The 1,153,433-nt window shown below is 38.7% G+C and overlaps 6 protein-coding genes, 2 long non-coding RNA genes and 1 pseudogene across 25 annotated transcripts; 5 read left to right on the forward strand and 4 right to left on the reverse strand.

The window, feature by feature from the left end:
- Positions 1-5,824: 5,824 nt before the first annotated feature.
- On the reverse strand, positions 5,825-8,946 carry LOC148759084 (uncharacterized). Its single transcript, XR_016021409.1, has 2 exons — positions 8,155-8,946; positions 5,825-8,005 (listed from the first exon to the last, which is right to left on the reverse strand). It is a non-coding gene; the product is annotated as an uncharacterized LOC148759084 (long non-coding RNA).
- A 59,647-nt stretch (positions 8,947-68,593) lies between these two features.
- On the reverse strand, positions 68,594-76,230 carry LLPH (LLP homolog, long-term synaptic facilitation factor). Its single transcript, XM_019732442.3, has 3 exons — positions 76,121-76,230; positions 73,400-73,611; positions 68,594-68,961 (listed from the first exon to the last, which is right to left on the reverse strand). Exons 2-3 carry the CDS (start codon positions 73,602-73,604, stop codon positions 68,783-68,785), a joined length of 384 nt encoding a protein of 127 aa, XP_019588001.1. The 5' UTR covers positions 73,605-73,611; positions 76,121-76,230; the 3' UTR covers positions 68,594-68,782.
- Positions 76,231-76,362: 132 nt separating this feature from the next.
- On the forward strand, positions 76,363-98,682 carry LOC141570076 (uncharacterized). Of its 3 annotated transcripts, XR_012493922.2 has the most exons (3): positions 76,364-76,501; positions 95,797-95,904; positions 98,545-98,682. It is a non-coding gene; the product is annotated as an uncharacterized LOC141570076 (long non-coding RNA). The 3 variants fall into 3 exon arrangements; XR_016022171.1 differs by lacking the exon at positions 95,797-95,904 and having other exon boundaries at positions 76,363-76,501; XR_016022170.1 differs by lacking the exon at positions 98,545-98,682 and having other exon boundaries at positions 95,797-95,935.
- TMBIM4 (transmembrane BAX inhibitor motif containing 4) lies at positions 79,493-92,387 on the reverse strand. The gene is made up of 7 exons (XM_019732441.2): positions 92,181-92,387; positions 90,079-90,187; positions 88,931-89,036; positions 85,852-85,885; positions 83,848-83,965; positions 80,386-80,431; positions 79,493-79,822 (listed from the first exon to the last, which is right to left on the reverse strand). The coding sequence occupies exons 1-7, from the start codon at positions 92,275-92,277 to the stop codon at positions 79,616-79,618; spliced, it is 717 nt and encodes a 238-aa protein (XP_019588000.1). The 5' UTR covers positions 92,278-92,387; the 3' UTR covers positions 79,493-79,615.
- A 4,352-nt stretch (positions 98,683-103,034) lies between the features above and the next one.
- Positions 103,035-159,065, forward strand: IRAK3 (interleukin 1 receptor associated kinase 3). Of its 2 annotated transcripts, none has more exons than XM_074325455.2 (12): positions 103,035-103,323; positions 116,069-116,128; positions 120,889-120,953; positions 121,589-121,643; positions 122,703-122,854; positions 127,008-127,072; positions 131,386-131,500; positions 132,422-132,540; positions 145,814-146,012; positions 146,279-146,341; positions 146,424-146,588; positions 148,539-159,065. In XM_074325455.2, exons 1-12 carry the CDS (start codon positions 103,176-103,178, stop codon positions 149,061-149,063), a joined length of 1,731 nt encoding a protein of 576 aa, XP_074181556.1. In that variant the 5' UTR covers positions 103,035-103,175; the 3' UTR covers positions 149,064-159,065. The 2 variants fall into 2 exon arrangements, with proteins under 2 accessions (XP_074181556.1, XP_019587998.2); XM_019732439.3 differs by having other exon boundaries at positions 103,067-103,323; positions 116,069-116,251.
- Positions 159,066-181,314: 22,249 nt separating this feature from the next.
- HELB (DNA helicase B) lies at positions 181,315-209,672 on the forward strand. 2 transcript variants are annotated; one of them, XM_019732448.3, is made up of 13 exons: positions 181,317-181,579; positions 183,270-183,680; positions 184,597-184,766; positions 187,104-187,982; positions 190,693-190,867; positions 192,037-192,178; positions 193,861-194,015; positions 197,365-197,446; positions 197,864-197,923; positions 198,982-199,210; positions 200,021-200,164; positions 204,050-204,544; positions 206,688-209,672. In XM_019732448.3, exons 1-13 carry the CDS (start codon positions 181,393-181,395, stop codon positions 206,790-206,792), a joined length of 3,234 nt encoding a protein of 1,077 aa, XP_019588007.3. In that variant the 5' UTR covers positions 181,317-181,392; the 3' UTR covers positions 206,793-209,672. The 2 variants fall into 2 exon arrangements, with proteins under 2 accessions (XP_088656722.1, XP_019588007.3); XM_088800596.1 differs by lacking the exons at positions 204,050-204,544; positions 206,688-209,672 and adding an exon at positions 202,074-202,193 and having other exon boundaries at positions 181,315-181,579.
- A 1,210-nt stretch (positions 209,673-210,882) lies between these two features.
- GRIP1 (glutamate receptor interacting protein 1) lies at positions 210,883-833,814 on the reverse strand. Of its 13 annotated transcripts, none has more exons than XM_074325445.2 (25): positions 833,229-833,426; positions 376,180-376,260; positions 350,293-350,428; positions 348,027-348,172; positions 341,091-341,174; positions 336,601-336,676; positions 334,035-334,180; positions 305,499-305,646; positions 303,485-303,654; positions 297,445-297,600; positions 296,574-296,729; positions 286,888-287,074; positions 286,147-286,292; positions 274,000-274,080; positions 263,041-263,110; positions 260,722-260,867; positions 250,998-251,142; positions 248,029-248,168; positions 247,680-247,874; positions 234,967-235,123; positions 234,022-234,133; positions 233,834-233,878; positions 229,112-229,345; positions 213,647-213,793; positions 210,883-211,260 (listed from the first exon to the last, which is right to left on the reverse strand). In XM_074325445.2, exons 1-25 carry the CDS (start codon positions 833,284-833,286, stop codon positions 211,036-211,038), a joined length of 3,387 nt encoding a protein of 1,128 aa, XP_074181546.2. In that variant the 5' UTR covers positions 833,287-833,426; the 3' UTR covers positions 210,883-211,035. The 13 variants fall into 13 exon arrangements, with proteins under 13 accessions (XP_074181546.2, XP_074181542.2, XP_074181543.2 ...); XM_074325441.2 differs by lacking the exon at positions 833,229-833,426 and adding an exon at positions 580,649-581,252; XM_074325442.2 differs by lacking the exon at positions 833,229-833,426 and adding an exon at positions 580,649-580,874 and having other exon boundaries at positions 296,574-296,726.
- Positions 709,416-709,767, forward strand: LOC109447765 (cytochrome c pseudogene; annotated as a pseudogene).
- Positions 833,815-998,638: 164,824 nt separating the features above from the next.
- On the forward strand, positions 998,639-1,039,659 carry CAND1 (cullin associated and neddylation dissociated 1). Of its 2 annotated transcripts, none has more exons than XM_088800603.1 (15): positions 998,639-999,049; positions 1,007,617-1,007,760; positions 1,019,024-1,019,178; positions 1,020,917-1,021,040; positions 1,022,641-1,022,897; positions 1,022,983-1,023,088; positions 1,025,640-1,025,785; positions 1,029,428-1,029,720; positions 1,031,141-1,031,282; positions 1,031,638-1,033,131; positions 1,033,915-1,034,010; positions 1,036,389-1,036,558; positions 1,036,640-1,036,804; positions 1,038,270-1,038,377; positions 1,039,091-1,039,659. In XM_088800603.1, exons 1-15 carry the CDS (start codon positions 998,982-998,984, stop codon positions 1,039,313-1,039,315), a joined length of 3,693 nt encoding a protein of 1,230 aa, XP_088656729.1. In that variant the 5' UTR covers positions 998,639-998,981; the 3' UTR covers positions 1,039,316-1,039,659. The 2 variants fall into 2 exon arrangements, with proteins under 2 accessions (XP_088656729.1, XP_088656727.1); XM_088800601.1 differs by lacking the exon at positions 998,639-999,049 and adding an exon at positions 999,135-999,512.
- Positions 1,039,660-1,153,433: the final 113,774 nt, after the last annotated feature.

Below are 1,153,433 nucleotides of genomic sequence, written 5' to 3' on the forward strand. Positions count from 1 at the left end.
AAAATTTTTGTCAAGTGCTTAACTCCTAAAACTTTCTCCAGTTCCCTGAGGTATAAATAGTATGAGCTCATTTCTGAAAAGAATATGTTAAAATGACCTCCAATTTAATAAGCATTTGTTGACTGCTTCCTATTCTAGGCTAATCTATGTACTATCACTTGGGATATAAAAATAAATAAGACATGGCTCTTTCCCATGAATAGTTTTAATCTAGTTGGGAAGATTATATATACATACACACACATATATATATATACATATATATGTTTATATATGTATATATATACATATATGTATGTATATATGTATATATATATATATATATATATCAGCAAAAATTAAAATACATTTTACTAAGTATAACAGAGATACTCTCTGAATATAATGAAAGTACAGTGAAAAATATCTAAAATAGTAGTTGTGTCTTAGTAGCCCATGAGTACAAAACATAGAGAGGTTTTTTTTGGTTTTGGTTGAGTTTAATTCGTTAACTACATTGAAAAAAGGGAAGAGTCATGCTCAATTCCCTCCTAGCAACAATCAGCTGAAGGTGAGTAATAGATGTTCCTTTTAGATGAGATACACATTCTCCAGTTTACCCGTCCCCACTATTTCCTATAATCACACATAGGCTTCATTCATTTACCTTATCAATTTGGCCTATATAAGTTATTGAGTTTGACCTAAGGAGAGATGGTAAAGAAGGATATAATTTCTTCCTCAAAGGATGAGATGAAAAATAACATGTTTTTTGATATTTATGTACATATTTATCATTTGTGTTGCACTGTATCACTTTCTGTAAATCCAAGTTCCCATCTGGTGTCATTTTCTCTCTGGTGAAAGAACTTCTTTTAATATTTCTTACAGTGAAGTTCTCTTACCTTTTATTGACCTGAAATGTTTTTATTTTGCCCTGATTTTTGAAAAATATCTTTGCTGGGTATAGAATTCTAGGTTAGCAATCTTTACTTTCAGCACTTAAAAAGGTAGCATTCTATTGTCTTTAGGCCTGCATAGTTTATGACAAGAAGTGCACTGTAATTCTTATCTTTGTTCTTTTGTACATAATGTGTCTTTTTTCCTCTGGGTGCTACTTAATTTTTCTCTTTGGCATTGGTGTCAGAAATTATGATGTGTCTTGTAGTGGTTTTCTTTATGTTGTTTCTATTTGGAGTTTGTTGAGCTTGGATCTGTGTGTTTATATTTTTCATGAAATTTGGATAATTTCAGTCATTACCTCTTCAGATGGTGTTTTCATTTCCCTGACACCACATTTCTAGGACTCCAATTGCACATACATTGCATGGCTTTATATGATTCCAGAGTTCACTGCATCTCTGTTTGTGTGTGTTTGTTTTAGCTTTGTTTTTAGTCTATTTATTTTTTCTTAACCTGTGCTTAATTTTGGTCTTGTTGCTATGTTGCTTGGTTGCTATGTCTTCAGGTATGGCGATCTTTTCTTCTGCATCGTGTAATATGCTGGTAATCCTAACTAGTCTATTTTTTCATTTCATATATTTTCATCTCTAAAGTTACATTTGAGTCTTTTTATATCTTTCATTCTCTTTTCATCATGTTTGTTTTCTTTTATATCCTTAGCATAAGAATAAGCTTTGTAATAGTATTATTAAGGTCCTTATCTACTAATTCTATTACCTCTGCCATTTCTCAATCTGGCATTTCTTTTTTTTTTTCTTTCCATCTAGTTGTGGGGGGTGCAGCTCACTGGCCCATGTGGGAATCAAACCAGCAATCTTGGTGTTATGAGCACCACGCTCCAACCACTGAGCAAACCGGTCACCCACCAGCTGCTCAGCTCCAAGCTCAAGCTGTTTTTTTCAATCTAGTTGTGGAGGGTACAGTTCACTGGCCCATGTGGGAATTGAATCAGCAACCTTGTTGTTAAGAGCTCACGCTCAACCCACTGAGCCATCCAGCCGCCCAACAATCTGTCATTTCTTAATCTTTCAAAATTGAATCATTTTTTGCTTGTTATAAATCATAGTTTCATACTTCTCGGAATGTCTAGTAATCATTTTTTGAATGTCACATACTGTGAAGTTTATTTTGTTGGATGTTAGATTTTATTGCTTTTCTTTAAAGAACCTTGAATTTTAGGGCAGATCAGTTTGATCCATGAAAGGCTTGCTTTTAAGCTTTTGATGGTGGATCCACAGCAGCTTTTATCCTAGCACTAATATAACCCTACTACTAAGGCATGACCCTTCTGAGGACTCTACTCAATGCCCTTTACTCAGGCTGGTGGAAACACAAACCCTTCCCAGTCTGGTGTGAGCTAGAGGTATTGTTCAGCTCAGTGCATTCTTGTAGTTCTTTCCCCAGGCTTATAATTTCTTCACATGCATGTGCAGATAATAATATTCAGCCAAACACATGGGGTGAACTCTACAGATTCCTGGAGTTCCCTTTCCATTTAGTACCCTCTGTTCTGGAAATATGCCTTGCAAATTCTAACCTCTTCCCAGACTTTGATCTCTGTCTCTTCAACTCAGTGAGACCACTAGGCTCTGATTTGGTTCCCACACCCTAGGAAGTAGCCTGGAAACTGCCTTTAAGCAGTAAGCTGCAGCGATCACATGGCTCACCTCATTTGCTTTCCTACTCACAGGAATAAAACCTTGTCCAAATCTGACATTTTGCCTGATTTCTCATTGTTCACAGTGGGATGGCAATTGCTTTAGTAATTAATCATTCATGGGCAGAAGCAAGAGTTAGCGTAGTTAGTAGAAAGTGAAGACACAGAGAGCATTTCAGACAAGAATGATGACATAAGTCAAGGCAAATAGGTGAGAAACAGCAATCATGAGTATCAGGAAGTAATAATTTGGTGTTGCACCATAAAGTTAAAGGCAGGAAGGGAATGGCAAAATGTGAGACTGGAGCTGGGCCTAGGGCCAGAATTTGGGGCCTCAGAGATCATGTGATTGAGCACAGTGGAACAGGAAAAAGACAATGCACAAAGAATTAGGAGACCTGGGTTCAAGTTACAGCCTATTATTAGCTGTGTAACCTAGAGCAATTTTTGGGGGGCTTTCATCTTCTCATTTGTAAAATCAATTGTAAAAGTGGCCTTCACCAGTTCTTATCCAAGATTATATTTCAAGACAATATTTCTATAATTGAGCTCAGTGGAGGTAGACGACGCTTCAGGCTGGAATCTTTAGAGAAAATAGGTTATGAATGAAAAGTGTTTATTGATCACCTATTAACTACCTGCCAAGATTTATGCTCAGAGTTTTAAATACATTGTCTATACTCCTTATAAGAACCAAACTTGCTGATTAGGAAAGAGAGAGGTGAATAGCTTGTCGAAGTTCACATAACTAAAAATGGTAGAGACAGGATCGGAACTAAGTCTGGGTAATTGCATTTGCTGCTTCTATCCTGGGCCCAGCCATCAGCATGCCTTTAAAGCTCCTCGGGGGATTATAATGTGCACCCAGGGTCAAGAACCAACCTATTAGAAAGGCTAAAACAAGTTTGAGATATCCACTCAATAAATAACAAGTAATGTCTTCAGTACTATTTCCCCTCTCTCAGGACACAAATTTGGACACACTGTGTTGACACCTGTACTACAGCCCAACCCTTTAAAGGGCTGGGAGGTAGGTGGGTGGGTAAAGCTTTAATTTTCTGGAAGAATGTGCATTCAGAAGGTGACCTCTTCACTGACCTCCTTAGTTCAACAAATGGTCAATTGTACTATCTGCTTGTGCTTTTTACAACAGTACAGATCAACTGAAAATATATTACTTATTAATGTTGGAGTAAATTCACCCCCTAATTTATGCAATTTAATTTTGGAAGCATATTGATTAGGGCAAGATTTAATGTACTCATAGCAAACAATTGAAACCTTGTAGGGTCTAGGTTCCATGCTGAACATTCTACTCGTATTATCTTGGTTCAATCTCAAAACAATCTCATGAGGTCGGTACAGGTATTATTCCTGTTTTATGGAAAACTGAAGCCCAAAGTTACACAGTGGGCTATCCAAAACTGAGGCCAAACAGTCTGGCTCCAGAGCCATAGGTCCGGCAGCTTCTCTCTTTGCAACAGTTGCTGGTAGGAGAGAAATGTTCTTTATTTCTTTTTAGTTGTAAATAGTGAAACTAAGATAATCAAAAGGGTTAAAAATATTGACCTACCATCCTTTTAAAAGGTAACAAAAAAGGAAACTCTTGGTACCCTGAGACCAAACTCTTACATTCTTCTGGTCTATTGTAGGTGAAACCTCATTTTTGGCACATGGGTCATTGCTCAAAAGCAATGTGTGCCTTTATCTTTTTGATCTGTGTGTGGTCTCAGTAATGTACGTGTGTTATGGGCCATGCCACAAATCTGGCTCTCCCTTTACCGGCAAGGATTTTACTACGCAGACCACGTTAACATGAAAAATCTGGAACAAAGAGAAACTTTGACTAGCAGCACTAGGCTCACGGCTAAAGGGGCTACATGATGAATCACCCATTGATAAGAAAAAGAATTTTAAAACATTTTCTTTCAGTATGGGAATCACCAACATCTAACTCAGGGATGAGTACTTAAAAGATCTAGGCAGGTGAGAAGCCAATGAGCACAAGTGTGTCTCACTATGTAAGTCTCTGATAGGAAGCAAAACGCTTTACAGGAAGCAATTTAACCTGAGACAAGTCTTGATTATCTCGCAGGTAACAGGCTTCTGGGAGCTTCTCCAAAGGACAAATAGGCATTTTTCAGCAGCATGTGAAGTGACTTTTTACACTTCTAGTAGAAAAAGTTGGGGAAGAAGTTGCTTTCCTAATAGCCTCTGATCACAGATTCCCACCCCCACCCCTGCACAAAACTGGCAGTAAAAACAGTACGGATGAGAAAAATGCATAGATGGCTCTATTGTTTCATTTCGGTATTAGTTTCAACTTCCCTCAAACAAACAAAACTCTTTGATCAAGCTTACTATAAAATATGAAAATTAACATATTGGTCCACACCCGCCCCCAGCTCCAAGGTGGCAGAACTAACAAAAACAGCAGAAGGGAGCCACATCCAACATAATAGGAAATTGGATATTAGCCCAGAATAATAGCTGATCGACCTTACATTTCTATCATTTTTCATGTAAGGAGCTTTTGACCCACTGTAAAGATTCTTTATTCTGTGGAACTCTGAGAGTACTGAGTGCTCTGTCCCGGAGCATATTCAGTGCCAGTATTGTAGCAGGGGCTCTCCATCGGGCAGGAGTTTGGACTAAATGATTCTGGATATTGGATAACATATGCTGAATTTGCTAATGAGCAAATCCACCGGAAGACAAAGCCAGATCCTGAACTAGAGCCCTGAGATAACTTCTGACAAGATTTCCCTTCTGAAGTGAAAACATCACGCAGCTCCTGTGTGTGTTCCAGGGAACATTCACTACAGGGGGGCAGGGGACTTGTTGGGGTCTAGACACCTCCAGAAACTGTGCTGCAGCTTCTCTTGGTGCTCTCTGTGGTCTGCTGGCGAACTCCAAATTCCTGGGCTCTGTGGAGGTATCCATCCCGCTCAATAAGTGGGAGGTCTTCGCTGGGTCTCTAACCTAGCAAAGTTGGAGGCAAAGCAATGTCTACCTACAGCAGAGCACTACAACACTGCAGCTCCAGACGTGATGTCCCAGCCACTGCTGGTCCGGCCACTGCCTGCCTGGGTCATTTTCACAGCCAGACTCCCACAGCGCTGGTTCTCAGCTCCTATTAGAGAATCAGATAGTCCTGCCAGCAGGACCTAATCAATTCAAATTTCCCAGCTTAAAACTTGAAATCCCTCTGCATAAGCTCATGTGAACACTTTCTTATGGTCCTAATGTTTGAAAAAAAAAAAAAAATGAAGTCAAAAAACCTAATAATAGCCTTATTCCACTAAAGCAGTAGTGTAAGTTTTACAACTCACTCTGTCATAACTGCAGGATCTCCAAATCCTACTTGTAATCTAAGACCTGCCAAGAGCCTTGCACTTTGCTGCCACCAGAGCACGACTGGCAGCTGCGAGCAGAAGAGGACGCAATTCATCCTCCTTTCCCTGTGCAGACAACACTGCAGGGCTGCGAGGGAAGCAGTATGTGTCCAAGCCGATGATGAGAGCTTTCATTGCGTTTCATCAAAACCAAAGCCAAGACCAAAGGGTTATGTCAAGGAAATCACATTAGACAGTACCCTTTCAACATCTAAACTCCCGTGCCTTTAAAACACTGAATAGAATTGATGATGTTTCCCCCTGAAGCTATTTGTTCTAAGTTCATATGGAACACCAGGAAAACCATCTCTCTTTTCTCTTGTTTGCAAGAAGCAGTGGATGCAAAGGACAAGCAAGAATCAGTAGGGGACAACGTTCGTAAGACAGCACAAAAGTAAATATGGGCTGTTGTGCTACTCTGATTTTTGGCTGTCAGTGGTAGCAATTGGAACTAATAAAAATAAAAGAAATACAGTTGGTGGTGGTAAGAGTGGCGGGGGGTAGAGAGTGGAAGGAGATCGCTTGCTGGTGCTACCCCATTGCTAAGCAGCTAAAACCTGCTCCAGAATATTGCTTCTACCTTTCCTGGCCACATCCTCTTTTCTGATACAGGCAGCAGAGTGAGATGGTGAAGGGAAAGGTCCCTCAGTCTTCAGAGAGACCTGCAATCTAGACTCGGCTCTGCGACCACATTGTTTATGGTTGTGCTCATAACCTTGAGCAGTAATAAATATAAGTAACATTCATAAAGTCCCTACTATGCGCCGGATATTCTTCTCAATGCTTTGTGTCTATTGCTTTAGTGAATCATCACAATGGTAGTAGGTACTATTTTCACACCACTTTGTAGGTGAGACTGCAATTATGTCAGTTGCCCAATATCATGCATCTCACAAGTAGACGACCTGGAATTCAGATCCAGTCAGGGTCCAGAACACAAGCTTTTAACGACTACACTACCTTTCACCTATCTAAGCCCCTATTTCCTCATCTTAAAAAAAAAATGTAGATCATAAACCTCATAGATTTATTACAGTAGTTAAATGAGATATTGTATATATACTGAGCACAGGACCTGGGGCATAATAAATAATCAAAAATGCCAGCTATTGGGCAGCCGGATGGCTCAGTTGGTTAAAGCGCGAGCTCTCAACAACAAGGTTGACAGTGCAAAACGGCGAATGGACTTAGAGCTGAGCTGTGCCCTCCTCAACTAATTTGAAGGACAACGATTTGGAGCTGATGGGCCCTGGAGAGGCACACTGTTCCCTAATATTCTTCAATTTTAAAAAAATGCCAGCTATTATGTATTTTTGCTTTTTTCCTTCTCCTTCTTCCAGCCCAAGCCCAAAGAAATGGGACCGGGGAAGAATTGAAGGAATTGTGCCAGCTTCCTGTCTTCCCTCCCCAGGGAGTCCTGTGTCCGTATAACATTGTGCTACATAACTAATATTCACAGGAATAATAATCAGGCCATTGGATGCCAAGAACATGTTAGGAATTATACAAAACCCATCATTTTACAAAACCTGTTTGCTTCCCAAACTTGCCCCGTCTCTGCTGAGCAAGTTTAAGATTACTAGCAATATATCCATTGCAAACCCTTTTAGTCAAGAGGGTCTGCTGTTTTATCTTGAAGGCTTTGTCTGTGCAAGAATACTGGACTCTTTTATTTCAGCTGCAAGGGCATTTGGGTAGCAGCCAGAGTCTGTAACATTTGGGGTCCTTAAGCCTTTATGCATCTGTTGTTTGGCCATCACAACTGACGGCATTGACTTGGTTGGAATTACAACTCAATTTACACCCTATATATTCCCTTTACTTATTCTTCATCATACAGGACTTGAGATTTAACAGCATTTCTTTGACTTTCTGGCCTCCTCTCAAGATTTTATTTGATTTCTACAAGCCACATAACAGTATTCTCTGCAGCCAATAATAAGTCTTCAATTGGACATTCTAACCAGGCTCCTTTCCTTGGCAACAAGTTCTAGCAGCCACCTCTTGTGTCCTGTAAAAGAGAGACAGACAACTCAGCAGAAAAACCAAAAAAAAAGAAGTGCTCCATTTTCAGAAGGAGGCAAAAGGTAGCTCAACAGGTGAAAGAAAGCTAACTATCGTCAAAGTCGGGAGGGAGCTTCCTCTGAGAGAAATCTCTACCTCTGTAGGTTCTTGATCCCTTAGGAAGCGATAAGGCCAGAATAACTGGTTGTGACTCCGTTATTAACATCGAGTGCTGTATCCTGATGTTCACTTGTCACGATTTAAGGCAAGTCTGTTTGCCTCTCTGGGACTCAGTTTTCAAATCTGTAGAATAATAGTCTCTGGCATCTTTACCACAGAGCTTAAAGCATTTCACCATATGTTGCCTCTTTACTTCTCACAGTCCTGTAAGTCAGGCACACATACTTTGCTTCAGGACCTGAAAGGAAACAGAGGAGCAAAGAAATGTTGGGGCGGCCCACAGTTGCAATACAGCTGGGATAGGAATTCATGTTATCTTAATGCTAAGTGCTATTGTTTTCTAGAAATGTCTTTGTCACAAAATGGAACTCTTAACAGGGAAATAAACCACCTTGCTTGCAAGTCATTTGAATTGCGTATTTAAATGAACTTAGGGAATTTGAATACCCAATCTAATAGAAAACATTAATGCTCGGCCAGGAAAAATAGGTCCAACAGAGTTTCACATTGTAGAAATATTTCATACTCAGGGTCTACCACCTTGAAACCCTCACTACTTAATCCTTACAGTTACCTTGTGAAACACATTATTAGTCATTATTAGTTCCATTTTACAGCTGGAGGAACTAAGGAAGAGTGTTGGAATGGCTTCTCTGGGGCCTCACAGGAAGTGCATATTGCACGAGAGAAATTCTTGTGTTTGCTCTTGCTTTTCCTCATGCAAATAGAGAAAACAGGTTGTCTGGAGAAATTCTCACAGCTGACATCATTCCTGCAACTAGAGGCACATTCACATCATGCCAGCTTTTGGGGACAACAGCAGCTATCGAATTTTTAAAATACAAAATAAAAACAAAAGTAAGCTCCGTATTGGGAAAGCACCATCGAGGTTGTGTTTCTCTAATCGTAGTCACTGGGCTGTCAAGAATTTGGGACGACCCTTAATCATTCACAGACTATGACCCTTAATGCCCTTATTCATGAGTTAACTATATATTTGATGGCATTCAGTTGAAAGCTGATATCTTCTTACATGTGTCTTAACCAAAAATAACACCAGGTTATCAGTTAGTTTGCAAGATGTGGGTGTTTGTGGGAGTTGGCGAAGTGTGTGTGTGTGTGTGTGTGTGTGTGTGTGTGTGCGTAATGTCCATTAGGCATTTCTTGAGAATTAACTACACATCAAGCATTGTGCCTACTTGTTGGAAAATAGAAATACAAATATTCTTTCTCCCTCTAAGGAATTTAAAATTTAGGTAAGGAAACAAAACAATATACTAGGCCCTGGTAAAACCTGGGATTTAAATACATGTTATTTTTAATTTTGCAAAGCCCTATATTTCTTTAATTTTATGAATCCTGAAAAACTCTTTTTTTCAAAAACACCTAATAATGCTACTATAATTAGTACTTCACATTTGAAAATTATTTTTTTAATCTCCCAATCTATATTCAGGTTTAGAATTTCCTAACAGTCTTGTACTTACGCTCCCTTATAAAACAATTACATAATTAAATGTGAACAAAAACTGTTTGCTTTACATTTACATTCTATAAGTTTAGGTTAAATTGGGGCCTCCCAACTGCCCAGTGCTCTGCTTCGTGTTGAGCATAAAGGGATCAAACATGAACCTGACTCCAGAGTACAGTGGGAGAGAGACAGGTAAGCCAGAGATTGCAGTGCAGTCTGCTGAATGCTGGCTGACATACCTACAACATACTATATACCATGAGTGCCTAGAGACCAGCCATACTACCACGTGGGTGCATGGGGTGGCGAGTGCCCAGTGAAGGAAGACTTTATAGAGGAAATCATGTTTGAGTGGTTCTCAAAGAACAGAAGGTCCCCAAGAGGAAGGTGGGGATTTTACCAGGTAAAAGGAGAAGCATGCCCGAAGGCTAAAAAACAGATTTGGGAGTCTCCTGGGGGTTTTTAAGAGAAAACCTCCTGAGAAGGTTAAGATGTGGGGCAGTGTCTATAGGGAGATTTGCCCGGTGAGCCGGGTCAGACACCAGACTGCTTCAGCTAATGAAATCTGCTGCCAGTATCTTCTCCCACCCAGCCATAGTCCCTGAGACATGCCCAATTTCTCTCCTGTCTCACCTTCTTCCTCTGTCAAACAACGGTAGTGTCTGCTCCTAACTTCTCAAGCACGTAAAGAAAGATCTTGAGCTCCACCAATGAGCAGACCAGATAAAAATAAAAGTGCTTCCTCAAACAATAATTTGTTAGTCAAAATTCCAGGACACGGTTGCCTAAGGTGTAGATTGGCCATGCCTCCGATGCCTGTCCTTCCGTTGTTTACCATTGGGCGATTTCACTGTTGGCATTTATGCACACAGTTGGTGGTGTGAGTCCACTCTTTCTGCTACTGTTACTTCTTATGGTGATCAAAGTTAACAGAGGATTGCCATAAGATTTGGAAATGATCTGTGGATTTTCTGTTTTCAGTTTGATCCATTTCACAGAAAATCAAGCTACTTGTTTTATTTTATGGAAAATTAACATTACTGTCAAAATATTCTTTTATGGTGATTTTTGATGAAAACCATTTTTAGCTAGTCTCCGAAGTTGTTGGATGGCTGTACTTCTGCTGAATGAGTCCTAAGAGAAGTGACTCTAGCAAGTAGAGAGTGGTTTTGACATTATCAGCATGGGAAGATAGTACACAAAGATAGTTATGTGTGGCTAATGATCTACCTTAGGCTAAAGGCCTTGAACAAAATACAGTTGTAAGTATCTTTGTTTGAAGTTTTGTGGTGAAATAATCGTTGGACGCTTATGTAGATAAGACTTGATTGATAACTGTCCTATGAAAATATTTTTAAAAGGCTGAGCATTTTCTAGGTAACGCAAAGCACGTTTTAAAAGATCCATATTGGGGAAGGTTATGTACATTCACTCAGCAAATCTTTACTGATTTGCTTCCTTTGTGCAAACACTGTCAGATATATATGCTTATCGTTTTAAAAAGAAGTAATGATTATAATTACCCAAGAAGAATGTACAGCGATTACCACGAGCAAAGACAAAAATATAATAATATTACATGTATGGAGCAATTACTCAGTACCAGGCACTCGCCTAAGTGCTTAATGTATGTATTAGGTTGGTGCAAAAGTCATTGAAGTTTTTGCAATTATTTTTAACCTCGTAAATCGCAATGACTTTTGCACCAACCTAATATTATCTCATTTAACCCTCTTAGTGACCGAGGTCAGTTTTTTTTAATCCCATTTTTCATAGGTGAGGAATCTGGGAGTCAGAGAAAGACATTTGTGAAAGTGTACTAGAGTTAACAACACGCAGAGCCAGGTTTTGAACTCAAGAACCTCTAATGCCAAAGACTTGTTTCTTAGCCACTATCTCCTCTGCCCCCGTTGTCTTAGGTAATATACTTATTACCAGACACTTACCACTGGTTTATAATATGGTAACAGATCATCTTACAGTGTACCACATGTTTCTACATATGTTAGAACATGTAATCTCTAACAACCCTTGAGATAGGTGTTACCAATTCCTCTTTTTTTAGAGCTGAGTCCATTGAGGCTCAAAGAAATTGAAGGACTTACCTAAAGTCATACAGCTAATATGAGGCAGAGTGAAGACAGGCAGCCAGACGTTCTGGTTTCAAATCCTTTGCTATTATTATTGTGCCATTTTTACTCCAAATAGATGAAAAGAGAGGTGATGGAAAGTTTGCTTCACACAAACGTATATGCACATACACCCAACAAATGAGGTATTACTATCTATCTTTGTGATAATAAAATGATAATTGGAATTAAAATATGTTAATTTTTTTTTTTTTCATAAACTGAGTGATTAAAACTGTTTACAAGCCTAATAGTAAAAGCCAAAAGAATCATTTATCAGTCCTCATAAAATGTTAAGGTTTTACTGAGGATAAGACACATTTTTCTTAGTTTGTCTATTTAACAACCTTTCAAAGACTGGAGATTCTTTAAAATTATAGATAATGATTTAAATTTTTTTTTCACTGTAGGCAAAAAGGGGAACAATTTATTATCTACCTGTTTTAATATGGAAAAGAGAAATTTTTCCAAAATGAATTGTTAATGAAAACTTGGAAAAGATAATGAACCAAGAGACCCTAGGATCCTGTCAGCTCTTGGAGTTGAAATTTTTACATTGAAAATGGAGAGGAAAGAGTAAAAAATTAGCCCTCCGAAAGATGTTTGGAGAATAATATCATTCAAAAAGTCGGTGCCAACAATAATTTATACACAGCACGGAGAGCAAACCACTTCTGTGGTTTGTATCTGTAGAGGAAAACAAGTCGAAAGGAAAAATTCCAAAGAAGGTTCAAACTTATTCTCCAACCTCAGAGCCTAGATCAGATTTGCCCATGTGGTTTTATGGCTTAGTTGACACACACAAATTAGCGCTGAAGATCCTAAGAGCCAGCTTAAAAAAAAAAAATCTTATGCTCCTGGTGTTGATGAAAGAAAACACTCTTTCTCAAAAATGTGATTATTTGTCTCCTCACAAGTGCAAAATGTGTGAAAAGAGAGAGGGGATTTTCTTTAAAAGAACTTCCTTCTACCACTCTTTAAAATGCGGCTCTTTCGTCAATGATGGGCAATCAGGGGCTTCTAAAAGCAACGAAATATAATGGTATCTTTCAAATTAGTCAACAGGGAACTTAGTGTCAAATTATGTACATAACCAGAATACCTTGGAGTTGCTTTCGGTAGTTACTCCTTTATAGGGAAAAAAATAATACAATAATTTACATTTTAAATCAGTGGGATTTAACAGTGACCTTTACTACAGTAAAATCTCATTGAAAAAAATAATCTTGCTACAACATTCCCTCAAGAATAATGTTTTATAGTTATAGCCAGATAAAATATGATTTGCTTGTAAGGTGAAAGCTACTACTATGCCCTACCATCTGCATTATATATTACTGTGAAATTATATTGAAATAAGTATTAGAATAACACCAATTGTCTAACCAAAGAAAACATTCACAAATCTAACAGTTTAAAAAAGGATATGAGAAATGTAAGTTATAAAATGTGTATTTTGCTAAAGTCATATAACACAACGACCGGGGAAAGAGAGTGCAAATTGCCTAAAAGTCCAGGAGTTGAGAGTCCTGCATTAAGCTCCTAGATGGGTAGTCTCCCTGTCCAGGAAAGACTGTGTGAGTCAATTGTAAACACACCATGTGCATTAGCATTTGAACTTTATCTAATACATTTCAACACTTCAAAAGCCACTGCCAATCATACTAGTTTTTAAAAATGCATTGGCTCTTGTTTCTTGGTCAACCTAGGAAAGTTTCTTTTAAATTTGCACTTGGTGACATCCACAGTGTTTGTTTAGGTTTGAGATAAGAAAGTCTCAAAACTCATTTGTTTACTCCTTAAACCAGACCCCAGCTCCTAAACCTGTGTTTTCATTCAGGTTTGCACATTTCCGGTTATTTTATCTTAGAATCTTTTTACTGTTTATAAATGAACATTTCTTCTTGCTGTAACATTGTCAAGAGCTAGAACTTCCATTAGGTGTGAGGATTTTGAAGCTGCCTCCTAAATTGGAAAGTATTATTTACATCCCAGAGAACATACATCCCCAATTTAAAAAAAAAAAAAAAAAAAAAGCACCAAAAAAGCAAGATGCACCAATATGCTTGCTAAAGATTTTGACTAAATCTAATATTTAAATGATTAAAAAACCAAACCATGTCTTTTTGGCTGAACCTCCCATGACCACCTACTCTGGGTAGATGTAATGAAGTTGAGGTACGGGGGTACAACATCTGGCAAGGACTTGTGAATTACAATTTTCTTTTACAACTGAAAACCATATCCTGGTCAGGTCTCAGTGGGGTTTAATGCTGTCAGAGCACACAAGGTTTGTTTTGATCTGTTATGGAGTAACACACATCACTTTCGGTTCCCACTAATAACATCCCCGTGTCTGGTATACACCAATCCAGAGCCTACTAATTAAAGGTTGGAATTAACCAAACACGGTTTCACTACAAAACATGTGAAACTTATTAAAACTTAAAAGTAACTGCTGATTCTCAATACAGGCAGAACTAAAGAATGTGGGAGTCTTGTGAGGTAACTTAAGCAAAAATTGTAAAGCACATTCAAGATGCTTTGTGTCTGCCAGTTCAGTACACAATGTGTTAACATAATAGAAAAATGTGTTAAACTTTTAACATTACTGAAACCAAGAGATGACAAGGAATCAACAAGGAAACAGACCATTTCCCTCATCAGGGTTAACTCCTACTCTGAGTTTTCGGTCTAACAAATAATTCTATATACAGTTGTTGGAACAATTACCTTACCACATTCTCACCAGAAAACTGTTGATTTGGAAATGAAAGGGGGAGCAGAGACCAGTGGAAGATGGCAGAGAGGAGGTGAGTTACAGCCTCTAAGTCACATAATTTGATATAAGACTACAATTTTATTTTTTAAACTATGTGTGATGTACATGCAGAAAAGTGCATATTTCATGAGTGCACAGTTTGCTGATTTTCACAAACGGGACTTACACATGTAACAAGAACCCGGATCAAGAAACAGAACACTTTTAACACTCACAGATTTTTCTTTAACCTAGTGATGTATCTTTACCCACAGTGGGCACTTAGATCTTGCCCTATATCATGATTTGAAAGAACAGTGAATCCCTGAAGCTGGAAAGCACTAGGAAATGACAACAGCCAGCACTGAGTACTCCCTGCTTGTGGTTTTGACAGAGTTACTTGGTCCCAACGTGGGATGTGTGACACCAACTGTTAAGCCAGATTCAAGGAAAGCATAGAAGAGGAGGAAAACATTTCAATTAATGCTCTTCCCCTGGGAGGTGCCCTCAAAGCTGATGTTTATAAAAGTCGTGAAAGCACTGTGGTTTGGGGACTAAGATCCCAGGATCTGGAATCAGAGATACTATATCCACAATTTTTAGAAGGAAGACCCAGTCCAAGTTATTTAATCTCTCTGAGCCTCAAGAGCCCCATCAATAGAATAAAGATGGGCCAATATCACTGACTTATTGAGAGGATCAATGAGACTTGCTATTGTTGCATGTGAAAAGCTCCGAACACAAAGAAGTAATCAAAAGATGGCATTTATCATCATCGTTATTACATTGCCCGAAAAACTGATTCATCCTCTGGACAAAAGACCTCCTGGTTTTCTCCTCTGTTGAATATCAGTTCACGCTCCTCATGTGGATTTTGTTATCTATCTCTTAGTTTGCTAGAATGGAATTCAAGACTAAAGAGTGAGTGACCTCTGTTGGTAAAAGAACCTGTGTAGTCCATCCTTCTTTTCTGGGCTTAACTAAATCTTTAAACAAATACCGCCTAACAATTACCCTACACCAGGTTTTCAAACTCTGATAGCATAAACATCACCTAGATTTCTGGGGCCCATATCTAAATGTGCTCCGTCAGTAGATCTGGGGTGGGACCCAGGAATACGCATATTAATCAATGCCCAGGTGATTCTGACATATGTGGCTTCTGGGCCACCCTTTCAGAAACACAGACCCTCTGAGTCTGAGGACCTCAGAGATTATACAAAGAACATCTATTGAAGCAGAGGAATGTTCACTGACTCAATTTTCAAGGCTGACAGTTGTTGAGAGTTGATAGCATTTACAGTTGACACTTTCCAAACATTAAAGGAATTTTTTTTTAACTTTATTGGGGAATATTGGGGGACAGTGTGCTTCTCCATGGCCCACCAACTCCAAGTAGTTGTCCTTCAGTCTAGTTGTGGAGGGCGCAACTCAGCTCCAAGTCCAGTCGCTGTTTTCAATCTTAGTTGCAGGGGGCACAGCCCACCATCCCATGAGGGAATTGAACCGGCAGCCTTGTTGTTGAGAGCTCGCGCTCTAACCAACTGAGCCATCCGGCTGCCCCTCCGGCAGTTCAGTGGCAGCTTGTTGTCTTCAATCTAGTTGTGGAGGGCGCAGCTCACTGGCCCATGTGGGAATCGAAACGGCAACCCTGTTGTTCAGAGCTTGAGCTCTAACCAACTGAGCCATCCGGCTGCCCTAAAGGAATTTTTTTTAAGGAATAAAAAAACAATTCTTCAAACATGTGGGTTACTGGCCTTCATTTCAAACATATCATTTGCATATCATTCAAAGTCATAAGCAGAAATGAGATGCTAATGAAATTGGTTTAGTCAAATCAATGCAGCTTTAAAATTCATGAAAGCAAAAATAAGATTTCTGCTAATGTATAAATGTAACATTTTTCTCATTATGGTTTTCTATTTCTTTAACATAGAATGGTATCTGACATTCTCTATCTTGGGGCATGAAAGTTCCTCTTAATTTTTTTCCTAAAAATAGGCCCATCAACACCACAGTCCAAGATATTTTTATAAAAACTTTCATTTGTACGTATGTACTTAGAGACATGTATTTTTATAAATTCTTTGACATAAGCATAATGCTTTGTTGAGAAAATAATTCTTCCTGGCCTTCACACTTTTCCCCTTTTGCCTATCATCATCACCTTCATTCGGTGCATAGTAAATTATGTCCACTTTCACGTAAAAGATATATCCCTTAGCTAAGTTCAAATTAGATCTTTCATAAAAACAATTGGATATTCTTAAGTGAGATTGCAATTCAGATGATAAGTTTAGTTTTCTTCAGTTGCATTCAATAAGCATTTATATAGGACCTACTATGTTCCCAATCCTATTAAACTGGGTTAGTTGTTTTCACAAAATGATGAGAGAATAAAAACCACATTGTGGTGGAACACAAGTTGGAATAAGGACAAGGCACCATTTCCCTCCACCAAAGAAGAGTTACTAGGAGCCAATCTGGGCAGCGGATAGACACATCATTCAGCATTTGCATTTGCTTTTATGGAACAGAACAGCCCCAATACAGTTGCATTTGCTTTCATGGAACAGATCATTTTCTTTTCCCTTCCTAGACACCCACCCACCAATTCCTGCCCAGATTGCACAGTTGTTGGAAACTCTTCCCTTACACAGTTGTAGTCTGCCCAACCCTGGCCCATGGCCTGACATTGTCAAATTTGCCTAACTTTTTAAAAAAATTATTAGTTTCAGGTGTACAAAACAATGTAATAGTTAGATGTTTACCATTTATATCCCTCACACAGTGATAACCCCCCTCCCCTATCCACTACCCCTCTGACATCGCATACAGCTGTTACATTTCCATTGTCTCTATTCCTAATGCTGTACTCCACTTCTTGTCACTATATATATATATATATATATATATATATATATATATATATATATATATATATATATATATAATTATAGTTGACGTTCATTATTTGCCTGCCTTTTTGAGAGGTCCTGAGCCAATCCATTTCTATGAAAGCACCTGCTGAAGTGAGAAACAAAACCTTTGGGACTAGACGTAAATACACCGATTATCAGTGCTTGTCTTAAGAGAAGTAGGGATAATTAAGAGTGATCTTTTGTTTTATGTTCTCCAAATTTTCCATAATTAAAGTGTTACTTTCATAATCGGAAAAAGTAACTTCAAAAAAACAATAAGGAAAAGTGCATCTTAAATTGGGGTGCCCTACCATTAGAAAATAGGCTATAGAGCCATTGTAATTGGTGTTTTTATCAGACACTCTTACTTTATTTTAAATTCAAGTGCGTACTAAGTTCAAAATGTAGTCACTTTGAAAAAAGACCCTCGATAGACTACACAATTGCCTTTCTTCTTTCAGGCATGAGTAAGATTGAAGATGGTTTAGTTTTCTTCTTTTTTCCCTTCAAGTTTTCTAAAATAAGCATGAATAACTTCTATAATTAGAAACATACCAATAAATGTTATTATTTATAAAGAAGATTTTAGACTCGCTGAAGCCCACAGATATTTAGGCTTCACCCAAATTTATTTCTATATTCTGGGAATTTACCTAGCTGTTTTCAGTGTTGTTGTCAATTTCTTAAACTAACATTCGATGAAATTTATTTGCTTTAATGATTTTAATAATTAGATGTCTTGTAAATATTCTTGATTTTTAAGTTTATCTGTTGTTAGTATGACTTGAATCCAGGAAACTGTACAATTAACAAAATTCAATCTTTTTTGGACATGGCCTTTTAAACAAGCAAGTGTCAGATTTACAATGTGGGACTTGTGAAAATGTCTCATTACCTAGGATTATCATAAGCCTGGAAATGACAAATTTTAAAATTTGTAGATTCATTTTAAGACCACAGAGAAGGCTGAAAGAAGGAACCTATATTTATTGTGACCAGGTGTTCCTGGCCCACTATCTTTAATAGCCGAGACCACATTGCTCTATCCCCAGAGCTCTGCTCAGGAAGACATAAAAGGTATGAACGTTTAAGAGGGCCTGGTAAACTCTTCACCCTAACTGCTCAAAGTTTACCTCGTTCTTGGGGTAGAAGTTAGCAGCTTCCAACTAAAGGTGAGAAGTGCTAAGATTTCTGAAAACACATGTTGAGGTCAGTAAACTCAGTCTGTGTCTAACACATCACATCATCCCACTGGACCAAATAGGTGTATAAGAAATTGAATTCCTTCAAACAAACAGGAGAAGGCAAACAAACATAAAAAGACAAATAATAGAATTGGCTGATTCTAGGCTCAGCTTGAATGGACTCATCCTAGAAATCATTTTTACTATTATGTTTTCTCTTAGAGGCAATATTTAATATTAAAAACAAGAGTTACGACACAGAATACTTTTAATTAATATCAATCAGAAAAAGGAGAAAGAAGCATGCATCTATATGGTTTAACTTACAAAGTCCATATTTGTGAGCCTAAAAAAGAGATTATATGTTTTAAACACAACTAGGCTTCATTTTCTTCGATGGAACCACTGCTGAGAAGAAAGCTTTCATATTATTTTACTGTGAACAACCTTTTTGATAAGATTGAATTAATCTTTAAGGGTTTATTACTTTAAGTAGCAAAGCAACGAACGGCCTCTAGTGAAGGGGGCACATCAGCAGATTGTTCTCCAACACTAAGACCCAGAGGCTATGTGTTGCCTTGCAAGGTCCTCCAATAACTTGTACAGTCCTTGGGTTTGAGCTAGATAGGCCTTCTCTGTGGTTCCCTTTGCAGAAACTAGGGCTTGAATGGCAATGGAACATAATAGTTATGGGCTGGAGCCAGACTGGTTGGGTTCAAATCCCAGCTCACCTACTTACTAATTTATAACCTTGGGTGACTTATTTTAGTTCTTTTTGCCTCTTTCCTTGCCTATAGGTGAGGATAATAATACTAATCTATCATATGGTTGGTGTAAGGTGCCAATAAAATAATCCACATAAAGTTCTTAGAGTAATGCCCAATACATAGTAAATTCTAAGTATTAACTGTATTCATAAATACAGTCAGTATAAAGATACAAATGAAAGAAATCTAACAGGAAGAAAGGACAATTGCCAAACAGCATTGTGAACAATGTTTTAGAAAACTTAGATATTCTATGCAAATGCATTTATGGTTCTAAGTTACAGTTTTGGAGTTTTCTTTCCTTTTTTCTCTTACATGCGGGTGAAAGTCTTCAGGAAATATGAGTGGAGACTTCCATATTGTCAAACTTTGTCATAAACAAAAATCAATCTCCAACAAGACTGAGGTGGCATTTTTAAAGAAACAGCAGTCACTTATGAGACATTTCCATCTATAAAAGTAATGGCTAAAACTTGTTCTCAATTTCACTTGGAACCCATTGTGTTAATCAGTGACTCTTGGGGACCCAAACATCAATTGCATACCTCTGTAAAAAGCATTTTTTAATCGCATGGTGCCAGTGGGAAGTGGTACAGAAGCAGGGAGAGTCTATCTAACAAATGGGAAGCACGATGATGAGTCTAATTCATCAGATTTCCTAACAGATTTCTTACAGCAGTCAAATCAAGGGAAAGATAAGAGCAGATTATTATCTTTCACTCAACACTTCTCCCTCTGCCAAGAATTTTTTATATGTCACAAGAATATAATTCACATGCTTCACAGATTGTGAACAATTTTCTCTAAACCTTCAGTCATGTATCCAGCAGCACCCAAGCTCAGTGTAATCTGAGCAGGACAGCAAATGGCCAACACACCCTCTGCCCTACCACTTGAATGCCCTAGGGTCTGGAGAAGAGGATCCCTTGTGGCACTTGTCCACAAAGGAGGAAAACCAAATGCTGCTGGCAGTGGTGCACCGTGAACCGACTGTAGCTTTGCTGAAACATTGGAAAAGCTTGGAGCCGTCCCTTAGAGTGAATGCAATGAGAAACTCCTGTTGATGGTCATCTTATCAATTTGGCTGGTTGTAGAGAGGGAAAGATACTCCTGAGCATTACAGTGCCAATCAGACACAAGCCATGATGAACTCATGAGAGCGAGGACCCCCTCTTTTCAATCTTTGGGTGGCCAGAGTTCAACACAGTCCCTGACATACAAAAATAATGATAATCACTGACATTGTTGAAAGCTTACTGTCTGTCAGGCACTGTGCTAAAAATTTGACTACAAGTACTCATACTATCTCGGTTAATCCTAAGAACCCTATTTTACATGTAAGAAACCTGAGGCACACAGAGGTGAAGTATTTTACCCAATGTCACCCATTGGCAATTGTGACTTACATAATCAATACTCAGTATGTATTTGGATGAAAAAATGAAGTGAATGTATTTCAAAGTAGGAGTCTAGTTTCCCAACACAGAGACTCACTAGGTATGCACATATTACCAGAACTGAAGGGAAAAGACACCAAAAGAGGCTGAGGAACTTTGAAAGTTACTAGGATTGCTGAACACAGTTGGGAAGAAGCATTATTGCTACTGCAGAGAGACATAACGATGATCACACACTCTCGTCCTCACCATCTTTTTTTAAATTGAATTTCCCATAAATATGCTTTAACTGGCTTTTTACTATTCTGAATAACCATTATCATTATTGCTGGGGTTTTTGTTTGGTTTGGGTTTGTTGTTTTTTTTTTGGTTTTTTTGGAGCTAACAGTTTATTAGTCTCTAATAAATGGTAGCAACCTCCTTCCTCTTCTAGTAGCAGCCATCTAGTAGCAATCCAAGCATTCATTTGTTCATTCATTCATTCTACAAATATTCCCAGAACATCTATTGTATGCTAGGCTCTGGGTACATGGTGGCAAACCAGACACAGTCTTGCTTTCATCACCTTACAGTCCATCCGGGAAGCCTAGAGGTAAACAAGTAATTGCCCAAATAGTTAACCAATTACAATCAAGATACATGCTATCAAGAAGAGATACATCATACACGACGAATGCAGCGGTAGTACTTGTAAACCTGGAGGAGTCAGGAAGTTAAACGTCACTGATAAGATGTCTAAGCTGAGACCTGAATAGAAAATACGAAAAATGAATGGAAGGATGCAGGGGAGATGGAGGGGTAACAGGTTAAAAAATGTTCCATGCAGAGGGAACAGCTTGTGACAGCATGGATAAGGACCATGCAGCAGGAAGGAGCTGGATGCAGTATGGGTGCTCATTCTAATTATTAAATAATTAATACTTTATTGGTTGGCAATAGAGCAATATCTTCTAGAAAATGCCATGTAAGCTGAGTACTAGAAAATAGGATACTGCAAGACAGACCAAAAAAAGTATTCAAACCATACACAATCACACCATCGGCCGTGGTGTAGGAAATTCTTTAGAACTATTTCCTCTGGGAGGAACCTCTGAAGAGTTCATGAGTCTACCGAGAAGATCCTATTGCCTCTCTCAGGCTCTGTCTGCCCCATCTCCCACCATACAGTATGGGGGGGGGGGGGACAGAGAAGGAGAAAGAGGCAGACAGACAGACAGAGAGAAACAGAGAGAGAGAGAGAGAGAGAACCTCTTCCAAAACATTCATCTGATGCTTATTCAGCTCTTCCAGCAAAGCAAAACAGGGTAGCAGCTGGCCCCGCTGTACTTCCATTTCTTCCCCCACACACTTCCTTCCCTGAATGCCTCCACCCACCTTTAACTTAGACTTATGCATCTGCCAAAGTAAACAGAGATGTCTTTAAAAAAATAAAAATAAGAAGAGGGAAGGGGGGGGGCGGGAGAGGGGAGCAAGGAAGAAAAGAAATCCCTTCAGGACTTCTTGCACCTTGGGATTCACACAGCAAAACTATCTGAATGCCAACCTGACTCCTGTAGCTTTTCAAAGCGCACAACACCCGGGTCACCAAGCTTAAGTGGCCTAAAAAGCAGCTACACCAACTGATTGCATTCATGGTGTGTGGTCCAGAAAATCAATCCATTTGGAGGACAAAGCCCACACCTCTTCTTTGCAAGGTCATTTGGTTTCCTCACTCATTGTTTTCTCCAGGTAATGCCTGCAACCTAAGTAGGATCAGTAAAGTAAGTAGCTCTTGATAAAGTACAGGAAACATGGGCAAGGAGAGGGCGGAGGGAGGTGCAGAGTGGAGGCAGAAGAGGCCTCCATTACCCTGGGACCCAAGGAAAAGTCCGATCAGAGCCTTCAAATGAGTGAGTGTACTCTTAAGGTATGGATGGCGTAGCATAGAGCTTAAACTTACTAAATTTTTATAAATGAACAGAAAGCTCAATCACAGATTATTCCGTGTTTTCCTAATTTTGAATCTCTAGAGACCACTCTGACTAAAACAGTCCACATTTGGCATGGAAATGGGGTAAGTGCCTCCCAGCAGACATGGGCCTTTCAACAATCAAACCTTTTTCAGGGGGCCAGGCGGGATTTGATCTTGCCACCTCTCTACACAGAATCACTCACCGTTCATGACTGGCTTTTAAAAGGGAATTCTGAACAAACTGTGGACTGTTTCAGCTTATCCGAAAGTTATGTTTTGAGTCTTAAAGCAATCTCTTTGTTTCAAACAAAGGAAAATGTTTTGAATTGAGCAAAATAAATGTTACCAAGGGGAAAAAAATAATCAATATATATGTGCATATATATATATATACATGTACACATACTATAGATCAAATTCTCTCTTCTTCAGAAGATATCCTCTCTGTCACTAGTTCTTAAAGCAAGAAAAGCCAGAGCCTCGAGGGTAACACTGCCATTTTCATTTTGTCCTCCATGTGTTTCTACAAGTTTCTCCAAGACTTAGAGCCAAACCTCCTACATTGTCCAACTGCAGGGAGGCCCCCGTTCTTGTCAACCATAGAATGAATGGCACAACATGGAAGAACCATTCCAGCTGTGGAGGTCAGGGGTTGCAGAATATTCTAGAACATTAGCCAGAACATAAGCTTCTACATTTACACAGTGCTTCTCCCAACCACTCTCTGAAATGATTCTTTTTATCACACATGTCCACGCAAGGGAAGAGGAGAGGAGAGGACAAGAGGAAGCAAGAGCAAGTGAGAAGCAGGTTTATTAGAAATACACATTCAGTCATCCTGCCAAGCCACTCTTGGCCCGCAGGAGCCTAACCGCCATTCCTTTTTTGCATCTTTTTAAAATGAAGTATGTCCACGGAGTGCCATTTCAGCCACCCTCGCTGCAAACATCACACAAAATTCACACAACTCTCAGCGCATGTAACTGCAGTTCATTTCACAGTTGAAGCCTTGAGCTTCTCACATCACTTAGTTTCCTATTTCCCCTAAGCTTTTGCTGTTCAAAGAGGAACATCTCTAGGTAGCAGCACAACTTTTACTGATAAAGTTAAATTGACCCTAGTGATACAGGGCAATTTGAACTTAACAAAGAATTCAAACGAGGCAGGATAAGGAAAGGTGCTTGGGAATGAATGGCTTGGCTTTTGAATATACAGTTCCCAGGCTGTACTCCCGGGAGTATCAAACTTCGAGGATACTTAATATGCTGGTGAAGGTGCACTGCCTCAGCAATGGGCTGCTTACTGTATAGGGAACCAGAGAAAAACAATTTGCTCCGGAAGCGTTGGGGAATGCAAAGATACATTTAATAATAATATTTGATGGGGGTGGAGAAAGAACATTTTTTCAAGGAGAACTTTCTCCGGCACCACAAAATTAAAGGATTTTTTAACCCGGTCGTCTTTTCGTCTTTCCCAGAGGAGGAAATTGTAAAGGCCGGCCCTTGAAAAATAATATAGTAAAATCTAACTTTATTCCCTTAATCTCTTAATAATGCTGCAGCTGGCCATGATCTATTTAGCATAACACAAAAAATAATGTATTTGTACCAAGCAGATTTGAAATACTTTAAAATAGTGAAAGCTATTTACTTGATTGATTAAGTTAAAGTGTTTACATAAAAGTGTCGTATTTTGACATCAGTCATACAACACCACATCTGGTACTTCTAATTAAATTGTGTGAAAAAGACTACATTTTATATTCAGTCACAACAATATGGCTAACGGGAAGTACAAACATATTCGTCATGCCCAGAGCGTGGGATCTGCAGTTATGGCGTGTGGCTGCTAAAATCCCCAGATTTGGATTTTGCAAAGCTTTCATAGCCTCCAACACATGTTTTGCCCGAACAAAGACGAAGAAACTGGGCCCCACCTCTGTGAGTCAATGGTTATTATTTTTCCTATTTTGATTTAAACCTCTCCAAGCGCCATCAGTGAACTAAAATGTAATGAGAATTAGAACAAAGTTATCTTAAGGAATTGGTGCTCAGAGCCCAGGTAAGGGTCTTTGTTTTGTTAAGCTTTATTCCTGCAGATTAGGAAATAAACTCAAGAAACTTTAATGGGGGAACAGGGGAGTGAAACCCTATTATTCATTCAGAGCAGGAGTTCATTTGTATCCTTGAAGTGTGCAGTTCATACATACCTTAAAAATGGCCTGCTCCTAACCGAAGCACTTGATTTAAACAACTGGTCTTCTTTTTCTTCTAAAATTAAGATGAAATATTTTAAATATAACAAAGGACAAAATGGCTTGGCTTGTTAAGGCATACTTACTTCACTTTTAATATAGACAAATAATACTTCAAACCCCTCTTTTTATTTTTTTAAGTTAAATTATGTCCACCCCATGTGCAAATTCAATTTACTGACTAAGTACACAACCAAATCTAGCCTCCCTGGGAACCATCCATTTGCTTAAGAAGGTAGAGGAGACACTGCTATATTTTCTTAAAGAGATTCCTGGCATTTTTTTCCTCCTTCATTTTGCCTTAAAGACTACCTTGAGAAATGTTGCCCAGCAGTAAAGGAAAATGAGTTCAAGCTTCAAAATCAGGAAATTTGGGTAGTAAAAATGTAAGTTATAAAGTCAATGTTGATCGGAAAATAAATTGAGCTCTTTTAAATGGGTTAAGTGTCAGCCCTGAGAAGTGAAGACCGTCTGACTTCCTACAGCATTCTTCATCCTTCCTCAGGCAAATGCTGCCTCCAAAAGGCTCTTAAGCTGCAAAAGGATGTATTGGCCCAAAAACGGTGAAGTATTTGAACACACTTATTTACCATGTACTATGTTCAATTTAAAGAAAATAAATGTGAAGGCAGGAACCATGAACAAATAGAGGGCACGGTTTTCCATAATTGCAAGGAGGCTTAGGTAATGCTCTATACGGTGTTTGATTTAAAATGTTAAAATATTAACAGAAGTTTTCTATAGCAGAGTGTTCCTATCACAGTGAAATGACTCATAAGAATGTTAAATTCAAACCAGATGGGCACAAACATTAACTGAAAAAAAAAAAATCAGATTTTTAGGGGTCAGCGTGGGTCTTCATAAAAATGAAGACCTTGTCTGAGTTAGTGAAAAATGAACTTTCAATGATTAAAAAAAAGAAAGAGAAAATATTAGTGACTTTATTTGAATTAGACAAGCCACCATCAATTAGAAGAACTAACATTTACAAAACTTTACATTGCCATTTTAATTTGAAAAAGATGACCATGGTAATCTCGAGACTTCAGATAAATGGGGACTTCAATGTCTCCTGTACAGCCCGAGTCAGGGACACACGAGTTCAGCTGTGTGCCACGCCACTATTCTGCAAGAATTTCTTTGCTTCCCACCAAGAAGCTCCCCTCATTGAAGATTTGTGTGGTATAGAAACCTCCAACCGTCGGCCCACGGCATGATGCCAGCCTCCAATCTTCTTTCAACAGACCACAGAGGAAAATTCTCACTGCTGGGTCAGACACCCCACCACATCTCCTCTGCTCTCTTGTTAAAAACATGTTCCCTTGCATTTCTCCCTTTTTTTGTTTTTTTTCCTCCAGAGCTTTTTACCATTTGCAGATTGTCTGCAACATGTGCTGTGTTTAAATGTGTACATACCCTACAAGAAGAAAAATATGTGGGCTCAGAATTAATATTGTTTTTGACTTATAGGGAAATTCCAGTTGTGTTTAACTTGGACTGTGGGATCCAGGAACTTTACAGAGAGGAGAAACGAATGTGTTTTGAGCAAAAATGTGTATGGGGAGTTCCCTACTGTTTTGTTGCTGGAATCTTGGACAACATGGGGAAAAATGACAAGCACATAATTTGGTCTGGCAGCCATACCACTTTGTGCTGTGAGCCTGTCAGTTCTTACTAGCTAAGTAAGGGCTGGCTTGCTTTTGTGTGAGGATGGGAGACCTCCCAGGAACAAGTAGGTACTTCAGGAAATGGTGTTTCTCATTCAGTAGGTGGCCTCTCCTCTCCGGGTCCGTGTGAATCGATGCCCTGCGTGGTGTTGGGGGCACTGTGTTGTACTGAGCTGTTTACCTTTTGGATGAAACCTAAAACCACAGACCTAACCATTTGTGGTCACCAGAGATCTTATGGCAGACTTTCTAAGAGCAGTTGTGTTAACTCAGGAATCCTGGCCCAAGTCCAACTAAAGTAATTACATTCTGCCTTCCTAAAATTCCCCCTGCAGTTTCAATTGAATACGATAGTCTCAACCCTCCATCTCACAGCGTTGCTAGGCATGGTGGTTAACATTCCATGTAGGCACAGACGGTAATTCCATGCTGGGAGAAGTGATTCCCTAGTCCTCACCAAGGTGTGGTGATGCTTAATTAATTAGTGTTCATAAAACTATGTGGAGAACCTTCCTTTAAAAGTGCTCCTAGTACGACAAGTGGAAAAATAGTCACATGCTCATTTGTCCGTAAGACACAGCAGCCAGTGGGCTATTAGGCCACTTTAATAGAAGTAAAAATTCAAGACAAGAGAGGTACAGTTAGAGTCTCACTGCCCTCCATCCTGGAAATATCATATTTGAGGCAGTGCGTTCAATTCTGGAGATGTGTTTAACAAAGGCACTTCATCTAATACAGCATGTCTTCTGAAGCCACCAGAATGATGGAGAGGCTAGGAATGATGTCATATCAGGGACATGCTTAAAGGAACTGAGGATGTCTAATCAAAAAGTAAGGAAAGGAAGGAAGGAACGAATGAAGGAAGGAATGAAGGGTGGGAGGGAGGGAGGAAACTGAAATTCGAAGACCAAATATACTTTGCAGCCCCACAGAACAGAATCAGGACCAGTGGCTGAAAGTCAGAGAGAGGCAGAGAAAACCCTTTCCTCCCAGCTTTAGCCTGAAATATCTTTTCCCACCGCTTTTGGCATCAATTCAACTCTTATCCATTCACCAAGACTAAATTCAAGTCTATCATGAGATGAAGTTCATTTCACCAAGAACTCATCTTATACCACACTCACTCAGTACTTAGCGTCTGTAGCACTAATCTGGTCCTATCACAAGCTCTCAATGGATATCTTATTAACTCTGACTCTTTCTTCTTATCAATATGTCTCTAAGATTTATTAGAGGAGGAATCATGCATTACACTTTGTATCTGCAATGGTGGTGAGCAAAGTACATTTACCTCAGTTCTTCACAATAGCTATTTATTAAGAAACTAGTACATGTTGCTGGGTACACAAAGGTGAATAAGATAAACCTACCATGAGAGTGACCTCCCACTGTACGGCATAAATCATTTTTAAAAGAAATAAATAAAATAATGGGGAAAATATCAAATTGAAAGGTTCAGGAAAAATTTTCATGGAAAAAAGGTATTTGAGGTGGCCCTTGAAGAAAGAAGTCCTTTTTAATAGGCCAAAGTGTCAGGGAGAAACATTTTACAGGAACCTTAGAAGCAAAAGCCTGGCAATAGGAAAACATGGAGTAATTTCTTGGAACTCTGTAAAGGTGTTTCTTAAAATAGAGAATATAAGTTAGGAGAGGAGAAGGAAACAAAAGGAAAGGCTAGTTGGAAATATATATTTGGAGAACCCTGAGAAATTAATACTTAACTCAGTAAATAACAGCTGACTATTGAAGATTATATTTTTGTTTTCAATGGGGAATATCAAGATGAGACATGCTTTAGGATGTTGATACGATTGGGATATGTTTGGTGGATTAGAGGGCTGAAGGCTGGAGTCTAGGTCAAGATAATTACAGGTGTAACCAAGGAGTGGGCTACCTTGCTAAAGAGGCGGGGAAGAGGGAAGAGCAAAGGAAATAGAGATTGATTTCACAAAACTTCAAGTTTGTCATGGGGATATGAAACGAGTTCTCTAAATTGAAAACTAGATTTAAACAAACAAACAAAAAGAAATAAAGAAATAAGGAAAAGGACCTGGTTTCCATGGGAAAATAATTTAGTTTGTCACATATTAAGTTTAGGAACTTGTGCTGAATCCAGGTGAAGATTCCTAGATGCAGTTGGAAATGCAATACTGGCCCCCAGGAAAAAGGACACAGTGATATACCTACTGCCTCCACCTAGATGGGGCATGTGCCATGGGACAAAGTATGTAGAAAAAGAAGAATTCTCCAAAAGGGGAGGCTGTCAGCCAAGCCATCTGCTGTACAGAGTTCAGACATGAAAATAATGTCATATGACTTGATTATTAGAAGGTCACGGGTGACCTGCAAGAGTAGATTTCAGGTGCAGCCTCTCAGAGAAGAGTAGGAATGGGATCAAACATAAATATTTAGAGTCTAGGAGATTTAGAAAAACTGCCATAAAGTGTGTGATAAAAACAGAATCAACAAGAGATAGATTTTAAAATGCTGAGCACCAGTAAGTGACCCTGGGAAATTATCCTAACGATATTGTATACATCGAAACTAAAACACAAACAATAAACCCTGGCTTATGGTTTTTCTTAGCAGTGCACTGCACCCTGAGAGTGCACTGAAGAGACAGTAAGGGTTGATCTGGGTGGGGATTTGATTATTAGGGAACCAGGGAGTACAAGTTGATACCAAGTGTGACATGAGATTGACTCTGTGGGATGAGGCTGACAGTGAACCTGGTCATATGATCAGGTTAAAGCTGCTGGAAGAAAACAGAAGTGGTAAACACAAGCACGGCTACCTGCCTAGCACCGCAGGAGGTGCAGTTCTGGAGACGTGTTTCAAAGAGGCAGATGGAGATGCATGTATCTCCAAAGGAGTGTTCGGAGTGGACAAGTGGGAAACATTTGTGTTCATGATGATGATGACGACGATGATGACATTGTAGGTACAACAGGCATGATGACCAAAGCCCCAGACGCCACCACTTCCTAGCTATGTCATCATAAGCAAGTATGTAACCTCTAAGCCTCAGTTTCCTATTTGGTAAAATTGGGGTGGCAACCTTCCTCACAGAGTTGTTATGAGAATGAAAATAATCCATGCACTTGGCTCAAAGTAAGCACCTAATGAATGAATGTCCCCAAGATACCATATGCTCATCACCTTACTCCAATCTGCAACCTTCTCATCTACCTCTTTCGCCCTGTTGTAGGTGACCAAGCTGGGTCACCATCCTGACCTTCTGTGAGTAGCTTGCCCAGACTACTGTCCTGCCATACCTCCCCCCCACCACACACACACCCACGACAGACTCACTGTGCGGTACACCCGGGGAACTAAGTTAAGGGTGGTGAGCTCAACCCTACCAAGTTTTGATGAATTTTCCAACCCTTTCTCTCTCTGTCTTTATGACATGATCCACAGCAGAAGCTCAGGTTAATAGGTGAGGGACAGTACCCAAGTAGGGGTAGGGTGTGTACTGGGGGAAGTAGACTCTCTCTTTCATTGCTGGGCTTAGCTCCAAGATTGCTCTTTCCTCAGTGGAACACCTTATCTCTGAGTCATTCCACAGGACCATTTCTTTAGGGAATTTGGTGAGGAAAGAACAAGAGTAGCAAGCCCCTTAGAGACAGCTATAGTGTCAGAAGTTAGAATAGAGAAGGAGGAAGAAAGGGCATGGTAGGGGGTGCCAGTCTCTCTACTTTGTGCTACTCTTGGGCCCAGAGACTTTTCCTTTGCAAATAGTGCCGTCTCCACATCAGGTGGGTAAGAATTTAGCTCTTTGAGGAGACCACAATGTATAACATTTTACCAGCTTTACAGTCTTTATATTTATTTCACTTCCAACACCAAGGTTTAAAAAAATGAATTGAGTGAACTCAACAAGCCTTTCTACTTTTTTGGCATAAATTGTGACTTGTGATTGCCAGTGATTTGGCAAATTACTACGTCTAAATTCCAAGAATATGATTTTGCAGCTCCCTTGTTTTCAGGATATTTTCAATAATCCAAAGATACAATCTCACTACATTTTTTTTTTTCAATAGAAGAGAAGGTGGCTGACATAGAATAAGGGTCCTTCAAAGAGGGTTCAAGATCAGGAGGAAAAACAACCCAAAGCTGTGATCGGCCTTGTACCAGAACTCACACATGACCCGCTGTGTAAGGTTCCTCTTAGAGAGGCACTGGCAGGCTGGAAGGTCCTCTTATGCCAACACCTTCACTTTACAGATGAGAAACATTGAAAATGTAAGAGAAAAAAATTTAAGCTCTATTATAAGAAATAAATTAGTTACAAGACAACTTCTATAATCTTAAGGGTTGATTCTTTCAACCTATGTTTTTTTGATCTGCTTACTACAAATTCTGATGCAAGAGGCATTGGTATATAAAAATCCATTCCTTCTGGGGGTCCTTGAACATGTAAAACTATTCAGTGATGATGAAAGGAGAAGACGTTAGGATTTATTTATTGCAAACTATCTGTCTTACCTCATTTCAGTCTCTTAGCATCCCTGTGAGGATGGTATTATCACCTTGTTGTAAAGATGAGGAAACCAATTTGCCTAAAGTCAGAAAATTTGTAAAATGCGAAAGTTGAGATAGATCTGGCTTCCAAGCCCAATTGTTGTTGTTGTTTTCAGTCACAACACATTTTTTTCTGTGTTGATTTCCCATCAATCCTGGGTTTCCATGTTAAAGTTCCATATGTAATTCCATTTTCGGAATGGCTCACACCTTAAACCATACGAGAGGCTTCACATGGCTTATCCTCAAGCAGCCATTTTAATTCTTCTCATCTCTTCCCAACTCAGTCCAGCAAACCATTCCCCAAACAAAGTGATCCACAAACCAGATCCAGGGATGAGGGAAAAGTGGACAGAGGGGAATCCATTTAATCCCACCTTCTCTACTCGATCAAGGCTCTTCCTTCACTTCTTTGGCCATGCTAAAGATACTTTGTCCTGCTTGAAAATGAAGGTGCAACAACATCTCATTAGAAAAAATAGCTAGCATATCTTCTGGTATTTCTGAAAAATTTCAACCCCAAAATGTTATGTTTTACTGCACTTGATCATGGGGGGCTCTCTTTCTTTTCAGCTGAGAATACAAAGGCAATGACAATGTTTCCTTCAAGGTGACACAAATAGTGTTTAACGAAATGATACGATGCAATGCACTATCCATTCATTCTTTTAACAAATACTTTTGAGTACTGATTATGGATTAGACACCATCAATCTTGCAATTTAGCCTCATAATTGAGATCTGAAATAAACAAAGGTATAGGAACCCTGACCTCCCTAACTAGAAATATGATCCTAGCATTAAGGTATATATTTCCTTATCCAGTAATATAATAAAATATCCAGTAATATAAATCATTAGTTAGCCGTTCCAGGAAAACGGGACACATTTTTATCATGGAAGCTATATGTGTTGATACTAGTTGCAAGAAAGAACAACACAAAACTTCTGAACTTGATAATAATGCTCCAAGCATTTCTTGCTTCCCACACAAATATATATCCGGCCACAAATGGAAACCTGATCCTTCCACGTGGTCCTGGCATTGCAGAAAGAAGGAGGCATGAAACAAGGTCTCACCTCATAGCCTTTTTGTTTCCCAGCTAACATATGGTAACAGAATCCTTCCTGATTGATTTTATTGAAAGCCCAATTAACTACCCTGAAATGATATACATTTTTAAAATATAAAATGTGGAAAATATTTCCATAATGTTTCTAAATGCATCCTCTAGAAAGAAAATGGATTTCAATATCTGTATTCTCACAATTATTATGAATGCCTTGGATATAAATAACATCTTTCTTAGAGAGTCAGAGAGTTTCTGACAGAGAAAGCGACATTCAGGTTATTTAATGAATTTATCCCATCACGCAGATGGTTTCTGAAGAACAAAACGAAAAACCATACATTGTTGTTGGAACTGCTACAACAATTTTGAGATGCAACAATCTCACTTCTAGGACTTTATCCTATAGATATGCTCACACACGTGTGCCAAGTACAGGTACGAGGATGTTCGCTGATGCTGTAACAGACAAAAACCAGAAATGGGAAACTGGCTGAGTGTCTTTCCACAGGGGAATATGATTAAATGAATTATGATACATCCACAAAATGGGAAATCAAAAGTTGCTTTAAAAAGAAAAATGTAGGTCAATATGAGCTGATATGGAATGACCATAATATATAAGGTGTTCGGATTCCAAGTTTAGTGCTCAGCATACTAGGATGCCCATTTCAGTTAGGGTTTGATCAGGAAAACGGAAGCCACTCTATGTATTCCAAGCAGGGAGAGCTTTTTTAAGAGGCTTCCCCAACTGGTGGCAGGGCTGGGGAGCCAAGGTCAGGGAGCAAAGGTCACCGCTGACAATCTCAGCCGGCAGCACTATGTTGGAGGTTCTCAAGTGCTCTTCCAGAAGGCTTCCTGATCAACTCAGCCTGCGTGCACTAAAGCAAATGACGTTCAAAGAGCCACCACCAACTCCATCAACCGCTTAGAGTGATTAACTCTTTAATTTGAATATAGGGCAAGTTCAAAGAGAACCCAAACTATTAGCAATCTGATAAACTTTGGTTCCAGGAGAGCGCTGAGGGAGTTCTGAGAGAGCGCTCTTAGGCTCACAGCTATGCCAAGAATCATCCCAGGTCACTGGCTTCCCATGGATTGCTTTACAATGGACCTGAGCGAAAGGTGAAGCCGTAGAAACATCACTTTGGCCTTTTGAAGCTAGACACCCTAGCCACAGATTGAATCTAGAATCTGGCCCCAGTATACCTTTCCAAACTTGTCTTTACATCCTAACCTCAACCCTTTACTCCACGCTTCCTTGTTTTCCTCACCCTTCTGTGCTTCCATTTTCCTAAAAGGAAATCTGATGAATGACATTGTGTAAATCTCTCAGATTCAAAAGACAGAAACTCGCTCATTAGCTTAAGAAAAAGGAAAGACGTTTCATTGGCTCATGAAAGTGAAGAATATTCTATCATCAGACATATTTGAGTCCAGGAACTTTCATAATATCATTAGGATTTGTTCTTTCTATCTTTTGACTCTATTTTCCTCAGTGTTACCTTTATTTGCATGCAAACTCTGTTCTCATGATGGCAAGACAGCTGCCAGTACTCCTGGCATACAGCCCATCTACTCTACAACCTCAGTAGAAAGGGAGAGTTTTCTCTTAAAGCTGATTTGGTGGAAGTTCTGAAGTTAAGGTTTATAAATCTGACTGCGTTCCATAGCCCCACCTACAGCATTCACTATGATCAAAGTAGGGCAATGTTCTGACTGGTTAGGCCCGGCCACTTGCCTATCCCTGAAGCTAAGAGTGGAGTTAGCTCCTCACAATCTGTACTTCCTAACTCTATTTATGAGACTGTTGTAATACATGGAGTCAGAATGGAGATTGGAAATTAGGGTACTGTTATCAGGAAAAAGGAGAATAGAGTTTGACTGAATGAAACAAAAACATATATCCACTGCAAAGATAGGCTTCTCCTTCCTCCAGAAGCCAAAAGTCTGGTGAAGGAGATATACATATGAAGAGAGAATTATCAATCTTGTGAAATCCTTCAGTTCTTAATATTTCCCAAAGCACGTCTGTGCAGTAATTATTACCAAGAGTGTATTTTACTTCACTGCTATTTTTATGAATTACTACTTGAGGCAGAAAAACTAAAACTCATCTCTTTGTGCCCAATTCAATAATGAGAAACTGTTTTAATTTTGGGGGAAAAAATACACATAACCCCATGCCTGAAAACTATTTTCTTTTTTTGTAACTTTCGGTCCTTGTTTTTATGCATTCATATATTTTCATAGTTGAAATCCCGGTGGTAAACAATGTTTTGCATTCAATCATTTAAAGGTTATATAATTATAAACATCTTTCTGTGTTTTTACAAAAACAACCTAATGATCTGGTTCAGTGATTGCATAATATTCCATTGAGCAAATCTCTTTACCGCACTCCTGTTAGGAGAAATGAAGGTAGTTTCCAAGTATTTACTATTACACAATCCACTGCAACATACATCTGTGTATGTAGCTTCTTTCTAAAGAATTGCTTCCTTAGGTTACATTTCCTAGAGTAGGATTACTGGTACAAAAATTAAAGTACACAGTGAGGGTTGAAAACATGGGCTTTGAAATCAGATATCCCTGAGTTCAAATCCCAGCTCTGTCACTTCATATGTGACCTGAGACACATCACCCAGCCTTTCTGAATTTGTTTCCTACCTACACAATGGGGATGAAGATAGCTATTGTCTTAGGGTTATGGAGAACAGCATATGGCGTAATTCATGTGAAGTATTTAGCACAGTGGTGGACACTCAGCAAAAACCTCCGAAACTATAGTTAATATTGGGATTGTCGTCCTATGAGTCGTGATGATATTGTGTCATATTGTTTCCTAAAAATTTTACTAATCTGCACAGTATTCCGGGTAGTTTTCTTACATTTGTAAAATATTTGTGAATTTAGAATGGTACTGCAAGCCTATTTTAATGGGAACTTATCTGATCACTTAAATAAATGAAACCTTACCCATGTGTTTTAAAACCAAATTGTTCTGAACTCAAAGGACAGTACCTTCTCAAATCTCAAGAAGTGAGTCAATTGCAATTAGTGGTTGTCAAGATTTTCGTAACCTGAAATACCTGAGGGATGCAGTGTATCTCATTCATAACAGCGACGTTTTATGGCCAAGTTTTTCTACCTGAGGACCATATCCCTTGGAGGTTTAAACTAGAATTGGAAAAGAGATGGTGTGATTAAGTCTCTTGGGCGATTTACCTCATTTAACTAAGCATTACCAATAACATACACACACACACACACACACACACACACAGTGCCAAAAAAAGTATACACACTTTAAGAAAGGAGATAACTGTGTTAAAATTATGCTGATGGTCACCACTTTGAGCACCTCTTGTCATTGTAGAAGTCAGACGTGACTTGCTTTCATCTTTTGTTAGTGGTATATATTATTACAATTTTAATACAGTTTTTTTTTTTTTTCTTTAAAATTTTATTTTATTAAATTTATTGGGGTGACAATTGTTAGTAAAATTACATAGATTTCAGGTGTACAATTCTGTATTACATCATCTATAAATCCCATTGTGTGTTCATCACCCAGAGTCAGTTCTCCTTCCATCACCATATATTCGATCCCCCTTACCCTCATCTCCCACCCCCCACCCCCCGCCCCCCTTACCCTCTGGCTACAGTTTTCCTTTCTTAAAATGTGTGTACATTTTTTGTATACACACACACACACACACACACACACACACACACATATATATATATTATATATATATATAGTTGTATCGAAGGTTTAAAATACCAATACTGACAATTTTCATCAGCCTTGTTTTCTACATTTGCAAAGTCTATATGATTGGAGGACTGAGAAACAGGCTAGAGGGATGGGTATATGCAGAGTAGATCCCCCTCATGTGGGACCTCAACAGTATACTCACTCTACTTGTCATCAACATAGAGGCTTAATTCTACCCCCTAACCCCACAGCTGCAGTGAAAGCCGGCAAGTGATCAGGTACCAGAGTGGTGGAGAGGACCGTGTGCAATGAAAGACAAAAGGCTCATTAACATTTGCTGACAGAATGATTGATAGTCCCATCCATCCCCTGACCCAGGGACAGAAATGGGTAACAACTGCCCAGAACCATGGATGGCCCCAACCTCAAAGAGCCTCTCTTCACATACAGTCAGTGTTTGGGACTCAGGTGAGACATAGGAGAGGATTCAGTAAATAAAAACCCTAGTGGAATGAGCAAGAAATGGGAGAAGTCAAATCCACAGGAAGAGGGAGACCAAGGGCTTCCAAGCAGAATATAATAATATGAATTAATATTAACTTAAAAATACATAGCATTAATGTCTTCTTTGCTGATCACCATCCCAGAAAGAGAAATTGATATTTTCTAAGCAAAGCAACTATACTTATATTACCGACTCTCCAACACTACTACCAGCAGTCCTCGCTCAGGATGGGGAATAAGCAGTAGTTTCTGTAGCTTATGCACACTGAAGATTAAACTTGAGGTGAAGATGATGGAGTTGAGCACTTGGGGTGGTTGAGTTTCCCTGAGATTGGGGAACGGAGGGGGGACAAAGTGGCTGATGTAGCATTCCTTTACACAGAGGGGTGGCTATGAGATGCTGAGTCTGTGGTCAGGGGTGGATTTCTGGGAGAAGCATCTCTAAGCCCGGCCAGAGCTGAAGAAACATAGGGCAGAGACTAGTAGAGGCAACTGCATTGGGCAACAATAAGGGTGAAGAGTTTCTCAGACTGCTGCCTGGGCCCACTTTCTGTCACTACTTAAAACCAGGATTCCTGTCTGATAACACAGCGTGGAAGAAGAAGCCTCCTACGGACAAATTCATGACCAGTCAAACATGTTCTAGGTTAAAGTAAAATAAACTTCATCTAGAAAAGTAAAGTAGACTTCTGGTTAAAGATGGCAATAGCCTCTGCTTTCTCCCAAAACCCAATTAAAACAACCATAAAGAAAAATATTTAAAAGCATATACCTACAAGTGTAAAGAGAAGGAGAGAAAACAACATTTTGGAAACTAGAAAGCTGATGGACAAAGGGAAATGCATTGCATAAATTTAAGACCTAAATCTTAAGCTAGCAACAAAGAATGCTGACAAACAACATGGATTACACGGGAGACCCACAAAAGTTTCAAATATTAGTGGCACAGTGCCTCTGTAGTAGCGATGAGGATGGAGCTAAAAGCAGAAGGATCTGTTGAAAGTCTGAGAACATACTTAAACAGACAGATCCCTCTGGCTCACTCCTTGCAGTTGGTCGTTTGCTCTTCCATCTCAGCAGAAGACAGCAGGCTCCATTTCTATAGAGGATGGGGAGTCTGTAGACTGGAGGCAAAGGTATCACGTTGAAAATGTAGGTATTAAGTGAAAAGTGACATTCTTTATGTTGAGACACCCAGCCTTCTTCTTCCATTTAGCTTCCAGAACACTAATATCTAGACAGGAGATTGAAAGAGTCTTCTCTGTCGTGTGATTAGCCTAATAGGAAAATCCTCAACTAGATGGCCCACCCAGCTAACAGTCCATATATGCCAAGCCCTTCCTATACATACAAAGTTCCAATCAACTTTTTAAAGTTCAAATATTAAATATGAGCAGATAAGGATCACCAGGAATTTGGAAAAATCCTCTGATTTAAAATACAGAGGTCCAATCAAATAGAAAGAAGAAAATAGAGAGAATGGCTATGAAGTAGGAAAAAAAATGTCAAAAATTGTCACTGATATCCTACGAACGATGAAGCATTTATGACCAAGAATAGGACTCTACTTGTGTGGATTCCTATTCTTTCTAACTTTCTTTCCTAACATTCATTCTAAAGAAAGAATGGCCAGAGAATAAAAAGAGAAATTTTATATATTAATATATAAAAGCAGAACTAAAAACTAAATTGAAAGAATTACATTACATTTAAATTTTTTCAACATTATTAAGATCCTATTAACTATTTATCATGTCTATTAGGATATGGAATACTTTGGAAATGTTTATTAAATAATTATCGCTTCATTTTGAGACACTTGTTAGCAAGTACGAGTGGATGTGGAAAAGCTCTAAATGTCCAACTACCCTCAGTACATAGGGCTTTCAAAGGACTTATAAAAACAAGCTCACTGAATTTCAAATTCATTGACAGCATGGTTTTATATCGCTAAATCTGTACCAAATAGTTGCTAATCTATAACCACCATAACCTCATGGCATCTGACAGTTAATTGGAACACCTACTATGGCAAATTATTTTGCAGATTTCCTCCCCACCCTACCAATGCTGGGCTTGGACATCCGATTGGCTTTTGTCAGTGGAATGTGGGCTGAAGTGACAGGGCACCAGTTCCTAGCTTAGGCCTTAGAATTCATCACTTGCGTCCACTCACCCATCTTGGAGTTTCTGACTTCTGCCATGGGAAGAATATGCCTGAAAATTTCATTGGGGAACTGGGAACTATAAAAAGTGACAGAGCAGATTTTAAACAGAGCCAAATATTAATTCTACCACTAAGAATGCCAATAGTAAACATATGCAAAATCAAGATTTTAGACAAACATAAGAAACTATCTGTATCAGATGCAGGACAGACTCTGGTATTACCCTTCTTCCAAGTTAACAGGATTCCACAATAATAATTCTTGCAGCCAAGAGAATCTGTTTAATTATTGTAATGATTATTGATAATTAGTGCGCAGCCCAACCACATGAGAGAAAAACTCCCCACATGCAAATAGGAAATGTGCTCTGTTGAATAGCAACACTGTAACTTCCCTTAGTTTGGATCTCTCTCTCTCTCTCTATCTGAATTATTTCTGTTGACTAGAGGAGAAAGCCAAGTCCAGACCCTTGATCTGACCTGTGAGTAGAACCTCCAATTACACAGTCATTTTAAGGAGCATTTCCATTACAGGATGTTGGGCAAAAGTGCCCCCTAACTACTTGTGTCCATATGACATTTTATTTCAGGATATAGCAGAAGTGGGTCCAGAAGAAAATTTAGAAAGAGTAACAATGAAAACATACAAGGGAAATCCAACAATATATCTATGCTTTTCTTTCTCTTTAAAATAATAATAATGCTTTCCATCCCCATGTTTTTGCTGAGGGAAGAAAAAGCTCTGTCTTCAGTGGAGCTTGCAAATTAGCTCTTGCACATTAGCTTTTTCAGTCTTTGGGGAAAACAGCTTCTCCCCCATGACGAAAGTCCTGAACCAATACCTAGGGCATAAATAATTATGAAAATAAATTTTAAATGGATGAGCTGTGTTTAGAATATAGTAGGCAGTCAATACATATCGATTTATATGAATGGTAGTATTTCTACATTCATTGCTAATATGCTTTCATTTAATCTTTGAAATAGATCTGATTGTCAAACACAGGCTCAGAGAAGTTAAGCAATTTGCTGAAAATCACACAGGATGTGTTGGAGCATCAACTCAAAACCAGACCCGATACCAAAGCTAGAACCACACAATACTTCTTTGTGAAATGAACTGAATAAGCTCCCAGATGTCCAAATATCCCTAGGTCCCCGGTGATATGGAAAGAATCAGAATTAGCTCATTTAGAAGTAATTAGGTGTATTTTCTCTCAGTGTTTCCTCCCCTAAAAAGTCTGAAACATTCCTGTGGACACTAAAGCAATATTGCTCTCATGATTAACTGTTTGCTGGAACAATGTCCTGGTCCTTTTTCATGTGTTTCAAGCAATTCAACAGTCTTCGTATTACTTTTTATGGTTTGCCATTTGAAATATCTATTTGGGAGACTGAAAATAAAACTGATGTTTCCACAGACTAGTTTCTGTTTCCATTTGGTAAACTCTAATGTTTCTTTCTCCTCATATTTCGAATTCACCTGAAGTCAACATGGCTTTGCTCTTGGCCTCCCTTTTATTATTTTCATCCCTGTACACCAAGATCTTGAGCTCATGAAAACATGCCTGCCTCAGGGAAGCATGATACAAAGACTCCTAAAGCCAACTGCCTTTGAGTTGGCTTCCAAATGCCACATGCACTTTCCCCCAGTAGGTCGGTGTTCCTGGTGGCATTTGAGACCTCCATCACTGCTAAGAGCAAACCACAGGCATGGGTGCCTTTGACTAGGATTGCTCTCCTCCTCCAGTTCCTGCCTGCCCTCCTCTCCCACTGACCTTGCTGAGGGATCTCCCCAAGCCAACTGGTAACCCAAATGATTGACATCCCCACAGGAACCCAACACCAACTCACCTTCTCTGGACGGCCCCAAGATGCTTCCCCCTCTTCAATACCAGGTTAACTCAAAGAATGATGGCTTTATTTTATGTAAGTTATAACTCTGTGGCAAAGCTAGAAATTAAACTCTGAATTGGTGATTTAATCAATGTTTGTGATTAAAAAAGAGATCGGTAAGTCTGACAGATACTACATACAGAGAAATTAAAAAGTGCCATTAAGGACAAAGAGGCATCCTTGAGGGCAGATCTTGCATCTTCACATGGAATGAAAGGACAAGCAAACAAAGTTCATCCCAGGAAGCTAATCTCATACACCTGTTTAAAAATTCTAGTCACCACGTGTGCACCTTTGTCTTGAGTCCTAAGTGCTCCCCTGGTTTCTCCTGTTACACGTGTCTCTGGAACTTCGGTGTCTCTCATTAATATACTTCTGACTATTGGCCCCTGACTTTGCTTCTGTTCCAAATACAGTTTGGGTATTTGACATCAGTCTCTGACCCTCCAATCTGCCCTGTGGCTTTTGTTTGTACTCTACCACGTCTTGTTTGACTGCTCACTCAGCCAGGAGTATGTCCATAAAGTGATGATGGCTTTCGTTCAGACTTCCATTGGGTGGTGGCTTGCTTATTTAAGGGATAGCATCTCTTCCAAATGCTGTATCTACAAGTGCTTTGTAAGCGTCACTTCCTACTCTACAACCTTAAGGTTTGGGGGTGGAGTGAAATCTGAGATGGAGGTGGCATTCTTATATTAAACCATATCCATAGATTTGTTAATATTGATCAAGAGTTGTATGTGCTTGTGTGAATATCTCCATATAGATGTATTCATTGGAATAAAGACATTTATTTATGCTGTTCTTTTAAAAACACACACATACAATATGTTACACTGCATTTCTGCTTCTTCCTATATGAGTGAGTTTCCTTTACAGAGATAGTTAGACCATGAAAAATATTCTCCTGAGTTTTATTGAGCAATAATATGACACATAACCACTAAACCTCATATTAAGAAAAAATTAGCTCAAATAAGAAATTGAAAATTTTGCCCGCAAATAATTCTATAAAAGTTTACAGTCCATCCTAACTATCAAGGATACTTTCCATAACTTTAGGGTTTCATAGTAAAATATATACACGCACATATGCATGTTTCTAATAACAAAGCACCAAAGTAAAATAAACCTCCTTGTCCAAATACAGTTGCGTTTCAGTCAAAGTTTTGCTTAATATTTTGAGAAGAGCTTTGAGAAGATAAATATTCTTAGTCTGGGATCTGATATCAGATGCTAATGGCGCCATCTACTGGTCATTGTTCAATGAGTCTTCAGTGAGAGACCTGGATTTGTGAAGTTGTGTTTTCAGTGCAAAGCAAACTCCATGTTGTCATACATCCACAGCTCCAATGGGGGCCCGATTTTAACAAAAATACATCTAAATTGTTGAATTTCATCCGAATTATAAGACATCTCATTTAAAAACAATTAATTTCAGGTGTACAAAACAATGTAATAGACATTCACACCCCTCACAACGTGATAACCCCCCTCCCCCAGTCTACTCCCCTCTGACATGGTGTAGAGCTGTTACAATTCCATTGTCTCTATTCCCTATGCTGTACTCCACATCCTGTAACTATAGATATATATTAAATTATAGTTGCCATTCATTATCATTCAGCTTCAGCTTCAGGTGTACACTGCAGTGATCAGGCATCTACACCATCCATAAAGTGGTCTCCCTAATAAGACAAGTGTCCATCGGATACCCCACAAAATCTTTACAACATTATTGATTACATTCCCCAAACTAAGACATCTCATTTTTGAACAGCAATGTTTGTAATAATACAAAGCCTAAACTACTCCATTCTGCACCAGGAACCACAGATTGCCCTCGAACAAGATGCCTTGCTTTGCCTCAGCATCTGAACGAGAAGGGGACGCAGATCTGGCCAACTGTGTGTGTCATCGTGGAAATGCCATCTCCGGAGCACAGAATGTTCCCACTAGAGTGAAGCTGATGAGAAAAGAGGGGAGGTGTTTGGTGTTGGTGCTAAAATGCTCATCTCTCTGTAAAGACAGCAGTTAACAGAATTTGTCTTCCCCTGCAGAAGCCATGAGGTTACTGTAGGCTGCAGGAGATGGCTCGCTTCCCCAGTGACTTTCTGAGCCAGTTCACTCTTGTCATCCCGTCCTCGAGAGCAATGTCATCTCCCTACTTGAGTGCATGCTCTTTTCATGGCACGTTGTACTTTCATTCGTCTTTCAGAAGCTAAGTTTGTTCTCCCGTTTAATGCTTTCGGTGTCTCAGGTGCAAGAGGCCTTTGTGGGTATTCCACACATGAATAACTAGCCCATTTATCATCCTCCTGGCCCCCTGTGGAGCTACTCTGAGTTTAGATCTCTCAGGCCTGGACAGTCTTGAATGTAAGCCCACATCAGCCACAGCAGGGGGCTTTCGGAGCCAGCCCGGCTGTTGCTTAAACCTGGGACTCAGCAGCCATGGTCCTTTTGAACAAGGTTTGTGCACAAATCAGAAAGTGTTCTGTAGGTCTCTGTGTGGAGACCACCTGATCAGACTTCTGAAATCTCTTTTTTTGGGGGGGGAAAAACTATGAAGAAATTATTTTCCAAGAATTAAATTAAATTCCAAAGCTGATAAGTATTTTGAGGATAGAATCCAAGATTCTGAGAGGAAGGTAGGTGCCCTCTTGAACCAAATATCAACCAAACCCCTTTAAAATGCTAAGACTATCTAAGATCTCTAAAAACGATTGTGTGAAAATTTTGGTAGAAATTAGGAATAATCAAAGACAATTCCTTGACCCCTTTGCATCAAACCCAGGTCTATCTGCATGTCCTTAAAAATATCAGTGTGCCTTATGTTACAAGATTGAATGCATATTGATGATTTTAGCATTCAACCTCTCCTCCTGAGAAACAAGGATGGAAACCTTGAAAGGATGTAAATGTTTATAAGAGCACGAAGTATAAAGTCCTAGACCATAACAGGAATTTTAAACAACAGGTTCTATAAGAATGAATGATTTTAAAAATAACGTTTGTACCCAAACATTGTTTTTATCTTAAAAGACCAATCTCACTTCAGTTAGCACAGGGGAAAAACAAGGTTGCTTCCTGAAAGAGCATGCAACCCCAGACACTCTGCTAAAATCCAACTAATGCCTGTGTAAAGGGAGGATTCAGAACCCAAAATAAAAAAGTAGTTTTTCTCCCCAGGATAGTTGAGCTATAAAAGAAGTCTTCCAGAAAAGGATAAGTCTTCAATAATTTAATTAAAAACGAAGGGATACAAAATAGATTTGTGAGGTGCAGAAAAAGAATGCAAGACAAAATATTAACATCATCAACAGTGTCCATTCAAGACCCAAATCCAGCTGATAGAATTTGAGAATTTTCAACTCGATATACTAACAGAGATATAGGGTTTTATTTTATTTCAATTTTTTTAATTAAAATGTAGCTAACATACAATATTATATTATTTTCAGGTGTACATCATAGTTATGCAACGTACTCACCTAACACTATACAGGGTTATTACCACATGATGGATTATATTCCCTATGCTAAAGATGTGATCACCATGATAAGTCCAGCAACCATCTGACACTGTGCCATGCTATCACAGTATTATTGATCTTTGCCCCCTTTTTAAATTTTTCAATTAGAGTTGACATTCAATATTATTTTATATTAGTTTCAAGTGTGTAGCATAGTGGTTAGACATTTATATAATTTAGGCAGTGATTCCCCTGACTAGTATAGGTTTTAGTGCGAGTCGTCTATCATTCTCTTGTTTCAAGTTTTCTAAATAACACTACCAATTTCTAAGTGCTATTTTTACTATAGCTAAGGAGCTCAGCTTATTCTAGAAGAGCACCCAAAAACAACATGGCACACCCAAGAAACACAGCTTCTACTGAATTGGAACCCAAATCACATTTGTGGTGATTAGATTACCTGTGCAGCACAGAGAAACTAAGATAATGTATTTTCAGTGCCCAAACTTCTAACTATCCCAAATGTTCATTTCTCTTGTTTGAAAGAAATGTGTCACCTATTCTGAGTTTCCTTTGATCAATCCTTCTGTTGCTTTCCAAGGATCTACTTGTATCTAAACAGTGCAGCAAAGGACAAATAAGGATTCAGTGAAAGAAAGAAAAAAGGAAAAGGTGAGGAAGAGGGGGAAAGAAGAGACCATTCAAAGAGAGAGGAAAAGAGGAGAAAAAGAGAGATGAGAGCGAACGAGGGTGGTGAGGGCAAGAGAGTGAAAGGGGTGAGAAAGGAAATCAAAGGAAGGGGGAAGGAAAGAGGAGAGGGAGGGAGCTCAGGAGGGCATACGACATGAGAACAGTGAGAAAGGATAGAAAAGAGAGAGAAAGGAAGCAAAACATTACAAGGTGGGGATGAGAGTAAAAGAAGGTGGGGCCGGGGGGGGGCTGACAGATTCCTGGAGAAGTGGAGGAACAGAGATAATAAAATACTTGCCAGCCACATAGAAACTCAGTCGGTGGAGCTGGAAGGAATAATTATACAACATTTCGTCCAAAACATTCAGAATACAGATTCAGAAAGAGAGGACCAGGGAGATTAAATAACTAAACGAAAGCCAGCTATCACTGTTAAAAAAAAAAAAAAAAAAAAAAAGCCCTAGAAACAAAACAAATAGGCACTTAGCAGCAGCTTCTCGATAATAAAATGCTGAGCAGCACCCCCGCCCCCCTGACTGACGTTGGGCTAGTCTGAGAAATGGGACCGCAATGGAGTAGCCGGAGTTGGCCTGTACCCAGGGCCCAGGCAGAAACGACCGTGATTCAGCATCATCTGATGTCAGTACTCCACTCAAGCGAATTCCCAGTGCGGCCCACAGCTCCATAATCAAACAGAAGTATCAGAAACAAAAGAGCAATAATAATAAAACTCTAATCCCGCTGGTATTTAAAGGGGGCTAGAGAATGAACCCTAGGGTCAGGCTGCACCACGCGAATCCACCCGCTGACCTTACTAAAGCCTGTTCTTTACCTCAGTTTCTTGTTCCGTAACCTAACAGCAGTATTTACCGTCCCATATTGTTGTGAGAATTAAATAAAATAATCCGTGTAGTGTGTTGAGCACAGTGCCAGCCATGCCAAAAGGCTTTTTGGGTTCCTTGCTGGACTGAGTTTCCGTGCCACCCAGCTGCGTTTAAAGCCTTGGACTGACGATATTTCATTCTTGTACAATGCGTGATTATGAAATGCCTTTGGCATTGATTATGAATGAATGAGACGGGATAGTACTAGGCTGGCATCCAGCCACTTACACCTCTCTTCGCTCTCTGAGGCAACCACTCTGTGAGGCTTTCCAAGCACTAGTTTACCTATGGTTTGAGACCCTAAATGTCTAATGTCACCAGTCTTTGTAATGAAAGATAAACTTAATTTGGCATTTGACTTGTTTGGCTGCAGACCTACCGAGTGCTATTTGTTTTGAAAGGAAAACGGAAAATTTAAACTGAAAGCAAGACTTACTGACTTACAAACGTTAGTGCTGATCTGTTGCTTTTCCTATTAAAATAGCTTTATATCTATTTCAGCCGAGGTGCTAATCTCTCATGACTGCCTCTGCGTCTTTCATGTCACTTCTCAGGGCTCTTTTATTACAGGAAGTGAAGTAAATCAGTGGGGAGGCTGATTAGAATCCCTGTTAAAGGCAAGTGAATAAAAATGAGATTAGGGAATGTGAGTGCATCTCTAAATCACTGCACTTGACCAAACCAATTACATATAAGTATGCCTTCCCCTTCCACCCAGAGGAGTGAGCAGTGACCCAGCAGAAAGGAGACACACATTGCAACAGTGGTAAACAGTGGTCATTGGCTCACGCGCGCTCTCTCTCTCTCTCTCTCTCTCTCTCTCTCTCTCTCTCTCTCTCTCTCACACCCCCCACACAAGCATGCATGATGTTCCGCAGGTAAGTGGTACTCTCCCTGTGTAAAACCTCTCTTGGTGCTCTTAAATCTGCTTTGCAAGAACAAAACTTCCTATTTATGGTGTACATTCCAAGTGCCGGGCACTGGGCTGGGATTATTGTCTATTTCCTTTAATTTTCACAACAAATCTGTCCGTAGATCGTGTTGCCCTTATAAAGATGAAGAAATGGAAACTCAGAGAATAATAGTTACATTTGTGAGTATATGTGCCACATGGTTTTACAGATGCTACTTCAGCTAATCTTTTTAATGATTCTGTGAGGTGGATTTTTGGTCCCATTTTAAAGGAAGAATAGTGTGGCTCACAGTTATTCATCGTAGCTACCACTTACTGCATAGTAATTGTGTACCATGCACTTGTCACCTTTCTTAAATACAGCACCTTATCTCTTGTGATCCTTTCAACCTGCAAGATAAATCTTACCTTCCACTTTACAAATAAGTAAATAAGGGCAAGGCACACAATTTGCCCAATATCATTCATGTAAGACAAGATAAAGCCAGAATGTTACCAAGATTTTGGTGATTTGAAAGCCTGAGTACAAAGCCTATGCTATGTATGCACTATCCCTACTTCATTGCTTTTCTAATTTTGCTTTTATTTCTCCTTTATCTCTATTTAATTTAATGTAAATAGAGTTATAATGAAAGAAACTCCAGATCTAGAAAACAAGGATTCAAAACCAATTTGAAGGAGCTTCCACTGTCTAAATATGAAACAATTTGAGCATCAAAATAAATAATGACAGTAACGGATTATAACCCATTTGATAAGTAGGAATTCATGAGTCCACACTATGAATGAATGAATGAAGAAAATGAATGTAAAGAAGATAAAGCTCATCCTTAAAGTAGAAAGCCAGCCAGTAAATTAAGAAACAGTGATAGAATTAGAAAAAATACTGTGGTGGCCATCACTCTAGTAATAATAAACTCTTGCTAAAATTAGTGAGTGAAAGTGGAGTGAGGAATGAGATTTTATATAGTCTCAAAGTAACTCCCCACAAAATATTTATTAATAACAAGGGGGGGAAAAACTCTACAGTAGAGAAACAAGGTAGGTATCATAATCTTAACTAAGAGATGAAAGTTAACACCACCAGTAACAAGACAAGTAGACATCACATGCCTCTCAATAAAATGAAAGAAAAGAACACAGCATCCATGATATCTTAGCCAAAAATGTACCAGGGTCTAACCATGGGAAAACATGAGAAAAACACAAATTGAAGGACATCCTACAGAATGACAGGTGGATAATCTTCAAAAATGTCAAGGTCATGAAATGACTGAGGACCTGTTCCAGAATAAAGAGACTAGAGATGAACAATGGAGGGCAACATATGTCCTTGGATTAGATTCCTTACCATAAAGAACATTACTGGGACAATTGGCAAAATTTGAATAGGGTCTCTGCGTAAAAAATATAGATTTCTTCATACCATTCTCGCAACTTTTAAGTTTGAAACTTGTCAAATAAAAAATATTTTTAAAAAAATCCAACCATTTTCCATGTGACTTTGGGCAAGTCATTGAACTTCCCTGAGTTTGAGTTTTGTTCTCTAAAAGTGGGAAAATAATTTAGTAGTTCCATTGCGACAATAAATGATTTGGTGCATACAGAAACACCTGGCATTTATTAGGTGATCAATAAATACTAGTTTCCTTTTTTCTTTTCAACCTGCTTATCTAATGCTTTGAACTTGATCTGTCGGGGAATGGGGGGAGAGGGTGAGTAGCATGACTTATGCTTTGTTTTACAAGGTGAACAAGTAACAAACTATCCCAGAAACTTCAAGCTCAGTGCTTTACTTTGGGTGGCCTTATAATCTGCTTGGGAACTATCATTCCACAGGGCAGTGTTTCCAAAATCAGCGTCCACAGATGTGTTCTGGGAGGTCCAGAGAGTTTCTGCAGCTATTTTTGTGTGTTTTCATTTAAATTAAAATAAAAATTAATATAATCTTATCAGCATGATTATGGTTAATTGAGCGACATCAGTGTCTGTGTTTGCAATTGTTTTTGTAATTTCAGAGACCACATTTATAATTGTGTTTACAAATGCTTGGAAACCAAATAATCCTCCTTTTATTTTCATGGGTAATGAGAAGTGTATCCTATAAGTAATTTATGAATTTGCACCAAGTGAAGGCTACTGCTAGCAAATATGAAACCCTTGCGTGAATACAAAAAAAAAAAAGTCCCTTCCGCAAGACATCTTACCTCCAAACTGTCCCACTATAAACAATAATCAGAATAAATTAGTAAATGACATACTGTTACAGGGTCATAAGTGTTATGGAAAAAGAAAAAGTAGAGCGGGTTAAGGGGAATCAGAAGAACTGGATCAGGATTGGGAAGAGGCATGAGGCTCAGTATTAAACATATTGGCCAGAATTGGTCCCGCTGAGAAGGTAACATTTGAGCAAAGACTAGATAGAGGCGAGGGAGATGTCTGAGACAGATGTGTGAGAGAAGCAGCTATCTTGAAGAAGAGGATTTGAGAAAGAGAAAGCCAATTCCCTAAGGCAGCAGTATGCCTGGTGTGTTCAAGGATCAACAAGGAGATCAGAATGGTTAGAGCAGAGGAAGAGAGGAAGGGAATGGTAGGAGCTGACTGCCAGGGAAGGAAGAGTGGAGAATAGATATCTATGGTGTTGTAGGGCACAGCAAGGAATTGGGCTTTTAGTTTGGGTGAAATGGGGTTTTGAGCAAAAGAGTAACTTGATGTGAATTACATTTCAAAAGAATTACTCTGAATAGACTGTAGATGGCAAAAACAGAAGCAGGGAGACCTTTTAGGAGGCTATCTTAGTGCTCCAGGGAAGAGAGGAGGATGGCGCAGACAAAGGAGGTAGTGAGGGTGGGAAGACGTGATAAGATTCTGGGTCTATTTTGAAGGTAGAGCTGATTGGATTTGCCTGGAGATCGGATAAGGCTGTGAAAGAGAGACTCATTGACGACTCCAAGGTTGTTGGCCTGAATGATTGGAAGATAGATTTTCCAATCACTGAAAGAAAGACGTACTGACTTGGAGATGCTTAGTAGGCATCCAGGAGGGGATATGTACCTGCTGCTCCGAACTGGCTGGAGAACATGTGGGTGTCTCCGTAGTTCCAGCCATGAGTCTACAATGTAATGAACAAGGGAATACAAGCAAACAGAGAAGAACGCAAAGGAATGAGCCCTGGAATCCAATGTGGAATGTTTGGGGAGAGAAGCCTCCACCAAAGAAACTTAGAAGGAACGTCCAGTAAGGCAAGCAGAAAACCATGAGCAAGATGTCTTGGAAGCCAGACAAAGATAGGGATTTGGGGTCCAATTCTTCACTCATCAATAACAGGACATCCACACCACGTGCCACATAACTTTGCAGTGCCCTCCTACTGTGTGTGGGCTTGGGCACGTGACTTCCTTTGGTGGGTGTGAATGAAACGGAGGCTTGAAATGGACTTGCATGGTTTGTTTTCTCCCTGGCATTCCTTGGCATTTTCCATAAGAACATGTTCTGGACAATTGATGGTCGAAGGAAAATAAAAGACCTGCACCGAACCTATAGCCTGAGCAGCTCTGCCCTATCTCACTTGCAGACCTGGGAGCATAAGAGACAAATGTATTGTTGTAAGTCACTGGGCTTGAGATACAACGTCACTGCAGCAATAGCTGACTATTGTAATCACACAACAGTCCCCAGGAACACTTACACAGCCCAAAGAGAAGGGGAGTCCCCCTACCTTGGCAGAAATGCCTTCATTTGATTTACATAAATGATGTGACAGTTCTTGCACCTACATGATGTGATGTAAAGTCATTCCTGCTAGTGCGTGCGTGCGTGTGTGCGTGTGTGTGATATTTCTCAGTGGATGCTCACAGCCAGGCTCAGGAACCACTACACTAGATGACCTCTAAGGTTTCTTCCAAATCTGCAATTTCATGGCTCTACCGAATCCCACTCACGCCATTTGTCCTGTGTCACATGTAGCTCCTCTATTCTGGCAGCTTCTGCTTTAAGTCAAGAGGAGGTCGCTCTCGGCCCAGGTGCTTTAGCATCATTAGTTCTGAGGCCCTTTGCAACCAGCAAATGCAAGAGGGCCCCACCTTACCAGAGGCTCATATCACAGCCTTGAGATGGGGGAGATGATACAGCTAAGGGGTGGAATGCGGTGAGGGTGTTGGGGGGTTACTGCATGGTGTTGGGGGGAGGAAGACGGTGGTGCTGCAGGATGCCAGCCGCCATAGCCCTGGACTTCCAGATCAAACAGCTGCTTGCAAGGCATTGGGAGGAGGTCTGGGAAGAGGGCAGAATTCCATTAATAGCACAGATGTGGAAATGAAAGTACCATGCTGGAAACACTGGGTCGATATTAATACTTAACAGATACTTCGTAGATTTGCCATTTGAATAGAACACCTGAGACAGAGGAATAATGAAAATACGTATAGAATCTTTGAAAGGCTCATCATCATAGATGTTCCATTGATACCCTGGAAATTCCTAGACAGGGCCTGACCTTAAATGTAGGTGAATACTGGGAAAATTACTATCTCTCTCTCTCTCTCCCCCTCTCTCTCTCTCCCCTTCTCTCTCTCTCCCCCTCTCTCTCTCTCTCTCCCCCCTCTCTCTCTCCCCCTCTCTCTCTCTCTCTCCCCCTCTCTCTCTCTCTCTCTCCCCCCCCCTCTCTCTCCCCCTCTCTCTCTCTCTCTCTCCCTCTCTCTCTCTCTGTCCAAGCTCCCTATATCTTGCGGGGAGCATTCAAAGTTAATGGGATATAAATTCCACCTTTTGAAGAACTCTGAGCACTTTTAAAATTCTAATTCACCTAATAAGGTGTCAACATAGAAAGCAGACCAGTATTCACATCAGCCCTGAAGGAATTCTGTCTATCAAAGAGATTGAAGTTTACTGGATTAGAAAAGAATTTCCCTCTTTATCTTTAGAGATGATAGAATTCCTTCTTTTGTCATTATTTCCTTCTCTTTCTTTCTTGGAAGACTGATTTATTCCTACATTTTTCTTACTGATCCATCTCATTCTATTCCAAAGAAAGACAGTTGAGATTTAGACAGACCAGACTATGCTTCATTGTCTAACTATTGTAAAAGAGGCGTAAGGATCCTGTAAATAATGGTATTTTTCTTGAACATTTTTAGATGCTGGTATCTTTCTTCAGTAACTAATTCTAGTTCAAATGGTATGTGTGCGTGTGTGTATAGGCATATGTTAGAGGTGATAATATTTTTTAAATAATTTTTATTTTTCAATTATAGTTGACATACAATATATTAGTTCCAGGTGTACAACATGGTGATTATACATTTATGTAACTTACGAAGTGATCACCCCAATCAATCTAGTACCCATCTGACACCATACATAGTTATTATCATATTATTGACTACATTCCCTATGCTGTACTTTACATCCCCGTGACTGTTTTGTAACCACCAATTTGTACTTCTTAATCCCTTCCCCTTTTTCACCCAACTCCCCAAACCCCCTCCCATCTGGCAACTATCAACACGCTCTATGAATCTATGAGTTTGCTTCTCTTTTGTTGGTTTATTTATTTTGTTCTTTAGATAATATATTCTTAAAACATAAGACAACTTTCTCCAAAAATGTACCAGCTATTCAGGCATTCTGGGAGGCTATATGCTTATTCCAATTTTGAGACATCGAGGTATTTAAGGCTGGCTATATTGACAGGAATATAGTCATCTGACAATATAATCTCTGTTAGGTTCATCGATCTCAGTGAAATAAATATACGAGCTAAATAATTCAATTCCAGCTAAATACAATTATGGTACATATGCACAATGGAAAGTATTCGAAACTCTGCAGCTGTTAAAAAGAATTACTTAGCTCACCTCCACGATACACTATCAAGTGAAAAAAGACGCAACAGCATGTGTAGTGTCCTATCGTTTGAGGGGAACAAAGAATATATATGTATACATTTATAAAAGCACAAAATATTTCTGAAAGCATACATAGGAAACTTTAACTATGGTTGCCAGTGGAAGTGTGGTGGGATGAAGAGCAGGCATGGAAAGACAGAAACCTATTTGAATTTATCATTCATATGTTTTACCTACTCAACAAAAAAAGCAAAATAATAAGAAAGAAGTCTCCCTCCATCCCATTTTTAAAAGTCACATGGCAGAACACTACTGGGCTTTGGGGTCAAGCAGGTTAAGATTTGAATCCACATGTTAACTGAGGACTTTATTTGTGTCCCTTAACTTTCCTGAATGTTCATCCTCTTCTATGTAAAGTGGGAGAAATGATAACTACCTTAAGTGCTTGCCTCAGGGATTAAGGAAAGCAATGAATGGAAAAACAGTAGGCACTCAGAAAACCGCAGTCCTGATTTCCTCCCTGCATGGAGGAAGGGGGCGACTTTGGTTATATGATGTCCTTAATCATTTTTAAAGAGTTAATTGATTACAGCCTGTTCGTTTCCATCTCTGTCACATCCAAAGGCCGTAAACAAACCTTTGATAAGAAGTACCTCGCTATGCTATGCCACAGGGAGATCTTGGTGCCTCAAAACCAAGATCCTGCTTGAGGCATTGCTTTGTGGGGGAAGGTGGGTTTGAAGAAAAAGAGGGAAAGAAAGTTTTACTACTTGTCTTGGTACATAAAATTTCACCATTAAATTTCTCTCTTTTATATTTTGGTGGCTAGTAAATCCCTAGCAGCCTTAGTATAAATGATATTTAAACCTCATCTGCTAACACTTTGCAGGGGATTAGTTTAAGCAATTAAAATCTTTCCCTTCCCTAAACACCACCACCCATAAAACAGAGGACAGTGAAAGGGGAGGCCAACCAGTCTCTAGCTCCAACTGCAACTTGATGCCGTTTTTTTTTTTCCAGAACACTCTCAAGACCCTTTACTGCCATCTGCTGGAGGATTGGAGGTATCAACTGTACAGCTTGCCCCAGGACTACAAGACAATGGCACCCCCTAGAATTGTGCAACACGAAGCTCGCACAACTGTGAGCAACACCCCAAAACAAGCTTCACAGCTTTGCCAAGAACTGGCACTACTCTTGCTGCACAGGCACCGCTGATAAATAGCTGTCACTTTCAGGTGTGTGTCCTCCATGAATTCCTTTCTGCAAGAACGTCTCTTACCCCTTCGTGGTACTGGACTGGATGCTGCGCCCTTTCCTCAGAACCTCTAGAATAGAATATCTGCAGGGCCATTTCAAAGACCCCTTCAGGGGTCCATGACCTCCCCAGGTGAAAAAGTTTTTAACGAGTGTGGATTCATCTTTCCATCATTGCTTGAGGCAGCATCATAAATTTGACAGTCAGGCGAGATTGAATGGAATGCAGCATCGCAGGCAAGCTCTGCGAATGGGAAACAGATCTGACTAGATGCCATCAAAACAAGGCAACCGGCCATTGGAAACTCTGCTGAGGTCTCGGTGCTGGGGAGCTGGGAGAGGAGACGAGAAATAAGAAGTCCTGAGGGGCTCACACCGCCGGCCAGCTCCTCATCTCAAAGACAGAAATGAGGTTTGGCTTCGTTCCTTTCAGCCCACTGATTGCTTTATTTCAAATTACCCTAACTACTTAGCATGGTAAATTAAGCTGAAACCCCCAAAAGTTTGCAGAGGATGTCATCTAATCTGATTAAAAGGAATATTCCCATCACAAGCGAGGGAGGAAATGGAAATTACTCTGAGTGCACTGCTATTAAATAATTTGCATAGACTTGCATATGCTATACATCAGAAAAGCATATGCTGTTCAGATTTAATGAAATAATTTTCCCTCTCGAAAGACTGTTACAGTCTGTCCTTCTCTCTCTCTGTTTTTCCCCCCATCTGTGTCGTTTTGAATGTTAAAATTATTTCATGGGAAGGGTACACAGCTATGCACAAGTTACGTGAAATACGCTAATCATCTTCCTGCTGGCAGGGCTGGGAGGTCCTCAAACTGCATTGCCAAACTCGCCATGTGCCCTCACCCTGGTCCCCCTCACATAATTAAAGGTTCCCTTTAAAGCCCTTAAAAGGTTCAACTTGATTCATTTGGGCCTTCCATGGATGAAGGGAGGGCGGTTATAACCTTTGGCTCTCTTTTCCAAGTGGTGTTTTTCTAACCCTAAGGAACAGCAGCATCTCAATCAAACTGAAAATGAAAGGAAAAGTCTCCATCAAGCTCCTGTCATCCATTATCTGTTGAATCTGACACTGGCATTGTGGTCGCACGTGTACTCTAATCGCCCTTGAAAGATGTTTGTGCCTGCTCTACTTTTCAAGGTTCCAAACCCTTGACAAATGTTGGCTGCGGTGAAAGTGTCACCCCCATTTTTATCAATGGAGACAAGGAAGCTCAGCTAGATGGACACGATGTGTTAGTGGCAGGGGGGTGGGATGGGGGATGAAATCTATCTATTTTTGTATTCTCTATGGACAGTCACTATTTTTCGGTAATATTTTAGCAGATCTCATGTTCAGCTGTAATGTAGCCAACAGAGGAATTCTAGTGAATTCCCCAACAAAATTACATTAGGATCAAATGTGATCGTTATAAACACTATCCAGATGTTGGGGATGGACTGGATATAACTCTTTAAGCCCCAAATTACAGTATAATAAATGCAAGCATGGGGCTCTGCCAATACATCTGAACTTCGTGTCGGAAACCAGGTCTGACCTTAATTTAACTCTATAAGGAACTAAGAGTTTCCCCACTTGTACAGTTAGGGCGCATCCACAGATCTCCAAGTGCTAGATCGTCACGAGTTTTATCACTTACTTGAAGAATGACCATATCAGATTCTGGAGTCAAGCCAATCTTAATGCAAGCATTTTATTAACACTTTTAAAAGGAAACAGAATCGCAAATATTGAGGTTATGAAGCAAACCTGTGAAATAAAATACAATATTAAGATCATATTTTTCCTTGGTAAATCTTGGAGATAAGATACTGTAATAATGACTAAAATATTTTACTATGTAAACCAGGGATGCAAACTAGCACAGGCCCACAGCAAAAGATAAAATCTAGCAAGGAAATCATTCTCTGCCCGATTTTTTTTTTTTTCCTATCTGCACGGCTGATATAAACTGATAGTTTGTATTATAGCTCAAGATCAGTATTGAATGTCTCCTAATTCAAATGTCAGTGGTTATAAGGGAAGATGACTGTATTTCAAATATTCTAGTGTCCAAAAAAGAAAAGAAAAGAAAGAAAAAGGAAAGCAGGCACTTTGGAAAGCTGGAATCAATAGACTACCCAATTTGTTAAATAGTAAACTATAGCAAGCCTACTATCTGCATGATATTGTGTTGGATGTTGCTGGAAGAAACAGAAAGTAAAAGGAACTGTTTAAAGGAGTGCCAAATATGCATCAAATCCTTTAAGAAATGTATGTTTTTTATCTGGATATACCAAAGCACAGAATGGTCTCCCTGGAGAAACTTAAAATCCAGTGCCAAAGACACGAGCTATACAACCCCCCAAATGCAGAAGTTAAATCACCAAAGAAAATAATAGAAGTCATAAGTCAGCATAAGTACATTGAGGGGCTCTGTTTATCTGCCACTACCAACTTTCCAAATGAAAAAAAAAAAGCTATTTGTGGCAGTCAAAAAGTATTGAAAAACACAAGAAATCAGCTACCAAAATCTGTGAAACCTACATGATTTTAATTGTTAACCAAGATTATTTTTAAAATCACGTATTTTTTGCAAAAATAAGTCTATCACTCTCACATTCATATAGTAGGTGAACTCTCCGTCTGCTCCTTCCCAACCCCCTTCCCTGATGTTTTTGTCACTCAGTATATGACTTTGAGGCAGGCAAGGAGTACATACAAAGGAGTTTCAAGAAGGGAAGGTTTTCTGAGAATGGAGAACTTGGATGAGCCGGCACCATAGGCCTCCAGACATTCTCAGCAGAACAACACAAAGTGTCCATCAATAGATAAATGGATAAGCAAAACGTGATATAAACTATACAGTAGAATATTATTCAGCCATGAAAATGAATGAAATTCTGACACATGTCACCACATGGATAAACCTGGAAAACATTATGCTAAGTGAAAGAAGCCAGACACAGAAGGACAAATAGTGTGTGATTCCACTATTGTGAGGTATAGTCAGAATAGGCCAATTCATAGAGACAGAAAGTAGAGTAACAATTATTAGAGGCTGGGCAGAGCGGGGAACAGGCAGTTATTATTTAATGGGTACACAGTTTCTGTCTGAGACGGTGAAAGTGTTAGAAACGGACAGTGTGATGGCTGCACAACATTACGAATGCACTTCATGACACTGAGTTGTACACTTAACAATGGTTAATACTAAATTTTGTGTTAAGCATATTTACCATAATAAAAAATACACACCAGAAAGAGAGACTCTTAATATTCTCAGGGGACACGGCAGTGGAAGGAAGCCAAGACGCCCTGGCAATGACAGACCTGGGTACGCAGGGAAGGGATTAGTGAGTGTGGGCAGAGCAGGTTTGCAGAAGGCAGATTTCCTCCCAGGGTCAGTCGGGTGACTGTGTATAAAACGGTAGAGCACGGGGATTAACACGAGGACTGAGAAGCACCTGATCCCCCTAAAGGCAATACTTCAATCAGAAAACAAACACTGTACAAAGTATCTTCACAGCTAGGGCACCAATTTTTCACTCCTGATATTCAACATCAATGTGATGTTAGACCTACCACAGAATACTTATCATGGGCCTTCTCCTTCTAAGCACCGTTTACCAGAAACCGGTAGAACGTGGCCAGTGAAGGAGGGAGATAAGAAGCTGCACGCCACAAAACCACCACCACCGTGTACAGTGAGCTCCTGTGTGTTAGGTAGGCACCGGAAGCGTGTTAAACGTCTTCTCTTATTTAATCCTCACAACCACCTACGAGGTAGGAACTACGATTATCCCCGTGGTGTAGATGCAGAAATGGGAGCACAGAGAGGTGAAGTGTCTCATAGGTGGGTAAGTAGAAGAGCTGTCTGTTTCCAGCCTCGAGTCCCTGCCCTCAAAGCATTAGAAAAAGATGTAGACACCAATGTTCCCCACCGGAAACCTTTTTCAAACACAGGGTGAAAGAAACATAATATTTAAAGCTGTGAGAGTAAACAAAGCGGGCAAAGGTAAACACACACCAAAAGGACACCACGTCCAAGGAAAAGAGGGTTTCAAGAATGTCACCGATAATGCTAAGGAGAAAGAAGGACTGAGGCTAGGCACGGGCTACTAGGGTAGAAGCCCAAACCCCGGGCTTTAGAAAAGCAAAGTGTAACTCCTGCTCCAGATACACGTCCTTCACTGGTTGGCCAGGGATTCCTCCCACACTGATGTTCTTTCCCACGACCCAGGCTCATGGAGCAACCATGTGCAGCCCTGCCCTTCACGCGGGAGAGGACGGGAGAATGGCTAAAGCCTAGCTCTTACAAGATTTTACATGGAAATACACATTCACTTCCACTCATATCGCATTGGCCAAAGTCAGTCACCTGGCCACATCCAAATGAAAGGGGTGGGGAAGTGAAATTCTACGTCGGGCTTAAAGGGAATCAGAAATATTTGGTAGACAGTGCTAATAATTCTCACACTACCTCCCATGAGTACTCTCAATAACAATGCATCCCTTAATGTTTACCGAGTGTTCTGCAGATAAAAAACATTATGTACATAAGACTACCTCACAGGAGTCCCACAAATCAAGATCTGCTTTATTATTTCCATTTTAAAGTTTTGGAAACAGACTCAGAGAAATTAAGTCACTTGCCCAAGGTCACATACGACTAAGTGGCAGGGCTGGGATTTGAACCCTAGTTTCCTGACACAGTCCAGCCAGTGCTGTTTCATTGATGCCTCCAGGCAGATGGGGGGAGATGACAGATTGCAGTGGTTGAGAAATCAGTTGGAAGTAGACAGATGGAAGAGTGTACACTTAGAAGCGTAGATCTGATCTTACAGCCATGGGAAGTTTCCTAGCTGGAGACTGACTTACTGAAAGGAGTGTTTTAAAGGGCTTATTTTACAGCCCTCCAAGTGTGCCCCAGACGGGCACTCACACACTCCTGGAAGGATTGTTTCAGTCTTTTGGGAAAGCAGTTTGGCAATATGGATCAGGAGTCTATTTAAGAAAAGTGCATACTCTTCTAGGATTCTTCTACAAGAATATAATCAGGTAAGGATTTACATGTAAGGTCATTAATATTACAGGAAAATATTTGGATAGCAAAAAAAATATTTTGGAAAAAAATTTAAATGTCTCAAAATAGGCAAATAAGAAAATTTATAATTGACCCACAAGACAGAATAAGAGGGCACATATCAAACAACACTTTAGAAGACTTTTCAGTGGCATGAGGGAAATCCTCATGATATAAACTTAAGAAAGCAGGATATAGAATCATACAGTGTTAAGACAAACACAAAAATATACATACATATACATATTATCTGGGTGATTGGATTATGAATGATTGTATTTCATTTAGACTTTATGGGTTTTCTAATTTTCTGCAAAATATGTGTTACTTTTATGAAAAAAATAAAAGTTACAATAAGAAAAATAAATTAATAACTACACAGGGTAAAATTAGGAGTTAGAGTTAGAGAGAGAGAGAGAGAGAGAGAGAGAGAGAGAGAGAGAGAGAGAGAGAGAGAGAAAATAAGACAGTAGAGACAAAAAACCAATCTGGTCTTTCATGGGGGATACAGGGGAAGTGGGTTTGTTGTTTTATTTTAACTAAAAGATGTTATACTGCCTCTGAGGAAAAGAACAGCCACCAATGGAAACATTTTGGTGATTAACCACAGCAGAAATAGACCTGCGGAAGGCCACTGGTACACACACCATAGTTTCATGTAGAAACCCCTTTTTATGGAAAGGAAAGGAATAGAATAATAATCTTCACATTTGTCAGAATGTTACCGTTTATGTGACTAGTTGTCACAGTGTTATGATTTAGAAAAACAGTGGCCTGAGAGTAGAGACCTGGGCTCCTAGACTCTGTCATGAACTCCTAATACCTTGGGAAAATTGGGACCTCCGTTTCCTCATCTGTTAAAAAACACAGGGTTAATAATATAGGTGATCTCCAAAACACTTTTCAGTCTTAAATCCTACGACTATTTTAGTCCATATTAATTTCATGTTAATGAAACCAACCTGTAAGTGTATTTGGGCAAAACAGCTAGACCACCCACCCAAATCAAACAAAATTGGAATGTTTTCATATGTGCCAGTATTCTAGGTGCCATATTAAATTAAAACAGAGTCCTTTCTTCAGCATCTAACATTTCCAAAACTGATTCATAGACTTAAAGGAAAAGTTAGCTATGAGATTTTTGAAAAGCCTTAATAATGGAATGATTTTTTTTTTTTTTTTTTGTCCAAAAACTAAAAGAAGCCCAGTCAGAGGTTGAAGGTGGGGAACACGTCAACACACGCGCACACACACCCCAAATGACAACCTTCTGATGTCACCTGCCTTGCTTTGATACTTGGGGGGGGTGAGTTTGTCTTTTTTCTTTTGGATACAATTGCCTTCAAGTAAGAAATTAGGGAGGAAACCTGCAAATATAAAATGCAACCTAATTTCATTAACTAGGGATGGGAGACATAAAACAGATCCAACTCACCTGAATTTCCAAGTAAAGAACACAGGCATTCATTTAACAAACACAGAAAATATTTAAGGCCAGAGGCAGCAAACTTTTTCTTAAAAGGCCAGATAGTAGGTATTTTCGGGTTTGCAGGCCAGAGAAGGGTCTTTGTCACAACTACTAACTCTGTCTTTGTAGCACAAACGCAGCCATATATAATACATGAACAAATGGGCGTGGCTATGTTCCAATAAACTTTATTTACAAAACCAGATGGCCAGCCCTTTTGCCAGCCCCTGTTGCAAAGCATATTTTCTATTCATGCATCCAGTTAAGGTTAGGAGACAGGGGATGAAAAGGAAAAGGAGGAAAAACAATGAGCGGAAAGCCTGAGATGAAAGGGAAAGAGCCAAGTGAGGAGGTAGAGAATTCAAGAAAGGTAGTGATTTGAGCACACGGAGGAAATTAAAGTAATACCCACACAGAAGAGGCCAGTGTTAAAGGAGGGTGGGGGGCGGGGAGGGGGAAAACAGAGGAGGAAAAAGTGATGAAGAGAAACAACCTAGAAGCAGGAAACCTATTTCTACTATTGTCACTGGGCCACAAAGATAAACATTGGGGATCATTTATAAACAAAATGCACTTAAAACTAAATGTGAGGGGTTTTCCCCATAAATTTAAAATGTTTGACACACAGCTTTAAGTTTTTATTTAAAAAAAACAAAACAATTTTTAAAAAGTAATAGGCAAGAAAAACAGACTGAAGGAAGACTAAAAGTGAAGGGATGCAAAGAAAAGGGAGACGCAAAAGAGTGTACCAAATGGGGGCCAAAGCAGGGTAGTGACAGCCAGGAGGGAAGAAAAAAGAAAGCGTCAATTTTCCCTGTCCTTTCAGTCTCTGCTCTCTGGAATTCAAAGTGCCAAGTCTGACCTGCAACCCTTTGGTCTTGCTGGAGATTTCCTGGTCAAAATATTCAGCTGGCACATGCCCAGCAGTCCCATGGCCATACCCATGTTCCAGCCCTTCAACCCAAGTCTAAGCAGCCTCAGCCTACTGCTTGACTTTCAGAAACTGCTCAATGTCAAACTCCTCCCTGGCACTGGGAGCTCAGTGGATACACAGTCTTTAATGACAAGGGTGGAAAATTAACCATGGGTCAATTTCCTCATCCATTGGTGTGGGGACAGAGGCAGGAGAGCAGTTTCCAGGCTCGCGGCCTCACGTGGAAAGGTGCTGGCTCAGTTATTAGATGGCCATCAGCTGTAATCAGATGGCCGTCCTCTGTGGCAGGGTGGCCATCAGCTGTTTCTGGTTAGCCATGAGCCTCTAATATAACTGCCGTGGCTATGCTAGGGAGGTGTGGGTTGGTTGGCAGAGAAGCGGATGGCAGATTGCACTTCATGTGGAGCCTGCTTCCTGTATTTCCAACCCAGGCACCAGTGAGAATATAGTGGTATGACTCCCCTATCTATGGCTCTGTTGTAGTTCCTTTTTGGCCTCACCATGTCCTGCGTTCTTATGCCGGGAGCGGGACCAGAGACCCTGCATGACAATTGGTCACTCCTTAGCATTTCCTTTCAATTAAGAAGTACACCAAAAAGACACCAGACCTACGGGTCCTCTGGCACTTTAGTTCTAATGACCAAAGTACTCTTCGGGTCTGACCTTTTAAACCTTGTAACCTGAGATGTAAGTGTGAGAAAAGAGAATAAAGAACTCATAACTATTGGGCAGAATTACATGTAAACCATCTAAGTGGGGGTCTCCCACGCTCCACCCACTTCTATTTCTTTCTTTTGCACTTCCTCTCTCCTCCAGAGATTATTCAACAGTCTCTTTTCAATCCATACTTGGCTTTAAATAACACTCACATTCAGGAAGTTCTTCTTTACATTTAACCCAAATCCCTTCTGCTACAGTTAAAACCCATTTCCTCAGTGGAGATTTGGAACAGCTGGTTCCCATTCTCTTTATGGCAACTCTTCTTAAAGATTCATAGGCTTATAAAGGACATCCATACCAACTTCACCGAAGGCATACAGCTTCCTTTTCTTAAGCATTTTCCAAGAATCTTTTCCTATACAGTTATCAATAACCAATTGGCTAGTCTGTGGAGAGCTGACTCATTGAGTAAATTTCTACAGCGGAAGAAAAACAATAACCTCTATGCAATTACTCGAGGGATTACCTGAATTATTAAATGCCTGTGCTTTTTTGAAGACACTGAAGTTTGGGACAGAACAAACACTAAAACGAGCAAAACGCTTATGTCTGAGTAGGGAAGCATGTGGGAATGGCCAATGTTTGGCCAACTGCCTACAGCTCTGCTCAGGAATATCACCTCTTTATGCAAGCAAGGTGAGGCATTTTAGAATTTTGACAAATAGCACCAATGTTGGTCTCGCACTGAAATTTGTAACTCTGTCTTCTCCCCATCACATATCTCAAAACTGTTTCTTCTCTAAAGCATTTAAAAAAAAAAAAAAAAAAGACCTGGAGCCATACAAAAGATCTTCAGCTGACTTTTAGGAGCAAACAACATATGTTCTCGAACATCTGTGTTTTTCCCAAGCTATTTTTTTTACATTATTGTCAAGAGAAAAGAAGTTGAATGGAATGTTTCTCCACAGAGGCACAAGTCTATAATACTCCCTGTTGATTACATATGAGACACAAAATATTAGTTTATTAAAAGCAGCTTCAAGCATTGCTGTACAAAGCAGTTCTCCGATGGAAGAGATTTATGAAGTAACAGCTGAAAGGTACGCAGATCACAAGATACATGACAAATGTACTTTATTACACGGATCAGAAATACCATATGTACTAGCAGTTACTGTATAATGACACACAACACCCAACTAAGACTATTTAAAGGTTTTGCTGATATTGAAAACTATAAAGACACAATGTGAGCGAGAAAGTGTTTCATAAGATAGCATAATGCCAAGATAAGTCATCGCTTTAGGAAATTAAATACATTCTGCATATTATAAACTTAATGTATTATAAAACTGTGCCATTTTTTAAATTAAAATGCAGAGGACTCTACCCCATTCATTGTTTAAAGCAGATGTTTATAACATTTTTCCATACTTTAAAGTGGAACTTAGTGGAATGAAATCCAGACTGAACATTAACAGATTTAAGGAGATTTCAGATTTTATTTCCACCAAAAAGATACTCAAGTTTGCAATCATGTAGTGCCAAAACACTATATAGCGCAAAACATGCACAGTGCATGTCCGACATGACAACTTCCTGCAAGTTGTTTCTTGGCTGGAAAGAACTTTAGCAACTTTCAACCCAAATTTCAATATAGGAGACCCCCTTATCCGAGGTTTCACTTTCTTCGGTTTCAGTTACCCACGGTCAACTGCAGTTCAAAAATATTAAGTGGAAAATTCTAGAAAGAAACAATTCATGCTATCCTGAGTAGTGTGATGAAATCTCAAGCTGTCTCGCTCCATCCCGCCCGGGACATGAAAGTCCCCCTGTACAGCGCGTCTCCACTGTACATATCGCACAAGATGTTTTGAGAGACCACATACATGTAGAGTATACACTAGACCCCTGAACAATGTGGAGGTTAGGGGCCCACCCCTCCCCCATGCAAAAATCCATATAACTTGACTCCCCACAAACTTAACTATGTTTGTCCCTTGGTATGTGAGGGGCTTGGTTCCAGGACACTACACGGTACCAAAAGCTGCAGATGCTCAAGTCCCTTATACAAAATAGTGTAGAACAAGAGATAGAGTTGGCCCTCTCCATCTTTGTATTCACAACTGCAAATCAAAAACTACTGTTTTTGATGGGTGGTTGGTTGAATCCACAGATGGGAAGCTCAGGGATAAGGAGGACTGACTGTATATTTATTGAAAAAAATCTGCATATAAGTAGACCCTTGGAGTTCAAATCCATGCTGTTCAAGGGTCAACCGTATTATTATAATGGTTCTATTATTATTGTTAATCTCTATTGTCCCTAATTTATAAACGAAACTTATCATAGGTATGTACCATGTTTCCCTGAAAATAAGACCTAGCTGGACCACCAGCTCTAATGAATCTCTTGGAGCAAAAATTAATATAAGACCCATTCTTATTTTAATGTAAGACCTGGTCTTATATTAACTTTTGCTCCAAAAGATGCATTAGAGCTGATGGTCCAGCTAGGTCTTATTTTCGGGAAAATCACAGTATGCATAGGAAAAAACATACCGTATTTCCCCAAAAATAAGACCTAACGGAAAATAAGCCCTAGCATGATTTTTCAGGATAACATCCCCTGAACATAAGCCCTAATGCATCTTTTGGGACAAAAATTAATATAAGACCTGGTCTTATTTTCGGGGAAACACCATAGTATATATAGGTGCTTCAGTACCATCCTGTTTCAAGCATCCACTAGGGGTGTTGGACTATACCCACTGGTATAGGGGGGATGAGGGGAGACAACTGTACAATGTTTGAATACATTCTGCTACATTCCAACCAGTGGCTGTCTAGCCTTAGCTTAACAGGGTCATACTCCCAAGTCTGCCTGTCCCACTTCCCAACATCTTGATCAGAAGGTTCTTCCTTAGATTCAATCAAAGTCTGTCTGAAGCCTCCCATCAGAGGCATTCATTCTATATTCTGAAACAGCCGTGCTCACTATTTAACAGTTGCATGAATTTGGGCAAGATGACTTACCTCTTCAAAACTGTTTCCTCATCTGGGGGTGGTCAAATGGCTCAGTTGATTAGAATGCGAGCTCTCAACTACAAGGTTGCTTGTTCGATTCCCACATGGGATGGTGGGCTGCGCCCTCTGCAACTAAGATTGAAAACGGCGACTGGACTTGGAGCTGAACTGCGCCCTCCACTACTAGATTGAAGGACGACGACTTGGAGCTGATGGGCCCTGGAGAAACACACTGTTCACCAATATTCCCCAATTAAAAAAACAAACAAACAAAAAACTGTTTCATCTGAAAACAGGAATTAACAGTATTGACCCCACAGCATTAAGGATTAAGTGAAATAATATAGGTGAAGCATTTAACACGATTTAACACGGTATGCATTCTCTAAATGTTGGTAGTTATTACTGTTACTGTACTAAATGAGTCTGATTTGACATCACTTTATATTTTTCTCCTGCTCTAAACTGGGTGAAGACCATTGGCATTCAACTATGTAAAATGGAGGTTTTGGTAAGCAGGCACAAACCTGCCCTGCCTTCTCTGCTGCCTGACACAGCCCTGGGATAGCGAGTGCCCTCTGACCTGGCATGAGTACTTAACAGCTCCCCCCACCCCCCAAACCAGTATCTCCTTGTAAAACTGGTGTATGTCTGCTGCAATGGTTATTTTTATATGCTGGGAAATACAAGGAAGAATCATTTTACTTTGTGCCTTACATGAATTTGAATCACTCTACCAGGTGGCATCAGCAGTCAGTCCCTTAGCTGGGAAGCTTAGTCAACAGCCCAGCATCTGCATCTCAATTGTAGTGTTTATAAATCTGGGAATTCCTGAAGCCTCTGATTTCTCCTATTTATCTGATTTTTGTGGCTAGCATTCCACTAGTCTACACCACACACCACTACCCCTCACCATCATTACCCAATCCATTTCAGATATTGAAATCAAGTCATTTATAACCGTTATTTTTCCTTTTCCAACTCCTAAAAATCATAGCCCAGATATATAGATTCAAATTTTGAAAATACCCCAATTTCCAAATCAGCAAATAAATTCTGCTACATATTTACGCTAGACAGTATGTGAACTAGTGAGGAGGTGGAAATGTACCTACATCAATGTGACATTAGAAAAAGATATGGTCAAAACCACTCCTTAATGCTACCTAGAGCTTCAACTGCAGTTCATTCTTCTCTGGCTAGTAGCTTCGGCACCACCGACCCTCTGGGATTGGGTCAGCCCATTCTAAGGGAGCACTGCCTAGAGAACTCCAGTCTGGTTTAGGCCCTGAGATTTGAGAAGGGCTCTATAAATCATCTCCCTACTGAAACGTACTCTTTATCTGATCCTGAACTTGCAGCTCTCAGCAAGTTTGTACATCCTTTAGAGGCAGAATGGCATTGTAAGAATATACAAGTAGGCTCTGGAGCCTGTCTGAAGTTGAATCCCAGCTCTCCTGGTTTGTTATACAGCCTGTGTGGCTCAGTTTCCCCATGTGTAATAGAGATAATATTTAGTACCAAACTCGTAGGACTACTAGGAAGATAAAGTGAATTAATACACTGATTTGAAGAGTTTAGGATTAAATAAGTTAGATCAAGGCCTGACATACTAAGCAACCTATAAATGAAAGCAATTTTGATAATCCTTAAATATTTTAATTTTAAATTTCTTAGGAAAAAATATGTTACATTCTATTCCTAATGCAATATAACCCACTCAGTCTAATTCCAAAAGTGATTTGGTGCTTAACTTGAGCTCCATCTGGTGGTTTTACAGCAATTCCCTGGAAAACATCAGAACCTAATAAAAAGATGACAAATTAAAAAATAAATAAATAAATAACTCCTTTAAAAGTTTAAAAGACTCTGCGATACTTAGTTTATAATCTTTAGGCAGAGAGCAACAAAGTGATCACACCCCTGCACTCATGTTGGAATGCCAGTCTAAAATTCCCAGGAAAATGTGGAGGTGGGCGGAATCTTGCTGGCAGTGCAGTCATGAACTCAGTGCCTTAGAGACCCCAATCACAACCTAGGACAAGATGATTTCTCTTTACAGAGGCCATAGGACACTGGAGAACATGTTTCCCAAATACGTTTTGATAGCAGTGTTTTTTGATTTTTGATTCTGTTAACTTTTAAGATAAATCCTGACTGGACAAACTTAAGTGAACATACTCATGTCACTGAGAGGCCCCAGATGAAAGCTCAAAGCTACTACCACTGGAGTCAAATGAGAGGTTATCAGTAACAGAAAACATGAAAATATCCCCGGCAATGGCCTCTGACCTCACCTTAAAGAAAATCCAGCTAAAAAATACTTTTTTTTGCTACCAAAATTTACATCATCACCAAGTGTGTAACATCACTGATGTATACAATTCCTACGGAAAAAAACAACAATTTAGGTAGCATATTTAAGCTGATATTGTCAGTGCCTTAATTGGACAATGTTAGCAACTTTTCACTTCATAAAAACATTTATGTATTTACTTTTTCCCAAAACTATTGTTCATAACGATACCAAAATACAAAAAAGGTCATGAATGACATTTACTTTCCAACTCACATCTTCTATTAGTTTCTTTGAGGAAACTTATTTTAAGTATTTAAAACTTATCCACTGACTTTTCGGTGAACTAACCAGAGCAAATTGAGAAAAGTCTATTACATAATTTTAAGATTCTACTGGCACTAAGTTTTATAGATTCAAAGCTCCTAAAAGATTTGGATCATGTCCTATTTATCTCTAGAGTGTGTTTCAGCCTAGTAAGTGGGCCTGGCACAAAATTTGTGTCCTGATGACCCAGTGACCTTATTCTAATTGATCTCACTTTTAACTTGGTTTTCCTCTGAAGTTAACAGCCTCTTCTGAGTAGAAACCCCAAAGAGCAGACACCTTGTCTTGTTCCCTGTGTCCCTAGCACCTGGCAAAGTCCCTGGCACACAGTAGGCACTCAATAAATATTTGTTGTTCCAGTGAACATATAATGATCACTAATATGATTACATTATGATTAATATGAAATTTCAGAGAGAATGCTAAGTTTAAATTGCTTAATGAAAAGTAAACTTAAATAAGAGTGAAATTAATAAATGGTAGCAAGACAGATTTAACAAAAATCATTTCATTATACCAGCATTTCCAATAGTATATTCTATTCCTCAGAACACTAGTTTCAAAGAGTCAAAGTTAAACAGGTTCCTTTATTGCTAGATCTCTGTACGATTATACTAATACTCAGCTAATATTTTTTGTGAATCTTCAAGTATGTAGCATTATCCAAATTGACATGACCACAAAATATACTTTTTCACCATGCATCTGGAAAAACTGATTCTGAGAAACATGCTCTGGGAAATGTTGCATGTTATATTAGGCTACATAATATAAAAACTGATAAACGTTTAACTAGTTCCCAGGATATCCTAATCTCAATAGATGGAGCATACTATTTTGTACATGTTAAGATTCTACCTAAAAACTTAAAAGAATATGGTCTTCTCTACTACTAGAAAACCTTATGAATATATGAAAGAAAATATGTTTCAGATCTAGACAAGATAACTTTTATTCTGAATTATACAAAATCAAAACTCCAAATACTGATTATAAAATCCACCGACATATTTTTAAATAGCATAACAGTTTTCTTTAAATCTGAGTTAGCTCAAATTTGTCAGTATAATCTCTACTAAGATCAAACAATCACAACCATATTAATACTTGACAGAATTCTGAATTCGGATGCTGCAAATTGGACAGCATCCAATAAAAATATCAACATAGCTTTCATTCAACAAATAAAATTTTATTAAAGTTCCCAAAATGAATTTGAGGAGTTATGTTGGGTTTGAACTGAAGAAAAAGGCCAAGTTCGAATATGGAAACAAAGTTTTCATTTGGTGGAAGGTGAAGTCAGTGTGTACCTTCTAATCACAGATCTGTCCCATGTGGCATTTTTCAGGTTTTTTAGAGTCTACCAGGCCAGGCCCTTCGCTGCCTTCACTGCTTTTGCTTTGCTTTTCCCCTTCCCTTTCTCTCGCTTTGCCTTCAGCCTTTTTCTCTGCCTCTGGTTCATCCATACAGGGTACTGTCCGTGTTGGTCTAGAAGAGTCTTTTTGTTTCTCTTAATATCAGTCTCCATTTTCATGTCATCTGAATAAAACATGGAAAAACTATTAATACTCACAAATAAAAAAACAACCCTGTGAAAAAGTATATTGATGTATGAGAACATCAGAACTGAAAGTGGTCTGAAACTACAAAAGAAAAACATACCTTATCTGTGGATTGCTCTTTGACTAACACTCTGAAAACCCCTTACAACACATTCAATGGAATCATGCACGTGCTGCCATGTCTTCCCACAACCATGAAAGACATTTGTGACAACGAAAGACATCATTTTTAGTCCCTGGAAACTTTCTAAATAATGTTGTCATGATTGTCCTTTGGAATAGTAAAGGTTAAATAGGAGACATTTAGGATTAGGATGTATGGCTTTGAGTTACTGAATTGGGAATAGGTGTATGGTTCTGAGCAAATAGGAGTTCTAAAATTTATCAAATTAAGTGCCTTCTTGAGCTAAATAATGTAGCTGAGCCAGTAAGAAACACATATGTCTATTGTGAAGGACATATACCCAGAATGCCCCTCCCTGGGAACTTAACCAGGGTAGCAAGGTCTTCCATGATGTCTGCTACCTATCATTGTACTAATTCATTTATCTGGTTTACTTTTTGTCTCCTCCAATACAATGTAAATCCCTTTCAGATGAAGGCCATTTCTCTGATATTTATTACTGTTTCCACAGTACACAGAAGAGTGCCTGGTATACATTAGCCATTCAGTAACTTGTTGAATGATAATTTTATGTGCTATTTTAGGTTCTGGGGATATAGTGGTCCAAATAAGCTCCTTGCTGTCATGGAGTTTACAATGTTGGGCTGAGGTATAAATAACAAAGTAAACTTGGATCTGTGGTGAGCAGCTTTTTAAAGAGAGGGGCCAGGACCAGATTAAATCAGACCTGGTGACTGTGGTAAGCTCATGGAAAGACAATGAGGTGTTTTAAGCATAAGAATTATATAATTTGATTTATATACTAAAAATATCAGGGTTGATAGGTTGGAAATGAATCAGATGGGAATAAGAGCTGAAACGAGAAGTGAAAAGGCGACTATCGAGGTTCAGACAAGAGATGATGGTTATTTAGGGGCCAGCCCGGTGGCTCAGGCGGTTAGAGCTCCGTGCTCCTAACTCCGAAGGCTGCCGGTTCAAATCCCACATGGGCCAGTGGGCTCTCAACCACAAGGTTGCCAGTTCAACTCCTCGAGTCCCGCAAGGGATGGTGGGCAGCGCCCCCTGCAACTAAGATTGAACATGGCACCTTGAGCTGAGCTGCCTCCCAGATGGCTCAGTTGGTTGGAGTGCATCCTCTCAACCACAGGGTTGCCAGTTCGATTCTTCGAGTCCCACAAGGGATGGTGGGCTGCGCCCCCTGCAACTAGAAAACGGCAACTGGACCTGGAGCTGAGCTGCGCCCTCCACAACTAAGATTGAAAGGACATCAACTTGACTTAAAAAAAAAGGCCTGGAAGTACACACTGTCCCCTTCCCCAATAAAATCTTAAAAAAAAAAAGAGAGAGAGAGAGATGATGGTTATTTAAAGTGAAAGCATAAAAGCAGGAGGAAAATGAAGAGGTTCCTGATGTATTTTGGAGATACTCAAGATGTGCTAATGATACAGATATGGGAGATAAGGGTACCCCACTAGGTTTGCGGCGTAAGAAACTGGATGGGTACCTGAAGTAGTAGAAATAAGGGGAAACATGAACTTGATGGCAGAAATGAGGAACCATACTCAGAACAGGTAGATTACTAAAGGGGGAGACTCCAGCACCCTCAATTAGCTCCTGAAATACTCCAAAAATGAGGGGAGCCAGACATTCTCAAAGGCAAGAGATGAGAGGATTCCTCTCTGAAGATGAAAGAGAACAGATCTGCAAGTTCTGCAATAAGAGATCTCCCACAACGAAATCTCCAAGCGCCAATTCAAGCATTCTGCAAGTCTAGCAGTTGGTAAGCCCTCCTCCACACCGTGTTCCCGCCCCACAGGCTTCCAACCATCATTTGCATGTCTCACTTTTAATTGTAAACAACTACTGATCACTGGACATTGGACACTGGAGAAGTCTCTAACATGAAAGAGAGACAAAAAAAAAAAAAAAAAGGAATGGAATGGAGGATAACCCAAGAGGAAAGATAATAAACAATGCACAGAGTAGATCAAACTTTCTAAAAGAAAATCGTAATGAATACCCACAACAAGATCACAGAAGGTATACACCCATTAAGAACCTCAGCCTATAAAAAAGGAACAGTAAAAGAAAAAATCTTGGAAATTAAAAACATACAGGAAAACAATAATTCAACACAAGAACTAAACGATAAGGTTGAGAAAATTAGACAGTATAACAAAAGAAAGCGAGAGAAATTAGAGGATAAATCCAAGAGACTCAAGAGTGAATCCAGAATATATAATCTTGAGATTGTACATTATTAAAAATGTTTTGATTAACTTACTGCAATAAAATTAAGGTTATGAAACTTAAAAAAAAAAAAAAAAAAAAAAAACTCTGACAAGCCAACAACAAAAAGACAAACAATCCAATTTAAAAAGGGGCAAAGGACTTGAATAGCATTCTCCAAAGATAATACACAAATGACCAATAAGCATATAAAAAGACGCTCAACAATAATGAGATACCACTTCACACCCACTAGGATGGGGCAAAAATTTAAAAAAAGAAAGGGAAATAACTACTGGCAAGAATGTGAAAGAATTGGAACCCTCATACATTGCCGGTTGGGATGTAAAATGGGACTGATACAGAAAACAGTAAACAGAATTATCATATGACCTAGCAATTCCACTCATAAGTCTATACCCAAAAGAACTGAAAACAAAACTTTGTACACAAATGTTCACAGTAACACTATTCGAAATAATCAGAAGGCGGGAAGCAACCCAAAAGTCCATCAAGCAATAAATGAATGAACAAAATATAGTACATGCATAAAATGGGCTGTTATTCAGCTTAAAAAAAGTATTCATACTAGGTAATACGTGGATGAATCTCAAAAACATTATGCTAAGTGAAAAAAACGTCAGACACAAAAGGTCACGTATGATTTAATTTATATGCAAATATCCAAAATTGGTAAATCGAGAGGCAGAAAGCACATTAGTGGTTGCCAGAGGCTATGGGGAGGGTGAAGAGGGAGAGACTGCTTGACGGGTACGAGGTTCCCTTTTAGGGTGATGAAAATGTTTTGGAAATAGAGGTGACAGTTGGACATCTTCATCAATGTACTAAATGCTACTGCATTGTACACTTTAAAATGGTAAATTTTATGTTATGTGATTTTTACCTCAACGACAAAAAGAGTGAATGGGCAGGGGTGGTGTGCGTGTGAGGAAATAGAGACCGTAGGTGTTTATTTAAAAGTTGCAAGGAGAACTGAAATAAAGCAGATTGAGAGAAATGTGAGATCAAGGGAGGGATTTTTCTTTCTTTTTGAGAAGGCACATCCCAGGACACATTTATAATGTGATCCAGCAGAGAAGAGATCGATAAGCAGGATGCATGAGCACAGCCCGAGAATGGAGAGGATTCAGAACACAAGTGGAAAAACTGGCCTTTGAGAGCGCATTAATAAAAGAGGAAAAACGGACTATACATTCAAATTCTTATAGACTTGGATAGTAGGAAGATTAGGGGTTTTCTGTTGATTGCCACTATTTTTCAAAGACGGTGAAGTAAAAAGTTTCTTGTAATTTTCATTCATAGGGGCTGGAAGAGGGGTGGAATAGGAAGGGAGAATAAGAAATGATCATTTTCAAGAATGGGAAACTTCTAGGATTGCTGCTCTCTTCCTTGACCACTGGACACCACATAAATATACTTCTATTTTAAGAGCCTGGGTGTTGTGAGTGCTTCATTTAGTTTGCTGCCCAAGTGGTGTATCAGGAACATGAAAACCAATGAGTCTTTTCCTGTGCTGAAACTAGCATTACATATAGCATGACATATAGCATTACATACAGACTTGAGACTATGACTAAGACCTAGAGGTCACTAGACTCTGTGAAATTCAAATACTGGGAAACTGTGACTTTCAGGATAATAACTTAAGGGCATAGGACTTTTAGAATGGGAGCTAGACCTTGCAAAGGGTAAAATGAAGAAAGACCTCCTTTTATCCTGCCTAGTCCCCTACTGAATTCTAACGAGGGTTGTGTCCGGGTTGGTCTACTTCTGTCATACTATTTGTGAGACGCTATTGTATAAGCATCAGAGGCCACTCTTAATGTCCAAAACATGCCTATTGACATGAACGGGCTTTACAATAGTTTACCATAGACTCTCTAGTAGCATTAAAAGCCTTCAAAGAATGTGGGTTGGCAGGACGTTTGTGGGAAACATGTGAGGGAATGAATGAAAGACAGTTGGGAAGGGAAAAAGTCATAAAAAGAAACTGACAGAATTGCTTTTTTTTTTTTTTTAAACAAAGCACATAAACTCTCACCTTTTTCATCTTTCACCACACATTGGGTTTTCTCTTCACAATGTTTGGGGACCACCACAGTTGCTATCTCTTGAACATCTTTCATTAAAACGTCACTATCTAGTTTAAGAATACTTTTAAGTCTACTAAGCTCCTTTGGGGCATTCTTTTTTCTCTTTTCAGCACGCATCTTCCTTTTCCACTTACTCCGTAAGCTTTTAGCCATTTTTTATCTGAAAAGTTAACAAAGATACATATTCAAAAGCCAATATTTACTATCAAAAAGGGGCAAATACTTGGAAAACTGGATCAAAAGGTTATCTCTACAAAACACGAACAAACGGAAAACTCTTCACTCTGTTCATGATTTATGATGGTGTAATGTGCAACTTATGATCAACATGGCATATAGAGTCATTAAATAATTAAGAACACCAAATCAAGCTCCCAGTGGTCACTGGCAAACTGTAAGTCAAGCTAATTCTAAAAGTTCCTGGAGTTTCCATACAAGATGCAGAAATTTAATCCCTCAAAATGCAAAGAGCATTTATGCGACAACTTACAAATTACAAAATGCTTTTATAAATACCTTTTATCTTGAGTTCCCTCAATCCCACCCCCGTCTTCATTACCCACCACCTCAAGTCAATCTAGCTATTTTAAACTTGTCTATTTCCACTCTTGCTTTCTCTCCACCCCTTAGTCCCAGTCCTAAACCCTCCACAAAGTGCTTAGTATGAGCTTTTAAAAACTTAAGAGCACAAGCTTGCCTTTCTTGTAATTCTTTGAGGACTTCTTACCTCCCATATTCAAGATCTACCAGGTTATTTGTGACCTGACCCCTGCCACCATCAGCTCTATCTCAGCCTCAAGTACCAACTACATTTGAAAAAAGTCTAATCAGTGACATAGGGACAGTGTGGGGATGTGATGAGGGAAGGGAAGGAGTGCTTACAGGGATTATAAAGAATTTAGAAGGAAACCTTTGGGAGTGGTTTACAACATCATCTTGATTTTGCTGATATTTATGTTTGTATACACGTCAAAGCTGACATTACACACTTTAAACACGTGGAACTTACTGTTAATTACACATCAATAAAGCAGTTATATAAATCACGAAGACATGATTTTGGGGGAATAAAAAAAGTCCGGGGGCAGCCGGATGGCTCAGTTGGTTAGAGCAGTGACCTCTTAAAAACAATGTTGCCAGTTCAAGTCCCACATGGAATGGTGGGCTGCACTAAAGATTGCAACTAAAGATTGAAAACTGGCAACTGGACTTGGAGCTGAGCTGCGCCCTCCACTAGAATGAAGGACAACTTGGAGCTGATGGGCCCTGGAGAAACACTGTTCCCCAATATAATTTTTTTTTAAAAAGTCCAAACTATGTCCACTGCAGTACCTTTACTTTGCTTTCCCACACCTCAGAACTGATGTTCTCAAGCCTTGCTCCTTCATTTCAGTACCTCAGAAAGGGCTTCTCTGACCCTGTAGCTCCCCTCTTTTTATTCCGTTATATCATCTTTTTCCTTCCTTTTTAATACATGTTACAGTCTGAAATTATTTAGTTTATTTACTGTCATCCCCAGTGGTCTGTGAGCTCCACATGTCGGGTTAAATAGGTCTCATTCACCATTAGATCCCCAACACACAGCTCTCTGCACATAGTAACGGTTAAATAAAACATCGTTGAATTAAGGACTAGTGGAGTAACATTTTTTGACGCCAGGAATCCCAAACTCACTCTGTTCCTGTGACCGTACATGAAATTCATTTCTTTAGCATGCATACTGAATTAATCCAAGCTCACTTTGTTTATCCTGACAGAACCGTAACTCACTTGCATTCTTTCCCCAGATCCTCCTCCCTGTACATATACTGTATGCCCACTCCTTTTAATCATTAAGCCCTACGAGGCTCTGGTAAACACCAAGTTCATTTAAGAATAAAGCTTCAGGTCTATCAACTATTACCAAGATACAATAACCAAACTTCAAACTAGAATAAGGTTTTAGTCCAACAAAGGTAACATCTTGGCCTCAGTTGTTTCAGCTGCAGACTCATGAAAGCAGAACGGCCCCACGGACTGCATCCCTCGGAAACCAGACCCAACGCAGAACGGCCTCACCAACGGCATCCCCTGGGAACGGGACTGAACAATGCCGTGACTGACACCAGGACCTGAAGCCATGACCGTAGCCCCGGCCCATCAATGGAGCCCAGGACCCCAACTCCCATAATAACCATGATTAACGACTTTTCCCTTATCAATCTAAACACTAGAGGCCATCCGGGAGCCAGGTTTTTAAGAGCATTAGCTCACCTGTGTCTCCGGGCTTGGCGCCAACCCCTTAAATAAACCTTTACTTTCTTCCCTGCAAAATCCTGCTCGTGTTTTCTTTTGGCTCGGACGCGCACCGCTTGCACCCTGCGGTGACACTCCCTTATGTACAATAACCCAAACGCTGCACCAGGTGGGGACAGAAGGATTGCGGTAAACAACCTTGAGGGCCGAGGTTAACCTGAGCGAGACTGAACGACCAAGGACGCAAATTCACACAGAGCACGGGGAAGCCCGACGGCCGCCACCAAGACCACGAGAGACCCAGGCCCTTGACGGAGGCTTGTGTCTCCCGGCCGGGCTCCACCGTGCCGAGGCAGACCGGGCTTTTCTCTACGAGAAGGAGAACTGAGTACTCACTCCCACACTCCACTGAACACAAGAGGCACCGAACATACCTGAAGAAGCTCACGCAGTCCGCACGCTCACGACGACCGAAGTCCTCGTACTTCCGCTTTCCCGGCAGCCCTCTCCACTATCCCCGCCCACGGGCGGGCGCATTGCACGCCGGGAACCAAAATGTCCCGGAAGACCTGAAGAGGCGGGGTCTTCTGGAGTTTGGGAGTTGGGCGCCGACGCGCTTCCTGCCTTTGCTGTGAGTGCAGGCCTTGGAGCCTAGCTCCTTCCAAATAGGGTCCGAAGTGAGGTTTGGACAAGGCTGAAGAGAATCCCGGTCGTGGTTGGGACGCCCACTAGGCCCGCTTCCCGAGCGTGGCCGGGGTAGCCCTGAGATTTTTTAACCCAAGGAGTGAAACTGGCCAGCTGACCCTGCCTGTCAGGTAGGACACTCAGAGCCGACCTTAGGCTCTCACGTTCACACACTATTAATGGATTTCCTTTGACTGAATCACCCTTCTAGAGGCCGAATTGAGATCATCTGTATTTGTAGCCCTTAAATTTTCCCATCCCAAGTGGGGGGTCTCACGGATGTATACATACATCTGTTAAAACTTACCAAATAGTACACTTTTATGTATGTGCAACTTGTTGTATATGTCAGTTATACCTCAACGTTCTTACCGAAGACAAAAAAGCCTTTCTTATCCCAAAGACAAGTTCAAAGGGTAAAAGGATCAAACTAATTCAGTTCATCCACTGTTTACCTGGCTAATTAATGTATGCCAGACACAAGGCTAAGCTTAGGACATCCGTCTTAGGAGATGGTCAGATTTTATTTTAATATGTACCTAATAGCAGAGGCTGTGGAACCAGACAGGTATGTGCTGTATTTTTGGTTCCAACACTTCCTTCTGAGAGACATTGGTGAATTAATGTCTCAAATCCTGGATTTCCTTGTCGAGAAATAAAGCTAATACAACCTAACTGACTCTAGGTAGGTAGTACAAGCTCAATAGATGGTAGCTCTTATCATTTATTTCAAACAAACCACAGTAGTATTTGTCAGCAGTACTTTTTAGGCTTAACAGCATATACTGAAAAAAACCCACGAATTGTCTAATGATGGCCTAGTAAATTCCTGTCTGGTTCCTAGTAAAGGACAGTTCTTTCCGAGACAATCTGTGGTTACCCTTTTCCTTTAATGTGTGTCCTTTAAGAAACCCAAGAAACCCTGCATCATATGGAAATTACTAAACTCAGACTGTACCAATTTTTAAACAGAACCTGAAAAAAACTGACATGTGGTATATAAAAAAGCATGCCTGCGAGACCTGCCTTCTTTAAATAGATTAAATTCTTAGAGAGCAAGTGAATTTCTATTTTATAAGTTAACCATGTATTAGAACTTTGCCCCCTCTCCCAAAAATACATATTCACACCGTATTTTAAATTAGAGAAAAGCTCACTTTCAGCTAGTCCAAATTGACTGCATCTTCCCCAACATACCAGGCCAAGGCCTTTGAATAGACACCTGGCACCAGAAAAGACAAAAAAAACTTACGAAAATGTCTTGTTATGCCATAACTTAGCATTACTAATGCTTTAGAAAGGTGAATCATAAACTGCATTGAGAAAACCTTTTTAACCTAAGTTACGAATTTGTATAAAAGCAGTTCTAACAGAATAGTTAAATGACTTTGGTATATTTAAAAATCCTTAATTCATTCTCACATTCATACATTCGAGTGTGCCCTCTATGATAGGCGCTGTGCTCAGTATACAAGCATAAATGAAACCAAACTACAGAGTTCAGGAAACTTTAACCCTTGATGGAGGGACAAGGCTTACGAGTTAAACTGGACATTGCTTCTGCGCCCTCACAGAGCTGGAAGGAGCCTGTGGAACTGGAGGCACAGTGGATACCACTGAATACCTGACAGAAAGCAGGCTGCTTCTCCATCTCACAGGCATACTACACTATGGACACCATCCAGTGGGGCCCCTGCATTCAGGCCTCTCACGGAACCCCTGATCTCCATAATCAGTAAGGACTACGAAGACTTCTGGGATTCAGATGGTTGACCCCATGTTGCCCAGCCCCTAAATAGTGGGAACTTTTAAGACAAAGATGAAAGGAACAAGCAAAAGAACGTAAGTTCCCAGCTGCTCAAAAAAAAAAAGCCCACAGCTGGCTGCTGTTATGAATAATCCCCAGAAGTGCATCAAGTGAATTGAAGCCAAGTGTGCAAAAAAGACATGAAGGTAGACAGGGCCTACTGATCCCCTTTCCCCAAATTACACTCAATAAAAACAGTTCTCAGATACTGCTCTTTCCTAGTTTTCCTCCTATCTCTCTGACTGCATTTTGTACCCTGCACATGGAATTGCCTGTCACTCTGTCCAAGTCCGGCTAATTCTACTTTTTAAGTATTACTAGACTATGCATATTTCACCTTTGCTTGATGTAAAACCTGAAGTTGCACATGCCCTTTTACCCAGAAATTCTGCTTCTAGGTATATTCCCTGCTTGGGTAAACTCTCTTATTTTTGCATGCTGGGAAACATAGAAGGACGTACATAACAGGACTAACTGGGATGGCAAAAAGGAACAACCATATAAAATTCAATGACAGAAGAATGTATGAATAACTGGTTCATTTATGAAATATAATACTGTACACCAGTGTTTTTCAAACTTCTTAGTCTTGTGATCCCCTTACACTCTTAGAAATTACAGTATTTGTCATATCAGAAATTAAAACAATTTTTTAAAAAAGTTTGTCACTATAAAAAGATTAATTACGTCTACATTATTTTTATTTTAAAAAAACTATTTCCCAAATCAAAATATAATTTACTGAAAACAATGGCATTTTTTGCATGTTTTTTAAAATGTCAAATCTGCTTTTGCTTCTTTAGTATCTGTAGTCACAATTCAGTACATTCTGTCTTTGGACTGAAAAAAATTAATGGCAGATGACATTAACTAAGCACATAGTTTATATGCTATATCCTCTCATTTAATCCTTATAACATCCCAATGAGGTAAGTATTATTATTATACGATTATAAAGATGATGTAAGAGAGTGAAGGAAGGAAGGATAAGTAACTTGCCAAAGACCACCACATAACTGGTTGATTACATAGTGATGATTCTAACCAAGATGCTCTTACTCACCACGCTGTATTAAACTTGAGTATAGCATCATACAATTCGGTATTCAACAATGAATTGATAATGATGAACTCAAATTTACATCTAAAACTCACCAGAGACTAAATCTATGCTAATAATTTATTTCAACTTAGTAGTTGGGAAAAAGTGATGCTTAATGAGTGTTATGGACTGCGTTGTGTCCCCCCAAAAATTCATATGATAAAGTGTACCTTAGTCTATTCAGGCTGCCATAACAAAATACTAGACACTGGGTAATCTATACATAACAGAAATTTATTTTTCACACTGAAGGCTGGAAAGCCCAACATGAAGATGTCAGCAGATTTGACATCTGGTAAAGGCCCTCTTCCTAGAAGGACTATATGCTCCTTTTAATCACTTTTTACTTGCTGCTTCCAAAAACCGCAACAGGTGAAGGAATAGATTGATGATATCCAGGTAGAGGTTAATGGCGGCTAATACATACTCTTCAGGTGAGAGCCTATGCATCAGTGAGTGTGTGTCATAGATAATGAATCCACAGAAAAGAAGGGCTCCTACAGCAGCCACGACCAATTCCATTGTCTCACTGTAAAAAAATAACTGTATGCAAGAGATTAAAGTAACAAGTTTATATTTAAGAACAGTATTAAGAATAATTAAGTTACTTTCTCTTAAGTTACATATGCTAAGCTACATACTTAATAATGCTGTACAACTCTGAATACAAATATTAAAAGCAGAAAAAGGCAAAGCAGGTCCACCCTCATTTCTGTTGGATGAAAGGATGAGTCAATGGCTATCTCCCTTTCTATTAAATTATCCACTTGACTTTGAACAGTAGCATTCCAAATATAAACTACTTAAAAAAATTTTTTTCAGAATTATGTGTGCCACTTTGATATTAGCAATTATAAATGAGGACCTCCTCTTTCTGTGTAATTTATCTAACTCATTTATTAATTCATCTTTCTTTGAATCAATAATATTGATTAACATAAAACCTTGCTTTTTCAAAAGATAATTTTATAATTATTCTATATACAAATGTTGTTAATTATAACTAAGTGTTCTATCAGAAGAGTACACCTCTTACAGCTTTTTGAGATTATTTATATAGACATGGCCAGAATTATATTTCAAGTTTTCATTCAAAAATAACTCACCTTCAAGATTCCTGACAAGCACAAAATCCATAAAACAGCAAATAGTCTATAAAAACAAAGTGTTAATAATTTAGAATATTGTTCCTTACAAAAACCTTTGTGAACCCATCCAACATTTTCTGAAGAAATAAAAATCCATCCTAATAGTTGTCAAAGAATAATTGAAATGTAAGAATTTATAAACATACAATGAATACCGTAAAATACCCAGAAATTGAAAGACTAGGTGTACAAAACTAGTTGAGTGTCATTTTTGAAGTTTTCAATTGGAATACATTGAAAATATTGATAAAAGTACTGTATTTTATTCTGATATGTTATAGAAATTATATACATATATTTGCCATTGCTATAATTCTATCAGTTACCATTCATTCATAACGTGAACACACACACACACGTATAATTATATGACAAAAGGCACCTAAGAAGTCAGTCCTTTGTTATCAAATATGAAACTTGGGAGCCTGAATACCTGCTGCTTTAGGACACAATTACAGGAGCCAAATTTACGCTCCCAACTTAAATAAAAACCAGACAATATATGAATGAAACAATAGTTTTCAGGTACGGAGAGCAAGCAGCACAGAACAGTGATTCCTGAGATAAGGGAAACAAAGGAGGTGAACTCAACAACTAATCCGGCTAGAGAGTGTTTCTAGGCTACAGAGTAGGGACAGGAACCCGTGTGGAGCCTTGTAGTCTCCCTGAGTCTGAGGAGATAAAAATTCAGAGTTGGGAGAGGCCGAAGTTCCTTTGCAGGGCATAGGTCCAGAGAGAAGAGAGCTATACAGAGAGCTAGTAGCTCTGATGACATGCAGAAGGTTTCCCTCAAGTCTTTAGCTGAGTATTGATCAATGCATACATGTGAGGACGTGACAAAGGCTGAGAAAGAACCACCATAGAGAAGCAGGCCATACAATCCTCAGGTCACACAGGGCCAGGAATAGTTCACATTCACACCAGCAGAGTGGAAAGACCTCCTTAGACATGAAAGCTTTTGAGTAGTCCTGAGAAGGGTACTATCATAGTAGTGGGGCCAAATTAACCTTAAACTAAAAATTATTCTGGATCCGCCTAACAGCGCTTAAAAATAAGCCTGCAAGGAACTTAGCTACTTCCTAGAAGAAAGCCAAAATATTTAAAGGAAAAGAAAAAATGCAATAGAAACTAATTCAGAAATGACACAGAAATAGAATTAGTAAACAATGACATTTAGAAATATATTCCATATGTTCAAGGAGGTAGAACAAAGCATCATCAGAGGAGAGAAATGAAAGTGATATATGTGTGTGTGTGTGTGTATATATATATATATATATACATACATACATACACGGTATTTATTTTTCAGAGTTGACATTCAATATTATTTTATATTAATATGTTTCAGGTGTACAGCATAGTGGTTACACATTTATGTAACTTTACAAAGTGATCCTTCTGATAAATCTAGTACCCACCTAGCACCATACATAGTTACTACAATTACTGACTATGCTGCACTTTATATCCCTGTGACTATTTTGTAACTACCAATTGTACTTCTTCCTCTCTTCACCTTTTCACCCAGCTCTCACTTCCTCCCAGAAATACATATATTTTTAAAAGACAGAAATTGAACTGAATTTCCATAGATAAAAAATGTTAAATAAGAAATAACAGATTAGACATTACAAAAGAAAACAATTACTGAACTTGAAAATAGCAGCAGAAACTAAACAAAATGAATCACACAGAGAAAAAGACAGAAGAAAAAAATGGACAAAGCATCAGTGAACTGGAAAAACGTCAAGAAATCTAACATATATGTAATTGGAGTCTCAACGGAGAGGAGAAAGGGGAAAACACAAAAAATTTTAAGAAATAATGGCCAAAAATGTCTCAAATTTGATGAAAACTTTAAACTGACATATCCATGAATCAGAAGAAACATAAAAAAAACAAGGAATATCATAATCAAATTACTGAAACTGATAATCAAATAATTGAGAAAATGTTACAGTTAGCTAGGGGATAAAAGACATATTATGTACAGAGGAACAATGATAAGATAGCAGACTTTTTGTCAGAAACTACACAAGCCGAATGCAGTGGAGTCACATCTTTTAAAGTACTAAAAGCAAGGGAAAAAACCCCAAACCTAGAATCCTATACCCAGCTAAAATAACTTTCAAAAACAAAGGTAAAGATTTTTTTCAAACATAGAAACCAACAGACCAGCACTTCAAGAAATTTTAAAAGAAAATCCCTCAGGCAGAAGGAAAATATTAGATGGAAATTTAGGTCAACACAAAGAAATGTAGAACAACAGAAATGGTAAATATGTGGACGAACATAAGATGATCTATTTTTTAAATCTCTTTAAAAGGTAATTTAATGTTTAACGCAAAATTAGCAACACTGTATTATGAGGTTTATAACATGTAGAACTAAAAGTTATGGTACAAAGGTAGGGGAGAGTACATACAAGTGTACTATACATGAAATTTATTATTTGAAGATAGACTATGATAATTAAAACACATATGCCATAAAACCTAGAGCAACCTCTATTTTAAAAATCGATAGCTATTATCCAATAAAAGATGAATGGGAAAGGGAGCAGTTTGAGACTGGGATGGGAAGAAGCAGCAAAGAGTAAATCTTCATATATACCACACAAATATGTATGGAACACTTCCCCCACCCCCAAATAAGGAAATGGAAAAAAAATGTTAGCTCTTCCTAAATCAAACAGCATTCTAATAAAACTATTTATGCATCTTGCACAATTATCAGTGTTGACTAACCAACTATATTTTATCCCAATAGAGATATCTGGTAATCAAGATTACCAGAAAAAAAAAAGAGGAAAAAAAATTTTGCAAGAGTAGACTTTTGTAAATTTTTAATGTTGTAACAAGAAAAACAGAAAGTGGTTGGGTGATTATGTACCAATAAGCAGCCACTGTGAGCTTAGAAAAGAGTCTATGCATTCTTATCAGGTGAGGGTAACACAGTACCATTATCCTGATATAAAAAAGGATCATTCCATGTGCTTATTAGTTTGAAGAATCCTAGATAGATCAAAAAGGCTTTAAGGTTCATGCAGACATCACCAACACCTTGCTTTCACTACCAAGATGTGGATGGTCTTGGTAACATTTATGTTACGACAAAGACCTAAGTAATTTAGGCAAATTCCATACCATTCATAAAGTGTCCAAGCCTAGCCTCGCTAAAAAAACTTATTTTTTTTATTTTTGTGGCATTCACTTCCCTTTCAATATAGAGGGGAAGCAAATGACTCAAAGGCACTTTCTATCTCCTTGTTCTAGGAGAGTAAGGCCTGGCACTAGAACTCAAAGAGATGATTTTTCATTACCCACTTTAAAAGGAAGTATCCAAAGCTAATAGTACAGCTCTTAAAACTACCTATAATATTAAGATATCGATCATAGCCAGGAATATATAACTTACCCTGCTCCAAATTTGCTGAAATCTCTCTTAGATTGTAGCGTATATACAGTCAAACCAAGGAATACTGCAGTAGTCAGTACAAAAGCTTGCAGAATAATATATACATCATAGAAAGTAACTGTAAAATTAAAAGGATTAAAAATGCATATAAATATACTCAATATAAAACAGGTTTTTTCTAGGATTTAACAGCAATGCTTTATTCTCTCCTATACTACTTGCCAATAAAAACAGTTATGAAAAGACTCCTTATTCAGCCTTGAATAGTGCCATAGTAAAACCACATCCACAATGCAATAAATAGGCTCCAAAATATTCATTCATACAAAATAAGGAGGTCACATTATTATGAAGTTAAAGAACTGACTGGAGAGATAAAACACAGCTAGCCAGTTAGGAGTTTTGGGGATATGGTGAAATGATTCTCACCTAATCCCTGTAACCAGCTGCAGTGTATCACCATTTGTGGTGACTGTCCATTATGGCTGAAATATCAATAGGGATGAATCAGTCCTGTGGCTAGCTGAGAAGTCCTGGATAGTACGCAGTGATTATAGTAATCACCTAGTTAACTGCACCCAGTTCATCAGCCCAAATCAAAGAAATTGGGCAAGAAAAATACTGGGGCTGTCTGGTGTTGTCTGCCATTCACCAACCCTTGGTGTACATTATTGGGGTTTTACCAAATATATACCAAATTCCCTTCCATTATTTTAAAATTACCTTCCAGACTGACTATGGCTATTACGTTTTAAGACAATGATGAATTATAATGTCTTTAAAAGAAGTTAAATGCTTTGAACCCAAAACCAAGTAAGTGATTTTTAAGGAATCCAAGATCTTTCTATTCCTAAATGCTACATGATTGGAATTTCTCTATTTATGCCATTACAGGATTGGGAAGGTGAATGCAGAAAAGATATGACATGAAATCACTTTTGCTTGTCAGTAATTAGGTGGAATCAATCAGATTAGGTGGAAAAGATAATTAATGAGGAAAATGATGTTCTCAGATTATCCCATCTATGTATTTTTACTTCCAATAACTCTGAAATAAATCTCTCTCCTACATCCTTACAAATGGTGGGAGCAGCGGCGGGCAGAGATGGACTTGATAATAACGTTAATAGTAAGTAATATTAATAGATAATACTAACAATAAGTAAATATCAGTGATACTTCATTCCTATGTTAAGAAATGTCAATCCTATTTATTTTAGTAGTTATTGTTTACTTATATACTGATTCTTTTATAAAAGGAAGAGGTGGATTACCAAACAATGCATAGATTCAACAAAACTGGCACAGAAAGATTTAAAAAGTACTGACAGAATAGAAAGAGATAAATATATTAACCATAAGGATTAACAATTTCCTATTAAATGTAATAGCTAATGCTGACCTTTTCGATACCCCAGATTAATCATTTTGAGAAAATCAGAATTTTGATTGTTAATAAATCATGAAATGTTTTACCTGAGGCATTACATAAGGTACATCAAGTAATTATAACAGACACTTCCTTTCAAACACATATTTAACACCAAATACAAAACAGGAATTCCTACTGTTTCTTGTGGGGCCATTTGATAAAATATGAGGATATAATAATAAAGCATAGTTCAATGCAGGTGTTCAAGAGACTGAGTTCGTCATTAAAGTACATGGCTCAAAACATATGTTATCAGCTCCTTTAAGATCCATTAAAATTAGGGAAAAAATTAGCTATGGTTGTCTTATTTTTACAAATAAACACAAATGAGTGTTGTTCTCCCTTCCTATTGTTTTTCTAATTCTTTTCCACTTCCTCTAAACTCAGTTGAACTATGTAAAGTATAAACATTTAAGTTTTGCTTATATTTTTAGAAATTCTTTATTCTATGCCATATTTTTGAAATAAGACATTCCATGATGTTAAGCTTTAGTCCCAAACACCTTTTTACCCAGAATATTTATCCACATCAAAAAGTAACTGTAACATATAGAAGCACAATTAAGGCTTACCAACAAAGGCCACACTGAGAGCTTCCGACAATGTCTAGGAAAAAGAAATTGATATTACATAGATGCACATTCAATTTATACTATGTATACATGTTCTAATTTCTACAAATTCAATGTGATTCCATATGCATGATCTCATTTTAGCTTCAGAGCAGCCTTGTGAAAAATACATGGAAAGATAAGTCCTCCTTAAACTCTAACTAGATTTTTCATATCTGTAACAGGAATATTATAGAAATGATACAGAAAATTCTATTTTTCTCACTGTATAATGTAAATAAAAATGAAATTGCAAATCATGTGCACATTTATAAAAACCTAAATATCTCACACAGGAATATTAAATATTTATTTTGAATTACTAATTATTAGTTTAATATTAAACATTTAGATAATACTTTGGTATGGCAGAGTCCTGAAACTGTCTCCCAATATTTAATCTCTCTTCCCTAGTACAGAATTTTTACCTGGACAAATAACTGCTCAGATAAACATTACATTTTTTAGTATCCCTTGCCGTTAGATCTGGCCATAGGACTATATTTTAGCCAATAGAATGTGAGCAGAGATGTGTATCACTTCTTCAAGCAAAGAGGTGTGCTCTCCCGTTTCTCTTTGCATTGTTTAAAAATAACTGGAAATAGTGGTGAGCATCTTACACCATGCAACACTTTAGGAATGTCTGAACACAGCAGGTGCCTGGGCCCTTAACAACTTCATTATATGTCATTTTTTACATGAAAGAGAAGTAAACCATCTTGTTTAAGCCATTGTTATTTTGTCATTGTTTAAACCATGTCACAAGTAGCTGAACTCATACCCTAAACAAAAGGTTTAGGGATAGTGAGCTTTATCCTTCAGCTTCTCTTTCCCCTTAATTATATATCTTTATTTTGTTTTATATGGTTACTCTAGATTTTATCAACGATCTGATGGACCATATCATAAAAGCAAAGCCAGAAGTAACAGCAGTGGCTGTATAATCATACTCCTGGTAGAAGTACTTCCTATAAACCTCCCCTACCTGAAACCAACAAATCATCAGAACCAGAGCAAAAATGGTACTAGAAATTATACATACAGAGGCACTGAAGCCACTGCCACATTTTATCATATTATTGTTGGTAGTATCAGGGAGGTGGTAGCATAAGGTGATGGAAATATTTTTTCTGAACAATAGAATTATACTACATTCCTGATATTTGTGACATGATTTTAGGTAAGAAATCCTACCCCATACTCAAATATCTGAAGGAAAAAGAACAGTATAAACAGGAGAAATGGTAAGACTAGGAAAATGTAATACCACCCCCAAATAATGCCCCCTTTAAATGTGTGTATACACACACGCATGCACATACAGGTCGCCTAGGGCAAGGTAAGATCCATCTCCTTTCTAATTTTGGTGGAGTAGGACAAAATAACCTAGTATCAGAGATCTCTGAATAATCTAAAATGCATTTTACACACTTCCTTATTTGTTAAACCATTTTTAGGTATGCGCATGATCAATCGTTGTAGTAGTAAGTGACCATCTTGCCCATAAGTATATGGCTGATGCTTTTCTTGTGCATCCTCTCCCTGCTGGTCCATACTGTCTTCCCACACAGAAATCAACTAGTCTTTCTGAAAGGAGACTTGCTATATAGAGTTGACGCTGTTTCCTTTTGTACTTCCTCCTTCTCTTCTAGGACACAGCTGACTGGGACAGAAGTTGACATCTAACTAAAGGTTGCCAACCCATATATTGGCTATCCAATCTACAATCTACAATGACCTGTGCCATTAATTAGCGGTGTCAATCAGATTCTTTCTCACTTAGAAATCTAAACTCAGAGAATGAAGCAATGGTAGCAGGAGCTAAAGCTAAGAGGTTAATGAACCATCTGAGGTCCACAATGGGCCATATAAAAACCGAAGACAGCAAAGGGGAAAACTATGTGTAAGGACAGCTGTGAGGTGGAGGAGATGTAATGAAAGGGAGAGGAGACCACAAACTCGTGCTGTTAAATTTCCTTATATAGCATCATTTCTAGAATCTTCCTCTAGTTCACTTTCTTCTTGAGGCCTGGTAGGTTTGAGTTGGTGGGTTCTAAAGCTCATATCCTTAAAATAAACTGCTACTTGAGATAACTTCGGGTAGGGTGTTAATACCTGGCAAACAGAAGAACCTAAGATTTAAATGAATAATTTTTCCTATAATTGAAACTTCCAAAGTCATGAGCTTTTCTTTCATCATATTAACATGAACTTATTTTCAGAATTCATAAACTTTAAAGCATTTTAATCTGATAAATAGCATTTTCAATCTTATTTGACTATAAATATTGTTAATATTATTTTGGAATGTTTTGAAGTAAATTTTCAGGTCAGAACCCAAATCATACTGGATATGAGAATGGGAAAAATAATTTATAAAACATATAACTTGAGCCTTACCAACTCATTCTGGTCATATTCTAAGACTGAGTTTTTATAGGTAGTAGTTTGGGTTTTAATTTTCACAAACATCTCAACAAACATGACTTAAAGTTGAGTTCTCCCAACTATGATTTTGAAACAAATTAGTAAAGCATAAAGCACATCAATTGGACAAAATGGTCCTTTAAAAGAACAGAGTCTTAAGATAAAAATAACACTCAGAAGTTAATCATAAACATTTCAATTTAAGGCCTATGAAATTAAGGCCACAATATAATTTTTTCCCAAGAAAAGCACAGAATATCAGGAGTAGAAAGTATCACAGGGATAATCTACTTTAATATTTTCATTTTACATATGAGAAAACGTAGGTACAGAAAAGCTAAATGCCCTGCCAAATGACACATTACCAGACAGTGGCAAAGCCAGGTCATGTGATTCCAATTCATTATTTTTTCCACTGTATAATATTGACAGAAAAAACTTTGAAACTGACAAAGTTTAAAAATTCTTAGAGTAGATTACAAATAATTTCCTAAAATATTCAATTTTTTTAAAAAAGCTCAATTTTTTTTTCCAGTTATATTATATACATTCAATTAAATAAATACAACTCGGGAATAAATGTTAAAGAAATAGACATTGTCAAAGTACTCACAAATCCAAAAAGCAGGTACAGGTTAAGGGGATGCTTATGTCTGTTTAAAGTCAACGCTAAAAGGAAACCCAAAGATCCCATGGCAAACACCAAAATTAAGGCAGGACTGAAAGACATAAAATTAAAAGCAGTTTCAAGTTTAAAAATAGCATAAACAGTATTATTCAGTTTAATAAAATTTGTCTATTTTATGTGTTTATGAAAGTACAGAAAAATAAAATCTAGAAGGACCCAGACCATACTGTCAAAAGAAATTATTTTTCCACCTGGGAAATTTGAGGAGGAGCAGCAGGACAAAGAAAAGAGACCACAATGAATGGGGAAGACTTTTCCTTTTTTACTTCATGAACATCTATCATATTTGAATAAGTTTTGCAATTAGCATACTGCTTTTTAACTAAAATACAATAAAGAAAAGCTATTAAATAATAAAAAGAAATTTATACCTAACTACTTTTTTAAGGTATTTACTATATAGCTGTAATTTAAATTAAAGACCCAAATAGCAAACTAATAGTTCAAGACTCCCCTTCTGCAGGGAGAGGGAAGATAGAAATTGTCTACTCCTCAGAAAATATTCATTATTTTTCCTTTTCTTAATATAAAGAATCTACATTACTTTCAGTCATGGAAATAATTATTTTGGAGGTCAGATCTTAAACAAATGTGGGATGAATTATATGGAGTTCTTCTGAAAACTTCAGTAAAATTATCCTGATCATGAGCCTATACTAAGATAAATTTAACACACATTTATTAACACGTTGCGTACGGATCACGAGAATCTTCACGAGGGATTTAAACCCCTCCGTACGCAACGTGTTAAGTACCTTTATTTTCAAGCACTCTCTTAGGCTTTGGGGACAGGGCATAAGTCTAATAAAAGCAAAAAAGTTTAAGGTTTACTAAAACTGCATACAGTAAAAATTCTTCATACTCTTGTAGGAGATAAACTGTAAGCTAAAAAGTTCAGAGATAAATAGCATGTTGTAGAACATTTTCATTATCAAAACAAAACTAATCTTATTTATGAGAGTTAATAATGAATCTTTTTACATTCTCAATCAAAAGTTAATAGAAAAAACTTTGCTTATTATATGTCCTTTTGATCATATGCAGTGACTGAAAATGATTCAGAATCATCTTACCTTCCATGTACAAATGTCCGTATAGACTCAAAGTATAAAACAAATGCAGTTGTCATTGTAGTTAAGAGAACTTGCAGAGAAAGGATGCTGTAGACTTTTCTTAGAAAGGCTAAATAAAAGAGAAAAAATTTACACATGACTATTTTCTTAAGCATTTATTATAGACCAGCAAGATCAAATTTCATCTTAGAAATACTAAATTTTATATATATTATTTCTTAAATCTTAATCCAAATTATGTAATCTGTAACTAGAATGTAAAAAAACAGAATGCTTCCAAAGAAATAAAAATTTGTAAGTGGTAACTATCTTCCAAGAAGTATGAACTTAAAAAAAAATTAAGTTAATGAGTCAAAATGTAAATGTTTTCATCAAAATAAAAATAAAGTACTAAGTGCATCTTTGAAAACAGCAGCATACAAAAAAAGATTAAAAACAGAACATTTTTAAAGAATGACTCTATCTTGAAACTGAGATGCAGGAATAGAAAGCATATAGTTACATATAAATTTAAAAAGAAATCTTAATTTCCAAGTAGTGCAAATATTTCCCTAAAATGAAACTCCCCCTTAAAAGGCAAACGATATATAAACTTACTTTCACTCACCTATTTTTATTTCTCACTTATACCGTGTTTCCCCCAAAATAAGACCTAGTCAGGCCATCAGCTCTAATGCATCTTTTGGAACAAAAATTAATATAAGACCCATTCTTATTTTAATATAAGATCGGTCTTACATTAATTTTTGCTCCAAAAGACACATTAGAGCTGATTGTCCAGCTATGTCTTATTTTGGGGGAAATAGGGTACAATGGAATATTATTCAGCCTTAAAAAGGAAGGAAATACTGACACATTCCACGACACGAATCGACCCTGGAAATACGCTAATTTAAACAGCCAGTCACACAAAGAGAAATACTGTGTGATTCCAGTTATATGAGGTATCTGGAATGGCCAAATTCATAGAAACAGAAGGTAGAAAGATAGTTGCCAGGGGTTGGAGGGAAGGGGAAATGGAAAGTGGTTTGATGGGTATAGAGTTTCAGCTGGGCAAGATGAAAAAATTCTGGAGGCTGGCTGCACAATAATGTGAAAATACTTAACACGACTGTAGTATCCTTAAATATGGTTAAGATGGTAAATTTTGTGTTAATGTGTATCTTACCACAATTTAAATTTTTTAAAATTCAAAACAAAAACAGCTCACTGGGTAAAATAATTCTAAAATTCAATTCCAGAAATATAGATGCTAGAGATCAAGATTCTTAGTGCATCAGATCTTCCTAATTACTTTTCCAGATCAAGTTCCAGCTGCCCAGCCACGGTGAAAATGTGGGGCAGCTTCTGTGATCAACTGGCTGAACTGGAGCGTTCCACTTATGTGAAACTGAGTATTTTAAATTCTGAGTAATTTCTGCCCACTGGATATTGCATAATAACTTAAAATAGGGCATTCTGATTGACTTAGCGTCCATTTCCAGCAACTGCTTCAATAATACGCAAACCTATGTTGAGTTCCAGGTCCTGCAGAGAGAGAATAGTGAGCAAGATAGAATCCTTGCCCTTACAAGTCTCACAATTCAGCAAAGGAGACAAGTAAACAGAAAATTAAAATGCGTTCACACGCCCTAAAGCAGAAACATCCAAGTATTTAACTGTACGTCACAATAGTCACACAAACTTATTTTCACCGAAAAAACAACCCTTAGTTCCTTTTTATTTAAAGATGCCAAATTAAGGCAGCTAAGGTTTTCATCGGTCCCTTCCTACACCGCAGACGACAGTTAGAGCAGTAGGGGCTCCAGTTTCGATTGCCGAGCGCAGAGCTAGGAGACCACCAGGCCTCGCGGCAGCGGCGCTCGCCCTCTGAGTCCCTGCGGAGGGGAGGGCGCGCTTTCTCCAAACTCCCGAAGGAAGGCGCTCTTCCCCGGAGCCCGGATAGTGGGGAGGAGACGGAAGGAGACGAGGTGGGTCTACCCCAGAAGACCCGCGCTATCACTCCGAGCCCCGCCCGGAAGGTGCCCTCCCTCTGAAGCCGGAAATCCGCCTCCCGGGGCCGAGCGCGGCAGGGCCCAGCCGGAGTGGCTGGGACGACATACCCATTCGGATGTGCAAGCTGGCAGAGGCCACGCAGCTGCCATAATTGAAGTCGTCCTCGATCGAAGAGCGGGGATAGCGGGGGTCAGAGTCGGCCATGTCGGCAACCGAAACCCCAGTTCCCCTGCCGAAGGAGAACGACGACACAGATCTCAACGGCGTTCAGCCCACTTCCGCATAAAGCAACGCAGCCGGAACTAGCCGAACTACTTACGCGGAGCGAAGCCAAGCTCATCGATGATCTCTGCTCAGAAATAAAGTTAGGCTGAGAAAAAAGATTACTTCCGGTTAGGGTAGGAGCGCTGGTGAATTATGTTCTCAGCATCACCTGAAGTGAAACTTTTCTCAGATTTTCTTCAACAAGCTTTTTAAAACTTACTGCTTGGAGAGTCACTAAAAGCGAAAGAAGCAAAGTCCCATCTATCCATCCGTTCTACAAAACTTCATATACTTCAATAATCACACGGGTTACATTTTTATGCAATTTTAAAAAACAATATCGATAATCCTTACATTTAGTGAGCACTTTTTATAAACTGCGCCTTCTGAATGAGAATGCTTAATCATGAAAGCTAATTAGAAGCCAACCAGAGAAGAGTGGAATGATGTGGGTAGATTCCCAAGGGACCAACATTTGCAAAGGGGGAGGGGGAAGCAAAGCTCAGTGGGAGTAAGATACAGATGGCAAAGAAGATGCTAGCCAGATAAACAAAGGCTAGATCACTTTATGCCAAATTTAGAATACATTAGAGAGTGTCCTGACCAAAGGCAGGGAAGGGGATATTGTATTAATCTAAAGGAAATGATGGCAAATCCTATGGATTAGTAAATATTCATAATATTGTTGTCGTTCTAGTTGAGTTGTAAATATAACCAGAGTAATGTCATCCCGGGGTCTGTTGTAATTTTTTGGATGAGTTTACTTTGATCAATCCATATTTGCCCAGTCCCCACTTTAATCAAAACACTTAGTAAATGGAACTCAGAGTAGCTGTGGAACTGTCTATTTTGAAACTATTTTTTTATTAGTTTCAGGTGTATAAAACAATGTACTAGTTAGACATTTATCATTTATATCCCTCAAAAAGTGATAACCCCCCTCCCAAATCTACTACCCCTCTGACATCGCACACAGCCATTACATTTCCACTGTCTGTATTCCTCAATGCTGTACTCCCCTTCTTGTAAATATACATATATATGTAAAATTATAGTTGATATTCATTATTGTTCAGCTTCAGCTTCAGGTGTACAGTGCAATGATCAGGCATCTATATCATCCCTGAGGTGGTCTCCTGAATGAGACAAGTTTCCACGGGATACCCTACAAAATCTTTACATTATTGATTACATTCCCCAAATTGACTTTCAGATCCCTGTGGCAATCTTGTAGTTACCGATTATGCTTTCTAATCCCCTCATCTTCCCCCTCATCCCCATCACCCCTCCCATCTAGCAACCCTCCGTTTTTCCTCTATGTCTTGAAACTAAACCTTTAAGCTTGATGTTATTGGAAGCTTTTGTCCAAAGAACTAACTTCACTTCCATAAATATGAGCCAAAAAATATTACTTTTATGATTTTACAGACATTTTACAAGCATATTACTTCAATATAAAGTCATAACCATAGAATTTATTATATAAGACAAACTAGAGTTGAACTGGGAACCCATCTTTTTATTGACTAAAAACAGCATTAGCAAAGTTTGCGTCTTACCAATTCCAAAACAATAAATTCCAGATGGATTGTGAAATGTGAAAGACAAAACAAAAAAACATTGAGATGATATAGTACCTTGCATCATGATTGATACAAAGATGACTATGACCCCCACCATACCCCAATCCTCAACAAGCTCCTGGGGAAATTTTTTTAAAAGGGGGGGGGGAATTATGACAGAAATAAGTATTGAGTGTTTTGGAACCAAGAAAGAAATAATTAACTTTGGGAAATTGTAAATAGTTTCACAGAGTTTTAGTTTGCTAGGGCTGCCATAACAAATTACTGCCAACTGGGTGGCTTAAAACAACAGACATTTCTCTCACAGTTCTGGAAGCCAAACGTCTGAAATCAAGGTCTCAGTAGGGCTCGTTCCTTCTGGAGGCTCTTAGGGATAATCTGTTCCATGTCTGTGTGGTAGCTCCTGGTGGTTGCCAATAATCCTTGAATTTCCTTGGCTTGTGGCTACATCACTCCAATCTCTGCCTTCATCATCACTAGGCCTTCTTCCCTCTGTGTTTCTGTGTTCAAATTTACCTTTTCCTATCAGGATACTAGTCATCAGATTAGGGTCCACCCTAATCCAGTATGACCCCATCTCAACTTGACTGCATCTGCAAAGACTTTATTTCCAATTAAGGTTACATTCAAATATACCAGGGGTTAGGACTTAAACATATATTTGCGGGGGGGGGGGGGGGTACACAAGTCAACCCAGAACACAGGTGGTGACTTTTAATTTTGTCTTAAGGAATAACTTTACTAGGCAGGAGATACTAAAACAATCCAAACATGAAATAATACAGACAAATTGGAAAAGACCCAGACACATATGCAAGATATTACAGAAGAATAAGATTTGGTGACTTATTGGATATGGGAACCTAGCACAATGTCTGCCACAGTAGGTGCTCAGTAAATTTTCCTGAATATATTAATCAAGCATTCCCAGTTACTAAGAGTTCCCTTGGCCCATGTGACCAGAAAGAAGGAAAGTTGATTTTATAGAAAATGTTCAGTTTGGGACATGCTGATTTGAGATGAAAGCAAGAAATTGAAATAAAATTGTTCAATAAATACTAGAGACAGAGACAAAGTTGAGAAAGTAATGTATAGGGCAAGTTAGGGCTGAGGACACAAATATGACAGTGGTCCATGTAGAGATAATAGATGAAGAATGACATTATATGAAATCTCCAAGATCTGGAGTAAAACAAAAATCAAAGAATTCAGCCTGTGGGTGCACAGTATAAACCAGAAAAAGAGTCAGTTAAGAAAACAGAAGAAACAATCAGCAATGTATAATGAAAATACTGAGTATCATCAGAGAGGACAAAAAAAGTGCAAAAATTCAAGAAAGATGGTGTGATGAGGGACTAACACTAAGACTTAAACTATTTGATCGGAAAAAATTATTATTATTTTTACACCCAAATATGCTGAACATTTTCATATGTAAATTTGTTGCTCTATGCCATTATCAAGGCATCAGATTAAAATCCAAGCTTTTTTTCTTTCAAGAGTTCAAAACAATGGAATAAATTCAGTACAAGAAAATCAAGAAGAACTATGACCACTATGAAAGGCCAGAAGATGTGGATAAATAATTACCAAGTGTTTTTAGGACGTGAACTATGAAACCTGATGTTATGATATCATTGCTGGAATTTATGTGCATAGGTTGTGTTATGGACTAGAGTTTGTGTCCCTCCCAAATTTCACATGTTGAATCCCTATCCTCAGTTTGGCTGTTTTTGGAGATGGGACTTCTAAGGAAATAATTAAGGTTAAATGAGGTCCTAAGGGTGGGGCCCTGATCAGATAGGATTAGTGTCCTTATAAGAAAAAACTCAATAGTACATTCTCTCCCTCTCCTCTCCACCTCTCTGTCCCTCAGTGTGTGTGCACCTACTCAGGAAAGGCCATCTACAAGCCAGGAAAAGACCTCTCACCAGAAACTGAACCCTGCTGACATCTTGATCTTGAACTTGTAGCCTCCAAAACAGTGAGAAAATACATTTCTATTATTTAAATCACACAGTCTGGGATAGTTTATGTCATCCTGAACTCACTAGTACAGGATTTATTGGGTATATTTAATTAATAGCTAGGAAAAGAGAGCCAAGTCTTTGAGAGGGAAAATACACAAGATTTGTGCTTATAATATGACATGACAATGAGTTTTTGTTTTTGTTTCTTTTGCTTTTTTGTTTTTGTTTTTGTTCACTGGGGAACAGTGTGTTTTCCAGGACCCATCAGCTCCAAGTCAAGCCGCTGCCCTTCAATCTAGTTGTGGAGGGCACAGCTCAGCTCCAACTCCAGTGATTGTTCTCAATTTTACTTGGAGGGGGCGTAGCCCACCATTCTATGTGCGAATTGAACCAGCAACCTTGTTATTAAGAGCTCATTCTCTAACCAACTAAGCCATCCGGCTGCCCCAACAATGAGTTTTTTTGTAAGCATTTTTTTGTAAATATTTTTTCAACAAATATTGCATCCAGAGTTCTTAAGGTCAGTGTATGGAAGCGCCTGGAGAGAAATAGAGCCAGGCTCTCAGCCTTGCATAGGAATGGGTTCCTGTGGGAAACTACCAGCTCACCTTGTTCCCATGCCCGCTCAGACCATCTAGATGCCTCCCTCTTATGTAAACAGCTGGCTGTAAGCCACCTTTGTTCTGCCTGCTATTTAACTGTCGGGGTTGCTCCAGTGAGCACTGATGCTGTTCCCGTATCTCGACTGTCCGCCTTGAGAATATACCTGTGGTATGAACCCCTTACCTGTGGTTCCGTTGTCTTTTTTCGGCCTCACCAAATCCAAGAACCTTCCAGGAATCGAGCTCCTGCGTTATAGTCAGTAACAGTTTTGTCATCTGTGAAAATGCAGAAATTAGACTAAGATTTCTAAGCCCCTTTTCAGTCTCAAATTGCAAACAATCTGAATAAATATTTTACTGCAAGAGAAGAAATTTTGCCACGTTCTCAGTTTTTCACATGTTTGGGTTCTTCTAGGGGTAAATAAATGTTCGTTTCAAGAAATAGAACTAATATTGAAATTAGCATGAAAGCTCTTGGCTGAAAATGATTCAATTACAAAAATCAGACTTTTAAAGTCAATGAGAGCTATGCAAAAGTTATTATAGCAACACACCTGAGGTGAAAAGGGCCATGAAAATGATTTTAAAAGGAAACAGTCAAATGGGATCAACCATGAAAGTGTTGGAACAAATTATTTTCTATAGTTGAGGCTTTTCTAATCAGAGACAATACATGTCAACTTCAGAAAGTTTGGAAAACACAAAGTAAGAAAATAAAATCACCAATAATCCTTTTCATCAACCCTAAAAGAATAATTAAAATTTTAGTATATATCATGTTGTAAAATAATAGATTTTTAGAAAAATGTGTTTATATCTTAAATGGGTAGCAGTTGAGTTACAAGACAATGGAAGCCTAATATTCTTTAAAACACATACAGAGAGAGAGAGCGAACTGGAGGAATAATTATTGTATGTTATTTTCATGAGGTCATTTTGATGAACGCCTAGGAAACCATCCAATTTTCACTTTTTTAAATTACCAAGTAATATGCACTACAAATGTTCTCACCCCATTACTGATCTTTACCTTATCCCTGAACCCCAGGGCACCTATGACCCTCTATGGTATGGCTCAGGGGTAGGATGAGGCTTAATGATAGGATAGGTTAGTGATCTTTGTTTTGAAAATTATTTTTAAAACCAAAAAATCTACATCCCACAAACCAGGGTGTCCTTTGCACATTCATCCTTATGGATGCTGGCTAAATAGCTGCCACCAAGATAGTTGTCCCATATGTATTCAGAGCTGTTATCTGCCTCACCTGTTTTCTCTCTTACTTGTTCAGATTTCCGAGATTTTGATGCCTGTGCTTAGCCTGTGCTTGGCCACTAATAATACTGTAGACCTGTGCCATTGTCACCAGATAGCCTTCAGTGTTTCCCCAGCATCTCCATTTGTTAATCTTTGCAGTTCATAATTCTCTTCCCTCCAGATGGGATGGAAACACTTTTTTCTTCTCGTATCCAAAATTTGGGTGTGTGTGGGGGGGATTGCAATTGGAGAGGATTCCATGGCAAAAGACTAGGTCACATAGTGAAACAGTTTTGAGGTTTAACCACAGCCCTCTCTTTGCCAGAAAGCATGTATGCTGGGAGTGGGTGGGTAGGGTGCAGGGTAGGTTGTGGATTCTAGTACAGGCTCAGGATCATCTGGAACTTCACACTGTTTCTGACCATGCTACTAGAATCATTCTCTACTAACACTTACTTCTCTCAGGGGCTCAGTTGCCTCTCTCTGCAATCCAGTTTCCATGCCCATCTCACAGTCCACAGATATAGTTGTATACATTTGAACTCCAGTTTTCAACAGAGTTTAGTTTCCTTCCCATAGGTTTTATAGGCCCTCGACAAATCAGGGAATATCACCAAATATATGTTCACTGTATCACTTAGGATGTGGTTGGCTGAAAATAACGAGATTTCTGGCTTAAAAACTGGCTTAATAAGGTAATTTATGTCATTTAAGTCCACAAGCAAGACATTCTCCATGCAAAGAATCAATGAGCTACTTAATGATGTTATCACGAATCTGTTTTTTTCTCTCACTAGATCATGCGTGGGGATCACTTCATTCTAATACTGATCTGCATGTGGCTGCAAAGTGGTTCCAGAGACGGCCAGAACTGCCAACTGTTCCTATTCAGAGCCAGAGAAAGAGACATCCGAATGAAACTTGGTCCCTGTCAAGCCATGTGTTATTGCCATTTTCAGTCACATGCCAGCCTGAATCTCAAAGCATAGACCACTGCAATTTTAAATTTGGAGGCAGGGTAGACCTTAGCCAAGTGGGAAGAGCATACCAAGCAAGGGAATAGCAGGGGCAAAGGCTCCAATGTGGGACTCTCCTGGTGTGTTCAAGGACCAGCAAGGAGACAGTGTGGCTAATGCAGAATGAACAAGGAAACAATACCACAGGGTAACAGAGCAGAGGGGCAGCGGGAGTGGAAGGGGAAGAGAGAATTCAGACAGTATAAAGAGTTTGACTTTTACTCTGACTTTTGAACAGAGGAGAGACAAACTCACATTTGATTTCAAAGATCAATCTGGATGCAGTTTTGAGGAAAGCCTTTAGGAAGCAATAGTGAAAGCTTTTAGTGAGGGGACAACTATAGTACTTCAGACAAGATATGATGATGACTCAAACCTAGGGTGGCAGGGGAGATTGAAAAAAGTGTGAAATTCTAGATATAGTCTGAATACAGTCAACAGGATTTGCTGGTGGATTGAACGTGGGCTGTGGACAAACGGAGTCAAAGATGACTCTATAGCTTTTGGTTCGAGTAACTGGAAGGATTGAGTAACCTAGACAAGGAAAATGTAAGAGTAGGTTTGGGAGGCATGATCAAGAGTTCAATTTTGAACATGAGTCTGGAGTTTGAGAGAGAGAGAGAGAGAGGTCTGGGTTAAACATACAAGGTTGGACAATTATGTTCATGAACTCATCCTAGAAAAAGTGCTACATACCTCACTGCTGAATATCACTATGGTCACCTTTGAAGTACTCCCCTTGGGAAGCTATGCACCGACACCAGTGCCTACTCCACCCTTCAAAGCAATTTTGGAACTCTTTTTCTGGAATGGCCATAAGGGCTGTCATCATATTACCCTTGATGCTCTGAATGTCATCAAATGTCTTCCTTTCAATATTTCCTTTATCTTCTTTCTTTTGTCTCACTGGGGGCCAGATCAGGTGAGTAGGGAGGGTATTCCAATACAATTATTTGTTTACTGGCTAAAAACTCCCTCACAAACAGTGCCGTGTGAGCTGGTGCATTGTCGTGATGCAAGAGCCATGAATTGTTATTGAAAAGTTCAAGTCGTCTAACCATTACACGCAGCCTTTTCAGCACTTCCAAATAGTAAGTTGGTTAACTGTTTGTCCAGTTGGCACAAATTCATGATGAGTAATCCCTCTGATATCAAAAAAGGTTAGCAACATCATCGCAACAAGTTTGCGAACTTAATTGTCACACCTCGTATATGGCAGTCCTAAGTAGTGGTTTTAGAGGCTCAACACTGGTCCAGATTACCAAGGGAGTGGGTGTAGACAGAGAGAAGAATCATGGACTGAGCCCTGGGGCACTCCAACCTTAAGAGTTAAGGGAGAAGAGGAGGGACACCAAAGAAAGCTGAAGAGTGCCTAGTGAAGTAAGTGAAAATGTAAGAGATTGTAGAAGACAAATGAAGAAAGTGTCCAAGAAGGAGGTAGTGATCAACTTGTCAAAAACTACTGACAGGTCAAATAAAATGAGGATATTACATTTAGCAATGATGGGAACACAGGTGACTCTGAAGACAGCAATTTCAGTGGTGTCAGGTAGGAGGGGTGGTTCTAACTAGAGTGGGTTTAAGAGAAGAGGAGAAAAATTGGAGACTGTAAGAATATTCAACACTTTACTACAAAAGGGAGCTAAGAAATTGGGTGGTTGATAGAAGGGGGAAGTGGTATCAAAGAAGTTTTTTTTTGTTTTAAGGTGAGAAGAAATAACATCACATTTGTATAGTTATCGAATTGATCAGTAAAGAGTGAGAAATTGATGAGAGTGCCAAGAGCAAGGAGAACAGCTGCCATTGATATCTTTGAGTAGGGGACAGGAAATACGATCCAGTGCACAAGTGAAGAGATTAGGTTTAGATTGGAGCCTAGATAATACAGCTAAGGAATAGCGGGCAGTGTTACGTTGGTACAGACGCTGGTAGGTAGGTCAACACGGTAGTGAGATTCTGTGGAAGTTTTCTCCTGAAGCATCAGTATTCTCAATAAACATTCTAATGGTCATCAGCAGAGCATGAAGATTGGGGAGAAGAGGATGGGAATTGAGGAGAAAAGAGAAGGCATAAAACAGTTGTCAAGGAGAACAAAAGAGTAAATGGACTAAAGGCACATAGTGTAACTGCCTGGCAGCATAAAGGACCCACTTGAGAGTCATGGCTTTGATTTTAAATTAGTCAAATTAACAAGATTTTGTTTTTTTCACTCCAGCTACACTCAAGTGTATGGGTGCAGAGCCCCAAATTGGAAATTTGGATTTAATCAGGATGGTAGATTTGTCAAGACAGTTCAACAAAGTGAGAGATGAGCAGGAGAATGAGCAGATGCAAGGGAGGGATTATAATAGAGTCTGGACTTTATAGATAAGGAGACAAGTGAGGACATCAAGAGGGTGGGACCAGAGATGAGGTGCCAAGATTTTGGATTTGGTATCTTGGAGAGGCAGGGTGATTGTTGAGGTCAGAGTACTAGAGGGAATCCACTGCAAATACAGGAGGTGTGGTAGGAGAGTGGATTCATAATATAAAACAGAAAGTATGGATGAGGTGCAGTTATTGATAATGACAAGTTCCAGGGGATGATCCTGGGCATGAGTGATTGAAATAGGGTGGAGGATAAGATCACTGGAGGACAGGAGTTAAGGTACTGAGAGTCCAGGGGATTGCAAAGATCATCTATTCTACATATATTGTTAATCACCAAGAATTAAGACAGGATTAGTATCGAAAAGAATTATAGTAAGAAGGAGCTACATAGTCTAAAATTGAGGAGAAGGAACTGAGGTGGAGGGGGAGCAGAGAATGACAGCAACAGCGAAGTGTAGTGAGTGACACAGGGTGATGACATAGAATTCAACACTCAGAGGCAGTTTTAGGGAATAGGGAGAGAGCATGGTCTGGCACTAACTACCAACACTGAAAATACAAGAGATTTCACATAATCTATATAGAGTTCATATAATCTGGCTTTCACATAAAATTCTGGCTTCTTTGTAAATCAGAAAAATCTGGTCTTGCTGACTGCTTCACTCTCCCATAATGATTTCCTGGCTGCTGTATCTGACCTTGGTTCCTCTGTCCTAGCAATTCAAAAGCTACCTATTATTACTTAATCGTATCTTGCCTCCATTTCTCACTTTATTCAGGTAATCCCTTTGAGAGGTATAGAGCTTCTTAAGCGTGTACAGATTGACACTAAAATCTTAGCCATTTGAACAAAGGGATATAGAAACTCTTGCCCAAACAGTATTGCCTTTACCAATTGTCAAATATATGTTGTGGAATACTTTAGCTGAGAACAACTGGGAAATTCCGGAAGAGCACTAAATGATAGCATACCATCACGGTTGATCTCTAGGGGGCGTCATTCCCAAAGACTACAAATTTGAAGTTTCAAATAGGTGTTGATGTTTTTCAGTGAATAGTCACTGTACAGCCTTCCAGGCTTTAAGGTTGGGATTTTTCTCACCACTTTCAAAGCATCTCCTCTTTTTTATCAGAACATCTGTTTCATGCCTGCGGGGGGTGGATATTACAGCATACACGGTAGAAGATTTCAAAACAATGGCCAGTTTTACCTAACCTCCATGTTGAAAGCAAAATGAAGAAGGAAAAGGTGGTCTAACAATGTTTCATCAGTAAATCCCAGAGAGAAGAGAACACAGTAAAACCAAATAGCAGTATGTAGAATGGGCAGCAGCTTCGTGAAGAAAATGACCACAATTTTATTTTGCTTTGTTCTCTCGTGTTCATCTTTTCCATTAGTCACTTCATACATGCACATGTATCTGTTTAAATCCAGTAGAAGTTGGAAGGAAAATATGCCAAAACGTTTAGAGTGGTTGTTGGTTGTCTTTGGCTGAGTGGGGCTATGAGTGATTATTTTCTTCTTAATTTTTCTGTTTTTTTCCAAGTGTTCCTTAATGTATTGGGTTTCTGACCAAAATAAAACGAAATAAACTTTTTAAAGAAGTAATGGCAGCTTTCATGTCCATCCACTCCAAGACACGGTCAGGCCAGGGCAGGCAGGCAGAGGGGGTGGCAGACTCTCCATTAGTTCTGCATCTGGTCTTTCTCCAGCTCTCACTCGTTGCTTTGTGTCGTCAGTCACGTCCCAATGCCAGAGGAATGAAAGGACTGCCCCAAATTTAAAGCCAACGTGAAGGAATCAGCGAGGCAGGGAGACCCCAAGGCAAGGCTGGGCGTCCCCGTGGACATCTCTGGGGAGTGGTGCTTTGCGTCATGCGGGGCCCGCCCCTTCCAGGGCCTCGGCTCGGCGTGTTCTGCCGTCTTGGCCCCGGTCGTGGAAGCAGGATTTCCGCGGTTGTGTAACGGCACCTCGCGGGCGCGCAGAGACCGGGGCTCCGCATCCCGCCTCCGCCGGGCCCCTGGTCTCCGGCAACCGAGCCATGGCCTGGGCGGCGGCGGCGGGGAACTGCGGGGCCAGCGGCGCGCTCTCGGTACACACGCTCCTGTTCGATCTGCCGCCCGCACTGCTGGGCCAGGTCTGCGCAGTCCTGGACAGCTGCGACGGCGCGCTGGGCTGGCGCGGCCTGGGTGAGTGCGGTCGGCGACGGCGGGCGCGGCCCGGCGAGGGGTGGTGGGGGCCTCCGCGCGCACGCTCTGTCCGACCTGCAGCCCGCGCGGCCGGGCAGCTCTGCGCGGTCCCGGACAGCGGGGAGCGCGCACCCCAGCGGCGCGCCCCCCGGGGGATTCCCGCGGGCTAACTGCCCTTTCCTTGTTTTGGGAAGGACACAAAACTCTCAGAGAGCCTCCCAGGAGCCCTCCCTTCTCTTTCAAAGAAACTTTGGTTAGCGCTGGAAGATAAAGTGAGAGGATGCTTGGGCAAAAGTTACCCTACGTAGTAAAACCATCTAATGTTTATCAATTATTTCTGCCTTCCCTGGTTCAGAGTATTTAAAATCCGAAAGGCGATGTGATATCTTGTCATTGCTAAATTACCCTAGAATATAATTTTCATATTATAACATTTTTATAACTTTAATATTTATCCTTTGGTGTTTTCAGTGCACTCCCAAGTGCCCACCTTAACTAAATTTTGGGTGAAATGCTGAAGTAAAATACTATTTGTATTTAACGTGGCTCCCAGTTTTCTTAATTAAATGTATCATAGTCATCCAATTTGATGGAATGAAGATCTATGCTAGAGAATGGCTTTTTGTTTCAATCCAAAGTTGGCGTCAGAATTCCATTGTATGCAGTCATTGGAAGGTTGTGCAACTGCTTGTTGGAAGTGTTGAGTGTGATCACCAGAAATGATTCAGACAGAAATCTTTGTCATGTTAAGTACAGGCGTTTTGGGTGAGATTTGATACTCCATGATGCCACATTGAATTTTAGTTGAAAATAAACACAATTGTGTCAAAACAACTTAGCCTTAATTCTCTGAAATAGCTATTTATCTTACCAAGAATAGCAGAAGACCTATGAGGAAAGTTTTGTTTGTTGTTAAATATGGTCACACTTTCTGGAATGTGGCGTTTGGCTTCTAGTTATATAAAAATTGTTTATATAAGCCCTATAATTTTAAAATTATGACCCTTAAGTAAAACCCTCAGAAAAGGATACTTGAGTCTTTGATTTCTGGAAAACATAGAGATTTCCAGGATGCATTTGAGGGATAAGATCCCTCCCACACCTGATCTTTTTGAAATGGATAATGGCATTGGCAGTTTTCGCACCCATTGGTTTCCCTCCATTTGTGAGAGAAAATGTTTTTAGCCTAGTCTATTGGGTAGCAAATGGGACCGGGGAGGTATAAATGAGTGAAGCAGGTTGGTGGACACTTTGAAAATGGGAGAAGATATGTCTCATCTAAAAGGGGCAGTTACGTAGTATGCAGTTACATAGTACTCAGTTCCGTGTCACTGTTGCTTTACAGGAAGTTTAGCCCAGTGTTCCTGAATCTCTTCTCCCTTCTCCTCTACCCTCCCCTCCTGTCCCCTCCTGTCCCCTCCTGTCCCCTCCTTTCCTATCCCCTCCCCTGCTCTCTCTCTCTCCCCATTGCAATCCAGATACTCATACTTTACATGGGTTGTTACATATAACCCTTCCAATTGCCCTGTGAGACAGGTGCTATTATCATCACCAATGTTTTAACAGGTGAGGAAACTGTGGTGCAGATGAGTTAAGTAATTTGCCCAAATTGGCACAGCTAGAGCCAGTACTTGAGCCATGGCAGTCTGGATCTAGGGCCTGTGCCCTTACCTACAGCCCCTCTATACTTCCCACTTCCTAACCATGATTTCCTCAGAGTTACAAGTACTGCTGTGCTCTGTCTGCTACATCTTACAGCCTCCCTAAGGTACAGCCATTTCTGCCATGACAACGATTCAGTGAGCCATTTAAAACATGCAGCCCCATTTTCCTAGTTATGGAAATAATTGAAGGCCACCCAAAAGAGAACAAGCAAAGGCTGTTCATTCAAAGCAAGGGAGTCAGCCACCATTACTTGCATTTGACAAAGACACAAAGGCAGGCAGAAGAGTAGAAAAGCTTTATAGTGGAAAAAAGAGGCAGCTTCAGGTATGCCCTGGTTGTAGGCTATTGGCATGAGAAAACTGTAGAAGGGCTAACTAAAAGTGGGGGATTCTGTGTGATTGTTCAGGGGTGCATATTTGGCTTTCTCCAGTTGGCCCTAAGTTGGAAGCAGGGGCAAAAATTAGGGAAGCCGTCAGATATTAATCAAGTTCAGACCGTTTGGGGCCGATTGTTACAGTGGTTATTATTGAAATTTGTTACTGGTTGTTACAGATATTAATTTGACTTCCTGGACTAGTTACTATAGATAGTAGATTGGCTCCCTGGGCTAGTTTCTACAGATAGTAATTTGACTTCCCAGACCAGTTCTTGTAGATGGTAGGTTGGCTTCCTGGGCTGGCTGATGCACGTTATGGGCCAGAATTCCATTTTTACATATAGTCTGGCCATTGCCATTTGCATATTTATCTTCTCATTGGGGAAGAATGTAAAATGTCTACTTCTTGATTCTCCAGCTACAGTTCATTGTGCAAAGGGTTGTGCCTAATGACTGCTTGGGCCACATAGCTCTGAAAGGAGACCTGGAACACCCCAGCTGCTTCCTGAATTGTTGGCTCAGCAAGAAGGGAAGGTTAGCTCAGTTCAGGGTAGTTGAGGGCAACTGCCTGTGTTAAATATGCTGAGTTTCTCTGTTGGCGTCGTGAAAGGAGAAAGAGGGGAAGAGATACCGAAAAGAAAGACTTGACCTCAGAAAGAGGAGGAGAGGGTGTGAGAGCACAGAATCAAGGAGATAGTCCCCTTTATGCTCAGACAGCTGAGCCTGAAGATACGGAAGGACCCAAATTCCATATCAAACACAACTGTAATAGTAATAGGTGAGAGTCTCTCTAGCTGATCATGATCATGATTCTTGATGGTGGTGAATACGGTATCAGCCCGTATTTACAAAGGCGGCTCCAACAATGACAGATCATATGGCAGCCTATATGATATGATCAGTGTGTATACAATAAGGTAGAAGACTGGTTGTTCACAAACTGGAATCACCTGTGCCCAGGCAAAGGCCCAGGCCCCACATCTGGAGCTGTTGATAGAGTAAATCTGCACAGAGGGGCCAACACCTTTCTGTTTTTTACCAAGCTCTACAGGTGAGTCTGATGTAGAGCCTGGTTTGGGGGCCACTGCTTAGTCCAAATTCTTTTCTTTAATAGTATCTTACTGTAATAGTTATTTTACCACACTCTTTCACTACTCCACTAATTCTTTGTATCTTTAAACAAATTCTACATTGATCTTCAAATCATTTTTATCAATATTGTTATTAAAAACAGTTTAATCACAAGGTACTATGTTCTCCGTTTGATGTTGATCGTTTTATGACTTTATAATGAAAGTAGGAGCTTAAGCCGCAAAGTGGCATTTAAATTAAATTGTTTGGAGCAGTTCACACTGTAAGCTCTCAACTTTTATGCTGCACTGAGAAGGAAACTCTTTTGACAGATACTATGTAATGGATTGTATTCAATTTTCTTCCCCTTAAGAAAGAGAAGAAAATTATAGAAATTATTAATCACTTTAATACAAATTAAATGAAAAATCCCATTAAATGTATATTTGACTATTTAATAAAGATTTAAAATAGTAGTAGTAATAATAATAATAATAATGGCTGTCATCTACTGAGTGCTTCCTATTTGTCATACACTCTGTGCTAAGCACTTTACATGGATTTTCTCATTTATTTATCCCCAAAATTCTATGACGTCAGTACTCTTACAAATTCCATCTTCTAGACAGTGAAACTGACTCTCAGAGAATTTAAGTAACTTACCTCAAAGTAACTTACCTCAGTAAATCGCAGATTAGGATTCTAACCAGATGGTCAGACTCCAGAGCCTATGTTGTTGTTTTTTAAAAAAATGTTTAACTACACTTTATTATTTAGAACAATTTTAAATTACAGAAGTATTTAGAAGATAGTACAAAGAGTTCCTCTATACTCTGTAACTTTCCCACATACTCCGCACTCGTTTTCCCGTTATTGACATCTTACATTAGTATGGTACGTTTGTTACAATATTGACACATTTTTATTAAATAAAGTCCATTCTTTGAGATGTCCTTCATGTTTACCTATTGTCACTTATCTCTTCCAGGATCCCATCCAGGATACCACATTATATTTAGTCATCATGTATCCTTCAGCTCTTCTTGCCTGTGATAGCTTCTCAGACTTTTCTAATTTGTGGTGACTTTGACCGTTTTGAGGTGTACTGGTCAGTACTGGTTTACTAGTTTGTAGAATGTCCCTTGACTGAGATTTTTCTGATATTTTTCTCATGATTAGACTGAGGTTATGGATTTTAGGGAAGGTAGACTACAGAGGTAAAGGACTATTTTCATTACATCACATCAGGTGTACATGATGTCACTGTTGACTTACCACTGTCGATGTTAATCATAGCTGAGGTAGCGTCTGTCAGGTTTCTACACTTTAAATTACTCTTTCCCTCCCCTCTTTCCATGTTATCTACACTCTCTGGAAGGAAGTTACTATGTGCAGCCCACACTTAAGGAATATAGAGTTATGCTTCCCCTCCCTGAGTGCAGTAGAGCTTATGTTCTTTTGACCGCCATGTTATTTCTACCATCTTACAATGTTCTGTTTGGATCTCACTTCTACTCTAAGTTACTGCCCATTTTTCTGTTCTCCTTTACGGTAAAATTCCTCAAAGGGGCTATTTATGCTCCATTTTATCCATTCTCCCTTGAACCTACTCCAATGAGGTTTTCACCCACCACTGCTCCACTGAAATTCCTCTCGGCCAAGGTCACTGTGGCTAAATCCAATGGTCAGTTCTCAGTCTTCATCGTATTTGATGCAGTTGACCACTCCTTCCCCCTTGAAGCACTTTCCTGACTTCTAGAACATTACACTCTCTTCATGTTCTTCTCTTCTTGCAATTTCCTCTTCACCTCTCTGATCTCTTCGAGTGCCTCTAGGATTGCCCCCATGGACCCCTTTTCTTCTGTTTATCTACTATGCCCAGTCTTGTTAATTCCATCTATGTGTTAATAACTCCAAATTTTCTAGCCTGGGTCTCTCTCTGGCACTATCCATCTACTTGCCTGTTTGACAGACAACACCAACTCAATATGCTCCCCTCCCCAAAAGTTTTTCCACATCCCAGTTGATGGCAGTCCCATCCTTCATTTGTTCAGGCCAAAAATATTCGTCTTCTGTGACTTCTTGCTTTCGCAAACCACATCCTGTCTCTCAGTAAATGCTGTTGACTCTGCCTTCAGGATCTATCTAACCACAGCCACCACTGCCACCACAGCCACCCTAGTACAAACCACCATCAGATCCCACCTGGATAATTTTAGCAGTCTCCCGTCTGGGCTCCCTGCTACTGCCCTTGCTCTTTTCCAGTCTCTTTTCAACACCGCAGTCCATGAGTAAAGTATGCATGGAAAGTATATTGTATCATTATCCTATCCAGAACCTTTCAGTCACTTCCTATCTCACAGTAAATGCCAAAGCCATACATCGCTTTTCTCACTTCCTTCTTGTTTGCTTGACTTTAGCCAGTGACATTTGTCTCCTTGGACGTGCAAGGAAGTTTTTTCTTGCAGGTAATCTTGAGGCTTACTTCCTCACGTCCTTCATGTTTTTTATTAACTGTTACCTACCCTGACCACTCCTTTAAAATCGACACCCCTACGCTATATTACGCCCCTTTCCTGCTTTATTTTTCTCCACGTCACTTAACCATTCCCCACACATTTTATCTATCTTTGTTTATTTGTTTATTGTCCATCTGGATATAAGCTTCATATCCAGGGAGGGCAGGGAATTTTTGTTTGCTTGTTTTCTGCTTGTTCCTCTAGCATCTAAAATTGTACGCGGCTCAAAGTAGGTATTCAGTAAATATCTGTTGATTGAGTGAATTAATGAATGAACAGATGTCTGTGAAACATCCAAAACCCTCATGGTCAGAATTCTAGGCAAAGCATTGTACAAGATACAACGTCATGGTCCCTGCTTGTAAGGCTTTTCCAATTTAATGTAGGCAACAGAGCTATACAGATGCTATAAAAAAGTTAACAAGGGACAGTAGCGTGGGGAAATAGTACTGGTCATTACCAGGGTATGGAATTACACAGCTTTGAGTTCCAGACTGAAACATTGGTGTTGGGGGTGAACTGTTCTTAAATTCTTTGTTAGAGGTAGTTAGGTCCTCACCTGGGTCTGGGATTGAGAGAGCAGGGCAGGTGAGGGAATACCTGAAAAATCACTCACACCCCTTCCTATTTATGGAATATGAGTCCTACAGAGGTATGGGTGACAAGTACGCATACGCCTAAGTACGGATAAGCATTATTTCTTGGAAAATTTCTTAGTGGATATTGATGCTATAGTGTGGCAAAAGGAGTTGAACTAACTTTCACTTTTGAAATTTGTTTTAGTTTTTTGGGAATTTAAAATATCTTCAATCTTAAATGCTCTTTTTTTTTCAAAAATGCCTAATTTCTTGGCATTTGTAAGAAGAAAGAAGAGAGGCATATTTTCTTGTCCCCATTATGTTATCTCAAAACAAATTTTGTGAGACTGAAATTTTCATTTCCTAAGGGTTTTAGCATGTGGTTAAATGCAAATAAAAAGATTCCAAATAGGGGTGTCTTGCGTTATTCTAAAAAACCCCTTCAGACACATATTTGCATATGGAGCGTGATTTCTGCAGCTGAATTCCCCAGCGGTTTACACTACCTAGAGTCCTGCCTCTCAAAACAGAGCCTCTGAGCACCTTTGAACGTTGAAAGATTATTAAGCAATCCGTATCGTCAGATAAACTAATCTATGAACTCAGGTCGACTTTTTGGCTTACATTTTGCCAAGATGCCTTTCAAGCAAAAGATTTGCCTTCCATAAAGTAGTTTTAAACAATGCTTTGTTACAACATATTTTTCTTAATTTATCTTTTCATGTAGAATGCTCTTAACTTTAACAACACAGTCCAGTCAGTCATTGAGAAGCTTACTCTTTCTTTGCTTAGTTCTGTGAATAAACAAAGTTCTGTGTTCTGGAAGGGAAAAAATTAGGAAGGCTAAGAGAAAACTATGACTATTGGGGAATTGAGATCAAGAGTGTGCCTCCTTTTGCATCAAATTGAAGCTATTATTTTATAGAATTTGATCTAAATCAATTACACATTGTATGGATGCTAACAATACTCTTTAGTGGTGTTTCTATTCAGAATGCATCATCACTGGAGAAAAACGATTCAGGTTGTGCGGTGAGTCACCAGTTAGAGAAAGAGAAAACACATTTCATTTCTAGTCCTGTGAGCGATGGGGCGTGCAGTATCCATTTTAACTCAACCCAATCAGTTTCACACCATGAACTATTACCATTAGAAAAGTGCCTTAACCTGACGTAGCTTTGCTTAGAGCTAGTGCAGACTCAGAACCCTTTGCCCTGGTCAGCGTTAGGGAAGTAAAAACCCCAGCTCTTTTGGCAACTGTTTATTCACCCTCCAGCTAAATCTCAGAAATGTGCTCAAGGGAGAGCACCGTACATTAGCAATTTCTCAGCCACAGAGAGCACTGAATCATGGCTTGTTGCACTTTTAAAAGGGAAATTCAGAAATTAAAAAAAAGCAAAACAAACACGGGGAATCAAATTATGTGGGAAATGGACATCCCCTAGGGGTTGAAAAGTTAACTCCAAATTTCCTTGGTACTTATGAACCATTCCCTTCCTACTGTGAGAATTGTGAGCTATAAAATGTTTATACCTTTTTATGTGCAAATATTGGATCTTCCAAAAAGTAAAGCTTCCATTTTTATATCACCTTCTCAGAAATCTTAGATTGGCCCAACTACCTGCACAGTAAAATTTCGCTTCTTGTGCTAACAACAAACACTCAGGGCCCCTCTCTGCCATTCAGCAAATAAGTAATGTGCTAAGCGCATTCCTGCAAAGGCAACTTGGAGACTTCCTGGAGCTGTTCACCTTTTCTTCAACATGAGCTCTCTGCCCTAAGCATGCTGGTCTCCTCTGCCCCCTCCTGTCCTTTTCTTCATTTCTGGAACAATTCCCCATTTGATAGGCTCCTCCCTCTTCCTCAGCCTACTTAAACCTGCCCCAGACCACCCATTGCAAAGCCTGCTGATGTCCCATCACCTTGATGCTCCTTCTCTGGCTGTGGTAGCTCGTAAGGACATCATGTTTCTTCATCCCTGTTAAATTATGTGCATGTCTTATCCCAAAGATTCAAAGAGTAGAGGGAACGGTTTTATCTAGAAAGAGGGAGGGAGGGAGGGAAGGAAGGAAGGGAGGGAGGGAGGGAGGGAGGGAGGGAGGGAGGGAGGGAGGGAGGGAGGGAAAGAAAGAAAGAAAGAAAGAAAGAAAGAAAGAAAGAAAGAAAGAAAGAAAGAAAGAAAGAAAGAAAGAAAGAAAGAAAGAAAGAAAATCCTGTTGTATGTTACATAAATATTAATTATTCATTTTTATGGTACATTATGTTTAGTACTCTATAAATATTAGCCAATTAATGTATTAATAGAAAAAGTAGAAACCGAAACTTTCCCTTTACTGACATTTGCTATTTAGCATTGCCTCACTGGAATGTTGATTTTGAAACTAAGAAGTATTTTAAAGACTGGAGGGGTTTTAAAGTCAGTGCTCATATAATGAGCAGGTCAGGGAAGGGCAACCAAATTTACTACATGTTTTGGGAAGCTTTGCTTCAAAAGACATTTACTAGTGAGAAGTTTGAGATTGCTCAGCGAGGCTGTGTCTGGCCTGCACTTGTACCATAGGTCAATGGCAGAGCCACTACCAACCCAACATGTCTTGACTGGCAGCTTTTTTCCTTAGAATACAGTAGACTCCACGAGGCTCAGAGTTCATCCTTTTGTCTTGTTTTCAAACTGAAATTCCTTAAGAATTGGCCTCTCTTTAAAAAGACTCAGTAGTTTTAAACTTGGCTCAGGCTCCAGAAACCACTCCTCTGGGAAGCCTCCCACGATACCCCATCTTCAGTGTGGGACCCCTTTTCATGCTCCACTCACAATGGATGTCTGCAATTACTATACTGCTGCCTCACAGTATATACTCAACAAGTGTTTGAACTACACTGATTTGCAGTATTTCCTCCAAGAACTTTTAGAAATAGTTAATGTTTATGAAAAAGGTGCCTCACCTAAATAGGCAGATTATATCATCAAAAAGAAATACATTAGAGTTACCATGTCTTGTAAATGTTTTTGCTCTGAAGGTCCCCCCCCTTTTTTTTTTTTTTAGTGATAAGTTATCTAAAACATATGAGTATATATATACGAGTATGTACCACATCTTCTTTACCCAATTATCTATCGAAGGACATTTCGGTTGTTTCCATGTCTTGACCAATGTGAATCGTGCTGCAATGAACATAGGGGTACATATAGCTTTACGAATAAATGTTATCAAATTTTGGGGGTATATACTCAGAAGAGGGATTTCTGGGTCATATGGTAACTCTATTCTAATTTTTTTGAGGAACCTCCATACTGTTTTTCATAGTGACTGTACCAATTTAAATTCCCACCAGCAGTGTATGAGGGTTCCTTTTTCATATGTTGGCATTTGGATAGTCTTTGTCCCTTTATGAGACATCATATCCTCAAAGAGATGAAGAATGAATATACTCTTGCCAGAGCTTAAAACATGAAGGACAAAGACATTTCAACTTAATGATGTCAGACCTTTTATTGTAGCTGTTTTTACCCCTATGGCTTAAGTAAGCATACTTTCAAATTGAATGCCTCAACTTTATTCTCCCTTGTTTGTTATGGACTCAGAAAAGCTGCCACTCCCTTTCACTCTCTTCTGGCATAAGATGTGACTGAAATAACAGAAAATTCAAGATAAAACCATGTGTAGTAGTCAGGATAGACTAAGTAACAAACACCACCAAAATCTCAGCGGTTAACATAGCAGAGGTTTATTTCTTGCTCATGGTAAAATCACTGAGAGTCCAGGACAGCTGACCTCCATGTGGTGGCCCAGCATCTCAGGCTGCCTTGCTCTTGAGGCACCCCCATATCAACATGTGCTTCTGCCATTGCTGTGGCAGGAATGGGAGCCTAGTGAAGTGGACCGTGGCTCTTCACTTTCTGGCTGGAAGAAACACATAAGTATAACTAACCTTAAAGGGCAGGAAAACCTAATCCTCTCTGACGGGTAGAGGACCGCAAATATTGATGGGTGCTAGTACTGTCTACCAAGTCAAGTTTGGGCTCACAGAAAGAGGGGCAGTAATGGTCTCATATTGTGATCTCTGCCAAAATTGAAGCATTTACTTATGTCAACAGGAATATAAAGTGGAAGGAAACTGAATAGTCCAGGAAATCTTTGCAGGACAGAAAATGTAGGGGGTGGGGTGCCATATAAAGCAGAAGATGTTTGCCTGTCTGATGTCTTGTTTCAATTGCACGAAAATTGGATAGCAGCTCGTAAGAATGAAAAATAAATAAATAAATAAATAAATAAATAAATAAATAAATAAAGAGTTTGGTGTCTGCAACAGACTGAACAGGAGATAGTTCCCTAGGGTTTATTGCTCTTTTCAGATCTGAGCACCTGTTCGTCTTTTAAAAAAACATCAGCTTTTGGACAGTGTCATTGGTGGATAGGTGAATTTTTTAGTGAGGTTGCCATGGCTATGGCTGGAGGTTAGCTTCCAAATTTGTGTGTGGCAGAGGGAGAGGAGACTGATTCCCGTTCCTGATTATTGCTGATGTGTTGGGGGTCCCCACAACCACTCTCAGGTGACAGTGGGGTTTTATACATAGACCTGAGTCTGGCTTCCTACATTTTTCAGACTGGAGGGTAAAGGCCTGAGACAATGCTGCCATCACCATCACTAGCTCCAAAGAATGTTGCTCATTTTAGTGCGTGGCTAATCTGGGGGTATTGTTCCAAGCACAAGAAAGCCACGCTTCTATCTGGCCTGTGTTATCTTTCTCCCTCATTTGTCTTAAAATACACTTTAAAAGGTGGGAGATATGCAGAATGGCAGTATAATTTTTTATCTGAAGAATCGTATTGACTCAGGGCACCATAAAAAGTCATTTAATTTCAGGACAGCTTTAAGATATTTATGTTTATACCATAAATAAGTCATAAACACTGTTATTGAACAATTAAAAGCCTAGTATCCCAATAGAACACCTCCTTGATCCTATCCAGATACTAGCTTTTAAGTGATTAAAATGTTCCGCAGCAAGATAGCATAGAACAAAAATTTAAAACAGCTTTCCGTAAAAACTTCAACCAACGAACCTCACTGTATTACAGATGAGTAACCACACTGAAGGGAGTGAGGAAAAACTCCCCTAAGCAACTCTGGAAAGCAGGCTTTTACTGGAACACTTGTAGGCTGAGGACGAAACGAATGGTACAAAAATGTTGTAATTTGGTTAGTTCGTGTGTTTCTCACAGGGGTATGGGTTTGCAATTCTGAAAGTACGTCCTGTACATGGTAGAATTGAACAAACGTAAATATATTTTATTTAGACGAGAGCAAAATTTCTCCCTGTTCAAGAATGAAATTATAAATGAAGAAAGATGAAAAAGTACCATACGGTGTTGACCTGGAATCAGAGATATTGAAATAAAATCGTGGTTTTTTAATAGGCATACAGACAGAAATGTAGATATGTGGATTAGTGCACATACAATATTTCCTAGCTATATCTGTCTGGAGGACTTAGAAGCAATGGAACCCTGGCAAAAATAAGCACATCTGGCACCTAGATCCTGCCTTCTAAACTCCATTATCCAATAAACGGAACAAGGTCTCCTTGGAAAAGTAATTAATTACAGGGCTGGGGCAGGGGAAATACAAAATGGGCCTATAGCATCTTGGCAGCCAGAAAATAAGGAAGTCTCCCCAGAATGATGGGGCTTGTCAAAAGAACACAGGAGCCAACCTAAGTGGACAAATCTGGAACAATGTTAGCAACAAAATTAATAATAATAGCATTGGATTTTAACTTACAGAATTAAATAAATATCCGCAAGTCCATACTAATGTAAATACTTAAATTAATTAAACAAATGGGGAAGAAGGGATAGCACTTTCATAAAGAAGAATTACAGTTAGTGAACATAGAAGGAGAGAGGAAAAATAGAAAGCCACCATTGCGCAAACCCCACAGTAATAATTATGATAAACAAAATTCATGGATAGAGGCAAAGATTTGTGGGCAAAATCTGAAGAGAAGCAGGATATTGCCATAGTCTCAAAGTATCTCCCCCAACAAAGTTATTAATTATAAAGGAAAACTCATTTCATAGTGGAGGAACCTTGCAGACACCACCTTCACCAAGCAATCAAGAGTAATATCACCATTGATAAGACACTTGATACTGTCTTATATTACACACCGAGAAGGATGCAATAGCATTTCACTGTCCTGAAAGGCAAGGAATATCAGATTGGAGGAGATTAAGAAATCACAACTAATTGCAATGCGGGAAACTGAATGGGATATTAGAAGAAAGAAACGACAGTGGAAAAACTGGTGAAATTAAAATAAGGTCTGCAGTTTAGTCATCATTGGTTCTGATAATTGTATTGTGGCTATATAAGATGTTAACATTAGGGGAAGTTGAGTGAGGAGTATATGTTAAAATTAATTCACAATAAAAAATTGTCAACAAAATTAAATAAAACACATAAGGTGCACCAAAACAAGTATTCCAATAAAATAAACTGTTCTTTGGTTCTTCCTTTTGCAATTTCCACAGCGGAGCGACTTGCAAGCAGCTGGCTGGACGTCCGTCACATTGAAAAATATGTAGACCAAGGTAAAAGCGGAACAAGAGAAATACTTTGGTCCTGGGCTCAAAAAAACAAGACCATCGGTGACCTTTTACAGATTCTCCAGGAGATGGGGCATCATCGAGTTATCCATTTAATTGCAAACCATGGTAAACACTGAATTTTACAATGTGGCTCTTGGTTTATTTTATAGGAAATTGTAATTTGTAAATGTAAATATTGCATTTTATCCAAGATATTGACAGATCTTTCTATATGCCGCTGATTCCTTACTTGTGGCTTTTATGAAGGGGTCCATACAGCTTCCCATTTTTAGTTTATTTATTATTTTTTTGGTGACTCTTTATTACCTAACTTATACAAGACATTCCTTTCTACCACATTATAGTTTAGGGTTTAAAAAAAAATTTTTTCACCCACAAACTACAGTCTTTTAAATGTTACATTCTTAGCTAAGCGAATCAGCTCTCTTGATCCAAAACTCTAAAACTCTTTGACTTATAAACATAGTCAGAATCACAATATGAGTAAAATATAGATAATGCTATAATTTGTTTTATCGTATGATTAGAAATTTAAAATACGATTGGATTTCCCCCCTGTATTTTAATGCAAATGATACCTCCAGAATAACCCTGGGCTTTCTCTTTTATTCACACTGCTCTTTTTATCCCGTGGTCTCTAACTCTGCCCTGTCTGTTTACCATCCACTCCATGGTGGCCTAATTCATCCCTCTGTCTTGTTTGTTTCTCCTGTTATGTCATGCCTTACATTTAGAGTAGCCTGAGAAGTAAAGCTCATGAAGTTTTGTCCATTCAATCTTGGTCAATAAAATAATCTCCGAATGTCACCTGTTCTGTTATTTCACTTTACATTTATTCACTTCAACAAGAATGATCTTGAGTGATCTTGGGTCTTACGTTATAGACTCAGGGCTCTCAGGTTGGAAACTCTTTTGAATCAACATCCTTATTCTTTGCCTTTTTCATTCGGGCATATTTTTAGTTCTGTATATTTGCGCACATGCTCTTTGATAATATACTTAGTACACTTGAGCCTCTACCTTATTACCCAAAGAAGCTTTGCACAGACAGAGAAATCCTGAGAGATTTGTACCAGAAAACTGTAGGTGGCTTCAGATTGACTTATATTTTGTTGGTTTTCCATGTTAATGGAATGTTAGACAGTTTCCAGTAGGCTTCCACCATGATATTATCTGTAGAACTTGGCTAATCCCTTCTGTCTTTTGCACACTATTTCTTCTCTTAGTTTTATACAGCACAATGCTTCACTATGAAGCTGACCGATCAAGTCAAACGCAATGAGTCCCTGGGAACCATAAATTCAATGCCTTTTCATTATCTGAGCCTTTTTCAGCCGCTGAAACCACCCACACGACTTACTGTTCACAATATAAATTCACACCATTTTGATAGGACACATGGGTATGTTTTATACTTCAGTGTTCTGGAATAGATTTCAGGGCATCTTTCACTCTCTATGTTGTTTGTTTATGCAACAGAAAATGATCTGGACTGGGAGTAGACAAAAATTCCACATTCTTGGCTGACTCCTCGTCTGTTGCACATGCAAAATTGATTTCATTTTTTAAAATGGGAGATTAACGGAGTGGTGAAAAGACAATTATTTACTGCCTTAGTACCAGGAGATAGGTAGATCTGAGATGAAGAGGAGGATAGCGATTTGCTCGAGTCCTTTGCTGAGGAAATAGCATTACTTAATTGCAATTTATTGAGTGGATGCTTTGAATTATCTTGAAAATGTTAAATGTATCGCCTGTAAAAAACAGCATTGTGTTGATTTATTGGAAACATTAAGTGTGACCTGCTGAACAGATAGATGTCTCCTATGATAGCTACTTACTGATTTAGGAGTTGGAGCTCCTAATTGAAAATGCATAAAAATATTTCATTTTTCTTTGTTGCTCCCATGGACAGAGTTATTAGTTATCCAAAAAAGTATCCATTTTTGCCTACCTTTTCTTAAAATTGTTCAGTTTGGTGGGATTGTTTTCATTTTAGAGAAATTTTTTTACCTTTCATTTGCCAACCTCCGGACACCACTTTGTAGACTTGGATTTTCTTACAAGCCCTACTGAGAAATGCCTTGTGTTTCCTTCTAGTCATTATTTCTGTAATTCTGGTGGCTGCCACTAGGTAGTTTCTTCACATCCTTGAAACCTTCCCTTAGATACCAGGACATAACCAAGTTGTTCAAGAAACCAGAATCCTTACTTTGCTGTCATTGTTTTTTTTTAGGAAAACCCAACACTTTATTGTGAATCTTCAAAAGCATCCAAACTTGGGTGCTGTCATCCTATTTCTGGCTTGCATGTCCTTACCTACCACATTTTGCATTTATATTTCAGTGATCAGCAATTGCTTTTTAGTTTTGACATGAAATCCATAGCTTTCCACTGGCTTCTTAGGAGACCCGTTTGAATCTTCCATTTTATATGACAATGAAGTATTGTCCTCTCTTTTTATGAGCAACGAAAGGACAATGACTTTTAGTGTCCTTTCAGCCCCCAAACTTAACTTTTGTTCTATACAACATTATCTTATTCAGGATGTTTCTTTCTTTTTCTTGCCTAATTTTTGGCTAGAATTTCTAGTTTAATGTTGACTAGAGGTGGCAAGACCAGGTATTTTTGTTTTTTTCTTATTCCTTATCTAAAGGGGAAAACATTTAGTCTTTCACAATTATGTATGATGTTATCTGTGGGCTTTTCGCAGATGCCCTTTATCGAATTAAGGAAATTCTCTTCTATTCCAATGGTTGTTACCCTGATAGGTTATAGGATTTTACAAGTTTTGTTCTTCATTCTATTAATATGTTGTATTCCACTGATTGATTTTCAGATTATTAAGCCAATATTAGATTTCCCACTTGATCATGTTATGTAATCCTTATATGTTTCTGGATTTGGTTTGCTGATATTTTGTTAAGGATTTTTGCATTTATACATAAGGGATATTGGTCTGTAGTTTTTCTTGTTATGTTTTGTCTGGCATTGGTATTAGGAAAATATTGGCCACATAGAATGATTTGGGAATTGTTACCTCCTCTTCTATTTTGGAAGAATTTGTCAAGAACTGGTATTAAATCTTCTTTAATGGTAGAATTCACCTATGAAGCCATCCAGACCTGTACTTTTCTTTGTGGGAAGTTTTAAAATATTAATTTAATCTCTTTTCTTGTAATAGGTCCATTTAGATAGTTCATTTCTTCTTGAGTTAGTTTCAGTAATTTGTTTTTCCAGAAATCTGTTTATGCCATCTAAGTTAGCTATTTTTTTTTACATGTAGTTGTTCATAGTATTCCATTATAATTCTTTTTATTTTGGCAAGGTTGATAGTTATGTCTCCGCTTTTGTTTTTGGTTTTAGTAACTTGAGCCTTCCTTTTTTCTTGGTCAGTTTAACTTAAGGATTGTCAATTTTGTGATATTTTCAAAGAATCCACTTTGGTTTCATTGATTTTGTTTTTCTTTTGTTTTTCTAGCCTTTGTTTCATTTATTTCCATGCTAACCTTAATTCTTTTCTTCCTTCTGCTTCCTTCAGTTTAGTTTATTCTTCTTTTTCTAGTTCCTTAAGGTGTAAGTTTAGGTTATTGATTTGAGACATTTCTTCTGTTTTAAGGTAGGCATTTACAGCTATAAATTTCCCTTTAAGCAGTGCTTTTGCTGCATTCCATAAGTTTTGAAATGTTGTGTTTTGATTTTCATTTATCTCAAAGTATCCTCTAATTTCCCTTGTGATTTCTTACTTGATCCATTGGTTATTTATGAGTGTGTTGTTTAATTTCCATGTATTTGTGGATTTCCCAAATTTCCTCCTGTTACTGATTTCTACCTTAATTCTGGTGTGGTCAGAGAAAATGCTTTGAGGGATTTCAACCCTTCCAAATTACTGAGGCTCATTTTATTACCTAACATATGGTCTATTTTGGAGCATATTCAATGTGCACTTGTGAACTATATTCTTCTGTTTTGGGATGGAATGTTCTATAGGTGTCTATTAGGTCTAATAGGTTTATAACGTTCAAGGATATTTGTTATCAGTTGATTGTGTTTTGTTGCCAGTCTTCTAAGCAAAATAATTTAAGAAATACTAGAACACAATCTAAGAAAAATTAGAGGATAAAATAAGAAGTTTTTAAAGTCTGGATCAAAATGTCGGAAGTGACTGAAAAATATTTCAGGGTTTTAGTCTTTTGTAGGAATCTTTTGGACCTAGACTACCTCAGTTCAGACAGAACTATAACAGACAGAAGTTATAGTCTACAATTTGGGAGGGGTGGTAGGTGTTTGTGGTAGATACACACACACATACACACACACACACACACACACACACACACACACACACATATACTTCTAATACCTTATGGCACAAGATGGGATAAAAAATAAACTAACCCAGAGAGATATAATCCCATAATTGTAAAAAGTTTTAAAATATGTGTGCAAAAAGATAACAATATTACTTTTTCCTTTCAATTTTCTACTTCATACTTTAATATTTTTAATAATGTGTAATAATAATTTAAGATTAAGTGAACCAAAGTATGCTTGTATAATATTTGATCATTAGAAAGCTATTCACACGTATAAATTTGTAACTATTCAATGGGAATGAAACTGAGCTTTAGAAATGAACATTACTATCAAGGCATTTATTTTCACAGTCTAAGAAAGGAAAAAAAAAGTTTGTTAGAAACAGCAAATGGTTTTGTATCTAGTTTCCCTTATTTCTCTTTCAGGAGCAGTCTTGAATCCTTCAGAGCGAAGTCATCAGGGAGATGGATTTCCAAACATATTCTCCAAGGTAGAGTATATATGCATAGATAATCATCTTAGAACTCTGTTGCATATATAATTGAGCATAAGGAATGAAATTATGAGACAGAAAAATGCTGGACTTGCAGGTACATTTTTTTAAAGTAGAAAAGCCTTAACTCTCTCATTATTCTTTCGTTAGTTGGAGATGCAGAAAATTAGAGACATGTAAATGTTTGGAGTTAAGAGTTTTTTCCTTTTAGTGATCTGTCAGAGATGAGACTTAGAATTACTAAGAGTGCTGTGAGTTATGCATTTGTCTTAACTCAGCTTTTAATTTTCCTGTTCTAGTTGGTGTTTTGCATGTTGCTGTTAGTTTTTATTAAAGCAAATTAGCAGTGATCATTTTTATAGCAATAGCAGTCACTTAAAATTGACTGTAACTGACTATGACATTGATACTTAAGTTTTTACAGTTGATCTGGAAGCCTTAAATATATATGGCAATGAATACTGTTGAATACAATAAAATAAAACAACTTTGCTTTCTACTAGCTTTTCTCCAAATTAGATTTCACTCCATTGAACTGTATAGTCCCAGCGGGAGCTTTGGATTTCTGTTGAGGTTATGTTCTTTCTAGACTTATGAAGTGCAATCACTGTAATATGTATTTCTTCTCTTAGGGAACAGCCAAAGTCACAGTGGATAATGTTCTTATTCCTGAACATAATAAAAAAGGTAAAAAATACCTTTAACACTCTAACTTCTTTTTAAATCATGCTTTCCTTTAAGTGAATTCAGAGGGAGAAATACCCAACAACTGTCCATTAATATGCAGATTCAGAATAAAATTTTCATATATATTGAAATATGTCTGATTTTGACTGACACAGTTCTGATGGATGATATGTTTTTGTTATATTCACAATCCATTGGCCAATGAAGAACTTAATTGTGTTCTCCTCACTTAGGGGTATTTCTTATTTTCTATTACTGAAATTTGATATTTTTATGTGTCAGGCAAACATTTAAAAAATTATGTTGGGTTTTATATTGTTTTAGAAATTTGCATATCACTTGGCAGAGATCTTTAGAGATGTTTGTAGAGCAGTTCTGAAAGCCACTATGAAAATCCATTTGTTTTCCAGGTCCACTTTCCTACTTTATTAGTAGGGAAAATAGTTTAGTTCCACCTGGGAATCATTCAGATAAACTTTAATGGCTATTAAGGCTGCCTTTCGTAATCTCTGCCGCTATGTGGTTCAGAAGAGAATAGCAAAGTTTTGGTTATTTAAGGTTTAACAATAAAGTCTCAATCAAACATTGAATGTGGAAAAATAGACAAAGTTAGGCTCTGATAAGAGAATTTGGCTCATGCAACATGTTTCCATCAGTCATGCTTAGAGAAAGTTTTTCAGTCATAACAAGATTTTCACTAATGTAGTTTTTTATTTTTAACTGGTTTTAGGTTCATAGTTCTAATGACTAACAAATAGAATCTTGGAAAAGTTTCCCAACTAAGCTCTTTGGCTGATCTCTTTGGAAAGGCGATAGAATCATAGTGCTATTATTCATATAACTAAAAAGCCATTTGCTCTGTGGAATGGTGGGAGCCAGACCTGAGTAGATGTGCACAGAGCACGTGATGGGCTTCAGTTTGGTGCCTGGGCCTTACCTGACTGACTTTCCACTGGGTTCTGATGTGTTTCTAATACGAAAGTCCTATCTTTATAATGGTGGCATTGATTCTTAAAAAGAGAAAAGGTAACTTATCTTCTCCCTACTTTCCTTCCTAAGGAATGTTGCTTAAATCCTCTATCAGCTTTGAAAATGTCATAGAAGGAACCAAAAACTTCCACAAAGACTTCCTAATTGGAGAAGGGGAGATTTTTGAAGTATACAGAGCGGAGATCCAAAATGGAACATATGCCGTTAAAGTATTGAAACAGGTATGGAAAGAATTACTACTACAGGATATCAATTCCATTTATTTGCTCATATTTCATATTACAATGTGTCATTTTTCATCACCATTTAAAAGAGGTATATTTGAAAATAAAATTTCATACATGGAAATAAGATATATGACCTCAGGTGAGTAGAGAAATGAATGCCTGTCTTGCAGGAATGTGGAAGTTTAATTCTTCCCATCCCCAGATGTATTGCATGAGGAAGACTTTTCTGAAAAGCCTTGCTTAAAATGGTCAGAGTGCGCTGGGCTGTTCCAGTTGTCATGGATTTTTTTAGGATGGACAGTGCCCTCTCTAGGCAACTTCACAAGCTAAGCCACAGATTGGCATTCCATGCAACTTTATAAATTGCCTTCTATCATAGTTCAGGAGGGTGAAAAAGAGGAGGCTTCAAATAGGAGCAGCAAGGTAATGATCAGAGTAGGAGATTAGGAGACAGCTGAGAGACTGCAGCCAGTGAAGCAGAAAGGGTATCAAGGGATCTAACTCAGGAATCAGGAAGAGACAGGTACACACCACACACCCAAAAAAGCTGCTCATGTTCTTCCCTGTCAATCAACAGTCAGTAAACATTTTCTGAACTCCTTCTATGTGCTGGGCACTGAGCTTGCAAAGAGGAATAAGGCCATAGTTCCATCTGTAAGGAGTTCATAATCTTATGGGGGAAACAGCCAACTAAGGAAAAGATTAAATGGCAGTGTGAGAAGTACTGTAGCGGAGGTTTGTCCAAAAGGTCATGGGAGCACATAAAATATAGCGAGAGGAGAGGCGCATCCAGCACCCAGAAGAGTTCCTGGCACAGAAGAACCACTCAATAAACATTTCTGCAATAAACAAATGGAAAAGTAGATGAAAGGAAATGACCTTTCAGCTGGATTTTGAAGGATGAGTGGAATTTTGGCAGGCAGCGAGGGAGGGGAAGTATCTTCGGGGGTGGAATAAATAGTGGGTGCAAAGGCCTAGGGGCCCAGGCATGGAAGCCTGCATCTTACGCGTGAGTAACACATCACTCGGTGGAGCAGAGTTTACTGTGAGGGTCAGAAGGCAGTGGCTGATGATGATACTGGAAAGACAGGGTAAGTCCATGGATGGTTTTGAACAGGGCGAGTGAAAAGACTAGATTTGTGTTTTTGAAAAATAACTTGGGTTACAGGTTAGAGGATGGACTGGAACTTGGCAGGGGCATCGGAGGAAAGATGGCGAGAATTTAGACTGGAGGTGAAAAGACCTGGCAGGAGGATGTTTCAGATCTGTACACGAAGAAATGGAGAGGGCTTACCCCAATGTTCTCAACCCTAATATTAGAATCACTTAGGGAACTTGTGAAAAATGAGCCTTTTAGTCTCTGGTTAGGTCAGATAGTGATGGTGGTGGTGGCATCAGTATTTTAAAAGGCTTTCCAGGTGGCTCCTCGGTACAGCCAGTGTTGAGAACCACTGCTGTAAGGTGGGGCAGAGGCAAAGGGGACAACAAGGAGAAGGTATGTCTAAGAGATGAGATGACATGGACCAAATATAGGGATACATTGGGCAGGCCTGGGGAAATAGGGGAGAAGGAGGGATCTAAGGTGAATCCTACTTTGCAGCTTAGATTACAGGGACTTTTTAAAGAAAATAACCTGATTTCTCCATTTCCTCCAGTTGTGTTCTGCCCACTAGTTCTGATTCCTGAATCTCAAGGTTCCTGATAAGTTGAATGGTCTAATAAAAAAAATGAAGCTAAGTACTGGTGAAAGCCATCCAACAAAGAGAATGTGGGTGTCCTAGAGGTGGCTTAACCCAAGCCTGTTTCTCGGGCCAGTGTGTCCCTGGCACCATTTGTACTTTTTCTTTTGGTTGCGCCCCAGGGCCATGTCTCTAAAGGCTCCATCCATCTACCTCCTCCTCTCTCTGCAGCTACCACCAACTCATACTCCCTTTTGGGAGGTTTCTTCCCAGGAGTCTGGCTTCAGCGTGAGGTATCATTGCCTCTAGATCTCCTTCCCCTTCTGTCCCAGAGACAAGCATCATTTCCTTGATTGCCTCTGACTCCTCCAGATGGTTTTGGTGACCCTCCTATGTGTAACCACAGCATCATAGCATTATCTCATGGTATTGATTTCTTCGTCTGCCTCTCCCAACAGACTAGGTGGTTTTCTTTAAAGAGTTCTTATTTACCCTTTTTCCCCAAAAATAAGACCTAGCCAGACCATCAGCTCTAATGCATCTTTTGGAGCAAAAGTTCATATAAGACCCGGTATTATATTTTATTTTATATTATATTATATTATATTATATTATATTATATTATATTATATTATATTATATTATATATTATATTATAAGACCTGGTCTTATATTATAGTAAAATAAGACTGGGTCTTATATTAATTTTTGCTCCAAAAGAGAAAGTAGAGCTGATTGTCTGGCTAGGTCTTATTTTTGGGGAAACATGGTATCTTTGTATCCCAGTCCTTATTACAGGGCCTGGTCCATAGTAGTTGCTCAATAAATGTTTGTTGGATGAACTGAATAAAGCACATATGCCCTTTTCATAAAGTTAGTTGCTAATCTCTAGGTGTAAAAAGACAGGAGATAACAAATTTACCAAAGGCCTAAAAATTGTACAGAGTCCTACACACACTCACGCACTCATACCTACCCACACAGTTATCAGGAAAGGTGAGATAATTTAATGAAGCTTTAGCCTCAGAGCATTTTTTAAAAGAAATGTGGTTTTGTAAAATTGGACATTAACTTCCATAACCTTTCTTAGAGAGACTGAGGTAGGGAAATGTACTAGATGGGTTACATAGGTGCAACCAAGTCACCAGGCCATCTTACCATGAAGATCCTGATTCAGCACATCTGGGCAGGGACCTGAGATTCAGCATGTATCACCAGCTCCCCGTGACACTGATGTTCCTCGTGCACAGACAACACTTGAGCAGGAAGAGTGCTAGGTTAGCATGAACACAAAACTCACCCCTTCATTTTTCAGATTAAGAAAACTATGACCTCAGGGAAATTATGTGACAAAAAGTCACAAATAGTGAGAGGGCGTGAGACCCAATCCACTTGGATCCCACAACAAGGGTTGTTGTTGTTTTTTTTAAATATAAATTCTCATGAAGATGTCCTCAAACGTGATATGTCAGCCTAGTTTATTGTTTCTGACTTCCTCGGTTAACGTGGAAAACAGCTTCCAGAATCCTTGCTGGATTTCTTTCCTTTTATTCCTTAAGGATGGAGAGCTCTAAACACTCTGCCCTGTCTAGGAATTTGCAAATGATAGAACTTACAGCTGATGGCACCCAGGAGCACACTTAATTTAACTCTTTCTTTCTAGAAGTTAGGAGCCTGAGATTCAGAGACATGCAATGATGCAAGGTGTGTGAAGCCATTGAGAACAGTGCCAGGTTTGGAGCAGGTGTTCCGTACAATATTATCAAATTCATTAATTTATTCAGTAAATATTTATGTCAGGCACTGGGCCAGTTTCTGAAGCCTCTTTGAAGTAAGGAGTTATATTTTTCATTTGCTTAGTAAGCCCATCTTTACAAAATTAATACAAAGGTAAACGTGAACCAATAGATTCAAATGATCGAAGTCATAAATGCCAAATTAGTGAAATCACTTCTAACTAGAATATGGTTATCACAGACTGAATTTTTTTTTATGAGATCAAGTGGGTAAATTTTGAACCATCATGGGATTGTCTTTGAATGCATATAATATTTTTTAATTTATGTAAATTGTACAAAATATGGTGAGTTTGAATATAAAATATGGCAACATGATACATTGTATGAAAAACTTAATTCAAGAGCAGTGGTTCGAAATCTGTTTTGGGGTTAATGGATTTTTGAAACTCTGATTGAATCTAAGGCTCCTGTCCCCAGAAAAATGTTCATTTGCATTTCTACCAAAAAGTTCATCTTTGGGGTAGCCAGTTAGCTCAGTTGGTTAGAGTGCGTTGCTGATAACACCAGGGTTGCTGGTCTGATCCCCGCCTGGGCCACTGTGAGCTGCACCCTCCTTAAAAAAAAAAAAAAAAGTTCATCTTTTTGGGAGACTGTAGACCCTGGGTTAAGAATGCCAGAAACAGAAATCCTTTCCTTAATTGTTTTCTTGTTTTTCTGTATGATATTTAGGAGAAAAAAATGCAATGTAAGAAACAGTGGAAGAGATTTTTATCTGAGCTTGAAGTCTTACTACTGTGAGTATATTTTGCCTGGAATTTCTCCCTTTGTGCCTGGTTTTCATCTTTGTTCATCTTTGATTCTGCAGCACAGAGCTTGACATAGTTGGCATTTAATAAATGTGAGTTGGATGTTAGAATATCGGGTACATTTTTGACATCTGCTTTCGTATATATCTTAGAATACATTTTAAAATAGGCCATTTGCATAATTCACTTCAACATATTTTAGCAAGAAACTGTCGCAGGGGAGTGAGCTAAATCATGTGTGACTAACACGGCTGAGTGTAAAATAGTTCTTAGAAGATTAGAATTGTATACATTTTACCATTTCTCCCTTCCTTAGAGACGTTCAGTCAAGAAACTATTTTATCAGGATAACCCTGTTTAGGAAGAGAGATTTAGACAAAGGAATCAAGTACTTTTGATGTGCCTGTTATTTTCTGGAAATTCATTCATGAGCCTGAGAGTCAGTCCTTGGAGACGAACTAAAATGACTTCATTTTCATATATATTCATATCTGCAGCTGTGCAGCCTGCCTCATCGAAGGCCCCTAACCCTATAGAGTTCACCCATCACCTTTTACAAATAGAAAATGTTCTTTTCAGATGTTTTCTAAACCAATATGTGACTGGGGGGAGGGGTGTAAATCCTTCTTCTTTTATACCCAGGACCAGAAATCAGAATGTTAGACATTACTCATAAAAACTTAACATATATCATTTAGTCAACAAAAAACTAAAAGTGCAATAAGGTTTTTATATTTAAGCTTTATTTATTTGCTTATGAATACTGTAAGTACTAAATTCAAACATTTCAAAATTGCAAAAGTGCAAAGGGTAAACCAAGAAAATACTTTCTGCCACTATTATCATCCAACCACCCAGCTGATTTTCCCAAAGGCAACCAAGTTACCGGTTTCTTGTGTATCTCTCCAGAGATATTTTATGTGTAAGCATATATGTGTTTTGTTTTCTTATTTTCTTCGTGTACAAGAGGTAGCATAAATACTTAGTTCACTTTGCTTATTTTAGTATTCCATTGTCTGCTTTACTGTAATTTAATTAAACATTCTCTTATTGATGGCTTTTAGATTATTTTCTAATCTTTTATTTTTTTAAAATAATGTTCCAAGAAAACCTTGTACATACATTATTTCATACCTGTTTGAGTATAAGATAATTTTACAAAAGTAAAATTATAGGATCAAATGGTTATGTGTATTACATATTACCAGTGTCCTCCAATAGAAGTTACACCAATTTACATTTGTATCACTCATATGTAAGAGTGCCTGGTTCCTCGCATTCTTGCCAATACAGTGTTTATTCTTAACTTTTAATTTCCACCAATCTGTTAGGTGGAAATGGTTTCTCAGTATAGTTAAATTTCTTTTTCTATTATGAGTGAATCTTTTCACACATTAAGAGATATATTTCCTTTTCTATGAAATATCCTTTGCCCATTTTTTTATTAGGCTGTTGAGTAATTTTCTTAATGGTTTGTAAGAGCATTTTATATATTAGAAAAAATTAGCCCTATTTTTATGTTGTGAGATACAAACAATTTTTACCAGATTGTCATTTGTCTTTGCCTATTCTAGTTTTGCCATGTGGAAATGGTTTTTGTGCAGTTGAATTTAATCTATATTTTCTTTCACAGATTCTGGGTTTTATATCATAGTTTAAAAAGGCCTTCCCACTGAGAGGTTATAAAATAATATTGCCATTTTTTCCCAAGTACTTTTATGATTTCATTTATGATTTCATATTTATGTATCTGATTCAATTGGATTTATTCTGGTGAGATATTTATATATTAAGTTAGAGAGAATTCACAACTCTGTGATGTTGAATATTCCAGGTATGCCATCATTATCATTTATATTGCTAATATTTATTTAGTTCTAGTCCCTATATCAAGAACTTTACATGTATTAACTTTTTAACCCTATGAGGTAACCATAGGATTACCTATGTGGTAATCTACAATCCTATGAGGCAAGTACTGCTATTGTCCCCATTTTACAGATGCGGAAACTGACGTAGATCCTACCTTTTTGTACAAGATCCAACTTATTTCCTAAATCATCTTCAGTTGCCCGCTCCTCAGACATTTAGTAATGAATACATCAGATGCAGCCTTCTCCTTTTAGAATATAGTGTCTGAGATGTTTGGAGTAGGATTAAGAGAGAAGTACATGAGTAAATAGGTAATTTCAGTAAATTAAATGATAAGATGAGGATATACAGAGCACCGCAGAAGAGGAAATGGTAACTTGGGGGCGGTAGCAGTGTTACTTTTTCTTGGAAAAACAGCTAAACTGAGACCTGAGGATGAATTTTCTTAATTTAATATTAAGGGAACTACTTAATCCTTGTGCTTTAAATAGAATTGTAAACTCCTTAGAATGTGGCCTCTGATTCCTTTTTTCCTCTCTCCTCAAGAGAAGAGAAAAGAGCTAATAATTTCTGGGGATCTGGCACTTGGCTAAATGTTTAATCTTTAATTTTCATAAGAATCTCGGGAAGTAGGTACTATATTTTACCTATGTCCATAGATTGGCTAGCTGAAACAACAGAAATGTATTTGCTCATAGTTCCGGAGAGTGGGAAGTCCAAAATCAAGGCAGAGTTGATTCCTGATGAGGGGTCTCTTCCTGGCTTGCAGATGACCGCATTCTTGTTGTGTCGTCACATGGTGGAGAGCGAGGGAGCAAACTCTGGTGTTTCTTCTTATAAGGACACTAATTCCATCATGAGGGCCCCACCCTCATGACCCCACCTAACCCTCATTATCTCCCAAAGACCTCATCTTCAAACATCATCACATTGGGGGTTAGGGCTTCAACATAAGGATTTTGGGAGGACACAATTCGGATCATAGAGATTAAATAATTTACCCAACTTTACACAGCTGATAAAAACAAAGCCAGATATTCAAACCCAGGTTTGTCTGTCATTCAAGTCTGTCTGCTGTACCACATTGTGGTACCTTGCATGTTTTATCTGCAGTAGGCACTGAGAAATACTTGTTGAATTGATTTGAAAAGGTATCAGATCTGCTGATCTTCGGATCCAGATACTCTAAAATCCCACTGACTTAAAAATTTTTAGTGAAATGATGGGTGAGATGGGTCCAGAGCATTAAAACCAGCAATCATTCCATATGGCACCTCCATGTTCCATACCTCGATAACTTCTCAAGTGTCCATTTTTCTGCTAGATCAGTAATATTTAAAAATAAGCAAATGGTCATTTCTGTCCTGTGCGCGAGCGAGGAAAGCCATGGCTGTGTCTATACGAGGTCTTATATCTACTGCTTTTCAAAAGGTTTCTGTTTCTGTAAATTATTTTAAATTGTAGGAGAAATCAACCAGCTAGTGGCATAGAGCAGCGGTTTAAGCAGGCAAATATACTCGCTCAGTTCTTTTTCAGCCCATTGCTTTTCATTGTGTAGATATGATCTGGATCATAATAGGTGCAGGGATCTTGTGTCACAGAAGTTTTTGACATATTTAAAAATAAAAGTCTTTCCAAGTTCACAGTATGTGTGAATCTCACATGATTTATATTTCATAGTTGTTACCTGGGTTTCACTGGTTTTCCAAGTGATGACACATGCACTCAAGACAGAGTTTTTAAGGAGAGGTGCCTGAAAAAAAAGTGTAAAATATATATTACACTGACATAGAAGTCTATGATTTAAAAATCAGTAATATATTTTTCATCATCAAACTTTCCTAGGCACGTGGATTTTAGGTAGCAATACAAACTTGGTGAAGACACTGGATAGCTCTTTTAGCTGGGTCACTGATACCTAGCCTAGTACAGGACCTGACATAGTAACGCTCAATAAATGGACGAATGAAAACAAGCGTCTGTGCTCTTCCATTTTGATGACTTCACTTGCATGTATCTACCTAAAACAGTGGAGTGGATAATTTCAGTTGCATTATCTTTATTTAATAAATAAGTCATATTGGGTTTCATGTTGATAGAAATAATATACAATACTGTTGTCTGTTTGTTTTAAAGTTCCCAACACCCCACATCTTAAGAACTCTTCAATTGCTTAAATTTTATGTCATATGTTTGGATATTTTACTTATATTTGCATGGTCACAATCAATCAGCGAGTGGCTAATATTTGTTAGAATGCTTTAGACCAATTTGGAGAGTAAATCTGTGTCGTGTGTCCAAGGAAACTACTTCTCCCTTGGCCAAATTTATATTCTGTTTCAGACCTAGTCCCCATCCCCAAACCAGAGTGTTGTCTATTTCTTATTCGAATAAACAATTTGATGAATTTAAAAACCTTTTGTTTCAAGATTTCATCATCCAAATATACTGGAGTTGGCTGCCTATTTTACAGAGAGTGAGAAGTTCTGCCTGGTTTATCCATATATGAGACATGGATCACTTTTTGACAGATTACAGTGCGTAGTAAGTCATATCCATTACTCTGCCTGCTACTCTGACCCTCTGAAACCCCTGGGCAGCTGCTGAAATCTTTGGTGAGAACTGGGAGGCCAGTGTGTGCGCATGTGGGACAGCCAACAATGGGTTTCCCAAGGAAGTTGAGGACTTGTCCATGAATTAGTTTCTTACTCTTAGAAGGCTGCGTAAATTCCTGAGTCATTGTGTGTTGTGCAACATGGCAACCAAAAGATTTGCTGGGTCCTTTCTCCTTATTGGTTCTGTATCTCAAATGAATTGACATCAACTACCCTTATCGCCCAGATATTTTTTATTTGTATAACTTTACACAAGGTACCATTCAAATAGATATAAAAGCGATACAAGGGGTGGCCGGTTAGCTCAGTTGGTTAGAGTCTGGTGCTAAGAACACCAAGGTTGCCGGTTCCATCTCCGCATGGGCCACTGTGAGATTCACCCTCCTTAAAAAAAAAAAAAGTGATGCCGACTCCTTAAAGAGAAGGAGGTTGAATAAATGCCATCGTTTTTTATAAGATGTTTTTGAAAGATAAGTTTACAAATGGATTCAAATAGGTAGGTTATGTTTCAATTAAGATGAAAATAAAACCAGATTATTCTCAATTACCCACACTATTATGCCACAAATAATTAAAAATCTTATTTAGTGTGCTTTTAAACATAAATACCTTATAAGCCATATTTTGATTAAGGTGTTACTAAATTATTGGGTATTTTCATTGGCTACAGAGGTCTAGAACCATCATTGAGAGTAGAGAGAAACCTATTTTGAATAAAAAATAGATTATGGTAAACCTACCACACTCCCCCTCCCCATCAGCTTCGATTCTGGCATACGTCTATGTGATGACTACATACATGGTTTTTACTCAGAAAGCGCGAATAAACCAACTACTGTTGTCTTTTTAGGGGAACACAGACCCACTCTCTTGGCACATTCGCATCAATGTACTAATAGGAACAGCCAGAGCCGTCCAGTACTTGCACAATACGGATCCATGCTCCGTCATCTGTGGCAGTGTATCAAGGTAAATTATCCCAGAGCTTTAGGTTGCACCTGAAAGCCCCCTTTCATCATCACAGGTGAGTCAGACTTCACACTATTTTCAGTCTATATCGTGTTGCCTCGAAAATAAGACCACGTCTTATATTAATTTTTGCTCCAAAAGACATATTAGGGCTTATGTTCAGGGGATGTCATCCTAAAAAATCATGCTAGGGCTTATTTTCCAGTTAGGTCTTATTTTTGGGGAAACATGGTAGTTTCCCTGGCGTGTGTGTGTGTGTGTGTGTGTGTGTGTGTGTGTTAAAAATGCTCATCTAAGTATTTTAAATCTTACCTTTTTATTAATGAAAACATATCTGCCAATTAAAAAAAGCTACATTTATGTTGCCAAAGGGAGAGTTTATATTCTCTTTGGGAATTATTAATGAATAATGTAGGCTAGATGGTTTTGTGTACTTTATTAATTATACCTGATAGCAAACTGTGAACTGAACCTGTATTAATCTCACTTTTTTTTTTTTTAATTGAGGTTACAGGAACGGTTAAGTGACTTACTTATATGAGAATTCCTAGCAAGATAACAGTAGTAAATGGCAATTAAAATTCTTTGTCCTTGAGTCTCCAGTGTCTTGCTCATTCCACTAAGCTTGCTGCCTCATAGCTGTATATATTCACCTGTGATGAGGCGAGCAGCAACGCCTGTGTTCATTTTTGAGATATGAGAAAATTAGATAGAAACATCTCCATCTTTCGTCTTCTTCAGTAGACGTAAGAATCATTCATAGAGTAGGTAGCCTGTAGCAGCCCCTTCTGCCCTCCGATGAATTTTTCCTATGTGCCCTTCATCTTCAGCCTGTCTCAAAGTAGGTAAATATGCCTTTGCTGAATAGCAGGGAAGACTCAATTTGAAAAGCTGCTCCCTCTTCTGAACCATTTCCTAGTATCTTGGAAAAAGCTTTTAGTGTGCTTTTGAGTTGACAGAGAAGGAATGATTGCTTACTTCTTTGTTCTTCTGGTAAAATGAACTCCATATGGAAAACCTAGATTTTCATTTAGTCTGAGAGGAATAGGGGGAACCACCCATAGATGTCTGTCCCTGTTGTAGTATGGTAGTTCCTCAACCGCTAGTGACTCCATAAATCAGCATGAAATTGGTGCACTCTCACAGCACGAGGACATAGATGGAAAGCAGAGGTGTTGGAGGTTGGTAGAGTCAACCATTGAGGTCTGTTCCAAAGGGCTGAGGTGGCCACCCCAACGTAAAACAGTCCCAGTTCCACCCAACGCACAACCAGCTCAGCACAGGAGGTGTTCAAATATATATTTTCACTAAGTAAACAAACCAATAACTATCTGGGATTTTGCTGTATATGTTCTTCCTTTAGTTTAAACTTAAGGTGAGCATGAGCTTATTTTCAATCCCACGCAGTACTACATTATTCATTTTCCATTTGTGTGACTAAGTTCATCAAATCCTCTTCTGAAAGCAGAGCTTTCAGGAAAGGGGTGAGACGGGAGAGGGTGTCCAGGTCCTGGTACTTGATGGGACGGGGACAGGGAAGGCCATCACCTAGAGGAAAGGGGTCATCCGGGTGGAGGGCTATACTTCCAGGTTCTGCCTGGGTCATGGGATTTTCCACAGCTAACAGTAGGTGAGGAGCTTTGGATGTGCCCTTTTGGCATCTCTCTCCTGGGTTTCGGTTAGAACACAGGCCCTGGACCCTGATTTCTGCTTTCCCACTACTGTCTTCAGGCAGGTTCCCAGGAAATAGGCTCAGAGATTTGCCCGCAGGAAGTTTTAAGGGCCCGCTCTCAGGAACAACAAATGTCAGGGAGGCAGGAGGGAGGCAGACTTTGGCAGTTGGAGAAGCTGAGCTGGAATATTGTCATAGAGGCCTTGGCCGATGCCATGGGGACCGCTGATGCTGGGGTGGCCCTTCAGAAATAACCCAAAGTGAGGCAAAGTGCTCAGGTTTTTGTATCCCTCTGTCCGACCAGCCCTCAGTGGTGCTGCACCTGGGCTGAGGCCACTCCCTTCCTCCAAGGACAGATCCCAGGTTGGGGCTTAGCTGTGAGTCATCAGCAGCCACCCCTCGCTGGCGGGGAAGGAGTGCCTCCCTGGGTCCTGAAGGAGGGATCTGGGCCACACCACTGCAGCCACCACCGTTATGAAGGAAGATTTGACTGGATGACACTCTGCAAAATGTGACCAAATGCTGCTTTTTCCTGTACTTTCCTTCCCATCCTTTCCTCTTAGTTCAATAGAAGCTGACGTTCCACTTAAAATGTGATTCAGAGAAAATTGCTTAACTTATCAAAGCCTCAGTTTTCCCCTCTGCAAAACGCTAACAAAAGAATAACAGCTTCCATCTCTCAGGGTTAAATGACATAAAGTACGCATGGTGCTTGGCAAAGAGTACCCACTCATCAAATGATGCCTCCTGTTATAATTGGTCAAGAAGTGGCAGGAATCGCAGTGGCGGAGGCTGAGATACTGATGGCCATTCAGTCTCTTTACTTCTCACTCTTTTACTTACTGTCTTAATTCATTCAGGATGCTATAACCAAAATACTACAAAGTGGGTGTCCAATCAACAACACACATTTATTTCTCACAGCTGTGCAGGCTGGGAAGTCCAAGGTCATGGTGCTGGCCTCGTCTTTGTCTGTGAGAGTTCACTTTCTGGTTTATAGATACCATCTTTTTCCTCTGTGTTCTCACAAGGCCAAAGGGACGAGAGATCTCTCTAAGGCCTCCTTGTAGGGCACTAATCTTGTTCATGCGGGCTCCACCCTCATGGGCTAATTACCTCCCAAACGCCCCACCTCCTGATACCATCACTTTGGGGTTTGGGATTTCAACGTATGAATTTTGGGGAGACACAAACATTCAGTCAATAGCGTCTTACCTTCATCATCAATTTATTGTGTTTGGAAAGTAAGCTCTATTTTAAGAAAAATCACTTCTGGGTTAACATACGTTTATTGAAAAAATTTAAAAATCACATTCCTTTTAGTTCACAAATATTTATGGAACGTCTGTTGTGTGCAGACCATTGTATTAGGACCACAGTGTGGACATACAGTGATCAGGCTTGTCCTTGAGGCCTCAACCTGGTGTTCAGAGAAATAACACCAACACAGAAAATACATAGTACAACACTAACTCTGCCCAATCAATGCACGATTGGTCTGAGGAGACTTTTCTTCCAATTAGATAGTTCCAAGCCAAGTCTTTGAGGAGATGGGTCAATGGTAATGGATTGGTTGAAAGAACGGAAGAAAATATGCCTGGTGGAGGCAACAATTTGTTCAAGGGAACAGAGTGAAGAATTGCCAAGGGTATAATGAGAGCCAGACAGATTGGTTGATGGGAGAGGAAAGGACGAGGTTGGAAGGAGGGAGGACAGGACTGGAGAGGAGTGAGGAATGTGGTGGGTAGGGGTTTGGATGGAGCCTTAAATGCTAGCCTGGCTGGGGACCCAGATCTGATAAGCAAAGCTCTCTTGAGGGACTCTGAGGCTTCTCTGGGGTGTAAGTGGGAACAGGAAGCTTCTGTAGTCTCGTAGGTGGTCTCACAATTTAAAACTGGGCCCTTTCTTCCAGGCCAGTATCCCAGGTGCTTGTCTGGATGTGCCAAACTCTAAAATCGTCTAAATAACACTTCTCGATGAGTGTCTGGCGGGTAATGTAAATACAGAATACCAAAGAGGTCTGATCAGAGATGGGGAGAATTCCGTGGAAGAGGCAGGGTTTAAACTGGGAGTGCAGCTAGCAACATATTATTTTAGTTGGTGAAGGGGTTGCGTTTCTGGGCTTTCCAGAGGGTTTAAGGACTCAGCATAGCCATGCATAGACTGTGCCCACACACAGGCATGTGTCAGGGTGAGGAGTTCCGGGGCTGCGGGCATTTATTTGAGAATTGTGGTTTCACAAGTGCTCATTTGTGTTCCTCAATTGTGTTCCTCTCTGTTCCAGAGCAAATCAGCCTCTTCCACAAGCCGCTGAGTTCTTGGCCTTTCTTCTGAGTCTGCCAGCAAAGATGCTAATTACTGCCAGTAATATCAGTGGGTTTTTCCCCCTTTCCTTTGGTGATGTGCACACCTGTTCTCTAGGAACTGGAATGAGACCAATTCATTTCATTCAAGGCACCGAGCATCTGTCAGCTGGTAATGACATTCAGTCCCCAGCAGTCGAGGCCAAACATGAATTGGCTGACTTACATTACCCTCCTGGATCTCTCTTAAAGGAATCCTTCGCTTTGCTCTAAACTTGGGCCTGTCTGATTCTTGTTCCTTCCACGTACAGCTCGTGCTTTTAGGAAGGTCTGAAATCCCAACTCTTCTGCCTTTGGCATATTAATTTTCTAATTCTTTGTAATTCTAGGAGGAATGTCATTTTGTTGCACAGCCCTGATAATTGGCTCAAAAAAGGGCTTTTCAAAATGTGTTAAACACTGACTTTTTGATGAGTAAGTCGGGGCTCTATTTTTGTTGGTGTGATAAATGGAGATATTAATACCTCTCTTTTCTTTTCCGCTTCTGGGCCTCAGACTGATGAATCTCAGAAGAGTTTATCATATGTTATTTGACATTATTAAATAATGTTTTTAATAATATGAAATCATGTGGAATAATGTGCATAAAGTGAGATTAAGTGAAAAGAGTCAAATTGAAGTGGTATAGCGTACACGATTATAAATTTGTAGTACTACAAATTTATGAATTAAAAAAAATAGATTAAAAGTAAGATATACCACAATATAAATAAGGCTTTATTTCAACATAGAGACGTAGCTTTTTATTTAATGACTTAGTTTATACTTCTACGTTGTTTTTAATTTTTTATTTAAGGATTATAGTCTATGCTTATAATAAAAACAATTTATTAGAAGAAAATAACTTGGCATCAGACCTGTCTATCACAAAGTAATTCAAAGACATTCCAAGGGGGAATCCCTAAGTACTAAATGATATCTAAAAGTTTATTTCATTCATTCTCAAATTAATTCCATCTACAAAGAAGTTGGACAATCTTACACCTTTGTGGCTTTTCACATAGTTTAAGAAGTGAAGATTGCAAGGTCATTATTCAGCAGCCTGCAGCCCAAAGTGTGAGCCACACCTTTGTCTCAGCAAAATGAAGTGGTGTCTGCACTATCGCCAGACACCACACAGAAAGAGCACAGGGAGTCTGGGTTCAAGACCGGCTCCTTCCTCACTCTCGCAAGACACAGTTTTCTTCTCACTTATACCTTCAGAGCCAACTGGATGACCTCAAGTTGGACCGCTTCTTGCTTTCTAATTCTGTGACCTTGTACCTGCCTGCTTTTGTCCTGTGTTCTCTCCCCACACATCGAGGGATTGGGACAGGAGAAATATGTGACACTACATTTTTAAAAATCCTGGCCAAGCTTTACCCGATCACCTTCGGAGTGATGATGAGCTCAGATATGTTTAGCGAGGTACCTCCAGAGACCTGCTCACCTTAGCACAGGTTAGGCGAAGTCCTGAATTGCCTGTTTCCCAGAAACACCTCGCCCCAGTCTTTTCTCGGTCCTTCCCCTTGTTCCACAACCACCCCAATGATGTCGTGGATGTCCCTGCATCTTGTCACTGGTTAAGTGTATGGCCTTTGGGGTCAGAAGATCTCGTTCAAATCCCTGCTCTACCTTTGGTAAGTTACTTAAATTCCCTCCAGCTCAGTCTCCTTATCTGGAACTGGGCAGGCTACTACTCCCCTCCTCCTGGGGTTGAGGGGATGAAGTGAGATAAATCATATAAAGCACCGCCCAGAGCCTGGCAATAAACTGTAACTCCTCCCATCTACTGGAGACTACCTCTTCTACCTCCTAATTGTCTCATCCGACCTGTCCTGGACCCGTGCACAGCACGTTGTTACGTGGGTGCAGCTCTACTGATTAAAACTTCCTTTATATTGAGCTGAAATCTGTCTTCGGCTGACTCGCTCAGCCACTATTTTGCCACTGGAATTATCTATATACACCTACAGAAAAGAGGAAATAGAAGTTCATTTCATTTTTGCTTTGTAATCAGCACTTACTTAATCTTTTATGAGTAGCTGAATAAAAAGATATTTCTTTCAGTTAATTGTAGTAAATCGAACGAGCACTGAACACAGACAAAGGAGGGCTAAGCTTCGGTCCCGGCTCGACCATTAAAAAGCTATTTTGCATAGAACAATCCTTTCAACCATGTGGGCTGCATTTACCTCATCTGAAAAAGGAGTGATTATACTATAGCAACGATGACAGATCAGTTTCATCTCACATTCCATCTCTGATTGATTGGCAGTGACTTCCCATGGGCAGTGTTGAAAGGGAACCTGGGGTGTTTGCTTTCTGAATGCAATTAGTGATGTCTGCCAAGAATGTGGGAGGATGTTTGGGCAACATTTGGATCACATATTTACCATATGCAGAGTGGTCTAAGGCTCTTAATTAACTGATTATATCAACGAATGTTTGCTTACTATATTCTACAGACTCAACATTGTGCTTATGTTAAAAAACATAAGCTGGTCTCTGAGTAGGAGTCAAATAGTATAGTGCAGGCTGTACAGTAGGAACTTGGAGAAAAGAGGACCACGGGAATTCAGAGCAGTTGAGTGAAAGCTTCATGGAGGAAGTGAATCTTAGGCTGCATAGAGAATTTGGATGAAAATAAGGGCGGGGGCAGTACTTTGCAGGTGAGGGGAACAGTAGAAAGATAGCCCCCATGGAAGAGGAGTGGGGCAAGGGCAAAGTGGGGGGGGGGGTCAAATGTATGGTAATATATGGAAACTAGATTTTGGTCAATTAAAAATTTACCTCAATTAAAAAATTTAAAAACAGAAAGAAAGCCCCTCCACCCCAAACATCAATAAGGGCAGTCTATCCTGCCTACATTGGAAGTGCTAATACTACATCAGAGGAGTTGATAGGCTGCAGACAGATTAGGGAGGTCGGTGAAAGCGAGAGATTTTAGACCTGGCCTGAAAGCCCACTGAATAACTGAGTAGTCCTTCCATCAACTCTGAATCTTGGTATCATTGGTCTTATCTCAGTTTGACCGAGGAGAAAGCTGACTTCTAAAGGTTAGTAACCTGTCTGTGTCACACATCTGTAGATGGGGAAGGGAGGTAAGGTTCCAAGTTTGTGTGGGTCCAACAATCATGCTTTTGCAGGTAATTAAGGGTTCCTACCTGGGATTCCTGAGAGCATTTTGGCTTCATCGGGCAGAGACATGAAAATTGGACAGGAGAGGAGAACAAAATTAGTACCATGTTTCCCCGAAAATAAGACCCAGCCAGACCATCAGCTCTAATGCGTCTTTTGGAGCAAAAATTAATATAAGACTCGGTATTATATTAGACCTGGTATATTATATTGTATTATATTATATTATATTATATTATATTATATTATATTATATTATATTATATTATATTATATTATATTATATTATATTAAAGACCTGGTCTTATATTATATTAAAATAAGTCTGGGTATTATCTTAATTTTTGCTCCAAAACACGCATTAGAACTGATTGTCCGGCTAGGTCTTATTTTCAGGGAAACATAATATGTGCCAATTTGGAAGTGTTGACATTGGACTCCTGGTGAAAATGGCAGTAGGCAGTGGACTTGGAGGTGGAAATCTGGCCTGGAGCAATGCATTCAGAGTCTTCACCCTATTCAAGCAGTGAGAGTAAATAGCCTTCTAAGGAGACACTCACTGGCAAGGACTCCAGTGCAGGACACCTAAGGAGGAAGTTAGCCCACATTTCAATGGTATTTTTAAGAAGGCTGGTGGTTTCGTTTGCCCAAAAATGTCTTAGTAATTTGAACTCTTCAAAGAGAATGGTATAAAAACAAAAATTTATTTCCAGATGGTGGAATTTGAGGAAAAGGATTTAAATAAAGAAAAGAATCTTGAAGAGTTGCCGTCTCTTTTCTTGACAAAGGACCCTCACATTTTTATTTGGGAAATGAATATGTTTTTGAATTACGGGATTACATAAAAGCATCTGAAAGCAGTAAACGTCCTTGCTCTTTCCATCTTATCCCTTAGCAAGCTTAATTGTTTTCACATTTAAGAACGATCTTAACTCAGATGCATTTTATCCTTGGCATTTTTCGTCCCAAACATTCTTTCCTGTTAGTGTCCAAAGCGAGGAGATAATCTTGGTGAACACTTCTAATGTTTCCTATAAGATTATGTTCTCTCATCCGTGTTGCCCTATGTCTCCTGCCAAGTGAAACAGTCTATCGTACAAGGGAGGTGGTCTAGGAAAGAAGGGAAGAAGCCATTTGCTTAAAAATGATTTTTTTAAAATATGGACTTTGGTCATAGTTAAGTGCATGGGGAATTTCCTTTGTGAGGGACCAGAAAGACGGAGTGGTTGGGAAGGAGGGCAGGAAGCCACAGATTGGCCCTTCCTGCAACCAGGCCGCCCTTGCCTGAGGCCCCAAGCCTGTCCCATCTTCCCTCACTCCCAGACCAGTTGTGTGCGGTAAGGTGGGACTGGAGCTCAGAGTTTAGGAAGGACGGCAAAGCCTGAAGGGAATTCATTAACCAGTCTCCTCCTCCCTCTCCCCCCAAAAAACCTACTTTTGTTTTTCAGAAACATTTTAGATGTAAACTCAGACCTCCCCGTTTCCCCTAGGGCCTCTTTGATTCAAAAATATCCAAAAATGTTCATTTTTTCCCCTAAGGGATGCCAAAACAATGGAATATTACCTAAATCAAAATTTTCCCTATTGTATTTCCCATCACTGTCTCTAAACCCCAACATTCATTTATTTACATACATGGATACATATATGTATGTACACATGCACACATATGTACCAAACTCTCTCTCTATATATATATATATTTATTTATTTTTTAATTTTTTTTTTTTTTTTTTTGTCTCTCCATGGTCTTAAAATACCTAAAAATGTTAATTTAGTCAGGTTCTTCCAAAACTTCTCTGAAACTATTTGGAAACTCAGCCGATGCCTTGAGACTAATTACTAACCTAAGAGCCCTCAGATCTCCAGGATCATTCTGCAACCCCCCTGTACTTTTATTGCTTCAAATTGGTGTGCTTGAATTTCTAGAGATACTCAACCGAGTTCCCTGGGATAAGGTGGTGGGTGTAGGACAGACAATGGCCAACCTACCTCCTTTAAAGTGTATTTTGAGTCCCTCTCTATGTATCAAGCACTCTGCTTACATTTCTCAATTAATCCTTGTAACAACCCTGTGAGGTGAGCATTATCAGATCTTTTTACCTACAAGGAAACTGAGGCTTTGGGAAGTTGTGCTACCGTGTTTCCCCGAAAATAAGACCTAGCTGGACAATCAGCTCTAATGTGTCTTTTGGAGCAAAATTAATATAAGACCTGGTCTCATATCATATCATATCATATCATATCGTATCATATCATATTATACCCGGTGTCATAGTAAAATAAGACCGGGTCTTGTATTAATTTTTGCTCCAAAAAACGCATTAGAGCTGATTGTCCAGCTAGGTCTTATTTTCGGGAGAAAATAAGAGATGAAATTAGAGATGAAATTTCACAATTACAGGAAGAATACTCCTTACAGACTGAGCCTTTCCAGAGAGCTTAGGACTCATAAAGCTCCAGTAAAGCAAAAACACACTTTAATACTGTCTCTGAGTCCTGCCTGGGTTCAGTGAGAAAGAAAGAGAAAGGCATAATCCAAGGGGAAATAAAGGTTTTCAGCTTTGTTTCATTTCAGCTCAGAGTCACCGCGTGCTGTAGTGGGGGAGGGTGTGTGCAAGCCCTTTCCTAGTGACCTGCAGTGACTAGGAACAAACTGGGTCTTGCCTCATTTGGTGAAGGGTATCTTGGTGTTGCAACTGCAGTGACAGAGAGCAAGATATCCTGTTGACTCAGGCTGTCACAGAGGCCAGTGCATCCTCTTTATCTCTAGGGCCAACTGAGTGGAGTCTGGATTTTTCCTGAGAGTTGTCGGGTTCTCAGCTACTGGGCACCAATAACTCACCCTAAAATCCTTTAAAATATGTATATCTTTAAAAATCAATTGTGCATTTACATAGCAAACATTGGCATAGCCATTTAAATTCAAATCCTGCATTATAATCAGGGTGTATCATCTTGCTTTGTATTTATGGCCCACAACTAAATTAGAGGCAAACTGGTGAGCAACGAAAGCAATTTTTGTAGCCTTTGAGGGGTTCAGGTCCCCAAAAAGAATTGTCTTAGAAACCCCTAGCAATAAGGAGACTAAGTAATGTCCCCAGAGTCAGGATATAAATTCACTCCCTTGTGTAGGCTTGTCCTCCATCTCCTCAGTGTACTACCTCTGATCCCTCGGCTGAAAGAATTATTCAGAGAAGTGATGTCTCTGAGTTACAGTAAATAGCCTTGTGGGAAAGAACAGAAGAAACAGGTTGTAGAAACACTAAATTAAGGGTTTGGGCCAGTGGATGTTTCTCATTTGTGTCTTCGATAGCTGCAATAGCCAGCAAGCTGCCCTTTTATTACATTATATTGTTACATGATTGTAGTTATTTTCTGTTGTCTTTATTTTGTTAGTCTGTTTTTACCCCTATAGGATAAACATATTCAGTTGGCCTGCATGGCAGCTGAAGGCACTTTATGTTTGAACATTCTATCTAAGGTTGAAGCAGGGGGAAGAATTAGGGCAGAATTGACTGTTGAAGGGCCTCTTGCAATTCCCACTCTCCTAAAACAGAACTTCCTTCTTCCTCAGCTACCATTAACCTTTATTTAGAACAGAGTAAATCACTGGATTCAAAATTTATGTTATACACTAAAATGTCCTGGTAAACAACTTGTCTTTTCACCAAATATCATTCAAAGTGTAAATGCAGTGCCCTAGAACAGTTTCATTTTCTTATTGATGGTCTCTCACTGACCCAAAGTCCTCTGTGGGTTTTATTGTGTAACACACTGTGGTTACGCGGCTTAGTTCTGCCTAACTCTTACAGAAACGTGATTCACCAGTTGCCGAAAGCTTCCCAACAGTTTGGCTGGGTCAAATACAAAGGTTCGATTATGGGTTTTGTTGTTGCTGTTGCTTTTTTCTTTTTTCTCTTGTACTTAGAAAAGACTTACCATCCTTCAGGGAGTCTTAAGTGTTCCACAGATTCAGCTTTTCGCCTTCTCATGGTTCTGGCATTTTAAGTTACGATTTTATACCATCTTTAGAGCTGGCGTGGAGGAAGAAGAAGGGTAAATGTTTGACATTGAAACTCTGGCATTCAGAGCTTTGTTATCGTCTTCCTAGGCTGAAATGCAACAGGGTGGGGTACAGAAGAGAGAGCCAGACTCTCAGTGCAACAGAGGCTGGAAGGGCAGAAGGTTGGTCCTGGTAACGCCAGTCAGTGACCCTCTCTGCCCGCTTCACCTCCTGGCACACCAGCTAACTCCTGCATTAGACACCCCAGCACTGTGACATGAGCAGGGCATCTCCAGAAGCCCCAGCCTTGATCTTAACAAGTCAAGAGTATACCTATGGAAGAAACAATTTTGAACCAAATATCTGTTCTTGTCTAGAGCTGGGGAGAAGGTGGGATCTGGCAGTAGTAGAGTCCTCATCTTCAGAGGTATGTTGGGATACTTAATACCGTTTTCCACACAAGAAAATCAAAGACTGGATGAGGAGTGACAGACCCAGGCTGGTCTTAGAAGCTGCCAGGTTTGAAATATCTGGAGAGAAATATCAGGGGAGAAAAATGAGCGCTGTGTTTGTTGCTCCAAGTGTCCTCCGTGACCTCCTCCTCATAAATGCAAATGTCACACAACACGTAAGGGCGCCAGGGCTGATGCCTAAGGCGGGCTCTTCGGATTTTTGCAATTCTCTTGTTACCCTTACAGGAGGAAGAGTGAAAGCAAGTTTAAAGAGTGCTTATCTCGCTCCTTAAAGGTCCCCGGGGAGTCCTGTCGTTTTGTCTGCTTTCAACTCAGTGCTAGACAGTCTGGACTAGAATTCTTGAGGCCTTAGCTTCAAATCCTGTAAATAGAAGGAGGACTCCAAATACCGAGATTCGTGACAATGCCTGCATTTCGCACCTGTGGAACTAGGGTCTGCCTGTCTGCCTACTTGTACAGGGATAGCAAGGACTAATGGAATTTCCATATATAAGATCCAATACTTGTTCAAGATTAAGAATTTCTTATTCTCCTGTAGGTACCCTATTACCCCTTTTAACGTCAGTGTGTAGTACTCCAAATACACCACGTGACCTTGTGGATGGGCAGGCCTACTATTAGACACTTTGTTTTCTGGACCAAAAACAAGCTCCAAATAAGCCCTAAGCAAAGTTGAAAAGTAGGTAACTTTCTCTTGGCCCGCCCACCTCTTTTTATCAATTTCCGTCTGCTGTCTTATGAGGAATTACTCATCTTCCTCTTAGCGACCATTTATTGAACATTACAGTATGCCAAGCAGTGAGCTATTTATATGCCCCACATGAGTTCTGTGAGTTCTATTGTTTTCCTCTTTTCACTTGTGATGAACAACAACATTGAGGCTTAGCGGGGTGCAGGCACAGAGCCAGGGAAAGGCAGACTTGGGACTCACCCCAGGTGTGGGCCATGTGGAATGCCCCTCCCTTTGGCTTACCATTTCTCATCCCTGCTGTGACAGCCCTCCAAAGGTAAAACCAGCTAATGCTTACTCTCAGCCTAGATGTTGAGTGATTATGAAGGTTTTTACGTGAGGAACAGCTAAAACGGACTCCAAGCACTTTGCCTCTGCAGATGTTTTTATATTTTAAATAAGACTCAAAGACGAAGAAGCCGTAGAGATGGGACCATGGAGTAGGGTTCTCCTTAAGGCAGAGGCTTAAGATTCCTCGGGTCATCTCAGGGTAGTGGCTGTAAACAGAGCATTCCACAGCATAGCTCTATGCACAAAGCAGACAATACTTAGCTGCTTAAAACCCAGTTAATGTTCTCATCACATGTAAGACGAGCACATGTGAGAGCACAAAGAAAGCTGCTTTGGTTCACTTTCGTTTCTCCCACTGACGAGCCCCCTACTCCATAGCTATACCTGCACATTCGAAATGCCCACGGTTCCCAGATCAGGGTTTTGTTTTCGGTTTTATACAACACTTGGATTTCTACTTTAAGAAAAACGAGAAATTTTCCTCTAGTTTATGGAAAATTATGTATGGCTTTGTCAGGGTTTGGAATGAACCGACCGCAAGGCGAACTTGTCACACTGTTGTTCACAGAAACGCCTTTATGATGTTTTTGTCTTGTTTGTCCTCCATCACAATTTTAGTGCAAACATACTTCTGGATGACCAGTTTCAACCCAAACTGACTGATTTTGCCGTGGCTCACTTCCGACCCCACCTAGAGCCTCAGAGCTCCACCATAAGTGTGACCAGCGGTAGCAGTAATCATTTGTGGTACATGCCAGAGGAGTATATCAGACAGGGCAAACTTTCTACCAAAACAGATGTCTACAGCTTTGGAATAGTAAGTACCAACCACCAGCTCAACAAAGGAGAAGAGTTTATCACCAAGAATGCTCTACATTCTATTTTATAAAGGCTTTAACTTTTAGATCTATTGATTTCCTGTTACTGATTGTCTTATACGTTAGTTTTGTGTAATCCATCAGTAATAAAATACAAAGTCATTAATTGGCATCAACTATAGTCATTGTTACGGTTAATAATAGCAACCGATTATGTTGTATATACTTTAATGTATGGAGCTGACTTCCTATATATTGTTTGTAGGTAATAATGGAAGTGCTGACCGGTTGTAAAGTGGTGTTAGATGAGCCAAAGCATACCCAGCTGGTAAGCATTGTGTTCTCTGCACCTATCTCTGCGTCCTTTTTCTGAGAGAGTTCTAAATGCGGTTGTCTTCTTCTCTTCATAGAGGGATCTCCTGCTGGAATTGTTGGAAAAAAGAGGCCTCGATTCATGTTTCTCCTTTCTAGACAAGAAAGTGCTTCCTTGTCCTCGGAATTTTTCTGCCAAGCTCTTCTCGCTGGCGGGCCAGTGTGCGGCAACACGGGCAAAATTGAGGCCGTCGATGGATGAAGTGCGTATACACATGGTTTTATTAAACATGGAACCCATAGAACCAGGGAAAATCTAAATTGGATACACTGTGTATCTAAGTGAAATCTTTATCAATGAGACAAATCCAGCCCCCCAAAGAGAATTCTAATCTAATAGATAGCTTTTCCAGGTGAAAAAGTTGCATCATTTGGTACCCTGGCAGAGGTCATTATTGGGTCAAACCAGGGCACCACAAAAAAAGTAATGAAAAGACATGTGAGTAAGTTGGAGAGAATATTTTATTCAACCTTCACTAAGACATCTGGCCATTAAAAAATGCAGTATGTATTTCCCTTATTGGGTTTTTTTCTTATGGGATTTTATTCATGGGTCCATCGATTTAATCATCCATTCATTTGTTTACAATAAACAAATATTTATGTAGAGCCTACTTTGCACGTGCCAGACTTTGTGCTGGGTGCTGAGATACAACAGTAATCAATATACAGTTACTGCTCAGAAGCCCACAGTCCAAAGGGAGAGTCAGATCAGTAAACAGAATTTCCGTACGGAAAGATAAGGGTAACTATAGAGGGGACCACAGAGTCAGGATACACTCTAGCCTGTGGAAGTGAGGAAGCTTCTTGGTGGAGGTGATGGCTGAGCTATGACCTGAAGAACAGGTTGGATTTAGGTAGCCTTAAGGATGGAAGATGTTCTAGGCAGAGAGAATATACACACCTGCAAAGGCTCATAGGGGATGGATTTCAAGTCGATAGGACTACAGGTAGTTCTGTATCGTGGAAGTGGGATGATGGTGAGGGAAAAGGTGGGGTGGTTTTAAGAGAAAGTTCCGGGTGAGACAGAGGCATGAATTCTATTCTAGGAGTTTGGATTTTATCCTGAGTCTATTGTAGAGCAGTGGAAGGGTTTTAAACATGAGTTGATATAATCAGAGTATAAAAAGCACTAGCCTGGGCATCAGGAGAGCTGTGTTCTAGGCCACCAGTAAAAGCTGTGTGACCTGGAAGCTTGGTCCCAGAAAGGAGCTAGGAGGCATACAGCAGAGGGGGCGTGGAACTGGGAGCCAGAGATCTGGGGTCAAGCACAGGTCTGCCCCTTACTGACTAGTGATATTGATTCTCTTTTCTGAGCCTCAGCTTTCTTATCCATAAAGTGAGAAGAACCATGCTTTTTGTGCAGATTAAAGGAGGTGATGTTTGTGAAAGCACTTTGTACATCGTAATGGTCACTGTATGCATTTGTTACAATTACACGTGTATGAGAAGGTACCATGTTTCCCTGAAAATAAGACCGGGACTTATATTAATTTTTGCTCCAAAACACGCATTAGGGCTTATGTTCAGGGAATGTCATCCTGAAAAATTATGCTGGTGCTCATTTTCTGGTTAGGTCTTATTTTCTGGAAACACGGTATATGTTATTTCATATCAGTTCAGCGGTTCTCAATTTGGGCTGTGCATCCAAATAAACTGGGAAGCTTTTAAAATGCAGATTCCTGGGCTCCCACCTCCATATTTTTTGACTGACAATGTTTAGGTGGTTAGGGCTAAGGGATCTGTATTTTAAGAATGATCCCCTCCGTAAATCTGGCATTTGAGAACTGCGGATTGGGTCCATGTCCCCCGACCCCTTCCGGTCCTCCACGTATTAAGATTGAAGTAAAAAATGATAAGAGATTCACCCAAGGTCACACGGTAGCCAGTGGCAAATCTAAGCCTAAAGTCAGGTCTCTTGGTATTTAATTCAGTGCAATTTCTTTTATTCTTTGCTTCAGGTGAATTAATTTACTCATTAAAATGAAGGGGCTTAGCTAATCTTGAATCCCTTTTCATACAAAATTCTATAGTAGAACTTATTTCATGGACATAAGAGAATATGCCTGAAGAGACAGACCAAAAAAAAAAAAAGGTAACAGGAAAGGTTATTCAAGCTTGACTCACTGTCCGTTTGCTTCTTGGTGAATTAGGTCCTAACGACTCTTGAGAGTACTCAAGCCAGCTTACATTTTGCTGAAGACCCTCCCACCTCACTGAAGTCCTTCAGGTGTCCTTCTCCTCTCTTCCTGGATAACGTACCAAGTATTCCAGTGGAAGATGATGAAAGGCAGAATCATCATTCACCGCCTCACGATAAACATTTGAGAAAAGACAGGCTAACTCAGAAAACTCCCTTTGAATGCAGCCAGTCTGAGGTTACATTTCTGGGCTTGGAGAACAAAACAGGAAGTCAGAGAAATGAGGATGCTTGCAGAATACCCGGTTCTTCTTGTGAAGAATGTCGGTCTCCAGAGCATGCAGCTCCATTCTGGGACTCGAGGGCCTGTGGCATGAATGTGGACCCTTCTGCAGAAACTCCAGGCCATTCCTGCAGGAGCAGGCGAGCGGAGGCGAGCTGCTCCTCCAAATTTTTCTGGAATGAATATGAACAGTACACAAAGGAAAAAATTTCACCAGAAGATAAAGAAGACGGCAGGTATTACCCAGGCACCTGAGTACAGGGGCCATCTTGGGAAGACTTTGTCTTTGTAAGTAATGCCAAGAGGACGGTCAGTGGTGAGTTCGGGTAATGCAGAGCAACAATCTGGACAATCCTATTCTTTTTTTCCCACTCGCAACACCGAGTGGCTTTAAAATTTGTTTTATTGGGTCATTGCCTCGTGATCAAACGTAAACTAAAGTGTAGCCATTCAAAATTACTTGAGATCATGGGCTCTGACCACAGACAAACAAAACAATCAAAACCTACCAAGAAGAGCCTGGATTCTAATGGCTTCTTCATTAACATTGTTATGAGTCTTCAGAATCTCTAGTCAGCTAAGTACGTTCAGTTCAGTTGGATTCTGTTGTTTGGTTTAGGTTGCTTGAGAAGGTTGTAGGAAGCGTCTAATTTGTAAATAGTAACAGATGCCCTTTTAAAAAGAATGTCCTTTTCATATATTTCATATATTTCATATATTTTGATTGACCTTTGGTATTTTTCTGTTCATCCCTGTGAAGCCTGCCTGGCTGAAAATGAGCCAGGTTTACCCCTGGCTATGCCTGTTCTATGTAGAGAGGAGATTCTTGCCCAAGATCTGTATTCTGTATTTAAACTCTTAGGATACTTTATCACACATATATGGTTGTTGACCGTTGTGCATTTTCTTTTTTTACAAACTTAGAGACCTATTATATCCTGACTAGAGTGTATAAAATTTTAATCAAGTAATTTTTGTTGTGAGAAAGTGGCTGGTCATAAGAGCCTAGGTCAGCTTTTTGTTTGATTCTCTACATTCCAGCGCTGGGCCTTTGCTCCTGGATCTCCCCCCTTTTGAAATCTTGCCCAATCCTTCAAAGCCCAGAAGATCTGCCGTCCTCCTGGAAGCTTCCCTAATCTCTCCAGCCTGATGTACTCACTTCATTAGTATTTCCATAGAATTGTTTTTGTATTTTATACTAGTCACTTTCTGAATTATATCAAAGTCGCTCATGCTGTCTTCTCTAACTAAACTACTGTATTAGTTTCCTACTGTCACTGTAACAAATTATCACAAATTTAGGGTGTTAAAACAATATAAATTAATTAATTTACAGTTGTGGAAGTCAGAAGTCCTTGGCATTCCTCTGGAGGCTTTAAGGGAGACAATTCATTCCTTTACCTATTCAAGCTTCTAAAGGCCACCTGCATTCGTTGCCTGATGGCCTCTTCCTTCACCCTCAAAGCCAGCAATGTAGCATCTTCGAGTCTAGGTCTCTCTCTTTCTCTCTGACCTCTCTTTCATCACCTCTTTCTCATACTTTGGCCCTCTTGCCTCTTTCTCATAAGGATACTTTGAATTGCATTGGGCCTACAAGATAATCCAGGAAAAATCTCTACATCTCAAGAGCCTTCATTTGATCACATTTGCAATGTCCTTTTTCTCCTGTAAAATGATATATTCACAGGTTTCTGGGATTGGGACATGGACATCTTTGGGGGACCATTACTCTGTCACATTCCCTGAGTGTGTGGGGGCCATCTCTTCAGGGCCTAGCATGTTAGCCTCTACAGGTCAGGTGTTTCCTTATAAATTAAGTTGAATTAAATTATCTCTATGAACCCCCACAATCAAAAATTCAACTACAGTAAACATTGTTGAGTAAATTAGTGAAGTGGGGATAATGACTGTCTTTACGATGATGCATAGAAACACTCCAAAAAACCATTTCCAGAGGATTTACAGGGTAGACCTCTAGCTTTCTGTGCATCAGAAGAATAGACACATGCCTTTTTTTTTTTTTTTTTTTGGTGAGTCAGTATGGTTGGGTCACTCATAGTTGCATTAGAATTCAGATTTAAGAACCACTAATCAAAGAAGAAAGTCATCAGGAATCAGGGTCAGGTTAGCAGACCAAGGTTAGAAACATGGAGCTACAATTCTGGGAAAAAGGATCTCATGGCAGGAAGTGAGGTGCAAAACACAATAAGCCTTAGTCTGATTGACAGGCCCAGAAAAGGCCCCAGGTAAGCAGTAGGGAGGGGCCGCGCTCACAGGCTGATCTGCAGGGGGCTTGGCTGTCCAGTGCTATCTACCAGATCTGATCCTGACATGTGTGTTCGCAATGTTCCCAAACTGTCCTTGTGCTAAGACAGGTTGGGGGAAAGGGTTGGACTTGAGCTCATATCATTTTAATTCTTGTGACCTATCCTAGTTGGCAACTCTTATTATACATGTTAATGAAAACAAGCAGCAAAAATCTTTGGCATGTGGCTTTATATATAACAAACCATTCCGAGGCTGATTTAGCTTATTTAAGAGATGTAGTCTGAATGTGTTTGGCCTGAATTGGGCAAATTAGCCTGGAATCGAGTGAAGCTGCCACTAATAATTCAAATGAGGTAATCAAGATAATCAAGAATTGACTCTATGTTCAACTGCTTTTCACTTTGAATCTGGACCCCCAGTACCTTCAATGCCAGGTCCTTAAGGAATCTCTGATTAATCCCAGGCCTGCTCCATTACCGAGCACATGTGTAATCCGTTGGTTTGATGTTGATTTGAACTTGCTTCTTGGACTTAAAGCAGTGTTTTTCAGACTTTAATGTGCACCAGAATAAAGTGGAAGGCTTGTTAAAAACACACGTTGCTCGGCCCACCCACTTTCTGATGCAGTAGGTCTAGGGTCAGGAGTCTGGTTTTGAGCCAGTTCCCAGCTGGTGCTGATGCGGGTTCTATGCAGGCCCCTCAGAACCTCAAGTGTTCTCAGATTGTTCTAGATTAGTGGGTTCTATCTTTCCATCTAGGGTGTATGGTTTTTGAAAGAAGTATCATTTCTTTTCATTCTTTTATTATATATTTACCATGTTACCTGGCAGCATTTTGCTTAGCGTACAGTAGAACCTCTAGAAATCTTGTTACTCAGTGATCGCTTTGACTGGATCACCTTGCTAGGGGGTGACGATTTTGGACATCCAAAGGGCCAAGTCAGATTAGCTGACAATTACCTGACTAAGGATAGGGTGAGCAGATATCACTGTGGCTGGATATGACTAATTGTCTGCTGAGTGACCCAGTCCTCCTGACTAGATGTGCCTTCTAGTGGGTGTGCTAATAAATGTTAATTTATAGGAATTAAATCTTCCATTCCACTATGGGCAATAAGAGATAGATACCTCGTGGCTTCATGAGGTGTAAACTAAGACACGTGAAGAAGTCAATAATGAACCTTCACGTGTTCCCTCTGGTCAGCAAACATGAATTACTAAAGAATTTCACTCGTCTTCATCCTTGTAAGGCACCGTGGGCCATCCTCCAGGCAGGTCCTATTTACTTGTTAGGGTGTTTGTCCCATTTTATAAACGTGGAGAAAATACTTTGTTGTTTTTGAAAGTAGGTGTGAGATTTCTGACATAATCAATTTTAATTAACTTCTTGAGAATTGCTATAATGACCCGTGACTCACGGCGTAGTAGTGTGGTTTTCATGCAGAGGCATCAGCCTGTGTAAAACAACTTTTACGGCCCAAGGTACAGTGAGCATAGGAAGTGAGGGTTATTCTGAGTAGCATTTGTTAAGCTTCTTTCAGAAGCAAAGAACTGTATCAGCTACGAGGATACCAAGTAAGGAAGAAAAGGCATCTACCCCATTTAAGAGTTTGGTGATATCTGTTATTTGAACCACAAACTGATGGAACTGAACATAAAGGCTGAAAGGGTGAGGAGGAGGCAGAAATTACTGTGTACTTTCAAGAAGGTAAGAGAAGCTTGCTGGAAAGAGAGAAGGGAGCAAGAGAAATAGAAAAGTGTACCCAAGAAGCACTCCAGGATGGCTATCCAGGGAATTGGGGGCCCACAGCTCTACCAGAGCTCTGTACAACCCATCTTTGTTAGAAGATTGGGGTGAAGGCGAAGGAAACTGGGTCCAGAGCTTTGCATGCTCTTCCCCCCGCCCCCCATTTAAGCCTCACAGCCACTCTGAAGGTATGAATCCCATTTTATACAATAGGAAACTGACTCAGGGAGGTTAAGGAGATCTGAGGTCTTCCCAGATCTGGAAGAGCCAGGATTTGAATCCAATACTGTCTGACTTCAAAGCCCCTCTTTCTTATACTCAATATTGCGCAAAGAAGCCACTGTAGATTCCAGCTCCTATGAAAATGGATGGACGTGAAGTCGTTTATTGATTCCAGGTATTTTCAGTAGGCACACAAGTCATGTTTTCTGCCTTTGTCATTATCCTGCTCCTCTGTTGCAGTTACCCACCTCTGCTGTCATTTGATGTGAGTTCAGTGAATTCATCCAGCCATCCAGCCATCCATCCATCCATTCATTGAATAAATATTTATCAATAGCCTCCTTTGTGTCGGGCACTGTTCTAGGAGCTGGGAATATGGTAAAGATCAAACCTCATAAAAACCTGTGCCCTCATGGAGGTTGCATTTGAGTGCATAAATGAATGACCGGAAATGCCATGGGAGAGTTTTAATCTCAGTTCTAACACTAACTGGCCACTCTCATTGAGATCAGCTGCACGGAGCCATCTCAGAATGTTGTCCGACGTAGACCCTGGCTTCTCTGCCATCTCCATTCGTAGGGTTTCAGAGAGGTTTTCTCCTAGTCCTGTTGTATAGTTGATGTCTCCATGGTAGTCCATCACTTTGCTATTAGTGTTCACTAAGCAGTCTATGGCATGCTTTGTGGCAACTGTGACAGATCCTATTCTTCCACTGACCTATGATTCTTCAGGGCATTTATCTGGCTACTGAAAGCATCTTCAGCAGGCATCTTCTAAGAAATCTGAAGCCTCTACACATGCCTCACCTCACTATCACTGCATACTGGAATTGCCTATTGACTTCTCTCTTCTATTCCACAAAATTGAAACTTACCTGGGGGCAGGGGTTATATCCTGCCCATTTTTGTGTTCCTAATAGCTAGCACACTACCTAGTATATAATATGGCACAGTAAATATTTGTAAAATGAATAAATCAGTCCTTTAAAATATCAAAATCATTGATATCTAGTGTATCAAGACCATTATCTGATTGCACCCAAAGTTGGTCTTTCTAATGTCCATACTATCATCAGTCCATTGCTTAAATGATTCCATCTCACCATTCTTGGGTAAAAATTATTAATTTCAAATATCAACATCTGAGATATCTTTGAAAAGAGGAATTAGACATTGTGTACATTGCTTATAAATTTGCTTCATAGTAGAAAATGTTCCCAAACCATGTCTAAGCAATGATAACCAACATTTTGACAGGGACTAAGCTGGTGTTTGTTGTATTTTGTTTCCATCTTTCTGTCTCAAATCATTTAAAGCTAGTTGATGGCCCGTTGGACTTGACATGCACATGTGTTCTTGGGAGCCATTTTGATTCCCAGTGTCTACATTGCCTACGAATCCATCACGTAAGAGCCTTCTGATTGATGTCATTGGCCTCACAGCAAACTTTGTGGTCGTCTCTAGAAGTAGCACTATTTCTATAAATATTTCCAAAGTTGTTTATTTGCTCCTTAATTTTAAAGTTTTCTCATGGACCAACATTGAGTAGAACAGAGGATACGGAGGTAGAAAGAGCTTCCTTGCAGGAGATTCAGACTCAGTTAACATTGACGTGTCTCATAGTGAGCTAGGCGCATTCACACCTTTGAGCTTTAAACACCTATTGAGCTGGATTCGATGACTATAAGATCAAGGGAAGTGACCTTAAAGAAGTTGACTCTTATCCTGAATCACACTGATGTTGGAATGGAGGTTCGAACTGAAAACTCTTTATTCAAATCCAGGCAATATCTGCTCTGAAAAGGGACAACTTAAAAATTAAAAGTATCTTCTATTTGAAAATGAAAGCAGCTAAATAAATATGTGAGTTTATTATTTTATTAGTACCAATTTATATTCTCTCAGATTGGCAGGTATTGAACTGACGGACAAGAATATGGGCAAATGGGCGTTCTTGTCCACTGTTGGCAGGAGTGAAAATTGGCACAACCTTTCTGAGGTGATATGTATCAAATTTGGCAATAGGTATCAAAAATGTAAATGATGCTCTTCTACCCAGCAATTTGTTTAGGAATTTATCCTAGTGAATAAAAATTACACAAGTGTAAACAAGATGGCCAAGATGTATTTTATGATGTTATGATATGAGAACATTGGAAACAGCCTAGATGTCCTTCAAGATGGGTTGAATAAATTATAGCTCATACATACAATTGAGTTGTATGCAACAGTCATGAAAGATTAGTTAGATCTATGTTTACTATTATGGAAATTTGTCCCTGAAATATTATTGAATGAAAAATCAGACTCCAGAATAGCATGTTTCATATGGGCCCATGCATAACACTGGATATTTTAAAATAATATATGTTTCATAGAGAGGTCTTTGCCAAAAGGTTAATGATGATTTTTTCCTGGGCTGTGGTATTTGGGCGATCTTTACTTTCTTTAGATTTTTGTGTATTTGAAATTCTTATAATGAGCATGTATCATTTTTATTATCTGAAAATAATAAAACTATTTTTATTTTGGAAAAAAACATATCCTCTATATTTCTATATTTGCCTGGCTCTTTGCTGAGTTGTGCCTTTGGTTTCCACTGGCATCTAGTAATAACATTTCTATTCCATTGCCCTCTGTTGTTTCAGTCTTCCAAACTGAGTGACTGAAGCGCCCATATAGATTGTCTGGCATCCCCTGAGTAACACGTTTTGAGAGGGCTTATCGTGAAGCAATCCAAGAGACAAAACCAGACAAACTGAAATATAAGAATAGAGAATAGATTACAGTGACCAACTGAGAAGACTTTGTAATTAAATATTAGTCTTTTAAAATTACCCTTAATGTCTATACTTACAAATCAGTACTTCAAAGAGTAACCTGCGGTTAAATTTAAAAACCTTTGGGGAGATAACATTTACACCATGAAGTACTCATTCCCCAGACTTGTGCCCCATTCTCGCTTTTTAGCCTACATGAGATTTTTAACTTGCTGAATTTAGTAGACTTTGGGCTATAGTTATCAGTTGAAAATTAAATTTGCAACAGTGCAGAGGAAGTGTGACTGGATACAGTGCTTTTCTCTGGCAGGCAGAAATGGAGCCTATGTAACAATGCTAATGGAATCCACAATGATGCATTAATTACAAAGAGAAATAGCAAAGTGTACTCCAGGGTGAGATACCAACTCCAATGAATTCTATCTGGAGGGACTGTTTTGTGGACATAACTAAGTTACACAGGATGTAAATACAATAAAAACACTTCCTAGGCCAATCTGGCTAAAAGATAAATTAGTGCTGGCTTCTTAAGAGCATGACACAGCCACAGATTGTTGTTCTTTTGATACCAAATGAATGTAGTGGTGCTATTTTTGTGTTTTCTGGAAGGCAAATGCCAGGTAATACCAATGGTACCACTGCCAAGATTTCAGCAAAAGAAAAGTTAAGGAACCTAATACACAAACAGTGTAAACTGGAGTTATTCTGACTCCATTTTACATTGGAGTGAGGTATAAATAACTTCTGGTGGTCTTCTTAATCTCCTTAATCCCATTATTCACTATGGATAATTTCATGTCATTCTGAGAGTGCACAGGCTAATTGTACAGCACTTGCTAAGCCATTAAACATTGGGCCTTGTGATATTTCTTTTTCTTTTATGTTTATAACACAGGATTTTCTTAAAAAGAGCTGCAATGACTTCAGTCAAGGGCAAATATTAACCTCTGACCTTTTTTTGTGTTTATCTTATATACCCCAGAGAAAAATGAAAGATCCCAGTACGCTTACAAAGCCAAAGATGCCTGTTTATATCAGCTCACTGCCGCCAACTCTAAGGCTATTGCCTGAGACAGGAGCAGAGCGATCTCTGACATTTTCATTAGGGGGAAATGATTCGTGTCATTACTAGTATCCTGCCTTGACCATTAAAATGTATTTCTCTAGTAAAACATTATTACCGTATTTTAGAATACATAGTCTGACACGTCCTCATCTTTCTCCCTATCTCACATCCTGGCATCATCTTTCCTTCTTTCAACAGTTATTTGAGTGAACCTAGTAGCATCATTGCATCCCGGTTAAAAGATCTCATCAATTACAGTGAAACTACACTTCCGTTTCACTTCAGCCGCTATTTCCACGGCTGCACTCTGGACCCTGTCATCACCTGAGACTGCTAACATCAGAATTCATAACATGTTGTCCCTGACTTTATAACGACATTCTATTATCTGATCCCTCCATTTATTTCCTGGCCTATCAATGGCCGTCTTCTTCCTCCCCCATCATCTTACTCCAGGTTTTTCTTCGTGGAAGCGAGGCCATGGGTTCATCTGCATCAAGGACAATGAGTGATTTTCCTTATGGAGAAGTAGAACCCTTACTAGGTATTTCAAACAGATGGAATTTAATATTGGGAATTGGTTATCAAAAGGTTGGAGAGACTAGAAGAACAAAAAAAAAGGAACATGTGAAGTTATCCAGAGATTAAGAGCTATAGGAAGCCATTCTTACTTTTGTGGATGAAGGAGTAAAAAGGGAAAAGTATAACTGAGAGCCCATGACTACTGCCCTACTGAGGCTGCTGAGAAGCTGCTGCAGATCCTTCTGGAACGGTGCTGCACTTTCCTGCAGGAAAGCAGGAATGTGGGCTGTACCACCTGTGCAGCTGCTATGGTCACTGCTGGGGGCCACTAAGTAGAGAAAGATAAAGCTTCTCCCTTACTTCCATAATGAGCAGTTAGCTGTCAAGGGCATCTAGGAAATCCAGTTCTCTCTGAGCTACAGAGAAACGTACAGAAGGACAAGAATGGAGTTACAAGTCAACAGACAAATCTTCAAGTCAATCTATTAGTGCTTTGTCTCCTCGTAGGCAAATTAAATACGAAGCAGTACGATATGGCATAGGGGAATTAGTTGATCATGTGTATTTCTCAATGAAGGAAGTTTGAGATTGTCTCTTGCACTAGAGAAATGGTCTCTCCAAGAAAACTACGACGTTTGAGGTTGCTTAGCCAAGACGGCCACTCTCTGGGCAGGGCCTGGGGAATCACCTTCAAGTGGGCAGCTAACACTCCATTTCCTGGGCAGCTGTGGTCAACCAACATCTCTCTGCACAAACAGGACTTAAAGAAATTTCACTAAATGGCTGGTGACTGAGTTATATTTGTATTTGAGTTCCTATTCTTTCCATTTCTATATTTATGGGTCCCCTCCTGGCTTGTTCCTGTTTACATTTATTGTATGTGGATTCAACTAATTTAATTCGAAGGACACCCGTGTTTCTACCTCAATGCCAACCCTGTTTAATGACAACAAGATCTAAAAGGGCTGAGTAGTTCATCAAGGTCTTATAGCTTGTCAGTGGAAGCAGCAGAACTTCAACCCTGGTCTTGTTGCCCTAATCTGGTTATACTTGTCCGTTACACATAGAAATACCTAATATTTATTCAAGCAGACTGGTTCTTAGCCTTTTCTACCTGATTAAAAATATTTTTCCCCCCAAAAGTTTATAAACTTTGACACATTGTTGACACTTCTATGAATCTATCCTATGGAAATAGTCATGGACGTGCAAACAAATATAGCTAGAAAGGTGTTCTTTGCTACAGTATTTATAATAGTAAATAGCTGAAAAGAATCTAAATGTTCAACAACAGGAAATCTGTGAATTATAATTCAATGTACTCATTAACGCAATGTTATACAAGAATGTTCATCTACATTAAGTGGTAAAAGATTACTAAGTATTATGTAAAATGGGACTCTACTTTTTGCAAAAAGTATATGGATATATAATTGTAGAAAAAGGACTAGATGAAAATAAACAAAAATATCAAAAAGAAACTGGGTGTTAGGATTACCATGGTGTCTCCCTTCATTTTTGCTTATATTTTATAACTTTTGTACAATAATCATGTATTACTTTAATTTATAAATGATTGCAATCATTATTGCAAATTAATGTTTGCACTATTTGATGGGATTTCAACAGAAAATAAAAACTATATGTAACAACACATCAGTATTTTCATTATGTAGCTCTCTGCGTAAAAAAGCTGCCTTTATCTTTGTTCTTCACGTGTTATTAATTTCCTGTAGTGATATTCCACTCTAATAGCTCTTTAAACGTATTAATCGCCTGTATTTCTTTCATATAAATACAGACAAGGCTTTTTGTTGTTCTCTGGGAGAAGCTATTATAAGACAGTGAGGATAATGGCTGCCAAGCAAATAGTCAAGGGACTAAGCTTCATTTGTTAGAGCACTACAGTGATGCGGTAACATTTATGATTTTGCTTATAGTGTGGGAGAGTCAGCTGTCTACTAAAGCTGCAGAATGTACCTCTTCATACTCCGTCCTTTGCCAAGGTGTTGATGGGAATGGAGACCACACGAGAACGAGGGTAGATCAGCATGAAATATCCCCCTACTGGTCACGATGTTTGTATGTGAGGTGCAGCAGCAGTTGAATCAAGGAATGTTAATATTTAATTAGAATTCAATTAAACTTTAATTTAATTTCTAAATTCAAGGAATTTAAAGCCAGCAGAGTTAAAGGTAATGGGATGTAAAGTCCTCGGCTACGTGCGCGTCGTCTGTCTCATGTCCTCGTCCTCAACACTTCTCTTCCCTCCAGGGTTGATTCGCTCACTGCTGACCTCCCTGCCAGACATTTCTTCCCTGTCCAATGAAATATTCATTTGCTTGCAAAGAAACGTCACTTCATTCTTAACCTGCTTAAAGATATTTTCACCCTTCCTGTTGTCTTAACAATTCTATCCAGTAAAGGGTGCTTATTCTTCCACGAATCGGACACTTGTAGGCCTGGAGGAGGAGGTCTGATATTTCCAGCTCCATCTGCATTGCTGCTCCTACACCGCTGATCTCCCAGGCCTCCTAGGTCCCGTCATTGTGCTCTGCCCCTGGTGGGAGACTGGGTGCAGGTGCAGGTAGGATTGAGCTTGGGTGAACATCACCTGTGACAGCTTCAACTAGGGCACGGCAGCGCCATCTCTGCTCCAGGCTGGCAGGGCCACGGCATGTGATTGGTGGGCACTTGGCAGGGGTTAGTCTATCACCCACTCTGATCCAAGTACCAAGTATGTCCCGGTGGTTACCACTCCTCGGTAGCGACCCTTCTGCTCTGGTTTGGGGTGGTGGGCTTTGGGAAGGGAAGATTGATTTCTTTGTGTCCGGCAGGGGTGCACCATATCAGGAGAGTTAGAAATCAGAAGCCAGTGAGCCATGCATAGACAGAGCCCCCACTGGGCGCCAAAGAGGGTCTGCACTCACTCTGCAAGTATGCCCATGTCAAAGGGACCACACCATGAGATAGCAAATAAAAATACTATGACAGGTCAAGAGAGAGAGACTGCAGAAAAAAGAAAAGTCTTTTTATTTTATTTTATTTTTTTCATTTTAGTACCTTTAGCAGCATTATATTTGAACAAAGACACCTACATTTTCGTTTTGCACTGGGCCCCACAAATTATTATTATATAGCCAGCTGCGTCCAGCCCCATACAAAAATGTTACCACTTTTAGAGTTTATACAATCTGGCTATTTCACCCTCTGTCCCCAGTACTTTTGCACGCATACAATTGATCTCTTTACTAATATATTCACCCCCACTCCCAGCCCTCATGGGGTGGTAATTCATCACTTGTGTTGGACCCATGTACATCTAGCTCTCTTTCACAGACCTTCAGATTCAGTCGAGAACAATGCACGCCTGTGGCTCACCCTCCTTTACATTAGCCAACAGCTCCACCTCTCAACCCCAACACCGCGATTTACTGCACACGCTGTGGGACAAATCAACCAGTTATGTGACACTGGACAAGTTCGCTGCTCTCTTGGAGCCACAGTTTCTTCACCTGCTGTCAGGTTTGGTAAAATGGTATATAGGACGCGCTTAGCATAACGTTTGTCACACGGGCGTTCCCACTGAATGTTTCCCCTTGGATCACAACTGCCTATCCCTCCAGCTCTCCCCTTCTTACTCCCATCAAAACTGGCTCCCAACACCAGGAGCTCTGGACTCCTGATTTCTCTCTTTTCTAGCAGGACACCCCCCCCACCCCACCACTACCACATCCCCAGGCTTCACTTCCCCCTTTTGAAAATCTTGGCAGCACCCTCGGTTTCTTTTCTGCCATCTCTGATCTGCAAAAAATTGTCTAGTTCTTCTCTAGTTCCCTGCCATCTGCGTGCTCTGTTCCTGTACCTGAGCTCTGTGAAGTCACTGCTGTGTTGACTCGTGTCTACGCAGCTGTGGTCCCCACTTTAGCCATCCCCTCACTGCCGCTTAGCAGTCTTTCTACTGGTCTCAGGTCACCTGTCACCTCCCTACCCAACAGCAGTTGTTAGAAGGTTTCTCTTCAAGCCTCCTTTCCTTTTCTATCCTTTAACTCTGAGCCCCTACCCCTGTTTCTACTCTAGTGGGAAGACGCAGCACTAGGCTTGACTCTTCATTCCATCTTCTGCTTATGGACAGACCCACCTGTCGCGTGTTTTCCCCTCCTTCCCTCACTCCCCCCATCTGTCTTCTTGGCTTTCACCTTGCATGCGCTGAATCCCTTTTCCTTGACTCAGTCATCCTTTCTACTTTGCCTTTACTCATTTTGCTTGTCTGCTTCTCCTCAACATAGAAACCTGATTACATCTTTCTCAATATTTATGGAGGAGATCCCTTTAATCATATCTTACTTAACTTCAGTATTTTTCTCAGCCTTGCTCTTTGCTAAAGGGCAATGTAACCTTCGGCTAAAGGGTCACATTGGCTCACTCTCTTCTTTCACTTCCTGTTTGTCCCTCAGCTCCTTTAATTAAAGAGTTTGCTCTCCATTCCACTAGAACTTCTTTCTCTGAGACCTTGAAGAACCTCCTAACTGGAAAGGATCGCTCTCTCACTCTCTCTTTCTCTTTTTTACCTCTGTCTCCCTCTCTCCTTTTCTCCCTCTCCCTCCCTCCCTCCCTCCCTCCTTCAAGGATGTGGCTCTCAAGTTGTATTTCTACCGCTCTGACCCCTCCCTCTCTCTCCTTCTCTGCCTTCTTCACCTCCTCCCCTGCTATTCCTTCAGAGGTTGCCATTCTCTGGGCTTCCACCTCTGCCCCTCTTCTCTTTTTACTGTCACAGCCTCCCTTGCTGAATTCATTTGCTCTTGTGGCTTTAACCACCCTCCCTTTTCTGATGACTGCTACAGTGCAGCGCTCCAAGCCCACTGGACCAGGGGAACATGGCCGGTTGAGCTGAATGGACTTAGGCCAACCTATGCATGTCTCAGTTTCCTCATTTGTACACTGAGACTAATATAGATCATATGGGCTTGTTGTGAGGATTAAACTAAGGCAGCAAAGGCACAGTTCCTTGCACATATAAATGACTCAATAAATGGGAGCGATCCTGCTGCTGCCAATGACGATGCTGTTGACAGGTAGCTGCTATGTAACTGCTGGGTATTTGAAAAATCTCACCTACACGTGTTCCATGCCATCAGCTGGTAGTATTAACTCTGGAAACTTTTCTTTTTCTTTTTCTTTTTTACCCACTGGCACGTCTTTCTTCCCATAATCATAACATTTTGAACTGTTGCATGTTCTTTTCTTTGTCTCATGTCTAACCTGCTTCCCAGGCAGTCCCGTCTTTACTTCGTGACTTGAATAAGCTTCTGTTCTCTCTGATCTGGCCTTCTGAGGTCTGCAAACTTAAAGGATCCTGCTTTAAAGCCCTCTCCCACCCCTATGTAAGTCCTCGTTAATATTCACATTCTCAGTGTGTTTTTGTGCCGTATTTGTTATAATTCTGCTACTACCTAAGGAAAACTGTCTGGGGGACACTACCCCATAGGATAAAGGCCTGGTCCTTGCCTACTCTTCTACTTTATCTACTCTCCTGTAAGCGCACAGGCCTCACCAAATGAAGCCACTGACACTTCCCAGCAGGTGACATGCTGCTCCAGCTTCTCCATCTGAAACATCTGTCTCCACTCTACCCTCCTCTGTGCAGACACCCCTCACCATTTCTCCCCTGGACCTTCGCCAAGTCAGCTACTTCTGCTCTGTTGATCAACCTTTTCTATAAATGTTTGCCTCTCAAATATATTGAACTTCACTTTTCAGTCATGTCTTTCTCCCCAGAGCCTAGCCCAATGCCTGGCACATAGCAGACGTTTAGGGTCTACACAGCGATTGAACAGGTCAATCAAAAACAATGGAGGGGTCAAGTATATGGTGATGGGAAGATGTTGCATCCAGCACAACACGGGCAGTCAGGGTGCGAGAAGGGGCGGCTTTGGGTTAAGTTTTTAAGAAAGAAAGAAACAGAGACTTAATGCGGTTTAAATCTCAGAGGGCCGGGGGGCCTCTAGTCTTGAAAGACTGGAGCCCAGAATGAAGCCAACTGGTGGTTTTTATTGGTAAGTACACAAGGGAATGTTATTGTTTTTTAACATGGTCTGTGAGACTCGTTTATCACGTTATAGAAATAACCCAAACAAATTATGTTGATCTTCAAACAGCCGAAGCAGAAAGTCCTTGAGGAGAGGTATGTGACTCTCTTGAGGGACAAATATCACATGTTGAAATTGTTTTACAGAGCTGAGCAGAGACAGCTTAATCTTATCGCTCTAAAGACTCTTCTCACAATTAAGTGAGAAGGGAAAGCCAGAGTAGCAGCGGCTTTTCTCAGGCAGGGGGAAGGTGAGACAAGGCCCCTTCCCAAATCTTTCTAAGGCAGCTCATGGGTGACTCCACGGATTCTGCCTGGCTTGAGATGTCACCCCTGTGGGGAATCTCACTCGTTATTGGCTGCAAACCCTCTTTTGGGGACCAGACAGAGAGAGACATGAGGTGCAAAACACCGAGACAAGCAAAGTCCCAAAGAGGCGCAGTCTCACAGACTTTTCTCTCCTCAAGGGAAGACACGGGGGTGGGGGGGTCAGGGGGGGCAGGAATTGGCTAGGCTGTTGTGTGACAACAGGAAGAGAACTGACTCTGGGTGGTCAACACACACTGTGATATACATATGCTGTTATCATGGAAATATACACTTTAAACCTATATCATTTTACTAACCAATGTCACCCCAATAAATTTACTGGGGAAAAAAAAAAAAAACATGGGAAAAATGCTTCATCAGAATTCCACTAGGTGTCACTTTCTCTACATTTCAAGAAGAAACAGTGCAGGCACTTAGTAAATCATTTCTTTATGAAAAATTCAGTTGTATGTTTAATTTTTAAAGTCATTTGTTGTTTGTTTAATGGAAACTGAAAATTCTGCCATGCTGTACAAGCCTTGAAGCGCTGTATGATTGCCAGCTCTTTCTGGTTCTTACAGATAATGTTAATATTCACATTCCTGTAAAAAAACAAAATTGAACATGGCATTTAATTTTGCACATTAAGAATTCAGATCACTGAATTTATATGAAAGTTTCTGCCATACTTTTAGGTTAATATCCTTAAATAAGGTTACTATTTAATTAGTTCATTTCAAATATGCTCATATATTATCCCAAAGACCTTTATTTCTTTACCACACTTTTTCTCATTTAACTTCAGTTGCAAAATTAATGGTGTATTCCCACTAATCATCTTGACCTGCCTAATACCGAAGAGATTTTAATAAAGGGAGCAAAAGGGGGAGACGTTGATTTTACTGGCAATTAATAGCCACTTAAATGCGATACAAATACACTTATCATAGACATAGTGCTTTGATATTCTTGATGGGCCTCCAAAGCAGCCATAGTATCAAGATTCTGTTTTTAAGGGAAAATATTGTTCTTAGTAACACTGAAAACGTAATAGAACAGCTAATGATTAAATACTGAGGTTGTACTCGCTGTCAACCTAGGAAACATAGAGACATCAACCAACGATTAAATGTCATTGGGCAAGTGCGTCAACAGAACACGCAGCAAGCACTGTGGGAGCACAAGGGAGGGATTAGTGACAGGGCCAGCACTTGATCGGATGGGCTGCAAGGAGCATTTCCAGTCAGCTTTGGGAAAGTCCATAAAATGTCTCCATCCCCTAACAGAAAGTCCATAAAATGTCTCCATCCCCTAACAGAAAGTCCATAAAATGTCTCCATTCCCCCATAATGACTGCATGTAGATGTGGGGTATGCCTCCATAGTGTCAGGGAAACTGTGTTTATATTCAGCAAACTTAGCGTGTGTGTGAGCAAAAAGCATAGGGTTTTTTGTGTTTATTTTTTCTCTTCGATAAACCACTTTAATGATGTGCACATCACCTACTTCAGGGCCTAAGAGAAACGTGATGCTTGTTCTACACTCACCTGTTCTTGTCAGGGTAACCCCAAGACCCTCCTCGAAGCGGGAGGATCCATCATGCAGTGAAAGCAGGTGTCTAACAGGCGGGTCCTAAGATGAAGGGTGAGCAAAGGTCTTGCAGTGATGCCCTTTAAACCCCTTTTGTCAGCTGTGCACAATTGCTCAGGGGTTTTGATATTAGGGATAGTTACACCACTCTGCAAAATCCTCAACAGCCATTGAACTGGATGGAGGAAGACCTTGCTTCTTCAACTTGGCTTTTGCCCATCCCTGAGCCAATTCTGGAAAGAAAATTTGGAGAAATCTGGCCTACATGAGAGCCTCTCACCAGCTGTACTCTGAACCCCTGAAGCCATGTATTTTCTCACACAAGGAGAAGCAATTTCTATATCCTCTGCCTGGAACACTCTACCTGCCCGAAATGGAGTGACCGCCTCTTCTTCCTCTGGACATTCACAGAAGGTTGATTCCAGGTTTTGGTTCAATCTTTTTTCCTTGCAGAAAACCTTCTCTGACCTCTCGGATGAGGTCAAACCTCTGAAGTTCTGTTTCAGCTCTAAATATTCCTCTTTTGCCATATTTGTCTCTATTGCAATTTTGCATTGTTTTTCTGCTGTTACGTATATGTTTTAAAATCTAAGTGTTAACGGGAGCAAAAATTCATTGGAATCAGACAAGGATAAAATGGGAGTGGTTAGGAGTGTTTCCCTTACAGGAGCTTAGGGAGACACTTTGATAGAGAAAACGTAGAAGCAAAGTAAGGACATTATTGATTGGCTATCACTTCAAGTCCAATTGGCTGTTTGTGATTGGCTGTCCTCAGGTTTCAATTTTGTAACTTTGAGGCACTTACAGGTTTTAGATTTTTGTTTGCTTATGTAGGCTGCTACAGTATATTAGCATCACTTCAATCTAATGGCCTCCTTGTTTAACTACTTTAACACTGGTAATTATTTAATTACTGGCTCCCAGAATTCAGCTGAAGCCTCCAGGAGAACTCCAGGTATGTCTTTGCTCACCATCATCTCGCAGAATCTCTGGCACAAAATAAGCATTCAATAAAGATTTGTTGAATAAATAAATGCAGATATGCATTTTCCAAAGAATGAATGAATGATGTTTTTAAAAAACTGCAACACTGATGGATTATTCTGGAAAAGGGGACAATAAATGTATGCTAGCCTTTTTCCTCAGAGAGAATTGTGGCGGGGGAGGTAAGCAGGAGTCCTCTGACTTTAAGCCTTGCTTGGAGAAAAACTCTATCTTCAAACTTTCTGGCAGTTCTTTAAAGGCAGAGCTCCTGACTCTAGAGTTGAAGGTCCTTTGTTTAGGAAACATTTGGAAATGTAACTAGTTCCATGGACTAGTGGACGAGGGCCAGGTGTGATATACATGCCATGAAATCCCTCCATCATCCCAGCAGTGGACATGTCCACCCATTTCTCTGTGCTCGTTTAGTATGCATTTCCCTTTCTGTCGGAATGCACGTTAGAACCGTAGACTGTGAGAGCTGCACATGATTGCACCGAGTCACAATAACCTCACTTTATATGAGCCTCAAGGTTGTCCAGCCTTCTGCGGTCCTCTACACAAGTAAAATAGCTGTGTAACTGCAGGAAATACGGTCACCACCAGTCACGTGTGGGTATTCATACCGTAGGAGGATGTTGACATGGCTTATTGTCACCTATAACCACCAATGCTCCTGACTTCTCTTTAATCGCCTTGGTCTATCATCTCTTTGTCTTCCCTTGATGCTCCAGCTCTCTCTTTGTCACTTCACTCTCTTTTGGCCACACAGCCCCAGCCTTTCATTTCTAAGACCCTATGAGCCCAGCACTGAGGTCTGTAACTTGCTTTATAAAAGGCTGGAAGGAAACAGAGTGGGATTACTAAACAAAATAAACTTTAGACTCAGATATCAGACTTTTCCTTCCTCCCACTTGTGCTACTGGCCAGCTTCTTAGCCTGGCTGGCTGCTGAGTTGCTTAAAGTGCTCTCACTTGCAATAAATTTCTTCACCTTGCTCCCCAATTCTCCACTCGTTGAGACCCCAACCTTCTGTCTCCAGCCCCTTCCACAAATCAGTTGTCATCTAAAAAAGTCCTCCAAGGACAATGTCATTTTTCCATTTTATCTACAACAGTTTCACTTACTCTTGTTAACTTTTCCAGCTCTTGTTAGACTCTGACTATTGGTTTTGCATAGCCCAGAGTTTCCCAAAAGCTGTTATCTCTTCAAGATGAACTCTGCCGCATTTTTCAAATAATTTTCCTCACTTGCTGTTTATATTTTATTTTCATGAGAAAACAGAAGTCTCAAAGACTAAGTAATGTCAAAGTTGCATAGCTTGTCAGTGATAGATTTTAGGTCAGAACATTTTTTTCTGAGAATTCTGACTTCCAATCCAGTATACTTTCCATACAAATCTCTCTCTTTTTCTAGTCTGAGAGCTCCTTGAAGGTATGGAACAGCTATCTAGCTCAAAACAGTGCCTGGTACTGTAAGATTATGCTACATGAATGTTTGCTGATGAATGGACATACTTCATTCCCATTCCCATTACATTCTTTTAGATTCAAGCTCTCAGGATTTTCCCTCTGGCTCCAGTTGCCAACGGTGACCAGTAGAGGGCAGCAGAGGAGCAAAAGCTCTGGCCCTGGAGCGGATGGTTGAAGTGCGGCAACCAAGTCAAAGGCAGAAGTATCAAAAACTGAAACATTATTTTATACGAAGCGCAGGGTTGTCTGATTTAGCTAATAAAAATACAGGGCACTCTATTCATTGTTTATCTGAAATTCAAATTAACTAGGTGTCCTGTATTTTACCTGTTAACTCTAACAAGTGCCATTGCACATGAAACATGTTCAAGAAGTGGCCTTGGTCTTTATCAGGAACCTCTTGGAAGGAATTAGACAGGGAAGGTACATGGTGGGTAAATCAGACGGTAACAGTTGAAAGAGAATGGGTGACATCTCAAAATGTGGGTAATTCCTATCCCCATCAACAGCCTTTGGCACAGAGGACAGGGAATGTCCCATGGAAAAGATATTTGAACAAAGACTCAAAGATGGTGAGGGAGGTAGCCACCAGAGCGTTGGGCAGAACTATTCCAGACAGAGAGAACAGATAGTGCAAGGCCCTAAGGCAGAAGCATGTCTGACATGTTCAAGGAACAAAAAAGGGGCCAGTGTCGCTGAAGCAGAATGAGCAAAGGGGAAAGTAGGAGGTAAGAAGGTTAGTGAAAACGATGGGAGGACAGAGCATATAGGAACTTGTGGGCTTTTGCTTTCACCATGAGTGTGATGTGGAGCTGTTGCAGGGTTTTCAGCAAAGGAGCAACATACTGAGATCTGTTTTAGAAGGATCACTATGGCTGCTATGTTGAAAAAAGGCTATTGGCAGCAAAACTGGAAGCAGGAGACCAGTTAGAAGACTATTGCAATAAGATAGCACAGAGAGGAAAGCAGAGATGAGACTAGGGTGAGAGCAGTGGGAATGGTGAGAAGTGATGAATTCTGAGTATATGTATTTTAAAGGTAGAGTCAATGGGACTTGCTGATGCATTGGATATGGGATCTATGAGACAGAGAGGAGTCAGATATGAATCCAAAGAGTTTGGCAAGAGGGGAGAATTGCTGGAGTGATATTCTTCAGTAGATGAGAGGGGATTGGATCTAGACCACATCTAAATGAGGACTACAGCTAAGTTCATATTTCATAAAATCAATAAAAAGGAACATAGTGCAAAGTAAGGCAGTAAAATATTCATACTACAAGGCCAGGCAATTAAGTTCATGACCTCATCCTAGGAAAAGTGCTACATACGTCACTGCTAAATATCACTACAGTAATGTTTGAAGTCCTCCCCTTGGGAAGCTGTGCACCGATGCCAGTGCCTAGTCCACCCTTCAAAGCAATTTTGGAATTCTTTTTCTGGAATGGCCATAAGAGCTGTCGGTGTGTTACCCTTGATGTCCTGAATGTCATCAAAATGTCTTCCTTTCAATATTTCTTTTATCTTCGGGTACAGAAAGAAGTCATTGGGGGCCAGATCAGGTGAGTAGGGAGGGTGTTCCAATACAGTTATTTGTTTACTGGCTAAAAACTCCCTCACAGACAGCACCGTGTGAGCTGGTACATTGTTGTGATGCAAGAGCCATGAATTGTTGGCAAAAAGTTCAGGTCATCTAACTTTTCCATGTAGCCTTTTCAGCACTTCCAAATAGTAAACTTGGTTAACTGTCCAGTTGGTACAAATTCATAACGAATAATCCCTCTGATATAAAAAAAGGTTAGCAATATCATTGCAACTAGTTCACAAACTTAATTGTCAGAACTTGTACGTTTGCACTATGAGGGCAATGGATACAAAAGGAGAGAAAGTGGAGGTTGAGAGGCCAGCCAGGAGGAAGTTGTAATAAGTTAGGTGAGAAGGGTATAGAATAAGGTGTTGGTGTGACTCTTAGACTTGGGCAATCAGGGCTCCTACCAAGGGCCCCAGGGGGTCTAACTCATTGATGTGATTTCCTCAAATCTTTTATGACCCTCTTTGGTACCTGGGACCAGCTGAGATTTGATTGGCATCCATCTGTATGGGGCACTGCAATCTCAGACTGGGGCGCCAAGTGGGCTCAGTTCCAATTTCTCTATCATGGGGTGCTTTACCACCTGCTGTCTAATGAGTGGAGTTGACCAGATGTCCCAAGATGCTTCATGATTCATGCTTTTTCAGTCAGTCATCCTGGGCTGTGGCTAGGTCCTGGTTTGGGGAGAGTGACCTAGCAAACCAATCATGTCCCCTGGGCAACACAGTATTATTATTTTTTTATTTAAAAAATTGTGTGAGATTGGGCTGCCAAATTGATACTGGCATGCTGATTTAGGGTGACTTAAATTGTTTATATAGATAAGGACCCTGCAAAAAAATATTTGCTTGGGGCCTAAGGAGGGCCCTAAATGTGACATAGTAATGAAGGGGCAATCAAAGAGAGATTTTAAAGGAAAGGGAAGAATAGACACAACTTTGGGATTAAGTAGATGTGCTGATATCTGAGAGCCATCTTTTTAGGTGAATTCCCCCACTACAGAAATTCCTCAAACCCTGTGTTTACCCTGATCAGTTGGCAGTGATGTGATTTAGCAAAGAGATAGCAGGCGGAGTTTTTTGAAGAGCAGTGTGGGAGCTGGAAGGAAGTCATTTTTCTCAAAATATGGAGTCATGGTCAAATATTATGGGGAAGGTGTCAGCCAACAATAATCTCCCCCAAACAGAGCCAGCCTGGAAAGAGGTAAAGAGCATTCATTTCTCCCACAAGTACTATTAATCTTAGACACCTGAGAATAGAGTTCTTACATCCAGTAGCTACGTGAAAAATACATAACCCCCATATAATTTGAGTTATTTATCACTTATTGATGACCTCATGTTGTGGGTATCTTTATAATCATTTTAAATCTACTCTAAGATCTCAAAGAAGTGTGTGTGTGTGTGTGTGTGTGTGTGTGTGTGTGTTACGCATCTCAAACAAACAAGAAAGAGGCAACAAATCAAGGAGTTTCATTTGGTGCAATATGAGTCCCACACAACCCAGTATATCCTGGGTGCATGCATAGAAATGGAGAACACAGAGCTGTGCCTGAATGGGTAGCAGCAAAGAATATGTCCACTGGAGCCAGACTCCCTGGGTTCAAGCCTGGCTCGGCCACTTCCAACCTCAAGCAAGTAGCAATGCGCTCGTAAGTAAAATGGGCATTTTACTGGTACCCACATCATAGATGTACTGTGAAGAGTGAGTTAATTCATAAAAAACACTTTATGGTTGCACATAACAAAGACTCAAAAGTAGCCATTATCATTGTTTATATACTTAAAGAAAGATAAAAATACACAAATAGTTTATTATTATTTTTTTTTTTTTTCTTCTTTTTTTTTTTTTTAATTAAATTTATTGGGGTGACAATTGTTAGTAAAATTACATAGATTTCAGGTGTACAATTCTGTATTACATCATCTATAAATCCCATTGTGTGTTCATCACCCAGAGTCAGTTCTCCTTCCATCACCATATATTCAATCCCCCTTACCCTCATCTCCCACCCCCCACCCCTCGCCCCCCTTACCCTCTGGCAACCACTAAACTATTGTCTGTGTCTATGAGTTTCTGTTTCTCATTTGTTTGTCTTGTTCTTTTGTTGTTTTTGGTTTATATACCACATATCAGTGAAATCGCATGGTTCTCTGCTTTTTCTGTCTGACTTGTTTTGCTCAGCATTACTCTCTCAAGATCCATCCATGTTGTCACAAATGTTCCTATATCATCTTTTCTTACAGCCGAATAGTATTCCATTGTGTATATATACCACAACTTCTTTATCCATTCATCTATCGAAGGACATTTTGGTTGTTTCCATGTCTTGGCCACCGCAAACAAAGCTGCAATGAACATTGGAGCACACGTGTCTTTATCTCTAAATGTTTTCAGATTTTTTGGGTAGATACCCAGGAGAGGGATTGCTGGGTCATATGGCAATTCTATTCGTAATTCTTTGAGAAACCTCCACACTGCCTTCCATAACGGCTGCACCAGTCTGCATTCCCACCAACAGTGTATGAGGGTTCCCCTCTCTCCACAGCCTCTCCAACATTTGTTGCTATTTGTCTTGTTGATGATAGCCATTCTGACTGGGGTGAGGTGATATCTCATTGTGGTTTTGATTTGCATTTCTCTGATGATTAGTGATGTTGAGCATTTTTTCATATGTCTATTTGCCATTTGTATGTCCTCTTTGGAGAAATGTCTCTTCAAGTCCTCTGCCCATTTTTCAATTGGGTTGTTTGTTTTTTTGTTGTTGAGTTGCATGAGTTCCTTGTATATTCTGGATACTAGCCCCTTATCGGAGGCACTGTTTGCAAAAATCTTCTCCCATTCAGTTGGTGGCCTCTTTATTTTGTCAATGGTTTCTTTTGCTGTGCAGAAGCTTTTAAGTTTCATATAGTCCCATTTGTTTATTTTAGCTTTTACTTCCATTGCCTTTGGAGTCAAGTTCATAAAATGCTCTTTGAACCCAAGGTCCATAAGTTTAGTACCTATGTTTTCTTCTATGCAGTTTATTGTGTCAGGTCTTATGCTTAAGTCTTTGATCCATTTTGAATTAACTTTGGTACATGGTGACAAATAGCAGTCCAGTTTCATTCTTTTGCACGTGGCTATCCAATTCTCCCAGCACCATTTATTGAAGAGGCTGTCTTTGCTCCATTGTATGTTTTTAGCTTCTTTGTCAAAAATTATCTGTCCATATTTATGTGGTTTTATTTCTGGGTTCTCAATTCTATTCCATTGGTCTATGTGTCTGTTTTTCTGCCAATACCATGCTGTTTTGATTATTGTAGCCCTGTAGTACAAGCCAAATTATAGTTTATTTTTTGAATATGAAAACATTTTCTTATGTACTCCCCAAATTCTGTTTGCTTGCATAAAAAATGGCATTTTAGAGATTTTATATTTCTTAATGAAATCTGCCGTTGGGTAAAATGAGCTATTATCACAGTGTTATGGCAATTTTTTTTTTTTTTTTCAGGAGGATTTTCCAATCCTTTTCTCTACTGCTCTGCATCTGCTTCCTTTAACCCCAGGGTAATTCTCTTCCTGCATTCTACTTCTTGTCTCTCTGTCAGTCATTCTTTATCTTTGTTGCTCCTTATCATTCCAACCCATTCTTTATATTTTACTTTTCTCCAGTGCTTCAGAAGTTAGATGGCTTTTTTTCTCTCTTGAGCAGACGAAGATGTTGTATGTGGAAACCTCTCACAAGTGGAGGGAATTTTTCAGCCATTTAGAATAAACCCAGGAGAACATAGTAGCTGCTAATCTGAAGGCAGTTTGACTTCTGCAATCAGGCTGATCCCACGGAACACTCAAACGCATGTTCTGTGCCATGAAGTCTGTCTTCATCTACGACTGATTATGGCTTGCATAAGCACAGCGCTTTTCACTTGTTCCCTGATTTGCTTTCCTTCTGTTCAATAATTCATCCCATAGCCATATAACACACTATCTTATCAATGTCAACGTAATAACGTCTCTGCTGGTTTACATTGATCACCATATCTGAAAGAAATCTCCACTCCAGTCATTCTTTGTCCCTTTTGTTTTCTTTTTTTATTATTATCATTAATTTCAGGTGTGCAAAACAATGTAATAGTTAGTCATTTACACCCCTCCCCCAATCTGCTACCCCTCTGACATCGTATTTAGCTGTTACAGTTACACTGACTCTATTCCTTATGCTGTACTCCACTTCCTGTGACTATAGATATATAAAATTATAGTTGACATTCATCACTATTCAGCTTCAGCTTCAGGTGTACAGTGCAGTGGTCAGGCATCTACACTGTTTGTCCCTTTAATGTCGCTTTTGTTCCTAGTTCTCATCCTTACTTGATATTTGCATTTACTTGCTCTTTGTCTCCTCCCACTAGAAGGTTCAGGATTTGTTTTTGTATTTTTATTATTTTTATTTTTTATTTAATTAAAGTTAGTAAAGTTACATAGATTTCAGGTATACAATTCTGTATTACATCATCTATAAATCCCATTGTGTGTTCACCACCCAGAATCAGTTCTCCTTCCATCACCATATATTTGATCCCCCTTACCCTCATCTACCACCCGCCTCCCCCCTTACCCTCTGGTAACCACTAAACTATTGTCTGTGTCTATGAGCTTTTGTTTTTAATTTGTTTCTCTTGTTCTTTTGTTGTTTTTGGTTTATATGCCACATATCAGTGAAATCATATGGTTCTCTGCATTTTCTGTCTGACTTATTTCGCTTAGCATTATAATCTCAAGATCCATCCATGTTGTCACAAATGTTCCTATGTCATCTTACCACCGAATAGTATTCCATTGTGTATATATACCACAACTTCTTTATCCATTCATCTATTGAAGGACATTTTGGTTGTTTCCATGTCTTGGCCACCGTAAACAAAGCTGCAATGAACATTGGAGCACACGTGTCTTTATGGATAAATGTTTTCAGATTTTTTGGGTAGATACCCAGGAGAGGGATTGCTGGGTCATATGGTAATTCTATTCGTAATTTTTGAGGAAGCTCCTCCCTGCCTTCCATAACGGATGCACCAGTCTGCATTCCCACCAACAGTGTATGAGGGTTCCTTTTTCTCCACAGCCTCTCCAACACTTGTTACTATTTGTCTTGTTAAAGATAGCCATTCTGACTGGGGTGAGGTGATATCTCATTGTGGTTTTTATTTGCATTTCTCTGATGATTAGTGATGTTGAGCATTTTTTCCATATGTCTGTTTGCCATTAGTACATCCTCTTTGGAGAAAAGTCTCTTCAGGTCCTCTGCCCATTTTTCAATTTGTTTGTTTGTTTTTTTGTTGTTGAGTTTCATGAGTTCCTTGTATATTTTGGATATTAGCCCCTTATCGGAGGCACTGTGTGCAAAAATCTTCTCCCATTCAGTTGGTGTCCTCTTTATTTTGTCACTGGCTTCTTTTGCTGTGCAGAAGCTTTTGAGTTTGACATAGTCCCACTCATTTATTTTAGCTTTTACTTCCCTTGCCTTTGGAGTCAAATTCATAAAATGCTCTTTGAACCCAAGGTCCATAAGTTTAATACCTATGTTTTTTTTTAATTTTTTTTATTACATTTATTGGGGTGACAATTGTTAGCAAATTTACATAGATCTCAGGTGTACAATTCTGTATTACATCATCTATAAATCCCATTGTGTGTTCATCACCCAGAGCCTATGTTTTTTTCTATGCAAGGATTTGGTTTGTTTTATTTACTGTTCTTCTCCAGTACTCAGAGATGTAACTGTCCTGCAATAGATACTGAATAAATGAGTTGTAATTATTTGCTTCTTCCTACAAATACTTTCCAACTTCCGCTGCTTTTTTCACTTATTGTATAAAATAAAATTAATAAATGAGTTGTAATTATTTGCTTCTTCCTACTAATACTTTCCAACTTCTGCTGCTTTTTCATTTATCATATAAAATAAAATTAATAATTTTCATAAAATGCCTAAAAATTAAGCCCAATCTGGCTAACGAGGGATCTATCCCAGCACCATCTATCTAAGGTAGCAGAGCTGATGTGATTTTGGTTTGGAGCTTAACTTGATCAAGGCATGTTTGTTAGGAAAGGAGCTTCTAGAAAATATAGTTAAGGAGAAATAATTTTTTTTTTATCAACATACTTTCTCACAACTTAAAAACTCACATACTAAAACAGAAATAAAGGGCGAGGATTTGGCCTTATAAATGTTTTAGCTTGAATAAAAACTTAGGAAATAATTCAAATTGAATTGCAATTGAGGTGATTGAGACCATTACTTTGTAATATTTAGAAAAAAGAGCTTAACATTAAAGCCAATTAATTACATCAACATGCTGACTGAAGCACCCACATGGCAAAGAAGAGGGTATGGTTGCCTCCTGGGGTCTTGCCCAACCTGTGCCCTCAAAGGTGAAAGCACTTTGAAGTTTCATCTTTTACATTAAAAATTTAATGTTATTCAGAACAGCAATTGTCCTGCAAAATATATAGTAACTGAATAAGTGAGTTGTAATCATTTGATCCTTCTTACTAATACTTTCCAAACTTCAGTTGTTTTTTTCACTTATTGTATAAAATCAATAATTTTCATAAAATGCTTAAAAATTCAAGTTGATTTTTCATTCTGTACAATACATCCTTATTTTTTAAATATAAAAACAACTTATTAAGTAATATAACATGAGTCAAATTGACTCGCCAAAAAACCTTTTATCTGAGTCTTTTCGTTCCTTTCTAGTACATCACCACTTACCTAGTAGGAGTCTAGATTCCTGTTTCGGGAATTATGGAACTAGACGTTAGCTTTTTGTGGGTGGGTAGGCTTTATGCTTCCTTAACTTCCCTTTGCTACTGCCCAGCACTAACCCAGTGTTCTGTCATTCAAAGCCCCCTCTGCATCAGGCCCCCGGCGCAGTTTTCCAGCCCCTTGTCCCATTAACTCCCAATCTACATACTTTAATTACAGAAACGTTTTGGCAAGGGTCATTATTGTTTCCTTATGTCTCTCACAACCCACCCAATACAACCATCTGGTACATGATCAGTATTGTGTCAGGAAGGCGACCCTAGGTTCTGCAGACATGAGGAACAACGCTACCATCTTAGTGGATTAACACAATAAAGATTTATTCTCATTTATTCCAAGTTCACTGCAGGGCCCTGTAACTCTACAGGGCATTTGTCCATCATAGGATGGCTCATTCTTGCACCTCAAACTCCCACAACCACCAAAGGCAAGGAATAATCAGCAGTGGAGACTTGAGAGATACAGTTAAATGCTTTCACCCTGAAGTGACACGTCGCTCTTATTTTACTGGCCAAAGCATATCAGACGGCCGTGACTAACTTCACATATATGGAAAAAGAGAGGGATACCAGATATCAGTGGACAATAGTCCTACCTTCCACACACATGCATATCTGTTTACTGAATAACATATAACATATTTTTGTTATAATTTCTGCTCTGTATATAATTGTCAATCTCTTTGGCAATCCTATTATTGAACTCATTTCTTGTTTTAATTCTACTATACCCCTTGGAACCCCATTTTAACAAACAAAAAAGACAAATGATAATTTAAACATTTGTCAGGATACATTAATTTGACCTGCTTTCACATAACTGGGAAGCCATCACTATCATGACTATACATCAATTGCGTGCTTTACCTCATCACATGCATTAAATAGGTCACTAAACCTTATTCTGGCCCCACTCTCCCAATACAATGTTTAGATTTTACTAATGATGACTTCAGAGTGTTACCTGCCTTGTTACCATCCAGGCACACGAAAACAAACATATTTCAAATACAACCAGGAAACACGTTACATATAACTTAGGATAAAACTTCCACATGAGAAGCATTATGAATGAGGTACTGAAATTCTTTCCTTCATAATTCAGATTTATTTATTTAATAAGCATCTTTTAGAATAGATTTTAAGGGGATATTGAAATGAAAACTTGGTTTCTGTGAGATGAACATCCATGTTTACAGAGGAAATTGGTGAAGCTTCTGTTTACAGTCATTACTGTTTACTGCCATTGCAGACATTACTGTGGTCTCCCAGACACTACAAGTTCCAGCTCCAGCCCACGTCTCCCTCTAGCCGCATCCTACACCCAGTCCTCATAGACTTGGCTTCAGCTACTGGCCTCTCCGTCAGTTCTGGAATCCCTCATGTTCTTTTCCACATTTTCCCCATGACGTTGGCTTTTTGGAAAATCCAAGTCAGCTGTCTTGTAGAATGTCCCATACGGGAGCAAATTACGGCATATTTTGTACAGCCCTAGGGCTACGAATAGTTTTACGTTTTTAAAGAGTTGTAAAAAAAGAAGAGAAAAAAGAAGGGAGATGAAGAGAATGATATGATAACAGAGAATGGCGGCCTCCAAAGCCTACAATATTTACTATCTGGCCTTCCAAAAAAATACTTTTCTGACCTCTGTTCTAGATCTTTGTTTCTTCATGGTATTTTCAGTTTGTACCTCAGTTTCTTGGATTTTGGGCAGATCTAGAACAGTGCTGTCCAATGTGTCCAATAGCTACCAGTCACATGTAGCTATTGGATACTTGAAATGTCGCGAGTTAAAATTAAGGTGTGCTATAAGGGTAAAATACACTCCAGATGTCAAAGAAATAGGATGAAAAGAGTATAAAATATTTCCTTAATGCTTTTTATATTGATTATCACTTTGGAATAATAATATTTTGGCTATATTGAATTAAATAAAATGCATCATTAAAATGAATGTCACCTATTTCTTTTTTAAATGTGGCTATTAGAAACATTTAAATTACATATGTGGCTCACATTTTATTTCCATTGAACATTACTGGTCTAGAGCCTTGATTAAAATCAGGTTGAATATTTTTGGCAAGAATACTTCATAACTGATCTTATGTACATCATATGGTACCACAGCATGAGACCTACAACATTAGTTTGTCCCGTATTGACACTAAGTTTGACAACTTGATTAAAGGGTGACTGATAAGTACATATCTCCATTGTAAAGGTATATTTTCCCCTTTACAATTCGTAATCTATTATAGCCATGAGACTCAGTTACCATTGACTTTTCACTTAATGGTTTCAGTATCCTTTGATGATGCTTGCGTGAATCAGTTATTTCATTGGGGATTACAAACTGATGTTTTATATTTTAAAAATTTCTTAAATTTTTTAACTGGCATTCTTTTCTTCCTTTCATTTTTTTTCTTCCTTAAAAAATTTTTTTTTAGTGTCACAATGGACACATCAATTTTCACTTACTCAGAGTGTTGCAATCAAGTGCAATTATTATTCTTTTTGATACGCAAATCTCCCTAAATTTTGTTAGTGGGAGGCCCTTCAAGTTGGTGCCTGAATCCTTTTATTATAACCTCATTCGTTTTTGAGTGTTTCCTTGTCTTCTGTGACAAGAAGTCCCCATCTACCTTGTCCTATCCCCATTCCAGAAAGCCATTTCTTAAGAAGTCGTTGTTTCTTTTAACAAGAAACGATATTCCAATACCAAGATTATGGTGGTAGACATGATCAGAGTTATGGGGTGATATTGCTTTTGCCCCTTTCAGTAGACAGAGCTAGAAAATATTAAGAAATCACAAGCTCATATTGGAATTTCCAGTTCAAGTTTAATAGTATAGGAGTTTTTCTTCATTTTTGGTTTGTATTTCTTTCCATGTACATTAAAAACCTTCATTTGATAAAACATAAAGACCTTTACTTATATTCTTTATCCTGTATTACATAATTTCAAAATTACAATATTACAACTAACAAGTGGTGAAGTTTAAGATTTCTTTGTAGATCTTTTGTTCTCAGAATACAACTTAGTAAGAGTAAGTGAAAGATGACTGATGGAAGGATTATAGAGTGAGAAGGTGCTTGATGGAACCCTGGGAAAAGCCAGTATAGGAGCCCAAGGAAAGTATAAATGGCCAGAGAAGGAAGAGGAAGACCTGAGGAGACAAGTTATTAAAGCCCGGGGAGCAGAGTGTTCCAAGTAGAAAATAGTTATCAGTGTCAAATACTGGTGAGAGGTTAAGTAAGACAAAGGCTAAAAGGTATCCATTGGATTTAGCAACAAAGAGACCAGTAGTGTGTGACTTTTGTCAGAGGGGATTCAATGTTGTGGTGGAAACAGTAGCCATTGTGAGTATTAAGGAAGGAGCTCAACCTCATATAGACGTCCTTGGAAACACTGGTATTGTGTCAGCTGCAGCAGAGACTTTTTCTACTATGGTGTTTCCCCGAAAATAAGACCTAGCCGGACAATCAGCTCTAATGCGTCTTTTGGAGCAAAAGTTAATATAAGATTGGGTCTTATATAATATAATATTACATATTATAAAACCCGGACTTATATAAGACCTGGTATTGTATTATATTATACCTGGTATTATATTATATTAATTATATTATATTATACTTGGTCTTATAGTATAGTAAAATAAGACTGGGTCTTATATTAATTTTTGCTCCGAAAGACACATTAGAGCTGATTGTCCTGCGCGGTCTTATTTTCGGGGAAACACAATAAAAGAAACAGAAGTGGCCATTTGTACCCAAAGAGAGGGAAAAATCAATTTTAGTATTTTTCTCCCATAAATTTTTCTGAAATCTTTGGTGCTGGCTGTTGTTTATATTAGAATCTAGCATAAAATGCTTTAGGATTTAGCAAACAGTGTATGCTTAGTGATTTTAGGGGTATTATTAATGGAGTAATTTCAATATAAATAGCATCAAAATTGTAATGCAGTAATATATTTTATGGTGTTCCTCAAAGAGCACCATAATTTTCAAATAGTATCCCCATCAACTATAAGAATCACGGCTCCAGAATAACTTTTTAAACCACTTTTTTTGCCCCACTGTGAGCACGTAGCAGCTGAAGAAATATGGAAGGGCAGGGTATAGTCACCGAGGAAAAGTTGAAAAGGACTGTGAATGTTTCCTACAAATGCAGCGCTTTTCGAACCTGGCTGAGTATCAAAATGGACAACCTGGGACGGTGCGTTAAAAAGACAGAACCCTGATTCCCTGCCCTAGATAGATTTCGATACAATGGTATGGAAGGGGGACTAGAGATGTCTACGTTGAATAAATGCCTTTGATGATAGTTCCACTCCTTAAGGAAACGAAGGCCCAAAGCAGCCACGACTAGACAGACGATCTCTGCGTTGGAGATTCGCTGTTTTGTGCCTTGGCTGGTGGCCAGCCGTCCGGTAGCATCTAGGTTTCCGTTTTGGGGTGTTGGAGAGGGCTTGCTTTCCTGGGCGCTCTGGGCTCATTACATGTGGCCTTGCCCCGCGACTCTCTCTCCGCAGGAGACGTCCTGGGCTAGACGTTCAGCAGGAGCCACACCTGCCACTGCCCAGCGCGCTGGTTTCATCCAGGCACCTGGTGCGCCCTCAGGTTTGCGAGGCGCAGCGGCGACAGCGCCTCCGCTCGCTTACCGCCAGCTTCCCACTGGCGGTCCGCCTCCCCTGCGTCCTACCGTGTCTCCCCCAAAATAAGACCTAGCCGGACAATCAGCTCTAATGCATCTTTTGGAGCAAAAATTAATATAAGACCCATTCTTACATGATCTATCATATCCTACCATTCCATATCATAAGACCCGGTCTTATAGTAAAATGAGACCGGATCTTATATAAGAATCGGTTTTATAGTAAAATAAGGCTGGGTCTTTTATTAATTTTTGCTGGAAAAGACTAATTAAAGCTGATGGTCCTGCTAGGTCTTGTTTTTGGGGAAACGGTATCTCCGCTCACCGGCTGGTGGCTTAGGGGCGGGACTTCGCCGCCTCCCGCCCCTCCCCGGGGCCTGCGTTCGAGGAAGTTGACAGTCTCGCAGCGGTGCAGCTGATTGGCTGATGGCAGCGGTGCACGACCAAGGTTTTCCGGATTTGAGTAGAACTTTAAAGAACGGAGCATGGCCCCCTTGAATCCGCGATTGCGCCAACTGAAGGGGCCTCTGCTCCCGCTCAAGGACCTGGTGGAGGAGAGCGACAATTGTCTGAAGGAGGACGTGGAGGACGACGAAGACCCGGTGTTTGTCGATGCCGAGGAGCTCTGCAGAGGAGGCCTGAAGGCGGGCGGCCTCCCTGGGCGCCTCTGGGGTGAGGAAGCCCCCTGCCCCTGGGGGATGGGATTGGAGGATGAATGACCTGTTGTTTCCCATTGTGACCTTGTCTCTAGTAAGGCACCCCATCGCTGTTAACAGACTTCCTTTGGGATGGCCTGCCAGTTTTTTCCTACTTAGGATAAAATAATACTAATATTATAACAGCAGTGACTTGAGCAAATGCTATGTGTGAAGCATCTGCTTTGCCTGTATTATCTCATTTAAGGTTCACAGCTCGTGGAGGTGTTTTTATAGTCGAGGATGTGTATAACAGTGGATGTTGAGCCTTTATTCACACCCAGAATTGGGGCTTTTATCTATTTCTGTATCCTGCGTGGAGTGAAAGATGTGGTTATTTTTCTGCTACTTAGAAAACATGCACACTCAAGAAACACCTCAAGGCATTATTGAGTCATTAATCGTGTGTTAATAATCTTGGTATCTGTGTTTACCCTGTGTACTTTTCTGTGCTGTACATGACACCTGTTCTGTGGATGTTGTAACTGAGATTAAAGAGTACTTGAATGTTCAGACCGGTGCTGGCCAGTAGAATTTTCTGTGATGATGGCATTGTTCTGTATTTGCAGTGTACAGTATAATAGCCGCTAGCCACATGTGGCTATTGAGAACTTGAAATGCAGCTAGTGCAACTAAGTAGCAGAGTTCTAAATTTAATTAATTCTAGTTAGTGTAAATTTAAATAGTCACATGAGTGGATAGCACAGATGTAGACAGAAAGTGTTCAAGTATTTGTGGAGGGTTGAGTCATTTATCTTGAGAGTATTAGTGACTGGCCACCATATTCCAAGCAGCGAGTTTGCTGCTGGGGTCCCCTGTAGGGATAAGATGAAGAGGTTGCTGTCTTACTGGAGCTTACCCTCTAGTGAATTAAACAGACATTCTGAAAATAATCAAAGAAATAACTGTAATATTACTTAGTGCTTGGAAGGACTAGTAGGTCCTTAGTGCTATGAGAGTTTATATTTATGAGATTCAGGAAAGGCTTTCCCGAGGAGGTGACAATTAACCTGAGCTCTGTAGTAAATGGGACAAATAGTAAGGAGGGGAACATTTAAGGCAGATGGAACAGCTTATGCAAGGGCCCTGTGATGGAGTGACCCTGGCATTTTTAGAAACTGCATGAAGGTCAGTGTTGCCTGAGGTCAGAGTAGCAGAGAGAAGACTGCTTTTAGCAGAGGAACAAATGAAGAAACGAAACTCATCGACACAGACAATGGTTTAGTGGTTACCAGAGGGTAGTGGGGAGGGAGGTGATAGATGAAGGTAAAGGGGGTCAAATATATGGTGATGGAAAGAGAACTGAGTCTGGGTGGTGCACACACAAGGTGATGTATTACAGAATTGTACACCTGAAATCTACGTAACTTTGCTAACAATTGTCACCCCAGTGAACTTTAATTAAAAAAAAAAAAGAAGAGGAACAGCAGACTTTTACCATGTACCATGCTTACCTCTTGGAATACAAAGACAAATATTTTCCTATTTTAGAGAGCTTACAGCATAGTAGAGGGAGGCAGGTGACAGGCAAATGGAATATAGACACCCTAGTAGACGTTTGTACAAGGTGCTCTTTGGGGGTGGGGGTGTTAAAGAGAATGGTGGATTTGATAAAATATTGGAAGAGAGGTTTTTAAATATACTAAATTAACATTTCTTTTTTAAAGTTAGAATTTCTGATGAAAACACTCAAGAGACGTATGACGTGTTTGGACGTTTTCCATTAACGGGTCCTTGGTGGCGAGTGAAGGTAGAGGTCAAGCCTATGGGCTCGAGGAACTATCAAGTTCACGGATTTCCATCTTACTTTTTACAGTCCGATATGTCACCACCAAGTCAAAAAAATATCTGTTCCCTCTTTCTTAAAGACTGTGATGTCTCCAATGATATTATAACTGCATTTTTAGCATGGGTAAATAAAGTATCAAGCTATGAAGACCTCAACTTTGAAAATCTTAGGGAGACATTAAGAATTTTCTACAAGGAATTTGGGAGGAAGGGTCAAAAGCAACCTACACAGACTGAACAGGAAGAGTCCCTACCAGATTACAAAATACGCCTGCCTGTGGAATACACAGGTAGGTGTGATTTTTAGAGTTTTTGTGTAATTGAGATGCTTAATGACTAGTGTGTTTTAAAATATTGCCACTATGGTATCTTGGCATAGTATTCTTTCTAAAATAGGTTTGATGAAAATTTGTTTATATTACTTTTGGAGTATGTCATTGACATTCCAGGTTCCTCATCTTTAATGTGAAGAAATGGATGAGATGATCTTTACGCTCCTTTCGGTTCCTTTCCATCTCAAACTGGGATTCTCTCTCTCTCTCTCTCTTTCTCTCTCTCTCTCTCTCTCTTTCTCTCTAACTTTTGTGTCCATAGGATTACCTTGAGTCATTAAGAAAAAGTTCAGTTGTCAATTATTCTATTTAAGAAGGCAGAGGAGAAAGGCAAGAATATGAGAAATCCATCTTGGAAAAATTTCAGTGCAAAATGATTTAAAATAATTTTTTAAATATGGTTTGTTATTTGGACATTCACATATATGGAACATTTCATTTCTTGGTCATAGCAAATAAATTTGGCACAATACCATTGAATGACTTCAATGACAAAAGGATCATGATTACAGTCAGAAAAATGATTATAAAGGCTATTACGTAAATGATTTATTTTTTATGTTGCTCTTTGAATTTATATTTATTTTGAGTCAAGAATTTTATTCTAATTATTTGCAAGCAAGAGGAAATGAAAGGCCAAGAAGTAGTTATCTAAGCTTTTAAAGAACCTAAATTTTGGTGTAAAACACAATGAAAACCATCTTGATACAAAAAAAAATTGTTATAGTCTCTGTTTTCTTTCTAATTAAACTTGTTAATCTCTCTTTGATTTGGATTTCTTGAACTGGTTGTGCTAAATAAGAACGTCCATCAAATCCATTGTTCCATGAGCTCATTTGTATGTTTTGATTTGTTCTTTTCTGATATCCTTTAGTTCCATTTATAAGTGTAATGACAGCGTTGCAGTTTCCAAAAGTGATGGAATTCCTTCCTGTTCTTCTGCCTCGACACTTTAAAAGCCTAATAAGCTCAGATTCTAAAGAGGTGTTTGAAAAGATAGAAGAGATGTTAGGTACGCATCCATGGAAACTTGCATTTAGTAAAGTAAGTAAAACATTTGCTTAGCATTGAGTAATCTTTCATCTCTTTCAAAGGAAAAAAATTTGTATGGACCTCAATGTTGATTTATTTTCCTTTGAGTGTTACAACTAAATGTAAACTTTTTATGCCTGTAGCTCTTATGCAATAAATTAATAAAGCAAAACAAAATAACAAAATAAATGACATTCAAAGTTTACCATGTTTCCCTGAAAATAAAACCTAGCTGGACCATCAGCTCTAATGCGTCTTTTGGAGCAAAAATTAATATAAGACCCTGTCTTATATTACATTATACCAAGTCTTATAGTAAAATAAGACCAGGTGTTATATTAATTTTTTTCTCCAAAAAACACATTAGAGCTGGTGATCTGGCTAGGTCTTATTTTCGGGGAATCAGGTAGTTACATAATTTAATATGACAAAATTTTTGGTATCTTAATTGCTGTTTGAAACTTGAGTACAAATCTATCGAAGACATGAGTTATTTTGAGTTTGGCAAATCCATTTGCTCTGCTCCTTAGTCCCCCACTTTCCTATTTGAACTTTTGAAAACTTTCACAATTCACATGGTTTAGCACGATGTCATTTGATTTTTTTATTTCATACAATACTGTCATTTACAAACGACTTCACTGCTGCTATTATTAGAGAGCAGGTGCAGTAAAGTGACGCTGTGAGACTCCAGTGGTTTTGGAAACCAAATGTGGCACTTCCATTTTGGCATTTCATTTGGTTAAAGGTGGTTTTCCAAATGAAAATACAATTGAAAAATTCTGCGATAATTTTTGGATCCCCAAGAATGTTTACAGACACCCCTCCTGGCCCAGTTTGAGGAATACTGGACTAATGAATTTGTTCTCTACATAAAATGACTATGATTTCAGTATGCTTTGAAAAATAAGATTCTGGAACATTAGATTATTTTATATGTATGTATATATATATATATGTATATATATGTATGTGTGTGTGTGTGTATATATATATATATATATACACACACACACACACATTTATTCAGTAGAGAAGAGAGGCAAAGAAATGAGCATTCTGGGACTCAATTGGGGAAAGGAGGTTTGAAGTTTTACTGTTCAGTATGTCAACTACCATCCAGCATGAAGACTTTTACTGTGGCATTGTATTACTTTGCTAGGACTGCTGTAACAAATACCGTAGACTGGGTGGCTTAAACAACAGAAATTTATTTTCTGACAGTTCTGGAGGCTACAAGTCCCAAATCAGGGTGGTGACAAGGTTGACTTCTTCTGAGGCCTCGTCTTGGCTTGCTGACAACTGCCTTCACTCTGTGTCCTCACGTGGTCATCTCTCTTATCTGTGAGGGACACCAGTCATATTGGATTAGGGCCCACCCCAGTCACCTCATTTTAACTTAATTACATCTTTAAGAACACTATTTGCAAATATGGTTACGTTCTGAGGTGCTGGGGGTTAGGACTTCAACCTATGAATTTTTTTTGGTGGGGGGACGGGAAGTGCACAATTCAGCCCATAAAAATGTATGGAGGGCTCTAGGAGGGATGTCTCCATGAAAAAAAAAAATGGAGCTGGTGGATGACCTGAGTGGATCCTGGTGAAGGAAGTTCTGTGCTTCTTCTGTAGAGTTTGGGCAGAATTGTTGATAGTCACATAGAAAACTAAAGCCAAGAAAATAAGGCAGTCATTAGCTTCACAGTACACACGCCGAGCTCAACACTAAGTTATTGTAATCACGGTATGTTATGTTGCTCAGCTGTGAATCTTATTTATACTGATTTAACCAAAATCAGTTAACAAATCGGTATACTGTAACTTTTTTCAAAGGTGGGAGAGGGAGAAGCAAGTGTGGAGGTGATGGCATAAAAGACAGAGATCTTGTGTAGAGAAACTTTCCATAGTAGGGAGTTAATATAAGCTATCTAAAATTAAAATTAAAATTCACAAACAGTGTAAACAGTACTTAGAAATGCAGAGAGACATTCTGGAAGAAATACCTGAAAGTGTTGAAGGTGTTGCCTTCAGCAGGCCTGGAAAGCTTAAGTCAGGGGATTCCTATTTTTAGTGATAAATCTCATAGTGTTGTTTGACTTTTAAAATTACATGTATTACTTTGAGAACATCTAAAATTTAATTTAAAAATTACAGCTATCTACTCATAGGACAGTCAATGAAGAAAATAGTGATATATTAGGTACATAGTTTTTTCTCCGAATTTAGTTGCAATCCATGTCTTCTGGGACTTAAAATATTATTAACAAATAGCATTGTTTTCACTGTGATTCCAGTAATACTCATCAACATTTATAATGTTTATAAAGCAATTTGAACTTTATTTTCTTAAAGATAACCTACAGAGAACTGAAGCTTTTGCAATGTGAGGCAAGCTGGACAGCATTTTGTCAATGCACATCTCTCCTCGAGTTGATGACTGATTTAGAGAAGAATGCGTTAATAATCTATTCTAAACTGAAGGAGATATGTAGAGAATATGGGCACACGTACGTAAAAGAAGCTGACTTAACTTTGCAGTTGTCAAATCAGATGTCTTTTCATGATGTTTGGCAGTCTCTGAAGTTTTTGAAAGATATCGAGGTGGTGACATATAAGAACTCCTGTGTCTTTCCTTACAACCTTTACCAGGCTGAAAGAGACGTGGCCTCTTCAATAGCTGATCTGATGATGAGGCCTCCATGGCGTCTCCATGTCAATGTCAAAAAGGTGCTTGCGACTATTCATACCAGAAAACCTGAGAATTCAAGAAGTGATGACACAGTGAGTGAAAGTAAACCTGAGGAAACAAGCTTGGAAACTTCTGTGGATATTCTTACCACACAGGACAGTGGTGACCGTATTTGGGACAATGGTGAAAGTGAAGATGATGCAGAAATAAGTGAAGATCAATTGGATCAGGATCAGGTGGCTGCTTTGCAAATGATTTGCTCCAATGCTGTGACGGTCATAAGTGGGAAAGGTGGTTGTGGGAAGACCACAATTGTCAGTCATCTTTTTAAACATATACAGCTGTTGGAAGAAAGAGAAGTAAAAAAGGCTTCTGAGGACTTTGAACAAGACCAGGATGTACCAGAAGAATGGATGACCTTTACTGAGCAAAGTCTACTGAAGACAGACAAGGTGATAGAAGTTTTACTTACAGCACCTACCGGGAAAGCCGCTGGTTTACTGAGACAGAAAACTGGTTTTAGCGCTTACACGTTATGTCAGGTAAAACCTTTTACCTTTTTCCTCTAGCGAGACCATTGGCCTTAAAGACACGTTTTATTTAATGAGTTTATTTTTCATTTATTCCTGACAACAATCGGTAGGTGTTTATTGACTGTCTTCTGGATCCTTGCCTTGTAGTAGCTAATTGTAAAGATAAAGGGTCAGTCCCATTCAGAATAACCAGTCTGTATATTGTTCATGGTTTGCAGTGAGATAGGCACTAGTGCGGAAAGTAATTGAATGCACACTGCTTCTTTCATTGAGAAAGTCTAATGAAAAAAAGTCAGTTAAACTAAAGTGTATGCCCAATGACGTAGTTATAATAGTTCAGAGTATGGCACAAGCTCTATTTCTCATTGGGACTAGTTAAGAACAAACCATAGTCCACAGACCATATTTTGAGGAGCACTGGAGTTGGAAGGAAAAAGTTTATACTGTATTTTGTAGAATGAAAGTTCCGTTAAGTGAGGGCTTTGATCATCTGGTTTATCTCCTTCAGCTACATCAGTGCCTGGCAAATAGTAGTCATATAATAAAAATTTCAAATAAATTAATATGCGTGAAAAGCAACAGTTTGACTGTATAGTTAAAAGCCATGAGGTTGAACTTGTAAAGAGTGGTAGAGGTTCCGCTAGCCCTGGCCACAATTTTATAGATCAAGGAACTTAGTCGTTGGAAGATTTCTGAAGGAAACAATATTTAGGAGAAAGGCCTTTCCAAAGGCATGCGAATGGTCGTTGTGTGTATTGAGGGTTTTTAGGTGACTGCATTAATTGGAATGAAATCTGTGTATTGCAAAATAATGGAAATTAAACTTGATTTAGACTAGGCATTTGAGGTTTAAAGTTGGTAAAGTATTTTGACATCTCATTAAATCCTTACTAAGCCAGTGGAGTGGGTAAAGGATGCTATCTCTGTTTTACAGGAGAGCCAGTTGAAATTTGGGGGCATTAAGTGACATGCCCAGGATCTTAACCAGGTGCAGAACTAGCACTTGAATTCAGATTTCTGACTTCTCAGCTAGTGGCACTTTCCACGGTGCCATAGTTAAGATATGTAGACCATTTACTGTAGACCTTAAAACCTAACAAAGAAACGTGGCGCTGATTTACTGGGAGCCATTACTGGGTTGGTAAGCTAGGGTGTAAAAAGAAGAAAGCAGTTTTCAGGAAGATTATGTAGAATTATAGAGCCACGAGCCACCTCAGAAATTACTTTGCCCACTACTTTGTCACTTGAGTGAACATAGACTTAGAGAAGTTCAGTGTAGCTCATTGGTGGAAGGATCTTCTGATCAGTTTATGATTTTTTTCTATTACTCCTTCGTAGTCTGAGGGTTTGAATTAGAAGAGGAGAGGCCAGAGAGGCATCATTACTAGGTTTCATCTTATGTTCCAACTCTAATGAGCTGGTCATATCTTAATATCCACTGCGGATGCTGGGAGAACATTTCTGAAGTCACGTTTAGGCTCAGGAGAGCGTGTAAGGGCACAGGAAGAGCACTGAGGTGTCACTCAGGTCACTGATTTATCATACTTGGGCTGGGGTTACCTGATTTAGCCGATAAAAATCCAAATCATTTTTAAGTATGTACCAAATGTTGCATCGAACACACTTATACTAAAAAGTAATTTATTGTTTATCCAAAGTTCAAATTTAGCGGGGTGTCCTGTATTTTATCTGGCACTCTCACGTTGGGTCAGTGTGTAGGGGAACCTGGCTGTAACGTTATTGGAGTAATCTAGGTGCTCATCGATGGGGCGTGTATTGAATTGGTAGCACGAGAAATACAGTGGGAAGTGTTAATCAGGCATTTCGAAAATAACTGACTACATAAAATAAGAGCAAGTACACAATTAGCAGTGATTCCAAATATTCTTTTGTGAGACAAGGCCACTGAGAATTGTTCTTCTTTCTTTTGTTTTTCTTAAAGGGAATTGATGCATCTGGATAGGAAATATGAAGGCTTTTACTTAATAGACATGTTAAATCTAGTTTCGGTAGAAAACTTGAATAAAAATATGATACCATTTTAAAAATCTGTATGTACAGTATATGCATACTTACAATATAGAAACATTTCTGGAATGATAGAGACCAACATATTTAACATTACTGGGCTATAATTTTATAAATTTCTTCCCTCATTTAAATCGTAAATATTTTTACCTCCGTAATAAATCACTTTTTAATTGTTTTGTTGTCTTGGGTGGTGGTTTTTAAATGTTGGGGAAGTAAGGGAGTTTAGAATATTAGGGAAAAAAGTATTTTCAGTTAGGTTGGGAAGACAACCCTTTATTTCCAGGATGGAGTGTTACAATTGGGAGAAGAAGGCCGAAGTGACTGGGCCAGCTCCAAAGGCCAAGAGAAGGTTATTTGGGGTTGGAAAAGAATAGGAGCTTTCTCTCATCCAGAGGGATAACAGAAGGGTCGAGATTTTTGCAGTGGAGTAGTAATGTGTACGAGGCTTGTTAAACACACTGAGTAATCATTACGAAGCACTCTTCTGACCGATTTGATCTTTGTTCTTAGATTTATTTGGTCTGATTTCTCTGTGTATTTATCTCTCTAACTTTTGTGTTCTCTATTTCTTTAGCTTTTTTCCATTATTTTACCTAGCCCTCCCCAATTTAAGAGTTTTGTTTTAAAAAAACTTGTTGTAAGAATAATTTTGTTTTTGTAACTTTGAAATGCCATACTTTGCTTGTAGGTCAATTATAGCTTCTATATCTGGGATAAAAAAACCGCCAAGGACAGTCCATGGAAGTTTTCTTCGGTTAGAGTTCTGGTTGTGGATGAAGGGAGTTTGGTATCTGTAGGAATCTTCAGATCCGTTTTAAATTTATTACTTGCACACTCCAAACTTTCTAAGCTTATTATCCTTGGTAAGTTAAAATATTGTTGGGTTTTTAATTGTTTAGTTCAAAACCTTGTGGTTAAGTGACTGTTTATACCATTTCAGTGCTTTAATCTCCCTATCTGACATGCGGGAAGCCATTTGTCAGAGCCCACACGAAAGCTACACTGAGTTCAATCTGACCACTCTCTTTAGCAGCTGGATGGTTCTTGGTTTTGGCCAGGATACAGGCAAGGCCGGGATGGTTACTATTGATCACCCAAATGGTGACTATTAAAATGGTAAAAATAGCACAGTAAATCAGGCTGTAGGTTTATTTGGAAATAATAAAATGTTTGAATGATAGCTCACTTAAAAGTAATTTTATGATTTTAAATGGTTAGTTTAAAATTAGATCTCACCAGCCTCTTAAGTCCTTTCCAATTCTGGTGAGATTCAGTTAGATTCTATTCGGTAGTACCGATATGTAGGCTATATGATTTAATGGAGAAAAAAATAGAATTGCAGTATGAGACTCAAATTGTATGTAAGTAATGTTTTTAGGTATTTGAGGATATTTTGTAAGTAGTTGATTCTACTAATGGCTAAGCATTCTCCCATCTTCCACCCAGAAAATAGTTTTTCTTATCTCTAAGGTTTGTTTTTGTTTAAAGTAAAAAGATTTTTAATACAGCAAAACATTACCATTACATTAATGGAATTTATCTGTTATCAAATGCATTAGGTTTGTTTATTTTGCTTTTTATATGTTTATTTGTTTACAGTAAAATGTTTACTTTATTTATTTGAGGCCATAGAGTCTTCCATGTTTAGTAAGACATTGAGCAAGATTGAATAAGTGGCTAAATACTAGATACCTAAGGCCTGGTTTTCTTTACGTGTTGGTTGAAGTATATGCCCCTACAGTTTGCCTGTGGTTATAGGTATGAAAGAAGTTCATTCAAATTTTACCTTATTGTGTTATAACTGCTTTTTATATCTTATATTGTTTAATTTGAATGGGTTTTTTTTGCTTATTAAATATTTTTAAAGACTTAATGTTCTCAAGTAGTTTTAAACAAAGTTTTTTGGGCTTTTTTTCCTCAGAATAAGTCTTCATAATTAAAGCATGTGTCAATAGGGAGAAATAAAAATAATTTCTAAATTTAAGGGTCCCCGTTACCTAAAACCTAATGTGTCTATTTTTTCCCCTTATAGGTGATATTAGACAGTTACCCAGCATTGAACCTGGTAACTTGCTGAAAGATCTTTTTGAGACGCTTAAGTCAAGAAATTGTGCTATCGAACTAAAGACAAATCATAGAACAGAATCTGAGCTAATTGTGAACAATGCTACAAGGTATAATAGAGCTACAATTTTGCATTATCTCTCTGTTGTATTAGAAATAAAAGATTAGAAAATACGTATTAGCTTTTGAATCAGGGTGAGTCAGTACACTACATTTACTATTGAGTTCAGTAGAGCTCAAGGGAGAATTGGGGAAGAAATTTCCTGTAGTAATTTTTGTAAGAGGGCCCAAAGCAAAAACATGAACAATGGTATGTCACTCCTTGATAAATCTTGGTGGCACTCATGGCATATTACTTTCCTTGAAGCAGAAGAGAACCCTTCTCTTTTTTAGTCTTTGTGTAAGTCTTTAGAGTTGATCTTTCGTAATGGATGTAATGGGACCTCAGAATACTAACAGACTGTTTTATTCATTGGCCAAAATGTATCTTTGTTTTGACTCTCTTTTACAAGGTGTTGTTTTTATTGCTTGAATGTTTCCTTGGTTGGATGTCAGCAGAAGCTAGAACATTAAAACCTCCTTTCTTTATTCCCCTGTCTGTCCTGGATAAGACAGTGGGAATACGGGAAGAATTGACAAGAATAGGGTAGACGAGGTAGGTCTGTATTAAGACATTAAGAAAATGAATTCAGGTGGGTATGTAATATTCTTATCCTATAACCCTTCTGCTCCTACCTAAAGGCTATCTCCTGTTGGAGATGTTGGGAGTCTAAAAATTGAAGGAGAATCTAAAGCACATTATATTTCTTAGAACTCAGTTTTCCCTGAATCTCAGGAGTTGATTTTAGTAATCCTTTTTATATAATTGGGGCTGAGCTGTGCTCCTTTCATCATTTCTTCTTAATCTCCATCACCAAATATTTAATGACAGAAGGAGACCAATGAAAAGCTCCTAGAGACAGAAATATGTGACATGTCCTGGGTCAAAAGCAAAGCAGGAAATTCATGATGATTCTCAGCCCCCCCAGTAATTAAATCTGTGATATGTCTAGCCTTTTTCCTTCTCCTTTCCTCCCTTTGACAGCCTGTTAGGCCTTTTCAGGGAGTCGGTTTTCTTCCAAATAACCAGGGAGAGACTTACGGCAAGGCACCTTCCCCTTACTCTGTTTTCTAATATCATTTGCTAGTCTTGGGAAATATAAGAACAAAAGAGGGAGGAAGAGGGACTAGAAGCAAAGAGAAGATGTGGATACTTGAGTCAACTGGGAAAATGAGGCCATATATGTGATATACGCAGAAGAAAGGAGAAAAGAAAGAATATGATGTAAACATACGGATAAGCCCCAAAGAGTCCAAATTAATTTAAATAGAAAGTGATAGGGAGCCAAAGGGGCCCAGATTTGCCACCGAGCTCCCCTGCTTTCTACCTCTGTGCTTTGGGCCACTGTCGTTGACTAAGCCTCCCGTTTCTCACCTGTGAAATGAGGATAATACCTACCTCGTGCGGTTCTTTTGTGGTCTGGATAAAAGTAGGTCAAGTTCTGAGAATGGTGCTTAGTAAATTCCCTATTTTTCCTAATGCTTTTAATTTGCTTCGGGTGGGGGATTGATTGTTAAATGTGACATGGTCTTGCTAATTCTATTTTAAAACTCACTATTTATAATGGGTACATGAGTAGCCTTTTTACCCTATTTATCTATTAACAGATATTCATTATTGTAATGACATTATTTGTGATCTGAAGATATATTTTGGATACTAAAGTTTTTGGTGTATTATTTTGTCTTTAAGAATCTCAAAACGCCAATTTCCAAAATTTGATGCAGAGCTGAATATCTCTGATAATCCAACGTTCCCTGTCTCAATACAAGATAAAACATTTATTTTTGTCAGACTCCCAGAAGAGGATCCCAGTTCTCAGTTATCGAAAAGTGATTTTCACTCTCGTAAGTACAAGCGTTTCTGTTGGGTGGGTTAAGTATTTCTGTTTGTAATATAGTTATTAAATAGCTAGTTATAATTTTATTTCATGGTGAAGATAAATATTGCTAGTAAAAACTAGGTTTGGAAACAAACTGATTTATTAATCATCAAAAGCAGATTACTCTAGAATTCTATAAAGAAGTAAGCCCTGGTCACATACACGCTAAGGGCTTCATAAATATTTGTTGAGTGAATAAATGGATGTAGATGATGAGTTTCAACTAAAGCAAAGCCCCAGAAATCCAAGTTCATTCGGGAGAAAGCATGTCTTAAATGAAGTTTTTCTTTTACAGCAATTGGGAAAATAAATACATTGGTTATTTTGAGTATATTTGTGAAACAAAATGGCTGTCAAACTATTGCCAAGTTGAGTCCTAATAGTTCTATTTCTTATCAAACAGACAAGTATTGCTTCGAATTACGGGTGTTAGGTTGACACCATGACAGGGTTGAGAAAGAGGATGGGATAGGAGATCTTCTCCCTTCTGTACAGGACCCGTGTCCCATGACTTAACCATTTGTGAGATGGGAATCATAGCGCCCGTGGAGCTGTTGTGAGGATCGGGGGCGTTCTGCCGTTTTGGGGTGCTGTGTAAATGTCAGTTTTTTATGAATAATAGATGTTAAAGTATCTACTGCAGATGAATTTATTTGAATAGATTGATCCTATTGATATTTATTTCTACTATAAACTTTTTAAAATAGTGTAATCGTTTATTCAAAATTGAATTAGCAAAGATTTAAATGATTATTACTGAGGATTTACTATACTTGCCACAGTTCTTAAGGGTCTATCCTTCCTACTTAGCTACTTTCACTCTGTGTGTGAAGTTAGTGACATCTGTAAGCCTTTCCTCCTTTGTGTGTGTCACCCATCTCAGTTTCCTTGGATTAGTGTTCATTCACATGTTGTAATGTTCTTTTTTCTTTTTAAATGGACTCCTATGAAATTAATACATAATATTCCATAAGTGCCTTTTTGGTTTTAGAGCTAATTTATATTCCTTAAAAAAAGTCAAATGATACAGAAGTGTTTGCAGTAAAAATTAATATTTCCCTGTAGTTTTCCTTTTGCCTTTTCCCTCAAGACAATCCCATAAAAGTCACACATAATAAGAGGTTGGTGTTTATCCTTTTAAACCTTATTATATCCATACACAAACACATTTATTTTAGTTTTACATAATTGGATTATAAGCTGCATATTGGTTTGTGATTTTTAAAAAATTAAATATATTGTGAATAATGGATAGAAAATATTCTCACAACAGCTTAGTTAATTGTAGGTACTAGAACAGATGAAGAAAATGAGTCTCAGATGGTAAAGTAACTTGGCCTCTGCCATTCTATGTGGGTGCTTAGTTTTATTTCTGGCACCCACTCTTTACATTAATGAGAATGTAATTTAAAAAGAAGTTGTCTGTTTCAGAATGGTTGCAGAGTTTAACTGATGCTGTTTTTCTAGCTTAATTACAAACTTCAGCTGGAAAACGACTCCCTTCTTTAAGAGAATTGAATAAATATTCCTTAGAGAGGTGGATAGTAATTTTCATTAATAATTAATTAAGTTATTGAGTAAATTATCCCCATTATTGCAGCGTACGAAGACCTAAGACAGGCTTCATAGCAGAGCTAGAATTTTAGAGATGTTAAAATGTGAGAAAAATATTTACCTTAGAATAAATGAAATGCAGTGTACATGTTGCAATACTGTACATAATAATATGCACGAGGTAGAGAGAGTGAGAAAAGCAAGCAGCAGAGCAGCATGATTCTGTACGTGTGAAAGAAAACCGTATTTTGTGAGGCCTTTGGAAATTCCTGCTCTGGCAAGCCAGGGGTCGGCTGGGGGTGAGCTGAGTGTTGCCCGTGTTTCAGAGATAATCCTCCCTTCATCTGAAAAAGGAAGAGCTCGGTGAGCAGCTACTTTAATCGTTCTCCAGCCCGGCATCGCAAGGCCTAGGCTTTTTTGTTCCCCTGTGATTCATCTGCTGTGAGGGAAAGGCACAAAAGCCTGGAACGTTCTTACCCAAATTTTTGTATCTTCTCTCTCTCATGAGAAATGTTTGCTGTTTTGTATTATAATATTGGTAAGAGAGATGAGAGGAAGCCTGCTTCTCAGTGCTCTGAGAAAGGATAAGTTGTCAGTGGATTTCATCATTATCAGTGATCTGAACTCTAAAAAAGGAGGCCAGCCACCTTCCCCCATTTGGAAAATATGACTTCCAAGAGTCTCAGTTTCACCTTCTTGTAACTATGATGTAATCAGTGTGATAGTCAAACTATTTACTAGCTGGGAGTATACAGTCACTCTTGGAATGGATACCCCTACTGTGCCAGGGTTAAACTCTTAGTTGCTGAATCCTGGGTGGTCTGGGGTGTTCTTGGGGCTGGAAAGAAATGGTTGGGGTGGAGGTCGGGCCATGTGTTTGGGGAGTACTAGCTATTTTCCAGCCATTATAGAAGTATCTCAATATTTTTATACTGGTTTGTATCAGCTAAATATGAGCCTTGGATGTTATAGTACCTGCCTCAAATGAGAGTTGTGAAGATGAAATTAAGTGAAATGACATCATGCAGAGCAATTCTCAAATTATAACTTATCACCACTAGTACAACCAGAACTAAAACAGAAAGAAGGCTATATTAGTAATTCTATTACATATTTTGTCCTCTTGCCCATATTTTAAGTTCAGCATTCACAAACTATCAGTGAATATGCAGTGATTATATTACGGATTACGAGCTGCCCTGTCTGTCGTGTTTCCCTGAAAATAAGAGCTAGCCGGACAACCAGCTCTAATGCATCTTTTGGAGCAAAAATTAATATAAGACCCGGTCTTATTTTACTATAATATAAGACTGGGTCTTTGATATGATATGATATGATATGATATGATATATGATACCTGGTCTTATATAATACAATACCAGGTCTTTGATATGATATGATAGATGATATGATGTAATATAATATAATATCAGATCTTATATAAGACTGGGTCTTATATTAATTTTTGCTCCAAAAGATGCATTAGAGTTGATTGTCCGGCTAGGTCTTATTTTTGGGGAAACACAGTAGTGGCTGGCCTCTCTGGAGGATAGGGTGCCTGGAGCCTCTGTCTCCTCCATTCTCTCCTCTGTTGTTCTGGCTGATGCAACAAATGAGGCTGGTGATCCAGTGGGCTTGTATTCCATTTGGTGACATGTTTTCCCAGGCCCGTTAGCAGGCATTCTGAATTTGTTTCTCCATAGAAACAATGTTGTAATTTGGTGCTTTTCCATGTTAACTTTTTTCTCCTGAATTTTCAGATTTATATTCTGCCGTTAGAACTTTACTCAAAGAAAAAGACCTACAAAGTGCAAAAACGTCACAATTTATTGCATTTCGAAGGTAAAGCATTTACAATACTTTAATGTTTTTAATCTAGCTTCTAACCCTCCCTCATTACTAATTAGTATAGTAATAAGTAATTAATATAGTAATTAAGTACTATTACTTATTAATATAGTGTTTGGGAGACTCTCATAGCATCACTGTTAATTCTCTCATATTTGGAGGTATTTTTTGTTAGACATGGCAGAAGGCAGTTTCTAAACAGGGCTCTTTATACTAAATATTGTATTAAGAAACTCAGTGGAAACCTGAATGGAACACAGGTTAATTCTAAGATAAAATTTACAAAGTATTTTTTCCTGGAGAAAGTCCTGGGGACTTTTTATAGTATCTAGTACGTCATAATTGTTGATAACAGAAATAAGCACAGAACAGATACTATTAAGGTAACCCTTGCATTTTCATGTGTTTCAGGCAAGACTGTGATGTCATCAATGCCTGCTGTTGCAGTCACTATGCAGGCCACCTAATCAAGTGAGCACAAAAGGACCAAAACTTGAGACAGTCCTTCCTTGATTCCCTGTTCTGCCATTTATCACTGCAGCCACAAATTTATACATCTTTTTTATTTTCTTATTTGTGAAGTAAAATGATCTCTTCAGTTAAATATAATGTATGTCCTTAGGAATTGACTTTTTGATAATCAATGTAATAAGAAAAACAAGGAATAAAATTTTCCTGTAGTTTCCAGGTTGGCACCCTCCAGCTTCTCCCAGATGAGTGTGGGCAATTCAGGAGACTTTTTCATATATGACATGTGTGTAGTGTGTCCGAGAACCTTCGGCTCCCTGCAGAGAGCACCTTACTTAGTGAATATCTTTCAGAGAAATAGAGCATAGAAAAGCCACTCTGTTGACACACAGGAAAAATTAAGTCATGTCTCTTGCTTTTATCAACACTTACTATTAAGTGCAGAAAAACCCAGAGATGTGTAAGTTACAGGAGGAGCTCTCTGCATATTTAAGAAAGACACACCGAAAAACCATATTAGGTAGCCTAACAAAGGGTTAAAAAGCACGCTATTGGGGCCATGCAATCTGGGTGCCAGTGACTGTGATCTTTGGCAGGTAATTGCACCTTTCCATGTATGTGGAAGAGGCTACTTATATAGAATTTCCCTCAGATTTGTGGTAAGGATGAAATGAAATAATATACCTAAAACACTTATTGCAGGAACTGCTATATCTCCAGAATTTATTCAATTTACTATTATTTTAATGTAATTATTATAATAAAAATAATGTATAAGTGCTATAAGATTTTTTTTGGAGAACAAAGGTGAAGTAAAGAAAGTGTGGAAATTATTTTGAGATTGGATCAGATCTGAGTGATAGTTAATGTTTATTTTTTTTTTAATTAAAGTTTATTAGGGTGACAATTGTTAGTAAAGGTATGTAGATTTCAGGTGTACAATTCTGTATTACATCATCTATAAATCCCATTGTGTGTTCACCACCCAGGTAATTAATGTTTAAACAAAATGAAATTAAGGTTTTCCAAACTTTGATGATGATTATTATTGTCTAATCCAGGGATCATAAGAATAGATTTCTATTTGGAGTTGGTGATAAAATTTGCTGTACCAGGAATGCATATCTCTCGGATTTACTGCCTGGGAATAACTCCAACCATCAGCAAAATAATGAACTAGAGGCCAGTGGTGAAGACTTTAATGGAGCGCCCCATGGTTTTGCTAAAAATAAGCATGGCTTTGAAAGTGGTATTAGACTCTGCAATGGAGAAATATTTTTCATAACACGTGTAAGTGGTAACAAAAATAGTACCTTTTTACCTATTAGAAATTTGTTTTTTTAATTGCCCTAGGATTGATTCAGAATTCAGTCATATCAGAGTTGACCTTCTTCTTCCATAATTTTTTGTTAAGGATTTTTGCATACATGTTTGTGAGAGATATTGGCTTGTACTTTTCCAGTCATGTCCTATCTGGTTTTGGTGTCAGAGTAATGCTGGCTTCCTAAAATGAGCTGGGAAGTGTTCCTTTCTTTTATATTTTTTGGAAAGACTCTGTGAAGAAACAAACTTTTAGTAAGTTTGAAGTTCTTGAGTAACAAAAACAAGGGACAAGAAACACCTATTATATTTTACAAAGCGTCATTTCCTTGTTAGCTGCTTAAATATATTACAGAAACTGCAGAAGTGGTTACCTTAAATTTGTTCTCATTGTATAAACACCCTCTTAAACATATAAGTTTATTCTTTAAAGTCTGTGAGGAAAAGTACTCTTTGCAAAGAGTATATACAGACGTACGCACAAGAAATAAAATGTATAGACATCAAAATAAGAAAGACAACACAGCCTGTTTTCCAGAAAGTCACATCTGGTTAAGTTTCAAGGACCAAAAACTTCCATTTGTGTTTATTAAAATATTTGGGTGTGTATATATTTAGTTTGTGCTCAAGCATGGATTTTAAGCGTTTGGAAATTCTTAACAATTGTAATGAATGTACATGCCATTTTTCTTATAAGGTGCTTGCATTTTATGTCCAAAAATAAAATACCTTTACAGTATATTTGAAAATGTACAGAACAGCTCCTTGTTTTGGTGACAGGATATAACTGATGTAACTATTGGAAAGAGAAGATATTTGACCATTGATAATATGGCTGGCTTGGAAGTAACTGTGGATTTTGCGAAACTAATGCAAAATTGTCATATAAGACATGCATGGGCAAGAACCATTCACACTTTTCAGGTAAGATTGACCTTTATGAAGCTGTTTAAATAGCTTGCCAAGCCATAGAATACTTTGCATTATTTTCTTCCTAATTTTTATTGCCTTGTTTTTTACATTAGGAAACAAAATGCACAGACGTACAGAAAATACTATGTAGACATTAACCTTTTGCTCTGTTTTGCTTCAGAGCGCTCTTTTTTCAGAATCTAAGAGATTATAGTTAAAGCCTCACCCTTCAGGTCTTCCCTCCAACCAGGGGTAGAAGGTCAGGACCAGGAGACTGAATTTGCCCCTTGCTTCAGTCTCCAGTGTAGGGCACTGTTTCTGATCTTGTCTTTATTTAAAATTTTGATAGTGTGTTCATCTTGGAATTTTCAGTTTAAATTTTGAATTAAAAATTTTGATTTTGGTTTAAATTTTGATATATTAACATATATATCTTGATTGTCGAGTTTCTTGGCATCCTCCTAAATATTACATCCTAAGCAAGGGTCTCTGAAATTCTGGAAACTCATATCATTCAATTCTGTGAAGTTTTCTTAAATAATTTCGTTAAGATTTCTTGTTCTGAGTTCTTCTTTGTTTTGTCTTTCTAGAACCTCTCTTATGTTGGACATCCAGAAATGGCTATCTAAATTTCTTATCAATCTCTTCTATTTCCCATCTTGTTGTCATTTTGTTGTATTTTCTGAGCCATTTCCTCAAATTTATAATACAGTTTTCTGTTGCATTTCTGGAATAATGAAGAGTGAAACGGTCTTTATTATTACTGAGTTGAGGGAGTAAATATCTAAATGTTCCTTTTATTGAATCTGGCTCTTATTTCCTGGTTGAAATATTTAGCATTTCTTACCTCTGAGAATATTCCTGATTGTTATTTTGTATCATTAGCATAGCTTGTTCCTTCTGAGTTTAGTTCAAATGTTTATTGAGTCAAATTCTGTTCTGGGTGTTTGGTATAGATCAGTTTGTGAAACAAAGATGCCTGCCATTGGGAGGTTACATTTGGTGGGGAAGAGGATAGAGATATACACAACTGTAAAAAAAAAAAAATAAGTAAACTACATATTATGTTAGAAGTTGGTAAAGCAGTGGAAACGGGTTGGGAATGGGGTGCAGTTGTAATTTTAAATAGGTGGTCAGCATAGGCCTCATTGAGAAGGTGGCATTTGAATAAAGACTTGAAAGAGGTAAAGAATTTAACCTTGTGGGTGTCTGGGAGAAGAGCATTCTAGGTAGAGGGAAGAGACAAGGTCGGGGTTCTTAGGTGGGCGCCTGTCTGGCATATTTGAAGAACAGGAACAGCAAGGAGGCCAGTGTGGGAGTGACAGCACATAAGGTCAGAGAAGTAATGCAGGGTAAGGGGGTAGAAGGATCGGGGGCCAGGTCACCTCCTAGGGCCTTCTAGGACTATACATTATCCAATGTAAAGAAACTTTTTTTGTTAATAAATAAACTTTTTTTTAAATAAACTTTTATTGGAACGCAGTCACATTCATTTACATATTGGCTATGACTGCTTTTGTACCATACCCGAAGAGCTGAGTAGTTGGCGTAGAGACCATCTGGCCTGCAAGCCCTAAATATTTATTCTTCGACCCATTACAGAAAAGATTTTTTGACTCCACTCTGAAGTTTATATAGACTTTTAGGTTCTAAGTCTATAAAATCGTGAAGGGTATTAATGGTTTGTGTCTCTTCATATAAGTTGTAAGTTTTAGAACAAATTTGGAGACTAGAAATATACGTAATTCACAGTAAAGGTATAAAACGTGCCTCAAGACGTCTGATCATGTTAATGATTGAAGGAAGATTTAAAGAAATGGACAAATGATTTCTAGCAGGTTATTGAGGTGAAGTTAGGTGTCCATGTCCCGTTTTCTGAGCTCACCTTTGGCATGTTGTTTTAATTCTTATCATCATTCAGGGAGATGCTGGATAAACAGCAGTGAGCAAGTCAGATGTGGTCCTGCCTTCACAGAGCTTACAGTCCAGTGAGGATTACACTTAAAGCAGATAGTTACATGCCAGCCTGGTAAAAATCGTGTTACAGAGGAAGTACAGGATGCTGGAAAGTACCTGGATGGGGCAGCGCCTCAGAAGTGGGCCAGATGGAGACCACAGACTGGGAAGGACCACAGCGAGTTTCCTTGTGCTGGAGCAAGCATGGCTCATGGGGAGGATTGAGGAAAGAAGGATGGAAGGAGCAGGGCCGAGGCTGGCTCTTGAAGGACCAAACGGGCCATATTAAGGAGCCAGGACTTTTATGTTGAGAGCCTGGGAGCCACTACTGGGTTCTAAGCAGAATCTGATGTGAATGAATTTGCATTTGACAAATATCACTATAGCTGCTATGAGGACATTGGACTGTAGCAAGTGTGAGTGAGTATGTGAGTACGGGGAGGCTGAGTCTGAGGCTGTTACATTTTTTTCAGTGTCACTTTCACCGATGAGTAAGAACTCGGTTAGCTAAGGTTAGGTAGACGTTTTCCTGGTTAGGAATACACAATAGAAAGCCTAAGGGGAGAAATGGTGTATCTGTCTTTAGCATTTGTATAATCAAGTATCATTTAAGTCAATTTCTGAGACTCAGCAGCATTGGAAGGAAGTGTTTGTCAAACTTTTATCATCTGAAGAGTGGGTTCAAACTCTCTGTGTCTAGGGAGATAGAAGTGTTTGGATTTTTTTGTTTTGTTTTTTTAAACTGTGGCTCTGTAGTTTCTACATGCCCATCTTGTCATTTGTCTCCCCACAATCCTTCTTTTGGCTGGGGTAATGTGGGAACATTAGCGAGAAGTTCAGACCACTTCTTAGTTTACATTGGCATAGAAAATACAGGGACTAAGAATAGCCACAAAACTTGAAACATTTCTCACAGTTACGTGGTGACATCGGGCATTTTTGTTGCCTATACAGTTCTTGGCTTGCTAAACTTAAAAAGCAGAGGTTTATCGTTCTCTTGGTTTGTTTATCTGGAAAAAAGTAATAAATGGTTCAACAGTGGGAAAATACAGAAAAATAGAAGAAAAAAAATCATCCAGAGGCCTTCCATTTTGGAGACAGTCATCATTTGGAATCAATTGCCTTTTTGTGATTTGTTTCATTACATATTTATGTTCATTTTGTATGTCATTTTTTTGGGTCAGAGTAATTTTATTTTGTGTGACATAGTTGTGATCATTTTTTATATATACAGAGGATGGCAAAAAATATGTACACATTTAAAGAAAGGAAAAAGCTGTATTAAAATTGTAATACAATGAATGATGGTAGCATTCATTTGATTAATGCCATCGTTTGAGCAAACGTCATACTACACATTGCTACCGTAACTCAATTCAACTTCGAAAAGCAACACATAGATAACATCTCTTACAACGTGTACTTTTTTTTGGCACCCGTGGTATGTACCCAGGTTTTAAAATTTTGTTAAATTTTAAAGCATTTTTGATGTTTGTAAAATGTACGATATCTATATATAGATACTTTATATAAATATATAAATAAATACATATATTTACTCTCCCATCATTGGATATTTAAGGTGCCTGTTTTTTTGTTACTATAAAGTAACAGTGGGATGATACATTTACGCATAAAAGCCCATGCAATCATTTCAAGTGATTTTATTATTTGGCACTGCGCAGTCTTTAAAATGTATTGCTGGGTTTCTACAAGCCAGTCGTGGATCTATGAGACCTGAACTTAGCAGTGTAATTAGAAAACATGAGTTCTTGGATAATTAAGAAAATGGACCTCCTAAGATGGATTTATATGATTCCTGTGGCCAGGTTGTAGGTGCTTGGGAGGACCTGTCTCTTTTCTACCTCTGTAGACTGACTTTTTGAAGACATGAACCCCTTACACACTACTAAGTCTCCTGAATGCATTGTTCCCTCTCAGGGGTCTGAGGAGCAGACAGTCGTCTACGTCGTTGGGAAGGCGGGTCGCCAGCACTGGCAACACGTTTACACCGCGGTGACCAGGGGCCGCTGCAGAGTGTACGTCATTGCAGAAGAATCTCAGCTCCGGAGCTCAATTTCGAACAGCAGTATGCCCAGAAACACTCGTTTAAAACATTTCTTGCAAAACAAGCTCTCTACTAGCTCTGCATCGCCAGCAGATTTTGCGTCCCCGTCAAAGAGCTCTGGAGATAGCGGCGGCCCCAGCACACAACTGTCCACGTCACCACTCCCTGCAGGCACAGCTGAGGTTGTGACAAACAATGTCCCCAGAAGCCAGGCCTCTGCGGTTGATGATAAGACAGTCGCCTTTGGTGGAGATTGGAAATTACCTCCACCTGATGAAGCGGATACAGATGAAGATCCATCCAAATCTCGAGGGCCCAAGAGAACCTGTGGCCTGGATGATCATGAAAGTCCAAACAAAATTCTTATGGTAGGCATGGTGGGCTCATGCGCTCAAGTTTTATTGAGATATTGCTAACCTTGGTGTGCTTATCTGTACTCAAGTACGATGTAATTGTATTAGTGTTGCATGGTGCTGTAGGATGTAAAAACCAGGGTTCTCTCATCTCTGTCCAGTTTCCTCTCTCCTATGCCCAGCTGAGCCTGGCAGTCTTTCTCACTCTGCCCGCGGCTGGCATTCGAGGGAGCCTCCATCCATTGGCTTGCCGGAAGCAATAGTTTGTCATCTTGCACCTTCTTCCTGCATACCTTCCTCATCACCCTCCCCTCCCTTCTGTGGGCCCTAATCTCACTTTTATCCCCACAGCTCCCCTGAAGCAGCTGCTTCCAATCATCTTGTCAACTTGACTCTTTTCAGCAGTCAATTTTCAATTTTGCAATTTTCAGCAGTTTTCACTGTGGCTGCTGTTTCAATGTTTCCTTCCCTTGGTTTCGGCGAGCCTTGTCTAACACTTGCCCTTCCTCACCGTCTCAGCCTCCCTTCGTTTCTTCACTTCTTCCCATCCACTGACTGGAGACATCTCCCCAAGGCTCAGTTCTTTTTTCCTTTGAGAAGTGATCCTGTTCTCTAAATCTCAGCCATCACTTTTGCACTGATCATTTGTTCAACAAATAGTTTTCACCTGTCTACTGCATTTCAGGCATTAGCAATGCAAAGGTAAGTGACAGTTCCCAGTCATGTGCTGATGGCTGGCCCATGGTGGACACACACAGGCTAGTAAGTAACTCGGTGCATCACTGAATACTCTTAACACTGAACAGAAGGTCATGAACCATCTCCCCCATCTGTGTCTTTGTTCCTAGAGATTGACTTTCTGAAACTCTCTTTTCTGATTTCTCCATTTCAGACACCATTCTCCCAACTACACAAGCTTAAAATTTTGGTGTCACCTTAGACTCACATAGCTTTCACCCTCTGCCTCTAGTTAGTTGCTAGATTTATTGCAAAATATGTCTCTCAGGAATTTCTTTCATCCCATTTCGTCTGGGCTGTTTTAGATCCTGATCTCATCTTCTTGGATGATTGCCGACCTGGCTACCTTACTGTCTTATTTCCATTCTCCTAATACACCCGACACACTGGTACCAGTAACCCCCGTCAGTATTTAGCTCATTCCTGGGTCTAAGAGCCTTCGGTGTCACTCTAGTGCCTACAACATAAATGCTAGACTATCAGGCATTTGAGACCTTTCATAGTTGGAGTCCAGCTTTCCCATTATCATGTCTAACTATTCTTTTTTCTACTTTCGTCAAGCTAGTCTCTTCATTCACTAAAATGAGCCAAACTGATGCTCATGTCTCCCTTTTGGCTTTTGTTGTACACTTGATTTGGATGCCTTCTTCTCTCTGCCTCACCTCATTTGGCATTTGAAAAAAATTTTTTTTCCCCAAGTCAAGTTGTTGTCCTTTCAATCTTAGTTGTGGAGGGTGCCGTTCAGCTTCAAGTTGCTGTCCTTTCAGTCTTAGTTGTGGAGGGCGCAGCTCCGCTCCAGGTCCAGTTGCAGTTGCTAGTTGCAGGGGGCTGAGCCCACCATCCCTTGCGGGAGTTGAGGAATCGAACTGGCAACTTTGTGGTTGAGAGCCCACTGGCACATGTGGGAATCGAGCCGGCAGCCTTCGGAGTTAGGAGCATGGAGCGCTAACCGCCTGAGCCACCGGGCCGGCGCTAAAAAAAATTTAGGTCCTCTGCTAGTCACTGATCTAAGCGTCCGAAGGAGGAAAACAGACAAATCCCTTGCTTTATTATCATATATCCTACTGATATTGGCATCACATCCCTCATTTCTGGGGATTCCTCATTTTAATTTTGTACTGGGCTGCCTAAATATGTAGTAGGCCTTGTTCACATTTTTAGCAATTAGATGTATGCATTCAGCAAACGGTCACTTCTATGTGCCAGTCCCAGAGCTGGGTGCTGGGGGTCCCAGTGAGCAAAAGTAGACACAGCCCCACAAAGATCCGAGAGCTCATTGCTCTGGTTTGCTTAAGTCTTCCAAAGGGTGGGGAAAAGGTACTGGGTCTTATGCAGAAGCAGTCAGAGGGAAAAGAAGTACATAGGGTAGACTGACTACATTTTTACAAAATTAACTTTATTTTTATTGTTGTTCTAACAGGTGGAAGAATCATCTCCACAAGTATCTTCCAAACTTCGGGATTTGAGACTGAATAGTTTAACCCCCAGGCAACTTTTCAAATCCACACATAATCAAGAAACCTGATTTTATTTCCGATTGCTCAGATAACTGTCTTATTTTTTTCCATTCAACACAAAATGAACATCCTCGCTTCAAAGTATCAAGATAAAAGAGGACGTCTATCACTGGAGTTTTATTTGCAGGTGTCAGCAGATGTTTTAAATTCACTTGATCAAAGAAAACCTTAATGATTTCAGTATCTGTCATCATGAGAACTGGTAGCACTGGATAGAAATGAAAGGAAAAGATGTTTTACATATAATTGTTTAATTTTATACTTTAAAAAGTGTTTACTTTCTAGGATAATGCCTTATTAACTTCCACGATCATTGCCAAAGGGATGAAGCGATGGTCAAGATAAACTGTAATTGCATTGCTTACTGACGCCAATTCCAGGACGTTGGATCTTCAGCAAAGTGGTCGTCTCTCCAGGTTGCCCTTTTCTCCATCCCTGCTTCCTGCCTCCACCACATCTGGAGCTTTTTCCTGGAAATTCCTTTTGAGTTGGGAAGCTCATTGTTTTCTTTGTTTTCTGTTTTGTTTTGTTTTTCTTAATTTGAGATATAATTGACATGTAACATTGCGTAAGTTTAAGATATACACTGTTGATTGGATACTTATGTATTGCAATATGATTATCACTGTAGCATTAGCTAACCCGTTTGTCATGTCACGCCATTACCATTTTGGAGAGGGGAGCACATTGTTTTGAAGATACTCTACTTTTGAAAAATTATTTTCTCTCAGGGTGATTTTATTTTACTTTTTTTTAGAGTATTTATTGTTAAATGGTGAAAGAATAAGTTAAGAGGACAAATTTACCTGTTATCCCAATGTTTTAAAAATAGCCTATTGAGATAGAATTTGCATACAGGTCACCTGTTTACACAACTGAGTGGCTTTTAGTGTATTCAGAATTGCGCTACCAGCACTACAATTAGTTTTAGAATATTTTTATAGAACCCCCAAAAGAAATCCTATACCTCTTAGCTGTAATCCTCTCATTCCATCCAATCCTAGGTAACTACTGATCTACTTTGTCTCTATTGATTTGTCTGTTCCAGACATTTCACATAAATGGAGTCATAGGATACATGGTCCTTTGTCATTGACTTTTTCGACTTAGCATATTTTCAGATTTCATCCATATGTGGTAGCATGTATCTCTCACTGCTTTATCTCTCTCTCTTTCAAAAGTTTTTTAAAAATTATGTACAAAGAGCTAGCTTCACGCAATGATGGGAAAACTGGCTGTATATATTGAGGCCAGATTTCCAGATCAGACCGTGATGGTTTGAGCTGATGTGGCAAGGCCATGAACACTTGCTGAATTTTTGTGGGTGGCTGCAGTAGAGCTGCAGGTGACCCACCTTGCTCTCAGAGATGCCTTGATGCAAAAGGCATTAATCTCTTTTATTACCAAGTAATATTCCACAGTACTGGTAGAGCACATTGAATGTATCCATTCATCAGTTGATGGACATCTGGGTTGTTTCCACATATTGGCTGTTATAACTAACACAGCTGTGAACATCTGTGTACAAGTTGTGGTGTGGCCATATATTTTCATTCCTTTTAGGTATATCCCTAGGAGTGCAGTTGCTGAGTCATGTTGTAACACTATTTCCCCTTTTGAGGAAGTGACAGACTGTTTTCCAAAGTTTCCATATTTACACCAGCAGTGTGTGAACGTTCCAATTTCTCCACATTCTCCCCAACACCTGTTATTATCTGACTTTTTGATTATAATCATGTAGTGGGTATCAAGTGATATTTCATTGTGGTTTGGATTTACGTTTCCCTATGGGCTGATGATGTTGAGTATCTTTTCATGAGTTTATGAACCGTTTGTGTGTCCTCTTAGGAGAAATGTCTGTTCAGATCTTTTGCCCAATTAAAAATTTTTTTTTTTATTATTATTATGGAGATCTAAGTTCTTTATATATCTACATACAAGTCCCTTATTAAAAACAGCATTTGCAAAATTTTTTCCCATTTTTTGGCTTTGCCCTTTCTTCATGCTGTCCTCTGAAGCACAAGTTTTTATATCATCTGTAAACAGAGATAGTTTTACTTCTTCTTTTCCAAACTGGATGCCTTTTATTTCATTTTCTTGTCTTATCGCCCTGGCTGGCACCTCCAGGACACTGTTAAATAGAAGTGGCGAGAATGGACATCCTTGTCTTGTCCTTGTGACTTTACAAGGTGTGCAAGGCAATCTGCACAATGAAAACTTGGGACGATCGGTGTGCTTTGCTTTATTTGAAGATAGCATAATTAGAATTTGTACATTTTAATAGCGTCTGTCAATTTACTTCATAGGCTACCTGTAATGGTCTCTGAGGGCTGATGTTGTGATCTTTGTCACCTAAAATCAATGCACTGTTAATCTCGGGGTGTTCCTGTGTGCTGGCGGTTTCAGCACTTCCACTTGTGTCACACGCCTTACCTTACGACAGTCCTGAAGTACACATCTGACCTTCGGCATCACTGCGGGGACACTGACCCCCAATAAGTAAATTTCAAACCACCAGTGAGCTGGAATTCAAACTCAGATTGGATTTCAAAACCTATACTCTTCCCACTCTTCCATGCTGCTTTTCAAGTTTATGGCAAAACCATCCCCTTTTAAATAATTATGTAACAATAAGCATTGTGTAGGGCTCAGTCTAGCACATGAAAATACATTCAAATTGCATGTCATTTCTTTTGGCTTTTTAAAATCACTGTTTATTCCATTTGGTAGAGGGTTGTTTTTTTCCATACAAATATTTGCAACAATTTTGAATTCCCCAAAACCATACATAGACGATAAATACCATGCTATTAAAGTATTAAATTTGTACAAAAATACTTTACAGTTTAATACTTGTTTGTTACAAATAAAAATACATATTTAAGTGACTCATGATCTTTTTTTTTCCTTAACATGATTCTGCTTTATACTTTCTTGCCCTGGCGGTCCTGAAATGTGTTTGAAATAATATATTTCTTGCGCAAAAAGAAAGGTGAACTTTTTCCTTAAACAAAGGACACAGTGTTCAAATGCTTCATCCAAGCAGTTATTCGAATTATTGACCAAAATGAAAATGTTTGGAAAATAATCATTTCAATATGGAGAGTCTACAATCAATATACAGATCTATTTTTTTTATATTCACCAAATAACAGTTATTAGTGTAACTATTCAAAATATCTGAACAAATGAAAACAGTTGCTGACAAACATTAAAAGCAACTGTCACAAATTTATTGCTTTGAGGGATGGAAATAATTGGCAATGCATTTTGTGAAAAATGTATTTACAATTTCAGTTAAGTGGCATGGCTCAGAACAAAAGATAGTCCAGTGTCAATTTTAAGTACATGTACTGTACACCCCTCGATATAACCAGTTTTTAAAACATGTCAAGCAGTAAGAGTTTGATTTGCTTATCATTAAGATAAACCTCATTTTAATAGACTTCTTCATTCTCTCTTAACTTCTTAGTCTTGAATTTAAAAAATAAGATACTTAACTCTCAGTGTTACTAAACACTAATTTATTAGAAGAGATTTGCAGCTATTAAAAATATGTCAAAAAACAAAAAAACAAAACAAAAACAGGTCACAAGACATATCCTGTTTGATAATTTGTTGCATAGGGAATAGCATACATCTTAGTTAAAATCATTCCTATATTTGGGCAGAACATATACCACCACCTACTATGATCGCCTACGTGCATCGTTGCTGAAACATTTGAAGATAATTTTATACCTGTATCCCTCCAATAGCAGCAGTCCCAGCAGTTGGCCAAACTCTAGTTCCCCCAGTCGAGCCAGCTTTATGAAAAGCCGTGCCGGTCCAGTTCTTACATGAATGACTTTATAGTAAGAAACTGACTTCAAAATGAATTAAGGAAATTGTCATAGAGAATATTTTCAAACAGACATTTCTCTTTTTAAAAAGTGATAGGAAGGTGAGATTGTGAAAAATTTCCTCTGACGTCAATCGTGATGGGGGGGCCTACTTCTTCTCTACCATTGGGCTTGGCAGGGAATCAACTGCCATATACCATAGTGGTCGCGAAAAATGAAACGTCTTCGACTTGCAAAGGGAAGTGAACATGAGCCATGAGAGAGATTTAAAACAGCCCTGTGCTTGCCATTAATGCCACGTGATTATCTGTGCTTCAAATGCCACAGAAATCGTAAAGGGATTTTTTTTTTTTTTTTTTTTTTTAGCACCATGTAGATAGTCTTTTGTTCTGCTTTGTAAAAAGCGTTGCTATAATGTATTAGTGGGTTCTCGAATCTCCAAATTACCACCATGGCTAGGCTGTTGGAAAAAAGCACTGTTCTGTTCACTCCATTCTCCTGGCAGAGTCTGTTCTATTGATTTCTGTGCAGCCAGCGGGTTTCTACTAATAACCAGGTCCAGCTTATTACCAGATTCTGCTATGAGGGGCACCACCAGGCAGCAGTCGAAGTCTCTGGTTCGGACGTGATTAACCTGAAAGGTCAAGAAGAGTCGTTTTGCATTATTGTTACAGTCGGAATTCCTCAAACCCAAAGTAGCACTTCAGGTGTAACAAGTTGTCTGGAAGGTGCTTAAACCAGCACCTGTACAGAGGTCTCTCTTCTGACCACAAGGCGCTCATTGGCTTACTTGTTCTCTGCCACTAAATTGTAATGCCCTTGAGAGCTGGGAACAAGGACACATCCCAACATGCCCATGCCAAACAGATGGACCAGCTCATGGCAGGTGCTCTAAAGGCTGAATATTACCCCCAATTTACAGATGAGGAAAGTGAAGCACAAAATTGTTAAGAGAGTTGCCTGAGCTGCAGTTGGTGAGTGGTCGAGCTAGGACATGATCCCAGGCAGTCTGGCTGATTCCAAAGCGCGTGCTCTTACCCATGGTGCTGAACTATCCCTCTTAAGTGAGCCCATCCCCTCCTCAGCTGTACGTGTGCTCATCTTGCATTTCTCCTTATTCTTTACCCCAAAAAAGTTTTAAAAATCATCTACATGCTGCTTCCATTCCTTGACTTTCCATTCTCCCTTCAATCTTCCCAGGTCTGGGACCTGACCCTCATATTGTACAAATGACTCCACGTGTCCAATATGGGAATGATGTACGGGCTTCTCATCCCCTTTGGACTTTGCCATTCGCCTGCTGATCCTTAAAACTCTCTTTCCTTGGCTCCTAGGACATCACTTTGTTTTGATCCTCCTGCCATTTTAACTGCTCACTTTCAGTCCTCTCCTGCCTCTTCCTGTCCTTCAAATTTCGTTTTTCTTAGAATTCTATTCTTGGTTCTCTCCTCTTTCTTACTATAAGTCCACCATAGGCAACTTCATCCAAACCCATGCCTTCAGTATCCTAAATCTTTAGCTCTGGGTCTAACATCTCTCCTGAGCAACAAATCCAAACTGCCAGCGGCCTCCCTGACAGCTCTACCAGGATGTGCTGAAGGTATTAAGGACTCAGGTCTGATGCAGGTGTCTTGCCCTTACATACCTAGTCTCCTTTCCTGGGATCTTCCCCTGCCCCACCCTACCTCAGTGACCCATGATAATGTTGTATTGTCTTTCTAAATTACAAATTAGGTCATTCTGCTGCAGAAATTAATATGCCTCCAGAATAACATCCAAGAGCTTTATCATCACATTCAAAGCCCTTCACAATCTGAATCATTTACTTTTAGAGGCTCATCTTGCATGAAAGTATGTATAGCTCCAATTTATGGATTAAAAAGACACTCTTAGAGGTTAAGTGACTCGCCCATAGTTAGTATGGGGTCAGAGCCAGGAGTGCAGTTTCCAGGCTCTCGGCCCCACGTGGAAAGGTGCTGGCTTGGGTAGTAAATGGCCATCGCCTGTGATTGGATGGCCATCAGCTGTGGCTAATTGGCCATCAGCTGTAACCAGTGAGACTTTGGCCACTAATATAACTGCTGTGGCTACGCTAGTAGCGGATGGTGGCTGAGCTAGCAAGCGTGGATTGTGGGTTGCGGATTGCAGAGAGGTTGATTGCAGTTAGCAAGTGAGGTTGGTTGGCAGAGAAGTGGACGGCAGGTTGCAGATCGTGTGGCTCCTGCTTCCTGTGTCTCCAACCCAGCCACCAGCGAGACTATAGTGGTATAACTCCCCTACCTATGGCTCCGTGGGTGTTCCTTTTCGGCCTCACCATATCCTGCGTTCTTATGTGGGGAGTGGGACCAGAGACCCCGCATGACACCCTGCATGACAGTTAGTCATGCATCGAATATTAAAGTACCCATGGAAAATAAAAGTGTCCCATACTTCTAGGACAAGACTGAATGTTCCATGGCCATGGTGAAAATGATCAGCAGAGCTGGTTTTAAAACTAGGTGATCAGAGACAACAACTTGCCTCAGTGAACACGAGTCAATGCAGCCTTGTTCTTGGAAAGCTCACTATTTGGTGACAGACTCGTTCCAGTTGAACACATTTTTAAGAATGTCAACCCTCTCCTTTTCTTGCAAAGTTTTCTCCCTAAAAACTGTACATGAGGTCAGGAATTTGCTTTGCTCAGTGACACTACACCTGACCATGCTAGGACTCCATTAAGTAAACAAGGCTCAGCTTTTTGGTTTCAGATACTGTATGAGATACTGAGATGTCAAGCACTGTACAAGGACAAATGGGAGAATAAGGCACTGGCTCCATTCTCAGGAAGTTTCTAATGTGTGGGAGGTACATACAGGGAAACAGGCAATTTCAATAACCGGTAAATTCTACTGACAAAAAAGCTGCTTCTGTCCTATATGGGAGGGGCCCTAATCTAGTCTTGACGCAAAGAAACATGGGTGGGTACTGGTCAAGTAAGACTTAAAAGAACTAAATTAATTCAATTCCACCTGCAGTCTTACCTGTAAGAGCCTGTCATAGGGCTTTAAGCCACCAAGATCTCCTGGGCCAGCTGGGCGGATATTTTTGACATACACTCCTTTCTCCAGCAGGCCATCTGCTACACTGAACCCAAAGTCCTCCATGTCGGAACTCTTGTACAAGGTCACCTGGAAAGTGAGAAAATGTGAAGGGGACGTTTAGCTGGGTTGAAAACTTTGCCTGTGAATCCTCTGACATACAATCTTTTCAAACTAATTTCAATAACATAAACAGCTACCCCCAACCCTGCAGCTTTCCCCCTTCTCCAAAAATATTCTTGGAATTAGTAAAATTCCTCTCAGAACTAAAAAAAAAAAGGAAAAAAAAAAAAAAAAGGAGACGTACTTGAGAGTCCTAGTCCCTAGTCCTCCCCTTTCTCTCTCTCTCTCTCTCTCTGTCTCTCTCTCTCTCTCTCCTCCCCCCTTTTAGCAAGAGCCACAAAGTCCACCATTTTATTTGCTATGGTACCCCAATCACTTCTTTAGGACTTCTGGCAAAACCCACCTAAAAGACCTGAAAGTGTTCCTGTAACAAAACTGTGTTCTGGGGCCTGGCTTGAACAGCTCCAGGATATGGTTGAGCAATTCAAGGCATTCACCCTTCTCAGCACCTAAGACCAGCTACCACCAGCTAACGCTTCCTCCAATCCTCATTCCTCCACCTGATCAACCTGCAAGAGTTAGTCTGAGGTTCATTCATTCATTACACCACTCATACTTCCATCAGATGTGTTCTGAGGCCCCCCCATGTTCTAAGCAGGGTTCTGGGTGCTGGCAAACAGCAGTCAATGAGAGAAGAGCCTGCTTCCAGAGGCAAACACGTTAATATGAAATATTCTCTGAGCACCCACAGTGCTGGACACTGCAAGGTGCTATACTTGGCACTCCACACTCATTTAATGCTGTAAGGTGACCTGCTTTTAATAAGGTTTGCCGAACGTCCTCTGCAAATCTCATGCACACTTCAAGCAATGATTTGGGTTTACTTTTTCACTCTAATGGTTTAAAAATGTATATTTTATTTATTTTGTTTTTACATAAGAATACATGAACACGTTCTTGTAAAAGAGTTAAAAATTCAGAGCTATCCAGGGCAAAATGTGAAGATTAACACTTTTAGAACAGGTTTATGTCTTGTTACCCAGTTATTTTACTTCAGAGAGGTAGGGAATATGGAAAGAAATGCAAAAGTGGTCAGTCTGTAGATTTTTATTTCACTGGGTAGAGAGCTAAATCATCAATTTGGCTGGGTCAGTACTGGTTATCAGGCAGCCCTACCAGTGATTGCCATATTAGCAGTGAGACAATTCAAATTTATGTGGTTTACTCGCCCAAGGTCACAAAGGTAACAAATGGTGGGGCCGTGTCTGTCGGACTCCGAACACCAAGAACTTTCCCATTATTTCACTGCTGCTCAAAATGCCTTATTCCATAGATTCTAAGATGCACATTTTTTTTTCATATTTTGAAATCTCAGAAATCAGGCTGCATTTTATAATTGGTGGCATTTTAGATGTTATGATATAAAGTATATCAACATATACCACCCATCTGCCTTGTCCATATTAGTACACTAGAAGGAAAAAGGGCAGAATTCGATTGCATCTTTAAGAGGAAAAAACAGGTGCCTTGCCACTGAAAATGTGTGCTGGCCAGAAGCACCGACGTCTCAGGAGTTTGTGGAAATGCAGAACCTCAGACCCTGTCCCAGACTGAGTCGGCATCTGTAAATCGCTAGTGATTTATGAGCACGTTGAACTTTTCTCTGCGTGGTACTCCACAACCCAGAGGGGCTGTTACATGTTCTGGAAAAGGAAGCAAGGGAACTCATGTTTAATGAGCTGACGGTCTGTGTGGTCTCATTCCATCACCGTGTATGCGCGCGCTCGCTTGCGTATATGGTTCCTGCACCCACATTGGACCCTACTATGTGCCATTGGACCCTACTATGTGCCAGGCACTGTTTTGAGGACTGAGGATATAGTAAAACAACAACAACAAAACTACATAGCAGTGAACAAAATACAGACTTCATGAGTTTACAGTTCCGTGAAGATACCTGATTTAACCCCCCTAACAATCCTGCCAAATGAGTAAGAGTCTCAGTTTTAAATCAGGTAGTACATATGAAGTTTTAAAATCTGAAATGTCCTGATTTTCATGGAAGGATCACTTTTGTGGCACTTGGTTATGTAAGTATAGAATAGTAAGCGCTACTTTACCACAGAAGGGGTTTGTGTGTGTGTGTGTGCACATGCGCGCGTGTGGCTTAGTAAAATCCAGCACCCCATGTGACACACAACCTTTTGATGCATGGAGAGAAGTAGGTTCAACTGTGTGAATGCGACGGTACCCCTCAACCAAACTCATCAGGAGGGGAAGAGAAGTCTTTCTTGGCCACCTGGGCTCAGGTAAAGGCCTTAGGGGAGTACTGGAAGATGCCCCATCAAGGTGCTGGAGGGGAACAAGGGTCTTTGTTTTACTCATTCATATATCCCAAATCCCTTTGTGTTTTGTTGAATAAATGAAACAATAAATGAAACGACTGGTTCTGACATGGTTGAGTTTGGAAGTCAGTCAGAATTGGCCACGATGTGCTGGGAGTGTGAACTAAGAGGGATTTAATTCTGGGGTTCAAGACAGGCTCCTCATCCCCTTTTTTTCCCCAAGGGCAGTGCTGGAAATTGGCAAAGCTGCAGCCGCGGGGTGGTTGGCGTGGCTCGGGCTGGGCTGGGCTGGGCTGGGCTGGGCTGGGCTGGGCTGGGCTGGGCTGGGCTGGGCTGGGCTGGGCTGGGCTGGGCTGGGCTGGGCTGGGCAAAGGTCAATGGCGACACCTTGTGGTCATGAGCGGTGAGAGCACTTCTGACTTAGGAGCCAGGCCTTCCCCGCTAATGAGCTGAGCAAGGCCCACTCCTCCAGAGGGAGGATGGAGTGTCTTCCAGTGGGAGATGCTGGACTTCTTGCTGATAAGGCTTGTGGGACTTGAAAGAGTAGATTTAAAAGCAAACAGGATGCTACGATCTCTGCCACGTTTGTGGAGCAGATCACACAGACAGGGAAATGAAAGGTCAGAGAGGGTTAGAAACTTGCCCAAGCTAAAACAGATAGCAAGCAACAGAGAAGTGGTTCAACTCCAGGAGGTTCTGACTGGGAAGCTCTGGTCTTTCCATGGCACACACTACGTCTTTACCTGGCATGTGGTTGTGTAACAAATACTCATCGCAGAGAATTATTAGGTCCCTCTGTAATTATACTTTTGCCTTTGGCCATAGGACAGGAAAGTTCTGACCCTCTTTCCTAAGGTGGGGAGGGTGATTATTGGACAAGACTATTTTTACTGAGATATAATTGACATACAGTTCTGTATAAGTTTAAGGTATTACTGGATGATGACTTGACATGTATTGTGAAATGAGTACCACAGAAAGTTTAGTTAGGAGAAAGATATATTTTAAGAAAACGCTTCAAACATTCAAGAGTAGAGTGGCTAGAACAATGAATTCCCACATACTCAACACACAGACCCAACAACCATCAATAGCTGGCCGCACGTATCCACCTTTCTTTTTTCATTTCTGAGGGAGTCTCTTGAAAGCAAATGCCAGCCCTCATGCCATTTCCCTCTTACATGCCTCAGTATGAACTCTAAGAAATACAATTGCTTCTTACGTAAACTCAATGTCATTAATTCATTTGCAAAATCAACTTTTACTCGATATGCTCTAATACCTGGTCCATAATCAAATTTCCCTGATTGCCTCAAAAGTGGTTTTTAGAGTTTGTTGGTTCAAATCAGGATCCAACAAGGTCCACACATTACCTTTGCTTTAGGTATCTTAAATGTCCTCTTATCTAGAGTATGCCCCTAGCTTTTCCCCCCTATGCTACTGATTTATTGTGGAAACGTCATTTGTCCTGGAGCATGTTATTCTATCCCCCATATTTCCTCTAAGTGGAAGTTAGTTCTGGATGCTTAATTGTAGTCAGGGTCAGCTTTGGGGAGGAGGGATCTGAATATTCCTCACAGTGGCACAGTGTGCTTCCTATGACACATCAATCAACGTCTAGTTCCACTTTGGATGGGTTCAGGGGATGACAGCTTAATCTCCCCATTGTAAGGTTCCCCATCCACCTGTAATCTAGCGTTTTCATCAATTGATGACCTTTGTCTGAATCAATAATTTCATTAGGGGCTGGAGAATGATAATATTTCTCTAATTCTATATCTTATATATTTTTTAGCTGGAATTCTTTTGTAAAGACAAATTCTCTTTTCTTTAATTAGTGCTGTTTGGTTATTCTAAAGTAGGCAGAATGAATGCTAATTCTTTCCTTTCATTCTTAGACTAGGAAATTAGGGCACTAAATACTTCCAATGGTGTCCCAGTGAGGGTTTTTTGTCGGGATGGATAACTTTCGTTAAATAAAATGTTAATATACTCGTAAACCTATGAAAATCAATTGTATCATAGTTGTTTGGGTTGCTCAAATGTTCTCATCTTTGGCCAAGGAGAGTCCTTTATGTTGACTTCTATGTCCTTTCAATATGACCCATTTATTATAACTACTTTGCTGTCCGGAAGTAGATATCACAGACTCATTATGAATATTTCCTGCACCCAATCTGAAAACAGCTATTCCTCCAAGGAGCCTTGACTGGAGGAAACATTTCTGGGGCATATGCCAGTCCCTTTCCTCCAATCCCCATGCTCCTTTCTCAAAGAGAGGAAGAACAGGAATAGGGGAAGAAGGGCAAAAAGGAAGTGGAGGAGGAGGTGAGCAGCTAATAAGACTGGAGACAGCAGGCCGTTCTTTGGGACCGTTTCCTGGTAGGTGAAATCTCTCTGCTCAAGTCCCTGCCTATGTGCCTTGTCTGTGGGATCTCTTGTCCTTTTGCCTGTTTTCCATCTTTATTCCTAACCATGTTCTCTCCATTGACAAGCAGCACACCTGCGGCAGGGACCATCACCACCGTTCCCGGAGGGTGGTGCGTCCTCGTTATCTCAGTTCCACTTATAACTAGCTACAGGCGAGGGTGCAGTATGTAGGCACACCTGACTGTGAGGGCAGCAAAATCTGAGCTTTAGGAAGCCCACTTCTGTCTTAGCTCTGAGGCACGTTTTCCAACACAATGAACCCAAATCCTTGTATTTGGGGGAGTATTTTTTGTGGGCTCCAATAATAGTGAAGTTCTTCATTGCTCAGTGGGCCTGTGGTTCTTGGATGTCTGCTCCAGAGTGAGAACCCAGGAGGGCAGAAGAATGGTGGCACCAAATAATGCCACCACGAGTCAGTGGTAATACGTTACACAAAACATTAGAGGTGGATGTTAACCAGAGCAGGTTAGATTAGCTCATGAAGGTCACAGCTATTGGCCAAGAGGCTTGGCTCTCCTGGGCCTTACACTGGACAGTAGCCCTGTGGTAAACTCTTCAGAATAAGAGGCTAAGAAATGGTTTAAATTGGAAAGTAATCAGTTTCTCTAGAAAGCTTTCCCCAGGTTAGAGACTGATTTAATAGCCAGCTCGGTGGTTCTCCTGGAAATAGCTTGGAAATAGCACATCACAAACATGAAATCATTTTAAAACAACACAAAAGATCCTAGAAATCAAAAATTCACAAAAATGGGTAGCACAGTTGGCTGCTCGCAAAACAGCAAGAATAAATTGTGCCATGTAGCTGCTGCCCTCCTGTTTGCCTGGAGACTGGTAGTGGTTACTTCTGATTTATTTCCTGTCCAAAAATAGTTCTGAGGATTCCGAGAGTTAAGTTACTTTTGTTTGATTTTTTTTGCACAGATGCATCCCTTATCCAGGCACTTTCCTACCCATGATTGCTTTTGATCTCCCAACAACTCTGTGTAACAAAATCATTCCCTTCTAATGGGGACACTGACTCTTGAAGAAGTTGATGGACAGACTTGTCCAGTTAGAATGTATAAGCCCCAGGATTCAGTACTAAAATATCTGACCTCATTAGCTCTGTTCGTCAAGTCACGATTCTTTTTGTTTTCTGGACATACGAAGTCTGACAATTAAATTCGCGACCTTGTTGCAACGAGGCTGCTAACGTTTTTTGACATCACAGAGATTATTCATTATGAGTTTGTATCAACTGGACAAACAGTTAACCAAGTGTACTATTTGGAAGTGCTGAAAAGGCTGTGTGAGAAAGTTTGACCTGAATTTTTCTCCAACAATTCCTGGCTCTTGCATCACGACAATGCACCAGCTCACAGTGCCCTGTCTGTGAGGGAGTTTTTAGCCAGTAAACAAATAACTGTGTTGGAACACCCTCCCTACTCACCTGATCCTGCCCCCAGTGACTTCTTCCTTTACCCAAAGATAAAGGAAATATTGAAAGGAAGAGATTTTGATGACATTCAGGACATTAGGGTAATATGACAACAGCTCTGATGGCCATTCCAGAAAGAGTTCCAAAATTGCTTTGAAGGGTGGACTAGGCACTGGAATCGGTGCATAGCTTCCCAAGGGGAGTACTTCAAAGGTGACCGTAGTGATATTCAGCAATGAGGTGTGTAGCACTTTTTCTAGGATGAGTTCGTGATCTTAATTGTCAGACCCCGTATAATCTCCTAGCTGGTCAGGCAGCCTTTATCCATTTCCAACTGCCCAACCAACTGAAGATGCATAATGTATCATGTCTGCTGCCTTTTTTCTCCTCGAGCCCTTCTGTGGCTTTCCATGCACAGACTCCTGCTTCCTGCTCCTAGAGCTCTCTGTGCTCTACCCTAGCCCACAGGGATCAAGATTTATCCTGCAAGGTCTCTATTCTGCACTGACCAGAGGATGCTGCCAGGGAACCTGGACTGTGAACACAGTGCTAGATTTTTCTATTCTAAAAGGGCCAAAGCGCCCCTTGTAACATAACACTCCGGGCAAGGATACAGCTCTCCAAAGCTCAGTTCCATTCTAACTATTCAGCAGCGTATTCTGCAATTGCTTCTAAGCCTTCCGAGAACAGAGCGCTAGCAGGAGGCACAGGGGTTCACCATGATTCAAGTTGAGCCTTGTTTTATATTTCTAAGCAAGTCTATCCACATGTCTGAACAATGTGCTGGAGGTAAAGGTCAGAAACCCAATGCTTGTGTTTTCAGTTTTGACACATGTGAAAAGCCATTAGCAGCAGGGCCAACTCGCCTCACTTAGATTTTAAGGGCAGTTGTGTCTGCTATCTTGAGCAAGTCACTTTGAGTGACAGCCATCCCCAGAAGCAATTCTTAAGTGCTGGCACCCTCCCTATGGCTCAGAGCCTTGTCCGATGGCCTTAAGGACCAAACTGACTCCTACTTCTCAGAGATGGTACTGGTTTTCCCATAAATCACCAGCATTTGGGTTTATCCTTGCAGACACTGCTGGGGTAGTAGCCTTGTTCCTTTAAACCTGACAATTCCAGTAACGTCAGTTTTGAAAATGATTCTACCTGTGGGTCTGGAAGGGAAAAATAAAGTATGGCCTTCCCAACTGCATGTATCCCAAGAGGAAGCGATGTCAGTTTATGCCACTCAAACTCCTGGCTTTCGAGACAGATGGGGTCAGGAAAGGCAGCTGCTGCCGTCCTGCCTGGGGAGTCTCCTTGGCCGAGGCGAGAAGGGGACAGCTGCTTCAAATACTGCCTCCTGGTGCTTCCTGGCAAACGTGCGGCACCATGGACTTGAAAAACGGGGGCTCAACGATGACAGAATCAGTCACTTGGATTTGGACTCCAAATATGAGCAAGTCAGGGGGTGACATGGCCCTTGGAAAACAGAGTCCCAACCAAGGGAGCGTGATGGCTTTTAAGGTCTGCGGCAGATTTTACGTGCTGCTTTCCCAATTCATCTCACAGCACCATGACGTGTATCATTTCACATCGTATCAAAGAGGAAAGCGCTAGATCATGCTCCACATTCTCCAGGAGATCAAACCAAGCCCTGAGCAGCTGACCGACACCTAATTATTGTCAGCTCTGCCACTGGCCCCTTTCATTCGCCCTAGCCACCAGCACATCAGCCAGCAGAGCAGTCTCTGTTCCAGCACCTTTGCCCAGAACTTCCTGCTGGTTCTTCTCAGCACCTGGCCCTCTGCTTCCGCCTCTGCTATCCGTGCCTGGGTGTGCTCTGGCCCAGCTCTCCTCCAGCTCTTGACCTTTCCTGATTCCCTCTGTACCTTACTGACCTCCATTCCCCTTTGGCCTACGTGGGTAAAAATGTCATGATCAGAATTCCAACGTGTGTGTAGGCGGTTGGGGGCGTTTCCCTTCATGACCAAGCAATTCTGCAACACCAGCTGGGTGTCCTACAATTCAACTCAATTCTGACTCTGTCTCCCTGGAGATAGCATCAGATCCCACAGGTTAAGGGCTAATTCAAACAAGACTGTCCCCGCTCCTGAACCCCTTCAGATGCCAATTGCAGGTCTGGGTTATCACCTGGGACTCAGACTGACTGGCTATATAGTAGATCAGAGTTTCCAACGACCCTCTCCTTGGGTTCACAGAACTCAGGGAAACATTTCACTTACTTGATTACTGGTTTATTATAAAAGAATATAACTCAGGAACAGCCAGATGGAAGAGATACATAGGGCAAGATATGGGGAGAGGGCAGGGAGCCTCAAGTCCTCTCTGAGTGCATTACTCTCCCCAAATCAACATGTGTTCACCAACCCGGGAGTTCTCTGAACCCTGTCCTTTTGAGTTTTTATGGAAGCGTCATTACATAGGCATGATTGATTAAATCACTGGCCTTTTTGTGATTGAGTCAACCTCCAAGCCCTCTCCCCTCCTTCATTTTTAGGTGTGGTCCAAAAGTCACTTGATTCACACAACAAAACACACCGTTGTAGCTCTCAATACTTAGGAAATTCCAAGGGTCGTAGGAGCTCTGTGCCTGCAAGGAGGGCACAGACCAAATATATACTTCTTATTATAAATCACAATATTACAGTGGGCTTCCCTGACCAAACCCTCACTGTACTGAGCACTAACAGTCTTCATTTTATTTCCTCTTTCCTGTGGGACTGCCGTGGTCTGACACTACAAAGATTCTCAAACAAGGAAAGGACTCTGTACCCCACTTAAGGGGAAGAAAGAAACAAGCCCTGGGCTGGCTCTTTATCAATGTCCTTGTCACAGCACTGCCAGACAAGCAATAGGGCAGAATGATGGTGGAGGAAGCGGTCCGGGAGGCGTCTCTCCAAGGACCTGGACCTTAGGAAGACAGTGACCCTCAGAGAGCTCCAACCTTTGTCAGTGAACATCCTATAGATAATAGAATATCTTACAACTTATAAACATATTTGATCACAACAGGCATAAAGACGTCAGGAGGAGAGGAATGATCCCCAGACCGGAACTAGACTTAAAGGAAGCGATGAACATTTCTGAAGAGGGATGGTGGTGGATCCATGACAGAAACGATAACACAGATGATCAAAAAGTGAGAAATAAGGCACAGTGGAACACTAACAAGCCTGCCTCAGGGTCATACCTGTCTAGGGGACTGCAATTTTGTTTGACTTACCATTTCAATTGCTCAGAGCGGAGCTCAGAGTCTGCAAAGGTGGATGGCAACTTATAGAAAAGTGATAAGATGTGAAATGAATTCTGTCTGGTAGAGATACAAATTATTTCTGTCCATTAGAAAAGATAACCTCAAAGGCTTTGCTTTTATTTCCCTATAAGTCAGTGAGCAGCTTTAATTCTAACTTGGAAATCTTACGCTGGCACATTTTTTTCCTTATCCCATTGATTGAGATACATATAAAGTGTCTTTATCCCCATTTGAATAAGCTTTGTCATCTTGCTGTCATTCCTTATTAATGAGTTAAAATTTTTTTTGACATGAGCCAATCATTTGCATGAGAATTGTTTTTTTACATTTTGAAAAGTTGTTTCAATAGAAACATAGACAGGGGAAGCTGTTGGAAATTATAAATTTTGAAGACTGTCAGGGTTGAATACCATTAGTCATGTGAAATGTACAACCTTTGCTTTAAATTCCAACCCTTGTTCTACAAGTCCACTAACAATGTCCTGATTGTTAGCTGCCCCTGGTTTCACAGGGAAAGAATATACTCGTCAGACTGATGTAATGACTAGTAACCAGACACATGGCGATTTCTCTTTGTAAATGGATCTCATTCTGAAGGTTTACATCTCCATCTCTGGAAGCTCTAAGGCAGCTGGCTGAATCTTCTTTAAGTCTGGGATCCTGAGGAGATCTCATTTTCTGGGTTTCTGACGCTGGATGACTTTGGCAAGACTCTGAATGATGGTGACTTACTTCACCAGGGAAAATGCTATTTGTAAAGTCTCTTCCCCTGATAATGATTCTGACCCTTGTTTGTTAAGGGAGCAAACTGAGGTTCCCAGAAGTGACCTGGCTAATGACTGGCAGATTGGGACCAAACCTCAGTCTGCCTGACAACGAAGGCTGTGTTCTCTCTAATTTATCACTCCTTGCCTGAAGAAAGAGAAATTGGATCCAGCAGAGTGGTAGGAAAAAGCAAAAGGTGTATACACTCAGTTTATTGTTTTAGCTTCTAGTGACTTCCACAGTAAGACAATTCTACATTAGCTCTTAGGAAAACGTCTAGGCCTGGAGTGAGGACTTGTTTGAGCTTGAGTAGCAACTCCAAATATCTGGTGAAGAAAGAGGCATATGCCTAATACGATACGTATGTTCATTTCATGTTTCCTTCTAGGGGCTGAGCCCGTGCCTGACCCTGGGAGGATATTGCAAAAGAAGCTGCCATTAAACACCAAAAATGGCACTCCTTCCAAGGAGTAAACTTAGTCGTATCAGGAAGAACAAAGGTCCCCTCTCAAAACACTCAAACCTATGGAAAATTCAAAGTGAACTTAGCTGGGGGGAAAGCTGATGGCAGCAAACGCGGTGACAAGAAATGCAGGGATTCCTTGTGAGTGACTCAAGTGTTCAAGGGGTTGTGCCACCAGCAGCCATTAATAAAAGTAGATGCTGAAAAATTATTTTTAAAAGATTTCTGTAAAAAGATACATAAAAATAGCTGCATACAAATAAGGAATATAATTTAACTGAAAAACAAATGACAGGGCACAAGGAAATGTCAATATGATTTGTTTTAAAAGCCCAAATGCTCTCAATGTAGGGAACTTTCTACTCTCCTGAATTTTTGTTTTCCTTAAAGTATGCAAAGAAGTGAAGCTAGAATTCATCTCAGAAATAGATTAAATGGACACCAAAGGATATTTAAGTTTCAGAATTAAACAAAGGGTTAGCTAAGACCACAGGCTCCTTGCTTGCAAAGAGAAAGAATCTGTGATAAGCTATAGGATGAACAAGAATTCATTTAAAAGATAAAATTCAGAAGTTCCAGGGCCAAAGACATAACCTCATTTCTCTACCCTGCCACCCAGCTGTTGCCTATGCTGTCACTGAAACAGAATAATCACCTCCAGTTAGCAAAACCTAAGGGAATGATACTCCCATCTTCAGGGGGCAAAAGAATTCACTTAAGAGGTTGCTAAAATGTAGACTCTTGGCCTGTACTCCCAGAAAATGCTGACCAGGTAAGTTTGGGTGGGGTTCAGGAGCCTGCATTTTAACAAGCACTCCATATAGTCCCAGTAATAGTTACCATGCCAAACTATTGTCTGAGGCTGTAGTCCACAAACTTTTGGTTGAAACCCATTGGTAAGACTTGAAAATAGGTTAATGTGATCACATTTAAAAAGAAACAAACAAACAAACAAAAAAGAAACAAAAACTAGAAAAAGTTAGTGTACCATTTTTGGATTCATTCATATATGAGTGTGGGTGTATGTGTGTACTGACACGTGAAATAAATGTATTTTGTGTGACTCAGACAAGGAAGTTGGAGCGGCAGTGGCCTAAGGGGACATGTACTTCGCTCCCCTGTCACCCCCTCACAGCCCCTCCCCCCCAACTAAGTACTAAATTATCTGTCCAGCTCCAACTTCCTTCCCCATCCACGTGGCCAAACAAGGAAGTGAAGCTTCATTTTTTATGTTTGTTCTCAAGTACCAGGAAGGACAGCTAGCTTTCTGGGTTCAGGAATGAATGTGGGTAACTTAAAGGAAGACCTGCCGGGATCCAGCAGAGACTCACACAGCAGCTGATGCAAAATGAACGGAAACCATTTGGGCTCTGACCTGAGCTCGGGATTTCTGAAAGTCTGAAGGAAGAGAAGGAATGGCGAGGAGGAGTGGGTGGAAAATGGGGCCAAATAATGGAGAGTAAGTTAAAACCCAGGAAATTGAATAAGCCCCGTCCTTCATTCTTTATGTGTGAAGATGATGTTAGTAACCCATCATCAGGAGATAGATACTTGCCCATTCGTTCATAGCCTCTTGATCCAGCTTCTAGTGATAGTAAGAATTTCTAGGTGCTGACATGAACAGGTCCACAGCTTGTTCTTATGGAGCCAGCTTTCACCAATTGGCCAACAGCCATGAGAAAGATGGCAACCGGAAAATAATACCAAGTGTGTACGGAAGATTATGCTATTTACTTCATCAAGCCACTCCTCTCTGGTCTTTGCAGCCCCTTGGGAATGTCTCCACTAGATCCATATAGAAAGGTCCACCCAAGGGGCTCAAGGAACTGAAAACCCACCCTCATTCCACATGCCAAGCTTTGCACTCTGTCCTGGGGTTATCTTCAACTTGAGGAAGGGATGTTTTCTGATTCCCTGGCCCCTTCTTCATGCCACCATCCAAAAGAGTATCTTTTTCTAATGTTAGCAACGATTTAGTACAGACTGGTAGCACCCCAATGGAAGGATAAGTCAATTCTATCAAGTCTCTGTGCTTTCTTATGGTGTCAGGTAACCGTCCAGTGTTCAAAAGACACCTACGTGCAAAACCAGTCTTTGCTCTGAGCAACGTGACTTTTCTCATGACCATTTCTCCTCAAGCACTTCACAATTGGAGAGGGTGCTTAACAACAGACATGTGGATGGCCTAGCAGGGTAACTGAAGTCACTTGGAAAAGATACCTGAGGTATGAGCAAAACCCACTCCAACAGGCTCCTCTACTACATTTTCACTTAACTAGATCATTTCAGGTGTCTTAAAATGCTTAGGACATCATCTGCTTTTGAGAGTCTTATTTCGTTTGGGATCAATTCTGAAGAAAAGGGAAGCTATGTGGGAAACGCACTTATCGCCACCATTGAGGGGAAATGACTGAAGTGAAGGAAAAAGAAGCATCCCATTTATTAGGTCAAGTTGGCACATGGGTGTCTGCAGTCCTGTGGCTTCCCCACTCATACACTGCCAAACAAATGTTCCAGCCAGTCTGTCTTCTGCCACTCAATGTGCTGGAAAGTGGGTGATACTTTTTTTTTTAAACATGATCTATTTTCAGCACAGTTCCCCATCCCCTCTTTTTAACCTCAGCTGAAACAATTTGCATATTCAATTCACCATCATTATCTGTGCTAAATGCTTTCAGTGCAGGAGGAAAGGGGAGACAGACCTTTCTATTGCTGGGCTATCAATAATTTTCCTTTGCGGAGACTGCTTTACTCCAGAAAGAAAAATGACTCTATTTTTTACTTGTTATTTCCCTATCTTGTAGCTGGGGGTGATAAATATCTGCTAAGAAGGGCTACTGTGAGGGCTAAAACTTGAAAGAATATAGCACGTAGTATGCACTCCATGCATGTTGGTGTAGGAGGAGGGTGGGTTCTCAAACATGCTCTTGTCTGCCTGGCAGCAGTTTTAGAGAAGAGGGGGTGTTCCTAGGCCCCCGAGGGAATCAGAAGAGGGCAGTCCTCTTCTTGGCACAGCAGAATTGGCCTTGACTAGGCAGCTGCCGCAATCTAATCACCATGGGAGTCCCTACAGCCTCCTACTGGTTTGTCAATTAGCATATCAGGATCTGTGTGAGGGGGTGACGGCTGGTGTTTACCAAACAGACAAGACACATCAATTCAAGGTAACAAGCTAATTTGAGGCATGAGGCTAAACCTGGGTCCTCACCCTAAAATGTCAGAAACTTCTTTGCTTTTCTGGAAAGTCTGTAATTCCTCTTAATGTAATTCCTTCACCTCAAGGCTTTGGTCATGTTGGAATACTTGTATTCCTTCACTACACCACAATCTTTGACATCCCTTTGTTCATCCTTCTTTCTGTGCTTGGAATGCCTTCCCGTCCTCTGCTTTCCTGCAGAGCCAACATCTGCTTCTCGGAAGGTCTTTTCTTTTCCTCTATAGGGGTGGGGTCCACCCTCTGCCCCCAAGGCATCTTAGTCTTACCTCTATCATACTTCTCCCACGACCTTTCCATTATTTCCCAGCCTATATCCCCTGAGACTATGTGCTCCCTGGGGATTCATAACACATTCTTTAAGTGAATGAATACACAGTATATGTATTGAATGAATGAATGAATGAATGAATGCATGCATGCATGCATGAAGTGACGAAAGAATGAACCCAGAACTGGAATACAAAGTTCAGAACCCAACTTTCCTCACTAGCCTCTCTTTCACCATATCTTTTGTCAGCTGCAAAATAAATGGCTAGTTTTAATAGATGGTTAGGGAAACTGAAGTCTTTGGAGGACAAGGAGGGTAGCTGGCCTGTCGCCTCCCCTCCATCTGACATTTATTTGCTCTTCTAGGTAAGACAAATAACTAATCTCAAGTTAATAGATTATTAACTACAGAGAAGGTCTTGGCTCTCAAGAAAAGTGGAGTGAGATTGTTACTATCCTTATGTATTAACAACAAGAACAACAAAAGCATTTGTTCTACAAAAGAAAATCAGAGACACCTCCCTACCACTGGTCTCCTTGGCCCAAGTTTCCACAAACACTGTCACTTAGACATGCCTTGTTGAAACTGTGCCAGCAGGTCTGTGTGCAATCGTGGGTTTTCCTCTATGAAGTCAAGTGAGGCAACAACCGAAGTAGAGACGGAACATAACCAGGACTTACGATGTCCTGACCCAAGACATCTCAACTACGTCTCAAAGAGAACTTCATGTCCCCCTAAATAATATAACCATCTACTGATAAGTCTGTAATTAAGGACTAAGCCTTTCCACATTACACCTGAAACCTCTTCCCGGTGAAGCTATTGGGAAATCATTTGGGAAATCCTTCCCTCCTTCATTTCCAATGAAACTGGAATAACAGACCAATTCATCAAAGCTCCGTGTGACACTGGAGACTCAAAGTTTTGCAAGACGATTATGGCCACAAATACCATTTTTGATAAATTCATTGCTTGAAAGCCAATTTTCCCTGTTTTACAGGACAACCTGCTAAAGGACATGTTTAGAGAACAAAGTCTCAGATGATCTGCCTTTAAGCTCTGGCTTCTCCCCTTGGCTGAGCCCACAGTAGACTGTCATTGTCATGCTTGCATCAGGCTCTCAGGCTGTGCCCAGTGGCTACCAAATGTGACCCTAAGGCAAGCGAAGAAAGCTTCCTGACCTTGTGCAGCTCCACAGGAGTTGGGGACATGATCTCCTTTATTTCCTGTTTCATTTTCCTCAGGGTGACAGATTTTCTGCCCACATCTGAGGGCAGGGTGTTGCTCCGAGTTGTCTGGCTATAGTGTGGCCGTGAGCTGCTCCGTTCCTGGAAGCTCGCCTGTCGCCCCAGCTGATTGCGAGGTGTTGGGGCCTCATGATTCAAACTCATCGTGCTCCCCGACATGATTGTTGCCTGTGGCATTGACAATTTTCAGAAACAATTAAGCCATAGACGAAGAAAAGGGTTTGGTTGCTCAACATTAAGCACATTTCTCCTTCAGCCCAGTCAAAATACAGTCTCTTCAGGGCATAACCAAAGGCTGGAAAATGGATATAGTCACAGAATGATGAAAATCTGGAAAAATGCTTTGCAAGGGCCATTTGTAATGCACATCTCAAATCCAATTTAAGTACTTAAGCTGTTGAGTTTATTTAATCAAATACCACCCCTGGCAGTTCTGAGGCAAATTGAAAAGCTCTAACATTTGCTTACTGTAAACTACATTGTAAGCATTAACTTTCCATGGAGTGAACTCTAAAGAAGGGATTCATGAGGCAATCTTTTGATAAATCTTACAGAGATGAGCTAAGAACTTCTCAGTGGGGACCAGGCTGCCTCTCTTTGCAATGCTGCCTCCAGCGCCAACTAGAGGTAACAAGGGGCTGAAATGAGGTTATTGATACAACGGCAGGGGCTTCCACCCAGTTTCCTTTGGCCACGTGGTCCTGTCCTGGAAGCTCAGAGACAAACTAGGTCGCCACATCACTTGGCGTATGTCAGTGTTTCTTAGAAATGTCCCTTGTGTAAGATCTTGAGAGAGGTTAAAGAATAATCATTTATTATGCTACCAGATTCAGCCCTTTGCTCACAAGCTTTTAGAACTGGATAGGATTTTACCAGTGAATTGGGAAGTTTGTTCAGTTTCAAATATGTTCTGCATAATACACAAGGCATGGCAAGATCAAATCCCACATATGACAGAGTCTCAGCAGTGGAACAAAAAGAGCATTTAAAACCAATATCATGTTGGGGATGTTCATGTCTCATGGTTACAGGATGCTGAACTTCTGAAAATATTCCTGCTCTCTTCGATATGATGATTCTCTAAAGGTCAACTCCCATTGGTGAATCTGCCTGAAAATCATGGGAACAGAAACAAGTCCCCATGCAGTACTACTGGCTACAGCGGGATTTCCTGGTTTATATTAATATCAATGCTAAAAGAAACAGAAGTGTAACTTGTTGAATCCTCTGAATTGTATTTAACCATTTAAGCCTCACAGCAACTTTATGAAATAGGCACTATTTGCAATGAGGAAACTGAGGCACAAAGAGGTTGACTTCCTCAAGGTCACATAGGTATCAAATGAGCCAAGGGCACTACCTGAAATTATTGATCAGGAGGGAGCCCTGCAAAGTGAGTAGAGTTTCCACTTATTATCTAAGATCTTATATTTCCAAGATTCACCTGGTGTTCAGTGATACATAGTATACCACTAACAAGATCTTTGAATGACAGCCAAGTATTGGCGCACATGTACATATATGTACATCTCTGTTGAAAAAGAAACAAGACAAGTAAAATTTTCAATATCCTAACTTGATCAGTTTTTTTTTTTTAATGATAGTTTTGAAAAAGAACATTGTGAAAAAAAAATAAACCAAACAAACTTTCCTGATCATTGAGCATTAACATGTGCTAAGTACCACATATACACGTGTGTCTGAGAATATCATTTAATACTTATGATAGCTTATATGGTAGGTATTATAATTATTATACCTCTCTATTCAGTTAAGAAAAGGGATGCCTGGGTAAGATAAGCAACTTGCCCAAGAGCCTGGGATTGAAACATTAATGATCTGACTCTAGAACCCTTATTCTTGACTACCAGGCTGTATTGATTTGCTTCTCAGTCAAATATGAGGTTGATACATATGAAACTGACTTTTTAGTAGATTAAAAAAAAATCTTTACATTTAAACCAGTGTGGATTATTCATATTTTGGTTTATTTCATATAAATGCCCTTTTACAATGGAAACCTTTCCATTACTAGCTTTGTTATTATCATGGGACATCCTTTTATTTTATGACACTTAACTCACATATATCATTTCTTTGTTTAATGTACTATAACAGATAGCACCCAATGATTGTTTTCTTGCTGTGGTGACCATCCACGTATTGTTTTTTCCTACTTAGACTAGCTATTTGCTTTGTTAACACCTATTTTTTATATTCATTTTTCATGGGACCAGCAGGAAACACCTTGGAAGTAAAATACTTAATCACTACAACTGGGAGAAAACAGTTCTGCTTTGATAAGCCTTAGCCACGACAAAAGTTACAAACTAACCTAGAAAGGGTTCTGATGGAAGCAATGACATATTCTCAAAAGAACTATAGTTCAAGTTTTCAATGGATGGCTTGATTGCTTTGTTTAAAGTGAACTTTAATTGACTTACTGCCATCTTCAAAGAAATATGAAAATTAAAACAAATATAAAAACTACAATAAAAAGTTAAAAAAAATATTTTAAATTATCTAGGATTTGTTTTGGCTCCAAGAGAATCTATTGCCCATGTTTATTTTGCACAATTCATAACTTATAATTATGATTTTCTTTTTCTAAATTATCAATGAGATAATTGACACACATACATCTTAGAAGAGGTATGTTCAGAGCTCTCTATTTGACATTTAAACCTTCTTCCTACATTGAACAAAAAATAGGTAAAGAAGTGTTCATTAATAAAGCAAATGGCAATAATAATAATAATTTCTATTGAACATTTATGAAGTGCCATGTTCTGTGTTAAGTGCCATATAAGCATTAGCTCCTTATAAACACCATATTTTAAAGGAGATATATCTGAAAGAGATGTAGTAATTTGTCCAAAGTCATAGTTAGAATTTTTCTCTTTTGCTAAAACTGTACATTTTTCAGTGCTTAAGTTGAAAACTAATTATTGCTAACAATGGGGAAAACCACTAGTATAATTTTCACTTTCATTTCAGTTGTAGTCTTTTTTCATTTTAGCTAATCTACATTTATTAGTTGGAATACACTTTGACTTCTAGTACTGGATGTAAATTTTCTATGCCGGAACCTAGCTCGAAAAATATCTTTTGCATAGTAGCATTTGTAATCAAGGGATCAGAGTTCATTTAAACTAATAAATAAACATTCTTTGTGATGAAAGAGTAAATAAGGCTCCAATTTATGGATTTGCCAATCATTTTTCCTAGTTAAAGACTTCAATTTCTCTTTGACTTTTAAATTCAACCCATTTCCTTTCTGGATTTATAATTTCAAGGGTCACACCTGCCTGAAGCTATGTTAGAAAAGATTTATAGGCTGTTGCAATATAACTTATATGCTCATGATGTTGTTTTCATTAGATAACTCAATTTCTGGGTGAAAACTCCTCATCGCATTACTTTTTACATCACCTTCGTTTCAACATAATGTAAAAGGAACTATTAGAAAAACAGCTGCTTCTTCAAAAAATAAATATCAAAGTGCAAAATGAAAAAGGCATATGTGCCAAACATGCTTTGAAAAGTAGGAGTATGTTGAAGAATTGTGGACTGAGTTCATGATTCATGTTGGGCCCCTTTCGCTGACCATTCTACAGACAGGAAGTGGTAAAAGTTTAAATAAGGCAGCTGATGCTTAAGCATTTGACACTTTTTGAAAGTTGCATAAAAAGGAATCAATTGCTACCATTTTAATTTATTCAAGTTTTATAGGATTATCCATCTCCAGGTCCTTTAACTATGCTCTGAAGCTGAAATTCATGCCAGGTAATACTACGATGTTACAATGTCAAACTAATATATTTTTTTATAACTCTCTTTGCAGATTCACAAACGTCAGAATCACACAAAATATCCACACATGCAATTGAGAAGCAAAATAATATAAAGATGAATAATCATTTTAGAATTGCAAGAGTTCACCCAGTTATGCCATTCACATTCCTTATGGTGACTTGGGGACCTCGTATGACGTCAAAATAAAAATGAGACTTTTGCCACTTTATTTTTTACAGCTCAGAAAATTTAAAAGAACATAAAAGGAAACAGTCCAGGACTTCCCAGACCAAAGTGTGAATACCGTCAGCAAATTCATGGCTTTGATTAAAGAACTCACCAGGAGTTCGGCTATTACACTCCATCTCACGGTGACTCCTCAAGTTCACACTAAGTTATATGGAATCAGGATTTGCAATTAACAGCAAAGCACTGTGTAGCATTTTGGCTGCTTAACCCACAGACTGGCCTTTTGCACCAGCTGCATTGTTATCTATTTTAAAGGGCAAAACAAAATAAAATAAAATTTCCTCTTATGTTCCTCTTCACGATCAAATTAATTTCTGTACCAGGTACAAATGAAAACATGCCAAAGAAACCTTTCTAAAGCAACTAAGGGAATGAAATGTGCCACTGCTGGGGGACTTAGCTGGCTCCTTAGCGATTTGGTGGCAAACAGATACAGTCAGGGTTAGCAGGGAGCGATGGCAGAAGCCACAAGTCAGTCAGCTTGGGGTGGGGGTGAAAATGGGGAAAGAAATACTTTCAACTGCATTGTATCAAATCAAATTGCTGTCCAGAAGGCAAGGGGGCAGGGGAGGCAGCTTCACAAGCAAAAATATAAACATAAAGGGTAGCTACCAAGAGAGTCATGTTTCTCAAAGACACACGCTTGTCAGCTTTCTCCTGTGGAAAGGGGTTAAAGCTTTTAAATGAACTGGTGTGATAAATGCAAACTCAAAAGGACCAAATTAAAAAAAAAAGAAAGAAAGAAAGAAAGAAAAATGACTGTAGAAAACAATCAAAGTAAATAGCAGGACGGAGGTTACCTCAAGTTCTCGCAGGATCCCCGATTGTCCACAGGTCTCTAAATCCTCCAGCGCTTGGGACCAGAAGTTCTCCTCTTGCTCGGCCTCTGTACTGTCAGGAGCCCCTGTAAAACTGTCACCAAAAACAGTCTTAGTTAAGAACTTGTTAGACATACTTCTTTTTTTTTTTGTATCCAGAAACTCCTTCATCTCATACAAAAAAATATCCATTTTGGGTCTGGCTTCCTTCCAACTGTGGCCTCGAAGTAAGGCCAACTCCAAGGTAAGGCTGCTTTAGGAAACACGAAGTGTGTTGGAAAAGGACCCTGGTCTGACTAACTGAACTTCAGAGCCCTCACGGCTACTGCTGAAGGAGCAGCACTGACGTGGCATTTGTGTGGGAATGTCTTTCAGTGACTAAAGGGAAAGAGAAATCAAACTTTTCTCTGAGAGAGAGAAATATGTTTTCCCCACCCTATTATAAACATCAGTATAGATCAGTAAAGTGCTATCACATTTTAGGAATTTTCTTCAAATATTTTGGGAAGGAACAAAACTCTGAAATATATCTCTTAGTTAAAAATATGGGACCCTAGATGTATTTTTTATTTTATTCTATTTTTTTGAATGTAAGTTAATATGAAACTACTACTTTTTAAAGGAAAGAAGAGGGAACTAGTCACAGAGTGAGGACACAGTTTTTAGAAGTAGACTTTCCCCCACATGCTACCACGGTTCTCATTAGCGGACACTTAGCTCTTGTCCTCTTCTGTGGTGGGGCCTCAGCTCCCACTGGGCTGGCACAAGGCTTGAAACCCTGCCATGGGGCCAGCATGGACAATTACAACAGCTTTAGGAAGCCAATGGTAGCAGTATGTGCCATGGGATGTAGAAACGTTCAGATCTGCCCCAAAGACCATGAAGCAGTTGGAACACAGCCAATGCTGCTGGATTCCAGAACCTTACCCACTGACTGTGGACCTGTCCCAGTCTTCATTACTCAGCCCCACATCTGGGTAAGTCTGACTTCGAGGCTTAGTAACTGGGGACAAGCTGCCTCTGTGTTTCGGAGTCCTCCAGTCATAGGTGTTAAAATTGTATCCTGAGGCTTGAAAGCTGGTGCCTGAAACAAGCACACAAACATAAAACAAGGCATTGTATTCTGTTTCCGAGACTATCTCAAGAGAGGTCTGTTCAGTAACTTGCATTTTTCTGTGGTTTCCATTAGTTTGTGGAAGGCAGATGACTTAAACTGAATTTGGGACCATAAAGGCCATCAAGATAAAATGGGTCCTGCATTCAAAACACATCCACACACATCTTATCCCAATCAATCTGAACGACAACTCTGAGGTAAGACTTTTAGACCTAAGCAGGAGGGGGCACTGCACTGGGTCTGTGCTTTATATGGCTCCTGCCCTACTCTTTCCAGGCAAGAAATCTACTGGGCCATGGAGATGTGCCCAGCAGACCTGCATCCAGCCCCTTTAGAGCAAGTTCCAGAAAGTCAGAGTCCTGAATTTCCTGCCCAGACAGCCCTGTGTCCACTTCCAAGCTGTGTGAAAGCTTCTTACCCAAGTGTCTTCTGAGAGTGGAATTTGCCACCAGATGTGGGTTCCAGGCTCTAGAAGTGGCCAAGGGGCTGTGGTGGCAGGGATGTGGACCGAGCTTGGATATGCGGGCTGGGGCCGTACATGCTAGGGATGGGCCTGAGGACCACTCAGGCCAGTGAGAAACGGCATTGCTAGCAAGCAGAGGGGTTGGATAACAGCAACAACGGTAACAATAGTGACCACATACTGGGTACTTACTATGCACCCAGAATTTCATCAAGTGCTTATTTGTAAGCCTTAGTTATGTTCTGTATACATGTCTTTCAAAGTAGCTACTCTTACTATTTTCATTTTACAGATGCAGATACTAAAGGCTTATTTACAACAGGGGTTCAAGTACCTAGGGGGCGTTTGCAAACTTCCTTGCGGTTCCAGTCATAAATGTAGGAGAATCAGTTTCCACATCCTCAAGTTCCATACGCACGTCTTCCCCAAACCGACCTGGCCGATAAAGTACCAGGAGTCTGAGATCTGTCAGTTCTCCCTCACACTTCCCCTTTCACAATTGTTTTCTGCCACTTTGCAAATGAAAGACATTTCTCATCCATCTCACACCTTTAAAAAAAAAGGTGGCCCTGGGATATAAAAACTAGCAGGTGCCAAATCAAGGGATAATTTGGGAAAGTCTCACTCCTGAGGGAAGATCTCTGAGGAGCAGCGCTTTATTTCAACCTGGTACAGACTCACGGCAAGGCTGTTACCCTCTCCCATCCATCTACCTCTCTGCATCTCAGAATTAGAATGCAGAAGTACTGGGAGGTGGGCACTTCGTTTTGTTTGTTTGAATAGCAAAATGAAGACTGACTTCCTTTCTGACAGGGAGTTAAGTCTGATTAGCTTGACAGGTGAGGCAGTGAGGGATGGCTTTGGCAATTAGGTTATGTAATGGACATTTCTTACGACACTGAGCTAAATCCTTGGCTTCATGTTTTGACAAAGATAATACTTAAAGCATATTTACAACAAGCTGGAAATTCTAAGGTCTTGGCAAGTAATTAAGTTTTGGAAGAAAAACAGTTAGATGACAACTTTAAATGTGTGAGTGGAGTATATACAGTTTTCCAAAATTCTTTTGAGGGGGTTCAAATGGGAGAGCAGGGCCTTGTTGCAGGTATGACTCTATAGCTTGTGCTGTAACCACCATACACAGCTCTATCTACGACTTCAGGTTGTGACCCATTTTGCATGTGTGTGTGTGTTTACATGTGAGTACTGGGTTGCAATATAAGATATATTTCTTACTGTGTTTAAAAACAATTAGCAAACAGGCCTAGGTCCCCATTTTGACAGACAATTAAATGCTCGGATCACATACGATGACTGTCTCCATGGCACCCCTGCTTTGCCTTCCTCGTTCACGCTCCCCTGACTTGTTAGATTCTATCACGCCATCTTTACTATTAGTTACAGCCCAGAGAAAGCAGGATGTATAAAGGATAATGCTCTAATCAAAAGGATTTGATTTCAAGAATGCCCTGGAATGCCTACAGCTGCATGATGGAAATACTCTATGAACCTTCTGTGTTAGGATACCAAGGATTAGAAGTCTTTGGAGCAGAGGAAATATTTACAGTTCAATATCTCATTTTCTTTCCAGGGAGTGGGAGTGTGGCTAGCCATTTGGGAAGAAGTCTTGAATGATGAATGTGCAGTTTTCTGTCAAAAGTGGTGAATTAAGGGAACACACACGAGTCTCTCAGAGAGTGACGGGGTAACACTGCATCTCTCCTGGCCCTTCTGACAGGCTATCCATTTTCTCCTGAACCAAACCAACCAACCCCCAAATACGAGGTCTCACGTTTTGCGACACAAAAAGAGTTAAGGGAAGCCTGCTCCTCACTTTCCTTAACTGGCTTTGAACCTGCTAAGAGCCAAATGCTAAATGGGGGGTCCTCTTGGGGGTAACATTTTCTGATAAGCATTCACTCACATGACCATTCAGCTCCTGGGAGAAATTCCAACATGTTTTAAACTGGACAGATTAACTTTCTGATTTTCCTTCCAACTTTTGTTTGCAGGTAGGTCTTGGTGACGTGGGCAGATGGGCTTGACCGATGTGCAGCATTGTTACTAAAAAAATGCCACTCTTGAATGGCATGTCTAGCTATACCACGCATGCTTGGTTTTAACAAGCAGTGCTATGTGACTATTGAATCACAACAAGGCAGCACATGAAAAGGGGATACAATTAAAACATCTTTGGGTCAGCTATCGACTCATAGACTCAGAAGACCTGGGCCTGGTCCATGCTATGCTCTCATGGGACTGACGTAAGAAAAAGTCACAGGTTGAAATCCCAGCTTTGCCACTTCCTCACTTGGTTAGCCTCGGCCAATGTGCCTCAGTGTAAAATAGGGAGGATGATACCCGTCTCATCAGATTGACATGGGGACTAAGGAGAGTGATGTTCACAAACACTTAAGAACCTGCCTAGACCTCAAGGAGGTTTTAATGAACAATTGACGTCCATTACTTTGATTATTCACTAAGCTATTCGACTTCGTAAGATCTCCGGTCCCTTATTATAAAATTGGGAGAGTAGGGAAGGAGGAAAGCCTCAACATTATTGATTCAGTAAGCACTGGAGCACCTCTGTATTATAGGAGGAGCTGGAATGCAAAGATAAAAGTATATTCCTGCCCTCCAAAACTGCATAATTTAGTATCTATGTATGGGAGAGAGGAGAGGAAAAACAGTCATAAAGAGAGAGCATTCTAATAGAAGGGAAGAGTGTTATCCTTTTAGTCTGAGCACACTGATACGGAAGAAGAGAGACCTGTTTGGGGGTCAGAATGTGGGTCATGAAAGGTGCCAAAGGAAAGGCGACATGTCAGCTTGGATTTCGAGGGTAAATGGGCCTCTGTTAGTAGAGGTGTTGGGTGAGGCAATGGACGCCTAGCAGGAGAGGATGAAAAAGGCATGGTCGGGGTAAACAGTGCTCTGTCCTCAGTGGGTTGCTTCTTCACGTCTACGGAAGGAGCAGCATTCTGGGAATATTCTGGTCCTTCTTCCCACATGGTGCTTATTCCTTCCCACAGAAGGAGCAGTGATTTACGTAGTTGTTGAGTTTTAGAAATGAATACTGGGCACCTGCAATTGGCCCCTTCTTGGCTTTCTCTGGATCCATTCTCTCCCACTGCTGCTGCACTGAGATAAGCAAAACTGGGTCCCACTCTTGGGGTTCTCTGAGCTCAAAGAGGGCAAGGAGATCAAGACCATGCAGTTAGCTGACTGCAGTCTATCAAAATATCCATTTTTCTCTTTATCCTTAGTACTGGAATACCAGGTTTGGGGGTGGACATATTACTTGTCAGGACAAGACTGTATCTCTTATCTTTTCCCAAAGTTAAGTGTTAACTATGTAAAAAGTTCTGGCTAATGATATGTAAATAGATTTTCTGGAAGGCTCCTTACAACCCTCTTTCCTGCTGCCTGGAATGTCGATGAAAACAGCTGGAGCCACAGTAACTATCTTGGACCCTGTGATGGATCCTTGGACCAAATCGCAAGGATGGAAACCAAGTGCTAAGCACAGTAGAGAATAAGTATGTAAGAGCAGGGTCTCTTCTGATGCTGTGAAGTTTTTTTTTTTTGTTTTTTTTTTAAATTAAATTTATTGCGGTGACAATTGTTAGTAGATGTGAAGTTTTATACCCGACCTGCCTACTTCTTTATGATTTAAGACACTAATATTAGGATTTTAAGTTCTATTCAGCTGAACCAAATTCAAATTCAACAGATATGCTGTGTTACAGTTTGCTTTGTAGAGCTGACATCTTCCTCATTTATGTCTTAATTTCTAGACGTGGGTTGGGGGTAGGGAAATAACAATCTTGATTCTGGCTGAATTGCCAATCCAGCTTTCCTAGCAAAAATGAATGAATGAATACATACATACACAAACAAACAAACAAATAAATGTTGATATTTTAATCCATAGCTGACTCCAATTGCTATTTTTCAACTGCTTTAGATCTATAAAGGAAGAGATGGACTAATATATTAAAACACCCACTGCTATCAAGGTACCAGGGACCAAATCTTGCTTAGAGAAGAGTGAGAAGTTCAGGTAGTGTGGAGTAAAAGGTATTGCAGTGAAGTGTCAGGAGAAGAGACTGATAGAGCAGGTGGAGGTGAGATTACCAAGAACTCTGTGTTTTAAACTAAGGACCTTTGACTTTATCCTATAGCAATAGAGAACCATTAAGAGAGTTTTTCTTAAAGGGAGTGGCAAAATTAGACTGAGTTTTCTAAAGGTCACCGAGAGTAATGTGGAGTGGTAAGATACTCAAAGTAAGGAGATGAGTGAGGAAGCAAATATTTCAGACCTCATGGGGTTTTATAACAAAGGCAGTAGCAATGGAGAGCCATAGGAGACACTAACTTCCGAGGCTGTAGGAGGAAGCCTGGTCCTGATGACAGTCTGGGGCTCCCTGCTGCTTCCGGCCTCTTTACCACAGTGGGAGAAAAACAACCCTCAGCCTCGTTTAAACACCATCATTTGGATTTTCTTTTATATGTAGGTGAATTCAACCCTTAACTGATGCAGGTGGATGATGCTATTATGATTTAAAATAGGAAATATTTGGTGGAAATTAAGTTCAGGTAAAGGCAATCTGGTTGCCATAGTTGAGAAGAGGTTAACAGGCTCTGAAAAACACCAGGAGCCAAACTTAAAAGCCACAGAAGGAATGTAACTAATGAGGCAGCCCAGGTGTGAGAAAAATCAACTGCCAGAAATACAGACTTTGTTTTTACTGAATGATGTACACAGAAAATTAAAATACAGGTATGATCTTGGAAACTAGATTCTACATACAAAATTGATTTAAAAAATTGAAAGCTAGAAATAGTTTAAAAAATTTTATTTCCTAAGTAATTACTCTTTTTATTTAGAACTGGAAACCTACCTTTCTCTTTTCCTTTTTTCCTTCCTCCCTTCTTTTTTTCCTTTTTTTTTCCTCCTTCCTTCCTTCCTTCCTTCCTTCCTTCCTTCCTTCCTTCCTTCCTTCCTTCCTCCCTTCCTACCTGCCTACCTAGGTTTTAATGTCTGGTCTTATACCTTGTATCATAATATTAGACATGCTATGGACTGAATTGTGTCCCCTCCAAAATTTATATGTTGAAGCCCTAACCTCCAATGTGACTGTATTTGGAGATAGGGCCACTCAAGAGGTAATTAAGTTAAATTAGGTCATAGTGTGGGGCCATAGTCCAATCTGGTTGATTTCCTCATAAGAAGAATGTAGACACACACAAACAGGAGACACCAGGGACATGTGCACACAGAGGAAAGGCCATGTGAGGACACAGTGAGAATAAGATGGATATCTGCAAACTGAGGAGAGAGAAGCCTCAGGAGAAACCAAACCTGCCAATACCTTGAACTTGGACTTCTAGCTTCCTGAACTGTATGAGAATCAATTTTGTTCTTTTAGCCACTCAGTCTGTGGTATTCTGCTATAGCAGCCCAAACAAACTGACACAAGGTATAAGATTCGGTCTAGATTCCCTTCACTGAGAGTAATGTTATGTTTTATACATTTACATAATGGAAAATAGGTACTGTAGGTACTTCTGAAAGTTGATGGAATATTGGTATGATAATGGTTTTTTTTTTAGGGTAACTACACCTCAGATTTTTGTAAAATTCTGATACTCCAACATTGTACTACTTGGTTTTCAGTATCACAATATCATGTAGATTAATATTTTCCATTTGTAGCTCTTAATTTACACTCAGTACTAATTTAGAAAAGGGAACTAAACAATGTTGGTTCACATATGAAGTTTGAAGTCAGATAATGATTTTGGAATGGAATCTTCAACTTTACAATTTTGGGACTGTAGCTCCTGCCATTATTTTCATTTTTGGAAGCCACTTTTAGTCTAAGAAAGCAAGTCAGATAATTCCCTGCCAAATTTGTTTCCTAAGAACCCAATTTTGTTGAGAATCAGAAAATCAAATCCTATGTTTGTGTAACTTTTCTAATTGTTCTTGCCAAGAAATGTTCAAGTTGTTTAGATGAGATTGTAGTTTTATAATGTCAGAGTAGTTCTACCTTCTCTCAGAAATCACCTCAAAACAAAAAGCGATGACAAAACAATAGAATGCAAACTCCATCTTTGGCAAAACTAGAGTCTCAAACCATTATACGTAAGGAAAGTTACCAAATTCTATGAAAATCAAATGGGGTAAGGTGGGAGTTCCAACAAGAAGTCAAGAGGAGATACCTATGGCCAGAGATTTCAGAGAGGGACCAGTTCTCTAAATCAGGGGCCATGGCATGAGGCAAAACAACAATGCTTTGCTTGGTACACTAGAATGAATTGCATAGACTCATGGCAGGAAGTACCCAGCTTGGCATGAGGGTAAAGCCAGTGAAGTGGGCTGAACGACAACACCTACAGATATGCCACAGACTGCAGGAAGCAATCTGTCAGTGAGGCAGGCTAGCAGAGAGGAATGCTGCAGCGTGGGTAGCCTGTAATTGCTGATTTCTGCTGGCTGAGGAAGCATGCTCTCATCAGCCAGGTACTGTGAACACGGTAAGTTTTGCTAGCCTGGAACACGGCTTGGGCTTTTCTGTCTCAGAACCTACTGCAAACTTCCAATTCAGGAAGAAATAATCTGATTCAAAGATAAGCAATAATTTAAAAGGAACCAGCATAAGATATCTATATCTGTATCTATATCTATATCCATATCCATATCTAATCTACATCAAGTTAATATCAAAAATAAGAGAGAGAAGGAACAAAAACTAAGCAACAGCAGATGAAGGATACTTAGAGAAAAAGGCTGCCATGGAACAAATGATAAATATAATCAAATACGTCTTCTCAAAATTTAAAAAATACAAACTGAAACCATCATCTCTATAAAGTAAGAGATCAAAGCAGAGATATGAGAGCTCAAGGAAAACTGTGCAAGACAAGATGATAGAAGCAGATGAAATATAAGCTTGTATATAGAAATAAAACGGAATTGGAATAAAAAGCCCCCTAACGGGGAGAATACTGCTGAGTCTCCCACTCTGTGCTACTCTCTGTATGTACTATGTTGTATTCCCTAAATACATGAAAGAACAGTTGGACTCTCTGACTGTACATGTTGGTGTCTTTTGTCAGTCATCATCATCTTTATGAGAAATACACGGAATCATGGAAACAAATGAATTATACATCCAATTCAAGTCAAACAGAACAAAATCTAAGAACCACAAAATAAAGTTAATCAAATTAAAAGCAAAATTTTATTTTAAAAAACCAGAGTGGAACTAATAAATAAATGCAAGAATGAGTTCTTTGGGAAAAATACTAAATAAAAATAAACTGTTACCAATATAATCATGGGAAAAAGAATAAAAACACAAATATACCAAATATGGAACAATATTGGGGATACAATTATAGATACCTAGAAAATAAAAAGACTCAAACAAGAGATTACTTAATTGTGTGCAAATACATGTGAAAACCTGGATTTTTTTTTTCCTGAGTGAATACAAATGATCAAAATGACCTCAAAAAGGATCCAGCAATCCTACTTCTGGGTATATATCCAAAGAAACAAAATTGATATCTTGAAGAGATGTCTTCACTTCCATGTCATTGCAGCATTACTTACAATAGACAAAACATGGAAATGACCTAAGTGTCTGGGTATCTGTCAACAGTTGAACAGATAAAAATATAGTACACACACACACACACACACAAACACACACACACATATAGATAGATAATTATATATCTATTATATTATATGTTTTATCTATCTATATCTATAGTATATATATATATATAAGAAATAGATAGATAGATAGATAGATAGATAGATAGATAGATAGATAGATAGATAGATATGAAAATTATTCAGCCAAAAAATAAAACAGAAATCCTGCCATTTGCAATATGACCCTGGAGGACAATATATTAGGTTGGTGCACAAGTAATTGCGGTTTTTGCAATTACTTTTAACCTTCTAAACCCAATTACTTTTGCACCAATCTAATACTAAGTGAAATGGAGAGAGAAATATAGATACTATATGAGTTCACTTATATGTGGAACCTATAAAAAAAGAAGTCAAACTCATAGGAACAGAGAGTAGAATGTGGTTAGTGGGGGCTGGGGAATGGGAGAAATGGAGAGACATTAATCTCAGGGTACAAACTTTCATAGATGACTAAGTTCTGGGGATCCAATGTACCCCATGACAACGATAGTCAATAATACTGTACTGTATACATGAAATTTGCTACGAAAGCAGATCTTAAGCATTCTCATCACACATCCATACACAAATGCTCACTCTGGGAGCTGATGGATGCACCAATCAACTAGATGGTGGTAATCAATTCACAATATATACGTATATCAAACCATCACAGTATACATTTTGAATACATATAATTTTATTTGTGAACTATACCTCAATAAAGCTGAAAAAATGAACTGAAAATAGAGAACTATCTAAGGATTTTGATGGGATAAGAAAAAAACATAGCTACCTGAGTTGAGAGTCAAGAATTACAGCCATCACAAGACCCTCACTGTCCATGAGAATGACAGAGTCCAGGTACCACCAATTTGTAAGTCTCCTCTTGTATCGATTGACCTATGCTAACGCCAAGGAAGCAATCATAGGGCTTTCTCAGAGTTAGAAGGAGGAATGCATAAGACAAGGTTGGCCAAAAGCATAGATTTTGATAAGCCAGAAGGGCATGAATATAGAGCATGGGGAATGGAAGAAGCTGACCCAGAGGCAGACTGGAAGAAGTTTGCATCCTAGGGCTACACAATAGAATTGAGTCATCCATCCCATTGTGAAACTTTGAACACATTCCTTCTTTCTTTACCAGCTTTGATTACTCCATCCTTTTCCCCTTTTCAATAACTAAGTAATATGCTGCACCATTGGTTAACTGTCTGGCCCTTCAGCTGGGGAACCTGTTCCATAAAAACAAGGACCCTGTGTCTTTTGTCCAACAGTGTACGTCCATCGTACACAGGCCTCATATTGTGCCAGCCATTACATATTTGCTGAATGAATGAATGAATGAATGAATGAATGAATGAATGAATGAATGAGGAAAGCTTGACATTTGGATAAGAAGCACAGAACAGTAAGGAATGTGGCTGCAGAACCACCGATTTCTGGTTCTGGGAGGAAAATGTGCCTCATGGTGGTGCAGCATCCTATCAGGAATGGGACAATTATTGTAGACCTACAGATGCAGTGAGAGTGTGCAAAATCTTCCTGGGAAATGCTAGAGAGTCTGCTGAGAGGCTGGAGGGACAGGTTGGAGAGATAATCTGTCTCTCACAACATGATGGTTAACAGGAAAAAAGTATGGTTCTGTGCGTCGCTTTTAAAAAGTCAACCTAACAAGCACAATCTGGAGCGATCCGGTTTAACCCAATATCACAAGTAAAGGAATAAAACCAGACTTTGAGATATTGGTAAACAATAGGCTCAAAATGAGTGACAGATAGGACGTGAGCATCACAATTCTTTTGTTGAGATAGGCTGCATTGAAAGTCTCTACAGTCTTCAGTGATGGAGCCGACGGGCTTGAATTGCTCTGGGCTAGCAGACTATTGTACGACTGTCCTGAGTGCTATGCTTTAATAAGTACAGGGTTAAATTTGAACCTATTCAGAAGAGATGCGCCAAGGATGATACAGATATTCAAAAGTAAGTTTCGTATGTGAGGAACAGTTAAAGGAACTGGGGCTATTTTACTTAGAGAAGGAAAGGCTCAAAAGAGGCAAGATAACTGTCTGAGCATCAGAAGGGCTGTCAAGTGGAAGAAGCTTTAGTTCCAAATGACCATGAGGGTAGAACTAACACTAACAGGCAGAAGCTCCAGGCAGACAGATTTGCACTCCATACAAGTGAGGACTTTGAGCTGCCAGAGCTATGCTCACGAAGATGGGAGAGCTGCGTCAGCAGCTAGGGAGCTGCCTGTCACTGCAAACGCTCAGGCCCACACAGCATGACCGCATGCAGGGAGGCCAGACAGGGCATCTGGGGTGGCAGTGGATGTCAGACTAGCTGACTTCTAAATTCTCTCCTGACATTGAAATCCTGTGATCCACCAGCCTTTTGACTGACACACATTCGTTATGAGAATCATTTGAGATTAGTTTTGTGAAAATGCTTTGGACATCTGAACGTGTTTTACAAATATAAGGTATCGGTACCATCTTTTCATCACCTTGGAAAACTTTAGTTCTGTCCCAATTGCCATTTTCTCTTACATAGCGCTAATCTCTCTTCCACCCCATAAAGATTTCTAATTTGTAAATGCCAAATTTAATATTCTTATGACCATTATTCCCTGTCCAGGATTTCAAATTTTCAAAATTGCTTCATTAATAATAAATGATTCTTCCCTTGTCACTGATGAGGGAAAGGCCCTCTAGAATGCTCCGAATGGTCCTGACCCTGTGTGTAACCTGCCACCTGGTGGAGCAGAATTCATTAAAATCAACAGCATCCTCACAAAAAACTACATAACAAAAAAGTCTCCATATTGATAAACAATAAACAAACAAACATACTAATAAATACCCCTCAGAGTCTATGCTGATAGGATTTAAAAATAATTTATTATTATGACGTTTTATTCCCTTATTTATTTTTTTAAATTAGTTTCAGGTGTGCAAAACAATGTAATAGTTAGACATCTACACCCCTCACCAAAGTGATAACCTCCCTCCCCCAATCTACTACCCCTCTGACATCGTATATAGCTGTTACAATTCCACTGACTCTATTCCCTATGCTGTACTCCACATCCTGTGACTATATACATCTATTAAATTATAGTTGGCACTCATTATTATTCATGCTGACAGAATTTGACTTAGTTTTTATCCAGAGTGACCTCTGGTGGACCATCAACTATCAGACAATGAGAATATCTGTTATTTGTGTTATTTGGTTGCACACTTCACTCGCTACAAGGTATTATGACTTGGAAAAATTAATTTCCAGAGAAATAAAATCCCAATTCTATTTCGGGTATTCAAAATATCTTCTCCACCAACTACAATATCATCTCTAACAAGTCATGACTTGATAGCTTTGAAATATTTCTCTTCCTGTTTCTCCACCTGTCAGGACATTTCACAGAGAGTGTGACATAAGCAAAAACAAGCGGAGAGAAGAAAAGTGGGGAACCAGAAAGAGAGCAAACTAGACAGACTTTCCTAAAAATTCGTTAACTAAGTCACAAAACAACTGTCACACCCAAACGTGTGTTCTCTGAACTATTCATGTAGTTTATTCTCTGACTGACTGAAATCCAGGGCAGAAGGATTTGGAGGCTGGAACTTATACAAGGCAATTGAGAGAAAGTAAGGCTCAGATAAGGAGAAATACAAAGAATTTTTGATATACCTCTCTTTTGATGCTACGTATCACTGAGAAGGAAACAGATTTTTAAAAGAAGCTTTTAGTTTATACCCTGTATTCAGTCTAACACCTTCTGTGCTTATGTTCTGCTAATAAGATTTAACTTTTAATGGAGGTTATACTTATCCACATGAAGATGATGTCTGTGAAGAAAAATCTACCATATACTTTTGTATATTGTGATTACAACTCTAGTGATGAGTTTCGGAGAAACCCCTACAAGTTTCTAATCAAAGTCAGGAGGAGGCAGGAACAAATGGGCTCACAAATCATTCTCTTATGTACATCATCAGCATTCCCCAGTCCATCTTTGTGGAAAGGTTGCTAAAAAGGTAAGACAAAGGGGCCTGTCTACAGTGAACCACTTTATTGTATGGTTAGCCTCCTACTAACCTATGCTGGATTGAACACTTGCACATCAGAGGGTCTAATGGGGGCCTGCTAGTGTTTGACAAATGTCCACAACTTAGCAGCATTAAGAAGAAGGAACTGGAAGGCCACTATAGCCAACACGTTCAATATGGTTACACTGATGTGGACACAAGTAAGGTATGCTTTTCATGGATCAGAGAGCGGATCTTTGAGAAACATGGGCTTCACCAATGACAAATCCTCTGGTCTCCAGGGAGAAGACATACCTTGATTCCCATAACTGGCATCAATTGCAGAGCCATCCCAGGACTCCACAGCACTGTCCACACTGGGCACAGTGGAGGGGTACATGTCAGTGAGTTTGCCTGGTTTCTGTGCTGCAGAAGCATCTTCCTCCACATCTCCCAGGTCACTCAAGTGGCTGGCAATGGGGAATTTCTTGGGACTGGATGCTGACTGGGCTTTAAAGATAGGAAAAAAGTTTCAATAAAAAGATCTCAAATTCTTCCTGGCTAGAGAGTCATTTTCCTAGAAATACACACATAGACATTTGCACATTCTTTTTGGGAAGGAAATGCACTGGAAATCCTTCACCGTGGCTCTCAACCCACTCACCATCTGTCTGTTTCTTAATTTTCAAGGTGACAGTCTCTCCTGCCATCTGTAGCAAATGGATGGCTTCACTCAGAGGCTTCCCTTTCAAGCTGCTGCTGTTGATGGCTAGGATTCGGTCTCCTATGTGGATTGCGCCAGTTCTGAAACACCAAATAGTAATAGGAGAGATAGAAAGAATTCCTACTTTCAGCATTCAGCATGCTACTGTGCTACTGAATATAAATGCTCCAACATACTTTATGTATTCATAATAATAAAGACTTGGCAACGGTCTCTAGAAGCCACTTCTAGTTTTCTCGTGGGCAATGTTACAGGATAACTGCATCTGTTGCGAATTACTTTTCAGTTTCAAATAAAATTAGAAAAATTGTTTTAATTAGTATTTCAAATGGACTTCTGTGCTTTTTAAATTCCAGGAAAGCTGAGTCATTTGGTAACCCTCTTACAAATTCCAAGGAAATGAACAATGCTGGACAATAAACGTAGTGATGTTTATTTAGCACGGGGCATTCCTTCTTTCTACAGTTTTAAAGTATTGAACATAATTATTACTCCAGCTCCTCGGAAGGGAAGTGAGGCTCAGAGAGCATGGCGACCTACACCAGGTCCTGGTGTGGCAGGGTCCCCTGCTGGCGATGCCAAGGATTGGAAAGGGCCCATCTCAGGAATCAGTTACACTCACGCACACATAACAACTGGCCTATGTTCTGAGAAATGTGTTATTAGGTGATTTTGTCGTTGTGCAAACATCACCGAGTGCACTTACGCAAACTTAGATGGTACAGCCTGCCACAACCTAGGCTGTATGGTACCGTCTATCTCTCCTAGGCTGCAAACCTGTACAGTCTTACTGTACAAAACACCACGAGATTACACCAAGTACAAGAGAAAATGATGCAATCAAGAGACTCAGTAAACACAGACGTGTGAGGCCGCTGCAGGCCTAACATGATATGCTATTTTACAACAAACATTTTTATTAAGTAGAGCGAGTATACTCTAACCATAAAAAGCATAGTATAGTAAATAGATAAACCAGCCACGTAGTCATTCTTTATTCTCAATTCTTCTGTACTGTACAGAATTGTCTGTGCTATACTTTTATACGACTGGCAGTGCGCTAGGTTTGTGTACACCTAGTTTGCATCACCACAGACACGTCATGCCTTGCAGTATGACGTCACTGTGGCTACGATGTCACTAGGTGATAGGACATTTTTAGCAGCTCTGTGATAATCTTAGGGGACCATCCTTGTATATATGGTCCATCGTGACCGAAATCTCATTATGCAGCTCATGACTTTAGTGCTATGTTTGAAGCCAACTCTGCCACCTACCAGTCGCGGGACCTGGGAACCTTCTGTTAATGTTTCTAGGTGTCAGCTTCCTCATCATTACATGGGTAATCATCTCTACAGGGGAGCCCTGAAGATTAAATAGGAAAACATATGCAAAGGGCCTCGCATGCTCTTTGGAACGTGGAAGAAGAAAATGAATGCATTGATCAATAAACTAATCAACCTTGGGCCTTTTTCTTTCTCTTCTCATCCTCACCCAATTCTGAACTAGCAGATTAGAATTTATAATTCTGATGTTCAGCATATTTATCTTTGGAAGCACTGGGTGGGGAAGAAGTGGACGCATAGCAGGCAAGCTCCAGAATGGTGGAAAAACTCAGATCTCTTCAGCCTGGTTGAAGGCTACAGAGCAGGAATTCCATGTGCTAGCTTCCGGTAGTTCCGCTCACTTTTTAACTACAGTGAGAGAAGGAGCCCAACTCCCAGGGCTGCTTGTCACTCGGTGCTCTGACCACCGCTTGCTTCTGGGCCAGCGGGCAGCTGTGCCTGGCAGCAGCAACTGGGGCAACAGAAGTGACCCTGGGTCCTACAGGTCACCAGGGGCTGCTTAACAAGTCCCCCAATGCATCTGCTCTCAAAGAATTTTTTTTCCTGAAAAAAACAACAACACATCACTTCATTCTATTCTGAAGAATCTCCAATTTATAAAAGATCTATGTTGTAAGTCATACAACACTTGACCAGCAGCTTGCTAACCCAGATAAATATTAATTTTTCCTTGTTTTCTCCCTAACAGAGATACCTTGGTCAGGAGGAAGCCTACAAAATATCGTATCATAGGTGTCTCTGTTAACATCCATATACGAAATTCCAACAGTTTAACCCTTTTTGAGCAGCCTCTGTGCCCTCATCTGACAGATGAAGATGTTAGATGAGCTGCTTTCTAAGGTACCTTGCAGCTCCAAAATTCTGCAATGCCGCATCTCTATTTTGCAAACCATTGTCTTCAAGGGTCAGCATGAATGATGTGTGTGCATTCCTGAGCTGGGTCACCGGAGGACAGATGTGGTTAGGAGGGTTGGACTATCTCTACAACATGTTCAGAAAGAAATGCAGTTTAACAGAGAGGGGGTGGGGTGGGTTGGAAGTGCCTGCTAATGAAAACAAATTGCTGAAGGAACAGGTGGACATTTCAAATTACAAGATATCATTAAGATACTACACTTTGCTTCCTGAAATCTTTGAAGACGAAGCCTATGTCATCCTCTCCCGAAAACATGGCAGCTAAGGCCAGTACCGGTCAGGTAATAAGGGGCTCAGTAAATGTTTGCTGAATTGAATTGGACAAGCCTTTTAACCTCCCTGAACTTTAGTCTCCTTCTCTCAAAATGGACACAATATAAATCTACCTCTAGTCAATTATGGTTGGTTTATACACTTCTAGACACTAATATCAATGTTAAGCCCATGACATCTTTCGCCACCTGTAAGATGCCCCTCAAAGTCAAGTCAGAGTTCTGCCTGAGAGTTCTCAAGCTCTAAAATCAATCTTTTGTGCAGATTTGAAAAAGTCAACTGCTAACCAGGCAGGAGAGGGAAGGGACCATGTGTTCAGATGAGGGAGGAAACCCATCTCAGACAGAGGTAACTAACAGTTTCTTCAACTTTTACCTTTCAGCTAATCCCCCTTTAGTGAGGCTGGAAATGATTATAGGATCAAATGGCTCTTCGGTTCCCGAAATCGTGATGCCAAGGGGCCCCCCATAGCGCTTAAGCTCCACGGTGTAAATAATTGCTCCGGAACTTTCTTGCTCATCTGCAATAAATACCAAGCAGTCATAATTGGTTTCTTCGGAAAAAGCGAAGTAGTAAGACACATATAGTCAGACATAAAATAAGAAATTTAAAACATCATCATCGAAGCATTATGTCTTTGGAAATAATTATTTTGGGAAGTAGCATTTCCTTAGTAGGATATTACATTCTAACACATGGAGATAGTCAGTTCACTACCTAATGGCTTATGTTTTAAATCTGTGAGTGAGGTACCCAGCTGGCACTTCAGGCCCATTAGACTGTGTCATGGCTAGCACAGTGCTTGCCCAGCATTTGGTAAATGTGCCACAAATACCTGTGGAATGAACACTTGGCTGAGGAGGCAATATGGGGGGAGGGAGTCGTGCAGTGACAAAGCGATCAGGCCGTGACATTCCCATTTCAGACTTTATAAGCAAGCTAACTTTCAGTATAGAAACGTTGTTTTTACTCAGGGTTGGAGCAAACGTTAACATATACATGGTTAAGTGGGGCTTAGGGAGGTTGGCTTGGAAATCTAGAATCTCTTACATATCATTCTACTAACAATGTCTTAAAAACGTGAATCCTGTTGAATTCATGGATATTAAAGCAGAGGCTTGAATCATTATCACTTGTCTGTTCTTGAGATTAACAGCCAGTTTCAGATTAAAATTATGAGATGAAAATTATGAGATTAAAATTATGCTTCAGTAGAAGATACCAGGCTGCCACACTGTCACAAATTAAATTCTTATATTTAACGCTAGTATGAAGGAAAACATTTGTGAATGTGGTCTGCTTAAATTATTGACCTGAAAGATGTCATGGGATGCCTCCAACTCAGGTGTGTTTTTTGACTGTATCAGAGTTGCAAATATGAAGTCTCAGAATTCAAAGGGTCTTATTTGCGTATGACACGCCTAAGTTTTTGAGTGTCTCTTGTTTTATTCCTTGGTCCTGGGAGCTGCAAATGGTAAAGGAACTGTTTCATATCTGTACTTAAGGATGCAATGAGGATGCAATGAAATGGTCCAGTAGCTACTTTCATAAAAGAGTCAGCTTTTACAGTCAGACTGTATCATGGTATAACATTAACACAGTCACATTTCTGCAATAAACAGCTGTTCATTTATGATATGAAACCCTAAAATAAGGAGGGAAAGAAAAGCTTGAATTAACAATTTATTTATCTGTGTGTGCAGTGAAGAATTACAATGAAGATAAAGTGAAAGGCCAATAGAGTAACACAGGAAGTGATGTATCCTCTCCCACCAGCACTAACTTCACTTCTGGCCATAGAATGGGAATTCTGGAATGTACCCATCACCTCTCCGTCCTCAATGCTCTACCCCTAATCTGCTCCATACATAGAGAACTAAAGACCAATTACCACACACTGCAATGTTTAAATCAACAACTTAGGTTACAAATACCGTCAATATTAGATTCAAATTTATATTGGCAGCCGAGAATCCTCTATATCAAGCCCTCAATAGCTCTGTTTGATGGCTCACAAACTTCTTCCAGGTTTCTACCTAGCCTGTGGCCAACAGGCTAATGATGGCCTGCTAAGGAAGGCCTCAGAGAGGCACCAGGATACAGGGCAATCAAAAAATAGAGGCAGAGGGCAAAAGTCTACATTATTATACACTACGATATATCATATAATTATCTTTCACAGCTGGCTTTGACATAGATGAATAGGGCATTATTGCGTATAATGCATGTACTTTGCAGCCTGCGGCACCTATGCTCTGGATAAAAGTATAGGTGAGTGATCTGATCAGTAAACTCCGGCATAGTTAAAAATATCAGTTACCATTGGGCAGTCTGCTGGCCATTCAGTGTAGGTGTGTAGTCCAGGGAGAAGACGCTGACCCTTTATCGTTCTCCCTTAGAGCAAGCATGAGGAGACTCGGTCAATGGGCCCCAAGCATTCGGGATTTGGCCATCAGCTCTTTATGGGAATTGTGGGAAATGGCAGCTGCCCAGGATCTGGAACCCAGTAGCCCAGAACCCCGAAACCTGTGAGAAGTTTCAGTTGAAACTTCAGTCCAGATGAAAACAACCATGGGGTTATCGGGAGTGGAGCTTGGGTGCAGACCCACTCAAAGGGCGAAGGGGGAGAACCTGGTGCTCAGTGGCTCCTTGTTCAGGCAACCCAGGCTGAGTCTCCCATAGTATTTTTGGATAATACTGCACCTTGCATCAGAAAGAGGACTAAGTAACATTGGAGATGAAGTAAATGGGTTTAGGACAATTAGTTGCAGGTCATTTGATGTGGGGACACTTTAGTTAGTCACTGAGGCCTCACTATAAGCAGCAGGCAATTGTTAGGGTCCTTAACAAGTTTAAACAGTGATGGGGATGCAAATCAAAAAAATGGCAGCATCTTAATGAAGGAAACATTTCTGTGACTACATTGGGGTGGAAACAGAAAGAAGTGGTGTTGTATTTAGGTTATGACAGAAATGGAAGCTGATTTCTAACTTCTTCATCAAATCAACTGCCAGAAAGAGAAAACAGAAGGGGGAGATGTAAGAGACATTACAAGCAAAAGCAATCAGTTGGTCTTTTTGGATCTTAATCCAAACTAAGTATTTCTAAAAATCTGTCTGTCTGTCTGTCTGTCTGTCTGTCTGTCTGTCTGTCTGTCTATCTATCTATCTATCTATCTATCTATCTATCTATCTATCTATCTATCTATCTATCTATGTGAAAATCAGGCAAATGGGAACATTGAGTGAATATTTAATGACATTAAGAATTATTGCTAATATTTTAAACTGTGATGGTATTTAGTTATGTATTTTGGAAGTCTTAAGTTAGGGTGGGAGTATAGATAAAGCAAGATTTATCATGTTAATAATTGTTACTGCTAGTGATACATGATGATCCATTACACCATTTTCTCTATTTTTTAATATACTTGAAGTTTTTATAACATTTAAAAAATTAATAAAATATTATTTTATTAAAATACTTAATTGAATAAATTGATAATACTTATAATACTAAATATTTAATAAAAATATTAATTCCCTCAGAAAACGCTGTGCGGCTGCCTTGATTAAACAGATATTTAATTAGTTTGGCTTCCTTACTTTCCATAGATGATGGTGGTGGCGGCTGTCCATACACTGTGTCATCAAGATCCCTATGGGACCCCTTGAGGTGAGGTCCCAGAGCATCCCACTGCCACTTGCTCTAGAGGAGGCCCCCATCTCAGCTCTGCCCAGTTTTTCATAACAATGGTTTCGTCCTAATTTTTTTTTCCTGCTAGGGACCCAGCCTCTGCCCCTCTCCCTCACATTTATTTTCACCACTGCTGCCAACAAGTAATTCCTTTTCTTTACTTTCTTGGATATTTTAAGACATAAATTTGATTACGTTACCCTCTTGCTTGATGCTTTTCATTGGTTCCCCAATTCCTTAAGAATAAACTACAACCCTTTCTTTGCATGAGCTGAGTGGGAGTCTCTGTGTTTCCAGAAGGTCGCACCATCCTCCCATCCCAATGTAATTCCCTAAATTCTTCCCCACTGAACAATTGCAGTTCCTTAAAAGAAACACTTTTCTAACGTCTTTAACCTTGCACATGTTACTCTCTGTGCACAAACATCTTTCTTCCCCTGGAGAATTTTTACTCTTACTTTATAACACTTGGCTCAGATGTCTTGCCCTTCAGGAAGGCTTCTTGGCTCCTCAGCTGGGACTAGAGGCCTTTCCTAAGAGGTCCTCCAGCTTCTGTGTATTCTTCTAGTGTCTCTTACCTTCTTATTTTAATTCTTGTCCCCGCCCCTCCCGCCAAGGAGAAAAAACAAATTAAATTAAATTCTCCCTAATAAGAGAAACTAAATATGAAAGAATAAGGTTCAGTCAGGTAGAGTTGAGCTCCGGAGGGCCACAAACCATTGTAATGTCATATCTAAGATTCCTTGCTCCCTGAGAACCAATGTTTTGCCCCCATAGAGAAGGCACGTCCTGGTATATACTTATCCCTAGATGTTTTCATTATCTCTGTACTTGTCTCCTCCATTAGAATAGGATCACCTTGCAAACAAAGATATTTTATCTTCATCTCCCCAGAACCTACCACTATATCTGGCCCCAAGGACATGTCAGTAAATACCTGAACAGATGAGTGAAAGGATGAATGAAGGTTAATGTTAGCAAGCAGTCACTGGTTCTAAGGGAAGAAAGAGGTTTCAAAGAGAGTCATTCTCCCTGCTACTCCAAGGTCTGGTTTCCTTCTCCAAAGTGATGCAAACCCAATATGGTTCATTCAAAGTGTGAGAATAAGACCTAGGCTGCCACTGTGGGAATCAGCAAACTTAGAACATTCTCCCTGCACAGTCCCAAGAGCAGAAGAGTCAGCTTTAGGCCACGCTTCCAATTCCATCTGCCTTCTCGGGCTTTAGCCCAATTGGCACGTGGAAGGCCCTGCAGCTTCAGATGAGGATGGTAACTGCCAGTTATGCTCAGACCATTTTGGAGGTGGAAGCACTCCAAGACATTCTCTCCTTGAGGCTGCTCCAGCTTAGAAAACTTAGAAAGGAGCAACTGGAGTGTTTAACCACAACAGAAACTTCCTGAAAAGGAAAAATACAGGGATCACCGGTAAGTTGCAAAGTGAACCTAACCAGATGTTAATGATATTATAAGCAGCTTTTATATGACAACAGAAGGTTTACAACTATTAGTGAAAGACTTGAAAGAGGGCCAGCCTCCTCGTTTGTTCTGCTCAGCTCTAGTTAAGAAAATTAATGGGACCACCGAACAGATGTAAAATTGCAGCATTACTTATCTGCAATGTTATTTTCGGGCTTCTTGAGTGACGCCTGTTTAACAGAATGAGCACTATTTGGCTTGAGTCCATAACGGCAGCTGCTTCTGTGGCTGAATAGGAGGCTTGGATTTGGGAGCGAGCCTTTGGAATGCATAAATGTACAGGTTAATCAAAGTTCATTTCAACTAAAAGTGATGGAATGCATTTCAGATTAGGCTGCATTTCTGGGAGGGGGGCAGACCTGAGAAAACAAGCCATTTTGAACAATACTCCCCCACCCCCCACCCCCCCCCCGACAGCTTCCTTACTATTGTGTGGTTTAAGCAGACCCTTAGAAAATATTTGGGACAGATTTGGAAGCCTCAATTTATTTCTTCCCATAATTTCCCCAAATTCTCTACTGTTTTGCTTCAAGGTTCCTTCTTGGATCTCCAAACTCTCCCCTCTTCATTTACACCAGCTCGAGATGCAATCAAGGCAAAACAACAGATATTATTTCAAGAGGGCTCTTTTTATCTTTGGGGACCTGGGGCTTGAGTAATAGCCATTGTTTTTGGAAGCTGGACCCAGGCAGGAACGGTTTGGCTTTATTTGATTTATGTCTCTGGGGTAATGAGAGATAACAACTGCAAAAGCTCTTAAAGGCAGAATGGTCTCTGAATCAAGTGGGAGAGAAATCCCTGTAGTCCCAAGTGTTCCAAAAGACCTGGCCATTGTAAAATAATGCAAAAATTAGCTTAAGAACACCCTAAGAATGGCTGTCGATAGCATTCACCATGCCTTACTAGGTAGGTGCCACACATCAGTTCTGAGTACTTCAATATATGACCTCCTTTGATCCTTAAAATAGCCATGTGACGTAGGTATTAAGCGGACATTTATTGATGAGGAAACTCATGCTCATAGAATTTAGTTTTCCCATTTCCCAGCTTGTCAGGTGTGAAGCCAGTCTAGTGTTGTTAGCATTTTATCCCACTGCTTCCCCCAGCCTGGGCTACAAACGGAGTGGATTCAGGCTCTCTTGAATGCCTCATTCAATACTTCAGTAAATAACTGCAACCTGTGCGGTCACTGACCAAATGCTGTAGCCTCACTCCCCTGCCATCAGTCCTCCCCATTGGCTTCTGGAGTAAGTTCAAATGTCTTAATATGGTTTAGAAGGGACATGACGATCTGGCTTCAGTACATCTTTCCACTCATCTACTACCAAGTCCTTACATATCCCTTTTGCTTCAACTGCACCTGCTACTAGGATGTGCCATGCTCTCTGGCCTCCTGCTTTGGCTCATATCCTTCCTCTGATTAAATTCTAGCAACGTCTCCCAAACACTTTCGAGACCAAGGTTGTGAGAAGCATTTCCTGGAGCTCCCCTGGTACCAATGGCTACCTCTACATTCTCTTAACATTTTGAGCTTACCGCTAGAAATCCGTCATGGTGTTCATTATTGATTTTCTTCTATTTCTGCTATAAGGTGATTTAAGGGCACGGATTGTGTCCTTCTTACCCTAAGAATTGGCAGTTCCTAGTACAGTACCTTGCACCTCACAGACATTAAATAAATGCTGATTACATGACTGAATCACAAAGACTTGAACCGTGTTTGAGAATAGTTCTACCATCTCCTTGGGTAGTGTGCAAGGCAGAGCAATGCAACTGGGGCAGCTGGAAGATGCTCACATTTTGAAGCAACAACATCTGTTAAACCCAACTGCAGTATTGCTCGCTTAGGAAACCAAGTTATGCCAGTATGGTTATAAGCTTCCTGTAACTGATGAGAGCACCAAGGATGGAGAGGGGCACACAGTTAAGGAAAGAACTGGAAGACTCCTGGAGTTCAGAAAGTCCAATATTAGTATGAGCAATATTTCAGGGAGTGGAGAACGTATGCTGAATATTCCCATTCCAAAATGTTGAGACAAAGGATGGCAATAACCCAAATCACTAGCTTAATTTCAGATTAAGCATAGTATCAAACTTCCCAAATCAGTGACTGTCGTAATGATTAATGCTCATTTTCCACTCATTTATATCTCGATGAAGGATCAGAACAAATGGGGGGAGAGGCATTTCAGGATGTGATAATAATAAAAATGGTCCAAGCTACAACAGCTCTCAGATATGGATAGTATCAGGTGCACATTACTGAAAATGGAATTGAATCGCACACAGGTTAAGTAATTTGCCCAAACCCACACAGCTCAGATGTGGTTGAGCTGGACTTTAAACTTAGGTCTGATTTTAAAGCATGTGCTTCTCATGACTACATAGTCTGCCATGAACTGATCTATACAATATGGCTCTCACACTTACAATCTTATTTTGGGTAGGCGCATGGTTTACCATGGAAGGACTTAGGATTGTAAAAACATAGGGCCTCTTAAACATTAAAAAAAAATTTAATAAGCATGATAATTACCATAATGTTAGGCACAGGGATCATTGAGGGAAAGATCTAAAGGGGAAAAAATGAGCTGAGGGGAAGCAACAACTGAAAGTATGATCCTGCTCTCTAAATGCTCAATTGTTGTTTCTGAAACTCCTCCCAATGTGTCTGCTCAGCCTGGCTTTGGAATTGGAGCATCACCAACAGCGAGCTCCAAACATATTTATCTCTGGCATGGCTTTTTCACTTTGCAAGGAAGGTAGTAGCTGTGATCTGCTTAGCTTGGCAAATCATGCAGAATGGGGTTCTCCACAGGATTTTGTCTCTTCTCTAGGACAGAACCCAGAATGATGCTGGAGGTTTTATCCTTCTTTTGAAACAAATCCCAACAAGGAAATGCAATTGAAGCATGTTTGTAAGGAGAGAAATACAAATGTTGGTACCAGAAAATCAGTTGCTTGGAAAATAATGAGTAGAAACCTATACATATTTTAAACGGTTGGTTATAAAATATATTTGGACATAATCATCATTTCCAGCTGTACTGATGGATGTAACTACTGACTAGTTTTGCCTTTGAATAGGAATCATAAACGGATTGCTTGACATGACCATGAACTCTAGCTCTAGACGGTTTGTTTACAGGTGATTCCAGATCTTGGACAATAACTCATTATTGGCTTGGATGAAATTATACACAGGAGAAGCTCTCTTAACCAAACTCCAATTAACCAATACACTGGATTAATTGTGGCTCTCCATCCTCTGTAAAATATATTGACCAATGCCATGGAATGCTCCAGATTAATAGGTTCCTCTCTCTAGTACCCCTGTGTATTTCTGCTCCTGCAGCTGCTTGAGTTGTAAGCTTTAAAATTTAGAGTCAATTATGTTTATTCCTAAGCCTGTTTCATGCCAGTTTTACTTGTTATTGTAACTATGTAATTGAATGAATCTTACATAATCTAGGAAATAGGAGTATAGTGGTTCTACGAAAATAAAATCAAATGCTTTGGGAAGATTCAATGAGGGGGGTCATTAAGTAAAAACCTACTGTTCATTATGTAGAGGAAAAACTTGAAAACACTGGGGAAGATAAAAATCTAGATGGAGTAAGCATTCAGATTACTTTAAATTTTTAAAATTCTCACTGTATTAAAACAAATAAAAATTCCCAAACTGGAAATCATAAACTATATATTATGGGTATGGTTTAGGCAAACAAACAAGTAAAAAGACTTGCAACTATAATCAGCATAATATTCCTAAGAAAGGCCTGGGCTTCATCCACAAGACCAGCAAAATTTTAAATTAAACATTTATATTATGAATATATACAAATAACTATATATACTTATATATATATATATTTTTTTCTTTTTTTTTCTTTCTATAATTCCCCACATTAGCTGACTGTTTCAATTAATGGGCTTTTTTCATTTAGCTCTAGGTTCTTATAAACAGATAGAAGGGCTTTTTCCTGCAAAGCTACTCAGAGTGCAACCCCTGAATCACAGTGGCATGGCCAGGAAGTTTGTTAGAAATGCAGAATGTCAGGCCCCTTCTGGGGGCAGTGCCCAGGAACTGTCTTAATGAGCTCTTCAGGTGATTCTGAGGCTCACTAAAGTTTGAGAAGCACTGCTCCACTATAGTCACACATTGCTGGAAGCACCAAAAATGGATATAGCCCTTTTACAAAGCAATGAGGTACAAGATTCATCAGGAATCATAACATTTCCTGTTTAACCTGACTCAGCAATTCTACTTCTAGGAATACTTCCTAAGGAAATAATTCAAAAGAAGGAAAGTTAAATAAAGATATCTGTGCATAAAGATATTCATAACTGTACCGTCTAAATAATAAACAATTGAAAGCAATCTAAGTAAGAACGGAAGAATGGTAAATAAATTACAGGCAGTAAATAAACATAACAGATATTAAGGGTTTGTAAAATGGTAACGTGTTTATAAAATTAAGTAAAAATGTAACATGCACTATGGTTATAATTATGTAACGGAAATATCAACTTGAAAATTACATGCTCCATTGTTTTAGGATGGTACTGGGTGATGATTTAGTTTTCATCTTTAAAAATTAAATTATTTTAATACAGTTGTAATAATGTTCATGTAATAAAAATATCTTAATTATGTCATTTAAAAGCAGCATTACTTAAAATTGACGCTACACTCTCAGCGTGCAATTTAAAGACCTTTGTATTAGGTTGGTGCAACAGTCATTGCGCTTTAAAAGGTTAAAAGTAATGTAAAAACCGCAATGACTGTTGCACCAACCTAATAACTAAATAAAACTCTGCTGCAGTGTCACTAGGCAGTGGTCGTATGTACAACATCAAGAGCTAATATCTTTGTGATAGATGGGCGGTTAGCGAAATCAGTCTTAACAAAGGAAGCTATCAATACCCGAATTATCTTCATCTTTGCGGATTTTGAGCTTCACCAGGTCTTCACATTGCTGGAGGATCTGAACCGCATCTTCCATGGAACAGTTGTCCAGCCGGATGTTATCTATTGCAAGTAATTTATCCCCAAGTTCCAGGGTTCCGGTTCTGTTAGCACATAAACAGCAACACCGGAGTAACGATGAGCACGTCAGCAGGCATTTAAGGGGCATTAACGTAATGCAGCATTACAGTAGTCTTTAGAGGAAAAAGAGGTTCTTCCATTGTTTTTAAATTGAATTTTAGTGACAACTACCCCCTTTTTTTCCCAGTCTTACTTTGGATGATTGCCATCATATTAAATTGCAAAGTAGTAAAAACATTTTTTTTCTTATGCTTTCTTCTATCAGAGCAGGGAAACATTATAAGCTTCACTCAGGATCTAAGGTTGCCAGGAAGGGATGTAATGTCCGGGGTCTACGGAGACTGGGTGTCCTTATGCTTCTCCATACTGTGTGCCACTTTTGAACCTTGGCAGTCCAGATACTAGGAGAAGGTTGAGGGGTGAGGGAAGTGAAGGTGGGATGGGCTTCATGGAGGTCTGAGACTTGGGGCCTCTGCCCCATCTGCCTGCACAGGGAAACTCACTGTGGCTGCAGTAGTGAGAAAAGGTGACTCCGAAGCCACCTATCTGGAGGGTGGCCACTGAGAGTCTCATACTAGCTGTGGACCGCTGCAGGTCTGTTGAAAGCTTTTAAGGTCCATCATGAAATTAGAAAAATACTAAGAATGTATATGTGTTTGTGCATATATGTATACACACATATTTGTAAAAAGGTTATATTTTAGTAAGAACCACCCTTTTTGCATTACATCTGTGACAGTGATTGCTTATTGCTTCCTAGCATCCATCTTTCTTTGGGATCACTTCCTAAAGAGGCATGTCACAGACTGCGTGGGTGCCATCCCCACCTCCCTTCTGGAGCTAGAAAGTTGCAATGCTGAGCAAGCTGGTGAGGATGGCAGAGCTCCTTCCCCAGCCCTGCACAGTCTGCCTACCTCTCAGCTGTAATACCATGTTTCCCTAAAAATAAGACTGGGTTTTATATTAATTTTTGCTTCAAAGGATGCATTAGGGCTTCTTTTCAGGGGACATCATCCTAAAAAATCATGATAGGGCTTATTTTCTGGTTAGGTCTTATTTTCAGGGAAACACGGTATGTATGAGGGACAAACATCTGTCTTGTTTGATTCACTCTATTTATGAGTCTCTTTGTCACAGCATCTGAGCCTGTACTTACACTGAACTCATACAATGTCCTGACTACTTTTTAAGTATTAAACTGTTTCTTTAATGAAATGACTGCAATAATAGATGGTATTTTCTTAAAGTCCTTAACTGGAAAATGAAAAGAAGGTTAACAGTCTTACATCAGTATTCCCCAATCATTTAAAAAAAGATTTTGACCTGTGAAACCAAAAGTTTGAGATTTCCTGATTTTGAGGGTACATGGACCAAACGGGAGATTTAACATTAAGACTTGAGGATCCGGCTTGGCCGGGGAGGACATTCTGGCATCTAGCAAAGCTCTCCCATAAGTTTTCATCTCCATGTGGGGTGTCTGTTATCATCGGGGCCACTTTCAGTGTTTTAGCAGGGAAATGAAAGGTGGGTATGATCAATGAAGGAGAGCCTATGTTGGACTCATGAAAGACCCTAAAAAACATTTTCAGGTGTTGTCTGCCTTGCATGCAGAAATAAATTGACATGAGGGGCAAGATCTACAATAGCCATAGACATGCAGGATGTTAAATGTGATCGATTGGGGCCGGCACGGTGGCTCAGGCGGTTGGAGCTCTATGCTCCTAGCTCTGAGGGCTGCCGGTTCGATTCCCACATGGGCCAGTGGGCTCTCAATCACAAGGTTGCCAGTTCAACTCCTCGAGTCCCGCAAGGGATGGTGGGCAGCGCCCCCTGCAACTAAGATTGAACACGGCACCTTGAGCTGAGCTGCAGCTGAGCTCATGGATGGCTCAGTTGGTTGGAGCGCATCCTCTCAACCACAGGGTTGCGAGTTCATCTCCTTCAGGGGATGGTGGGCTGCGCCCTCTGCAACTAAGATTGAAAGGACAACAACTTGACTTCCCCAATAAAGTCCTGTTCCCTTCCCCATTAAAATCTTAAAAAAAAAAAAAAAAAGTGATCGATTAATAGTGGCTGCCTGGAAAATATTGAGAATACCATGATCCATTAGCAAGGTCTGCCTAGAGTGTATCAGGGGTCATATCTGCCTTAATTAAGAAATGTCTTGGAATGAACCAGAAAATCCATTTTCTTTACCTGTGTGCCACACTGCCTTTTTTGATATCGGAAATGACAAGGGGGTCTCCTGGTTTTCTACTGGATGGTGCTGTAATAAAGAAGATAGAATAGTCACATCTTTGTAGCCATGATTCACTGATCACTATACATCTTCCCCGTTTTATAACAACTGTTGATGAAAGTACAGTTTGTATGTAAAGCAAAGATGATGAACAAAGGAATTAGAAAATGTGCACACATCTTGATGTAAAAATGCGTTTCCATTAAAGTTTTTATAAACTTTAAAAGTAAAGCAAGGTCACCTTAAATCTGTACTTACAGAAAGCAATTGGAGAGCTGCCCATCAGCTTTAAATCTATTTTTAATCTGTGATTCTCAAGAGAGGGAGGTGAAAGGTGAGTGAGTATTAAAAGCAGTTGGGGGCTCCTGTTAGTGGTACTCATGCGTGATCCCTTCCCCCACCACTTCTTTCACTCCTTTCGAGGGAAGGGACCCATTATTTATGGGAATGTGCCATACTACCAAGTGTCCTGGGTGGGAAAGTGTATGAGAATCACTGATTTATTTATTTATTTTTTCCCCAAAAGGAAATCTTTTGCTAGATATACTGTAAATCTTTAAATTTTGTTCATCCTACCTAGAATGCTCTAAAATGTTTTAGAACATGACTATTTTACTTTATTGACAATAGTAAATATTTGGTACTACTTAATTTTATATATATATATATATATATATATATATATATATATATATATATATATATTCATATTCTAAGCATATAGATATAACTTTTATTGAGTTTACAGATGAAACTATTATCCTGCACAGTGATCAGTTTTGAGCTTTATAACTTTTCTTAGGAATATTTCCATTTGATGAGAAGGAAAAGCAATTAGTAATGAGACTCCTTGGAATTAATTTTGAAAATGAACTATAGTCCAAATAAGTACAAAAATATCATCTTAACATAGGAAGCTTTTCTTTCTTTCTTTCTTTCTTTCTTTCTTTCTTTCTTTCTTTCTTTCTTTCTTTCTAAATTTATTGGAATGACAATGGTTAGTAAAATTACATAGGTTTCAACATCCTCTATGTATCGCAATGTGTGCTCACCAGCCAGGAATTTAGGAATTTAGAAATATCATTTAATTTAGGAGTCTGATACTTAAAATTAACTATATCAACATTCGTAGAAAACAATTTGCCTCCAAAAGGAGATGTTTTTCCAACCTAAGCCGGTAGTGATCATTAAAAAGCCCCTAAAGGAAGATTTTCTTATGAACAGTCTGATCATCCCATAATAATCATAGAAGCATATCATAGCCCATAATCCCTTCTGAATCCCAGAAAAATGTTTATGCACAAGAACAGATGGTTTAATATCTCAACACAACATTGAAAGAAAAAGCAAACACACATACTAATACGCTACCCACTGTCTAAATTAGTCCATAGTAAATGTTAATGGGACTTTATTCAATCATTATTCTTGGCTTCTAGCAAACAATGTAAAACATTCTATTCACTACAATTAATTCATAATTTATACCTCCACTCAATGATCTGAAATAATTCCTCTAGAGAAATATAAACATCTAGCATTTTTACTCATGTCATATTTCAGAACTGCAAATTGTTTTAGGCATAGGAAACAAAAGTAAAAACTTTATTGTTACAAGCAAGTACAACTTTTCTAGCATCTGCCAATGAATTTACACAATATTTTGCCAAGCTGAAGTAACCATCACAAAACACTCAATGTTTCCCTTTGTTTAAAAAGAAAAAAATCCATGTTCCACTGAAATGGTCTGAAAAAGAACAATACCAGAGGCAGCAAAATACACCAAACCTATCTCTGTTATCTTTGCAACAGGGAAAATAGCACTGTGACCTCTTGGACCAACCTGCACAGGTTTGCAGAGAGGTTTGAAATTTGTATGGTCTAATGACAAGTATGGTGGCCATTGTCACATTTAGTAGATCCTTCTCTTTCTCCTTTAGCCAAGTCCATACCTAAGGCTTGAAAGGTTCAGCAGGTGGATGCCCGTTGGAACGATGAATGTGAACCCAGAAGTGGGTCCAAATCTGTACATGCTCCTGACAATGTCAGCACCGTACCTACCAGGCAGGTTAAATGTGGCAATGCGTGCTTTGGGGACTCAGTCATGGTTTACACACCCTAGCACCACGTTTAAACTATCCATTACCTGAGAAAAAGTCACAAATCGAGCATGCTTTGCTTGGATTGTAGTACTTACAAAATTAAATTAGTTGCCAATGTATCAAAATTGGTAGATTTCATACACACATATAGCTTCTTTCAAAAACACGAGAGAGGCAATATGGTATTGTGATTAAGAACCAGGACTCAGCAGCCAGAATGTTTGGGGTCAAAATCCTGGCTCTGCCACTTATTAGTCTGTGCGCTTGAGCACGTCGTCTTTAGGCAATTTAGTTTCCTCATCTGCACAACAGTGATGAAGATAACAATAATGCTCATCTCATAGAATTTCAGACGTAAGGACTGAGTTTTTACAGGTAAAGTGGTCGGACTAGTGCACACAGCATGCACAACATAGTGTTTATTGATATTATGCTTGTCCAGCATCATTGGGCCACTTTCCCACTCCTCCCTTTAGATGGAGCTTCTGTCTCCCATCTGTCATTGTTCTGATTGGAAGGATCTCGCTCCTAACTTGCCTCACCCCCTGAGGGCTTCTGAGCTTGTGACCCTTTGAGTGAGAGAATACATGAGCACTCACTCCGTGTTTCCAATGTGACCGGAATTCTCCACAGACTCATCCCTTTAACATGTATTTATTGCACTCCAACTATGAGCTAGACACCTCTGCTCTGCGCAATGGCCATGAAACACCGGAGAAGTTGGATGAAAAAGAGAGGCAGGGCTGGTTAAATCTCACTTTTCATTAGGAATGAAATAGTTTCCTCTCTTCTGAGAAGTGATTCCAACGAGGCGGCCACACAAACCTGTCACATGGGGAGGAGGTTACACTAAATGGGTCAAGAGTGTGGCTGAAAAGTAGGCCAACAAAAGGTTTTTAAGTTCTGAACAACACAGGAAAAATAACCATAGCCACTTGAAATCTCAATATAAATTGGCGCAACATACAGAACTGATAGCCTGACAACAGAGAAAGAGCAATCGTGCAATATCCCATGGTATATGATATATAATAAATTTACAGTACTGCCTTTTCCCCATTCACAGTTCATAAAATAATTTTAATTCAAACTCGTTACTTATATCTCCAATGTCAGTTGTTTTTGTTGTTACTAGAGATGATTTTTTTGAATCATCTACGAGCTTTTGAAAACTTATCATTGTCATGACTTTTATAGCTTTTTTGCAATCCAGCACAATGGTATCATTGGAAATAGTATCCCAAATCACAAGTACCCATTTGAATAACATTATAATAATCTTATTTTTCATGCTGCCCATAGGTATACATTCTTGATCCTCATTACTTACTCTGTTTCTTTTTAAAATTTACTTTTTATTTATATAAAAATTATACATGCATATAATTTAAAGAGTCAAAAGTTGTATAAGAGCAGTCCTTTATTTCCCAACCCAGATGCAACTTTTGGCTGCTTCTATATCGCTAAATAACATACAACTATTACTACTTATTTTTCACTGTTAGTTATTTACTTTTTATTATGAAAGATGACGAGTTAGTTCTTTTCCACCAGCACTACTACCACATTCATATACGTTTCTTGTCCCCCACGCACCCCCCGTTCTTTCAATACAGTTTTGTCTTAATTTTTTGTAAGATCAGTATTTGGTATTTACTTCAGTATAATTGTAAATAGTATTCACAGACAGGTCATGTAGCCTGCAGGATATATTTTCTCTGTAGTTATCTGTTGTCTTTGTCTGCTTAGTTTTCTTGTTTATCATGAATTCAAGTCCTCAGATTTCCCAGGTTATGCAAATCTCCTCTCAGTATGTTAAATTGTATCAGCAATTCTATCAGAGGTTTACAACCTGTCTTGACTGTTTGATTGCTAGGGTTGCTACACAGATGTTGGGAATTTCCCATAGTCTCTGGGAAATCAGAGTTTTTCTTCACCTCTGTTAAATTAATTGAACAAGGAGGCCATGAGATTGAGGTGGCTCTAATGCCATGATGACCTCTGGAAGCAAACCAAAATCTAAGTCTGTAAATGCCTGAAGGTTATGAAATTAAAATGCTAAGGACAACCAATCACAGCCAACTAGTCTTTAAGCTACAGCCAACCAAATGATTTCCTATCTTTGCTTCCATTCTTTCTCTGAGTCTTTGCCCTGGCTCCTGTGGGCGGAGGGCTCCCACCCATTTCCGGCTTGGCACTGCCTGATTTGAATCTATTTTTGCTCAATTAAACTCTTAAAACTCTTTTTAAATGCCTCAGTTTATCTTTTAAGACTGCTCTCTTGCATCCTTGAAGCCGTTGTACCCTAAATCCAACTCTCCTCTTTTCTGGCTCTACTTTCTCTTAGTGGCCCACATTCTCCAGTAGCTTCCTGAGGAAGAATTAATACCCATTAATTACAGGAAATTTTATGAAATTATTTGATGCTTTTCTCTAATGGCCATTATTTGGATATTGTCATTTGGATGCATCCTGTATCATTCCTATCCTAGATTCCTCATTTATTTGTTTTATTCTTATTTCTGGAATTTTTCCTCAACTTTATTTTCCAGTATTTTTATTGATTTTTTCATTTCTGCCATATTTTTAAGTTTCAAGAGCTCTTTGTTCCCCTCTGTATGTCATTTTTGTAATAGTATTCATTTTCTCCCTTTCATGCAAATAATGAAATGTATCTTACATTGCTAATAGAGTTATAGATTCTTTTTTTCCCCTAAAGTTTTCTTTTTCCTGCATGTGCTGTTCCTTGTTTTCTTCTTTGTTTTTGGTGATAGTCTTGCACAAGTGTATTTTTTTTTCTTAGCTCTTTCTGTGAGTGTGGTCCTAGTAAGCTGTTGGAAAGCGTGGTGCACCTGAGTGGGGCTTGGGGACTTTGGTCTTCATTATAGTCCAGGCCAGGCTGTCTCTTTAGGTCGGATGGCTCTGATTCTTTCTCCCGCTTGCAGGAGATGAAGCCTGGCTACCTGGCTTCTTTGAGCTTATTGAAGGAAGAACACTAGCAGTCACAATATTCAGTAGGAAAACTTTCACCTAATGTGTTTTTAGAGCAGTACCGCTACTCTGAGCTGTGCTCGCCCAGTCCAGAGACTCTCCATTTCATGCGTTCTGGAGAATAAAAGTAGGCCTCTGCCAGGGAGGGGAGGGGTGACTGGCTGTGTTGTGTGAGAGAAGGTGTCTAAGGGACTAACTCATTCTGGACAGACTTCCCAACAATCCTTCTGTCTTATCTCTACCATCACTCTCACTGCCAGCGTTTCAGATCCCACCAATTTCTAAGCCTGTTGGGAATTTAGGATATAAATCAGGTCAATTGTCAGCTTTCCCTTCTGCTTATTTAAATTCATCTTTCTCCATCTTCTTTGCCACTTCCAAATTTGGTTGCTGCTGTCTACTTTCCCTTTCTTCTTCTTAGAGGTTTTTGCCTTTTCAAAAATCTTATCCTGTCATATTAAAATGGGGTATACGGTGGGAGCAGAGGTAAATGCATGTGTGCAAGCTATCATCTTTGACTCCTGAAATTTTAACATCACTAGTCAACTCTGCTATCAGAAATTGGTTCTTAAACTAAACTTGGATTCTTTTTCTCGAGTTGGCCCTGAGAAAGAAGATACCTACCAAAAAGTGTTCCTGGTGGCTAACTGGGCTCACATTTACAACCAGAGCCTAGTAGCTGTTGTTAAACTGTGGACTGTCATGCAAGTCGCACTTCAGGGAGAAGCCTACACTAAACTGCCTGCCATCCGCACTCAACTGCCTGCCTGCACTGTGTTCCTGCCATCTTAGCGGACCCTTATAAAGAAGTTACTGAAATCCTATTTCAACCAATAGGACTGAGACTTTCCCCGACCGATCAGATGCAATTATATCTCCGTTAGCATAGTAATTGACCAATCAGACAAGCTCCACTCTGCCCAATCAGGACAGTGCTCTTTGGACCAAACTGTGAGGATTTGGAGTCCTTCTTTACATGAGGATGGACCAATCAGGGACCAGGCACAGAGACTTCTCTCTATGTAGGTCAGCTCCCTTCTGGTTCTGACAGCATACTTTCCCTTTCCACCAAAGAATGAAGACTGAGTTTCCCTAGTTGGAGCTGAAACATTGAAGACATCTCACTGGAGCAAAGCAGAACAGGCTGAGCAGAGCAGAGGTGTCTGGCCAGAGGGGTGCTCACCTCAGGGCTGCCTCAAAGCCCTGTTGTTCCACAGATGTGCTGCTTCATAACTGAGCTGTAACACTATTGAGTTGGTCCACAGCCGTGCTGTCCTCAGCCGTGCTGTATCACAATTGAGCTGTTTGCACTGAATAAAGTTTCCTTCTTCACTGCACCCTAAATTAGGGGTTATGTTGGCCTTGAATTGGCGACACTCTCAGTAGATGATGGAAGAGGTAGAAAATGATAGTCTCTAGCCTTTGTTTAAAAATAACTTGGTATTAGAAGGCAAGAGAAATCATTTTATTTTGAAGCGAATTAAAGTGAATCAACAAAGTATTTCAGGAACATTCTATAATACGTCGCCATTCATGGACCTTACTCTGATAGTCAAAGTACTTTGCTCAAAGGGCCTGATAAGTATCCAAACTTCGTTAGAATAGCACACGCACATTCAGTTTTACTTTAATTGCAAACATATACATAATACTTGACGGGTCAAAGAAGTTATTTGATTTAAAATGGAGCAATGAGTAGAGTTTTTATTGCAGAATAGGCAAAAAAACTTGAAACAGTCTACCCTAAATACGCTTAAGACTTCAGGGAAAATGACAGATTTGTTGTGCTTCTCATGAAGACTGCTTAATGATTTTATGTAGGAAAAAAGCAAAGCTTTGTTCCTGCAAAGAATTCAGTCACAACTAAAAAAGAAAGTCAACAAAATGCTGCATTTGCTTTTCTGCTATAGGATCTGGGAAGGTTCATCAATCAGATGGAGACAGGGATGAGTGGTAACATGACAGACAAGCCAAATGGAAGTCAGACAGAATGGGTTTGAATCCCTGTTTAACCTTTAAAGTTGTAAGTCTTTGGGCAGGTTATCCAGCTGAGCCTTACTTTCCTCTCTAGAAAATGGGCATATATGTCACTTGGAGAATTAAGTAAGAAAACATTACTTAGAGCCATGCTTGGTACAAAGTAGATATAAATTTCCTTAATAAAACCACACAAGGAAACAGCAATATTAAAAGGACTTTCCTGACAACCGCACATGACAGAGACAATCGGAATTCTCTTACTTGAAAGGCAGGTAGACTGTGCCGGGGGGTATGTGCTCTGGTTTCTAATTGGCTGAAGTGTCAAAGCTTCAGGATGCTACTGTCAGTCCCCAAACTGCATCCTTTTGCTAGGTCGTTCTACTTTATTTGCTATAATAAATTACTCCATATTATAGCAGTAACATCAATAAAAGTAATGCCTAATGCTAATGCACTATGAATATCTCATTAGGAACTTAAGAAAATTAGTCTAAAACTGCTCACCACATCCAAAATCAGAGGGACTCATTTCTCAGTCAATTAGGTATGAAGAGTGAGCCTGAAGTCAAATGTGAAAGGCTCTGATGGTGTCTTCCAGAGATGGAGGCCCATTTCTTTACCACTCAAAGTTTTCACAGGGTGAAGGAGACAGAAAGAGGAGTTTATAGAAATATAGGGAGAAACATCAATAAACCCTTGCAGTACCTTGGTGTCACTGACAGTACCTGTGTGTGTTTGAGAAGAGGGCCCCTTGATTTCCTACTTAAGTAGTATAATTGCGGGTGGCACTACATTTTGTGGGGTAGAGCTTTGATTAAAATATTGTACAGGGCTCTATTATGTATAAAATAATCATCACCATAACAACAAACATTTGTAAGACATACATACAGAGGGTGCCAAAATATGTATATACATTGTAAAAAAGGAAAAAATCCGTATTAAAATTGTAATCCTCAGTATATATCGATAACAAAAGATGACTACAAGTCACATTTGATGTCTGCAATTACAAGAGGTGCTCAAAGTGGTGACCATCAGCGTAATTTTAACACGGTTTTCTTCCTTTCTTAAAATGTGTATACATCTTTTTGGCACCCTGTGTGTGTGTGTGTGTGTGTGTGTGTGTGTATGTATGTGTGTGTGTGTGTCTAATGTGTTCCAGGTACTTTACATATAATTTACATTTAATCTCCTCAACTATACTACAAAGGAGTCAAGAAGTACACCATTTTATAGACAGGAAACTGGGTACAGAGAAGTCAAGAAAGTCGGGGAGTGAGGCAGTCTGGGCTCTGAGTCCTTGCTCATTTTCCAAGTTAATGATTGTTCAGTTGATGCAACAGCCTTTGCACAAACATCTATATTCCTCCTCTCCTTCAGAGGCCCATGTCCTAGAACGCACAGTGGTTAGTAGAGGATTGTTTATGATAGACTCCTATGCATTCACTCAGCAGAGACAGGATTAAATAAGCACCTGGTATGTGCCAGGAACTGTGCTAGGCCTCAGGGGTTGACTGTTTCATAATAATGAAAATGGATCCTGGATTTTTTTTTTTCTTTTAGCAAATTCTTCTTTCTCAACTGGCAAAATATGAATATTTTCCACGAGGAGACACAAACTCAGGATGGTGATGATTCGTTGTGTAAATGGCGCTGCAGCGTTACAAGGGCTGACAAGCATATTTGACAAGCTCGTGTATCATTTCTCCATCGAGGAATAGCAGAACACTTCTAGTTTCCATGAATAGCTTTAGCTTATGGCTGGCTAAAATTCAAGCCATGCTGGTGGGGGTGGTTGGGTAGTTTCCATTGTTGGTATTAAAATCAGTTTTAGAAGTAATACTCGGTGCACATAGAACAGCATCATAAAGCATCATTTTAAATGATTCTTCATGGGAATAAAATATTTCACAGTTGTGTGTACATGACCACGCCTCAAACAAATTGAACATATAAAAGATCGACTTTGAAAAAGGAATATATCACAGGGTTAGTTTTTACATGGATATTCTCCCTTATAGTTAAATTATATTTTTATGCATGTCAATTTTTAAGAATAAATCTGTTATACAAAAAAAACCCAACCCCACAAAAAAGACCTTTTTCCTAATTAAAATTTGAGAGGAAAATAACTGTGTGGCAATAGAAGTTTCTGAGGAGTACGTGTCTTCAGTATATTCACTGGCTGTAAGCACCCCTAAGGCAGGTAGTGTATTCTCAAAACTTAGCATAGGGGCTGAGGCAGGGTGGGCACTCAGGATATCTTTATTAAATGAAGACAAAAGGAAGAAAGAATGGAGTGGAAGGCAGGGCCTCTGTGTGCAGGCAGCAGGTGACGCACTGCAGAACTCCAAGAGGTACCACTGTCACAGCCAATTCTGATGGACTAAACGAACAGGATGGAATAAACAGAATAAATGAGAGCAGCCTTAAAGGGACATGGGGTTGCAGAAGCTATTTTGAGCTCCAAATATTTTTAGAATAGCAAGTTCTGATAAGCTCTCTCTCAATTTCAATAACTATAGCTGTTGACAGAAAAATGGCATATCATCTTTGCTTCATAATGAACACATTGAGAGGCTAAGTGAGCCAATTAAAGGTATACAGGACTTTAGTAGCACGTAGGATAGGTCTGGAGTCTCCAAAATCCAATTTCAACTTACTATATTGAGGCAAATGAGGCACAGCTTCCCTGCTTTCCTCCCTGTAGGCCACGCTGGGGTTTGGTGGGCGGGTTACAGGTTCTCTCATCCATATGGCTTCTTGTGCTTAATATTTATTCTGTATTGTAGTTCCACTATTTTAAGTGTTGCACTAGTATGTGTGATTTATTGGTTATAAATAAAATTTCATTTTCAGTGTTAAATTTATATGGTCCACAGTGAAGTAGGGCTGTCCCCATTTCATCCTGCCCAGTTGAGAACTCTTTATGTTTGCCTTCTCCACAGATGTAAATGCTAACCAAGAGAGTGGAGTGAGGCATTTTTATGCAGCCTCATCACTCTTTCTTGAAGGGACCACCCCTTGGTCACAAACATTGCATCTATGTCTCCTTTGGTCTTACACATTAATCATTTGCTTCATTTTCTTGGGAGCATTTATGGATAAAGTTAGTTTATGGATATTAAAAACACAGAAACCTCAATTTCCTTTCTATAAAACTCCATTGGAGCTGAAATTTTCAAAGTTGTTTTACCAAAGCAGTTGTAAATCTAGAACCTGACGAAAGGAGGGAATTAAACACATTTATATGTTCTGCTTTTCTTTTCTTTTTTGATTGGTTACCCAGACACCCTTGTACCATGACAGAATTCAGGAAGTTACTAAAGTAAGAACATGGTTTTAGTCTTGCAAAATGGATTATAGATGCATAGTGGCCAGACGGGAAGATAGTCTTAAAGGTAAATAAATGTAATTTTTGTTAAAATAGATTATTGAGAAAACTTAATCCACAATATACTGAAATGTAGAGAACCTATATGCATTTATATGCTCACCTAATTATTCATGGAAGGTGGTGAGAGACATTTATTCAGTACTTGCCAGGGACTATACTAGATGTATAAATGTTATTTTATTTAATATAACTCTATATTTTGTAGATTTCCCTATTTCTGTCCTACAGATGAAGAAACATAAGATCAGAGAGCATTTAAGTACCTTGCACTGTTCACACAACTGGTAAATGCTGGAGGTGTGATTGGCTCCACAGTTTTGTATCATTACATAGAAACTTGGCAATGACACTTAAAATATTTGCCACACCTATAAAATTCGACAATATAATTTTCTAATGTATTTTTTAAATTCTACATTTTAAAAGAAATTACTTCTACTCACAACTTATCGTTATTCCAAGTTCCACATTGTGCTTCTTAGGGAGCTTTACATGAAATGTTCCACTACTTGGGATGACAGACTCTGTAATTTCAAAACAAACAAAAAAAAAGAAGTTTATTTACAGAAGATCAGAAAGAATGGAGCACCGATCAATGAAAATGCATCAGGAAAACTTGCATCATAATCTTCTTTAGTTAAAGCTGTAGGCACGGAAGTAAGGTGAATGCCTGTAAAATCCTGATAAACTAAGGTCCTGGTGAGGAATATGTCTTACCCATAGCAACTGTACATAATTCATGGCAACAGTTGTGTTCAGCATTTAAGTATAATTCAGGCAACATGTGCATCAGATTTACCGGTGATGCAAGTTAAAAATTGAGGTTCCTGAATCATCCCAGATCTATGGAATCAAAATCTCTGAAGATGAAGCCTAGAAATCTGCATTTTAAACATGTTCTCCAGGTGATTTTTTAGGCATAGTACAGTTTAAGAACCACAGGCATGGTTATATTTTTTTTCTCCCCAATCGTATTTTCTCAGAGTTTACTATTCAGTAATTCTTTTTTTCAACCGTTGTTTGAAGATACTAGGGGAAATAGATTTTAGGAAAAGATTTCAGTTTGGTGCAGTGGTTGTTGATTTGGGGGAAAGGAAATGGAAGGGGCCTTAATTTGTAATGTAAACAGTGAAAAAGTACACTTAAGGAGGTAGAAGCAGGAGTGATATTCAAAACATTTCACAACCAGAACGGTACTGCCCACAGCCAATCAGACTGGATGCTGAGGATGGTTTGGAACACAGGGGCCCAGGAAGCCCCAAGGGCACCACGGATACACCTTTAGTTTCTGGATCATGGGGATCTCCAGAAGGTCCCAGAGAGGAGCAGGAGGAGAGGGAACACTGGAACAGGGTGAAGGTAAGCTCAGATATTGGCCAACCAGTACAGAAACAAGCTAATATAGTAGCCACAGAGAGATAACCAGTGTGCCCCAGTTGAATCTGCACCCTGGATGGAGCTAGGTTGATTTTACCAGGGCCTGACTAGTATTTTAGAAAGGAAGGAATTGCTGCATATTCTTAAATATACGCTTCTTAAAATTCCTTTCACAGTCAGGGAGACATTCAATTAGAGATAAGGTAAAACGGAAACATCCTCTGAGGAGATAACATCTATTCACCCTAAATTGCTAATGACTCTAATCCTTTCTTGAAGATTTTGGGAAGGGCTAGAAGAAAGAGGCTGCAAGAAGCAAGGGATTTATTTATTCTTTTCTTTAAATTCCACATATAAGTGAGATCATATGGTATTTGTCTTTCCCTGTCTGACTTATTTCACTTAGCATAATGTTCTCTAGGTCCATCCATATTGTTGCAAATGGTAAGAGTCTCAGAGACATAGAGGAAAGACTGAGGGTTGCTAGATGGGAAGGACGGTGGGGATAAGGGGGAAGGTTAGGGGATTAGAAAGCACAATCGGTAACCACAAGATTGCCATGGGGATACAAAAGTCAATTTCAGGAATGTGATCAATAATGTTGTAAAGGTTTTGTAGGATATCCGATGGACACTTGTCTTATTAGGGAGATCGCTTCAGGGATGATGTAGATGCCTGATCACTGCACTGTACACCTGAAGTTGAAGCTGAACAATAATGAATATCAACTACAATTTCATATATATATATATTTACAAGAAGTGGAGTACAGCATTAGGAAAAGAGACTGGAAATGTAATGACTGTGTGCGATGTCAGAGGGGTAGTAGATGGGGGTAGGGGGGTTATCACTGTGTGAGGGATATAAATGATAAATGTCTATTACATTGTTTTGTACACCTAAAAACTAAAAAAAAAAAAAGAAGCAAGGGAAACTTCAGCCTAAAGGGAGGACTGTGAGATGGCTGAGCTAAACCCTTGGTTTTGCTCAAGACCAGATCCCCAACCTTCACACAAAGAACTATAGGCCCTTAGGCCTGTAACCCACTTTGTTAATCCTATATTTAACCTTTTGAGTCTGCAAAGCAGGGTGAGAGTTGGGATGGCCTCATGGAAACAGAGTTAGAGTACTACTCCCTTCCTTGTTCTGCCTTAACTTGTTCTTCCTGGCCTTTTGCACTTTCCTACAAGACCTGAATCTGATCTTCCAAGTCAGTAGATTCTCCACTGAGTATTAAACTGCAGAACACAATAAAATTTGGATTATACTGGGCCCTTCACCTGTAATACCATATATTAAAAAGGATCCCTAAGACCTCTAGAACTCCACCTGTAAATAATGGATTCCAGTTTTCATTCCCAGGGGAGTGAGGGAATCTGTTGCCTTCTCCAACTCCTCCCACTCTTTTAACTCTCCAGTCCTGTCAGGTGTGGCGAAGTGAGGGTCACAGACTGTGAGATGATACCTTTGGTTTCACTGTTGTCCTCAACTTACACTCGGATGTTCCAGGAAGGATCTTTTTTTCTCTGTCTTTTCTTTCCTTTTTTCTTCCCTTCCCTTCCCTTCCCTTCCCTTCCCTTCCCTTCCCTTCCCTTCCCTTCCCTTCCCTTCCCTTCCCTTCCCTTCCCTTCCCTTCCCTTCCCTTCCCTTCCCTTCCCTTCCCTTCCCTTCCCTTCCCTTCCCTTCCCTTCCCTTCCCTTCCCTTCCCTTCCCTTCCCTTCCCTTCCCTTCCCTTCCCTTCCCTTCTTTCTCTTTTTCTTTCTTCATTCATTCAGCATTTGTACCCTCCTCATTTCCCAGTAGGATTTGAGCTACATAAAATTATTTCTTTCCCCCAGTAGATTTTAAAAAAGCCTAACAAATTTTGATATATTGGGGCCGAAAAAGAGAAATGAGGCAAGTGAGAAACACATAGGTGTGCTTTACTTTCTTATTTCAGGTACTGCAAGTGTCATAAATATTTATTTCCAAAATATTTCTCAAATCCATGCCTTCCCTCCATCTCTCTCCTGAGTCCTCTTCATTCCCTGTTCCAATAATGGAATGCCAATTGCCACCTTCTTCTCACCCCTAAAGTGAATGACAGCTTAAGAATTTGGAATGAGCATGCAGACAGGGGACAGAGAGGACATTTGGAAGCGGCCATGTTTTTCCCAACAGCCAGTGTGCAGAGACGGGAGAAAGAAACAAGTGTACACGAGGAGAGCATGTGAGGTCCTGCCCACAGCCTGTGTTTGGCTCGCTAGTCCTTGACATCTGGTTCTAGTATTTCCTGGGGCTGCCTACATTTCCTATCCTCAAGGGCTGTGTGCTTCCAGTAAATGCCTCTTCTCTGTCTAAAACTAGCTTGCGTGTATTTCTGTTGCTTGCAACTGAAAGATCTCTGATGAACACATTGATCCAGTAAAGGAAATGGGATGGAGCTAAGCAGAAAGCCCCCACGCAAGTGTTCACAGCTGTAGCAGGAAGAAATTGTTTGATTACTCAGATAAAGCATGCAAGTGTTCCCAGGTAAATGCAGAAGAAGCTATAGAACAGGGGTGTCCAAACTGCGGCCCACGGGCCAACTGCGGCCCACGGGCCAACTGCGGCCTGTGATCCATTGTTAATTGGCCCTCAGCAGATTCCAAAAACATATTTAGTTTACTTAAATAAACCAGGTGAGGCAATACGTACTTCACCTCGAGTGAGTGGCCCAGCTGTTTGTGTATTTTACTGCATATGGCCCTTGGTGAAAAACGTTGAAAAAAGTTTGGACACCCCTGCTATAGAAGAACAAATGGCTTCCCTATTTATGGAACTCATTTCATGTATGTTTTAGTGGTATCTGTTTTAAGAAAAAGTTTGCTGTGAAAGGGGAGGGCAGCATATTATATGTATACAAACATATATGTATATATGTTTCCATGTAAGTATTTAACATCGTGCCTGGGATGCTATGCTTACACAAGTGAGGTCTTTGAATCATAAGGGCCAGGAACAACTGATGTAGAATAGTTACTATGGCAACGTTTTGCTTTTTAAATTTTTAATGCATGGAAACTTGACCAAGATTAACATTGTTAATGACAGTGGAGGAGATATTATCACTTCCTGGAAAACAGTAATGGATCACTTTTGACTACATAAGATTTGAAATATTCATAATGATGAACAAATATCAACAAATAAATCTCTTTGATCAAGCTCTGGCTTCATTTTAATCTTTAAATGCCAACATGATTTATTTTGTATTTGGTAATATTTTTCCCTCTACAAATTATTTGGTGGTTAAAGCCAAGGCGCATTTAATTTAGGGTTTCTTAAAGAAATGCTAGTAAAGAGAAAATAGATCCAATATTTGGAGAAACAATAGGTTTAGAATAAGTAAATAGAATGTCTATTTTGTTAGATTCCCAAGTGATTATTTTGCGCTTCCCTGGTTTTTCTTTATCTTTGTTAATACTATAATTAAAAACACATTTGGGTAAACAAAGACCTCCTTCTTTCCAACTGGTCTGCTTTTTCTGCCTGAAGCAGTCATTGTTGGCACAGTAAGATAACCACCACATCTTAATTCATCAACCTGGACACCCTTGTGAGATTTGAAAAAAATTAAAGGATTCTAAGGAGGATGAATGTAAATGTTTAACTCCCATCCACTCAGAGAAAAGCACTGGGGTGCTAGTAATGATGGCAAACATCATTTTATAGGATTTTCACTAGGACGTCTTTCCAGAACAAAGTGGTATTTATTTCCAACAAAATAACTTCAGGGTTTAAAGTAGAAACTTCCAGTATTCACAATATTGTAGATTGGTATTTAAAGGACAGTATTGGAAAAAGGCAAAATGTAAATTGTGCGTATGTTATGACTATAGCTTTATAAAATTATATATGGTAAAAGATGGTAAAGCAATATAAAAAATTTCCATAATGTAACTATAATGTTGTTTGTACAATAGCACCCATTTAAAGAGATAGATTTATGCACAAGTGTACTCACAGTCAAGCTTCTTAACCACTCTCTATGTCACTTAAAATGTTTATAAAATAGAGATAGCTTATCTTCAATATGCAATAGTTCGGGAATTAATATCTGGGTATAATATATTTCTGAGGAAGAATTTTGGAAATGGATGGCTGACATCCCCACAATTAGGAGTGAATCCAGAAGGACAGGGCAATCTTGAAATAGCTCATGTCCAGAGATTTCTTACCAATGTTCTAAGTTCTCTAATGGCATTTTGGGGAGTTGAAAAGAATAATGAAGGTTCAGACTAGTTAATGGTAAAATCAGTGAGAGAAACGACCAGACTCATGTAAAGGGATTTTCAAGCTGGGTGTGAACCAAGCAGAGTTTGAAAGCTCGAAGTTCATAGCAGTGTCCACCTGCATGCTCAAATAGTTTCTTGTCAAGAGACTTCAGCTGTTGAGGAATAAGAGCAGAGGCAGTAGATGATTAAATTGAGCCAGAGATTGAGATTTCCAGCAGTTTCTAACAGATTCCAGTAGATTGGTAATGACTAACCCGAGTGTTTTATTGAGGATTCTGATGCTGTATCTGGGCTCAGCAGGAGGCATTGACATCAATTAGTGATGCCTGCCATGAGCAAGGGAAGAGCAATGATAGGATAGAAGCACATTTTTTCTGGTCGTCTCCTAGTTATTTCTATTCACTAGAAATGGGTTATTTCAGGAACAATAGAGGACAGGGGCACATGCCCTTAGGTCCCTTTTTCCTGTCCTTTATTCAAGCAAGCTTGGAACAATGCGGGTTTAATAGACATAGTATCTATTTTTTCAGGAGCTTAAACCTAAGATATTAAAGTATTTAATCAAAAGGTACATAAAGTATACATATATATTAAGTATGGATTAAACAATGAACAAATATCGAGGATACACATGCAATAAACATGCATTTATAGCACAAGCAAATACTTAGATACTGCTTATGGAAAGGTCAAATTGTGCTGGCCATTCCACTACTGCGACATAGTGAGCAAACGCTGCTCAATGCCCTACAGTGCACAGGAGAGCCACCTCCCCTCAATCACCAATGTCACTAGGGCAGAGATTCAGAAATCCAGCTGTTTCATGCCTGAGAAACTCTAATATGTCTTTGAAGAGGCAGTGTAATATGATATGGAAAAGACAGGTATAGGCCCATTTGCTTATTTTTTGAATTGTTTCCCTTGCCCGAGGCAATATATCAGAAAAAAATATTACTAAGAGCAACGTCAGAGAGTTTACTGCCTATCCTTCCTTCTAGGAGTTTTATGGTTTTGGGTCCTACATTTAAGTCTTTAATCCATTTTGAGTTTATTCTTCTTGTGTACAGTATAAAAAAGTGGTGTAGTAAGTGTCCATCAATAGTCTATTGGATAAAGAAATTGTGGTACATATATATACAATGGAATATTACTTGACCATAAAAAAGAATGAAATCTTACCATCTGTGACAACATGGATGGACCTAGAGGATAGTATGCTGAGTGAAATAAGTCAAACTGAGAAACACAAATAGCATATGATCTCACTTACATGTGGAATCTAAAGAATAGGATAACTGAACAAACAAAACAGAAACAGACTTAGAGAGAACAAAGTGATGGTTGCCGGAGGAAGAGGGGGTGTTGGAGGGCTGGGTGAAAGAGGTTAAAGGTCTAAGAAATACAAATTGGTAGTTACAAGATAGTCATGGGGATGTAAAGTACAGCATAGAGAATATAGTCAATAATATTGTAATCGCTATGTGTAGTGTCAGGTGAGCTGATGGGGGGAATCACTTTGTAAATTATGTGGAGGTCCAACCACTGTGCTGTATACTTCAGACTAATGTAAAATAATGTTGGATGTCAACTGTAATTGAAAAATAAAAAAAGAAAAAGAAAAGAAACATCTTATGTAAATAAAATAAAAGACAGATGTCAATCAACAGACCTAGGATCCACCATTCACTTTGCTGTATGACCTTGAGTTTCCTCACCTGTACCTCAGTTTCCCCATTTATAAGTAAATGAAAGTACTGGATTCTAAGAGTCCTTTCAGCGCTAATGTTCTGTGACTGTAGTAATGTACACTCTGAGGCCACTGGACAGTCTTCTTTGAAAACCATGCCCTCACCACCATCTGACTGATGCTTCTAGGTTCCTTCTACTGGACTCCTGCTTGGCCTCAGCCAACTAAAAGGGGAAGGTACCAAACCTAAGTTGGGCCTATTAGATTCTTTCTCTTGGGAATTAGAAATCAGAACTGGCTGCTACTACCTGGACGCTTTAGCAAAGAGGGAACAATCGTGCAATTAAGACAGAGAAAACTTGTTCAGAGGCAAATAGAGCAGATGTGCAGAAACAAGGAGGATCCGGAGAGCGGGAACCCTAGAGAAACAATGGGTATGAAATCAGTTCTTCATGCACATTGAAGCTCCTGATGCGCGTCCTTCAGAAGGGCCAACTGAACGGTATTCGCTCGCTCATTCATTCATTCATTCATTCATTCACCAAGTGCTAGCTGAGAGCCTCCTGTATTCCAAGTACTATTTGGGGGCACACCAGTGAACAAAGGGTACGATATCCCTGACATCACGGATTTTTCTATTGAAAAAGACAAGATAATAAATACATACATATACTACACAACCTCAGAGCCTGAGAAGGGCTAAGAACCATAAATCTGGGCAAGGAGACAGAGTGATAGACAGTGAAGGAAGGCTTCTCTGAGCAAGTGACATTTGAACAAAGACCTGAATGAAGGGAGCAAACCACCCGAGCTCCCCAGGCCGAGGACGCTGCTACTGCAGAGATGGGATCACGCTGACATGGCAAGAGCAGCTAGAACATGTGCCCTTTCTCAGCCTAAGTCCTGCCTTCCTTCAGAGAGAGTTCAGTGTGTGGATGGTCCTTCCATCGTACTGCATTCCCAACTCCAGACCTGAGAGAATAACACTCACTTTCGCTCTAACATGCCACTTGACCGCAATCTCCCAGCAGTTAGCTCCCTCATCAGCTTTCCCTCACTACACACGTTTCTCCCTGAAGACCCCTGGTTACTTAAGTCCTCCCTTTCTTCTCAGGCTGATCCTTTAGTACTTTCCATCCCTCACCAATCTAGACTTTTTCACAGGCAGTATGTGTAATGGTTAGAGTGTGGCCTTTGGAGCCAGACTGCCTGGGTTAAACTCTCAGCCCTACCATTAATAACATGGACCTCAGTTTTCTGCGGACATAATAACAGCAAACTTCTCCATTGTTGTTATAAGGGTTAAGTGAGCTGATACACACACAGTACTTAGAAAAGTGTCATGCCATAGAGTAAGCATTGGATAAATATTATGATCATTTTGAAGCTATTATCTGAAGCATTCATCTGCTCTTCCTGCAACAATATGAACCTCTGTGACTTAAATTTTCCTTCTGTTGAAACTTCTCAGGAAATCTCAGTCTCAGTCTCTGGTTCAATCTAATCATCTACCATCTCTGCTCATATTCCTTGGCAGCAGAGGTCTCTTGCCATAAAACAACTTCAGTGGGTAGGCCAGATGGTTCAGTTGGTTAGAGCATGAGCTCTGAACAACAGGGTTGCTGGTTCGATTCCTAGATGAGTCAGTGAGCTACGCCCTCTGCAACTAGATTGAAGACAATGAGCTATTGCTGAGCTTTCGGAAGGGTGGCTGGATGGCTCAGTTGGTTAGAGCGCGAACTCTGAACAACAGGGTTGCCACATGGGATGGTGGGCTGTGCCCCCTGCAACCAAAGATTGAAAACGGTGACTGGATTGGAGCTGAGCTGCACCCTCCACAACTAGATTGAAGTACAATGACTTGGAGCTGAGGGGCCCTGGAGAAGGACACTGTTCCCCAATTAAGAAAAAATGTAGTTGGAATATATGTTGAAATTAAAAACAAACAAACAAACAAAAACAAACAACTTGACCAGGCAGTTTGATATTGCTATAAACTCAGAGCTTCCAGACTCTGCTTGTTTCACCACTCAGCTTGAAAATCCTTTTACACGAGTCTGGTTGGTTTTCTCACTGATTTCCCCACTAGCTAGTATCAACCTTCATCATTCTTTTCAAATCTTTTCAACATGCTGACACTTTCACCCTCACTTGACAGTTCTTACTTGAACTTCCTAAACGCAGCTAAAAATGTATTTATATTCTCCCATCCTTCTCTTCAATCTCATAGAAAGAAGTCTTGCACTTTCTGTGTTAGACTAGTTATCTATATTCTAGATATCTTCACCTCTCATGCCTTTTGGGACCCAATTCCACCAATTATCTTTTCTCCCTCATTCATTTCAGGCCCCAAACATGCTCAAATCTCTCTAATCTTAACAAAACAAAACTAAGCAAAACAAAACAACAAAACAAAATAACACCCCTCAGATCTCTGAATCACCCTCTATCTGTTGTCCCATTTTCTTTCATCTACAGCAAAATTTCTTGACATTGCCAAATGTCCCCTGGGGCAAACCCGATCTTAGTTGAGAACCACTGATTCAAAGATAAGGCATTATATAAATAGAGCACTGAGTATATAACTAAATGCTGTAGAAGTTCTAAAAAGAGGAGCCTATAGTGGCCTCCAGTCCCTTTTATCCTTTCACTGCATTTTTCCTGCCAAACCCTCTTCCAAAACTCAACGCCTTGGCAGACAGCAAGCAAAGTTTATCTGTACGTCTCCACCTTTCCCTCACTCCTCAGATCTCACTGCACTCTGACTTCCGTCTCTCAGTTCCCCGAAACTACTCTGTAACGTCTTTCTTTCTCATTGGCAGGTCTAGTGGACATTTCCTGTCTTGTATTACTTGAGTCCTCCACCGCACCTTTATGCTATTAACCATGACTTTTGCCTTGAAACTCTTGCTTCGGCTTCCAAAACACTACCTGTTTGGACTTTCCTCCCACTTCTAATAGTGCATCTTTGTTATCTCCTTTGCTAGCATCCTTTCCCTTTAAATTTTAGTATTCCTTAGGCAGAATCCCCTCAGAGGTCCCCTTCTTTCTCCCACTCTCTCCCCAGAGGTCTCCTTTATTACAATGACATTCACAATCACTAACGTGGGAGTATGTCCTCAGTCCTGCTCTCTAGCCCAGACCTGATGCTGGACCCTAAGAGCTACTGCCTGCAGTCTCCTGGGCACTTCCTTTAGCATTTCAGTGGCAACACACATTCAATAAGTCTATTCTTCTCGTCCAGCAGTTCTTGATCTTGTCTAATCGGCTACGAGCTCCTAGAAGATATTGATCCTTTCTATTTTCTCTTTCAATGATCTGAATGTAGCACAGTGCCTAGTGCTTAGTAACTGGTGCTCGATGATTGTATTTTGAATTAAGGAATGAATGTGCTTGTCCTTTACCTCCTAGTATTGGCAGTGGATACCTGCTCATGTCTAGAATAGAACTTCCTGTTATCGCCAAATTTCCACTCTTCAAGTTTTCCTCCCAGTTAAAGGCATAGCTATTTGCTCCCGACCCTTACACCTCAGGAGTCATCCATAATCTTCATCTTCTCTCATCTTCCGTATCCAATCCATAAGCAGGTTCTGTTAGCCCTGCTTCAAGCCGTGTCCTAACTTTCACTATTTGTCACCATTTCTAGCACTCCCACCTTGTCCAAGCCACCATTACTCCTTACCTGTCCACCATTCCTCCTATAACTGGCTTTTCTGCTTCTGCTATTGTCCCACCTCATTTCAGAAGGGACTCTCTAAAACATTCATCAGGTTCTCTCACTCCCTCCACAAAATGCTCCCTGACTTCGAATATAATCTAAACTCTTTACCAAGGTACTTTATTACTGGGCCCCTTCCAACCTCTCCCCCGCCTTCTCCAAATCCAAATAGGATTCTCATCCCAACTCCCTTATATGCTGCAGCAAGAGCCTTGTTTGTTGTTTCTCAAATCCATCAAGCTCATGTGTTTTACACTGGCTGCTCCCTCTGCCTGAAATGCTCTCCTCCCAGATTCTCACTTGGCTGGTTCCTTCTGAACCTTCAAACCTCTGCTCAAATGCCACTTCCTTAGAGAATCATCCTAAGAAAATAGTTCCCCCGTTCTCTAATTCCCATTCTCCTTTATTTTCCTCAGAGCACTTATTAGTCCCCGTTTATATTTGTTAATTTAAAACTTAACTTTCTGTACTGCTATAATACGAGCTTCATTAAGACAGGGATCTTGTTTTCCTTTGCTGTCTACGGTTGCACCTCCGTTGCACAGAAGAGGAATTGGCCCCCAGTAAACACTCAGCAAATGTGTGTTGGGTAGTGCTTATCTCTAGGTCTGAAGACATATCTACACTGACTGGTAAAGGTGTTTTGGCTCTGTGAGGTAGTACTTCCCTGTGTAAAGATAATTTGCTCAAAGGGGAACTAGTACCAACATCTAAAACCCGCACAACAGTTAGCTCCCTTCATGACCACACATAAGTGAGGCTCCTCTGGGCCCTCTTCCTGACAAGGACTTGTCCTTCACCTTGTTCCTTGGCCTGCTGAGCTGAGCCATTTTAACAAGCTTCTTGCTAAATCAATGTATTGAGAATCCCTCCACCCTGAAAATATAATCAAATTCCTCATCCCTCCAAATCAAGTTCCTCTTAGTAATTTTCCATCCGATGACTCCCTCACCCTCATCTTGCCTGGTAGCTATAAATTCCTGGCTGTCTTTCCTGTTTTGGAGTTGAGTTCAACCTCTCTTCCTTAATGCAAGGCTTGATCTCTCTTGCAATGGTCTCGAATAAAGCCTTCCTTGTCATTGTTAACAAGTGTCTGGTGCAATTTCTCTTTAACACTAGAGACCAAAAAGTTACCTGCTGGGCTTGTATAAATCCAGCTAACAAATTTTCATTGTTCCCCTCCAAACCTTCTTATGTTGTGTGCAGTGCAAAGGGTCCAAGGGAGGCTTTTCTTGTCTGTGTGACTGAAGAATATGGTTTCTCTGGCATATAGGGGAAAGTCAGGGAGAATGAAAGCGACATTACTTCTTTTTATCCCCTTTATAGTGGCTATTACTTATTTATGTTGTCACCTTTATTTTCAACTGTTCTGGTGGTGATGTGTTAATGAATAATACAACAATGCTCAACTCAAAAGGACACCCCAAATCTCCTAAACAAAAACGTGTTCAGTATATTAAAAAAAAATAGTTTCCCTCCTGCCACATAATCCACATCATTCACATGCTGTCCACTCCTGACTCTGCAGCAGACAGCGATTCTATGATCGTACCTGCAACATCAAATTCAATTTCCAAGGTGACCTTGCTCGTGATTGAAGAGTCTCGGAGGAGCTGATTGGCTTCCTCGAAGGTGCTGTCTTCAGTTGGAATCCCATTAATGGCCATCACTCTGTCTCCAATCTGTAGCACCCCACATCTGAATTTGGAACCACACGTTAGATGTTGTAGCTAGAGTAAACAGTTATCAGTTGAAGTTGCCAAATCTGCTTTGTTTGATTCTTGCAAAATGAAAGAATCATTTGGTCTTGTTTATTCAATGCTGTGGGACTCATAGCAGGTCAACTGCAAGCTCTGGCACACTTGCATCTCATGGCTACACATGGGAACAAGGGAATCTTGAAGTATCCCAGAGAGGTAATTAATAATTCAGCACCATGGTATTGTTATAATCTGATCTGAACTGATATATCGTAAGGATGAATGTACATTCCCCCCATGGCAGAGAAATTATTAAAATTTGAACTTAGAGATTTTTAAATAGATTTTCCCCCCTTTTAATTAATACAGCCTCTAATCCCCGATAGACAAAAACCTGCTAGATAAAAACATTCATGCTCGTTATTCTGCTCAAAACTGATCAAGAACATAAAATTTTATTGTCAGAACAGAGAGTTCATTACATCTTACATTTCCTGCACCGAGCCCTGTTCCATAATTTATTAGCTGTGCAAAGTTAGCCAGCACAAGAAATGCAGAGCAGGAAAAGATGCTGGTGAAAGAAAGCACCTCACCTCTCAGCCGGGCTGTCAGCTTCAATATAAGAAATCAGAGGTGGAGAAGAGAGAGTCTCCGTGGCAAACACACTGCCCTGCAGTTGGATCCCAAACCCTGTCACAGGATCTGCTGTCAGCACAACCTCTGTGGTTTCTGTGTGAACAACCTGTCCAGCCAAGCCCACTGTGCTGGAGGCTAAAGACACTGGAGGAAGAAACACAAAACAGAATGAGTTTAGCTGGAAGCAAGCATCAGGAATAGCAGCATTTCTGAAACAGATCACGTCTCTGAGAAAAAGCTCATTGGCAATGGTGGAAGGTTATATTTCGGTCGTCTAGCAAAAAGTTTAGCCAGAGCTGAACAAGAGGAATCAATCTCCCCGTACTTGTCACATTTCAGTGTAGCCTCCTTCCTCTACCAACCCCCACCCCTCCTATTGGGGACAGTTGTGGGAGCTGAAGGAAGAGGACTTGGGGACAGGGTACTTGGGTTCTCGTCCTGGTTCTACCACTCAGCAACCAGCTGGGTGACCTTAGAGTAAGTCAATCTCTTTCCTAGCTAGGAAAGACTAGGCGGGGCTAATGTTTTTTCCACATTAGCCATCTCTGCCTAAGCTTTAAGCTTTTTTCAAACAATCTGGCCCCCAGCTTGGAGGAAACGATCGAAGTCTGGCTCTTGGAGTGGTGAGGATATGCTGGTCATCGCCCTTCATCTAGCATTGGGTTGGCATGAAGTCGTTTAAATGCTACATTCCTCCTCCTCCCATATGTGGTCTTTTCAGTCCTTGTTCTCTCCCACTGCGTCTCCAGTCTACTTTGTTATCTCTTATTTCATCCATTCCTCTGATACTCCTGTAAGCCCCCATGCACACATCTCTGTCTTGTTTCCATTCCCAACCCAGGTCGTGAAAGTGCTGCTCCACTCCTGGATGCCCTTCTCTCAGGGCTGCCCACTGGGACCTGTGCCTCCTTTGCTTTCTGTAAGAGTTCTGCGTGCAGAGTCCCACCTGGACTGTCACTTCCTCCAAAAAAGGGCCTTCCAGTTCCCTTACTTTTTAATTGAAACCTGATGACACCATATAACTCAAAACCCTCTCCATCCAGAAAATATTTTCTTTCATTCTCCCTGCAAGGGCCAAGGAGAGACAAGGGTTTCTAAGAGTCCTTGCTCACCATATGCAGTTCTGTCTCCCTCCCTCCCTCCCTTCCTTCCTCCCTTCCTTCCTTCCTTCCTTCCTTCCTTCCTTCCTTCCTCCTTCCCTCTCTCTCCCCCTCCTTCCCTACCTCCCTCCAGTTCTTCCTTCTTTCCTTTTACCTCAAACCACTCTTATTTAAAGTTGCATATTCTGTCCTTACTTTTATGTTGTCTTATCTTGAAAACCATAGTTTTCTATATTTACAATCTCTTCCCCCTTTTTCTCACTGACGTCAGGACTTGGCTCTTAATCTATCTCCTCTATCATGTAGCTTTTCCTTGCCCCTAGCATTTTAACATCATGGTGATGTTCTAATGTGCTGGATTTATGGCTCTTCAGCTCTCTCAATGCTGCTTACTAGCAATTCCACCCTACTTCAACCCTCTGCCTGCAGAGCTCTAAGCTGGACCTCACCTTCCTTCAAAATGGGTGGATCTCCAAGATCACAATATCCGAATCCTCTTTGTTGATCATATATCCTTATTAGCCAACTCTCCCAGTTCCAGTGACCTAGTTTGCTCCTCTTTAAGACTTCTAATCCCATATCCTCTCATTTGTCTTCTAGTAGAGCGGTTTTCAAACAATATATTTAGCAACAGATTTCCCCTCCTTAAAACGAAAGCATATAAAGGATGCCTTTATATTTCCAATAAAAACAGAGCTACTGCAGTTGAGGTAGAAATGGGAGCCCCCAAAAGCCTCCTCCTTCTTCATGGGGAAATCTGGTGAATGCAGTTTGAAAACCGCCATCTTTATCCATTGCCTTTTACTAGCACCATTTCCCTCCATACTCTACCTGGACCCCTGGCGACCACTTCAATGATACATCTGCTAGTACCAGATTCTTAAACTGCGTGATTTTCTGTGCTCCAGTGTTCTGTAGTACCCAGTTGACTCCACTGCTGTTATTAAGTTGCTGAGTGGTGTTAGAGCAAGTGATGACAAAGTAACATTATTCTCTATGAGGCCCTAGAATCCTTTGCTGTGTAATATTTTGGCAATTTATTGGATTCCTCACAGGATGTCTCAAACGTTTCTACCCTTACCATGGTCAAGCTTTACTCTTTACTTCACTTCTTACAAGACTGAAAAGATCCAACCACATGACAAGAGATCCTTAAACAACATTGTTTTCAACCTTGATTTCTCTGTATTTTTAATACTATCCCTTTCTACTCCTTCTGTGATTTTGTGCCATAAAAAAACTTTCTTGCCACTTTTTCCAACTTTCCTACTCACTTCCCTAGCTTTCTGGCTTCTCTCGATGATTTGTACTGATTCTGAAACTGCTTACCATTCGGCTTCTCCCTTCACCCTTTACTGAAACTACTGATGACTTCCTTACTGATGACTTCCTGATTGCCAAAATGAATGGCCCCATCCGCTCTAACCACTTTGCAGAAACTGGGTTTGGGAATTATCCCTTTCTTTCTGAAATTGCTCTCTTGGTTTCAATGAAGCTTGGTTCTTAGTTTCCTACTTTTTCAGCCTCTACCAGCTCTTTTGCCTTCTCTGCACTCCAAACACAGAGTTGCCCATGGTTCTGTCCTGACTTTTTTACTCTCATTCTTGCCTTCATCCACTTCTAAAATATAACTTCTGCATGTATATTCTCAAATTTACCTCTGTGGTGTCTCTACAGTGACAAATTTTCTGGCATGATGGATATGTCAACCACAGTGATATCTCATTGATTCCTCAAACTCAACACTTTCAAAACTGAGTCAATCACCTCTTTCTCATGGCCACTACTATTTCTATGGGACCATCATACTTATGGTGCTCAGGCTTGAAATCTCAAAGTAGCCTTTGACTCACAACTCCCCGTTGTCTAAAATTCAATCAATTTTGTATAAATCACCTTTTCCATTCTTACTGTCAATGCCTTAATTCATTACTTTTTACATTAATTATTCTAATATGTGTTTCTTTGTTCGCTAATGCCCAATGCTTTCAACAGATAATGGCCAGATTAACTTTCTCTTCACGATGAGGTCCCAATTTATCTACTTCCCTGGAGTAGAGCCTCATCCTTGCTAGTATAGATTTCTATTTAGAATTCCAACCATGTCCCTGCTCTTGTCTTATGCTAACAGCATGCATATTGCTGCCAGAGACCATCCCCAGTTTAGGCTCTTTCAGTGGTTCCTTATTTCCCATAGAACAACATCGTCCAATCTTAGCAGAGCACACAGAGCCCTTCATGAATTCACTTTCTCCTGCCCATCCAGTCTCATGTTCTTCTGAGCTCCCTTCATGAGCCATGTGCTCCAGCACTGCTTTCATACCTCTGTGTCTTCAAATATATTGTGCCCTCTGCCCCTTTCGTTCTTACCCTGGGTTTTCGATGTCCCTTTCCGTGCCTTATCCAGGCAGCATTATGTACTTATGTTTCTACATTTCCAGATTTCTAATACATCATCCTATTTCAGCATTTATCAGATTTTTATTTGCCTGCCTGTCTCTCCCCTTGACTCCGAGTTCTTTAAAGTTTGGGACGAGATCTTTTCATCTCTGAAATCCCAGTGCCTGGAACATTCAGTGCAATGCTAAATAAATGAGGAATGAATTACATTTTGTGATTTCATCTGCATTTTGCTTTTTGGAACCAACGTCTCGTGTAGATTCTGCTAAGTTAAGGAACTAGAAGTCATCTTGTGGGACCCAAAGTTTTCCACGGTGTAGATCATCCCAGCTCTGCAGCTGACATGGCAGAGGATCGTGGGGTGGATCATATGTCTAGAAGCAGTAAAGAAAAATGTACTACTTGTAAAGATGCACCACCATGTTCTATCTCAGCACGATGAACGGCAATGAGATTAAAGCAGCCTGCAGTGGGGAGGGAAGGCAGCTTCCAACCCTAAGCTTTTCCCAGGTGGTGACTACAATTGCAAAGTCTGATGCATGGATTATCTGTCTCGCGTTTTCTAGGGGTCTTTGTTGATGTCGGCAGTCCTTTGCTTGCTCTCCAGACCGTATGTTTTGTTACTGGAGGCACACAACCAGTAGAAGATAGCAGTTCCTGGCAGTTAGGATCTGGACCATTGATTTCTTTCCAGTTAGTGCTCACAGCAAGCAGGAATACAATATCAGAACGTCACCTATTTGCAGATCACTTCCATTTCCAGGTGAAGCTGTTTGGGCTTCAACAAGAATACTTTCTGTGAATCTTTCTGTAGGTTCACATGAACATATATTGTTTTCCTTTGGAAATCTCTATTTGGTATGGATTTTTGAACTGCTTAATTGGAGTTCAACACTGTTGTTGAACTTTCAGGTCAGCTGACTACCATCTCCGCTAAGAAAGAATCAAGAAGAAACGGACAATTTAATAGTAACAAGAGAGATTTGGTTAGATATAGTGAAGACCTTCTCAAAAAAGAGCCTTGTTATATTTCTTGGAATAGTTAGGGAGGATGAAAACATTTTCTGTAGAAGGTTTGGAGCACAGAAATCAGTACTAATTCACTGTGAGTATCATTCACTTTATAAGTTCTAGCTAGAGGCAAGTTGAGGTGATAGAAATCAGTAGGAAATTTAATTCAGGATTAAAATGTATTAAACATTGGTTTTATAATTATGTAAGGTTATAATTTACCTAATAAATATAGGATTACATTAAATAATCTAGGATTTTACAATGAACTCTGAGAGTCCTCTGACATATTGGAATATGTTCTTTGAAACAGTGAAATTTCATTTGAAATTGTACATACTGATTACTCACAGGCATTGAGGCCTTGGACGTTATTGCCAGATGTGAGAAAGATAAATTGTAGACTTCAAGATGATGAGCCAGAGGAAAAACAACTAATATTACTTGGATGAGAAAAAGGTGAGCTTGATTATCTGGCTTCATTAATGCGGTCAACCAGCAGGAGAATATAACGGTGATTTATGAATTATAATCCTATAGTTTAAAATTTTGTATAGCGAATTCTCTGTCCAGTGGCAAATGCGCCTGCAAGGCACTGGCTCTGGCCTGAGATGTGCCCACTACTATTCATTGGTGAGGATGGCATGACTACACTGCTACGCTCTGTTTGAATACTGCTAACTGGTGTGCGCCATCGTTGTGTTCAGGACCCGCATCTGCTCTGTCCTGTTCACATTCACCTTTGGAGGGGTTTGTTCACAACCCTTCCAGAAATGCCCCTGTGTTTTTGTCAATTCTTGTCTTTCCTAATGTAAACAAGGGAGGAAAACCAAAGACAGCTCTTTAACTCCTAACGTTTAAAACTCAGTCAGAGGGCCGGGCTGGTGACTCAGGCAGTTAGAGCTCCATGCTCCTAACTCCGAAGGCTGCCGGTTTGATTCCCACATGGGCCAGTGGGCTCTCAACCACAAGGTTGCCGGTTCGACTCCCACAAGGGATGGTGGGCTGCGCCCCTTGCAACTAAAAACAGCAACTGGACCTGGAGCTGAGCTGCGCCCTCCACAACTAAGACTGAAAGGACAACAACTTGAAGCTGAACGGCACCCTCCACAACTAAGATTGAAAGGACAACAACTTGACTTGGGGAAAAAAAGGAAGTCCTGGAAGTACACACTGTTCCCCAGTTAAGTCCTGTTCCCCTTCCCCAATAAAATCTTTAAAAAAAACTCAGCCAGATGTTTCCTTAATTTATTTAGAAGGCAGTGAGATTTACTGTCAGTATAAAAAGCATTGAAAAGTATAGAAAGCAAGGACCTCCAAGATTTATGAATACACCATGCTTGTCCTTTGCTCCTATAATTTAAGACCTCGATCTCGCTAAAGTGTTCCACGTTTACAGTCGACCTGCTATGGATCCAACATATTGTGTACCATGTCATCCAGTTCAGGAACTCAGTGGGGGTAGCAAACAGCTCCCTTCTCTCATGGGGACTGGTGGGGGGCAGATCTTAAGCTCTTCCCTATAACAGCCTCATGCATGGTCACATAAAAGCTTACCACTAGCTGCCTCTGTCTTCTGTTCTTTTTTCAGGGGTTGGTGGAAGGAATAAAAGTTGTTAGGTTTTCTCTTTCTCTTCTTTTTAGTTTTTTTCAAGGTTGCCCTCCCTAGTAGTAAGTGATGATGACGAAAGAGGCAGAGAGCATTCTGGGAATATGTTCTAACTGATACTCTTTGTTGCAACTCAGGCAGACGGGGAACAGGCAGAGTCTCTACACTGGCTCCCCGTACAGGAGCAGGAAGCAAAAAGCAGGGGGAGCCAGCCAGATCCACTGCTCAGGCATGCCACCAGCACAGGGGGATTAGGGGTATTGGAAAAAGACTTGGCCTCTACAGCAGAAACAGGGGCAGTTCCGGCTGTGGGGGGGAAAGTCAGTAAGATTCTGGAAGAGGTGACAAGAGGATTCCCTCTGTCACATGGCTTTGCAGCCCTCCCAGGGCTTTGTGACACTCCTTAAAGTCTAGTGCTGGGGACACTCATCCTGTCCTGTGAAAGAAACACAGCACTTTCCTGTTTTAATCCTCGTAACATGTTGTCACAGACTTCCTGTATTTACCCCTCTGGTCAATGGTGCAGAATGTTTTAATATTTATACGAGAAGATTTTATTCTCTTCTGGCCATGTCCTTCCTTGATACTAGAAACATACGTGAGAATTCTTTTTGTTTTGCAGGTTCTGGCCTCAACTCATCACCAACACAGTAAAGAGACTTTTTATCATATTTGTGACTTTGCCATGATTCGCCATCCATACAAATGGCACGGTTGCTATAGAAACATAAGTATGAGAAAAGGGGCAGCAAATGGTGGCACAGAATAAAGACATAAATAAAATGGTGGAAATAAACCATGGTATAGTGAGAGTGGCAATAAAACTTTTATTATCAGTTACTTGGGAAAACCTTTATTTAATGTGACCATTCCGAGCTTAAGCAAAAAAAAAAAAAATAACTAAATAACTAAAATCTCATTTTTCTGTTTTTGATTTCTTTCTTTCTTTCTTTTTTTTGGTCTTTTTGAAGTTGAGATAAAAGTTCATAGCTTTTTGAACCTAATTGTTTGACTAAACTATAAAATATATGATCTCCTGAGACACATTGATAAACATTCTGGTAGGTAAATGGTCAGTGGTGCGTCAGTGGCTAATGTCTACAGCAAACACAAATAACTAGAAATCTCTTCAGTCAGGTTTGTGTTTATATTTCTATTGTGTTGGAAAATAATGTACTGATTCAAGAGAGAATTTATGAGTTGGCTATAGGTATCAGTGATGGTGTGGCTTCAGCTTTGTTTCCTATTATAAAATTCAAGATGTGTAAATAGCAACCTGAGAGAGGCAAACATATGATCAGTCATTTGTAGTCACTAATGTCCTTAATCAACATAGCAAGTCTTACCTTAACACAAATAAATGTTTAGCCACTGAAGCAGAAGTACAAATATTAATGAATTCATTTTAATTGCTTGTCCCTGCTGAGGGCTGTTAGCCTGTTTCTGTCAGTGGGAAGTTGCATGGGAAGCTATTACACGTAAAAAAAAATCATATATAAAATCCACAACCAACCCTGGAGGCATTACATGGAAGACTCGAGACCTACGTATTATGCCAAAGTGTAACCACTGTGAAAAACACATAAATTTGAGAGTAATGTCAACAGTTTCACACATGACAATTCAGATTCAGGCACAATAATAGCTAACCCTTAAACTATTTAAAGTAGCTAACAATTAAATAGTGCTTATAATTTACCGGGTTCTAGTGTATATGTATAATTATAGTACTAATTTCATAGTATACAGTGCATTTCTTGCCGTGTGTCCCTGTGGTGGTAAGAATATATAAATATAGTATATATTCATTACTCATATAATCTTCACAATTACCCAATTAACTAACTTCTATAATTATCTCCATTTTTTAGCTAAGAAAACCAAATCATAGACAGCTTAAGAAACTTGCTCAAGGTCCCATTAGAAACTAATGATGCTGAGATGAGAACCCAGGCAGGCTGATTCCAGAGTCTGTGCTTGTATCCAGTTCACTATACTGCCTTCAACTAGTTTCTTCCAAGAGTAAATAATTTACTCAAGTGTCAGCTAAGAAACATGCGAGATTCTAGAAGCTCCTTGTTCTCATTTTGACTAAACTCAATCTTCCTTCTACTTTCCTAATTTCAAATTTATTGTCATGTACGTATACTAAAGATGACAAATCTCCTTATATTTGAAAGGATATGCAAGTCAAATCACAAATACACCACAGGAGTGGCCCTAACTTTTGCAGTGGTTTTCTTTGTGAGAAAACCTTCAGGCTGCAGTGACAGGAAGAGACCATTTGCCGGTGTGGCTGACAGCTAGTCTCCTACACTGATGGTGGCACTGGTGGGGTTGGTGACAGATATACCTGCAAACATGAATCTCTGGCAAATAAGCAGAGGAGCCAACAGGTTCAACCAGTTTTTCTCACAAGAACTTTCTCTCTTCACTACCAGCCTTGAAGTATCTGGGTTTGGCTTTATTTAGGTAACGTAAAGGTTATTTCATTCTCACGGTAAATACGGGAAGAGACCTCATTTCCTTTGAGCCACCAACAGGGACCTATAGGGCAAAAAACACTCACACTCTGCACTACGATTAGATCTGGGTGGAAAGTGAGGTACGTGTTCCTTTCCTCCAAAACTTAACGTGATGATGAGAAATTATGATCCCCAACAGAAAAGAAAAAATTAGGAGTGATTTGTATTTCTTCCCTGTTAACACATTCATTTACCTCTTTCCCCCCTTTTATGCACAACCAGCTATCCAAAAACAAGTAGCCAATCACATCTTCCTAGTCTTGCTTAGTCTATATTGTGCTTGGCCGTCCCATAGCTCCAAGAATCATAGTTGAAATTCCCAGGCTTTGAGATGCTTGCTGTAAATGTGAGTATCCTTCCAACTTGCCTATGGCTGGAGTGGGCAACAGAAATACACGCTAGAGCCATGATGCTCGATGGGATAGGCTCCTGGGGAAAGCACTGGAATCTTGGTGAATGAGATAGAGTTTGAAAAGCCATGTTCACACTTATCACTACTCTTTGGAGGGGGAAGGGTCCTGAAATATAATTTAATATGAAATTTATAGTAATGTTAATTAAACAAATGCATGAGATTCTTCTATTTATCAAAAAGGGGACATCGTTTTCAAAAAATTGCTTTCGAGAGAATAAGAAACTAAGAACAAAGATTTCCTGTCCAAAGCTACCCAGAATATAAGGAAGGGATTTTAAAGGAAAAATGACATCTTTGGTTATTTCATTAGGTCAAAGGAGCAAGAAAAAGTTTCAAGTAAAAAGTCACAGGCAAAGTATAGTATAAACTAACTAATTCAGTCTGAAACTGCATTCCCTGGAATCATTATCGTATAGGTAATGGATATAATTTCAATGGTCTTTGGCACACAGCTGTAGCGACTTAGCATCTACCTGAGCACATACGCTCTGTAAATGCTCTTCCCATTGGCTGTGTATGAAAGACTCTAACCCGCCCACATGTGTTCTCCAGGCCAAATGACATTGGCTACCATTTCACTTACGTGAGCTTTTGAAGTCTTTCTTTTTCAGTCTTCTCCTCATCATGGTTCCACGTGGGCTAGTAGAGTAGAGGCTTCGAGGTAAAGTCCCCATGTTCAGGGAACTCAGGCTGTACGCACTCATGGAGGTAGGAGAGAAGGATGAAGACACCAAAGCTGCTGTAAGAGAGTGAAGACTTGGCACAGAGCATTCTCAGGTGGCTGGGAGCCTGCCACACTTGCCAACCAGGAACAATCCAGAAAGACATACATGATGCACAGCAATGGCTAGTAAGTTCCCCAACCAGACAGAGCCCAGGCCGCAGAAACCATGGAGACAGTGAGTTAGAGTCTGAGTTACAAGAGCCTATAAATGCCTGAGAAGGAGCATGACCCTCATAAGCACAATGCAGCACAGAGAAGCTCTAGGAATTTTGCTTTAGACAAAAAACAACAACAAAAAAAACCAAACAAACAAAAACAACAACAACAACAACAAAAACCCAACTCCAAACATTAAAACATGTTTCTCTATAAACAACGCAATTCATCAAATACATAACCTCATTTTCATAGGTATTTTCTGGCATGAATTTCACAAGTAATTCCAGACACACAAGGAACTGCTGAGGACATTGTACTCTGTATAAGATTCTGAATTGTTATTTCCTGTCCACACATAAAGCATTCTGAACATTTACATCCTTCCCTAAAGACAAATGCTTTCTGATGGAAAAGGAAAAGACTTTGGAGATGTCAGAAATGATAAGCTGCTACTACAGAAAAAGCACACAACACCCATGGAGCCAAATACAGCATTATGAATTAGATGAGGAAGGAGGGAGCAAACTACAATGTAAATAAAAGACAAGGAGGAGAAAGCCTGGAACATTACGAGGGCTGCTTGGAGGAGGCGCTTTCGGGAATGTCAGGGCTGGTACTCTGCAATGGTCAGGGTGGTGCATATTATAGTGATGGTAGGTATGAAGGCTGCAGGGCTTGCTGGCCAAGGAATCCCAGGGAAGTTGCCTGTCGCTCCTCTGAATTTTCACTGCCCATATGAAGTGATGATGGGAAATAAGAAAAACAAACAGACAAACAAAGAGCCAAAAAAGAGGAAAAAGTAACTGAATTGCACAACTAAAAAGTATAACAAAAAAATGAAAGCAGCTTAAAAAAAAAAAAAAAAAAAGAAGGGACTCTTACTGGCTCTGCCCTTTTCTTAGTGGTCAGCAAAACAGATGATTAACTTTCATCTTCCCAAGAATAATGCATGTCTTTCCACCGCCCATTCCCCCCCCCCTTTTAAGATGCCTATTGAATCAATTTCTAATCTCCCTCTGTGCTTCACAGCAGAGATTAAAAATATTTTTTAAAACCTAAAAGTTAACTCCATGAAGATTTATGGCACACGATCAGTAATTAAAGATTTGCAAATCTTGGCTAGTTAGTAGCACTTGTTTTGAGAAAAAGAAAAGAAGAAACAATAAATCACATGGGCTCATGATTCAAGTGGTTTACTGGTCACACATCACAACTTACTGCTTTGACATTTTAATTACACTACGATCCATCACTTGGACTTGATTTTTCTCAACAGTAAACCATTCTACTCATCTATCAATATCAGAACCGTATCTATATCCTAACAAGGAGAAGATAAAAAGTCTCAACATATTTAATTTTTTTGTATTTTTGAAAGAATGTATTTACATTTGAAAGAAATAACTCATTCTTAAAATATTTCACATGCTCTTATAGTTCCTTAAGATGCCATAAAATTTTAATAAAGTTTATCTTAAAACTTTGGCATCATCTTTATTTTTAAAAATGTATAGTGTGTTCCCATGCTAATTTCAGTATTGTTGAAATTTGATTTCCTACCCAGTGTTCTATAGTATGACCAATATTATGTTTGTTACTATGTCTGATATGAAAATTTTCATTTAACAATCTTAAAGAGTTAAAAATAACATAGGAACTTGTATGTCCTAGTGTCATGCTTCTACTGTTACATGCCTTACATGCGAGCTACTTCACAGTGTTTACTCATGTAGGGAGGTCAAATACTCTGTCAGTAGTTAAAGGAGGATCATTTAGATCAGAGCTGGCTTTAGCATCTGCGGTATCAGCCTCATTGGCCACTTCGTAGCTTTTCTGGAGTGAGACAGTACATGGAACAAAAGTACTAGCATAGGCAGATCACTGTAGGCAGAGGCTGACCTTGGTTTCCATGATGGCTCCAGCCCTTCTTCTCTATATGACCTTGGGCAGTTACTCAGCCTCTCTAAACCTCAGTTTCCTCATACGTCAAATGGAGATCAATGAAAGCATGTGCCCCACAGGACAACTGTGAGAATCAGGCACACAGGAGCTTAGTTAGCATGGTGCTGGTACACAGAATACACCCAAATGTGCTATTACTAATAATATTGATTCTGCCTACTTTCTATCTACTTGCCAAACAATTTTCTGTTCAAGGAAGAAGATGTATATCTCTCACTCAACAAATTTCACACACTGAACACTTACATTTAGAGACTATCTCAGAAATTTGCAGAATACTTTCACAGTCACCATAATTTTGTAGGTCTAAACCTTCTGGAAACCTTCTACGCCACTGCTGTTTCTAGTTTGGAGTCCATATCCTTCACCCCCGTTCTGGTTTCCAGCTACCATATCTCCTTCACCTAGACCACTGCCACACCTTCAGACTTGGCTCCCTGACTCATCTCCTACGTACCTACCTTTGGGTATCTACAATATAGTTAGGGTGATCTTTTAGATATGTAAGTTAGATTATGTCACTCCCATTTAAGCTACTTCAATGGGTTACAATTGCCAAGAGAATCAAATGTGACCCCCACTTATCTCTACGGCTTCATTCCTATCACTCACCCCATCATTATCTCTCTCAGCCACACTTAAGTTTGTTCTTAACACAAGCCAGGCTCCTTCCTGCCTCAGGGCATTTGCACTTGCTATTCTTTCTGCCTCTAATATTCTTCCCCCAGTGGTTTGCATGGCTGGCTCTCTCAGCACTCAGGTCTCAGCTCAGGTGCCAGCTCCTCAGAGAAGTTGTCACTGACCTGTGTGGCTGAAGCAGCTGCCCTCTCCCCCACACTATCCCATTACTGTTTTATATTCTTCATAGCAATTAGTATTGTCTGAAATGTCATTTGTTTAATATATCTTCAGTGTTTGTCTCTTTAGACTAGAATTCCATGAGAATAGGTATCTATTTTGCTGTCTTTCTCATCAGGTGTATTGTAGCAACTTGAATAGTGCCTGGTACATAATGACTGATAGATGAATGAATGAATGAATGGATAATTTCATGAATGAATAGGACTATCACCCAGAGTGTCCTCATCCACACTGCAGCAGCATTTTCCTTGTGATAAAGAGTGTTGCAAAGTAAGTTTCTAATGGATTCTCTTTCACCATCCTCATTGTACTTTGGGGTGCACAAGAAGACTTTCTATAGCAAGATGCCATCATTGCTGTGTCTGCCTAATCTACACCCACAGCCACTCTACCATACTCTTAGTAAAGTATTGTCTGTTTGTATTTCAAATGAAGTATAGTGAGTGGACTTCAGAACTGCACACTTACTTTTTGATCCAGTTCTTTGTGGAGTGCTTTCAAAATTACTGGGCATTTTTGGGGGGACTGTCAAGCCCAATTAATAAATCGATAAGGAAGATACTCTTGATCACCTATTATATGCCCAGCATGGTGCCAATTATTGCAGGCAGGTTAAATGTAGCTCATTACCCCCTTTACCCTGACTTTGAAGTATTATTGAGGATTAAGTATTCATACATGTGAAATAATTGAGACAAAAATGATATAAACATAATGCACAAAATTGCATGCCATGAATAATGACTATAAAGGGTGTTCAACAAATAATGTAAGCCAGAGAGGACAGCTACTGCCTATTTTTGGAATGTATACTCCAAATCTATTCTGTTTTATGATGGGGTACTTGATACTCACCTATTAGGCAAGTATTTCAGGAGTTTAAAAATAAGATGCTACATTTTTGGCACACTCTTTCATTTTGTAAAGAACATTCAGATACATTCTCCCCTTTAGTGGTCCCCAAAACAATAGCCAACTTGTACTGAGTACTTGCTATAAACCGAACAATGGGCTATGTGCTTTTTGCATGAATTATCTCAAATAATGTTCCCAATATACCTATGAGGTAGATATTATAATGCCCATTATACAGATGAAGAAACTGAGGTATAGAAAAGTTGGATAACTTGTTTAAGGTCCCAAATGGTGGAACCACTATTTGGTTGAAGCTCTGGACATCTAACTCTAGAGGCTGTGGCTTCAGCCATCACACTACATTGCTTCTTCCTATGGGTGTTCCTAAGTCTTTTGTTACAGGTAAACTAAGCATCAAGTTAAAATATGATGCTTTCCCCATCATTCCATGGTGGTATCACTGCTGAAGTCTTAAAAGGCATCTGGCATGGAGGGTACTTTTGTTTGTTCTCCTCTCTACTTGTACCCTGTTGCTCTGTCCAGGATGCCCAAAGGTGAATGCAACAGCAACTCAGGTGGGTCCTCCTGGAGCTCACAAAGGGAAATCCTCCTGATGCTGAATGTATCAGACCTCATGATTCTGCTCACATTTTCTATTCCAATGTCTCAGTTTCCTTCAGTTATGATTATGTCTCCTAAACACCCTCAGTGGCAACAACTTCTAAGCTCATTTAAAACTCATCCTTGTTTTTTTTTTTTAATACTGCTATTCACCAGCAAAAGGCACCGTTAATCTCTTATTCCTAGTCGATGCCCATTTCTATATTTCATGAAAACACTGTGGTGAATGCTTTGTTGCTAAGCAAAATTTGGGAAATGTATTTCTATCCACCCATGAGATGCGAGACACACTCTTCAGGCATCAGAGATCTTGGGAAAAAAATAACCGAACTTCCTTATGGAAAAAGTATAAAACCATGTAAGACAACTCTCTACTACATAAAAAACAGAAGTCTGAGAATTATAAACACCATGCAATTTTTTTTTTGTTTTTGCATTTTTTCCCTTCTTAACTCTGATTTAATTATGTTTAAGAGCCAATATTCGTTTCCTCTTAGAAATGCAAATCTGATTTTAATGTAATATGCAGGGAGATATCTGTATGTTAGAAAAGAAAGGTGGTGAACAATTTTCAGCAAAAGTGGATGATGGGGTCAGACATTAGAATTACTTAAATTATCAGTTCCCTGAAAAGAAAACATAAATGACATCACTCATGTTTTCCACAGTGAGGGAAAAATATTTGTTCTTGGTCTCCATACATTTCAGCATATAAAGTCATGTTCTCAAATTGTCTTGGCAGGTAAAATACTTATTATTTCATGAATTGAAAATTATTTGGACTATTTATAATTTGTATACAGGGCAAATAAAAAGCAGAAAAATGAGCTTGCGAAACACAATGACGTTTTTAAAAAGGGTCTGGTAAACATTTCTGATTCACTGACACCAGAATTGACCAAGCAAAATCTCATGCTGAGAAAGCAATGCACAGTGTGCATTCTTACACCTACTGCGCTCCACATCCAATGATGACTTCAGATCAATTTAGAAGAAACTTACAGTTCTAGAAATCTCTCCTCTTAGCCAGTGTGAGGACAGGAAGGTCCCATGGGGCCTCTGACAGGGATGGTATGTAATCTCATGGTCTGCACCCTCCTGGAGCGCCTTATCATTTCTATTCAAATGAGGCAGAATTTCTTTTCATAACCTGCCTAGGCTGCATGATTTCTCCACCCCAATGTGTAAAATTAAAATCTGATAAAAGTAATGCTATACTAGAGATTTTCATTAGTTCCAAGGCTCTCTAAGCTCCATTTAATTAAAAAAGGCTGCATCCAGCTGACTCATTCAGTATGGAAATTATCTGGTCCCTCTTTTTTTCCCCCAAACTGTGGAAAAGTGCAGTGTGTTTTTGAAGGTGAGAGACACCGTTATACAAATGACCTTCTCATACGCACGACTTCAATGCCAGAAAAAATTGTTCTCTGTCTCTAAATCTACGGAAATGTGTTCTTCACCTCTAAGGCACTTTGTCAGCACCAGTGGGACTTCGAGGAATAAAAAAAGAGGGCACTTGGCTTAAGGAAAAGGAAGGAGGAGTTGGAACAAAGACCCCACGGGAGAATCTTTCTTCATTTGATTTTGGGCTCAAAATATGTTTTCTTGCACCAGGCTTTGTTTACACATGCCTAGGTGGCTGGTATGTAAATACTCAGCAAACACAACTGTGAGCTCAAGACAGTAAAAATGGAGATTCCCTCAGCTGACACTTGCTATAGAATAAATGTAATCAAATATTTTGATTCTCTCAGGGAAGATATCTGGTCAGAAAGGTTGTTCTCCACCTTAAGAAACACACTACTCTGTCAAACAGGCAAAATATAGGGAAAATTAACCCTTTATACGACTATCCCCCCAACCCCCGCCCCAATATTTGAAGGATCTGCTATTAATGACAACTTTCCAACTATTTAAGACAAGTGAAAGTTTTACTATTTGCCTTCACTGTCCTTCAAGTAGAGTGGAAATCCATTATGAATTAACAGGAAGTCAAATTATTTCCCTTCTTTCTTAAGGAAGAAATTTGCACCAAAGGTTTTTTTTTGTTTTCTTTTTAAATATCAAATAGTTCTTGCCTGAAATTTCTCTGAAACATTCTCAAACAATGTTTCTTTCCTCAGCTTGGGGGTTTCCAGTAAATGATATGTGGCTTGGCACAAAGGATTTTGAAGACGAACAAGAGCAAAACAAAGATCATCTGTTGTTTTGAAAAGAAATGATACAGGCAGAACTAAATCCTTTCTGCTTTCTCATTCTGCTGGAGGAAGTAACCAGCAAGAAGACAGATTTATCCAGACAGAGCCTCTCACCGTGGTCAGGTCCCTTCAGAGCCAGGCGAGTCTGATGATGGGGAAGAATCTCAAGCTTGACCTGGTCTGTGGTGTTTGCCAGGAACTGGGTTGCTTCCGCGAGGGTACAGTACTCCATGCTGGTTCCATCGATGGACAGGATGTGATCTCCCACGTGCAGCGCACCACATCTAGGGGGCGACAAATGCTCAGTGCCATGAAAGGACTTTCTCTTTGAAATAACGACTTTCATGTCCTTCAGAGCTAACATTTCACACAGTTTTCATTAACTTAAAAAAAGAAAAAGTTTGAGTATTATAGGAAACACCGTTTGTCAAATGTTAAGTACCTATGGAGAGGAATGTAAAACCTTGTAGAAAATACAGAAAAATTCAAGGAAATGTTTATTTTGGGGGCAATGGTGCAAAAAATTGACGGGAAATGAACAGGAGGGGTGGGAAGAACAGGAAAATGTTTCCCCTTGATTTTTTTCTGTGATTTTTTTCCTCCTATGGTTTTATATTTATAAATATGAGTTGGTAAATATTCAGAATGTCAAGATGTGACTGACAGTTGGAATAGGGTCATTTATAACTATTTTATGTGTGAATGGGAGTAACTTGGAGGGAGATTCAGCTAATCCTGTCCCAGAATTCTTTCATACAAGCTCCATGATCACCAGTTATTACTGTTTTATTTTGTTATTCTAGAGTTAAATTTATTAGTACAAAAGCTCTCGATGATGATGAAAATTATGCAGGAGGCAAATGAGTGATAAAACGAGGCCTGCGTGGTGAGAGAAGGGAAAGCTCGGGGTGGGGAAGGGCTAGCTGCTACACCTTGCTGAGCTCAAAAGACTGACTACTGGATGAGTTGAGAAAAGCAAACAGAGCAGTCAGCATCCCCGACATACCAGTCAAGTGGACAGCTCCTTAAACTGGTTACCCCCTGTGGAATGGGAAAAAAAACAGAGGGAGAAAATTAAAGCATCCTGCACCGTTGAACTGGAGAACACCCCTGGATCAATGGCGGTCACCATTAAAGGACTGAATGTAGGGTAAGACCACGGTGGAGCTGTAGACTGACCACTACAGGGGCTACTGCAGGTTACTGATCCCAGTCGGAGGTTCACCAGGCATGGCCAGGGCGTATGAAGAAGGGGCTGGTGACATGCAGGGCAGACTGGGTATTCTAGTATAGCTAAAAATTTCCACAGTGAGAGTAGTTTGTTTCTCAAGACAAAAGCATTTCAAGTTATCCCTTCCATCTGAACATATAATTCCACGCGGATGCACTTGGAGTGCTTCAGCTATGGGAGGCAAGGGTTTTCCTACCAGGAGCTATAACATAATTCATTAGGTGGTAAGGTCGTCTTTATTTTTATCCCCCTTCTAACTTGTAAGTCTAAAACATTGATTAGGAAAAGGAATGAGGAAAAAGGACTTCGGTTTTTATTGTCGTAGGAAATGAATAATGTTTTTAGGGACCTTTGAAGATTGTGAAACCCTAAGATTAACGTTCTATAAGAGTAAGAACTTTCTTTAAAGATTGCATAATTTAAAAAAAAATATTGTTTTATTTATTCAAGAAAAAAGGAATTTTATGGTGGCAGGATTTAATTGTTGACAACTCAGGAAAATCACGACTTCTCTGCATGGAGCATAATAAAGATCTGCTTAGCTACCCTACACCAAGAACAGCCCATTTCCCTAGGACACAGTAGGGAAACTTGTCAGTTGCTTGACCTTGTATTTTCCATTTCTAAAGGCACACCAAACATCTGGAATAAGTGACATATATCACGGGGTGGTTGATAACGTAAGTGAATTTTTAAGCCCTAGAACAGTACTGTAACTTGTTTTCTAGTTGAAACTTGTGTAAATTGGCAGGAGAGCTGCTCATTTATTGTGTGTGTATGGTGTGCATATGGGTATGTATTATATGTGTGTATATATAAACATATACAAGTATATATGTGTGTGTGTGTTTAACACACATGCAGTTTTGAGAAGTTCGCACTTCCTTTGACACTCACCTGTCTGCAATACTTGCAGATTTGATTTTGTCTATGACAATGACCTGTTTGTTACAGCACATCGAGGTAGTTAGGGCAACCCCAAGGCTGGCACCAGGAGTTTTGGCAACTTCAACTAGCAGTGGCCCGGATGCTGTTGCCACAGAATCTATAGAAGAACAAATTTCAGAAAACAAAACAAAATAATACAAATAAGCAATCAGAGAAGAAAAAAATGGATACGTTCTGTAAATACTGGCCTATTGATTCTATCACTGAAACTTAGATTTTCCTCTGCATAACATCCCCATAGCCAGTGATAACTTCTTAGGGCATCTCTTAGGACACCTGTTCTATCCAGATTGTGTTCAGCAATATGTGCACAGGTTTATCTCTTTAATTAAATTTTAAGCTTCATGTCAGTTGGATGTCTCTGTATCTTTATGCCCTCTCTGTCACTTGGTACAGTGCCCAGCACATACTATTATAGGTCTCTCAATAAATATTTTTTAAATTAATTAATTCAATAAACATCTTAGCACCTACTATGGTGGTTGGATGGCTGGCTGGAAGAATGGATGGAAGGATGGATGGATGAATGGATGATGTCACTAATTAGCCAAATAGTACTGTGTTTCCCCCAAAATAAGACGTTGTCGGACAATCAGCTCTAATGCGTTTTTGGAGCAAAAATTAATATAAGATCTGGTATTATATTATATTATATTATATTATATTATATTATATTATATTATATCTGGTATTACATTATATTATATTATATTATATTATATTATATTATATTATATTATATTATATTATATTATATTAATTATATTATATATTATACCTGGTCTTATAGTAAAATAAGACCATGTCTTATATTAATTTTTGCTCCAAAAGATGCATTAGAGCTGATTGTCTGGCTAGGCCTTATTTTCAGGTAAACACGGTAGTAATGTGCATACTAAGTTGAATTTGTAAATCCATTGGGACTTTCCTTATACTGGACCTGATTTAAGGTCACCTCTCCCTCACATGCTTTATTTTTGCTTTGGAACACTCTTAGTTCTTTCAAATCCTACTACCTTTGGGGACTCAGTGTAAACATTCTTCTGGGAAGCCTCTCCTGATTCCCGGTTTGGTGAGATGTCTTTCTCCTGTGCGCCCATAGTCTGCTATATTCCTGCTATTGTAGCACCCCTATCTGTTTCATAATGGCCAGTTTGGATTACATGCCTCTGTTCTTTGTCAGACTACAGGCTTGCCGTGAAGGCAGAGACTATGTCCTGTTGGTAATAGCATCCTGAGTGCCTGGGATAATGACTGGCACACAGGAGGTATGCAATACATAGTTGTTGAATGAATGCGTGAACAAATGAGAAAAACTCATGAGATCGCCTGAAGCTCAGAAAAGACAGGGGTCATACGTGAAAGAGCCGTGGAGATAGAGTTAAATCACCTGCATTTATTTCTTCTTTTCACAATATTTTGGTCATGGTACCTTATGGAAGTTACTAAAACTTTCTAAGTCTGCTTGCTTACTTATAAGATGGTATCTTTTCCTCAGCATTCTTTACAACGAAATCACTGTGCAGTTAAACATTTTGTAATTTGCTGTCTAGAACGCTATTATTATTATTATTGATATATTATGACCTTAAGCCTTTGAGCCATCTCATTTTTCAAGACTGTATATTGCTCTATAATATTTTTCTGACTTTCTACTGTTCCGGTGTTTCCTAATTCATTAATACAACGTTGTCTTTCTGCAAGTATATCTTTATCATCAAGGCACCACGCAGAGATACTCGTAGTGAACTAGGAAATCTGCATTCCTAGTGCTGAAGCTCAGGCAGGCTGCACTGACTCATGAAGATGGGAGTTCCATGGGAGAGTCATTTTCAGTTTGAGATTAAATAACATATTTCTTAAATAAGGTAAAGAGAAAACATTCATGCCAGCAACATTCATATTTCAGTGCTAAGGATTCTTGTATGTGCTATGTCTCTTACATGACTGGTGATATTGAAATAATTTAGTCCTAACAAAGGTTAAGATCTGTATGTGTATCTCTCTTGGTCAATTCCAGGGCAGAGTTTCAATAATAGTTGGGAAGAGCCAAAGGTCTTAGCCTACTAAGAGGACATTTTGGTCCTGCAGTTTTATGGCTATAATTTTCCTATTATATTATCACTAACTTCCCAGAGTTTGTTCTCAACCTAACTCTACAGTGGCTGCTACTGTTTGGTTGTACTCACCCTGCTGTTTTTGTTTTCCTGATCTAGAGCCATTGACAACATCCTAACTTCCATTCTTCCTTCTCCCCCCAATTCCCACTTTGTTTCTCTCCAGTGCCTCAGTTGGTCTTTCTGCTGCTTGGGTCCTGCCTCACCCTCTCCTAGAGGTGTAGAGTCATTGGTCCCGGGGGCCATCTGCAGTGGTCTTTTCCTCATCTGCCTCAATGGGGGAACCCCTGGAAAGAATTCCGGTCAGTTCCTGCAGCCCGTCTTAGTTGTCCTTCCTTCACAAGGGTAGGTGGTTCCGCCTACCTCTCAACTCTAATATTCCAAGTTCTGCTGCTAACCCAAGTATACATGATCTGATGACTCTTGCTCCCTCCCAGAAGTCTGCTGTCCTTCTCTTCATTGAGCATGCTCATTAGCAGCCTCTCCTCATGCTCAGGTCGAACTTCACATGAACTCTGGCCTTGCAGAGAGTTTTCTCACACTATCTTTATAGAACTTTAGAAGCACTAATTTCCCAAATCAATTCCCATACACTTGTTGTATTTTAATAGATAGGTTTGTGACATGACAATCGCATATATTCTTCCACATAGTTTCTTCATGTCTAAAGACAAATTTATTTGTCTTAATACAGAAAAGTAATAAAGTTTCTGTATTATTTATTAACCTAATCTCTTACAAATGACAGAAACTGATCGCTGTTCCTTGTCAGCCCATATTCCCTTCTTTCTTCAGTAATAACCTTCCTAAGTTTTGGCTGAGCAAGCGGCTGCCCAGGTAAGGACAACATTTCCCAGCCTCCTTAGCAGTGAGGTGCAGCCGTGTGACTAAGTTCCAGCCAAAGGGAAATGAGTGAAAGTAAGATGTGACCCGTTCTGGATGTGCTCTTAAAGAGAATGGCTGTGGCCCCATCCACATCATTTGCTACTTCTTGCTGCAGCAAAGTGGGTCCAGAACTGGTAAGCCATCTTCAACCATGCAGACAAGGTCATGGAACCACAACATAGAGAAAACATAGATTCCTAAAACCATATCTCTAGAGATTGTTTTATCTCCCAAGAAATAAACAAAAGTCCTGCATCTTAAAACCATGAAGAGATAGGAATGCCCTGGGGGAAGACACTGTCTGTCCCTAGAAGAGTCTGCTAGACTGGTTTATCTGCAGAGGACTCTGAGCAAACCATGTTGGCTGACACCTCAAGAGAACCGTGGAGTAAACATGCTTATTTAAGTCAGGGTCCTACCAAGAAACATGTGGTTCACTCAAATAAGGATAATTTGAGGAGTGTTTAATAAGGGGGCTATTTAGAAAGGGAAATCATAAGGGATGATGTAATACTCTGGGGCCAGAAGCAACAGGGTACCATGCCCTCCTAGGCCCAGAGAGGCAAAAGATAGAGCGGTTAGTGGAGTCAGGACTCAGAAAGGGCTATGTGGCAAGGGCTACCTGACAGGAGATGGGACCTTTAATCAAAGTATGCAGCCAGCCCCTGTGAATCCACGGAGAGAAAGCCAGGGAATAACACCCGGCATCGTTGTTCTCCCTTCCTTTGATCTCCTGCCATGAATCCGTATTAACTAAACCCAAATGGAGCCAGATGGTATGCGAGCCTGTAATGCATGCCATACAGGTCACAGCACAGAGTAGCGGAGAAGGGTGGAGAGGGGCTCTGGAGATAAAAAGAAGGATATCCTTATTTGTATATATCTCCACTCTACTTCTTTCCACAAACATCTAGATGTCGTTTACTTTAAACAAAATATGTAAGGAAATAATAAGGAAGAAGAAAAAGAGCCTACAAATACCTTGTCCACAAGGGTTAATAGAGAATCGGAGGGGAAAAAACAAGACTGAACTATAGGTAAATCCACAGAGATAGAAAGTAGATTAGTAGTTGCCAGGGGTTGGGGGCAGAGGAGAATACGTAAGTTTTGGAACTAGACAGAAGTGATGGTTGCAGAACATTGTAAATGTACTAAATGATACTGACCTGTACACGTTAAAGTGGCTAATTATATGTTATGTGAATTTAGCTGCAATTGAAAAAAAAATATGACTCTGAAGTGGAAACCAGGATGATAAAGGAAACATGGTCAAATGTGCAGTTGTCACTGTTGGAAAGGAGAAAGTCTAGTAGTTCCTACAGTGGAGATAAAGACTCTTCTAGCAGAGAGTTCTAAACGATATCTCTCCCATGGGTTTTATATATAGATGGTGCTGACTGATATAATGGGTAATATCCTCTACACATTTTTATAATAGGATACAGAGGTGGTTTCCAAAGGCTGTTCTTTTCTCAAGGTTGAGGCATAAGATTAAAGAGCAAATTCATGATGGTGTCTCCATAACGGGACAAGCTAAGGTGACGATCAACTTGATCTGAAGACAGATCCTTGGGTAGACAGACTGGATGCCCCTCTGGGGCTCTTTCCTAGATATCAATCTTTTCCCTCACTTAGGTTTCCAACAGAAGCTGGGTATTAGACAACGGAAGAGGGTCCTCTGGGAGGACACCCTGGTATGCTGGCATTTTATATACACGACTGAGACCAGATCGAAAAGTTTTGGACTTCAGATGAATCCGTGGCAGGATTAACATACACTCAGGATGCCGGAGAAGCCTAACAGGACAGAAGATCATCCACCTCACATTCCCACCGTACTGGGCTTTCCAAGTCACTAGGCTGAGTCATCATTCCTGCAACAACACTGATTTAAAAAACACTTTTATTGAATGCTAACTATCTGCCAGGGACATCACAAGGTCCTGGGGACCCCAAGATGAAAATGTATTATCCCTTCCTTCTAGCAACCCCTTGGGAGCCCTTGCCAAGAAGGTGAGGCAGCAGGATAGGACTCTTTCACTAGGAAAACATACTCTGTTTAACCTCATGAAGTTACTTTTTTTTCTTAAACTGCAGGACACATGTTTGCCATTCTCCCCCAATCCCATGACATGTTTGATATAGTAGAGTCAAAGTGCTTATAAAAAATATCGCATTATCTAATAGGATGTGATTTCCGTGTTTCTAGGAAAATTACTGAAGCATGGTGAAAGATCCACAGAAGGTGACTGAAGCTCCCTGCCTGTCGGGACTGTCTATAGAAAGGCAATGGTAATTACCAAATCTCTTTGGCACATGTCAAGGGAATGGCGGTGACAGTGAGATCTGTGGGGATATGAGGAGGCTGAGAATGGTGAGCTGGGATGGTTGGGATGAGTATATTAGATGAGATAGAATTTGATCTGGAAACAGAATTTGAGCTGAATGTCTCAGCTGCCTTTATTTTAATGGGATCTAGGAAAACAACTAAACTATTTCAGCAAGTATTGCTTTTCAGCATTACCCATGTGGCAGTTACTTTCTGCATCACAGAAGGGAATCTACAAATGCTAACATTTTAATTGGTCATTAGCCTTTGCTGGCAATTGCTTTCCATAATAAATGTTTCCCCACAACAACATCAAGATGCTCATACAGCCTCATGGTATTAAGCCTATTTCCCTAGCTGCCACCCAATTCCATTCACAGAGGGCCTTAGGAAAAGTAGGAGTCCATAAGCCCTGGCTTTTTTTCCAAGATGTCTAATAAGATGCATAGGAAAAGAAAAAGCAAGGAGGCAGGGTGGATGAATGGGGCATTCTTATTTAAGAAAGTGCAAGAGAAAAAAAAATGGAGTGTGTCAAAATGAGAAAACTAAATAGAAGAAAAATCAGGAAGAAATAATCAAGAGCCCATCCCCTGACAGATTAGTTTATCCCGCCGAAGTGAAGCATGGTTGAGAAAAATGGAACATGCAGATATAAATTATTCATGGTTAAAGATGTCTCCGTCATTAAGATATTTGCACCGTGACTGAAGCCCTTGCATGCTGTGTTGATTTATGGGCTACATAATTACATAAGATACGCTGATGACTGTTTGCCTGGGAAACACTCTGAATTTTTATATTGTGTTAATCAGTTTTCTCACCCTGAGCCCTGCATTTCAATCAGAGCACAAGGCTTGATTAGAACCTCCCAGGGGGTGACAGAAAGACTGTGCATGGTCATATTAGCTTTGTCTATCTCACATTCCAACAGATAAAAAGTACCCTTGGGGGAGCTTTTCAACTTACCCATTAGTTAAAAGTATTTTTATTAGTGATAGTCTATTCAAATAATGCTACTAATAATTTCAACCCTTTTCAGATGAGCTAAACTCGGATACACATTTTTTAACTTAAAAAAATTGCCGATTTATTTTTGTCCATTGAAATACTCTACTTGGGAAATATTCCGATGCAAAAAAAAGTGTACCTTCCATGTTCAAGTGAGTTTATCTTAAATCTTAAATTTTTCCTGGGGAGTTAAAAGAGACAACTTGAACAGTTACTGTATTATAAGAAGAGTCCAAAGCAAGTGAAACTCAATAATGCATCTCATGTTAACCTGAGTTTGGCTAAAGCATAATTGGTAATTGACTTTCATTCTCTGCAGCAGGCTCACTAGTCATTTTTATTAACTTTGGAATATCTTGACCCTCCCCCCCATCCATTTTACATGATTGCTTTTTCTTCCTTGTAGCCTGCTTATTGAGTTATGGTGTGTTTTGAACTCTTTAATCGAAATAAAATAAACATACAGAAAAATACATAAATCAAAAGTTTGCTGTTGACAAATTCTCATAAACTAAACATGTCTAAACTAAACATAAACTAATCTGTGTAACCACACCCACACCTAGAAAGAGAACATTACTAGCATCAAAGAATCCCCCCACTATATACTTCTTTAAATCACTTCCCTGCCTCACGGGTAACGACTATTTTGACTTCTAACAGCATAGGTTAGTATTACTTACTCTTGTGCTTTTTAAAAAATTTAATTAAAGCTTATTGGGGTAACAATTGTTAGTAAAGTTACACAGATTTCAGGTGTACAATTCTGCAATACATCATCTATATATCACATTGTGTGTTCACCACACAGAGTAAGTTCTCTTTCCATCACCATATATTTGATCCCCTTTACCCTCATCTACCACCCTCCTGCCTCCTTCCCCTCTGGTAACCACTAACTATTGTCTGTGTCTATGAGTTTTTGTTTCTTCATTTGTTTGTCTTGTTCTTTTGTTGTTTTCAGTTTTATATACCAGTGACATATCAGTGAAATCATATGGTTCTCAACTTTTTCTGTCTGACTTATTTCATTTAGCATTATAATCTCAAGATCCATCCATGTTGTCGCAAATAGTACTATTTCATCTTTTTTACGGCAGAATAGTATTCCATTGTGTATATATACCACAACTTCTTTATCCATTCATCTATCGAAGGACACTTTGTCTTGGCCACCGTAAATAAAGCTGCAGTGAACATTGGCGCACATATGTCTTTATGGATAAATGTTTTCAGATATTTTGGGTAGATACCCAGGAGAGGGATTGCTGGGTTATTTAAGAATAGAATTACTCTTGTGCTTTTTAAAAAATAGATTGTACTCTTCTGTATCTGGCTTCTTTTGCTCAACATTATGTTTGTGAGATTTGTGCATATCGTTGGGGATTTTAGATCATTCATTCTCATTGCTATATAATATTCCATTGGGTGAATGTACCATAATTTATCCATTCTACTATTTAGTTGTATTCCGGTTTTCAGCGGATACAAATATTCCTTCTATGAATATTTTAGGTTGTCTTTTGGTGAACACAGGTATGCATTTCTGTGGGAGTCATGAACAGGAGTGGAATTGTTGGGCTGTAGGATATGAATATATTGAGCTTAAGTAGATACTGTCAAAGAGTTTTCCAAAAGAGTTGTATGAATTTTCCTTCTTACTAACAGGAAATGAGAGTTCCAGTTGCTTTACGTGTTTGTCACCTTTTGCTGTAGTCAGCCTTTTCCACTGTAGCATTCAAGTGGGTATGTACTGGTGTCGCATTGTGGTTTCAACTTGCATTTCCCTGATGGCTAAGGTGTTGAACAATCTTTCATGGCTTACTGGCCATTTGGATGTTTTCTTTTATAAAGTGTAAAGGAAGTCTTTCCCCGCAACTTTCTATTAGGTTGTCTGGTTTACTGATTTGTGGGAATTAAAAAACAAACAAACATACCCCCGCCCTTTGAAAATATCAGATATATTTTCAAGCTGCTCTGTGGCTTATAATTTAAAACTCTTAATGGTGTCTTTTGATGAAGAAAAGTTCTTAATTATTATTATTTTTTATGGTTAGTTTATGTATTCTGTTTAAGAAATCTTTGCTTACTATAAAGTCATGATGATGTTGTCCTATGTTTTTTCTACAGGCTTTATTATTAATTTTCACATTTAGATCCATAGTCCATCTGAAATTATTTCTATGTCTGATGTGTCATATGGATATGGAGAAAATCTGTGTTACCCATCATCATTTTTTGAAAAAGACCATTCTTTCCTCACTGCATTTTAATATCACCTATGTCATAAATGAGATTATTACATATGTATAGTTCTATTTCTGGACACTCTGTTCTGTTCCATTGGTCAATCTATCTGCTGTTCTCATGACAGTACCTCACCGTCTTAGTTACTTTAGCTTTTTAACAGATCTTGACATCTGGTAGTGTGAGTTCGCTGGTTTTGCTGTCCTCCAAGGCTGCCTTGGCTTTTCTTGGTCCTTTGCAGAGTGATGTTTGACTGTGTGTCTTGTTCAGAGAAAGCTAGAACCCAGTAACTAAATAAGTGAAGGAGTTTAGGTCCCTGGCTAAAGGAATAATAATATATGATACATAAAATAATCATGTTAGAATTTACATGACAGGTTTCAGTATTTAATTTGATAAGACTGACATGGTATCTATAGATATTTAGACATATTTTATAGAATGCTAATAAAAATCTTTCAACTTAAATTCTAGGGCTCTAATCTTGTTCCATGTAGATAAATGATAAAGAGTTTTTAAACTTTTAACAGAGAAGATGAAACAAATTAGGATCACAAAATTTCTTAAAGAAGTTTCTGAGCTCAGACCTAGTGACTTGGGGCACACTCTAGACAACGCCATGTCCCTTGCCACACAAGCTCTGGAAGCTTCCATTTTCACAGTCAGTTCTAATGTAAAGACTTTTGAAAAAGGGCATAAGTTTGTCTCCCAAGAGCAAGTTTTCAGAAAACTCATAAAATTTGTGTTCCCCTTGCCTTCAAAAGTGTAAGCAGCCAAATAAGCCTGGCATTTAAGTGACCAATAGCAATGGGAAAGTAGAAATATTTCAGCCACAAAGTGAAAAATCCTTTGCCCTGGCTGTGAAAAAGATTTGGCATAGACGCAGGGCTACTGCATAATCATCGTATTCCATATCATCATTCTCCAGAAAGTCTGATTCCTCCTCAGTCTAAAGATAGTCACTGTCAGGTTTTTTCTGAGCTGGATAAGTGATCCACACAGAAAATGGAGTGAACCTCCATCAGGTTCTGCTGAGGTGGACAAACTACTTAAGTAGGAGTGAGTGTCTGCCAGCCTGAAAAAGAATTCTTACTACTCAAGCTTCTTAACCTGCCAAGACTGGGAGGCCCAGTCGGTTAGGAAGCGTTAATGGCTCAATAGCAAATGCAGACTCTCTCTGGCATCCTGTGCGAGATTTGGCTTTATGTGTAAAGTTAAAATAAATAAATAAATAAAAAAAATATCCTCGTTCTCTAGGAACCAGATCTGAAATAAGACACATGAATAACAACCGTGCAGATATCCTAAAAGCCAATTTACTTGTAAGTTGTCAAAAATATATTTAGAAATATTTAAAGCATCTCTGACCGATCTTGGGTTTTTACAGGAGGTAAACACAATATCTAAAAAAAATAGCAAAAAAACACTGGACAAATGTACAAGTCTACAGACATGGCTAGATGAAAAAGAAGGAAAAACCACTTGACTACTATGTATTAACCCACCAATACCTTGTTAATGAAGAAGAAAAGAAGTCTGGCCAGAGCAAACGCAATGAGACCCCCGCCCCAGCATGGGCCCATATAAGCACTGGGTAGGAATAATAAGCACACAGTCCAGTGTCTTGAATCCTGTGGGTCCTCAATAAATACTCATTTATAAATCATAAAATAAATGAAATTTCTAATTAGAAAAATTTGACATAGCTAGAAGGGATACAAAATGTCAGAATTAGGATCTAAAAAATGCTGAGATAAGTTGAATGATGGAGAATATTTAGAAATTATTATTTAATAGGATAAATGATGATATGCCTCACATTTTCACTGTGAGTTATAGCTTGCAAAGTGTTTACACGTACAACAGCTTGTTCTCTTTGTGACAACAAACCTCTGGGAGGGGCCTGGGCATTTTAAATGCTCTCCAGGTGATTCCAATGTGCAGTGAGGGTGGGGGTGGGGGTGGGCTCCTGCTTGTTTTTAGGCTGTAGGCTTGGTTGGCCGGAAGCTGTCTGTTATTAGAGGTGTTCAAATAGAGCTTGGTGAGGAAGGGGTCCCAGTGGCAGATAGTGGCACAAGTAGGTGATGCTGACACTCACTTATTGTGGTGTGTTACTGACTGTGGAGAACTCCATTGCTGGGAGCCTCACCTTCCTTCAGAAGCAAGTTCATTTTGCACGTTTGTAGAATTAAGGAAGAATGGCGAGTACCTTTGCCAAAGACAAGAGTTAACAGACCATTCCATTTAAAACTCTTCGTTTATGGAACCTTGATTTTGATGATGGTGCTATAATATCACTCACGAGGTCTGTATTATGTTAAGAAGTGAACACAGGCCCTATTTAGGAGTACACCTGTGGTCCTTTCCCTGGGTTATCTAGTCCTCTCCTCTCTTTGGAGACAAGCTGGAGTCTAATACTTCCAGTTCATTACAGAAATCTGAGCTGCAAATACTGTGCTTGGGAAACTGTGACGATATCTTTGGGTAGACTCGAGATAATAAGAGAGTATAGAAAAAAGAGGTAGAAGGGTTCCTGGAAAATTATTATTCACTCCCTTAGCTTTACCATAATTTGAATCAATAAAAATGCCTGAGTGATTAAACACCAGTAGATAATTAATTCATTGTCTCATTTTCTTCCCTCTTATTCAGAACCCTCTTAGGTACTTAACGTTAAATATTTGATGTTCTGGGATTTTTTTTCTTGCTCAATAATGCACTTAGGCCTAAAACAATTATATTTTAAATGATAAGATTTCAGTTTTATTTTTAAGTATTCCCTGTAAGACTTTTATTTTTGAAAGACTATTAACTGCCTGAGTCTTTTATTTCAAGTTCAGAATCTTATGAGTAGAACTTACTTTTTCTACTTTCCAAACTTTCATCCATACTTAAAACATTTATTATTTCATATATTGGCTATAATTACTCTCAATCTTCTGTGGGTATATTATCAGATTTATGAAGTCAATCTGGGTTTAATCCTAGCTTTAACACAATAAGATGTGTGTGAGATGGGGCAATTTATGTCACTTTTTCAATATAGTTATTTCATCTGTGAAAAATAAGGATAATCATGTATTTGTATAAGCCACAAGATTGCTATGACAATTAGAGTTAATAAAATGCTTAAAGTACCTTGCACAATGTTTGGAGAAATTACCCACACAAATTGTTAGTTTTCTTTTTCCCTACTACTTCTTGGGTTATACCCAGGGCACGTCAATGCTGCTCAATTTCCTAGCTGATGTGAAAAATTACTTTCTTTACTTGGCCAGAGAAAGCTAGAAAGACTCAAGTCAAAAAAATGAAGTTATCATTTATCTGCCCCAGCACTTTCAGTGAGTGTTTGCCTCTATGTAAGATGCAGTGATATCATCCTCCTGAGAAAGTTATAACGGATAGAGAAAGGAGGGCAGCATGGGGGAGCTAGATAGATAGCATTCTAGGGTATCATTAGTTAGATTTTTATGTGTCGTTTCACTTACTTAGCTTTAAGTGTTGTAGATGATTTCAATATTACTCTCTCTGCAATTTCAGATTATCTACACTGCTATAGGTTGAGTTTTATAATCTATAACTAATGAATTCATATCTTGGACAAGGTGTTCAAAAAATATCTACATGTGGAGCCTACATAAATTATGAAAAGTAAATTAACTTTTTGCTCAGGTGGCATATTTAATATTTCTTCCAAATGATATCTTCAGCTTGACGGACCAAACTAAAACCTATCTTAGAGCCCTCCCCTACCCATATCCCCTCCAAAGGGTGAGAATTCTGCTGGAAGTGATGCCAAGCTTTCACTATAATTCTGTTTGGATAGTGAGACTTTGGTGAAGCAGATTTTGCAAGGCGAATGTACCACTCAGAACAACACTGTCTTTTGAGGAACTCAGCAGAAGTGTTCAAGTGAAGGAAATCACTTCTGAGAAGTAAGAGGTCCTGGAGTACCCAAAGCATGTCTCGTGTAGTGTGAGACATCCTAGTAGAGTCTGTGACAAAACCTCAAAGGAGACTAAGAAACAGGCAACCAACAGTGATGAACCAAAATGCACGAGCAAACAGGCCAGTGGGATTTCACATGAATACAGCTGAAATGATATTTGAATGTTGGGCCCAGTTATTGTGAAGCGATGATAACCACTCCTTCCTACCCTGTGAGACAATGTGTGTGCCTCCGTTGTTATTGCTGTTGTTTTATCACAGAGTCACAAACTTAAACATCCCACAATGAAAGTCTCCAGTGGGTCAAAATGTCAGGTTTCAATACTCTGCTTGTTCACACACATGATGCTTATCTGAAACCACACCTAGGAGTGACGAAGAGAATTTTCCTTTTACCTGTGCCTACAAGGCACAAGCCTCTGTGGAAGATGTGGAATATGACAGGGGTTGGACAATGAGTATGGATGATACAATAGATTTACACTCCTGATTAGCAGCAATAACTGTAACTAAATTGAAGCTGAGGATGCTCAGACGACGAACAGAGCTTTCAAGCAGCCAAGACACTACAGCAGGGCATCTTTCAAAAGCCACATTCCTAGGGACTCATATTTGCTCTTTTGCTAAATCAAGGTTCTTCCAAAATTGGAAGGCTGGATACAGGGTGACACAGGTCACTTTATACTCTGATCGCAGTACTTCCCAATCTACAAAGAACTGGAAAGAAATAATTTGTTCCTTATATACCTTCATTGGGGAGTCTAATATATTTTTTCAAAGTCTGGATCTCCAGACTAACATTTACTGTAAGATTTTGGAGCGATGGTGTTCCTGAATCACTTGAATCAGCTAACAAACATTTGGGCATGAAATCAACTATGAGTGTGGGCCAATGAGTCATGGAAAAGCCTTCCATGTAGCTCTCTGGGCTTCAGGCACCATGATGCTTTCATCTATAGCCTGGAGAAAATGCTTTTGGAAGGGAAGGAGAGCAAAAGGTGGGAGTGAAGGAAGGAGAAAGGAATGAAGGAAGGGAAAGGGGAAGAGAGGAGAGGGAAGGAAAGACGGAACGGATAAGAATATCAGAATATGAACACAAATTGGTTACTTCAGCTTTTGTTCCAAGTTTGGTGTTATTCAGAGAAGAATACATATTTATTCTCAATTTAGTGAAGCACAGTGTATGCACTGCTTTTAAGCTGTCTGTATTTCATTCATTCAGCAAGTATTTAATATGCACTTTTTGTGTGTGTGCGTCAGGCATATACTGTGCAGAAAGTAGTGAAAATACATACAATGTCCCTGCCTCACAGTGCTTACAGTTTAGTGAAGAATATGAGATTAGCTCACCAACAAATCAGCAGTACAATGGTCATAATTATTGTGAAAGAAAAGTAAGGGTTTTCTGGGTAAATAAAACAATGAGACTTAATTTAGATAGGATGTCAGGGAAGTCTGAGGAAGTCACATTTAGGCTGAGCTATGAAAGTATATCTACTCATGCAAAATGGCTAGGTTAAGAATGTGTGTTTGTATACGCGCAAGGGTTGGAGAATCACTTCAGAGGCAGAGTGAGCAGAACTTGCGAAGTCCCTGACGATAGGAGCTTGGTATGCAGGTGGAGCTAAGCAGAAAGCCTCAGGACTCAAAGAGAACAGAGCAACTGGGAAATTGGAAAGTTGAGGTGTGGGAGGCCACTCTGGGGACAGAGCATGCAGGAACTCACAGGTACCGCATAGAGTTTAATGTTACGTGATTTAGTGGGATGCCATTGAGTGAGAGGGCACGATTAAGCGTATGCTACATAAAGGTCTCTTGTGCTTCCGTGTGAGCATGGATTTGAGTGGAAGTAGGCATGAAGAGTATGATGGACATGAGCTGGGAGGTGACTCCAGTTCTCTGGGAGAGAGAGGGTGGCGTCTGTGAGGTGCAAGGACACGCGTGTGCAAAGCAAAGACAAGAGACAAGCAGGGTGACTGGAGAGAGAAGAGTGGGATTCTGTGTAAGTGGCACCGGGAAAAATAAAGGATGACCCAGACTTTTGATTTGAGAATTGCTTTGATGGAGACACGAAAGCCTGAGATGGGGAAGAGAAATAGGCTAAGGAGAGAATTTGAGTTCAGTTCTACACAGTGAGCTTTAAGAATTATAGAATTGTTGCATTAAGACTGCTCTGATGGTTAAAGTGTTTTTAAGCAAAGGTTCTGGAATCGGATATAACAGTTTGAATTCTGGTTCTGTTATTCTCCAGCTATGCATGCTGCTTTATTTTCTCTGATTCCTCAAATGGGGATACCTACATCTGTCTGTCTGTTAAGGCAAGAATACAATAAGCTAATGTTTATAAAAGGCCTTGAACATAAGAGGTCCTTAGTAATGGAAGTTACTATTACTGTAAATTGTTAATAGCAGCATATTATATTAGAGAAATAACTGAGTTTTGACTTTGACATTTATAAACTGTGCCATCCAGGCAAATAATTTACCTCAGATTTCTAATTTTTAAAACAGCCTAAAACCTTCCTTTCTTACATCACAAGGCATATAAAAACAATTATGACTTCAACATCTTTAATTTAACCTTGAAGCTATAGGTCCCAGGAAGCCTTGGAATGAAAAATTCTTTTTTTGGTACCACAAGAAAGAGAAGATTCAGAATATTTACAGTCCGAGACCATAGGAACTCTGAAAAACAGCATTGTGAAGAGAATAAACAGGTTGGGGGAAAAGTCTTATTTAAGGTCAGTTTCGCCTATGTTCACTAAGAAGGAAAAAAACCTTCCCTAAGATATTCAAATGTGAAGTCCAAAGTTCTTATGTAACATTCTAGAAATGTAATCTTCCACATTAATCATTAAATGTGTGATGACCATGAAGCCTGTAAAACCCTGTATGTTTTCTAAGAACATGTTTTATTTAGGAAATAGGATTTGTTCACTTAAGTTGCAAATGAATTCACTAAGCCTTGTATAAACTGACCTATTGTTGAAAAAGTCATGTGGATTCTTGTATTTATCAGAAAGAGCCAGACTCCCATGGTCAGCATAACCCCTTCAGGCTTTCTCAAAAAAAAAAAAAGCTTGGTTTCCTTAAGAGGTAATGGATAAAATGGGATAGTGGTTGTGAAGTGCACTGTAAACGTCAGTGAGGAATATAAAATTAGTATCCAACTACAGAGAACAGTAATCCTGATTAGTACTTTGGCAGTACTCTAAATAGATGGTCAAGAACTGACCTTACGATCAATAAAAGTGCTTGTCTGCTCCTCCTGTCAAAAGGAAAAGCAATTCTAGTCTACCTAATAAATGTACATGACCTCAAAGAAACTTATCATGCAAAAGGAGATTCTCCCTGACAGAGTTCATCAGTTTTTCATTTTTCTAAAGTACACTAAAATTAAAGGGCTAATTTTTCCCTTAAGGGACACGTTTAATTTTAGAAGCATAATATTCAATCTGAGGCAATTTTAACCAATGCTCCATTAATTTATTAAATGTCTCAGAATGCCAAGATCAAGGTCCTTGCAGATAACGGCTTCACAGCAGCATGTTGGCCGTATGTCTATGATAGGAATGCTGGGAAATAATCCTTGGGAAATTTATAACTGTTAATGGGACTACTGGGTTTGATGTGATTGACAAGGGAAATGACCAATTTTCCTTTTTAGATAGAAGTTTTAGCTGCAACCATTTTCATTCAGTCTGAACTACAGTTAAATGTTATTTTAAACTATTTTTATTTATAGTATTTTAGAGTATCTCAATGAAAACAGAAGTACTGATAACTTCTCAAATCTTTTATGAAACATTACTAAATTCAAAAATCACAGAATATTAGCACTGGGAGGACCTTTGAGATGATGTAGTCTGGTCCTCTCATATATTACAAGTGAGGAATAGTGTTCCAAAAGATTTAAAAGTCTCTTCTGATGCTATCCCAATAAATATCACTGAAAATATAGTCAAATAGGCCTTTAGGGGAAAAGTAGATATTACATTACTAATACATGTTACTCCTATGATACACTACTCATCGCCTTAGCAGCTAAACCTCTAGAAGGTGTGAGCTCCTGAATGATATTGTGCAGTATCTTATATTCTTACATTCTTACATTCGTGTTACTCGGGTATTTAAAAATGTTAATGGGTACCTCTGATGCTAAAACCAGACTGTTGAAATCAGTTCACAAACTAATGACTAGTTTATTAGGGACGAGCCTTCAAGGTACATATTTGCCCCCAAGCCCAAAGAAACAATCAGGGTGTATGCAACAAGCACAAGGAAGCAGACACATCAGGGACTAGACTGGGGCCAACAATGGTTCAGAAGAGAGAGACTAAGAGAGTGGGCCATGCTAATGAATGCGTTAGGTTGAGCATCTCAGCTCTCATTGCTGATACTCTGCCAAAAATCTCCACATTCCTCCCAGGGGCTCTCACCTACCTATTTTGGAAAATGTGAGGTTAGTTAGAGAAGAATAGTGAATGCCTGGAACAGGAACTTCTAGTGGGGACCTTCTCTCTGAGAGCCTTCTCGAACTAGACTGTCTTGGAGCGAGGCTGGCTGAAACAGAAACGTCACGGTGTAGAGCAAGAATCACAACCCCAAATGCCTGTGGCAGACAAGCATGATGTGGGCTTGCTCTAAGGTGTTGTTGTCAAGGAAACAATTTGGACCAACTGGAGCGAATATCCCCAAAGAGGCAGCAGAAGACTCAACTCAAACCAATGGTGGGTTACATGCAGGAAAGCTGGCTGAGTGTTGGCAAATTGTTAAAAGCAGCCAGACCCTTAGAGTTATTTTAAATAAAAAGTGCTTGTTTTGAAATGTTGAAAACTAATTCCAACTTTTCAAAACCACTGTCCAGATCAGAGAATACATGCTCCATTCAATGTCTTCCAGTTTGTTGCCTCTCTTTCAAGGGAGGGTCAAAAAAGTGAATTAATGAGTGCGGTTGTAGAAAGAACCAGATAATCTTCCAGTTACAGTGAAAAGATAATAATAACAAAGTGTGTTATTATTCATATTTATCAGACGGAGACTCTGTACAATTGAATTATGTTTGGACAACCTCTCTGGTCTAGTGGCTAGATTATCACTGAGAGTTCTGAGTGGGCCTGCTATAGTAACGGACTGTGTTTGTAATCATAGGTACCTGTAGTGTTCAGGTAGATGGTGTAAGGGATCACAGTGCTCTTTCCCACTGAGCCTGGTGAAACTTCAAGCTCCTTCTTAACACAGTGGTGTTAGACAGCCACCTCCAGTTAATCAAAGAAGACATAAAAAAAAGGAAAATTATTGCCTTTCCCTACTCTAGTTGAACTTTGTGGATAATGCATAGTTTTGAGATACTGTTATCAGTTTTCTTCTACAAGAACATTCAAAGAAAGACGATATAACATGGAACAGATATGGGATAAAACAAAATCTCAAAAGCACTCATTCATTCAAAAAATATTATTGAAAGTTTACTACTTCATGCTAGGCACCTTACGAGGCTCTGGGATTGGTCTAGTTGATCACCTCTAAATTAGACCATCTCTAAATACTGGTATTTCTCTTCAGTTTGTTCCTCTTTCTCTTGTTGATTTTGGGGGATAGTCTTGGTGGTAGGCAATTTCTGAATTTGTGACCTCTCTCTCCACTCAGCCAAAGAGTCCACGCCCTAACCCTGGACCCTGTGAATGTGATGATATGTCACTCTTATGGTTGTGTTATGTCATACAGCATAGTTGACTTTAAAAAAGAAGGATCATCTAGATGGGACTAATATAACTGAATGAGTCCTTAAAAGTGGAGAACTTCCACTGGCTGTTGGTAGAAGACGAAGTCAGAGAGATTTGAAATGTTAGAAAGATTCAGCACAACATTGCTGCCTCGAGATGGAGGAAGCCATGTGAGAAGGGAAGCGGGCAGCCTCTAGGAGAAACAATAGTCCCCAGATGATAGCCAGCAAGGAAATGGGGACCCAGACCTGAAGCCTCAAGAAAGAATGTGAATAAGCTTGGAAGTGGATTCTTTCCTAGAACCACCAGATAAGAGCTTAGCCCAGCTGACATCTTGCCTTGGGCCTTGAGAGCTGTTAAGCAGAGAAGCCAGCAGTGCCTGCCTGGACTTCTGACCTATGAAAATGGGAGATGATTAATGGGCACTGTGGGAAGCTGCTAGTTTATGATATTTTGCTACATAACAATAGAAAATATAGTACGAAAATTCAATGGCAATCTCTGCCCGAAGATTCCAGAACAAAGTAGATGAAATTTTACATCTTTTTCCAGGTTTCTGTGTGTCTATATCTTAGGAAATTTCCAAAAAGTAACCAAACACAGTCTATTGGAATGTTACAGCTTATATCTATCAATTTTGACATTAATTTTGCATTCAGTAGTTAGGGTTAATTTGTAACACGTATAAAGAAAAAGGGCTTGTATATATATCGTATAAATAACTCACATAAATCTATAATGATAGAATTGCCTAACAGAAAAATAAATGGGTCAAAATACTTGAATAGATATATCACAAAGGAGAATATCCAAGTGCCCAATAATAAAAAGGTACCCAAAGTCCTTATTCATCTGGGAAATGTACATTAAAGCCGCAGAGATACCTCTATACACTCTCAGCATGATTAAAATGCAAAGGATTGACAATACCAAGTACTGTTGAAGATGTGAAGGAAGTGCAACTGATAGTGGGAGTGCAAATTGGTACAATCACTTGGAAAAACTGTTTGGCAAGGTCTAATAGAGCTCAGCATACATGTAACTTATGGCCTAGCAATTCTGCTTCTAGGTATAACCCTATTAGAAATGCACATACACGAGGTCTAACAATTAAGTTCGCGAACTTGTTGCAACGATGTTGCTAAACTTTTTTTGATATCAGAGGGATTATTCATTATGACTTTGTATCAACTGGACAGTTAACCAAGTTTACTATTTGGAAGTGCTGAAAAGGCTGCGTGAAAAGGTTAGACGACCAGAACTTTTCACCAATTCATGGCTCTTGCATCACGACAATGCACCAGCTCACATGGCACTTTCTGTGAGGGAGTTTTTAGCCAGTAAACAAATAACTGTATTGGAACACCCTCCCTACTCACCTGATCTGGCCCTCAGTGACTTCTTTCTTTACCCAAAGATAAAGGAAATATTGAAAGGAAGACATTTTGATGACAGTCAGGACATCAAGGGTAATACGATGAAAACTCTGATGGCCATACCAGAAAAAGAGTTCCAAAATTGCTTTGAAGCGTGGACTAGGTGCTGGCTTCGGTGCATAGCTTCCAAAAGGGGGTACTTTGAAGGTGACCATAGTGATATTCAACAATGAGGTATGTAGCACTTTTTCTAGGATGAGTTCGTGAATTTAATTATCTGACCAAAAGACACTCGTATACCAGAATGCTCATAGTAGCATTATTTATAAGAGTCTCAAACTGGAAAATACCTGAACAGTCATCAACAAGAAAGGGATAAGCTCTGACCTATTATTCAATGGAATAATATAACAACAGTGAAAAAGAATGATCTAATGCTACAAGCAACAATATGTGTATATTTCACAAACAATGTTGGGCAAAAGAAGCCAGAAAAATATACTATATGATTCCATTTGTTTATAGTTAAAAAAATTTAAAAATAAATCTATGGTTTAGGAAGTCAAGATAGAGATTATGTTGGGGGAAGAGATTGGGTAGCAGTTGGGAGGAGGCATGGGTGGATGTTTGCTCATGAATGTCACGTTCTATGCCTTGATCTGGGTGGAGAACACACAAGTGAAAATTCAACAACCTGTACAAATATTTCAGCACTTTTCTATTTGTGTGTTGTACAACAATGTAAAAGTAAAATTTAAAATAATCCTACTCCGATCTACTAATGTAAAATAAAAAACATACCCATTTCTATTTTAGGGTCACCCTCTTTTCACCTACTTCTTTTATCTCTACAAGTATATGACAAGTGGCTGTGAGTCTGAATATGTAAAAGAGAATGAGTGGGTGGGCACAAGAGTATTCTACACAAATTCATTTTTTGAGATAAAAAAAAAGAAGAAAGCCTAGCTTTTATTTTAGAAAAATAGCATTTTAAACAAATGGCTGTTAACATTTAAAAATTAGATTTCTTTTATGTAGGAAACTGTCTGGTCTTCCTTATTTTCTTTAAAGAAGAGAAGGTTATGCTGGTGAACCACAGGAAGCATGTGTATCGTAAATACTTCTAGGAGCCCTTGAAAAATTCAGTTTCCAATAAATTGAGATCATCCAGAAGACGCTGATTAGATAATGCAAATAGTGGCCAATTTATTCTAGGTACCAGTGATTGAAGAATCTGGCAGAAGTTTTATATCTTGATCTGGATATTTTAAAAATATGAAATGTAAAGCATAACCAAAATCCAGTTATGATAACACAAATAAACCTGTATGTTTTTTATTGTAAAGGGGCTAATCACCTCTTCTGAAGACGTAACATTTAAACCCATCCCTGATAAAATGATTACTTGAAAATTACTATTTTATGTTTGCTTAGGATTGACTATAAGTAGGCATTAGCTGGGCAAAATGCAAAGACGTAATATACGTGGGCATTTCTAAGGAAAGGATAACGTTTTTCTCAGTATCCTTGGTTTTGCATGCTGATTTATCCCAGGAGAATAAAAGGACAGGTGTGAAGCTGAGCAGACAAAATGGTAGCTAAGAGGAGCATCAGAGACTTCCAGGAATTCAGATACCACTTTAGATAGATGAAGTGGTTTTGTCATTTAGAGACTCGGAAGGTCGTTCTGCAATGTAAGATGATATCACAAAGTAACTTCATTTTAAACCTACAACATAAACACTGATGTTTAGCTATATTCTATATACACTCACTTGAAGATGATTAGTCATAAGAACAGCTAATCTATGGGTGAATGCATTGTTCAAGCCACAATTATCATTAAGAGCCTCCTATGTATGTCTGAAGACTCTGTGTGAGCTGCAATATAAATAAGCAAAAAAGATGATTCAATTAGTGTCCCTGAGGAGTCTATGCAGCCTAGCGGCACAACAGAAAAACACATAGATAACTGAGACAAGGCAGAATAGAAACCCCCCAAGACTTGACAAGAAAGTATTACATGGGCTGAAAAGGGAGAGAAAATGAGAGAGAGATTGGGCAAGACAAATAAGAGCAGAATCAGGGAGGGAGGTGGATTTGATTTGGAGATTATACATATATAAAATCTTAAATGTAACACATCCAAAATTGAACTCTTAGTTTCCCCCCAAACTTATTCCTCCCATTTTTCCTGATCTCAATAAATTTTCCTTAAAATTTTAACACAGACTAAATTCTACTTTAGTTAATAAAGTTGATAATTTCGACAGCTTTTCGAAATTACTGAATCTGTTAAAATTTATAATCTGAGACTTACTGGAAATATATCTGAGTCTAAGGTCAAGATATCAACATCTATGGTTGTACACACACACACACACACACAAAGAAATACAGTAATTTGTATACGTTCAATAGTATACAAATAAAATCAATATTTATATCTATGATTGTAGACATACATTCCTAAGATAGAATGTGTCATAATTTTAATAACATGTAAGTTAATGAAAGTATTAAAGGCAAAATCAATGCAACAAGTATGTCCCACTGGCAAATGAAAAGGTGCTCCATGTGGTTATTCATGCATTAAACTTACAAGCGGACACCACCACACCCCCATCAGTATGGTTAGCATGAAAGAGACAGAATACCAAATACTGGTAAGGATGTAAAGCAAGGGAAATGCTCATATAGTGTTAGTGGGAATAGCATATTTAACAACTAATTGTGCCCTCAAATGGGCATCTATTACTTTATTTTTCAACTCAACTTCATCTACTTTGGCGAAGGGCCATTTCTCTGTCTCATCCTGTGGGGTTTGTTTGATATACATTCCTGCCTCCCCAACCAAAAGAGCAGAGAGTGCACTATATCCCTGGACATAGAGACTAATGTAATAGTCAGCATTTGCTCCAAGCTAAGTCACTTAGAATCTTTTAGAGGAGATATAGTCCCATTTCCTTCTCTGGCACCATGAACTATCAAGATGATGTAGACTTGTGGCTGCTGGGGCCATCTCACCATGACATACATGGTATGACAATTAAGTTTGCAAACTTGTTGCAATGATGTTGCTAACTTTTTTTTGATCTCAGAGGGACTGTTCATTATGAATTTGTACCAACTGGATAAACAGTCAACCAAGTTTACTATTTGGAAGTGCTGACAGGCTGCATGAAAAAGTTAGATGACCCAAACTTTTCTCCAACAATTCATGGCTCTTGCATCATGACAATGCACCAGCTCACACGGCACTGTCTGTGAGGGAGTTTTTAGCCAGTAAACAAATAACTGTATTGGAACACCCTCCTGACTCATCTGATCTGACCTCTAGTGACTTTTTTCTTTACCCGCAGATAAAGGAAATATTGAAAGGAAGACATTTGGATAACATTCAGGACATCAAGGGTAATACGACGACAGCTCTGATGGCCATTCCAGAAGAAGAGTTCCAAAATTGCTTTGAAGGGTGGACTAGGCACTGGCATCAGTGCATAGCTTCCCAAGGGGAACACTTCGAAGGTGACCATAGTGATATTCAGCAATGATATATGTAGTACTTTTTCTACGGATGAGTTCGCAAACTTAATTGTCTGACCTTGTAAGAAGGGCTTTTTCCAGGAAAGAAGACCCGAGAGACAGAACGCCTAGGACATTACTGCACTTGTGTCTCAAGCCAGGATACCTTAGAAAGCTAATACATTCCTTCCTTCAGCTTGTCTGAATTAGATTTCTGCCATTGGAACCTGCTGGCATCCTTGTACACTACTGAGCTATTATTTCTCATTTTCTAAATTTAGACCTTAAGTTTTTTATTGCAATTTTTGCATCTATTGACCTTTATCTAAGAGGAATAGAAAGGTGTCTGAATGCAGGCCCATAAACTTTACGTTTTAAACATTCTTTCATAAATTTAATTCCTTTGTACTTCTAAATATGTCTGGTTTCCTTTAAAGATGAATAGCTTTCTATTTAAAATGTTTAATTATTGAGGATTTTCATATTACAATGAGTTGAATAGGGTAAATATCATTATTCTTATTTTGTAGAAGGAAAAGGTGACACAACGAAATGAAATCATTGAGCGTAATATCAAGGAAGGTTAGTAAAAGGTACAAAAGAGAAATCCACATAATCTAATGGCTGTCTCAACACATTTTCCATTAGGATTCATGAATATATTATATAGAAAGAGAATTGATAATTCTAGACCAACACTTAACCTAGATTCCTGGGAAATATAAAACCAATGTTTAATTTTAGTATATTGAGCAAATAAAATAAAACAAAAATTCTGGTTTACTGAATATTTTCCCATTAAGAAAATCCACTAAAAATCCTCTTACTAAATATTTCCCATTTTAAAATTCCCATTAAAAGTTAAGGAAAATGAAGAAATTCTACAGATTTTATTTTTTTGTTTATCAAATATTAATTATACAATTGTTAGAATTTTTTCCACTTAAAAAATAAAAGTGGTAACTTATTTTTAATGGGAATTTGACTTCCAAAGAGTATTAAAGAAATGTCAATTGGGCTTCTCAGAGTAACCAGTAGGCTGCATTGTATAAAGAGCTCATTTTACCCTCTTTGAGAAAAAAAATTCCAAAAATTGCAAAAAAAAAGGGTGGGGGGAGTGTGTTGTTTGTTATAAAAGGAAAGATTAGTTAATATTTGATAAACACTAATTCTAATCAAAGGTATTCTATATTCCTATTTTCTAAGGTACCATTTTTACTTTACTTTCCTTGAATTGTTATTCTCAATTATTTGACCTTATCTATAATGAATCCTATCTTTACCTCAAAAATTAGGACAACAGGAATGGGAAAAAGTAAGGAAGACAAAACCGAGAGAAAGGAGTATGACTGTAGGGGAATAATGGGAAAAAAACACGTTATTCAATTAGAATAGAGAAGGGTATTGACAAGTGAGAAACTGAGAGCAGAATATTACAAAAGAATTGGGTGGTTGGAAAGGGAAGGAGAAGAAGGGAGATAGAGAGTGAGGAACAGAGTGAGAAAGGAAAAAGTTGAGAGAGAGAGAACTAGAGTAAGCGGGTGAGCCCGAAAGGTGAAAAGAGGAGGAAAAAAGGAATTTAAAAGAAATAAAAAGTCCTAATCAAAGTGTGTTCATTTGCTATATAAAGTTAACAAAGCTTAGGAAAATACAACAGTATATAGATAAATCATTAAAAACAAATAAATGTGTCCCGTTATGGTAATAAGAGTTCTGAAGCTAATACTTTAATTCGAAAGTCCTGTTCTGAATTCTGTTGTGAAACTAGATACAGAGATAAGAACTATTTCAGAAGTAGAGTCAAATATATTTAAAAACTTAATGTATGATTTAAAAAATTACAAATCAGTGGGTATGTGATAGATTCTTTATTAAATGATCCAGGGATATTAGGTAACTGTTTAGAAAAATTATTATTTAAATCCTAAGAAAAATCCTAAGAAAAATCCTAGATCCAAGAACAAAAAACAAACTACAATGTGTCAAAAAGGGGCAATAAATTACTGGGAAAAGTTTTTACCAAAAAAATGGATAAGGACTAATGTCCTTAATAAATAAATAGTTTATACAAACCAATAGAAGAAAAAAAGAATTAAGAGCACCTCCAATAGATAAATGAATAGAGGACATAAGCAGACAACAGAAAATGAAAATGGCTAGTGTTCATATGAAAAAATATTCACTTGTACTAGAAATTTTTTAAAAAGGTAAACTGAAATGTAAGTGCAATTTTTACTTAGCAAGTCATAATGATTAAAAATAATAATATTCAATGTTGACAAGTTCTAGTGAGATAGGTATACTTAAAACATTGCTGGTAGTAATATAAAATAATACTATATATTACTATAACCTTTCTGGAGGACAATTTAGAATTACGTATCAAATATTTAAAAAAGAAATATCCCCTTTGACTTAATGAAATCAGAAATACAGACAAAGATATGGATAAAAGGGTATTCACTCCAGTTATTTACAATAGCAGCCTATTGGGAGATGGTTACGTAAACACAGAATTTATTTTTGGGTGTAGTATAAGTAGGAATTTAATTGAATTTTTCTCCCCATGTGGCTAACCAACTGACCCAGCATCATATGCTGACTAGTTCCACCTTTCCCCACTGATGTGAGACTGTATCTGTTTGCATATCTACAGAGGTCTGTTTCTAGGCATTCCATTCTCTTCATTGGTTTCTTTATTTCCCTATGTTATTATTACACAGACTTAATGGCACAATTTTAGAATGAGTCTTGATACCGGGTAGAACAAGTTTCTCTGCTTTCATATTGTTTCAAGAAAAACTTGGCTATTTTCCCTCTCCACTTTTCTTAATCCATATACATTTTAGAAACAGTTTATTTAGGTCCCCTGCCAGTACATTTTTGACAGTTTGAATAGAATTGAATTTATAGATGCATTTGAGAGAAATGACATCTTTTAGGTATTAAGCCTTCCCCTCTAAGAAGATGATACAGGTCTTCATTTATTTAAGTCTTCTTTTATGTACAGTAAGTCCTCACTTCATGTCATTGATAGGTTCTGTGACTTTAAGCGAAATGATTTATAATGAAATCAATTTTACCACAGGCTAATTGATATAAACAAGCGTTAAGTTCCTAGAGCATCTGGTCAATGTCATAACAAAACAATATTGAAGAAACATTATTTGAGCACCTGCTGGACTCATATATGCATATATTTCTTTCTATCTATCTATCTACATATACATCTACTTAGATATAATTATATATAGCTACATCTATATCTCTACATAATGGGCTCTTACAACTTTTGTGATATTTATGCCTTATAGAAATTCATTATTTTACTGCTGTTATAAATGATATCTTAAAATTTTAACTTTCTGTTTTGGGCTGGTATAGAGAAATGCAACTGATTTTTGTGTACTGATCTCATATCTAGCAACTTAGAGCAACTTTTAATGTGTTTCCTTCGAGGTGGCCCACTTTCTCCTACATTAGGGGGTATCTGAGAACTCTGGAGTGTGAGAACTGTCAGGCATCATTCAGAATGTGAGTGTGAGTTGGGGAGAAAGAAGATAGGCAGGACACCCCAACCCCTGACTCTGGCAATAATGACACATGAAGGACTCTCCTCTGCAGTGGTGCCCATCGCCATAGGGGAGGTCTTGTCTTTCTGAGGTAGCCTGCTCAGGCCTTAGAGACTAGTGTTGTCTTCCGTTTGGGAGCTGGTTCCTTCTAGGTCTTCAGGTTTTAGTGTACCTATCACTTCTTCACTGACTACCCTATTGGCACCTGCCAACCCTCATCTGTGCCTGCCCTTAGTCCCTGTTACAGAATCCCATTCACGCCCTTCATGGTATGATCATACTTTATGAGTGTTTGTTTACTCTCTGTCCTGCCCGCCAACTGCAAGCTTCATAAGGGCAGGGACCAGGTCTGTCGTTCTGTCGTCCTGGTACCTGCCACTAAACTCAATAAATATTTGTGGCTGAATGAATGAGTTAAGTATGTTAAACATCTTTTCAATTTTTAATGTTAATGATACATTGTATTATCATTTAAAATATATTTTACTTGTATAATTTTATTTTATCATCATAACTGCCTTTTAAGATAGGCATTACTAGTTGCCATTTGACAAATGAGGTAACTATGGCACAGGGAAATAAGTAACATGGTCCAAATTAATAGTTAGAAATCAATAGCGGTGAAAACCCGAATCATCTATCTAACTCAAAATCTAATTTAAAAACCATATAACAAAAGGAAAAAGAAAGAAAAGAGCGATGGAGGGAAGACAAGACAAAGGCAGAACGGAGGGAGGAAAGTCCATTCATTCCTGAACTTTCAATGTCAAGGGCATATCGTATTACTTATCCTGCTAAGAATTCTTTAAGTCTCACACTTTAAGCCCTTTAAGAAACCTCATACCTCTCTAAGACATTTCATGCCAGTAAGACAGATTGAGAATACTTTCAAGCAACACTGTTCTACGTGAATCATACAGCGTGGGGAATAAAGGAGTTTGCGGTTATAGAATACATCTCTTTTTCTCTGCTACATTTCACCAGCATAAAACTTGCAGGTAAAGTCGGGTTACACAATCAAGTCTGATAATTGTAAAACGTACTTACAACATGATTTAAGTTTCCATTTCAGATTTCAATTCATTCTTTCATAATTTTTCTGCCTTAGTAAACATGACACAAATCTTTGGCTTGCTATTCACATTTAAAAGCCACATGAGAATATCTTCCCAGTTTTACTATAGTTGTGAGGGTAGGAATAGAGTTTCTTTTGGAATCATTATTTAAAGAAAGAATAATGCCCTCAACTTTGGATTTTAATCAATGATATTATATGTCCGTTTCCTTTCTTTGTCCCTAAATCTGATGATAAAATGGTTAATCTCTATTAATTCTTATTAGATGGCTTCATATTGTGAAGTTACAGGAAGGAAAAGAATCCCGTACTTTTCCCAGTCTTTCTGCAGTAAAAGAAAAAGTATCATCCCCTAAGTTAATGACACTATTTTTGTGATTTGGAGGGGACAAATACTTTCCTGCCAAAGGGTAATCCTCGTATAAGAGCTGACTGCTAGGTGAAACGCTGACAGCCCGAGACCTTAGTATAGAGTCTTTTGACCCAGGAACTCTAAATTGCTTGAAAGTACCACTAACCTCTTCCTGAACCCAAACTGGGTAATGAGATAGTATTGATGAAATTCTGTCAGCTGCAGGAGGACATAACCGTTCATTCTTAATCCAAAGGGGTTTATCAGGGATGAACGGTGACATGCCCTAAAGCTTAGCAACAGCAATCTCAGGACTCCGACATACCCATTACTGAGACATCATATTCTATCAGCAGCGCTGCTTCTTGCCCACACTGTTTCAGAATACTCATGGCTTCCGCATGCGTGCTTCCAAGAAGCCGGATTCCATCCACACTGAGCAGCCTATCACCAGCTTTGATTGTGCCCTCTCTGAAGGGAGAATAAAGGAACAGTCTCTATTAATTTAGCATAATGGGACGTAGCATTCATAGTCACTTAGCCACAGAGGTTCTTTCACACACATTCTGCCATCCATCCCATTTGCATTTCCTTTTAAGCATCAAGTGCAACAGTAAGAGAGTAGAGCAGTAACCCTGAACAGAAAATTGCTGCAATGTGATAATCGGTAATAAGAAAATAACTACACATTAGCAAATAACCAAGTTATCCACAATTAACTCCTGGGGTGCACAAGTATTAAAGGCACACTTTCCCTTTTCTAGGTTTTTTCCCCTAAATGTCTAAAATTGATTTATTAGAGCCCAGGAAATAGCATTCACCTATTATCCTAAAGCCAGGTGAGCAGAAAAGCCTGCTGGTCCCATTCAATTTATTACCAGTGAACCCAAGCAAGATAGGGAACGCCGGTGAAAAATTTTCATAGGCTGTGAATTTTCCCACTGATTTATAAGGCCATTTGGCGATCATTAAATGGATTCAGCCTCACATTCACTGGCAAAGGCAGGGAAATAGGACTCTCCCTGCTGTGACCACAGACACTCAAGGCAATAGGAAAAGATGCCTCAGGACCTTAGTGACACCACTAGGGGACAGCCAGGGAGGCTTCTGGATGAGAACCCCCCCACCTTGGGAAGGGTCACAGAAATGAGAACATCAAATGGGGGAATGACACATTTCAGATTAGGGAAGAAGAAAAAGGATCTCTTAAATATCTTTTACCTAGGTAACTCTCTAAGTATTATGACTTCGATTTTTTTTTCTTAAATTCTTAGATTTCCTTTAGTCCTACATTAATTTAGTAATATGTCTCTCACAAACTAGCAGCCTGCTTCTGATGTTTCTGTTGACTGCAACTCCATATGTTAATAAGAAATAAAAGTATTCTCATTTGCTTCAGGAAGAATAATTCACTAGAGAAGCATGAGAAGGGAAAAACGCAACATTTCCCTGGAAATTTTGACTTTGCATAATCCTCTGCAAAGGCAAATAGACTTTAGCACAGGTGAGAAACCAGTGTCTTTATATTCTATTTTATACCAAAAATCATCTTTTTTAAAAAAGTGAGCTCACAGTATGAGCATTGAAGGAAAAGAAGCCTCAGTTCCTATCCTGGTTCTTCCACGTACGAGCTGGCAAGTCATTTAACCATCGTGGAACTCAAGTTTGTCATCTGTAAATGTAGATAAAAATACCTCATTTGGTGGATGGTTGTGAGGATAAAATAAGATACTGCCTGCCAATCCCTAGCACAGTTTCTGGCACATGGCAAGAGTTCAATAAGTAGTATTTATTATTATTTCTATTGCTTAAGAAAAGGTTTTAAAAATTTATCCTGATCTTGGGGCGGCTAGATGGCTCAGTTGGTTAGAGCACGAACTCTGAACAACAAGGTTGCCGGTTCAATTTCCATGGGATGGTGAGCTGTGCCCCCTGCAACTAAAGATTGAAAATGGCGACTGGACTTGGAGCTGAGCTGCGCCCTCCACAACTAGATTGAAAGACAATGACTTGGAGCTGATGGGCCCTGGAGAGGCACACTGTTCCCCAATATTCCCCAATTAAAAAAACAAAAAAATGTATCCTGGTCTGAAACAGTGCAGAGTCAAGGGTAGTGAGTGTATTTTCCTCCTACCCTTCAGCAATGTCTAAATGGCTGGAGTAGTGTTCGTACACTATTATGGGGTCAACGTTTGCTGTGGAAGTTAATACAAAAATAAGTATCTCTTGAGACATCTTAGCTATGTGTTTACTTGCCCCCCCTCCCAGTTTATGATACCAGAGCTGAAGGAGCTATCCTTTAGATATTCAAATTAGCAAGGAAGGGAAAGCTCTAGAGACCAACAGCATTCCTTCCCTTTTACTAAAAGTCACTTCCATTGTGACATACAGGACCATCATCAAAAGGTAATAATAATAAGGATAAAGATGTTGATAATTTTAAGACTCAGAACACTACCCCCTATCTTTCCAGGTTAGGAGATTAGCAATCGGAGTTGATGCATTTTGAGTACCTTCCTTCACAGAGCCGGCTGCCTTTTAGTAAGTATCTACAGTATGACAGGTCCCCTGCAAGGCACCATATATCTCCAATCTGTGATAAAACTGAAAATGTTGAAAGGTAGGTATTATTATCTACATTTGACGATGGGGGAAACTGAGCTCAGAACTGTAAAGCCACTTGCCAAAGACATAGGCTAGTGAGTGTCCATCTGGAGTCAAACCTGCTTTCTTCTTATTCTGCAGCCTAAACTATTTCAGTTTTCACATTCTACCATATTTACCTAATATCTATCTTTTACTGTGAAATTTATAACTCATCAACTTCTATGCCCATGTCCCTAAGCTTTATGTAATCGATTTGGATAGTGACACAGAAAGATGAAGTTTACCTGTCAGCAGGCCCTCCAGGACGCACACATGTTATCACAACCGGACGAGATTTATTTCTATCATCATGTGCTCCCCCTGGCAAAGAAAAGAAATACAGCTTCTTTCATTAAAACAGTTTACTTACAAAATGCCTGCTGAGAGACTGAAGTACATTTTATTGATATGTGGAGAAAAACACGTAAAATTTTCCTTCTGGCATATAGTAGCCTGAAAAATCTTGAATTCATTTTATATGGAATATGTTTCTGAAGTCATCATTTCTCTACCTCACAATACATATATGACTGTAATCACAGGTGACATATAAAATATTTAACAATTAGTGTGACAAGAGAATCAACTAATTATCAGTATAATAAGTACTAACCCAATTAGAACAGCTACCAGTTATAAACAAAGTGCAAGGTGGGGGGGGGAAATACGGGGTGCCAATTAACCTGGGCTATTATACAGGTGAATAGATCTACAACATGATATATAGGAAGTAAAAAAACTAAAGTAAAAGAAAAAAATCCAAGTATTAAAAGAAAAAACTTCAAGTGGCTAAAGTGGCCTCCATTAAAATCGGCGTGTTCAAAATGGTGGGGACAAATTTGGCAGACTATGTTAAACCAATTGCAATGCTTAAATGGGAATTTCAATTTTGTATAAAAAAATTTCTCCTCAAGAATTTTTAGAAACACAGAAGCTTCTAGATGGAAGGTAATGTGTTATAAATTCTCTTTTTAACCCAGGACCCCTTGGTACAGCTTCTCTAATCTGTGCTCCTCCAGTACCCACTTGAGGTCCACCAGTTGTTTTACTTATTAGATTTGAGCCACATATGGATGGACACCAAGACAGTTCTTCTTAACATTCGACTTATATCTGTCGTTCTTCAACTTTCATCCACTGGTCCTCGTTCTATTATCTAGAGCAGTAAAACAAAACTGTATACTCTCTCCTATAAGAAAGGTTTTCTGAAGGTTGATAACAGTAATTATATACCTTGTAAGTGTCATCTTCTTCAGGCTGAACATTTCTAGTTTCTTAACTATTCTTCATGTGACCTGACTTCCTCATACACCAACATCCTGGCTGCCCATCTGGGTGGTGTCTAGTTTGCCAGCATTTGACAAATACAACAAATGTTACTGTCAAGTATTAGTTCCATAAGGCTTGCCTGGTAAAACAGACTGACATTTCCCAAAGTTGACACAGGTAGAAAGTTCAACTTAAAGAACCCAGCCTAAGAAAACAATACTATTATGTAACTTCTCTTTTGCAAGGTGATCATAAAAAAATAGGTTTGCTCTCCCCTGAAGGGTGTTAATTTAGGAAAAGAGGAAAAGATAGGGGCTGAAGACAGTGAGAAACCTTTCCATAATTTTGATGTCCAAATTTAAATATATAACAGTGAATGCATGCTAAAGTGTTAGAGAGCTCTAAATTTCATGGTATATAACATTTTATCATTATTTGAAATAATGAACCAAATTTAGTTTGTGATTCACTTAGTTTCCAGAAGTTTGGAGATGCAAAGCAAAAACAAAAAACAAACAAACGGAACACCCAGAAACCACCCAGAGACCAGTGGTATTCTCAGTTCTGGCTGCACATTAGCATTACCCACCTGGGATGCTTTGGTAAAAATATTAGTGCCAGGCAGGGCTGCAATGCAGACCAAATCTGAATGTCAGGCTTCATATGTTAGATGAATACATCCACCTACAATTCTATCGTTAAGAATGACTAGATAGAGAAAGTTTCCTTGACCAAAGTGAAAAACAACTTAGTGGCAGAGTGATTTTCCTATTGGCCCAAACCATCTCTCTTAGCTTGGTGGGAAGGGGATAAACTAAAATTTAACTATCCAAGATTTAGGCCAGAACATACTTTTTCATTCTATGGGTCCAAGGTTCTATTGTGTGGGTTTTAGAACCTGTGACATACAGCATTAGAAATGCAATTCCATTCATCAGCTAAAAACCAGTTTTATTGTCCCAGGACCAATTCTAATGGGTTAAGAAGAAATTCTCCAGTACTACATGAATATCCATCTGCAATATCTTCCCCTTCTTCCTGAATGTCGCAGTATTCTCCATCGATCTAAATTTAGCAAAAATCCTATCTACACTGCTATAATGTCTTATCTGCCATGATAACATTTCCCCACAGTACTTTCTCATTCTGACATTCTTTTTGTGATTAACCAGTGATTCTTAAGGGATGGGTGGGACCACCTTTGAAGCAAGGAAGACCCTCCAGATGGTCCTTAAACTGATCTAAATATATAAGTTCTTTACTTGATTCTTGTTGAAAAATTATGCAAAATTCCACAATCTTTTATGTTCAACCAATGTACTAAGGAGTTCTTAAAGCCTACAAAAATGTGTTACTCATGAAGTAAAATGGATGCATTACTACTAAGGTTTTAAAATGATTATAATACTAAGAAGTCTGATGCCCACACAAATCTAGGCAACATTCAATTATTTATTCATTCATTACTCAAGTGCCGATGATGTACCAAGTAGCATTCTAGGCATATTAAAAGACTCTTCCTATGTATACACACCTATACAGATATCTGAAATTCCTGCAAATTGTGGGAAGCCTATTTTGTTAACATTATATCATCAGTTGTCTTGAGGTGGTTGTGGATTTCAATTGTTTCTATCCTTTTTAGTTTTTAATGCTAAATTACTGTAGCTTTAGCACTTTCATTAGCAATTTGATTTGTTATTGATTAACCGTACAGCAACTAGTGACAGATACTTGGGCCAGCAGTATTTTTTACTGCAGCTTTCCAATAATTAAGCTTGTAGGCACGTGATTCAAGTGCCTCTCGTTCATACCTATATTGCAAAAATAGATTAGTATATACCATCTTCCAAGCTAAAATTACTTGTACACTGACTTTTCATTATATTTATCTAGTTCTTTTACACAGAAATTTGGAAATGGTTAAGGTAAATGGTTGGGGTAAATTGATCTTGTTGCTCCACCTGAAAAATAGGACGTGGTCAAAAAGTGTAATAAAAGAGTGTAAAAATCTAAACCACTCAATGAGTTCCTTGTTGCCCATTTTCTCTCTTGGATACTTTATCAACTTATGTCTTAAATTAACTGGACTGTAATTTACTGTAGATAGGGGTCCTGTCTTCTGACTATAGAGTACTTGGACCTATACTCACATGTTGACATATTCTTAATAAATATTTGATTGATTTGTTAAATGTTTGACACAGAATGAAACCTAATGCTTAAGACAAGTCTATATGAGTGAACACATCTTTTATTCCTTGATCTATGTATATTTATTAAGATACCTAGTTAATTTTAATTAAAGTTTGAATAATTTTGGTAGAATTTTGACTCTGGTGAAGTACAAAATATAATAGACAAAAAGAAAAACATCAAGAAATATGCAATGTAAAACGTTTCTGGTTCCTGTATAGTTCCCTATTGAATCTCACTGTCACATTAGGAATTATGAGTTGTTAATATATTTAAGGGATAAAACTGCTAATAAGAAAAACAGAATATTAAAAGCTAAAATTACAGCTCAGAATTAATGGTTTTATAGGCAAGTTGGAGTCACCTGAAGTCTTTATTATTAACATTATCCCATAATAAGATGACTTGAGCTGATGTATTATACATAGGTGCCCAAGGGATTAGATTATCTCCAATTCATTTTTAGAAAGCTACAATGATGAAATGTATTTCAGGAGAATAAAAGTTGCTTAATCCTAGTGTATTAAATCAAATCAAGCCATACTTATCCACATGCCCCCCCCCCCCCCAAGGGAATAATCTCTAGTTAGGTCATGAACTCAGGGATTTATGGCAACAATACCTTTTTTATGTTTTTTATTTAAAAAAAATTTTTATTAAAAGTATAGTTAACGTACAATATTATATTAGTTTCAGGTGTACAACATAGTTATTCAATATTTATACACCTAACAAAGTGATCACCAGGATATAACCATCTGTCACCATAGAAGTTACCACAACATTATTCTCTATGCTGTCCAGTACCTCCCCATGACTTATTTACCTTATAACTGGAAATTTGTACCTCTTATTCCCCTTCACCTTTTTCACCCACCCTCCCACACCCCTTCACTCTGGCAACCATTACTCATCAATATTTTTGACCCAGTGATCTAGAAAAATATAAAGGAAAGGCAAAAAAATATAAAAGGAAGTCACTACTGAAAAGTGACATCAGTAAGATAAATGTGAATAGACAAGGTTTACAGACAGTGACTTCTTGCTGTGTATTAAAAGATTGAAAATAAAGCTAGGTCATTTGGATTCCACTTTCATTCTCACTCATTGCCGTATTTCTTTAAAGAAGAGGGTGTAAATATTACAAGGTGACTGTATGTGATGGAAATATCAGTTTTTTTCTTGAAGATGTTTTTGGTTCACTCCCAATATTTCATTGACATATTCTCTAAGAACATCTGATGGTTCATATTTTTTAACCATCACCTACCTCGTATCACAAAACCAAAGGTATTGCCTTCTTTATGTAATGTGACCTCCACTGTTCGGAAAATAACACTCGATCCTTGAACAGCTGAATGCAGAAAAGAAAGAGAGAAATATAAGTCTTAATTCATAACAACATTTCTACATTTTTTGATGTGGCATAAAATACTACAGATTCCTCTTGCAAATAATTCTTGTTTTGGGTAATAAACTAGCAATAATTTCTTTTCAAAAATGCTAGAAAAAATAATTGGAATGACATACAGATACCATAAAAGAGTCACCTGCATAAGTGACATATAGGTTCAAGTGGAATTACAATTATAGGTATTTCCTTTCCTCTTGCATAGCCAATTTGTAGATAGAGGGTAATATTCACATTGTTAAAATGCTATATGACAAGAAAGACAATCTTCATATGATAAATAGAATTGTTTTCCCTTTGTGAAATGCAAAAAAATATGATTTTCATAAAATACATGAAACAATTAATGTGTTTATTTTTATATTAAACAAAAATATATTTGTACTAATGATTTTTATATTTATTTATTTTTCGCATATTTATATTTATTTTTGTAAAACTTATGAAGCAATCAATGTATTTATATTTATTTTTGCAGCTAGCAAAGGAAGAAAAAGCATTATTCTCAAATTGCAATTTATACATTTGGCTGATGCATATGGATTTTCTGACATGATGCTGAAAAGCAATTAAACAAAGACAACAGCAACCCAAATGAAACTTGGAGGGCGAAAGAAATCTAAGTACATTCAAAATATTACTACTGACTAATAAAGATCTACTTAATTTTACTTGATATTATCATGCTTATGCTGTGTTTGCTTGTTTATTGCTCTCATTTCCCAAAGTGAAATTGCATGGCCACATTGTAATATCTAATTATATTACACACAGTATAAGGGTGTAGTCACTAAACGATTGTGTAAGACTGTTTTCAAGAAACTGGTTATATAGTACACTATTGCTGAATTAAAGAAAAAAAAATTCCACAAATTAATATTTTATCATTATGGATACAAGGATGTTTTTATTCATGGAGACAGAAGAGTTTGCAAACTGTAGAATTTGATGGTCTTATATCCTTGTATTAAATTTGTACAATGATATCTAATTGTCCAATGCCATGTTCAATATCAATGACATTTTTTACATTTGTTACTAGATCTTAAAGGCTATATTATATAAAACTAAAGACAAGAAATACAAAATTTAAAGACATTTTTAAAAAGACCACTTTCTGCCATTTTAATTTTAATTAAGCATTAATTACAATTTTTTTTAATTATCAGAAATTCTGATTTCTCAAAGGAATGGACATGATTATGAAAAGTACACAACTAAATTCACAATACTGCACACATCTGGCTGGGACATAAAGAACAATAAGAACTTGGATATGCTGAAAAACAACATAAACCTACAGCTGACCAAATGTTTTGGTACACTGCTGATTTAATTAAATGTCATATTCTTGCTATCAGGGGAATTTCAGTTTATTTGAATTAGCTAGGAGCAGTGCATACAAATAGCTGAAACTGTTGAGCTACAGTTTTAATTAAATGAAAAAAAATTGAGGTCCAACCAAATGTTTTCTTATTTCCATGATCTAACAAGCCACATGAAGAAACCGGTTTAAGAACATGATCTTTTTGTTCTATTGGTAAGGGAGGAAAGGAAAAAATATGGGGGGAAATAATGAGCATCTACTGTGTGCCAGGAACTCTGCAAAGGGGTTTATAAATGTTATTTCATTTAATCATTACATCAACTTTCAATTATATACAACCAAATTCTAATTCTGAGCCACCTGTCCTTGTTGGCTGAGTGTCTGTTCTGGGAATGCAAAGCACTGAAATTTTAATTTTGCTTGAGCTAAATCTTGCTGACCAAAAAATCTTACAATCAAGGCTAAAATCAATATAAAAACTTTCAGGATTATCTACAGCTTTAGATTATCCACATGATTGATGTTCATTATTTACAAAGATAAATGAGAATGTTGACTACGTCTTAATATACTTAATTAAATAGATTTGGTCTTTATAATTTTTATTTGCATTACTGGCTCCTGGTGACTGGGTTTTTATGTTCAGCATGAAGATATCCTATATTGCCACGTGAATTTTATTCATTACTCCAGATGTGTATATGTGGACATAAAGATCCAATTAAAGGGCTTCCCCAAAGGATCAAATCTGGAATGTAGAAGGGCCAGATAGAAACTCATTTCCCAGTGCAGAAATACTCTTCCTCAGTATTTCAGTTTTGCTGTTGTCTCTTGTTTCTACATATGAATATGCATGCAGTACGTTTTACTACGGTAGATTAGAGTTTTCTAAAGTATGTACTTCTTTCCTGCTCTCCAACTCTTAACTCAACAGGAGAATGGGTGTTATGTGCTCCCCCACCTCATTAGGTTGGGCTTGCCCACGTGACTTGCTTTGGCCAACAGAATGTTAAGAGATGTAAGCAGAGGCTAGAAATGTGCGCGTGTGGTTGGGCGTGTCCTGTTTTCCCTTTGCCATTGTCACAGGAAGAGCTTTCCCTGGGTAGTGGCTGCTCCTTCAGACTGAATGCCAGAATGAACCATGTGTAGGAGACCTGAGACTGCTCCCACCCTCCATCCCATCACCATCACCACCACCATCTCATCAGCTCATTATCATCATCTGTGTACCTTAGAATTAGCATTGAGAAGTAAGAAGGCTGTCACAGGGACATGCTTTACCACATTTATCTGAATTGAAGAAGGACCCCTTCTGATAGAAAGCTTGTCTGATTTAGCTGATGGTTTATCAGTGAGGACTGCCTTTGCCAGTTAAATTCTGTGGTACTTTCCATAAAATAAATGAAGTAAATATGTAGCTCCAAGGTTTGAATAAAAACGATAAAGATATATTAAATAAACATCATGCCAGAAATTACATCCTTTCCGACTATTTAAGCTATGGATGAAGAATTATAGATGTTTCTAAAAAATGGAAGAGGACAATATTTCAAAATTCTTTAGGGGTTATGTGACCAAAAAATTTGAAGGCACTGCTCTAGACCGTAATAGATAAATACCTAAGATACTGTTTGGTAATATTCTTTCTATATACAGTCTCAAAACATCACAAAATTTGAAAGTCAAGAAGATATGTAGAGCTCATAAATAATAGATCGACCATTTGATTTTCATAAAGAAACCGAATCTTAGAAAAGATAAGTGGTTTGCACAAGATGAAAGTTGCATTTTTCATCTATCAGAACAACACACACACACACACACACACACGTTCCCTTACTTCTTTCTAGACTCTGGGGTTGGCTGAGCCTCAAATTGCTGTGATTCTTGAAAGAGTTACCAGTCAGCCTTGGGCGGCCTGTCTTCAGCAGCCAGCTCTGCCCCCACAGCTTCATGGCAGGCGGAGGCCGCCTGCTCCCGCTCTGGCTGTCTGAGCTCAGTGAAGGGAGGCTTATTAATCCCTTCAACTTCCCTGAGCGCAGAGCTCTTATTAACTTATCCAAACATAATAGAAAAAGACAGAGATAGTCCTTGGAGAATAGACCTCTCCTATCCGATATCTACTATAAAATTCACACTTTTGTGTTTAGAAATATTTTTTTCCATTTTCCCAACAGATTTATGCATGAAGAAGGAAGAGCTGGTAGGTTTGCACCCCTGTATATATCTGATATCCATTCTCCCCTTTAACTCTACCAATGCTATATGTATTCAGGATATCCTCTTTCTTTGAGAAAATTGTAACAGCCTTCAGGCTTACAGCTTCTGACCTATTCTCCATTTGGCTTCTTGAAAAAGGTAAACCTGAAAACGCAGATCTGGTGATGCTGTTCCTTGGCTTTAAAGGCCTTTTAAAGGCTCTTTCTTGCCCACTTGATGCCATCCAAGCTCCCCCGATATGGCTTACGAGGTCCCGCTTGTTTTGTTCCTGTTTATCTTGTGATCCCACTCCTGGCCTCCGTGGTTTTCACTGTGGGCTCCAGCACCTCTAGTCCGTTTGTAGTTCAGCCTGTGCGCTGGGCTAAGTTCTTACCTTCTTGCTGCTCTACATTGTGCTGAAAAAGTTCCTCTCCCTCCTCGATCTGGGTAACTCCCTTCAAATCTTCCCAGAAACCCCCAGGTCTGGATCCCCCATAACTTGGCAAATCTCCTCTATTGTCTTTACCCCTGGAAAGCTACACTAAGAGTTCCTTTAAGGCAGAGCTTGTGTTTTATTGATATTTATATCCCCAGTGGAGTAAAAGTGCTTAATCAAAGATTATTGGCTCTAGATATCTGACTTCTCTTACCTCCTTGGCAAAGGTTTGAGGAAATGATTTCAAAGCAAACAGACTCTTTTAAAGTTCAAGAAAACATAACACTTTCAGGGTAATGATAATAAAAATGGTAATGATGAGAAACATGGACTATGGCTTACTGAGTCCTTGATAATGACCTAAATACTTTACATGATTATAGCCTTGAATTCTTACAAAAATTATTCATCTATTATAGCCACTACACAGATGAGCAAACTAAGGCTCAGAGAATTTAATAACATGTCTAAGGTCACAGAGCTAGAAAGGGGCAAAACCGACATTTAACTAGTGACACATTCAAGCTCTCAACACTCGATTTTACTGACTACCCTTGCTGAAAATGAAAAATGTTATAACAAGGTTTTTGAATACAGACTTCAATTGATTTTGTTATAAAATCAGCATTAGATTTTCCATGTTAGATTTTATGTTATGAATCAGAACTCATGATTGCTTATGGATGTTCACTCCTCAGTGCTGTCATCTGGTTCCAAAGCGTCAAACACCATCTACATTCTCATTACTCTTAAATTTATTTTTCCAGTCCAGATCTTTCTCCCAAACTCCAAGCCAGATCTCTAGCTCTTGCCATTTCCTCTTTGCATGACAAATAGTCACCTCAAGTGTAGCATTTCAAACAGTGAACTTCTGATCTTCCCCTCACAAGTCATCTCTGCCCACATTCTTACCCACCCGCATTAATGGCAACTCCATCTTTCCAGCTGCCCAGGCTCAACACCTCGAGTGTCCTTGACTCCTCTATTTCTGCAAAACCCACACCAAGTCTGTCAGGAAATCCTGTTGGCTCCGCCTTCAAATTAGATTGAGAATGTGATTGCTTTTCAGCATCTCCTCCATCTCTCACCCAGATCACCATGGTAGCCCCCAGCTGATCTCCCAGCTTCTACCCTGGCCACTGCAGTCTATTCTAACACAGTAGCCAATTTATATTGAAAATATAAATCAGATCATGTCACTCCTTGGCCCCAAACTATATAATGCTTTCCTATATCACTCAGAGCAAAATTAAAGGTCCTTCCAATGGCCTACAGAACACCTTATCCTTTACATTTCTGACCTCCTCTCCCACCTCTGTTCATGCTCCCTGTGGTCCAGTCACAATGCCCTTCTTAATGTTTCTAGAACAACCCCAGATATAGTCCTGCCTTTTGATCTTAGCACTGGCTGCTCCATCTTTCTGCAATTCTCTTCCCTCAGAAATCCATACAGCCAACTTTCTGAGCTCCTTGACTAATGTCACTTTCTCAATGAAGCTCTTCCTAACCACTCTATTTAAAATTGCCAGCACTCCCAACCTCTCTCCTTGCTCTTTCTTTTACCCATAGTATGATGTTATATAATTTACTTATTTACTGTGGTTGTATTTTGTTATGTGTCTTCCCCTGTTAGGATGTAAACTCCACGGATGTACACAGTGGTGACTGGAACATAGGAAACGCTCAATAAGTCATTGCTGAACAGATAAATTATTATTGATTATTAATATTCAGTCTGAGTTCTCACCAGTACAGAAAAGCAAAGAGCTTTCTTAGGGTAGCATCCATGTTAACAGGTTAATAATGAGAGAGGGGGTTCTAGAACAACACAGCTTAAATGCAGGACAGCAGAACACATAGCAGCAGGTATACGTTACAATGAAGAAGCATATGGACTTTGGAATCAGGGGCCTGGGTTCAGATACTGACTTTGCTTCCCACTAATGTGGGAAAGATACTTAACTTAAAGCCTCTGTAGAATGAGAATAATAATGACAATAATGTCTATCTTGCAGTGTTGATTAATTTGTGTATTTATTATTTATCAAAATCTTTGATACTGGGAAGCATTGTTCTAAGAGCTTTACAAATACTATCTCATTTAATCCTCACAGCAGATCAATGAGTGGGAACTAACATTATGCCCATTTTCCAGATGTGGGAACTGAGACTCAGAAAGCTTCCGTAACTTTCTTAAAGCCATGTAGCTAGGAAAATGTAGAGCTGAGATCCGAACCTGGCTGTGGACACCAAAGTTCAGTTCTGCGCTGCTGACTGTCCTTGTGGTGAGAATTAAGCTTATTAGTGCAAGTCAGGCTCCTTATAATCTCAGACATTTAGCAAGTTCTCAGAATGTGTTGGCTGCTCTTGCTATATTACTACTGTTATTATTACTTCATAATAACATGTTCTGACTCTATTTTCTTGCTACAGACATTAATATAACTATGTAAGAATCACTAAAAAACACATTAACCATGCTTTTCCTAAACCTAGTCACTAAGTACAAAGCCTGGATGGAACTTAATACACAGAACTTATAAAGATGTTGTTTAAGTAGTAAATTAAAATCGTTTACGTGGTAAACACGATGTTCACAGATCACCTTAATGGGACACGAGTCCTATATAGTTTCATTATTAACCTATGCTCTTTTTAATTCTTCCTGAGCAGGTTATAAGTTTATCAATTAAAATAATTTTTCAGTATCCAGAAACTATGCTCTGCCATTCCTATAACGAAACAATAATGGCAAAAGGGAGAAAAACTGAGCACCAGTGTCTTAGGCAAAAACATGGCGCAGCTCTTCTGCCCTTGGGTTGCGACTACTTACAGACTGGCGGCAGCTCATACTCAACTTCAAGAACCACTCTTTCTCCAACATTCTTCAGCAAACTGATGATCTCATCATGGCGGAATTTGGCCAGGTTGATCCCGTTCACTGCTTTGATGTAGTCACCCACATCCAGCTGATCACTTCTGCAAAACAGGGAATGTCGCTTCAGTGGACCCATTCTCTCTATGGGCCTATCTGACCATATTTATCACCTTCCCTTCATGAATATGCATGTGAGCCCAGAAGGCTGACATAGCAGAAGTCACTGCTTCCTGGGATATGGCTGGCCCCTTAAGAGTGGGGTTACAGCCGAGGGCAGATGAGAGACTCAACGGATCCCTTTTACTCATGCTGTCTGTTATCACTTAGAAATCCTGCACTGGGTCTACTTCTAGCTCTTATTTTTTCCCTTACCCTTTGCCTCGTTTAGTTTTAAAAAGCACCATAAAACAAAATAAAGAGTTAGTTGCTTTGCCTATAAATGGTTGGTTCCTTGGGGGTAGGTTAGCCAGATCTTGGACACGCCAGGACTTTTTCTTTCTTCTCATTCTCTCTCATTTCTGCTGCATCTCTTTTGGATATTTCACACCTTTCAATATCTTCAAAGGAGTTTGTCGAGGACTAAGGAAAGGGTCAGCTTATTTTGCCATTAAATGCTTACAGCAGGACTGGTAAAGAAGGGTATTCGTATTGGTGAAGAAGAAAGTACAATGAAAGTATTGGGTTTTAGTAATATTTTCTTCTCTCTTCACCATTATAATAAAACCTTTGGCTACTTTGGGGGTTTAGACAAACTCTACTTCTAAGCCAAGAGCTGGAAGCAAGGCAATGATAGGACTTAAAGTTTTTATCACTGATAAGGACCTTCCGTAATATTTTCTCCCCAAATAGAAATACCCAATTCATTTATTTTATGTACGTCCAGCTCCAATCATTCCTCTTTCGGCAAACCTTCCTAACCTGCTTCAGCCTGCAGAACATGCTCCTACTTCACCTCAGGTTTAGAGGTAAGTTGCCCATAATCACCTCATGTTCTGTGACAATGCTATTGTTGCCACTTTTTACTGTTATGCAGCACAATCACTGCTCCCAAACTTTTCATGTTTTTAATATCCTACCTCCTCTAATAGATTGTAAGCCCCTACCCCCCACCTCCAGGGCAGGGATCTTGTCTTTAATTATAATGGCAGTGCCTTAAACAATAACTATTGGGTGACTGATAATGCTCAGTATACCTGGCACAGCACTACTTTTAAATCAGACCAAGACAGTGGGAAATGACATTTCCTCTCTGTTCACACTTGCTTCACATGAAGAAGCTCTGGAGACATATGACGCCTGAGCATCATGGATTGACCTTATCTATTATGAAATATGGGAGGCTGTGGGGGTAGAAAGCCGGACGAAAGGAAATGAAGATGCTCATGTTGACATCAGCCTGTTTTACAAACAATACCCGGGTCATGCAGCAATGCATCGGATTAAACTTATAAGTTAATTGTACAAACAGGTTAATCATCACTATTTCAAATGACATTTTGTAAGGCAAGGACTCTAAAACTTCACTTGTGATTATGTGGACAAGAGTATTGCAAGTACATTAAGCTCACTTTTAATGAAGCCTGACCATTCCATCCCCTCTATTTGAGGTAAATTCCGAGTATGACTATTAAGCAAGCGCATCCCTCACCAGCATCCAGCGCATTCTGCCTTTGGCAATAACTAGAGTGCACTTTGCAGTTCATCCCAACAAGGACAAAATGAGACCTCCTCACCTAAGCCTCCCGTCCTTTCAGAAGCCATCTCTTTGTCTTCACGAAAAGGAAAATCTCACCAGTAGAAAAGTAAAGGCGATGCAGGACAAGCAATATTGTTACTTAGAGACTTGGACCTGGGCCTCCCCCTTTGGAGGCTAGCCAGGCCCTTCTACGGCACTTTCCCCACCATCGACACTATATGGGTCATCTGTTGCATTGATCAAAGTGTCTCATTCCCACTGCAGCCCGTCTGTGGTCAGTGGCACATCTGGGGACTCGAGCCACAGAAGCATTTTAAAATGAAACTCTTATGAGGCCCTGGGTTCTCCTGAGAAGCGTTCCTTGGTGACGTCAGCACAGGGCAGAAAAGCCCCACTTCTGAAACATGCCCCACTACAGATGGCAGCTGTCATTTAGTTATTAGTGACCTTTTCTAAGGGAGCTTTAATTTTGGAATTAATTACACCCTGGGCCCCTTTTTTGACATTTCCCCGAGCTGCAGTTACCTAGCAGCGATTCCTCCTTGCCGCAGATTAGACACCCGAGGCTTGCCATCCTTATCGATTCCACCTGACACTGTCAGTCCAAGGGTGGTGCCTTCCTTCTTCATCAGTTCAACGACGGTGGAGCCCTTGAATTCCTCTGTCAAAAGAAAAGCATTGGTCTTATTAAATGAGATTAGCAGCACAAGGTATTTTGTGTGTGGTGAAGGAACGCCTCCCCATGAACTCTTTCCACTTTTTCTTTTATGAGAAAAGATCTGTGACCTCTTTTCATGGCAATTTGCAGAGTATCTCATAAAGATTACAGGCAGATATTCCATTACAGGTTATTAAAATGGGTACCAGTGGGACAGTTCACTCGAGGTTCACAATAAACAGTCCGACTTGGCTTAACGTACAAACGAAAATATTTGCCCTTTGTTTTCCGCCATTCTCAAGTGACTTTCTCTGGTTTCTCTCCTTGTAACTCCAATGGGAACAATGGAGAGTTGTAAAAGAAGGGGCTAGAACAGAATTTTAAATAATAATTCAAATGTATACAGTGTAGCAGCAGTCTCCAAGTTCATGTGACATTTCGGCTGATGAAGACAACAGATACAAGAGAAAAGAGCTTCCTACAGGTTCGAGAAAAATAGTTTTGACTCTACATTTTTGTTTGTTTGTTTTTCAGAACACAAAGTATAATGGCTTCATGTCACAACTCACATCACTTCTTACAGAACGTGTCACAATATGGTAAGGCAGGGTTGGTCCTCAGAAACCTGGGCAATTGCTGTAAATTCCTCATTCTCTATGTATAAAAATGTAAAATTTCATAGATCTTGTAGGGATAATGTCTACACACCAAGAGGAAACCTAAATCTTTTTATTGTAGGCACAACTGAAGGTAAGAAAACTTTAAGAATATCCTTCCTAAATAAAAAAGAATATATTTCCTTTCAGAAATAAAAATGCGTAGAGTCAATGTTCACGATTCCGAGGCTAATTATGATAAACTGCTTTAAAATTCTGTGATGTTATTGTCCCTCTGCATATATGCTTCCTGAGTAGGGATGGGCAAAGTGGACAGTTTTCCAACTCCTTCTGAATCAGCTTATGAATTTCAGAGGTAATGAACTTTTAGGACTTCAAAGACACTGTTTAACATGCAAGAACAGACTTCCCTTTTCAAAGTCAAAAACCTAAAAGGGTTATTTGTACACCTCTGCCCTTTCCTTAATTACATACAATAGAGCTAATCATTTCAAAAATCTATATGAATGTTTATGGTACAAGTTTTTAAATTGTTTTTGCTGGCATCCTATCCTACTAGCCAATGAAAAGAATCAAATTATGTTGGGGAAGGAAATAATCTCTCATCTGATCTAGTAAGAAGAACAGAGTACCACGGGAAAGGCAAGGGGTGGTTGGTGACAGATTACTGCTTTCCTCAGTGACGTACTGAACGTCATTCCAGGCAGGGCTTTCAAGATTGCCAGGGCCGGTGATCTTAGTTACCCTGGCACACCTTCTTTGTCATGGCTACTTCATGACATTGCACATGTGAGTAGAAGCCCAGAAACAGTCTATGAGTGTGAATGTGTTTGCCTCATTTACTACATTTAGAGACCACATAATGATGGAAATTCAAGAATCAAAATTGTTGCCACGTTCATAAAAGCACAGGATCTTTTATATCATTTACCAGAGCATTTGAAACAGAAGTCCATCAAGGTATGCATTTCACCTGTGCTCTCTTAAAATACAAGAAAACAATCCCTTATCCATCCCATAAAAACATACATGGACCAACTGATATTTGAAGAGATCAACTTAACAAACAACCCCTCTATAAGTCCGTCTTGGCGGAAGACTAGGTAGGTATAAATGACTTTAAAAACAAAGTTAATAATTAAAGTGATGAAAATTACATAACAGATGACGTTAGAGTGATCCTGTATATTATACTTAATATATAGGACTATATGATCCTAACTTGAAGAGTTGGAAGCATAGTTTTTAAAGGGCTCATCTTACAGGTCAACTAGAAATGCACAAAGAAGCAACTCTGAAATAGTAATAGCAGGCAAGAGAGAAGCAAGTTTCAATTTACAAAAACTTCATTCCAACTTGGGTTTTCCAGAACATGCTTCCTGCATGAAATGGGGTACCAGTCCACAGGTGCTGCCTTATGGGATGTGGACAATGCATTTTTTTCCAAAAGGAACCCAGGTCTTTCCCAGGCTTCTTTCTGGCTGAATCCTAAAAATCTAGAAAAGCTCAATTCCTTTAGTTTAATTTGATCTCTGTTAAAATATAAATCCATCTGGGCTACTTTTTAAATGGGTAACAGTCAATTACCCTCGTGTTTAAAAATATTTCAAGTCTTTCCCCAAGAGTTTTAAGAACATGAAAGACAGAAAACAATCATGCACCAGTTAACTGAGTAATTTGTGCATTCATTGATTCAAGCATTTATTGAGTGTCTACTGTGAGCCAGACAATGAAACCCAAAGATGGAAAAAGTGTGAGATGCTTCCAGGCTATCAGAGTCACAGACTATCCTGCCACAGTAAAGATTGTGGGCAAGAGGCCACAGAGGAGCTGGTCCTGGCAGCAATGTAAACGGAAGGCTTGCTGTTTCAAATGCAACGTTTCTGTCACACTGTTGTCTTCTGTCTAATCTGTCTGTACTTATCGATCAGGATTAGCTAAGCAGAACGGACCAAAGGAGGAATCTAAATTAGACAAAACTCAAGAGTAAAGAAAGAATATTGTTGCAAGAAAACGCACCGAATCACAAGAATGCTAACTGCCAATAAGTATCTCTAGTCCCTGAAGGACTGACTCAATCTTTTATGAGTATTTCTGAAGAGGGTAGGAGAAAAGCAGCAGTCTGGAGAGGGAGGAATGTGCTTCTGGAGTTTGCTTTCGGCTAACCTGCACCTTCCACTAGACTAATCAATCATTTTATGTCTTTTCTGGTGCTTAATGTTTGCATAATGACCTAATAGCAGAGAAAAATGAAGACAGATGCATTCATTTGCACGAGTTCACTTATATATCCAGGCTTACTAAACAAGCTCGGCAGTGAAACAGTGGGACATGGGCAAGTCAATACGTACTACTGACAATTTCTTCCTTTGTGATTTAAATTGCAAATATCACTCCCTCAATCAAGAGGAGCATGGAGCAAAGATTGTAGCCTCTCCAATTCAGGAAGCAGCACAGGGAAGAGATGACGTCCAACTGGCGAGGAATAAAATGGTTCTGGATTTGACATTTTCCTTAATCACCATCCCACTTAGTTATAAAGTAGCATTTTTTTCTAGGATGAGTTCGCAAACTTAATTGTCAGAACTCATGCATTATGTCAGATGTACTCATATGTATTATGTTTTCAAATGGTGACTAAGTGGTGAGGACACACTATGTACTATGTTGTTTAGGCCTAAATACTTACTAAGTAGAACTATTGATACTTCCTTTGACTTAGAGGTGCTGTGAGAAGATTACTGAGACACACAGGGTTCTGTAAACTTGGACTTCTGCTCTAGGACTTTATCGTGCCTGCATTCACCAGGGGGGAGGGCAAGGAGAACTCTCTTAAAAGCCACCACTTATAGGCCTGCTCCTGTTCACATCCCAGAGGCAAGAACTTGCACCTAACAGCAAGGAAGGCTAAGAAATGGAGCGTCAACAGATATCAAGGCAAGAAGGGCAGGATAGACTTTTGGGGACAGGTAGGCACCTCATGAGAGGCTGAAATCCCCCAGGAGCTATGTTGATGGCGTGGACTCCAGACATATTGAGGAAGAATTGCCCTGAGTTAGATATAAATTAGTGTGTGGGCGTGAGGCCCTGTGAGGGATAAGAGGACCTGAAGTTTTCCGATTGGTTTGACTGGGGGACGTTGACATCTGTCATTAAGAAAGGGAACCTGGAAAATGAGAGGAGGTTTGTGTTGTTGTGACTGATTGGTGAGGGGGCCGTCCCGTGATAGAATGTCATATAGAGAGAAACTAAAATAGATTTAAGTACCAGGGAAAACCCTAGTTGTAGGATCGTTTTCATCACACACCAAAGTGAGTGGTCTGCACGACCCTCACCCCCAAAAAACTGTACCATAAAAAGAGAAAATGAATCGTAAAAGCAACCACCATAGGCACATTCAGCAAAGTAGCACTGGTACTGGTGATGCTCTTTACTTCTTCAAGTTCTTCTTAAACCTCTTAACTACATAGATTAAAAAATATATATATGTCATAAGTAGTGAAATAGGAATAACTATTGATAAAAACTCTATACAGTGAGTCACAAGTTTGCAAATGTTCATAATAGAGACAGTGCTTATTCCCTTCTGTATGTGCCGCGCCTAGAACGGTGCCTTGTACATTAGCTGACGCTTCCTGACAACTGCTGACAAATGAGCACATCAGTCCCAATACAGGGAATTATGACTGGGAGATGGACATTGGCTTGTGGCAAACAGAATTATTGCCGAATGATGCAGCAGAAAAGTGATCAAGGAGCAGAATTTGAACAGGAGCAGACAAAGTTATTTCCCTAAGCCTGCTTGGTTGATTGTTTTTTACCATTGCTTTAGTAAGGAGGATTCAGGCTTACACCAGAATACTATAGCTATATCTGGGTATTACTTCTGGAGAGAAAATTATTGCTCACACTACAGTTTTATCTGTATATTGCTTTTAGTGGTGCCACTAGGAAGTTTATCCCCCTCAGGAAATAAACAGATGCTTTTTCCAATACTCATTTCAAGTTCCTTCTCACATCCCCTGGTTCAGCAAAGCTGCCGGGATCAAAGCTGGGTTTCTGTGATGAATGGCTGTGTTTCCAGTCTCAGTTCTTGCCACCCAGACAAGGTCTTCTGGCACTTTCCACCTTGGTGTAGTGACATGAGGGATCTATCAGAATTTCTCTCGTCCCCTGGGAATTTTGACCATAAGTTAGATTAGTGGCAGGGATGCACAGCACATAAATATTACCTGCACAAATAGTTATGTGAAACAAAATTATGATCAGTATTTAGCACACATAGTGATAGGGAGGACTGGATTAATACCTGTATGTTTCTTTTTTAAAAATTTATTTATTATTTATTTATTTATTTTTATTTTTTAAAAACTTATTTATTTATTTATTTATTTATTTATTTATTTATTTAAGGAGGGAGCAGCCCACAGTGGCCCATGTGGGGATTGAACCGGCAGTCTTGGTGCTCCCAGCACCACGCTCTAACCAACTGAGCTAACTGGCCACCCCTGTATGTTTCTTACAGCACCTCAAGAGAAAGAGAATATAAAATATGCAGTACCAAATATAAAAATCTGAAGCCACTGTAAGTATATCATACATAGATCAGGAATTAAAAATATAGAACAGAAATGTGGACTCCTGGTATAACTGATTCAGATACCATATTTCCTAAAGCATCAAGAAAAAAGAAATCACTGCTTTTAAAATATAGTAATACTGAAATTCTTTCAGTTGTCTACTTCTCCAAAAGCCAATGATTTAATTGTCAAAATTTGCTATTAAGCTTCCCAGTGTTACAACTTATGAACAGGTTATTTAATTTTTCTGGGTTATAGTTTCCTTATCTCTAATATAGGGATAATAACAGTACCTCCCCTTAGGGTACTGAGACGATTAAGTGATAAAATTCTTATAAGGAACTTACTGTAGTACTTGCCACATAGTAAGCATGCTATATATATGTTAGCTATGGTGGTATTATTATTACTGTTTTTGTTATTATTACTTGGATAGTGGAGAATTCTAGCTATGCAGATTGCTAATCTTCTACTGTATTTTGATTGTTATGAATAGAAGACAACACAATTAGCAGTAGTATTTAACCATGGGTTAAATGATAGACTTCTTTGAGAACCCAATGAAAGCCATGGGCCCTCTCCCTGGAAAAATATTATATACAATTTCAAGGGAATTCATGGATACCCTGGAGTTCATCTATGTGCCCTATTTAAGAAATGCTGAACATGTTAATTCATATCAGACTCGAGCAATGTGAAAAATCAAAGAATATCCTCTGCTAGCCTGACATTTTATAATCTGTGTGCTTGTCAGGTATGGGTCGTGGAAGAGCAAACAAAGCCCAAGCCTAGAGTCACGTGTTCCTACATAGTCATCTAATAATCAAAATGAAACCATATTCAAGATATCAGAAACAGGAAGTGACTCACCTCGGTGAAACTTTCCCTCTTCCTGAGCAGGATGGCCTGAGTAGTGGGCCTTTACATCTGAGAATCCACAGGACCAGCAAAACGCCCTGGGCAGGAGATGCAGTAATTGCACTGGCTTCAAGAGCCCCCACGCAATTTTCCTTTGGGCAAACTTTCCATCTGTGATTTTTCACTTCTAGGTGGCTGTATTCACATTTTCAAAGTTGTTGACATAGTTGAAAACTACACTCTTCAAGTAAACTTAAGCAATTGGCATGGCTGACTTTGAAAATACTCTGATCTTCAATGTTCTCCTGGAGAAGCGAACTCCATTCTTACAGCTACTTATGGACTCTTTTGGTCCAAAAATATTTTTTGAGCATCTACTACTGCAAGACTGTGTAATACTAAATTACTGAGCAAATTAGTGAGATAGTGTTGGGGCAGGGAATCTTTTATTTTTGCATGTCTCTTTGGATATCCTTTTGGCTAGTATCTTATATTGAATAACTATTTAAATATGAACAAACAGACCTACTGTGCTAGGATTAGAATGATCAGATGGTCTGGTGTGGGAGTCCAGCTGAACAGGGTTTGAGAGATACGTCTTGTCCAGGTGGGTGAGAAGGAAGGAACACTCTGGAAGTGAAGGAAGACCCTGAGACAGATAGCAAACGATGTTGCACCAGCAGCTTGTAAAAGCTAATCGTCAGTGAGCTAGGTGGCTTCACCAGTGCCCAAGTTAGGGGGCTAAACACCACCTAGGGACTGTTGCTTCTTCAAAGATAACTGAAAAAACAATGCTTGGGGTTCCATTCTGCCCAAAGAGGAAAGCGGGGGAGGATAAATCAACAAGAAATCAGACTTAAATGATCAGGGTAAAGAGCTATACTTTCTTGGCCTCCTCCTTCCATGGATACACGTACCCACGAGTCTAGCATGAGCAGGACAACCTGACTGAAGAGAGAAAATAAAATGAAGAAAGCCCTGATACCTTTTAAGATTATCCATAATTTTAAAGCAGTTAATACTTTTTAAAATATTCTCACATCCATGATCTAATTTAACCTTCAGAACACTCCTGTGAAGAAGCTAATACTCCCATGTTGTAGATTAGGAAGCCAAGACTAGAAAATCAGTCCGGTAAGCAGAACTTTGGATCTGTTTTAAGTACAGGAAATGGCCTCATATAACTGAATGCTAAACACTGTCAGACTCATCATAAAGTAATTGCTAAACCAAGGACACATAAATGTGTAGATGAAATGCCACTAAGAAAAAGGCTGAAGAATAAGGCCAGCCTCAGGCTGAATCCAAGGCCCTAGGGTAACAGTAAATCAGTAAATAGGTCCTCATTTTGTTACAGATGTCGGGGGCACGTATTTGACTTTCTCTTATTTTATGAGATTTGATTCATTTCTAATAAAGGAACAGATGGAAAACTAATACTGCAGTCACTGCAGATAACCAAGAGGCAAGGCGTCAAGGGAGCCCTGTGCACTCTCCCTGGAGAAGCCAGGCAGCCTGCTGCAGTGAGTTTAAGTTTTATTAGAACCTTACTGAGATCTCACTTGGAATTCAGAACCGTTGGAGGCTGTGCTGCCCATGTCAAGGCCAGTTCCCACATCCTACTTTCAGCTTTCCCCGTCCTGAAAAGAGGGTAGCCTTCTGTTCTGGCTGCTCTTCTGGCCCACCTCTTTTCTTCTGCTCCACATAACAAACAATTATATTCTTGTCATAAGGGAAAGGCTACCCATTAGGATGGGGCAGCGAGGGAACTAGCAGACAAACCAGAGTCATTACCATTTCCTTTGTGTTCAGTCCTTTGATTAGTATCTCAGTTACCATATATAATATCATCTTCCCCAATTATCTTTAGCCTCGCTCTGAATATGAAGTGTTAGTCCTTTCTATCCATCCATCCATCCATCCTTCCATTGAATATCTATTGATTATTTGCTACATGCTAAGTACCTTGATATCTTGGGCTAAACAAGACAGACTTAGTTCCTGCTCTCAAGTAATTTATATTTGAGTAAGAAATACAGATTTTAAACAATTAAAAATCATAGTAAATATAATTAGTGATGATTAACAAAACAAAGGATAAGGGTTTTAGTATGGGGCTAACTAGGGAACAATTACTTGACAAATATTTGCAACTTGTTTTTTTTTGTCCTGGAAAACCCAGCAATATTGCCTCCAGCAAGTCACTAAATTCTGCCTGGGCCATTAATCTCAGAACTGCAAAATGAGAGAATTGAGCTAGATGGTGTTAAAAGTACCATATTTCATTGACTTCAAGATGCCATCACTTGTAAGTCACATTGTTTTATTTACCACTAAGAAATGTTGCCAATTAAATTGCAGCATAATGCTTTCTTGTCACTAAGTTTTTATATTTTTCACTTATAAAGTACTCAAAGTGCATACATGGAAAGGAACATACATGTTAAATAAATAGGATAAGGTACCTCCACATCTTCTTCACATTCACTTTCTGAACCAGTGTCACTGATGTCCATATTTTTCACATGATATTCTCCTCTGGACGTCAAGAACACTGGTGATGCAGATTTCTTAGAGAATGCTCTGTTGTTGTCTCTCGGACTTTCTTTCAAGATGCTGAGACCCATTTGGCAAGTTCTGAAACTTGTGCTTCCTTGATCTTACCGAAAAGCATCAACAGAACATTTTATTAGGTTGGTGAAAAAAGTAATTGCAGTTTAAAAGGTTAAAAATAATTGCAAAAACAGCAATTATTTTTGCACCAACCTAATAGCTAACAATGCATGTTTCTTCCTCAAAAGATTCTTAAATGGTTTATTGTCTGAAATGTCAAGAAGTTGTATTTAGCCAGGAATTACAACCAAGTAAGGGCATGCACAGGCAGGAAGATGACATCACATCCACAGCATGTTCAAGAATAGCTGCAAGATGCATCCTTGTTTCACAGTGTTAAAATATAGGGGGGAAGTGGATCTTCAAATAAATGCAATATAGTATGTGTCTTCAAATTCCACTTTCAGCTGAAGTTCTTAAGGTACCCAAGGAAGGGGGAGGCCAAGCCGGCATAGCTCTAAGTTCCTTGACCCATCTTCAACTCCTCTTGTCTGCTCTCTCTTTTGTTCCTCCATGTAAGATTTTGTTTGCAAAGAAGTTTCTGCTGCCAAAAAACAGGTTTGAATCCCTCAGATATCAGATATGGCCCTTCCCATCTCGGCTTTCTGTAAATTTGTAATAATAACGCACAGGAGGAGTGGCCAGTTAGCTCAGTTGGTTAGAGCATGGTGCTAATAACACCAAGGTTGCTGGTTCGATCCCCACATGGGCCACTGGGAGCTGCGCCCGCCTTTAAAAAAAAAAAAAAATAATGCACAGGAGACTCTTAAATTTCCAGAAATTTCACTGCCACAGGCTTCTTCCAAAGCCTTGGTAGAGGTCTTAGTAATGTGTCCAAATGGCCACATGGTTTTTAAATGTGAAAAATATATGTTTGTGCTCTTAAGGAACTGCCTCCCCTCAAATTGTATAAGCTTCAGGTGCCACAAAACCTAGATCTTCCTTCGATAATGCCACTTTATATTTGGATAGCACTGAGTTGCCTAGTAGAGTCACATACATTTTCTCATTTGATTCTCACAGAAACCTGGATCTTCAACATGGAAAATCTGAAGCTTTTCAAGGTTAGATGACTTGTATAAGGACACTGTATCAGGCAAATCATTTTGCTAGAACATAAAACCAGGTGCTTGAACTCTAAATTCAATCTTCTTTCCATGGCATCACTTTGGTTAACATGGGTTGTCTTGGCTTGAGAAGTTGCCAAAGTGACTCTTACAAAAAAAAAAAAAAAAAAAAATTTTTCCGAATTCTAATAAAAAGTTCTAAGACGATTTTTCTTTGACTTCTTGAATGTAAGTATGAAACATTAAAAAAAATTATGGTCAAGTGGATGGTGAAAGTCACTTTCACACAACGGGCAAAACAATATTTACTGGTTTGTACTGAGTTATTGGCCTGCCAAACCCTCATTTGGAAGGCCGCACAACTTCTGGAAAAGAACATCTTTGTGATGGAATTCATGAGAAATATGCCCTTCTGAACATCCAAAGAAAAGGCTTACCCATTTTTTGTTTGTTTGTTTCTGTTTAATCTTTGTTCAACCCAGAAATATATGCACACACAGGAACATATTTTGTCATATTTGGAATCTGGATATATAGTTCCTAAAAATATATTACTTCTTTTTTTTTTTCCATGCATATTTCCCTCTAATAGATTCATGATGTGGTTTGAATGCAATATCTACCCTTGTTATCAAGCATGAACAGAGCAGAGGACAATTTCTTTTTAAAAGCACAATGCCCTACCAATGCTTTTAAAATCCATTAAAGAGTATCTCACCAAGCCTATGAGAGCATTACAATAATTGCTTCTCTTGCCTAGGTGAAAAAGGGACGTATCTGTCAACTAAAGAAGTGCAGAAGCAATTAACACCTCAACACTCTATTGGGAAATTGCTTAAATTAAAGAAATAACAGCGATGCTTCATGGTTATTATATTTCTAATATTTAGTTACTAGCACGGCTGTAGAGTGCCTCAGTCATTCTTATCTACCATCCCCAGTGCAAGACAGCCAGGAGCTAGTGTGCGCACAATTCAGGGTATATTTGGGTGTTGGCATGTGTGGTAAATATGGTTCTTTGGTCACATTTTTCAGAGGCTGAATCCAAAAATAATGCTGATATATGCACTGATGAAATCAACATGCAAGGCTATGTATAGCTTATGTCAATAACTTCTCAGGCATAAAAAGCACATTTCTGGATTCTGTGCTACCAATGGAACCGCCTTATCTGTCCTCTTCTAAGGCTGGGCTACTAAACAAAAAGTTTATATTTACCTGAATACGCTGTGATATATTCACACAACAGAATACTCCACAGGAGTGCAAATGAATGAACTATAGGTATAAGCAACAATATGGATGAATCTCACAAACATGTTGAGCCAAGAAAGTCAGACACAAAAGAGTACACACTGTGTGATTCTTTTACTTAAAGTACAAAAAACTGGCAAAATTAATCTATTCTGTTAGAAGTCAGGGTAGTGGTTACCCCTGCCTAGGGGAGTTTGGGGAGTTCTATTTCTTGTTCTGGGTGCTGGTAACATAGATATAGCCAATTTGTTGACAATCCTTCTAACATACAAGCTCAGACAATTAAGTTCGTGAACTCATCCTAGAAAATGTGCTACATATCTCACTGCTGAATATCACTACAGTCACCTTCGAAGTGCTCCCCTTGGAAAGCTATGCACTGACACCAGCACCTAGTCCACTCTTCAAAGCAAATTTGGAACTCTTTTTCTGGAATGGCCATCAGAGCTGTCGTCGTATTACCCTTGATGTCCTGAATGTCATCAAAATGTCTTCCTTTCAATATTTCCTTTATCTTCGGGTAAAGAAAGAAGTTACTGGGGCCAGATCAGGTAGGGAGAGTGTTCCAATATAGTTATTTGTTTACTGGCTAAAAACTCTCTCACAGACAGTGTCGTGTGAGCTGGGACATTGTCGTGATGCAAGAGCCATGAATTGTTGCTGAAAAGTTCAGGTCATCAACTTTTTCATGCAGCCTTTTCAGCACTTCCAAATAGTAAACTTGGTTAACTGTTTGTCCAGTTGGTACAAGTGCATAATAAATAATCCCTCTGATATGAAAAAAACCCCAAAAAGTTTATATTTACCAAGCCAAACAGCAGTGGCACATGACTGAGCCAGAGAATGGATCAGAAAGGTAAAAACTCTCGTTTGTCAGCCCCGAGATCTAGAGAGAGCCTAGAAGTCCAATCCATCATTCTTCCCTCCTCTGGGAGACACTCAACAATGTTATATACAGTCTTTATTGAGTGCAGTCTAGATATACAAACCTGATTAGGGTTTTGAGATACACAGAAGCTGAAAATAAGGCCTGGGCTCCTGCAAATCTTAGTAAAGGTAAAATATATTTCTTTCCTTCCCCTGCACCCCGACCCCCAAAGCTTGGCTGTTGTAAGAGGGACCATAGCCGCTTCAGGAATTCTCAGAGAAAATCATGTAGGATACACTAGTGCCCATTTACAGAGGTGAAGTCAGGTAAAAATAGAAAAGATGGCAAGCAAGAAGAAAAGCAGCCATGAACCCAGAAAGATGCTGGAGGAGACTGTGAAGGAGGAGGGCAGTTTGTTCACCTTGGGGCCTGAATTAAAGCATAGACTATCTTAAAGGTCATCTGGTTCCAGACCTACCTCCAGTTGGTTTTTGTTATGTGCCTACCTGCAGTCATCATTCAATTCCTGTCTGAGTAAGTGATCATCTCAGAAAACTACCTATGCCTTCTTTGGACAGCTTTAATGAACAATCATTCCATTTATTAAGCACTTTATTTACACTAGGCCTGAGTGTAAATATGCTGTGGCCGACAGAATCTAAGGTAGTCCTTTCATGGTCCCTAACTCTTGATCACTAGCCCCTTTTCTTGAGTATGGACGTGACCTGTGACTTGTATCTCACCAGCAGAATATGACAAAGGTGCTAGTATGTGTGTGATTCTGTGTATGGGATTACACACGTAAGATTGTAGTGCCTAGCTTGCTGGAGACGTTACCGTCCCTGTGGGCTCTGAGGAAGAAGGCAGCCATGCTGGGGCAGAGGGTCATCTCTGGCTGACAGCCAGCAAGACACTGAAGCCCTGAATGAGATTCTGCCAACAACCTGAGTGAGCATGTAAGCAGATCCTTCCCCAGTCAAGTGTCAGATGAGACCACAGCTCCAGCTGACACCTTGACTGCAGCTTTGTGAGACCCTCAACAGAGGACCAGATAATCATGTCTAGATTACTGACCCACAGAAACTAGGAGACAATAAATGTGCACTGCTTTTAAGCTGCTAAGTTTTGGTAATGTTGTTACACAGCCTTAGCCACTGGGATGTGATCCAAGACCCCCAGTGGATGCCTGAAACTGTGGACAGTGCCGAACCCAACATATATTATATTTTTTCCTATGTGTACATACCTACAATAAAGTTCAATTTATAAATTAGGCAAATTTACAATGTACTATAATAAAATATAGTACAATGTGAATATAGTGTTCTCTCTACCTGTACAAGGTATGACATGACAATTAAGTTCGCAAACTTGTTGCCATGATGGTGCTAACATTATTTTGTTACCAGAAGGATTATTCATTATGAATTTGTACCAACCGGACAAACAGTTAACCAAGTTTACTACTTGGAAGTGCTGAAAAGGCTATGTGAAAAAAGTTAGCCAACCTGAACTTTTCGCCAACAATTCATGGCTCTTGCATCACGACAATGCACCAGCTCACGTGACACTGTCTGTGAGGGAGTTTTTAGCCAGTAAACAAATAACTGTATTGGAACACCCTCCCTACTCACTTGATCTGGCCCCTAATGACTTCTTTCTTTACCCAAAGATAAAGGAAATATTGAAAGGAAGACATTTGGATAACATTCAGGACATCAAGCATAATACGACGACAGCTCTGATGGCCATTCCAGAAGAAGAGTTCCAAAATTGCTTTGAAGGGTGGACTAGGTGCTGGTATTGGTGCATAGCTTCCCAAGGGGAGTACTTAGAAGGTGACTGTAGTGATATTCAGCAATGAAGTATGTAGCACTTTGTCTAGGATGTTTGTGAACTTAATTGTCTGACCTCATATCTCTGTCTCTCAAAACATTTTATTCTACTGTATTTATCTTTTCACTTAAAGGAAGCACTTTACAGCTTCTCTTTAGCATATCTGAATTGCCACCATCACTACTCTTGCACTTTGGGGCCATTATTAAGTAAAAGGAGGGTTACTTGAACATAAGCACAGCGATACCACGGCAGTGGATCTGATAACTGAGAAGACTGCTAAGTGACTAAAAGGTAGGGACTGTACATAGTGTGGATACACCCGACAAAGGGATGAGTCACGTCCCGGGAGGGCCTGAGATGGACATCGTGAGATTTCATCATACTACTCAGAATGGCACCCAATTTAAAACTTACGAACTGTTTATTTTTGGAACTTTCCATTTAATACTTTTGGACCATGGTTGATCATGAGTAACAGAAACTGTGGAAAGCAAAACCATGGATAAGGGGGCGACTACTGTAGATGCTTTATATGCATTTATTCATTTAGTCCTAATTACCCTCTCATTTCAGACAATGGGAAAACTGATACATGAAGCATGAAATGAAGCAACCAGCCTAAGTCCACATAGCAGTAGGTGGTAGGGCTGGGATTCAAACAAGACAGGCGCATTCCAGAGCCTGTGTTCCTAGCCAGTAAGGTTTGCTCCTTTCTCTATTTCTTAGAAAGCTGCTTCCAAATCTCACTCCCTATAACTTAGCCTTATAGCATGGGTCAAAAATCCAAATGCAGGTGCTAACCAGACACATTAAATAAATGAAGCAAGCTCTATTTAATCTGATCTGTAGGGCGTGGGCATGAAATACGATGAAATGCAACAGGTGCTACCTCAAGGCATTTGCTTGCCAAACACATGTGCAGGCTGCCGTCAGCCAGTAGAATGATGCTAGTTGGTGGCCGTGACACCTGAGTTCTAGTTACGCCTCTAAAATCATGGAGAACACACTGATTCCTTTTCCATAGCACTGAAAGCATTTAAACCAGTTATCATTTTTGTTTTGAATCTTCTGTCACCCTTTTGTTGTTCTTTCTCACAGATGGTCTTCTTGACACATGTATAAATATTTGAAAGGTTTTGGCCCTGTGTGCTGGAAAGAATGTCTCCCTGTCTTCTTCTCCATCTGCAGGGTTGGGTCTCATATGCCTACCAAGATATGATTCTGCTAGGTAGCTCCAATCCACTAATATTTCTCTTGCTATTATAGTATTTATAAAAAGGTACCCAGGTATTACACAAACGCATTTTAGTATAAGACTCGAATGATACAGTAGTATATGGAGCAAAGCCTGAGAGCGCCCTTCCACACTCTCCCTCTGCTCCTCCTCGTATCTCGGAGGAAACCAGCATCGGCGTTTGTGCCCGACCTTTCATTCTCTGTTCAGACACTAACATTTAACCGAAGTCAGATTAAATGATATTTTCAACGTAACAACATGTCTTGGAGATCTTTTCATGACATCGCCTACAGATCTACCTCAGACTTTTGAACAGTATTGTGATCTTTCTTAGAATGGTCTCACCCTCATTTGTGTGACTATTCCTCAATTGATAGATACCTTAGGTTGTTTCCAGTATTTTACTAACAAGCAATGAATGCTTCAGTGAAACATCTCTGTAGGTACTGATTTGCTGGCACGTTTTATTCCCAGTCCTGCCCATTTTCATGTTCAACCATAACCCACAGACACACACACCTGTCCACTCATGGCTGATTGAAGGGACTCTCAGTTACCATGTTTTAACAATGGTGCTGGAGTTGGGAGAGATCCCTTTCAATCCCCACAACCACTCTCCTTCCAAGTCAATGTTTGCCTCAGAGACAGCAAGTGGTGGTAACAGTGGTCAGTGGGGGGCTACTTATATATTTGTTCAAAGCACTTCTTTTTATTAGATTGGGATGATTCTCAAAAAGTACCATATCTTACAAATAGGCAAGTATGGTTACTTTTTTGTGCACAAATGGGAGTATTGTTGTAATGTTGGGGAAAGTGCATACATTTTTTAACATTTTGATTGATGTTACTGAAGTGTCTTGCAAAAATTGATATTCCTACCAACAATATATGTGTGTTTCTATCCTGTGTCCTTGATAGCCCTTGATATAATGAGCATTTTTAATATTTGCCATTTCATTTTTTGCAAACTCCTACTATTTTCTTCCCTTTGTTCCTTGTGTCTGGAGAGCAGAAGAGGAGTTCTTGTCATCATAATTACTACCTCCTTCATCTAGCCTTGAATAGTTCCTGAATGCGCTTTATTAGACTATGGACAACTTTATCATGCAAGAATTATCGCTAACAGGAGATGTTAGGACAGCTAGAAGAATTTTCCCAAGCTCTCTAAGCCAGGACAAAAAGAACATGGGGAAAAAAATCTGCTGGTATGAAGTTACTTTTAGCATCGTGAAATGCTGAGCTCCTTAATTCTAATGATGCATCTCCGGTGGCTCCTAAAGAGAATACTCTTAAGCTAGAAAGGATAGAATTTAAGATCAAAGTAAGACGAAACTTATGCCAAAGGTAGGTAAAGTGATAGTAAAGAATGCCTTAGCTGTTTAAAATATATGTGAGTTTCTAGAGTTAGATAAATTACCTCCCAGAGAATGAAAAGAATGTGCAGATGTGATTGTGAAATAAATATAAAGATGAAAAATATGCCAAAGGCAATACTGTGCATCTCAATTTCTACAATAAGGAGCTCTGGAAATCCTAGATCTCTGGGACTGATGGCATGTTTTGGCAAATTTAAAATTATTGTACCACTGAACAATAAGGTATGCAAGCCCACATTTTATATAATGACACTATAACATAAATACGATACTTGAGTATTTCAGTGGGCTTTTAGAGACATCTCTCATGATAACTTGTGGCTAGAACACAGCATTGTGAGCTGAAAGTCTATGGGGCTCATTAAGGATGCAAATCAGTGTTACGGGGGGAGGGTCCCAGTTTCTGGTGGGGTTGCTGCAGAGCTCTGTCCCTGCTACTGCGATGCTCACAATTCTTAACTCTTAGATGCTGATCAATCAAATCTCTGGCTAGTTCCCTGCTAAAAAAATGTAGGAAATATATGTGATAATCAGGATTAGAGATTCCTTCCACCATGTTGAAAATATGAGCTGAATCATTTGAAAGCTGGGTACACAGCTGAAAGATTAAGATAATTCTAAACTCAAAACCAGCTCTGTTGTTGGATAAACTTGGGCTAGTTCCTTAAGCCTCTGTGAGCCTTCATTTCTTCCTCTGTATAATGGGATCATTTGAACAAACAAGCCTGGTAAATGACAGATGCCCCACAATTGCTAGCAACCTCCCTTCCCTCCTCTTCTCAAAGTTTACTAGCTGAATATAATAGAAATAAATGTGCAGAAAACTGAATAATGGGTGTAGTGTTGTCCAGCATGGTACGAAGAGCTACTGCTTAAGGGAGGAAGCCTACTTCTTAAGAGCAAGTCATGAGAAGGAGACCTATAAATTGTAGTTGATGACAAGTTCGACATAAATAAACATCATTATGTCATGTAAAAAGATAGTCTCAGTCTGCATTGATTGAATGGAACCCCAGATCAGGGAAGGTAATGGTTCTCCTGTACTCTGTTCTCTTCAGACCACAGCTGGTGGAAGGATTCAGCTGCTACAGGCAAACGAGCACTGAGAAGCTACAGGAAGATATCATTGTGAGGAACACAGGTCACAGAAGGCCAGGTGGAAGGAAGGAACATGCTTTACCTGGTTAAAAACAACAATGATGATGGGACGACGATGATTCAGGGAAGAGATGACAGGGGCATTAAAGTACCTGAAAACCTTACTATGGGGGAAGTTCAGAAGAATCAGAAGAGCCAACAGGTAGAGGTACAGGGTGGGAAACTTCCATTCATTGGCATGAGGAATATTTTCCAACAGGCAGACATGTAAAAAAGTGGGGGCTACCTTGTAAGATAGTACGCTTCCTGTCTCTAAAAATATTGAAGCAGAAGAAGTTAGATGTGGAGTTTCCCGTATGGAAAGAGGGAATGATGTGTATGCATGCATGCGAGCGTGTGTGGTAGGTTTAGGTGTTTATTAGACAAAGAGCAGTAAGAGAACTACAAGTAGCATTCCTCCATTCCATCTCATTATGCTGCAAGGTTTGATGCATAATTGTGATCAGATCCTAAGGTAGGTGATGGGAAGAGAGTCTTTTATACAACAGACATGGACTGCACCCAGCTACGAACGCTGCTGGGCAAAACTTTGTGGGGGAATTTTTAATAAAAAATAATTTCTTGCATTTAAGACACTGTAACCTTAAAATGGAGATAAGTCTAGAACCCAGGAAAAGAACTGCAGAGCAATTTGAAACAGGATGAGCTAAATTGCCAAAAGATTTAATAAAGACATACAGTATTCTGGGTGCTGATAGAAAGACATGATTCTGGAAGGGAGAAGTTGCAGGAGACCTCCCAGGGGAAATGGATTATGATATATGGGGACAACATGGGGTGTCAGCATGAGATGTGTTAAGTTCATTTTATCCCTTTTTGATTTGCAGAGGTAGAGTTTGCAAAAGAGAATGGGGGGGGGGCTTCTGTTTAGTTAGGGATCTAGAGGGCTACAGGGTAATTCTGGGACAATCCACTCTCCCCACCTTTGAAATGACACCTCTTCCCGTATCACAGCGTCCCCTCCTTACGCTGTGTGGACCTCACCTCTTATTTCACCAATAGAGCAACTAGTAGAGGACTGTATCTTCTCAGCAGGAAATCTTCCATCCTCATGCCTTTGTGCCCTTGGACTCTGCTTTCCTGCCTGCTGCCACCTCCATTGCATGCTGGATGGCCCCCGTCTAGTCTGTTCTAAGACTTTGCTTTTGTTTTTATCGCCTCTCCCTCCTGTGTCAATTTCTCCCACTCTATTAGATCAACCACACTAGCACACAGACATGCTGATGTGTATACTTTATCCACGCTCCACTACTTTCTAACCCTGTGACCTTGGGCAGCTTACTTTAGCTCTCAACTTAAGTTTGGTAGAGGGGAATAAATAAAACTTACTTCCTGGAGGTGTTATGAGGAAGAAACAAAACTGTATTTAACAAAGCGATTTATCCAGTACTGGGAACATAGCATGAAATGAATGGCAGCCAGTATTTTTTATAATTATCTACAGCTTCCTCACTCTTTCTAGATTAGGTTATTCATGTGATCATCACGTTCTTATTATTCCCTAGGCTTAGGGTTAATATTGTTCGGCCTCCCTTTCTCTTTTAGTATTTCTTTTCACTTTATTGCAGAAGCCCCATATGCCTTGCTCTCCCATTCAAACAAACCGCTTCTGCACTATACATCAACAGCTATTTATCAACAAACTGACAGCAGACAGCATTGTGGTTCCCAAAGTCATTTCTCCTGAGAAGAATCTCATTCCAAGCCAGTGTTTCCTAAACTATGGTGTATATAAACATTGATGGATGTATTTGAGGGGGAACACCTAAACCCTTTTTTTAAATTTCAGAGTTAGAAATTTCTAAAATTTATATTAGAAAAATATAATTAGCATATCAAATCCCAGATAATAAAGCTTAGGATAAAGCTAAGTGAAAAAGCGAATCGATTTAAGTTTATTTAAAATCATATTATTATACGACAGAGAGAACACAGATATATAACAAACAACATGAACATGGCATGTGAGTGACTGAAATCTGGGAAGCAGGTCTAAGTCCTATAAGCCCGATGAATAAGAAAGAATTATTAATGGGCCTAACTGCTGTATCCTACAGAAAGGCTGTGTTAAGATGGTTCTTCATTTTCCCCAACACCAATCAATCAATACAACTTTCACCCCGCCTAATTTTCTAAGGTCACTTAATTTAAAAACCCTGGACTGAAGGTCTGCCTAACCCTGAGAGTAGAGAATCAATTTTTCTCCAGTACAGAATAGCAGAGGGAAAAGAATTTCTCATTGTAGCTTTTGTGCACGTATCCTTGAGCCTCCTTGTACAATGTTCTTTAGACCCCAGGAGGCTGTGCTGGCCATTGTCAGAGTCACTCCAACTGATTACTGTGTGTACCCAGAGCACACCGGTCAAATGCCACCACTCCTGTCACGTAGGGGGTTCGGGAAACATAATTTCCCCTAAAATTGCATGCTGGAAGACTTATGGCTTAAAAATTATTTGCTGCATACGTACCACTTTAGTATATTTCACCCATGTTTACTAAGGCGTGAGAGAAGTTCAAACATAATAGGCTGTCATTTCTCTGAATCACTCAAGAAAGCCACAGCACCGAACACACAAATCAAGTGGCTCGTATTCCCCAGTGCTATTGGAGAACTCGGCACGTTCACCCAGCCACAGAGCAAAGTGGATCAGTTCTCTGGGGAAATCCGTTACGTGTACCTGCCATAAGTAGTAATAAGTTCTATGTATAGACTCCAGCTATTTCCACATAGTTTTTAGCTTTTTTCTGTCGCTGAGCACTTGAGTAAATCATTCTCATCTTGTCACTTTTATTGTTACACTGTGCTCAACCTGTGTCTTCGGCTATTATAGGACTGCACAGACATTTTCAGCTCAAATAGAAACAAACGAGGCTGGGGGGAGACCTCTGGCCTTTAAAATTCTCAGGCTTCTAGCTGACCTATATTTCATTCATTAGAGTTGGGCAGCAGACAATTTCCTTAGAAATGTCACATTTGGTGCAGACTGAGGACCTGCCTCATAGCATTCGAGGCAGAAAACGTATGATAAACAGAGACTGTGTTGTGCTTTTTTGCAGGACAGTGTGCTAGCCATAAGGTAACAGGCTCTACACAGAGAGAACCTGCCGGCTGAGCTCCGTCTGCTCATCCATTCCACAAGCATCAATTGAACGCCTACCGTTTGTTACACGCAGTTCTAGGCACTGGAGATACAATAGGAAACACGACAGAGAAAGTACCTGTTCTCGGGCAGCTTACATTTTTGTGGGGGAACAAGAAAAAAACAACAACGCACCAGTTAATTTTAGATAGTGATAAGCACTATGGAAAACACAAACAAATACACACACTGGGGTGTGGGCAGAATCTCAGATGTATTTGCAGCGTTACCAAGAGTCTCCACTTTATGATCTTAGAAACTTCTCTCTAAGGAAGTGATACCGTTTTGCTAATTGCATAACTATTCAGTAATCATAACACAGGTAAACATCATTGTTTTGGGGTTTCAATGCTGACTGTAAGGCTTCTGGTAGGGCCCGGCCTCAACCTTCGTCCCCGATATCCTCACCGTGGCCCACGGGATGCTTTTGAGGATACAGGACAGCGAAGGGAGTAGGGAAGGTCCATGCCCCTTGGTATTTTCCCACGTGGGTCATTCCCTCGCTAATAGCCGAGCTTGACTTGGCATTTTGGACAGCCTCTGCAGCGCTAGTCTTTTTTTCTAACTGTTTATTGTGAAATAATCTGAGGAGTACCTGAGAGTTGCAAGAGCATGAAAAAGAACGCCTTTGTCCACACACACAGAGACATCTCTTTTTTTCTAAATTACTTGAGAGTACATTGCAAGTATAATAGCTCTTTACCTCTTTTGTTCTAGCTTTCTTGAGGCGTAACTAAACAATGTAAGATATTTCAAGTGTACAACGTGATGAGGTGATATGCATGTGTGTCGTGCAGCACCATTCTTTGTGTGACATTTCACACTTGCTCGATTCAACTGGCTTTGGTTTCCCACCTGTGAGACTCGCTCACTGTTTTGAGGGGCTCAGTGGTGGAACTTAAAGAGAGGAAGCAGAACCAGGCCCGAAAATCAGAGTACATGCCCTTCATACCCCGAAGTGTGTTATAGCTATAAAAGCCTGGTGCAAATGTCACACTATATACCTGCTGTAATAATGAAAATTTAGACCAATGAAGCGTCAAATTGTGTGCTAACAAAACAGGCAAATGCTAACCCAACAGGGCAAAAACTTCAAAATTCCTGCCCTTTCCCCTTTAATACAAGGTTGCCAGCTTCTCTGTGGTGCCAAGGGTGTTGTATTATTTTCAAGACTGGTTTTTCAGTACGTGTTGACTCTTTCTGGATGTATTCTAAACAGCTTGATTGCATACATCTTGGGGTAATGGACATTTCATACTCTCAGCTTCGTATTTTTACCTACAACAGCCAAATGTGAAAAGCAAGAAGGGCTTCATACATATCAACTTCATTCCATTATGACCAAATTGATCAGTGCCTTTTCTTATAGTCTAGAAGGAGAAAAAAAAAAAAAAAATCCCACACAAACTTTTGTGGTCTCATTCTGGCTACAGAGTTAAGATAATTTTCCTAAGGTACCAAAGTTTGAAAATGCAATAGATGTGAGTGCTTGACCTCTGCCTGCATTTGTGAATTGCCCCGAATTCTGTCAAGACTAGCAGAAGCAAAGAAAGCTATCCTACCTGGAAAGAGGAGGCAAGTCAAATAAATAATATACAAATTCTAGGCTTTGAGGCCCCATGTAGTATTCTGTCTTCCCTTCACTAACATTAGACAGCCATGATTAAATGCCTCATTTCTAAGTGGGAAAAGCCACAAATTATTGTAAAATCTGTCAAACCAAGAGTCTATAGAAATTTCCTCTAATAATTCATACAAACCCTTCAAGTGGTCAAAATTCAACTCACCAGTAATCTGTCAAATAAAAGAGAACCAAATCAACAGATTATTTTTGATAAACATAGATGTGCATTAGAATCTGTTAGCTAAAAATGTCTTTGCACTTGAAATTCATCTTCGCTTTGAAAAAAATGGGCATAAAAGAGATTGAAAATATTCATCCCTAATATATTTTAATGGAATGTTATGTCTTTACTTTAAATTTTAACTTCAGTGTCATAGGGACACTCAGGTCCTTTTTCATTTTAAATCATTATTTAAAAATTTATATAAACTTATGAAAGCCTAAAAAATCGTTTTCTTACATATTTTTATGCCATAAGAAACATGATTAAAATGACAAGTTTCCAAACAACATAAATAATGCATCCCAGACCCTTTATCCAAAGCAAATGAATTTTGCTCCTAAGAGATGTTTAATCCATTCCTTTTTTTTTTTTTTTGAGAAGAGAAACAGAGGAGAATGAAGGGATTTACAGTTAGAATTTTCATTTAATGAAGGCACATATTTGACTTGTGATTATAAAATAATTGCTATAGTAATTTTGAGTTTAGACAGGGTTAGTGGATTATGATATGAATGAAAAACAAATTATATTTATGTTAATATTCAAGGTTACCTCTTTGGAACAGAATTATTAAAAGTTACTCATTATCACACTATGGAAAAAGTGGAGTCCATGTTAAGAAATTTTATCTATGTATATGTGTATAAATGTTTTCTCCAGGAAGTACTCGGTCTACATTTGTAGAATAAGTTTCAGAGAACAGCCTAAAATTTCATAGAACTTGGAGAGAGAAGCTTAAAATGCCTTCCACTACTGTACACTGCCCCCTCACCTTCATCAGAGAAAGTGCCTACATGAATGGCCAACTGCAGTCACCATCCTTGGATCATTGGGAGTGGAATTGAGGGGAGATGTGAGGAAAAGCCATAGCTCTTTTAAGGTTTCAGCAAAATGGCCTTGGGGCTGCCTCTGCACTGAGAGGTGCCTTTGCACGGGAAGGTTCTGGGGCTGGTAGATGAGCCGAGCTCTCCTTTAGGCCTTATTTCACTTCCATGGTGTACTTTTCTCTAGACACATCTTTCCTTGCTACCAGGGTAGTAATAACACCTTTGAGGGAAGTAAGACTGGGAGGTAAGCACAGGAGAAAGGATCAAAGCCCGTAAACTTGCATTTTGCTCTTATAACTCCGTGTGGTCCAGGAGAACACTGGGATTTTTCAGCTGAGTCTCCAGTAAATAATAAAGAGCATGCATTTTCCTGGCCTTTTCTTCTTCACATTTCTCTCTCGTGGCCTTAGTAAGAGTCCAGGTAGACATGGTAGGTGAGTGGTTAAGACTTCTTGATGCTGGGCCAGATCTCTCTTTGATTTAAGCGACTCCTGAGCCAAAGATCAGGGGAGACTCTCTTCTTTTTACCAGAACAAGAATTAATAGGTAGTTAAGGAAGACAGTAAAGGTTTGGAATTCCCAAATATCTGAAGTCATTCAGGAAGCAGTTTCCAAGAAGTTCCCTGATTTTCTCCTGAAGATAATACTAAATAATAATCACCATATAGTAACCACTTTGTTTTCTTAGCCCTCTGGCTGGTGAAGTCTTTTTTTCTTGGACTGTTCTAAATAGCTAAGAAGATTTTGAAGTCACTCAAGCTTTCTGGCCCTATCTTATGAGAGATGAACAAAAAGGTGGTTGTCCGTGTTCAAACTCCAGGAAAATAAGTCATGAAGCCTACAGAAAACGGTTCATGATTCTGGTGACTTTTAAATTGACGTAAGGAGGAACAAAAGGAAACATTCTATAATGAAGAATCTCTTGGTTGTCATAAACGAAATATTATGATTAACAACTTCTATGTACCTAACATGTAATTTTAAGAACTGCTTAATGACCTTAAGGAAAAGTCTGGCCCTCACACATGTGTTATAATTTAGTATGTAACATTAAAGAACCCATGAAAGGAACACATGATAATAGTGCTTTTGTTTAGTATCAGACATGGGAAGTCTCTTCAGTCTTCCCAACAGAGGCGTACTGAGTACCAGCTAATGTAGAGAAGGCAGGAAGGAATTGATGGATAACTAGCATTCTTGAACCTCAAACTTTGGGTACTTCCTTATTGCTGACAAGGAAAAAGCAGAGCACGCAGCCCATAACTGACTGCAATAGCTTTCCTTAACGTGACCAGCACTAAGATTGATGTTTGATAGAAGGGCATCGAAGATATCTCTACACTGGGTGATGCCATCTAATTACAGAATTCAAATTACTTTACACTCTTCAAAGCGCACAAACAAGGATGTATAATATATTCACAATACGCTTCTTTATAAGCCTTGTACTTTGATAATGAAGCTAAGCCTTCGGAATAAGAATAAAAATAACCACACGTCGTTCTTATACAAATAAATAATAATCACGAACAGGGCTGCTCAGAATTGAACTCATCTTGCTCTTTATTCAAATGGAAATTTCTCCTTTTCACTGACAGATTTGCCAAACCATTTAATTTAATGCTGAGAACACTGCTTTGTTTCTCCGGAATTGCTAAAAATACTATACTCTAAAATCCTGTAGCTAAGGTTTAGCTGTACTTAATTGACTTGTATAAAATATATAAAGACATTATTTTTGATAAATATCTAAATGTATTAATACGTTTAACCCTCTCTTAAGTACAGTTGCTTCCACAAGAGGTTTTCCATGAATTATACCTAGTTCAGATGAAATTTAAATAACCTTTTGAATTTCCTTCCTCATTTAATTTTAGAACTTAGGTCATTCTCAAAGTCAAAACTTCAAAATATTGAAGTTTTGGGGTAAAGACATTTTAAGGTATTTATTGAAAACGTTGGCTGAGAAAACAAGCATCACTTAAAGTATTACAAGAATCCTACTCACAGCTTCCTAAGGAAACAAAGTCCTGGAGTTTTACAAGAGTTTTCCAATAGAAGTAAATACAGGTTCAAAGAGACAAGAAGAAAGGAATAAATTTTATTTAGCACATACATGATCTGCTACAGTAATTCTGAACCCTTTTGTTCTGCCAGGTATGTCTCAGTAAAGAAATAGATGCTGCTATGAGAGTCATCCCCTGCAAACAGAGGTGAGAGCAAGTACATGAGTGAGAGCTGCTGTAAATTCAAGTCATTTTACAAAGAATTTGCACACAAGAGGAATTCTCACAAGTTGGCAAGTTTTCCTGAAGTCTAACTTTCATGAATATTGCTTGACCAAGTGGCGTAGAATGCAGTCTACGTCCTATGAAATAGCACCATGTTCATTACCCAGGTGGAATTATTTAGGCTCACCACATCACAGGGTTCAAAAGCAAAACAGCTGAAAAATCCAACAATCTGGTCTAACCTGGAATGCTCTGTCTCCTCACAGCCAACGCTCCATCAGGCGGCTTTGTCTGGCTGGCGGATTTAGTGTAGGGGCTCTCATCTGCAAAGGTACAATGAAGGCTTTGGTTAATTTCCATCCAGTTTCTAACGCAGTGAAGATCTGTTAATGGATTGCCATCCTTCTGCCAGAGAGAGGTGAGGTGGTATGCAAGGTAGAGTCAGTAGATCCACCTTTTAAGGATTGTCAGGATCAAGCTATCATGCACAGGAAGGCACACAATGGTAAGAAGTATGCAAATAGAGTATGCAAGTTAGTCGCCTGTCACCTACATTCATTGATAAAGATCAGTGAATATCAGTAACAGGAAGACAAAGAAGGAATACAATGGCTCAGTAGGCACTAAGCATAACCAGCGAGAAGAACAAAGAAAATGAAGAGAAATGTTACAGTTCAGATAAGCAGATGACAGAACATTAGTATTGCAGGGAAACAAAGACACACAGAATTAGTGGCTTCTTGAAAGTGAACTGGCATCCCACACCAAAGGGAGGGAACAGGGACATTCCGTGTAAGACCATGAAGGTAGGTTAAGAACAGGGAAGGCGTGATGGTTTGGCAAAGGAAGAGGTATGCTGCAATGAGCTGATTCACCCTGTTTTAGAAAGAGATGAAAATAATCTGCAGAACCACAAAAAAGCAACTGAAAAGACAGAAGAACTAAAGTTCAATATATCTGTGAGAGTTAGGCAAGAGACTGAATGAGCAAAACACTAGGTGACGAGATCATAGAGGTGATGGAGCCATCAAGTTCTAAGTAAAATAAACTTTTTTTTAATCTAGAAAAGGGTTGGAATATAGGAGTAATGATCTGGCGTTGAAATCATTAGGGTAAATAGAAAGGAAGAATTCTTCCTAGTTTGCGTGGGGACATCGGTGTAAAGTAACAGAGATGTCTGAGTAACAAACTTAAACATTTTCAAGATTAGGATGTACACAGACTGAGCAAATATAATGTAAAATAATAGTCTAGCATATAGAGTCAAACTAGATGACCCAAATGTTACCTCTGGACACACTATAAGGTTGGTTTGTTACTGTTGTTATAATAGGAAATCATTCAAGAATCATATTGTGCATAGCGAACTATTAAATGCAAAAGGATTTAATTCAGAAACAAGGCTTTGTCATCTGAAAACATTAAATCTCCCAACTAAGTGGTTTGTGTTTCAAAATTAAGGAACTTGATTCCTCTCTAGCATGTACTTCTGGTTGAAATGATTCACGATTTCCTCATAAAACTAACAAGGTCTTTAAAAGCAATGACAAAAAAAGAAAGATTAACACTGCTGCAAACGGCAATTAACTTAAAAAATGGAAGTCACACTGTTTCATGTTTATATTCCATTTGTCACACAATTCTTTATATTCTTCCAACCATAAACTACGAACTTCCAGATACCAATACAATCACAGCACCAGTTTTGCTTATGAAGCAGTATCCTAGGTCTTTGACTGTTCCCTTTGCAAATGCAATTTTGAATATAATCACAAACCACAAAACAAAAGGTAAGCATTACATTACAGAAGTCTCCATTTGCCCCACCATTTTCACGTGAGTATTTGAGTGCTTTTCTCACAGTGTTGATTTAATAACCAGGCAATATGCTTTATAGATATATTGTAGCTATTGAAACAAATTTACTATATGTTCAAATCTAGATTCTTTATAAAAACAATTAAAATGCATTTCCTTTTATTACCCAAAACTTTGATACTCTACATTTATGAGTACAGACCACTGAGAAGGAGATACAAATCCTAACAACCAGTTTTAGGTACAGAATCTGGAAAGGTTTTCCTCAGTTTTCAACCTGTCAAGAGTCCAGCCAATTAAAATCCTGGGTTAAATCTACTGTTAGATTTCTTAAAGGGCAATAAGAGATTTGCACAGGAAACACTGAGGTGTTTTGCACTTGATACTCTATTTTAAGGAGACGTTTCTTCAGAAATTTACCCAGTTTGCATTACAGAAGTAGTCAACCCTGGTAAAACTGGCTTTCTATTTATTCCATATTTGGAAATAGAGCTGAGATAGTCTAGTTCGGCACACCCTTAAAAGGCTGAAACTAAATTAGAGATGGCTACCTGGCTGGTCTGTAATATCCATTCCCCAGCTCCCACCTTCACTCTGTATTCAGAGTGTTCTTACTGAACATACACAAAAGGAGACAATTATCTGGATGCCATAAGTGATATTGGTCAAAGGACCAGACTGAAATAGTTTCCATATTCTCTAAGAATAGCTTGCCAGGGTCAACCAGGGTGAGAATGGTAATCGTGATGGAAGTAAGTGAGGCAGATCTTGGCAACATTTATCATGCAATTGAAGGAGAGCATAGCAACACAGCAGCATGGTAACATTTAACGTCTGTTTTCCAAGAAACTTTTCCTAGGAACATCTCTTTATTTTAAACCTCTAGGAGGCATCAGGGGCCTTTTAGAAAAAGCTAGCCGTCACAGAATGAATATCAAGTCTCAGGAGGTGATTTACTCAAAATCATCTCTTGATTCAAACTGTGTAGTGTTCATTGAATAGTTGCTGATAGATGAATGAATTATATTCAACTTTTCAAACTAAAGCATTTATTGTAAAGAAGCAACCTGAAAAAAGTCATTTGCTATGAGCTACCCTCCCTCCTATTTTCTTTTTCTAGGTTTATAGTCTATCCCTTTTAAAGTCACATGATCAACCAACAGCTATTAAGTATTGACTTATGGAATGTTAAAAATCTGACTCTTTGTAAAACTACTACACATTAAAATGTATTTACTTTAACTTTCATTTAGACTACAGAAGAATTTATTGAACAACCCCTAAAATAATGCCTTTAAATAAAAGAATCCTGATTTTTCATACCAGACTCTCAGGCTTGGTTTTGATGATGGAGCACTGAACAAGGGATCCTTATTGAAATTCACTCTAGGGGCAAAGCAGACATTCAGCTGGGGAGCTAGTACTCGCTGAAAGGAATGCTGCAAGCCAACATTAGGTGCATCTCAGGGTATCAGAACCATTGGCCTCTTCTAATGACATCTTAGCAGATAGATAATCACTGTCACCGATGATGGCCACACACTGTCACAGGGGGGTGCATATTGGTCATAACAAGGAACAGCACGGATCTCCTTTACAGTGACATCCCATGAGGCAAGGGAAAATCCCCTCCATTAAATGGAGACTTGACACTGACAGAGGCACAGAAAGGGCTTAGTCAAGCATATACTTGAAACAGAAGTAGTACAATGGGGGGTGGGGACCATCTGTCCTTCTCATTTCCTCCATTTTGCCCAGTCTCCTCATGTGCCAAACACAGGAGGGGCAAACAGATCATTTGTTCTCATTACATGTTGCAAGTGAAGCTGGTGTTATAAACGTGGAAAGCAAACATCGGGCACCTGAGGAGCAATGCTTCATTCTGCATCATGTCGGCGCTGAATCACATCTTGAGGAATGGAGTCAGGTCCCCTCACGTCATAACCTCGAATGGCTGCCTGGCATCTCATAGCTTCCATGTATAATCAGGCTGGCTCTCGTCTCTCCATCTCCTGCCTCTCCCATTCCCAGAGTCTGGGCTTCCCAGCGGAGCCAGATATGGCTGTGGTTTCAAGAATCTCTGGCTGTGTTCAGGGCTTCGTTGAAGAAAAAAAATTTAATTTCCTTTGGCTGAGACTAATCATCGGATGCTAAACAATTCCTAGCAACTAATTACGCACAATTGAGGCACCTGCTAAGCCAGCAGATCCCTTAACTTCTTGATTAGGGAAAAAATAAAAGGCATTTTGTGCAATTAAACGTTATGACCACTTCCTAGCAGCGGGGAGACAGGCAGTTCATGCCACAATGTTCATGCACGTCATTATGAACTCAGAAGAAAACCCTTATTTTTCATGAATGAACAAAATGAAATCCATTGTGAAGGAAATAATCTGTCCCTTGAGGTCAATTACATTCCACACATTTTAGTGCCTACTATGTGCAAACTAAGAATTACTTGGATAAAAGATAAAACTTTAAGTAGAATGGTGATTGAGGAATTCTTATTAGCCCATAGGTTTGAGATAGGAACACATGCTTCGTTAGCTGCGGAGGAAAATGAACATGGGCGTGGGATACTGGTGGAGGTGGGGCATAGGATGGGAAAGGGAGCTCTACTGCAATGAATTTATCTAGAATTTTACAATCAGAAAAATCAAGAAACAGGCTATTTTAATTTTCAGCTAACATGGAAGTTTTGTGTGGTGTGGGACCATAACCTTTCTGTACTCAGGTCGTGTGAACATTTGATCTCAGCCCCGCAGGAATGTATAGTAGGTTGGCTGTTTCTATCCTGTGGACACTAGATCTCCAGTTCAGTTTGCTGCCTTGATGGTTTCATGACACACCAAAATTTAAGCAAGATTTCCTGAAGGGTAGCTGTCAAAGGGTTTTGATAATAGAACTTAAGTATGTCTTTATCTTCTTGTTAAAATAATGTATAACTAACGACAAGCACAGTGTCCTGCATAATATAAAGAAATGCAAACTCAAAGATTCCTCTTCAATCCAAAACAGTTCTGAATCCCAGGTTAAAATAACACCTTCTCTAGAGTCATACAAAAAAAGTGCACCCTCAATCTTTCCTAGGATCAGAGGCTTCTCGGTCCTACATAATCTCAGCTCTATTACTTTGGCATATAGAGGCTATGACAGATAGCTGCTTACAACTGATCTCATTGAGAATGAATTAATTTCATCTCCTTTCCTAATGGGATAAAGTGGTCCACACAACCAGTTTTAAATGAGAAGGGAGTGAGAATGATCTGAGCTTGATGGCAGGAGGCAGAGGCAGCACGCAGCTCCATTATAGTCTCTTTCCTATTAAGAGATGATTTCGCCCTCCAATGGTCTACTTTCCCTCCTCTCTTGTTATTTGTTTTGCATTTGCGTGGCATAAATGTCTATTCTTGACTCTGTAGGGTTTCTTATAGTTTTATAATATAGACACAGAGGTGCTTTATATTCTTAAAGGGAATCTGGTATTTTGCTTTTGAACATTAAAAATATATATATCATCCAAACAAACCACAACTTCATTTTTAAAACAAATGTACAGTGGTTTCTTCACAATGATAGATGTCCTCAAAAATTATATTAATCACACTTACACAACCATTTCAGCAATTAAATATTACATCTAGAAAGAATGTCAACCATACAGCTCCTATGGTTAAAGGCCTGTCTTGCAAGAAAATTTTCCTCCCTCATTGCTTCATGACCTAGCTCCTTGCAACTCAAAATGTGGCTCATGGACAAACAGCATGGGCATCACCGGGGAGCTTGCCAGAAATGTACATTCTCAGGCCCTACCCCACACCTATGGAATCAGAGACCACATTTAACAAGACCTCCAGGTAATTTGTATGAACATAAAAGTTTGAAAAGCCCTGATCCAATTGATTTGACTAACAGCAATGGCACAGGTAATGAGGATACATCTGTCCTGATTGTCACCTGATTGTGTCAGTGGCAGCCCACAAAGAAGCTGGCAGAATAGCTTCCATATTACCCCCGGGAGTCAAATACTGTAAGTTTCGAATTGCTCATGGAATGATTTCTTCAAGTGGAAATGAAAATGTTGCAATATTATGGTTTTGAGTGAATTCCATATTCTCTTGAGCCACTGTAAATCCTTTAACAATTCTAAAATGGCTTATTTATGGGGGATAACTGGATACAACTTAAGGTCAGGCTACCTGGAGGGGTTGATTAATTGCAATAATAACTGATTAGCCAATTTGTACTTTAGGGTGGAGAGAGGAAATAGTATTGAATTATTACTCCCTCGCTAGCAAAGGACAACTGAAAATGAAAAGTTATGCTCTACCTCATGTTAGGGACATGTGGGAAGAACCTTCCACAGTACTATCTATCTCCTTACACTCTTTCCTCAGACGTAGAGTCTTCCTTGCATCTGTGCAGTTCTCTTGGAACCAGGAAGGTCTCCAGCACAGAACCTGACCTTTGGTCTTCATGCGCAGATAAATAAAACTGCTGTGATCCCTGAGCATCTGGTCAACCTTGTGGAAGTGTTCTGTGGTAACTGGGCTGCTCAGTGGTGCCTACAGGCCTTTTGGAAAAGTAATTTCTCGAGCCAGGTTAATTTGTAAATCCTCTCTGAAATTAATGAGCATGAAATTGCACATTTTCTGCCTCTGGCATTCCTATTGCTCATGTGTCTGAATCACAATGAAAACTCCTATGCTTCTTCCTAGTATTGTTTCCAGCAAGAACAGATGAGCAAGAGTCACAGCAGTCATAGACTGGCCTCATCACCAAGAATGAACATATCTAGAGGGATGGACTCCATGATGTAAAGCTCACTTGCATTTCCATATCAGATCCTAATTTAAAAAATTAAAATCTTAAATTCAGTACAGCTTCTACATTTTCTATATGTAAGGGGGCCACATCATTTAAATCTTTGGTTTACCCCTTAGATTATGCCAGCTGAAGTTCTCGGCGTCTCAGCTATGAAATATACATAGAATGAGTTCTTAACATTACAATAATAATCTGGTGAAAAATATGAATTACTTCAGGGTAGTGAGTATCGGCTATTTAAAACCACATTTGTTCATTCTTCTTTAAAAACTGCACCTTTTGTCAGGGAAAAAGTCTGCATTTATGTGGGCAGCAACAAGCGAGACCATATCTAAGTATTCTTGGAGACTCATAGGAATCAATGATTTCATGTAGTAGTAACTAGAGATGGATGGTAAGATTAATAGAAATAAATAAGACATTTAGAGAAATTAAGGTCCCCCCAATTTGTTTAACCAATGAATAATATGGAATTAAGAAGTCACGGTGATACATATTGATAACAATTTACTGGAGTAAATTTTGGGGGGGGAAATCTTAAATAGTACATAGATGTTTTTTGTTTTGTTTTTTTGAGATAACTCCTGAAGCAAAATGTAAAAATGTCTTCATTGAAAAGACTGAGAATGTTTTCTTTTTTAACATTCCTATAACAGTGGTCACAGCTTCAAAACTGTGATCATTAATTTCTTTTGTTGACCCTTGTCTGGGACATATATATATTTTTTCATTTCTACTGTAAGCTAGAGAGAAAAAGATGGAGCTTTCTGTAAAATCACGGCTCTCCAAGAACCCTTCTTTTATATGCTATTACTGCAAAGGTTTCTATATTTCGAAGATTTTAGTATAATAGTCACTAAAGTCAAGATTGGTTAAAAAATAAGAGGAAGCAAAATGCAATCAAGATGACTTTAGGAGCTCTAAATTTTATGGTGTATGAATGAACACTAGATGTCATTATAAAAAAAAAAATTCACGTATACCTGTGGGGTGGAGCATTCCAGTCTAGGTTTGACTATCGAGAAAACAGCCTTTAAAGCCCTCACCTGTTGCTCTGATAGTCAGTGACACGAGGAAATCTTGTAACTTAGGCAACTTTCAAACCTAGTCAGTGGCTCAGTATTTTTCCTTCTTTTTCTTTTTTCTTTTTCCCTGTTAACCAAGTATAGTGTAAACTGAAACAAACGTCAACTACTGGCAAGTAAATTTATACAAATCAGTGATCAGATAGTCACTACTGCTGGCAAATTTCTAAATGAAACTGGAAAAAAAAAAAGTATTACCACCACTGTTCAGACTCAGTTTCCAATATACAAATTGAAGACCTGTTTCTATCTCTACCATCCCAGAGTAATAGAAAGGGGAAAATGAAGAGTGTGTATTTATAACCTTGAGTAACATTTCGGAACTAGAGCACAGACTATTGTCCTTAGTGTCATTGATTGGACCAAGGCACAAAAACCATATGTGACTGCCTATATGTGCCAAGACTCATTGTGTGACTCCTAACTCCCTCTTTCATGCTGACGTGTGTACTGGCCTTAGAAACGATGCTCGAGAGGATGTTTCCAATATGTTGAAGAAAACCAAAGCTTTGTCCAGGAGTCTATTTTAGTTAATAATCAAAACAGTGAAACGAGAAATGAGACTTTGTGGTAATGGAGAAAATGGATTGAGTCAGAAGTTATCAGAGCACAGAGTAGGTGAAGGAAAGTAATCTTCAGGTTAAACCCCTGGTTGTACATAAGGGATGTAAATTATGCAGAGAAAATTAGTTTGATCATAATTTTATAACATTTTAGATGCTTCTTTCATTATGTGTCAATGTCACTGGTCTCCTCTACACGTAATCCAAACATTTTCTTACAGACCTTTACTTCTGCCTTTGTGTGCACATTAACAAGTAGTTCAAGAACACTTGAGTCAACCAGAAGACTTTCTGTCAATAATACTATCACGCTGTAACAATTATAGCTCACATTTATTGAGCACACATTATAGGCCAGTATGAGTCTAGGTCTTTTAGATGTGCACTCTTATTTCTTCTCACAACAACTTAAGACATTTTAAAATAACAGGAAAAGATAAATTCATTTTACAAAAGGAGTCCTGGCTTTAAGGAAGAACTTGCCATTGTTCACCATGGTGCATTTAAGAGGAACTAATACGATAATGAAGCCTAGAGCAGGGTGGGTGTATTGCATGCCTAGCACTGGGCTTCCTCACAGCAATGTAATTGCATCGCTACAATTAATTATACTGTTTGAAATACGAGGATACGAGGCTTATAGAGATGAAATGATGTGCCTCAATGTACCTGGGAAGCAAAGTGAAGAAATGAAGCTTTAACTTACATGCCTTTAGACATTGCTCTTCACCATCAGGATATATACTATTTATTAAAATTAGATTCACATACTTTTTTGGACCGTGTGTGTGTGTGTGTGTGTGTGTGTGTGTTGTGTGTGTGTGTGTGTGTGTGTGTGTGTGTGTGTGTGTGTGTGTGTGAAGAGAGGCACTCCTTCACATAGTAGTCACTACTGGGTTTATTCTGGGTGACTACAAATCCCTGATACAGGGATGTGACGCTACATTTGAAGATCTCCTAGAATTTCAGGTTAGAAAAAAAAAAAATCACCCCTCTCCCAGTTTTCAGATCTCACTTCCTTGTCATGAATTCTTGGTTTAATTTACGATATAAGATTCAAGGTTTTTCCTGGCACATAAACAAATCACTTGAAAGAATGCCTTTTAGCCAAGAAGTTCTAAGCATTTCAGATGAAATCTGGGTGAATTTATCTCTCTAACTCAAACTCTATGCCAACATTCTCAACTGATAGAGCATTTATGAACTGGTACCTACAAGTGGTTTATCATCTTAAAATGAATAAATAGTGGGATACTCTCATTTCTCCTTTAGTATTCCAGACAACACGCTCATAGCCTGCTGCGTACAATATTTCAAACCTTTCATTAGCGTCATGCAGCTGGAAGGAGAAAATAAATCTTGGACCAGGCGACATCTAGCAATGCAACGAAGAAAATGGTGGAGAGACTTGTGTGGTTGGCAAAAGAGATCATGGAGTCTTTCTTCTCTCTCTGGCTCTCCAAGGCTGTTTCTACATATAGTGTGGTTCCAGAGTAGGGGTGGGCAATGTCAACTTTCAGGCTCAGAATTCTCTGCGTCAGAATTGCTGGGCAGATGGCTGAGTACTTTTTGCTAGACTCAAAAATTTCACAGGGAGTTTTTGAAATCCAGGTGGTTAACAGACCTAACAGGAATATTTTCCCCCGCAAGGTTGTCATCTTTTCTGGCCTTGGTTCACGTCAGGACCTATCTCTGAACTCACTTTTTATAGATTTTAGTTTTGAAAATTACCAAATTTAAGCCCAATTTCTAAGTGTGAGCCAGTCTCATTACACACCATTTTAGAACCAAAACCTTCTTGCCAGTAGGGTGGAGGTGAGAATCACACGTGGATCCCTTGGGGATAATATATTTTATACATATTCCTGGGGTTGTCACATATTTTGCTTTATTAATTCATTGCTAGGTCAAGCCATAGCAGATGACTGCTTATCAAACAGATGACATATGTTTTGAATGCATGATTAAAGCGGGATTTATTGTGGCTGTCAGAATCCAGGGAGTCTGTGATTTTCATTATTTAAAGCTATGCTTTGGATATTCTCTGGTTTTAGAGTGAGAGGCAGTGATCACACAGACAATACCTTACAAGGGTGTTAGACGAAAAGTAATTTTTATATGGAAAACACTAAACCTATTTTTAAAGCGTTTGAGTTTTACTGTCATGCCACTTTCACGGTTCATCTTGGTCTATCACTTACTAGCTGTGTGACCTTGGACAAGTTACTTCCTACCCTTGAGCTTCAGTTTTCTCACCTATAAAGTGGAACTAGAACCTACCTCATCGGATTGCTGTGAGGATTGAGGAAAAGTGTCCATAAAACACCAGGACTGCTCTGACTTTAAGAGCTGATGGTTCCATCCCTTTATCTGGTGGATGAGGAAGCTAAGTGATAGATGGGGGGCTCCCATGGCAACAAATACGTTTCCATAATCGCACTTACTATATCAACTTGTAAACATCAAGTTGTAAGCATCAACCCGCTTATCTGTACAGTATGAACTCCTCTGAGCAGGGATTTACTTTTATAGTCATAGATATCATTATCCCCATTTTTACAGAGGAGAAAACTGAAGCTCAGGGAAGTTCAAAATCTAAGGCTGGATAGCTGCTAAGTGGCCGAGACAAGATTCTAACCCAGGTCTGCTTGACACCAACAACCATTCTTTTCCCAATATTGCTGCACTGCCTCAATAAAGAGTTTGCACAACAAAACAACCCTTAACCAAGAGGAAAGTCTGTTATCTGACCACTGTAAAGCAACCTGAGTGTTGCCCAAACCTGTCTCCTACTTTCTATCATAACAAAGAGGCATTTCTTTTTTGACATTTCTTTTTTTCATGGCTATGAGCTATCATTTGCTGAGCTTTTAGTTGGGAAATTCACTGATATTAAATGGTCTATTATGACTCAATTTGTCAGTGGCAAAACAAAAATTAAAACCCAGGTACCTAGATTTAATAGTCCAAAGACTATCAAATTATCTTCATTTGCTTCTGAGACAAATTATTCAGAAATATAATTTCCTCATGAATTACTTGCTTGTCTAAATCTCCTTGGGTTATGTCTGCTTCATCTACTTCAGTACTTTTTCCCATAAATCTTGCCTGAACAAAGATTCAGCTTTTATAGTTAATTAGGAAAACAAGGAAATTATAATTCAACTCCACAAAATGTGAATGTTTAATTTTGAACAATTTTGTAGCATTATACTCAGCAGGACTCTTCCAATTTTCCAATTAACAAGTTACTGACATTTACAAACACCTAGAATAAAAGAAACCTTTCCTTTCATCACTGTTTGTCAGTTTCATTACTAAATTTTGCGTCTGCTTTGGGACACTTGAATCACAAAGTAATCATGTAAAACTATTGGATTCTATTAGCAATAACACCTTAGAGGAGGTTCATTTATGATAACTGAAACTTTCTCAGATTCATTCTCATCTGCCATATCATTTGCCTTAAGGTATTTTAAAATTACATTGTCAAAGCTTTAGAAGGGTATTGCAAAGCATTTAACTCTGAGCCACAGTATATTTTAAAACTTAGATTTTTATGAAATCCAATATTGACTGAGTGACAGGCAAAGCACTGTATATGTCAATGTAAACATTGTTCAAAATTTCTAGATCAGGGTGTATCAATGCTGTACGAGACATTCAGAAAGGTAGATAACTATATCTATATCTATTTCTATACACATATGCATATGTACACATATATCATGTGTACATATTTATTTCATAGATGTAATCATCCATACATATGTATCTATTTGTGAGCACTTTTAGGAAAAAGTACACATATGGATAAGAGAATTCCGAGGGTCCCTTAACCTTAAGACATCCCTTCTCTTTTACCTTGCAGGGCAAAATACAATGGGCAGACATTAGAGACCACCATCCTTACCCCAGTGAATTCTTACTGAGCCCTTCAGTAAAATGGCCAAGAGCTTAGGGCTAATGGCAAGACAAAGGTATAGAGCTTATATAATTTTTCAAAATCTTCAACTTTTATTATATGCAACTTTGTGCATGAATGTATATGGTTCATAGACTTTGGAATTCTACAGCTAGGATTGCCACATTGTATCAAGAGATGCTTTAAAAGAAATTGTAATTTAGCTTGGAGACAGCCTATAAACATGTAACGCAGGGTCACAGCTTATAGAAGAACAGACTGCTATGTGAGGAATTTATCTCAGTAGTCCACAGTGAATAGTTCAAGTACAGTACAGCAGACCTTGTAGAGGCGGGCATGATTACCATTTGACATGTGCTGTCTCCACATCTACTGCATAAAGAAGCAGGTAAGAAATATTATGTGTGTGTCATAGATCTTTTGAGCAATCTGGGCTCTGTTTTTAAGTGTAGCTCGCCTTTACATTTCTCCACTGTGGTATAACTGCAGCCTTTATTGGTTTCTATTTTGTTTAACACAAGCTTAGATATTTATTGTGATAGAAAGAGTAAACATATAATGGTTATTCTGGGTACAATAAAGCTCAGATATTTCTTATTTGACAATTAGGGATGTGTATTGCTTGAAATAAGTAAAAGCATTTGTAAATTATCTGAAAAATGTCACATTTATGTAAACAGTGACCATAAAACTGAAATATGTAAACATCACTTGTGCTACTCCTGTCAGCATCTTTCCTCTAGGAAACGATTTCAAGGGATACTGTTTTTATTCCAATTATGAGGGAGTTTAGCTAAAAATCTATTAGGTCAACAAATTCTTTATTAAACCAAGTGGAAAGCTTTGCTACCTCTGTAAAATATCTACAAACTTAATTGAAACAAACAGTGTTACATTTGGTGGAGAAATACCAGAAAGCCTCAAACAACTTGCATAATTCAACCATCTTTTTCCATTTCATTTATCTTTTTTCTTTGGACCCCAGAACTTCCTTCTTGCATTGCATATTTGTATGTAATTGAGATGAAGTATAATGTAAACGCTGAACTCTCATTCTATGAGCCCTCAGAATCATTAGAGGGGGAGCTGTTCAGTGAGTAATGTTTATGAAACTTAAGGATTGGATGGATGTACATGCACTAAATGATCTCTTCTCATTTAGACTGTGAATCATGTAGGCCTTCTACAAAGTTTATAAATATAAAGGCGGCATACATTTACCACGTTTGTGTTTTCTGCCGTCAGCAAAGATAAACCCACTGGAAACAGGTGAGAGAAGATGAGTCTATTTTTCTTCTAGAACTTTTCTTCTTAAGGTTTATAGCAACAGAGTGCATGCACATACTATCTTTATATTATACTGAGGCAATGCCTACTGTTACTTGGCTAATCTGACTGCAAACAATTTGAATGTCGGGATATGGGTTCTTTTTTAGAGTTAACATGGTAATGTGGAAAGTACACAGGCTTTACGTTCATAAAATGTTTGAACCCGGGTTTCTCCATTTACTTTGGGCAAGTTACATAAGTCCTCTAAGCTTCGATTTTCTCCTCTCTCTAAAGGGGATAACAATATCTATTTTACAAACTTGTGAGAATTAACTGGGAAAATGAATGTAGAGACACTGGTATATAGCACAGGCTCAATAATACTAACTTCTCGATGCCACTTTGGCCTGGTATGATTTCATGGAATTCTTGGGCATTTGATACGTGTTAATTGACCATATTTAGTAGAAATAAAAATAATGCAAGTGGAGATTTTTAAAAATCTAGAATTTTTCTTTTTCATTTGTTTTTATTTTATTATGAGGCAATGACAGAACCCAAACAACAGAGAACAAAAACACTGCTGTTCACATGTAATTGAATTAAGTAGAGACGAGTTCTGAGAAGGCTAAAAATGACTCCTAAAAAGCATAGCTAAATAATCCCCAAAATACACATAAAACCTATTAAGTATAAAGCATATCTTTAAAATAAGGTAAATCCTCCCAAATGTATCACTTAGTCCCTTAAACTAGACACAGAAGGTGGGCAGATGCTTATTCTTTTATGATACTAGGATATTGTTTATTACATAACCACTTTTACAGTGTTCTGCTGGCCCTAGAAGTAACGCTCCTAGTAGAGCTTCAGGTTAGAATGAAGGCGACGATTTGCTCATATGATCCTTTATGCATAAGTATCACTAATTGCACAATTCTGGTTTGTATTTGTTCCATTAAGTATCTCCAGTGACATTCTTTTGTACACAGCCCAACTGACATGCACATTCTGTCTACACATAGAAAGTTTCCTACATGTTACAGTTCAGTTCAGAATTTTAATTAGATAAATTGAGAAACAAATGAATAACAAGGCAGCCACCCCTTCCAAATAATAAATATGCACGAGTCCCCTTGCTTTACATGATAAATGATGACATAGGACGGGGTGGTATCATAATCCATTTTGGCAACAATTATGAAAAAGAAGAACTTTTTAATTTCTTGCTACAAAATTTTATTTTAAAAAGTGAAATATGGCAAAAAAGGCGATTAATGTTGGGTATTATAAATCACCTCCCAGCTAGGAAGAGATCTGTTGGAAGGCTGCCCAAGGCACACCGATTTGTTCTCTTTTCCTGAATCACTATTAGGGTGCAATTACTTTTCATTGGATTTAGGCTTATTCTGTGCAAGCATAAAAAATATGCTTATACATCCTGGAGCTTAAAACTATAGAAACAGCACTCGCTTAAAATGCAGTCTAGGAAGCCCACACTCTTCTCAGAAGATTTTCTAGAAATCATATCTTAAGACACATCATTTTTAAAGTTATTAAAGAAAAAATTCCCTGATCTCTTTATTCTCCACATTCTGGCAATGAAGCGAGTCAATGTCTCTGTGCCTTTGGCTCTGGATATACCAGATGGTCCCGCGCCCCACCTACCTCACCAACAACACCTCTCAGCCTCGGTTGGGGTTGCCCTCCTATCTTCCCCTCCCTCTGTCTCTTTCTTACCTCAAATACAAATACGTCCCTCCTTCTCCATGTATACCTCCTTCCTTATCTCATTCATCTCCATGCCTTTAAATGCTAATGACTTCCCCATATTTATCTCTGCAGCCATGACCTCCCTCCGAGCCCCAGACAGGATATACAGCTGTCTATCTGGCATCTCTGCTTGAATATCAAAAAGGCATTTCAATCTTAACATGTCCAAAATAGAATGATTGATTACCAGTTACTCAGGCTAAAAATCTCTGAGATATCTTGGATTACCTCTTGCCCTTACGTTCTACCTCGAATCAGTAGGCAAGATCTGCTGGCTTGCTCTAAGACTATATGCTCAATCCATTCACCTTTCACCACCTACACTGCCATGACCCTGATCTCAGCCACATCACCTCTCTGCACTATTGAAACAGACTCCAGAACTTGCCCATCTACTGCCCACAAGACTGCCAAAGTTATCTTTTAAAACAAACAAACAAACAAACAAACAAACAAACAAACAAACAAAATCACATTACTCTTTGGCTTAAAGTTCTCCAGAGGCTGACCATTACACTTAGAGTAACATCCAGACATCTGACCATGGTGCCAGGTGTAACGTGGCCCCTATCCATCTTTCTCCCCTTGTCTTGTGGCTTCCTCATTTCCATTCACTGCACTGCAGCCACACTGGCCTGCCTCCTGCTCCTTGACCATGCTAGGGTCATGCTCACCTTAGAGCTTTTACTCTTGCGATTCCTTCCCCCTAGAACATTATTCCACAGGCCTTTGCACAACCAACCTCTTCTTATTCTGATCTTACTAAAATGTAATCTCTTCATCCCTGAGAATCCTTTTCCAATTTGGTTCTCTCTTCCCAAGTAACTCTCTCTCTCTCTATTAACTTCTTTTCTTTTCTTTCCAATATCCAAAACTACCTGACCTTTCTATTTATTTGCTTGCCTAGAGCCTATCTCTTCCACTAGAAAACGAACTCCACTAAGAGCAGGGGGGCCTGGCATATATTGTCTATGTGTCTTAGTCCATGTAGGTTTTCAGTAGGTATTTGTTGAATAAATGTTCTGAATGCATTCCTGACCAACATATACAGAGGGTGCCAAAACATGTATACAAATTTTAAGAAAGGAAAAAATTGTATTACAACTATGCTGATGGTAACCACTTTGAGCACCTCTTGTAATTGCAGAAGTCAAACGTGACTTGTGTTCATCTTTTGTTATCAGTGTATATTGAGTATTACAATTTTAATACAGTTTTTTCCTTTCTTAAAATGTGTACACATTTTTTTGGCATCCTCTGTATATGTAAAGATATATAGACATACCCTATAATAAAGTCACACATAACAATTAAAATCCTTTATAATAATTTAAAATAATGAAATCACGATCCTGGTCATAGAGTTCAAGGACTGGGAAGGGCCTGAGAAATTATAGTGAAATCTCCTTATCTTATAATGCCCTGAGGCTCAGAGAAGGGCAGTGAGCCACTGACAGTTCACTAAGTGAGAGACAGGCCGTCAAGCCTGGCCAGGTCCTTATTGCAGCATTAACTACAGCTCGTTGCTCCTTATTATATATTTATTACACGTGGGCGATCATGTAGAACTCACTGACTACACAAAGAAGTCCATATTCAGCACCAAAGTACATACTCACTATGCATCGCACGTAAAAGTACAATTTTACATCATAAATTTTATTTATCTGAAGTGAATATGCTGGTGTTCATAAAGCATGGCAACTTTTTAATTAACAGCATGCTTGCATTATCATTTAGAATGCCTTTCCAGGGACCACTGAATGACACGCGTCTCTTAAAAATATGACCAGGAAAGTTTTAACTGACACAGTTTGTCTCCATAAACATCACTTCCAAAAATCTGCACAGCTGCATCTCGTTATCTGGGTAGCTTTAGTTAAGAGACATAGTGACGTACATAATGCAACCCTCTTGAGTACCAAGGGATTTCCTGGAAGTTGAAGGAGGCTGAGGCTACTTTAAATTTTTGAGACAATTGGTTTTATATTTTTCAATAAAGAAATACTGAAATGGGGTTATCAAAATTATGGACTACTTTAAATATTTACTTTGGATGAATTAACTTATTAACCCCTGGAAGAGTGTGTTATGGTTAAAGGATTTATAAAAAATGTTTACTCTTTGTGCACGAGGGGTTGCGTGATCTACTGCAAGGATACACGTGGTAAAACTATAAGAGAAGTACCTACTCCTTGCAACATTGTTCAAGAGTCTCTGGGACATGGGCACACAATTATGGTAGAAGTCTAAGTTCAAGGCTCTTTATGAATGTGAGATCTCACCCAAGTGGCCCTCCTAGCACACAGGACAGTCCTTGCGTATCTGATTTGCTTTGCTTTCTACCTTCTCCAACAGCATGCAAGTGGTGTGGGGAGAGGATGGCGGGAGATGGGTGAGACATTAGCCTCAAAAAGTAGCTAAAATGGAGTGTACAAAAAGTGAGGGAGCAACAGAACCTTTCTGGTCTCAGAACTTGAAAACCAATCAACAAGCTAAGTATCAATAATTGATGTTATATGTATAATTGATAAACCCACTGCCTCTATGATTCTCAGGGGAAAAACGGGTAACTGTTTAGGATTTACAGTTACTGTGGCCAAATCTCCAGTGAGGACAATCTGCTCTGCTCATGGCCAAATCCTGCCATGTGCATTTCAGGCATGAATTGAAATTAAATCAAAATATCCATTTACTAGAAAAAATCCAAAAAGGCCTTATTGGAGTTGCAGATGTGCGTTCTGAAAGGTCTGTTGGGTTCTGGAGGGTAAGTCATCAAAGAAAGGGAACCACACTCATTTCTTAAAGAGCTAGGGAGCAATTTGACAAGCAATAGGGTGTGTGTGTGTGTGTGTGTGTGTGTGTGTGTGTGTGTGTGTGTGTGTGTGTAGAGGAGGTAGACCTGAAGTCCTTTTCAACTTCAGAAAATCAGTTTTCTGGTGGAACTGGGAGATAACTCAACTTTAATTATCCGAAGACACCCCATATCAGGTCTGGCTCTTAACTCCATACAGCCAAAGAAAAAAAGGAGATGTTTGTAAATTACTGCATTGATCACCCTATTCATCTTTTTTTTTTCTAGTGACATTATCCATCTAATAAGCTTTAGCTCTTAATTGTTTGTACATGAATGATGTTTAATTGAAGCTAATGATATCAGAGTACTTGAATCACTATGTGAATTAATTTAGCAATCTGAGTGCTTTACCACATTGTCTTTTCATTTGTCTCAATATTAATTAGAATCATTTCCCCAAAAAAGTGGAAGTCCCAGAGATGATCTGGATATCCCATTTTTCTACCTACAGTGGGCATATTCCAAGAGACTGACAGGCCACAGAAAAATTGGTTTTGGTTAGAGACCCATTTCTAAAATTTGCCCAAATCTGGGATATTTATATGTACTTGATTTTAATACACCATAACCAAAACCTTCAGTAGAAAAAAGGCTCTGTGATATTAACAGAAAAAGAATCACTTCTCAGATTAGCAAAATCCTACAAATTGGATAACATACATATTGGTGAGGCTGTGGGGAAACAGGGACTGTCATACATTGTAGGTGGGAATAGTCTTCAAAGAGGGCAATTTGGTAATATTTATCAACATTATGAATGCATAGACCCAGATTTCCACTACTGTGATTTATCTTACAGGTATACTTACTCATTTATAAAATAATATATGTAAAAGAAAATTCATTATAGTAATTTCATAATAGTAAAATACTGGAAGCAACTCAAATATTCATAAATAAAAACCGGAAAAAACTCACATGCTCACAAATGAGAGATTGTTAAATAAATTACAATGCACCCATACAAAGAATATCATGCAGCTATAAATAAAGAACGATGAACCACTTTTTGTGTCAATATGGAAAAATCCCCAAGACATATTTTTTGGTGAAAACAAAGCGGTGACATACAGAAGGGTGTGTATAGAGTGCTATATTTCGTTTTAAAAAGGAAAGTTATGACTACGAATCCATATTTGCTTATATTTGCATAAAGAACATCTGGAGGAAATCTAAGAAACGAATAAATGTGATTTCCATGTTGTGTACATAGTGTTGGGAACTCGCTGGCAGGGGGATATGGAAGAGAGACAATCTTTTCACTGTATACCTTTTTATATGTTTTGTGTTCTGAACCATCTGGTTATACCAGAATCTACCTATTCAAAAACAAATAAATAAAAACAAAGCAGGATTGATTAGGATGTCACAAATTTCTGGATTTCCCAAAAACATATTGCATACATATTACTGAATACACCTAAAATTTTCTCTGGCAGTGTTCTTTGCCAAGGAAGTCTAATAAATATCAAAAGGTAACAACTGAAAGATATTTCACGAATGTTTGTGCATAATGAAACACTTACAAAGATCCAGTAATGCATGTAGTGAATTCAGTTTTGTGAGAATTAGCATTGATTAAATGTCATACTTGTAAAACAATTAGGAACTAAAGCTTCTTAGATGAAGACTGCTGAAAAAAAGAGAAAGCACCACCATCTTCTATAGTAAAAGACAAAAAAATGAGATGCTCAGTAGTTATCACATATCATCTTGGCAAGATAAAGAAAGGATCTGTTGATTTTATGTTTTTACAAGTTTCTAATACTGGGAAGTTAAAACTCTTATTACTTTAAAGAATGACGTTCAGGCAGATATGAACCAAAGATATTTAAAATACTCAGATAAAAATACTCATAGATAGGGCATTTCTTCTAAGTTCATTTTTGTTGTTGTTGCAGTTATTTGAGGTCTTGCCTGGATAATTAAACATGAAAAAAAAAAATACCCCAAGGTAGCAACATCAAGGTATAAGACAAAATAAGATAAACTAAAATGTATACATTAAATTCAAAGGCAACACAGTGAATAGAGAAATACTTCAGGAGTCACAGAGCAAGTAGGACTACAATACAAGAGTTATAGTTCCATTTTAAAAGGCAACCAAAAACTTACATAAAGTATTTTTAGGTGGCACATAATGTTCACAATTCACAATTTTAAAATGGTACATTGAGAGCTAGGTACTAGATCATAGGGCCTCGGGTGAATGTAGAGCAGGAAAAAGTGGACATAAGTAGAGGAAACTATTCTGGGTCATTTTCCTTGGTCTCTCTGAATCAACAGTACACATTAGGGAATTTTTGCTTTATTCCTGGTGGCATCTATGACAAAAATAGCAGCTCACAGTATTTGTACTACAGGTCCATTTCAGTAAGCTTCTAGCATTAGCCACATATCGGGTAAAAGAAAGGAGAGCAATACATGAACACTGAAGGTGAAATCAATGAAGATTATAAAATAGCCAAAATGTTAAACTTTTTCATTTTTATCTGCCCTGTACAAGAAAACCAAAAGGAGAAAGAAAAAAAGATTTCAGGGTAATTACAAAGCAATAACCTTTCCAAAATGGTTACAAAAAGCAGGTGACTAGATGTTGTCTGCCTAATTTTATCCTCCAGTGAAAGAGCAAACATCCAATGAGAATTCTTCATGTACAGAGGATAAAAAAGAATGAGAGTTTTAAAAAATACTGATTTACCATTGTATGGTTTTGATAGTTAAAGAAGGAGTAAAAGTAATTGATTATGGGGGCGGGGGGGCGGGGGGCTTAAAACTACTGCCTCTTAACAAATCTCTTAATAGAAACAACTCATATTTAGAAAGCACTTTACAATTTCAGTGCAGCTTTACATCATTCTTTCATTTGATGAGCTTATATTATCATCTGTGTAACTGAGATGATACTGGGAGTGCCAAAAAAATGTATACAAGTGGACACTTCGTCAACGTTGCTCAAGCAGTAGTTCGCCGTAATCAGAAGTGTCTGGACGCTGATGGTAACTGCTTTGAGCACCTCTTGTAATTATAGAAGTCAAACGTGACTTGTACTCATCTTTTGTTATCGGTACATATTGAGTATTACAATTTTAATACACTTTTCCTTTTTTAAAATGTGTGTGCATTTTTTTTGGCACCCTCTGTATATAAAGACCAAAGTTCAGAGGCATTAAACTACCTGCTCTAGGTTGCACAGGTAGAAAGTAGTGGAGCAGAGATTCAAACCTAGTTTATGACTCTATAGATTCTGTGCTCTATGCTCCTCCAAACCTCAAGAATATGTACAAGTAATGCTACGTAGTAGTCTTTAAAAAATGAGGCGTTCAGTTTCCCTCTAGAATAACCAGCCAGGGACTAAAGGTATTTGGACATTGTGCCAATGTGTGCTGAGGGAGCTCTCAAAAACAGGTTCAGGGTTAGTTACAAAGACACACTGATGCATTGTCACCACCACCAACTGCATCCAGAAGGCCAATATAATTTTGAGTGATCAGTTGAGCCAGGAACTGATTTTCCCTTGATTTGAATTCCTGAGTAGGCTGCTCTGGAAACCTGGGAAAGCTTCTCTCTCACCTTCTGGACATCCCACTTCAATACCAGACAGATGTTAACAGTTAGAGATGTTCAAAGAACAATAAACAATTAAGGAGCTGGCAGGATTGATCTTATACTCCAGGTAATAGCTCTCTGAGGATATTGTGCCTTTCTTGAGCGTGAGAACAAAAATAAGATGTTCGTGAAGCTTCAGATCAGTGCTTTAAAAAATAATTTTGGTTTTCCCCATCTGCACTCCACCCCTACCCTGATCCCTCCTCACCCCTCCCCTCCCCTCCCTACACCAACCAAAAGCTTTGAGTCTTCAGATGGGAAGGCTGGTATAAGGGGCTTCTTCCTCATCACAAATTTAGAGTAGAATTGTAGAAATTTTTTTGACGTCTGGAAGCTGGAGCATGAGATTATTCACTCAGAACATCTCTTCCCCCGAAATCATTCTAATTAGCTCAAATTTACACACTCACCAAATTACAAAGGCGACAAGCAGATAATGAGTGAATTAAAATTTCAAAGAGATTATTATATTTAGAAAAGTTTTAGCTTAATTTTAGGAAAATATTTTATAAATTTCAGGGCATAGTAGTTCCATTAAAAATTTTTTTTTTGTATTGTGGTAAAATATACACAAACCTAAAGTTTACTATCGTAATCATTTTTAATTGTACAGTTTAGTGGTATTAAATACATTCATAAAGTTGTACAACTAACACCATTATCCACCTCCATAACTCTTTACATCTTGTCAAATTGAACTCTATACCCATTAAATAATATCTTCCCACTCCACCCTCTCCTCACCTCTACGCTACTTTCTGTCTGTGAATTTGCTTATTCTAGATACCTCAGATAAGTGAAATCATACAATATTTGTCCCTTTGTGTCTGGCTAAGTTCACTTAACTTAATGTCTTCAAGGTTCATCGATGTTGCAGCATATTATCAGAATGTCATTCTTTTTTATGGCTGAATAATATTTCACTGTATAGTTATACCTCATTTTGCTTATCTGTTCATCTGTTGATGGTTGGGTCCACCTTTTGGTTACTGTCAACACTGCTGCTTGAATGTTGGTGTATCATTCCAAGTCCCTACTTTCAATTCTCATGGGTATAAACCTACAAGTAGAATTGCTGGATCATATAGCAATTCTATGTTTAACTTTATGAAGAATCCTCATAGAGGTCCTTTCCACAATGGTTGCACCATTTTATATTCCCACTAGTAATGCACAAAGGTTCCAATTTCTCCACATCCTTGCCAATATTTGATACTTATTATTTTCCATTTTTTTGTTTTGTTTTTGAATAATAGCCATTCTAATGGGCATAAAATGGTATCTCATTATGGTTATAATTTCTTTCCCTAATGACTAGGGATGTTGAGTATCTTTTCTTTTTCTTATAGGTTATTTGTGTATCTTTGAAGAAATGTCTATTCAAGCCCTTTGCTCATTTTTTAATCGGTTTGTTATTGTTGTTGAATTTTTAGCACTCTTTACATATTTTGGAATATATTAATCCCTTATCAAATATATGACTGGCAAACATTTTCTCCATTCTGTGGGCTGCCGTATCACTTGATAATGTCCTTTGATGCACAAAAATGTTTAATTTTTATACAAATTTATTTTTTATGTGTTTCTGCTTTAATAGCTAGAATTTATTTATTTACTTTGTGCCCCTTATAATGCTAAGTGCTTAAGGTATCTTTCAATTTTACAACAAACTTGTGAGATAGGGTATTTTAAAATTAAATTAAATTTTTGTATAATAGTTTCAGGTGTACAAAACACCATAATGATTAGACATTTACACCCTTCACAAAGTGATACCCTCCAAGTCTATTTCCCCTTTGACATCTAGGGAATATAGTCCATGGTATTGTAACAACTATATACGATGTATTATTATTACTACTTTTGATGCCTGTGCTTTTGATGTCATACCCAAGAAATCACTGTAGTGATTTCATTTTGAATAACCCCTGATACCATTATTAAGCAGCACCCTTGGGTTACTCTACAGGTCACCTTGGCCCAAAATAAATCCCAAATAAATGTCGTGTGATAGCCTGACGAGCAAAAGATGCATAGGTGACTTCATATTGGCTTCCCATTGTCCTTAAACATGGAAACATGTAACAAGATGATTTACAACTTTAAGTCAAACTGCATAGTAAGCAGAGTAGCTACAGTTGTGAGTTAATCCCCCTAAAGAGAGAAAAAAATAGAAATTAAGTAAAATTTTAAAGCAGGATAGATATTATATATTAGAAATTTACCATGGGATAGATGACCAAACCTCTCTTGCATCTGGGTCATAAATATAATTTATTGATTCTCTGAATGTATTAAAGAATTAAAGCATGTAAAATAATCATTTATGCTAAGGACATAGAGTAAATAATCAAAATTATTCTCTGCAGCAAGTGCTAGGCTGATATTTAATAGCATATATATTTATTTTCATAGCTCTTGTCCTTTTTAATATATCTCAAAGAAAGACAGTGGTTACTATTTGGTATTCCCCATGTGAAATTTCTCATTTAATGTAGTAAATCTTAAAAAGCTATGTGAAAAGTACATTTTTCTTTTAGGATTCTTGTGCATAGTTAAGAATGCTGGGGGTATATTTCATTTAGCATGGACAATATTTCCAATTTAGCTTGTTCCAGAGAATGTAACATTTGCAGCTAATTTCCAACATAACATTTAGAAATAGCTCAAAGTGAAAACCCATTATTGGTTTTTGCCATGTTTAAAAGCCAAATGCAAATGAAAACCAAGACAAGACTGTATTTTATTTTTAGATCACGTATTTCAGTTCCTTTTCCAGGAAAATAAGTTTGGTGTAGGTGGTAAGCTTGTAATGTCATTCTTCGTGTTAAAACACAAAGCAGAAAGGTCTCAGGGAGGAGAGGACATGTGTTACCATCTGTGGTGACCTCTACTTAGAAATATGTCATTTGAAGATAGGCCTTCCAATGACCAGATGGGTGGCTGTGTTCTCTAAGTCACATATATTAGCTTCATTTTCTGTTAACCAGTACAGCTCAAATCTTGTCTTTTATGTTCTATAAGCTTTTCATTATGGATGGCTTACATTATGCTTTGACCAAACTGAACTAACTCCCTAATTTGGCCCACACATCTTACTTGCAAATGGGCAGATTTTCACATGTATATTTTCCCATATGAATCAATGACAAGTAGGTCTTATGACATTCTTTGCTGAGTATTTATCATGTTACAAATTACTACATTAATTTTAAAGGGACTCAATAAAGTAATAAAACATTTACAAATTTAGATTGAAATACAGTCATTTATACTATTCTACAAGGAAAACCATCATTGGTACTAGTGATTTTTTTGGATAATTACCCTCTGACAAGATCCATAAAATGAAGAAATTCAAAATGATGGAATTAACCTTGAAGTTTGAGTTAATACAAGTAGATTTTTAAGTGTTAGAGTTTAATGGGCAACATCACTGAGGTGGAAAAATTTTGCACACATACAATTTAAACGGAGTTTCCAAAAAGGAATGCGTTTAAGATAATCTAACAAATTGAAGGAGTCAGGGATTATTTAGATAAGAAGTTTGCCAAAATTATAAATAGCATAAAGAGAATATAGAGCCATTTGCAAGTGTCTTCCTTATCGGATTCAACACATATTTATTTCATGCCCACTAAGAATTACAGACACTGAGACTTCCTGAGTGGGGAGAAGGCGTCACCATCAGATAGGGAATACCTCTCTGCAGAGGTGACATGGGCTGAGACCCAAATGAGGAAAAGGATCTAGCCCCACCTCCGGAAAGAGGGTTCCGGGCAGAGGTAAGAGCAAGCACATCAGTCTCAAAAGCACAGTAATAGTATATTTTAAAAAGCAAATGTGAGAGCCAAACAAAAGTTCAACTACAAATTAATACATCTATGTATAACTAAGGTATCTCATATATTGTGTTCTAATAATATGTATATATATAGACATGCACAGATGTATATATTTATTATGTAATTTATATTTATATAAAGAAATAGTATTTCTACAGAGAAAATGGAGGATACATGTCTCAAATATGTTCAATATAAGCCAGCAGAAGCTAGGTGTGGCTGGATAGCTTGTATCCTGAAAACATTTGCTTATAGTTTGTCCTAATAAATCTGTGTGGGCCTTATTTCTTTTAGCCTCTCTTTCTGCCAGTTTCTCATATTCTGTCTCCCTCTGTTGCAAGCTGGGGAAGGTGAGAAGGCCTTACTGTCTCAGTGAAAAAGAGGTGTTGTTAGTGTCACAAGGAAATGAGCATAGTATCCTGATGAAAGCAAGGCCTGCTTCTTTCTCCAGAGGTGACTCTGCGGGTGAATAGAAGAAAGGGCACTGAGCTAGGACACCCAGGGACTTGACACGGATGCTATTTTGCCAGGATTCATGCTCTTGCGCTCTCTGACCATCTCTGCCTGGTCCAAGTAATTCATTTGCGTGGATGTTAAGCTAGAAATGTCATTGCATACTGTGCCTTCCCATTTTCTAACCGCAGGTGCTTACAGATCAAACTCTGGCTCAACCTGCCACTGGCTGCTGAGCCATTATCTGTCCCACAGAGCATGAGGACAGCTGCACGCTTTCCTTTGATGAAGAATACTTAGGTGTTCTTCCTTATCGGTCAAGACAGCTTGACACTCGCCTTAGGAAGACTGTATTAATACTGGCTCTTCATCAGGTGGTTTCTTTGCGGCAGAGAACAGTGTCTAACCGTAGGATGTTATGTTATTGTACTAGGAAGAAGATTGCAACCCTGTAATTCAACACAATGACCAAGTCTACCAAATCTCTATCTCAGACTCCCAGATTCCCAACTGGTTGCCCTGACTCTTCTCCTTCAATCCTCAGAGTTCTACATGTAAAACAAAATGAAAATATCAGTTCACTTGCTCGTTCACTCAGTAATACAACAAATGTCCATAATACTTACTGAATATCGTCCACATGTGAAGAACATGCCTTACAAGTGTTAAAGTGACTGTAGCAGGGCTCAGAGTGTAGTAAGGGAGGGACAAATCAGGTACTGGACACTTGATGGTTTGACTACATAGCAGCTATTTCTCCCTTTTCTCTCATCAGTACTTGGATTCACCTGCAGAAGCATCTTTCCGTGATTGTGAACTGACGCCATTTGGGGGGGAGCTATTTCTTCCTGCAGATATGGGGGATGGTGCTGAGATCTGTCCTAGTCAATCAGAGTCCTGTATCCTCCTGGGCATAATGAGGTTCAGGGACCGCTGAGTGATTCTGTTGGACTCATTACGGTTCCACTTGGTGCTTTTGGTAGGAACTGTTAGGATAAAGAACATCTACTGCTAAAGGTGGAGCTGAGAGGGTGTAAGGCCTCTAGTGGAAGAAGACTGCCTATCTGGGACTGAGGATGGAAGGGAGGGAGAGAGGCTGAGGGGGAGCCTAAGGGTGGGCTGGAGGGGGAGACAGAGAGAGAGGAGCACACATATACAGAGATACACGAACTGGACCGATATAGATATATACAACTAGATATCTATCTGTCTGTGTATCTATCTATCTATCTATCTATCTATCTATCTATCTATCTATCTATCTATCTATCTGTATCTATCTATCTATCTATCTATCTATCTGTATCTATCTATCTATCTATCTATCTATCTATCTATCTATCTATCTATCTGTATCTATCTATCTATCTATCTATCTATCTATCTATCTATCTATCTATCTATCTGTATCTATCTATCTATCTATCTATCTATCTATCTATCTATCTATCTGTATCTATCTATCTATCTATCTATCTATCTATCTATCTATCTGTATCTATCTATCTATCTATCTATCTATCTATCTATCTATCTGTATCTATCTATCTATCTATCTATCTGTATCTATCTATCTATCTATCTATCTATCTATCTATCTATCTATCTATCTATCTATCTGTATCTATCTAAGAAGTGCTAATTCCAACATTCCAGCATTTAGATCTAAGTGTGCGCCAAAGCTCTGAGGGCAATGATGGAAGTATGGACAAACCACAAAATGAGCAATGAGGAGGAAGCAACCAGCTCCGCCTGGAGCAGCTGGGGAAACGCACATCCACCTGGCTCCTGTCTATCTTCACTATTCTTGAAATATTACCTTTCCAGAAAAGACTTGCTCTCTTTCCCCCAGAAGGATTACTTGCTTCCTTTACTCTGTTCTCGATAGATGGAGCTCACAGACACCTCAGAACACGGCTTGGTCACATTTCCATCTCCTCGTGCTCAGCACTGTGCCTGTGGATTGGATATATAACATTGGCCTCTGACGAAAATTCCTTGAGTGCCTCTATGGAGCAGGCCTACAGTGACTGCAGGGGGTTCAGAAGGGAGCAGAACACTGGTCCTGCCCTTAAGGAATTCAGTGGGATAACTAACATATACAGAGATTTCAGAAAAAGCCCTAAAATAACGTGGTCTCTCTCTCCTTTCCCCCTTTTTCTCCCCATGTCCTTTTCTGCCTCCCTCAGGCCTCCAGTCTAGTGAACCCCCATCAGAGCTTAACACAAATATCACCACGTCACTTATCAGTAAATCTTGCTAAGTTAGGTCCAGTTTCCAACTGGTACACATTCTAAAAACGCCTTGTATTTCTCTCCCTTACACAAATCAGTGCTTCTCTACCAGGGGTGATTTTATTCTCTCTTCTTGAGGACATCGGACAACATCTGGAGACATTTTTGATGTCATGACTGGGCGGGGGGTTGCGGTTGACATGAGGTGGGTCAGGGGTAGGGATGCTGCTAAACACCCGACAATGCACAGGACAGCCCCCCCACAACAAAGAATCATCGGGCCCAAATGTCGGTAATGCTGAGGTTGGAAGCTCATATAAATCCTCATGGTTTTGAACTACCGATCGATTTTTTTTGTCATTATTTGATTAATGTATTTTCCCCCACTACACTGTAAGTTCCCAAAGCGCGGAGACCAAGTGTGTTTGGAGCCGTTCTATTCCCAAAGACTCACAAATAGCAAGGTCTCAGCAATCATTTGTTAAACGTTGTCTTAAAAAAAAAAAAAAAAGTTAAATCTACTCTCTGAAACAAATACAGTATTCAAGTCATTTCTCCTTTATTGCAAGTATGTAGGTTAGCAAGCAAAATTTCCTTCTCTGTCCTCATTTATCATTTTCTAGAAACCGAAGTTGTTGGTTGTATGGTTGTATTTTGGTTTAATCGAGGAGGTTTCATTCCATGTGAAAATGTTAGTTTTAACGTATTAGGAAATTAGGGGGAAGCTGACAAGATTCTAAATGCCTGCGCAGTAATACCTCATACTTTGCAGCTAGAACAACAAGTCTCAAGGGCCAAATAGCAAGAAGCCAAAGGTGTGATGACTCATATGTCCCAGAGGTATCAGAGGGGCATCATCAAAACATCCCTGAAGTAAATGATAATAGAAGCCCCTGGACATCATATCTGCCACCTAATAACAATAAGCTTGGCTTCCACTAAGCTGTGTCTTCTGTCACCAGTAGCTCTAAAGCCTTTAATTACAATCTTGAGTCATACTATTTGCTTTACACCTTTAACTCAAGTGTGATTCATATGTGATTTTTATTCAGAAATCAATTTCTGGGAAAGCTGCAATGCAAAAACGCTGGGAAAAGGATGTGGCTAATTATTAAACTGAATCTAAAAACAATGTACTAAAAATATACTACTTTATAAAAATAAAAAGCAATGAGTTTATAGAAGAGACCAGCCTTAAAAGCATGTTACAAAGGCACACTGGACCTATTTTCATGCAGAGATGTTTACCTTCTTCAGGAGGCAGTGAATTAGTTGAATATACACAGAGCCTTCATTTGAAAGCACGCCAAAGTATTAATTTTTGTAATTCCCTGCTGAAATTCTGTATGAAAAAATGCCTCAAGATTCTAGTTTCAAATGATACAAACTTGATTTTCACTCAAAAAAAGCTTGCTTCCCCCCCCTCCCCCCCCAGTAAGTCTCTGGCTCTCACTCTATCAAATACAGGTGGGAACTTGGTGGCCTTTAGGCGTGTGTGTGTGTGTGTGTGTGTGTGTGTGTGTGTGTGTGTGTGTGTGTGTTTATTTGGCAACTACAATATGCAAGGCCCTTTTTGTTAGGTACTTAAAGGTGTAAAAATTCGGAATCCTTGCCCTCAAATTCCAACTCAGAGCCTCCCTGGACGTTTTTTCTCTTCTCTCTGCCCTCAAGGTGTTTACTTTCCTATGTGGCATAAAAATACAGGTTCTAGGGCTCAATTTGTGCCCAAAAAACAAACAAAAAAATGTTTCTGAGTGAAAGAATGCATGTTATTTGATAGGTGAGAAAAGTTAAGGCTTAGGGAAGTTAGTTAAAAGCATCTTGAAACAGAGACTACCTTCCTGTGTTTTTTAAGCCTATTTATTCAAGACTTAACTTTTCTATCATTATGAGACTGCAGAGTCCATGAGGGCAGGCAGCAGAGCCTTTAAGAATGGTCTGGTTACACTCATGAATCACAGAGCAATATGTGCTTCCGCATCTCATTATACTTCTACACAGTGAAAGATATTCTCCAATAGATGACAGTCACTACTGAAGCATAAATGTCAACTCTCAGGATTTTAATAAATGTCAACCATCAGGATTTTCCTGGGAATGCTCCATCTAGGAAAAAAACGACAAAAAAATAAAATAAAATATATATATATAGCCAAACCAAGTTTCCATCTATGGTGGCTGAATTTAGTGGGATAACTTTGGGAATAGCAGATGAAGAAAGTAAAACTTTGTATTACTGTAATGACAGGAAGATAATTGGGAAAGCTAGTGTTTCCTTGAGCATGGGCTTGATTGAAAATCATTGGAGCTGGGATTATTTCTTACTCATTTTTATTCCTTACACAGTAACTTGCACATTATACGTGCTTAATAAGTATTTATTCATTGACTTTGCTTACTGCTCAGATAAAAGGGATATTAAAGGTATTATTCAAACAGAACCTGAAAACTTATTGAGAGAAATAAATGCTACCTATACCCAACTTTTTTTTTTTATCACTACAACAGCAATACTAAAGACATAGTGTGCCACTGTTTTTGTTGTTTTACTCCATTTAGTAAGCATTAGGAAGAGGCAAGATTTTTCTCTCTCTCTTAATACGGTGTCATCCCCTGTGGCCATCTCACTTTCTGCGTAACAAAGGGAAAAGGACAAATAATACTGCTCTTGTCATTATTATGGAGGCTGGTGACAAATTGTAGCATGGGAACCCCACCAGGTGAGCTGATTGATACAGAAATTTCTATCTATGCAGAAGATTGTCACAAGATGAGTGTTTTAAAGTGACAGAAGTAGAGCAAAAATGGAACAGACATGTATTAACATTGAATATGTGCCAAGGCTGCCTAAGTAGTTTACATATATTATTCTACTTAATTCTTGTATAACCTTATGAGGTAGTTATTCTTTCCTACAAAAGTTCAACATGGAAATGACATAGGAAGTACTGCAAAGGGGCAGTGAATATGCCAAGAGTATATCAATCTTTTGTCTCCTATAAGCACGTCTGAGGTGACATTCAACTCGCTTGCAATTCTTTTTCAAGTCCTTTGCCTTGGTCTTGGAACTGTTAGCATACCCAGAGTGCCCCCATTTCTCAGACGTGAGAAATGTATTACCAAATTGTGGAGATGGAGGTATATTGAGACTGATGTCTGATGAGAAATTTGTTGTCCCAGTACAAGAACACGCTGTAAGAACTACAGCGAGTAGTGCTGGGAGACAAAATAGAATCAGAAGGTTGTTAGTAAGTAGGGAATAAAAAGAAAGGGAGCTATATGTACAGGGATGGCAATACCATTGTAACAGGAACCCTTTACAACAAGAACAACTCAAGAACAACTCCCCTGTCTTGTGGCCAGGGTGATCTAGGTGTTGGGCTTGGAACCCTTGGAGACCATTAGCTAAGATGTCCTCTTCTCCCTGGATGGTGTCAGAATTTACTTCTGTGACTTCTCTTTTACTATGCTTCTGGTGAGGACCAAATCCTAGTCTGATGAACACTTTCCGTAAGCACTTATATTAACACATCTGGTCAGGTTATAGTCAAGTCTCCCATTTTAAGAAGTTATTTGGGTCTCATGTTGACAAAGTGGTTCTTAAATTGTTTTGAGTCACAAACTCCTTTAAGAATGTTTTGAAAGGTAAGGACTTTCTCTCCCAAAAAAGGCACATATAAAAATACAAATTACGTCCACAATCCTAAAAATCCATACTTGAATCCAAGGTTGAAAACCATTTCTTGAGATAAATGTGCATATTCCTGTTCTGATCCATTACATATTCATAAAGTATAACACTCAGAGTCCATGGAGGACCTTTGATCCTTATGAATTGGTATCATTTTGATTTTATAAATAATAAAAATGAGGCTCAGCAAGGATAATTAACCTGCTCAAGGGCCAGTAAGGGGCAGAATAAGGAGTCGCTGTAGCAGATATTAGAATGTGTATAATTTTTAGGATGATACCTCATAAATAAAAAATTGCATCCCAAAGTCAAACAATCAAAAAGGAAGGAGTGGAAAAAGAAGAAAATGGGTATGTTATAATTTTTGAATATCTAAAGATGACCATAATTTTCTTCTTTTAATCAGTGAAGATGTGCCTTAAGTTATCACTATGCCCATTTTATGAAAGGGTAGAAATTACCTGAGGTTAAATAACTTGCCCAAGTTTTCTTAGCTATAAGGGACAGAACTAGAATTTGAACAAGGAAGTGGGGTTCCAAAGGCTGTGCTTTCATCCCCTCTGTTGGCCACAGACTAAGCAATTTCTGGCTTCATCCACCTCTATTGTCAAAGTCTTCAACTGAAGTTGCCAACAGTAGTCAAGTAATATAAGCACTCTTGAGAGTATTATCTTGAAAGAACTCTGGACCTTCAAGAGAGTCAGAGTACAGGGTAACACTCAGATAGAAAGGAAACATGAGATTCTATGCTTTCAGTCAGTTTTTCAAAGAGATGGTTTATGTTTTACTTAAAAAATGGTTTGTCTTGGCATTTTTCTTTTGCATTGCATTATATTCCATTAGGCAACAAAGGCCTCTCTTCTTCCTCTCCGGGTAGTAAATAGTGATTAATCACAATCACCTGTCATGCTTAATTTAGCATTCATTCCATGAAAACATTTTCTACACACTGCAAGGTGAAATTTACATTTTAATGTCCATAGATAAAAAAGTATGGCCGTATGTGTTACATTTTTCTTTCCACTATGAAAACCATTTTCAGGAATTTAGAATGTTAAATAATCATTCTTTTTATGAGACTAGCTCTAAAGATACATATCAATTTTGAAATTACGGTATTACTTAGCAATTTTAGTGCTTTCCTTTTTGCAGCCAATCATGGAAGACTTGCTTTTATAGCTTTCTCTGCAGAGTCATCTTAATTATAGGGAAATCCCTTTACAAATGGTTCTCCTTTTACGGTGCTTCGGCTGGAGTCTAATGTTGGTTTTATTGGAAATGATGAAGAATTACTCTTCCTGGGATATAGAGTTAAGAATCACGATTGGAAATGAATTACATTCTTTTAGCTTTAGTAAAATTCAAACTTACATATTATTTCCTTCTAAACAGTTTATCCCAAGGAGGTTTAATAAAGCAAAAACTTTTTGGATTCTCAGAATCCTAGAAAATTTTTCAAGGTAAAAGGCATACATATTATCTGATTCAATCCACACATTTAATTGACAAATAAGATAAGTTCACCCAATACACAGAAATAGTGATAGAACTGGGACTAGAAGCTCTGTCTATGGGCACCATTGTACCTTTCGGTCACACTTGGCTCCAAATGTTGGACTCTTCTCCTTGTTCCTTTCACATAGCTCACATGGGTGGGAGGGGTTTCTGGCCCGAATGACAGGAATTTCTCTTAGCCTTTCTTCATAGCACTTATGACAACCTGGCATCATGTTACATATTCATTTATTTGTCTATTGTCTTTCTCCTCCATGAAGGCAAACGATCTATAGCCTCTAATAGTGGCTGGCACATAGCAGGACTCAATAAATACTTGATAAAGTTTCAAATTTAACCTTAAACATTCTCCTATAGTCTATATTTTATTCCCTACAACATCCATGTTTGCGTTAATTAGGATTTTTTAAAAATTAAATATCTTAATGTACTCAAGGTAGAAGACTTCTTAAATAAGTTATGAAAAATAAATTCTGTTACATTAAAATTAAGGGCTTCTGATCGTAAATACAAGTCACTAATCAAGAGAAGAAAATTGCGACACACATAAGAAACACAGACTAGTATCCAGAATATATAAATAACTCCCAAAAATAAAAATAGAAAATTTACCCATTTAAGAAAAATAGTAAAAGATAGGAACTTATATTTCAAAGAAGAGCAAAAACAAATAGCTAATAGTGGCCTGTAATGACAAAAAAAATATAAGACTGATATTCAAGCTCTTTAGTAATCAGGGAAATGAAAAACCACAATGATATACACTGAAAAGCACAGGAAGCAGAGACTCACACAGTACACCCATTTTTATACTCTTTGTATATCCCTGTTCACAAAGCATTATTCATGGCAGCCCCAAAAGTGGCAGCAACTAAGTGCTCACTGACAGACGAGTGGATAAACAAAATATGTTTTGTTTAAAAATGGAATACGTACAATGAATACTATTCAGCCTTTACAAGAAAGGTAATTCTGACACATGCTACAACATGGTTGGACTTTGAAGACATTACGCTAAGTTAAATAAGCCAGACAAAAAAAGTCAAATACTGATCCACAAGGTACATAGAGTTTTCAAATTCATGGAGACAGAAAGTAGAATGGTGGTTGCCAAGGCCTGGGAAGAGGGGAGGATAGGGAATTATTGTTTAAAAGTTAGGGAGTTTCAGTTTGAGAAGATGAAAAAAACTTCTGGAAATGGATTATGGTGATGGTTGCACAACAATGTGAATGTACTTAATGTCACTGAACTGTACATTTAAAAATGGTTAAAATGGTAAATTTTATGTTATACGAGGTCAGACAATTAAGTTTGCGAACTCATCCTAGAAAAAGTGCTACACACCTCATTGCTGAATATCACTACGGTCACCTTCGAAGTACTCCCCTTGGGAAGCTACGCACTGATGCCATCGCCTAGTCCACCACTGAAATCAATTTTGGAACTCTTTCTGTAATGGCCATCAGCGCTGTTGTTGTATTACCCTTGGTGTCCTGAATGCCATCAAAATGTCTTCCTTTCAATATTTCCTTTATCTTTGGGTAATGAAAGAAGTCATTGGGGGCCAGATCAGGTGAGTAGGGAGGGTGTTCCAATACAGTTATTTGTTTACTGGCTAAAAGCTCCCTCACAGACAGTGCCGTGTGAGCTGGTGCATTGTCATGATGCAAGAGCCATGAATTGTTGGCAAAAAGTTCAGGTAGTTTTCATCTAACTTTTTCATGCAGCCTTTTCAGCACTTCCAAATAGTAAGTTAACTTGGTTAACTGTTTGTCCAGTTGGTACAAATTGATAATGAATAATCCCTCTGATATAAAAAAAAAGGTTAGCAATATCATTGCAACAAGTTCTCAAACTTAATTGTCATACCTTGTATATGTTTTATCACAATAAAGAGAAAAACCACAGTGAAATATCAATTTATATTCACTAGACTGACACATACATACACAAACTTCTGACAATAGCAAGCATTTATGATTGTTCTGGATGGAATGTGTCCCTCCCCAAATTCGTATGTTGAAGCCCTGACACCCCTCCCATGTGACTGTATTGGACATAGGGCCTTGAACGAGGTACTTAAAGTTAAATGGGTTCATAATGGTGGAGCCCTGATCCCATAGAATTGGTGTCCTTCTAAAAGAGGAAGAGATATCAGAGCTTGTTGGCTCCACCACTGAGAACGCAATGAGAAGGCGGCCGTCTGCAAGCCAGGAACAGAGCACTCAGCAGATGCCAAACCCTACTGGAAACTTGACCTTGGACTCTCCAGTCTCCAGAACAGTAAGAAAATAAATTTCTGTGGTGTAAGCCAGTCAGCCTGTGGTATTTTGTTACGGCAGCCACGCAGACTAAGACAGTAATAGTGGAGCAATAGGAGCTCATATGCTGCTGAAAGGCCTGTACGTGGGGACAGTCTGGTCTGGTCTGGCAAGGCTGAAGCCGCGTGCACTCACAACCCAGCAACTGCTGTGCATGGTGTGCACTACTGAGAAACTAGCATGTGTACAACATGAGATAAATTCATGGAAGTTAACAGGGACAGCTTTTGAATGAGCAAACTCTGAAAACACCAAATGTACACTGAGAAGAGAACAGAAACTATAAAGAAAAATAGGTGAATAATAAAAAGCACAGGATGGCATAACATCCAAAGAGATAACAACAATGACATCCTTGAGGGGAGTACAGGAGCTTCATATGGTCATCAATATTCTATATTTTAATCTGGGTGGTGGACACGTGGATGTCTTATTACTATCATTTAAAACATTATGTATATATATATATAAAATAAAACATTATATCTATAATATATTCTGCATATTCTTATTTTACATATGTATTTACTAACAATTAAGTAAATGAAATTAATGACAATTTGCAATACCCAAGGCATAAATAAATAGTGTATAAAACTTCAAGTTGCTGGGCATAACTGGGACAGATAACTAAGCAAGCAAAATTCTAATATAATAAATTACTTGAACTACTTAACAGAGTTGGCCACATAAATCACAATTTTACCATTGTAAGTGCTGCAAAATCCATGCTGGCTACCAAATGCACTGGCGACAGTAAAAAATCTTTTGCATGCTGTCAACCATAACTTCACATCACGTACGCTAAGTCTGAGAGCCATTTAGATATACATACAATCATCAACAGATTTTTCCTCTCAGGGGAAGTATGCAGTTGTTCATATGAAAACATACAGTATATTTTGTATGGTTGGAGGAGGGAGTAACAGTGAGAAGAAGTTAGAGTGAGAGCAAAGAGTTAAAAAAACAAACAACACAACGAAACCACAAAGAAATGCCATATTTCACATTTTATCCCTCCAGGGTAAATAAATTATTCTGGGGCACTGATGATGTGACACATAACTGTTTTAGGCGCATTCATATACATCGTTTTATTTAATCCTCAATATATCATCCTTGATAGGCATTACTTTTCCCATTTTATATATGAAAAGAGAGAGTAAGAGAAAGATTAAATAACCTGCCCAGTGTGTGTAAGTGAGAGTGTTGGAATTCAAACCTCAATTCTCACTCAAAGTCCAGTGGTTTGGACACAATACTGTTTCTTTATGACTGTGTTAAAAAACAGTTTTTCTTTTTTTTTGTATGGGTCAATAATATTGTAAAAACTATATATAGCATCAGATGGGTACTAGACTTATTGAGGGGATCACTCCACAAATTACATAAATGTCTAACCACTATATTGTACACCTGAAACCAAAATAATGTTGAATGTCAACTATAATTAAACAAAAAATAGTCATGGGGATATATACTACAGCATTGGGGACATAGTCGATAATATTCTAATAATTATGTACAATGTCAGATGGGTAATAGACTTACTGGGTTTATTACTTTGTGAAGTATATAAATGTCTAATCACTATAGTGTTTTGTACACCTGAAACTAAATAAGTAAATAAATAAATAGTTTTTTTGTAAATGACAGCAAAAGTAATTAAGAAGTCAAGAGCTAATCAGCCAGGCTCTTTGCATCTCCCTCAAATTTAAGTGCTTTTCCTACCTTTTGGTTATATCCCTGCTCATTGATCAACTCTTACTAAGATGAACCAAGGAAATAAAATATGGAACTGAGTCTGTCAATTTTGGTTCTTCTTTAAAACTGAGATCATCATGTCTAACATGTGTCTTAGGATTTCATTTTTTTCCCTTTTGTTCTTAGCCATCCATCCTATAACCCACAGAAGGTGCACGCAGTATCGTGCTGGCCTGGTATGTGGACGTTGGAGCGTCAGGGCCTGCGTACAAACCCAGAGGCAACACTTAGAGCTCTGTGCCCTTGGGCATTTTATATAACCTCTCTGTGTCTTACTTTCTTTGTAAAACGGGGATAATATAGTGTGGTTGTGATGACTAAATGATATAATGCATATAAAGCATTTAATAGCTCCTGATAGATAATAGGAGCTTGATAAATGTTAGGCATTACTATTAGTAGCACATATATGTATGTATCTTATATATACAATAAATGTTAGGCATTACTGTTAGTATTATTAGAGTATACTATCATTAGTATACTCAGGTGCCAGGCAGTGGGATTGTGGGGGGCAATATCATGGAGGCAAGGCATCGGGCAGGAAAGGATTACAAAGACCTTCTGGAAGAAGCTGATCTTCACCTGGGTTTTGAAGAATGAGAAGGAGTTAGACATATAAAGAAGGTATATGTGCTGGGAGGGCGAGACATTGTCAGGCAAGAGAAAATAGAATTAACGAAATCCCACAGCATGAAACAGCATGATGTATAGCGCAGATTGGTGGGGCAGGACATCAGCACCACGGAACCAATTACAGCGAGGTGGTTGGCGTGGGGTTCAAATTAAAGTGGGTCCATAAGGGACTGGGCAGCAAGTGAGAAACAATTCTTTCAGTTAGGCAGACAGTGAAGCGATTAAGTCACTGTGCTAAGAGTTAGAACCACAGACAAGATTGATAAAAAAATCCAGCATATAATGTCTACTTAAACTGTGATTGAATCTTTACTTAATTTTTGTATTTTCTAGTATGAAAGTCTAAAATTTCAGAGATAAAAGTCATTGAAAACATCAAATATCCTCATTGCCATTTTTCTATTAAAAATTGCCACACATGAGAAAGAGCAAAATCTATTTTCTCATTTGACACGTATGATGAACAGGATGAATTTAGGACAAGCAAAGTTACACAACAGAATTAAAACTGAAGTGGAGACAAACTCTAAGGAGACAGAATTAAACAACATCATTATTTCCATCTATCCTGAATGAACAACCAGTAACCTCTTGAATTTATGATGTGCCTTTCCACATACCCATATCTCTCTCTAGAATTCTCTCCCTCCTCTTTTTGGCCTGAAATATTCTACTCGGCCTTCAAAATTCAGTTGATGGGTCATTTCCTCTGGGAACCTTCTCCAGTCCTCCAACCTGCTTTCGGTACATGTTCTTTACTCTCAGACCTCATGCATGCTTCCATCTTAGCACTAAATACATGGCAGTATAATTGTTAGTGTTACACTTATTTGAATTACCAATAAATTATGGCTCTTTGAAGGTAGAGTTCATGGTTATTCAGAACAGTGACCATGCTTGACTCTCTCCCCCTAATTCCAAGCATATTATTTAGCATATATTTGGCACTAAATAGTAGTTTGGAAAATAAATTTGTCATCCTTAGAGTAGCAAGATGATTTTAAATCAGATTTCTTATTTCCTCACCTTAAAATTGTGAGTAGATTATATGTCAAAATGCCCCAGCGATACCCAAGATAGGAGAGAAATCTCAGACAATGTCTCTCAAAGTTGCTTTGAGGAGTGGTAAAAGAATTTTTTTCTATCTTATGTCCATTGAAACTCTCATTTGGTTTCCAGATCAGTTCACCTTCAAATCAATAGTTATGATTTTTCATTATTGTGAAAGAACAATGCTCTCACCCACAAAATAGGCTGTTACAGCATTGCTGGATCATTTTCTCCACATCTGAGCATAAAAACTAAAAGAGGAGTATTCAAGGGATTAATGTTTCAAGTAAAATCCATGCAGGGTTTGCCATAATTTTTCAAGGGAATCATCTCTCTGATTCTCCCAAAGCACATTTTCACGCCAAGGAAAATCACTTGACTTTTAAGACAAAAACAGACAAAATACTGCCTGGAGATAGTTTGCAAATTCCACAGGGGGAGAAAAGTTCTCTATACAACAAGAATAGAAGAACATTGCAGTGAATTAGACAATGAAAATCCAATGCAAAAAATGTCAGTCCCCCAGAATTCTGTGCAATGTCTGAGATATGCCTGAGTGGGCTGAGTATAAGCACAGCCAGTCGGTATAGGCATTTTGTTTTCATTCTAGGCAAAGACAGCTTTATCTGACACATCAAGGTAGTAATCCTTCCGGGTCATTTGTGAGTTTAGTTCAGTTCACTTAACGATGCCAAGTTCCGTGGAAATAGTAGTCACAGAGAGTACGGATGCTTCACAGAACTCACAGAAACGGACACATGCAGTCAAACTTTGTGATCTGCAGAGGTGCTGCCACCACTCAGAGCAGCAGCTAGTGGGGGCACTGAGAAAACTGTAATATCTGAGATGAGTCTTAATGTGCAACAGCTGAGATGAATCTCACAGGATGGGCCTAAATGAGTCCGATCAAGTGAAATAGTGATGGGTGTGGATCTCTGAGAAGCTGACCCAAAGACATCATCAGTTGAGAATTTTGTGAAGACCTGAAAGGATTCCCATGGGTGTTAATATGTCGGTGTTAAAGTGCGGTCATCTGTCTCCCACACTTCAGACATACAAGGTTCTCAGCATCCTCAGCCCGGGACACTGTGCAGAGCATGTCCAGGTTTATCTGATGAGAAGGGGAAATAAGTATTATCATGCTTTAGTTGGAGTAAGTAAGTCATCACTTATACTGGCAATGAAAAAAGGACGCAGGGCGGGCAATAGTCTCTATAACAGCCATTTCGTTAACAGACAGGGTAGCCCAGAATGAGGGGAAAAAAGAAAGATCACGGTGTCGTAGATATACACAATATGACCATAGCAGCAGTTTCAGTCACTGCTTCATTCTTCAACAAAAATTGACTGCCAAGTTACAAGGGGAATTACAATGGTAAACAAGACAGAGAACTTAGATGACCTTATCAGTAGTACAGTGGGAAAGACAAGCCAGTGAAAAGGTTCTCACAATATCGTGTTAAACGCCATCCTAGGGGATGTTACAAGTGCTAAGGGAAGACACAATAGGAGCAACAAAATTGGTCTTTACATGGAGAGGGAGGAAAGTGACACGTAAATTGAGGCTAGAAAGAAGCGTTTACCAGAGGTGCAAGATGGGGAAGAGAGAGGAGTTAGCGGAAACAGCATGTGCAGGGCAGACAGACAATGTTGGCATTCCATCCAAGGGTGTATGTGTGTGTGTGAGGGTGTAATGGGGGGGGGGGGGGAGGTGGCAGTGAAGATGAGAAGCTGAAGCCAGATTACTAAGTAGTAGCAGTCAGATCACCAATGACCTTGAGGCCATATTGAGCAGTTAGAACCTTATATCCAGGATAAGGTTGGAGAGCCACTTATCCTGGGGTTAAGTGCAGTGAGGAGCCACTGCAGTGTTTGCAACACACAAATGACACGCAGATCTGTGCTTTAGGAAGATCCCTTTAGCTGTAGGGTGGGACAGGTTGGCAGGGATCAGGGAGGACCCAGGTGAACCGTTAAGAATCTAATCTACGGAATCCAAAGACTAGCATTTGGAAATTGTGAAGAATGTTTTTGAGGTCCATTTGGAAGAATGAATGAGAACAGACCTGATTCCTTTCCAACCCTCCATCCTCTATACTAACCAAGACATTAAATTCATTTTAAAACCACTGTAATTAAAATAGAGTGATAATTGTGCAGAAACAGTGCAGACAGGTAAGTGGAAAAGTCAAGAAATTAGCATAAGTATATATGGGAATTTAGGTTATGATAAAGATGGCAAGTGGAATTGTTATAAAAAATAATTAGGCTTTCACCATACCTAACAATAAAATTAATTCTAGATAAAGATTTAAATGTACAAAATAAAAGCAGGTGAAAACCATTACTAGGCAATTACAAAAGAAGAAAAGCAAATGCGCAATAAAGATAGATACCAGTTTTTACCCAGAAGATTGGGAAGGATGAAAAAACATTCATAATATTCACGGGCAGTGAGATTATAGGGAAGTAGGATCCTTCTACTCCCTTGGTGAAAATGTATAAAATCGGAATGTCCTTTCTGGAAGACAATTTAATAATATAAATCAAACACTTGAAAATGTGCATGCTGTTTGACCGAGAAACTCCATTTCTAGGAATTTATCCTGAGGAAATAACTGGACAACTACCCAAACATGAGTGTACAATGGTGGTGATTGCAACTTTTTGAATAGTAAAGGTATCGGTGACAACCACACTATCCTGACGAAGACAACGAAATACAACAGAGCCCTTTACAGATGCAGAACTATTATAATGGCATGAAAAGATTTTCACAATATATGAGTAAATGAATAAACAAGGTTAGAAAACTGTGGATATTACAACTCATGTATATGCATAGAAAAAAGGGGAAATTTATATAAAACTACTAACAGTCATTTTCTCTGGTGTTGGGATTATGGTTGGTTTCTGTTTCCTCCCTATGTATTTTCTTGCCATGAATACAGATTGTTTTTATAGTTATGAAAAAGTAAAAACTCTACATCCCTTTACAAAGCAGTGCCAAGAATAACAGCAATGGTCGAGTTAAGAACTCAAAAGAACACCGAGAAGAGCAAGCGCCTGTACCACAGTTCAAATCATTCACAAGTGCCAGCTGTACAGTCTCTTCTCTGGATTCAACAACAACAAAAAATTGACACAGAAAAACTCTTTCTACCACCGAACCTCATAAAAAGAATGAAAATCCTTGTCAGGAAAACCAGCAGTATTACTGAATAAATTACAATATATTTTGCACTTCAATTGCGTAGGTAATACAGACACTTAAACCACACTTTCACACTTAATCCCTATAGCATGCCTGCCCATTTATCAAACCATGTCAAATATTACAGCCGGTACAATTTAGCTTAAAGAAACACGTTTTTCTCTTGTGTAGGACTATGGCACATTTGCATGAATCCTCATACCACTGTTTTTTGTTTTTCTTTCACTTATGAAACAAGAAGAAGCTGTTTCAGGAACTCTAACTTTGCATATTAAGTATAGCATGCAATAATATGCTAAATGTTTTAATAATAATCTAAATTCAACAAAAATGAATGCCACCTTACTTTTTAAATGTATAGTCTTCTGATATTCTTTTGTGCACACTAACGTATTGTCATGAGGGGTCTCTGGTCCCACTCCCCCATAAGAACACAGGATATGGTGAGGCCAAAAAGGAACACCCACGGAACCATGGATGGGGGGTTCATACCACTATAGTCTCGCTGGTGGCTGGGTTGGAGACACAGGAGGCAGGAGCCACATGACGCACAATCCACTGTCTGCTTCTCTGCCAACCAACCCACCAACCAACCACCAACCAACCCCCTAGCATAGCCACGGCAGTTATATTAGTGACCAATGGCTAACTGGCAACAGCTGATGGCCACCCAGCCAGAGCAGATGGACATCTGATTACAGCTGATGGCCATCTAATAACCGAGCCAGCACCTTTCCACGTGAGGCCAAGAGCCTGGAAACTGCTCTCTGGAACTCTGTCCTCACATATATAGTCTTAAAAAGACCATGTTTAGTGGAGGAGCAAATATTTTTACTACTACCACTACCACTACTATTACTACTATTATTCCTATTTACGTAGACAAGAAAGTTACTATCTGAGGAGTTTACTTCCCCAAGGATTTCACGCTTAATCACCCACAAATTCAGATTCATACCCAGTTTTGCTTTCATGATAGTATTTTTTCAGCTTCAACAAATGACACTGTTTTAAGAGAAATACTGGAGTTGACCCATTTTATTGTTCTGCAGTCTACATAACATAGAATTTTAAAATTATGGAGCTCAAAAAGTTCAGTCTGTTCATCTTATTGACAAAGAAACTAAAGTCCAAGGAGAGTAAGTGACTTTTCTCACATCTCAACTGTCGTTAGCAGAATGGGAGCCAGACCTCAACTTGCCTACCTCTGTGACATTGCTTACTGCATTACAGAGGGAACCTTGAGGACCCCACAGTCGGAAGGATTTACAGAGTATTTTCACACACATTTAGTTCCTACAAACATCCTGTGAGGCATTATCATTATTCTCATTTTTTAAAATGGTAGCTATCACTTGGAGAAGTGACTTTGTAACACTTTCAGGTACAAAGCCCAAGGCTTTTAGCCCCAAGGCCAGAGGTTTCTCACTCTGAAATCAAGGCTGGGATGTGTTTTCTGTAATCAGCTCTCAATTCAAAGATATCCATTGCTGAAAAAGTTTTGGAAACTTAAAATTATGTAACAATCTTATAAAAAGATTCACGAATTATATGACAACTTTTTTCCAAGGAAAAAAGTCTTTTAGATTATATACCTTCTCAAAGCATCAGCTTTCTCTACATAATGAACAAACGTACTCAGAGAATAAGGAAAGCTTACCACTGTTTAGTTTAGCAAGCAACTCAAGAGGGGTCTGCTTCAGGTGAACCTTTGTATCATTAATATCAGGAAGCTCACAGCTTAAATCAAAATCGTCAATGTAAGCTTCGAGGGCTTCAGAGGCAGAGGAATATGGCTTTTCTTTATATTGGATGGAACCATCAATATTAAAGGAGATGCTGCTCAGGGTTGGAAGAGAAGGTTCAGAAGTGCTAACGTGATGTTTCTTAACTGATTTTGCCATGGCTTTCTCAAAATGGGCTGCAACGTCCATTCATCTTTCAAAAAACTCTAAACACACAAAAAAAAGGTGTACAAGATTTCAGTTAAATAGGAAGGGATGATAATACTCACCGACTCCTTGCTAGTCTTTGCATCCTGTGTATTTAATTTCTACCAATGAAATCACTTTTTAATCCCCCTTTATGCTTTATGCATATTGAGCTCTCAAGCAATGTTTGTTGATTGAAAGTTTCACTGACATGGCCACAAGTGTCAACTGTACTTTAGGTACATATTAGGAAGCCAAGAATATAAGCACTGCCAGGAAAGGCATAAAAGAGGTGTTGCTTTCCTTCGTTTTCAGTTTTACTTGATGAACTGAGTAGTTCCAGAGTCTTGACATAATTTTATTTGCCACATGAAAACAGGACAAGCCTCCAGCATCATGCCATAGCCTTCAATTTCTACACCTATTCCCATCCCTTTGATGGGGAAGGGAAAGTCATATATGAAAACAAGACAACAACAGGGGACCCTGGCACAAAAGTGATGGCAAACAGAGACCAGGTAGCAAGATGAGGCGAGGGCTGAAAGGAGTATAATTTAGTGGGGGACATTGGGTCTCCTGACCTTCTGCCACTCTGACAGAGTGCAAGAGGTCAGTTGCTGTGGACCTTTTTAGTCCCATTCTGCATCTACTACTTACTCTCCACCTTAACTATAAAGCACAGGTACTGCTAGTACTCTCATTTTCAAGATGAGAACATGGTGGCACATGGAGATTAAATAACTTCTCCGAAGCTATAGAGCAGGGAAGCAACAGCCAAGGCTGAGCCCCAGGCAGATGGATCCTGAATTTGAACTTAACTGCTTAAACTACTCGAATATCAGACCACCGCCTCCTGTGCGCTGGAACTGCCCGTATGGCCTGTGATCTCTAAATGTCACCACAGCTAATGTGCCAGCAACACCTGCCAGGGTTGGATGCCTAAGTTCTGTGGTCTCTCATTTCTCTAAAATTCTTAGAGTATGTATTGGTACGTGCAGGAGAAATGCCATTTATTTAATAATCATATCTAGGTAAGTGCCAAGGAAACAGTACTTACTTTTTCAGTCTTTTGAAATTCAGATGGATATGTTGTAGTTTCAGAATATTGCATTATATGACATCATAATACCTAACTTTTCCCTCTGTGGAATATTTTTTAGTTTCCTCTAATGTAATGGAGCTACACAGAGGCCTTTGAGAACCGGAAGAAAACTATGGATGATCTTCCCACAAAAACGCACATTGGCAGACACAAACGCAGTGGGTTCTAGGGTTCTGGAAGCTCATTCACGGCCTCTGCATCTGAATCTTAGATTCAGAACTTTTGTCTAAAAAGTGATAGATGTGGGAAGAAAGGAAGGGAAAGAAGCCTAGCTAGGAAAAGAATGGTAAGCTATGAGGGATGGAACAAACAAAATTGACATCCCAATTCTTGGAGATATGGTGATAAAATATCTTTTTACTTTAAAGGCCCAGCTCAAAAGGCACATTCTTTGTAAATTATGATCATGATTCTCTTTCTCTTTCTCCTCCTCTGGATTTCTCAGTACAAATTAGTTCCTATTACACACAATGGGCTTTGGAATGAGGGAGACGTGGGTTAATCTCAGTTCTGTCTTTTACTAGCTGTGTGCCTCAATTCCCACCCTAACGTGATTTCCTCACTTTTAATTCTGCTTAATAATGCTTAACTCACGGTGGGGGGCGGGAGGGCTCTGTTTGATCTGCTGCTGCTTTACACCAGGATGGCCATATATTAGGAGTAAGATATTGAGATATTTTCAGAACAGCCAGAAAAAGCTGCTGCCCTTCATATGCATTCACACCCCACCCCAACACAACGCTGTCTTCTTGCTGTCCTGGCCTTGACCTACTTCACCCAGAAGCTTAGTAGATAACTGTCTGGCTCTGTAGGACTCTGCTGCATGCTATGACCAATGTCCATTTTGTCTGGTCAGTGTCTTGGCCATAAAGATGGTTAAATGTTTTGAATATGATCTCTAAGAGGATATGGTATGCAGTAAGTGGTAATGCTTTTCCTTTCCTCATCTCATCCTTAAGTGCTTTGCCGCTCCTTATTAATTTTTATCATGGTTTGATCTATATGATAGCTGGGTATGTGTCTTCTTTCCTCTCTAAGCTCAAACAAAATAAGAAATGGATGGGATTCCCTGGCTTTCCAGCCCTGGTAGTTGTTCGATCAATATTGTTGAATTTCAGCTAAAATGTTCCTTTCACTATACAGCATTCCAGTGTGAAAGATGAAGTCCTTTGGCTTTACTAGTAGATACTGAGAAGCAACAAAGCAAGGAATTAGACTATTGTATTCAAGTCCAGGATTTAGTGAGAGAAGGGCTGAATGCAGAGAGCAAGAAGTTGAGGAGAAAATTGACGAGATTATCACCCATATTAGTAATATTTTTGAGGTCCACTTACAGCAAATCTTTAGCACCAAACTGTTCAATGTGTTTCCACAGCTTAACATCTAGTTTTAACTGGATATTTAAAGGTATTTTCTGTATCACCTAATTGCATGAATAACACTGTAAAGGAAACTTGGTAATTAAATATTTCTAAAAACAAAATGGAGGTAAAAACCAATGTATAAGATATGTCAATGACCCTAAATGAACAGTATTTATAAACTTTATCTTGACTTTGATTTTATCATATACATGGCAATGTGCAAATTCATTCGCTTCATTTTTCACCATATAGACGTTTGGGGGCTAAGCAAAAAAGGAATGAACACGAGTGTTGTTTAAAAAGCAAGAAGACCTCATGCAATAACTAAGAAAAGAAAAAAGAATCGATATATTTCCTAACTGTAAATCAGATTAAATGCAGACCGTTTGGATATTTCCCTTGGTAATTTCATGTTTGAAGTTGGTCTCGCTCAATTCTCCTTGACAGTATTTTAAAAAATGTATTAAATCTATAAAATCCTCAGAGTGCATCCATCTACCAGGAGGCAACCAATTCCTGAAGAATATAGACCATTACAAGTAGGAGGACCAGAGAAAGTTATCCGCTCTCTCTCCCTTATCACCTTTGGTTAAACCAGACTCAATCAAAAAAGCTGAGTCCCTCAAGCCTGAGCAGAGAGGGAGGTTCAGAGATTTGCAGAGATTTCCTTCTCTTATTCAATTCAATTAAACGCACAATTATTGACTGCCAATGTGCAAGAAACCATGCTAAGCACTGCATAGGGATACAGTGATGGACCAGACATTATTTACCTCCCAAGGATCTGTAGTCTAGTAGGAAAAGCAAAAGCAGCATATAAATGAATGTAACCCAAGGAAGGGCATGCTGAATGCCCATTGAGTACCCCCAAGGGTGGCTGGAACACAGAGAAACGAGAAAGTACTTCTGTTTGGTGCAATTGGGGAAAGCTTAACTTTAGACAGAGCATTTAAATTACAAGTTGCAAAAGAGGTAGGTTTCAGACACATGAAAGTGAGGAAAATGGATATGCTAGGAAGAAGACAGACCATAACGACACTGAAATAGAAAAACCACACACATACGTAGATGGAGGAATATATGTGATTGGCTTGGGTTGTCAGGTAGTGAGGGAAGAGACTGGAAATATTGTATTCTGTACTGTATGGACCAAAGTGGCGAGTTTTAGGGCTAGGTATTATATCTATTTTACAGAAAAGGAAAACCGAGCCTTAGAAAGCTTTTGAAGTGCTCTAAGGGAATACTCCGGTGAGTGATAGATCTGAGACTGAAAGCTACAAAGCTCAGTTTCTTCCTACCATACCCCAGTGTTTACTCTCTGTTCATCTTCCCACAACAATAGCTGAGTGAAGGAAGCACGGGGTCTCCAGCCACTCCTTCTGTGTACATCATGGTGGTTGGCTCCAAATTCAAGTAAGAGTATCCCACCCACCTGTGCAGCTCCCAGAACTCCATACCCGATTTAATCCACTGGAAGAATAATGCTTTTAAGTGGCCACTTGAGTCATCTGGCCAATGGAATACCTTGCTGGCCAAGCTCCATCTAAGCCAGCCATTTCTCAGGATGCTTGGGAGAAACAAGAAGCATCAGGACAGATTTCTTCCTTAATCTTGAGGGCTTTGTCCAAGAAACGTAGTTAGCAAATAAAGCATATTTTACTAGAGAGCTATTATCTGTTGTCAGTCTGACTCTGAGGAAATTTTGAGCCCTTAAACATCACATTATGAACATTCTATCCTTTGGAATTTGAATTTTAGTAGTGCGACTTACGTTTCATCAGTGGAAAGGACCTAATGGAAATATTTCCCACATTATCTCAATCACCAGACACTATGACGAGTAATACCTTCTTTGAAAGATAGCTTACACATCCTGGTCACTATTATTAACTATTCAGATGACAGGCTGATCTTAATTATCAAGAAAGAATTAGAGAAGAAACCAATATTTGAAACATATAGGACATTACAGATCAAAGATACTCTCTTGAGATTTGTCTGATAGTAATTTGGTACATCGTATGCCATGAGCACAAACATATATAGGAGTTACCCTTGTGTTTTGTAGTTTTAGGTCTGTAAATATTTGAGATTAATGGAATACTGCAGGGTTGTGTAAATTTTTTTTTACAAATCCAACGGGCAATACCAATATACTTGAGGATTAAACACTTCCCTCAAACTATAACCCCTCATTTATTCAAGAAATATTTATTGTAAGTGTAAAAAGGTAATACAGAGCGTAGGTCAGGAGTCTGGCTCTGATACCACACTGACCAATTTCAAATCCAGCAGCATGACTTTAGACAAACTACTTAATTTCTCTCTCCCTAAATTTCCTCTTCTCTAAAATGGGCATGGTAATAATTCCCAACTCATAGCACTGTGGTAAAGATTCAAGGGGATAATACGGGTAACACTTAGAACAATGCCTAATATACATGGATGGTGCTTAGTAAATGTAGTTAGTAGGTGTTATTATTATTGCCTAGTATGTGTTAGTATGTATTACCTACATGTGTTAAGTCCTCCTGGTAGAATATTAATTTCCCATCGGCATGTATTTTAGGGGATTCCACTACGCCCCGTCAACCAGTGTGTAGCAACTCTGGAATATTAAGCATCAAAATAAGAAAACTAGAATTTCTTTCATTGTATCCATTAATCTCCTTAAATTCATATTCCATAGATGAAAGGATTATCCTAAAGCAGGATCGATACTTGATTCATTTCACATCCTAGAGTCTTCTATAGAGCCTAAAAAAGCCTTAGGCTGGAGGAGAAGCATCAGTAAAATTTAAATTATTTCCTAAATCTCAAGCTTTAAGAGGTATTGTGTTCTGCTCTAGGGACTGCTTTTCTCCCTATGTCATTTAACTTTCTTCCCCTTCAACATTTCTAATTTCTCTTTATTTCCCAATCAGAAACCTCACAATTATTGTTCTTTTAATGTGGATATGAGCACTTCAGCATACATAGCTGCCAAAAGAGTTTAAAAGATTTTATTCACTTTAATACTCCATGACTAATTGGGGGAAAACACCAAACAAGTATATTAGGATTATATCAGGATTATATCTGTAGGCCTGTAACCGTTCACCATCGGCAGCATGTTAAGTACAATTTAAGAATATTGGGTAATGAGGAAAAATGTTCCTTTGCTTGGTAGAAATCTCTATGGACATAATACTAAGCAGGAGGGAGGAGAGCTTTTACTCATTCTTTCTAAACTAAATAATATCATCCATCATTTCTGAATACATTGTTTTTATTAAGGAAAAAAATATTAGAATCAGGAGGGGAGCACATGGGAAGGCCCAGATCCATTTCCTACTATAACGCACACCATATTTTAAGAGTTTTCTCAACAGGCGTTGTGGCATCTGGAAATTATTGTGAGAAAAATTAAAATACTAGGAAGCAAAAGGGGTTCAGGTAGTATGTTTAAATTTAGTGGAAGAGAAGTAGTCCACCTTTTGGGGAAGCTGAAAATTTTTCTTAATGAAAAAAATCAAATAATATGAAACAAATTCTTTTTCACAGAAATAAAAAGGAAAATAAGAGAATATTATGAGCAATTATATGCCAACAAATCGGATAACCTAGAAGAAGTGGATAAATTTCTAGAAACATACAACCTACCAAGACTGAATCAGGAAGAAATAGAAAATCCAAACAGACCAAGTGTTAATAAGGAGATTAAATCATTAATCCAAAACCTCCTAACAAACAAAAGTCCAGTACCAGATGCTTTCACTGGTAAATTCTACTGAATATTCACAGAAGATTTAATACCAATCCTTCTCAAACTCTTCCAAAAAACTCTTCCAAAGCCAGCAGTACCCTGATACCAAAATCAGACAAGGACACACACATGTGTCACCCCCCCACACACACACACACACATACACACATACATAAAAGAAAAAGAAAGAAAAAATTACAGGCCAATATCCCTGATGAACATAGATGCAAGCATCCTCAACAAAATACTAGCTAACCAAATTCAACAATACATTAAAAGGATCATACACCATGATCAAGTGGTATTTATTTCAGGGATGCAAGGCTGGTTCAATATCCACACATCAGTCAATGTGATACACCACATTAACAAAATGAAGGATAAAAATCAAATGATCAATAGATGTAAAAAAAAAATCTGACAAAATTCAACATCGACTTCTGATCGAAACTTTCAACTAAGTGAGTATGAGGGAACTTGCCTCAACATAATAAAGGCCAGATATGATAAACCCACAGCTACCATTATACCCAATGGCGAAAAGCTGAAAGCTGTTGCTCTAAGATCAGGAATAAGACAAGGATGCCCAGTCTCACCACTTTATTCGACATAGTATTGGAAGTCCGAGCCAAAGCAATTAGAAGAAAAAGAAATGAAAGGAATCCAAAGTGGAAAAGAAGTAAAACTGTCACTATTTACAGATGACATATTATATATAGAAAACCTTAAAGATTCCTCAAAACACTGTTAGAACTAATAAATGAATTTAGTAATGTTGCAGGATACAAAATCAATTTTCAAAAATTGTTGTGTTTCTATACATTAATAGTGAGCTATCAGAAAGAATAATTTTATAAAAATCCCATTTACCATTTTGTCAAACAAATAAAATACCTAGGAATAAGTTTAACCAAGAAGGTGAAAGACTTGCATATTGAAAACTCTAAGACATTAAGGGAAAAAATTTGAAGAAGACACAAATGAATGGAAATGTATTCTGTGCTCATGGATTAGAAGAATCAATATTGCTAAAATATACAACCCAAAGCAATAGACAGAGTCAACGCAATCCCTATCAAAATTCCAATGGCGTTTTTCACAGAAATAGAGCAAAAATCCTAAAATGTGTATGGAACCACAGACGATCCCAAACAGCCAAAGCAATCTGAGAAAGAAGAACAAAATTGGAGGCATCATGCTCTCTGATTTCAAATGCTATTACAAAGCTATAGTAATTAAACCATTCTGGTACTGACATAAAAACAGACACATAGATCAATGGAACAGAATAGGGAGCCTAGAAATAAACTCACACATATATGGTTAATTAATTTATGACAAAGGAGCTAAGAATATACAACGGGAAGAGAACAGTCTCTTCAATAAATGGTGTTGGGGAAACTAGACAATCACATGCAAAAGAATGAAACTTGACTACTATCTTACACCATACATAAAAATTAACTCAAAATGAATTAGGACTGAACTTAAGACTTCAGTCCATAAAAATTCTAGAAGAAAACATATGTAGTAAGCTGTTTCATACAGGTCTTGGTGAGTTTTTGAATCTGACACCAAAAGTAAAAGCAAGAAAAGCAAAAAATAAACAAGTGGGACTACATCGAACTAAAAGGATTCTCTGCATCAAAGAAAACCATCAACAAAATAAAAAGGCAACCTACTGAACAGAAGAAAATATTTGCAAGTCATATATCTGATAAAGGGCTAGTATTCAAAATATATAAAGAACTCATACATTCAAAAGCAAAAAAAATCAAACAATCCAATTAAAAAAGGGGCAGAAGATGCGAATAGACATTTTTCTAAAGGGGACATACAGATGGCCAACAGACACATGAAAAGATGCTCAACATCACTAATCATCAGGGAAATACAAATCAAAACAACAATGAGCTATCACCTCACACCTGTTAGAATGGCTGCTATCAAAAAGACAAGAAATAAGTGTTGGTGAGCAGGTGGAGAAAAGGGAACCTTCGTGTAGTGTTGGTGGAAATGTAAATTGATGCAGACACTATGGAAAACAATATGGAAGTTTCTAAAAAAAGTGAAACATAGAACTACCATATGATCCAGCAATTCCACTTCTGGATATTAATCTGAAGAAAATGAAAACACTAACTTGAAAAGATATATGCACCCCCATGTTCATTGCAGCACTATTTCCAATAGATAGCCAAGATATGGAAACGAGCTAAGTGTACATCAGTGAATGAATGGATAAATAAATTAAGGTATACACATACAATGTAATGTTCAGCCATAGAAATGAATGAAATCTTGCCATTTGGAACAACATGGATGGACTTGGAGGGCATTATGCTAAGTGGAATAAGTCAGACAGAGAAAGACAAAAACCGTATGATCTCTCTTATATGTGGAAACTAAAAAACAAACAAAAAAACAAGCTTGATGGTTGCCAAAGGTGAGGGATAGGGGAGTGGGAAAAATGGGTGAAGGGGGTCAAAAGGCAAAAATAAATATGCAAACAAACAAACAAACAAACAAATAAACAATGAGTCAGACCTACCATAAACCCCATCCAAGATAATTGCTTGCCTGAAACATCATTGCAATTCAGTGGACTGTGGCATGAATACACACAAAATTCCTCCTGCTCATGTGATATATAGATGACATATTACAGAATTGTACACTTGAAGCCTATGTAACTTTACTAACTATTGTCACCCCAATAAACTTCAAAAAAAAAAAAAAAGGAAACAAAATGAAGGGGGCATAACCACACTGAAAAACAAGATAATTCAGAATAAAGAGCCCAGAAATAAATCCACACCTATATGGTCATTTAATCTATGACAACGGAAGCAAGAATTTACATTGAGGTAAAGACGGTCTATTCAATAAATGATGCTGGGAAACCTGGACAGACACATGCAAAAAAATGAAGCTGGACCACCTCCTTACACCATATATAAGAATACATTCAAAATGGATTAAAGACTTAAATGTAAGATCTGAAACCATAAAACTCCTACAAGGAAATATAGGAAGAAAGTTTGCAGACATTACCCTTAGTAATATTTTTACTCATATATTCCTTTGGGCAAGGGAAGTAAGAGAAAAAAATAAACATATGGGATTACGTCAAACTAAAAAGTTTTTTCACAGCAAAAGAAACCACCGATAAAACAAAAAGGCATCCTACTGAATGGGAGAAGATATTAGTCAATAATATATCTGATAAGGGGTTAATATCCAAAATTTATAAAAAACTCATGCAACTTAACACCAAAAAAACAAACATCCCAATTAAAAAATGGGCAGAGGACATGAAGAAACATTTTTCTAGAGGACATACAGATGGCAAACAGACATATGAAAAAATGCTCAAACTCACTAATCATTAGACAAATGCAAATATAAACCACAATGAGCCACCACCTCACCCCAGTCAAAATGGCTATCATCAATAAATCAACAAACAACAAGTGCTAGCGAGGACGTGGAGAAAGGGAACCTTTGTGCACTGTTGGTGGGATTGCAGATTTGTGCAGCCACTATGGAAAACAGTATGGAAGTATCTCAAAAATCTGAAAATGGAACTACCTTATGACCCAACGATTCCACTCCTAGGTATCTATCCAGAGAAATCCAAAACACTAATTTGAAAAAATTTATGTACCCCTACGTTTACTGCAGCACTATTCACAAAAGCCAAGACGAGGAAACAACTGAAATGACCATCAGTAGATGACTGGACTAAGAAACTGTGGTACATTTACCCAATGGAGTATTACTCGGCCGTTAAGAAGAAGGAAATCTTACCATTTGCAACAATACGGATGGACCTAGAGAACATTGTGCTAAGAGAAATAAGTCAGATTGAGAAAGACAAATACCCTATGATCTCACTTATATGTGGGATCTAAAGAATAGAATAAATGAACAAACTAATCAGAAACAGTCTCAGAGATATAGAAAAAAACTGAGCGTTGCTAGATGGGAGGGGGGTGGGGATAAGGGAGAAGGTGAGGGGATTAGAAAGCACAATCGGTAACCACAAGATTGCCACAGGGATACGAAAGACAGTTTGGGGAATGTAATCAACAATGTTGTAAAGATTTTATAGGGTATCTGATGGACACTTGTCTTGTTAGGGAGATAACTTCATGGATAGTGTAGGTGCCTGACCTCTGCAGTGTACACCTAAAGCTGAATAATAATGAATGTCAACTATAATTTTATATATATATATATATATATATTTTTTCCCCCCACATCTCTATTCCTTATGCTGTATTCCACATCCTGTGACTATATATATATATATATATATATATATATATATATATATATATATTATATATATATATATATACATATACTATATGTATACATATGTATACATATACATGTATATATATAGTCATAACTATAATGTCTAACTATTACATTGTTTTGTATACCCGAAGCTAATAATAATAAAAAAAATCAAAACAAACAAAAAACAAGATAATTATCTGTGGATCAAACTTTGAACTGCAATGCACACCACAGGATGCTGTCTGGAATGGCCCACCAAGCTCAGTCCGGACACAGATGGTAGGTACCTGATGTACCCAGGCCCAGGGAGAACAGAGGCTAACAGCCCTTCACCCGCAGCAGTCAATGGGTGTAGTATCACTGCATGAAACCGCGAGCGGAGTGGGTCTTCATGCCAATGAGCAGACGATGAAAAGGCTGTGGTCATTGGTCAGCACTGTGATTATGGCTTGAGGGGGTAGAGGGACAAGCAGAACTACCAGGCACGAAACCTAGGTTTTAGATTTAAACCCTGAGACATAGGAAGAGAATCCCTAGCAATCATAGGAAGACCTGCTTCGTGAAGGTTGATTCCCGGAGGACACACGGAGACAACTCCAAAAATTTTGGACAAGGGGAGGTGATCTTAACGAAAGAAAAAAACAATTCAAAAATGAAAACAACCCCCCCCAAAGCAACAACAAAAACAACCAAACCAAAACTTCCACCTAAGATGAACTTGCAAACAAAAAGCTATATACAGTACCAAAGTGAATACAATCAGTGCCAAAAATATAACGACCACAAATATGGGTCAAGTCTTACCGAAGAGGTGGACCTTGAACCAGACTTTTGGAAAGGTAAACGTTTTGGAATGGTGAAAAAGGAAGGGGCATTTTGTGAAGGAGAAATATCATATGCAAAATCATGAGAGCTGAAAGTGGCACTGAAGCTGAATTTGATTTGTGAACAATGGGAGTGGGACAGAGGTGTGATGAGCGAGATAACAGCCTTGCATGGGGTGAAGTAGAGGAGGACGTGGAGGTCATTAGACACTTTTGGAGACGATGAGAGTGGTTCCGATGTTAAATGATAACGTCTGTGCCATAATGATGCAATAAAAATGGAAAGAGATGTTTGAAGGTAGATGTCGTAAGTAACAGATTAGGTTAGCCGCTGGGGACAAACAAGAGGGAGAATATAAATATTTCAAGTCCGGGAGTCTAGTGTCATTAAATTAACGGTAAAAATCAGAAAAGACATTCCCCTAGGAATAAAGGAAAAAGTTGAATTTAGTCATGCTATTCTCGTATATTCTTATTTTTATTATCTATTTTAAATATTGTAAGCAGGAAGATGGAAAAGCACGAGACGCCTAAGTACCTATCATCAAGATTTAACAAATGTTTACATTTTGTCAAAATGGAATCAGACATTTTTTTTAAATTAAATTTATTGGGGTGACCATGGTTAGTAAAATTACATAGGTTTCAAGTGTACAATTCTGTATTACATCATCCATATATCACATTGTGTGTTCACCACCCAGAGTCAGTTCTCCTTCCATTACCATATATTTGACCCCCTTGCCCTCTGGTAACCACTATACCGTTGTATAGTGGTTGCATCACTATACTGTTGCATCAGATATTTTTAATGAAATAAAGTGTTGCACATACAACTACAGAGAAACATCTCCATCTCATTCCCTCCCTCTTCCCCGAGAGGCAACCACTGTCCTCAAGGGTCACTCGGCTGTAGAGGTTTTTACATTTTTCCTACAGCTGGATGTTCCTATAATATATAGTATTTTGTGTACCTTAAAAATTCACATAAAATCATTCTGCATATTTTTTGCAACTTTTTAAATTTCTTTTTTCTCACTATTATGCTTTAAACCTGTATTCATGTTGATGCAAGAAGATCTATTTTATTGCTATACCATATTTGAAGGAAATTAGATATACAGAAGGTCAGGTGAGACAGTGGAACTGTACATGTTGATTTGAAGCCTATAAACATACAGAGAATAACTGACCTATGAGTATGGATTTATTTTCTAGGCTAGACTGAGGCATCCACTAGACTCAGTTCTTTGAGTGCAATGACCCTTATTGTTGAAAGCCCTATAACACCGATCATGATGTGATACTCACTAAGTAGTTGTTAAATGAATGAACAAATAAATGGATGAATAAACAACTTGGTTTTTTCCCTGTAGCATATGCAAAGCACATCCAGGAAACTGGCAACCACAGGTAAAATCTGAACTACAAATGAATTTTGCTAGCCAATGCAGTATTTTCTCAATAGAATCAACATTTTAAAATTGGGAGATTTCCCATTTAAAAACCAGCTTCCTGGCTTTTATTCCAAAATCGAAATATCTGACAATAACGGGCTTGTACTTCTGTCTGACAACAAGCAAAGTGAGTAGCTACAACCACCTTTAAACAGGCCGCATGTTTCTAGGATGACATCTCCACTTCCCATTGCCGTTCTGACACCAAGGCAATTGTCAGCAATCATGGATTATTGCTTGACTGTTGTTTTTCTTATGGTAGGAAATATTTCATTGTATCCTAGCCTCTAAGAAAGAGGAAACAAATATAGATGGACTGACCTCTCTGTGCCATGCAAAATTGGAGAGGACATATATTTCTTTGCAAAATTCAAGGCTGTATCCTTAGGTGTTTAAAATGCAAACTGTGTGTCCAGGTCAGACAGTCTGGGTCATGGGGGAATGACGCTTATTTATTAAATAAATATTAAATGCTTGGCTCCTGTCGGCATTTCAGTTTGTAATCCAACTCTTCGTACTCAGATTCATTGGGGAATTCACTATTTCCATGAACTGTAAAGAGGGAACTTTCTCTTTAGCTTTTTAGTATACTCGTACGAGTATATTTTTACAGAGTCTTTCTCCCAATGGACAATTCTCTCTAATAACCTGAAAAACTTCCTAATCTCTATTTTTTCTGTTAGATTGACCCAATGGGGCCAATCATGACTCTGGCCAAACTTGTTATCAGCACATGGAGCCCTGACAATTAAGTTAGCAAACTTGTTGCAAGGTTGTTACCTTTTTTGATATCGGAGGGATTATTCATTATGAATTTGTACTAACTGGACAAACAGTCAACCAAGTTTACTATTTGGAAGTGTTGAAAAGGCTGCATGAAAAAGTTAGACAAAAATGACCTGAGCTTTTTGCCAGTGCATGGCTCTTGCATCACGACAATGCACCAGCTCACTGTCTGTGAGGGAGTTTTTAGCCAGTAAACAAATAACTATATTGGAACACTCTCCCTACTCACCTAATCTGGCCCCCTGTGACTTCTTTCTTTACCCAAGGATAAAGGAAATATTGAAAGGAAGACATTTTGATGGCATTCAGGACATCAGGGTAATACGATGACAGCTCTGACGGCCATTCCAGGAAAAGAGTTCCAAAATTGCTTTGAAGGGTGGACTAGGTGCTGGCATTGGTGCATAGGTTCCCAAGGGGAGTACTTTGAAGGTGACCGTAGTGATATTCATCAATGAGGTATGTAGCACTTTTTCTAGGATGAGTTTGTGAACTTAATTGTCTGATCTCGTATATTTCTAAAATCTGAAATTAGTTTGATTTACTAACTTCCCAGAGCTTTACCTCACATGTAGTAGGTGCTCAATAAATATCTGTGAATAAATGAACGAATGAAGCTGTCATTGTACATTCCTTTTTGAAAATAACTTGGTCTTAGTTCCCTCAAAACAAAACATATATTTTATGTGTCTGTCTGTGTGTGTGTGTGTGTGTGGGGGGGGGATCCTGCTAAAACATTTTTTTTTTTTTCAAAACAGAACATTTAAAAGCTACATTTCCACATGCAGGTAATACAGTGCCACACAGCCCTTGTGGATGTGACTGTCCACGTACTATTTCCATTTTATAGGCTCCTAACAAAGAAAATACACACTGGCCTCTGTGTAGATTCTAATTTAACATTCACTACATAGGTACACTGAGCTCAGTCTAATAGAACAATTCTTTTTCCTTTCAAGTGGCTGCTCGTTCTGACAGTGTATCCAGCATGTCCTCTAAACATGGACATTTAAAAGATATATTTCTTGAAGGACCCAGTTTTGTACCATATACCCACTAGAGGCTCAATAACTGTTAACTCTTGGTGAATTGTTGCCATGCAATTCTCCTGTAAACTCTCTCTAGTGGAAAAGAAAAAGTTCTACCTTGCTTTTAACCAGAAAAATGGTCTTACAGAGTACAAATTCCCCAAATCTATCTCAAGCTAACACACAGGTTCTACACGCAAAATAAACAAAGGATTGCTTTTCTATTTAAATGATTCTGTTTGCTGTACAAAGATAGCCATCAAAATAAATCAATGTTCATGTTCTTCTGGAGAGAAAAATTGTAAACTATTGTTTTCTATGATTCTCATGTAGGTGCCTAAACTACGTAAGATTCAACTATTCTCTGGTGAACTGTTGGGCCACCTTTGAGGCTAAGGAATCAATATTGTGTCCTCATTAGAATTTTCTTCATATATCTTCAAGTCTTAAGTCTGCTGTTAAAATGATCTCTAGCATTCATATCCTAAAATAGCTAACTATTAAATATTGAAATCAATATGATAACATAAAATACCACCTACTACAATGATGGGCCTATATATTCAAATGAATGGCAATATCTTAGTATTAGAATATTGATCAAATTGTTCCTGTGTCACTGCTAAATATTTAATGCTGTTTGAGGCAAGGAGGAAAATGATTTACTCCATGAATTATCCTCTTATTGATATTTTAAATCAAGAATCTATTCCTCAGCTAATGACCTGGTATCAGTTGGTTATTATTAATCCAGGGTCTATGACTAAATCTATACTTACACTATAAAATTATAACATTTCAAATGTTTGTATTTTATGGGAACATAACACTATCCAATATGTATATAAAATTTTCAAAGCGCTTGTGCATACATTTCTCATAAGCCATTTTCAGTCCACTATTTCATATGGTAACCATATGCTACTAGCACATTCCTGTTTTGGGGTGAGATGTGTGAACAGAAAGTTATTAATTTTATTATCAATTCCATTTTACTTATTTATATATTTATATTTCCTGATAGCCTGCTATGTTCTAGGCATTTTGCTAGGTGCTGGGAGACTGAGAAGAGTAACACATGGGCCATACCCATTACATTAGTGGCTATTTAGGTATGGGAAGACAAAATGTATTTTTGCAAAGCATCCAATAAATTTGTGTGTGCATATATGTGTGCGTGTGTGTGTATTCATATATAATACAAATTATACATATATGTATTACATATATACAAATATACACGCTGTAGACTATATACACATATATCATCTGATCTCTCTATGTATGCCACTACTTATATTCTAAACATACAAATATTGAAGTTGGAATGAATGTTATAATTTTTAAGAAAATAAAAGCTTAATATGCAGATATATGGTGGCTTTCCTAGAAACATCAGAAATATGCTCAAATTTCCAGCTGTGATTCAAGATCCATGACCTCATAGAAATTGAGTAATATTTGAGAGAAAAATGGCTTCTCTGCAGTCATCTGAAAGCACAATTGTCCATAAGTGTAGGAAGCAACCTGTGTAGCTGATTTGAACTCTGTGTGCTGAACATCAGTGGTCCAGATAGTTTAAAATTCTGCCTCTGGAGATTTAACTCTTGAGGAGTTTTTGCTCATCTAGAATTCCCAATGAAAAAGGTCAACCAAAGTCCCTATGAGTTAAAATCTCAAAGAAGAGATTACTTCTCTCCAAAACCCAAACCCAAACCCAAACCCAAACCCAAACCCAAACCAAACCAAACCAAACCAAAACAACTAGCTCTGAGAACAAGGTCCTGTGGAAATGAAACCCTGGTTTGATTCTGGAAGAATCAGGGAGGAGAGAAAGAAACCAAAACAAACCATACCTATTACTATTTTCAATTTCACTTGGGAGCAGCCCTGTCTAAAAAATTTACCATAATCTGTATTAAAACATCGGAGGAACTTCATTTGAGTATTAGACTCTATATAACATATATTTTACACTCAGTGTTGTCTAAAATTTCACTGAAGTGATGGAAAAGATGGGATAATTTATAGATTTTCTTTTTCCCCAACTAATATTTTTCTGAGTCCTCATTTAGTTTTACTTTAAGTACTACTGAAATATTTCCTCAGGACTTTACAATGGCTAGTATCCTATTAACATTATTTACAACCTATTTTTCTTTCCATCTCTGCCCTTAAGTAAGATATTTTAAATAAAATGATGAATTCATCCTGAAAATAGTCTTTAGCATTTAGTATTCACCATATTTTGAACAGTGACATTTCAGCCAGCTAAGATTTAGATAAAGCAAAGATCTTTTCCTTCCCATAACGAACACTGCAGCTTTTCCCATTCTGGGTTCGGTGAGAGAACTAAGTGCTGATATTTTCAGTTGTCCATTCTCCTATGCATGTAGAATGGCTGTAATTGTGTGTCATCCTTGGGAGAATTAAGAAAATAGTCATTCAGAACACTTTCAGTGTCCTGTGTTTCAAATGAGGAACCAAACTGAGAAAGATCCAGATTTACTCTATTCAAAATCTCCTTCTGGTGAGTTTTCTTTCTAACCACGGCTAATATCCATTTCACCATTGCTAATATCTATTCATCTTGATGGCTCCTTTTTTGGTTTTCTAGTTCACCGTCTGCTATAGTCAGGGATCCTGCTTTCTCTCTTTCCATCTTCCTCTCTAGGTTCCTTCCCCATTTCCCCATTCCACCCTCCAGCCAAAAGTCTGCACAAGTTAAACACAGTATGGAGGAAAACGTGCATACACTGTTTAACTTTAAATCTTTTCAAAGTAACACATCCCTTTGGGAGAGGGAGCATTCTAATAAATTTCTGAGAACCACTTTTGGCTGACAAGAGCTGAGATTCTTGTGCACTATCACCTGAATTATACCATCACCCGGAGGAAGAGTAGAAGCAAAACTTTCTTTAGATGATTGTGTGAATTATTTCGTGATGCTTTTCCCACATGTTATGGTTTACAGGCCTGCCTCTCTTCCTAGGATTTGATTAAAAGAAAACAAAACACAAACAAAACAAAACCAAAATCACCTCTTTGAGGTATTTCTATCACTTACCTAAATGTTGAAAAAGATCTCAGGAAAAAGAACCTCTCTGTTCTTCCCAGAATTATTAAGATTCTGCTCCGTGTGACTGTGCCTTTCCTATTAGGCCACTTACAGTGATGCCTTTTTTGGAGCATAATTCCTTCATGGTGGGCTCTCCTTTCAAAATGGGAAACCACCTGGCATTTCTTTCAAAGTGCAAAACTAGGACTCATTTTCTTCATAAGAACAAAAAATGGTAAGCCTGGGTCTTTCAATCTATTCTCTTGCTGAAGGAGCCAGTTTTCCACTGCTGACTACTGCTCTACCCTTCCTCGCTTTATCACACTGCGATGAGGTAAGATTTTTTTTTTTTGTCGTGTTCATTGATCTTTTTTGCCTTTGATTCCATAAACAGGAACTAGGAGTCAAGCTGTACAATCTTGGATTAAAGCCCAGGCTATTAACGCTTTTTCAAAGGGTATGCCATAATACTCCTGTCAGAATCATTGTGGATAAGAGTGCTTGTTTGACAGATCAAATTCTAATTCTAAGTGGTGTAGCATTCCCTACTTGTTAACCTTTATCAAGATAACTTGATACTGTTTTGAGCTCAATTGGAATTATGCCCACAGATTCTACCAAATTAAAAGATGACCATATTATCAGGGTGTATAGATTATTGCTGTAAAGAATTTAGCATAAGACACAAGTATACTTATGATATAAATGTTTATATTTGCTGACATTCTCTGATATATAAATGACAAACTAAACCTCCCCGCCGGGGGAGGGGAGTAGTTTGTCATTTATATATCAGAGAATGTCATTTATATATTAGAGAAGGTCATTAGAGATTGTACTCACTAAGCTTCCTGGGATTAGGGCATAGAAAACTTTATTGCCAGATTCCTCAGGAAGTAGTTGTATTCAAAATCAGGCAGTGTATAAGGCTCATTTGCCTCTTTCATCATTAGGTGGCCAACCACTACCAGCTGCCTTTTAAATGCCATGAATTCAAATCATCTCTTTTGTGTTGCATGGCACATAATTTAGTGGTTTCATAGAATTGACTTGAAATGATTTGACAGATAAAAAATGCAGATAGCTTTGCTCTTTGGAGGTGTGGAGGGTGGGGAAGGGTTCTAATCTAACTGCAGAGGTGTCTGCAGTATATTTCTGTGTGAAAATGGGAGGAGCATGCTGAGGAAAGAATTTGTCAGATTCCTAAGTTTTTGTACCTAGAGGCAAACTTCTACATATCTGATCACTGATGACTGGTGCTTCTATGTTCACTTCGCTCCAACCCGCACTGAGATAAACTCCTGTTTTCCAAAATCTGTTTTCTGCAGTGTTAGTGTTACTTGAAAAAAATGTCCCATGATCAAAAATGAATTGAGAAAATACTGCGTTAATTCAAATTAATTAGCTTTATTTCCTACTGAACTTGTAAGGGCCTTTAATATGCTAACATAGTTTTTGAATCTACAAAGGAAGACTATAGTTTGATGCATTTGCCACGATAATTTAACTTGAACCCATTTTCGATGGCATAACTACTATTAACATCTAGCATAATTAGTTTTCTAAAGAACAAAGGTTGGGAAATGCTCCAGATAGCAATATATCCAGACTCTAATACCTGCACTTTGAAATTACTTTCCTGCATTACAATATAACACCATGCCCTTGGCTTTTATAGTGAGTCAGTAAATTAAGAAAGAGCTTTAAAAATAACTTTTCTATTTTTTTGCCATAACATAAGTATAGCATCTAACATACATTAGATGTACATTTATACTGTACATTCCTTCTAGAATTTATTGCCACCACTGATTAGCTTTCCAGGCATTTTTTTATTTTTGTTTATTTTTTAACAGGCATTGAAATGTGTAAACACAATAGCAGCTTATTTTCTCTCCTTGACTCCTAGGGAGCTCACACTCAAATGTGCCTTAATATAATAAGCAACCCAAAAATATTCTGGGTTGCTGAGAATTTCTTTTTTCTGTAAATAATGTTTTATGTCTTTTGTGTTTAGCTTATATGTCTTGGTGTTTAGCTTATATCATTGTAACTGGGTTAATAAATTGCAGCCTAATAAAGGTGGTGACGAATACAAAGGCCTATAGGCATGTTATACCTACCTATTCCTCACTAACTCCGTGCCAAAACGATAAGGCTTTACTCTGAGGGTCCACATCACTGCAGATCTATGAGTTTCTTAAAAGATTGGTTTTCTAGTTTTAGACTAGGGAACAATACTATAATGGAGGGTGGCTAAAAGCGAGGCAAGTTGACTTTCCCAGATGTCCCATCCTTCCACAAATCACCTTATTTTCTACCCCTTCTTCTTCCTGCTCTCCCCAACCAACGCAAGTTTGGAGTCTGTCTGTGGCTCCACTGCCAGGAAGCATGACTTCCCCCATCCACTTTTCTTTTATTTGCTCTGACTGTATTGTCTGCTTTGGTTTATCCACTTTCCATCTTTCAGAAATTTCTGAAAATCTCTGGTCTCTTGATACCCACCCACTGCCCCCATTTTCAGACTTGCCTTTTTTCACATTCATGCTGACATTTGGGATGTAGCTGAGGGTAAAGCTTTTAGACCGTGCACCTTGAGCCCTAATCCTTACACAGATTTTAACATTTGGGAGGCATACGTTCAAAACAGACAAATATCATCTACACACAAATATCATCAGGAATTAACACTCTTGGAAACTGTCTCGATCTGAAACTTTATCACTGGCTAACTCTTCACAGCAGAGGAACCAAACTTACCAACAAGCCATTTAGAAAACAAAAGCAATAAAAGAAATTCAGTTTTGATCGGTATTACGTCACTTAGCTTTACAGAATGGGAAAGACTCAATTCAATCAGAAACTCTGTGGGGTCCTAGATATAACCCAGATTGGATTCAATTGGGAATTTTGTCATGCAGAATTTAACAACAGAGTTTGTCCTTCAGCCTCCAAACTCCCAGGGTGTGATTCCTGGCCTCCTGCCAGGACCTTCCTCCAGACTCTCCTGAGCAGGCTTCTGGAGGAGGAGGGAAAGGAGGAAGCATGGAACACCCTTCTTGTTAAAAAGGAAATTGGGAAATTAGCAGGTGTGAGAGGATGCTGAGGAGCCTTGGAAACGTCCTGGGGTTTACTTCCTCAGGTGATATGAAAACCTGAAAGAATATTTTCAAAAATCAAGAGCTCTGGTAAAAGGAGTTATTTGAAATATTCCAAATCTACAAGGACAATGTGAGATTGGTTCATCCAGGAGATCGTAAGAAATTAACACTATTCATTCAACATGGCATTTTCTTTGCACCAAATACTGTGTACTTGTTGGTGCTATAATAATAAGTAAAGGATATATACTAACTTCAAGGAATTCATTGTCTGATGATTGTATGCAGATAAATAGATAGTCACTGTCGTGCGGGAGACCCTGCTCGCTGCGCCATTTGTCGTGCGGGACGGCCTGTGGGGTCTCTGCTCCCACTCCCCATACAAGAACGCAGGATATGGTGAGGCCAAAAAGGAACACCCACGGAGCCATAGGTAGGGGAGTCATACCACTATATTCTCTCTGGCGGCACTATACTCTCACTGGAGGCTGGATTCACACTGTCCGCAAACCGCCATCCACGTTTGCCAGCCCAGCCGCCATCCTCTTGCTAGCCCCCATTCTTCTCCCTTCCCTCTCTCTAGCGTAGCCACAGCAGTTATATTAGTGGCCAATGGCTCACTGGTTACAGCTGACGGCCAACTAGCCACAGCTGATGGCCATGCAATCACAGTTGGCCATTTACTACCTGAGCCAGCACCTGTCTATGTGAGGCCGAGAGCCTGGAAACTACTTTTTGGGGCTCTGCCCCCACAGTCACCATCTCATTTAGAAAGCATAATGGAAGACATCTGCACAGATTTTATGAATACATAGAGCAGAGGTACCTAGTCAGTGATGTGTTGGTAAATGTTTAACAACGGACTCTTTGGGGTTTAGAGGGAAGCCCTGATTTATAGCATATGCCAATTTCCACGGTGTAAATACTCAAAACATAGCTGATTTCAAGGTACTAATATGATGTTACTGAATGTGAAATTGGTAAGAAATGTGAAGTAGCACACTCATATATTATAATAGTATTTCCACCATACAGGTACGTCCGACTTCAGGGGCATAGGTAATAAAATGTAGTAAAATAATAAGTAGTAATTCGAAAGTGATGAATTTTTAGTGTCATGCACCTTTTAGTGTAATTTTTAAATTGTAAATTTATATACAATAATGGTTAATAATAGATGTGCTTAACAACTGGTTCACAAAATTCTTGAAAAATTAACTCTTGGCTCTTTTAAGCCATTACATGCTGGTTCCAGCATGCATCTACCCCTAACTGGGAGCTGGGGTGACAGACTTCTTGCAGGATACAAATGAGGGTGGGATCCTTTACCACACGTAGATTTATGCCAGTTAAAATTGGAAGGAGGAAGCTAATATAAGAAGGAAAGAGGGAGTAATGAGAAGAGCTGATGACGCCCAGAGAAACAGTGCACGCCATATAGTCCAAGCAGCACAACTTTCTAACCTTGCTTTTTCACTATGCTCTCTTTAAACAAGCACCTTCTGCTTAGGCAGGAAGGGAAGGGAGGAGTCCGCCCTTAGCTCCTGGAATAGTCAGGGCAGGAAAATCACATGGAAATAAAACATTCCTTTCCGTCCCTATCTAGACATTCCTTCTAGTTTATGCTGATGCAGACCACCAATGGAGGTGGGGGAGGGCACTTGATCCATGGTCCACTAACAAAATGAGCCAATGGAAATCCTAAATTACTAGTGGTGCTCATAAGTCAACACAGAGTTGTGGGGCCAGAATTAGTTGAGGCTGTCCTGGTGTTCACTGCAATGTGAGTGGTTCAGGAGTTCGGGAGTGGTTGAGTCAGTTGCCATTCTTAAACAATATCTTAAAAACGTTTATCAATATGTGTACACTTAAATGTGTTATAACCCATATCTGGCTTCATTGGATTGCAACTCACAGAAACCTGGCTCTCATTAGCTTAGGTGTTGAGGGAAATTATTGGCTAATATAACTGAAGAAGTCCAAGTGTAGAGCCCAGAGTTCACGTAAGGTAGTTGTTGACCAGAAACTCAAGTGACGACACTAGGACCTGGTGTCTCTTTCTTTGGGCTCTATTTCCATGTTGAGATGGGCTCTGCCTTCAAAGTTGCAGGAAGGCTAATCTGCTCAATTTCTGCCTCCCAGCAGCTGAATAAAATTCCTGGGCTTGTCTCTGGCTGAAACAAATCTGATTCCAAAGACCCAGTGCGGTGGCTCTACGAAACTTCCTAAATGGTTAGGCCAGTGGTTCTTAAAATCATCTGCACAGTGGAATCATCCGGAAATTTTTATTTTTTCATTCCCAAAGCATAGACCACACCCCTAGTCAATTACATCACAATTTCTGGGGTTGACACCATTGGGGCTGCCATTAGGTTTTAAGCTCCTCAGGTGATTCCAATATGGAGACAAATTTAGAAAGCCCTGCCTGTATTAGCAGCTCATAGAATATGAGTTTTTAGGCCGTCCTGGTGGCTCAGGCGGTTAGAGCTCCGTGCTCCTCACTCTGAAGGCTGCCGTTTCGATTCCCACATGGGCCAGTGGGCTCTCAACCACAAGGTTGCCAGTTCAATTCCTCGAGTCCCGCAAGGGATGGTGGGCTCCGCCCCCTGCAACTAAGATTGAACATGGCACCTTGAGCTGAGCTGCCTCCCGGATGGCTCAGGTGGTTGGAGTGTGGGCTCTCAACCACAAGGTTGCCAGTTCAATTCCTCGAGTCCCACAAGGGATGGTGGGCTGCGCCCCCTGCAACTAGCAACGGCAACTGGACCTGGAACTGAATGGCACCCTCCACAACTAAGACTGAAAGGACAACAACTTGACTTGGAAAAAAGTCCTGGAAGTACACACTGTTCCCCAATAAAGTCCTGTTCCCCTTCCCCAATAAAATCTTTAAAAAAAAAGAATATGAGTTTTTGGAATCTTTTTCTAATTTACTAAGAAAGTCAAGTTAGGTTAATTTCCTTAATGTCTACCTCAAAACCCTTTCTTCCTATGCTTCCCCACCTCTATGACAGAAGTGTTCCTCTTGCCGGTCCAGGCTGGCTGCCATCTGCATTCTGTGCTCACCCCTCGCACCCTGCATGGCCTTGCTCTAGGAATCATCCCTTCTCTGGTTTGCATCTTGCAGTTTCACCTCTCTGCTGGCTCTTTCCTCTAGACCTAAAAAACATGCTCAGCTGTCTCCTATCCCATAATACCCTTCCCTAGTCCCTGCGGCCTGTCCCCAGAGGCTACTGCCCGGCTGTAGCCTCACTTCACTGTCCACCTTAGAAGAGTGGGACCTAGGTATGCCTAAAATGCTTATCATCTGGTTGTGGACGTGGCTACTCTGCTGAAACCGTTTTCTCAATGGTCAGCAATGACCCATTTACAAAAGCAAACGGCTGTTTCTTTCTCACTCTTTCTCATTGAAGGCTGTGCCTTCTCCCGTTTGAAATACCATCTTTGCTTTGCTTTTTGGATATTACTGCATCCAAGTGCTACTTCCCTCACTGTTGTTCTTTGTGCCATTTTTGTTAGCTTAGAAATGCCTATGAGAGAATGTGTAGGCTATGTATCCTAAACAAAATTCTCAGGAAATAAGTATCAGGAGATTTTAAAGTAAAAAAACATTAAGGCAACAATTTAAAACACACAAAAATTCTTTCAGATGCTCAAAAGCATCCTTTACGAGAGGAGAGTGAAAATTTGGAAAAAAACTAGGGAGATTGTTAACTATGGTAGTGGAATACTACGGAGACAGTAACATTTTCCTATGGCAAGTGTGTACACAAATGGGTATAATTTTAAGAAGAAAATGTAAGGCAAAAATATGTATTGAATATATAGTATAACCTCAACTCTTACCAAAAAGGACTAGAGTCAATTGTAAGTCAACTTGTTTCCTGCCCCATCCCCCACACAATGGTTTCCATTATAACACAATGGTTTCCGTTATAACACCATTATAACACATATCTTTAGTGACATGAAGTTTTACTTTTTCCCCTAATTCACCTTTGTTTTGAAAATCAGAGAGAAAATTTTCTTAGTACAAATATTAACTATTGTGCTTTTTTCATTTATTCAGCTATTTAATAATCTAGTATGAATTATTAAGAAGATTTCCCCCCATTTTCTAATAACCCAAGAAGCTTTTTCTGAATTTTGGTGGTTACCATTGACTAAGAAATATGAAACCATTTTATTTTATTGCTGTTGTAAAGGCAAGGTCAAAAATCCTCTTGCATTTGAAAGGTGAAGTCACATAAAATGATAAAAATCTGGGGCACGATTTTTCTTTTGGATATACGTGGTATGAAAACTTAAACAAAGTAATTACAAATAAAATTTTGCACAAAACATTTTCTTCTGTAGAGTTAATAAGGCACAGATTATTAATTTTTAGTTTCACATATAATTCTCAGGTAAGTAAAATAATGCCAAGAGACTACATAAAAAAGAAAAAAAGAAAGAAGGATCTAAACATTGACTGTTCCCTTATATTCCTAGAAATAACCAGAATACCATATTTTACCTTCTCTGAAACTGTGGGAAATTACCAAAAATAAGTTTTCTGCCAGAATAAAGTGAATTTACTAAGATTTAAAAAATTGGACAAACAGAAGGGATGAGACAGGATCAGACATCTTCTCATGTCCCCTGTACCAGATGGACTCTTCAGGGGCTAGTGATGTGTCGCCTTGGTTGGGCAGGTCTATGCTTCCCATCCCCGTCTCCTACTTCAGAAAAAGGGGTGGCAAAAATGAAATACTGGGTCTCATTTTCCCAAAGTGTAAGGGTTAATACATGAACATATCTATCCTAAAGTGGCCTTTCCTTTTCCAATAACAAACCAGCTTTTCCTTCCCGATCAGCCACAGTCCCATCAGAAGGGTATGGACGCCTTCTCGTTCATAGGAGGTTATACGAGGGATAACGAAATAGTCCATCAGAATTCCCATCCAGAAGATGGGGGAGAAATAAACCTGCAACTCTGATAAGTCTCGGCAGTTTTCCAAAAGCTTCAGAATACTAGCAGTAACGTGCTCCAAGCCCCAGTTCAATGTAAACTCCCTCAGAGCACTGGGCTAGGAGCAGTGAGAACTCCATCCCCGTCACCGTCAGCTGTGCTCGTGGGAGAACACCAACCTGCCTGAGATCCCGTTACCGATCCCCTATTCAGGTGGGGTCTCTCTATTTGTGAGAGACATAGTCCCCATTCCCTAGCAATATGTCAAACTCCAACAAAATAAGACAAGCACATTTTGTGAAACAACTCTTCAGTGCCTGGTATTTTTAAAAGTTTATAAGCCGGAATGATAAAGAAACTAGCTTTGATGGGATGAAATGAAGAGGTAGAGGCAAAGGAGAAAGGATATGTTTTCAGGTGAGATTTGAAAAGGGATGGAAAGTTAATGAGGTGGAGATATACAGTCAAGCTGTTCCAGATGGCAGGATCTGACAGAGGAGACCAGTGAGGGTTAGCGGAAGGAATGAGGATGGGGAGACGGGAGAAATGAGGTCCAGCAGAGAGAAAGCATTCTCAACCCAGATGATAATCAATTCTGAATCATATCACGGAGTGGATGAGGCGCCATTAGAGGAGACTGCTGGAGGAGCCGCACCACTAGACAGAGACGGATGGCAAAGTGCACAGGGACCTAAGCAGAAAACGGGAGGCTATCAGAAGAGGAGCAATCGTGTTCAGAACAATGACATTGACCTCAGTGATGACACAGAATTCCTTGGTTTAAAAGAATGTCGCACAAGGGAAGAGACAGAAAATACACTTCCTCTTCCATTCAGACAAAAAAAAAAAGTGTAAATGCATTGTTCAAGTTGACTGAGATTATACATAGAAAATGAATTTCCGAATAGAAAAAGTTTTAAACCACAGATGAGCGACCAAGAGTTTAAAGGGACTCAGAGGTTACTTGAATAACCCTTTGAAAGGTTATCAGACACATTGTGAGATTGTTCCTGTTGGAGAGAATTAAGATGAAGATTGCTGGCTGTCTAAGATGGTTGCGTTTCAGTTCTCTCAGGAGACAAGTCCGAGATTAATGTCTGACCTTTCCTTTCAAGCATGATGATTCCATGATGGGGGGCAGTTTGAGGAGCAAAGACTGCAAGAGAGGGCGTGTGGTTGTGATCAACACAATGCCTTTTAAACCTGCTCAGTGCCCATGGATAAGCAAAGCCCCTGAATGCCCAGGCAGCAGGAAAGAGGAAGGATATAGAGGTTGGGAGGAAAAAAACCAGGAAGGAGAACGAGAGGCAGAGAGAAAGAAGGAATGCACGCAGGGAGCTGCTAGAAGCCAGCCACAGGTATCTCACTCAGATACCCCATTGGAACTCAGGTCAACAGAGCTGCCAGTAGTAAGCTGATGGGAAAGGGGCAGGGATAGTTAATTCTATTCTATGCCACATGTGTGTTTGGACAAAAACAGGAAGAGAAGGCAAGTAGAAAATAAAATGACATGGAGACCAGCTCTAATGAATAATTTTGAAAACTATACTAAAATGAAGACAGAGATTTTTGGACACGACTTTTGAGCTGGTAGAGAGAAGACAGGGAAATAAGGTGAATCAGGGGACAAAACAAAAGGAGTGAAAGGTAGCCACATTCATGCTCCCTATGGAATGTCAGTAAATATTTGTTGGCTGATGTTGATGTTGGCAGACAGAGTAAAGCTTGTGAAAGGAAAATGCCATTGCCCGTGGAGCACGAAAGTTCAGATCTTTGAACTATTAATAAAAACAGTGTCACCTGAGAAAGAAGTAGAGTGACACCTGTTATCACTACAGAAAGTGATTCTTTGCATATGAAGCCATCCAATCTCAAGGAAAAAGAAATGACACAATCATGACATGAGAAAAAGAACAAAACCTGTAAAAGCCATGAAAATACATTCCCTTCTGGGAAAACATACTCACTCCTGCTGAGTTACTGTAGCCCCTGGCAGAGAAGGGGCAGCTATGAAGGAAGGTAAGCAGCTATGAAGGGAGGTGCCAAGAAGTCTCATTTTACTCACTCAAGAAAATTCCTTTGTCAGATGTGGCTGGAAAGCTGAGAAAATGTTATTTTTGGATTTGGCTCCAAGGCTAGGCAATCAGTAGACAGTCTAATTCTGGAGGAAGGGAAGAAGAACAGAGGCAGAAAGTAACATCCCTCCTGTAGATTTCAATATTAGAAGTAAAAGAATACATTTGAGAGTTTGGGTCTGTTAGTGGCCCCAAGTCCCTGTCTTAATGGCAGGGGCAGGCCTTTTGAGTAAAGGCTCCTTTCCTGTTTTTGTTCCACCTTTGTAGGGGGCTGATAAGGCAAACAAATAGAAACAGTTCTTGAAGCCTTAATAAGAAAAAAGATGCAATTCCTAAGCGTGAGAAGTGCTAAGTTCACCTAAAGTATGTTCTGTCCTATTACTGTGGGTCGTGTTTCTATGTGGGGTGATCAGAGGATTTATCTATAAAATATAAGTTTTATAGATCTTTGAAAATCATTTCCCAGATAAAGAACTTACTTATAGTGAAAAATATATTGATTTTAAAATGCTTGCTACCCCTATAAAATGTTCCAGCCCAGCGTTCCAGTGCAAAAATGGCATTGCCTGGAACACACAGTAGGTTCTCAATAGATATTTGTTAAATGGGCAATAGCTGAATAAAGAAACCTAAAACACAAGCAAAATGCTAAGAATGTGGGTGCATGTAGAAAATAGTTTCCCCTTAATTACGTCCTTTTCTCCTTAAGAGAATTAAAAAGATATAGCAATTGCCGTACTGCTTTTTCTTGCGGATGACATCAACCAAGTAGTCTCAGAAATATGAAGCCACACCCTCCCCTCCCCCGCACACACACACTCCTCTAAGATCTGGGTAAGGTTCTAGCCATAAGGGGTCTAATAAAGAACTTGCAGGATTTGCTGAGAGCTCATAGAAACTTCAACAGACCCACCACTTTCAATGAGGCCAATCCAATTCATTTCAGTAGACCGCTGCTGGGGACCTACTACTCTGTTCAGGGCAACGGATTAAGTATCTGGAGGAGACGTAGTAGGTGCAGCCCTCATGCGCATGAGAAATACAGAAATATGCCTGTTGGGGGTGAGGGTGAGGGGGTGTGAATTGTGTGGGTAGGGTGGGTGGGAAAGGAAAGAAATTTCATCCACATGCACATCCACACTACCAGCCCCCCAAAACAAACAAACAAACAAAGAAGGGGCATTTAAGATTGTAAGTACATACATTTCTTATTTTCAGTATTACAGCATAAGAAAAAGAGCACCACTGGTAGGGGGCGGGGTGCTGGAACTCAATGATTTCCCTTGGGAGCAGGTGGGCCTTGGACTCTGACTGGCCTGTAGGGGGCTGGCAAGGCAAGGTGTTCTCCTGCTCAGGTACATCCGGGCCAACATTTGAACATCCACTCAAGCACTGAGAGGAGCCAAGTGACAGCCAGCCAGTGGATTTCACGTAGAGATTTTATTTTAGTCATCAACTGGCAGTCTTTAGCTAAATACCAAACAGAAAAGAGCCGATATGAAGATTTGGGGGGGAAAATATGAAATACCAACTACAAAGAAGGTATCAATACTGTCCTCATTTATCTAGATTTTTAACAACTGTCTTAGGAAACACATAAATTTCCTTTGACTGCATGAGGCTGATGTTTCCATAAGACTCAGAAAACTGGAAAAAGTTTAAAAATATTTGTAAGCACTAAAAATTGCTTGGGTTTCCTCTCACCCTAGTATGTAAGATTTATAAAAGAATTTCTGATATACATGAAGAGAAAATACTGATTGTGTCATGATTATGATTATAATGTAAGAGAAGTATGAACGTCTCAACATCAAGATAAGTAAATGCTAAAATCAGCTAAGAACTTTATAGAATAAGAGACCTTTAGAAGTCTTGGTCAAAGCCATCACATAAAGAATAGTCTTTTAATAGAGATTCATAAACAGAAATTGTACATTTGTACCAACTGCAGAAGATAAAGTCAAAACAGAATTTACTGCTCCATGCTAACAGCCTAATTTAAAATGGATAGTTTTTCCTATATACCCCCCGCCCCCCCCGCCCCCCCCCCCCAAATACCCTTTAAAGGACTTGCTCTGCTATCCAAACAACTTGCAAATGCATTCGGTAAGTTAGGCTATAGTATTCTCTTTCCTGTTATTGACTCAAAATCTATTTCTCACTATTTGCTTTGTGCTCATTCCTCTGCCAAATAAAATATTAATTGCATTTTTAGCTGCACTGCTGGTGATCAAAGAACTCTGATATGTCAAGTTAAACTGATAGAGATAGTATCCATTAACATATTTATAGTTTCAGAGCTTCTGGAGCATAATTACATCCATTAATTACTAGACAGTGCTCTATATTACAGGCTAAAAAAGAAAGGTGCCTGCAGCTACACACTTTTACGCAGAGTCAAGTTTTGTTAATTTTTTTAAATAATAACTTCTCTCTAAAGAAGATTCAATCTGAAGGAAATGAGGCAAGAAGGCTCCCATAGCTATACACACCTAAGGTGAGCAACCATTCACTAACTTTGGAATAGAGGCTCGGGAAGTAAATGGGATGGCATAGGTAGAGTGATTTCAAAAGGAAGCATATTTTACAGAGAGATTTAGTTAATATTTTAGAGTTCTAAGAGAGCCAATCTCAAGCCAGGAATCCTTGATAAGTCCAGAGCAATCATTCTTACTTTCAAATAAACTTCCTCAATAACACCTAGGAGGAAAGCACTTCCAATTACCTACATTTCTGAACATGCAATTCTAACATGTAAAATACATACATACATACATACATACATACATACATACATAAATAATTAAAGCCGTCCTGGGGAAAAGCTCATGCGATGTTGGAAATTAATAGAAGGAACAATAATTCTGTGGATTCACCAGCTGTGCGAGTCCTGAAGCTGCCAGCTGCCTTTAGTGCATGTATCACGGGTAAGACAGTCACACACATTGGATGTCTCCTGCCCAGTTCATCAGTGAGCAAAACCATGGTTTCCCATAATAACTTCAGCACCGGACCCAAACACATTTTCTCCTCAGCAATGAATGAAGTCAGTAAGAAAAGAAAAGAAAAGAAAAAAACAACACACACACACACACACACACACACACACACACACACACACACACAAAACATACACGCCGGGTTCGTGATTTCAGTGAGAACAGAACCAGGATGTAAGGAAGGAAAGCAATACCGAGTCTACCTGTCCATATACACCCATACATATTTCATTGAGTTCTTTGTTGCCTGATAGTTAATTGAGAAAAAAGCAGTCATATTTGAGAGTAAAAACCATCTAACTGTGTTTACAGGCTACTGCACCCGACTCGGTGAGTGAATAACAAGGAAATCACGGTACCTTTAGTAAGTCGCCTCAGAATTTGACAGCGGCATTTAAAAGAGACAGCTATCATTCTTGCTCACTGCTTTCCTGTGGCAAAGTGTACTCAGGGCTCTGCTCGGGTGGCTGCAGCAGCAGCATATGAATTCCTCACGCACATACCAGAAGAAAGGTAGTCCCGGTGGGGAGTGACAAAGCTTAATTCCTCTCGGCTGATGCAGAAGTCCGCCACATGTCACCGGGCAGAGCTGTCATTCACTACTCCTGTCACCCCTGCCCACCACAGCCTCCTCCCCCTGCACGATCACAATGGCTTAGAAAGTAAGGCTGTTTCGATAGCAACAAAGCACCACATTGGAGAAAAGCAGGGATAGCGCTGGGAGAGGAGTCATTCCATAAATCTAACACCAAGCACTGAGCAATGCATTCCGTTTTAGGCAAAGGGCTTTGTATTGCAGCCAGTTCAGCCGCCCCCTCCCCTTTCCATCTCTGCATTAAGTCCCCATGAGTCCGTGTGCTTGATGTGTCTCATTTAACTGGAAATGCAAGTGGAATGCTTTACTTTAGGAAGAAATGGGTGTATCATATACTACTAGGTTCTTTTAACAACAACAACAGCAAAAAGGCAAAGGAGGGAGGCAGTTTATCTTTGGGATTCAGTAGAGAATACTATTTTTGCCTATAGAAGGGAAGCAGTCCTATGATAGCATTGGAAAGACAGACCTGTGTGGTACTTTATAAAGCTACTGGGCTCGAGGAAGTCTAGCCTTAGAGATGAAGTGCAAGAGGGACCAAGGGAAAGGGCTCTGGGAAGACCAGGCAGATGGAGTTCCAGCCCCTTTAATCACCTTTTCCTAAAAAAGACTTGGCTGGAAAGCAACACAGTCAAGAACTGCTTCTAAAGATTCCAGGAATAAAAGCAAATGAGGCTGTGCATTTCCATTTTTAACATACCTTATTAATTCTATGTCCCAAACAACCCTCCCCCAGACCATTCTTCTCACGCAAATAAAACAGTCTTGTGACATAGCAGATATTTGTGAGTTATCTGCTCCAGTGGAGGGAAGAACAAATTAACAAACGCTTCACAATCCATTCACAAAACGACAAGAAGGCGGAACACATTTCTTCATCTGCCAGCACCAGTCTACACTATATAGTGAATACAAGCTAACATTTGGGTTAGAATTTTAATCACAATCCAAGAATCTCCCACAGAGTTAACACAAACATTCAAAAAAAAAAAAAAATACAGTTGGTCAGGAACTTAAAAAAAAACCATTAATCAAAATGAAAAGCTATATCACTGTTCAAATTATTGGATTAATATTTCTAGGGCTCTATGAATTATTCAGAGTCTTATTCTTTACTCTGAGGTTGTACAAAAACCTTTCAAGCTAGTTTCTAATGTAATGTCCAATATTCCACATTTAGCGGTAAATCTTTCTCCTCTTCATTCATAAATTCCATATGAAGTCAAACAGTTTCAACCCACTGATAGTGAAATGCATATATGTCTTCTATTTTGGGTGCAATAGAAAATTACTTTCTGGGTGACAAATAACTGACTATCATAAGTATCTACTTCCAAGATTTTTGAAAAGAACAGAATTCCCTTACAAAGGATGGTTTAGCAAAAGCAGTCAGCCGCCTCTGATCAATAGGAGAGTACATTAAACGGATTATATTGCAGAATCAAATTTTTATAATTGTTCCAATTAGTCTAACTCTGTTTTGAATTTCAACCCATCTCATTTGCATCTCTATTAGGTCATCCTTTGTAGTATTTTAGCCTCCTTGATACTTTTTGCTCTAAAAGAAATATACCTTAGTGCTAGAGATTGGGTTATTAGCTAAAGTGAGATGAGTATTTATAGTTGGCTCTTTTAAAGATCCTTCTCCGAATTTAACATCTTCAAATGCAGGCACTCGGAATATGTAGCTGTCATATAGCATTAGTAAAATCTTGCCCATGGAATATCACCACTTCAGCCCATTATATTAATGTCTATTCAAATAAAACTCAAAATCATACAGGAGTCTCTTGACCCCCTGGTATTATGCCTACTCAGATCTAATTTGCTTCTTCCTTAAGGCTAAAATGATCAAATATTTCCCCTTTTGCCAGAACATTCAATTTTCTAAAAAGCTTGTCTTCTGGTTCTAAGAAAGATCTTTAGAACTACTAAAATGTCCTATTTTTCTGGCAAAAGAAAAAAACTCATCCTGGAGCCCTTTGAAAGGTTCTAGGAGGCTCAAATTAAGGGATTTTTTTTTTTTTCTCTTTGGATATTGTGGCTTCCAACCCAGATAGATCCTGTCAGCCAGCTCAGGCTTAGGGGAATCTTACAGGAATAAAGTCATCCTGGAGTAGCCTTTTTCCAGGAAATGAAGGAATCTGCCGTGTGTTCCTATCATCTTCCATGTTGGCCTCTCCAGTCCTCAGAGATTTCCGTGGGAGCCATTCCTGGCTCAGTTCTTGCCCTAAGTTCTTCCTTCTTTCCCCTGATTCAAGCCGAGCTTCAGATCATGAACTCTAGTGCTGGCAAAATGCCTTCCAGAAGTGCAAGATTTTCTGTCTCAAAATTTACTGACCTGTAGGACAAAGGTCCCAAGTGGCTAAGGCAACTGGTGGAAACAGATCACAGTCCCCTACCAAAGCCACCACTGGGCAGCAACCTACATTTCTCAGCCTCCAGATGTACTACAAGCATGTGTCTTTGGGACCCTGTAATCTACAAGGTTAATTATGTTAGCTCAGCTTTGGAGATAATTCAAACTTTGTAACATGTTTTTTGAGAATCACCAAGTGTGGGCTATGGAGTCTAAAGGTACGATTATAGATCTGAGTAAGCGCCAAAGTGATCTGGAGAAAAGTTAGTTCATGAGGTTTGTTTCTCTCCAAAAACAAACAAACAAACAAACAAACAAAAACCACAAAACAAAAACAAAACAAAACAAAAAACTCCAAAAAGCTCAACATATAAAAACATGGGCTTGCTGGATTCAGGGCTGATTATTCCCTTAAAATGATAATTCCTATTTCAGGGTTTCTTTAAAATATTTGTTTCCCCAAGATATAGTACTAGTATACTATGTTTACACCGAATTTAAGGAATTACAAAGCACTTTCACACATAATGCATCATTGGAGACATTTTGTTACGGGTTTTTGTTTCAGATAAGGACCCTGGTTCTAGAGAGCATTTTCTATCAATGTCACTCAGGTAGTACTAAGTGGTAAACAACAGGAAAGAATTCAGGGCTTCTTACCCTGGCTGAGTATTCTTTCTTCTCTTTGCTTTTTTACTGTGTCTCTTTTCCCCCCGAGAGAAAACATTGTCCCAATTACACGAAAAAAATTCAAAAGCAACTCTGAGCCTCCAACATGTTAGCCAAGAATCTCTAAGTGCAGTTACTCTTTATGATAGGAAGTAAATCTAGAGTCCAGTAGATCACGTCAACTTCCTCTTCTCTCCGTCTGTGTCCATGGCCCTCTGAAGCACAGCGAATGTGTCCAGAACCACTGTGACCAGAAGGAACCAGAAACAGGAAGCAGTTAAGACAGGTACCTCGAGGTACCAGACTGTTACGAATCAAGTTTTTGCCGCAGGAGTCCCTTCTGACTGGACAGCTTGTCCATTCTGATGGGTTGGTGTCTTTGTCATGCTTGTTTTAAACACTTGGCATATAACTGCCAGTAACAGTATGGTACTAATTTTATCACAGGATGGGTTCTGGGAATGTAGACCAAAAAAACAAAACGAAACAAAAACCCTTCAGACTGGCTCAAGGATTCCACTACGTTTTCAAAACGATTCCACAGCACCATCAGCAGGAGGAAATAACCCCCGCTGCCAAACACACACCAGTTACTGTAGTCTATTAATTTTTCTCATCTTCTTGATTTTCCTCCATTGTATCCATTCTTCTGGATAACAGCTCCTACCCAAAATAAACACTGCTGTTTGTAGATTCTTCTGATTCTTAAGAAGAAAGCATCGTCATAAACCACAAGTTTCCTGCATCTGGGAATTCATTAAAAAATAAAAATAGGCCGGCCCGGTGGCTCAGGTGGTTGGAGCTCCATGCTCCTATCTCTGAAGGCTGCCGGTGCGATTCCCACATGGGCCAGGGGGCTCTCAACCACAAGGTTGCCAGTTCAATGCCTCGAGTCCCACAAGGGATGGTGGGCAGCGCCCCCTGCAACTAGAAAACGGCAACTGGACCTGGTGCTGAGCTGCGTTCTCCACAACCAAAACTGAAAGGATAACAACTTGAAGCTGAACAGCACCCTCCACAGCTAAGATTGAAAGGACAACAACTTGACTTGGAAAAAAGTCCTGGAAGTACACACTGTTCCCCAATAAAGTCCTGTTCCCCTTCCCCAATAAAAAAAATTTAAAAATTAAAAAAATAAAAATAAAAATATCGGGGTTACTTTCAAGTCAAACACCTCCACTATTTTTATATCATTAGAATCAATTTGATTACAGTACTAAAATAATTTGTACCTTCTTCCTCATTTCAACGGATTTTGTAAATCAGTTTCAAAATACACTTGCCAGATCCCATTTGTTTGATTATTTACCTATCTTTTTCATTGAATGCAGTTGACTCAAAACACTTAACATGTTTAGGTCATTATTTAAACAGCACAGGACATCCTGAATTGGCGAGTACTGAATATACTGATTCCCCGCCTCACAGTTAAAACCTGTTACGTATGCCCCAAGTCTTAAGGGTATTTTAGAACACAATGTTCATGAAGATCTTATATTCCCAGGACCACTTTTCAGCTCCTTAGGGACAATTGCATTGACTCATCCTTAGCTTATAATAATCAACTGTTTTTCAGTTTCTTTTTCAAAGATGCTGAAAGCCACTGTAAGCCTCAAACATGTTATAATCCTTGTGGCCACTGACTGCCACTTCAAATGGTGTGTCAAGGTGAGCACACACATGAGGCTCAAGCTGCCAACAGAACTCATCACTATGAGAAGCAGGGAAAGCAAGACCTAACGTACTAACAGAGGTGTGGAGATTTCGTGTAATTGCCCAAGACAGGATTCATTAGGAATTTTTTTTTTTTTTTACAAATATTTTATGAGAAAACATTTTTGTAGAAGTAATGATGCCCTTTAGGAAATGTCATTAGGGCATCCTCTTACAAATTGGGGCTGATTAAAAAGCACTTAGTGGCTCTGAGCCTCTGGTGTGTTGGGCTAGAAAAGGGTGGGCAAAATGCACACGCCATGTGTTATTTGCTTATCCAGTAGGACTCTAATGGCCTTCACGGTGCCAAGGGAAAAAGTTGCCTCCAGTTAACATGAGAAAGCCAGGAATGCTCCCACCAAGGTAAGAACCTGAGACATTTCTTCAGCAAAAAGCACCTGATGGGGAATGTAAAGAAATGGGATATTTAGAAACTGAGAAATGAAGTACAAGAGCAACCCTACCAGAAATCATCCCCCTAAATGCCAGGTTCAAGTTAACGATTCACTGAGGCTTTACGTAGAGAGAAGATGGTGCTGTGGTCCAAAGCCCAGGCTTCTCAATCAAACTGATTGACTTTGAATCCTGCCTTTACTACGAAATGGCTGTGTGACCTAGACTGAGTTTGTTAACGTCTCTGTTCTTCATTTGTAAAATGGTAAAAAATCATCTCTAGGCTTATTTCAATGATTAACTGAGTTATTTGTGTAAAGTGCCTAAAACAAAGAATACCAAAGGTTTTAATAGTCACTACCATGTTTCCTGGAAAATAAGACCTAGCCGGACCATCAGCTCTAATGTGTCTTTTGGAGCAAAAATTAATAGAAGACCTGGTATTATATTATATTATATTATATTATATTATATTATATTATATTATATTATATTATATTATATTATAGACCTGGTCTTACGGTAAAATAATTAATTATATTATATTAATTTTTGTTCCAAAAGACGCATTAGAGCTGATGGTCCGGCTAGGTCTTATTTTCGGGAAACATGGTATGTATTTGGCAGGGAACAGAATCATATAATTTGGCATTTGGTTACAGAGCCCAGATTCTCAAGGAGGGGGTTGGGATTAACAACCAAAATGATCCTTTCTCCGTGAAGTCTTCCATGATTGCAACAGCTTGAAGTGATCTCCTTTTCAACTCCTGAAACGTGTTTCTGCTCTTCTGCCTCTTCTTTCTCTTACTCCTAAATGATAGAATTCCAAATTCTGTTGCAGCATCTGGGCCTCCTTCTCCAGTATTTTATCTACTCCCAGGGCTCTAGCAATCAGCGCCCTGCTTTGACTCCCAAATCTCAATCTTCAACTTTGTTTCTATTCCAAGTCACCTTTGATTCTCATGTCTGTGGGTGCCCTTCATGACCGTCTCAAACGACCCTTGAACCTAATCTATTCTAGCTCCTCATTTTATCCCCCAAATCTTGCCTGTTCCCCCTCCATGAACTCACTGACACAGGAGTTTTCTCTTACAAACATTTATGGGTTGTTTTGTTCTAGGCACTGGGACACTGGGTGTACAGCGAACTCCTCCCAGAATCAGTGACCAATATTTCTTCTCTTCTTCTTCCTCCTCCTCCTCCTTCTTCTTTTTTTTTAAATCAATATCTGAATAGTTCTATGGGGGCAGCATTACTTTTCAAGTTTTAGAGCGAGTCAAATTGTGTTCTTTTCAGAGCTAAAGTAAAGAGTACTTTTATATACATAATCTCATGCATTAGCACAAGACACAGCCCAAGTTATGTCAAATACCTGTGACCGACTTGCAGATCATCTGCTGAAAAGTACGTTACATGAAGAATAAAGAAAAGTGAGACATCTCATAGGAGACGTGCTACAGTTACTAAAATTAAATTTCAAAAAAGACTAACTCTAGGAGCATAAGCTGACTTAAAGGAATGTTCATTTCCCACACCCCCAAGATGTATCTATGGGTTATATGCTACTGAGAAGGCAAGAAATACAACAATTCAAAAGCCCAACCATAAGGGGTGGTGGTGTACTCCTTATGGAGTAAGATCAAGGGAAGAAATGAGATTTCGAAAAGGGGGGTTGGATGAAGTAGTTATTTCCGGCCCCCCTCCACACCCATTCTATTTCCCTTTATTGCTTTATTTTCTCCTAGATCACTCAACACCATCTAATATGCTATTTATTTTAGTTGTTTATTGTCTGCCTCCTTCCCACCCCTGAAGCTTGTTTTTTTTTAACGAGGGCAAGATTTTGGGGTCTATTTTTTTGTTCATTGCCTAGATCTGCACCTAGCACATGTTCAATATTTTTTGTTGAAATATAAGTTTTGGAGGGTCCCCTTCCAGTGGACTTGCTTGAGAAGCAATACTATTTCTAAAGCTCTTCTACAAAAAATGAAGTTAGCAAATTACTATTGAAAAAAAAAAAAGAAAAAAGCTCTGCCATTTTAAGAGCAAATCCTTTCCAAGAACAGCCTGTTTGTGGAGGGGGAAGAAAACAAAAGCAATGTGCATGTGCCCTCCTTTCCAGAGCACACTTTGGATTGATTCCTGGTGCTTCTGACAAGATGATTCATAAGGACCCTGTTCTCCAAATCTGAAGAGACACATGGCTTAGCCAGTTTTTCACTGCAGTCAAAGGCAGCAAGAGCAACAACGGAAAAGGCAAAGGAAAAGATGCTAAAATTGAAAGGAATTCTTTCTTTCAATTGGCTCTGTGAATGACAAAGTAGCAAATAGTTGCATTCTGATCCAAAATGCAAAAGGATAGCCTGTTAAGGATACAATGTATCTCCAAAGTACCAGCAGGATGTGTCTGTTTTTAAAAGTTTCTATATCCTGTAACATATGGCTAAAAACCTTTGTAATTTTATCTTCAACGGGGCTTTGTTCTATAACAATTAGCCTCCAAATTGACCTCGTTACTCTTTTAGCTGTTATTTTGACAGCTTTTCATTTTGCGAATATAGCAGTTAAGCTTTCCATAGTAAGAATGCATACATTAAAAACAAGCAAACTACCACAACACAGCCTCGATTCTAACACGCTTTACTCACTCAAATAAAACTGAATCGACAATATTTTAAGGTACCCAATAGATACAGGGACATCTAAAGAAATTAAATAAAATGAGGGAAAGGTAAGTCGTGAGATAATTATCATAGCTGATATAATGAAATGGACAAACTTTTTCAAGTGTTTAATATGAAGAACACATTAATTGGGTGGCAAATGCCACCACCCACTAGAGTATTTTAATCAAGTAACACTGAAATGATGGTGGAAAATATGAAAAAGGAAAATTACACATGGGAAATAGGATGGCAGAACTGAAAGATGTCCTAAGGAGACAGAAGCCCCAGATTAATGTTCGGATGCAGTTACAGACGGGTCATTTGATCCTGGGTAAAAGTTTCTGAGAACGTCCTTTATCTCAGCCTCTACAACAGGCCCTGTGGGTGCAAAGGTGAAAAGATCCAGTGCCTTTCCTGGAAAAGCACATTAGTAGGGGAAGTTGCAACTTAGAACATTATACATATAATCCACAATTCTAACCAACAAGCTGTGTAATCACTTTACAGAAAACGCCAGGTAGCCTTGTAAGTTGCTCTGCCTATGCAGCCTCAAGGCTCCCCTCCCCCTTTGAAGAATACGAACACCTTGATTTTCTTTTGAGTACCTGTCTCAGTCCATGTGGTGTGAGCAAGGCGGGTGCTCCTTGCAGCTGCTCTCTAGGGAGGGACATGAGGTCTGACCAACCGGGGCGTAGCATCCCTTTAGCCACAAGGATTGGTCTAGAAATTGGCAGTCATAAAGATGGCCTGATGAGAGGCAGTCCCAGGATGGGGGGTAGAACTACTACAAAGTAGAAAGATCTTCTTGTTCCACCATGAGTGGTAGGTTATAAGCCTGGAGCTGCCATCCTATCACCATTTTGGGAGAAGCTGCCTTTGAACCATGCCGAGATGGACATAAAGAGAGTCAAAAGATGGAGCATGGCAGATTCCCGGAGATGTTGAAACATCTAGATCGATCATTCCTGAAGCCACAAAGCCCTGGACTTTTTGGTTATATTTGTCTGTACTGTCCCCCTTTTGCTGATTCCGTTTGAGTTGGGTTTCTGTCACTTGGGATCAGAGGAGTCTTGACGAATAGTCTTTCTAAGTTTCAGATTCTTGATCTGTAAAATAAGGAGGTTGTCTCTCTAAAATCCCTTATAGGTCAGCCATTCTATTACAATACTGAATTCACCAATCTCACAGGGTTGCTGTGGTGAACAAATGAGACAAAAAAGAGGACAGCACTTTGTCAATTTTAACGTGCCTTACAAAGAGTATAGGGGCTTACGAAAATGATAATATTCCAATACATATGTATGTGCATATATGTGTAAGTATTGATGTACATATATATGTATGGATATGTGAAAGTGTGTGTGCAGGTATGTGCGTCCTAAAAAAAAAAAAAAAAAAATAGGAGGCTCCAGAGTCTACCCCATTTATAATCCAGTTATACAAGAAGAGACTCAGAAAACAAGGGGGAGAAAGGTCTTGCTCCTTCTGTGCTTTTCTTGTAGGAAATTCACATTTTATCAAATCTCACAGGTTTCTAACCATATCCTGTCTTCCTAAGCTCATTACCACACCCCAGAGGGGTCCTTCTCGTTCACTTAAGAAAAAAAATAGTGTCCATTATTTTTCACATTTTCCCCCCCATGAAAATAACATTAAAGGGCTCCTTGGGGATGTTTAGCAAACACTTTCAATCACCGACTCTGACAAAAAAAGTCAAGGTGTTTCCTCTAAAAGAGGAAACATTCCTTTAACCATGCTTAAAGGGGGAAAAGGGTTATAAGATGGAGAGTGCAGAATCGAGGTGGGGAAAAAGAAGTCAGTGTAAAGGGACATTCTAAATTGGGTCTGTCTGTCTCTCTCATCAGGCATCTTCTGAGGATGCAGTCCCGTGAGCGCCCTGCGATCCAGCAAGAATGGGATTGCTTTTGCGTTCTGGCTGCTCAATGGAGCAACTAGCTAGAGGGTGGCAAAAGGTCAGAAATGAAAGTGCAGGGCTCAGGCAGCGGGTCTGGAGGTGACCAGGTGACCAACCCAAGGCCAGTGGGCTAGAGAAGACCTCAGTCCAGCCTCCCATCACAGGACAGGGAAGGTTAACTTACAGGAGGCCCCTCAAAGTTCTTACATTGCTTATGAAAAAGACTCTGCTGACAGCAATGCAAGGACTTAGCTGAGTATCTAGTGGCAGGTCAACAAGAAACCAGGGGCATCGGAGAACATGAAGGGGGAGCCACAGTGAAGGCATGGTGGGAGGAGCTTAGGAGAACCTGGGTTCTGGCAGGATTCAGGGGACTCATTAGGCCAATTGGTCAAGATGACTGTTGTCAAATTTTCCATTGTCATTGTCATCATTGCCATTACCATCAACATGGCTAGCACTTACATGGCACTCCTTATGTGCTAGGCATAGTTTAAGCCTCATTGAAGGAGGGACTATTATTACCCTATTTTGTGGTTGAGGGCATTCCTATCCCTCATCGCCCATTGTACTTTGGAGCAATGATAGTCAAGTCCCCAGGGGCCTGAAAGCTTCTGAAGGACACAGGCAGTCTTCATTTTGGGGTCTTAGGACTTGGAGAACAGTAGGTTCTTGACACATTTTTTTCTTGCATGAAAGAAAGAAAGAAAGAAAGAATGAATGAATGAATGAATGAGGCATAGGAGGAAAGGAGGGGGGGAATAGGAATGTGCTATTTCAAAGTATATACAGAGGATGTTCCCAAAAACGTATGCACATTTTAAGAAAGGAAAAAACTGTATTAAAATTGTAATATTCAATATATACCGATAAGCAAAGATGAATACTAGTCATGTATATACATTTCTTTTGGCACTCCCGGTAGTTAATAAACATTGGGACATAAAGGGCTGAGGACTAATCACAAAACAGCTGCAGCTCTCAGACGTGTGTGCCCAGAGAGCCACACTAATGGAAGACCCTCGGCCCCAGGGAGTGAGTCCTGGCAGCTGTTTTCACTTGCAGGAGGTCTTCACTACCTCTGGACCTATTTTCCTTTGGCTTGTTGTTGTACTAGAGAAGTTGAATAAACAGGCATTTTAGGAAGCATTATATTAACTAAGAGCTGGCTGTGGGGCGTGGGGGGTGGGCACTGCATGTGTGTGGCATACACCATTCTGGAATAGGCTGGGCGAAATTTCAGGTGTGAGGTCACCTGAAGGGTCAGGATGCTTCAGAACCATTTGAGGGACACTGGCTATGAGGGCTCTTGTAAGCAGCTCCATTTCTGAGTTCTCCATGTGCTTGCAGACGCCTCATCTCGCTTTCCGCCTCTCCCCAAATGTACAGATTCCAGTCTTTTGGGAGTTTTCTTAGAAAGTTTTAGAAACCCCTTGGCTTCAGAAAAATGCCACAGAAGAACTTTAAGGGCCAGCAAATTCCAAATATACCCAGACCAGTTTGACCACAGAGAGCTCATACAAACATCCTGGGAACAACAGGAAATCAGCTTCATATATGAGGCACATGGAAAAAGATTTTTCTTCCATAAAGAAAAAAAAAAAAAGAAAAAAAAAAGTCTAAACATTTAATTAAAAGTAACATGGAGAAAAGTTTACTTTCAAGTTTTTATAAGATATTAATGAAATACTTACACTTTCAAAAGACAGAGCCATCAACTTTGATCTCTCTTGTTGTATAGCTTTCTGAATGGTTGGCTATATTACCCATCCAGAATTCTACAATGCCTTCAGAATGCCCTTGCTCACTCATTCTTCCATATTTTGGGTTGTGAGTCCCAGTGGTCAATAAAAGATTTCTATTTACTGGCACTTTTTAATTCCAAAGCTACCTTCCCATCTAATGCTTTATTTTCAGAACTGACATTAAAATCAGTCCCCAGGAAGAGAGGTCTTCTACAGATCCTCTCTCTGAATATGTTTGGGGAGGGACAGGCCAGGGCTTGATCAATCCAAAGGGAGTCACAGGAGGATGAACTATTTTGAGAAGTGTATGCTAATGGCCATGCCCCAACCTCTGAGACTCACTGCTTACAGGAAGCGTCATAAACTGGAGAGCTGATGGAACTGCACAGCTGTAAAGTAACAATGAAATCTTTTTTCCTCCCCCAATACGGAGCATTTTCTAAGTAGGAAATTAGAGACCCATTTGATATAATTCACGGCATATGACAGCTTTGGAGTAAATTCACACCCTGTCCTTTCCCTCCCTCCCTCCTGTTTTCCATTATCAATCTCTCAGCAGGGTTTGGATTTCAGCATTGGCACCACTAGGCAGAACTGTAAGCAAGTGCATCCTGGAAATCACTGCAGAGTCCCATTTCGTAATCCCATTCCTGTCTGCCAGACACAGATTCTATGTCACTGCTGCAAATTAAGTCAATTCTCTGTCATTACAACTGTAATTTCTCACTTGTGTCAGGAGCTTATTTTGTGCAAATCTTTAGGAAGTCTCACTCATTTGAGAACGTTCAAATGAAACAAGAAATTTGACTGGAACACTAAGCTGTCGCTTTGTTTTTCGGCACTGCTGTCTTATTCGAATGTACCTCTTTCGACTGCTGTGATGACAGTCGGGGCCAAACTTGTTGAGAGACAAAAGACAAGGCCATTTATCACCATTATTTGGAAATCACGTCCAGCAAAGGATTTATGATCTGCTCATTTCAGAGAAGACAAAAAACAAAAACAACAAAGATTGAATAAAGCATCTCTGGTGATGCCTGAAAAGGAGATGGATTTTACGGAAGACCTGGGGCTGACAGCTCTCAGGGAGAAGTGCCACATCACCATGCCTGTGTGGACAGGGTTTGTCCGGGGCCACTAGCGCTGCAGCTGAGAGGTATCTGAAGAGCGCCAGTACCCAGAGCACCGCAAAGGCAATCAGAACCCACAGCGGTTAAGAGTTCAGGCTCTAGGACCAGACTGCCAGGGTCTGAATCTATGGTGGGCTGGGTCAAGTTACTAAATAGCTCTGTGCCTCAGTGTCCCTGGCTACTCACAGGACTGTTACCAGGATTAAACGCGTTAAGACATGTGTCTAAAGCCTCCAGAACAGTGCCTGACACACAGTAAATACTATGTCAGTGTTTGCAAAAGCAGTAGTAACCTCCCTCGTAGGGTTGTTGAGGTGGTTGACGGAGTTATTCTGAATAAAATATCTAGAACAGTGCTTAGTGCATAGCAGGTGCTGAAGTGCTGCCATGATTATCGTGAATGTTGTTAAAATAACCGTAACAACAATTGGTGGGAGCACTAGTCTCCCCTAACGTGGTGTATGTCTCCCCACCCCCAGAGAGCTGGGTCTTGAGCTTATCCATCCCAGGCTGATATCTTAACTCAGGTTGCCACACTGACAGCTGAAGGGTTACGCATGATCTGTAGCTATGTTTATTTTGCCTGAGCTGTTTAGAAATGTTCGAATTAGTTGTACCTTTCAGTAATTTCTATAGTTCACGTAAAATTATGGATTTGTGGCCTCTGTTGAAAAAACCCAGAGGTCATCCCGTACTGGGCCTGCACTCCTGCATGGCTACTCCCACTTTAGACATGTGGGGCGTACATTATGCAGCTCACCCCGTCCCCATGGGTTTCCTTCATTCACCACGTTATCTGCCGGACCCTTGTAGGCAACCCCCCCCCCACACACACACACACAAAATATACTCTAGGCCTCTTTGGGTGATATGCCCTCAGACAGAATGTGGTTTTTGTGGGGTTTTTTATGACCCTGATCCCTTCTGAGAATAAGGAAATTCTCCCCAGTAAAATGCACACAAATTCATATGCTCACAGCACATGATAATTCCAGGGGATCATGGATCCCCTAAGCCCCCTCATGGAAAAAAAAAAAAAAACTCCCTTGAAAAACTCAAGGGTTTATTTGTGAACAAGAAAATTCCAGTGATCCTCAACCTTCCTTAGATGACTACGGAATCCACAGTGCAGGGGGGAGAACGTGATTAAAATAAGGTAATCGCTGCCGTTGCATGATCTGAAGGGCTACGCTGAGGAAGATTAAATACTTGGAACTGATGATAAAGTTAGTGGTTGATTTGGTTTCAGTGAAATTTGACATCTTTTAAATAAAAACATCATCTGGGCTTGTTATCTCATTTTACCTCTTAAACACTCCTCCACACAAGACCTTTTCTCCACATCTCCTCCCAGGTCACCGCTAGCCCAGACCTTACCATTTGTGAGCATTAGAAAACGGCCTCCCTTCCTCAAAACATTTTACCGCCATCTGCTGGACGAAAAGTGCCACACTCATCACATTGACGTATTCATTATGTCTAAGATGAGAAGGACAGTCCCTACGCACGGGGTCCTTGAGAGGTGCTGAGCTGCACAAGAGTGTCCAAGCAGGATGTGAGCTGTAAGCGGCCCCAAGATGGATTGACCGTGACTACAGGAGGCTGGTTTTCTGGACGAGGCAGCAGAGAATAGTGTTTACACGCTTTGTTTTCCGTTTTTTAAAAAACTTTCTCTTTGGAACTACTTTTAGACTTCATAAGAAACTGCAAAAATAGAACAGAGTTTCTACAGGCCCCTCACACAGGCTTCTCCAAGAAGTTTTGGTTTTAGAGCCATAAAAGCCAGAGTGTGACATAATTCTGACAAGACCTTGGCAGATGGGCACAGAGTCTCCACATGGTGAATGCTCAAATGTATTATATGTTATTATCATCGGCTAGCAGCGGTTTCCCTAAATGAGGATAATGAAACGATCTAGTGTAAGGATTATGGTAAATTACACATATTTAGCACAGCGCTTGACATCCAGTAATATTAATTGTTGTTGATATCAGGGGTGATGTGAACCGTTATCTCTGTGGTCTAATGTTCTTCCCCGACCATAGCTGTTTGATATACTGTCACCCTAGTTTTCTAGGTATCAAATCATAAGTAATCACTGCTAATGAGATACTCACACATCCCAGGAGGGACATACGAGTTCCTAGGTGACCACACTAGGCATCCCGATGACCAGGAAATATGCAGAACCAGCTCCAGGCTGAGGGTGTGACTAATGGGGACCTTCCGCTTTTGTATCCGATCTGAGAGTTGACACCACTCTGGAGTGCCATTATTGTTTTGATTTCAGAAAGGAAAGCCAACTTTCTTTTTAAAATAAGAGAGAAAGGCTTTTTCTTCCCCACTTCTAAGTCATCTGTCCCTATCAAGTCATAGGACCACCAGGCTCCCAGGGTAGTGAGGTGCGTTAGATTTTCAGCAGAGGAAATGAGCACCTGTATGAAGGACCTTGGCTCCTTCAATAGACTCTGACTCCTCGGGGTGGAGAAGAGGTCAGGGCAAGCGTGAAGGGGGGCCTTACTCTTAGAAGAGACGACACTTGGCTCCAAGCACTCTTCGACTGCTGACACAGCATGCAATCTAAGCTTTTTCTTTACAGCACCTGTTTATATAGATTCTGACCAGGTGGCAAACTCTTGCCCTCTGTTCTCAGCAACAGTATGCAGGAGAGAACACCTGCTCTAAGAAAGGACAGATTGGCCTGAGGTTGGCACACACAGTACAGGCTGGTGGCCACAGGGGGCAGGGGATCCTGCCTTCTTGTCAGCGGTTGGCTCTACGCCTCTTGGCTCTAGTCCACGGCCACTGCTAATGGGAATGATCCATGGGCATAAATCTGAGAGACCTTGCTATTATGTAGGCAGTTATTCTGTCCCAAACTGCTACTACCGGTCTGTGCTGTAACTTGTCTAACAGCACATGTTTCGAGCACTGGGTAGGGGCTAAGGGTTAACGGTACAAACTGAGCACCATGGCCCTTGCTTTAAGGAGCTTTGGGGAGGAGGTTAGTGAAGATGATAGAATGAAATGGAAATATCATTTACTGAATGCCTTTTCTGCAACGTCATTTACATATGCAGGACCACTTTAGACAAGTAACAGTAATTCAGTGGGAGACATGTTATATTGGTGTTATGAATAGAATGTTGTAGAAGCAAAAAGAAGGGGGCAGATTATGGAGGTGAATGAAAGAGTGAGGGAGTGAGGGAACCATGGGAAAGTTTCACAGAGGAGGTGGCACTGGCATTGCGTCTTGAAGGATAAGTAGGAGTTTGTCCACGGAGGGGGAGGCAACTATTCCAGCCAGAAGAAACAGTATGCAGCATGGGGCAGATGTGAACAAAGCTTGAAAGAAATGGGAAGAACCAGGTGAAGAGGTGAAGAGAAAATCAAATTACAATTTATCTGAATGCATGCTAGCGAAGCTAACGATAAGCAAAGTTACTATTATATCAAAACTTCATTTTCTTATGAGGACAGCTCATAACAAACAACACTTCCCAGCTGTGGGGTCCTTTACAAATTAGAGTACTTTCATGTCTCAGGAATGGTCTCTCAACCCAGTGGGAATAAAGAAAGATAAGTCATACAACCCATCCAGCTCTCTAGCTCTACAGAAACTTGGAACTTTGCATACTCCTGGTCTTTTCAAAACTTGTTCTCTGACGAGGAAGTTGCTACCCTACAGTTGAACACTAATCTAAACATTATTATCTTTATTCCCAATAGTTATAAAAGTCAGAGGCCAGAAAGAATATAAGTCAGAAAAAGGCAGAATATACTCAAGATGAAAAAGAAATTTTAAACAATAATTATAGTTACAGAAATTTAGATGTAGGAGGGATGTTAGGCCGCCTGCACCTACTAGAACATGGCAGATGCTCATACAATACTTGACTGACTGACTGACTGATTGTTCTACTTCTGTGGTGCACCACCTGTGCCTCCTGGAGGGGGCTCTGGGTTCTATAAACCCCAATGTGATTTCTGTGTAACAATGAAGGTTTAAAGTGCTAAGAAAACAAGTTTGACATACAACAGGTGCTTTATAAATATTTGATCATGAGTGAATTAAGGAATAAGTAAACATATTAATAAATAGCATAGAACTGTTTGAACATTACCAATCAAGAAATAAGAAAGTGAAGTCTAAAGGAAAGAAGAGAAAGACCGAATTTCATTCTCTACTGATCTACCTGAAATTCCACCTTTGCCACATCTTACTTTCCTTGCATCAAGGGAAGCATAAAAATGACCTTCTCCTCATTTCACAGGGATGTGGGAAGGATAAATATGTTAATATGTGCAAAGCTTCTGGAATCCCTTGGAGAAGGCCACTACAGGTATTAATTCCATTATTATAACCTTCTTGTGAAAACACAGCTGTCGCACCTTTAAACAAATCATTTTTGAAGATATCTCAAATATCTTCAATTAGAACAGGGAATGAGCTATATGGCAATAGGGAAAACTGCCAACAAAACAACCCACCTGGTCTTTAGCCTTAGATTCACTTGGGGCTCAGTTTTGGGGCAATCAAACACTTAAGACCTTACTTTAGGATGTGTGGTGAAGGGCTGGGAAGTGTGCTGTCAGCCAGCATTGAGCTGAGGGGGGTCAGCTCACTCATGATGGACGAGTGATGGATCCATCACTCATCGTTCTCTGTCCACTAAAAGCCCTGATTTTGAACTAAATTCCAGTACAGAAGGTATAAGGAAGATGAAAGGCAATGGTTTGGAAGGTATTTTAAGTAGGTTGTTTGTTCTCTTTTAAACAGTACGGACCCCATTCAAACTACATTTCTCTTGTCAACACTGCAGACAAATTGCTCTAATCAGCTAATGCAAATCGAGACCCTTTCAGTAAAAGGAAGTGGAATAAGAATAAAGGCTTATTGATCTACTAATTATTGATCTGAACCATACATCTAGATTCACTTGGATCCTAGAACTAGAAAAAAAATCTTCAATGTGTAGAATGAAGAAAAGACTATCAAAAACAATGGTTTCTATGATACAACATTTACACATACAGATGATTTAAATGGTGTCAAAGACGAAGAGGAGATGATGGATTGAAAAAATATTCTGGTGGTATGGCTGGCAGAACTTAGGAAATGCTTTACTGCTGTCTGAGTCTCCTGGCTTCCAAGCTGACCTTTTCCCAACCCGTTTTGGGTCCTCCACAGGCTGCCAGGTTAACCCCATGAGTACTAATAATGCCTGTTTGGCAGAAGAGGAAACTGAGGTTCAGAGAGGTTAAGTCAGAAAAGACCAGTAAGTAGACGAGGCAGTTGCAATTCATATCTAGGCCGTCTGACTCCCAAACCTGGGCAACTAACCAAAATGGATTCTCCCCCTTTCTACACACACTCATAGGTTCCTACTCCTCTACCTGCCATCCAGGCACCAAAGTCGTCTCCCTGGTCTCCTCTGCCTCCCTCCACCCCTTCCTCCTTTTCCAGAGCTGCCTCTTGGTGGTTGCTTACCCGGATGCTTTTCCATTGAGTATCTCCCTGAGCTACCCATTTTAATTACAGAAAAACACACCTTTATTTTGTGAGTAGGAAATGTATATACAAGGTAAGAAATACAAACAATCTAATTGGGAATATTGTAAAACGTACGCTCTGCCCCAGATCCTTTCTCCAGAAGCACCTACTGGTGTCAGTGGATAGGCTACTTCTGGAAAGATATACGAGACTTATATAAGCATAAATAGATAATACTCTTTGGCTGCCCATAGGATGTTTGCTCCAACTCCTGCCTTAACTGCTCTCTTCCTCCTGGGTTCCTTCTATTAACCACAGAGCAGTGCCCTGGAGTTTCACACACAATTAACTTCAAGTTGCTTCATAAATATTAGCCTTGTCTCCTTGAGGGCAATGGCTGTTACATACACCTCAGAGCATCAGACACACAGTAGGTGCTCAACAAATACCCGCTGATTAATTAAATGTTCTTGAATTAACTTCACGCTAGCTTAAATGCTGTGTTTCATGCAAACCTTTTAAAGGACCCATTCCCATGGCTTTTACATGGTTACTTTTGCAATAGCTACACACTTAATTGGTCATCCATCTCTTTTTAGAACTCTGTACAAGTAGTTGAACAAAATATCTTTATAGATACTGACATTATAGTGAATGTAGTCATTTAAAAATCTGAATCGTAAGATGTTCAGGAATCATAGAACTGGTCATGCAACTCAAATTCCAGCTCCACTTTGAAGAGTCTGCTTTCTAAGTGATGGCAAGAAGGGAGTACAGATTCATCCTGCAGGACCCTCACAAGGGCAGTATTTCTGCTGTTTCTACCTACGTACATGAGGCTACGCGTATATACTCAGTTGAGCTAAATTTTAAATGTTTGCTCTAATGATAGTCCATTAAAAGGAGACCACCAGGCTCATTTAATTTACTCCTCAAGGGAATGAATCTCAGATAATCTGTCAGGGAACAACTAAATGCTTCTTTTCACTGTGATTCGATGATGTTTTCATTTAATAATGCTCTCGAATTATACTTTCCTCCCCTAATTTGGGATTTCTTATGCTAAATTCAGTTCTCTTGTTCTCTTGACAGCTTCCAGTCATGGTTTAAATATCTGGAGTCCTGCTTTCAGGATAGTAATTTTTGATCCTTATTTTTAATGACAGCAACAGCACTATGACAGGGTTCATGTGTGTGGCTTGCTCTGTGCTTTTTACGAGCCCAAAGAAAATTACACTTTCAGAGAAGGTCCATTTTCAATTACTAGGAAATTAGTTACAACGCTGGCCATAAGAGGCAGTGGAATGAGGACCACCTCAATTAGAAGTCACCACAACAAAACTAAAAAGAGACACAATGCAATGCACACGAATAGCTTATTCAGAAGCTAACTATAGAGTGGGTGGTAGAAAAAGGAAGTTCCTTTCACATACAAGTTAATGAATCATTCCGTTTAGCAAGAGCTGGATAGAAAAGAATAAGGCTCTCTTCTGCAATCGGATAGAAAAGAGTAAGGGCATCTTCTGCAATCGACAGGAAGTAGTAGTTGGAATTCAAGGAAGTAAAGGACTCACGGTCACCTTGTGAAAAATTATTCCAGGCAATTCTTGCTAACTCCAACCAGTTTTAAAGAAATACCATGAAATAAATGAAGTGAGCACAGGTACATACTTACACCCTCAGTCTGGCTCTGTAAATAATTATTGTGCAGTAAACTGTGCTGGGGAAAGAAGGAGGTCCTATCTGTGACCTCTGGGGAGTAGAGACTTAATTACAAAGCAGTGTTGTGACATCCAGCGTACAGTTGGCAACATGCTTGAAGCTCAGCAGAAGAACTAACAGCCTGATGTAGTGTTGGGAATGGAGAGGAGACGAAGAAGAGAGAAAGAGAAAAGCATGTGAAGTTTCTGTGCATGAGCAGAGAGATATAGAGCCTCCTGGAGTGTGAATGCAATTAAGTTTGCTGGCTGTGTGTGTGTGTGTGTGTGTGTGTGTGTGTGTGCATGCTCTGCATGCAGTGGGGAAGGTGGAGTTCAAGTGAAAGAGTTGTGGATTTCCAAGGCCTTGACAAAGAACCAGAACTTTATCCTGAAAGCCATGAACTCCAGAAAGATTTCAAGCCAGAGCAGTGGCAAGATCATATTTGTATTAAAAAGACAACCCGCTGGCTCCAGTGTGGAGGGTGGATGGGAGAAGGCAAAGGGAGCGGAAGCAAGAGCTGCTGAGAGGCTGAGGCAATAACCCCAGTGGAAGGTGACGAGGACTTGAACTAGGGCAGAGCTGGTACAGGGGAGAAAGAAAGTGGAAATGGAGGCACAGTAATGATACAGGATGAACAGGACATGTAACTGATGGACACGGGGGGAGAGGAAGAAAGAAGAACCTAGGATGATGCCCAGATTTCAAGCCTGGGTGACTGCTGGAAGGTAGAGGCACTCACAGAATAGAGGATAAACCTGGAGAAGCATTTCAAACAATACTATACAATGTAAAATTACGAGTATCATCTTTAAAAGAAAGCTACCGGTTAGGTGACATTATATCTATCAGACACTAAAATACAATTCAAATCTATTATAAAATCATTTCAGGGGAGAGGGGAATGTAGAGTTATTGTTTAATAGGTACAGAGTTTCTGTAGGATGATGAAAAAGTTTCTGACAGTGCACAGTGGTGATGGTACACAATGTGTGTATTTAATGCCACTGAATTGTGTACTTTAAAAATGATTAAAATGATACATTAAAAAAATCATTTGAGGGGCCGGCCCGGTGGCTCAGGCGGTTAGAGCTCCGTGCTCCTAACTCCGAAGGCTGCTGGTTTGATTCCCACATGGGCCAGTGGGCTCTCAACCACAAGGTTGCCAGTTCAATTCCTCAAGTCCCGCAAGGGATGGTGGGCAGCACCCCCTGCAACTAAGATTGAACACGGCACCTTGAGCTGAGCTGCCGCTGAGCTCCCGGATGGCTCAGTTGGTTTGAGCGCATCCTCTCAACCACAAGGTTGTCAGTGCGACTTCTGCAAGGGATGGTGGGCTGCGCCTACTGCAACTAGCAACAGCAACTGGACCTGGAGCTGAGCTGTGCCCTCCACAACTAAGACTGAAAGGACAACAACTTGAAGCTGAACTAAGATTGAAAGGACAACAACTTGACTTGGAAAAAAGTCCTGGAAGTACACACTGTTCCCCAATAAAGAACTGTTCCCCTTCCCCAATTAAAAAAAAAATCATTTGACAAAGGTATGAAAAGTACACATGTGTCAATGAAAGGGAATAGATAGAGCTAAAGCAGATCCCAGCATTCAGAAAAATGCAGTAGATGACAAAGGAAGGCTACATTAAAACTGAGGAAACAGAGGGTGAAATTGGCTATCTCTTCCAAAATAGTCAATTTAGATACACTGCACAAACATCAAAATAAACTCCAGTTCAATAAACATAACATGTAAACAAAGAACATAAAATATCTAGAAAAACATTTAAGTAAATATTTGACCTGTGGTTAGGAAAGAACTTTAAAAGCATTAAAGCAATGAAAGAACTTAAAGAAAACTAACACATTTTCATATTTGAACAATCTTAATGTTAAAAAAGTAAAAGGTAAATCAGAATTGTAAAGAATTTGCCATAAATATGAAAAAGGTTAATATTATTCCATGAAGAACACACAGAGATCAATAAAAAGTTCACTAAGATCCAAAGAGAAAAACAGACAAAAGATGTGAAGAAACAGCGCAGTAAACGACAAATGCAAAGATACTGGGGAGCCAAGAAAATGTACACACATGACTGGTATTCGTCTTTTGTTATCGTTATGTATTGAGTATTACAATTTTAATACAGTTTTTCCTTTCTTACAATGCGTATACATTTTTTTGGCACCCTCTGTATAATAAATTTATGAAAAACTCATCAGTGTCAATATAATCACATAGCTGCAAAGCAGAACAATGAGATGTGATTTTCATCTATGAAATTAAGAGTTCTCCAATGCTCGCAAGCCCTCTGCAGAATATGTATGCCTATGTCCCACAGGTAGGAATTGAAGACAACTGTTTCTGAGAGCTCCCTGCTGACTTGTATCAAGGGCGTTAAAAATGCTCCCACCCCTTGATCTAGTAATTGCACTGTAGGGCTCTATTCTAAGGAAATATTCAGAATAAAGCCAAGATTTTTGCTTATCATCACAGTCTCTCTCTCTCTCTCTCTCTCTCTCTCTCTCTCTCTCTCTCTCTCTCTCTCCTTAAAAATAAAGGATTTGCGGATCTCTCTGCCTATGACATCCCCCCCCCCCCCATTATTCCTCTAGATAATTCCTTCTTCTCCACACGGTCGCAGCCAGTTGCTAACCCTGGGCACACTGCGGTCCTTGCCATGCATTGCTATAGCATTCGGCAGTCCCCAGCATAATGCCAACCATTATGCTGCCACTGGCTGCCGTCCTCTTGTCTAGATGTCTTGTCCAGATGCTAAGCTCCATGCAGGTCTTCTTCTCTGTTATATATTCATCACCTAGTACAGTCCTTAATACAAAATACTTGTTGAGTGAACGCATGCATGAATGAATGATTGCTGAGAAACAGAACAGCAATCATTTTTACTTTTCTTCTTCCTTTCCCCCCTAAGATTTCTTTACAGATGATCTTACATGACTTTTCTAGTCAGAATTGCTACAATAAAATCTATTAAAAATATCATCCTCTCATACAGTTCACCTATTGCATTAAAAGTCAGCACTCTATAAACTGGGAAATATTTACTACGTAGAATTTAAAACTAATAAAGAACATCCCTTTCAGATTTCTCTTTAAATTTTCAGTTGGAGAAAAATGAGAACAAACCCCCTTTCTACTTGAGGGCTGGCTGTCCAAGTTATGGGCACTCCTAGAATGTCACTCTGTCCCCAAAGTCCGCATGTTCTTGGATATGTTCAGCATTAGAGACTTCATGTCATGGTTTCTATGCTGTAGCTGCTGTTCTGAGAGATTCCTGGATGTGACTTTTAGATTGTGAGATCTAAGGAATAGTTATTACTACTGTAAATATATACATTTTGATAGGTTAAAACATACTAGGTAAATAAGCAACATGGATAAAAACTTGCTTATACTCAAGTCTCTAAAGTCTGATTAAAAATAATAAACACAGGGCCACCGGGTGGCTCAGTTGGTTAGAGCGCAGTGCTCATAACACCAAGGTCGCTGGTTCGATTCCCACATGGGCCAGGGAGCTGCGCCCTCCACAATTACATTGAAGACAATGACTTGACTAGGAGCTGATGGGTCCTGGAAAAACACACTGTTCACTAATATTCCCCAATTAAAAAAACAAAAAACAGTAAACACAATCTTCCTTCTCTGAGTAACAGTGATAGGTCTTGGGATTTTGCTGCCTGTGCCAAACACTGATTAAAACCCCCCAAAACAAAACAAAACAAAAGAAAACAACCCCCCAAAACAAAACAAACAAACAAAAACCATGTGGAAAAACTTGCCCTGGGCTATTTAGAGACACTGATTACGTCTTTAAGGATTCTCTCTGAGCACTTCAAGTAATAATACTTCTTTCAAAAAGAGGTAGATTTGGGGGGTTTTTTTTGAAAGTGGGACAAAAGATGGTGGCATCTTCCTTCCTTCACCTCCTTTCTACTTATTCCTTCTTTTCAAAATTGGAACCTGGTGAACAGTCCCATAATTCAGCCACTCCTAAAATTCTGTTTCAGTGCCCTGTAATGCTATGCCCTGAAAATTCATGAGTTTTTGCTGAAACAGCCCTCCGTCAGTTTTTACATGTTATATTTTACTGTTATACTACATTAATAATAATACACAATTACTAGTCTAATTAAAAGTACATTTGAAATATTATAGTATGCTAGGTTTAAAATAAAATAAGACAGGTCTATTCTAACTGTGTGTAATACTAAATGTTAATTGAGAGTCCATTTTGCTTGGGAGAGGTTATTAACAAGTTTTAAAAAGAAACAGAAAGAAGCAATGGGTATTGTTATAACAGTCTCTATTCTAAGAATGCTATTACTAGTCTAATAGAGCATATATTCAGGATCCCCTGCTACTGCCTTTTGAATATTTAAGGAGAACTGGTCCATATCCTCTCTGAAGCCCTCAGCGGCCCTGGGATGTGTGCTGGGACATACAGCACACTTAGCATATGCAACAGCAGGAAGAATGGCATGACAGCATTCATGAGGCTCTTTTACATCAATCCTTGAGAAACAGTACTAAACATAGCTCCTTGCAGAATCAAGCATGGCAAGTTAGAGGTAATTGAAAAAAACCCAAAAAACACAAGAATGGAAAAATCTAACCCCTGTCTAAAATTCTGTTTGTTTACATTTTAGGCATCTGTCATGAAAGAAGTGCCTTTTAAGAGTATTTATCCAAGGTGATGCTAAAGGTTTGCAACACCAGGGTTATGTTTTGTTACTTTACTTGTACGCTCTATTAGGGAGTTTAAATTTGTACTGCTTGTTTGCTTAGTTCAGGCTCTGGCAGATCAAAATTAACCTAGTGCTTACCCATGATGATGACATAAATGATGTCTAAAATAGAACACAAGATAAAACCAACCCCTCAGTGATTCTCTCACTCAGTCAACTCCACAGTCTTCTTTTTCTTTTCAAAACAAAAGAACAATAGCAACCATAATGAAAACAGTATGTCAGGGAGAGGCCCCACCACACTGAAGAGCTAAGAGATGGAGCGAGCAGGCACTGGAACACATTTAATAGTGCTCACTTCACACATTCCTCTGGAGGGGATAGATTTTTGACTGAGTAGGGATGTGTCCCTACACCTCTCTGAGCACCTGATGTGATAATGAAACTGCTGCATATACCTCCCCATCAATGCAGCAAAGGAAGATGCACTAACCTTCAGGGGACCTCTGATGTAATAAGGGACAGGTAGAACAGAGGGCACCGAAGAGGCAGTGAGAAAATGCTGTAGAGCCGCTGGCTTTTCTCACTGAAGACATAAGTAGGCAGGTGCTTCCTGAAGCAGGCTGAAGTGAGCGCACACTGGGTGTGTAGGACCCATGACTGATTTCTGAGGAAAACTGACAAAAATATACATTTTCACGTGAAGACTGTTTTTTTTAAAATCAAATTTACTGCGGTAACTTTGGTGACTACCTTAAGATTTTTACAACAGTTTTAAAAGTTCCTTTGATAATGATAAATTATCAGGTTCAAAGGTACAATTTGATGCAATTATGTTTTAGGGCTATGATATTTTCACCTCTTTAGAGTATTAAGAGAAATTAGTTTTTATGTAGCTCTCACACATAAACACATGTTTTACGTGTTCATGTAATATTCATATCCTCTTTACACTTCATATTAAAAGAAAATTAAAACAGTATGTCAGGTAGGGGCGGCTGGTTAGCTCAGTAGGTTAGAGCGTGGTGTTCTTAACAACAAGGTTGCGGGTTCGATCCCCACATGGGCCACTGCGAGCTGCGCCCTCCACTAGATTGAAACAACTACTTAACTTGGAGCTGATGGGTCCTGGAAAAACACACTTAAATAAATAAAAGTTAAAAAAAAATAGTATGCCAGATAGAAGAACAGAATAATATATAATAGCTGAATGTTTATGGAAATGAAAAATGAAATAGACTTACGGTCTGTCCACAATGAAAATACATGAAGTTACGTTAAGTTAATGTTTTGATTGATTGTATACTTAAATATAATAAGCTCATATATTTTAAAATTCACAAATTCTTTTTATGTGAATGTTGTAGACTACATTTAGTTGTAGTTGACTCCACCTACTGGCTAAAAATGGTATTTTTCGTGAAAACACATTTTTGTCAAGATTTTGACACATGTAATAAACACCATTTGTAAAATCTGATAAATTAATAACATTACTATCCAACAGGTTTTCATAACTAGAAGTAAATTAATATAAAAGGAAAGATACCACTGTGAATTAGAATAGAATGAAAAATAAGTAAGAAGCTCCCAGGGCATTTACTATACATCAAAGAAAATACTCAAAACAGAGCATTTTGAAACAAATTTTAGGGCTCATCCGATTGTTTGGTAATCATATTCAAGGACAACAATTTTTTTAAATGATTGGAAAACCAAAACACCCCAGGATCTGGTCAACTCTATGAGAAGAAAACATTTCTGCTCACTGATTTTTAATCAGTGACTTGACAGATTTTTGAAGTATATTTGTAAAAGTTGATGTTGACTCAGAAGGTGAAGGGAACACTTATGTACTGTTGGTGAGCAAATGCAGGACTCAAACTGATCTTAGCAGACTGGCACAAATGGATTGACAAAAATTAATCCCTTATCTATAGTCTCCAAATGAAAAGAACCAAAAACCAAAGATTGTTTTTAACCCTTTTTGTGGCAAAAACCAGACCTGAGCTAACAAGAGGTTTCAAAGTATTAATTAGTCCCTCCTAGTGTGACGATCCATACATTTCACTGCAGAAGTACTAATATGTCTGAGACCAGGGAGCTGATCTAGGATAATAGGGGCAGGGGGCATATTTTGTAACATAACAGGTAATATAGGGGTCACTGTGTTACCTTTGAAAGGCTAATAGTTCAAAACACATCTGCCTTATGGGTTTCCAATAAGGGGTGGTGAATCTATCAGAAAAGTAAACTAAAAGGGGTAAATGTCCGTACACATCGAAAACCAAAAATGCATCAGCACAAGTGCAGAAGGAGAGAGAGAGAGATTTAGTTTACCAGCAGCATATTTATTATGATGAAAGGAGATTAGTTAGTTTACAGTCAGCTGCTATTTTTTTGAACACCTACTCTTTGCCCAGTTCTCTGCAAGTCATTTTATATAAATTGTCTCTAATTTTGCAATGATTGTGTAAAGTAAAATATTACTCTCATTTTATGGATGAGAAAACTGAGGCTGACTGTGGTCAAATGAGATATGCAAAGATCACAGCTCTTGCATGGTAGACCCAGGATTTGAACCCAATTCTTCCTGACTTTTACAGTAGCACATATCTAACTATACCACCATCCCAAAAGAGATAGGGAAGGGACTTGAATCTAAATCATGTTGAGAATATTGGGAAGCAACTGGGAAAGTGTTATCAGAAAACAGTATTAGCTGGAATTGGGGGTGGGATGGGGTAGGTGGTGGGATTTAAAGGTGCAACAGTTATCCTTAAGTATGAGAATTTTGTGTGGAAAAAATAAATGAATGGAAGCTACTGGGATTCAGATTTCAGCTCAAGGTGCAGAATTTTGTAATTTTCAGAGACTGTAAGCTTTACAAGGGCAAGGGCATTGGGCTGTGTTGTTCACTGATGTACCAAAGTGATTAGAACACAGCCTGTTCAACAGTAGTTATTCACTGAATGTTTGTGGAATGAATGAATGAGCTGACAAGAAATGAGAAATAGTGAGTCTGTTGTCAGTGGTGGCCCCTTCCTGGGCAGCCACACTCTTGTCTGTCTTCTATACACTGTATAACTGTGTACTTTGTCCCTCACCACTAGGGCGAGCTCCTTAAGACAGGCATCCTTTTATCCTGAGCATCTAGGCCAGTGCTAGCACAGAAAAAAATGTTCAATCAATGCGGGTTGAATTAATGCTATACAATTGGATGGTAGAAAACGGTTACTCAGACTTGCTGTATAACACACTGCATTTGAGTAAAATAATCTTGCCTTACAACATGCGCTGAATTCCACTTCTTTATGCAGAACAGAAGGGCTAATTAATACCTGAGGCCACACTATAAGAAGAGTTGAGTCCTAAGATTTTACCTTTTGGTCTAGAAATACACATTTGTATAATCTAGGGCTCAGAGATGACAGCATCACCGTCTAAGGATGACGCGGGTCATATTACACAGAGTACTGATTCTCAGTAGCTAGAACTAGACATGGCTCTCTAAAAATGAGAGAAAAACCCAATAAACCCTATACAAATATGATTCCTACAGGTATATAATGGTTATAATGTAGAAAATTCATGTACACAACTAGGGTTTTTTGTATAAAATTTTAATTTTAGAATAGTTTTAGCTTTATAAAAAAATAATGAGGATAGTACAGAGTGTTTCAATGTACTCCACATCCAGTTTCCCCTTTTAACATCTTACATTAGTGTAGCACACTTGTCACCATTAATGAACAAATGTTGATAATTATTGTTAACTAAAGTCTAGATTTTATTAAGATTTCCTTAGTTTTTACCTTATGTCCTTTTTCTATGTCAAGATCTCACCCAAGATAAAGCACTGCATTTAGCTGTCCTGTCTCCTTAGGCTTCTCTTGGCTGTGACAGTTTCTCAGACTTTCCTTGGTTTTGATGAACTTGATAGTTTTGAGGAACACTGATCAGGAATTTTTATGTTCCTTAACTGGGATTTGTCTGACGTTTTTCCCATGATTAGACTGGAGGCACATATCATTGGGAGGAAGACCAAAGAGGTGAAGTGCCCTTCTCAGCACATCACAGGAAGGGTGCCTACTAGCCACATGACCTGTCACAGCTGAGCGTCATCTGGCTGCCGTGGTGTTTGTCAGGCTTCTCTGCTATAAAGTTACTTTCTTTCCCCTTTCCATACCATTACCTTTCAATGGAAATCACTCTGTGTAGACCATCCTTAAAAAGAGGGGAGTTATGTTTCACCTCTCTAGAATGGTTTTATGAGTAGAAGAGTGTAGAATTATGTCTTAAGAGAGCAGAGAAATAATTTGATAAGATAAACAAAATACATTACTCTTTGGGAGATTATAAACTAATTGTAGGAACTAGTAGAATAATAAACGGTCTTTTAAAAAACAATTGGAGTTTTACTCTCTAAGACATTTCTAACTGAGAAGTACTCTATGGTCTTTCTTTTCATTGATAATAAGCTGGTCAGCCATTATGCTTTTTCCATCTTTTGCAAATCTGTCTTATTCTTGAAGGAAGTTAATATTTATTTGTTAACATATGAATGTGGTACATTGGTGTGGTATTTCCAAACCCAACTGATTTGTTTCTAAACCTTTACATGAACTTTTTCGCATCTATAAACATAATGCAGAGAAACGAATGCAACTTACCTTGAGAATTTATTGTTCCTATAACCCCTGAGTTAATGACCCCAAACACAAAGAAGAAATTCAACCCACTCTCCTCTCATACACTTTGCAAGGCCTTATGATTAAGGAGAATCTTAATATAAATAATGCATGATCAATAATATAGTACACCAAATTGCATTTAAAATATTCATGCAATTCTTTTAAAAAATAAAACTACAAATTATAATTCAGACTGAGGTTTCTGAAGGGGAATGGATGCAATATATGAATGAGTTGAGTATCTCTGAAATGAAGTTAAAGAAGAATCTTCCACAAGTTTCTGTTTGTATGGATCACTTCAGCATAGTTTCTGAAAATAGTAGATAATATGCTGTGTTTGGCCCAGATATGGTAGACCTGTTTTCAAGCAATCTGTTGTGACTTTAATAGAGGACATATTTTCCTTCATTCTCAAACAGAGTGACATAACTTACCTGACTACTATAGAAATAGCTTTGGACACTGATTTGGAGATCAGATAGGTAACCTGCTTTAGAGCTTGTTTGTTCTAATTCCTCCTTTAAGGAAAAGTATTTTCAAAATGTTTGGTTAAAAATGTATTTAGCAGGAAAATAACGAGAACATGGGATATTAATAAAGGGTATTCCTAACAGCTTCCATTTAGAAATGAAAAACAAACTCCATAAAAATGGATTCAAAATTGATACACCTCAATTGTCATTAGAAAATACATGTCCCCGTGAAATACAATTTGGTAAAGGTTTAAATGTTTCTATACAAAAAACTAGAGACTTCTAAGAACTTGTGAGCATAATTAAATCATGAGCAGAGTTTTCTGATCACTGTAAATTAAAAAATAAAGCACTGATGTCACCATAGATCAACAAAAGTTTTCAACATCAAGAAAATTAAATTTTGCCTAAACCTTGTAATGTATCAACAAAACAAAATTCATTGTGCTCTTAGATATCAAAAAGCCTAAACTATGAAAGGTATATGACACATATTTATATTCAACATTGAAATTTTTCTTAGTAGAATAATTGAGTTCACACTGAATCAAACCTTGGTAAATGTATGTCTCATAAACTAACTGTAAATCTAAGGGGATGAATATATAAGTAATGGATAGACTAAACATCTACTTACCAAAAATATCTTTTTGAAACTCAGAATTGGCCTGTTTGGGTCTGCCACAATGAATTATACATGACAAAGCATGACTAATAACATTACAAGTTGCAGACTGAGTTTGAGAACACCCAACCTTTGTTTGCCAAGCTGCACAGAACACTCTGAGTCAGAGATCCTAAATGGGTAAATCAGATCTGGACCATTAGTTGACATGAACAGAAAAAATACCAAATCGTTCAGGACTAGTATCATTTCTAAGGACAAATATTCATGTAAAACTACTACGTCAGTGAAAAATGAACTGAATTCAGCTATCTAAGAAGTGTAGTTTGCTTTTTATGTTAGTGACAATACTTAAAAAAGAATTTTTTTAATATGGATGCTTTCAAATCTTGAAATTTAATACAATCCTTTACATCGTTTGCTCAACATGCAATGAAATGTACTGTTCCCAAACAGTCTAATTTCTTACCATAATTACACTTTCATATTTTAAGTTAACCTTGGTACTTATCAATTGGAAAAAATATATTTTATATTAATAAGATCATCATGCAGAAATATGGTACTTTTTGTCAAAGGAATTGAATTACTCCTGGATAAAAGCTACTAATATTCTTAAGATCCCAGAAGAATTGGGAAAATGGCAAAAACCTTAATTTTCAGCAGGAAACAAGTTAGGACATTGTACATAGGGACACTGAATGACTTGCTGAGATCAGATAGCATGTTGACACAACACAGGTATTCCTGGGATGTCTTTCGATTTTGAACATAAATTTTGACGGCATTTAAGATGTCAATGCCTCTTACATGTACAACTCAATTATATTTCATGATTGTTTTAGCATGAACAAATAAAGACAAATGTAAAGACAAGGATAGTATACCGATGGATAAATGCAGTGAGTAATAATAATGTGTTTTACTGACATTGAGTTCAAATTACGGTTTCACCCATTTCTATAATGTGAGCTGGGGTGAATCACTTAACTCCTAAGACACAGTTTCATCATCTGTAGAATATGCAATTCCTAAGGCTCTTATGATTAAATGACATGATAACATATGGAAAGTGCCTGACCCAGAGCTTGCCACCTATCTAGCTGGCACTTATCACCATGCAGAGTAATTGAGTTTTGCTCGTTTGTCTTCACCTCCAAGTGGAGTGCTCATTGAAGGCAGTCTTTTCATCTCTATATTCCTAGGACTGTATCAACAGATTACCAAGTCCAAAAAATGATGGCTAAAGCATGATAAATGAACATTGCATATCAAAATGTTCCAAGTACTTTCATTGACTACTTCTTGTATCTTTAAGCTCTTGAGGCAGAAACGACAGAAATAAACCAGCAGCCTACTTTGGCTTCCACTAAAAGAACCTACTGCCCTTCCATCAAAAATGTCCTTCCCTAATTTTTGTCTTTATTACAAAAAAAAAACAAACTAACACAAAGTCTTGAAAGATACTGGTAGAGACCTTCTGTAGATTTATAACTCATTACTGGGTTAAAGTATTATAGTCAACCTTTCTACTTTCTTAAAGTGGGATGGGGCTGTCATAAACTCATCTAGTCACAGCTAAAGCAGAAAGTACCTAAGAAATCGAGCAAGAATTATGTCTTATGAGTCAAATGTCCAGCAAGTGGTCTCATTCTTCAAAATACATTTATTGATCACCTATCATGTGCCAGGTAGAGGGCTAGGTATTGATACAATGATAAGTAAAACAATCTCCACTCAAGGAATTTAAAATTGAAGAATGACTGCTCTAAGCTAGACTGTGGTCTCCCTACAGATTACCTGGGGTACTTGTCAAAAACGTAGATTCTTCAGTTCCCTCTCAGAATAATAACACTAGAAGTTCTGGCTGTCAGGCCCAGAAGTCAGCTAGCTTGCCTCCTGAACCCCCCATTCTCAGTGTCATTATCCATTCTGTGCTGCGTGTCTGAAACATATCCCCCTCTCGCCATCACCTTTCCTATCCCCTTCACAGTTCTACTCCAACGCTACCTCCTCTTGCAACTTTTCTGGATCAACCCCATCCCCCATAGAGTTCATTAAAAAGTTAATTCCTTTTTTCTGTGACTTTTTGTTTACTTTGTATGCATTTCTACTGATGACCAACTTACCATGTTGTTGTGTAATGTATTGAGTTACACACCTGTGTCCCTTACTGCTCCAGGGACCCTGTCAACAGAAACTGGGCCCCATTCACCTCTGCAATCCGGTACCTAGCACTGAGCACCTATGCAGTGGATGGTCAGGAAACATTTACTAAATTACATATGGAAAAAAATTAAAGCTCCTTGATACATAAAGTTGGGAATGTCCTTAGTCAGAGATAGGCAAGGATGAAAAAAATAATTTAAATTCATCCTGCTGCCACTTTAGTGACCGAACACAGTAAAATTCCCCAAACTACAGGGTTTTTGACAAGCCATGTAATTTTATTATTTCACAATTTCCTATCAAATGTCTGTAGTTGTAATTTCTAAGTTCTAAACCAATGTAAAAAAACCCACAAAACAAACAAACAAACAAAAACAAACAACAACAACAACAACAAAACTTTGCTCTCTAAATCTACCCATCATATCTGTTGGGTCCAATTTAGATCTAATGAAGACTTTTTTTTTTGAAACTAAAACTGAAATCCAATTCATAACTTAAGGATCTGGTATATTCAGGATGTGACATATCTGAAGGAAACATTTTCTATTCACACTATACTTCATTGAAAATGATAATTTAACTCGTTGAAATACACGTGTAAGAGACGATAAGAATTAAGGGAAAGACACAAGCACAGAGTATCAGTAAAGAATGTGAATGGGCTTATTGATCAATTTGATTGCCAGATGTGTCCTCCACATCTTTTGCTTTCTATTCTATTACTATAAAAATTTGTGTCAGAATATATCTAAAATAAATATATCATATACTCGCAATTTTTCTGTAATTGTACTAAACCTCTTTAAAGGAGACCAACATAAAATGTTTACTCCTTTTATAGTTTTGAACTTAAAGATAATTATTAAATAATCACTGCATTTTTTCATGCACAGCTTACAATGAACATTGCCTTACTCAGCATACGACAAGGAAACTGTATCACTATTTGATGAGCATTTGCTAACATGACTTCTTGAAAACTGTTACCCTGTCTATACACTTGATGAATGGTGTTCCCAGTCTTCCAGGTGGTCAAGCCAGAAAATCAGGAGTCAGCCTACATTCTTTCCTATCCATCCATCCATCCATCCATCCATCCATCCATCCATCCATCCATCCATCCATCCACCTTCAGTCAAATCAAAATCCCATAGATTGTATTCCATGTATGTCTCTTACATCTCTCTCCTCTTTCCTATGCCCACTTTCTGTTACTCTAGTGCAAGACTTCATGTCTGCTTTTTTCTTCTCCCTTCTCAGCTGTGGCCAGTGATTCTTCTTACTTCCCAGCTGAAAGCCTTCCATTATTTTCTATTGCCAAAGGCATAAAAATCTGAACTCTTCCATAAGATATTCAGGTCTTTTATCATCTGCCACCCTGGCCAAATATAAATTTGGCTCTAACCCTTTAGTCAATAGTCACAATACTACTTGCACTTTCTAGAACTTGTCATATGGTCTCACTCCTTAGGCAGTGTTCATGCTATCCATCCCTGTTCCTAGACCTTTCTCTTTATTTGACTGACAAACTCCTATTATATCTTAGCTATTCAGTGTATCAAACTCTTATTATATCTATCTTTTACATCTTATCTTAAGCATAATTCCACTATAGCAAGCTTCTCACTGTAGCTTGATTTGTGTTTGTTTGTTTGTTTGTTTGTTTGTTTGTTTTGTGTCTATCTTCCTTCTAGATTGTGTTCCTTGTGAACAGGAACACTTCTTTTCATTTCTGTTATCCCTGTGTCAAGAGAAATGCCTGGTGTAAGGAAGACAGCCATGATATGTGTTGAGTAAATGAATAATTGTCTACTTTGCCTATGCCTAAGACTGGTCCTGCTCAGAGCTATGCCAGCAACTATGAAAACATTAAAATGTGTAAAAACTGGGGGTACAGGAGAGTTATAAACAGCTTAATTAAGATACATGAATTGGTGCTGCCTCCCTCACTCCATCTCGTCATCTCTGTGCTTCTCTCCTGTTCTCACTGATTCTGCAGTAAGAGCTTTGAGGAAGACACTTTAGGTCTTCATCACTTTAGACACTTTAGAAGGAAACAAACTGTGACTATTTGCAATAACTGAAGAAGGTTTTTCCACAGTGAAACATTCAATCTGGCACAGTCATTCGCTATGTTCCCTTTTGACCAAAAGAAGCATTGCTCACCTGGCATGAATATTTCACTCACCCATCTGTAATTTCTCTCACTGATGATGCTTTTGATTTATTTCTACCCATTTTGTGCTATGGAGGATTTGATGTGGCTGATACATAAGGTCAGGTAATTTATCTAAACATTTATAGTAATCTCCCTTTTGCTCTGTTACAAAGTTCAAATGTGATAAAGTGAAACTATTTTGGGGACTATAAAAAAGCAAATAAATTTAACTTACTATTTTTATTCTCAGCTTATGTGAATTCATTTATTTTATATTGGTCCTTAGTTGAGATTAGCTGATTTGATGAAACTGAATTTTTGATTAGGAGAGAAGGGATTCAGATGATTTGGTTACCAGTGCCCTGACCTGGCTGTTCATTAGAGGTTCCTGGGGACATACAGATGCCCAATCCCACCTCTGATCTAGGAATTCTGGGGCTCCAGGAGAGAAGCCGGGGAATCTGATGTTAATTAAGCTCCCTCAGGAACTCCAATAATCAGGTAGGTTGAAAAATCAATGCTTTACGTTCATTTACTTTAAGAAGGTGTTCTTTAAAGTGGAAGCATGTGTTAAGAACACAGACATCTGGGCACTGGACAGACTGAATTAAAATCTAGATGCAAAACATGCCTCCCCGACTCTTGACTCTTTAATTATGGGAGCTTGACTGGGAGCGATGCCACAGGTCAGAGGCATTTAGGAGTGGAATAGAAGTGACAGCCTCCTAAATTCCATAGTCCCACCTCTTGAGACAGGAAACTCAGGCTCACCCTGAGTAGTCTAATTCTGCTATTTTAATAGTCTTCTCTCCTGACCGTTCTCACAAACACACAGCCCAGGCAAGAAACTAATAAAATTGCTGAGAACCTGATTGCTATTTATATAACTCTGTTGTTATGACAGAATATGTTCCAAGTTACAAATCCTTAGTTGAGAGTGATCTTTAGAAACACAACTTATTCTTAGATTGGAAACTGTACCTGTTATTCTAGAAAGAAAAGTCCAGTAAGTTATAGAATACACTTATTTATAACAGCCTGTTTTTATTTCTAGACAACTTCTGACAGAAATCTCTTTTTCTTGAATTTTGTAGACAGAGGGCAGCATGCACAAGCCAACTGTGCAAGCAAAAGCCTACGTGCCAATTTTGCATAAAATGCTCTCTTTAAGACATCTTTGTGTAATGGTCCTTTTACATTTCAAAATATTGTTCAGTCTTTATAGTGGGCTGCCGTTTTGCTCACTGTAAAATAACAACAACAAAAATCCCCACTACGTGACCCAGGAAAGTGTTTATTTTTTGGGTTCAGAAAATGCATACATGTGATGTCATCGCGGCTTTGGAAAGGGTACACACACAGATGCGATGTCAAGCATCATGCCAAAACTCAGTCGTTAAAAATGGTAACTGATCTTGTTGGGCTTGGTCATTATGCAAATCCAAGAAATGTGTTGCCAAAGTGATTTATGTTAGTGCAGCTGAAAGACAATTCAAAATGTAATCTTCAGCAGATCATTTTAAAATTGACTCTGGATCTGTATGACTGCCTCTGCTTTATAACGGTGATGCATAGTGAACGTTAATTGTGTTGGTCTTTTCTTTTATTATATATGATATTGCACTTAAATCCAATGTACCCAACTGAGAAACAAAATTAAAAGACACTGATTTTAAATCTTATTTGGTGTGCTAGAAGAAGCCTGTTTCCCTTTTTTGTATTTTGGTTAACACAGCTACTCTTGGACTAGACAATAACAAATCCGGAGTTCTCTTGTAGAGGGTTAACTGGTAGATGGCACCCTGTTTCCTGGGAAGATGTGTTCCTAGAGATAGGAGCACTGACCAGATGTGTGCTAGTGGGGTCATCACAACAGTTTCCATGGAGATCTGCCTCTGACATCATACTTTAGTCATTGCTCTTCAAATCCTCTGACTGGCTTCCAGCTGTAGACCCTTCCAGCTCCATTCACACAACAGCTGGTCAGTCCTCCAGGCTGCAGTGATGTCCTTCATTAAGGCCAAAGGATTCCACCACCACTAATGTCCTGCTGATCCTGAGTTACCAACACTGGAGAAATAAGATGGGGAGGTTCTTCTAAGATGGCTGCCAAGGTTTCTTCCAACTTATTTAGCCTAGGAGCCCACCTTATTCTCTCATTTTACAGATAGAAAATAAGGACCCAGTGTGGTTAATATTTAGGGTAATCTTTCTAACAATTTGGGAGAAAAAAAATCTTAAAATAATTGGAATTAAAATTCACTTAAGTTATTTTTATAAAAAAGAGAATTCTAAGCTGTTTTTCTTGGAACAATCAGTATTTCAATCACTACATTTGATAAACAGGATAAAGAAAATAAAGCAGATTTCCTTCCTACAGAAATTCTCACTAATGTTCTTTGTGAATCTACAGGAAGGGTGATGGTAGATAAAAATGTTACCTAAACATTTTTTTTCTATTTTCTCATAGAGCATCCTTGAGATCTAGAAATCCCCAGAATAAGTTTGGTAGACACTATTACAGAGGCATGGAGCGACTATGTAATTTATTACCCAATTGGGAAAATTTTGAGAGTGAAAGAAAATGCCATTAATATTTATGCTGGGAAAACAGACACAAAGTGGGACTGCCCTGGGGATGTATGGTCATGAGATAGAGGCATAAAACAAAACAAAACATTTTGAGGGCTAGATAACAGAAAGGTAGCCATAATACTGATCCCCAACTTCAATGCTATAATATTTAAGAATGATGAGTATTATTTTGTGCTGCTCTAGAAGTCAATAACAACAACAACAATACCAGGAGGGGGAAATGATATGGAGGCAGATTTTTATAGTATGCAAAAAGAAACTTTCTGGCAATTAGATCCATCCAAAAAGGAAATGGATTCTGCCGGGAAGATGTAATTCCCCCTCCCTCTGAAGTGGTACTCAAACAGAGGCTAGATGTTGACCAATGAGGGATGCTACATGACTTTGGAGTACATGACTGCTAACAGCCAACTATTATTTTTATGATTCTATGATTGCATGAATAGGAACTTATTACAAAGCCCTGACACATTACCACAATTCAATTCAAATAAACATGCTTGCTTCAAGGGAAGACTCAAAATGTATTATAATCCAACATTTTCCAATTAACTATTTGCCCAAAGGCATATGATGAATACACTATCGGACAAATGAAACATCATCAAACTTGAGTAACTGAGTTTACACAGTTTAACCACACTGGATACTTTGCCATCAGGCCTTGTTCTCAAAGAGGCCATTGCATTTATGTAAAAATTAATGCTCTGAAAATTTCCAGGGGCAGTGATACTAAAATTAAAGAACTGGGAGGTTTAGACTTAGGTACAATTTGTAAGTGAACCAAATGGAGAGTGGAAGGAACATTGCAGGTCATTGTAATTCAGTTTGTTCATTTCTTCATAAGGACACAGGCCGAGGGATATAGAATATCTTCACTAAGTTGAAATCATAATCTAGGTATGAATCTGAATAAGACACGTACAGAAAGTTAAAAGTGTTTTACCTATTCTCACATAACAAAATAGAATATATTAAGAAATTAAGATGAATTTTCAGGCATTGTAAGGGACAGAGTTCTCTAATTTTACCAAGATGCGTAGTGATATATGTGGTTTCTGAAATAAATCCTTAATCTTTCTAGTTTCTAGAACAGGAAATTCAAAATAAATATAACAGAGAAGTAATTAATCATTTCAGCCTTAATATTTTTAAACGAATGATATATAGTAATATAGGATCAAAGTCTCACATTTTGCAGGTAAGAAGGTAAGTGATACGACCCAGGTCAAACAGCTGAGATGGGAAGAATGGGAAGAAGCAGAATTCTAACCCTACTCATGTCACTTGAAGCTGAGTACAAAGTATTTTCATTATGTTTGCCTGTCCCCTATAATACTTTTTGTTTTGCCAAAGCTATTTTCGACATTGCATTGTATTGAAGCACTTCGGTCAAATCTATAAAAAACAAAACAGAAAACCCTACATTTGTAGAATCCGTTTGTCCTCAGGCCTTCACTAACCCTACAGGAAGCCACTGGAGTCAGAGGCTAGAGCGAGGTTTTCAGGGAGCATGCAGTAGGTATCTTTTCGGAAAACAAATGAAAGAATATATATCCAGGTGAATTTCTACTCAGGGGAGCCCTCCATCAAACACATTTTTCACTTGCTTTTTGGTTTGAGAATACCAAGAAGTCCTGCACGCACACACACCTGGCTGGCTTCACCATGGAGTTTTCTGAGGCACTAAAAAGCCCCACCATAGCAAGGTGTCCATGTGCAAAACAATGTGAGATGCTTCATACCAAGAAAAGGTCGGAGAGGTACAGAATTAGACATTATCTGAGATAGATTCAGCACAGAGAATGCAAGCACTGCTACTCATTTTGGGGTCATTTTGCAAACACATCTGACGGACAAAACACACTGGTTCAATGAAATGAGCATTTCTTTCATTAGGTCAGTGGGTTATAGAGCAAGCAGTGAAGTGGTAGGGGAGAGATGGGTTAGGGAATCGAAACAAAATAAAACACAGAAATGGTGCCTTGTAGAAATGGTAGGGTAGGAAAGTATCAAGCTCTCAAGCCGTCACACCTTATCATTCCTCCAGTTCAAAATCACAGTTTTGGATTTGAATTAGTTCACAAGTACTTTTACAAGACTCTGGGAATTCACACGTGAGTAGTGCTAAATTGGAAATAGCTTTTTGGAAAGCTTGTTTTGGTTCTCCCGCAGTGAGAAGTTTCTAACGTATCTGAACAGGGTGCTGGCAGTCCCGTTTACACACATCAGCACTTTTTAGAAAACTGCCTCTATGATACTTGCATGAGAGAGAAGCAGATAGGATGTCACTGATACCCATAGGAACTGACCACTAGTGTGACTTTTTCTGGGTCAGAGCCTGGCAGCGGGGCTCAGAGGTACTGAGCTGCATTGAGCTGTATACTGTGTGTTTTACATACTAAGGCGAAGGGAAGTTCGCTGCATCACAGCTCCTTATTTCTTAATTACCTAGCATCACACATGTCATTTAATCATAGAACACTTCAGTGAGAAGTTAGCCAGCCTTCAGCTCTTTTACCTCAAAAACTCATCTGCTTCAGTCAGGTGGCTTTGGTCATCTGATGTTCAAAATAAACTCCAGAGACAATTCTAAGCACAAGTAGCCTCACCGTCTTAGAGGTGTTCTGTACAAAAGTTATATTATGTTTCGATGCCACTTGTAATGGGAAGATAAATAAACCTATTGCCACCCTGGGTTTCCCATATCACCATGTGCTGCTCTGAGAAAAAACCCGGGGAGTTCAAAGAACCTCTGCCTGTGGAAGTGGAAGGGACCTTGTCAAAGCAGAGTCCACCTAAGGGCTGACCCTACGTGAGACACACTGGCATTGACAGCAGGCGGGTCCAAACCCCTAACTGCAAGAAATTCTTCCCCAGACTGCCCACCTTATCTCGCTCCGCTGAGTCACCCAAATGAAAGCTCACCAACTAGAGTTTCCTTTTAGAATGAGAGAATCTCTTAAAACTACATTTTAAAATAACAGAATACATATTACATAATGTAATAAAGGCAAACTAACAAAAAAATTTAAATCTCAGTCAGAGCTAATCTTGGTGTTAACGTTACAGTTTTTTCTATTATACATAAATATACACATTTTAGACTATATATACACACAAAATGTATATGTATTGCTTTTACAGAATGAGATATTTTCACTTCATATATTATGAATATTCTTTACAATCACTAAAATCACTACAGAATCATAGAATATTAGAGCTGGAAAAAATGTAAGAGACTATCTATTCAAACTTTGACTACACCTAAACTAAAAATACATTTTATGTTGTGGCTCAGTACATGCATTCATATTTGTTATACACACGCAGACTATATACACACATATTCTGCTGTACAACAGAAACCAAAGTTGCATGTAACCCCCTTACTATATAATAATAATACTCCAACAATTTCTGTTTTACTCTTATTATATTTAAAAAGTGCCATTGTCAACACCAAAACCTGGCAAGGATGTGGAGCAACAGGAACTCTGATTCATTGCTGGTGGGGATGTAAAATGGCACAGCCTCTTTGTGAGACATTTTGGCAGTTTCTTATAAAACTAAACATACTTTTCCCATACGATCCAGCAATCGAGCTGGATCCAGCACTCCTTGGTACTTACCCAAAGGAGTTGAAAACTTATGTCCACACAAAAATCTTCACTCAGATTTTTATAGCAGCTTTACTCGTAACTGCCAAAACATGGTACCAACTAAGATGTCCTTCAGTAGGTGAATAGACAAATAAACGGTGGTACAGACAGTAGAATGTCAATTCGCACTAAAAAGAAATGAGCTATCAAGTCGTGAAGAGACATGGAGGACCCTTCAATGCCTATTACTAAGTGAAAGAAGCCAATCTGAAGGCTATATACTATATGATTCCAATTACATGACCTTCTGGACAAGGCAAAACTATGGAGACAGTAAAAAGATCAGTAGTTTCTGCAGATTGGAAGGGGGGATGAAAAGGTGGAGCACAGAAGAGTTTGAAGGCAGTGAAAACACTGTGTATGCTATCCTAATGATGAGCACGTGTCATTGTACATTTGTCTAAACGCATAGAATGCACAACACCAAGAGTGAACCCCAATGTAAACTATGGACTTTGGATGATTATGATGTGTTAATGTAGGTTCATCAGTTTTAACAAATGCACAATTTTGGTGGGGGAGGTTGGAGTGGGGGGACTATGCATGTGTGGGAGCAGGGAGTATATGAGAAATTTCTGTCCCTTCCTCTTAATTTTGCCCGGAACCTAAAACTACTCCAAAAAAAAAAAAAAAGTCTTGAAAGGTGCTGGTAGAGACCTTCTGTAGATTTATAACTTATTACTGGGATGTGACTCAGAGTTCTGGGCGGGGGGGAAACCTCACCTAATTAAACCCCTTCTGAGGCTCAGAGAAATTAAGTTATGCCCTAAGATCACATCGTGAATAAACGACATTGTCAAAACCAGGATTAGATCACCTTGTTCCTGTCGCACACCATCTCTGTACCTCCTACTCACTCTGAATCACTAACCATTGGTAGACAGAGGTGTGTGTGTGTGTGTGTGTGTGTGTGTGTGTGTGTGTGGTGGAGGAGATGGTGGGGGAGCTCATAGGCTCCAAAATATGTACGAAAATGTTCAACATTTTTCATGAGAAAAATAAGTATTTAATTTATGATTCATGAGTTGAATTTCTCACCCATTTTATAGTTTTCCAGGGCAGCTGGTCCAGTAAATTCCCACAACTGAATAAAGATCAAGCTATCAGGCATGCCAGTAGTTAGAAGAACTTTAAGCCACAGCATTAAAGACTATGTGACATCATCACTCTATGGGTTGGCCAAATATCTTGACTTTTTGAAGTTCAGTTAGTTTCTTTATCTGTCAAATGGAAATGACTGCCCTATGGCCCTGAAAGAATGTAAGCCATAACTCTAAGAAACTTTATTTCTAGTTTTGTCAACTCCAGTGCAGCGTGAGTGACAATCCACAGTTGCTGTACCTTCTGTGGTAACTCCTATGGTTCTGGCTGCCTCAATCCTGTGGTACCACCATCTCCACCTGGCTCCCAGGTCAATACAGCAGGAGAAGGAGAGCTAGAGGGTGGCTTCTGGCTCTCAAATGCATTGTCCCAGCAGCATCACAATAATGTCTACTCACAGCTTATTTTCTAGATCCAGTAACTGGCCTTAAACAACTGCGAGAGAGACAGAAAATGTAAGGGAGCATAATATGCCATGAGGAGTAAATGTCTCTGTTCCCTCAGGGAATAATGCCGAACTGTTAGAAACCGACAAACTACGATGAGCTGTATTAATGCATACTCCTCAGCTTCACTAGTATAAAACCGTACTACCCAACAAATCATTGGGTTTAGTGTTTCTATTTTTTAAACTGTGACCTGAGGGCATGAAAAGTAAATTTTGAAAAGCTTAAGCACCTATTTATAATTGGTCTGACCTCTAATAACCAATGAAGCAGTCTGTCATGGAGCTATAATGTTTTATGTCCACAGAGCTCCCAAAGTATATTGCAATCATATATAGGAAATATACTCTGTTGAGCAGGGTACTTTTAGCACGGTTCTCAAAGCATCACTGAGCTGGAAGAATTTGAGGCAGTAAAGTTAGCCACGACTTTCATTTTGCCCATTAAGTAAAATCAGCTGGATTCTAAAATGAACTGACATCAGTCACCAGAAGCAAAACCAAATTTCCTTACAGGACCTGATGTGATATTGCCCCTTCAAGACTTTGGCTGAGCGCTTTAATCTTTAGAATCAAACACATACTGTACATAGTATAGTTAACTGACCGACTCATTTATATTATAGTAGCATAAAATGTAAAATCTCTTTCTAAAGACTGTAAAATAAAGAATACTCTAATATACAGCTCAAACCTCCCAGAGTACATTTACTCTTTTTTGGACTTTATCTAGATCTTAAAGTCAGAATTAGATGAGTGCGTGTGTGTGCGCACGTGTGTGCGCACGCGTGCGTGTGTGCATGTGTGTGTGTGTGTGCACCTATGCATGTGTGTATGGTGATTATCAAGAGAAAGCTTACATTCACACTCGCAGTGCTATGGTAGAATGAAGCACTGCTTCCAATAGTTCAGTTTCCTGGAATAGGACTATAGATCTGCACCCTTCACAGAACAGGTGGAAGAGATCTCCCTGCCTCATTGACTTTGGCCAGTGGAATCTGGCAGAAATGACAGAATGACCATTCTGAGGTGAGGCCTGAAGAGACTCAGACTTCTTGCTCTTTCACCATCTGCCAGTAGAAGACTATGAACTGGGTAGCTGCCAGTTACAGAAAGAGAGACAAATGAAGCAGATCTGAACTCAATTTGCATCAGAAGCAAAGATGTCCCAGCCACCCCACAGACTTGAGAGAGGAAAATAGAGGCTGTCATAAGCACTGAAATTTTGGGGTTGTCTATTACGCTGTATAATGGAGAAAAACCTAACTGGTACAAATGAAGAAAACATAAAAACACAATCTCTTTGTTTTATCTATTCCCAACATTATTTTTACAAACTGTCCATTCTTTAAACATCTAGCTTCTCTTGAAAGAAGGTAGAAAAGAATAGGAATGCCACGGAAATTAAGGATGTTATATTATGAAGACATATAAGATAAAATGCAGAAGCTGAAATAGATGAAATGGGTATACAAATATGCATATAAATCCTGAGGAGCTGCTGATATACTCAGAGAAAGAAAAAATTCTATATAAAGAGAAAGGTTTTCGCTTGCCTAAGATCATAGATAAGAAAAATCTCATTTTTTTTAACAGTGCTGTCCTTGATGATGCTAAATCTTGACCTAAGTTCTCTGATTCAAAGAGGTTAATTAATACTTATAGATGTTACGACTTTATAGAAGAGACTACGCACTTAAAAGAGAAAAACACCACAATAGACACACTGCCAATAAAAAAGATCCACCTTGAGGGTGCACATGTTAGGAAAATGAGATGTATAGGGCTAGAATGGCTCGTTGTAATGCCAAAGGCCCAGGACCTTTCTATTTTGTTACTCCACAATTCTCAGCACATAGCTCCTCTTTAAGTTCTAAGATGGCTTCCTGGTCTCCAACCATCACATCCATATTTAGGAAGCAGAATAGAGAACAAGATAAAGAAGATCATGGCCTTTCTCTGTAGAGCACTTCCCAGATGTTCCACGTTACATTTTAGCTTATGCCATTATCCACAGCTTAGATTATGGGTAGCTTTAAAGAAATTCATCCAGGTAAAAGAGAAATTGGTTTCTATTATTAAAGCAGAAGGGTAGGATGGATGTAGGGGACCAGTAACCTCTGCTACAATTTTTATTGTGTCAAGAGTGCAACATATAGTCAAGAAACAAGCAGTTCTTCAACAGCCTGCCCGAAATCACTATGGCAAGCAAAGATAAGAAATTTACAGAAATAAAACAATAGCATTTCATTTCCAAAACAAAACGAAACACTAACAACATTAACTATGGAATCCCAATATACATAAAACATAAACATAAAAACATATCCAAAAAAGGTGACATCTATAAACTTTCCTTTCTTCCTTCCTTTTCTTCTGTGGGGCTGATTGAAATCCCAAATCTACTAATCTTTAACATTATCCAGAGCAAAAAGGGATGATGGATTAACTAGATTAAGGAAAAGCTTTCTACATGAGGATCAAATGTAAAACATAGGGACTGTGGTTGATAACATTATATTGTAAAATTGAAATTTGCTCAGAGAAAACAAATGCTCTCACGAAAAAAACAACAAGATAAATATGTGAGGCAATGGGTTTGTTAATTAACTAGATGGGCAAAATACTTTCACAATGCATGCATATGTCAAATCTCCTCAATGTACACTTTAAATACTTCACAATTTTATATGTCAAGTATACCTCAATTAAGCTAAAACAGAGAGAGAGAGAGAGAGAGAGAGAGAGAGAGAGAGAGAGAGAGAGAGAGAGAGAGAGAAAGCTTTCTTCAGAGGAAACATGTTAACCTTGATCACTAGCATTAATGGCCTAAGTTTGATGAAAAGGAGATACATATTATCTTTTGCCTTCTGATATTTAAGTTTATCCAGAAAGGTTTTGGTTAACATTAAGATAAACTACGATGACATTAATCTTTTCCTGCATGCAGGATATTTATTTTGAATGTGCATAATTATTTATGCATATTATATGCAGCTTCCCCCCCCCCATAAATAGTATATGGCTTAACTGTAATAATAATATGAAGAGAAACAGTGAGCCTATAGTGAATACCTGTTACGTCCCAGGCCCCGTGCTATGTACCTGACATTACTTATTTCATTTAATTCCCTTTTCAAAAAAAAAACCAGAAGGAGATACTATCTTCCAATTTACAGAATAGAAATTCAAAGTGGGTAAGTAATTAGCTCATAGTTACATGTTACTCAATGATGGAAAGTGAAACCAGGATACAAATTTAAGTGTCGCTGACTGTAAGATTCAAGCTTAACCACTGCTTTATTATAGTACGTATCTTAAGGAAAATGTTACACATTTTGGAGAAAACTACATAATTACATATTTACCCTTTTTTTATACTTTCTCTTTGTCTTATCATCATCTTCCAGGTAAATAAATATTCAGAAAATTCTGTCTCTAATCCATCACAAAAGCAGTGACAAGCAGAGTGACTCATACATAATAGCCACTGGATAGTTGTAGAATGATTGGATGAAATGTGAAATTATTACACTTATTAGTTTTACTTTTAATCCACTTTCATGTATATTTGATGATATATATCATACATAATACAGTTAACATACTTTAATAGACAATACATATAAATCATACTAATGGATTTTGTTTTACATTGACAGTTAAAAATCACAAACATTTTCCAATACCATATGCAATTCCACCCCTCTAAATTTCTATTATAAAATATCATCTATCACTAATGCTTAGTAGTGCTTTTAGAATACTTCAAGTTATTTCATAAATATCTATAAATCTGAAGGTCTTAATATTTGAACTATGTATATATAGTTTACTAAAACATTCTAGAAGCAGGAACAGTGATTGGAAAATGCATTATTTATTGCTTATGATCATAGTAATGTCTGTTACTAACTTAAACATCAACAGCGCTCTCCTGATTTTACAATAGTTATAATTATCTGTCTAAAAAAAACTTCAATATAAAATATATGTGAGTTATACATTTGTTTTCCAAAAATAGATTACCCAACAAAGACACAAATTATCAACCTAAAATATGTTTGTTCTTAACAAGGCCCAGATCCTACCTGCATGCTAGCTGAAGAATAGACGCCAGAAAGGTCATCAACAAAGAAGAGACATAACCCATATGTGGTATTTCCCATGCACGTCGCATAAGGGGGAAAGGTACCAGAGCACAGCACTGGTGTGCAGAGAAAGTGGCTTATTTCAAATTTCCAAAAAATTTCTATATGTCATGTGTCATGGGTTGGTTGCCCTACCTGTCATTGAAATTTTATGTAAAAATAGAATATTCTCTACTCTTGGGAACAAAAGGCACTAATGAAGTATGGAAAGCATGACTATTAATGTTAAAATTAAAGTTGTTTTTCTCCTTTTTGGTTAAATGACAAAGGGAGACTGTGAGCCCACTCTCCTAGCTCTGAGGCCATAAAGGGCCCGTGAGGTCTTCCATATACACATACGAGTGTATTTTCTTACGGAGATCTCATGAGCTATTTTCTCTGCTGGTGCATCTCATTATTTTGAGGAAAGCCATTGGATTGCCAAAGAAAAAAAGAATTGATTCTATAGAGTAAAGCAAAACAGAATGAACTAGAATCTAAAAAGAAAAGAGGTCTTTGTTATAATTGTCATAAAAAAGATGAAAAATGAGAAACTTTTTTGGACTATTATTAAGCTAGTATTGTAATGCATTGGACTCAGAAGAGACTTTTAAATTATCCCTTTCATAAAAATGACCTTAGCCATTGGAATTCTACGTGTCTTAAATTTAGTTTTAGGGATTGTGGGATAAAGGTGATATAACTGCCTAAAACCCTTGTGTGCTGCATTGGATAAGAAAGTTCACTGTTAAGTAGTATATTGTCCAATTAGACCTGTTTGTGGCCATTTACATAATATCTGCCTTATTAAATTACTGTAATCCCAAATAAATATGATAGGAACACGACTACTTGTTACCTAAAAATACACCTGCATGAGCAAACATTGACAGAACATTACTTTGTGCCAGGTACTATGGGACAAGAAAAGAATTAGGTCATAGGAAAGAAATAAAAACACAATGGGGAGTTCCACAACAATACGAACCTACTCAATGCTACTGAACTGTACACTTAAAAATTGTTAATACAGTAAGTTTTGTTATGTATATTTTACCACAATTTAAAAAAATTCTTGAGAGAATTTCTCATGACACAGGACATCAAATGAAAATGGTGGCTAATTACAGAGGCAGTGGCTATTCATATCAGCATGAAATATACAAAGGACCTGACATTTAACTTGTTAAATACATATTCCTGGATTGTTGGTTTATCACAAATTTGCTTTAATTCAAAAGATTGAGAAATGCAATGTGAATGAGAATTGTTCTTTTCAGCTTGTCCCCAAAGTGTCATACCCAAATGGCCCACTATCAAATAATTGAAAACATTAAAGTAACAGGAAAATGACACGTAAAAAATAGAATATTTGATGATTCAGAAAAGTCATTACAAATAGTACTGGGGCTCAATTTTACTGTGGTGAAGAGTAATTTTGCTATCAACAACAACAACAACAAAAATGCAGCTTTCTGATTATTTACATGCTGAATAAGTATTTACTATGGAAAAACAACTCAGCATGTAGAGGAATCTGCTGTTTATATTTGTTTACATACATTGACAGTGTTGCAAAGACTGCTAATTGCCAAACCAATATCCCTTCTCTCCTTCTTCCTTAATATAGAACACTGATTTTTTTTTAAAAGATGGCAATACATTCTGGCAACATATTCAACGATATATGTTCCATGTGACCAAGTTCTGGCCAATAAGATGTGAGTGGAAGTTTTTGGATGGGACTTCTTGGGAAAATTCTTTTAAGTAGAAGGATGACTTAGGTAGGATGTGACCCTTCCCCCTCCCTTTTTTCCTCCGTGGGACTTGGATGAGACGACTGAAACTCTGGCAGCTATTTTGAGGCTCCCAGACAATACCTGCATGGTAAGAATGTCCAAGCAGGAAAAATGGACGGTGCCTGGATCTCACTGAAATCTGTGGCATTGTCACATGTGGACCACCATCCTCTAAAATTCTCATCACAGGAGACAAAGAATCACCTGATTTTTGGAAGGCGTCATCTCTGGGTCTCTATAACTATCATGTTTCCCCAAAAAAAAGACCGGGTCTTATATTAAGTTTTGCTCCAAAAGACGCATTAGGGCTTATGTTCTTGGGATGTCATCCTGAAAAATCATGCTAGGGGTTATTTTCTGGTTAGGTCTTATTTTTTGGGAAACATGGTAGTAGTTTCTAACTAATTTAGTTTCTAATTAGTAGTTTCCAATTAATTTCTAACTAATCTATCAGGTAAAATAGGAATAAGATAGATATGGCATCCCATTGAAAGAAGAGAGCATTCTTCAAATTTTCACTGAAATGTGCTGTAGTACTTTAACCTCACTGTATAATATGTAAACATTTTATTCTAGGGGAAATCAAAGGAGAAAGAGTAGTTCCTTCTAAGACATTTCAGAGGTAAGTGTGCTGAAAGCCAGGGCACCACTGCTGCAGGGCATGGTTCTAAACACAGATGTTGCCACCCTTTGCCAGGAGAGGTGGTTTTCTCCATACGCTGTAACTAGGAGAGGCACAAAGGAAGCATGTGGCCAACACAGCAAAAACAGCAGGACTCAAAGTTGCTTGCTTTGTAAATCCTGAGATCTGAGTAGTATATACGCTAGGCTCTCAGAGGTCTAGTATCATAAAATTCCTATTTTAATTACAGCAGCATACTTAAAGTACTATCATTAAGGTTGTGTCAGCAATTACTTTCTTACAACCTTATTTCCCAGAGAATAATAAAAGGGCTTGCGACTGACACCGTGGCCTGAAAGAAGGCATTCAGCTCTCCACCTGACAAATTAGAAGAGAGCCTGCGCTGGGCTTCCTTGACATTGTGAAAGAGAAAATTCTAAACCCACAGACCTCCAAATTATGTTGCCTTTGACTGTCTGAAATTCAGGTCTGTGAACTGTCAGGGGTGATCACTGCTGCCGCAGTTCAGGATGACAGCTGTGGTTTCTACGGTAACAAAGGCTCAACATGATTAGTGCTTAAAAATTAAAATCACCTCTCTGAACTGTACTTGAAAGAGGGAAACCAGAGTCATGATACTGAAGTGTTAATTTTCTCCGTACATAGATCTATTATGGAATGATTTGTGAGGAATAAAATAAGCAAGAGACTCTGATCAGTCCGAGAAAAACAGTACTTCAGAAATGGAACTCTCCTTAGATGGATGTGAGTAAACTCCTAGGTTTTGTGAATGGTAGAAAGAGAGTTATAAAAAATGCAGCAAAAAGGCAATATTCAGGGATTCATTAGTAGAAAGAAGTATCACTAGGAAAACTGAGGCTTAAAGAAAAATGAAATCTCTTTATAAGACTGATAATACACTAAAGGCGGCATATTATGTCAAGCTTCAATTATAATAATAGTACAATTAATATAATAACTAAAATTTACTGAGCAGTAACTGTGGACAGGCTTTTGATAACATTTTACATGTACGAGCTCATTTAACACTAATGACAATCCCATGAGGTAGGTATTTTTATTACTCCCATTTCACAGATGTGGAAACTGAAACAAAGAAACGTTCAAATACCTGTCCTTGGAGCAGAGATGGGCAGTTAAACATAGAGCCTCTGCTTTCCTTAACACTGTGTGAAGGAGCGTGATGGCCCTGATGGTGCATGAATCTATTGCATAGTAAGCTTTATTATAACAGGCTCTACGGTCTTACGACAGAAGGATAAGCAGATTTTAAGATACTCATACAGAAACTATAAGCCGTACGTCTGTAATGTTGAAATGACAGTAAGACTTTTCTAAGGCACAGAGAAAAGATTAGGAAGGAGAAAGAATTCTGGAGTGAAGACAAGTTATAGCCACTGAAAGAGACTGCAGAGTCAATAATAAAAACTGTCAGTAGTCCAGTGGCAGTGGTGACAGGGGAGCCTGGCAGGGATAACAAGCCCAGAGACTGGACATAAATTTCTGCCTCACTCCATATTGCCTGGAGTCATTCTAAGACTCCGTTGTGACAAAAAAGGGAAAACTGATCAAACATGGTAGGGAGATAAAAAGTTGAAGTGGTAGCAGGAGGGAAAAGAAAAGGAATAGAGGTAACAAAAGAGGAGAAAACCTGAGAACAAAGGTGGCAGGAAGGGGGAAAGTAAGGTGTCAGGGGGAAAAAAAACACATCAAGATTTGTCTGAGGAAATAGGCCAAATAAGGAGGGCTGCAGGAAGAGAGAGGCAATTGATCATAAGCGGCAGGACGCTCAGATACAAAAGCTATCATTACGAAGACAAATCTTTTCATAATCTCATTTCTTATCAATTTCAGCATGAATCCACTCTCCAGGGATTATGTGTCAGCATTGAACAGTAACTACAGGTTCCTCCTTCCACTCCCCCTTACCAGTAGGCAAAGATGGGCCTTAGGATATGACACAGTTAAGTAAGAAGCAGATTCTTGGGACAGGCACGCAATGCGGCACCCAGGAACAGGACAGAGAAGGTGTACAAGTATTCTAAGAATTTGAATTGATACTTATTTGCTGCTAAAACTCCCTGGGGAAAAAAGCTATATGAAAAATTTAAAGAGATATTGGGAAAGAGGTTTGCTACGTAGATGAATTGGTGTCATAAAGATGCATCAAATTAGAAAGGATCTGTCATGGCATTTTTCTGGGAAAGAAGTCTTAGAATTTTCTATATATATATATCAGTGCTTGATTTGGCATTCAGTGGCTTTGCAAGTCTTGTTCACAGAACTTTGCAGACTGAGAACTACACATCAGGAATTTTCAGGACCACCTACAAAGCAGCAAGGAAGACTAATCTTTGAAAAGTTGACCGTGGTCATGTGTGTATCCCAATCAGTTAAATAAAGCACAAACAACGGTCAGTTTCCTTCCCAATGGTACCAGAAGGTTACTAAGTCATTACCTGCTCCACAAGCCGCTTGTCTGCTTAGGTTGCAGTTCACTACGACTGCCTGCCTCTTTTCTCCGTAGGTTCTGCAAATTGCCCTCTATTTCACCTCTAGTGATTCCCACGATACTCTGTGTCTGTCTCTTTTGCACACTCTCACCTCAAAATCACCTCATTACTCGTTATGTCTCTAGTCTTTCCAGCAAATCTTCTATCTCCCTCTTCCTCTCGCTTCAACCTAGTGTCCTTTCAAGACTATTTTTAAAAAGTTAGCAATATTGCCACATCTCTTTGCTCTGTCTTGGGCTTATTTCTTTACTCTTTTGTCCATCCTTTAACAAATACTGAATCACCAACCACCATTTTCCAGATGCCGTGTTATGCATTCAGGATATCACAAGAAACAAGACAGACCACTTTTATGCCCTCATGATGTTTAAATTCTCAAATATGATGTTGAGAAGCCAGACACACAACAGGAGATTATTTAATAAACTTGTGATGATATACTACAATGAAGAAGGGGCAGAATGCAAAGATGGGAGCTGATCAGGTCAACAAACTCAAGGAAAGTATCACTTTGGGGAGAAAAAACAGAAGGAAAGGGGTGGGAGAAAATCCATTTCTGGTGCCTAGAAGGCCTCAAGGCAGAAAGAAGCACAAATGTTTGAGGACTGGAAAGAAGTACCAAGATGGCTTGAGAGGGAGTAGAGCAGAAGAGCTGGTGAGGCAGGCAGGGGTCAGAAAATGAGAGCCTTGTAGGTTAAAGATTTGATTTTATTTTTATTCCAAAAGCAATGAGAAGCCATTGGAGGATGTTAAGCAGGAAGGAGAGAAAAGGTCTGTTGTATGTTTTGAGGAAGATCATTCCTGTGACATGGAGAAGATGGATCTGAAGAAGACACAGGGAGACCAGCCAGGAGGCCATGGTGGTAGCCCAGAGGAGAGGTAATGGGTGCTAGCAGTGAGAATGAATGGAAATGGGTGGGAGGAAGAGATACTAATTATGGAGAATAAAGACTACTAATAAATGTCCTTCATGTTTATCCTATTGCAATAACACGAAGGTGTTAACTGTTGTCTAGATGGAAGCTTATTTTCCCACATTGCTTCCTCACTCCTGCTAGAAACCCATCCTGTCCAATTCCTCCTTTGCACATTCATTGTTCTTCTGTCTCTTGTTTTGTTCAGAAGTTCCTTGGGAACTTTGATCCTTGACCAAGAGAACCTTAGATATTTGTTCATAGATTGACACGGTTAGTAAGTCAGTATGTTTTCCAGTGACTACAAACACTGAATCTACAATTTGCTTGGGTCACGATAAATTTCTGACCTAAAAGGGTCATGATACTGAAGTTATCAAGGAAATACATTGTCTACTGTAACATCTGCCAACAGGAGAACTAAGATGAGGAAGTCGATAATAATCATTATTAACATCTACTGAGTACTTAGAAATATGCCAGGTATTCTAGGTTGATTATGTAATATAAACCTCACGGAACTGTTATGGAGTGGCTCCTATAATTTATCTCCATTTTGCAGATGAGTAGACTGAGGCTTAGAAAAGCAAAGTAATTGGCCCAAAGGTACAGAGAGTGAATGGTAGAGCCAGCAGTCTGACACCCTAACTAAGTGCACAAGAAGAGGCTTTATCTTCTAAAGGAATCTTTGGCTCTCATTTCCATATACCAGTGGAAGGTATTATTGAAATTTCCCACATTCCTGGTGATACCGATATTTGTCGAACTGCTTATTGAGATTATTATAACTTGACTATTTGTCTGTATTTGTTCTCTTCTGGGATAGGGAATATTCAATAGTCCCCTATATAATTCTTTCTTTCCAATTTGTAAACGCAGCCTCATGTTGGGTTCTAGAACTCAGGCAAGTGAGATTTAAGGAACAATATTAGATCAGTTTGGTTCTTTAGAGAAAAATCAGCAGCAAGGTCATCTTGGTCCAAGTCTATTGAGGCTCAGCACTCAGAACTGGCCTCCACCTGTTACTGGGGCCACCATCTTCTTCACAGAAGAATTCGAGTAAACAGATTCCTTCCTGAGCCTCTATCCTAGCAGCAAGCCCAGTATTCCTAGGACTGCAATCCTTTTTTTTTTTTTTTTTTTTTTTTTAACTCTCCTCTACAATACTGAGTCCTGGTATTTTTACCTCGGCTCTACTAACAGATGCCCCAGATGGACACTGAGTAGATCCTCAAATATTGCCAGTATCAAGAACCCCGGTGGCTGGGTGTGGTCTGGTAGTCAGATGTTCTTATTATGATGTTACATATATTAGACTCCCGGTAATGAATATGTCTACTTGCTGCTATAGTCCCTGATTTGTGTTCTGCCTGCCATTCTTATCCTCACCTCTACCTTAGAATGGGAAATATCTAATCCCAGGTCATGTTTCTCTCAGCTTGCTCTAGCTATCTGAATTTAACTGGGTCATCCCCAGCCCTGTCAGTATTTATGAGGCATAAGCGATACAAACGACAGTGTCAGGATCAATGGAAGGTACCTGACTTCAACAAAGGGATGTTAGGACCAGAGTAACCCCAGCTTCTTTCGGAATCTGAACTGTGGCCAGCAATCATTTCTGAATTCTGGCCCAGGGCATAGAAGGGTTGAAACTTGAGCTCTAATGCCAAGAGTGCTTTGAACTCATTAAAGATGGAACAATCACTTAGCCTTCTGTTGATTCTTCCCTTTCGAAGAATGCAGGGCCACTATATGGGGAGATAAATGAAGACTATGTTTCCATAGTCAAAGTTATATTATAAGACCAGTTCATACTTATTAAGTACTAATGTGCCAGACGCTGTGTTAAAAGCTTTGAATAATGATTGCATTTAATTCTCAGAACAATCCAATGAGTAGTTATTATAATTATTTTGATGCTACATTTGAGAAAAATTAGGCTTGGAGAGATGAACTAACTTGCCTAAGATCAAAAGCTGGGACGTGATGGAGTTAGGAGCCAACAAAAATCATCAGTCTGGACCCTGGATGGAAGGTTCATATTTTCTCTCAGCATAGCCAGAGGTACTGAAGACAGGGATATGCAGACATACGTTTTAAATGTATGCAAATTTATATTTCAGTTAGATATGTAATTGAAGAAAACACAGCCAACTTGACCAAGCCTTCTCGAATCTAAGACAAAGAGGCTTGGTGGTGAAGAACGATGCTCAGAAAAACAGCTCCCATCTCCTCAACAACTGTTCACAGTTATCTTTTTCAAAGAAAATGCAACACCTACTCCTCTAATAGGAATACAAGAGAATTACTCTGAATCAATGTATTCTCCTAGGTGCTTTTTATGTAGTCTATCTATCAAAAATGAAAAGTGGACAGGACTTTTCACTTAAGAAGTACTTAAAAATCCTTTATTTCAGAGGATTGTCTCCAGAGACTGTCCATAAGAATAATTTTCCAATTATGTTGTTCATTCTCTTTACTCATATCTACCTGCTATTATAAAAATAAAATTTCTGAAAGATATATAACAACTATGTTAAAAAAGAATTCACAAATTCACAGGGAAAATGTGAGGAGAAAGCACAACCAGCCACACAAGAACGTTAACTTTGGTTAACATGCCCAAGATAGAACGTAGCCGTACTAACATTGTGCAGAGCTAGACCAGCGCTGTCCAAATGAAATACAATGTGGGCCACATATGTAATGTAAAATTTTCTGTAGTCATCCTTAAAAAAATAAAAAAAATGAGTGAAATTAATTTTAATAACATTTTATTTAATCCTATATGTAAAAAAGTTATTATGTCAACATATAAGCAATTTGGAAGTTAATAAGATATTCCATGTCTTACTAGAGATTATTAAAATCATATTATATATATATATATGCTAAAACACATCTTAATTTGGACAAACATATTTCAAGTGCTCTATAGACACATATGGTTAGTGACTATAGGACTAGACAGCACAGAGCTAGATTGTCACAAATATGAATATTCTTCAAGTTTCCAGAACATCATGGCTTCCCATCTTCAGAGAATAAGTAGCTCTTTCCTCTCCCTTTCCTTTCCTGGCACTTTTCCCTGTCACTTTTTTCCCCATCCTTCCTACTTAGTCTTTACTCAGTTCATACTAGAGAAAGCAATTTTTTGTGAACAGGTCACAATACAGAAGAAATCATACACCGCTGTATCTTTCTTCCTCTGCTTTATACAGTGCCTCGGTTATTTCCCTGCTCTTGTATCATTTTATTTTCATATATCTTGCCTTTGATTTATAAGGACTGCCAGTTCTCCACAGGTTTACTACTGAAAACTCCAAAAGAGGTCCCTCGATGAGAGGTCTGGTCTTTTTTTCTGGCATTAACTGTCCTGTTCCATTTATATTTTTACTGGAAGCTGCCTCAACACATCTTTTCTTTTAAAGAAGTTGGGATATTTGCTACCAATAAACTTCTAAAAAAATAGTTTCCTTAGGAAAAACAGAAGCGGTGGGGAGGCAGGGACAGAGAGAGACAGACAGAAGCAGAGAAAGAGCATGTCCAAGTAAAAAACTGACACCAGACAGAAATGTTTGCTTATAATCAAGGAACCAGTATGAAGTTGCCTAAAGGAGCTATGTCTCCCAGAAGGGTAGCCCAACAAAACCACCAGCCCCTCTGGAAGTAGAACATATTATTACAGGAAGATAATTAGAAAGTCAAGAATAACCAGGGCATTTCCAAGATCATCCTGAAGAAAGGTGAACTGAAAAATGAGGTGATAAACAGATTTATACTATTTGGATAAGATGGATCAGTGTTCACATCTGGTGTATTACAGCATACACATTTCACTGAAAAAAATACCAAAAGCATTGCACCGTAAAGTACTTTCAAGTGAGAGATGGAATAGGAAACAGAAAACAATAACATTTGAGCAAATGGCTGCTTCCTCCCCAGATGACAATATGAGCCTGCAAGCAGAGAGAAGAAAAGGGCAAATGCAACATGATGAGGCAATAAAACAAATAAAGAGAGAATGTCAGCCCAATTTACTGTCTATATTTTGACAATTAAAAATAACAGTTAATTCAAGGCAGTTAATGACTAAACAAGTAGAAGGTAAAATAGTCAAGAATGAAACTCATTAAAGCTGCCTAAAACATTATGTCTGCATATTTAGAGTAAACCAGGATGTGTTAAACATACTTACTACTTGTTTACAAAAAACAGAGAGAAAGAGAAAGAGAGAGAGAAGGGAAGAAGGAAGGAAGGAAGTAAAGAAGGAAGGAAGGGAAGGAAAGAAGGAAGGAAGAAAGAAAGGAAGACAGAAAAAAAGGCACACAAATGAGGTGATCTCTCCCTTGGTCATGTGAGGAGACTGAGAAGGTGGCTGCTACAAGCCAGAAACAGGGTCCTCACCAAAACCTGGCCATGCTGGCACCCTGATCTGAGACTTCCAGAACTGTGAGAAATAGATGTTTATTATTTAAGGAAAACTCATTAACTTCATATTGAAACAAGAGCAGTATGCCCCTTTCTATGAGCAGAAAAGTTGATGCTCACGTGATGCAGAACCTTTTCAACACACCGCAGTGCCAGTGCCTTTCCCAGTCAGACTTTGCAAATACACAGGCCCATAAGAGATGTAGACTTCTGAAGGCAAACCACTCGCCCTCGAAAACCCACTGTAACGATGACAGCAGACATGCAAAACAGAAGTGAAACAAGAACTGGTCTGAAGCCAGAATGCAGAGATGGCATTTTCTTCACCTGCTACTGGCCTCAGGCCTTAGCATAATGCCTAGCACATAGCAGGTACCCCTGAAATGTTTGTTGAAAATATTTTTTGGCAATGGCTATAGCTGCAGGGAGGTATATTTCTATCCCCAAATATGTTGGGGTAGAAAAAAAGTTTAGAACCACTGGGTTAGTGGCAACTCCCCAGAAGTGGAAGGGTTAAGACTGAGTGGCAATGGGAGCCCTGCTATTATCTGAGCTGGTGTGACCAAAAAGAAGTTTATTATGAATCCCAATCAGAGTAGGGGCCAGGAGGCAGAACTCTAACAGAATCCAAGGCATGACTGATCCAACCAGATCCATGGATCGGGACCCAGGGACCTGGGAGAAGTCAACACACCAGCCAGCACAGGGGCCATGCTGTGTGGAGGGCAAGCCGAGTAAATGATATCCACAGTGTATGTAGACTTTTCTGTAATCAGCCTCTTACCTTCACCAACACCCAGAAAGAACCTGTCCTGGAGTGTCTAGGATGTCGTGCAAGAGTCCCAAAGTATGGGATAACAGGGAGGGAGAGAAAGTTAACATTCCATAATAGAACCAGACCACATTAATGGTAAGATTAGTGTACCAACAAATTAATCTGTGTTCTATTCAAAGTAAGTCATCAGTTCTCAATGGCTGACCACAAGGGCTGCAGGTATGGAAAGGCTGCAATTTTTGCGGAGGGCCTATTTCCAAACATATGTTTAAATGGAAGGAGGCATATTCTTATCAGCAATAGCCTTTTTACCTTCTAGTCAAAACTATAGACACTATAGCTGTTTAGACTTCCTTACTCTTACCTTTTCTATGATAATAGCTGTTTCTTTCTCTGGTGCCTTCCGTGCTTTTCTATTGCTTCCTGGGTCATAATGAAAATATCACCTTCATTCTATAAGCATGCTCTTTAGAGATCCACCTAGCTCGTATTCTTCCAGGTAGTGGCAATGAAAAGTTACCAAAATTAGGCAGCATTGTAAATTAATATATGAAGAAACAAATAAATACATACGAACACTAAAAATTAAAGAAATGACACATTGCTTAACTCTATTCTTACTTCAGGTCCCTCTTTCTCTTTCATTCCCCACCAATGCTTTGAGCAAGATGGTCCTCTACTCCTGAAAACAAAAGGTCCATTCCCTTCTCCATCATTCCTTCTCCAATCATTTCATTTTTTCTGCAGTACATGGCCTACCCCTTTTGAGGATTGGTGCCTGAGAGAAAATCCAAAACCATGGGGCCCCATCTCTCCCATGCAATTTTTTGTTTTCTTTTTGCTGAGTTTCTGATTCCTCTTGCTCCTGGATGGCTCAGGAGGATTCTTACCATCTTATCTGTCTTGCTGGGTTTGGATCCTACAGTGTATTCTGACCTCCAAGATTTGTTGGAATGAGAGTCCCTGAGTGTGAAGCAGTCACTCTGGACTGTTAGAACTCACTGCAGACCTTGATGTGCACCCTTCCTTCCCAGGCCTCTCTTGAGGCCTGGCCCACTACCCTATGTATCATCTGTCTTTGCACTTTAGCCCAGACATTGGTATTTCAGTCTCAGCACCTCATTCTGCATAGACAACCCAGTACCACCCAGACTCTGATGTTATTTAAGGGTTGCTTTCTCTCATCCTTTGAGTAACTCATCCATCATGATTAATTTCATACCAAAAATTCCACCCAATTATATCATAAACAGTTCTATTAGTACTGCTGACCATGACTAAATTCAGAGTACTGCATGGCTGGAATATACCACCAGCAGGAGATTAATGAATTGGGCTTCCAGTTCTAACAAAGTCATTTTGGTCCTATAAAAGGCAAAAGTAGGAAGCATTGCATTGCAGGGGCCACTTGAATGCGAGGGACAAAGTATTTCATGCATCGCCTGACAGCTGTTACTGCAAGGATGGCTCCATCCCATGAGGTCCGCAGATAGTGAAGGACATCAAAAGCCTCTATTGCTCCCAGGTGGCAAAGCTGCCAAATTACCTCTACAGGAAGTCTGACTACAACATATATAAACTAGTCAGTAAAAAGGACTGCAGTTTCGCAGAATCAGCACACAGGAATAGTCAGTAAAACCCAGCAGAAAACATACAAATGACTTGTAGATAATTTATATAGAGAACAGAAAGACCTCATTGGTTTGGCCAAGACTGTAGATTAATCAAAGCTGAGGAAAGGCAAGTTATATGGGGTAAATAACAAATCAGGAATCATACAGAGTAAATGATAAGAAAACACAGGCTGATTGATAAATGTATTCATTCATTCAACATTTATTCTGTGCTTAGTAGGTCCCAGATATTGCACTAGAAGTTAGAGAAATAAAGATGAAGAAAATGTTTTTGTTCTTGAGAAGCTCACATTCCAGTGCAAAGACAAACACACAAATAAAACACTATAATAGATGGTAAGGGGTATAGCAGAATTATGCAAGGCCTTTCCCAAGCAGAGAGAAGGGACTAACTGCATGGAGCAAGTGGAAGTAACCTCTGAATCATTATCTGGAAAAGGAGAAAGACTTGACATGCAGCGAGGTACAGGGACAATTCAAGTTTGGAAACACCAAAGGAAGGAGGGAAAGGTAATGACATACACTGAAAAGGATCGGTTAGGAGCGGGACCCAGAGGCATCCCAGAAGCCATGAGAGGAGCCGGTGAGTGAGCACAGTGCGGACATCAGTGTCAGAAGCAGAGAAGTTGTGCCAGTGAGACGCGGGCTCCATCACTCAGCCACACCCAATCAGAGACAAGGTGGGACTTCCGCTGCTCTAGAGTATAGACGAGTATTGAAGGCTTAAAATTTAAGAAGGGTAAGTTTATTCATTTGAAGTTAGCTCTCAAACGTATAAGCTTAGAGTAGTTCACAAAATAAACATCATATGAAGGACCAGTCCGGCTATAACAAAAGACAAATTTTGCTCTGGCAGGATTTGCTAGCTGTCATGTCTACCGAGAGAGAGAGAGAGAGAGAGAGAGAGAGAGAGAGAGAGAGAGAGAGAGAGAGAGAGACAGAGAGACAGAGAGACAGAGAGACAGAGAGACACAGAGAGACAGAGAGAGAGACACACAGAGAGACAAAGAGAGACAGACAGAGAGAGAGAGAGAGAGAGAGAGAGAGAGAGAGAGAGAGAGCGAAGCAAACATCAGAAATCTCGTTGCTTGAAAAATAAAATGCTGCTGAGAGAACTTTGAAGAGAAATGAATGTCTGTAAGAGGAGCTATAAGAAAATTTAGAAATGGAAGAACATCCAAAAAGCCATTTTTTCCCATAACTGTTTATGGACACATTGAGTATTTTATATGGCCTTGCTACTCAAAATGTGGTTCTCAGACAGCAGCAGCAGCATTGCCCGAAAGCTTGTGAGAAATGCAGCATCTTAGACTGCACCCGAGACCTGTTGAATCAGAATCTGCAGTTTATTACTCTCCTTACATAAAACGCACACTGATGTTTGAGAAGCCTTGTTTTGTAAACTGGGGAAATCGTCCATGTTGCAATTGCTAAGGCACTAAGTAGAACACGCCCTTCTCCACCTCTAGCCCTCAGCGCCCTCTTGTGGCTCTCTTAGTTTGAAATTCGGTAGGTCTCTGACACTTCGGGGGAGTATCTCAGAATACTCACATTACCAACAGGCCTACATCACTATGAGTGCACTTAATTAGGTACTAAGAGGAAAAAAAATATGATTATCTCATTAAAGGAATGCCCCTAGCACTAAAGTGTGAAAGGCTGATTGGATTAACATTCTCAGCAATTATTGACATTTTAATGGATTTGTTCATCCAAATAAATTTCTAATTGGTAGTCTTATGGGAAAGAGTAATTTCTGAACTGGGAAGGCTTCCAGGTATGTATTGTCCTTGCCTACTGTAGCAGAACAATAAATTATTAGAATCCATTTATGGGCCAAATATAATAAATTAAACTGTAGTCATCAGAGTTACGGAAATAATGGTGATGACAAGCTAAGCAGATTAGCTCAGATTAAATTACATATTATGATAAACAAAAAAGACATGGATAGATAGAACGGTAAATTGGATTTAGGATTACAAAAATTGAAAGAACATATTTAGTTGGATGTGAACTGAGAAGGAAATTAACCAATTACATAATTCTATATTAAAAAAGCTTTAAGATGACCTCTAGAAAGAATATAAGGGATAAAAAGGTAAATAAAGTTATACCCAGATTATTTGGCTGTGTAAGCTATTTAAAAATTGCAACTAGGAAAAAAAGGGTGTGACATCAAATAAAGGCATTTCTAACTTGAATAATAACCATAGCATTGCTGCCTACATGATCCAAGAGGCAATTGTGTGTATGAAAAAAATATCTTTCAGTAGAAGCTTCTAAAATCAGGCAAGTTATATGTTCTTGGCAGGAGTCCAAAACTTAAATTATCCATGATAAATATGAGTCAAAAGAAGCATTTCTTTCTATGCTTTCTCATTGGGTGTATAAACAGATAGGCAGGGCTCAAGAGAAAAATGAAATAGTTTCAAAAGGAGTTTTATTTTTGGACAATAGAGAATGGAAAATTGCATGGGATAGCAAACAAAATGAGAAACGCTATACAGGTATGAGTTTGTCTAGATTTAAGCAAAAGCTTATACACTGCAAGAGCCAAGTTACTTAACCTTTCTAAGATTTGATTTCTTAATCTGAAAAAAATTGGTTTAACAATATCTACTTTGGTTTTTTAGGGTTCTCTTGAGAACTTGGTGAAAGTGTAGAGAGTCTCACTCAGGAACTTTCAATAAATATTTGATTTTTTGTTTAATTCCAAAGAGAAGGAAACATGGGTAACAATAATATTTGGACTATAATAAGCTATAATTCATAATCAGTAAAAGTTAAAAAATTATGAAAAAGAGAAGGGACACATATTTACACACAAGTATTTGTATGTATCTATCCATTTCTTGTCTACATACTTTTTTCTTTTGATCCTGCAGTCTTATTGTACAACTTCACAGCTCTAGGCCATCAATATTTGTTACTCATATAAGGACTCTAGAGCCAGATTGTTTGTGTACAAATGCTGGCATTACTATTTATAATTGTACAATCTTAGAAAGCATATTTAACTCTCTGTGGTTCCCTTTCCGCACCTGTAAAATACGGGTAATAGTAATTCCTGTATCTCACATGTTTCCATGGCATTTGTTCTTGCCTGTTTGCCTCGTAACTCTCTTTACTTCACGGGCAGCAGCATGTTTCCCAAAGTTCCATCAGTAACCAACTAAAAGTGGTGTTGACAACACTGCATGAGCCTAGCAGCCTTAGGATCCTGAGAGACTTAAGGTCCAGTTCTATCTTTGTTGTGCAGAAAATTAAAATTTCTTCACTTCATAATGTCCAGTGACCTGCCCTGAACCTATAAATGGTCTGCTGTGTCTTGGTGGTGTGGACTTTTAATGTGGTTTTCCTATCCAGATGCTCCTGGGTCTTTCAATATTCTTTGCTCCAATTTGTTTGCTACTACCATTGTTAAAGTAATTTCAAAAACTAAATGGATAAGACCTGCATGCTATAAAGTATTTATAGCATGTACAGATGTGCACCCATCCCCACAGGGGACCATTCTTGTAGACTCTATATGTATAAACCCTACACTTTTCACTGTGCATACCTGATAGATAGATAGATAGATAGATAGATAGATAGATAGATAGATAGATAGATAGATGATAGATAGATAGATAGATAGATAGATAGATAATAGATAACTACTATAGTCCTAGAGCAGGACTAACACCTAATAGACACTTAATAAACTGTTGAGTAAATTAATTACTATATCAACTGTATCAGAGACTGATAGTTGCCCACCAATATCCATTCTTCCCATTCTCCCCTTCTTTCATAAAACCCCTGATTTTATCTGGGTATATCCAGTACAACATTTTAATTACATGTTGTTTGCTTCATTAGAATATGAGCTACTGAAGAACAAAAACAATGTCTCCTTCAACTTCCTTTTCATAATTCCTAACACAATATTTGGCACCTACTAAGTGTAGGGTAATTGTTGGAGCCAATGACACCATTTATTGGTCCACCTATTTTTCTGTATTGAATAGTCAGTAGACTTGAAAGAAACAAACTCAATTCTCAATGGTCCTTACCTTGTCATTCACCCCAGATTACTTGCCTTTTCTCAGCCACATATTAGACAATGGTTTACCTATGGGAAAACTGATGAGGCTATTTCTGTCCTCTAAGTTTTGTGTTATCCATTTGTATACTTTCTGCTGTGTTTTACTGACTCTTCCTAGATGTCAATTTTGTAAAACTATAATCCTTTTTATTAACTAGTATATAGTAGTCAGACTTCCTGTGGAGGTAATTTGGCAATTTTGCACCTAGGGTAAGAGGGATGACTTCATTTCCCAGCCTCCTCTGCAGCAACTGAACGTGAGCAGAATCGATGTGGCCATCTTCTGGATGCCCCTCCTGCTGGCTGAAATTGAGATATAGTGGTGGAGCGACACCTTGGATAAAGACAATGCCATGGGGATGAGAGAGCAGCAAAGTAGAAGGACCCTCGGTCCCTGTCACCATGGACTACTTATGCCCAGATGGATACCTGAGAGAGAAATAAATTTCTACCTTAGTTAATGTCTTAACTAATATAAAAGCAGATTGTCTCATTGGGTTACCCCTCTCGCACTCTCATTTCTCATGCAGACAACCAAGTACCAGTACACGTACAGTTAGATTCTATCCTGTCCACAAAGGCAGACCCAACAAACCAGAGACCGTGCATGACAATTTATATGTCTATTGTCTATACCACAGAGTACGGTCATGTTTTTTTTATTCCTCTCTTAATAAGTGATTATATCAGCTTACTTTCTTTTGCCCATTACTGTCATACTAGGTGAATTCCACCTGTCAAGCACCAGGATTTGGAGAGAATTCTACAGTATCACATGGCAAGAGTTAAAGAATGGGCTTTATTTGGAAATTGTATATAAGCCAAGGGTCCCTTTTATGCTTTCATCATCTCAGAGAAGCATTCTGGGTCAGAGTGCTGCTGTTGCCACAGTTTGAGTTCCAGTGGAGGAATCTCGCTCCTCTACGTGCATCCATTTTATAGGACAAGCATGGGAAGCAGCCTCGTCAGTGCTCAGTTCCACACAGCTGCAGTGTAGGGTGCCAGCTGTTTATACGAACGGTCAGAGAAAGCCAAACTGAAGTTCACCATCAAAGGGAGGAAGCCATAGGTTCCGTAGGAAGCTGAGCGTAGGTATGACCTCAGTGAGTGTAACCTACGGGGAGAAGGAGACAGCCTCTTTGCCTCCACCTTGCCCCAGTGGGCTTGTTGTCTAGTCAACCCAGAGCCAACTGGGTCAACCCAGGGCTGACACTCCCTATACAGTTCTATGGACAGACAGCTGGTTTGAATAACAACGTGAAACAAGCCAGTTACCTCAGATCAGAGTGCCAAAATGTCTACAGATAGTAAAAGGAATGCAATCCTAAAATCAGTCTTAAATGATACACACTAATAGCAATAGAGTTTCCTGGAATAAGCAGAAGACCTGTGAAAAAGGGGTTAAGTCACCAAATTACTCATACAAATATCAAAGAGAATTTTAAATAAAATTTTTACATGTGATCATTAAAAGAGCATAGGCAATGAACTGTAATTCATCTCCTAAAGTAACAGGAAGATGGATTTAAACCAATAAAGACTAAAATATGCTAAGGTTACTGTAACTTCATTCTCTTTCATCTTAGATATTTAATATACTATTCTGCTTTGGGGGGAATAGCTTTCATTAAAGAAAGGTTTTAAGTTAAACTAAAAATACTATCTACATGAGAAATTGGGTAAGAATTATAGATGCAGCTTAAGGAAATCTCCAGAGTTCTTATTATTAGACTTTAAGGTAGGGACATTGAAATAGTTGCCCCCAATAGTACTATGCATTCAATGATGGAACAATTTTACCTCTATCAGCAACTCTAATGGAGAAGAAAAGGAGAACTGAAAAATAGAAGACTAAGAAATGTAAAGCACGTAGAGGAATAAGGAGAGCAGGAAAACTAGGAGAGAGGTGACTGTTTACGGATACACCAAAGTATGAACAGAAGAACTAATCAGCATCATAATTGGAAAACTATTCTCTCTTCCTATATTCTGCATTCTCTACCCACCCAAAGCTCCAACCTAGTGCATACACTTCGGAAGTGAAAGATAAAGCTATATTCAGGATTATTTCTCCCATAAGGGCAGGGTGGAGACCATAGAGCAACTACTGAGTGCTTGGTTTAGTGTATTTCCGTTTTAACCTGGCTCAAAAGTCACCTCCTCCAGGAGGTATTCCATCTCCACAGGGTGAGAGCCGCCGGGGCAGGAGTGTGTGGGGCAGAGCCCCAGAAAGTAGTTTACAGGCTCTCGGCCTCACGTGGAGGGGTGCTGGCTCGGGTAGTAGATGGCCGTCAGCTGTGGCTGATTGGCCGTCAGCTGTAGCCAGTTAGCCAATTAGCCGCCAATATAACTGCTGCGACTACGGAGGAGAGAAGAGGAGAGTGAAAGAGAGTCGTCGGTGGGTTGCAGACAAAAGGGACAGCAGGTCGCACGTCCAGTGAACCCAGCCTCCAGTGAGACCGTAGTGGTATGACTCCCCTACCTATGGCTCCGTGGGTGTTCCTTTTTGGCCTCACCATATCCTGCGTTCTTGTATGGGGAGCAGGAGCAGAGACCCCGCAGGCTTCCCCGCACGACAAATGGCGCAGCGAGCAGGGTCTCCCGCATGACGAGTTAGGATTTCTCCTTGGTGTTCTTGACTGCCTCACAAGCAGGCGCTCCCCAAACAGAATATTGAGTTGCATCAGAATACAGACTTGGAGTGGTGCTTCCATTAACCCCAATGAAAAACAATTCACAGTTTGTTTAGTTAAAATGAATAGAATTAGATTTTGTACTAAATTTACCTCACTTGTAAATTTGGCAAATTTGCTTTTGAGTTTCACATGTAACCTGAAAGAGCTGACATGTGTCACCAGCTGAAAGTCTACATTATGATCCAACGGCGGGAAGTGAAATCTAAAGTGACTGAAAGAAGCCTGCTGCAATTTCAAATAAAAGCAAAGCACAGAGCCATAATGAGCAACCATCAATAAGGTAAGCATGTCACAATGCAAGAGACCAATGCAATAGGCACGGAGAAAGAAAACACTAGATTATCATTCTCCCTGGCAGGCCCTCAATTTTTCAACAAGTCACTAATGAAAATGCTTCTTGTATAGAGGAAATATTTCTCCGTATTATAAACCATAACAAAGCTTGACATAACAATTTATTATGGTTAGAAGCTTCCATTAGGAGATAACTGAGACTATGCTTATAAGGACCATGGCGGGGAATGAACAAAGTGAACTGGATGGAGTGTTGAATATTTATATCCCACACCTGCTGGTCCTTCATCTGAGAGCTCCTTTAATGTACCATTTTCAGGGAGACTAAATTCCGTATCTATTTTAAATGTTTTCTAATTTGAAACAAAATGACATTTATTTTTAAAGTAAACTAAACCGAAGTTTCTGATGTAGGACTAACTAAAGAGAGTACATTCAAAAATATCATAAAGATTTTCCAAGGACAGTCATACATTTTTAACTTGAAATCTTAAATACCTAGAGAACAAGGATTCATTCTCGCTGTTATGTCCCAAATGAAAGCCTCGCACATATGGGCAATTAACATATTTGATTTAATGATACAACACAGATGCCCCTTAGTCACTAGTCAGTATGAACTCCTGAATTATTTAGATATAGTACCATTGGCTAATGACATTGCTTTCTGATACCTCTTTAATTAAAACCAATTTCTGTAAAGTTAATATTAAACTATCAGCTAATTAATTAAACACTGACTAATGTGAATACTTTTGCACCTCAGTCATCTAGGGAAACTGTACAGAAATATATGAAGTATAAACATGGCCCTTACCTTCAAGAAGATTATAATCTCATTGAGAAAACAAAGCTTAAATTTTAAAAGATTGCATTATTAAAACATAATGCCCCAGATCTGAAGTAATAAATATACTACCTATTTCAAAAACACATTTCAGTCCAGCAAATCAATCAATTAATATTTACTTATAACCTTAGAACAACAATGGAGAACTGCACATAACTCTTTACACTTCTCAGTAAACTATTTATGATCTTTTATAATCTGGCCCTGAACTCCTTTCTAGTATTATTTCTCATGGACACATCCCCGACCACGAGGCTGTGAAGTGACTCAAAATAGAATACTCCCTTCCTCCCTAACCCTTTCATATCACTGTGTGTTTCTCATGTTCTTCTCTTCTGTTTATGTTGCAATCCAACCTTAGTTCTTAATCTAAAAAAACAACAACAACAACAAAGAAAATCCTCACTGTAGCAAGATCACTAATATTTACTCATATCTGTGCTTTCCTCTTCTATTTGGGCATATGGTTAAATTCATTTTCCATTTTCCTTGCAGTTAGATGTGGCCATATAACCGAGTCCCAGAAAACAGAATGCGAATGGAAGTGCTGGAAGCCACTTCTTGGTCTGGCCTATATAAACTTCCATCTGCAGACCTCTTATTTCAAGGATCTGGAAGAAGGTAAAATAGCAAGTTGGGAGGGATCCAGGGTCCCCAAATCACTCTGTGGAGCAGAGCCACCTTCCACCACTGCTGACTTGCTTTGGGCTGTTGGTTTGTGACATGAGTAAGAAATAAACTTATTGTGATAAATCACTGAGATTTGGGAGTTTATCTGTTATAGCAGCTAGCATTATTTACCTTAATGAATACATCTACTTATCTTTTACTCATAGATCAAAGATCCCTCTTCTGCAAAGTCTTTTCCACTCCCTCAGGCAGAATTAATCACCCTCCTCACTGTGTCCTCAGAGCATTTATTATGAATATTTATTATTTATTGCTGTTTAATTCATCAACTAGCTTCTGATCTCCCTGAGGGTAGATACTGTTTATTCATCTGGAAATCCTTCACTTAGCCCATAGTAGGTACTCAGTGAATGTTTATTGAAAGCTCTTGAATGACTGATGGTATCTGAGAATGAAGTTGTATTAATTTACTAGAATGCTTATACATGAACTTGATTTAGAATACAAAAGAAAATACCTTTGTTTTCAGTAACTGAGAAAATACTGTTGGACCCAGCAATATAGTTCACTTACACTAGAATGTCATGCTTAAACAATAGCATTGCTTTCGATAGACATGGTTTATTTATTCTTCCTTTTTATGATGTCTAGCAATGCGAATCATCAAATGCAACCACCATAAATACCTTTCCACTTCCTCCAAATCTTAATAATCCATTAGGGTTTAAGTGACAACCTGATGGAAAATAATTATGATCTCTTGTGATTTTTGAGAATAGTTTTATTTTCCTTTTTGACAAAGGCAAACAGATGGTGGGAAGGATACCTCTGGTGTCTATTTGAGAATAATCTAACCAGAAGTAAGTTAAAAGGGTCTGCAAAACAAATGAGACGTAAAACTGAAAATATGCAAAGGTTCAACTGTAGTCTACAATATCAAAAATTCAAACAAAACCCATACATTTCTAAGTTCATAAGTATTATGTGCCTGCTTCTCTTCCTGAGCTGCCTTATCACACTGCAGGGTTTCTTGGGGATTATACATGGGATGGAGAACCACACATGCACACTCACACACATGCAAACCCAGAATATAACTGGATTACTTCCCTGGTTTAATTAATGAAAGAGACAAAATAATGTATATGAAATTTATATATAATATATGTATATGTGTGCATATATATATATATATATATATATATATATACACACAAAATATATTATATATCTACAAAAAATACATACACATTTTAAAATATATATATATATATCCACGCAGCTTCTATTGTCCCTCAGGACTCTTAGCAAAGGCTGATACTACACTACGCACTCAGAGAAGGGTCTCATAGGGTCTAAGAGCATAGTTCTTCCCACATCACTGCCATTTAAAACTCAGGGTTTATCTACTCCGCCATCCAAGATGGCAGAGTAAACACTGTAACTGCTCCTTCCGTGAACACATTAAAATTACAACTAAATTGGGGCCGGCCCGGTGGCTCAGGTGGTTAGAGCTCCGTGCTCCTAACTCTGAAGGGGGCCGGTTCAATTCCCACATGGGCCAGTGGGCTCTCAACCACAAGGTTGCCAGTTCGAGTCCTCGAATCCAGCAAGAGATGTTGGGCAGCGCCCCCTGCAACTAAAATTGAACACGGCACCTTGAGCTGAGCTGCCACTGAACTCCCGGATGGCTCAGTTGGTTGGAGTGTGTTCTCTCAGCCACAAGGTTGCCAGTTCGACTCCCGCAAGGGATGGTGGGCTGTGCCCCCTGCAACTAGAAACAGCAACTGGACCTGGAGCTGAGCTGCGCCCTCCACAACTAAGACTGAAAGAACAACAACTTGAAGCTGAATGGCACCCTCCACAACTAAGACTGAAAGGACAACAACTTGAAGCTGAATGGTACCCTCCACAACTAAGATTGAAAGGACAACAACTTGACTTGGAAAGAAAGTCCTGGAAGTACGCACTGTTCCACAATAAAGTCCTGTTCCCCTTCCCCAATAAAATCTTTAAAAAAAAAATTACAACTAAATTATAGAACAATGAACCTAGAGAACCATCTGAAGTCTAGCTGAACAGAAGTGCTATAAATACAAATGTACAGAAGAAGCCACGTCCAGACTGGTAGGAGGTGCAGAGATGTGAAATGGGCCCCAAATCTCTCTGTGGCAGCTGAGAATCAGGAGAGATATGTTGGCCGCAGAGGTTCCCCGCCCCCCCCACCCCCCCAGAACAAGAAACTCCAGCCTGGAATACTGGTGCCAGGAAGAGGGGCCCCCACAACATCTAGCTGTGAGAAAACCAGTTGGGATTCCGACCATTCGGGGGGATGGAAGGCTACAGGAAACCTAGCCGTCCTTTTAAACAGCCCGCACACAAACTCACTTGCTCGCAGGAGAGGGACCTCGGAGACATACATGGGGCACATCAGGGGGCCTGGGAGACATACAGGGGGCAGACTGAGGTGTGTGACTTCAGGAGGAGGGTTGGAGGACAGTCAGCATTTGCCTTGTGAGGAGTCCTCCTCTCCTGCAGCAGACAGACAGGCAGGCGCCATCTTTCCTATGTTGAGCCCGCCCCCACAGGCCAAGTCTAAATCTGATTGGCCTGGTGAGCTTCACTGCTCTGCCCTGCTGACGCAGCTGGGATGCTGCTCTACCCAACTCTCAAATTCACAGAGGCACTTTCTCCGTGAGCAGTCAGCCCCTCCCAAATTGCCCTCTTCTTGGAAAACTATCAGAGTCTACAGGCCCCAGGTGGGTGGTGACTGGCCTTGGTATGCTGAGACTTTTGCTGAGTCACTCCAGGCTAAGTACTGGCACTAAACCAGAGTCTACAATAACCTTGTGACTACAACTCTTCCCACTCTAGGGAATCCCTGAGTCCCTGCCTCACCCAACTAGCATACTGCATGAGGCTTTATCAGTGGCTGAATAATAAGGGAGACGGGAGATGGGAATAGGCCTCCAGGTGTCCTAGCCTTTTGTGGAGTTACCCCAGGCCTGGTGCTGGTGGCAGCCATCCTCAGATCGCATCCTGGCCTCTCCCACGCAACTCCAGGTTAAGCACAGGAGGCGAACAACCACGGATGGCTTTGTAGCTCCTGCCAGGTAAGGGAGCTTCCATAAGACTCTCAACTGCTTTCTCAACAGAAACTTTTCAGCCCAGAAGGGGTTGGTACAAAATACTCAATGTGATATAAAGCAAGGACCTGCAACCAAGGGTAGTCTACCCAGCAAGGCTACCATTTTAAATCGAAAGACAGATAAAGAGCTTCCCAGACAAGAAAAAGCTAAAAGAGTTCATCACCACCAAACCAGTATTACAAGGATTGTTAGTGGGACTTCTTTAAGATGGAAATATATATATATATATATATATATATATATATATATATATGAATAATAAAATGGCAATAGCTACATATCTATCAACAATTACTTTCAATGTAAATGATTAAATGCTCCAAACAAAAGGCAGGGTGGCTGAAAGAATAAGAAAACAAAACCCTTACATATGCTGCCTACAAGAAACTCACTTCAGATTGAAAGAGACACACATTCTGAAAGTAAAGGAATGGAGAAAGACATTTCATGAAAATGGAAATGAAAAACACACAAAAAAGCTGGGGTAGCAATACTGAACGAATATACCAGACAAATAGACTTTAAAACAAAGGCTATAAGAAGAAACAATGAAGGACCCAGTAATCCCACTTCAGGGTATTTATCCAAAGAACCCCAAAAAGCTAATTCAAGGGGATATGGGCATCCACATGTTCATTGAAGCATTGTTTGTAAGGTAACCTGGGTGTCCGTTGATGGAAGAATGGATAAAAGAGTAGGTGGTACATATATACAATGGAATATTGCTTGGCTGTGGAAGAGAACGGGATCTTGTCATCTGTGGCAAAATAGATGGACCTGGAGGGTGTTGTCCTGAGTGGAGTGTATCAGACAGAGAAAGACAGATGCAATGTGATTTCACTTATATGTAGAATAAGAACAAAATTAACAAACAAAACAGAAACAAACTCACAGATACAGAAAACATTTTGATGGTTGCCAGATGGGAGGGGGATTGGGGGTGTAGGTGAAAGAAGGGGAAGGGATTAAGAAGTACAAATTGGTTATTACAAAGTAGTTATGGGGATGTAAGGTATAGCATATGGGATATTGTCAGTAATATGACAATAATTATGTATGGTGTCAGATGGGTACTAGATTTGTTAGGGTGAGAGATGGGAGGGAGTTGGGGGCTGGGTGAAAAGGGGAAGGGATTAAGAAGTACATATCAGTAGTTACAAAACAGTCATGGGGATGTGAAATAAAGCATAGGGAGTATAGTCAATGATATGGCAATAATTACGTATAGTGCCAGGTGGGTACTAGACCAATTGTGGGGTGGTCACTTCTTGAATTATATAAATGCTAACCACTATGCTGCACACCTGAAATTAATATAAAATAATATTGAATGTCAACTGTAATTTATAAAAGTAAAAAGAGGGGAAAAGGTGAAGGGGAATAAGAGGTCCAAATTTCCAGGTATCAAACAAATAAGTCATAGGGATGTAATGTACAGCATGGTGAGTGTAGTCAATAATACTGTGATAACATGGTACAGTGTCAGATGGTTGCTGGACTTACATGGTGAGCTCTTCTTTAGGTATAGAAATGTTGAAGAACTATGATGTACCCCTGAAACTAATATAATGTTGGATGTTACTAAATTTTTAACAAAAATCTTAAAAAAGAAAAAAGAAAGAAATCTCAGGGCTTAGATTATCATTCCAGGAGAAGTAAGACAAAGATGGAGTTCTCTTGGTTCTCAAAGGAATGTCAGCCTGAGAGTGGCCCCATCTCCATATAGGGCTAATGGGAAATGGAGTGAAGAGTGAAAAGCCCACATACCCCTAAAAACAACTCTAGCATTCCAGCATTTTGGGAAGCCAACTCCTGGAGTCTGCATGCTTCATTCCGGTATCTTGTTATCTAGTTGTCTCTCCTACGAGTTTGGTCTGAGGGCTATGATAAAAAATCCATTTACCTGCACAAGAAACTCGGCCACCATTTACCAAGAGGTAAACGAGCATAATTTTCACCTTTTCTAAATGTGAATTTTTTTAAACGTGAAATATTTTCACATCTTTTAAAATGCCACTACACTTAATTTGTTTTTAGGAAATACTGACTGATCTGACTTCCCAAACAGTGTTGATTCTAGTAACAGAAAAAAAAAAAAAAGTTGGGCTAAAAGAAAATATAAGGGAATCTGTGATCTGTATCAGGAAACTTTCCTATGGAAAAAAAGTCAAGTCAGAATTGAGAACACAATTGTTAGTGATGGTTGCTGGTATTTAGAACATTTAAAACACTGTGAACAATCAAGACTTTAACATTTTTAGAAATACGAAAGATCTTGAAAGTGCTATCTCTCATCGCACTGTGTGATAAATAAGTAACTAGGATAGTAGCTAGGACTCACTGGATTTCCAAAGGCAAAGAGGGCAGCAAATGTGGGGAACAATCTTAAATCACGCTTTGCATCCAGCCAAGTAAGAACAATACATTGGCTTCTCATATAAGACACACTGACTAATAGCAATGTTCTTATGTCATTAAAACAGAATAAAAGAAAAAGAAAAAAGGAAAGGTAGAGTGCAGTAGCAATTATTTCACCACCACAAAAAGGGATACGGTTGCCCATCTTCAGATTCCCTTGGCCATGCGTCCTCCTACTTGGGTAGCTCAGTTTCCACGACCAGCACCCCTTGTCCTAGGAGTGTTGAATGTTCCTTTTTGGCTGCTGTTGCCCAGGCAGGCCCATCAGTCACCCACCTGGAGTTTCTGACTTCTGCTACCTACAGATGTGGGAGCTGGCATCCCACACAACAGCTGGAGAGGCTCAGTGCCACCTGGAAATGTGGGGGAGTTAACTCCCCAAGGGGCGCAGTCTCACCTCTGGGAGATGAGAGGGAGATGGGTAGGTAACAGCCCTTCCTCCCTCCTATGCACTGTTCTGAGGCCTAGTTGTTTTTTCCAACATGCCCAGAAAAGTTCCACATGCCAAGTGGAAGCAGCTGCCAAGCAGCTGACTGTGCCTATTGGTGGCCGAGGGAAGCAGGAACCAGCACTGGAATTCATCGCTTTGCATTGTTCTGCCTCCTCCTTTGCCTCCCTCTCCTCTCCCGCTTTTTAAAACTGTGGTAAAGTTTACCACTTTAACCATATTTACATGTACAGGCCAGCAGCGCTAAGTAGACTCACATTGTCATGTAACAGATTTCTAGAACTTTTTCATCTTGCAAAATGGAAACTGTACCCACGGAACAATGCCCCATCTCCCTTCCCCCACAACCTCTGGTAAACCACCATTCTACTTTCTGTTTCTATGAGTCTGACTGCTTCAGATACTTCACTTGTCTTGTTGTGACTCCCTTCCCTTTTTCTTCCCTTCACGGACCTGTATTGGTACATTTCAAAGTATTATAGTACTTTCATCCTTGCCTCAGGCAAGTCTCTAGAAAATTGCTTCTAGAACACAGTGTTCTGCATAACTGAGAGTTAACCCATTGGAGCAGTAAACCTGTCTCTTGAAAACAGATCCTTGATTTGGATATCAGAACTCGTCTAGAAACTTGTCCCATAGATGTGGTAGTAGACATAGGTAACCTTTACTGAGTACTATGCATCATCTCCTTTAATCCTTTCGCAAGGATTTAAATTTCATCATCTCCATACGACAGATGAAGAACTGAGGTTATCAGGGGAACTGAGAACTGGTCTTAGGCCACAGTCAGTAAGTGGCAGAACTGGGATTTGAACCGCAGCTTCTCTGCCCTCAGAGTCTGGCCCTTAACCATGTATGCCATAGATACTGCCTCTCTTTCAAACAGACACAATCAATCTGAGTCCTCCTATGTGCAAGGAACTTGCTAATGCTTTACGTGCATCTTTTTGTCATTGTACTTCCAAAACGATTGTATTAAATGAAAAGGCCTCATTGACACATAAAATCGTCTTTATTATTTATCCCCAAACACAGGAAGAAAGTAAAACTTTCCCGTATATTTTCTTGTAGGAATAAAACAGAAAATTTATGAAATCTGTGATAAATAATACATACAAAGTATAGTTAGTCTAGAAAAATAAAAAGTAAGACATATTTCTGAAAATAGAATATTGTGAAATTAATCTGGGATAAAAATGCATACACAATAAAGGTTACACATGATCAATATTTTATACATACTCAGCTTGATCTGGAACTTGTTTCAATGTTAGTGCTTCATCCTTGTTAGTGAGCATCCTTTCTTTGCTCCCCAAGACTACTCTGGGGCACCTTTGTCTGCTACCATGATTTCGGCCAGGAGGCCAGATAGGTGGCATAATTTCATGAAAGCTTCAAGCTCTATACAATCTCCAGAATTACCACGCAGTGTAAGAGGCCCTGGATATACCATTGCAATTGCTTCACGTTAGTCCATACCTTTCAACTGTCTTAGCAAAATGGTCCATTCCATCTTGCCTTTGTACTTTGTAAGTGCAGTCACTTACTTTCATGCCATGTTTCCTTTCCAGTTGTCCCCACCTTAGCCCTTCCTGCTCGACACCATTGTGATAGATCTCTACTTAGTGCCTACCTTCCCTTTGTCCTAAGCATTGTTACAGATACATTTTTCTGAAGCACAAGTCATTTCCCTATTCAAAACTTTCCATGGATTCTTCTTTTTGTCTTCCAATTTAAGCACCTGCAGCTTCTTCTGTCACCCAAGGCCACAGCTGCAATATTCTCCAGCCAGAGCTGGGGGCATGCTCTTCCACTATGTTTTCTGCTCGGCCTGTTTCTGCATCTGAGTTTATCTTTTCTTTGTACCTAAAATGGAACCCCCTACAGTCTCAACCACAACCTTGACCATTCCTTCAGAGTCTGCTTCCAACCTTCCAGGCTCCACAAAGCCTTATGTCCCATCCTCAACTAATTGTGACCCCTTCTTTACTTTGATCCCCACCACACTGGGACTGGGCCACTCCTATGACAACCAATTAACACTGTCATGTACCATCTCCCTACCCAGTGGAAATCTTCCTAAGGACAGGTATGTCCTATTTATCTTGGCTTTTCCTTTGGAGTCTAACACACAGCACAGCTCAGTCAATATATTTTAAATGGAAGTAGGAGTTTAAGACTTCAATTTCAAGAGATTTTGGTGTTTGTAGGCTGAATTTTGAAGGAATCCTAGAGCTAGAAGATTCAAGCCCCAGCTTCCTCAAATCTTTGTGTTCCATTAAACAACTAAACAAGACAGGCAATAGTTCAGCAGGGAAGAGTACGGGTTCTGCAGCCAGACTGCCTGGGGTTGAGTCCTGGCTCTGCCACATACTCGCTATGATGTGACTTTGAGAAAGTTAGTTTCTTTCTCTTTGCCTTAGTGTCCTCATGTAAAAAATAAGGATAATTACATTGCCTACCAAAGAGGGTTATTAAGAACAATAAGTGAGTTGATATTTGTATAGCACTTAGCTCAGTGCCGTACACATAATACATTAATATAATATTAAAACTGGGTCTCCATGTTTTTGCTCTTTTTGTGACAGTCAACTTCTATGTTGAGATAATGGTTTTGTGGACTTGGAGAAACTTTCTACATTTCCTTAGTACAAGCATGACATAACATTAAATGTCAAGGCATAACTGTCACCAGAGATATCCTAGACTGTAGGTGGTTTACCCTGCCTGGAAGAAACTCACCGCCATACAATTATGTCAACAATTTCATTTCCCCTGGTCAGAGGAGACCATTTGGTGAAGCCCGGTCGACCCCTCGGCCAGAGTTGCTGACACTGAAGGAAAAGGGTCTGGGGGCTGGAAGTGTGTCTGCAGTCTTCCTTTCCCAAGTGCATTTTCCTGTTACCTGTTGTTAATACCCTTCCTTCCTTTCCCTTATTTTTATTTCACAGCATGTGCTGTGCAACTTAAAATTTGTAGCTTAAATCTTTCAGCAAATAGACACAATATTTGGTTCACTATTTTGTTCAATTCTCCAAACCCCACTAGCACCACTCCATGCTACTGCACTTATGCTGGGAAATCACAGAAATGGTGCAAGCTCCCTGCCCTCCAGAAACCCCCATTTATTTGAAGGAGACAGACATGAAAACACACAACTGTAAGGTAATATGTTAAATGCCTTAATAGGAGAACAGACAATGTGGAATGGTTACACAGATTGATTCTGCCCTGGGGATTGGCTTTATTAAAACATCTAACAAATTAATAAACAATACTGGTCGATTTCATTTCATCATTCCCTGTGTTTAATGTGTTTTGTATATGAGGCTGTTACCAGGGGCTATTGAACTGAAATACTAAGAACAGTCACTATCATCATATTTTTGAATATTCTGTTTACAGAAGCCATGCTCACATAATTTGTTCTGTTACTTGCAAAATGCAAATAAAAGTGGTATGTATGAGATACTTAAAAAAAAATTGTAGCTTTAAAATTGGATCATTAGCTCTCTACCAATAAACTAATCCTCGCTATTCTCAAAACAGACCCTGGTCCATTTGCTTCCCTTTGTGCTTCTATCACCAGATTTTGACATTGACTCCTGAACTCCAAAAGCCACTGCCTGCAATTGCAACTATCAGCGGGCTCTCCAAATTGGCCACCCTGGCGATCCACTCCTTTTTTCCAAACTTCCCTCAAATCAGCTGTTCATTTGCAGGCTTGAACAGATGTCTCATCTAGCCTACCCCTGTGCGAGCTATCTAGTCTTTAGGAACAAGCTCCACCTCAGAAATGTGTACTGACATAAAATTACAAACAGCAATCGGTCTGACCACAGTCAATGATCATTCTCCAGGACTCAGCTTGACTAGGAAAAAAATGAAGTGGAAGAAAACTAGATGCCTGCCAGCGTGACTATTAAATGTCAGCTATTTTGGAGTTTATCCCCACATGAGATATTTCTTTTGTACTGTGAGGACAATCACTGAAACAAACATGACAACATAATAAAGCCACAGAAGACAACCCTATCATTACTGCTGCAGGAAATAAAACACAGATTAATGTCACCAAAGCACATGTCAGGCGGGATAATGATGATGCATACAAATGAATCTTGTCATCCTGGACCAGGGGCTGAAGTAGCGTCTAAAAGCGAGGAATAATTATACACAGCTCACCAATGACAATGCTATCTGCTAAGCATGTATTATTTTCTCCCATTTTCAAAGAGTTTGTTTTATATGTCTCTCTGAAAATTCTCCAAGAGTCTTCCCACTTATATTCAAGTGACACAAATTACAAAGTGGTGCAGCAAGCACTTCGCGCTACTTAACAAGGCCGACGCATCCTGCCATGGGAAGCTATGGGACATCACGCTTCCCTGTACTAGTCAACGTGCCAAGAGGACAGTGCAGCTGTGAGCAAGAAAGGCAAGAGTGACGAGGGCCATGCAGAGTGGCCATTTGGCTGTCCAAATCAAAACTGGGTATCAACAATCATTTGGAAAATAGGCTCCATTTGTATTTCTGGCCACAGAAGCATGGGGAAAGGAGTGACACATAAGGAGGAAAGAATCACAAGGCAATAGCTGACCAATATAAAGAATGCAAGATCTCATTTGAGTATTAAATATGACAGGAGCTAGAATTCCTTTATCTTGGCTCTTCGCTACAGTGATTTCACTACTAATGTGGTTGACGTGGTTAGCTAGAGTAACATAATATTCAGATCAGCCTGTGTAACCACAAGGTATGCCTTAGGAAAACAATAAATGACAAAACAATTTTGTTAAGAGTTATTGCTTTATTTATACTGAGACCCTTGACAAAAATGTAATTTAAGTTCAACTTTTCAGGGCTGTGCTTTCCTTCATAACAAGAAGTCCAGGGCACCATAAAAATGGCAGCGTGAGGTGAGTCTCTTGCAATCTCCCCTGGAATTTAAGACAAATCAAACAACTGTAACTACACAAAGGACGCCCTGTGCAGCAGACAGGCAAGACGAAGAGTCTCACTACTGAAATCACCTAAAGGTGGGCAAATTGCATGAGAGGGGTAGGACGGAAAAGAGAAGTGCGGAGACAGGGCTGTGTGGGTGCAGGACGCAGACATAGCTCAGTGCTCCGAGATCCCTGCATCCCGGAACTACCGCAGCTGCGGGAGAGGGAAGAACTCGGACTGCTAGGGCTCCGATTATGGCCCACAGGGCTGAGGGGACAGCATATAACACGGCTGAACCCAATGCTCATGGCACAGACCTCGGAGAAAAGACTGAGGGAACAAGGCTGAAAACGGTAGTTTAAGCTCTCACTGCCACAGAGAACGGAGCCTTAGGCACTGGGACTGGCCGCCCCCTTCATACCCTCCGGGGCTCACCCCGCCCCCACCTGCCTGGTGCTAGAAGTGGAACAGTAGCAGTGTCAGATCAAAAGAACAGAATATTTGCAGTTCTGAGAACTGTGGTCCGCAGACACAGATTCGCAGCCCAACTAGTTCCAGGAAAGGGGAGGCAGCTGTGGAAGCAGGCCTGCCTGTGGTGGTGGTTGCAGCCATTACTCTGGGCCACATCTCACAACCTACCCCAGCCCTCTCCCCACCTATCTGGGCAGATCCCAGCAGGAGTAAACAGAACTGCTGAAACATACAGGCTCTGAATCTGGTGCAGGAAGAGCTTTGGAACTTCAGAAGCTCTCCACACCCCCCATGGAGGTGGCGCCCTGTGACCCAGGCAAACTGTTCACAGAGGAGAACAGAGGAGGAGAAGCCTGCCTTCCAGGGAATTCCCCCCACCCCATTGCATGAGAAGCTGGAATAGTGCACAGAAAACATAACACTACAGTGTGAGAGAGAAAAAAAGGCTGCCGTCGGAGAGAAAATAAAACATTCTACCAACACCTACTGGATAACAAAAGAAAGACCTCTTCCAATCAACCTGTTGCAGAACCCACTCCTGTAGATGTCTAGGAAGAGAAATAATAAATAATTAATAGCCATGAATAACCAAGGCAACAAGACAGCTCAGAAAGAAAATGAAAAATCTCCAGAAAATGAACTTAAAGACATAGAAATATGTGACTTAAATGACAGAGAATTCAAGATTGCAGTTCTTAAAAAACTAATCGAGATACAAGAAAATGCAGACAGGCAGTTTAATGAACTCAGAAACACAATCAAAGAACAAAATGTACATTTTACCAAAGAGATTGAAACTTTAAAAAAGAACCAAATAGAATTTCTGCAGATTAAGAACTCAATAAAGGAAATGAACAATGAAATAGCAAGCTTAGGTAGTAGAATTGACCAGATGGAGGAAAGAATCAGTGACTTCGAAGATAGAAATCTGGAACTGACACAGATGGAAGAAGAAAGAGACTTGAGACTTAAAAGAAATGAAAGAACCCTACAAGAACTTTCTGACTCCATCAGAAAGAGCAATATAAGAATAATGGACATACCAGAAGGAGAAGAAAGAGAGAAGGGAACAGAGAATATATTCAAAGAAATAGTCAATGAGAACTTCCCAACGTGTGGAAAGAACTGGATCCTCGAATCCAAGAAGCAAATAGAACACCTACCCCAACAGGCTTTCTCCAAGACATACTGTACTGAAGCTGTCAAAAATCAACAACAAAGAAAGACTCCTCAAGGTAGTCAGTGAAAAGAAGACGGTAACCTACAAAGGAAAGCCCATTAGATTATCATCAGATTTTTCAGCAGATACTCTACATCCAGGAGGGAGTGGAATCAAATATTCAAACTATTAAAAGAGAGAAATTATGAGCCAAGAATAATATATTCAGCAAAGATATCCTTTAGATATGGAGGAGGAATAAAGACCTTTCCAGACATACAGAAGGTGAAGGAATTTTCTAACACATGACCTGCACTACAAGAAATACTGAAGGAGGCTATTCAACCAGCATTAATAGGGGTAATTTGTGACAATCAAAACATAAAAAGTGGGAGAGTAAAGGCCTGAACCAGAATATGGGAATAGAGTAAGTAAGCATGCTGAAGAAAATGGAATACTCTAAATATGAAACTTTCTTTTACATAAACTTAATTGTAACCACTCAGAAAAAATCCAGAACTGAAATATATAATGTAATAAAAGAAGAAACTGGGAAAAATCATAGAATACCACCATACAGAAATAATAGACAACAACAAAAAGGCAAAGAAACAATGGAGACACAGTCTTATCTATCTAAAGATAGAATGATAGGAAATCCTCACATATCAATAATCACCCTAAATGCAAATGGACTGAACTCACCAATAAAAAGGCACAGAGTACCAGATTGGATCAAAAACCCAAACCCAACCATATGCTGTCTCCAAGAGACACATCTCAGCTACAAGGACAAACATAGACTCAAAGTGAAAGGGTGGAAATTGATATTCCAAGCAAATGGTATCCAGAGAAAATCAGGTGTAGCCATACTGATATCAGATGAAGCAGACTTCAGGATAAAAAAGATAACAAAAGACAAAGATGGCCATTTCATAATGATAAAGGGGACTATACAATAAGAAGACCTAACAGTCATCAATATTTATGCCCCCAATCAGGGAGCACTGAAATATACCAAGCAACTACTAACAGAACTAAAGGGAGAAATTGACCAAAACACAATTATACTAGGGGACTTAAATACATCATGGACAGTTATGGATAGATCATCCAAACAGAAAAAAAATAAATAAATAACGACACAGCAGCCATAAATGACACATTAGATGAAATGGACATAATTGACATATGTACAGCACTTCATCCTAAAACATCAGACTATACATTCTTTTCTAGTGTACGTGGAACATTCTCAAGGATAGACCATATATTGGGACATAAAATCAGCCTCAGCAAATTTAAGAAGATTGAAATCATGCCAAGCATATTCTCTGATCACAAGGCTTTGAAATTGGATATCAACTACAAAAAGAAAGCAGGAAAAAACACAAATACATGGAGATTAAACAACATACTTTTAAAGAACGACTGGGTCAAAGAAGAAATAAGAGGAGATATGAAAAGGTACATAGAAACAAATGAGAATGAAAATACATCTTACCAAAATTTTTGGGATGCAGCAAAAACAGTTTTAAAAGGGATTTATATCATTACAGGCCTATTTCAAGAAACACGTTACACCTTGAAGATCTAGAAAAAGAAGAACAAATGAAACCCAAGGTCAGCAGAAGAAAAGAAATAATAAAAATCAGAGCAGAACTAAATGAAATAGAGAGCAAAACACAATAGAAAAAATTAATGTGACAAAGAGCTGGATCTTTGAAAATATTAATAAAATTGACAAACCCTTGGCTAGACTCACTCAGATAAAAAGAGAAAAGACATTAATAAACAAAATCAGAAATGAAGGAGGGGAAGTTATCACGGACACCACAGAAATACAAAGGATCATCCAACAATACTATGAAGGACTATATGCCACCAAATTCAATAACCTAGAAGAAATGGACAAGTTCTTAGAAACATATAGCGTTCCTAGGCTGAATCATGAAGAATTGGAAAACCTAAATAGACCGATCACCAGTAAGAAAATTGAATCAGTCACCCAAAACCTTCCCAAAAGCAAAAGTCCGGGACCACATGGCTTAACTAGTGAATTCTAACAAACCTTCAAACAGGATGTAATACCTGTACTACTGAAAGTCTTCCAAAAAATTGAAGAAGAGACAATACTCCCTAACTCATTTTATGAGGCCAACATTACTCTGATACCAAAACCTGGTGAGGAGAACACAAAAAAAGAAAACTACAGACCAATATCTCTGATGAATACAGATGCAAAAATCCTAAACAAAATTCTAGCAAATCGAATGCAACAATGCATTAAAAAAATTATTCATCATGACCAAGTCGGGTTTATCCCAAGAGCACAAGGATGGGTCAACAAACGCAAATCCATAAATGGGATACACCACATAAACAAAATAAAGGACAAAAATCATATGATTGTATCCATTGATGCAGAAAAAGAGTTTGACAAGATATAATGTCCCTTTATGATTAAAACACTTAATAAAATGGGTATAGAAGGAAAATACCTCAACATAATAAAAGCCATACATGACAAACTCTCAGCCAATATCATAATTAACGATGAAAAACTGAACCCTTTGCTCTACGTTCAGGAACACGACAGGGCTGTCCCCTATCACCTCTGCTTTTCAACATAGTGTTGGAAGTCCTCGCCAGAGCAATCAGGCAAGAGAAAGAAATAAAAGGTATCCAAATTAGGAATGAAGAAATTAAATTGTCACTTTTCTGCAGATGACATGATGCTATATATAGAAAACCCTAAAGACTCCATCAAAAAGCTATTAGAAACAATAAACAAATACAGTCAAGTTGCCAGCTACAAAACCGATGTACAAAAGTCCATTGCATTCCTATAATGAAATCTGAGAAAAAGAAAAAACAAAAAAACTCCCTTTGCAATTGCAACAGAAACAATAAAATACCTAGGAATAAACTTAACCAAGGATGTGAAAGACCTATATGCTGAAAACTATGAGACATTTTTAAAAGAAATTGAAGAAGACACAAAGAAATGGAAAGATATTCTATGCTCATGGATTGGAAGAATCAACATAGTTAAAACGGCTGTATTACCCAAAGCAATATACAGATTGAACGCAATCCCCATCAAAATCCCAATGTCGTTTTTTTTGTTTTTTTTTTAAAGAAACAGAACAAAAAATCATCAGATTTGTATGGAACCACAAAAGACCCTGAATAGCCAAAGCAATCCTAATTAAAAAGAACAATGCTGGAGGTATCACACTCCCTGACTTCAGCTTGTACTACAGGGCAATAATAATCAAAACAGCATGGTATTGGCAGAAAAACAGACACACCGACCAATGGAATAGAATTGAGAAGCCAGAAATAAACCCACATAAATATGGACAGATAATTTTTGACAAAGAAGCAAAAAACATACAATGGAGAAAAGACAGTCTCTTCAATAAATGGTGCTGGGAGAATTGGAAAGCCACGTGCAAAAGAATAAAACTAGACTGCTCTCTGTCACCATGTACCAAAATTCATTCAAAATGGATCAAAGACCTAAGCATAAGACCTGAAACAATAAACTGCACAGAAGAAAACATAGGTACTAAACTTATGGACCTTGGGTTCAAAGAGCATTTTATAAATTTGACTCCAAAGGCAAGGGAAGTAAAAGCTAAAATAAATGAATGGGACTATATCAAACTTAAAAGCTTCTCCACAGCAAAAGAAACCATCGAAAAATAAAGAGGCAACCAACTGAATGGGAGAAGATTTTTGCAAACAGCACCTCCGTTATGAGGTTAATATCCAAAATATACAAGGAACTCATACAACTCAACAACAAAAAAACAAACAACCCAATTGAAAAATGGCCAGACGACCTAAGTGACATTTTTCCAAAGGGGATATACAAACGGCAAATAGACATATGAAAAAATGCCGAACATCAGTAATCATCAGAGAAATGCAAATAAAAACCACAATGAGATATCACCTCACCCAGTTAGAATGGCTATCATCAACAAGACAAATAGTAACAAGTGTTGGAGAGGCTGTGGAGAAAAAGGAACCCTCACACACTGTTGGTGGGAATGCAGACTGGTGCAGCCGTTATGGAAGGCAGTGTGGAGGTGCCTCAAAAAATTACGAAAAGAATTACCATATGACCCAGCAATCCCTCTCCTGGGTATCTACCCCCAAAATTTGAGAACATTTATGCATAAAGACATGTGTGCTCCAATGTTCATTGCAGCTTTATTTACGGTGGCCAAGCTTGGAAACAACCAAAATGTCCTTCAACAAATGACTGGATAAAAAAGTTGTGATATATATACACAATGGAATACTATTTGGCGGTAAGGAAAGATGAAATAGTACCATTTGTGACAACATGGATGGATCTTGAGATTATAAAGCTAAGCAAAATAAGTCAGACAGAAAAAGTAGAGAACCACATGATTTCACTGATATGTGGCATACAAAACTGAAAAGAACAAAAGAACAAGACTAACAAATGAAGGAACAAAAACTCATAGACATAGACAATAGTGTAGGGCGTAACAGAGGATAAGGAGAGAGGGGGGATGGGGGCTCTAGAAGAGGGTAAACGGAGTCTAATATATGGTGATGGAAGGAGAACTGACTCTGGGTGGTGAACCCACAATGTGAAACATAGGTGATGTATTACAGAATTGTACACCTGAAATCTATGTAACTTTACTAATAATTGTCACCCCAATAAACTTTAATTAAAAAAAATAGTCCACCTACACTTGACAACAAACGAATGGGTTATAATTACTGAATCCCCATCTAGTCATATATAATAAGTTCTAGAAGTTTTATATTTATTAAAGACTATTAACATTCAGAGTTATTTAAAAGGATGAGGAGTGGAAAAGCAGATTGTGTTTTCTTTCTTTTCTCTTTGTGTTCTTCCCTGTTAGGATTAAGTGTCACCAAACATAAAGAACGCTACTTGCAGTTGAGCAAAGCCCTCCATCTCTTCCCTGGTCTATGGAGCCACTGCTACGTCCCCCACCTATGAGGAGGAGAGTAGCTTAATTAGACCACAGAATGTAACAATAACAACAATAACAGCTCATACTTACTTAGTGCTTCCTATGTTCCAGACATTGTTCTAAGTGATCTATGTGAAGTAAATTACCTAATTCTTACAAAACGTTACACAGTAGGCTGGAGTATAATTCCTATTTGATAGATAAGAAATTGAAATATGTATGTATATATTTATAAAGAAGTTACCGTCTTGCTACTTCAATAGGGTACATAATTAGAAAAGAGATGGCCCTTGGTTACAGTCTGTTCATCTGATCTGATAATGATATTTCACAGACTCAAACACTCTTCCTTGTTTCCTTCCATCCTTCCTTTCTTATTCAAGTATAGTTGGCATGCGATATTGTATTAGATTCAGGTGTACAACACAGTGATTTGACATTTATATACCTTATGATGTGATCACCACACGTTGAAAAAGACCTTGCACTCACTTATGGAGTCCTGCAGTGCTCAAGCCACTGCGGGAATCATCCTTTTTGAATGGATTTCTGGCCATCTGAACACCTCAGAGAGAGAGAGAGAGAGAGAGAGAGAGAGAGAGAGAGAGAGAGAGAGACAGAGAGAGACAGAGAGAGAGAGAGAGAGACACAGAGAGAGACAGAGAGAGAGAGAGAGAGAGACAGAGACAGAGAGAGAGAGAGAGAGAGAGAGAGAGAGAGAGAGAGAGAGAGAGCCTAGCTTGTCGATAGAGAGCTCTGGTTGCCAAAGTTCTCATGTTGATTCATGTTCATGACAAGTCTTTGAAATGGCTCTTCTTTAGTCAACCAAGAACTTCTTCCTTGGCAATGTGACTCTATGTAACTGAAATCGTCAGAAGCAATGTCATAGCTGTTTTGTTTTTTTCCCCTTTCTTTTGAAATATCTCAGCTAAAATCAAGAGAGTGATACTACAGATTTTAGCAGGAGGCTGGTCCCCATCTGTGCGCTGGGAGATCTGATCCTCATTCCTGAGAGTTACTCTCCATATTTCATCTGGCTTCTCTGTTGAACGTGCTAAAATCCCTTCACACCGCCTTAGGGAAAACACACTAGGAACCAATAATATGTAAGATTTATGTTGAGTAGGAAGCTCTTGGTAAGTAAAGCTGAAGCAGTTTTTTTTTTTTTTAATTTTATAAATGGTGTGAAAACTCACTTACCCACACTCTAGTTCAGAGAAAGAATTATACATTGGATTTGAGAGAAGGGGCAGAAGGAGAAAAGAGGAGGTAGGAGGAAGTGGAGGAGAAAAATGAGCAAGGAGGACAAAATGGCTGCAGAGATAGGACATCCTTAGGACAAGAGTATATAGGCACAGTTATCTTCAGAACTCCAGACCACCCAAGACTGTTCTGATACCACCATCCATCTTCATGAGCCCCTTTTCCCATCCTCCTCCAGGTCTCACTACACTGTGGCTTTCATTTTCTTCCCTTAAATATGAAAACATGCTCAGAAAAACTCCTGAAGCTCATCCATGCTGAAATATAAAGGTCTGACGACAACTTGAAATATTAGCATCATCAAAAGTATATTTGAACAGGAACTAAACGCTTACATTAGAGTGCTAAAGCTCCAGGTCTTGAATTTAGTGTATCAACTGGCAAGTGGCAGAGATATTTGGGGGGTCAGTGGCCATGGTCATTTCCAAGACCAGCCTCAATTCCTGGGGCTTCCTTTCGGGACTTTGTATAACAACTCATCGAGGTTTTTCAGATTTCTCCACAAAGCAGAGAAGGGGCCAGCATTCCAGGCAGTCGTTATCTCTTCTTTGAGGTTTTACTAGCACACAGCACACATACCTCCCAAATGTATATTAGGGTGTACATTTACCCTAATATACTCTAACTCTGAGTTCCCATGTCTGTGGCCTCCCCCCAGACTGTGAGCTCCTTGGGGGCAGAGACTGCAGCCTGGTCATGTTTACATTTCCAGTGCATTGTATCAGGCCTGCTACCAAGTCAATCGTCTTCAAACCTCAGAAAGCCACTGTATGGTTTTCGAACATAAATGCTTTAATTTGATTTGTTTTAAAAATTCAGTTTAAAATACTCTTATTGTTACCAAGAGGCACCTTTAAATTCCAGATTGCGTTTACATGGAAAGTACTTCACATCAACAAGGTATCTCCAGAATCACTCCACATCAGAAGAAGCCAAACCTCCCGGGGACGAAGCGTGAGAAGGAGGGGAAGGTGGGAGGAGGAATTCTGAGAAGCAACATGTAAGGATAAGGGACTTAAGGAAAAAGAAACCAACAAAACTACTTTGATTATTTATATCTTCTATGCTTAGATGTTTAAAGAGTTACTTCAACTGAAAGGTCTGTGACAGGATTAAAGGCACTAGAGTTTTCTGATGTATCTAATCAAGCGAAGAAGAATGCTACACATCATCATTTTTGCCTTCCCAGCAAGTGCTGGTCTCTACATTAAAAAATAACTTCACTCAGTATAACTGACCTTTGACGGGATTGATAGGCGACCAGGCCTGGTTTCTCACAGTAGGCTGAAAAATTGCAACTAAGATGAGAGAAAATTACATAATCACTGAAGCAAAAGACAAGCAAATAATTCATACATGAGTCAATTGAGATGGAGCAGCCCTGCTAGGATGTCAGCTTGCCTCTCCTCAGCTTTATCCACCAGAGACCTAACATACATGTTTTGGTGCCATAGTGAGGTAATGTCTTATAACAAGATAATAGCCTGGAGTGTTTCTCCCTTGGAACACCATTGAGACCCAATGACTCATCTGTGATGTGCCTTGTTAAAACCACCACGGACCTCATAATGGGAAGAAGAGAGGGTTAAGAAGCAACACAATTCCTGTCAAATGTTTGTATCCTGCAGGCTTATAAAAGGTAGAATCAATTCACTTCAGCAATGAGTAATAACTTCTATGTCCTTGAAGAAGCACTTTGAGAAATGCTTGAGTCACAGAACTATACACCCAGTGACACTGATTAAATGCTCTATTTGCTATATATTTTATTGAAGGTGGAGGTGGGGCAGCACGTTAATATTGCTTGCTCGTGCTTAGAGGAGCAACACTGAAAAAAGTAGGTAAGGGTGGCTTCCATTATGGAATGTCATTTGCGAATTGCTGGCACTTTCTGATGAACTTCACCAAAAATAATATTTTATACAACCTCGGTGTAGCAGGCACCCACTTCCCCAAATTACACTTTGTATTATCACCAACCACTGAAGCATTTGTCTACAAATGCACACTCACAACAGCCACATGCCGCTGGGGATGCGACAGATCTTTGTGGTTGGGACTTGGCAACCTTGCCAGTTGCTTCCATGGTAATAAAAATGAGAATTTGCCAGCACAGGGGATAATGCACCTGAGGGAATTGAGAAAGTTAGTAATGTGAGAGGTTGTGTGGCCCGATGGACTGGCCAGTAGGCTGGGGGAGTGAAGGTAGGTACACTATGCTCTCATTTCATCCTCGTCTCTGATTTTCCCAGTGGCTTGGAGGAAGATAAATATTTTCCATGCTCAGGTTATAGTGTAAGGGTACATTATGGAAAATAAGCATGTCAGCTAGGTACTGTTTATACATACTAACATCCACCCTTTTCTTGTTGCAGTGGCATTTTATTATTGGTGCCTGGGGACAAAGGAAATGCTTGCATTGAAGAGTTTTCACATCACAGAGTGAGAAAGAAATCTCAGGTAACCAGAGCAAGAGGGCAGTGGTTCTCAAACTTTTCTGCACATTAGAGCAGCTTGGGGACCTTTGGGCAAAGGCCAATACCCAGCCCACATCCCAGACCAATGCAATTAGAATCTTGAGGACTGTGACCCAGTTTCTAAACCTCCCCCAGGGATGCCAATGTGTAGCCAGTGGCTGTGAACCAATGGTATGGGACCCTGCAACAGCACGTTGCTTCCCTTAATCCAACAGTTCTTGCTCTTGAGAGCACCTGAGCATCCCCTGGAGCCCTTGTTAAAACACAGATTGCTGGGCCCCATCCCCAGACTTTCTGGCTCACAAGGTCTGAATTGGCATTCCTAACCTAACAAGTTCCCAGGTGACGCTCCTGCTGTGCAGGGACCACACTTTGAGGATCACTGCCTCAATTCAGTGTATTCAACCACATGAATAATTCTCTGACTAGAAATGTTTTTACCTTAGCCTTTCGGTAAATGTGGTCCTTAGACCACTGCCATCAGGATCCTTGCTGTGCCAATTGAAAATATAGATTCTTAGGACCCATGCCAGATGTACTTGACCAGAATTCCTAGGGACGAGACCCCCCACACATCATTTTCCCATCCCTCCCCCTTGTGATTATGCTCAATAAAATGTGAGAACCACGTCTTTACTTCATCCTGTATGCGTATGAAATGGTGTGCCTCTAATGACCAAAATAGGGCAAGAGAAGGCCACCGAGCCCTAACCTGAGAAGTAGGGAAGAATGAATTCTCTGTGGTACAGCTTCTTCCTTCCATTATTCTGTGGGCCAGGGGTCAAAAACACAGGTGCCATTATCAGAACACACTGTCTAAGAAATTGATTCCATCATAGAGAAAAGGCTTTGGTGTACTGAGCACGCACTCTTCATTATCTTTCTTATTGCTGCAAATCCTGTGACTGTAGGAGGAAAAAAATCTTCCTCGCCAGCAAGTTCACTGTAACAACCAATGATTTTTTTTTTTTTTTTGCAATATGTCTTCTTTATGTCTTCCTGGCTGCATCCATCCCTATCTCTGCATCCACTCCTCAGCTCAAAAAATAACAGAATGTTAGGGAAGGAGGGTATTTCCTCCCCCATCCCACCTTGCTGACACTATCAGTTTTAATTAATAAGAAATAAAGGAACTGGATAATAGTTTAATTGTTTAGAATTGAAATGATTCTGGTACATTTGTTGAAGGATGGGTGTTGGAGCCATTTAAATACTGGGTTGTATCCTAAATCTGTCACTCACCAGCTGGTGAACTAGGGGGAAATTATTTAACCCCCTGGGCCTCTATTTCCTTGCCTGTAAAATGGAGTTAATAATAATGTTTAATTCATGGGATTATTGAAATGAACTAAAGCATATAAAACTCTTAACACAGTGCTCAGTACATAGTAAGTATTCAATAAACGGGAGCTATGTTTTTATTATGACATAGTGGACACTCAGCAAATGCTGAATAAAGGATGGGATAAATGAATAAACAAATGATTGACCAAATGAATGATAGGAAAGGCAGTCCTTTAGGTCTGTCAAACTTCAAAATCAGATTAAGTTATTGCTCAGGGCACCTAAAATTTATGAGGGCATGGATGGAGAGTTTGATTCAGTAGGACATTCATTAACAGAAGTGCTATGAAATTTATTTTTTATAGCTGGGTCAGGCCCAAGTTTATTCTGTGTAAGTTACATTTGCCAAGAAAATGGAAAGAAAAGACCTTGCATACGATGGGGAAAAGAGTTAACCAACACAAAATGGCAAACAGCAGGGCTGGCAGTGAAGTCCTTTAGCCCCTGGGGAAGCTGAGACAGGGCAATGGAAGAGGGCCAGAGAGAAGCGCGGATAGAGGTACATACAGGCAATGACGCTCCAAAGGGTGAGCTGGATGGGTCAGCGATTGGCTTTAAATTTACTCTGTTTTATGGAATTTTCTCCCCTTTATGTTTATATATATAACAAGCCACACTCGCTATCTCATGGTACCAGCAGCCCCGATTTATTTTATCAGTCAAACCCACTAAAACTAAAAACTAAGCATTTGGCCTTGTGTTGTGGTTTATTATTCATATTTTATATGCCAAACATGGAAACCACAGGCCATTTCATCTTTCGGAGTCCTAATCTTCCAGTTAAACTCAGAAAATGCTTATTTAAAGAAAATTCATTGTTGACGATGACACTTTTTTATCCTCATTATTCCATTTTTCCAACCTGATACAAATGTAAAATACTATAACACAACGCACCATTAAGCTTCATCCATATTTAAATGCATATATTGGGCTACAAGCATATAAGACCTTGCACACACAAGTATAACAGGCAGAGATGCAGCCACTCCTACCCAAACCATAAAGTACATCGTAAAATAAGGCCTACTCATTCATTGTCTGTTGCTACAGATCTGTGGAGTGTATGTTAAGGCTGAATTTAATTTGGGGTTCATTTGGTCTAAAGAGTTTTGGATACAATTGTAATCAGTCAGTCTCAGGCCAGAGTGGCCCCAAAGTACAGGTCAATTCTAAGACTCACTCAAATTTGCTTCGAGGGTTATACAACTGGCCTGGCTTTTAAATGGGCTATTGTACACAAAGGTCATGTCAAGGTCAGAATCTCCTGTTGGTATGGGGAAAAAGGAAGTTCATTAAGCCTGAAGTAAACAAAAAAAGTTACTTCTCTATCTCGGAAAAAACTCCAATATCTTAGGGTTTGGGCCACATAGAACCAAGTCTTGGATCTACTATGGAGGGTACATCCATGGAGACACACTGCAAGTGCCACAAATGATAGAAGAATCTTCAATTGATTAAAACAGGACCCACACATATAAGTGACACATAAAATAAATGAGAAATAATTCAACATAGAAGAATTGGGACATAATCAAAAAGAGTATTAAAAGGTGATTTCAAAGGATGGTGTAGAGAGCTAAAACCCAGAATACACTGGATCCTTTGGAATATTACTGAAAATGACACAAAGAATATTTTGTTGATAAGGTTCAAGATTGAGAGTATAAATCCTGTTAGCGCCAAGCTTCAGCCCCAGCTGCATAGTCAGATGGGCTAATGGGGTATGCCTTTAAGAAAGGAGTGAGAAACCACCAAGGGAATAATATATCCTAAGAGAGAAGCCTCATGCAGCCTCATGAAGGCTTTGCCTGGAAGAATAATGGCATCAGGTGAGAGGGGTGCCTGATTCTGAGTCATTAGTGTGTGTCACCCCACCCCGTCGGCTTGTGCCAGCGCTCCGGGGACTGGAGATAGAAGAACACTGCTTCTTTAAAGCCCCTTAGGCTTTGGAGAGCATAGAGCTGCCTGCTCTAAATTCTATGTAACTATAGTACAAGTGGGAGAGAAAGAGCTGTTCCCATTTGGGCAGACTCTTGAAGCCCACGGGAAACTCAAACGGGGCTGGAGCACAGACTTGTAACCACGCCTCAAAGCATTAGGAGTGGGAGGAGACCCACAAGGCCAGGAGAGAGGAGACCCTCCCCAACACACGCAGCTGGGAAAATAGAACTTTCTAGACCAAGTGAACAAAAGACCTCCAAATAGAGTTGGAGAGCTGATATTTTGATGAGATTTGAGACGAGAAGGAATTCCTGCAATTCTGTCAGTGGTGGGGGACACACAATGGCATTGGTGATGAGAGGCAGAGCCTAGAAATGATATTTTAATAGTTACAGAGGCCCTCATTTACGCTTAGGTCAGCGGGACCTTGGGAAGCTGAGGTAGGTTATATTAGCTCCGGTCTTTGAAAGAACAAAGAAAGGGACACACTCATTGTTGGTCGTTGTTTCTGTTTTTGGTGAGGGGATGCTTTTGTTGCTGTAATGTTCAGAAAATATCAAAAGTAAACAGAAGTACTGAGCTCCTATTTTGCATTTATATTACATTCAAGTTTACCATGACTATGCGGAGATTATCCACAGTAGTGGTTACTGGATTAGTGATCCAAGAATTACTGTGGTTAATTCCTACACAGTCATGGTAAACTTGGATGGTGCTAGGAGATGGGAGTAAAATATATACATACGAGTATATACATCTATATTCAAAAATAAAGAAGAGTATATTTGAGAATAAATTCAGTGAGCTATTGTCATAAAGTAGAAAAAGGACAAAACTGAATGTATAGAATATGGTTCTAAGTCGTTGTTTACTCTTATCCTTCTTGCCTCTATTTTGCCATCCACAGAAATGGAGATAAAGATCATTAGCTCAGTCCGCAGTTTGAGGGATGCTCCAGCGACGTCGTATTTTCTTGTGAAAACGCTCTGAAAACTGAAGCTCTTCAAGCTATCATGCCCCACATTTCTATTCACGGTTTGCATAAAGGCATAGAAATAAAACTAAACCAGTATGAAAGTGACATGACTGAGTTAAAGCTACGGTATTGAATAATGACTAAATGAAGGTTAATAAAGCACTCCCCCTGCATGACCGATAAGACAAACCCAAAGGAGACAGAATGTAACAGGGATGTACTTTCATTAATATAAAACATTTAACTGCACAGGTATAAAAAAGTGGAGAACTGCAGCCCTAACCTTAGACTATTTGATGTAGGAAAAACCTTAGAGCTTTTATTGTACCACAAGCTGACTATGAGTCACCAGTAAGATTTGGCTGCGAAAAAGGGAATGCAGCCATAAGCTACCTTAATGGAAATATCACTCCAGTAGAACAGAGAGGGGCTGTTGTTTCTCTTCAACCGGAAATACACTTACACCCTGGCAGCCTCCACGAGTTAACTATTTGTAGCATGATTTAGACACCCTAGGGGTTAAATGGGCTTCGAAGGGCTGATCTAGAATCATAATAACCATGAACAATATTTTTCAGTAGGAATTTGTTATAAAAAAGTGCTCAAAGTTCCAGTCAATTTACTAACATACTTTGTGACACAACTCATTCACAAAGCGGGTGGGGCACGAGAGGACAAGTGGGCCATGTCTCATACACAGAACCACCCCTCCCCACTGGGAGCCTCTCATTTCACAGGAGGTGCTTGCTCTCTCTCAAAGATGATTTGAGAAGATGGAGGTAAATTAACATATTGATTTCCCAGCACTCTGAAGGCCAAAAGCAGCACACACTCGGTCATGTTTCAAATGATGGAATGTGAAATTAAATTAAAGGATGCATCTGCGCTCAGCCCCTAATTGCCAGCCTAGTGGATGTTTTTAAGGAGCACAGAGAGGAAAGAGAGAGAAATAAGAAGATGAAACAAGGTGAGTGCATTAGAGAGCCTGAAAGCACAAGCTGTAACAAGGTGGGGGGGGGGGGGACATTTAAGAATTTCTGTGCACAGAGTAAAGTTCTCAGTGCCCATTAAATAAATTTCCATAATTTAAAAATCCAAACAAGAGCATTTTTGACAACACAAATGGAAGTTTTAGAAGCATTCCTCTGACAACATTTCAGGTATTTGAAAACATTACATAGGGGAAATTAATATTTAGGCTTACTTTTAAAAATCATCATTTTCTTTATGTGTCCGTTTTAAGGCTTAACCCTGTTCTTAAACTCTCAGGTTAGTTTTAATGTTTCTAATTAGTCTTAGGATATAGTCTAGTAAAAGATTAGATCACTAAATTAAAATGTTCAGTTCATTTGTGGCTTCTTTCTGTGGTAAACTGGCTACAAACAAGCCCATACCAGATACCAACTATTCATCTAATGAATACATGCTAGGAACTTATATATATACATACATACATACATATATATAACGAACTTTATATATATGTATATAGTTAATGATACATAATTATATATAATAATAATAATTGACTCTATATATTTAATGATAATTATTCATAAATTTAAATAATTGTCTCTATTGGTACAAAATGAAAAACAGAGAAAAATAATTGCTCTTGTTTTTCTTCAATTCTACTCTGTGGAAAACTGGTACCCTATGATATATTAACGTTACTAGGAAAAAAAAATAGTTTTTCTGTGGTTAAATCAATTGAGAAATGCTGGGATAAAGAATTTTCTTTACCAGAGGGTTTCTCAGAACTCTTAATATGCTTATATGCACTGAGGAGAGAGATTCAGTATAACATTTCCAAAATGGAACATCTGTTATTATCTCCAGGGACCCAAGTGTACAGGGAAACCCAGTCCATTTTCCTGACCCAGCTCACACTCCTCTGTCCAAATTCATTTTCAAATCACATTTTCAAGATTCGCAAAACTGAGTGACTGTATAGCTATTGGCCTAATGACCTCAGCAGCCAGATGCCCAAGGCTAGAGACCAGAAATTGCTGCTCAGGTTCAAGATGATGAATCAGATAGAAGCAGACAAGGCTGAAGGAATCTGGTTGAACTGTATTAACTATCAATTACTTAGGTATCCAATTCAGCCAGACTCAGGTTTTTGTATATTTAAAGAAATGCTTACTTTAGGGATTAGAAATAAGATAACAAATTGACCATTTCCATCCTGAACACTACAGATAGAATACAAAATTGTTCTCAGCTAGCAGTCAAAAACATGTAATCTAATAAATCAAAGAGTTCCACTGACAGGTATTGCTGTCATTTTAATTATTAAATAGAGAACACAAGTATAAGATTATATAGCATAATTCAAACAGAATTAAGTCATTAATCAACAAAGACATGATAACTGCTTATTGTGTTTAGCAAAATTGTTGTCATTGGAGAGGGAATAAAAAAAATGAGAGGTTAGCCCCACTCTTGAGAAGCCTATAATAAAGAATGGAACACAGGACATAAAAAATTAAAATACAAAGCAATAGTTGTTATAATAGATGTAAAGTGCAAAGCAGTTTGGGAGCCCTGAGAAAAGGAAAAGGGGTGGAATAGAATCCACATTATTATATGATTTAGAATGGAGGGGTGATTGCCCCCAAATTATGCCAATATGAGAACATTTTTACTTATATAATTGGCAAAAATGAAACTGTGGATTAACTGCTGTGGTACTATGGAAACAAGCACTCTCATATATTGTGGATGGGGGTCTGAATTTGTTGCACCTCTTTAAGAGAGCAATTTGGCAATATCTAGGAAAATTAAAAATAAGCTTCCCACATCTAGCTATTCCAGTGCCAGAAATTTATCCTACATGGAAATTCACACACACAAACAAAAACATACAGATTCAAGGATAAATACTGTGTTGTTGTTTAGAATATAAAACAGGTCAGAAACAGCCTAAGTGCACCTCTCAATAGAAGACCGGTAAATAAATTATGGCACATCCATTCATGGGAATGCTTTGTGGCACTAATGAGAACGTGGCAGAACCCCTTCCACTTACAGCAGATTCCCCGTGGTTACAGTAGCCTGCAAAGCTGACAAGACCCTCCACCCTCTCCAATCTGACCTCACTCACGCCACTGCTCCCTTTTCACGTCACTCCAGAAACACTGGCCTCCTCACTGTTCCTCAGAAGTGCCAGGCACCTTCCATCTTGGGCTTTGGCACTGCCCTCCCCTGCTTGGAACACCCTACCCCCCAAGACTTACCCCCTCACCTCCTTCAAGGTATTGAGCAAACCTCACCTTAGTGAGGTCTACTCTGAGTATCCTATTTGAAATGGAAACTCCTGCCCCCCACAATTTTTCCTTTTCTTAGAAATAGTACTTACTACCTTCTAACATACTATATAAGTGACTTACTTATGTCTATTTCTCTCCTGTCAAATGTAACATCCAAAGGCAGGGGCATTTATCAGCTTTGTTCACTAATACAGCACAAGTGCCCAGCAACGTGTGTGACACATAGTAGGTTGTCAATAAATTATTACTGAATTTAATTGAACACACATGCACACACCTGGACACACATATGTACACACATACATTTATACACACACATACACACACACATACACATACTTATACTACACTAAGGAATGACTTTCAAGATACAGTCTTAAGTGAAAAAAAACCACTAAAATACAAAACATGTACAGTATGACTATTTGTATCAGAAAAAAGAGGAAAAACATACCTGATTTATAAATAACTCTGAAATGTGCATAAAACCTTGTGTTTGCCTTTGAAGATAAAGACTGAGGAATTAAGGGTTAGAAGTATAGGGAGTTTGTTTCACACTGTATACACTTTTGTACATTATTACTGTCTTTTTCCCTTCTTCCCTTCTCTCTGTACGGTAGCCACTAGTGACTCATAGCTAATGAGCACTGGAAATGTGGCTAATTCATATCAAAACACATTGTAAGTGTAAAATACATATTGGATTTTGAAGAATTGTAAAAAACACAGAATGTAAAATAGCTCACTAACAATTTTTATATTGACTTCCATTTGTGGCTCATATTATATTTCTAATGGACAGTGCTGCTCTCTCTCACAAAAATAAAAAAATAGACATCTATACACACACGCCCCTTCACACACACACTTATTAACAAGAATAATAAAGAGACTGAGTTAGACAGATGCAGAATAAAAACCAACTTTGCTTTCACTTCACTTCTCTGAGCCTTGGTTTCCTTTGTCGGTAAAATGGGTGTATGATCACCTACCCTGCAGGATTATGGTAGAAATCAAATGAGATTAATGTAAATAAGTGCTCAGTATGCGAGGATGTATCAGAAAAATACTACAGTGCTGGAATTTTTTTCCAGAGAAAATAGTTCATAAGGCTGGTATGAAACCATGAGCCCTACCACCAAGCTATGGAGCAGCATCATTTTTTTGCAAGCCTGTACAGATGGTATTACCTATGGGAAAAGAAAAGAAAGCTACCCAACAAAGAAAGGGAAACATAAGCACAAAAACATAAGCAGGAAATAAATGAAGGAACAAAGGATTGACTTTTCAGTGCCGGATGGGGGCCATATTTCCACATGTAAATCGCTTCATAGTATTCAGTACATGCAAAACTGCTCAGCAGTGAAAACTTCAGCAGAACCAAGAAAGAGAAATGAGAATTGATGAAAAGCTGGGGAGCACATACCAACACAATCAAGACGCGAGGTCAGGGTCTGCACTGACCTCACCGCCAGCCAGCGTGGGTTTGGGAAGGCGAGGAAGTGCTCTACTGAGGTTCAGAGGTCAGCACAGCAGCTGACCTTAGGCTTCGGAAACATGTCTCCCAACACAAAGGAATTCACAGAGGAAAAGAGGGAGAAGCCAGAACACCTGTTCAATGAAGATGACGCGCTGTACTTAAAGAGAACACCTTTGTTAACATATAATTTCAAGGAGAAAACATGATATCAGATTCAAGGAGCCCAAGGACAGTTTGTCTTTCCTAGTCCAGGTCAACATGGCAGGTTTTCAAATTAAGCTGGACTTCACTATCTGCCAAACTATGGGGCTTCGAGGGGAATAATAGCCTCTTGAAAATAAGAAAGCTTGTGTAATGTAGTATAGCATTTATTTTAGTGGCCGAATTTATTTTAATGGCTTTATAGATGATTTTAGTTCTGTACTCAAAGAAACATTAAGAGGTCACTTAAATTTTTCAGTTACACTTTACTGCATTTTATGGAGGAAATTTTATGTTATAATATTTGTGAATTTGAGGAAACAAGAGTGCCCCTTGGGCATATGCCTCCTGAATGTCACAGGTCTACTGTACCAAAGGTTATTAGAGGTGGTGAGGCTTTTCAGTAAACTGAGGTCCATAAGACAAAGCAGCTTAGAGATCATAATGATATATTCAGGGAACCTGGATTGCCATCTCCCTCCCTCCCTCCCTCCCTCTTTCCTTCCTTCCTTCCTTCCGTTTCCCTTCTTCCTCTATTTTTCAATCTACTAACATTTATTAAGCATCTACCTACTGTGTGTCAGGCACAGAGAATTCAGTGTTTAGTAAGACAGACAGTATTTCTTATATCATAGTGGCTGTTATTGGGGGACCCAATAAACAAACAAGAAAATAATGTCATTTAATGATAAGTACTGTGGTGAAAATAAAATAGAACAATGTAGAGAATGACTAGGAAATAGGTATAAACTAGGAGGTCAAATCTGTTTGACAAGATGACATTTAAACAGATATTTTCATGGTAATAAGCAGTCAGCCATACACCTGTATCCAGAAAGCACATGCCAGGCCAGTTGAAAGGCCCTAGAGCAAATTAGTCAAGGAATAGAAAGAAGACTCGTGTGGCCGGAGCACAGGCAACAGAGGAGTGGCAGATGAGGGCAGAAAAGGAGGAGTGACATCCTGATACACTGTGTTTGCATTTTGTTCTGGTTGCAATGGGATGTCACTGAAGAGTTTGAAGCAGGAGTGGCATGGTCTGCTTCACATTTTTAAAAGATCTCTCTGAGTAAATTCTGATAAAATGGTGGTGGTAGTGCCAGCACCATTTTGTTCTTCCCATTGCCCCACATAAAAACAGAGAAACTAGACAGCCAAGTGAAAACCCTACGGACATTTACTCAAAACTAAGAGACAATGTAGCTCACAAACTCCAAATTCTAAGCTGGTGAGGACAAACCCCCAAGAAGCACAATGTCTGTGCAGGAGAAAGCAGAGTGAAGCAAAGAGGTATCTGACAGATCTGAGAAAAGCAGAACCCCCAAATGACCACTCTCACTAAGGAGCGGATGAAACTGCCCAACCCAAAAGCCAGTGAGGGCAAGAGTCCCACAGCAAGGCCTGAAGCTCTGCAGCAGTCTAGCCCCTGGGAGCTTTTGAATGTGCCCCAGCCAGAACTGCCTTCCACACTGGGAACCCCACACTGAGGAGTAACTACTAGGAGTGGAATCAGAATTGAACAGGACAGGAACAATAGTGGTGAAGGAAAGAGAAGAGCCAGATAAAAGGGGGGGCATATTTTCCAAAGTTGCACCCCACCTTATCTCCCATTCTACATGTTCCTATCAAGTGATTAGGTCTATGTCACGGCCCTGTAAATCGGGGCAGAATTTTGTGAGTAACTTAATCAACAGAGTATGGCCAAAGTGACTCTATATGACTTTCCGGGCTAGATCATAACAACGCCATGCACTTCCCCCTTAACCCCTTGGGATGCTCCCTCTTGGGTCTCTCCCTCTTGGAACCCAGCTGCCATATTGTCAGGAAACCCAAACGAGCGTACTGGGAGAGGCCACATATAGGTATTCTAGTGGACAGCTGAGCTGAGGTCCCAGAAACTCTGGAGTAGACAAATTATCCCAGCTGTCTCTATCCGAATCGCTGACCCACAGAATCCAAGAGCACAATGATACAGTTATGTTCACCACTGAGGTCGAAAGTGGTTTGTTACCCAGCAACAGTAACAGAGATAGCACAGTTTTAATGAAAATGTGTGATCTGATGGCAAAATGTATAAGGCGTGTTTATTTTAAATGTCCCTTTATTTTTAGTAAATTATAAAATAAACTCAATGAAAGGGAACCCCTTTGAAAAGAGTAGCTTAATGGATTGGTGTAACATAAGCAGTTTTCCTTTGCGTTGAATTGTAGCTCTTGCTAGCAAATGCTTCAAAAACCATGCCAGGGAGGTTTGTTTTTTTCCAAATAAAGCTGCTACACTCATTCTGTTTTTTTTGTTTTTGTTTTCTTTTTTTTTTTTTTTTTAATCTATCTCTCATTTTAAAACTTACTTGCAAATGGTAGAAATGGGATGAAGTAGAATGACCATATGATTTATCATCAAGGCTAGGACAATTTTTCAAAACAGCTTTATTGAAGTACAATTCACATAACAAAAAATTCACCCATACGAAGTATACAATTCAACGTTTTAAAGAATTATAGTCAGAGTTCGGCAACCATCAGTATAATTTAATTTTGGAACACTTTCACTCCCTCTAACCTAAGACAATTTGAAAGTGAAAGGAACACTAATAAGTGTTATGCAAGAACAGCATAGAGTGTGCTTGGTATAACCAGGGTCTGTCCAGGGCAAACCAGAGTGTGTCATCACCTGTAGCAGAGGGGACAGGTATTGGGGAAAAAATATGTATAACCCACTTCAAAATAGTAGCCTGCTTTAAGAAAACAAAAAAACAGCAAACATAGTTTTGAAATAGATAATCAGATGGCACTCTCATTCCCTGCTCAGGCTAGTGGGGAGGATGTATAAATTGGTGCAACCGTTTTCGGAAACTGGCAGTATCATTTCAAGCTGAACATATGCATACATTATGACCTAGCAATTCCACTCCAGCGATATAGTGAATAGAAGGGACTCCTTGCTATATGACGCCATGCACCTAAACTTCAAAAACATGCACAAGTAATCTATGACAGTACAGATCAAGACAGTGGTAAGCCTTGAACAGGATCTAGTTACCTTTGGAAAGGGCGCAAAAGGGAGAACTGGCGGTGCTGGCCATGTGCCGCTGCTTGATCTGGGTGCTGGTAACAGGGGGTGTCCATAAAGTTTCAGCAAGTTGTACATTTTTAACTTGTGCACTTTTCTGTATGAACGGTTGACTTCAATAAAAAGCTTACTTATAAATGGATAGATTTCTATTTGCTAGAGGAATATTAGGAATCCTGATTGAGATAGGATTTCCAAGCCCATTAACAGAAAGCTATCTTAGAGAGAGCAATTAAGAGCAGTTAGTGTTCACACCGTAACAACAAGGTGTTAATTTTCTCTTTAACACCCTTCCCTTGAACTAAAAGCAGTAAAATTCCTAGGGAAATAGAGGTAGGGAGAAGCACACAGTCTTTCCCTCACATAACGGAATGTGTAAATAAAGACTGAAATAATTAAGTACTGCTTAGAAATGGTGGAGGCTTTTTCTTTTAGAGTTTTTAAATGCTTCTGCTAACCAGGCTAGAATTTGAGAGTTGGAAGTACTATTCAAGATCATTTAGTTGATTTCTTTCACTTCACAGTTAAGAAAACTAAGGTCCAGAAAACGGATAGGATTTGCCCCAAATTACACAGCTATCTGATGTTAAAGGTGAATCCTGACCCCAGGACTCTTGACACATAAACCATTTTTCCTGTTAAAATAAAGTTACTCTGTGGTAACAGCATTCCTATTGATCTAGTTTAATCTCCACAAGAGACAACAGGTATCACAGTTATGTCCATTTCACAGAGAGGAAAACTGAAGATGCTTAGAAAAGTTCATGTATTTTGACAAGGTCAAAAATCAATTAAGTACAGGAGCCAGGATCCCAATTAGTTCTCAGTCCAGAGTCTGAGATTTAACCAGGGAACAACACTGCTTCTTTGAATGAGGAGTATATCCCCATGTTTCTAAGCAGAAGGGTAAGTGAGAAAAAAGATGTGTTATTTCTTGATCATTATGTCACAAAAAAAACCAAGTAATTTGTTTCTATGTTACAATCCAGTTGTTCTCACTTATTCATATCTGAGGAAAATACATCCATTGGACCAAGGTTATCTTTAGTAGGTACTAGCATTTTGCTCTTAACAGCCATCTCTAAGTGAATCGGCTATGCTTAGCTTACTTTCTAGGAGTTATTCAACATCCAGAGATGACGTTGCGATATTACCTCTTTTAATAACACATTTTACTTCCTTAGCAATGTTCTTGACAACATACATTAGGCAAAGGTAAAGTTTCATGGCCAACACATCAATTTTACAGTTTGCTTTTTAAGTATCCATGGGTATTTAAGACAAGGTCCTTCAAGTGGAGTCTATTCATACCCTGAAGTGCTAAAAACACTGTTTTGAGTTTAATATAAATATAAGAAAAGTATATGCAGATCAGAGATATTTGATTTGGCCAAAGATAGTTTGCTTTAGGATTTGATTTTCCTCACATTCTTTCTAAATGCCTAATCTAAGTAGTAGAACTAAGACATTTAAGGAGCACAGGCTCATTTATTATGCATTGTAAAGTGTATTTCCTTCCAATTCATTCATGTTGCAAGACTAGCAAGGTTAATAGAACAGTAGAACAAAAACTGCATTTTCCTTTTAGATAACTGTCATAATTTTAAACTTAGGATACACCAGTAGAGAGGGTGAGAAAAAAAGGAAATATGCGTGGGAGAAGGTCCCTAACTTAAGCCAATGCTCCCTATAATTTATTTTTTATGTTGTAAGTAGATAACTATGTAACCTAAAAAATAAAATACAAAGACTGAATATAAATGATTATGTCATTCAAATATACCCCAAAGGTGATACATATATGGCCTACTTTCTTTCACTCCCATGGAAGACACCAGTAATTGATCAGGGCTTGCTTTCCCACTTACCACGATCTCATAATCTTTCTTTCTCTGACCTCACGATCTTTCTCAACACTAACACTTATCACTTATTATGTGTGAGACACTGTACTACTGCTTTACAGGCATTATCTCTTTTCAGAGCCTCACAATATCCCTAATGAGGCTGGTACTACTATGATTCCCCTTTTCAGATGTGGGCACTGAGAATCAGAGGTTAAGTCACCCAGTTGGAAAGAGCTGAACTAGCGTTCAAAGCCAGGTGCACTTTACTCCAATGTCCATGCTCAAAATCATGACAGTATTACAGCCAGCCTCCATCAAGTGAGTGGAGTTAGCACATAATATATAAGCTATGTGTCATCCGGTTCTCTATACATCCATTCCTTCTGTAGCATTGCTAATAGTAGTCACAGAAAAGATTCAGTTTTCTTTTCTGGAAAAAAAATCTTTCCTGAAAGCTACTCATTGGTTTTACCCTTATTGTTAAAGGCCACACAAAGCAAAATCTTGGGTTGCACATGGTAGCACTATTGTATTATACCTCCAACCTCCTCTCTGCTATTTTTCTGGGAAGTCTCCTCTTGACTAAGGTAAACACCTTTTATTCTTTCAGCCATCCACATGTGTCTTTCATGTGTCTAGTCATTCTTCCCTGGTGGTGCTTCCATTTACCCACATCTCCCTGAAGCAAACAGAGTATTTTTAGTGATGTCTGACAAGAGAACAGCACAGTAGGGTTATCCCGACCCTCCACGTGCTGGCTCTCTTCATTATCACATGTGAAGACTGATTTGTAAACCAACTTCATAGCTCCACTGACTCATGCTGACTACTTAATATGCCACTAAGTCAGCACAAGTAGCCTCAAACTCCAAGAAGAAAAAGCTGGCTATGAGAAAAGGGAAGGAGAAGAAAGTTAAGAAGTGGTGGAAATAACAAGGATGAGGAGATGGAACTATTTTGACAGAATTTTGCAAATTCCCCCACCAAGGTGTCCTCATATTGAAATAGAATATGCTCAGAAGCAAAACTTAGTAAAGGCAGTTCAGTCCAAAACACTCTCCTACTTTGCCTGAAATCCCTTCATTTAAAGAGGTATTGGGGTTAATAAGAAAAAAAAAAAGCAAAACAATACACTTATCCATAATAATGTGGATTACCACACAATCACACATGTTGTGAGTTTTAAAAAGACAGTGATTTGGTTAGGGAATGAAACTAAGTTTTGGTATTGATAACATCTTTAAGGTTTTCTAAAAAACATTTTTATTAAAATATAGATAACATACAATATTATATTAATTTCAGGTGTACACCATAGTTATTCAACATTTATATACCTAAAGAAGTGATGACCATAATAAGTCCAGCAACCATCTGAAACCATAGCAAACTATCATAATATTATTGACTATCTTCCCTATGGGGTACACTAGCTCCCCATGATTTATTTCTTTTATACCTGGAAATTTGAACCTCATATTCCCCTTCACATTTTTCTCTCCCTTTTTAATATTTCAATTACAGTTGACATTCAATATTAATTTCACTTGTAAAGCATAGTGGTTAGATATTTATATAATTTAAGAAGTGATCCCCCTGACTAGTCTAGTACCCACCTGGCATTACACATAGTTATTACCATATCATTGACTATATTCCCTATGCTGTACTTTACATTCCCATGACTATTTTGTAACTACCAACTTGTACTTCTTAATCCTTTGAGCTTTTTCACCTTGCCCACAACACCCTCCCATCTATCACCCAAACAAATCTAGCACACATCTGACACCATACACAGCCATTACCACACCACTGACCATATTTCCTATGCCATATCCTACATCTCTATGACTACTGTGCAACAACCAATTTGCACTTGTTAATCCCTTTCCATTCATACCCCCAAACCTTCCTCCCATCTGACAACCATCAAAATGTTCTCTGTATCCATGAGCCTATTTCTGTTTTGCTTGTTAATTTTGTTCTTTAGATTCCACACATTAGTGAAATCACATTGTATCTGTCTTTTACTGCCTGACATACTTAGCACAATACCCATCAGGCCCATTCATGCCACCACAGGTGGCAAGAACCCATTTCCTTACATGACCAAGCAATGTTCCATTGTATATATGTACCACCTACTCTTCATCCATCCATCCATAGATGGACACCCAGGCTGCTTCCACATCTTGGCCACTGTAAACACTGCTGCAATGAACATATGGGTACATTCGTCCCCTGGAAGTAGCATTTTGAATTTCTATGGATAAATACCCAGAAGTGGGATTACTGGATCCCTCTTTATCCCATGTTTTAGTCTTTGTTTTAAAGTCTATTTTGTCTGGTGTAAGTATTGCTATGTCAGCTTTTCTTTCTTTCTTTTTTTTAACTTTTATTTCCATTTCCATTAAATATCTTTCCCCCATCCTTGTACTTTCAGTCTCTGCATGTCTTTAGATATGAAGTGAGTCTTTTGTAGGCAGCATATGTAAGGGTCTTCGTTTCTAATTCATTCAGACATTGTACCTTTTGATTGGAGTTTTTAATCCATTTACATTTAAAGTGATTGTTGATATACATGCAGTTATTGCCATTTTATTATGCATACCGTATTTCCCCCAAAATAAGACCTAGCCAGACAATCAGCTCTAATGCCTCCTTTAGAGCAAAAATTAAAATAAGATCCAGTCTTATTTTACTATAATATAAGACCAGTTCTTACATAATACAATATAACATAATACCAGGTCTTATATTAATTTTTGCTCCAAAAGATGCATTAGAGCTGATTGTCTGGCTAGGCCTTATTTTGAGGGAAACATGGTATTTTAGATCTTTCTTTTTTTTTTCAAATCAGAGTAATCCCTCTAAGATTCCTTGTAATTCTTGTTTGGTGGTGATGTACTCCTTTAGCTTTTCTTGTCTGGGAAGCTCTTTATCTGTCCATCAAGTCTAAATGATAGCTTTGCTGGGCAGAGTAATCTTGGTTGTAGGTTCTTGCTTTTCATCACTTTGCATATTTCCTGTCAATACTTTCTGGCCTGTGAAGTTTCTGTTGAGAAATCAGCTGACAGTTTATAGGAGCTCCCTTGTAGATAATTGCTTCTCTCTTGTTGCTTTTAAGATTCTTTGTCTTTAACCTTTGGCATAATTATGATGTGTCTTGGTGTGGGCCTCTTTAGGTTCACCTTATTCAGGACTCTCTGCACTTCCTGGACTTTTATGTCTGTTTCCTTTGCCAGGTTAGGGAAGTTTTACATCATTATTTTTTTAATGGGTTTCCAATTCCTTACTCTCTCTCTTCTTTTTCTGGTACCCCTATGATGTGAATGTTGCTATGCTTGATGTTGTCCCTAAAGCCTCTTAAACTATCCTCATTTTATTTATTTATTTATTTTTATTAAGGTTTATTGGGGTGACAATTGTTAGTAAAGTTACATAGATTTCAGGTGTACAATTCTGTAATACATTATCTATATCTCACATTGTATTCTTTTTTCTTTTTGCTATTCTGTTTGGGTGTTTTCTGCTCCCTTATCTTCTAAGTTGCTGATTTGATCATCTGCTTCATCTAACCTACTGTTGATTCCCTCGAATGTATTATTCACTTCAGTTATTACACTCCTTATTTCTGACTAGTTCTTTTTTGTTTTCTATCTCCATTTTTATGTTTTCTATGTCTTTGTTGAAGTTCTCCCTGAGATCAGTGAGCATGTTTATAACCAGTGTTTTGAACTCTGTCTGGTAGATTGCTTATCTTCATTTTGTTTAGTTCTTTTTCTGGAGTTTTGTTCTGTTCTTTTATTAGGGACACATTTCTTCATCTCCCATTTTTGACTGCCTCCCTGTGTTTGTTTCTGTGTATTAGTCAGGGCTGCTGTTCCTCCTAGTCTTAGTAGAGTTACATTATGTCATAGGTATCCTGTGGAAACCAATGATGCAGTCTCCCTGGTCAGCAGAGCCAAGTGGTCCAAATGTGTCCCTTGTGTGCCCTCCTGTTGTAGTTGAGCCTTGGTTAGTGTTTGCACATCAGTGAGAGGGATTGACCTTTAGGCTGACTGGTTGTGTGGACTGAATGTGACAGTGGAGGGGCTGTGGTGCAGGCGCTGATCCTATGGACAAAGATTCACATTAGCAGGGCTCTGGTGCCTGCCTAGTCTGCCTTTGGGTGTGTCATCTTTGGAGGCAGCCAAACATCTGAGTTACAAGGAGGCCATAAGTATTTTGTTGGTGGACAGGCCTGGAAGGAATATTAACATGTGAGCAATGCGGCAACCAGCAGGCAGCAAGAGGGCCGTGCACAGTTTCTGAAGGCAAGTTAACCTTCATGACCATTCAACCCAGGACAAGTTAAATTACTGCTTTCTTTTCACTGCAATCCAAGCACAGATACCATTTATCTCTCATCACACATGGACATGGTCCATGTTCTGTTTTTCTCAGCATCCCGGTGCCTCACACAGCGGCTAATTATGAGCACACAAGGAAGAATGTTGCTAGAACAGTTAGTGCACTAAATGTCTGGCCTGAGAGGTGCTAACACTGGAAAGAGTGTGGTGAAAGCCTTGTTTGGCTGGCTCTCCAGGATACACTGACTCCCAGGGGTCCTCACGGGATTAGGAACAGGAAGAGACCCAGTCATGCTTATGCCAAACAAGATCCTAATGTTTATGTGGAACCACAGGGTGCAAACTATACCAAGTTCTGACAAAAAAAAAAAAAGCTTTGGTTTTGGTGTTAACCTCACACAATTTAATTTAATCAAAATGGCAGTCTAACAATTCTGAGAAAGAGCCACAGATGACCCTTCAGGTATAATCTTTTAGAAACCTGAAAGTATGGGGAGGAAAACCCAAAACAAAAAAACAAGTTGCTATAAATCTGTGACTACAACTTATTTGTATTAATTTTACACACCAATGACCTTAGCTACCTAGTAATTGACCCCTAAATGGCACCAGCTGAGCCCAATTACTATCGGGCACATGCACACCTGTATTTTTTCTGCAAGTCAACACATTAATCATACTTTGTGTTCATGCTAAAATTCTAGATAGATAAACTGAATTCAGTCCTAAGGATGTGAACAATTAAAGGTTACACAAAAATGTTAGGAAATACCTTGCTTCCAGAGGACACACTTGCACTGCAAAATTATGAATTACCCTTTATTGTTGATTTTAAACAATCACTTAGCATACACTCTTCATTCAGGAGGGTAGTTCTCATTCCTGACACCAAAACAAGATGTCATCCTGCACATCTTTAGGTCCACACAAAACACAGTAAACTACAAGAATTAGAACAGGTAGGGCCTTAAGGGGAACAGACGGGTGCAGTGGAAAAAAGTGATTTATCTGCGCATTAGCCAATACCCCTTATTGTGGTTATCAGCAAGTCATTTTTCCCCCCACTCTCAGTTCATATGACTTAGTATTTAAGCTCCTGTCACTTTCCTCCAGGTACCAGGGCGTGGGTAGGTAACAGAGGACTGGCCAATTGGGGAGTTCCATTCACCCTAGCCACAGGGATGGAAGTGAAGCACAAGACCCATCAATAAAATCCACTCAGGACTATTTAAGAAAAGCAGAGTTAAGTGATGGAGGAAGAACAGAACAGAATCCTGCTGGACCTAAACTCAAGACAACCCCAAGACTTTCTTGTTAAATAAACAAACAAATGCATTACTTTGGGGGGAGGAGTAAAGATAGTTTGAATTGGATTTCTGTAACTTTTTCCTTAAAAAGTCTGGACATGGTAGAGGTCAGTCTTTTGGAATTTTATGTCTTCTAATTTACTGTATTTGAACAACAGCATTTAATATGAATGTGGTACACAGCCTAAATGCGGCCCCAATGATTCTGGCCTGTTAGTATTCACAGTATGGTGAAATCCCATCCTTTTGAGTACAGGCTAATTCAGTGACTCTCTTCTAATGAACAGAAGGCAGAGTGATGGGTTGTCGGTTCCAAGATTAAATTACAAGGAGACTAGCTTTTGTCTATCATGCCTTCCTCACCTTCTTTTGACTCACTTGCTCTTAGGGAAACCAGCTGCCATGTTTGCATTACCTAATGGAGAGGCCCATGTGGAAAAAAAACACCTGGCATCTCCAGCTAATAGCCAGCAAGGACCTGAGACTGCAGCCTCATGAATGAGCTTACAAGGGGATCCTTGCCCAGTCTATACCTTGAGATGCCTGCAGCCCCAGCCTGTACCTGAATGAAGACTATGCGACACAGTGAGCCTGAGGACCCAGCTAAGCTGCACCATGATTTTCAACACACAGAAACTACAATATAATAAATATTTGTTTTTTTTAACCTGCTATATTTGGGTGATTTATCATGCAGCAATAGACAACAAATAGAATGGAATTAACCCCAAATAGATTAACAATAAAATACTCATCTTTTGCCTCTTCATTATGTTTCCCATGACAACTCTCAGTTTATATAAAGTACATTATTTATAAGACATTAAAAATGCATTTTCAATATTTTCAAGTGCACAGCACAATTCTGTTAGGTTGATAAAATATCATATTTGAGTAGTAAGATTCTTTAAGAGACTGACAACTGCAATTTCATTCCACTGTAGACTAATCTATTCAACAAATAAACTTTGTGCACATGCTATGTTCCAGGCATGGCAGGATAAATAGGACAGTGTTTTCTGTTTCAAAGAGCTCGAAGTCTATTTAGGAAATGAGAAAAGACCATAAGATTTGGAAACAGAAGAATCAAGATGAGTACCAGTACTCACTAGGTGTGTGACACTGGAGAAGCCATTTAATTATTCAGTGTTTTTCCCCCTCATCTATAAAATGAGGAAGTCATAACAATTATTGCTGATTTATTAACTTATAAGATTGCTAGGAGGACCACAGAGGAAAATGTATATAAAAGCATTTTGGTGGGAGTTCCAAAATGCTGTGCTTACCTCCTGTCCCTATCACATCAAAATTACAACTGAACGACAGAATAACCATCATTGAGAATCACCTGAAGTCTAATGGAACGAAGCCCTACAACTAAGGACACACAGAAGAAGCCACCTTGAGACTAGTAGGAGGGGCAGAGATGCAGAACAGGCTGCTCCCACACTCACATGTGACCATTAAAAATTGGGAGGGATATGTCAGCTTTGAAGGTCACCCACAGAGGAGTTAGAGGTCCCAGCCCAACACCAGGTTCCACAGCCCAGGGTTCCAGGGTGGGGAAGAGAAGTCCCATTAACTTCTGCCTGTAAAAACCAGCCAAGGTTGTGGCTGAGTGAGATGGGGGCGGCTGCAGTCCTGAGCAGCACTCTTAAATGGCCCACGCACTGACTTTCTCACTGATGGACACACTCCTTCTGAGCTCCAGTGCTGGGGAAGCAGCTCCAAATGTGCCAGGGAGATACAGGGAGAAACTAAAGTGTCTGGCTGCAGAGTGAGGGCTGGAGGGGCAGCTTTGCCCTGGAGGGAGGAGCTGGTGTAGCCATGTGTTCCTTGTTGAGCCCTCACCCTTCACAGTGTGCAGATGTGGTCAGCCGCCATATGCGAGTCTCCATCAACATAGCTGACACCATTGTCTGCCCTGGTGATTCTGAGACCATGCCCTACCCAACCTGCAGATCCACCCAAGCTATACTCAGTGGCTTTTCCATACAAATGGCCTGCCGCACCTAATGCAGCAGATTTTCCTAAAATCTCACAAAGACTTACATAACTCAAAACAAACAGCATCTGGCTTTAGTATGTCCTGCACTAGTGACCGCCAGCCTTGGTTCGCAGCTTGGCTTCTGGAGGCACCTCCCAACTCAGCACATACAGCGGACATCTGCAGATTGCTTTATGGCTCATGCCTGGTGGCCCTGGGCCAGGCATAGGCTGCAACTGAACTTGGCCTGAAGTGCGTCATCTAACAGGAGGCCCTGGAGCTGGCAAACCTCATAGCCAGCTTTGATAGAGCTGGAGCACCACCTGGACACCTCCAAGGATGACATACCCAAAGGGTAGACTGGGCAGGCACCAGAGACTTGCTAAAGTGAATCTTGTTCCATAAAGTCAGCCCCTGCGCCACAGCTCCTCCACTGTAGTCACTTCCAGTCCTCACAACCAATCAGTTCAAGGGTCAGTCCCTCCCACTGCTGTGCAAACAGCACCTAAGGCTCAACTACAATAGGAGGGAACATACAATCCACACAAGGGACACACCTGGATCACCTGGCCCAGTGGTACAGCTCAGGAAGACTGTATCCCTGGGCTACACAGGACAACTACTACGTAACGTCACTCTACTAAGACCGGGAAGCATAGCAGCCCTACCTAATACATAGAAACAAAGGCAGGCAGCCAAAACGGGACACAAAGAAACATGTTCCAAATAAAACAACAGAACAAAGTTCCAGACAAAATAGATTTTAGGGCCGGCCTGGTGGCTCAGGCAGTTGGAGCTCCATGCTCCTAGTGCCGAAGGCTGCTGGTTTGATTCTCACATGGGCCAGTGGGCTCTCAACTACAAGGTTGCCGGTTCGACTCCCACAAGGGATGGTGGGCTTTGCCCCCTGCAACTAACAATGGCAATTGGTCCTGGAGCTGAGCTGCGCCCTCCACAACTATGATTGATAGGCCAACAACTTGACTTGGAAAAAGTCCTGGATATACACACTGTTCCCCAATAAAGTCCTGTTACTCTTCCCCAGTAAAATCTTAAAAGAAAAAAAAAGATTTTAAAACAAAGGCTATAATAAGAGACAAAGAGGGACCTCGTAATTCCACTTCTGGGTATTTATCTGTAGAAATCCAAAATTCTACTTCGAGGGGACGAATACATCCATATGTTCATTGCAGCAGTGTTTACAGTGGCCAAGATGTGGAGGCAGCCTGGGTGTCCATCAATGGATGGATGGATGAAGAGTAGGTGGTACATATATACAATGGAATATTGCTTGGCCATGGAAGGAAATGGGTTCTTGCCACCTGTGGTGGCATGGATGGACCTGGAAGGAATTGTGCTGAGTGGAGTAGTATGTCAGGCAGAAAAAGACAGATACAATGTGATTTTGCTTATATGTGGAATCTAAAGAACAAAATTAACACACAACAGAAACAGGCTCATGGATACAAAGAACATTTTGATGATTGCGAGATTAGCATATGGTGGGGAGGTGATTGAAAAAGGCGAAGGGAATAAAAAGTAGAAAAGGGTTTTTACACAGTAGTCATGGTGATGTAGGGTATAGCATAAGGAATATAATTAATAATATTGTAAAAACTATGTACGGTGTCAGATTGGTACTAGATTTGCTGAGATAGTCAATGGTGGGCAGGGCAAAAAAGGTGAAGGGATCAAGAAGTACAAATTGGTAGTTACAAAATAGTCATGGGGATGTAAAGTACGGAATATAGTCAGTGATATGGTAATCACTATGTACAGTGCCAGGTGGGGACTAGACTAGTCAGTGGGATCACTTCTTAAATTATATAAATATCTAACCATGTACACCTGAAATTAATATAAAATAATACTGAATGTCACCTGTAATTGAAAAAAATTTAAAAGGGGGAAAAAGGTACAGAGGAATAGGAGGTTCAAATGTCCAGGTGTAAAACAAATAAGTCATGGGGATGTAATATACTCCATAGGGAATATAATCAGTAATATTGTGATAGCGTGATATGGTTTCAGATGGTTGTTGGACTTACCATGGTGATCACTTCTTTATATAAATGCTGAATAAGTATGGTATACACCTGAAACTAATATAATATTGTATGTTAGCTATATTTTAATAAAAATATATTGAAACAAAAAGTGACTTGGAAATTTATAGATAAAAAAAATGTGTCCACTTCACAACTTGACCTGAGAGATGAATCTTGCCTTACAGATATCAGGTATTAACTACACCAGTATTGTCCTTTACTATTATTCATTCCTACGTGTTTTTGTTATTTCATATGTTCATTCTTTTATCTTGATTTCCAGGTATACTATGAAGCAATCAAATTTCTTTTTAAACTTACAAGCCATGGTACTCATGCACACACAAAAAAAGCATTTTAAAATTATAAAATAAAATGAAATAAAACTACAACTGTTGCAATGGTTATTACCAAAACTATAATATACAGGTGTTACTATAGAAACAGATAAGAATAATTCATAATTAAGTTGCTGTCTGCTGGCATGTGATATTGCTTTTCTCTAAAATATATAAATATGTCCTTACATTTGAAATTTGCACAATTTCAAAACTGAAAATTCCAAAGGTTGCTTAGTCTTAATCGTTCCTTTCAAAACCATGCAATCTCAATTACTGACTGCAAAAAGTCTCATACTTTTATTTTAATTTATTGTCGATGAGAAAATAGTTATAGTAATAACTGAAAGATAAACTGAGTAAAAGTTACAAAACATAAAAATTCTAGTCATTTTGGTCAATTAATAACTTTTTAAAATTAAAGTTTATTGGGGTGACAATTGTTAGCAAAGTTACATAGGTTTCAGGTGTACAATTCTGTATTACATCATCTATGTATCACATTGTGTGTTCACCACCCAGTGTCAGTTCTCTTTCCATCACCATATATTTGATTCCTTTTACCCTCATCTACCACCCCTCCCCCTTTTTACCCTCTGGTAACCACTAAACTATTGTCTGTGTCTATGAGTTTTTGTTTCTTCATTTGTTTGTCTTGCTCTTTAGTTTTCAGTTTTATATTCCACATATCAGTGAAATCATATAGTTCTCAACTTTTTCTGTCTGACTTATTTCACTTAGCATAACAAGCTCAATAACTTTTGTAAGCAAAAAAGTTTGTCCTATAAAAAAGGGACAAAACTTTCTTTGATATTAACTTTTAACAATGCTTAGAGCTACGCTTTAGAATGAATTAAAGTGTTCTCATTACTCCTTCTGCCTTTCTCTACTCAGTTTCCTCTGATATACTTCATGATTTAATTAGATCAACATTTTTGAGGTCCCTGAAAAACACTTTCATAGTTTCAATATGACACTTTACTGAAATTCATCATGGTAGCCCAAATAGCAGGTCGGTTAATAAAAATGCATAGGCAAGAATAATTGATTCCATTTTAGGGAAAAGATATCAACAATAAACTGCTTTGGACTGAGCAATCAATGGTTATTGAATTTTAGACTCCAAGCTAATATTTCCAGCGGTGCAGGTCTTTGAGCCTCCAGTTGCCTACTTTGATTTTAATGAACAAGGTCAAAATCATGAATTGAAATACTATGACACTAATAGAACACTTTACCTCAGAAAATTTTTAGCCTCAAGGCATCATAAACTACCAAGTACCTTTCCAGTAGGCCTAAATATTAATATATACATCAAAGTTGAAGACAGATACATCCCTTGGAACCCACTATTCTAGCTATCTATAGTTTTCTGTGAAATAAAACATTTATTAAACTCTAACTATGGGCTAGCCTAGGTGAAGACGGAATATAAAGATGATGTAAAAAGTGGATGAAGTAGATGAAATACAAATGAAAAACTTTGAGAAAGTTGGGTAAGAAATGATTTTGAGGTTCTTAGTTTGGACAAAAGTCTAGAGGACAATGCCTTTGAAAGAGAGACGCAAGGTAGAATGAACATGTTGGGGGTGGGGGATAGGTACTGAGTTCAGTTTAGGAAATGTTGAAATCTGAGGTGATGGAACATCCAGATCACAGGTGTCCACATGGATCTAGAGCTCATTTGTGACATCTAAACTACAAAGAAGAGGAAGGCAGCGATTGTCCAGGAAGAGTTTACAGAGGGAGAAGTCAAACGAGTCAGGAGTGAACTCTGGGGAATTCCAGAGTTAAAGAAGGAGCAGAAAGAGAAAACGAGCAGCAAAGGAGAGAAGAATCCGGAAGAAGATGGGTCATGGAAGCCAAAACAGAAAAGACTCAAAGACCAAACTGGTGACAGACTGTGCAATGCTGCAGAAGGATGTTTTAAAGGAGGTCCCTGCGATCTTTGCTGGATCACTTTCAGTGGAGTGGAAAGCGTGGAATCCAGAGGGTCACGAGGCATTGTTCCATCAGTCTAATATTAACTGAGCACCCTCGTGTGCTTTAGGGATGGGAAAGTATAGCTGTATGTATGGATTTACTTTTATTTATTTATTCATTTATTTATTTTGGTAAAAAGATATTTGGGAGATTGGGGAGGTGGGGAAGCAGAGTCAGCATTCACGTCTTGAGTTGGGAGTGTATTTAAGGAGCACGTTGGGACATCAGAAGAGAGGTAGGTACCATCTGGGAATAAGTGCTGAGGGAAAAGACAAGAGTGACTAGAGGTAAGGACAGAGACCAACGAGTAGCATTGAAAGCCCAGCGGAGGCTAGAACTTATAAATTTGTAATGCAGTCAATCTTCATGGCTGCACAGCCTCCCCCGCCCCAGTCATGTTGTGCCTGAGAGCAGGAGGAAAGACCAATCAGTTCCGGGCACTGAGACCAGCACTGGCAGGCGCAGCGAGGCTGACGTCCAGGCGACAAGCCTTGAGGTGCCTGGTGATTAGGTCAGAAACTGGACGCCTAATGACAGAATAAAAAGTCATTCTGATGGGTGGAGGACTGAAGGGCCTTGTGAGTTTAATATTCGGATTTGTTGGGAAGGGAGAGAATAAAAATATGATTTTATGAGATTTCTGAGGAAAACAGGATATAAAAATACAGTGAGAAAACCTGCTAAAATTGAAAGTTACCAAATGTCTTAACAAAGCAAGAAAACTGATTAGACATTTTAAAAATGATACACTTCACTCTACCTTTTCTTTATATACCTTAAAATTTATACTTTGCTTTTAACAGTGCATAACTCCAAGTAATATCATGGTGTGTCTGAAGCTTGCTGTTACATGTCAAACTAAGACACTCCTGTCAAGTTAATAAAGTATTGCAATTTCTGATTATTTGGGAAATTTTGAACTTTAAAGAGGAAAAATATGTTTAAATAAAAAACAAATACTGTCCAATTGAAAAGAATACAAAACTGAAAACAACTAAAGAACAAGACAAACAAATGAAGAAACAAAATCTCATAGACATAGACAATAGTTCAGTGGTTACCAGAGGGTAAGGGGAGAGAGGGGTCGTAGATGAGGGGAAAAGGGGTCAAATATATGGTGATGGAAGGAGAACTGACTCTGGGTGGTAAATACACAATGTGCTATATAGATGATGTAATACAGAATTGTACACCTGAAATCTATGTAACTTTGCTAACAGATGTCTCCCTAATAAACTTTAATTAAAAAAAAGAAAAGAATAAATAGCTAATTGTTTGAGACAATTACAAAACCCCCAGTAAGACATTTTGACAAAGACAAGCTCAAATTGGATGATATAAATGATATAACCTGACACTACTTGTATAAGAGTTGCTTGACCACTGTTGCCAAAAAACAGAATAATATTCACTCTTTAACTTTATACCTTATAGTAAATAATTTCACTCTACTTGAGAAATAATTCCTATCACCAAAGTTAATATGTGGGCATTTATTTTATTTGGGGGGCATGATTCATATGTGACTTAGCAATAGAGAATATAAATAAAGAAAACTAATTTCTCTATCATTTTCCGATGCTCTTAAATTCCAGGATTTATTTGGAACCTTTAAGAAAACTCTTTATTTTATGACTTATACCCATATTCACATTTTTGTTCATATAGATGCATTAGTTTTATACTGTTTAAGTGTTAATACATTGAGTTTTACATATCACAGACATAACATGCATTCATATTCAGATGGCGAGATGCGTCACTGCCCTCCTGCTCTCACTTCTGTGATGCTGAGGGATAACGGAAAGGCTTAGTCAAGGTCCCCACCTTAGACTGGATTTGTTGACTTGGCTTGGTGATAAGATTTCTTCCAGAATAAATGTGCTGTGAATTATATACATCCGTTCCTAATTTCAGATTCAGTGGAGAAATACATACACATACACACACACACACACACACACACACACACACACACACACACACCACAAAGTTACACCAGAATGTAAAGCAAACATCATGCTCAAGGCACAACTGCATTCAAAATAGCTGAATAAAGGGGGCTGAGGAGAAAATTGTTCTCATTACAAAAATGTGTAGTTATAACAGCAATTGCTTTTGCTGCTTTTTCTACTTTGGAGACATGGAATTATATCCAAGATGGCTCAGAGGTTTATCAACCTGTCAAATGTTTGAGGTTCCCACCATGACAGCCTCCTTGAACAGCAACATAGTGGAGGAAGACATACAGCATTGCAGTTGGGAGATGTGACACACTTGGCCTGGCTGGCACAGCACGTAGTAAGTGCTTAATGAATATTCATTAATAAGTTTTAACAGCTCAGATAATTGTATGACAGTTAATTAAGCTCTTTTGTCCCCAGTTTTATGGAAAACAAAGATGATGTTATCTGTCTCAGAGAGTTGTGAGCATTAAGTGAGATAACCCATGTAAAGGTTTAGCACAGGGCCCAGTATGCACTCATCTCAGACGACCAAGCATCAAGAACCATGTAACAAGTGTGTGTTGAAAAAAATAAGAGAGGTCTATAAAATAAAAACAGTTCCTTTCCCCTTGCGTTTTCTTTGCACTTAGATTCTCTGAAAAAATCTGTTGAAAGGCTATATTCTCTTATGCCATTGGAGTCGCAGGAGAGGGGCAGGATCAGAATTATGGATATAGCAAACAAATCCTTACAGCTAAAGGGGATTGTTTTCTAAATTTCCTAACCATTTCAGATAAGTGAATGGTGACTATAAAGTAATGAAATAAGTTATAAAGTAATGAGATAAGTTTCTGTGGGTTTCTCATGGGATCAGCCTCTACAGATTTTCAAGCAAGAAACATGTATCAATCAATGGTCCAGTGTGGCAGTCAGCCCGGCACTGTCCTAAGTGCTGAAACATAAAGGCGAGGAAGTGGCATTCTTACAGTAAAGACATTCATACAGGAAATCACAAAATAACGGAATAAGTGAAGGATCCTTCACGCACACAGACAACCCAAGTATAATCCTTGGGCCTGGGACGGGGGAGGAAACTTCACATGGAAGCAGTCTTTGAAGCAGTGGAAAGGGTTTTGGGGAAAATAAGACTAGCAATATAGCAAGTTCTATTCTTAACTGACTATGCAATCCTGAGTGAGATATTTTCTCTCTTCAAGCCTTAGAAACAAGTACTGAGCAAATTACTATGTTATTAAGGATAAAAATCATATGTAAAATCAGAGAGCTAGACTGGATGGTCCTAATTGTTTTTCTTAGCTCTAAGATTCCGTGAATGCCTGACCATCTTCCAAATGCTCCTAAAAACACAAAAGCTTTGGGATTTTTAAGAATGAAGAGGTGCTTGTCCCTATAAATTGTGAAAACTTGGTAAAACCAGCCATAAACCACAGTTTTCTGGGGCTGGGAATTCCCAAACTCTACTTCAACAGTGAAAGGCTACTGTGTACCCATTAGGTGGAAATTTATAACCAACTGCTGAGCCACCTGTATGTTTTACCCTAAATTTTGACAGTTACTCCCTTAAAAGTGATCATGACGCAAGGCACGCTGAAATGTACTGAACAAACAAAGTGTTGTCTCACTGTAAGTTCATACGTATGTCTTCCAAACATTTGCAGAAATTAATTTTTTGACATGATGATCACAATTTACAAAAACAAGTGTTAACCCCAACTGTAATCATTTCTAAACCTTCGAGTAAAGCTATTTGTTAACCTACATCCAATTTTTAGACTCAGCAAGATGCCACTGTTGGCTTCACATTCTTTACTCGTCACATTTGACATGTGCCTAGTTTTATGTCAAAAATGGGGCTTCACAAATCAAATGTTATTGTCTGCACCTGCAAATTCATGAATCACACAGCACCGCCAGCAGAAGAGCAATGAGAAAACCTAGGACCAGCTCAGCAGTACTCAAAAGCACCTGTTTTCACAAAATGTAAGCCACTAGACTGAAATTGGGCATCATTTTTAAAAGTTTGTTGGTTAGATGCATCTCCTGAAAGCAATTTGGACAATCATCAGAAAACAAAGTTGTTGTTTTTCTTTTTTTTTTATTTTACCCTGGATTTATTTCTACATACAAAAGATTACTCCTTAGAACCATATTTAACAAACAGTAACTAATCTAGAAAATAACTTAATATTCCAACAAGCAGTATAAAATTCCCTGGTTATCTATTGGTTCCCTAGTAAACTAGTCATAAACAACAGAAATATAAAGTGTCCGATGTTCCATAAAGCACAGAGAATGGCAATGCAGTGGACTGTAATCCGAGCCCCTGTACATTTCTGCTCACTCTCTGGAAAAAATGTCTTTGACATATAATCTTTCCTATAAAATGCACAAGCCATTAAGAGTCTCTATAACATGATTTTCAAAGATGAGGGAGAAGTGTAATATATTTTTGTCCCACAGGAAACAAACAAGAAACTATAAAGCAATCATACATTTTAGTATTCTCTGATTACATGGCAAGCTCACATCCATTTAAACTCAGTGGATGTTTATAACCCAAATGTAAAGTTTGTGACATACTAATATAAAGGTGGTATTTTTCTCATTCCCCAAAAACACCACTGCACTTTAGGCAGCCCCTAACTTGGCAGACCAGTACGCTCCTGTATATGAATGGCAACCATAGCCCTATTTTTTTTCTCTGCAAAATAAAGGTTTTCTCCAATAACTATGCCTCCTTTGTCCACAGCCATACTTTACCTATTAGTGAAAGATTGCAAAGGTCTTTATGGTCAAGGCCTGGCTTGGAACCTACATTTCCCTAAGAAGAAATCCATTCATTCATTCATTCATTCATTCATTCATTCATTCATTTGGAATTCCAAACAACTGATTTTACAAATGGACTTTAAGGAAACAGCCCATTTAGAAGATATCAACGCAAGTACTGTATTAAAATGAATTTCAATACATAATTACTAATTATGAAGAATTTATTTAGCCATAATCTCATAACTTTTTGAAGTCAGTTCAGTTTCTAGAACAGAGATCTTCGAAAGTTTAGTATATTAACTGAAATTTAACTCAATTTCAATACATGTATAGATCTAATTGCTGATATTTAGTTTAAATGCACAGATCCAAAGAACTAAGTTCTGTGGTTCAATGTTTCAGAAAAGCTTTTTGGTTCTAAGCTTATGAAACAGTTAATGAGATAGAATAGAATTCTAACACGTCAAATAAAAAAGGCATAAAATCAATGTTAGTATATATTCTAAAATACCACTGGGAGTGTTTCCCTCTGGCATTATGGTGAATAGTTCTGTATTCCACATTTCATTTGATTTTTTTTTCTGAGTTGGTACTTAATAAACACTTCCTGACTGAGCTAATGCTAAGGATATGCCTTAGTGGAGGAAAAAACAACAACAACACAAAACAAACAAAAACCTCGGACTGCCCACTTGAGAACTGCTAAAAAATTAAAACAAAACAAACAAACAAAGTTGCACATATTCATCTGATTGCCTATCCCTCTACCTTTTAGAAGTAGATTTATCTCTAGGACACCACAACTGAAAGTACAATGCTAATAAAAGTCCAATTTTTAAATCCTAACACCTATTTTAAGTTCCACATCCCTTTGCATAATCAACTTGCATTTAATCTGCTATATCATCATTATAAGAAATTAATCAAATGGGTGAACTTATTACAAATTCCCTTATTAAGGTGTCCACAGAATTGATTCCTCTATCTGTTGAAACCCTCTCTGACATCATGAGAATTGTATGTTTCATCAGTTTTCCTGGTTTGGCCTCGAGATTAGTCAGTATAAGACAGAGTGAGAAATTTCCCTTACCAAGTTGATCTAGTCCCCCGATTCATCCATCAAATCTATACATATATATGTCTTCCAAATATATATGAGCCCTATCCTTTCCCCATAACTCCAGCTTCTACATTTTAAGCTGCGTCCTAGCAATTCTCCTTGGCCACCTTCTTGGCAACTCAAACTCAGTATGTTGAATATATTCCTTCTGTTCACACCTGCATTTTCCCACAACTGCCATATCTGCTCTTTTATTTATGTCTCTCCTTCTAATCCCTTTGATACACTAATACCACACTAATCTTTATAAAATACAGTTCTTTTCTGATACCTCCACTACAACACCTGCACTAGTGACCCAGTGCTTAAATTCATTATACAATGAATTTAAGCTCCTTAGCCTGCCATTCACAACTATCCAATATGCTCTACTTAATACTTTTATGAATAAGGCTTTCTTCTATTAACGTTTACTAAGTGCTCACCATGTGTCAAGCAATAAGTGTTATATTATGCTATTTAATTGACAATAACTGGATGAGGTGGACAGTTATTGACCCAATTTCACAGATGAGGAAACTGAGGCACAGACAGATTTATTTACCAAGGTCACATATCTATTAAGGGAGAGAGCCAGGATTCCAACTGAGGGAGTCTCATCCAGGTCCCACGTCCTTAAACACCATGAGACAGCTGCCTCTGTAGAAATAGATATCACCTTAGAGAAAAGAAAAGGTGCTGTTTTTAATCTCACGAATATGTAGATAAATGCAGCGTATGTATGTGTGTGTGTGCGTGTGTGTGCGCGCACGCACACACACATATGTATCCTTTTGAGGGTCTCACTGTCCTATACTTGGTATTCCAAAGCACTTAGTTTCAGGGCACATGCTGATAAAAAAAAACAATTGTATGTATCCAAATCCTCTTTTATGCAGCTGTAGACACTGGTGGCAAAACTCTGGTGAAATGTGGGTGGGGAAGTTGTGTGGTCCCTCTAAAACAAGATTTAACTCTGAGTGGAAAGTGAGAGCAAAAGATGTTAAATACACAGCAGTTATGCTGCTAAGAGAAATCTTCTCCTCAAATGTGCCCACTGGCTAGCTCCTTCCTCTGCCTGCTTTGGCTGTGGGCGGCCCTGAGAGATTCAGCTCTACTGATTAGACCTGTCAATGATTCCTCTCTCAGGGTCTTCAGCACTCTGCACTGGGAGGTCGTGCCCTCATTTTACAAATAAGAAACTAAAGAAGCATAGAGAGCCAAGTGAGTCCTCTGAAGTCACACAGTTCGTTAGTCTCATTAAGAAAATTACATTTTTGGAGAGTAGAAAATTTAAATGAAAAAGTCTAGTTTCCATCTCTGGCACTTATTTCTATCAAATGAAAATACCCACATAATCATATTATCCAAATTAAAAAAAAATTGCCCACACTATCAAACTAGAAACTAGCTGATTTGAGCTTCAATCCAGGTTCTGGTCCTTTCTAGTGAACTTCAATTTGGCAGCTCGAGACACTGCAAGGATTGGAACTAGTGACTACAAAACTGTAAGGGGTTTATCTTTTATCCTTTGCTCATTGACTCGCTTCTCTCCCCTTCCAGACTGTTTTTCCCCATGTGGTAGAGGGCATTGAGTTGTATTTGCAAACTCCCACAGGAGCACTTTGATCGACCCAGCTTGGTGTATGTATCCATTGCTGGACCAAACACCAAAGCCAAGGCAAAAGGTATAATATAATTATGTCAGTTTTGATCAATCAATAATGACTGAATTGGAATGGAAACAGGGGTATTTAAAGATGAGGATTGTTCTTCCCAAGGGAAAAAAAGAATTTCAGGGCAAACATATAGATGTCCACTGCATCATGCAAACAGAAACCACTAGAATGTATTTTTCATTAAATAAATGGACAGTTTGGTGATCTTTTAGAAATACATTTTTAAAAAGAAAGAAAAAATAAAAATTATCACATGGACGTGGGCCCAATATAGAGCTCTTCCGGATTTGTATAGATAAAACAAAAATATCACTGAAGGAATTACTCACCTCCACATACCATATGTTATGTCAGTAAAAGAATAATGTGAAAAGAGAGGAGGCATAACAACTTATTGCAAATTAAATTTAATAAAGTCTATGTTTATTTGGGTCTAGATAAAATGTTGAGAATATACTTTATTTATTGGCATATGAAAACAATTGTACATATAATTTAGAACTTGCTTAAAAGAGACATAGGTTTGTTCAGTGACTTGCCTTGTCTGCAAATGATGGGATCACACTGGAAGATTTAAACAAAAGCTGGATGTCCATTTAAGCTGAGAAAGGACTTCCTATATTGAACATCAGGCCTCCCTAACTGAACTCCAAGGTTCCTCTTTATTCTAACATTCTCTGATGGAATTATGCCATTCTAAGTACCCTGAAAGGGTACGCATTGCCAAAAGCGGTTGTATTTGCAAACCACAGAGCAAATGGGAGGTGATACAGGAAATACTGTTAGCTGGGTTTTTGAATCCCTGACAATAACTGGCATTAACATCAACTATAAATAAGCCACCATGTTAATTTGACTTGTAATACTATATCAGGAGTTAGTTTTGTTCAAAAGTTTAGTTTAAGCTAAGATGACCCACTGCCCAAAAGAACAAAGCAACCTAGGGGGGAAATTAACAGTTCTATTTCATACATAGATGGATCCCAGCCCTTAAATACCAGGAGAAGAGTCATTGAAGAACTAAAAAGTGAGTGTGGAACAAGGGACAGAGGACCAGATCCCATCAGGACCTTCCACAAGGATTAGTGGGGGCTTGTAGAAGTCGTTTAACTTGTTTGTATCCTAGCTTATTCACCTAACCAAAAAAAAAAAATATATATATATATATATATATATTCAGGTTGTATAAAGTGGATTCTAAGGTCACTTTCAACTTTAATATTTCTTTAAATTATTCAATGTGGGAAAAATACAGCTTGAGATAATAAAGTTGATGACACAAAATACCCCAGACAAATGGAACATGGTAGCCAATCCATTGTCAAAATGACTACACTAGAGATGGAAAGCAACTCTTAGGAAGAAAAAATAAGCAGTGTAGTCATAAAACAAGCAAGTTTGCTCTGTTTCTACATAATTGGTGTTTCTTCTAATTCTTTGGGGGATTTCTGGAGTCAAACTAAGCACAGGTAAGGTTTGAATCATCCAATATCTCACATTCAAGACCTGTCAGTTTGATGATCACTGTTTTAAACATAGAAATAAATGGCTTTTATGCCATTAGACCTTGGAGGGTAAGGATAACCTTTGAAATGAGCCTGCCCTCTCTCCTTCCCTTTCTCTCTTCTCCTTCCTCCTCCTTCCAGGAAGGAAATAGCCCCTTTGATTGTGTGTGTTAAGCTTTTGAACACATAGGAGCAGGGAATAACCATCTCTCCAGAGTACACGCAAAAGTCCTCACTGTATCCTTTTGGCACACTTATCAAGAGAGAAAAATCCTAATTAGATGTCAGTTCTGGGAAGTAGAGAGGATGTGGTTATATGAATTTACCAAAAAAGAAAAATGTTGTTAAAGGAACTAGTGAGAAGAAATTACTTGAACTAATTACCCACACCAAATTCCTAAAAATTTTCACACTCCACACACCTTCTACCAAATTGTTTCTTCTCCAAGAAGAACAATGCAGGGTATTTTTCAGTGAAATAAAAGAAAGTGAGCATCCCCCTTAAAATGCAATTTGAACATCTCAGGCACTTTAAAGCCTAAATTGGCTAACTAGGGATTTACATGCATGCATTGTTTAACAAAGTAACTTAGCTAACGATGTTTTTAAACATACACATTACAATTGTTGCTCATTTATCTATTAGAATAGGCAAGCAACAGAACAATAAAATAATTTGCAAATACAAATGACCTTTTCTCAAAAGGTCTAAACCATATATTCACATTCCCCCCTTTCCCTAGTTTCCCTGAAAGGACTTCAGTAGGAAAGGTGAAAGAATGGGTCACTAAGGACTGCCCTAGCAGCTTTCCCCCCACAACTTTCCTCTCACCTAGGTGAGTCAGGAAGAAAACTGAGAAGGGCGGTTAGCATGGAGGAACTCCATGCCTAATTCAATGCCATTCCACATGTGCAAAAGGTGCCAGGACCCTACGTGAAAGCAGCTCACATATTCCTATTCCTAAGAGATAAACATATTCCTCCTTTTTTAGTAATTCAAAGCCCTGCATGGACCATAGCAGCTCAGGATTTCCATCATAGATATAAAGAATGCTAAGAGAACACTTATAGAATGTATATTATCTGTTTTATAACTTGAATATTATCAGGTGTGGCTAAATAAAAATATACATAAAACAGGGTTGCGAGGTTTTTTGTTTTTGTTTTTTTTATGTAACAGATGAATCAAAATATGATCTGCCAGAATCTTTAAAAAGGCATGGCTATAACACAGTATTTAGTTAAAAACAAGTAAAAGCATCAAACATAATAAAATTGAATTTCAGGATCCTTTTCGAGCTTTTTGTTACATTTGAATCCGTTGTGTAAATCAGTGCCAGTTTTTCTTAAGGAAAAATACCAACTGAATCATCTATGTGAGAATTTCAGAGTAAATGGTGCTTCTTGGCAGATAGCATCATAAAAGATACGTCTAGGATTTACCAACATGTTCAGAATTTCATGGGTTTATAAACATCCTCCCAAACTCCTTAATATTCAATGATAGATTATTATCAGAAAGGAACAGAAATTTCCCTACCGACAATTCCTGACAGAAAAACAGTTCCCTCTGGATAACCAGGTGAATATGTTGGCTTACATCCTAGTTAAAATCCTTCAGCCAATATGTTTATCTAATTGTTTTAGAAACAAAACAAAGTTTAAAACGATATAGTTCTAGAAGTTTGAAAGCTTGCGAATTCATTTCATTTCCTGTGAAAACCCAGAAATGTTTGGAAATTTGCCCAAAGCAGTCCTCTAGTTTAATTAAGCCCTAACTCTAGAGCTATGAAAGGATAGATGAATGATGTAAGCAGGTTTTTGAAAAATCAAATAGAATAGTCATCCCACGCACAGTGACATACATCAAGTCCATATAAAATCTGGGAAGATTTAAAAATCAGTCTGCCATCATCACCACTGTTTAAAACTCGGTTTTGATGGAGTTACTGAAAAATCATCCATTTTTAGAAGCACTTCACTTTCATAGGCTCAGACCCAATGACATTTTAATTCAGGCTTTGGCATTTCCTGAGATTATTAAGCATGTTGTATTTACGATGAAGAAAATGAAGGTGAACTTCTAAATCAGAACCCACCACAGAGGAGACATTATTTAGAGATAAAATTAAATATCAGTAAGCACTTGAGAATGTACTAAAAGAAGGGCATACTTATTGGTGAATTTTCTGAGGTCTTCCTAGCTCAGTCTTTCATTGTTACATGTATAAAGTGCTTGTGGTAATCTGAACCACTGGATAAACTGACAAGACAGAGAGTTAAATTTCTTTCAAGAAACAAACAATGTAGGGAGAAAAATAAGAGCAATGACACTTCTGGTTATCAATAGCACCATTAACTAAGATGTGAATGTCATCAGTAAATTCCACCGAGTTTTAAACCTTAATGTAAATAGTTTTTCTAAGGCATCTGGGAAATACAGAGCATAAACGTTCAAATTATGCCAAAGACTAATTAAATAGATACACCGCCATAAATGTAATTGAATTAAACCATAGTACCCATTTGAGAGGATTGGTTTTAAGGATCAGTCTCACCCTTTAATACTTTTCTACAGCCATAAAATATAAGTGGATGTCTCCCCTATCCAATTCAGCGAGTCCCTGAAACTGAAACAAAAAGATGCACTGAGAGGTCATTATATTACATGTCTTCTTTAAAAGCCCTGGCTATTTAACACTTGATAAAATGCTAAATTCCAAGTACCTGCATCCATTGTGACATACTCTGTTTACTATATAGCAGTTTGAAGTTGGCAACTCAACATGTATCTAACTCCACAGAGTTATATATTACATATGGGTGCTTTCTGATAAATCACAGGGAAAAACATGTCAGTTTTGCATCTAAAGGAAATAACATTTGATGTTAGTATTTTATCTTTAGCATGACTTTGACAAATCAGATAAATTAAGACATGACTCTCTTTAAGTTACTGTCCTTGATGTATAAAGACTCGTGCCTTAGCTGTATCATTCTCCAAACTCTAGTTTGGGGATGTTTCTTTCCATAGCTCCATAAACATTTTTCCTTCTAGGCACATTTTGTACCCTTATGAAGTATCTCTGTTGTTTTTCAATTTTTACCAAAACTAGTAGGGTGCAAGCATTTGAGAGAGATTTTTAAAAATTCTATTTGTACAAACACATCACAGTGGAAACGCAAGAAGATATGAATTTGATTCATTATATATATATATATATATATATATATATATATATATATATATGTTGTAAGAAATTTGTACAATAAACATCAACATAATTAAAAGTTCCCAAGTTTCTTTTTTTTATCTCCAGGTTTTCAGAATTATGCTTGCAAGCTGACAGTATTTTTTGATGTGACACAGATCTTAAATTCTTGAATATATTATGAAAACTAAATTTAGGAAACACAGACTGTCACTACATTAGAGCAGACTATTTGCGTCAAACTCATTGCAGAAAAGAAACATCTCTAAAACTCAGATTACTCTGTAAAAGCCACATAGCCATATTATTGAAGCAAAGAATTATAATTTTGAATTGTTGTGTTGTTGCCACCACAAGAATTTTCAACTCTCAATTTTCATCCATCACAGCAGCATTTCTGGCATTTAGACCTAATACTCATGTATTTCAATACCACAAAAATGAATTCTAAATTATTTATTAGTCACCACTCAGAAGCTGTAAATGGGATGTATTATAATTAGACATCAAAACACCATGGAGAATTAGAATTGAAATACAAGTTTATAAAGATCCCTATTGAAGAAGATTAAGAATAATTTTTAATTTTATAAATGTAGATCAGACATAACTGTCAGTTCCCCCGTTTTAGGGCACCTCATAAACTCAGTGATCTCTGCAGGTCACTGCTTTCTCTCCGCACCCTGAGGCATTTCTGGGCATTTAAAATCTATGACAAGTCTAAACCTCACCAAAACTTAAAGGACTGACAAGAACAAGGAAAATTCTAGTTCTCTGCTATTTAGAAGCTAATTGACAAATGTCTTCATATGGATATACTATTTTATTCGACAGGTATCACTGCTCTAGCTGACAGCGAATAAGAGTTCCCTAATTTAATAACAAAATTATGAACATGCATCAGAGAAACGCATTTGAACTTCCTTGTACAAACAACACCTAAGATTAATCACAGATAACTGTCTGGAAATCTGTATCAGGAGCATTAATGAGCAGTATCAACTTGAACATAAACAAGTATTTCTTCCAAATAAGCTAGCCTTCCCTCTTCTGAAAGAACAAAAAAGCAGTTACTTGAACACAACTCGGACAGAACCACCTACTACATTTAGCCACATACTACATTGGCTTGCAAGATAAATGTGTGAATGGCTCATTAAAAAATGATAACATAATCCATTAATCGCACCTGAAATACTCATCACGTGTAGAGACCTCCTAGTTATATTGTCTAGATGCTATCTGATGGCTATGCTTGCAAGAAATCATCAAAATGCAGCATTCAGTACTTACAGACTGCTTACCGACAACACCATCTGGAAACCTTTTGCATCTAAGATTAAAGCTCCACACAAGGTTTATTGTTAGCCCCAGCAAGAGAGAAGGAACGGGAGGGTGGAGGGAAGCGCTTACTTCGAAAATGCTCTGAAGCGTAGTAATAGACATCCTCATAGCCCTCGTGGTAATCCTCTTCTGGTCGGTACTTTTTCCCCTTTCTTCTCCTAGATCTTCTTATTTGCTTGACGAAACCCAGGAAGCGGTCCATCTCTCCCTCCCGGTGCAGCCTGGCTCAGCTCAGCTGCTGGGGGAACTGGTGGAGCATGAATGGCCAACACTGAACCTGGGGTTGGGAAGCGCTACCCTTCCATCTGCTTGTGCTACCATCAGCGCTGAGATTTTAGCCATGGGAGGGGGTAAAAATAAGAGCGATATGGGTTTGTCTTGACCAGATTTCTTACTTTGTTCAGTGTACACTGTCCAAATGTGCAATTTAAAAAAGAAGAGAGAGAGAGAGAGAGAGAGAGAGAGAGAGAGAGAGAGAGAGAGAGAGAGAGAGAGAGAGAGAGAGAGAGAAATGAAAAGGAAGACTAAGAGAAAAAATAAACAGCGAAGCTTTGGGCTTCAAACAGCTTCACAACAAAACAGAACAAAGTTCAACAAGAGATTCAGCTGAGGGGGGAGAAGTCCCAGCACTAGAATTTCACTATCCAACATCTCCATCATCAGGGGCGCGGGTGTAGAAGAGAGGGGCGGGGAAATATGCTAGTAAATGGACTGAACCAAAGCTGGAGACTGAGCGGACTTTTTCTTACCTGCCAATCCCACCCCCTCCTCAAGCACCCGTTGTAGCAAAGTGCAGTGCTTGGGGGAACTTCTTGAAAAGCTGTTGTTTTGCAACGGGGCGGACTGATTAACCCTTTGTGCTCTGTGGCGTATCATACTAATGAGCAGCAAAGTGGTTTCATCCATATGCACTGCCTCTTACTGACAAAAGTGTGCGCTATGTGTTAATTGGAGCAGCAGGGAGAAGGCTCAGCAGCTGCTTTCAAATGACACATTTACCCACTGGGCATTAATGTATTCCAATCACTTTTTGATCTAAATATTAAAATGCACTTCACAGAGTGGCTTCCCCATAGGCTTAGTAAAGCATACCATAATCAGCAAATAAAGGAAACTGCGTGGTGTTTGGGAAAAGAAATACAAATAATCCAATTCTGCTTACAGCGGACTCAAAAATCTAGCTGAGTTGTTACATTTTTTTAAAAATATGAAAACAAACAGGCTAAATAGCAAATAAAACTTAGTTCTTGGTGAAGATGGAGAGAGGGAGAGACGTTTCTAAAAATCCTCACACCCTGTTCATCCTTTGTCTCTAAAATCAGAACTCTTTTTTTTTTTTTTTTTTTTTAAGTACTACAATCAGAAACACTTCAGACTAGACCAAAGAGGTACTCCAAAATCTAGACAGGTCAGCGTTAATAATGGATAATCTTTTCCTCTCCAGCTTCTTTCTTCAGGTCTTTAAATAAATACATTTTTTTTAACATCAGGAAAAATTGAATTTGTTTACACTATAATTAATCAAATATGTCAGCATATTACCTACTAAATTAATAATATTCTGCAACTCTATGGTCCCAGAAATGTACTTTATTTTAAAAGCTACTTACTGTATGAGTCGTTCAATATCTATGTAATGTCAAGTTTATAGGACCATCCCAAAAAGAAGCAATTGCACTTAGCACTGTCTGTTAGATTCACAGGCAATTTGTCTCTCTTGTAGATTTAGGCATTTCTCTATTTGCAGGTATTAATTACTAATGATGGAGTAGGGAGACATTTACTTAAGAGATAAATATTTATCAACCAAGAACATTTCAGCTCTGAAATGTGTAAAGTTAGATTCAGTGAATTCGCCCTATTTCTATAGTCCCCCCCCCTTTTTATGCCTTACCAGTGAGTTTGTGAAGAGAAACACAAACTTAATGATATTGACAAAAAGATACTATAAAATGTCTTAAAAACATCTTTAAACAAAAATTCCCTTGTCCTTAGGTTCCAAATCTTTTCTTTATTATTCTGACTCCTTCAACCAAAATAAACTAGAACATCTGGAAGTTCTAGTTGAAGATCTGGAATCTAGTACTTGAATAGGTCACTAAAAAAAAATAATTAATACATAGGCTTTTCATTTAATTCTCCTAACAACCTTTACAATGAGGTGCTACCTCTATAGATGAGAAAAGAAGGTTTAGAGATGTTTTAGTGGTTTGTCCAAGATCACAAAGGTAACATTGCCAAGTATGCCCTACTACAGGTATTTATTCATATAAATTCAGAGATTATCTTGCCTAAGAACTATTTGCATTCAGTGATTCATTGTTGTCTATGTGAGTTTGCAATTGAAATGGAGCTTAAAAATAATAATTTTTAACTGGGCTAAGCATATATCCTGGTTTATGTGAGTCATATGTTAAGTACACATGTCCTCAGAGATTATGCAGGCAACAAATTTCACTCAACTACCTCTGAATTATTACTGCTTCTAAATTTGTGGAGTCTACATTATTTAAATTTTATAGTTTTAAGCTCTGGATTTGATCTAAATGGAATGACATGCTAGAACAGATGATGCTTCATTAGGGAGAAGATCATTTGTGTATAGACCAACTTAAAACATTCCACCATAGCTTAGTTTACTGATTTGTAATTTCAGTATTCAAAGACCCTGAGAATTTCTCAGCTAGTGATAAGCAACTATTTTGAATAAGAACTAATGCAAAGTAAAACTGTCCACATACAAAACTGTTTTCAAGAGTAAACAGAGATTATGCTTAAAGCACCTTTCTATTATTTTCCTAGTTTTGAAGAATTTTATTTGGGAGGTTAACATTTCACTATCTGATTATAATAACAACATGTTTATATAAGAGGACATTTGGTAGTGCTAGGGAAGAGTTTAAAGTTCAGCCATATACTTGGAGAGGTACAGTAGAGGAGGTAACAGCCATGTTAAAACAATCACAGATGGTTGGGAAGAAGGAATAAGGAATTTGATGTTTAGAGGAAGGCTACTTGGGTCACAAAGAGTGAAAGAATGTGGCCTGGCCATGTGCCATGCGAGGGAGAGGAAGCATGTGTGTATGGGTCACAATCCAAAAGAGAAGGCAAGATACTTGCTTCTCTCCCAGAGGCTGGATCCTTTAATCAAACTTCCTGAGTTCACACCTCTGACTTTTTCCTATCTTCTATCCTAAATCCTCAATGATTAGCAATGGAGGACCAATCTAAAATCTAAAATGCCTTGTGGTTATACAACAGTTAGCTAATATCCCAATAATACTTGACAAATGAGGAGAGTGAAGTTCAAGTCCATTCAGTTAGGTTTACAACCATTTCTGTAGAGAACTGCCCTGTTTCCCCACAGCACAAACATGGTAAGTGGTGCTATTCACCAGTTATTGTGCTCTTCAGTCTGAACAGATGGGCCAGTTGAGAGGTTGCAAGTGGCAGTTCACAGAACAAGTATCTCCCATAATTGTGTTTGGTTTGGCTCACATAAGTGTTGTTTTGTTTATTTGTGTCTTTCTTTTAAGCTGCGCCAATATTAAAAGTCAGGAATTTCACAGATCAGACATTTGATTTTTTCTTTAAAAAAAATCAAAAGATCTGGCAACTCTGGGCCCAATTCCAATATGGCAACTACTGATCAGAGATGAGTGGTGGCTGCCACCCATAAATAAACATGCACTTTCCACTTAGCCACAGTCCCCTCCCCTGGGTCCCATTCTCTCATTCAATTACCACCTGCCCCCTGAAGGCATTTATGCTTGTAAACCATGGTTGAGGTACTGTCCTGATGAGCCAGTTCCAAAACACTAATTTCTTTAAGAGAAATTTCAGTTCCCCTATATTTTCATGTAAAGAAAACAGATTATTATGACAAATTGGTTTTAGTTGTGCTAAATGTTCACTAAACTATAAAATTAAATTTCTTAGAAAAAATTGTTCATATGACAAAATAAAGCAAGTTGAATTATTCAACAAAATGTGTTTCAATAAAGAATAGCAAATACTAAAAAAATGAAAAGAAAAGCGGATTCTTTTTTTTTCTAGGAAGTAAGCAATTTCCTAAACAGCATTTACATGGATTCCATACTCTTCTGAATTCGATTCTCCATCCCCTTTTGGAAAAGAGAAATAGACCAACTACTGAGATTAAATCTCCAATTTACAACCTTCCCTAGATCACTGAGTAAGTAGGACTCGTATGTGTATATTTAGATTAGGTAACAGTTACAGTAGTTTCTAAGTAGCAGTGGGGAACACAGTTTATTAGAAAAATCTTTGAGATACTGAATCAATCTGACCTTATTTAGATCCCACAGTGTTTGCCTGTGATACCAAGAGCAGCGACACTGACATACTGAGGGTGGCAGAGTATGAAGGGAAAACACTCTGGACCCTGACTGACAATTAGAGCATTCTTAACCCTGTCAGACCCAACACCACTTTACTGTGGCAAATGATTTGTAATATCTCCCTTTACTAACTGAAATTCATAGATCATGTGACTCATGTATATATAAGTTAAACACAAAATTCCTTAATAAAATACACATTTAAGTGCATTTTAATAATATGTATTAAATTGGTAAATCTGCGCATACAACCATACCAGATGATATAGTTAGATCCTTGCACCTACTTCTAAGAAGCAATTTCAAATTTCAGAGATGATCAGGAGCCTTTCCGTACAATATAGACAAAATAAAAAGGTAGAGTCACAGGCGGACAATGCAGTAAAAATTAGTATCTTCATTTATATTAAAACTGTGAAAAATATCTCAAGTCAAAAGAACGAAAAGAAGTCACAGACGAGGAGAAAATATTTGCAAAAGTCACATCTGATAAATGCCTGTTGTCCAAAATATACAAAGAACAAAATATAGAAATACTAAAAGAATGCTTAAAACTCAACGATAAGAAAACAAACCCACCTGATTAAAAAAATGGGTTGAAGACACTTTAACAGACACTTCACCAAAAAAGATAGACAAATGGCAAATAAGCATGTGAAAAGATGCTCCACATCATATGTCATCAGGGAAATGCAAATGAAAACAACAATGATATACACTACACACTTATTAGAATGGCCAAAATCTTCAACGCTGACCACATCAAATGCTGGCAAGGATGGGGAGCGACAGGGATTTTCCTTCATTGCTGGTGGGATACAAAATAGTACAGCAACTTTGGATGACAGTTGGTTTCTTACAAAACTAAACATACTGTTACCATACAATTCATTAACTAAGCTCCTTGGTATTTACCAAAAGATTTTGAAAACTTATGTCCACACAAAAATCTGCACTCAGATGTTTATAACAGCTTTACTCATAATTGCCAAAACTTGGAAGCAACCAAGATGTCCTTCAGTAGGTGAATGGGTAAATAAACTGTGATACATCAGATAACGGAATCTTATTTAGCATTACAGAGAATTGAGCTATCAAGCCCTGAAAAGACATAGAGGAAACTTAAATGCATATTACCAAGTGAAAGGAGCCAATTGAAAAAGGCTACATACTGTATGATTCCAACTATATGACATTCTGGGAAAGGCAAAACTATGGAGATAGTAAAAAGACCAGCGGTGCTAGGAGTTGGGGGGAAGGAGGGATGAAATAGGCAGAGCACATAGGGTTTTTAAGGTAGTGAGACTACTCTTATAATACTGTAATAGTGGATACACGTCATTATACACTTGTCCACATTCATAAAACGCCAAGAAAAAATTCTAATGTTAACTATGGACGCCGGGTGATAACTGTCAATATAGGTTCATGGATCGTAACAAATATACCACTCTTGTGGATGGATGTTGATAATGAAGGAGGCCATGCATGTGTGACGGGGAGTGGGGGGCGGTATATGGGAAATCTCTGTACCTTCTGCTTAGTTTCGTAGTGAACATAAAACTGCTCTAAAAAAAATAAAATCTATTCTAAAAAATCACCTTAGGCCTCTGTATATAACAGCATTATCTTCTGGGATCAAATAATTATAAAAAAGTTTTCATTTACAGAAATAATTTATTCATATAGATTTTTGAAAGTTGCACAGATGTAGGACAAATTTTCAGTTTGTAAGAGTTTCTTCCTCTTTTCAGTACTCCTAGCACCCCAGACCCCCCCCAAACAGGGCTCATTAGAGCCTGAAGTAAAATACTTTCCATGTAAAAGTAAATTTTTTAAAACTCTTCTCTGGCATACATATCTGTGGGTAAGCAGGCACAGCCACCTCCTAATAATAAACCAGGAAGTTTAGAGTTTATGCTCTTAAATGTCACGCTATGCTATCTTTAACGAGTTATTCTACTTTACCAGCATTTTAAAAATAATTATAACAAATTGTTATTTGTTATATGTTAGATGTCATTGCATACATTCGAGTGAGTGATCTAATGGGTTTATTTAAAATTTACAACATGCTAGAAATGATCTATTTTGCAAATATATAAATGATGAAATGTATGATGAAAAACTTTAGATGTGAAGTTAAAAATCTGTGAGGGGAATGCATTTGTTTTTCAAATTCTCTCAGTGGAAAAAGTTGGAGACCACTGCCTAAATGTAGGGATGGTTCCCTTTCACTTTAGTATCCTTAGCTAGGAGAACAAGTTACTATAGGCTCAAAGTCTGATGAGCAGAAAGATGGAATGAAGAGTGAATAAATGGATGAATGAATAATTGATTGAGTGACGATTGAAGAGACAAGATTTGCCCGTGATTGCTCACTAAGAGTGGGAGAGATTTTTTTATAGTGAAAATATAGCTGTGTCCTGTGCCACTGGGCTAACAGATCATGGAGAAGTACAGGGGTGAGGGGAGGTGTGGAAGGCACCATTGTAGGCTGGCTGTCACGCACTCTTGTGAGGCTCCAAGAGAATATAGCCAGTAAGCTGCTGCCCTTTTAAGTGGAGATGGACCTGAGTGAGGTACATGGAGCAGACCTAAACCAGACAGCCTGCAACCAACCCTATATGTCTTACAGCCTGAAGTGGAGCTGCCAGGGGGAGCCCAGCCTTGATTAGCCCAATTGCAAACTCCCTGCAGACCAGTGAGCGGAAGAATAGAAATGGCTATTGTAAACCACCGGATTTGAGGGCAGGGCTCATAAGGCAGATGTATGACTATATGCTGACTAAGGTACCACTGCACACTTGCCTAGCACGGTTCATGCAGTGTCACAAATGTGTACCTTTTTATGTCCTTCTTACGAGGCTGGGAGATACACAGGACAAGAGCCATATCGTTGACTTTTAGATCTTTTGGTCTCTGGCACAGTACTGGGCACAAAGTCGATGTTCAATACATGTTTAAAGATGACTGAATAGATAAAAGAATGAAGTGTTACATAAGTTCTGAGGCTTCTTTCAGCACAAATTGCAACCACTTGAGCATCCACCCCTAGGCACTAAGGAGGCTCAAATACACATTGGGGAACCTAAGAAACAGACCAGTGACAGCCGAGAAAATGTCTAGAAAATAGTCCCAGAACACAACTGCCACTGATCATTGTTCCCATTCTTCTAAGGATGCGCATTTTGACACACAATGTACCCGTGAGGAGAATCCGATCTGGGCCCTCCAGAAATTAAGATCAGGATGGGAAAGATTCTTTTCAGTTTGAGGGTCAGTAATGGCTGCTTGTTAGAAAATATAAATTAGGCTTGCCCTTCTCTCTTAAGAAAACACACACACACTCTTTAATTTTTTTCAGACATTAAAAAACCCATTTGTGCCTTCTCTGTGTTATTTATTTTTAACCCCTGGTAGATGGTTCTAGAATTGGATGTTTCTGGAATTCTGGATTATGGGGAAAACAATCCCATTAGCCCAAAAGCCAATCCAAGGAAAGAAATTCTGTTCTACCTATTTAAGTTTCATTGATTCAGTCAGGAAATTGTTTCTGTCAGGAAATTTAGCCTTATGGTGAGAATAAAATGTAAAATGTTATCAGGAAAGGCTGGAATTTGAAGAGTACCTTCGGTTAGTCAACGTTAATCTCTATATTCTGTTTTTGTACAAAGGTTAAATACACCTGAAAAGAGAATGCAAACTATTGGATTATTTTTTTCAAGAATAATATGAAGTGTTCAGTTTGTTGCTATGTCTTTCAAAATAACTGAATTAGCTTTATAAGTATACATAATATGCAGTACTTCCCTTTTTTTTTTGTTTTTTTCTGCACTGATTTTACTAAACGGGTCTATGGTACACTAAACAGGTTTGTTCTACATTATGCCTTTCACGTATCTCATTGCTGGAGGATGATGCAAAACTAAACAAACATAGAAAAGTATCTTAGTGCGATTTATAATGGGTACCTTGTCATTAAATGAAAGGCGAATGCCATTCTCACCCACGTACTATGCCTCCAATGGACTCCAGATTCATGTAACCTAACTTCTTACTGAGACACATTACAGGCATCTCCAAGATAACAAGGTCAGAAATTCTAGGCACAGCTCTCAAACCTGCACGTCCCATCACAGCGCCCATATTAGCAAACAGTATGACCCTTCCACCAGTGTCATCCTGGATTCCTCTCCTTCAGAAGAGCCACATCCAACCTATCAGCTAGACCTTCAAAATAAACCCCAAATCTACCCACTTTTCTATGCTCCACTGCCACCCCAACCCCAGCCAGCATTTGTTCTAACTAGGCACCATATTGCTACTATTGCTTTACTTTCCATACAACAACCAGAACGATCATATTAAACACACATCAGATAATGTCACTTCCCTGATTAAAACTCTGCAGTGAGTTCTACGTGCTGCTAAGACACATAAAATAAAACTCCACAACCCTTATCCAGGTGTTTAAAGCCCAAGCTGAGCTGGTCCCTGCCTGCCTCTTTGGCTTCTTCTCATATTACTCTTCACGATGACTTTCTTCCCATTCCCGGCCAAATGCCCAGCCCAGAGTCGTTGCCCTTCCTGTTTATTCTGCATTAAATGTACTGTCCTCAAATGTTTGCACAGCTGGATCTTTTTGTATTATGTTGTCTCCTGGTGAGGCCAAGCCAGACCCCCCACTATAAAATAGCCCCTACAGACACTCTTTCCATCATATCACCCTGTCACTTCGCACTGTCAGAAATTACTTTGACAATGTGCTTATTTGTATGTTATCCGTTTCTTCTCTTCTGGGATATGACCTCCCTGAGAATAAGGACCTTTACTTTCATGTACACTGCTCTATCTATCTTCGGGTTGTGAGCAGTGCCAGGCAAGATAGACAAACAGTAAGCATTTCTTGAAGGAATGAATCAGATTTAGTGTGAGATAAGCACATATTGTTCGTGATTTGTGGAAACATACAATTTAAATTATACAAGGTCATTTAAAGTTTGCTTTCTAAAAAGTCTAGTAAAAATCAAAATCACCCAGCAAGCATATGAAATAGGGCTAGTCCTAAAATTTGGTCAGAGCTGGTCTGGATTAAGTATCGAGCATGTCACAGGTGCTAAATACATATATTTATTTTTTCTCTTTCAAAATTTTTGTTATTAGTTTCATGTGTACAAAACACTGTAATAGTTAGACATTTATCATTTATACCCCTCACACAGTGATAACCCCCCTCCCCAATCTCCTACCCCTCTGACATCGCATGCAGCCATTACATTTCCACTGTCTGTATTTTTTATGCTTTACTCCACTTCTTGTGGATATATATATATACATATATTTATATAAAATTATGGTTGACATTCATTATTACTAAATACATCTGATAGAGTCAATAAATGAATCTTTAAAATTATAGACATTCCAAAAGCCTTTTTAAGCTAATGGGTTTAAACTCTTCACTAAGCTTGTAACTAAAGCTAATATCAAGTAGAAAGATGGCTTAGAATTCTCTCCTGTTACACACCTACTGCTAAATAAATATTGATTGTGCAATTTGTATATAGGATACAATTGAGCGAATATATGTACAAATAAATAAATGAACCAGTCAATGGTTCAATAATAAAAGTTAAAAAGAGAGGTATGAACAAAGTTTAACCAAATTGGATAAACAGTTCCTAAAAAATCAACAGCTCTTAAGTATATCAATAGCAAACCAGACAAGTGTACCTGTAAATGACAGCTAGAATTGGGGTCTAAGAAAAGGCTTTACGAGAAAAAGGTCAAGAAGGCAAGATGAACCATATGGCAAAGCACTTAGAGCGAAAAAAGAAGAGAAATTTAAATTAGATTAGTCATCACTACTCGAAATTGAGTCTATAGGAAACTATTTCAAATACTAAGAAAATGTTCTGTAGCCAAATGAATCGATTAATAAAAAACCCAAGCTTTTTGAAACGCAGTGCTTTGGTAAATAAATCAACCAACCAAAGAAACATAAATAAACAAATAAATGTGTGCCATTTAAAAATAGATTGTTCTTGCTCTCTAGTAGCCTAGAAGGACAAGTGAAAGAGAGAGAGATAAAGATAGAGGGAGGAAGGGGAGGAGAGAGAGAGGAAGGAAGAGAGGGAGGGAGGAAGGAAGTATGAATGAATTCCCAGGCAATAGAAACCATTAGGCAACATGTTGTTCAGAACCATCAATACAGAGCTTAAATAGATCCTGTGAAGTCTCACAATGTCGTAAAAGGACTTCATAATCAGCACTATTTCCCCCCGTTACTTGAAAGCATCTTAGCTGCATAAAGATAACATCTGTCAGCTAGCAGAGACTTTCTAGTCTAAATCTTTTTATCTATGATCTATTACATATTCAGGTAAAACATGAATTCAATATTTCGCACATTTTTCAAAACTATAATATTCAGATGGCACATTTAGCATTTCAAATATGGAAATTATTTTTCATTTTCCTATGCTCATTCCAACTTAGTTATTGATTGACTATATTAATTAATTTTCCATGGTAGAAAAAAATACAAAAAAATCTTTAAAAACTGGAAGCGTAATGTCAGTTATTCAAGCCCTTTGATGCCTAATATATTTTGAATCTCAGAATGGCTGCCTGACATTTCATTTTGCAAGAAGTCTAAACAACCACAATAAATTTACAAATGCAGACATGCCACAGTTAAATTTCATTTCACGCTTAGTAAGCAAACATTATCAAACTGTAAGCACTGTCCTCTACTGTCTTTTTAACTCAAAATCTTGTAACCAATGGATGGTCGACCTTGAAATATTTCACAGACGGATGAATTGACTTCGTTTATTCATCAATTTGCAGACTAGCAAACTTAGACTGTATGTAATACATAGAGCAGGTGGCTCTGTGCCTGATTTAATAAACAACACAAATAATTAGTCATTAGATGGAAGCAAATTAGAGACCCAATTAGGAATTATTCAAGGGAAAATTCTTCTAAAAATAATTATTTCTTTCTGCATTTAAATTTCTTTAGACACTTGCTTCCACTTTCATTTGTTGAAGGCAAATTTCTTTAAACAGTTTGCATCAATTTCAATGAAAGCAGGAAAATACCTTCATTGACGAAATCATCAGATTATACAGGGGTTTGTGGGACTATAGAGTGTTGAGAACTGAGAAATGAGAACTGAGTGCTATAGAGTGTTAGATAACTAATGTATTTACCTGTATTTTTACATTATATATAGAGAAACCTTTCTTAAACATGTTTGGTTTTGTAATATTGCCAATTCATTTGTCATTCTGCATATATCAGTTACTCAGTAAATGTAATAAACATGTAACATTAAAACATTGCATACTTTATAATCTTGATGCCAGGATTCCACTTAGTATGTAAGAAGCAACCATTCAATTTTTACTTATTCAGTTTAAAAATTGTTATACAGTGTCAACTTTCAAATGCAAATTATTAAAAAGGCAATTTATTGAGGCTAATTTTACACCAAGGAAAGTTATTTTGACTAATCAAATGTTACAACTGACAGATATGAACTAAAGAAATGTTCTTTAGAGTTGCCGCAAACACTATGCACCAGTAGGGAAGCTTAATCCTGTAGAGCCCAAGATGTTAATTTTAGTCATAATTTGCAGCTAATGCTAGTGGGTGATGCAAGTTATTATCCATATCCATTTTGACTTTTTCTTTCATATCATTGGTGCATCACTGAGTAAATTCCTTTCCATAGCAGTACCCTAGTGACTTCAAACTCTCAAGAAGTGATGTCGTTATTTTAGTGATGTAGTTAAAATTGAACTCCTGTTCAAAGCCCACCTATGGACAAGGATATCTAAGGACTCTTGGTAATGCATTGTTAAAGAAATAAATGCAATTATTTTTGTGCAATAATGACTGTCAGAGTTTAACTCTGCTCTTTATACAAACTTATAATCACCGATTTACTTAACTGTGAGTACAGGGTAAAATTGTCCTTTCCATTGTTGTAGGTGGAATGCCTAAGCATATGTTTTTCCCTTTGTTCATTAGTTTTTTCAACAAAGGTTACTGAATGCTTACTATGAGACCAGCTGCATTGCGTACTGGTGATAACATACAAAATAAAAAACAGACAATGACTATAGCCTTAAAAAACTTATATTCTAGAGGGAGGGGAATGATAATTTATAGAAAAACTAAATAAATAAATATCAGTAAGAAAGAAGACCTACATTAGATATTTATATCCTTTATTTATATGTATATAGTAAGTGCTCCATATAAATTTGTTTAAAGAATGAAGCCATTAGTATTTAATTAGATCTTATACTGGAATCTTATTTCAAAAAGAAAAAAGAATCAAATCTTATTATAAGGTATCACATCAGTGATTCTCATGGGGGAGGGATTCATAAGAGGGCAGTGTCAGAATCACCTGGGGAGGAGTATTTTCCAACTCACAATTGACCCTTCAAATCTCACATGAGGGACTCCTTCCGCGAGGAAGGCTAACCTTATGCTCACTCTCCCCATCCCTCCCAAGGGGTCTAGGCTTGGAGTTTTACAGCATCCTAATCTTACTCTACTAGTTAGGGCACTGATTCAGGTGCTTTAACAAATAAATAAGGGTGCTTAAATAAGACAGAAGCCTTCTTTCATTCTCATATTAAGGTCAGAGCTGATAGATGGCAGCGAGGGGTTGGGAGAGACTATGTGGCACTGTTAAATAAAATCATACAGGGAACTGGGTTCCTTCTACTCATGAGTGTGACTCACCACTGCCATGGCCAAGTTCCAACCTAAAGGATGAGGAAAATAGATAATACAGGTCCTTCTGCAAAAAGAACCACTAAGGTAGGAGGGGTGGAGACGCACAATGGGCCCCAAACCTCCCTGTGGTGGTTGACGACCAGGAGGGATATCTCAGCCAGGGAGGTTCCCTCCAGAAGAGCAAGGGACCCCAGCCCCACAGAAAGCTCCCCTGCATGGAGCACTGCTGCTGGGAACAGGAGCGCCCACAAAATCTTGCTGTGAAAAACAGTGGGTGTTCTGACCATCCAGGTGGGATGGAAGGCTGTGGGAAACCCAGCCATCCTCTTAAATGTCCCGCACACAGACTCATTCGTTCGCAGGCACTCACCCTGCGCTCGGTGATTCAGGGGGTATCAGAGGCATACAGGGGGCAGACTGAGGTGTGTGGTTCCAGAATAAGGGCTGGAGGACAGTTGGCATTTTCCCTGTGAGGATTCCTTCTCCTGTGCGGTGAGCAGGCAGGTGCCATCTTTCCTGTGAAGCACCCTCTCCCTATGCTTACTGCCAAATCTGAATCTGGTTGGTCTGGTGATCTCCACTGCTCCACCCTGCTGACTCACTGGGATCCCATTGCACCCAACTCCCCTAATGCCAGAGGCAGTTTCTCCTTGAGCATCCAGCCCCTTCCACATTGCACTCTTTCTTGGAAAACGATCAGAGTCTGGCAGTCCCCAGGAGTGAGGCAACTGGCCTTGGTGTGCTTGGGGACTTTTGATGAGTAACTCCAGGCTCAGCAGGGCACCAAATCAGAATTTACATTATCCTGGTCACCACAAAATGTGCCACTCTAGTGACTTCCTCAGACCCTGCCTCACCTAACTTGTAGAATGTACAAGGCTCTGTCAGTATGGCTGAACCTATAGGGAGCTGGCAGGTATCGGCAGGCCTTAGAGTGTCCTGGCTTTATTTGGAGCTACCCCAGGCCCGGTATTGGTGGCAGACGTCCTGGGTTCCCAGTGTGACCTCTCCCACATGCCTCCAGGTTTAGCACAGGCAGCAAACAACTGTTCTGCAGCTCCCGCCAGGTAGTTCCCAGCTGGTCACAGGCAGTGGGTGACCTAGGCCCACACCAAAGCCCCACTCAAGAGGCCCCAAAACCAACATACTTAGAGGTTGCTTCAGACCACAGCAAAACACCACACAATTAGCCCCACAAGCAGCATACACAAAGGGTGGTCTCAACAGTCACCAGATCGTACTGGGGCAAATACCCCTGCACAGCAGCCCATAGCTATAGATGTGGCCAAACCTGACAGTCAATCACCTTGAGACTCAATACTAGCAACTGACATGCAAATAGCAATCAAGGCTCAACTATAACAGGAAGGCACACACAACCCACACAGGGGACACTCCTGGAGCACCTAGTGCAGATGACCATGGAGACAGTTCCAGGGCTCCACAGGGCACCTACTACATAAGTCCACCTGGCCAAGACGGGTAGACATAGCAGATATACTTAATACATAGGAACAAACAAAAAGGAGGCCAAAATGAGAAAACAAAGAAATGCATGCCAAATGAAAGAACAGGAGAAAAATCCAGATAAAGAACTAAACAAAATGGAGGCAAGTAATCAACCAGAGACAGAGTTCAAAACAATGGTTATAATGACACTGAAAGTACTCTGTGAGAACTTCAACATAGAGATAGCAAGCATAAAATAGGACATAGAAACCATAAAAAAGAACCAGTCAGAAGTTAAGAATACACTAACTGAAATAAAGAATGAACTAGAAAACAATCACAGGCAGACTAGATGAAGCAGAGGATCCAATCATCAATTTGGAAGACAAGGTAGCATAAAACACCTAATTGGAACAGCAAAAGAAAAAAGAATCCAAAAAAATAAGCATAGTTTAAGAGACCTCTGGGCAACATTAAGCATAACAAAATTCACATTGTATGGGTACTAGAAGGAGAAGAGAGAAAGCAAGGGATTGAGAACCTATTTGAAAAAAATAATAACTGAAAACTTTCCTAACTTGATGAAGGAAATAGACACAAGTCCAGGAATTGCAGAGTCCCAAAACGATGAACTCAAACAGGCCCACACTTAGGCACATTATAATTAAAATGGCAATGGTGAACGACAAAGAGAGAATCCTAAAGGCAGCCAGAGAAAGGCAACCAGTAACATATAAGGGAGCTCCCATAAGACTATCAGCTGATTTCTCAATGGAAACTTTACAGCCCAGAAGGGATACGCACAAAAAATTCAACATGATGAAAAGCAAGGAACTACAATCAGGGCTACTCTACCCAGCAAGGCTATCACTTAAAATTGAAGGACAGATAAAAAGCTTCCCAGACAAGAAAAAGCTAAAGGAGTTCATTGCCACCAAACCGGTATTACAAGGAATGTTAGTGGGATTTCTTTAAGATGGAAAAAAAATAATCAAAATTATGAATAATAAAAGGAAAACATAATCAAAATTATGAATAATAAAATGACAACATATTGGGGTGACAATTGTTAGTAAAGTTACATAGATTTCAGGTGTACAAGTCTGTAATACATCATCTATATATCACATTGTGTGTTCACCACCCAGAGTCAGTTTTCTTTCCATCACCATATATTTGATCCCCTTTACCCTCATCTACCACCTCCTCCCCCATTACCCTCTGGTAACCACTAAACTATTGTCTGTGTCTATGAGTTTTTGTTTCTTCATTTGTTTATCTCGTTCTTTTGTTGTTTTCAGTTCTATATACCACATATCAGTGAAATCATATGGTTCTCTACTTTTTCTGTCTGCCTTACAATTGTCACCCAAATAAACTTTAATATTAAAAAAGGCAACATATCTATCAACATATCTATCAACAATTACTTTCAATGTAAATGGAATAAATGTTCCAATCAAAAGACATAGGGTGGCTGAATAGATAAGAAAACAAACCCCTTACATATGCTGCCTACAAGAGACTCACTTAGGATTGAAAGACACACAGAAAGTAAAGGGATGAGAAAAGATATTTCATGAAAATGGAAACAAACAAACAAAAGCTGGGGTAGCAATATTCATATCAGACAAAATAGGTTTTAAAACAAAAGCTATAAGAAGAGACAATGAAATACCCAGTAATCCCACTTTAGGGTATTTATTGGAAGAAACCCAAAACGCTCTTTTGAGGGTACATGTGCTTCCATATGTTCATTGCAGCATTGTTTGCAATGGCCAAGATGGGGAGGCAGCCTGGATGTTTGTTGATGGAAGAATAGATAAAGAGGAGGTGGTACATATATACAATGGAATATTGTTCGTCCATGGAAGGGAATGGGTTCTTGTCATGTGCAGTGGCATGGATAGACCTGGAGGGTATTGTGCTGAGTGGAGTGTGTCAGAGAAAGACAGATGCAATGTGATTTTGCTTATATATGGAATCTAAATAACAAAATTAACAAACAAAACAGAAACAGGCTCATGGATACAGAGGGCATTTTAATGGTTGCCAGACATGAGGAGGTTTGAGGGTGTGGGTGATAAAAGGGAAAGGGATTAAGAAGTACAAATTGGTTGATAAAAAGTAGTCATGGGGATGTAGGGTATAGCATAAGAATTATAGACAATAATATTGTAATAACTATGTATGGTGTCAGATGGGTACCAGGTTTATTGAGGTGAAAGATGGGAGGTGGTTTGGGGAAACACGAAAAAGGTGAGGGGATTAAGAACTACAAATTGGTAGTTACAAAATAGTCATGGGGATGTAAAGTAAAGCAAAGGGAACATAGTCAATAATATGGCAATAACTATGCATAGTGCCAGGGTACTAGACTAGTCAGGAGGATCACTTCTTAAATTATATAAATGTCTAACTACTATGCTGTACACCTGAAATTAATATAAAATAATATTGAATGTCAACTGTAATGTAAAACCTTTAAAAGGGGGGAGAGGTGAAGAGGAATAAGAGGTCCAAGTTTCCAGGTATAAAACAAGTAAATCATGGGAATGCAATGTACAGCATGGGTAATATAGTCAATAATATTGTGATAGCATGGTATAGTGTCAGATGGTTGTTGGACTTTTCATGGTGATCACTTCTTTAAAAAAAAATCAAAATAGAACCATTAAGTTGTGCATATGACTTCTCCTCAATGCCCTTGTTATATGGCCAAACCTTACCGCACACAAAGAAAGGGGAAATGTGCTTTCTCCAGCCACGTGGCCAGGTGTCTAGCTACCCCGTGGGAGTTTCTGTTAATAAAGAGTGGGTGAAGAAGTATTGAAGGATAACCAATTTGTCTCCCGTCACTTATTTTATCATGGGGTTATTATTCCCTGCTGTGATTGAGACCGATTTGGTGTTTCCTGGGACTGATTGCCAAGTGTGTTTCAGCAAGTGGCAGGGTTCTGTCCGCCCAGGTTCCCTGGTATCCAGCATGGAGCTTGGCCTCTAGCGGGCACTCAGTTCCTGTGTATTGACTTCTCTGGGCTCTTCTGAAATTTCATTTTCTTTCTAAAACAACCTAGTGAGGTAGGTGCGATAATCTCATTTCATAGCTGCTGATATTTATAAATTTACCCATTAAAGACAAAAGTTATGAATTCAACATTTGAAACCAAATGGGTATGACTCCTCAAATCCCTTGCTTTCACAACAAACCACACTGAAACATTTAAAGTAAACAACAAAACTTGAGCCTACTCCTTTAAAATGCAGCCTCCAAACCTTACGCTAGAAATGTGTCAGAATTTTCAGACGATTATAGTAACATTAACAGCCTTATTTTTATCTTATACCAATGCAAATTTTCTGAATGACAAGAAATAAGAATTCTGATGGTAAAGACTTTGAATTTCTTACGCACATCTGGAAAATATTTGGAATACAACAAAAACTAGATACTCAGCTACATGTACTTGTTAAATATTGTTATATTATTTGCCTCATGTTTAGGGTTTTCACCCTTTATATGCTAAACTAAAGAGCTGTGATGTTTATAATAACATTTAATTTTAATTTCACTGTGGTAAAAACACTTAGCATGTGACCTACCACTTTAACAGATTTCTAAATTTACAATACAATGTTGTTAACTATAGGCACGATGTACAGCAGATATTTACAACTTATTCATCTTGTGTAACTGAACCTTGGTGAGGATGCCCTTATGGAAACCAATATGGAGGTTCCTCCAAAATTTAAAATAAACCTACCATAAAATCCAGCAATTTGACTTCTGAGTCTTTATCCAAAAGGAGTGAAATCAGGAACTCAAAGAGATATTAGCACTCTCATGTTCACTGCAGCACTAGTTATAATAGACAAGATGTGGAAACAGCTTAAATATCCATCAACACACGAATGGAAAAAGAAAATGCTGTGTATACATATGATGGAATGTCATTCAGCCTTAAATACGAATGAAGTTTTGCATTTCAACCAATGCAAAGTAGTAGATCTTTGAAGAGAGTTGTAATTGAAGCAATATTTGCAAAATATTATTCCTCACAAATACTTTTTTCCTTAGGGATAAAAACATAGACTTTTATGCAAGAGTTTGAGAAACTCAAGTTAAACAAATTTTAGCATGTTTCTCAAGTGCAGGGCTTTTTACAGCTTCTGTGTCACTTCTATGTCACTGTGTATTGCGACTGTCTGAAAGGGAGGAAACTTATTTTACTGCCATATATGTTTTTCCCATGGATTATCTCTCTACAGCAGTGAAATAATCCTTTGGTCTTAAATTTTTTGGTCTCAAGAACTTTTTACTCTCTTAAAAATTATTGAGGACATCAAAGGGATTTTGCTTATATGAGTTATATCTATTGATATTTACCATATTAAAAATAAAACTGAGAATTTTAAAATATATTAGTAATTAAAATAACATGTTAGTATACATAACATTACATTAATATAAAACCATTACATGATAATAAAGGTGTCAAAAATGTATACACATTTTAAGTAAGGAGAAAACTGTATTAAAATTGTAATCCTCAATATATACCCATAGCAAAAGATGAATACAAGTCACGTTTGACTTCTGCAATTATAAGAGGTGCTCAAAGTGGTTACCATCAGCATCCAGACACTTCTGACTACAACGAACTACTGCTTGAGCAACATTGACAAAAGTGTCCACTTGTATACATTTTTCTGGCACCCCTGGTATATAACATATTTTATGAAAAAATAACTACATTTCCCAAAACAAAAAAAATAGTGAGATGAGCACTGTTTTATATTTTTACAAATCTAATGTGTAGCTCAATAAGAAAAAGCATTTTCATGTCAGATTTTGCATTCAATCTGTTGTAATGTATTGTTTAATCAAAGCATACGTAGAAACACCGAAACTCACACAGATATGTACTGTGTTTCCCTGAAAATAAGACCTAGCCAGACCATCAGCTGTAATGCGTCTTTTGGAGCAAATATTAATATAAGACTGGGTATTATATTGTATTATATTATTTTATATTATATTATACTATACTATACTATACTATACTATACTATACTATACTATACTATATTATATTATATTATATTATATTATATTATACCTGGTCTTATAGTAAAATAAGACCAGGTCTTATATTAATTTTTGCTGCAAAAGACACATTACAGCTGATGGTCTGGCTAGGTCTTATTTTCAGGAAAACAGGGAAGTTGGAAAAGGAAGGGTGTTTTAATAGTTTTTTCTGATAATTGAGCCTATTCTTTGAACAATCACTGAATTTCTTAATTTATTTGTTAAAGTTTGCAATGTGGAATCTGAAATTTTGTCGATGAACTTTCTGTGCTCTGTTACATTAAAATCCATTGGTCTATCTTACATTTTGAATACATTTTTACACATGATTTTGTACCATCATGCATTGCCATTTGGAAAATTTTGGTTCAATGAGTTCCACGGATCTTCCAAATGTTGACCTGTTTCATTACACCACATCCAAGCATCACATTCATCACCACCATTCATCTTATCAGAAAAGTCAGTAAGTACTGGGAAGCCATCAAGCTCATGACGGTAGGTACAAGTGTCCCAAGCTTCAAATATTCACTTTAAAACTCGAATATTATCTTTGGCAACAAATACAATCCGTTGCTACCTTGGAGATGATAGGTTCGTTTTATTCATAGTCAAGAAAATGTCTGCCAAACGCCAAAGTGTGAACAGCCATAGTTTGCCTCTCAGTTCTTTCAATAAAATGTTATTCCATGGGAAAAGTGGCTGATTCAGGTCATAAGGGGCAACTGCTCCCCCAATACTTTGGAATGCAACAGAAGTGCTTTAAGAGTACACCCCTCTCTTTCTCCTGCCCTCTCTCTGCTGCCTGCAACCTAGCTCCCACTGCTACCCACATATCCTCTGGGGGAGGAGGGCTTTTTTTCTCCATAGCAGCTCTCTGGCTTCAAGCAATGCCTTCCCTGTTTATAAATTTAGGACTGGACAAAATGACTCTTTTAATAAGCCTAGAAGGAGACACTTCCGCTACCATCCCCCAGGCCCTGATATCACCCAATCCGAAAGGGGGAATATCGTGAAGAATTTGGTCCCCTGAGACCTGCCCTCTCCATGTTTTAGGGGAAGGGACCAAGATTGGAACCTGAAGGTTAGAACCAGAAACCACAGGTGAGCAAGGAAGGAAGATGGAGTCAGGTTCATGAATATTAGGGTAGTCAAGAGACCCAACTTGAACAACAATAACCATGACAATAGATGACATTTAATGACACCCTGTGCTTACTACATAGCTCTTTTGGTGTTTCAAAGCACTGTTATACATGTCTTGTTTCCCTCTTCCTGTAAGATCAATTGCTCCAGCCGTCATATCACAACCCACCAACGCATCAGGACCCACTGTGATCCCCAACTGCTACAACAAAAAGAGTACTTCCCATTTTGTAATATAGACTATTAAACCTATGTTTATTATCTCATTAAAAACACTCAGGTGAAACCTGCTTTACTCCAAGTCTGTGGGGGTGAAGAATACAATGACTACTAGTATACTTTGTTACTATGTTGCCGCTGTCTGGGTGCTAAACCTCCAAAAGTGTTGTGCTCATTATGTAACAGCAAATAATATGGACCCCCCAGGGTTCCGTGACTACACTTTGAGAACCCTGCTATATAGAACCACTTCTGAATAAAAACAAAGAGCCTTCATTTTCATTTTTTGCTCCAAGTCCTCACAAAGTAGTTCCCTAAAATCTGAGTGTAATTTAAAGCCTTAATAATTTCAGCAGTATAAATGCTAACAACTCAGTTAATATCTTTTACATGTATTTAGTTTATTGCATTAGAAAAATTTTTTATTCAAAATTTTTGTCTGCAACTGTTTCCAGATGGATTGGTAGAGGAAGCCCCTTTCTTGGTGACCTCAGATTTACCTCCATTGGCTGTGTGTGTGTGTGTGTGTGTGTGTGTGTGTGCGCGCGCGCGAGTTTCTTTTGCAGGTAATATCCAAACTGTTGTGTATGTATCAAAATCTTTTTCTTTTGGTGATTTTAAAGCTAAGAGTACAAATGCAATACTTTCAGTCAATAAACTCAGGTGGTGAAAAATTTTTTTAAAAATTTAAAAATCAGCTAGAACAATATATAGCATACGGTGGTAGTTATGTTAAATTGTAATAAGAGACATTAATAATTAAAAATGTTAATGAACCAACTTTTCAGATGTTGCTTTCTGTAAGTAACTACACTACATTATTTTTATGTTAGTTATCTCACAGAGAAAATATGGCAAAAACACGTGAATTAAACCATTCACTTAACAACTAACAAATATTAATTCAGTAACTATTATGTCCCAGGAATTGAGCTGGGGATTGAAAAACATTTAGTAAAGGAAGCTTTTAAATAACAGACATTGCTATATTGAAACTATTCTTTATAATGCCAGTACAAAGTAGTTTCTGAGATTTTTATGTAAAAAATATCAAACTAAACTGATAATGTATAAAAGTCACTTAATTCAACCTATTCTAGCATTTATAGTAAAATTATAAAGTTGGTAGAGAAAAGTAAAATTTAGTGAGAACTTTTACTTGACATTGTTTTTAAAATTTATTCTAAGATAATGAGTACTATAGAAATGGTGCTAAAGATTTTGCATCTCAACCAAACAATAGAAAGTTATAAGTGAATAAAATTCAATGATAACTACTTTTTCTTTTTTTTTTTTTTTTTACTTTTTCTTTATGGATGCCAGGTACTCGATTCAGAAGCCCTATGACATGAGTAATTGTGGTTCTTCCCTGACTTCTTGCTTGCTGACATAAGAAACACAGAATATTTGTTTAGATTCTGTTTGTCACTTCCTAACTTAAGTAGAGAAAAAGTTAACCAAATGTCAGCCTACAGAAATAAAAACATTATCCTTGTCAATACAATTTAGCCCAAGTTATGTTTTAATTTTCAGTGGTGCTAACTAGTCTCCCTAGGGAAATTGAACTAATGATAATTCCACACCTCTCTTACACAAACTCATTCTTCTAGGTTTTGGTAAAAAAAATAAATCACTGAGGTCATCAGCAAACCTCTCTTTTAAGTATAGTCATGCACTTCTTAACGATGGGAATATGTTTCAAGAAATGTGTTATTACCCAATTTCCTCATTGTACAAACCTCACAGAGAGCAATTACACAAACCTAGATGGTACAGCTTCCTACACACCTGGGCTGTATGGTACAGCCTATTGCTCCTAGGCTATACGCCTGTATAGCGTGACGACTGTTGGCAACTGTAACACAACGGTAAGTGTTTGTATATCTGAACATAAGAAAAATACAGCAAAAGATAAAAAATGGTGCATCTGTGTGGGGCCCTGACCATGAATGGAGCTTACAGGGTTGGAAGTTGCTCTGGGTGAGTCAGTGAGAGAGTGGGGAGTGAATGTGAAGGCCGAGGGCACTGCCGTCCACTGCTGTAGACTTTGTAAACACTGTACAATTAAGCTACACTACATTTGTAAAACCATTTCTTTCTTCAATAACAAAGTAAACTTAGCTTACTGTAACATTTTAATGTATAAACTTTTTAATTTGTTTAACTTCTTATAGTAATACTTAGCTTAAAACATGAACACATTGAACAGCTGTGTAAATATATTTTCTTTCTTTATGCCATTATTCTACAAGCTTTTTTCTATTAAAGAATTTTTTTTTTTAACAATAAAAATGTTTTTGTTAAGAACTAAGGCGCACACACACACACACACACACACACACACACACACACACGAGCCTAGGCCCACACAGGGTCAGAATCACCACCATCACTGTCTCCACCTCCACCTCTTGTCCCAGTGTCTTGTCTTCAGGGCCTGTAACGCACATGGAGCTGTCGTCTCCTATGACAACACTACCTTCTTCCGGAATCCCTCGTGAAGGACCTGCCTGAGGCTCTCCTTGAGGAGGTGTCACACTTTTCAGAAATACGCCCATGGTGGTTTGCTTGGTTCATTTCTTTTTTTTTCTTTTTTCAATGACAGACTTGCTTGTAAGCAGATAATGTGCCATGAACATTTCTCTCTATTAATGAAAACCTTTTGGTGTTGGGGGTCTATGTTTTCAAATTTTAAAGATCTTGATGAAATCTGCAAAAGCTTCTGCTAAACCCTTCACTGTGAATTTTGTTGGTGGTTTTTCTTCTCGTGCAATTTCCTTTTCTCTTGCCTCTTCTTCGTCTATGCGATCCTGTTCCAGTAGCCTCTCCTCGTTACTCAGGTCCTCAGGAACCGGCCCTAGGACCTCCTCACTGTCCTTCTCACCACACCCACGTTCAAGTTGTTCGCCGTCTCAACCACAGCCTTGGTGATTTTTGCAACCTCCTCGTCCTTGGCAAATCCTTTGAAGTCACAGACAGACCCCTTGAGCGCCTTCTCGCAGATGCCATTCATATACTGCCGGGTGACATCACCTCAAGCCCAGACAAGGTTCCTGAAGCCGTCATCGATGTTGTAGTCCTTCCAGAACTGCATCACCGCTTCCCCAGCTGCAGCCAGAGCCTGGGCAAAGGAGGTCCTCAGGCAGTAAGCCTCGAAAGCTGCTAAAACTCCTTGCTCCATTGGTTGGATCAAAGAGGTGGTGTTTGGGGGGGAAACACTCTGATATTGGGATGAAGATCACCAATAAAAGGAGGATGTCCAGGAGCTTTATCGACAATAAGTGAAATCTTGAAAGGTATGTTATTCTCCAGACAGTACTTCGTTTCGCTGGCATGGCCATTCAGGAGGGCATCTTGGAGGAGGAGCTGGGTCACCCATGACCTCTTACTGCTCCTGCTGTACCCTGGCAGTGTGTGCTTGTTGGTGTGCTTGAAGGCCCCGAGGTTCTCACTGTGCCAGATCCCAAAGGATCTGTAGCAACACTGATCCCAAGCAAGACTGCTTCCCTCCCCTTAAAAGCCTTGAAACTTGGCATTGGGTTGGCCTCCTTATGGATGAAAGTCCTTCCAGGCATCTGTTTCCAGAATAAGGAGGGTTCATCCATATTGAATATTTGCTCTGGCATGTAATTTTCCTCCACAATCAGCTTATCTAGAGTTTCCAAAAATTCTTCTGCCTTCACATCAGTACTCACAGACTCACCACTCATTTTCACACTACATAATGAACAATGATTCTTCAATTGTTTAAACCACCCAAAGCTAGTAGTAAATTTAACATCATAGCGGGCCGAGACTTTTTTTTTTTCTTTTTTTTTTTTTTTAATCACTGCTAACACACATTTTGCTTTGGCTGCGACCATTATGGTGCTGAGAGGGATATGCTTGTGTGTCTCATCTTCAATCCGGTCATCAGAAGTTTCTCCATGTCTGATACATGCCCTTCTCATATTTTTGTTAGTCTTGTTGCCTGCAATGAAGCAGATCTTATAACAGCTTCTGTCACCTTGTTCTTGTTCTTCAAGGTGATAGGCATGGTGGACTGGGACATACCTGACTGGTGAGCAATAACCATCACTGATTTTCCATCTTCATAGTCCTTAATCATTTTTAATTTCTTGTCCAGGCCAACCACTCGACACAGCCTCTTACTGGCAACATTAGCAGTGGATTTTGTAGACTTAGTGGCCTGATGGAACAGAAATTGAATCAAGCACAAGAGAAAATGATACAACCAAGAAACGTGGTAGACATGAGAGGTATGTGGCTGCCGCAGATGTAAAACGGCATACCATTTTACAGTAAACTTCTTTTTTTATCACTAGAAAGAGTACACTCTAAAATAATAATAATAAGTATAGTGCAGTAAATACAGAAACCAGTAACATAGTCGTTTATCACTATCAAGTATTCTGTACTGTGCATCATTGTATGTTTTATACTTTTATGCAACTGACAGCATAGGTTTGTTTACACCATCATCACCACAAACTCATGAGTAATGAATGCATTGCTCTAAGACATTAGGACAGCTCTAACGTCACTAGAGAATAGAAATTTTTCCGCTCCATTGTAATATTATAGGACCACCATTGTATATGCAGTCTTTCACTGACTGAAACATCATTATGCAGTCATGACTGTAGTCCTATGGAAGTAGATGGCTTCTCATGGAAAGGAGTGGAACTGAATATGAGATTTGGACACCCATGAGAATAAGGGGGACCTCTGTGTACTTCTCAGCAAGCAACAGAAAGTAGAGGCTCTGCAATCAGTGCATGATCTAAGAGGGATTGTGAATGTCATATCCTTGGCCAACGACATTCATGACAGAAAGAAAACCTGGATGATAAGCATTTCTTACATTAGACCTGAGATAGAACAGGAGCTAAGTAATGGTGCCACGTCTATCTTTTGTGCATGGGGGCACACATCCAAATAAATGTGCCTCATTTCCTTCTCAAATACTTGGTATTCAGAAATCCTCATGCAGTTGAGACATGTAAGTGGGCTAGAAAAAAATTCATTAGACTGGCTGTAAGTGACTTAACACAAGCCAAGAAGCCATACTGCAACATACCTAGGAGCAGAATGCCTGGTAGCAGGTGGCTCCATCATTCTATTTTCTTATTTTCACCTATAATGCTTTGTGGCTAAGAAAACCATACACTGTCTCAGCACACCTGTGAAATGTTCTAAAGGTCAATACGCCATTTCATTTATAATGCCAAAGCTAGTGATGCAGAAATAGGTCTCTTGCCGAAAACAGACCTGGTTACTAGTTCCAGCAGAACCTTATAACTAACTGCATGACCTTGGGTAAATGACTTAACCTCTCTAGACTTGTTTTCTCACCTGTAAAGTAACGGTGATTGCACAAATGATAGCTTACATTTTGGCACCTCTAAAATTCTATAACTATGTGATTATATACCCTCAGGCATGGAAACATCTTGAATATCAAAATTTCCTAGGAAATTTAGAGAGAATTGTTTTTTGCAAAGAATTGGTTTTTTTTTTACAATTATGTGCTATTTTGTACATGTTAATGTTTCTCAAGTTACTGCATTTGTGTTTGTTTTGGGAGATTAAAATTTGTTGAGCACGGAGATCTCTAGATTTCTATTTGGCTAATTACTCAATAATGTCTAGTCAAGTGCTTTGTACATTAACATTTTCATGATAAAAATGATCGATGATCATTTAAAGCTTCTCTTGCTAAAGTATTGGTTTATAAGATAATTATACCTCTATTAAGACTCATCGTTCTCCTTCATCAGTATTTAGTACGTACTCTGGCACCTAACAACCATATACATCTACCGCTTCTAGCAAACAGTAAGATTTTGTACTTTGCACAAAATTAGGGACATTTATTAGAAGCAATCCTGGAAATCAAGTATTTGCTCAGTAAACATCAGCTGTAATACTAGGGGATCGTTTTGCTGTACAAATGTTTTCCTAGACCAGGGAATGGGGGCACCAATTTACAGAACTCAGGAAGTGCCAGACTCGCAGGAAAGAGTTCTGAAAGGATTTTGTGGAGACAGAAAAAGCCTTCCTGCCTTCCTAGCCCCAAACATCAACACATATCCACATGCTTTTTATTGCCATCTGTGACCTAAATTTCTTATCAGTTAAATGATATGTAGAAAAGAAAAGGCAATGCCATCCACAACTCTGAAACAGGGAGTCTGATGATCCCCCATTGTAACCAGTTCTAATTCTGCTAATAGCTCTGTCCTTTCCAGGAGACCACATAGAAAAGGGCTCCAGCTGTCACAGGACCTAATGTTTCATTCTATGTATAAGCCTGACAAGTTTCCAAATGTTAATAGCATTAGCAATGATTTGCATAATGTAACCATGGCAGAGGCACCCTGAGTGTATCAGGATTTTTTTAAAAGGTGGGTGGAACACAATCCCTAAACGCTAAGAGGTGCAAGGAGAAAGCATTTTAATCATCGACCAGAAAATCAGACACAGATATACAGACACACACACAGGTAGGAGGTAAGGAAGCAAGAGTTGGTTGAAAGGCTCTCTCAGAGTGTTGTTGTGGGGTTGCTAAAAGATAACGCAAGACAGAGAAAGGAAAGATGAGTGAAGACCTAACATACGCTGCTGAAGCCCCAGGCCCAGATGAAGCTTCTACTCTAGAATTACTCGTTCCTTGAACAGCACTGGGCAGTTTTACTTATTGATTTGACATAGCTCAAAGGATTTCATAGAGCTTTGGCATAGTGAGTAACCTTGACGGTCATGAAATCCAAACACTACCTTCTCCCCTCCAAGTTAAATTCCTCTGCATAATGTGGACAAGTGGTTGTCCAGTTTCTCCTTCAATTTGTCCAATGATGAGAAACTCATCTGAGGTAAATAACTGTGCTTTGTCTATAGAAAGCACAAGGGGGCTCATTATTCAAGGAGATTTGGTACCAAGAAAAGTCCAAAGTGAATCCACTTAAACCAGAAGCTAAATTTCATAGTATAGAGCAGAAAATGAACAACAACAACAACAAAAGGATCAAGTATTAACTTTTACCATTTTTACAGGGGATAAAATTTTTCAAATTTTACTGAAAATTTGCAATAGCACAAAATTGTGTGATAGCAAAATTTAACTTCATATTGAACTCCACATTGGGCTTTCACAGCCCAGTCTAAAAAAAAAAAAAAAAAAAAAAAAACCCAACAAACAAACAAACATAAGAAACAGGTCATTTTTTGTAAAAGTTTTTAGGGGTTTGTTAATTTTCCCAAAGTCCTCTCTTAATCCCTTGATACACAAATCATTCCCTTTACAAGTGCCTCTCTTATCACTACTCACGTCTATTTTTCATCTTTAATTTTTAACTAGCGCAATTGTATCTTTAGATTTGAGCAGTTTGCCCACATCTCTTTATCAATCTCATGAAACTTTGGCAAGATTTTTAATTTACACTATTCTTCATTGTCAAGAAGAGTAAACTGTCCCAGCATATGTTTATAGTATCTTTTAAAAAGGACTGAAAAAGATGGCAAGACAAAAGTAGATAGCAACTATAGGAAGAATGTTTTCCTAAGGATGCATTATAAATTGATCAGTTCATGAGAAAATTTGTTTCATATTATAACAATTTTTGCCTTGTAATTCATTTAGCAAGGACTCTTGTAGCATTACAATTATTACCTTTCCCTGTGTGACTTTACACACAGGGCATGAAAAGTTAAATACAGAGTCTGCTTATAAGGGGGGTGGTTATATTATTTAGTATAAAGGGCATTAGTTACCTTTTCTCCTGGGGAAGCTAGTTTGCTATAGAAATGACTCCATCTTTATTTTCAGGAATTAGTAAATGGTAAGATCTTAGGTTTTGGAGTTGGCTTGGTTGCTATCTTACTCGGCCAATTACTACACCTGAGACTTCAGGTAAGGCACTTCCCCTCTTTATCCCGCAGTTTCTCATCTGTAAAATGGGCATAATGATGGTACTTACATCACTAGTGCTTATAAGGAATCCTGCTAGCAATTAGCACCCAATCAATGCCATCTGCTTTTCTGCTGCCGCTGATGTTGTAATAAAATGATGGGGATGCCCTTTGGATGACTAATAACAAATCTTTTTTTTTTCCTTTTGAAGGAAAAACTATATTTAAAATTGTTAAAAAGCAGCTTATGTTCATGGAATAAAAATTTTGATTCAGATTAAGGGACTAAATCTTCAACTAATATTCATAGTTTTTATGATCCCAAAGTACTCATAAAGAATTAGGCAGACTGAACTGAAAAGTTCGCAAAATGTTATTTTATGACTATTGAATCTAAGTCCTCAGTTCTATTACCACAAATGCTACTGGAGTTAGAGATTTAAAGTATCATCTAGCAAAATCTCTGCCCTACAAGTATTAGATGAAAATAAAGTCACTGAAAAGAAAAAAATACAATATATTAAATTCTATCCAATGAAAAATAACTTAAAAGTGTGGAAGGAATGATTCTCCGCCAAAGCTCAAAATTTTAAATACCATTAAACTGAATTAAAATTGAGGTGAAGGTGGGAAGATTTCTCAGGTTATGAATATATCATAAGCTTAATTCTTTCTTTCCAAATACTCACTAGGTATATTTAGTGATTGGTTTTCTTTAATGCTTAAAAGACTATGAAAGTATGGTTACAGGTAAATCAATATATAAATAATATATATCCTACACATATGTGTTATATTTTCCAAAATGATTAGGAGCTTGTTTAAAGCCAATGGCTCATACTTCTTCATCTCTTTCCTCATTGAGGCAAACTTTCGGATGGAGAGAGAACAATCTAAATTCATTGGATCAGCATTTGTTGCTACGTAATACTCTTACGCAAACTTGGCTTAACACAGCAGCCATTTATTATCTGACAGTTTCTGTGGGTCCGGAGTCTTGGCAATGCATAGCTGGGTCCTCTGCTCGGGTTCTCATAAGGCTGCAACCAGTGTGGCTCGGTTCTCAGATGACACTCAACTGGGGGAGGGTCCATTTCCAAGCTTACTCAGGTTATTGATGGAACTGTTCCTTGCAGTTGCCTGCTGTCGGCTGGAGACTGCCCTCAGGTGGTAGGGGCTGCCTACAGTTCTTTGCTACACAGGGTTCCCCAATGTGGGTGCTTGCCTCCTCAAAACCAGCGGTGAGGGAGGAAAGGAGGCAGGGAGACCCAGCATCACAGGCACTACAAACTTATGTAACATAATCACATAACTCTATAAGTAGATACATGTAATCACTGTATCCCATCACATTGCCATGTTCTATTGGTTGAAAGCAAGTCACAGGTTCTGTGCACACTCCAGAGGAGGGGACACACAAGCGCATGAGTGCCAGGGGTCAAGGGCATGGAGGTTACCTCAAGAGTCTGCTGCACTCATCTATTTTAATACTCTTTAGAATCATTTTTAGTGGAAGAGAAGAATGAAAATATTGATTTTTAAATAAAAAAGTCTCCATTTCACATATCACTACCCCCCCTCATTAATTGAGTCATTTCTTTTGATGTATTACTTTGAAACGGTTGTCAAAACTAGATATACATTTGCCTGTAATTCAAACTTAAAAATAGGTTTCTTTTCATAAAAACATATCTCACTTATTGGCCTAGTACAGAATAAATGTGTCGGGTTCTAGTTTTCTCAGTGCTTGCTCCCTGGTTGGAGGCCATTAAGAAGAACATATGACACTGTCTTTTCATGGATCTTTCACTGGGAAACACTTCAGTCTGTACCAGGAAAGAGAGTCATCTCTGTCATACACTGCACATGCCCTAAATCTGGCACTCCTATGCGTCAAGGTCCAAAATGGACTAAATATTAGTCCCAAGATGACATAATTGTCCAGCATTGTGAAGACAATTACTTCATCTTAGTTTAACATTCATGCAACACCAGTCTTTCTGCAGGCCTTAGTAAGTTTAAGACAGTCCTGTCAACTGTAGATGACATGACCACAATTATGGATAATGCCATCCATATGTGACAGTGTAAGGTTAAAGAGATTGTCAAAGGCTATGCTAAAAAGGACTAACAGGTAGATGGGATACTTGGAATTCTTGACATTGAGTTCACCCTTTCAGATGTAAGGCCACACCATCCATTTCCTAACCTCCTGATGTGTAATACTTAAGTAATACGATTTGGAGATCACTGCCCTTATTAGTAAGCAACACCTCACATCCCTATGCCTTTTGCATTTTCAATACACGCTCATAACTAGTATCTCATTTTAGATAAGTAAAAATGGAAGAGAGTATGATTTGCCTCTACCGCTTTGTAGTCTGCATTTTATTACAGGTAGTGAGTTTTATCTCTCTTTTGCAATGGAAATTATGTTAATATCTTTTCTTCAAAACTCTGCTCCCACAATTCCTCAGGTGAGGAAGCCTCCTGAGAGGCCTGTGCACTGCTGGCGCATCCCTCGGCCTTTACACGCTCTCCGCATGGAAGGTCTCTGTATTACGGTGTCTCAGAAATGGTTGTTTTCAAGTGGGTGTTTTATTTCATTTGCTACATGAAGGGGTTTTGTCGACAGAAGGGATTTCATTTGTTTTGTTGTTGTTGTTTGGGATTGCTCCCATAATTCCTCATAAAAGTGGTCTTCATCATGGAAGTATTCGGCAAAGGGTATCAATGATCTGACATTTAGCCGCTCATTGAAGGTTCTCCACCATTTCAGAGAGAGCTTCCCCCTACTTTTCCCTATGCCCCTGTGGTAGGCTGACAACCACCTTCTTTTGCCATTGGTTACTAGTACTCATTTTATAAAACTATTTCAAGAACTTTATTCGTCTTCTAAAGCAATACAGCCCAGCGTATTTACTAAAGCGTGATTTTCAAACTTATTAAAAAAAAAAAAGAATTATTTTTCCAAAATCTTACATGGAATTCTCAACATACAAAAGAAATCAAAGCAATTTTGTCCTGATGGGAGGTGATGGGGAGTGGCAGGTGGGAGTGCATCTAACCTGACTTCCCATCTGCCCTCTACGCCCATCCCAGGACCCCCTTCAGAGGCCTCAGGAACCGTCTGACAATCTCTCGCTAAGGCAGGAACTTCTGAATCTCATTCTGGACCAACGAGCTTGATCTGGCCACGGAGCCAGGTTTAGCGGTGCACAGGAAGTGGCTGTTTTCCCTCTACAAGATGACACTTGGGTCTATTTCCAGGAATGATAATTAGCTCATGTTGATTTATTCACATTAGCATTATGTTAATCTCATTGATATTTTCAAGGACTTTGAGGGATAGCTTACATTAGCAATTTATCTCCAGAATGATGAGAAAGAATGAGTTGACTCAGTCACCCAAGTTGAAAGGTAGGATTAATCAAGCTCCTCCCAAAATGTCGTATGTTGTTGCAACCAAGTTCCCTGGACATGTGTCACAATTATAATGACTAAGAGTATATGCTCTTGTATCCTCACAAACAACACTTCAAGGCAAGTATTTTAGCCTCCATTTATGGTTTTAAGAAACTGAGACTGGAAAATAGCAACACTGGCATTTCCACCCACATCAGTCCATCTCCAAGATGCATCCTCTTTCTAGATGTCACACTGCAGAGGCAGGTGTTGCCCTTTGGGAACGAGTGTGCTAAGACCCAGATTTTCCTCTGACTGGCCAAGTTACTTAACACCTCCAGCCTCGATTTCCACCTATCACACAGGCCACAGTGAACACGGAGTAAGTGAACACAAGTATAGCACTTGGCAAAATCCCTGGAATAAAATAAGGTGTTCAGTACATATTTTTAACCATTATTATTATTCACTAATAGATTTAAATGATAAGTTAGACTTTCTTCTATCATTCTGCACTACTTGGTTTATCCAGAGTCATATAAGGAGGAATGTTAGCCTCTACAAAAGATCAGGACAAGCTGTGAATTGAGACAAGTTACCGCTGAGTCTCTCTTTGTGTGCACTTAAGACCTGTACCTTCCTACTGAATTAGTTTCCTGCTTAGAAAATATCAAGAGGTCATTGAGTTCATCATCAAGTTGTGGCCTGGTCCCTTCCGAAATTATCTACCTCGATTTGAAATACCTCCAGAGAAAGGGATTTTATAGCTTCCTGTGGTAATTGATTCAAATGTCACACTTGGATAGAGTCAGAGCCATGAGCACTGTGGCTAGTGTTTCACTTTGGGTGTGAGGTCAGAAGTACATAAAATATAATCTACAGTCTTCCTGTAGAGACTCAGGCTGTTTTACAAAGGGGCTGCTTGAACTTTAGTTGACACCCTTCCTTCTAAATCAATGCTTGATCCATTCTTCCTTAGAACTAAAAACAGTCATCTCAAGTTAAAAACGGTGTCATTTATTTATTTAAAAAATGTATTTATTTTCCTCTTAGAACTGCAGAACTTGGTAAGGAGTGATGTGCTGCAAACTGAGTCCTGTTAATGGAACGAATTGGTTGGGGGCGGGTGGGGAGCTACAGGGAGTACTTAACTGGCTGTAGTGAGGTGTTTAAAAAGAAAAAAAGAAAATCTCTAGACTGGAAATAAGGGGAACAGATTCTACATCAGTCTTCTCCATTTCATGTGTATCCAGCGTTAGGCAAACCCATGAAAAGGAATGATGACAACTATCCTGTTTATTTTACAGTCATGCTGCAACCATCAAGGGAAATCAGGTTAAGTAAAGTGCATCAGTGGTGAAAATACTGTGTGACAGGTGGTACTCAGGGGAAGATCTTTGATGCCATGAAAGTTAGTCTCTGACCTGCAAACCTAACCACATGACCACAGGCACCCCAACATTCTGAGCTCTTTCCACCCCTGCAGAATCGGGTTTGCTTTGAGATGTGTTACTCGTGGTGGCTCTGGTAGTGCCTGGTTTACAGAGACATAGAGATGGGACCCAGATAACTAAGGGGCAGAATCTGACCCTGGAATTTCCAATTTCGTGAAGCCTGTTTGCTCCTTAAGCCTGAGGTCCTTCGCTGCACGATGCAGCCAACTTTCCCGGCTGCTGCCACAAGCACAGGAGTTAAGGAAGATGCTCGAGTCAGTCTAGGGTAGGGCAAGCCTGTCTCTTTTATAGGACCCCCTGGTTATGGCTCTGAAGCAAGTGTGCACTCCATGGTGGTCCTTCTGGAACATTGAACTCCTGCTACCCTTTTTATTCTGGAATGAGAGCAGAGCTTCTTTTTCTTTTCTTAAGAAGTATCAACATATTGTCAACCACTCTTTCCTGGACCCCACAAAACCCACATGTTTTCCCCCATACGGATCCACAGGGTCCTCACATCACTCAGATTCTGCCATGTGGTCTCCCTTTCAGGGGAAACAGACCTTTCTCCTATGCCACTGGGCCCAAGCGGCTCCCATTTCCTCTCCTTCTACTCCCCTCACCATCTTTCTCCCCTAGTTCACTCATAACCTACAGTCGTGTGTCCCCTCCTCCATTTAAATTTCCACACAAGCCAATAAGTTGGGGATTACTCTTATTAACTCCATTTAATAAATGATCACAGTGACGCTTTGAGACATTGTATCCCTCCATGTGACACAGTTAATATGCAGCAGAACCAGGATCCAAGCCCTTACACTGCATTGCGTCTCGGAAATGACTAAGCAAGGGCCTTTAATGCCTCACTGACAGCTTGTCACGTGCAGGACTGAATTAACACAGATACAAGATAAAGCCAGATACGGGCTTATAATCCCAAGGGAAAAATGAAATTAAAGATCTTCCTTAGGATCAAGGAAAAACTAAGGTTTAGTTAAACAGCAATTAGCAATAATCAAATTAGCAGGCAGGATGTTAGCATTTCTTTATATCTTGTTCTCCACTGTATTTGCCTCAATAGGCTTTTAAAGTATTTGAGGTTTGTTGATGACTTATATCAGTTTAGTAGAAGCACACAATCAGCTAGACTGTATGTATACGTAAAAAAACAAAAAACAAACAAACAAAAAACCACAACAAAAAACAGCCCTTATATATAAACCTGCTGCTTCTACTGGTAAGGAGTTATGGCTGTAATGAAATACCAAATACAACACAGGATAGCTTTACTATCCTGATGTGTCTAAGATTTCTGTGCCCATCTAAGACACAGTGAGTAAGTACTCCTTATGAATAACATCACACAAAACTCAACATTTCTAAATGCTTGGAGAAGAGCCCACGCCGGGGAGCCCCAAGACCTCATCTTCTCTCAGAAGATGCCTGCCTCCCCCACACCTCCGGCTTCCAGACTCACTGGACCTTTATCCACAGCCTTTTTATATAAGCTTGCTACTACTTCCTGGGAGCTTTCAGGCAGTGACATAGTGGCAATTACATTAGCATGCTCTTCAATACATCTTTGAAAATAGGCCATCGCTCTTGGAGTGGAAATGTCCTTAGAAGGATCCCCACAACCATACTCCCCCACACTGACTTCACTAAATTTGGAGAGAAAATACAGCAAGTATCTTTTTTTTTTCTGCTCATGCATTTCTATTTTTAAACGCACACACACCTTTTAACACGTAAACAATGAAATAAGGAGAATCCCTTGGTTGGAAGGATGAGAGACTAGCATTGAGCAAACTGCCTCCCTTAATAACATGGATGAACAGCCAGCAGGAGGACTTGGGGTCCTCCTTCCCTTATGTTCATACTTACAGACTTGAAATAAGTAATATCATTAATAGGCCTCATTTGCAGGCTGGCAGCAGGCTGCCCCACCAAAAGTATGAGGGATGATTATTAGTTCATTTGAAGAGGAGGATGTTTATTACGCACAGTCGGGAAACTTGACCATCAAAGCAGCACGCTGCGCATTCAAAGGAAAGAAGGGTACATTCATGTTGTTTTCTCTTCAAAGCCCATCTTCCCAATGGGGTTTACAGGGGAGGAAATGCATGCTTTTATCCAAATGATAATTGCTGTCAAACAACCTCACAACCTCGTATGAAATCATTTCCATTGTGCACTGAATCCCTGGAGTCTGTCCCTTCCATTTATTTCCCTAGGCTCACATTACTCATGGCGTTTCTCTTTCCAAGTTAGCATGCCTTTATTCTCTTACTGAAATTAATTGAACACATATTTACAGAGTACCTATGATGAGCCATACCAGGCCTGCAGAATGCCAAGGTAAGTAGGACATTGTCCCAATCTTGAAACTCTCACATGAGAGTTAAAGGAGAGAGAGATTTAGAAAGGACTTGCATTCACAAAGTCATCTAAAACATGCCGAGAAAGGACAAAGAAGCAAGTGATTGCCCCTACTTGGGTGGGTCAAGGAAGGCTTCTGAGGGGAGAAGAGGTGTGGGCCAACCATCGATGTGCTCTTGGTAAACTTTCAGAAAAGGGCATTCCCACAGCAGCAGCAACAGGCACCTCTGCCCAGGGGCCTCCTGGAATCAGTGCAATGTGGTAAGTGTGCAGAAAAAGTGAGATGAGAATGGAGATGCTGGCAAGGGCAAAGTAATGGAAGGACCTATTACAGAGTTAATATTTGACCTTGTAAGTAATGAAGAACCAGCCACAAGCCAACTTGAGCTTTAGGAAAAACACTCACGCTGCAGTAGGGAGAGTGGACGGACGAATGGGGGCAGGGAGATAGTTAGAAACCTATTGCAACAGTCCAGGCATAGAGGGTGAGGGTGTGTGAGCCAAGGCAGCAGTGGAGGGGTTAAAAAGAAAGGTCAAATGTGTAAGACGTAGAGACAGGATACAGAGGAAAGCACCCGGGATGAGGATCCGGTGTGAAGCCTGGGCTCTTTGAGAAAAGGGGATGTAGAATCCAGCAGGAGAACAGTTTTGGGGGAAAGGCTATCAGTTCCTTCTTTCTAGAACAGGAACAGATGAGGTTTAAGAAATATTCCTTCCTCATTAATCCATTACCAGGTACCATTTATGCTTCAGTGTTTTTTTAGAGTACTAATTCTACAAACTTTAAAAAATACTTCAAGCTTTTGAAAGTGAAAAAGCATAGTGGGCAATGGGTAAAATTGTTGAGATAGATAGATAGATAGATAGATAGATAGATAGATAGATAGATAGATAGATAGATAGATAGATGTTGGGACATCAGGATTACATTAAAGAGGGGATTGTGCTTGCCAAGAGCAAACACAGGAGATGCCAAACTCTGATCAGACAGGACTCCTGCCGGGAGCAGAGGTGTGACAGACTCACTCATGCATGGGGACAAATAAACTTGGACATAATAAAGCCAAAGAATTTGATTAGGAATGCTCGGGATCAGTGCCTGGGTTAAAACAGCAGGAAAGGAAAGCGCAAGGACAGAATATCACCTGATGGGGGCCATGGTGGACATTGGTTTGGGTGGATAAAAATAGGTGAGTGAGTCAGATAATTCTTTCTGGTGTGGTAATAGCAGTGATTGGGCACATGAGAAAATGGGAGAGGTTAAAAAAGAGAGAAGCCCACTGAATAAGAAAGGATGGCAGAAGAGGCCTAATGCTAACAGAATTGTCAGAGTAAAATACTGGGGTCATGGAGAAGGGCAGCTCCCTATGTATAAAGGCCATTTTAGACTTAGCAGTGAATAAGACATTTTAAAGGGCAAGTCAGAGTGAAGACAGAAACGATGAGGTGCCTGGGTCACAAATGCTACCACAAGAACTCGAGCACAGACTTGAACACTTTATAGCAAACAGCAGCGAAACCAGAACAATGAGCGCGAGCTGTGCCATAACCAGCGTTACTGTAACACGACTTGCTAGGAAAGAAAATTAGACTGACTTGTATCTAACTCCCAACATGCTCATATTTGATGTAAAAATAGAAAAAGAAACATAGAGAAAAATGAAAAACAAAAACAAAAAACAAAACACCTTACATTTACTGAACAGAAAGAGTCCTCCCATTCACTGCCGGTAAACGATGGACAGGTAAATCACTTAGTTGGCAGAATTGTAGACTCGGTGACTCCAGAGTCCCTAATGAACTCGTTAGAGACCATTGTGGGCACGTAATGCAAGTACACAGGTCCAGGTGACTCTCTCCTATGTCCCCTGCTTATGAGGTCAAACTGTAATAGACACGATTCTATGGGATGAGAGTTTTCAAAAGGATTTCATTCTGCCCATTAATCGCATGTACTATTCATCCGTGAGTTAGTTTTCCGTGTACATTTGCATACACACACCAATGCCTCAGTCTAGCCATATATGTATGAGACCGTAGGAAGACTCACAGTCATAAGAGAAACATCTGAAAAATTCAACTCAGTCAGCTCAGTTTCAGCAGCTGTGTAGCATGAGAAACACTAAGGAGAGAGATATATCCCCAAGAAACAAGCGTGGGCTTCAAAGGGCAAAAAAGAAAACAAGAATTCATGGCATGGTGGATTCCTGAAATAGCACAGGTCGTAGTCTGCAAAGTGACAGCTTACTTAGAACAATGGGGATCCTACCTGATCACACTGAGAGGGGGACAAACCGTTCAGCTCAACAAGAGTTAATTTCACACTTTGTACAAGGCTCTCTGCCAAGTGCTTCACGTCCAGAGGGCCAGGTGAATTCCCATTCATTGGTCCCTGTACCAATCTCCTCTGTTATCTCAGTGTTATCACCACTAACATTTGACAGTGTGTTCCATAGATACTCTAGCTAACAAATACAATCCATAAGGCTACAAATTCGATACAATTTAATCCATGACCAAAATGGGAAATTAATTTAGATATTGGTCTCTCCTGGCTTTGGTCTTGCATTGCTGTTTCATAGTTTAGACATACAAATTCTCTCCCATTCCAGCCCATAAATGCCTGAAGCTGCAGCGACCCCAAAGTACAAGGCTAAAACTGCCCCTCCGTGTGTAATTAAAGGAAAACCTCTACTCCTTGGGAATGTGAAATAATAATAGTAATAATACTAATAAGCTTCTGGTATGGCTTGCCAGCTAAAGCAAACTTGAGGGGCATTCAATCTCCACAGCTACTGTTTCAAGGATAGAGCAGTAGAGGTTACCCTTATCAAGGAACAGTAATGAGCTATGCATGCGGGGTGGTGGCTTTTAATCACTAATGAAATTGTGAAAACTCAACATTTTCCTAATGTTAATCTGCTAGGGAAAGGACTAGCAAACAACGCAAGAGGCAGCTTGAAAGGGAAGAATATTTGTCCTCGACAAGAGCAAGGAACAAGATCATTAGACAATGACAGCGAGGGCTGAGCCGTTAATGAGGCGTATGCAAAATTTTTCCTAGCTGATTGGCTGGCATTGTTCTCGCCAGTGATGTTATTATTCACCTTGTAAAGTGAAGTCACTTCACAACACCAGGGCATGGTGTTAACTCTGAGATACCCAAGATTTTTCATACTGCAGAACAACTCACTGCTTAAACTGCAGCCCATCGATCTCCCACTATGCGCAGGCCTTGGCAGAACAAGAGTCCCCAGACCCTCTAACTGGTCACCTGGGCTGCCTGAGAGGCATAAAAGGATAGGAGAATTATGTCAGTCTCTGATCCTGCAGTGTTTGACCGATGACACTACTGTCACATGTGCACACACAAGCCCATGGAGTCCTTTGTATTTTAACTGGCTGGTCATTCAGCTACTTTTCTTTCCCAACTGGCTAAACTATTTAAAATTCCTTTAAAAAATTTAAAGAGTTGCCAGGTAAAACACAGGACACCAGGCCGGCCCGGTAGCTCAGGTGGTTAGAGCTCCATGCTCCTAACTCCGAAGGCTGCCGGTTGGATTCACACATGGGCCAGTGGGCTCTCAACCACAAGGTTGCCAGTTCAATTCCTCGAGTCCCACAAGGGATGGTGGGCTGTGCCCCCTGCAACTAACAACGGCAACTGGACCTGGAACTGAGCTGCGCCCTCCACAACTAAGACTGAAAGGACAACAACTTGAAGCTAAATAGCACCCTCCACAACTAAGATTGAAAGGATAACAACTTGACTTGGGGGGGGGGGGGTGGACACACAGGACACCCATTTAAATTTGAATATCAGACAGCAGCAAATAATATTTTAGTATAAGTATATCCCAAACACTGCATAGGATATATACTGCCATTAAAAAAATTATTTGCTGCTTTTCTGAAATTCAAGTTGAACTGAGCATCCAGGGTATAAAGCAAATGCTCAGGATGGGGTGGGAGGCAAAAAGGATCTGAAACTAAAGATCTGAGTGATGGGCATTTAGTGGATGCTTCCCATGTGTTCGTTCCTTCTTCCTTTTTCCCTTCTTTTCTTGCCCCCCTGCTAAGCCTTAAAGGAAAACTAAGAAGTTTATGTCTTTCTCCTCAGTGAGCGTACTACTAATAAAACAAATACAGTATCATAATAAAGGATAACATGTGCTAGTGCCAGAGAGGAGGCTAGGAGCAACCTCCTCTAGAAAGAGAGAGAGATAAAGTGTAGTTAAACATGCATCCTTCTCTAATAAGCAAACATCCTTGAAAACACTTCTAAAAAGCCATGCCATAAAGCAGGGCATCACATGGGGCTTTTTCTCTATTCATCACATTTCTCAATACACATGTTAAGGCTTACTTACCCTTCAATTCCCTAAATTCTTTTCTATAGGTATACCAGCTCAGTTTCATACCTTTGCCAGGTGGGCTCAAATCTCAAATTTCAACTGGGATTTCATTAAATATGTCCTTAAAAGGTGGCCACAAATAACTGACATTACAAGCCGTCAGTCCAGAGAAACTGGGAGGCCATGCTAGCAGCCCAAAGAAGCCTTCATTACTTCTGCGGAACATGTTGGGGTAAACATCCTCCTTTCACAAATGCCAAGCACAAGGGTTCTATTTCCCTATTCTGCAAATCACATTTACGACAGCAAAGCAGGCAAAATCATTAAACACACACATGGTCAAAATAAAAAAGATTTTATTTTAAAAATATGTACAGTATCAAAGTTTCCTATCATCTCCAAAGGCCTGGTTATTTTTGCCAAAATAAGATCAGCAACGATTCTATTCTTGCCCCTATGCCACTCCCAGCGTGGAGCTTAATTTCAAGTGTTTTAATATTTGTCCCCTCATTGAGAAGAGGCATATTTTAAAAATTCTTTTTCTAAAATAAAAATGCATGCCTACTTTAGAAAAAAAAATGTAATAAATAAATTAGTTACTCCCAACACCCCCGACCATCTAGAAGACTTGCTGATGACATCTTCATATCTCCTATTAGTTTTCTTAGATACATAACTTATGTAATTGAGATCTTATTGTACATATAATTTGATATATTATATAAAATTTTTTACATGTAGTACTGAATATATATGACATATGTGAAGTCATATTGAAAAGATGTCCCATGATATGATTCATCACTTGCCTACTTTTGTAAGAGCTGTTTCTGGGGCAAGACTTCCTGTGTTGGATCCCAGTACCTCCACTTACTGTTGTGTGGCCACCAGCACTCCCTGCCTTGGTTTCCTCTGGATGTTATGAGTCACACATGAGTTAGTAATAAACATAGCACTTATATAGTATACGACACATTATGAATGCTAAATAATGTTAGCTATCAGTATTTTTGTAATTATGATACAATTATTTTATACATCTTTGGGGGATAAGAGACTAGAGAGTGTAAATAAAACTCCAGCAGGACTCATGGAAATTTCTCTGATACTATCAGAAATAACCTTTGTATAGATTTTCAATGTTTGGCACATAATGATACTCAATTGATGCTTTTCTATGAATTAATCAATGAATTATGAACCAATACTTTAAGTCTAGGGGCATGGGTCTCATTTTAATTTGTTTGCATATGTAAAATGTATCTATGGAAACTAAAAATAATAATAAAATATAGAAAGTCATCAGCTTCTTGGAATCAAAGAAAAGATTTGGTCTGTAGGACTCTTGATATGACAGAATGACAGTTGTTAAACTTGTCAAAATAATCACATAAATGTGTATTTGCGAAGAGAGATTCATGCATCTCATTGAAAGAGTTTTAAACTGAAATTGTAAAAAAAACAAAAAACAAAAAAACCAAAACCTTCCTGATAAAAACCTTAGAAAATACCAAATAATAGTGGGGGATAAAAAAGTAAAATAGACTGGTATAGGGGACAAAACCTCATAAACCAATTCCTGAAATGTGAACTAGTATATCTAAATTAATGACCAATCATTTAATGATTAAAAAAAAAAAAAGATTCCATTCACAATAGCATCAAAAAGAATAAGATAGTTAGGAATAAACTTAAGGAGGCAAAAGAGTTGTACACTAAAAAATAAAAAATATTGCTGAAAGAAATTAAAGACACAAATAAATGGAAAGATATCCAGTTTGATGAATTAGAAGACAATATTGTTAAGATTTCAAAACTACCCAAAGTGTTGTTCAAATTTAATGCAATCCCTATCAAAATCCCAATGGCATTTTTTGCAGAAATAAAACTTCCATCCTAAAATTCAGATGGCATCTCAAGGCACCCCCAATAGCCAAAATAATCTTGAAAAAGAACAAAGTTGGAGGTTTCATATTTTCTGATTTCAAAACTTATTACAAAACTACAGTAATCAAAACTGTGTGGTACTAGCATGAAGACAGATGTAGAAACTAATGGAATCGACAGCCCAGAAAAAAACCTCTTGCATATATGGCCACATAATTTTCAACAAGGGTTCCTAGACCATTCAATGGAGAAAGGACAGTCTTTTCAACACATGGTCTTAGGAATATGCACATGCAAAAGAATGAAGGTGGATGCTTACCATACACCATGTAAAAAAATTAACTCAAAATGTATCAAAGACCTAAACATAACAGCTAAAACTATAAAACTCTTAAAAGAAAACATAGAGGAAAATCTTCATGATATTCATTTGGCCATGGTTTCTTGGATATACCTCCAAAAGCACAGGTAATAAAAGCAAAAGTAAATAAATTGGACTACTTCAAAATTTAAAACTTCTGTGCATGAAAGGACACAATCAACACAGTGAAAAACTAACTTACAAAGTGGGAGAAAATATTTGCAAACCATATATCTGCTAAGAGGCTAGTATCTAGAATATATAAAGAACTGCTACAACTTAACAGCAACAACAAAAAACCTGTTTAAAAAATGGGCAAAGGGCTTGAATAGACATTTCTCAAAAGAACATTTGCAAATGGCCAATAAACATATGAAAAGATACTAAATATCACTAATCATTAGGGAAATGAAAATCAGAACCTCAATGAAATATTACCTCACATCCATTAGGTTGGCTACTATCGAAGACACCCCCAAAATGACAAGTTTTGTTGAGGCTGCAGAGAAACTGAAATCCTTATGGACTGGTGGTAGAAATTTAAAATGGTATAGTCACTAGGGAAAACAGTAGGGTGGTTCCTCAAAAAATTAGAAATAGAATGACCACAGGATCCAGCAATGCCACATCTGGGTATATGCCCAAAAGAATTGAAAGGAGGATTTTGAAGAGATATCTGTATGTCCATATTCATAGTAGCATTATTTACAATGGCCAAAGGATGGAAGCAACCCAAGTGTTGCAGATAAACAAAATGCAGTATATAGATATAATGGAATATTATTCAGCCTTAAAAAAAACAGAAGAAAATTCTGACACAGACTACAACATGGATTAACCCTGAGGACATGATGCTAAGTTAAAACAGCCCGTCACAAAAGGACAAATATTATATGATCCCACGTATATAAGGTACATAGAGTAGTCAAATTCATAGAGACGGAAAACACAATAGTGGCTGCAGGAACTGGAAAGGGAGGGGGGTTGGGGAGCTATTGTTTGTTGGGTGTAGAGTTTCCATTTTGCAGAAGGAGAAGAGTTCTAAAGATTGGCTGCACAACAATGTGAATGTACTTAACAAGACTGAGCTGTACACTTCAAAAAGGTAAAGATGGTAAAATTGATGTTACATATATTTTACCACAATTAAAAAAACACACAGAGAAAATGTTTAAGGATAAATATAGAAATATTTCATGATGCAGTCTTTCTAGCATTGATTTTTAGGTTCCCCTTCTCTCTTTTCAAATCACTGTGTAAGTGTAAGTCTATCTCCCCAACAAAACTGTAATTTCCATGGGATCATGGGCTGGGTCCCATGATTTGGGCACACAGCAGACTCATAATAAATCTTTGATAGTTGACTGAAATAACTACTAACAGAATCATGTTCGGTGAATCTTATTTTGAGCCTCAAACATTCATACTCTGTACACTAGCTGAGCATAAACAGCAGGCAAAAGAGAATGTCTTTCCTGAAGGAACATCTATTCTAAAAGACACAAAAGCCTCAACAAGAAAAACCCAATTTAATTCTCTTAATGAAGTGCCCAGAGGACTCCTTGTACTTAATAAACTCCTCACCTTCCAGGCTTTTAAGGGCAGAATAATTTGGTATATACGAGGTAGTCCTCTAACCTTGGCTCCTACTCCCCCATTCAAACGGTCTGCTTTTGTTAAGGTAGACTCTTCATTGTTGTCCAAATTTGCAACACGCATTTGGATTCTGAACCTTTGTTCAAACTATTTCTCCTGCTCAGCATCCTCTTGCTTCAAGCCCAAACCTCTCAGACCTCACTCCCTAGTACAGGAAGCACTCCTCACAAAACGCCTTTGGGGACTTTCACCTTTGGGGGTTGCTCCCATCCCTAATTCTCACTTGCTGGGATTTTTTAAAGTCTATTATTCATCTGTCCTCCTTTCTCAACAGATCTAGTCACCAGTTCTAAACTGTAGAGCAGACTGTTTCCTTGACATTTTCACTTCAATATCTCAGAGTTAACCCAATATCAATATGTCCCAAAATGAATTCCAGACTGTCCCACAACGAAGGCCTCTTCCAGTTTTCTCAGGCCTGAGGAATGTCCTGTTACACAGCCAGAAATCTAGGCGGCATCTTCATCACCTACTTTTCTCTCATCTTCAATAAGGACCTACCACACAATTCTGTGGATGCTATCTCCTAAATATCTCTGCATTCATCAACTTCTTGCTGTCTCCATCACCAGCCTAGTCCAGTATTGTTTTAAGAGGTTTAATTATTACTTTGGTATGGTAAGGCCAACAGATACGGAGATAACTGCCACTGAAAAGATGGCTTATTCTACTCAAGTTCCCAAGAGTGGGAGCAGATGTCACACTACAGGGGGCCACACAAGGAAACCCTGGGTCTGCTATGAGGCAGAGGGAAAGGGAGGAACTGTGGGCAAGGGCCTTTATTGTCATTTCCACGGGGAGGAATGGGTAAGACCATGTAAACCAGCTTAGGGCGGGCTCTAGGGCATAGGAGCTGTGCTTCACTGTCTGATGTCTGGCCCTCAGACATTAAGTCTGAGGTGACTAAGTAGGTGAATAGTGCCCCAGAGTGTGCAAGCCCAATAAAGGAGGTGGTTGGTGGTGTGGTCTGGATCAGCTGCTCCAGAAAGGGAACTAACTGGTCTCTATATACTTAGTTCTTGCCCGTGTGTGTGTGTGTGTGTGTGTGTGTGTGTATATATATATATATATATAACTTGTAATTTGCTCCACAAAAAGGTGCTTCCTGCTGGAAGATAGCAGTTGCAAGAAATTTAATGAACCTCTTACATCAATTCCAGTTATATGAATTATTTTTCTTAGGCAAATTAAATAATTTTATTTCACTTTAATCAGATATTGCTATCCATTATAATACTTATCTGCATCATTAATATGAACACTGAAGGTAAAATGGTTGAAATGTGTCCATATAAAGAGTAGGTTTCAAGTAGACATCTTAAGTTGGATTATTGAATCTTGCAATGAAAATATTACGTTCAGAAAATCCTTGTTTCTAGGAACTTTATGAGCTAAAATAGCCGCAAATTATGCTTCAGACTGAGCCTGACAAATCCATCAGACTCGTAAACATCCTCCAGATTCGATGACAGCATGTGAAAAAGTCATTTCATAATGAAATTTTCCCACAGCATTTAAATTGCAGACATAGGATATGAGAATGTGTTTTAATTTCTGTTTTATTGATGCATTATAGTTTCAAATAAAACCTTTATTTAACTGGTAGAAAGTCAGTTTATTTGATCATTGGATTTGTCATACTTTCTCTTACTAACTTGAAATTTTTTATTCACTGGGAGACAGAACCAGTCATAAGTGTTAGGGTTTGCATCACATGACTTTCAAAGGCCAGAATGCCAACATCATATTAAATCAGTATTAATGGGCTTTGTCGAAAGACACATTAAGCCTAGTTGAAAACAAAGTTCTTTTGTAATAACCCTAAATTAGTTCTTTTGTCTCTAAATCTTTAATCATTTCTCCTTTTCCTCCCTCCCTCCCCCTCTTGACCCCCACTTCTTCTCTCTCTCTCCCTCACTCACCTCCACTCTCTTCTCCTAATATGAATCTATTCTTATAGCTAGTCAGCTATTCAATTATTCAACAAAAACTTACAGAGCACATTATATGTGACAGATACTCTACTAGGCCCTATGGATGAAACAGGGAACAAGACAGAAAATAGTCCTGTCATTGGGAAGCTCACAGTCCAAAGGAGTGACCAACCACTGGCAATTATCACCTAGCACGGTTATGAAAGCACATAGGGAGGAAAATAAACTAAATCCAGGGGCCACAGAAGGCTTTCTGAAAAAGTGACCTCTAAACCATGGCATAAAGGAATTAGTCAGATGGACATTTCAATTAAATCTCAATGTAAGTAGAAAGAACACTGACTGAGAGTCTAATTATAAGTATTCTGGCCACACCCAGTTCCTTCACTAACTTCTGTCATATTGAGGAGGTCACTTCAACTTCCAAGGCCTCATCTGAAATGTACAAACAAGGGGACGACATTTGATGAATGCCTTTCCAGCCCAGGATTCTCATTTTAAGTCTCGGAATCTTCCTAGTGCTGGCAGGTCTTCATTATCTCTTGTCTCTTACCCGCCCAGTTTCTCCCAACTCCCTCCAGCACATTGTTGCCGGATTTATCTTCCTAAAGCTCTGCTTTACGTCACTTCTCTGCCTCCAGGACATTTAGTGGCCCTAAAAAGAACATCTCATCTCACCTTGTGTTACCAGCCCTATCTAATATGGAGATATTTACACTCTACAACCCATGACACATACACATCAGCAGAGGGGTAATTGGTAAAAGAGGGAGGCACTCATCTGCGCGAGGGAGACAAAAGAGGGGATGGATTATATTACAAATTCAAAAGACAAAAATCAATTTGGAAAACTACAGTAAGGGTGAGGTAACAGCTCATGCTTTGAACATGTAGTACTCTAAGAAGTTAGCTAACACCAGGCAATCATCAAGCAGTTTAAACTTTCATTCTTTCATCCAGCCGTTCTTGTGAATACAGATCTGGGTTCTGGAGGTGAATGCCCAATTTTCAAAGTCATCGAACAGTTCTGGATTTACAGTTAGAACAGCCCTCTGTCAAATGATGGAACTACTGGAAGACTTAGTAAAATATCACTCGATTGTATTTCCAGTTTGCGAAGTTTTAAAGTTGTTTTTTGTTGTTGTTCATTTTTGTTTTACTACTTCATAAGAATGGATTTCAAACTGTGTATCTTGGAATCACAGACCTTGACGCAATATTAGCTGGGGCAGGAAAGTGATATATGTAGTAGAAACAAAAGAAAACATTTTTAGTCAAACCATAATGTAGCCTCAGGATCACCTAGAGGTATAGAGGTGTCTCTTTTATGCCTAGGACATCAAGAACACTCCTGCAAAGGTCGTTGAATAGAGATAGTAGACAAAGACATTCAGAGCACATTTTAAAAAAAAAAAAAAAAATACACCTTTCTGATACAAAACATAGGTAAATATATTTATCTATTATTTTCAGATAGGTAGCAACCAGCAGCATGTAACCATATTATTTATATTATTTTCCCTTTCTCTCTCTCTCTCTCTCTCTCTCTCTCTCCCCTTTCAATTTTTTAAATATTCTTTTTATGAATCAGGAAAGAGAAACATGGCCTCTCTCCTGGTGATGTCTTTCCTTTTGGGCTTCTTAGCTTTTTAATTCCTTTCCCTGACTTATGAGCTTCTTTGAGTCTTGATTAATTCAGCCTTAATAATGTAGGTAAAGAATCTAGAATGATACCTAGGAATATTTATTTATTCATTTATTCATTTGTTTATATTGACTTTATTCCAAAAACAATTTGAGATAGACACATCAAATAGTAGGTTTTGAATAAATGTTACTTTCTTCCCCTCCTTCCCCTATTTAAATTACCCCTAAGTTTCTTGAGAGGGCAGAATAACCTGAAAATCAAGAGGAATTTGGGGATAGAGGCTATGGGGGCTATGTTAGTAAGTGATATAGCTGATCTTTTCAAAAAGCTTCCCCATCTGAAAGAATAATACTCTTTCACAAGACATCTGGAAATGGAAACAGAAGGCTGCAAATGAAAAGTAGGAACATTGGCAAGTGTCTCTGTCTATAATAAAAGAGGAAGTTTTAGGCAGGAGGATGTTTTCATGGCTAGAGCAGCTGTCTGTCTGAGAGCTCAGAAGGCCAAAGCCAAAATATGGAGTTTTATTATAATTACATTTGAAATTTACATAGCCTTTTTATACTGCATACAGCTAAGGAAATCATCATCATGCAGGCCTCACAGCTGGCCAGTAAGATTTTACCAGCTGGACCATTCTTGAAGTGAATATGGTGCAATGGAAATCAGAACATGAGGCTGAAGTGTGCCGACGTCACTTCTCTGGGCTCAGTTTCTCAATGTGTAAAATGGGCTAATTTAAGTTCTTTTACAGCAACAAAATCCCATTAATGTCATTAATGCTACTTTCCTAACCATGGAAATTGAGTATTTTCACCCAGCCTCTGATGTACTCGGCAGAATGGGATCTTACATTCTCTGTCTTCGTTCTCTGAATTTCAGTTTCTTTTTAAGATTTTTCTTCTTCATGTGAACAAGCAAAGTGTTATAGGAGTAAGCATCCTTTCTTTAATCCCAAATGATTTGCAATGTTTTAGTTGGCTCTGTCTTTACAGATATACAGTCATAAAACTTTATCAAAAGCCAACATGTTGTGACAGTTCACACCATGTACAATTTAGACTTCATGATTAATATTCTTTTCCCTCATCAAATCATCATGAATTAGAGTCATAATCTATAAATAGAGGGAATAAAATTTCAAAATAAACAATTCAGTCATATTTCAGAAGTAAAGTCTTCCATAAAGAGAGCCAGTAAATTTTGTAGAGGAGGACTGGGTCAAGTCTGTGAAAAGAGTTGTCTATAAAAAACACAAGGTCATTCTTCCATTTTTGAACACTTCCATTTGTACCTAGTCATGAAAATGATAACTCACTGTGTCCCAGGGAGTGCCAAATAAGATGAACCTAAAGAGGCCCACACGATGACACATTATAATTAAAATGGCAAAGGTTAAAGACAAAGAGAGAATCCTAAAAGGGAGCTCCCAAAAGACTATCAGCTGATTTTTCAACAAAAGCTTTGCAGGCCAGAAAGAAATAGCAGGAAATATTCAAAGTGATAAAAAAAATGAGAGCCTACAACCACAACTACTCTTCCCAGAAAGGCTATCAGCAACTATACGCCAACAAATTGGACAATCTGAAAGGAATGGATAAATTCCTAGAAGCAAATAATCTTCTAAAGCTGAATCAAGAAGAAACAGAAAATCTCAACACACCGAATACTACCAATGAAACTGAATAAGGAATCCCAACAAAGAAAAGTTCCCAACAAACGAAAGTTCCCAACAAACAAAAGTGCTGGACCAGTTGGCTATTCAGGTGAATTTTACCAAACATTCAAAAAAAGAATTAATACCTATTCTTCTCAAACTATTCCAAAAAATTCGAGAGGAGAGAAGGCTCCCAAGCTCATTTTACGAGGTTACCCTGACCCTGATTTCAAAACTAGACAAAGACATTACAAAAAAAGAAAACTATAAGCCAATATTCCTAATGAACATAGATGAAAAAATCCTCAACAAAATAGTTGCAAATCAAATTCAGCAATACATTAAGATCACACACAATGATCAAGTGGATTCATTCCTGGTATGTAAGGTTGGTTTAATATCTGCAAATCAATTAATTGATATACCACATAAACAAAATGAAAAATAAAAAATATGTGATTCTATCAATAGATGCAGAAAAAGTGTTTGACAACATCCAACATCCATTTATGATAAAAACTCTCAGCAAAGTGGGAACATAGAGAACATATCTCAACATAATAAAGGCCACATATGACAAACCTATAGCTAATATCTTACTCAATGGGGAAAAGTATAAGCATTCTCCTTAAGATCAGGAACAAGACAAGAAAATGTCCGCTTTCACCACTTTTATTCAACATAGTACTGGAAGTCCTAGCACAGCAATAAGACAAGAAAATGAAATAAAAGACATCCAAATTGGAAAGGAAGAAGTAAAACTGTCATTATTTGCAGATGACATGATACTATACAGAGAGAACACCAAAGACCCCACCAAAAAACTATTTCGAACTGATAAATAAATTTAGTAAAAGAGCAGGATACAAAGTTAATATTCAGAAATCAGTTGCATTTTTATATACCAATAATGAACTATCAGAAAGAGAAATTAAGAAAACAATCCGATTTACAATTGCATTAAAAAAATAATGAAATAAAATGCCTAGAAATAAATTTAACCAAAGAAGTAAAAGACCTGTACTCAGAAAATGTTAAGACATTGAAGAGAGAAATTAAATTGGATACAAATAAATGGAAACGTATACCATACTCATGGAAATGAAGAATTAATACAGTTAAAATGTGTATACTACCCAAAGCAATATACAGATTCTGTGCAATCCCTATCAAAATACCAATGGCATTTTTTACAGAACTAGAAAAAATAATCCTAAAATTTATATGGAACCATAAAAGACCCTGAATAGCCACAGCAATACTGAGAAAGAAGAACAAAGCTGGAGGTATCACACTACCTAATATCAAATTATACTACGAGGCCATACTAATCAAAACAGCATGGTATTGGCATATAAACAGACACATAGGTCAATGGAACAGAATAGAGGGCACAGAAATAAATCCATACCCATGTGGTCATGACAAAGGAAGCAAGAATATATATTGGGGGTAAAGACTGTCTACGAGGTCTGACAATTAAGTTCACAAACTATCCTAGAAAAAGTGCTACTTGCCTCATTGCTAAATATCACTGTGATCATCTCCAAAGTTCTCCCCTTGGGAAGCTATGCACTGACGCCAGTGCCTAGTCCTCCCTTCAAAGCAATTTTGGAACTCTTCTTCTGGAATGGCCATCAGAGCTATAGTAGTATTACCCTTGATGTCCTGAATGTCATCAAAATATCTTCCTTTCAATATTTCCTTTATCTTTGGGTAAAGAAAGAAGTCATTGGGGGCCAGATCAGGTGAGTAGAGAGGGTGTTTCAATACAGTTATTTGATTACTGCCTCATAGTGCTGTGTGACGTGGTGCACCGTTGTGATGCAAGAGCCATGAATTGTTGGCAAAGAGTTCAGGTCGTTTTTGTCTAATTTTTTCATGCAGCCTTTTCAGCACCTCCAAAGAGTAAACTTGGTTAACTGTCCAGTTGGTACAAATTCATAATGAATAATCCCTCTGATATCAAAAGAGGTTAGGACCATAGTTGCAATGAGTTCACGAACTTAATTGTCAGACCCTGTATTCAATAAATGGCACTGGGAAAACTGGACAGGTACATGCAAAAAAATGAAACTGGACCACCTTTTTACGCCATACACAAGTCAAAACGGATTAAAAACTTAAATGTAAGACCTGAAACCATAAAACTCTTAGAAGAAAATATAGGACATAAACACTCAAACATTACCCTTAGTATATTTTTTACTGATTTATCTCCTTGGGCAAGGGAAACAAAAGAAAAAAATAAACAAATGGTACTATATCAAACTAAAAAGTTTTTGCACAATAAACAAAACAAGAAAATGAAAAGACATCCTACTAAATCAGAGAAGATATTTGCCAATGATACATCTGATAAGGGGTTAATATCCAGAATTTATATTAAAAAAAAAACACCTCATATAACTCAACACCAAGAAAACAAATAATCCAATTAAAAAATGGGTAGAGGAACTGAATAGACATTTCTCCAAAGAGGACATACAAGTAGCCAATAGACATATGAAAAGATGATCAACGTCACTAATCATCAGAGAAATGCAAATAAAAATCACAATGAGCTATTATTTCAGACCTGTCAGAATGGCCGTCATCAATCAACAAACAAGTGTTGGTGAGAATATGGAGAAAAGGGAATCCTGTGCACTGTTAGTGGGATTGCAAATTGGTACAGCCACTATGGAAAACAGTATGGAGGTATCTCAACCAATTAAAAATAGAGCTACCTTAGGACCCAGCAATTCCACTCCTGGGTATTTATGCAAAGAAACCCAAAACACTATTTTGGAAAAATATATGCACCCCTATGTGTACTGCAGCGCTATTCACAACAGCTAAGATATGGAAACAACTGAAATGCTCATCAACAGACGACTGGATAAAGAAATTGTGGTTCATTTATACAATGGAGTATTACTTTGCTATGAAAAAGAATGAAATCTTACAATTTGCAGTAACATGGATGGACTTAAAGAGTATTATGCTAAGTGAAATAAGTCAGACAGAGAGAGACAAATACCATATGATCTCACTTACGTGTGGAATCTAAAGTACAGAATAAATGAACAAAGAAAATACAAATAGACTCATAGATACAGAGAACAAATTGATCGTTGCTAGATGGGAGGCAGTCTGGTGGATCAGTGAGAAAGGTGAAGGGATTAGGAAGTACAAATTGGTCATTACAAAATAGTCACAGGGATATAAGATACAGTATGGGGAGTATAGTCAATAATATAAAAACTATGTATAGTGTCAGATGGGTACTAGACTTACCGGGAGGATCACTTCATAAATTATATAAATGCCTAACCACTACACTGTACACCTGAAACTAATATAAAATAATATTAAATGTCAAATATAATTTAAAAAAATACAGTCACGGGATGTAAAGTACAGCATAGGGAATATAGTTAATGGAATTGTAATAGCTATGTACAGTGTTAGAGGGGTAGTAGACTTGTTGGAGTTATCACTTTGTGAGGGGTGTAGATGTCTAATCATTACGTTGTTTTGTACACCTGAAACAAAAAAAAGAAAGGAAGGAAGGAAGGAAGGAAGGAAGGAAGGAAGGAAGGAAGGAAGGAAGAAAGGAAGGAAGGAAGATCATTTAGAATGAGACCACAGTAGAAAACAATCTCTTACTACCTCCTGAGTTTTGGTAGTATTTTTAATCAACCCAAATAATACATAAATAAAAAATGCTTATACGAGTACACAAAGATAAATATTACATAGTATATATGTAATACTGTTCTATCTGTTAAAACTAATTTGGATATTTTTCAAATCAGTATAGATTTGTATGAATGTTGTAAATGTATATTTTGATAAATAAAATGTATTTTCCAAATACCAATTAAATAGAGATATCGATTCTAATGATTTTGAAACATTTATTTGATACATTATTAATGGAAAATCTGGGCCAATTACCATGTATTTCAACTAATGCCAAAAGATGTAAAATGATTTCATTTATAATTCACAGCCTGGAGTCACTGCAAGTAAAATAGTTTTACTGTTAAATATTGCAAATCATTAGTTCTATCAGCATATATGTCTTTGGAGAATAGACTCACATCCTAACACAGACCAACTTTCATTTATTGCAAGTATAAGAGTAACTAAAACATGCCAGGCTAGCAAAATGCATCTTAACCATCCCAGCAACTACTCTCCTTGTTAAAGTTCCCCTTAATAAAGATGCTATTAGTTTAGAATTCATGTCTCATGGATCAAATGTGGGGAACTTTTCTTCTGATGGGAGAATTCTCAAGTAACCATGACAAATTTCTTTATGTGAATAACAGAAAAAGGGATTTCAAATTTCTCAGTAGCTGTGGAGCTCATATGCTTTGAAGATGCTTCAATACATCTGTAAATATTCTCAAATCGTTCTTATGTGAGGCAAGTTTTTTTCCTTAAGATTTTATCATTACTTGTCAGCAGTAAGTGACGTATTTGATATTTGGCTTCCTTCCTAGACCAAATGTAAAAGTCATCCCCAAAATGAATTATAGAGTAACTGGCAGTGCAAACTGTTTGACTGAACTTCATTTTTGAAATTTATCTTTTTTTTCTCCTTACATAAGCAAAAGTTCAAGTATCTGAGGGAGCCATTTTAACAACTCTGCTCTTAAGTAATAATTAAAGTTCCTGCTACACGGGAGTTTTATGTCTTTATAAATGTCAGCCTAATTCTAACAAATCTGAGCTGCTTCTCCGCACCTCTAACACCAACCACATCCAGGAAGATATAAAATTTTGAAATGTCTTTTGTCATTTATTCATTTATAAATCATGGGCCAAAGTTAACACCCAAGTCAGGAATGTACCTTTCATTAATTCTCGAACCAACAATTAGAGATATGCGTTCTAATAATAGAACTCCCGAATTATATCATGTTGAAGCTGCAGAAAGACTTGAATATCTCAAGTTTAATTACCCTGAATTCTATAAGAACATAATCTGTGAATTCATAAATATGATTGTTCCTGTCATTGGAGTTCTTTTTTTAACACACACACACACACACCAATCTATCCTAAAAATTCTAGACTATTTTTTGATATAAAAATTACTAAAATATGTCTAGCTTTATTAGGATTGGTAAATAATGATGAATCATTTTATTTGGGGGGGTGACATAAGGGAAAAAATAAGGCGAAGGAGAATCCATGAAGCAAAGCTTTACTGATCATTTGCGGTATGCCAGATATTGTGCACTGAGAATACAAATATAAATAAGGTACAGGTTGAACCCTTAATGTGCAATCTTGTGAGGGAACAAACAGATAAACAGATTGTATTATAATGAAAAAGTACAAGATAGCACAGAAGAGAGATGCTCATGCTAGGTGGTAGGAAACGGGGTAGAGAGAAAAGGCCGCCTGAGGAGGAAAGGAAATGCATGAGAGAACAAGCCAACGCATAACGGTCAGAGGAGAACTGACAAGTTTAGGGGGACTGGTCCCAAACTGTGAAGAAGAGAATGATGGGAAATAGGGCTAGAAATAAGCCAGCTCAAAAGGGGCCTCGTATGACTCAATAAGGACTTTTGGGTTGATCCTGAGAGCACTAGGAGTCACTGAAGGTTTTTAAACAGAAGAATTCAGATTAAGATTTGATGTTAGTTACTCTAAAAGGAGAGGTATGGAGGACTTTGCGAGAATTAACATTTATTAAGCACCTATTATATACCAGCTTCTTTACTTATATTACCTTGTTGAATCCTCACAACAATCCTACGTTGTTGTGAGGCTCATTATCATTATCTCTATTGCATAGCTGAGGAAAGGAGGCTAAGACTAAATTAAATGGTTTGGCAAGATCACACAGGTGGTAAAATGCTGCCTGGTATGCAACCCCCAATTTTTTCAACTACAGCAACATGTTGCACAAAATGCAAAATGAACAACATATGTGCGACTTGTTTCATGACCAATATATGGATGCTGCTATAAATTAAAACAGAAGTGATAGCGTTGATGCCAGGAGGGGAATCTGTAAAATGGGGCCCAAGACAGGACTGTAACTATCCATACAAGGCAGGTAACATGGAGAAACCCCAAATGCTTTCAATATGGTCTTTATGTCCCATGGCCTTTTGTTCAAATGAATTACTTATTCTCAAATTACAGTACCAATCTTTGTCAACCTCATCACTACTTGAAATGATATTGTCAAGCTAGTCCTTTCCCATCTGCTTTTTTTTTTTTTTTTTTTGTATGTGTGAGGGCAGGAGTGGGGAGGAAGCCTGGTATCTGGGGAGAAGTCACATGGGTAATCAAATGTCTTAAAGTATTATTTCCATATAAGTCTAATATTTCCATCTCAATCTTAATGCCTTACTAAGTCATTAAGATTGAGATGGAAATATTAGGCTTAATCAGCTGCTATTGTACACTCAAGGCATGTTATATAACTGGTCAGATGTGGTTAGTCATTTTCAAGGACCTCTCTACCTTCTGAAAATGAAACTACTCTCTAAGCAAGTTGGTGTTAAAAAAACAGCCTTAAGAGTGTTACATATGGAATCAAGCAGAGCAAAACACATCTTGGCATTGCTTGTTCCTTCTGTGCCCGTATTTCTACTTGAGGCATTCAGTGTCCCCACTTCACAGGTGAAAACACTACTACGGGTCATGAATGATAAGTACGCTTTCACAGGCTTTGTGGATGTCGGACTTGGGATCCTTGAATCCAAGCCTATTGACTCATATTACTCAATGCTTTATCTTCATGCTTCAGAAAGAAAAACTAACAAAATATTTTCAAAGGTCAAAGCCTCTATAAATCAATGAGGAGTTAGAAGAAGCCATCATCTCGACATGTTTCTACAAGGATACTGTAGATTGTCATTCTAAAATAGCAAAAAGAAAGCCCGTGGTTCTCATTCTACCCAATTCTAATAACTAAATATAAATACATGAATAACACAGCGTGCTGAAGCCAGGAACAGAACTCTCAAGCATCTACCACAGCAGCGTCCCCAGAGTGGGTTCTGGAGAATACTAGTCCCAGAAAACACTTTCTTTGTTTCAAGAAGTCTGTGAAACACTAAATATTTTATCCTCTTAATGCAAATTCCTCCGGCCCCTCTGGCATATAAAGGATTTCATAAGTCTTGTAATGGAAAGAGATCTGTTTGACCTTATTTAATTCAATTCAGTATTTCAAAATAATAAAAGTAGAACAACAGAGGGAGTTAATCTCAGTGATTGAGATACCAGAAAGTTTTATAACATTTCTGGATTCAACTTCATCAGAATATTTAACCAAAAGTCAAACCAAAGCATGGATTTCATATGATTTTCATGTAACACCATTGTTCTTCCACATAAAAGTGATAACGATTGCCTACTATGAGCCAGGTGTTCTGCTAGGCCAGTGGTAGCAAGAAAGTTGAAACTTGTGTGACAGTCCCAGTGAAACTGTGCAAGTAGCTGCCTGAAGTACGGTGTTCAGAAACACTATGGGCCTATGCCCAGTCTCAAGAGAAACGGTGTCTGGATTGATTTATAATATCTGATACAGATGCAAAATTGAACAGTGGAAACATATGTGCCATATATTTTCCATCCATGCACTGGGCACTGAGCATGTACAAATGAGTAAAATGAGGTTATCTGACTTCAAAGAGCTCATCTGGGGGTGGGGAGAGGCCAGGCATGTCATCATATAATGTCAACACAGTGAGACAGGAACAAGAATAGGAGGCCCTAACAGAAAGAGGAGAAGAGTGATCAGCTAGCTTCAAAGAGTAGAGGATATTTGATCTGAATCTTGCAGGATACGAGCAAGTTTGTCAAGTGTGCAGAGAAGACGGAGTATCAAACTTGACACTACCGGTAGAGGCAATATCAATGTAGAACATAGAAGTGAGATATGGCACAGCACCTTAGAAGGTTCTCAGTAACTCATCTTGGCTGGAGCACAGGAATTATGGAGGGAACACTTTCCACCTTTCCTTTGATCATATTTTTCAGGGCAACCCTCTCAACAATCTTCATCACATGCTTTTTGTCTGTTTGTTTTAGGGTTTTCTAAATGTATTTTTTCCCTTTCAGTATTGTGAAGTTATTCAGCATGGTGAAGGAATAGATGCTCTGTATAACTAAATAATATGGTTATTGAGGATTGCTATATATGCAAGAGAGAATTTTTATTCTAATTTTCAAAATTTTCATATGCTCTTAACTGAAACAAAGCTCAACATATTTTATAATACATATGGCATTCATACTGCTTCTTGTGATAATTTATTTTCACCATCATGTTTCATGACTCTGAGCTTTGTATGTGTAAGAAATTAAGATGAATATAAATTTATGACTTTATGACGCATTCCAGAACCACTCTTAAAAATAGAAGTCACTAGATATTGCTCAAATTGACTTGTTTTTCTTGGCATCTGCCTCTTTTGTAGATTGTAACTACTACAGCTTTCCCATGGATGGACTATTAGGCAACAATGTCTATTGTTTTCCTGGGGAACATTTCATTTTTTTACGGGGAAAGGTGAGGGTAAAATGAAACGGTCAGGAGCCCACTTTTGAAAGTGTCTTGAGACAATAATCAGACACAGTTCACAACAGGCTTCTTTCACAGTTGCTGTCGTCTCACCTCTGTCCTCTTTCTTTACATTTAAAACAAAACCCTCTACTCCAAGGAGAAATGGACTTGAAGCAAAATTAAAAATGAAAAATGAGCTAGCGGTGTTGAGAGATGTATGAGGAAAGTACTAGCTGACATAGAGGAAGAGCTCAACCCTGAAAAACAATCTAGTACTTTAGAGCTAATTCGGTGTCTTTATTGTTGATGTTGGTTATGGAGAAATTTGATGTTATCAGAGCAATTCTTTCAAGACTGAGATAATGCTGTTCATTGACAAATTGTCACCGTACCCATCCTGAGGGACCATTTTGACCTAGTTTTCCTATCTATTCCCCAATCCCTATGGATTTGTGCAGATATTTTTCCCTGACAATTTTTACTACACCCTACACCACTTTGTGTATTTGGGAATACAAGCCATATTTGGAACGGACATTCACCACTGATATCAGACAAACCAGAAGCACAACCGTTTTTGACTATAGGTTACTAAAGGCAACAAATTGCCTGGAAATAACAAAACTGGGCTTGAAAGAGTAGGATAAATAAGCCCTGCATTTCCTGAAAAACACCAATATTAGCCATCAAAGATATAGGCCATTCAGTTCCTTTAGCATCACTGTATGATACTTTCCTCACAAGAAGCAAGTTTTAGTTTTGCCAGCTCTGTATGATTCTGCTTCTAAACCATTATTCAAATTTAACATTCAGTTCTGCTTACCGGTATGTACAATACATGAATTAATAAATGGTAATACAAAAAGAAAAAAGGCTCTGAATGAAATAATTTTTTTGAACTGAGCAACAATCTTCCTATATACAATAACAAAAAAAATAGATGTGCCTTCCTTATCTTACTGATATTAAATTCCATTCTCTGTTGGAGACTCATCAAGAGACTTAGATGAAACAACCACTACCATATAAGTGTAAGTAATTACAACTATATTAACCCCTAAAAATGGTTTTGAAGAAATCAGTGTCAATCTGGGCAATCAATTCCTAAAAATAATGCTGTGTGGGCGACAAAGGGCTCAGTGTTACTCAACATCCTGATGAATGCTGACTTGCAAAGGACACTTCGTTGGATTTGGGACAGAACACTTGGATTCTTAGTTCTCCTGAGCTCAGCATTAATACAGCCCCATTCTATGAAAGATCCTCCACCTAAAGGTTCCCTGTCACCACCCGACTGCAGTTAGTCCCTACCTCCTCAGGATGGCAGGGCTCCATTAGATCCCAGGGGTCCTAATGTACGAACTCAGAGGACCCACATGCAAGGTATTAAAGATCACTGCCCCCATGTGGGAAAGTGCTCCGATGTGCTTAACTTATAAACTTTCCAAAGTTTACATTTTAATGTAAGGTCCTCAGATCCTTGGTCTGGCAATCAGCCCTTTCCTTTGTGATCTATAACAGAGGTTATAAGGACAGATAACTTACTGGAAAAGCCTGGGCTTCTGAGATACAGCTTATTGAAAAAGCTTGGGCTTTGAACCCTGACAGAGCTGGGCTTAAGCTTTAACTTATCCTTGACTGGCTGCATGAATGACTTTGCATGGTTTCCTCTTCTGGGACAGTATTTTCTATCTCTCAGAGTTATTATCAAGATTAAATGTGAATCGCAGTCCAATGCCTACCAAACACACACTTGCACTTAGTATATACCTACTGTGGACAAAAAAGGGGTCACATACTAAACCTGACACATTCATCCTAGATGGTCTAAACATAAAAATTCCTAACTAAAGTGGATCATGGCGGGTAGTCACATCCTAGGCCTGTAGCTTCCTTGACAAAAGTCAATCTATACCTTAAGTCAGCCTGTCTATTGTCTTTTGCATCTTGATAAAAGTGAACTGGCATCTTAAAGTGCTTAACCATAGAGCTGGGAGGACTATGGGTGGAGCTGGGCCCCTTGTTGACACTCTGGTCCTGACTTCCTGTTGGACTTTGTGGTAGCTTCCAGGGGAGGGATGCTAATAAATAGGATAGCCATTTTGGAACAGGGATTATTCTTCTTCACATGGGCAGCCGGCTGGAGCCCGGTGTTGGAGGTGTGCGTTCCCATGCTACAGTGGTGGTTTTTGTTTCTTTTTCTTTTCCCGAATAAACCACTCTTTTGGTGGGTTTTCTGGAGAGTTATTTTTGCCAGTTGACAATCTCAAACAATACTTTGGAAATGTCAGAGTAATGTCCTTTTCCAGACCCCTCAACGCACAGCCCACAGCTCCAGAGGACAAAACCACAGAACACCCCATTATTATCTTCTTCCCCGAATACCATCTCTATGTGCTGTAAATGTTAATTATTAACTGTCCTGTATTCACCAATGTAAAAGAACTATGTGTCTTTCTGTTTTACTGTTTATCCAATTCCAGAGATTTCCTTGCTTTGCTGTCTCCTGCCACCTTAATCTACCACCAAGGGATTTCATGTAACCTTCCTTACGCCTCCTCCTTTGATTCTAATGTATAAAATAAGCTGCAAAACTGCCATTCTCTGGAGCATTTTCTTAATCCATTGAGATTTTGCTTCCCGACACTTGTCTTCAGTTTGGATGTTTCTTACGTTGACACTGTCTTAGCCCCTACGTTTCTGAGTTGGTGGTTTTTCTGTTTGTTTTCTAACCCCCTGACTGTGATCTCCTCATGGATTGTGTTCTGACCTGATCATCTCGCAACCCACGCCCAGGACTCACCGCTTGACACTCAGTGGGTTCTCAACATCTGCTTTACATTAAAGGAAGAAGAGGCACTTAATAGTCAGGGCTTTTCAAACTTTAATGTTTATATTATTCATCTGGGAATCTTGTTGAAAAGCATATTCTGATTCACGAAGTCTTTGGGGGCCCCAAGATACTGCATTTCTAACAAGCACCCAGGTAGGCCCATGATTCCGAACCAGCTTTGAATAACTGGGTGCTATTTCCCTTCTTTTCCTTCCTTTTTGGCCACATACTAGTCCATGAAGTGGCAATAGAGAGGTGTTTCTGAGCAGCTCTTTTGAGGGTTGTCACCCTCAGCCCAACCACGTCTGTTCCTTGACACAAACACAGAGGGCAGGGCACCCAGGATAATATTAGAGTGATAATTATTTGCTGATATATCTCTAACCTATTAGAACAAACTATAAGTGAACTCCAGTGTTAATCGTTAGAAAAATAAAAAGCTCCTTAAGGGACAAGAAACATTTCACTATATTTCTAGAGGGCAATACTACATAGTAATATAAGATACAAATTTGTAAATAACTGACGTTTAATACCTTGTATTTTACAATGAATATTTATAATACATGGCAGAAATGCACACAGCCACCTTTGCAAAAGGAAGCTGTTATCTGGTTACCACACAGTGCCATCTGCTGGACAGCTACTGACGTGCAGCAGAAGAAATGCAAGAATATGGGAACCGGAGTATGACATTTCCTGCAGCTTTTCAATGAGATTTATGCGAACTAAAGCAACTTCCTGTAGTTCTGGACTGGTTTATTTGGAAAGAATATTGTACAGTATCTATGCTCTATTCTTTTGAAAAGTAGCATTGTTTTATAGAGATATGTATATTGATTGGGGGGCTAAAGGCTAAATATAGAAATCCCATATGGCCATGATGGAGAAAGAACTGTTCCTCCCCTCCACCCCCAAAGAACCCAACCTGATTTTCTGAGCACATCTGGAGTTTATTGACTCTTAATCAATAAAATAATAGTCCATACTATTTTGCAGCATTCCTCACAAACAAGAAATAGCTATAACTAAGTAGAAAATACAAATCCCTAATCTTGTTCATCAGAAACACAGGTTCCTTTTGAACCCGAAAGGTTTAAAAACTTCCCATCTGAATATGAACTCCGTCTAGTTGCAAGAGCTGATCACTTAGGTCTTAGGCCACCTTTGATGTGAAAGAATTAAGCATATGTATGGGTTTAACATATTAAAAAGTAATGATTAGTTCTATGAAATATCCAGTCCGGGATGTAAAAAACAGTATGTGGAACCAGGCCCTTTCAGGCAATTTTCTATGGAGGATCTCAAAGGGTATTACTGGCTTTCCCTCACTGACCCTCAGGCTCTACTGAGGTTTTCCCAATATTCAGAAGTGGAATGTATGAATAAAATATGGATCAATAAAGTATCTTATAGGTACTTTAGAGGAGCATTAAGTGAATTGCCTGAGGTCTCAAAGTCCTAATGGCGAGAGGAAAAAGAGCGTGGGACTCCCAGGTCCCAGCTTAAAGCACTTCTTCCTATGGAATACTTCTTGGGGGACAATCCCATAATTAATTTAAACAGCTTTCTGGGGCACATTAATTATGTATATTATCTGTACACCAGGCCACTCCAACAGGAGAAAATGGCTTCCTTACTACTCATAAATGGGACTGGTTTCCTCCTAATGAGCCCAAGGTGCTCTGAAAGGTCCTTGAAAGGAAACACCAAATATATACCAGTAGAGCTGGGAACACATAGGAGGGCACGGATTTCTCATCTGGCTATCCTGTCTCATCTTGTGGAATGGTCCTCAGTAGCCTGGGAAAACTGACCTTTCTTTCCAACTGCCAAGCCTCACTCCTATCCCCAGGCCTCCATCACCCTCAGAGGGATGAATTCCAATGATAACTTTTCATGCACTGAGCATTGCCTGAGGGCCCAGCTGTATTGGAAGGGAGACTGCACCCTGATTCGATCTCTACAAACGGTTAGGCAGCATTACGCTTCTCTTCCCACCGCATCCATACGAATTTCCAATATGCTACAGTTCCTGGGCGTGGAACCAGTTTTATGAGCAAACCCCTACATAGTATGATGATGAAAATTAAAATATGAAATACGGTACTAAGACTGAAATACCAAAACATTAAAATTGGCTAGGAAAAGGATCCTGGAGGATGATACGGCATCTGGTAAGGCTCAGAAAAAGGAGAATGTTCTTTTGTTATATAGGAAAAGCATTTCTGATAAGGTGACATCTGAAGAGATCTAGAGGGAGAGACAGAGAGAAAGGTACGAGTGTTCCAAGCAGAGGGAAAAGCAAATGTGACCGTTTGCTTGGTACGTTCAAGGAATAGCTCGGAGGCCCACTGGTGCACTAGTGAGAAGGGTGAGAATGAAAGGAAAAGAGACCAGAAGACACAGTGGGAAGATCCTATATGGCAGTGGCCCCTCAAATGCTCTGTAGTAAAGAACCACTTGTGTGTTTTTTCCCATCGTTGTAGACCAGTTATCTTATAGAATACAATAAAAATGTCACAGCAATATCTACTGCTATAGAAGCTTCTGCATCTGTTTCCTCCCAGACCCCTCCTTGGCCAGGGTCAGTGCTTTCAATTTTATTCTAAGGGACCTGCACCACCACCTCTCAAAGGTTTTGATCAGAGAGACCTCGGTTCCTTCAGACTGAAATGCCCTTCCCTTACCACACCTGTCAAGATCTCGCTCAGTTACATGAACCATATCCACCATTTACAGAGCATATTCAGCTGGGAGTCCTTTATGCACACTGACCTGATGTCATGGCTTCTCCTCCAACCCCACCAAAAGGAAGCATTTTCAATGAGAATTTTTTCTTTTTTCGGTACATTCTTCATGGCATTCATCTATGCTATATTAAGATTTTTAGTGCATGCCACATTTCTACAAATAGTCTTAGAGACTGTTTTATAAATCTTATACTTATTATTTTAACCTGACAGCCAATCCATGCTCTTGAATTAAGCTGTAAACTAGATCTATAAAATTTAGTCATCAATAATATGATCTGACTATATAAAACAATTTTTTAAAGGCCTGTTTACAGCACTTTAGAAAAGTGGTGACATTTTTCAAGCTCCCTGTTACTGCACAGATTAAATCCATAAAATTATTACTGGTTCAAAACTTTTGTAGTTCTAATCTCTTCTCTATGGCCTATTGCTTGAAATACATGGTCCATTGGCTGGAACTTGTTACCATCTTAGTGCTATATAGATCTCTCTGCTGATGAAATGTGTTGTAATGCAATTTGACCTGGAGAGTTAAAGAATTTAAATGGTGCCTTAAAAAGTCGGTGACCAAGAAACAGCATTGTTTGTATATATCCCAGACCTATAGTTAATTTTCAAATGAGAAGTAATGATCCGCTGTGTTTAATGAGTAAGAGAGTAATTAAACATCTGGATTAGGGGACTATGAGATAAAAAGCCCAACAACAAACTGAAAATTTAACTTTCAATATTTCAGCTCAAAGAAGCAGGGCAAGAAGTTTATTGCTCTAAAATCCAATATGAAAAAGCTCATGGTAATGCTAACTTTTTTTACTAGCAGAAACAGATTTGGCTGTACAATCTTGAGTGTTTGTGTGTTTAGATTGAATCACAGTTTATTGCGATGAAATTCCTGATTTTAAAAAAAGTTCCTAATCACAGAATGTCATTTTTCTCAAAACTACAACTTTCTCCTTTAGAAAAGAGGAACATTTCTTTAGAGCAGGAGCACAGTAAGAAGGACTACCAAAATAGAGCAGATTTTTGCCATAGCTTTTATTGTACTGAACTATGAGAGGCGATCAAACAATACAGTGAATGTGTAAATAAAAAAATTATTACAGTAAAAGACACATTGCCATTAATACCCCTCAAAACACTCCACCTCGCTTTGAACACACTTATCACATCATTCTTGCTACTCTCTGAAGCAGTTCTGAAAGTCCTCTTTCGTGAGTGTCTTTAGTTGCATTGTCGTGACTGCCTTGAAGTCCTGAATCAATTTAAAATGTTTACTTACCTTTCATGGTCATTTGGGGAAGAGCCAGAAGTCGCGCGGTGCCAGATCCAGTGAAGAAGGTGGATGAGGACACACCGTAATGTTTTTATTTGACAGAAACTGCTGTTCTGGAAGTGATGTGTGACATGGTGCCTTTCCGTTATGATCACAAAATATGATGAATGCTGCTGCCGAGTGCCATCCAACGGAAAGACAGGGATCTTCAATACAGGAAGCAGTGGGTTGAACCTTAGTAACAGTGTATGACAAGTTTCAACTTATTCAGGTGCAGTCAGTAGGTTGTGAGCTACAGTTGAGAGAAAGTGTGTTTTAAAGTGTGCCATAAATCATCCTCCATCATGACAACGCTCCGTGTCACACATCGCTTCTGGTATGGAAATTTCTGCCAAATAGAAACTTTACGGTATGTCCTCATCCACCTTCTTCACCGGATCTGGCACCGTGCAACTTCTGGCTCTTCCCCAAAATCAAAATGACTCAGGACATCGAGGTAGCCATGACAGCACAACTAATGGCATTCACAAAAGACGACTTCCAGAACTGCTTCAGAAAGTGGTAAGAGTGATGAGATAAGTGTGTTCAAAGCAATGGAGAGTATTTTGAGGGGGATTAATGGCCATGTGTCTTCTGCTATAATTATTTTTTAAATTTAAACATTCACCATATTGTTTGATCACACCTCGTTCATCCATTTCTATGTGCAAAGGGTCCTTCTCTCACAAGTGCAGTTTTGAAAGGTCTTAGTCCTTTCAGGTTGCTATAACAAAATATCACAGAGTGGGTGGCTTGTAACAACAGACATTTATTTCTTACAGTTCTGGAGGCTGGAAAGCCCAAGATCAAGGTGCTGACAGATTCAGTGTCTAGAGAGCCTGCTTCCTATTTTATAGATTGCCTCTTTTTGTTGTGTCCTCATATGGCAGAAGGGATGAGGGCTCCCTCTGGGGTCTCATTTATAAGGGCACTAATGCCATTCCAGAGAGTTCTACCCTCATGACCTAATCACCTCCCAAAGGCCCCACCTTCTAATACCATCACCTTGGAGGTTAGGATTTCAAGACATGAACACTCAATTTACAGCAGCCAACAGCATACTTTATTCATTACTACATCTGTCCATCCAACTATCCATCTATCTAGTTCATTATAATATACATCTATCTATCTGTTGATCTATCTATCCATCCATCTGCCCGCTCACCCACATTTCTCTCCCTCCCTCTCTCCTCTCTCTCTCTCTCTCTCTCTCTCTCTCTCTCTCTCTCTCTCTCTCTCTCTCTCTTTTTCTTTCTCCTTTTTGTGAACTTTGGAGTGAGACACAAATATTTCCCTATGCAATACCTCAAGATTTAAAACAAAGCTCTAGATGTAACAAAGCCCATAAGCATCTTTATGCTTATCTTCCGATATTCCTAGATGATCATATTTCTTCATCAATTTTTCTATTTCTGCCTTTTCCCCCAACCCACTTTTCTCCTTTCCCTAAATTTAATCTTTTTCTTCTGTATGTAACTCGCCATTTATTTCTGCCAACCCACAGAAGAAAACTTAAATGAATCTCATAACTTTTGCTCGGGGTCTGTGTAAAGCAAGAAAAGAACAAGGAATCAAGGCCTCCCCTTGCTGGACTTTCTTTCTGGTCCCGTTCTTGGGGTTGTGACTTTAATGATGCCCCCAACAGACTTTTCACTTGGTGGCATTTGTGCCAGCACTTTGCCCAGAGAAAACATATAAAATAATCTATAACCATATGAAAAAACCTATAAGAAATAAGAGAAAGATCTGCTCCTAAATGATTTTTAAAAGAAAAGGTAGGTATTTCATATTGTGCGTTTAAAAACCAAAATTTGACCTCCCTAGACAGACACTGGTGCTCCTTGTCTGGAATGATTCAATACCAGACAAGCTTGAAACATTGAGTTATCATCATTGTTTTCATGACAGATTTAAAACTAGAAAGTTTAAGTATCCAGAGGTCATCTTTGGGCAGGGTTAGAGTAATCACAGGGTGGATGATGGGCACATGGGAGCTTTCAAATGTGCTTGTTGTATTTGTTTTTTAAACAAACATTGGTGGATAACACTGTTATTTTATTCTTAATACCTGACACATATATTATAATTATCTTGTCTACATTCAGTATGTAGTAAAAACAACATTATTAAAGCCTATCGTTTGAAAAGAATTGTGATTTATACAAGTAATATCTGTTTAGAAAATGGCAGAAAATATACCTGTTGTCTGTGGACCCTTTTACATAAGAATAAATCCACCAGAAAACCACACCTGGTGCTAAAGAACTTTATTCATGATAAATATAACTCACAGTGCTTTGTAGAGTGTGCGATAATAAACGTAAAAGCACTTAGTACTTTGCTTTGAACACAGCAGGTACTCAGTGAATGTCCTTGAAGTCAAAAACAGATTGCTAAACAGGAAATAATTATCTTCCATAGGAAGACATGCAGCAAAGTTTGGTATTAGACAACACTCCATTTTCAAATCCTTGTGAAAGGAAAGATATGATTGTTTATTTTCATATATAGGAATAGGAAATAGGAAGTAGTGATTGTTAAAAGATAGGATAACAATAAGCATCACATAATTAATCTTGACATGTGGGCTATAGAAGGAAAACTACTTAAAAATCCAACATGGGGTTCAGATCACTTCAGCAAACTCTGATTGTCTTAGTCTGTTCAGGCTGCTATAACAAAATAACAAAGGCTGAGGCGCTTATAAACAACAGAAATTGACTTCTCACAGACCTAGAGGCTGTAAGTCCAAGATCAGGATACCAGCATGGTCAGTTTCCAGTGAAGACTCTCTTCCGGTTTGCCGACTGCAGATTCCTTAGTGTGTCCTCACGTGATGGAAGGGTCAAGGGAGGCTGTGAGATCTCATTGATAAATTATCTCTCACTAATTTATAAGGGTTCCCCCCTTTCTGACTTAAGCACCTCCTAAAGGCCCCACCTCCTAATACCATCACCTTTTGGGGTTAGGATTTCGACGCATGAATTTGGGGGGAGGAAGGGACACAAACATTCAGACCACAGAAATGGTAAAATATGGAATTAGTTAACATTTATTTTAAGCATACCTTATCAGAGATAAGAAGAAACAATTTATGCTGTTGATTGGAATGAGCAGGGAGTGATGAGGGGAAATCTGTGCTGGTGAACAGTAAAGCAACAGATGTCACTGCTGAGACAGAGAAGGAGAGCGAGTTCCCTTTAGAAATATTATCTAAGTGAGGAAGATAAACGGGTGGGGAGAGGACTCACTGAGGCATTTTTGGCGAGTATTTTATGTCATCTCAACTAATCTTCTCAAAAGTATGAAATGTTACTATCCTGTCTGTACAGACAAGGAATCATAGTTCTGTGAAGTTAGAAAAGTTACCCCAAAAGATCAAAAGTTATAGCAGGGATGTAAATCCACATATATTTGATTTCAAAGGCTATAATTTTTCTACCGTGTAATTCCCAAGAATAAAACAGTCTACAAAATACAGTTGGGGTAGAAGGAAGAGAGGGAAGTCATCTATTCAAAAAATGGTAAAACTAAAGAATACAGAAATTAAACAAAATTTTTATTTGAGCCCTCACTGCAGCAGTTATTAGGGAGATCTGAAAGCTAAAACCATCTTTTGAAACAGAGAGGTCAAATTCATGTTAAGAATACAAGATGTTCTGAGTCTAATTGACACACTGGCCATAAATAAATCACAAGGAGTGATTGTAACTTACTTTAAAGGTCTCAAGGAACTTCAGATGAAACAGAAAAACACTGGGCCAAAATGTACAATTTGTCACTTACAAAGTTATCCTGATATGAGGAGTCTGGAAGGCTGCCAGCATGATTCTAATACAGAATGTGGGTTCCGGAGCTTTAGATCAGTAACTTGAACTTTCATGCATGAGTAGCAGGCAGACTCTACAAGTATGATGCTTCAGACGCACTATGGAAACTCTGCACCAATCATACATCTCTTTCTAGAATATATTCCAGTTATTTATGTAGGTGTCTTACGACCCGTAACAAGGCTTTAGGCTGTTTAACAAGGGCTATTTCTTATTCATCCTGTATTCTCCGACAGCCTGACATACTGACCTGTACTTAATAGATACTCAATATTTAATGGAATCAACCCCTGACCACATCAGTAAGCATAACTCCTGGATGGAAAGACAACTGTGGTTTCTGTTGGGGGAATACTGTTTCACTGATCACTAGACTTCTTCAAGTGATTGACCTCAGTTGGTGGCCAAGAACTCATAAACAGATTTTTCCAACTGAATTGCATGGTGACTGAGAACATGTTTTATCAAGGGAAGAAAACTGGTTCAAAACTAAAAACAAGAACAAAGGACACAAGTATAAATTCTCCTAATGAACAGGAATTAATAACAAAGTGTCTGTTGCAGCTGACCTTAATTAACCTTTTTAAAAAATGTAAATCATCTGGCTGATGAAGCCCTAAAGTGTTCCAAATTGCAGATAAGAAGTTAAGCTAATGAGCATACGTGGTTTTAAAAAAAAAATGGCAAAGAGTTGAGTGGAATAAAAAGTGACAGATGTGCTTCACTGAAGACAAATAGAAACTAATGATTAAAATACAGAAGTATAATACAGAATGATGGACTCTGTGCCATTAATAACAATTTAAGAAAGCAACAAAGGCCCTAAGCACAGGCATTTCTGCTTTTCCCCCAGCTGATACATTAAAGTTATGCAAGTACTGTATTCCTAGCATTCACTCAGAAAGAGGAAAAGCACAATCACCAAGATAACTAGTAAAATCCTTATCTATCAGTGCCTAAGAAAGCAGATCTAGAGTCAAACTAGTGGGTCAAACTGTTGGCACTGCCACTTATCATCTATGAAGGGGGGGGCTCTTTGTGCCTCAGTTTCCTTATCTGTAAAATCAGATATTACCTACCTCATACAGTTGTTGTAAGGATTTAAAAGAATTGACCTATAAAGTACTTAAAAGAGTGCCTAGCACACAGTAAACAATACGTGCTGGTATCACCATCATCATCATTATCCTTTGTTCTGAAGACCACACTAGGCCAAGAGACAGGACCTGATGAGCATGGGAGCTCAATGACCAGCGGTAAGTGTCAAGACTACAGAGTTAAACCAATTTACTATACCCCTTCTGAGAACATTTCCCTTCATCTTCATATTATGCCAGGTAGGATGTTGCCAAGAATGATTGAAATGAAAATAAGATTGAGCAGTGTCTTGCTGGGGCAAGGGTTTTTTCTTGACCTATATACATTGGTACAAAATTTAACACCCTAGCCTGCAGGTAGACCTGAATACGCCAGCAACTGTCTCTAGGTGTTGCGTTTGGGTACCACCAGAATAATACAATCTTCTGAGTTGCGGCCAGCCAAAATTCTGTTTGTCTTCTTTTAATGTATCCCATCTCGTGCATAACTGTCATGTTTTCAAGCTACCCAGCACCTTTCAAACACAAACAGCCTCACTATGTTTGGGAAATTTGCATCCCGATGGATCTGGCTTCATCAGGGGAAAATTCAGAAAATTCAAGTTCCCAGACTCCTTTGAAACTGGGATACAAACATTTGAAGTAGGTTTTGCCAATTTGTCACATGCTCCTGAATCTTTGGTTTGGAAACAAGAAACATGAGGAGACAAACTTTGGAGGGAGTCGATTTTGCTGGCCTTGGTGGCAGCAGAGGCATCCAACAACCAGGGGCAGCCAGCCGAGGGGTTTTCTTGGTGGTCAGTGGACAAAAGCAGCAGTTGCCATTTCCTCTTCAGGCCGGTTCACAGCATGGTTTAGGATGCTTCCTGCAAGTTTAGACTCAACTGTTCTTGTATGTGTAGATTCCTCCACAAAATTCCATGAGCTCCCTAATATCCTTATAATAAAATCCTTTTCTGGTTAATCAGCCAAAGTTGATTTGTGTTGTTTCCAGCTAAAACATCTGACTGAAAGAGCTACATCTACTAGTAAAGACGGTACGGGGCACCAACCAGCACTGGTAACATGCACACAGAATACCTCGTGTTTAAAAATGGCAGCTGATATAATTATGTCTACCCTAAACGTGCAAATTTCTTTTCAACATTTTTCAATAAGTACTGCTTCTACAGAGGAAAGACTTTGTTTAGGCCTTTCAGCTTTATTATGCTCACAGATACAGTGGGTTGGAAATTTGGATAGGGCATGGAGGAGATGTCATTTTTCTGTTCCAAGATCTGGGACCTCAGCTGGGAAGAACTGAAGGGTGAGTCATGGCTGACAATTGTAATCATCTGGAAACCTCTTCTTCCTTGATCATCTCTGTGGCCTGGGCTGCTATGACTCAAAGACTAGACCTACTGACTGGAACACCAACAGGTGCCTTGGCTTCCTCACAGTATGGTGGCCTCTGGGTCATCAGACTTGCCACTTGTCAGCTCAAGTATTTCAATAAACAAGGGGGGAGGTGCATTGCCTTTCAGGACCCATCTTGGAGGTCACACAGTGTTCATTCCAGCACAGCCTATTGGCAAAAGCAGTCACAATCTGGCCCATAGTCAAGTGGAGAGGAATGAGACTCCACCTACTCATGGAGAAGTGACAAAGTCACATTGTCAAAGAGCATGCAGGATAAGCCGGTGTTGTTGCATCCATCTTTGGAAAATTAAATCTGCCACAGCGATGCTGGCACAATGGATTTAGAATCCAAATGTTAATTCTAGAGATGTCTAGGAGTAACAGTCAGATATTTAGACTGCCAGGGTACTTTGACGCTTAATACAGGCATACCTCAGAATACTGCGGGTTCAGTTCCAGACCACCAATAAAGCGAGTAACACAATAAAGTGACTTGTAATCTTTTTGCTGGTGGAGGGTCTTGCCTTCACTTTGTAAAAAGCACACCATCTGAGATGTGTGTACCATCTGTACCATCATAAATACACTGCATCTGGTATAGGTCCCAAAAGGATAAGCTGACTTTCTCAATTTAGCTTTCTATTTTCATCCATCAGTACATAATTTGACTATGGAATACCTCTCTAAAAGAATATGGTGACTACTTATATTCTGAATACTAAAATCTCTCAGTGATAGTTCAAATTAATGTATAGTTTGTGTTTTCGTCCAGCTTATCGTAAGTCCCTCATGCTAAGATTCCTCTACAAAACAGATAAAGATCTCTTGAAAAATCTTGTGTTTGCTTTCAGAGCAATGTCATGAATATAAAATCCTTTTGATGATAAAAGGATTTTTTTATGATGCTCATGTATTTCCTCTAGTTTTATAGATGGAAGAGGGTGTTTGTAATGGCATGATAATTTATATCGTACTCACTGAGCAGATCATTGCAGCTGAGATTGCCATTGAAAAATGCGATTACATTTCTCTACATTTTAACACCACTGCCAAAAGATTCACTGAAACTTTCCTGACTCCCTTCTAGGCAAAAAAAAAAAAAAAAAAAAAAAAAAAAAAAAAAATCAGATTCTACTACGAAGAGTTTCTCAAGATTCTTGAAGGACATTTCTCCTCATCAGTATGTGATCTGTGGGAGATATATGCTGTTTCAAGATACAGACTCATCAGTTATTCTCTTGGTAAATTTAAGAGCTTGGACTGTCTGATTGCAAAGGTAACACCTGAGAGCTATTACTCTTAGGGTACCAATCCTTTGCAGAAGAAAATATATCCAGCATCTTTTTAATGGAATGTGCATTTGTACTTCAAGGCCAGGGCTTAGGTCTTATTCATTGATGCCCAGTCCAGTACATTTATATAGTGATTGTTCAACAAATGTCTATTGACAAGAATCTTATGATTACACATTATTACCGTAAATAAATAATGCTGACTCTTTTATATTTGGCTAGTATTTTAGATTTTTAAACTTCTGGTAGCTTACATTCCATGAGATGGTCATTATATTCACATTCTAAGATATATTACACTTCACACAGATATACCTTGTCTGTATGCTACCTAGTCAAATCCATCAGAATTGGTAATAAGATGTGTGAGGGTAGAAACCATGTTAATCTTCCGTATTTCCTGCACCTAGCACAGTGCCTCATACAGAGTAGGTGTTCAATAAACATTTGTAAAATGACGTAGTCATTGATTAGATAAATGAAAGAATGACACGGCATTTGGATCGTAAGTCACCTGGTCTTATTCATTCATTGTCTCATGAACCAGACACAGCCTAAGAATATAGTTGGTAATATCCATGTAATTACAAAATGGGGTCTCAGCTTCTTTAAGAAATAATTGGCTCACATCCTGTACTATCATCATCAGAAAGGATTTAATATCCACCAGCAACATATATACATTGAACTAGATTACCAGGAATGATTCTTTGTTGAACTGAACAATTTGAGACCCTGCACCAATGTGGTTCTGTTAAGTGAATCAGAAGTGACCAGGGTGTGGTTATCTAGCTGCAAAACTCCATTTTCATGCCAGCTCCTCTGTGGTTGCTAGAGTGCACCCATGCCACAAGCTGCTTTACAAACATTACACATCCACCATAAAAATAAAACCCTGACATCGTTGCTAGTTAGTCAGTAATTAAATTCCAGGCACATCCATAATTTTGCTAGTATGTACATTTTAATAATGAGGTTGTTTTAAAGGCTGTTGAAAGGTAGTGGAAGACTTCATTGCTTAACCAAAGCCTGCCAATTATCCCTTAACTTTGCAGTTTTACTAGAATCAATCATCCATCATATTGTGGTATTTTTTAACTGGTTACAAATTAAACAGAAAAAGTAGCAAGAAAAGAAAACCAATTTTCCTAGACAACCCTAATCTTGCCAACCATAAAAATACACTTAACTGAGAAAACTGCTGAGATATTCATATAGAATTTGTGTGCTACTAAAGAAATCATTACAGCAGCTAAGTTCTGGGAATAGAGCCTCTGCAAAAGTGAAGGGAGATTATCTTTTTCAAAAATAGTGGCACAATAAAATTTGGATATTTACTCTCTACTAAAGTAAAAATGATTTTATGAGTATAACTTCATTTAAAGTCACGTATGCAAATCTTCCGTGTGTCAACAAAGAAAAGAGTTCAACTGTTCGGCAATTTAAATTATAATATAAGCTAAAAGAAAAAGTGAGCATTTAACTGAAAACAGGGAAATCTCTAAGAGTGATAATAAGGATCAAACTGGAATAAAAACTAGGCGACCTAGCTGTTTAAAGAATATAATTCTCGGTAAGTTAGAAAGAAAATCCAAAACAAGGAACTTAAATTTTATCTCAAGTATCATTCTTTATCACTGTCATGTCGTCATCATCATCATTATCATCATCATGACCCTTTACCAAATGTTTACTCTATAACAAGCACTTTATTCACCTTTTCTAAGTTAATCCTCAAAATAGTGCTATGTGTTAGCTTCTATTGTTACCTGTGGTTTACTATTGAAGAAACAGAAGCTAAAACAGGTTAACTAGGTCTGTTGGTTACAGTACTACCTACAGACGCACGCAGCATAACTAGTCACGTGACTGGTTTCAGGCAACTGAAACTTTCTGGTTCTCAAATTCTTCAAGGAGGTGGTAGCACGAGGCTACAGATTTGCAACTGGGTGGCACCAACCACTAGGGAGCAATCTAGACCTTTTTGGGAAGGTAGGATCACAACGACTGTGGACCACTCTTGTGGGCATTTGGTGAGCAAGGGTCAGTCAGAGAGGTTGTGATGAGACGGATACTTCCATTCAGGAAAAACTGTCTTGTGTTCTGTATGACGTTCCAAACGTTCCACCAGCCATTCAGATATCAGCTAAGCCCTTTTTGTAACTGTCTGAGCCTACACATTAACTCCCTTTTCACATGTAAACACGAAGTATTTTTTTGTTTTGCGCTATTTTAATACACACTGATGTTTTCCAGGAATGCAGCTACAAATGTGTGTTTGTGTGGGTGACGGTGTGTGTATGAGTGAACTTGCTTCCTTCTGAATATTTTCAATGATAGTTCACCATCTGGGAAAATCATACCATTGACATAAGGCCAAGTATGACACTGGAGTTGCCAATACAATACACTTGTATCTGACAGCATGTGTGGCTGTTCCATTCATGGTGATTGCACATATAGGCACAAGCATCTTACTATTTCTTCAGTCTTCCAGAGGAGTTATGCCAAACATTTATATATTGATACTGATGCATGTATATTTGCATGATTTTTACATATTATAAATACAATTTTAAATACAAATTACACCTAATTTTATTTATATATACATATATTCAATTTTATTATGCATTATTTTCTTTTAATTTTTCCTTTATATTTCAGCCAGAATATTATATTTGTGTTTTTTTAAGTCCCTGTGTATTGATTATATTATTGGTGAAATTTATTTTAAGCCATTAAGACGTTGTTACTAAATATTTGTCAAAAAATGGTGCACTGGTTCTGACAGGATAAAGAAATTCTGGACTAAGTGATAGCTAAGGTCTCATGCAGCTTTAAAATTCTACTCTATCCTATTAAATAAAGCCATAATCAGTGATTTTCTCTACAAAAGTGGCTATAGCCATAATCAAAAGTAAACTACACACCCCCACTTCTTTAGCATTACCACTCATAGAACACACACTTAAATTCCTCGAAATTCCCTAATTTGCTCACTTTTTAAATAATGAGGAATACCTTTCCTAGTTTGTGAGGCAAAAAATGGCATTCCACATACACCCCCAGGGTCATCCTTTCCTCTTAACCCACACATAAAACATACCTGGCAGAAAGTCAGCTAGATTAGAAAATTAAATGAGACCAGCTTATGAATTAATTTTAAATGAAAAAAATATTTTAAAACTGAGTGAGAGGAGAAACAATAGAAACAATGAATGGCGAATGGGAGAAATGATGTGGAATTAAAGTAATTTGATTACGCTGCACTGTGGGCCAACATTATGAAAACACTCAGAATTACGGTGAAGTACAATTTTAACTTAAAAAGAGTTTAAAATCTCCTCAATGCTTTGCCATCTAGAGGGGGATCTTAGCCAATCATTAAACAGGAGTCCAGAACTCTTGTCAGAAGGATATATGAATGGCCTTTTGCAAGTCCCTCCTCACACTCAGATTCAATTGATTAAACAGAGATTTACTGAGCACCCACTGTGAAATGCAATGGAAATGATGACATTCCTACTTTCCATATTCCTGCAGGACACACATATAGAAATAAATATGAAATAAGGAAAACTATGAAACAAGTTATGAGAGGTACAAAGTGCTAAAGCAGCCTAGGAGAGGGAAAGATGGAATCTGAGAAGGCTTCCTGGAGGAGGTAGGAATTGAGCTGAGCTTGAAAGAGAAGAAAAGCTTTGATAAGCAGAAATGAACGGGAGAGGGGGATACCCAGACAGAGGAAAGAGCTTGAACCAAGGCCTGGGAGAGGAGAAGATAGGGCAAGTTGGAGTGATGGTGGTAGGGTGGGGAAGTGATGCTGGAGAGGGCTAAAATAAACTTGAAATCCAAGTTGAGGAACTGGTACTATATTCCATATATTCAATATTCATTAAATATTACAGAGCACCTACTATGTATCTGATGCTGTCTTAGGCAGTAGGGATATAGCAGAAAACGAGGCAGACAAAAATCCCTGATCTCTTGGAGCTTACATATTTAGGTGGCGAAATACATAAAAAGATAAAAAGAAATATATAATGTTTATGGCATAAGAAGTATTGTGAAGAAAAGTGAAGAAGGGAAGAGGACTAGAGATGTTGCCATTTTAGAAAGTGTAGGGAAGTCCTCACAGAGAAGGTGGCATCCAAACGGCAGCTTTCAGGCGATCAGAATGTATGTAATGGGGATTCAAGAATTGATTGTGACCACTACACATCTAGTAGGATGACCTAAAACCGGAAACCTGACAACACTAAATGTTGACGAGGATGTGAAACAGAAAATCACGTACATTGCTGGTGGGAATGCGAACTAGAACAGCCACTTCGGAAGATAATTTGGAGATTTTTACAAAACTAAGCATACCTTACCATCCAATTCAACAATTGTGCTCCTTGGTATTTACTCAAAGGAGTTGAAAACGTAAGCCTGCACATGGATGTTTATAGCAGCTTTATTCATAATTGCCAAAACTTGGAAGCTACCAAGATGTCCTTCAGTAAGGCAATGAATAAATAAACTATGATATACAGATAATGGAATACTATCCAGCACTAAAAAGATATGAGCTATCAAGCCATGAAAAGACATAATGGTACCTTAAATGCATTATTACTAAGTAAAAGAAGCCAATTGAAAAGGCTACTATTAATATATTGCATTCTGGGAAAGGCAAAACTATGGAGACAATAAAAAAGATCAGTGATTGCTGGTGGGGGTTAAGGGAACAAAGATGAACAGGCAGAGCACAGAGAATTTTTAAGGCAGTGATAATACTCTGTATGATATTATAATGATAGATATATATCATTATACGTTTGTCTAAACTCATAGGCTATATAACAGCAAGAGTGAACCCTACGGTAAACTACGGACTTTGGATGATTATGATGTTTAATGTGTGTCATCCTTTAGTAAAAGAAAGGGCCCACTCTGGTGAGTGATGGTAATAATGGTGGACTCTATACGTAAGTGGGAGCAGGGGGTATATGGAAAATCTCTGTACCTTCCTCTCAATTTTGTTGTAAACCAAAATTTCTCTAAAAAAAAACCCACAAAAAACCAAAATCTTTAAAAAAAAAAAAAAGAAAGAAAATACTATGAACAACTTACAGAAATCAGATTTATATTCTGGGGTGACAACTCTAGAAACCATACAGATTACTGATCTGAGGGGTGCAGTTGGGGGTTGGTAACCAGAAGTAAGGAGATAGAGAAGTAACACGATGCATTGCATACCATGTAGTGTTCATGATTCCTAGCTACATAGTCAATGTATAAAAATATACGTGCAAATGATAAATATCTCATTTAAAGCAGTGGTTACCTCCAAGATGAAAGGAAGAAGACGAGGAGGGATGGAGGAAGGAAAAGGTGATATAGGAAAGTGTCCTCAGGTGGCTTTTACTATCATTGTTGCTATCTTTCTTAAACTAGTAGTGGGTGCATAGGTATTTCCTATATTAATCCCTATTGTTATTTGCATGCCTGAAATAGTTCACAAAAATAAAGTGTAAAAGTAGCAGCTAGGAATAATTAAAATAGTTCATATGTAATTACCATTTACTATGTGCCAGGCATTAAGTGCTACACAGGATCTACCTCAATTAATGCACACAACAGCCCTGTGAAAGTGGGTATTATTATTATCTTTCATTTATAGGTAATAAAGAAAAAACATAAATGAGTCACAGAGACTATGTAACTTGGATGAGGTCACACAGCTAGCAAACCAAGTCACAGTGTCCAAACTAAGGCAGCAAAGCTTCAAAGACTATACTTGAAACCACTGAACCAAACTGCCTCTCCAAAAATAAATAAAAGCTTGAGTTGTAGGAAATTGAACAGTGAAAGAGGGTTGACAAAGATAGCAATAGAGTTAAAAGGAACTGTCAGGACAGAACAGATTGAGTGGCAATTAGTTATAAGATTCATTCATTCATCATTTTTTCATTCAACTTACAACACATATTTTTTGATATATACCAGGCACTATTCCAGATGCACCAATATAAGAGTGGATATGACATTTTGCAGGCAGTGGAATACATGCGATTAGTGCTGTGATAAAGACATGCACGGAGGGTAAGGGAGCCGTGGGTGGCACATGTAAAACCCAGACTTTAAAGCCACGTTCAGAGGAGGAGGAGTGAAATCAATTAAGCCAAGGTTGAGGTGTCTGTTCATTGGAGGTGGAGGCGCTTACACTAAGGCTCACTGAGAGAAATGCAAATGGTGAGTATGGCAGGGGTGAAAGGGAGGAGTGTGAGAATTTGCAAAAGATGAAGCCGGAGCAGTAAGCAGAGGCCGACTCATGAAGGGCAGAGACAGAATGGTCAGCCGTGCAAAGGTGGCAAGGACCTACCGATGGGTGTAATTCAGACCAAATTTAGTGTGCCAGGGAGGGAGCAGGTGAAGTTTGAAAACCTCACAGTTTCTAGAATTGTGGGTGGTAAGATCTACTAAGAGAAAGGGAGGTTAGGGAGGGTCAAAGCTTTAGGAAAGAGGTCAGAAATAGCCATGTTAATTAAACTGACAGGAAATTAACAAGGGATCCAAAGTAAATACATCATGAGAAAATTGAGGCTGTGGTGAAGGCGAAAGTGCCTTGACGGTGAGTTCATGGGTCAGTGCACACGTCAGTCAACCTCACCGTTGGGAGATCCCTAACCATTCTCCACCATTCGGGAGGAGGAGCAGAAAGAGTACAGGAATAACCAGGGAATAAAGACCATCAGGATGGGCATGGTGGATTCTTGGACTATTTTTAAAATTATTTCTAAGGTTTCAGTGGCTAATAATAAGACACATAGACCACATTGCTTCCAACTCAAGGGTTTATAATATAATTGGAATAGAACAAAAGCAGCAGTAAGAAAACAGCCACGGACAACACACAGTGGGAACATGACAGCATATGTATAACCAATCTATAGTAGTCAAAGATGAGCCAATGAATTCCAAAAGCATGTTGAACTGATTAACTGACCTGTACCATTACATAGCCAAGCCCTTAAAAATTCGACTTTTGTTCCTGTTTCTTAAGATTCATTTAATATGTGTTCTTTACAGACATCAAGTAAGGGGTGAGGTGAATGAGGAAAATATCTCTAGCACTCACCTGGGGCCCTTACACTAGACGTCAGGCTTTCAAGCAGAATTTGTTACGCTTCTGCTCTTTTTCTTTTCTGAAAAATAAGTGTCTCAATAAGTAGGAAAGGGAGTACAAAACAGAGTTTTTGCTTCTTTTCTCCTCATTTAGTAATTCCTGTAGACATTGCTCCAAACGGGCTATATCTGATGACTGGTAAATAGAGGTCCTTTAAAGAAAAAGGCCCTGATGGGTAGAAAAAGAGAGAAAAAGCAGCAGCTTCTGTGCATGGGAGCCGGGAAAGGCATCATCAGTACAGAACTTCCTTTTTTCGAACACTAATACGAGAGGTCAATTGTAGGTCCTAGTCTGTAGAAAAATGATCTGGGGTTTACAAAGGGAAGTAAAGGGTAAAAGACAGAGCACCGCTGGAGAAGCTGGAGCTGCTAATTGGCTCTAATGATCTGAATGCAAATTAATAAATCTCCATGCTAAAAATTACACGCATATATAATTGTGACTTTAATAAAGTAAGAGCTCTATTTAACCCATTATTCACACTTTCCCCTTCATGGAACCTGGTAGAGATGGAGAACTTTTTTTTTTCTTTACTACCTTTCCTGCACCATCCATTGAGCTTTACAGCTTTTGAAGGTCTTATTAAAAGGATCCAAGGGTTGCAGAAATGAAACTCACAGACAATTTTGCGAAGGAGGGAAAAAGGATCAACCACAAAGCTGTGGAAGGCTGAGCAACTTGAAAATGGCCAGCAAAGTTGTCTATTTAAGAATGCTTGGACCCAACAAGAAGGAAAACTTGAAATCACAATGTGTGGCTGTGGGCTGTCAGAAGTAACAGGTGCATAAGACCACAGCTATAACAAAATGGTCAGAGAGTGGAGCCGCTGTCAGGATTAACTGAGATAATTAATATTAAAAGGCTGAATAGAGGGCCTCGTACTCAAAAATGTTGTCCTTTCCTTCATTCATCCACTCAGTCAGACAGGCGGCATCTAATTTCTATTTCTGCTTCCTGTTATTTCCCTTTTTCCTTGTCTTTCTCTCTGTATTTTTCTCTTTACTATGTACTTGCCCACATTTCCTTCCCCCCTTTCTCCCTTCATTCTTTTCTTATGCCTTCCATTACATGCATGGGCAACACTTAGCCCCTCTGGGGCCACAGGGAAAGAACAAGGATTGGACCTGGTCGTTGAACACTCACCAGAGACCTAAATAAACCCCTGGGCCTACTTTCCTGCACTGCCTGGATCATCGCTTAAAAGCCCACTCTTTTATCAACACAGGTGTTAGAGCACCTGAGCCAACACAATGCTAATAATAAGTGAAAAAGGGAATTATGGCTGGAAGGCTGGCAGGCAGGACAGCGTACGCATGTGGGAAACCTTCAAGATCACCAGAGAAAACCTGGATGCCAGCGAATGGCTATATTGTACTTGAGATCTATGTCATATTGGAGATAAAAATAAGAGGAGCCAGTAGACCCGAACCGAAACCCATTTTAGGCCACTAAATAGCTGTGACCTTGAATAATTGCCTAACTTCTCTGTGCCTCAGTTTCCTTGTTGTAAAACGTAGTTGTGAGAATTAAACTAGTCAAACATCTAAAGCATCGAGAACAATGTCAGGAATGTATTAAGGGCCAAATAAAGTATTAACTATTATACCATCATCACCACCTCCATCATCACTTTATTTCAAGATAAGTCTAGAATGAATGTCATAATCATTAGTATTAAACATAATAGTAGTACTGCTTGTTTTATATTTTGCTTTTCCATTTCCAAAGCCCCTTCCTCACGCTCTCATTTTGGCTTCCCAGAGCGGTGTAGGCCAGGAGGATGATGAACTCTATTTCACAGACAAGGAGTCTGAGCTGCCTTAAGCACTTGCTCTATTCTTCCATTCTCTGCATGGTCATAGAGAACCACCTCTAGTGGATTCTGGTTCCAGAAGTGAGGGAAACAAACACAGAAGCAAGGTGAGGAACCAAAACTGGGAGGAGGAGTCTTCCCTCCTCACCTCTCACATACCATTAATCACTAAGTTATGTATATTCTACCCCCTTTATCTTGTAGTTCACTTCTCTTCTCTCCAGCCCATTCTCACTGACCTGGCCTTTATCATCTCTCACTTAGATAATTAAAACTACCACTTACTGTTCATCCTGTCTCTCTGGTCTCTGCCCTTCACTGCCATTTTCCACATAAAACCTACGACATCACTCTCCTTCAGGGGCTCCCCGTATCTGCCCCTGACCGACTCCTCCAGTAGTGGTCTCATGGCATCTGTGCATCCCCTCCTGCCCTATCAAGCTCTGTTCATCCTATTCTGGAATTGTTGGCTCTTGTCTCCACACTAGATTATAAATTCCTTCTGAGCGTGGACCATGTCTTTTTATCCTCATTTTCCTAGTACCCATCAAGATACCCAACCTATGGTAAGTGCTCCACAAAAATATGTCCAATAAATAAGCTGAAACTCTATAATACAAGTAGAAAGGGACAGGGTTACAGTCCTGACCATGTCTCCATTGTATTGAATCAGTGGGCAGTCATAGAACATTGCCTCCTTTATGTAAACATTTAATCTGATTAGAGACTAGGAACTTCCCAATCTTGGGGAAAGGATGCTGGAAAGGATCCTAGTCTTTCTTCTCTGTCTCAATGATTATAAGCTCTGCACTGAGAGGGCTTATAGTTTGGGGGAACATATATCTTGGTCTGTACAGAAAAGCTCTGATTTATAACTGTCATCCCTGTGTAAATAGCTCTATTTCATGGTGGAGAAAGGGGCAGGCTGGGTTTGAGTTCTGTTACCTTTCAGCTATGTGACCTTGGTCAACTTCCCTAGATTTCTGGTTCTCCATCTGCAAAATGGGTATGCACTTCCAAGGATTGGTAAGACTAAATTAGACAATGCACACAAAGTGGTTAGCATCATGCCTGGCACATTGCTCAAAACTGCTACTATCATCACCGAGTTAGAGATGTTGATCGCTCCAGGGCACCTGCACGTGTTAACAGAAGAATTGCAATGACTAAATGTTAGCTCTCCAAAACATTCTGGCAACAAAGTGTTCAGGTTTTTAACTCGAACCTTCATCAGTGCCTTTTGTACAACATGACAATAACACTTTTAAGAGCAGAGAAATTAGGGAAAAGCAGGGCAAAAGACTGCACATTTGACCTTGCACATTGTTAATAATTTTAGTGAGACCATTTTGCACTTTTGCTTACAACAAGGAGCAGAGATCCAGAGCTCCCACTGCTGTGTTAGGACTCTTGTCTGCCACAAGGGAATAGAGAGCTGTTTGAGAAATTGCCTCTCGCCAGCCTCTAATAATTATATAAAGCATATCACTGAGGATCTATAATTGGTAGAGAAGGCTAAGACTAGAAAATGAGATTATCACTCTCTAGAATCTTCTTATGACAAATGATACATTTCTTTTAGAGGAAGAATCAAAATATAGGAATAGAAAGTAAAGTTAATGCAGCTTAAAATATTACTATTCAGCAGAGTTGACACCAACTATGGAAATGAATGATCATGAAATGTAGAAGTTATAAAAAACAAAAGCTTTGAGAGACAAACATTGTAAATTGATTATAAAAAGAGAAGTTGCAAATTTCATATATATAAAGCTTAGTCCTGAATATAAGACTTGCCCAATGAATATATGATGTATAATTTCTTAGACCTAAAGGTAAAGCAAAAAGAAACTAAATGCAAAACATAAAAGAACAAGAAGTAAAACATTATTTATGGAGCTGGTAGAACAATATTTGAACTATCATGTAAAATATGCATCATTCTTGGCAATTCTTGTTACCTCAAAGTCCTCTACCATTTGAAGTTGAGACACCTATCACTTAGTGGAGGGGGCAGGGCCAGGCAGTAAAAGAAGCTACTGCCCATCTTGGACTTTCAAGTGGATCCGTATTAAAACAAGTCATAAAAAAAACGATTTTCCCTTTTAAGACCAGAGTACTTAGAAAGAGGTTTTCCCTGGATTCCAAATACATGCTTTAAATGTCAAGACTATCTGGAACAAATGGGTATAAAATTCTACGATGAGCTTAGTAGATCTTGCCACTGAGATCTTACCAGAAGGATATACAGGAAGGCTTCAGAGAGACCTGGCATCTCAAACCAGGAGCCACTCATGCATGGTCCCTTTTCAAGGGTAACTCTCAATGGCACCAATGCCACTCAGGAGAGCTGCAAAGTAATATAAATGCCAGCAGGCACATTTCAACAGAGAACACTAGTCACTCCTGCTTCGTCCTCCACACCAGTTCCCCTTGGAACTGAAAAATTCCCATTGGCCCTCAAGAAGGGCACAGAGAGTGGCTATGAGTTGCTGGTGAATGTGCTATCTTATTGAGGTGGTCCCAGACAATGAGAACCTGTACAAAGGCTGTGGGTACAAAAGAGTCAGGATTTTATGTGGGTGTGGGTGAATCGCAGAGAGAAAACAGGGCCAGGGAAAAGTCAAAGGGATAAAAAGTCAGCAGACAAAGGTCTCCAGGTCTTTGTGCTTAGCACTCATTGTGCTAAGATAAGATCAGGGATATTTCAGTAGCAGATGCAGCGAGGATAGGGGCTATGCCCAAAGACCAGGTAGGATGAGACATTTCAAAGAAGGTAGAGAGAATCAGAAGACAGTTGATGACCCAGCCACCGCCTGTCCTCCAAGTCCTTGAGGTCACATAATCCACAGCCCACTCTGTTATCTAGAGGCCACCAGAGAGAAAAGGAGAACTCTGAAAGACTAAGACTTCACGGAATAGTGAGTTAACCTAATACTGGCCTTGCTACCTTGAAAGGGCAAAATCATGAGGAAATGGGGAAAGGAAGCCTTAAGCACCACAGTTAGAGAAAAATAAAGCTGTCGTATATGACTCTCAATTAAAAATCATCTGATACATTATGTCCAATCTATGGAAAATTAAATTGGTGGCAGTGTCACTTTTGATAACACTGGAAAGATAATTTGAGATCTAACACAGCAAAATTTACTTCCTTCTGCCTCCCTAGGAAAACTCTCCATTTAAACTAAGAAATTATAAGAAAAATTGTAGACAAAATACTGTGGGGTGTGGCGGGGGCACAGTGTAGCTAAAATAACACTGAAGACCTTCACCTCTGGTAAAACAATACACTCTTTATTCAATCCTCACAACCTCATGACATGACATGGGCACTAATGCCCCCATTTTATGAAGGAGTCCAACATTCACAGATGTAAATGAACTTGTACAAAGTCACACAGCTGACAAGTGGCCAAACTGGGGTTCAAACCCAGCTGTTCCTGACTCCTGAAAGCCCAGGCTCTCTTTTTGTTGAAAGCAGAATCAAACGTAATGATGTCAGCAAGAGAAAAGGTTGAGAAAAAGAATTCTGGTGTGTGCTTCACAGTGTGTGCTATGAGCCTGCTTGCCAAGAATCTAAATCTCATAATACCAAAAAAACTGAATGTTCTAAATCATAGTGAAGCTTATATTGGAAATAAGATTATATTTATCTGCAATGTTTAGAGTTCATTTGCTATCTACTCTAAGTAAATATCGAGCTTGTGTAAGTGCATTACAACGTATTATTAATATTTTAGTATGCAATCATTCAAACTCAAGGGAAAATACTCACTTAAAACTAAATTAATAAGCAGAGAGTTAATTTTGTAACTGAATATGGGAGTCAATATAGAATAACTTTGAAAAGAAAGGAGGTTATCCTTAAACCACATACAATAGAGCTTTTAAAGTAAAAATGCTCATAACAAATAGAGTGAAATGACTAGTTTTAAAAGTGAAAAAATGTCCAGTTGAATTGATAAATTCACAATGATCTACATATTGGATGGCTTCTAGTTTTCAATTCTGCTTACTTTTCACGCCCAGTTACAACCTCCTTTTATTTTTCTCCCTCTGCAGTCAAAATTCTCTTTTTTTTTTAAACAAACCTAACTAAGAGATTTCCCTGCGGAAAATATGTTCAAGTTCCCTAGCCTAAAAAAGCTTAAAATCTTCCAATGATCTTACAAAGGTAGACTCCGAGTTTGGCTCTTGTCTCCAGCACTCATTCATCCTATCCTCCATGTACTCTAGAAAGGCAGGACCACTTGCAGTTTGTGGTAATAATAAGCAAAAATAATAAGGTAATAAAAGTAACAATAATAACAAGGTAATAGTAATAAGGCAAACAGACCATATAGCCAAAAGCACTCTCCAACAAATACTTCATTTGATCATGACAACAATACTTTGAAGAAGGTATGGCAGACGTTGTGGTTGTTAATTACTGCCATTATCGCTATTGTTCCATCTATTTCATAGTATTAGACATACATGAAATCCCAACAGATTCAGGGAGTTTTGCAAGACCACACCCCTAAGCGAGAGCTGCAACTGAAAGTCAAAGTCTCCTTGCGCCCTTTCCACTTATCTCACTATCTCCCAGGATCACTCTTTAGATACTAAATACATTTCAAATCTTTAAAGTTGGGGACTTGAGAAAGCAAAGCAATTAAAACTGTGGTGTATGAACCAACAGACCTCACCCTTTGTTTTCCTGGCTTTAACTGTGTCTGCAGAGGAGATTCAACTGCTTTGAAGACTTTGCCTTCTGGCTTTGCCTTAGGAGTAAAACATAGTTTAATAAAGGTTGGCATGCCAAATACTAGCAATACTTGGAAATAATAAGGACTACTAAGTTTAGAAATTTTTGGGAAAGAAGGCTTAGTATTCAATGTAATTACTAATGATAATATTGACATAATATTTATACCGGCCCCCAGTATTCTCAGGGGATTCGTTCCAGGACCCCCACTGAAGCCAAAATCTATGGATGTTCAAGTCCCTCATATAAAATGGCATAGTATTTGCATATAACCTACACATCCTCCTGTAAACTGTAAATAATCTCTAGATTACTTATAATACTTAAAACAAGTGCTATATAAATAGCTGCTATTTGCCATTGTTTAGAGAATAATAACAAGGAAAAAAGAAGTCTGTACATGTTCAGTACAGATTCAGCCATCATAGGCTTCACTACATAGTCCACATCAGGAACCACACAAGATTTTTTTCCCGAATATTTTCAATTCACAGTTGGTTGAATCTGCAGACGCGCAACCCGCAGATGGCAGGCTGACTGTAAATGTAAGATTGCTCAGTGTGTCTCAATATTCTCATGGGTAAATGGGGCAATATGGTCCGTACTTCATGGATTTTTGTGAGGATTATATGAGATCTTGCCCTAAGGTGCTTAGCATACTGTCTGGCACACCAGGAGCTCATTAATATTAGCTAGTAAGGTCAGCATTTCTAATGATAGAATAATAAACTATAGATATCTTCAGCCAGGTCTGTTTCTTTGTTGGTTGGTTGGTTGGTTTGTTTTTTCCTGGATGTCAAGGATATTTATATCTGATATTTAATTGTCTTTTAACTAATCTGAAAATTCTATATACATTGCTACAGGATGAATGTTTGTTTTCTCCCCAAATTCGTATGTTGAAATCCTAACCCTCAATGTGGCCGTATTAGGAGGTGGGGCCTTGGGGGTGATTAAATCATGAAAGTGGAGCCCTCTTGAATGGGGTTAGTGCCCTTATAAAAGAAACTCCTGAGATCCCTGCTCCTTCTGCTGTGTGAGGACACAGTGAGAAGACAGTCATCTATGAACAACGGACTCTCACCAAGACACCAAACCTGCCAGTGTCTTGATCTTGCACTTCCCAGCCTCCAGAAATGTAAAAAATAAATTTATATTATTTATAAGCCACTCAGACTGTAGTATTTTTGCTATAGCACCTTGAATGGCTAAGACATATGTTTTGACAGTGTGTTTGGATTATCAACTTGTAGGTATTGCTATTCAAGAATATAAAATCTCTTAAGAAACTGACCATTAAAATATGATTATGATAATTTTAAACAACTTTTGAATTTAAACAATTCACTTTACTAAAAGAAACAGAGGGGTGGCTCACATTATTAAAGTGCTTCTCCTGAACCAAAGAAAATTACCAGTAAGAGTGTGTGAAGATATTTATTCCCAGATACATCCCTATCAGAAGGAAAAAAAAATGCTACTTTAATTAAAAGTAAATTTAATTAAGATAAGGATAGGCCTAAATCAGCAGTACTCTGTTGTCTGTGTGCATCAGAATCATCTGGGATGTGGAGAGCTTTTAAGGAACACAGAGCCCAGGTCTCACCCCTGGTAATTCTGATTCAACCGGTCAGGGGTGGGGCCCCAACGGAAAAACTTTAAAGTCTATTTATATTATAGGAATGTTCAGTCAGGGTTGACAATCATGGACCAAAATTAGATTTCCAAGTTCCTATTTTGCTAATAGAAACTAAAATTTTGTGAGCTTGTGATGTGTTTCTACTGAATAACGCAGTTGCTATATTGTCAGACTTCAGAAGACACATTTAAATAAATTAAGCCACATTTTTATCTGAGTAATGGTCCCTTAAAAAGTCTGAAGACTGCATTTAAATAAACAATCTGGTCTTCTCTAACCACAATGGAAAGCTAATGAAGAAGTAATGCTAGAAAACATAGTTGAGCTAGAGAAAAGTGAAGCTCTGAAAAGGAACATGATTTGTCCAAGGGAATAAAGCCAGCATAAGACACCAGTATCAAACCTGTTTCTTCCTACCCTGACACAGTTCTTCTATTGTAAATCTAATTGTTTGTCTGCATGCAGATAAGAATTGAATTTATTTTACAGTTTCACAGATTTTGAAGAACTGTGATCTCATATTGCACATTATCTTTTATAATATTTTTAAATATGTCTACAAAAGTCAAAGTAAATTACTAAGTGGTTAGTGATATAAGCTAAAATATATCCTTTGCTTCTGGTCAGAATAGATATAGTTAATTGGCTTCTTAATTTTAATTAATGTAAAATAATACTAATTTTCTTAGTTAATTTCATACTATTAATTTTGTAATTAGTTTAATTTCATACTATTTATATAATATTTTAAAGCATAAATGTGGGACATTTATGGGGTCTGGGCTTGTGTTCCTGGACAGAGAATGATGATAAGTGGCATCACGTATTATAATATGCTAACCTATTACATTTCGCATCATTGAATTTGGGACTATACTCTTCATATCAATAACAATAGAAGAATAATAACAAAAATATATTGTAACAATAAAATTGTATACATATAACAATAACAAAAGTATATTGTAAAATACTATTGTAAAAACAATAACTGCCATTTGTTGAATGCCTATTATATATCAGGCATTATACTAAGTGTTTTACACATACAGCCTTTCCATTTATTATATAAATTTCATAGACGTGTAGACTGAGGCTTAGAGAACTTAAAGTGCTAACAACCCTAACCATTTGGTGGCCAAGTAAGGATTCCAATCCAGATCAGTTTTGTTGCAAAGCCAATGCTCAATTCACAAATTTATACTTCCTTAAAATCATCATATGAGATATTCAAACTTCGATTTTATTGAATATAAAATTAGATTAAGATTTTTGGATAAAACTGAATGAAAGTATAATTTAGGTTGAAAAAACTCCAACTGATTGAGAAAATACTGATGATGATAAAGATTCACAGTGAAAAAACCTGAATGTAAGACTGTTGAAAAAACCTCCTTGTTAGTCTGAGTGACAGAGAAAGATGACACAGGGTTCAGAAGTGACACACCTGTAACTAAATACTATTCTCTGTCCTGTACCTGAGAGTGAGCACCAGGAATATAAAATTAGAAAAGCAGGCATAGAGAAAAAATTTTTAAATGCAAATAATTCAGTGATTTTAACTGGAATACAAATGATTTTATTATACGTGTTAATGGGTCTTTAGATCTTTAGATCTGAAAAATAAATGATCTGACTAAAGATAAATTTTAGTAGGAGGGCAGAGAATGTTACGGGTAATAGATGTGCAATGTCTAGAAAGAATTGCATCAGTGCAGAAATTGAAACTAAGGCTGTGGATCTTTCATTCCGCAGGATTACCAGTGGGTGCTCCATGACTTTATGGACGTATTTCTTAGAGATTTAAATAACATCAGAGAGAACATATGGATTTGGGGGGAGGGGAGGAATAGGGAAACAAATAAAGTGTTGCTATATTTTAATGTTGATCTAAAAATTATATAGTTGTTTTTCTAGTAGCCATTTCATAGTTGTAATAGGATGCCTATTGATAAAATTTGTATTTTCGTGGAATAAAAGTGGAAGAATCCCAAAGGAAGCTAAAGCTTTTATATTTCTGCATAAAGGTTGAGTCTATGTTTGGAAGGCAACTGGCAAATATCCCAACCATTTTTTTTGAGATAATACCAATGATGCTTCAAAATTCATACAAGGCATCTCATAACCTTACTAAGAAATAGGCTGCAGTTATGACTCAATGGTCCAGAACCGTTCAAGGACTTAATGCAAATTTTGTGTATTAAGGACCTGGCAGGGCTGCCAGCCCTTGAAAAGTGTTCATATCTGAGAGGCCACAGAGCCAACAGCATACGCTTCTAGGAGGAGGAATCGATGAGGAAGGATTTATCTCCCGCCAGAAGGATGCCCTGGAAGGGTGTGGGCCAGTGTGCTGGTATCAGAATGATGCCTGAAAGGCTGGTTGCCAAAAACAGATGTGGGGCAGCTGCATCCCCCACATCATCAGGGATAGAAATTGGGATGACTGCACCTGTGTTTGGTACTTCCCACAGATCTTGGAGCTGGCCATCCTCCTGAGAGAGTGAGGGTACATACCGTAACATTGGATGAGTAGGAAAGAAAATGCTTTGACACTGAGATTCTCCTTCCTTGAGGAGGAGCGTATCTTGAGAGGGAGCTGAGAGATGAGGAAAATATCCCTAAGGTGAACTCTTCCTCCATGGATATGGAGAAGGAATTAGAAGCTCCATTGAGAGGATTCCACCACCTTTCCTGAGAAAGAAGGAGTGGGAAGAGCAGAATAGGCTACACCTCTTGTGGGGAACAGGGGGAAATTCCAGTTCAAGCTCTACAGGGCAGGTGGTGGTCTCCTCTCTACCGGCTGGGCAGAGGACATACAGCTCAGACGGTAAAAGTGTACAACCTGCGAAGGCTCAGGCCATTGTGGCAAAAAGCAGCGGGGGTCCATGGCTCATTAGGGCAATGGCACCCACACTAGCTGTGTGGCTCAACGGGCAGCTTGATGGCCAAAAGTAGCATCAGATTGGCACTGGGTAAAAGACTGGATCTGGAGATGGCAGCACACGTGGTGAAAGGACAGTGACAGGCTGGGAGTCTGGCTCTTCTGAAAGCTGCTGCACTGCACAGTCCAGAAGAGCCAGGTAGGAGCTTAATCACCAAACCCACTCTGGTCCCAGACACTACGATTTCTCACCCAAAGGGGGCTCCTTGCTCCCTCTTTTTCCCCTTCATTTTTGACTCAATATAAATGCCAGAGAGACCCTTTTTTAAGTTTTTCTTTGGAAATAATTTAGACTCACAGGAAAGTTGCAAACATAATAGAGATGTGTGTACCCCTCACCCAGTTCCCCCAATAATAACATCTTATATACCCATAGTATACTCTCAAACAAGGAAAACTAATATTGGCACATTACTATTAACTCATCTACAGATCTTAATTAAGATTTCACCACTATTTTCATGCACTTAATTTTGACTGTCTGACATGTTATCACATGTACAAATTTGTGCAACCACCGTCACAACCAAGATATAGAACTATTCTGTATCTGTGCTTTCACAGTCACACCCTCCCCCAACCCTCACCCCCGGCAGCCACTGATTTGTCCTCTGTCCCTGCAATCTTGCCATTTTGGACATGTTATATACATGGAAACATACAGTATAAAACCTTTTCAGATTAGCTTTTATTGGTCAGTATATGGTCCTGGAGATCCATCCAAGTTGTTATGTGCATTTAATAGTTCTTTCTTGTTTATCCTTGAGGAGCATTTCATTTTCTGGATGTAGCAAAGTTTGTTTTTCCACCTACCCACTGAGCATTGGGGGACATTTGGGTTTTTTTCTGGTTTGGGGCTTTTACAAATAAAGCTGCGAAGCCATTACTATATAGATAGGGTTTTGTGCAAACGTACATTCCTATTTCTCTAAGTTAAATACCCAGGAGTGTGATCACAGGGTGACATAGCAAGTGTATGGTGAACTTTATGGGGAATTGCCAAACTATTTTCAGGATCATTTTAAAGCAAAGGTCATGTTATATCACTTCTTGCTCAAAAGCCTCCAGAGGCTTCTCATGTTACTCCAGTGAAAGCCAAAGTCATTTCGGTTAGTTTGACCTTCCATGATCTGCACCCACCCCATGACCTCTAAGCGCATCTCCTATTGCTCTGCTCCTTGCTCGTTCTGCTCCAGCCACACTCGCCTCCTTCCTAGTCCTCTCCTTCACCAAGTGACTCCCAACCTGCCCCTCCTTGGCACGGCCGCTCATCCCTCAGAAGTACGTGGGCCTTCCTGCCTCGTCTGCAAGGCCCAGACTTTAAAATTATAGTAGCTCCCTTTCCTGCTTTATTTTATCCAAAGAGGATATTTTGAAAAGTCCTCCTCCAGTGTTTTCTGTGATGCCCACTGGGGTCACGGAGAAAAACCCTTAAGAGACTGTGTACGCCCCCATTTCTGCCACCCTTCGTGGCCTCCACATTCTCTCACTACTCCACACAGCCTCCCCCAATTTACCAACCAGTGTCCCACTGAGTTTACCACAGCTCGGCCAGTGTTCCTAGCTTATCTTTTATGCAGGTACCAGACTCTCCTTAGATCTTGGGTCAGTTGGTTATCCTTCTAGCAAGATCTCCAATGAGTTCGAGAAAACACATGAACTTGCAGTTTGACGTGCTTTTCCATTGTGTTCACTGTAAGGATGAGAATGATGCTCTTTGCAGCTATGCACACCCCAGGAGGGAAGCAAGGTCCTCCTGTATTCCACAGTGCTCTGAATAGTGCTCGGTGATCGCTGGCCCAGACACACAGCCCTGCAGTTCCCTTCCCAGTTCCTCATAGACCCACACCTGCCCTAGTTCCTGAGCTCATCGTGAAAATGCCAAGAATTAGATCAGAAGACACAGTCTGCCTCCCAGACACATACCTGGGAATTCAATTGTGCTATCAACCAGCCCCAACAAGGGACAAATAGGAGGCATCTGCGAGGCTTCCCAGCGGCAATTTTTCTAGCCACTGTGTGGAGACATTTTGTTTTCCATAATCTTACTGGATAGACTGTCCACAAACCTAGCTCCTTCTAGGATACAACCCCACTGCGGGGCTCAGATCTTGTACCTTATCTAATCCCCTCCCTCAGAGTCTTGCTGCCATCCTCCAGACAGTGGCTGTGATTCTGCTGTGAAGGCACAGCATCTTCTGATGGGGCTCAGGCAAGCCTGACTTTTCCCTCTGTGCTCCACCTGAAGCCCCCAGTGTATTTCACCTGCCAGACTGTCAACCTTGGGACCATGAGTGCCTCAGGATACCCATCCTTTGGACACATCTTTGGATTGCTCAGGTACCCTTTCAGCAGAGCCAATTGTCACAGCCCCACCTGGTCTGAATCCGTTCTCTCTCCTTGTGTCTGTATGAGCTCTGTAAGACTTAAGGTCATTGCATGCTCTAGGAGCACCAGTACTAAGCAAAATCAAGGTATGATTATCAATCACTGCCTTTTCACCGATCTGTCCTCAAAAATAAAGGTAGCCCTGGACCAGCTCCTACCTTCTGCGGTAAATATAAGTATGTTACTGGTTTACTTTCTATGAATGCTTATTTATCAGAAGGAAGAGAAGTTAGACATGTCCTGTAGTATCTATTATGTGTCTTAATTGTAATGTTAATAGTCCTTTGTTACTAGTTTAGCCCAAATCATAAATGCATTTAATATTCAAACTGACTAGAGCCACTTCTGCCATCTAAAAGGAAAGTCAATATTATATCATTGAGGAAAAAATATGTTTTCTCTGCTGATCTTTTCCACGTTCAGAACTTGAGCAGAGGGGAGCAGATGGGGACGGACGGGAAAAGGCTGGAACTCCAAAATTACTGCCAGTTCTGCTATACTGATAAAGAATGAATGGCCATTTGTTTAGCCAGATATTAATATATCCTTAGACAGGCAAAGGAAGGCATGAAGCCAAAGAATGGGTTGTAGCTGGACAACTCTGCATAAAAAGAAAGAAAAACAGAATTTGAAGTGTAGAGAGATGTGGAGTAGGGTGAGGTTGAGCAAGAGACTGGAGCCTGTTCTCAGGGTGACTTGTGAGCACATTCTCTGTGATGGAGTGGCAGAGAGCCAGTTAGGAAAAGGAATGCCTATATTCAATTCTAGGCTGTTTTGTGCTGTGGTGAGGTAACTGCTAACTGACCCTGTTGCCCCAAACATTCATCGAAGTCTGTTACACCTAAAAAATGCTTTGTATGAGGAACCTGCAAGGAAATTTAACGGTGAAAGCCAGGTGTGGACCAAAATGGAGCAGAGGGAAGTAAACAGTAAGGGAGCTCAAGATTTCAATGGGAATAAAATTCAATGCCAGATGTGACTGTGAGAATATTATCTCTCAGGAATTTGAGGGGAGAAATGTCTTCGGGTAGTCTTGGATTCCCCAGGGGAAATAGAAGAGCGGGCTTACATCAGTGTTTTTGAATCCTAACAAAGAAGGATTCCTACACTGTTATCTGTGATATGCGTTTGCATGTGAATGGACACCCCTTCTCAAAGGGGTGGTTGTGGTAGAGACTGAAGCCCTTGTCACATGAAGAAAGACCGGAAGGGGTTAAAAGACTGCTCCAAGAACAGCTTTGGCAGACTGAGGAATATGTCTGGAAGCTGTTTTTAGGAACAAGCGAGTTCCAAGTTAACCAGCTATAATAAATTCCATATTCTAAGCTAAGTGGCACGGAACAAGGATAAGAAGAGAGCTTGGCAGTTTCCGGGTTCCAGAATTTGAAAAACATTCCCACGGTAAAAGAACAAATAATTAGACTGTGTCAGGACAGTTTCCAGACACTCTTCTAAAGTCCTACTTCAACAGCAGTAGGAAGCTGTTTAAACTGACAGGCAGTGTAGCATGGTGGTTAAGCGTGCGCGCTCCAGAGCTGGCTAGCTTGAATCCAAATGCTGGCTCAGCCACTTTGCTGGCTGCAAGCTCCTTGGCATACTACTTATATCCTCTGTCTCCATTTTCTTATCTGTAAAATGTGAACAACACCAAATAGTAACAAATTCCCAGTGCTACTGGAAGAATGACATGAGTGAATACATGGAAAGGACTTAGATTGGCACCAGTTTACCCAAAAGGCACTTGATATGCGTTTGCTCTTTTTTACTATCTATAGGAAATAGCTCGCTGAAAGCACTCAAAATCTCAACCTGAGAGCTAGGAATCACATTCACCCACTTAGCAAGGAAAGTTGGGGTCATGGTCTCAATCTCTTGGAGCCTTCCATGGAGGTGAGGTTTGAGACAGAACAACTTCTAGAATTTCTGCCTCTTAGCATCTAGGAATACAGAAAACTGACACCAGTTCAACCTCTGCACATGTTTAAATACCACATAGGTAAGAAAAATGCACTCTCTTTCAATGATGAAGACCCTGAAACTACAGCCAAGGCAGGCAAGCAGCAGCGTTAGAACATTTGGCCTCAAGGACCAGCATACAAGGGAGGGAGCCAATGATGGTGACATCTGAGATCAAACACAGCAGTGTTTCCTCTATATAGAAATTTTCACAAAGAGTTGACAAAATGACAACATAAGCCCATTAATAGGAACAGATCCAGTTACGGCAAAATGGGAAATTAATACTGTGCCTCAGTCACATAGTGTTTAGAACAGTGATTTCTTTCTGTGACGTACAATATCTAATTTTTCTTGACTTTGATTTTGAAATGCCTTTCTTCTATTGCTTTGTTCATGGTGTAAGCATGAATCCAAACACATACACACATCAGTTATGGCTTTATAAAACCAAGTAATAATAATTGCCTGCCACAAAACGCTATGATCCATTTGTTCTACAAAAGCTAAATCCTTGCAAACAAAGGAAAAACAATCAATACCGACAAAAATATGTTGCCTAACCCTTGTGCTACAAAATCTTAAATCATAGTTCGGATGTTCAGAGGGAAAAAGAATGTTTATTTGTCACCTTTATCACCTACATGCCTGTCCAAATACTGTGTTCTATAATCCCCAAATCTTACCAAGTGGGGATGTTTTAAGATCATTTTATTCACATTAAGTAAGGCAAGAGCTAAGATTCAAAACCACGTCTGAGTGCACAGCCTGTTCTATGCCCACTGCACTAATATCTTGAGACACACTAATATCTTGAGACACACATTCCCCAGCCTTCCTCAGTAATGAAATATAGTTCATGACATGTTTTTTTTTCCTTTGAAGATGCTCACTTTTGAGATATGCTTCCCAATACTTAATCTAAATCCCTTTTCTTCTCCTCTGATTTAAACAGTCCCTCTTATTTATATCTTCTATGGGGAGAGAGAACGCTGGTCAGTGGCCCCCTGAATAACTGCTCTTTAACAATTATTAAATCACCTCTACTCCAGACTAAATAGCTGCCACTCCTTTAGCCTTTTGTTAAAAGTCTAATTTTCCAATCTACTTGATAATTGCATTTGCTATTCTCTGGACCCCTTCCCAACCCTTGACGTTGCCCTCAAAATGCATGTATATTACATAAATACATACACTCCTTTTAAAATGAAGAACCTATGAGCAGTAAAGCAGGAAGAATCCCTACCGGTTCCAGAGGGTGGGGGGAAGCGAGAGAGAGATTGACTGATTCATAGTTTTCATAAAAGCTTTATCTTGTTAGCAAATCCATTATCAACTTAAAATCCATTATCATCACTGACTTCTTTTCACAACACTTTTTCCTTGTCCAGCTTCGATCCAAGGTAACGTGTTTATTATCAACGATTATAACCTACCTTGAAGTTACTGTCTGCAGAATGCTAAGTGCCTAGAGCATGGAAAGCCTGCGCTGGTAGGGCCTGGGTTGCTGAGCAAGAAAGTTTATGTAAGGCCTCAACACCAAGCATTCTGACAGTGGCTGGGGTGCGGGGGCGGGGAGGGAGGACAGCAATATGATACAGCATGCATGTGACAGCATCATCCCTTCCGCAGGGGCATGTGAAATAGAAAGGGGTCGGGCTGTCTTGTTTCTCTGTTAAATTCCGAAACCTCTCTTTGTACTTGTGTCTGAGTAGCTCATTCCACCTTCCAAATTTATGTCCTACTGCTTACTTGAGGTTTTCTTTTCTTTTCACTGGATCACTCCTTTAATTGACCCCAGGCTGAACGCAGCCTCTGTCTTTTGTGACATTAGTAATCCCACAGAAAGTTGTAGGAAGGCAGGTAGGAGACCCCAGATCAGTAAGGGCTTAAAAGGAGCTCTCTACGGTCTGATCCTGGAAATGCTCACCCAGTGCAGTATGTCTGGCAGGACATAAATCTACTTCCTGGAGACATCATTGGAAAGAAACTACCCTGTTTCCCGGAAAATATGCCCTACCCCGAAAATAAGCCCCAGTTAACATCATCAGTCAGACAGATACATTTAGTACGTTATGACGATGTTCCAGAAGAAGATGACATGACTGTATTTGAATAAATGTAGATTGTTATACATGGAAACATAAGACATCCCCTGAAAACATGCCCTAATGCATTTTTTGGAGCAAAAATTAATATAAGACCCAGTTTTATTTTCAGGGAAACACGGTATGTTCCTGCCACATGTGAGACTAACGCTGTTCAGCTCACCTTTTGCTACCGTGTTTCCCCAAAAATAAGACCTAACCGGAAAATAAGCACTAGCATGATTTTTCAGGATGACATCCCTGAACATAAGCCCTAATGCATCTTTTGGAGCAAAACTTCACATAAGACCCGGTCTTATTTTCGGGGAAACACGGTACAAGCTGGATCCAAGCCTTCAATGGCTTATGCATGCAAACAATTGGCCTGTCTTGCACACCCCACCCCACAACTACTACTACAGTAAGTGCGGCTGGGAAAAGTCTCCATGCCTCTTTGCGTTAAAAGGAGAACAAAGGAAGGCACCGCAGAAACAGCTGTGAGTACGTTCTCGGGCAGCATGGGTCTGCACATTCAGACGGGTACTTCCTGTCTGAAAATGTCCTCTTGAATGCTAGTAATAAGTAGAAAAGGAGAGAATTAGAGATGAAAGGAGAGATTCGTGAAGTAGGAATAGATATTTCTGCATTATAGTCATGAGAAAGCTAAAGAATACATTGTCAGGAATGATTAGGTTTGTCTGCATATAACAGAAACCCCAAATAAGGAACTTAAGCAAGACAGAAGTTTATTTCCTATTCAGATGAAAGAAGTAGAGATGTAGGCAGTATATGATGTCATGTCAGCTCCAAAATCATCAGGAACTCTGGATCCTATTTCTCTACACAGCTTTCACCCTGGTGGCCCAAGGTAGCTATAGAGATATTACATTTTCAGGCAGAAAGAGCAGGAAGAAGGGGAGGGCCTGAAAGGTGTGCCTCTCCGCTGAGTCAGTCAGCTTTACAAGGCTTTCCTGAAAGCCCACCCAACACCTTCAGTTTCACCTCATTGACCACCCAAGGGAAACTGGAAAATAAGCATGTTTATCTGGGCACAGTGCCAGTTAGGGGGGGAAAATCAGGTCTTTGTGAGTAAAAGTAGAATGGGTATTAGGTAGGAAACAAGTAGTTACTACAGTAAAAGCTAAGACAAAATAGTTTTGCTCTTGACTTGTAAACTGAATGTTTTTTGAAAGCAAAAAGGATATGGACCCCCGTTTCCCCAACAATCCACACTCCTCGCAGGACAGTAGAAAAACTCAAGGATGAAAACAAACCAGGATATTTAAATCTGTTGCATGGAAATTTATCACTCACATCTTTTAGATTATTTTTAACTTTAAAATGAAACAAAATGTTGATTACATAAGTAAAATAGAAGAACTGTATCATATCAGACAGAGCTATTCAAACAAATATAGAGCTTTGTTTTAAAAACAAAAAACATCCATTGGAAGGGGAGTTAGTTCAACAAAAGAAAGAATGAAACCAGTAAACATCTGCAATTGCACATAATGAGGGAAAAGAATATAGAGCTCAGTTATTTTAAGCACTAGACAAAAAACGTGAAAGCAGAATGGAGTGTAGGACTTGTCACTCTTGACACAGAGGAAGCCTTCACTCAGTCACGTGTGTGACACATCTGGAGAAAAGGGAGGTCCTATGTGTTTCACTCGGTTGTCCTTATGCTTCCTGAGACACTGACTATAGCAAGCGCAATCTCTGAATTTAAAAAATCAGGTTATATGGTTTGACAGAATTTATTTCTTTTGTGCCAAGGTATGGAATAATCTCACAAGGGTAAGATGGCTCACATTTAAGAGGTTGCTTTTACGGCAAAGAATAAAAGCACTTGAACTCAGGGCTATCTCCAGAAAGCTGGGACTTACGCGAGACTCAATAAACTTGGACTGACCTTTACAATCAGCCATTGAGACTCTACCTGGGGTAATTATCACCCTGCAGATACCCACAGGGCCAAGTCTTATGGCTGGCCTGACAAAAACTTGGTATCAGACAAGAAAAAGGAGCAACCAGAGGGTGCAGACCTGCTCGTATTTCCTTGCTACCTTATTATCTCAATAATGAACCAAAGGACCAAGTGCCACAATTGTATTGTAATGTTTAGGGAGCAGTGTCATACACAAACCCTTCTCAAAGTGGTAGTGCATTCAACAACAACAAAAATGAAGCATTTCTTCCTGAGATAATCTTCCTGTACATGGGCACATGTAGGGATAACATGAGCTTTGGAGCTAAAAATACCAGGTTGGAAATCCCAAATCTGATTCACTAGGCAAAGGTAACACTAAGAAAGCAATTGACATTTTTCACATGCAAAACTGGGGGGAAGTTCCTTACTTCTCTACTATGATGTTGCAATGATTCAATGAGACAACACACATCAAGAACCTGACCCATAGAAGTTATATCCAATAAATGTTAGCTTCTCTCCCCTTCTCCTTACCGCCCTGCTCTATCCCTTTCCCTCTGTAATTCATTGCTTTGAATTTAGGTTTACATATTTAGCACAACTTGATCATATTAATACATTGGGAGGTTCAATAAAGATGTCCATGTAACTGCCTAGCCACGGGTAGAAACTTCTGCTCCTTCACAATGTGAACTCAGGCAAAGTTCTCCAAGAAAGAGCTGGCCGGAGCCATGACTTCAGCAAGGATTCTAGGAAGGTATAGAGATATAAGAAGACCTGCTTCAAAGCTCAACACCAGCTTCACAGGTCAGGTCACCTGAGAGGCTCCCAGATGGCATTCAGCGGTCTTCATCTGTCACCCAGCCCTTTGCTTCAGGACTAGACAATAAGCTGTGAGAACTGCCAGTTTCATTTATCAGCTCAAAGTTAAGGTCACCAGGTAAAGAAATTTCGGAATGTGGCAAAAGAGATGCAAGGAGAGAGAAAGAGTGAACTGGAGTTTTAAGCACCAATGACCTAATGTAGGAAACAATGATAGACTTCTGGGAAAATTCATTTAGAAAGCATTTAATATATATGGATACAGACACAGAAATACTGTTCCTGTTTTAAGAGTTTATATATTGATTATGTAGAGTGCCTGATGGTACTGGACTTATCAGGGGGATCACTTCATAGACTGTGTAGATGCCTTGTACACCTGAAACTGAAGTAGAATAATATTGAATGTCAATAATAATTATATATATATATATATATATATATATATAGATAGATAGATAGATAGATATACACACACACACACATATATATATATATATATATATATATATATATATATATACACATATATATATAGGATGTAAAGTACAGCATAGGGAATATAGTCAGTGATATTGTAACAGCTATATATGTCAGAGGGGTAGTAGAATCGGGAGGGTATCACTTTGTGAGGGGTGTAAACGTCTATTATATTGCTTTGTAAACCTGAAACTAATAAAAAGAAAGAGCTTATATATTAAAATAAACTATAAAGACCCTAAATGTATATTGTTTTTACTGCCTTTGAATTATTTAATAGTAAAGATACATGTTCCGTCTGAATTGCTCATTTCTCCAATGCTCAGAATTGAGATTAGGGAAATCTTCACGTCTATGTGAAAAATTAATTGCTAAATTCTATTTTTAAAACCATAGAGCTATCATCTGCTTATCATCAAACACTTATTATTTATACAAATAACTAAGATGCTTATTAGAGCAAATGCAAGAAGACAGTATAGAATTAAATAACTGACTAAAATCTAAAATGAGACCAAAATACCCATTAAAATTCTTTCTTGCTAATTCACATTTAATGACTAGGAAATCCTTTGCCCATTAGTATGTATGCAACTCAACAACCAAAAAAAAAAAAGAAAAGAAAAAAAGAAAGCTTGAAAAACATTAAGAGTATCATATCACTATCCATAGTTATCATTTATTTTGACAACTCTAGTTTTATTTTAATTATTCATTATAGTACTTTATGGCAGAGTATAAATGTGCTAAAGTATATATATTTTTAAGTTAAAAAGTCTATGTACTGCAAACCTCAGGAGTACTTTTTCCCATTAAATGTGTTCTATATTCAGGAAAGTGACTGCCTTTTTAGAAAACAAGGTTCTGTAGTGACAGAGCAAAATGAATTATTTTCTACTGTTTACCTACTTCCGCAATTCAGAGGTTTTAAAGATAAAGATGCTTTACTTTAAAAAAAAAAATCTAAAAATATATATACTGTGGGCTTCACTTAATAAAATTATTTAATAAAACGTTAAATACAGTTTTAGTTTTTCAAGGTTTCTCTTTGAAGGCGAGGTTAGGAAGAAAACCAGAGATAACAAGTAATTAAAGAAAGATTCTAGGAAATACTAAGTTTTCTCTTTAAAGTCTGTTTATTGAACTTAAATCAACCTAGACAGGAAGACTTAAACCTATAGATTTTTTTTTCCTTTCCCAAAATGATACGAATGGAGAGAATGTGGGTAATAGACAATAATGAGTTAGGGATCAATGATAATTAGATAACACCAAGGATGCCTGCCTTTGCCATGCTCAAGGATAGAATGTATAAATTGCTGCTTTTCCCTGGGGGGCGGGAGGAGAGGTGGGAAGTGGAGGTCTTCTCTGCTTTTACTCAATCAAGCAAAGTGTTCCAACGACAGAACCCCTCGGCACAGCAGCACTGTTTCTATACCTGTTGACGCTTCAAAATACTGGATATTTCTTCGGCAAGAAGGCACTGGCTCTTCAAGAAAGTGACATGATAATGTCTGCTATAAGAAAGAGCATTTTAGGGAGTACTTAAGAGCAGATTAATAACCTTTATGTAACAAATATATTTAGCCTGCCTGTAGCTAAAAGTTTGTTGCTAAATCATGTACCTCCAGAAATGAACAGCAGGAAGGGGAAACGTTTTTCTTCCTGCTGTACAGGCTAGAGGGCACTGTGGTATAATCTTAGTAGACAGATATGTCTTCAACCTTTACGCAGACTTGCACGCATCAGTTACTGAACAAATATTTCAAACCACTGCATAGTGGTGCTGCCTACTGGCCAGCGCGGAAGTTTGGACAGTGACATCATCTTGAAGTGAGCAGCAGCGCTAATTTGAATATTTCAGTCTATTTTCTTATTTTGTTGTATAAAATTGCATGGAAAAAAAAAAGGAAGTCATGAAAGCACTAGTCCTAATGATAAGGAGCAAGGATCTCAGACGGAAAACCAGTTGATCTGAGAGCTCGTTGATGTTAAATTAAAACAATAAAAGTAAGGAAACCATATAAAAAGCTGAAAATTTATATTTAAGATTGTGCCTAAAAATATATCTATTTAGGGATTTCATCATATGTTTAGTTCTTTGTGTATGGAAGCAGCACCCTTAAATATAGAGAGCTTGTTAAATGTAAGATTGGTTTTGTTCATCTTTCTAATAGAAAAGCAAGAGAGTTTAGAAGATAGGCCACTCCGACAGGTACTCAAGAAAGCTGATTTCACCGTGACAGTCCTTAGATACAACAAATGTTGCCGAGTTTCTACACATGTCGGCCCTGCAGAAGCACTTGTGGTACATCACAAAGTGGGTAGCATTTGGGTATTCAGTAAATGTTTCAAAGTAGTTTGAAAACTGGGGGCTCGCTGTCCCTTTATTTTTCTTTTGAAATCTAGTTGAAATTGCCCCCCACGCAGCTACCTGTATTTTATGCTAAAGGAACATGAGTGCGGCAAGTTGCCTTGTTGCATTGTACAAGTGGTCACTGTGAGAAGCCTCTGCCACAAGCCCCACACTTTCTTTCTGTGGACGTTTGTGTTTGTAAGGCGTGAGTGCCTAGATACAGGGATGAGAGATGCTGCAGAAGTACATAGGTAGGTAGCTGTGCAAAGCAGCCAGCCCTAGGGGAGGAAGCCAAGAAACAGACAACAGGGACTTTTCTTTGCTGAGACAATTTCAGCTCTGCTGTTAGTCATGTGCAGTGTATGAGAGCAAATGACAGTGAAGTTATGGTTGCAGTGGAGTACCATGTGTTTCCAATAAAAAAACAATTACAAATCAAAGGTTTTGTGAGCAAGAGGAAAATGTCTATACAGGATTCAACCTTCAGAAAGCTTTTCTTAAATTTCCAGCTGATTAGAAGGTCTTATGATAGCACTTATTAATTACATGTGCTACTGTGTTTCCCCAAAAATAAGACCTAGCTGGACAATCAACTCTAATGTGTCTTATGGTGCAAAAACTAATATAAGAGCTGGTCTTATATTATATTATATAAGACCCAGTCATATATTATATTATATTATTATATTATATTATATTATATTATATTATATTATACCCGGCCTTTCAGTAAAATAAGACCGGATCTTATATTAATTTTTGCTCTAAAAGATGCATTAGAACTGATTGTCCAGCTAGGTCTTATTTTCGGGGAAACACATAGTATACAGTCATTTTTAAATAATGAATTAGGTTTAGAATGCTCAGGGGTGTTTTTAGAAAAATTTCTGAGGTTTTAAACTGATTTTTTTCAACCTTCATAAATTATCTTAAAAGCCCTCGTGTTTTGTATTTCTATCACAATGTATTAGGATAAAGATAACCTTTTATATGTTTAAGACATTTCAGAGAAACATGTTCTTTATAAAATTAGAGTTGAGATGCTATTAGTGAAAAGGTGATCAGTCCTCAATGTACAAAATGAAATGAGAAGGTATTAAATCATATTAAAAAAAGAAGATTCTCAATTAGGAATCTGACTGGATGATCTTGACGTTCAAATAATAATTTTAAATTCAAAGTTAAAATGTAGACAATTTAAAATCAAGATACAAAGAGACCAGATCGCCAATTTCTGTTTTGTTTTTCTCAAGGACACCTCTTTTTTATTACCCTCAATCCTATGAAAGCAAAGTACCAATACACAGGGTATCTGTAGCACAGAGCCATTGCCACCAAAAGGCATGATGCTGGCCTCTCGAGCACGTGCGCTCTGGGACCAGTTCTCCCTAAAGGCGCCAAGCTGTTGCTAGGTGAGGCAGGAAGGGCAAGGAGAAAACATAGACTGCAAATAACCAAAGTGGGAGCAAGCAAGGATAAATTTGGTATTTGCTGAGCACCTACTATGCCGGGCACTGTTAGGGGCTAGGAATCTAAATATTTCAAACTTTGAGAAAAGTCTTAAAAATTGTACAGAAGGTTCGCATATACCTTTTACCCAGCTTGTCTTACTGTCACTATCTCACATAATTTTCCTATCAATTATCAAAACTAAAAAATTGACCTTGGCACAATACTGTTAAAGAACCTAAAACACTTGTTTGTATATCACCAGTGTTTCCACTAATGTTTTTCTTCTGCTCCAGGATCCAGTGCAGGGTCCTAATTGCATTTAGTCACCATGCCTCTAATCTTCTCTATTCTGTGACAGGTCCTCAGTGTCTTCTTGTTTTTCATGACCTTGACATTTTTGCTAGTTGACTTTTGCACAATCATAATGGAATGTGTAAGTTCTATGCAGGAACTATGTTTTTGCCTAGGGGTAAAAAGACATTTGAACTGGGACTGGAAAAATAAAGCGGGACTTTGCTCATTCATTATTTATATCTCATCTGTTCAACATATAGTGATAGCAAAGGGGAGAATATTAGGCATTGCAATTCTAGCCTTGAACGAGAGAAATGGTCTCTCGTCTGATGCATTTGATGAGGTATTAAACATGTCATGAGAAATACATTGAGAATTACAAAGAGGAGGTAACGAGGACTGGTAACATTCAGCAAATGGACTTCACCTCATCTACGAGGTGAGGGGAGAGTCCCTGGAGGAAATGGTAGTAAGCTGAGATCTAACCAGGGCTTAGTCGGGTGAAGAGAGGGCAAGAGCATTTCACAAAGTGGGAACAGCATATGTAAATGTCAGGAGCACTTATCGTATTGTAACTTCAAATGCTGCATCACTGAAACATGATGGAGGGGAGTGGTGTGAACAAGAGATACTAAATGAGATCAGAAAGAGAGGAACTGCCAGTTGCATATAAGATGAGAAACTTCAAACAAGAACAAAGAAATATGAAGAAACATGAGTAGGAAAGTAAAATAGATTGAGATTCCTACATCAAATGCATAACAAGTTTCATTCATTTTCTGAGTTATTTGGAGAAAGGATGGCTGGAGCAAAGAGAGGGGAGAAAGGTCATGCCTACATAAGAATAACATACACAAAGGATCAAGAGATACTTCAGGACCAGAACAATGTTGGATTATGCTCCAAGAGGAAAAAAATTAGAGCATCAGCAAAATTAGGGTACCAAACAGAAGAACAACACTTTGAAAAAAATAAAGCGATTTATTATTTTCCAAAAAAGGCATCAAAATCTTGGAAATGCTAAGAATTATATTAAACTTCCTTAAACTGATATTTAAATAGCTCAGTAGTGTTTTTTATTTTGAATTACACCACACAGGAACTATGGGTTTTTCAGGATTTATGGCTTCTAAATGTCCTGGTCTTGGCTAAAAATATAGATCCTAATGACACTCAGTATCAAAACCCACACAAACATGACATGGATAAAAGAGTGCAGAACACGACGTGTCAGGAGGGCAGTCAGAGACCGGTATGCAGGATGTAAGTGGCAAGTAGAAGCCACTGAAGATCTGAAGCAGGTCTAGACAGAGAATAATGAAAAGTCTGGGGGAAAATCTGGTCACAAAAATCATGGAAGGAGAGCATTTCAAGGAGGCACCCTTCTCCTGAAGAGGTGAAACTGAAATGATTTCTGTAATCCGGCCCTTAGCAGGTTCCGTGTCATGGGGATGTTTGTTAGAACAGCTTCAGAATAGTCATGGTGTACACATTGTATTAAAACAAGTTGAGGAGTGAATGTGATCTGAAGAAACTGCTTTGCAATGAAAACTTCCTTCCACAGAGATTGTCCGTGAGACCAAAGAGAGAGATAAGAGCGCATTGAATGCAAGGTGGAGGTATTTTTATGGAGGACATTATGTTCCCAGGCCACAGAGGAGGGAGCTGGAAAGGCATCTTGGTGACAGAGGTCTGCACATCTGCTGGGCTCCTCTAGGGAAGACAGCTGCAGTAATTTTCAGCTATGAAAATGTCTTTCTTGCAGGTCTAAGAGAAGTGGATGCAAGATGTCTGCCCCTATACTGACCATTTAGAACTTCTCCTCCGGAAACAATCCCCAGATTTAAGCAGACCCAAAGGAAGCCGGCAGTGCCGCCAAGACTACCTCTGACACAGTAACTCTGCCCCTCAATGCAGGTGCTGACTAGACCTCAAACTTCAGAGGTGCCAACTTAGCCCAGCACTAAACACCCTTCTCCCTTTTTAGCACCTTTCTCTAAGGTTTTGCTATGTTCACCTCCACCTCAAACAGCCTCTCTAACACCAGCCACTATACTCTTCCAATGTCCTCTATGAAGTCTTAGAGAAGGTCATCTGCTGGGAGACAGGGAGATGACGTGAAGCACACAGCTTAACAGTGATTGCTAAATCCAGGATGCTTCAGACAAATAGGTTATTCACCTGTTCAGTACTGATAAGGATTTTTTGAAAATTGTTCCATATGCAAAACCAGTATCAACCTAAAACCTGTTTACAGAACATTTCAATAGGGATGTTTCATCATCAACTCACATGGTCAATTTAAGGCTGCTTATCATTCCCAACCTTGTTGCCAGTGGTCAGTTATGTCCCCACACTCTACTCTTTTCCTTCTTTCTTGCCTTAATCCAACTAGGATTTACTAAGTGCCTACTGAATGCATCTATCTGGTCACACGAGTAATTGCATGTGAAAGCTGCTATAAAGTAGATGCTACAGGCTACCTGGGAACAAGGTTTAGGGTGTTCTTCTTCCAAAACATCTTCTGGCTCCTTTTCTTGTCCTTTAGCCCCTCCTCTGCTTTCTCTTTCGCTCTACCCCAGACTAGCTTCGTTCTAATATATTTAAAATACTATCTCTAGTTAGCTGACCAAACATAATAAAATGGTTCCAAGTTATTTCCATAATAGTGTCAAATCTCCGAAAAATTGATCAAAGATGCTCCATAAACTGATAGCACCCAAAACAGCTCATCCCCACCTCAGTTTGTTCACCTCATCTTAGCAAATCATAATCAATCACAGTATTCTCCCCCCTGGTCAGTGCATTTAATCAAAGTCTTTCTTTAATGAATCCTCACGGTTGAAAGGCACTGTTACTAGGGTGACTAGTACAGGTAGTACATAGCATTCCAGACATAGAAGCCCTGGAATTATGAATAGCCCTTGCTTGGAAGCAATGCCCAAGCCATCTCTCCCCTCTCTCCTTGCCATTTATTAGTCCCCTTCCCTGTGTTTTTTTTGGCTGGTTTGCTGACAGAGTTCATCACTAGCATTAGTTTCCATTTCTTACCCACTCCCTGTCTTAGTGCAAAAGACGAAGTGAGGCTGATGGCCTTTAAGTCACCTATTTCCATCTTCAGGTTTGGGCTTCCTCTTTCCTTTCTACTCCCGGGTTCTATAAAAGATAACTTCACATTTGGGTAATGACCATGGGCTGACAAAGTTCCCAGTTCATCCACAGTTAGAGTCAGAGGCCAGAATACTGAGGACCTGACATTTCCACCCAAAATGTAGTGAAACCAAAAGACCATAGCAAAAATGTTTGAGCAGGAACTGAAGAATCAGCCTTTCCAGCTTCAGAACCTATGCAATTGGGTCTGGGGGTGAATACAGGCCTGTGTCCCTCCTACTTAGTTTATGACTCCTAACCTCAGAAAACATTTTAAGCACCACAAAAAGAAAAAGTTCTAAAATGTAACACAGAAAACTTGAAATAAAGATATTACGAATCAAAGATATAGAGATCAAAAAGAAAACCAAAGAAGTCTTCTAAGTTCCACTTTGTAGATCAGTAATTCTCAGAGTTCCTAGAGGTTCTTCACAGGTGCTTCAAGGACTAAGTGGGTGGATATCTGAGCCCTAACTCCACTTAATCAGAGCAGTTCCATTTTTATCTCTTTTATATACTAGACCTCCATGTCAGACTGCAATTTGAAGAACAGGTTCTGCAGCTTGAATAAAACAAGCTTAAAAACCATTATTTAAAACTGCAGCCATTCGTGCCTTCATCCATTCAACCAACATTTGTTTGAGCATCTGCTATGTGCCAAGCACCGTGCTAAGGGACGGAGATAACAAAAATAAGTAAACCACAGTTGCTGCCCTCAAGGGGCTCTTCCTGAAGATGGGGAGACAGACATATGATGCAAAACTGGAGCTGAATGTCATCAGGTGCCCACAACAGGGGGAAGAATGGGGAAGTTGAGATTCCATAAAACAAATGCTTTAACATCTGGAAACTGTCTTTGAAACTCTGCTTCAACATATCCAGTGGTGGGTAATTCTACAGGGAAGTTAATTCTATTTTTAACACTTGTAATTATTAGAAAATTTTCTTTTTAGAGCTGAAATCTTATGGCTTCAACCCATCGTCTCTAGCTCTAAGTCTACACAGACCAGATCCATTAACCTTTTTCACAAGATTGCCTTTTAAGATTTGAGTTCAGTCATCATTCCCTTCCCTTGCCTTTCTACTATCTAAGCTACAGCCTTTATTTATACCAATTATTTTATGATTTTATGTAACCAAGACAAAAAGGGGGAGAATTGTGTGAGAACAGAGACTTAAAGAAAAGTCTCCTTCTATGTGAGAATTTTGTTTTTGGGGAGATAATTGTAAGAGCAGCCCTGATGCTATACTGGAAACAAGAAAAAAACATATGAAATTTGACATAATAAAATGTGACTCCAGAGCTTTAAAACTCATTTTTCTTCATAACCTTCAAAATTAATGGAAATCTAAAGAGTGGTGGCCAAAAATACACAAGAACATACATACTGTGTTTCCCCGAAAATAAGACCTAGCCAGACCATCAGCTCTAATGCGTCTTTTGGAGTAAAAATTAATATAAGACCCAGTCTTATATTAATTATATTATATTATATTATATTATATTATATTGTATTATATTATATAAGACCCGGTCTTATTTTAATATAAGACCGGGTCTTATGTAATGTAATATAATATAATATAATATAATATAATATAATATAATATAATATATTTATTATATTATATATAATATATTTAAATTATATATTATATAATTTAATATATATGTAATATATATTAATTTTTACTAAAATATACATTAAATTATATAATATATGCAATTTAAATATATTTATCTATACATATTAATTCAATATATTTAAATTATATATATTATATAATTTATTATATATTTTAATATATATTAGAGCTGATGAGTTGTGTAGAGCAAAAATTAAATATATATTATATAATTTAAAATATATTTTAATAAAAATTAATATATATTAAAATATATATTAAATTATATAACATATAATTTAAATATATTAAATTATATATAATATAATATAATATAATGTAATATAATACTAGGTCTTATTTTCAGGAAGACACGGTACAATGGTTTATTGATATTACATCACAATACATGATAGATTCACTGTGTTGTCCCTTATTAAAATGCATAGTTCAACATGTTGTTCAAAACTGGGATGAAAACACTGTGCGAACAGTTTCCATCCATGCCTGCACAAGCACCTGAGATATGTTGCCTGAGATAACTGTTTCTAATCTTCACTGAATAAACCTGCACTTTTAGCATACTCTAGAAAGAGTAAGCAAGGGAGATCAAACAATAAAATAACAATAATAACGTAATATTACAGAATTATATAGTACTTCAACAGAATTGAAGTACTATATAAGCCTGTTGTTTTTTTAATTTATATATAGTATATGTAGATATTACTATGGCATGTATTAAATTTGACTTTGATCTTCCTGGCAGCCTAGGCAAAAGGGAACACATGAAAGAACACTTAATTATACTTGATGCATCTAATAAAATATGCAATTTTTTTAAAGGAAAAATATATTTTTCTACTAAGTTCCAAACAGAATTTATCAAGAGGTACTAATCAAAGGAATTTAAACAAGGAATATTGAGCAATACCATGTCTTCAACAAAAATAGACAACAGAAGACTGGAAAACAAGCCTAAAAATATTATGTATTACACAGATCTTCTATAAAATTTGAGGGCACAGTATTAATGTCATTTAATGAGGGTGTTTTTATGAAGAACAACCCTGAAGAAGCCAGGGAATACAGGTATCTTATGAACTGTGATCATTAATTAATGAGTGAAACTTGAATTAATAGAAAAGAGATGAGCATTGTTTTCTTTCTCTGCCTCCAGTGTGACTGTTACAGATTATAGATGGAAGTCACCTCAAGTGTAAACTCTAAGGAAAAAGCTTGTAAGGCAGAGATACCTTGTGTTCATGCCCAAAGAAAGAATTTAGGTACTGAACATGAAAGTGCAAAGTTCACATTCCATTACAGAAGCTGAAAACTGCTTATAATCCTCACTGGGGTAAAGGGGTCACCTCATGTCTACATAAGTCAGCCTCAGAAGCACGTAAGGCAAAATTGGCCTCAAGCTTTGGACCTGCTCAAGTACCTGAAAAAGTTGCTTGTTTGAAACTTCAAAATATCATACCAAAGAGCATTGTTTCTCCAAGTATTTCCTTACTCCAAGACTTCTCAGAGCTTTGCAAGAGCTAACACACAATGTGGACCTCCCAAAGTGGGCACAGGAATGGGCAGGAAACTTATCTGACCACGATGACCATTTCTCATAGCATCTTTTAAGACTAACGTCCCATGGAACATAGTTTGGGAAATATCACCAGAAATGCCATAAACCATACTTTCTAGGAAACAGGTATCATCAACTCAGCCAAAAAGAAAAAGACACTCACTGCTGTTCCAGCAAAATGTTTCATTTTCAGCAGCACTGGCTCCTCAAAGATTTTTCATATGAAATTAATCTTAAATTATGCCCCCAAGCAAATGAACCAATCAGGTCTCAGGAAGGCACTGTTTAGGATTATTGAAGAATTATTACCAAAAACAACAGCCAGGGCATCGTTTATATAAAGCAGCTCCTTATGACAGTATTGTGACAACAAGATCCACTGCTTTCTAAAGCTGGAGATGGAAGTTCAATGTCTTCAGCCTAAAGAGGAATATTTTTCTATTCAAGTATGTCAGGAAGTCATTCAAGTAATAACTCTGAAAGCTGTAATAGTAAGATAAATTCAACTGAAAGGACATTTAAATTTATACTGCTTATACCATTTGATATTGAAATCTAGTCTATTAGTAGATAAATCCTTTTCATTCCTGTCATCAAAACCATATTTAAAAACTAGTTTTGAAGAATCATCACCAGCTCAAAAATGGGTTGGGTTCACTGGGCTCGAAAACAATAATAGCCAATACTAGTTATGCTTTAAGCCATTAAATTCTTATGACAATCCTATGAGTTTGGTATCATTGCCACCCATGTTCACCATTGAGGAATGGCCTACGGACTATGGCAAGATACTATTAGAAATAAGGAAATCTCCTTATCTCTGAATTTTAAGCACTTTTCTCACTGTGCAAATAGCAATCTCTGGGATCGTAACAGCTTTTAATTTGATCTACAATATCTAACTCAAAGAATGTGGGAGGCAAATAATTAATAAGGCTGACTCCAGTAATGACAAGAGAAATTTTTCTAGGTTTGCTACCTAATTCTTTTGGTGTTTTTTGTTTGTTTGTTGTTGTTGTTTATTTGTTTTTGTTTTGTTTTTTAATAGCATTGGTAAAGGTTAGAAATACTCTTGAACAGGCACTTTCCTCTTGATTTACTCAGGTAGTCTCTACAACTGTAATTTTTTACCTTTATTTTTTCCACAACATATTTGACAGATGAGGTTCACATGTAATATATTCCCAAAACCCAATGTGTTTCTGACAAAACCAAACTGTGATGAAATAAATTGAGAGCGTAATAGAATTTCTGTTATGGTATTTATAAAAGTATTTCATAGGCATATGGGTCAGGAAGCCACAATTTAAAAGACCTCAAATTTTTGTCAGTTTACGTGAGTAAAAAATGAATAAATACAGTTACTTTTATCTCAAATAATTCTTTTTTAAATGTGAGTCTCTTTTCCCAAATGCTATGCCATAGGGAAAGGTAATTAAGCAAAAGACATGTATTATTGAAAACAAGAATAAGAATATATTACTTTATTGTTTCAAATTATAGTACATAGAATTTATAGATTTTTAAATTGTAATGAATGTAATCATGTTATTGCAAACTTTACTTGCATCATCATCTTTTCTTTTGTTTGGCTAATAACTGAGATTTAAGATATTAATATGATTGGCAATTATAAAAATTTTTACTAGCAAATTAGCAATGACCACAGCCGACTGGAAATGTCTGGTGCATTAGTTTCAAGTCTAACCCCTTCTCTTCCACCTAAGTAAGGATATCATAAAGCAATGAGCAGTACTATAGGGAATCTACTTTAGCTTATGTCAAAAAGGAAATGATTAGAAATCCCGGGATTCGTTAGTGTATCCAGTGTATTACAGAACCGATCTACTGGTGTATCATGTCGTAGTGTGTGAGAACTGCATATATTAAATACTGCCCTTGGGAGAGGTCTGCCCAGTCCAACTTTTCCCTGCTGAGAGGTTTGGCAGGTCACAGAGTACATACAGATCATGTCCCTGCGACCTGGAAACCAAAGACTCTGCACGCACTTTGGCAGGAGAAAAACCAATATGAAGACACTGCAGGTGAGTCTAATCAGGAAGCTGAATTAAAAATGAAACTAATGTTGAGAGAAAAGCAAGATTTCCTGTTTTAATGGACATAAATCTCACCTCTGGATGGTTGGGTTTTGTATCTTCCAATATACCTGATCTTGAGGGAATTCATTTCCTAAAATGCAGGCCCCCTGCCGGCAAACGCCATAAAGCCGGATGGCAACCTTTAGCAGACTTAGAACCTTCCTGTGGAGATGCCCCTTCGATATGCTGCAAGTGAAGAATCTTAAACCGCTGAAAGGAATAAACATCCCAAAGAACTCACTATGTGAGGAAAAGTACTGTCGTTTTCTTTTTGGCAAAGGCTTCCTTATGTGGCAAATGCCTATTCACAAGAGTAACACCAGCAGTTAGCCGAGCTTCACTGCCAATGCATCCTGGCGAAGGAGTTCTTGGTAGTGAGGAAGTCTCTGGGCTCCGCACACAAAGCCATCTGGAGTAGGAAGAGGGGGTTGTCTAGACAAGGAGACAGTCAGCTTTAGGAAAGGAAAAGAGTATCTTGTGACAAAGGAGAGTGAGGCGGAAAGAGGGTAAGAATCATGCAGTCTCTGTTCTCAGCAGGCACTAGATGTGGGTGGCGATCAAGCAGCGTGACAGAATGGATACTTCTATCCGTTTTCAGTCACTGCAAGCATCAATCAGGCAGGTTGCAGCGATGGCACAGATCTCCCAACTGTGAAGCTTCTCCATGTGGGGTTTTCAGTTAATGAGAAAGATATTAAATGGGGTGCATTCGGTGGGGCCGGTGTCTGGTACGTATGCTGGGCTTTGAACGTGCCAGGTTTCAAGCCTGACTTTTCTGCAGCATTATTTCCTGCTGCTCACCAAACAAGTCGAATGAGCTAGAAGCGTGGACGAGACACTGGGCGAGGTACTGTGGATGAGACGAAGAATAAAACATAGTTCTACCTTCAGGTGGCTCTGCACCTATTAACACTCAATCAACACTGGAAGCAAAGTGAGAGGAAGCATTCGGAACAGTCTTCTCACAGAAACCCTTTGTGAGAAGCTGATAGTGCCAGAAGGCACCTGGCAAACTTTGTAGGGGGTGAGGGTGGGTGGGTTATGGACCCCCCCCAAGCTTTGGCAGAACACCGTGGCACCTTGGGCGTGTCCATGCGAGCATGTGTACACTTGCATATGTGTGCACACCCAAAACAATGCATAGTGGGGCCCCGATGAGTTCCAGTTATGTCCACCTCTTCCCTACATAGGAAATGATTTTATCAGGAAGCCTAGTAAAAAGAACATGGTAAAGAAAATTATCTTTTTAAATTCACAATGTAAACGACTAAGTGTCTCACATCATATTTTATTTATTACGGTTGTGGTCCCTACAAACAACAAGGAGATATCTGTACCTCTGCCCTCTTAGGCTGAAGTCTACCACAGGGGCCTCTGAGAGGCGGAGACGTTCCTATTTGGAGAATCCACGAGAGAGGACACTTGTGTTCACGCTCCCGACCACCCACACACAATGTATACCTAATCTGGTTTAGGCGTGTAGATCTCAACTCCCCCAGAAGTCCTGATTTTGTAGAGACAACGGTCTCAGCACTTCTTCCCCTTCCAGCAACCCCTTCAGGAGCTGCCAGTGCACTGTCAAGCGTCTTTCATGTTTAAACACACACACACACACACACACACACACACACACACAAAACCTTTCAAAAAAAAGTATTAGAAGCATTATGTTTTTTAAGAAGCAAAATGCACATACCTCAAATTCTCACATTCTCACAAGTATCTTAGGGAATAAAAAAGAGCATTTAAATCTTTCTTACTTGTTTGTTTGTTTTTGTTTGTTTTTTCTGTTTGGACAAATGTTAAGGGAGTGACCATCAGGAAAAACAGTCAAAAAAATCTAGCAACTGAAGATTTGCGTAGCAAAAAGAAAACTCTTGACATAAAAAAGGGACTGTTTCTTGTATTAATACTATGCCCTTTTGCTAGGAGTAAAAGGCATTTACTTTATCTAGAGGCCTGATAGTCTAAAGAGATCACTTGTATTTCTGTTGCTGTGTTAAAATTAACTTTGTTCAGTACAAGATAGATAGATAGCATGAGGAATAGATGTTTATAAAATAAATCAGAATTAATTTTTGTTTGTTGGTTTATGTGTTAAAGCTAGAAAGTATTTTTTCCTTACAAATATTTCAACTTTTAAGATCTATTTTCCGGTGATCTGTAACATGTTTAGAGGTAGATGAGGGTAAAGGGGATCAAATATATGGTGATGGAAAGAGAACTGACTCTGGGTGGTGAACACACAATGTGATATATAGCTGATGTATTACAGAATTGTACACCTGAAATCTATGTAACTTTGCTAACAATTGTCACCCCAATAACTTTAATTTAAAAAAATATTAATGCTGAGAGGGTTTTCTCAGAGTCGACCATAACCTTAAAGTTGCATCCTACATATTTTAAGAAAAAAATTAAGTTCTTCATCTCATGTTTGATCTACGCTTATTTTTAACCTTTCTATATTGTTACCAGCATAGACCTAAGTTAGGACAGTTAGATGTTGCCACTGTGATCAACAACAAAAACAAAACTACGTAACCAATAATCTCTATCTACACTCTCCTAATACATTATTTCAAACACAGTCGTCCATCCTGCAAAGCAAAGGGTTGTTTTTCAAACATTGTGAAGGCACTTTCCTTAATCCAGGAACGAACTGCTGAGTAACAGAACAAGGGAGGGGAAAAAATCCTATTAAAGAGGATCTATTTGTAATTGTTTACAGTAAAATGATGTCACAATGCATATTAAGCATAAATCAGGGTTTATAACTATGTATTTTCATGACAATACAATTAAAGTATGACATTAATTGAGAAACTGAAGATAAAGACATGATTTCCTGTTATCACATGCCAAGTGTAGTGCTTCATTTTAATCATTATTTATCCAACACCTAAAATATGCCAGAGGGGAAATTTACTGCATTAATTTCAATCACTAGACATTTTAAAGAATGTTCTCAACCACTTTAAAAACATTATTCCAATTTCCCATTTTCTCAGCATCATTCTTTTTAAATCAGATATTCTAGAAAATGTTGAACTGGACAAATTAAGTCATTTTATATAATGTTCCCTCTGGTGTTTATAATTTAAAAAATGATTACTCATCTCTCCCTTTATATCTTGGAATCAAAACTACTTAGTCCAACTACATTAGTCAGGGCTCTCCAGAGAATCAGAACAAACAGGATGCAGATAGATAGACAGACAATTATACATATAGAAAGACATTTATTATAAGGACTTTGCATATGCAATTATGGAGGCTGACAAGCTCTGAGATCCAAAGGGTCAGAGCAAGCTAGAGACCCAGGAGAGTGGGTGGTGTAGTTCCAAGCTGAGTCTGAAGGCCTGAGAACCAGGAGAACCAATGATATAGTTCTAGTCCAAAGGCCAGCGACAGAATGGAGATGCACGAAGAGCCAAAGTTTCCATTCAATTCCAAAGGTGGGGTGGGGGGGAGGACAACAACTCATGTTCCACTTCAAAGGCAGTCATGCAGGAAGAATTCTCTCTTACTTGGGGAAGGGCCTTCAACTGATTTGATGGGGCCCACCCACCCACATTAGGGAGGGCAATCTGCTTTACTCTGTTTACCAATTTAAACGTTAATCTCATTCAAAACACCCTCACAGAATCATCCACACTAATGTTTGACCAAATATCTGGTCACACTGTGGCATTAATTGTATGTGATCATTTTATGACACATAAAATTAACCATCACTACCAGAGGGAAGGGGAGAGGAGGGTGGTAGATGAGGGTAAAGGGGAGGCAACTATATGGCGATTGAAAGAGAACTGACTCTGGGTGGTAAACATACAATGGGATTTATAGATGATGTAATACAGAATTGTACACCTGAAATCTATGTAACTTTATTAACAATTGTCACCCCAAGAAACTTTAATTTAAAAAAAAATTAAAAAAAGTTAACCATCACACCAACCTATGATACTTTCAAATGCACTTTTTTAAATTCTGTACTTTCCCTTCATTCTCCCAAATTTCAGAGTTTTAGAGGATTAAAATGTTTTTAAACAACAATTAGTCTAAATTATTCAGAAAAATCTTAGGAACAGCAGTAAGTTTCCTTCTCAGTCAGAAAAATGATTCTTTCCTTCTCATATTTATAAGAGTTCTATATTATTTATGTTAGCTCTCCCAATAAAATAGTGATAGCACGATAAACTAAAAGAAATTGTCAAGACTAAATTTAAATACCAATCTTCATTTGGCAACTTCTCCCAAAACTCCTAGAATATCATTAATGCTGCTACAAGGTAAAGACATTTTATAAAACTATAAAATGAAAAGTAAGACTACATGAATAAATTAATACAAATGTCACAGAATCTTATGTTAAGTTTTTTTCAGTGCCGCGGAATAACCTTAAAACGTACACGAAAAGGTAATTCACCTATATGGAACATCCTTCGTGAATGGTTCAGAGATGGATGAGGTCAGATGGTTAGGTGACCTCAAAAGGTTAGGCTCACAGGGGTCTGTAACTATGTCATCACCATAATTCAGAGGCTGACTTTTTGCAGTTTCAGAAAAGCAGTTTCGTTTGGTTCTCCTAGGCTACAATAGGGATAAAGCAACGGATTCACAATAATCTAATGAAAAAGAAACCTATTTAAATCTCAAATCATCCATTATTTAAGTGTGAGATGTTGTCTGACCCAAGAACTAGGGACACATCTGTAGGGAACGTGCCATTCCTGGGGGTTGGGGGCGGGGGAGTGTGTTCACCTGAAAGCAAAGTTAGCAGCTGGCAGCTGGCTGGGTGAGAAAAGAAGAGAGGAGTAATTATAACACTCCTTAGGGAGTTGGGACTATGGAGCCCGATGAACTACCCTTCTCTACCTTAGGGATATTTTTGTGTAAAGAGCAAAATGACTCATTAATAATCCAAACACCTGCCCTATGGGCAGCACAGGGGCAAAAACTGCAAATTCTTTCTCTGCGACTCTCTTTTCTAGACGACATAGGAACTTATTTGCACTCATCATTACATCATTCTCCTTTATTTTAGCTTACATAATAGACTGCTGTCTGTTTTCTAATGATGTAAAGGGAAGCACTTCAATGACACCAATGAAATGAACGAAGAATTTGGTTTATGGCTTGATTTTGTCCCCCAGACATTTACCTCCATTATCCATTTCCAATAAGAGGGATAAAAACAGTGAAGTATAGAAAAATGTGTCACAGTATATAATGCTGACTTACTGCTCCACCAAAGTAGGATAAAGTAGACATTTGAATAAAGAAAAGAGCTATAGATGGGACAAGAAAAAACAAAACTACAGATTATTTTTTTTTGGCTTACAAACAAAAACACCTTAAGTAAATTTTTATTTCGGTACAGTGAAAGTATTTCTAGGTGGGAATATGTATTGATACATTGAATGTAATACATAAGTTTATTTAAGAAATGCAGATTAACCAGAAATGTTAGAAAAGCAAAAATTATCAATATTGGAAATCCAATGGAGATGATATAAACCAATTTGAATCACAAAACCCATAAGGATTATCAGTAATTAGGATGAGGCAAGAAAAAAATTAAACTACCCCAAAATGCCAGATTTTGATGAATCTGTGTTAAATGTTAAAATCTCAGTCGTCTCACACTGTCAGGCAATGTTCTCTCCCACCTGTACTAATGCAGTACGTCCGGGGTTTACTCATCACCTCCCCGTGTCTTCACTCTCCCGCCTCCTCAGCTTCACGTCTCGTGGCCCGCCGCTGTAATCACTCCTGCACCCCTCTGGTCCTTCTCCCTCAACAGGGGGATCGACTGGCTGATTATACCCATTATAATCAATTGATTATGTGCCATTTTGCAACGCCCAACCAGCGAATGTAGCTAGAGTAAAACCCACAATCACCATGACAAGGCACAAGTTATCCTGAGAGCATTATGCTAAGCGGAGAAAGTCAGACTTACTTGTCATAAAAAGGACAAGAATCATATGATGTCACTTGTATGTGGGATGTAAGACAGAAAGCAACAAATAAACAAACGAATCAAGCAGACGAACAAACAAAAGAACAAACTCATCGATACAGACAACAGACCGGTGGTTACCAGAGGGGAAGGAGAGTGGGGGGAGGACAAAAAGGGTGAAAGGGGTCAGACACATGGTGACGGAAGGAGACTAGACCTCGGGTGGTAAACACACACTAGAGTATACTGATGTCATATTATCAAGTTGTACACTTGAAACTTACATAATGTTATTAACCAATATTATCCCAAATAAATTTAATTTTAAAAGGGGGGCAAGGGAAGGAGCACTTCGCAAAACCTAGTGACTCTCAGCATTACCAAAAAAAGTTGTCTGGAGTGAAAAGTACTACCTGGGAAATAACGGAAGAAAGCCAAGAGCCCTTGTGGTGTCTGGTTCAGAATCACCTCCCTATCGTTGATCACTCTTACTCAATATTCTCAAGACTCCAGAAAAAAAAAGTTATATCATTCATACATATTTTAGTTCCTAGGAAACATGAACAAACATCATTGGGCCCAGACCCCAAAAAGCTTTCCTTAAAATTTCATAACCTTGGGGAAATCTCTACTCAGCTTCTGCCTGATCTTTTCTTTACTTGAGAATTAACTTCTGGGCATTCTGATCCTGTCAACTGCTTTTCACACCTTACCAGTGCCCACGAGGACCATAAATGCTGCCCAGCTGAGACTCCTTCTTATTTTGAGTGCAACATTCTCTACCTGCCCAATGCCCCTGTCCCACTCCCAAATAATGGGAATGCAACAGTGGGACCCATTCACTTGGAGGAAGGCATAAAAGGACGCTTCTGAATACCTTCTGGCAACCTGTAACATGAGGCAAGACTGTTTCCTGTCAGTCCTTTTAATTTGGGCTGGCACAAGCCATTCTCTGAACACAGCCATCCAAGATGACAGGAAATTAAAGTCACACTACTAGGAAATGAGATGCCCTAATGTTACCACTAAAGGCAGGTGATATGTGAGCCTTTGTTACCAATCATGAGATATCACTTCCCACCCAGAGGGAAATAATAGATGAGTTCGGAAGCCTTTCAGCTCAGAGAACTGTTTATAACAGCAAAGAAAATTCTATGATAGCCTCCAACCTGATCTGTCATCCTGGGAGACAGATGAAATATCCAAGAAAACTGTTTTCCATAAACCCAAGATGTGTCAACTGCCTAAAGCTCCATGCAAGATTCCACGTGAAATACTGAGTAAGAGCATTGCTCATTGCTCCTGGCTCCTGGCTCCTGAATACTGACATATCAATACATAAGAACAAAAACCCCATCTGGATCATTTGAAGATGTCTGGGCTGCCTTCTTCACCTTGTTCTGTATTTCTAATTCCCAGCTGAACACACCTTCCCACTCCTCTGGCCCTGTGGACTGATTTCTCCTGAGCACGCCTGCTGTTTAGTCCAGCACACTTCAAGACCCCAGCACACACCACTGACCACCCCCAGTCACTCATCTGTACCCAGGGCCAGGACATAACACTGAGTCAAACATCAACCATCAAAGAACCGGGACTGAAACAAATCAGGAATAGCGGTTCCATCAAAATCTGATTAAAACCATTCAGAGAAACTGGAAGCTTGGTCAGGAGGCACTTAAATGTTTAAAGAATCAGTTCTATAGATCTAGAGGTATTATTTTTTCCTTCATTCTGAATGTTTGTCTTTACAGGTCCTTATATTAGGCCATCTTTAATTTCTTCCCTTTGTCACTATAAAGTAGCTACGGAGCTCCTGCTGATTTCCCCACTTGCCTGCCATCTGAGAGGAAAGAGGATTAGAAAAAGGGAACACTGCTTCCAAGAACAGAAACCCAGAAAATTATTAACATGAAATAAATTGCATTGGTTTCAAAAGTGTTTGTTTTACCTTATCTTTTTTATAAAGGATGTATGTAGCTGGTTTATATTTCATTTAGAAACCAACTGTTCATAAGACAAACCAACAACTGTGAAATTCTCTTTGGGAAAGAATGAGAAAACCAATTAATAAATACACAGAACAATCAGCAACCAACACTTTTTATATACATCCAGATTCCCTGCATCTAGAACACATCCATAAGCCCAAAACCATCTACATGGTGCAAGACTTGCCTGGGGGAAAAAAACAAGAAGCAGCATCATTCTTTGCCCTTTTTGTTCCCTCTGTAAAATCATGACTCCATGCTCTCATGTCATTTTAAAGTAGAAAACAACAGCAGCTACTTACATTCTAAGCTTGTGAGAGGATTTCACAATGTACCTATGTAATGTCTAATTTTCATCTAAAGTTTCCAAGTGTTGGGTGTACAGCAGAAGCTCTGGGAACAGAAAAGTGCTGCAAGGACTGCTGTTGTTTTCAATATCCAGTTTTCTTTTTTTTCTTTAAAAGCAGGTACTTAAACTGGTGTAGGTGGCAATGTGCCTGGGTTAAAAGACAAAAAAGAAAGAAACTATATTACCCAAACTCCCTTGTATTTAAGAGCATCTAAAGATTTAGCAGAAGCCAATGATTGGCTTCTGGGAAAATGCTACAAAGGGAGCTGACTCAGTTGAGAGCCTTGCCCTTCCCTTCTTCTCCCTCCTGCTATCTGGAATGTGGGCATGATAGCCAGAACTCCAGCAGTTATTTTGTGACTATGAGGTGACCTTGAGGCTGAGCAGCTGGGCTAAAAAGAGTGGAGCAAAAAGACAGAAACAGCTGAGCCACTGATGACTGTATAAATATAAAAGAAGTTCTTGACTACCAACCCTAAGATGTCTCTCACATGAGAGAAAAATGAACCTCTATCTTAAGTTACTACCGTGTTTCCCCCAAAATAAGACCGGGTCTTATACCGTATTTTCCCAAAAATAAGACCGGGTCTTATATTAATTTTTGCTCCAAAAGACGCAGTAGAGCATATTTTCAGGGGATGTCTTATTTTTACATGTACAACAATCTACATTTATTCAAATACAGTCATGTCATCTTCTGGAACATCGTCATAACGTACTAAATGCGCTCGTCTGATGATCTTAACTAGGGCTTATTTTTGGGGGTAGGTCTTATTTTTGGGGAAACGTAGTCGTATCTCGAGTCTCCTTTTCTGGCAGCTGAAACTAATCTCAATTGATACAAAGCTATTAGGTTATTTGACTTGCTCCTGAAAAACTCCGTATTGCAACACTGTACTTTATTTGGCAGGTTGACACCCCACTAATTCATGGTCCACAGCCTCAACTGAGTCCCCGGAAGGGCCTGGCACTCTCAGTCTCCATCATCATTTCATCTTCCTCCCTCAACAAGAGTTCCTCCAAATCTCTTCAACTTTCCACAAACCTCTAAGCTCTTTTTAATCCCACTTAACTCTTGGCAGAAGACCTCACCTTCTGCTTCTGGGGGGGAGGTGGGAGTAGAAACCATTAGATAAGGGCCAGCACAGCTCCTTCCATCTAATCCACGACCCCCTCGTATTTGTCAGTCAGGAGGAATTAGGAGCCCACACTCTGGATTCAGGAAGACCTGGATGGTATCTCATTCACTTGCTGAGAAATCTGGGGAAGACCCCTTACCCTAAGTTTCAATTCCTCATCTATGAAATGGGAATGATAGTTGTGGCTGCATTTCATGAGCTTTTGGAAGGAGTAAATGACATAAAATTTTAGCATACTTTAACACAATACCCAGAACACGAGAAATACTGACACAATATCTGTCACAATCACCACAGTGCAAAGGGCCTGACAAAAGAAGCACATGGTAAATATTTGCTGAATGAACTATACATTAAACAAATTCTATTTCAAATCTCGGGAAGATCCCTGTCAAATGAAAACTGATATATATGACCAAACCCATAGAAATACAGGTGTGTTTGTGTAACTGATCCAGAGTTGCGCCATCAGCTGACAAAGATGATCACATTCTCTGAATTCTTTTTGTTTCTAGGGAATAAAAACTTGGTACAGAAATGCGTGTGGCTGATTTTCATAGTATTGGACTTGTATTGGACTGAGAGAACATTGAAGGGGTACCACATAACAAATGATGCCTAGTTCATAAGAGAACCAGAGAATAATCAATACAGCGAGACAAGAACTTTTTACTCAAAATATAAATAAAGTTAATTACTAGTGATATGTCGTTTTAAAGGAAATGATGAGACTTTGGCTTTTCTAGCAGATTCTGGGCTCGTGGGAAGATAAGATTCACATGCAGAAGATATAAGTAAATAAGTACATAGGACTCTCTTCAGATGAGTTCAAGAAACAAGGCCAAAAGAATGTTTAAATCAACTTCTATATACAAAGTCAGAGATTAAAATAACAAAGCTAGGTAAAGATCTCTACATACACACCGATGTCTACAGTGACACAGATGTAATGTAACCAATGAAATGGGGTTAGGAAACTGCCAAGCAGCCTGAAAACCACCCAAACCTTCCACGACTTCAGTCAGTAACCACATACCAGACAATAATCAGTATTTTGAAAAAGGAATTACAACGCATTTTCAAGAATGTATGGCCTATGAGAAATATACTATAATATCCCTCTTAAACGTTATATAGAAGAGCGAGTGACTATATGTTCAGTTTTTATTTGTCTAGGGGATATAGAATGTCAGAGCTTCCTGGAGGGCACCCTAAAAACCGTATGTATGATAATCAAACCTGTTTAAACAATTTTCTGAACAATAAAGAGAAATAGCATGAAAGTATGCATTACAAGTTAATGAATTGACTAACTTGATTAGCCATTTTCATATAGGAATAACGATAACAGATATCCTAAGAGGTGAATCGATCGACACTCCTCATAGGCAACTAAACAGTCTTCTCAGAGGAATGCTCTCTTCTCAGTGTTAGCAAGGTCGTTTACCCCACAATGCACTTCAGAAGGAGTAACTGAGGAGTTTGTTTTAAATTCTCAGTGTTTCCCAGTGAGTGTTACCAGTCCCTCTGACAATAACTTCAGTCTTTTACATGTAATAATGTTCTCCACTACCTCAGGAGATGGTGACTTTAATCTTTTTTCCCTTATTCCAAACAGCCCATTAGTGAAATAAAGGTCTCTTCAGTACTTGCAAGACCCCCATGGCTCGAAGCGAGCTATTGCCTAAAATCAAACTTTACAAATAAGCCTGCTACTCTAATTATCCTTCACTTCCCCACATGGTTGAAGTAACTGCAGTTCAGCTGAGCAACCTGAGTGTGAGTTCTGCCTCTACCATTTACCAGGACTCAACAATCCAGCCATCACCCTGCTTGTCTGATCTCATGTTTCCATCTATGAAATAGGAGGTTGGATTAGGTGGTCTTTCAAGTCTTTTCAAATATGCTGTCAAATTATTCTGTAGGATTTTGAACATCAGTGAGCACACTTAGTTGGTAGGCCTTGAGGTTATTTGCTCTCAGACACTGAGAAGGCAATTGTGTCAGGGGCAAGGTCTATACCTGTGTGCTTTAAATAAGCAGGCTTTTGTTGGACATGGAATACTGAGTCAACGCACATCTCACCAGACTGCATTTCTCCGTTAGAAATATAGCTCTCCATTAAAATAGCAAAGCGCTAATATTGTCACAAATCACACCACTCAAAGCAAAGGAAAAAAAATAAATGCATGAAGGCACAGTTGGATATGAACTATTTAAGCTAATCATAATATTCTCGCAAATCTAATTAGAAAGTTCACCATTGATTCATTTATTCCTTCATTCATCAATTATTTATTAATGTGTACTATGTGTTAGGTGCTGTGCTAAATATTCTCATCAAGTAAAAAGACAGATTCTAGGGTACAGATATCCCAAACGTACATTAAATCAAGGTGTCAGAGCTTTTCTGACATCACAAGTCCTTCATTATATGTTAACACCTTCCAAGTGAGAAAGAATTAATTTACCTCCTCAGATTTTTATCTTACAGATCCTTCCAATTATTCAAGCCTGTCACTGAGCGTCGGTTGTACATGTCTCTATTATTCCATGATCTTTTATCAGAAATCATTAACGATTCTGGCTCCAATAAATGTTATTTCAGTAAATATGTCGCGCATGCTCAATAGGTATCAGGCAGTGTGTTACATGTTAGAGATACATTGGGAACAAAGCAGTGGGAGAGTCCCCACTCCCACAGAGCTTATCATTGAGCAGATATTGATTAAAGGTGAATAAGATACATCAGACCTGTCTCTAAGCTCTTGGTCATTCCTGTCACTATTCGTATCATTTGTGACTACCCCGTGGGTTTCAGTTCTTGAAACACAGTAGGAAGCCAGTCAATAAATGAAAAATTTCAGTCCCTCTCTGTTTGTGGTGACAAGAAGGAAACTGCTCCTCCTAAAACTTGGCTGCCACCATTAAAGAACAGATTAGGATTCACTAATAAAACCTCTTTAGTTATTTCTACAGACGCCTGCCTTACAGGAGTGGTTGCTATCTAACATCCATTTTCCCCGTTCTTCTTTCCAAGTGGAGCCATGATTTAGTTCAGGTTTTTGCCTCTCTTAATGCAGCCCATAGTTCTCAGGGGAAGTAGAACCTATCCTCAAAGGATGAGTCGATAGCCTACTCTATCACGATCATCTCATTGGCTGTGGTATTAATGATTCAGGGTTGAGCACATGACCTAAGTTAGCCACTCAGAGTGCAGGAAAGGAAAACAAACCCTTTCTTCCACTACAATTGGGGACAATTGCTGCCAGTGGTGACAATTATCTTGTGAAAGCCAGCTTGAGAAAAAGAGAAACACAGAGAATAAAGTAGAGCTGAGGTCCTAAAAAATAAAAATGGAACCTGACTGCTGGCTTCCCGTTATGTGTGAGAACCTATCTGTTTACTGTTTATGCCAGGTTAAGTGGGGTTTTCCGTTATATATAGTTAAAAGTATCTTGATATAATCCTCTGGACACTATTGGTTGAACTCAAAATTAGGAGAGACAAACATGTGCTTTAGAATACTTTTTATATTTTATATATTCAGAATATTTTTAAAGGCAAATTCTGACCAGAAGGAGAACATATCTCCTCTAAGACCCAGACGGAGAGTGAGGCATCTGTGATTATGGTTGTGAAGTGAAAACAATATTTACCACAAGCAATTTATAAGGTTCTTTTACTTCTGTCTAAGCTTGGTGTTTAATACGTTCAGAACACTGAGAAGTACTCTGGTTTTAAGGTTCTTTCTTTGAATTGAAAAGGAGTTCCTTTCAATTAAAAGCAACATAAAACAATCTACATTGGATCATTCTTTCATTCATAGAGGAAAAAAGGTTAACAATAAATAACCCAGGAATAAGGAACTTTTAAAAGAATCATGGATCATAGAATCACAGCTGGAAAAACCTTAGAGTCTCTAGATTAATGCTTTTCAAACTTTTCCACTGAAATGCATGAGGAAACTGTTTTCATGAGTATAGAAATAGTGCCTAAAATGGCCTGTCAAAAGCATGAAATATATTTGACATTTGACTTTTTAATCTTAAAAATGCAAGGGAATTTTGCCTTCTAGTGCAAAATACTATTTACATATTATTTTTTCCCAAACTCTTAGGGAAATTAATAGCCCTGGAAGTTGCACAGAACTATATTGTGGCTTTGGGTTGACCTCACTGGCACACCACTGTGAATCCCCAGGGACAGATGGTATGTTTACCCAAGCGCAAGTGCACAGCTATAGACCATTTCCCTCATGCCACAGATCAGAGAACTGAGGACAAGAGATGTTTAAAATACACTTACCCAAATTCTGAAGTTAGTTACTGGCAGAGCTGAGAACAAGTTCATTCTAACTTCCAAGACCAGTAATTTCTCCAAATGTTTCTTTTAATCTTTGTATGAAAATAAAAATCACCCACACTAGAAGGTCAGCTACAGCTCTACTCAACTTCATGAGGCGATGGGTCATATCTTGAACATGCTCAGCCTCAGTGCCTTTGTACTTGCTATGCGTTTCCTCCAGAAGGCTCATCTGGCTCTATGCATGGCTGGTTTCAGCCCAGCGTTCCTGTCTCAGCTCAGATGTTACCAGGCTAGAGAAGAGGACCTCCCTGACCACCCTATCTAAAGTGGTCTTCCCACCCCCAGCTACGCCTGACCACATCCATATGGCTTGTTTCCTTACTAGGACATATTACCATATAAAATTACCTTATTTATGTATTTGTTCCCTTGTATATTGTCTGGTTCCCTCCCTCCTGAATACAAGCTTCATGAAGGAATAGGCCTTTTCTGTCTTGTTCATTGCTCGCACCAAACCAGGAAGTTCGAAAATCGACGATGCTTCAAAACTATTTTTTAATAATTAACGAGAACCCTACACTCTCTCATCTCTGTTTCCAAGCTGCCACTCTCCTCGAATGCCTTTCCTCCTTCACATTTGCCTGCTCAAGTATTACCCATTCCAAGGACAACTCAAATCTTACATCTTTTAGGAAGCTTCACCTACCATGTTTCTCCCAAAATAAGACCTACCCCGAAAATAAGCCCATTAAGATCTCAGCCAGATGGATGCATTTAGTACGTTATGATGATGTTCCAGAAGATGACATGACTGCATTTGAATAAATGTAGATTGTTGTACATGAAAAAATAAGACATTCCCTGAAAATAAGCCCTAATGGAACAAAAATTAATATAAGACCTGGTCTTACTTTCAGGAAAACACAGTAGACCTACTTACTGACCTGCCTGGGAGAACACCGAAAACAGGAAACTTGCCTTATTCACATGTATATTCCCAGGTCCTGACATAAGGTGGACCTTTGCTCCTGGTCACTTCCGTCACTTGCTCTTTGCTGCTGTCATCTCAGTGCACATTTACTCTGTGTTCTAAAAGACCATGTAAAGGTTTTCCTGCTTGTGATTGACTATGTTTTCCATTATGCCAATTGTGTTTCTTAAACACTCCAATGCAAATTTTAATTCTGTCATTTTAATTTATCTCCCCTTGCCATCTTTTGCTCATGTCATCCAGGGTCCCTTTTATTTTTCCAAGTTTGTTTGTTTGTTTGTTTGTTTATTTTTAATTAAAGTTTATTGGGGTAATAATGGTTAGCAAAGTTATATAGGTTTCAGGTGTACAATTCTGTAATACATCATCTATAAATCACATTGTGTGTTCACCACCCAGAGTCAGTTCTCCTTCCATCACCATATATTTGATCCCCTTTACCCTCATCTACCACTCCACGCCCCCCCACCCTCTGGTAACCACTAAACTATTACCTGTGTCTATGAGTTTTTGTTTCTTCATTTGTTTGTCTTGTTCCTTTGTTGTTTTCAGTTTTATATCCCATGTATCAGTGAAATCATATGGTTCTCGACTTTTTCCATCCGACTTACTTCGCTTAGCAAAATCATCTCAAATTCCATCCATGTTTTACCTCAAGGCAATCTTTCCTTTGGGTTTTATATACTTTCATTGAGATTTTGCCTCTATGTAGTCAATGTAGGATGCCTAAGTTATTCAAAATAGCCCACTGTTTCCTGTTATAAATTATACTTATACGCAGAGAGAACTGGACGTCCAGCTTGCGAGTGTGAGTCTCTGTATCACACGTGAAGAAGGAGCGATTTTAAAATGGATGATATTGAAAAGGGCAAGAAGAGTTTTGTTCAGAAGTGTGCCCAGTGCCCTACCATGGAAAAGGGAGGCAAGCACCAGACGGGGCCAAATCTCTATGGTCTGTTTGGGCAAAAAGACAGGTCAGGCCCCTGGGTTTTCTTACACGAATGCCAATAAGAACAAGGGTATCACCTGGGGGGAGGAGACACTGGTGGAGTATTTGGAGAATCCCAAGGAGTATATCCCTAGAGCAAAAATGACCTTTGCTGTCATTAAGAAGATGGAAGAAAGGGCAGACTTGACAGCGTGTCTCAAGAAGGCGACTAAGGACTCATGCTTGGCCACTGCCTTATTTATTACTAACTAGCAACATCTCATGACTTTTTCAAAGTGTGCTATATTTAAATTGATCTCATATACCAGAATTCAGATCATGAATGGCTGATAGAAGATTTCTTTGGGGCAGTCCTGATTCAAATAAGATTGGCTTTTAGTTAAATGGATATAATCAGCTTTTCCAACTTGGATGATAATTTGGTTCAGCAAGAGCTATCACTGTTTTCCCTTCTAAAGATATGATTGGAGGTGATTAGTCATGTTCAACTTTTCACAGAGATGGTAAAAGTCATCTCAGAACCTGAAGGAAATTGGTCTTTTATTTAGATTACATAACTGGTTACATTTACAGGTTTAAATACTGAGGAAATCCCCTCACTGTCTCATAGTACAGCAAGACTCGCTTGTGTTTCAAGTTCTGTTAATTAGCCTGTTAAAAGGCAAAGCCCGAAGATAAGGTCTCAGTGTCCACTTTATCTTTTCGGTTCTAACTATGCCAATTTAATTAAAATTTCCTGTATCTAAATTGTTGCCTTTTCCTTAATGAAAGGCATTTTAGTTTGGTTTATGTATAATATCAAATAAAGAACATTTAACACTTGCCAAAAACAAAAACAAACAAACAAAACAATTACAACCAGAAGTAATCTCTTCCTCTGATCTTTCAGCTTGATACTTCTTTCCCTTAATCTGCACTGTTATTTTATGAACTCCAAATTTAGGGGTTCCTCTGTTTTCATCCTAGAAGGAGGGTGTTCTATCCAGGCTCATGTGTTGACCAAACTGGTGATTCGGAGAGCTCAGCCTTGCTCACTGTCTTCCAGGAAGCAGGTCTAATCCCAGATGTAAAGCAAAGGGACCATGGGTGCGTCCGTTTATCCTGCCTCCACGAGTCTAGCCTAATTCAGAGCGAGTCTAGTGGACCTAGATGGGATCTTCTCTCAAGCCTGTGGATTAATGGAGTTCAAAGATATGGGAAAAATGAGCATGCCCAGGGTAAAAGATTTCCTAAAATGCAATGCAGTCCACCTCTATACTATGTTCTGTCCTGTGTGTCTGAACGTACTGCCATCAAATGAACATTGAAAGTTGAGAGAACACAATTAAAGCCTCTTCACAGAAAACTGAATAAAAGAAAAAAGCAAGGGACCAACAATCGAACTCTGAAACTTGCTAAATTTAAGAACTGGAGGAAGAGAGAGAAAGAAGTAGTCCAAAGCTAAATGATAACCATGCCGTGTTACCGAGATAACTTGAGGCAAAGTTGGGGGGAGGGGGTTGAAGTACTGAGCAGGGGTGACCATCAATGTCAATGATGTCATCAAGGGAAAAGAATGAGTACTGCACGATTCGCAGGTTCCCGACGTCACTGGAATTTTCAGAAGGATACAAAAAATACCATTCTGGCAGCTGATTAAGCAATGAGGAGAAGGGTGAAGAAAGGGAAACCAGGACATTCTTGTTGAGGAAGATCAACAGTGAAATAGAGGTGAGAAATACGTGGGAGTCACCTATTTTAATATTTGAGATGGTAAAATCTACAAGCACTACTTAAATCTCTAAGTAAAAATAATTGACATAATTCCCTTTCTTGCATTTGGGAAAACCATCTCAGGTTTGGAAAATAGTGAGAGTAACCATTAGGCACATCCATTTTAAAATAGAGGGGCACAAGTGGGATGAGGAGCGAAGAATTAAAGCCCAGAAATCAGAGAATATTAGATGAAATACCAGTGAGGAAAGGCTCCATGATTTCTTTTCTAACACTGAGTCCAAAAATTTCCTCCTTAACTCTGCTAAATCACCATGAAATTTTTGGACCTCTCTTTTTAATATTTTGTTAAATTGTTATATGGCTCCAATATCAACCACAGGGTATGTGTCAAACTCTAGAGGATTCTTACAACTAAATAAATAAAACAGTGAATTTGTATGGTTTGATGGCTAGACATTATCACACTCATTGATAGGAAGATTATCGCAGAAGAAAAGTGAAATTCTTTTGAATGGCATTAAAAATGTATGTATTTTTATAGGTAAGAAAATGTCATTAAGTATTTTCTTTCATATCTTACACACTGAGTGTATCAAAGATCTAACTAATATTTTCAACCACAATGCAGAGAGACTAAGCCATAACATAAAGGCTTCTGGCCTCAAGCAAACTTGATGAAGGCAGTGGAACCCGTGAATCAGAAGTATTGTGTATCTCAGCTTTGATCTACAACCCCAAAGAGAATCTCACCCAGGATTCCTTCGACCCAGGAGCACAAGACCACCAAATACCGTGTTTCCCTGAAAATAAGACCTAGCCAGACCATCAGCTCTAATGTGTCTTTTGGAGCAAAAATTAATAAAAGACCTGGTATTATATTACATTATATAAGACCCAGTCTTATTTTAATATTTATTATCTTAATTTTTGCTCCAAAAGACACAATAGAGCTGATGGTCCGGCTAGGTCTTATTTTCAGGGAAACTATTAGTAAATTGTTCTTACTTCATTAATCATTTAAGAAAGATCATGACCTAGAAACTCTCCCACTCTAAAAACTAATTCCTATCTGAAAAAAAAAAATCATCAGATTACCCACCAACTGCTTAAATATTTGAACATTTAAAAAGGGACTCACTCAAACAAGTGTTTATTGAGGAGTCTGAGACTAAAGGGAATAGGTCACTTAGATGCCAACACGGAATTGACTCTTTAGTCAGGTGAGCAGGACAAAGATTATATAAAGAACCAACATTCAAGGCAGTAGGCTCAAGGGGCTAAAATCAGAGGCAAGAAAAACGCAGCGATTACCAATGTGGTTTAATGGCAGTGACTTTAGCATGAGATGACATTAACCTTATGGGCGGCAACTTCCATTTTTATTTACAATCTTTCCTATGTGTGACATCTTTTGGCCTTCCGTCTAATTTTTCTCCTAGAGAGTGGATTTACTGGCTACGCATAAGTTTCCAAAGCAAGTTAAGCTTTAACTATCTGATTTAACCTTTCTCTTGAGTACAGTCAACACCAATGGAGGCTGGCACCACTTTTTCAAGACTTAAGCTAATATAAAGGCATGACCGAGCCTGTGCCTCTTCCCCTAGGAGCTGCACAAGGGCTCGGGATCATCAACATGTTAATTCTCCAGAGAAATCTACCAGAAAAGATGAGATCACTTGTACGTAGTTAGACTAAAAATAAATTCTGTCTTATGTTATATGGAAATGACTGCTGACATTTTCCCCAAACATAACCCTAGTCTTAGGAAAAAAATCAGCTTAGCATTTTGTTGATTTTGAAATTCATTTATCATACTAAACGCATAATATGTATTACCTCTTCCTTTACAGTTTAGACAGGGTGTACATCTTAGTTTCTGCATATTTAGTTCATTCAACGAAAATTAATTGAGGGTCTACTGTGTACTGGCTGCTGTTATAGGCTCATCTGAGGACACCGCAATGAAATGAAATGAAGAAAGTGACATCTCTGCCATCACAGAACTTACATTTTAGTGGATGAATATATAAATGTACCACCTGCATCCACAGTGCAGTAATGTTCATTCATCACAGTGAAATCTACTTCCTGTCTTAAACTTGTAAATATTTAAGTAGTGTCAGGTATCTAAACAAGTCACTAAGTAACTTTTTTTCTGCACCACTATTAAACTATTATAGCCCAGATCTAAAGCTTAGCATATTCACATAATATTCTGTGGGCTTTCTATCTTTTTTTTTTTTAATTTCCTATAGCAGGTTGCTCTCCCTTGCACAAGTTACCTTTAATAAAAGGATTCTTTTTTTTCCATTCTTTTTTTCCGTTCTTAACCCCAACAACCTCCCCCAGCAGCATGACTCATTCTCCCGACGTACACAAAAAACGTTCTCATGCAGTTTGTATTCTCATGTGAGAGCACCTTGGTTTGAAGGATACCTTCTTGTCCTTAATCTCATCTTTTCAAAGATCTTGAAGACCTACTTGACGCGGCATACAATGTGATCACTTCTTTATCTTTTCAGGTCATGTCTTGCAACTCACTGTATACTCCACAGAACTGCTTTCGTTTCTCAGTCACCACAAGCTCCATCTCACCTCCAGGCCTTTGCTCACGCTTTACACACTGCCTAGAACAGGCAAAATGCTTCTTCAACCTTTAATACTTAGTTCCGACATTATCTTCTCCAAGAAACTTTCCCTGCCCCTGTATCTCTGCTCCGTGGGGGTACTTTAAGTTCTCTTCCTCCCAGCTCGCACAATACATGAGGAAGAACCACAGTAACGGAGCTTCCCACACTGTACTGCAATCATCTAAGGAGCAGATCTGAAAGGGGACATGAAGTCCTGGTCCCGTCTGTATACCAGTGTCTCATACAGTGCCCTCCATATAGGAGATACTACAAAACATGTTGTTGGATAAACACATGAATGAATTTAAAAAACACACTTCAATAAATTTTTCACAGTTGAAAATAGCAAGTAACGAAAACTTGTGAAATTACCAAGTTCCCTAAACCAAAATATGTATCTTAACTCAGTCCAATGGTTTTCTTCTTTTGCAATACAAGATATCTATTTATGTAGCTTTTTGTTTTAACTGGATATTAAATAAAATTAAATGTATAAACTTGAAAAATCCTACAGGGATCATGGAAGTTGATGGAGGAACTATAGTAAGCAACTGAACAAATATCTGTTATGAGATTTACCCTCTGCCCAGGAGACACCAGAAAGAACTTCATTAGAAAAGACCTCCCTTCACCTATGAGGTAATGAAAGGGACATTGCCAGAGCCCTTAAGCCAAGGAGTGGGTGACATCAACTTTATCCTGAGCAATTTAAATCTGTCTAGAATGCTATGAGGCCTAGATGAAAAAGAGGAGCTAAACATGTTTTAATTTACCATTCTTGGCAGCTGCCCCTCTCAAAAAGAGATGAACTTGAGCTTTGGCTGTGGAGCTTCCCTTCACAGTCAGGATTTTTTCTTTTTTTTTTTTTTTTTTTGCCTCAGTTACTTGCTACTTTCTTATCTCTGGAGCAGCTATTTTTGTAGTAAAATTCATAAGCTAAATAGTTTTGAATTTCTATTGTATAATAAAGAATGTATCTGGCTTTGTTCTGGGTTCCTGGGAGGGAGTCTCTAAATTCAGAATTGCACAGGTGACAGGACTGTCTTTGTTACCCACACTAGGTCCTCAGACCACACCTGAATTTATGCTAATGAAGCGACTCATGATGGGCCCTTAGACAGTTTCAGGATGGGGGCTGGCCAGGCTAGAGAGATGAGAGGGATGGGACTTTGAATCACATGATGTCCGCTCAGTCTCTGGGGAGGAAAAAAAGGCTAAGGATTGAGTTCAGTCACATGGCCAATGATTCAATAAATCATGCCTACACAATGAAACCCCAATAAAAACTCTGGGCACCGAGGCTCTGGTGAGCTTCCTGATAGGTGAACAAATTGATATTTCTGGAAGGCAACGTGTCCTAATTCTAAAGAGAGAAGTCACAAAAGCTCTGTGTTCAAGGCTCTTCCAGATCTAGTCCTACATGTCTTCACACAGATGGTTCTGTTTGTATCCTTTATAATAAAAACGTAACCATAGCATAGTGCTTTCTTCACTTCTATGGGTCATTCTAGTGAATTATCAAACTTCAAGAGATTGTAGGAATTCCTGAATTTGTAGTCAGTTAGTCAAAAGTATACTGCAAATTTGTGGCTGGCATCTGATGTGAGGGCATTCCTGTTAGGGACGCTGACTTTTAACCTCTCCTGTAACTCCAGGAGATGGCAAGCATCAAAACTGTATTACAGATTTACACTGCTCTGTCATGGGAACCACACAATTATCATACTTACTCAGAATGAATACAAAACGTCAGGCCTGGAGTCAGGGGACTTGGGTCCAGGTCCAAACCTACATTTAGTAGCTCTATGATCTTGGGCAATCCACATAACTGTTCTGAGTGTCTCTTTCCTCAACAGTAAATGAGAGGGGCTTCTGCCATTTCCCATCTTTATACTGCTCCCACTAGGCCTCAATTTGGTGGGATGCCAATGATCGCTTGTTCCTCTGGACAGAATTCTTCTATAGGCCTCTATTATTAGCAATGATTTGCAGATATTAATCGATTTGAGGACTTTGCACTTCCTGTTCCCTCTACCTGGAACACTCCTTCCCCAGACGTCTATGTCACTTACTGCCTAACTTTCTCCAAGGTTTTTCTGCACAAATATAATTTTCCTGTTGATCCTTGCTGGTCATGTTATCTACAGTTTCAACCCCCATACTCAACATTTGACCACCTCCTTCTCTGCTTTATTTGGCTCCAACATTTATTTTTAACTAATGTACTATATATGGCAAGGGCTTGTTTCTCATATATTTCCTCAGTAGATTGTAAGCTCTGTGAGGGCAGGGATCTTTGCCGTTTGGTAAATGACAAATAAATAATACGTGCTTCACAAATATTTCACAAATGGATCCATGATTAGCTTTTCTATGTAGGCACAGCAGCTTAGTGCTCAGACCTGAAATAACTGCAAAAATTATTCCCCCACAATTCAAAAAGACTAGGAAAAAAGTGTTATGATAGGTAATAACAGAATGCTAGGAATGGTAGTCAGAGTGAGAAATTATGGAGGTTAAGAAATTTTGTGTTGATAGCAAGGATTAAAGACTAGAGAGGATGGTAATGAGTGAAACTGATGAGATAAGACACTGGGAAAGAGTAAGACCATACATCTTAGAATGTTCAATGATGAAGACAAGGAAAGGAACAGGGGAAAAACTGTATAGCAGTCAGTGCTACTGTAATTCGAAAAGGTGAGAAATTATCTTATTAGTCACAGCAGATTATGAAAAACAGGTGGTATAAGAAAAATGCTCTGAAATATTGATAAATTGCAGGGGAACGATAGTTTAAACCTGCTATCCGATACAGTATCTGCTGGACCCAAGAAGCTATTAAGCACTTGAAATGTGGCTACTCTGAATGAAGATGTATTTAAAGGTATAAAGTTAATGCCAGATTTCAAAGATTTAGTACAAATTTTAAAGTGTAACACATATTATTTAAAATGTTGGTATTAGTTACATATTAAAATAATATTTTTTGGCTATATCAGACTAAATAAAATATATAATTAAAATTAATTTCACCTTTCTTTTTACTGTTGTAACGTGGCTAACAGAACATTTAAAATGCCATATGGGGGCTAGCATTATATTTCTATCGGAAGTGCTGGTTTAGAAGTATCCAAGGGGTGTATAAAGAATTCTGCAGGTTTGATGTCATCTCCTACGAATCTGGAGAAATGAGAGAAGGCAGTCTCCATTAGAGAAATTTGCTATGGAAGGAGAGTCTTCAAGGGAAAGCAGAGTTTCAACATCAGGGAGGAAGTGAAATGGTTCTTTGGGAAAAAGTTATAGTTCAGGTAGCAGAGGCAGGGTAGTAGGTCAAATCGCAGGAGAGGTAGACACTGAAGTTCATCTACTCCACGCTGGTCCCAAAGCTGAGAGCATTTCCTTTAGTCAAGATGAACTTCCTTTGGGAAGTTGCGGGAGGATGAATAAGTCATCCAATTATAATACTGTCAGCCAACAAACATTTATTAAGGACTTTATGTATCTTAGGCTCTAGGAATTTAAAAATGACTAAGTTCCTGCCCACAAAGTGTTCTCAGGCTAGAGGGAGAAACACGTATATAAAAATAAATTGCAACATATATCCTGGAAAATACAGTAATTGAGTGTAACCTAGGTCCCAAGGTCAGAGCCAAGAGTGAGATATACACAGTTTAAGTGCTATGTGCTATGTCAGCTGGGGCATGGGCTACACAAATAGGCAACTCAGCACAATTTCAACTCAAGATACAAAAGGGTCATGTCTTCTTTTACTTAAAAGCGTTAAAGCTTTTGTCTGGGAAAAAACATATTCCCCATAAGACTTTTGTAAATGTAAAGTAATTTACAATGTATTATTCCACTCTCTGTCATTTAAACAATCACTATGCTGCATTCAAAAACTTTTAAAATACCCGCTTATTATCTGCAATAGTATTTTAGGTGTCTTTATATAAAGCAAAATGTGCACATAACTGCTACTCGCTTTTACTATTTTAAGATGCCAGATGGTTACAAACGAGAATACTAGAGTATTTCTTTCATTTTTCTGATTTTGTTTTTCTTTTTTCAAAAACTGTAATACAGTTTGGCTGGCATATTTAGTTCTAAGAGGTATAATATGAAACAGCAAAATCTCATTGATAGAAACAAATCAACCTGTGTATACCTTTCTGGTTCTCTTCATTTCTTCAGAGGCACTGCCTTAAAGAGGAAGAGAGCTGCTGGTAACCCCGGGGTTGGGGACGGCAGTGCACCCGCGGTGCGCATGCGCGTGTTTGTGGCAAGCCTTGATCACGTCTGGGGTTTACCCTTGTCAGAACAGGCCGATGGCAGGAAGAGAGGCATTGGGCATTAGGTTCAGAGAAACCTAGATCCAAATCTCACCTTTACAGCTGATTAAATTTAGAATCTTGAGAATATTAATCAACTTCTCAGAACTGCAATTTCATCACCAAGATAATGGAGTTAATAGGCTACACACACCCCATATTGTGAAAATTAAATGAACATTCTGAAAAACAGAAGGTGCTCAGTAAGTGGTACTTCTGTAATCCTTTTCCTTCCCTCCAAACCCCACTGCCCCTTCCCTCCTGGTCATAGCCACATACCCCCAAAAGAAAGAAAAAAATTACATTAATCGACATAGCAGATATTGTCCTCCTAGGGGTACTAGTACATCAGTGAAAGCAGCCAACCATGTCCTGTGTATTAAAATGGCAGAACACAGTTGCAGAATAAAAACATCATTAATTTCTATTAAAAATTTACTACTTAAGGACTTTCTAGCAAAATTAATCCAAGCTAATTGAATAGTCCTTGAAGAACAGGAAAATCATCAAGGCCATCGCAAACTATTGATTCAGTTTCTAGAAAGCTAAAAAGCAAATTATAGAAAGTTGTTATGAGAATCTTCTCCTTATCAGCTTGAACAAAGGCTCATAAACTTCACCCACTAAATTCCAACAATCTAAAATTCAGTAGAAGAATAACATCTTAAAATAACCCTAAGAGGGTGTGTTTTTATCAGAAAAAATAACCTGCCTTAAATCCTCTAGGGAAAGAAATAAGACATAAATTTAATTTTTTTATGTTATAAAAATTTTCCAATTTTGATATCAAAGTCTCCTTTTTATTTGAATAAGTACAATGTCCACAAAAAAGTTCTAAAGAAAAACAATAATGCATTTGATTAAAATAAATCACAATGCTGAGTACAGTCTCCAGCGAATAGGGCACTGAATGACTGTGCAGGAAATAGTAAATAAGCAGCAAAAGCAAGTATGTCTTAACAACATGTTACGACAGGACCATACATTAATTCAGGTGATTCTTTAAAAATCCACGCAGGACAGGTAGACATTTTTATACCAACTTTGTGGGTGAGGAGGCTCAGAGACGGAGAGTGACTTGACTAAGATCATGCTTCCTAAGTGGACTGGAACCCAAATTAGCTGATTCATTTGGGGGCCTTTAAAAATTTTAGTGTTGAGAACACCCCCATGGAGGTTATTCAGTTTCCAGGCCACACAGGAATCCTGTCAATAACATTCTTGACATGTGGTTATTTGGTCCCTGTTTCACAGTTCCAGAGACTCACTCCTTTTATAAGGTCACTGTTGCCATTTCTGAAATGTCTTCTTTACAATAAATCTAAATCTTCTCCCTAGTTATTTTTATCCTTCCACCCTGGCTACACAGCATAAATCAAATCCCCTTTCCATAAAAGACCTGGTTCCCTAAAGCTCTTTGTACTTCATAGCTAAACATTCCTTCCATCAAAATGGTTTACCATGAGATGCTGTGATGGCACCACCAAGGTACCACGTCTGAAAACCCTTGCTCACGTCTACCTTCCCATTTCTTCTCACCTTTTGATTTTCCTTTAACATCACCCCTGAGGTATTTAAAACAGAATCATAAATAGACTGATAAATAAAAGAACATACAATTAAATGGCAACTAGTAATAACCCTGATCTTCCCAAATTATTGACCTTCCCAAAATATCTAGCACTGTTTAGTGGAGGATTATTTATAATCTGTATCTGTAAGAATCAATAGAGTTATAAACTCTCCTCATCCTTCACATTCAAAGGCAGAATTCATCCAATTGTTTACACAACAAGCATTTATTGAACACCAACTACATGCCATGTCCTATGGTAGGCTGTGACAAGCACTACCCATGGGAGTTTCTACTCTGAGAAGGAGTAATAATATTATTATTATCAAATAACTTTTAATGAGCATTTACTGTGTGTCTAAGTGCTTTTTTACAGGCACTAATTCCTCATGACGACCATAGGTAGGTTCTATTGTGATCACTATTTTCTGATGAGGAAACTAGATCCCAGAGAGGTTGGGGAATTTGTCAGCCTCTCTTTCTTTTCCCACCCTTCTTTTTTCTTTTTTGCTCTTTAAGTTTTTTTTCCGTTAGCTCCTGGCTGCCCAATGCCCTTGCTAAGGCTAAGTACTATGAGTTTTCTTCATGCACAAATTTACATTCGTATGTAGATGACCACCAGGCATTAATACTGCTGCATCTGTTCTCCCTTTCTTTAACCCACTTCCTCTCCTGTGTACACAAATGGCCAAGGTCAGCAGATGGGCACCCCAAGTTTGACTCGACACTTGAACTGAACAATGAGATATATTCTAAGTAGCCAGGGGAAGGGGATATACTATTTCAGAGCAACTGTTATTAATCATGCCCAACGTCCTTCATTTCATGCAACACCAGTAGTTGGTAAACAGCAGGATCAGAATGAGCAGTGTGTGCTATGACACGGAAGGCTTCATTGGCAGATCATGCTGTACGGTGTGTGCTTTGGTAAAGAGGCACAAATGTCAAACTTCGAGGATTCCTTTGCCGATGATTTTATCTTCCAATCTTATGAAGAATCTTTCCATCTTCCATGTTGGCACGGCTAAAGTAAACTAATCCTGCATTTCACTAGTTAATGCCTCATCTGAAGGACAAATAGGGGTTAGCCCAGAGAGGGAATGGGGCTGAATACAGGTAGTCAGGGTCTTCATAGCAAGGGGCCTGAGCATGTACAGGGTGGCTTGGGGGATTCCAGGAACAAGTGCCAGGTTGGAAAGGACGGAGCGGGAGCATTGTCAAGGAAGAGCTTTCTGATGAGAGTATATTTGAGTATCATGAGGAACCGCAATATATGTAACAGTTATATACATGAGGAACCACTATATACGTCAGTTATATACTGATATTCTTAAATTGATTTCCTCTATTTAAGCATTATAGGTATTAAAGACATCCTTAATGAAAAGACAGCATTACAAATATTTGGGGTTTAATGTTATCTATATTTCGCTTTTCTGAGAAATTGCTTCAGTTCATCACAAATGCAAAAGGAAAGAGAAGCAGTAAGCATGTCCCTGATTAAACTTTTAAAAGGGAAGTAGCACTGCAGTAAATACATTTACAGATTATTTGGCTTGTGAAATTTCATTTGATAGATATCATAATCATCTTTTTAGTCTTTGGACCGTATGATATTTAGAAAGTTGTTGAGTTTGTGTTTTGTTTTTGTTTTTTAATTAGAAAGGAGTCTAAAAATGCAATGCAACTAAAAATCTACTAAAACAATGTAAGAACTTAATTCGGTGTGTGTGTGTGTGTGTGTGATATATATTCATTCTTAGTTTTTAAGTTTCCTTTCCATGAGTTTGAAGCAGGCAGCTGCATCTTATGCAATATCCTCACAGGTTCAGCATTTAAAAGGTTCACTTTGACCCAGGAAATCTGAAAGCAAAAACTAATACTGCAAAAGTCTATCGTCTCCAGTCCTTGTCTGATACCCTGAGATGATCAATAATTCTAACTCCCAGGCTTTGCAGGTTAATGTCACATTACCATGAATTCTTCCAGGTAGAACTTCAGTGGGAGGGTTGATTTGATACTTTTCTCTGCAGCATTGGCAGAAAGGACCTTGAGAGACTGTTGTGCTGTGAAACAGCATTCACTCTTTAGCTGAGGCAACTCATTTACACTTCAGGCTTTTAGATAAAGAGGTTAGACTCTATACAATCTCAAAGCTTCTCACATGCTATAATTCTGTGACTTTTGGACGACTTGGTTTCCTCCTTTACAGATTGGAGCATGACAGATAGCCTGAGCCTAAGGCTATTATAAACCATCTATCTTTCCAGAGGAAAAGGCCATGTCCTTTTAAGTAAATGCGACATACAGCTAGCAATTCAAGTGCATAAAAAGGAGTACTGACTGGTTTTAGTTAGAGCACGGTACATGTTTGGTGGGGCACTTTGCTGAACAGAAGCCAGTATGTCCATTCTGAGCAATGAAGAGAAAGGTGAGGAGTGCAACTCTGAGAGTAAGTGGGCAGTTAGAGAGCTGTAAGATGTGTGTGTGAGCAAGCCCTGCGGCCTGGTAAGTTGATGGAGCTGATGGTAGCAGAGGTAGGGAATGACAGGAGAGTGACACAGAGGGTCAGAAAGGGAAAGCTACTGTTGTCTCCATTACTGTAGGGCTCAACATGTCACTCCAAAGGCCTCCACTGAGCCATTTTGTGTTCTTTCCTCATCGACAGTTTTAAAGTCAAATTATGCAGGAGGTGTTTAATATGGAGTTGTCATCCTCTCGCACAGGATAACAAGAGTCACTACAAAAACACTCATCTATTGTAATAAAAATGGATACCAAATGTCAACTTCGACCATCCAAAAATGTTTGGCTCAAATATCCATCAGATTAATAGATTCATTAATCTGTCAATAATCCATTGTATTATTCCTAACTATTCTATGAGATAATCCTATATCCTCCTCCATAGTTTAGCAAACTTTGGAGGCTTCCATGCTCTGGCTCTGATTTTCTACTTCTGTTGAATTATTATCCATTGCTTGAATACCCTGAAATTATTCTTTTCCTTGACCTCTGCACAGACCCAAATGTGGAACTCCCCTTCATCCCACCCTTCTTCCTGCTATGCAATTATTCACAGCTCTTGTACTTAGCAGAACATTTAGAGAAAGATGGTGGGCCAGTGAGATGGGCTACTGCACAGCACTGCTCAGTCAACAACTTCACCTTTTCCTAAAAGACCTTTCTACTTCTTTCCCTCCAAAAATTCTCATGAGCCATTCTACTAAGTCCCTCACTATTTGCTTGCTCCTCTCTCCCCTCTATTTCCCACAATGTCCAAGAAAATTCTACATAATCACTATTACTTAGAGCAATTCACTTCTCTCCAGGGCTGTCTTATAAACTCAATTCTAGGCCCAGCTTTGAATAATACACACCTAGAAGAGAGCCTGAGATGACAGTCTTTCCTTTAAAATGATTGGCAATTCCTAGGTAGTAGTTGTGGTTTTAAATAGTGACATTTTTCATTACAAATATATTCAAATATATGCCCTAAACAATGGTCATCAATCCTAAACAATAGTTAGCCTAAATATTTTACCATGACTTCCCAAAGTGGCACCCAGAGTATATTATCCTTTATTTATTTTAATACAGTTATTCTCAAACTTCAGCACGCACCCATATGGAGGGCTTGGGAAAACACAGATTGCTGGGCCTCCTCTCCAGGGCTTTGGTCTCAGTAGACTTGGAAATCTGCACTTCCAACATGTTCCAGGCATAGCTAATACTCTGTCCCTTGAAGAACCACTGCTTTAACAGAAGTTCTGTGAAAAGGGCAGGAAGAGCAGCAGAGGGCTTTGACTAACATAATGGCTGGAGCTTTCTGCTGAAGGTGTAGGTAGCAAACGCTTTCACCTGTCCCCTGTCAACCCACATATGGTGATGAATCATCTTGTTCCCACAGATTCTATTCTATTTCCTTAAGTTCCACGGAGCAAGCATTGGTATGGTCTGCATATTAATCATTCTTCCCAGACCCCTGTCATCACAGCAGCTCTAAGGATGTGCTCAGGCCTTACATCACAACTGTGAAACTGTTTAGAAGATGATGCTCATTTTCCCTCCCCTTAATTTCCCCTTAATCACCATGATTGTTGCTGATTACTCCTCAATGCTGGTGGGGGAGAATATGTAACGAGTGAGAAGCTTGAAGGAGATAAAAACAGTTGATAGAGTACATGATCCTTCGTATGTTTAGCTTTCAGATGTGACAATAATTTTCGTACTCTTCTGAGCAGATGACAGATGGCTGACTTCTGGCATAGAAAGGATTGACGCTTTGATGTGATGGCTGCCCCCACAGCCTCACTGACAAGGCACTGTAAATGAGAATCGTAACCAGAATTTTAGCTTCTGTTCAGCATCAACTGTTCAGCATCTTTTCACCAGTGAGATTTCTCCTGAGACAGGCTATGTCTTCAGGAATCCTTAAATTTACCAACTTAATCAATAGCCAAGTATAAGACACAAAGCCACACACATAGTGACAGCCTCTGAAAGCAATATTTGTAGCTGACATTAAAGAATCACCTCGTGGTTTAGTGTAGAAAGGGGAGTTCCTCCTGTACTATCTTTTTCCTGCCTCCTCTTGTCACATATTTAGTTATTTTCAGAGCCATCTCTAAGGACATACGACCTTACTGTTTACAAAAAGAATGGCCAGTAAAACCCCTTTATAAAGTGGGTTCACTGCAGAGTACAGATCACATCAAGATATACAAGCCATGCCCATTGTAGCAGAGAAAGCTTAAAACTAAAAATCAGAAGATGTTTTCATTCCAAAGGCCGGGGTTTAAAGACCTACATTAATACACTATTTTATAAAATTGATGTTTCTTATGTATTAGAAATATTTTAATGCTTCAAATTCTCATTACATATCCTTCTGAGGGAGGGTGTACTTTTAGGGTCTGTCCTTAGATAATAGTCAGTTTCTCAGACACTGCACTTGTTAAATGTCTATTTGTTCTTCTCTTTCTTCTTCTCTACTTTGTTTAGCTAAATGAGTTGGAGCATGACTATGCTTAAGAACTCTTGACATGGAAATGTATTACTCAATCATCAGACTTTATTGGGCAGATACTGTCTTAAGGACAGCGTTATATTAATGGGTGCCCAAGATGAAAAAGTAATCGCACCTATCCTGAATAAGCTCGGAGTCCATGGGGAGAGGCAGAATGTGACTAGATGAACAACTGTAAAATGGTGTGAAAACAGATAAATATAGTACATTGGGAACACTAGGTAAGGAGAGACTAACTTCCTAGGGATATAAAGAAGGCTTCAAAAGGAGGCTTTGTCTGAGCTTGGTTTCAAAGGATGCAGAGGGCAATGGAAGAAGAGAAAGGGAGCGAAAGGAAAAGAGCCTCATTCAGGTTCTATCTTTTCTTCAATTTGCATCAAGGACAAATTCTTAACCTCGTATCACAGAAAGTTAGAATTGTACAGTTTCATTTTATATCTACTTTCACTTCCATTTTTAGCCAATCCTAGGGAATCTCTGTTTTAAATTACTAAGGACTTGTTGCAGGTAAAAGGATAAATGAAAAAACTAGAAGCACATAGCTAATCTGAATGGGAGAGATTAAGAAAAATTAAGAGAGAATTTAAGAAAGGGAGAATACTCTTCCCTCCAATTCAGCATGATTTCCGATCCTTTCACCAAATTAATCTGATTCAGTTTAAGCTAATCAAAAAGCAATTGCTTAAATATTGTTGAAAAATGTTTTGTATAGGGGGCTTTTGGTCATTCAGAAAACGAGTTGAAGACGTAACTATGAGCACCTTATAAACCACAATTTAAAATTATTAATTATTAAGAAACTGTTAGAAAAAAAAGTATGCATATTAACCTAGTTGCACCTAGCTCCTAGAGGAAAATTCTTGAGACTTTCCTATAAAGAAAAAAAGAAAACTGAACAACCAAGGAAAAACATTCTTCTGATCAGGGGAAGGAATCGTAAAAGCATTTTCCTCCTGTTTTCCTCTGAGCAACTAGACTGAGAAGTCAAATGAGAGGTCTGTGTACAATTAACCCTGTTAGCCTACATGATGTGAATGCAAATTTATGGCCAAGAGGGAACTTCTCAAACCCATGGTGACAGTATACTGATAAACAATAAATTAAAGATGAATGGAATGTGTATCTTTCTTTTAAAACCTATTCTAAGAGAATGTTTGTCTTACTAAAGTCAAACTGTCTTAATGCCAAATTGTATATCTTATTCTAAAAGGAAGAAATAAAAGTGCATTAATGCTAACCATCCTTACTTCTCTAACTGGCCATGACATACGACCAATCTGGTGTTTTAAGCACCTCTTAAAAGTTGGCTCTACAATGGTTAGTAAAGTTACATAGGTTTCAAGTGTGCAATTCTGCAATATATCACCCAATAAACTTTAATTAAGAAAAAAAGTTGGCTCTATAAATCTCAGGTCATGAACTGGCAACAAATGTTAAGCGTTTCAATTTCCTTTATCTTTTCCTTGTCTCGTGTTTGTCTTTCACCATCCCAAACTTCACATAAACACTATCAAACCCTTTCTGACCCTTCTGACTTATGGACTCAAAACCAAATTTAATACCCATTTGCACTACATGGTTTTAGATACAAAAGTAAAGGGAATTCCAAAACAATCAATAGTTCTCAAAATTAATATTTAAAAATGCTAGCAGAGAAACAATTTTGATATATTAATGCTCCTATATTTTAAATGAGATCGTGTTCTGTACCCTTAAAAACATTTTCCTTTCTTTTGTCAAAATAACTTGCTCAATTTGAAATAAAATGTATATTCAATCTTAAGCAATTTATTGTTAATTTTAACATTTCATGTATATTAAAAGCTTTAAAAAAGAAAATATTTTCGAAAAAAACTTTTCCAAGTATGAAATCAGTTAAGTTAGTTTAAACTCATAGTAAAAAATAAATAAAATGACATAGCATAAAGTAGAAAAGAACAGAACAGAATAAAAATTAATAAAACATGTAGCAATAGAAAATATTGATTGCTGAAGTTCTATTTTGTGTGTGTGTGTATTCTAGATCATGAGATAAACTAGGCCATGGCCAAAAACTTTGGAAAAATACCATTCTAAAATATGCTGGTATTTAATATCTTACATTTATTAACAAAAAGTATCGAATATTGACTCGTAGACATTCACTCCTTTCCATATCTTAGTGATAGGGTGCAACGTTTAGTTTGGCCACTACGCTCATCCTGAAAGATGAAAGAAGCTGTTTCTAAAGAAATTGCTTCTAATGTGTTGAAACTAAAGATTCGCCAGTTCACCAGCTGGCACCTGGAAGAGCAATTTGCAAATATTTGATTATCTTTGGCTTTCATTCAACCATGAGACCTGCATTTCACCAAGACTAATCTACACAGGCACCACGACAGGCATGGGGACAAAAATGGTGAACAAAAATTCATGATTCCTGCTGTCGTGGAGCTTATAGTCTAGCAAATATGAATCAAATAAACACACAAATAAGGTATAAAAAAATTCTGAAGGAAAACTATATGTCAAAATCAAAGGAAGAAAGAATTTGAAGGAGGCAGTGACCACCAGGCAGAATGCTGTTAGAGATTAAACGAGATGAGGACTGAGAAGTATTCTTTAGATCTTGGACAAGGAGGGAATCATATATCCTAGTGATCAAGAAAGAGATTATATTACTAAAGCACTGACTGAGTTTCTTTTCTACAAATGTCGAGCTTTTCAAAGCTGGAGATTATGAGTGAAAAGCACATACAGTATTATTATAAATGGCCTATTATTGCGGCCTAATAAAAGAGTAAACAACACTCTCCTTTTATAATAAAAGTATAAATAACATTTTTTTTCCATGATTGATCACATCCTCTTGCCCTTCGCTATGGTAAAGTAGGACTTGAAATATATATATGAATGGCAGATAAACATTTACTTATTCATTTTAATACAAAGCATAATGTTTCCTCTCAATGGAGTTCAAATTTCTCTGACTCGATATATTCAACATCTTTCATGACCACAATTCAATCTGATTTGACATTCATTAAAAACACTCTCTCTTTGCTGCTGGATGAATGATTTCATAAATTGCATACATGATCCAGGCCCCAGATGCTGAAAGGAACCTGATTCTGATGAGTAAACATCTGCCATTTTTAGCTCGTTTTTATTGTGCAAACTTATTCAAGTTTATGATTAGAGTTATATGAGGACTTTTATAAATATTCTGAATAGCTTGACTATGGAAATTTAGTCAAGACGTAGAAATTTAAATTCCAAAGTTGGTTGAGCATGGTTGTAATCCAAATCAGAAGAGGAAATGTTATACTAGAATACATTTTCAAAGCATCGAAATTTTAACACGTCTCCAACAAAGAAATCATTCAGCCAGCAACAAATGGAAAATGATATTTAGTACAATGTTGTGTCTAAAAAAAATCTAAAATGATCATGTATCATTGATTCGTTTTGTCAATATTTATTGAGTGTCTACTATTTATTGAGCACTAAGCTGCAGGTGTGAAAGGACAGACATGCTCCGTGTGACAGGAAAACTACTACCGTGCCAAGACTACAAAGGACAGGACTAGGAGGCAGGCAGATCTAACTGACTCAGTCTGAGGGCTGGAGGGTGGTGATGGTGATGGTGACACTAGCAGCTGTCACTCATTCAGTTACTACTGCGCCCTAAGAACTGATGCTCAAATCCTCAAAGCCATTCTCTGAATTGAATAGTAATGTCATTATTGCCATTGTAAGACAAGAAAATGAACACGTATGTGTTTTGATTTTGTTGGTTTGTTTGTTTTTAGCATCAATCACAATGCTCGCAGCTGATTCTCCTTGAGAATCAAGAAAAGGTAAACTCTGCTCAGCAAAGTAATCGAGGAGGCAGGCTTTTAGAAACGTTATCACTAAAACCTGGTTATGATTTTCTTGTGAATCATAAGATTTTCAGTGGTTTCTTGTGAAGACTCTTCATTCACCCCAAGGATGACAGATTAAGGAGGCAGTACTATCCAAGATTAGAAAAAAGTAAAAAAGAAATAGAGAGGCAAGAATAAAAAGAGACAAAACTGAATAACAGTAGGTAATCCTGTATCAGCCACTAAATGACAGACCAAAGAAATAGCTAGTGTGACACATACGCGCGCGCGCACACACACTCGCACGTGCCATCTACAACCTAGATAATGAGGACGTGGCCTTTCTCTGCTCCTGTAATAAAACTTCACACTCAAAATTTGGTTTCTTGCTCCGTAGATTACACTATTTCTTCCTGACCCCCAATCTGTTTAAAAATATTGTCAAACCTCATTTATTCTGCAGCTGTCACACCACTTCTCTCTCAGAATTCTCTGCTAATTCCCCTGCACAAAGGTCACATTTCTCTTCCCCGGGGTTCAAGCCCTCCCCCTCACGTGGGGTTTACCTTCATCACCTTTCCTACTTTATTTGCCTCTATCTCTACATCGGCCTCGTCCATTTAAATCCCCTCTGTCTCACCTCTTCCCTTCTCCTAATTCTTTCCCAGGACATCTCTACTCAGTTCCTTCTGCCAGAACAACTTCGTGGCTCGGATCTGCCATTTTCACCAATAAAAAATGGCTGCAGAGTTCAGCAACATTTGGGGAAACAAACCAGTTCTAACTTAATGGCATAGAGAAATGAGTTTCAAATTCTTTTAGCTACAGTCCTTTTGTCAGGGAAATCTCTCCCAGAATCCAGCCCCTTAGGGCTAGACCCCGAGGAGAAGGGTGGATGTCTGGGGCAGCCAAGTAAACTGGGACCTCATTCCTGCCTCATGCCCAGTCGCTCTCTGGGTGGTTTTGGGGTGTGGAGACCATCAACTAGTGCCAAAAGCATAGCCTAATTATGGCAGCTTTTCATAAGTCAAATCAAACATTCAGAACACCTAAAGTGCTTAAAGGATACTTGGAAACCCATTTTCATAACACAATGATATCAACTATTCGTTGTAGAAACAAATATTAAAGTGCCTACTATGTGCCAGGCACTGATTTTAGCACTTAGGCTACACCACCGAAAACAAAGGTCCCCTGCCCTAGACGAGTCACAGGCTAGCATGGGGAAAAAGATATTTAAGAATGCACACAGTGTATGCATAAATCATATAATTTATTAGAAGGTGATAAGTGCTATTAGGTGAGAGAGGAGTAGGGGAATAGAAAAGCAGATTAGGTGTTCCAGACAGTGGGGCAAGAGGGATAGTCAAGTTGGAACTATAAAGAAAGCCCCCTGGATAAAGAGCCACTCAAACAAAGGCCTAAAGGAGGTGAAGGAGTTAGCCAGGAAGATATCTGAGGGTGGCTATGTCTTGCTTTAATTGGTACCTTTTACTGAACCACTTATAATGTGCCAGGCAAATTGCTACATCAGTTTGCAATACACACGCACATTATACATAAAAACCAAAGGCTGGTCGTTTTATTGTTTGCAACTTACAGAAAAGGAAATTGTGACTTGGAGCAGTGGAATCAGCTGGAGGGCTTGTGAAAGTAACAGATTGCTGAGCATAACCACCAAAGATTCGGATTTGGTATAACTGGGGCTCAGCCTGGGAATTTGCACTTCTCATCAATTCTCAGGCCAGGCCAATGCTGCTGGTTCGTGGAGCACACTTTGAGATCCACTGATTTAAAGGAAGGAGATAATCTCTGCAGGACCTGTTCATTTCCAAATGTCCATATTCTGGCGTCAAATAGACACTTGATCTTTCAAATACTCATTCAGTTCTTACTACTTGGATTAGAACACCATCCAAGTGTTCCCACTTATCGTCCAATTAAAACCTTAACAGCCAAATAGCTGTTAGGACATAGATTACATATTTACAAATAAATGCTGTTTTTTTTTAAAAAAAGGATTAATGTGTAATACAATACAAGCTCCACAAAGGCAAGAATATTCTCTGCTTTCGTCACTGCAATACTCTTAGCACAGAGAAGAACACCTGGCACCTTCTAAACACTTCATAAATAGCTATGGAGTGAATTAATGCTATTATGTATCCTACATTTTTAAAACTTTTTATTTTACAATAATTTTAGGTTCACAGAAGGGTTGTAAAGACAGTATAAAGAATGGCCATCATACCCTTTAAGCAGCAGCCTCCCTAATGATGTAATATTTAAATAACATGTATCAAAACTGAGAAATTAACACTGGTATAATACTATTAACTAATCTTCAGACTTTGTTCAGGTTTCAGAGTTTTTCCACTAATGTTCTTTTCCAGTCCAGGAGAGCACGCTACGTTTAGTCGTCATGCCTGTTTATTCTCCTCTGCTCTGTGACAGTTTCTCCGTTATTTCTTGTTTTTCATGACCTTGACACTTTTGAAGCAAACTGGTCAGGTATTTTATAGAATGTCCTTCAATTTGAGTTTTTTGGGGGTTTTTTTGTTTTTTTGGTTTGTTTGTTTTGTTTTGTTTTGTTTTTTAATGAATAACCTGGGCTTATGGATTTGGGAGGAAGACTGTAACCGAGGTAAAGTGTCCTCATTTCATCCTATTGATGGTACATGATATTAACAGGATTTACCACGGGTGATGTTGAACTTGATCACTTGGTTAAGGTAGTGTCTGCCAGGCTTCTTCACTGTAAAGTTCCTGTTTTTCTCCTTCCATAATTTTAGAAAGTGAATCACTAAGTCCACATTTAAAGAAAAGAGAACTGAATTCCATCTCTTGGCCAGAGGCATATAAAAGAGTTTGTATACATATGTTAAAATCACCACATTAATTAATAAATATTTGAGGTGGGGGAGATAGTTTGAGGCTGTGTACATATCCTATTTCTCCTTAACTTTTCTCCCAGACTAATCAGCTATTTCTCCTTTTAGTAGAGAATAGTATTTAGAAATTATTTAGGGGTTAGGTATGTTTGTTGCTATTGAAATGTCACTGCTTCCAGGACCTCTCAGCAGACGAGTTATGTAACATGTACATATCTACCAACCAATGTGTAACATATCTATATTTATTTCTGTGTCAATATGTATATATATTTAAATTAACAGAAATTCCCATTAATATCTTTGTCTCTAATCTGTCCCCACAGGGTTCATTCTAGCCTTCATTTGTTGCTTATTTGTAACTTCTTCCTCTGACAGTGAGAAACCTAGTATGGTGGACTGAATTGTGTTCCCCCAAACATGCATGTTGAAGTCCTAACATCTAGCACCTCAGATGAAAAGCATATTTGGAGATCGGGTCTTTAAAGAGGTAATTCAATAAAATGAGGTCATTAGGAGGGGCCCTAATCCAATCTGACTGGTATCTTTATAAGAAGAGGAAATTTAAATACAAATATGTACAGAAGGAAGATAACGTGAAGACACAGGGAGAAGACAGCCATCTACAAGCTAAGGAGAGTGACCTGGAACAAATCCTTCTCTCGTGGCCATTGGAAGGAATCAACTCTGCCAACACCTTGATCTTACAATTCTAGCAATTACAATGAAATAACCAACATTGATTCACTATTAGTAAGTAAACCAACATCGATTCATTATGAAGTAAAGTCCATACTTTATTAAGATTTCCTTAGTTTTAGCCTAATGTCATTTTTCTATTCCAGAATTCCATCCAGTTTAACACATTGCATTTACTCGTCATGTCTCCTTAGGCCACTTTTGTCTGTGACAGTTTCTTAGGCTTCCTTTGATTTTGATGACCTTCACAGTTTTTAAAGGATTACTAGTCAGGTACGTTGTAGAAGGTCCCTCACTGGTGTTTGTCTGATGAGGTTCTCGTGATTAGACTGGGGTTTGGGCTTGGGGAAAGAAGGTCACAGGGGTAAAACCCTATTTCCATCCCATTATATCAAGGATACATACAATCAACATGACTTATCACTATTGATATTTACCTTGAGCACATGGCAGAGGTAGTGTTTATCACATTTCTCCACTGTAAAGTCACTCTGTTGTCCCCCCTTCCCATATTGCTCTTTGGACGGGAATCACTATATATAGACCACACTTAAGGAGCGGGCATTTACAATCCAACTCCTTGCAGGTGCAGCAGCTATATAAGTTATTTGGAATTTTTCTACATGAGAGATTTGTCTCTTGTTCTCCATTTATTGCCATTTATTTGTATTAGTGTACACTCATGAATATTTATGTCACACTTGGGATTCTAATCCAACACTCTATTTATTTTGTTGTTCAAATTGTCCCAGCTTTGGCCATGTGGGAGCTGTTTCAGCTGGCTCCTGTGTCCCTTTGAAATGCCCCATTATTATGGGTCTTTTCTTTAACAGTTCCTTACTTTCTGGCACTACACGATGCTTCTATACTTATTTTGTACATTTCCTGACCCAGTCCTAGAATCAGCTATTTCTCCAAGGATCCCTCATTTCTTTTATTGGAGGATGGGATTAGGAACCAAGATCTGGGTACTAGGTGTGTCCTACATTTTTGACCTAATAATTTATCATAAATATGTTTTCAATGTGAATACAAACTTATCATACTTTGAACTACACAATACTCCACTGTGTGGATAAACTATAATGTCATCTACTGATGGATACTTATACTGTTTCTAGACGTTTTGATATTATAAACAATGCTGAGATAAACTTTCTGGTATCAAAATCATCATACTCGTGACTAATTATTACCTTAGGATAAACTTCTAAAATTAGAAATTGTGAGTTTAGGGCTTTCAATGCATGTTATAGAAGAGCCTTTCAAAGTCCCAGCCACAGAGAACGACGACCCATTGTTCCACACACTCTGGAACATCATTATTATTATTTTTTATCATTTCCTATTTAATGGATAAACTTTCTTTGTAGTTGTAATTGATTCCTAACCAGAATCAATGTTTTAAATAATTACTTGCCATTTAAATCTCATTTGAAAAAAAATTTTTTTTTCTATTCAAGTACTTTGCCCACTTTTCTACTGTTAGACATTTTTTAATTGATATGTGCAGTGCTAGTACATTAAAGAAATTAACTCCTGGACTGTTACATATATATTGAAACATCTTCCACCAGTTTGTTATTTGTTTTCCAATTTGGTTCATGGCCTCACCATTTCTTTTTAAACAATAACTTTCCATATTCTATAGTCTATAATTTAAACTAATTTACAGATTTTTTTTTTCCTACACCATATTTACATTTTACAACTTTGCTCATGGATTAAAAAATGTGTTGACTTTCACATTTTTGCATTATGTGAGCCGATCTAAAAAAGAGCTGATGATGTATTATTGATTCTGACAGTCATGAAAGCACAGATTATGCTACTATTAAAAGTTATATTTTATGACAGGTTTGTCAGGTTTAATTTATGACTCATACACATTTCTGGCTCAGTAGCCACAAATTATCTTCTTTTGAATCTTTATGATAGAGTACATTTTCTTACCAGAGCGATTTTTCAAACATCTTGATACATTTTATTATAACAAAAAAAAAATACACACCAAAAATTGATAAATAGGAAACATCAATTTTAAAAGCAATTTCAAATATACATGTATTTAACTCGATCTCCATTTTCTTCTTTCTCATGCTTGTTTCATATTTTATAAACATATTCTTCTCATTTTTATAAAATAATATAACATGGATAGTCATGCTTCATGTTTCCCTAATTTTCTGAAAATAAGAAACATGCACACACACAAAAAAATGGAATTGATGAAATCATCTTTTTTATAGTAGCATCAGGAAAAGTTCAAATAAGGAGAGAAAAGTATTACACACACACACACACACACACACACACACACACACACTAGGAATTAGCTAGGATGGTGAGCTTGAGGAGAAGCTGGCTGAGAACATTCTAGTCACGTGCATAGACATGGCAGTGGGACGATATATGGAATATTCAATAAATGGAGGGAAGATAGGCAGGGCCACATCACAGAGGCCATAGAGTCTTGTTAAAGATTTGGGTCCTTAACCTAAAAGCAGATGGAAGTACATATAAGTGACTTGTTCAAATTTATTGTTTTACTAGATCCTCTGAGTAATACAGAGACTGGATTAAAGGGAAGTGAAAATTCCTGCACTCCAGGATTGAGGCTCATAAGTGGTCTAGGCAATAGATGACGGTGGCTTGACCTGCAGTGGTGGGGTGGTAAGTATGGAGAGAAGGGAATGGATCTGGGGTAGAGCTGAAACACAAAATCAACAGCACGTAGCAGTGGAGTAGAAATGGGGAATGAGGGAGATGGGTGGGTGGTATCGCCTTATCAAGAGATAGGAAACAGCAAGAGAGGAAGTGTGGTTGGAAGATCAATATTTTTCACTTTGAGCTTTGCTCTCTCTTAGAAATATCCAAGAAAATATGTTGTCACTGGAGCTCAGAAACACAGTCTGAATGGAAGTTATAAAATGAGCATGAGTAACATATAGATCATAACTGAATCCAAGAGTGTTGCGGGGGTTGCTTAGGGAAAGCGTATAAAGCAATGGTTCTCAACCAGGGGTAAGAGGATTATTTTGCCATTCAGAGGATATTTGAAAATGCCTGAAGGCAGTTTTGGTTGTCACAACTGGGGCATCTAGGGAAGAGAGGCCAGGATTCCTACAATCCCTGTGGCTGAATATCCTACAATGACCAAGACAGGCCCCTACAACAAAAATTACACAGAACAAATGTCAATAGTGCTAAGGTTGAGAAATCCTGATGAGAAGTGTAATGAAATGAGGACTTTTAGGAATTCCACCTGAAGACCATGATGGGCCACACACAGAGATTAAGAAAAAGCAATCACAGAACTGGGAGGAATGCCAGGAGTGTCCAGTACCATGAACATAAACGGAAGAGAGTTTTCAAAGAAGACCTAGGCAACAAAGAGAGCCAAATGCTGCTACTGCAAAATGAAATATTACATATACTGGTTCAGAGTCTAATTCGTACAGAAAATATATTATTTATAATTTCCCCTAAAATACTTTCAAACCTATGCAATTTTTCAGCAGGCCACAAAATAGCCATGCATTTATAGAAAGAGAGATGGAATTTTGCATCACTTCTCATTAATCCCCAACTTTGATCACCTTCCTAAATTTCTCCATTTCTCAGATGCTTACCCCACAGAGGAGGGAGCTGACTGCTGTATTGGAAGGAATAAGAGTTGGGAGGGCAGAAAAGAGGCAGGGATTTTAGGTAGGAGAAAGGATAAATGACTTTACAAGGAAAAAAGCAAACCTCACTTAGAAAAACGAAGCACTCCAAAGGATCATTTAGAGTTTGTTATTTGGAATCCCTGTGCATCTTTCCACAGAGATAATGCTTTAAGAAGTAGTTAAATTTAAGGAAAAACTACAAAAGCTTGATTTCCCTGTAATATCTTTTGATAATAATGACAGCCGAAGTTGTAGAAGACTCTGAGGTTAGGAGGTTCAGGAGAGTTTGAAGAAAATCAACTGCCTTCCCCTTTCTTAGGAACACCCTGGATATTTTAAAGCTTATTTGTTCATGAAATATTTACTGAGCACTTATATAGCTATTTGTTTAGTGTTTGCGTTCCCCACTGAATGCTAAACTCCTTCAGAGCCAGCCCCATGTCTACTCTACAAAGTCTGACAAGTAAGTTCGCAAACTCACCCTAGAAAAAGTGCTACATACCTCACTGCTGAATATCACTATGGTCACCTTTGAAGTACTCCCCTTGGGAAGCTATGCACCGATGCCAGAGCCTAGTCCACCCTTCAAAGCAATTTTGAAACTCTCTTTAAGGAATGGCCATCAGAGATGTCATCATAGTACCCTTGATATCCTGAATGTCATCAAAATGTCTTCCTTTCAATATTTCCTTTATCTTTGGGTAAAGAAAGAAGTCATTAGGGGCCAGATCAGGTGAGTAGGGAGGGTGTGCCAATATGGTTATTTGTTTACTGGCTTAAAACTCCCTCACAGACAGTGCCGTGTGAGCTGGTGCATTGTCGTGATACAAGAGCCATGAATTGCTGGTGTAAAGTTCAGGTCATCTAAGTTTTTCACGCAGTGCTTTTCAGCACTTCCAAATAGTAAAATTGTTTAACTGTTTGTCCAGTTGGTACAAATTCATAATGAATAATCCCTCTGATATAAAAAATGGTTAGCAGCATTGTTGCAAGAAGTTTGCGAACTTAATTGTCAGACCTTTAGTATTTACTACTAAAGACTAAGAAACTATAATTACTGCCTGGCATCCAAAAAATAAGTGATTAATGAATGAATGATGAGCAAATGAATGAACATATTTCTATTTTTTAAAATGATGTTTGTTTACCCCAATGATTTCCAGAGGGTGAATTATTATGCAGAATTACCATGTAAACTTTTTTAAAAATAGGCTGGCAGCATGAAGAATGATGTTGTGAGGCAGAAAGGTCACTCATAAACAGGCCAGTCTTGAGAACCTACCCTTGGGATCAGCCTCGTTCAAATATATGTATATATATTTATAGTTATATTTTTCTTCCTTCCTTTCAGATACTAAAACATCTATTTTTGTCATGACTGTGGTAGTGGTGAGGCAAGTATAGCCCAGGCTAACAAACAGATTTTAAATTTAAGGAGAAAACAGTCTATTTACTTTAATAATAAAAGAAAATTCAGAGAGGCAAGTTTTTGAAACGTATGTAAACCTACTAACAGGATTAATATATTATCGTAAACAATTTTATGCAAAGAAACTTCCATAGTGGACTTCAAAAGGGAATAGAATTAAGACAGAAAAAGTGGGTCAGGTGGAAAGGACTTTTCTGATTAGAAAAAGATAGTCATTGGGGAGCATTTTACAGTGAACTCAAGCATGTGGCCTTTGTAACGTGCTTTTCTTAGAGCTAAACTGTACCATTTAGACCAAAGCATGATGTTAGACAATGAAAGCAGCTTCTCAACAGAAAACAGGCAGAACTTGTTACCCTATAGGAAGCCATCAAAATATCGATTAAAGAAAACAGCAGATGAACAACAACAAAAAATGCAAACACGCGCTTTAATGAACCAATAAAGGTGTAGGAGTATTTTAGATATTCAAGATACTAGCATAAAGGTCCATCTGAAAAAAAAAAAAGGAGAAAACAGCAAAACCCCTGTAGGGCTTCAACATTTGTGTGTGTGTGGGGGTCACAACCCAGCCCATAACAATGTTCTATCATCAACTCATAATGGGTCTTGTTTTGTCCATAGCCCCAACCACTTCCCCCACTTCCATATTATTTTGAAGCAAATGGAAGATATCATATCTTTGAATCAAGAAATATTATAAAGACAATATATTTTTCTCTCTGAGACAAAAGAGATAAATCCTACTTAGTTCTCTCATTATTTGCTAACATCTTTTTGGGGTTTTAGGAGCAATGCTCTTTTAACAAAAGATTTTCTCTTTCAGGGGCATTTTCCCCTTTATAACAGTCATTTACAAAACAAAGAAATTCTTTAAATCTTCAATATAGTAGATCTTCAGCCTACACTCTGAAGATGAAAGAGGAGGTATCCATGGGTGGTTTCAGTTGGTTTAATTTTTCTACATACTGTTTAGGTTCATGAAAAATGAACTAGGTGTTGATGTTCACGTGTGTGTCTATACCATATTATGCCTAAAATGAAGCCAACAGATTTCCTAGGTGCATTTTGAGAATCCATGCATGCTACCCCATGAATTATCAGTGAGAACCAAGAAGCTAGACTATTTTCTCTTTTCATTATGGATGCTCTTTACAGCATCTCCCCTCTTCTAACAGCTGTCATGGCAACATTCTCCTCTGTCAGGATGAGAAAGCGGCAAGGCTCATCCTCTTAATGCATGAATGAACCAGGGAGGCAGCTTCGGAATTACAGAACTCCCCAGAGTTTGGATGACACCATTGCAAAAATGCAGTTTCTGCCAGGCAGTCTGCTTCTGAAGTGATGTCTTCTACATATTGGCTCTTTATAACGTGATGAGAAAGTAAGGAGTAGATGAAAGAGATGGACTTTATTTTTCATTTGTAATTCTACATATTTTATCCTTAAACAAAAAGTTATAAAATGACAATGAAGAACGTAAGCACTGAAAAACATATTGGAAGACACAGGATTTTAACAACTAAAAGACAATTTTGTCCTTGAAAATGTTTATAAGAGAAAATCAAAGAATTGCTATATTCCAGAAATATACTGAATATCATAAATACCAAGAGTTTTAGTCAACAGAAATTCTTGAAACTAGAACAGATAGCCTGGGGTAAGAATTTTACAAATGAAACATGTAATTATACTTACATTGATTTTTTTTAAAATAAAATCTATTTTTACAACAGTCTTAGACTTAAAGAAAAATTGCAAAGACAGTGAGTGCCTATAACCCCAGAGAGTTTCCCATACAAGTTCTGACAATTTAAGTTCACAAACTTTTTGCAACGATGTTGCTAACCTTTTTTGATATCAGAGGAATGATTCATTATGAATTTGTACCAACTGGACAAACAGTTACCAAGTTTACTATTTGGAAGTGCTGAAAAGGCTATGTGAAAAAGTTAGATGAAAACACCTGAACTTTTCGCCAACAATCCATGGCTCTTGCATCACAATGCACCGGCTCACATGGCACTGTCTGTGAGGGAGTTTTTAGCCAGTAAACAAATAATGGTATTGGAACACCCTCCCTACTCACCTGATCTAGCCCCCAATGACTTCTTTGTTTACCCAAAGATAAAGGAAATATTGAAAGGAAGACATTTTGATGACATTCAGGATATCTGATGGCCATTTCTTAAAAAGAGCTCCAAAATTGCTTTGAAGGGTGGACTAGGCTCTGGCATTGGTGCATAGCTTCCCAAGTGGAGTACTTCAAAAGTGACCATAGTGATATTCAGCAGTGAGGTATGTAGCACTTTTTCTAGGGTGAGTTCATGAACTTAATTGTCAGACCTCATATTATTAATATACTACTTTTGCTACAATTAATGAACCAATATGAATACATTATCATTAACTAAAGTCCCTATGTATTCAGATTTTCTTCATTTTTACCAAATATTCTTTTGTATTCCTGGATTTTATTTAGATAACATGTTCCATTTAGTTGTCATGTCTGCTTCGGCTCCTCCTGGCTCTAACAACCATGTTTCCCCGAAAATAAGACCTAGCTGAACCATCAGCATTAATGCATCTTTTGGAAAAAAAATTAATATAAGACCCGATATTATTTTAATATAAGACTGGGTCTTATATAATGTCATGTAATATAAGACTGGGTCAATATAATATAATATAATATAATATAATATAATATAATATAATACCAGGTCTTATATTAATTTTTGCTCCAAAAGACGCATTAGAGCTGATGGTCCAGCTAGGTCTTGTTTTTGGGGAAACACAGAATTTCTTAAGCTTCCCTTATTTTGATGATTAGACTAGGGTTACGGGTTTTTTTTTGGGGGGGGGCAGACCAGAGAGGTAAAGTGCCATTCCCATCATATCATGTCAAAAGTACATAATATCAACACTACTTGTCATTGTTGTTGTCAATCTTGATCATCTGGCTGAGGTATGTTTGTAACTACTGTAACTATCGTAACTTATTTCCTCCTTTCTATACTGTACTCATTGGTACAAAATCATGATGCACAGCCCACCCTTAAGGAGTAGAGAGTTATCTTCTACCTTCTTGAGAGTGAAATATCTACATAAATTATTTGGAATTCTGCAGAGGAAATGATCTCATCTCCCCCATTTACTTATTTTTTGTATGGCTGAGCCAGTTTGCTTATCCATTTACCTACTGAAAGTCATCTTTGTTGCTTCACCGTTTCTTCTTTTCTAACATATGCATTTAAGGCCTTAAATTTTTGTCACTGCTTTCTTTATATCCCACAAATTTTGATAAGTGTATTTTCAATTTCATTTTGCCCAAAGTATTTTGACTTCTTTGATCCACGTTATTTAGGAGAGTGTTGTTTAATCTCTGAACATCTTGGGATTTTCTGAATATCCTTCTGTTATTGATTTCTAGTTTAACTCCATTACAGTCTCATGACATACTTTGTCTAGTTTCTACTCTTTTAAATTTGTTCAGGCATGGTTTACGGCCCAGGATGTGGTTTATCTTGGTGAATGTTCCATGTAAGCCTATGAAGAATGTGGATTCTGCCGTTGTTATATACAGTATTCTATAAATGACCATTAGATTAAGCTGATTGATAGGGCTATTCATGTCAACTATATCCTGACTGGCTTCTGCCTGCTTGCTCTATCAATTACTGAAATGGGGATGTTGAAGTCTGCAGCTACAATAGTGGATTATCTATTTCTCTTTGCAGTTTCATCAGTTTTGCCTTACGTATTTTGATGCTCTGTTATTAGGTGCATATACATTTTAGGATTGTTATGTGTTCTTGGTGAATTGACCCCTTTACTATTCTTAAATGTCTTTCCTTACCTCGATACCTTTCCTTGTGCTGAAGTCTTCTCTGTCTGAAATTAAGACAGTGATGCCAGTTTTCTTTTGATTAGTGTTAACATAGTACCGTGTTTCCCCAAAATTAAGACCTAGCCAGACAATCAGCTCTAATGCATCTTTTGCAGCAAAAATCAATATAAGATCCAGTGTTATGTTATGTTATGTTATGTTATGTTATGTTATGTTATGTTATGTTATGTTATGTTATGTTATGTCATGTCATGTTATATTATATCCTGCCTTATGTTATAGTAAAATAAGACTGGGTCTTATGTTAATTTTTTACTCCAAAAGACGCATTAGAGCTGATTGTCTAGCTAAGTCTTATTTTCGAGGAAACATGGTATATGTTTCTCCTTCCCTTTGCTTTTTTAAATTAAATTTATTTTTAACCTGAGGCTTTAAACGTAGAGTGGGTTTCTTATAGACAACATAGAGTGGGGTCTGTTTTTTTTACAGACTCTGATAGTGTCTGACTTAATTGGTTAATTGGCATATTTAGTCCATTCACATTTAAAGTGGTCGATTAATGTCTACCATGTTTATAACTGTTTTCGACTCATTATGTGTTTTCCTCTTTGTTTCTTCCTCCCCTCTTATTTTGCTTTCTATTATTTTAATTGAGCAATTTTATTACTGTGTTTCTGATTTCTAGCATTGCCTTTTGATTCTTTCTTACATTGTTCATCGCTCTGCTTACATTTCCCACCTGTTCTTACATGTTGTCTATTTTTTTTTTCTATTAGAGTCCTTAACTCTGAATCATAGATATTTTAAATTCCATCTCATCATTCCAAAATCTATATCATACCTGAGTCTGGTCCTGATGCTTGCTTTGTCTCTTCAGACTGTTTTTCTTGCTTTTATCATGTCTTGTAATTTTTTTGTTGGAAGTCAGACATGATATATCGGATAATAGGAACTAAGGTAAACAAGCCTTTAGTGCGAGGTTTTATGTTAACCTGGCTGGGAGTTGGGCTGTGTTTACTGTTTGCTATAGATACAGGTGCCAGAAGCTTCAAATTTCTCTTGTGTCCTTGTTTTGTCTCCCCTGTTATCTTTGGGCTTTCCCAAGAACCTCGCCTCGGATAGAGTCTGCATTCCACAGCTTCCTCAAGTATTATCTAATATTATAGGGGAGCCTGTTGGTGTGGTGATAAGGAGTCGGGGAGGGCAAGCATTCCATAATCTTATGATTAAATCTGTCTTTTGCGGGGCTTGCGGTGCTGTACTGTGACCTTTACCAGCATTTCTTAGCTTTTCTCCTCCCCTCTTAGGTGACACAGAAAAGTTAGACAGGGCTTGACTCAGAGAAATGTCCTTTCCCCTGGTGGTGTAAGACTCTGCTAAAATCATTTTCCCCAAAGAGTAGACCATTATTATAGAGAACATTCTGGGAGTATTTCACAATGTTTACTTCCCCCCTCCCCTTACCAGAGCCAGGAAAGGATCTTTCTTGGCTCTTCATTGTGAGAACCAGGTGGAGTTCCTAGAGGCAAAAACCTGGAAAAGAGTGAGGTCCCCTCTAAAACTGCTGTGCCCAGGAATTTCTCACTTTCAAGCTAGACTACACTCAGCCTCCAGCAATTCATCAAAATTACTATTTAAGTAGTCCTTCCCCCCCCCACCCCGGCCCCCCCAGTGTATGGCTCCAACTGCTTCAGCTTCGGGTAAGCAAATCTTAGTTGTGACTGCCTGGATTCACCCATTTATCCATAGTTTGGGGTTGTGTTTGCCCTGCAACTGCTGATGGGCTGAAGAAAAGTCACTGGTTTTCAGTTTCTTCAGCTTTTTCTTATTGTAAGGATAAGAGTTATGACTTCCCAGCTCTTTACATGTTGAAGTACCTTACATTGTTTCTTCATACTCATATTTTTAGTATTTATTTTTATAGAGAACAGAAACGTTGACCTGCAAAGTATTTATTGAGAACTTATAACAAGTTTAGCTTAGTACCAGGTACTTTGGAAGATAAACTTCATTCATTTGACAAATATTCATTAAGCATATATTATGATGCTGGGCCATGTGCCATATACTAGGGATATGGAGATGAAAGAGACAGCTATGGTCCCTGCCCTTATAGAACTTACATTCTAGTGCAGGAGACAGAAAAAAGATATACACATGAAAATAGTAACCTCGGCCTTTAAGAAGCTAATCAGAATGGCAAAACAAAATGTAATAGTCATAAAAAGCATGTATGTTTGAATATATTATATAAGGTAGGTCAGCCAAGAAAAGGAATGCTGTGAGTTCAAGTATTCTGGGGCTTGAGCAGAAGTTAGAAAACAGGTAGAACTAAAGTCATGAAGAAATGTCACTTTGATAAAGGCCACAGCAATGGCAAAGAGTTAGAGGCAGAAATGAGAATAATAGGTTCCAATACAGCCAATACGATACAATAATGAGTTCCAGGAGAGCCAAGACGATACACTGTGTCCCAGTAGAGCCAATACGATACAATAATGTGTTTCAGCACAGCCAATACGATACAATGTGTTCCAATACAGCTTGGCTACAGTGCAGTTTTCGTCACGGAGTAATGCGAAAGAACAGTGGAGAAATTGGCTAACGCCAGAATCGGAAATCTGGTGTTCAACAAGAACGAGGACCTCGTTATTAAAATATTAGACAGTGAGTAGAATGGAAAAAATCTCTATACTAAAATTCACAAGGACACCTAGCCTCTGCCACTAGCCATCCTGGGTCCTTGGGGAAAATCACTTGGCTCTCAGTCTATCTTTCCTCTTTAGTTAAATAAATAAATAAATGTGTGTGTGTGTGTGTGTGTGTGTGTGTGTGTGTGTGTGTGTGTGTTTTGAATCACTGAATCCTCTTTCCATTTAAATACTCTAAGGTGTTGTGTGGGAATCTTTTTTATATCATTCCAAATGGTAGGAATCCAGTCTCTACGTGATTCCATCAAATGACAGAAAGCTCACTATTCTGTGAGGCAACCAGTTCAACAGAAAAGGCAGTTAAAGTGATAGAATGCATTTATTCATAATGAGCTGAAATCTTCCTCTCCATGATCTGCTCTGTTTAAAGTTTAAGACTCTAGAGTAGCTTTGTCCAACAGATCTTTCTGCAATGATGAAGTATTCTATACCTGCACTGCTCAATTCAGTAATCACTAGCCACATGCAGTCACTAGGCACTTGAAATGTGGCTACAAACACTGGAAAACTGAATTTTTTATTTTTTTACAATTTTAACTTAAATGGCCACATGTGCCCAGTAGCTACAGTATTGGACCATTTAGTTCTAAGCAACCCAGAATAAACTTATCCCTGCCATGTGACAGCTCCTCAAATACATGTGACAGTTCATTATTGGCTTGTCTCCCAAGCTTTTTTTTCTAGCTAATCACGCTGTGACGCTCTAACTAATGTTCACATTGCACCTTTTATAACCCACCATGTTCTTACTGACACATTCTAACTCACTCACACTCAGTTGAAGTCCACGGATGGTTTCCAGAAACCATGAAACACATGGAATTGACGTGTAAATCTGTTGCGCACATATGAGCACTTTCGATGGGACAGCAGCTTCCATGGCTGCCTTCAGATTCTCACAGGAATCCCTGACTCCCAAAGGGGTGCTGGGGTGAGAGGGGAAGATAAAAGAAAATGGGACACATGGTAATATTAAACATCACATAACTACTAAGAAGCTGAGATGAAAGCAGACCTTAGGACCCCCTCGTGCCCAGTCTTACTTCTATTTCAATACAATTACCTACGTATTTTCGTACAAAATTTGCTTCAATTTCTTTTTCAACACAGTCCATCATTCTTCTTCTATAAACATGGTAACATGCAATTTTAATAAGTCTATGTGTCATATAAAGCTATATTATTTTCAGGAGAACTATGGTTGAAAGTATTTTTTAAAAAACATTCTTTAACACCAAACAAGAAAAAAAATACACTATCTAGCTTATTCAGAGTCTTTGGATACTTATTTTTTAATTTTGTTTTTTCTGACTGACGTGACAACTTAAAAAAAAAAAAGGAAAATGCACTTCAAAACCCTTTTTGCAGTCTGTTAAAGACATCTGTAATTCCCTTGGTTCAGATCCCTCTGCCTCCATGTAGAAGGGTGTCTTCTGGAAAGATTTTTGAATTCTGAATAAATTTATTGTACTAAATCAGGACTTACAGTCTGTCAAGTAACCTAACCCCTACTGGCCTAAATCAAAACATCACAGCTATGCCAGTGTTCATGCTATTCTTTAAAAATTCCAGGAAAGATCATTCCATTACCCCTTAAATAGCAATTCATTTCAATGCCACTCAATAAAAGACCTGGCGTAACATAACACTAAAATAATTCTGTAGATAACATATTGCCTTTTCCAAGGGCATTATCAAGTAAAAGTGCATCATCTACTTGGACAGCCATGGAGTCTCTATCATCCTAATTTAATGTAGGCATTAAAATTACATAAGAAGACCCTTTGGCATATTGAATATTCAAGTCTACAGTTTTCCTAGACTCCAGGGTTTGAAGGCATTCTTTCTTTTTCTCTATGTTTTAAATATTAAACAAGAAATTGCAGTGGCTGCAGTATAAAAATTCTAAGCAAACAAACAAATAACAAAGAATACTCCATCCTGACATTATTCCGTACCTGTAAGGTTACCACATAATAGCAATTGACAAGAAGAGAGAGAGTGAAGAATTTGAATCTATCTCTTTGCAATTAGATCTTTATGCATGCGCTTTAGACCAAATTTATTTTTGTGTTTCTGGTTCTAAAGAAAGAAATTACCATGGGATATGAACAAAAGTCTCTCCAGATCCTCTTGAGTGGCAGAACCTGGAATCAGTGTGAGAACTGGAGTCTGGATTTGACTCTTAGGAACTGTGCTGTGAATGCCTAAGAACCACCCCTCCCCCCACTCAGACGTCTACTTGACTGTTAAAGACCAAACAGAGAATCTGGCCCCATTTCGTTACCCACAGTACTTCCTCCCTGGACCCCATCCCCATGACCCCCCTACGAGATCACCAGAATTTCTGCTAACTCATCTCTCTATTCCACTCTCGACCTCTTTTTACTCTCAACCCAGCAGGCAGAGAGATACTTTTAAAACGTAAAAGTCAGATCATATTACTCCTCAGCATGTCCCAAATGCTTCCCGTGTCACTCAAAGAAAAAGCGAAAATCCTTACATGAGCCACAAAGCTAATTCCTTCAGGTCTTCAGGACTCAAATGTCAACTTCTCCGTGAAGTGATCCATTTAAATCTCAACTCCTACTCCCAACACACACACATTTCTTACCTCCTCACCTGCTGTACTGGTTTTCCTTAGTAATTATAACTAACATATTATAGATTTTATTTATTTATCTTATTTGTTTACTTATTTATCTAGTATCTCTCCCATCTAGAATGTAAGTTTCATGAAGGCAGGAATTTGAACATCTAGAACACTGCCTAGCATTCAATAAGTGATTGGTTGGTGCACAAATTTAATGAACAGGTACATATCCAGGATGAAGTGAAAAGGATAAAGTAAAAAATGACCATAATTTCAACACTGTCTACATTCACATCCTCATTTACATACTGGTATTACTCTGGAGTTTCTTAAAATAGAAATATAATTTTTGTTAAAAAGTCACCAAAATGTTCAGCATAAAAAATCAAAAAGAAGTCTCAGCAAGGTGTCTAACGCATAAAAAGCACTTAACAAATGTTTACTAGTATTGATGTTTATTGCACACTTTCCTCAGGATAAATTCTTGGAAGCTCAATTGCTGGTCATAGAGAGAAGCATATATATTAACTGCCTAATAAACCTTAATCTTTGTGGCCTCTCATTTGCTAGAGCCTCTTCCAAGATGAGAAGGGTCCTCAAAATATATTCACATGACCATATGTTTTTTCAAATTTTGTAAAAATAAGATATTTTAACTGCATCTGTTATGACTGCTGTTGCCTTCCATTCCAATTTCCTTTTCATCAAGCTTCTCCCTATAACAAGTGGCAATGGAGTAGGCATGGGCATTTTCAGAATCTGGTAAGGGCAAATTGAGTTGGAAATTGCATTTTAGTTTCGTTTAGTGGCTTTTACATATGGATTTTTGAGGTCACTTCCAAAGATAGTGATAGCTATTCCAGAGACAAATAGACAGGAATATTCCTACTGCCCATCATTTCAACTCACCCTCCAGGGGCAAAGGTCAAATCACAATGAGAATGCCTCTTGCCAAGCCTGGCACAGGAGTATGGCGGTAGTAAGGGAGAAACAAGATTTGAAATGTATAGAGCCAGGAGCTAGTCTGTAGAAAATTCTATAGACATCATCAGGTGTCTGAAATTGTAAGCAAAAGATTCGATTCCATTCTCATCAGTGTGAAGACTAAATGGAAGTAATCCCCTGTCAGGATTATATTCAGTAATGAAGCATATTCAATTATAAATTACAAAAACAGCAAAGCAGTCCAACAAACAGCAAATAAGTGTGCGTGTGAACTTTCAAGTTTTATGCATCCTAACTATTAATAATAAAAAGAAGTTTCCATCTACCGTGCTAGAAGACTTAATTATCTCTCCTGTGCCTTTATAGGGAAATAATCTAAAATCACTGTCATATAAAAAGACAATCGACGCTGGCCCGGTGGCTCAGGCGGTTAGAGCTCCATGTTCCTAACTCCAAAGGCTGCCAGTTCGATTCCCACATGGGCCAGTGGGCTCTCAACCACAAGGTTGCCAGTTCAATTCCTCAAGCCCCGCAAGGGATGGTGGGCTCTGCCCCCTGCAACTAAGATTGAACACAGCACCTTGAGCTGAGCTGCCTCCTGGATGGCTCAGTTGGTTGGAACGCGGGCTCTCAACCACAAGGTTGCCAGTTCAACTCCCACCAGGGATGGTGGGCTGCGCCCCCTGCAACTAGCAACGGCAACTGGACCTGGAGCTGAGCTGCGCCCTCCACAACTAAGACGGAAAGTACAACAACTTCACTTGGGGAAAAAAACAAAAATTCCCAGAAGTACACACTGTTCCCTAATAAAGTCCTGTTCCCCTTCTCCAATAAAAAATCTTAAAAAAAAAAAAAAAGACAATCAAAGAGTAACCAAGATAATATAAGAAATAAAATACTATAGAGGAATGTCAGGAAGTTAATTACTAAAAATGTTACTAAATATATGTACATTCCATTCAAAGGTGAAACACACACACCAGTTCGGGGGCTATTCCAATGCTCCAGGAGGGACACAGTAGAGGTTGATAAAGGTCACAATAGAAGCAGTGGTGAGAAGTAACCGTTGCATTTGGGTCTCCAGTAGTCAACAGATATATACGGCGATGCATTCTGAGGCTGTCACAGCAAAGCTGTGATGCCAGACTGGAGCCAGACTGCCGAAAGTCTGCCATTTAGAGATGGATTTCGTGATGTTTGTAGTAGTATTCACCAATTCACAAAAATTTCTTATTATTTCTTCTCACTAAAACTACATATTTACTTTCCTATCTAATTTTTTATTCACACTTTAGAATCTTTTTGTAAAAGACTCCCTCCCCCCAAAAAAAATGCTGACACCTCAAGTTCCACAGACCATTTATCTGCCTCTGGTCATAGAGCAGGTACATTTCAAGTTTTAAACCAGGCTGCCTAATTCCCATTGGAAAGATTATACCAGTTGATACTCCTAGTTTCCTTAAAACTTCATCAATATTAGCTATTATCATTTTTCTAAATGTGGTCAATCCGATGAATGAAATTTTAAGTTGTGAATCTTTGATTACTAGTGATGCTGAACATATTTCCATTCCTGTATTGCCCATTTGGAAATCTTTCCTTATAGACTACCTGTTGCCATTTTTCTATTAGAAAGTTGGTCTTTGTCACTTGACTGGCGCACAAATAAATGCTCAATGAGTGTCAAATATTGTTACTGTGTATGTATTTATACCTCGTATCTTGCACATGTATGTCACATAAGCATTTGAGCACTAAATGCTGTGTTTCTCCAACTACAGAATAAGTTCTTGATAGGCAGACATATCATACTATATCATATATCTTATTTCATATTTTATATGATTCACCTAACAGAGCCAAAGTATTTTACATGAGCAATATTTAAAACAAAAATCTAAACTGCTTAAACCAACACCACCAACCACCACTTCTTCTACAGTTTGAACAGCTAAGTCCATTCAACCAACAGGAGTTAAATATGAATGCTTCACTGGGTGAGTCAGGTGTCTTGCCAAAATAATATTCCATTCTCTAGCTTTGAAATGAACACCCGAAGACTTATGCCTTTATTATTTTCACTTAGCCCCACTCTTCCCGAACTCTTATGTACATCCTCCATATTTTCTTAGTCTTTCTCTTTTGTCCAATCCTTGGATTCCTAAAACTCACATACACATATGCATCCATTTAAATTTATGAACCATGGAACTAATGAGAAACTTGAGAAACAAATTTTTTTTGAACTGAATATAAAATTCATCTAATTCTCACCCCCACAGAGGCCTTTGAACACACTTATATGATTGAAGACAAAAGTTCAAAAACAGATGCAAGTCATTAACTACAAGGAATGTCAATGGACAGCTCCCAGAGAAAGATTTCTCAATTTTGGTTCAATTGTGAAAAAATATATATATAAACATTAGCATTCCCAAATCTGCCATGTTCAAGATTAGGTCAAGTTTTCATCAAAATCCATCAGCAAGCCTACAAAATTTAAATTTATTCAGAACAAAATTACCTTAAGAAAAGATCTGAATGTCCATTAAGTTAGATAACGTTCCTTTTTAACTTTTTAAAATGTAACAGAAATGTAACAGAAAAGTACACAAACGATGAAGTATATAGCTTGATGAATTCTCACAAAATGCACAATGTCAAGTCATCAGCCCACAGAGTATGGAACAGCACGTCCGGAATCTAGGAAGCCCCCAGCGTGCCCACTCTAACGCACTACTTCTCCCCAAAGGACATATATTCTGACTTTTAGCACTATATGTTAATTTTGCCTATGATTGAACTTTACATAAATGGGGATCATCCAATACCTACTTCTTTGTATGTGGCTTCTTTTTCTCATAGTTATGTTGGTTCGTATAACAATAATAGCCCAAGCACCTAAGTTTTGTAATATATAATCACGTAAGGTGCCAGATGGGCACTGGACTTATCAAGGGGATCACTTCATAGACTGTGTAGATGCCTGACCTATGTGCTGTACAACTGAAGCTGAAGTAGAATAATATTGTATGACAACTATAAGTAAATATATATAATCACAGGAGGTGGAGTACAGCATAAGGAAGATAGTCAATGGTATTACAACAGGTATATAAGATGTCAGAGGGGTAGTAGCTTGGGGGAGGGAGGTTATCACTTTGTGAGGGGTATAAATGTCTAACTATTATGTTGCTTTGTACACCTGAAACTAATAAAAATTATATAGATATATAGAGATATAGATATCACTAGAGAATGCCTTCTTTCAGTCACTATAATTCATTCCAGAATTTGGGGCTCTTCTTTTAATAAAGATTTACATTTTAGACTTTAAATCCTAACGCAAAAATTATCTCAATGGGAGTTAATACACAGATTCAACCCTAGGGGGTATTAGGATGATTTTTTTGATAGGGTAAATTCACACATACAGAAAGGGAACTATCTTTTATTACACCAAAAAAGTAATAATAAAGCACAATACACTAACATTTTTGAAAATTTAACTTAAAAGCTTTAACTTTATTAAAGTTAAATTTAACTTTAATTTAACTTAAAAAAATTTAACTTCTACAGAAAAAAAAAGTTGTATTGAATTGCAGATCAAATCAGTGCACGTATATTGAAATCACGCAATTTTGACCTACCCCTCTGAGTGTGTAATTTGAAATGACCACTCCCCCTCATCAGCCTGTGTCTTGGGTAATTATGCTAACAGCTCCAGTCATCCTCAAACTCGTCCTATTTCTTCCAAGGAGGCAACGCTACTGCCTCAGTGGTGGTGCCATATGCATCATATTTCAGCCTTCTTTTCTTTCATCTGTCTCAGACCAGCTGTTTTCTAGTTTTTCCAAGACATTAAATGTGACTAGTTTAAAGCCAAAAAGAGAAGTATTCGCCTCAAAATCTGAAATAAAAAGTAAACCAAAACAACTAAAGACAAACAAACACACACAAAAAAAACACTCTACTTTTAAAATACTGCATTTCCACCAGATTGTTCATTTTTCTCTTGTGCAATGACATTTTCATTTTCTTTTACTTGATCTGACTTCTAACCAAGTTCCTTCTTAAATTATAGGCAACTAAGCCTTTGAAAATTTTATCTGCAGCTTTCAGGATCGACAGAGACAAAGGGCAAAGTGGTAGACCCTGACACGGCCACCGCTTGAGCCCATAGAAGTCGGCCAAGCTTTATGCCTTGGGCAGCAGGCCTCAACGCTCTGTGCTAGGTCAGTAACTTCACACCATCTGGGTTACTACCCCAGGGTATATGATTTACTAAACCCACTGTGATCCCATGTGTGACTCTTCCCAAGGAATTAAATAGAAATATGCTACTCTCCGTACACAGCAATACATCACAAACATTTGACCCCCATGACCCTACTTGAGGATTCACACAATACATCCAAAGCCACAAAGCTTCTCTTCTATTTAAAACTAAAACAAAACCAAACAAACGAAAAGAACAACCTGTCATCTTGCAGGTACCATCCCCACAATAATTCAGGAATTACTTTCATATTAATTCATACATTTGCGGAAGGTAGAAAGAAATTCAATGAGTGGATCCAAGAGTGAAAGTGACTTGCTAATAATGTAGTTTATATGGCAATAGCTCATAGCAGGCAATCCTAAAAAGTTAGAGCTCTACAGCTCCTGTCTTCATGAACTCATCAAAACTTCTCACAATGCCTCTTAGGGCTCCAAGTCTCAATTTTGGCATTGGACCGAATTTTGGTTAGGGGTTGAATTACATCTCCCCAAAAGATATGTACCTGTGCTATGAATGTGAATGTGTCCTGATTTGGAAATAAGGTCTTAGCAGACATAATCAAGTTAAGATGAAGTCATTAGGGTGAGTCCTAACTCAATACGACTGGCGTCCTTATAAGAGGAAAATGCCCTGTGATGACAGAGGTAAAGACTGGATTGACGCAGCAGAAAGCCAAGGGACTCCAGGGACCCACAGCCAACATCAGAAGCTAGAAAGAGGCAAGAAAGCATTCTACCCAGATGCTCAGAGGGAGGGGGCCCTATTGTCACCTTGATTTTGGATTTCTAGTCCCCAGAAGTGTAAGAGAATAAATTCATGTGTTTTAAGTCACCCCAGATGGTAGTGCTTTGTTGCGGCAGCCGTAGGAAAAAAATTCACGCTCTGAGGAGTACATTAAGTAGAGTACCAGCGAGGCTTCTATTATACTTCCCCTTCTTTTACAAAACTCCAGACTGCCAATCAAATAGTCACAATCTAGTATCACTCACTAACTTTGCTCAATCCTCAGTTCTCTATGAGAGGAAATACTAAAAACAGTTCATTCATTTGCTTTTGAAAAACTATTCTGTGTTTATATTTGAAAGTGAGTGATTGGCATTCTAGAAATTCACCACACATCCAACAGCAGTGACAGCTAACATACACTGCGGGCTTACTGTGGGCCAGGCACTCTTCTGAGCATTCATATGTATTAACTCATTTAAGTAGAACAACAACCCTAGGAAATGATGTTATTATTCTTATTACATAAATGAGAAAACAGACTTGTCCAAGGTCACATAATTAGAAAGCAGCAGAAGCACAGTCTAACTAACACCCCAGGCAGTCTGACGTCAGAGCGTTTCTTCACTAGCCGGCACTAGTGTGTCTATTACTGGATGAAGTTTCCACCACTCAGCTTATCCATGTGACGGTGTCTACTCAGTGCCTTTTGTCTTCCTTCCTTCTTCCTGCCTTAATTCTCTATTCCCTCATTTGGGGCATGGACCAAATTACCACTAGGCAATATGAAGGACCCATGCAGAGCAGATCTCGGTTCGTTCTGCAAATGTGCTGTTTCCTACTCCTCCTAGGGCAGAGAGGTGAAGTATTTTGATTTAAAAGGCCTTCCATTCCAACAGAACTAGAGTAAACAAAGCTCCTATTTATGTCAACCAGGCACTTACACAGAGAAGGTGACGACGTCAGCAAGTCTTCCTTTCACGTACTTAAGGTGCATAATCTCTACTCAGGAGCTGGCGATGCTCTCGAGTGTTTCCCCTACGATCCACAAGCTGGAAGTGGTCCCATCCTCTCTAAATCCCCTAACACTTAGTGCTTCTTATGATGTTTATCAGAAAACGCCTTCAACTATAATTATTTATGATCATGTGTTACTTCCCTTTTTGCATTATAAATTCCTTGATGTCAAAACTATATTGTATGTGTGTCTCCCCAATGTCAACTTCCTTGGTACTTGCATAAAGCAGTCCTTCAAAACACATCTGTTGAATGAATAACTGGATAAATATATAACGACCATTATATAAGTGACTTACTATAATAATATGCTGAATTCTAGATATAAATTGATTATTCAATCCACTGAAAGCGACACAAAGGTAATTTACCACAAAAATCTGTTTCTATCTGTTACACAAACTGTAACTTAGATTTAAGATTGACAAACAGAAAAGAAAAAAATTAACCTTTACAGCAAGGTCCTGAGATACCTTTATACAACCAAAGACAGGATAAGAAGATAAAGACTCTATTTACAAGGATAAACCAAAAACTATAATTTTCCAAAATAAAGGAAGTATGCAATTCAATTGGTGCAGGTATTCTAATAGCACATGTGCAGAAAGAACTTAGCTGTGCTATACACAGGTCCTTTATATTTATCTAGATGGTGAGACGGCCTAGCCATAAGGATTGTAATTTCTAAATAAGGAAGAAAAATGCCCAGATTTTAGGCTTCCTAACTCTCAATCTTAAAATTCATATGTCTGGGCTGCCATGTGCTATTTGGAGAGAAATCACTCCTTTTACCTTTGAAACTGGATTCTAGTTCCTGCTCCACTACACAGAAATAGAAAAGAGCTACCATTCACTGAGAATTTACAAGGTATACTTTTATGCTACATTATTTCATTTAATTTAGACAATAACCCTGTGACTGTGTTGAGAAAACAGAAGGTCGAAGATTTAATTGATTCATGTAATAGATGGCAGTTCTGGGACTCAAATACAGTTCCTTCTATCTCTACACTCTGTACTCTGTATCTACTCTTTGTGGTAGCAAAGGATCTCTGCCTACCCAATATCCACTCTTCTCTTCTTCCTGAATTTTTTGTTCAGTGGTAATATCACAATTAAAAAGAACGCAGCCTCTAAGATGACTCCCAGTGATTCTCACCTTGTTGGGCTTGTATAATCCCCTCCCGATGAATGTGGGTTGGACCTAGTAACATTTCTAATAAGTACAATAGGGCAAATAGGAAGTGATGTTATGTCACTTCCAAAATTAAGTTAAAAAAGACTGGGGCTTCCATTTTGGACTACCCTCTCTCACTCCCTTGTTCACTATGAGGAAAGCCAAATGCCATAGTGTGACCTGACCTGTGGAGAGGTCCTCATGGCAAGAAAAGAGAAACTTTGGCCAACAGCCAGTAAGGAACTCAGGCCATCAGTCTAACAACCCATTAGGGACTGAATCCCGCCAACAATCACATGAGTGAGCTTGGAAGTAGAATGTCCCCCAGTCAAATCTTCCTATGAAACCATAGCCCCAACTGACAGCTTAATTGCAGCCTTATGAGACATTTTGAGACAGAGGTACCCAGCTAACCCGTCCCGATCCACAGAAACTATGAGATAATAAACGTGATTTCAGCTGCTAAGGTAGGAAAATTTGTTATGCAACAATAGATAATGAACACCATTCCTTTTAAGTTGGTGGGGCTCCAGGACCTATGAGACACAAGCATAAGTAGCCCCATAAGCATATGGGACTACTGGAAAGGCTACTGTTTTCTTGATAAAAAGGGATAAGCTCAGCCATTTTGATCATTTGGCAATTTTCCCTTTCCGGTCTTTCTTCCAGGAATGTAGATGTGATGCCTGAAGTTGGAGCCACCATCTTGTAACCATGAACACAAAATCTACGTGCTAAGAAAGGCAGAGCAAAAAGAGGGAAAGGACCTGGATCCCTATGGACTCACGGAACTGCCACACCAACATTGGACCGCCTTCCTCTTGACATTTTCTTACAAAACAAAAAAGAAACCTTCTTTGCGTCGTGTTATTTAGAGTCAAATGCAAATTCTAACTAAGTTACTCCTTTTCCAGCTTTGGCTGGATGTTCAGTTTTCTCTATAAAATTGGAGGTTAATAACAACCTCCAATCCTACCCAGACAGGTGTGTTGAAGTGCTTTCTTTCTCTTAAAATGTGATATAAATATAAAGCATTATTGTTATTTCTATTTTAAGAACTCAAACTATTATTGATATTTAATGACAAGACCAAGTATAACATTACTGACAATGAATAGATATGCTTAAATAATTTTAAATTGCAGCAATATTTTAAAGTAACCAATTTACTAATAAGTTTTTGAAAACTAAAATAAATTATTTGTAGGTGATTATTTTAATAATCATATTATAATAAAGTTTTGTATTTAATGTAACTCAACAATAAAACCAATACAGAGTTTTAAATCTCTCCCATATGCTCTATATGATTTCAAAATAATTCACAAAACATTATGAAATATAAGCCCCATAAGTAGCAAATTAAATGCAACACCTATACTTCATTAGCCAGTATCATCAATATAACTTACAGTGTATTATGCATAAAATGATTAAACGTGTGCCCTTGGCTGCTGCTACCAAGGATATACTTAATAGTGTTACCCAGGAAGTATCATGGTAGTTGTGTTTTGAACAATGGGGTATCTATTTTCAAATCAGACTCCAGGCAGGAAGCACATCTTCCCACCAAGGGAGATTTAAAACCCACCTCCTATCTTTGCAGCACACAGAAGACATTGATTACAGCAAAGAAAACACAGATGGGGATGGTCAGGTTAGAGATACAGCATTACGTGACCACAGCCAGCAATTTGCAGAACTCAAGAGAAGCAAAGCCACACTTAGAAATCCACAGATAAATCAAACCTCTAGTCTATACTTAAAGACTATATTTCAAGAGTATAAGCAAAAAGGAAGACAAAGTTATGAGCCTGCAACAAAAGTAGACATCTCGGCAGATGCAAAAGCCCAGGGAGGATCTAGTCTGAACCAAAATTATTTCCATGTCTCAGCTAGTCAAAGACTCAACAGAGCTCCTTCCTGAAGAGAAACCAGGGACTAATATCAAAACTCCGTTATATGGCAGATACAATTTATCATCTGTAAGAACACGTAGAAAACTATGAGACAGTCATAACCAGTTATGGGTTCAAATGCACTCAACATATCTTTGAATTGTCCTCATTAAGCATCAGAATTATAATGATGCTAACAGTACTTAACATTTATTGAGTACTTACTATGTGCCAAGTGTTGTTCTAAGTGCTTTGCTCATACTAATTCATTTAATCCTCACAACAACACTGTAAGTTAAGTATATGCAGAAACTAAGTAGCTTGCCCATAAACTAGGAGGTGACAGAGCTGTGTAGATAGTCTCATGCTCACCCACTACATCCAGATATTGTTATGTTGACTAGATCACATGGACCCTACCTCGCTGTTACAGCCAAGCTACTATTCTCTAGTGTGGGCAAACTAAGTAAGCAGCCCCTGTTACAGAAATTGAATCAAGACATTTAAATCTAGGTATGTTAGCCATGTATTCTGGTTCTCTACTGCTGTGAAATAAACTATCTCAAACTATCCCAAACCTAGTGCTTTAAAACTACAACAATCATTTTTCCTCCCATGAATCTGCAATCTGGGCAAGCTATATCTTTGCTCCACAATGTCAACCAGAATGGCTGAAAGGCTTGTTGGGGCAGAAAGTGATTCCATGCTTGCAGGCTAGAATCATCTGAAAACTCCCTCATACTCCCTCATACTCCCTCATATAGTTGATCGCCTACTACCAGGTAGGACCTCCGCTTGTGTGGGCAGCAGGCATACCTGCACATCTCCTCACAGCATGTCGGCTGGATTCTAAGAGTAAACATCCCCAAACAATAAGGTGGAAGTGCATGGCATTTTCATGACTTAGCTTCATTAGTCGCATGGTATCACTTCTGACTATTGGTCAAGGCAATCACAAAGTCGGCTCAGGTTCAAAGGAGACATAGACCTCACTGTTCAATGGGAAGAATGCCAATGTCATATGGTAGTACAGCCTGCAATAGGAGACATACTGTGACAGCCCTCTTTGGAAAATATAACTGGCACAGCAAAGCAATTACAGCTTTGCAAAAGCTAAGGATAATGGACCTACACAATAAATTAAAGAATTGAAATAAGTGATATCAACAACATCCTAATTAAAAACCTCATGAGTTCCTTAAATTTTTTTCATTGTTTAAATTTCCTTCTATTACAGAGCTCCAAGACATTTCAATTTACAACTTAATTGTACGTGATCCAATTTCAACTTTCTGGGTACCACATTTGATGTGAAATCACCCTTCTAATGGAAATAGTGAGGGAAGTAAAGACTGTTTATCATGAAAGATTAGAACTTTTCTACCATCCTGTTAACCTGGAAAAATGAGCACTGCCATTCAGACTTTTAAAGATAAAGTATCCTTTTCAGTAATACCTATTACCTCTGAAACATTTCACCCTGCCCTATAAAAGCACTGTAAATCAAAGTCTCAGTCCACTTTCCCCAAGAGGTCATGTCATTTGTAGATCCTTCACTGAGGACACTAGAAAACAACTCCATCACCGTAATTCATGTGGCTCTGGTCAATGATCAACAGCAGTTATTGATTCTGATTACACGAGCTCAGCATTTTTTATGTCTAAAATTCAAGGTCATCTTCTTAAATGTGCCGCTTACTTTATCTCTTCATCATCACTTTCACCCCGAGATACACTGTTCTCCAGGCTGACACGCCCTTCCTCCAACTGACCTAAATTTTATACGTAACTCAATGGCAGATCTTGATTTCTGTGCTCCCTCTGACTATACGTCTTCAGTCCATGCAAGAGATAACACTTGTATTAGCAAAATTCTTATCTGAAAATGATTTGGAGACATATGGAAATTCTAAGAAGCTCATTCAGAGACACCAGTAAAAGCAAAGAGATACTATACTCTCCCTACTTAGAGCTCTCCCTACTTAGGGTCTGTTAGGCAAATAATGGGTTCAGTGAGAGTACTTGAGCCTTCTGGCTTAACAGGATAAAAGCTTAAAAGGGGTCAGAGGAAGGTGAAAAAATAAAAATGGAACAGAGTGGAACTCCTGGGTGTTTCCAGGAAAGAATAAAGAATAAGAACCTAGGGGGCAGGATATCAAGGTGACCAGGTGAGAGAAGGGAAAAATGTGGTTTATTGTCTCCCCCTACCTGGCTGTAAGTTCTGTGAAGACAAGGAAGGTTGTTGGTTTGTTCACTATAACCCCTCCAGCATCTAGGACAGTACCTGACAGGTAGCATATACTCAACCTGTCCTTGAATGAATGAGTAATATTGATACATAGTAATAATTCTCAAGATAAATTGCAATGAGAGATGGAAATCCATGCTTTTACTCTTTTGATAGCAGACCGTGTGCTTTAGGTCTTTGACCTCTTATCAACCTCCCCCCTCCCTCTTCACACGTCTCAATTGGCACAGGATGTTAATCTTCTCCCCTGTCTGGAGAACTAGAGCGCAGAATTGTGTCTCCCCATTACAGATGGAAAGGAATATCTGCTGAGAGAAAATTTCTCCACATAAACACAAAAGGTCCAGTCCAACTGCAAGTATGCCCACCTTCTGGAAAGGAGCAGTTACCTGGAGCCTGGTCTTTTTAATAGCGTGTTGAACTGACTTTCCATTTGCAGGGTCAAAAGGCCACAGAGTGGTCACCTAAGAGTGATAGTCGCACATCTTCCAGTCTTGCTGGGCCTGCTGAAACTTAGTAAGGAACAAGTTTTTCCTTCATTTAAATTCTGCTTCTTAGAAAACGTGCTCTTTCAGCTCCCCTTTTCTCTGCTAGACTTGATGACCACTCTTGCCCAGTTAATAGCAGTGTATGTGCACAAGGCCAAGAGATGGGATTTAGTTCTTCTTTTATGCTCTCGGTAAATCTGCCCTGATTTCCAGGCCTGCCCACAGCCAAGTCACTTAACCCCCAGGGCCTCAGCTTCTTCATTTATAAAACTAGGGGTCAGGAATAAATAAACTTAACAATCTTTTCTAGTCACAAATTCTTCAAATCAGTAAGTAATGAAGAAAGGACTCCAAATAATAATCTTTCTGATGGTGTAAAATAATGATGCTAGTTAATTCATTTTTGTAATCTAATGGTGCCACTTATTTTTCTTCAACCAATAAATAACCAGATATTTCCTAGGCACTCACTATATGCATTGTGTTGTGCTACTAATCTGATATTTCGTAAGTTGTATTTATGAATGATATCTGCTTCAGTTTTGATCCATGTTATGGGAATTTTAGGTTCTTGTTCCAAATTCTTATAAATTGTATGGTTTGTTCCTTTATCCAGTTATTCAAGTGACAGTTAGTTAAGAAGCTAAGAGTTTATTGATTAACTCTCAATAAGAAGGATTGATTTGACTACTTTATAACGGAAGATGTTTAGTTTTTGAGATTTGTTTCACTTTATGAACTAGAATAACAGGTGGGAAAGCTAACTGGTGATCAGAACCTTCATTTACAAATGTTTCCAAAAACTAAACGTGACCGTAATTACCACTTGTTGAGCACTTCCTATGGACTAGTGCTTTATATTACATGTTAAAAACTGCCCTCTAAGAAAAGGTATTTAGTCCCACAGAACAGGTGACAAAAGAGACAAAAGGTTGGAGATGACTGTACACAGCATCACAAATTCCTGACTCTAAAGCTATCATTCCCAAAGGTCATAGGCAATTTCCAATCAACATTCTAATTTCCTAAATTTCTGTTCATCCGATACTCTTGTATGTAAACTCGCTGCAGCTTCACAATTGAAATGCAAACTTAGTCACTAGATAGTCTCTTCTTCGTTGTTACTCCGAGTAGCCAGTTGCTTACAGTATGGGAGGTTTTGACTGAATGAATGCAGTTTTTGCCATGCTGAAAGTATCAAATCTGAGAGCTGTCACAGTGAAGATCAGTGTGTCCTTGGGAAAGAGCCATGACCATAGAAATTTTCTTCCCCAAGCAATTAAAGGGGTGTCTGGTCTGTTCGCCTTCAGGGTTCGGCATAAGACCCATCTGTTTGCGCCCTTATACAAATGGCCTGATGGCAAAATTATCTGCAGTTTCTCAGATGAATACATCTAACTAGGTTATTAATCATCATTAAACAGAAAACCTTTATCTCTTGCTTAGAGACCTTTTTTTTAAGCCTAATATGGTCAGATTAAAATAGAATGTTTCTGAAGTTAAGCTTCAAATTGGCTTGGGAACAACAATAAACGCTGTTACTACACAAGGAAGAAAAATAATGGAAGATATTAGTTTGTTAGTGGGAAATGGAATCCCTGGCTCCAACACAATCTGGCTGACAGCACCAAAACCTTTAATGGAATTTTAGTTATAACCAGAGAAATAAATACAATCAGCTCTATTGATTGTTGCAATGTGGGAGGCAGGGAAGAAAAGTGTAAATGATTTAAAAGGAATTAGAAATTCCAAAGGAAAATGATAAAACTGCAAATATGCAGCTAGATGTTGTTTGGTAAGATTTCACAGAATTAAAATAAGTGGAAGTATTACTCTTAGTTCTATGCTCCTTATATTGTGCCTATTCCTGCCTAGCAATATATTAAACATATTTCATTAAAAGGCATGGCCCATTATAAGGATGAAGGAAATACTGCCTCAAATTCTAAAACGTTAGAAACCTAGGGAGGTGGTACTTGTTTAGAATATCTGGGGGAAAATTGTTAAAGTTGTAAAAAAAAAAAAGTATTTAACTCTTACTAGGTTCCAGTCTGGGCCAAGTTTGAAAAACACAGAGGTAATTAATAAAAACCTATTAATATGAAGGAGCTCATCTACCACTGCCAAGGGGAGACAGGAAGAAAAAGGAAGCTAACAAGGATTGAGTATTCTATCTACCAAGCATTATACTAGGTGTTTTGCAGCCAAGGGCTCATTTAATACAACAACCTGGACCATTATTCCCATGTTACATTACTTTCCCAGCATTACTCCCATTTCACACAGAGCTCACTAAAACTCAGGAAAATGGGTATCTTTTCCAGGATCACATAGTAAAGTGGTTAAGGTGGGATTTAAAACCATTATATCTCTTCTTTCCACTACTCAATGTATCTAAATATGCCATACGCGTACAACAGTCTGGGAGGCAAGGGTTGCATAAAAGACAAACTATGCTCATGAATAATCACCTTTCACGTATGTGGACTCTACCAGATAACTGCAATAGAAAAAAAAAAAAAAGATTATTAGTCATTATAGATGTAGCTTCAATTCCGAGTTAGGGAGAATATGGCATTGTCACAGCTGGCAGGCAATGGAAAAAAAATATTTCTTCTATGTAGCTGAGTAAAGGGAATCTAGAAGTTATATAAAATAATGTCAAGAGAATCTAAAATATGGACTTATTAGTCAAAAATATTATATTAATTTCTGAGTGAATAAGTATAAGAAAACATGAATACAGCTTGTGCACAACCAATGTTTTCAATAATGGGCAACATTCACAAATTCATATTGTAAGAGCCAAATGATTTATTAATAACAATATTGAAATACAGCCAATTAGATATTTAATAGTGACACAAAAGCGGTGCAAAAACAATTTAATCCACCAAAAAATATACTTAGTGATAATACATATTTTTAATCAATATTAATTATGCTAATGAGAACACTGGTATTTGTCAACCTGAACAATTTTTTTTTTTAACTCTCCAGGATGTATTCAGCTACAGCCTGTCTCAATTTGGATTCCGGATTAACAACACTAATGGGAGCTCTTGGCCTCAATTTCAGCCGTTTCATGAAAGAGAAATGCTTTCACAGAACAGGACACATTCATAAACCTCTCAAAACATGACTTAATGGACAGAAGTTTTATAGTAGTGCCGAGATACTTTCAAACATCTTCAAATTTCCAAGAATGTTGTGGGTATGTTTTATTAATAGGCATAGGCTGCACTCAGTTGAATCTTGAATCCCATCCACACTAAGGGCTGTGGAATGTAAATGGAGATATACAGGGACAACTGCAGAATCTTAAAACATCATTCATGTTCAAATCTTAAAACATCATTCATCAAAATCTGCAAACCTCTTCTAAAACTGTGAATTTATTCTCAGTGTGCTGCACAAATCTTAGAGAAGCAATAATTCCATTGATTTTAAGACAATTCAGTAATAGAAAATGAATAAGCAGACAGCATTTGACAACCATATCCCTCACTGGAAGCTTAACACCTGCCCCCTTAATGATAATTTTAAGGTGTTTAAAATATTTTTGTTCAAGATGAGACATGTGCTATAAACTAACTAACTAACTAGACTTAATACACCTCTATAGAACATTCCACTCAACACCAGCAGAATATACATTCTTCTCACGTGCACATAGAACATTCTTCAGGATAGACCATATGGTGGGCCATAAAACAAGCCTACAAATATATTTAAAATGACTGAAATTATACAAAGTATGCTTTCTGGCCACAGTAGAATGAAACTAAAAATCAATAACAAAGAAATTTAGGAAAATCACAAATAAGCATAAATTTTAAAACACACTTCTACAATAACCAGTAGGTCAAAAAAGCAATCAGAAGGGAAATTAGAAAACAATTTGAAATAAACTAAAATAAAAATACAACATAATCAAACTTACAAGATGCAGCAAAATCAGTACTTAGAGGAATGTTTATATCTGGAAACATCTATATCAAAAAAAAATCTCAAATCAATAACTTAGCCTCCCGCTTTAAGACACTGGAAAAATTAAAGTAAACTAAATCTATGGCAAGCAAAAGGAAGGAAATAATAAAGATTAGAGCAAAAATAAATAAAATAAAAAGTAGTAAAGAGAAAAATCAACAAATCCAAAAGTTGGATGTTTGAAAAGATTAACAAAATTTACAAACTTTTGCTAAATTAAACAAGAAAAAAAAAAAAGACTCAAATTACTGAAAATCAAGAATGAAAGAAAGGCCATTACTACCACCCTTACAGAAATAAAAATTATTATAAAGGAATACTATAAAAAACTGTATGCCAACAAGTTAGATAATCTAGATGAAAATGACAAGTTCTTAGAAATATACAAACTACCAAATTGATTAAAAAAGAAATAAAAAATCTGAATAAACTTAAAACAAGCACACAGATTGTATTAGTAATTTTAAAACCTCCCACAAACAAAAGCCCAGGCCCAAATGGCTTCACTAGTGAATTTCACCAAACATTTAAAGAGTCAATACGAATTCTTCACAAACCCTTACCAAAAATTGAAAAGAAGAGAAACTTCCTAATGCATTCTATGAGGCTGGTGTCATCACCGTGACACCAAAACCAGACAAGTAAACAAATAAAAATTTCAGACCAATATCCTTTATGAATATAGATCCAAGATCCTCAACAAAACACTTACAACCAGGATTTAGAAACATATGGAGAAGACTGTATACCATCCCAGGAATGCAATGTTGATTCAATATCCAAAAATCAAATAGTGCAAGACACTATTTAATAGAATAAAGGACAAAACCATATGATGATCTCAATAGATGCAGAAAAATTATTTGACAAAATAATATACCATTCGTGATAAAAACGCTCAACAAAATAGGAATAGAGAGAAATTTCTCAATGTGATAAAACACATCTACAAAAACCCATAGCTAACAATATACATAGTGGCAAAAGACTGGATGTTTTCACCCAAAGATCAGAAACAAGACAAGAATGGTGTTCTCACTAATTCCATTCAGCATTGTGCCAGGGCAATTAAGCAAGAAAATGAAATAAACATCATCCAGATTGGAAGGAAAATGTAAATTCTCTCTATTTGTACATGACATAATTTTGTATATAGAAAATCCTAAGGAATCCATCTAAAAAACTATTAGAACTAATAAGTGATTTAAGCAAGGAGACAGAATACAAGATAAATATACAAATTCAATTGCATTTCTATGCACTTGCAGTGAACAATGTGAAAATGAAATTAAGAAAACAATTCCATTCACAATAACATCAAGAAGAATAAATTACCTGGGAATAAATTTAACAAAAGATGTATAAAATGTATACTCCAAAAACTATAAAACATGGTTAAAAAAATGAAAACGTAAATAAATGGAAAGACAGTCAATGTTCATTAATCAGAAAACAATATTGTTAAGATGGCAATACTCTCAAAAGTGATGTATTACTAATATGTCTAACCAACAATTACCATCAGTTTCCAAAGCATCCTTTAAAATGCCATCCCTTCGGAGAGTCTTCAATCAATTACGTACAAACATCTGAACCGTACTCTCCTATAAACTTCCACAATAGCTTTCCAGATTGCTCTGCCTCTTCCTCACCTGCAACAGTTCTAGCCACGGTTATTTTAAAATTCAGCAAGTTTATAAGAACACTTCAACATCAGACAATCAGTCCAAACATTGTTGAAAGAATTTGTTACAACTCTTCAACGTATTCTGGCTTGTGAATTTTGAGTATTCTGCTCTAGACTTTGAATTCTTTCCAAGGTCATGGTATAGGGTTCCCAGATTTAGCAAATACAAATGAAAAACCAAGATGCCAGGCTGAATTTAAATTTTAGACGAATAACAAATAATGTGTTAATATCAAGGATGCCTCAAGCAATATTTGAGGTGTATTTATATTTTTTAATATTGCATAAGACATACTCATACTAAAACATTAGTTGTTGTTTATCTGAAATTCAAATTTAACTGGATGTCCTGTGCTGTATCTGGCAACTTTGCCCTAGAGGACAGAAATCAGACTTCCCATATTTCAGGAACCATCTTCACTTAGCACTGATGTCACACTGCCTAAAGCTGCATCTTTGTAAAAATGCTTCCTGGCTAATCTAATCTATCTCTCTCTTACACTACTTGCTTATCCTAGCTCAGTTCCTACTAGACTTTTTTGAAATGAATTTTGATTACCTCTTCAGATTTTGCTCTAGCTCAGCTCTTTGCTTTAAAAGAGCCAAGTCTCCAACACTGGTTCCCAACATAAATTATACTGAAGGCCTGCAAGCTACCTAAGTTCTTTTCCCCAGGCTCCAGGGGTGAAATAGAAAGGAAATCATCATCATCATCATCATCATCATCATCATCATCATCATCATCATCAAGACACATCCCCAGTCACGGAGGAGAGGAACACAGCAGATGAGAGGCAATAAATATTTTCTGTAAGACCCTGGGTTTGGAGAATACAGCTCAGTACATTCAATCAGTGTCAATCAGAGGTCACAAGCTCACAGACCCAGACATGCTTCATTTGGCCCACACAGTATAATCCTCTCTGGTGTTCTTTTAGAATTTTCGATTAATTACCCAAACTTAATAATCAGGATACTATGTAAAAACTCTCTCTATGATTTCTATTGAAAAATAAGACACAGAAACTCTGGGCCTGCATCTTTATCTGATGCTCAGAGACTGGAGCTGAAGAGCCACCCAAGAACCGCAAAGACCCCACCACTCACGACTGTCTCACCTGCATCCCACTGTACACATGGCTGCCTTGGAGTCTGTGACCGTCTCAGACAAAGTCTTCAGGTTTTACAGGTCCACACTACCAGATACCTTGGTTCCAGCTTTCCATCTGCAGTGGTTTCATGAGTTAATTCAGCCTGTCACCTTGCACATGCCCACATTCCACTGTCCCCACTAGTCATTCCCACGATGTCTTACTTGGTCCGAAAAGTATGTTTATCCAGATATAAAATAAAGCTGAATACCACAGAAGATACAGAGCTTTATCCATGAGATAAGGACAAAATGTCCTAAGGAAAACAAGTACCAACTTATAAATCAAGAGAGAAATGTAAGGTTTAGAACCCTGTAAGCACTGCATATTAAATGAACAGTATTACATTCAAACTCAATTGGAACAAATGCAGTGTTTTCACTATTACTAGAGCAATGATAAATGTAACCAGTACTCCTTAGTCAAAAGAACCGCAGCACAACTGTTTTTTCCTACTCAAAACATAGTGTTTGTAAGTTGTACATCTGTCAGAAATTGAAGACAACCTGAAGCAAAGCATTTAAATCAGCATATCTTCATGTTGAAATTCACTGACCTGAATATTACAAAGAATGTAAATGAGACACTGCCACAGATTATACCAACAAAATAATTAGCAAACACTGCACACCAGTAACAGAACAGACTGGAACACAGAATCCTAATGTATGTAGTACATTACCTCACATTTATTCAACAAACTTCCAAAACTTGCAAACTCTCAAAGGTTCTGTTATCCAAGGTGCTGACAGGAGATGATACTGGCTTTTTCACAAGTCAATTCATATAGCAAAGCAAAGTAAAATTTTCTAATTGGTTTAAAGAAACAATTATTTTCTCTTATTATAACTAGTCATGTGTGATTAATTAGGTTCATGGTTCAGGACATAGTATGTGTATCCATTTTCTTTTTTCTTTTTTAGATAGTCATGAAATCACTTTTAAGAGAAGTCAGACATACCCGTGTCCTGTAGAATTATACCAGAATTGTGGTTTTTCTACTTTCCTTTTATTAGGGTTTTGTTTTTGTTGTTTTGTTGTTTTTTTTTAGTCTTTCCCTTTTTTCCCTTTCCTTTTCTTTTAATGTTTAACTTTAGAGACTTCTCTAAAACAAAAGTCCTTTGTTCCTATCAGTGTTAAATCAGAGTTACAGTTCGCTTTTTGCCATCAGGGATGGATATTTGGGGGAAAGAGAGGCAGTCATCACTCACGTCTCTACAATCAGCACCCTGGCTTCTTCTTACTGTTTGCTTTCTGTTCTCCGGGGCTGAGTACTGGTAGGTGTTGATTCTTCTGCAGACTATGTCCTCCTATGATGTGGCCGCCATAGTCTGGAAAGGCAGCACCTGCCTTCTTTCCCCCTTAAAGAAATGTGCTAAAACCCTAAACATACATCTTAAAGAAAAGTAACGTCTCAGTGGAAACACCATTTTTCAGTGATTTATGTATTATCTCACTCTCTTTTCCTCCTCTTCCACATCCTTTCCATCCCAACCCCAACCGCAGCAATTTGGTTGAACAGTTTTACATTCTAAGTGGCAAAATACTGCTAAAGCAAGGAATCGGTACATTGCACTTAGTTTATTATGTTTTGTTATTTATCGTAGTGCTGTTCCAATTAACTTCCTGAATATGCAATTCTATATACTACTAATTCTGTAATAAAGACTGACATCTGAAAAATAATAATTCCTATCATTGTTTTCCTCTTTCCCTCATGCACTTTAGAATGAAAATATCAAGAGAGAGAGGGACAGGTGTACATTAGTTTCCTGAAGCTGCTATAACAAATTACCACAAACATGACAGCTTAAAACAACAGAAATGTATTCTCTCACAGTTCTAGAGGCCAGAAGGTGGAAATCCAGCAGGACCACATCCCTGGGGTGCTAAGGGAGAATCCCTCCTTGCTTCTTCCAGCCCTAGGGCTGCCTTGGAATTCCTGGTCTTGTGGCTGTATCATTCCAAAGGCTGCCTCCATCTTCCTTCCCATCACCTTTTCCTCTGTTCGTGTGACCTCCTTCTGCGCTCTCTTATGAGGACAGTTGTGACGGCAAATAAGACTCACCTGGATAATCCAGGGTAATCTCCCCATTTTAAGGTCCGTAACTTAGTTACATCAACAAAGGCCTTTTATCTAAATAGAGTCACATTACAAATTACAGAAATGAGGACGTGAGAGCTTCAGGTGGTCCATATTTATCCTATGAGTACAGTGATATATGTAGCATATTGCGGATACCACATTCTTACTAAACAAGCCCTAGCTGTAACAGTCACTCACCCTCAGCATTTAATAGCTGAACGATTCAAGACAGTTAATCCGGAAAATCACCTGGATGGCAAAGTGACTTGGACTAAATTAAGAAATAATCCAATGGGCAAAACTGTAACTCTCAGAACTTGACAGAGGACCCAGTTTAGAAGGCACTCCAGGAATAGGATAAAGTTCTATTGTTACAAAACCAACAAGCCTGGCTATGGAAAGAAAAATACAATATGTCGAAATGTGATCCACCCATAACACTGGTTCGATGGAAATGAAAAACAAGAGATATTATTTCTGGGATACCACATGAAAACCCACAAGTTAACGTTGAGCACTGCATGGCAGCAAAAGCTACTACAATTAATCTTTAAGCTTAAAGGGAAGGAATACAAGTATTATAGAATTGGCAATGGACTTCATTTTGGAGAAAATTGAAAAAACATAAAGTGTATGACCAATTTGGTCAAGCTTTATCTAAGATAGGACACGAACACAGACACACATTTACCATGTGTCCATTCTGGGAAAAGAAAGGAATGTGATGTATTATCTAAGGATTAAAAGCAATGGGAGAAAGTTGTCTTCATGTGAAACCATGAGAGTATTTTTTAAAGGTCATAAGCTGGCCTTGTTGCATTAACTTTAAAAGAAGACAAATAAAGTATTAATTTACTTTCACCACTGTGGACAGCAAATATGAAAGGAAGAATTTCTTTTTTATGAAGATCCACTCAAAGCAGTCTTATCATAAGTAGGAGCTGGAGAGAGATTCTTCAGCTCACCTGAAAAGTTCCCGTAACATCTTGCTGCCCTCTCCCCTTCATAAAATTCAAATACCTCAGGAAACAAACTCAAATATTTCACTAAGTTTCCAACACTTTGCAGCCTAGAGGAAAAGCCGTTTGGTGATAACATCTCCCAGCCATCAGAGAGATCGTGTTGACAACTCAAAAACTACGAATTGCAAAGTCCTGAAATATAATGACAGTAAGGGAATAATCCACTGCAATGATAACATTACCAGACATTTACTGAATATTTACTTTCAGCCAGGCACTGTGCTCAGTACCCCATCTTAAATGATTTCTTTAAGTCCTCACAAAAATCTTAAGAAGTTACTATTTGCATGGAAATTTTGCAGCAAAGGAACATGACGTCAAGATCCCAAGACGAGAAGTAGCGGAGCCAGGATTCAAGCCTAGAGTCTAAATCCAGAGTGGGACTCTCCTCTATTGCCGCTGTTGGGTGATAGCACCAAGCGCTGCCTGAGAGCTTTCTTTGTGCCAGGTACTGCCCAAGGCACCTCCCACACATTTGAAGGTACTCCTTCCAACCTCTCTGGTAGGTGGGCACTAGTATTAACTCCAGCTAAGGAAACTGCCACACAAAACATTACGTAACTTGCCCCACAGTCAGTAAACGGTAGATCAGCATTTAAACACAGCAAAGAAAATTCTAAAGGCTGCGTACTTGACAAACACGTGAATAGGAAAGATTACTGACTTGTGTCACATTTAGTAAGACTTTCTCTGAACAAGGACAGAAAGGGAATCTAGTCATCTAACCTGCCTGTTGAAGGATGACTGCTTTAAACCTCCATCTCCCTTGACTTCTATGCATAACATCCCTCTGCCAATTCCCTAGCATTTCAAAGGTGAGGATTAGGTAGCATGCTAATTAATACATCTTAATGAGGAAAACAGTGCCAGGTTTCCTGTTGACCTGAGGCTCTAAGGGTAAGTATATATAAGGGAAGGACTAGAAAGAGACATCCATTAACAAGTCAGAAATAATACAAGCAATAAAAGGAAGTCTAAAATCACTTTCCCACTGCAGCTGTGTTCAGTCAGGTAGACAGTGGCATTAAAAAAACAAGCCACACTGTCAGCATTCATCTGAGGGGACTTTCAGGTACAACTATGAGTCTGCTGGCTGGCATAAATCTAAAGACAGAAGACAGCAGACTCCGAAGAGAGGAACAGAGGAAATAATTTGGTCCAAAGCAGAGATAAGCCACAAGTAAACCAAAAGGGTGTGTATATGTGTGCGTGTCTGTGTGTGTGTGTGTGTGTTGTTGTTTTCCCATTTATCCTGAGAAAATTCGTAAAGACAATCTCTTGCCTCGATTTGTAGAGCCAAGTATATCCATGGAAAATGTTTCTCTAGTTCTTAGGAATTCAGAGCTAGGATCAAGTTAGGGCAATCACTGCTCACCTTTTATTTTCCCTTTAATGTTTAGAATGGGAAACAGCACCTTAGTAGGGAAAGCACAGTGGTGATGGGCAGGGGTAGGGCAAAAAGTGCTTTAAATTACTAACTAGGTAATAATCACACACACACACACACACACACACACACAAATACACAAGAAGTACAAAACGACAGTCTGTACTAGTAGTCAATACAATCCTCTGCCAAAATTCAGGGCAACAAGATTCATATGGGAGAAGAAAAGGCATCTACTCAGCATTTAGTTAGAAAAGTAATATTCAAAATATGTGTGACCAGTAGATACAACCCATCTTCCTCTTTCATAGTTTTCAATATCCCACTGCATCTTTTAGATGGGCAGGAAGTAAGGTAAAAAAGAAGGAGGAGGAGGAGAAAGAGGATGAGGAAGAGGAGGAGGAGGAGGAGGAGGAGAGGAAGGTGAGGCAAATGAAAGAAAAATAAATGACTGGCAAATATGATATTGGTGTTCAGACTTATAAAATAATTGTTTTAATAAATATACAGCATTTAAAACAACAGATAAGTTTATTCCACATCCCTTGTTCTGCTTGTTACTATTACTAACCTCACCTTTTATTTCTAATGCCACGTAAATCAAAGATAGAATTTTCTTGCCCTATCAATGCCTCCGCTATCTATACTTTAAACTCATGAGGATTTAACGGCAGTCAACAATCATTAAGTTTTGCAAACAGCTGTGTTCCAGCTCTATAACGTGCACCAATATCTCAGAAATAACATTGCCTATATAAGGATAAATTTAACAAAAAAACAAATCATGGCATATTCAGCTGAGGGAAATGAAATAGGAACCCAGAGTTTCTGCAGAAATAACAATTCATGAATAAAACATTTGCATAGTATACTGCCTCAGAAGCAATCAATCATAATAAAGGCTTCTATGACATAGGATAATATGCATGTATTTAAACTTTTCTTTTTGACAAATGACAGACTATCATCAAATCCTTCCGTATTCATTGAAAAGATATTGCCAGTGTAAATGCTGACAACATCCACTGCCTCTTGGTTTGTGCGGTAGGGGGTTTGTTGGGGGGAGGTGGAGAAGGGGTACCGTCCCATTCATGATCTAAGCACAGTTTTACACACATACAAAAGTAAAAGAAAACCTGCAGACATACCCAGCCCTTTGGGACGGGGAGGGTGGGGGGGAACGTGGAGTCTGGATAAGCAATTCTCAAGTCTATTCACCATATTGCATATAAAGATTTATCTTAAAGATTTCCAAAAATAAAGCTATGGAATCATATTAACAGAAGGCCGCTCAATATATTATTATTTACATTCTGCTGACTTTCAAAAAGGAATTCGATTTCATGTACAATAAAAGACACATCAAATCAGAGCTGATAAAAACGGCAGTTTGGTGCAATGGTTATGAACGCAGACTCAGGAGATAGGGAGGATGGAATCTGAACTCCATCACTGTAACTTGGTAGCTGTGTGACCTTGAGCAAGTTACCTTCCACATCCCTAAGCCTCCATTTTATTGCCTGTAAAACAAAAACGCTAATAGCTACCTCTTAGGGGGCTGTGTGAAACAACATATAACATACAACATGCTAAGTGCAAGCACCATGCTAGTGTTAAAAAATATGTGCTCAAGAAACTACAGATGCTGTTAATTTCATAATTAATAACCGTAAAAGATTCTAGAAGAGGACTCTTCAAACTGCCAGGTTGTCCTTAGCTAACTATTTTAAAAAGCAAAAAAAAAAATCTATATGCTTTCATTACGAACCTGACCCCTTCCCTTCTCCAGGAAAAAAAGTCATTTCTTCTTGACACAAAGGTGGCTTATAAGAAAACCTGCAAACTGGAGAGAAAAAGTGGTTCCGGAATTAATTCTGCATTTGTTTCAAGGGCCTAAGCAATTCAGACACTAGAGTTTTATATCATGAGACAGACAGCAATGACTTTGGTCCAAAATATTTTAAGAGCAGGAACGACCAGCTGGCTATTTTAATCATGATTTCTATTTTTAAAAACTGCATCCTCTTGTGTCCCCAGACTGAATTAGCCGCAAATTGTTTCCCCTGAGAATCAAGCAAAAAAGTAATTTATGTGATATTGTTCATCTAATTGCTGACGATTTTGACAGAGGAGATTATTTTGCTTTCTTTTTGAGAGTAATTAGCCACTGGATTCACCTGCCTTGCTAACAACATGGCTGAAGATGCTTATCTTTCAATTAACTGTGACAGAAAGGCATGCACGCAGCTCATCTAAAAGCTAGATGGACTTATTTGGTGCTGTTAAAAGTCAAGATGGCTAGAAGACAGCAACTGTGTTATATTAATGAGGATTGGAATTTGATCCACAAAGAACATATTCTTACCCACTCTCTTTTTCAGAATGGTTTTATATAACACAGACTCCTCAGAAGCATTAACAGCTTGTGACTGATGCTGAATTACCGTTGACCCCACAATGGTTCTGCTTGAGGATGAAAGACTGACCACAGATGGACTGGATGTTGTGTAGGTCCTTAATTGCTCCTGAACATCTTACAGATCCCCATACAAGACAGATTACAGGACTCACTCCTCACTACTGCGCAGGCTGTACATTTTGAATGTACATCTAGCAAAAGGACAGATCTATAATCAGGAAAAACCGAAAGCTACCCTTTTTGAAAATAATTTAGTCTAAACGTTAAGTCCATCCGAAAGAAATCCACTCTAGTGGAGGAACAAATATCAGACCCATCACCTGGAACAGGATTTCAATAGCTACGATGCCTTCAGGTAGTACAGCAGTTACTTGTCGTAGCCCTTTCAAATAACATCTCCACGTTGAGCTTTTAGCAAAGGGAAAGGAGTAATGAATATAGGGAGGTCTTCCTAGGCAGATGGACACCACCTCACAGGATGTTTCCTAATAAAATTGCCGTAGGTTTGCCAAAGGTCTGTCTCCAAACCTTCCTTTCTCATAATTTTCACCAGTGATCCAGATGAAGACATATATATATATATACTCTTAGCTCTGCATTATCCCATAAGTTTGATAAGTTTAATCTGATACATTAGCTTTGCCTTATCCCATAAGTTTGATAAGTTTAAGATGATACCGTCTTAAACTTATCAAACTTATGGGATAAGGCAAAGCTAAGAGTACAGGTGACAGATTAGACAAATGAGGCAAAACCTAGCAGACTAAATTTAATTCTCCATTCCTAGGTTCAAAAACTGATTGCACAAGTATAGGATTTGACTTAACAGCAATTTGTGTTTAAAAAGAATAAGAAGATATAGGTGTTTTAGTTGCCTTCAAGCTAAATGTGAGTCAACAGTGTTATAGCTGCCCAAATAAGCTAAAGAAATCTAAAATCACATTAAAAAATAAAAGTGCCTAAAACAAGAAAATGCGATAGTCCTTCTACTATAAACGCTATTACCACACCAAGAATTGATGAGTTCAGTTCTGAGTGCCACAATAAAGAAAGCCTTTGACAAGCTGGAACACACTTGGGGAAGGTGACAAGAACATTAAGGAGTTTCCAAATCAGGCATGAGAAAGGATTGAAGGCAATTAAGATATTAACCAGATTTAAAAAACAAAAAACAAACAAAAACCTTTGGAAGAGCAGGCCCGTGGTGGTGTGCTCACCTCCTCATGGTAGCTAACCCACGAGCTGTTAACAAGAGCTGGATGCAGAAACAAGGAACATGGGACCCCACACCACAACTTCTAGGCCTTTAGTGTAGGCCACATGGAATCGGGTTATGTCTTAGGGTCCACCCACTTCTAGAGGAGCATCAAAATTAGGGGCTTAATCAATCTCTTTTTTTTCCTCATGATTGTGCAATTTGGGCTCAGCTTAGCTGGCCCGCTCTGCTGGTGGTCGCTCAGTGGCTGCATTCAGCTGGCAGATTGGTAGAGGGCTGGGTTCCGCTAAGATGACTTGGGCATCTCCCCTGCGCCCCTCTCTCCATGTAGCATTAGGGGTTCTCTCTCTCCACAGAGCCTCTCTGTGCAGTCTCTCCGGCAGGGTAGCCAAACTTCTTTAACGGCATGTAAGGGCTTGCAAGAGAGTAAAAGCTTAGTCCTCGAACTGGCTCTGCCTCTCTATTGCCATGTTCTATTGGTTAAAGCAAACCACACATCAGACCAAACTGAAGGCAAGGGATCACACAAAAGCGTGATACAGGGAGGCATGGTTCACTGGGGTCACTAATGGTACAGACTACCAGGGTATCATCTCCCCGACTGCTGCACAGATGCTCTCTGCTCTGCCAATAAGCACTTATCTCACCCTCCTTTACCCTCAATTGTGGCCTCTGGAACCCCAGAGACCACTGAATCCCTCCCCTATATCCACAGCCTCTTTTCTGAACAGTGATTCTCTCTTCCTTGCCTTCATCTCCGTTCCTTAACTGAAAGCTGGCTCCCCAGAGGGTTCAGGTCTGCTGCCACTGTCTAGTCTTTCGCACGCTGTGCGCTTCAGGGCCTGTATGAGGAGTATGATTTCCCCAGGCTTCTTCTAGGCCACTGTTCTGTTCCTCTAAGGCTTCTCGTGGTCCAGGTCTTCTTGTCATACAACCAAAAGACGGGCAGCCGGTGTTTACCTTCTGCCTTCAAGGCTGGGAGTTAGCATGTTTATAGATAAGCGCAGCCCTGATCATAAACCCGACTGCATTTGCACGAAACAGTAGAGTTAGCCTGGATCCCTTCCTCCCTTCCATGATGCTGACTCTGACGCTAAAGCAAACAAAGGAAGAAGGATTGGTACTGCCCAGAAACAGTTTTAGAGAAACGAAAATGCAAAACAGTCAGGTAGAAATTACGATGTGTTTCTGTAAAGTGACACCGAGTGTGTCGGCCTCTCCTGCTTCTCCTTCACCTCTCCTGCCTCTGCCACCCCCTGGACAGCAAGACCAGACCCTCCTCTTCCTCAGGCTATGCAACATGAAAGCAACGAGGATGGAGAACTTGTGAAGATCCACCTCCACTTAGGGAAGAGTAAATACTCATCATGGCCTGCAGTTAATAAACTTACCTGTTGCATATGTGTGTGCCTTCGTGTGAAAACCTAATAAGTGTACAGCAAGAACTGTCTGAGGCTTTTTGTGTCATTATCATCATCTCCTAAGTATTATCGTGTAGAACATCATGTGCAAGGTGTGTATACCCTATCCTTACATAGGCATAAAGTGAGTGATATTTATTATAAAATTGATAAGGTGTAGTTTTCTTACCGTTCAACAACTTTGCTTTTAAAGAATTACAGTACCATACAGTATGCCGCGCTCATAATTGGAGAAACTGTGTATTAGCCTATCTTCACCGGTAAGCGGTTTCTTAAAAATATAACAATGTTTCCAACAGTGTATTATGAATATTACTGTGATACCATATGCCCTAAAAATTTTATAACGATTCATTCATTAGTGTATAGGCTAAGCTACCATAAAGCAATCATATTGCTGCTTGTTCATTATCAATTCATGAATCGTTGTACCTGTAAATAAATATGAATTTCTTTTTCACATTATCTTTTCATTTATGATGTCTAGTGTTAGTAACATCTACAGTGTCTTGTATCATATAAGACAATATTGATGGACATACTGACAGACAGATGATTCATCTTTCAAATAGATGACATAAACTTACAGTATCAATAAATACAGTACAGTACTGTAAATGTGTTTTCTCTTCCTTTTGATTTTCTTAATAACATGTTCTTTTTTTAGCTTCATTTCTTGTGAGAATACAATATGTAATACATATAGCACACAAAATATGTGTTAATCGACGGCTTATGTTATTTGTAAGCCTTCTGAACCACAGTAGGCTATTAGCAATTAAGTTTTGGGAGAGTGAAAAGTTATATGTGGATTTTCAACTGTGCGGGGATTGGCACCTCTATCCCCTGCATTGTTCAAGGGTCAACTACAGCTAATCCAACTATTGCTCTCTGTCTCGGAGTAATTGCTTTACAATGCAAGTCTATGGAAAACCCTTCAGTAATATCCCAGTGCCCTCTGGAAAAGAACAGTATTTCTAGGAGGCCCTTGCCTCCCTCTCTAGCTGAACCTCAAACCAGTCACCTTCCCTCCTCACTTAGCTCCGTTTACACCACCTTTCTTTTAGTTCTTTATGCCAAGTTCTTTTCCTTCTACAGGACTTCATACAAGTTGTCCCTCTGCCAATTTGCTCCTCAAACTGTTGTAATCTTCTAGCTGCTTTTTTTTTAATCCTTTGGGGCCCAGCTTAAATGGCACTTTCTCAGGGAGGCCTTACGATTCAACCTAAATTTGGTTCTTCCTGTTATCTCTTTCATAGCACCCTGCACTATGGAAATTTGAAGTTGTATATTTATTCATATAAATATATAACCTTATCCACAGGTCAGGAGTCAGCAAAATTTTTCTGAAAAGAGCTAGAAAGTAAACATTTTAGGCTTTACAGTCCATAGGATGTCTGTTGCAATCATCAACTTTGCCATTGTTACACAAAAGCAGCTATAGACAATATCTAAAAGAATAGATATGGCTGTGTTCTAATAAAGCTTTATTACAAAAAACAGGAAGTGGGCTGGATTGGAACTAAAAGCTGTAGTTTGCAGACCTCTGCCCTAGACTATAACTTACAAGGAGACGGGAACAAGACTGTGTTACTCTCACTACTGCATCTCCGTTGCCTATAAGTGCCCGGCATATAGTAGTTGCACAATAAATAGTCATGGAATGAATACAATCTGAAAGACTGTCAAAATAAAATCTGCCCCATGTAGCTCTCAGAGCAACTGAGTAAAAGTTATGAGAGAGTAGATTTGAATCCAATGTAAGGAAAACCTTCCTAATTTTTTACAGAATTATCATGCAGATTAGCTAAAACAATGGCTGTAAGCTACAAACGAAATGTATGTTGTTATCACTAAGAATTATAGCTGACCAAAAACATGTGTAGGCTACCCTCTGAGGCAGTGGGGTCCTGGGTTATTTAATAAGAGCCTGAAGACGTGTCTATCAGAAGTACTCTAGGACAGATTTTTGCATTGGTAGGAAGGAGGTTGGACCTCCCTACCCTGAAGACCTCCGAGATGTCTTCCCACTTGAAGTTTCTAAGCCATCACTTGGCACCTGGCCTTTAAGAGCAAAAACATATTTACTAAGTCTCTGCCTTGTGAAAAGAGCTCTATGTGCTGTGGTTTATTTAATTCTTGAAACTACCCTTCAAGTTTAAAAGGCACTATCATCATTTTGCAGATAGGAAGCTGAGACTTGGAGATGTGGAGGGAAAGGGGCAGAACCAGGATCAGGAGGCAGCCAGGATGGTGACTCTACTCTTTGCCACGCACACCCAACCTCATGCAGCCACAGCAGACCCTTTTCAAGCATCACATTCAGACCACCAAATTTACAGACATACAATTCCTAACATAGCCCTATATGTCCAGGACTGAAAGATAAGCCCTTCAAAGAGCAGTTCGCATCAAACTCATGATAGGGGTCTGACAGAATGTTGAAGAAACGTGTGTCTCGAAACAGTCATGTTTGAAAACCATTTTCCTTGGAGATATGTTGAATAAATATAACAGCTTAGTAAATAGAAAATAATTTATGTCCAAGAGAAACATTTTCACCTTTGTGAAAAAACCTACCTTTTTCATAGAAGGGAAAACAGGTAGCTAAAGTTATTAGTCAGGTAATATCATAAATTACTACATCACATAATTTGGGTAACATTGGTTGGGGAAAGAAAATATCAACTGCAGCACAGAATAAATATTGGTTTCTCTGATTTCAAAGACAGAGTATACTTTCCATGTCCACATGCAAACGATTACATAAAAATAGGCAATTTTTATTTCATACAGAGGTCAAAATTTAATCTGATTTTTACATCAGAGCAATGTGATTACAAATGCTCTTTATTATCCTCAAATAGCTTATCTTTTCTACATTTTTAATGATGAACATATATTAGTTGTGTAATAAAATGGTCAAAACAATCTGACTAGAGTATGTGTTTCTTAATATTTTCTGTAATTTATTGACCAAATTGTTCCTAAACACTCCATCTATCTAATGCTCTATATTTGGCCTAGAACACAGCAAAGAATTAGGAAGAAAGCAGAAAAGATCTCTGAACAGCCCAAGTAGATGTGACAAATCCACTATCCATGCACATTCATTGCAGGAGGGCTTCTGGGGGCCCTTCTTATTATTTTCCAGGGAATTCTAATAAACCTAGATAGCTGATTGACAGATCTCCTACAGAGTTGGGGAATCAAATATGAAGGGACATGTATTAGACAACACAGTCATGCTCCAACATCCGTTCTATCTGGCCTCCAACGTGTGACAGCCATTCTACCTGGGTAGGATTGAGTCCCACCTCCAGGGATATTCTCTGATAGCCATGGTAATATTAGAATATTCCCATCTCCTTTTCACACTCATTGCTGCATCATATCCAAACCAATAAGCACTTAGAATTCCTTGGGGATTGGTTCAGGAGTTGGTCCAATCAGCACAAAGCTCAGGATTTCTACGAACAATTCTGGGCAAAGATGCTCTCCTTTTCTGATAGTGAACTATGCCAGATGTAAAACCTGAAAATACTGCAATCATGTTACACCATGATGCAGACCAGCTCAAGGATAAACCGAACATATGGAACTAGGAAAATTAAGTCAGGTCTCTGATCAAGCCACAAAAGAAGCCATTTTAGCCTCTGAGACGTTCAGTAACATAAGCCAATAAAACCCCTCTATTGTTTAATTAAGTTAGTTTGTATTGGATTTTGTGTTAACCATAACAATCTTGGTTTGCCCTGGAGAGTCAGTTTACAGCTCTTGTCCCAGTGTAACTATTCACAGAGTTCCCTTTCACATCCAAAAGTATTCTGGTTTGAATGAGCAATTATATAGGCACCCAAGTCTTAACTGATGTGGGGTGAGGGGAGGATATCAGGCAGTTAGGAGAGGCGGAAACACAGTGACACCTGAAAACACTGAAAAACAAAAATGCACAGAAAATGTATTTTAAAAGGCGACATAAAATTCAGCAGCAGGCTGGAGTCATTCAACGTAGAGGCAAATAATCCCATATATATTGAGAGCCTTGAAGGCTATCACACTGAAGTAGCATTTCCCCCAAAAGTTCTAAAGATTTTCTTCAGAAACTATAACAAATATGATACACAGGGGGTCCTCTGGTGTATTATATTTGAGAAAAGCTCCACTCTATAAGTCCCCTTGGAGACTTAAAATACATATAAATATGGTAACTGCTCTGAGTAATCCTGAAAAATAAGAAACTTATTTGATTTTGTTTACCTAGTATTTATCCAATGTATTTGATCACAGAGAATTGTTTTCCTAAGATACTATTAATATGCAGTGGATAATTCTTATGCTGACAGCAATTTGGGAAAAGCTGCAGTCAGTAATTAATGACTCTGAGTCATCAAAAAAAAATCATCAGATTACAGTTAGTGCCTTTGGTTTAAAGAGTTGAGAAGTATTTAATATATTCTAGAAAGATCTCCTTACAAAATGGTTAAAATTCTTAAGTGTGAAGTAATTAAATAAATGAAAAAATAAAACCTCACCTTCCCTAGTGACTACTTAAGTAACAGTGGTGAATGACAGAATCTCAACTATGTAACTAAAATAGTACCTTCTAAGATGCTATGACTTTTTTGTAGGGTACAGGTCCTACTTGCTAGGAGAGAAAACAGCTATGAAAACACACACATACACATAATTATGTCTAAGTAGAAATCAAGAAATATGCTAACTGATACTCTTTAGCACTTCACGATGTGTATTATTCTAGAAGTCAAATCAACCATAATGACTTTACAAGGGACTTGAGAAATGCCAACCTTCACTAGATAAATTCTTAGCAAGCATAGGGGGCTATTTCATGCTGAAATATAAACAAGTGTTCAGAAGAAATGTGCCAGGGCATATTTCACTGTCCCCAAGAGGGGTTCTCTTGACACTGAGTAGAATACAACAAAAAGCTTCAGAGATGCCCTAAAATGAATCTTGCTCACAGCAGACAGATTGGCATCTTCATTACAACTTGGGCCTGGCGAATTCTTATAATTCAGGAAATCCTCGGAGCTTTTGGGAACCCCTCTAAAAAGACTTCTGACAGGAATTCCATGTTGGGCGTCTGAAATTAGGGGAGTGAGGAGAGAGAAGGAATGCATGTCTTGACTAGAGCATCAAATATGAAAAGCCTTGCAAGGAAGGAAACAAATAATCCTCGATGGCTATTGAGTGTAAACAACCTGGCTTAAGGGCTTCAACCACATTGTGCTGGTGAGAGAGCAACTTCCCTTCACTTTCTGCAGGAGGAAGGATACATCGTTCAGGAGAATTCATAGCAGCTGACAACAGAACACTTGGCATAAAATCAGAAAATGCTCTGGGGCCTCAGAAACAATACCATTCCCACATGAGAGGCAACAACAAAGTGGCGTTAGACTAAAGCATAAAGTAGAAATGACCCCGCGGGTTAATAACAATGAGCTCTAGACACCAGAAATCGCAGCTGTGGTTTACCATTGGCCACTCCACCAGCACAAGTGCTGATATTTGCTTCTGTGGACCTTTCAAGAGGCTGGAGTAAGGATTTAAGGGCACAGTAACATCTTACTCAAACCTGGAACCATGTAACTCTGCGTTATCGGAGATGGGGGGCGGCGGGAGGGGTGTCTAAGGTTCTTCATGCCAGTTGAACCACAATTTTAACTGTCTATATATTTGTTTAAGATGCACATGATTCTATCCCTTGAAAAAGAAGGGAAAACTGTGCTTCATAGCTTTGTGTAATTGTGTTTGTGTAAACGTAAGAAATTAGGTTAAAATGGTTCCTTTCTCTAAAGAAGATAGAAGAAATTCCAAACACTTGAGAAATTAAAACATTAAGACACTGAAAAATGCCAAATATCTGATAACTCCAAACTCACATACACATACAAAGATGGATGGATAGACAGATAGATATTCAAACATAAGGCAAGAAACCATAGAACAAAGCAGTATTCTGAAATAATTACTAATATCATGACCCTTTATACTTATTTAGGAGGATTTTCATATTCATTTAATTTGATCTTCACACTATCCCTTTAGACAGAGTAGGCATGATTTCATTTTAACAATATGGAAACAGACTCAGAGAGGCTAAGTGACTTGCTCACAAGCTCAACAGTAGATGGGAATGGCTGAGCTGAGACTTGTACCTGGTCACTCCTGACCTGCTATCCCCTTCTCCTTATTTTGAACAGAGTTTACAGTTTTGGACAAAAAGAAATTAATGTCTAAACTTCCACTGGGAAAAAAACACACAACTTAACATGAAGAGGTTCCCTAGACCACTTCAGTGGAAACAAATAAACAAATTGGAATAATAACATCGCCTTGTATCTGTACTTTCATGTGTAATATTTCAAAGTGCTTTTACATATATTATTTCCTTTGCCTTTACAATATTCCTATAAAATATGTAGCACAGGTATAATTTCCCCCATTTCTGAGATGGAGAAATGTAGATACCTGGATATTAAATCACTTGCCCAGGGTCATATGCAAGGTTGGTGAAGGGAGTCAAATTACTAGAACTTAGATCTGATGGTGGCTATTCAATTCTGTAAGATGCTTTTAATAACCTAAGAATAGCAGTGTTGGTATTTTTCCATCTTCCACTCTCTCTTCTTCAATTCACAATTGAGTATTTATTGTATGCAGAGCCCTGTGCCAAACGCTCTGGGAAAGGCAAATGAATAAAGACAGTGAATCTGCTTTCTAGGAATTTATAATTTAAAAGAGCTCTGACACTTATTTGCACTCAAAATACCAGGACGAATGAAATGTGTCCCATCAAAGATATGAATAAATTCATCAGAAGGGAAAGATCCTTCGTGAATAGAACAACCAGGAAGAGGCTCAGGAATAATGATTCTATGTCCCAGTTTGCCAGGAACAATCCAAGTTCATGGCTATTGTCCTTTGAGAGGCCTCCTCCTCTCTCTAAAGTGTCCCAATTTGTATGATAAATTATATGATGAACTTTTTCAAGAAGGGAGTGAAATGTAGATTGGGCCTTGAAGTTTGGAGTATATTTTAATGGGTGAAGATTTGTGGGAAATAATATTAATAAAAGAAGGGAACGAGAAAGCCAAAGACAGAAGTGGGGAGGGGGGGGGAGCATGACAAATTCAATATAGTGAATAATCCACAGAGTTGGCCACCATTGGTTCTTTCCCTCCCTTATACCGTTGATCCTTGAACAAGGGTGAACTGCACAGGTCCACTTTAATGCAGGTTTTTTTCAAAAAACACATACAGTACTGTAAATGTATTTTCTCTTATGATTTTCTTAATATCATTTTCTTTTCTTATTTTATTGTAAGAATATAGTATACAATATGTTACATAAAAATACGTGTTAATTGACTGTTTATTATTTGTAAGGCTTCCAGTCAATAGTTGGCTATTAGTAGTTAAGTTCTGGGGGAGTCAAAGGTTAAACTCAGATTTTCGATGGCACAGGGAAGAGGTCAGTGTCATGAACCCCTGAGTTGTTCAAGGGTCAACTGTATGTACATACTGCTCCTCCCATCAAGAAATGGACTCTCTTTCCCTTGAATCTGGGCTGGCCCCCTAATTTGCCTTGACCTGAATGCACTGGAAATAACATGGAGCCAGCTCCAGGTCTAGCCTGTAAGAGGCTGGGTAGCTTCTGCTTTTTGCTCTTGGAGCAACCAAGAAAGCCAAAGACAGACACAGGAGGAAAAAGCACGCCCAAACCGGCCTGTAGCAGTTCCAGCCAATGCTACTGAGGTGCAGCTTAGAAATGGAGAAGTCATTATGGCGGTTTCAGCACCAGCAGACCCCAGGTGGAGCAGAGCAACTGCTCCGATTGCCCAGGCTGCAGAATTCTGAGAGAGATCCTAAATTGTCAGGCCATTAAATTCTAAGGTGGCTGCAACACTAAGTGAGTAGCACATGAGGATTTAAGCTTGGCTAAGGTGCAGTTCATAAAATGGGTGCTGTCCGTCCAGCCTCAGTCTCGGGAAAGCCCTGTGTCCCTATGTCTCAGAGGTAGGCTTTCTCAGTGATTCTGTCCCTCCTCCAGTGGCAGAAGCCCCATAAGTCTGGGTCCAAGACCGTTTCCCTGACTCTTCCTCCAGGCCTACACCAACAAGGGAGACTTCCTCAGGTCTCCTGCCCTGCCCTCAATCTCTCCTAGTAGCATCCAGTGAATCCTGTGGAGAGAGCCTTCAAGGGGACGTGCACTCTGCTTCTGTCTGCCACCCACATGGGTCCCTGCTATTCCTCCTGGCCTTTGGGAACTCCTTAACAATGTCAGCTGAATTCAGATTACCTGCTTCTATGGCAGATTCGCTTTCCTCCCTCCCAAGCTTGCAACAGATAAGCCCAGGCCTGCCATTCAGTCTTTTCTTGGAGGTACCTGTTTGTCCTTGGGTTTCAAGCTGGTTGTCGCCCTGCAACCTCAGCTCTCTGCTGGGTTCAAGAAAAGTTATGACTTCGAATATGATTTTTCGGGTCAGTTTCTACATACCTGGTAGAAACCAGAAATGCACAGCTGCTTTGTAAACTGTGATCCAGGGAACTCGAGGTCCACAGGCAGGCCTCTGGGCAGCCCCAGGAGGAAGGGGGAGTGAGTAAGTGGGCCTCTGAACCCTCGGTTGCTGAATCAGCCGGTCAGCTCCATTTGTAAAAACAGTGTATATACCGAACTTCAGTAGAAAGGGACGGGTGACTAAAAACAACTAGAAAACCACTGACCCACAGCACGATTACACGCACCAAGCAAGAGATCCCTTCCCCAATCCTCCTCCTCTCTACTAGTTCCCCAAAGCCTGAAATCCTTCAGAGGGGAGAAAAGCTTGCCCAGCACATACAGAGGTAAAGTGTAAAATGCAAATACTTCAAGGAGTGGTTGACTTAAATTCAAATTAAATGGAGCTGACAATGGGAATATTTTCCCCCTAACAGTAGATGTGAATAAGAACAGAGCACAAAAACTGATCCTGAAAAGAAAAGGGCCCCTGAGTTGGGGACAAATGATGGTTCAGGCACAACAAGCAAACTTCCTACTTCACAATTTTGCCCACCACTGGCACACACACACACACACACACACACATACATGCATGCACATACACACGCACACATACATACACACGCACACACACATATACACACTCATACACACACACACCCCTCTCCAGGAGAAACAGGCAATCCAAAAATCTGCTTAGCAGTTGCACAATGCAAGCAACCACAGAAAGCACCTCAGGGGGCCCGGAGTGATGACAAGACGTAAATACAGACACATCCTCCTCAACCAGCTGGCCTGGGAGCCAGCGACAGACACGAAGCAGCCCAGCATCAGCTTGGCCCGGATTACACAGAGCTGTAAGACTTAAAGGATAAAATACGAATGAAGGAAAGGGAAGTATGTTAAAGATGTACACCATGAAAAATGGCCACTGTAAAGCCACTCAAAATAAGAGCAGTAGAAAAAGGTAAGTGCTTCTCCAGAAAGTACCTGCAGTTTCCAAGCATCACATGAATCATCTAAGGAAAAATATCTTCACGGCTGGAGCGGTAACATCTAGAAAAAAATGCTAATAATACAGAATGTTACTGCTATTATTTCAAGGGAGGGTGACTAGGCTAGCAACGGCATTAGCAATTTTCAAATCAGGCCTCGGGTAAATATGTTAAAAAGGAGAATAAATGTAGAATTCAATTCTCTTATAGCCCTTAGATGTAATTACTAAAAGAAAGGCAGGGGGTTCATGATAAAATATATACACATGAAAGATTAATGCAAAGACCTGAAACATGAGTAAGTGTCATTATTTTCTGCAGAATAAAATTGGATCTTTCAAGCAATACCTGAAAAGGTAGGTATTATAGGAAACAAACGTCCACCTCAGTTAAAGGCTTCCTTTAATGTTACTTGCTTATGTACATAAATCTCGTCTTCACAATGAAAATATGAACCTCTCTAGAGATCAGTTCTTTTTTGTGACTTCTTTGATTTTGCACTTTATGAATAAAATGAACAAAAGGCACTTAATACAGAAATACTTGAGGAATGAATAAATAAATGTGGAAGACAGAGTTTTCAACCCAAGTACAAAGCATGCCATTCCACTGCACTGCACTTTCGACAATGTTGTGTGGGGAAAGTTTTGATTTACTAAATAATAAGTCTTGATTTATTTCACAGTATTTCTCATGATATTTTGGTCCTTTGATGTTTGCGTTAGTTTAACCCTGTGCATAACATTTAATGTCTGAAAACATTTAAATATCACGAATGCTAAAGGAACTGTCATCTTAAACTGTCAGACATCGTTAACCTAAGAGCAGACGCTTAAAACACATTTAAACCAATAAGAGTAAACCCACATTAGTGGGTTAAATTTAATACAGTTTGTTTTCTTTTATCATCTTTATTAAAGTATAACTGACATACAGTAAACTACATACATTTAAAATATACATTTTGGTAAGTGTTGACTTCTGTATACATCTAAAAAATCATGGCTACCATCATGATAAACAAATATATGACCCCTGAGAGTTTCCTCATGACTGTTTGTTAGTTTCTTCCTCTTGCCACACTCTGTCTTCCATTGTTCCCTCTTCCTGACCCTAGGCAAACAATAATCTGTTTGCATTTTTCCAAATTTTAGACGAAGGAGATCATCCAGTATGCACTCTAATGGGTGAGACGGGTGTCTGGCTTCTTTCACTCAGCAGAATTATTTTGAGGTTCATTCATGTTGTAGCATGTATCAGTAATTCACTCCTTTTTATTACTGAGTAGTGTTTGTTGTGTAGATATACCACAGTTTATTTACCCATTCACTTGTTGATAGACATTTGGCTTGTTTGCAGTTTTGATTTATCAAATAAAGCTGATATGCAAATTCATGTACAAGTCTTTGACTATACACGTGCTTTTATTTCTCGTGCACAAACACCTGGGAGTGCAATAGCTTGATGGTTTGGTAGGTCAAATTTCAACTTTTTAAGAAACTGCCAAAACATGTTCCTCATTGTTTGTACCATTTTACATTCCCATGAGCTGTGTATGACAGTTCTAGCTCTTCCACTTCTTTTCCAACACTAGGTATGGTCAGTCTTTTAAATTTTAACAATTCTAATGGATATGTACAGGTATCTCATGGTGGGTTTAATTTGCATCTCTCTAATGACTAATTATGTTGAGCACCTTTTTATGTGCTTAATTGCACCCATGTATCTTCTTTGCCTAAGTGTCTCTTAAAATCTTTTGCCACCCAAGTATCTTCTTTGCCTAAGTGCCTCTTAAAATCTTTTGCCCGTTTTTTAAAAATTGGGTTGTTTGATTACTGTCTTGATTGCTGTGGCTTTAAAATAAGTGCTTAAATAAGTCATCCAAATTTGTTCTTTTTTATTTTTCCAGTTGTTTTGGCTAGTATTCTAAGTCCTTTGCATTTCCATAGGAATTTTATAATCAATTTCTCAATTTCAAAAAACATGTCTGCTAGGATTTTGATTGAGATTTCACTGGATCTATGGATCAGTTGGGGAGAAGTAGTCTAAGGCAGTGGAATCCAGAACTTTCACTCTCATCCTTTCCTCCCTCCCCATCTCTCAGCCTCACACCCGTAGTAGACTAGGGACTAGAGGTGAGAGCCTGAGATCAAACCAGAAGGTAAGATGCCTCCTGCCAGTAAATCTCCATGGGGACCGAAAGATAGTTCCCTGTATCACCTTTCCTCTCCTTTATCTTTGCTTTCCTTTCTTTAAAAGTTTTTCTCCTTCCTTCCTTCCTTCCTTCCTTCCTTCCTTCCTTCCTTCCTTCCTTCCTTCCTTCCTTCCATGAGCATATTACAGATTAGCTCTCCCGCTTCCCTTTCTACTGTTAACACCAGCACCTTCTAGCCAGGGTTGGAAAACAAAGTTTCACAGCCATTCCTCAAGTCTCAGGTCCCTGAAGCAAGCAAAAAACCCTTTTGAGAGTGTCCACATTTGGAGATCTTTCAGTCTTATCTGAACAAGTCATCGAAAATAACAACGTTTTCCTCCCATCACTCATCACACTCCATTTCTATAGTTCCCACAAATCTGGAGACAGATAAAACACCAACAAAAGATGAAAACCATGATGGCCGAAAGGAATAAAGATTCGCCTGCATTTCTGAGGAGGACACTACCTCAGAGGACTTCTGGCTGGGACTATGATGGTAACAGCGAGGGGGAGGAATAAAAGGAAAAAGGACAGACCTGCAGCCGTAGACACTAGGTGCGGAGAGCAACGAAAACCACTGGGAAAGAAAGGAGAGTGTGTGGAAACCAAATCAATGAAAGAGAAATGAAGGAGAAAGGGGAGGAGATGCTGGCAGGGGCAGCGCATCTGAGATGGGACTTCCTGGTTTGTCCATTAAGTCCTGAAAGCCCTTTGGCCATTCATGGGACCTATTTGTAAGTCAGGGGCTGCCTCTGTAATAAAATAGCCAATAAAAAGAAAAATCTTACCATCTTATTTAATTTGTGTTCTAAGTGCAAAGTTTAAATTATAAATTGTAGAGAGGAAAACTATTATGACCCTGACCACTACACATATGGAATTTTTAAAATCTCTATATCACTTAAAAACTTACAAAGAATCAGAAATACAAATGGCTACTCTTCCATATTTCATTTTACTTAATTCATGGTAAAATCCAAGAAAGAAAATGAATGGGTACACATGTGTTTTAACCCAAAACTCTTTACCATAACATTTGTCATAATTATTCTTAGTCAGTGGTTCTCCCATCAATAGTTTTCATAAACTTATCTCAATTTTTTTAAATTATGACATTTTTATGACTGTCATTTTCTTTAATTTTTTCCAGGGCATTCCTCTAAAAGATGTGTTTGAGAACCTATACCAATTTCTGAAAGAGCCCATCTCTGCCTGACTGTCAGAAAGCACAAAATGCCCTCTATAAGAATAATCAAAGAGAACAATCACACAGCCTGTGAAAAAAATTCTTCAATTCAAAACACAGTCGGCTATTATTGGAAATGAACAAAATATGGAATTTTAAATTCCACATTCATTTGATTTATAACTATTTTCTTTTCTAAGCAAGCTTATATTTTTCTATTTCCATGGAAATACGAGATACAATGAATAAATCTACCTTACAAACACAGTCCTAGCATGGTCAAATGTTGGTTACTTTTAGTATCACCTCAAGGACTTGACTTTCTAAGGCTGGGCCCTCATAGGTTTATTTCTCCCCTGGTTTTAACTTGCAATTTCTACACCTGTCACCAGGTGGTATCTTGGGTCACAACCATAAGGGTCAGTAGGCTAGGTTTATACCCCCAGGTGTAGATAAAAGAAAGAATACGTAATCTAGGCAATTATGCACATACTACTAAAATAAATAAATAATTTAAAGTACAAGCATAAATTATTAACTAAATCCTAATTATGTATAACAAGTGCTTTCTCAGCACTCTAATCTGAATTCTCAAAATAACCTTACCTAGCCAGTGCTGTTCTTTTCCTTGCATTTTTTCAGTAGGAAGAGGGTACAGTCACAGTGCTGCTTCAGCCACATTAACCTCATTGGTCTAATTTCCCAATTAGGAGGTGTCCTTCCTACCTGGGCTGCTCTGCTCTTGCCTAAATCCCTAAACGCTACCTCTAATGCAATTTAATTTTACTGACTTAAGATTATTTATGGAAAACAGACGCTTTCTGCCAACTGGGCTCTTTGTCAAAAGACCGGTATCTTTTTAAAAGTTCCTGCTAGAAAATATTTAAAAGTACAAAGAAGAAAATAAAAACCATCCGTAATCTCATCACCTGAAGATAATACCATTAAAAGGGATTTTTCGCCATAGTTCTCATGGTCTACATTTTCATCCCTCTTCCTCTATGTTTGATTTTTTTTTCCTCAAGTTTGTTTTCTACTTCACTACGAGTGATATTTTGCAGTGTCCCATTTTCTATTGATTCTTCTACAAAGGTTTTCTAAATGGTGTTAATAATTGTATGTTCGTCATAGGCTTGTTATAAAGATTAAGTGAGTTAAAACATGTAGGCCTTTAGAACAATGCCTGGTCCCTCGTAAGTGCTCAATAAATGCTAGCTCTTCTCATTACGTCTATCAAAGCTGGCTTTCATGTTTTTCAACTCTGTGTAATCCTTCCTCTTCATTTTCCTGAAGGCCTATTTAGCTGGCCGTAGTTTCACACATGCAACATTCCCTATAGTGTTGCTGAAAGCAAAAAAAACACCCTACTTTCTAAGATCATCTCCTAATCTCATGGTCAATCTATTATAGAGAAAAACAATACCTCTGAAGCATTAAGAAAATACAGATCCTTTTCTTTTGAATAAGAGACTCTCTTAATAGAATCTATGCAAGAGCCTTATTTTCTGATAAAATAACCTCCTGAGTTAAATTGCTTTCTGGCAGGATTTGTTGAGGATTCCAAATCCTTCTTAGAGACACTCCTTATTTGGATTGAAGGGAAAATGGTTCAGAGCAAAGGAGGAAGAGAAGGAAAAGAGTGTTTTATCAGTAAGGACATCCAACAGCCCATGGGGACAGTAAAGAACCCAAAATACACATCTCTGGACCTCCAATGTGGATACCATTCCTTGGGAAATGTCTTGTTTTCCAAAACCTCTGCTGAATGTGGCAGCCATACCAAGAGCAACCTGGAGAGCTTTCCTGTCATGTGCCTGGTCCTTTGCTGTGGCAGTTTTCTGTGTCAGAAGCAAAGTTCAGGGGTACGTACCATAGGTAGCTGTTGAAATCTAAATGCTGCCATCCACCAATCATTCTATCCATCCATTCATTCCAGAAATAGCTACTGAATAACATGTGCCAAGTACCGCGCTAACTGCTAGGGATACAACCATGCATGTATATCCTGCCCTTGCAGCGGTCCCAGCCTAACATGAGAGACAAATATACCAAGTAAATAATCATAAAAATGACTGTACAATTAGAAGCAGAGTGCCGTGAGAGCATAGATCTCCAATGATCCCTAAGGAAGTAACGATGGAACCAAGGTCTGAAGGGTGATTAGGAATTAAGAAGGAAAAATGAGCAAGAAGAATGTCCAGGCAGTGGAAGTAGTTCAGGGCCAGGAAAAAGACCCAAGGCCAGTGGTGCCCACGAGTCAGTGTGGCTGCAGCACGGAAAGCATGGTGGACACAGCGCTAGGAGGCAGGACAAGTCCATATTCTGAATGCCTGCCTTGATCCTACACACAGCTGAAACCTCTGGAAGCATTTATGCAAAGAGATCATATGACAGACTTGCGTCTTGACAGGATCATGGAAGTCCAGTGAGGAGAAGGAATTGGAAGAGGGTAAGATGGATGTAGGGAGACACCCAGAGGCAATTTGAATCTCAAAGTGCTGTGGTCACATGTTCACCAGCCACCCCTCACCCTGCCCTTACCTCCACACATTGTATCACTCAGGTCACCTGGTTATTTTCTGGACCCACTGAGGGGTAGGGCCTGTGGGACATCCTTCCATCTGGATCCACCGAAGAAATGCTAACAAAAATGCCCCTCACTTTCTGCCACTCGGGACTGTATCCTTCCCCGATTTCTCTTCTAATGCTGATTTCCCCCTATTTCTATATGCTTTCAGCTATTCCACTAGGAATTCGGGCAGTACTGGGGTCTGTGCTCATAACAACCACCAAACCCAGAGGTTTCAATTATTGCCTTCTGAAAACTGAACCTTCAATAAAGAACCATATTTGAACAGAACCACTTTTAAACAGCTGTATTTTTAGTAGCCTCTTCACAAGTATATTTTGGATCAAATGGATGGTTGTAATTATATCAGCAATTTTCAGCATTCATGTAGGTAGAAATTACTGTGAAAAGACTGCCGGAAAAAGAAGCATTCCCCCTCCCCATATTATCTACTATAATGCACAATACAGCTAGTTTGGCAGATAAGCATTTGTGAATATTTTTAAGAACTTTTTATTCAATAGTTTCCACCTCTCTAATGTCGTTTACTAGTAAGATTACATGCTGTGACTCCCGCTCCCTTTTTCTCCATACCATGTTTTTAATGTTAATAACTTAAGAAGTAACATATCCCCAAAGCAGAGAGCAAGGAGTACGCTGAGTAATCCCTGTGGTAACTGTTTACCACAGTCCTAGTAAATGTACATTTTACGTTTCATAGTACCAGTACTCTACAAATCAAGTTTTGAAATTAGTAAATACCATTTGTGGAAACACTGGTTACAGAATTTCTCAAAATTTGTACAAGTGTTATTTACTGCAGCACCTAAGACAGCACTGCAGACTGGGAAGTGGATGATGCGATTCATTGATATTCTCATTTTATTAACATGGAATCTTGGGCTTAAATGTTAACTAGGTTGACATAAAATTTAACCAAGGTCAAATAATAAACTTTTAGCAGATCCAGAAGTAAAGCTGATACATTTGGATGACCCAACCAAAATTCTGGCAACCACGTAACACGGCTTTGACGCATCCATCTATTTTTAAAATAAAAGTTCCTCAAAAGCAGGAACTGACGTGTGTCAGTCATGCTGACTGAAACCTTGACTATTTATACTGCTGACAATTTCTAGCAACCGTGTTTCTATTTTTGTGTGGTTCTGTACTTTTGTATTTTAAAACATTCAAGTTTTCCCAATGTGAAAACATGTTTACATGTTTTTATGTACTTATTTCTAACAACAATAATATAGACAAAACTCAAAAATCTTATCTAGAGTCTTCCTATAAACATTCCTTAAGACATCAAAAGATTATTGCTATAGGAAAGTAAAAGTTGTCATCACTAACGACATGCGCAGGGGTATAAACTTTAAGGTAAAATAAAAACATAAATACATCCTCCATTCAGCTCAGATTGAGTAACACTCATGTCTGTGGTACCATTACTCTAGAAATGCGGTACATGTTGAAAACACCAAAAATAGCCATTTAACATGTTTTTGTTTTTAATATTCAAATTACAAACAGCTTCCAATTTGGAACCATACTTTAAAAGTATTATTTTCTCTCTTTGATTCATAAAAATCTGTTTGGTTATTTCTCATCTCTCCCTCAGTCAGAAATATTAAAATGAAGCAGTCAGGACCCTATTTTCGCCAACCTTCTGAAAACAGCCAATAAAATTAAAAATTCAAATTACTTTACTTCTAACTAGGGAAAGGAAATTGCTGGGGTGAGTTTCCTTATTTATTTTTAACACGACCACTCTTTCCATCATTTCTATTCTGTTTGTTTTACCAGAAACATTATCCTTACCCCAAGCTAAGGGCAAGTAGAATTAGACATGATCCCTTAAGATGTCAACACTTAAGACTGTCAGAGCTGTGATGTAGAAGAAATATGGACAACTACAAAGTTCTAGGATTTAGGAGCCTACTTAATAAAAATTTCCTTCTGTCATTTTTTTTAAAGCAATGGTGATGATATAATCTCGATCAGTTCCACCTGTTTTCTTAAGCCCAGAGGTGGAAGTGATGGAGATTATATCAGTTTTCCTAATTACCTACCCCATGTTAGGTAAGATGATAAATAACATGCTTAATGAATATCTGTTGAAGGAATGAATGACCCAAGAGAAAAAAGTGTCACAAAATTAGCATGTGCCTGTTCTCCCAATAGAGGCTCTGGGACAGTCTGGGGCCACAGAAGCAGGTTGCCCCCTCCTTCGTTCCCTTCCATCTGCTTTCCACCCGTTACTAGAAGACTACCAATAGCCTTCTGGTGGTGAAATCCAAGTCCTAAACATTGTCTCAGCTTCATCCTCTGTTAGTACTGTTTAACACTGTGGAACATTCCCATTTGAAACTTCTCTTAACGTCTATGATGCTAAATTACACAAAATCCTGTTTCTGTATCTTCTGCCACATCTTCGGTTTCCTTCACTGACTTCTCTTCTTCATTACGTCACCTAAAGCCTGTCATATCTAAGAGCATGTGCTAGCCTTCTCACTGGACAACACCTTCCTCCAGTTATCGCCTCCATTCTCAAAACTTCAATGATCACTTTACTTGAGATGATTCCAAAATCTCTATTTGCAGTTCTCATTACTCTCTTGGCCTCCAGATCTGAATGAGAAGAGCTTCCTCGACCTTTCCACCATCTAGATAACTTACCATTACCTCAGATTCAACAAGGCAATCCTGAACTCATCATCTTTCCATTCTTGTTGAACCAATCCATCCTCCTGACCTCTATTCCAATTAATGTCCCCAGATACCCAAGCTTCAAGCCCCGAGATCATCTTTGATTCCTTCCTCCCCTTGACCCACATCCAGTGAATTGCCCAATCCTATACAGTTTGCCCCTCTCATTCCTTTTTACTTCACCTTGCCAATCTGTTATAAGTGACCTGTTTGGTTTATTTTTATTTCTTTTGTTTGTGGTTTTCATTTTTTAGTCTCATTTCCAACTGCTTCCCACTGAGATTCTAAGTTAATTATTGACTATTCCCCAAACACGCCCCCATATTTTCCTTCCCCATAGCCTTAGGGCACACTGTTCCCTCTGCAGTGTATGCTTTTCCACCATCTCCATGGGTTGTTATCCTGCCCATTGGGGGTACATTTCAACTAGGACCTTCTCCATAAAGCCTTACCTGATTTCCCCAACCAAACATGATTCATTTTCATTGGAAACTCATAGTTTCTTTTGTTGTTGTTGTTTTGTTGTTTTTCCCACCATCTCTCTTCTGACATTATATGTACTTCTTATGGTACTCCCTACTAGGTCTGCAGGCTTTTTGAAGGCAGGAATCATATTTTATATCTTTAGTTTCCCTGTAGAAGCTTTGTGTACAAACAAAATTCAATATTTGTGTGTTTGTGTGTACATATTTAGACTTCTTTCATCTTGTTCCAAAAAGGATTTGTAGTCATTCAATAAATATTTGTTAAAATAACTAACTAAACCAGTTGCTTTCATGCTTACACACTAACCATCTCCAATTTCCTTACTCTTTCCTACAATAATAATCCTTCTTTAATGTTGCTAAATACTTATTCATTCTAATATTTCAAATAAAATTAACCAGAAAGCAGTTTTACTTCCCAGTCTTTTTCTCTACTCCTTTCCGAATCATCTATGCTAGAAGTTCTCACCCTCAGCACTACTGACATTTTGGACCATTCTTTCTTGGAGAGTGAGGTAAGTGTCTATCTTACCTCACCCAGTCCTGTCATACAGAAATACAATGAAAGTTACAAATGCAAGCTACGAGTATAATTTTAAATATTCCAGGAGCTACATTTAAAAGTAAAAAAAAAACAACAGATTAAATTAATTTTAGTAACATATTTTATTTAAAGCAACATATTCAAAATACTATCATTTCAACATGCAATCAACATAAAAAGGTTATTAGCTAAATATTTACTGTTCTTTTTTTCTTATTAGTCTTTGAAATCCAGTATGTATTTTATATGTATAGCACATATTCATTCAGACTCTTCACATTTCATTTACTTCACAGCCATATGTGGCTAGTGATTACTGCATTGGACAGCTCAAACACAGCGAGTTTTCCCGAGGATGAGAACTCATTTTTCAAGAAGCATAAAGAAATCTACTCTTTTCTTCCCTCCTGATTATTCATAGCTATAATCAAATATAGCAAGGTTCAAGATCAGTCATATACTCAGAAAATGTCAAATGAGATCGATGATAGGGGATCTGGGATAAGAAGATAGATGCAAAAAAAAAAAAAAAAAAAAGGATGGAAAATCAAGAAATGGCTGTACGAGAATGCTTCTATTTCACCAGCTCAGTGCATTTGATCATTAGGTCATACAGAGATATCAGTTTTTACTTGCTTTCCACACCCAAAATTCCCAACCCAGAAATAATATCCACATCATTATATAACATATATCTGTACACCCCACACAAGGTGTTCTCACAGTGTGCACGGAAACCTGTTCATTAAGTCTTGATCGCTCTCCTTTCCAGTGAGTCATACATCACAGAGTTGGCAGGGAAACTTATTCCAAATCTTCCCATTCCAACCCCTTCACTCTATAAAGAAAGAAACCAGGGTCGAGACAGGACTAGAAATTAGCCTGAGTACTTGGAGCTCATGAATGGAACTGAAACCAGAATCCAAGTTGAAAGTCCTGCTTCCAAGCCCTCCTCCCACCCCTTCCTAGCTGTGCAGTTTTCAGTGAAGTATTTCATCTCCAGGACCATCAGTTTCTTTATACCTATAACAGAACCAATGACATCTATGTTGCACATTTTTTGTGAGAATTGCCTCAAATGAATTAATACATGTGAAAAGATCAGTGTTCCTGGGATCCTAAACGTTTGTTGCACCTGAGAAGGGTAGACATAATACAATCAGAAGGTAAGAAGCAACTTGGAGATTTATTTTAGTTCATTCGTACCCCTCAGGAGTATTACGCCTAATCTATCAAGGTTGATGAAAATTTAAATTCTTACTTCAAAGCGTTAAGGAAAAGATCCTAAGACCTCTCTCCTCAATGGACTCCAATCAGGTTCAACTCTTATAATCCGAAGTTTTCCTACATGTCCACATTTTTCAGTCAATGTTTCAAGAACCAAAAGAGCTTAATCATTCATTTCCATCTACCTGGGCAAACAGAACCTGCCAAAGGACCCCGGTCAATTCTGGAGGAAGAATCCCCTACTATGTAAGTGGATTAGCCTCACAGCCTACTTCCTGCACTGAATCTTACCATGGAAGAAAGACTAATTTCTATTTCCAAAATATTCTACCTTTCCCGGTTTGACTAATAGGAAGGCTTACTGTTCCAGTAAGATAAAACCAGTTTTACCAAATTTCCTCTCTCTCAGTAGAAGTATAAACTCAGTCACTCGTGGAAAATAGAGCTTGTCGTTTCCATGTGATAACAGCATGCCTCCTTCAAATATTGAAAAAGCAATATTAAGTCATTCCTGAGCCTTCTTTCCTCAGAAACTTTAAATATTAACTTTCTGGGTTCTGTAGACAGGTGGGCACTTTAATAACACCCTGTACCAATATTCTGTTGTGTTTTGGTCCAGTTTGAATTTAGTCGCAGTTGTCCTCTGGGTAAAATGAAAGAAAACCACGTTTTCCCTCTATGTAATTCCATAAGGCTCTGGTTTCATGCAGGCTCTTTTATCTAAGGACATCCCTTTGAATGAGATACTTCCTGCTGAAGCCTTCCCTCAGCAGGGTGTGCAGGGAGGAGGGTTTGCACTTTAGAATTCAGGCCCTCAAGTTAGGGAACAAAGTCTGAATCTGCCAGTCCTTCAGGACACAATGAGACAGCCAGCTGTTTGCTTCCACATTTGTCTGAGTGGTATTTTATCGAGCTATTATTAGTCTTAATGTTGTAATTAGATGTGCAAATGTACCCTGAGGTATGTTTGGATAGGAACATCATACAAATCAGCATTGACAATGATGAACACAGCTGCATTTCTGCCAATGAGTAGGCATTCAAATCAGTGCTCATGGTGTTTTTGCTGGAAAATGTGATCCCGGGGAGTGGAGAGGTTAGCAAGGAAGTGAGGCTGCCAAGGGAACATCAAAAATATCACAGAAGCAAAAGAGAGTAGATACATCGGATTCCACGCAGAGATTGGAACTAATTTCCCTAACTACACTATCTAAAATAGTTCGCTTCTCTCACCCTAATACACGTATTAGTAGAGTTTCGAACTTAGGCCTGTTACGCCTTCCTCTACACTAGAACCTGAGTTCTAAGAGAACAGGGACATATTACATCTTCAACGCTGGAACAGTGCTCAGTTTCTCTCCACACACTAGAGTCTCAAAAAAATATTTGCTGAATAAATAAATGGATAACAATGAATTATACACTGAGGAGAGCTGGTGTAAATATGATTTCTCTTCATCTAAAATTTTCACATCAGTGATTTATTATACAGCTGAATGACACCAAGGTCAACCTCATCTTTTCACCATTGGAACCGGAGGCTTGGGTTGGCTAAGAGACTTGTCCAAAGGCTTATAATTAATTAGCCTGGACTCCGATGAAATGCTTAGTAGCCAACTTTGCACTTCATTATACTTTTACCTCTGTGACAGTAACCATCAGAAGAATACATTAGTGTTCTTTCCTACTTACCTTATATTCTACTGAATGAGTATAATCATAATAGAGAATAAAGATGCTGGCATTTTCGCCCCTCCACAGCACTCTCATTTGTGGCATCATAATTAAATCTCATAAACAGCTGGCCTCTAGAATGCTCCCTCCCTCCTGTAGCTCCAAATTACTAAACCTTCCAATCCAGAGCTTCCGAGACCCTGTCTACTTATCACTTCAAATCCTGAAGCTTTGACTTCTTGACAAGGTTTCTAAGTTGTCTCCCTATTTACTCCTGCCCCCTATACTTTTTCCAAATTTTACAAAAACATGAACCCAAAGATACCAACACAAGAAATAAACGCTATATTTCTGGAAGCATGAAAACCCTGCAGAGTCTAAGTGTGTAAGCCAGTATGGTTTGGGGGATATGAATACATAGTTAAATAATGTACCAATGCTCTATGAATAAGAATAAAATTAACACTAATGCTATACCAACATAATGTAATTTTCCTTTGGAGATTCAGAAGCCAATTCTTGCAGTGCCTGGAGGGCATTGTTTTAAACATAAATTCTCTCTACATATCACTGTAGAAAGAAAATATGACTATTTAAGTTCTTGGATTCTTAATTAATGGAACTTTACAGCATTTTGACAAAGAGGACTCTTCATATGAAGCAAAAGCAGACATAAAGAAAATGAACTCCATTTCAAGCAAAAACAGCTAAATTAAACATTTACCATTTCTTTACACATAAAAGGCTAAATCTAGTTTCTACATCATTATAGTGCATTTATCATAGGTTATGACCAGAAAAGTTTATTCGACCTTTCAGTCTGAAGCAAACTGTTAGTGACGTATTTTATTTCATATTATATTTCAGTCCATCACTGGGACATTTATTTACCTGGGCTGTCGCATGTTTGATCTAGATTGCTAAATATTAGGTCTTGCACAACTTCACACAGGTTTTTCTTTAAATAACTTCTCAGCAGAGGGGAATTTAGTACGGCTAAAGCTACTTTAAATTATGCACTATCCTAAATAAACTGAAATTGGCAAAAGCTGGTTATCAACTGTAAACAGTCAAGTTGATGACAAATATAAACTCATCAATACAGTTAACACTGGCCATCTTATATCTATAACCATTGTCTGACTACCCAACAGCACTAACCCAGCTAATGAAGCATTAACCAATGACTTTTTAAAACCTTCCTATATTATTATTAAAAGCAGGAGTTCCAAGGAGAGTCACTACAAAAAGCTAACAATGGAAAAGGGGAAGAATTGAGCAGAGGCACTGAGAGCAGCAGAAATAAGGACATGGGAAGAGGATCCTGAAGGTTTTCCAGAACATTCTTGTGACCTAGCTCCATTCCTGCCTTCCCCTTCCATGAGACATCTCTGAATCCTTATAATAAATTCTCTCTCTCGCTTTGAAACTTCATTCCAATTGGTGTCTGTGGCTTGGAATAAACATTTTTAACTATTAAAAGAGTATCCGCTCTCCTTGGAGTGTCACAACACACGAAAAACTCCACAGAATTTTTGAAACAACACACCAGTAGAACTTTTTTTTCCCATAATATCTACTAACAGCCTTAAAAGCCAGTGTCCCACAGAGCCTATCTTGACCAAAAAAAAAAAAAAAAAAAAAAATGATACCTTAATATAAACTTATACAATGTATTTTCTCAAACGAAGCATTTCAAATTTACCTCAAAACATGGTTGTAAAAAGAAAGGTTTAAGGAAGAAACCCCAGCAATAATATCACACAGTTATCTTCCTGTTCCATCTTAGCAAGGGTAGATTCTGTACAAATCAAATGGTCGTTTTCCCCCTCAGAATTAATTCAATTGCCACAAATACACTTTACCTTAAATGATCCACTACTGACTTTTAAAAATATGATCGATCAATACGATCATGTAGCATGACTCTGTACTCGCTATAAATGCTATACATATATTCTGATGTCGTAGGCAAGGGCTTAATATGCACCTCAGCAATATGACCAAACTCATGCCGAAATCTCTATACATATGTAACAAGAAAAAGCCATGAACCACGTATGCATACATACACTCCTAGCACTTTTTCCCAAAATGATTTTAAAATGAACAGAGGTCCTGAAAACTTAAAGTTATAAAAAACCTTACTGAAAATCAGGAATTAGACAAGACTCACAGTTGGCTCAGGCGCAATATTGTATTTTTAACTTTTGAGGAGTTCCCCAAAGCACAACTGGTAAATACACCATTCAAATTCTATTACTGCTTAAACATCATGCTTATTCTCTTAGAAACATGTTTACATAAAAAGAAACAGGCCCTGGATCTCTTTTACATGCCACTTTCTACCAGACATGGGCACACACAAAAAAATTCTAAATAGTGACTCTTCCATTACAGGCATGTAAAATGAAACTAAATGTGTTTCAGGCAGGATAAAAGGCAGACAGACTAGCTACAGAGTCAGTAGGAATTTGAGTTCTAACGTTGGAAATGAATTCTGCACAGCTGGGCTCTCTAACTCTGTTTAAACTACAACCAATATGGGTGCTAGTCAAAAGTCAATTACAGCCGACAGCTCCATTTCTAAAAAAGCATAGTAACACTGGTTCTGTACCAACAGAAGGAATTCAACAGTCTCACAGTAATGATTGCTGTTTCATAAAGGTTCCAAAACCCTAGTTTTATAGGATTCCAAAACCGTAGGAGCATGAAACATTATGGAGAAAATTGTTTCTAGATACGTACATGAAGGCTTATTCCCCTACGCACTAAAATGTCTTATGGATTTTCCAAGGGATCCATCTAGAATGTACTACACACTTCTAGGCCTTCTAAACTGGAATGTTCAAAACCTGACTTGAACTCCTGTGGATTCATTATTAATGACAATTCCTATATTGTGTCCAGTGGTTTTAGTGTGAAAGGATGTTTTGATTTATATTATGCAGACCCTGGCTGTGGCATGTTTTAGGTTTGTGTTTGCTTTTATTAAGCTTCCCTCTTCCTCCCAGTTTTATCAACCAGCTATTATTTTTTACTACACTCAAGCCGTTTGCCCATTGCGAAGCCTTTCCTCTCTTCTCCTGTTCTAACGGACAGCTTCTCACACTGACCTAACCTCAGCAGTGTTTTACGTGAGGGCAAACAGGCTAACTCAAAGCTCAGGTTACAATCCCGTAATTTTTACGGCATCTATGAGCCTTTTGCACATCCTCTCTGGTTATTAGCCGACTTCCAGACAATTGCAGGGTAATTACAGCCCAGGTAGGTTCTATCCCACATACTGCCTGCCCTTCTCCAGCAAGTTGTAACGAGTGAATGCCAATAGTGTGTGGCCAGTGCCTATTCTGCCAAGCTGACATCGCCTTTGACTCAATATGAACTAGAGAAAGCATCAGTCCCAACCTCAGACACAAAATATATCCTTTTAACCTTATGCTTCTTAGTCTGTTAATAACATTTTCACGCGATCTTTCTGAGCCTTGACAGAGAATCCTTCCCACAAAGACATAAATCTCTATTGTGATCACGATCATGAAAAACAGCCACAATCCCAGTAAATGAATAAACAGTTTGTAGTCACAGAGAGTTCTTTGCAACTCAACCTAGATGTCCCTTCAAGGGACCCCCAACAGTTCTCGGCCCAGCTGTCATTTTCATGGTTAAAGGTAAGAAATATGAATTCCAGCTCAACCACTTACTACCTATGTGACCTTCAGCAGGTAACATATCCACTTACTCCCTAAGGTTTCCTCAGTGGTCGAATGGAGACGCTCAACTGATAGCGTTAATAAGAGAACTAATATTTGGAAAGAACTTAACACAGGGCCTAGAATTCAGAATATGCTCAAGAAAGGATGGTTACTGCAATGGTTAATTTTATGTTTTAAATTGGCTGGGCCAAGGTGCCCAAATAAGTGGTCAAACATTATTCCGGATGTTTCTATGAAGGTGTTTTTTTTTGACTGATAAAACATTTAAATTGGTGGGCCTTGTGTATTTTCAGTAAAGTAGGTTAGCGTCCTTAGTGTGGGTGGGCCACATCCAATCAGTTGAAGGCGTGAGTAGAACAAAGACTGACCTCCCCAAGCAGGAGGGAATTCTGCCAGTGGAACTGCCTTTGGATGGAACTGCAGCTCTTCCCTGAGTCTCTAGCCTGGTCTATGCCACCAGATTTTGGACTCCCTAAGCCTCTACAATCATGTGACCCAATTCTTTAAAATCAATCTATCTCTCTCTCTCTCTCTCTCTCTCTCTCTCTCTCTCTCTCTCTTCCCCTCCCTCCCTCCCTCTTCACTCTCTCTCTCACTTTCTCTCCCTCTCTCTCTCTCTCACTTTCTCTCCCTCTCTCTCTCTCTCACTTTCTCTCCACACATATACAGAGAACTCTGACTAATTCAGTTATGATTATAATTATTTATAACCATCAGCATTACCACACTATTAAAACAAATTCACTGGTCATCTCTAATTTCAACTACAAAGGACAATTTCTTCAAACTTCTTCAAATCAAAAAAGGACTGGATGATTCTCGGTAAAACCAGACATCTCAGTAAATATCCCAGCGTAATTCACCTAGCATGCAAGAATGGCTTGGTATCAAAGTGCCACTTTCCCATTCCTAGATATTACAAATAAATTTAACAATTTTAATGTTTGTCTCTTTTTTATCAGAAATTGAAGAAAAGCCGCAGCAAAAGACCTGTAATTAGTGTAATTAGTAAATCAATTGTTGCATATGTTTTATTGCTGCGTTTACATTATGCTGAAAGCTCCTTAAGACCACATACAATGCCTACATCTTTCTAGCAAAACCTATAGTAATGTTATAAATGATTATACATTTATTACCTACTGATCTGATAGGCACATGCTTCTAAGAGTTGGGTTTTGCTCATAAAACTATCATAAAATAAAACCCCTTTTTCTATGAAAGGTAATAAAATAAATCAGCCTCATGCCTTTGAAGTTGGAATTTTTCATAATCTCTTTTCATATTTTTCTTTAGCAGAGGGTCAAAGGATATCCCCAAACCCCATCATTTCATTCTATTTCAACACACAGGATAATAAATATCGTTATTTCTCTGTCAAGCGTTTCATTTCTTTCCTTGTCCATGTCTCCTAGCTGGTGTGTCCTCAATTTCCAGTTTCCTACCTGGTTTTTGGCTTGAAATATCTTCTTTACTCATCAGAAACACAAACTCTGTGAGAGGGCCAGGTTGCAACTGGTCAGGAGGCCAGTTTAGTGGTGAGAACAATTAGGACGGCACCGGGTTTGAAGACTGAAGGACAGTTCTGAGGGGAAGGGGTGTCCCACGACTGCAAGTCCTGAGAGTGGGACAGAGGGAGGCAGGAAAGGTCAGACTCTAAGTATGAGTGAGAAGGAAAGGGTCAGTGTCCAGGGCAACGATATGGACAGGAGCAGGCTACATCTTTCAGGTGAGTTGCAAGGAAACAAGAGACTCAAGTCCACATGACAGCACAATTTGGAATGACAAAGGATTCCAGGGCAGGGCCATCTGCCTGCTGTCTGGACTTCCTGCTAGCACAGGTAGATAAAGGCTAGCAGGTGTGTGCTGCTCACTGACAGAGAAGCCAAGGCTGGCTCTGCAGGTGCCAATAATTGCAGCCAAGGGGGAGGTCCTCTGGGGAACAGTTCTAGTGCCATCATTGAAATTGATATAGCAGAGACTCTTCCTTTGGTTTTCATCCTCTTAGGAGCCACAAATTTAAGCATTCATCTTTATTACACAGACTTATCTTCTGCATCCTGCTAGTAGCAGGAATGATTAAACTCTGGAAAAAGCCTAAAGTCCACTACGTACGAGAACTAGGGAAGAATCTGAAAATCTGCCCACTCTCACTAAAACTGTAATTGTTCAGTCCCCACATGTCCTCTTTCTTCTCAGAGAACTAGAGCGATCCCAAGCTCTTCATCCAAAGCAAACTATATCAGCCCCTCCTAAAGATACAACAAAAAGTACTGAGGCACAAAGTGAGAAGGTTTTGTTGTTGTTGATTCCTGAAAGATCAAACATGAAGGCTTAGCCCAGAACAAGAGAGAGAAGCAGATACCCAGCTTTTCTTTTATGTACCCCCGCGCCATTTTCACAGTTGGGACATCATCTTCTTACTCTCCCACGCTTTCTTCCAACAACCAAGAATCATGATGCTCGCTCCCTGCTCAGTACTACATAAGGCCAAACAGAAACCCCATAACCCAGAAGGCAGTTTATAAACTAACATGTTACTGTAGAGCTAAGCAAGCTATTATTTAGTTAAGCCTGTGCTATTTGCATTTGCAGAAGATAGGAAACTTAGAAGTTTAAAAAAAAAAAAAAGGAGAATTTCTAATGTGGAATTTCAAATAGTGAATAAAGAAGCTATTTGGATGGAATTCAAAGGAATTTCTGAACTGCTGAACTGAAACTTCTTTTGGGCCCACTCCACCCACGGTTAAGACTGACCCTGAGAGAACCTTTTATAATAGAGGGATGAGTTTTAATCTTAAGAGATTTGCCTATGAATTCTGAATATTCAATTCTAAAAGAACTGGGGAAAAAAACACTAATGCTTGGAGAAAAGCTAACAGTACTTCCAATTTCTCCCAAGAGCTATATCCGTCAGTGTGTTTCTGGGGGGAGAGGAGGGGTATGGAAAGAGAGGCATTTCTTCCACCAGTTAAATATCTTTGCAGAAAGAAATCATGCTACATTCTGCTAAGGGATTTCATCCAAAGAATTTTTTCCCCCCAGATTTCACATGCAAATTGCGCCGTCTTGAGAAAACTAGGATTTGTAGATACTAAAGAAGTAAATAAGAAACTAAGCTGCTTGGATTTACCACTTATCGATATGGCATTATTCCCTGGGGAAACCACTCAACCACTTTCTAGCTTACATTTTACCTTCTACAGAAAATTAAAGTGATTAAATTTTTTTTCATACAGATTTCTCTAAGTTGCTGTACATTTCCCTTCAAAATCTTTGAAATAAAAAGCTACTGTGAAAATCTAGTACAATTGTTCTCATAATCATAATTAGTGTAAAATCCCTATTGATTCCTAGAATGTGTTATGTATCACAATTGCTCTTTATCTCATTCTGCTGTGTTCAAGCTGACACCAGCTATTTCCAATTCTCCTCTAGTGACTGTCATAATGTTTCTGTTGCAGACTTTAAACAGATTCTAATCCAGAATCATGTAATATACTATTCTACATTAAAAAAAAAACCTTCAAAAATTTATACAACAAAAGTCTATGCCCTGAAGACTTTTTTAAAGGCTTTTTGCATTATACTCATTCCGAAGACGCCATTGAGTTGACCAGCAGCATAGTAATTTTTGCTGAGTACTTGCTATGCACAAAGTTTTATGCCTATTAGTTCATTTAATCTTCATAATAACCAGATGAGGAAGGTATGACGATTATTTCCATTTTAACCACCAGCAAACTGAGGCACAGAGGCATTAAAAGACTTGCCAAAGGTCATACAGCTACTAAGTGGCAGAATCAGGATTTGAATGAAGGCGGGGTCTGGCAACCCTACCTTAGCTTTGCCAATGAAGCACATGAAACAGCCCAGAGATGGGATTTAAAATCCTGCTGTGGGGGCAGAGCCCCAGAAAGTAGTTTCCAGGCTCTCGGCCTCACGTGGAGGAGTGCTGGCTCGGGTAGTAGATGGCCGTCAGCTGTGGCTGATTGGCCGTCAGCTGTAACCAGTTAGCCAATTAGCCGCCAATATAACTGCTGTGGCTATGCTAGCAGAGAGAAGGAGAAGAGAGAAAGAATGGGGGCTAGCAAGAAGATGGCGGCTGGGCTGGCAAGTGTGGATGGCGGTTTGCGGACAGTGTGGATCCAGCCTCCAGTGAGAGTATAGTGCCGCCAGAGAGAATATAGTGGTATGACTCCCCTACCTATGGCTCCGTGGGTGTTCCTTTTTGGCCTCACCATATCCTGTGTTATGTGGGGAGTGGGAGCAGAGACCCTGCAGGGTCCCCCGCACGACACCTGCTGTTTAGAAAAAAAAAAAAAAAATCAAGATATGTCTAACTATACTATTCCATTCTCAGATTTTTTTTTCTTTAATTATCAAGCAAAATCCTGGTGATTCCGTGTCAGGGGAGAGAAAGAGGGATAGGGGTAGAAATAGAGAAAGAGAGGAAGAGGAAGACAGAGAAACAGAGAAACGGGTCCTACATCAACATTTGCACAGTTTTAAGGAAGCAGAAAAATCCTGATCAATTTACTGCTTAGAGCCCAAATAAGTTAACAAAAAAAAGCTGTATTACTGGAGAAAATTGTCTTTGTGCTGTGTTACAGGACGCAGCTTTCCTGTAAGGGCCACTATGGATACCGCGTCCTCTTATATTAGTTCTGGGAGGTGAGAGGGAGTCACCGACACACCGACTGGGTCTGAGGCAGGCAAACACTACCCTGGAAGTAAACATCTGAGTAAGGCAGTGTGAGACCTAATGGAATTTTGAACACACTAAGGAATTAGTCTCAAATTTCAACTCCCAGTTGTAGCTATGTTAAGAAGACTGTAGTGGCAGTGTGGCAGTCCAGACCACTCTGTTTGGAGGCTGGGCTTGCACTTGTTAAACTTCACCCTGGCTGAGAGCTTTGTCCGTGATCACCAGCACCTGTCCAACACTGGTGACCGTGCCAGGGCTGTCAGCACTTGGACCACAGCAAAGAAAGCCAGCACCAATTAGAGGAAGAGACTGTACAGGCCTGAATACATGGACTTCTTAGAAGGAGAAAATTAACCTGAAACACATACTATAACAAACTTTCCCAGTTCTGGGATACAAATGTTGGTGTATAATGGGCACTCCTGCCGTGAGGCTGTCTTTGGACCTGGAGCTGAGCTGCGCCCTCCACAACTAAGACTGAAAGGACAACAACTTGACTTGGAAAAAAGGCCTGGAAGTACAGACTGTTCTTCAATAAAGTCCTGTTAAAAAAAAACAAAACAACAACAACAAAAAAATTCTTTAGAGAGAAAAGCATCCCACAGAGAAAAAATGGAAGTAGGAGGGCAGCTGCCATTTTATTTCCTGATAAAACTGGGAAGAAAACCACCTGAGCCATCATCAGTTGACCTCCACTTTCCAACTGAGTTCAGCCTCAAAGTCAATGTAAAACATGTTTCACCTCTGGCCCCACTGAAAGGGACAAAAATGTGAGTAGCAAAGAGCAGTAGCAATGGAGAGAGAGGAGGTCCATTCCCAGCTCTCCTCACCCTCTGCCACATGATCTTAGGAAAATCCAAGGATGTCCATGATAGAATCTCACATGAAACAGCAATTCTGACAGGATCTAATCCTCATGGGTTCTGGTCTACCTAACATTCTTGACATTGTTTCAGTTCTCTAGCTAGGCTTTTTGCTTTACTACTAATTCTAACTCGACTGAAGTTATGCTATTGTTGACAATTTTGAGTCCTCAATTTTAAATCTTATGGTACATTTACATAGGACATAATAATTCTGATATGACCAAAATACAGAATTTCCTGACCTATGTTCAACATTTTCAGCTGTTACTGAACACTTTCATAATTTTAAACTAAATTTTAAATACTGTATTTTGCTGTATATAATGTGTACCTTTTTTGCCCAAATTTGTGAGGGAAAAATAAGGATGCACATTACATGTGATTAGGAATAATTCCATATCTATATAAATGTTTTTAATTCTTTTAATTATCGTTATGAGTTGAAAGTGTAACTCTGGAAATCAACAACAATATCTGTATGCAAAATCATACCCTGGGATATGATAATCATTTTTGCTGAATGTATGATGAACTTGCAACAACAAAGAGTTCTTCTTGGCCTTCTATGATGCGTAAATATTGTAAATTTGTTACTGGTACATAAAATTTCTTGCACTTCGAATCTGTTCCTGTGTTTTGTAATTATTTCTTTCACAAAATTTCTTATACTATAATATGTTAAAAAATGAATGCAAAAATTTCTTTATAATACAAAAAAATAAGCACCTAAATGTAAACAAATTAAAAATTTGAATTAAAAAATTAAAACAACATTTTTTTCCCTGAAAGTTCGGGCCAAAAACATGGGTGTGCATTATACACGGGAGCGCATTATACACGGCAAAATACGGTACCTTTATTTTTTATTCAAACCAATTTTCAAACACAAAGTACAAAAACAATTCCAAAACTTAAGGGAACCTATCTAAAACATTTCAAAACACCAACCAATTACACAAAATAAATTTACATATAAGTATGGAACATAATTAAAGTTTACTTAGAATCACAGTAGTGGGATCCTTCACTACAGAAAATAATGCTTGAGTGGAAGTTTAAATTCCCTCATCTTACTTTAAAAGAGGAAAAGGAAAAAACACACCATTATCCTAAATAGCCATTTTCAGAATTTTAATTATATTATTAAACTCTTTACGGCATGTAAAATAAAAAGACTAAAGAATTACTAGGCTGTTAAATTTGCATTTACCTAATCAAATTGACACTGTGATAGACTTTTTGATCTGTTGAACGTAAGTTTTTATTTGTTCAATACACAATTATCATTTACTACAACAGTGTTTTAATGAAAGTAACATCTTAAAAGCTTTTAAACATATCAGTAAAACCAAAGATGTTTTAGGAGCTCAATAAAATCACAAATTCTAGTAGTTTTAATTAGAGCTATTAAAGTCCCATCATTACTTGAACCTAAGTTCCTATTTTTCTATTTAAAGAGAATATTACAAACATAATAAATAACGGCAATTAAGTTTTACATTTATTTTCTAACTTAAAAAAGCAATACATTTTTATTGTAGAAACCTGGCACAGAGCAAAAAATATAAAGAAGATTCATCAACAATCCAATCGCAAGATAATTGTTAATATTTTCATGCACTTCCTTTCAGGCTTTTTTCTATTTATTTTTCACAGAGTTAAGGTCAGTATATACTGTGTTTCCCTGAAAATAAGACCTAGCCAATCAGCTCTAATGCATCTTTTGGAGCAAAAATTAATATAAGACCTGGTCTTATTTTACTGTAAAAAAGACCAGGTCTAATATAATATAATATAATATAATATAATATAATATAATACCCAGTCTCATATTAATTTTTGCTCCAAAAGATGCATTAGAGCTGATTGTCTGGCTAGGTAATTGTGGTTTAAAAGGTTAAAATAATTGCAAAAACCGCAATTACTTTGCACCAACCTAATACACACACACACACACACACACACACACACACACACACACACACACAGTGCCAAAAAAATGTATACACATTTTAAGGAGAAAACTGTATTAAAATTGTAATACTCAATATATACCGATAACAAAAGATGACTACAAGTCACGTTTGACTTCTGCAATTACAAGAGGTGCTCAAACTGGTTACCATCAGCGTCCAAACACTTCTGATTACAGCAAACTACCGCTTGAGCAACGACGATCAAAGTGTCCATTTGTATACATTTTTGGTACCCTCAGAGTGTGTGTGTGTGTGTGTGTGTGTGTGTGTGTAATTTAATATCCTACATTTTAGACCTAACATTTTCAAAGTCAGCATTCCTCATGTTATGCAAATTCTCTTTAAAAAATTTATTTGAGAAAAAGATTTTGTTCACTGCTGTGTCCTCGGCACTGAAGCATTGCGTGGCACAGTTTAGGCAATCAATAGATATTTATTTAATAAATTAATTAATAAACTATTTATCTTATCAAGTATTACCCATGACCACAGTACCACACATTTAGGTTGTTTTCAGTTTTTTACTATTACTAATAATAATAATATCTTTGTGCATAAAATTTTTCAGCTTTAGGATTCTTTATTTGGGATAAAATTCCAGAAGCTGAATTATTGGGTCAAGGTTTGTATAAATAATGTTAAGACTTCTGATACTTATCATCAAATTGCTTTCTCCAAACCAGTACCTTTGTAGTACCTGTTTCAGCCATCTTCTTAAGAAAGCTTTTTTGATCTTATAGGTAAAAAATGTTATCTCATGATGATTTTATTAGTAAGTATTTAATTACTGATATTGACTATTTCTCCAAATATGTATTAGACATTTATATTTCCTGTTCTCTGAGTTGCCTAGTCATATCATTTATCAATTTATTTATTCACTCTATATTCCCTACACTAGTGGCAATACTCTTCTATTCCCTCGTTATGCTGTCTCTTTATTCTTGTTTTGGGAAAAAAGTTGGTCCTGTTACCAACAGAGAGAGAGAGAGAGAGAGAGATGGGGGCTTGGGGTATGCCAAACGTTTACATCTTTTTCCTTTTTCTATTGGGGTGATATTTTTTCCTTATTGTTTTGAATTCCTTCCTTCTTTCCTTCCTTTCTTCCTTCCTTTCCTTCCTTTCTTCCTTCCTTTCCTTCCTTCCTTCCTTTCCTTCCTTCCCTTCCTTCCTTTTTTCCTTCCTTCCTCCCCTTCCTTCCTTCCTTTCCTTCCTTCCTTCCTCCCCTTCCTTCCTTCCTTTCCTTCCTTCCTTCCTTCCTTCCCTTCCTTCCTTCCTTCCTTCCTTTCCTTCCCTTCCTTCCTTCCTTCCTTCCTTCCTTCCTCCCCTTCCTTCCTTCCTTTCCTTCCTTCTTTCCTTCCTTCCTTCTTTCCTTCTTTCCTTCCTTCCTTTCCTTCCTTCCTTCCTTTCCTTCATTCCTTTCCTTCCTTCCTTCCTTCCTTTCCTTCCTTCTTTCCTTCCTTCCTTCCTCCCTCCCTCCCTCCCTTCCTTTCCTTCCTTCCTTCCTTCCTTCCTTCCTTCCTTCCTTCCTTCCTTCCTTCCTTTCCCTTCCTTCCTTTCCTTCCTTCTTTCCTTCCTTTCTCCCTTCCACAATAATTTATTAAAAGCTACTATGTGTTCATTTTATAATGAATAGGAAACTTTTGTCTTTTATGTTGCAAATGTTCTTCCTAGTTTACTACTTGCCTTTTAATTTTGTTTATGCTAGATTTGATTTATAGAAATATTAAATTTTCATGCAACTTACTCTACATTCTATTTTTGTAACATGCTCAAAAATCCCTTCTCAACCCTAAGGGGATCCTTTATTATTTGGAGCGGAAAGAAAATAAAGCCCTGTTTAAAAAGTCTTAGGCCTAAAATGAAGAAAAGCAAAATAATTGGCTTGATGTAGAACCAGCTTTATAAAATATTCGCTTTACACTATAATTCATTTTTCAAGAGCAGGCCTAACTTATTCATGTTTGTGTTTCTGGCAACTCGCACAGCATGTGACATGTAGTAGGTTCTCAACAAACGCTGAATTTGCTGACTAGAGAAAAAAGAGCAATCAGGAAGGGTAAACTCAGTAACCAAAAATCAGAATCAAGAGGAAAGATTTTAATTAGAGTGACATTACAGTAGAACAAAAAAAAAAAACATCAAGAAAGTTCAAAATCAAACGTTCTTCAGCACTGATGGGGCTTCTGTGGGTGAGGGGATAACACCTACTCTCACCATTTTTTCAAGGCCCCAATATTGCAACTATTCTACTTAGCAGCATTTCAGTGTGTTCTGAGCTATGTAACCCACCAAGATGCTCCAATTGCAAGTCCTATTATCAAATAAATTTGGCAACCACTGTAGACTGCTTTACCTCAACTCACCCACACACCAGGAACACCATAAACTTTCACATAAACACACACTGAGAAATTCTGCAGGTACCAGTTTTCAAAGGATACAGAGAGGAAGCTAAGGTCAGAATTTGTATGGGATGCCCAGACAGAAAGGAAGAAACCAGGGAAATGATGGGTCCTAATAAAAAGTAAAATCAGTGTTCTGGGATTCAGGAAGATACTAGACAAAGCACATACTTAAGATACAGGAAAAGACCAATGACTGGAGAAGCCACAGACCAGGTAGAAAGCATTCAAGGATGTTGGCAGGACTTAGCCAACATCCTTGAATGCCTTCTGGTGTGAGCGAGATGTAAACAATAGCATCCCGGAACCAGGAACAGGAAGCAGGAAGTCAGGTAAATTCTAAAAATGGAATGGAAGGACTGGGCAGTAATGTCAACCCCAACCAACAAGATCTGGGCTGGGCCACAATGTGCGATGGGATCCCTACGGATGCTAATCATTTGCTTCCCAGACAGGCTAGTTTTCCTATAGTATTCATTTACTAAGGGCAGGGCCAATGCCCTCTGTAAAGATTTTTTTTAAATTTCACTTGTCCACTGAGGTAGAAGGAGTTATGGGTGAAGGCTTGAATTACTAGCACCATGTTCCTGATTTATTCCAGTGATATGCAGCAACCATTTAGACTGGCAGCAGAATCCTTAATCCTACTGTGATTGAGACTGAGTACAAAGTGGAAGGAACCGTCTGCGCCGACTTCAATAACAAATGAAGTCCTCCCAGGCAGGGGTTGCCCTGGGAGACTCGACTGGGATAGACAATGCACAGAGTGGGCTCCAAGAGGTCTATCTAGATGTCCGTAGAGCGGCTCCAAATGGCTGTGTATAATGCAAGGTCCAGTGGCAGAAGGGGTCTGGGCTGGCAAAGGAATCCCCTCAGATCCCAGGTTAGGTTAGCCACAACCTCAAGCCAGAGAGCACTCTGCTGGTTTTGCATTGTTTTGTTTTCTCTTTATATGTAAGCCATTAATTAATTCAAGTATTGAAAGAAAACCTAATAAATCATCACATCTTTGCAGGTTCTCTACACTGAAAGATAACAGTTCTGTTGGTACGGTTATTTTATTGTCTTGGTTTAACATATACTGAAGGCCTCACACTGAACAAACCAATTCTTCAAGTGAAGTTACTAATAGGAAGAGAACTGGAAAATTGTGATTCAAGAGCTTGAGGTCAGGTTGACCACGTATCATCAATAAAATAAATGGAGGCATGTGGTTTTATGATCAATCCTTTTATCCAGATATGATAATTCTCCAAGTGTGGGGCCCTTAAATCTGACACAAATTAGCCAAGATAAGTTTCTAGGTTATGTTCATAATTATTTTAAAATATAGCTTAACTAATTGTTACTGTGTTACCAAATATGTATTTTAGTATGACAAATTTATGAATGTCCTCTTTACTCCTCAGGAGACACAGGGATTTCCAATCATCCTGGAACCCACCTTCTAAACAATCCTCAGACAATTGCACCACCAACAAAAACATGACAACCTGGACTTTGTCTTTTATATCATCTTGTAATTATTATACTCATCTAGATTTCACAGTTTATATATAGCTACCATTACTGAGGGTTTACCACTGATAGGGACTTTTATAGATACCCTTAAAATCAATTACAACCCTGCAGAGTAGGTATTGTTATGGTCCATTCACAAAGGAAGAAACAGAAGTCAAATAGTTTGTCTAACACCATAGAGCCACTTAGTGTAGGAGTTAGTATTCAAATCCAACTCTGACTCTAAAAGCCCAAATCTCTAACTAGCCTGCAGGAAAAACAAGTTTCCTAAATTGCTTTCCCACAATAATTAAAAGTAAAATTTTGATCATTCAACACGTTTTCCTTGTCCCGTGCATACAGTCCGAATCTAACTGATATGATGAGGCGTCCATGAAGGGTCTTTGATTCATTCAGGAGTCTTCCTCAGATTAAACAGTCGGCAGGAGGAGCTGGGGTTTAGATCGATCAGTCAACAAGTGTTTACTGAATGCCTAAAATTTGGGGCCAGGCATTACAAAAAGCACAGTGGAATAGAAGAACTGATTGTTATTCTGATATTCCAATGTTGGGGGTTGCAGAGCAGGGGGGTGGGGAACCAAGCAGATACCTTGAGAATTTAGAAAGTAGAGTTAGGGATGCTGTGAGGATAAAGAAGTACTAAATCACAAAAAAATGACAGTTTACATGTAATAGGAGCCTGGGAAAATTAGTTGTTAAAGAGGTGTTTGGGGTGAAAAACTATTGCATTAAACCAATTGCCTTAATCTAAATATGATTCATGATTATGCTGGTTTTGAGATTATCCACCATGCAATCAACCGTATCTAAACAAAAAATGATATAGTTAAGAGTGCATGTACATATCAATGCAGCTGTAGAACAAAGAAGGATGCTATATAATAACATTACAAATGTTTTCCTAAAAAAATATATAAACTTTCCCTAATGGGCTTGCCATATAACTATGCAGCCCTTTGGTTTCAGTAATAAGCAAGGAAATTGATTAAGTACTATTTCCTGTATTGAGTATTAAAAAACACATGGCATAATAAATTATTCAATTAAAGGCCATTTTTTATTTCACTCCATTAGAATACAACGAATTGACTTAGAAAAAATAGGACAAAACATACTCATCTTCATTTTTCTGGCATGTTATTATACACTGGTAAAACCTATTGAATTTATGTAGGGCGAGAAGAAGGCTGTTAGAAATACATTGCCTTCAGTTCTTCTCTAAGAATCAAGAATTAAATTTTTTTTAATGTATAGATAAGGAAATATATAAACTATTCAGATTATTTAAAAAAAAAAAAAGTTGTCCTTGGTACTTATTTAAATGCCACACATAACAAAACATTTTTTCAGTTAAAGCAATTGCATGATATAATTCAGTGGTAGGTCCTGATACTAGGTGGTATTATGCTCTACTCTTGACTTCTACATAGCTTTTGATTCTAGATGGAGAACATAGGCTTATCTTTTCCCTACCATAATTTTTCATTTTGTCTCATATATTCATTCATTTAACAAATATTAAGTATCTATGCCATGCCTTGCACCTTGGTGGATACAAATAAGAAGACTATTACACAGCTACTGTCACCACAATCATGATTCATAATATCAATAAAAAGATTTCCACTGAATATCAAGAAAAACATTCCTCTATCATTTTTGTTTTAAAACATCAACTATAACATCAACAGAGCTATATTTTAGCAGCAAATACTTGTAGCTTTAGACATTTAAAGAAGACTCTTGAAGGGCTAGTCCATAGATTGCGAGTAATGGAAGAGAATTTTCTGCTCAAATGGCATAATAAACTATTATGCCATCTTCCTCTCTTGGGGTAGAGCAGTCTGTTTAGTTCCCCAATTCTTCTTCAACCCCAGAGGGAAGACCAGGAATGATATGGTACTGAAAGTGTTCCTGGTTCTTCTTCCTATAGAATCAAGATGCCCAAAACTCAAACATAAACCTTGAAAGCAATGGAAAACCTAAACGTGAACATACCTACTCCATCACCTGAAAACCATTTCTCTTGCTCTCTTAGTAACACTGCCTTAGAGCCTCAAATCACTCAACAAATATTTACCAAGCATCTACTGTGTTTCCCTGAAAATAAGACCGGATCCTATATTAATTTTTGCTCCAAAAGACGCATTAGGGCTTATGTTCAGGGGATGCCATCCTGAAAAATCATGCTAGGGCTTATTTTCTGGTGAGGTCTTATTTTCGGGGAAACATGATACTATGAGCCAAATACTCTTCTGTGTGCTGGGAACAGAGCAGTAACAAAACACATAAAAAATCCCTGCCTTCATAGTGCTTCCATTAACAATAAAAATAGTCAGACACACTATACAAATAAGTAAGCAAAATAAATAGTATACAAATAAGTAAATAAAATAAACATGGAAAAAATTAATGCAAGAAAGAGAGAAGTAGTATTAGGGAGCTTGTAATTTCAGTTCAGATAGTAAGGGAAAAGGAAGTGATATTTATGCAGATTTCAAGGAGGACAGAGCGAGTGAGTCATACAGGCAAAGGGAGGAACAAGTACAAAGAAAGACCCTGAGACAGGAGCAAATTGGATGTTTCTAAGACCAGTGTGACTGGAGTAGAGTAATGAGGGGGTTAGTATGGGAAAATAAGGACAAGTGGGTAACAGTAAGCCTAGTTATGTAGGGCCTAATACTTGGGCTTTCACTTTGAGTAAGATGGGAAGCCATTACAGTGTTTTGAGACATAGAGAGAGATCCAAGATGGCGAAGTAGATAAACACTTTGGCTGCTTCCTTCCATGAACACATTAAAATTACAACTAAATTATAAAACAATCAACCTGGAGAACCACCTGAAGTCTGGCTGAACAGTCGTTTTATAACTAAGGATATAAATAAGAAGCCAGGTCAAGACTGGTAGAAGGGATGGAGACGCAAAACAGGTCCCAAAACTCTGTGTGGTGGTTGAAAACTGGGAGGGATATCTTGGACATGGCGGCTCTCCCCCCTGGTCCAGGGGACCGAGATCCCAGCCCCACAACAGGATCCCACCCCCGAGTACTGGTGCCAGGAAAGGAGCCCCCACAGCATCTGACTGTAAAAAACAGTGGGGATTCTGACCATTCAGGAGGGACAGAAGGCTACGAGAAACCCAGCTGTGCTCTTAAAGGGCCCGGGCACAGATTCACTCGCTCTCAGACACTCACCTTGGGCTCCAGCGGTGGGACAGTGATTCGGGGGGGTGTCAGAGGCATACAGGGGGCCGACTGAGATGCAAGGCTTTGACAACAGGGCTGGAGAACAGTATTTTCCCTGTGTGAGATCCTGCTCCCATGCATCCGGCAGGCAACCCCCATCTTTAATGTGTTGAGCCCGCCCCCTACGCTTACGTCCAAATCTGAATCTGATTGATCTCTAATGAGCTCTGCTGCTCCATCCTGCTGACTCACTGGGATCCCACACTACCCAACTCTCCCAATGCCAGAAGCCCTTCTCAGCGAGCAGCCAGCCCAGACTGCATTTCACTCTTTCTTGAAAAACTATTGGAGTCCACCAGCCCCAGGTGGGGCAGCGACTGGCCTGGGTGTGCTCTGAGACTTTTGCTGAGTAGCTCCTAGATCATCACTGGCACCACCAGAGTCCATATTAACCTGGTGAGCACAGTTCTTCCCACTCTAGTGACTCCCTGACACTCTGCCTCACCCAACTCGTGTACTGCACAAGGCTTTATCAGGGGATGAACCTTAAGGGAGCCAGCAGGTGGCAGCAGGCCTTGAGGTGTCCTGGCTTTTTTCAGAGCTACCCCAGGCCCGAGCATTTCTCAGTTCCCAGCGTGGCCTCTCCCATGCGTCTCCAGGGTTAGCACAGGCAGCATACAACCACCGATAGCTTTGCAGCTCCAATGAGATAGTCCCCAGCCAGTCACAGGCAGTGGGCGACCTGGGCCTATACCAGAGCCCCTCTCAAGAGGCCCCAGAACCAACATGCTTGGAGGTTGTCTTCAGACCACAGCAGAGCACCACTCAATTAGCCCCACAAGAAGCACACACAAAGGGCAGTCTCAACAGGCACCAGATCCTGCTAGGATGAATCCCACTCAGTGGGGTAAGGCCCTCATACAGTAGCCTGTAAGCTGTGGACGTGGCCAAAGCCCACAGTCAATCAGCCTGAGAGTCAGTCCCACTCTGACATGCCAATAGCAACCAAGGCTCAACTTTCAGATTGAAAGACACACACAGATGGAAAGTAAAGGGATGGAAAAAGGTATTTCATGAAAATGGAAATGAAAAAACAAAACAAAAACAAAAAAAAGCTGGGGTAGCAATACTTGTACCAGACAAAACAGGCTTTAAAACAAAGGCTATAACAAGAGACAAAGATGGTAATCCCACTTCTGAAGAATCCCAAATGCTACTCCAAGGGGACATGTGCATCCATATGTTCACTGCAGCATTGTTTATAATGGCCAAGATGTGGAGGAAGCCTGGGTGTTGTCAATAGATGAATGGATAAAGAGTAGGTGGTACATATACTCGTATATGGTGTAATATTGCTTGACCAGGGAAGGGAGTGGGTTCTTGCCATCTGCAGTGGCATGGATGGATCTGGATGCTATTTTGCTGAGTGGAGTATGTCAGACCAAGAGAGACAGATGCAATATGATTTAACTTATATGTGGGATCTAAAGAACAAAATGAACAAGCAAAGCAGAAAGAAACTCATAGATACAGAGAATATATTGATGGTTGCCAGATGGGAGGGGGTTGGGGTAAGTGAAAAAGGGGAAGGAATTAAGCACAAATTGATTGTTACACAGTAATCATGGGGATGTAGTCAATAATATGGTAATATCTATGTATGGTGTCAGATGGGTACTAAATTTGTTGGGGCCATAGTTGGGAGGGAGGCAGGGTGAAAAGGTGAAAGCATTAAGAAGTACAAAATGGTAGTTACAACATAGTCATGGGGATATAAAGTAAAGCATAGGGAATATAGTCAATAATATGGTAATAACTACATACAGGGCCAGGTGGGTATTAGACTAGTCAGGGGGATCATTTCTTAAATTGTATAAATGTCTAACTACTATGCTGTACATCTGAAATTAATATAAAATAATACTGAATGTCACCTGTAATTGTAAAATTTAAAAAGGGGGGTAAGGTTAAAGGGAATAAGAGGTCAAAATTTCCAGGTATAAAACAAATAAGCCATGAGGATTATAGTCAATAATACTGTGATAGTGTGGTACAGTGTCAGATGGTTGCTGGACTTATCATGGTGATCACTTCTTTAGGTATATAAATGTTGAATAATTATGGTGTACCCCTGAAACTAATATAATATTGTATGTCAGCTATATTTTAATAAAAATCTTTAAGTAAATTTTAAAAGAAGAAACAAAAAAAAGCAAAAGGTGTTTTGAGTGGATCTGAGATGTTTTTATACGATCACTTTGGCTGTTCTGTAGAAGAGTTGAAAACAGAAGACGAGGGGATAAACAGAAAAAATAGTTAGGAGGCAAATGCAATAACCCTGGTACACATAAATGATTGTGGCTTGAACTGAGTTGGACATGGTGGAGGTGGGTGACAATAATCAAATTCTAGATATATTTTGAAGGTGGAATCAACAACATTTTCTGACAGATTGCATGTGGAGTGCGAGAGAAATAGAGGAACCCAGGAAGATACCAAGGGCTTTGACATGAACAAGCAGATTTGTCATTTACAAAGATGGGAACACTAGAGAGAAGAAGGATTGAGGGAGAGAATCAGTAGCTTGATTACAGATGTGAGGTGAGATGCATGCCTGTGAGACGTTCACACGGAGATACTGAAAGTCAGGTAGACTAGGGACGCCTGGAGTTCAGGAAGAGGACTAGGCTGGACATAAAAGTTTGGAAGGTCAATGTATTGAGGAGACTGGATGAGAGCATGAAAGAAGAGGAGGCACAAAAGCCACACTCTAGTGAGCGACAATATTTCGATATAGGGACCTGAGGAAAAACCACCAAATGAGAGGAAGAAGGAGTGGCTAATGAGGGAGGAGGAGAAGTGGGACGATGTGATATCCTAGAGGCCAAGTGAGTAAAGTGTTTCCATAAGAGGAATAGTTAAGTATCTCAAATGCCTATGGCTGGTCAAGAAATATGTGACTGAGAATTGGCTACTAGTTTTAACAACATGGGGATTGTTGGTGGTAAAAAGAGATAGAATGGGGCACAAAAACTGGATTGGATTAGGTTCACGAGGGAGTAAAAAGAGAACTGTTACATAGTGAATATAAACAAATCTCCCAAGGGCTCTTACTATAATGGTAAGCAGAAAAGTGGAGTGGTTAACTGGAGGCAGTGGGAGTCAACAGAGGGGTTTTTTTGTTTGTTTGTTTTTTAAGTAGGTAAAATAACATCATGGTTGTACGCAGAATGGCAATGATCCAGTAGAGGGGGAAACTGATGATACTGGAGAAAGAGGGGAATGTGCTGGAGTCACATCCTGAAGTGGGCAAGAGAGAATGGGATCTGGGGTACAGTGGGGTGTTAGCCTTGATAAGAGCACACAGGATACATGGGCACATGTGAGCAGAAGTTCTCTTCTAATTGAAATAAGAAGCAAAGTCTTTAGCTAAAGGTAAGAATGGAAGAGGAGGTGTTGACGATTTTAAGGAAGAGGAGAGAGTGGGAGGTATCTGTCATCTGCGAGGTCAAAGGCATGACTGAATTGACCAAGGAAATGTAGACTGATAACCTGTCAGCACCGAAGACGCATTTGAGATTAGTGATCATGAAATTAAAGTGAAAATAGTCAGCTTGGCTGAGTGTTTTTCTCCAACCACATTCAACTGCCCGGACATAAACTAGAGTGGTAGACAGTTGGGTTTAACCAGGTTTTCCAGATGAGTCCTACAAAATGAGAGAGGAAAGAAGAAATTAAGAGTATACCCAAGAGACTGATGATATGGTATATGAAGAAATTTTTGTTGGGAAGAAAGGAAATGAGGACACAAGAAGGGTATGGAATAGTCAAAGGGGGGTAAGGTCAATGGATTTCAGGTCCTAGTGGGATTGAAGGGTTACTAGACTCAGGATAACCAAGACTGAGTTAGCAAGATAGGTGCTGATTGAAGAGCAGGATGCTTGAAGATGAGACACAGGTGGGTTGCAGTCACTGATAACACAAGGTTTAGGGCAGCAGTTCTCAAACACAGTGGTCTAAGGATGGCTTTACACCATTCTTAAAAATTAGTGAGGACTCCAAAAAGTTTTGGGTTAGGTGGGTTATATCCATTAATATTTACCATATTAAAATTAAAACAGAAAATATTAAACACAAGCATATGCAAGTACACATTCCATTAGCTGCCAGAGTGAAGACATTCATCAGACATTATGTAGCCCCAGGAAAACTACAATGTGAACTCACAAAGGAATGAAAGTTCACAAGGCAAATAATGTCTTAACATCGTTATTATTATGAAAATAGTTTTTACCTAATAGACCCTCTGGAAGCATCTTAGGGATTCCCAGGGGCCACTTGACCTCACTTTGATAACTGCTGGTCTGAGGGTAGTCATGGAAGCTGAGGTACAGGGGTGGATATAACAATTAAAAGAGAGGAGGACACAGGACTGAGAAACCAAGAAACAGCAGGGACAGTTACGTAAATATTGAAATCACCAAGAATTATGACAGAGGTAGTATTAGAACAAGTGGTAGTGAGCCAAGAGTTAAAATGGCCATAGGCAGAAGTAACCGCAACAAGGAGGAACAGTAGTTTGTGTAGTTTCAAAATCAGGGAGTTTTAGAAAGGAGAATAGTCCAGAAGTAGCAAAAAACAAAAAGGACCTTCTATCCCTCCGCCAGGGGTAGGTGAAAGAAAACTGCCACCACCTGACAGGGCATAGAGGAAGCAATGTCCTAAGGGTGAATCGAGTTTAATTACAGCAAGAAGGTGAAGGGGAGGTTAATGAAAGAGGCTGAGGATATAAACGATTTTGCTGATTATAAACAATGAGTTCCAGAGAATGAAACAGAATGAGAGGTAAGGGATAGCTGTGTAACAAATCACCCCAAAACCTAGCTACTTTTTAAAAACCATTTAATTATGCTCATAGATTCTGTGGGTCGGGGCTTCAGACAGGACACAGCAAGCATGACTTTGATCAAGTCCATGATGGATGGGATCTCAGCTGTGAAAACTCAAAAGCTGGGGTGATTCAACAAGTGGGGGCTGAAATCACCTTACGACTCATTTACTCACATGTCTGGTGTCTGAGCTAGGAGGATTGAAGACCAGGATTGCTAACCAGAGCACCTATACATGGCCTCCCCATGTGAACTGGCTTCCTCACAGCATGTGGCCTCCAGGGAGTCAGAAGTAGTAGAGCCACTTAGTGGCTCTGGACTCCAAACACAAATGTTCCAACTAACAAAGGGAAGGTGGCACCAACTTTTGCACCTCAGACACAGAGGTCACACAGCATCACTTCCAGCATACCCAAGTGGATAAACAGCCCCAAGCCTGCCCAGACTCAAATGGAGGGAACACAGTTAGTCAACGGGAAAACCGCCCCAAAATTTGGAGGCCATATTTTAAAACCAGTACATCATCCTCTGCTCAAAAGGAACAGTTTCCAGACAATGGAAGGATGAAATTTATAAGAACATTATATAAGATTTATGAATCTTCTGTTCCTGTCTGTTACGTACTGAATGTTTGTGTCCCACCAACAAAATTCATACATTGAAGTCCTTACCACCCCCCCAACTCCTGGGGGGCTGTATTTGGAGCTAGGGCCTCCAAAGAACGAGTTAAGGGTAAATAACGCCGTAATGGTGGAGCCCTGATCCCACAGGATTAGTGTCCTTACAAGGACAGTAGTGCGCTCTCTTCATCCCCACACCTCCTGTACACCCCGCGGAAAGGCCCTGTGAACTCACACAGTAGAAAGGCAGCCACTGGCAACCCAAAAGGAGAGCTCTCACCAGAAAAGGGCCATGCTGACACCTTGATCAAAGACTGCTAGCCTCCAGACCTGTGAAAAATAAATTTCTGTCGTTTAAGCCCCCCAGCCCACGGTGTTTTGTTATGGAAATCTGAACAGATAAATACCCTGCCCTCTGTCCTTTTCAGTATAATAAATAGAGGCTAAGGGGTTAGGGTTTTGAGTAAATGCAATCATTGAATCCAGAGCCCATATCATCCTTGATAATTGTATATGATTGTTGGTTAAGAAACCAGGGCTATTCTTTCATGGTAGGGCTCTCATTATATATATTAGCATTCAAGTTCGCTTTGAAAGCCAGATGAGGTGCTTTCTCAGCAGCACTACAGGTGTCTGACTCTAGCCTGGCAAATTTCCGTTCTCCTAACTAAAATTATAGGGGGGAATGTGAAATACTAACAAAGAAACTAAGTTTATATTGCCTTGTTCAAGGTTTTCATTTAATGAAAATGTGCTCTGGACACACTAGAAAATTATATATTTAAAAAGAAACACTTAAATTCATCTGAAAAAACTAATTTTAAATGCCATTCTCTTTCAGTCAACAATCCTGACACTTCCCAAGTGGGCAATGTAGAAATCCTTGTGACCATCTAAGCCTGATTTCACAAGAATATTAGCACATTCTCAGTCTTTTTCAATGGAATCTGTGAACATCAGTAACAGAAGATATAAATATTTGACATAAGATATCAAGGAGAAAAACTATTCATAGATTGTATATCAGAATGAACAAGTAAATATCTACTATATTGTTATCAGAATGTTTACCTATGTTATTTTGTACTGTTTTGTTGTTTAACGTACTAACAGGTTAAAACTACACCCAGTAACTTTTTTCTCAAATGATGAACTGTGCCCAAAAATGACATAAACTCTAGTAACTTATGCTATCAAACACTATGTCAGATTTTCATATTGTCTGCTATATTCAACAATCGTGAAAATAAAACAAACACTTTACTAGTAAAAAACATATATACATTTAGTAATTCTAACACCAATTCATACAAGAAGTCTTGAGTATACCTAGGGATCTCTTCTAAACATCTTTATTCAAAATACGAAGTAAACCTTTAAAATACATCACTATCTAATACATAATGCACAATGCAATTATACTACCCATCATGGGAAGAAATATGTCACTTCTTATGTTCATATGTTTGCTGATGAAATGTAAAGGGAAGATTTATAATAAACATATTAAGTGAGAAAGGTTTGTGTACAAGGTAGACCAGTAGAGGGTATTGGTTGAAATTACTTGCCAGCTTCAAACTACACCGTCTCTGGGTTATTAGGCAGTTCTTCTCTATTTCTTTCTTCCCTGGCATTCTGATCTTAGGGAGAGGTGCCTACCTAATGATTCACAATTCATGGCTCCTGTTCTTTCCAGTTTTATGTTTTTAAGTCACATAGGCCCCTCCAGATATCTGGTACAACAGAGAAAGGGGGGCAAAGGGAGTGGGGAAGGGGGGAAAAGGATTAGATATAAATGTCCAATATATTATACTACAAAGATTCAAAACTCCTTGACAAGTGCAAAAGGAGAAAAAAGTCTAACAACTGTGTAGCTTTGAGGGCTCAGTGACCATTTTGACTAATAACCCTCACTGCCTAGCATGATGGCCCCCTCTTTGCACAGGCAGCATTCGACGTGGCATTGGAGCAATACAGAGGAGATATCTGCAGAATATCTCCAGATGTACAGGCAAGGTCCATGAAGTCCAATCCAGCTGCCGGGATGACATTCAAAAAACCCAACAGAAACAGTCTCATTTCATTGGAACCAGGGCACAACGCCCAGTCACCATGGGTGCCAAGTCCAGAGCGGTGGACTCAGTGAGGGTCACACAATGAATAAAATGCCCTTCACCCAGTGCCATGAGGATACTATTATACTACGCTTTCTCCTTCACCAGAACGCCATCTTGGGAATGAGGGAAGGGAAAATTCTTGAGAAATGAGAGAACCAACCATAGAGTTTCTAAACCAGAGACTAATGTGCTCTTAACTGACAAGATCAGATGTTTTCCATCTTCAGTGTGAATAGAATCTTGAAGGTAAGGTGAAAGCAGCTATAAAAGATAAATTGTTCTATCTTAAAAGTAGCATGCACATTTTTACATACACGCCCATCATTCTGAACAGTCTTCTCCCCAACCCCAGCCACGTAAACATATTCTAAACCAGTACTAGTCAAAATGTGATCTGTGGACTGTCAGGCAGAAATCGGTTGATTGCCTGACCATGGTTAGATGAGTACTAAAAATGAGGGTAGGTGATCAGAAATTCCTGCTGCAATTTGGAATTGCACCAACATCTAAGTTTGTGATGAATGAGCTCATCTCAATGGACAGGACATAGACAAGTGCAGGTGTGGTGAGACTCAGGTAGGGAGTTGCAAAAGACGCACTCACTGTGCCACAGGACTGCATACCAGACTGGGGTATAACAGACCTCCAGCACAAATAATGCAAGAAGTACTGATGTAGATCTGCATGCTGCCTAGTACTAATTGGCACCAACTGCAGTGCCAATATTGGGTTTTGTATTTAGGATCACAATGGTGCAAAACAGACCAATGAGAATAGAGGACTTCATGTGTAAACGATGTGTTCATGCCCAGGAAAGACCAAGTGACAACAGGCTCTTAAAATCAAGGTTCCACAGGAGTTCGATTAGGAAAAAAAAGGGATGATATTATTTCCCATAGTAGCAAGTACCCTATTCACACTGCAATAGGGAATTTAATTTCAGGCAAAAAATATCAAGTCACACAAAATAATTGTTAATTTGAAAGTTATTGAGCGTGTGTGTGTATGTGTGTGTGTGTTTTATTGTGTTTTTGTTTTGTTTTGTTTTTTGGTAGTTTGTATTTCATTTGTAAAATCTGGTTTGGTTTTGTGGTTGGATGACAGGTATAAGCATCAGGAGTTTATACCTAGTTTTAGGTTAGCACATACGCGTATTTAAGTACTGTAATAAAATCGGCAGTGGAGATGTCCCGTTAAAAAGTTCTAGTATGTGCCTTCCATTTGCGAAGTACAGACATCTCTGATATTGAGCTGAAGTCAGAAGCCTAGACTGTAGGGAAGCAGAAAGTGAACAACAGGGAGTAAAGTCCACTCGGCATCTGAGCTGGACTTTTCCAAGCACGGCCAAGAAAGAGGCTGCCTTGAGGAACTGTGCAGACGGAGCAGAGGAAAAGGCTGGGTCTCCCATTGACGCCATCTTGTTCCAGCCTGCGTTGTTCCCATGGCCTTCAGGCTAATAGCTTCTAATCATTAGAGGAATCCCACTGGGCTTGAGTTTTATAAAAACAGCCCCTCCCATTTTCCCTTCCCTAGACATAAAAGAAGCCTGACCTCTATGCTTTCTTAAGATGGATTTGAGGGACTACTAGGGCTCCCACCTTCTCCATTGGCACTTTCTCGATCAATAAACCTTTCCTAAGGTGGCGGGTTAGCTCAGTTGGTTAGAGTGTGATGCTTGTAACACCAGGTTTGCCGGTTCCTTCCTTGCATGGGCCAGTGTGAGCTGTGCCCTCCACAATTAGATTGAAACAACTACTTGACTTTGAGCTGATAGGTTCTGGAAAAACACACTTAAAATAAATAAAAAGTTTTAATAAATAAATAAACCTTTCCTTACTCCAAATTCTGACGTTTTGAGTTTTGGCCTTTCAACACACCGGCCACACAGACTTTGGACTGGTAACAGAGCTGTGTATTGTAATTTGGTTGTATCATTTGAGTTACGTTATTATCAATGGGAGCCTAAAGGGGAAACTCCATAACATATTTGAAATTCATTTTGGAACAATATAATTGTTTTTATGAAAATTTCCGGCTTATGAAACAGAAGTCATACAAAAAATGCCTCCATTCAGAAATGGCGGGCTAATAGACAAATGTATTTTAAGAATCTCAGTCGTTCAACAACTTTTCCCTTTTGTAATATAATTTGTAACAATAAAATTTTCACCCCATAACATAACCCCAGGAGGTTAGTATGCCAAGAATCATCCTTAAAGTACAGATGAGAAAATAGAGGTTCAGAGGGGCAGTCTGTGCCTAGATCACATAACCAGAAGTATGACTAAAAGAGGACTTTAATACTGGTTTCCTAATTGAGCTCAGTATACGAAGTATTTAAAACTTAATTCACAGAGCATTTAGTTGTTTTCAGAAAATAATAATTTTTTAACAAAACAAACCAATTCTATTACGTGGGATGACATTTCTATAAATAATTACCACTTTTCTCTTTTCATTTTAAAAATATCACTTAAAATTCCAAATTAGTTTTAGGAGATAGAGACAGGATAATAATTATTTTTAATAAAAAACTAATGCGGGCCGGCCCGGTGGCTCAGGCGGTTGGCGCTCCATGCTCCTAACTCCGAAGGCTGCAGGTTCGATTCCCACATAGGCCAGTGGGCTCTCAACCACAAGGTTGCCAGTTCGATTCCTCGACTCCCGCAAGGGATGGTGGGCTGCGCCCCCTGCAACTAGCAATGGCAACTGGACCTGGAGCTGAGCTGCGCCCTCCACAACTAAGACTGAAAGGACAACAACTTGAAGCTGAACGGCACCCTCCACAACTAAGATTGAAAGGACAACAACTTGACTTGAGAAAAACAAAAACAAAAAACAAAAAAACATGTAAAAAAAATAAAATAAAAACTAATGCAAGGGCAGCCGGTGGTTGGCTCAGTTGATTAGAGTACAGTGCTCATAACACCAAGGTCTCCAGTTCAATTTGCACATGGGCCAAGGAGCTGCGCCCTCCACAACTAGATTGAAAACAACAAGTTTTCTTGGAGCTGATGGGTCCTGGAGAAACACACTGTTCCCCAATATTCCCCAATTAAAAAAAAAAAAGCTAATGCACATTAAACTGTCATCATGACCCAGCCTGGAACCCAATCACTTTGATGGTGGTCAATTTTTACATTATTTTACAGAATCTGTTTACATTTCCCCTCATCGTAGATTTGGGAAGGAGATGGAAAAGAAAGGCAATATGTGGAGGAAAGAACACCAGGTTTTTTATCAAGGCACTGGGTCTCAACATACAACTCTGACTCTAATCACTACCTAAACCACAGACCTACACCCTCCGTATTTCCTAAATTCACCTGCTTACCATGTCCTCTTCCTAAGTATCTCTGCATGGCCTGAAACTGGGCAGTAGCCTCCTACCTGACCCCCACCCATTCCTCCAGTCCCTCCCTTTTCCAATCTTTCCTCCTTGCTTCCAAGATAACCTTTCTAAAATGCAAATCGGGACCCTTCACTTCTCCTTCAGATATGCTTCCATTAACTCCTTATCACCTGCTGGATACAACCGGAACTCTTCAATCTGGCATACAAAGTCCTTCCAAAGCTGGCTCTCTAGTCTCATCTTTTCCCACCCAGTTTCCCCACCTCATGGGGAAATGCACATTCATGTTCTACAGTCCATATACACGTTCCTATTCCATACTTCAGCCCCTTAAGAAACCAGTAGTGGCTCCTGGAATATTTTATTCCACAATGCTTTGGAACATACCCTGCCCCTTGCCTGAAATATCTGTCCTCACATCACCTCCCAACCTCCTAAACTCCTCCCCTTCCTTAAAGTGTTAAATCACTTCCTCTGTGCCATCTCCTCTGAGAGCTGTCCTCAGAAGCTTCCTTCTTCCCACCTGCCCTCAGCACAGTCCACCTGCACAGGAGGAGATAGGCTGTACTGAGTTACCTGTCACATCAGTGACTCTATAACTATACATAATAATCTACTGGAAAATAGGAACCATGATTTCATTCCCAGCACCCATCATGGCAGTTAGTGGCCAATAAATGTTCACTAAATGTATAAACTGCGGCCTTGGGTACATTTCCCTCTACACAGGAGTTTCTTTTTCTTCATAAGAGAGTCAGACTAAAATATACCAAAGACCTTTGCCTCATAAAGTTTTGTGTTTCACTGTAGCTGTTCACAAAACACTGCACTTTTTTTGTACTCATTTATGAAGGTTTTAAAGAATAAAAACTTAACATTTCATCATCAGGACACCTTAAGTTTACACATCGATATCAAGATACAAAAGTAACAGCAGTTGCCATTACTGAGCCCTGACCTATACGTAAAGTACTATCATAAATTCCCCCACACTTGTTAATTTCATTTAATTCTCCCAGGAGGTAGATGTTACTTGTCCTCATCTTAAAGATGAGAACACAAGGGCTTTGAGTAGTACAAAGGCTACAGAGCTAGGAAGTGCTAAAATGGACTTAACCCACTGCTGTTACACTTCAATTATCTTGTGGTCCACCTCTCTGCTGGATGGGGCTAAAGAATCTATCTAGGATACTGACATGTTTTCATATTCTATTCAACACCTCATTTGGTGCTTCAAGTTTAATCATTGTTGAAATGAAAGGCGGTAAGAAATTCAATCAGGTGTATTTTAATCAGCAAATATATTTAAAGAATGTTAACTTTCCCATAAAACTGACAGCCACTGACATGCCGAAACATGTAGGTTTCTTAAATAAGGAAATTGGTATGGATAGATTTTTATATTTAGGAAACCTTTGAATTTGAGAAGAAATGCACTTTAGTAAAAGATAAAACAAGAGATTCAAACCCAGGTTTTGCTTTTGCGTTTGAATAGCATTCTGTTAGACACCTGACTTTGCATTACTATTACTTTTGTATTTTGTATTACTAAACAACTATGATTCTTACCAAATCCTAAATGCCTTCAACAATCAGACATCACCAGCATTTAATATAACAGTTTTAAAACTCACGATATTCAATTCTTAATATCCTTTACCAATTAAAGTTGATACTTCTTTTTCTTCATGAAAGAAACCAACCAGGCTGCCACAGAAGAAAGCATTATCTGAAGTCCCTTTCTTTGGTCACTGAGCCCTCTGATAGAAAGTCAGGCTGAGAGTTCAGATGGATGGCTTTAATTATATAAAATGTTGGCAAAAGAGCAAATGCACAACGGCTATTAACAATACAGGAGTTTCCCAGTTCATTGCAGTGAGGAAGAATACCTAATTCTTGTTAATTCTTGACTTAATGACAAATACGCTTTGAAAAGAAGGAAAACTGCATAAGTATCTCAAGTCTTTGGTGGAAAAGCCACTCACTTAAATGAAGTTCTTTAACTTTAGTCAAATAATTCTACTGAAAAATATGCTGACATTTCAATCCTTATGGTTAGAGATGATAAACCTACGTAGCAAAGTCAGTTTGTCAACAATCCACAATATACTTTGGAAGCTTCTTCCAAATGTATATAACTGAAAAACTCTGCTGATGAACGATTTGGTGGCACTTCACTAAAATTCTGTTAAAAAAAACAAACAAAAACATAAGATGTTACAATGTTAATATAATGCTATAAACTTCATCTCAGGAAATGTAACTTCTTTTCTGAATTGTCTCTTTAGAAACTGGTGCCCTAACTCTTGGCTTCGTAACTATAGGCAATGTTTTTCATTCTCCGAGCATCAGTTTCTTCATCTATCAGGGAAAATAATAGTAATACCGACCTTACAGGCACGTGGTAAGGTTGTACCAAATAATGAACGTGAAACATCGGACACAGTGCGCAACACAAAGCAGACTCTCCATGCGTGTGACTTCTTCTCCTTTCCTCACAGCACTCCCCAGTCAAAACTCAAATTTCAAATTGGACTTTTTGTTAAGCAACTTGTGTGGAGTAGGGACACCAGATCTCCTTGTGATGTGGAAAGTGAAACAGACCAAAGCCATAATAAAGGCACACTACTAAGCCCCCTGCACTTTCTCATAGGTATTTTATAAAAGCTAATTCTTTACATCTAAAGAGATCCAAATACTGTCATTCTACAAAACAGAAGCAAAATCCCAGACACCACAATTCCTGCACAAGTCCAAAGGGAAGTCCTCAAGTTCACGAGGAGACCTCCAAATCTTCTGAGAAGAACAGAAAGGCAAGTGGGAGGGGAGCTATACAAATCTTCCCCTCTGAATATGTGTATGTACTGGTATGTATGCATACAAGGCAAAAGAAAGGCATCATTAACTAATGAGGCATCTATCTCTTTATACTGAGATTGTCCTTAACAATTATATTCCGATTACACATGATCAGCTAATAAGAAGATTAAAACAACTAATAAATTACTTAATTTAATTTGGTTGGAAGAGATGTTAAACAGAACAGTGTTCAGAATCATTTCACTTCTCCTGAAACACTTACCCAAAAACGTATAGGAAGCTTCTAAATGAATTGGGTTCCTCAGCTCAGGCAGAAAATTGGGGGGCTGGGGGGAGTGGGGAGGATAGAGAAATGTGTCCCGAACTTTAATAGTATGTCACCGTACATGAGTGAATCTTAACATGTCATTGTGGAAGCAACTGCATTTACTGCATGTGTTACACTTTCTCTGCTCAGCATTGCATGCAGTAGCAATAGTTCACTCAATATCTTCTTGACAGAGGCCTTCAAGATGAACCCAAGTTATGAATGGTTTATAGATAAGGCATGAATTTATTATATAGATTGGCCAAACCCCTCGTTGTATGTGACAATATCAAGAAAGCAGGTTCCCCAAACCTTTGAGTTGAGATCAACATTTTTAAAAAAACGATAATGCTGAGAACTACTTGTTCAAATATGTGGTCCTTAAAGAAGCTAGCAGCCCGTATTAATTTGCATTACGTTTCAGAAAGAGATTTAGCTTGATAAAATCTACAGGAAAAAATGTTATGCTAGAGTAGTCTCCATAATGGGTTTTAGAATGTTTAAATGGAAATTGAGTGTGGGAGACTGTGGAAAGAGCAATGGTTATACGAGTATAACCAACCTTAGAATTTAACGGTAAGACATTAGAAGTTGAATTTTTGGTCAATGTCATCCCTAGACAAAATTTAAAATGTATTCGTTCCCTCTATGATCATTACTTTCCTGACCAACTTGATAGTTCAATCTTTCTGTTTATATTTAACAAGAACTTAATTCAACACTTTTTGGATCATTTAAATTTGTAAATTCTAAAGAAAAATGCTAAATACAATCTGATTTCAAATTCAAATAGAAAACATTGCCCATTACTTCACAATAAAATTCTTCCAAAAGGATAAGCCAATCCCAAGCAGTGTCTTCTGACATATGCATTAAAAATCAGTTAATTTAAATACATATGTATGCACGCACAGTTGAAACACAAACACCAGGTAGGGTATTTTACGAGAAACAAAACACACATATTTGTGCATTCCCAATGAAGCGGAACCTCAAAAAGAAACGCCACAACCAAACAAAAATATACCAATTAGAAAAGCATCACATAATATAAGCAAAAAGTAAACCTTTAAAATGAAAAAAGACACCAAGTAACAAAGGTTCCCTGTTTCACGGGAGAAGATAAAGCAGAATATCCAATTTCTGACTCAGATTTTTATGTTCTGCAGGAAATTCAGTCTTATCTCCACCAAACAGATTAGCTGATCATCTTTCAAAGTTACCATATATTTCTAAAAGACATACATTTTGTCACAGTCCAAAAATCTACCCATTTCAGCATTCTGATTAAATTTGTTGGCAGTATTGGAACATTTTCTTCAGTAAACAGATACATTTAACACCAAGTGCACTGTGACATTTAGTTGATAAGACAGACAGGACAGAATGCTTGCATTTGGTGCTTTTACCTGGTTATAAATTATTGGTAGCACTATTTGCAACTTTTAAGATATGATTTACTAAAGGTAAAAGCAGAAGCATTTCTAAAGCCAGGGTGCATTTTGAGTGGGTAAACGTAAGGTCGCTCACGAGAAAGTGTACTGGAAATGAACACACATATCTAATAATGAAGTGGTTAAAAAGGGATGAATTCCCTGAGTCATTAAACAGGATATAAGCCAGACAGGTTGTGCCACCTAGAGAAAAACTGCAAATCGCGCATTGGCTCTTCAGTGGCAAGCATTATTTCAAAAGCCTGAAACTTTTGGCATGCCCAATAACCCAGACACCCTCCATACCAACTCATCAAGCTGCTGGAGTGAGCTCCCCTGACAACTCTGCCTTCTCCACACACCAGCTTGGCTTCCTCCTGCTTTCCTCAGCCACCCACCCTCGAAGCACCATTTAACCTCAGCACCGACTGTTGCCACAGCCCATGCGGACCCAGCATCCTGAAATCCATCCAAGTCTAAAGCATTTTCCTCGAAGCCAGGGCAGGCCGGGGTGGGAGGAGCAGGGGAATAAACCCTGGTGGACCTTGCCAGCCAGAGTCCCTCTGGATGCTTAGCAGAGCCACAGCGCACACCTCTCCAACCCCGTGGGGCCTGTATAGGAAATTCTGGTGCACTCAGTACATCATATCCAGGTTACCGAACTGAAATCCCTGGCCAACCTCCGCACAAACTAAACACCATGAAATGACCTCAACAGAACCGAGCCCTAAGGTGCAAAAGGCTTTCAACTTTCCTCTCCGCAAGTCATTTAAAAGCAACGTGCCCAGCACGCTTGTCAGGCACAAACACAAAAGGTCTACAAGCAACCTGGCACGGAGAGCCGCTTTTACAAAGAAAAATAGACAGTAATGGTGAAAAGCCCGCAGTCCTGCGGTATTAACTTGACAGCGGGGACTGCGCTGGGGCATAACTCATCTCCAAGGCGTCAATTCCAGCCCCAGACCCTCAGCCTAAAGACAGCTTTCCCCCATCTTCCCATCCCCCTCCGGAGACCTGCGGCAGCGCCCACTTCCCGCCCCCACGCTCTTCCTCCACCATCTCCTCCTCCTCCCAGGATCTCCAGCAACTTTGGGCTTGGCAGCACCATCAAAGCTCAGCCAGCGGCGGGGACACCGTGAAGGCGGCCGCGGGAGGAGGAGGAAAGTTTGAAAAGTCACTTAAAGCACTGCAGGAACCCCCACCCTCACCCCCAGCACCCACCCCACAGACAGCCGCTCCGGGCTCCACGTGCGAGCGGGCCGTGGAGAAGCTGGAGTTCCCCTCTGTCCTCTCCAGAAAAATCTTTCCCCAAGCGAAAAGTTGGCTGCTGCAGCACCCTCCCTCTTTCCCCTTCTCCCCCCCTCAGGCCCCGCACCCCCCAAAAAAAGAAATCTGAGTTCGCACAACGCCGCCTCACTTCGCCCACCGCCCGGGAGGGCGCGGCGCCCCTCCCCCGTCGGCCGGTGGATAGATCGGGAGGGAGCTGGGGAGAGGGAGGCACCCGGGGTGGCCCCCGGCCCGGACCCCGGTCCCCGCCTCCCCCGCCCCGTCGCCCCACTCACCTCTCTCCTGCTCTTCCGCCTGCAAGCAGATGGGGATATTCTTCTTCCAGCCCGGCATGGTGCCTGCTCCCTGCGCTCGTTCTCGGGCTCTCTCTTGCTGGTTCGCTCGTTGGTTCCCTCTCTCTGCGGCTCGCCGCGCCTCCCGCACACCCTCCTGGGCTGGCTGCTGCGCGCTCGGGGCTCTTCAGCGGGACTGGGGCGCCGAGGCGGCTCCCGGGCACATCGAGGCGGCGCCGCGCGCCCCGCGCTCGCCTCAAACTCGCCGGCGGCTCCGGGTGGCGGCGGCCGGGCCGGGTGGGCCGGGCCGGGCTGAAGGGGCTGCAGCGGCGGCTGCCGCGGTGAGGACGCTAGGCCGGGCCGGGCCGGGGGCGGGGGGGTGTCTTGCAGGCCGGTAGCGGGGACTGCGGAACCCCCGGGAGGTAGGCGCCAGCGGGAGGAGTGGGATCGCGCCGCCGCCTCTTTCCCCTCCTCTTCCTTCTTCCCCTTCCTTGTCTCCCGGCCGCCAGCAGGTGGGACTCGGAGCCGCCGCCGCCGCACAAAGCTCCGCCGGCGGCAGGACTGAGGCTGCAGGCTCCCCCGGCGCCTCTCCGCGGAGCCTCCCCCGAGACGCGCGCGAGGCTGAGCGGGCACGGAGGGGGCGCGCGCGCTCACACCCTCTGGCCGGCCTGCGAGACGCGCCCGGCCCGCCAGGTACCCAACCTGACACCCAGCCGCGGGTGCGGAGCCCACGCCGCTCCCCCCACAGCCGCCCTCCCCAAACCTAAACTGGCAGCTCCACTGGCTTAGGAGACGACCTCAAAGAAGTAGAGGGCAGTGTCCTTCCCTATAGTCCCCTCCTCCTCGCCGCTCTCCCCCGCCCTGGATGTCGCCCCCACCCCCAAGTCCAGACTTTGCAGCTACGGATTCGCTAACTTCGCCCTTAACTACGGGGAATAGCAACTTTCGGAATGACCAGCGCTGGTTCCAGGAATACAATTTCTGCTGGGGTGGGAGGGGCGTGAGTAGAGAACCTCTTTTGTTTTAAATGAAGCAAGGAGACCTTGGTTGAGTGAATATTGCTGTCAAGTATAAGAAAGATTTTATGATTAGGTTTTATGATTAGTTGCTTCCCCTTGTCATAGGCTCATAGACTATCGGTGGAAGAATGAATGAATGAATGAATAAGGGGGAGGAGGACAGCTTTACAGTAGAGCCTGGAAGCTTGCTTGTGATTTCAAAAGGATAATGCTAGGAGGAGATGCTAACAATCTTCCAGATGACACTTAGCAACTGTATGTCCTGCGGGGTTATGACATCCATCTGCCTCAAAGGGCGGGGGCGTGGCGGGGGGGGGGTAGCTAGATAATACCTACGTCTTTACCACCTAAGTGTCTGGTGTAGACTGAAGAATTTTGGGCCCTGAGGCTACAACCACTGGTTTGCCGTTCTTGGGGACCAACCACTGCACTGATATGGCTCTCTCTGACCTGCAGTTTATTTTGGCCCCGGAAGGAACCAAACTGAGGACATTGGCTCTTGCCAGCCTTCTCTCCCTCTTCTCTGGGAAACATCATAATACAGCCAGAGAATTTAATAACTACAAAAAACAAAAAGATAGAATCTTTCTTTTTTCCCTGCCACTGCGTAAGCAGTCTTAGGCTAAGATGATTGCTCCTGCTTCTGCCCCTTGGTTGGGTGGCTGTTTGTCATTTCAGAACTGCCCAGATGCCAAAGACCAGTGGATATCTCGCCTAAGAAAAGACAGAGGCCCAAGCCCAGAAGCTTCAAAGGTAAAAGAATTGAAGGGCTACATGAAGGGCAGGTCAAACCATCCCCGGGGGGTTATCAGTAGAACTCTGGTCTGAGTTGCTCAAATCTTCTTTCCAGACTCTTTGAGAAGTAAAATCCAGAAAGTCAATATGATCGTCATACCCATCACCCTTAAATGGTCCATCCTCTGTCCTGAAATAGTCTTGTCCTAATCTTGTTTTAAGATCTAGCCCCACCAACCTTCTGTGGAGAAAGGCACTTGTCATTGATTCCCCCAAAGGGACAGGACAAACCCAAACATGGCACCTGGTGTCTGTACGCAGGCAAAAACCTGGGGTTTTTACCAACATAGAAATGACCACAAATGGTCATGCTTATTCTTGCTTTAATAGTGTCTTATATAGCATTTTTATGTATGCGGTTGTTCTAACAAGTGTAATTCTAGAAGACCTACACATGAAGATATGGATTGACCCATACTCGTATAGTTACATTCAGTGCTGCACTTGTCCTGCATGGAATTACAGTTGATAGGGAGTTCCACCTCACAACTGTTAAAATAATAGTATTTTAACTCAGGAAGACAAAATTCCTACTATGTGTTAAACTCTGGGCTAAAAGCCTGGGATACAAGACAATTACAGTTCAGCAATGGAAGATCACATTAATATATTCTCCTATGTCTTAGGGTCGGATATTATTTTATAGACTATATCACTAAAACTGGTAAAGAAATTCTTAAGAAAGGATTTTCATCTTCCCCAGCCTCAAAGTACTTATTGTCTAAACACTTGTGCAACAATATCCAATAGCTTGTGTCATCTTGGTAGGTACACTGAAGTCATCCATTAGGCTCTAAGCTCTCTCAGTGGGAAATATGGCTTATGTCTGTGTGCTTAGAGCCAGGGACAGTAAGGATTCAGTCAATGGGGGTTGACGATGATAGGATTTCACCTCACTTTGCCACCCCTAGCATATCACCCCAGGGAAACAGGCCCTGAATGAATCCTTTTCATGATACCATGGTATCACTTGATAACATCAAACTAGAAAAAAACAAGAGAACTAAATAATTGAAAACTTAGTCTGATATATTTGTCCATTGTTGAAGTCATCTCAGATTCAAAGCATTATATTTTAAAAAATCTGTTCCAAAGAAATTGTAATGCTATCGGGTTCTTTAGGAGGAAGGTAGCTACTAACCAGCAGGATATAAGATATATTATTTTTCTCCTTTACTAAATTGGAAATTCAATGTCCTTTAAAAACTTTAACAGCAATTACAACAGCAATGTCTGTGTCTAGATATCAGCTCATTTATATTAAGAATGTGTGCTCCTTTTTTGAACATAAATTCTTCCAAGTTATTTGTGCAGTTTGAAGGGCTTTATAGTCTGGGTTTACAGAAGTCAAAGTTTAATTTAAATTCATTGTTTTACCTTAACTAGTGTATTACAGAGTTGATTACACAGGCCATAGGATGTAATCCTAAATTATCTTCTTTTCTGTTTAAAATTTTTAAAATAACGGGAAGAAGAGAGCTGTTCTTTGCCTACTAGTGCCTCCCTCACCTGGTAGAAAAGGAAAAAAACCTGTAAACTAAGAGCTTTAATTTTACTGTTTGATCACCTTTTCAAGCTTATGTGGGTGCCCGCAGTTGGTTAAAGAATCGAAAATGTGTTTGATGGAAAGAGCAGCCTCCCTTAGATTTCCTTTGTACTCTGACAACTGAGTCGTCTCCTGCTCACAGAGCCTTCATCGAACCGAGTGTGATGACTTCCTGGGACTGAATTTCAGGAGTTTGAGGAGTCCCCCAGGAGATAGAAAACCCCAGCCGTTATTTTGGATCGGCTCCAGGGCCTAAAAAACATCCACAATATATTTTTTCTAATCGTGCATTGACTTTTAGGAACATACGCACTGCATACTAAGCAGCCACCTGAAAGTTTCAATACTGCTACCAAACCAGCACTTCTTTTCTCTGGCATGCAGTGAATTTGAAAACTCTTTTAACACCTGATGTACACTCCTAGTGGGTACCCATGCATTCTTGTAGATGTTGTTAACTCACTTTTGCGGCAAAACCCTCTTTTAACATTTAAAATGAAAGAAGTCTATCTTCTTGGGGGAAAAATAAAGCAGAAAGAATGCAAGCGGTTTTTACTTTAAATTTTTGGGTTAGGAGAACAAAACTGGAAAAAGAGGAAACATGGAAGGAGAAGAAGTTCTAACATGAATCATTCAAGTAAGGCTTGTGTGAAAGTAAAATGAAAGTTTGCCTGAGAAAAACAGAAGAGTATTTTAAATGACACAGGACACAGCACTTGGGGTCAGAGAGCCTGGGGAATGTACAGATATTTGGTCAAACATTATTCCTGGTATGTCTGTATGAGAATATTTTGGATTTGGATAAAATTAACGTTTAAATCAGTAGACTGACTAAAGCAGATAACCCTCCCTAATGTGCGCAGCCCTCATCCAATTAGGTGAAGGCCTGAAGAGAACAAAAAGGCTGACCCATGGACTCCTTCTCTGCATCTCCAGTAAGAAAGAATTTCTCCTGCCTGACTGCCTTTGAAGTGGGACATTAGCTTTTTCCTGCCTTTGAACCCCAACAGAAACATCACCTTTTCCTAGGTCTCAAGCCTGCAGGCCTCGGAAGGAAACTACACTGTTGATTCTCCTAGTTCTCAGGCCTTCAGACTCAGACTGGGTCTGGTCCTGGGTCACCATCTTGCTGACTGCGGATCTTGGGACTTATCAGCCTCCATAATCACGAGTCACTTCCTTAGAATAAATGTTTTTATACACACACACACAGACACACACGCACAAGCACCCATACCCTCTTGGTTCTCTTTCTCTGGAGAAACCTGACTAATACAGAGACCTGTGTTCAAATCTTGGCTCTACCACATACTAACTTAACTCTGGGCAATTTATTTAACCGGTCTAACTCTGTGTTCTCCTATGTTTGAAATGTAATACCTATATGGCAATATTATGGTGAGCATTAAGTGAGCTAATATAGGTAAGGCACTTAGTACCTGACACGTAGTTAATTATAGTTGGAAAAAGATGATAATGCATTGGTTAAAAAAGAAGTTATGCAAAGCAGTCTCTTGGGATTCAGAGGCTGGGCTTCAAAAAATACAAGACTGTCCTAAAATTTCACGCAAATCTTTATCTGTATGTTTATGACACACACACCCCCACCCATCCTCACATGTACATTCACTCTTTTGGATACAGGAAAGTCTATAGTTTTCATCAAGTTCTCAAAGGAATGCCTAATCCAAAAAGAGAATAAAGGTCCCTGATAAGAATGAGAAGACTCCATAACATATCATTAACCTTGGTTTTGCTAAAGAACAGAAAGTGTTAATCCAAAAACAGATTTACCTTCCTACGTTAGCATTAGGATTCCTGACACTCAAACAGTCCCCTTTCTTTGCCTTTGCATTGAAACTTTTCACAAAGTCATCTGTTCTGCTGACTCTCAAGTTTTCAACACTGATTCACTCCTAAACTAACTGTAATTTCTCTCTGCAAAAGGCATTATCATCATTTCGGGCCCCTGGGGTGAAAATCGGAGGAACATTTGACACAGTCCCAAATGCGAGTTGGTTACCAAGTTCTTTCAAATCTACCTTTGAAATACTTCTGGAGTCTCTCTCCTTCCTTTCCAAGAACATCGCCCCGATTCACGCCCTCCTTATCTTTCACCTGTAGGAAGGGCCTCCTCTGGGTTCACTTCTTCAAGCTCTCCTTACCCCAAACCACTCCACCACTAATCTTACTGTTGTTTCCCTTTCAGTTATCTTCCTGCTGTCTCAAGCCTTCCAACATTTCCTGCATATTTCATTTTGTCTTCAGCCACAACTGCTCCTCACATACATCCACCTTTCCTCTCCTCCTTCCTTCCTTCCTTTCCTTGAAATGCCCCAATACCCCCCTTAAAACCTGTCTACCTTACCTTGCTTCCATTCCCTAAACATATCACATGGTTCTAAACTTTTTTGTCTTTGCTGATTAAAACTGAAATAGATTGAGTGCCTTAGGCTAGGAGGAAGTCACTTTACAATTACTACCTGTTTCCCCGAAAGTAAGACTGGGTCTTATATTAATTAATGCATCCACAAGATGCATTAGGGCGTATTTTCAGGGATGTCTTATTTTTTCATGTACAACAATCTACATTTATTCAAATACAGTCATGTCTTCTTCTTCTGGAACATCGTCATAACGTACTAAATGCGTCCGTCTAGCTGATGATCTTAACTGGGACTTATTTTCAGGATAGGTGTTATTTTCCGGGAAACACGGTATGTTCTGGAGTCAGAATTCGAATGCAGGTTTGTTGGGCTCTAGAGTTAGTCTTCCCTCCCCCCCTTCGCATTGAACTAGTACCCACTCTCACTTCTACCCCAAACTATATTGTTTCGATCTTTCAAGACCCATTCATGTTCAACCTCTTCTTTAAATCTTGATTTCTCTCATTTTCCCAACCCCTATACTTCATGTTTATAGTCTTTTATTACAGCTGATGTGTAAGTCTCATCTATCCTACTATTTCCTAAGTTTTTATAGGGCAGTATGTGTTAAAAAGCCAATCATGAGGTAAAATACTCTAGATTCACATCTATCTGTATGATCTTGGACAATTACTTGCTTCTCCCTGCCTTTGTTTACTTATCTATAAAATAAAAATAACAATAAGGCCAATTTCATATCATTGTTGGGCTGATTCAATGAGGCAGTGCACGTGAAGCATTTGGACCACTGCCTGGCACCCAGGGAGAATTCAACAAATTTCCCATATTACTATTATTATCATAGGGAGTAATGGGCCTTAGGCTTCTTGGCATTGCCACAGGCATCAAGCATTACACGTTATAGGTGCTTGAAGGAGGGATAAATATTAAGAATAGTTTTTCATTTTCTAAGTATATCTCCGATGATCATCAAGGCCTGGCCCATAAACATGCTAGTGATGGAAATTTTATTTCAATAAGTCTTGACAGTATTTCAAAAAGAAAACTTTTAGGTCAGAATGGAGAGCAATGATTTTTTTCAATTATGATTATTATGAACATGAGCAAAAAAATGACTAACGGAATGGGGGACTAGACATAAATAAGCATTTCATCAGGAAAATTAAGTAGATGGTTCCTACATTCATGACAAAAATCTTCTACTAATGAATTCAGGTTTCGCCCCTTGAGTATCTGAAAAATTAGAGCAATGAAGTGATTAAGGAAACTGACTTCAGAGGGAAAATTAAGGTAGCTAGCTACATATAGTATAGATTGGCTAAGCAACGACTAAGAGCTTTCTTAGTTGAAATTCATAGGATCAGTAAAGGAGTAAATACAAAAAGGGAAAGGAATTATTTATCATCTTGGCAGGTGATAAATAAAAATAAAGGAAGAAATGAAAGGAAAGGGTAGGATGGTCAAGAGGCAAGATTTAACTCGTATGTACTGTTGGTAATAGTGAAAACCACTGGTTAGAAAACACGATGTGTCCACATATCCTACTGGTTAGGTAGATTGATACGGTCATTTTGGAAAGCAATTTGGCAATATGTAGGAAGTGCAAACCGCACATCATTTTACATAGTTATGCTATTTTGGGAACTTTTAAGGAAATTATCAAAGATGTAAACAAAGGTTATGCTCAAAGATGTTTGTCACATCTTTATAATGGCAAAAAAATTGGAAAGGTCTTACGTGTCCAACAATAGAGAATTGCTTACAAAAATTACATTAACAGTTGTAAAACCTTTAAATATCATTAATTTAAAGAGAATAAATTTTCATGCTATAAAGCTTAGCAAAAGGTTACATATACTATATTTCATTGATTATAAGATGCATAGTTTTTCATATTTTTTACATATCTAAGATCATAATATTATTGAGCACTACCAGTGATGTTTACTACTGATTACGTAAATGGAAAATAACGTGAGATCTATAATATTTCTTGTAGTTTCTTTGCCTGTGCATGTGTATTAAAACTTGCAGATGAGGGACATCAGAGGAAGTCACGCTCTAGAGACAACAGCAGAATACTTTCAAGAAAAGCTTCATCACCAATTCCCTAGTGGAGACAGAAGATAATTGTGTAGAAAAACATAAACATTAAAAAGTCTGAATCATAAAGTGAATCAAAAGAATTAAAGTTTGAATATGAAAAAATTGCAGGAATACCTAACCAGTTAATTTCACTTACTTTTTATTTATGTAAACTCGGGATATTTGATAAAACTATGTCTAAAGGATTTCTTTCCACAAGTATAAAATAATAGTTCTATGTGGTTAAGCATTAGGTCATAGTATTGACAGTTTTCTTCCCTTGATTCTTTTTTTTTTTTTTTTTAAAGATTTTATTGGGGAAGGGGAACAGGACTTTATTGGGGAACAATGGTCAAATTGTTGTCCTTTCAATCTTAGTTGTGGGGGGTTATGTTCAGCTTCAAGTTGTTGTTCTTTCAGTCTTAGTTGTGGAGGGCGCAGCTCAGCTCCAGGTCCAGTTGCCATTGCTAGTTGCAGGGGGCGCAGCCCACCATCCCTTGCGGGAGTCGAACCGGCAACCTTGTGGTTGAGAGGACGCACTCCAACCAACTGAGCCATCCGGGAGCTCAGCGGCAGCTCAGCTCAAGGTGCTGTGTTCAATTTTAGTTGCAGGGGGCGCTGCCCACCATCGGAGTCGAGGAATTGAACTGGCAACCTTGTGGTTGAGAGCCCGCGCTCCAACCAACAACTGAGCCATTCGGGAGGCAGCTCAGCTCAAGGTGCCGTGTTCAATCTTAGTTGCAGGGGGCAGAGCCCACCATCCCTTGCGGGACTCGAGGAATTGAACTGGCAACCTTGTGGTTGAGAGCCCACAGGCCCATGTGGGAATCAGAGTTAGGAGTACGGAGCTCTAACCACCTGAGCCACCGGGCCGGCCCCTTCCCTTGATTCTTAATGCAAGCATAGTACATAAAATAAAGGTAGGTGTTAATATAGATGACTCACAAGATTAATAAAAAGCAATGTCTATATATAGTATGAATTCAATTTTTTTTTAAGTGTGGAAGAGATCCATCAAAATATGTTCTCTCTGGATATTAGCATTATCTGTGAATTTAATTCTCCCATTTTCATATATTTTTATACCTTTCAATTTTTCTAAAAAGGAGTATTATATTTTTAATAGGAAAATCTTAGTAAATACTGTTTTTAAAAAACAATAGTGAAAACAAAGGTTGAAGACTTGAGTTTTTTCCAGTTACTCTGGACTTGGAATATCTATGAGCAATTCTAAAGTAAATAAGCTAAGAAATTGTATCTGAGAAATTTGAGTTTTATTCTTGCTTCTGCCAGCCTAGCCATGTACAAATAATTTGAGTTTTCTAGAATTTTCCTATTCCCATGTGTAGGAAATACTCAATAATGCTCACTTGCCTACTTCAAAGTAACAGTGAGTGAACATCTGGAATAAAACAAATAGATTATATCATAATTGCAGGGAGTCCCAGCAAAGAGCATGAACAAAGCATTTTGTGAAGACAAATCTATCTCCCCTTCAACTTACCGCTAAGCAGCATTCATTTCTACACTAGCTGTGGGGCCCAGACCAGCCAATCTATTGAAATCTCCGGGAACACCATCCTCAGAGCAGTTTCTGTCTGAGGTACCAAAAGGTTTTTGTTTTGTTTTGTTTAAAAAAAAAAAAAAAAAAAAAAGGCCCTTAGGGATTCATGAGTTTATTTATTTTTACAACCAGAAAACTTCCATCTCAGCATTGCAGGTAAAGTGCTTGACACATATGTATTATGCATGTATGAGTATTTGTTTATATTCTCTTTGACTTTTAAAAATCTGCTCAATGAGCCTTTTTATTCCACATTTATTATATACTATGTTTCATTAAGATCCATGGATAGAGTCGCTCCTAGTTTATATTTACATTATTTGAGCACTACCAGTGATATTTGCTACTGATTATGTAAATGGAAAATAACACAAGATTTATGTCATGATTTTCCTTCTTGCACTGGTGACTGGGTTGCCTCCTGATTTTTATTTATGCCCTGAATTATAATCAGCCTCTTCCATTTGCCCACCCACATAGTAGCCTAAGCTTTAAGAAACAATGTGGCTGGAAATGAAGGTGGGGGGAAGAAATAACTGCACTTAGTTCAGAATGGCATTAGTGAACGCCTCCTAGAAACCAGGAGGCAGGTCAGCTTCCAAGAACAAATGCCAACCCACTTTCTGTAAATGAAGAAGCAGGAATTCCCAAGGCTTGACGCAGAAGCTCCCCCTAGCACGACTGCACTTTACAGTCAGTCCCGGGGGAAATCAGAAAAGACCTATACTATAGAAACGCCTATAGATGATTAACAGGTAGACAAAGGAATCACTTCAAAATTTTAAGGAACAAGACTTGATGAGCACCAAGAAATAGGACCATCCACAGCCACCCTGAAGTCTAACAGGACACAAGCCAGGTTGCAAATTAGTCTGTTCAATGTGTATAGACGAGAGAAAAGTGCCTCTCTTTGTAAAGGAACTGTAACAGATTCAGTCTTGTGAAAAGAGAAAATTTTAAACAAGTTCAAGATGCCTCGAAATAGCTTTCCTAAATTCACTAAGTTATTAAGTGAGTTTTACATTATAACCCAAGTTAAAAAAAAAAAAAGGCAGAAAAACAACAAACAATCCTGAACAGCCCTAAATGAAACACCATGATGGCATCCTCTCAGGATCACAGTAGATTTTCTCATGGCCCAAACGAATGGAATTTTATCAAGCAAGCAGTATCACTGATCTTTTACTTCAGCAAAGTACAGTCCATGTTCTGCTAATGAAACAGACTAGGGTATCCTATCCGCCCGTAATTTAATTCTATTTTTAACTTATTTCACAATTGCAATTACTATTCTAGTGTTTTATTCTTCTTAGTCATATTCAGAGCAGCCTGAAAGAAATTTTACTTTGAGACTGCCCCTAGCCCTTTGAAATTCTGACCCTTCTCAGCATTCCCTTCTTCATACCTGCCGTTTGCTCTCTCCCTGGAGCCTTTCCTGTTGTCACTTCCATACAAGACCTTCCTCACCTCCTCTCCACTATCCCTAAACTGCACCTGTCCCAATTGTAATCTCTGCTTTCTAAGTGAGTTAACTAATCTGACAAACTAATCCATGCTAATCTACTATTGGTCACTATTGTGCAAATGAGAGAATGTTGCTTCCCTAGCCTCTTTTCCCTTCCAGGAAGTTTTACTGTGGCCTTTTTTAAAAATGTCTTATTTCGAAGAGGTGGTATTAGCAATGGGAATTTTAGATAAGATATGAGACCTATAGGGGCGAAGGGAACAGGACAGCCCTTTTTGTAAATGATAACATGGAGGAATGGTGTCACATGGGTAGTGCCGGATGCATATGATTATTATATTATGGATGATTCTGCAAAAGTTCTGTTCGGAGCTGCTGTGAACTCAGCATTAGGTTAAACACTAGGAGAATGTCATGTAAAGTGACTTGCATTTTCATGTCTATAACAAAGATTAAGAAATTTGAACTCTCTATTTAATTGGTTTATATTTAAACTTTTCTTGCAATGGTAAAAGAATGACTTTGGCATTAAACTTCTGCTGTGTATCCTAAATGTCTGAAAAATTCATTAAAATAGCACTTTAATTTTGACAGAGTTGAACTGCTGGGGAAATTAATTGATTGTTTCTCACTTGAGCTTTGGAAAAGTCATTAAGGTTTTTATGGTTTATGGAAAATTGAGAATTGAAGTACACTAAAATCAATGTGTTATCTGATGTACAGAGAAAATGGCACTTTCCATGAAAGAAAGCATAAACAATCCCTCCGAGCTTTTTCTTTATTTCTCCATATTTATATAGAGCTTCTATATTTACTTGTATTCAAGGTCCTTAGTCAGTCATTTCATTGTGATGCACATTGTGAGGACAGAATAATGAGGTCTGAGAGATGAACCACCGTGTTTTAGAATCTATTCTTTCCTGGTAATTTCAACAACAAAAAAGTGATTGAAGACATAATACAAAATACCAGCATGACAATTCCAGCAGTTAGTTAACTTTGAATATTTATTGCTGCTTCCAAACACCTTTGGTCTCAGACTGACCCTTTACTTCCTTGGGTAGCTAAAATCACTTCCAATTCACCATCCTCCTACACAGTAGCCCGTGGAGGCATTGAACATGGTAGGAAACCAGTAAGTGTGTGAGCAATAAAATATTTGCTAGCATAAACCCTAGCTCTGAAGCACTAAGTAAATAAAGTAACCCTATAGCTGGCAGATTGGATATCTTGGTTATGATTGCAGACTTGAAAACCAGAATGATTGTCTAGCAATAGCTCTCTAGGTATTTTGAGATACTCAAGCTGGTGCATAACAAAACAGGAGTGTGCTCATTAAGTTAGCATTAATACTCGATGTGTTCAGTCTTCAGGTGTCTTTACTTTCAGACTTTATCCAACTGAGTTAACTATTGTTTTCACCGTTGGGAAATGAATAATCTGTAGGAACATACCATGGATAGAGAAACTCGTTTAATCTCCTTTTGAAATCATATTCTAAACTCTAACCTTCTTCTTTTTGTGGTATCATTAACAAAGTCTGTGGAGAACTCTTTAATTCATTAAGAAATAAGTGCCCACCCAAACCAAGGCTGGGTGCCAGTTCATCTCATGGTTGTCAGTCTGGTACACAGCCCTTCACCTGATCCACTGCCAACTTGTGAATGACTAATCCCTGCCTCCGTCTCCCACAGTCAATTTATCCTATTATATGTTCCCATGATAGGCATCTCTGAACGTGTTCTAACAACCTGTTCGAGGAAGGCTTTCGGTTGAAATGGAAGATTCGCAATTTTTATTGCTTCAATAGTTCCTCATAAGAATATAATTTATTGAGCTGTGTTTACTAAACCAAGAGTAAGAATTTCTTGTTCATGATCATACTATACCTATAGATTTATTGAGACACCAAAAGGAAAACAAAATCTTTTCAAAAAATTCACGATAGCACGTATTCTTTAAAGGAGGAAAACTATTAACCAAAGCATAGATTGGGGTCAGGAGAGATTTAAGTGTTTATTAGTTTTTTTCCACCTGATCTGTTCAGTGATTCCAATCATTTGATATGAACACCAAACAGTACTCTTTTCTGAGCAATAATTCTTTTTTCTACCTCTAAGTTGAATCCTACAGGCTGTGAGACCACTGTGGTGTTATTTTTTCTTCTATTACTGAGCTTACACTTGCCACTACTAGAAATAGAACCTTTGGGTCAAGATGTACTTTCCATGATGTCTACATTAAAATATACCTGGGGTATGAAACATGTTAACTTATTTGTGTCAGTCATGAGAAAATCAGAGATTGGGTTACTGCATTTTAACCAACTAGGTGACCAGCTTGGCGGGTAAAAATTGACAAGAGACAGAGAGACAGCAGAAACCGTACAGGAAGTTATTATTCAGAAGACAGACTTATGGTGAGGGGATAGAAAGGGTCCCTGGGCTGGCAGCAGGAAGACAGTGCCCAACTAGGGAATGGAGAATCAGCTGTACTGAAGGGGTCCTCCAGAGACTAACTCCATCCCTCACAATTATTTTGAGGCTACTGTTTTCCAACCAGTTCTTTAAATAAAATGATTCAATGTCTGCCGCAAAAAGAACAAACTATTATCAGCTACAACATTACATTTCCATGTTTTTTTTTTTATTTTCAGCTCTATGTTCAACTTTGGAATTACATTTACTTTTCATAGTGATATCAGTAGACCGCCTGACTTCTAACCTGATAAAAATTATTGGTATTTACTGAGAGCCATATCATCCCTGTTTTTTAATTGGAAAATTTTAAGGTTGAAAAATAGAAATTTAAGTATACTGAAGGCTCGCATTAAATGTGTAAATATGGGAGAAAGAATAACATAGTGATTAACAGCATAGAATCCAACAGAACCGCACTGGAGTCCCAGTCCCATCATTTACTATCTGTTTAAACTTGAGTGACCTAGTTCGGCCTCAGTTTTCCTGTCTATAAAATGGGAATAATAATTGTACTTACTTCATGAAACATAAATACCATATGAGTTAGCTGTTATTAAATTTTAAAATTAAATATTATTCTACTAGAATGTATTTCTGTGATTTAAAGCTTTTTATAATATTATATAGAGACAGCTACCATTGAATGTTTTAGACAAATAAATTGTAATCAATAAACTATATGCCTACAGAGTATCCAGTGTTGACATAGTGCTTTATGAATACAAAAAAAATATAAATATAAATATTTTCCTTTAAGTATACCTCAGAGCTAGGGCAGTAAGACTAACTGATGAATATGTAAATAATCATTAGTAAACAAATGAGGTATTAGTAAATACAACATGTAAAACAGTCATGCAATATAGTCCCTAGTCTTCCAAAGCCTCAAAATAATTATATATAGTGATAAAATAAGTAACCAATAAAATAAAGCCAAAAGTTGCAGTGAAATAGTAGCCTATTCAATTCTGCATTTCCTGATTTTACTTTCTTTATTGCGCAGGCTGAAAGGGCACCATTTTCACCTCTGCAATGGGTCACATGCAGAGCTGTCTCTCTGGTGCAGTGAATCCGCACTGTAAGGAGGGACTCATTTCCATGATTTGTGTACCAGCTACATCCTCATTTCTGGCCAGAGACCCAATAAGCATAGCCAGATTGGGAGGCGGTGATTCTGCTAGCCAGTCAAGATACAAATGCCCAACTGAACTAAACCTCACACTCCACTCCTATAATGCAGGCAGCAGAAACATATTTCCTCGCCCCTCTTTCTTACACATCCCTCAAACTAAACATTGCTATATAATGATACCCAATATCTATTTTAAAATAATTATGATTACATTAAAACAACAGCAACTAACTTTGGGAAGGAGATCTTTCAGGCCATACTGGCATCTCAGAACTACCATGGATATCACACTACTCCTAAGGCGACGAGGGAAAGGAAGTGATAGAACAAAGGCACTGACACATACTTGTTTCTATGGGAACCTTTTTTTTTTTTTTTCCCCAAAGTGAGGGCTAGAATCACCCAACTCTAGGAGGTACTGCCTGGGACTTAGTTGTTTCATGGTTCAAAAGTTTGATTACTGAGATTTTGTTCTGATAATGACCTGAGAGCCAGTTTTACTTTGGATTGAACGGCAAGCCTAACTTGAATTTTTTATTATTTGAGGTGCTGCAAGAGGTCAAAAACGACCATATTACTGATCCATGAAGAAACACAGAGCTATTTCCTGTAAAACAGCTAACCTTATCGCAGTGTAAAGTAACCTGTCAGGAACACACACACAGACACACAGACACACAGACACACACACACACATACACACACATATTTTACTCTCTACAAGTTTTACTTCACTCAACAAAAGTAAAGTGGAGCTGGCAGTTTGAAACAATCAATAATTCTTATCTAAATCAGGTCAGTCAATTTTTCCACACCCTTTTGAGTTTGACAAAGAATGTACCCATCATTCCCCAAAGTAAACAATTTCTAATGAATGCTACCTCCTGTGGTTAGGGCCGTGTTGGGAGGTGGCTGGTGGTTACAGAGTAACTCAGGTCTTCAGATGAAGTGTAACTACAATAATAAGACATATCTCCAAGTCGGGCTGATGGTATTCACTTAACTATTTTGTTGCATATCTTCTATAGATATGCCATATCTTATTTAAGATATTTCACATCTAAGTAAGTCAAATTTTCTTCAGATGGGAAAATTACTTCAAAATGATTGGCTATTGAGGTTTAATATTCCATTAAATAGTTAAAATATATGATGATTTCTGTTAAAATAAGAACAATGAAGCATTTAGAATTTGTCATTACTGTTTGAACAGAGCATTCAATATGTGTGGCTTAGTCTTCTGACACACATTGCAAGTACAGCATTTGGTTCATTTAAGCTCTTAAGTGTCTGCACAGCATAATTAAAATTATATTTTAAAACTATTGTAGGGGAGAAAAGGGTAACTCCAAATTTTGCAGAGACTTGTTATAGAATTCTTCATTTCTATTCTCAAAATAATATCCCATGATACTTTAATGGTTATTCTGATATCATCTGGGGACACACACATATGCACACACACACACAATTTGAAGAGATAATATTACCCTAGAAAATATCCATTAAAATAGTTGTCGCTAATACATTTTTTAATAATATGTGTTATGCTTAAATGCTTATTTTCAGATTTATGCATGCATTTATTGATATTCACCTAGCCTTTCTTTAAAGAACAATAGATTGTATATCTATGGAGGAATGTTGGTTAAGGGTGAGCTCCAACTTCTTGTGTGAACTTGCCCTAAAATACTGCAAGTTAATAATGAGGGTTTACCTTGTTAAGAAAATGAAAATACTTTCAAAAGTAAAGTTATGCTTTTGAACATTAAATGTGACTTTTTGGAGGCAATTTTGGGAAAAGTGCTTTCTCTAACAGCTACAAAGTAGAAACATCAAGCTGAAGTTAAGGCTATGATCGTGTTTCATGAGATACATTACAAATGGTCACAATATTTTAAGGGAAAATATACTGTGTCTGGTAAGCTTTCTGTTTCTCAATAGTCTTAATATTGCATTTCAAATAAAAGGAAGGATAAAAGAAGGTGAAAAATAAGCATCTTTTAACAACATAAACTGTCTCTCTTGTAGTTCAGGTCAGATTATTAAAGGTTTGTTTAATAAAAAGAATATCATCAAGGAAATATAATTTTACCCAAATCCACATGTTTGATTTTCTATTTCAGTTGAAAATACTTCCATATTTATGCTAAATCCTGGTCTCGATGTTAATCTTTTGCAATGTTAATCTTTTGGCTTGAGACTACTCATTCTAAAAGAGAAATCAAGAGGCAGTCTATAATTTCATAAAATATGAGAATACCTCTTGCAAGAAAAATTTATAATCGTTGTGAGTTATGCTTGTTTTACTTGTAACTTTTTATTACTAACACTCTTTCATAAAGCTGTTACTTCTTCTGTGCCCAGGAGGCAAAAGAGCTTGGCCCTCTGTTGAATAAGTTCATCTAAATGTCAACTTTTTTTTTTTTAATGGAATGAGCATTTTGTCTTAATATTTTCATTTAGGACTACAACTATATGACCTTTAAGATCCTTTCCTACACTATGATCTCTGATGATTTTATTATACCTTTCCTTAAAATTAATGGTACAAATCTTTATCGTAATTGTTAAATAACATTTACTGTTGTATTAGCTTTAGGCAGAATATGAAAATATTTAGGAGAGCTATGGCTTTCCATTAGGATGGATGATACAGACTCTAGGCAATCTCCAAAGAATTTCCCTAGTTGTCTTTGGGTCGCTGCCCCAGAAAAAAGAAGCATTGAAAGACTTCTCCTCCAAAGATTATATTCCTGAACCCAGGGCCTTTCCGTCTCCCATCCCTTTGTGTCACCTCCTTCCTGTTAGTATCTCTGAGGTGTAATACATGCCCAGCAGGACCACACAGCAGAAGCAAACACACCTTAGCTCACGTATTACATGTGATTAGTCAATGTTCGATGTATAGTCACTTGTACATAAACTAGGTTGCTGCATTTTAACACCTTACTCTGATTCAAAACCTGTCTCTCAAGGTTCCCTGGTAGGTTTGCTGGCTCACATTCCTCCCTTTGATCCCAGGTTTACTCAGGCTTTCCTCACTGGCTCCCAGCTCCACCTCTTTTGCCCCAGATTATGAATACTCTCGCTGCAGTTGCCCTAATGCTGACTCAGGGCCTTTGCCTTCTCTTTAGTCTGCCCACTGCTCATCAGACTTCCACTGCTCCCTGCACCTGTGTCCTTGCTTCCTCGGCTCTCTTCTGCTGCCACTCGTTTTGGGCTTGTTGTTGTTGTTATAACCACTTTGCATAGTTTGAGCAAATTTCTGCCAACTGTCCGTTTTATAGTTTCAGCATTTCCGATTTAGATGTGCATATAGCTTTTGCCTTTCCATTGTCTGTAATTGCATACTTATACCTTTCACTTAAAGCATATTATCTATATAGAGAAGCTAACATTCAGCGTGATGAAACACATTAAATATGTTAAAAGTACTTGAGTTTATTATGATACTTAAAAATACTATTCATTAGTCGTCTTTGGAAACTGGTAACAAAAAGGAGGGGGAGAGACAGAATAAAGCAGTCACCATGCTTTTCCCATAAGAACTGTATCTGAGAGTAAGCAAGGAGTAGATGAGGGCAAGTATTTTGTTTGTTTGTTTTAATGAATTGCAGTTAATAAATGCAGAAGGGATAATAGAATTTAAATGTCACCATTTTGCAATCCCTAATGAAATTAAAGAATCTGAGCAATGACCATCAGTGGCTTCTAACTTAATAAAGAATGGGTCAAACTGACAATACCCACTGATCAAGTTTAACACCACAAAAAGGCAAACAACCACACACTCTGTGCCTCCTTATATGATGCAAAAGAAAAGATACAGCACTAATGATGAAATATTCTTGTAAATAATTGAACAGGATTCTTATGAAGGCCTCTAGATCTAACTGGCAATTTCATAGGACATACAGTAGACAGAAGCTATCACAGTAAAGCAATCAGCAAAATCTAGAATGTAAGAAACTGCAAGAAAAAAAAAGGAAAAGATACATATATATATTTTTAAGGAACTTTGGAGACAATGTGGAATGCATGCATTTTGTCTCCTGTTTTGAACAAAAACAACTGTAAACAAATGATATTTTGGGAAACAATCAGAGAAACATGAAGACTGAGTATTTGATAATATTACAGAATTATTATTTACTTTTAGGTGTAATAATGATATTCTTTCTGAATCCTTATCTTTAATGACACAGTATAAAATATTCACGAATAAAGTGATGTAAACTCTTGGATTTGTGTAAAAATAATCCAGGAGATGGGAGATGTGGATGGGGTATAGATGAAAGAAGCCTGACCGTGAATTGACACTTAACTGAAGCTGGTGATGGCTACATGGCAGTTCATTATACCACTTTTAATATATGTTTAAAATTTTTCGTAATAAAAAGTTTTCAAAGATTCAGTAGCTAATACACTTCTCTGCAGATGCAGCAGGAACTCTAATGTCAAGAGAGAAGACTATGCTAGAAATTATAGCCTATCAAATGGAATGTATTCTGTAGGAGTGTAGTGAAGCTCCCGACCCACTTTCTTCTCTCTTTTTCCTCCAAAAACCTTCAGAAAATATGATACTGTCTGTTAAAATGTAGACATTGAATGACTGGAGGGTGGGAAGAAAGGTGTTCAACTAGGAAAGTAGTAGGTTTATCTGTTAGTTTTGGAGAAGCCCTTCTTTGTCCTCACCATTCTGGAGAGGAATGTGGTGACACAAGCTGGAGGTGATTTGTGCAAATCCCAGATCAGTGCAAGTCCCTTGAAATGCCCAGTGCAGCCCAGCAAGTGCCCCAGGGCTACCTCTGAAATGGTCTGGAGAGCCACAGCCATGTAGCATGCTGGTAGTTCCTTGCTGGCACTGGGAAGAGGAGGGAGTAAGCTGCTGCTAAAGGAGCAGGGTTAGGGAAAACAGAACAAAGGGGCTGGGAGATTCCTAGGGAGGAATCTACAGTCCCCAACAGGAAGTTCAAGCCATGACAAGTCCAATTCTAATCCTGACTGAATATTAAAAGATGAAAACTAGGTAGGTTGGGGGTTCAAATGCCATCACAATGATTTCTTAGGCCTGGACGGACTAGGAAAGAGGGGTAAGATCCAATCTAGTACACAGGAGAGGCTCAATGTTAAGATTGAATTGGAGTGGAGACCAGGAGTCAGAAACAAACACTTTGGAGGGAGGGGGAGATAACAGTGGATTTAGTGGAGAGGCTGTGGTCCACTGATTATGTGGTCTCCTAGGAGTCTAATGTCACATCTAACCACACGAATTCCAGGCAGAGAACACCATTTAGTAATGGTAAACATTGACTTTGAACCCCAGTCTGAGTTCAAGACCTGTGGTTTTTCCATTGCACACACTGCCTCCCAGTTCATTGAACTGACTGGGCATGTGGGTGAGTCCTCTAACAAGCAGCTCTATTCTAGCTACTTGGTTTTGTTCTTATCTTGGCATCCCTCCCAACCCCTGTGAAATGCCAGTCCTCTGCTTAGGCAACAGTAGAGGAGAGCCTACCTTGGCACAAAAGGAAAGACCCAGTGGGAAAGCATGGGACTTTAGAGCCAAACTTACCTGGGCTGAATCCTGGTTTATTTCTTCCCAGCTCACTAGTTTCTGGCAAGTTTCCTGTCCTTTTTGAGGGTTTTATCATCTGTAAAATAAGCAGAGAATTATCAGTCTTGAAGAATTTTTGTGAAAATCAAATTTAAAGTGAGCCATAAAAAATAATATTAATGTAACCAGGAACCCCACTTCCCCTTTTAAACCTGTTTTTAGCCATTCGGGGTCCTGGGATAAATGGAAACAAGATAGACTGTGGGATAACAGAATCCTGGGAGATTTTATTATCATGTGGCATCCTCACACCAAGACAGGTACTCAACCTGTCTAAACTTGATTGGTAAAGAGTTGTTTTTGTGAAAATTTTATGAGTCAAAATATTACAATACCTTGCCTGGTCTCTTCATTACAAAAGTCAGGGAGCTGGAAGGGAGTTGCCTGCTATTGCCATCGTATCCAAAGGACTTTTTTTTTTTTCCTATTCCATGATTCTCAACACTCTCAATAGATTGGACATCAGACTTCCAAGAAGTCAGTAGCCTAATTGATCCATATTAAAAAGGTTGATTCCTTTGGGCTTGGGCATGATGTCATTCTAAAGCAATTTGCTGGAGCACTGCGTCAGGGAAAGTCTAAGATGCTTTTTCAAAGAGACCCCAAAATACGGAAGATTAGGGAATAATGTAATGTCTGAGGAGTTTACTTCCCTCACCCACTGTAATCCTTCAGTGAGCAGTCCAAGCTGAATGATGGGTGTGCTCTGTGTGGGCCACGGTATGTGGAGCTAGTGGGGGAAGACAATAAATGATAAAGTTTTTTGCGTATCTATCATCAAGGTCTTTATGCTTTTTAATATTACTCTTCAATATGTAGCTATTACTCACTAAATATTATCTCCTTTCTTCTTTCCATATCGTTCTATATCAAGTATGTTAGAGACGGCCAACTCCCTTGCTAACAATTTTATAAAATATATAAAAAATTAAATTTGCAAATAATGTTTCACTTCACCAGTCTTTAAAACATAGCCTTACTTTCACTAGGACAGTCTCTAGAATTGTTATTGACTTTGAATCACAGGTTTTTATGCTCGTTTATAAAGGATCACCTGACTAATGTGTAATAGAATAGAACCTGATTATTGAATTTAATTTTAAACGTCTTCCTAGGTTAACTGCTGACAACTCCGAATTTCAGCTGACTTTCAAAAAAAAAAAAAAAAAAAAAATCACCAATAGTAAAGATGCAGAATTTGAGGAACAGGGAAAATAAATGTTCAACCCAGTTGCCCCTTTATCACTTTTTCAAGACTATCTTTGATTCATAACCATCCTTTCAAGAACAAGTCTTGAGGGAAATGCTGTAATTTTGTTCATTTCAAGCTAAGCTACTGAAGTCATTTCTACTGTATTTGCTGTCTCTACTTTTTTTTTTTTTTAATATATACTTTTGGATGACCAAAAGACCAGTATAGAACCTTCCCTAACGTTAATCTTCTAAAGCCATTCTCTGGAACAAATAATTAAACCTTTCCCCCCCCCCTAGACTCACTGGACCTATTTTAGATCTAATGAACAAATTTTATTATGATTCAATTGGGTGGGTTTACACTACTGTTCTTTAATTGGTGATAAATCCTTATGGAACATATTTTTCCACTGTTTACATGACCCCAAAGTATCCAAAAGAATAAAGAAATTCATCAATTATCTGGGTCCTTTGTTTTCCCAGCACAAAACACTACGTAGAGACCATCGTCAGGAATAGCTGAATTTTTTCCTACTTCTTACCTAGTACTTTATGCCTATAGACAGAGCTTTAGACAATAGATGGAATGAAAAGCCAGACTGGATGGATCATGCTAGTTTTCTTGAATTCTGGGCACTGTCCCAAGATTGAAATTAATTGTTCTCAGAGCTGTGGGGAGTGGATATCTGAAATCACTCCTTTACAAGCTGCAGGAGACTTGGGACTATGAAGCAGTAAAATGTCAACTTGAAGGAAATTAAAGGTTCAAATCCATGTGCCTGACCTTAAAGAAAAGGTTGATTCCTGAGTAACCACAGTGAAGGAACCATAGCTACAGTAGATCTAAGCAGAGATCATCTAAAACGCAAAGCCTCAGCAATCCCCAAACCAGAATGCTGAAATGAGAAAGAAGCAGGACACATAGGTCTTAGTTCCAATGCTACTGGTTATTGGTCACCTTATGTTCGCTAAAAGCCATTGAGCCAATACTGAGCCTTGGAGCCAGGTTATGTAGGTTCACAGTGCTGATTCGGTCGCTGACCACTGTGTGAACTCAGGAATCTCAACATCTAACCCTCATCTGTACGATGAGGCTAAGAATAGAACCGAACTCTCAGGACTGTGGAGAATCAATGAGTGACCATATATATGTACTTGGCACACAGTAAATGCTCAGTTATGGAACTCCTGTTATTATTACTCCTTTGAGCCGCTATGAGGCACATCTGAGATAAAAGACGGGAAATTTTGTGAAGACTACAAATGGACATGCAAATCAAGGTATGGTTAGTGTATTTAGTTCTTAATTAGACCTACCTCAGGAGCTCATCAGAGATCTGGATGAAATCTCAAACCATAATGGGAAGGAGTACTCTTTCTGTATCCTGATACGTACCTACAACATGTGTTTTCAGGAATTTAGAAGAGAAAGTTTTTTCTTCTTTGTGTATATCTGGTCCCAACACTGCTGGCAGCCATGTACTTTATCCGAATGGCTGCCTATTATTTTAATAAAGCACAGGTCCACTCCTCGCCCTTCAAGTTGAGAAATGCTGAGAAAGAGACTGGAATAAGAGTCATACTCTTTAATTCTTCTTTATCCTGCTTTAGACTCCACTCTTCTTAGGTTTTCTGGCCAGTAGATTAATCATAATTTGAGTCAGTCTATAGGCTCATGACGTCCCTTCTTATATAAGACTGCCCTAGTCAGGAGTTACCAAGACCTGGTTTCTGCTTCTGCAGAAACTGAATTTAGAATATGGAAAATGAAAGTTAACTGGGGTGGGTTAAGTTGAAATGAAGTAGAGTCTGCTACTTGAGAAATAATCTTGGGAGGAAAAAAGAATAACTAAATGTTGCTAATAATTAATGTCCTGTTTGCTGTGGGAGTGTAGAATAGAATAAGAGAAAGGATTTATAATTTGAGGAGATGATTTGAGCTCCTTCTCAAAACATGTTATCAGAATCCAAGAACTTTTGCTACGCGATAGCAATTCTATTGGAAGACTGATTTTTCCCCAAGCCCTGGCGGTATCACCATTTTAGAGCCCAGAGAAAAGAGCATTAGAAACAAGTTTTGCGGATAAAATAGCGCATGGATTTAATATATAGTTAGAAAAACACACAATATTTTGAAAAATATCCCGAAATCAAGCTCCAGCTTCAGCAGAAAGGAAATCAGCAAGCAACGTAATTCTGTGACAGGAATTTTGAAAATCTGTGAGAGAATTTTTCTTTTCTCTTCAAATGGATGACTTTGCATGTATCTACTGTGATTGACATCGTTAACATTTATTGAGCGACTATCCAGTCAACAAAATAAAATTTACTCTCTGTATCCCTGCAAAACACCCATCCTCTTCCAGTCCTTTGGGAAATCTCAGCAAAGTGTCATTGTGATCAGATCTAATCCTCAAAGAAAATCTGAAGCTGCCCTTATAGGCTTTCTTGCCACAAGTGAAACACTGTCCAGCAGGGCACTCCCCTCTTAGCCCACTGACTAAATCACAGCAAAATGGCGCATATCCTGTGCAGCTCCTCTTCGTATAATCTTCTAAGGGGGTGGGGAAGATGAGGGGGAGGGAAATGCTGGGCTATGCATAGAAGGAGCTCTGCATTCTGTTTTTTCGTCATCCCCCACCCCCACAGCATATCACAGGTGAGCATGGGTAGGTGGATAAAACCTATTGATGAAAACATATTTGTACCTGTTTGCAAAGCACTCAGAAAAGTACATTTGATTACGAATTGCAGTAATTATCAGCGAGCAGTATAGCTGCTGTTAATGTTACTGCTAATCCAGGCAGAGGTCAACACTGCCTCGTGAATGAGTGACTCAGCACTACAAAATTGTGAGGTGTCTCCTCTGCAATCAAATTTGGCCCTCTGTGAAGTAATCAAAACTAAGTGCTCATCAGGAAAGCGAGGTGGGGGTGGGGGGTGGAATTATGTGGCAGTATCGCATAGTGATTATTGTTATGTTATAATATTTGTGGTGGGAACTATTCATTGTTCACCCAAATCCATTCTCTTCTTCTTCTGGGTGTATCCCCATCCCCCTGCAAGATTGCATTGCCTTGTCTCCTTTGAGACTAACTGTGGCTATAGGACTAAATTCTTAAAAATGGAATGTAAGTAGAAGTGATGAATACGACTCCTGCATCATTTGCTGAAAATGAAATTGGTGCTCTGGACCTGCTGTTTCTCACACTGGCCAGTGTGCCAGGCCCCATCTTTGACCATGCAGATGAGGACAGGTCTCTTTCTGGTGGGGTTGACAGAGTAATAAAATGAGAGAAACATGAGAACTTGAATGCCCGTAAAGAGCAAAGCCACCCTGGATCTATACTTTTCACTTCAGGACTGCAGGGTGTGAGGAAACAGACTCCTATAGTCTCTAATCCTCTGTATTTTTGGAGCTCTTTGAAAAGCACCTTATATTTTACCCTGATGCAGTAAATTATGCAATATATTCTTCCATAAGATACAGTGTAATTATATACACAGTTGACCCTTGGACAACATGGGGGTTTGGGGTGCCCACCTGCTCCCATGCAGTTGAAAATCCACGTGTAATTTTTTTATTCCCCCAATATGTAACTACTACTGTTGACCAGAAGCCTAGTATTACTAATAGCATAAATAGTGAATTAAACCATATTTTGTATGTTATATGCATTATACACTGTATTCCTACAATAAAGAGAAAAGAAAATGTTATTAAGAAAATCATAAGAGAAAATACATTTACAGTACTGTACATATTTATTGAAAAAAAAATATCTGTGTATAAGTGGACCTGCACACTTGAACTGTGTTGTTCAAGGATCCGCTATAACTGTATTCATTTTCTACAGCTTCATAACAAATGACCACAAACTTAGTGCCATAATACAAGAGACATTTTTATCTCACCGCTGTGTAGGTCACACTAAGGGGGTTCTCTGCTCAGGGTCTCTTCAGGCTAAAATCAAGGTTTGGGCTGGGGCTGCCATCTCATCTAAGGTTCAGAGTCTTCTTCCAAGCTCATGTGTGTTGACAGAATGTATTTGCTTGCTGTCGTAGACTGAGGTCTCTGTTTTCTTGATTGGCCATATGTCAGTGACCACTTTCAATTCCTGCAGGCTGTCTGCAGTTCCTTGCCACATGGTCCTCATGTGTAATTTTCAACGTGATTGTTACTTCTTCTTTCAGGCTATCTCTCTGATTTCTTTCTCAGATGTTTACAGTCCAGAGAAAACTCTGCTTTTAAAGGTCAGACCTACCATAATAACCATCCTTTTGCCATAGTAGATAATATAATCACAGGAGCAATAGATCATCAAATTCACAAATTCTGTCTCTACCCAGGAGGGGAGATTATATAGGGCTTGTACATCAGGGAGTGGTAATCTTGGGGGGCATTTTAAAATCCTGCCTACCACAATCATATTTAATATACATATGTAATGTCAACATACATGTGATATGTAATATAACAACAATAAAATAATTGTTGCTTAAAATATTAATTTTGCTTACTATGTGCCAAGAACATACAAAACATCTTATGTGCATTTATCATTTAATCCTCACAACAAACCTATGACAGACGATATTATATGCCCCATTTCACAGATTACAGAAGTAATTGAGACTTACAAAGGTTAAGTAATTTGTCCAAAGTTATACAGGTGGTAAGTGGCAGAATCTGGATTATACCCCACTCTATTCCCAGACAGCAGAGACTTTCGAATTGGACAGACCTGTTCCACGTGCTCCCGGTGTCCTATAATTCTTCTTCATGGCACTTGTCACAATGCCAGTTAAATAATTATTATGAAATAAATTGGTTATGTTTGTCTCCCCAGATAGATCACAAACTTCATCAAGGCAGTTGTATCCATTTTGGAGTGCATTTAGCTACAAGTAACAGAAAATCTGACTAACAGTAGTTTAAATCAACAGGGATTCACTTTTTCATCTAAAAAGAGAAGTACAGAGGTAGTGGCTATTGGTCAAGTTTCAGAGGCTCCACAACATCAGGCTGTCTCTTTGACTCTTTTGGTCTTTACTTCATGCATTGAAGATTGCTTTTGCAGCTCCAGCCATCACATCCAAATCAAGACTACAAGAAAGGACGTGATGAAGATTGTATGTCTGTCTCATTTCAGTGGGAAAGCAAATTTTCCCTTCTTGAGCTTGGGCATAACTAGGTTGTTTTACAACTCCAAGCTGAAATAGAAACTGGGAGACTAAGATTTTGCACAGTCTGAATTGGGGAATAAAGGTGTAGTGAATATTTGTTAAGCAAAAGTTAATGTCTGCCATAGACAGGGATTGTATCTGTCTTATTCATCAATTTATTTCCTGAATCCAGTTCAATGGTTTGCACATAGCAAGCTCTTACTCGTTATGGAATGAATGTTTGCTAAATAATTCATGCAAAATGCTTAGCACAGTGCTTTGCATATACTAGGTAGTTGATAAACAATGATTATTGATAACTACTTTGTTTAGAGACCCCCCCAAACACGTGTGTGTGTGTGTGTGTGTGTGTGTGTGAGAGAGAGAGAGAGAGAGAGAGAGAGAGAGAGAGAGAGAAGAGAGAGAGAGAGAGAGAGAGAGAGAGAGAGAGAGAGAGAAGCTTTCCTACACAATACAGTCATACCTCAGAGATACTGAAGGTTGAGTTCCAGACCACCATGATAAAGCAAATATCACAATGAAGCATGGTGTGATCTTTTTGCTGGTGGAGGGTCTTGCCTGCAGTTTGTAAAAAACACACTTGCAAAGGCAATAAAGCGAAGGCAGTAAAACGAGGTATGCCTGTACTTTGGTGCTTCAGGTTGAGCACCAACTGCTGATGGCTCTGCTGGGCACATTATTCACAGAACGGCCCTGGGTGTGGACTGCTCCAGAGCAGTGAAGTGGGAAGTGATGGCTCTCCTTCTTGTCCCCCTGGTGCTTTGCAGGCTAAGTCTGGCCAAAAGGGGATAGCACTGTAGCAACTGCTCAGCTGCTGCTGGTGAAACTCAGTATACGCAACTAGTGGGTGCTTAAAGCTTCCTTTCTTTTGGTAAAGAGAAGGAAAAAACCCCACCCAGATGTAGCAAGACTTCTCTTCCTGAAGCTTAGGCAGGGAAGAACTTTAAGACTTCTGTGCCACCATCCTCTTCTTGGCAACATTTCAACAAGTTTGAGGGTCTTCAACTTAGTTCTCTCCTCTCTATCTGTGGCCAGGCCAATTGTCAGGTGAAATAGACACGGGCTTGAACTGTGTAGGCCCGTGTGGATTTTTTGACTAATTAATACTGTAAATGTATTTTCCTTATGATATTGTTAGTAATATTTTCTTTTCTCTAGCTTATTTTATTATGGCAAGAATACAGTATATAATATATACAACACACAAAATATGTGTTAATCAACTATGTTATCAGTAAAGCGATCAACAGTGAACTATTAGTAGTTAAGATTTTGGGGAGTCAAAAGTTATATGTGGATTTTCGATAGTGTGGGGTGGGGTTCCGTGCCCCTAACCCCCACATTGTTCAAGGATCAACTGAATACTGTAGACTCTGCTCAACCTCTTTGAACTAGAAGTCGGGGGCGCTGATGTAGCAACGATGCTGGGAATTGCATGCACACTGCTTCCCTCTTCCCTCAACAGCCACTCTGTCCCTTGGGTAAGAATACTAGTGTCCTGGAGCTGCTGTAACAAAGGACCCCACATTGGTGGCTTAAACAACAGGAATTTAGTATCTCACGGTTCTGGGGGCTGGAAGTCTAGGAACAAGTTGCCAGCAGGTTGGTTCCTTCTGAGGGCCGTGAGGAAGGGGTCGGCTCCAGGCCTCTCCTCTGGCTTCTGGCATTTTGCTGGCAATATGTGGTGTTCCTCAGCTTGTCTTCCTTGGCTTGTAGAAGCATCACACTGATCTCTGCCTTCACTTTCACATGGTGTTCTCCCTGTGTGCCTCTGTCTCTGTGTCCAGATTTCCCCTTTCCACCAGGACATGGTCATATTGAATTAGGCCTATGCTAAGGACCTCATCTTAACTCGATTATCTGCAAAGTCTCTATTTCCAAGTAAGTTCACTTCACCAGCACTGGGGGTTAGGACTCTGACATCTTTTTTTGGGGGGAGGGGTGGGGCAACACAATTTCACTCATAACTCTGAGGAGCTGGTTCAGATATAAGTCCCTTTGCTTAAACAAAGACCAGTAGTGAACTTTGGGTAAAATGTTGAAATTACTACCAGGATCTTAGGAAAAAATTAAGACCTATAAAGACTGAGTTCATGTAATGTTTTTCAATACTAACAATTGATTAAACACAATTAGAAGAGGTTTGTGTGTTGTACCTTAATGAAATTTCTCAGATAAATAGTCAAGTCAGAAAATTTAATTGTTATGACTACAGTTATGATTTATGCACATAGCCTCTATATGCAGATACTGTATTGGGAATTCAACCATAGTTATACTACAAAGCAGCTGTTAATAGGCTCATCTTATGGATGAAGAAACTGAGTTTCAGGATAGGTCGAGAACATGCTAAACATCAGGCCCAGCCTGGCAGGGGTGGATCCAAAATACTAATCAACGTATGTTTGATTCCCAAAACTGTTACGAGCATACTGCCTGTGTTTGTTTCAAAAAATATGGTTTCCATACATTTGTTGCTCAGATCAGCTATAAAAATTACAATAACTGAAGATGAAAAAATGAGACTCTGGACAAACTAAACTTTTAATTAAAAAAAAGGAAAACTATGACCTCCATTGGTGAAATGGCCCTTCATTGATTTACTAATATTAATTTCATTATACCTGAAGCGAACAGGCAGTGGTATGTTTCAAATGTTGTCTAAAATGTGGATGGGTTGCTTTAAATAACGTTTCAAACCCTTAAAAATATTATTTTTACTGCTTGTGGGCACTTGCAGGTGAAAATTTAGGAGGCTAAAATCCAAGTCTTGTCTACGTCACCACTAAAATCACTTCAGAAAGAGAGAGGCATTATTGAGAGTTTGATAATAGCAGAGTTTGAAAAAGTATCATTTGTTTTAAATTACTCTTGTGGTCTAGAAAAATGTAGATTTCTCATCAAATTATTTAATTGAAGTCTTCTTAATGCCCAGGTTAAGTCACATTAAAGAGAAGGTAAAGAATCTCTTTAAATCACTTTGCTGTAATAGGATTTGGTGGATAGGAACCTAATTTCAAATAAATGGGCCACTGGCTGGATTTAGACATCTCTTGTCATACAAATTTCAGCTCCAAATCTATTTGCAATAATGGACTTTGATCTATTGTGACAATGGTCAATTATTTTGGATGTTGTACCTCTTTTCATGTGCATGTAGTGATGAATGAGTAACTTTTGGGCATTTTGCTAATTACCAATGGTCTGTGTTTATGATGGTAAAGTGGAAGAATTTAGCACAGCTGTAAGACTTGCTTTAAGCCTGCAACGAGCCCTCAAACTATGTCTGCCCAGGGAATTTAGATGCAGAAGCTTCACATATTCATTCAGCATATTCATTAAACACCTACTGTGGACCAGGCACTGTTCTAGTTGAGTGAGATGCATCAGTGAACAGACATAAAAATCCGTGCCTTGTGGAGTTTACTTCCAGTTGCGGGAGACAGGCAACAACAGTAAATTAAGGAAAAAGTCAGAGGTGTCAGAATAAAATAGAATAAAAGAGGAAGGAGGGAATAGTGCCATGAGAAAAAAATAAAGGAGAGCAAGGCAAGAGGCATTGGGAATGTTGACAAGTGACATCACCGGTTGAAATAGCCGGGTCAGGGTAGGCCTCCCTGCGAAGGTGACACCCACGTCTGAGTGGAGAAGCTGGAATCAGGGTTTCCTACCAGATGAAACTGAGCAGGACAGTGAAGTAGATAATGCATCTGTATTGTAAACAGTGGCCCAGGTCTGGATGGTGTTGCAGAGTCAAAGCTGAGCTGAGAAGAGCTCTGCAGACACACTCCATTCCCCACCCTCCTTCCCTCCCTCCCTTTCTCCCGCTTCCATTTAACTTTGTCTCATGTTTTAAAACGTGTGTGTGTGTGTGTGTGTGTGTGTGTGTGTGTGTGTGTGTGTGTAACAGAAGAAAAATCACAGGTTTTCCCTTAAAGGCGATAGGAACAGGGATGGAGCTAAATGATAATGAGACAATTGTACGTTGGCGTAGCAAATTACTCAGAGGTGGCCTTTTCAGATCAGCTCAAGACAAAAGGGAGATGTTGAAAAATTACCCTTGAACATTCCTCTGGAAAGTGCCCACTGGAGACCAGCAGACCACCACTTATGAACTCTGCACTGCCAGGTTTTCTTTTGGCATTGGAATACATGTCTGTTTCTTTGGTTGAGCAGCAGAGGAAATCATTGATTTGCATTGTAGGGCCACACTCAATGCATAAATATAGTAAAAGGGTCCCAAGGGGCCTGAGATAAACTTGGGTCATAGCAGCATATTCATGTTTCTTATCTCACGCTGGGGAGGATGATCATTGAGGGCGATGGCACACAAGTGCTATTTTAATATCTCTCGCTCTCTCCCAAGCAAGCACAGTTAAATTTGCATCAATTATTTAAAATAATCACTTAATGACTCTCTCTACCTATCAAGACTTGGGTAGGTCATGAGCTGATCAGCTGCTGTCAGTGTGCCTCTGTCTCTCTCTGCCTCTCTGAGACTGTCTTACCTTCACTTACCTATTTTCTGCTGCTCTACAGCCTCTACAAGGCTACCGAAGCTTAGGGCCACGTGGCATTTGCCCTACTTTACTGTTCAATAGGAATATCTCTACTAAGCTATTGAAATATCTGTATATTTTTCTCTTGGTCTATTTCATTTAGTTCAGTAAAAAAAATGAGTGACATGAGTTAAAGAAAAATACTTATGCAAAATGTCACCATTCACTTCTACACACCTATTATAGTTCACATAGGCAAGATCCAAATTAAGAGAACTCCTGGAGACAGTGAGAGAATTTAGGACAAGTTCACAATATCATGAAGCTTGAAGACCCTTAGTCTAATTATTAGTCAGGATTGTTCTGATTACATATGCATAAACTTCTCCCTGGGGATAACAAATAAGAAGATTAAGTTGTCTTTTTCTAAGCAACACATTAGAAGTTGAACTAAGATTAGCCATGGTATAACAACTCAGGTTATAAATTCAAGATTCCAATTACTTAATTTAAATATTTCAAAAACTGAAGCTAACGTTTTAAAGTGCCCAAACTAAAAAAAAAAAGGGAAAGAAAAAAAAATTTTTTCTTAATGTTTGTGTATTGTGATTGTGTTTAATCAATTAAGCATGATACTAAATGCTTTTTTTCTCTTTCTTTTTACTTTTTTTTTTTTTTGATGGGGAGAGATATAAAAGTTATAGGAGAATCAATTAAAATTTTAGTTTTTCTCCTAGTAGAGGTCCTAAAGGGGGGAAATATTCAAAATTCTCAAAGATAATTAGGTCTCCCAAATTTTCATCTTGATTTCAATAAGAAAGTTCCCTTAGGTACACTTCTGAGAAATCAACAGAGTTTAAACATCGGTAACATGGACTCTATTCCAAAAGAAAAAGTTAAAAAATTTAAAATATACTGCTCCATCCTGGCTGATTGCCAAGTTTCCAATTTTCAGCCACGCTTTTTTAGATGGATTAATCCTTACAAATATCTAATTTCACATGTATTTGGGATAAAATATTTAAGCCAGTCCAATTGATTTAATATCAAGGAACGGTCGCTTAAAATAATTTAAGGACTACTTTTTAAAATGAAAGTTTAGGAATGAAATAGTTTCCTAAACAGGAGTCCTATGATACAACCTGAAAAATTCAAACCGACTTGTAACTGGTGTGGGTGAAGGGAGTGGGGCATGATCTTCGAGAGAGCGGCATTTCTGAGCGCACAAAAGTTCTTTAGAATTCACTGTTCAAAACGACCAAAGGGAGAGTTCCAGAGTGAGACCTCGAGTCTGGGAAGCCACTGCAAATCCTGATATCCCATAAACATGTCTGAAGGATCAACAGGGCCGTTCTGCCTGCCAGGGAGTTGTTTGCAAGTGGAACCACAGAGCCTTGTGGGATGGAATTCACCACAAGAAGGTTGGGTGTGCCCTGTCCCAGGACAATGGGTCATTGTCCCAGGGGAGGGGCAGTCTGAGTTTAGCAAGGGTTTTGCTGCTCAGGTGTTCCTCTAGCTCTCACTGTACCCAGAGATCAGTGCCCGAGCGCAGGAGGAAGAGTGTCGATAAGAAACTGGTCACCAGCATCGTTTTAAACTACAGCTCGGGCAGTGTGGCTCCGTGCCCTGTAACAGAATACAGCCCAAAAGCAGGGGCGGGGGAAGGGGAGGCAGCTGGCACGTGTTGCAGCAGTTAGACACTGGAAATGCCACTTGGGATCCCGTGGCTGTGTTATGTGAGAGAAAGATCAAGGACCACAGGCACCTGGTTGCCGGATATCACCACAACCTGACACCCAAGTAAGTGCTACTGGAAAGAGGAGGGCAAAGGCGCCCATGCTGCAGCCGGAAGGATTAAATCTGTCCACAGAGCAGCACGGTCTCTGAGGATTTCCTTAGCTAGTCCAGGAGGCCTGGGACGGGGCTGGAGCTTCCCATGATTCATCTGGAGGGACCAGACCAGACAGACCCTTTTTTGTTATAAATCTCTTGTCCTACTGTCTTGCTAGCCTTCCCAAGGATGGAGTGGCCTGGGGAAATACAAATTAGGTATGTAACTGCCTTTTATTTAAAAAGCCCAGGTCCCTCCTCTTGGCTGGTTCCTCTCCACCCCCACCCCACCCCCACCCCCATCCCCACCACTGTGCACAGAGCTTTAAATATGATAATACTGAGCACCTACAGCATTCAGTAAGGATGCCAACAACACTGAAAAATGGCTTTAATCTAGTTTGCGAGTCATCATAGGTTTAGAAAAATGAAGCTGAATGAAAGAACAAATTAAGATAAACGTTCTGTATAGCCGTTGTGATAGGATGAACAGTCTGGTGGATTCATTCAGGAAAGGTTTCTGGGAAGAAGCGAGGTGATAAAAACATTGGAGTGGAGTATTGCTGTTTCGACTGGTGGTTGTGAAATCCCCATCCCCTCTGTGCAGTGTTAGTTCACACACACACACACACACACACACACACACACACACACACACGAGTTATCTGAAGTGGAGCAAGGTCATTGAACAGCACTTGCAACAATTCTCAATGGTACAATCCGCAGTTCTATTGCCCTCCTCAGGAGATGACAAAGTAAGTAATAGCCATGAAAACTTTAAGTGCCCATGTTTGAATCTCCTGGGCACTATGAAGAGGGAAGCAGGCCCAAGATTCATTCACAATTCATGCTATAAAAGCTGAGCACCTACAAGTGGGGGCTGGAAGCAGCCTGGCTGCGTAAGTCAGACACTCAGGTAGCAATGCGAGTTCTCCCTTGTGTGATCATGGAAGAGGTACTTCTCTTCTGTCTGAATTTGGGTTCCTCATCTGTAAAATGGGAATACCGCCTTCAAGCGTTGTGAAGATGGAATATATGTATATAACATCTAGTAAGGCATCTGGCATCGGGAAAGCACTCAATACATTAAGGTTGTGGTTCTGCATGTGGTAGCAGAAATCTCCTCAGCCACAAAACTGGGGAAAGACGGGGGTGCGTGCTTACAGGAAATGTAAGAATTCAGTGAAACTAATAGTTACTGACCACGTCTGGAAGAATCATCCTGGACTCCAGCTACCTCCTGTGTTCCAACCCGAGACCTTGTTTCCTTTTGAATGAAAGGGTAGGTCATTGGCTCCACCTGCATCAGCCAAGAGCTGATGTCAAGGGCATGCTTATGGCACTAAATGCCTGAAGTCAGGAATCCAAGGAATGCAGCTCTGTCTTCACTTCTTAGGTGCTGTTAGCACGGCTGCTGCTCTGGGGCTGGGGGCCACTGTCACTGCTTCTTTCTCTTGGATGGTCTCAACCAGCGTCACTGTCAAGTGTGAGCAGTGAGCGCTGAGCCTGGAGCCTGAATGCTGGGAAGGGTTTGGAAGGAAGAGGGACGTGTTTCCACTCACTGTCGGGATGGCCTCTTTTGGTATTGGGCTGGGGTCTGGCATTGGGACCACTTCTGTTATCTTTGGTGCTGCTCAGTAGCTCCAGCGCTTTTATTTCCTTGGAGGGGAAAAGGTGTCTTTCTAATTAAAATAGAGAAAGCCCTGGGATGTTGGCATGCCCTAACTCTTCCTTCCCTAATCTACCATTTAATGATCCGGTGAAAAATTACATCATTTAATCTAAACAACAACACTAGAGCATGGTTAGGATTTCCCCCATTTGACATATGACTAAACTGAAGACCTGGCAGGTAGACTCTGTCACAGCTAGTTGGAGGCAAAGCCAGCATACAAACCCAACTTCTCTGGCTCCAAAACCTGTCTGTTTTCCATAACTCTATATTTACACTCAGAAATCTTGGTGGGCAAAGGCCCAGTCCTATGATTTATACCCTCCAATATCTCAATAGTCCTTGGTCTCTGTGAGGTGCTCAATTATAATTTGCTGAATAAATGAACGCATAGATGAATATTGAGAGCAAACACAAGGCAATATTGAAACTACTCACTCTGATAATAGGGCCTTATCCCATTTCAATAAATAATGTTCAGATATATAACATGGGGAGATATTGTTTATACATGATGGAGGATCCAGTTAATTTTGCAGTGCACAGTGGAAGATGATGGACGGGTGACCGCTAGGTGTGGTGGCACATCCACTCTAGGACACAATCTACATTTAAGGCCTGAGCAAAGACAGGTATGGCTGTGCGAGCCTGCTTCGCTATGAACCAGGGATGAGAACAAACAGGAATAACAGTAGCAGGCAGGCCTGACAAGTGACTTCTGCAGTTAAGCACATTGATATTAAGCAGTGCAAGAGAGTTAAAACAGAGAAAGCAAATATTAGAGAGGAAATGAAATAGACTGTGGAGGAAGGGAAAGGAGGAAGAAAAAAAGCTCACTGTGTATGAGAGAAAGGAAGTTAATAGATTGCTGTATAGATCAGGAAATGAAAAGAAACTCTTTTCAGAGGCTTCCATTCCTCTGTCCACACTACAAAGACATGATAAGTCCTCCCCTGAGCTTTGTGGACACGATATTCTTTTCTTCGTTTTCCTCCTAATAAATTACTTGCTTGTGAAAAATACCTTAACAACAGTTTTAGAAAATAAGTGTTTTTCCACCAACAGAAGACCTGCCATAAGAGTTGGCTTACAGGCACAAAAGAGCTCAGGAAAAGACCCAGAAATCCTAAGTAACAAGATAAAAAAGAAAGCACCATACTACCTCTGGTTACTGGCAACAGTATGTCTGAAAATTTCACCCTTATTGTGTGACATGGCAACTCATTCATAATTCATCAGTCACCCAGTATTTACTAAATATTACTGAGTAACAGGTATAAAGCTGAGACCTGGGGACAGTGTGGCATTGCCCTGCTTTCAAAGAGCTCACATCCATTAGGGGATATAATTATATATCTTATTACAAATAAGATATATAAATACTTCTCCGACAACATTCTGCCTGGGAGATGGGTAGGAGTGGAGGTTGAAAGTTTTCACAGTAAAGGCTACTTGTGAGTTACATCTTGAATAATAAGTAACAAAATAAGGTAGTGGCAGGTCTAGGCACAGGGAACAGCATGAGCGAAGGCTTGGAGGCTGAATACTGTAAATTCTAAAAGGGGCAGATCCAGACTGTGTCATGCCTGGAGATGATATATTTGGGGGATCCTTTTAATAAAAATAATAAAAATTAATATGTAATGAAATATTAAAGTGAAGATTTATTTCAAATGTGAACTAGATGACAAGAACTTATAAATATAAAAGCTGACAAATATTAATCTCACAAAATCAAGAAAAATAAAATAATATTGACTTAATTAGCTGCTTCACATATTACTCTATAATACTTTTCCCCAACATTTTTGTGGGGATTATACTCTTTGATAGCCTCTTCCTATGGCAACAATTTTACAATATGGTATGTATGGACAAAAAGAAAGATCACTTATTAATATTTCTAGGAGGATTGATAAAATCAAATTTTATTACCAGTTTAGAAAACATATGTTTTCATTTCACAATTATTTGTTGTTCATGCCATGTTAAATTTTTTAAAGTACTATAAAATTTGGGGAAACATTATCAAGTTTCTTTTATCCATGAGCTCTACGATTTCAGGCTGTTTCAATTTCTTTTTGGTAGTGACTCATCCTCATTTCTCTTTGAATTAATGACACTATTTCACTAGTGAAATAATATTTTTTCACTATGGTGACATATAATGAGTTTTATTTTATCTTCCTTGATGTCAGTTATTTTATGTCAAATAAGAAAAAAATTTTAATAGTTTTTCATCATGTTTACATGCTTTACTCCACTTCATTAATTAATCAAACAACATCCATGAGCCTTCTTATTACTTTTACTCCAAATTTATCTCTTCCTATGAATAACTTTTCAGTTATTTGAATAGATTTTATCACTCATCTTTATCATATTTCATATTTAATTAATTTCATCTGTTTTTTTCTTTTATAAATAAACTTAAATATAAGAAAAGGAGGTACCCTTCACATGCATACAAATCAGGGATCTGTAATTTCTCACTTGTTCTATTGAAATGTTTATGAAATGAATGCCAGATTACAAATAAATGGTATTTTTGAGTATTGTAAACTTTTAAATAATCTTTTTGCATCTGATTTGTGTCCATGTTGCAAGTCTTGTATAGCTTTATAATGGGCAGATCAAATTTTTACATCTAGACTAAAAAAAAAAAAGAACTCAAACTGGTTTCGGATTTAAATCTCTATCTAGGGGATGAACCCGAAAAACATGGTTTTTACAAAATACTAAGGTAATCGACACCCTCAAGAACTGTGTGCCAGGTTTTCTACAGCAAGATTAAGGAATGACCAGCACATGGCATACATTCTGAAAACTTAATAATGATCAATCATAAGATCTTTGTTCTCACCTTTTATAATCGCTGTGTTGTCACCATTTGATTGTAAATGTTGCTTCGTGGCATGTTATAACAGACCAAACAGATTTGTTTTACTTTGTTAAATAAAGTCATACATAAATGCTTTTCAGGTGGCAAAATACAGTTAAATATATATATATATATATAAAACGTATATATATATATATATATATATATATATATATATATATATATACACACACACACATATATATATATATATGTTATTTATGCCACATAAATATATCCCACTGCATTCAAACTAAATATAACTCCAAGTCAACTTCTCCTCAGCTGGATCCCCAAAATCCCGTGTCCACTGCGTGCCACTCAACACTAGAGGTCATGTGACAAGAAGAAAGCTACATGGGAAGATACAGTGCTCTTAACAGATTGTGGTTAAAAGTATTTTACTTTTCTTAATTTATGAATGCATAAATATCCTTTTTTATAAAAGCAAAAATCCTTCTTCCCTCCCACCCTTGTTTTCTAAATCATTCAGTCCAAAAAGCATCAACTGTGACCAAGCAAGGTTGGTGACTATGAGGAGTGGTAGTGGTGCTGGTGGTGACAGAATGAGGCATCAAAGCCCAAATGGGATGAAGGAATAGGGCACTTGTGTGTGTGTGGCGGAGTGGGGTGGGGGGGACAAGGGGAGGAGAAATAGGTAGATGTGAGTTGTCAGAGCCCGAGAAGAATGAGGAGGTTGTCCATGGGGCCCAATGCAGGACATCGGAGTCCAAAAGTGGTAAATAGAAAATCTAGGTCAGGGTGGGGTAAGATGAGGTGGTGGAATTAGCAGCCCAGCGAAGGGTGTCAGAACCTGAGTTGGGTGAGGAGAAAGTCAATGAATAGTTGTGTGGCATCTGGAATAGGGTGGGGTGGAGGAGCATCCGTGTGGCGGGGATGGGGAAGAAGATTGGTTACATAAAGGGAGTATTGACCCAAAGGGAAATAAATTGAAGGTTCGTTAGCCAGGTTTCTCACTGTCACAGAATGGAGTTGTAAATATGCTAAGGAGATAGCTAAAACAATCCTTGTAGTGTTGGATTGCAAAAGGAGGTATCAGTGTGAACTCATGTATAGGAAGATATAAAAATAAATACAGATACAAACGTGTATGTACATCTATTCCTTAGCCTCTCTACTGAGAAGGCGTGGAAAAAGCAACACCCCCAAAGCAATGAGCACCCCTAGTGTTCAGATCTTGGTTTGTCAATACCATCGCAGGTTTCGGGCAGGGACATTAAAAGATAAACTGGAAAATATTGTTATTTTAGAAAGCAAAATGTGCTGAAAGAATGATGAGGACATGTCAAAATTCACAGAAGCCAGCTGGAAGGGGCTCCCACTGGCCAAATCTGGGACAATTTGGGATCAAAATGAAGTATGGTAATAACAGATTATTGCTTGTTGAATAAAATAACAGGAATTCACACTAATATAAATTAATTAATGAATAAAAAATGGGGAGAAGAAAATTTTTTCGCTGGCAGTAGAATACCAACTAATAAATGTAGAAGGCATGAGGGAATTAGAAAGTCATCTTTTGGCAACCATTACAGTAATAACTCAAGTCATTAATGAATGAATGCTAAGATGAGTGGGTGAAAAAAGAGGGAATTCACATGCTCTCAAAATACCTCCCATAATACATTAATTACAAAGGGGACAACAACACCTTTAAATGAGAGAAACCCAGCAAACACCGCCTCCGTCATGATCAAGGTTAGCATTACCACTAACTGGACAAGTGGAAATCATGTGCTACCTGAGAAGATACAAGAGAAGAACACAGTGCTACTTCTGGCATGTTCCTACTGAAGATGAATAAGTTGGATCTAATCGTGAAGAAACATCAGATGAACCCAAAGTGAGGATCATTTCACAAACTAACTGGCCTGTAATTTTCAAAAGCACCAAGGTCATGAAAGTCAAGGAAAAACTTTCCAGACTGAAGGAGTCTAATGAGACTTAAAAGTAAATGCAATGTGTGATCCTAAAATGAATCACTTTGCTATAAGGCACTTTATTGAGACAATTGGCAAAATTCAAATAGGGTCTCTGGATACTAACAATGTTATCTATTTTTGCAACTTTCCTGTCACACTTAAATTATTTAAAAGTCCCAATACAGCCACATGGACATATAGCTATGGCCCTGCCACGAATCTCAGAAAGAACCTGTACTGGTGGAGGTCCTTATGCTTAAGCTTTATTAGCTTCATACTAAATCTGATTTTGCCTGTAAATATATGAAGATGGGATGCATTACTAAAAACAAAGGCCCTACCTAAGTCAATAAATATGGGTTGTTATAACATAAATTTGGGGAAATATTTTTCCAGTATCATCCCGTGGCTATTTCTCTTTATTTGTCTTCAGATCCCTGAGGTCATGATGTGTCTCCAACTTAAGCATCTTCCAACTCAAATAATGAATGGTTAATCCTTCTGGTCTGCAGTAATTTTTTTTTTCTGCAGTAATATTTGTAGCCTTTCTCCAATGTCATAGGATTTTTTGCCAACCCCTAATGATCTAATGATTTCTACTTTTTTTTTTCTTCATTATCTCTTGAAGGTGCCTTGAGCCTTCTTGGAACCTACATGTTATACTGAATAATCTCACTTATCTGTGGAGTCTAAAAGAACTGAACCACAAAAACAGAGAGCAGAATGATGGTTGCCAAGGACTGGAGGATGGGGGGAAATGAGGAGATGTGGGTCAAAGGGTACAAACTCCCTGTTATAAGAGGTATAAGAGCTGAGGATCTAATGTACAGCATGGTAACTGTAGTTAAGAACATTGTATGTAAACTTGAAAGTTGCTAAAAGGGTAGATCTGTAATGGTCTCACCATAACAGCAACAAACGTCCAGTTAACCTTGGAACAAAACGGGTTGAACTACATGGGTCCACTTTTTATAAAAAGGTGAGTTTTTTTCAATAAATACTATAAATGTATTTTCTCTTCCCTATGATTTTCTTAATAATATTTTTTCTTTTGTCTATCTGATTTTATTATAAGGATATAGTATATAATACATATAACATACAAAATATATGTTAATTGACTGCTTATGTTACCAGTAAAGTTTCCTGTCAAGAGCAGGCTTTTACTAGTTAAGTTTTTAGGGCATCAAAAGTTATATGTGGATTCCTGACTGTGTATGGGGGGTTGACGCCCCTAACCCCTGCGTGTTCAAAGGTCAACTATAGTAATTATGTGAGGCGAGGAATGTGCTAACTAATTTTTCTGTGGTAATGATTTCACAATATATCACATTGCACACCTTAAAAAAGATTGCATTGTATACTTGAATGTGTCTAAAAGAATAGATCTTAAGTGTTCTCACCACACAAAAAATTGTAACTACATGAGGTGACAGATATGTTAATTAGCCTGAGTGTGGTAATCATCTCACAATGTATACATATAACAAAACATCATGTTGTACACCTTAAATATATACAATATTCATTTGTCAAGTATATCTCAATAAAGCTGGAAAATAACAAAAAGAGTCTTCATTTTACGTCCAGGTAGTTTTTTCTTCACTTTGCTCCACCACAATCAATTCAAGAATATAACATGCATACCTCTAGGTAGCCATCATAGATCCAAACTGTTTGCCAGATCACAAAAATAAATTACAGAGAGGCCATCGTAGAATAAACCACACACACTGTATTATAGGTGTGACTTAGGAAAGCACAGTGGGATCTCATTGGTTGAAAGTATTTGGCAGTATACGAAGCAAGAGGAAAAATATATATTAACAGCATATTGTAATGTGTTAGCAAAACAAATATCACTAAATGAATCAATGTTACTTGGGTGGCTACAAAAGGATTTGGTCTGGTGTGCCTAAAGTTAAGGGAGCAGTGGGGGGTTGGTAGGAGTCACAGCATTGAGAGTTTTGATTGGCATACTAAGCTGTTTAATTTTATTCAATGAGCAATAGAGTGGCATTGTAGCTATTTTAGTAAACCAGAATTGTGTTTAAGAAAGAATCTGAAGGTAATACAGGGAATAAAATGAAAGAGTCTGGATACAGAGAGGACTGGAAGGAAGCTATTACAAGAGTCCAAACATCATAAAATTCTGAACTAAGGCAGGGGCAGTGGGAATTGAGATAAAAAGGAAAGGTTTGCTGAATTTGTTGCGGAAAGAATCATGGAATTCAGTGTCCTATTGCATATGTCAAGTGATAAAAAAATAAAACAAAATGAAGACGATGCTTGGTTTCTAGCCTGGACGGCTTGGGGAAGGAATGGTGAGAGTATCAGACACTATTGGCTGCCTGTACTTCACTCTTCGCTGCACAGCTGACTTGCTGGTTGCCTCCCAATGGACCTTCGGTCTTGGTAACAAAGCCCTGGACAGTGTATCAAGTTGAAAACAACATTTAACAACCCCCTTTCCATTATAAGAAGAAATCTTACCTGGGGTATCTGGGAAGTCTTTTTAAAAGAGAGCGATTGGGCCCTTCTCTCTCATTTCCAGAACCCTCCTGCCTAGAGTGAAGACAACGGGTGGACTGTAGCATGGAAGCCTCACACAGAAGGGCAGAAAGTTTGGAGGGAGCCTGGATCCGTAATCACTTCATGGAGCTAATACAACTGTCCTAGATTTTCTGTCTCTGGATTTCTTTATATATTTAAGCCACCCTTGATTTGGGTCTTTGCTAATATCAGTCAAACCTAAACATGGCTGATTCAGCTACCTGCTTTCTTTTCTAACAGAACCCTGACTCTCTTCAGACACCCGCCACCCTAAAGAAAACCACATGATACAAGTGAGGTGGTCCTACCACAGTGGCCTCTCTCTTCCTATTTTATAATAGATGATTTTTAAAAAGTTTATGTGACACAGTTTTGGCCAATGGGATGAGAGAAGTCTTCTAGAAGGCTTCTGGGAAAGGTGTTCTTTGCTGATATGAAAACAAACAGGAAAATAAATAGTCCCTGCTTTCTTTCAATGGACTGCTCTGTCTTGATATGATACCTGGAACTGCCGCAGCCATCCTGTGAGAGGCCAGCTGAGGATAAGCCAATGGGCTGAAAACGACAAGAAGTAGAAATAGAAGAGGTTGGGTCTCGTGTGATGTCATTTAGCCCGGAGTTAACCAATCACGGGACTGACCTATCTTCAGAAGTCTCATTTGTGCAATAATATGATCTTTGTATGGAATAATTTTCCTTATTGTTTAAACCAATTGAGCCTGGGTTTGCTGCTGACGTTGAAACCTTCCTCACTGATATCTTATTAACTGAAAACATAGAGAAGCACTTTGGAGGAGACTGTAGAGAGGATTCTGTTTTTTTTTAACGTTGACTTGAGTGAGTTGTAGTGACTCTAGGAAGCTTGAAACAAAGGTGGAGAGAACTTGGGTGTTGGGGATCGTAAATATATAGACGGTAGTTGGAGTCAGGATTTAGACTGAGAAAAGGGTCACGGATGAACGCCCAGGAAGAAATTTCATTTAAAGAATGAGCCAATGAAGAGTCAGAGAAAGAGGAGACAAAAGTAAGGAGGAAGATCACCAATAGGTGATCATGTCAGAAAACAAGAGGAGAGAACTTTAAAGGGGTAATTGTTGCCGAGGAGAGTCCGTGAGAGTTAGCCGTGCGGGGTTCATCGGTGCTCTTGGAGACTATAGCTCTATACAGAGGTGAGAGGGCGGCTCGCTTACAGTGGACCGAGGAGACTGAGAGTATTGGCTACTTTACTGGCTCTCAAACCTTGGAGCAGCTTCGTTTTAAAAGAAGAGACCTGACAGATTGCCGCACAGCTTTTGATTCACTAGTTCTGAAGCTGGAGCCCAGGAAGCCGCATTTTAAATAAGAACTTGGGTAACCCTGACGTGAGTTGTTCATGAAGCACATGTTAGGGAGCTCTGGGCTACTCTCCATGAATTATTTGTGAAAGGAGGAAGGTGGCAACTTGAGGCCAGACAGGGTGGATGGAAGGCATTTATGTTGGGGAGGACTCGAGCATTATTGGACATGTGAGACAGAGGCACAGAAGGTAGAGTGGTGATCCTTGGTAGCACAAGGTCCTGGAGAAGGATATTGTTGGTAAAGGATGAAGGATTCTCCAAGACAGGAAAGAAACAGATAAGGAGGAACAAGGCTATCTATCCCAAACCACTTGCAGCTAGGTTTTCTGTGCTTTTTCACATTCTGTTCTTTCTGCTTACTCTGCCCACCCGGAGGTTTTCACACCACCTTCTCTTTTTCTGGAAACTCTCAGAGCCACCCTTGGAGATTCTGCCCTATTGTCGCCCTCTTAATAAACAAGTGGATGAATAAAATGCCACAAGTAGAAACTAAACATTAGAGGGTTTTGATTCATGAAAAAAATTGTTTTAATCAATTAGATCTTTCAAAATGAAATGAGCTACCTTCAGAGGAAGTGAATTTCTCATTTTAGGATATCACAAGCCGAGGCTGGAAAATGTTTTGACAAATGTTGCAGGCAGAATTGATACACAGGATTGATGCATCAGACAAGCTTGTGTTCTTTTCTAACTGTGAGATTCTAGGTGATATTGGAATAGAAGAACCATCATAAGGGAGGAGAAAATAGCAGATGGGGCATAGAGCTGGGAAGAAATTGGAAACTATGGGCAGCATGCGAATACTGGGATAGAATTAAAATGGAAGGCAGGAGGGCAGAATTCAAAGTAGGTTTTACCTTCCTTGTGACTTTTACCTTAGGTTGGCTTAATATTTTTCTAACCTCCAGCTAAATGGTGATGCTAATGTTTGATGTAAATTTCAGGTCAAAACTTGAAACTGCCTTAAGCTACATCTATGCCTGTCTTTCACTCAAGAGAACTTTTACCGTGTTCCCGAAAATAAGACCTAGCTGGACCATCAGCTCTAATGCGTCTTTTAGAGCAAAAATTAGTATAAGACCCGGTGTTATGTTATATTATATTATATTATAGACCCAGTATTATATTATATTATATTATATTATATTATATTATATTATATTATATTATATTATATTATATTATTATACTATATTATAACTGGTCTTATAGTAAAATAAGACTGGGTCTTATACTAATTTTTGCTCCAAAAGATGCATTAGAGCTGAGGGTCCAGCTTGGTCTTATTTTCGGGGAAACAGGGTAGTTCATCAGTGAGGCCAATCCTAATGTTTCCTAGTGAATGAATTTCTGCATAAGGCATGAAAAAGATGATCAAATACTGCTGATTTTCAGACTGTCAGCTTTTTATGGGCAAAAAAGACAAGGACAATTATCAACAGACACTGTACTAAAGCATAGCAGAGAGTAGTGATTGTTTGGGGGTGGGGGTATTCTTTTCTCAAAAATAAAGGAATTTATTTAATGACTGGTGATAATTAATGTGTTGCTTTTTCCATGAGTGAAGTATGTATGTATGGTTGATTACTGCAAAGAAAAAAAAAAGCTAAATGCAAATAAGAAAAAAATGAAGACAAAAGAGGTACTGTGCTCATTGTAAAAGACAAAGTCGAGTACTATTAATTATATTAATTAATTGGCATGAATAATGTATCAAGAAAAGAGGCTGATTAATATCAGTAGTGATGAACTTAAATTATATAACAATCTCTTCAAAGCCTTCTATGGATTTCACAGACGCTCTTTTAGGTGCATACCTCCCTCGAGCCATCAATTCGTAGTTCATAATGGAAAAGCAGGTGTGGGTGGACAGGTGTCTTGTGAAAGTCATGCAGCAAATGGCTGGCAGAACCCAAGTGAAGAACAGAGTTCAACTACTGTCCTGTCTAATCCCTCAAATGTCAATTTGTGTTTTAAATTCTTTTCAGGAAGGCTTGTGCTTGTGGAAGAATATCAAGCATTTGACTGAAATAGGAGTGATGAAAATACTTGAAATGACTTCACAGTGCCTGACTGACTGGAGGGAATGATTTCCTGGTGGAATGGTTTGTTGAGGTAGTGCTGAAAATGTTTGGTTTAATTTCTCGCCCATCATTAAAGGTGCGAAGGACAAATACATAATGGGCACAGTTGGACTCAATCTGTTTTATGCACCCATGCCTGACATTACAACAAGGGATTTAGATGCTATTATTAGAACATGTTTCAAAGCCTTCAGCATACTTCTTTATCTCAATAGATTTCAAACATTCCCAGAATCCTTCAGGGGGCCATTGATGAACTTCTGTGGAGCAAATGATTGTATCCTAGAACAAGTCCAGTAAGTTACTTTGTAGATTATAGACTGCTGTGCAGTGGTAGCTGAACAGCAGAGTTTGAAATGAGTTTAAAGGAGACAAACAAGTTATAAAATCAGCCTAGAAAAATAAGGACCTAAAATTTTGTTGCTAGGCTAGAATGAAAAGCTCCCAGTGTCTGAAATATTGCTTAGAAATATCTATGGCTCAGCAATAGGAAGGAGAGAGGGATTCCAACATATGTATCCTTCTAATCTAGAAAAGACAGTGGTTTTATGACATTGTAGAGTGTATTCAGCACAGAATGGATAATCCAGTTTGGTTGGAGAGTAGGTCATGCAAAGGGGAGTAGTAAAGATACAGTGAAAAAATGTAGGTGGGATTTGAACATGGAGAGTTTGAAAGAAATTTGGACCTTACTTCTTCTGGTAATTTTTCTCTGCTCTTCCCAGACTAGATTAAATGCTCCTATTAAGTGTTCACAAGATATTTTTAAAATACAATACATATCACATTTTATCGCTACTACTTCTTAAATAGTGTGATATCCCCATTAAACTCAATTGCTCCAAGGATACCTTTCTCTCCGTGAGCACCCAGCAAAGACTGGCACATGGAAGTACTCAATACCGTGTTTCCTCGAAAATAAGACCTAACCGGACAATCAGTTCTAATGCGTCTTTTGGAGCAAACAGTAATATAAGACCCAGTATATATTATATTATATTATATTATATTATATTATATTATATTATATTATATTATATATATTACATTACATTATATAAGACCGGGTCTTATTTTACTATAAATAAAATTATAAGTAAATTATAAGTAATATAAGTAAATTATATTAATTTTTGCTCCAAAAGACACATTAGAGCTGATTGTCTGGTAGGCCTTATTTTCGGGGAAACACCATAACTGCAATTGTCAAGGATGCCCTGAATAACAGTAGACAAGTGACAAAGTTAAAATATGGGTGGGTCCCCAAGGCCCGTAGGTAAAAACATTATAGAAGTCTTTTTTCTAAAAATAGTGAAACATACACCATGTCTGAAATTTAAGAACAACTTAATAAAGTCAATATTGAATATGTTGTACACAACGCCTGTTACCTATTTCAGTTCTATTTCATATAAATCTTTGTTGATCATCTATTATGTGCTTGGCAGTTAAAATATTATCATTTTATTGTTATTAACATTTTATATTTGTTGTTTAGGCAACTCTGAATAGTTAATACCTAAAGGTGCAAATAGATGCTGTAATGGCTTTATTTCTAACAAAGGAAAAAATATCCTTCTGAATACTGGCAAATCAATAAAGAGTTATTATGTCTGTACTCTTAATCGTATCAGGGTCCAAAGGAAAAAAAATAAAATACCACTTCAAATGTGACACTGGAACTATATCTGCTATTACCAGGAAAATACATTCTTGACATGCCTTCCTGATAATTCTATCTGCCAAAAAGCAAGGAAAGCAGTGAAGAAAAATGTTACTTTGGATCTAATCATAGCCTACATGAGAAAAAATTGTTGATAAAGTATAATAAGTACTAGAACTTTGGAAGAATAAAATGATGTCATATAGTATTTTGTGATAGTCAAGGAGAGGAAATTTGGACATATTCAGCTATGTATCAGATTACATTTTTATTTATAATTATTATTTTTATTACAAAGTAGGTGTTCATGGCAGAGGAATACAGAAAATGTAGAAAATGACAAAGGAAAAAATAGTTTAGTTGTCTAGCGATAACACTGTTAACATTTTGATGTACATTCCTGGCTTTTTAATACCTGCATTATGTTTCTCTAGTTATACCATCTGTATTATACTATACATAAAATTTTATATCCTGCTCTCTCCCATTAACAACACATATAAACATTTTCCCATTGTATTATTTTATTAAATGGCCTACTGAGACGTTGTGTTAATGTCTACATGATACTCTATAAAAGAAAATACTGATAGTTAATTTTCATCGGCACTATGTTCTAGACATTACATGAGAGCATTGTTGAATTATCTCATTTAATGTTCATGTCAATCGTCATTTTAAGTACTTTTAGGACCCCATTTATACCGAGATTTAGGGGAAACAAATAATTTGCTGAAGGCTCTAAATGAAGGAATTATAAAATTCATATTTGAATCCAGCTAATTTAAAATTAGAGTCTGTGCTCTTAACAACAACACTATTGTATTGTTTTTATTGTAGGAATTATCAAAATTGATTTAATGTAATCCCTTATTGTTGGAGTTCTAAAGGGTTTACATTTTCAGGCTATTACAAATAATGCTGTCATTACAACTTTGGCCAATACTTTTGTGAATATTCATTGTTCCTGCCTTAAGATAAAGTTATAGAAATAAAATTGCTGGATGAAAGAGGATGCATACTTCTAAGACATTGGATATAATGCAAAATACATTTGCTAATCTGACAGCAAAAAAATTCATTTTTCTTTAAATTTGTGTTTCTTAGATTACTAATGGGGGTAATATATTTATTGGATAACTTAACTTTATTTTTACAATATCTGATAATGGTTTTCGCATAATTTCTCCTGGCTTTCAAATGTTTCTTATTGATTTGCAAGAACTCTTTACAAATGAATGCTAGTCAAAATTTATCATAAATTTTTCAATTATTCTAAAATTTGGCTTTAAAATTCTATTTGTGGTGTCTTCACATGTGTAAGATTTAAAATTTTAGGTAATATATTGATATTTTCCTTAATTGTTTTTACATTTGCTGTTATGTTCAGAAAGACACTGTGCTCTCTGAGTTCAGACTAATATTTAATCCTATTTTTGAGCAAATTTAAAGGATTTCCATTTAAGAATTTTAGGTATGTGAATTTCTCATATATTTAAATATATGACCTGCAGATTAAATCATACACAGCAACATTGGTGAGAAGAATATTGAGTTATATGTTATGACCTCATAGTATGTTTGACTTTTTATAAATGGTTGGTGAAACATAATTAGGGTTATATTTTGTTTAGAGACAAGTCATTTTCACATCTACCCTTTGTTTCTGAGAAACAGTGTGATACATCCCTGGGAGGACTGCCTGTCACACAGATCTAATTTGTGTAGTTTAGAGTGGATGACCATTCTCCTTAGCAAAATCTCTTGCTTCATCTATTGGGACTGCTGTGAGAGGAAGTAAATAATTCCTGTTCCTCACAAGAATTATGATGTTTCTATTGTCGTGACCTTTTCATTCTTTCAGCTGCCATCCTACATTTTCATATATAATATATTTGGCACCTACTTCTCTGGGGTGGTAAGGACAACCAGCATTGCTGTTATCCTTCTGCATCACCTATCTGTACCTTTACTGTTTTCCCATCAAACTGGATGTGTCTTGTTGAAACTCTTCCAGTACATCTCTTGATTTCCAGATTAAGCTCCTTCAAGTGAATTGAAAGAAAGCTCTTTAATCTATTAGAGTTCTATTTGTTGTCATGGATGCCAGCAAGTGGGGTGGTGCTGGGATGTGTACTGCATTGGTAGAACCAAGGAGAATTGATGCAATAACAATTAACTAAGCTGTATGAAATTTAATTTTTTAGTACATCTGAACTTTATTTGAGTTTAGGGTGTAAAATAGAAATCTAACCTTATGCTAATTTTCTTCATAAATAATTTCCTCAATGATTTGAAATGCTACCTCCTTCACACATAAATTTATATTTATGTACACATACATATATATATACACACATATATATCTATTTCTGCACTTTTAATTCCCTTAGCCTCTTCTATTGGTCAGTTTCTTTAGTCTTGTGCCACTCTCATATTGCTCTTATTATTACAGTTTTAAAGCATGTTTTAATATTAGATAGTGGTAATACAAATCACTTTCTTTGCTTTATGGAGTAATCCGTTCTCTATATTGACCTCTCCATGTGGTCTCTCCATGTAGGCTAGTTTGGGTTTCTCCAATGCAAGCCTCCCCCAAAAGAAAGCACCAGTTGGAAACTATGTTCTATTGTTGAACTAGCTTTGAAAGTCACATAACATCACTTTCTCTGTATCTTGGTCAGAGAATTCACGGGTACAGTCTAGTTCAAGGAGGAGCTAAATAGACCCTACTTTTGATGGAATGTGCCAAAGTTCTAGAAGAGTACATGGGATTAGAGATATTGCTGTGACCATTTTTGAATAACAGTATCTGCCATGGCCCCCAAATAACATCAAAGGAAGGGCTGATGTTTCCCAAATCATGAATGCTGAGCTGGCAGTGCAGTGATGAAGGATAAGTTTCTGTTGTACCGTAATGTTGGTCATGCTTGGTGAGTGACTTCCCAGCTAAGCAGTTTATAAGTCCCGTATCCCTAGGGCAGGATTCCTCTCCTAGTATCTGACACCTGGTGCCGCTGTATCTCTCTGTGCTTATTCAGAATGTGAAGGGCAGTGTTAAACCCACACACCATGTATTGCTTCAGTCTCTATGAGTTTCCTTAATAAATATTGTCACAGAGGCCTGTTTGTGTGCACTCTGGCAATTTGCCTTTGTTTGCTCAAAGTTGGATTTTGCTGGCATGTAAAAATCTAATTTTTGTTTACGTATACGCACATTGCTGAACTTTTTAATTGCTTCTAAAATATTTTCTGTTGATTTTCTTGAGTTTTTCTAGGCAACAGATTCTCCAAATAATGATCATTTTGCTTTCTTGATTTTTATTGTCTTATGTTGGCCAAAATTTGCAGAAAAATGGTAAGAGTGCTAATTGAGGAAGTCTTTGTCACTCCCTCACTTCAGAATAAGAAAGCTTTGTGTTTAGTCATTAAACATGATGTCAATAGTGGGTTTGAGATAGCTTTTCCATTATGATTGTAAAGAACCACCTTTCTAGACTTCAATTGCTAAGAGTTTCTATTTTTTTTTAATCAGAGTAAAAGTTTTCTATTTAGCATTTGTGGAGATTATTGTTCTTCTTTAACCTTTTGGGCATATGCTTTACATTAGTAGATTTTCTTACATTAAATCATGCTTGGAATAAGCTCTATTTGGTCATGGTACATTTTCTAGTATCAAATTCAATCAGCTATTAATATTCCTTTGCATATAGGCTTTACAGCATTCTTTATGTTTTTATAAGGTGTTCTCATTGTTATTGTTTCCTAAATAGTTTGCAATAACATTTTATTTTTCTTTACTCCAGAGTTATTTTGGAGAGGTTTTTCAAAACTTATAGCTATTTCCAAGTAGTCAAGATTTGTTTGAAATTCTGTTATTCTGACTTCGATATTGAAGAAATATATTTGTTTGTAGAAAAGTTGTATATTATTTTTATTTAGAGTGTGTTAGTCAGTTCAGGTTATGTTTACTGCATTAACAAATTAACCTCAAGATCTCAGTGGTTTTACTCAAGTGTCACATATTGAATGGCAGGTTGGTAGGGAGCTGTACTCCAAGAACTGAGATTGAGGGAATGTCCACCATCTCTTGGTGCCGATATCTCAACTTTGATTTCAGCTTTCCCTGTCACAGGAAAGAGAGTAAATGGAGAACTTGCTATTTTCTTTTAAAATCATTGAACTGAAAACACGTCACTTTCAGAATTATTTTCTCACCTGAAACAACCAAACAAATGGAAAAAATACACAAAGAAGCTATTTTCAAGAAATTGGACATCAGACAACTAAGGACAGTGATCCCTGAGAGATGAATAAAATATAAGCCAAGCCCTACAGTTGCCCCAGTTTGCTGCCTTGAGTGCTTTTCCAGGCCTCCATTCAAGGATGGGGAACCCCAGTCAAGGCCAAGTTGAGGAGACAGAGAGGCTTCAGGTAGCTAGAGTTCATACGAAAGAGTAAGCCACAGGCGAAATCTGCACAGAGATTGAACTCTGGAGTCCCCCTACCCCTAGTATTCAGCAGAGCACTGGTCAGCACACCCGTCTGAGCCCCAGGGGTCTGGGGCTAAGGGAAGAACCACTCCAAAGGAGTAGAGGGGATGGTGCCCCACACCTACACAAGGCTGAGGATACTGCCTGTTCCCATCAGCCAGACTGGAAACCTCCATCCTTCACACGACATCGATAGGATACTCAGGAGAGGTTGCTTCCATAGGGAGAAATAATTAGCCCAAGACTAAATGCTGCTCTGATGTTGCCTAATAAATCTTAAAACTAAGACCCAAAGGATGAAACTCTTTTCAAGTAACTTAAATGCATATCAGAACAAGGCTCAAGAATGTTAATAAAGATACAAAAATATTCAGCTCCCAACAGGGTAAAATTCACAATATCTGGTATCCAATAAATAATTACCAGCCATGAAAACACAGAAAATATGACCCACGAGGAGGACAAAAATCGATTAATTGAAACTGACCCAAAACTGACGTTTGAATTAGCAGACAAGGACAGTAAAAGAGTTATTTTTAACTATTTTTCATGAGTCCAAGAAGTTAAGTTGAGACCCAAATAAAATTTCTAGAGATTAAACCTGTAATGTCTGAAATGAGAAATATACTGGATGGTATTAATGGTAGGTAACACACTAGAGAAGAAAAGTGTAGTGAGTTTTAAAACATAAAACAATAGAACTATCTAAAATGAAACACACAGAGAGGAACAATTTTTTTAATGAACATTTAATGAGCTGTGAGACAATTTCAAGCAGTCTAATATACATGCTGTTATTGTCTCCAATGGAGAAGAGAGAGATGGGGGAACAGAGAAATATTTTCTAAAATAATGGTCAAAATTTTTCCAAAGTGACAAAGACTATAAATTCACAAATCCATGAAGCTAAATTAATGCCAAGCACAAGAAACAGAAAGATAACCATGTTATAATTAATTTGTTCAAAACCACTGATAAAATCTTAAAAGCAACTGAGGAAGAAGACACATTATGTACAGAGGCAAAAGATAAGGATGGCAGCAGATTTCTCACAATGTATATGAGAGGACAGTAAACAAAAATAGTTCAAGTAAATAGAAAAACTTTCAGCTTAGAGTTCCATACCCAACAAAAATGATTTTAAAAATGCAGATGAGATAACAACTTTTGCAAACACATAAAAGCTGAAAGCAGGCCAGCTTTTCAGTTCCAGCAGAACTGCATGACAAGAAATATTAAAGAAAGTCCTTCAGGCAGAAAGAAAATTCTGAACATAAACATGGATTTACACAAAGGAGTGAAGAGCGTTGGAAATTAATTATTCTCATGGACACAAATGGCTGTTAACAGTTCCTTACATCATATTCAGAAAAGATAAAATCCAGCCAAAGTAAAGGGGTCCATGTTTTCCAGCGTGATTCCTTACCAGCAGGAATGCTCTCCCAGGAGCAACCCCATACATACCCATAGATCTTTCTTTAAGTCACACTGGCCAGAACTGCAAAAAAAGTACCACCATGATTGGCTTAAATTAGGATTTACTCTATAGTCAAGTGGGAGAGGGATGGAGCAATGGACAACTGAACTAAATTGGAAGTCCCCTGTAAGAAAAAAGGAAAATGGTTGTTAGGTAGGCAACCAACATTGTATGCTATTGAGACTATGAGTGTGTGTGTGTGTGTGTGTGTGTGTGTGTGTAGCTCAGGGTCTCATGAGTGGATAAGTCATTAAATTATGTATACATATAAAAATATTTGTGCTAATTGGATCCTAGTATAAACAGGTTTAAAATCTCTGTTTTAATATATTGTGAACATGTCCTCCATCATTAAATACTTTTCTATGACAATATTTCACATTTAAGAGGTTTATAGAATTCCACAGAATGGATATACCATGAGTCATTTAACCTCACTCATAATTCCTGCTGTTGAACACTTTGACTGCTTTACGTTATTAATAGCCCTATGATAAATATTCTTCTAGACATGAATCTGTGCCCATAACTGATTGTTGTCTTAAGATAAATTATCTGAAAGGGAAAGACTGGATAAAGGTGCACATCAAATGTTGCCTTTGACAGGATTATACAAGTGTGTTTTCCCACCACCAAAGTAGGATAGTTTCCATATCATTTCACCCTTACCTATACTAGCTATGAAACTTCTCCAGTTGATAGGTCAAATGTGTCTTTTCATTACTTTAATTTGAATTATTGTGATTACTACTGAGGTAAGCCACGTATTCCCATGTTTTGTCTCTATTTATATTTCTCCTTTTGTGAACTGCCCGTTTAATATCCTTTGCCTCCTAAACAAAATGACATTTTAATGCAAACAAAGTATGAAAGAGAGAACACATAATTTAAGACACATTAGAGAATGGCATGGACCAAATTATGATATTATCAGAAAGATAAATGGCCAGAAAGAATTGAAGCTTATAAAAATAATAAAAGTGATTCTTATTGGATTTAGCTTAAAGGGAGGAATAAGAATATATTGATTTTACTTTATATACTCTGGGATGGAGATTGATGGCCAGACCAGAAAAGGAGATTAGACATTGATAGGAAAGAATTAAAATCCTACCTAGATTCAGAGTTATTAGAGAGAGCTTACTTTCAAGTGAGTTTACCTTCTGGGACTCACTGAATTAATTGTCAGAGTACTAGCACTATTAGATTGCTGATCTTTAAGGAATCTTGCAGAATAGGAGAGTTCCCAGGTTTAATGAGCTGGAAACTGGTAAATATTGCACTGAGTTGTACGGGGCGGGGAATGTACAATTTGATATACTGGTGATAAAGGAGGTATGCAGAGTCCCATCTGATTAAATGAGCGACACAAATATTTGTCTTTGGTGGAGTGCCACAGGACTCAGTCTTCAATTTATCCTGTTCAAAATATGGAGTATAAGCTAACATAATGAAATTTAATGAGAACATACGTATGTGCTAATGAAAATATAAATCATCTAAATAACATAAATTACTTATGTACAAGATTGGGGATAGAAGTGTAAACTACACTATGCTTTAGAAAAAATTGTTTCTTATTCAGTTTTTTAAAGTTTAATATGACAGACATTATTTAAATAGCAAGAAACATCATTTTTAAAATCTCTCCTAGAGCTACAAATAAACAATTCCACTTTAGAATGGGAGAGGGACTTCAAGATTATCTTGTCTAAGTCTTCATTTTATAGTTGTCAAAACAGACGTCGAGAGAGGTGAAGTGCCTTTCCCAGCCCCTCAACAGGTTAGCTGCATAATTTAATTCTGCATCATCTGTCATTGGTGTTCTCTCCCTGCCTTGATTACCATCTCTCATTATCTACTCTTCAGGAAAGGCTGAGGTTTTCTCTGCTGAACAGAACTGGTCTTTTCAGAGGAAAATACTGTGAGTGTCTTAGACTGATACGTGGATTTTCAACTTTGGATTTCCATTTGGATTTAGGATTTCTGTAAGAAAGAAAGGAAGGAAGGGCGGGAGGAAGGGAGGGAAGAAGGAAGGAAGGAAGGAAGGAAGGAAGGAAGGAAGGAAGGAAGGAAGGAAAGAAGGAAGAGAGAGAGAGACAGAGAGAAGGAAAAAGAAAGGAAGGAAGGAAGGAAGGAAGGAAGGAAGGAAGGAAGGAAGGAAGGAAGAAAGAAAGAAAGAAAGAAAGAAAGAAAGAAAGAAAGAAAGAAAGAAAGAAAGAAAGAAAGAAAGAAAGAAAAAGAAAAACTAAATCAATGATTGGCCCACCTGGTCTGAAGTTAGTGTCATGTGGGGCAGCCTGCGGGGTCTCAGCTCCTGCTCCCCACATAAGAATGCAGGACATGGTGAGGCCAAAAAGGAACACCCACGGAGCCATAGATAGGGGAGTCATACCACTATAGTCTCGCTGGCAGCTGGGTTGGAGACACAGGAGACAGGAGCCACACTATCCGCAACCCGCCATCCACTTTTCTCTGCCAAACAATCTCACTTGCTAGCAATCCGCTTCTCTGCAATCTGCAATCCACACTCCGCCGCTTGCTAGCTCAGCCACCATCTTCTTGCTAGCCCTCATTTTCTGCTATCGTAGCCACAGCAGTTATATTAGTGCCCAATGGCTTACTGGTTACAGCTGATGGCCAACTAGCCACAGCTGATGGCCATCCAATCACAGTTGATGGCCATTTACTACCTGAGCCAGCACCTTTCTATGTGAGGCCAAGAGCCTGGAAACTGCTCTCTGGGGCTCTGTCCCCACAGCTAGTGTCCCTTTATCCCAGACTGTGACACACTTGGCTTTTCCCAAGGGGAAAGAACCCTGCCTTGCAAGCATCATTTCTGCCTCATGCAGAAAAGGTATTCTTCTGTCCAGGTGGACTCCTTTCAGCCAGGCTCACCTCTCTGACCTCAGCTCCAATAAACCTGCCACCATTCATTACGTGGCAATGATTCTGGCATAGTACATACTCTTGCTCCAACACATGAAGCCATCTTGGAAAACCTTTCTTTGCTCTGTGCCCAAATTTTTATATGACTGGCCAGAGGGCTCAGTTTAACTGTGACCTCCCCAGAGAAGCTTTCCTTGATGATTCATTCTAAAGTACTTGCTCACCTTCCTGACTCCTTTCCATCCTGTTTTTTTTTGTTTGTTTTTTTAACTTTTATGTATTTTAAGTGTGTTTTTCCAGGACCCATTGGTTCCAAGTCAAATAGTTGTTTCAATCTAGTTGTGGAGGGTGCAGCTCACACTGGCCCATGTGGGGATCGAACCAGCAACCCTGGTGTTAACGAGCATCGTGCTGTAACCAACTGAGCTAACGGTCTGCCCCTCCTGCTTTATTTTTTTCATAGCATTTATCATCATTTGAAATTGTATTTTTCCTTTAATATATTTATGTGTTTATTGTTTGTCCCTCCACACATTCTAAAATGGAAGCTTCACCAGAACAAGGTCATTGAAGAGTCTTGTTCACTGCTGGATCTACAGTGCCTAGAAGAGTAGCTGATTTGTGGATAGATCTCAATCAATATTTGATAAATGAATAAATAAAGTGCCCACTTAGACTCCCTGTCCCACTTCTTAAGTGGGAACCATAATACTCATCTTTATTTGGGCCTCATATTTATGTGCATAGAGGAACATATCAGAATCAGGCAGAGTGGAGGAATGCCTCTTATTAAAGTAGTTACTGTTAAACTAGAATATACTTTTGTACTTGAAATAAAAATCAGAGAAGTAAAGTGACTCACTCCAAGTGACACAAATATTTCTAGCTTAAGTGGAGATATAATCCAGGCTTCCTGACTGCTAACACTATGCTTTTTCTGTTGAACTATATTCTCTCGATAAGACTACATGTGAACTAACAATGGGAGAGGGAGGGTGTTTGGAAAAGATGATGGATGGGAGGAGAAAGGCAGAAAAAACAATTAGCAATGTCTGCCACAGGGTACGGAATCAAGAAGTGGTGATACATGGAGGGAAGAATACCCAATAGCTCATAATATCATAAACCAGGAAACCCTAACAGAGCACATCTATTTCAATTTTAAGGGGTATGAGGTAGGTTTTTCTTTTTTTCCTCAGAGGAGAGCCATAAATCTCCTGTAAGCAAAGCTACTGTGTATAAGAAGCTCTGAGGGCTTTTGTGGTTGCCCCATTATTTAGGCAATCAAATCAATTTTCTATACTCACAGAAGATCTCCTCTTAGAATAAATGTAATACGAATGTAAGAAGCCATGATTTTTTTTCACAACTACAGATAAAATTCTATCTTTCGTATATATGTCAGGGCTATAAATCCAGATAAATGTGAGTATAGAACTGAATTCATTCAACATGACTTGTGTAAAGTGAATGATACTACATAAGATAGATATAGGGACTCTCTATAATAATACTATGTTGTAAAATTATTGTTTCCAAATATCAGAGACTATGCTCAAAAAATAACATTCTCATAACTTGCATTTTTGGCAGGGCTTTCTTAAGTTCATAAATGATTAAACACGGAATCTTTCTGGTAAAATTTTGTAAAGATACAGACTGCATCTCCACTTACACCATATTTTCCTTAGCTCTGGAGTGGTTTGACTGTCTTCAAAATGGTGGATTTCAATGTATTATACCGTTGCCACATTATTTTAGACAGAAACAACAGAGGGGAAACTATCTTATTATTTTTTATATTATTCAATAAAAACTTAGAAATAAAACAGCTTAGTTCTCTCACATAGCACATGTGTAGGTATGTGTTAAGCTGGGAATTGAGTAGGCACACAAATGTGACTTCCCTCTATATCACCTGTACTGAGAGATGTCTCTAGCCATGTTCAAGGACCAATGAACCTACCTGTAGGGAAAGTGAGCAGCAAGGTAAACAACAGTAGACTTGGGATTTTAGGCCCTTATTAGCAATGTAACCCTGAAATAATGACTTAAGTGTTAAGAGTTTTCATTTCCTCATCGATAAGTTGGTGATGATGATATTACCCTGCCTCCAGCAGAGGGTTGTTGTAAGGCTCAACGGAGATCATGTCCATGAAAGCGCCTCATAAACTACAAAATCCTATATAATGGCATTTATGTACGATGGGAAGACCTGGCTGGGTATACCAGGGGCAAGGTGAGGAATTCAGAAGTAAAAAGGTAATCGGCTGACAGGAAGCTGTTTTTGTGTGTGTGTATTCATCTCTGTTTCTCAAAAGAGCTAGTAGTAAGTCATCCCAGTAACAATGACCACACCTGGGACCCAAATCTTACTTTCTAATATCAATTTCCACTAAAAGCAACCGGGGTGCCTTGGAGAAAGGCTGATTTCAGGTCGAGGACAGACAAAATAAAATGTGAGCCTAATACATCTTGTGTGAGAAGGTAAGAAAATGCTCAGAAATTATGGATCATTGCAAAAGAACATGGAAGCAGCTTGAAGGGACTTCCATTGGCCAAGTCTGGGGAAATATAGCATCAAAATAATAAATGATAGGGGTCGCCGGTTAGCTCAGTTGGTTAGAGCGCGGTGCTGGTAGCGCCCATGTTACTGGTTCGATCGCTGCAGGGGCCACTGTGAGCTCCGCCCTCCTTAAAATAATAATAATAATAATAATAAGTGATAACAATGAATTATTAATCATTGAAAAACCATGAGTTCTTATTGATAATAGATAAATAGGGAAGAAGGAAAGAAAAATGCTACAAGCCCTATTATTAAGAAAATTGATGAAATTAGAATATGAACTGCAGACTAAATAAAATTATTGTGTTCAAGTTAAATTTCTAGAATTTGGTAACTGTACTGTGGCTTATATAAGAATATATTTCCTTAGAAAAAGCACAATGGAGTATTGAGGGATAAAAGGGCATGCTGTATATAACCTATACTCTGATAGTTCAGAAATATACATAATATATATGTAAAAGAGCCTGAAGTCTTTTATTAGACAAACGTGGAACATGGATTTGCTTCCTGGTTTTACCCCTTATTAGCTGTTTTAATGTTTTCTCTTTCTTCTTTTGCACTCAAAGTAGAAAGGGACAGATGAATTGGAGGCATAAGAGGTATGGAGAGGCTATATAACAGAAATATTATCATTAGGTAAAGCTTTTTTTAACAGCAAATGCACTCTCTTGTGTGGAAAGCATTCATAAAGAAAAGCACACCCATAATAAGTGTATAACTTGATGAATTGTCACAAAGGGAGCATACCCATTTATCACAGCATCCATATGAAGAAATAAAACATTATATTAGCAGCGTCCAGAAACACCTCTCATGTTCCCTTCTAGTCACTACCCCCACCCAAATAAACACCACACTGACTTCTAAGAGCATAGTTTAGTGCTATCAGTTATTGAACTTTAAACCATCAACTTCTTTCTTGCCACATTATGTTCATAAGTTTCATATTCTGTATATTTGTAGTTCATTTATTTTCATTGCTGTATAGAACTCTATTTATGAATAAACCACAATTTATTCTTTCATTTTGCTGATGATGGATATTTGGGGTGTTTCCAGCTTAGGACTATTACAAATCGTGTGACTAAGGATATTCTCGGCCATGTCTTTTGGTATATATGCATGTATGTATTTATTTTAGTTATATATTTAGGAGTAATATTGATGAATCATAGGATATATAATATATATATATATATATATAGAGAGAGAGAGAGAGAGAGAGAGAGAGAGAGAATATTCAGTTTTTCCATTCTAGTAGGTGCTGCCAAACAGCTTTTCAAAGTAGCTGAACTGATTTATACTCTCCAGTATTATATGAGAATTCCAATTGCGTTACAGCTTTGACAACACTTGGTATTCCCTATGTTCATTTTTGCCATTTTAGTGGGTGTATTGGTTTTCTATGTCTGCATCACAAATTACCATAAACTTAGCAGCTTAAAACAACACAGATGTATTACATCATAGTTACTGTGCATTAGGATACAATGTTGAGTCTTGAGCTTAGTGTCATATGGTTGCAATCAAGATGTCATTGGCTGGGGTACATTCTCATCTAGAGGCTTAACTGGGCCAGAATCTGCTTCCAAGCTCATTCAGGTTGTTGGCAGAATTCATTTTCTCCTCACTGTGTGACTGAGAGCCCTGCTTTTTTCTGTGTGTTGGCTGGAGGCTGCTTCAGATCATAGATGTTGTCCAGAGGTCTTAGATGCCACCTTCAATTACTTGCTACATAGGTTTCTCTAACTTGGCTACTTACTTCATGAAGCTCACAACATTGTATCTGGTATGCTAATACAAAGTCTTACATAACATGCTGTAATAACAGGAGTGATATCTCACCATCTTTGCCATATTCTGTCAGAAACGTACCACAAGTCTTGTCTGTCATTAAGTGGAAGGAATTACACAAAGGTGTAAACTCTAGGAAGGGAGGTAGGGATCATTGAGGTTTCATCTCATAGTCTGTCTGCCACAGTGAATATATCATGGTGTTGCACTGTAGTTTCAGTTCATGTTGGAGACTGTTTTCTTAGGACTAATAGAATAAGAAAATGTTTACTTAGGAAATTTGTTCAGAAATATTCCCAATTATTTTTTCTCTCTATCTTGTGAATTAAATTCTCCATCTTGCTTCTCCTGTTTGGGTATGGGCTCAAAATATAGACTTCAGCTTTCATGTCCTAGATAAAGTCTAGCTTATATATAGGTTTGACATTCTGCCAGCTCAAGTATCCATGCTATTGAAATTGGACATAAAGGACAGAGACCTGAGTCATTGCCTGAGGTACTCCAGAGATTTTAGGTACATTGCTAAGTAGAAGGAATTCTTATAGTTGCCTGGAAATGTGATTTGGCCTCTTGTTTCTTGCTTACTTCCTCTAAACAGCATGAAACATCACAGTGCACTATTAAGCAGTGGCAATTTAACCCTAGGGGAGACAGCGTTTCAGGAGTGAATGCTATGATCTCTGAGATTTGTTTACCACTTCTCTTAACTTCATAGAGTGGTTGGATCCTTCCCCAGAAGGAAGGTACTCAGTAACTATCAAACATCATTGTGGTTAATATGCTTGCTGAATCACATTTTATATTAGAATTGTCAACGTTGACCACAAAGAGAAAACACAATCACTACTCTTTCAAAATTAAGAATTTATAGTCACCCAGCTAGATAACAACTGCATTTTAAAATGTTTTATTCACTGTAGAGAACACTGTCACAGATTAAATAATACTACCAACTGCAATAATACACAATAGAGTGAGAGATTTTGAATGAAATTATACTAAGGAGATTTGAGAAAATAATTGAATGAGCTTAAGGACTCAATACTTTCCTAAATCTAGAAAACACAAATGATCTTTTAATCTTTTGGAAACTCATTAACAGAAATGTATAGAAGAAAACTGACGTTATTGGAAATAAATCCCCCAAATAGAGAGTGATTGCATCTAACACAGAAAATGTTACAGAGATAATTCCACTTGGAACTGTCTTTGAGTCATTCTTACAGTAAGACAAAAGAGAAATTCATTAAGAATTGAATTCCCTTGCAAGGAAGTGGAAAATGTATGCCAAAATATTCAGAACTCTGAAAGAAACACCTGAAAAATTTTTATAATGAATAAGGTTCAACTATCATGAGCAGTGAATTTGAATTTCTGCTGAACATGAATTTTTTTATTCCATAAATCTGATTTTATATGTAAAAGTCACAGGCAACTGTTTATCCAAGCAACAAATTGGAGGGAAAGCATGAGTGATGATCAAGTTGAATTATATTTATTATAAAACTCCATTCTAGATTACATCATATTTTCAGCATTTTACTTTTTTCTGCTTTTTTGGAAAAAGGTCTTTGGAAATAAATTTTCAAACGCAATTATTCTGTGTTGTTGGATATTTCAAAAGCTAAAAATTTCCTTTGAAATAATATTCTTAAGCAAGATTTATAATGGTAGAGCAAACAAATTTGAATTAAGTGTAAAAAACTCCTATCTCTGGGGAATAAGATAAATACCAAAAAATCAAATTTAAATCTCTCTTTTAAAATAATGCCAATTTTTATTAACCCTGATATAGGATACTAATAACTCTATCTGCCACCACAATACAGTGTCAAAAAATGGGTCCTGGGAATTTAAATCCTCTCGTTTTCTAGTTGAAGGCAAACTAATGTTGTAGAGAACCCGATATGCCAGGATTATATATTTTAAATATATTTATATATGTTTATTTATACATATGTTTATATACTTATATATATTATTTATTTTATATATTATAATTATATATTATGTGATATTGTATATATTATATCATTACATACTATGTATATACTATATATAAATAATATATATTAGTTTTACATTTTTTATATATATTTATTTATATATAACATATTTTATACATATTTTCTCAAGGATTTTGCAAGATAAATATTATCTCTATTTGCTATATGAAGAAACCAAAGCTTGCAAAGTCCCAGAGTCACATGACCAGTCAGTGATAGAGTTAGAATTCAAAACCAGCTGTGCATATTCTAAAGCACACTGCATTTCTCTACTCAGGAAGCAATTTATTTTATTGGATGTATCAGGTGAGTCCCTTTGGAGATAATCTTTGCCCTGACTCTGTGGCCCATCATCTTACAACTACAAGAAGCCTCTGTGATTGGTTTAAATCAATGAATATGAATTTCAACATTGTTACCAAAGTGCACTCAGGGTAAGCTCATGTTCACAAGGTCCTTGAGGCTGGACTATGCCAGAAGATGTTCCAATCTGGCTTTGAGAGTGCCCTTCCTCTATTTAAACATGGAGGATACCAGATATGAGGTAATAGAAACTATGAGATGTGATCAAAACATACGGTGAATGTTTAAAGAAAAAAATTATTACAGTAAAAAACACAATGTCATTAATCCCCCTCACTTTAAACACACTTATCCCATCGTTCTTGCCACTTTCTGAAACAGTTCTGGACGTCCTCTTTCATGAATGTCTTTAGTTGTGCTGTCATGGCTGCCTCGATGTCCTGAATAATTTTGACTTTGGGGAAGAGCCAGAAGTTGCATATTGCCAGATCCAGTGAATAAGGTGAATGAGGACACACTATAATGTTTTTATTTGACAGAAGCAATGTGTGACATGGAGTGCTGTCATGATAGAGGATAATTTACGGCACACTTTAAAACACACCTTGTCTTAACTGTAACTCACACCCCACTGACTGCACAACACAAATTGAAATTTGTCACACACTGTTACTGAAGTTCGACATGCCACTTCCCATATTGAAGATATCTGCCTTTCAGTTGGATGGCACTCGGCAGCAGCATTCAATGTATTTTGTGATACAACAGAAAGGCTCCGTGACACACATCACTTCTGGTACATGGCAACTTCTGTCAAATAAAAACATTACAGTGTGTCCTCATCCATCTTATTCACCTGGCGCGGCACTGTGCAAGTTCTGGTTCTTCCCCAAAGTCAAAATGACCATGAAAGGTAAACATTTTAAATTGATTCAGGACATCGAGGCAGCTACAACAGTGCAACTAAAGATACTCACAAAAGAGGACTTCCAGAACTGCTTTAGAAAGTGATAAGAATGATGGGATAAGTGTGTTCAAAGCGAGAGGAAGTATTTTGAGGGGGATTAATGGCAATGTGTCTTTTACTGTAATATTTTTTATTTTATTTAAACATTCACCTTATTATTTGATCACATCTTATATATATAGGTCTCTGACACAGCTGCTCCTGAAACCCTTTTAATTTCCTGAGTAATAGAAGTGACTTTTGTTCTAATGAGGTGACTCTGGATGGGCTCCTGGATGAGAGTGGGTCACTGGAAAGACAAAGCCATGATTATAAGCTTGGAATTTTCAGCCCTGCCTCCATTCTCCTGAGAAGGGAGAGGGGCTGAAAATGGAGTTAGTGATTGATCATGTCTATCTGAGGAAACTTCCATGAAATCCCCAAAGTATGGGGTTTGGAGAGCTTCCAGGTGGGCAAACATATACCGGGAGGGTGACACACCCCAACTCCATGGGGACAGAAGCTCCTGTGCTTGGGACCCTCCCAGACTTTGCCATAGGTATCTCTTCATTTGGCTGTTCAGCTGTATTTTTTAAATCGTATCCTTTAATAAACTGGTAAATGTAAGTGTTTCCCTGAGTTCTGTGAGCTGCTCTAGCACATTAATCAAACCTGAGGAAGTAGCCATTCAGTCAGAAGCACAGGTAACAACCTGAACTCGAGACTGAAGGGGCGGGGGAGGAGCAGTCCTGAGCCCTTAACCTGTGGGACCTGCACTATCTCTGTGTAGATAGTGTCAAAATGGAGTTCGATTGTAGGACACCCAGTGTGTGTTGGAGCCTTGTTTGTGGCTGTGGGGTAAAAGGCCCACACATTTGGTGACTGCGAGTGTCAGAAGTGAAGTGTTCTGTGTGAGGAGTAAGACACACAGGGTAAAGAAATACAGGGGAGGATTGGGTTTACCCATACGTAGGAGGTTTTCCTTTACACAAAGTCTGTCACTAACCATAAGAATGTTATCAATTGGTCCTGCCTCTCCTAACTCTTTCTCTTCTCCCATTCCTACTAAAACCCATGTGCAAAATCCAGGTAAGTGAGATTCCAATATTTCAAAGTGTTTTTTTGTTGGGGGGGGGTTGGGGTTATTTTTTTTTTGTATCTTTTGTTTTTAGCAGTTTGATATGACATGCCAAGATGTCATTTTCTTTGTATTTATATTGTTTTGGACTTACTGAGATTCTTGAGTCTGTGGATTAATATTTTTTTAACCAGTTTCAGAAACTGCACAATTATTTCTTCAAATATTGCTACCGCTGCATTCTCTCTCTTTTCTCCTTGTGGGACTCCAAACACATGGATGTTAGGTCTTCTGGCCTAGTCTCCCATATCTGGTTTTTAAAAAAAATGCTCCTTGTGCTTTATTTTGGATACGTTCTATTGACCTGCCTTTTTGAGTTTACAAATTTTTCTTTTGCTTTAAAAAACTGCACAATTCTATTGAGATACAACTCACATACTGCAAAATTGGCTCACTTAAAGAGAGATCAGCTAGGAAGAGAACGTAGAGGCACATGTTGTTTCATTGTGCTTCACTTTATTGCTCTTCACAGGTGTTGCATTTTTTTACAAACTGAAGATGAGACCCTCCACCAGCAAAAAGATGGCAACTCGCTTTATTGTGAAACTCACTTTATTGCGATACTTGCTTTATTGTGGAGGTCTGGAACTGAACCCACAACATCTCTGACGTACGCTTGTCATTAGAGAAAAGTGTTCAAGGGCCAAACCATGTTCATGGGCATAGCTGGAAAGGCTGGATCGGCCAGTGAGTCATGCCCAGTGACCCATCCCGGCTCCAGGTGCAGAGCCCACATGTTTCTTGTGCCTTTCTGATCCACCAAAACTTCTCTCCAGGCGATTCTTGCTGTACACTCTAAATCTATTACTATTTCTGCCTTTCACTTCAACAAAAGATGCTTTTTTGCAGATCGCTCTCTGCCAAAGATCTGAAGTGACTAGCAAAACTGATCATTGTTTCACATTAATGTGTTACCCTGCTCTGGGGTGTTTAGAACTCAATAGATGATTCACAGCGAGGAAATAATATCACCTATATTTTCTCAAAGAGAGATCCATGAACTATCTTCATTAGGAGAGCATGTAAAAATGCAGATGCCTGGCCCTCATTCTAGACCTTTACTGTCATAAGCTCTCCAGCTGTTTCTTTGAGTCCCTAGAGTTTGAAAACAAACACCTTAACCTATCTGTATAACTCTCAATTGTCTATTGGTAGGATTTCAAGCCCAGGACAGGTTGGCATAATGTAATTGCAGAGATCTCCAAGGATCTCAGCTGAGCCTTTGCAGCAACACTACAGTACCTCCCCCAATTTCAACTTCAAGCAGAACTAGCCTAGGTTTATGTAAATAAATATTTATATAGTATGTGCATAAAATCCAACTTTATATGAGCTCCTGGGTGAGAGATGGAAGCAAATAAAGATAGTTACTTTTATTTGAGCGGCAGAAAGGGTCTGCAACACTAGACTTCTGTTCTGGGCCAAAAAAGATATGGAAAGAAGTTTGGAAATGATTAATTTAAAATGACACAATCCATTTCAAGTCTCAGCCAAGAGCACTGATGCAGTGGCTAGAGGACGTCATGGTGACCATGAGCAGGGCTAGAGCAGGCTTTTGGTAGATTTGGGATTCCACTGATTTGTCTATGCTGCTTCTTCATTCTGTTCTTCGCTCTTTCAGCCTAAAATTCCCTTAGGGGAAATTAAAAGAAATCTTAGCATGACATAAGCATTATCTCTTGAATTGCTGACCTCTAGTTAGTCAGATATATATGTTTAAAACCTGGGTGAGGTGTGTTTGCATGTGATTGGATGGCTTTTAAAAGGCAAAATAATGTATTTACTAGATTCTTTAGTAAAGGCCCTAAAACACTAGACTTTCATCAGCTTTTATTATCAGGCCTTCCTGATAGTCTGCCTCTTTGCTTCCTGTGTCTTAGCAAAATGGTGCTGCAATTTCTAAGCAATTTTGCTGCACTAAGTAATGGTAAGCTAGCAGCTGAGAAATAATGGGAAATTCCTATCGCTATAACATTTTTCATAATTTATTTTTAAAAAATCATGGTCCATACAATATAAATACTGAAATGTAAAAAAAGAAAAAAGAAAAAAAGAATGCTTTCAACCTCTTAGAAAAACATAGGATAATATATTTATGACCTCAGTATAGGAAAGAATTTCAATAAGGCATACAAAGCCTAACTGATAAAAGAAAAGCCTAATAAATTGGATCACATCAAAATTTAAAACTTCCACATAAAAGACACTATATACAAAGTTAAAGGCAAGTGACAGACTGGGAGAAGATATTTGCAGTACATAAGTAAAGGTTTAGTATCCAGAATATATAAAGACAGCCTACAATTCAATAAGAAAAAGAACCCAATAGAAAATGCACAAAGGCTACTAATAAGCAATTCATGGAAGATGAAATTCAAATGAGCAATGAACATGAAAAAAATGCTTAGACTCTCTAGCACTGAGAAAAATGCAATAAAATCCATTGCGATACGATTTCTTATCCATCAGATTAGACAAATAAGAACATCTGAATAGATCAGACATAGTTCTGTAGTTACAAACTACAGAAACCAACCACAAGTAGCTTAAGCAGAAAAAGAATGTATTCAATTATAGTAGCTAACATTTACTGATTGTTCACCATGTGCCCAGCACAGTTCTAGATGCTTTATGTGTATTTGCTCATGTAATCCTCACAACAATCCTTTAATATAGGTGCAGTTATTTCCCACATGTTATATTATAGGAGAGGAAAGAGACTCTGAGAGGTGAATTTGCCTGAAGTTACACAGCTAGTTTGTAAGGAAACAACGGCTTTAACATAGGCAGCCTGTTTCCAGAGTTCACCCTCATTAAAGCTGCATTCAACTGTCTATTAGAAAACTCAAGAGTCGAAGGAAGGACCAGGAAGCATGCCCCAAATCACACCACTCCGGGCCACCAAATTCCACCACCACTCGGAAATCCTAACTACCCACTGCTGTTTGTGTCATCAATACCAGCACAGATTGTTGCTTCTGGAAACTGTGTTTCTGAGGCCTCTGAAAAATGGATGTAGCTGCTGCCAGGACGACTGGCTTCCAAGGAGCAACTGCTTCCTGTGAAGTCACTGGCTTTCCATTGCTCGGGTGTGGGTGAGTCTGACTGGCGCAGTCTCAGGAGGGTGGGGATGAGAGTGCTGACATCCATAGTGGGAAGTGGAGACTCATAACTGGAGATTCTCCAAATATAGGAAGGCTGTTCAGGGTGCTGGGTAGCCAAAAAGAATGACAAATGTTCACTACACTGACGATACCATATGCTGAAAAGGATGGAGAGAAACAAGAACTCTGGGTAGAGCTGTAGCTGGTACAACTGGTATGGACAGTATTTTGGTATTTGCACCCACCTAACAGTATATTTCTGGAGGAACTCTAGCACATGTGCACAAGAAGGCATGTAAAAAATGTCAACTGCGGCAGTGTCAAATAGCAAACTATTAGGAACCATCTAACTTTCCATTAGTGAATAAGTCAATTGTGTTATGAAATGAAACTATACAGCAATTAAAGTGAATGACCGAGATCTATACTAATCAGCATGGATGGTTCTCAGTAACAGGACGGTGAAAAAAAGTTTCTGAAATGATAGATACATATGAGAGTATTTATGTAAATTAAAAACAAGAAGAGCACATAAATGCAGTGTGTATAAAAACATAGACTAAACGATATACACCACATTCGTAATCAGTGAGGAGGAACTGCCTTTGGGAAGGAAAAGAGATTAGAACTGGGGTGGGGAGAGGGGTTGGGGAAACAAAGGGAATTTTAGTTTCATTTGAAATATTTTATTTCCTTTATTAAAATTTAAAAACAGAAGCAAAAGTGTTAAAATGTTAATAGCATTTGTTAATTTTTGGTGATAAATACATAGGAGTTGGTTAATTATTTTCCGTGCCTTGATAATTCTTCAAAAAAGGGGAAAATCATGCTTATGAACTATATTCTTTGAGTTTTGGAGCCCTGCTAATTTAAACCATTCCCCCACTCCAACCCTCAATTTTTATTCTGTTTAGTAAGCTTCCTTTTTGGACAAATAAAGGGCACAACTTTATTAGTAATACTGAAGCTATGTAATTCATTTGATTAGCATTCTACTTTGATGACTACAGAGATTAGTACATTTTCCAGGTTATTTAATATTAAAGGTTCAGGTATAATCTTTCTCAAGGGTATAAACTATATTTAACTCCTTTCTATTTGTACAATCTGCCAAAAGTGATTTGCCTTCTAACTAATGAAGATAGAATCCATTTGGTAACAGAGACTAAAACCACTTTTCTTTAATATGGAAAAAAATATTTTTAGTATTAATTCATTTCAATCACAATAGCATCTAAATGAAACATTATTCTACTGAAGAAGTCTATTTTAAACAGCAGAAAATTGAAAATATTCTCTCCTAAAATATATATTCAGAATATCTTTGAAGCTGTGGTGTTAAAGACAGATCTTGAGCTGCTTATCAGGCATCTCCCTAAGTATTCTTTGTTATTGATCAAGTGTTTTTGAAAAATTTGAGATTTCAGTAGAATCAACAGTCTCTAAATATGGGAAATTTTAGTCAATTCTTACTAGCTTTGAAACAGACAGTATATTATGCGCAATCACTACAGTCTCTTCAGGAAAGCTAGATATCAGCTAGATCCAGCTTGAAGATGAACCTAAATATAGACTTCTAGGATGATAGAGATATGGGGGGAAATTTAATCTTCCCAAGAGAAGCTCAGACTACCAGCTTAATATTACCTCTGATAATGAGAAATGATTACAGTTTTCATGGCTGAAAATTCCTGAAAAGAAAACTGAGGGTGGTCATATTTAGTACCTACCTAGATCGGTCAAGAGATATTTGCACAGATTTTAAATATGCCTTCAATAATGTGAAAGGATTATACCAGATGGAGAACAAGTGTTCTCCATTTCCACTGTTGTGAGCTCTAGATTTAATTGCCTTAATTGATAATAGTAAGAATTTAAGTTACATGTTAAAAAAAAAAAAAAAAGCATTGGGAGAAATCATAATGAAAAGCTGGAAACAAAGATTAAGAGCTATTATTTACACTAACTCTCTTCTGGAAGATTTATAAAGAACAAGACTGAAGTTATCATCTTGAGTTGGCATGGGCAGCTAAAGGATAGTTAAAAATAATCTTTGGTAGCATAAAAAAATACATTGGAATGATAAACTGTAAGCAGTGTAAACATTGGAATGGTAAACAGGTTATGATTCTGTTTATGATGATGGTGATATCCTCTGGAGGAAAAGAGGAGGCTGAAGGAGAGATTGTATAGGAGGTTTCGTCTATTTGTTAATATTCTGTTTAAATTTAGTGATAGGTGTTTGCTATAATATTCTCTCTGTATTTTGTTTGCTGGAACATTTCATTATCATGCCTAAAAGAAAGATGTGTTTTGAACTCCTAGATCATGTGCTATTTGGGATGCCATACACAAGGAGAGATTTAAACAAAATAGAGAGTATTTACAAGATAATGACCTAGATAATGATGAGACTGGAGACATTAATATAAGGAAAGGATGAATGGACTGGGGAGAGGGTTAGCCAGGTAGGGAAGACTAGGAGATGAGTGGGGGTGATTTGGCCCAGCAAGGAACATGACAGATGACAAAACTATTTGAGTAACAATGCCATGCAAGAAAGAATAGGTTTGTTCTGTACGACCATAAGGAGTTAAAAAACAAAACAAAACACGGGAGAGATTTAGTAAGAGTTATCCAGAGAAAACATGGCCCACATTTTCATACTAGGTCTTCCACGTTTATCTTGAAGGACTACTTAACATGATTGTCATAGAAAGAATTCAGGCAAAGTAGAACTACTCCAGAGTTTTCCAGTACAATTAGTGTTTGTTTGTTTGTTTGTTTGTTTAATGGTAAACTGTATAACATTTTTATTTGGTCAGTGCTTTCCCTGGTGGGGAGGTTGCTCTCAGTGTTTTCCAGGCCAGTCATTCCCACAGTACAAAGGGCCTGGAAATGTGATTTCGCTCCCAGCAAGGTGCTAAATGCCTGAGGACAAATGCCAAGATCTGAGGGAAAGTGGTGGTCTAGCAATATGAGATCATTCAAAGCGCTTCTCCGATGATATAGAATCAAACAGAAGCTGGAGAACAAAATTAGTTGAGTCGTTGATCCTAATGGATGACGTAAGACTACTGCATATAAGTCAATGGGGTCTTCTTGCTAGTCTAATGCTGTTACACAGCTAACTCAAGCTCATTTAAAGGACTCATGATAGGATGGAATCACTATTCTGGAGAGAGAAGCTGAACTTCAATTCCCACCACTAAGCAGTGGAATGGCTTTGTAAGAGCAGCCAACACAGTATTTCATAGCATTCATGAGCATTTACCTCAGTTTGAATCCACAGCCCTATAATTACTAGCAGCGGTGTGATGTTAGGAAAATTATTTATCTGAGTCTTGTCTTATCTGTAAAATAGAGATATTAATTTTACATGCCTCATGTTAAATGAGAAAATTTATATAAATATATATACATCTATCAGATAGTACTTGGCACATAGCAATTGCTCAATAAAGAGCTCAAAACTGGGGTGGGGCAGGAAGTAAAAGAAAATATGCAATGATAAAGCAGGGATGGGATATATACAATTGAAGCTTTCATTTGCATAAAGAAGGAATGGGAAATGCAGCAAAGACCTATAGCAGTGATGGAATCCTACTGAGGAGGCAATGTGAAGAACCTCCCTCTTGGGAATGGGAGAAGTTCCTTAATTAGACCTTGGTTCTGCTCTCCAGGAGGACTTCTTCAGTTCACCTTTGGCTCTCTCTTCCAGACGTTCTTCCCTGTCTGTTATCCACCATGGCCACATCTAAAATAAATGTGTGGAGTATGCCATTCTTGGAAACTGTCTAGTTTTCATAGCCCTCTTCCTATTAATGTAATCTGGGGACCTGGCATCCTTTTTAAAAGCTTAAATGGTTACAGGTTTGGGGCCAGGGTTATCATTCCTTTACCTATTAGTCAGCTATTGGTACATTTTGCTAGGTAATAAACAACACACTGTAGCTTACAACGGTCAAGATTTATTTCTTCCTCACATTAAATATTAACTGTAGTGTGACAGAATTTTATTGTGTGTGACTTCTTCATTTGGGGATCCAGACTGAGGATTTCTCCTATCTGAAATTAGCAGAGCCACATAATGGCTTGTAAAGCATATGATAGCACAGGATGGCATTCATTAGTTCCTTTCACATTCCAATGGCCAAAGTCTGATATCCATGGGGTAGGGAACTATATTCCTCTCTCAGGGAGGCATTGCAAGTCTTGAAGTGGTGAACAGAGCCATATAATTCTTTTAGAAGGAGGGGACAATAATATAATCTACCAGGTCCTACAGACTTAGTAGCTTTCAATATATTTGCTTCCAGTAAGTTCCATGTGTAACCACACCCACGTTCTTTCCTGTATATAGCCTTCAGCTCCCTTTCCCATAGGCTGCTCTGCCAATTTACTGAGCGTGGTCTGGAGGCCTTTAAAGCCACAGGCTTAGGTGAGGGCAACACCCTCAGTGGCGTCTTTGTTGTAGAGCTGAGTCACTTTCTTTGACTGACAGCTCCATTGAAATTTGTCATTCAAGACCTGTTTCAATCTTATTTCATTTTGCTTTGGGTCCAAAAATATTCTTTAATACTGGAAAGCCTCATGTTTTATCCCTTTTACTTCTTGCTCTCGAATCAAACAATCTTTGCCTGAATTCTGTCTTAGTGAAGGCAGCAGTCAAGCAACCAACACAAATGTCAATACAGCTGTCCCCACTTATCCGTGGTTTTGCTTTTCGTGGTTTTAGTTACCGGGGCTCGACAGCAGTCTGAAAATATTAAATGGAAAATTGCAGAAATAAGCAATTCATGAATTTTAAATTGCACGCTGTTCTGTGTAGTATGATGAAATCTCATGCAGTCTCTCTCCATCCTGCCTGGGACGTGAATTATTTCTTTACACAATGTATCCACACTGAATATGCTCCCTGCCCATTAATTACTTAATAGCCTTATGGTCAGAAGGTCAATAGTAACCTAACCTATGTCACAATGCCTGTGTCATTCACCTTACTTCATCTTGTCACATAGGCATTTTATTATTCACAACATCACAAAAAGAAGAGGGGTGAATATTTTATAGAAAGATATTTTGTGAGAGAGATCACATTCATGTGACTTATTACAGTGTATTTTTATAATTGTTCTATTTTGTTAGTTATTGTTAATCCATTACTGTACCTAGTTTACAAATTAAACTTTATCATAGGTATGTAGGCATGTATAGGAAAAACCATAGTATATAGAGGGTTTGGTACTAACTGCAATTTCAGGAGTCTTGGAATGTATCTCTCATAGGTATGGGGGGACCACTGTCCACACTAAGATTCTGACTTTTGCCAATCCCCTCCCCTTCTTCCCACCCACACACAATGAGAGCTGCAGACTCAGTAAACAGTTTATCTTTTTTCCAAGCTATTGCAGGTGATGATTTTACCAAATGTTTTGGTACTGCATGTCTCCATTGTATGTCCAGTATTCTTGCATTAAGCATCTGTTTCCTCAGTGCCCATCACATGTCCTCTAAGCGAGTACCACATATATTTAGTGTGTTTTTTCTTATGGTAACACTCTATTTCAATTTACCAATTTTCGTTTGATAGGATGCCACAGGTGCTGCAAAAACATCCTCCCCAAAAGACATATGCTAACTCAAACTAAATAGAAATTTATTTTTCACTCAAGTAGCTGTCCAAAATAGGGTTCCTGTTAGTTAGGTGATTCACTTCCTTGTGGTGATACTGAGATTTAGATTCCTTCAAAATTGTGGCTCCACTATCCTCTAAGATAGGAGTTGGCAAACTATAACCAGTGGGCCAAATCTGGCTTGCTGCTTGTTCTTATAAACAAAATCTTTTTAGAACACAGCCATGCCCATTCACTTACGTATTGTCTATGGCTGCTTTCATGTTACAATGCTAGAGCTGAATAGCTGCAACAGAGATACTACAGCCTGCAAAGCCTAAACTAGTCACTATTTGGACTGCTAAAGAAAAAATGTGCTGACCTCTGCCCCAGGATCTAATCATTGTCACCCAAATCCACCTGGGAGAAGGGGAAAGAGAGGGTGGAGAAGGTACAATGCTTCCTAGATTCCTGACCCAGAAGTGCCACACAGAATTTACACTCACATGGCCGCTCTAGATGCAGGTGGGGCTGAGAAATGTAGCCCATGGCCGGGCTGCCACTTTGACACTTTCCAACAACACTCTATGTTATGCAAAAGGCAGTAAGAATTTTGGGGGACAGCAGGTCATCTCTGCCATCAAAGTCATCTCTAATCCCTAATCTTAGGGACTGAAAAAAAATCAGGCTTCTAAAAGTTACTAAGTTGACTAATGACTTTAAAATCTGGAGGTATTATATCAAAACGATATCATGAAGACCTGGGTTTGAAGCGTGACTGCTCAATAAATGTTATTAATATAGTCTTGCCTCCATAATACAGCAGTGCTCTTACTAGACAGGTGAAAATTTAGCTCGTAATCTACAGCTTGGAAGTTGCAAAATACTGGCCCATAGGGTCTTTAAGCTTTCTTCCAACGCAGGAATTCTTTTATTCCATGTATTTCACTTGAGCACTACTGTGTATCTGAAACTGTGTGATGTAGTAGAGAGACAGAGATGAATGAAGCAGTGGTGCAGGTCTTGAGGAGCTTAGAGTCTAGAGAGGAAAGCTGACATGGTATCAGTACCTATCCTTAACACCTGGAGGTGGATACACTGAAATAGAAATATCCACAGAGAGCTGAGAACCTTGGTGATGCCTCCCTGTCTGACAACATTCAGGCTGAACTCCTGAGCACCAAGACCTGCTGGGCCGGCATGTTAAATGCCCCTATCAGTTGAGTTTTTCTTTTGGAAAACATTCTCGGTCTTTAGCTCTTCACTTCCTCTTTTTTATAGTCTACCTTAGGAAGCTGTCTTTTCTCGTTTATTTTTTGTGTTATATCACCCAACTTTGTTCTTTTATTTTTAATTTAAAAGTGATTGGCAATGAGGCTTTATTTTAGAAAGTTTGTGACTACCCAAATCCTTTTTATTTCCTTGGTTTTCTTCCCTTCACTGGGACCTGGACCAGAGTTTTGAAAACTAGTCTTTGGAACTCTGGGAGGGCATGGATATATTCTGTGGAATCTCAGTTTTTGGCAAAAGCTTTAGTTTTTGTTTTTATTTCACTGAAAAATTTAAAAAATTATACGTCTCATCAAAATGGCTACCCTCTAACTGATTAATGTCTTGTAATCCCGGTGCCTGAGGTTCTTTTTGTATTTATTATTGTGTTTGCATCAAAGGATAGCACAGAGTGCTGACTGCCCAAAGGTTTCAAGATTATAAAGTTATATGAAAGAGAAAAGTGGTGGGAGAATTGGGTCATCATATGAAATGCGTTGGTGTAGACACGTAGAATCAAAAAAGAAGAAAACAAGCTATACTGTAGTACATGGTATTATGCTTATTATACAAATAGGTGTACTGTTCAGATACTAACTAGGAAACATTAATTAACCATCAGATCAGGATTGGTTGTGGTAGTGGTCGCCGCCATTGCACTGGACCACCTCTCACAACCCACCCCGTCCCTGTTCCCACCTGTCTGGGTGGATCCCTACAGGAATAAACAGCTGCTGAAACACATGGGCTCTGAATCTGGGGGAGGAAGAGCTTTGGAACTTCAGAAGCTCTCTGCATCCCCACACAGAGACGGCGCCGTATGACCCAGGCGAACTGTTCACAGAGGAGAAGCCCGCCTTCCAGGGAATCCCTCCATTGTGTGAGAAGCCAGAATAATGCAGAGAAAACAACACTACAGTATGAGAGAGAACAAAAGGCTGCAGTCGGAGAGAAAATAAAACATTCTACCAACACCTACTGGAAAACAAAAGAAAGACCTCTTTCTATCACCCTGTTGCAGAACCCATTCCTGTAGATGTCTAGGAAGAGAAACAATAAATCATCAATTGCCATGAATAACCAAGGCAACAAGACAGATCAGAAAGAAAATGAAAAGTCTCCATAAAATGAACTTAAAAATATGGAAATAAGTGATTTAAATGACAGAGAATTCAAGATTGCAGTTCTGAAAAAACTCAACAAGATGCAAGAAAACACAGACAGGCAGTTTAATGAACTCAGAAACACAATCAAAGAAGAAAATGAACATTTTACCAAAGAGATGGAAATTTTAAAAAAGAACCACATAGAATTTCTGGAGATTAAGAACTCAACAAAACAAATGAAGAATGAAATAGCAAGCTTAGGTAGTAGAGTTGACCAGATGGAGAAAACAATCAGTGACATCAAAGATAGAAATCTGGAAATGACATGGATAGAAGAAGAAAGAGACTTGAGACTTAAAAGAAATGAAAGAACTCTACAAGAACTTTCTGACTCCATCAGAAAGAGCAATGTAAGAATAATGGGCATACCAGAAAGAGAAGAAAGAGAAAAGGGAACAGAGAGTATATTCAAACAAATAGTCAACAAGAAATTCCCAAACTTGTGGACAGAACTGGATGCTCGAATCCAAGAAGCAAATAGAACACTAATTACCTCAGCAGCAATAGGCCTTCTCCAAGGCACATTGTATTGAAGCTGTCAAAAATCAAAGACAAAGAAAGAATCCTCAAGGGAAGCAGAGAAAAGAAGACGGTAACCTACAAAGGAAAGCCCATTAGAATATCATCAGATTTTTCAGCAGAAACTCTATAATCCAGGAGGGAGTGGAATCAAATATTCAAACTATTGAAAGAGAAATTATGAGCCAAGAATAATATATCCAGCAAAGATATCCTTTACATATGAAGGAGGAATAAAGACCTTTCCAGACATACAGAAGCTGAGGGAATTTTCTAACACAAGACCTGCACTACAAGTAATACTGAAAGAGGCTATTTGACCAGCATTAATAGGAATAATTTGTGGCAACCAAAACATAAAAGGGGGGAGAGTAAAGGCCTGAACCGGAATATGGGAATGGAGAAAGTAAGCATGCTGAAGAAAATGGAATACTCTAAATATCAAACTTTCTTTTACATAAACTTAATGGTAACCACTCAAAAAAATCCAGAACTGAAATACATACTGTAATAAAAGAAGAAACAGAGGGAAAAATCACAGAATACCACCACACAGAAATAATAGACAACAACAAAAAGGCAAAGAAACAATGGAGACACAGTCTTACTAGAAAACCAAAGATAAAATGATAGGAAATCCTCACATATCAATAATCACCCTAAATGTAAATGGACTGAACTCACCAATAAAAAGTCACAGAGTACCAGATTGGATCAAAAAACTAAACCCAACCATATGCTCTCCCAGAGACACATCTCAGCTACAAGGACAAACATAGACTCAAAGTGAAAGGGTGGAAATGGACACTCCAAGCATATGGTATCCAGAGAAAATCAGGTGTAGCCATAGTGATATTAGATGAAACAGACTTCAGGATAAAAAAGGTAACAAGAGACAAAGATGGACATTTCATGATGATAAAGGGGACTATACAACAAGAACACATAACAGTCATCAATATTTATGTCCCCAATCAGAGAGCACAGAAATACACCAAGAAACTACTAACAGAACTAAAGGGAGAACTTGACCAAACACAATTATAGTAGGGGACTTAAATACATCATTGATAGCTATGGATAGATCATCCAAACAGAAAATAAAGAAATAGCAGCCCTAAATGACACATTAGATGAAATGGACATAATTGACATTTATAGAGCACTTCATCCTAAAACATCAGACTATACATTTTTTTCTAGTGTACGTGGAACATTCTCAAGGATAGACCATATTTTGGGACATAAAATCAGCCTCAGCAAATTTAAGAAGATTGACATCATACCAAGCACATTCTCTGATCACAAGGCTTTGAATTGGATATCAACTGCAAGAAGAAAGCAAGAAAAACCACAAATACATGGAGATTCAACAACATACTGTTAAAGAAGGACCGGGTCAAAGAAGAAATAAGAGGAGATATCAAAAGATACATAGAAAAAAATGAGAATGAAAATACATTCTACCAAAATTTTGGGGATGCAGCGAAAGCAGTTTTAAGAGGCAAATTTATATCATTACAGGCCTATCCCAAGAAACAAGAAAAATCCCAGATAAGTAATCTTACGTTATACCTTGAAGAACTAGAAAAAAAGAACAAATGAAACCCAAAGTCAGTATAAGAAAGGAAATAATAAAAATCAGACCAGAACTAAATGAAATAGAGAACAAAAAGACAATAGAAAAAAATTAATGTGACAAAGAGCTGGTTCTTTGAAAAGATTAATAAATTTGACAAACCCTTGGCTAGACTCACTCAGATAAAAAGAGAAAAGACACTAATAAACAAAATCAGAAATGAAAGAGGGGAAGTTATCACAGATGCCACAGAAATACAAAGGATCATCCAATAATACTATGAAGGACTATATGCCACCAAATTCCATAACCTAGAAGAAATGGACAAGTTCTTAGAAACATATAGCCTTCCTAGGTTGAATCATGAAGAACTGGGAAATCTAAATAGACCGATCACCAGTAAGGAAATTGAATCAGTCATCCAAAACCTTCCCAAAATCAAAAGTCTGGGACCAGATGGCTTCACTAGTGAATACTATGAAACCTTCAAAAAGGATCTAATACTTGTCTTACTCAAACTTTTCCAAAAAATTGAAGAGACAATACTCCCTAACTCATTTTATGAGGCCAACATTACCCTGATACCAAAACCTGGTAAGGATAACACAAAAAAAGAAAACTACAGATCAATATCTCTGATGAATACTGATACAAAGAGCCTAAACAAAATTCTAGCAAATCGAATACAACAATGCATTAAAAAGATTATTCATCATGACCAAGTGGGGTTCATCCCCAGGGCACAAGGATGGTTCAACGTATGCAAATCCATCAATGTGATACATCACATAAACAAAATAAAGGACAAAAATCATATGATTATGTCAACTGATGCAGAAAAAGCATTTGACAAGATACAACATCCATTTATGATTAAAACATTTAATAAAATAGGTATAGAAGGAAAATACCTTAACATAATAAAGACCATATATAACAAGCCCTCAGCTAATCTCATAATTAATGGTGAAAAACTGAAGCCCTTTGCTCTACGTTCAGGAACACGACAGGGCTGTCCCCGATCACCTCTGCTTTTCAACATAGTGTTGGAAGTCCTTGCCAGAGCAATCAGACAAGAGAAAGAAATAAAAGACATCCAAATTGGGAATGAAGAAGTTAAATTGTCACTCTTTGCAAATGATATGATGCTATGTATAGAAAACTCGAAAGACTCCACCAAAAAGCTATTAGAAACAATCAACGAATACAGTAAAGTTGCCGGCTAAAAAAATCAACGTACAAAAGTCCATTGCATTCCTATACACTAACAATGAAATCTCAGAAAAAATAAATCTAAAAAAAGCAATTCCTTTTGCAATTGCAACAAAAAGAATAAAATACCTAGGAATAAACTTAACCAACGATGTGAAGGACATATATATGCTGAAAACTGTAAGACATTTTTTAAAGAAATTGAAGAAGACACAAAGAAATGGAAAGACATTCCATACTCATGGATTGGAAGAATCAATATAGTTAAAATGGCTGTACTACCCATAGCAATATACAGATTTAATGTAATCTCCATCAAAATCCCAATGGCATTTTTTAAAGAAATAGAATAAAAAATCATCAGATTTGTATGGAACCACAAAAGACCCCAAATAGCCGAAGGAATCCTAAGAAAATAGAACATTGCTGGAGGTATCACACTCCCTGACTTTAGCTTGTACTACAGGTCAACAATAATCAAAACAGCATGGTATTGGCAGAAAAACAGACACATAGATCAATGGAATAGAATTGAGAACCCAGAAATAAAACCACATAAATACGGACAGATAATTTTTGACAAAGAAGCAAAAAACATACGATGGAGAAAAGACAGCCTCTTCCATAAATGGTGCTGGCAGAATTGAAAAGCCACGTGCAAAAGAATGAAACTGGACTGCTGTCTGTCATCAAGTACCAAAATTAATTCAAAATGGATCAAAACCCAAGCATAAGCCTGACACAATAAACTGCATAGAAGAAAACATAGATACTAAACTTATGGACCTTGGGTTCAAAGAACATTTTATGAATATGAATCCAAAGACAAGGGAATAAAAGCTGAAATAAACAAATGGGACTATATGAAACTTAAAAGCTTCTGCACAGAAAAAAGATACCATTGACAAAATAAAGAGGCAACCAACTGAATGGGAGAAGATTTTTGCAAACACTGTCTCTGATAAGGGGCTAATATCCAAAATATACAAGGAACTCATGCAACTCAACAACAAAGAAACAAACAATCCAATTGAAAAATGGGCAGATGACCTGAAGAGACATTTCTCCAAAGAGGACATACAAATGGCAAATAGACATATGAAAAAATGCTCAACATCACCAATCATCAGAGAAATGCAAATAAAAACCACAATGAGATATCACCTCACCCCAGTTAGAATAGCTATCATCAACAAGACAAATAGTTGGAGAGGCTGTGGAGAAAAAGGGACCCTCATACACTGTTGGTGGGAATGCAGACTGGTGCAGCCGCTACGGAAGGCAGTGTGGAGGTTCCTCAAAAAATTACGAATAGAATTACCATATGACCCAGCAATCCCTCTCCTGGGTATCTACCAAAAAAAATCTGAAAACATTTATCCATAAAGACATGTGTGCTCCAATGTTCATTGCAGCTTTATTTACAGTGGCCAAGACATGGAAACAACGAAAACGTCTTTCGAGAGATGAATAGATAAGAAGTTGTGGTATGTATACACAATGGAATACTATTCGGCAGTAAGAAAAGATGAAATAGGACCATTTGTTACAACATGGAAGGATCTTGAGATTATAATGCTAAGCGAAATAAGTCAGACAGAAAAAGTAGAGAACCATATGATTTCACTGATACGTGGTATATAAACCAAAAACAAAAAAAGAAGAAGACAAACAAATGAAGAAACAAGAACTCATAGACACAGACAATAGTTTAGTGGTTACCAGATGGTAAGGGGGTCGGGGGGGTGATAGATGAGGATAAAGGGGATCAAATAATTGGTGATAGGAGAACTGACTCTGGGTGGTGAACACATGTGTGATTTATAGATAATGTAATACAAAATTTTACACCTGAACTCTATGTAACTTTACTAACTATTGTCACCCCAATAAACTTCAAAAAAATCAGTATGCTCTGAAGTATTCATTATTTTAACAGTTATATTAAATACCAATACAGAGATTTTTCTAAATGCCACAATGTTAAAGTTATCTTAAAGTAAACAATTTACAGAATTGGCACTTCATGAAAATTGTTCTAGGACCATTATTCACTGGAAGAATTTTGATTCTACAGCAAGATTGTCTATTCTAAACTAGGAAACAAAATCATACATAGAACACACAGTTTTTTCCCCTGCATTGGTGTTGTTGAAGTCAAAATATAAAAATTGAATAGATATGGAACCTGACTTGAGGTGCATCCTTATATATTAAAGCGTACATCAGCAATGTATTCCAGTAAGGTGACATCCCGTATTATTTTAAATTAATGCTGTTAATTTGAGTTCTAATGGTTTTGTTAGTATTTAGTTTGTAAACTTGCTTTCATTTTTTAATTGGATAGGAGTTGTGAGCACATGTTTCTTTTCCATTCACATAAAATATGTGCATTGTTTTTACATTAAAATAAAATAATGTAAGGCAATAGGGAAGGGAGGGTCTATGAGCATGCCTTTCCCTTTAAATGAGAATATACATTATTCAAGTTATAGAATCGCTGACTAAAACAACCAAAGCTCTCAGGAGTTCAAAAGTTCCAGTCTTTAAGAAGCACAGACTGCGAATGAAGATTCAATGTCGTTGAGGCAAAATGGGCAAAATAAGGCCAATGTAGTGGGTTTTGGATCATATGAAATAATACTACATTTAGAGGAATGTCCATTAGCTGATGGAGGATTGAAATGGTCCTATAAAATGTTGGTGATAACACATGGCAGGCTTACTCAATGCTTTTACTTGACAAAATGTTACTGTGAAATTTTACCAGTTCATCACATTCCAGAACCATGAACCCCTGCTTGTCTTGGTTCTCTGCAGCCCGCTGGACTCTCTGATCTTCTGTGCCCAATGTTCTGGCACTGACACCACTCACTCAATTCAAAACTTCTTATTTTTTTTTTTGTAATTGCAGATGCTTTACTATTAATGTAGTGTTAAATATTTACTAACTTTTTTTTATTAGTTTCAGATGTACAAAACAATGTACTGGTTAGATAGAACTTTTGACTTTCGGTGATTGCTTCAGCAACACAGGAGCTTGTAAACCAATCACCACAAGATAGTAGTTTCCTTTTTTGTAATTGGTACTAGTAGTTGGCCAGTTAATAGAAACAAAATAGATTAAAATGGGGATATTTGAAGTATGATACACAGATACTTATAATTATTTTTTCTCATTTAATACAAATAAATGTATGTTAGTTCACCAATATTTTGATGAGGAGTCACAAAATTATGGGCCCATTACTTGGTGTATAAATTACATCCAATTTCAAATTCTTTAAAGTGGAACAGGAATTTAAAGGCACTTGCTATCAATCTGAGTGCAGAATCATGTCTGATTCCTTTACCTAGTTTTTAAATAGTTGTGTCACTTACATCTATTTCAGCAGGATTTTTTTAATGGCTTAGCCTCATTAATAGTTTCTAAATCATTCGATGTTTTCATAGAAATGGCTCCTTTTATATCTTCCGGGGGTGCCAAGAAAATATATATGCATGACTTGTATTCATCTTTTGTTATCAGTATATATCGAGTATTACAATTTTAGTATAGTTTTTTCCTTTCTTAAAATTTGTATACATTTTTGGCACCCTCTGTATATTTTACTAATGTATGCAATATTTAAAAGATATAATCGCAAAAACAAAAACAAAAACAAAACATAATTGGGATAACAAGACAGTTGGATTAAAGGGCTTTGGAAACTAGCCCAATTTACTCTTGATAAACTAACAGCTCAACTGGTGAGTAGTACGAGGGCATAGTGAAGAGCAGACCCTTTAAGCCGGGGCTGTCCAAACTGCGGCCCGCAATCCATTGTTAATTGGCCCGCAGCAAATTCCAAAAATATATTTAGTTTACTTAAATAAACCAGGTGAGGCAATACGTACTTCCCCTCGAGTGAGTGGCCCGGCTGTTTGTGTATTTTACCGCATATGGCCCTTGGTGAAAAACGTTGAAAACAGTTTGGACAGCCCTGCTTTAAGCAGTCAGTGTCATGAGCATCAGTCAGCATTTTTTACTGACAGGAAAGCATCATCTACTTCGGCAACCTGGTTAAATGGAAGTCAGTGAGAAAAAAATAAATTCTACCGCACAATATAACTGGTGTGAAAAAAGATTTAAGTACAAAATGCTGTGGAAGCCCAAAGGAAGGAGCAACTAACTGCCTTGATTCTAGATCTTTTTGACCCTTGTTTATACAACAACAGAAACTGAAACTAAGTTTCAAAATGTTTATTTCAACATCTTCACTAATTAAAATATTAGTAAGTTGTTCCAACACAAAAGGTTAATCTGGATTTATATTTTTTCCCTTAAATTTGGCTAATGAATACTATATGTGCTCTTACTGTTTTGAATGACCAATAATTGACATGTGAGTTGTTGTTTTGAATTATCTGATGTCCTGTGTTATAAAGAGTTAGAATTCCTAACAACAGTTTTTTCATCTTTGCAGAAAGGGCAAATTCTGTGCTCTAACCACACAGGTCTCATTGTGGATGTTTTTTTCTGGAGCATCTAGTTACCTCTTTTCCTTTTACACATCCTTGGCGCTGATCGACTCTCTTCCCCTTATTCTCCCTCCTGGCTCCCGTCAATGCTGGTCTCCCACCTTATCAGAACTCCTGAGAGCTGTGACATTTCAGAATACCTTGTCTGGGATCATTAAGTGCCCATTTCACATGTTTATGTCTTGTCTCTTGAAAGTTGACAGCAGGTCCCTTGACAGAGGACTGAATCTCCCAGGTCCCTTTTCTGTTCACAGCATTTTTACATCACAGGTACAAATAACTGCTTGTTGAATTGAATTGAAACAGCCAACAGGCTGCCAGAAGTGACCAGACTCTTCTGAACAATTATTAAATATTTATTCTATAGTAAGTGCGTGAAGGATAGGTATAAACCTTCACCCCCAGTCACAACCAAATAAACTATTTCCTCAACGGGAGCACAAGGAGTTAGTGAAATTTAGGCAGACTTACTGAAATAGAATATGAGATTGTTCCTCAATCTACCATCCTAGGTTAAGTGCAGAAAAACAAAATTTGCATACTACTACTGCATAAATAAATGTAAGGAAGGATGTGGCATGCTTGCTGAATAATGCCTGGCACATAAATAACTGTTAGTTGTCACAAAAATGATTGTCATTATCATCATCACCACCACAACCGTAATAGGAGCATTAGAACATGAGCTGATTATTTGTTTTCACTCAACAGCAAAAATAGACGAGCTTGGGTTTGGGATTCCCAACAACAAAAAGTCTAAATAAAATTTTTGCAATGAAAAATTTGCTTTACAAATCCTTCCTCCATCTGTTTCACTTGTTTGCTGAAATGAAAAGGATTTCCCTCAAAAAATTTCCTTTGCTTTCTCTTCTTTCTTTCAGAGCAATTTTCTTCTAGTAGGAACACGGTGTGATGTAGCCTAATATATCTTCAATGCAAACTCCAGGACTCAGTTAAACTTTCTGATAGAAAACTTCATTTCTTCCCTTCCCTCTGTCACTCTATAAAGCTTTCCTATTTCTCGAGCCATTGCTAAGATGACCCTCTTTTTGTTAGGTTGGTGCAAAAGTAATTGTGGTTTTTGCATAATTGTTGACCTGTTAAACCACAATTACTTTTGCACCAACCTAATAATATTTAGGTAGTGTGGCTCCTAGTCACTAAGTATGCTAATACACAAGAAAGATGTTTTTCTTTCTATTTTCCTTGTTTCAGGAGGCAGGTATCAGAAACCAGCATGAGAATTTTATTTCCTATTTCAGACCAAAGCTGTGTGTTTTGTTCCTCTGGATAAGATTACCTCTGGGGAAAACATTAATGTTAGCCTTTGGACGAAGTGCACCATTGATCCTGTGATAAGAAGTTCACTTGAAGAGAATAATGTATAGTGGTACCTTGGTTTTTTGTTGTTTTTTTTAAAGATTTTATTGGGGAAGGGGAACAGGACTTTTATTGGGGAACAGTGTGTACTTCCAAGGACTTTTTCTCCAAGTCAAGTTGTTGTCCTTTCAATCTTAGTTGTGGAGGATTCTGTTCAGCTTCAAGTTGTTGTTCTTTTAGTCTTAGTTGTGGAGGGCGCAGCTCAGCTCCAGGTCCAGTTGCCGTTGCTAGTTGCAGGGGGCACAGCCCACCATCCCTTGCGGGACTCGAGGAATTGAACCGGCAACCTTATGGTTGAGAGCCCACTGGCCCATGTGGGAATCGAACCAGCAGCCTTCAGAGTTAGGAGCATGGAGCTCTAACTGCCTGAGCCACCGGGCCGGCCCAGTACCTTGGTTTTTTAACGTAATCCATTATGGAACACCGTTTGAGTTCTGAAACGTTCAAAAACAGCCAGCAGCTACACCTCAGGATCTTGCACTCAGACAAAGGCACGTGACATGTTCAACTTCCAAGGTGTGTTCGAAAACAGAAGCATTTACTTCCACGTTTATGGTGTTCGTAAATCGAAATGTTCGTCAACGGAGACGTTCGAAACCCGAGGTACTACTGTATTAATATACAAGTGGCTTTCCCCACTGTTGACTCCCTCTCATGCTACTACTGTGGAGAACACTCCTCTGACAGCGAGCGAGAACTTGTTGACAACTTGTGCTATTGGAAAGGGGGTACCTATAGGTGAACACAGAGGATGCTCCCAACTGTAACCAGAAATACAGGTAATAAGACTCCCATACACAGGAGAGAAGGGAGGATCATTTGGAGATAAAAGGAATGGTTGGAAGATTCGGTTCTTCTTCACCTGACTCCCTGGTGCTGACCCAGAGGTGCTCAGGCCTCTATGGATGTTGGCTTCTGGAATGTTGTGATTTATAAGAAAAATATATACTTTGGTCATTCAGATAACCAAAAGATATATTTTTATATATATTTAGTCTTTAGAACACAGCTCCTAAAATCTTTGGAAAGGTATTATGCTAAGTGAAATAAGTCAGAGAAAGACAAATACCATATGATCTCATTTATATATGGAATCGAAAGAACAACATAAATGAACAAACAAAACAGAAATAGACTCATAGATACAGACAACAAAATGATGGTTGTCGGGGCGGGGCGGGGGAGGGGGTTCGGGGCATGGGTGAAAAAGGCGAAGGGATTAAGAAGTACAAATTGGTAGTTATGAAATAGTCGAGGGGATATAAGGTACAGCATAGAGAATATAGTCAATAATGTTGTAGTAACTATGCATGGTGGGTACTAGATTAGTGAGGGGGGTATCACTTCCTAAATTGTATAAATGTTTAAATGTACACCTGAAACTAATGTAAAATAATGTTGAATGTCAACTGTAATTGAAAACAATTCTTTTTAAAGTGGTGAAGTTGTCTTTGTTAGTTAATGAAGCAACTTTTTGGAAAGCCCTTAGGGAGGCATGGGGCTGAAGATAGAGTTCAATTGCCAATGGCCAAGTAGTTAATCAATCATGCCTATATAATGAAGCCTCCACAAAACCCAAAAAGACAGGTTTCAGAGGGTTTCCTGGTTGGTGAACATGTGGAAATTAGGGGAGAGTAGTGCACCTGGAGAGGGCATGCAAGCTCCTCACACTTTCCCCATACCTCGCCCTATGCATCTCTTCCATCTGGCTGTTCCCAAGTTATATCCTTTTATGATAAATCAGTAATCCAGTAAATAATATATTTCTCTGAGTTCCGTGAGCTGCTCTAGCAAATTAATCGAACCCAAGGAGGGGCCTTGGGAGCCTCTGATTTATAGAAGTATAGGTAACAATGTAGACTTGAGATTAGCAGCTGAAGTCCAAGAAGGAGGTTGTGGGAACCTCTAATCTATAGCCGGTCAGTCAGAAGCTGGCATCTGAAGTTGGGGGTGAGGGGAGACAGTCTTGTAGGATTGAACTTGTAACCTATGGAATCTGATGCTACACCTTGATAGACAGTGTCAGACTTGAGTTGATTTCTTGGACGCCCTGCTGGTGTCTGAGAGTTGTTGGTGATGTGTGGAAGCCTTCTACCCCCACCTCACCCCCCAACACAAATTAGAATTGGTACCAGAATCTATTTAACTTCTTTTTCCATCTGGTCATCTAGTTTTGAGTCTATGTAATCCCATCTCCTCTAAGGTTCTCTAAGATCATCAGTGCCCCAACCCCACGTGTAGGCACATGCACACACACCCTGCTTTCTTCTCCCTGCCCAAGAAACTCATGAGACATTTTCAGAGACATTGTCATCCACCCCTCACTCCTATCTATTTTCTTGCCATTTTATCCTTGTTGCTATTAGTGCGTAGAATGTTTATTGGGTGTGTCCTCTTGGAATCTATTCTTGTGAGGAGGAAAGGAAGTGGGAGTTAGGCAGAAAGAGAAGTCTAGCTGTGATGCAGCCTGAGGAGAGCCTGGGCTAGTGCCCTGGAAGCTTAGGATCGGAAAGGGCTGATTGTAGTGGTTCTGCATTGGGCAAAAAACAAGGCCAGGACTTTATAGTCCTGCGTTTATCGCCATTAGATGTGGGCCATCTCACATTGGATGTGGCCTTAGGTGAGGAAGTTCTCTGCAGCTGGGCAGTCCCTGAAGGAGATGACAGATAAAGCACTCTGCTGACAGCACTCCCAGCTGCTGGGCCAACAAGTCCATTCTTGGAGGGAGATCTGGGGCCCATCCCACACCCACCCCAATGGTTATGCATTAAATGCTATGTCCCATTCTCCTTAGGAACTTCTCTTTCGGTTCTCAAAGGTCTTTTTTAGAAAGTTAAAAAACAAAATAAAACAAACATTTGTAACTTCTTTCTCTTTATATTTATGCCATGACAAAATTCATTTCAAGGCAGTACAGACATCTCTTAATGACCAGAAGAAAGGTCTGTATAAGGATTTGCTTAAAAGGCAAAAATTGACCAAAGGTCAGTACTTCAAGATAGAATAGAGAAACATGCTCTTTTATAGTCAAAGTAATTTGACTTAATTTAACACCAAGCTTCTTTTATTTTGCTTACTGGCTGGTTTGTTATCCTCAAGTCCCTGATTTGGCTTACTTTTCATTCTAAATTATGAAAGAGTACAGGTTTTTTGTGACTTTGCTCTACCATCTATGACAGAGCTGAGAGTCATGGTAAAATTTTCTCCATCTTAGATAATAATCTTATCTCTCCAAACAAGAACTTCAAATCTTCAGTTTAAAAGAGTTGCCTAACCTCCCTGCCAGACATGACCTGATTCGTGAGCAGACTCAATGTACCTTTCAATTCCAGATGTCCTGCTTGGTAGCAAAAAGAAACGATCAACCAATTTAATTACATTTTAATATTTTTCTGTTCATATTAAATACTTTGGGTCTAATAGCAGAGCATAAAAGCCCAACTCAGCTGAAACATGAACTACCATTTGTTATTATCCACATGGTACGTCATCATCACCAGCCTCGTATTTCAAAAGGACAGCTAGTATTTGCAAGGTCAATGACAGTTTTATATAAAAACCCCAAATGAAAGGACTACAGAGATCAAAGATTTGGGACAATCATATAGAGAAAGATTGCCATATGCTAACTCATCCATTCCAAAAACTGGGTTTTAATTTTTGCTACCTATAAGGGAGAGATGGGAGAAAGTTGAAAAGGATGATTTAGTAAAAGCAATCAACAGGAGACCCTACTCTCCAGTGTAAGTCAAACACCCCATAAGAGAAGTTGCTAAGGAGAAATATACCCAAATAATCATGACTGCTGAATGTCCACTCCCTGTTGGTGAATTCATTTTGAGAAAGCTTGATGCTAATAGAGAATGATTCAATTATACAGCAGGATAGTAATGATCTCACAGACTGATGAAAAGAAATCAAGAGCAGCTGAGTGGCACCAAGGAATGGATGTAAACATGCTGTGCCAGGCTCTCAATGACCTTGGCATATTTACAGTAATGGAAGACGGATACCAAATTTTCAAAGATTTTTGATTTTCAGAACCAAACAGGAATTAGAATTATGAAATCTATGACTGGTATGTCGCTCTCTTTTTTTCTTGCTTCAAGGGAATAGTGAAGTTATGATGAGAAATTATCCAAATCCAGGATAATTCAGCCCAAATGATGCCAGGGTCTCCTTCGGAGTTCTTGATCCTGCCCAGGAAGGAAATAGAATGATGCAGGCAGTTGGGAGCAATGGAAAGAGACACAGGGTGTTCCTAATTTTTTCAACTTTCCATGCTGCCCACCTTACATATTTACCTTCATTTTGAAGTCATGCTGAAGCTGTTTGGAAAATATTGTGGAAGGGAAAGACTGACTAGGCTAGAAAAATGGAGGACATTGCCAGGACCTAGGGAAAATAAGTAGTGAGCAAAGTTTTATTTTAAACCACAAACTTTGTCTACTGAGCATTTTCTTGCCTTGATAATATCTGGTCCCTCTTTTTGGGCTTCGTCAGCATTTGCGTTCATTATTTGGACCCTCCTTTTTTTCTTTCTTATCAAACTGTAAGCTCTGGCTTGCTAGGAAATTGGAGGGACACACATATACTAAAGTCTGTTTTATTGATGAAAGCAATATTTCCTCAAAACATTGAATAAAAGGGTTGAAAATGGAGTTATTCCCAACTCATGTCACAGATTCAGCAGTCCCAAACCCAGCTGAACCTGCTCTGGACTATGGCTACTTTCTTACTGAGTTTATGATTACCTTGGTCCCATATCATCACACCTAGAATATGTGAGTGTACAGCAGAAGATAACTCAGGAGTTCTCCCAGTGACGCGCAGAATGCCTCTGTTACTGTAAGTAACTCTCCCACCCTGCAATGTCATCCCCACAGCTCTGTTTACAGCCTCATTTCAAATTATCTTAGAGTGAATTCAGATGCCCTGCTTCAACGTCTAACCGAATCCCAGCCCTAGCACGTACATCACACATTTCCAGCAATGGAATAGACACTTACTTGCTGAGTATCTAGGAGCTGTAAGACAAGTTGCATGATCCTTTGTTTTCTACAGCGCCCCCTATACATCATCCTCCACTGCTGATGACAACACCAGAAATCGGTTCTTTCTTGTCTCTCTCCATGTATTCTCAGGAAAAAAAAAATGTCTAAAATGGGTGTCATGCGGGGGACCCTGCTCGCTGCGCCATTTGTCATGCGGGGCGGCCTGTGGGGTCTCTGCTCCCGCTCCCCATACAAGAACGCAGGATATGGTGAGGCCAAAAAGGAACACCCACGGAGCCAATAGGTAGGGGAGTCATACCACTATATTCTCTCTCTGGCAGCACTAGACTCTCACTGGAGGCTGGATCCACACTGTCCGCAAACCACCATCCACGCTTGCCAGCCCAGCCGCCATCTTCTTGCTAGCTCCCATTCTTTCTCTCTTCTCTCTTCTAGCGTAGCCACAGCAGTTATATTAGTGGCCAATGGCTCACTGGTTACAGCTGACGGCCAACTAGCCACAGCTGATGGCCATGCAATCACAGTTGGCCATTTACTACCTGAGCCAGCACCTGTCTATGTGAGGCCGAGAGCCTGGAAACTACTTTCTGGGGCTCTGCCCCCACACTCCACCCCTACAGGCTCTCGCCTCACAATCTACGCTACAAGCATCTTCCGCGAGGGGCCCTGTGCGAGGAGCCTGGGGGTGAATACAATATCCTGGACACAGCCAGGCTCTCTGGGCACAGCCAGGGTTTCTCAGGGCACCACCAGTGCTTCTGGGCACAGCCAGACTTCCTGGACTTCTTAGGGTACCACCTGTCTTCCCGGACACAGCCAGGGTTTCTCAGGGCACCACCAGTGCTTCTGGGCACGGCCAGACTTCCTGGACTTCTTAGGGTACCACTAGTTTCCCCGGGCACAGCTAGGATTTCTCAGGGCACTGCCACTCTCTCTGGGAACAGCCCGACTTCCTGGACTCAGCCAGGGCTCTCAGGGCACTGCCACTCTCTGTGGGCACAGCCACACTTCCTGGACATAGCCAGGGCTCTCAGGGCACTGCCACTCTCTGTGGGCACAGCCACACTTCCTGGACACAGCCAGGGCTCTCAGGGCACTGCCACTCTCTCTGGGCCTCTCAGGGTACCCTGCTGGAACAATAGCGACTCACAATCAAGGTGCTTACATATTCTCAATGGCGGGTAGTCAAGACACAAAAGCAAATATCCCCCAGTTCCACTAACAACAGTTCCCAAACAAACAGTCAAGCGGTCCATTAAATTAGGGATGGTAGGCCCCATAGTCCATAGTCATTCACCAGGGCTGTCCTGGGGGTGAGGGATGACCTTGACCTCACCCTCATCTCCCACGGAGGACTCAGCAAGCGTTACGTCCTGGGACTATAAGTCCTGCATCCGGGCTGCCTGAGCAGGAACTTCCCCGGCCCACAGGGCTGCAATGACCTTCTCTTTCTCCGGCCTGTGCTGGTTGGGGAACTGTCCACATCTTTCCACCTCTCCACAGGGCTCCATCTCTGCAGCAGCTGCATGGCTTTTCCTGTGCTGGTGGGAGAACCGTCCATGTCCTCCCACCCCTCCACGGGGGTCCAGCTCTCCGGCAGCTGCTCCTCCTGGTCTTCCTGAGACTGAGTGTTCACACGCACAAACTGCTCCACCGTCCTTCGGAGAGCTTTGGCCGGCACCATACCCTGCTCGCTGCGCCATTTGTCATGCGGGGGACCCTGCTTGCTGCGCCATTTGTCATGCGGGGCGGCCTGTGGGGTCTCTGCTCCCACTCCCCATACAAGAACGCAGGATATGGTGAGGCCAAAAAGGAACACCCACGGAGCCATAGGTAGGGGAGTCATACCACTGTATTCTCTCTCTGGCAGCACTAGACTCTCACTGGAGGCTGGATCCACACTGTCCTAAAACCGCCATCCACGCTTGCCAGCCCAGCCGCCATCTTCTTGCTGGCCCCCATCTTTCTCTCTTCTCTCTTCTAGCGTAGCCACAGTAGTTATATTAGTGGCCAATGGCTCACTGGTTACAGCTGACGGCCAACTAGCCACAGCTGATGGCCATGCAATCACAGTTGGCCATTTACTACCTGAGCCAGCACCTGTCTATGTGAGGCCGAGAGCCTGGAAAGTACTTTCTGGGGCTCTGCCCCCACAATGGGTCATTTGAAATTAAATGTAAATTCAATACAGTGTTACCTCTCTAAGACATCTTTGAATTTTAAAAGTAAAAGCTTTGTTTCTTTTTAAGGAGTTGCATATAACCACAAGCAGGAGAGTGAAATATGTGTGTGTACGCACAAAGGAGTGTGTGGAGGGGCAAAGTGGTGCAGATGGGGTACCTTCTGTATTGACGTAGGTGTGAACAAAACTAACCCCATCTCTGTGTCCCAGGTTTCATTTCATTTTTATGTTTCATGCTGTGACCTTTGACCAACTTCACTGTCCTTAGCGAGCATATCAAAGGTTTCTAATTGACAATTATCTGTGTTCTTTAAAACATAGCCATATATATTTTTGTTAGCAACAGCCAGAATGGCATGACAACCAAGATACATATCAAACTGGTAACAGTATCGATTATAAGCAATCAACTGTCATAAGACCACTAGAAGGTATGACTCCTGTCGCTACTGCGTCCTTTGTCCCTTTGTCTTGTCAATCATTAGTACCTGAGTTACACTATTTTTAAAAAGTATTGTAACAAGTCTGTTAGCAGAGAATAATATTCACAAAACTGTTGGGCCATCTCTCTGCTTCAGCCAAATCTTCACGTAAGTAAAATACCCTATAATAAATTCTGTTATATTCTATGGAGTTCCCTGCTTCATCTTGCGGTCTGAAGATACCTTCTCATTATGGTGCCATTACACCTTTACCCCACCATCAGACACCTTCCTGATGCCTCAGTTACCCTTAAGGATGGCCCAACTTATCCCAGACTCAGAACATTGACCTGTGAATGAATGACAATGTATGTGTATGTTTACTGACAATAAACATGCTGCTCCTTTGCTGTTTTCTCCTAGGCACTGATCACTGTTTAACATATTACATATATTTTAATGTATGTATCTACTTTATTATCTCTGGCCCCACTAGAATATATTACCATTGCCTAGACCAGCAGTTGGTGCATAGTAGATACTCAATTAAAACTTTTGAATGAATTATTTATATGAATACTACACTTTTGCATACGCTTTTGTCAATTATATATGTTGTAATTATATTTTCCTATTCTGTGCTCATCTGTTCATTGTTTCTGTGATGTTTTTGGTGAACAAACGTTCTTAATTTTAATAATATAGTTGCAATTAATTATTTTCCTTCATGGTTATTGTTATTTGTATATAGTTAAATAACCCCCTCCCTCTTCCAAAGCCATGAAGATACTTTCCCATGTTACTCTTTAAAGTGTTGTTGTTTTTCCAGCTGTAGGTCTTTAATTTTGTGAAGTAGGGGTTTAATTTTCTTTTTTTGCCTACATAGATAACTGGTTGTTTAAGCATCATTTATTGACTATCCCAACCATTCGCACTGATTTGCAATCCTTGTTGCCATAAATCAAACATCCACATATATCTGCAGCTGTTTTTTGGACTCTATTTTGTTTTATTAGTCTAAGTATCTTTCCCACCCTTTTACATTAAGTATTGCTATCGGATAGAGCCTACCGTATTTTCTTTCTCATGAAGTCATGACAGCCTTAGCCCTTTGCATCTTCATGTAAATGTAATATCAGCTTATAAATTTTCCCATTACACATACATACAAACATCTGTTGGGGGGTTTATTAGAATTACACTGAATCTATAAATTAAAGGAGGATTGAAATCTTTATAATGAGTTATTTCAGTCTATGAACATGGCATAGTTCTCATTTTATTTAGATCTTCTTTAATGCCCCTCATTCAAATTTTGTAATTTTCCCTTTAGAGTACACATATGCACACCTTTTAGCTCAGTTTATTCCTGGGCACTCCATGGTTTTGATGCTTTTGAAATTTTTATTTTTGTTCTTAATGTCAATCATATGTATTATTACTAATATGTAAACCTACAATTTGGTTTTGCATGTTGTCTATACAGCAATGATTTTAAACTCTACTATTAGTCCTAATCATTTATAAGTAGATACTTTGGTATTTTCAATGTACAGAATCATATCGGTGAAAATTACCATATTGTATTTTCTTTCCTGATCTCCTCACTATTTATATAATTTTGTTTTTTACTATAATATTGAAGGCCTTCACTGCTATATTGGATAGAAGTAGTGACAGCAAGCATCTCTGATGATTCATTCCTAATATCAAAGCAAAGCTTTTAATATTTTGCTATTAATTGTGATGTGTACCGTGGGTGCTTTTGTAGATACTTTCAGTGGATTAACAGAGCACTCTTATTTTTAGATTGCTAAGAATTTTTATCATAAAATGATGCTAAATTTTATTAAAGCTGTTTCTGCTTCTCAGTATGATGGGTTATATTTTTATATATTGCTGAATTTGATTTGCAAATATTTTGTTTAAGAGTTTTGCATACATTTTCATGAATGAAATTGGTCTATATATTTTTTTCTTATATTATCATTGTAGATTCTGGTGTCAAGGTTTTCCTGACATTATGAAATGAATTGGGAAGTGTTCCCTCTCTTTGTATATTCTGCAAGAGTTTACAGAAGGTTGGACTATTTCTTTCTTGAATATTTGGGAGAACTGACCAATAAAGCCATTTGGTCCTAACAGTTTATTTGTGGAAAATTTTGGCTATGGATTCAATTTATTTCATTTTGACTATGGATTTCTCACTCAGAAATCACTGAGCTTCTAGAATGGTTTGATTGATAGCTTCCATCTCTAGAAATATTTCAGCTATAATTTATTCAAATATGCCTCTGTCTCATTCTCTATCCTCCAGAAATACAATTAAATATATATTCAACCTTCTCACTTTATTTTCCATGACTCTTAGCCACTCCTTCATATTTTTCATCTTCTACTATTTCTTCTCTGCATTTTGGTTTATTTCTTCCGACCTATTTTCTAGTTCACTAATTCTCTCCTTAACTGTATCTGATCTGCTGTTAAACATACCAACTACTTTTTTCAAATCTGCTAGATAACTTTTTATAATTATCTGATACTTTGCAGGTATTTTCAAGTTTATTTTTTATATCTTTAAATGTGGGAGGCACCGTTGTTTGACAATCTTTTATAATTTATATTTATACTAAGTGTGTAGCAGTTTGGGATCCCAAGTTTCACAGAGGGATGGATATAGTTTCTGGGTGCCCACCTTCTTTCCTTGTCCATCTAGGCTGTGAAAGCTATTTTTCTTCTTCTTAAGAAAATGTCCTCAAGATAAAGAGGACTCTACCCTTGATTTACCATTCTGAGTTCTTTTTTAAAACTTAAATTTTAGTCTGGTCATTATTTATATCTTTTTTTAGGCTTTTAAGGTCTAAAAACAACGTATCCAGCATTTTTAGCTGTTCCCAACAAGAGGGTTGGTATGAATAACCTCGTCCTACATACTACCAGAGTACACATGCATGTGCCTGCATGTGCATGCAAACATGCACAAAATAAGCTTATTGAGAATTTGCAACATATTGGGGCATAAATGTGTGTGCGGTTGCTCCTTCAGTGAAGCCTAGGCTAGATACCATAACTTTTCAGTCACTTTCAATTTCTAGAAAAATCTTAACTTTGTATTTTAGATGTTGTCCTTAATTCTTAATTTAGATCTTTGTCTCTTCTCTCTGGTTGCTTACAGTAGGGAGAGAAGAATGTGGTACGATGGTTAAATTCTAATACAGCTCTTTGCTCTTTCCCCATCAAGCATTAATTCCTCCTGTACTGGTGATACAGAGGAAAGAGTGGGCAGAGGCCTCTTCATCTAAGTGTTAACTAGACCCTGTATTTGCTCTGTCTCAGTCTGATTTGATATGGTATTGTGGATCTATACTGATATGGAGCGCTCCTCACAGGCTGTGAGTGTGATTTTTGGGGGGTGTTATTGGCTTCACCTGGACACTTTCCATTGCTCAAGAGCCTCCTCCAGCAAGCAGGAGTGTTTCCTACTGGCCCCTGCTGTACGTATTCCCAATTCCTTCTCAAAAGTAATTCTTCCTCCTCATTACTTGACCCTCAAAATACACATTTGAGCAGCCTCAAGGCTCCTGTCTCATAATGCCATTGCTCCTGTATATGGAGCCAGAAAAATTACCGGAGTCTTTTGTGCTCTATAGAGCACCTAGAAAATAGGAATGGGTAGAAGTTGGACCACTGTCCTTCTTTCCAAGTACTTTATACCCACGCCGAGCCGATATGGCCTTGAAAGAGGGCATTTTACTTTCAGAACTGTCCAAATCAAGTGCACCTCCAAACTTCAAGGGACATATGCAAGAAAACTCTCCCCCATAGATGGAAATAATTGCTAAAATTGAACTACCAGATTCCTAGATTCTCAGAGCCCCAAATGCCTTCCCAATAATTCCCTCACCACGTTCTTCTCTTACATAGGATGCACGTACAAAGGTCTGTCCTGGACCTGCATCCAGGAAAATAAGATGCTGGTGCCCCACCTTACAGACACCTCTAATATTTAGGGATATTTCTTTTGGAGTTCCCTTCACTGGCCTTAAGGTAGGAGAAAACAATATCCTCCTCTCCATGTGAGAGAGGAAGAAGAATCCTCTTGCCTTTCCTCTTCACCTTAAATAAACTGTGGGTGATAAGGGAGTGACATTGTATTGAGTGCTGTACTAGTACTTCCCAGCAGGGCTGAAGGAGGAAGGCTGGCCCTAAAGGCTGGAGGTTAGAGTGTGAAGTAATAATTGTCTTTCATCCTTAACTGGCTTTAGCCTCCATTGTGGGAGAACAGGAAGGATCTAACGTATCATCTAGTTAACAATACACATATTTTTAATGGGTCTATCTCTAGCTGTCAACAGTTGCTCTTCTCTTCTAGGGTGGTTGGCTCTTGGATGATATAAAAATATTTCTTTTCCTTTTTTGTCTTTTTCTTCATCTACATCTTGTAATTTTCCCTAATGGGCACACATTCATTGTATAACAAAAATAAAATGTTTCTCTACATGCTCCACCTTTATCAAGAGACCATTGCAAGACCCCTTTAAAAATATTCATTGAATTATTACTAGTTACAGTTTAGTTTACTAGCAACTTCCTTTAATTCTCAGATGTGGAAATAAATTCCTTACCTTTTGACTCTTTTTTTTTACCGTGAATTTCAAACTCTGCCACCACATTTTGTTTTGACTTTCAACTCATACTTTAATAAAAGTAATTTTTGTTTCAAAGCTGTAAAGGAAATGGAAAACTGAAAATTAAATTAAATGTTATACTTAATCTCTGCCTTAGCATGAAAATACCTCCTCCAAACAAAAGAATGGTAGAAATGGTAATTGTTCTGACAGGAAAAATAGATATTCTGAGAGAAAATTTAAAATATGCATGTGTAGACCTCTTCTATGATGGCAAGCTCAGCCTTTGCCTCCCCCAGGTGGAAAGAAACTCACTGGCATTCAACTGAAGTACGTTGTTGATTGGATTGAATAAATGCTTTGGTCAGTGAAAGAAGCAGAGAATTTGGAAATAGTTCTTGACCAGCCTGGTATTTTTCCACTTGATCTCTGGCTAGCTATATGTTCTTTTCAGTTGCACTTGTTTGTCCCAGTACATCAAGTTCATTGAGCAGGCACTTTGAATTTTGAGATGAAAATTCTTGATTAAATATCATTTGAACATTTTTCTTTCTGGCATCATGACCTAAACAAGGCAGAATTTTCAATTTCATTAAACATGTATTTATTAGTCATCTCCGTTCCAAGTTCTTTGCTAGACACTATTAGAGATTGGGGGATGAGAGAAGCAACTCTGAATTGTGCTGAGTCTGAAGCAACAAAAATGATATATTTGTGTGTCTCATGTACGTTGAACTCATTTGGACATTCCTTACAGAATGTGGTCTCTTCTCTCAAGGAAGTAACCATTTAGTGAAGAGGATAAGAATTCCACATATTAAACAATTAAAAGGCAAGATAAGGAGATTATTCAGTGCTGAATATTTTGGTGTAGTTAATTGATAGAGGAGCTCAGGTATGAACGAATCTGTGAGCAGCATTGATAGAGAGTGGTTATTATAGACTGAGGAAATCAGAAGGGCTTGAAGAATGAGTGAGTATTGAGTTGGCAGAGTCAGGCAAGGACTTTCTGTGTGTGGAAAGTAACAGGAAAAAATATACAGAACAGGGAAAGAGTGAGTCCACAGCCTGGTCAGAACAGAGGAGCAGTTGACAAGTACAAGAGGAAAGGTCACAATTATTAAAATATTTGTCAACCTCCCATGTAGTAAACAAACAAAAAAATCTTTACTAGAATGGCAGTATTTTAATCAAAATTAATGTGCCAGACATTAATTATTTACTCCACAATTAAATAATTTATGAATGGTATGAAGAAAGGATACTAGCACAGGTATGGACTCGTTATATATATTGTCTCGTTTAATTTATGTAACAATTCTGTGAAATAGCAAGTTCATTGGTTACTGGTAAAAAAGACAGAAAAAATATAATAACTGAAACAAGAAAGGGATTTATTTTTCTCTTACATTAAAAAAACTCCAAAAATAGTCAGGCCTGGTCCAGCTCCATGGCCATCAGACACCCAGGCTTTTTTCCCCAATCTGTTCACCAGACTTAGTGAATGGCTTCTAGTTTCATGATTGTCTCATGGTTACAATATGGCCACTATAGCTCCCACCATCACATCCATATTTCATTCCAGGTGGGAGGAGGAAGAAAGGAAGCTGAAATGCAAAGGGCACACCTCCTCGTTGAATAAGTCTCTAAAGAGAGTCCCAAAAAGACCTGTTCAATGATTTCTGAACTGTGATCTCACCCCTATTTGCAAAGAAAGATGGGAAATGTAGTATTAGCTGATCATATTCTGCTCCCAATAATACAGAGTTTCTATTAGTAATGAAGAGGGGGAAGAATATAGTATATTAGCTAGGCTGCTACCTAAGCCCAGCTCTTTCCACTCTGTGCAATTCTTGTGCCTGAAACTCTAGCCTTGGTTTCCCTAATGCTGGACTCAGACTTTCTCATATATGTATTGAATAATTATTGTCTCAGGATTTATCACTTTCCTGCTGCAAGGAGATGCTTCAGTACCATTAAGAGGACAGAATTTAAATGGAACAATTTCATATATATATATATATATATATATATATATATATATATATATATATATATATATATGGGTCATTCTCACTTCAGTGGAGGTTTGCGTAGGTGCAGTTTGTGGAAATCTTGGGAATGAAGCTTCTACACAGACACTATGTCTGCCATAACATGTGTTTCATTTCAACTCTACTAATCTGGTCTCTCCCTTTATCCCATCCCATTGCACATTTATCCATGTGCTTTTCCTTCACAAACATCCACATTTCTGCCTCTTCTGGATCTGATATCCAGTTACTAACTCTGTTCTCAAGAGAAATTATGAGCAAAAACATGTACAAGGAAGCATTTTACTCGGCCTCAATGCTCAATCTACGAATTATTTTTGAACATTTACCCTGTAAAAATCACTGTGCCAGATACTACTGTGTCTATTATGTAACATAGGATATAATCATGCTTGACCTCAAGAAGAGAACCATCTAGTTAGAGAAATAAAATGCATATACATTAAGCGATAGCTAATAGCGCAAGGCAGTGTATAAATGCAGGTCAAATGAAAGATAGGAAATGGATGCTCTGAGTGTTGAGAGGAAGGAAAAAATCCTTTGGCTAAGGAGGCAAGAAGGAATTGATTTGATCCCTGTGGAACCTAGGGAAGTGGAAAGGCGAAAGGTGGTAAGAAGCTTCTTTTGGTGGGGAAATGGAAAGATCAAAGTCCGAGCAACGCGAGACACTGAGTGTGTTCCAGACATGGGAATAAATGTGTCTGTCTAACACAGTTGGTTAGGATGGGAAAGGAGGGAGGAGTGAAGCTACAGAGCTAGTTTGTGGTCAGATGACGGAGCCTTAAATGCCAGGCTAAGGAATGTGGATTGGATATGCATTTGGGTTTTACACACATTGCATACAGGATTTGGAGCAGTACTTAAGGCCGGTCCTGATTTGAAAGGACTAACTTCAAGCCTATGTAAACTGTGTGCTGTACAAGCAACTTTTCTCACCCTGGGGTTCTTTTTTGGATCTGCATTTAGCTGGAGCAAGCCCCCTGGCTTCCCTTCCTTCTCCTGCAGGCTGCTTTGCATTTGCATTGACTCCTTCATCAGCTCTTTTACACAGATGGAAGAAAAGGGAACTGATACCAATCCATTTTATGAATTGGGTTTTATCAGTTTTACTAAGAGGTTTAGAGAAAAAATATATATCTCTGAAAGCAATCTCTTGAATGTGACCTTAAATTATTAAATGACTGTATCTAGAAAGACAGAAAAAAACAAACAAAAAAACAACAACAACAACCAGTGACTTTGGGGCAATGTGGGTGGAGGCTGTCCACACATTGGAACTAGAGGGGATGCTCTTTTCTCCTGCGCCTGACTGCCTGTCATTGATGCTTGCAGATGAGGCAGCTTGCAAAATGATAGTGGCAGTCTTGCTTCTATCCGGTACTAGGAAGAGGATTAGGTGAGAAAATTAGTCGTAGTTGCTTTCCTCAATAGGCAAATTCCTCCAAGCAACCTAATAACATTATATCTTAACTTGAAGTTATTGAGGACATTTTTGGGTCACAAGTAACAGACAACCTAACCCAGATAGGCTGAAGCAAGAAAGGTACTTACTAGTTCACAAAAAAGAAAAGAACTTATCTGTTCACAGGGTTTATATGGGACTAAATGTTTGTGTCCCTCAAATTCATATGTTGAAATCCTAACCCGCAATGTGATGGTGTTAGGAGGTGGGGCCTTTCGGGATGATTAGGTTGTGAGGGTGGAGCCCCCATGAGTGGAATTAGTGCCCTTATAAAAGAGACCCCAGAAAGCTCTCTCATCTTCTGTCCATCACTTGAGAATACAATGAGAAATCTGTAATACGGAAGAGGATCCTGACCAGAACCCGACCGTACTGGCCCTCTGACCTCAGACTTCCAGCCTCCAGAACTGTGAGAAACACATTTCTGTTGTTTATAAGCTCCTCAGCCTATAGTACCTTGTTATAGCAGCCCGAACTAAGACAGGGTCATGCAGAGCTTCATATAACTGGATCCATGGATTAAAGGGATGCCATCAAGACACTGTTTCTCCATCTCTCAACTCTGTTCTCAACCACATTGTGTTATTTCTTATACTCCCATGCTAACACGATGGCTATCAGCAACTTCAAGTTTCAAGGTTCAGTTCCAGTGGAAAAGAGCACATGCTTCTTCTCAACACTTGCAAAGCAAACCTTTCCGACTCCTATCTCATCACATCTGATGAGATATTTGATTTTCCAAGCCTGAGTCTCATGCCCCTCTGTAGAGTTAGGTGTTGAGTGAACTACAATAAAAGTGAATAGATGGAAAAGAGAGTGAGACCCATGGCAGTGCCACCAGAAGAAGGCAAAATGGGTACTATGGGTGGGGTGGAGAATAGCAAATGTCTACAACCGTTACATTCTAAAATGTCCGTCTTTTAGTAATACACTGCACAATTCCCCCATCCTTTTCAACTTTCCGGTACCATTGTCATTGGCATTTGTAACAAGAATACATATAGCCCCCAAATATCCAGTGCCAGAGCCTAGGTTATACATTTATTTTAGACTAATTTTTTGAGAGTCTGAGGAACTAGCCTTTATGGAGCAAATGCTCCATGTCAAGGGATTCCTTTCTGCTATAATAGTTCATCTTCACAACAGCCCTTTGAAGCAGGCACATTCTGACTTTTTAGATAAATTTTAGTTCAAAGAGGTTAGCATCTCTCCCAGGGTCACATAGCTAAAGGAGAACTGGCTTTGGTACTAGAAATCAGGGCTTCTTGGAGCAAAAGCCAGAAAGCTTCCACTATCCTACCCTACCCCTGAGTCTGATTTCATTCCCAGAGCCCACTCTCATTTCCATGGTCAAAAAATCATGGTTGCTTTTTTCTTTCTCATTAAATTCCAAACCCCTGCCTGTTTGTGAAGATAAAGAATCTGAGATGTGAGAACTGAAAAGGCCCTTAGAAATTATTCTAATTCAGAACTGAAAATTCTGCTTCAATAGATGAGGAGGCTGCAGCACAGAGCACCATTGGTTGTTGAAGATCATAAAAATAGGCAGTGGCCCTCGTCCAGGCACCTGATGTTCAGATTCATACCCTGGCTCTTCCACTTTCTTTCCTTGCCTGAATACAAGCTTGGGAAAGTCACCTTAACCTCTTTAGCTTTAGTTTGGTGCTCTGCAAAAGAAGGGCCAGACTGTTGAATTTCACTGATTCACAAGTATACATTATGTCACATTTTAAAATCTAAATGTGGCTTAAATGGAAAGCAAACATAGTTTGTTTTTACTTTCTAACAGTACATATAAAGCAATGGCATAGCTCACAGTCAGTGATGTCTTAGAATCTATGAAATATGGACATACAACCTTCATGAGGTTGTTGCAGAAATGTAATAAAATAATAAAGACATACCATCTAAAATAGTGCCTGGCACACAGTAAATGCTGAATAAATGTTAGTTGGTGTGGTGGTGGTGGTGGTGGTGATAGTTACACTGTATATAAACAAGAACATGTGTATGGTTGGCCCATCCACATATCTTTTTAGGAGGTAAAATTGTCCCCAGGCTGTTGCCATTTACAGGTTTGTCTCTGGTTTGTGGGCAACATAGTGATTTTCCTTTCTTATTCTTCATTTCTGACTGTTGTGCTCTGGAACTGAACCACAGCCCCCAAATCCATTTGAACTAATTTATCCAGATTTGTTTTTAACTTTGTTCAAATCATGTGGCAAAGTGACAAAATGTCACGCACATTAGTGTTATATAGATTCAGGGTACAGCTTGTACTGTCTCTCCTTGTTCTTTACAGTCAATTGATGAAAGTGGTTTTTTACAAATAGTTTCACTCAAAACTCAGCCTCATCTTTTTATGACACAAAAATGCATCACAGCAGGACAATTGGCATGAGATGTTGTTGGGGTAGAGATTTATCTTCGCTTAGACTAGTAACCATGACTTTCTCTATTAAGAAGGAAGTCTGATGGAAATCAGATGTAAGTTTAAATTGGCAAAATAGCAATCTAAGTCAAGTTTTATTGATTCCTGAGACAAGTTTCTGTGTGTTTTGTTCATCTTATCTCAAGGCATAACTTTGAAAGGCGTAATATTCCTTAAAAGATAGGGCATTAATGAGAAGATATTGTGTTTCTTTTTTCTACTTCCCCAAATTTTACTGCCTATAGATTTGAGATCAAAATAGGCGATATCCTTACTGATCTTGTTATTCAGAATTCACAGCTCTTCTCATTCTTCTTCTATTCATAATCCCTCCCCCCGCTTGTCTTTCAGAATGTCTATAAAATGATAGGCTATTATTTCTACTACTTCAGTTAGTGTTTATACCAGCAGGAGGGGAACATTATTTTATTATTTTTAGAGAATAAGAGCTATTTCTTGAACCAGGAAATTGAACTTGCTATTTTAGAGAAATAAATCAAAGACATCCTTCTCATCAATCTCTACTTGGTAGCCTGTAGGAAGCCTTCCCCATTCCCTAAAACTACCCCCTACATTTCCCATCCTATACTGTGCAAATCTCTATTTATTGCCATGTGACATGATAATGTCTGTTTTTGTCTTCGCTCTTGTCTTCTGCTCAAGGACAGGAACGGTGGCCATTTCACTGCTGTATGCACATATCCTAGAGCCCTAAATGTTAGAGTATGTTAAGTGAAGAGTGAAGAAAGGTCTAACTTGAAATCACTCTTCAAGCTCTGAGGATAATTGTGTCTTCAGTTTTGAAACTGATGTTTACCCATTGGGTAGTAAGATTTACCACCAGAGTATGTGTTAGTTTCTCAGAGCTGCACCTACAAAGTTGCATGCACCACGTTAGGTAATACCGTGTGTCGTGCGGGAGACCCTGCTCGCTGCGCCATTTGTCATGCTGGGGACCCTGCTCGCTGCGCCATTTGTCATGCGGGAGACCCTGCTCGCAGCGCCATTTGTCATGCAGGGCGTCCGGCGGGGTCTCTGCTCCCGCTCCCCATACAAGAACGCAGGATATGGTGAGGCCAAAAAGGAACACCCACGGAGCCATAGGTAGGGGAGTCATACCACTATATTCTCTCTGGCGGCACTATACTCTCACTGGAGGCTGGATCCACACTGTCCGCAAACCGCCATCCACACTTGCCAGCCCAGCCGCCATCTTCTTGCTGGCCCCCATTCTTTCTCTTCTCTTTCCTCTCCTCCTCCCTCCTCGTAGCCACAGCAGTTATATTGTGGCCAATGGCTCACTGGTTACAGCTGACGGCTAACTAGCCACAGCTGATGGCCATGCAATCACAGTTGGCCATTTACTACCTGAGCCAGCACCTGTCTATGTGAGGCCGAGAGCCTGGAAACTACTCTCTGGGGCTCCGCCCCCACACCGTGTTTCCCCGAAAATAAGACCAGTCTTATATTAAGTTTTGCTCCAAAAGACGCATTAGGGCTTATGTTCAGGGGATGTCATCCTGAAAAATCATGTTAGGGCTTATTTTCAGGTTAGGTCTTATTTTCGGGGAAACACGGTAATCTTCTAGAGACACATATAGACTCACATTTACTTAATATTGAGCTAGAAAAGAAACCAATTTGAAAATGCTTCTTCAGCTGAAAGCTCTATGCTAACAATAAAGTTTAATTTCAGCAGCTGTAGTTCTCAAATCAATAGACTGCAAAGAGGGTGGCAGAATTTCAGTTTTGGGTTTTGAATACTAAGCAGGTCAGAAGTTGCATGATTTGAGAATCAACTTCCTGGGTTTTAAAAGCAGCTTTTGGAAAATTAGCCATGTGAATTTATAATATTTTCAATAATAATCTAAATCTCCAGAGTAGAACAAAATAGTGTCCAACTATAAACCATCGTATTCATTACATAAATATGGCAGTTTTTCTAATGGCTTCAAGAGAAAAACTTGTGGATAAATTTGTAAATGATAAATATTAAGTCACATTAGGCAACTGGATAATCTTACCTGACAAAGAGTTTCAGGATATTTTCTTAGGTTTCTCCAGTGCTTTCTTTTAAACAGAAAATATTGTAGCCAGGTAACTGACCTGTGCTGTGCTACTATCTGGCTGTTTTTTCCTTTTAATTGTATTTGCACTAGAGTGCGAACATATGTGTGATGAATAGTGGCCTTGGCTATATTGGTCTTTTTACATTGGCCTTGTTTCCGTGAATGGGTCGTCTCACCTCATCTTTTAATAACTAATTATGCTGGTAGTCACTGGGACACAAGAGTATCAGATATTTTTATAACCAAGAAGTCCAATTTAAAATATAAATAAATTACTTTGTCCTTTGAAAAAAAAGAATAGTCTTAAATCTCTCCAGGGTCATCAGAGCATGCACTTAAACCAAACAGAGGGTTCCAAGCTCCCTTTCTCGTATGTTCAGAGGTTGAAGGGGAGAGAAAGCCACACCTACTACGATATTCTAAGGTCAGGTTGTTTAAGAAGATCTTGAAGTGTTCTGAAGCAGCAAGCAAGAGTTGTCAGCATTCCTAAAGGAATGTTAACATCAAGATGATTAGTGTTTAAAACATAGGGAACGAAACAAGGTCCACAGACGGCGCTGGTGGAGTCAGGACCCCAGAAGCTCGGCTAGTCTTGATCTGTAGGACTTGTCAGCTTTTGGAAACATGGAGCCATCTCATTGAGAGGTTTAGATTCTGACTCAATTGTGGATTTTGAATGTCATGGTCATGATATTTTAGGTTCTGCCCTTATTGGGTGAAGGGCGATGAATAGAAAATGAACTTCATCTACCTGTCATATCCACTGTTGGTTTCTGGCCTGACCGGGGCTTGAGCAACATGGAAGATTACTAAGGGGTGGAGTGGAGGTGGGGTTGTCAGCTATCCACATACTCCATTCTATTTTCCTACCATGCAGTTTCTCTCCTCAAAGGTAGAGATCGATCTAAGCAGAGCCAAAGACTATAAAAAGAAAAGACGTTACCAACTCAGTTTGTGGAAGACCCTGAAGGTACCCAGTTAAGCACTTACTTTACTCTCTCATTGAAAGGAAGAGCAAATTTAATAAAATAAAATAAAAAAATAAAAAAAAGAAAGGAAGAGCAACGCAAGTTTTCAATAATTTTGTGTAATTAAACTTCAGGCTTTTAGATGTGATGCATACTGATAAGTTCTCCATAGAATCTTTTAGAAAGAAAGCACAGCTGTTCAATTCATGAATTTATTTTACAGTGTCTTAATACAATGTTTTCCGCAAAAAGAATTTTATTCTTTAGATGGCCCAAATGACCTTTTGTATTTTGTCTTCTCTCTCATCTGTTTTATTTTTGTCCTGATTCTGGATTGAGAATCTTTGTTAGCCTCAGTATGTTACACTTGTGTGTCGGGTCGGTTATTCCTGTGAGCTGTAGGCCCATGTTTAAGTTCACCATTTCATTTCACCCTCTTTTGTGCCAAAGATTGTACCTACTGCAGGAAACTTTAAATTCAGTGAGGTTAACTGGGATTTTATTAAAATATATGATCTGATTATTTTGTTAACTTAGGTGTTTTACAGGTTAAGTTCATGAAATAGTCAACAAGATGATTTCTCATTTCAAAATATGGCTAAAACGTTAAAATATCAGGTATTATGTTGAATCTGAATGCACAAGGAGAAAAGTTTCCACCCTCATTGAATATTTGACTAACTTAAATTAGGTCATATTGACAATAAAGTGACCATTGAAAAATTGTTAGAGACCCCCCCTTCTTCTAGAATGTACCAAACAACATTGGATTGAGTTGAAATCCTTGAGGTTTTGAAGTCTTTCTCTCTTATCTCACTTAAACAATCTTAAACTGCTCACTCACCTCGTTCTTCATCAAGCGTTCCTCCTGACCGCTTCCAATACCAATCCCCTGTACCCTTGAGAGGGGACACAGGAAAGGAAAAGTGGGAGGTGTGAAAAGACGGAGAGGAATGGAAATGGAAGAGGGAGACTGCTTTGAAGCAGGGTCACTACACGGTCTTCAGTATATTCCATGTATTCTATGTAAATTTCCGTTAACAGCCCTGTTTGGGATCATTATCAAAAAAATGTGCTTGAACAGTTAGAGAATCAAAAAAGTCCCTAACAAGATAGCATCCTGCTCTATCATCTCCCTTCCTATGGCTGATCAACCCTAGTAGTTGAGTCCATCTGATTAAGACAAATGGCGGTCGCTCCCGTACTTTGTCAGAAATCTAAAAATGTTCTATCACTGTGTCTTTAGGCTTTAAAAAAATATAAAAACAATGTTTTGATAAGTTCTGATCAAAAATTGTTCCTTGCAATATTCAGGTGACTTTCGTTCAGGGACATTTCGAATGAAACTTTTTGAATTAATCACTAGGAAAGGGAATGTCAGAAGGATAAATAAAAGTGTTCACTATTCAAAAGGTAATACACAAAGTGCGAGCATCAAAGACTCTAGAAATAAAAAAATCTTTAGACAAAGTCCATACCTTTGTCAGTTCAAGAGATTACTATTCCTATTATTATTATTATTATTATTTAAATCCTGTGTCACTGACTTAGAAGCGATTTGGGTCACAATAGCACTTGACTCAATAATCTGGGCTCCTCCTTGACCTCTTCACTCTTTTGTTCGACTCTCTTTTCCTTAGGTTTAGATAGTGCCCTCATTCTCAGAAGTCTAAAAGGACAGCATTACATTCCTAACATTTGAAGCATCTATGGGAAGTAATCAAAGAACAAATACTCCAAATTTTGACATACCAAATCAAGTGATGTTTGTTCTATGTTTAGCATACATGTCCCAGTAGCATTCTGCTATGGTAAGCAAGGTCGTTAGATCCTGGCCTCAAGGCATTTATAATTTAAAACCATCAATAAGTATAAACATGTTGAACTTGATGACAGGCAAGGAACTGCATAATAAACCTAGAGTTAGAAACCAGAGACAAGCTTCTAAAAAAGAAAGCAATGGCTATAGTTCAGAATTAAAAAAATATATATACCTTCACTTTTTATAAAATGTGTGGAGAAGAAATTATACATGTGGCCCTTCTAAGGTATATTTTTAAGGAAAGATACAAAGGTGCAAATTTTGTCATCTCAGCCTCTCATTTCCCCCCTTTTATGGCATCCTCTAATTCCTGATACGTCAGCCATACAGTGACTTCTGTTCTTTACCCGTTCTCTACCAGCCAGATCAAATTAGCAATTTATATCTTATAGTTCATTGCAGTCATGGAGTTTCCCTCTTTCAAAGGTATGTGTCCTTAAGTCTCATCTCTCTTGTGAAATGGAACTTTAAACATTTAAACATCAGCAAACATACATGTGAGTGGGGGTGATATTTGAGCAATAAACATGACCCCTGAGATTATAGCACATAGACCGTTCTTTCTCTTGACTAAGGAAGGTGGACGAGGCCACCCTTTTTATTTTTAAGCCACCTGGCAAGGTCTCTTCATGTTTTATTGGGGTCTGAGTAAACTGACACTTTACTGAGTAAAGTGACAGTAACAATGATGAGGGTGACAGGGATGACAGTAACAGTAATAATCCTAGTTGCTTAAAGTGTCATCAGATAAATAACTTTGAAGCTCATTTTCTTTCAGAGAAACATTGACTTGCAAAGATTTTTAATCTAGGCATATAGGAGAGTATTTAAATGAAGAAATATTATCAGAAACCATTAGGTAGAAAGGATGGGAATCTTGCCAGTGTATTAGTGACAATTTTTCAAATATGAAAGATGCAAAGGGAAGAGGCAGCATAGTAACCTATGTTAGAAAGAGTTAGGCTTTATTGTGACCTTAGACAAGTCACTTAATCTCTTTAAGGCTCAACTTTCTCACCTGTAAATGGGAATAATAAAGCCTGCCCTATAAAGGTATGGTAGAACTAAGATCTCTAGCTCAATAAATTTTATATCCCTATTCTTCCCCTGTGGTGGGGCGGAAACAACCTTAAGCCTGAATACAATATACAAAATGAAACCCACAGTAAACATAGGGAGAAAATCCTTGCATACTGTATGTCATGAGTCCAAAGTGTCATAAATATGATTTATTGCTACTACAAAATAGCCAGTTTTGAAACTTGCCTTGAACATATGAAATATTAGGACTCAAAGCTATCCCACAAAATTTATAGAAATGGAATCAATTTTCTATCTCTCCATTTTACCTGTGGGAGGATCTTCTACCAAGCCAATTTTCCCTCTTATAAAACCTTGTTTAAATTCTGTTTTTTCAGCCTTTCTATAATAATTATATAGAATATGACTGAGACCATTTTAATTCTTATGTGTATACATGCTCATGGTATATTTTACATGTTCTTATGTTTCTATTATGTCTTTCCATGTGTTAGTTATGCCAGTTTCCTGCCAATCCCATACATGTATATTGTAAGGAACTTGAGGGCCGGGTCGTGGCTGTATTTTAGTGGTTGCTAAATACGATGCACTCCTTTTAACCCTTCTATACTTGACCTCTCAGAAATGTCTGTCATCAGTTGCCACTTCCTTTTTGAAATGCTGTCCTTGGTTCTGTGATTCTGTACTTAGCTATTTCTTCTCCTATTTAAGCTGTACCATATCAAATTGCTTCAGCAGTTTCATTTCCCCACAACATTTTAGAAGTTGATGTCCCTCAGGGATCTATCCCTTTAATGTCTTTCATTCTATAGATGCTTCTTATATAATGTCATCTGCTCCAGTGGCTCCAACTAACCTTCTTTTGTACTGGTAACTCTCATGTCTGGGGCTCCAACACATTCTCTCTTCACACTTCCAAGTACATTTTTTCAAGTGCGACTAGACATCTCCACTTCCATGTCCCACACAAACACTTCAAACTCAGCCTGTCCAAAGCATAGCATCTTTGTCTTCCCCTCCCAAAATGTGCCCTCCCCTCTGCATTCTCCTTTCTGTGAAGGCGCCTTCTACATCACTGCCCCAGACAAACAGGGACTCATCCTTAATTCTGACTGTCCCTCACGCCATAAACAAACTAGACTCCAATTCCTATGAGTTCTACCTCCTGATTCTCTTCACTACTTTGTGTCGTCAATGCTACTTGGTCAAAATCCACCCAGTTTTTGCTAAGTTACTGGAACGGGTTTCTGTTTGTCCCTGGCCTCCTTACTGTGATGCTGGCTTGCCTAGTATGGCCCCATTTTCCATATTGTACTGAAAGTGGTTTCTCGAAATTGTAAATCTGATTCAAGACATTCACCTGCTTAAAACACATAAGTGGTCTTTATAACCCTCAGGATAAAAATCCGTTTTCCTTAGCTGTTCATGCCTGCCTCTTCCAGTTCAGCCTCATCCTTGCCACTTACTTTCTCATCACCCCCGTTCTGAACTATTTGAAATTCTCCAAAGACTCTTGTCTCTTTGGCCTCTATGACCCCATTTCCTCTGTTTAAACAAACTTCTCTTTCCTCACCCTTAACTAACTTACATGGAGTGTAATTTATTAGGTTGGTGCAAAAGTAATTGCAGTATTTTTAACCTTTTAAACCGCAATTACTTTTGCACCAACCTAATAGAATGATGCAGCCGCAAGCTACTGCTCCCCTTCCAAATTTGAACAGTCACCTAGGAAAAGGTCAGCTGTAATAGAAGAGGGCAAGTAAATTAAGTTACCTTGTGACCTAATCATGTTAACTCTGGTCGAAGTTTACTCTGGAGAAGACTGGGCACTGAGTTTGTTTATATCACTGCTTCTGGATTAAATAACGTCTATTTCTTCCCCCAGCTTTATTGAGGTCATGTGATGATTTGCCATACCTATACATTGGAAAGGGATTGCCCACATTGAGTTAATTAACACACGCACCATCTCACATATTTACCCTTGATTTTTGGTGAGAACATTTAAATTCTACTCTCTTAGCAAATTTAAGTTGTACACTAACAGTGTTATCAACTATAATCACCATATTATACGTTAGACCCTCAGATCTTATTCCTCTTCTGATTGAATTTGTTCCTTTTATCAACCTCTCCCTATCCCCCTGCCCCTGGCAACCACTTTTCTTCTCTGTTCCTATGAGTTTGATTTTTTTTCTTTTTTAGATTCCACCGAAGTGATGGATACCATGCAGTTTTTTGTCTTTCTTCTGCCTGGTTTCTTTCACTTGGCATAATGACCTCCAGGTTCATCCAAGTTTCCCTGGTCTCCAGAGAGGATGCAGGCAGCCTCAAGATGTGTGTTAAATTAGAATAGAAGCCTGACCCGCAGGCAGCAAATTTCAAAGTAAGCAGATGGACACCTTTCCAGGAAAGACTGGGAGATGGTGGTTTTTGCCTGCTCCCTCTGCACCAAACCCTGGAGTGATACCATGGCAAGTGCCACACACCAGTTAACAGCTGCTCCTTGGCTGTAGCTGTGAGATTTTTCTTCACTGTTACTGGTAATGACCAAGCCAGCTTATCCTTCTAAACCTGCTCCAAAGATGGTTGTATAACCTTGAATTCCTTTCCTAATGCTGCTGAGTCACCTTAGCTTATCCTCGGTTTTCTTCCTGGAGGACCTGGGTCATAAGAAGCCAGCAATAGGCACTTGTGAAGCAAAGAGCTGTCAACCACTGTCATGGCCTATGCGATCCTCTCTCCCAAGCTACAACGTTCAGGTCTAGGAATAAGTAAGCCAACTGAGCACCTTTGCACTGAAGAACAATTTGGACGTCACCAATTATTTAACACAACACATAAACAGAGTTCTTCACCCAAGCAGAAAGAGATCAGCTTTCTAATCGGTAGGTAGGTTCCGCATCTGTGATATATCTCTTGGATAGTCCCATCTGGTTTCCAACATGATGAGCATATAAATATTGCATATTTTGCACCCATGACCTCTGAAGTCCTATGTAAGGGCCTAACCAGGACAATAAGGATTAACTTCATTTCCACTGGAACTTCACTTAACGTTACTTGAAGAAGGCATCTGACTGTGAGGCAGGTGTCCGTGTGTCATTTACAATTGATTCTCATAGGCCCACTCTCTGTCACGAAATTCTTCTTCATATGGCATTTGATATTTGTTCCATGAATATTTAGAACTGCTAATTCTTGGTGGACGGGTTCAGGACACAAGCACACATTATAAAAATTAAATGTGCCATAGAAGTGACAAAAAGCATTAATTACAGAAACATTAATTACATGAAAACCTAGCTACCAGAACTATATCCGATGAGCCAGATATACGATTAGTGCACGGTGGAACGAAATCTTTGTCACACTAGTCGTGAACACCAGGCTTCTCATAATGTACGCCACTGCACCCCTGGCGCATACCAAACTTTCAGTCAATGAAATCTCACAGTTTTTCTTCCATGCATGATTGTTAAATCCATTCTCTCACATCCTGCACTTTTAGCATTGATTTTTTTTTAAACTACACTTTGACTTTATAATTTCTTCCAGATACATTTTATCTTATTACTTTTAAGCAGTTTTTCTGGCCCACTTATCTTTGATGGCTTCACTAAGGAGAATCATCACTCATTGATACAGCCCTCCTTCAGAAAATTTCACCTCAGGACGTTTACATCAGGCTAAATTAGGACATTCGGAACTGATGTTATACTAAATGCCTTTAACTGCTTCGCAATCAATTCCTAGGAATGGAGCGCGGATGGGGGAAAGGGAAGAGATGGAGGGCAAGAGATAAGAATAAAACTTTGGAAGATGAGTGAATTTTTCTTAAACTTTGGAATCAAGAAATTCATGATAAAGATGAAAAACACAGCTGTAACTGGCTGGCATAGAGAGTGATTCAGCCTTCCATCCTGGCAGTCTTTTAACTTTGGCAGCAAGAATTGGATCTGAAAGACTTCCACTGCTTAGGGTTCTGATTTTCATTTAGTCTTAACAGCGAGAAAAATCACCCTGGAGCAATGAACATGCTGATTTTGTTAATTCTCTCAAATATGTCCCTTGTTTAAATCACTGCTGATTAAACATTCTTGACATCTTTCCTTTTTCTCAATGTGCCATGACTCATCTGGCGATCACAGTGGAAGGCAAAGGCTCAATCTGTTTCTTTAAAATGTGTACTGAAAGTAAGCAGTGGAAAAATAACAATAGCAGCTAAGATGATGAATGGCTTTGGTGGGCTGTGTGTCTTTGACCTGTTGATAGTCTTCAAGAAGTGAAATATTAGCTGTAAGAAACATCACCAGGGTCGCTGAGCCAGACCAGAGACTCGAACTTCTGCAAGCCGGGGCTTCTACTGCCAAACGAGCATTTCCCAAATGGGATTGCCTACTCTGCTGTGACTGAGGGTCATCTCAAAGCAGTAATTTGGTTGTGATCATGGATTTTCTCTTTGCCTTTATCAGAAACAGTATTCAAATTCACTCCAATATTTGATGCTCTAGTTCCCAGCCATCTGAACTTTAAGATAGCAAAATTGCATGCCACAAAGACACCAGGCATGTGTAGACAGTTAACTAAGAGTTAGTTTATACCACACTACTTTTAGCACAACAAAAGTTACACTTTCTGTGCTACGTATGACAATAACAGGAAGAGGATGCCTACCCAGCAGGTTACTCACTCTTACCTACCTAATCATCCATCAGGCTGTGTCAGTTGTGTTAAGGGAGGAAATCATCATAGTCGGTGTAATACAATAGAAGGAGTACTGCTCTGGAAGTTAGGGGATCAGGGATGTAAGGAGTCCCAGCAGATTGGGGTGAAGTAAGTGCTTAAGTCAGTTTAGTATACTGTGCATGTATCCGCTTTATACTGTTTCGTTTCTTTTCTCTTTTTAATAAATTCTGGTGACTTCCATGTTGGGATGGTGAATGGAACCAATGCTAAAACTCCCATCTTCAGCCCAAATAAACACATAAGTTATAGCTTTTCTGTTCTTGGCTCTGCCCACAAATTGTGTGACCTTGAATAAGTCATATGAACACTCTGATCTTTAATTTTTCATCTGTGTAGCCACGAGACTAGGACAAGATCTTGGATTTTACATTTTATTGTATGCTTCCCCCATTCTAACAAGAATTATCTTTCTGGAATGTTACTAAGATTTTATATACATGTACCTTACTCAATGTAGTCTAAGACATTCATTTAATCTAATTATCATTTGGAAAACAGTAGGAAGAAAAGATTAAAAAATCAGATATTTTTTTGTCTGTCAAGAAAGATCCTAGTTTAGGGGGTTAGCTTTGCTGATTTCAGGGGTCATTCTTTAAAATTTATTTAGGTAGAATGATACATTAGTCTTATGTGTAGAACTGCTGCTTCAGGGTTGGGGGATGGGAAAGTTTTAAGTGCTATGAGCCTCATTCTGAGGTCTGTCACTGGCTCCTCTCTGGGATTCAGGCTGGTCACCCCCTTCTCTGTATCTGAATAGCTTTATTTCTATCTGGGAGTTATTTAAGTCTACCTCAGCAAATTATGGCAAATACAAGTAAAAATCATTTGGAAGTACAATGCCCATGAGACAATGTCAGATGAATGTTAAAAAATTTTAAAGTAAAAGACTAACTGTTGTTTCCTTTAGGCTCAGTTATTGACAATATAAGTGTCTTATGATTTGGAGAACTCTAATAGCATCTGTAGGCTGTCATGGCAACAGCTACTGCTATTACCAGCCTACCTGGGAGGATCTGAACATAAGGTAATAATTTAGAAGTCTTTCTCCTGGCTACGACTTATGAAGTAGCAAGTATTTTCCTCCTCTGGTTTATGTACCTTTCCCATTTCTCACTTTCTGGTGCATCAAAGGCCATTTCTTGCTCTGTGTTTCTCTTCTACAGAACTACACAGTTCCATTGACCAGTGGTCTGGGATAATGTTTTTTTTCTTCCTTGGCAGATCCAAGAAGGGGTAGGAACTGCAAGGGATACAGGGTTTGAGTCATGGAAACTTTTTGCTTATGGAGAATTAGAAGGAAGACGTTCTCTTTTTCTTCAATTAGGAGTAGATAATGAAGGTCATGGAATAACTCTCATGTAACTCAATAATAACTGTTAGAGTAATTTAGCTAAAATTTAGTCTTCTTATTTCATGTCAGAGAAAGAAACATTGATTGGGGTTAAGTAAGTGGTTACATAAGTTTAGCATACTTATTTGCATGTATCCACTTTATACTGTTACTTTTTCTTTTCTCTTTTGAATAAATTCTGATGACTTCGGTGTCAGGATGGTGAATGGAATTAATGTTAAAACTCTCCTCTTCAGCTCAAATACACACTAAGTTATAGGTAAATGTAAATTACAAAACACATCACCATACTCAAAAACGTGAAGGTGAAATATATGATGGAGAAACCAAGATATTACCATAAAAATGGCAAAACAAACAAAATCAAACAGACATATATAGCTGCAAGCAGCTGAAGTTGTGGCCTTAGCACCATCTGAAATGACCTCCAAAGGGAGGAACAGAGAAATAGGTGCCAAACAATAGATAATGCCTGGAATTTCTCAGAACCAAAGACAAAAGTCTTCAGACCAATAAATTCCACCATGTGTCAAAAGGAGTAAATATATTTTTAAAATTCACATCTAGACACATTATAGTAATGCAGAATAGTAAGATAAATAGAAAAACCTACAAAACAAAAATAAAAATAAAAAATCAAATTAACTGTAGACTATTCTCAGTAAAAATAGACGTCTAAGGAAATAGATTGATATCCGTAGGGTTTCCAAAGGAAAAATAATTGTACTATAATTCTATAACTAGTCAAGCTATAAATTATGAAGATATTTTAAAGCTACATGTACCTCTAAAATAAAAACTATCATTGGAATAACTTAGAAAGTCTATTTTTAACTAAGTAAATTTATAGTTAGAAGGAAGTAGTGATATACAAGAATCAAAACTGAGCAAATAATCAGGAAACCATTATGAAAAATGCAAATAAATTTTTATAAACAGAAACAACATAATAGGCAAAAATGATATGGGAATTGAGGAAAAGTTTGAAGAAAAATAAAATGTGTTAAGATTATTGTCTTTTTCAGAAGGAGAAAGATACTGATTAAATTTGGACTTTGTCAAGAAAATATAAATACATGTATGAATGTTAAAATTTTCAAGTGTTAAAAAAAAAGTTTAACAAAGAGAAAGAAACAGAGTACATAATTTTCAAATGAGTAGAGGGACGGGGGAACAAAATTTTGATCAGGTGAAAAGAAGACCAGAAAATGAGGGAAAATAAGCAAAGCATAATAGATAAAAACACAAAATAATATGGCAGACACAAGAACAAATATATCAGTAATCATAAAATATGTAAAGCATCAAATTTATCTTCTAAAAGACAATGATTCTCAGAGCTGATAAAAATAAATCCATCTATGTGCTATTCCCAGAATTACCCAGAAATAGACAAAAAGGATAAAAATGAATAAAAGAGTATATATTTTGATAAATAGCAACATAGCAATATTCAAATCATAAAAATAGAATAGCTTGTGAACAACTTTAAAAGGGTCAAAGAAAGAATACTTAATATTAGTAAAAGAAACAATTAATGTCCCCCCAGAAACAAAAAAATATGTTCCAGAATGTATTCTACTTATCCACCCTGATCTCCAACTTAATTATATAATTTAATTTGTTAGATATTTGGTATTCAATTTTGCAATAGCACTTTGAGGATAATAATGCTTAGTTTTTAACCATGATAATTAAAATATACATCTCATTTCTTAACACAATGTCTATATTTTTTAATGAAACTGAACAGCAAAGGTGTTACCTGATAAACCCTTCACATTTAAAACTTTGATTACATTCTCTTCAGAGTTTGCATTTCTGATTCTCTAGTATTACTATCTGTGTATGTTATAAATAAACTTTAGGAATGTTCTTCTTGCCCGCATAATTCTGAAATATAAGTATTTAAATAGGATTTCAGTGTATTTGTCCAAAAGGGGCTCTATTTTTATATGCAGACATCTTCTGCCCTTTATTCTGTTTGCCCCAAACTCGCTGTGGGAGGACGTTAGAGTCCCCTTTAATGATGACTTTGTTGAAATATTAAATTTTGTTTGTTAATACTTCTATGTAATTAACAAATTATTTCTCAGTATTTATGTTTAAAAATATTAATAAAACATTCAAGATAGTTCTCCCAGTATTTATGTTTCCCCCTATAATTAAAATACAGGGAAAAAAATGAAGGTGATATATAATAAGAAATAGAAGAAAACCCAAAAGTCAAGACAAATTAAACTGTTTATACCATTTGAATAATTTTAAAAGCGTACCTGATACAAGAGTAATTATTGATTGACATGTCCTATTGATTAATTTTTTGTTACTTGTCTTCTTTGATTGAGATTACATGGGAATCCCAGCTGGGAATGGGAAAAAAAAAAAAAAAAAAAGGAAAGAAATATCCCTTGAGGGACATATATAGTAAGTAGTTAGTGACTGTTTGTAGTCAGGATATGGTTTTGAATCAAATATTGTTTTATGACTATTACGGTGCTAGGTAGGCTACTGGACCAGGAGAATGGTTGTTTTCTTGATCGTACGCCCTCCTCTATTAATCATGGCATCCTGTCTCCTGAGATTAATGTTGTAGAGCAAAAATTTACTCTATAGCTTAACACAAAGCTGGTGAGTGCTAATTTATTGTCATTCCCTTAACACCTCATATAAAGAAAACACGCCTTGTAACAACAAATAAGCTTCCCCAATGCCTATTTCTTGTCAACAGATGCAGTTTAATCTTTGAGAGGCAGATGCACACATCTTTTGGCTGAAAATACAGAGAGCAATTTTACACTAAACACATCAAGAGGTAAATTGGGAACAGTTGCAACACTCTATCGGAAGCCCTTTTTGCAGTACTGGACAAAAACCAGCCTCATGCCGGCTCCCAAAATTCCTCCTTTGGAGTGTAATCTCTTAAGAGATTTTTCATTATTGTCTTTACTGCTTAGATCAACATCAGGCAGATTGAGTGAAAATGGCGCTTCGAATCCATTTTTAATCTTTCAGAGAAGCAAATTAGTTGTGAATTATTTATCAAGAATATCCAGGTGGGCACTAATACAGTCAAATCATCTTTCTGCATTCCTAGAGTTTTTGAGCCTTAGAAATACTACTGTCACTCCTATTTCTTAGCTTTTACCAATTTTCAATTTCCTTTTAAAAATAATTTGATATGCTACCAGACTACTGAAAGATGCTTGCTTTTTTTTTTGTCCTGAGTGACTTAGTCAAACCACTGGGAAAAAATGCAATAGTACCCAAACCAATGAATGTTTAGGATTTATAGAGACATGTAAAGAAGGAATTGGGGAAGAAAGACTTTTTTTTTTTTATTAAAGGAAGGTTAACATTAGAATAATACTTCTGGGGGGACTAGGCAAAATGAATGTAGAGTGTATACTCCTACCACAGCAGTCAGTGAATTTATTTTAAAGAAAGAACAAGCTACCTACAATTCCTTATTTGCAACATGAATTCTCTTTCCATTGCTGACCTAAATCTTTAGCCAACCCAAATATCATCACCTTATTTTATAGTACACAGGGTTATAGACAATATGAAGCCTTATATTTCTCTAATTTCTAATATCAGGCAAATTTCCTAACTGCTTCACAACCTGAAGGTTATAAAGTGCTGGACCAAATTGTAGAATTAACTCCAGCAAAATTGAGGCATGTATGGAAAAAAAACAAGCAGAGATTACTTTATTAGCAATGAGAGTAACATTATTTGTGTACTTAAAAATATTATGCTGCTGTTAAGTAACAAGACAATTTTTTGTATTTAAGTATAGTTGGTATACAATATTATATTAGTTATATTAGTTTCAGATGTACAATATAGTCATTTGACATTTTTATACCTTACAAGTGATCACCCCTCTAATTGTAGAAATTATCTGTCACCGTGCAAACTTATAATATTATTGATTATACTCCCTTTCCCCTTTCTCACCCATCCCCCATCCCTCCCTTCTGGTAACCATCCCTTTCCTTTCTGTTTCTATGAGTATTTTTGTTTTGTTTGTTCATTTTGTTTTTTTCAGATTCCACATATAAGCGAAATAATACAGTATTTGTCTTTCTCTGTATGACTTATTTTACTTCGCATAATACCCTCTAGTTTCATCTGTATTGTTGCAAATAGCAGGATCTTTTTTGATGCTGAGTAATATACCATTGTGTACACAGAGCACATCTTCTCCATTCCCCTATCGATGGACACCTAGGTTGCATCCATATCTTGGCTATTGCAAATAATGCTGCAATGAACATAGCGGTGCATATACCTTTTCAAATTAGTGTTTTTGTTTCCTTCAGGTAAATACCCAAAAGTGAAATTGCTGGGTCATATGGCAGATTTATTTTTAGTTTTTCTGAGGACCTCTGTGCTGTTTTTAATAGTGGCTACACCAATTTGCAGTCCCACCGGCAGTGCACAGGGTTCCCTTTTCTCTATATCCTTGCCAACCCATGTCATGTGTTGACTTCTTGATAATAGCCATTTTGACTGGTATGATGTGTTATCTCATCGTGGTTTTGATTTGCATTTCCCTGATTATTAGTGGTGTTGAGCATCTTTACATGTTTGTCAGCTATCTGTATGTCTTCTTTGGAGAAATGTCTTTTCATATCCTCTGCCCATTTTTTAAAATGAATTGCTTTTTTGTTGTTGTTATTGAGTTGCATGAGTTTCTTATATATTTTGGATATCAACTCATTATCAGGTATATCATTTGCAAATACATACTCCCATTCAGTAGGTTTTCTTTTGGTTTTGTTGATGGTTTCCTTCACTATGAAGAAGTTTCATACAATTTCATTTTTTCATTTTTGCTTTTGTTTCCCTTGCTCAAGGGGATATATCCAAAAACATATTACTCAGACAGATGTCAATAGTTTACTACCTATGTTTTCTTCTAGGAGTTTTATGGTTCCAGGCCTTACATTTAAATCTTTAATCCATTTTGAGGTTATTTTTGTGTATGGTGTAAGAGAGTGATCCAGTTTCACTTTTTTTTTTTTTTTTTTTTTTGCACATATCTATCTGTCCAGTTTTCCCAGCATTGCTTATTGAAAAGACTGTTGTTACTCCACTGTATATACTCCATTGTGTATTCTTACTTCTTTCATCATAGATTAGTTGCCTGTACGAACAAGGGTTTATTTCTGGACTCTCTATTCTTTCCCATAGATCTATGAGTCTGTTTTTGTGCCAGTCCCATGTTGTTTTGATTATTTTAACTTGGTAGTATACTTTAAGATGGACATAAATGTAAAGCTTTTTGTGAGTTTTATGAGTGTTAAAAAGCTGTAAAAGTTAAATCTGATTGAGCACTTATTGTATACCACAATTAATTCTCATAAAAATCCAACGGGTTAAGAGCTAGTAACGTCCCCCTTAATGAATGAGAAAACCAAACGATAGACAGGCTGAATAGCTTGCCCAAAGTTCCATCGCTAACAAGTGGGGCAGAACCTGAATACAATACAGACTCTGCTTTCATAGCCCACGACTTTAACTACTTCACATTTGCCTCTCTTCCAGTCACTATACCTACTAGTACTAACACTATTATTGTAAAGCATTGGGGTGACCGACCATTCACCAAAATAACAAACATGCCTTTAGAGTGTCGTACAAAACTTACATAAAATCCTGAAATTATGCAACTCTATGGGCATAAGAAGACTGATGACTGTGCTCTTCTTATAATAGTCCTTTCTGCCGCATATGCTGTTTGCTCACGTTGGTGTTAAGTAATATTACTTTGGTGTGGAGAAGAGGCCAAAAAGGAGAAGGCAGAGAATAATAAGTCATTGGGGATAAGGGAGAATTGCAAGGACACAAATCAAAAATTGTGTTTTTTGAGTCTTCCAGAGAAAAACAACATACAACTTAAAATAGAGAAAAGAAAAAGAAAAAAAACTAGCACAAATTATATGCTCCATAGTTTCTTATGTAAAACTCACTTAATTCTCCTAATAACCCTGTGATACAAGTATTATTACCCTTTGTAAATGTGAGTGACCTGAAGTGAACCAATGCAGAGACAGAATTCAAACCCAAGTCTTCTCTTGACAAGTGCTTGCCTCTATCTTCTACTGCTCTGCTACTCTTTGGCTGTGAAATACAATGGTAAACGCCAGTTCTACAGGCAGTACAAATCCTTGGTTTCCACATTATGACATTTCTGCTTATCAGCTGTGTAATCTTGAGCAAATTAGTTAACCTCTCTGCAGCCTGATTTCTTTATTTGTAAAATGGGAATGGTAGTGACACATAAAGACTTGTTTTGAGGACTAATGAGCTGATACACACAAAGAGCACAAAAGAATGTCTGCTGGGCACATTGTAAAGGCTAATTGTGAAAAACTGAAAATAAGATTGTTTTTGTGTTTATTATTATAAGCCATTTCTACAGTAGTGCCCTTGGAACGAGGTAAGTATGTCTACTTTTACCACTTCTATTCAACATTGTACTAAAGGTCTTAGCCAGTGCCACAAAGCAAGATTTTAAAAAGTCACTCCAATTGAAGAGGAAGAACTACAATTATTTTTATTCATAGATGATAGGGTAGTGAATGCTGAAAATCCTACAGAATTGACAGAAAAGCAACTAGAGGTAATCTGCAAGTATAGCATGCTCATAGATTCCAGGTCAATATGTAAAAATCCATTGTATTTTTTTACACTAGCAACACATTTTTAAAAGAAATGTCAGTTATAATATCTTCAGAAACGTGAAATATTGGGGAGTAAAACTAACAATATCTGTGAAGACCTTGTACACTGAAAACTATAAAACATTGTAAGAAAAAAATTAAATAGAACAAAATAAATGGAGAGATACACTATGTACTTGGATCAGAAAACTCAATATTGCTAAGAAGTCAGTTCCCCTCAAATTGATCAATGCAATCTTAATCAAAATCCAAGTAGACTTTTACATAGAAGTTGAGAAGCTGATGTTAAAATTTATATGCAAATGCAAAGAACCCCCAAGAGCCGAAACAATTTTGGAAAACAAACAAACAGACAAACAAAGAATGGCTTACATTATGTAGACTCAAGACTTATTATGAAGCTATACTAATCAAGACAGTGTGGTTGAGGTATGAGAATAGACAAATAGATCCATAAAAAGAATTAAGAATTTAGAAATAAGCTGACCAATACATAGTCCATTGATTTTCAACTAATATGTTAAGATAATTCACTAGGGAAAGGGCAGTTTTTTCCAAAAACAAAACAAAACACGTTGTTCAAATAATTAGATGTCCTTATGGAAAAAATAACGTTTGACCCTTACTTCATAGCATACTTAACAGTTAACCTAAAATGAATCATAGAAGAAAGCTTTTGTGATATTAGAGAAGAAAGAGATTTCTAAGATAAAGTATAACCATTTAAAAATTGTTGTTAGACTTTATAAAACTGTAAAACTTCTAGAGTTCAAAAGACACCATTAAAAAAATAAAACAAAAATTCCCAAGAAACAAAAGTCCTGGACCAGAGGGCTTCACAGGTGAATTTTATCAAACATTCAAAAAAGAATTAATACCTATTCTTTTCAAATTATTCCAAAAAATTCAAGAGGAGAGAAGGCTCCAATCTCATTCTACAAGGCCACCATTATTACCCTGATTCCAAAACCAGAAAAAAACATTACAAAAAAAGAAAGAAAGAAAATTATAGGCTGATATCTTTCATGAACATAGATGCAAAAATCCTCAACAAAACATTAGCAAACTGAATTCAGCAATACATTAAAAGGACCATACACCACAATCAAATGAGATTTATTCCTGATATGCAAAGTTGATTTGATATCTGCAAATCAATATGATACACCACATAGACAAAATAAAAAATAAAAATCATACGATCATATTAATAGAGACAGAAAAAGCATTTGACAAAATGCAGCATCCATTAATGATAAAAACTTTCAGCAAAGTGGGAATAGAGGGAACATATCTCAATATAATAAAGTCCATATATGACAAACCCACAACTAACATTATACACAATGGGGAAAAGCTAAAGGCATTTCCCTTAAGATCAGGAACAAGACAAGGATGACCACTTTCATTCAACATAGTATGGAAAGTCCCAGCCACAGCAATCAGACAACAAAAATAAAAGCCATCCAAATTGGAAAGAAAGAAGTAAAATTGTCCTTATTTGCAGATGACATGATACTATAAATAGAGAATCCCAAAGATTCCACCAAAACAACTATTAGAACTGATAAATGAATTTAGTAATGTAGCAGGATATAAAATTAATATTCTGAAGTTGATTGCATTTTTATACACCAATAACAAACTATAAGAAAGAGCAATTAAGAAAACAATTCCATTTACAATTGCATCAAAAAAAAAAAAAAAATGCCTAGGAATAAATTTAACCAAGGAAGGAGGAGACCTAAGGTGGAAGAGTAGATAAACACTGTGACTATTTCTTTCGGTGAACACATTAAAATTACAACTAAATTATACAACAATCAACCTAGAGAACCATCTGAGTATGGCTGAAGGATATAAAGAACAAGCCATGTCAAGACTGGTAAGAGGGGCAGAGACCTGAAATGGGCTGGTCCCAAACCTCCGTGTGGTAGACGAAAATTGGGAGGGATACCTTGGCTGGCCATTGAAGTTCTCCCTGGAGAAGCAAAGGACCCCAGCCCCACTCTAGGCTCCCCAGCCCAGAGTACTGGTGCTAGGAAGAGGAGCCCACAACATCTGGCTGTGAAAAACAGTGGGGATTCCAACCATCCAGGTGGGATGGAAGGCTGCGGGAAACTCAGCCATCCTCTTAAACAGCCCACATGCAGATTCACTCGCAGGCACTTACCTTGGACTCCAGCGGAAAGACAGTGACTCGGAGAGCATCAGAGACATACGAGGAGCAGACTGAGGTGTGTGGCTTTGAGGCTAGGGCTGGAGGACAGTCCCATTTTCCCTGTGAGGTGTCCTCCTCCCTCTCATGCAGCCGGCAGGTGGCCGCCATCTTTAATGTATTGAGCCCTCCCCCTACGCTTACAGCCAAATCTGAATCTGATTGGTCTGGTGAGCTCCGGGGCTCCGCCCTGCTGACTCACTGGGATCCTACCTCCCCCAACACTAGAAGTACTTTCTCTGCAAGCAGCCAGCCCCGCCCACATTGTACTCTTTCTTGGAAAACTATCAGAGTCCACAGGCCCCAGGCAGGCAGCGACTGGCCTGGGTGTGTTCTGAGACTTTTTGCTGAATAGCTCCAGGCTCAGCACTGGCACCAAACCAGAGTCTGCATTAACTTGTTGACCACAATGCTTCCCACTGTAGTGACTCCCTGAGACTCTGCCTCACTCAACTTTCATATGCTACAAGGCTTTATTAACAGATGAACTTTAAGGGAGCTGGCAGGTGGCAGCAGGACTCATGGTGTCCCAGCATTTTGTGGAGCTATCCCAGACCCCATACTGGTAGCAGCCATGCTTGGTTCACAGTGTGGCTTCTGCCACATACCTCCAGGTTTAGCACACTGAAAAACTGTGGATCACTTTGTAGCTCCTACTAGGTAGCCCCCGGCTGGTCACAGGCAGTGAGTGACCTCAGCCTACACCAGAGCCCCTCCCAAGAGACCCCAGAATCAACATACTTGGAAGTTGGCTTCAGACCACAGCAGAGCACCACCCAATTAGCCCCACAAGTGTCACAGCCAAAGGGTGGTTTCAGCAGGCAGCAGAGCTTGCTGGGGTGAATCCCACTCAGTGGGGTAAGCCCCCCACCCCTCACAGCAGCCTGTAAGCTGTGGACGTGGCTAAAGCCCAGAGTCAATCAGCCTGAGAGTCAATCCCACTCACTGACATGCTAATAGCAATCCAGGCTCAACTATAACAGGATGGCACATGCAACCCACACAAGGGACACTCCTGGATCACCCAGAGCAGATGACCAGGGAGAATGTGCCAGGGCCCCACAGGGTACCTACTACATAAAGCCACCCAGCTAAAACTAGGAGACATAGCAGATCTACCTCATACAAAGAAATAAACACAGGGAGGCAGCCAAAATGAGGAGACAAACAAACATATCTCAAATAAAATAACAGGAAAAAAACTCCAGAAAAAGAACTAAATAAAATGGAGGCAAGCGACCTACCAGAGACAGAGTTCAAAATGATGGTTATAAAGATGCCTAATGAACTTAATGAGAACTTCAACAAAGAGATAACAAGCATAAAAAAGACATAGAACCCATAAAAAAGAACCAGTCAGAAGTGAAGAATACAATAATTGAAATGAAGAATGCATTAGAAGGAATCACTAGCAGACTAGATGAAGCAGAGGATTGAATCAGTGATTTGGAATATAAGGTAGTAGAAAACATCCAATCAGAACAACAAAAAGAAAAAAAGAATCCAAAAAAAAAAAAAAAAAAAATGAGGCTAGTTTAAGAGACCTCTGGGACAACATCATGTGTAACAATATTCTCATCATAGGGATACCAGAAGGAGAAGAGAGAAAGCAAGAGACCAAGAACCTATTTGAAAAAATAATGACTAAAAACTCTCCTCACCAGGCAATGTAAATAGACATACAAGCCCAGGTAGTGCAGAGTCCCAATCAAGATAAACCCCGACAGGCCCACACCAAGACACCTCAAAATTAAAATGGCAAAGGTTAAAGACATAGAGAGAATCCTAAAAGCAATAAGAGAAGGCCACTAGTGACTTACAAAGGAGGTCCCATAAGATTGTCATCTGATTTCTCAACAGAGACTTTGCAGGCCAGAAGGGATTGGCACAAAATATTCAAGGCCTACAACCAACGGTACACTACCCAGCAATGCTATCATTTAAAATTGAAGGGCAGATTCAAAGGCAAGACAAGTAAAAGCTAAAGGAGTTCATCACCACCAAACCAGTATTACAAGGAATGTTAGAGGGACTTCTTTAAGATGGGGGGAAAAGATTAACATGATGAATAATAAAATGGCAATAGCTGCATATTTGTCAACAATTACTTTAAATGTAAATGGATTAAATGCACCAATGAAAAGACATAGGAGCGCTGAATGGATAAGAAAACAAAACCCTTACAAATGTTTACAAACCCTTACAAACCCTCACTTCAGATTGAAAGACACACATGCATACGGAAAGTAAAGAGATGGAAAAAGATATTTCATGAAAATGGAAACAAACAAACAAACAGCTGAGGTAGCAATACTTATACCAGACAAAATAGACTTTAAAACAAAGACTATAACAAGAGACAAAGAAGGATCCAATAATCCCACTTCTGAAGATTTTTCCAAAGAAACCCAAAACATTACTTTGCAGGGACATGTACATCCATATGTTCATTGCAGCACTGGACATTGTTTATAATGGCCAAGATGTGGAGGCAGCCTGGGTATCTGTCGATGGAAGAATAGATAAAGAGGAGGTGGTACGTATATACAATGGAATATTGCTCTGCCATGGAAGGGAATGGTTCTTGCCATCTATGGCCACATGGATGGAGCTGGAGGGTGTTGTGCTGAGTAGAGTATGTCAGACAGTGAAAGATAGATGTAATGTGATTTTGCTTATATGTAGAATCTAAAGAACAAACAAAACAGACTCATAGACACAGAGAACATTTTGATGGTTGCCAGGTGAAAGGGGGGCTGAGAGTGTGGGTGAAAAAGGGGAAGGGATTAAGAAGTACAAATTTGTTGTTACAAAGTAGTTATGGGCATGTAGGGTATAGCATAAGGAACACAGTCAATAATATTGTAATAACTATGCACACTGTCAGATTATTTGCTCCAAAAGATGCATTAGAGCTGATTGTCCGGCTAGGTCTTATATTCGGGGAAACACGGTATGTATAGTGCCAGGTGGGTACTAGACTAGTCAGGGGGATAACTTCGTAAATTGTATAAATGTCCAACCATTATGCTGTACACCTGAAATTAATATAAAATAATATTGAATGTCTACTGTAGTTGAAAAATTTAAAAGATGGGAGGAAAGCTAAAGGGCAATAAGAGGTCCAAATTTCCAAGTATAAAACAAATAAGTCATGGGAATGTAACTTACAGCATGGGAATATAGTCAATAATATTTTGATAGCATATTATGGTGTCGGATGGGGCTGGACTTTTCATGGTGATCACTTGTTTAGGTATATAAATGTTTAACAACCATGATGTACCCTTGAAACTCATATAATATTGTATGTTAGCTATATTTTTAATAAAAATCTTTAAAAAATTAACCAAGAAAATAAAAGACCTGTACTCAGAAAATTGTAAGACATTGAAGAGAGAAATTAGAGAAGATACAAATAAATGGAAGCATATATCATACACATGGCTAGGAAGAATTAATATAGTTAAAATATCCACACTACCCAAAGCCATCTATAGATACAATGCAGCCCCTATTAAAATACCAATGGCATTTCTCTCAGAACTAAAACAAATAATTCTAAAATTTATATGGAACCATAAAAGACCCCAAATAGCCATGGCAATCTTGAGAAAGAACAAAGCTGATATCACGCTACCTCAGATCAAACTACACTACAAGGCCATAGTTAGCAAAATAGTATGGTATTTGTAAAAAAACTGACACATAGATCAATGGAACAGAATAGAGAGCCCAGAAATAAATTCATGCCCATATGGTCATTTAATCTATGACAAATGAAGCAAGAACATACAGTGGGGTAAAGACAGTCCATTCAATAAATGGTGCTGGGAAACCTGGACAGACACATGCAAAAAACTGAAACTAGACCACCTTTCTCACACCATATACAAGAATAAACTCAAAATGGATTAAAGACAAATATAAGACCCAAAACCATAAAACTCGTAGAAGAAAACATATGAGATGTGATTTTATATATATATATATATACATATATATATATACATATATATATATGTATATATATATATATATACATATATATATATATGTATATATATACATATATATATATGTATATATATATACATATATATATATGTATATATATATACATATATATATATAGTGAATGTTTAAATAAAAAAATATTATTACCGAAAAAGACACATTACCATTAATCTCCCTCAAAATACTCCCCCTCACTTCAAACACACTTATCCTCCCTTTCTTGCCACTTTTTAAAGCAGTTTTGGGAATCCTCTCTCCTGAGTGTCTTTAGTTGCACTGTTGTGGCTGCCTCTATGTCCCAAATTGATCCAAAACATTTACCTTTCGTGGTCATTTTGACTTTGGGGAAGAGCCAGAAGTCACACAGTGCCAGATCCGGTGAAGAAGGTGGATGAAGACACACCATAATGTCTTTATTTGACAGAAATTGCCATATACCAGAAAAGATGTGTGACACAGAGCATTGTCATGATGGAGGATGATAAATGGCACACTTTAAAACACATCTTCTCTCAACTATAGCTCACACCTGACTGCACTGAGCAAGTTGAAACTTGTCACACTTGGGATAAGCCGCTTACCATGTTGAAGATCCCTGCCTTTCCATTGGATGGCACTCAGTAGCAGCATTCACTGTATTTGTTGGTCAATACAGAAAAGCATATAGAAGAATAATGTTAGGACAAAATTATATTACACATCACCATATGTGTGATCTCATCTGTGGAAAGGGAAAAAATACAGAGATAAATGAAGTGAAAGAAATATGTCAATATGTTAAAATAATGGTTACCCCAAGAGGTAACCAGGGAGGATTATGGATTTTTTTTCTGTTTGTGTACCTTTCAAATTTTTTATTACAGGTAGATAAACAAGAAAATAAATTTAAACTTCCTTTAAACCTTTGCCATACAGATTGAGTTAGGTCAGTCATTATTATCATCTTAGGATAATAATGTTCCCAGGGACATTTGGCCATGTCTGGAGATACTTTTAGTTGTCACAAGTCAGGGGAGCGGTACACCAGGTATTTAGTGTATAGAAGCCATGGGTGCTGCCAAACATCCTACAATACACAGGATAGTCCCATGTAACAAAGTGTTATCTGGCTCAAAATGTCAGTGAGGCTGGGGTTGAGAAACCCTGAGTTAAGGGATCCATCTATATGCTTTCAAAACATTCTACGCCTGCCCCTATGAAACTTACTATATTGTTGATGTTTACTATTTACAAGCTTGTTTTACCTGTAAGACTGTGCAAAATGAGGGCTCTTAGCTAGGTGATTCCTGGCACATAGTAGGACCAAACTCTATGTTTTACTCATACAACTTATCCAACTATAATACATTTTACTGACACTACCCCAGATACAGGAGTCTGTGCTAGAGGCTAGATTACAGAGATGAACAAGGTTTTTAAAAAATCTCTATCCTCATGAAGTTCAGTTGCACGGAGACAGATATTAAGTAAAAATGTAAATAAACAAAATCATTACAGACTGCGACGAATCTTATAATGGAAATAAATCAGGTAAGAAGATAAAGAGGTTACTTTAAATAGGATGAAAAGGGCAGTTCTTCCTAAGTAGCTGGGCTTCAAGCTGATAATTGAAGAATGAGAATGAATTAGCTATACAAACACCTTGGAGAAGAATATTCTGGGCAGAAAAAAGAGCAAGTGCTCTTGACAAATGTCTATTTTATAGATGAATCAATAGTATACATTGATTAACAATATTTTGATGACAATTTACTTTGCAATTTACATTACAATTTTTTTTATATTTCCCTTTCATATGCTGCTCCCCTCTTAGCAAGAGAGAATATAAAATTTGAAGTGCATTTTCCTTCTGTAAGAAATTGTGTTATGTCTCTGTCATTCGTACACATAAATTCATAACCAGGCAAGCATTCCTTGGCAGTCCTATTAAATTGTATACATATGAGTTATGAATCAGTTTGTTTACTAGGGCCAAGAATTACACATATCCCCAGGGCTCAGGAATTTTCAGGGAGTCTCTGCCAACTGCAGAAAATCATAGTCTTACATGAATCCCACAAGGAGGGGAAAGGAATTATCTTATCATCCCTGTATTTTTTTTTCTAACATATAGTAAACAATTGCTGCTAAAGTAGAAAAAAAGAAAATTGGTAAAAATAACATTCATACCTGACAGATCTTCCCCCCCCCTTAGAAGCTCAGAGACCTATATTCAACATGAAAATGTAGAGGTGACGTTGAGAAGTTGGATAAATAAAAGAACTGAGGGGCTTGTAAATGAGAGACATACTGGGCATCACCTATTTCTCTACCTGCTGTGATTGGTTATTTGTAAATGGTTCATCTGGACATGGATATCTGATCCCTGCAACATATCAGTTTCCCAGAACAGACTAGAGAGAAATAGAAACTGTATGGTCATGATATATGCCAAAATTATATAGTTTCAGAGAAGAGCTTGAAGGCAAATTGGAGGAAAGTAATGCGATCTCCCCCAGATATTACTCTCTAGTTCTGAATTCAAGATGGAGGCAGGTTGATGAGCCATATATTTGCATATTGCCTGCCTAAGGCTTGTGTAAAAAATCTTCTCATTAGCTGAATCTATCTATCCATCTTTCCCATTTGAGTGCAGGCTCCTGTACAGATAGAATTTCAAGCAGCCCTCCCCATCCCACCTCCCCAACCTTCCCCCTCAAAAAAACCCTGATAATTTTTTAAGTTTCCTTCCTTACTAAAAAACCAGCTATTAGAACTTAATTTCTTTAGATGGAAGTGCTGATCTTCTTATACATGAAAATAACCCTAGCGAAAGAGTTTTGGATCTTTTCTTGAAAGCAAATTTTGATAATGGGGAGATAGAGAGTGTGAAAGAACTGAGCATATAAGATTGTAGGAAAGTGGAGAAAAGAAACCAAATGGTGAGCCTTAATCACCACGAGTAAATTTCCCCTACCTCAAAATTTTCTTTGTGGCAAGTTTTGTCTCTAGGTGTTGGTTTAGGTGTCTGGCTATTTGGTAAACTAGCTATATGAGATAGAAGATTCAGCATGTATACAGAAAACTTCTAAATGACAGTGGCTTATAAAACAAAGAAGTTAACTGTCTTTTGTGCAATAAGAATTTCATACTCAAGTTGTTATGGTGTCTTCTCAGAGTCATCAACAACCAGGCCATTTACAGTTTTGTGATCAAAGCTATGCAAATTTTCTTTGTAAACCAAATAGCTACAAGAGCTCCGGTCATTCCATTCTTAGCAGAAGGATGGGGAAAATAAATAATCTAAGGAGAATCTCAGTTCAACACTGTAATATCACTGTTTACAACTTTATGAGTATCACCTAGTCAAATATGCCACCTAGGTACACAGGAGAAGGAGAACTGTGCCCTTTAGCTAGCTGTGTCTTTAATCAGTGTTCTGCTACTGAGAAAAAAAGGGAATTTGGATGTTGGGGAAGGCAACTCCCAGATGCCGCCACTTTAGAGAAGAGGGAAATCCTTAAGCTACAGAACACTTCTAAATTTTAGATAAAATATAATAAATGTACTCTTAATATTCATTTCTGAGACTCCCCTTTCCATCCAAGCTAAAATAACAAGAACGAGATTTACCCTTCCACCTAAAACAACTAAAAAATAATACAGGCAAAATATATGAACCACTGGTGTGGGAGGACATTAAGCAATGAAGGACGGCGATACCTGAGAGACAGAACAGAAGTGAGGTGAGCTCTATGATTGCCCAAATTTATTGCTCTGAGTTTCCACTTTTTAACACCAGGAGAGGAACCCATGGCAAATCCTGGGGGACACGCTGGGTTGAGGACATGAGGCTGCGTGTCTCAGCAGACCAAGACAGCGAGAGTTTGCAGACCAGAGTACTAGATATGAGAGAGCTTCACGGTGAGAGACCTCTGACGTCTACAGAATCCTCCTCAAGTGTTCAGGAGAGTACACATCAGTTCATCAACGTGAAGATATCCAAGTTTAGGAAACATTAAAAATAAAAATAAAAGCATTAAAGAACAGTGCCTGGCACTCACGAAGGGCTGGCAATAGTGCCTGTTCCCAACGGGCAGACTGGAAAAAAACAAAATTCACAGGTCAGTGGGTAATTACCTCAGGAAGTTGCTTCAGTAATTAACAATTCCATCGAGCACTACCCTGAACCTGGGAAACAGATCATAAAAGGATCCAATTACTTGTATTCTTGTGTCTAAATTCATTGGATCCCAGAACAAATTTCAAAAATATTTATAAGAATACAAAATTATATACCTAACAAGGTAAAGGTTCTATAGCTGGCATCCAATCAACTAAGTGAGGTTAGCAAGTTTGCAGAGTATAATATGTGAAAATAAATTGTATTTCTATATACCAGTAGTGTACAACCAGAAGTTGAAATAAACACACCATCTCAAATAACATTTAAAAATACGAACTACTTAGGGATAAATCTGTAAAAAGACGTGAAAGACTTGTGTACTGAAAACTGTAAATGACTGATTCATGTGGCCTGAGTGCCAGAGAAGCTGCATCTTCTCCTGGACCCATTTCAGGCCCTCTCTCACTCAGGGTCTCTTAGAAAATGGAAGCCTAGTGGCTACCATATTGGACAGTGTATGTATTATGTCCAAATTACAAGGAACGGTTTTGTGGGGCCAGAAAAACGATGGGAAGGAAATTAGAGGGAAGAATATTTGTTATGCCAGATGGTAGTTTTGAAGACAACTGTAGTAACAGGAAATTCTACAGTGAAATTCCAAGTTTCAGCAGTTCATGTAGGCAGAAATTTGGTGAAGAAGAAATAAAATGACAGTGTCTTAAAAAGAAAAAAAAAAGAAGCCTTCCAAGTCATCCAATAAGAGGGTCAAAGTAATATTCTGTATTGCAGTATGTTCCTCCAAAATTCAGAGACCCACTAAGCGCAGTGTTTTGTGTGTTTTTTCTTGTGGAAGCAACAATACATTCTTCATCTTAGAAGGGGATATCCCAGTATTTCCCAGTCCACTGATTCCAGAAAATTTTACCAATATGGCAAGCTCCTGAATCTCCATGGGCCTTTTCTTCCACTTTCTAGTAGAGTGAGGGCATCATCCATGGAACATACCACCTCTTGCTCACAAGACTCAATTAGCATGCTGTCATCAATCTAGTGGACCAATGATGTTCCATGAAATCTCAACGTGACTAATAGTAGTTCGATACATTACGACAGAGAGCAAGAAAGTTAACATAGGTCTGGGTCAAGACAGTAAGTGTGTCCTTGCCATATAAAAGCAAACTGCTACTGATTGAGACTGAGCAAAACACAGTTACTAAATCCATAGTTGGATACTGAACACCAGCTATGTTGATCTAAATCTGTCCTATTTGGCATGGCAGCTGCAATTGGGGCTACCACCTGTTTATATTTAAGGTATTCCAATATTGCCTCCCATTATCCGTATGTTTTTTACAGAGCAAGAACTAAACCCTGAGCTGGTGGGGAGCATTATTCCTGCATCCTTTCAGTCTTTTGTAGTGGCACTAATCTCTCAGTACTCTTGCATGGTATTGCATCTGATTTACTCTCTTTGCCGAGGGTAGGTGCGGTTTCCTTACTTTGCACGTCGTTAGTCAAATGTGAAAGTTCTGTTTGTGCCAAAAATATTTATCTCAGGACTGGGAAAATTACCCCAAGATGGACCTGTGGACTCACTGGATTCACTGTAAGATAGACTTGGGCAAGGACTTCATTTATCAACTAGGCTGCATAATTTTTACTTTATCCCTGGCCCTCGAAAAGTCTGAGTATTTATTCTCTTTTCTCCAGTGGACAGTTAACCTGAAAAACAAAAATCACAGGTACCTTTGGGGAAGGACTGGAAAAATACATACTTATCATTGTAAGTACATATGCAGGGTACTTCCTCAAGGGCAAACCTCCTCTACTTCAATCAGTTGGCTCTGGGTCTGTGTCCTGGCTTAGCTCTGGAAAGTGAATGAGGAGTCATAATTTCCTATTATAATAGCTGACATCAGCCCACTACTCACCACTTCTCAGTTTTAAAAATTATATTTGTTGTTGTTGCACAAATTAGGCAACATCTTAGTCCCCTGTCCTTCTATTTTGACCCAAGAAACATTATGATCTAATAGCCATCACCCTACATCCCTATGGACTAAGGCATCCTGATAGTCGTTCCACTATTTCTATCCAATGCTAGAGGGACCAAAGATTTATTGTCAAAACCAGGGCACTTTTGAGAGTGAAATCTGACGCTATTCATAATCATACTAAGACAACAGGCAAAAGCTGTCCCTGGTAAACTCTGACATGTGTTGACCTCAGTCATTACGGTAATTAGATCCATCTTGCCTCTGATGATTCAGTGCTGCCACCTGGCTTCTGAATCCCCTCATCTTCCTGAATTCCAAGGAGCACAATTCCAACGCATCATCTTATACCATCAACTCCAGCCCATGCAAGACAGCAATCAGTAAACTTCTCAGAGATATTGGTGACGCCTTCACAGGTACATTTTGTTGCCTTTAGAAAGGGAGCAATCTTTAGGCTCACTCATGAACTGTTAGGTTCTCAGTATTACGCAGTAAGTCCATTCTAACATTCCCATATCCGTGAGCCCTCTGAATCCTTTTCCCAAGGAAATTCTGGCATCTCCATTGCATTTCATTGCTGTGTTGAAAGGTCAAAAAACCATTGCAGCAGACTGCAAGGACTAGGTTCAGGTGTCTTTGTCAAAACGTTGAGTCCCAAGTCATAGATGAGTATCCCCATATCCATAAATTACCCTCTACCTAACCTTACGTTTCACACTCCTCCCCCGTCCAATGCTCTAAAGATCTCATCTCTTACATGTTCCCCTGGCTCATGCTTGTATATATTATCTATATTATTCAATTCATTTGACATGTAAGTTGTTTTTCCTGGAACAGACTACTTCCTCATTCAGTTGGTGCTAAAATCTGACACTAGTTTTCAGCTTGGGGTAGTGGGGTGTGTGTGTGTGTGCACTAATAATTAGCACCCTTTTATGAGATACATGCTATAGCTGAGACCATTGTATGCTCTCCAGATACAAGAAGGCCTCTCTCCCTAGTAAAGTGGAAGGGTCTGTTCTTGCCAGTTTGGAGGGTTTAGAAAACTTTCGGCATTACAGAACTCTCGAGCTCATCTACCTAAGTGCCTCAATTCCAGATCTCAGGACCCCATTCTTTTTCTATTAAGGTTGTATCTTTTACATAGAAATCTGTCAAGTTTGCACAGTGTCCTTTGCAACATTGCCACACTTAAAATCATATCCAGGGCCCTGATTTTTATCACAGTCTACTTTGTGGCTGCAATAGTTGAGCATTTTCTTATAAACTACTCTAGAAGCGTATCCGTCAAGGTCTGAATATATCCTTTCCCTTAGTATAAAGTCATCATAATAAACAACTGCCATGTCTACTTGAGGAAAGCTTAGAGGAAGATTTACAGTACATTGTGGCCCGGTTGCAGAGTGATTTCTCAAGGGAGACACCCTCCTCCTCAATCAAAGGGCTTTGCATTGATGAACTGACTTAGGCCTGCGAGCTAGATGACAGGTGTTGAGTCTCCATTATGGTGACTCAAGTCACTTTCAGGCCGTGAGACCTGGATCTTTTTTTCCCATTTGATAAAGGTCATGAAAGATTTTCATAGAATGTCTGTGTATTTCATTTCTGTGGCTGGTGGCCAAACATTTTGATTATCCCTTTGTCTGTCATGCTTCTGTGGCCCCATTATCTCTAGGAGGTGAGTGCTGCCACTTGGCTCTGCTATGTTGGGATCGCAGCATCCCCACTGAAATCAGAGGACCCAGGGCAGTAGTAGCATCTCACACCATCCTGCCTGGCCTATAGAGGGCAAGGACCACCAAGTGTTTCTAGGATACTAATGGTCTTCTCACTAACATATTGCTTAATGCCCTAGTGGAGGAAGGCTCTTCTGAGGCATCCAGGATGATGTAATGAGGGTGGACCAAGTAGGGGAGGGGCGGGGTACAAGTCACTTATGGTAATCTACTCCAACATCCCCATCCTCTGAAACCTTTCAATTTCTTCCTCTGCATTATGTGGGGAAAGTTCTGCATCTCCACCTCAATAAATGCAGGGCAGCTTTGAACCCAAGGTCTGTCAATCAACCAAGTGAACTATTACAACCACTTCCAGATGTGCAAGATAACACATTACATTCATGATCTCTGGAAACGGTGCCCTTTTTACAATTTAACTCAATCCACTTATATAACAGACACAGAAACGTTGTATCGTAAAGAATTGGTTAAACAGATATTGAAAGACAGAAAAGGCAAACATTGAGATAACACAGAAATAATAACATAGAAAGAAGCTGCCATCCCAAGAGCTGGGGAACAAGAAAGAGGTTGGACTGGTTAAAACCTAGAAGCTTGGAGAGCCTCCATGTAGCAGGAACTCGGGCCTCTGAGGAGGGGTGCTGGAAGATGGTATTTCTGAAGGCATGATATTGATTGGCACTTAACACAAAACGGAAAGGTACTGGTTATTTCTCCTCTCCAGGCTTTCAGTCTCCCTCTAGTGTTCTTTTTTGGAAAAACCTAACAAGGGAGTCGGCTGCTAGGCCAGATGCTCACAGGGCATCACAAAGCTAAGTACAGAAAAGTAGGGTCGGGACTGAGAAATGACAGATTAATAACCAGCAAGGTGCCCCTCAGACTATCACAGCGGCAATTGACTCAAGCAACCCATTGTTTAGGTTGCTCAATACCATGAATAGGATCCAGTCTCCTCCATAATCCTTATGCTTATAATTGTTCTCATATCTTCTGAGACGGGAGATGTGCTATAGCCACAGCACATGTCAGAGCCTCATCCCAATTAACCCTGGAGTCTGTGAACTAACGACTGTGTTTCAGGACAGTCCATGGGATGGAGAGAAGGAGGAAGGGTGGATCATTTTACTGTTGGCTCCCATGTCCCTTTGTTCTAAGATTCACTCTCTGTGAGTCTCTTTAAGATTCACTTTCCTGCAATTCTGGTATGAACGCATGGGGGCTGAGCCTTTCCTAGGGCATCTCATACCTCGGTAGCAACAGGGGCACCCTAAGTCAGGAGGTGAAAGTCACGTGTCTTGGGCAAGGGACAAGCCACTGTGTGGTTGGAGTGAGCCATAGCTCATGCTGGGTGGATTATCCAGGCACAGTTGGGGGAGTGGGAGGGGGTAGTGTAAAAGGACCCTGGCAAAGCTAAAAAGATCCAAGTGATGTCTGTTGCAAACAGACAGCAAAAGATGAGCAACAACCCAAAAGGCCCTCAGTAAGAGAATGACGAAACAGATACACACAATATTATGCAGCTATAAAAAATTAGAATTTTATGTACTGTCACAGAAAATCAATAAAATATATTATTGAGTGAAAAAGAAAGGTACACAGGAGCATTTATAACCTGCAACCTTTTATTAAAATGTAGGCAATGAGACTCTATATTTATATCTATTATTATAAAGAAATTCTGAAAAGACACATGTGAAACTAAGGATAGTCCTCCCCTATGGGTACCACGGTAAGAACTGAGCATATGGGGACAAATATGGGAGGTCAGGTTTCCACTATAAAATGTTTTGTACTTTTGGGCATTTGGGCATCTCATTCACAATGAGAAGTTGAGCGTGGGGGAACAGAAAACACCTAGAAAAACAAAAAGTAAGGAAATACTGCTTTTCTTCTCACAGGGATAAAACTCTGAAATAGACAAAAATGACAATGATAATAAAAATTTGTGAAGACTTTTTTTTAAAACCCCAGACGTTGTTCTTCCAAAAGTTGAATAATAATGTCAGACTGAGAAATAAAAAAGAGTGAACATGAAAATAAATAAAATGCAGAATGAGAAAAGGGACAAAAATGCAGACACAATAATACAAACAAGTTGATGACAACAAATTTGAAAATTTAGATGAAATGGAAAAACTCAAAGAAAAATAACATGTTAAAATTAAAAAGTGAGAATTTGGAGAAAACACTAAGAAGCAAAGAAATTGAAACTGTAGCCAAAGACTTGCACTTCACCCCATCCCACCCCCAAATTATCCCAGGTTTGAATGGTTTTAGAGTGAGTTTTACCAATATTTCATTGAAAGATTAGTTCCTATTAGACATGAGTTTTCCTAAAGCTGCCCAGATCGTTTAATAAGGCTAATGAAATTTTGATTCCAAAAACACAAGAACAAATCAAGAAAATTATAGACTGTATCTCTTGTAAACATCAATGTTACCTTTAAAAATACAAGCAAAATCTGACTGTTTATAACCTCCTTAACTATCCAAGCCACCATTATCTCTCACGTGGACATTTTGCAACAGAGTAGCCACTGCCATCTATTCTCCACAGGGGCAAGAGTTTTGTGTTTTTGTTTGTTTGTTTGTGTTTTTTTGTTTGTTTGTTTGTTGTGAGAAAAATTCTCTCATTTCTTTCCAATATCTACTCAGATATCTCTTAATAAAAGCGGACTTCATCTTCTTCCACACCCCCACACTCTTTACTGCTTACTGTGCATTATTTTGTTTTATTTATTACTACCAAATATATTATATATTGCTTTGTTTATGCTTTATTGTCTGTCTTCCAACTCCATAATTAAATTTCATCAGAGAAGGGATTTTGTTCTGTCACTACTGTTTTCTCTGTACTTAAAAGAGGGGTTGGCACAGAGTAGATGTTCAAATTATTTGCTGAGGAAGAGTATTTATACAAGTACAACTGCATGGAACGTAATACTGTATAGTGTATAGTATTTTCATATATAGAAAAAACCTAAGGAGATGCATACAAATGATAGCCACCAGATGCAGGAGAATGTGATCACTACATGAGGTAATAGTGTTTTATTTCTTATGTTGAGTGATAGGTGCATGGGTATTGGTTATATTATTTTCCTTACCATTGTTAGTTACCTGAATAGTCAATAGATATCCATGGTCAAAAGTTCAGACTCAGGAGTTGCTTCAAACTGGGTTTGAATTTTGTCTCTGCCATGTAGAAGCTGTGTGACTGGAGAAATTGCACTTAACCTCTCTGGGCTTCAATGTCTTTCTCAGTAACATGATGATAATAATGCCTAAGTTATCACTGAATATATGTAAAATGCCTGGCAGATAGTCTGCGCTAGGTAAGACACTTCTTTTTTTTCCTCCTATTGAGTTCCAATTCAACAGAGGATTCTATTGTTAGTAATAACATAACAACCACAATCTTGGCATCATCCATTCTCGTATCTTAATGAGCACAGACTAGAGGAAAGAGACATATCTACGTTTAAATTTTGACCACGCCACTTACCAGTCACGTGCTCTTCAGTACGTTATTTTCCTTTTGTGATTCTCAGTTACTTCTCCTGAAAAATGGGAATAATAAGTTACTATTTTATCAACAAACATTGACCAAACATCTACTATATTCAAACACATGAGAAAATGTCTATCATATAGTAGACTAGCTATTCTTGTTGTTGTCCAGAATAGTGCTAAGCACTGTGGAATAGAGATAACAAATACATACGAGGTCAGACAATTAAGTTCACAAACTCACCCTAGAAAAAGTGCTACACACCTCATTGCTGAATATCACTACAGTCACTTCCAAGTACTCCCTTTGGGAAGCTATGCACCGATGCCAATGCCTAGTCCACCCTTCAAAGCAATTTTGGAATTCTTTCTGGAATGGCCATCAGAGCTGTCGTTGTATTACCCTTGATGTCCTGAATGTCATCAAAATGTCTTCCTTTCAATATTTCCTTTATCTTCAGGTAAAGAAAGAAGTCCTTGGGGGCCAGATCAGGTGAGTAAAGAAGGTGTTCCAATACAGTTATTTGTTTACTGGCTAAAAACTCCCCCACAGGCAGTGCCGTGTGAGCTGGTGCATTGTTGTGATGCAAGAGCCATGAATTGTTGGCGAAAAGTTCAGGTCACCTAACCTTTTCATGCAACTTTTTCAGCACTTCCAAATAGTAAACTTGGTTAACTGTTTGTCCAGTTGGTACTAATTCATAATGAATAATCCCTGTGATGTTTAAAAAGGTTAGCAACCTCGTTGCAACAAGTTCTTGAACTTAATTGTCAGAACTTTGTAGACCTTATTTTTAAGGGACTTTTATTCTAGTAGTGGAAACAGTTTGACACCTAAATAAATCATAATCCAATGTGAGACGTTCACACCAGAAATAGCACGGAGAAGGTAGTGGTTAAACTATGACAGAGTCCAGTGAGGTGCTCCCGTAACAGAACTCACTGGGAAGCCTCCCTCTAAGTGCCAGAGGAAGCTGTGCATGGAAGGATACTAAATGTTTTTGCCTTCTGCATCCTCCTTTGTATCTCCAGTGGTCCCCACTGATAAAGTTTAACAGTATGCCTGTTGTCAAAGGAGAAATGTTCCAATATCACAAGCATAGCAATGAAGGGTAGATTTAGAGCAGAGAAGCAACAGATTGACAATGGTCTAAATAATGAATCCATAATTATATTAAATACAAGTAAATTAAATGATCCAATTAAAAGCCAAAAATGTTCAGAGAATGACAACTAGGTGCTGTTTACAAGAAACACATTTAAGAAATAAGGACATGGAAGATATCAAAATAAAAGTTTATAATTTCAATTACTGGAAATAGAGGACATTTCATTATGTTAAAAAGTTCAATTCACAAGAAATTAAAACAAATTAAAAAGTATGTGTATCTAATAATTTAGCCTCAAAATATATAAAGCAAAAATTGATAGAGTTATAAAGTGAAATGAACAAATCCACAATCATGCTGAGAAACTGTAACATACATTTTCAATAACTGATTAAATAAGTAGCTAAAAATCACTAAGGATATAAGAGATTTGTGGGATTATTGCAATGATTGACACAAAGATAAATGGAACCGTAAAGAGAACCCACAAACAGACCTACACATATACGGACTTATTGATTTATCACAGAAGTAGCACTGGAGTGCAGTGAAGGAAAATGTCTTTTCAGAAAACATTGTTCAGAGAAATAAAAGCACTTTAAATAAAGAGAAAGATTGATACGGTGGACAAATATTAAAATTACTCACTTCTGTTCATCAAAAGACATCAGTAACATTAAAAGGCAAGGTACAGAATGAGAGAAATCATTTGCAAAACATTAATATTATATATGCTAACCAAGAGATCATATCCAGAGCATTACGAAAAAGGCACATAACACAATTACAAAAAGGGTCAAAATTTTAAACAGGCATGCATTTCACATAAGAGGAAATCCGAATGACTGAGAAAAGTGCTTGATTTCATTAGTAATTGGGGATGTGAGATTTAAGATAAAATGAGTTCTACTCAATGGAATAGCTGAAATTAAAAGTCTGGCTATACCAAGAGTTGGTGAGTAGTGGTGCGAAAGCAATTCTTATCCATTGCTGATTACAGTGTAAATTGGTGCAAACACTTTGGAAACAGTTAGACATTACCTAACAAGAATGCGGATACATATGTCCTGTTGCCCAGCAATTCTTCTCTATATACTTTCCAAAAATGCAGACCTAGATGTACCAAAAAACATGTACACAAATTTTCCTCAAAACATTTTGTGTAATAGACAACTAGTGGAAACAAACCAAATGTTCATCAATGATAAAATGAATTAAAAATGTGGCATATTTATTCAGTTGAATATTATACAAAAATGAATTAACTATAACTCTCATTTACAATGTGGGTAATTTGCAAAATAATGTGATAAGTAAAAGAAGCCAGCTAGAACAGAATGTCTAGAAAGTGCAAAATCAGGCTAACTCAAAGTGTAATGTTTAGGATGCATACTTATGGGGTTAAAAAAAACCCTATAAAGAAAAGACAATATTAACTGTAAAAATCAAGCAAGTGGTATTTAGTGAAAGGGAGGGGTTCGGATTGGGTGAAGCAAGTAGGGATTTCTAGGATGACGGCAATATATACCCTACATTACACAAGTGTTTGTTTTTAAGTAATTCATTTCGTTGAACATATATGTTTTTGCACTTTTCTAAATGTGTTATGTTTCATAACAAAATGGCTTCAAATACAAAAAGAAACAAATAAATGATCCTAACATGGTTGAAATATTGTACTAGGTATTCATGTTTGTTCTCTCTTTTAATCTGACAATAATACATGAGAACAGTATTCCAGTATTATTACCTTCATTCTAGGGGTATGCATTATATTTTAGTCATCGTTGTTTTCCAAAATCTAGCACCATACCTGGCACATGATAAGCACCCTGTATGTGTACTCTGGGGCTCAGAGAAGCGAAACGGTTTTTTTTCCAAGGCAGTGTAATAACTCACAGGGAGTGGAACCTGAAAACCCCAGTATTCTGAGTCCAAGCTTCGTCCAACTGCCACATCTGCTTCTCCACATTTCTGCTGTGGCAGACAGAAGCTTTTCCCAATTCTAGTTGCCAACTGCACACACAGTTACATAAAAAAAAACACACAAAAAAACCTATTTCTAACCATGCACTGCAAATTGATTGCAAGATTAAAGGCATCTAGGAAACGGAAAGGAAAAAAAAAGACAACAAAAATCCCTTGACTACAGACCCTGCCCATGGTAGGACAAAACGGGAATTGTATACCTTCGCTGTTGTGTTCAGTTGACGTCAGAAAAGGCACCAGCATCCCTTCGTGCAGGCAAGAGTCACTGTCCTGTTGCATTAAGCAACATATTTTCAAGTGTCGTTCTGGAATCAGCAGAGATAATGTTAATTTTTTTACTTCAAACTACTTTGAATGTTCTCCTTTTTTCCCCATCGCTCACAGTATGTTTAGCAAGTTCATGAGACTGTCAAGACCTACTGGTGTAAAGATTATTTGAATACAATTGTATGAAATTCAGTCCTAAGTCTTTGATTTTTTTTGCCATTGCATAGGTAACAAAAATCTGTTGCCTACTGGTTTCTGATATACAGAAAGTATACAAACGTCTAGCAGAACAAAAGGGTTTTACCCTGTGTACTAACAGGGATAAACTCAGCAGATTCTCAGCAAGACACAAGTTTTAGAGACTCTCCTAACAAGGGGAGTTTTCGAACTTCAGATCACAATCCATTACTAGATCTCAACCATTTAGAGAAAAAAAAAAAAAAAGAGATAAAATAGATCAGAAAATATTGGAGTGCGTAGCTTATAGTAAGTACTGCTTTATGAAACCTTTGTTTCACATTACCTCTGTGTGCGGATACACGCTCTCTTTGAGTTCCTGAACCCAGTTCCAATTTGTGTGCATGCAGGGGGTTCGGGGGTACTTCCCCACATGCCACCAAGCAATTCTCAGCACACCAACTGAGTGCCTTACAATTTAACTCAATTCTCTCACTCTCTACCAGGAGATAACATCAGATCCCACAGGTAAGTCCTAAAATTGCCCCCCTCTCACCCTTCAGACACTATTCGCAAGTTCAACTGACCAACTGGCTATTGATCAGAGGTTTCTATGACCTTCCTTGGGTTTAATTAATTGGCTAGAGTGGCTCACTGAACTCAAAGAAACATTTTACTTACTAGATAACCAGTTTATTATAAAAGGATCTAAATCAGGAATAGCTAGATGGAAGAGATACATAGGGGAAGGTATGGGGAAAGAGTGAGGATGTCTCCAGGCATGCTACTCTTTCCATATCTCCATGTGTTCACCTCGTCCTTTGGGTTTTTCTGGAGGCTTCATTACATAGGCATGAATGATTAACTCATAGCCATTGGTGATTGATTCAACCACCCTCCCAGGTGGTTGGGGGGCAGGACTGAAAGTTCCAACAATCTAATCACATGGTTGGCTCCGCTGGCAACCAGCTTCCACCCTTAGGTGCTTTCCAAACGTCACCTCATTAACATGACAAAATACACTTTTATTGCTCTCTTAGGAAATTACAAGGGTTTTAGGAGCTCTGTGCCAGAAATGGGTGAAGACCACATAGTATATATTTCTTATTATAAATCACAATGCATATGCATGTGTATATATCTATAAGTTTGCATGTATTGAGTTGTGATATAAAATGTTTTTCTTAATGTGTACTATGGTAAAAATATGGCTGAAAACCCCTACTTTAGATGATATTTTTCTTCTGCACTCTATAAGATTCATGTCAAAGGCCTAGAGTTATAAGCATTCACTTTGTGATTGAAAAAATTCAGATTGCAGAAAAGAAATATAATGAATGATTATGTCATAGCCCATGATCTAATTCATCTGAATCAGTAACTTGATCATGGCCCAGAAGCAGTAACTTGATAGCTGGCCCAGTAGCCAACTGACCAACATGCGCTGGTCATGGTGTGATGTCATTAACCTCAAGCAAGGAGAAATTCTGTGATGTCATTAACCTCAAGCAAGGAGAAATTCTGCACTGTTATTTTAATCTAGTCCAAAGGCAACCAAGCGAGGCAGAGCTGAGTACAAAATCTGTGCCAAGGCTCAATGAAGACTAATCCTCTAACTACAACCCGTCTAGAACCAATCAAGTTCCAGACCTTCAGTTGCAGATGTCTGCTGAAAAGCCGAATGAGAAAGCAGAAATTTCTTCATTTTTTTCTAAATCTTTTTTGTTATTTACAACAGCTCCTCTTATTTTAGTGTTTTCTGTTTATCTTTGTCCCACATGGGACAGGGGTTAGTTTCATTTCATATATGAAAGAGATTATAAAGTTACCTCGCCTCACAATAGTTCACTTTTTGGCATAATGGTCTGGTTTATACACAGCAGGTGGCAAAAAACTGTGTTAAAATTGTAATACTCGATATATACCAATAACAAAAGATGAATACAAGTCATGTGTATACATTTTTTGGGTGCCCCCAGTATATTGAATTATTTTGGGTACATGGAAAAACAAACCTTTTGATATTATTAAAGTAAATAAACAAAGAGATGCAGGAGTATCCAGAAGTAAATCTGCCCTGACAGACTATACAGAAAAAAAAGTTTGGTAAGCTCATTATTTTTCCATTAATTCATTGCTCAGGAGCCCCTGACATTTTAGCTTCATGATTCTCTGCCAGCTCTTTGTTTTCTTCAAGAAACTAATGATAAAAGAATTCTAATGTGAATATGACCACTCCCTGAACTATCTATCAGATACATTTGAATCTTCTTTTATTGTGATTGCTGAAAATAACGACAAAACTCTATTTGATTAGTACATTGTTGTAAGAACTGCTTGTCTATTGGCCAAAAGATTTACTGTAAGTGTGAAAGAATATGTATATGCTAGGAAGAGAATTTGGGAAACGATTTGGTAGAGATAAATAGGAATAAAGTCATTCTGCTTGTGAACATAAATAGGCCAGGTATCTTTCTATTAATAATTTCCTATGAGTCATATCAGAGTAAGCAATGGGCTGGCTGAATCCTGGTGTAAAAGAGGCAGACATTGATTGGAAAGCAGTGAGTGCTGAATTTTGTATCTGATTCTAACACAATCAATTACCCTTGATCAGCATGACTTTTCCCAAGAAGTTTCCATGGGAATGACATTAATAAAACGTTTTAACTTCTGAGAACAGCTTGCTCTACTTCTGAACTATGGGGCTGAATATTGCTAGTGAGAGGAAACATTTGGAGGGGAGATGAACTCACTTTTCCCAAAATACAAACACTACTGTCGTCCCCATTATCCAGGGTTCCAGTTTCCGCGGTTTCAGTTACCTGTGGTCAACTATAGTTCAAAAATATTAAATGGAAAATTCCAGAAATAAACAATTCATAAGTTTTAAATCGCACGCCATCTGAGTAGCGTGATGAAATCGCTCGCCGTCCTCTGGGGAAGTGAATCACGCCTTTGTGTAGCGTATCCACACTGTAGATGGTCGTGACCATTAGTCACTTAGCTGCCTTCTCAGGTATCTCATTGCTTGTGTTCAAGTCAACCCTCTTTTACTTGATAATGACCCCAAAGCACAAGAGTAGTGATGCTGGGAATTCACATATGCCAAAGAAAAGCTGCAAAGTGCTTCCTTAAATGAAAAGGTGTGTGTGTACAGAAAAAAACAACAACATAGTATATACATAGGGTTCTGTTCTATCCTTAGTTTCAGGCATCCACTAGGGTTCTTGGAACATATCCCGTAAGTTTAAGGGGGGACTACTGAATTGCTAATTTCTCACAATCTTTCTCTCACTCTCCAGGCAGTGTACAGTCCTGTTTTAAGACCTATAACAAATTAACACAGCCCCCTCCAACAGAGGGCTTACTTTTGTACCAGATGTCTTGTATATGCATGTTTCCGTTTTGTCTTCACAACAAATCTACGAACTAGAGGTTGTTATTCTTATATAAAATAAGGCTAGTTTTCTCACTCATACATTTCTACCTAACTTCAAAGCCGTATCTTGGCCATATGCTGCAGTTTGGCACACTTCTATCTTTTAAGGTGCTCTGTGCTACCAAAAAAACAATTAAGAAACTTCAAGGAACTTAAAGGTAAGATGATATTTATGTCTAAAATCATAAAATGCCCATACATAATTATGTGTTTGTTGGAAGGCCATCTTGTACACAGAGCTATTATTTTATAAGTTGTACAAATCAATGCAGTATTTTATATTATTACTCAACAATTTTATTAAGCACCTCATATGCTAATGATTTGTTCAACTAGCACTGACTCTTGGAAAAAAAATGCTAGTAGGTGATTTTTTTCATGCTTAAGTTTGGCTTGCTTTTCAAAAACTAATTTTAGGAGAGACTTGTGTCAGACAACACTCAAACAATGCCATAACCAGTACATAAATTACATCCTTTGAGTTTACCTTTTAAGGTACAAATACTTCTTTCTGAAAAGACCAGAAGCAGTGTCATGATTCATCACTACGAAGGACCCAATATGAGTAATACTGTACGTCTTATTTCTTGTAGGGTGGATGACAAAACCTTTTATCTCTGAGATTATATGCATTCAGGAGTGGGTTCATTGTGTAAAACAAATTTGATTGCATGTGTTGGTAGAACTTGGAAACCGAGAAGAAAATTAGTCTCCTTTATACCTGGGATTTCCAGCTGTAGGATCTTTCTGTTTTTGAGTTGTTTCTGTTTTAGTTTTGTTTTCTTCCATATTGGAGAATTTCTGCCCTCTCTGATGAAAAGCATATGAGAAAAACCTCAGAGTCCTCAGTGCTAAATTTTCATAGAAAAGTCACAAAACAGGATCAAAAAGAGTCAAATGTTTTATTAGGTTAAATATTGATTCTCCCAAGATTTATTTTTTAAAGCACTGGTTACTCAAAAGAATGTTTAAAGTAAAATTAGATGTAATAGGCTAATAGGATGCACTCCCCCACACACACACAATTGACCAAATCCTTCAATTTAACCAAAATAGTATGACAGTGACATATTTTCAGAGAGGGGTAGATGATAAGAACATCATGTCAACTTAAGTATTTTGTGAAAATAATCCCTAAAGGTCAGGTGTTTTCTTGAGGTCAGTACACATTGTTTATGCTTCTAGAGATTGAAAGCTGGCATAAAGAATTGTAATCCTGAGTCCTTCCAAAATACTTTATCAGAGAGAAAGAGAGATTTAGTCATCTTTACTGTAATGAAGTACACTATAACATCCTGAAGTCATTTTTAATATAAGCATTGGTTAAAAGCATTTTTTCTAGATTAACCAAAATTTACTCAAGAAAAAAAATGACCAGAGCATCCTTCGTTCCCCTAGTTCAGAGGATACCTCCTCGAATGTGTGTGTGTGTGTGTGTGTGTGTGTGTGTGTGTGTGTGTGTGGCGGGGGTGGGGGGTGGGGTGGGAGGGTGGGGTGGCAGTCGTCTGGGGCTTTGCATAAGAAAAGTTAACAAATCGTTTCTACCTTTGAGATTAAAATCTTCCTCTTCTGGAGCCAAGGCAGGTAAAAGAAGCCTATCACCATTATCCATTGTATTTTCTGTGAGATCCAAATTATTCAATAAATGACAGCAGTGCTCTTAATTTCATCAGGAAGTTACTATTGATTATTTGGTGCTATTGTCAATCTCAAGCTGATAAATCAAAATAGTACCGTGATACTTACTAAAACCAGGGCTGGGGGTATGGAGCACTTTCATTGTTGTTTTTTAAAAAAAATTCTCAATTTTAAAAAACAACAACAACAGCAAAACACCTACGACTGTGAAGCAAGTATGAAAGTCCAAATCGAGCTTATAAATTCATCTAGTTTATGATAGAAGATACGCTGAATGACTCTGTAGGTTTGGGTTATTCCTACTCTGTAACCAACCGTGGCATCGTCTCCAGAGCACAAGATTAGAGGAAACCAATTTTCCTTGTGCAGTATTTCTCCTTGACTGCAGCAGCTTCTGTCAAGGGCACTAGGGGTGGTGCCTACATCCCACAGAATGAGAAAACCCAGGCTCTCTTGAACCAGATGCTGCACTCTGGAAAGTGGGAAGTGAGGATGTTGTTTCACCCCCAGACCAGTGTCTTCAATTGCATTTAGAAATAATTGAGCATACTCTCCCAACATATGTAGATTCTTTACAAACTGTATACATATATTACTATACTAATAAAGTACGCACATAAAACGTACACAAGTAGACTTTAAAAAATTAGAATATGTAAACCTCAATTCTCATATTTTTGGCTTTATCACAATAGGTTGTTTTGAGCAATCCTTGGAGCCCACACACACCCCCTCCTCCCACTTAGTGCACCTCTGGTCTAGATTGGACAAGTACAGGCTGGTCTGTCCTTGATTAGGAATGATCTTATTGTATTTAATTTTTAGGGACAAGATTAAGGACATTTGAAAAAATTACATTTATTCAGGAACAACATTTATAGAGACATTGAATGCAATGGTGAAGAAGAACTTCCCTGGTATCTAAGCTATTTGTCATATTGCGAGGCATTCTGCTTAAAACAAAGTTAAACTCAGTTTAAGAGAAGCCAGTAAAACGGATTTAGAGCTATGCAAGATTTTAATACAAGTTTAATAAAAGTAACAATGAATAAAAGTGGAACCAATGTATAGAATTCCTTAGTTATTAACTTTAAAAGTCATTTTGGTTATTTATATATAATAGTGAGTTTAAAAATATATATAATTTGGGTTATATCAAATCAGATCATTTTGGGTTATATTCACAGCATATCCACTTGGATAGTTCATAAAATACAAGCAACAAAATGGCACATTTACATATACTCATAAAATAACATTTATATTAATTAAATGCTTAAGTCAAAAATAAGACGAGTACTTTTAAAATTTTGGTGTTTTATTTATAAACCAAGAAATGATCTTTTTATCCTGGCCCTGGCCGTTCCAACTTCTGCAGTGCTATCTGTTTCAAAAGTCCCCTCTCATTCCATTTTTTTATCAGCTATATTTGAAATCCATCCTCACTATAGTCAGAACTAGTCACTTGCCTCCAGTCTACATGTTGTACATTTGTGTCACTTTTCATCACCAGCCTGAATAATAATAGCTGTTTTGACCAAGATCACAGTTTGTAAATGACAGATCTAAGAAGAGCTCAAATCTATCTGACTTCAAGTTCACGTTCCTCTGCCAGACTGCATCTTATGAAATATAAGGACTAGATTGGGTTCCCCAAAGGGCTGGCATGGGATTGCAGCATCTAGCATAGCACCTGGTACAAAATGGGAAATCACACATTTTTGGTACTTTAAAGTGATAAATGCAAAACAGCTACTTTGAATATATGTCTTCAAAATATATATGTTAATATACAGAAGTGCCAAAAACATGTATACACATTTTAAGGTAAAATCTCTTAAAATGTGTATACATTTTTTTGGCTCCTTGGTATATTTTAACAAGTCAATGCATAGGTATTTAAAATTCATACTGTTCTTTGAACATATTTTTTAAGGAAAAAATATGGAAAGAAATATGGGGAGAAAACCAGTAGACCACAATAATGTACTATTCTAAAGAAAAATAGTAGAAAATAATAGATTACAGTTTAAGTGGAGAAATACTGAAAAGGAAATAAATGTATTACTTGAGATTGGTTTTATAATCTACATCTAAAATTTTTGTTCTTCTTTGAATGTTTCCAATTCACAGTAGATGGTTAATGATGCACATTAAAAACAGATGAATTCTACAGACGAAATTCATTTCCCTAAAGTAGTACTTATTTGCATACCCTTCTCAAGAATTACAGGATGTCAGAATAGGCCATCAGAAATCTTGTTTAACTGAGGCTTCCTGGGAGAAATGATGAAGATTCCTTTTGTCCAGACTCTTGGGAATGCGTGTGGAGTGGATTGTAGGATACTGGCATATGTCCCAGGAAGGCAGAAAATCCTTCCTGAGATAGGAGATACAGTAGGTATCATGAAAGATGAGTCTGGTCTTGGGTGTCCAGCGTGGTTAGAAAAGGGCCCTCCTAAGAATGGCTTGGGAGGGTTTCTGAATGCCTTCCAAGGCAGCTCTTGAGAAATTGTTCTAATTTCCTGTAGAGAAGCTTCTAAAACTGAGAGAGTGGGGATACTCTTTGAAGCCCAAAAATAGCTGTATTCATCATTTAAGGTTTTCTAAGAGAAGTGGAAAACAATTATTTAATAATTTCTTAAAAGCCACAAACCTCTACAGGTTAGGGAAGCTCTCAAAAAATTGAAGTTCTGACAATAAAATTATGAATGACTCTGATATAAAAGAATACTATTTTGAAATATTACCTGTTATATTTTCTTTTCTCAACAATTTATCTGTACTCTCCATAGTCCTTTTGCCAGAAAGAGTTGGCCGTGGTAGAAGGCACATTGTCTCTTGGAAAAGGAGACAACTAAAGCTTTGAAAGAAAAAGTCATTGCTCAGCTTTGAGTCCCAAATTTGACTTTTAAAAATTCATGGGCAAACAAGCATCTTGAAATACAGCTCTCAAGTGAGAAAAAAGGATTTACTCATCATCATCAAGGTTTGGACTTTAGTACAAAGTCAAAGCTTGATGGATTAATCATCTTGTGAATATACAGCAGAAACAATGAGACTATGACATGGAAAAGTTCTTGCCAAACTGTCAATGAAATGACCTGCCTGCTGCTGAGGGGTAGAACAAAAAGAGAGTCACTTTCTCCTTCCCCTACCTAGAAGTGAATTTCAGACAAGGACACATCAATAGAAATACCCAGACATGTTTAGGAAAACTCCAGGTTGGAAGGCTGTTGCTGATTTCCTGAGGTAGAGGCTGGAAACACTCCTCTCAGAGAAAACCATGGTAAATGTAGCACCAGAGACTTCAGGCTAGAGAAGTCGTACAGTAACAATGGCTGAGGGAACAGCCTGGATCCTTGGGCTGGAGGGCAGTCTCTCAGCATCTTGCACAGTCAAGCTTAGCACAGAGAAAGTCACTAATTGAGACGTCCACCCCACTAATTGAGAGGTCCACCTGGGCCCACCCAAGAGGATAGTGTGAATAGAGAAGAGACAATGATAACAAAATAAGCCTCATTTTGGGGCAGGCCATAGAAAATAAGGACTTTGGAAAAGATTTCAGGGAAAAGGTCATGTTTATCAACAATGGGTGCTGGCATATGACCCAAAACACCAGGTAGGACAAACTATACCTCAGTTAATACTAGCAAAGACACCCAGAAATGAGAAGACTAAGCTGCACCATAGTGGATGCAATGAGATTGGACACCAGGACCCAGAGACCAAGTGGGTTAAGAAATCTCAATTGACATCAACCATAGGCCATAGAAGACCAGACACTCCTTCCCTATCAAGGCCATGACAATATGAAAGTTTTCTGTATGGCCAGAGGCCATCTCGGGAAACAGGAGAGGGTAGAAGAGAAGAGAGAAAATCCCTAGGGGAATAAACAATTATACAGAAGAGACCTTTATAAACCTTGAAAGGACTGAGATAACATCAGTTGCAAGGTGAATTGTTTCTGTCTCTGCATAAGTTTCCTAGGGCTGCTATAACAAAATACAACAAACTGGGGGGCTTGAAACAACAGAAATTTATTCTCCCACTGTTCTGGAGGCTAGAAGTCTGAAATCAAGGTGTCGGTAATATCATGTTCTTTCTAGTGGCTCTGGGGGAGAATCTGTTCTATGCTATTCTCTTAGCTTCTAGGGTTGCCGGTCATCCTAGGTGTTTCTTGAGAAGGGTATGCAAATACTATGTGGCAGTGACTTTCCTCTGTAGAATTCATCTGCATCATTAACCATCTACTATGAATTGGGAAAAGTCAAAGAAGAACAAAAATTTTAGATGTAGATTGTAAAATGAGCTCATTCCCTCAAGTAATGAATTTATTTTCTTTTCAGTATTTTTCCACTTATATTGTATTCTACTGTTTTCTAATATTTTTCTTTAGAATAGTACATTATTGTAGTTTACTGGTTTTCTTCCCATATTCTTTTCCATACAAAAATAACAAAAACATATTTAAAGAACAATATGAATTTTAAGTGCTAATGCAATGACATTAAATTCTGTGATTATATATAATTTGAATACATATATTCAAAGTAACTGTTTTGTATTTATCGATTCAAATTATCAAACATTTGTAATTCCCTGTTCTGTGCTATGTTAGATGCCACAATACCATGCCAGCCATTTGGGGACACCAATATAGTAATTACATTTCATAAGTACCAGACATTAGTACTGGAATGTATATTTTGAGAGGATAAAATTCAACCCACAACAGTTCCCAATGGATCTACTTGCATTTTTTATGTAATTATTTTTATTACTATCATTTTTTTCCCCTGTTGATTACAGTGGGTATTGTACATTTTGACCCCTCTCTGGCAGGGCTGACAAATGACAGCCCGTATGTGAACTCCACCTCACCACCTTTTTGGTTTTGCTAAGGCTCATCATCAGCTAGAAATGAATTTTTACATTTTTAAATGGTCTTTAAAAAAATCAAAAGAAGAATATTTTGTAACGTGAAATGTATGTAAACCCCAAAATAATTATCTATAATCACACTCACACTCATTTATGTATTTTCTGTGGCTGCTTTTGTGCTTTAATGACAGAGTTGAATAAATACAACAGAGACTGCAGGCCCACAAAGCCTAAAATATTTCCTCTCTGTCTCTTTACAGAAAAAGTTTGCCAACCTCTACTATATGGTGATGAGAGCGAAAAAGGAAGAAATAAAGTGATGGATATGAATGGATGGAGAAGTCTCTAGCGAGTTCACCTTTTAAAGACTCTTGAAAAAATGAGAAGAGGAATATGAGGGAAAGACTCATAAATAGTAAAGTAATAAGAAGGAGGAGGAGGAGGAAGAGAAGAGGAACAAGAAGAAGGAGAAATATTTGAAGAAGTAGCCAGGATTTTATGGAAATTATGTCAGTGAGGCTAAAAAACTCAGAAGGTTCTGAAGCTTGTGAAAACTATTACCAACAAGGAAAACAACTTTTATTTGTGACTTAAGGGGACAAGAATGGTATATAAGGTATGTTTCCATCTTTTCTGTGAAGATATATCTTCACTTGGAAAGAACTTAATAAATACTAATGAGAAAAAAGGAAGAGCAAGAGAGTAAAACAGTAGAAATATACCCGTCCACTCTAGCTCACCTCCAGGTCTGGCTGAACAATATCTCAAGACGCCCAAAAGTTACCATCATTCCAATCTATAGAAAAGCTATCAACTATTACTAAGTGGCTATTGATAATCTTAAGGAATTTGGAGAGAACTGAAAAGGTGCTTAGAATATAGTAGTAAAATAAAGCCTCAAATTAAAAAAAAAAAAAAAAAAGATGCTGCAAACTATGGGATTGAAAGCCTGTGATGAGTACCAGTGAGGCTCTAGAATGAATTGTTGAGTTTTTAAGAACCAAGAAAAGAAACTTGTGATCAAGAAGAGAATAAAATCATGCCGATAAACCTCATATTTTTTTATAAGATTGTTATATATATTTTAGAAAATCCTTTGACAGGTTCTATCATAATACCTTCTGTAGAAGATTCAGAAGGGGTGATGTTGGCAGATTAAGAAGTATCATCAGTGCAGTTATGTGGATTTGTGATTAGAGTAGTTGATTAATGATATTCTCCAAAGGGCTGATTAATGAGTTAATGTCAAGTGCGAAGAATTCTCCAGGGGTATGTTACTGTCTTATTCTCTATTTTGTACAAATGGTTTGGTTAATGATATTGCTGACCTGATGCCTAATTTTTCAGAAACTCAGTAGCCGTAAGGAGTAGCTAGCCTGTCTCATGGTAAAATCAAGATTGAAAAATATCTTCAGAAACTGAAGCAAAATTCTACAATTAGATTCCAAATAAAACAAAGCAAAACATGACCAACAAAACCAAAACCAAACCAAACAAAATTGTGGTTTTCCATGCCAGTTGCGCATTAGAATTACCTGAGGAGATTTTTGTTTAATTGGTTTGGGGTGCAGGCTAAAATCAGTATTTTTTAGAGGCATTCCAGCTGATTCTAAGTTCAGCCCGAGCTGAGAATCACTTGCAATACACTAACTACAAATGCAGAAAACGGGGTGGTAAGTGGAATAACCAAGCCCAGTGCATGTATGGAAATGTTTAGAGGATTCTGTGGGCCATAAGATCAATGAAGCAACAGTGAGATGTGACAGCTGAAAAAGCTAAAATGATCTTAAATTGTAAATATCGAATAGAGAATTAGAAAATGGTAAAAGTAACTCCCATTTGTCAGGCAATTACTCTTGCGTCAGGCACAGTAAAAAAGATTTTTCTTGCATTATATAGTTTAATCTTCACATTAACTCCATGAAGTAGACATTCTTGTCCCCAATTTGTAGTGGAGAACACTGAGTGAGACTCAGCGAAGTTAACTAATTTGCCTAAATCACCCAGCTAGTATATTGTATGTCTAGGGTTTACTGAATTGCTGCATGAGTAACGAATTGAAGAGGGCCTAGAGAGACTAACTGGACTGGGAATTTACTAGAAAAGAAAAATCTCAGTGATATTTTAATGAAGAATCAGAGTTGAAGTGAATATAGATAATGAAAGAAACACAAAATTCAAGTATTTTTCCGCGATTTCTAGTCTAGGAGACAGGAATATTTGTGAGACCTATGGAAAGAAATGTGATAAGGAAGAGGGTTAGTTTTTTGGAGAAAAATAAATTCTGTTTTTTAATAATAGTAGGTAATGTTTATAAAGTACTTACTTTGAACTAAGCATTTTATATTCATCTCATTTAAACCTCATACAACCATAGGTCTTATTAGTATTATTCTCATTTTAGACAAGTTGCCCAAGATTACAGAATAAGTGGTATGGCTGGGATTTGAACTTAGGTCTCTGTGAGGTAGAGCTCGCATCCTGAATCACCTAGCTACACAAATCACATATTGAATTTAAGATGACTGCAGTATCTAAGCAGAAACATGCCAGCATAGGTGGAAATATGAGAGTACAGCACAGACAAAATGATTGTATTATATGTTCAAGTAATTCATACCATGTTTCCCCGAAAACAAGACCTAGCCAGACCATCAGCTCTAATGCGTCTTTTGGAGCAAAAATTAATATAAGACTCGGTCTTATTTTAATATAATATTTTAATGTAGTATAAGACTGGGTCTTATATAACATAATATAAGACAGGGTCTATATAATATAGTAATATAATATAATGTAACATAATATAATATAATACCAGGTCTTATATTAATTTTTGCTCCAAAAGACTCATTAGAGCTGATGGTTCGGCTAGGTCTTATTTTCGGGGAAACACAGTAGTTTATAAATATACCTACTAAGTAATTTTAAATGGAGCATTAGCACATAAACATGTGTATGTGTCATAAATACAGTATCACTAGTTTCAAAAATTGTTATCCATATCATAGATAGATATGGGAAATATACACTCTCTTTAATACAATTACTGGTTCCTCCATTGTAGTAAATATCTCTTGCTTCCCAGTGGTGATAATACTGTTATTCTTCTTATGTCTTAGATCAAATACTCTCTTTGGGGAAAATCTATGAAAGAAAACTAAAGTTACTTTGACTCTTTTTTTTTTTTCCTCACAGAGGTCCATGCAGGGATCAAACTGGCAAACTTGGTGTTTGCTACCAGCATCTCACTCTAACCAGCTGAGCTAACCGGCTATCCCTTACTTTGACTCTTGTATTCTAAATAAGTTTGCTTGTTTTCAGCTAACTTGGCTTCTATTTTTATCATTATTTTGGCATTTAGATTGAGGTATAATTGATACTTGATAAATAGCACACATTTAAAGTGCACACGTTAATGAGTTGTGACACATGTATGCACCTGTGAAATCACTACCACAGTTAAAATAACAAACATTTCCATCAGTTCCAGAACTTTCCTGGAGTCCTTCATAATCTGTACCTTTCTTCACCCTCATCCCTGGACAACCATTGGTCTGCTTTGTATCCCTACAGATTAGTTTACAATTTCTAAAATTAAATATAAATAGACTCACAGATTTTACACTCTTTTTTTCTCTGACTTCTTTCACTCAGAATGATTTTGAGGTTCATTATACTGGGGTGTGTATCAATGGTTTGCTCTTCTCTATTGCTGGGAGGTATTCCATCGCATGTCTGTATTACACTTTGTCTGTTCACCTCTTGGACATTTGGGATGTTTCTAGTGTGACACTACTACAAATAAATATGACACGAACATTCATGTTTTTTGTCTTAGTATGGACATACGCTTTCATTTCTTTTGGATAGATACCTAGGAATGGAATGACTGGGCTATACAGTAGATGATAAGTTCAGCTTTTGAAGAGACTGCCACACTGTTTTCCACCAGCAGTGGATGAGAAGTGCAGCTGTTCCATTCCTCATCAACACTTACTATGATCAGTCTTTTTGATTTGATTTTAACTATTCTGATAAATATATAATAGTGTCTCATTATAGCTTTAATTTGCCTTTCCCTTATACTAATGATATAGAGCACATTTTCATACTTTTATTTGCCATCCTGTAGCTTCATTGGTGAAGTGTTTCATCAAATCTTTTGCCCATTTTAAAATAGGAATTTCTGTCTTATTATTAATGAGTTATATGAGTTCTGAATGCAAGTCCTTTGTAAAATATATGAGGTCTGACAATTAAGTTCCCAAACTTGTTGCAACAATGTTGCTAATGTTTTTGATATCACAGGGGTTATTCATTATGAATTTGTACCAACTGGACAAACAGTGAACCAAGTTTACTATTTGGAAGTGCTGAAAAGGCTGCATGAAAAAGTTAGATGACCTGAATTTTTCGTGAACAATTCATAGCTCTTGCATCACAACAATGCACCAGCTCACACGACACTGTCTGTGAGGGAGTTTTTAGCCAGTAAACAAATAACAGTGTCAGGACACCCTCCCTACTCACCTGATCTGGCCCCCAATGACTTGTTTCTTTACCCAAAGATAAAGGAAATATTGAAAAGAGACATTTTAATGACATTTAGGACATCAAGGGTAATACGATGACAGCTCTGATGTTCATTCCAGAAAAAGAGTTCCAAAATTGCTTTGAAGGGTGGACTAGGCACGAGCTTCGGTGCATAGCATCCCAAGGGGAGTACTTTGAAGGTGACCATAGTGATATTCAGCAATGAGGTATGGAGCACTTGTTCTAGGATGAGTTCGCAATCTTAATTGTCCAACCTCATATGTTCAGCAAATATTTTCTCCTGTTTTAAGTCTTGGTTGTACTGGTAAAAGTAACAGTTTGCCCCAAGCAGTAAACACTTTCTTCCAAACCAGTTCTAGATTGTCACATATCTTAAGTACTAATAACTACATCCACTACAACAAAGCTCTCACAATTGTTAGGAATTGATGCAAAATTTTGTTGTCTTCTCCATAAAATTCAAAGAGTTTAGTTGAGTTTTTTTTTTAATTAGATCATATAGAAAAGTTTGTATTTTCCAAAATGATATAACTACAGTAAAAACACATATCTCATACAATCAGCAATTTTTTTCTACAATGTGAGATTTTTACCACTTCACCTATTAGTATAACTAATAATGATGTACTGATTTCATTTCATAAATATCTATTAAAGAATCTCAGTACCATTTCATTAAATTTATTTTCATTAAAATGACAATCTTTCCCTGCCTCATTTTACTATAATCCCCAATCCTGTGGGCTCATTTCTCTTTAATTACTCTTTCACACCTTTTTTTTCAAAAGGATGATACCTTTTTAAGCACTGGGACAAGACATCATGAGCACAACATTGATATTTGAAGCAAAATGCAGCATTTGCTGAATTCTAGCACTTTCTTCTGCATCTTTCTGCCAAAATTGATAACCAGGTTTACATTTATAAAGTTACATTATCAGTTGCCTTAACATTCTGGACAGTGCTCTTATAAATTTTTAATAGAAAATGCTATGATTTTTAAATGCCAGGTGATGGTTAATACCATCATAAAAGTCAAAAGTAAGAATGAAATGGGAGATATGCCAAAGGAAACACCTTTGTGATGTACATAATCTTTGTAATTTTTCTCTAATATGTTGCAAATGTATTTCTAACTCTACACGACTAATCCCTTCATAGACTAACAATAAAGTTTGATTTAAAGTGCCACTAAAAATTAACAAAGAGCTTCTAGCAGTTGTTTAGGAGAGAGTAGATCATTGGAAAAACTGTAGTTGTTGGGTTGTTTTCAATCAATTGGAAATAAATCTTCTTAGGATTAGTCTTATGTAGCATTTACGTCTTTTTGCATCTAAGTTGAATTCAGTATTGACAAATGATCTGTAACAGGAAGCATTTTGTGTCTGTTTATTTGAATGCAAAGCTGTCTACACTGAAACACAAATCAGAACTGCCCTTTTCCTCCTCTATTAACATACCAGCTTTGACATTCAACAAAGAATTATATTTCAGAAATTAAGAGCTACTTGAATAAATATAGCTCTATTTTCTGTATTTCCTTTAACTCAGTTGATAACAAATGTATACATTAAGCACAGTCCACATTTACTTGGCAGAAGCTGTTTTAAAATGAATGTCAAATAAACTCATTTACTACCAAGACTCTTTTTCTTGCCATCACCCATTTAGCATCTAATTCAGAAAATAAAGAATTACCAATGGAACAATGATCTCCAAATTATGTTTCATGGTATTCTCATCCCTTGAGATAGTAATAGGTAGAACTTCAAAAAATTCTACGCATAAATGTGTCAAGTAGTGGCATACATACAGAGGGTGCCAAAAATGTATGCACATTTTAAGAAAGGAAAAAAACTATTAAAATTGTAATAATATATATTGATAACAAATGATGAATACAAGTCACGTTTGACTTCTGCAATTACAAGAGGTGCTCAAAGTGGTTACCATCAGTGTCCAGACACTTCTGATTATGGCGAATTACGGCTTGAGCAACATTGACCAAAGTGTCCACTTGTATAAATTTTTTGGTGCCCCTGGTATTTTAGTCAGCTTGAGCTGCCATAACAAAATACCATAGACTGGGGTGGCTTATTTATTACAGTTCTGGAGGCTTTAAGTCTGAGATTAGAGTGCCAGGATGATTGGCTTCTGGTGAGAGGTCTCTTCCTAGCTTGCAGATGGCTGCCTTCTTTCTGTGTCCTCACATGGCAGAGAGATAAAGGGAGGGATGGAGGGAGGGAGGGAAGGAGAAAGGGAGAGAAGAAGGGGGGGGGGAGAGAGAGGGAGAGAGGGCTCTGGTGTTTCTTCTTATAAGGGCACTAATGCCGTCCTGAGGGCCCCACCCTCATGACCTTATCTAAACCTAAATACTTCCCAAAGGCCCTATTTACAAATATCATTACATTGGAGGTTAGGCCTTCAACATATGAATTTGTGATCATTTGGGGAAGGAGAGAGAAAGGAAATACAATTCAGTCCATAGGGATTCTATATATTCCTCTTAGGGATTCATAATACATTAATGTATGAGATGTTCTGAGATGCTCTTCAGTTAAGAAAACTGTTTTCTAAACTCTTTAACTACAGCTCTACCCTCCACCACCCTCCCCCTAAGAGTATCTGTTTCTATTACAACTTAAGGAACTGGTGTTTAGGTCTAGTACACAGTCAGGGAAATGCTACAGTGGAGCCTCCTTGTAATTATGGGGGAAAAGGATTGAAATTAATATAAAGCCTCAAGCATCTTTTTGGGAAAATAACCTGAACTCAGTAACATTCCTCTCACATCACTGGGAAATTGTATGTGACCTATTTAGGCTTCAACAGTCCAAACAGTAATATGACAAAGAAAATGTCATTCTTTGTCACATCACTCAGACCATTCATTTCTCTCTGTAAGAGTCATTGTTCTTCTAAACTTGTCCTTCTTTATTGTCCTTTCACATTCTTAGAAGTCTCTTTTCCGTCCACATAAAATGAGACATTTCCTATTGTCTTAGAATTCCCTGACTTGAAAACATTAGGCATAAGATATCCTATTTTTAAAGAAAACCACCAAAGGAGGTCAGTCACACCTTCCAGAAGTCACTGTTACCATAATCCTAGCAACACCCTCCAGTTTGTATAAGATGACTATCATGGGAAGAGAGGATTCTAAGAAAAATGTGGTAATTATTAGTTAGCAGACAGTGCTGGGTTTGGGGTCTTTCCTCCCCTTCTCACTCTAAAACAAGCAAACACATTAAAAAAACCCACTACTCAGAGCAAATGAGAATCGCTAGGGAGCTTTGAAGTCTGTCCAAGATGTTACTAAGGGTGAAGGAAAATATTCGACAGAGTTTGTTTGAAAGTAGTCCTTGAAAAAGCAAAGCAATAAAGAAATATTTCACATTGGTACCCCCAAACTTCAGATTATTCATCCCTTGTTTGGTCACTACTAATTTGTGCCCATTTGAGAGGGGAAGAAAAGAAATGGAGAGAAGTGGCAGGATAGAGAGAAGTATTGCAGTGCAGCAGCCTATGGGTCCTCCGCTTAGTGTGGCAAGGACACGTGAGCTTCCAGCTGGCCAAGTAAACACCTTCTTCTGAAGTAAGCTGGGCTTGAGTCTTCTTGAGGTGCTCCATCTGTGACAACTATTTGCTACCTGGAGGGCTAAGTGTACTCAGACATGCCAGATCATGGAAGTCACGACCTTGACACTCACAAGAGAGTATTTGGGTCTCTGCCAAATGGCATCAACAGTCAAGAGAGAAGTATAAAGAGAGAGAGAGAGAGAGTGCGAGAGAAAGAGAGAGAGAGAGCGAGAGAGAGAGAGAGAGAGAGAGAGAGAGAGAGAAAGAGAGAGAGAGAGAGGTATAACTACAACAATTAAATAAAGAAAATTTGCTTCTTTCCCCCTTATCTTCTGTTTTGCCACCCCCTTTAACCCTATGGGATCTAGAAGCAGAAGGGGGTATCAGGATGGATATTGGACTAAATTAGATTGGACTTTTAAGATTTCAAAGGGAAAGCTGTGAGGTCTGCCCAATATGTCATTAAATGTCATGGAAAATATTTGACAGAGTGTGTCTGAAAAACAAAGCAAAGTAACATTTCCTGCTGGTACTCACAACTTCATATTATTCAATAAATCGATGATATAATGTTTCCATTGCCCTCACTTTATTGATATTCATCTCTAAATACCTAATTCACCTCAGCTTTACTAATATTTAAACATTTTAAAGATAATTTCAGGATCCATTCCTCATTTCAAATAGAGAATATAAATATAAATTTATTTTGATTCTATACTTATGGTAAGCAATTTTCTCAATTTTGTCTGAAATGCAAAAAATATATATATAAAATTTAAGGTTTGGTGAACATGAGTGTTCCTCAAGGTTAAGGAACATGTCTTGCTCATCTTTGCACCCCCAGTATCTAGTGTCTGGAGCAGTGTGGGCGTAAAATAAATGTCTATGAATTAAGCTAAACCACTGGTTGATCTTTGAAGAACCTCCCAACAGGGGACGGCCTGGTGGCTCAGGCGATTGGAGCACCATGCTCCTGACACTGAAAGCCAGGATCTGCATCTTACAACTAGACTGAGAACAATGGCTTAAAAACCAGGGGATGGGAGCCAAAAACAAACAAACAAACAAACAAACAAAAAAGAAAGAAAAGAAAAGAAAAGAAAGAAACTCCAACAGTTTGAAGGACTCCATTTTTTTCTTCCTCTCTTAAGTTTCTTGTCTCAGTTTTCCATTATGACCATTGACTAGAAAGAAATCTCTTAGAGGATAGCCTTATCTAGGCTTATTTCCTTTTGCATTTAAGTTAGCCATTTACAGATCCTTAAAGGAAAGCATTTTCCCACTGCTTGGTAAGAAGCTACATTCAATGATACACAAATCGAATCTTTAAGTGGTCAGGAATACAAAAAAAAATTAAGTACTACTGAGTGCCAATTACAGATTTGGCATGGGTTAAGTATTTGAAAGAGCATAGTGGTTTAAAGTTGGTGATGTATGCTCTTAAGGAACTTACGCTTTTATTGGAGGCTAGCATGTAAACACTACGATTGGTTCAAGATCCCAGAAAGAGGGACAGGAGATGTGAAAGGCATCCCATGTAAGGAGAAGCATTCTAGTATAGAGGTTTGGAATATGGGTTCTCAAGCAACACTGCCTGGGTTTTAATCCTGACTGCACAGTATTGGTGACCTTCAGCCAGATATGAACTTCTCTGTGTCTCTCATACTTAAAATGTGGATTAAACGAGTTCATGCAGTGCCTGACCTATAAGTTAAGTGCTTACGATGATGATAATGTACAAAAACTTGGAGTTGGGTGTTTGAGTGACTCAACAAAAACAACTGATGGGAGCAATTCCTATATGACAATATAGGAGAAAGGTCAGAAAGAAAGGGTTAGGAACAGATGAAGGAGGCCACTGATTGCCAAAATATTTGGATTTTATTCAGTAAGAGAGTCACTGAACATTTTAAATTGGTGAGTACCACTATAAAAATAATGTTTTGGAAAACTCTAAACTAGCTATGTAGAATGGGGATAGGGACAAGTGGAAGGCTGAGAGGATATAATAATAATAGCCAACTTTCATTAGGTGCTTTCTATGACCTTTGTAAGTGTGCAAGAAATATTAGTTATAAACATTATTGTTATGCTCCAGGCAATGGGCTGAGTACTTGGTAATGAGATATCTGTTATGGACTAAATTGTGTTCCCCCCAAGTTCATATGTTGAGCCTTAACTTCCAATGTGACAGTATTTGGAGATAGAGCCTTTAAAGGGGTAATTGAGGTTAAATGAGGACACAACTAAGGTTAAATGAGGTTAAAAGAGTGGGGCCCTAACCCAATAGGACTGGTGTCCTTATAAGAAGAGAAAGAGATACCAGGGGTAGACACACAGAGAAAAAGCTATGTGAGGACACAGTGAGAAGGTGGACATCAGTAAGACAAGGCCTTAGGAGAAACCAACCTTGCTGTCATATTGATTTTAGATTTCCAGACTCTATAACTATGGGAAAATAAATTTCCGTTGTTTCAGCCACCTAGTCCGCGGTATTTTGTTATGGCAGTCCAGTCAGACTAAGTTCATTTGGCTCTTTAAAAAGCCTGATGGGGTAATACTCTGATGAACATCTGTTACCCACAACGAAAACCATGCTCAGAGAACTAAATGTGAATTGCCTAAGCTAATAAGTGCCAGTAAACAGGATTGATACCCAAGCTGTCTCACTACAAATACTATAGTTCAGTTGCAAACTGATAAATGAAAGGATTTATACACACTCTGGATTTAGGCTAAAAGAAAGGGTTATCACCAGATGACCGATTTTAAGGCTTGAGGCCCACATAAGATAAATGACTGGATTGTTCACGTGTGATGTATGTGTGTAGCTTATATTTACTGTGGAAAATTTGTTCAGAGCAGAAGAGAATTGTGGCTGAAGCTCTCAGGGAAACTAGTGAAGGCTCATTCAAAAAATGAGGGAATACCGGGGAGAAAGCAGTTCTAAAATAAAAGGATATATGGGGGTAAACTAGACTAATGAGGGGGAAGTTGAGGTATAGATTAAGAGACCAAATCAAGTTTCATCTGTTTTGACTGTTATTGCCTGTAACAGTGCCTGGCTTTTCGAAGACACTCAGTAACATTTGGTGGATATATGAAAGAACAGTAGAGAAAGGTCAGATTTAACACTTGGGAGAAAGGAACTATTTAAAGTTTTTTGTTGTTGTTGTTTGTTTTGTTTTCTTTTCTCTTTTTTAACAGTAGCAATAACAGACTGAGACTGAATTTTCCTTGTCTGTTGACTGGGCTTTTTTTTCTTTTAGAAGTCCTGTAGCTAGCTTCAGTTAAGCGGATAAAAAAACATGGATACTAAAACAAATGATTTGATGTCTGTGATTGCTGCGTGTATGTCTCTGGCACAATGAAATAAATACACAGCTGCAGGATTATTAAATCCACTAAAGCTGACTACAGAGGGTAGTCATTTAGCTATTCTACATATCATAAATAGGCTCCGAATACAATCATCAGTCGCCGGCCCAGTAATCTTATGATGGTCCTTCACGCTTTAGGAAGCTGGCTCTTCAATGCAAGAAAAGAGAGTCCCCACCCCCGTAGAGGCTCAGCAGCCTTTAGAGAAAGCTACCATCATGCTCAAGGGTTAGTGCTAGGAAGTCGCTGCAAAGCCTCTCCCAAGAACACCGACTGGATGATCCCCAACGCGCCTGCCCAAACCGTAGCAGCCTAGCTCTGCAGAAATCCCTTAACAGCAAAAGCAGAGAAAATCCGAATCTGGGTCGGAAACCCAGTGCGCGCGACAATCTAATGATTTTCTCCACCACAGCTGCCTAGCCAGACTGCAAATCCCAGCATTCATTCCTTCCAACGGAGCTAATAAGAAAGCCTCAAGTCCCTCCAGCCAATCATATCCTGACTTAGTGTACCCACCCCCCCAACTGAATTCTGGGATTTGTGGTTTTCACGTGGCAACATGCTATCATCGTGGTTAAGGCAATGTAGGCCATGCGTCCTATTCCAAACGAAAGCTCTATTTAATAATGCTTCTGCTGGTCCCCAGGCTAACCATTTAATTAGCATTACTTCCAAGCTTTATACTCTTTAAAATCGTAAACTTTTTCTCTGTCATACAGGAAAAAAAAATCAAGTTATTTTCAGATTAAGGCACACTTGTCCCGCTCGCACCCCGTCCTTTAACCGTCGCTTTTAAGTCTCGCGAGAACACCCCTTTTTGGTCGTTGTCATGCCTCCTGAAAGGCGGTCCATGCGAAGACAGACACAAGCTTCAGCCAACAGGATCGTCCTTTAACTAGTGTCTCTACAGCGTGCGTGGGGAGACCTCCGTGAACCCTGACCTCAGCTTCCGTAGCGTCCCGCGTCTACTGCCTCCGCCCCCGGCGCGAAGGAGGCGGGTTTTGGCCCCTTGCCCTGGGGAGCGAGTGCAGAGGGAGTGGGAGCGAGACGGGCCCGAGTGGAAGTGTCTGGCTCCCGGGAGAGGCCCTGCTGTACTCTTTGCTTCCCATGAGCTCGTTCTGCAGCGAGCAGTGCCGTCGTTAGGTCGGCCCCGTAGCTTCTGCTTCCCCCGGGACAGGCCCACGCCTCGCCGGGGAGGGAGCAGCCCGTCGAGGCGCCTCCCTAGTCTGCGTCGGTGTCGCGCTGCGACCCTGGAAGCGGGAGCCGCTGCTAGCGAGAGGAGGAGCGGCAGCGGGCAGCAGCATCAGCAGCGCCAGCGGGCGGGATCGAGGCCGTCAACATGGCGAGCGCCTCGTACCACATTTCCAATTTGCTGGAAAAAATGACATCCAGCGACAAGGACTTCAGGTGAGGGCGAAATCTGACCCGAAACCCACCTCGGGGTCCCCCATCCGTGGCCCTTGCCCTCAGAAAGGTCTTGCCCCACCCCTTTGGCCTTAACCGGTTTCTCTGCTTTCCCGAGGTTCCCAGCCCACCACTCTGTTCCCTGATCCAGGCGGGCCCCTTGCCTTCCAACCCCCTCCCCCCATTCTTTCCTCTAGGCCGTTGCCCGCCGCCGGCCCTCGGCCCCTTCTGCGTCCGCGATCGTCCCCACAGCATTTCCTTTCCCCTCCTCAGGCATGATTTTCATATCTCAAGTAGCGAAATGGGGCGCAATCACCCACCATTGTGGGGAAGGGAGTTGCTCTAGGCTTGGGGATCGGGAAGCCGGGCCTATTCGCCGGCCCGCCGCAGGCGCTAGGCCGCCCTGCTCGCTAGAGCCCGAGCAGCTGCCCACTCGGACCCAGCTGTCTCCTCCTCTACCGCAGATGTAAGTGGGCCTAGGTGCATTCATCTTGAACGATTTGCTTTTTTGAGCTCCTCGTGGATTAGGTTATAAACTTTTTCTTTGGATTTTTTCTTCTCGTGAAGGTGGGAAGAAGGGGGAGGGCAGCCACCATAGAGGAAACTTGACTCGTAGGGTTTTCCCGCCAGCATCTCTGTCATTTTCCCTTGTCAGGTAAAACCCAAGCGGGAACTCGGGGTTTTAGTCTTATTATTATTATTTTTTTAATATCTCGAATTTCCTGCCAGAAAGGTGAATTGGTGAATCCTAAACAGAAAAGTAAACCAAGCAAATGGGTCTTATTGGAAGCAGGAGTTTTCTAATATGGGGATGGTGAATGTGATAGCAGTTCTGTTCCAGGAGGCTTGTACTGTCGGTTCCAAACCTTGGTATCGTGCATATTGAAGAATTGTTTTCACGGATTACCTTGGTTTCTCGCTCTCTTTTTTTTTTGCACTACGTACAGCAATTGTTACATTCCTTCCTTCTCCGCATCCCATCCACCAAATAAAAATGCTGATCTAAAAAAGAGCTCTTTATTTCTTAAGTACTCGTTTTGTTCCCTGAGGCTTAGTGGTTGTATTTTGTGTGCATTTTAAAGGAAAGAACATACAGTCTTCAATTAAAATTGTGGCTGCAGAACTTATTTATTTATTTATATAGTCTATGAACAGTACGTTTCAACTTCTGAAAACATGTCCAAACCTTATCTACCAAGAAGAAATTTCCTGATTTGTGAAATGAGAACCATGAAAAAAGGTCACGTTCCTAATTAAATTGATGTGCTGGCATATTAAAATGGCCAATGAAATACAGTTTTGGTTCTGTGACTTCAAAAGCCAGAAATGATTTTTTAAAAGTTTTGCTACCTACGGAATTTTTCAGTATTGCATTACTTTTAAAAGTCCATTTGCTAATACTAAAGATTTTAGTGTTGTGACTTTTTTGAGGAGACATGTTTGTTTTGGGTATTTTGATATTTTAGATTTGTGTACTTCTCGGGTCAAAATCAAGATTATTTTTGAAAGTTTTGGTTGTGTTTTTAAAAAGTTAGCATGCTTTTCCATTTGCAGCTTTGCTTGCTTCCAGTGCAAGCCATTGAAATTTAAACATTTGAATGGGACATATATAAACTTTCAACTATGGTAGAGTATGTAGTATGATTTTTTTTCCCCTTCCCATTTCTGTCAGTTTGGCTCATTCTGTCAAAGTACTAAATTTCATTTTGATTGTGTACAGTTTCAGTCTGAAGATAGCATTTTCCTTGTAATAATACAATTTTGTTAAACTAGTCAGACTTGTGTATGGGTAGGGTAATATGTTTAGAATAAAGAAATCAAGTCATGTGATAATGTTCATATGTCATTATTGATTGAAACTTTTAAAAATTTCTTGTAAAGGAAAAAATACGTGCTTTTTTTAATTATTAGAAAGAAATAGTGTTTTGATGTTAAGTTCTAGTCAGTGTTGAACTTGATAAGGATTATCAATCAATCTGGGCTGGAATAAATCAAAACGTTACTTGGAGGAGTAGTTATTCTACTGAAAGTATAATATTGAAATATTTCTAATGGTGAGTAGTATAGAAGGTATATTTAGGTAGAAGATACATTTAGAAAGAATGAGTTCCAGTAATTTGGTATCATTAAGTGTTTTTGTTAACTCTGTCTTAAGACTTATGATATACTCAAGCCATCCAGTTAACAGACAAGTCTGTGGAACTAAAGCACTATACAGATTACAGACATTTCAGGGATTAATTAAAATAGTGAGCATTTGAAGTCAGATATTTGAAGATTTTTCTGTATACTTTCAGTGCAGGCATTTATTTGAATACATGTGTTCTATTTTTAAAATGCTTTCTAATTTCTCATTAGAAATATTTTACTTTATTGTGTAAATAATACATAATTGGTGTAATTGTGTGTAAATTGGTATAAATCAGTTTGTCTCTCATGCTTTAAAATACCTAGTGTGAGAAGGATGTTGAGGACAGGCTGATTGACATTATAGAGTATCTAGCATGTGCAGACCACTCTACCTTGTGCTAAGGGGAGAGGAAAACGATACATCTAAAAGGAAGAAAAAAATTTTATTCTCAGAGAACGGTGGACTCCAAAGAGAAAACGTACTGGTCATAAGATACGGGCCCTAGTCATGTAGGATTCTTTGTTATAAACTATCTGTGAGATCTTGGGCAGGCTACTTAATTTGGGATTAAATTTTCACTCAAGAGACTTGTACATGGGTGATTACAAAAGGTCCCTTATAGGCCTGGAATTTCAGGTGTCTGGATAACTACATCGTTCAGTAATGCAAAGAAGGTAAAGAAATGGGTGCAAGCTTCAAAATTTTAAATTGTCAGCATTTTTAAAGAATCTTTTTTAGGCCTTAAATCATAGGCTCAATTTATTGGGAAAAACAAAACAACTAATGCCCTTTTTCTTTCGTGTTTAGTATATTCTGTATTCTTTTAAAATGGGATATATATTAAGGTTTAGTGCCAGTAGATACGTGATTGTAGATGCCAGAATGAAAACTTTAATGCGCATGAACCATGTGAATGTTCCATTTATGAATATTAATATTGAATATTCAGTGGATTTATTTTCGTATACTTCATCAGCGGAATTAAAGTTTTCCAAGTAATCAAGAGCTAAAGAAAAAATTTACCATTCTTTTCTCTCTCTGTACATAATAGTTAATATTAATGCTTAGTATGGACTTTATACATTTGATCATATTTGTGTTTACAACTCTAGTAAAGTGGATACTGACAATCTCTATTACAGCTGAGGAAACTGAAATGGTGATGTTAAGTGCTAGCCCAAGATCAGTTAGTAGTAGATGTGGGCTTTCCAGATACACCAGAACATGAACTGTTAACTGCCATGGTATGCTGCTTCTCCAGGGTTTTGACGAGGGGACATGAAGAGTAAGACCTTACATTTCAGTTCCTTCTGAGTTAGGCTAATGAAATATTTTGTGCTAAAAGACGCTTTTAATAATCCCCTAAGAGGGACTTCAGAAAGTTGATTTAGTGCTTCCCCTCAGTAAGACCTACGTGCTTGTTGAATGGTTAAAACACTATTATAAAAATAAATAACCCAGGGCAATATGTAGTATTCTGGCTTAAGCGGCAGAAAAGATGAAAGCAAAGGAGCGTCATGTTTGTAGAGTGATCTGAGGTCTTTAAATTCTAGGTAGAGAAAATGAATGTCAAAGCACACTATACAAAATTCTACTGGGGTGAGCGAGTAGATAATCTTGACTGGAGCTGGGGGCAAGTACTGGTCAGGAAACTGAGGGTAAGGATCTTCTTTGCTAAACTGCATCCTTCAGTCTGTTTAGTGCCTTCCTTGCCCATGTGGGTTCTCAATAGATGCTTGCTTTAGTTGAATTGGATTTTCGTTCCAGATGTAAGAAAAAAAAACATGCAAGGATTTTGGGAAGTTTCCTCAAGAAGCCAGTGTAAAATCTACAAGTCTGTTTTTTTTTTTTTAATACCATTTGATACAATCTTAAAGTAATTCATTGCATTGTAGAATTTCCCAGCTTGATAATGGTTTATGTTACCAAACTTATTTATGGGTTTTGGATATTGGAAGTAATTTTTACTTGGACGCTGTTTAAAATGCTAATAAAAATCTCAGCCCTGTGAAGTGGAATTCCTGGGCTTTCTGAGCTGGAAGGGATCTTAGAGATCCTATAACAAAGCTGAAAGTACTGTTTGGGCATTTACACTAATGTAATAGGAAGTACTAAGTGGATTTTCTGGACTGCTCGTGCTTGACGAAAAGTAGATTTAGTCAAAAGAAACAGATTTGTAAAGATTAAGAAGGTGATTTCTGGGCACTTTTAAGTACTTTGCAAGGTTGATGGCAGTAAGTTACTTGATTTCACTTACGTGATTTTTCTTGATATAGGTATACTGGTAACTGATTATCAGCAATGATTATGGCTCACCACTGAAAAAGAGGAGAAAGGGAACTAATTGAGGAAACGGGAGAAGAAAGATTACTACAAATTAGTTTTGTTCACATGAGCAATATGAAGACTGTCCCAAGTTAATTCATAACTCTAAGGGAATAAATGAGAAAAAGTGAGAGCAGTGTGTGTACAAGATCTTGGGTTCACTGGGTGATGCACTTGGCCCATATTTAGAATTCTGTTGGATGCAAGGGTAAAATTGTGTTTGTATGTGAGGGAAAGGGTGGTGAGAGCTCCTCACTGTGCAGTACAAGGAATCTGTTTCTACCGTTTGTGCTTCCCTACACTGGATTGACTAAAGGTGAATAGTCCTCCCCTGAGGAACTTTCCGTCCAGTAGATTAAGCCAGGTGTGTAAGTTCCAGACTAACTATATTGTTTATAACTGTGTTTGCAGAGCCTGGCACAGTTCCTGATCATGGTACCCCCAAAATATTTGTTGAAAAATGAATGACATGGTACTGCCTGTAAGTTATATTCACCTGGGACTCCCACAGGAGTCCGAAAGTTAACATCTTACCTTCCCCCTCAACCACCTTAAGCCTTTTTTATTCTTATTTTTCTTGTTACATTACCATCCACCAAATGTCCCAGTTGGAAAACCTTGATGTTTCCTCTTCTACCTTTCTCTCCTTTGGCCCTCTGCTGAGTGTTTCTCAAATTAGTCTCCTTATCTCAACAGGTTTTTATCCAACCTGTTGATAGCTTTTCCATTAGAATTTTCTTCCTAAATATCACAGCTGATCATTGCCTTCCCTACTAATTCCCATTGACTACATGATAAACTCTAAACTGCTTAGCTGTTGCCCACCTAAGCTCACTGAAACTACTCTCCCCCAAATCCCTAACAATCTCCATGTAACTAATTTAGTGTGTATTTTCTTTACTCATCTGTTTGATATGTGAGCACTATTTACCACTTTTTCCTATATAGGTTTCCGTGACACAGCTTGGGTTTATTACCATTACAGTGAGGGAGAGCACACACTATGGGATGTCTCAGTAGGAGGGCTAGGATCTGTTTATTTGGATAACTTTGAGAAAGGTCTAAGGAAGTGGAGATTGGATGTTGTCTGAACCCGGGGTGGGGGGCCAGGCGGGGCAATTCTGTCATTGACATTGCAGAGGAAAAGCTGTAATTAGTAAAGAAGTGGCAGTTGCTCAGAGGAGAATGTTGTTACTTTGTGTTGCTAAGCGAACTTGTCTGAAACGAGTGTTCTATAAGGTTATGTCTAGGAAACAGTATGCGTTAGCTGTAAACCTCAGATCTGTTTGGAATAACATTGAGGTTTAGGGATGAGCCCCAGATCAGTTTCTGGAGTGTAGGGGCTGCTGTTTGTTTCTTTCTCAGTTCTCACTTTTGGCCAAGGGCAGATGAATTTGGGCTGCAGGACAGTAATTCATGATGTTCACATCTTCACTATTGCTGATATGTTGTTGATTAAGATCAGAGGAGTGGCCATTCAGTGTAATCTAGTCGAACCAGGCTTATTATTATTAATCTTTTCTCCCATTGTAAGATGAGTGGTTGAACCATCTGATGTGACAGTGGCTGTTAAATAACATTAAGACTGGACAGGATACGTATTCGACTGTAACACCCAAGTCCTGTGGTTTTCTTCTTCCATTGACCATTTCCTAACTCATTTCTTCCATCCCCTTATCCATTTCAAAAATCTAGTAATTTTAACTTCATAAATCTTAGAGTTGGTACTCATTATTCACAGTAGTTGTGTTTTATAAAGTTGCCATGAACGTTGAATTAGCAACACTGAAGCATTGCTTCTAGGGAAAATACAGGGTTAGGTTCCCATGAGCTAGTCACAGAATTTTCATCAGTTGATCAGTTCATAACGTTCTTTTATGTGTGTTTCTGTTTGAAAGCACCTTATTTAATATACATTGATTCATTAGCATTGAACTCAAGGCCAACAGCACTATAACTCATGCCTAACAAATCTTATCTAATACATGTATGTTTTTCTGGAAGACACGTCACAACCTTCTTGTGTTTAAGAACACTTTAGCACTGCACTTTGGAATCATTTTAAACAGCAAAATTACCAACGAAAAGAACAATCATGCAAAAAACGGGGCACTAAGAAGACTGAGAAAAGGATACAGTAGTTAGTCCCCATTTATCTGCAGTTTTGCTTTCTGCCGTTTCAGTTACCCACTGTCAACTGTGTTCCAAAAACATTAAATGAAAAATTCCAGAAATAGTTAATAAGTCTTAAATTGAGTACTGTTTTGAGAAGTGTGATGAACTCTCTCGCCATCCCGCTGTGTCCCACCTGGTACATGAAGCATCTCTGTCCAATGGGTCCACACTGTATATGCTACCTGCCCATGGCCCTCTTGGTTGTCAGGTCAACTTTCCACACTGAACTCCTCCGTCCTTCACTGAGGTCTTACGCCCCTCACCACCACCACACACACAAAGACAAAAAATTAAAAATGCCAAACCAGCTTTCCTCATGCAAACCCTAGGAATCCTTTGAGGCCCAACTAGCCATCAGTTCTTTGGTGTGATCATTGCCAAATGCCCTTGAGTGTTGTTTTAAAAAACTTGTAAGGTTGAAATTTGTCCATTTACCTGTCTGTCTGCCATAATGAAAAAGAGGAAGGACTTAGTCTATATTTATTATCTTAGCCCTTAGGAGCATACCTAAAACAGTAAATGCTTACAAGACATTTTACCAGTTGGCTTTTCAGTCTTCCATGGATAGCTTTCAAACTGGTCAATTTCCTTGCAAGATTTATAGTGCAATTTTTATACCAAATTAACATAAGGAAGAAATCATTCTTAGACTTTTCTGGGTTTCGGGGTCATTAAAAAATTAATTATAACTTTATACTATATCAATCCAGCTTTTCTGATTTTAAATATTATCTATTGCTAATTTTGCTGGTGCTATTTTAACTCTTCAAAAAATGTTTAACTATTAATTACAGATTTTTGAAAACCAGTGGACTTTTTTATTACACTATAACTCTGAGGTCAGGTGTCAAAGTCTATTTATCTTATCTGTCCTTTGCTCATAGGCATTTGAGTATAATAGGCAGTGAATAAATAAATTAATCTGTGTACTAGTAGAATCCCTTCAGAACCACAAAACAATTTTTCACATTGGGATTATCTGCTTTTTTACTGAAATTGATGATCACTAAGCTTTTCTTTACCCAGATGATTAGATTTCAAGGATTCTTAGAGGTGCCAACTTCAGTGGTTATTTAATGGATTTTATCTTAAGTAAAATGGTTAAGATGCTTTAATGCTTTATGTGTAGAAATGCCTGCATTAATGTGCTATTTGGGGTTTTTTGTTTTTTTACTTTCCTGAATATTATGTGGTTTTAATTTACTTAAGTTATATAAAATGGGTAGGGCCTTCCAAATAGAACTATGTCCATTTTTAAAAAGTACACGCTTAATTTACCTTGTATTATCCCAGTATGAACATAAGCTTTTCTTTATAAGCAGCTTTACAAAATTTGGTAAGAACTATGCTTGCATGTAGTTTAAAACTTTGTCAAATCAGCATTAAGTTAATTCCAGTAACATACTAATTACTGGAATTATCCCTAAAATTCCCTTATAAGTACTGAGCTGCTAAATTAGTAAGTTGTTTTGCCAATCCTTACCACATAGTTTATTGCCTATATTGCCAGACTATCTGCATACCGTCTTTCCCCGAAAATAAGACCTAATTTTTGCCCCAAAAGACGCATTACAGCTGATTGTCTAGCTAGGTCTTATTTTCGGAGAAACAGGGTATTACTTAGGAAGGTATTTGTAATGTTCATAGTTAAAGGCTTCCTAGGTAAAATTCAAATCACATGCAAAGAAAAAGTTAAGAGGAGCTTTTCTCCCCCTAAAAGCAATGATGAAATTAATTAGAATGAAAGTTCACTCACTGTAGATCCTGTCAGTAAATGTGAAATCAAGATTAACCTGGGGAAGATAATTTTTTTTAAAGAGTATGTGAGGAGATGAGATAGATAGACAGATATGAATGACAGCATTGGATTTGAAAATCATCTATTTAATTGATGCTTAACATTTTTAAATTATCAACAAATTTTTATTTTTTTTGATAGGTTTATGGCTACAAATGATTTGATGACAGAACTGCAGAAAGATTCCATCAAGTTGGATGATGATAGTGAAAGGAAAGTAGTGAAAATGATTTTGAAGTTACTGGAAGATAAAAATGGAGAGGTACAGAATTTAGCTGTCAAATGGTAAGTTACCCCTTCAACCCCTGTTAAAATACAAATAATTGGTAAATTATCTTAGTTTGTTCTATGTCTTTCTGGAGTAGGTAACTGGCGAGTATTTAGTGTTTGTACTTGGTACTTATGATACATTTCTCTGTATTGACTAAATGTAGCCTTTCATGGTATTTTACTTTGTAAGAAGTAACATGTAGAAAACTCCAGAAACAGTGGTTCTTGCTCTTGTTTGACGTGATTTTTTTAGCTGGATTAAAAGACCTATTTCTATATTCCAGTGTGGGGAAAATTTAAGAACCAGTGATTAAAGGAATTAAAAAAAAAAAAAAAAAGACAAATGAACAGCAACAGTTAAAACTATAGTTAACATAAAATCAACACTGATGATAAAATAGTTACAAAGAACCTTTACTAAAAATTGTGGGAATTCTGATTGTGTGTGTACAGCGCAGTAGGAGCATGTTGTTAGGCATGATGCTAACGTGAAAGCGTGAAAGGTGGACTCATTCTTAGTAATAGGGTGCAAAATGTGAATTCTCAGTAAATTCTATTAATGCGCCTATTTAATTTATACATACCAAGTATTAGTAACCCCCAACAATTTACATAGTAAGTTATTAGTAAGTATAACCTTTAGTTTCATATAAAAATTAAATCATGGAATTTTATGTCATTTTGTATGTCATACAATGTTTGATATCAATTTAAATAAATCATTGTCTCATTGCTCCTTTATTGGATTTTCTTATAAAAGTTTTAAATTTGTTTTAGGCTAACCTTTTACATACTTGATATAAAAGCATGCAAAAACATGAGAAATCATTGGTCAGCATAGAATTTCTAGGCATGCAGTACAACTTTCTTGAATATATGTTTCTTTAACTTGAGATTTTTGCAAGTTTAAAATAAAATGGGTCTTCAAAAATAAGTTGCAATGAGTCTATAATTTTACTTTGATCGTTACTGTTATCTTTTAATTCTTTTGCCACATGCTTAATAAACACAGTTAAGTTTTGTTCAAAATGTATGCTGAACATTTACCAGCCTTTAAAAATAATAATAAGTAGTAGTCTGTCCCAGAGGTATGTAGGTCTTAATCACTTGAGTATGAAACTTTACTCATATGAATCTGAGCTTTGGATCTTTTGATGATCTTTTATACTTAAAATTAACAGGTTGCGGGGGGAGAAATGACATATTCAAGAAAATAAGAGAAGAATTAAGATATAAGCAAAAGAAGTAAATTAGGAGATAAAACCTAACATCTGATTCTTGGAGGAGGGAAATCCCAATAGATAGATAAATGACTAAGTAGCCTTATCAAGAAATTGGGAAAATTATCAAAGAATCATCCAAAAGAAACCCAGGCCCCAAATTTTCACACTCTTTGAAAGCTGAAACAATAGATACTTCCAGTACACACAGTTCTAGTACTATTTCGGAACAGAAAACATGAAAACCTTCCAGTCTTTTATTTAAACCAAATACTGATAACAAATCCTAACTAAACAACACTAAAAAAGAAAACTATAGACCATTTTCACTTAAATGTTCAAAATAAAATTCAACAACGTATTAAGTGTAACATACTATGATCAAGAGAGGTTCATCCCAAAAATACAAGGGTAGTTCAATATTATGTGTTTTATTAATATATTTATTTCATCATGTTAATAGAAGGAGAAAAAACTATCTGGTTAGTTATGAAGGCACTGGTAAGATTCAACATTAATTCTTAACTGAAAAACAAAAAAACCAACACTTAGGCTACCTTGGATAATTAGAGGAGTGAAGCACATTCCAAAAACCAGCATCAGACTTAATGTGTCTGTCATTTGGGGAGGAATAGGTCAGGAATGTTGTATCTCACTAGAGAGCATTCATTCTGTTTCAAGTAAAGCGTTTAATAACATGGAATTGATAGTACCTTTTTTAACATTAAAAGTTCACAAACACACACATGCATACCACAACCCAAAAGCCAATAAATTACCAGATACCTTCACACTAAAGTCGGAAACTGGGCAAAGATGTGTCTATCTCTGCCACATTTCTTTTGAAGGTAGTAGCACTATAAGACCAGGGCGGAAAAGTAAACGAATAAGAATTGAAAAAGGAAAGTGGGAAACATCAAGTCAAGAAAAAAATTTAAACAATAAGAATTCGGTGAAGTAACAGGATGTAAAATTAATGAACAAAAGGTGGCTTTCATATAAGCAAATAATGACCAGTTGGAAGATACCGTGGAAGTAAATGTCCATTTATTACAGCAAGGGAAACACAAAATGCCTAGGAATAACTATAACATACGTTACAATGGTGACCCTGAGTAAGGGTATTGTATGGTACAAAGGAAGGTTATAGTTTTATATTTTTCAAAACTTACATGAAGGAAAACTTAAATACTCCTAACCAGTAAAAAAAAAAATGTATTTGGAATACGTGGAAGGACATCCCATGTCCTTAGATTAGGATAACTCAGCAAAGTTGTCAAGTTGTCCAGGTTAATGTAATGCTAACTTAGTTGTAAAAATTTTTCCCCCACAAGCTAGACAAGTTGATGCTAAAGTATATTTTGAGAGGAAGGAGAAAGGTGGAAGAGTGTTTGCTCAAGATAACTCTTTGTTCAAGAAAACTCTGAAAAAATATAACAGTTGCTGGAGTTGGAGTTGCTTACTAGATAGGAAAACATACTGTTACGTTTCTCTAATCAAAGCAGTGAAATAGGCATTAACAGACCAGTGGAGTAAAATAAAATGGAAAGTACATGATGAAGGTGGCATTACTGGTGAAAAGTTGTATCTTTTTTTCAGAAGACTAAATGACCATTTGAAACAGATAAAATTGTATTCTTACCTCACATACAACATCCCTAAAGGTCACCATTGTTTTGTTCACCTTAAGTTAGTTTTGCCTGTTGTAGAACTTCATATTAATGGAATCATACAGTATGTGCTCTTTTGTGTCTGGCTTTCTTCACTCTCATAACAGCTGTAAGATTTATCCATGTTGGGTGTATTACTATTTCATGACTTTTTATTACTGATTAGTAGTCCATTGGTACCGCAGTCTGTTTATACATTTGATTTCTTTCTAGGGTTTGGTATTGTGAATAAAGATAAATTGAACATTCTCTTCCAAATCCTTTTAGTACATGCGTCTTTATTTCCTATAGATAAATACCTAAGTATGAAATTGCTGTTCATTTAGATTTTTTAAGACACTGCCAAATTTTCCCAAAGTATTTGTACCATTTTACATGAAAGTACCAGTTCCACATTGTCACCAACACTTGATTGTGTCACTCTTTAATTTTAGCCATTCCAGCAGGCGTGTAGGTATAGTTTAATTTACATTTCCCTGATGACGATGTCTGGTGCTATTTTGTGTGTTTATTGGCCCGTTGTTCATTTTTTGTAGACTTTTCCCAGTTTTTAAAATTGAGGTTGTCTTTATCAAATTGTAAGAGTTCTTCATATATTCTGGGTACAGGGCCTTTGACACGTGTCTTGTCAATATTTTCTCCCAATTTGATGAGTTTAAGTTTTTAATTTTAGTTTTAAATTTAGTTTAATTTAAAAATTAATTTCAACTTTTATAGTTATTACTCTCTGTGTCCTAAGAAATCTTTGTTTACCTTAAGGTACAAATATTTTCTCCTGTGTTTTCTTTTTATTTAAAAGCCTTATAGTTTCACCTTTTACTTTTAATTCTGTGAACTATCTTGAATTCAATTTTGTGATGTAGGAAATGAGGTCATTTTTTTCCCATATAGATACCCAGTCATTGAAACGCCATTTATTGAAAACACCTTTCTTTCCCTACTGAATTGCATTGGTATCTTTGTCAGAAATCAATTAACCATAAAGGTGTGGGTCTATTTCTAGACTTTTTTCTTTTCAGTTGATCTATTTGTCTATTCTAATGCTAGCACAACACTTTTATTAGCGTAGTAACTCAGGCTTTTTCAACCTTGGCACTATAACCTTTTGGGCCAGATAATTCTTTGTTGTGAGGAGTTACCTGTGTATTCTGTGTATTTTAGGATGTTTAGCAGTTTCTTGGCCTTCACCCTCTAATTGCCAATAGCATTCCTTGTTCTCTCAGTAGCTAGTGGCAACCAAAAATGTCTTCATATATTGCCAGATGTCTACTACGGGGTAAAAATCGCCCTTGGTTGAGAAATACTGCCATAGATTTATAGCAGTCTGAAGTAAGTTTCCCAGCTTCATTTTTTTCTTTCCCAAGAGTATTTTGAGTTTTTAGGTTCTTTGTATTTCCATCTAAATTTTCGAATCAGTTTGTCAATTTCTATTTTTAAAAATAAGCTTGCTCAAATTTTGATTGAGATTGTGCTGAATAAAGCTATAGAAATAGTTGAAGGAGATCAACATCTTAAAAGTACTGAATCTTTTAACCATGAACTGCGGTATCTCATTTTTCTGTTGATTCCTCAGGATTTTCTATCTAAATAATTGTCATCAGTGAGTATTTCCTCTTTTTAATCCTGATTTTGGTAATTTGTGTTTTCTATCTCTTTTTTTACCCCCTCAATTCCTCTAGTTAGGGAATTACCAACTTTACTACTCATATCAAAGAACTGTTTGTAGTGTTTGATCATTTTTTCTGTTGTTTGTTACTTATTTCATTGATTTTATCTCCTTACTAGTACTTTCCTTCTATCTAATTAATAAACATTTAAAGGTATATATTTTCCTCTAAGTACTTGAGCTACATTCTACAAATTTTGGTATTTTTATTATTCAATTTGAAATATTTTTAATCTCCACTGATTTTTCTTTGATCCATTGGTTATTTAGAAACAATTTTCAAATCTTTGAATATTACTTAGATGTTTATTTCTATTTTTACTGGTTTCTAATTTAATTCCATTACAGTAAGAGAACCGTCATACTCTTTAAAATTTCAGAGTGGTTTTGTTTTGTCTGCTTACTGAGATTTGCTTTATGGTTCAGCATATGGTAGGTCTTGGTGAATGTTCCATGTACAAATAAAAGTAAGTGTATTCTGCAGTAGTTGGGTACAGTGTTTTATAAATGTAATTAGATCAGGGTAGTAGATGGTGTTCAGATTTATATCCTTAAGCGATTGTTTTCTTCATACTAAATACTGAAAGAGGGATGTTAAAATTTCCAAATATGATTGCCAATTTATCTGTTTCTCTTTAACACTGATTTGTTTCAAGTACTTTAAAGCTGTATGACTATATGCACATGTATATACACATTTATAACTGTCTTTTTGATGTTTGACCTTTTTGTGAGTATAAAATGTTTCTCTTCAAAAGACACACCTTATCTTGAAATACATTTTATCTTATGTTAATATAGCCACTGCAACTTTTTTAAGATTAGTGTTTGTATAGTGTATCTTTTCTGTTACTTCATTTTGAATCTGTTTTCATTTTCAAATTACCATGTTTCCCCGAAAATAAGACCTAACTGGGAAATAAGCCCTAGAATGATTTTCCAGGATGACATCCCCTGAACATGAGCCCTAATGCGTCTTTTGGAGCAAAACTTCATATAAGACCTGGTCTTATTTTTGGGGAAACACGGTATGTACCTTATAGACAGCAGATAGTCCACTGACATTTACTGTAAATATTGATATGGTTGGATTTAAATATGCTGTTTTGCTTCTTGTTTCCTTTTTGTTGTTCCTATGAGGTAGGTGTGTGTGTGTGTGTGTGTGTGTGTGTGTGTGTGTGTGTGTGTGTTTTCCTGCCTTCTTTTGGGTTAATCAAGTTACAGCAACAATTCTCAAAGTTTGATATGGGGATCCCTGGGACATCTCATGACCTTGAAAGTGACAAAACCTATTATATGAGTAATACTGAAGTGTTATTTTCCTTTTGACTCTCCTTTTCTCATAAGTGTACAGAACAATTTTCCAGAGGCCACATGATATGTGATATTATAACAGATTGAATGCAAGAGCAAATAGGAGATTCAGTTGTTTTCTTTTAAGCCTTAACATTAATTTGCAAAAATGTAAAATTAATTTTCTCACTTTTTTATTTTTTTGAGAATATAATTATTTTTCTTAAATGTTATGTTAATCTATAATGGGTTTACTGTTACTTTTAATTTTTTATATGGTAAATATTAACAGATACAGCGACGTACAGAAAAGTTGTTTCTGGTCTTCATTGATTTTAGATGTGTTAAAAGGGTTTCTGAAACCAAAAAGTTGGGAATCACTGTTATACAATATTTAACTTTGATTTGCTTTGTTGCCTTTTTAGCTATATCACTGCTTTTTTTTTTTAATTGTCACTCTAGGCTAGGGATAAATTGTATTTTAAATTTATCACAATCTATTAAAAGTTAATATTGTACCCCATGCTATAAATTATTTAAATCTTGCAGTAACATTTTTTCATTTACTTCCTTATTTGTGCTACTATTTTATATATATTTTTGTGTGTATTTTTGTCCGTAGTGCCAAAAATATATAATTTTTAAAGTATAGCCTTTTATGTATACACACATTTACCATTTCTGGTGATTTTTATTCTTTCCTGCAAATTTGAGTTACTCTCTGACTTTATTTTCCTTTACCTTAGAGAACTTTCTTTGGTAATTCTTGTGATATAGGTCTGGTGGCATTATATTCTCTGCTTTTATCTGAAATTGTTTTAATTTATCTTCATTTGGAAGGGTAATTTCACTGGATATGGAATTCTAGGTAGACAGTTTTTCTCTGGTCTTAGTTCTGTCACTATCTGACATTAAAATTGTTTTCTAAAATAACAGTTTTAGAGGTTTTATGGTTGTTAGCTACAAGAGGGTTAGTTCAACAAAACTATTTTGTCATTAATGGAAGCTAGAACTCTTTAAATTCATTTTTGCAATTCCTTTTATTGTCACTCCCAATTTTCATTCTTTCTTGTTAGGTTCTTTACATGTATATACCATGTCTTTGTTGTCACTGCCGTCATTTTGGATTGGGCTATTCTTGGATTTCTCCAGTCTTTCTGTTTATTTTTTCTTCCTGTCTCTTCTTAATTCCTCAATTTCTTTCCCTACTACTTCTCTAATAAAGCAATTAGTCAGTGTTTATTTATTGAACATATATAGAGGGTGCCAAACAAATGTATACACATTTTAAGAAAGAAAATAACTATTAAAATTGTAATACTCAATATATACCGATAACAAAAGATGAATACAAGTCATGTTTGACTTCTGCAATGACAAGAGGTGCTCAAAGTGGTTACCGTCAGCGTCCAGACACTTCTGATTACGGCGAACTACTGCTTGTGAAATGCTGACCAAAGTGTCCACTTGTGTACATTTTTTTGGCACACTGGTGTATGAAACATCAATCTGAGCATTTATCCAGTTAAACTATTTTCATTCTGTCACTTATACTTCAGAAAGTACATTGGCTCCCAATTTACCACAACACATTTAAATTCATTGGCTTAACTTTAAAGATTCTCCATAATGTCCCAGGGGCCTAAGTTTCCTATTGTGTTTTTCATCTGCCTTTTGTATCAGAACAGTTCTTTTCGCTCCTCATTTTTTTCAGTATGCATCCACTTATTCTAGTATATGATTTTTTTATTTCTTTTTGAAATGCTTTGCCTTTTTTTTACTATATCCCATCAAAGCCCAGTACATTAAAATCTCTTAGGTGCAATCTCCTGTAAATAGTAACATTGAATTTAAAGGTGTTTTTTTTTTCAATTGTGCAGAGTAGTGAATGCCTTCAATTAATTTCTAAAGTAGTAATATGAATTCCTTACCTCACCAACCAGATGGTAATTTTTAGAGATAGGGGCCATACTTTTGTTCTTTACTACAGTTTTGACTATAATGGCTCCCCAGCGAATATTCACACACAAACATTACCTACTGTGAGCTAAATTCTATGGGAAGGACTTTTCTCGCTCCTCAAGTAGTAGACCTACATGCAAACCTATAATAACAGTATACAAATCCTAATATGAAAGGCATATTACATACAAGGTCCTTTGGGAGCACAAAGTAGTAATATCTTGAGTTTCACGGTACGACGATGGAAATCAGTGGGAAAAAAATTGGAAACCAACTACAAGGAGCTTATCTATCAAGACTCTCTGGAGGAGTTCTGGTCAAGATGGCAGAGTAGGTAAAGACTGCTCTGGTCTCCCACGACCACATCCTAATTAAGTCTAAACTGCAGAACAACCATCATTGAGAATCTCCTAAAGTCTAGCTGAACATAACTGAGGATATACAGAAGTAGCCACGTGGAGACACTCGTAGGAGGGATGGAGACATGGAACTGGTCCCACACCAATGTGTAGCGGTTAAAAATCAGAAGACATATCTCGGACTGGGGAGGTTTCTCCTTGAGGAGTGAGGGGTCAAAATCCACATCAGGCTCCCCAACCCAGGGTTCCAGTGCAAGGAAGAAAAATCTCCATAACTTCTGGTTGTGAAAACCAGCGGAGATTGTGGCTGAGTGAGACAGAGGGTTGCTGGAGTCCCAGGCATTCCTCCTAAAGGGCCTGTGCAGGGACTTACTTGCTGACATACTCTGAGCGCCAGCTCTGGCATAGCAGCTTGCAAGGTGCCAGGGACATACGGAGAAGAAATGAATTGTCTGGTTTTAGATCAAGGGCTGTAGGGGCAGTTTTCTCCCAGACAGAAGTGCTGGCAGAAGCCATCGTTCCTTTGTTGAGCCCTCCCTCCTTCACTCAGCCTGCAGATGCAGGCAGGTGCCCTGTTTGAGTCTCCATCAACCTGGCTAACATCATTTGCCCCACCCTGGTGATTCCCTGAGACCTTGCCCCACCCAACTTATGGGCCCACCCAAGCCACTTCCAGTGGCTTTTCCATACAAATGTTCAATCTTGGATCATGCTGCAGACTTTCCTAAAATCTCTCAAAGGTTCACAAACCCCAAACAAGCAGCATCTAGCCTTGGAATGTCCCGTACTTCTTCCTAAGCAGCCCTAAGCTTGGCACTAGCAGCAGTTGGCCTCGGTTCGTAGCTTTGCCTCTCCTAGGCACCTCCAAGCCCAGCACAAGTGACATCCATCTGCAGATCATTTTGTAGCTCATACCAAGTGACCCCGGGCAGAGCACAACCAATGGTTGACCTTGGCCTGCACCTTTCAAGAGGCCCGGAACCCACACACCTGGTGGCCAGCTTCTGACTACACCAGAGCACTATCCAACCACCTCCACAAATCACATACCCAAAGGACAGACTCGGAAGGCTAAAGCGAAATCTTGCTCTCTAGGGTCAGCCCCTGCACAAAAGCTCCTCCACTGCAGTCATGGTTAGTCTTCAGAACTAATCAGCCGGAGGGTAAATCCCTCCCATTGATGTGCCAGCAGCAATCAAGGCTGAACTACAACAGGAAGGCATACACAACCCACACAGGAGACAAACTTGGAGCACCTGGCTTAGGTGACCAGGGAAACTGAGTCACTGGGCACCACAGGACACCTACTACATAAGGCCACTTCACCAAGACTGGGAGACATAGCAGCTCTACCTAATACATAGAAACAAACACAGGGAGGCAGCCAAAATGGGGAGACAAAGAAACATGTCCCAAATGAAAGACCAGAACAGAGCTCCAGAAAAAGAACTAAACAAAATGGAGACAAGCAATCTACCAGATGCAGAGTTCCAAACATTGGTTATAAGGATGCTCAGTGATCTCTGTTGAGAACTTGAACAAAGAGACTACATAAAAATCGAGATAGAAAACATGAAAAAGAACCAGTCAGAAATGAAGAATACATTAACTGAAATGAAGAATACATTAGAGGGAATCCATAGTAGATTACATGAAGCAGAGAATCAAATCATTAATTTGGAAGATAAGTAGAAAACACCCAATCAGAACAGCAAAAAGAAAAAAGAACCCCCCAAAATGAGGATGATTTAAGGGGCCTCTGGTACACATCAAGTGTACCAGCATTTGCATCATAGGGAGAAGGAGGAAGAGAGAGAACAAAGAATTGAAAACCTATTTGAAGAAACAATGATGGAAAACTTCCCTAACCTGGTGAAGAAAATAGACATGCAAACCTAGGAAGCGCAGAGAGTCCCAAACAAGATGAATCCAAAGAGGCCCATATCAGGGCACGTCATAATTAAAATGCCAAAGGTTAAAAACAAAGAATTTTAAGAGCACCAAGGAAAAATGAAGTTAGTTACCTACGTACAAGGGAGCTCCCAGGGGACTGTCAGCTGATTTCTCAACAGAAACTTTGCAGACCAGAAGGGACTGGCATGAAACATTCAAAGTGATGAAAGGCAAGGACCTACAACCAAGATTACTTTACCCAGCATTTAGAATCTGCCCATTCATTTAGAATTGTAGGACAGATAAAGAGCTTCCCATACAAGAAAAAGTTAAAGGAGTTCATCACTACCAAACCAGTATTATAAGAAACGTTAAAGAGAGTTCTTTAAGAATTAGAAGGGGGGGAAAAAGATAAGAAATAGGAATAATAAAATGGCAATAACTACATGTCTATCAGCAATTACTTTAAATATAAATGGATTAAATGCTCCAAACAAAAGACATAAGATAGCTGAAAGGATAAGAAAACAAGACCCTTACATATGCTGGCTATAAGAGACTCACTTCAGATCAAAAGACACACACACAGACTGAAAGTAAAGGGTTGGAAAAAGATATTTCACGAAAATGGAAACAAAATTGGGGTAGCAATACTTCTACAAGACAAAATAGACTTTGAAACCAAAGTTATAACAAGAGACAAAGAAGGACCCAGTAATCCTCCTTAAGGGTATTTATCCGAAGAAACCCAAAACACTACTTCGAAGGGATGTGTGCCACCATATGTTCATTGTAATGTTGTTTACAATGGCCAAGATAAGAATGCAGCCTGGGTGCCCATTACTGGATGAATGGATAAAGAAGAGCTGGTACATACATACAATGGAATATTAGCCATAAAAGAATGAAATTGTAATAACTATGTACAGTATCAGGTGGGTAGTAGATTTATCTGCGTGACCACTTTGTTATATAAATGTCTAATCACTATGTTGTAAACCTGAAATTAATATAATATTGTATGTCAACTGTAATTGAAAAATTATTTTTTAAAAATTTCTTTTATACCCTTATTTGTATGCTATTTATGATACAAACATAGTGTATTTACTTGTGTTGACAGGTGCCAGGGGGAAAAGTTAATGTTTCTATTTGTCTATTTTTCAGTTTTTGTGTTTATCTAGATTAATTTTTTTTTTCTTTTTTGTATTGCAGTCTTGGCCCTTTAGTGAGTAAAGTGAAAGAATACCAAGTAGAGACAATTGTAGATACCCTCTGTACTAACATGCTTTCTGATAAAGAACAACTTCGAGATATTTCAAGTATTGGCCTTAAAACAGTAATTGGAGAACTTCCTCCAGCTTCCAGTGGTAAGTAAGCAAGATCACATTTTTCTTCCTGTTTCCCTTTTATGTGGAGGTATTTCTCCTCTACTCTATTTTTTCCTCTCTTGGCCAGGGAGGGAGCGAGGTGTCCATCCTAAATGATTTTTATAAGCATGCCTTCGAACAACTAAGAAAAAAAAGTCTGCAGTTTTATTTTTGCTTGAAAATAAATTCATTTTTAAATGAGTATTATTTTGATTGAATTTATGTATCTCATAGGAACACCAGTTCTGAAGGATTTTTATGTTGGAGCAAGATTTAATAATTGTTTTGTGTACCGTAACTACAGAATAGAGTTACGTCAACTTATGCAATGTAGGACAAGATAACCAAAATCATGAGTTATTTCTGATTAGCTTTTATTTTTAATGTTAATTTTGCTTTGCATTAGAATTTATGATGTAAAACTTCTAACACTGTTAAAACAGCTATAAAATAGTACAGTTTACTAGTATCTTTAAGGTTGAGCTTCTTGTAGCTACTTGGTAATTTAAAAAAAAATTTAAACTAAAATTAGTGAAATTGTCAATTAATTAGCTTTTGGCCTCTAACAGAAATGTTTAGATAATCTAAGTTTTAGAGTTGGTCTTAACTGCTAACCTGTTGACAAAAATTATCAGGCTAGAAGTTTTGGTCTCATCTGCAAATGGAGTGAAATTATCTCCCTATTGCATGGGAAAATGTCAATTGGTAATAATATAGTCTGGGTGTGTAGTTTTCACTCATTTACGTAATAAATATTAATGATTCACTATGTTAGTTATCAAGCTAAATGATTCATGTGTATTATTTCACTTAGTTTAAACATCAGCTACATTAGAGGTCTTAATAGTCCTAGTTTGTTGATGAGTGAACTGAAATTCCAAGAGATAACATTAATTCACCCAAAGTTTTGATTACCTGGTTGGCTGAGGAGTCAAATACATCACCTTTTAATCTAAAGCTTATGCTTCTACTGTATCATAGCAATGTCACTTTATCCTTATTAATTAGTTATTTCAATAAAATATTTCACCAACTCTGAAGTATGTTATTTATAATTGTATTAGCTATATCAATATTTTCCTCATTGAAACATGTTTGTTTTTAACTGATTTCTAGTTGTTAACCATTCGGATTCTTCCTTTCAAAATTTCTTGTTTATTTTTTTCTCACACTTTAATATCAACACACATCTACTTGAAAACAGTAATAACTTGATTTATGAGTCCTCTGGAACAACAGTTTTACTTTGTAATGAAGTTATGGAGTCTTTGGATTGGAAAAGATTTTATTAGAGGTTACATCTATTTTTTTTTAGAAACCATGTTAATCATTGGTTTTTAATGCACTGAAATTTAAAAGTCTAGGTTACCAGTAAAGAGGACTCTAGTAGAGAAAAATGTCGTTGCTACTTTCTAAGCACTTAGAGCTACTACTGGCTCTGTAGTCAGCATTCATGCGAGTGCATGGGAATAGTTGTCCCATAGAGTCTGTTGAATCAATATGGTTTTCCCTCGGTCATGTACTCCTCCTGCAGTGATCTCTAATTTTTATTTTATGTCTAATAAGTTATTTTATTGAAAAACAACCTGTTTTGCAATGCATATTTTTCTGACATGAATCTCTTGAGTGAGTCTCAGAATCAAGTTCAAAGTCTTTGAATCTTTGGTAACTTCCATGAATATAAGGTGGAACTCAGCGTATGTGCCTTGCAATTGTTACTGGTTTCTTATTCACTCAGGCTCTGCACTAGCTGCTAATGTATGTAAAAAGATTACTGGACGTCTTACCAGTGCAATAGCAAAGCAGGAAGATGTCTCTGTTCAGCTAGAAGCCTTGGATATTATGGCTGATATGTTGAGCAGGTAAACATACCTATTGTTTGTATTATTTGTAATATAACTATGTGCATTTATTAAAAATCCCTTCTGAAACTTGGTCTAAAATTATTCATGTTCTATTATGGCTGTTTTATAAATATGTGTGGTTAGGAGTGAGGGGAGATATAAACTAACTATACAAGCATGTTTTATACAGTTATAAGAAATAATGAATAAAATTTGTGATTTAAATATTTCAGCACAATTTTTATGTTTTGTTTTACTCTTATATTCTTGAGTACAGTGATCTACTTAGATAAGGAGGTGTGCCTATAGACGTGGCAAATTTTCCAGTTAAAATAGTGCTGTTTGTGACCTTCAGCAACCATGTTTATACTGCATGTTTTTGGGGAAGAAGGAACTTGGCTGTACACATTTGTTGCTTTTCTACTTTCCTCCAGAAGTCAAACTTGGGGAGATAGAAAGAGCTAAGTAACTACTAGGGGAAAAGACTTTAAAAGACCTGTTAATTTCAGTTTATCCCTGATTCTCACAATCATTATATGTCATCATTACTTGTCTGTGTATTATTTGTGGCTAATTTACTTCAACTTGAAAATAATCAAGTGCCTTCATGTGGTACATATGTATGGTAGAAACGAAGAATCATCCTGGCACAGAAAGAGCCTGTACTTTACTATAGGAGATTAGAACACAAATGGCTATAAGATAAGGTAGGATGGGACTAAATACCTACTGGGACTATAGTGTGTGTTGGGGTTTGCAATGGAAGGATCAAGAAAGTTTGTTATGGAAAGAATGGCATTTGAATTTAGATTTGAAGAATGTATAGGTCACAGGTGTATATGCCCAGGTGAAGGATATATCAGCATATATAGTCTTGGAATTGGAAACAATTGTATTCTAGTTTTCTAGAATACAGAATGAATAGAAAACTAGTAGGAAGTCATTCTGATATATTGGAGTCATGTTGAGAACGGTGAGGAATTGATACTTACTGTGATAAGTAGTGAAATTCAGTTAGAATTTTTGTCCTTTGTGTGCCTTTATTACTAGCATTGTCCTGGTACATAGATGTTTGACTGCTATGGACTCACTGAACTGCATATATGAAGTGAATTGGAAGAGATGGAAAAGAGGGTTGGAACAACAGGATAAGTGAAATTTAGTATGTAGATGTGTAGAGTAAAGACAATAGGGAGAGGGGGCAGTTAAGAGATGCTGAGATTTTGAATATTGTGAACTCCCAAAAAGCTCTAATAGAGAAAACGCTATCAATAGAGCAAATTAACTTAGAGATCTGGGAAGGGGAAAGGCGACAAGATGGTTGTGGGTTTTTTTATGTTCTCCCAAGCCTGTTGGTTGGATATCCTGACAGGGAATATAGGTCTAGATTCTAGAAGGTAATTTAGGAATACAAATTTCAAAACTACATTCACTTAGCTCAAGTTTTCAGTTTGGTTGGTAGAGATAGTAAGAATTTAGTTTTCCTTTCATTCTGAATTTGGAATGTGTTATGTAAATTTTTACTCTTTGAACACATTGAGTTCAGAAGCCAGACATTTCAGTAATACTCAGACGTCTTGAATTTATTTGTTGTTTTCTTTTTTTATTTTATTTTAAGGCAAGGAGGACTTCTTGTTAATTTCCATCCTTCAATTCTGACCTGTCTACTCCCCCAGTTGACCAGCCCTAGACTTGCAGTGAGGAAAAGAACCATTATTGCTCTTGGCCATCTGGTTATGAGCTGTGGAAATATAGTTTTTGTAGATCTTATTGAACATCTGTTGTCAGAGTTGTCTAAAAATGATTCTATGTCAACAACAAGAACCTACATACAATGCATTGCTGCTATTAGTAGGCAAGCTGGTCATAGAATAGGTAAGAAATGTTTAAATATTTTAAAGCTTTCTTTTTTAATTTAAAAAAGTATTAATGTTTTTAAGTACCAATATGCTTTTCTTAGGTGAATACCTTGAGAAGATAATTCCTTTGGTGGTAAAATTTTGTAATATAGATGACGATGAGTTAAGAGAGTACTGCATTCAAGCCTTTGAATCGTTTGTGAGAAGGTAAGTTTTTAAGATGTATTTTTCAAATAAAAATTTTCCTTAAGAATAGAATAATAATTAAGATCTAGATTAGCTGAGTGAGGAGAAATGGGTTATTTTTACTGATAGCTAGGATTTGGATTTTAGATGTGTTTTAATTAAATTTTTATTATAGAGTAACTAATAACCAATATGGTATTTGAATATAATTTTATATTTTAAAATAGTCCTTAAACATTTATTTTTAAATGTGTCCTTCTCATTGTTAGAACTTTACTTAAAGAACTTAGGAAAAGTATTTAATTGTCTTTTTGTTTAATTTAATAATGTAATGTAGTCTACATGAGACAGCACCAGGGTAAATTAGTTATCTGGTCAGAAATACGTAGTGAATTTCATATCTTTTCAGCAGTTTTTGGATTTGTCACATCCATTTTGCCAGGGCAGTGGTTCTCAATTCAGAAACCTTGGTTCTAATAATAAAAGCTCTATATTTATGCACTAGAAGAGGCCATACTGGCTAAGTCACAGATTTTTTTATTTTTATTGTTTGCCTTTGGCTAGAATTGACTGTATGTAGCAGCACAGTACGGTGTCCTGAGACTTTGGTTGTTACTGGTAGCGCTCCCTTGTCTCATGGCTTTAAAGCTTTATAATCATGTCAGATTGTTAAAATCAGAAGTTGTGCGATTCACTTTCATCCTTTTAATTGAGAAACACAAATTATTCCTTTATTTTGGGGCATTTATATGTTCTGTACTCTCAATGTAGAGCTAGAAGACCAAACCCGGATGCGTTTTGGCGTGTACACACATGCTCCTAGGTGCTGAAAAGCAAGTTCATCCGGGCTTTGTCTTGCCATATGTTACGAAAATATAGCATATAGTGGTCTCCCCTTACCCGGGGTTTCTCTTTGCAGTTTCAGTTCCCTGCTGTCAACTGTGGTCCGAAAATGTTAAATGGTAAATTCCAGAATTAATTCATGTTTTAAATAGCACACAGTTTTCAGTAGCCTACTGAAATGTCTCGCCATCCTGCAGGATGCGAGTCGTCCTGTTGTGCAATGTATTCATGCTTCATATGCTCCCAGACCTTTAGTTAGTAGCTGTCCTGGTGGTCAGAGCCACCGTGGCACGTTGCATGTCACAGTGCTGGTGTTCAGGTAACCCTTATTTTACTTAACAGTCATGTGCTGCTTAACGGTGGGGATGTGTTTTGAGATACTCCTTGTTAGGTGATGTGCGTCCTTGAGCGAACATCAGAGGGCACGGACGCACACCTAGAGGGGAGCGCCTACTATGCACCTGTGCTACGCGGTACAGCCTGGTGTGTAGGAAAGGAAAGGAGTTTTCTCTCTACCCTTCCGGGTTCTTGGTTGAGAAACCTCTAATAAAGGACAGATTAACGAGAAAAACAAAAGTTCAATAACACGTATACCTTATGTCTACATGGGAGAGACCCACAAAAACTGAGTAACCAGCCAAAATGAGTGAAGCCACCCCTTAAATACCATCTTTAGCTGATGAGAACAAATGTTAGGAGTGGGAGGAGTCAGTTATGGGAGGGTTATGGGGAAAGCACAGTAAACGGGAAGGTTGTCATGCAGATCTGAGTCCTTGCTATCTGCAGGGAGAGGAGCTTCTAGAGATAAGGGCATCCCTCTTTTGGGACAGCCAGCGAGAAACCATTACAGACATTTCCCTTACAAATGTAAATGTCTTTTACAAAGGGTAACTTCCACTTGGTTTTCAGAACTTCTCCCAGGTCTGCTGTTTCTTAAAATTAATCAGCCTAAAATAATCCTTACCAAAGAGACATATTTTGGGGCTACAGATTCTGTTTCTCTACAGCTCCTAGGCTACAAACCTGTACAGCATGTTACTGTACTGAATACTGTAGGCAATTGGAACACAATGGTGAGTGTTTATGTAATGCTTTGCATTAAGACCTTACATCACCAGGTGACAGGAATTTTTAAGCTCCATTATAACTTTACGGGACCACTGTCATACATGAGGTCTATTACTGACAGAAAAGTTTCTCTGCGGTGCATGATTGTCATGGCCCCCAAATGCAATGCAAAAGTAGTGATGCTGGCAATTCTGATGTGCCAAAGAAAAGCCATAGAAGTGTATGTATGAATAGGAAAAAACAACTTATATAGGGTTCAGTACTGTCTGCAGTCTTAGGCATCCACTGTGCAGGTCTTGGAACATACGAGCCATGGATAAGCCGGGGAAACTATACACAAGTTTCTCTCGGTGCTACCCATTAATCCCGGTACGCCCTTTATCATAAAACCATTCCAGCTCCAGAGATGTTAAAATGTGAAGGTTAAAATTAATCTTACATTTGATTTACATAAATATAATTTGAAAAGTAAATCTTTTAAAACGTGGAGCCAATGTGAGAATGATGGAGGGTATTGGTGTTGAAAAGGCTGGGAATCACTTTCCTGTGCTATATTAAAGAGGAGAAAAAACTTCTGGTAGGTGATAAATCAAAATGTGGCAGGTATTGAATCAAGGAGAAAAGAACAGTTACTTGAAGCAGCTTTTGTTTCTTTCTTCAGATGCCCTAAGGAAGTATATCCTCATGTTTCTACCATTATAAATATTTGCCTTAAATATCTTACGTATGATCCAAATTATAATTATGATGATGAAGATGAAGATGAAAATGCCATGGATGCAGATGGTGGTGATGATGATGACCAAGGTATTTCAAATTAAATAGAAGTAATTTGTTAAATTGTCATGAAAGACCCAGTGTTACAGACGGGGGTGATTTTTACCTCAAATTATACTGTTTGTTTATTTGTAACAGTGGAAATGACCTCAATATTCAACAATAGCAAATTGATTAAATAAATTATGGGGCATCCACGCATTGAACTGCTATGCAGCATTTTCAAAATCATGTTCTAGAAAAAAATTTACTAAAGCAGTTAATAAGTTGAGTGAAAAGTAGGTAACAAAAATTACTGTGTCCGAGTTTTTATTTTGTTAAAAAACAAAATTCAGCTGGGTGAATTTGAAGATCTAATTGGCTTTAGTTAAGCGATTGATGAATCAGTCAGTATCCCATCTAGCAACAACTAGGGCACTCAGAGAGTTGTACAAGGTGGAAGGACTTTAAGGAAGAAGGGTGGGGAAAGGGAGCTAGGGGCAGGGTGGGGGTTGGGAAGAGAACGGATTATGTTGGGGCTGGGACATCTTTTCTTGGGGGAAGAGCAGGGGATTTATGGAGATTGCCTCTTTTTTCAGTGGAGGATGGAGAGGGGCCTGTGGGACAGATTACCTTACTGGTGCTTGACCAGAAGACCGTGCTGGTTGATTATGTTTCTGGGAGAGGTTGAAACTGCAGTTAGATCAGGTATTCAGTCTAGGTTGGTATCTTGGGCTTTTAGCTCTAGTGATCCCATTTTGGGCCTGTTTTCTATTTCGCTTTCTGTCTCTCTCTTTTTTTTTTTTTTTAAACATTTTTTTTAAAAATACACAGAAAAAACAATTAGTATTGTTCTCTTGGCTAGCAATTATAAATGATTTTTGTGCTTTATTGTTCAGATTCCCTACAAAGCATTTTTTAAGGAGGGAAATGAATGTTATTTTTATAACTATACCTGTAGATGTACACACTCAGAGCAGTGTGTTTGGTTTTATAAACTAGTTACTTTCATGAAAAATCCTAAATATTGTTTGAGGCTCCATTTAACTTAATGAATAATCTAAACACTTCTGGGGCTCTTAAGATTGATGTTATGCTATCTATGATTTGTGTGGTATTTACTCCAGAAGGAGTAGCACTTCCAGAAGGACATAGGGGTTGCTCATGTTTTGTTGTTTCCCAGTGTTGAAAGAATCAGAATAGAGATGTTCAAATGGTAAGTTACTAGGTATCTGGTTTGTGGATTTTCTGCTATTTTTTTCATAATAATTTTTAGTTTCATTCTTTGTATGAATTTATATAATGACTTTCCTCTAATGCTGTAATTTCATCAGTCTTTTTAAAACAAAAACAGCTATAAAAACTTCTCTTAACTGCATATCATAAACTCTAGCCGCTACTGCCCGTTTCTCTCCTTTACAACGGAACTCCTCAGAAGAATGCTTTCCAGTTCCTTTCTTCCCCTTCTCTCTTGAATCCAATCTTCAGTGATGAACAGGATTGCCAGTGACCTCAAATGTTTGACCCTGCCTGTTACTCAGTTCCAGCAGCATTTCTTTATTTAATTTCCAGGATACCACACTCTCCTGGTTTTGGTCTTTTTCAGTCTCCATCCTGGTTTCTCTTCATCACTAAACTTGGGAGGATCCCAGGGTTTGGTCCTTGGACTTCTCCATTTTACTCTTATGTTCTTATTGATCTCACCTAGTTTCCTGGATTTAATGTCATTGTGCTGAAAATCTAAATTTAATCTTCACCCCAGATCATTCCTGTGAATTCCAGGTTCGTACATGAGTGAAATGGAATAGTTAATACCTATGGCAGGAATATGGTTTTATGGTTTAAGGGAGTTTGGAGAAGATGGCGCCCTGTTGTTAATGTGGGAAGAATTTTCTTGCTATAATTGAGAAAGTGTAAACTATATTAAGACAGTATCTTGAAAGGTAGAGAATATGCATATTTGCTCCTAATAGCCCATCAACAAATTTAGTGAAAAGTCTTATAGTCACAAAGAAAGCTGATGTCAGGATTCCTTTTCTCTCCAGAAAATTAGTTCTATGGAATGTCCTGGGATTCTTTTTTTTTTCATTTATTGGAGTGACATTGGTTAGTAAAATTACATAGGTTTCAAGTGTGGAATTCTATAATACATCATCTATATATTACATTGTGTGTTTACCACCCAGAGTCAGTTCTCCTTCTCTCACCATGTATTTGACCCCCTTCCGCGTCCCCTCTGGTAACCGCTAAACTGACGTCTGTGTCTGTAAGTTTTTGTTTGTTTGTCGTTTTGTTCATTTGTTGCTTTCAGTTCTATTTTCCACATACGGTTCTCAACTTTTCTGTCTAACTCATTTCACTTAGCATGATAATCTCAAGATCCATTCATGTCTCAAATGGCAGTATTTCATCTTTTCTTATGGCTGCGTAATATTCCATTGTATATATGTACGATATATTTATCCAGTCATCTATCGAAGGACACTCTGGTTGTTTCCACGTCTTGGCCATCGTGAATAATGCTGCAGTGAACATCGGAGTACATATATCTTTACAGATAAATCTTTTCAGATTTTTTGGGTAGATACCCAGGAGAGGGATTGCTGTGTTTTATGGTAATTGTATTCTTAATTTTTTGAGGAACCTCCATACTGTTTTCCATAGTGCCTGTACCAACTTACATTCCCACCAACAGTGTATGAGGGTTCCTTTTTCTCCACAGCCTCTCCCACACTTGTTACTTGTCTTGATAATAGCCATTCTAACAGGTGTGAGGTGGTATTTCACTGTGGTTTTCATTTGCATTTTCCTAATAGCTAGTGAAGTTAGGCATCTTTTCTTATATCTGTTTGCTGTTTGTATGTCTTCTTTGGAAAAGTGTCTGTTTAGGTCCTCTGCCTATTTTTTAATAGGATTTTTGTTGTTGCTGAGTTGTATGAGTTCTTTATATATCTTGGATATTAGCCCCTTATTGGAGATGTTGTTTGCAAATATCTTCTTCCATTCGGTTTGTTGCCTCTTTGTTTTATTGATGGTTTCCTTTGCTGTGCAGCAGCTTTTTAGTTTGATATGGTCACATTCATATTTGCTTTTACTTCCCTTGCCTTTGAGGTCAAATTTATAAAATCCTCTCTGAACCCATGGTCTGTAAGTTTAGTTCCTGTGCTTTCTTCTACACAATTTATTGTTTTAGGTCTTATATTTAGGTCTTTGATCGATTTTGAGTTAATTTTCCTAACTATTTTTATCACATCATCTATCTCTAAAGTTTGTTTCATGGTTTATCTTACAAACTCCCTGATTGATTGTTTGATTTTCCTATAGTGTCAAGTGATTCCAGTGAATTGAACTTTTATTCATATTATTTAAAAGACGGGGACATTTTTGATTTTACAAATATTAATGTTCTAAAGAAGTTTAACGTATTAATGATTTTAAAGGGTTAATAAGCAGCTCATGTTTAACAAATGAAAAACAAAATCATGATCATTTTTCTTTAGAGGTTTATTTATTTGTTAATTTATATAAATTAACTGCATCTGTTTAAGTTCTAGCTCTTTATAAACGTATCTACTGCTACATAGGTTAGTGAAAAGTTAGAAAGCTGTCTTAGTTATGAGTATCAATTCACTTTTTGTATTAAATGACAAACTTTTCCTGTGATAATAACCCCACATTACAACTTCTCTTTAGGGAGTGATGATGAATACAGTGACGATGATGACATGAGCTGGAAAGTGAGACGAGCAGCCGCGAAGTGCCTGGATGCTGTAGTTAGCACACGGCACGAAATGCTTCCAGAATTCTACAAGACCGTCTCTCCTGCACTGATATCCAGATTTAAAGAGCGTGAGGAGAATGTAAAGGCAGATGTTTTTCATGCGTACCTTTCTCTTTTGAAGCAAACTCGTCCTGTACAAAGTTGGCTGTGTGACCCTGATGCAATGGAACAGGGAGAAACACCTTTAACGATGCTTCAGAGTCAGGTCAGTTTAAAAGTATTTTAAGATTCAGTAATTTTTATCTTTGATATTAATGGAGGTGTCTCAGAGCTGTGGCGTCAGACTGCGTATATTCATAACTGGCTTCAGTCCTAATTTACTGTGTGATCTTGGAGAAATTGTCATTTTATTAAACCTTGCTTTTCTCATTTGTAATAAGGGTTTACTTAGAACTGTCTACCCAAGACAGTGAGGGATGAGACGATCTATGTAAACATTTAATGTAGTGCCTGCTACACAGTAAGTACTTATACATGCCAGTTCTTACTAATAAAACACATACTTTTTACTCTCGGACAATTTTTTCTAAGATCCTAAACATTACAGCAAAATTGCTCCCATTTGTTGAATATTTAGTACATGCTAGGCATTTTCCTACCTTGTATGTAATCCCTATAGCAACCCATTTGGGGCCATATTTGTCCACTTTTATAGATTACAAAACGTGAGCCAGATTAAACTAAACCACGGGAGGGGATGTACATACCATATCTATCTTGTTTTCAAGTAGTACAAATTGAAAAAAATTGTGGTGAGCTTACAGGTGAACACTGAAGATTAATTGTAGAAAGAAATGAGATAAAGTATATGGATGACATAAGCAATTAAATAAGTGTATAAAAGTTAGGTGAAATGATGGGAAATTCTCATCATGCTGTGATGAATTAAATAGGTGTTTTCTTTAATCTCTAGTTCTCAGATCATTGTTCGATATGATACATGGCTGTATCGTGGCATCCATAAGATTTTGTTAGTAAATACCCTATTTAGGCTTTTTTAACGACATTAGAAAGTTTAGAAGCAAATATTTTTGAATACCTCTCCTGCTGCTTGCTTGTGTGTAGCTACATTTGAAGTGAGGTTGATTTCACTGTAACAGCAAACTAAACATAAAAATTAGGGTCCATTTAATGGTTTCTTTTTTATTAGGTTGGTGCAAAAGTAACTGCAGTTTAAAAGGTTAAAAATAATTGCAAAAACTGCAGTTACTTTTGCATCAACCTAATATAATTTGTCCTTTTTCCTTCAGTGCCTATCTGTATTATTTATGTTCAGAAAAACCATTTATAAATTGTCAAATTTTGGTTGAAAATTTTATTTGGTTAGATTTCTGTTTAGTCTTGTGCATTTCATAATTAAAAATTAACCAAGGAAGACTATTTTATTGCTCTGTAGAAAGCTAATGATAGTTTTTCTCCATTTTCTTATTTATCGGTATCAAGCAAATAAATAGTTACAAGAGAACATAATTGATACAACAAAGTTTGTATCTAACAAGTCTTGTTAGCAGTTAGCAGAATTAGGAATTTAACAAAAAAAGATAAATTCTCCCCTTTCTCCCCATCCCCTGCAATTTGTATTATATTGATAGCTGAACCAGCTAATGAGTGTGTTATAATTACAGGTTCCCAACATTGTTAAAGCTCTGCACAAACAGATGAAAGAAAAAAGTGTGAAGACCCGACAGTGTTGTTTTAACATGTTAACTGAACTGGTAAATGTGTTACCTGGGGCCCTAACGCAACACATCCCTGTTCTTGTGCCAGGTATGAAAGAAATAGTAAATCACTTTTGGAAACTTACTATAGACTTTATTGAGACTTAGGTTAGCTTAAATGTTTCCTTCAAAAGGATAATTCGTGATAACTTAATTTGTACATAGAACTAACTTTTTTAAAGAACCATCTAGAACACCTAAAGTTAGAAACTTGCAGGTAAAAAGTTTAAAATTTTCTAAAATTTTTGGCTGTAATATTCCTTATAGATTGTGGAATTTTTACTACTTTAGAGGTAATATGATGAAGTCGAAACCAGCATTATTTTAAGGACTGATTAGTTTTTAACTTTTTTCTTACTTAAAACCATACATAAATATTGGATTTTTTTAATTGTGTTTTTTAGGAATCATTTTCTCCCTGAATGATAAATCAAGTTCATCGAATTTGAAGATTGATGCTTTGTCATGTCTATATGTAATCCTCTGTAACCACTCTCCTCAAGTCTTCCATCCGCATGTACAGGCATTGGTCCCTCCAGTGGTGGCTTGTGTTGGAGACCCATTTTACAAGATTACATCTGAAGCACTTCTTGTTACTCAACAGCTTGTCAAAGTAATTCGTCCCTTAGATCAGCCTTCCTCGTTTGATGCAACTCCTTACATCAAGGATCTATTTACCTGTACCATTAAGAGGTTAAAAGCAGCTGACATTGATCAGGAAGTCAAGGAAAGGGCTATTTCCTGTATGGGACAAATTATTTGCAACCTTGGAGACAATTTGGGTTCTGACTTGCCTAATACACTTCAGATTTTCTTGGAGAGGCTAAAGAATGAAATTACTCGGTTAACTACAGTGAAGGCATTGACGCTGATTGCTGGATCACCTTTGAAGATAGATTTGAGACCTGTCCTGGGAGAAGGGGTTCCTATACTTGCTTCGTTTCTCAGGAAAAACCAGAGAGCTTTGAAACTGGGTACCCTTTCTGCCCTCGATATTCTAATTAAAAACTATAGCGACAGCTTGACAGCTGCCATGATTGATGCAGTTCTAGATGAGCTCCCACCTCTTATCAGCGAAAGTGATATGCATGTTTCTCAGATGGCTATCAGTTTTCTTACCACACTGGCAAAAGTGTATCCTTCCTCCCTTTCAAAGATAAGTGGATCCATTCTCAATGAACTTATTGGACTTGTGAGATCACCCTTATTGCAGGGGGGAGCTCTCAGTGCTATGCTAGACTTTTTCCAAGCTCTGGTTGTCACTGGAACAAGTAATCTAGGATACATGGATTTGTTGCGCATGCTGACTGGTCCAGTTTATTCTCAGAGCACAGCTCTTACTCACAAGCAGTCTTATTACTCCATTGCCAAATGTGTAGCTGCCCTTACTCGAGCATGTCCTAAAGAAGGACCAGCTGTAGTAGGTCAGTTTATTCAAGATGTCAAGAACTCCAGGTCTACAGATTCCATTCGTCTCTTAGCTCTACTTTCTCTTGGAGAAGTTGGGCATCATATTGATTTAAGTGGGCAGCTAGAACTAAAATCTGTAATACTAGAAGCCTTCTCATCTCCTAGTGAAGAAGTCAAATCAGCTGCATCCTATGCGTTAGGCAGCATTAGTGTGGGCAACCTTCCTGAATATCTGCCATTTGTCTTACAAGAAATAACCAGTCAACCCAAAAGGCAGTATCTTCTGCTTCATTCCTTGAAGGAAATTATTAGCTCTGCATCAGTGGTGGGCCTTAAACCGTATGTGGAAAACATCTGGGCCTTATTGCTAAAGCACTGCGAGTGTGCAGAGGAAGGAACCCGAAATGTCGTCGCGGAATGTCTAGGCAAACTTACGCTAATCGATCCAGAAACTCTCCTTCCACGGCTTAAGGGGTATTTGATATCAGGTGGGTACCTAGATTTTCTTATTTTAAGAGATTTTGTTAATTATTTGCAGTTGGTTTGCCTTAAAAGATGCCTAATGCTGAAGTTTAAACATCCCTATATCTTGTTACGTGTAGAACCTATTGCCTCATGTTATCGTATAAAGCTCTATTTGAATGATGTTTGCTTGTTTGAAAGGATAAAGAGTGTAATTAGATAATGGTTAAATAAATCTGTTCTAGTGTTCATTGTATTTTAATGTTATTCTTTTATCTTAAACTGTGGAAAACACAGGTGTCTCTCGAATTAATATATCCTGAGGAGCTTGCTAGAAACAATTAATACTAAAATTGGTTCACTTACTCTTAGTGCAAATGAGAGATCTTAGAAGAGTTTTTCAGATTTACCATTGTCAATCCCTTTACAGCAAGTGGAAGGTAATAATAGCCATTTATTCTTAGAAATTGCTTTCTTTTTTAATAAAATACTTCAGGATATTAAAAGCTATTTATGGATTTAACCAATTCCCTTTTGCGAGGGCTAGATTCCCCAACTGCTGCTCTCCCAGGCCTCCTCCTCCCAGAAGAAAGTTTCCTTTGAAATCTGATGGAGTTGTATTTCATAAGATGAGTACATTTTGTTCTGTTCTGTTAGTATTCAGATAGCAATAGGAAAACCCCTTTTGACCAAAGGAATTTTGAAGACTTGAAGGCACTAGTGTCATTTGAAGTGGTTTGAGAATGATAAAGATGTCCATGGATTTTAGTGGACTTCATACCAATAGACTTAAATTTATTTTTAATTAGGCTCATCCTATGCCCGAAGCTCAGTGGTGACAGCTGTGAAGTTTACTATTTCTGATCATCCACAACCTATTGATCCACTATTAAAGAACTGTATAGGTAAGTGCAAACAACGGTAAACATACTGATGAACTATTTAGTAGGTAATTGTCAAAAAACGAATCATTTCAATAACTGAAAATAACACCAAGGAACTGAAATACTTTTAAGGATCTGGTGATTGTTTCATTACAAAGATAATTGATAACGTATCATCTTATATACTTACATTCTACATTCTATCATCCCTTAGTTTGAAATTATTGCCTGATAATTTTGCAAATAACTGAAATTAGTAAATACATTAGGATGTCTTTAGAGTCAGCTACACATTTGATAATTATATTTTGGGGATGACCTAAAATAACTAATGGATAAAGGAAATATATTTGATCTATCTGAATAGTTCTGAAGTTTCCTCCCAGATGTAAGTGGATCTTACTTGAGCTGTTAGGGCCCCAATTTTCTGTTATTGTAACCCTCCAGTTCCCATATATAAGGTCAGAACAACCGTAGCATAAAAAGGACAGTTACCAGAACTGGAGAGGAGAATTCCTATCTCTATTTCTGTGAAGACAAGAATTAGCTTTTAGGATTGTTTTTCGTGATTTTATAACTTCCCTGTGTTGTTTTCATCATCAATTTTCCCTAAGTTGGTAGTAGCTAAAACCCCTCAGAACTCAATTTGGTGCTTTCTTGAGAACAGAAGAATGGGGATACCAGATGGGGATACCAGCAGAGAGGCTAGAGGGATGTGGCAAAGAAGTTTTGCAGGGTCAGGCCACATTACAGTTGCCAGAAAGGAGAAAAGGCAGTTTAAAACAGTACAGAAAGGGGTTACCAACTCAGAATAAGGGGGACATGGGGATAAATGGGAGCTACTGCTGGGACCTAGAAATAATTCAGAGAAATTCTCTGTCAGAAGATTCTTGCTTTTGTTGCCCTCCCTTTTTTTTGCTTTGATATATTTATTCACGTTTTGGTGCTGGATAAGCTAGGACAAAGGAAAAGACCTGTGCCGCGTCTCTAGAGACATCTTTCCAGGTTGACAACAGTCAAACAGTGTTCATCGTTGGTATTGTTATTCAGTCAGATGATTATCATTCTAATTGACTTATGATCTAGTTCAGTATTATTTGAGACTATATGAACATCACAACCACCTAAAAAGCTTTAAAAATTAAAATTCCTAGAGCAAGGGGTTGGGGACCATTGATTTTGTCCATGTCACCATTTATCCGTAATACAATGTTTTAGGTGCTTTACTGAAATCATGTTTATTCTAATTTACCATCTTAGTAATGGGGTGAGGAGATTTAGCCTGGTACGTTTAAATTCCTTTTGAACCTGAGCTATCTCCTAAGCTTTTTTTGTAATCAGAACTTTGCTGGGTGGTCAACCTTGAGTTTACCAGTCTGTGGTGTCTGAAGTATTTCTTTCCTCCCATTTTTTCAAATTGCTTTGTGGGAACATTTACGTCTTCTGGTCCCTCTTTTTCCCTGTGTATTCTAAAGGATTGCTCATGGTAAGGTGGAATGTGTGTAATGACGAGTACCAGGTGTGTACCAGACACTGTGTCCAACAATATACATGGTATTTATTCTGCTTAATAGCCCTAAAAGGTTTATAATTCTCATTTTATAAACTGGGAAACTGAGGCTCTTGCCAAAAGGCATACAATTGACAAGTGAAGCTGTTTGGATCACCATCTGTATGACTCCAAAGATCTTTGCACTATAATTTTCCCCCCACATTCGAAGAACGATCAGACTTATATCTGGTTTTAAGTGGCTAGATGTTTTATGTAGCTTTTTGTCCTATGTTAGATGTCCGTTTCCTCCTTTTGTACCCTTATCCTCTTACCATGTCATATATTTCTTGTTAAATAAAGATACAAATAAAAATAGGGCTTTGGAAGCACATTTCTCTCTGTCATTTGATAAATTGCGTACTAGCTAACAGTATTCCGTTTTTATCAAGCACTGGATCTGTCCTTACCCTGTTTATCCTTATTTTGAACTCAGTTTTTAAAATTCTGTTTTGGTTGCATTTGTAAGTACTCATTTTGAACTCTAAGGACAGTCATTCAAGTTATTAGTTCTGTGCCTCCTTGTTCCATCACTTCTCTGTGCAGTCCACCTTTTTATAAAGTATAGAAGAAATTAGGGAACTTTTTGGACTCTGACTCCATACCCTTTGTATTATAGGTACTTGAGAGTAGGTTATCAAATCCTCTCAGCTGGGACATGATGGTTTACCTGCTGCCAAAATGAAACTATATAGTTCACTTAGTATTTTGTCATGTTCTTCCATGACCTGCATTGAAGAAATTACAATAATACCAATAATAATAATAATCTATCAATTTAGAAAAAATATAATGTATATCTTATTTTAAGCTTACATAATTATATGTTCCTTCTCTTATTATTTTTCAGGTGATTTCCTAAAAACGTTGGAAGACCCAGATTTGAATGTAAGAAGAGTAGCCTTGGTCACATTCAATTCAGCAGCACACAATAAGCCGTCTTTAATAAGGGATCTTCTAGATACTGTTCTTCCACATCTTTACAATGAAACAAAAGTTAGAAAGGAGCTTATAAGAGAGGTAAGCTAGTTACATTACACTTTCTCTAAGCTTGTCTTTTATTTTTAAGTGTATCCACATATTCGTTTTTTGTTTCAACAGGTAGAAATGGGTCCATTTAAGCATACAGTGGATGACGGCCTGGATATTAGAAAGGCAGCTTTTGAGTGTATGTACACACTTCTAGACAGTTGTCTTGATAGACTAGATATCTTTGAATTTCTAAATCATGTTGAAGATGGTTTGAAGGACCATTATGATATTAAGGTAAGATGTTTGTGCCTGTTTATAGAATGTTTTAGAAGAAGGCTTAGCTACAGTGACTTTTACCCTTGTAATTTACTTTTGTGTATTAAATGAGAAAAACTGGTTTGCTTGTCATACTTTTAGAAAGTGTTATGAACTATAATATGCAAAAGTAATAGTGATGCAATTGTAACATCAGTTGTCATACAGGAAAACTTCAGAAACCTCTTCATTGGAGGAGGAAGTCTAAGTTGGGTGGAAATTCTAGGAAATTCCCTGTGCCAGATTGCTTAGCGGATAGTCCCTAGATCCTTTCCCTCCAAAGAAGAGTCCAGACAGGTTTTGCACTTCATTCAAAGTATAATCTGTGATCTTTTTGGCCTGTCTTAATAATGTACTGCAGTTACTACCCATGGAAGATTTTTTTCAGTTTCCCATGATTGTCGTGGTTAATTTCCTTTGGCTGTCTTTAGGGCCGTTCTGCACGATAATCGTATTCAGCTGAATGAGGGATTTTTGTTTTCCAGTCTGATACACTTTAGATTGGAATCTAATATACTTTAAGTTAAATATCAAGAGTTTTGTTAAAGGGTGACATGGAAGAATGGTTTTTCAGATACTCGAAGTAATCTATAGAAGCAAACTAGAGAGAAATCATACCATTTTTTAGGTTTAAGGCATGAAGTTTGTTCCTAACTGCTCTTTGGTTTCCTATTTGCTTATGCCTGTTTTAAATGTGAACTATGAAAGGGTGGTTTGAAAAATAAAATATAAATGCACTGTCTCTTTTTCTTCACTTTTCCATTCAAGGCCTTTGGTCACACAGGCAGAGTGGCAGTTGAGCAGTAATTCAGCTAGACTTTCAGAACGCCGATTTTTAGGTTTCCATGTGTGGCAGTAGCCTGAATCCTCCCACACTCCATTAAAAACAGTCCTCAATTCTATAGTTTATAGTCCAAGAGAAAAAAAGATCACGAATTGCCAGGTTTTACATGGATTAATCTGAATAACTGATCTTTTGGGTTTTTTTTTTCTTTTTTTAAGGAAGATCTGCTCAAACAGTAGAATCTTATAAAGCTTTTCTCCTAGTTCAGTTATTTTCTTCAGTGGTTTTTCATCTTGGTGCACACGAGCTTTCTAAAAAATACTAACTCTATGGCTCTGACCTGATAGGTTAAGTAAAAGTCTCTGGAAACAGGGCAGAAGAATGGGTATATTTCTAAAGCTTCCTAGTTCTAATGTGTGGCCAAGAGTGAGAACCACTTTTCTAGCTCTATACACTAGACCACATTACGAGTAAGTCTTTCTCGTACTTGTAACTAAAATTCCTCAGATGAGGTTTGAGACAAATCTGTGGCAAATTATAGTAAAATGAAACTTTATGTGGTGTGCTAGTCATTTTCCTTTTAAAAGCTTTGTTAGAATTTGGATTTTGTCTTTAGGAAATAATGCAAAGGCTAAATTTTATCTTTTTGTATTCCTATAGATGCTAACATTTTTAATGTTGGTGAGACTCTCCACCCTTTGTCCAAGTGCAGTACTGCAGAGGTTGGACCGACTTGTGGAGCCATTACGTGCCACATGTACAACTAAGGTAATCATTGGTAGACATCAACTGCCAGACTTGGTCAGGATTCCTAGTCAATTCTGTACTGTAGGTTTCCTAATTTAACCGTGGTAACACCATGTGAAGCAGTTGGTTTTAAAAGTCAACCTATTAAATGTGGATGTTTTAGAAAACTTAGCACTATTAAATGCTATTCTTAAGTTTTAATATGGTACTGATATGGGATAAAGTGTGGTAGGTCCACAAAAGAGATTGAAATGTTTAGTTCTGGTGGAGGTCTGGGGATGGGAATCATAGAAGATTGCATATGAAAGTGATGGCATTTAAAATGGACCTTGAAAAGTCAGAAATACTTTTAAATTCAGAAGGTGAAACAGGGCTTTTCATATAAAAATGATTACATGAATTATGGCACAGAGGTGTCAGCACATGATGTATTTGAATAATGACCCATGTTTCTAGAGGAACAGTTTTCTCTGGTGGCCAAAGTAGGACCTGCTAAGCAGATAAGGCCCACTCTTTCCTACCATGATAGCTCTGGATTTTCTGTTTTTATAATAGGCTTTGTGTAAGATATACCCTTAAAAGAAAAGGAGACAAGCAACTGCTAAAAAGTTTTAAAACAGCTATGCTTAAAATACAATGTAACTTGAACTATGAAAGAGTAGCTTTACCAGAAATGTCTACGTGCTTAAATTTTGTTCATATAGCATGTAATATAAATTTACTCAATGTTACAGGTAAAGGCAAACTCAGTAAAACAGGAGTTTGAAAAGCAAGATGAACTAAAGCGATCTGCCATGAGAGCAGTTGCAGCACTGCTGACCATTCCAGAAGCAGAGAAGAGTCCACTGATGAGTGAATTCCAGTCACAGATCAGTTCTAACCCTGAGCTTGCAGCCATCTTTGAAAGTATCCAAAAAGATTCATCATCCACTAACTTGGAATCAATGGACACTAGTTAGATGTTTGTTCAACATGGGACCATTACATTGACCATATGATGCACTGAATTGACAGGTTAATCATCAGACATGGAAAGAGAAGTGTCTAAAAGCTTCAAAATGTTCCACTTTTTTTCCTTCATGGATACAGTTTGGCTTTCTTCCATTTTTGTTTTTGTAACATTTATTTCAGAAATATGTATTTCCACAATCCAGAGGTTGTAAAACCACTAATGTTTTAGTGGTTAGGGCAACATTTAAAATGGAAACTAAAAGTTAGGATTTATGGAATATGGAGATAGGATCCAGGATCTATTTGCCCTGTAATGTGTAGGATTAAAATGTTAAAATTTTGTGACCATGAATTTCTTTCTTTTATAAAATTTCTCTTATTTAAAAATCAAAAATTCTGCAAGACAAAAACCATGTTTCTTTTTCTTGTATAACTTTTTGTTTCAGCAACATAAATTGATTTTTTAGCTGGCAGATAACAATATCTGTAAGATTTGTTACATTTTAGACGGTTTGGCAGTATAAAAAATAATAAGGTGTCGTTTTTTAAAAGTATAGGGATTAACAATATCCCTGTTGCACACACTAATTTTGCATGAGCAAGTTTACAAATATGTATTGTCTGTAAAGCATGTGCAGATTATTCATAATACAAAAGTTAAAATAAGTATTGTATTAGTGCAATTTGCAGATATTTATTTTTGCACAGAAAACATATGTGGGGGGGAGAGAGCGAGAGAGAGAAGGGGGAGTAAATTTTTGAAACTGGTTTTCTTAATGCCAGTGTGAATTTACAGATGTTTTCAGCCAATCAAGTCACAATAACAATTTGCCACTTTTTTCTATTACAAATTTTCTTAGACATTTAAAATTTGAATAGTTAAGTACTCAGTTTTTCCTCAGTTACCCATTTGTGTGTGTGTGTGTGTATGTGTGTGTGTGTGTGTGTGTATTTCCACTTAGAAATTAAATTCTTTAGGCCAACTTTTTCTTTCATTCCCTTTGGATCTCTACATCCCTTATCGAAGGATACAAATACTGTGTATGCTTTAAAATTTTATTTTTATGAAAATTCTGAAGCCAGCTATCACAGGTTAGCTAATAATAGTATTTTCTTTTAGTTGAATTAGAGTCTCACCCCTTTCTTGTAGAGCTAATTTACGTATTGTATTTGGTAAGTGTTGCTTATGTTTCCTGGTTAAAGGGGTCTGTGCTGGGGGAAACAAAGCTTTGCAGTACCTTAATTGTAGTTAAAATTTTATTTAACATAACCTTCAGTGAACTCATTTCACACTGTAGCTTCTTCCTTCAAATTTGTGGTGCTCCTGTAACAGGAAGAACTAACTTCTGAAATAAAGACGTCTCCCTGTGCTGTGCAAACACAGTTTACATGTATTGAAGGAGACAGTTAAATTTAGTGACCGATTTTAAGCAATCAGATTATTTGAAAACTGCATACTTTATTTTTGAAACTGTGAATTAGAAATATTTTTCCTGCCGTATTACTTAACCTGCTTTAACATCCATTATGTGCAGTGATTTCAGTTGATAATATACTGTGGTTATTAGATTAACAGCTTGATTTTGAATGTTCGGATGAAAATGCATAAGGACATGACCAGTAAGGATTTTGACTAGTACGTTGACATGGAATGTTACATGAAGTTGGTGCCATTTCAAAATGTGGCAGATGATAATATACCATAATTTGCATAAAACTAATAGAAATTTATTTTGAGATGTTAGTATATTATGTACTATACATTACCATGGTATAGATATTGTGGATATATTTAAGTATTTGGTTACATGGTTTCACAGTGAATTAGAATACTGCAGGTCCTAGGACCAAATAGGAGACTGACATGCATATATTATATGAATGTCTTAGTTAATTACCTAAAGTTATATTCAAATACTTTTCATGTATTGGATTTCTCTTTTATTTAACCTTCCAAGATGCATTTTTTTGTTTTGCAAGATGGCTATTTTTTTTAATATAGTTGAAACTCAGTCTTACTACAAAAAGAAATAGTTTGCTCTTTCTAGTAGTAGATACAGTTTTTGTGTATATATCTCTCTATATAATGTATATTCAGATACATAAAATTAGTAACAGAAGAATACTCAAGTTTAATTGCTAAGTCATACTGATGAACGCCATACTTGTAGTGGCGATGTCCTGGTACTGGGGTGGAAGTTACAGGGGGAGGCCTGGTTACAGTCGGCCGCTCCTACTACTGACTGGTCTGTTGGTAGCAGTAGGAAGATCTGCTAGCATTTCTACATGTGTAGGTTCTTCAGAAGATCTAAAAGGTAATAGTAAGGAAACAGCTGTTTGCTGATTTTTTTGAGGATGTTTGAACTGTTTAGATCTACCTGACTTTTTAAAGAAAGCTTAATATGGGGTTGTGGGGGTTTTTTTGTTTGTTTTTAATTTCAGGTCTACAAAGCAATGTGTTTTTAGGTTAGGTTATTTTATGAAACGAAGGCAGAAAGGAAATTTGGTAACACGACAAAGCCTAACCTAAAAATTTATTTATAAAATCAGTGGCACTGAATGATAATTTTTAAAATGGTGGTCATATATTCCTTAATGATACCTAAAGCTTAATTCTTGGGAATTCAAATTTTCAGAAGGTTGGAGTATGATGACTTCATCAAATGTTTGAATATATAATTTTTATGTAATCATAATTAAATAACCAAGTCAGTCATTTTTTTTTACTTTTTTGGGGAAATGGTAAATAACACAGGGGCATATCTCATTGAACCAATTCTAAGGGATGTTCTGATACCTTTATATCTAGCTTAGTCTCAGGCATATGAATATGATTATATAGGTGTGACTAGTTCAAAATAATGACATACACAAAATCCTCAGCCATTAAAAAATTCAATTAAGTGGTTAATTAATAGGACTTGTAAGCTGTATTTAGCCACATGACAAAGTATATAGTAATACCTCAAATTTAAAAAGTTAAATATTTCTCCCCACATTAAATTTCACCAAAAATTTAAATTGTTAAAATTAACTGCCAATCTCTAGATATATTAATAAATGTTCTGATACTCAAGAGCTTAAAAATGTCAGCAAATATTTGGATTCTAGCTCTATCTTAAATTGAATCCTAATTTTCAAACCACTGCCACTCAAGGTTCCTGTCTACTTCTGAAATCTTATTTAATCCTCTGTGGAACAGAAAATGGACAGTACAGTAATAGTTCATTTTACTGTTGGGAAAAAGGCTATTCTGGTTTTAACTGACTTTTCCAGTTAATTAAATGAAACACCTTTGATACCTTTGGTTGCAAAACTGGAACACCGTAGAAGTATTTGGTGGCAGGTTGCCAAAAGCTCACCAGACAAGGCCATGAAGATAGATGCACACTGAAATTACCTGTTTTCTCTTTACAGTACAGTAAGTTGCTTTATTTTCCTGTTAATACTAGAAAGATGACTTGTGTAATTGAGGGCAAGATCTATCAGCGGCATGTTTTTGCTCTTTGTAACTTAGAAAGTTAGCTCTCTATTCAAAACGCGATTCGTTTTTCATCAGACATCATAAAAACCAACTTCAATTAAAACTACTGAGGGGAATATTGCAGATAATTTTACTTTGTTAGACCCTGTAATGTCCATGTGTGTCAGGTTTCAGAGTAAATTTTAGTAGAGGGAATCTTGATACCCTGATCATTTCATACCTTTTTATTCTGATCTTAATAATCAGTGGTGATTTTGGCAAATTGTTTCATTTAGGTCTTAGAAGAGAAAAAGCTTATATTCTGTGAACTAATTTTTTCTGGATTAGGGAGTATTGGAATTAGTGTATTTCACCATTGTCAGTAACTATGGTTGATGCACATTGCGTGACTTTATCCTAGAATGCTCTCTCACTCACACACAAGAAAAGTGAAGAATTGTATTCCAGAACTGGTTAATGTATAATACCATGATAACCCCATGTTTTAATAGCCTGTAATAATCCTATTAACTCTGAAAAGCTGTTTTACTTGTTTCACAGACATTTCACTTTTCATATAAACCCACTGCTTACTTAGGCAAGGGCAGCTTAAATGTGTGTGATGGTAGCTTACTGTGATCTTGGAGTATTTTTAACAGACAAATGTGCATCTTGCTTGGAATCGTTACCATCCATGAACTAAGTTAGCCTAAAACGTCTGGAAATAAACTCCTGGTTCCTTATTCTAGAAGTAAAAGTAATGCTTTCTCCAGAATTTATACTTTGATAGAAAAACACATGTTCTTTTTAGATCAGGATTTCTCAGCCTTGGCACTATTCATAGTTTGCACTGGATAATTCTGTCTCGGGGTGCTGCCCTATGCACTGAAAGGTATTAGCTTCCCTGGCCTCTTACCCACTTACCAGCAGTGACACCGCCTACCCCAGTGGTGACAACCAAAATTGTCTCCAGCTATTGCCAAATGGCCCTAGAGGAGGGTGTGGTGGGGCACAGAATTGCCTCAGTTGAGAACCACTGTTTTAGAGAAAGATTTTTCTTGTTTCTAGAAGCTATAGCCAACTGAGGTGCACTTGTAGAAGTTTTCAGACACTCTTAAGTGTCCGTTCTTCGTCTTCCTGACTAAATGTAAGGAGTGCTGCTCATCACCCTCTTTTCTTCCACCAATTAGAAACTATCATGATTTGATGAAAATAGGTTCCTACTCTATATACTGTTACCTCTGATTTAAATGGATGGTCCTTATTAAATCCTTTAACATACTGTTTCTCTATGGCTATAAAATGCTTTTTCTGCATACTTAAATTTATACTAAAATAAGACTGGGTCTTATATTCATTTTTGCTCCAAAGGATGCATTAGAGCTGATTGTCCGGCTAGGTCTTATTTTTGGGGAAACAGTAGAAATATGAGTGAAAGGGACTGCTATTATATAGGGGAGTCAGGCATTTGGGTACTTTGGAATCAATGTACTATATTAAAATGTTTAGGAACAGCAGCCATGAGCAACTAATTCATTTTACTCGAATTCTTATAGAAAAAGTAAATGGGTTTTCAAAATTATCCATTTACATTCTCTTCAAGAAAAGTTTGTCTATTTACTTTCTTGAATTAGTACGGGTAATTTACTATTGAGCTATAATATTTAAAGACATGACAAGTAGTGATATTTTGTGTAATTCCTAAACAAGATATATTTGAACTTGGAAGGCAACTATTAAAGTTACGCTGACTATAACAGATTTTTGCTACTTTTCTAGGGTTAGTTGATGTTTGAAGACAAAATGCTTTATGAATCTTGATGCCCACACATGGGATTTTAAAGACTGATGGTGGCAGGCATAAAATAAAAACTACCACAGATTTCCTAGTCTTTGAAATGACCATTGAGCGAGTAGTCTTTCAAGCTCCTAAACAATATCAGTCCCACTTGGGAGAATTGGCATAAGCAAAGATAAGTTATTTTCCTTTTATATGATGTTACTGAAATATTAATGAGGCTGATTGGTCAGCAGTTTGAGTAAGTCCAGAATGCTGAGTTTGGAATCCTTGAAAATCAGTCTTCAAAATCTATTTAAAAGATTTAGAAATGTGTTTCTGCATCAACTGTCCTGTGAAGTACAATCAACTGTTACCAGTTCACCATGTGTGGCTGCTCCGGTGAGAGTCCCCACTGATCTGTGCCACCACAGCTGGTGCTCAGCTCTACATTTCAAGGTTGACATCCAATCTACAAGCATGCCTCCATTCTTGCCAATGGGTCAGCAAAGGCAAATTTAATTACCTTTTCCCTTCCCTTGGTACCTTCTACTCTAGTACTATGTGCTCGGCATCATGGCCAGTGTCTGGGGAACACACACTAGCGAACACACTAGATAAGTAGTGTGACGGGGAAATACGCGGTTCTGCGTAACTTGTGGCACAGGTTCCTGGTCGGGATCAGGTCAAGCCCTAGCAAGGGAGGTCGTGTACTCTGGAGTGGGAACAGATTGGCAGAAGCATGGAGACAGGAAATCGTGGTGTATTCAGAAGCTGAGTGTGGCTGTCGTTTGGAATGTAATGAGAGGCTAGGAAGGGCCGATTAGAGAGTGCCTCGTAAACAGCTTAATTTCAGGGATGATGGCAAGCCATAGAAAAAGACTTAAACAGTCATGGGATCAGATTTGTGCTTTTGAAAGATTAGCTGCAGTTCAGGTAGGAGGGCAAGACAGGCTGAGGACATTACAAGGGTGATACGGGTGAGGGAATGTCAGGCTGAACCTGTGTGGTTTGGGAGTGGAAGTCAGGAGAGAACATTGACGGGACAGCAATTAACAGGATATTGGAATTACATGCTATTACATTCTGTGATACGTACAGTCCCCCGAATAGGTCATTTAGAACAACGTACTACTATACATGTCTATTGTGTGTGACATGGGGGTCTGTTCCCCAATTCATGGACTCAGGATGAACAAGCTGCCATTTGGAACTGTCAGGTGCTGTGACAGGGAACGTGAGTAAGGCTGCTGTCCTAGGGCTTTCTCCTGACAAGGACATTGGCCACTTCTGACCACATTTTGGTGGGCAAGAAGTCGTCATGTGGTCTCACCTGACAGCTGAGCACTCGTTCACAAGATGCTGGTGAGAACAGTAAACTCAGTCGAACTGTGGAGTGATCCTCTGTGTGTGGGGGGCGGGGGGGGGAGCAAGGGAGTAGAGGAGTTACGTCACCTTGCACACTCACAAACAGCTCAAAATCAGATGCTCCTACTGATTCTTACAAGTTCTTTTCAACCAACCTGCCACTGCTTTCCTCAAGCTCTTCCATTCTGTGCCCGTGTCTGACGCCTCTCCCTCCTCCCTTTATCTTTCATCCCTGTGCTCTACAGCCACCCTTACCCCTGCCAGAGTAACAATCAGATGTTTTTTACCCACTTCTTAAGCTGTGACATCCAGGACCATGAGAAACGCATCATCTACCTCAATCACGTTTTCCCTTTCACATTCCAAGTATATTTTTTTCCAAACAAATACAACAGTCTCCCTAAGAGTGCCAGCAATTTAAATGTTTTCTGACACGTAGTAGATACCTTTATTTAATATCCCAAACCCATGATTCTTGTTTTTATCAACCTCCATCCCTACTGTTTCACCCAGCCACTCTGAAGGCTACAGCTTGGATATTTTTATCCAAAGCTGTTTGAACTTAAACTCCAATATCCTACTCTACCTACAGTCTATTCATCAAGTTCTGTCCTCACTCACTATAAACTGATCTGAGTCCTGTGGTCCGTATTTCCCACCATTTTCTCTCGGTCCCTCCTAGCCTGCTGTCTTTATCGAACAATCTTGATCTGATGGATTTTCTAAATGGCTTATTCATAAAATTACTTGGCCTTTTATTGCACTTAGACACGCTCCCTCTCCCATCCCTAAATCTTCCTGTAAGTGTAACTCTTCTCCTCACCTATCTTACCCAGCAGACATTGCATCAATACAATTAAGGCCATTATTTCTGTCCTTCCACCTAAAAGTCTCATATCCATTCTCATCGTCATCTCAGAGATTGAGTTGTGGTCCTTTAGCTCAAGACCAATCTCTCTCACAGGTTTTGGTTAAGTTGGTCCTCCATCTCTTCCATTTCGTTTACCACCACTTCTACTGGTTCCATCTGCTGGACTCAAAAATATGCTGAAGTCTCATCTAAAAGATTTGAATTTTTTTTTTTTATTGCATCTTCCACAAAATGCAGTCTATAGAGAATTAGATTTGCTTTCCCCATTTTCTGCCTTTTCACTTCTTAACCTGTTCTACTCTGGCTCTCATCCCTCTATTGGTGGTCACAGCAAAACAATTTCCGTGAAGTCTTAGGTGGCAAAATGGTCTTCCATCCTTTTCTTACATGAACTCATCGATACTAATACTGCTGCTCACTCCCTCCATTAGGTCACCTGTCGCCTTGGCGTCTAGGACACTACTGTCTTCTGGGGGTTTCCTTATACTTGTGAGGCCATTGCATCTTAGTTTCCCGTAAATATTCGTCACTAGGGCCTTCAGTCCACGTCTTCTCATTATATACAATCCTTCCTGGATCATCGCATCCATTCTCATGGTTTACACGTTGCTGATCTCTAAATCTGTGTGCCTAGCCCACTCCATACCCCTGTTTTTCAGATGATTATGTCAAACCACTTGGCAGGACACCCTATAAAGGTATCTCAAAGAGCATATCTAATGCTGAACTCAGCATCTTCCCTGGTTTTTCCTGCTGTATGTCTTTGTGGATGGCACCCCGTTTACCCAACCACTCAGGTTGGAAATCTTAGCACAAGTTTGGGGGCAGAATAACAAGCAACAAGGACTCTGCTGCCAGACTTCACCTGTGTTTATATCTTGGCTGAATATTAGCTGTTTGATTTGGGTAAACGACTTGGCCTTGTCTTGTATAATACAGGGACGAAAAGATAGCTACCTCATAGGGCTATTGTGAGGATTAAAGGAATACTTAAAAAAACACTTAAAACTGCCTGGTACATAGTAAGTGCTATATAATTATTAGCTCTTAGCATTCTGCCCATTTTATTTCCTAGATATCTCTCAGGTCCTTCCACTACTCTTCTGGTTCAAGATCTCATTTCTTCTTTATCTATGATTGGACTACTACAGATGCCTCCTAATTGGTATTTCTGTGTTCATTTGCTCAGCAAGCTAATTTATTAAGCCTTTTGCTAGGTCCTTCCCACCAGGGCTGCAAAGGCAGGTGAGAGAGAGTAGCTCATGTAAAGAAGTGTGCTGGTTACCATGAGAAAACGGACATAAGGAAGCACTATGAGAAATACAGGGGACAGAGGGGGTGAAAATGGAGGATACGATCATTCCACATGACGGGGGCAGGAAAGGTGCATAGAAGAGATGCAATGTCTTCACATAAGAGGAATTCCTTAGAAGATTGTTTTTAAATGAGTGTGCATTACAACCACCTGGAGGGCTTGTTAAAACTGCTGGGCCTCACTTTTGGAGATTGTGGTCCAGTAGGTTGGAGTGGGGCCCCATAATTTGCGTTTCTCATAAGTTCCCAGGTCCTGATGCTGCCTCCCCAGACCACACTTTGCATTATGATACCCAGAGAGCATTCACCCCCAAGTTCTCTCTTTACCCAACCGCCAAAACAATGATCTTCTTGCATTACATCCCTCCATGGCTCCCTCTGCCAACACGGAAAGTACAAGCTCCAGATCTGGTGACTGTCTGCACCTCTGGCCTCAACATGTGTCACACCTAGGACTGACCTTCATCCTCTGAGGGAATGAAGTATTTCCCTCAGCCACCATGCTGTTCCTTGCCTTCACACCTTTACTCACGTTAAAGTTACGCCCTTTGCCTGGATTACCTTGCCTTGTCTTCCCTGCTGCCAACTGACAAAGGGGACATGATCTAGGGGCCAGTTCCCATGTTTGGAGCCTGATCCCATTTCACGCATGTAACGTAGTCCAATTTCTTTAAAAAGCACCCCTCTGTTAACATGTACAGGTACTGTTATTCCGCATGCCATCTCCAGTGGTTGCTGAGGGGGGAAGTAATGGGAAGAGCCAATTGGACCAAGTGTTCACAGACAGCCCTTTACGTAAAACTGAATTTTGCCAGCTACCCAGTTCCACTCTATGTAATGTCTCACAGCTTGGGTCTTTTCTGGGGCTTCGCTGGACTAAAAGGATCCCTGCTTTGTCTGGTGTGTGACTGCCTTTACTCTGATGTCCCCTGCTTTCTGTCTTCTAGATATTTGTCAGAATTTCTGAAATACTTGGGCCTTACCATCTGCTCTATATATTATTTTGGATTTATTCCCTTTTACAAATGTTTACTATCATTTCAGTAGAACTTTGAGACTGAATAAACAGCACATGAAATTTGTCTGCCATCCTGAAGCTTCTGTTCTTTCTTCGTCTTCTCTAATGCTTTCATGAGAAACAGTACAATACTGTGTTTCCCCGAAAATAAGACCTAACCAGAAAATAAGCCCTAGCATGATTTTTCAGGATGATATCCGCTGAACATACGCTCTAATACATCTTTTGGAGCAAACCTTAATATGAAACTCGGTCTTATTTTTGGGGAAACATGTTATAGTTGTTAAGAGCTCGGGTTTAAATCTGATTCTACCACTACTTAGTTGTGGTACTTTGGGGAAATTGTTAATGTCTTTAGGTCTGTTTCCTCAACAGTAAAAGGGAGTTATGTGTATCACCCACAAAGGATTAAGGAGGTTAACACACACACACACACACACACACACACACACACACACACACACATTAAAACATACAGTATGGTACGTAGTAAGTACTCAATATATATGAAAAAATGTGTTTATTCATAAATGACTAACTATAGGAGCTTAATAGTCCACTCAGATTTTTCCTTATGTTATTCCCATTGCTGATTAATTAGGCTTTTTCAAGAGGGGAGAGAGGGATGTTATGAAATGTACTTGGAGGGAAATTTTTACCCAATATTTTGAGAATGCTAGGACGGTTGAGTATTAGAAACCATATCAGCATAAACGATGGTATAAACTAAAAAGGTAAAACTATAAAGACTAGTTATCAGGAACCAATAACAAATAGTATTCTAAATGGTGAAAAATGAAGACAATTTGATTTAAAGTCAGGTGCTAGACTCCCAATGTTATCATATAGCATTGTCTTGGAGGTTTTCATAGAACAAAACAAAGCAAGAAAATACAAGGAATGATATAAATCAGAAAAAAGGGCGGGCAGTCCCAGATGGTCACCTAGGAAGAACCTGAACTCGCCTCCTCCCACAGACACACTAAACCTACAGCTATATATGGAACAATTTTCTCTGAAAAATACCTGAAAACCAGCTGAGCAGTTCCTTCACATCAGCAAATGACAAAAGGGCCACACCAAGGCGGATCAAAGAGTCTGAGACGTTGTCTTGCCATAAACCCCACCCCTGGTGCAGAGACACACCATCAGTAGGAACTTCTCCCTCAAGAGGGAAGGGTTGTCCGCCTATCAGGCACCCCAACTTCTAAGACCTGAACCTGAGAGATCAGCCCCCAAAACATTTGGCTTTGAAAACCAATAGGCCTTATATCCACTGTAGCAAACTGATAAAACACCTCCTAAAGGGCTCACACGGTCAATCACTTGCCCCAGGGCCCAGTGCAGAAGCAGCTTTTGAAAAGCACCCAGACTTTATATGAAAGAGATTCATTTGCTAATCTTAATGCACTTGCTAGAGGTGCAGGGCCTGATGGGATACTCTCTGGGGATGGAGGCACTGGTGGGTACCACTTTCATGCTCTTCCTCTATTTTGCTAAAACTGTTGGGTGCCATCTTTTTTTTTCCTGGTGGATGTCATCTTTGCACTTCCCCTCTGCTACACTCCATAGCACCAGTATCTCTTGGAGGGAAGGTTTTACACATGTTTGATGCCCTGATTTCTGCAGCTTCAGTCTAGGGGACACTTCATCACCTGGCTCCAGAGGCCAGGGAATGCTTGTATTTCTGGGTCCCAAGGGACAGTAACAATCAGATAGATAGTTCTTGGGAGACTACCACTCCCAGGGTACCGCACAGACTAAAACACACCTCCAGTCCTTCTGAGAAGGAGACCAACTTGCTTGTCCAGGAGTTTTCACCTGAGGGACAGGCTTCTGGTCTTGCACACATGTTCTCAGGTAATGGAAGTCAGTGGACAATGTTTGTTCTCTCCCTGTGCCTTGCTTCATTCATTGGTATCTCCTGGGAAGGAGTTTATACCCTTGTCTGGCACCCTGCTTTGTGTAGTGATTGCCAGGGTACACCTTGGCATTGCCTGGCTCTGGGGCTTACCAGTGGAACTTATACTTGTGGGTCCAACAGGACTGTGTCCAACAGAGAAAGAGTTCTTAAACAGATACCACCCCTAGTGAACAGCAAGAGGAAACAGTCCTAGGGGCTAAGTCTTGTGAAAAAGGCCTATAAGATGATCACATCTGCAATCTGAGGGTCAGGCTTCTAATTTAACACACATCTAAAGGCTGACTGAAAACCTCTCCAGAGACCTCAGAAGGCAAGTCCTATCTTGGCACTTTCCCTCTGCCATGCATTAGAGAACAAGCATCTCTTGGATAGGAGCTCTTACACGTGTCTCGTACCCCTGTTTTTTTATCCAGTGCTCTGATTTTTGTGGCGGCTGCCCAGGGACACTCCTTCAATGCCTTTCTTTGGTGGGTGGGGGTGCTTACATCCCTGGGTCCCAAGGGACTGTAACAATTATAGAGACAGTTCTAGGCAGGGTACCGACTCCAGGGCACTGCACAGACTGTAGATTGAAATACAGCCCTAGTCTTTATCTGGAAGAGGGCTACTTGATTGTACTGGCACATCAGCCTCAGGAACAGGCTTCAAATTGGCACACATCGAGAGGCCTACAAAGCTGCTTCTCAGGGAGCATAAGCTGGAGGACGCCATCTTTGCTCTCTTCTGCCTTACTACAGCTTCCTGGTATCCCCCAGAAAGGAGTTTATACATACCTGGAGCCTTGATTTATGCAACTGTCACTTAGGGGACACCTCCATGTTGCCTGGTCCTGTTGACAGGAGGGCTTATGTTTGTGGACCCAAAGGACTGTATATATTTGCCTACTTTAAAAGTTGCTACCTGAGAGTCTGGCTTCATATCAGCCTGAATCTAGGTGCTGACTGAGACACTCCCTCCCCTCATTGGGACACAGATAGGTCTTTGGCACACTCTCAAAAACAGGGAGTGACTGACAATAAAATAGATGCTTAGACAATCAAAATGGTTTGAGAGACAACCAAGAGTTAGGGCAAGATTTAATGACAGTCAGATCCTGGAAGCCTAGAGAGTTCCAAAGAAGAGGAGCCCAAAGAGATCTACACTAAGACACATTGTATATAAACGACAAAGTGAGAGACAAAGAGAGAATCTTAAAAGTAGCATAAGTAAAATAACTTGTTACATACAAGGGAACCCCTATGAAACTAACAGCAGCTAATTTCAACAGAAACTTTGTAGGCCAGAAGGGAGTGACACTATATATTCTAAGTGCTGAAAGAAAAGTAACTTCCATCCAAAAGTACTATGCCCAGCAAAGTTATTACTCAAGTGAAGGACAGAGTTTTCCACACAAACAAAAAGCTAAAGAGTTCATCACAATTAAGCTGGCATTACAAGAAATGTTACAGGGACTTCTTTCAATTGAAAAGAAAGGTGCTAGTTAGTAACAAGAACACATATGAAAGTATATATTTCATTGGTAAAAGTAAATATGTAGTAAATGTAGTAGATTAATCACTTACAAAGATAGTATGGAGGTTAAAGACAAAAGTAGCAAAAGTAACTATCACTACAAGAATCAGTAATGGGATACACAAGATAAAAAGATGTAAAATGTGACGTCAAAAACATAAAAAGTGTGTGCGTGGGGTGGGGGGCGGGGAAGTAAAGATGTAGAGCCTTACAGTCGGGCCAAACTTAAGTTTCAAATTTACAGTATGCTGTTATAAATATATGTTGTTATATGTAAGCCTTATGGTAACCTTAAAGCAAAAACCCATAGTAAATACACAAAAGATAAAGACAAATGAATATAAGTATAACACTAAGGAAAGTCATCAAACCACAAAGGAAGAAACCAAGAGAAGAAGAAAGGTCAGAGAGGAACTACATACATCTGGAACACGATTTAAAAAATTGCAGTAATTATGTCTATCTATATGTACTTTAATGTAAATGGACTTAATTCTTCAATTAAGACATAGAATGATGAAATAGATAAATACAAAAACAAAAAACAATAAAACAACCCAAGATCCATCTATAAGCTGCCGACAAGAGACTCACTTTAGATGTAAGAACATGCATAGACTAAAAGTGACGAGACAAGAAAATATATTCCATGCAAAGGGAAACTGAAAAAAGCTGTATTAGCTATATGAATCTCAGGAAAAATGACTTTAAAACAAAGACTGTAATAAGAGACAAAGAAGCGCATTACATAATGATAATGAGTTCAATCCAAGAATGTAACATTTGTACATATTTATGCACCCAACATAGGAGGACCTAAATATATAAAGCAAATATTAACAGACCTAAAGGGAAAAATAGATAGCAATACAATAGTAGTAAGGGACTTTAATACCTGACTTACGTCAATGGATAGATCATCCAGAAAGATATCAATTAGAAAACATCAGACTTACATGACATGTTAGACCAGATGAAATAAACAGATATTTATAGAACATTCCATCCAAAAGCAACAGAAGACACATTCTTCTCAAATTTATATGGAACATTATCTAAGATAGATCATATGTTAGGCCACAAAACAAGTCTTAATAAATTTAAGGTTGAAATAATATTAAACATCTGTTCAGACAACAATGGCATGAAACTAGAAATTACATGAAGAAAACTGAAAAATTCACAAATATGTGAAGATTAAATAACATGCTACTGAACAACCAATGGGTCAACAAAGAAATCAAAAGAGAAATAAAAAGTATTTTGAGACAAAGGAAAATGGAAATATAACATACCAAAATTTGTGAGATACAGCAAAAACAGTTCTAAGAGGGAAATTCATAGCAATAAATGCCTACCTCAAGAAATAAGAAAAGCCACAACTTCTTCATCCATTCATCTATCGAAGGACATTTTGGTTGTTTCCATGTCCTTGAGAATGTAATGCTGAGCGAAATAAGTCAGACAGAAAAAGCAGACAACCATGTGATTTCACTGATATGTGGTATATAAACCAAAAGCAACAAAAGAACAAGACAAACAAATGAGAAACAGAAACTCATAGACACAGACAATGGTTTGGTGGTTGCCAGAGGGTAAGGGGGGTGGGGGGTGGGGGGTGGGAGATGAGGGTAAGGGGGATCGAATATATGGTGATGGAAGGAGAACTGACTCTGGGTGATGAACACACAATGGGATTTATAGATGATGTAATACAGAATTGTACACCTGAAATCTATGTAATTTTACTAACAATTGTCACCTCAATAAATTTAATAAAAAAAAAGAAAAAAAGAAATAAAAGAAGCCAATTTCAACGATACATCAAAAAAATATACACCATAATCAAATGGGATTTTTACCAGGGATAAAAATGTGGTGCAGTATCTAAAACAATTAATGTGATTCATCACATTAACAAAACCAAGGATAAAAATCATATGATCATCTCAATAAATGCAGAAAAAGCATTTGACAAAATTCAACATCCATTTATGATTAAAAAACTAAATAAAGTTAACATAGAGGGAATGTACCTCCACACAATAAGGCCATCTATGACTAGCCCACAGCTAACATCATACTCAAGAATGAAAGCTGAAAGCTTTTCCTCTTAAATCAGGAATAAGACAAAGATGCCTGCCCTCAACATTTTTATTCAACATAGTATTGAAAGTCCTAGCCAGAGCAGTTAGGAATGAAATAAAAGGCACTCAAATTGTACAGGAAGAAGTAAAACTGTCACTATTTGCAGATGACATAATATTATTTAGAGAGAACCCTAAAGACTCCATTAAAAAGAGTTAGAACTAATAAACAAATTCAGTTAAGTTGCAGGATAAATATCAACACAAAAACCTGTTATATTTTTATACACGAATAATGAACTATCAGAAAGAGAAATTGAGAACACAATCCCCTTTACATGCATCAAAATAAATAAATAAATAAAATAACCCGGAATAAATATAACCAAGGATGTGAAAGATATGTATATTGAAAATTACAAGACATTAATAAAAGAAATTGGAAAAGATACAAATAAATGGACAGATATTTTGTGGATAAGAAGAATTAATATTCTTACAATGTCCATACTACTCAACGCAATCTACATATTCAGTGCAATCCCTACCAAAATCCCAGTGGCAGTTTTCACAGAAATAGAACAATCCTAATAATTGTATGGAACCATGAAGACTTTGAATAGCCAAGGCAATATTGAGGAAGAACAAAGCTGGAAGGATTATGCGCCTTGATTTCAAACTATATTACAAAGCTATAGTAATCAAGACAGTATGGCACTGGCATAAAAAGAGATACATAGATCAATGAAACAGAGTTGAGTACACAGAAATAAACCCACACATATACGGTCAATTAATTGATGACAATGGAACCAAGGATATACAATGGGGAAAGGATGGTCTAGTCAATAAATGGTAAAATTGGGAAAATTGGAGAGCCACATGCAAAAGAGTAAATCTTGACTACTATCTTACACCATACACAACAATTAACTCAAAATGGATTAAAGACTTAAACGGACCTGACACCATAAAACTCCTCTCATAAAACATACATGGTAAGTTCCCTGACATGGGTCTCGGCAATGAATTTTTGATGCAGACATCAAAAGAAAAACAACAAAAGCAAAAATAAACAAATGCGCCTACATCAAACTAAAAAGTTTTTGCACAGCAAAGGATTATCACAAAGTGAAAAGACCATCTACTGAATAGGAGAAGACATTTGCAAATGATACATCCAAAAAAGGTTAGTATATATATATATATATATATATATATATATATCTCATACAAATTAACACCACAAAACCAAACAATCCAATTAAAAAATGGGCAGAGGACTTGAATAGACATTTCTCCAAAGAGGACATACAGATGGCCATCAGACATATGAAAAGATGTTCAACATCACTAATCATTAGGGAAATGCAAATCAAAACTGCAATGAGGTATCACCTCACATCTGTCAGAATGGCTATCATCAATAAATCAACAAATTACAAGTGTTCCCAAAGATGTGGAGAAAAGGAAATCCTTGTGCACTATTGGTGGGATTGTAAATTGGTGCAGCCACTAAGGAAAATGGAGATTCCTCTAAAAAAGTAAAAACAGAACTACCATACAACCCATTAATTCTACTTCTGGATATTTATCTGAAGAAATCCAAAACGCTAATTTGAAAAGATATATGTACCCCTATGTTCACTGCAGCTTGTTTACAATAGCCAAGATATGGAAGCAACCTAGGTGTCGATCAATAGATAAATGGATAAAAAAGAGGTGATTTACATATACAATGGAATATTACTCATCCATAAAAAAAGAATAAAATCTTGTCATTTGTGACAACATGGATAGATCTAGAGCGTATTATGTTAAGTGAAATAAGTTGGATAGAGACAGACAAATGCCATATGATTTCACTTATATGTGGAATCTAAAACACAAAACAAACACAACGAAACAGAAACAAATTCATAGATACAGGAAACGAATTGGTGGTTGCCAGAGGGAAGGGGGGATTAAGAAGTACAAACTTTCAGTTATAAGTCACAAGGATGTAATATACAGCATAAGGAATATAGTCAATAATATCCTAATAACTATCTACAGTGACTGATGTTTACTAGACTTATTGTGGCGATCACTTTGTAAAGTATGTAGATGTTGAATCACTGTATTGTACACCTGAAACTACTATAATATCGTATGTCAACCATAGTTACAGAATAAATTTTTAAAATTATGGAATCATGAAACTGAAGATTAAATCATGTCAATAAACTAGTATACTTAAAAGAAGTTGTGATATGTATATACAATGGAATATTATTCAGTCATAAAAAATGAGGAAATCTTACCATTTGTGACAACATGGATGGACCTTGAGAGCATTATGTTAAGTGAAATAAGTCAGACAGAGAAAAACAAATGCTGCATGATCTCTCTTATACATAGAATCTTAATAAAACAAAACAAAATCCACCAATCTCATGGTAAAGAGATCAGATTTGAGGTTACTAGAGGCAGGAGGTGGGGGAGGGGCAATTGGAGGAAGGTGGTCTAAAAGTACAAACTTCCAGTTATGAGATAAATAAGTACTAGGTATGTAATGTACAGCATTGTGATATAGTTAACACTACTGTATGATATCTAGGAAAGTTGTTATGAGAGTAGAACCTAAGAGTTCTCATCATAAGGAAAAATATTTTATCTTTTTTTATTCAATCTATATGAGATGATGGATGTTAACTAAACCTATTCTGGTGATCACTTCACAGTATATGTAAATTAAACCATCATTCTGTACTCCTTAAATTTATACAGTGATGTGTTAATTATTTCCCAATAAAACTGGGGGAAAAGGGCAGTTGTTGTCAGCTAACGCAGGATTAGAACTTGTCCCTGCCGCTTTCCCCCATCACCTTCTCCGTTGCACCGACGTGGTCTTATGGCTAGATATCTCAAACTCCCTATTTCCCATATTGCTGTCCTGGGGAAAATTATAACTCTATGCAGGTGAATTGATGCCAAAACCCATCTTTACAGATTTCTAGAAACATCACCCTATCTTTGTCCTTAGAGCCTTGGCAAGACAGTTAGGAATTTGGAGGACATCTTGCCAAATTGTTTTGCACATAGCAGAGACTAAAATTTTTTTTGGATTGAAAATGGAAAGCAAAACACAGCATGGAAGAGCAAAGCAAAGAAGGAAGAAGAAGCATATTTCAGAATGCCTTCCTTCTTCTCTGTTCCTTATCTTTGTTCCTGGCATTGCCACCTACTGGGTCAGACAATCTGATAATGTACATTCTCTCATGTGTTGATCGCCAAATGACTGTGATCACTATCTGTTCTGAATTTTAACTCCTAAAAATACTTTTTATTTATTTCCCTCATAGTCTCTGGTCTGACTAGGTAAGCATATCCTGAGGGGAAGAAAAAACTGAGAACACTTGAGCTCATTACAAGACTGAGATGTCATCATAGGACTATGGAGCGGAACGTTCCCCTTCCCCATCCACATCGCTAAAGGCCTGTTTACAGCAGTTCAATTTCCCTGGTGCATCATGTCCAGTTATCAAGAAGAAATGACAAGGCATTCCAAAAGGCAAAAAACACAATTTGAAGAGACAACAAGCATCAGAAGTAGACAAGGCAGGGATGTTGGAATTATCAGACAGGGAATTTAAAACAAATATGATTAATATGCTAGGAGCCCTAATGGATAAAGTAGACCACAGGCAAAAACAGATAGGCGGTGTAAGCAGAGAGATGGAAATCTTAAGAACAAACCAAAAAGAAATGTGAGCGATCAAAAACACTGTTACAGAAATGAAGAATGCCTTTGATGGGCCTAGTGTTAGCAGTGTTAGTAGACTTAACACAGCTGAGGAGAAAAATGTCTGACATTGAGGATTTCCCAATAGAAACCCCCAAACTGAAACACCAAGACAGCAAAGACTGAAAACAGAGTGAAATGCCCAAGGACTGTGGGACAACCACAAAAGGTATACCATGTTTCCCGAAAGTAAGACAGGGTTTTATAATAATTTTTGCTCCAAAAGACACATTAAGGTATATTTTCAGGGGATGTCTTATTTTTTAATGTACAAAAATCTACATTTATTCAAATACAGTCATATCATCTTCTTCCGGAACATCGTCATAATGTACTAAATGCGTCTGTCTGGCTGGCAATCTTAACTGGGGCTTATGTTTGGGGTAGGTCTTATTTTCGGGGAAACATGGTAACATATGTATTCCATTGTGGGACTACCACAAGGAAAAGAAAGAGAGAGAACAGAAGAAATATTTGAAGCAATAACAACTAAGAATTTCCCCCAAATTAATGTCAGACACCAAACCACAGGTTCAGGAAACTCTGAGAACACCAAGCAGGATAAATGCCAAAAGAAAAGCAAAAACCCCAAACACAAACCGAAAAACAGACTATACCTAGGCATGTCATTTTCAAACTAAATAGACATGCCTGTCATTTTCAAACTAAATGAATAACCTTTATTTTTCAAAAATAAAGAAAAAGTCCTGAAGAAAGCCAGGGGAAAAAAACACCACACCTATACAGAAACAAAGGCAAGAATGATATTGAATTTTCCTCACAATGGTAACCATGCAAGCAAGAAGAGACTGGAGTAAATTGCTTAAAGTGTTTAGAGAAAAAACCCACCACCCTACAATTCTGTACTCTGGGATATTAAACAAACAACTCGATTTTAAAAATTGGCCAAAGACCTTACTGGGCATCTCACCAAAGAAAATACACAGATGGAAAAGTAAGCATACGAAAAAGATGCTCCACATCAGGGAAATGCAAACTAAAACAACAATGAGATTCCACTACACACGTATGTGGCCCAAATCCAGAGTATTGACAGCACCAAATGCTGCTGAAGACGTGGAGCAGCAGGAACTCTCATTTATTGCTGCGGGAATTGCAACATGGTGCCACGTTGGAAGACAGTTTGGTGGTTTCTTACGAAACTAAACATACCTTAACATAAGGTCCTAGCAATCACAATCCTTATTATTTATCCAAAAGAGCTGAAAATTTAAGTCTACACAAAAACCTGCACGTGGATGTTTACAGCAGCTTTACTCATAATTGCCAAAACTTGGAAGTAACCAAGATGGCTTTCAGTAAGGGAATGAATACATATACTGGTACATCCAGACAATGGGATATTATTTAGTACTAAAACGAGTTAAGCAATCAAGCCAAAAAAAGACACAGAGAAAACTTAAATACCTATTACTAAGTGAAAGAAGCCAGTCTGAAAACTCTATTTAGTGTATGATCCCAACTGTATGATATTCTGAAAAAGGCAAAATTATTTAGACAGGAAAAAGGTCAGTGCTTGCGGGGAGGGGTGTGTGTGTGTGTGTGTGTGTGTGTGTGTGTGTGTGTGTGTGTGTGTGTTGGGGATGTTGAGGAGTGATGACTAGGCAGAGCACAGAGGAATTTTAGGGCAGTGAAAATTCACTTTATGATACCATAAGGATGCATACATGTCGTTATACGTTTGTCCAACGCCCTAGAATGTACAACACCTCGTGAACCCTAAAGTGAACTAAGGACTTAGGGTGATTATGATGTCAGCGCAGGTTCATCACTTGTAACAAAGGTACCATTTTGTGGGGGGCTACGCATATGTGGGAGCAGGGAGTACATAGCAAACTTCTGCATCTTCCTCTCACTTTTGCTGTGAACCTAAATCTACTTTAAAAAAAAAAAAAAAAAAGACGTCTTAAAAAAATGACAAGGAAGGGCCTGAACTGGAACTATGATCACGTTAGTAGGGCTGGAAACAAGAGACATATGTGAGAACTATTCAGGACGCAGACCTGATGGAACTTAGTGCCCTGTGGGGAAACGGATGAGAACGGTTGGAGAGGTGGAGTCTCCGGTTTCTAGTATGAATGAAGGGGTGGGTGGCAGTGTCTTGGAAGGGAATGCAGGAGGAGGAACAGGTTTGGCAAGTAAACACACAGTGCACTTGATATGTTTGTGGGACATACAGTCAGGAATGTGGGGATCAGGAGAGAAAACATGAGAAGGCACCTTGGAGTTATTATTGGGCGTTGCTGGGTTGCAATGGAGACACCTGAGAAAGGTAGAAAGTGAGTTTGCATATAAACACCTTTGGGAACCCCAACCTTTCATGAGTTGGTGGAAGATTTAGCGTCTGGAGATGTCCAAGGCAAACTTGTGAAATTCTTCAGACAGAGTGGTGTCATGGAAGCCAGAAGGGCTTCAATTTTGTCAAATGGTAGCAGAGCTATCAATAAAAAAAGAAGGAAAAAAAAGAGGTGTGAAAAGAACTCAAGGATTTGGTGAGATGGTGAATAGTTTTATTGATGGGTGTAAAAGCTAAATGCAGTAAGAGCAAAAATGGAAACAAAGTGTAGACTACTTTATAAAAACCAAAATCTAGCCTTAAAAAGAGAATGTCAGAGGACTCTGTTCCAGATAACGAAGAGTTATACAATAAACAGAAAAAAAAAGGAGTTAGGGACAATAGCTTAGGAATTTAAAAAATATACATATAAAATGTTAGGCCTAACCCATCAAATTGAAATTCTTTGTGTTTATTTCTCCAATTGCCGTAGGAGATTTTTGAGGACAAGGCCATTTTCTCCATCCATCTTCTTGCCTGGCACATGGTAGGCAAGCACATGGCAATATATCTATTACATTAGTAATAAGGAGACCCCCCCACTTTCCCTGCAGTAGTCTTTGAAATGTTCAGACATAATACCGCACAAGAGATGGTTATCTCTGTATATTTTTACCTGAGGTGGTGTTCTCATATTGTCTTTGTTTTTCCTTTTTTGAGTCTCAGATATTAAAAATTTATATTTTTATTAAAGTAAGACATGTTACCGGTTTAAAAAACACAAAGAGTACTTAAAACTTATAATAAAAATGTCAGCCCTTGCTGCACCTGTGCTGATTCCTGAATCTCCATAGGCAATAACTTCCACCACGCTTATCTCTTTCTTCTAATATTTACTTCCAGCTTTCTCATTAATGTGCTCAAGCTGAAATCCCCTGATTATCCAATTGTAGCCATTCTTTATCAAGTTACTAGGGAAGATGTGGGTTTAGCATTTTTAGGCCCCCCCTTTCCCCCACTTTCCTTCCCATTATTTTCTCCCAAACAGTTAGATCACAACTTTTAGATGAATTAATATTCTGGGTTTACTTTATTAGGATATGGAAATAGTGTTCACTTCTAAACCCTGCAGTACTCTGTGATGACACTCGTTTCCTGAACAACTTTGGTGTTTCTTGCATTTAGTAATCTCTTAGTTCCTTCTGTTTGCCTAGATTTCTTTGTACCTTTCACTGTTTGAACTGTAGAACCACTTTCAATACAGTTGAATCCATCAGGTCATCCATTTGCTCTAGCCCCACTGACCTTTCCCGTATTCTGGACTCCCTCGAGGCTGCTCTTTTAAGCTGTCATCCTGGGACTTGCCTCGGTGTCATTTTAGGAAACTCCTTTTGCCTTGTTTCTGTCTTAGATCTCCTACTTCCTGGGCCAGATTCATCCCTCCTAGACAGTTTACATCTGAATTGTGTCACCTAGCATTCATATGTTGAAGCCCCAACCCCCAGTACCTCAGAATGTGACTGTATTTGGAGAGAGGGGCTGCAAAGAGGTAATTAATTTCAAACGAGGTGGGTAGGGCAGCTCCTAATCCAATTTGACTGTTGTCCTTAGAAGAAGAGGAAGTTTGGACACACAGAGACATCAGGCACACCCACATACAGAGGGAAGGCCACGTGAGGATACAGAAAAGGTGGCCATCTGCAGGTCAACGAGAGAGGCCTCGGAAGAAACTGGACTCAGTGACACCTTGATTATGGACTTCTAGATTCCAGAAGGAGAAAATAAATTTTTGTTGTTTCAACTCCCCAAATCCCTAGAAAGCTAATACACTACCCTTATAATTGAGTTTGGCTATGTAAAGAAGCTAAGGATAAAATATTTTTCTCTCAGAATTTTGAAAATATTGAAGCAGATGGTTGAGGTGAGACATCTTCAAACAAAATGTGATTTTTCACTTCGCTTTCCTGAGTCCATAATCTCTTTGGTGGTTCATTTTGTGGAGAGAATAAATCCAACCTCCTGCTGGTTTTGTAAAGGTTGTTTTGCTACCTACAGGTGTAATTGTTCTCCATCCAGATTGGCAGCCACTTCTTAATTCCTTCACTGGCCCCCTATCAGCCGACCTTCTGATCCTCAGCCTTTCTGGGGGTCTGTTGTTTGTTGGTTTCTGCCTCTGTGATTGCATTTGGCTTTCTCTCCTCTACCAGGCCACTCACTACATCTTTACCCATTGTCCACCTTCCAAATTCTTGTCAGCATCTCCTGTGCACGCTCTGCTATTCTCCTGGTCCTAGAAGCTTTAAATCGTTTTATTCGTTTACTGTTACTTGAGTGCATTTGGGGGAGACAGAATAGGTGAATGTATTCGACCCACTATGTTTATCCCAGTTTATTACTAGGTTGGTGCAAAAGTAACTGCAGTTTAAAAGGTTAAAAATAATAGCCAAAACCACAATTACTTTTGCACCAACCTAATATTATTTCTCAGTTTCTATCTTTATTTAAACATAATGTAATTTTTATACCATTACAGAATAAGTAAGTATATGAATGATGTTTTATAGTTGTAGTATTTGATTTCAGATTGTGGTTGGCAGAATCCTATGATGAGCCCCAAGATTACTGCCCCCTGTGTACACACAATATGTAACCCCTCCCCTTGACATGTCTGTGATTAGGTTATAGTATATAGCAAAGGTGAATGGATTTTTGCAGATGTAGTTAAGGTTCCTAATCAGTTGACTTTGAGTTAATCAAAGGGGAGATTATCCTGGGTGGGCCTGACCTAATCAGGTGAGCCCTTTAAAAGAGGATCTAGAGGTCAGAGAGATTCCAAGCCGCAGAGAGGCGCTCCTGCTGGATTTGAAGAAGCAAACACTCATGTGAACTCTTTTTAGAGGGCACTGCATGACAGCGACCTAAAGAGACCTGAGAGCATGTCCTAGCCAACAGTCATCAAGAAAAATGAGGACTTGGTCTTACAATTCGAAGGCACTGGTTCTATCAACAACCAGTGAACTTGGAAGAGGCCCAGGTTCAGCTAACTGACATTTCAGCCTCCTGAGACCCTGAGGAGCGTACCCAGCTAACCTGTATCTGGACACTTAATCCATGGAAACTGTGTCATAATAATTTGCGTTGTTTTAAGCCACTAAATTTTGGTAATTCATTATGCAGCAATAGAAAACTGATACACAGGTTTGTCATGCTTTGTGTTCTTTTTCAGTGAGGTCAACTGATGGTTTTTTCTCTCTGAGACTTTAGGATATGACATTGGGGTGAGGGGGGCACACCATGTCAGTTGGTTTTTTGCTTGCTTCATTTAGTATATGTATATGCTATTTCCATGTGTAAAATTGTAAAACTGCTTTATTTTTACATTCATTTCTAAGTTATGGTAATAATGTAAAAAAATATTATTAATTAAGTCTTTTTCATTTCTGTATTTGCTGAGACTAATTCATTTAATAATGAAATAATAACAATAATACCAATCCCTCCTAATGTTTCCTGAGGGCATACTATGTGGCAAGCATTGAACAAATGATTTTATTTGATTCTCACAAAAACTCTATCATGTAAGTGTTATTATTCAATTTTTAGAGTTGAGGAAACAACGTCCTAAGAAATTTGTTCAATGTCCCATACCTTGTGTATGGCAGATACAAAATGCTATCTGAGGCTGCCTAACTCCTCAGCCTGTGCATTTGATGCTACGTAATACTGCCCACAGGAAACTATAGAATGACACATTATGGAAAATAAAATAGTGGACCCTCAGCATTCCGGCATTTCACATATACTGTTCTCACTGCTCACAGGCAGTGCTGCAGGCTCATGTGATTTTGCTGTAATGTAGCTTCATGTCAGTTAAACTGGGGAGAATAGGTTAACTGGTGAGGGAGGCCAGCTGGTGGCCAGGTGGTTCTCAGCCGATGACAATGTGTACTCTGATGGCTATTAAGAAACTCAAGGGATCACTGAAAGGTTTATATGTTTTCTTTTACACTGTAGGGGGAAATTATATGGTATAGTGAAGTAAAAGGCAGAGTTTTAACAGTATTTGCTAAGAGGGATCCAGAAACGCTTGAGGGAGAAAGACATAAAAGACCAATAGCAGATGGGAAACAAAGGGGTCATCTTATGGTTGGAGAGAGGGGAGACGAGGCCAGTACCCCATGGCACGCATGGAGAAAGCTGTAGGCTGAAGTTTGAGACCTAAATGGGACTTCTATGCTTCCCTCAGGCCTCTATCCAAAGTGTGGACTTTTTTTTTTTACCATCTTTCTTCGGCTTCCCAGTGGAGAAACTCTTATTGGTGACCAACAGGTCCAGGCATGTGATGGGTAAGAGTGAGCTTCCCGGGCCCAGGGGCAGCCCTGACTCAGTGACTATTCCTGCTGTACAGAGTGAGCAGGAGCTGGCGATGGGTAGGTACAGGGCAAATGGTTATTTTAAACACATTAATAAACATGTCCAATTGATTATCTTGGATTCTGACCAATCAGATTAGCCCCTCCTACTTCCTGGAGAGTATCTAGGACGGGCACATGCATTCCTCCTCTTACAATGGCAATGACAGACTTGGGGATTTGAGGAGTCTAGAAGCATCTCCCAAGGTGTAAGACAAGTCTATTCGGTACTATTTATCAGACTGATGTATATCCAGTGGTGAAAAGTAGCTGAAGACCCGTTGTTTAAGCTTGTTTAAGAATGGACACATCCATTCTTTCCTTTACGTATGTTTGGCTTTGTAAATCCTAAGCCTATGAGCATAGTGATACAAATAAACAAAGGATGATGACGTTATGGTGAAAATAAAGATGAAACCAAAAGCCCTTGTAATTTCACCCATATTCATAGGTGGAGCGTGATCTGACTTCTAAGTTGAAGGAAAAAACCCTAAGAGCATGGGCTTGAGAAGCAGTTTCATTTCAAGCGGCATTTGCCAGCCTGCCTACCCACATTGTAACTTTTATCATGAAGATACCTCTGTTGTTGACACAGTCACATCCTATTAGTTCAAACTGAAAGTTAGAAATGGTAGAGTTTTGAACACTATGATTAATTTCGAGTTCCTTACAAACAACTAAAGCCTCTCCCCTTTTATTACTGCATGAAAAATACTTCAGTGCATTACAAAGATTTTAACATCTCATTCCAAACCCAGGCTTAATTACCCAGTTAGCCTTTTGAGATTAATGAGAAGTCCAGAGCTGTCATTACATCTTGACTCGTATCTCTGGTTAGGAGTGGCCTGTCTTATGATCTTGACTATCTGGTTTGAAAGGTTTTGAAGTTCTGCAGGAAATGTGTGCTGCGGCCTTGTTGGTGAGCTCATCTCCTTCCAATTTATTTTGATGAGGGTCACATAGGGTGAGTATATTGGATTTATGACCCGAGAGCCTATGGTTGCATTGTTTATATGCTCAAACACAAAACAGTTTGAAAATAGTACTGAAAATAGTTTCAGTGGAAAGGACTTTAGAGGCAGAAAGAATATAGCAGCAATTTTGAATTTATTCAATCAACAAAGATATATTAAGTACATCCTATGGGCCTTGCACTGCTATAGGTAATGGGGGCAGAGGAGTGAACCAAACAACTTTCTGTTCTCAAGGTGCTTATGTTCTAATGAGGGCAAGGAGAGATGGCTACCACAAATTAACAAGTGCACATAGCATATCAAGTGGTGGAATGTACTAAGAAAAATAAAGAACAGAGAGAAGACAGAGAGTGCTATTTTATATAGGATGTTGAGGGAAGGCCTCTCTGATAAGGTGACATATGATTAGGGACCTGAAGGAAGTCAGGCAGCATGTGAGGAGGAAGAACATTTCAGTCAAGAAGCAGCAATTCATAGGCCCTGGGGTGAGTAAGTATATTCAATGAACAGCAAGGAGGCCAGTCGGGCTGGGATGCAGGCAGTGAGGGGAAGAGTAGTGGGAGATTAAGTCAGAGAGAAAGTGTCACGTGGGAAGATGATAGGATACGATGACAACTTCAGATTTCAAGGTTTCTCAGGGGGAATCTTTGGGGAATATATTGGTTTCCTACTGCTGCTGTAACACATTACCACAAACTTAGTGGCTTAAGCAATACAAGTTAATGATCTTACAGTTCTGGAGGGCAGACATCTAAAATGGGTATTACAGGGTGTACTAGTTTTCTCGGGCTACCATAGTAAAGTCCCACAAACTGGGGGGCTTAAACAACAGAAATTTATTGTCTCACTGTTCTGGGGGCTGGAAGTCTGAGCTCAAGATGTCAGCAGGGTTGGTTCCTTCTGAGGGCTGTGAGGAAGAAGACTCTCCCCTAGTTTCTGGTGGTTTGCTGGCAATCTTTGGATTCCTTGGCTTGTAGAAGCCTCACCCTGACCTCTGCTTTCATCTTCACCTGGTGTTCTCCCTGTGTGCGTGTCTGTGTCCAAATTGTCCCTTTTTATGTACGTACCAGTCATATTGGAATAGGTTCCACCCTAATGACCTCATTTTAACCTGATTACCTCTGTAAGACTCTATCTCCAAATAAGGTCACATTTTGAGGTCACGGGGAGTTAGGACTCCACCATATTTTGGAGGGGACCCAATTCAACCTGTAACAAGGGGCTAAAATCAAGGTGGTGGTAGCACTGGGACTTTCCTTCTTAGGACTTTAGGGGAGAATCTGTTCCCCAACCTTTCCACTTTCTAGCGGCTGCCTGCATTCTTTGACTCATGGCCCCTTTCCAGCAATGGCACCACTCAAACCTCTCCATCCATTGTCATGTCTCCGTCTCTGACTCTGACACTCCTGCTTCCTTTAAAAAAATTTTTTTTTCCTATCCCACCACCTGGGACCTTCTCCTCCACCTGCCTCCTTCTCATAAGGACCTTTGTGATTATATCTGGAAAGTCAAGGATAGTTTTCCCTTATCTCAAGGTCCTTAACTTAATCACACCTGCAAAGACCCTTTTGCCACACAAGGGAACTTATTCACAGGTGCTAGGGGATGGGACTCACATCTTCGAGGGGTCAATATGCTGCCCATGTCAGAGAGTTTTAAGCAGAGGAGCGGTATGATCTATACTGTAGTTTAAAGAAATCGCTCTGCCTGCTGTGTAGAGGCGGAGAAAGTGTGAACCAGCATACCCAGTAGGAGACTGTGGCAATGGTCCTGGTGACAGATGACAGCACTCTGCACCAGGCAGAGGTGCTGAAAAGTGATCAAATTCTGGACTTATTGTGAAGGGGCGACGTGCCAATGGAACAATGCACGAGAGGTGTAATAAGAAAGAATTCTTCACTGTCTTTTTCTCAGAATAACAATAACTAACATTCGCTGCCACATTAAAATTTTCAACATGATTTTACATTATTTTCTCATTAGAACTCCCTACAACCTTGGTATGTATCATTATTTTCATACTTCATATACGAGGGAGTTGAGGATCAGAGACATGACTTCTAGTGATTCAATTTTTAGTTCACTGGAGTTATTTTCTGAAATTGATTGTTTCAACGCTTTGATGGGTTTTAAGCACAGGAATGCTTAGTTAAGCTTATACTGATGTGTCAGGGAAACAGATACCATTTGATGTCACCAGTGTTTTATAAATAAATTCACTAATTCCAAAGCCAGGGAGACGTCCATATTTAGTCTTGCTGAGGATTAAATGAGTTAACATATATAAAAGTCTCAAACATTGTCTGGCACATGTAAGCCCTATATAATGTTAGCAATTATTATATAAATTGTGATTTAGATTCAATATTTCTCAAAGATATCGGAAATGACAATTTAGAAAAAAAGGCAAAACAAATCAAAGAAACAAAGTGAAGGAAAATTTTGTATTGCAAACAGCTAGAATAAATTAGCTGCTACAGTCAAGCATTTAATTTAGTTCTGAATTGCTAGATAAAAAGAAATGTATTATGTAATACACATAATGCATCAAGTTGAAATCAAATTAGGTTGTCTCAAGAAACAGAACTTTTGTTTTCATGGAATTTTAATAATTCAATGTGCAGATTCTCGCACAAGGGCCTGTGTAAACATGAATTTTTTTTTTTTGGTCTTTTGTAAAAGCCAAGGGCATGACATTACATCTGAGTGTAGTGAAGTCCTCCATGCATGTGCTAACCCACATATCCCAGTATTTACTTTTCACAAATGTTCATCCTCCCTCTTGTTGCCAAAGTGACTTTTAAAAATGCAAACCTAATAACAAGTGTTGGAGAGGCTGTGGAGAAAAAGGAACCCTCATACAGTGTTGGTGGGAATGCAGACTGGTGCAGCCGCTATGGAAGGCAGTGTGGAGGTTCCTCAAAAAATTAAGAATAGAATTACTATACGATCCAGCAATCCCTCTCCTGGGTATATGCCCCCCAAAATCTGAAAACATTAATCTGTAAAGATATATGTGCTCTGATGTTCACTGCCCTTTTATTTACGGTGGCCAAGACATGGAAACAACCAAAGTGCCCTTCGATAGATGATTGGATAAAGAAGATGTGATATATATATATATATATATATATATATATATATATATATATATATATATATATATATATATATATAATGGAATACTATTCTGCCATAAGAAAAAATGAAATAATGCCATTGCAACAACATGGATGGATCTCGAGATTATTATGCTAAGCGAAATAAGTCAGAGAGGAAAAGTTGAGAACCATATGATTTCACCGATATGTGGGATATAAAACTGAAAGCAACAAAGGAACAAGACAAACAAAGAAACAAAAACTTATAGACACAAACAATAGTGTAGTGGTTACCAGAGGGTAAGGGGGAGGGGGGTGGTAGATGACGGTAAATGGGGTTAAATATATGTGATAGAAGGAGAACTGACTGGGTGGTGAACACACAATGTGATATATAGATGATTTGTTACGGAATTGTACACTTGAAAGCTATGTAAATTTACTAACCATTGTCACCCCAATACATTTTACTTAAAAATAATAAAAATGCAAACCTGATCATGTTACTCCCATTTAAACCCTATTCCCTATACTCCATTGCCCGCAATAGTGTGTTTTTTTAATTAATTTATTTTGTTTAAATTTATTGGGGTGACAATTGTTAGTAAAATTACATAGATTTCAGGTGTATAATTCTGTATTACATCATCTATAAATCCCATTGTGTGTTCACCACCCGGAGTCAGTTCTCCTTCCATCACCATATATTTGATCCCCCTTACCCTCATCTCCCATCCCCCACCCCCCTTTATGTTTTTAAACTTATTTTTAATGAGAGAATCATTTCTTCAAATTAGAGCTTACATGGAAATCCAATGGGCAAAACAGATAGAAGCTGAGCTGCTCCAGATGAAGTGGGGTTGGGGGCCTGATACCTTGCCTGTCTGACCTTACCTACTCTCTCCTCTGGCACCCCGTCCCATCTTCTGAACTGTTAGGACATAGTCAGAACCCGCAGCATAGCCTCAAAGGCCTCCTTTCCACGTTTGTGTTTCCACACAATCTGCCCTTCAGCTGTGCTTGAATGAGAATCTAATTTACCAACCAAGTTATTTTTGAGGATGAGAAGAGTTATTAAAAAGAATTAAAATCATATGATTTTTAAATATGTATTTATTGATCAACAAATTGGTTTTATGTTGTTGTTGGACACATAAAACAATTCCATTAAAAATTGGTTTTAAAAGTTTCTCTAAAAACATTAAAGGAGACACATTGATTATCTGAATGTTAAAAAAATAACACAAGCATAATAATTATTCTTGAACCTTATTAATGTGTTTTAATTTGTTTTTTAGTTGGATCTGTCCCTACGTCTATGACACTGTGATGATTCTCCTCTTTTGAGCCTTCTCCTTTTTTTTTGAGTGAATAATGCATTTTGTTCAATATGTCCTAAAATTTTCATAAGATTACTTATAATATTCAAAATTGGGTTTTATGATATATAAATTGGAACATTTTACATTAATTGACTTTTCTCTGAGGACCCTATTTTTAATGAGAATATATTCTCTCCTTAGGGACAGAGGTACTTAATAAGCTGTGAGTAAATTCTGCTACATGGAGGATATTCTCAATTCTATTTTTTTATATATTAGAATGAAAAAAAAATTAGCCAAGGTATTTTTTCTTCAATCCAGAATACCTTTCTTTGAAATGTATTTTTATAAGACAAAACGTGTCAAAAAGCTTTTTATTTATGTTTATTTGAAACATTTTGCCAAATTTAAATGTTGCAAAAGTGTAGGCTTCTCAATTCTATTCCATTCTATTCTGGAACAGTATGCCTACTTATCCAATTAAAATAGGAGCTCCATCAAAATATTTTTTCAAGTCGAGATATTCCAAAGTGCAATTACAGAATTTCAAAATTAAATTCTGTATACCATTTAAACTTTTATTGTTACATTTGTTCACCTCCTTGCTTTTGCAGGGACAAATTTCATTGCTTCTCTGTTTGTAAACTTTGTATTCAGTAACCTTAATTCCCTAAAACTTTTCACAAGCTAAAGGTTTTTGGTCCTCCATTTGTTGAATACATTGATTAAAGACTGCAATGCTTTTTAATAAAATGCAGCCAAATGTAGAGAATTTGTTTACAAAAATGACTAATACTATTGTAGGCTGCTTTGGTTTATTTAAAAAGTAATTTATTTAAAGTATCAAGCATTTGAAAAATCCAACTGATAAGAAGCAGCAAAGAAAAAACACAGTGTTGTGCTGAAAGACTGCTTTTTTTCAACGTCAGCTTCATTAGAACAATTTTCTAATTCAGTTATTTTCAGTTATGTATTCTTATATAAAATATGTAAAAATCACTCTATTTTGGCAGATTACGAAAGCTTATTTTGGATAGATTTATATATTATGTGTGGATTACATAGGCGTGCTCCATGGATTTTTCTTTCTTTCTTTCTTTTTTTAAGGAGGGCACAGCTCATAGTGGCATGGACCCGGCAACCATGCCATGCTCTCACCAACTGAGCTAACCAGCCACCCCCTTACGATTGACTCACATGGATTTCTTAATTTAGCAAATATTGCTTTTACCACAATTTTGATTTCAGATTTCTGCCCTTAAGAACTGTGAGAGAATAAATTTCTGTTGTTTTGAGTCACAAAGTGTGTGGTAATTTGTTACAGCAGCCTCAGGAAATACATACATACATACACCCCTACAATACTACTTAGTGCATGTAACTATAGGGTCTCCTGAACTAAACTATAAATTTCTTAAAGACAGCTTATTTATCTTTATATTTCTAACTTTCAGTAGAGTACTCAGAATAGACATTCAATTTTTGGCTGAATGAATATATAATGTTAATGCATAGGTTTTTATTTTTATAGAGTAAGGATTTGTCAAAGTATATACTTGAACAACTATCAATTTATTTCATTAAAATTAGAATTGATGCAATCCACAAGCTTCTACTGCCACTGGGTAGTGGAAAACTTAGTCTTTCTAATTCAAAGTAACTTAGTTTGTTCTGGTTTAAATCTCTGTCTCTTTCAGAATTCTCTACCCTTTTCCTGAGAGGTAGTTCATGTGGCCCAAGTTCCTAGGGGCTTCCTATGTTTGTATCTCCATAAAACTCATGTGTTGAAACCTAACCCCAGTGTGATGGTACTATGAGGTGGGGTCTTTGGCAGGTACTTAGGTCATGAGAATGGAGCCTTCATGAATGGCATTAATGTCCTTATAAAAGAGACCCTGGAACGCTCTCTCATGAGTCCTTCTGTCCGTCTACCAGGAAACAGGTCCCCATCAAACACCAAATCTGCTGGCGCCTTGATCTTGGACTTCCAGGCTCCAGAACTGAGAGAAACAAGCATCTGTTGCTTATAAGCTACCCAGTTTATGCCAGTTTGTTATAACAGTTCTGTGGCCTGAGCAGTCCCTGTGGAGGTGTGGCTCCCTCTCCCAGACCCTTGAGCTTCAGCCCTTATGGCCATTGCTTCCCTTGAGTTAGCTGTAGTTCTGCTGAAACATCAGGTTGTCACGACCACTCCCTTCACTTTGCACTCCCGGGTGCTCTCAGGAGCTGCTGGCGGGTTCTCAGACACTCTGCACACATCTCAGGGAACTTGGGAATACAGAGTGGGGCTTGGGAGGACTTCCCCGGGCCCAACAGCCTACGCATCTTCTCTATCTATTGCTTCTCCATAAAATTTATACCATTCTGGACAATACTCTGAGAATCTGGACACTATTCCTTCTGCTCTGGGATTTCCCCAAGCTTTCCTGCGTGTTCTGTGGTGATTTCTATAGTCTTGCTGCCCGCTTGCTCCCAGGCCTCAGTCTGTAGCTGTGAGGGCCAGGCCTTTTTTCAGGGACTGTCCAGTTTACCTGTATGCTGGTTATCATCTCTTGGATTCTCCCTTTTCCACTCTCTAATCAAACTCTTATTTTATTTGGGTAGTAATGTACCAACTCGTATCAACACACTGTAGGGTTTATTGTGTAAAATCTGTGTTCTAGGTCTCCCAGGATTTGGCTTATGATATTTAAGGCCCAAATTTATAGAACTGAAAAAACAAAACAAAAAAAACTGACTCCCTTCCTTTCAAAAAACAAAACAAAAAGTCATTCTTTCTCAATTTTCTGGCTTTTATAATTGAAAGCCACGTCCTACGTGACTAAGGTAGTACATATAGAAAACTGCAGCCATTACTCAGTGCTGGCATGTGGGACTGGGAGCAGTGGTAGGGAAGAGAGGAAATGGAAAAATATATAGTTTGATATTAAAATATCACTCTATTACTCTAATATGGCAAAAGTGTAGAACTGCGATCGTATACAGTGAAACAATTACTTGGAGACTTAACAAAGAAGGTGCTTCTGAAAGGGGATATTTAATCAACGTGCTAGTGATGAGTAGACAGAAACTGACATTTTAAAATATGACAAGTACACACATTCTGGTTTTTGTATATCTCACGTCTCTGCAGATCGTCCAAAGTGACAAAAGCTGGTACTTCATAATCTAGGATATTGAGATCATAAGTAATATTGGAAACTATATATCAAGTCCTTGTTCTAACCAGCCCAGTATTCTTTCTGACACTCACACAAGCACATTATTTGGCAGATGGAGTTTCCCTCTGTTACATGTTCTTCAGAAGTTAAGGGGTCTGCCTGAGTACCATTTTTCCCTGGACATAATAATGGTGTCTTCATAGAATCAGTGAGAAATTTTAAAATGCGAAGTGATTCATTTCTATCCTGGAAACAGAAGTCCCTTTATAACAAAGATGACTTTGGGAGACAAAAATAATGAGATTTAGGTTTTTAGTGAGCTGAATTGGGAGAAGAGAACAAGTTTTGATGTGTGCGCTGAGGCTACTACTAAAAGATTCCGATTCATACAATACCTGAGTGTCAGCTGCACGGCTGGCATAGTGCTACGCGGCTACATATTAAGGGAGACTGGTCACACGAGTGCAGGGGGCCTAGTCATTGCTGGACTTCAGAGAATTATCCAGGGAGGCCCAGGAAAGCTGAGGACTTGTGGCCTGCTTAGAGGTTGTAACCAATTCAAGGTTTATTCTTGATGGGTCTAGAACACTGGCTGATGGGGAAACGTGTCTGTCTGAACACCAGAATGATGACAAGAGGTGGAAGGAGGGAAGTACATGGTCATGTCTTTTTTGTCTGTCTGAACTGGCCAGGAAGCCACGGCCTTGGCTGTCTGTAGTGCTGTGTGCCACCAGAAAACAACCCGTTCCTTAATGTCTTCTGGCAAACATTTGCAGAGTGCTAGCTATATGTTCAACTCAACCCTAAGTCCTGGGATACAGAGTCAAACTTTTAATCCCTTCCCAGAATGGATCCATAGTTTGTGGGAGGGGAAAACAATTTAACTAACTTGGGATGGAGGTTTGAATAGGGTCTGTCTGAGCACAGAGGTGAGGGACTCCAGACTGCATGGAGGAGACAAGAGCAGGCAACTTCCGGGCTGAAGTTTAAAGGACAAGTAGGTCAAAGGGAAGGCATTTGAAGTCGAAGCAAGAGCCTATATGAACTATGGAGACCTGAGGGATCCTAGCACATTTAGGGAAACTTCCAAAGTAAGTTTGTGGTGGGAGAGTGAAAGATGAGAAATTGCCTAAAATCAACTTACTAGAGACTGGTGAGATCTACAGGGAAAGGATCGGTGCCAACTTAGATATACTTTTGAAACTTTTGAAATGAATCGTATGAAGGTAGCCAGCCTCTCAGTTTACTCTGGTGTAGACTTACTGACAGGTTAGAGCGTCTCATTTTGATGAGAGTCTGCAGGAAGTTGAAAGATAATTGCTGAATCGATAGTCTCAAACCTTATATATCTTGGTCAAGTATCTGAGCTATAAGGATTTGTCATTAAACACAAACAATGCAAGTGTTCAGCTGGAAAAATAGCTGCAGGATAAACAGGAAGGTATCCAAAACTGTTCGCACATCAAAGCAACCAAGATTCCATAGTGAGGGAGGAAGAGGAAGAAAGAGGAGGAAAGGATGGCCCTGGAAGATCCCAAGAATTTGGTTGTGGGCCAGTGAAGCATTTCAATTTTCTGGGTACTCACGAACACTGAACTTCTGACCCTAAATGTGGGTTCAGTGGGAGGTTGGAATGCTGCAACGTTGTTGTTGATGTTGTGTGGGCAGTTCCTGACTCAAGAAATTTGGCAGGAAAGTAAAGGTTATTTTTCCTTCTGGCCATCAGGTTGGGAAAGAGTTGCCATGTGGTGATTGACGTTATCAAGCAACCCAGTAAGTGTCATGTTACATGAGGTGGTTGTGAAGACGCAGAACACAGGAAAGTTGGTATCAACTTTTCTATTGGATCACGACGCTTTACCTTTCAGGTTATAGGTAAGGAAGTCAAATTCAGACAACATAGTTGGCTTTTGGGGAATACGAGCTACAGCTTTTAGTTGTTCCTCATAGTGCTTTTAACAAGATAGGCCCTCAAGAAAACCTGAATTAGAAAAAAAAAAGCCTGACTTAGTGTGTACAAACCTGCCATCTTCTAAAACAGGCCATCAGGTATCACCAGCAAATCACTCTTATCAGTTATAAGGTTGCTTCCAGCTCTAAAATCCTAAACTTGTGTTCCATGTTCTGTGTTTTATGAATAAACATAATGGGTATTCAGAAAGGAAACGGCCACCCCTGGCTACTTCAGGACCTTGGTGAGTTGTATAAGTTGCAAAAGTCTCCAAGAATCAGGAGGGTGGGGCAGGATGTGGGCCAAATGTTTAGAGAGAACAGATGGTTAAACTTGTAATGATTGTTGGGAATTGACTTTAAGAGTTTTCCTCCCACTGTGTGAAATAGCTTATGTTTTGGGATTGTGAAACACTCATTGCATGAGGCTACTGATGGAAAAAGTATGATGATCAAAATTAAAGTGTGTTTTAAAATAGTATTTTTAGGTTTTGTATTACTATCTGTTATATAAACCAAATCTTGAGAAATGAAGACTGATGGGGGGGTCTCGTGTAGAGAAAGTGAAACCCTCCAATTCACTTGATTGTGTTTGCGCCATCTGGGTAAATAACTCCAACACAACCTAGCCTGGGAAATAAGATTTCGTCTGGAAAAATTCTTAGTCCTGTTAATAATGTTTTGAAACCCTTAGAACTCCTTTGCCAAATTCTGAGACTGAAAAAGCAAAGGTAAAGAGGAATACTTCCAAAGCCGAGTGTGGAAATGATTCTTTTAGGATCTCTGTGCTCCTGCAGTACTACTGACTCTTGCAAAATGGGATCTCATATCTCTTTGCTAATGAGAACTCAGACCTCCTCTGCGGACTGGCAACTCTAGAGGCTCATTACTCATAGGTTTGATGTTATCTCTCGCTCTCAAATAACTGACGCTGGAGTTCTGAACATTTACCTTTTCCCTGTCTTGGTTGCCCAACACTATGGTAATTCATCTGGAATATCGTGATGCAAGTATGTATCTTCAGTGACTGCAGTCTGCCTTTTTTGAGAATTGAGGAAAATGGTCTTCACTGAAGCCTGAAGTCCTAGCACCCCTTTTTGTGTTCTTGGTCTTTCCTTCCAGGAGGTGGCGATAGAACATCATAAATATCAAATTACACGCTCCAAGAGTTTTGCCCCTGGAGGCCTCCCATTGTAGAGCCTATGACCAGTGTGGGTTACTTACTATTCAGGATGAGCCACACGTAAGCTATTTCATAGCAATATTTAACTTCTTATGTCATATGTAAAACGAGGACAGCAATACTTGCAGCTCAGCTGCTCACTTCTTTTTCCATGTGTCCTCTCATTTTCTGAGTTTGAGTTGTTGCACGGAGGACACGTTCAATTGGATGGCCTCCAGGTGAAAGGTGCTGGGTTTTACTAGCTCTGTTGAGGGTGGATCTTTTGAGCCTAGAATGATGGCTTTTGATGTAAACCAATATGGCAGCAATGCTGTTTTCTAGAAATATGAAGACGCTATTAGAAATTAATGTTTAAAACACTCCTTGGTATTGTTCACTCTTTATGTTTAGCACTTTGCTTAGTCTTCTTCAGGTTGGTATTTGGCAGTCCTCCTTCCCCACTTAGGATTAGGGCAACTGAAAAAAACTAAAGGCTATTTGCCAAGGAACAATTTCACACAGCTTGATTAGAGAATGGGGACTTTGTACCCTGCTTGTCCATCTGCCCGGTGACTTCTGGTCTCCTTGTTAGGAGCGAGAAGGAGTCATCTCTAGGTCTATCATCCGTAGCTGCCTGTCTAAAATTAGCTATTTTTCAGAGTGATCTAATTTGAAGATATCCATTCGTTGATTACCTTGGAGATTTTACTAAAATAAAAAGTTTCTGGTTTAGCAAAGACAACTCCAAGCAAAATTGGAACAGGTATGCAAAATGGAACTCAATGAAGAGTTGAGCATAAGAAGTTACATAAGAGAGAATGGATATGGAGAGAAGGTCAACTTGGCCACTAAGGATGGGAACTTTCTCTCCAGGGCATCGAGCGCTTTTTTTATTCACAAACAAACACTGCAGTAATCCACAATTGAAAAGTGGAGAAGAGAAATGCTTCATTCCAGGCCAGAACTTTGCCAGTGTCCTTTCACCAAAGGTTTTACACCAAAGAAGGTTTTAATATTGACTAATTTCTTTTAAAGTGCATACGGACGATCAACAAGCACTTATTTCATTCATTCGTAAGACAGACATTTTGAGCTCCTTGTATGCTGGGTCCTGGGTTACGTAGTGGGAATGCAAACCAAATTGAGTTTGTGTGTGTAAATATAAAGGAGACATAGTCCTGCTGTCTTAAGATTTTGCTGTCTGGTAGATGGACGTAGACAAGAAACAAACATTGGTAAATAATGCTTTGTAAAACACAGGAGTTGTTCAGCGTTCAGTGATCACAGTATGAAAGAAAGTCGTCTGGGTCAGCTCTATGCAAGACCAGAAAACCAGGAAAGTATCGTAGGAGTAAATCCCTGCTTTTAAATTCTGGCTTCTCACTCACTATCTGTGTGACCTTGGGCAAATTATTTAAACTCCCTGAACTTCAGTTTTCTCATGTAAAATGGGAAAAATGATACTAATTGGGGCGTCTGTTGTGGGAATTTGATGAAACGATGGAAGTCAAGCATTTGACGAAATGATGTAAGTATCGCGTTCCTCGTGCCACTGAGTCCAGATCCAGTAAATGGCGGCTACTGGGACCATGGCCCCTTGTCTCCTTTCAGTTGGCTCCCCTCCCACAGCCCAGGCCTTGGCGCCTTTGCTTGCTTGTTGCTGCTGTCCTAAAGGATCATCCTCCCCGGCCCCTTTAAAAACACGCGCGCTGTGATGCTCCTCTACGCTTCTGTCTCCAGGTGCAGAGGACTCTATTTCTAGATTTTGTCTCCGCCTCCCAAACCCTGCCTGATACCATCCAAGGAATCTGGTGGACAAGCCCGTGCTGCAGAAGTCATGGGTAAATGTCACTCTTCACCTTGATTAGGAGGGCTGCTGAGACAACCTGTTAGCGCGTGTCCTCGGCACCCTGAGTTTTCTTGCTGAGGAGGGATGGGTGTGGTCCTGTAACAGCTGCATTTCTGGTTCCAATGGTAGGGACAGTCCACATACTTATTAAAACGTGTTGATGAAGCAACTCTTCATTTCTATATGTTGAGTGTACAGGGGTGGACCACACAGACACGAGTGTCTCATTTCGCTTGGAGAAAAATGGGACAAGTACATTACAGACATAGATGCGCAGGAAAAACTCTACAAGCAATACATACTAGGATGGAAGTGGTACGAGAAAGAAGAACTGGGAATGTAATTTACACTGAGGAAGTGTATTCATTTGCTAGGGCTGCTGTAACAAAGTACCACAGACTGAGTGGCTTAAACAACAGAAATGTGTTTTCTCACAGTTCTGGAGGCTGGAAGTCTGAGATCAGGTTGTCTGTCAGCAGGCTTGGTTTCTCCTCAGGGCCGTGAGGGAGGGATCTGTTCCAGGCCTCCCTTGTAGCTTCTGGTGGTTTGCTGGCACTCTGTGGCATTCTTTGGCTTGTAGAAGCGTCACCCTGATCTCCACATCATGTTCTCCCTGGGTGCACGTCTGTGTCCAAATTTCCCCTTTTTATAAGAACACCAGTCTTACTGGATTAGGGGCCCACCCTACTCTACTAGGACTTTATCTTAACGAATTGCATTTGCAACAACCCTATCTCCAAATAAGGTCACATTCTGAGGTGCTGGATGTGAGAATTTCAACAAATGAATATGGCAGGGTTAGGGGTGGGGCCACACAAAATTCAACCCATAACAGGGAGTTAGTAGGAAAGAGGTAGCTCTCCGAGGAAGGAAAAAAAGAGAGACATTTAAGGGGTAGAAATTTCTTCTGAGACTTTCCAATTATGCCATGAAAACAGCTGCTGCCCAGCCCTGTGTGAAGCTGACTCTGTCACTCCCCGTAGCTTAGGCTGGGAGTGGAGTCAAAACTCACATGGATTGTGTTTGTGTGTTTTGTCACTCATCTGATACCGCATTTCAAGGCGGAAATTAAATCTCCACACAAGAGATAGGGCAGGAGGCTTTTTTCTTGTTTGTGCTTTGACATTCATGTGATGCTTGCTCTAGCTTACGATTCCCAATAACAGGGCAGGGAACGGAAATCTGGTTAGTGTGACAGATTCCTACAATCATCTGTCATGTCAGAGTTGCATGGTAATTTTAGAAACTGAAGAAACTATCAACTGAGTTTTCATTCATTCATCCAACCCATGCCGTGTCCCAGCGCTGGGCTAGTCAGTGGCCGTACAATCAGGCGATATGAAAAATATTTAACCACCTGCGATGCAGGGCACGGACCCAAACCGATAACATGTATAAACAGCTGGTACAGCCACCCTGGTGCAAATGCACTGGACACCAGCCAGGAGTACAACAGTCAACAACTATCCTAGGTCTCATGAAGCCGGCAATTGGCGAAGGGAAATACGATAAGTGCATGTGTGTCATTTAACATGTTCTAATAACCACATTAAAAAGGGAAAAGAAAGTGGTGAAATGAACCTTAATATTTTATTTATCCCAGTCGTCCAAACTTTTACTTCAACATAGAAGCAATATAAAAATCATTAATGAATATATTACTTTTTTAAAAAAAAAAATACTCAGTTTTCTCAATCTGGCATGTAATTTAATACACTTACAACACATCTTATTTGGGACTAGCCTCATTTCAAGTGCTCAATAGCTGCTGATGGTAGTGGCTGTCCTACTGAACAACACAGGCCTAGAGGATGAATGGAGAACAGAGGTCTAGCTCTTATTTCCTTAGAAGGAGACCCAGATAAGAATAAATGTCCTCTGAGGGGCATAAAGATGTACTAGAGGGAGCATGTTAGTGGGCGGAACATGTTAAAATATTAAATGAATATATTTTTTATCCTTCTTTCCCCCAACTTAAAATCATGTTTTTCTGCAGCCCTCCTGTCAGACGCCCAGGAAACTGATGGGTATAAATAACACTTTGGGGAGAAGGAAATAATCTGGGACGAGTCCTTGTCAAAAAGGACACAGATGTGACAGAAAATTCTGATTTGAATGGGGGACATATAGACTGGAGGGAGGGAGAGAGGAAAGGGGGGAATACGATACTAGTGTCCTTGCTTTCTCCTACTGTTTTAGGGTTGAACCACCATGAGGAGTGAGCTATAGAAACATCTGTGTGAGAATAAAGAAACATCAGGAAATTAGTGACCCACTTCTATGAGCATAGCCTAGGGAAGGCTGCAAGCTTCTAGATATCCTGTGTTTAAATTGGTATCATATCCCAAAAGGAGAAAGGGTAATAAAGTGGAATGAGTGCAGTGGAGAGAGGGAGAGAGGGAGAAAGGGAGAAAGGGAGAGAGGGAGAGAGGGAGAGAGAGAGAGAGAGAGAGAGAGAGAGAGAGAGAGAGAGAGAGAGAACACATGACCTGCGGCCATGGGGAACCGCATAGCCGGCAGGAGATCCCAGAGCCACTATGTATCCTGATAAAGGGACTTGCAGATGCTCAGAGGCCAGAGAATCAGCAGAGGCTTGGGATCAGAAGAAATAAGTGCAGAATTTGAGGATCTGTCAATTGGAGGCAAATGGTTGGGATCACAGAGTGCATGTAGTAGCAGATGTCAGTTCAATGCCCTTTAAGTTCAAAAGAGATGCAAGGGAACTCAAAGGACATTGTAGAGAACCAGACAAGACTACACTCTACAAACATCAGCAAAATCCTGGAGGACATGCAAATGACCGTTGTTGACGTGTGCTTGCATTGGCCAAGGGCCAGTCATGAAAGCAGAACCCGTGACAGGTACTAGCGGGTGTTTATTATGACACTGGTTAGAGAGGTGTTGGAAGGGGGAAGGTGAGGTAACCCTGACATTAACAAAGGCGAGAAGCCACCACCTCTCCCATGGCTTCACTAGGCATCTAACCCAACTACTCAGCATTTCTCTAAAGCACTGGTGGCTATGTAGCAAGGAACAGAGACTGGAGGTATTTGAGGAATAAAGGAGTTTGATAAAAGGAAGTGATAAGGAAGTGAATGCAAGGTTTGACCTAATTGTTAAATCAGGTGGTAACAGCAGCCAATGGAAACACACTGAGAATAGGTGCCAAGCAGGTGTGGTCTGGGCCTCAGCCTCAGCTTGCTTAGTCCTGGGGTGGCCATAGCTGCTGAGGTGCTGATCTACCCCAGGGAGTTCAGAGCTCTCACATGGGTTCAGCGCTCTCTCTGATCTCAAGTGTGAAGGAGAACCAGCTGTGTTTATTCCCATTTCCAGGAGATCAAGCTCCCCAGGAGGCCCTTCTTGCCAAGCAAACCACCTAGGGGATCTGGCACCAGCATTGCTGGAAGTGCACTTATTGCTGGCAATTCTTATTCCTCCACAACACTTTTTCCCAGAGGGGATCAATGGGGCCCACACTGAGGTAGGGTGTGAAGAGGCTTTGAGGAAAAAGTCTCACTGTGCTTCAGAGGAGTTAATGCTTTTTTTCCAGGAGTGATATTGCAAGAAGACATGTTGGAGTCTAAGAAATGGTTCTAGTGTACCCTGGTATCTCACCTAACTTCATTTAAAGGGAAAATGAGTCTGAACAAAGGTCTCCTGGTACTTTTGGGGGAACTTTTCCATCATTTTATTTGATTCTTTGAGCTCTAAGAATTAAAAGGAAAAAAATCATTGATGAGAAGTAAAAGGAAGCAACAGTTTTATAAATGGTACTGGTACAGCATTGATGTGAAAATACCATCTCCTGCACTGTAAATGCCAAGGTCAAGGATTTTATTTCAGGGAACAATTGTAAATAATTACTTATTCAGAAATCACTCAGCTAATAGATTATCTAGGCCTTTTGATTTCTTCCTTTTTCTATGTATGCTGTTCCTTCCCTCTTGAAGGTATCCACCAGTGTTGGAGCCATAATAAAGCCCTTGGCGGTGGTGGTCGTGGTTGTAAAACTGGTTCTTGCTTATTAGCACCTTTGATGATAAACTTGAAGTAAGACAGGTTGGAAAAGATGACAAAAAGTACAATGCAGGAATTATTTGTGAATTTCACGATTCTGGGCCTAGTCTTCATCGTTTATGAGCATCTATGACTATAATGCAAAGAATTCTCAGTTTCTGGAAGGTAAATTACTTTTGCAGTTTATAATTCAATCATTTCTTACCTGAAGAAAAATATTCTTTTATCACCAATTCCCACTTTGGGGGGAAAAAAAAGCACTCTTGAAGTTATTTAAAATTTTCTGTGAGATAAAACTTTGAATTTTTTTTTTTTCTTCTGGCTGACATTTCTTAGGGTGAGAGTGATGGTGCAGGGAGAGGAAAAAGTGTAGCCAGAGGGCATCTGGAAGAAAAGGCCCCTACCGTGCAACAATCTTGTCCCCACACAGGAAGCCATACCAAGGAGTGACCGCTTTGCCCATGGTGCCAAGAAGGGCTCCTCAAACAGCTTAAATGTACTAATGTAAGGGGTGTGCATCCTGAGCCTGTCATCGACCTTAGATACCTCTCCCACACGAAAGAATTTCTTCTGTTTGATTTGCTGCCTGAGATTCTGCCAATTTTTTCTTCTTTTGAATCACACCCTGGGATTCCTTTTAAAATGGAAATATCTCTGGGTGTGTCAGGCAGTCATTGCCAAATAAGAACTAAGTTAACCTGAGTGCTTTCCAGAGAATCTAGGCTTTCTTGGAGATTCTAAGGCACACCAATGAAGGACAGAACTTTCTGGAACCTTTGTGGAGTGGGGGAAAGAGGGCTAAAGTATATGTAAGCAGCACAGAATAGCAAGGAAATTGGCTTATTGGAAATTTTGCCCAGAACTTGGCCTGTTGCTAATTCAACCTGTACTTCTAGAAACGATATCCCTGATGTGCAGAGCCAGTAAAAACTTCCTTAGGACTCCCATTTTATATTAATTAAATGAATATTTATTAAGCCATGATCACGGGCTGGATATTGAGTAAGGCGATGTTGGCATTCAGTGAGTACCTATTATGTGACATGAGTTTGCTTATATTATTTTAGTTGATCTCCTCATCAACCCATTTTGCAGGTGATGAAATCTAAACCCAGAAAAGTTACCCCATTAGGTAGAGAGTGGCAGAGGTGGAATTCAAATATAGTTCTGTGTGTCCTCAGTGAGCCTTGAACTTTTAGATACTGCCTTTCTAAGTTTTTATTTAGATTGTGTGTCTAGAAGAGATTTAATATTGTGGCATAACGGGATCTTTTTTTGGTGGGGGTGGTGGCTTGTCATAAGCACATGAATGTCTATTTTTATTAAATATATTAGCTTTCATAGTGTTTACACCAATTTTCACTCCTACCAGCAGCGTATGAGAGTTCCACTTGCTCCACGTCCTTGCAAATGTATGGTATTGCCAGTGTTTTCTTTTTAATTGAGATATAATTGACACACAACATTATATTTGTTTCAGGTATATACTATAATGATTTGATATTTGTATATGTAGTGAAATGATCACCACAATAAGTCTAGTTAACATCCATCACGACACACAGTTATATTTCATTTTTCTGGGATCATCTTTCTATAGCATGCATAGAACTTTTTAAAAAACATTGACTAATTACATGATAGGGAAATGTGAAAGAAAATCTGATACCAATTCTCATGTGTCTCCCTAGTGTAAAATTATCCTTTATAATAAGGTCAGGAGAATTTTAAAGATGCAAATAGCCTGAACATGGGATATGAGAGACTGCAGAACTCACAGCTGATATCCATTCACACTGCTATTTAAAAACACTGAGGGACATTTTGCTAAAATACTGAAAAAGAAATTTTTTACAAGCAAATATATTGAATGAAGCTGTTAATTCCATGAAGTGGAATATGAAGAACCGATATTTCAGAGCAAGCCTGACAGAAGACTAACACTTTCATGTAATTGAAAGTAATTTTTTCACTTTTTCCATGATAATTTTAGCATGCCAGTACACAATAATAACTTTATCTCCAGCTAATTGGAATATGTAATTCTGAGACACATAGATCATCTTAATTGGAATGAAAGTTTATGATGTTGCAATAATGGCCTTTGGTTTAGTAATATGGAGTAAGATCCTTTAGAATGGGGATCAGACCTGTTCGCCCACATACTTAAGTCACCTTCCAGGAACAAGGTGGCTCTGCACGCCGGCAGGTAAGAGCTTGGGCCAGCCCGGGGCGTGACCATGGAGGAAGGTAGTGCTCATGTTGCCGAGTCCTTCTCCTTTCCCTTTCAGAGCTACGTCCTACCCTTTGGTGTTCCTTGTCATCTGCTTCCCCAGTGGCCAGGGGCCTGCAGGAATCCACGAGTTGGCCAATCACTGTCCTTTGGAGCACCCCAGGCAGAAAAGCACCTACTGCTAAATCTTCCTCCTCCCCCTCTCTTTCATTCCACTCAAACTCTCTCACTCAGATATGCTGCTTCCACAGAGTTAGGAGGAAAGCAGTGGACTACATCTAGAACCACGGAGGAAGGGGAAGGAGTTTGTTGACCTACCCAGAATACCCAGCCTGGGGAAGGGGGGGTGAGTGGGTAGAGATCCAGCTGTGCTTCACCCACCATGCCCTGCCTTTTTGTTGCCTAGCGGTGCCATTTCTCCCATTGTGGGGACTGTGGCAGACCAGAGGGGACCTTTATGTAATTCACCCATCCAGAGAAAGTCACCCCTTCTGTTCTGCACAAAGGCATCCTGTAGCTGCAGCTGGCTCTACCTAAATTAATTATTACTGCAGTGATGTAGACCTTTAAAACTTGTGTTTCAAAATTCCCTTATATGCATTATCATGTTTGAAACTTACAAAAGCTCAGTGACTTAAAATGGGTGAGGGACCATTAATCTCTATGGTGCTGATGGGGAAGGTGAAGTTCAGATTGAATGAATTTTCTAAGGTGTCAGATCTTGAACCCTGTGCTTGTAACTTTATATCCACTGTTCTTTCTACTATTTCTTTGTTGAAATCGTGAATGACTAATAATGTACACTGAGAACTAGAAGACATTGAAGAAAGACATCGAAGAGGGTACAAATAAATGGAGAATATACCATGCTTGTGAATTGGAAGGATTAATATGGCTAAAATGTCCTTACTACCTAAAGTAGTAATACTTTTAAAACTTTTTATTATGAAACTGAGCATAGATGTTTGAAAAAAAAAAAAGTACAGAGGATAAAATAATGAATTCTCATGTACTCATGTATCTATTACCAAGATTCAATAATGCCTAGATTTGGCCACATCTCTTTTTACCTCTCATATTTCAGTTTTTATATATTAAACATCTTGTATAGACACCGTGTCATTATCACACCTAACAAAATTAATAACGATTGCTTGGTATCATCTAATAGCTGGTTCATGTTCAAATTACCACCCCATTTGCCTAAAACAAATTCTTCATGGGGGTGTGTCCAAATCAGGACCCTAAGAAACTTTATTCCATCCCTCTCTCTCTTAATTTTCATCTTTATTGCTGACTTCTCTATCATTTGGAAACCTACTCAAATTTTTACCACCTTTAAACGCACACACGCGCATGCACACTCACACACACATATATATTTACTTTTATTTACCGCCCTGTTACTCTCTTTACATTCTCAACCAAGCTTGGCCAAAAAAAAGTCAGTATTTGCTTATTTAGTATTTCTTCATGCAACAAAATTGATTAACTATTATGTGCTAAGTCTGTGGAAGAGTTTGAGAAAGCAGAACCAAATGTCACTTTTAATTACCCCTAAAGTTTTCTCTTGTCCTTTTGTAGTTTCTACCACCTGTCCCTTCCTCTTCTCTTACAGCTATCCAACGGCAACAAATAATCTGAATTGTCATTATAGATAAGTTTACATCTTATAATTTTATATAAATGGAATTATGCAGTATGTGCTCTTTTTTTGTCTGGCTTCTTTTACTCAGTATTATTTTGAGATTTATCCGTGTTGTGCTGAATGTATTCTATTATAATAGATAGATAACAATCTATTTATTCTTTTTTTTTATTGTTTCCAATTTTCAATTAATACAAATAAAACCAGGATGAACATTTGTGGACAAGGCTTTATATGGACTTACGTGTATGCTTTCCTTTCTTTAGGTAAATACCAAGGAATGGAATGGCTGCGTCATGATGTATGTGCTTCATTTAAAAATTATTAACCTGTTTTCCCAAGTGATTGTACCATTTTATATTCCCACTGGCAGTGTATCCAGTTCCTCTATTTCCTGGTTAAAATTTAGTATGACCAGTTTTAAAATATTTAACCATTCTAGTGGGTGCATACTGGTATTTCATTGTGGATTTAATTTGCATTTCCCTGATGATTAATGATAGTGAATATTTTCCCATAATGATAGTGTATATTGTTCTTGGTGAAATGTTTGTTCAAATCTTTTGCCCATTTATAAAATTAGTCTTTCATTCTGTTTTATTTTTTTTTAATGATTCAGGTGTCAGAGTTCTTTACATGTTCCAGATACAAGTCCTTTGTCATGTACATGTTTCACAAACATTTTCTTCCACTCTGTGGCATGTCTTTTTGGAAAGATGTTTTGAGGGTGAAAAAAATAATATACCACATGTTGTACCTAGTAGAATGCCTGGCATTAGGGTCATTATTATTAGATATGTTCTTTGAAAAAAAAGAACATTCTGTTTGAAGGTAATTTTCACTTTTCTTTGGTATTACCAATCATAGGAGTTGAAAATAGTGCAAAACCCAGACTCATAGGCCTCCCAAATCATTATAATACTCGTTTTCCTTGCGCTGTACTTGCTGTAGGAGAATCAGAGATAGTATCAAGCATGGCCCTTGTCCTCAAAGAAACTGATAAGGCACATATATGGGAAACAGCAGTGAGACAATCCTGAGGCAGCCCTGCGAAGTTAGACAAGTGTTATTCATGCAGACAATATTTTTTGAGAATCTGATATATACCAGATGCTGTGCTGTGTGCTGGGGATAAAAGTAGGAATTCAGTTTAAAATGGGGATAGGTTGGGGATTGAGAGCAGACATTAAACTAAACAGCCATAAAAGCTATTATTGCATATTATCTGCTAACCATTTCTATATGTCCCACCATTCAGTGTTGCCCTTTTTTTTTTTGGGGGGGGTCTTATATCTCTAAAATGAAGTGTCAATTCCTATAGTATTCTAAAACTATGTATTTTAGGTAGTTCCAGCTTTTTTAACGAATAATTGAGGTCCTTATTGTATGTAACCTCTTTGATTTCTTTCACTAAATTTACCTTTCATCTTATGTTTGTTTTCTTTTCTTGGGAGGATACAAGTTGGATTTAGACTTGTAATATTGAACAAGAGGCATAGCAGTCAGAGATAAGATACAGAGCGCCAAGTGCTTGCCTTCATGGTTTTATAATATCAGTGGCAGAACATTAATTTTAGTTGCTGTATTCAGTAATGCTAGTGACTCTAATAAACATGCCGCTAAGTGCATAGGCTCTTTGTGTAAAGCCTCAATTTCCTTATCACATAGACACATGTGCACGATAATAATAATGAAGCATTATTATATCTTCGTCCTAAGATTCCTGTACAGAAAATGTGTATTGACACACCTTCCAAACTAAAGTGCTAAACGACTGCGCATGTCAGCAGCAGATGCAGGGGTAGCAGCAGGAGCACAGCAGCGGGGACAGACACTACGACTCTTGTCAAAATGGCGCTGAATCCCACTTCTTAATCTCTGAGCCCAGGGATGTTGCCAGAATGCAAAGTTGAGAAAGGAAATCTGATGATCTCATTCCTGTTCTTCATACAGCAGTGGTTCATCTCTTAAAGGAGTCTGTGATTGGTAAGATGAATGGCTCGGGAAGCCTGAGGTAATGAGAAAACTCTTCTCTATTCATTGGCTTCACTCTATTTATGGTAGAGGTGCCCTTGGGAGCACTACATTGGATGCTGGAAATTTATCATCTTCCTGTGTATTTATTTCTAGATATTACTTCTACTTATGGCTGTTTAGTTTTCTTCAGTGGCCTCTGAATAGATTTGTGTTGTTATAATGTGTGGCGCTTAATAATCGCAACTACAAGGAGATTGTAAAAGAGTTTGTTGAGTGCTCATCTCAGTTCTACAGCAATGGCTATCAAACTTGCGAGCATAGGAAGTACCAGGGGGAACGTGATAAAAATTTCAAATTCTAGGCAATTATTATAGACTCTCATTCAGCAGGTCTGGGATGGGGTTATTAATCAGGTATATTAAGCTTTTCTAAGCAGGCTTTTAATTATATACTTTTGCATTCATTTTTAGTGGCTACTCTAGAGATTTCAATATGCATTTCTGACTAATTATAAAACACTTCCTTTAAGTTTTACCCAAACAGTGAAACAGCTTACACTTACTACCTCCTGCCCTTTGTTACACTCACAGAACATTATTATTAATATTTTAAAACAGTAAATGTGATTTTATATTTACATTTTACTGTTCTCCATTTCTTTCTGTAACAGCAGCCTTTATTCGGGATTGTTTCCCTATATCCTGAAGACTTTCCTTTGGAAGATCTTATAGTACCAGGCTGATGGTGCCTCATTCTCTGATCTTTTATTTGTCTGGAAACAGCTTTATTTCACTTTTGGTTTCTGAAGGGTATATTTACTGGGGATAGCTTTATTGGTGGGCAGTTTTTATTTTATCTACCCCAACCCAATCCCAACACATTGAAGATGTTATTTCATTGTCTTCTGGCTTTCAATTCCCTTTGAAAATTCAAGTATCAATATAATTGTTGCTTATTTGTGGATGATGTATTTCTATTCCTTGGCTGCTTTTTAAGATATTTTCTTTCTTCTTATTTGGTCTTCTACACTTTAATCAAGATGGTTTTCTTTGTTTTTATCTTGTCTGCTGTTTACTGAACTTCCTGAATCTGCAGTTTAATGTCTTTGATCAGTTTTAAAAAACAGAACTATTATATCATCAAGTATTTCTTCTGCTCCAATTTCTCTCTCCTCCTGGAACTCCAAATATATAAACATAGAAAACCTTTTACTGTTTTCCATGTGTGATTTCTCACCGTGGATTTTAGAGTTAATTTAAACCTCGTTGTTTCCAGAAAAACTCTAATACCTTAAAATGATTTTTTTTTGTAATTTGTTTTTCTTTTGGTTATTACAGTGGGAATGCTGACCCTCTGTAACCTGCTACATCCAATCTTACATATAATGGTGCTGAAGCTGTTGAGTGAAGGCACACAACTTTAATCTCACCATAGTTTGTATCAGAAAAGGTAATGTACTTGCTTACAATATATAATTTTTGTTACTAATCTACAGCTGAGGCTTTGGGATTTAAATATGTTACCAGGAATTGTACAAGAAGACAGAATGTACAAGAAGAAGAAGGAATGTTTTCAAACTCATTTGATGAAGCCAGCAATACCCTGATACCAAAATCAGACAAAGATATTACAAAAGAAGAAAATTATAGGACAATATCCTTGATGGTCATAGATGCAACAATTCTCAACAAAATATTAGCAACCTGGGTTCAACAATACATTAAAGGGATAATACATTATAACCCAGTGGGATTTATCCCAGGATGCAAGGATGGTTCAACATCTGTAAGTCAATTAACATGATATATCACATCAACAAAATGAAGGATTAAAGTCAGATGATTATCTCAAAAGATGCAGAAAAAGCATTCAACATAATTTCATAAAAACGCTCCAAAAAGTGGGTATATAAGGAACATACCTCAACATAATAAAGACTATATATGACAATCCCATTGCTAATATCATACTTAATGTTGAAAACTGAAAGCTTTTTCTTTATGATCAGGAACAAGACACTATCATCACTTCTATTCCACATAGTATTATAAATCTTAGCCACAGCAATCTGACAAGAAAGAGAAACAGAAGGCATTCAAATCCATAAGGAAGAACTAAAACTGTCACTGTTTGCAGATGACATGATACTATATATACAGAAAACCCTAAAGACTCCACCAAAAGACTAATAAATGAATTCAGTAAAGTTGCTAGATGTGAAATCAATACACAGAAATCTGCTGCATTTCCATACACCAATAACAAATGATCAAAAGAAGAAATTAAGAAAACAATCCCATTTACAATTGCATCAAAAAGCATAAAATATGGAATAAATTTAACCAAAGAGGTGAAAGACATGTACACTGAAAACCATAAGATATTGAAGAAAGAAACTGAGAAGGTACAAATAAATGGAGAATATACCATGCTTGTGAATTGGAAGGATTAATATGGTTAAAATATCCTTACTATCTAAAGCAATATACAGACTCAATGCAATACCTATTAAAATACCAATGGCATTCTTCTTAGATCTAGAACAACTAATCCCAAAACTTTATGGAACTACAAAAGACCCTGCAAAGCCAAATAAACCTTGAGAAAGAACCAAGTGGGAGTTATTATGCGCCCTGATATCAAACTATACTACAAAGTTGCAGTAATCAAAACAGTATGGTATTGGCTTAAGAACAAATACATAGATCAATGTAATAGAATAGAGAGCTAAGAAATAAATCCTCACTTATATGGTCAATTAATCTATGACAAAGGAGACAAGGATATATAATGAGATAGAAACAGTTTCTTCAATAAGTGGTGTTGAGAAAACTGGACAGATACATGAAAAAAAAAATAAAATTGAACCACTTTCTTATATCATAAAAATACCTCAAAACAGTTTAAGACATAAGTATAAGACCTGACACAATAAAGCTTCGATTAACTCTTTGATTTCAGTCTTAGCAACATCTCTGTGGATATGTCTCCTTAGGCAAGGGAAACAAAAGCAAAAATAAACAAATGGGACTTCATCAAATTAAGTTTCTATACAGCAAAGGAAACCATCAACAAAATTAAAAGACAAAGACAACCTACTAAATGAGAGAAGATATTCACAAATGATACACCCAATAAAGGGTTAACATCCAAAATATATAAGACACTCATAAAATTTAACACCAAAACAACAACAACAAATAATCCAATTAAAATACAGGCAGAGGACCTGAATAGACATTTCTCCAAAGAGGACATGCAGATGGCCAACAGACACATGAAAAGATGCTCAATATTACAATCATCAGGGAAATGCAAATCAAAACCACAGTGACATATCACCTCACATCTTCATAGTAGCTATTATCAAAAAGTAAACAAATAACAAGTGCTGGTGAGGATGTGGAGAAAAGGCACAACTCGTGAACTGTTGGTGGGATTGTAAATTGGTGCAGCCAGTATGAAAAACAGTAGAGATTCATTTAAAAATTAAAAAAAGAGCTGCCATACGAACCAGCAATTCCACATCTGGGTATTTATCTGAAGAAAATGAAAACACTAATTTGAAAAGATATATGCACTCCTATGATCACTGCAGCATTATTTACAATAGCCAAGATATGGAAGCAACCTAGATGTCCACTGATGGAGATATAGATAGATATAGATATAGATATAGATATAGATATAGATATAGATATAGATATAGATATAGATATAGATATAGATATAGATATAGATATAGATATAGATATAGATATAGATATAGATATAGATATAGATATATGGTATTTAGCTGTGCTGTCGTGACTGCCTCAATATCCTGAATCGATTCAAAATATTTTCTTTCCCTTTCATGGTCCTTTTGACTTTGGGGAAGAGCCAGAAGTCTCACGGTGCCAGAGCTGGTGAATAAGGTGAATGAGGACACACTGTAATGTTTTTGTTTGACAGAAATTGCTGTACCCGAAGCGATGTGTGACATGGAACGTTGTCATGATGGAGGATGAAATAAAGACACTCATGAAAGAGGACTTCCATAACTGCTTCAGAAAGTGGCAAGAATGATGAGATAAGTGTGTTTGAAATGAGGGGGAATATTTTGAGGGGGATTAATGGCAATGTGTCTTTTATTGTAATAATTTTTTAAATTTAAACATTCACTGTATCTTTTGATCACAGCTCGTATATATTAGACTATTACTCAGCCATATAAAAGAATTGAATCTTGTCACTTGCAACAACATGTATGGATCTAGAGGGTATTACACTAAGTGAAATAAATCAGTCAGAGAAAGACAAATACTGTATGATTTCATTTATATGTGGAATCTAGAAAAACAAAACAAATGAACAAACAAAACAAAACAGACCCCTAGATACAGAGAGCAAGCATGGTTACCAAAGGGGTGAGGGGTGGGGTGTTGGATGAAAAGGAAAAAAGGCATTAAAGAAAAAAAAAAAGAAGGCATCATCCTAGTTTAATCAGCTGCTGAAAGTAAAAACTACTGTATTCTAAATTCAGTATACCTTTAGCCACAAAAATGTATACATAGTTAAATCAAATTGTATCCAATTCCAAAAGTGTGATTTTTATGAGTGTTTTTATTTCAGAAACATTAAGTTTGAGTATTTACTCTCTAGTAACTCTTTATTAGATTGCAAATTCAAAAAAAAAAAAAAAAAAAAAAAAGAAAGGAAGGAAGGAAGGAAGGAAGGGAAAAAGAGCAACCTGGAAATATTAATAGGATTATTTCTTTAATTAAAAACTTCTTCATTCACCTTTAAAAATGTATTTTGAGGTATAACTTACATTTACAAAATTGCACTCATTTTATGTTTGTATTTCAATGAGCTTTGACAAAAGTGCATACCTCTGTCACTATCCTCACAGGCGAAGATATGGAACATTTCCTCAAATATTCCCACATTTTGTTATTGCTCTCATATAGACCTTCCACTGCAACTAGTACTTAATTTCCTTCCTCTCTCACACAAGTTGCTCATTCTTGATTCAAGAATTTATGCATACCACCATTACTGCTTCTGAAATACTCCCTCTCGGTTTTCCTCAACCTTCAAAGACTTTCCTAATTGATTCCTCTGATCTCTGTTCCTTCCTTTTTATCTGGAGCCCCATAAATTCTTATGAGTGTAGATGAAACTGTTTTAACTTAGGCATGTTGATATGTTTGCTCTGTAAAGCTGTTCTCCACTTGATTCATATTTCTATGTCCTGACTGCCCTTCTTGGAGCCAGATGTCCCCTATTTTTTTTTTTTAAACCTCCCAGAGTACCCTTTACTATATTTTGTTCAATAAGTGCTATTAAGAGACACAATTTGCAGACTGTACATGAACTTCATTTTCCAAAGTCCCACACTTACCCCAAGCAACCACTGTGGGCCTTATTCTGTGCTAAGGGTTCTGAGCATACGCTCACAACACAGGGCCATTAGCTCATTCAACCTTTCAACACAATTTCATACCTGACTAGTATGAGATTGTCTTTTGCAAAAGCACTGACCCGTACCAGTGGCAGCATCTCTGTATTAGTGTGTTGAACACTAAATTGGAATTTTAATGCTAATAATTAACTAGAATAACATCTCACTTGGACAGAAGCCATTTCTCTCTGTGAACTAAAGTATTATTTAAGTAACTATCAAGGCCATGGCAGTAAAAGAAAAATTTTGTTATTACAATTGTTTTCAGAAATGTAAAAGAAGAAATTCAGATTTTATGAAAATATTTCTTAATAATAATGATCATTCTGAAATGGTGTTAATGCAAAACGATCTTGTTACTGAAATACCATCCCAACTTTCTGCTGTTTTTAAGTCAAATGAGACCTGAAGGAATAATATTGGCCCTTATATCTGTATTGCTAATACAGACTTGGGTGGGGTTCTAAAAGGTTTCAAGGAAACGCTAGAGAAATGAAAATCACAAGTTTTATTTAAGCCCAATACTAGTAACTTTCTTTTATAATATTGTTTAGGAATGCTTGATAAGTCCCCTCTTTGATTTTCCCTTCTGGTCAGGAGTAACCTTGAATAAAAAAACCATAGCAACTATAGAAGTGCCAAAAAGAACGAGGAGGAAGAGAGAGTAAAGACCTGTTCAATCCTTGACAAATCTAATTAACTGATGAATAACCAAGAGGTCAGGGTGGGAAGGGAAGTAGGACATGAAGATGTATTAAGAATATATTTAAACCAGGGCCTTTCCCATGTGCTATCTCATTTAATTCTTTACCACCGTCTATCTGTCTACACATTAAACTGCTTTGAATCTTGGTTTCCTTATCTTCAAAATAATGGCCATAGATATATTTTGGAAATAAGAAAACCAAGACTCAAAGCAGTTTGACTAGATCAAAGTCACAAAGAACCAGAGTCGAAACCCTTATTTTCTGACTCTTAAGGTTCAGGTAAGTATAGCCCATACTTACGTCTACCTTCTTAGAGTCATAGAATGGGGCTAAAGAAGTAAATCTTGCTTGTTACTTAGGACATTGTTGTTTTTTGCCAACATATGTGTCAGATTACACCTACAAGTAACAAGCTTCGATATGGTAACCTTTCTTTTTTGATATGTCCATTTGCTTGACAAGTTTGGTTCTCTGAAATGCTTCCTGACTGATTTGAACAGAATGCCTTGGACTGCTGAGAATTGCTGCCACTCCTCCATTCGCTGGACACTGGCAGGGGCCGTCACCTTACAGTGACACCTCACAGCCTTCTCAGTTGTGGCTACTGTGGGTTTTTAGGAAGCTTCCTCCCAAGGTAAGCACCGAGACGACAGGGCTCAACCCTGGGCCCAGATTGACAGTGGCGGATTTTGTAGGTGACAGAAACCCAATTAATAAACTGCACATACAGAAACAGTCTCTAAGCTCTGGAAATGGGGCCAGGTGCTGATGACAGAGACAAATGTGCTTTGTTTGCCCTCTGAATGTCGGCTTTGCCCTGTACTTACAGCTTCCTTCTCACATTGTCACTGCATCTCTCTTTCCTTTTTCAAGCAGCGTTATTTGAATTCATACTGTGAGAGGTAGTTTATAGTTTCAGGCATGTCAGGAATATAAAATTGTGGCGGTGGAATGTATGTGGCTGTTGAGATTTACGTTTTTGAAATAAATGCCATAAAGCCATTTATGTGGTAATCATTTGGTTTTGATGACGTAAGTTCATAGAAAAATGTGAAATTAGGAATGCCTGATACAGATATGTTATCTATGCTACATGAAGGCATATGCTAGCCCTGTTTCATATAGTTGACCCCTGAACAACACAGGTTTGAACTGTGTGGGTCCACTTACACGCCAAATTTTTTCAATAAAGACTGTAAATGTATTTTCCTCTTTCTTATGATTTTCTTAACATTTTCTTTTCTTTAGCTTACTTCATTGTAAGAATAGGGTATATAATACATATACTATACAAAATATGTGTTAATCGACTGTTTATGTAATCAGTAAGGCTTCCGGTCAACAATAAGCTATTAATAGTTAAGTTTTGTGGGAGTCAAAAGTGATACAGGGCTTTTTGATTGCATGGGGGGATCAGGGCCCCTAATCCCTGCATTGTTCAAGGGTCAACTATAGCTGTAATAATAACGTCAGCAGTTAAAATTTGTGAGTACTTGCCATATGCAAGGCACTGTGCTATTTTATTGTTATGCCATCTTTATGAGGTAGATATGATTACACCCATTAAAGGTAAAGAAAATGAAATTGGAAGAGGTTAAGTAACGTAAAGACACACAACCACAAAGTGGCAGAGCTGGGACTGAAAGCTAAGGCTGCTGGTCTGGGAAACCCATGCCCTCAGGCACCGACTGCACCATTTGTCTGCCCTTGAATGGTAGGAGAGTGTAAGCCAAGGGTCCCCTAAGCCTGCGAGTTGTTCATTTTCACATTCCAGGTCATTAGCAGAACCAGAAATGGAATCCAGATTTTAGAGTCTTGGGTCATTGAAAACCGATTGGCTGATTTTTTTTTCCCTTTGGAATACATTTTCTTTCTCACTGTTTTAGAAACTAAGATTTAAATAAAGCATATATCATTATAAATTATTTTTTTTAAACTGCACACAGAATGTACATTGTGTATTTGGTTACTGTATAGTCCACTCTGGTGACCAGAAATGCAGAACGTTGAACCTAGGGCCATGCCCATTTCACAATCATCTTTGCCAGATGTCAGCACCATGACAATACAGAGAAGGCGGCTCAGAGTCCAAGAAGTCTCCCTGTCAATAGTTACTGACTTTCTCACAAAAAGAAATCTTAGTGGGAAGGCCGGGCGTGTTCAGTTCCAGAGTACACCCGTTTGCCTTCCTAATCTTTCCTTATCTCACTCATTGCTGCTCTAAGCTTGCGTGCTTGTTGTTGCTTGCAAAGGCAGCCGATGTTAGCCTGAGTTTCAATAAACCAAATCCTGTTAAGCTGTGCTACCATCAGGCCAGCTCTTTCCAATTGCACTTAGAAACTATATATAGTTTAATTTCTCTCAACCATATATATAAACTATAATTAAATAAATTAAATATATATGTATATGTGTGTGTGTGTGTGTGTGTGTATAATTTGTTATCACACTTGTTATGATTCCCAGGCTCTGAACAAAATGGTTGAAGAAAATAAACCATGACTTCCTTAAGATCTACTATAACTGCTCATTGGCATTTCGGACAGAATTTGAATTTCCAGGTTTTATAAAGGTTTTACAAAAATGATATTGTCTCCATTCTTGGGACGTTTATAATGCTTCTGAAACTTTCCAACATTCCACTTGTGTACCTAAATTCACTTCTAAAATTGGGCTTCTTTCCTATAAAAGCTAGGCTTAATCTGGATTCAAATGCATTTGACAGAATTTTATAACTTTTGTCTCCCCAGACTGTCCTTATGTTAAATGAGCAGGCATTTCTGTGCCAGTGACTTTCCCTGTACTCTCATGGTGTCTAAATGGCAGAAAAACTCCATACAGTTAGATGTTCACTGTGACCCTTCTCCTATAAGGAACACAGATTTCAATTTTAGAGTAAATATGGATTTGATGTATCCATCTCTACGCTCAAGTGAATGAGAGTGAAAAGGTGAGAAATTGAATCAGAGATAATTTTGGTAAGAAACCCAAATAGGGCAGAGGATTTGGGAAACATGAATTATTCATTGGAGATTAGTACACTGTTTTCCTATTGCGCTGCAGCAAACTACCACTATCACAGTAGCTTAAAACAACATCCTTTTATTTTTCTCCCAATGTTGTAAGTTAACAATCTGGTAGGCTTAAGGTCACACAGTCTGAAATCAAGGTGTTGGCAGGGCTTCATTCCTTACTGGCAGCTCTTAGAGGAGAATCCCCCCCACTCACGCCCCCAGGCTCCTTCAGGTTGTTGGTTAAATTTAGTTCTTGCTGTTGAAGAACTGAGATAGTCATTTTCTTGCTGGCTGCCTACACGAGGTTGTTCTCAGCTCCTAGAGGCCACCCAAGTTCTCTGGTTCCTGGCTCCCTTCCTCCATCTTCAGAGACAACGAAAGTGGGTCAAGTCTTATCACACTTCCATGTCTCTCGGACCTCTTCTCCTTCCTGCCTCATCGTTTTCTTTGCCTCCTTCTGCTGCTGCATCCCTCTGACTGCAGGCAGAGAAACATCTCTGCTTGAAGGGCTCAAAGGATTAGATTGCGCTCATCCAGATAATCCAGGATAATCTTCCTATTTTAAGATCTGTAACCTTAATTACATCTGCAAAATTTGTTCGCAGCAGGACTCTGACTTGTGCTTAGTTGAATAATCTTGGGGGGGTAGGGGGGCATCTTTAGAATTCTCTCTACCACAGAAATGAATACAGCAGAAGCCACCTACTGGGGACTCTTAGACCAGATGTGACTGGATGCTGAGGTTTGATTTAGAATTCCACATCATTGCTGCCACTAATATTTTTAATTTGTGAGAAGACCCTAATATACAGTAAGTATTCATTTAACATCATCAATAGGTTCTGGAAAACTGCGACTTGAAGCAAAATGATGTATAACAAAACCAATTTTACCCCAGGCTAATTGATATAAACATCACCAAACTTCTAAATAAAGACCCAAACCACTTCTAATATTAAAAATTGAAATGTATGTGAGCTATATATACATTTAAGCAGTAATAAAAACAAGGAAGATAATTCTTTTCCAACCTGCTTATTTCAGTTCAGGGTCCCAAGTGGCAGGCAGGACCCCGCCCTGGACACCCTTCCATCACAGGGGTCCCTCATATCACCACCCACACTCATTCAGACTGGGACAATGTACACACACAAATTTACCTCAGGTGCACGTCTTTGGGATGTGGGAGGAAATTGGAGCCCTTGGAGAAAACCTACGTGATGTGGGGAGAATGTGCAAACTCCACACTAAAAGTGGCTCCAGCCGGAAAACAATTTTTTTTCTCATCAACATTATAATGAAATGGCATTTTTCAAAGACCAGCTGTAATCAATAAACTATGTGGCCAGCACATAGAAATACATTTTAATATTTTAACCAAATGAAATCAACATATTTACTGACATGAGGAATCACTTTTGTGTTTGCACTGTCACTGGATATATGGTAGAGGAGGTCATGAGTGGATGTGATCCCCGCTTGACCTGTGACCCGAACCCTGGCAATTGGAGCCTCCTAATCCCCTTCTTTGTCCTTAGGGTATATGTTCTGTCCACCATTTCCACAGTGGAAGCTGTTTACAAGGACACAACCTTGCGAGAGCAACGTGCTGGTGGGACCATCTGGACAGTATACATGACTGTATCTCGTTAAGGCCTCTATATAAACTTAAGATTCTGGAGGTGGGTGTGGAGATCTATTTATCCTGTGGCAACACAGGACAAGAATCATATGTAGATTCCCTTGCTTATTAAACCTGCCATCTACCTATCTGGAGTGGTCACCCTCTTTCTTCAAGTTCTCCTTGCCCTCTGGGTGTTTCAGATTTCAGTTTCAGATTTCACCCAGGAAGCTCCTGAGCTTTTGAACCAACAATACAGTTGACCCTGGAGAAAGGCAGGGGTTAGCGGTGCTGACCTCACATACAGTCGAAAATCCAAGTATAACCACTGTCAGCTCTCTGCATGCATGGATTCCTAAGCATGGGATTGACCCTTGAGCAACATAAGTTTGAACTGCATGGGTCAGTTGAAGAGCATGGGTCAGTTGAAAAAAGTCTGCATATAAATGGATCCAGGCAGTTCAGACTCATGATGGTCAAGGGTCAACTGTATACGACATAAGGGAGAGCCACGATAATCCTTCCCTGTTTAGCAATGCTGCCAGACATGCCAAGACCCTGGAGGTATCAGGAGACAATCAGCATTGCCTTAGCTCTCAGAGTATTGACTCCCTAATCTGGCACGATTCACTGGAATTAGAATCAGAGTTGGAGATGGCTTTACGAGGGATCTTACCGGGGAAGTGGGCTTGAGAAAGTGATGACTCAGACCTAATGTCTCCCGGCAAGTTGAAGTTCACTCTCAAGGAAGGTGAAAAAATGGGGTAGTGAGGTTGTCTTGACCACTAGGGCATAGGTGCAATTGTCAAGAAGGAAATGAGAGCAGATCTACATGCCTTTTGATTCATATGACCACCACCTGGACTGGGGCTGCCAAGCTGGGTGTTGAGAGTTTACTGAATTCTACTGTGTGTGTGGCTCTACTGTCTCATTCAATCCTAAGAAATACATATACTATTACAGTCTATCTCCAGTTTACAGATGAGGAAACTAAGGGTGAATAATGTTCCTTGTCATAGTCACATGCTAATAAATGGTGGAACTGGCATTCAAATCCTAGTCTTGGTCCATACTGTGAGTACAGAATCACCAAGCTGTTACCTCCGACAGGCCTGGGCCCGCCAGCAGTGGCTGCAGTCATTCCTGCAGACAGGGAGGATGTTGGGAAGAGACCTCCCACAGGGATACTCTTGCCATTCTGACCTAAAGGACAAGTTCACCTAGAGGTCCATGGAATAGGGTTTTTCAGGTTTGTAACCTTTCATTGTAACAGCCTCTCCCTCATTCATGTAAGAAGAATAGTCACATAAGCTCAAGGCAAATAATTACAGTAACAGGCATCGTGTATCAGCTAACTGCATTAGGCAGTGTGATCAGAACTTTACATATATTTAATCTCCACAATGAGCCATCAAGTAGGCATTATTATTATTCCCTTAGTACGTACAGATGAGCAAAAAGACTCACAGAGGTTACATAATTTGCCCAAGGCACAGAGTAAGTTATAGGAATGAGAAGTGCTAAGAATCCCTGAAATGTTAATATAAGACAATGGGGATCAGGTGATCATCAAAGAGCCAATAAGGAAACTAGCAGTTGCTGGCAAGTGAGAGTCGCTTTTGTACCTCCAAATCTTGTGAACTCAGCCCTGGAGACTTTGGGAAACTAAAGATTCTTCCCATAGGGAGATGTGGCGAGAGAGGACTTGTGAAAATCAGAGTCACAGAGGACCTAAGACGTGCTCCATTGAAAAGAATTCAGTAGCATTGCATAATGAGACATTTAGAATAAAAAAGTACACTCATATTTATGGAATTATTTTCTTTCACATTTGATGAAATATTCATGACATTTCCTCAGAAAGGCATGAGAAAGAAACACCTAGAGAGCAAAGAAAAATGTGACTTTTTTAGGTTAGTTTGCAACTTGTCACCACAGATATTAAAAAAAAAAAAAAACCTTTCAAAGTTTGCCAATCGACAGAGGAAATAATGATGAAAAATCTGAGGTTCAAAAGGACAGAAAGTAAAATCTGCGAACACTGTGCAGCTAGCCTCCACACATTCTCTCTAGGTAGTTCAATCGACAGATCGACAGCATTTAAACTTTTGTTTTAAAACTGCTTTTAAGTAACCCTCACAAAACAGACTACATCAATGCTTAAATTTTCATTACAGGAAATATATTAATAATCGGGGTTAAGCTGACTTAAAAAAAAAAAAAAACACACTCCCAAAATGATGATTGATAAAAAGGAGGAGTTGGGTAGCAACCAGCCTTTGACATATAGCTCCCCTTGGAGATCTGAAGTAGCACCAGGAGAAAACGGAAGATGTGCATAAAGGAGAATATTCTGGAGATTGCAGTTTGTAGCTCTTCTCTTTGGTAGTAAGGTGGCAGGACCGCCGTTGTTTGAATAGGGACAGGTGGAGAGGTCTCCTGCATTTTAGTGTTTGTCCTTCTTGCCCCTTTGCTTTAACTCTACAAGTGTTTCCAGAATGATGTGCTTCGTGTTTGCCCATGTGGCACAAAAACCATGGCAAGTGGGAGGCAAGCTCAAAGCAGTCTTTCCAACCAGAAACTTGTGAAATCAGAAAAAGGAAGTCTTTGGATTGTCATTGTTATTGTTTCACCATGTAATAATAGCAGCTATAATTTGTTGAGCATTTAGTATGTGCCAGGCAATATGCTAGATCCTTTAACATATTATGTCATTGCATTCTCATCAGAGGATAAACCTGAAGTCAGAGAGGCTCATGTATGTATCGAAGGTGGTGATGCTGGTGGGGTCTGTGATCCAAAGTTGGGCCTGACAGTATGTTATAAAACCCAAGAACCCAGCCTCAGGAATCAAATGATTTGGGTTCACCACTTTTGCTTGTGTAATTTGGGGCAAGTTACATGAGCTCTCCATGTATGTTTCCTCGTCTGTAAAAAGGGGGTAAAAATAATAGCTTACATCTGAACTTTTAGGACATCAAGAATAATATGATGAGGTTCTAATCGGCAAAGACCATGCTGAACAGGTTGACATTGGATTTAACTCTCTTCTTTTACATAAAAATTAGTCAAATTTTAGATTTTAATTACATTTTGGTTTTAAAAAGTGAACAAACCACCACAAAATTTTCTCTTAAGAAACTGTGTTTGAAATGTACATAAGTGATATATTAATCACTTTATATATTAATGTACATATATTAATGTACACAAGTGATATGTTAAAAACAACAACAAAAAACCATAAAACACAGAAATACATACAATAACAAGTTACAGTTCCTCTCTAATCCATTCCAACTCTACGTCTTCCTGACTCCAGAGGCAACCACTGATAATAGTGTTTTGGGTATCATTCTAGATTGTTTTCTGGACATTTATATATGTAGGTAAACACTCGCATACACCTGTGTCTATTTTTTAACCATAAATGGGATAATATTTGACATAATTTAATGTTTTTATTTTAATGGCTGCCCTAATAATGAAATTCAAACTCATCATTGTGACAGTGAAGTCACTACTATTTTTATAGATCTGCTATTATGGGTTCCTAGCCTGGAATACCCTTCCGTAGTTTTTCCACCTTTCCAACATCACTTACTCCTTTTTTAAAGAGCCAGTGAACTCTCTTTTCTCAGGAGGACTGCTTGAGTCATCCAATCTCCCTGAGATTAATGAGTACTGACCAGCTGCACCATGACCTGTGTACCTGGTTGTATTTTATTTAACACTTCACTGGCTGCTGCTGCAGCATCTCATGTTGTAGCTTGTCTCCTCAAAAGAATCGTTTTTAGTTTGAAGACTGTATCCTATAACACCTCTGTTCTTCCTATGGTATTTACCACACATAATCGGCATCAAGGCATACTGGAAGACTTGAGCTGAATTGCTTTAAAGGATGGCAGACCAAAGAGAATCTTTGAATATTATACATGTGGTTTAAGATGATTAATAATTTTTCTGTAAGCAGCTTTGAGTCTATTCATTTTAGAAAAGGTTGAGAAAGGAGTACATTCTTTAGTAGATCTCCTAGGATCTTCTACATTGCTTGGGAGTGGGTGGTCTGTGTAACATAAGGGAATGCTGAGAAATGAACTACTTTTAATACTTTTAATATTCCCTAATACATCGCAAGTATTTTCCACTTCTACAATTTTTCCTTTGGTCAGTATGCATTGACCACAAAAACACTGAAATAAAAACATGAAACTGGATCACTCCCTTACACCACATACAAAAATGAACTAAAAAACAGATTAAAGACTTAAATGTAAGTCCTGAAACCATAAAACTCCTAGAAGAAAACATAGGTAGTAATCTCTTTGACATCAGTCTTAGTAATATCTTTTTGGAAATAAAAGCAAAAATAAACAAATGGGACTATATCAAACTAAAAAATCTTTTGCACAGTGAAGGAAATCATCAAAATGAAAAGACAACCTACTGAATGGGAGAATGTATTCATAAGTGATATATCTGATAAGGGGTTCATATCCAAAATATATAAGGAACTCATACAACTTAATAACAAAAAAATAAACAATCCAATCAAAAAATGGACAGAGGATATGAATAGACATTTCTCCAAAACAGATAGCCAACAGACATATGAAAAGATGTTCAATATCTCTAATCATCAGGGAAATGCAAATCAAAAACACCAAGATATATCACCTCACACCTCTCAGAATGGCTATCATCAAAATGTCAACAAATGACGTGTTGGGGAGAATACAGAGAAAAGGGAACCCTCATGAACTATTGGTGGGATTTTAAATTGGTGCAGCCACTACAGAAAACATTACGGAGAGTCCTCAAAAAACTAAAAATAGAACTACCATACGACCCAGCAATTCAACTTCCCAGTATTTAGCCAAAGAAAATAAAAACATTAATTCAAAAAGATATATGCACCTCTGTGTGCGTTGCAGCATTATTTGCAATAGCCAAGATATGGAAGCAACTGAGATGTCCATCGATGGATGAATGGATAAACAGGTGTTACATATATACAATGGAATATCACTCAGCAATAGAGAAGAAGGAAATCTTGCCATCTGCAACAACATGGATGGACCTAGAGGGTATTATGCTAAGTGAATAAGTCAGACAGAGAAATACAAATACTGTATTATTTTATTTATATGTGGAATAAAAAAAAACAAAACAAAGGAACAAACAAAACAAAAACAGACTCATAGAAACAGATATCAAACTGATTGTTGCCAGACGGGAGGGAAAGGGAGGATAGGTGAAAAAGGTGAAGGGGAATATAAGCCAATAATATAGCCAATAAGGTGATAAGTTTGCACAGTGACAGATGGTTACTAGACTTAGTGTGGTGATCACAGTGTAAGGCATATAAATGTCATATCACTCTATTATACACCTGACACTAATATAATATTGTATGCTAACTATGCTTAAATAAATTTTAAAAAACTGAGTTAGGTGTTTACAGCAAAGAAATTGTATGTCAGTTATAAGATCACCGTTTGTGATTGAGATGAAAAATGTTTATCAGCTTTAGCTATCTTATAAATTACAAACTGGTTCATACACCATAAGATCCCGTGAAGCTTGGCTGGCACAAAGCTGAAGCAAGGTAACCAGGGAGAACAGGTGAATTATTTAAAATTATTTACAATTTTTATTTATATTATAGTATTTTTAGTAATTGAATGCCAGATTAATTTACCAGTTATGGCAAATTGGTGATGTTGAAAATGTGGATTTATTGGGAGTATAAATGTTAAACTAAGTGACTGTGTTTGACTTAATAGGCTTTCTAAGGAAAACCTTCAAGCTCGTGTGCTGTAGAGTCAGTTATTGTTACCGAAGAGCCATATTTTAGTAATCCTTTAAATCTTATGACAATAATCTTGTTGGTGGGGGGTGGTAAATTCTTCGGACTAGAATTTAGGTTTTAATAAATGGGTGGTAAACTGATCTTTGTTCTTTATGGTAAAACTTTGAAGCTGTGTGATTTAAAAAAATTTTGCCCCTGAAATACCTAATTTTTTTCCTTTTTACATTACTTTTTGCGGATCCAGTATATATAATTTTTTCAGTAACTGCTTATGTTTTTGACTATAGTATTTAAGAATTAGAGACTCATACATTAATTTCTCACATTTATTATGTGAGGTATTCTTTGTACACTGGTATACCATTATAGAAATAAATTAGTTATTGATGAACAGAACTTTCATAACCGGAATGCTGTAGAAACACGTCCTAAATCTTTTCTCCTTAGCACATTTAAAAAGCATTAAAATAAATGACAAAGAACTCACTAAATGTTTATGACTTTGGTTTATGGATGTGGGCTAATGGGATGAAAGGCTAATCTGTCACTTGGTTCTTAGTGCTTTTAATTAGCCTGGATCACTTTATACTATGCTGGAAATACTTTATCTCCTTTTCTCTTTTTTCCCAGGACAAAGTAAAATGAAATGTAACAGGAAATAGTTATCTTAAACTCAGGGTTGATGCAAATGGAAAGAAAAACAAACTTAGTGTAAAAAACAAACAAGGAACATCTGCAGTCAGCAGCCACTCTTGAAAGTCGGAAGAGGCCATTTCAATTTTGGACCATGTTCCCTTCCTTGTGAAAGAAACTGCTGCCCTATTTCATCTGTGACATTCCACCAATGATGTCCTGAGTTAGACAACTGTTACAGAGATAGTGTATAATGTTCAGGCAGCAAGACTCATGGATTCACGATTCATTCTCTCTCTCTCTCTCTCTCACGCGCGCTCTCTCTCTATATATACACACATATATTTCATATATAATATATACGTATATAATATATACGTATATATATATATATGATATATACGTATATATTACATAAAATATATATTAGTATGTTAGTATACTAATATATAAAATACTAATATACTATATATATTAGTAGTATATATATACTATATATATTAGTTAAAATGTCAGTTAAAATATATATAATCTCATATTTTTATGTCAAAATTATGCATTTTGCATATTTAAAATGCTTTGCAATCATTATTAGTTGTTCATCTTACAAATTTGTTGTGGAATAGCAGTTATTTTAAACTTTTCAAATTTCAGCTTTATTGAAGTATAATTGACACAAAAAATTGTAAGATACATTGTGGTAGTTTGATATTTATATACAATAAATATAAGGAAAAGACTCTCCTATCTTTTTTCTTTTCGGTGAGAACATTTAAGTTCTATTCTCTTAGCAGATTTCAATTAGAAATCTGCTAAGAGAGTAGAACTATAGTCACCATGTTTTGCACTAGATTCTCAGACCTTATTTATCTTTGAGCTGAAAATTTGTATCTTTGTACCAAGGTCTCTCTAGTTCTCCCTTCACACCCCCAGCCCCTGGCAACCATTTCCTACTCTCTTGTTTTTATGATTTTGACCCCCCCCCTTTATTTTTTTTAAGATTTTACATGTAAGTAATACCAGGCAGTATTTGTCTTTCTCTGTCTGGCTTATTTTTACTTAACATAATATTCTCAGGTTCCAACCATATTGTACCAAATTGCAAGATTTCATTCCTTCTCATGGTTGAATAATATTTCATTGTGTACCCAGATATATATCTCTTCTTTATCCATTCGTCTATTGATGGACACTTTGGTTGCTTCCATATCTTGGCTATTGTAAAAAGTGTGGCAGTTCTGTTTTTAACAGGAGAAATTCCATGATTGTGGTGTGTGATAGGAATTAGATATTCATTAACTGTTATATCAAATTATATAATACAATTCCCTTGTATCTTGGGCTATAAAGGCTGCAGCAGATTACATTGTTTTTACCCAGATGTAAAAGGCTTGCCTTCCAGCATTTTCTGCTCCAGAAGAGACAGTTTGATATTGTAGATACCTGTGTTTCAGTTCCAGGTTAGCAACTAGCTGAGTGTGTCAGTTTAAGAAAGTAATTTCCTTCAATAAATTATCGGATAAAGAAGATGTGGTACATATATACAATGAAATATTATTTGGCCATTAGAAAAGATGAAATACTGCCATTTGCAACAACATGGATGGATCTTGAGATTATCATGCTAAGTGAAATAAGTCAGAAAAAGTTGAGAACCATATGATTTCACTCATATATGGGATACAAAACTGAAAGCAACAAATGAGCAAGACAAACAAACAAACAAAAACTCAGACACAGACAGTAGTTTAGTGGTTACCAGAGGATAAGGGGGGAGGGGAGTGGTAGAAGAGGGTAAAGGGGGTCAAATATACGGTGATGGAAGGAGAACTGACTCTGGGTGGTGAACACACAATGCAATATATAGATGATGTATTATAGAAATGTGCACTTGAAACCTGTATAATTTTATTAACCAATGTCACCCCAATAAACATAATAAAAATTATTTTAAGAAAAGAAAGTAATTTAACCTCTGCTAGAGTCATTTTTCTCAACTATAAAGTGAGAGGTTCTTTCCAGATTAGTGGCTTCCACACTGTCCTGAGGAAAGATTCAGCACTTCCATATCTGACATTGATGTCCTGGAGTCTTGAGCGGGGCCACGGTAAGAGCAAGGGGTGGGCGGGGCGGAGGTCCCAAAGGAATGAGTCTCCAAGACTTCCTGATGAGAAACTCTGCTCTTTATTTATTGGACTTCTTTTTGGGGGAAAAGAATTTCTCTGCTTAAAAAGAGGTTTGGAAAAACTCTAAGATGATAACTAGGGCTCCTTCTAGTCTTTTAATTCTATACTTTGAAGCAATAGAAATAACCTCCAACATGAATAAAAAATGTGTGTAATTAAAAAAAAAAATGCCTTTAGAGGAACATAGTACTTCTTGTCCGTTTGTGTCTTGGAGTTTTATATATGACGGTGATTAATGGTACACACTGTAGGTGGGGGGTGGGGGGTGGGGGCTGGTGCAATTGGATAGTGAAATGGACATCCTGGTGGCTAATCATTGCATATGATTATTTCTCTCTGTGAATCTAATGAAGCAAAACAGGCCACACTTGATGTGACTCATATTGAATTTGGGGCACATAAATACCATGTTTCCCCGAAAATAAGACCAGGTCTGTGGGGACAGAGCCCCAGAGAACAGTTTCCAGGTTCTCCGCCTCACGTGGGAAGGTGCTGGCTCAGGTAGTAAATGGCCATCAACTGTGATTGGATGGCCATCAGCTGTGACTAGTTTGGCCATCAGCTGTAACCAGTGAGCCATTGGCCACTAATATAACTGCTATAGCTATGCTAACAGAAAATGGGGGCTAGCAAGACGATGGTGGCTGAGCTAGCAAGCGCAGATTGCAGTTAGCAAGTGAGGTTGGTTGGCAGAGAGAAGTGGACGGCAGGTTGCGGATAGTGTGGCTCCTGCTTCCTGTGTTTCCAACCCAGCCACCAGCAACAACATAGTGGTATGACTCCCGTATCTATGGCTCCATGGGTGTTCCTTTTTGGTCTCACCATGTCCTGCGTTATGTGGGGAACGGGAACAGAGACCCTGCATGACTCCCTGCACGACAGGGTCTTATATTAACTTTTGCTCCAAAAGATGCATTGGGGCTTATGTTCAGGAGATGTCACCCTGAAAAATCATGCTAGGGCTTATTTTACGGTTAGGTCTTATTTTGGGGGAAACATGGTAGTTCTCTGTCGTGCGGGGGACCCTGCTCGCTGCGCCATTTGTTGTGTGGGGTGGCCTGCAGGGTCTCTGCTCCCGCTCCCCACACAAGAACGCAGGATATGGTGAGGCCAAAAAGGAACACCCACGGAGCCATAGGTAGGGAGTCATACCACTATATTCTCTCTGGCGGCACTATACTCTCACTGGAGGCTGGATCCACACTGTCCACAAACCGCCATCCATGCTTGCCAGCCCAGCCGCCATCTTCTTGCTAGGCCCCATCCTTCCTCCTCTTCCTCTTCTCTCTTCCCTTCTCTAGCGTAGCCACAGCAGTTATATTAGTGGCCAATGGCTCACTGGTTACAGCTGACGGCCAACTAGCCACAGCTGATGGCCATGCAATCACAGTTGGCCATTTACTACCTGAGCCAGCACCTGTCTATGTGAGGCCGAGAGCCTGCAAACTACTTTCTGGGGCTCTGCCCCCACATTCTCTCAGTTAAAACTGTCCCTGTCTTGACTCAATTTCATTATCTAATTCAGTTGGGAACACTTGGTTTTGTTAATCACAATTTCTAATATATAGTGTTTTCTTAGTCTGAGAGACTTAAATTTTCCATTTCACTGTTTTGTTTTTTTGTTTGTTTTGTTTTTTTAAAGAAAATCTTAAAATATCTCCAAAGTTTATAGAAATGGTGAGGGTGGAAATGAAATGGAAAATGAAGGTTTAGCAAAAGGAAATTTAAAATATATCTATGTACACAGAGTTGCTTAGCGGTTTATTCAGTGTGTGTATAGAAATCATGTGAAATTAAGCGGCTTGCAGAAGCCAGTTTGGAAAACTGGTGCTGTGACCTAGATATGGAGCAGAGGAACACCAAAGGAGGTGGGGAGAGGGGAAGGGGGAGTCTTATTTCATTTCCCTGTGGTTTCACATCCCTGCATCTGCCACCTGTCTTTTTACACTGCAGGGCTCCTGGCGTCCTAAGTCTATTTGAACTTATCTATCTTGATTTCCATGGGAGGTGGCAAGCAGCCTGTGTGTTTTTGTCATCATGCTGTCCCCTATGTTCTCACTCTCCTCCAATAAACCTTGTCCTTTAAACCTATTAATACTTTGCCCCAAGAAATCTGACCCTAGGTAGAGAAGAAACCTCAGGGTCAGGATTTTTCTGTGCCTTTAGCTTAGAAGGGCCTCTGCAGCCAATAGTCAGGAAATGTCATTGCTGCTAAACAGGGACAATAAATCCCCAAGCCACCCTGTAATACAATCTCTGTCAACATGGAAAAAGGTCAGGCTTGAACTGTAAATAAATTTTTGTCACACAGCAGCATGTCTCTTTAGGTGAGATAGTAAATCTCCATGGAGCTAAATAGCCACACATACTATAATTCTCTTCCTGGGCTTCATTAGTTAATTTTTCTACAGCCCCTCTTCCATCAAGCTTGGTCATTAACATTCCCTTGGTGTGAAAAGACCTCCCAGAACACACAGCCTGGATGAAATGAGATGGGGGTTGGGCTCCCGAGGGTTCCATACTCTATATACCATAAACAAAATTTATAGAGTATAAGCTCTAGTTCCCTTGACAGGAAGAAAATTTTGATTTACAGCCTCTCTGTATTAAAGGAAGATATGATATAGCTGATGCTCTCTTTGGTGTATAAAATTCCATGGAAAGCTTTACAACAAACCCTTTAGAATGCTGCAAACGGAAAAATCTCCAACACATCACAACATATTACATTCAGTTTTTGTTATCGTAATCGTCCAGAGGTGAGTACTTGAAGTTAAACACCCAGAGTCTTAATTCTGATTCAGCCAGTTGATCAACATTTATGAAGCCACCACGCTGTAAAGATACAAAGATGAATGAAGAACTCACAGCCTGGCTGTGGTAAAGAAAGACCCACAAAGAAACAATTACTATATAATATTCTAAGTGCTATAACCAAGGACTCCCCAAAGGGCAATCAGAACACAGAGGAGGTAGCCACTAACGGCCTGGGCAATTTGAGAAGGCTTCGCCAAGGAAGTGCTCCCTGATCACATTCTTGGAGAATGAGTTATTGTCCTCTAGGCAGAAAAGGAAGGGAAAGTACATGCAAACAGAAGAAAGGCTATGTACAATGAGCCAGAGATGTAAAAGAACATGGCATATCTGACCAACTGTGAAGATTTCAATATGATGAGAGCCTAAGGTAGATGTCGGAAGAGGTAGGAGATGCAGCTTGAAAGATCGGCATGGTTCAGGTCAAGGCCAAAAACATGCATATCAAAGAGAAAGTATAGTTCACCTAGCACATTTCTTCTTGTCTCTGACAGCCAAGTGTAAGGCAAGATCAGGCCTCTTTCTATGCCTATGCATGCCTCTACCTTTGCAAAATAAAGTCTTGTCCTCGATAGCCAGATGAGCTGTAGTACTTCATTAAAGTCTTCTGGCTTTAAATTCTAATCATAAAGGATTCCTCAAATGCACTGCGTTGCAAAGGAAGCATTTATCTTTGATCTTCTCGGCCTTTTTCATTCGACAGGAGTTAAGAATGACAGTTTTTCAGAATATAGGGCCAGGCCATTTGAGCTACTGGAAGAAAGGAAGTCATTAGGGAAGGTATTTATACTTTGTTTCATATTTTGGCAACATTATTTTGTGTTTTTGTAGAGCAATTGATTTTCAAAAGTCTAAACCGGAAAAAGATTTTTTTTTATAGCTCAGCATTAGGCATATGTTTTATAACTCTCATAAATAAATGCAAACAGAAGGTCACTAGGGAGTAACGCATTCTGAGATATGTTGACAGAGCACTGCCATGCCAGAATCTGAGATCTCACCACTAGCAAGCAGGTTCATTACTAATTCCTGGGTCTCACAGTGAAACCTGAGTGCAGGTCAATTACAGCCAGCTGTTTGAACTAAAATGTTTGCAGTGTCTCGGGAGAATTGCCAAAATTAGTGCTGAAAGGACACATACACACAAAGAACAACAGCTTTTTCTTTTTTAAGAAAGGAATTCTGTTGTATATAAAATGGACTTCCAATAAAATGGAAGACTCTGGGATGGATTTCTAAGAACCACTTCTCCCCCCTTGGACATTTTGATTCATTCATTTAACCTATTAACAGATACAGATTGAATTCTTTCTGTGTCATAAATGTTACGAATATAGTATGAACAAGAGAGGTCTCACACCCTATGGAACTGCAGTCTAATTGTATTTAAGTAAATAAATAAGACAATTATAGTTTGAAGATTAGTAGGTAGTAAATTAATGTGATGTGAGAGGTGATAACTCAGTTGGTGGTGGTCTAGGAAGGTCTCCGAGGAGATTATATATCAGCTAAGACCTGAAGGATGAGCCATAAGAGACAGAAAAGAGGATTCTAGGCAGATCGGGTAGCATGTGCAAAGGCCCCAAGGCAGGACAAAATTGGGTTGAGGAAAAGAAAGGAGCAGAGTAAGCAAGGGCAGTAGTGTAATGAGATGAGGCTGCAGAAGTAGGAGGGATTGTGTCTGTCAGGCGTCCCAAGACCATGCTTAGTTTCAGTGATTTCCTAGTAGGACTCTCAGGACTCAGCATATACGGCGGCAGTCCTCACAACTGTGGTTTATTACAGCAAAAGGATTCAAAAATAAAATTTGCAAAGAGAAATGACTCATAGGGTGAAGTCTGGGGGAAATTAGTGACAAACTACTCAGGATCCTTTCTCAGTGGAATCGTACAAGATGTGTCCGATTTCTCCAGCAGTGAGTTGTGACCAGGGAAGCTCATTAGAGACGCAGTGCCCAGGGTGTTTAGTACGGACTGGTCACATAGCACACTTCGCTCGCATACACTAAAATTCCAGATTCTCCGAAAGAAAACAGGTGTTCAGCATAAACCACATGGCGTGCACAAATGGTGAACGACTGTTCAGCACAGTGAGCAATGCTTACAAGATCTGGGAATGGTGGGAACTGTCCTGAAATGCGCATTCCTGACTGTCAGTCAGATGCCCTGCAAGCAGGCATTTCTAAGGAGAGGCAGTCTTAGGCAAGCTATGTTAACTCTTGTAGCACAGGTAGTTTTGCTCTACTATAAGGGCACCAGTGAAAACTTTTTCGTGCTTTGTACGGTACCCTTGTGGCTGGCCCATGACAACCCTGGCTCAGTCCTTCAGCAAACTGACTGGGATATCTGGCGAGAGATGCAGAGAGAATGGCTTTGGCTGGGCTGCAGAATATCAGAAAAGGAGGTCTGGTGTGACAAGTTGCACTCTCACATTTGTGTGGTAGTCAGGCGGCATGTGGCCTAGGTGGCTGACGTGCCAACTGTGAGTTGATTTCCATCCGTTGGCCCATGAAACTTGATCAATCCTCACAAAATGGAAATGGGCTCTTCTAGATGACCTTGGTACCTTCAAACATGTACATGACCCTTTTCCCACATTGTATCATATTACAGCTATACTGGAGGCACTGTTATTGTTATGTGGGTATAAACAGCCTTGTTGCCTCCTCCCCTTGGCTCCTAGTAAAAAGGAAAGATGTTTGTTTGGTGGGACGCCTTGCAGATCTGGATAATAGAGTTGCAGAGGCTCAACAAACAAACAAACAAAACAAAAACCCTGGCTGGCTGGCTAGCAAGGGCCTGGAGCTACTCCTGAAAGAACAGGTTCGGTTTGGGATGTTAGACTAAGGTAAGGGGATTGAGAAAGTAAAAGTCAAACCGTTGCTGCTATTGGGATAGGAGGAAAGAGATCTGAAGGAAGCAGATGCTATGAGGAAAAGATGGTTAGGATAGTGCTTTGGATTTCAGTACATTTATACATTTCTTTTCAATGTCTAAAAATGTTCTTTGAGGTCATCTGGTTTGTAAGTGGAACATAATTATGAAACATTTAAATGGTCTGGATTTGTTGCATTACTGAGGTTTTTTTTTTTTTTTTTTTTAACCTATCCCATTAACTTCTGGAGGACAGAAAAGCATAAAGGATAGTTTACATATAGTGGATACTAAGGATTTGAACTAATGAATGAACACATGCATACATTAATTTACCAAAGAAAAGAATAGTAATGTTGTTTTGTAATATACCCAGCAATCCTGATCTAAGTCATGCTAAAAAGCAAAAAAAAAAAAAAAAAAGAATTTTCCTTGGAAGAGCAAATAAGTTATATCCGAGTATCAGATGCCAAACCACACTCTAGATGAGCAAGGGTAAAGGTAAGAAAGCTGTAGGCAGGAAAAAATTTTAAAGCATAATACTGAAGCGTTTCAAAGAATGTAGTGACAAGATTTTGAGCAGCTCTGAAACGAACAGCTCTAATCCATTATCAGAATTGAGTTGGATGTTTTTAAACAAAGCAACAAAATTTGTCTAACATAGTCTAAAGTCAAGTCATGGCTAATTGGCTAATGTAAACTTTAGCAGCAACCAAAAAAATGGTCTATATGAATACCCAACAAAATGATTTTTTAAATTTTCAGACAATTTTGTTATAAATGGTGTCAAAATTTTATTTCACATTTGCTGCAAGACAAGCGATCTCATGGATCAAGTCAAAGATTTACTTAGGGTAAGAATGTTTTATAGAAAAAGGGAATGGCTAGATAATCTTTGTTTGACTGGATATAATAAAAAGCAACATTTGGTTAAGTACCATTTGATTTTTGACAAACAGGCAGCTGAGAGGTAGCAAGCTCCCAGAAGAGCTCTTATGCTAATTAAAATTTGTCAGAAAATTGCTTAAGTATTTTATTCAGGAATGGTAATTTTTTCCCCTGAAGAAGGTAATACATAATCTAATGAAATGACTTTTGTCCCAGACTATGCTTGGGGCATTTTTTACCCATATCAATAATAAAAATAGTTGATTTTTTTCAATCATATCAGTACTCATAGATACATAGTGTATATAGAGCTTCACAAATATAAAGGATGCTGTCATATGTCCCCTGAACTGTTACAATTAGAAACATGACTGACTTCAGTCACCACTGGGGTTCATCAGACCTCTTGTGTCTCAATAATATGCCATTATCAAGGGTAAGGAGGCACATTAGGTTGATCACTTGCTGCAAGTTACATTCTGAACTGGCTTAAATTTAACAAAATTAGTTATAAGGAAGAGGGAGGCTTAAGAAACGCAAGGGCTAGAACACAGCTGGGCCTTGGAAAGGTTGCAACAGGTGTCTGGAATCATGTTGGGATTCCAGAGATGCTTTCTGGTCTCCTGCTCTGCTTCTTTCTGTGTATGTGTTGCATTCTTGCCTGGGGAACAGCTTTTCCTGTTACTCAGTTCAGTAGAACATGGCACCCAAAAGCTTCTAAGCTCACGAGATCTAGCGATATGGAAGGACTAATTCTCTTTCTTGCTCCCAATTCCAGATTTCTAGGGGGCTGGGCTTCCGACTTGCTCAGCTTGGATCATTCCCATTTCACTAAATTGAGGCCATGAGATTGGGTGGTATCACAGAGAAAGGTCTGCTGGGCGCCCTCTTAGAGAAGGAGGAACTACTATAAGCTGAGCTAATATATATTAAAGTGTATTATGCTATGCTTGATCAAAACCAGATATTATTGAATAATAAAGCTCAATATAGCAAGACAAATCTGTAGCTACTGATCAGCTTCAGAGAACAAAAGTTTAATCCTAGCTCTGGAAGCTACCATAGGGTGTTGTCCACTACAATGGCTCCCAAACCTGGCCAATCACAGAAACATATGAATGTTTTAAAAATAGATTTTCTTGCTTTTTCTCATGAGATTAGAATCTGCATTAATTTTTTTTCCCCTTTTGATTCTGATAATCCAGCAGATTTGGGGACCATTGATCTCCTCTCTAGCTTCTGGATAGCAAAGAAATCTTATTTTTCCAAGAATAGGAGAAACTTTCTGAGAGTCAGGAATTTTATAATCAAATAAAAATTTCTGTCTACAACTGAAACTTACAAGGAATATTTTACCCTGTATTTATTTTGCGCTTACTCTTCCCTGCCTTTTATGCAAATCTTTCTAGACCTTTATACATTTACAATTCTGGGACTATTATCGGTGGAGTTCCATCATTGATGCATTATTCAAATTGAACTATATACCGTGTTTCCCCAAAAATAAGACCTAGCTGGGCAATCAGGTCTGATGTGTCTTTTGGAGCAAAAATTAATATAAGACCTGGTTTTATATTATATAAAACCCAGTATTATATTATATTATTATATATGATATTATACCCGGTCTTATTTTACTATATATGATTTCTTGCATCTCTTACTGATTTCCTGCATCTTTTACTGATTTCTGAACCAATTTTTCTATTCTATAACTCACTCTATTATAACTTCCCTAGGACTTGTCTACTTTGTCTCTTCACTGTGACATGTTAATCAGACCTATTGTGCACCGTGCAATGACATGTGAGTTTTAGTGGAGAGGCTCAGTAGTACTAATTGACTTGATTATTAAACGCTGTCTTTCTTTTCCAGGAAGTACAGAGGCACAAATAAGTAATGGTTGTACAAATAAGAGGGGAAGAGAAAGTGGAGCTATAATTATAAACTTTTTTCAACAGTATCCCCCTGGAGTACTATAGTGAATTTTTGAGTACTATGCTTTAAGGGTAGTGGCAAGTTAGGATGGGCTTTCGAGGAAAATGATAGAAAAATTTAAATGATTAAAAAATTGGGGCCCATGCCTATGTACTAAGGAACTGGAAATGGTTGATTTAAAAGTTGAGAAACCTAAGGGGTGAGGTCATATGGAAGCATAATCTGCGGGAATATAGTGTTGAGGGTAGTCTTTGCAAATACATGACACATCTTGGAGCCTCAATTTATTCAAGTTTTGGAGGAGCAGAGGAAGAGATTATTTTTGTGTGAGTCAGTTATAGTGATATCCTGGAGAAAAGTGCAAAGAAACTTTATGCTTTTGTCTGAGTAATTATGGTTTACTTTTCTGAGCTCTGGATATAGGCGCTTAATTTCTTCAGCCATCAGGGGGCATTGCAGTTTCCAATTACAACATAGAGGATGATGACCAACTTTCCACTCGCCTGATAGAACTAGAATTATCGGCTGCACAGAGGGTTTTAACTTAAGAAGGACTTTCTTAAGTTAAAGAAGGACTTTCTTTGGGGGTGACCGAAAATAAATCAAATCATCAAAAATGAACTTAGAAACAGTCGGGAGTATATCCCTTACCTTACAGATAAATTAACATGGAGAGGAACTGATATGTTGTCCTACAAAATCTTTGGATGGGCTTCTCTGTGAGACAGAGTCCTGGGTGGGTGTATGCTTCCTTTTTGGTGAGCCTTCTTCGCTGAAGTGGAATCATGGTTGACAGACCTTTTAGTGAGGCTCTCAGAGGACAGGATCAAGGTAGATTTGCCCAAAATATTGTTCTATTTAGACCTATCTATAAGCAAAGATTGGCTCCTTGAGTATTTTCATACCAAATTCTAATTCCATTTCTAAAAGAAATACTATGGATTTAAATGTAAAGTAAATGTCACATTCCTTCTCAGTCTCATCTTCCAAAAATAACTACTGATAACCTTTTCTTATATATTCTTCCGTAAATTTTGTATGCACGAATAAGGAGATACATGCATACAATCATATTTGCATTTCTTCAGCTTGCTTTTTTCATTTAAAATGTCTAGGACATTTACCGTACGATTTCCTACTTCCTTCTCCCTGATTGCTACAGACAGCTGCAGACCATTCCATCCTGTGTATGTACCTACGCTTCATTATTTAAACAAGCTCATATTACAGAATATTTACGTTGTATGGTAGATGCCGCAAGTTGCTTATGAATACCCGTTCCAACTCTTTCTTATGAAAAAAACTCTGATTTTGTTCAAGATAGAAATATCTTCAACTAAAACTATGAGGTCCCCAGACTCACTTGTAGGTAGGGGTGGCAGATGACATAGCTTCTACTGAATGGAATTACAGTATCCCACTGTATAGTCACATCATAATTTATCCAGCCAGTTGGAGGAAGCTGGCTGAATTTGGACTTGAAGGTTGTTTTCGAGTTATTGCCATTATAAATACAGCTCAATCACTGTGCATTTACTCGAATCTTTTCTTAGACTGAAGAATTGAGTTTGCAGGGTAGCATTTTGAGTACTAGCCAGGGGTAGGGGAGGTGTTTGGGGTGGAGAGCAGCCATCTTTTTGACCTGCATTTTCCACGGGCCCTGATTTTGTTGCTGGATTTTGCTGCTCATGCAAGTGGTACATTGTGCATTGCCAACACAATTCTTAGAGTTTACTTATCTCCATTCTCTCTATGTCACCTCTCTGGCTCCCTCCCTGCCTGTCTGTGTCAGACATCTTGTAGCCAGAGGTCAGCTTCCTGTTGGCATCTTTGATGGTCTGGACGTTATTGCCACTTGCATTCGGCTGGGCTCTGCCCTCATTATTTCAGTGTGACTTGGTCAGAGAAGAAGAGTGAGTGAAGTCAGTCCTTCTTATGGGGCGCCAGTTTATTCAGGCCTCAGGGAAATGTATTTCTGTTGCATCTTGATATCCAAGGTAGAAATAATTGAGGTCACCTATCACAGGCAGACAGAAAACAGAATTCTGAAATATTTCTGAGCAATTTCACTTCATTGAAAATATAGCATAGGTATGAGCAGGGGTAAAAATCAAGATGCTTAACAATCAGAAGATATGGATGTCACTTATCAAAATGGACACTGGCATTAAAAAACCAGAATGCTGCTCTGGTATGTGCCAACTGAGTGTCAGCTGGAGGACAGAGAAATGGGATTCTCCTTTTTATCCCCAGGAGCTAAATTATGCAATTCTTGCCAGCTGGACTTCCTTTGAGCAGGTTCTTATCTTTTCCAACCAGTCTGTGAGAAACAATATTCCTAAAATCCCCCTTTAAAAACCTCTCTCTGATTAAATCATCAGTGGGTACTTTCTAACTCGGATGTAGTAGTCAGAACTATTTGGGTTCCAAGTGACAGAGCCCAGTTCAGACTATATTCAACTCAAAGGGAAGTCTGGGGTTTTCATTACCAGGAAGTCTAGGATGAAAGGCTTCGGACATGTTTGGGTTCAGGCTCAATGCTATTGTTACTCTTTAACAATGATCTCTGTTCTTCTTTTCATGCTGGCCTCATTCTCTTCTTTGGCAGATGGTCTTCCAAACCGGTGGACAGGGCCAGCTTCAGGGCTATGCAATCCCTGCACTCACAAAGGGCCCTGAGTTACACTCTGAAGTCCAGCCCAGACTGATTGAGCCAGACCCTGAGCAGCAGAACTTCTTTAGGAACAATAAATGCTTACTGTGTTTCAGTGTGGGGTTTTTTATTATATTATGTAGCATTGTTATGACAACAGATAACAAATTCAGGTGACTGTTAGTACTCTCCCAGTGTTCTAGCATCCACTGTACACATCATACAGCATTTCTCTTTATGTTCCCCAACTTTATACTTTATACTGCCCTGCATTTATCACTTGGCCAATAGCGTTTGCTGGGAGGCGGGGGGCTACTCTCCAGATAGTTTCCTATGACTCTTTTCTTGTCCTAGTGAAAAGTCCTTAGGTCGTGACTTTCCTATTGTTATGGACTTCATCTCCATTTCACTGAGCTTCTGATCCCACCTCTCCTTTGAGACGTTTTTGGAATTGCTCCCTGGTGCCTTCCCGTGTTGCTGATAATAATGCTCACCCCTATTTCCTTCCCTTACTTGACATTCACCGCTTTAGGCACAGTTGGCTCCTCCTTTCTTCCTAGAACACCTCCTTCTTCTGGTTTTTGTGGCACCACACTTGCTGGGGATTTCTCCTACTTTGCCAGCTGCTTCTTGGCAAGCTTCTTTGATGGATCTTTTTTTTCTTCTTATTTTTCTAAACACTGGACTCTCCCAGGGCCTCTGCTCTCGCACCTCTTCCTCACTTTTCTCCTGTCCTCCTCTCCCTTCGTGTCCTCCTCTATCCTTACGGCATCAAATACCATTTTATATCGATAATCCCCCAAACACTTATTTCCAGCATGGACTTCTCCAGATCTATCTGCCTACCTGACAGCTCCATTTGGGTGCCTAAGTGATATCGCAAACCTAACATGACTAAAACAACTTTCATTCTTTGCTGACCTCCCCACTCCGCTCCTATTCCATAGACCCCCATTTCAGTAAGCGGCACTACACCACCACCCGGTGCCCAAGACAAGAATCTAAGTATTATTCTCGTTTCCTCTATTTCCCTTGCTTCTACACCAATCCCTCAGCAAGACCCACCAACGCTACTTCAAAATTTGTCCTGAATTCCTCCACTTTTCTCCATCGTCACTCCCACCCTAATTCCAGACACCATCATCTCTTTCCTGGAGGACTATAACCATTTCGTATTGATTTTCTATTCCTGTCTCCTCACAATCCATTTTTCCTACAGCAGCCAGACACACCATTAAAAATGTAGGTCAGATTATGGTTACGTTATTCTCCTGACTTAAACACCCACTTGTCCGACTTCCTGTAAAATGTAGAATAAAATCCAAGGTCCTTATCCCGTCTTGAGGAGCACTCGCCAGAGGACCCCAACCTCCGTTCTCTGTGCTCATCTCTTAGCAACTTCATATCAACCCACAAGACTTCAGCAACACCAAGCTTTTTCTTCTTCCTGAAATGTAGTCCTATTGTAGTAGGCCCCTTGCATTAATACTTTTTTCTGTCTGGAATGTTTGTTCTTCCTTGATCTTTGCATAACCATTTCTCATCATTCCGATCAAATTTAATTCAACTTCTTAGAGAGGCCTTTCCTAGACCACCCAATCTAAATCGAGTACTGAGTCACTCTCGTACATCACCCCACTGTACACATCTGCATAACTTTTGTCACCCTTTGGTAATGCTTTTGGCCTTGTCTCTTTGCACTGTTACATCCCAGTACCTAGGACATCTCCTCAAACATGGTGGGCTCTCCATAAGTACTGGTTGAATGAAAACAAGAAAAAAAATGTTGAATAAACAGTGGGAAGTCTGAGTATTTACATAATTGTTCTTTTCTTAAAGATGGTATTCATGATACAAATCTGAAAACAGCTCTCTGACAATCTTCCATATAACTCATCTTTTTGAAGACAAAAATCCAACCTTAAGAGTCTTTTATTCTTAATGATAATGAAGAAAGAAAGAAAAAGAGATGTAGGTCTTAATTAACTTGACTACTAACTTTGGATGGATACTTGGTATTGCATAAATATAAAATTCTCAAAAATAAAATAATGATTGGAGTTGGCAGTCAACCAAGATTCACATAATCATGAACTTTATCTCTCTTTTCTTCCCATCACCTTTTTAGGGTAGATGTGATGAAATTTTAAGAAAAGAAAAATTGTCCCAATAAACATGGTATGCACTACACTACACTAAGAACTGTATAAATTAGGTGATAGACATCCTCCCTAGTAGCAGCTAAAAGGCTAAGAAGAAACTCCACTGTGATCAAGCATAAAGCAGTTTGTGACTAGTCAAAAACTGACAAATGCCATAATTAAATAGAATTACAGTAGTCCACCGTTATCCATGGGGGATACATTCAGAGACCCCACGGTGCCTGAAACCATCGGTAGTACTAAACCCAAATATATACTATGTTTATGTTTTTCCTATACATACACACCTTTTCTCTTACAGAAAGCACTTTATAGCTTCTCTTTGGCGTATCCTAATTGCCATCATCACTGCTCTTGTGCTTTGGGGCCATTGCAGAGTAAAATAAAGGTGATTTGAAGACAAACACTGAGATATTGAGACAGTGGCTCTGGTAACCGAATTGGCTACTACGTGACTGAAGGGCAGGTAGCATATACAGCATGGATACACTGGACAAAGGGAGGATGCATGTCCCGGGTGGCGTGGAGCAGGACAGCACAAGATTTAATCACACTACTGAGAACGGCACACGATTTAGAACTGATGAGTTACTTCTGGAATTTTCCATTTAATATTTTCAGACTGCAGTTGGCGCTGGGTAACTGAAATCATGGAAATCAAAACCAGGGATAAGGGGGAACCACTGCACACCATTATCAAGCAAAAGTGTGTGTGACAGTCATGGGAAACAATGAAGTCAGGGAAAAGTCGTGTTGGAGAAAGTGGATGAAGTGTCGTTAGAGAACCTTATGCTGTAACATGGGCAGTGCGGCCACTGAGATAAAAGATGATGCTGTTTCTTTTAAGAATATTTTCACTTAGAAAATGGAAACCGAAACAAAACTTTCTTCGGTATCTTTAACAAAAGCCAGATGTATTCTCATGCTGATGGATGCACTGGCCTTAAAACTGGGAATGAGTAAATCTTTCTATTAGAATGCTTTGAACTGATCCCTACAACTGCTCCACAGGCCGCATTCGGCATAGAGGAAGAGGGTAGGTTGGCATTCAGCTGGCAGTGGTTCAAGAACCACTAATGAATTGATCAGCTCCCCCTTTAATTAAACAGTTGCTCAAATCACAGGCCACGGATAGGCTTTTTAGTGGTGTCATGCCTTATTTTTCTTCCCCACACGATAGAACCCTTGGGAAGGCAGGAGGACCCTTAGAAACAGGACCCTGTTGGAAAATTAAATGCATCTCAGTGGATATGGGCCCATGACTCAAAGGAAGACAAAGTCATGATATTGACTGAAGGACAAAAGAATCCTCAATTATCTTCTATCATGAAATATCTGTGATGGACAATTGGAAAAACCAGATATGACAGTAACATCAACACTGCTGAGTTTCCTTTTTGGTGAGCTTCTTGTGTGAAGAGTTTACAAAAAGTGATTGAGGTAGATGACATTGCCATTTGTTTTTCCACTACAGCAGGGGTCTTCAGATAAAAAAAGTAAATGCTGACTCTGATTGTATGTGTCACCGGTAGTATTCTGAAAAAGCAAGTGTGCTTTAATCAACATATAATTTCTATTTTTCTCTTCCTCGGCCCCATGACTTTTCTACTGCCCCTTAGGTAATAAACAGGTCTCTTCACTGGCATTTTCAGTTCGAAATACAGTCTCAGTTCAGAAATGAAGCGTGTTCAGCTCAAGACCTCTGAAGTGGACTCTTCATGTCAAATATTCTCTCCTCCCCCTGCTCTGTCTTTCTCACTCAGGCTGAAGGCTGACTGGGAGGAAAGAGTGGTTGCTGTTGCTTCTCTATTTCCCCGACTCTGGTTTTTCCAATTTCCCACTGCAGCTTGCTGGCCCGTTTCTAATTTCTCTAGGGTTGGACTGCAGGGAAGGCAGTGATGTGAGCAATAAGGAAGGTTCTCAAGCAAATCAGTAGTTGTATAAGAGGGCATTGCACTCTGTAAGCTGGACAAGATGCTAAAGTAGACTTGACCCTCACAGATTTTTCAGAGCTGGGCTCTGCTGTGTTCTCCTCCTTTGCCCCAGATTGATGTGTCTAGGGCACAGCTGGTAAAATATGGCTGTTTCTGCATTGGTACCTGTTTCTGTTAATAAAGTTTTAGTGGAACTTAGCCATTTCCGTTTGTTTATGGCTGCTTTCACACCATAAGCAGTAAGTTGAGTAGTTACGACACAGATCCTGCAGCCCTCAGTGCCTAAAATATTTATTGTCTGGCCCTTTATAGAAAAAGTTTGCTGATCGCCTTGTCTAAAATTTGAACAGTCATTTTCAACTCTTTCTGGAACTAGTAGACATCCAACTTTTGCCTCCAACTTCTTGTCGCCAGGTTTCTTCCAGCCCTCTCGGAAGTTCTGCGGCTGACCCTACATTGGCTTTCTTACATGGCTCGCATCTGTCTAAGGAAAACATTTATGTATTCTTTACCTCCCGCTGAAGAAGTGCACATGACCTGTTCCCAGGCTTCTGTCAAGTCTAGGTCAGAGCCTTGAGGATAGAGGAAGGGCTGGGAACTCACAATATGGCAGTTCTCTACAGGAAAATCTCTTCATAAATCCCTCCTCTTTGTATATCTTTAATTTGGCTGAGCATCTAAATATCAACTGGTTTTAAATACTTCCTTTATAAATCCTGTACACTTACAATGTCAACACCCACCAATTACAATATGGTATCCTATATCTACAGTATGTGTACCTCATTTGAAGTTTTGGTTAACATCTTAAAAAACATATAATCTCATCACTTGGCAAGTGAATATTTACCTATGTAGTTCGATTAAAACAATTTGATAAGAGGGATTCACTGCCCCCAAATATTTTCATCTTAGAGGTTGGACACTATCATTTGGGAATCATTTCTTTGGGTTCTTATTCCAATGTAGCAAGCTCTTATGAGAATATGTTCCATGTCACATAAATTTACATAAAAGCAGACTTAGCAAATTGTTTCCAAGTTCCAAACCATTTTCAAATTAATTCATAATCTTAAGAACTACCTTTAATTTTGTTTCTGTGTAGCATATGATTAAAATATGAATATTATATTTTTAAAGTTAATTTTAAATGTCATCATGTTCAACTATATAAAGATAAACTTTATTTTTTCAATTTAATAGTAATAAATGACACAGCTACTTAATTTTCTTTAAATTACATAAAATATATTATGAAAATATATTTTAAAGGGACTTATGTTTCAAAAGTAAACATTTTTAAAAAAATGTAGACTGAAATTTAAAATTGCAACACAAAAGTAGACAATTTTTTTTTAAAAATCTGATGCTCAGATTCAACATTTGAGCTATAAAAATTAACTGATTTAATTTTAAAATGAGTTTGTTTTCCCTATCTTAATTATCTGATAAGACAGGAGGTCTTAGGCTGTTATTTATAAGCACATCTCTGCAAATAACATATTTCAGATATGCAAGGTCTTTATTCTCATTAAATTAAAAGCCAAATTGGGTGTCAAAGTTGCTGTATTTTTTAGCATTGATTTTTTTAAAAAGCACTAGAGATATCTTGATGTACTATGTAACATTTTGATTAGATGCATATAACCTATAAATCTGATAGAAAAATCTTATGATGAATTTGCTGAATTAATATAATATAATACAATGTTACAGCTCCACATTGATTTTTAATTTCAATGCTCTTTACCTTTAACCAATGGCCCATAGTGGGTGAAAGATAAACAACACATGACAAAGAATAAACACATGGAAAACTGTGTAGAGGTCAAATCCACTTTGGTGACTAGGATTCGCCTGTCTGCTGACAAAACAGCTTGAGTGATGAGCCTTGAGCTCACTTATCTTATCTGAAAAAATAAATGAGAATTTATTCAACACATTCGGAGGCTTTCAATTGTTTTCTTTTGTATGTTTGTTTTTTTAAGTAAAAATAAAAATCTATCATTTTATTGACTGATTTTTTTAATGGAAATTTACGTAGAGATCATTACTGCCTTCACCATTATGAACTATGAAAAAATTTTATGAGCTCCAGGTTGGGGGGTTCCCTTTCTGAAAAGGGGAATTGCTCATCAGCAGTCTGGGTCAGGGGAGGCTGGGAAGTGCTGGTGGAAGGGAGCAATGATATGATCGATATGACGTATGCCCCCAGGGGTGTGGTTCAGAGCCTGGAGAATGGGAAGACTTATAACAATATAGCAAACATTTCTGAAACACCATTTTTACCTAAAGAAAGAAAAAATTCTTCTTTATTAAGACAAATACAAGTATATTATCGAAAACAACATGTCTATGACATATCAAGGTAAAATGTGACATCCCAGGTCTCCTAGAGGTACCTGCCCAATTCAGAGCACTTTAGCGGAAAAGAGAGACTTTCTGAGAAAGGGATTTTTGGAGGAGGAACAAATCTGGGCCCAAAATGCATCTACTTTACTTACTAGCCAGGTTACCTGACCCAACTAGGTCTCAGATTCCTCATTTGTAAGTGGGGATTATGATTACCTCTTTTGTCTCCAGGAAATGTCCCTCACTCCAACTCCAACCCATTTTTAGGTTTCAGGGGTGGAGTTTGTAAAGCCAGGGAGAGCTAAGAAGTGATTTAGCTGACTAAGGGATGACGACAGTGCCAGAAAGTGAGCTAAGAACTGAGTGCGAAAACATTGATCAGGAGGGTCAAGGAAGAGGGAAAGGCATCCAAATGGAAGCGTCCAGATCCAGAGGCCAGAGCACTAATCTGAACACTTAGAACCATAATTAGTAAAACTACAAAGCTGTAAATGTGAGGGGTTGGGCATCACTGCCTTGGACCAATCTGTCCTACAGCTGTTATTCTAGGCCTTTGGGAAGCAGTAGGCAATTGAGTGATGCAAGATGGCAGCTGAAGAACCAGATCTAGCCCACACATGTGTTTTCTTTGGCTCACAGAGTATTTTTGTTTATTTTTAAAACTGAATCATTTGGCTTTATTGAAAAATTGAAAGTATTGCCACGGAAATCAGATTTTGTCATAGTCTCTGCCATTCCCTTGTGTCTCCCCATTACCGAGGAGGTACCAGTTTTAGTTGTATTAATATTTCTACACTTTCACCTTGCTCACTTCACTTATTTATCTTATCTGGCTGGTTGTAAGGCATTTAATTTTTGACCCTTAGCTTAAAAGGACATGGAAAGAATGGACAGGGCAAATACTCTCTTAGTTTGCTGTAAATATTGCCTAAGATAATATATAAAATGCCTGAGAAAAGCTTGGCAAGTGTTAAGTGTTCAATTAATGTAGGATCCCCTCCTTTCTTTTTCTAGTTACCATTTTGCCTCAGGTGTAGTTCAGGGTTGTCAGGAAGCCTTAGGGGTGCACAGGGAAAAGAGAGGTTTCTGTCTTTAAGCATATACCATTTGGCATTTGATAGGAGAGGCAGGCAATGTTCTTGTGTTTGGCTGTCAGAATGAACTGCTGGATTCACAATGATTAAATATTTCTTGGTGGTGGGTCAGGATTCTAGTAACCTAGGATATGACACCAAGTGGAGTGTGTTTATGACAGATAAGCTGTTCAAACAAAACCATATTTAGTCTAACAGTCACCCTGAGGTCGTCCACCTTCAGAGGGAATAGAAGGACAAATGTTAAGTGGAAACTCAAACTTTCCAGGCTCACAATCTACTTTCTGGTTCTGTCATTGGATTTTGCACTTTGCTTGAGCCAGAGAAATGAAGGGAAGATCACCGTGGGCTCCATGTTTGCAATCAAACATGAAATCATAACTGTAATTGGATCTGTCAGAGGAGTCCCTTTTAAGAAAGAAATCATGTACCCGGTCAACCCCCACCTGAGGCACTCTGGGGACAAAGGAGCCCAGCTAGAATCTCAACAGGTGCGGGGTGTGTTTCTTTTGAGTCTGAAATGTGGTGGTGAAGAGTTTATAAAATTAAGAAGAAACAGTGACAGCAGTAGTCTGTGAATATTATCATACCTCCAGAATTTTCCAGATCACTAAAACAATAGATGATGATAAAGCTATATCTGTCAGCAAGGTCTTTACACATCTCCATTTACAAAGTTTGTAAATGCAAATATTTCTTCATCATGATGCAATTCTGCTTACTTGATTACTTCTTTTCCTAGATAGTTCCTACATAACTTTAAGGAGAAAATGCAAGATTTTTTCTTGCATAGCATTTTCTTGGAATATATGAAACATAGTAAAACTATTAAAATTTTACCATAGTTTTAACATATAATATAATACCTCTGATAATATAGCATACTTGCATTATTAGTGGTTCTCAAACTGTAGTGTACATAAGGGTCACCAGAAGCGGTGGTTTACAGATAAATGTCTAATAACCAGCAATCTGGGGGAGAACAAAAAGCCCTGAACTGTAGCATTTGCTGATCTCATGGCAAATTTCAGCCTACCAAAGTGGAGTCAATTGGCTCGCAAATTGCGCAAAGTCCTGGAATTTTAACACTCTGTTCTTGGAAGTTGACATTTCTCAGCTCCAGTATACCAATGAGGTGTGAAAACTAATATCTGGGCTCTACCTACAAAGATTCTGACTCAGTAAGTCTGGAGTGGGGCTGGAAAATTTGCCTTTGTAAGGAACAACTTGCGTGTACCAGGTGGATTGTGCTCAGAGCATCATTTCCCAAATATGTCTAACATTGGCCACCTCCCTCAATAGCAAATGGAGGCTAGGGAACAGATAGGGTTCCTTCATGTTCTTGAAGCTTGTGGGCTAGAGGAATTTGAATCATTTAATCCCAAAATTTTAGAGCTAGAAGAGGCCTTAGAAATTACAGTCAGAGAATTTCAGAGCTAGAAGACATCAAAGAGGTCATTTGGTAAAATCCTCATTTTTAACCTATGAGGAAATAAAAGCTCAGAGAGATTAGGTACTTTCCCAGTGCTGGGCTAAGACTTTCAGATGCCATCCACTGCTCTTTTCACTATATTAAAATTTCTTCTCTTTCCTTGAAAAAAAGTTCACTGATTCCTGCTGTCTCTGAGGCCTGTTTGAGCTAACAACAGTTAGGGGGCCTAATGTCCTACTCAGAGCTGTTCTGGAATAATCCTCTTAAATTAAACTGGATATCTGCATCCTTTGAAATTCTGATTAGTCAAGGGTGTCTGATTCTGATAACCCACTGGGAGGAAATTATGCTGTGAGGTCCAGTCAAGCTGTCAAAGTCATACAGCACACAGCTCTCTTTCTCTCCATTTTATCAGCAAAACAGCTGAGAACAAAAGTGTGCAGGAGAGAGCGATGTGAGGAAATACAACACTGCAGAAAGTTGGCATGTGCCCAGTTCTGTTCCTTTAAGGGCACTAATATTTTCTGATGTTGCTCAATTAGAGAACAATATAAATATCACACAGAACACCCACATGGCGTGACAGCAGAAGGTTATATATCTGAGTTAACGAAGACAAAACGTTCCCTTGTACTCTTTAGAACAACACTGTTCACTTTTCACTTGACATCCATTATGCCATCGAAATGCAATCTGAAAGGGTCTGGTTGAGTTCATGATATAGAATAATTTTTCTCTTCTCTCCCTCTCACCTCCCCCTGCCATTCTCCCAACCTCGTATATAAACCACAGGTGTCAGTAAGTTCTAAGAATGGTATTGAGATGACACAGTTAAAATCAGCAAGCCGCACTTTCTCCTTATTAGACACATTTATTGAGTACCAACTGTGTGCCAGGCTGAGGACACAACATTGAGCAGCAACAAGCCTGGTGCCTGCTCTCAAGCTAGGAGTGAAGCCAGGAGTCCGTGTGGGAGACAGACAATAAAAAAATAAAATAAAAACAAAAAATCCATCACAAAAACTATGTAAAATTACCAGTTGTGATAAATGCTTTGAAAGGAACTTCCTTGGTGCTGTGAGAATGTGTAACGTGGCACTGTGACCTCGGACAGTGTTTCTCAAACTTTATGTGCTGGAGGACCAGTTTTCCCCTCCAATCTGTCGTGGACTCGTAACAGTATAGTATTCTTATACAACTGCTGCCACCTATGACTAACCACGTGAGTTTGACAACACCTGGGCTGGTCTTTACCTTGTTCCACAAGATTAGTCTACTGATCATGTGCTTGGATGTCATGGCAGTATTAAAATACTATAAAAGTTTCTAAATGCTTATTTCTCAATTTCTGAATTTATCTCATCGCGAACAGCTTGTGGACTGGCACTTTGAGTAGCCTTGACCTAGGCTGTCAAATCAAAGAAGACTTCCTGGAGGAAATGACTTCTGCATAGTAATCTGAAAGATAAATACTCAACACCCATCTAGGAAGAAGAATTCTCGGTAGAGGGAACGCAGGAGAAAACCGGCATGGCTGGAGCATGAGAATGAGAGAGAGATCATTCATGGTGAGTTAGCCGGAAATGCCAGGCCAGGCCTATGTCATCTTCCTGAGTTCTTCCTGGCAAGGGGCAGCTCTTGGAAGGTTTGAAACAGTATCTTGCAGTGTGGACAGTACATTTGGGAGACAAACGTGAAAGTAGAGAGACCCATTAATAGACTATTAGAGTAGCTGCAGTAACTTGAGCCAGGGTGGAGGCAGTGAACGTGTAAGAAGCGGGATATTGAGAAAGTAAAGTAGAATTTGCTGGTGGCGTAGATATGGGGTTGAAGGAATAGAAAAGATCAAAGACTGCTCTTCTAGAAGCTTTCTGATCATCCCAATTTTCCACTCTCATGTACACAAAGAATATTTTTATTTTCTGTCAGGACCAAAGGAGTCTCTTTATCCCTGTCACTCTCCTGGCAGGGAATGGGTCTTCCCATTTCCCAAGTTCTTCCGAGGCCCTGTCAATATTTTGATATGTACGTCACAACTGCCATTCTTTCTCTTTTTAACTTTCCACTTATGGAACTAATTGAGGTCTTCCTTTGTGTATAAACTCTCCACTATAGTGTTTCCTCAGTTTTTTCCCCTTAAAACATTAGTTCTAGAAAATATTAATATGTACTGGATAAAAAAGGAGTCCTACCAAAGAATATATTTGGAAAACCCTGCTAGACAAGAGTCACGTTTTTTTTTCCCCCTTCAATGCAGGACTTCTCAGAGCGTTTAATATGCTAATGTGCATCTTCAGTTTCCACCAGGAGAAATAGAAAATACAGTACTTCCAACACTTATTTAGTTATGGGGGTCCTGTTTGCCAGGAGCATCTCCTAGACTAGTGTTCTTTGGAACATTCTTTAGGAAAGGATGTTCCTGGTGACTAGAGAAGCCTTGTCCTCAGCACTGGAAACAAAGTTCTGCTTCACATATTTTGAGGCAAGAAGCATTGTTTTGTTTTGGTTTGATTTTTGTTGTTGTTGTTGTTGTAGAGTCTCACCAGCTCTGTGGTGAGAATTGCTATGCCAGCTCTAAGTGTCAATTTGGGGGCAGCGTCCGGTGTGTCTGTCTGGGGGCCCCACCCAGGCGATAAGTCTAGAAGGGAGGACATCAAGTACTGCCCTGATGGACTTAAGTGACATTTGTGTAATAGCAGTACACAAAAGGAGAACAGCAGTAGTCATAAATGATAGCTATGTCTGTTGAGGCTGCCCTCCTCTCCATCCTTCCTTCCTCCTGGCCTTTGAAGGTTGCCAGAGAGAAGAGGGAAGAAAAGCCTTTTTTTTTTTTTTTTTTTCCCTTTGGCAATGAGTTTCAATGACCCACCATACCTGCCCCTGTGAGCAGATGCTACAGATCAGGGCCTGTCAGACTTTGAGGTGCACAGGAATCATGTGGGGATCGTATTAAAAATGCAGGTTCCGATGCAGTCAGTCTGTGTGGGGCCAGAGATTCTGCATTTCTAACAAGCTCCCAGGCGAGGCCAGAGCAGGGGCGAACAGAACCCACATTGCAGAGCAGTGATACATAGTTCACTGGTTCTCAAATGTTAGTGCCTGAGAATCCCCGGGCCTCTTTCCTTACAAATTCCTCCATCTGGGCTTCACTTCTGGAGATTCTAATTTTGTAGATTTGGATTCTTATCTTGAGCCTGTTACCCTCATGGATGTCATTCTGCATTTCTTAAAAATCAGTCTGTCCTTTTCATAATCACAGTACAATGATCAAAGGCAGCAAATTAACCTTGTTATAGCAGTGTTACAGATATTATTCAGCTATTTCTAATTGTCCCAATAAATTCCTTTATAGCACACCTTACCTACCCCCGGCCAAAAAGAAAAGTTCTGGTCCAGGCCAAAGGGGCCAAGCGTTTAACATTATCAAATTGGTTCAAGCCTAAGACAACAGAAAATAACAGGACATGGTGGGAATTGTGGCTATCTGGGGTGAGCGCCATGTCTGAAGTCACTTTAACTAAAGTATCTTAAAAATGCAGTGCCCGCCTAAGTTGCAGACACTCACACTCTCAGCCCCACTCCCAGCTTCTCTCTGCCTCATTTGTACCCACTACCATGACCTTCAAGTTTTAGACCTCCCAAGTGTGCTGTTTCCCGGGCCACAGCTGTCTCAGTTGCCCTAACAGAACCACCCCGTTTGCCACGAAACATAACCACACTCAGTTATGCCCACGAGGCAATCCATCATCCATTCAGACAAATGGATAAATGCTGGTTATAAATGCCAGGTGAGCCTGTGAGCTTTTCAGCTCGTTAAACAGGAGACAAAATATTGCCTTTTTAACTACCTGGTGTGATGTTGGTTTGTGTCAGGGATCATGCCCAGAAAATGAGGGTGGTTTCTGAAGCTGTTAAGAATCCGGTACCATCCTGATATTCAGGGTTCCCTAGGAAACAACAGCCAATGTCAACCCAATATGGTTTTGATTAGATGTGACAAAAAGAAACTGCCTTTTTTCACAAAAGCATTCTCTCTCCTTGCGTTTTGAGGAAGTTGGCTGCTCAGAAGTCAGATGTCTGATCTTTCTTCCACTAAACCGGAATCTGGGCCGTCAAAGCCCCAGTTAGCATAAATGAGGACCTTTGTCAATTCTAACCCACAGGCAAGGCACAGTACCTGCCTCTCCATACAACACCCCAGCACGATCTGGATCCGTACCTCATAATGAAATGCATTAATATTTCTACAGCAAAGCCATGAATATTCACAAGCAAGAGGATAAATAAAGAATAAATCGATTTTCTCATGAGTTCCAATCAGGGTTGACAGCCAGTGACTTAGGTCAGCTCAGGTTGTACTTTCAAGAAAGTTGTGAAAAAACATTCACATTTTTCACGTTTTCTGTGCTTTGGATTTGCAGATAAGGCATTATGGACCTGCTCAAATATCTGTGACGGTAGATTTTAGTCTGTAGTGTTCCATAACACAGTACTGTGAAGAAAGAGTTACAATCACGAAAATTAATAAAGCCAAATGCAAGCTGGAGAGTATAATAAAATATGTAATACTGGCTTATTCTGTCCATTATAATAAGTAACATCAGGTGGAATGCTTTGTCTGGAAACATGTTAGGTGCTTTTCAATGATTATATCATTTATTATACTTAAGAACCCTATGAGGATGGTATTATGACCCCCTTTTTTTATAGATGAGGAAATTGAGGGCCAGAGAGGTTAAGCAACTTGTCCAAGGTCACCTGACTAATAAAGAATAGAGCTGGGAGTAGAACCCAGGTCTGTCTGACTCCAGAGTCGTAGGTCCTCAGTCCTGATGCCAAGGTGCCCATGCCAGTTTGGCGGGCAATGCTTTTTGTTGACTATGGTTGTGTGTGTAGTTAATCTAGGGAATCAACAAATATCTGGAAATGTAATCAGCTCTCCTGAAATATAATTCAATTATTTCTGTGTTCTTACTTTAGTTTTCGACATTTCTGTCAATTCATTGATCCAACACCGGCTCTCCCCATTACACAGTATTACCATATTCAAATAATGTGTGTTGAACTTGTGGAAGTGATTCATTGTGGTGTTTATACTTTTATTCTCCAACATAGTTGTGGATTAGAAAGTTCAAATAGATTGATATACTGACGCTTCCTACAGCAGTGAACAGTTATTGCCTAAACAGAAAATAAACATTGAATTCTATTTCAGCGAGAAGGCAATAGAAAGCTTCTATTTTGAGCTTCAGGCGTATGCTGGATTTACAAAAATGAGTGAAATCCTTGCTTGCTCTAAAGGCATTCATAATTGGAGTAAAGACAGACAAGTAAACAATTATATGACAGTGTGGAAAGAGCCACAGTAGGCCTGTGAAACCAAGAGCTGAGAGGGGACAAGCCACACAGACATTCCCTCAGTGGGCTATTCACAGTCTTAATTGTTCCACTAAAAAATAGTAACAACACACTTTCTTAACATGCATGTGTATGTGGAAAAACGTAGGCTTGATTGTGGAGAAAATCATCCTACTTTCAACCTTTCGTCTGTGACACTGCCTTCTCTTCTTCTCACCCACTCCACTCCTGCCATATTGGACTCTCCAGACATGCTTTCACCCCGAACCTTTTGTACTTGCTGTTCCCTTTGATGGAAGTGTTTTCCCAGGCAACGACGTGGCTGGCTCCCTCACCTGTCAAATTCTAACCCAACTGTTACCTTCTCAGTGCATCTTAACCAGGCCCATCACCTGCATTTCTGGTGCTCCTGCCCTTATACTGTTTTCTTCACTGCACTTATCATGATGGGACATGATGACATAACTAGATATAACTGTACTTTAGTTATGCATTTGTTTATTAGTTATGCATATGTAACCATAATTAACAGCTTCCTGAGGGTAGAGTTTCGGTCTAATTCACTGCTGCATCTCTGGAACAGCATCTGGCTGTAAGGAGTGCTTGCTCACTCAATATTTGCTGAATGAATGAATGCATTTCTGAATGAGTGAATGGTCATCCTGGCCATTGCTGTTTAACTACTGGTGTAAGCCAAGAGTTTAGCACAGCTATCCTCTGTTAATACGAAAGAAGGCCTAAAGAATGCAAACATTACATGGTCCTTGAGTATTTTTTTCTAGGAAAGCTCCTCATTCAACACTGTCACGGAGAGCCCATTCTCAACAATGTACAAGGTTTACTTACACCGAAAAACAATGAACTTTGACAACAAGATTCAAGACTCCGTGTAAATTGGAAACCAGAGTAAGGAAGCCATCTATTTATAGGAGGTATTTCCAGGAGCTAGCTCACAGCCTGTGGAAATATCTCACAGATAGAGTTGGCTGGGTGAGTGTACCTCAACCCAGGACGTGACCCTCAGCCTTACAGGGTGGGAACCTCAATTTTGTCCACACCCCCGAGTCCATGAGTCTAGGGGAGGCTAACTCACACTATCAAATTCAGAGAGACTGAAGAATATGCCAGAATGTGAGATTCAGAATGAGATGGACCTGTTATAGGGACTAGAACTCCCACCTGTGTGGCTTGCGCGGCATCTTCTCTGCCTGTTGGCAGATGGACACGGGAACTCAAACGGCATTCAGACGCCGTGTTGTTGATGAGGGCATCTGATGATATGTCTGCTCAGGCAATGCAGGTTTATTCGTGAGACGGGCCAGTCCCTCATGGGGGAGCTCTCTGCCACAGAACAAGGGCCAGGGAACCCCTTTCTCTGTGGCACTACCCGTACATGGCTCTCTAACGCTCTCAAGCTGCCAAAAGAAATAGATTTTTTTTTTTTTGATGCATCAATTCCTTGTAACAACACAGAGACAAGTCTTGCTCTGGCCTGGGAGCTGCTTTATCTCAAAGGTAACTGTACTTCTCTAATACCCCCATTGTTTTATTTGTTTAACACTTGGGAGAGAAACCTTATTTTTAATTTCTTAGACAGTACCTCCCCTATGGTTTCCAAGTATCCTCTATGGTTATCAGTTAATCAAAGTAACACCACTGTCACCTTTGCCTTCCTCCAATATCTTCTCAATACCAGGCAACGGTTCTGGAAAACAAAAGATTTTTTCTGTTGGGATTGTATGGGTGGCAGCAGAAGGTGGCTGCTAGGATATATGCACATCCAGGCAAATCGTTTGGTTATTTAAAACTGTGGCTTTTCTGTGTAATGATTCCCGCACACCAAATCGATGCCAGAGCACTGATCGTCTTGGAACTTTATTGAAGAGACATCTAGTGGGCCCAAGGTAGAAAATTGTCAGTCTGAATTCTGCGTTGTGAGGGCTGGAAGTTTCAGTGCCAAGAGGGACCTCTAGTGTTCTGTGAAAATCTGAATTCAGTAGTGCTGAAGAGTCTTTGGATGCCGTTTCCTGTTTTCCATTTGTCAAACAAGAATGTACTTTTATTCACAGTCTATCATTCTTTCTATAACATAAAGAGGCATCACCTATTCAGGATTTCCGTCTACATATTTTCAGGTTGATGAATTTAAATAACCTCTCTGTACAGAAAACGTTTTCTATGGAGCTCCAGGATGCACTGCTTGCATCAGCCTATAATAGCACCAGATCTCACTTACTGAGCACCTACTACATGTCCCGCACTGGCACCCAGCTCAGCTCTACACCTACACTGCTTCTTCTAATCATCAACGGGGCTATGATTTTTTCCCCCTTGTTTTTCAGATGAAGAATCTGAGACTTAGGGAGGTTAAGTAACCAAGTTTAGGTAACTATCACGTGGCAAGATCTGACCTTGATCTCATTTGTCTCTGATTCCAAAGCCTGTATTCCTTTGTTGTTGTTGTTGTTTATAACCTAAATCGTTTTTCTTAAACAGCTTTGAGACATAATTCACATGTCATATAGTTCATCCATTTAAAGTGTATAAGTCAGTGATTTTTATTACGTTTATAATTATGCCATATGATCACTTTTAGAACATTTTTATCACCCCAAAAGAAACCCTGTGCACCTAGCTATCAACCCCTAAGGCGATCAGTTTCTTAAACCACTTCACCGAGGTATGATTTAAATGTAAAAAAAAAACTGTACATATTTAATGTATACAACTTGATGAGTTTGAGACATGTGAAGCCATCACCACCATCAAGGCTGTAAACATATCTATCACCTCCCAAACTTTCCTCCCTTTATCACCATCACCACCACCATCACCATCACCATCATCATGGTAGGAACACTTAACATAAGATTTATCCCCTTAGGAACTTTTAAGTATACAATACAGTATTTTCGCTATAGGTTCATGCTATATCGTAGACATCCAGAATTTACTACATCGTGCAAAACTAAAACTTTATTCCCTTTGGCCATCCCCTTCCCAGTCCTCCTCACCTCCAGCCTCTGGCAACCACTATTGTGCGCTCTGCTTCTGTGAGTTTTTATATTCCACATATGAGTGAGATCATAACATTATTTGTCTTTCTGTGTCTGGTCAAAGCCTGTATTCTTAACCATTGCACTTTTCAGCATAAATATAAAGTAGCCTAAAAGGTCACTTTGCTCTCACTCTCTCTTGTTTTCCTTCCTTCATTCATACTTTCCTTCCTCTTCCCCTCCATTCTCTCCTCTCGCCTTTCCTCCCTTCTTTCTTCTTTCTCTCCTTCCAGCCTTAACTTTGTTCTCTGTATCCATTTTCCATCAGAAGCTTGGTGACATGTGCGGTGGGAGTAGATTTGTTTGTTTCAGGGTTGTGCTTATAATGGCATTTTGTGACAGCCCATGGGAATTTGGCATGTTTTGTCCTGACACTGCTAAATACTCTCCCACATGAAATCAAAGCGGATCTTTCACATGTCACTGCTGGGTAATGGCTTTTCTTGGGTGGTGTCCAATCCAGAAAACTGATGTTATTTTGTTCTCCTGATGAAAACTGTTATTTGGCTTTTTCCAGTTCTTAAATTATCCTGTCTTAGACTTTCCACCTCAGCTGAAGAGGTCAATCGCTTTTAAAAAACATGCACCTTTTGCTGAAACCAAAGCCTCAGGTTTAGTGAGTCATTCGTTAGAAGTTGAGCATTTAAAACCTTTTACTTATGACAGTGCCTAGAACCTCATGGCCTATCCAACCATGAATAGTTTTTATCTTTTGGGTTTTTTCATTTTGGTTTTGTTTTTGAACTGGACCTGTTTTTGAGGAAACTTTTCAGGCTTCTCAGGAAATAAAATATACGATTAGGTCACATGTGGGGAGGTTTTAGACAAGATGGTTGAGGAGACACTCCACACAGATTTTGCTCTTACTGTGTTAGCAAATCTTCTGTCTGCCCAGCACCTTTCTGTTGGGAAATTACACTTCATGTCTGGTGGTCTGTCACTTATATGCTGATTCTCCCTGAGAACTGGACATTTCAGCCAGACTGCACAACCACACCCTATTCTCCCCAATATAGTGATGTGTCCCGTGGTGGGCATCCAACTCAACCAAAACCATTCATAGTCATTTTAGGGGCACGGATGTGGGGCTGGCAGAGAGATGATCTCTCCTCTGAAGACTGAAAGAACAAAGAACCAGTTGGGTCTGTGCTGCCAAGGGGAGAAAACTTGCTTAAGGAGAAAAATAAAGCAGAGCCCGGAGATGGAGACGAGCAATTACATTTTAATGACATAATCTGACGTCCTAGATCCAGCCCTACCTGAACTTGAAGCTTATTCCTCCTCCACTTTTCAATTATGCGAACCAATTCATTCTCACATGGCTCAACCTAACTTGAGTTGGATATTTGTCACTTGAAACTGAAAGTATCCTGACTAATACAACAACATAAGCAGAAATTTCTGGTCAAACAGGAAGTGAAGAAATAGGACTCCATATTGGTACTCTGCCAGGAAGGAGCTCACGAGAGCCAGTAAATGGCCTCCTGGTATCAACTATGAATAAATTAAGACTTTTCTTTGTTTCTTATTTTCTGCCAACATCAAATCCATATGGAATAAGTGAAAGTTAGTCTTCTGATTCTTTTTCATCTACTTGGTGGAGGCCAAGTCTATGTAACTAAGGACACAGTTATTGTGACCACAATTTTTATAAAGGTAAATAGTAATGATACTTAAGTCTTCAAAACTGAGTTGCACTGCACTGGCTCTCAAACTGTTCAGCACCTTTTATTTCTTTTCTATGTGGAAGAGTTTCGCTTACCAAAATATATACTAAATCATTATGAATTTGTTTTTCTATATGGAATAAATCAATACATAAAAAGCAATCAATCAGAACAGCTTGTCATTTGCTAAAGTCAGCATTTCTACACTGAACGGATACAATGCCTGCTATGAACAACAATCCTGAGTGTAATGTTATAATAATTTCTGCTAGGATTTTTGCAATATTGTATATATTATAAATATATCATAGATATCACTCATAAATATGTATATATATGTACACACACACACACACATATATATATATATATATATATATATATATATATATATATATATATATATATACACCTTTACCTTTGTAGACTCCTAACTGGGAGCCCCCGGCTTATTAAATTTTGGGGTTGTGTCAAGTGCTAGGAAAGTACTAAAGCATGTACCTGTCCTCATGGAATTCACAATTCACTTTCATTCATTTCTTTACCAAAAGTTTCACTGCTTATCGTGAAGAATTCCCTGAGATACAAAGTTGAAGGAGACATGGCCTCTGCTCTCAAGGAATTTACAACTTGATTGTCGAGAAATGCAAGCAATGCAACTGTCAGGCCACTGAGACTAAACGCTGTAATAGATAATCGTGTATCTTACACAGCAGATTAGTTAGGCTTCCATGGGGTCACTATCACAGCCCCTGGCTGGCCTGCTGTTTTCAGTTCCACCAAGCTTCTGTGACAATGGAGGTAAAAACTGACACCACATACCCACACAGTGATCACCACGGCACAGCTGCAACACCAAGGGCATGTGTGATGGACTTACGAAGAATGTCACAAAATGGCGTTGGTGTGCCATGAGAACCAGGATTTTACAAGCAGGAAGCATGGTTTGTTACAGTCTGTTGTACAAGCTGCACAAATTAATTATGCTGGATTTGGGAGGTGATGTGGTCAGGGTTATAAGAAGCTTGATAGGGCCCCACTTGAGACACACCACAACCCTGTGGGACCTCACCCTGGACAGGTAAACACTAATGTCACCAATCTGAGCCAGTCTCTCGTGAGTTACGGGGGCACTGAGAAGCCACATCCACCAAACCCCTTTCTGTTCTCATATTCTAGATAGGCCTAGCTGACAATACACCCCTTGCGGTTATCACACTCAATTTTAATTTCTATATGATGTATGTGTGAGAGGCTTCATTTCATCCAAATGCTTCTCCAGTCACCTGCAGGATTATTTCAAGCACAAGGAGGGAACTTCCCCCTCGCACTTCACACTAGGGAGGTTTAGGGAATGCTTCCTGGAGAAACGACGGTTACATTGACTTTAGAAAGGCAGCGGGAGAAGAATGGATCGTCCTGGCAAGGGAAGCATCATGCCCAGGAGTATGAAACAGCAACGGGCTTTTCAGGCAAGGGGACAGCAAAAGAATGTTTGGAGAATTAGAAATAAGGTTATATCTTGGAGTACATCGAGAGATGCTGAAGGATTTACATCAAGGGAATAAGGTCAGAGCTGTGTTTAGAAGGTTACGGTGACCTTGTGTGGATGAAGGAGTATGAGAGAGGGAGGGAGGAAGAGGGAGGGAGGAAGAGGGAGGGAGGGAGGGAGAGAGAGAGAGAGAGAGAGAGAGAGAGAGAGAGAGAGAGAGAGCGAGCTACAGAGAGTTGGGAGTTGGCTGCAAACAAGCAGTCAAATCATTAGAAGGCCAGAGATTACAGTAGTCGCATCGTCAGATGAGAGGCACCGATGCCTGACCTAAGGGACTGGCACTGAAGAGGAGGAAGAACTGTAGAGGGACAACCAGACAGCATGGGTCTAGAGTTCTGACTCCTGGGAAGTCTGAGAAGGAGAGCGACAACAGCTTTTCCGGAAGGGTGGAATCAGCCTCTGGAGAGTGTAAAGAAAAATGATTCATACACTTGTTAAAGACTGAAGGGAAGACATTATTCAAAAGAAATGACTTCAATGGAGGTTTTGCCGTAGGGGAGAGAGATGGACCTCCACTCCAAGTACAACCAGGAAAAGTAGAAATTTATAGCCAAGGAGCAGGGCGGGAGGTCAGTGGATGGAAAACTGAGGAAGCATCCTGATACATAGGGGGAGTGTGGCTGAACCAACGTGGCAAGATTCTTGCTGAAGGCAGGCCAGAGGGATCCCACATTGAGGGTGAGGTCTGAGGAATTTGATCAGATACCGAGGGTGGGAGATTTTTGCTAACCCGACACTGTGGGATTCTTGCTGAAAAGCAAAAGGCCTAGTCAGAGAGAGGACTCAGGAGCCTGACTCAAGTTTGGTCAAAGGACAGGGTCTTCCTTAATGGTAATAAATAAAAATGAACATGAGAGATTCATGGAGCCCTCACAGTTCCCAGGACGCCAGTGTCTCCACTGCTGGTTGGTTTAGCAAGGTGTCAGATTTACCTCACCCTCTCACTTGTGACTCACAGATGCCATGCAGGGCAGCCAGGTAGGACAGGGCATGAAGAGAGGTCACCCAATTCTCACTTAGCTGGTCACCCTTGGCCGTTGTAAGAGTGGGGGAAGTAAAAGCAGATTAGAGGAATAAAGACTCCTGGCCGGACTTGAAGAGGAAAGCAGTGAAATGGATATTAAAAAGCAATTTTTACAACTGTCTGCAAGAGGCTGTTGTCGAACAATTTGACGGACCGTTACTCTCAGAACTTTCTGTAGTAATTCCGCCATCATGCACGTAGAAATCCTAAGAGAACAAATACCCTCTCTCAACAATCTAAGATCTGCAGTCAGGTTCCTCCAGTAGTGCTTCTTGAACCTTTAAAATCCACTTACTTCAAAGAGAGTCACTTCCAGAATAGAAAGGTGAATGTGAGGGGAACTTGGCTCCCCTTTAAAATCATGTCTTTCTCAAAACTATGCAGACTCCCAGGCCTGCAGATTCAGTCCTCTTTCCACTGCCACCCCAAATGCTCATAGGAAAATTTTCTCTGAACATAAAGAAAGAAATCATGCACTGGCAGCTGTATCCTGAGTAATCACTTTTGAGATAGAACTGTTTTTCCAGCTGTAAAGGCTATATTTAAATTTCACCAGCTGCTTTTCTAATGTTTATTAGAATACTCTGGTAATGGCACCCGCTGCAGGAAAGGTACTGCTGCTACCTAATCTTTCTGTAATAAGGGAGATTTTTGCACAACGGGAGATAACGCTTAATATAGTCCAGATGTCTTCACTCTGGGTGTTCTCCAGTTCTGCCAGCCTTATTGATCACCCCAACCATTAGTAATCCAATAGGAATGCCTGAGATCCTATCACATACATGTGAAGGGAAACCCAACATACCTTTCTGCCTACTCTGTATGGAAATTCTCAGGGGCAGGGGTGGGGTGGGGTAACTCTTCTATGCCTTCTGCTTCTGTTAATTCTCAATCTCATTTCTACCTAGCTCCATGTGGTTTTCTTTTCTCAACCTTGAACATGATTGCTTTTTCCTTTGATATCACTTACAGAAAGCATTTGTGTGTAGCCCATTTTTACAAATGGCTTGAGGAAACAAGGGGATTGCATTGCCGCAAAGCATCGCAAATTCTTCAAAACTAAACAGGGGATGTCTCCATTGATTTCTAAATGGAGATACCCACAGCTCTTTCCATCAGTGTGAGAATTGCTCTTGAGCTCTCTTCTCCTGGGCCTCCATCCCATTTTCCTAGATGCTCTCCTTCCTACCTTCCATCTTTACTCACCTGTTTCTTCTACCAACTTACGCTGTCTCCATTATCTCAGTCTGCCTTTGAAAACTCACTGCTTTTTTTTATTGCTATGCAGAGAATTATACTTTCCTTTGGCTTATTGGTCTTCCTTCTGAATAATATCTCAGAGCCTACTTTTTGACAACCAAATGGCTCTTCAAGGCATGTTGCTAAGCACAAGACACTTCCTCGTTAAGATAAACTTCATCAACAGCTTTTAAAATAAAATGTTATTTCCTTGCTTTTTAAAGTCTATGTCATATCCAGATTTCAGTAACTCGCTTATCAGCATTACTTTGATAGTATTGCCAAAATAAGGCTGCATTTTGAAAATCACTGAGTAAGGAGACATAAGACTCAATATGGATAGATTTTTAATTCATGTCTTTTCCATCTTCATTGGTAATTTCTGCTTATTGCCTGCTGTGAAGGAGATCTTTTCCCATAGCAGACTTATCATCGTCTTTTTTCAGATTTTGTTTTGTTTAAGATAAGCCTTTAGTTCCAGGACATTGTGGGTTAGCTGGTGATGAAATTAAGATGAAAATAATAAACCTGAGGTTACCACTGAGACGTACAATAAACTAAGGAGTTTAGAAAAAGGTGAAATGCTTGCTTACTTGCTCATCCTCTTTCTTATGACCAGAAATTAACACATGGAAACAAAATCTAAGGACACAGTCCAAAAAGTTGTTTCTTTTCTTTGTTGTTGTTCTTGTTGTTCAGTTTTCTTTCTGTCATTTTTAAAATTAGTTTCAAGTGCACAAAACAATGTAATAGACATTTATCATTTCTATCCCTCACACAGTGATAACCCCCTCTCCCCCCATCCACTATCCCTCTGACATCACACACAGCCATTACATTTCCACTGTCTCTATTCCTAATGCTGTACTCCGATTCTTGTAACCATAAGTATGTATAAAATTGTAGTTGACATTCATTATTGTTCAGCTTCTTTGCTGCATAATGGTTCATTCCTGGTGCCCTTGTTACATCCTGAGACTACAAAGCTCTTCCTTTAGATCTTACTCAGGAAGTGAGCTGGTCAACCTTCATGGCTTTAATGTTGACAGCAATGCTATAAATTATTCAAAAGTGGTTTGCATTTTCTACCTGATCATCGCATCCTGCCTCACAGCACAGCTCTGAGGGAATGTCTTTTTCTCGTTTGCAAAGTTTGCTAAGACGTTCCTAGATCAGTTTTGGAATAGAGGCCTATTATCATGGAAGTCTCCTGGGGGGTGCACTTCCAGCCTTCCCAAATGGGCAGGTTCCAAAAATGATTTTATAAGGTTGTGTACAAAGCATGCCAGCTCCATCAATTACGCATCAGCTGGCCTGTCCATTTTAGCATCACCATGTGGCTTCATGCAGTTATATCCTCAGATGGGAGGTGCTCCCCCAGGAGTGCATGGGCCTGGAGCAGGCCACTGATGGATTGCTCTAACCTGACTCTCCAGCCCTCAACCATGCCATACCTAAGGTCTACATCTGCTTAGCATTACATTTCTTATCCAGATGTCGCCTGGTTTTACCAGCTTTAGGTATAAAATATTATGAGTCATATAAATACGGTAAAATTTTAATGTCTCTGAGATCCCTCCATCTGCATAAATAGGAACTCAGCATCCTTGAAACTGTTCCTAGTCATCTGTGCAAGTTTCCCACAAGGGTTTTATAAGCATCACAGAAAAGTCATTTGGTGGCCTCCCATGTTCTCTCTCTTATTCCAGCTCCCACTTTATTCACCGTCTGTATGTCAACTGTTTTATCATAACAAAGACAGTAAACACAGCAGAGTCACTGCTATGTACTGGGAATTATGGCATAAGCTAGATGCACGTTAAGTCATTTAATCTTTACAGCCATACTGTCAGGTAGGTCTTGTTATAATCCCCATTTTACAGTTGGCGAAACTGAAGTCCAGAGAAGGGCCAGCAAGGAAGTGGTGAAACCCAGCGTCCTTATCTTTCACCACTTTGCTACTTGCATGTTTCAGTTATGCTAATGTTGACTTTAAACTCTATAGGTCAGAACACAGGCCTTGACATGAGCCAGACTTGGGCTCGAATCCCAACTCAGTCACTTACTTACCATTTAACTTCGGCAAGTTACTTAACTTGTCTGACCTTTAATAACCTCATCTGTACATGAGGATAATATTAATATTTTCCTCATCAGACTATCGTGGGTATTCAATAAAATAGTACACATTACAACATGATGTATAGTCCATAGCATGTGAGTAACTGTGAATGTTAACAGAATAAAATAGCAGTACTGCTCTTTTTATAGATTAGCAAACTAAGGCTTGGAGAAGTGAAAAAACTTGCCCCGGTTTAAACAGTATTAAAAAGGCTGAGACTACACTTGAAACTCAACTCTGGGATGCCAAGCCTGGGCTTTCTCCAGCCATTACCGTACTGCTGGGCCTGAGCTCCACCGGTTCTGAAGACCCCATGGAAGGTGCTATGTGCGATGTGGTTTTGATCAAGACACAGTCTCTGCCCTGATCTTCTATGCAATTACCTGTGATAAGAGCCACGTGTGAGAAGTTCCAAATGAGTGGAATAAATGACGTGTGACCAGATCACTGAGCATATCAGGGCCATGTGACTGTGAGCTCAAATCATTTCTGGGCAGTCTCAAATCTTTGGCTGAATGCCTAAATCTTCATTTCACCTATTGCTGTAGAACTCTTGTTTTTCTTGAAACCCAAGAGTCCAACTCCACGAGTAACATAATATCATGTAAATGAGGGTAATCTTGGAAGGCAGGCTGCTTGTCATACTATAGTTGCTTTGTTGCTGTAATGAAAACCACATGCTTCCTGGTATTTTTAGACTAGTTAATATTAGCAGGTCAGCAGCATTTTTATTCAGATACTGTGATTCCAGCTGTGTTTCCTCTAGTTACTTCAAGAAAACTCAGAATTTCTACCAAACCATAAGGATTCAGGAGAGTGGAAAATCCAAAGAAAACCAACCAGCGATTTCCCCTCAGCTTTTCTGGTTTCCACATGGAGTTTATATTTGCTTCCCTGAGTCTTTGTGGAAGGAAGTCGTGGCAGGTGCAGGGGCCTGCTTTCAAAAAAGGGTGGGACAAATAACAAGGTGGGATAAAAGAGGACAGAGGGAGGAAAGGGGGAGGGCCAACTACCTTGCTGAGTTCTTCTCGAAATTTACTAGCGGTAGTATGGTTTTTTGTTGTTTGTTTGGTTTGCTTTTATTGTTTTGAGAAAGGTAGGGTCATTCCGTTCCATTCTGGAGGCCTCCTTGGGGTCATTTAAATCCCTAGATTTGCTTCTTCAGAGAAAGTTTTTCATTTCTTGGGAGAGGTTCTTAAATTACTTTCCTCCCCAGATAATTTGTACCCCTTCTTCCCCACCCAACATTAAATATCCAGTGTCTCTGTGGCTAGCACAATAAAAATGCCACTTCTCTCTCCCTAGAGAGAGACTGAGATGGAACATTGACTTTGAATATAATGCTGTCGTTAGGAGCAGTGACCTCAGTCCTTCCGGTAGGTCTTTATGGGCCCAAGGAGTGATTGACGGGGACGTTCCCCTCTTCCCAGAAGGCTGGAGGAAAAGGGATGAAAGAAATGAAATATCAGAGTCCCTCATGACAATCTGAAGGACGAAGACCTTCCTGTGAAGGATCAGATCCATTTGTGCCAGGTCCATCCAAACAAGCTCAGAGCCCTCTGTTGGTAGAGAGCAGGGCTCAGGAGATTTTCCTTTGGTGCATATATATATATATATATACACACACACACATTGGTTCACAATACATTGGTTAAAAATATATATATATATATTTATACACACACACACATACATATACATACATATATATATATATATATATATATATATATATATATATATATATATATATATATATATATATATATATTTTAACCAATGTATTGTGAATGTGTTAAGTCCAAAAGCTATCCACAGGAAACTGCTGAATTTCCCCCCTCCATGACCACCTTGAAAACATATGCTCTCAATTTCCTTTGCTTGTTCCTTTCTGTAGCCTGGTCATTTTCAGGCAGAAAACAAAAACAAAACAAAAAAGTCTTGTTTTGATAATTGTGACTCTTCAAGTATTCAAAGACCCAATAGAGTCTAAATCAAAACTTCAATCTCAGCTCCAATTCAAAACTTCTCCCATTTCCTCAGCCTGAGCCTGACCCTAGGGGGTCCCAAAATGGGGAAGGAGGGTCTTTCTTAGAGTCTGCTTGCGTACTATTCTTTCCAACTCACTCCCTCCCCTCCATTTGCTTTGCCCCTTTGGTTTCCCCAGGGTTGAGCAATGGGGGCAAAAGGGGAAGAGGGACAAATTGTCTCTTCATGTATTTGGTGCTCCTCATGATTCTTTCTTGGCCGGCACTGACAAGATGTTTGGCTCTTCCTTCCTCTTTTTCACGACATACATTTGTGGGTCTTCTGCACTGGGACTTTTGCACTGTGCCGGTTCCTGATATGGGCGATACACTCTTCAGCTGACCCCCTGTGACCCACTTTCTTCCTTCCACCCCAGCTCCTTTCCCAGTGGTTGTATCTGCAGCCAATAAACAGCTTGGGATCCCCTTGTTCTAGCAAGGGGTGGTTGTCCTTCTGAAATGTTTCAGTACACATTCCGTGGTGTCCACTAGGCTCACGAGGGCACATACACTCATGCTCCACCGTGCAGAGAACATGCAGGCTGTTCCTCCCACTGCCTGCCTTCGCCTGCCCCCTGGGGAAGCTTCAGTCAGGCTCCTGCTTCAGAAGTTGTCTGTGCTCGAGGCAGGCTGTGGTCTCTGTTCAACTATGTCCTCAAGATTTCAAGGACACGTGTCAGGCTCTCTGGTGGTGAAACGTGAATAGCCAAGTGATCTCTATTGTTAGGAATCCCCTTCAACAAGCTCCCTGTGGGAATTTGAAGTCTCAAGCACCCAGATCGAGAAGCAGAATACTATCAGAACCCCCAAACTTCCCTCATGTTCCTTTCTTGTTACTCTAGACTTTCAGCAGCGTGAAATAGTTTCTTTTTATATAGCTTGGAGGTGAAAGACCAGTTTGGCCACCTTTTAGTGAGTTTTGAGCAGGTTCCTCTAGGATTGAGGGGGTGCATGATTTTCACCTGGGGGCTTCAGCCAAAATGCAGACAGCAGGAAAAGTTCCATTTGCACTCAGTGGAAATCTGTAAGTTCCAAGTTCAGAAGGAGTGAACTTTCTGTGATGATTCCACTTTGAGACTTCCTCATGAGGCATTCAGAAAAATATTTCCAGATTGTACTATCTCTGGGAATTAGTATTTGTTCTCAGAATGTCTGTGAATGTGTATATGTTTGCTTCAACCATTACTTGATAGATAAACAGAAAAAGCAATAGGCGTGTCTACATTGGTGGGAAACTATATGTAACTGTAGCTAAAAGTTATTGAGCACTTCTTTGCTAAGCTCTGTTCTATATGTGTTTTAACTCTTAAAAGCTTCCCTATTTGTAAAAACCTCACTGTTATCACCATATCACAAATAAGGGGTCTGAGGTACAGAGAGGTTAAGAAACATTACCAAGGTCACACAGCTGGGAAAATTAGGGCCATGTTCAAGCCCTGGTCACCGGGCTTCAGAGTTACTGCTCATAAACACAGCACTCTGCTACTTGGGGGCCTTCACTGAGGACTCAGGGTGTCCCCCATTGCTGACTTCCTAATGAAGTTATTCTGACTCTCGTTAGGCTGATTCAGACTTAGGGAAACGTACCACTGGGAAGGTGATGGTTTCTGTGTCAAGACCATGCCTCTTGGGTAGTGAGTTCGATTTTTCAAAGCTTGATATGTCATTGCTCTGCAAAGTGGGAAGAACGGGGAATTTGGAGAAGAGAGAGCCACTTTGGGAAGAGGCTTGTGCCCACAATGGAAACCCCATGAGAATAGTCTGCCTGATTGATATTTCTTCCTTAGGCCATGGGAAGAATCATAAGCAGTGTACAGAGTTAAGTTTTGTAGGGGAAAATGTGTTGTTGTTTCCTTGAACTACCTCAGTTATTCAGACAAGACCACTCTACTCCTTTGTGGTGACACAATGTGGAATGAAAGGTCATGGCACGTGGCTGAAGTGTGCTCAGCCCTACATCAACCTCTTGTCTGAGCCCAGGAGAATGGAGAAGTACCCATTGAAGGGGGTGGTCTGGGAGTCCCTGATGGTGACCAATGCAGAGTGGGAAGGAAAACAGGATGCTCAGAAGCAAGTTCCAAGTAGAGAAGCGACAGGACATAAATCTCCCCTTCCAATATGTTCTTAGAAAAATCTGACCCATATGAGGGGGGCAGGAGGAAGAATGGATACTTGGGTTACAGCTTTCTTCACTAAAGACCAATAAGACTTAGTTGCATCGTTTCAAAGACAGCAAGTCAGATTGAATCTTGTGTAACCCATTCAATGGGATTTGACAGAAATGGGATTGAGGGGCCTGCAGAAGGAGGTCAGGCATCAAGCTTTGTTTGGGATCCTGGCTGGAGTACCATAGGTGGGCGGCAGATGATGCTCAGAAAGAAAGCCAACAACCTCCGCTTCAAGGGGAAGGTGGAATCTGGGCTAAAAGGGGGTGGTCTGGCCCGGAGGACAACTGCAAGTGTTAGGTACAGCAACTTGGAAACATATCACAAGGAATGCTCTAATATGTTCTCGTGCACTTACTTTTATCTGAAGACCATACAAATAACAGCAGGATGACATTTACCAATCTATACTTTACAAATACTGGGGGTGCCAAAAAAATGTATACACATGACTTGTATTCATCTTTTGTTATTGGTATATATTGAGTATTACAATTTTAATAGTTTTTTCCTTTCTTAAAACGTGTATACATTTTTTGGCACCCTCTGTATATGTTGGATGCTTCATATATGTGTCGCCTTACGCTAAGCTCTGGAGATACTGTGCCATTAGAAAGACATCGACTCTGCTTGCACAGAGTTCCCAGTCCAGGGGTTGATCTGGCAAATCAGCACTGTGCTGTGGTGAGAGTTTGACAGACTAGACTAGGCACTCTGGGCTCATAAGAGGGCGCACAACCTAGACTTTAACTGGGGGAGGTGGTGTCCAAGACTTCCTGGAGGAAGTGACATCTCTAGGGAGACCTGTAGGATCGGTCGATGTCAGCCTGGAAAATGGGGATGTGAGGGGGGATTGTTTCAGCTGGATGAATCTTGGCTTGAGGAAGAGCCAGAGGCAAGAGGGAGCCCTGAGTGGCCTGGTGTGACTAGAGAGGATTGTGCCACAGGACATGGTCGGAACTGAGGCAGGAGCCGGGGACAGATCATGAAGGGTTTTATAAACAGCCTATGAGGGAGGTAGCGCTGTCATCATTTTATAGCTGAAGCCAATGAGCTTAAGTGACTTGTCCCCAATCACACAGTACAGGTAGCAGACCTGGAATTGGATCGAATATCTGCCTCACTCCAAAGACCGAGTTCTTTCTACATTTGACATCTTTTCTTGTTTTGGGAAAAGTTTGATTAATTAAAATATGTACCCAAATAAGTAGTGTCCATCTCCAACAGACAGCTCTGTTCCATTCGGACCCAGAAGACATTGCATCCTCTCAGGATTAAACAAATTGAAATGTAGTCAAAAAATATTCTTCCCTGATCCTGATGGAGGCAGCAAATCACCGAGAACTGGGCTAGCTACTCAGGCCAAAATTCTGTGAGAAAAAGCTTGGAAGAGCCAGGCCGCATTTGTATTCCAAGTGACAGAGTCCAGAGAGAAAAATGCACAGCAGTTTCTTTCATAAAATTTTTAAAAGGACTAGTTTGTTCATGACCTTGGTTGATTAGGGTCAGGAACTTGACATGATAATGCTGAATAGATCTGCAAAATCTATGTTTGCTCACTGGCCCATGCTCCTGACCTGGCTTCTCCAGCTCTAACTTGTCTGGATTTAGCCCTTGGGAAATTCAAGTTGGTTTGAAGGGTTCTTTTTAGTTTGTTTTTGTTTTGTTTTCCCTCTCTTCCCAGTTTGGGACAAAATCTGGCCTAATTGTGGCATTTGACCACTGATAAGTGAAAAATAAAGTTCATGGAAAACCATGGGTGTTGTCATAGCTCATAAGAACACACAGTACCTACATCTGGATGGCTGCCTTCTTGGCAAACACCTGATGACAGCCTTTCCATGTAATCACAGAGCTTTGAACTTTAGTCATGTCCCCCTCTGTGGGGCATGGCAGACCCTGGCTTGTCTTGGACAAAATTGAGAAATAGGCGAAGCATGCCTGTGGGGCTGTAAATCGTCCTCTTCCTCCTCTCCCCATTGGCCTTCCCAGCCAGTGGCTGAGGTGCCCATCATGGCTACTCTCTCCTCTTCCATCAAAAGGATGACCGAGAAAGAATCTGAAGCTTAATCATTGGAAGAGTGGAAGGCGTGATGATGATGGTAATAGCTTCCACGAGGATGAGCCTGCTATATGCGAAACACATGGTACTTAGAGTTTTATATACACTGACCCAATGAGTCACCCCAATAATTTTATTCACTAGAGATTAACATTATTTCTCTATGCTACATAAAGGTTCGTTTATTTACTCAAGGCCAGAATGTTACAACATGGTGGAGCATGGTTTGAACCCAGGGTGCCTGGTTTTGTCCATGTGCTTAGACAAGACATTGTACTAGGAGAATGGGAATGATTCATGTACCACGATATTGTAGGCACTATGGTAGAGGCCATAATGCATGATTTTATGTAACATTCTTCACTAGCTTTTGCTACAAGGTTTTATAACTGAAGTTTACATAAAGGAAGACAAAGAGGATGAGTGACTAGCAAGTGGTGGAGCGGGAATTGGTCTGAATTATGGCCAATTCCACGTTCTGTCTACCATAGCATTCCGGGACCCAGATCATCAATCACAGGGTAAGTGTCAGTCTCTTCAGATTTTGTACTTTAATAGCATCAGAGTATTAACTTAGATTCTTGGAGATATGATCATTGTGGGCGGGGAGACTTTGGGTAGCTACTAAGAGGCAGGAGAAATATTTCATTTGGGCATGGGGAGAGTGGGCACTGAGACCTTCTTGGATATAGAAGTTATAAGTTGCAGGCTGGTGACCAGTTGGCCACGTTAGCATGTCAGCCTCACCTAGAAGCTTCTTCATTTCAGTTTTAACCCATTATATCTTTCTGTCTTCACCCAAGTAGTTTACAGCCTCCTCCAAGTGGCTATATCCAAAACTAAACTCACCTTCCTTGTATTTCCATCCAGGTTTAACAATGTCACCTAACCTAGAAACACTCTTTCCCCTTCACCTGTCACATTGAATCAGCCCCTGAGTTCTGTAGATTCTGCCTTTTACAGACATTTCTGGTCTATCCTCATCATTCACCCTGTCTTTGTTAGGTCATTCATCATCATTCACCTGAATTATCACAGTAGCCTCCCAAGTGACCTCCTCACTCCTAGTTCCTCTCTTCTCTAGTGTAGCATCCTTGCTGCCCTGATGTAACTGCTCCAGCATGGAAAGTGGCTCATGTCACTTCCTTATTCAAAATCTGTCAACAGTAGACTCCAAGCACTTCTATAATATTTCCTCAAACCTCAGGCTATGGTCTTCAGTAATGTACTCTTGGGGTTGATGTCCCACAGACCTAAAGGCCAATTCCTGACATTACTGTAAACAGCAAGCTTCTTTATGTGACTCCAGGCCTTCCAGCCTCTCCTATCCCCTCAGCCACAATCTTACTAAGTCATTTACAGGCGGAGATGGAGATGGAGATGGAGATGGAGATGGAGGGAGGGAAGGAGAGGGAAGGAAAGAGAAGGAGAGAGAGAGAGCGAGAGAGTCAAAACTAACCAACTGACACCCACAGGGGAAGGGCAGACGCAGCCTATACCCCAAGGGAAGCAGTCATCTCCCCACAGTCTTTTCAACTTGGAAATTCTCAGAGGATCAAAGAGAGACTCTCCACATTGCCACTCGCCCTATATCAAGTGAATTGCTCCTATCCCATCCTTTGTTTAGCTTCCAAAAGAAGAATGATTCATTTAAACAGACTTTTATGTGTACTTTATTTTTAGTCCAGGAAGTATTTGCTTTAAATGTTTGTGCATGGGAATGTGAGTTCAGATCAGCGGACGATCAGGGGCAGCCAAGTGGCTGCAGTGGGGACATAAGTGACCCAGCAAACAAAGCTGTCCGGCTTATTATGATCTCCAAAGCCCTGTCCGTTTCAAAATTCTATGTTCATACTTAGTGAATGACAATCAACCAGAGCAGGTCTCTGCTGTAACACCATTTTCGTAAGCAGGATTTGGCTGGACCGTGCAGCCAGTCTCATTCCCTAAAACAGAAGCACTGTTTTCTTCTTTCCCTCCTTTCTTTCCACCATTCAGTAATTGCCTTATGTATCAGGCACTCTGCTAAGCCTGTCTAGCCATCGACCCTGATCAGACACCACAGAAGTATAACATAAATTATTCTTCTATCTGCGTAAAGCTTCACAGAGGGGCAATTTGGTTGTGACAAAAGAAGATGTGTGAGCCTTGGTTGTTTCCCTAGTAAGTTGCCTTCTGATACTGCATTTGGAGACAAAGAGGCCTGGATCCTCCTGGCTCTGTGACCTGCAGCCACTCACCTCTTTTAACCTTAGCTTCTTCCTCTATAAAGTGATGATGGAAACATACCTGCTCTTTTTTGTTACACGAAGTGCAGTGATGAGGATGAAAATTAAAACAAGATGATCGATGTGAAAGAGTTTTGTCAACTGTATAAAGTATTAAACAAACGTATGGGAGGGTTACTGTTCTTTTTTTTTTTTTTTAATTAAATTTATTGAGGTGACAATTGTTAGTACATAGATCTTGAGAGTGTAATGCTGAGCGAAATAAGTCAGACAGAAAAAGCAGAGAACCATGTGATTTCACTAATATGTGGTATATAAACCAAAAGCAACAAAAGAACAAGACAAACAAAGGGTTACTGTTCTTAACGTGACTTTCCCCTTCCTCCTCTCACTAGGACATTGCATTCTATGCAAATGAAAGTCATTATATAAATAAAGCATTAGCTTCACACTGGTCACCAGCCATGGGGGTCACCCTCAATCATTCTACCAAAGGTACTCAGAGAGAACAAGGCTAGAGGATGGATGTCTTCGGACAGAGGCAGGCTCCCACCACTGATGGGAGGATGGGTCTGAAGGATGTGCACGGGGGACAGAGGGGCTGCCATGTGGAAGCCCCGTTTTTGTTTGGGATGCTGAGCTGCATGGACAGATGGAAAACAACCAGATGTGAGCTGTCTAAGCTTGCTGGTGTCCCCTTTCCCGAGCTCTTTCTTATGGATGGCAGTTATACAAAAGAATTGAACAAGTTCCCAGAGATTTTCGGTTACTTTAATTACATTTTTTCAGTGCACCTGGATGGTAAGACAAAACCATCCTCTCCTTCTAGGCGCCGCATGTAAATACC

The sequence above is a fragment of the Rhinolophus sinicus genome, chromosome 1, assembly GCF_057876585.1.
Source record: "Rhinolophus sinicus isolate RSI-liver-muscle chromosome 1, RSI-T2T, whole genome shotgun sequence".
In the NCBI taxonomy this organism is placed as follows: Eukaryota; Metazoa; Chordata; class Mammalia; order Chiroptera; family Rhinolophidae; genus Rhinolophus; species Rhinolophus sinicus.

What these genes read in the sequence shown, in the direction of transcription:
- LLPH (XM_019732442.3), bottom strand. Translation starts at nt 73,604, where the DNA reads ATGGCTAAAAGCTTACGGAGTAAGTGGAAAAGGAAGATGCGTGCTGAA. An exon ending in TGTGGTGAAAGATGAAAAAG is followed by an intron (nt 68,962 to 73,399) that starts GTGAGAGTTTAT and finishes TGTTTTATTCAG; the next exon opens with ATGACATGAAAATGGAGACT.
- TMBIM4 (XM_019732441.2), bottom strand. Translation starts at nt 92,277, where the DNA reads ATGGCCGACTCTGACCCCCGCTATCCCCGCTCTTCGATCGAGGACGAC. An exon ending in CGGACATTTGTACATGGAAG is followed by an intron (nt 89,037 to 90,078) that starts GTAAGATGATTC and finishes TATGTCTTTCAG; the next exon opens with TCCTGCCTTAATTTTGGTGT. An exon ending in TTCAGCAAATTTGGAGCAGG is followed by an intron (nt 80,432 to 83,847) that starts GTAAGTTATATA and finishes TTGTTTTTATAG; the next exon opens with ACTATTTGCTGTTTTATGGA.
- IRAK3 (XM_019732439.3), top strand. Translation starts at nt 103,176, where the DNA reads ATGGCCTGGGCGGCGGCGGCGGGGAACTGCGGGGCCAGCGGCGCGCTC. An exon ending in GCTGGGCTGGCGCGGCCTGG is followed by an intron (nt 103,324 to 116,068) that starts GTGAGTGCGGTC and finishes CAATTTCCACAG; the next exon opens with CGGAGCGACTTGCAAGCAGC. An exon ending in ATCTGTGGCAGTGTATCAAG is followed by an intron (nt 132,541 to 145,813) that starts GTAAATTATCCC and finishes TCACAATTTTAG; the next exon opens with TGCAAACATACTTCTGGATG.
- HELB (XM_019732448.3), top strand. Translation starts at nt 181,393, where the DNA reads ATGGCCCCCTTGAATCCGCGATTGCGCCAACTGAAGGGGCCTCTGCTC. An exon ending in GAAAAGTGATTTTCACTCTC is followed by an intron (nt 194,016 to 197,364) that starts GTAAGTACAAGC and finishes CTGAATTTTCAG; the next exon opens with ATTTATATTCTGCCGTTAGA. An exon ending in TATGCAGGCCACCTAATCAA is followed by an intron (nt 197,924 to 198,981) that starts GTGAGCACAAAA and finishes TGTCTAATCCAG; the next exon opens with GGATCATAAGAATAGATTTC.
- GRIP1 (XM_074325441.2), bottom strand. Translation starts at nt 580,781, where the DNA reads ATGGACCGCTTCCTGGGTTTCGTCAAGCAAATAAGAAGATCTAGGAGA. An exon ending in ATATGATGTCTCAGTAATGG is followed by an intron (nt 305,647 to 334,034) that starts GTATGTCGGAGT and finishes GTTCTTCTATAG; the next exon opens with ATTCTGTGGCAACAGCATCC. An exon ending in GAAAGACTTCAAAAGCTCAC is followed by an intron (nt 287,075 to 296,573) that starts GTAAGTGAAATG and finishes TTCTTCCTCCAG; the next exon opens with TGTCTTTAGCCTCCAGCACA.
- CAND1 (XM_088800601.1), top strand. Translation starts at nt 999,322, where the DNA reads ATGATTTTCATATCTCAAGTAGCGAAATGGGGCGCAATCACCCACCAT. An exon ending in ATGGCTGATATGTTGAGCAG is followed by an intron (nt 1,021,041 to 1,022,640) that starts GTAAACATACCT and finishes TTTTATTTTAAG; the next exon opens with GCAAGGAGGACTTCTTGTTA. An exon ending in GTGCCACATGTACAACTAAG is followed by an intron (nt 1,038,378 to 1,039,090) that starts GTAATCATTGGT and finishes TCAATGTTACAG; the next exon opens with GTAAAGGCAAACTCAGTAAA.